The 1,145,246-nt window shown below is 45.4% G+C and overlaps 4 protein-coding genes and 1 long non-coding RNA gene across 9 annotated transcripts; 2 read left to right on the top strand and 3 right to left on the bottom strand.

The window, feature by feature from the left end:
• Positions 1–127,901: 127,901 nt before the first annotated feature.
• Positions 127,902–173,980, top strand: LOC143764791 (uncharacterized). Of its 3 annotated transcripts, none has more exons than XR_013213270.1 (4): positions 127,902–129,500; positions 131,691–131,817; positions 132,986–134,567; positions 172,300–173,980. It is a non-coding gene; the product is annotated as an uncharacterized LOC143764791 (long non-coding RNA). The 3 variants fall into 3 exon arrangements; XR_013213269.1 differs by lacking the exon at positions 172,300–173,980 and having other exon boundaries at positions 127,937–127,958; positions 128,034–129,500; positions 132,986–134,747; XR_013213268.1 differs by lacking the exon at positions 172,300–173,980 and having other exon boundaries at positions 127,912–129,500; positions 132,986–134,747.
• A 105,497-nt stretch (positions 173,981–279,477) lies between these two features.
• MTG1 (mitochondrial ribosome associated GTPase 1) lies at positions 279,478–654,047 on the top strand. Of its 3 annotated transcripts, none has more exons than XM_077250762.1 (11): positions 279,478–279,620; positions 374,475–374,538; positions 393,248–393,353; positions 423,774–423,854; positions 475,650–475,706; positions 481,709–481,799; positions 481,879–481,940; positions 522,811–522,907; positions 562,044–562,125; positions 600,506–600,618; positions 652,744–654,047. In XM_077250762.1, exons 2-11 carry the CDS (start codon positions 374,486–374,488, stop codon positions 652,839–652,841), a joined length of 840 nt encoding a protein of 279 aa, XP_077106877.1. In that variant the 5' UTR covers positions 279,478–279,620; positions 374,475–374,485; the 3' UTR covers positions 652,842–654,047. The 3 variants fall into 3 exon arrangements, with proteins under 3 accessions (XP_077106877.1, XP_077106876.1, XP_077106875.1); XM_077250760.1 differs by lacking the exon at positions 279,478–279,620 and adding an exon at positions 295,532–295,715; XM_077250761.1 differs by lacking the exons at positions 279,478–279,620; positions 374,475–374,538 and adding an exon at positions 295,531–295,715 and having other exon boundaries at positions 393,229–393,353.
• LOC143764792 (uncharacterized) lies at positions 576,999–784,628 on the bottom strand. The gene is made up of 2 exons (XM_077250759.1): positions 778,672–784,628; positions 576,999–577,315 (listed from the first exon to the last, which is right to left on the bottom strand). The coding sequence occupies exon 1, from the start codon at positions 780,836–780,838 to the stop codon at positions 779,222–779,224; it is 1,617 nt and encodes a 538-aa protein (XP_077106874.1). The 5' UTR covers positions 780,839–784,628; the 3' UTR covers positions 576,999–577,315; positions 778,672–779,221.
• Positions 784,629–784,746: 118 nt separating this feature from the next.
• ECHS1 (enoyl-CoA hydratase, short chain 1) lies at positions 784,747–909,242 on the bottom strand. Its single transcript, XM_077250763.1, has 8 exons — positions 909,016–909,242; positions 871,863–872,060; positions 869,911–870,038; positions 850,260–850,359; positions 817,896–818,000; positions 809,664–809,783; positions 784,967–785,034; positions 784,747–784,886 (listed from the first exon to the last, which is right to left on the bottom strand). The coding sequence occupies exons 1-8, from the start codon at positions 909,155–909,157 to the stop codon at positions 784,821–784,823; spliced, it is 927 nt and encodes a 308-aa protein (XP_077106878.1). The 5' UTR covers positions 909,158–909,242; the 3' UTR covers positions 784,747–784,820.
• Positions 909,243–1,028,424: 119,182 nt separating this feature from the next.
• LOC143767881 (uncharacterized) lies at positions 1,028,425–1,063,912 on the bottom strand. Its single transcript, XM_077256403.1, has 4 exons — positions 1,063,709–1,063,912; positions 1,061,878–1,063,503; positions 1,029,091–1,029,149; positions 1,028,425–1,028,572 (listed from the first exon to the last, which is right to left on the bottom strand). The coding sequence occupies exons 2-4, from the start codon at positions 1,063,138–1,063,140 to the stop codon at positions 1,028,425–1,028,427; spliced, it is 1,470 nt and encodes a 489-aa protein (XP_077112518.1). The 5' UTR covers positions 1,063,141–1,063,503; positions 1,063,709–1,063,912.
• Between the last annotated feature and the right edge of the window lie 81,334 nt (positions 1,063,913–1,145,246).

Below are 1,145,246 nucleotides of genomic sequence, written 5' to 3' on the forward strand. Positions count from 1 at the left end.
GATATATGAAGGGCTGTAACAGAAATACCACACTGGCAAATATGTGGCCTTTTTTTGGTTTGATATGCAAAATAGTGCTGTTTGCAATTTGAGTATCAGACAGCCAAAAAATAAGTACTCCGGCCTACAATGACCAAACTTGGAGCATGCAGATATATGAGGCCTTTTTCGGTGAATTTAAATTACACACACAAAAAAAAAATGTGGCACAAGGCTAGCACACACAACTATGCTACGTATGCCTGACAAACTATGATTTTTCAACAGGCCTCAGTCTGACAGAACAGGCTGTATATTTTTTTTTGGGGGGGGTGAATTTTTGGAAAAACAAATCCAACTAGGCATATAGTAAATAAGCTGCAGCAGCAGCAGACAGTTAAGCAGCTTTGGGAAGGATGCAGTGGGAGCAATGGATGCACATACAGTGCCTGCAGGCCTTGCACTGATGTGGATATGCTGTGCCCTGCCTACCTAGCGCTGCAATATCGGGACCCACAAATTAGCCCTAAAAAGGACTGTTGGTTTCTCAGGAGTTGTGGATGTAAGAGTTGCAGACCTACACTATCTCTAAAAACCACAATTCTGACCCTATTTTGGCACCAGCTCTCTCTACTCTTGCTGAAACAGGAACAGAATGCGGCGAGCAGGGCGGTGCCAGGTTTCTTATACTCGTGATGATGCTGTATAGCCAAGCCAATCACTGCACGACCACAACAAAGATGGCTGCGGCGTTTCATGGCCTGGCAGACAATCCCTGCAGCGTGATTGGGTCTCTAAAGTCTGCCAAAACTGCTGGGTGGAGACTGCAGTTACCGCCGAATAATCCCGGAAATGCTTGCTGCTTTCCGAGTACGCAGAGCATAGCGATACTGGGGCGAGTACCGAAAAGTGGTGAGCACATTCGATCATCACTATTAATCAGCCTTGAGGCTAAGACGTCCTCAGCTTTCACTGTTGTGAACTCTGTTTTCGGGCTCCCTCTTGTGGTCACAGGTGGTATTGTGTGAGTTTTGTTTTTGGGCTCCCCCTGGTGGCTTTGTTTGTTATCCTGCGGATCTGTGGCTGGATCAGCTGCCTCGTTATGTACTAGGGAGTTTCCTATTTAGCTCTGCTTCACCTCCACTTGTTGCCGGCTGGCGATGTATTCAGTGCTATTCTGATCTCCCCTGATTATCTTCGTTTTCAGTCTCTTCTGGAGAAGCTAAGTTTCTGTTTGATTATTTTTTGCTCATCAGTCTGCAATATGATTTCAGTGTATGATGAGTTTAGTCCAGCTTGCTAATATGTGAGTTCTTGCTGCTGGTAAGCTCTGGGGTACGGAGTTGCTTCCCCCGCACCGTTAGTTGGTGCGGGGGCTCGAGCAATCTCTGCGTGGATATGTTGCTTAGGGTTTTCTATTGACCGCACAGCTCCCTTCCTATTTTCTGCTATCTAGTGTTAGCGGGCCTCATTTGCTAAATCTATTTCATCTCTGCGTTTGTGCTTTCCCCTTAACTCACCGTTAATATTTGTGGGGGGCTTTTCTATATCTTTGGGGTCATTTCTCTGAGGCAAGTAAGGACTTTACTTTCCCTCTAGGAATAGGTAGTTTCTCAGGCCGTGAAGAGACGTCTAGGATTTTCAGGTAACGTTCCACGGCTGCCTATAGTTGTTTGCGGATAGGATCAGGTTGCGGTCAATCCAGATACCACTTCCCCAGAGCTGGTCGTCGGTTTAGTTACTTAGCTAGTCAAACTTGCGATCCTTGCCACTAGGATCATAACATTTCACCCAGGAATTATCCTCGGGACCGAAACCCTTCCAGGACACGAGATACTGCAACCTTCCTCTGTGCCACCTGGAATCTAGAATGTGTGAAATCTCAAACTAGCCGTTCTCATCAATTGGAGGAACAATCGGCATTGTCTCCTTTTCTGGCGTGTCAACTCTCTTCAGTAAAGATACATGAAAAACTGAATTAATTCTCCAGGTCGAGGGGATGTCCAATCTCACCGCTGCCGAGTTGACAACCTGAACCACTTTGAAGGGTCCTACAAACTTGGGCCCCAGTTTTTTTAGAAGGGATCTTCAAATGCAGATCCCTAGAAGACAACCAGACCATGTCCCCAACTGCAAACAACGCCTCCCTTCTTTTCTTGTAAAAATATTTCTTTGACCTCCTATTAGCCTCTTTCAAATTATGGTGTACATTGTTACAAACCCTTTCCAAATTTCCAGAAAAACTCCCCTCCTCAGGCACCACCACCCCAATCTTAGAAAACGGACGGAAAGATGGATGTCTCTCTGTACAGCAAAAAAAAGGAGAACACCCAGCCGAGGAAGACGTATGATTATTAACAGCAAACTCAGCTAGTGGTAGATATTCCGACCACATCTCCTGATTGTCTCCTACAAAACATCTCAAAAACTGCTCTACATCCTGGTTCTTCCTTTCGGTCTGTCCATTGGACTCCGGATGATAACCTGACGAAAATGACAAATGAACCTTTAATCTGTCACAAAAAGCACACCAAAAATCGAGCCACAAACTGTGGTTCCCTATAGGAAACAATGTCCGTGGGAACACCATGGAGCCTGACAATTCTCTTTCACAAATGCCTTACGGTACGTTCACATTTGCGTTGTGCGCCGCAGCGTCGGCGCCGCAGCGCACAACGCAAACCAAAACGCAGCAAAACGCATGCAAAACGCTGCGTTTTGCGCCGCATGCGTCCTTTTTTAAATTGTTTTTGGAGGCAGCAAAAATGCAACTTGCTGCGTCCTCTGCGCCCGGACGCGGGCGCCGCAGCGACGCATGTGGCGCAAAACGCAAGTGCGACGCATGTCCATGCGCCCCCATGTTAAATATAGGGGCGCATGACGCATGCAGCGCCGCTGCGGCGCCCGCCGCTAATGTGAACGTAGCATTAGGGTGGTTTCACACTTGCGTTTTTGTCTGCAGCGTTTTTTGCACAAAAAACGCATGCGTTTTTTCCCCTATATTTAACATTGAAAAGGCATGCGTTTTTTTTGTACGTTTTTGGTCGCGTTTTCAAACGCATGCGTTTTTTTTCTGCATGCGTTCATTTTCAGAAATGCTACCTGCAGTATTTTCTTGCGTGTTTTTTTTTGCCGCGAAAAAACGCATTCGTTTTTTCGCGGCAAAAAAAATGCATTGCTGTCTATGTAAACGCATGCGTTTTTAAGCACATGCGTTTGTTTGCGTTAAAAAAGCATGCGTTTTTATTGGAAAAAAACAGAAAACACACTGAAAAGTCACCCACCACCATCAAGGTGATAAAGGGATCCAAACCCTAACCCTAACCCTACCCCTAACCTCACCCCTAACCGTTTAATGAACATTTTCTGACAGTCATAGTGCCACGTATTTCAGTGCCACGTATTTCAGTGCCACGATATTTCAGTGCCACGTATTTCAGTGCCACGATATTTCAGTGCCACGTATTTCAGTGCCACGATATTTCAGTGCCACGTATTTCAGTGCCACGTATTTCAGTGCCACGATATTTCAGTGCCACGTATTTCAGTGCCACGATATTTCAGTGCCATGATATTTCAGTGCCACGATATTTCAGTGCCACGTATATAGGGTAGGGTTAAATGTAGGGTTAAATGCGTGGCACTGAAATATCGTGGCATTTACGTGAAATACGTGGCATTTAAATACGTGGCACTTATATACGTGGCACTTAAATACGTGGCACTTATATACGTGGCACTTAAATACGTGGCACTTATATACGTGGCACTTAAATACGTGGCACTTAAATACGTGGCACTTAAATATGTGGCACTTATATACATGGCCACTGAAATATCGTGGCACTTATATACGTATATACGTATATAAACGTATTTCAGTGCCACGCATTTCAGGTTAGGGTTAGGGGTAGGGTTAGGGTTAGGGGTAGGGTTAGGGGTAGGGTTAGGGTTAGGGTTTTTTGTTTTTTCCTTGTTTTCTTGTGGTTTTCTATAAAAACGAATGCGTCTAAAAAACGCATGCGTTTTACCACATTTACATGCGTTTTTTCACACATGCGTTTTTTTTAAAAACGCATGCAGATAAAAACGCAAGTGTGAAACCAGCCTTAGCTAGAGTCTTGGCACAGGGTAATGTATTGAACGGAACCAAATGACACATCTTACTAAACTGATCCACAACAACCCAGATGACAGAAAAACCCTCAGAGACCTGCAGATCGGTGATAAAATCCATAGCAAGATGCATCCATGGTGAATTAGGAACCTCCAAAGGGCAAAGCAACCCTGCAGCCGGGGCATGTGAGGCCTTTGACCTAGTGCACACGGTACACTGACACACCCACTTGATGATTTCTCTTTGCCACCCTGGCCATCAGAAACTTCGACAGATCGACTTTCCAGTTTCCGAAATCCCTGGATGACCCGCCAGACGAGACTCATGACCTTCAGCAAGCAAAGCTCTCCTCAAGGCTCTAGGCACAAATAATTTACCATACGGAGTGTTTGTTGGTGAAGCATTCTGGGATTCTAGGATTCTATTCTTCAACTCAGAACCCAATGCTGCCACCACCACCCCTCTCTGCAAAATACATTCCTCCTTCTCAGTATTAACAGCTGGAGAGAAAGTACGAGACAAAGCATCCGCTTTGACATTCTTTGTCCCAGGGATATAAGTTACAGAGAAATGGAAGCGGCAAAAAACAGTGCCCACCTAGCTTGATGGGCATTCAAACGTTTAGCAGCATCCAAATATATAAGATTTTTATGATCAGTAAAAATCTGTATCGGATGTCTAGCCCCCTCCAAAAAATTTCGCCAATGCTCAAACGCGAGTTTAATAGCCAGCAATTCTCTGTTCACAACATCATGGTTAAGCTCAGTCTCAAAAATTTTTTTAGAAAAGAAAGCACAGGGATGCCCCCTATCCTCTCCCTCCTGGGACAGAACTGCCCCCACCCCTACTGAGGAGGTATCCTCCTCTACCAGAAACGGCTTAGTCTCATCTGTCTGGATCAAGACAGGAGCAGAACTAAACCTCTTCGCAATAAAGACATGATAATCCCCACATGCTGTAATTCATCCCCTGAGGAACTAGGTCCAAGCCGAAAATATAGTAAACATGCTTATTTAAATGTAAAAAATTCCTGCCGTTTACCAGAAAAAAACTCAAGTAATCCTAACTTTGGTTCTTCAGAGCGTGTTCCAGGGTAATTATTCACGTGCTGTTGCATGCTGGCTACTTTCAAAGTTAACCCTTGCAAGCGTTGAGCATGTTCTTGGACGATGTTCATATTGCCGGAATCCGGAAAAAGGATTTTTTTTTAATGTGTGGCTGGACAAACTGTTATGGATCTGCAGCTCAGGACTGGGGTAGAAGAAGGAACAGCTGACCCTGTACTAGGACTAGGCTGAAACCCTACGATGGAGTGGGTGACCTATTCCTTGTGAATCGACCCACCGACGTTTCCTAGGCTAAGTTCAAACGAAGACCTACAGGTAGGGGGGAAGGGTGTCCCTGAATGATCTAGGGACTGGGAACAAAAACAGGTAACCTCCTAGTAGGAAAATAAAGGAAGCTGCATAAACGAATGGAAAACCAAAAAACAAAACTGGCAGATCTAGAGATCCCAGAACTGCACAAAATCAAACACAGAAAGCTAACAAGGCACCAAGCCAGAACACTAGCAGATTAAAACTGTTGTCCAGCAAGGACTGGGAGGCAGGTGCTGGGTAATAAAAAGTGATGCAATCACCTGACCTTGGACAAACCCAGCACCAGAGTTAAAAGAGCTGCAGCCTGAAAACAACAACAAGATGGAGGATGGTCAAAATAAAATAGATTCTAACAGAGAGAGAGACATGTAGTATGAAGAATGAGACACATATGCAGTGTGATGGGGAGAGAGATACACATGGCATATCAGGGGTGGGACACTTGGAGTGTGATGGGGAGAGAGACATGTGGTATGATGAGTGAGGCACATATGGAGCGTGATGGGGAAAGAGATACAGATCGAATATTAGAAGAGAGAGATGGACATGGAATAGCAGGCATGAGACAATTGGGCTATGTGCACACATTGCAGATTTTGATGCGTTTCCGCAGCGTTTTTGTATGCGCGGAATTGCATCAAATCCGCAGTGCACAACCAATGTTAGTCAATGGGAAATTGAGAATTGATGTGCACATGCTGTAGAAAAAATACTTGCGGATTTGCAGCTTTATATTTTCCGCAGCATATCAATTCTTTTTGCTGATCTGCAGCGTTTCTGCATCCATTGACTACCATTGAGTCAGGCAAATCAACAGCAAAACAACAGGTTTAATAATCTGCGGTTTTGCTGCCGAGTTGCGTGTGAGAAATGCTGCAGATAGGGAGGAACAGTGTGTTGGAGGAGACTGTGTGTGAGCATAGACTGTGTGAGCAGTGAATATGTGCATGTCTGTGTGCGGGTGTCTTTGTGTATCTGCGTGTATGTGTGTGTGTGCGGGTGTGTGCGGGAACAGGGAGTATACTGCTGAGTTTCTTTTTGTTTGTTTTTTTTTTTTTTACAGGAGATCAAAGGCATCGCATGAATTAGCTGAATAATAAAGATGGGAAACTGTAGTGTTTTAATTCATTAAAATACTTTATTCTGGCTGTGTGTTTATTTAACCCCTTAACAACTATAGGATTATTAATGGAAAGGTGTCTTATTGACCCCCACAAATATTGAACCCCACAAATATTACTCCATATGACACCACTACAGGGCAGTGGGAAGAGAGCCTAAGTGCAGGAATTGGCATATCTTAGAGATGCGCCATTTCTGGGGTGGCTGTGAGCTGGTGTTTGTAGCCGGGGGGGCAATATCCATGGCCCCTTCTTAGGCTATTAATATCAGCCCGCAGCTGTCTTCATAGCCTTTCCTGGTTATTAATTATAGGGGAACCCCACATTGGTTTTTTTGAGGGGTCCCCCTATTTTAATAGCCAGTAAAGGCTAAATATACAGCTGCGGGCTGATATTCATAGCCTGGGAAGATCCATGGGTATTAACCCCTTCCTAGGCTATAAGCATCATATAGCTCTCACATAATACCACCATAAAGATCACACATAATGCTGCTATATAGTTCTCACTTAATACTGTCATATAGATCACACATAATACCGCCATAGTGTTCTCATATAATACCACCATATACTTCTCACATAATACCGTCATATACTTCTCGCATAATACCACCATATAGATCACACATAATACCGTCATATAGATCACCATGTAGATCACACATAAAACCACCATATAATTCTCACATAATACTGCCACATAGATCACACATAATCCTACAATATAATTCTCATATAATACAGTCATACAGTCATAGATTTTTTACATTATTCCACCATACTGATCAAACATGATACAGATCAGATGTAATACCGTCATATAGATTACACATAATGCCATAATACAGATCGCACATAATACTTGGCGGCATCAAATGTGGTCTATATGGCAGTACTATGTAAAAAATATATATGGCAGCATCATGTGTGATCTATATGGCAGAATTATGTAATAAATATATAATTATGTGATAAATAGATATGGCGGCATTATGTGTGATCCATATGGCAGTGTGCTGGTCTATGGGGGGTCACAGAGAGAGATATATGGTGGAGGGAGCAGGGTGACAGGAGCACAGAATATTTCAGGAGAGCAGTGTGCTGGTCTATGGGGGGAGTGTGCTCACGCTGACGCTCAGGGGCGACGCTATCACGAGGCAAGTTGAGCCCTTTGGTTCAGGCGGCAGTAGTCCCGGAAAGTCAGGGGGCGGCAGAGCGGCCGTCAGAACAGTGGTGCTGACTCTCCATAATCCCTGACATTTGCTGACAGAGTGTCACTAGTGCGCTGCGCGCTCCCCTGCTCCCAACCCACAACCTAATGTTATCCCCAAACAGAGTTTGTCCAGACCGGAAGGTGACTATAAGGGTATGTGCACATGTAAGGATTTCTTGCAGAAATTTCCTGAAGAAAACCGGAAATTTTCTGCAAGAAATCCGCATTTTTTTTTTTTTGCGTTTTTTCCCGTTTTTTTCGCGTTTTTTTAGCATTTTGCAAGCGAAATTAGCTTGCAGAATGCTAAAGTTTTCCAAGCGATCTGTAGCATCGCTTGGAAAACTGACTGACAGGTTGGTCACACTTGTCAAACATAGTGTTTGACAAGTGTGACCAACTTTTTACTATAGATGCTGCCTATGCAGCATCAATAGTAAAAGATAGAATGTTTAAAAATAATTAAAAAAATGGTTATACTCACCTGCAGACAGCCGATCTCCTCAGCGGCGTCCGTTCCTATAGATGGTGTGTGTGTGCAGGACCTTCGATGATGTTGCGGTCACGTGAGTGCAGCGCCCTAGAGTCCTGGTCATTGCAGTACTGTTGCTCTGCCGCTAAGGGGAGTGATGGTACGTCTGATGGCACTAAAGGAGATCACCTGACCAGGTATCACACACACACACTACACTTCACACTCCGGCCACCAGGGGGGGTGGTTCTATCTATTAGGCCACTCCTCACACTTTGGTAAAACTGGAGGTTGGACAGGAAGTTAGGGAGAAAGTAGCTGGGAAGAGCTCAAGAGAGGATCTGCCAGGGGTGGGATCCTGGCAGAGCCCTAGAACAACAGACAGAGCGTTACGGAGCCGTGCCTGTGTCTTACAGCGGCAGACTCCTAAGAAAGGACAAGAAGCGAGGTTTATTGTGAAGAGTGAGAAACGGGAATACAGCAAAGAGGCGATAGAACCAGAAGGAGTAGTGCCACCAGATCAGCAACATCCTTCTGAGGCGCGAAGCCGGCGGCCGGAACGCCGAGAAAGTAAGAGACTTTAAGCATTACTTCAAACCAACGGCAGGACAGCTAATTATAGGTTGGCTATCTCACCTAAAACACCTAAGCAGACAATGGAGGCAGTTGTGGGAGAGGGGCGACTCTAGGGTCCCGGAAGAACTCCAGGCCTACCCCGTCATACGGGTGCGTCCTAGCCATATCACCTGGGGGACAGAGAGAAGAACATCAGAAACAGACACAACAGTTGTGAGGACTATCCCGTGGTGCTCAGCAGGGAGGGACTACAACACACAGGCGCTAGAAGGTAGATACTGATTCCCACCTGCAAAAGGGAACTCTGGATGTGCCATCGGACCGGCCGGTCTCAGCCAGCCCTGTTAACAGTGCTCTGGATTGGGGATCTCGAAGCCTTCAGTAAAGAGGTAAAGAGACTGCAACCCTGTGTTCTCATTATTTCATCGCATCACGCACCTACACCTTTCATTGGACGCCCCTTAGCAGGGTCACGGACCGGGTCTAGCCACCGTGACAACCCCAGAACTGAGACAGAGAGGCCCGGTACCGAGTACCCCGTGGCCCTGCGTCTGGGGGCGCTCCAAATTTGGCGTCACGAACAGGATCTACTTAAGCCTGAAGAATCAGGTCATGTGTGCCTTGGAACTGTGTCTGAATTGTGCTTGAACTGTGATTTATTGCAAAGACTGTGTGCTGCTACTACCGCCAAAAGTTCCCGCCACAATTCGCCCTCGCCATGCATGGAGGGAGGAGCCATAGCTTCATGGGCGGAGCAGGCCAAAAAGAGCACGGAACAAGAAAACGCGGTAACGTGCCGATCCCGGAAGAGGAACCCCGACCTCCAGCAGGTTAATAAGAGGGAGGAACGGCCATGTCTGAATCGGGAGGAGCGGAGGCGGCGGTCGCAGCCATAGATACAGAGGCAGCTCCGGTCCCCGCAGCGGACGTAGCCGCGGCTCTTATACCACCACCGGTTGCCGCAGAGCCTGCCGCCCCCACCAGCCAACCGGAGGCTGCCACGACTACAACGGCCATAATGCCCTTCTCCATGCCGTACCTACCTGGAGCAGCCTGGTTCCCGCGATACTCTGGAGAATCACATACATTAACTGACTTTAAAGAGGGGATATGCAGCCTGCTCGAGTTCTATCCCTTGACAGAGCCTCAGAAAGTTCATATGATAACAAACCAGCTCTTTGGGGCAGCTCTGAGAGAAGTGAAGTCCTGGCCCGCCGCGGATAAGGGAACTGCACAGCAGGTTTTTGCAAAGCTTAAAGCCACTTTTGACACCCGCACCGCTACAGAAATTAAGCTGACTTTCTACGGGTGCAAGGAGAGGCCACAGGATAGCTTACGGGACTATGCCCTTAACCTCCAGGAGGCGCTGCGGGCCATCAAGCAGAGTGACCCCGGCAGCATGCAAGATGAAGATAAACTCCTAAAAGAGCGGTTCATTGAGGGACTGCTGTGCAGTCACCAAAGGGGCCAACTGCACTTCCTGGCCATGCAGAATCCAGACCTGACTTTTGCGCAATTCAAGGATAAAGCCATCCAGGCGCTGCAAGAGCGACAGCCCAGCCGTGCGGTGCCGGCCAGGCGTCAAGCCCTCACGTACCACCAGGAGGTGGCGCCGGATGCCCCAGTCGCCGCCGAGGCCGATGCCCAGATCCTGGAGGACGACTCCTCTGCAGGACTACGCCTCCAGATGCAGGAGCTGACTAAGAGTGTTGCTGCCCTGGCCCGGACCATGCAGTCCTTACAGGAGGCCCCCAAGGAGAAGATCCAGCTGGCCTCCAGGCCGGAGGATGTCCCCTGGATGCGACAGAGGAGGACTCTGCCGACCAGAGGCAGGGATGACGATCGCTTTCATCGGGACGGACGACCTATCTGCCCCCACTGTCATCAGGTGGGCCACCTTGCAAGGTACTGTCATTTAAACGAGCAACCCCTGGGGCAGAGGGCCAACCCCCAGGAGTAGGACGATCAGGCCCGCAGCATTGGAGAGCAAAATACATTGGAGGGCAACCAGTTCTTCCAATTGTGATCGACGGTATCCCCATGAACGCTTTGCTGGACACCGGCTCTCAGCTGACGACTATGCCTTACGTGCTTTATAAGCGTTATTGGGAGGACACTGATATTACTCGTGGCCCCGATGATGATTTCACCATAATAGCCAGTAATGGTCAGCCATTGCTACAAGTGGGGTATAAAGAGGTCACCATCAAAGTGGGGCGGGTGGAATTGAAGGCCCAAGGGATTGTAATTGTTGATATTGACCGCCGTGAATGTTATCCCATGATGACTATCGGTACCAATGTTATAGAAAATTGTCTTGCAGAAGTTATTGTCTTGTTACAACAGGTAGCAGAAACTGCCGGCTACAGTGAGCAGCACGCCCTGCAAAAAGAAATCAGGGCTCTGATGCAGAGACAACAGGTGGAGCTGACTGGTGGTGAAATTGGTCATGTCACCGTGAGTGATTCAAACCCCATTGCGATACCCCCCCAGGAGCGAGATGTTAATATGGTGTCGGGCAGCCATAGGCCTCAGGGGTAAAGACTACCAGGCCCTGGTAGAACCCGTATATTCAGACAATCGGCCTACTCTCCTAACAGCCAGGGGGGTGGTTGACGTCCGCAAAGGGAGGGTGCCAGTACGTGTCCTTAACTGTGGGGAGGAGGTCTGCAGCGCCCCAGAGTCCTGGTCGTTGCAGTACTGTGGCTCCGCCGCTAAGGGGGGCTATGGTACGTCTGATGGCACTGAAGGAGTTCATCTGACCAGGTATCACATACACCAATACATTTCACAGTCTGGCCTCCAGGGGGAGCTAAGGGTACTATTCATTAGGCCACTCCTCACAGTCTGGTAAAACTGGGGGTTAGGCAGGAAGTTAGACAGAAGAACGCTGACTGGGTTGGAACCAGGCAACACCTTGTGGCAGAGGGTGTTGTAGGGGAAGATTCGGTAGGGTCCCTGTCAGGGGTGGGATCCTGACAGAGGCCTGGCAATCAGAGAGAAAGCTACGGGACCACGCCTGCACTTCATAGCGGCGGTGTTATGGTTCTCAATGGCAAGAGAACATAGCCCAGCAAACATAAGAACTAGCTCTTGGAAGGATGGAAACTAAACTGACCATGAACTAAACCTGCCGCACAACTAACAGTAGCCGGGTAGCGTTGCCTGCGTTTTATCCCTAGACGCCCAGCGCCGGCCGGAGGACTAACTAATCCTGGCAGAGGAAAATATAGTCCTGGCTCACCTCTAGAGAAATTTCCCCGAAAGGCAGACAGAGGCCCCCACATATATTGGCGGTGATTTTAGATGAAAATGACAAACGTAGTATGAAAATAGGTTTAGCAAAATTGAGGTCCGCTTACTAGATAGCAGAAGACAGAAAGGGCACTTTCATGGTCAGCTGAAAACCCTATCAAAACACCATCCTGAAATTACTTTAAGACTCTAGTATTAACTCATAACATCAGAGTGGCAATTTCAGATCACAAGAGCTTTCCAGACACAGAAACGAAACTACAGCTGTGAACTGGAACAAAATGCAAAAACAAACGAGGACTAAAGTCCGACTTAGCTGGGAGTAGTCTAGCAGCAGGAACATGCACAGGAAGGCTTCTGATTACAATGTTGACCGGCATGGAAGTGACAGAGGAGCAAGGCTAAATAGCGACTCCCACATCCTGATGGAAACAGGTGAACAGAGGGGATGATGCACACCAGTTCAATTCCACCAGTGGCCACCGGGGGAGCCCAAAATCCAATTTCACAACAGTACCCCCCCTCAAGGAGGGGGCACCGAACCCTCACCAGAACCACCAGGGCGATCAGGATGAGCCCTATGAAAGGCACGGACCAGATCGGAGGCATGAACATCAGAGGCAGTCACCCAAGAATTATCCTCCTGACCGTATCCCTTCCATTTGACCAGATACTGGAGTTTCCGTCTGGAAACACGGGAGTCCAAGATTTTTTCCACAATGTACTCCAACTCGCCCTCAACCAACACCGGAGCAGGAGGCTCAACGGAAGGCACAACCGGTACCTCATACCTGCGCAATAATGACCGATGAAAAACATTATGAATAGAAAAAGATGCAGGGAGGTCCAAACGGAAGGACACAGGGTTAAGAATCTCCAATATCTTGTACGGGCCGATGAACCGAGGCTTAAACTTAGGAGAAGAAACCCTCATAGGGACAAAACGAGAAGACAACCACACCAAGTCCCCAACACAAAGCCGAGGACCAACCCGACGCCGGCGGTTGGCAAAAAGCTGAGTCTTCTCCTGGGACAACTTCAAATTGTCCACTACCTGCCCCCAAATCTGATGCAACCTCTCCACCACAGCATCCACTCCAGGACAATCCGAAGATTCCACCTGACCAGAAGAAAATCGAGGATGAAACCCCGAATTACAGAAAAAAGGAGACACCAAGGTGGCAGAGCTGGCCCGATTATTGAGGGCAAACTCCGCTAAAGGCAAAAAAGCAACCCAATCATCCTGATCTGCAGACACAAAACACCTCAAATATGTCTCCAAGGTCTGATTCGTCCGCTCGGTCTGGCCATTAGTCTGAGGATGGAAAGCAGACGAGAAAGACAAATCCATGCCCATCCTAGCACAGAATGCTCGCCAAAATCTAGACACGAATTGGGTTCCTCTGTCAGAAACGATATTCTCCGGAATACCATGCAAACGGACCACATTTTGAAAAAACAGAGGAACCAACTCGGAAGAAGAAGGCAACTTAGGCAGGGGAACCAAATGGACCATCTTAGAGAAACGGTCACACACCACCCAGATGACAGACATCTTCTGAGAAACAGGAAGATCCGAAATAAAATCCATCGAGATGTGCGTCCAGGGCCTCTTCGGGATAGGCAAGGGCAACAACAATCCACTAGCCCGAGAACAACAAGGCTTGGCCCGAGCACAAACGTCACAAGACTGCACGAAGCCTCGCACATCTCGAGACAGGGAAGGCCACCAGAAGGACCTTGCCACCAAATCCCTGGTACCAAAGATTCCAGGATGACCTGCCAATGCAGAAGAATGAACCTCAGAAATGACTTTACTGGTCCAATCATCAGGAACAAACAGTCTACCAGGTGGGCAACGATCAGGTCTATCCGCCTGAAACTCCTGCAAGGCCCGCCGCAGGTCTGGAGAAACGGCAGACAATATCACTCCATCCTTAAGGATACCTGTAGGTTCAGAATTACCAGGGGAGTCAGGCTCAAAACTCCTAGAAAGGGCATCCGCCTTAACATTCTTAGAACCCGGCAGGTAGGACACCACAAAATTAAACCGAGAGAAAAACAACGACCAGCGCGCCTGTCTAGGATTCAGGCGTCTGGCGGACTCAAGATAAATTAGATTTTTGTGGTCAGTCAATACCACCACCTGATGTCTAGCCCCCTCAAGCCAATGACGCCACTCCTCAAAAGCCCACTTCATGGCCAAAAGCTCCCGATTCCCAACATCATAATTCCGCTCGGCGGGCGAAAATTTACGCGAGAAAAAAGCACAAGGTCTCATCACGGAGCAATCAGAACTTCTCTGCGACAAAACTGCCCCAGCTCCGATTTCAGAAGCGTCGACCTCAACCTGAAAAGGAAGAGCAACATCAGGCTGACGCAACACAGGGGCGGAAGAAAAGCGGCGCTTAAGCTCCCGAAAGGCCTCCACAGCAGCAGGGGACCAATCAGCAACATCAGCACCCTTCTTAGTCAAATCAGTCAATGGTTTAACAACATCAGAAAAACCAGCAATAAATCGATGATAAAAGTTAGCAAAGCCCAAAAATTTTTGAAGACTCTTAAGAGAAGAGGGTTGCGTCCAATCACAAATAGCCTGAACCTTGACAGGATCCATCTCGATGGAAGAGGGGGAAAAAATATATCCCAAAAAGGAAATCTTTTGAACCCCAAAAACGCACTTAGAACCCTTCACACACAAGGAATTAGACCGCAAAACCTGAAAAACCCTCTTGACCTGCTGGACATGAGAGTCCCAGTCATCCGAAAAAATCAAAATATCATCCAGATACACAATCATAAATTTATCCAAATAATCACGGAAAATGTCATGCATAAAGGACTGAAAGACTGAAGGGGCATTTGAAAGACCAAAAGGCATCACCAAATACTCAAAGTGGCCCTCGGGCGTATTAAATGCGGTTTTCCACTCATCCCCCTGCTTAATTCGCACCAAATTATACGCCCCACGGAGATCTATCTTAGAGAACCACTTGGCCCCCTTTATGCGAGCAAACAAATCAGTCAGCAGTGGCAACGGATATTGATATTTAACCGTGATTTTATTCAAAAGCCGATAATCAATACACGGCCTCAAAGAGCCATCTTTCTTAGCCACGAAGAAAAAACCGGCTCCTAAGGGAGATGACGAAGGACGAATATGTCCCTTTTCCAAAGACTCCTTTATATATTCTCGCATAGCAGCATGTTCAGGCACAGACAGATTAAATAAACGACCCTTAGGGTATTTACTACCCGGAATCAAATCTATGGCACAATCGCACTCCCGGTGCGGAGGTAATGAACCAAGCTTAGGTTCTTCAAAAACGTCACGATATTCAGTCAAGAATTCAGGAATCTCAGAGGGAATAGATGATGAAATGGAAACCACAGGTACGTCCCCATGCGTCCCCTTACATCCCCAGCTTAACACAGACATAGCTTTCCAGTCAAGGACTGGGTTATGAGATTGCAGCCATGGCAATCCAAGCACCAACACATCATGTAGGTTATACAGCACAAGAAAGCGAATAATCTCCTGGTGATCCGGATTAATCCGCATAGTTACTTGTGTCCAGTAGGGTTGAGCGACTTTCATTTTTTTAAGATCGAGTAGGGTTTTGGGAAACCCGATTTTGTCCAGAGTCGAGTCGAGTGCAGTCGGCCGATTATCGCTAAAAGTCGGGGATCGACCGAAACACGAAACCCAATGCAAGTCAATGGGGAAGCATAGTCGGCAGTGAGTGGAGGCCAGGAAAACACCTACAGTGCCCATTTTAATGCCAAAAACATCCATTCTTGTTTCTGAAGCTTGTCAATCTTAATTAACTTTATAATAATAGTTGGGCATAGGGAATTGGGGGTCATTTGGCAAAAGTTGTGGGGGGAGTAGGGCCGGCTCAAGTTTTTCGTGGGCCCAGGAAATGCGGACTACGTCACGGCGGTGTTGCAGGGAAAGGTAATTATTTAAAAGTTGCAAGTGCTGTGATCCTGAGCAAGCAGGGGGGGGGCCCACTCGTTCGCATTGCCACTGGCACAGGGCCCCTCAAAGTACGGCGGTGTGTTTGCATGGCGGGGGCGCCTCCCACCAGCAGCGACACTTTTGCGTACTCTGAGGGGCCCTGTGCCAGTGACGTCGCCAACGAGTATGCCCCCCCACCTGATGAAGGAACCTGCACTTTCATCTGCACCTTCCTCTTTGTCCCTGTGTAAGGTGGTATAACATGCGGGAAGGGGAACCTTACTTTCAGCAGGGACAGATTCTGGCTGTGTAGAGTACAAGGGGAATGTAGTGGTCTCGGTCAATGTACCAGCAGACTCATTTAGCAGTGGCTGGGCAATGGGCAGGATGAGGAGGAAACAGATATAGGGCCAAAGAATAAAGTAGGCTACATGCAGTTCAAAATTGGTAACAGGACTAAACAGGCGGCATTGCTTTGTTCAGTGGAGTAGCAAACCCAAGAGCAGCAGACACTGTTTCAAGGGCCTAACCACACTAGTAGGCCAAATGCAGTTTAATATCTGATAGTATAGGGCGAAAGCCAGAATGTGGAAGCTCAGCTTTGTTCAGTTGAGGACAACACCAGGGAGGGGCAGACACCTTTAGTAGGCCGGAAAAGCCTATTGCATTTTTTAAAATGGTAATTTGGAGCAGAAGGTTGAAGCTCAGCTTTATTTAGTTGAGGGCAACACCAGGGAGGGGCAGAAGCCGTTAGTAGGCCCTAACCACCATTTTTTTTTTAAAACCACTTAATGAGAGCCGGAAGGTTGAAGCTCAGCTTTATTTAGTTGAGGACAACACCAGGGAGGGGCAGAAGCCGTTAGTAGGCCCTAACCACCATTTTTTTTTTTTAAAACCACATAATGAGAGCCGGAAGGTTGAAGCTCAGCTTTATTTAGTTGAGGACAACACCAGGGAGGGGCAGAAGCCGTTAGTAGGCCCTAACCACCTTTTTTTTTTTAAAACCACATAATGAGAGCCGGAAGGTTGAAGCTCAGCTTTATTTAGTTGAGGACAACACCAGGGAGGGGCAGAAGCCGTTAGTAGGCCCTAACCACCTTTTTTTTTTTTAAAACCACATAATGAGAGCCGGAAGGTTGAAGCTCAGCTTTATTTAGTTGAGGACAACACCAGGGAGGGGCAGAAGCCGTTAGTAGGCCCTAACCACCTTTTTTTTTTTTAAAACCACATAATGAGAGCCGGAAGGTTGAAGCTCAGCTTTATTTAGTTGAGGACAACACCAGGGAGGGGCAGAAGCCGTTAGTAGGCCCTAACCACCATTTTTTTTTTTAAAACCACATAATGAGAGCCGGAAGGTTGAAGCTCAGCTTTATTTAGTTGAGGACAACACCAGGGAGGGGCAGAAGCCGTTAGTAGGCCCTAACCACCTTTTTTTTTTTTAAAACCACATAATGAGAGCCGGAAGGTTGAAGCTCAGCTTTATTTAGTTGAGGACAACACCAGGGAGGGGCAGAAGCCGTTAGTAGGCCCTAACCACCTTTTTTTTTTTTAAAACCACATAATGAGAGCCGGAAGGTTGAAGCTCAGCTTTATTTAGTTGAGGACAACACCAGGGAGGGGCAGAAGCCGTTAGTAGGCCCTAACCACCATTTTTTTTTTTAAAACCACATAATGAGAGCCGGAAGGTTGAAGCTCAGCTTTATTTAGTTGAGGACAACACCAGGGAGGGGCAGAAGCCGTTAGTAGGCCCTAACCACCTTTTTTTTTTTTAAAACCACATAATGAGAGCCGGAAGGTTGAAGCTCAGCTTTATTTAGTTGAGGACAACACCAGGGAGGGGCAGAAGCCGTTAGTAGGCCCTAACCACCTTTTTTTTTTTAAAACCACATAATGAGAGCCGGAAGGTTGAAGCTCAGCTTTATTTAGTTGAGGACAACACCAGGGAGGGGCAGAAGCCGTTAGTAGGCCCTAACCACCTTTTTTTTTTTTAAAACCACATAATGAGAGCCGGAAGGTTGAAGCTCAGCTTTATTTAGTTGAGGACAACACCAGGGAGGGGCAGAAGCCGTTAGTAGGCCCTAACCACCATTTTTTTTTTTTAAAACCACATAATGAGAGCCGGAAGGTTGAAGCTCAGCTTTATTTAGTTGAGGACAACACCAGGGAGGGGCAGAAGCCGTTAGTAGGCCCTAACCACCTTTTTTTTTTTTAAAACCACATAATGAGAGCCGGAAGGTTGAAGCTCAGCTTTATTTAGTTGAGGACAACACCAGGGAGGGGCAGAAGCCGTTAGTAGGCCCTAACCACCATTTTTTTTTTTAAAACCACATAATGAGAGCCGGAAGGTTGAAGCTCAGCTTTATTTAGTTGAGGACAACACCAGGGAGGGGCAGAAGCCGTTAGTAGGCCCTAACCACCTTTTTTTTTTTTAAAACCACATAATGAGAGCCGGAAGGTTGAAGCTCAGCTTTATTTAGTTGAGGACAACACCAGGGAGGGGCACACAGACAGACTCCTTTAGTAGGCCTGAAAAGCCTATTGCATTTTTCAAAATGGTAATTTGGAGCAGAAGGTTGAAGCTCAGCTTTATTTAGTTGAGGGCAACACCAGGGAGGGGCAGAAGCCGTTAGTAGGCCCTAACCAAAGTTGAAGGCCAAATGCAGTTTAATTTCTGATACTATAGGCCGAAAGCCAGAAGGTGGAAGTTCCGATTTAGACAGTGGAGCACAATTTGAATTAGGGACTGCAGACAGACTTAGTAGGCTGTCCCCTGTGGACCATGCATCCACCACATTAACCCATTGCGCCGTAATGGACACGTAATCTTCCGTGGCCATGCCTACAGGTCCATGCGTCTGTTGTCAGGTGCACCTTTGTACTCACAGATTGCCAGAGTGCATGGACAATGCGGTCTTCTACATGCTGGTGGAGGGTTGGGATGGCTTTTCTCGCAAAAGAAGTGTCGACTGGTTAGCTTGTAGCGTGGTACAGCGTAGTCCATCATGGCCTTATTAATAGTAAATAAAATATATAACTAGGCTCTATGAACTTTTAAATAGGTTCCAGGGGTACACGGGCAGCATTGGTGTGGTCAGTGGAGGAGTATTGCAAGTAGGGGCTGCAGACAGGCTATCAAAGGCCTAAAATAACAAACAGTAGGCAGTCATGGCAGTTTTACATCGGTTACATGGATACACAGGCAGGCACTCCAGGCAGCATTGTGGTCAGTGGAGGAGTATTGCAAGTAGGGGCCGCAGACAGGCTATCAAAGGCCTAAAATAACAAACAATAGGCTCATTGCAGTTTTACAGCGGTTACATGGATAGACGGGCAGGCAGCTTGGTGGTGGTGAGTGGAGGAGTATTTAAAGTAGGGACCGCAGACAGGCTTCAAAGGCCTAACATAAGAAAATGGGCTGGCTGTAGGCACTTTATAATTGGTTCCAGGGGTACACGGGCAGCAGTGGTCTGGTCAGTGGAGGAGTATTTAAAGTAGGGACCGCAGACAGGCTTCAAAGGCCTAACATAAGAAAATGGGCTGGCTGTAGGCACTTTATAATTGGTTCCAGGGGTACACGGGCAGCAGTGGTCTGGTCAGTGGAGGAGTATTTAAAGTAGGGACCGCAGACAGGCTATCAAAGGCCTAACATAACAAACAATAGGCTCATGGCAGTTTCACAGCGGTTACATGGATACACGGGCAGGCAGCTTGGTGGTGAGTGGAGGAGTATTTAAAGTAGGGACCGCACACAGGCTATCAAAGGCCTAAAATAACAAACAATAGGCTCATGGCAGTTTCACAGCGGTTACATGGATACACGGGCAGGCAGCTTGGTGGTCAGTGGAGGAGTATTTAAAGTAGGGACCGCAGACAGGCTATCAAAGGCCTAAAATAACAAACAATAGGCTCATGGCAGTTTTACAGCGGTTACATGGATACACAGGCAGCTTGGTGGTGAGTGGAGGAGTAGTGCAAGGAGTGTCTGTCCCAGTACTCCCAAAATATAAATAGATGTTAATGTCTCGCAAAACAACCAAAACAAAAAAAAAAGGTGGCATACTTAGGTACAGGGGTGGGCTCATCTACTGAGTTTCTGACATTGTAATTTGGCAGTAACTATTTAATGGTGCCAATATAGGACACAGACACAGACTACTTTAAGTTGCATCATAGATGTCTACAAATTTGTATTGTCAGTGCCAGACATTGAATGATGTCAGCGAATAGACTAAAGATTGGTGGAGCTGTGCGACATAATTTTGCACGTGGTAGAGCACATTTTGAGCTGGGGTAGGGGGGAACTCTCTTGAGGCCGGCGGGACCGCCCCAGGGCCCCTCATGTTACAACGGTGTGTCTGACGTTGGGTGCGCACCACCACCGCCAGAGACACTACATTGTACTATGAGGGACCCAGTAGCAATGCCGTCAACCAAAAGCGAGCACACCCACCTCTTCAGACAAACAGCAGTCTCACGGGTGCTTGCGCCAAGTCGCGATACCACGGCCCCGTGTGGGGAGTTTTGCCATTTAGGGAGGTGTAAACATGTCGTATGCTGTACAATCAGCTGCAGCAAATTAGACATTAGAAAAGTAATTCACAGGCAAGAGCTTTTCATAGGAAAGCTAGGTGTCGGCCGGGCAAGGTGGGGCAAAAGATTTCGAAATCCAGTTGTGGTTCATTTTAATGAATGTTAGATCGTCAACATTTTGGGTAGCCAGACGAGTCCTTTTTTCGGTTAATATTGAACCTGCAGCACTGAATACTCTTTCTGATAGGACACTTGCTGCCGGGCAAGCAAGCTCCTGCAATGCATATTCTGCCAATTCTGGCCAGGTGTCTAATTTGGAGGCCCAGTAATCAAATGGGAATGACGGTTGAGGGAGAACATCGATAAGGGATGAAAAATAGTTAGTAACCATACTGGACAAATGTTGTCTCCTGTCACTTTCAATTGATGCAGCAGTACCTGTCCTGTCTGCGGTCATAGCAAAATCACTCCACAACCTGGTCAGAAAACCCCTCTGTCCAACGCCACTTCTGATGTGTGCACCCCTAACACTCCTAGTCTGCTGCCCCCTGGAGCTTGTGTGAGAACGATCACGTGCGCTGTGTGCTGGGAATGCCTGAAGCAAACGGTCAACAAGAGTTGATTGTTTGGTTGCTAATATTAGTTCCAAGTTCTCATGTGGCATAATATTTTGCAATTTGCCTTTATAGCGTGGATCAAGGAGGCAGGCCAACCAGTAATCGTCATCGTTCATCATTTTCGTAATGCGTGTGTCCCTTTTTAGGATACGTAAGGCATAATCCGCCATGTGGGCCAAAGTTCCAGTTGTCAAATCTCCGGTTGTGATTGGTTGAGGGGCAGTTGCAGGCAAATCTACGTCACTTGTGTCCCTCAAAAAACCAGAACCCGGCCGTGACACGCAACCAATTTCCTGTGCCCCCGTGAAAGTTTCCGCATTAAAAATATACTCATCCCCATCATCCTCCTCGTCCTCCACCTCCTCTTCGCCCGCTACCTCGTCCTGTACACTGCCCTGACCAGACAATGGCTGACTGTCATCAAGGCTTCCCTCTTCCTCTGGTGCAGACGCCTGCTCCTTTATGTGCGTCAAACTTTGCATCAGCAGACGCATTAGGGGGATGCTCATGCTTATTACGGCGTTGTCTGCACTAACCAGCCGTGTGCATTCCTCAAAACACTGAAGGACTTGACACATGTCTTGTATCTTCGACCACTGCACACCTGACAACTCCATGTCTGCCATCCTACTGCCTGCCCGTGTATCCTCCCACAAATAAATAACAGCACGCCTCTGTTCGCACAGTCTCTGAAGCATGTGCAGTGTTGAGTTCCACCTTGTTGCAACGTCTATGATTAGGCGATGCTGGGGAAGGTTCAAAGACCGCTGATAGGTCTGCATACGGCTGGCGTGTACAGGCGAACGTCGGATATGTGAGCAAAGTGCACGCACTTTGAGGAGCAGGTCGGAGAACCCAGGATAAGTTTTCAATAAGCACTGCACCACCAGGTTTAAGGTGTGAGCCAGGCAAGGAATGTGTTTCAGTTGGGAAAGGGAGATGGCAGCCATGAAATTCCTTCCGTTATCACTCACTACCTTGCCTGCCTCAAGATCTACTGTGCCCAGCCACGACTGCGTTTCTTGTTGCAAGAACTCGGACAGAACTTCCGCGGTGTGTCTGTTGTCGCCCAAACACTTCATAGCCAATACAGCCTGCTGACGCTTGGCAGTAGCTGGCCCATAATGGGACAACTGGTGTGCAACAGTGTCATCTGCCGATGGAGTGGTTGGCCGACTGCGTTCTGTGGAAGAGCTGTAGCTTCTGCAGGAGGACGAGGAGGAGGAGGAGGGGGTGCGAACGCCTACAGCCAACTGTTTCCTAGACCGTGGGCTAGGCACAACTGTCCCTAAATTGATGTCGCCTGTGGACCCTGCATCCACCACATTCACCCAGTGTGCCGTGATGGACACATAACGTCCCTGGCCATGCCTACTGGTCCATGCATCTGTAGTCAGGTGCACCTTTGTACTCACAGATTGCCTAAGTGCATGGACGATGCGCTGTTTAACATGCTGGTGCAGGGCTGGGATGGCTTTTCTGGAAAAAAAGTGTCGACTAGGTAGCTCGTATCGTGGTTCAGCGTACTCCATCAGGGCTTTAAAAGCTTCGCTTTCAACTAAACGGTAGGGCATCATCTCTAACGAGATTAGTCTAGCTATGTGGGCGTTAAAACCCTGTGTACGCGGATGCGAGGATAAGTACTTCCTTTTTCTAACCAGAGTCTCATGTAGGGTGAGCTGGACTGGAGAGCAGGAGATCGTGGAACTTTCGGGTGTGCCGGTGTACATGGCAGACTGAGACGGTTGGAGACGGTATTGTTTCCGCCGGTGCCCTAGATGCAATATTTCCTCCTACTAAACTGGTGATTCCCTGACCCTGACTGCTTTTGGCTGGCAAAGAAACCTGCACAGATACTGCCGGTGGTGCGGAAAATGGTGGCCTTACAGTGACGGAAGGGATGTTGCGTTGCTGACTAGCTTCATTGGCCGAGGGTGCTACAACCTTAAGGGACGTTTGGTAGTTAGTCCAGGCTTGAAAATGCATGGTGGTTAAGTGTCTATGCATGCAACTAGTATTTAGACTTTTCAGATTCTGACCTCTGCTTAAGCTAGTTGAACATTTTTGACAGATGACTTTGCGCTGATCAGTTGGATGTTGTTTAAAAAAATGCCAGACTGCACTCTTCCTAGACTCGGATCCCTTTTCAGGGATTGCAGACTGAGCTTTAACCGGATGGCCACGCTGTCCTCCAACAGGTTTTGGCTTTGACACGCGTTTTGGGCCAGATACGGGCCCGGCAGATGGAACCTGTTGCGATGTTGATGCCTGCTGCGGCCCCTCCTCCACCTCCGCTTCTGAACTACTGCCGCCTGCACCCTGTTCCCCCAATGGCTGCCAATCGGGGTCAATAACTGGGTCATCTATTACCTCCTCTTCGAGCTCGTGTGCAACTTCGTCTGTGTCACTGTGTCGGTCGGTGGTATAGCGTTCGTGGCGGGGCAACATAGTCTCATCAGGGTCTGATTGTGGATCTGTACCCTGAGAGGGCAATGTGGTGGTCTGAGTCAAAGGAGCAGCATAGTACTCTGGCTGTGGCTGTGCATCAGTGCACTCCATGTCAGAATCTACTTGTAATGGGCATGGCCTGTTAAATGTTTCACTTTCTAAGCCAGGGACGGTATGTGTAAAGAGCTCCATGGAGTGACCCGTTGTGTCGCCTGCTGCATCCTTCTCTCTTGTTGTAGTTTTTGCTGAGGAGGACAAGGAAGCGACTTGTCCCTGACCGTGAACATCCACAAGCGACGCGCTGCTTTTACATTTACCAGTTTCGGAAGAGGAGGCAAAAGAGCTAGAGGCTGAGTCTGCAATGTAAGCCAAAACTTGCTGTTGCTGCTCAGCCTTTAAAAGCGGTTTTCCTACTCCCAGAAAAGAGAGCGTTCGAGGCCTTGTGTAGCCTGACGACGAAACTGGCTCCACAGCTCCAGACTTAGGTGGAATATTTTTATCCCCACGACCACCTGATGCTCCACTACCACTACCATCATTACCAGCTGACAATGAACGCCCACGACGACCTCTTGCACCAGACTTCCTCATTGTTTAAAAATCGTAACCAAACTAACTTTATTTGTTGCTGTCAAACAACTTACACGGTGAGCTATAACTTCAGTATGATTTCAATATCCCTTAACAGGTTGGTGAGACCACAAGGAAAATCAGGCACAATGTTACACACTCTGTTTTCTGTGACACCAAATCACAGAGATGACACACACGCAGGACTGTCACTCAAGCACTAATGTCAATATTAATCTCCCACCTAATTTATTTATTTTTTTTTCTCTGTGAGACTTTAGAAACCAAATAATATTTAAAAAAAAAACAAAAAAACAAGGCTTTCTATGGCCCACTGAATGAGAGATGGCACGCACAGGAGTGGCACACAAGCCCTGACTGAGGCCAATATTTTTCTCCCACTGATTGATGTAGTGTTTTTGTGTTGAGGTTGATTTTAAAACACAAATGAAGGAAAAAAATAAAAAGGCTTTCTATGGCCCACAATTAGAGAGAGAGGTGGCACACCCAGGAGTCAAGACTGGCACACAAGCTGAAATGGCAATATTACTCTCCCACTGTTTTTTTATGTATTTTTTTTTTATTTTCAGGGAGACTTTAGAAACCAAATAATATTTAAAAAAAAAAAAAAAAACAAGGCTTTCTATGGCCCACTGAATGAGAGGGACAGAGGTGGCACACCCAGGAGTCAAGACTGGCACACAAGCTGAAATGGCAATATTACTCTCCCACTGTTTTTTTATGTATTTTTTTTTTTTATTTTCAGGGAGACTTTAGAAACCAAATAATATTAAAAAAACCAAAAAATAAATAGGCTTTCTATGGCCCACTGAATGAAAGGGAGAGAGGTGGCACACCCAGGAGTCAAGACTGGCACACAAGCTGAAAGGGCAATATTACTCTCCCACTGTTTTTTTATGTATTTTTTTTTTTTATTTTCAGGGAGACTTTAGAAACCAAATAATATTAAAAAAACCAAAAAATAAATAGGCTTTCTATGGCCCACAATTAGAGAGAGAGGTGGCACACCCAGGAGTCAAGACTGGCACACAAGCTGAAATGGCAATATTACTCTCCCACTGTTTTTTTATGTTTTTTTTTTTTATTTTCAGGGAGACTTTAGAAACCAAATAATATTAAAAAAAAAACAAAAAAACAAGGCTTTCTATGGCCCACTGAATGAGAGGGAGAGAGGTGGCACACCCAGGAGTCAAGACTGGCACACAAGCTGAAATGGCAATATTACTCTCCCACTGTTTTTTTATGTATTTTTTTTTTTTATTTTCAGGGAGACTTTAGAAACCAAATAATATTAAAAAAACCAAAAAATAAATAGGCTTTCTATGGCCCACTGAATGAAAGGGAGAGAGGTGGCACACCCAGGAGTCAAGACTGGCACACAAGCTGAAAGGGCAATATTACTCTCCCACTGTTTTTTTATGTTTTTTTTTTTTTTTCAGGGAGACTTTAGAAACCAAATAATATTAAAAAAAAAAAAAAAAAAAAAAATAGGCTTGCTATAGCCCACTGAATGAGAGATAGCACACACAGCAGTGGCACACAAGCCCTGACTGAGGCCAATATTTTTCTCCCACTGATTGATGTAGTGTTTTTGTGTTGAGGTAGATTTTAGAACACAAATCACGGAAAAAATAAATAGGCTTTCTATGGCCCACTGAATGAAAGGGAGAGAGGTGGCACACCCAGGAGTCAAGACTGGCACACAAGCTGAAAGGGCAATATTACTCTCCCACTGTTTTTTTATGTATTTTTTGTTTTTTCAGGGAGACTTTAGAAACCCAATAATATTTAAAAAAAAAAATAAATAGGCTTTCTATGGCCCACTGAATGAGAGGGAGAGAGGTGGCACACCCAGGAGTCAAGACTGGCACACAAGCTGAAAGGGCAATATTATTCTCCCACTGTTTTTTTAGGTTTTTTTTTTTTTTTTCAGGGAGAATTAGAAACCAAATAATATTAAAAAAAAAAAAAAAAAATAGGCTTGCTATAGCCCACTGAATGAGAGATAGCACACACAGCAGTGGCACACAAGCCCTGACTGAGGCCAATATTTTTCTCCCACTGATTGATGTACTGTTTTTGTGTTGAGGTAGATTTTAGAACACAAATCACGGAAAAAATAAATAGGCTTTCTATGGCCCACTCAGTGAGAGATGGCACACACAGGGATGGCACTGTAGCAGAAATGCCAATCTTAATCTCCCACAAAAAAAAAAAACAAAAAAAAAAAAAAAACTGTCCTACAATTACTATCTCCCTGCAGTAATGTAAGCCAGGTATGGCAGGCAGCAATAGGAGTGGACTGATGCACAAATTAAATAAAAAGTGTGGAAAAACAGAAAAGATAGCTGTGCAGAAAGGAAGGAACAAGAGGATATGTGCTTTGAAAAAAGCAGTTGGTTTCCACAGTGGCGTACACACAGCAATACAGCTATCACGGAGCCTTCTAGGGCAGCCCAATGAGCTACAGCGCTGAGGGGAAAAAAAAAAAAAAATAGCTTCCACAGTCCCTGCACACCGAAGGTGGTGTTGGACAGTGGAAATCGCTGCAGCACAAGCGGTTTGGTGGTTAGTGGACCCTGCCTAACGCTCTCCCTGCTTCTGATGAAGCGGCAGCAACCTGTCCCTAAGCTCAGATCAGCAGCAGTAAGATGGCGGTCGGCGGGAACGCCCCTTTATAGCCCCTGTGACGCCGCAGACAGCAAGCCAATCACTGCAATGCCCTTCTCTAAGATGGTGGGGACCAGGATCTATGTCATCACGCTGCCCACACTCTGCGTTCACCTTCATTGGCTGAGAAATGGCGCTTTTCGCGTCATTGAAACGCGACTTTGGCGCGAAAGTCGCGTACCGCATGGCCGACAAGCACAGGGGTCGGATCGGGTTTCATGAGACGCCGACTTAGCCAAAAGTCGGCGACTTTTGAAAATGATCGACCCGTTTCGCTCAACCCTAGTGTCCAGTATTGTGGTTTATTGCTAGCCAATGGGGTGGAGTCAATCCCCTTCAGGGGTATAGGAGTTTCAAGAGGCTCCAAATCATACCCACAGCGTTTGGCAAAGGACCAATCCATAAGACTCAAAGCGGCGCCAGAGTCGACATAGGCATCCGCGGTAATAGATGATAAAGAACAAATCAGGGTCACAGATAGAATAAACTTAGACTGTAAAGTGCCAATTGAAACAGACTTATCAAGCTTCTTAGTACGCTTAGAGCATGCTGATATAACATGAGTTGAATCACCGCAATAGAAGCACAACCCATTTTTTCGTCTGAAATTCTGCCGTTCACTTCTGGACAGAATTCTATCACATTGCATATTCTCTGGCGTCTTCTCAGTAGACACCGCCAAATGGTGCACAGGTTTGCGCTCCCGCAGACGCCTATCGATCTGGATAGCCATTGTCATGGACTCATTCAGACCCGCAGGCACAGGGAACCCCACCATAACATCCTTAATGGCATCAGAGAGACCCTCTCTGAAATTCGCCGCCAGGGCGCACTCATTCCACTGAGTAAGCACGGCCCATTTGCGGAATTTCTGGCAGTATATTTCAGCTTCGTCTTGCCCCTGAGATAGGGACATCAAGGCCTTTTCCGCCTGAAGCTCTAACTGAGGTTCCTCATAAAGCAACCCCAAGGCCAGAAAAAACGCATCCACATTGAGCAACGCAGGATCCCCTGGAGCCAATGCAAAAGCCCAATCCTGAGGGTCGCCCCGGAGCAAGGAAATCACAATCCTGACCTGCTGAGCAGGATCTCCAGCAGAGCGAGATTTCAGGGACAAAAACAACTTGCAATTATTTTTGAAATTTTGAAAGCAAGATCTATTCCCCGAGAAAAATTCAGGCAAAGGAATTCTAGGTTCAGATATAGGAACATGAACAACAAAATCTTGTAAACTTTGAACTTTCGTGGTGAGATTATTCAAACCTGCAGCTAAACTCTGAATATCCATTTCAAACAGGTGAACACAGAGGCATTCCAGGATTAGAAGGAGAGAGAGAGAGAAAGGCTGCAATATAGGCAGACTTGCAAGAGATTCAATTACAAGCACACTCAGAACTGAAGGAGGAAAAAAAAAAAAAAAAAAAAATCTTCAGCAGACTTCTCTTTTCTCTCCTTTCTCTGTCAATTAATTTAACCCTTTTAGGGCCGGTCAAACTGTTATGGTTCTCAATGGCAAGAGAACATAGCCCAGCAAACATAAGAACTAGCTCTTGGAAGGATGGAAACTAAACTGACCATGAACTAAACCTGCCGCACAACTAACAGTAGCCGGGTAGCGTTGCCTGCGTTTTATCCCTAGACGCCCAGCGCCGGCCGGAGGACTAACTAATCCTGGCAGAGGAAAATATAGTCCTGGCTCACCTCTAGAGAAATTTCCCCGAAAGGCAGACAGAGGCCCCCACATATATTGGCGGTGATTTTAGATGAAAATGACAAACGTAGTATGAAAATAGATTTAGCAAAATTGAGGTCCGCTTACTAGATAGCAGAAGACAGAAAGGGCACTTTCATGGTCAGCTGAAAAACCTATCAAAACACCATCCTGAAATTACTTTAAGACTCTAGTATTAACTCATAACATCAGAGTGGCAATTTCAGATCACAAGAGCTTTCCAGACACAGAAACGAAACTACAGCTGTGAACTGGAACAAAATGCAAAAACAAATGAGGACTAAAGTCCGACTTAGCTGGGAGTAGTCTAGCAGCAGGAACATGCACAGGAAGGCTTCTGATTACAATGTTGACCGGCATGGAAGTGACAGAGGAGCAAGGCTAAATAGCGACTCCCACATCCTGATGGAAACAGGTGAACAGAGGGGATGATGCACACCAGTTCAATTCCACCAGTGGCCACCGGGGGAGCCCAAAATCCAATTTCACAACACGGCGGTACCCTAAGAAAGGACAAGAAGTGAGATTTATTGTGCTGAGTGAGAAACGAGATCAACGCAACAGGGAGAATACCAGTAGGAGTCGTGCTATTAGACCGAGGCAACATCCTACTGAGGCGTAAATAACCGGTGGCCGGAAGTACAGGGCTCTAAGCATTACTTCAAACCAAAGGCAGGGCAGAGAGCTATAGGCTGGCTGTCTCACCTACATCACCTACGCAGACATAGGGGGCAACTTGTGGAGAGGGGCGACTCTAGGGTCCCGGAAGAGCTCCGAGCCTTCCCGTCATACGGGTGCGTCCTACCATAAGATCTGGGGGACGAGAAGAAGAAGAACATCAGAATCGAGTTGTGAGGGAACACGAGAAACAGACACAACAGTTGTGGGGACTATCCCGTAAGCACAGCAGGGGAGGACCACAACACATAAGCGCTAGAAGGAAGGCACAGATTTCCACCTGCGAAGGGAACTCTGGAGATGCCATCGGACCGGCCGGACTTGCACAGCCCGGCGAACCGTATTCCAGACTGAGGACCCAGAAGCCTTCAGTAAAGAGGTAAAGAGACTGCAACCTGGTGCCCTCGTTATTTACTGCACCGCACCACTACCACCACTACCACCATCCACACCTATTATTTGGGGCGCCCCTCAGCAGGGTCACGGACCGGGCCTAGCCACCGTGACAACCCCAGAGCAGAGACTCAGAGGCCCGGTACCGGGTACCCCTCGGCCCTGCGGCAGTGGGGGCGCTGCAAACTTGGCGTCACAAACAGGATCTACTTAAGCCTGAAGAATCGGGTCATGTGTGCCTTGGAACTGTGATTTATTATACTTGGACTGTGACTTATTGCAAAGACTGTGCTGTGCCATTTGCCGCCAAAATCCACCGCCATTACAGCGCTGAGGAGAGCGCAGGAGAAGAAGAAGGGCGTGGAGTGGGCGTAGACAAGCTGGAGAGCGCGAACGACAATGGCCGCCCAGTCTAAATATTTCTGCACCGTGAGGACGTGTCCGTCAGCAGCCGAGATCCGCCTCCTGATTCTCAATGGTGGGCGGAAACAGAGAAAAAGAAACCGCCCACGAAGGAGAGAGCGGGAAAAGGACCAGGAAGAAGAAGTCAGTGACATGGAGGACGCCATGGCCAGCCGCCCAGAGCCGGAGCGTGGGGTCAGAGCCGAGGACTCCCCCAGCTACCCAGAGAGGCACCGCAGCCAGACCTCCACAGTTGACGCTGACCTGCAGACCGGAGCGGATGAGCTGATCCACCAACTCCTGCAGACGCAGCTGAGCACTGAGGCCGGGTGGAAGAAGACCATCATCGGGAGCCTCGCCAGACGTCTGTCGGCAGCCTCGTCTGGTCCGGAGCAAGAAGGAAGTTACCGCGCTCCAAAGCCAGAAAGCCAGGCCCTGCCGGAAAGCGAGATGCTGCGAGCAGAGATGACAACGTCGCAGCACAAGGCCCCGCAACCAGCGTTCCACACCCCAGCAGAGGCAGAGCAGACCAGCACCGGAGGGACCGCATCTGAAGCAGGTATGAAGGACGACCCTGCCCTGACGACCGACACCACTCCAGTGACTGCTAGTGCCACAACTGCTGACTCCATTCCAGTGACTGATCTTGCAGCAGCCGCTACCTCTGCTGCAGCAAATGCCCATACTCAAGCTGTGCAGACCTCCATCGCTGCGCATGATTTAACCGTACATGAAAGACGGATTAACGGCGTTTGTCCAGCACTGGGTGTAACCTTGGACCTCACTTTTCCCAGGCCAAGAAGGGTTAAGTGCCAGGTGCAGCCCTGGAAGCCGTCCAACTAAACCTCGGAAACCTGAACATGTAAATAGTTAACTGTTTTTTTCCCTGCTCTTTGCTGCTTTAAACCCGACTAGGGTTATTCTTAAAGGGATCCCTTTGTTGACCCGGGATCCCTATTGTTTTTGTTTGTTTTCTACGTTTTGCACAAGTTATCAAGAACTGCTGAATCATGAACAATGCATGATACAAACTCCTTGTATATAGTTTGCACCTTCTTAAAGGTGCTCTCTACTGGTTTCACATAAAAGACGGACTCTTTGCGAAGATACGGTTCTTGGAACCTGCACTGGAGTCCTTGCTGCATACCGACTTGCGGCTTGAGAAGTTGCACTACCTCGTAGAGACTTGGTCCCCTCTTAAAGGGGATGTTCATATCCTGCACTTATGAACAGTGTTGCCTTAAGATGGTTGAATGGCAATAATGTCTTGAAAAGAAAGTATTGATGATGTTGATATGTGAAAGTTGCATGTAACTAACTAGTTGATTGTAAGAAATGTTCAATAATGTTAATAGAAGAATGAGGACAGGGAGTGAACCCGTAGGGGGTTAGTGGTGAGTCCTCCTAGGAGCCATACAGAGATGGCTCAGTGATCTTAAACTGAAAGAAAAATGATATGTTCTATACTGTGTATAGTAGTGGAAGGACAGTAGGCTCGGGCGGAAAGGAGCAGTCCTGTAACAGAAAGGAGAGGCAGTAGGTCTGGAGCAGTTAGGACAGGCGGTCCTGCAGACGTAAAGAAGGAGAAGGCATAAAAGTTAATTAGCCTTATATGTGATATAAGAAGGTCTTTAGTGGATTTAGCGAGTACGTCCTTAAAGGCAATGTTAAATTATTGTTCAAAGATTTTGCACTTAGTAGAATACCCGGTTGGGTAAGAAAAGTTATTTATAGTAAAGTTATTTTAAAAAGTATTTAACCATGTTTGTAACGTTCAAGTGTCCTCACCTCCCATAAAGGGAAGCTCTGTTAAAAAGTTGACTTGTACTTGCATTTTCAAAATTGTATGTCTTTTTGCTGACATGTATTGTTGCTTTCTTCCCAGTCCAGGAGTACTGGATTTAACCAGGGGGGAGTGCAGCTACCCAGAGTCCTGGTCGTTGCAGTACTGTGGCTCCGCCGCTAAGGGGGGCTATGGTACGTCTGATGGCACTGAAGGAGTTCATCTGACCAGGTATCACATACACCAATACATTTCACAGTCTGGCCTCCAGGGGGAGCTAAGGGTACTATTCATTAGGCCACTCCTCACAGTCTGGTAAAACTGGGGGTTAGGCAGGAAGTTAGACAGAACGCTGACTGGGTTGGAACCAGGCAACACCTTGTGGCAGAGGGTGTTGTAGGGGAAGATTCGGTAGGGTCCCTGTCAGGGGTGGGATCCTGACAGAGGCCTGGCAATCAGAGAGAAAGCTACGGGACCGCGCCTGCACTTCATAGCGGCGGTGCCCTAAGAAAGGACAAGAAGTGAGATTTATTGTGCTGAGTGAGAAACGAGATCAACGCAACAGGGAGAATACCAGTAGGAGTCGTGCTGTTAGACCGAGGCAACATCCTACTGAGGCTTAAATAACCGGTGGCCGGAACGCCGAGGAAGTACAGGGCTCTAAGCATTACTTCAAACCAACGGCAGGGCAGAGAGCTATAGGCTGGCTGTCTCACCTACATCACCTACGCAGACATAGGGGGCAACTTGTGGAGAGGGGCGACTCTAGGGTCCCGGAAGAGCTCCGAGCCTTCCCGTCATACGGGTGCGTCCTACCATAAGATCTGGGGGACGAGAAGAAGAAGAAGAACATCAGAATCGAGTTGTGAGGGAACACGAGAAACAGACACAACAGTTGTGGGGACTATCCCGTAAGCACAGCAGGGGAGGACCACAACACATAAGCGCTAGAAGGAAGGCACAGATTTCCACCTGCGAAGGGAACTCTGGAGGTGCCATCGGACCGGCCGGACTTGCACAGCCCGGCGAACCGTATTCCGGACTGAGGACCCAGAAGCCTTCAGTAAAGAGGTAAAGAGACTGCAACCTGGTGTCCTCGTTATTTACTGCACCGCACCACTACCACCACTACCACCATCCACACCTATTATTTGGGGCACCCCTCAGCAGGGTCACGGACCGGGCCTAGCCACCGTGACAACCCCAGAGCAGAGACTCAGAGGCCCGGTACCGGGTACCCCTCGGCCCTGCGGCAGTGGGGGCGCTGCAGGTCCACCTCACCAAATATGCCACACTCGCCAAACTGTTTACTGTCAATAATAGTGTGATACAAACACCTGGACCCTTGGCCCCATCCAACCCGGCGGAGGACAACGGTTCTGCAGGGCACCCGACAGATTGGTTCCGGGAGTTGCATGTGGGCACTGACTCTACCCCACCCCACCAGAAACAGGGGGCCTACAGGGTGGTTCATGAGTATGAGCGGGTATTCAGCAAACACCCCTTAGATTTTGGACAGGTAAAAGGGATCTAGCATCATATCCCCACAGGAGACCATCAACCCATAAAAGAGAGATACCGTCCTGTACCCCCAGCTCATTACCAGTGTGCCAAAGACATGTTGCGAGAAATGAAGGAGGCTGGGGTAGTGAGAGACAGTTGTAGCCCCTGGGCAGCTCCATTAGTCCTCGTTAAGAAGAAAGATGGCACAATGAGGATGTGTGTTGATTATAGGCAGTTGAATCGCGTTACGCATAAGGATGCATACCCACTGCCCAGGATAGAGGAGTCCCTGGCTGCTTTAAAATCTGCTAACTACTTCTCTACCCTAGATCTCACCAGTGGGTACTGGCAGGTTCCCGTGGCAGAGGCGGACAAAGAGAAGACGGCCTTCACAACACCGATGGGTCTCTGCGAATTCAACTACATGCCCTTCGAATTGTGCAATGACCCAGGGACGTTCCAGAGGATGATGGAGTGCTGTTTGGGGCACAAGAACTTCGAAACCGTACTGCTGTATCTGGATGATGTCATTGTCTTTTCTAAGACCTATGAAGATCATCTGAAGCACCTGGCCCGAGGTGTTTGAAGCCCTGTCCAACTTTGGCTTAAAGGTGAAACCTTCCAAATGCCATCTGCTGAAACCCAAAGTGCAGTACCTAGGCCATGTGGTGAGTGCCGAAGGAGTGGCCCCAGACCCCGACAAAGTTACGGTGATTCAGGACTGGCCGAAACCCAGCAACCTCCATGAAGTCCGGCAGTTCCTCGGGTTGGTAGGCTATTACCGGAGGTTCATTAAGGACTTCACCAAGAAGGCCACGCCATTGCAAGACCTGTTGGTGGGCCAATCCAAGAAGACCAAGGGGAAGCATACCCCCTTTGATTGGAACGAGGGACTGGAAGGATCATTCACTTGCTTGAAGTCGGCCCTGACTGGGGAAGAGGTACTGGCCTACCCTGAATATGACCAACCGTTTGTGCTGTATACGGATGCCAGCAATGTCGGATTAGGAGCCGTGCTGTCCCAGGTCCAGAAAGGCAAGGAGAGAGTAATCGCTTACGCCAGCAGGAAGCTTCGTCCCACGGAAAGGAACCCTGACAACTACAGTTCCTTTAAGCTGGAATTCCTTGCCATCGTCTGGGTAGTGACAGAGAGGTTCAAACACTACCTGGCCTCGGCGAAATTCACCGTCTTCACGGATAACAATCCGCTGACGCACTTGGACACAGCCAAACTCGGGGCCTTGGAACAGCGGTGGATGGCCCGGCTGTCTAACTACGACTTCCCCATCAAGTACCGGGCAGGACGCAAGAATGCGAATGCCGATGCCTTGTCCCGGATGCCCAATTTGCCAGAAACGGGAGAGGACCCGGAGGCACTTGAAGAGGTAGAGCTGCCCGTGTTCCATCGCCCCAAAGCCGCTCAGTACTCCCATCATGTGAAGAACAGGCACAAGAACAAACAGGATACCACGCTGAATCCCCTGCCCCATCACGGATGGGCAGAGACCCAGGATGGTGACCCCGCGGTCCGTCGAGGTGAAAGAGCTCCTGACGCAGGCAGGTTTGAATCCCGGCCCGGATGATCCACAGGAAACACAACAGCTGTGGAAGGGGAGAAGCAAACTGTTTATTCACGATGGTAAGCTGTGCCGGAGAAGCATCGACCCACACACTCATGAATTGGTATGGCAGATAGTGGTGCCAAGGCGAGATGCGCCCATGGTTCTGGGAGCCTACCATGATGGAGCCGGACACTTCGGATGGAGGAAGCTGGAAAGGCTACTCCGAGGGAGGTTCTATTGGATTGGCATGAAGAGAGCCATCGAGAAGTGGTGTCGGGAGTGTGGTCCGTGTAGCCTACGCAGGAAGGACCGTGACAGTCAACGGGCTCCCTTGCAGCCCATCATCACCAAACGGCCGCTCTAACTAGTCGCGCTGGATCATGCGAAGCTGACACCTAGCCGGTCAGGCTATATCTACGCTCTTACCATCGTAGATCACTACTCCAGGTTTTTGGTGGTTGTACCTGTCAAGGATCTAACGGCCAGGACGGCCGCCAAAACCTTCCAGCAGTACTTCTGTAGGCCCCATGGGTACCCGGAGAAGGTACTGACTGATCAGGGACCAGCATTCGAGGCAGAGGTGTTCCAGGAGTTCTGCAATCTGTACGGGTGTAAGAAGATCAGAACCACACCATACCATCCCCAAACCAACGGGATGTGTGAAAAGATGAACCAAGTGGTGATCGACTTACTGAAGACCTTGCCTGTAGAGGAACGGAACCTGTGGCCAACAAAGTTGCCTGACTTGGTGGACATGTACAATCATATCCCAGTGAATTCCACCAACTGCACTCCAGCGTACCTGATGCGAGGAAGATCTAGCGAGTTACCCGTTGATCTGGACATGGGGGTCCTAACCCCCGAAGATACCTCGCCAGATGCAGATTGGGATGTAGAGAGGCAGCAGAGGTACCGCAAAGTGCAGGAATGCGTGGAAAGAAGTCTCACCCAGGCTAGACAGAAACAAGAAAGAGACTACAACCAGCATGCTCCTGCGATTCCCTTGTCACCCAGTGAGCAAGTACTCAAACGAAAGAGGAGGCTACACAAACTCGATGACCAATGGGAAGCGGAACCGTATACCGTCCTGCCATCCGACTTCGACTACACGAAGATCTGTCTCATCAGCAAAGATGGAGGGGAAACCTCAACGGCAATATCCAGAGACCACCTTAAAGTATGCCCTGACAAGTTGAGAGAGAGGGAAACAGATCCAGGAACCTCCCCACCTGTAGAAGAGGAGAAAATGATACACACTGTTCTTGGCGATTTTCCCCAGTCTTGGACTCAGATAAATCAGGCCATCGTGGTACCCGTCCTAACATTCCGCCAACCAAACCCACCAGGACTAACTGTGGTGCCAGATCATCCAGGCCCGCAATCTTAGCAGATCCCGCCCGAAGATGCCATGCCAACCGTTGAACCGGCAAGTCCTCCCTCTGCTATCAGCGAATCTGCCATACCCACTGTTGGTAGCAGCAGCCCTGAGAGCTCCAGCATGCCAGTGCTACCCAGACTCACTAGAAGCGTAGCTAGGAGACAGTGCACTACACCAGCGGTAGCAAGCATAGCGGGCCCTGTTAGACCAATAGCCACCCCTGCACTGCGGAGATCGACACAGCACCAAGAATCAAACTCCACTTCGCTACAAAGCTTGGAGATATTAATAAGGGTTGCTATCTGGTTGAAAATGTTTGTGTACATATCTTTTGTTACAGGTTTAAAAATGGACAATGGAGTAATGGACAGTGAATTGCTCCAAAACTTTCAAAAGGGGACCCCTTTGTTTACCCTGGGTCCCCGCTGTTTCAACCACTGGACTGGGAGTCATAAACTGTGCATGACCCAAAATTTGCGTAACGTTCAAGTGTCCTCACCTCCCATAAAGGGAAGCATTGTTATATAATTAATGGTTCATAGCATTTACTTGTTTATAATGTTTCAAAGTTCTGTGTGTTTTCTACTAACATGTATGTTGTTTTTCTTTTCCCAGTCCGGGAGTACTGGATTTAATCGGGGGGGAGTGCAGCGCCCCAGAGTCCTGGTCGTTGCAGTACTGTTGCTCTGCCACTAAGGGGAGTGATGGTACGTCTGATGGCACTAAAGGAGTTCACCTGACCAGGTATCACACACACACTACACTTCACACTCCGGCCACCGGGGGGGTGGTTCTATCTATTAGGCCACTCCTCACACTTTGGTAAAACTGGAGGTTGGACAGGAAGTTAGGGAGAAAGTAGCTGGGAAGAGCTTGAGAGAGGATCTGCCAGGGGTGGGATCCTGGCAGAGCCCTAGAACAACAGACAGAGCGTTACGGAGCCGTGCCTGTGTCTTACAGCGGCAGACTCCTAAGAAAGGACAAGAAGCGAGGTTTATTGTGAAGAGTGAGAGACGGGAATACAGCAAAGAGGCGATAGAACCAGAAGGAGTAGTGCCACCAGAACAGCAACATCCTTCTGAGGCGCGAAGCCGGCGGCCGGAACGCCGAGAAAGTAAGAGACTTTAAGCATTACTTCAAACCAACGGCAGGACAGCTAATTATAGGTTGGCTGTCTCACCTAAAACACCTAAGCAGACAACGGAGGCAGTTGTGGGAGGGGGCGACTCTAGGGTCCCGGAAGAACTCCAGGCCTACCCCGTCATACGGGTGCGTCCTAGCCATATCACCTGGGGGACGGAGAGAAGAACATCAGAAACAGACACAACAGTTGTGAGGACTATCCCATGGTGCTCAGCAGGAAGGGACTACAACACACAGGCGCTAGAAGGTAGATACTGATTCCCACCTGCAAAAGGGAACTCTGGATGTGCCATCGGACCGGCCGGTCTCAGCCAGCCCTGTTAACAGTGTTCTGGATTGGGGATCTCGAAGCCTTCAGTAAAGAGGTAAAGAGACTGCAACCCTGTGTCCACGTTATTTCATCGCACCACGCACCTACACCTTTCATTGGACGCCCCATAGCAGGGTCACGGACCGGGTCTAGCCACCGTGACAACCCCAGAACTGAGACAGAGAGGCCCGGTACCGAGTACCCCGCTGCCCTGCGTCTGGGGGCGCTCCATGAGCGGTCACATGACCGGTCTCGCGACCAACCACAAGACCGCGACGTCATCGCAGGTCCTTCACACACACCATCTATAGGAACGGAAGCGACAGCATGCACCGCTGAGAGGCGGGAAGACTCCGGGGGCCATCGAAGGTGAGTATATCACTATTTTTTATTTTAATTCTTTTTTTTTTACCAATTATATGGTGCCCAGTCCGTGGAGGAGAGTCTCCTCTCCTCCACCCTGGGTACCAACCGCACATGATCTGCTTACTTCCCGCATGGTGTGCACAGCCACATGCGGAAAGTAAGTAGATCAATGCATTCCCAGGTGTGCGGAATCCCCGCAATTCCGCAAATTTAATGAACATGTTGCTTTTTTTTCCGCGATGCGATTTTTTCGCGGAAAAAAATGCAACATTTGCACAAGAAATGCGGAATACATTGTAAATAATAGGAGGCATATATAAGCGTTTTTTTTGCGTTTTTTTCGCGTTTTTATAGCGAAAAAATGCGAAAAAAACGCCAAAAATACTGAACGTGTGCACATGGCCTAATGGTGCTGGCCGGCACTCGCAGAGCAGTAGAGTTAAGGTACCGTCACACTCAGCGACGCTGCAGCGATATAGACAATGAGCTGATCGCTGCAGCGTTGCTGTTTAGGTCGCTGTAGAGATGTCAAACACAGCAGCTCCAAAACGATGCAGGAGGGATCCTGTGACGTAGCGGTGACTCACTTATCGTTCTCACAGGTCGTTAGCTCCATGTTTAACATTGCTGACATCGTTGCTTTTGTTGTCAAACACGACGATACACGCCGATCTGACGACCAAATAAAGTTCTGGACTTCTAGCTCCGACCAGCGATATCACAGAGGGATCCAGATCGCTGCTGTGTGTCTAACACAATGAGATCGCTATCCAGGACACTGCAACGTCACGGATCGTTGTCGTTCTCGTTGTAAAGTTGTTTAGTGTGAAGGTACCTTAAGTAAACATGATCTTCCGCCTGCCCGTGCTGCCTGCTGTACGGCTCTGTCACTCACTGGGGAGGTCTGCAGGGCTGTGTTGTGTGTCTATTGCTACGTTCACATTTGCGTTGTGCAAACGCACAACGCATACACAACGCATACACAACGCATGCATAACGCTGCGTTTTGCGACGCATGTGTTGTGTTTTTGGACGCCAAAAAAATGCAACTTGCTGCGTCCTCTGCGCCCTGACGCTTGCGTCTAATAAGACCCAAGCGTCAAAAAACACAAAACAACGCATGTCCATGCGCCCCCATGTTAAATATAGGGGCGCATGACGCATGCGTCGCGGCAGCTGTTCCCGACGCTGCGCTGCACAATGCTAATGTGAACGTAGCATATGTGTGTGCAGAGTCTGCCTTTGAAGTCCTGTTATCTTATCTGAGCACTATATGGCCACTTCCCTCCCCCCACCCCCACTCCACCAAACTGCGTCCCTCATGGACTCAGTCGTAGGTGATATTCTTCTCATTCCTCTGCAGTCCTTACACGGAGATACAGACCCCGCAGGTCCCATCACATGAGACGTATACACAGCGCAGAGCTGAGATACACGACGGATACAGCGCAGAACTGAGATACATGATGGATACAGCACAGCGCTGAGATACACGATGGATACAGCGCACAGCTGAGATACAGGACTATACAGTACAGAGCGGAGATAAACGACATATATGCAGCGCCCGCAGGGCCGAGGGGTACCCGGTACCGGGCCTCTGAGTCTCTGTTCTGGGGTTGTCACGGTGGCAAGACCCGGTCCGTGACCCTGCTGAGGGGGCGCCCAATAATAGGTGGTGCGGTGCAGTGCCGGTCGCAGTAAATAACGAGGACACCAAGTTGCAGTCTCTTTACCTCTTTACTGAAGGCTTCAGGATCCTCAGTCCGGAATACGGTTAACCAGGCTGCGCAAGTCCGGCCGGTCCGATGGCACCTCCAGAGTCCCCTTTGCAGGTGGAAATCTGTGCCTACCTTCTAGAGCTTGTGTGTTGCGGTCCTCCCCTGCTGGGCTTACGGGATAGTCCCCACAACTGTTGTGTCTGTTTCTCGTGTTCCCTCACAACTCGATTCCGATGTTCTTTTTCGTCCCCCAGATGATATGGCTAGGACGCACCCGTATGACGGGTAGGCTCGGAGCTCTTCCTGGACCCTAGTGTCGCCCTTCTCCTAGTGTGCCCCCTATGTCTTCGTAGGTGATTGGTGTGAGACAGCCCGCCTATAGCTGACTGTCCTGCCGTAGGTTTGAAGTATTGCTTGGAGCTTAGTACTTCCTCGGCGTTCCGGCCACCGGCTACGCGCCTCAGTAGGATGTTGCCTCGTCTTACAGCACGACTCCTACTGGTATTTCTCCTTGTTGCGTTGATCTCGTTTCTCACTCAGCACAATATACCTCGCTTCTTGTCCTTTCTTAGGGTACCGCCGCGATCAAGTGCAGGCGCGGTCCCGTAACGTTCTCTCTGTTCGCTAGGCCTCTGTCAGGATCCCACCCCTGACAGGGACCCCCCTGAGTCTCTCCCCGCAACACCCCCTGCCACAGGGTGTTGCCTGTTCGATTCCCAGTCAGCTTTTTAGTCTAACTTCCTATCCAACCCCCAGTTTTACCAGATTGCGAGGAGTGGCCTAATACATAGCACCCTTAGCTCCCCCTGGAGGCCAGACTGTGAAGTGTATTGGTGACTGTGATACCTGGTCAGGTGAACTCCTTCAGTGCCATCAGACGTACCATAGCCCCCCTTAGCGGCGGAGCATCAGTACTGCAACGACCAGGACTCTGGGGCGCTGCATATACACCGTACACAACACAGCGCTGAGATACAGTATGTATACATCGTACACAGCACAGAGCTGAGATACACGACGGATACAGCACAGAGCTGAGATACACGATCTATATACTGTACACAGTGCTGTGCGGAGATGCACAATGTATACACCGTACACAATGCAGCACTGAGATACACGACGTATACACCGTGCACAACGCAGCGCTGACTTACAAGATGGATACAGCGCAGAGCTAAGATACAGGAACTATATAATACAGAACTGAGATACACGACGTATACATCGTACACTAAGCAGCGCTAAGATACACGATGTATATACCGAACACAGCACAGAACTGAGATACACGATGGATACAGCGCAGAGCTGAGATACCCAATGTATACACCGTACACAGTGCAGAGCTGAGATACACGATGGATACAGCGTGGAGCTGAGATTCACGATGTATACACCGAACACAGCGCAGAGCTGAGCTACACGACAGATACAGCACAGAGCTGAGATACATGATGGATACAGCGCAGCACTGAGATACACGACGGACACAGCGCACAGCTGAGATACAGGACTATATAGTACAGAGTGAAGATACACAACGTATACACCGTACACAACACAGCGCTGACATACACTATGTATACACCGTACACAGAGCACTGCTGAGTTACACGATGGATATGGTGCAGAGCTGAGATACACGATGTATAGACTGAACACAGCACAGAGATGAGATACACAACGGATACAGCACAGAGCTGATATACACGATCTATATACTGTAAACAGTGCTGTGCTGAGATACACGATGTATACACCGTACACAATGCAGCACTGACATACACGACGTGTACACCGTGCACAACGCAGCGCTGAGTTACACGACGGATACAGCGCAGAGCCAAGATATAGGACTATATAGTACAGAGCTGAGATACACGACGTATACACCATACACAACGCAGCGCTAAGATACACGATGTATACACCGTACACAGTGCAGAGCTGAGATACACAACGGATACAGCACAGAGCTGAGATACACGATATATACACCATCCACAGCGCAGAGCTGAGATACACGATGTAAACTGTACACAGCACAGTGCTGAGATACACGATGTATACACTATACACAGCGCAGAGCTGAGATACACGATGTATACACCGTACACAGCGCAGAGCTGAGATACACGATGTATACAGAGAGCTGCAATCCAGAGCACAGACAAGTCACTGCGAATTACAGCCTGTACGCTCACATCCAGGACCAATGACTGTGGGGTCTTTGCGCTCTAGAAATGGGGCGACGCCGTGTTAGAAATACAAGACGCTTACTAATATTCTTCACCAATCTCTACTCAGCAGCTCAACCAACGGCTTGTGCCGACACAGGAGGCAGCGTCCTACCATCAGGAAACCAGAGCAATGTGGGGCTGGCTGACTGCGCATTTCACTACCCAAGCCAGGACCCTTCTCTGTGCATGCACGGGCCGTGATGGTGATTGGAGACAGATCCCCACTCAGTTCAATGGCAGCCAGCCCCCTTCTCTGTAATAGGTGGTGGTGGAGAAAGGGCCACTGTCTGTAGTCTGCCAGCCCCCTTCACACACAGCATCTAGGTCACACCAACAGAGAAAATGTCTTCGGTGAAGGGCACAAGGTGGGTGGCGGAGCTGCTGGGACCAGTCATCAAGAAAGAAGGGCGCAGTTTGTGCCATTTTGCACAGAGAGCAGCAGTCCAGGTGGAGGAAGAACTTGGGCATTTCAGGAGGCTTTCTCCTCCATTCACATCCAAAGCTGCTTGGAACATGGGCGTACCCCCCGCGGGTCGAGGGGGGGCAGCTGCTCCCCCTAGAAGCAGGGACGCACGGTGCACCTATCATGATGAGACCTGGCCACCTGTTTTTCCTGCTTCTGGCCCTTTAAATCTTCAGGCACGGCGGCTATATAGGTGCGCGCATCAGTGAGTCAGTGGCCCGTGTGCCCTGCACAGAGGGGTTAGGAACGCCTGATGTTGAACATCAGGACGTTCTTTATGGGAAGAGAGAGAGTGCTCTGCTCTCCTCGTCTCCCGCCCCTGGCTGCATTGTGCCGCTGAATGTATCAGGATCAGGTCTCAGGCATCCGTAGGAGCTCCTAGTACCCACGCGCTCCTGAGGCAATCGCTACAGGTGCTGAGCTGGGGCTGGGCTGATGTATATACAGGGGCTGGGGGCTGGCTGTGACTGGGCTGATGTATATACAGGGGTTGGGGGCTGGCTGGGTTGATGTATATACAGGTCACATGCTGGGGGCTGGCTGTGGCTGGGCTGATGTATGTATATACAGGGGCTGGCTGGGCTGATGTATATACAGGGGCTGGCTGTGGCTGGGCTGATGTATATACAGGGGCTGGGGGATGGCTGGTCTGATGTATATACAGGTGCTGGGGGCTTGGGCTGATGTATATACAGGGGATGGCTGTGGCTGGGTTGATGTTTATACAGGTGCTGGGCTCAGTGGGCTGGGGCTGGTGATGCTGTATATACAGGTATAGGGCTCATTATACTGTATGGAGTATTATATGGGGCACATTATACTGCATGGAGCAATATATGGGAATCATTATTCTGTATGGAGCAATAAATGGGGCATGTTATTCTGTATAGAGCGCTATGTGGTGCCCATAATACTGTATGGAGCAATATATGTGGCTTATTATTCTGTACTAGACTGTGGCCCGATTCTAACGCATCGGGTATTCTAGAATATGCATGTCCCCGTAGTATATGGACAATGATGATTCCAGAATTCGCGGCAGACTGTACCCGTCTCTGATTGGTCGAGGCAACCTTTATGACATCATCGTCGCCATGGCAACCATTAAGACATCTACGTCATAGAACTTAACACAATTGAATGAAATTATGAAACAGATCATCCAAATATATAAACCACATTACATGAACTGTAACTGTATTTAAATAAATCATCGGACAAAAGAAGGACATTGACACTATAATATATTTATTAACAATATCAAGCCAAAATATTTTTGTACACCACATTTCTTGTGAATACCTTTGTACTACCTATAAGCAACTTTCCTTGTAAAGGGGTAGGAAGAACTTGCACCTTGACGTTGGATCTCATTTTAACTCTTGAAAATGCAACGTAGAGTTGTCCATGACCAAAAACGGGCTGCGGTAGATATATGCCAACACGGTGTAGAGTTTGACCTTGGGACTTGTTTATTGTCATGGCAAAAGCTGGTTTTAGTGGAAACTGTCGACGCCGAAGCCTAAATGGAAGACCGGTGTCTGAAGGACATAAATCAATGCGTGGAATGAACACTTCATCTCCTTTTGCTGATCCAGTGATCACTCTTGCTTGAATGACGTGAGAATGGAGTCCAGTAACAATAAGGCGAGTTCCATTACATAGACCATTTTTCGTATTTAGATTCCGCAGCAACATTATGATTGTTCCAACTTTCAGTTGAAGTCTATGGGATGGCATTCCTGATGGCGTAAGACTATTTAAAAATTCAACTGGATAATGCTCTCGTTCATCTTCATTGTCTACATCCACTGAATCATCACTTTTATACAACTTATAGTCACCAGGCATTCTATCCATCACCTGGGAATTTAGCAGAGCCACGTCATCATTCTTCGGACAGAGAATTGCATGAGAAGAGGCCCTCTCAACACTGCTTTGGTCATTCACATCAATTTCAATGCATTGTCCAAAAACATCAGTTACGATGCAGTCAGTGCACAACATGTCTTCTGGTATTTCAATAATATCTTCTCCAAGGTTGTATTTGTTGCTAAGTTCACCGTTGCCAAGTTTAAGAAGCCAGTTGCTATACTCTGGGTCCGAAGATCGCATATTGTTAATTAGTTGGAGTTTATTGAACTGTTTCCAAAGGTCAGACATTTTTAAGCTGGACTCGATAACATCTGTTCTTGTTCCATTTGGTATGACTGGAAGGCATTGCCTAAAATCTCCGCCGATGACAAAAACTTTACCTCCAAACGGAATTTTATTTTTTTCAGCAACATTTGTAGTCATTACTTCACGCAGAAGTCTGTCAATTAAGCTCAAAGCATATTTGGGTGCCATGGTGCACTCGTCAAGTATGAAAACATGTGCATTTTTTAACAGTCTTCCTGCAAATGTGTCTTGTTTTATTCTGGAAATAGAGATTTCATTGACTGGAACTGGTATCCCAAAGAGTGAATGGATAGTGCGACCTCCTCGTAAAAGGTTTCCTGCAATCCCTGTTGTAGCCGACGGCAATACGACTTTTCCCAACCCTCTAACGTGATGCATTATAACTTCATAGAGGTATGTTTTACCGCTCCCTCCTGGACCGTCAATAAAGAAACATTTTGGCCTTGCATCTGCTTGGTTTTCTATAGCGCTCACAATAGTGTCATATGCAATCCGTTGTTGTTCATTTAAGGAGTTTCTCTTCTCTGTTGCCAACAATAATTCATAAGCTTCGTCATACTCTGGAACTTGTGGAACTTGAATGGCAGGCTGGGGCAAATTAAAGTCTGAAAACGTTTTTCCATGTAGTAGTAAGATATTTTGGACATCTTGCATGGCATAAGATTCGCAATTTTGACAACTTCCACTTCTGTTGTGAAGACGTAAGCAGTAGTCCTCGATTAGATGTTATTTAAAATTTGTCCAAAGTTGAGCTGGATTTGTAGGCGGTCCAAATACACAGATGTAGGCAAACAATTCACGAAGTTGCTTAGGCATATGTAGGGTAACTGCATCTTCTAAAGTAAGTTTCCACACAGTATCATCCAATAGAAGTCCTAAAGCCAAAGCTGCAGCTTTAAATGTATCGTGCAATACTCCGTTAACTGTTTTCAAATCGTCATAAGTTTTAGCTCCTTTGATATGTAGTAGTAACAGCCGAAGGCAATATCTTTCTTGATCCTTGACACTAACAGTATACATGCGTCCAATTATTCTGCTAACTCCTCGTTGTCTTGGATTCCAAGTTTTATTCCAAACGTAATGCTCTGGAATCTCTCGGTACAAATACTGCCTTGCGTTTTCGTCACGTTGGTTCAGCAAAAACCATTCCATTAATGTTGATGTCGTGCTTAAAGTTTTTGAGACATCTTTGACTTCAGCATCTTCAAAGAAATAAAGCTGCTGTTGATTTGGTAAATGAATAGCTAAACGTATAATGGCATGGGACTGTGAATGCATTGGAAACGCAAATATCCTCCAAGCAGCTTCTGGAGCACTGACATATCTTGAGTCAACAAAAGTTGATGATTCATCGTGATTGACTGTTTTCTGTTGTATTTCGATGTTAGCTTTGTCATGCCCCTTGTAGATGTACTTGAAGAGATATTTTACACTTTTTATTGAAGCACAGATTTCTACGTTGATGTGACAGTTGTAGCATTTTGATAAGTACGGGTTGTATGGGACTATCCATGAGTTATTTATAATTTTATTGTTGCAAGCTATGTTATCAATGTGTTGTCGCCGATAGGATGGGTAGCCATCCAAGTCTTTAACAGTGTGCTGTTTCAACTCCTTTGGAAACCCTTTTGTACACTTTCCGTTTTCCATGCATGGACTTTTTGGATTTGCTACACCGCATGGGCCATGAATCATATGAGAGACAACAATATTATACAGTTCAGGATACTTTTCTTGGTTAGGAATTTCAGCCCACACTATATTGTCGATTTCTTCCTCCGTACGAATCTTGGAATCCGTGTCTAAGATAATTAGTATATGCGCATGTGGGAGACCTCGTTTCTGAAACTCTATGACGTGTACCATTGCTACGACTGTTCCAAAAAGCCCATTTTTGATGTCTTTCAAAAGGCTGATGAGTTTCAGTCGAAATACGCGTGCGACTAAGTCCGGCCTGTGTTCAACTTTTTGCCAGGGTTCTAGATTTTCGGTAATTTCTGGCCATTTAGGATTACAGGTCATTGTCACAAAAATGTCAGGTCTTCCAAACTTTGTTACTATTGCCATTGCATCTTGATAACGCTGTTGCATGTTGCGGGGGCTACCTTCAAACGACGACGGGAGGATTACTGTTTTTCCAATTGGAATTCCCTTTTCAATTGATTGTTTTTGCAAATGTTCTTGAAGAACGCAGTAGTCTTCGACTTTAAGTTGTTTTTGGCTCATTCTTATGAAATTTAGATGATTAGCTTCAATTTTAACATATGCGTCAACTAAGTACTGTTGTGTCAGTTTCCCACCGTTTAAAATAGGATTGAAGTAATTTCGGACAGACAGACGAAAACTGTAGTATTGCAGTTGTGTAATTCTTCTTGAAGTTCCTTGTTGGTTTAAGTTTTCATGCCACCCTTGTTCACCTCTTGGAAAGAATAGCGGATACAGAAGAGCATCAAGGTTGCTGTGCAAAATGCTAATTCGTTGTGTCTTAGGAACCAAAGGGTTGTTTTGGTCTGGCTTAAGATGGACTAATATATCCCTTTGAAAAGGAGGTTCTCCATCATCGTTTTGAAAAACAACTGCGACCTCACTTACACGTGGTTTGTTGTAAAGTCGAGGATTCTGTTTACGTTCTTGTTTAATGGCCATGACAATAGAAGGCATTTCAGTACCATTTTGTATAGCCCTCTGTTCCTCCTCAGCTTGAACGTCTTTTAGCATGCGATATGCGGCAGCAAATGGGCTTATTTTTTGTAAATGTACAGCAATTTGGTTCATCAGTTCAGCATCACACTTTTCGTTTTCTTTTAGGTTCATTCTTTGTTCTGTAGCCTCATTTGTATCAATGATGTATAATTGTGCAAATTTTGGTGGTTGTCCTATTTCTGGGTGAAGTGTTCCAGTGCGATGGTAGATCTGGCCGTGAATTTTAAAACAATACGGTCCGAATCCAGGGGGCGGTGCAATGTTGGCACCGAATGAAGCAAACGCATGAGAACTGTTGATGCTTCTGATATTTTCCATAAAATTTCTACTGTGTTGATGCATTCCTTTCATTAACTGCTCAAACAGATCTGAGTAGTGAGGTCTCGGTAGCATAACTTTTCCTTTTTGGCAGCATTGAGTAAACTGATTGTCAGATGGTTTTTCATCAATGAAATTCAGAGAGTCGCATTTAGAGCAAACTGCATTCATATTCCCACAGTAGTGTTCATGAATTGTACTTTCATTGTCTGTTACGTAATGTGCAAGTTGTTGAATATTGTCCTGTTCGTGCCTTAGTTGGTAGAGCATTCGTTTTTTATGAATTTGGCGATCATGTTGTTCCTGTCGTACAACAGTTTGTTGTGGTGTCTCCTGTTGGCGAAATTGTCTGTGAGATTCCGCATCCTGGGCTTGTCTGGCGGCGGTTTGTTGTGGTGTCTCCTGTTGGCGACATTGTCTCTGAGATTCCACATCCTTGGCTTGTCTGGCGGTGGTTTGTTGTGGTGTCTCCTGTTGGCGACATTGTCTGTGAGATTCCACATCCTGGGCTTGTCTGGCGGCGGTTTGTTGTGGTGTCTCCTGTTGGCGACATTGTCTGTGAGATTCCACATCCTGGGCTTGTCTGGCGGCGGTTTGTTGTGGTGTCTCCTGTTGGCGACATTGTCTGTGAGATTCCACATCCTGGGCTTGTCTGGCGGCGGTTTGTTGTGGTGTCTCCTGTTGGCGACATTGTCTGTGAGATTCCACATCCTGGGCTTGTCTGGCGGTGGTTTGTTGTGGTGTCTCCTGTTGGCGACATTGTCTGTGAGATTCCACATCCTGGGCTTGTCTGGCGGCGGTTTGTTGTGGTGTCTCCTGTTGGCGAAATTGTCTGTGAGATTCCACATCCTGGGCTTGTCTGGCGGCGGTTTGTTGTGGTGTCTCCTGTTGGCGACATTGTCTGTGAGATTCCACATCCTGGGCTTGTCTGGCGGCGGTTTGTTGTGGTGTCTCCTGTTGGCGACATTGTCTGTGAGATTCCACATCCTGGGCTTGTCTGGCGGCGGTTTGTTGTGGTGTCTCCTGTTGGCGACATTGTCTGTGAGATTCCACATCCTGGGCTTGTCTGGCGGCGGTTTGTTGTGGTGTCTCCTGTTGGCGACATTGTCTGTGAGATTCCACATCCTGGGCTTGTCTGGCGGCAGTTTGTTGTGGTGTCTCCTGTTCCCGATGTTGTCGTTTTCTTGCTGCTGCTGCTCCTTTTCTGTCATCCTCATTGGCGTATTTTCGTTTACGACCCATTCTAAGATAGAAACACAGGGAGATGCCGCCTATCCAGGCACTTGACAGCAGTGGAGGACAATGATGACTGTGCCCGTCGCTGATTGGTCGAGGCAACCTTTATGACATCATCGTCGCCATGGCAACCATTATGACATATAGGTCGATACTGTGCCTGTCGCTGATTGGTCGATTCTAAAGCATCGGGTATTCTAGAATATGCATGTCCCCGTAGTATGTGATTCGTGGCAGACTGTGCCCGTCGCTGATTGGTCGAGGCAACCTTTATGACATCATCGTCGCCATGGCACCTATAAGGTATGGACCTTATATGGCTATAGGTCCATACCTTATATGGCTATAGGTCCATACCTTATATGGCTACAGGTCCATACCTTAGGGCTATGCGTCCATACATTATATGGCTATAGGTCCATGCCTTATATGGCTATGCGTCCATACCTTATATGGCTATAGGTCCATACCTTATATGGCTACAGGTCCATACCTTAGGGCTATGCGTCCATACCTTATATGGCTATAGGTCCATGCCTTATATGGCTATGCGTCCATACCTTATATGGCTATAGGTTCATACCTTATATGGCTATGCGTCCATACCTTATATGGCTATGCGTCCATACCTTATATGGCTACAGGTCCATACCTTATATGGCTACAGGTCCATACCTTATATGGCTATAGGTCCATGCCTTATATGGCTATGCGTCCATACCTTATATGGCTATAGGTCCATACCTTATATGGCTATGCGTCCATACCTTATATGGCTACAGGTCCATACCTTATATGGCTACAGGTCCATACCATGCCTTATATGGCTATGCGTCCATACCTTATATGGCTATAGGTCCATACCTTATATGGCTATGCGTCCATACCTTATATGGCTACAGGTCCATACCTTATATGGCTACAGGTCCATACCTTATATGGCTACAGGTCCATACCTTATATGGCTATAGGTCCATGCCTTATATGGCTATGCGTCCATACCTTATATGGCTATAGGTCCATACCTTATATGGCTATGCGTCCATACCTTATATGGCTATAGGTCCATACCTTATATGGCTACAGGTCCATACCTTATACGGGATTTCCAGGACAGACAGACAGACAGACAGACAAACAGAAAGACAGACAGACAGACAGACAGACAGAAAGACAGACAGACAGACAGACAGACGGAAAAACCCTTAGACAATTATATATATAGATGGAGCAATATATGGGGCTCATTATTCTGTATGGAGTAATATATGGGGCTCATTATACTGTATGGAGCACTATATGGTACACAAAATACTGTGTGGAGCAATATATGGGGCTCATTATACTGTATGGAGCAATATATGGGGCATGTTATTCTGTATGGAGTGCTAGGCAGTGCCCACAATACTGTATGGAAGACTATGTGGTGCCCAGAATACTGTATGGAGCAATATATGGGGCTCATTAGACTGTAAGGAGCAATATATGGGGCATGTTATTCTGTATGGAGCGCTATGCAGAGCTCACAATACTGTATGGAGGACTATGAGGTGCTCATAACACTGTATGGAGCAATATATGGGGCTCATTATACTGTATGGAGCAATATATGGGGTTCACTATTCTGTATGGAGCACTATGTGGTGCCCAGAATACTGTATGGAGGACTATACTGTCTGATTTATGACCTATTGTAGAATGTACAATAGTTATCACTATCACTATTATCACTGTAATGTATGGGGGGACTGTATATGAGATGGGAGCTCTATAGGGGGCAGTATATGTGTTTGGGGGGTGCCGTTTTGAACTTCGCCTCAGGCAGCAGTGTGGCTAGGTTCACCCCTGCTGACGCTCACACACATTGACGCTCACAACTGTATACTTAGCCTTTACTGGCTATTAAAATGGGGGACCCCAAACAAAAAAATGATGTGGGTCCCCCTATAATTAATAACCAGCAAAGGCTATGCAGACAGCTGCTGGATGATATTAATAGCCTAGGAAGGGGCCATGGATATTGCCCCGCCGACTAAAAACATCAGCTCTCAGCCGCCCCAGAAATGGTGCATCTAGTAGATGCGCCTTTTCTGGCGCTTTGTCCAGTTCTCCCAACTTGCCCTGTAGCTGTGGCAAGTGGGGTTCATATTTGTGGGGTTGATGTCACCTTTGTATTGTCCGGTGACATCAAGCCCACGGCTTAGTATTGGAGATGCATCTACAAGACACCTATCCATTACTAATCCTATAGTTGTATTTTAAATAAAGACACAGCCAGAACAAAGTCCTTTCTTAATCTTAATTAAATCATACTTACCAAATTCATAATCCCCGACTCCCTCATCTCCTGCAACAAAAATAAAATAATAAACCACAGATATTCCTCACCTGTCCGCCAAAAAGATAATCCATAATATCCCACGATGATCCTGATCAGTTTGAGAGCAGTCACATCAGTGATATGACTGCTCTCAAAGACGGCCGGCGATACACTGACAGGAGGTGATCGCCCCCTGCAGTGGATCACTGCGCCGCCATGAGTATAATGTTTTTTTTATTTTTATGTGAATGTGTATGTAATGTAACTTTAAAAAAAAAAAAAAAACTGTGAGCACAGGTACCGGCAGGTGATTCTACTCTCCCTTCCAGTGTTGGACTGGGGTGACAAGGTCCCACCAATAATGTTGACTTTGGGGGGGCCCACTTTTCACCAGCATGCAAATATTATACTACCTTCGCTCGCAAATTTACCTATATCTCTATATAATAATAAACTGGGTAGCGTGGTTAATGAATGATGAGATGCTGCTTTTTTCTGTACAGAGTGAATCAAGTGAATTATGCCAAGTACTGCCCAAACAGTGAGATCTTCACAGGGGCCCACCGGGGGATTTTCCTGTTAACCTGTGGGCCAGTCCGAGCCTGCTCCCATAAGACATAGCCTGATGGGAGCAGTAGCGTCATCAGTCTGCGCCTGCTTTTTTACCGCAGGTCAAGGTCAGCTGTGGAATCACGCTGGCATCTGCCAACATGATCCCGCAGCGCTGAGACCAACAGTATCAGCAGTAGTGTTACCGCAGGTGACAGTCACAGCTTTGGGGTGACGTTGACATGTGACAGCATGACCCTTGCAGCTCCTGTTATTGCACGCACTGAGCTGTGTGTGCAATAGGAAAAGACATGCAGGGGGAGAGGAGTACATAGGAGGGAGATTAACCCATGGGGAGTGAGACATGCAGGGGGGAGAGGAGGGAGAGCGATCCATGGGGAGAAAGACATGCAGGGGGAGAGGAGGGCATAGGAGCGAGAGCGACCAGGCACGGGGATAGAGAGCACACATGGGGAGAGAGACCAGGCACAGGGGGATAGAGAGCACACATGGGGATAGAGACCAGCCACAGGGGGATAGAGAGCACACATGGGGATAGAGACCAGCCACAGGGGGATAGAGAACACACATGGGGAGAGAGACCAGGCACGGGGTATGGAGAGCACACATGGGGAGAGAGACAGCACACATGGGGAGAGACAGTCACATCCAGGGTCACAGAGGGAGATATATGAGGGAAGGAGCAGGGGACATAGGTAAATCACCCGCACTCACCACTCTCTATCCTCCAGCTCCAGTGAGCGCTTCTCTCCTCTGCTGTCCACCTTCTCTGCATCTACAGCTTGTCCTCACAACACAGGACCTGTTATGCCAGGAGTGAACAGTACAGCTTCTGACATACAGGTCCTGTGATAGAGAGTAAGTGGAGCTCAGCAGATAGTACTGGGCTATAATAAAATAGCCACATCTACAGCAGTGAATTGTGCAGCCCACAGAGGCGTGCCCAGTTCACTGCTAATGCGACTGCAATGTTCGAGATTGGGTCAGCGGCGGTCTGTTATCTCCTATGACCATGGGGTGCCGTATTATGACACTGATAGTGTCGTGCTGCTACTGTGAAAACAATATTTCATATATGTAATTGCCTAGATAGTGTGACACTTCCAATGAATAAGCATCAGATAGAAAGAACAAGGAAGTATTATGCTGTACAAGTTCAAAATTTTATTAATAAATATTAAAAGTTCATTACATTTTAAAACAATAGGGACAAAAGTGCAAAAGAAAAGCGCCGCAAGGAAGCAGTCTCAAGTATGTATGCTGTTCGCACAAGATAACCCACAACATATAAGTACACTTCAAAAAGCCAAAGGAAAAAAGGAAAGAAAGGGGGGGTGTGAACAGTTATAACATAAATGTCATGTCAATCAAAAGAAGCAGAGTTCATGCCTTCAACGGATTACTTGTTATAGCTGCACCCCTAGTATACATATGAGTGATTGAAGTGAAAAGGAGAGGAATGATTGTTCCAAAAGAAAACTCTTGGCCAAAGCTAATATCGTCAATTATGCACTATACAAATGAGTAGGATATATAAAATGCTAGTAGCACACAATAAATAGCAAGGCTGAAATGAATATAGATGTGGCAGATGTCTGAGACACTGTACCTTTAAGCGACGCTTCAACCCTGACGCGCGTTTCACGTGTTGCTTTATCCAGGGGAGGTGCCTATCAATACGTTTGCCAAGAGCCATAATGGCCTCTAGTGACTCAGGAATTTTATAGAGCACCAGTGCATCTTTTAACCTGTCAGACAGACCTTCACAAAAATGACTTCTCAAGGCAGGGTCGTTCCATCTGGTGTCAGTAGCCCATCTATGAAATACTGTGCAAAACTCCTCAGTCGGCCGGTCTGCCTGCTGGAGCTACTTAGCAAAGGCTTATCAAGGGAGATACAGTCAGGATCATTGTAAATGAGGCCTAAACCCCCGAAAAACATCAACTGACTGGAGCGACTGAGTCAAACGGGAGTGAAAAGGTCCAGGATTGAAGATCTTCCTATAAGGCTACTTTCACACTAGTGTTGTTTGGCCTCCGTCGCAATGCGTCGTATTGAAGAAAAAACGCATCCTGCAAAAGTGCTTGCAGGATGCGTTTTTTCTCCATTGACTTGCATTAGCGACGCATTGCGACGGATTCCTACACGTTGTTGCGTCGTGTTTTGGCGACCGTCGGCACAAAAAAACACTACATGTAACGTTTTTTGTGCGTCGTGTCCGCCATTTCCGACCGCGCATGCGCGGCCAGAACTCCGCCCCCTCCTCCCCGGACCTTATAATGGGGCAGCGGATGCGTTGAAAAACTGCATCCGCTGCCCCTGTTGTGCGGCGCTTTCAACGCTAGCATCGTTGCGTCGGTACGTCGCATTGCGACGTGCAGTGCACAACGCTAGTGTGAAAGTAGCCTTAGAAGAGATAACAATCCCTACCCATTGTTCCCCACTACCAGATGATCATGAGCCAAGATTAAAATTGAGCTTGCAAGCTTCACAAAAAAAAACTTATCACGTCCCTCAAAAACCTATCTGGGAATGAGGAATGGAGCTAGCAGTGGGTTTATATACAATTGTGCTCAAAAGTTTTATTTGGATGTTTTGGATTGTCACTATGATGTAAAAAGATAAAACGCAATACTTTGACAATAAATGGCTTCACCCAACCACTAAGGCCTCTTTCACACTAGCGTCGTGCACTGCACGTCGCTAGGTGTCGTTTTGCAGAAAAAACGCATCCTGCAAAAGTGCTTGTAGGATGCGTTTTTTCTCCATAGACTTTTATTAGTGACGCAATGCTACGCATTGCCACACGTTGCAACCGTCGTGCGACGGTTGCGTCGTGTTGCGTCGGACCGTTGCCACCAAAAAACGTTGCTTGTAACATTTTTGGGTGCGTCGTCTGCAGCATTTCCGACCGCGCATGCGCGGACGGAACTCCGCCCCCGCCTCCCCGCACCTCACAATGGGGCAGCGTATGCGTTGAAAAACAGCATCCGCTGCCCCCGTTGTGCGGCGCTTTCACAGCTAGCGTCGGTGCGCCGCAATGTCGCATAGCGACGTGCAGTGCACGACGCTAGTGTGAAAGTAGCCTTACCATGAGTGGAGAAAAAGTTTTGGTGTTATCATTCATATTCTCTGAAAAAAGGCCAAGAAATCAAAAATTCTGCTGGGGTGTGTAAACTTTTGAGCACAACTGTAGTGAAAGGGCGTGGACACTAGGTGCTGCAGCTGAGTTCTCAAGCTCCAAGTTCACAGCCAGAAGAGAAAGGGTCATTAACCCTTTCAGCGCCGAACAACCGTAAATCCAATCCAATTAAGGCTATGTGCACATGTTGCAGATTTGACTGTGGAATTTTCTGTGCAGATTCTGCATTTATAAGCAAAAAACTCAGGTCAGATTCTGCGCCTTTTAATGTAAACTGCAATAATAATGTCACAATTAACTTTTAAGAGATTATAACATTCTCAATACTTTAACTGGTGTCAGTTACTGATATAACTCTACACCTAAGCTTGCAATTATCACAAAAATGAAAACAGTAAATCGCAGCCCTCATCCTTCTGCTGCAATTGAATCTGAAGTAACATATGCCTGAGAATTATCTGTGACAATGAGTATCGTTAGATGAGAATGTGAGCTGCTCCACCAGAGGGGCAAACAACGGCATTTCACCCCTTCCACAGCCCACATTATTACACACAGTCTGTACTGCAGTTCTCTTGGTACATTTTATGTCTCCTTTGTCTGCGTTGGCAAACTGTTAATCAGTCAGTGACAACATAAATAAAATTAAAGGGTTTAATTAAAAACTAATGAACAAGCGAGACGAGAGTCCCAGGTTCTTTTTGAGCTACCACACTGGCCCCAAGTAATTAAATTGTCAGAGAAAATGAGATGTGCAAGCCAAGTTAGAACGCTTCAAATGCTCAGGAGCTTCATGCTGCACTCACATCAGCACAGTGCTTTTGTTCAGATTTCTTCAGATTCAGGGCCTAGCCATTTTCCCCAGTCATCTGCATAATTTTTCACATAGAGAAAAAAAAGTCAAAATAAGGCTGCCGTCACACTAGAAGTATTTGGTCAGTATTTTACATCAGTATTTGTAAGCTAAAACCAGGAGTGGGTGATAAATGCAGAAGTGGTGCAAATGTTTCTATTATACTTTTCCTCTAATAGTTCCACTCCTGGTTTTGGCTTACAAATACTGATGTAAAATACTGACCAAATACGGCTAGTTTGACGGCAGCCTAAGGCCTGTCCCACACGTCCAGATAATTCCGGTACCGGCACCCCTATGGGAGGTGGAGCCGCATATTCATCACTGTAATGGGCGGCACCACGTGACCGCTCATACAGGAGAAGCAGCGGTGTGGAGAGGAGAGAGGAGACATCGCGGGAGCTAGGTGAGTATTTCCCTGCATCTGCAAGGGGCCGGGCGGCGCACTGGGGATGGGAGGACACCAGCAAAGTTTATTTTTAACAAAAAATTTAAAAAAATTGATCTTTCATCTCTTCTCTCCAGCGAACGCTGCGGGGGAGAAGAGATGAATTAAGCCTTCAGCACCACACAGGGGGACAGCGCTTACTGTAAGCGCTGTCTCCAGCACGGCACACGGACGGCACACGGACAACATCCGTGTGTGGTACGTGTTTTACACGGACCCATTGACTTTAATGGGTCCGTGTAATCCGTGCGCTCCCACGAACACTGACATGTCTCCGTGTTTTCCAAACGGACACACGGTCCGCGAAAACACGCTGACATGTGCAGAGACACATTGATTTTAATGTGTCTACGTGAGTCAGTGTCTCCGGTACGTGAGAAAACTGACACCTCACGTACTGGAATCACTGACGTGTGAAACCAGCCTTAGGGTTGTACAGTCAGAGAGCATGAACCAGGAAAGAATACCAGCAAATACGCTCAACATGTCCACAGGCATAAGGGTTTATTTGTCATCTGCTGGACAGGAATATTGAGGTTTATTTTTCATTTTTTGCAGTATAACAGGCCTGCACAGCATTTGGCCCGCCGAGCAGTTTGTTGTGGCCCAAGAAAACTGGGATGCATAGGCTCCCTTCTTCCTATATTCAAATGTATTTGCATCTTTCAGATGTGTGTCCATTTGAACACTGTGGCACCGAGACTGAGGCCCTGCCAGAGCCGCTGAGGAGCTGAGACGTGAGCCACCGGAAAGCGCTCCATGGAGGAACTGAAGATCAAATGTGCTATCATTTTAAATGAGGGGACTGTGTGAGTTGAGGATTGGTATTACTTTCCAAGGCACATTATGAGGTAATAATGGTTATATGGTGCAATTAGGAGGATTGTGAAAGGAGACAGTACAGCAAGGGGCAGTGGGGTGGGGGAACTTTATGCAGAGAGCCAGTGTGGGGGGATATTATGGAAAGGGACAGTTTGGGGAAATATTGTAGAAAGGGGAAGTTTGAGGGAATATTATGGAGAGGGCCAATGTGCGGGGGCATTATGGAGAGGTGCATTGTGATGGTGATATTATGGAAAGTGTTAGGCTGGGTGATATTTATACAGGTAGCACCTTGAGGGGAAATGATTTATTCAAGGTGTCTGTATGGGGGATAATTTTATTCATGGTGCAGTATAATGATCTCTTAATTTTTAAGTGCCCCATGTTGGGAAATGCTGCTGAAGATGGAAGAGGGAAGTCTGCAAAGTTGAGCTGTTGGACTGAAATCTCATCACGGCTTTTGTGCTGAATGGAGACAAAAGGGATAAGAGCGACTCAAAGTTGAGAAGATATCACTTGTAAGGTACCAGGATAAAAATGTTTATTTGTGATACTATGTCTCCTCAGTGCTGTGGTTACTGTATGGTCCACAGTCTGACCATGCCTGAACAACATCTCTGAGAAAATATAGTGTCGTAAGGTACCAATAAGTAGAAAATGATATGGGGACAGGGTTGGACTGGGGTGTCTGGGGCCCACCAGGGGAATGGACTCTAGGGGCCCACGCTACAGCTATATGCAAATATCTGTAAGTTGTTATCCCAATTATCATGGAGCATCGACTGAAAAACATAGGCGGCTCCTGCACATCTACTGTGCCACCCATAACTGGGATGTACAATAACGATATTTTACATTTAAGGTTCTATGGTTAAAACAAGTTATCACCGATCCATGGGTCCTCAGGATAGGTGGTCGCTTAGGTCCGACCATTAGAAACTGCACCGATTGGAAGAATGGGGAAGTTTTATCCATGACAGGACACTTATCCCCATTTTAAAATGCAGCAGCAGTTCAGATGTCTGACCATAGCTCCATTCATTCTCTTGGGGCTTCCAGATAAACACAAGAGCAGCACTCGCAGCCACAGAGTGAAAGAATGGATCAGTGGTCAAGTCGGACATACTGCTCCAGTTTAATGGGGATAAAAGTTCCACATTGAGCCGATTGGGTCCCATCAGTCAGACCCCACCAATCAATACGTTATCACTTATTCTGTGGAGAGGTGATTACTTTTTTCACAGGAGAACCCCTGTAAGTGCATCTCTGATGCCGTGATCCAAGTATCTAATCTCTAATGGAAATAAAGAATCTTCTCCTAATTAATATGAGAGAGAACAGATGACTGCCATACACAACACATTCCACTATACCAAGATCAATACCACATACAAGGGAGAATTACCACCACACCATGACCAGACCACATAGTGACCGATTAATACCACATATTACCAGCATAAAGGCACCAAATAATACCACATACAAGGAGACATACCGCCACACCATAACGAGACTATATATTCCACCACATAGTGACCAAATAATGCCACATACAGGGGATAAATACTGTCATACCATGACCAGACCACAAATTACCACCACATAGTGACCAAATAATACCACATATAGGGGATAAATACCACCACACCATGACCAGACCACATATTGCCATCACATAGTGACTGAATACTACAATACTGATCATGAAAAAAAACCAGAATACTAACAACACTGTTATTACCACCAGTGACATGATACACAAGAGCTCTGTATATACTGCCAGTGTACATTTAATACAGGGATCACAGTGACATTATGCACAGGAGCTCTGTATATAGTGTCAGTGTACAGGTAATACAGTGATCACCAGTGACCTTATACACAGTAGTCCAAAAATAAATTCAGCACTCCAGGGTAAATGCAGAAAAATATGTCATGTTTTATTAACATACAGTAAGTACATCCACTGTGGATGAAGTGACATTTTGCCCAACACTAGGCCTTCAAAAGAAATAATCCTCAGTTTCTTGGCGCCTCATCCCTAGCACATTTGTGCTTTATCCATAGCGCCGTGTCACACTTTTCTCAGACTCCACTGCTCAGCTACATCTGACCTTTTTCGTCACTGCCAAGAAACTGAGGATTATTTCTGATGAAGGCCTAGTGTTGGCCGAAACATCACGTTATATACAGTGGATGTACCTATGTTAATAAAACATAATTTATATTTTTCTGCATTTACCCTGGAGTGCAGAATTTATTATTGGACTATTTGGAGTTGAATCCTATTCGTGCACCCTTTTAGTGGAGTGCCGCACAGCCTTATTTGACCCTTATACACCGTAGCTCTGTTTATAGTGTCGGTGTATGGGTAATAGTGACCACCAGTGACATTATACACAGGAGCTCTGTATATAGTGTCAGTATTATACAGGTAATGCAGTGATCACCAGTGACATTATACACAGGAGCTCTGTATATAGTGTATAGTGTGCAGGTAATACAGTGATCACCAGTGACATTATACTGTATATAGGAGCTCTGTATATAGTGTCAGTGTACAGGTAATACAGTGACCACCAGTGACATTATACAGAGGAACTCTGTACACAGTATATAGTGTACGTATACATGTAACACACTGACTCACCGGTGACACCTCTAGTTGAAGTCCTTCTTCGCTTTTCTTCGTCAGCCAGCACAGACCACCATCACTTCTTCCAGCCAGGACTTATCTCTGCAAAAAATAACACACAGTCATCAATAGCTGATCACTTCCAGAGCATTTTCCCAACTTTTTCGCTGACTTCTACACTACGTCAGATGAAGAAAAAAGCGACGTAGTGCTGCCTTGCACAGTAACAGGACCCCCTTTTGTTCCCTCCATGGAAAACAGTTTACTAAAAAGTAAATTATATTGCAGTAGTAATGATGTCCCTAATTGGACCCTAAAGAAATTGTGCTCCCCACTTGTCACCATAAACTAATATAGCATGTTCCGCATTCTGGCTTCCAAACAGTAATTAAGTCCCCCATCTTGGCCCCCTTTATTTAATAATCTCGCCCAGCCTGGTCCCCTTTATTTTATAATATGTTCCAGCCTGGCACCCTATGTCCCTTGTGTAGCCTGGCCCCCAGATATCCATATTGGCCCCCATATGTCCCTTGTCCTGCCCCCCATATATCTCTCCTGGACCCCCATATATCCACCTTGGTCCATTGTTCTGGTCTCCCTCATAAATCCATCCTGGCTCCCCTCATGTATCCATCCTGGTCCCACTTATATATGCATCCTGGCTCCCCCATATAGCTATCCTGGCCCCCCATATACAGTGCCTTGCGAAAGCATTCGGCTCCCTGGAACTTTTCAACCTTTTCCCACATTATCATGCTTCAAATATAAAGATACCAAATGTAAATTTTTAGTGAAAAATCAACAAGTGGAACACATTTGTGAAGTTGAATGAAATTTATTGGCTATTTTAAATTTTTGTGGACATTCAAAAACTGAAAAGTGAGGCGTGCAATATTATTCGGCCCCTTTAACTTAATATTTTGTTGCGCCATCTTTTGCTGCAATTACAGCTGCAAGTCGCTTGGGGTATGTCTCTATCAGTTTTGTCCATCGAGAGACTGAAATTCTTGCCCATTCTTGCCCCCCATATATATGCATTCTGAAACTCCATATATATGCATTCTGTTCCCTTGTCCTGCCCCACCATAAATCCATCCTGGCCGCACCATTTAAGCATCCTGGCTCTACCATATATCCTTCTTGGTGGCCCAAATACCTGCATCCTGGTCCTTTGTCCTGCCCCCCATATATATATATATATATATCCTGGCCTTCCCATATGTATCCATTCTGCCTCCCCGTGCCCCATATGTTTCCATCTTGACCCCTCATATGCATCCATCCTGGTCTTTTGTCCTGCCCCCATATATCCATCCTGCCGCCCCTCTTATAGCCATCCTAGTCCTTTTTTCCTGCCCCATATATATATCCATCCTGCCACCCCCCTTATATTATTATTAATTATTATAGTGCCATTTATTTCATGGCGCTTTACATGTCAGGAGGGTTTTAACATAATAAAAACAAGTACAGTAATAAAGTACTTAAACGATACAAGTCACGACTGCTACAGGAGAAGAGAGGACCCTGCTCGCGAGGGCTCACAATCTACAAGATATCCGTCCTGGTCCTTTTTTCCTGCCCCCCATATATCCATCCTGCCGCCCCCCTTATATCCATCCTGGTCCTTTTTTCCTGCCCCCCATATATCCATCCTGGTCCTTTTTTCCTGCCGCTCCCCTTATAGCCATCCTGATCCTTTTTTCCTGCCCCAATATATCCATCCTGGCCCCTTATCCTGGCTCCATGGATAGACTGAGACAGAGAGAGAGAGAAAAAAAAATTCCTCTTACCTTCCTGCTCTCCCAGCACCGCGCGGCATCCTCCTCCTCCTCTGCAGTAAAATGGCCGCCGACCTAGCAGAGACTGGCGGCTGATGTGCACCCACCGCACGTGGCGCATGACACTGACATCATACGCCGGTGATAACGGGCGCACACTTGACAGATACGATCGTGCGACGCCGTGGTTCAGGTAATTCACGCTACGTGCGCGTACCCCTGCACATTCTCTGTCTATGCTTTTAAAGGGCCCAAGCCCTTAAAAACCACAGACTTTTTTTTCTTTTTCTCCTCCTCTCCTTCTTCCCACTGCCAAGGGCCACCGGGGATTTCCTCGATACCCCGCTAGGCCAGTCCAACTCTGTATGGAGACTTAGCAATAGTAAAATTAACTTTTATTAAATCACCATAGAAAATGCTCACAAACAACATACAGTGTGTGAAAAAGCGTTAGCCACACTTAAATGTTTCAGATCACCAGAAAAATGTAAATATTAGACAAAGATAACACAAGTAAATACAACATGCAGTTTTTAAATGACGTTCTTTATTATTAAGGGAAACAGAAACCCAAACTACAAGGCCCTGAGTGAAAAAGTGAGTGCCCCTAATAACTGGTTGGGCCAATCTTAGCAGAAAGAACTGCAATCAAGTGTTTGTGACAGCTGTCCTGGAGTAATTTTGACCCACACATCTTTTCAGAACTGTTGTAATTCAGCAACATTAGAGGGTTTCCAAGCATGAACCGCCTTTTTAAGGTCATGCCTCAGCATCTTAATCAGATTAAAATCAGGACTTTGACTAGGCCACTCCAAAGTCTTTATTTTATTTTTCTTAAGCCATTCAAAGGTAGACTTGCTGGTGTATTTTGGATCATTGTCCTACTGCATAACCCAAGTGTGCTTCAGCTTGAGCTAACAAACAGATGCAGGACATTCTCCTTCAGGATTTTTTGATAGACAGTAGAATTCATGATTCCATATACCACAGCAAGTTTTCCAGCTCCAGAAGCAGCAAAACAGCCACAGACCACTATAAAACCACCACCATATTTCACTGATGGTATGATGTTCCTTTTCTGAAATGCTGTGTTACTTTTACCCCAGACGTAATGGGACATGCACCTTCCAAAAAGTTCAACTTTTGTCTCGTCAGTCCACAGAGTATTCTCCCAAAAGTCTTAAGGATCATCAAGATTTTCTCTGGCAAAACTGAGATGAGTCTTTATGTTCTTATTGTTCAGCAGTGGTTTCCGTTTTGAAACTCTGCCATGCAGGCCATTTTTGCCCAGTCACTTTCTTACGGTGGAGACATGAACACCGACCTTAACTGAGGCAAGATAAGCCTATGGTTTTTGAATGTTCTTGTGGGGTCTGTTGTGACTTCTTGGATGAGTCGTCACTGTGCTCTTGATGTAATTTTAGACACTCTTGGGAAGGTTCACAACTGTGCCATGTTTTCGCCATTTGTGGATAATGGCTCTCACTGTGGTTTTCTGGAGTCCCAAAGCTTTAGAAATGGCTTTATAACCTTTTCCAATTTAATAAATCTCACTTTGTTTCTCATTTGTTCCAGAATTGTTCCAGGAGGCCCAACTTGCTAATCCAAATAGCTTGTGATAAAACTGTTTGCAGTGATAAATCAGAAGGCCAGATTTAAACTTAAAAATCGTTAGGCCTAATATTGGGGTTCAGCCAGGAGGCCCAATTTGCAAATCCAAATAGTTTGTGATAAAACTGTTGCAGTGAGAAATCAGAAGGTCACATTTCCACTTAAAGATCGTTAGACCTAATATTGGGGTTCAGCCAGGAGACCCAATTTGCTAATCCAAATTGTTTGGGATAAAACTGTGTTGCAGTGAAAAATCAGAAGGCCCCATTTCCACTTAAAATCAATAGGTCTAATATTGGAGTTCAGCCAGGAGGCCCACTTTGCTAATCTAAATCGTTAGTGATAAAACTGTATTGCAGTGATAAATCAGTAGACCACATTTCCACTTAAAATCATTAGGTCTAAAACTGGGGTTCAGCCAGGATGCCTAATTTGCTAATCCAAATTGTTTGGGATAAAACTGTGTGTGATGCTAGTCGCTTCTCATGGCCAAGCCGTAAGTCAGAATAGTCAAGGAGTCTAAGGTCAGAACCAAGGAGGGTACGTCATAAACAGAAGAGACAAAAGCATGGTCAGATAACTTTCCAAGGTTAGAATACCACAAAGATAATGGATCAGAGCAGAAGAGATTAAACAGATGGATGGTCAGAGAGAGCTCCAAGGTCAATCAACGAAAGATCAAGCATACAGAACTCAAGGCACAGAAAAAAAAGAACAAACCTCACTAGCTGAATATACATCTGGCAGAGGTCTGGGAGAAATAGCTCAGTTAAGTAGAATGGCAGTCACCTGGGATAATGAACACTTGGACACAGCAAGTGCTTTCTATTCTTAGATTGGATAGTCGAGCTGTCAATCAACACGTTGACAGCTCAGCATGCCCCTGCACCAGACTGGATGAATGAGCTGTCAATCACAGTACCGACAGCTGCAGCACGCCCCTGTACCAGTTTGGATGGCTGAGCTGTCAATAACTGCCTCCCAGACACACTGAGGGGTGGAACTATGACTGTGTTGCAGTGAGGAATCAGAAGGCCACATTTGCCCTTAAAAATCATTCTAAATTGTTTGGGATAATAGTCTGGTGCAGACACCAGACCTCATTTCATAATCCAAATAGTTTGGGATAATAGTCTGGTGCAGGCATTAGGCTACATTTCATAATCCAAATTGTTCAGGAAAATAGTTTGGTGCAGGCACCAGACCTCATTTCAGAATCTAAATTGTTTGGTATAATAGTCTGTTGCAGGCCCCAGACCTCATTTCATAATCAAAATCTGTTGTGCTAATTATGTGGTCAGGCCACACTATATCAGTCAAAAAATACTGATTATTAATTTGGTGACTGGTGACTGACCGGTCTGGGCCTACTGTTGTGAAACAGCCGGTGAAAAGAGGGGAAGGGAACATACAACATAAGTTGGAAAAAGCAAGGTCGTGGTGGAAGAGGGAATAGGATTAGTGTTCGACGTGTACGTGGGTTAGGTGTTAATATTAATGAAAGCCCAACTGAACAAACACTGTGTAGTCCTATCCAAAGACCACTGACAACATCTGTTACTGAACAGGCTACTCCACTGCCTTTCTTTGGCAGCCGCACAACGGTACGCCTTGTAGATGAGTGCCAGAAACAGCATGTGCTCCAGTGGTTGGCAAGTGCTGCATCAAGTGGCCTCAACTCATCTTCCTTCACCTTAACATCACACACAGTACAACCCTCAGAGGTGGCACCTCAAACCACAGACGGGGAGCCACAGATGGGCCATTCTGCAGAGCTGTTCACACATTCTATTCCATGGGTATTAGAGGTCTGCTTCAAAGATTCACAGAATCCAGAGGAGGAAAGCATCTACACCGATGCCCAAAATCTTTTCATGTTGGATCCAGAGCCAGGCAAAATAGGGTTCGAGAAGAATCCAGACTTTTGTCACCATATGTTAACCACCGGGGATGGAGGTGATCCTGATGAGACTCAGATACCAGAGGTGCACGCGCACTTTACTGTGATGTCAGGGGAGGAAGAGGAGGAGGTTGACTCTCAGGGTGTGGAGTGTGACAAAAAAGAGAATTACTATGAGCTTGTAGATCCCACTTAGTGTGAACCCAGAGGTACATAGCTGAGTAGCTCAGCAGAGGAAGTGGAGGAGGAAGACGAGGAAGTTATGTTACGGATCTGCAACACAGGACTAAGGTAGAAGGGGGAAAACTGACCCTGCACTGTGACTAAGCTGAAACCCTACGATGGAGCGGGCGACCCATTCCTTGCGAATAGACCCACCAACGATCCTAGGTTAATCTCAATGGAAGACCTATAGATAAGGGGAAGGGGTTCCCTAAAAGAACTAAGGCCTGGGTATAAAAACGGGTCACCTCCTAATAGAAAACAAAGAGAAGCCTGCAGAAACCAATAGAAAACAGAAACTAAGGCTAGCAGAACCAGAGGTACCAGCACTGCACAAATAACACACACAGAAGACAAAGCAAAGCACCAAGCTAGAGCGCAAGCAGATAAACACTGTTGTCCAGCAAGGACTGGGAGGCAAGTGCTTCTTAATAAAGAGTGAAGCAAACACCTGACCCAAGACAAACCCAGCACCAGAGGAAAAATACCAGCAGCCAGACCTCCACAGAGAAGTGAAACTGGAACAAAGACTCAGTGACCTGCGGTAACTTAGATGATGTCACTGCTAGTCACTGATGATGTTCTTGCAGAAGCTCAGTCTGCCACGATTTTTGCCTGGACGGTCACATCTTGGCACCGACCAGGTTGAAAACCAATTATCACAGGCATGGATTACATCATAAGACAGTATGTTGGACAGGTGAGGGATATTGTTGCTGGTTTTTTTTACTGGAGACCAGGGCTTCAATAGAATGGGCATTAGGTGAGCAGTTTTGCTGTTCATTATTTTCTGCTTTTTGTTGTTTTTTAACAGGAGACCAGGACTTCAATGGAATGATCATAAGGGGAGTATAACTGTGTTTGTTATTTTTAAATACATTTTGTAACATCCATATTCACTCATCAATTCTTTTGTGAGAAGGCTTACGGGAATACCAACGGGCATGTTGTAACTGGTATTTAACCCTAGAACGCATACCTGGAGCCTGCCAGGTTACTTGTTTTCTATTTTTTGTAAAAGTACTTTAGTTACAATTTTGAAAATCTAGGTAATCCTCAGGTATATAGTTGTTAGTAATTTCCAGTTATTCATATATTTTTATGTTACAGACATTTCGGTATAACAACCTTTTTTTGGGACTACCCCATATTCACGCACCTGGGGCCTTTTAGGCCTGTACTAGGTTTACATGTGATACTCAGTCTTTTTGTCTGTATTGTTGCTGGGGAAGAACTTTTATGACTCTGCTATTGCTGGGAAGAGTGTGGATTCTGCATGACAACATAAAAATAAGAAAAATAAGAAAAAAAAAAGAATACAAATATTACAATGGATAATTACTTTACCAATTTTGAAATGGCCAACTTTGTGCTTCAAAAGCAACTTACACTTGTTGGTACTATGAGGCCAAATCGCCACGAAATTCCTCCAATCATGAAGCACAATGCACAGCGAACAATCTACGAGAGTGTATTCGGTTTCTGCAATCAAGCAACAATGGTGTCTTATAAAACCAAGAAAGAAAAATCCATGATATTACTGAGTACAATGCATCATGATGTAAGTAGGGTTGAGCGAAACGGATCGGTCATTTTCATAAGTCGCCGACTTTTGGCAAAGTGGGGTTTCATGAAACCCGACCCGATCCCAGTGTGTGATCGGCCATGCGGTACACGATCTTCGCGCCAAAGTCGCGTTTCATATGACGCTTTCAGCGCCTTTTCTCAGCCAATGAAGGTGGACGTAGAGTGTGGGCAGCGTGAAGACATAGGTCCTGGTCCCCACCATCTTAGAGAAGGGCATGGCAGTTATTGGCTTGCTTTCTGCGGCATCACAGGGGCTATAAAGGGGCGTTCCCGCCGACCGCCATGTTACTGCTGCTGATCTGAGCATAGGGAGAGGTTGCTGCCGCTTCGTCAGAAGCAGGGATAGCGTTAGGCAGGGTAAATTAACCCCCAAACCGATTGTGGTGTAGCGATTTCCACTGTCCAACACAACCTTTTCTTTGCAGGGACAGTGGAGGCTAGATTTCTGTGCAACAGCTCTGTAGCTTATAAGGCTCCCTGATCGCTGCATTGCTGTGTGTACGCCGCTGTGCAAACCAACTGCTTTTTTAAAAGCACAAAGCCTGTTGCTCCTTCCTTTCTGCACAGCTCTCTTGTTTGTTTGTCCTCATTTTTTGTGTGCAGCAGTCCTTTTTATTGCTGTCTGCCATACTTTTCAGAGATTATTGTAGGGAGATAGTAATTGTAGTACAGTCCCTTTTTTTTTTTTTAATATCTTCCAGCCACTTTCAGACCCTGAAACTGTGTAGTGTAAAACAGTGGGCCTGTATTTTTCTGCACTGTCCCACACCTAACAAGGGAGATTTATATTGCCAATCAGTGCATCTGTGCCAGTGCTGTCTGTGGTATCTCTGTCATTCATTTTGTGCCACAGAAACTATACTGTGATATAGTGGGCCTGATTAAATCACTTGTCTACCATATAAAAAAACATAAATAAAAGGAGAAAAATCTTGCCAAATCTGTGCATCTGTGCCAGTGCTGTCTGTGGTATCTGTCATTCATCTTGTGCCACAAAAACTGTACTGTGATATAGTGGGCCTGATTAAATCACTTGTCTCCCATATAAAAAAATAAATAAAATAAAGGAAGAATAATCTTGCCAAATCTGTGCATCTGTACCAGTGCTGTCTGTGGTATCTGTCATTCATCTTGTGCCACAGAAACTGTACTGTGATATAGTGGGCCTGATTAAATCACTTGTCTCCCATATAAAAAAAAATTAAAATAAAGGGAGAATAATCTTGCCAAATCTGTGCATCTGTGCCAGTGCTGTCTGTGGTATCTGTCATTCATTTTGTGCCACAGAAACTATACTGTGATATAGTGGGCCTGATTAAATCACTTGTCTCCCATATAAAAAAAACAATTAAAATAAAGGGAGAATAATCTTGCCAAATCTGTGTATCTGTGCCAGTGCTGTGTGTTGTATCTGTCATTTATTTTGTGCCACAGAAACTATACTGTGATATAATGGGCCTGATTTTTTCCTGCATTCTCCCACACATAAAGAGGGAGATTTATATTGCCAGTGTGTGCATCTGCGTCAGTCCTGTTAGTGGCATATCTGCCAGCCTCTTTCTGCCAATCAAACTGTGTAGTGTAATACAGTGGGCCTGATTTTTCCCTGCATTCTCCCACACATAAAGAGGGAGATTTCTATTGCCAGTGTGTGCATCTGCGTCAGTCCTGTTCGTGGCATATCTGCCAGCCTCTTTCTGCCAATCAAACTGTGTAGTGTAATACAGTGGGCCTGATTTTTCCCTGCATTCTCCCACACATAAAGAGGGAGATTTCTATTGCCAGTGTGTGCATCTGCGTGCGTCAGTCCTGTTCGTGGCATATCTGCCAGCCTCTTTCTGCCAATCAAACTGTGTAGTGTAATACAGTGGGCCTGATTTTTTCCTGCATTCTCCCACACATAAAAAAGAGAGATTTAAATTCACAACAAGTTTACGTACACCTTCTACCTGCTTGTACAGGACCATATAACATTTGTTATTTTTGTTACATTTTTCCAAGAATGAGAAAGTCTGGTGGAAGAGGTCGTGGCCGTGGGCGGTCATTGCCCGCTGGAAATGATGGTAGTGGTGGTGGTCGTGGAGCATCAGGTGGTCGTGGGAAAAGCAATATAGACACTAAGTCTCGAGTTGTTGAGCCAGCGTCATCGTCTGGCTACACAAGGCCTCGAACGCTCCCTTTTCTGGGAGTAGGAAAACTGCTTTTAAAGCCGGAGCAGCTGGAACAAGTTTTGGCTTTCATTGCTGACTCTGCCTCTAGCTCTTTCGCCTCCTCCTCGGAAAGTGCAAAACGTAAAAGCAGTGCGTCGTCAGTGGATGCTCCCGGTCAGGGACAAGTCGCTTCCTTGTGTTCTTCACCCAGAACAACAGAGAAGGATGCGTCAGGCGACACAACAGGTTACTCCATGGAGCTCTTTACACATACCGTTCCTGGGTTATAAAGGGAAATTGTTAACAGGCCATGCCCATTACAAGATGAATCGGACATGGAGTGCACAGATGCACAGCCACAGCCCAATTATTATGCTGTTCCTTTGACTCAGATCAGAACATTGCCCTCGCAGTGTACTGATCCAGAATCTGACCCTGATAAGACTATGGAGCCCCGTCACGAATGCTATAGCACCGCGGCTTACACGGTGACCCAGAGGAAGGTGCACAGGACATAGAAGAGGAGGTCATAGATGACACAGTTGTTGACCCCGATTGGCAGCCATTGGGGGAACAGGGTGCAGGCGGCAGTAGCTCTGAAGCGGAGGAGGAGGAGCCGCAGCAGGCATCAACATCACAACAGGTTCCATCTGGCAGGCCCGTATCTGGCCAAAAACGTGTGGCAAAACCAAAACCGGTTGTAGGACAGCGTGGCCATCCTGTTAAAGTAGCTCAGTGTGCAATGCCTGAAAAGGTATCCGATAGTAGGAAGAGTGCAGTCTGGCATTTTTTTAACCAAGATCCAAATGATCAGTGCAAAGTCATCTGTAAGAAATGCTCAAGGACCTTCAGCAGAGGTCAGAATGTTAAAAATCTAAATACAAGTTGCATGCGTAGACATTTAACCACCATGCACTTGGAAGCCTGGACTAACTACCAAACGTCCCTTAACGTTGTAGCACCCTCTCACAATGAAGCTAGTCAGCAACACTACATCCCTTCCCTCACTGTAAGCCCACCGTTTACCACACCACCTGCAGTAAATGTGGGGGTTTTGTCGCAAGGCCAAAGCAGTCAGGGAATCACCAGGTTTGTGGTAGGAAACACTGTATGTAGGGCAACAGCAAGAATACCATCACCAACCCTCTCTCAGTCTGCCATGTCCACCGGCACCCCCGCTAGTTCCACCCTATGCAGCTCTCCAGTCCAGCTCACCCTACATGAGACTCTCGTTAGGAAAAGGAAGTACTCATCCTCGCATCCGCGTACACAGGGTGTGAACGCCCACATTGCTAGACTAATCTCGTTAGAGATGATGCCCTACCGGTTAGTTGAAACCGAAGCTTTCAAAGCCCTGATGGACTACGCTGTACCACGCTATGAGCTACCCAGTCGACACTTCTTTTCGAGAAAAGCCATCCCAGCCCTCCACTAGCATGTAAAAGACCGCATTGTCCATGCACTCAGGCAATCTGTGAGTAGAAAGGTGCAACTGACAACAGATGCATGGACCAGTAGGCATGGCCAGGGGCATTACGTCTCCATCACGGCACACTGGGTTAATGTGGTGGATGCAGGGTCCACAGGGGACAGCAATATGGGGACAGTTCTGCCTAGCCCACGGTCTAGGAAACAGTTGGCTGCAGGCGTTTGTCCCCCCCTCCTCCTCCTCATCCTCCAGCAGAAGCAAGAGCTCATCCACAGACCGCAGTCGCACGACCACTCCATCCGCAGCTGCCACTGTTGCACACGAGGTGTCCCATTATGGAACAGCTAGTGGCAAGCGTCAGCAGGCTGTATTGGCAATGAAGTGTTTGGGTGACAACAGACACACCGCGGAAGTTCTGTCCGAGTTCTTGCAGCAAGAAACTCAGTCATGGCTGGGCACTGTACATCTTGAGGCAGGCAAGGTAGTGAGTGATAACGGAAGGAATTTTATGGCTGCCATAGCCCTTTCACAACTGAAACACATTCCTTGCCTGGCTCACACCTTAAACCTGGTGGTGCAGTGCTTCCTGAAAAGTTATCCGGGGTTACCCGTCCTGCTCCTGAAAGTGCGCAGACTTTGCTCGCACATCCGCTGTTTGCCCGTACACTCCAGCTGTATGCAGAACCATCAGCGGTCTTTGAAACTTCCCCAGCATCGCCTAATCATCGACATTGCAACAAGGTGGAACTCCACACTGCACATGCTTCAGAGACTGTGCGAACAGAGGCATGCTGTTATGTATTTGTGGGAGGATACACATACACGGGTAGGCAGTTGGATGGCAGACTGTTGTGGATTCTGTTTTTGGGCTCCCTCTGGTGGTTACAACTGGTACTGGGTGACTTTGGTGGGTTGCGGTTTCTGGTTTCCACCTGTCCATCAGAGGCTGTGTGTTTCCTATTTAACCTGGCTTCCCTGTCATTCCCTTGCCGGCTATCAATGTTCTCAGATGTTCTCAGTTTGGTTCTGACTACCTGCTTCCAGATCTCTCAGGATAAGCTAAGTTATGCTTTTCAGTTGTTTTGTTTTTTGTCCAGCTTGCTAAATATTACTCTATGCTAGTTGGAAGCTCTAGTGGGCTGAGGTGCTCCCCATGTGCCATGAGTTGGCACATGGGCGCTTGTAATCTCAGGATGGTTTTTGATTAGGGTTTTTTGCTGACCGCTCAGACCCCTTTTGTATCCTTCTGCTTTCTAGTTATAGCGGGCCTCGTTTTGCTAACTCTATTTTCATATCTATGTGCGTGCCTTCCTCTCATTTTCACCGTCAATACATGTGGGGGGCAACTATACCTTTGGGGTTTATTTCTCTGGAGGCAAGTTAGGTCTTTATTTTCTCTGCAGTGCTAGTTAGCTCTTAGGCTGGCGCGAGGCGTCTAGAATCAATGTAGGCACGCTCCCTGGCTATTTCTAGTTGTGTTTGTCAGGAGTAGGGCAGCGGTCAGCCCAGGTTCCATCACCCTAGAGCTCGTCCGTTATTTTAGTTATTTTTGCTTGTCCAGTGCGATCCCCTAGCCATTGGGATCCATAACAGTATAGCCGGCCAACAAAGTGTTAATTGTTTGGGCTGAAGCAGGAGAAAAAGAAGTGTTGAAGGGAAATTTTTTTTTTTTTTTTCCCTCAGAGTTTTGCTGCCTAGCCTTTAATTGCTGTCTAGCTGCTTCTTACCTCCTCTTAACCCTTGAATGGCTCTGACCTTAGCTGTTTAACATGGATGTCCAGAGTTTGGCTTCCAGCCTGAATAATCTCGCTGCAAAAGTTCAAAACATACAGGATTTTGTTGTTCACACTCTTATGTCTGAACCTAGAATTCCTATTCCAGAGTTTTTTTCTGGAGATAGATCTACCTTCCTGAATTTCAGGAACAATTGCAAATTGTTTCTTTCTTTGAAATTTCGCTCCTCTGGAGACCCTGCTCAGCAGGTCAAGATTGTAATATCTTTCCTGCGGGGCGACCCTCAGAATTGGGCATTTGCATTGGCACCAGGGGATCCTGCATTGCTCAGTGTGGATGCGTTTTTTCTGGCACTGGGATTGCTCTATGAGGAACCTAACCTGGAGATTCAGGCTGAAAAGGCTTTATTAGCCCTCTCTCAGGGGCATGATGAAGCGGAAGTATATTGTCAAAAATTACGGAAATGGTCGGTACTTACTCAGTGGAATGAGTGCGCACTGGCTGCAAACTTCAGAGATGGTCTTTCTGAGGCCATTAAGGATATTATGGTGGGGTTCCCTGCGCCTACAGGTCTGAATGAGTCTATGACTATGGCCATTCAGATTGATCGGCGTTTGCGGGAGCGCAAACCTGTACACCAGTTGGCGGTGTCTTCTGAAAGGGCACCTGAGACTATGCAATGTGATAGAATTCAGTCCAGAAGTGAACGGCAAAATTATAGGCGGAAAAATGGATTGTGTTTTTATTGTGGTGATTCAGCTCATGTTATATCAGCATGCTCTAAACGCACAAAAAAGGTTGATAAATCTTTTGCCATTAGTACTCTGCAGTCTAAGTTCATTTTGTCTGTAACTCTGATTTGTTCACTGTCATCCATTTCCGTCGATGCCTATGTGGATTCGGGCGCTGCCCTGAGTCTTATGGATTGGTCATTTGCCAAACGCTGCGGTTTTAGTCTGGAGCCTCTGGAAGTTCCTATTCCTTTGAAGGGAATTGACTCTACACCATTGGCTATGAATAAACCGCAGTACTGGACACAAGTGACCATGCGCATGACTCCCGTTCATCAGGAGGTGATTCGCTTCCTTGTACTGTATAATTTACATGATGTACTAGTGCTTGGTCTGCCATGGTTACAAACTCATAATCCAGTCTTGGATTGGAAAACAATGTCTGTGTTAAGCTGGGGATGTCAGGGGGTTCATGATGATGCACCTCTGATTTCAATCGCTTCATCTACTCCTTCTGAGGTCCCTGCGTTTTTGTCTGACTATCGGGATGTTTTTGAGGAGCCTAAGCTCAATTTGCTCCCTCCTCATAGGGATTGTGACTGTGCTATAGAATTAATTCCTGGCAGTAAGTTCCCTAAGGGTCGTTTATTTAATCTGTCAGTGCCAGAGCATACTGCTATGCGGAATTATATTAAGGAGTCCTTGGAAAAGGGACATATTCGTCCATCTTTGTCCCCTCTGGGAGCAGGTTTTTTTTTCGTGGCTAAAAAAGATGGTTCCCTGAGGCCTTGTATAGATTATCGCCTTCTGAATAAGATTACAGTCAAATATCAGTATCCATTGCCAATATTGACTGATTTGTTTGCTCGCATTAAGGGGGCTAGGTGGTTCACTAAGATAGATCTTCGCGGTGCGTATAATCTTGTGCGGATAAAGCAGGGTGATGAGTGGAAAACCGCATTTAATACGCCTGAGGGCCATTTTGAGTATTTGGTAATGCCTTTTGGACTTTCTAATGCTCCTTCAGTCTTTCAGTCCTTTATGCACAATATTTTCCGTGAATATCTGGATAAGTTTATGATTGTGTATTTGGATGATATTTTGGTGTTTTCTGATGACTGGGAGTCTCATGTTCTACAGGTCAGGAAGGTGTTTCAAGTCCTGCGGGCCAATTGTCTGTTTGTGAAGGGCTCGAAATGTCTCTTCGGAGTCCAGAAGATTTCTTTTTTGGGGTACATTATTTCTCCTTCTACTATTGAGATGGATCCCGTCAAGGTTCAGGCGATTTGTGACTGGACACAACCTACATCTGTTAAGAGTCTTCAGAGGTTCTTGGGTTTTGCTAATTTTTATCGTCGGTTCATTGCTAATTTTTCCAGTGTTGTTAAACCTTTGACTGATTTGACTAAAAAGGGTGCTGATGTTGCTAATTGGTCTCCTACGGCTGTGGAGGCCTTTCAGGAACTTAAGCGCCGGTTTTCTTCTGCTCCTGTGTTATGTCAACCAGATGTTTCACTTCCTTTTCAGGTTGAGGTTGATGCTTCCGAGATTGGAGCGGGGGCGGTTTTGTCACAGAGAAGTTCCGATGGCTCGGTGATGAAGCCATGTGCGTTCTTTTCTAGAAAATTCTCGCCCGCCGAGCGCAATTATGATGTGGGTAATCGGGAGCTTTTGGCCATGAAGTGGGCATTTGAGGAGTGGCGTCATTGGCTTGAGGGTGCTGGACATCGTGTGGTGGTCTTGACTGATCACAAAAATCTGATTTACCTTGAGTCTGCCAGGTGTCTGAATCCTAGACAGGCTCGTTGGTCGTTGTTTTTTTCTCGTTTCAATTTTGTGGTTTCATACCTGCCAGGTTCAAAGAATGTGAAGGCAGATGCTCTTTCCAGGAGTTTTGTGCCTGACTCTCCTGGAGACTCTGGGCCTACTGGTATCCTTAGGGATGGGGTAATATTGTCCGCCGTCTCCCCAGACTTGCGACGTGCATTGCAGGAGTTTCAGGCGGATAAACCTGATCATTGTCCACCAGAAAGACTGTTTGTTCCGGAGGATTGGACCAGTAGAGTTATCTCCGAGGTCCATTCTTCTGTGTTGGCTGGTCATCCTGGAATATTTGGTACTAGAGACTTGGTGGCCAGGTCTTTTTGGTGGCCTTCCTTGTCAAGGGACGTGCGCACCTTTGTGCAGTCTTGTGAAGTGTGTGCTTGGGCCAAGCCTTGCTGTTCTCGAGCCAGTGGGTTGTTGTTATCCTTGCCCATCCCGAAGAGGCCTTGGACGCACATTTCCATGGATTTTATTTCTGATCTCCCTGTTTCACAGAAAATGTCCGTTATCTGGGTTGTGTGTGACCGCTTTTCTAAGATGGTTCATTTGGTGCCCTTGCCTAAGTTGCCTTCTTCCTCTGAGTTGGTCCCTTTATTTTTTCAGAACGTGGTTCGTTTGCATGGGATTCCGGAGAATATCGTTTCTGACAGGGGATCCCAGTTTGTGTCTAGATTTTGGCGGACGTTTTGTGCTAAGATGGGCATTGATTTGTCTTTCTCGTCTGCATTCCATCCTCAGACGAATGGCCAGACGGAGCGAACTAATCAGACCTTGGAAACTTATTTGAGGTGTTTTGTTTCTGCTGATCAAGATGACTGGGTTGCCTTTTTGCCACTGGCCGAATTTGCCCTAAATAATCGGGCTAGGTCTGCTACTTTAGTCTCTCCTTTTTTTTGTAATTCGGGGTTTCATCCTCGTTTTTCTTCTGGTCAGGTGGAGTCTTCGGATTGTCCTGGAGTGGACGTGGTGGTGGACAGGCTACATCACATTTGGAATCAGGTGGTGGACAATTTGAAGTTATCTCAGGAGAAGACTCAGCAGTTTGCTAATCGCCGTCGCCGCGCGGGTCCCCGACTTCTTGTTGGGGACTTGGTGTGGTTGTCTTCTCGTTTTGTCCCTATGAAGGATTCTTCTCCTAAGTTCAAGCCTCGGTTCATCGGTCCTTATAGGATCTCGGAGATTCTTAACCCTGTATCTTTCCGTTTGGATCTCCCAGCATCGTTTGCTATTCATAATGTGTTCCATCGGTCGTTATTGCGGAGGTATGAGGTGCCCGTTGTTCCTTCGGTTGAGCCTCCTGCTCCAGTGCTGGTGGAGGGAGAATTGGAGTATGTTGTTGAGAAGATCTTGGATTCTCGTTTTTCCAGACGTAAACTCCAGTATTTGGTTAAGTGGAAGGGTTATGGTCAGGAGGATAATTCCTGGGTGGTCGCTTCCGATGTTCATGCGACTGATTTGGTCCGCGCCTTCCATAGAGCTCATCCTGATCGCCCTGGGGGTTCTCGTGAGGGTTCGGTGACCCCTCCTCAAGGGGGGGGTACTGTTGTGGATTCTGTTTGTGGGCTCCCTCTGGTGGTTACTGCTGGTACTGGGTGACTTTGGTGGGTTGCGGTTTCTGGGTTCCACCTGTCCATCAGTGGCTGGGTGTTTCCTATTTAGCCTGGCCTTTCTGTCATTTCCTTGCCGGCTATCAATGTATTCAGATGTGCTCTGTTTGGTTCCTGCCTACCTGCTCCCAGATCTTTCAGTATAAGCTAAGTGCTGATTTTCAGTTGTTTGGTTTTTTGTCCAGCTTGCTTATTATGTCTCTATGCTAGCTGGTAGCTCTAGTGGACTGAGGTTCTCCCCATGTGCCATGAGTTGGCACATGGGTTCTTATAATCTCAGGATGGTTTTTTGATTAGGGTTTTTTGCTGACCGCTCAGACCCCTTTTGTATCGTTCTGCTTTCTAGTTTACAGCGGGCCTCAATTTGCTAAAACTATATATATCATCTCTATGTGTGTGCCTTCCTCTCATTTCACCGTCAATACATGTGGGGGGCAACTATACCTTTTGGGGTTCATTCCTCTGGAGGCAAGTGAGGTCTTTATTTTCTCTGCAGTGCTAGTTAGCTCTTAGGCTGGTGCGTGGCGTCTAGAACCAACGTAGGCACGCTCCCTGGCTATCTCTAGTTGCGTTTGTCAGGCGTAGGGCAGCGGTCAGCCCAGGTTCCATCACCCTAGAGCTCGTCCGTTATTTATTTGTACTTTGCTTGTCCTGTGCTATCCCTTGCCATTGGGATTCATGACACTCAACATCATTGGAGCTACTGCAACCCTTGACCTACTGTCTCCTTCCCCATAATCCTGTAGAATGTAAGCCCACAAGGGCAGGGTCCTCGCCCCTCTGTACCAGTCAGTCATTGTTAGTTTTGTTTACTGTAAGTGATATTTGTATTTTGATGTAACCCCTTCTCATGTACAGCACCATGGAATTAATGGTGCTATATAAATAAATAATAATAATAATAATAATAATAATAATTTTGCCCCACCTTTCCCGGCTGACACCTAGCTTTCCTGAAAAAAGGTCTTGCTTTGGGACTGGTGTTACTGACTGTTCCAATCTCTTAATTTGCAGCTGCTGTTTGTACAGCATACGACATGTTTACACCTCCCGAAATAGCCTAACTCCCCCCATGGGGCCGTGGTCTCGCCACTTGGCGCAAGCACCCATCAGAGTGCCGTTTGTCTGAAGAGGTGGGTGTGCCCACTTTTGGTCGACGGCACTGCCACTGGGTCCCTCATAGTACAATGAAGTGTCTCTGGCGGTGGTGGCGCGCACCCAACGTCAGACACACCGTTGTAACATGAGGGGCCCTGGGCCTGTACCACCGGCCACGAGAGAGTGTCCCCCCCAGCTCAAACAGTGCTCTACCACTTGCAAAATTATCTCTCGCTGCTCCACCACTGTTTAGTCTATGCACTGAAATCCTTCAATGCCTGGCACTGACAATAACAATTTTGTTGACATGTATGATGCTATTTAAAATAGGCAGGGGCCCTGTCCTACATTTACACCAGTAAATACTTTGCGCCAAATTACAATGTCTGAAAGTCAGCATAGGAGCCCACCCCTGTACCTAAGTATGGCACTTTTTTTTTTTTTTTGCGAGACATTAACATCTATTTAGTTTTTTGGAGTACTTACTGTCTGAGGTCCCTCCTTCCAATTGTCCTCCGCCGAGCACACCAATGCTGCCTGTGTACCCCTGCCACATAATGGAAGCTGCATAGAGCCTATTTTGTTATTTTAGGCCTACTAAGTCTGTCTGCGGTCCCTCCTTCCAATTGTCCTACGCTGATCACATCAATGCTGCCTGTGTACCCCTGCCACATAGTGGAAGCTGCATAGTGCCTATTTTGTTATTTTAGGCCTACTAAGTCTGTCTGCGGTCCCTCCTTCCAATTGTCCTCCACTGAGCACACCAATGCTGCCTGTGTACCCCTGCCACATAATGGAAGCTGCATAGAGCCTATTTTGTTATTGTAGGCCTACTAAGTCTGTCTGCGGTCCCTCCTTCCAATTGTCCTCCACTGAGCACACCAATGCTGCCTGTGTACCCCTGCCACATAATGGAAGCTGCATAGAGCCTATTTTGTTATTTTAGGCCTACTAAGTCTGTCTGCGGTCCCTCCTTCCAATTGTCCTACGCTGACCACACCAATGCTGCCTGTGTACCCCTGCCACATAATGGAAGCTGCATAGTGCCTATTTTGTTATTTTAGGCCTACTAAGTCTGTCTGCGGTCTCTCCTTCCAATTGTCCTCCACTGAGCACACCAATGCTGCTTGTGTACCCCTGCCACATAATGGAAGCTGCATAGAGCCTATTTTGTTATTTTGGGCCTACTAAGTCTGTCTGCAGTCCCTCCTTCCAATTGTCCTCCACTGAGCACACCAATGCTGCCTGTGTACCCCTTCCACATAATGGAAGCTGCATAGAGCCTATTTTGTTATTTTAGGTCTACTAAGTCTGTCTGCAGCCCCTCCTTCCAATTGTCCTCCACTGAGCATACCAATGCTGTCTGTGTACCCCTGCCACATAATGGAAGCTGCATAGAAGCTATTTTGTTATTTTAGGCCTACTAAGTCTGTCTGCGGTCCCTCCATCCAACTGTCCTCCACTGAGCACACCAATGCTGCCTGTGTACCCCTGTAGCCTAATTTAAACCGCATCGAGCCTGCTTTATTATTTTATGCCTAGGAAGTCTGTCTGCAGTCCCTCCTTGAAATCGTCCTCCGCTGACCACAACAATGCTGCCTGTGTACCCCTGTAGTCTACTTTAAACTGCATAGAGCCTACTTTCTATTGTAGGCCTACTACCTGTGTCTGTCTCGGCCAGTCCACTCCTTGCAGTTGTCCTCCACTGAACAAAGCTATGCCGCCTGTGTACTCCTGTGACCAATTGTGAACTGCATTTATCCTACTTACTTATTTGTGCCTAGTAACTGTGTAAGCCTGTCATAACAGTTGTCCTCCACCACAGAACCCAGCTATGCCACTTGTGTACTCCTTTTACCAATTTTGAACTTAATATAGCCTTCATTTTTATTTTAGGCCTACTTCCTGTGTCAGAGCCACTAATTACACATGCCCTCCTCCGCTGAACCACGCTATGCTGCAAGTGTACTCCACTTACCAATTTTGAACTGCATTTTGCCTAATTACTTATTTAGGCCTACTTATTGTGTCTGTCTCCCATTACAGTTGTCCTCCACTGCACAAAGCTGAGCTTCAATCTTCAGGCTCTCATTAAGTAGTTGTTGTTAAGATAACAGTGCAGTTGGCCTACTATTTTGGTTGGGGCCTACTTACGGTGTCTGCTGCTCCCTGGTGTTATCCTCCACTGTACAGAGCTGAGCTTCAATCTTCAGGCTCTCATTAAGTAGTTGTTGTTAATATGTGTGGTTTGGGCCTACTAACGGTGTCTGCCGCTCCCTGGTGTTGTCCTCCACTGTACAAAGCTGAGCTTCAATCTTCAGGCTCTCATTAAGTAGTTGTTGTTAATATGTGTGGTTGGGGCCTACTAACGGTGTCTGCCGCTCCCTGGTGTTGTCCTCCACTGTACAAAGCTGAGCTTCAATCTTCAGGCTCTCATTAAGTAGTTGTTGTTAATATGTGTGGTTGGGGCCTACTAACGGTGTCTGCCGCTCCCTGGTGTTGTTCTCCACTGTACAAAGCTGAGCTTCAATCTTCAGGCTCTCATTAAGTAGTTGTTGTTAAGATAACAGTGCAGTTGGCCTACTATTTTGTTTGGGGCCTACTAACGGTGTCTGCCGCTCCCTTGTGTTGTCCTTCACTGTACAAAGCTGAGCTTCAATCTTCAGGCTCTCATTAAGTAGTTGTTGTTAAGATAACAGTGCAGTTGGCCTACTATTTTGTTTGGGACCTACAACGGTGTCTGCCGCTCCAAGGTGTTCTCCAGGTTTACTTGCCTGAGCTTCAATCCTCAGGCTCTCATTAAGTAGTTGTTAATATAACACTGCTGTTGGCCTACTAGTGTGGTTGGGGCCTACTAACGGTGTCTGCCGCTCCCTGGTGTTGTCCTCCACTGTACAAAGCTGAGCTTCAGTCTTCAGGCTTTTGGCCTATAGTATCAGATATTTAACTGCATTTGGCCTACTTGTCTGGTTGGGCCCTACTAACGGTGTCTGCCGCTCCTGGGTTTTCTCCTGTTTGGTTTTCTTGAGCTTCAATCTTCAGGCTCTCATTAAGTAGTTGTTGTTAATATAACACTGCAGTTGGCCTACTAGTGTGGTTGGGGCTTACTAACGGTGTCTGCCGCTGCTTTCTGTTCTCCACTGAACAGAGCTGAGGTTCAATCTTCAGGCTCTCATTAAGTTGTTGTTTATATAACACTGCAGTTGGCCTACTATTTGGGTTGGGCCTAGTAACGGTGTCTGCCGCACCTTGGTGTTGTCCTGTGTTATTTTCCAGAGCTTCAATCTTCAGGCTTTCGGGCTAGATTTGTAATATTAAACTGCATTGGGCCTACTAGTGTGGTTGGGCACTTAAAACGGTGTCTGCCACTCCTGGGTTTTCTCCTGTTTTGTTTTCCCGAACTTCAATCTTCAGGCTTTCGGCCTTTATTTGTAATATTAAACTGCATTGGGCCTACTACTGTGGTTGGGCCCTTAAAACGGTGTCTGCCGCTCCTGGGTTTTCTACTCCACTGAACAAACCAATGCTGCCTGGTTAGTCCTGTTACCAATTTTGAACTGCATTTAGCCCACTTTATTATTTGGGCCTATATCTGTGTTTCCTCCTCATCCTGCCCATTGCCCAGCCAGTGCTAGATGAGTCTTGTGGTACATTGACCCAGAACACTACATTCCCCTTGCACGCTACACAGCCACAATCTGACCCTGCTGAAAGTCAGGTTCCCCTTCCCGCATACTATACCACCTTACACAGGGACAAAGAGGAAGATGCAGATGAAAGTGCAGGTTCCTTCATCAGTTGGGGGGGCATACTTGTTGGCGACGTCACAGGCACAGGGCCCCTCAGAGAACGCAGAAGTGTCGCTGCCGGTGGGAGGCGCCCACGCCGTGCAAACACACCGCCGTACTTTGAGGGCCCTGTGCCAGTGCCAATGCGAACGAGTGGGCCCCCCCTGCTTGCTCAGGATCACAGCACTTGCAAAGTTGAAATACTTACCTCTCACTGCTCCACCGCCGTGACGTAGTCCACATTTCCTGGGCCCACTAAAAACTTGAACCAGCCCTACCCCCCACAACTTTAGCCAAATGACCCCCAATTTCCAATGCCCAACTATTATTATAAAGTTAATTAAGATTGACAAGCTTCAGAAACAAGAATGGATGTTTTTGCCATTAAAATGGGCACTGTAGGTGTTTTCCTGGCCCCCACTCACTGCCGTCTATGCTTCCCCATTGACTTGCATTGGGTTTCGTGTTTCGGTCAATCCCCGACTTTTCGCCGATTGCACTCGACTCGACTTTTGAGATAGTCGGGTTTCACAAAACCAGACTCGACCCCAAAAAAGTAAAAGTCGCTCAACCCTAGATGGAAGTATTGACACCAATGACGGGAAGAAAAAACTTTAAATCATACTGCATTATAATAAGACAAAAGGAGGTGTCAACAAGATGGACGAAATGATTGGAGAGTATTCGTGCAAAAGGCAGACTAAACGTTGGCCTGTTGCCCTTTTTTCCAATATCCTTGATGTGTCAGCCCTCAATAGCTACATTGTTTATTGTCAAACTAATCCAGAATTCCTTGCCAACAGGAAAGACAAGAGACGTCTCTTTTTGACAGAACTTTATTATAAACTTTTGATGCCTACTATGATGGAGAGAAGCAGCATGATATGCTTATCAAGGCAAATTACGGAGGCAATGATCGGTGTGGAATACGCTTTCTGAAACATCCAGAGCAAAGAGAAAAAAAAAGAAAGCGCTGCTATATTTATCCAGCAAAGAAGGAAAGCAAATCGGAGCGTTTCTGTTCTACTTGCGGACAAAATGTATGCAAGGAACATTCAGCCGAAAAAATAATATGCGAGAATTGTCGGGGGAATATGTAAAGTTACAAATAAATATTCCTGCACCAAGTTTGCTACAACCAAAAAATGTTTTCATAAAAAAATTGCATATAGAATGCCTATATCTAGCGTGCCCGTTTACTTACTTTTTTGTTTTTTTATGCACATAATTATGTTTTTAAATATACACATCTTAGGCTGTGTTCCCAGTAGCGCTGGGGTTCGCCAGAAGGGGATCCATAATGGATCTGACCTCCTGGTAACTCCAGATAAGGCTGCCGGAATGGCAGGATTCCGCCAGCCTTAGCTGGGGTCACCAGGAGGTCAGATCCATTACGGATCCCCTCCTGGCGGACCCCAGCGCTAGTTGGAATGCATCCTTACCTTGCAATTGTAAAATAAATTTTGAAAAGTATTTTTATTTGAGTTATTCCGTGTTATTTGCACACAGGCCTAAAAGGCCCCAGGTGCGTGAATATGGGGTAGTCCCAAAAAAAGGTTGTTATACCGAAATGCCTATAACATAAAAATATATGAACAACTGGAAATTGCTAACAACTATATACCTGAGGAATACCTAGAGTTTCAAAATTCTAACTAAAGTAATTTTACAGAAAATAGAAAACAAGTAACCTGGCAGGCCTGCGAGGCCCCAGGTATGCGTCCGCCAGCCTTAGCTGGGGTCACCAGGAGGTCAGATCCATTATGGAATCCCGTCCTGGCGGACCCCTGCGCTAGTGGGAATGCATCCTTACTTTGCAATAAACTTTGAAAAGTATTTTTATTTGAGTTATTCCATGATAATTGTAAACAGGCCTAAAAGGCCCCAGGTGCGTGAATGTGTAGATTTCTATGGGTATGCGTTCTAGGGTTAACTACTGCTCTATGCTGGTCAGAAAGACTTGCCAACATATGTAATGTGCAGTTCCAGCATGTGGTCATGTCGCACACCAGTAGGTGAGCTGGCACTTGTTTAGGTAATGTAAGATGGCTGCCGGACGAGTCCTTGAGGGGAGATTTGTGTCTTCGCGGCTGTTAGCTATGGTGATGTGAGCTCGGAAGTATGCTCCAGCACGTATAGTGCGGAGAGAGTGAATTGCCCATTACAGGGCCAGGTTTTACAAGCAGTCATAAGAGATGGGTGGGAATGACCACTCACATATCCCAACCCCAGGAGCGTGGTTTGGCAGATAAAACAGAGGCCGAGTCTCTCAGTTGGTGTCTGTACTTGGAGGCATGGAAACCTCCAGTGTGTGTTGCTAAAGGCACTGACCTGAGCGGATAGACCCGCAGTGCTATATGGACTATTTACTTGCAGTCTGTATTCACCTTCAGTGTGTTTTGCTAAAGGCACGGACCTGAGTGGGCGGACCCACAATACCATATGGATGATTTGTTTTCAGTTTGTTTTCACTTTGTGCCAGAAAAGGCTCGGTTTTGTTTTGCCACCCGGAGAGGTTTATGAAGTTAAATAAACTTACATAGACTTTGCATGAAAACCGCCTCCTGTGCCTACTTCAAGAGCAGCTGAGTGAGTACAATTGTCTGTGGATAGTACAGCGTTCTTATGATTTTATTGCATCCATCCAGTAGAATCTTTCACGAAGTAAGACTTCCAACTTCTTCCATCCAAAGTGTCCTGCTCCATCGTGGTACGCTTCTAAGACCATAGGTGCATCCCGCTTCGGGACTACAACCTGCCAGACCAGTTCATGAGTGCGTCAGTTTATGTTCCTCCAACACAATTTACCCTCATAGATGAACAGCTTGCCCTTTTCTTTCCATAACTGTTGGGTCTCTTGTGGAGCATCTGGACCAGGGTGTGAATCAGCCTGTGTCAGCAACTCCTTTACCAGGTGGACTGCCGGGTCGCTGTCCTGTGTCTCTGCCCATCCATGGTGGTGCAACTGGTTCAGCGTGGCTTCTTGCCTGCCATAGTGCTTTTTCCTCATGCAGAGTGAGCACTGGGCTTCCTCGGGGCGGTGGAAGGCTGGTAACTCAATTTCTTCTAGCTCTGCTAGGTCTTCTACCACATCTGGTAAATTGGGCATCCTGGTCAGTTGTTAAATATGCTTATTTTGCACATTTATTTAATCAAGACTTTACCAGGTGCGTTATTCTTAAAGAAAAAATGTCATGATATTCTCATAAAAAGTAATGGTTTATTGAATTGTCCACAGAAAAACCACATTGCAGCAAAACATAAAATATATGAAATAGTTATGAACAGATTGTCCATTTGTAAATCAACGCTTGTTACTCATCTTTCCCAAAGTTCTGAATGGTAAAAGCCATCTGTTTGTCTGAAGTCTGAAATCATTATAGCTGTCAGCTGTTCCTTCCTTGTGTGACTTGTCTGATGTCCATGGAGAATGATGGTGAAGGCAGGAGGTGACAGCCCCCACGTGACAAAAAGCCCCCACACCCTCCTAAGAGACATTATTTATATGTCCCACAAACCACGTGTTCCCCTTTATATGGTGTTGACTTATACTCTGAGCTACACACACAGAAATAACTTTGTAATGTCAGCAAGAAGCAATGTGCTTAGTACAGAATTGAGAATAAGAATAATTCAATTAATATTTAATATTTAACAATTACCCCTTTTGAGGTTGACAGACATTGATTGGAACCCTCAAATAAAATATATTAATAAGATCTTCTTTCTTCTTTTCTTCTTCTTTGGCAAAATAATTTATTGTTCATAATAATATAAATAATAATTATATTGTTATACGTACTCAATAATATAATGCTATGTAAATTCATGTTATGGTAAGCCGTGACCAATATTTATATAAAATATATGATTATACTTCCCTATATCTACTTGAAGCATCTCAGGTCTGATGTCATCTGGTCTTCATCTTGATGTCTTCTTCTTGGTTCTTTTAAAACAATCTTTATTATATATTTTTTTAAATAGATTATAGCATGTAGATATTGTAGAGACTGTGTGTTATGTGTCAATCAAAGTCCATAAATTCAAATGTTGATAAGAAAACAAAGTTCATAGATGAAATGTAGCTTTAATATCTGTGCAGTGTCACCTTTAAAGACCTGGACTTACATTGGCTCGCCTTGAAAATCATCTGGAATCCTTCCATATCATCCGCATTGGTTTTGGAACAGGTGTGACATCTTTGGTCAGCACAGCAAGGGTTAAATTAACTCTTCCTTGCTAAACATAGCACCATAACCAGTCCTTAGTGCACAGGACACATGTCAGGGTTGTAGCGTCCTGACAATTACCTGATTGTTCACCAGCTTTCATGGAAGTCTTATAGGTGATAGGAAACCACTGGAACATGATAAAACATAATAACACAGTTCATCTTAGCATCATAAGATCATCGTCCTCTCCATGGTTGGCAGTTTAGATACTGTACTCATAGTTGTCAGTGATGGATGCTGTAGTTGTGATTGGTGACATGAATTGTATTTGACCCAGTCTATTATTATTCAGAAATCATAGCATTGTTACCTTGTGGAACTTCTGGATAATGGCTTTTCTTCTTGCAACTTTTAAGAATCAATTGAATTTAGAAATATGAAAAGTCTTTATTAACATAACTTCAGTATCTTGATTGAAGTCTTCATTCCCTATTCTATACCAAATCTGGTAATTTTCCTAACCTATAATATCATAGCTTACCATAGCAGTCAATAATATCCATATAATTATTATCAGAATATTAATATGGAATTTATATTTGGAAAAATAAAATAATAATAATAATAATAATATATTATTATTATTATATTATTATTATAATAATAAATGACAATACATTATTAACCATATTCTTCATGTGATAGGACATTTTTATGTTATAGGTGTAATTTCTTTTTGAACCCATAGATGTCAGTGTGTCTTATTATGTAACAAGTATTTTATTACTAAAACTTTATTAATAAACTATATTTATTAGACCAATAATATGTAAGAATGTGTAGCCATGAACCAACATAAGAATATATATATATGAATAAATGAATGAATAATTGTTGTATTTAACTCAGAATTAAAACACTTCTCTTATAATGAAACCTTATGATCACTATATTTGATGAAGCAATATTCTTTTATTAGATATTACTTTATTAAATATTGATTTATTTCCTTATTGATATAAAAAATAAAAATTAAGAATAAAAATGAAGTAAGAAAAAATTAAAAATGAATAATAAAAATGAGAATAAAAAATAAAAATAAAAATAAAAATAAGGCCTTATATGTTGATGACAAATGCTGAGGCTATGTCTCAGTAACACATTCCCTTTAATATTTTCATCATCTAGATGTTGTCATAACCATGGATAACCAAAATATTGAAATTATGTAACTTTGCATATAATACCCTTCATTAGAGTAAAAAAATGACTTTTATAATACTTAATGTTATTATACCCAATAGTACCTTATTAATATTTCTTCTTTATTAAAATGTGTGAAGAGGTATTGATAAAATGTGATGATGTAATCAAGATGAAAAACACATTTCCCCCTTAATACCAAAAATTATTATTATGAAAAAAATAATTTGTAAAAACCAAATTTAAAAATAATCATTTTTATAACTGTCATATCAGCTTGTGCCATATATTTGTTTGAAAATGTGTACCCATCTATGTAACTAAAAAAAACACTAGATATCATAAAATTATAATTTGGAAAAATTATTCTAAATGTAGATTTTCTTGATAAACCATATTGATGTGTGATTGCACTTATTTACTATTAACTAAATCAAGAAATAATAATTACTAAAGAAATATAGAAATATATGTTGAGTAAATAATATTTAAATATATCTAAATATTGTAATAATTTAACTGAATCTTATTTTCTCATAAACACAAGGTTTTTGTTTTTTTTCAACATGCCATAAATCATGAGGCCTCTTTCATACTGTACATTCCACGCTATAGTCACTCTTACATTAACTTCACTCTTAGCAGCTGCTCATACGCTCATCTGTCATCTGTCACTCAGACTGTGACACACATAGAAGTTGAAACTACATATTTCACATACAAAGAATAAGAATACATGTATATTAACCCAAAATATTGTATCCTAATTATCAATGCGCATTGTAAACTATAAAATTTAATATTCTAATATTTCTTTGAATATTCCCCAAATACATATTATCTAGCTCTTTGTAGAACATTTTATATATAGAATTCATCCATAAGAAACTTGAGCTTTTGTTCTACAGCTATATTTGGTACAAGCCTGCAACTGAATCCATTTGACTTGCAAAGGCTGAGGAGCTTTCTAAATTCTTCTAAGGGTGTGTGTCCACGGTCAGTAAACGCTGCTTGTTTGACGCTGCGTAGAGCTGCAGCGTCAAACACGCAGCGTCCAGATGTTCCAGCATAGTGGAGGGGATTTTTTGAAATCCCGTGTCCACTATGCGTGGAAACCAGCACGTGGCGGGCCTGCGACTCCGGACATGCTGCGCGTCTTTTCAGATCGCAGCATGTCCGTTCACCTTGCGGGGAAAGAGCGTCCCCGCAAGGCATAACACAGGGCCCTATGGGAGGGCTGCCATGATCCCGGATGTGTACAGTTAACACATCCGGCATCATCGCGTCCCAGAAGGGGGTGGGGCTTAGCGCCGAGCGGCTTCGCCGCTCCGGCGATACCACCGGCCATCCTGAACGTGGACACGCAGCCTTAGGGTATGTGTCCACGTTCAGGATTGCTTCAGGATTTGGTCAGGACTTTATGCAGGTAAAATCCTGACCAAATCTGCACCTGAGGTCACTGGCAGGTCACCTGCGTTGTCCTTGAGTTTTTTCTGCAATGTAAGGACATGCTGCGTTCTTAAAAGACGCTCCGCATGTGAGTTTTCTCGGGTGTGCCGCATGCGTCTTTTACTGCATACTGGAGACAGAATTTCATGAAATCCCCTCCACTATGCTGTAACATCTGGACGCTGCGTTTTTTATGCATGCTGCTCAACGCTGCGTCAAAATCTCAGCATTTCCTGAACGTGGACACATACCCTGACACTAAAACAAGGGTATATGATATCCTTTTTTTTTTTTTTTTTAACTCACAGTTGTCACATGTCATGCACCATGCAGTGGAGAAAAAAAAACAAGTTTTTGATTATGTTACAGAACAAAAATTACAGTACACAAATTTTAGATTATTAGTTATATATTATTTTCTCTTAAGTGTTAAATATATAAAAATCATGCAGTTATTATAACTTCCTGTGTAAATAAAGACATAAATTCATGTAAGAGGTTTTGTTTTTTTTTCAATTCCTGCTTTGAAATGAAAACTCTAAGAAAAAATAAGAGATAAAGATGAATTTCATATTTATTCAGAAACAAAATAATTTAAATATCTTAACCCCTTAGTGACAGAGCCAATTTGGTACTTAATGACCGAGCCAATTTTTACAATTCTGACCAGTGTCACTTTATGAGGTTATAACTCTGGAACGCTTTATCGGATCCCACTGATTCTGAGATTGTTTTTTCGCGACATGTTGTACTTCAAGTTAGTGGTAACATTTCTTCGATATTACTTGCGATTATTTATGAAAAAAATGGAAATATGGCGAAAATTTTTAAAATTTTGCAATTTTCAAACTTTGTATTTTTATGCCCTTAAATCAGAGAGATATGTCACAAAAAATAGTTAATAAATAACATTTCTCACATGTCTACTTTACATCAGCACAATTTTGGAAACAATTTTTTTTTTTGTTAGGGAGTTATAAGGGTTAAAAGTTGACCAGCAATTTCTCATTTTTACAACACCATGTTTTTTTTAGGGACCACATCACCTTTGAAGTGATTTTGAGGGGTCTATATGATAGAAAATAACCAAGTGTGACACCATTCTAAAAACTGCACCCCTCAAGCTGCTCAAAACCACATTCAAGAAGTTTATTAACCCTTTACGTACTTCACAGGAACTAAAACAATGTGGAAGAAAAAAATGAACATTTAACTTTTTTTTGCAAACATTTTACTTCAGAACCATTTTTTTTAATTTTCACAAGTGTCAAAACAGAAATTTAACCATAAATTTTGTTGTGCAATTTTTCCTGAGTACGCCGATACCCCATATGTGGAGGTAAACCACTGTTTGGGCGCACCGCAGAGCTTGGAAGTGAAGGAGCACCGTTTGACTGTTTCAATGCAGAATTGGCTGGAATTGAGATCGGACGCCATGTCGCGTTTGGAGAGCCCCTAATGTGCCTAAACAGTGGAAACCCACCACAAGTGACACCATTTTGGAAACTAGACCCCCCAAGGAACTTATCTAGATGTGTGGTGAGCACTTTGAACCCCCAAGTGCTTCACAGAAGTTTATAACATAGAGCCGTGAAAATAAAAAATCGCATTTGTTTTCACAAAAATGATTTTTTCGCCCACAAATTCTTATTTTCACAAGGGTAACAGGAGAAATTAGACCACAAAAGTTGTTGTGCAATTTCTCCTGAGTACGTCGATACCCCATATGTGGAGGTAAACTGTTGTGAATTTGCTTTTTGCTCCCTCTAGTGGTTACTAGTTTTTTGACTCTGGTTTTTCTGTCATTCCTTTTATCCGCACCTGGGTCGTTAGTTAGGGGTGTTGCTATATAAGCTCCCTGGACCTTCAGTTCAATGCCTGGCAACGTAGTTATCAGAGCTAGTCTGCTGTGCTCTTGTCTACTGATCCTGGTTCCAGTTATATCAGCTAAGTCTGCCTTTTGCTTTTTGCTATTTGTTTTGGTTTTGTATTTTTGTCCAGCTTGTTCCTAATCTATATCCTGACCTTTGCTGGAAGCTCTAGGGGGCTGGTGTTCTCCCCCCGGACCGTTAGACGGTTCGGGGGTTCTTGAATTTCCAGTGTGGATTTTGATAGGGTTTTTGTTGACCATATAAGTTACCTTTCTTTATTCTGCTATCAGTAAGCGGGCCTCTCTGTGCTAAACCTGGTTCATTTCTGTGTTTGTCATTTCCTCTTACCTCACCGTCATTATTTGTGGGGGGCTTCTATCCAGCTTTGGGGTTCCCTTCTCTGGAGGCAAGAAAGGTCTTTGTTTTCCTCTACTAGGGGTAGCTAGATTCTCCGGCTGGCGCGTGTCATCTAGAATCAACGTAGGAATGATCCCCGGCTACTTCTAGTGTTGGCGTTAGGAGTAGATATATGGTCAACCCAGTTACCACTGCCCTATGAGCTGGATTTTTGTATTCTGCAGACTTCCACGTTCCTCTGAGACCCTCGCCATTGGGGTCATAACAGTTTGCCAGGACAGTATTAAATGTTTAATGCATTGCAGAAGAGGGATTATAAGAAAGAAGATTCTGAGTTTTTTTTTTTTTCTTCTTCCCCTTTACCTCAGAGTGGCTATGCTTGCTGCAGACATGAATGTCCAGACCTTGATTACAAGTGTGGACCAGCTGGCTACTCGTGTGCAGGGCATACAAGACTATGTTATCAGAAATCCTAGGTCAGAACCTAAAATACCGATTCCTGAACTGTTTTCCGGAGACAGGTTTAAGTTTAGGAATTTCGTGAATAATTGTAAATTGTTTTTGTCCCTGAGACCCTGTTCATCTGGAGATTCTGCTCAGCAAGTAAAAATTGTTATTTCGTTCTTACGGGGCGACCCTCAGGATTGGGCTTTTTCGCTGGCGCCAGGAGATCCGGCATTGGCTGATCTTGATGCGTTTTTTCTGGCGCTCGGTTTACTTTATGAGGAACCCAATCTTGAGATTCAGGCAGAAAAGGCCTTGCTGGCTATGTCTCAGGGGCAGGACGAGGCTGAAGTGTATTGCCAAAAATTTCGGAAATGGTCCGTGCTGACACATTGGAACGAGTGTGCACTGGCCGCTAATTTTAGAAATGGCCTTTCTGAAGCCATTAAGAATGTTATGGTGGGTTTTCCCATTCCCACAGGTCTGAATGATACTATGGCACTGGCTATTCAAATTGACCGGCGGTTGCGGGAGCGCAAAACCCCAAATTCCCTCATGGTGTTGTCTGAACAGACACCTAATTCGGTGCAATGTGATAGAAAAACCGCAAATTCCCTCATGGTGTTGTCTGAACAGACACCTGATTTAATGCAATGTGATAGAATCCTGACTAGAAATGAGCGGAAAATTCATAGACGCCGGAATGGCTTGTGCTACTACTGTGGTGATTCTACACATGTTATCTCAGCATGCTCTAAACGTATAGCTAAGGTTGTTAGTCCTGTCACCGTTGGTAATTTGCAACCTAAATTTATTCTGTCTGTAACTTTGATTTGCTCACTGTCATCTTATCCTGTCATGGCGTTTGTAGATTCAGGTGCTGCCCTGAGTCTCATGGATCTCTCATTTGCTAAGCGCTGTGGTTTTACTCTTGAACCATTAGAAAATCCTATTCCTCTTAGGGGTATTGATGCTACACCATTGGCAGCAAATAAACCGCAGTATTGGACACAGGTTACCATGTGCATGACTCCTGAACACCGCGAGGTGATACGTTTTCTGGTTTTACATAAAATGCATGATTTGGTTGTTTTAGGGCTGCCATGGTTACAGACCCATAATCCAGTCCTGGACTGGAAGGCTATGTCAGTCTCAAGTTGGGGCTGTCGTGGTATTCATGGGGATTCCCTGCCTGTGTCTATTGCTTCTTCTACGCCTTCGGAAGTTCCGGAGTATTTGTCTGATTATCAGGATGTCTTCAGTGAGTCTGAGTCCAGTGCACTGCCTCCTCATAGGGACTGTGACTGTGCTATAGATTTGATCCCAGGCAGTAAATTTCCTAAGGGAAGACTGTTTAATCTGTCGGTACCTGAACATACCGCTATGCGTTCATATATCAAGGAGTCTCTGGAGAAAGGACATATTCGTCCGTCTTCTTCCCCTCTTGGTGCGGGATTCTTTTTTGTGGCAAAAAAGGACGGATCTTTGAGACCTTGTATTGATTATCGGCTTTTAAATAAGATCACTGTCAAATTTCAGTATCCTTTACCGCTGTTGTCTGACTTGTTTGCCCGGATTAAGGGTGCCAAGTGGTTCACCAAGATAGACCTTCGTGGTGCGTACAACCTTGTGCGCATTAAGCAAGGTGATGAATGGAAAACCGCATTCAATACGCCCGAAGGTCATTTTGAGTACTTGGTGATGCCTTTTGGGCTCTCCAATGCACCTTCAGTTTTTCAGTCCTTTATGCATGACATTTTCCGGAAGTATCTGGATAAATTTTTGATTGTTTATCTGGATGATATTTTGGTTTTTTCTGATAATTGGGATTCGCATGTGGAGCAGGTCAGGTTGGTCTTTAAAATTTTGCGTGAAAATTCTTTGTTTGTCAAGAGCTCAAAGTGTCTCTTTGGTGTACAGAAGGTTCCCTTTTTGGGGTTCATTTTTTCCCCTTCTGCTGTGGAGATGGACCCAGTCAAGGTCCGAGCTATTCTTGATTGGACTCAGCCCTCGTCAGTCAAGAGTCTTCAGAAGTTCTTGGGCTTCGCTAACTTCTACCGTCGTTTTATCGCTAATTTTTCTAGCATTGTGAAACCTTTGACGGATATGACCAAGAAGGGCTCCGATGTAGCTAACTGGGCTCCTGCTGCCGTGGAGGCTTTCCAGGAGTTGAAACGCCGGTTTACTTCGGCGCCTGTTTTGTGCCAGCCTGACGTCTCACTTCCCTTTCAGGTTGAGGTGGATGCTTCGGAGATTGGGGCAGGGGCCGTTTTGTCGCAGAGAGGCCCTGGTTGCTCTGTTATGAAACCTTGTGCCTTTTTCTCTAGGAAGTTTTCGCCTGCCGAGCGAAATTATGATGTGGGCAATCGGGAGTTGTTGGCCATGAAATGGGCATTTGAGGAGTGGCGTCATTGGCTCGAGGGTGCTAAGCATCGTGTGGTGGTCTTGACTGATCACAAAAATCTGATGTATCTCGAGTCTGCTAAACGCCTTAATCCGAGACAGGCCCGCTGGTCATTGTTTTTCTCCCGCTTTGATTTTGTTGTCTCGTATTTACCAGGTTCAAAGAATGTGAAGGCCGATGCTCTTTCTAGGAGCTTTGTGCCTGATGCTCCTGGAGTCGCTGATCCTGTTGGTATTCTTAAAGATGGAGTTATCTTGTCAGCTATTTCTCCGGATCTGCGACGTGTGTTGCAGAGATTTCAGGCTGATAGGCCTGAGTCTTGTCCACCTGACAGACTGTTTGTCCCGGATAAGTGGACCAGCAGAGTCATTTCCGAGGTTCATTCCTCGGTGTTGGCAGGTCACCCGGGAATTTTTGGCACCAGAGATCTGGTGGCCAGGTCCTTTTGGTGGCCTTCCTTGTCAAGGGATGTGCGGTCATTTGTGCAGTCCTGTGGGACTTGTGCTCGAGCTAAGCCTTGCTGTTCTCGTGCCAGCGGTTTGCTCTTGCCCTTGCCTGTCCCGAAGAGACCTTGGACACATATCTCCATGGATTTCATTTCTGATCTTCCGCTATCTCAGGGCATGTCCGTTATCTGTGTGATATGTGATCGCTTCTCCAAGATGGTCCATTTGGTTCCTTTGCCTAAGCTGCCTTCCTCTTCCGATCTGGTTCCTGTGTTTTTCCAGAACGTGGTTCGTTTGCACGGCATCCCTGAGAATATTGTGTCAGACAGAGGATCCCAGTTCGTTTCCAGGTTCTGGCGATCCTTTTGTAGTAGGATGGGCATTGATTTGTCATTTTCGTCTGCTTTCCATCCTCAGACTAATGGACAGACGGAGCGAACCAATCAGACTTTGGAGGCTTATTTGAGGTGTTTTGTCTCTGCTGATCAGGACGATTGGGTGACATTCTTGCCGTTGGCTGAGTTTGCCCTTAATAATCGGGCTAGTTCCGCCACCTTGGTTTCGCCTTTTTTCTGCAACTCGGGTTTCCATCCTCGCTTTTCTTCGGGTCATGTGGAGCCTTCTGACTGTCCTGGGGTAGATTCCGTGGTGGATAGGTTGCAGCAGATCTGGAATCATGTGGTGGACAACTTGAAGTTGTCACAGGAGAAGGCTCAGCGCTTTGCCAACCGCCGCCGCGGTGTGGGTCCCCGACTACGCGTTGGGGATTTGGTATGGCTTTCTTCCCGCTTTGTTCCTATGAAGGTCTCCTCTCCCAAATTTAAACCTCGTTTTATTGGGCCTTACAAGATATTGGAAATCCTTAATCCTGTATCTTTTCGTCTGGATCTTCCTGTGTCGTTTGCTATTCACAATGTATTTCATAGGTCCTTGTTGCGGCGGTACATTGTGCCTGTAGTTCCTTCTGCTGAGCCTCCTGCTCCGGTGTTGGTTGAGGGCGAGTTGGAGTACGTGGTGGAGAAGATCTTGGATTCTCGCCTCTCCAGGCGGAGGCTTCAGTACCTGGTCAAGTGGAAGGGCTATGGTCAGGAGGATAATTCCTGGGTGGTCGCCTCTGATGTTCATGCGGCCAATTTAGTTCGTGCCTTTCATGCCGCTCATCCTGATCGCCCTGGTGGTCGTGGTGAGGGTTTGGTGACCCCTCACTAAGGGGGGGGTACTGTTGTGAATTTGCTTTTTGCTCCCTCTAGTGGTTACTAGTTTTTTGACTCTGGTTTTTCTGTCATTCCTTTTATCCGCACCTGGGTCGTTAGTTAGGGGTGTTGCTATATAAGCTCCCTGGACCTTCAGTTCAATGCCTGGCAACGTAGTTATCAGAGCTAGTCTGCTGTGCTCTTGTCTACTGATCCTGGTTCCAGTTATATCAGCTAAGTCTGCCTTTTGCTTTTTGCTATTTGTTTTGGTTTTGTATTTTTGTCCAGCTTGTTCCTAATCTATATCCTGACCTTTGCTGGAAGCTCTAGGGGGCTGGTGTTCTCCCCCCGGACCGTTAGACAGTTCGGGGGTTCTTGAATTTCCAGTGTGGATTTTGATAGGGTTTTTGTTGACCATATAAGTTACCTTTCTTTATTCTGCTATCAGTAAGCGGGCCTCTCTGTGCTAAACCTGGTTCATTTCTGTGTTTGTCATTTCCTCTTACCTCACCGTCATTATTTGTGGGGGGCTTCTATCCAGCTTTGGGGTTCCCTTCTCTGGAGGCAAGAAAGGTCTTTGTTTTCCTCTACTAGGGGTAGCTAGATTCTCCGGCTGGCGCGTGTCATCTAGAATCAACGTAGGAATGATCCCCGGCTACTTCTAGTGTTGGCGTTAGGAGTAGATATATGGTCAACCCAGTTACCACTGCCCTATGAGCTGGATTTTTGTATTCTGCAGACTTCCACGTTCCTCTGAGACCCTCGCCATTGGGGTCATAACAGTAAACCACTGTTTAGGCGCACCGCAGAGCTTGGAAGTGAAGGAGCACCGTTTGACTTTTTCAATGCAGAATTGGCTGGAATTGAGATCGGATGCCATGTCACGTTTGGAGAGTCCCTGATGTGCCTAAACAGTGGAAACCCCCCACATGTTATACCATTTTGGAAACTAGACCCCTTAAGGAACTTATCTAGATGTGTGGTGAGCACTTTGAACCCCCAAGTGCTTCACAGAGGTTTATAACGTAGAGCCGTGAAAATAAAAAATCTCATTTTTTCTACAAAAATGATCTTTTTGCCCCCAAATTTTTATTTTCACAAGGGTAACAGGAGAAATTAGACCACAAAAGTTGTTGTGCAATTTCTCCTGAGTACGTCGATACCCCATATATGGGGGTAAACCACTGTTTGGGCGCACCGCAGAGCTTGGAAGAGAAGGAGCGTCGTTTTACTTTTTCAATGTAGAATTGGCTGGAATTGAGATCGGACGCCATGTCACGTTTGGAGAGCCGCTGATGTGCCTAAACAGTAGAGACCCCCCACATATGACACCATTTTGGAAACTAGACCCCTTAATGAACTTATCTAGATGTGTGGTGAGCACTTTAAACCCCCAGGTGCTTCACAGAAGTTTATAACGTAGAGCCGTGAAAATAAAAAAATCGCATTTTTTCTACAAAAATGATCTTTTTGCCTCCAAATTTTTATTTTACCAAGGGTAACAGGAGAAAATGGACCCCAGAAGCTGTTGTACAATTTGTCTTGAGTACGCCGACACCCCATATGTGGGGGTAAACCACTGTTTGGGCGCATGGCTGAGCTCGGAAGCAAAGGAGCGCCATTTGACTTTTCAATGCAAAATTGACTGGAATTGAGATCGGACGCCATGTCGCGTTTGGAGAGCCCCTGATGTGCCTAAACAGTAGAAACCCCCCAAAAGTGACCCCATTTTGGAAACTAGACCCCTCATGGAACTTATCTAGATGTGTAGTGAGAACTTTGAATGCCCAAGTGCATCACAGAAGTTTATAATGCAGAGTCGTGAAAATAAAAAATATATATTTTTTAACAATAAAGATTTTTTAGCCCCCAAGTTTTTATTTTTACAAGGGTAACAAGAGAAATTGGACCCCAAACGTTGTTGTCCAATTTGTCCTGAGTATGCTGGTACCCCATATGTGGGGGTAAACCACTGTTTGGGCGCACGGCAGAGCTCGGAAGGGAAGGAGCGCCATTTTGGAATGCAGACTTTGATAGAATTGTCTGCGGGCGTTATGTTGCGTTTGCAGACCCCTAATGTACCTAAACAGTAGAAACCCCCAACAAGTGACCCCATTTTGGAAAATAGACCCCCCAAGGAACTTATCTAGATATGTGGTGAGAACTTTGAATGCCCAAGTGCTTCACAGAAGTTTATAATGCAGAGTAGTGAAAATAAAAAATATTTTTTTTCCCACAAAAAAGATTTTTTTAGCCCCCAAATTTTTATTTTCACAAGGGTAACAAGAGAAATTGGACCCCAAAAGTTGTTGTCCAATTTGTCCTGAGTATGCTGGTACCCCATATGTGGGGGTAAACCACTGTTTGGGCGCACGGCAGAGCTCGGAAGGGAAGGAGCGCCATTTTGGAATGCAGACTTTGATAGAATTGTCTGCGGGCGTTATGTTGCGTTTGCAGACCCCTAATGTACCTAAACAGTAGAAACCCCCACAAGTGACCAAATTTTGGAAACTAGACCCCCTAAGGAACTTATCTAGATATGTGGTGAGAACTTTGAAAGCTCAAGTGCTTCACAGAAGTTTATAATGCAGAGTAGTGAAAATAAAAAAATATTTTTTTTTCCAACAAAAAAGATTTTTAGCCCCCAAGTTTTTATTTTCACAAGGGTAACAGGAGAAATTGGACCCCAAAAGTTGTTGTCCAATTTATCCCGAGTACGCTGATGCCCCATATGTGGGGGTAAACCACTGTTTGGGCGCACGGCAGAGCTCAGAAGGGAGGGAGTACCATTTGACTTTTTTAGCGCAAAATTGGCTGTCGTGTTTGGAGACCCCCTGATGTACCTAAACAGTGGAAACCCCCCAATTCTAACTCCAACCCTAACCCCAACACACCCCTAACCCTAATCTCAACCCGATCCATAATCCTAATCACAACCCTAACGATAATCACAACCCTAACCCCAAAACAGCCCTAATCTCAACCCTAACCATAACCCTAATCAAAACCCTAAATCCAACACACCCCTAACCCTAATCCCAACCCTAACCCTAATCCCAACCCTAATCCCAAACGTAACACTAATCCCAACCCTAATCCAAACCCTAACCCTAATCCCAACTCTAACCCTAACTTTAGCCCCAACCCTAACTTTAGCCCCAACCCTAACCATAACTTTAGCCCCCGTCGTCACAAAAAAAGTTCAATGTAACCTTTTTTTTGTACGTCGCGTCCGCCATTTCCGCGCATGCGTGGCCGTAACTCTGCCCCCTCCTCCCCAGGACATAGACTGGGCAGCGGATGCGTTGAAAAACTGCATCCGCTGCCCACGTTGTGCACAATTTTCACAACGTGCGTCGGTACATCGGGCCGACGCATTGCGACCGCCCCGTACCGACGCAAGTGTGAAAGAAGCCTAAGGCTACTTTCACACTAGCGTCGTACTCGGCCCATCGCAGTGTGTCGGGCCGACGTACCGACGCTAGCGTTGTAAGCGCCGCACAACGGGTGCAGCGGATGCTGTTTTTTCAATGCATTCGCTGCCCCATTGTGAGGTGCGGGGAGGCGGGGGCGGAGTTCCGGCCACGCATGCGCGGTCGGAAATGGCGGACACGTCGCACAAAAAAGTTACATGTAGTTTTTTTTGTGTCGACGGTCCGCCAAAGCACGACGCATCCGTCGCACGACGGATGCAACATGTGGCAATCCGTCGCTAATGCAAGCCAATGGAGAAAAAACGCATCCTGCAAGCACTTTTGCAGGATGCGTTTTTTCTCCAACGACGCATTGCGACGGAAGCCAAAAAACGCTAGTGTGAAAGTAGCCTAACCCTAACCCTAGCCCTAACCCTAACCCTAAATTTAGCCCCAACCCTAACCCTAACTCTAACCCTAACCCTAACTCTAACCCTAACCCTAACCCTAACTCTAACCCTAACCCTAACCCTAACTCTAACCCTAACCCTAACCCTAACCCTAACCCTAACCCTAACTCTAACCCTAACCCTAACCCTAACCCTAACTCTAACCCTAACCCTAACCCTAACCCTAACTCTAACCCTAACCCTAACCCTAACCCTAACCCTAATTTTAGCCCCAACTTGTCTTCTCCTGCCGGCCGGCAAATGGCAGCAGATGGCGGGCGCACTGCGCATGCGCCCGCCATGATGAAAAAGCCGGCTGGCAGGAGAAGACAGAAGAGGACCCAGGGACCCCGGGTGAGTATGATAGGGTCCCCGAATCCCCCTATTTCTCTGTCCTCTGATGTGCGATCACATCAGAGGACAGAGAAATAACTGATCGCTTTTTTTTTTTTTTTTTTTGCGGTCGCCGGTAAACTGTTAATTACCGGCGATCGCAAAGCAGGGGTCGGTGCAAACCGACCCCGATCATGTTCTTTGGGGTCTCGGCTACCCCCGGCAGCCGAGACCCCAAAGATCTTCCGGGTGCCGGGCGGCGGGCGCACTGCGCGTGCGCCCGCCATTTTTTCCCGGAAAAAAGATGGCGGCGCCCATGGGGAGACACGAGGAGCACCGGGGGAGGTAGGTGAGTATTGGGGGGCTATTGGGGCCATCGGGGACCACATTTCTCTGTCCTCCGATGTGCGATCACATCGGAGGACAGAGAAATTAAACGGCAAATCGCGTTTTGTTTTTTTTTGTTGCGACCGCCGGTAAACGGTTAATTACCGGCGATCGCAACTCGGGGGTCGGTAAAAACCCCCCGAATCATGTTCTCTGGGGTCTCGGCTACCCTCGGCAACCGAGACCCCAGAGAAAATCCGACTCTGGGGGGCGCTATTCACTTTTTCCACAGCGCCGTTAATTAACGGCGCTGTGGATTAAGTACCCTTAGCGGCTGCCGTTAAAAGGCGTATCGGCGGTCGTTAAGGGGTTAAACATATGTATATATTTAATATATGTATTTAATGTAATTCTAAATATTATTACTGGATTAAATTCTAATTATTTCACTATACATATAAAAATACAGTTAATATAATCTCTACTTATACAAATATGCTACAGTATTTACTGTATACTATATTAATATATATATATATATATCTGCAGAATTATATTGTATAAAATAATTACATATTAATAAATAATACATTGTATAACTCATTTACACATCATATAATATAATTACATTTTTAGCCAATTCCTAAACCAAATCTTAACTCCCTGTCAATAATTTGTTGAAAAGCGTTATTTAATAAAGTCATTTTTAGCCCTATGGAATTTTTGAAGAGCTGTGATAATGGAGTGTTCAGCTCACCCCCTATGCTGTTGCTCACATGTTTCTGTTTGTCAATTTCCGCCATCTTTACAGAGAGATCTGGCCCATAGGGTTTGTAGCAAATATGTAATTTTCTTCGTATTTCATAGATTTGATTTTGGGTCAGTTTTGGAGATTTTGATTTTGGTTTCTGATAAGATTTAATTATATTATTAGTTTTAGTATAATTTGATTTCCTTTCAAGATCCTCATGTTTTCTAGAAAAATCAAGGGATTGCGCACATTCAAATAAAGAATCTTTTTGTGACGCAATAACACGAGATGCAGGATTTAGGAATCCAAATTTGTTTACAAAACAATTTATCATTGATTGTTTATTGAAATTCGTAATGACAGTTTTGTACAACCTTTCAAATATGGACATGAATGTAAAAGTACATTCTTTCCGGCCAATCTTCAATTTTAGAAGAATATCAATATCTGGATAATTTTCTTTTAATCCACAGAATATCAAAATTTTTAATCTTTCTATATCAGTCATTTCATCATGGAACTCATCATTCTGCATTTTTATTGAGAACCTTCTGGAAAAAGTTACTGGAAGCCACATTTTAAACAACTGATTTTTCTCCTCATTAGTCAAATCAAACTTATCAGCAAAACTCTCAAATATCTCTGAATTTCTGCACACATGGATTTTGTCTTCATATGCAGGAATGATTTTGCATAATTTTAACAAGATTTTCCTAGATTTAATTTGAAGTTGGGCCTCTGAGTCGTCTTCTGTTTTTAGTGGTCCGTCTACATCTGTCCTTCGTACATCATCTTTGTCAGTTGTCATGTCTCCTACGTTTCCTCCATCTTGTTTTTCATCATGAGACACAAGGTCACCTTGAGTGGCCATAACAGACATGTGTGTCACTTCTTGTTGACTCTTTACATTACAGTCAATCTTGGGAACATCATTATTTTCCTTAGAAATTCTTTCTACACAGTCTTTTTTGAACTTTTCTGTACCAAACTTGTTAAATACATAAACCATATGTAAAACATTTTTAATTTGCTTTTTTCTTTTTTCCTAGATATTAGCTTAGAATCTAACTTTAGATTTGCTATCTTGCATTCTGCAAATAAGCTAAGCCAGAAAATTTCTAAGCTAGATTTGTACAAACTTACAAATTCCATCTGACTTGATTTAGCATATGTATTAATTAAATCCATTTTTCTTACCTTGAAATATCTCAGCTTGTAGTTCCTTTGCTTTACAACGCTGGGCTCCGATCATCAGCACACCTATTTTCAGCACTTCCAATGCTATTGCTTGTCAATCCGTCTGACACCTGTTAGAGTCTCTTTACTCATAGGTTCTTGTGAGATCTTTGTGACTTCAAGTTTTGAAGTGGAATTCCTGAAAACTTGCACAATATCTAGCGAAGCTCTTCTCTCTTCCCCCGTGTGCAAGGTGATGGAAATTCACAGAAAAATAGCACAAAAAATCAAAACTGGCTGTCTTGGCCAATGTTAAATATGCTTATTTCATACATTTATTTAATCAGGACTTTACCAGGTGTGTTATTCTTAAAGAAAAAATGTCATGATATTCTCATAAAAAAGTAGTGGTTTATTGAATTGTCCACAGAAAAACCACATTGCAGCGAAACATAAAATATATGAAATAGTTATGAACAGAATGTCCATTTGTAAATCAGCGCTTGTTACTCATCTTTCCCAAAGTTCTGAATGGTAAAAGCTATCTGTTTGTGTGAAGTCTGAAATCATTATGGCTACCAGCTGTACCTTCCTTGTGTGACTTGTCTGATGTCCATGGAGAATGATGGTGAAGGCAGGAGGTGGCAGCCCCCACGTGACAAAAAGCCCCCACACCCTCCTAAGAGACATTATTTATATGTCCCACAAACCACATGTTCCCCTTTATATGGTGTTGACTTATACTCTGAGCTACACACACAGAAATAACTTTGTAATGTCAGCAAGAAGCAATGTGCTTAGTACAGAATTGAGAATAAGAATAGTTCAATTAATAATTAATATTTAACAACAGTGCATCAGCATTGCACTTTTGCCCCACTCGCTACTTGATGGTAAACTCGTAGTTGGACAACCGGGCCATCTATCTCTGTTCCAATGCGCCCTCCCCATTTCCAGGTGAGTCAGCAGATTATTAATCGTGAAGATGGTGAACTTTGCTGAAACCAAGCAGTGTTTGAATCGCTCGGACACAGCCCAGACTATGGCAAGAAACTCCAATTTAAAGGAACTATAGTTGTCAGGGTTCCTTTCAGTAGGACGAAGCTTCCAGCTGGCGTAGGCAATCACTCTCTCTCTGCCTTTCTGCACTTGGGACAGCACTGCTCCCAATCCCACATTGTGGGCATCAGTGTAAAGTATGAATGGTTGGTCAAAGTCAGGATAGACCAGGACTTCATCTCCCGTGAGAGCCAACTTCAACCGAGTGAAGGATTCTTCTAACCTGTCATTCCACTCAAACGGAGGATTCTTGTTCTTAGCCTTCTTGGACTGGCCCACCAAAAGATTTTGCGGGGGTGTGGCTATCTTGGTGAAACCCTTGATGAATCTCTGGTAGTAGCCTACCAACCCGAGGAACTGCTGTACATGTACATGTTCATGAATGGTGTTGAGTTTTGGCCAGTCTCTTATAACGGTGACTTTGTCAGGGTCTGGTGCCAACCTTCGGCGCTTACCACGTGACCTAGGTACTGCACCTTGGGCTTCAACAGGTGGTACTTAGACAGCTTCACTTTCAGGCCAAAGTTGGATAGGGCTTCGAACACCTCGGCCAGGTGCTTCAAGTGGTCTTCATAGGTCTTGGAGAAGACGATGACATCATCCAGGTACAACAGAACGGTTTCAAAGTTTTTGTGCCCGAGGCAACACTCCATCATTCTCTGGATCGTCCCTGGTGCGTTGCAAAGTCTGAATGGCATATAGAGGCCCATTGGTGTCGTGAAGGCGGTCTTCTCTTTATCTGCCACAGGAACCTGCCAATACCCACTGGTGAGATCTAAGGTGGAGAAATATTTAGCGGTCTTCAGTGCAGCTAGTGATTCCTCTATCCTGGGTAATGGGTAAGCATCCTTATGTGTAATGCAGTTAATCTGCCAGTAGTCAACACACATCCTCATTGTACCATCTTTCTTTCTAAGGAGTACTAACAGAGCTGCCCAGGGGCTACAACTGTCTCTGATCACCCCAGCCTCCTTCATCTCCCATAACTCCCATCTCCCATAACATACCCTTGGCACATTGATAGTGAGCTGGAGGTACAGGCAAACAATATGCAGACGGCAAACTGGGCAGTGATGCTGGAGAAGATGGAACCTTAGCCGCACATACTGGAGCCAGTCACTTCTCATGACAGGTGTCAGGAAATAGGAAGAAGTTATTATTACTTCAATTACACATGCAGAGCTCTCAGCTGCAGTTTCCTCTGCCTACCAGCACAGGCTAGAATTCTAAGCCATTCTTCCTCCCTCCCCCCTGCTATATAGCTGCAATTTGAGACCAGCATGCTAGCAACATTCACTGAGGAATTTTTATTGCTTTGAGATGGGAAAGCCAGTCTTCTGTCTAAACCCCTCATCCCCTCTCCCGCCTGATACCATCTATAACTGGTACAGCAACTTTCAAACTGCATGGGACTCCTTTGTTCTTGAAAAGAAATGCAAGTAATGGATTTCTCCATAAGCAGGTCATATATCTATGACCTGTTTATACTTAAAAGAACCCCCATAACGTGGTGAGCATCATGATCATTTTGTCATTCTTCTATGAGGTTCATACAGCAAGTTATGTATAGAAATTGCTTGTCAAAACTTTACGAAAGGGGAGTATTCAGTCTTTGAGTGAGGTCACCACAGGGGGAGTGTCTTGGTTTTGGGCACGGAAATAAGTGAGTGAGACATCAGTATTCACTAGTCTTGTGTCTAGAGTCTAGCTGCGAGACCCATCTGTAATGCATCTTGATGTGTCACCCTTCCCCTGAGCCACATAATCTGCTATGAGATGAAATGACATAAGGAACTGTAAGAGTTTATTTTCAACGTTAATCCCATTTTATTTGTAATTGTACTGTACACTGTTGTGAATTAGACTTTTTGGCTCCCTCTTGTGGTCACTAGTGATATGACTCTGGGATTGTCTTTCCTCAGTTTGGCACCCACCTGGGTCGTTAGTCCAGGGGTGTTGCTATATGAACTTCCTGAATTCTCAGTCTGGTGCCTGGCATCGTTGTAATCAGTCCTTTCTGTTTGCTCCTGTCTGCTGGTCCTGGCTCTTGCAAAATTAAGCTAAGTCCTGCTTCCTTGTATTTTGGTTATTTGTATTGCTCTTATTTTTTGTCCAGCTTGTACTAAATGTGATTCCTGATTTTGCTGGAAGCTCTAGGGGGCTGGTATTCTCCCCCAGGGCCGTTAGACGGTTCGGGGGTTCTTGAATATCCAGCGTGGATATTTTTGATAGGGTTTTTGCTGACCGTATAAGTCATCTTACTATATTCTGCTATTAGTCAGTGGGCCTCTCTTTGCTAAATACCTAGTTCATTCTTACGTTTGTCTTTTCTTCTTACCTCACCGTTATTATTTGTTGGGGGCTTGTATCCAACTTTTGGGGTCTTTTCTCTGGAGGCAAGAAAGGTCTATCTTTTCCCTTCTAGGGTTAGTTAGTTCTCCGGCTGGCGCGAGACATCTAGAACCAACGTAGGCACGTTCCCCGGCTGCTGCTATTTGTGGTGCTAGGATTAGATATACGGTCAGCCCAGTTACCACTGCCCTATGAGCTGGTTTTCTGTGTTTGCAGACTTGGTATTTATTTCTGAGACCCTTTGCCATTGGGGTCATAACAGTACACACGATACTTGTCTTCTTTTATAATATTCTTTTACCCTTTTGTAAACACCCTAATTTTTTGGATTAAAATATATAAAATTACTAGCTTTGTTTCTCCTTGCTCTATAACGTACTGTCACGTCCCCTGAAGTGAATTACACTACTAATTTGGGTTGGCTCCAGACCCATATTAATAAAGAAATCAGAGCTGGTGGCAGTGGATTTGTCCTGTGCGTTTGGGAGACTTTGCAGCGACGGATGGCGTTGATAATTATTGTTCCCGCCTGAGTGGGAGTAGGTATATATGTTATGACCCCAATGGCGAGGGTCTCAGAGGAACGTGGAAGTCTGCAGAATACAAAAATCCAGCTCATAGGGCAGTGGTAACTGGGTTGACCATATATCTACTCCTAACGCCAACACTAGAAGTAGCCGGGGATCATTCCTACGTTGATTCTAGATGACACGCGCCAGCCGGAGAATCTAGCTACCCCTAGTAGAGGAAAACAAAGACCTTTCTTGCCTCCAGAGAAGGGGACCCCAAAGCTGGATAGAAGCCCCCCACAAATAATGACGGTGAGGTAAGAGGAAATGACAAACACAGAAATGAACCAGGTTTAGCACAGAGAGGCCCGCTTACTGATAGCAGAATAAAGAAAGGTAACTTATATGGTCAACAAAAACCCTATCAAAATCCACACTGGAAATTCAAGAACCCCCGAACCGTCTAACGGTCCGGGGGGAGAACACCAGCCCCCTAGAGCTTCCAGCAAAGGTCAGGATATAGATTTGGAACAAGCTGGACAAAAATACAAAACCAAAACAAATAGCAAAAAGCAAAAGGCAGACTTAGCTGATATAACTGGAACCAGGATCAGTAGACAAGAGCACAGAGACTAGCTCTGATAACTACGTTGCCAGGCATTGAACTGAAGGTCCAGGGAGCTTATATAGCAACACCCCTAACTAACGACCCAGGTGCGGATAAAAGGAATGACAGAAAAACCAGAGTCAAAAAACTAGTAACCACTAGAGGGAGCAAAAAGCAAATTCACAACAGTACCCCCCCCTTAGTGAGGGGTCACCGAACCCTCACCACGACCACCAGGGCGATCAGGATGAGCGGCATGAAAGGCACGAACTAAATCGGCCGCATGAACATCAGAGGCGACCACCCAGGAATTATCCTCCTGACCATAGCCCTTCCACTTGACCAGGTACTGAAGCCTCCGCCTGGAGAGGCGAGAATCCAAGATCTTCTCCACCACGTACTCCAACTCGCCCTCAACCAACACCGGAGCAGGAGGCTCAGCAGAAGGAACTACAGGCACAATGTACCGCCGCAACAAGGACCTATGAAATACATTGTGAATAGCAAACGACACAGGAAGATCCAGACGAAAAGATACAGGATTAAGGATTTCCAATATCTTGTAAGGCCCAATAAAACGAGGTTTAAATTTGGGAGAGGAGACCTTCATAGGAACAAAGCGGGAAGAAAGCCACACCAAATCCCCAACGCGTAGTCGGGGACCCACACCGCGGCGGCGGTTGGCAAAGCGCTGAGCCTTCTCCTGTGACAACTTCAAGTTGTCCACCACATGATTCCAGATCTGCTGCAACCTATCCACCACAGAATCCACCCCAGGACAGTCAGAAGGCTCCACATGACCCGAAGAAAAGCGAGGATGGAAACCAGAGTTGCAGAAAAAAGGCGAAACCAAGGTGGCGGAACTAGCCCGATTATTAAGGGCAAACTCAGCCAACGGCAAGAATGTCACCCAATCGTCCTGATCAGCAGAGACAAAACACCTCAAATAAGCCTCCAAAGTCTGATTGGTTCGCTCCGTCTGTCCATTAGTCTGAGGATGGAAAGCAGACGAAAACGACAAATCAATGCCCATCCTACTACAAAAGGATCGCCAGAACCTGGAAACGAACTGGGATCCTCTGTCTGACACAATATTCTCAGGGATGCCGTGCAAACGAACCACGTTCTGGAAAAACACAGGAACCAGATCGGAAGAGGAAGGCAGCTTAGGCAAAGGAACCAAATGGACCATCTTGGAGAAGCGATCACATATCACCCAGATAACGGACATGCCCTGAGATAGCGGAAGATCAGAAATGAAATCCATGGAGATATGTGTCCAAGGTCTCTTCGGGACAGGCAAGGGCAAGAGCAAACCGCTGGCACGAGAACAGCAAGGCTTAGCTCGAGCACAAGTCCCACAGGACTGCACAAATGACCGCACATCCTTTGACAAGGAAGGCCACCAAAAGGACCTGGCCACCAGATCTCTGGTGCCAAAAATTCCCGGGTGACCTGCCAACACCGAGGAATGAACCTCGGAAATGACTCTGCTGGTCCACTTATCCGGGACAAACAGTCTGTCAGGTGGACAAGACTCAGGCCTATCAGCCTGAAATCTCTGCAACACACGTCGCAGATCCGGAGAAATAGCTGACAAGATAACTCCATCTTTAAGAATACCAACAGGATCAGCGACTCCAGGAGCATCAGGCACAAAGCTCCTAGAAAGAGCATCGGCCTTCACATTCTTTGAACCTGGTAAATACGAGACAACAAAATCAAAGCGGGAGAAAAACAATGACCAGCGGGCCTGTCTCGGATTAAGGCGTTTAGCAGACTCGAGATACATCAGATTTTTGTGATCAGTCAAGACCACCACACGATGCTTAGCACCCTCGAGCCAATGACGCCACTCCTCAAATGCCCACTTCATGGCCAACAACTCCCGATTGCCCACATCATAATTTCGCTCGGCAGGCGAAAACTTCCTAGAGAAAAAGGCACAAGGTTTCATAACAGAGCAACCAGGGCCTCTCTGCGACAAAACGGCCCCTGCCCCAATCTCCGAAGCATCCACCTCAACCTGAAAGGGAAGTGAGACGTCAGGCTGGCACAAAACAGGCGCCGAAGTAAACCGGCGTTTCAACTCCTGGAAAGCCTCCACGGCAGCAGGAGCCCAGTTAGCTACATCGGAGCCCTTCTTGGTCATATCCGTCAAAGGTTTCACAATGCTAGAAAAATTAGCGATAAAACGACGGTAGAAGTTAGCGAAGCCCAAGAACTTCTGAAGACTCTTAACTGACGAGGGCTGAGTCCAATCAAGAATAGCTCGGACCTTGACTGGGTCCATCTCCACAGCAGAAGGGGAAAAAATGAACCCCAAAAAGGGAACCTTCTGTACACCAAAGAGACACTTTGAGCCCTTGACAAACAAAGAATTTTCACGCAAAATTTTAAAGACCAACCTGACCTGCTCCACATGCGAATCCCAATTATCAGAAAAAACCAAAATATCATCCAGATAAACAATCAAAAATTTATCCAGATACTTCCGGAAAATGTCATGCATAAAGGACTGAAAAACTGAAGGCGCATTGGAGAGCCCAAAAGGCATCACCAAGTACTCAAAATGACCTTCGGGCGTATTGAATGCGGTTTTCCATTCATCACCTTGCTTAATGCGCACAAGGTTGTACGCACCACGAAGGTCTATCTTGGTGAACCACTTGGCACCCTTAATCCGGGCAAACAAGTCAGACAACAGCGGTAAAGGATACTGAAATTTGACAGTGATCTTATTCAAAAGCCGATAATCAATACAAGGTCTCAAAGATCCGTCCTTTTTTGCCACAAAAAAGAATCCCGCACCAAGAGGGGAAGAAGACGGACGAATATGTCCTTTTTCCAGAGACTCCTTGATATATGAACGCATAGCGGTATGTTCAGGTACCGACAGATTAAACAGTCTTCCCTTAGGAAATTTACTGCCTGGGATCAAATCTATAGCACAGTCACAGTCCCTATGAGGAGGCAGTGCACTGGACTCAGACTCACTGAAGACATCCTGATAATCAGACAAATACTCCGGAACTTCCGAAGGCGTAGAAGAAGCAATAGACACAGGCAGGGAATCCTCATGAATACCACGACAGCCCCAACTTGAGACTGACATAGCCTTCCAGTCCAGGACTGGATTATGGGTCTGTAACCATGGCAGCCCTAAAACAACCAAATCATGCATTTTATGTAAAACCAGGAAACGTATCACCTCGCGGTGTTCATTAGTCATGCACATGGTAACCTGAGTCCAATACTGCGGTTTATTTGCTGCCAATGGTGTAGCGTCAATACCCCTAAGAGGAATAGGATTTTCTAATGGTTCAAGAGTAAATCCACAGCGCTTAGCAAATGAGAGATCCATGAGACTCAGGGCAGCACCTGAATCTACAAACGCCATGACAGGATAAGATGACAGTGAGCAAATCAAAGTTACAGACAGAATAAATTTAGGTTGCAAATTACCAACGGTGACAGGACTAACAACCTTAGCTATACGTTTAGAGCATGCTGAGATAACATGTGTAGAATCACCACAGTAGTAGCACAAGCCATTCCGGCGTCTATGAATTTTCCGCTCATTTCTAGTCAGGATTCTATCACATTGCATTAAATCAGGTGTCTGTTCAGACAACACCATGAGGGAATTTGCGGTTTTTCTATCACATTGCACCGAATTAGGTGTCTGTTCAGACAACACCATGAGGGAATTTGCGGTTTTGCGCTCCCGCAACCGCCGGTCAATTTGAATAGCCAGTGCCATAGTATCATTCAGACCTGTGGGAATGGGAAAACCCACCATAACATTCTTAATGGCTTCAGAAAGGCCATTTCTAAAATTAGCGGCCAGTGCACACTCGTTCCAATGTGTCAGCACGGACCATTTCCGAAATTTTTGGCAATACACTTCAGCCTCGTCCTGCCCCTGAGACATAGCCAGCAAGGCCTTTTCTGCCTGAATCTCAAGATTGGGTTCCTCATAAAGTAAACCGAGCGCCAGAAAAAACGCATCAAGATCAGCCAATGCCGGATCTCCTGGCGCCAGCGAAAAAGCCCAATCCTGAGGGTCGCCCCGTAAGAACGAAATCACAATTTTAACTTGCTGAGCAGAATCTCCAGATGAACAGGGTCTCAGGGACAAAAACAATTTACAATTATTCACGAAATTCCTAAACTTAAACCTGTCTCCGGAAAACAGTTCAGGAATCGGTATTTTAGGTTCTGACCTAGGATTTCTGATAACATAGTCTTGTATGCCCTGCACACGAGTAGCCAGCTGGTCCACACTTGTAATCAAGGTCTGGACATTCATGTCTGCAGCAAGCATAGCCACTCTGAGGTAAAGGGGAAGGAGAAAAAAAAAAACTCAGAATCTTCTTTCTTATAATCCCTCTTCTGCAATGCATTAAACATTTAATACTGGCCTGGCAAACTGTTATGACCCCAATGGCGAGGGTCTCAGAGGAACGTGGAAGTCTGCAGAATACAAAAATCCAGCTCATAGGGCAGTGGTAACTGGGTTGACCATATATCTACTCCTAACGCCAACACTAGAAGTAGCCGGGGATCATTCCTACGTTGATTCTAGATGACACGCGCCAGCCGGAGAATCTAGCTACCCCTAGTAGAGGAAAACAAAGACCTTTCTTGCCTCCAGAGAAGGGGACCCCAAAGCTGGATAGAAGCCCCCCACAAATAATGACGGTGAGGTAAGAGGAAATGACAAACACAGAAATGAACCAGGTTTAGCACAGAGAGGCCCGCTTACTGATAGCAGAATAAAGAAAGGTAACTTATATGGTCAACAAAAACCCTATCAAAATCCACACTGGAAATTCAAGAACCCCCGAACCGTCTAACGGTCCGGGGGGAGAACACCAGCCCCCTAGAGCTTCCAGCAAAGGTCAGGATATAGATTTGGAACAAGCTGGACAAAAATACAAAACCAAAACAAATAGCAAAAAGCAAAAGGCAGACTTAGCTGATATAACTGGAACCAGGATCAGTAGACAAGAGCACAGAGACTAGCTCTGATAACTACGTTGCCAGGCATTGAACTGAAGGTCCAGGGAGCTTATATAGCAACACCCCTAACTAACGACCCAGGTGCGGATAAAAGGAATGACAGAAAAACCAGAGTCAAAAAACTAGTAACCACTAGAGGGAGCAAAAAGCAAATTCACAACAATATAGCCCTCGCTGCAGTGTGCCCCTAAGGCTACGTTCACATTAGCGTTGCGTCAGGCGCAGCCGCGGCAACGCATGCATCATGCGCCCCTATATTTAACATGGGGGGTGCATGGACATGCGTTGCACTTGCTTTTTGAGACGCATGCGCCACTGTGGTGCATGCGTCAGGGCGCAGAGGACGCTGCACGATGCAGTTTTTTCTGCGCCAAAAACCATGCAAAAGTGGACGCATGCATCACAAAACGCTGCGTTGTGCATGCGTTTACATTTGCGTTGTGCGTTGCTTCGCCGACGCTGCACCGCACAACGCAAATGTGAATGTAGCCTAAGCCAGTACAAAGTGAGGCAGTCTTTCTGGTGACTAATTATGATAGGTGCAGTACCCTGTCTGATCTGAGGGCAAGGGGGCGCCAGAGAGCTGCAAGTTCCAAACCGGAACTGGGAAGTAGGATATAGATAAATCCCCTTCAGAAAGGAACCAGGGGCAACCAAACAACCCCGGTTCATGACAAATTGGTGTGAGCAGTGGGGATGATAAAGTTATCATCCCTGGGATCTGTGACAACAGGAATGTCCTTAGTGGAGCACCTCTCCAGTTGCCAAGTCCAACACAGGTTTGTGCTGTTGTAGCCATGGTAGACCTATGAGAAAGGTGTGGGACATGTGGGAAAGAACATAGAACACTATCTTCTCAGTATGAAGCATCCCAATACGGACCTCAAGAGGCTCAGTGGCCAGACGGGTCTTGGAGTGGACGAACTGGGATTTGGAAGCGATCCACTATAGCCTGGAGGATTAAATTCCCTGCTGCTCCGGAATCCAGATATGCAGTCTCAATAAACTGGTATTCACTGGTTGTCACAACCACAGTAAGAGTCAGGGGTAGAGAGGTGTCTTTTCCTTTGAGGGAGGCCTCTCCTACCGACCCTAGTTGCTGTTGTTTCCCGGCTTCACCGGACAGGCGCGAATGAAGTGGCCTACATCTCCACAATACAGGCACAGGCCCGTCGCTGACTGGTGAGGGCAAAGCGGTCGACCTGCATGGATTCCGGTGAGGTCTCGATAAGGGAGGGTGGAGGAACAAGCTGCCTTTGCAATCCTCTTTCACATGTCACCTCACAAGCATGCTCTTGGAAACAAAGGTCTATATGGATGGCGAGGGAGACCAGGTCGTCAAAGCTAGTTGGTAGGCCTCAAACAGGTAGCTCATCCTTAATGTTTCTGGAAAGCCCCTCCCAGAATGTCGCCTCCAAAGCTTCATTATTCCATTCTAGTTCAGATGCCAGAGTGTCACAAAAAGGAGGGTGACCTTTGGCCAGCACACGGCTATCACTTGTGCAGGGGGCTTATCTTAGTTATCCCTCTACTGCTAGCAATGTGATGAACACACAAACAAGGCTATTGAGCAGGGACTTATTTTGGATATCACACTGCTGCTACAATAGTCACAAACTGCAGGAATTTATGTATATCCTGCTTTCCAGTTCCATTTTGGAACTTGCAGCTCTCTGGCGCCCCCTTTACCCTCAGGTCAGGGTATAGGTATTGCACCTTGGGTAATTAGTCACCAGAAAGACTGCCTGCTATGTACTGGCTATTGGGCATGCGAGGGAGATATAACTACTCCCACACAGGCGGGAACAATAATTATCAACACCGCCGGTCGCTGCAAAGGAGCCCAATCCCACAGGACAAAGTCGCTGCCACCAGCTCCAATTTTCACAAGGATTAACGGGTCCGGAGCAACCCAAACTAGTAGCATAAGTAACTTCAGGCACGTGTAAATTCGCTATAGAGCATGGAGATAACAAGACTAATAAATTTTATATTTTACTCCAAAAAAGTTAGGCAGTGTTTACAAAAGGTATAAAAAGATTTTACACTATGAGACAAAGTATGTACAAAGCAATTACAAAGAAAACAGGGATTACAACAGAAATAAACACTCACATGTTGCTTAGATCATTCCAGGCTAACCATGCTGGTGGGAGGAGCCAGACATGCATTGAGGGTCTTGTTGCAGCAGCTGCCCAGGTAAGAATGAAGGCTAGGCTGAGTGCAGTGACTTATACTTCTGGGCTTGTGACATCACTAAAGGGGGTTTAGTTACCACCGCCCTCCCCTTTTCTCAGAGATACAGATTTGCTAGCAATACTTATAATTATCATAACTTGGCTTGAGAACCTAGCAGAATAACAGCACGCACCTCACTCATCTTATATTGAAATTAGCTTTCTAATGATTCCAAACTCGGACTAGCTATTCCACTCAGTTCAGAAGAAATCCATTTCTCGGTTTCTTTTGGTGCTAGAATTTAGCAAATACCGCTATAGCGAAGCACTATCAAAACACGTTCCAAATATGTACCTGTCATATTTCTATCATACACTGGCGTCACATTATGGCTTCTCTAATATCACCCCCACATACGGCAAGCACATGGGCTTTTTAGACAAATGACTGCTCTTGGCTAGGGTTGAGCGACTTTCATTTTTTTAAGATCGAGTAGGGTTTTGGGAAACCCGATTTTGTCCAGAGTCGAGTCGAGTGCAGTCGGCCGATTATCGCTAAAAGTCGGGGATCGACCGAAACACGAAACCCAATGCAAGTCAATGGGGAAGCATAGTCGGCAGTGAGTGGAGGCCAGGAAAACACCTACAGTGCCCATTTTAATGCCAAAAACATCCATTCTTGTTTCTGAAGCTTGCCAATCTTAATTAACTGTATAATAATAGTTGGGCATAGGGAATTGGGGGAAAGTTGTGGGGGGAGTAGGGCTGGCTCAAGTTTTTCGTGGGCCCAGGAAATGCGGACTACGTCACGGCGGTGTTGCAGGGAAAGGTAAGTATTTAAAAGTTGCAAGTGCTGTGATCCTGAGCAAGCAGGGGGGGCCCACTCGTTCGCATTGCCACTGGCACAGGGCCCCTCAAAGTACGGCGGTGTGTTTGCATGGCGGGGGCGCCTCCCACCAGCAGCGACACTTTTGCGTACTCTGAGGGGCCCTGTGCCAGTGACGTCGCCAACGAGTATGCCCCCCCACCTGATGAAGGAACCTGCACTTTCATCTGCACCTTCCTCTTTGTCCCTGTGTAAGGTGGTATAACATGCGGGAAGGGGAACCTTACTTTCAGCAGGGACAGATTCTGGCTGTGTAGAGTACAAGGGGAATGTAGTGGTCTAGGTCAATGTACCAGCAGACTCATTTAGCAGTGGCTGGGCAATGGGCAGGATGAGGAGGAAACAGATATAGGGCCAAAGAATAAAGTAGGCTACATGCAGTTCAAAATTGGTAACAGGACTAAACAGGCGGCATTGCTTTGTTCAGTGGAGTAGCAAACCCAAGAGCAGCAGACACTGTTTCAAGGGCCTAACCACACTAGTAGGCCAAATGCAGTTTAATATCTGATAGTATAGGGCGAAAGCCAGAATGTGGAAGCTCAGCTTTGTTCAGTTGAGGACAACACCAGGGAGGGGCAGACACCTTTAGTAGGCCGGAAAAGCCTATTGCATTTTTTAAAATGGTAATTTGGAGCAGAAGGTTGAAGCTCAGCTTTATTTAGTTGAGGGCAACACCAGGGAGGGGCAGAAGCCGTTAGTAGGCCCTAACCACCATTTTTTTTTTTTTTAAAACCACTTAATGAGAGCCGGAAGGTTGAAGCTCAGCTTTATTTAGTTGAGGACAACACCAGGGAGGGGCAGAAGCCGTTAGTAGGCCCTAACCACCATTTTTTTTTAAAAACCACTTAATGAGAGCCGGAAGGTTGAAGCTCAGCTTTATTTAGTTGAGGACAACACCAGGGAGGGGCAGAAGCCGTTAGTAGGCCCTAACCACCATTTTTTTTTTTAAAACCACATAATGAGAGCCGGAAGGTTGAAGCTCAGCTTTATTTAGTTGAGGACAACACCAGGGAGGGGCAGAAGCCGTTAGTAGGCCCTAACCACCATTTTTTTTTTTTTTAAAACCACTTAATGAGAGCCGGAAGGTTGAAGCTCAGCTTTATTTAGTTGAGGACAACACCAGGGAGGGGCAGAAGCCGTTAGTAGGCCCTAACCACCATTTTTTTTTTAAAACCACTTAATGAGAGCCGGAAGGTTGAAGCTCAGCTTTATTTAGTTGAGGACAACACCAGGGAGGGGCAGAAGCCGTTAGTAGGCCCTAACCACCATTTTTTTTTTTTAAACCACATAATGAGAGCCGGAAGGTTGAAGCTCAGCTTTATTTAGTTGAGGACAACACCAGGGAGGGGCAGAAGCCGTTAGTAGGCCCTAACCACCATTTTTTTTTTTAAAACCACATAATGAGAGCCGGAAGGTTGAAGCTCAGCTTTATTTAGTTGAGGGCAACACCAGGGAGGGGCAGAAGCCGTTAGTAGGCCCTAACCAAAGTTGAAGGCCAAATGCAGTTTAATTTCTGATACTATAGGCCGAAAGCCAGAAGGTGGAAGTTCCGATTTAGACAGTGGAGGACAATTTGAATTAGGGACTGCAGACAGACTTAGTAGGCTGTCCCCTGTGGACCATGCATCCACCACATTAACCCATTGCGCCGTAATGGACACGTAATCTTCCGTGGCCATGCCTACAGGTCCATGCGTCTGTTGTCAGGTGCACCTTTGTACTCACAGATTGCCAGAGTGCATGGACAATGCGGTCTTCTACATGCTGGTGGAGGGTTGGGATGGCTTTTCTCGCAAAAGAAGTGTCGACTGGTTAGCTTGTAGCGTGGTACAGCGTAGTCCATCATGGCCTTATTAATAGTAAATAAAATATATAACTAGGCTCTATGAACTTTTAAATAGGTTCCAGGGGTACACGGGCAGCATTGGTGTGGTCAGTGGAGGAGTATTGCAAGTAGGGGCTGCAGACAGGCTATCAAAGGCCTAAAATAACAAACAGTAGGCAGTCATGGCAGTTTTACATCGGTTACATGGATACACAGGCAGGCACTCCAGGCAGCATTGTGCTCAGTGGAGGAGTATTGCAAGTAGGGGCCGCAGACAGGCTATCAAAGGCCTAAAATAACAAACAGTAGGCAGTCATGGCAGTTTTACATCGGTTACATGGATACACAGGCAGGCACTCCAGGCAGCATTGTGGTCAGTGGAGGAGTATTGCAAGTAGGGGCCGCAGACAGGCTATCAAAGGCCTAAAATAACAAACAGTAGGCAGTCATGGCAGTTTTACATCGGTTACATGGATACACAGGCAGGCACTCCAGGCAGCATTGTGGTCAGTGGAGGAGTATTGCAAGTAGGGGCCGCAGACAGGCTATCAAAGGCCTAAAATAACAAACAGTAGGCAGTCATGGCAGTTTTACATCGGTTACATGGATACACAGGCAGCTAGGTGGTGAGTGGAGGAGTATTTAAAGTAAGGACCGCAGACAGGCTATCAAAGGCCTAACATAACAAACAATAGGCTCATGGCAGTTTTACAGCGGTTACATGGATACACGGGCAGGCAGCTTGGTGGTGAGTGGAGGAGTATTTAAAGTATGGACCGCAGACAGGCTTCGAAGGCCTAACACAATAAAATGGGCTGGCTGTAGGCACTTTAAAATTGGTTCCAGGGGTACACGGGCAGCAGTGGTCTGGTCAGTGGAGGCCTAGTGGAAGTATGGACCGCAGACAGGCTTCGAAGGCCTAAAATAACAAACAGTAGGCAGTCATGGCAGTTTTACATCGGTTACATGGATACACAGGCAGCTAGGTGGTGAGTGGAGGAGTATTTAAAGTAAGGACCGCAGACAGGCTATCAAAGGCCTAACATAACAAACAATAGGCTCATGGCAGTTTTACAGCGGTTACATGGATACACGGGCAGGCAGCTTGGTGGTGAGTGGAGGAGTATTTAAAGTATGGACCGCAGACAGGCTTCGAAGGCCTAACACAATAAAATGGGCTGGCTGTAGGCACTTTAAAATTGGTTCCAGGGGTACACGGGCAGCAGTGGTCTGGTCAGTGGAGGACTAGTGGAAGTATGGACCGCAGACAGGCTTCGAAGGCCTAACACAATAAAATGGGCTGGCTGTAGGCACTTTAAAATTGGTTCCAGGGGTACACGGGCAGCAGTGGTCTGGTCAGTGGAGGACTAGTGGAAGTATGGACCGCAGACAGGCTTCGAAGGCCTAACACAATAAAATGGGCTGGCTGTAGGCACTTTAAAATTGGTTCCAGGGGTACACGGGCAGCAGTGGTCTGGTCAGTGGAGGCCTAGTGGAAGTATGGACCGCAGACAGGCTTCGAAGGCCTAACACAATAAAATGGGCTGACTGTAGGCACTTTAAAATTGGTTCCAGGGGTACACGGGCAGCAGTGGTCTGGTCAGTGGAGGACTAGTGGAAGTATGGACCGCAGACAGGCTTCGAAGGCCTAACACAATAAAATGGGCTGGCTGTAGGCACTTTAAAATTGGTTCCAGGGGTACACGGGCAGCAGTGGTCTGGTCAGTGGAGGACTAGTGGAAGGAGGGAGCGCAGAAAGGCTTCAAAGGCCTAAAATAACAAACAATAGGCTCATGGCAGTTTTACAGCGGTTACATGGATACACGGGCAGGCAGCTTGGTGGTCAGTGGAGGAGTAGGGACCGCAGACAGGCTATCAAAGGCCTAAAATAACAAACAATAGGCTCATGGCAGTTTTACAGCGGTTACATGGATACACGGGCAGGCAGCTTGGTGCTGAGTGGAGGAGTATTTAAAGTATGGACCGCAGACAGGCTTCGAAGGCCTAACACAATAAAATGGGCTGGCTGTAGGCACTTTAAAATTGGTTCCAGGGGTACACGGGCAGCAGTGGTCTGGTCAGTGGAGGCCTAGTGGAAGGAGGGACCGCAGACAGGCTTCGAAGGCCTAACACAATAAAATGGGCTGGCTGTAGGCACTTTAAAATTGGTTCCAGGGGTACACGGGCAGCAGTGGTCTGGTCAGTGGAGGACTAGTGGAAGTATGGACCGCAGACAGGCTTCGAAGGCCTAACACAATAAAATGGGCTGGCTGTAGGCACTTTAAAATTGGTTCCAGGGGTACACGGGCAGCAGTGGTCTGGTCAGTGGAGGACTAGTGGAAGGAGGGAGCGCAGAAAGGCTTCAAAGGCCTAAAATAACAAACAATAGGCTCATGGCAGTTTTACAGCGGTAACATGGATACACGGGCAGGCAGCTTGGTGGTCAGTGGAGGAGTAGGGACCGCAGACAGGCTATCAAAGGCCTAAAATAACAAACAATAGGCTCATGGCAGTTTTACAGCGGTTACATGGATACACGGGCAGGCAGCTTGGTGCTGAGTGGAGGAGTATTTAAAGTATGGACCGCAGACAGGCTTCGAAGGCCTAACACAATAAAATGGGCTGGCTGTAGGCACTTTAAAATTGGTTCCAGGGGTACACGGGCAGCAGTGGTCTGGTCAGTGGAGGCCTAGTGGAAGGAGGGACCGCAGACAGGCTTCGAAGGCCTAACACAATAAAATGGGCTGGCTGTAGGCACTTTAAAATTGGTTCCAGGGGTACACGGGCAGCAGTGGTCTGGTCAGTGGAGGCCTAGTGGAAGTATGGACCGCAGACAGGCTTCGAAGGCCTAACACAATAAAATGGGCTGGCTGTAGGCACTTTAAAATTGGTTCCAGGGGTACACGGGCAGCAGTGGTCTGGTCAGTGGAGGACTAGTGGAAGTATGGACCGCAGACAGGCTTCGAAGGCCTAACACAATAAAATGGGCTGGCTGTAGGCACTTTAAAATTGGTTCCAGGGGTACACGGGCAGCAGTGGTCTGGTCAGTGGAGGACTAGTGGAAGGAGGGACCGCAGACAGGCTTCGAAGGCCTAACACAATAAAATGGGCTGGCTGTAGGCACTTTAAAATTGGTTCCAGGGGTACACGGGCAGCAGTGGTCTGGTCAGTGGAGGACTAGTGGAAGGAGGGAGCGCAGAAAGGCTTCAAAGGCCTAAAATAACAAACAATAGGCTCATGGCAGTTTTACAGCGGTTACATGGATACACGGGCAGGCAGCTTGGTGGTCAGTGGAGGAGTAGGGACCGCAGACAGGCTATCAAAGGCCTAAAATAACAAACAATAGGCTCATGGCAGTTTTACAGCGGTTACATGGATACACGGGCAGGCAGCTTGGTGCTGAGTGGAGGAGTAGTGCAAGGAGTGTCTGTCCCAGTACTCCCAAAATATAAATAGATGTTAATGTCTCGCAAAACAACCAAAACAAAAAAAAAGATGGCATACTTAGGTACAGGGGTGGGCTCATCTGCTGTGTTTCTGACATAGTAATTTGGCAGTAACTATTTAATGGTGCCAATATAGGACACAGACACAGACTACTTTAAGTTGCATCATAGATGTCTACAAATTTGTATTGTCAGTGCCAGACATTGAATGATGTCAGCGAATAGACTAAAGATTGGTGGAGCTGTGCGACATAATTTTGCACGTAGTAGAGCCCAGTTTGAGCTGGGGTAGGGGGGAACTCTCTTGAGGCCGGCGGGACCGCCCCAGGGCCACTCATGTTACAACGGTGTGTCTGACGTTGGGTGCGCACCACCACCGCCAGAGACACTACATTGTACTATGAGGGACCCAGTAGCAATGCCGTCAACCAAAAGCGAGCACACCCACCTCTTCAGACAAACAGCAGTCTCACGGGTGCTTGCGCCAAGTCGCGATACCACGGCCCCGTGTGGGGAGTTTGGCCATTTAGGGAGGTGTAAACATGTCGTATGCTGTACAATCTGCAGCAGCAAATTAGACATTAGAAAAGTAATTCACAGGCAAGAGCTTTTCATAGGAAAGCTAGGTGTCGGCCGGGCAAGGTGGGGCAAAAGATTTTGAAATCCAGTTGTGGTTCATTTTAATGAATGTTAGATCGTCAACATTTTGGGTAGCCAGACGAGTCCTTTTTTCGGTTAATATTGACCCTGCAGCACTGAATACTCTTTCTGATAGGACACTTGCTGCCGGGCAAGCAAGCTCCTGCAATGCATATTCTGCCAATTCTGGCCAGGTGTCTAATTTGGAGGCCCAGTAATCAAATGGGAATGACGGTTGAGGGAGAACATCGATAAGGGATGAAAAATAGTTAGTAACCATACTGGACAAATGTTGTCTCCTGTCACTTTCAATTGATGCAGCAGTACCTGTCCTGTCTGCGGTCATAGCAAAATCACTCCACAACCTGGTCAGAAAACCCCTCTGTCCAACGCCACTTCTGATGTGTGCACCCCTAACACTCCTAGTCTGCTGCCCCCTGGAGCTCGTGTGAGAACGATCACGTGCGCTGTGTGCTGGGAATGCCTGAAGCAAACGGTCAACAAGAGTTGATTGTTTGGTTGCTAATATTAGTTCCAAGTTCTCATGTGGCATAATATTTTGCAATTTGCCTTTATAGCGTGGATCAAGGAGGCAGGCCAACCAGTAATCGTCATCGTTCATCATTTTCGTAATGCGTGTGTCCCTTTGTAGGATACGTAAGGCATAATCCGCCATGTGGGCCAAAGTTCCACTTGTCAAATCTCCGGTTGTGATTGGTTGAGGGGCAGTTGCAGGCAAATCTACGTCACTTGTGTCCCTCAAAAAACCAGAACCCGGCCGTGACACGCAACCAATTTCCTGTGCCCCCGTGAAAGTTTCCGCATTAAAAATATACTCATCCCCATCATCCTCCTCGTCCTCCACCTCCTCTTCGCCCGCTACCTCGTCCTGTACACTGCCCTGACCAGACAATGGCTGACTGTCATCAAGGCTTCCCTCTTCCTCTGGTGCAGACGCCTGCTCCTTTATGTGCGTCAAACTTTGCATCAGCAGACGCATTAGGGGGATGCTCATGCTTATTACGGCGTTGTCTGCACTAACCAGCCGTGTGCATTCCTCAAAACACTGAAGGACTTGACACATGTCTTGTATCTTCGACCACTGCACACCTGACAACTCCATGTCTGCCATCCTACTGCCTGCCCGTGTATCCTCCCACAAATAAATAACAGCACGCCTCTGTTCGCACAGTCTCTGAAGCATGTGCAGTGTTGAGTTCCACCTTGTTGCAACGTCTATGATTAGGCGATGCTGGGGAAGGTTCAAAGACCGCTGATAGGTCTGCATACGGCTGGCGTGTACAGGCGAACGTCGGATATGTGAGCAAAGTGCACGCACTTTGAGGAGCAGGTCGGAGAACCCAGGATAAGTTTTCAATAAGCACTGCACCACCAGGTTTAAGGTGTGAGCCAGGCAAGGAATGTGTTTCAGTTGGGAAAGGGAGATGGCAGCCATGAAATTCCTTCCGTTATCACTCACTACCTTGCCTGCCTCAAGATCTACTGTGCCCAGCCACGACTGCGTTTCTTGTTGCAAGAACTCGGACAGAACTTCCGCGGTGTGTCTGTTGTCGCCCAAACACTTCATAGCCAATACAGCCTGCTGACGCTTGGCAGTAGCTGGCCCATAATGGGACAACTGGTGTGCAACAGTGTCATCTGCCGATGGAGTGGTTGGCCGACTGCGTTCTGTGGAAGAGCTGTAGCTTCTGCAGGAGGACGAGGAGGAGGAGGAGGGGGTGCGAACGCCTACAGCCAACTGTTTCCTAGACCGTGGGCTAGGCACAACTGTCCCTAAATTGATGTCGCCTGTGGACCCTGCATCCACCACATTCACCCAGTGTGCCGTGATGGACACATAACGTCCCTGGCCATGCCTACTGGTCCATGCATCTGTAGTCAGGTGCACCTTTGTACTCACAGATTGCCTGAGTGCATGGACGATGCGCTGTTTAACATGCTGGTGCAGGGCTGGGATGGCTTTTCTGGAAAAAAAGTGTCGACTGGGTAGCTCGTATCGTGGTTCAGCGTACTCCATCAGGGCTTTGAAAGCTTCGCTTTCAACTAACCGGTAGGGCATCATCTCTAACGAGATTAGTCTAGCTATGTGGGCGTTAAAACCCTGTGTACGCGGATGCGAGGATAAGTACTTCCTTTTTCTAACCAGAGTCTCATGTAGGGTGAGCTGGACTGGAGAGCTGTAGATCGTGGAACTTTCGGGTGTGCCGGTGGACATGGCAGACTGAGAGACGGTTGGAGACGGTATTGTTTCCGCCGGTGCCCTACATGCAATATTTCCTCCTACAAAACTGGTGATTCCCTGACCCTGACTGCTTTTGGCTGGCAAAGAAACCTGCACAGATACTGCCGGTGGTGCGGAAAATGGTGGCCTTACAGTGACGGAAGGGATGTTGCGTTGCTGACTAGCTTCATTGGCCGAGGGTGCTACAACCTTGAGGGACGTTTGGTAGTTAGTCCAGGCTTGAGAATGCATGGTGGTTAAGTGTCTATGCATGCAACTAGTATTTAGACTTTTCAGATTCTGACCTCTGCTTAAGCTAGTTGAACATTTTTGACAGATGACTTTGCGCTGATCAGTTGGATGTTGTTTAAAAAAATGCCAGACTGCACTCTTCCTAGACTCTGATCCCTTTTCAGGGATTGCAGACTGAGCTTTAACCGGATGGCAACGCTGTGCTCCAACAGGTTTTGGCTTTGACACGCGTTTTGGTCCAGATACGGGCCCGGCAGATGGAACCTGTTGCGATGTTGATGCCTGCTGCGGCCCCTCCTCCACCTCCGCTTCTGAACTACTGCCGCCTGCACCCTGTTCCCCCAATGGCTGCCAATCGGGGTCAATAACTGGGTCATCTATTACCTCCTCTTCGAGCTCGTGTGCAACTTCGTCTGTGTCACTGTGTCGGTCGGTGGTATAGCGTTCGTGGCGGGGCAACATAGTCTCATCAGGGTCTGATTGTGGATCTGTACCCTGAGAGGGCAATGTGGTGGTCTGAGTCAAAGGAGCAGCATAGTACTCTGGCTGTGGCTGTGCATCAGTGCACTCCATGTCAGAATATACTTGTAATGGGCATGGCCTGTTAAATGTTTCACTTTCTAAGCCAGGGACGGTATGTGTAAAGAGCTCCATGGAGTGACCCGTTGTGTCGCCTGCTGCATCCTTCTCTCTTGTTGTAGTTTTTGCTGAGGAGGACAAGGAAGCGACTTGTCCCTGACCGTGAACATCCACAAGCGACGCGCTGCTTTTACATTTACCAGTTTCGGAAGAGGAGGCAAAAGAGCTAGAGGCTGAGTCTGCAATGTAAGCCAAAACTTGCTGTTGCTGCTCCGCCTTTAAAAGCGGTTTTCCTACTCCCAGAAAAGAGAGCGTTCGAGGCCTTGTGTAGCCTGACGACGAAACTGGCTCCACAGCTCCAGACTTAGGTGGAATATTTTTATCCCCACGACCACCTGATGCTCCACTACCACTACCATCATTACCAGCTGACAATGAACGCCCACGACGACCTCTTGCACCAGACTTCCTCATTGTTTTAAAATCTTAACCAAAGTAACTTTATTTGTTGCTATCAAACAACTTACACGGTGAGCTATAACTTCAGTATGATTTCAATATCCCTTAACAGGTTGGTGAGACCACAAGGAAAATCAGGCACAATGTTACACACTCTGTTTTCTGTGGCACAAAATCACAGAGATGACACACACGCAGGACTGTCACTCAAGCACTAATGTCAATATTAATCTCCCACCTAATTTATTTATTTTTTTTTCTCAGGGAGACTTTAGAAACCAAATAATATTAAAAAAAAAAAAAAAAAAGGCTTTCTATGGCCCACAATTAGAGAGAGAGAGGTGACACACCCAGGAGTCAAGACTGGCACACAAGCTGAAAGGGCAATATTACTCTCCCACTGTTTTTTTAGGTTTTTTTTTTTTTTTCAGGGAGAATTTGAAACCAAATAATATTAAAAAAAAAAAAAAAATAGGCTTTCTATGGCCCACTGAATGAAAGGGAGAGAGGTGGCACACCCAGGAGTCAAGACTGGCACACAAGCTGAAAGGGCAATATTACTCTCCCACTGTTTTTTTATGTATTTTTTGTTTTTTCAGGGAGACTTTAGAAACCCAATAATATTTAAAAAAAAAAATAAATAGGCTTTCTATGGCCCACTGAATGAGAGGGAGAGAGGTGGCACACCCAGGAGTCAAGACTGGCACACAAGCTGAAAGGGCAATATTACTCTCCCACTGTTTTTTTAGGTTTTTTTTTTTTTTTCAGGGAGAATTTGAAACCAAATAATATTAAAAAAAAAAAAAAAATAGGCTTTCTATGGCCCACTGAATGAAAGGGAGAGAGGTGGCACACCCAGGAGTCAAGACTGGCACACAAGCTGAAAGGGCAATATTACTCTCCCACTGTTTTTTTATGTATTTTTTGTTTTTTCAGGGAGACTTTAGAAACCCAATAATATTTAAAAAAAAAAATAAATAGGCTTTCTATGGCCCACTGAATGAGAGGGAGAGAGGTGGCACACCCAGGAGTCAAGACTGGCACACAAGCTGAAAGGGCAATATTACTCTCCCACTGTTTTTTTAGGTTTTTTTTTTTTTTTCAGGGAGAATTAGAAACCAAATAATATTAAAAAAAAAAAAAATAGGCTTTCTATGGCCCACTGAATGAAAGGGAGAGAGGTGGCACACCCAGGAGTCAAGACTGGCACACAAGCTGAAAGGGCAATATTACTCTCCCACTGTTTTTTTATGTATTTTTTGTTTTTTCAGGGAGACTTTAGAAACCCAATAATATTTAAAAAAAAAAATAAATAGGCTTTCTATGGCCCACTGAATGAGAGGGAGAGAGGTGGCACACCCAGGAGTCAAGACTGGCACACAAGCTGAAAGGGCAATATTACTCTCCCACTGATTTTTTAGGTTTTTTTTTTTTTTTCAGGGAGAATTAGAAACCAAATAATATTAAAAAAAAAAAATAAATAGGCTTTCTATGGCCCACTGAATGAGAGGGAGAGAGGTGACACACCCAGGAGTCAAGACTGGCACACAAGCTGAAAGGGCAATATTACTCTCCCACTGTTTTTTTAGGTTTTTTTTTTTTTTTCAGGGAGAATTAGAAACCAAATAATATTAAAAAAAAAAAAAAAATAGGCTTTCTATGGCCCACTGAATGAAAGGGAGAGAGGTGGCACACCCAGGAGTCAAGACTGGCACACAAGCTGAAAGGGCAATATTACTCTCCCACTGTTTTTTTATGTATTTTTTGTTTTTTCAGGGAGACTTTAGAAACCCAATAATATTTAAAAAAAAAAATAAATAGGCTTTCTATGGCCCACTGAATGAGAGGGAGAGAGGTGGCACACCCAGGAGTCAAGACTGGCACACAAGCTGAAAGGGCAATATTACTCTCCCACTGTTTTTTTAGGTTTTTTTTTTTTTTTCAGGGAGAATTAGAAACCAAATAATATTAAAAAAAAAAAAAATAGGCTTTCTATGGCCCACTGAATGAAAGGGAGAGAGGTGGCACACCCAGGAGTCAAGACTGGCACACAAGCTGAAAGGGCAATATTACTCTCCCACTGTTTTTTTATGTATTTTTTGTTTTTTCAGGGAGACTTTAGAAACCCAATAATATTTAAAAAAAAAAATAAATAGGCTTTCTATGGCCCACTGAATGAGAGGGAGAGAGGTGGCACACCCAGGAGTCAAGACTGGCACACAAGCTGAAAGGGCAATATTACTCTCCCACTGTTTTTTTAGGTTTTTTTTTTTTTTTCAGGGAGAATTAGAAACCAAATAATATTAAAAAAAAAAAAAATAGGCTTTCTATGGCCCACTGAATGAAAGGGAGAGAGGTGGCACACCCAGGAGTCAAGACTGGCACACAAGCTGAAAGGGCAATATTACTCTCCCACTGTTTTTTTATGTATTTTTTGTTTTTTCAGGGAGACTTTAGAAACCCAATAATATTTAAAAAAAAAAATAAATAGGCTTTCTATGGCCCACTGAATGAGAGGGAGAGAGGTGGCACACCCAGGAGTCAAGACTGGCACACAAGCTGAAAGGGCAATATTACTCTCCCACTGTTTTTTTAGGTTTTTTTTTTTTTTTCAGGGAGAATTAGAAACCAAATAATATTAAAAAAAAAAAAAATAGGCTTTCTATGGCCCACTGAATGAAAGGGAGAGAGGTGGCACACCCAGGAGTCAAGACTGGCACACAAGCTGAAAGGGCAATATTACTCTCCCACTGTTTTTTTATGTATTTTTTGTTTTTTCAGGGAGACTTTAGAAACCCAATAATATTTAAAAAAAAAAATAAATAGGCTTTCTATGGCCCACTGAATGAGAGGGAGAGAGGTGGCACACCCAGGAGTCAAGACTGGCACACAAGCTGAAAGGGCAATATTACTCTCCCACTGTTTTTTTAGGTTTTTTTTTTTTTTTCAGGGAGAATTAGAAACCAAATAATATTAAAAAAAAAAAATAAATAGGCTTTCTATGGCCCACTGAATGAGAGGGAGAGAGGTGGCACACCCAGGAGTCAAGACTGGCACACAAGCTGAAAGGGCAATATTACTCTCCCACTGTTTTTTTAGGTTTTTTTTTTTTTTTCAGGGAGAATTAGAAACCAAATAATATTAAAAAAAAAAAAATAGGCTTTCTATGGCCCACTGAATGAAAGGGAGAGAGGTGGCACACCCAGGAGTCAAGACTGGCACACAAGCTGAAAGGGCAATATTACTCTCCCACTGTTTTTTTATGTATTTTTTGTTTTTTTCAGGGAGACTTTAGAAACCCAATAATATTTAAAAAAAAAAATAAATAGGCTTTCTATGGCCCACTGAATGAGAGGGAGAGAGGTGGCACACCCAGGAGTCAAGACTGGCACACAAGCTGAAAGGGCAATATTACTCTCCCACTGTTTTTTTAGGTTTTTTTTTTTTTTCAGGGAGACTTTTGAAACCAAATAATATTAAAAAAAAAAAAAAAAAAAAAATATAGGCTTGCTATAGCCCACTGAATGAGAGATAGCGCACACACAGCAGTGGCACACAAGCCCTGACTGAGGCCAATATTTTTCTCCCACTGATTGATGTAGTGTTTCTGTGTTGAGGTAGATTTTAGAACACAAATCACGGAAAAAATAAATAGGCTTTCTATGGCCCACTCAGTGAGAGATGGCACACACAGGGATGGCACTGTAGCAGAAATGCCAATCTTAATCTCCCACAAAAAAAAAACAAAAAAAAAAAAAAAACTGTCCTACAATTACTATCTCCCTGCAGTAATGTAAGCCAGGTATGGCAGGCAGCAATAGGAGTGGACTGATGCACAAATTAAATAAAAAGTGTGGACAAACAAAAAAGATAGCTGTGCAGAAAGGAAGGAACAAGAGGATATGTGCTTTGAAAAAAGCAGTTGGTTTCCACAGTGGCGTACACACAGCAATACAGCTATCACGGAGCCTTCTAGGGCAGCCCAATGAGCTACAGCGCTGAGGGGAAAAAAAAAAAAAAATAGCTTCCACTGTTCCTGCACACCGAAGGTGGTGTTGGACAGTGGAAATCGCTGCAGCACAAGCGGTTTGGTGGTTAGTGGACCCTGCCTAACGCTCTCCCTGCTTCTGATGAAGCGGCAGCAACCTGTCCCTAAGCTCAGATCAGCAGCAGTAAGATGGCGGTCGGCGGGAACGCCCCTTTATAGCCCCTGTGACGCCGCAGACAGCAAGCCAATCACTGCAATGCCCTTCTCTAAGATGGTGGGGACCAGGATCTATGTCATCACGCTGCCCACACTCTGCGTTCACCTTCATTGGCTGAGAAATGGCGCTTTTCGCGTCATTGAAACGCGACTTTGGCGCGAAAGTCGCGTACCGCATGGCCGACAAGCACAGGGGTCGGATCGGGTTTCATGAGACGCCGACTTAGCCAAAAGTCGGCGACTTTTGAAAATGATCGACCCGTTTCGCTCAACCCTACTCTTGGCTATTTACCATTCCTGAAGGAGGAGGGAGGAGGAAGGAGCGTAGAGTTACCGGCTGTGTGTGAAGAAGCTAGGGAGAACAGCCTGCTGGCGGGGGAAGTGAAGCCTGGGTCTGCAGCTATGAAGGTAGTAGAAAGTTCTAGAAAGGCATGTGAATTAATAAGAAAAACCATTCATCATTTTCACATTATCCTGACACAGAGTAAGGAAGCGTACCGCATATTCTCCCACAGAAGACTTGGACTGACGTAAACGGAGAAGAGCGGAAGCTGAAGAGGTGGTTAGTCTGGGTTCATCAAATACTTTGCAGAAACCATCCAAGAATACAGGCAAATTGGAGATGATAGAATCCTCTCTTTCCCATAATGAGTTCAACCACGCCAGGACCTCATCTCCAAGGTGCGACATAAGGAATGCTGCCTTTGTTTGTTCCAATGGGAAGTTATGAGGAAGAAGTTCAAAATGTAGCCAGCACTGATTTATGAACCATCGGCAGAGCTTTGGATTGCCGTCAAAGCTAGGTGGGGCTGCGATTCAGGGACCTGAAGCTAAAACTACGCAAACAGACTGAGAAGTTTCTAAAGAAGACATGGCTGCTTGAAAATGAGGAGACTCTGGAGTGATGCTTAAGGCCTCCACCTTGGTAGTCAAGGACTTCAACTGCATCGACAGCCTCTCCTGCATGCTTTTCTGTTGGCAAAGCTCTTGGTGCATGGTCTGATCAGATGAGATCCGGGATCCAATGGGGTTTATGGCCTGAGCAAACTGTCACGGACATGGTTTGTGGAACCACTGTGCTTCGGACCGCTGAGAGCCTGGAGGAGCGTGACTAAGCGAGCACCGGACTGTTCACTAGAGCCTCTGATGGTGAGATTAGACTTGTCTCCCGATGAACACCAGGTGCCACTCCAGGACAGACCAACTGATGCTCAGTAGCTGGACCCAGAAGGCAGGCTGGATGGCACAGCAGGCAGAGTTTGAATCACAGTGCAGCAGGCAGAATCTGCACCAGAGTGCAGCAGACAGAATCTGCACCAGAGATAAGCAGACAGAGTAGGTGTCAGAGTGCAGCAAGGACTGGTAAAAAACCTTACACAACTTAGACTGCAAAATAGGAAGGTTGCTCAGGCACCTCCTTAGTGAGGAGGAAGCAATATATACATGATGCCGCACAGCCATTGGCTGAGGAGGAAATAGCAAGTTGTGATACAAATGAGACAAGAATGTCTGAATGTATGTGTAGATAGTGATTTCACGTATCTATTGCCATTAACTGAGTAAAACAAGACAAAATGGAAGCGGGAAAGTGCCCTCAGAGTGATCTATTTGCATTGTATGAGGAGATGTGGCATAAACAGCTATGTACGCATGCGCAGCGGCATTCTTGTAGTGTGAGGAAAATATTCTCAAGGGTGAACAACAAGATAAGCATGGAATTTGTACAATAACAGCTCGTGATCTGTAAAATAATAAGTTATATGAGAAAAATGCCAGTACGCATGACGAAACTGAATCCAGTTTTAAGTGTATAAAAAGGACGGCATTTAGGTGGGGGTAGGGACATTCCAGGAGACTTTATGGACGCATAACTTCTGTGATGATGTGTTATCGAATATTTCCTTCTCATCAGTCGAGTCCCCCGGCAGGGAAGTGATGTTACAATATTTGGTAATTATATAGATGCTTACTTTCTCTATTATATAGATGATGATTATGATCATGTAATGTTAGGCTAGCGCTGTTATAATTCATGTGCCTGTAGTACATATATCAAATCATAGCTTAAATTGTTGATTATTAAACTTTATTTCATTATTAATAAAATATAAGTTGTTTTACCGAAATGGAGACCTAGTAGTCTTCTTGCCTAATTAGTATATTAGTGAGCGCTACGTAAGTAAGGGGTTTTCCCCTCCCGGAGTGAAAACTCGGTAAGACATAAATTGGCATAGTCGGCAGGATTTTATGAAAGCAAGTTTTTTTTGTTAAAAAGAATTTTGTGATAGATAATAGATGGATTTTTGTAAGTTTGATTGTCTAGACAAAGGAAATTGTTAAGTTGCTGGAAGATTAATTATTTTTGGCGCAAAGCCAATTTTTAGAAATCTTTATAACTTTTTGTCTGAACATAATTTTGAAATTCTGTTTTTATCAAAGTGATATGTTTTGATTGATAATTCTTCGTGCAAAAAATTAGCATTTGGCATTTTGCCAAGTTTTTGTTACAATGTTTGAGAAACGAAAGGAAAAGCAGGAGGATGTTGTGGACGTGCCCGGTTGGACCGAGGCACCGTATAATATATTGGCACATGAATTGAGCAGTTCTGGACTAGCGGAACAGTGGTCTAGTAAGCTCAAGGGTAGTGAACCCACTGATGTTGTTAATGTACTCAGTGGGGTCCCCGCAAAGGCGGGTGATGCAGTTAACCCCTCGATGTTGTTAAGTTACTCGAGGGTGTCCCTGCCAAGGCAGGTGGTGCAGTGTCTCTATTGGGTGTTGGCCACCGCCTATAGAGCAGTTCACAAGAAGAACTCTTTGTTGTTGAAAAAAAAGCTGAACAGAGGTTGATTGAATCTGAAGGAAGACGGGTAGTGCTGGAATGCAAAAAAATTACTAAAAGATAAGTAGGAACACTATCAGGGTGTAGCAGAAAAAGCTGCTATCAAAGTTGCTCAAAATAAATACTGTAAACGAAAAGAAAAAAAAATAACAAGGACGGAAAATGAAATAATCCGGGAGCAAGCCCGTGATGCAGCTGGTCACCTTCAATTTGGAGATGACGGACAGCCCATTATGGTGGAACGAGGTGTTCCCCATACTTGAACCAGGATCTCAACTGAGGATTATACTCAAAATGAAGTAGATAGCATCTTAACCCAGTTTAAACAAAAACCTGGAGAAACAGAAATTGCATGGTTAGTTAGGATGCATGATTATGAAGGTCCAGGATGAATGTTTTATAGAGAAATAAGATCTCATCTGTAATATCTGTCAATATATTAATTGGTTGTGTATTTGTATAAGTGTGTAATACAGAGCTGGGATAGGCTCTGTGCAGTGTTGTTATTTTGGTCATTTTGAATTGGCAGTACATTATATGAAGCTGTATTTTGTATAAGGCCGTGGTTTTTGTTGTTTGGCCTTGAAATGCTTTCAAAGTGTCAGTGGACACTGCTGCAGTTTTATTTATATAGAGTTAATGTGTTAATTCCAAGGTGCAAAATAGGCAGGCTGTGTGAGCCTTGTATGTATGTATGTCAATGAGACATTATTCAACTCAGTTTGAGCTGAACTAGGTGGAGTGATTGAGATAAGGGATTTTCTTCTTGTAAAAATCAACTGAAAAGTGAAAGGAAAAAAAAAAAGAGAAAAAAAACAATCCCTGAATGAGCATGTATGAATAAGTGATCACATAACTGTTGTTGAAGGTCCAAGGACCGGCCCAAGTGGTGAAATTTTTAGGAATTCAATGGAACAAAGGACATAGGAAAATCTTGCCTAAAGCTAGACAGACAATAATCAATTTCCCAGTTCCTAATTGGAAAAATATATAAAAATGGAAGGTCATGGTAAGAGCAGTCAATATGCGGAATTATATGCAATTTTCTTAGCTCTGAGTTTTGAGCAAGGACGTGAATGTCACTTGTATACAGACTCTTGGTCAGTAGCAAATGGACTAGCTACCTGTACGATGGGGTGGAAAAAATATGGATGGCTTATCCATGGAAAAGAAGTTTGGGGGAAAGAGGTGTGGGAGAGTATTGAAGAAATAATGCAAACCACGCCTACCACTGTTTTTTTTTATGTTGATGCACATGTACCTGCTGATTCACTTGAACGTTTGTTTAATTCTGAAGCAGATAGAGCAGCTGCCATTCGACAAACAACGGCGGAAACCGATAAAGTAAAAGAAACATGGCTTCACGGTACGGCCGTTTGGGCACATCAGAAAAGTGGACACCTGGGAGAAAAAGCCACTTACAGGTGGGCCCAGGAAAGAGGAGTTCCCCTCACTATGGACATAATAAAACAAATTATTGCACAGTGTCCTGTTTGTCAACATTCCCAAAGGAGAGAGGTGCCACACACAGTAATGGGACACATAGGGAGGGGACAATTACCTGCTCAAATTTGGCAAATGGACTTTATAGGGCCACTACCAGGGAGCAGAGGGTGTAAGTATGTCTGTACCGCAGTAGACACATACTCAGGCCTGATGGTAGGTTTCCCATGCAAGGCAGCTACACAATGGAGTACACTGAGAACTTTAGAAATCATAACACAGTATTATGGGGTCCCACTTCAAGTACAGACAGATAATGGGTCACATTTTACTGGACAACAAGTCAAAGACTATGCTATGGAACACAACATTCAATGGGTATATCACATGCCTTATTACCCTCAAGCAGCAGGGTTAGTAGAGAGAATGAATGGGTTACTAAAGGTCACCCTAAAAAGTTGAACCAATCTGACACTTCATTCCATGACTCCTCTGATGTGGATGTTGACACCCAATCTTACAATACATGAAGTACATGTAGTAGAGACTATTATCTACTGGAAAATACATGAAGAGGCCAGGATCCCTGAAAGGGCAACACCCCTATCAGCCGGACTGGATTTGAGTGCACTAGATGTAACAGTCATTCCTTCAGGTAAGGTGGTTCCAATTTCCACTGGATTGGGTTGTCAAATCCCTAAAGGACATTATGGCCAGTTGGCAACTCGTTCTAGTTTTGCTCTAAAAGGGGCCATAGTGGTGGGAGGAATTATTGATGCAGATTATCAAGGAGAAATTAAAGTATTGATGTTAAATTTGGGAACAGAGCCATTGATCATTGAGAAGAAACAGAAAATGGCTCAGATGTTATTAATACCCGTAAACTTATCTCTGGGGGAAGAAGGTCATGCCCCCACTGAATTAACCGTAAGAGGAGATAAAGGTTTTGGCTCCTCTGAAGTAACTAATGTTGGAGTTAAAATTTGGGTACAAAATGCCCAAGGACCGCCCTCAGAAGCTGAGGTGATTGCAGTAGGCAGGGACCGCACCTTGCTGATCATGAGGCCAGGTGTAGGAAAAATGGGAGTATATCCCACAGGAAAAAATGTTATTTGCGGGAATAAACGTGTTATGTTCTGATTTCTGCAGATTTCCTTCCTAATCGTATGTGGAATCCTTGGAGGCGTATTTTTGGACATCGTTGAAGTATGGACTTCCGGTGTCCAATTAACAAGTGAGCAAGTGCCACCTTTGAGGTCACCTGGTGATTGGAATGTCTACAATGTCACAAAGGATGGAAGGAAAAACTTTAGTGATATACTGGCTATTGTAAATATAACTTTATCTAACACTAGTTCTGTATGGATGTATGGGCCTGTAATTGAAGAACCGGCTCCATACAATTATCCAGGAAGGAAATATTGGCCAAGTACTGTTTTGACCAACGGAACTGGAACTGTAAAGATAACACATGAAGACAATATAGCATGTTGGGAAGCTGAAATGACAGAATTAAATTTAACGACTGGACTAATCGAATCTCGAGTATACGCTAATTATACTTCTAGAAGGTTGAATGATACTAGCTTTATATTTTGTTTAAATGGAACAAAATTGATAGTGTGTTCTAATATGACAGATAAAGTATATTCCACTGATTTTATGAGGTATTATCCAAATTGGAGGGATTATCTTAGAATAATACAGGTAATGTGTAGGTATGTAGTATTGCCATTGATGTTGGGGCTTCCGGGGAATATATTTTTCTGGATGCCAAAATTCAATGGACCTTATGTTGATAACAATAACAGAACTCATGATTTATCTATCTGTGAAGATACTCTGGAAGGCAAAATTTGTAGATTACACTCAGCAGTTTATGAACCATGTCTGCTACAAAATAGTATAAATGTATGTGAATTTGAATTTAACTAGGCTAAAGCAATCCGCAGAGGGAAAAGGAATAATTAAGTTTGCAAAATCATATAATCATTACTACGATTATAAGTAATAAAATGGTTAAAATGGGTTCAGTTATAGCCAATGCCACTTCTCATTATTGGTATGATATTTTTCTTGGGTACTCGCCATCCGCTAAGAAAATGTTGGACTGGGTAATCCACCCACTCCTAGTGGTCATGATAATAGTTATCATATTGTCAATATGAAACTGTTACATGGCTTACAAAGTGTTCTGTAGGAGACCTAAGGTCCTAATGGTCACCTATGGTAATGGCAAATAGTTACATGATATCAAGGACCGTTTGTGATACAAATGAGACAAGAATGTCTGAATGTATGTGTAGATAGTGATTTCACGTATCTATTGCCATTAACTGAGTAAAACAAGACAAAATGGAAGTGGGAAAGTGCCCTCAGAGTGATCTATTTGCATTGTATGAGGAGATGTGGCATAAACAGCTATGTACGCATGCGCAGCGGCATTCTTGTAGTGTGAGGAAAATATTCTCAAGGGTGAACAACAAGATAAGCATGGAATTTGTACAATAACAGCTCGTGATCTGTAAAATAATAAGTTATATGAGAAAAATGCCAGTACGCATGACGAAACTGAATCCAGTTTTAAGTGTATAAAAAGGACGGCATTTAGGTGGGGGTAGGGACATTCCAGGAGACTTTATGGACGCATAACTTCTGTGATGATGTGTTATCGAATATTTCCTTCTCATCAGTCGAGTCCCCCGGCAGGGAAGTGATGTTACAATATTTGGTAATTATATAGATGCTTACTTTCTCTATTATATAGATGATGATTATGATCATGTAATGTTAGGCTAGCGCTGTTATAATTCATGTGCCTGTAGTACATATATCAAATCATAGCTTAAATTGTTGATTATTAAACTTTATTTCATTATTAATAAAATATAAGTTGTTTTACCGAAATGGAGACCTAGTAGTCTTCTTGCCTAATTAGTATATTAGTGAGCGCTACGTAAGTAAGGGGTTTTCCCCTCCCGGAGTGAAAACTCGGTAAGACACAAGTGCACTTACCGACCCTTTAAGAGGGCAAGAGCGCGTGCATGCGGCTTCTAAGGACATAGCTGGAGGCCCGGCTGGAAGCTCTGCTGGAAGCATGCAGAGCATGGGAAAGGGAAGCACCGACTGCAGCACAGATGAGTGAAGTGACACGTCGGAGATCCTGCCTGTCAGAGCAGGGATTCAGCATGATGCTAACAAACTCCATCTTGGATGAATCATCTCTTTCCTCATCATTTGCAAAATCTTTCCTCAACTGTGCCTGCATAAGCTGGAGCTGCTGGACACTATTTATTGCTTTCTTATGTCCTCCTTCACCCATTCTTCTAACTCTCTTCTCCAGTCTATAACTGCATCTACATCAGCCCCGCTTTTCAAAGCTGCAGTGTCCATCTGTGACATAACTGCTCTCAGCTGCTGCAGCTTACACCCCTCCCTTCCATGCTTCCCTGCCAGCTTCAGTGTCTCATTCAGTTTTTCTAATCTCTCCCCATACGCTGCCCCTCCCTGGGTGATCATATTAACACATTGTCGTGCAGGCTGCCTATTAATAGCCTGTTCGAAAGCTGTGACTGTCTTACACTAAGCCACTACATGGCTACTAGCTTTTCTTAGCTACTTTTTCTTATCTACTTCCCTGTTTTCTTCTGTGAACCAATGCATACAATTTAATCAACATTAACCCGCTCCAGCTAGGGTGAGCTAGCATGCTTCTCTGCCTGCTTCCATAACCACTTCATGCTAGAAGCCTACAAGGACAAGTTTTCTCTGTTCTGGTACTAACCAGTGCAATTCAAGCAGAAGTTTGACATTCACACCTGTCTGACTGGAGAACCCGTGCCCATGGCTGGAGTCGTCCAAAAGAGGTGTGGCTGCATTTCCAGCCTCTCTCGGTATGCTTGCCAGGCATCTCCCGTCACCTTTGAAAGCCTCTTGCTACCGGGCACAAAACTTCGCACATCCTTGTAGATCATTCACGTAAAGGTTTCTTATTGGTTGCACATATATTTTTATAGTCATTTTTTTGTAGTTTTCTTATCAAAATCAGGCAGGCTTGGAGCACTTCGCAAGAGGTTCTCCTCCTTTACGCTGGCTTACTTTGAGCGATTCACACGTGGCCACTCACTTTTTTTTACTTTTCCAACCTTCCAGCTTCAAGCCCCCATCCACAAATCCTTCAGATGGTTCTTCTGGAGGCAGCTCTCCGGAGCCACTCCTCCTGGCATAGCCTTCATCACTTGTAAGAAAGTCCTTATTGAGAGCTGGAAGAGCCGGGAACAATATGTAGACAATACTCTTATCAAGCTGAGATTGAAGTGTATTCGGAGAGTTGCAGTAGAACAGACTATCAAAAGTCAGTGAGACAAAACATTCAGGCACAAACAAAAGTCTGAACAGATGAAATGACACTGGGACATCTAGCGAGGATTTGGCCATGGTGTGTCCTGGCGTCAGAATGGCAATGTTATGGCACTAAACAACAGTAACAGGTTTTTTATACATGATACAAACAAAGCAAGCACATTGCAGAGAAGGATGTACACATGATAACATCATACTGTAGAGAAATACAAATATTCAAGGGCAAAACATACAATAGTTAAGTGTAATGACATTGAGGATCTTTTCCCCAAACGCCATTAATTTTTGTAAATCTCCATGTTCCTTTTAGATACTGTCACACTTATTTATTACCATATGTTACCTTTTTCTTATTATTTAATTACCTGTGTGTATGCCAGTTATACCTGCTAATGGCCATGATCTCATATTGTGCTTCCAATCTGTCTAGCACTTTCAGAAGTACATTTTATTAACTTTTTAGAAGCAAAGTCAGTTGGCTTCCAACTTTGCACAAGATGGCTGCTAGAGGCAACATGGCCGCTCAGAATGCGAGGACTTCTCATTCTCTTACACATTATACTATTTTGAGGACTATCTGGTGCATTCAGCATCGGACTGGCCCACCGGGATACCGGTGAAATGCCCGGTGGGCCCCGACCCAGAGAGGAGGAGGAGGAAGAAAAAAAAAAGAGACGTGGGCCCTTTAAATCTTCGGGCGGCGCCGACCGCCGCCACGACCAGGGCCTCCCCTCTATGCCAGCGCTGGCATTGGGCCCCCCTTCTAATACTCACCTCTCCTGGTTCCTGCGTCAGCTGCAGCGTCTTCAGTGCCCTCTGACTCTGCGACATCTCAGGACAGAGGGTGCGATGACGTCATCACTGCGCACTCAGCCTCTCTGTCCTGAGCATTGCAGAGCCGGAGAGACGCTGAGTGCACCGGACCTGCGCTGGGAACGGGAGAGGTGAGGATTTTACTTTTTTTTTTCTTTATGTCTGACTCACACTGGGGCAGATTACTGGACACACTGTCTGGGGGCAATGCTGGACACACTGGGGCAATGCTGGAGACCCTGGGGCAGATTGCTGGACACACTGGGGCAATGCTGGACACTGGGGCAATGCTGGACACTGGGGCAGATTGCTGGATACACTGGGGCAGATTGCTGGACACACTGCGGCAATGCTGGACACACTGGGGCAATGCTGGACACTGGGGCAGATTGCTGGACACACTGTCTGGGGGCAATGCTGGACACACTGGGGCAATGCTGGAGACCCTGGGGCAGATTTCTGGACACACTGGGGCAATGCTGGACACTGGGGCAGATTGCTGGACACACTGGGGGCAGTGCTGGACATACTGGGGCAGATTGCTGGACACACTGGGGCAATGCTAGACACTGGGGCAGATTGCTGGACACACTGGTGGCAGTGCTGGACATACTGGGGCAGATTGCTGGACACACTGGTGTAATGCTGGACACTGGGGAAGATTGCTGGACACACTGGGGGCAGATTGCTGGACACACTGGGAGCAGTGCTGGACATACTGGGGCAGATTGCTGGACACACTGGGGGGCAGTGCTGGACATACTGGGGCAGATTGCTGGACACACTGGGGGCAGTGCTGGACATACTGGAGAAGATTGCTGGACACACTAGGGGCAGAATGCTGGACACTGGGGCAGATTGCAGGACACACTGGGGGCAGTGCTGGACATACTGGGGCAGATTGCTGTACACACTGGGGCAATGCTGGACACTGCGGCAGATTGCTGGACACACTGGGGCAGATTGCTGGACACACTGTCTGGGGGCAATGCTGGACACGCTGGGGCAATGCTGGAGACCCTGGGGCAGATTGCTGGACACACTGGGGCAATGCTGGACACTGGGGCAGATTGCTGGACACACTGGGGCAATATGCTTGACATACTGGGGAAGATTGCTGGACCCACTGTCTCTGGGCAATGCTGGACATACTGGGGGTAATATGCTGGACACACTGGGGGTAATATGCTGGACACACTGGGGGTAATATGCTGGACACACTGGGACAGATTGCCGGACTCACTGGGGCAGATTGCTGGACACACTGTCCGGGGGCAATACTGGACACACTGGGGCAATATGCTTGACATACTGGGGCAGATTGCTGGACACACTGGGGGCAATGCTGGACACACTGGGGCAGATTGCTGGACACTGGGGCAATATGCTGGACATACTGGGGCAGATTGCTGGACACACTGGGGGCAGGACTGGAGGCATGGGCAGAATGTAGATACGGGGCACGATTGGAGACATGGGGCAGAATGAAAGACATGGGGCAGGATTGGATCATGGGGCAGGATGGATACGATGGAGACAGATGGGGCAGGATGGGGAGATCATATGGGGTAGAATGGATACTCATGAGGGCAGGATGCGAGAACATATGGCTGGAGCCAGGAATGAGATAAACGGGGCCAGGGTGGGGGATATTATTATTACCATAGGGGCTAATTAAGGGATATTATTACTGCAGTGATGTATTTATTTTATTTTTTAAGTATACTGGTTTAAATGGGGGGGCGGTCCTGTTACTGTGCAGAGTGACACTATATCGCCTTTTTTTCTTCATGTGGTGTAATGTAGAAGTTGTGAAAAATTAAGTAATGTATTCTGCAAGCGGAGCTTGAGATAACTGTGTTATTTCCTGCAGAAATGAGTCCTGGTTGGAAGAAGTGATGGCGGTCTGTGCTGGATGAAAGATTAAGGACTTCACCTAGAGACGTCACTGGTGAGTCAGTGTTACCTATACACTGACACTATACACTGTATACTATATACAGTGGTCCTGTGTACAATGTCACCAGTGATCACTGTATTACCTATACATTATATACAGAGCTCCTGTGTATAATACCACCAGTGATCTCTGTATTACCTCTACACAGACACTGCATACTAAGTACAGATCTCCTGTGAATACTGGCACTTATGGTGATAGTATTGTGGGTTTTTTTTTATTACTGATCAGTATTGTAGTATTCAGTCACTATGTGGTGGTAATATGTGGTCTGGAAATGGTGTTGTGGTATTTGTCCCTTGTATGTGCTATTTGGTCACCAAGTGGTGGTAATATGTGGTCTTTACATGGGACAGTATTTGTCCCTTGTATGTAGTATTATTCGGTCACTATGTGGTCTGGTCATGGTGTGGTGGTATTTCTTCCTGTATGTGGTATTATTGGTCTTGGTATAGTGGATTGTGTTGTGTATGGCGGTCATTTGTTCTCTCTGATATTAATTAGGAGAAGATTCTTTATTTCCATTAGAGTTTTAATGCTTTGTACACAGCAGCAGAGATGCACTTACAGGGGGTTTCCTGTGGAAAAAAGTAATCACCTCTCTACAGGATAAGTGATAACGTATTGATTGGTGGGGGGGTCTAACTGCATGGACCCATTCAGCAAAATGTGGAACTTTTTATCCCCATTAGACTGGAGTGGCATGTCCGACTAGATCACTGATCCATTCATTCACTCTGTGGCTGCACTTGTTTTTTTCTGCAAGCCCCAAAGAGAATGAATGGAGCTGCGGTCAGAAATCCCACCTGCCGCTGCATTTTAAAATAGTGATAAAAGTGTCCTGTCAGGGATAATACTTCCCCATTCTTCCGATTGGTGCAGTTTCTAATGGTCGGATCTAAGCGATCACCTATCCTGTGGAGCCCATGGATCAGTGATAACTTGATTTAACCAAGAACCCCATTAATGTAAACTACCGTAATTATACATCCCAGTTATTGGGGCACACGGTAGATGTGCAGCAGCCGCCGGAGTTTTACAGCCGATGCGCCACTATAATGACAGATATTTGCATATAGCTGTAGGGTGGGCCCCTAAAGTCCATTCCTCTGGTGGGCCCCAGACACCCCAGTCCGACCCTGGGTGCATTATACTATATGGAAACAATTTAGGGAGCCATCATACAGTGTGGGGATTACAGTGAGTGGGACATCATATATTGCAGGAGATAACGCAGGGTATTTGTTCAGTGTGTGGGCCATCATACAGTATTGGAGCCATCAAACAGTTTGGGGGCTACTAAGGTGTTAGTATATTATGTGGGGGATACTACACTGAGAGGGGGCATTATACTATGTATAAGAAAGCATCGTAGTGTCTAGAAGGCAGGTGTACGGGGGGAGACTTGGGACATTATTAAATGTAAAGTAAGCACTTATTATTATAGGTTAACTCAGGTTATTGTGACTGTCGAAGGGGCAGGGTATTATTACTTTCTAGGATTTTTTGAAGGAATTTACGAAATGTTTGTCGGGATGCGTGGTATTAAGACCTTGGCGGCATTAAAGGTATAGTCCCCTTACTTATTATTTGGTGATGTTTTGAGCACAAGCACATGGCACTTTCATTTAATATGCACAGTATATAGTATGTTGTTAATCAGCATGCATATGCACCTTAAATAGGGTGCCTTATTCAATCCATAGCAATTTTGGCTAAACACAGCTTTATTTTTCACAACTTATTAATATACCGTATATACTCGAGTATAAGCCGAGATTTTCAGCCCAAATTTTTGGGCTGAAAGTGCCCCCTCGGCTTATACTCGAGTCACGGTCGGCGGTGGGGTCGGCGGGTGAGGGGGAGAGGGCGCTGAGGCATACTCACCTAGTCCCGGCGCTCCTGTCGCTCCCCCTGCCCGTCCCACGGTCTCCGGGTGCAGCAGCCTCTTCCCCTGAGCGGTCACGCCGGGCGCTGTCTCCATCTTCCCGGCGTCTCTCTCTCCTCACTGACTGTGCAGGTCAGAGGGCGCGATGACGCATATAGTGTGCGCGCCGCCCTCTGCCTGATCAGTCAGTGCAGGGAGACGCCGGGAAGATGGCGCCGAGGAGCTGCAAGAGAGGTGAGTATGTGTTTTATTATTTTTATTGCAGCAGCAGCACAGCTATGGGGCAATGGTGCAGAGCACTGTATGGCACAGCTATGGGGCAGTAATGGTGCAGAGCACTATATGGCACAGCTATGGGGCAATAATGGACGGTGCAGAGCACTATATGGCAGAGCTATGGGGCAATGGTGCAGAGCACTATATGGCACAGCTATGGGGCAGTAATGGTGCAGAGCACTATATGGCACAGCTATGGGGCAGTAATGGTGCAGAGCACTATATGGCACAGCTATGGGGCAGTAATGGTGCAGAGCACTATATGGCACAGCTATGGGGCAATAATGGTGCAGAGCACTATATGGCACAGCTATGGGGCAATAATGGTGCAGAGCACTATATGGCACAGCTATGGGGCAATAATGGTGCAGAGCACTATATGACACAGCTATGGGGCAATAATGGTGCAGAGCACTATATGGCACAGCTATGGGGCAATAATGGTGCAGAGCACTGTATGGCACAGCTATGGGGCAATAATGGTGCAGAGCACTATATGGCACAGCTATGGGGCAGTAATGGTGCAGAGCACTGTATGGCACAGCTATGGGGCAATAATGGTGCAGAGCACTATATGGCACAGCTATGGGGCAATAATGGTGCAGAGCACTGTATGGCACAGCTATGGGGCAATAATGGTGCAGAGCACTGTATGGCACAGCTATGGGGCAATAATAGTGCAGAGCACTGTATGGCACAGCTATGGGGCAATAATGGACGGTGCAGAGCACTATATGGCACAGCTATGGGGCAATAATGGTGCAGAGCACTGTATGGCACAGCTATGGGGCAATAATGGACGGTGCAGAGCACTATATGGCACAGCTATGGGGCAATAATGGTGCAGAGCACTATATGGCACAGCTATGGGGCCATAATGAACAGTATGGAGCATCTATTTTTATTTTTGAAATTCACCGGTAGCTGCTGCATTTTCCACCCTAGGCTTATACTCGAGTCAATAAGTTTTCCCAGTTTTTTGTGGCAAAATTAGGGGGGTCGGCTTATACTCGGGTCGGCTTATACTCGAGTATATACGGTACATTTGTGCAAAAAAATATATGTGTGCATATATTCTCTGGTTTATATGCACCATATGAACTATGATTTTTTTTATTATTTTATTATTTTTTTATAAACTACTTTTTGGTGATTGTAAGTTCACAAATTATATATTTTCTCAGTCCCTATTCTGCCTATGCAATGTATTTTTAAATCTTTTTACTTGTTGTTCATACCTCTTAGGGGAATATTATAATATACATATACTTTTTCTTTTATGAATTATACCTCACCCGCCATACGCAAAATTGGTGTTTTTTTAATATACTGAATTTAGTTATTTTATTTATCATTAACATCTTTTTGCGCATTACTTGATACGTGCCCAATTTTTGTATTTTTTGTATGCTTTTCTATTGTCTTATTATTTCCAATAAAGATATGTATAATTTTTATTACACATTTCTTGCTTTGGTGGTTCAAGTTGTTTTCATGTTTGGAGCACGGATTTTTTCCTTTTAAGTAGTTTCCACTAAAATTTCTGCACATACGGTGGTTCTATGGTATCTAATTATTATATATAAAGAAATTTCTTTTGAAAGAATTGGGTATTCTTCTATAATACCATAAGGTATCACTGTTGTGTTTATTTAATTTATTATTATTACTTTCTAGGAGGCAAAATGTGGGTACTGTTTTCTAGGGCACTTTCACAGAGGTTTGTTTTACCATGTAGAAGCACACAACATGACGTAAGGGGTACATGTGATTCATGTGAGTTTTTGTAGCCGTCCCATTTAACCATTAACTTTCAGAAAATTTTTCTTTCACCTAGTAAATTCCCCCCTTACAAAGAAAAACATGAGACTCCAATTTGATTAAATGGCCACAGCAGCCCTTTCTAAACATTATATTACAAACAATTCAACAATATCCTCAAAGGAGGGGTGGTTCTTGAAGCCCCAAAATATATACACTGCAGATATGCAAATTCCACCTTGGCCTCCAGGTTTAGTCTCACCCCCAGCCGCTATGCACTAGCTTGGAGGCAGGTAGTAATCAACCGGGCCAAACCAAAACCGATTAATAAGCCCCTTAATCATCCCTTCCACTTGAAATCAATCCAGGGGGAGTCCAGAACCACTAGAGATCCCCCTCAGATTTGCCATTCCCCCAATTACACCAACTTCGAGGACCTCCCCCCCAAGCCCCACTGCCGTGACAAATTATAAATCCAAGGAATAAATTTTGTAGCCGAAAACCACTGTTCCAAACAAGGGAGGGCGGGTGAGAGCTTCTTGTACTCTCAAGGGAGGTACGTGAAATGGTTGCCACTACAAGATGGCTGATCCCCTGTATAGTGCCCCTATGCCCCACCTCTAACCCCTCCTTCCCCATGACCCAACACCCTTTCTCCACCTATACCCTTCAGTTAACCCCGAACACGTACCTAACATTAAGGATCACTATATTCCCACGTTACCCTGTCATGTCGGCCTCCCTTGAAGGCCGGGGCCCCGTACGGCCTCTCTGGTGCTTTAATAGGGACACACACTGTAGCAGCGGTTCAGTATTGGGGTATTAGCATGATATGGAGTTTGTGCAGGTTGAGAATAGAAGGGGATGGTGCTGGAAATGTTAGAAGTGAAATGTGTCTATGTTGTAATATCTACAGCCGAGTTCTGGCTGGAAGACGTTGTCATGTTGGTCTGGGCTAGATGGAAAAGACGTGGAAAGTGAACGATTTCATCAGAAAGAACGTCAGCTGTAAGTCACCATCGATAACTGTGCTGTAATCTCTTATATGTTCCATAGGACTGGTATCTACTACTAACCATATGGTGGTAATATCAATGTTGCTATTTGTATAGAGATTATTTTCAGCAACAGCGCGGTCATCTGCTGAGGTTCTCCTAAATCTGCTATTAGGGCTCATACTCACTTGCGAGAAAAAACGGACGAGTGCAATCTGATAAAAAATTGAATTGCACTCAGACCAATGTTATTCAATTGGTGACATCTCATCTGTGTTTTTTTTCTCAGCCGAAATCAGACTGAGCAAAAAATTGCAGCATGCTGCGATTTGCTGCATATCTCGGACGGAGAAAAATCCATCCGTTACACTCTACTCCCTCAAAATTGGGGAAGTGAACAGAAAAAGCACATTTCACCATATACGAAATTAAAATAATATTTTTATTACAAATTTCTTAAAGTAAATTCAAAGATTAAAATAAAAATCAAGACCTTAGATGTCACATGACATCTAAGGTCTTGATTTTTACATGACATCTTAGAGACACCTGTCTATAGAATCCTTTATGCACATTAAATAAAACACCATATTACTATGTAGCATTCCAGTAAATAAATAATAGGAATAAAACCAGTCCTATATAATTTGGCTATACACCTGAGCCACATGTGAGTGAGCATGGTCAATTATTGCCCTTGCTTTCTGTGACTCTCAGTGTCTCAGTCTCACTATCAATAATCACTAAAGTGGCTGAACAATGTACTGGCAAAGCCTTAATTGATTATGGAACTCTCTCTTGGATAACTTACTGGATGTGTGGATTCGATGCTGCCGTGTCCCTCCACCCCGACGTGCGTTTCGTACACACTTCAGGGAGCGTGTAGGGCAGAGGGAAGCAGGACCTTAAAAAAAAACACGTAGCCAATGCGCCGTCAGACTAGTGTCATGTGTGACATTATAGGTTGTAGCTGAGTGTAACGGATGGATTTTGCTATGTATGTGTTAAGCACATGAAATTGTTGGATTTATCAGTGATATAATAATATCTCGGACGAGACTCACCAATGCAAGTCAATAGATGCAAGAAAAAAATACACAGCACTTGCACCATGCGAGTGCTGTCCGTTTTTACGCACCGGTGTCCTTTGAAAAGCCGGCAATTCATATGCGGCTACTGTAAAAATCACACTGACAGGTTAGAATAGAATAGATATATACACAAAGATGTCAGTGACAAATACAATTAGTACAGTGTGTGTGCAAATTACTGGACATGTATTTAGTTAATAAATTATTATTTATTGGAAAAAAATTCTGCCAATTCTGGCACTTAGTTAAAATGTATATTTTCAGCGGCGCTAGTATATAAGGTGTCCTATTGCTGCAAATCTAGACAATAACCACCATGTTGTCAGAAAAATAAGAAATTCTAAAATTATTAGATTTGCGCACAGGAAACCAGATGAAAACAGTGTTGAGTCCCTAAATAACGAAAAAACACACTAAATGAAATTTAAATAGAAGAAATATATGTTTACTCGGGATATAAATTGAAGAGTTGTATAGTATACATAAGAGGAGGGTAGTAAAATATATAAAATATACACTATGGAGACAACAGTATCCTGTATGATTCGATTGCAATATGCCCAAAAAGCCAAGAAAATTTGATTGACGATGCTATGAGAATAGTAACATATAGCGCTAACCACCTGTGGAAAAATTGAGCAGTAAGGGTTAATGCACTGTGTGATCAAGTATCTGGTGGGTTATTGCAGCCACCTGAAATAGTAACATATAGTGCTAACCACCTGTGGAAAAAATGAGCAGTAAGGGTTAATGCGCTGTTTGATCAAATATCTGGTGGGTTATTGCAACCACCTGAAATGAAGCCTGCAAAGTTATTATACTGCGAGCCTGTAAGGTAAAAAATAGAACGATAAAGAAGTTACAAGTTGTACAGAGAAAAAAATAAATAAATAAAAGGAGTCCGATTAGAGTCTATTAGGCCGGTTTCACACGTCAGTGGCTCCGGTACGTGTAGTGACAGTTTTCTCACGTACCGGAGACACAGACTCACGTAGACACATTAAAATCAATGTGTCTCTGCACATGTCAGCGTGTTTTCACGGACCGTGTGTCTGAAAAACACGGAGACATGTCAGTGTTCGTGGGAGCGCACGGATCACACGGACCCATGGTAAATTGATTACCTGTCCTTGTGGACTTACATATATTGGGGAAACTACTATGGAAGTGAGGGCCCGCATCAGTAAGCATAAAAGTACTATCAGGATGGGACTCACTGAATTGCCGGTCCCTAAACACTTTCTGGAGAGCAAACACTCGGTAAATCAATTAAGGTTTAGAGTCATAGACAGTGTTCCAACCTTGAGAAGAGGAGGGGACAGACTACGGATACTTAGGCCATGTGCACACGTTCAGTATTTTTCGCGTTTTTGCATTGATCTGCTTACTTCCCGCCCGGGGCTGTGCACACCATGCTGGAAGTAAGCAGATTATATGCGGTTGGTACCCAGGGTGGAGGAGAGGAGACTCTCTTCCACAAACTGGGCACCATATAATTGGTCAAAAAAAAAGAATTAAAATAAAAAATAGTCATATACTCACCTTCGATGGCCCCCGGAGTCTTCCCGCCTCTCAGCGGTGCATGCTGCCGCTTCGGTTCCTAAAGATGGTGTGGTTCAGGACCTGCGATGACGTCGCTGTCTTGTGATTGGTCGCGAGACCGGTCATGTGACCGCTCACGTGACCGCGACGTCATCGAAGGTCCTGAACCACACCATCTATAGGAACGGACGCCGCTGAGGATATCGGCTGTCTGCAGAGGGTGAGTATAACCATTTTTTTATTTTTTTTATTATTTTTAAACATTCTATCTTTTACTATAGATGCTGCATAAGCAGAATCTATAGTAAAAAGTTGGTCACACTTGTCAAACACTATGTTTGACAAGTGTGACCAACCTGTCAGTTTTCCAAGCGATGCTACAGATCGCTTGAAAAACTTTAGCATTCTGCAAGCTAATTACGCTTGCAAAATGCTAAAAAAAAACGGGAAAAAAAACACAAAAAAAAAATGCGGATTTCTTGCAGAACATTTCCGGTTTTCTTCAGGAAATTTCTGCAAGAAATCCTGACGTGTGCACATACCCTTAAGACCAAGGAGATGAGATGGATCTATACCCTGGGTTCTTTACAACCTAAGGGTTTGAATATAGATTTTAATCTACATATGTGTACCCCTTAAAATAAGAGTTTCCCCCACTTAGGGTTGTTGTCGTCATTGTTTTTAAGTCTTTTTAGACACGGTTGTAGGTATATATGTTTTAATTTTGGTTTTTTATTTTTGTTTTTTTGCTTCATTAGATGGACAATGAATGTGACAGTTGTTGGACGGGGGTTTAGGACGATTCAAGGTCTGGATTGCGTGCTTGATTAGCACATGGAATATAATATATAGTAAGCACTGAGATGCTATATCTATTGCCTCCTGTCTATATCTCGACTGTCCCATTATGTTTGTCGCTTCTAGTCTTTTATCCCATTGTGGATTTGAAGGATTAAAGTCTTTTTAAGTGTTTTTTTTCTCTTTATGTATCCTTTTTATGTCATGTATTATACTCTATTTTGGTTTCCTGAGTAATTACTTTGAATGAAGATCAGGGGGTGATCACTGCTATGTGACGTGGGCGTTTTCTCTGTTAGAGATGTGTTTCCATCATATTATGAGAGGGGGCACGTCTCTGACGGAGGGCGCCTGCGCACATGAACTTGGGTCCCTGGTATGATTTACAACATAGAGCTAACTCCGGGTATTGTATGCGATTGCGCTTAAATTGAGATGAATGTACCGGATTGGTCACTAGGGAAGCGCTTTGCTGCTTACTGACGTCCCCTGGGTAACCATTCTGAGCGGCGGTCACATGAGACCGTTGCTAGGTGGCGCAGATGCGCGTCACGTCTGTGCGTGGCTCCGTTCCGATCATGTGACGGGGCGCGGCTATGATGAGGTGCGCCTGTGCTCTCATACCATGGTCTGTGTTTAGATCTGTGGCTCAGCGTTGATGCTGGTGAGAGGACGATTAACGATGATGTAAGCATATTACTGATAAGCTAGTACACCGGATTGGCTAGTGAGAACTTGCCGTATTCTATGAAGGCGACGGATAGGTTGTTTGTTTTTTCTGGTGCCAGTAGCCCCCATTGGTTCTAGATATACAAGAAATTCATCACATAAAGTGATCTATTGGCGGATGATCACCATGGGAACGAGGATGCATCTAGTGAATTTGTGGGTAATGAGATAAAACTTTGCATTGTTGTACATTTATACATTGATTAATATATCGATTTATGTGGTGATGGTATGTATATATGAAATTTGTTTATACACATGTGTCTGATGTCTGTTTATATTTTATATTTATGTATGGTATTTTAATGTGGGCTGTTACTTGATAGTGATTGGCTCCCTGTGTGTTGTCCACACTATTTAAGACAGCCTTGGACACCATTTTGTATGCTTGAAAAAGACCGATTTATGGTCGAAATGTTGCTGCTTTACCATGGCTGAATAAAGATTTTTCTATTGGATTATTACACCCGGCTGGAGCGCTGTTCTTCTGACTTGGAATATATACGTTACCCAGGAGGGTTCCCTGGATATGGAACGGGTGCCCCAATAAGTGAGTGCTGTCAGCCACTTGTATATTGTATATGCTGGATTGAACCCAGACTGACGTGCACCTAAACCATAAGGATGGATGTTACTACCAATATAGAGATGGGTGACTCTGATATTGCCAATGCTTTTTCATACACTGATGACAACGCAACACGAATACTGTCTGGCTCTAATACTGATGTTTTTTTTTTTATTACAGTGATGAATATGCGGCTCCACCTCCCATAGGGGTGGAGCCGCATATTCATCACTGTAATGAGCGGTACCACGTGACCGCTCATACAGGAAGAAGCTGCGGTGCAGAGAGGAAGCAGCGAGGGAGCCGGGTGAGTATTTGATTTCCAGCGGGCGGGCGCACAGGGGGTGGTGACAGGGATCTTTATTTTAAACACACACAAAAAAAAAATGATTTTTCATATCTTCTCTCCAGCGAACGCTGCTGGAGAGAAGAAATGAATGGCGGCTTCAGCACCAGATGCAGGGGACAGCGCTTATCTCTAGCGCTGTCTCCTGCATGGTTCGTGTGGTACCCAGTCGGCACACGGGCGGCATACGGACACACGGACACGGATAACTCCGTGACCGATTTTTCCGGTACTGAAATTATCTGGACGTGTGGGACAGGCCTTAGAGAGGGTTTAACCTCTGATGTTAGGTGACTTTCCCGGTCCTTGATCCACAGTAGAAAGTCCTATGAAAGTGAAATCATGCATGCAATAGTCAAATTTGGGTAGAAGATGCCCCGGCCGGTGGCAGAGCTTCTAGAGATTAAGGTGATGCGGCGCGTGTTAGTACAGATTAACTGGGTTGGAAATCTGTAACACGCCGCTGTTACCTCTGTTGTTAGGCGATGCCTCTTCTTCTCTCCTAGCGGTGCGGGCAGCAAAGAAATTCAGGCAGCGTGTGGGAGCTCCGATCAGCCAGCTGCCGGTTACTGCCTCGCTGTGCTGTGTGCGATGGTCAGGGCAGGACCTGGCGTGACGTCATCAACCACGTGGAGCCGCTGTGTGCTTGCCTGCTCATCTGATACAGGGTGCAACAAGGACCATTCAATTCCTACGCGTTTCGGAAAGTACGCTTTCCTTCATCAGGGATGGTCCTGTGTGCACTAATGGTCCTTTTAAAGGGGAAGTCATGATCAGTTTTTTTTTCTGTTTTTTTTCTCCTTTCTCTTTTCCCTCTTCCTTCCTCCCTCCTCCACTTTTTTTTTTGTTACAAAAAACCAAATAGTTAAATTTCACTATTTAGTCCCTTAGGAATAATGGTGTCTAAAGTAAAGATCCACTTTGTTTCCACATGGGACATGGCTGCTATATAATTCCCATTTCTCCATGGTGGTGGCACTTTTTCAAAACCTGTAATTGCCATGGAGTGTATATCACTATTGTGTTGCTCCACAAAGTGTTTAGAAAGTGGATGACCAAGGAATTTTTGTTTAATGTTGAGAATGTGTTCGCCAATTCTCACTTTCAGTGGGCGTTTCGTGCGGCCGACATATAATTTATTACAGGGACATTGTATAATGTAAATGACCCCCTCTGTGGTACATGTGATAAAGTGCTTGATGGTGTAGTTTTTTCCATCTTTTGTTATTACACTTTTTTTACAGGTATGTGTTTGTTTACACATAGTGCACTTACGACAGGGAAAAAATCCTCTTAGAGTTCTTTCAAAAAATGTTTCTGTTTTATGGGCTTTAGGATTTTGTACCGTAGGTGCAATTAGATTACCCGGATTACGTGCTTTTTTAAAAATAAAGCGTGGGTGTTCAGGGATAAGGGCTCCCAGAATTTTATCATCCTGAAGAGTCCCCCAATGTTTACTAACTAATTTCCTGAAGATGTTAATATTTGAATTGTATTGTACTATAATTGGGACAAAATCTGTTGTTTCCTTATTTTTTTGCCAGTGATTTTTCTTTCAGAAGCTCTTGGCGTGGTATACTGGCAACATGGTCTTTTGATGCCTTCAATGAACTTACATCATAGCCCTTTTGTAAAAATTTTGCGGTTAATGCTTCAGCTTCTTTATCAAATTGTTGTGGATTTGAGCAATTCCGGTGCAATCTCATAAATTGACTTTTTGGTATGTTTATTAGCCAATTTGGTAAGTGACAGCTATCCATCTGGATCAAGAACCGGGAAAGTCACCTAACATCAGAGGTTAAACCCTCTCTAATAGACTCTAATCGGACTCCTTTTTTTTTTCTCTGTACAACTTGTTACTTCTTTATCGTTCTATTTTTTACCTTACAGGCTCGCAGTATAATAACTTTGCAGGCTTCATTTCAGGTGGTTGCAATAACCCACCAGATATTTGATCACACAGCGCATTAACCCTGAGGCCATGTGCACACGTTCAGTATTTTTCGCGTTTTTTTCGCATTTTTTCGCTATAAAAACGTGATAAAAACGCGAAAAAAACGCTAAAAAATATCAACATGTTCATTAAAAATGCGGAATTGCGGGGATTCCGCACACCTAGGAGTGCATTGATCTGCTTACTTTCCGCACGGGGCTGTGCACACCATGCGGGAAGTAAGCAGATTATATGCGGTTGGTACCCAGGGTGGAGGAGAGGAGACTCTCCTCCACGGACTGGGCACCATATAATTGGTCAAAAAAAAAGAATTAAAATAAAAAATAGTCATATACTCACCTTCGATGGCCCCCGGAGTGTTCCCGCCTCTCACCGCTGCATGCTGCCGCTTCGGTTCCTAAAGATGGTGTGGTTCAGGACCTGCGATGACGTCGCTGTCTTGTGATTGGTCGCGAGACCGGTCATGTGACCGCTCACGTGACCGCGACGTCATCGAAGGTCCTGAACCACACCATCTATAGGAACGGACGCCGCTGAGGATATCGCATAAGCAGCATCTATAGTAAAAAGTTGGTCACACTTGTCAAACACTATGTTTGACAAGTGTGACCAACCTGTCAGTCAGTTTTCCAAGCGATGCTACAGATCACTTGAAAAACTTTAGCATTCTGCAAGCTAATTACGCTTGCAAAATGCTAAAAAAATGAAAAAAAAAGGCAAAAAAAAAAATGCGGATTTCTTGCAGAAAATTTCCGGTTTTCTTCAGGAAATTTCTGCAAGAAATCCTGACGTGTGCACATACCCTTACTGCTCATTTTTTCCACATGTGGTTAGCACTATATGTTACTATTTCAGGTGGCTGCAATAACCCACCAGATACTCGATCACACAGTGCATTAACCCTTACTGCTCAATTTTTCCACAGGTGGTTAGCGCTATATGTTACTATTCTCATAGCATCGTCAATGCAATTTTCTTGGCTTTTGGGGCATATTGCAATCGAATCATACAGGATACTGTTGTCTCCATAGTGTATATTTTATATATTTTACTACCCTCCTCTTATGTATATTATACAACTCTTCAATATATATCCCGAGTAAACATATTTCTTCTATTTAAATTTCATTTAGTGTGTTTTTTCGTTATTTAGGGATTCAACACTGTTTTCATCTGGGTTCCTGTGCGCAAATCTAATAATTTTAAAAATTCTGGCACTTAGCCTCGCTCTTCCCACTTTCCCTATAGCGGTGGCAAGTGGGGTAATAGTTGTGTGGCTGATGTCACCTTTGTATTGTAAGGTGACATCAAGCCGGCTTAGTAATGGAGATGTGTCAATAAGACACCTATTCATTACTAATCCTATAGTTCTTAAAGGGTTAAATAAAGACACAGCCAGAATAAAGTCTTTTAATGAAATAAAACACTAAACACAGTTTGACCATTCTATTGTTTCTGCTAATCCATGTGACGCCCTCAAATCTCCTGTAATAAAATTAAAACAATAAATCAACTAATACATATATATATTTGCATTGTAATGTTTTAATTTCCTGTTCTGTCAATATGTCACCGTATCCCAGAATTCCAAGAGGAGGAAGTTCACTAACCACCATATTGGGACACCCAAGTGATGGGTGTCTCAATATAGAAACTGCTGCTGGTACCAACCTATTGCACGGTACCACCAGCGGAACACCGTCGCATCACACACACTGACACTCACACACACGCACTCAATATGCCGTATGCACCACACACTCTCACACACAGCCTCTTGCACGGTACCACCAGGAGAACATAGTCGCGAACACGCTGCCGCTGGGATCAGCCAAATGATTCACTGACTGCAGCCATCTTTGTACAGGAGGAGTGCATGTGCAGTTTTAATGTGACCGCTGCTATCTGTATGCACAAAGATTGCGGCGGTCTGATTTACTGCGCCTGCACGAATTACGCGCAGGTGCAGTGAATCATTCGGCTGATCCCAGCGGCAGATGCACGATGTGTCTACAGGCAGAGGAAGCCCGTCACATTAAAGCGGTTTTCCCATGATAAAAGTTCATTTTAAGAATTGACTGTGTCTGACCGTGTATGGAGCATACCACATCTCCTGGGCAGGGGAGGAAGCAAAAGACAATACTGACATTACAGCAGGGGATCACAGTGGATTCATTTTGTGAGGTAAAATATTTCACTGACTGTTTTTTAAAAATACTTTACCTCACAAAATGTATCCTCTGCGATCTCCTGCTGTAATGTCAGTATTGTCTTTTGCTTTTGCTAGGAGCTGTGGTATGTGCTGTACACGGTCAGACACAGGGGTGAGTGTGTCTGACCATGTACGGAGCATATTCCATCTCCTGGGCAGGGGAGGAAGCAAAAGACAATACTGACATTACAGCAGGTGATCACTGTTAGAATCTGTTTTGTTTTTGACCATCCGCCATCTTGTTGTGGTTTTCTGGCTGCTGGTCTTTTTCCACTGGTGCTGGGTTGCCTTGGGTCAGGTGATTGTATCACCCTTTATTTTCCAGTACCTGCATCCCATTCCTTGCTGGAAAACAGTATTAATCCGCTAGAGTTCTGGCTAAGTGCTTTGATAGCTTTCTGTGTTTTGATATTGTGCAGTTCTGGGATCTCTGGTTCTGCTATCTTTAGTTTCTGTTTTCAGTTGGTTTCTGCAGCCATCTCTGTGTTTTGTATTAGGAGGTGACCTGTTTTTATACCCAGTCCTTAGATCTTTCAGGGACCTCTTTCCCCCTATCTATAGGTCTTCACTGAGATTAACCTAGGATCATCAGTGGGTCTATTCGCAAGGAATGGGTCGCCCACTACATTGTAGGGTATCAGCCTAGTCTCAGTGCAGGTTCAGTTTTCCCCCTTTTATCCTAGTTCTGTGTTGCAGTTCCGTAACAATCACAGTGGATTCATTTTGTGAGGTAAAATATTTCACTGACTGTTTTTTAAAAATATTTTACCTCACAAAATGTATCCTCTGCTATCACCTGCTTTAATGTCAGTATTGTCTTTTGCTTCCTCCCCTGCCCAGGAGCTGTGGTATGTTCGGTACACGGTCAGACACAATTTTTAAAATTAACTTTTGTTCGTGGGAAAACCCCTTTAAAAAGCAAATATCAACGACAACATGGCTCCTCATAAAAAGTGTGACAACGATAGGAAAGCAGCAAAGGCACAACATCGAAGACAACAAAGGGCAAATGAGACTCTTGAAGAGCAACAGCATCGCTGGGACAAAAACAATGTATATATGCATAGGCGTCAAGCACATGAGTCCCCTGATGCAAAAGTCATTAGATTATCACAGGATGCCATTAGGCAACAATAGCACCGCATGCCTGCCCCCATCATGATATTACCACCCTCGCATCGGGCCTCCATCTAATATATATATATATATATATATATATATAGATATATATATGTTTTGAAGAATATTTGGTTTTAAAAGGAAGTGTACAGTTGTGTATTACAATGCGATTTTAACATGAGTTTTTATATACAGAGAACTGCTGTATGTAAGAGCTCAAGTTAAACTCGCATTGCAATCGGATAGCAATCTCAATGCACTCGGATGTAAATCGGATGCTAGGTGTGAAAATCGTATTGTACTTACATGGCAGTCGCATAGCATTCATCTGTTTTTTCGCTTCAGAAATCGGACAGTTTTTTTTCTCACATATGGGAATGAGCCCTTAGGGTGCGTCACCCAGTTGTAATCAAGGTTACCTGGTTAGGCAAAATCACAGAAGAAAAAGATGTCTGTATTCTCTTCTTTGTTAACATACAATTTTAATCTTTGCTTCATGTACCTTGGATAATAAAGTGCACTTTTTTGGATTTAATCTGTGAGCTGGATTTTTCTGCTTTCTCCATTACCTGATTAGGGGCCACTCAGAAGTCTCTCCTCGTTGAACCAAAACCCTAGCTATGCCTCTGAATCAGATTCTTCTCCAGTTCAATATAGCCTACTTGGCTACAACCCAGAACCAGCAAAAGTCAAATAAATCTGCAATACTTCAGAATTTGTTGTTATATTGATAGACATACGTAAATAAAAGAATTGTTGTCACTAAACAATAATGTATCATTCTGAATGCATAAATTATATTACACACAGAAATGTGACAATCCAAAATGGAACAAATTGATATATTTCTTTGGTTTTTGGGACCTTGTTCATTTGACAATGATTACATTCTTTTTTTTCTTTTTTTTAAATCATGTGCTTTAAGACATGACATTGATACATCACATATAATATATGTACATAAATATATATTCTCTTTTATTTTTGCATCGGTCAACACTGTGGAGAAAACGGGTTAAGTTTTCCACCTCAACATGTACAACATAAGTAGAGTCATTAGCCTGAAGAGGTGGATTGGTGATTAATCTTCCTTGTGTTCACAAGCCCGCACTCTCTCAGTGGATCTGCTGGCAGACTTCTGATTTTTGCAAGCCTGTGATCCTCCCCAAGAGTGCTGAATCCTGCTGATGCCGGAGCTCCGACCTTTCAATTCTTGGTAAAACCCTACCATGGGACCAATGAGCTGCTAGTGTGCAGACATGCTCTGACAGCACAGCTGAATGAGGCACAGGTTTTTACATGATACTTCTACTGGGACTTTCTATCCTGTTTCACCAAATCAGTACTAAACAAACAGCTACCAGCTATGGAAACCGAAAATCCAGAAAAGCAGATGGTGGTACTTGCATTGAACATTCAACACACAAAGATTCATCTTCTTGTTCTTCTTCAGATTAGATCTATTTGTAAAGGTTTATACCAATACTTTTGAATTTCTAGAAATGCATGTGAACTGGATTGCAGAAAGGTTTATTAAATCTTTCTACAGTAACATTCATTTTATCCTACATCTTCTGACCTAAAATCATAATAAATTGATTAGTTAGAAAGAGGTTAAAAACAATAAATAATGATGCACACCTACTGTAGCTTCACCTAGCTGTCTTTGCCTGTGTGGCTCCTGGCTAGACCACCACTGACTTGTTTAGGCTACTGCTAAGGCTAGTTTAACACATCAGTTTTTTCACCGCATGCCGATTCCGGCGTTGCGCCGCAGCGCCGGATCTGGCGTAATTTGTGAAAACCGGATGGGACGGATCCGGTTTTCAGCCGGATCCAATGTCCGGATCCGGCGAAAAACCGGATCCGTCCCATCCGGTTGGCATCCATTTCGTCCGGTTTTCCATCCGGTTTTTTATGGATCCGGTTTTTAAGAACACACCTGGGAGGCTCCAAAATGTGATTGGCCCCCTCAAAACTATATATACAGTCTTCCTACAGCCCATCAGTCACAGGTTGGAGAGGAGCAAGTGTTTGGAGAGAGATGGATGTCGTTATTGCGAAGATTCTGCAGAACAACGTGGATTTCTGTTATGATCCGGTGACCTTGGAGCCGCATGAGAGACTTTCTCAGGAGTAGGTGGTACCTGTACTGACCGCAAACCCTAAACTAACACCACAACTAGAAGTAGCCGTGGGATGTACCTAACACGTCCTAGACACCTCGACACAGCCGGTGGACTAAATACCCCTATAGATGGAAATGGGAATTCTATCTTGCCTCAGAGCAGAACCCCAAAGGATAGGCAGCCCTGTTATGATCCTTAGTGGCTGAGGATCACAGAACTGACGAGCTAAGTAACTGAACATAGAATGAGCTCTAGGGAGTTGGTAACTGGACTGACCGCAATCCTGATCCTAACCAAAAACACTAAAGGTAGCCGGTGAACGTGCCTGAATTCCTAGACGTCACGACGCAGCCTGAGAAACTAGCTACCCCTAGAGATAGAAAGTAAGACCTCACTTGCCTCAGAGAAATAACCCCAAAGATATAGAAAGCCCCCAACAAATAATAACGGTGAGGTAAGGGGAAAATACAAACGTAGAAATGAAAACAGATTCAGCAAATGAGGCCCGCTAGTACTAGATAGCAGAAGACAGATAGGAAACTGTGCGGTCAGTAGAAAACCCTATACAAAATATCCACGCTGAGAATTCAAGAACCCCCACACCAACTAACGGTGTGAGGGGAGAAACTCAGCCCTCTAGAGCTACCAGCAAGCGAGGAAATCACATATTAGCAAGCTGGACAAGGACAGATAATAAACCAAGAAACATATTGAACACTGATGATCAAAAAATGAACAAACAGAAACTTAGCTTCTCTTGGAGAGACTGATAACGAAGGTAGTCAGGAGAGATCAAAATAGCACTGAATACATCGACAGCAGGCAACAACTGAAAGTCCAGGTGAGCTAAATAGGAAACCAACTAGCAGATAACGAGACAGCTGATCCCAGCCACAGACCTGCAAAATGACAAAAAAGAGCCACCAGAGGGAGCCCAAAGATAGCACTCATACAGTACCACTTGTGACCACAAGAGGGAGCCCAAAAACAGAGTTCACAACAGTACCCCCCCCTTGAGGAGGGGTCACCGAACCCTCATCAAAACCCCCAGGGTGATCAGGATGAGCAACATGGAAGGCATGAACCAAATCGGCCGCATGAACATCAGAGGCGACAACCCAGGAATTATCCTCCTGACCATAGCCCTTCCACTTAACCAAATACTGAAGCCTCCGTCTAGAAATATGCGAATCCAAGATCTTCTCCACCACGTACTCCAATTCGCCCTCAACCAGCACCGGAGCAGGGGGCTCAACAGAAGGAACCACAGGCACCACATACCTCCGCAACAAAGACCTATGGAACACATTATGAATGGCAAACGACGCTGGGAGGTCCAAACGAAATGACACAGGGTTAAGGATTTCCAAAATCTTATAAGGACCGATGAAGCGAGGCTTGAACTTAGGAGAGGAGACCTTCATAGGAACATACCGAGAAGACATACCAAATCCCCAACACGAAGTCGGGGACCCACACCGCGACGGCGGTTGGCAAAGTGCTGAGCCTTCTCCTGTGACAACTTCAAATTGTCCACCACATGGTTCCAAATCTGCTGCAACCTATCCACCACAGAATCCACCCCAGGACAGTCAGACGGCTCCACCTGACCCGAGGAAAAACGAGGATAAAAGCCAGAATTACAAAAAAAAGGCGAAACCAAAGTAGCAGAACTAGCCCGATTATTAAGGGCAAACTCGGCCAATGGCAAAAAAGTAACCCAATCATCCTGATCAGCAGAAACAAAACATCTTAAATAAGTTTCCAAGGTCTGATTAGTTCGCTCGGTTTGGCCATTTGTCTGAGGATGGAAGGCAGACGAAAAAGACAAATCAATGCCCATCTTAGCACAAAAGATCCGCCAAAATCTGGACACAAACTGGGATCCTCTGTCAGACACAATATTTTCAGGGATGCCGTGCAAGCGAACCACATTCTGAAAAAACAGAGGAACCAAATCGGAGGAGGAAGGCAACTTAGGCAACGGTACCAAATGGACCATTTTAGAAAAACGATCACACACCACCCAGATGACAGACATTCTCTGAGAGACTGGAAGATCCAAAATAAAATCCATGGAAATGTGCGTCCAAGGCCTCTTTGGGACAGGAAAAGGCAAAAGCAAATCGCTGGCACGAGAACAGCAAGGCTTAGCCCGAGCACAAATCCCACAGGACTGCACAAAGGAACGCACATCCCGCGACAAGGAAGGCCACCAGAAGGATCTAGCCACCAAATCTCTGATACCAAAAATCCCAGGATGACCTGCCAACACCGAAGAATGAACCTCGGAAATAACTCTGCTGGTCCATCTATCTGGGACAAACAGTCTCTCTGGTGGACAACGGTCAGGTCTATCCGCCTGAAATTCCTGCAGCACTCGTCGCAAATCTGGGGAAATGGCAGACAAAATCACTCCCTCTCTGAGGATACCAGCCGGCTCTGAAACTCCCGGAGAGTCAGGCACAAAACTCCTAGAAAGAGCATCAGCCTTCACGTTCTTCGAACCAGGCAGGTACGAGACCACGAAATCGAAACGGGAGAGAAACAACGACTAACGAGCCTGTCTAGGATTCAGCCGCTTGGCAGACTCGAGATAGATCAGATTTTTGTGATCAGTCAAGACCACCACACGATGCTTAGCTCCCTCGAGCCAATGTCGCCACTCCTCAAATGCCCACTTCATAGCCAACAACTCCCAATTACCAACATCATAATTCCGCTCGGCAGGCGAAAACTTTCTTGAAAAGAAAGCACAAGGCTTCATCACAGAGCAATCAGAGCTTCTCTGTGACAAAACAGCCCCTGCTCCAATCTCAGAAGCATCAACCTCGACCTGAAAAGGAAGAGAGATATCAGGCTGACATAAAACTGGAGCTGAAGAAAACCGGCGCTTCAGCTCCTGAAAGGCTTCCACGGCCGCAGAAGACCAATTAGTCACATCAGAACCCTTCTTGGTCAAATCCGTCAAGGGTTTAACCACGCCAGAAAAATTAGCAATGAAGCGACGGTAAAAATTAGCAAAACCCAAGAACTTCTGAAGACTCTTAACAGATGTAGGCCGAGTCCAGTCATGAATAGCCTGGACCTTGACTGGGTCCATCTCAATAGTAGAAGGAGAAAAAATAAAACCCAAAAAGGAAACCTTCTGTACTCTGAAGAGACATTTTGAGCCCTTCACAAATAAGGCATTAGCACGCGGGACCTGAAATACCATCCTGACCTGCTTCACATGGGACTCCCAATCCTCAGAAAAGACCAAAATGTCATCCAGATACACAATCATAAATTTATCCAGATATTCTCGGAAGATGTCATGCATGAAGGACTGAAACACAGAAGGAGCATTAGAGAGTCCAAAAGGCATCACCAAGTACTCAAAATGGCCTTCGGGCGTATTAAATGCTGTTTTCCATTCATCCCCCTGCTTAATACGCACAAGGTTATACGCACCACGAAGATCTATCTTGGTGAACCAACTGGACCCCTTAATCCAAGCAAACAGATCAGACAATAATGGCAAAGGATACTGAAATTTGACCGTGATTTTATTTAGAAGACGATAATCTATACAAGGTCTCAGAGAACCATCCTTCTTGGCCACAAAAAAGAATCCTGCACCAAGAGGGGATGAGGATGGCCGAATATGTCCCTTCTCCAAAGACACCTTTACATAACTCCGCATAGCGGCATGTTCTGGTACAGACAAATTAAAAAGTCGTCCCTTAGGGAACTTACAACCAGGAATCAAATTTATAGCACAATCACAATCCCTATGAGGAGGCAGGGCACCGGATCTGGGCTCATCAAATACATCCTGGTAGTCTGACAAAAACTCAGGGACCTCAGAAGGAGTGGAAGAAGCAATTGACACCAAAGGAGCATCGCCATGAATCCCCTGGCAACCCCAACTTGACACAGACATAGCTTTCCAATCCAGAACTGGATTATGGGCCTGCAACCATGGCAGACCCAAAACGACAACATCATGCAAATTATACAGCACAAGAAAGCGAATCACCTCCTGATGTACAGGAGTCATGCACATGGTCACTTGAGTCCAATACTGAGGCTTATTCTCAGCCAATGGTGTAGCATCAATTCCCCTCAGTGGAATAGGGAATTTTAAAGGCTCCAGGACCAAACCACAGCGCCTGGCAAACGACAAATCCATCAGATTCAGGGCAGCACCTGAATCCACAAAAGCCATAACCGAGTAGGATGACAAAGAACAAATTAAAGTAACAGACAAAATGAATTTAGGCTGTATAGTACCAACGGTGACAGATTTAGCGAATTTTTTTAAGGGCTTAGAGCATGCTGAGATAACATGAGTAGAATCACCACAGTAAAAGCACAACCCATTTTGACGTCTATGACTTTGCCGCTCAATTCTGGTCAGAATTCTGTCACATTGCATAGACTCAGGTCTCTGTTCAGAAAACACCGCCAGATGGTGCGCAGATTTGCGCTCCCGCAAACGCCGATCAATCTGAATGGCCAAAGCCATTGAGTCATTCAGACTTGCAGGCGTGGGAACCCCACCATAACATTCTTAATGGCTTCAGAAAGACCTTCTCTGAAATTTGCAGCCAGGGCACACTCATTCCTTTGAGTAAGCACCGACCATTTCCGAAATTTTTGAGAATACACCTCTGCTTCATCCTGTCCCTGAGATAGGGCCAGCACAGCCTTTTCTGCCTGGTTCTCAAGATTAGGTTCCTCATAAAGCAGTCCAAGCACCAGAAAAAACGCATCCACATTCAGCAATGCAGGATCTCCTGGCGCCAGGGAGAAAGCCCAATCTTGAGGGTCGCCACGTAACAAGGAGATAACAATTTTAACTTGCTGAACAGAGTCACCAGAGGAGCGAGGTCTCAAGGAAAGAAATAATTTACAATTATTCTTAAAATTCAGAAACCTAGATCTATCTCCAGAAAACAACTCAGGAATAGGTATTTTTGGCTCTGACATAGGACTGTGAACAACAAAATCCTGAATGCTTTGCACCCTTGCAGCAAGATGATCCACACTAGAAGTCAGACTCTGAATATCCATGTCTGCAGCTGAACTCAAAGCCACCCAGAGATTAAGGGGATGAGAGAAGCTGGACAGACTGCGGCAAAGGGAGAAAAAAAAAATTGCACTCAGGACTTCTCTTATCCCACTTCTGCGATGCATTAAACACTCTTTGGCCTGCTGTACTGTTATGATCCTTAGTGGCTGAGGATCACAGAACTGACGAGCTAAGTAACTGAACATAGAACGAGCTCTAGGGAGGTGGTAACTGGACTGATCGCAATCCTGATCCTAACCAAAAATACTAAAGGTAGCCGGTGAACGTGCCTGAATTCCTAGACGTCACGACGCAGCCTGAGAAACTAGCTACCCCTAGAGATAGAAAGTAAGACCTCACTTGCCTCAGAGAAATAACCCCAAAGATATAGAAAGCCCCCAACAAATAATAATGGTGAGGTAAGGGGAAAATACAAACGTAGAAATGAAAACAGATTCAGCAAATGAGGCCCGCTAGTACTAGATAGCAGAAGACAGATAGGAAACTGTGCGGTCAGTAGAAAACCCTATACAAAATATCCACGCTGAGAATTCAAGAACCCCCACACCAACTAACGGTGTGAGGGGAGAAACTCAGCCCTCTAGAGCTACCAGCAAGCGAGGAAATCACATATTAGCAAGCTGGACAAGGACAGATAATAAACCAAGAAACATATTGAACACTGATGATCAAAAAATGAACAAACAGAAACTTAGCTTCTCTTGGAGAGACTGATAACGAAGGTAGTCAGGAGAGATCAAAATAGCACTGAATACATCGACAGCAGGCAACAACTGAAAGTCCAGGTGAGCTAAATAGGAAACCAACTAGCAGATAACGAGACAGCTGATCCCAGCCACAGACCTGCAGAATGACAAAAAGAGCAACCAGAGGGAGCCCAAAGATAGCACTCACACAGTACCACTTGTGACCACAAGAGGGAGCCCAAAAACAGAGTTCACAACACAGCCCCCTACAAATATTGACTGTGAGTATAAGAGGAAAAACACACGCAGGCAGAAAAACAGGATTTAGCAAAAGAGGCACTTCTAGCTAAATAGAAAAGGATAGGACAGAATTCTAAGCGGTCAGTATTAAAATCCTAAAAATATCCACAGCAGATAATACGAATATTCTACATCTAACTAAAGACATAGAAAGTATATCTGCATCTCCTGAGAATCCAGCATGACTGAAAAATCCAAACAAAGTCTAAGCTGGACAAAAGCACAACGAATTGCACTAAATTGCAAAGCACACTGCATGTGTGCACAGAGACAAAAAAACAGACACGTATCTTAGCTGAATTGGCAGCAGGGCATGAGGAGCCAGAGAGAGATGCAATCCCTCCAAGTACAATGGACAACTGGCACGGACTCATGGATCCTGCACACCTAAATACCTAATAGAGCTGCAATCAGCAGAAACACCTGCCCTGGATTACAACCCCAAGACAACTGCACTACCACCAACAACCACTGGAGGGAGCCCAAGAGCAGAATTCACAACAGTACCCCCCCTTGAAGAGGGGTCACCGAACCCTCACCAGAGCCCCCAGGCCGATCAGGACGAGCCAGATGAAAGGCACGGACCAAATCAGCAGCATGGACATCAGAGGCAAAAACCCAAGAATTATCCTCCTGGCCATAACCCTTCCATTTGACAAGGTACTGAAGCCTCCGCCTCGAAAAGCGAGAATCCAAAATCTTCTCAACCACATACTCCAACTCCCCATCAACCAACACAGGAGCAGGAGGATCAACCGAGGGAACAACGGGCACCACATATTTCCGCAATAAAGATCTATGGAAAACATTATGGATGGCAAAAGAGGCCGGAAGGGCCAAACGAAAAGACACCGGATTGATAATGTCAGAAACCCTATAAGGACCAATAAACCGAGGCTTAAACTTAGGGGAAGAAACCTTCATAGGAACATGACGGGAAGACAACCAGACCAAATCCCCAACCCGAAGCCGGGAACCAACACACCGACGATGGTTAGCAAAACGCTGAGCCTCCTCCTGAGACAACACCAAATTGTCCACCACATGAGCCCAAATCTGCTGCAACCTGTCAACCACAGAATCCACACCAGGACAATCAGAAGGTTCAACTTGCCCCGAAGAAAAATGAGGATGAAAACCAAAATTCCAAAAGAAGGGCGAAACCAAGGTAGCCGAACTAGCCCAATTATTAAGGGCAAACTCGGCCAATGGCAAGTAAGCCACCCAATCATCCTGATCAGCAGACACAAAGCATCTCAAATAAGTTTACAAAGTCTGATTAGTTCGCTCGGTCTGGCCATTTGTCTGAGGATGAAATGCGGAAGAAAAAGACAAATCAATGCCCAGCCTAGCACAAAAGGCCCGCCAAAACCTAGAAACAACTGGGAACCTCTGTCGGACACAATATTCTCCGGAATACCGTGCAAACGAACCACATGCTGAAAAAACAACGGAACCAAATCAGAAGAGGAAGGCAATTTAGGCAAAGGCACCAAATGAACCATCTTAGAAAACCGGTCACAAACCACCCAGATAACCGACATCCTCTGGGAAACCGGAAGATCTGAAATAAAATCCATAGAAATATGCGTCCAGAACCTCTCAGGGACCGGCAAAGGCAAAAGCAACCCACTAGCACGGGAACAACAAGGCTTGGCCCGCGCTCAAGTCCCACAGGACTGCACAAAAGAACACACATCACGTGACAAAGAAGGCCACCAAAAGGACCTACCAACCAAATCTCTGGTACCAAAAGTACCAGGATGGCCAGCCAACACAGAACAATGAACCTCAGAAATCACTCTACTAGTCCATCTATCAGGAACAAACAGTTTCCCCACTAGACAGCGGTCAAGTTTGTCAGCTTGAAATTCCTGCAGAACCCGTCGCAAATCAGGGGAAATAGCAGAAAGGACCACCCCTTCCTTCAGAATGCCGACCGGCTCAAATACCTCAGGAGAATCAGGCAAAAAACTCCTAGAGAGGGCATCAGCCTTAACATTCTTAGAACCCGGAAGATACGAGACCACAAAATCAAAACGGGAGAAAAACAGGGACCATCGAGCCTGTCTAGGATTCAGCCTTTTGGCAGATTTGAGGTAAATCAGATTTTTATGATTGGTCAAGACCACAATACGGTGCTTGGCTCCCTCAAGCCAATGTCGCCATTCCTCAAACGCCCACTTCATAGCCAACAACTCCCGATTGCCGACATCATAATTGCGTTCAGCAGGCGAAAACTTACGGGAAAAGAAGGCACACGGTTTCATCAAGGAACCATCAGAATTGCTCTGAGACAAAACGGCCCCTGCCCCAATCTCAGAAGCGTCAACCTCAACCTGAAACGGAAGAGAAACATCTGGCTGACGCAACACTGGGGCAGAAGTAAATCGGCGTTTAAGCTCCTGAAAGGCAGAGACAGCCACAGGGGACCAATTTGTTACATCAGCGCCTTTCTTCGTCAAATCGGTCAGGGGTTTAACCACACTGGAGAAGTTAGCAATGAAACGGCGATAAAAATAAGCAAAGCCCACAAATTTCTGAAGGCTCTTCACAGATGTGGGCTGAATCCAATCATGAATGGCCTGAACCTTAACCGGATCCATCTCTATAGATGAGGGAGAAAAAATGAAGCCCAAAAAAGAAACCTTCTGCACTCCAAAGAGACACTTAGACCCCTTCACAAACAAAGCATTATCACGAAGGATCTGAAATACCATCCTGACCTGTTTCACATGAGAATCCCAATCATCGGAAAAAATTAAGATGTCATCCAAATATACAATCATGAATTTATCAAGATAATTCCGGAAGATATCATGCATGAAGGACTGAAAAACAGATGGAGCATTAGAGAGCCCGAATGGCATCACAAGGTATTCAAAATGGCATTCGGGCGTATTAAACGCAGTTTTCCATTCGTCACCCTGCTTAATACGAACAAGATTATATGCCCCCCGATCAATTTTAGTAAACCAACTAGCCCCCTTAATCCTGGCAAACAAATCGGAAATCAAAGGCAAAGGGTATTGAAACTTGACCGTGATCTTATTCAAGAGGCGATAATCAATACAGGGTTTCAAGGAGCCATCCTTCTTAGCAAAAAAAAAAATCCCGCTCCCAACGGTGAAGAAGATGGCCGAATATGCCCTTTCTCCAAAGACTCCTTAACATAACTCCGCATGGCGGTATGTTCCGGCACAGACAGGTTGAAAAGTCGGCCCTTAGGAAACTTACAGCCTGGAATCAAGTCAATAGCACAATCACAGTCCCTATGCAGTGGAAGGGAACCGGACTTGGGCTCATCGAATACATCCTGAAAATCAGACAAAAACTCTGGAACTTCAGAAGAGGAGGAAGAGGAGATTGACATCACAGGAATGTCATTATGAACCCCCTGACAACCCCAACTAGTCACAGACATAGACTTCCAATCCAACACAGGATTATGTATCTGCAACCATGGAAAACCCAGCACAATAGCATCATGCAAATTATGCAACACCAGAAAACGACAATCTTCCTGATGGGCTGGCGCCATGCACATGGTCACCTGTGTCCAAAACTGGGGTTTATTTTTAGCCAAAGGTGTAGCATCAATGCCCCTTAAAGGAATAGGGTTCTTCAAAGACTGCAAGGGGAAACCACAATGCCTGGCAAATTCAAAGTCCATTAAGTTCAAAGCGGCGCCTGAATCCACAAACGCCATGATAGAAAATGACGACAATGAGCAGATCAAGGTCACAGATAACAGAAATTTAGGTTGTACAGATCCGATGGTAACTGAACTAGCGATTCTCTTTGTACGCTTTGGGCAGACTGAAATGACATGAGAAGCATCGCCACAATAAAAACACAACCTATTCTGACATCTGAATCCTTGTTGTTCCGTTCTAGACAGAATCCTATCACACTGCATAGGTTCAGGCATCTGCACTGAGGACAACGCCACAGCGCGAACAGTTCTGCACTCCCGCAAGCGCCGATCAATCTGAATGGCCAGAGACATAGACTCACTCAGACCAACAGGCGTGGGAAACCCCACCATAACATCTTTAACAGATTCAGAAAGACCCTTTCTGAAAATTGCCGCCAAAGCATCCTCATTCCATTTAGTCAGCACAGACCATTTTCTAAATTTCTGACAAAGCAATTCTGCCGCTTCTTGACCCTGAGACAGGGCCAACAAGGTCTTCTCCGCTTGATCCACAGAATTTGGTTCATCATATAATAATCCTAGAGCCTGAAAAAAGGCATCTACATTAAGCAAGGCCGGATTCCCAGATTCCAGGGAAAATGCCCAATCCTGAGGGTCGCCACGCAGCAGGGAGATGACAATTTTAACCTGCTGAATGGGATCACCAGAGGAACGAGGCTTCAGAGCAAAAAACAGTTTACAATTGTTTTTAAAACTCAAAAATTTGGACCTGTCCCCAAAAAACAAATCAGGAGTAGGAATCCTAGGCTCTAAACGCAGTCTGAACAATATAATCAGAAATACCCTGTACCCTAGCAGGAAGCTGGTCTATACGAGAAACTAATCCCTGAACATCCATGCTAGCACAAGACTCCTCAGTCACCCAGAGGAAAAGAGGGAAGAAAAGACAAAGCAGGCTACAGAAAAAAAAATGGCTCTTTCTTCCCTTCTTCTGAGATGCATTTAACTCATTGTTGGCCAGTTGTACTGTTATGATCCGGTGACCTTGGAGCCGCATGAGAGACTTTCTCAGGAGTAGGTGGTACCTGTACTGACCGCAAACCCTAAACTAACACCGCAACTAGAAGTAGCCGTGGGATGTACCTAACACGTCCTAGACACCTCGACACAGCCGGAAGACTAAATACCCCTATAGATGGAAATGGGAATTCTATCTTGCCTCAGAGCAGAACCCCAAAGGATAGGCAGCCCCCCACAAATATTGACTGTGAGTATAAGAGGAAAAACACACGCAGGCAGAAAAACAGGATTTAGCAAAAGAGGCACTTCTAGCTAAATAGAAAAGGATAGGACAGAATTCTAAGCGGTCAGTATTAAAATCCTAAAAATATCCACAGCAGATAATACGAATATTCTACATCTAACTAAAGACATAGAAAGTATATCTGCATCTCCTGAGAATCCAGCATGACTGAAAAATCCAAACAAAGTCTAAGCTGGACAAAAACACAATGAATTGCACTAAATTGCAAAGCACACTGCATGTGTGCACAGAGACAAAAAACCAGACACTTATCTTAGCTGAATTGGCAGCAGGGCATGAGGAGCCAGAGAGATGCAATCCCTCCAAGTACAATGGACAACTGGCACGGACTCATGAATCCTGCACACCTAAATACCTAATAGAGCTGCAATCAGCAGAAACACCTGCCCTGGATTACAACCCCAAGACAACTGCACTACCACCAACAACCACCGGAGGGAGCCCAAGAGCAGAATTCACAACAGATTTCATTGTGGAGGCGAATCGCTTGAAAGCAATTGTTCTGGAGAAGGAGCGAGAGAGACAATGCATCATGTGTCTGCGCCGACGCCGTTTGTGGATCCACCCCATCACCGCACAGAGAATGACACGTGGTGTGTTTTCTACACTGCACATGGAGCTACGAGGAAACCCAGAAAAATTTTTCTCATATGTGCGGATAAAAGCGGAGAACTTTGATCTATTGGTGGACCGAATTGAACATCTCATCCGAAGGAGTGATACGTATTGCCGATTCTCTATTTGACTGGCTGAGCGTCTGATGGTCACTCTTCAGTAAGCCATTTTTATTGTATGTACTCCTGTAGTACACTTTAACCCCTTTCTGACATCTGACGTACTATCCCGTCGAGGTGGGGTGGGCCCGTATGACCACCGACGGGATAGTACGTCATACGCGATCGGCCGCGCTCACGGGGGGAGCGCGGCCGATCGCGGCCGGGTGTCAGCTGCATATCGCAGCTGACATCCGGCACTATGTGCCAGGAGCAGTCACGGACCGCCCCCGGCACATTAACCCCCGGCACACCGCGATCAAACATGATCGCGGTGTACCGGCGGTATAGGGAAGCATCGCGCAGGGAGGGGGCTCCCTGCGGGCTTCCCTGAGACCCCCGGAGCAACGCGATGTGATCGCGTTGCTCCGAGGGTCTCCTACCTCCCTCCTCGCCGCAGGTCCCGGATCCAAGATGGCCGCGGCATCCGGGTCCTGCAGGGAGGGAGGTGGCTTACCGAGTGTCTGCTCAGAGCAGACACTTGGTAAGCCTGCAGCCCTGCACAGCAGATCGCAGATCTGGCAGAGTGCTGTGCACACTGCCAGATCAATGATCTGTGATGTCCCCCTCGGGACAAAGTAAAAAAGTTTAAAAAAAATTCCCCACATGTGTGTAAAAAAAAAATAAAAAAAATATCCTAAATAAAGAAAAAAAATATATATTATTCCCATAAATACATTTCTTTAGCTAAATAAAATAAAAAAAACAATAAAAGTACACATATTTAGTATCGCCGCGTCCGTAATGACCCAACCTATAAAACTGCCCCACTAGTTAACCCCTTCAGTAAACACCGTAAGGAAAAAAAAAAAAAAACGAGGCAAAAAACAACTCTTTATTATCATACTGCCGAACAAAAAGTGGAATAACACGCGATCAAAAAGACTGATATAAATAACCATGGTACCGCTGAAAACGTCATCTTGTCCCGCAAAAAACGAGCTGCCATACAGCATCATCAGCAAAAAATTTAAAAAGTTATAGTCCTGAGAATAAAGCGATACCAAAATAATTATTTTTTCTATAAAATAGTTTTTATCGTATAAATGCGCCAAAACATAAAAAAAATGATATAAATGAGATATCGCTGTAATCGTACTGACCCGACGAATAAAAATGCTTTATCAATTTTACCAAACGCGGAATGGTATAAACGCCTCCCCCAAAAGAAATTCATGAATAGCTGATTTTTGATCACTCTGCCTCACAAAAATCGGAATAAAAAGCGATCAAAAAATGTCACGTGTCCGAAAATGTTACCAATAAAAACATCAAATCGTCCCGCAAAAACAAGATCTCACATGACTCTGTGGACTCAAATATGGAAAAATTACAGCTCTCAAAATGTGGTAACGCAAAAAATATTTTTTGCAATGAAAAGCGTCTTTCAGTGTGTGACAGCTGCCAATCATAAAAATCCGCTAAATAACCCACTATAAAAGTAAATCAAACCCCCCTTCATCACCCCCTTAGTTAGGGAAAAATAAAAAAATAAAAAAATGTATTTATTTCCATTTTCCCATTAGGGTTAGGGTTAGGGTTAGGGCTAGAGTTAGGACTAGAGTTAGGGCTAGGGTTAGGGTTAGGGCAAGGGTTAGGGCTAGGGTTAGGGTTAGGGCTAGGGTTAGGGTTAGGGCTAGGGTTAGGGCTAGGGTTAGGGCTAGGGTTGGGGCTAGGGTTAGGGTTAGGGCTAGGGTTAGGGCTAGGGTTAGGGCTAGGGTTGGGGCTAGGGTTAGGGCTAGGGTTAGGGCTAGGGTTAGGGCTAGTGTTACGGCTAGTGTTAGGGCTAGTGATAGGGCTAGGGTTATTGCTAGGGTTAGGATTAGGGCTAGGGTTGGGGCTAGGGTTGGGGCTACAGTTAGGGTTGGGGCTAAAGATAGGGTTAGGGTTTGGATTACATTTACGGTTGGGAATAGGGTTGGGTGTGTCTGGGTTAGAGGAGTGGTTAGGGTTACTGTTGGGATTAGGGTAAGGGGTGTGTTTGGATTAGGGTTTCAGTTATAATTGGGGGGTTTCCACTGTTTAGGCACATCAGGGGCTCTCCAAACGGGACATGGCATCCGATCTGAATTCCAGCCAATTCTGCGTTGAAAAAGGAAAACAGTGCTCCTTCCCTTCAGAGCTCTCCCGTGTGCCCAAACAGGGGTTTACCCCAACATATGGGGTATCAGCGTACTCAGGACAAATTGGACATCATCTTTTGGGGTCCAATTTATCCTGCTACCCTTGGGAAAATACAAAACTGGGGGCCAAAAAATAAGTTTTGTGGGAAAAAAAGATTTTTTATTTTCACGGCTCTGCGTTGTAAACTGTAGTGAAACACTTGGGGGTTCAAAGTTCTCACAATACATCTAGATAAGTTCCTTGGGGGGTCTAGTTTCCAATATGGGGTCACTTGTGGGGGGTTTGTACTGTTTGGGTACATCAGGGGCTCTGCAAATGCAACGTGACGCCTGCAGACCAATCCATTTAAGTCTGCATTCCAAATGGCGCTCCTTCCCTTCCGAGCTCTGTCATGCGCCCAAACAGTGGTTCCCCCCCACATATGGGGTATCAGCGTACTCAGGACAAATTGATCAACAACTTTTGGGGTCCAATTTATCCTGATACCCTTGTGAAAATACAAAACTGGGGGCTAAAAATCATTTTTGTGAAAAAAAAAAGAATTTTTATTTTCACGGCTCTGCGTTATAAACTGTAGTGAAACACTTGGGGGTTCAAAGCTATCAAAACACATCTAGATAAGTTCCTTAGGGGGTCTACTTTCCAAAATGGTGTCACTTGTGGGGTTTTTTAATGTTTAGGCACATCAGGGGCTCTCCAAACGCAACATGGCATCCCATCTTAATTCCAGTCAATTTTGCATTGAAAAGTAAAATAGCGCTCCTTCCCTTCCGAGCTCTGCTATGCGCCCAAACAGTGGTTTACCCCCACATATGGGGTATCGTCGTACTCAGGACAAATTTCACAACAACTTTTGTGGTCTAATTTCTTCTCTTACCCTTGGGGAAATAAAAAATTGGGGGCAAAAAGATCATTTTTGTGAAAAAATATGATTTTTTATTTTTACGGCTCTGCATTATAAACTTCTGTGAAGCACTTGTTGGGTCAAAGTGCTCACCACACATCTAGATAAGATCCTTAGGGGGTCTACTTTCCAAAATGGTGTCACTTGTGGGGGTTTCAATGTTTAGGCACATCAGGGGCTCTCCAAATGCAACATGGCGTCCCATCTCAATTCCAGTCAATTTTGCATTGAAAAGTCAAATGGCGCTCCTTTCCTTCCGAGCTCTGCCATGCGCCCAAACAGTGGTTTACCCCCACATATGGGGTATCAGCGTACTCAGGACAAATTGTACAACAAATTTTGGGGTCTATTTTCTCCTGTTACCCTTGGTAAAATAAAACAAATTGGAGCTGAAATAAATTTTGTGTGAAAAAAAGTTAAATGTTTATTTTTATTTAAACATTCCAAAAATTCCTGTGAAACACCTGAAGGGTTAATAAACTTCTTGAAAGTGGTTTTGAGTACCTTGAGGGGTGCAGTTTTTAGAATGGTGTCACACTTGGGTATTTTCTATCATATAGACCCCTCAAAATGACTTCAAATGAGATGTGGTCCCTAAAAAAAATGGTGTTGTAAAAATGAGAAATTGCTGGTCAACTTTTAACCCTTATAACTCCGTCACAAAAAAAAATTTTGGTTCAAAAATTGTGCTGATGTAAAGTAGACATGTGGGAAATGTTACTTATTAAGTATTTTGCATGACATATGTCTGTGATTTAAGGGCATAAAAATTCAAAGTTGGAAAATTGCGAAATTTTCAAAATTTTCGCCAAATATTCGTTTTTTTCACAAATAAACGCAAGTTATATCGAAGAAATTTTACCACTATCATGAAGTACAATATGTCTTGAGAAAACAGTGTCAGAATCGCCAAGATCCGTTGAAGCGTTCCAGAGTTATAACCTCATAAAGGGACAGTGGTAAGAATTGTAAAAATTGGTCCGGTCATTAACGTGCAAACCACCCTTGGGGGTGAAGGGGTTAATTGATTGTAATTTGATCTTGTAGTAATTTCTGCCTTGATTTTGTTCACAGATTCCTTGCTACTGGAGAATCCCTTTCGTCACTATATTTCCAGTTCAGACTGGGAATTTCCACCATCTCCGGAATTGTAAAGCACACTTGACGTGCACTGTGGGACTCTTTGCACGATGAATTTATACCACATCCCACAATGGAGAATTGGTTGGAAGTAGCCGAGAAATTCCAGCAAGTGTGTCAGTTTCCCAATTGTTTGGGCGCGGTGCACGGAAAACATATCCGTATTGTGAAACCAGCTGGTTCTGGCTCGGAATATTTTAACTATAAAAAATACTTTTCCATTGTGCTGATGGCCATCGACGATGCGGATTACAAATTTGTAGCGGTGGATATTGGGGCATATGGCCGCTCTAATGATTCCCATGTTTTAAAACTGTCGGCAATGGGGCATCATTTGTATGGAAACACCTTTCAATTTTCCCCCCAAGACCACTGCCTCAAACCTCTGGGCCACCAATGCCTTTTGTTTGTGTTGGGGATGAAGCCTTCCAGCTGTCAGAACATCTGCTGAAACCCTACCCCAGTTGTGGATTAACCCAAACTAAAAGAATTTTTAACTACCGCCTCACACGTGCACGGAGAATAGTGGAGTGCGCTTTTGGGATTTTGACCGCCAAATGGAGAGTTCTACTGAAATCTATAAACTTGAATACAGACACTGTTGACGAGGTGGTGAAAGCTTGTGTTGTCCTGCACAATTTTGTGATTTCCAAGGAACAGATTTCCATTGAGGACCACTCTGAAGAAACCACCTTGGCAGATTATAGCAACATAACGTATAGAAGTTCTGTGACAGTTTCCCAAATTAGGGATCAATTCGCAGAATATTTTATGTCACCGGAAGGAAGAATTGAAAACAAATTGTTCAAACTTTCTCATCCTGCCAGAGAAAGTTTGAACAATTTGTCTTTGACCTTGTAACGGTATTTGACCTCCTTTTACCCAAGTTGTGTACCTGTTTGTGTTCTACCCAAAGTATTTTACCTTCTTTTAACCAAGTTGTGTACCTCTTTGGGTTCTACCCAAAGTATTTTACCTTCTTTTACCCAAGCTGTGTACCTCTTTGGGTTCTATCCAAAGTATTTACCTTCTTTTACCCAAGTTGTTTACCTGTTTGTGTTCTACCCAAAGTATTTTACCTTCTTTTACCCAAGTTGTGTACCTGTTTGTGTTCTACCCAAAGTATTTTACCTTCTTTTACCCAAGTTGTGTACCTGTTTGTGTTCTACCCAAAGTATTTTACCTTCTTTTACCCAAGTTGTGTACCTCTTTGGGTTCTACCCAAAGTATTTTACATTCTTTTACCCAAGCTATGTACCTCTTTGGGTTCTACCCAAAGTATTTTACCTTCTTTTACCCAAGTTGTGTACCTCTTTGGGTTCTACCCAAAGTATTTTACCTTCTTTTACCCAAGTTGTGTACCTGTTTGTGTTCTACCCAAAGTATTTTACCTTCTTTTACCCAAGTTGTGTACCTGTTTGTGTTCTACCCAAAGTATTTTACCTTCTTTTAACCAAGTTGTGTACCTCTTTGGGTTCTACCCAAAGTATTTTACCTTCTTTTACCCAAGCTGTGTACCTCTTTGTGTTCTACCCAAAGTATTTTACCTCTACCAATAAAACCATCTTTAACCCAAGTGTTAACTATACCTTATAAATAAAATACAAATTTGCTTTAAAAACACAGTTTTATTACAACTTTTTTGAACAAAACAATAATAAAATTCTGTTTGGCAACACAAAAATAAACTTTATTTGGCTGCGCCAAAACTTAGAGGTTTGAATACGTCGGGGTGGAGATAGTGCTGGAGGGGCTGTCAGATAGGGACACTTCGACAATGGGAGTGTGGAGAGAGGAATGTGGTGGTGGTGGTGGGGAAGGATCAATAGGTACTGGTGAAGGGGTGGAGAAAGCAAGTGAATGGGTGGACAAGAAACTGTGAGTTGGGTTAGGAATTTGGTATGATGGAGGGGTGTAGCTGATGGTTTGGGAGGATTGGGAGGCTGAAGCGTTGAGGGGTGGAGAAGGGGGTTGGGACATGACGGGTGAATGAGGCTGGTGGTAGTGGGCAGGGAGAGGAGGCGCAGAAGATGTTGTTGGAAACTGGTATGGGGAGGGATGTTCATACTGGTCTGGATGGTGGGACTGGGCACGGGCGGGATGCTGGTAGTGGTCTGAATGGTGGGACAGGGCACGGTCACGATGTGGGTAATGGTGAGGTTGGTGGGACGGGGATCGGGCACGTTGCTGGTACGGGTCAGGAGGATGGTAGTGGCTGTAGAGAGGGACAGTGGCTGAAGGGGGGCAGGTGCAGGAGGGGTGGCAAGTGCGGTGGCTTTGGAGGCAATGAGTGCTAGAGTAGACTGCCAGGCTTCCATTACTTGCATCTGCTGATCAGTAGATAGCTTCTCCATTTGCTCGAGTACCAACCGGAAAAAAGTGTGGTTCGGTGACTGACTTGCCTCTGAACGCATCGTTAGCAGAAGTGTATGCAACTCGAGTATGCTTTAATTTATTAAATTGAAACCTGCAGCCATTTGCTCGGACAAAACTTTGAGGCAGTTCTGAAAGGATGCCTTCAGGTGCAAGAACTCGGGCGCATAGCTCTGTACCTGACCCTTCTGCCGCTGGTGCCCTGAAGCCACAGGTGTACTAGAGGTGGCAGCAGCAGAGGGGTGGGGTACAGGAAAAGCTATATCCTCCCCAGCAGATTCATGCAATGGAACCGGCCAGGATGCCCCAGAGCTGGTGGATGGTACTGAGGGATCAGATGGGTGGGAAGGCTGGGAAGGTGCAGAGGGGCCAGGACTGTCGAAGTGTCCCTCGGTGGCGGACTCCTGAGGGATCACCCCAGAAGGGTTCAACGCAGCTGCAGGCTCCCGAGTGCTCCCAACAGTGCTGTGGAACAAAGAAAAAAAAAGTAATTAATATACTGATATTGCATGGCCCTTGCTGAAACAACAAAAGAGGGTTAGACATGTAAAACATTGCTTATTACATATGGTGGGTAATATTTACCTTCGGGTCACCATCGTTGACCTGAGGAATGACAGGGCTTGGGCATATTTGTATCTACTCCTGCGTCCTCCAGAACCACTCGGGGCCTGCATCTCTTTGTTGAACTCCTTCTTAAAGCGATCCCTGATAGACCGCCACCGCTTCACAATCCTCTCACCTGTAAAAAAGGAGAAACACAAATTGGTTAAGATACAATCCTTTGAATGCATCAACATAACTGAACTATGTATATTTACGTTCTTGATTCTGGGCCCGAACATCAAGGTCCTCCCAGTTCTCAACTAGCTGTTGGCATACTTGTTCCCAGAGTCGACGGGTCACTATGACATCAGCATGGCGGCGGTCACCCATGTTCCACAGCAGCTCCCTGTCTCGGATCAGATCGATGAGGAGGTCAATATTGAGGCCGACCTCCTCACCGTCCGAATCAGGAGCACACTGTGAAGCCTGTTATAAAAAAGGCAAAAAAATTAAATTAGATTCAAAACAAAGAAAATACCAAAAAACAAAAACAAAAAAAAAAAAAGATGCTTACACGATTACGGCCGCCACGACTCTCACGCCGACGACCCTGGGAGCCACTCGGAGGACCTCTTGATGGAGCACCAGAATCTGAACTCTAAAGAAAAACATAACAATTATGTGCTTGTAGTTTGCCTTTTTATGTGTTGTGTACATTTTGATATCTATAATGATCATACTGTTCGTGTTGTGCGATGTATCCAATGATCTGTTTCTATGTGTTGTGTGCATTGTTCTTTCTGTAATCTTTTGTTTTTATGTGTTGAGTGTAGTGTGTGGTTTGTGGTTCCGCGATGCATGAAAGAAACATACCAATTGTGATCCCGCTCCAGATCTTTCTCCACTCCTTCGGTCTTCTTCCGGAAGCACCTCTTCTGCAGCAGCAGCTTCCTACAAAAATGAAAGATGGTGAAATTCATACATATATATATATATATATATATATATATATACATACATACAGAGAGAGAGAGCGAGACAGAGAGAGAGAGCGAGACAGAGAGAGAGAGCTAGACAGAGAGAGAGAGCTAGACAGAGAGAGAGCTAGACAGAGAGAGAGAAAGCTAGACAAAGAGAGAGAGCTAGACAAAGAGAGAAAGAGCTAGACAGAGAGAGAGAGCTAGACAAACAGAGAGAGAGCTAGACAAAGATAGAGAGAGAGCTAGACAGAGAGAGAGAGCTAGACAGAGAGAGAAAGAGCTACACAAAGAGAGAGAGAGAGATAGACAGAGAGCTAGACAGAGAGAGAGAGCTGGACAGAGAGAAAGAGAAAGCTAGACAGAGAGCTAGACAGAGAGAGAGCGCGAGAGAGCGCGAGAGAGCTTGAGCGAGAAATTATATAAAAAAGATATATTCACCTCAATGCGCTGCCAACTAGAGGGAGGGCTCCCAGAAGAAGACATGGCTGATGGCAGGTAGGCTCTTGCTGGCGGGCAGGCAGGCTAGGCTCTTGCTGGCAGGCAGGCAGGCTAGGCTCTTGCTGGCAGGCAGGCTAGGCTCTTGCTGGCAGGCAGGCTAGGCTCTTGCTGGAAGGCAGACAGGCTAGGCTGTTGCTGGAAGGCAGGCAGGCAAGGCTCTTGCTGGAAGGCAGGCAGGCAAGGCTCTTGCTGGAAGGCAGGTAAGGCTCTTGCTGGAAGGCAGGCAGGCAAGGCTCTTGCTGGAAGGCAGGTAAGGCTCTTGCTGGAAGGCAGGCAGGCTAGGCTCTTGCTGGAAGGCAGGCAGGCAAGGCTCTTGCTGGAAGGCAGGAAGGCAAGGCTCTTGCTGGAAGGCAGGCAGGCTAGGCTCTTGCTGGAAGGCAGGCAGGCAAGGCTCTTGCTGGAAGGCAGGCAGGCTAGGCTCTTGCTGGAAGGCAGGCAGGCAAGGCTCTTGCTGGAAGGCAGGCAGGCTAGGCTCTTGCTGGAAGGCAGGCAGGTAAGGCTCTTGCTGGAAGGCAGGCAGGCTAGGCTCTTGCTGGAAGGCAGACAGGCTAGGCTGTTGCTGGAAGGCAGGCAGGCTAGGCTCTTGCTGGAAGGCAGGCAAGGCTGTTGCTGGAAGGCAGGCAGGCAAGGCTCTTCCTAGAAGGCAGGCAAGGCTCTTGCTGGAAGGAAGGCAGGCTAGGGTCTTGCTGGAAGGCAGGCAGGCAAGGCTCTTGCTGGAAGGCAGGCAGGCTAGGCTCTTGCTGGAAGGCAGGTAAGGCTCTTGCTGGAAGGCAGGCAGGCTAGGCTCTTGCTGGACGGCAGGGAGGCAAGGCTCTTGCTGGAAGGCAGGAAGGCTAGGCTCTTGCTGGAAGGCAGGCAAGGCTCTTGCTGGAAGGCATGCAGGCAAGGCTCTTGCTGGAAGGCAGGCAGGCTAGGCTCTTGCTGGAAGGCAGGCAGGCAAGGCTCTTGCTGGAAGGCAGGCAGGCTAGGCTCTTGCTGGAAGGCAGGCAGGCTAGGCTGTTGCTGGAAGGCAGGTAGTCTAGGCTCTTGCTGGAAGGCAGGCAGGCAAGGCTCTTGTTGGAAGGCAGGCTAGGCTCTTGCTGGCAGGCAGGCTAGGCTGTTGCTGGCAGGCAAGCTAGGCTGTTGCTGGCAGGCAGGGAGGCAAGGCTCTTGCTGGAAGGCAGGCAGGCTAGGCTCTTGCTGGAAGGCAGGCAGGCAAGGCTCTTGTTGGAAGGCAGGCTAGGCTCTTGCTGGCAGGCAGGCTAGGCTGTTACTGGCAGGCAAGCTAGGCTGTTGCTGGCAGGCAGGCTAGGCTCTTGCTGTCAGGCAGGGAGGCTAGGCTCTTGCTGGCAGGCAGGCTAGGCTCTTGCTGGCAGGAAGGCAGGCTAGGCTCTTGCTGGCAGGCAGGCAGGCAAGGCTCTTCCTGGAAGGCAGGCAAGGCTCTTGCTGGAAGGCAGGCAGGCTAGTGTCTTGCTGGAAGGCAGGAAGGCAAGGCTTTTGCTGGAAGGCAGGCAGGCTAGGCTCTTGCTGGAAGGCAGGCAGGCAAGGCTCTTGCTGGAAGGCAGGCAGGCTAGGCTCTTGCTGGAAGGCAGACAGGCTAGGCTGTTGCTGGAAGGCAGGCAGGCTAGGCTCTTGCTGGAAGACAGGCAGGCTAGGCTGTTGCTGGAAGGCAGGTAGGCTAGGCTCTTGCTGGAAGGCAGGCAAAGCTCTTGCTGGAAGGCAGGCAAGGCTCTTTGTTGTGAACTCTATTTCTGGGCTCCCTCTTGTGGTCACAAGTGGTACTGTGTGAGTGCTGTCTTTCTGCAGGTTTGTGACTGGCATCAGCTGTCTCGTTATCTGTGGTCTGGTTTTCTATTTAAGCTCACTTGGACTCTCAGTTCATGCCTGCTGTCGTTGTATTCAGTGCTATTCTGATTGCTCCTGTCTACATCCGTTATCAGTCTCTCCAAGAGAAGCTAAGTTTTGTTTGCTTATTTTTGCTCATCTGCGTTCAAGATGTGTCCTAGTATATGATGTGTTTAGTCCAGCTTGCTAATATGTGATTTCCCTGCTTGCTGGTGCTCTGGGGTGCTGAGTTGCTCCCCCCACATCGTTAGTTGGTGTGGGGGTTCTCGCATTCTCTGCGTGGATATTTTTGCATAGGGTTTTTTACTGACCGCACAGATCCCTTGCTATTTTCTGCTATCTAGCGTTAGCGGGCCTCATTTGCTTAATCTGTTTGATCTCTGCGTTTGTCTTTTCCTCTTAACTCACCGTTATTATTTGTGGGGGCTTCTATGTCTTAGGGGTTATTTCTCTGAGGCAAGTGAGGTCTGTACTTTCTCTTTAGGGGTAGTCAGTTTCTCAGGCCATGAAGAGACGTCTAGGATTTCAGGATACGTTCCACGGCTACCTTTAGTGTGTTTGGTTAGGATCAGGTTTTGCGGTCAGTCCAGTTACCACATCCCCAGAGCTCGTCCTATTATCTCTCACTTAGCTGGTTAGATTTGTGATCCTAAGCCACTGGGATCATAACAGTACAGCAGGCCTGAAAAGTGTTTAATGCATCGCAGAAGTGGGATAAGAGAAGTCCTGGGTAAAATTTTTTTTTTTTTTCCTCTCCCTTTGCTGCAGTCTGTCCAGCTTCTCTCATCCCCTTAATCTCTGGGTGGCTTTGAGTTCAGCTGCAGACATGGATATTCAGAGTCTGACTTCTAGTGTGGATCATCTTGCTGCAAGGGTGCAAAGCATTCAGGATTTTGTTGTTCACAGTCCTATGTCCGAGCCAAAAGTACCTATTCCTGAGTTGTTTTCTGGAGATAGATCTAGGTTTCTGAATTTTAAGAATAATTGTAAATTATTTATTTCTTTGAGACCTCGTTCCTCTGGTGATTCCGCTCAGCAAGTTAGAATTGTTATCTCCCTGTTACGTGGCGACCCACAAGATTGGGCTTTCTCCCTGGCGCCGGGAGATCCTGCATTGCTGAATGTGGATGCATTTTTTCTGGCGCTTGGATTGCTTTATGAGGAACCTAATCTTGAGAACCAGGCAGAAAAGGCCTTGCTAGCTCTCTCTCAGGGCCAGGATGAAGCTGAGGTATATTGTCAAAAATTTCGGAAATGGTCGGTGCTTACTCAATGGAATGAGTGTGCCCTGGCTGCAAATTTCAGAGAAGGTCTGTCTGAAGCCATTAAGAATGTTATGGTGGGGTTCCCCACGCCTGCAAGTCTGAATGACTCAATGGCTTTGGCCATTCAGATTAATCGGCGTTTGCGGGAGCGCAAATCTGCGCACTATCTGGCGGTGTTTTCTAAACAGAGACCTGAGTCTATGCAATGTGACCGAATTCTGACCAGAATTGAGCGGCAAAATCATAGACATCAAAATGGGTTGTGCTTTTACTGTGGTGATTCAACTCATGTTATCTCAGCATGCTCTAAGCGCGTACAAAAAATCGCTAAATCTGTCACCGTTGGTACTATACAGCCTAAATTCATTTTGTCTGTTACTTTAATTTGTTCTTTGTCATCCTACTCGGTTATGGCTTTTGTGGATTCAGGTGCTGCCCTGAACCTGATGGATTTGTCGTTTGCCAGGCGCTGTGGTTTTGTCCTGGAGCCTTTGGAATTCCCTATTCCACTGAAGGGTATTGATGCTACACCATTGGCTGAGAATAAGCCTCAGTATTGGACTCAAGTGACCATGTGCATGACTCCTGTACATCAGGAGGTGATTCGCTTTCTTGTGCTGCATAATCTGCATGATGTGGTCGTTTTGGGTCTGCCATGGCCTCAGGCCCATAATCCAGTACTGGATTGGAAAGCTATGTCTGTTTCAAGTTGGGGTTGCCAGGGGATTCATGGTGATGCTCCTTTGGTGTCAATTGCTTCTTCCACTCCTTCTGAGGTCCCTGAGTTTTTGTCGGACTACCAGGATGTATTTGATGAGCCCAGATCCGGTGCCCTGCCTCCTCACAGGGATTGTGATTGTGCTATAAATTTGATTCCTGGTAGTAAGTTCCCTAAGGGACGACTTTCTAATTTGTCTGTACCAGAACATGCCACAATGCGGAGTTATATAAAGGAGTCTTTAGAGAAGGGACATATTCACCCGTCCTCCTCCCCTCTTGGTGCAGGATTCTTTTTTGTGGCCAAGAAGGATGGTTCTCTGAGACCTTGTATAGATTATCGTCTTCTAAATAAAATCACGGTCAAATTTCAGTATCCTTTGCCATTATTATCTGATCTGTTTGCTCGGATTAAGGGGTCCAGTTGGTTCACCAAGATAGATCTTCGTGGTGCGTATAATCTTGTGCGCATTAAGCAGGGGGATGAATGGAAAACAGCATTTAATACGCCTGAAGGCCATTTTGAGTACTTGGTGATGCCTTTTGGACTCTCTAATGCTCCTTCTGTGTTCCAGTCCTTCATGCATGACATCTTCCGAGAATATCTGGATAAATTTATGATTGTGTATCTGGATGACATTTTGGTCTTTTCTGAAGACTGGGAGTCCCATGTGAAGCAGATCAGGATGGTATTTCAGGTCCTGCATGCTAATGCCTTATTTGTGAAGGGCTCAAAATGTCTCTTCGGAGTACAGAAGGTTTCCTTTTTGGGTTTTATTTTTTCTCCTTCTACTATTGAGATGGACCCAGTCAAGGTCCAGGCTATTCGTGACTGGACTCAGCCTACATCTGTTAAGAGTCTTCAGAAGTTCTTGGGTTTTGTCAATTTTTACCGTCGCTTCATTGCTAATTTTTCTGGCGTGGTTAAACCCTTGACAGATTTGACCAAGAAGGGTTCTGATGTTGTTATGGAAATATTAGGGTTGGATAAATATATCCCTGTGTGTGCTGTGGCCGCTCCCAATTAGACTGAGTATTTTGAGCGCTCATCAAGAATGGACTGTACACAACTGTGACAGAACAACATTCCATCAATACTGATACTTTATTGTACATGCATAGTTTTATATTTTCACATAGAAAGGAGTGGTTAGGGGTTGTCAGGGGTGGTTAGTTAATTATCATATTGTCTAGCTCCTCTGTCATTGGTTATCTAAACATATATGGAATATTGTGATTAATGCTCATATGACTGCTGATCAAGCAACTAAACTCGAGTTCTCTGTCTAGGACAAAGTGGAGACACCTGACCAGCAGTCACCAAACATCTGACTCTGTTCTGCTTTTAGGGGTGGAAAACCCCATATGATCTGTCTGGGTTATATCAGGCTTATATCAGTTCAGTTCGTGTCAGCCATTTTAAACCATTGATTATAATATATATATTAGCTGTGAGCATATAAGTATATATTTGATTATAGAGGAGTATACATGCAAGTGAGATCTACATGATATATATATTTCTATCACAAGCCCCCCTTAGATATCACTTGCCCTAATCCTAGCCTCCTGTCCCAAAGCGCTGCAACTCTTTTGTGCTGTTGGCGAACTGACACAAGCCTAACGCCTGTGCCCCACTCCATACAGACTTTTCGCAAATGGGCGGTCAGGAGATCTGTCCCTAACGGGGGTTCGTTGCAATCAGTCTCTTAGTCAATAGCATGTGTAGTGAGCGATGTGTAGTCTTTATCAGGTAGGTCATCTGTTCGGTCAGGCAGGGCATCCACGACATCATTCTGGCTTGGGTGTCATCTTCTGGTAGGGGAGCTTTCTTGCCATGCGATGAGTGGATCCAAGTGGGTCTTCCATCCAGTTTCACAGAGTTTGGTGTCATCAGCAGCACTTGAGCAGGATCATCAAATCTGGGATCGAGTGGTGTTCTCCTTACAAGCTTTTTCACCAACACCCAGTCTCCTGGCTTCTAGGACTGCATACCGGACACTGAATCTGGATCTGGCAATGAAGAAAAAAACTCGAGAATGGATGTTAGCAAGTTTCTTGGTGATTTCAATTTCAAAAGCAGACAAAGTATCATATTACATAATCAGCTGCTAAGGGAAAGGATACCCCTAACCTGGGACTAGACACAAACAAAATTTCATATGGTGACAGCTTTTCTGGGCCTCTGGGAGTGTGCCTAACACTGAGTAGTGTGATTGGGAGTGTGTAGGCCTAAGTCTGACCCTACTGCTGACTAGATCTCTCATGTGAGGTTTGCTGTGAATGCAGGTCCCTGGTCACTCTCTATCACTTCTGGGACCCCATAGCTGCATATCTCGTCTCTGAGAGTAGCTTCTTTGCAGTATTTGCTGACTGGTTCCTCACTGGGAAAGCTTCTGGCCATCCTGAGAACACGTCCGCGACCACAAGGGCATATTCGAATCCTCCACTTGGCGGCATCTGGATGTGGTCTATCTGGATCCTCTGGAAGGGGGTACAGTGGTCTGGCAAGACGATGTGTGGGAACTTTCTTCATTCTCCCAGGGTTGCATTTGCCACAGGTCAGACAGCTGTTTATGAACTTGGCTGTTAGGGTGGAGATTTCTGGAGCGAACCAGTAAGCACCAATCGGATCATTCATCTGTGTCTTTAATCTATGTGTGGGCCCATGTGCCCACTGGACCACCATAGGGTACATGCTTCGGGGTAAACAGGGTTTGTAGTCCATTTAGTATACCCTTCCTTCTTCATGTGTTGCTCACTTCTGCATCCAGCATTCCTTCTTGTCCTTTGGGGCTTGCTCTTGCAACTTTTTTGAGCAGATCCCAGGATGTCATCTTGTCAGGTTTCCTGTCTTCAGCCGTCCTGTAGTAGCCGTCCGGCTCTACGACCTCTTCCACTTGTCCATATTGTCTTCCCTTGACTGTTTCTTTGGCTGCCATATCCGCCATGTTGTTGCCTCGTGCCCCTACTGTGTTCAGTTTTCCATGCGCTTTGACTTTTAGCATTGTCACCACTTTTGGAAGTTGAAGTGTGTTCAGCAGGTCCTTAATGGCTCCATTGATGCTTCACGGTTGTTCCGCTTGCTGTGATGAAGTCCCTTGCAGCCCAGATGGGTCCGAAATCGTGTGCTATGCCATGCAAGTACCTTGAATCGGTATACATTTTCTCAGTCTTGTCTTCTGCCATCTGGTAGGCCTTCATCAGCGCTATCAGTTCTGCTTCCTGGGCTGACAGACTGGGCAGCAGACTTCTGGACCACAGGATCTCTTGATTGCTGGTCGCTGCACCTCCCGTGTGGAATCTTCCTTCATCATCTGCAAATCTGGAGCCATCCACATAGAGGATCAACTCTGGGTTGGTCAGTGGCTCTTCTGCCACCTTGGGTAGTCCTGCTGTTTCCTGTTGCATGATGCTGAAGCAATCATGGTCATCCGTCCGGAGCAAATTCAGATCCCTGCAGAAGGTATCATGCAGATTTTGATCAGACTTTTTATCTGAGGATCCGTATCTGTATCCCCCCTTGGGAGTGGGAGTAGAGTGGGCGGATTGAGGACTGTGCATCTGGAGATGGTGACATTGTTGGGCAGGAGTAGAGAGCGCTGGAGGCGAAGATGCCTGGCGGTGGAGAGATGTTTTAGCTGGGTTTGGTTGAGGATTGCTGAGATGTCATGCAGAGCCAGGATTTCCAATGGTTTTTCCACTGATGTCAGTAGTCCTGTCCAGGAGGGCGTGTGCTGCAACTGCTGCTCTCATGCGGGAGGAAGAGGCTTCCCTTGCAACTGGATCCAGGCAAGCTGAAAAGTAGTCCGAAAGTCTCTGCTTTCCCCCCTGAAGCTGTGTCAGGACTTCAGTAGCAAGGCCTTCTCTTCTCATCAAGTAGAGACGGAATGGCTTCTTGTAGTCAGATAGGCCTAGTGCTGGCGCTGAGACTACAGAGCCTTTTAACTTCTTGAACGAGCTGAAGGCCACATCTGTCTGGAGGAACGGGGTCACACCGACGTATTCACACAGAGGCTGCATTAGGATGGAAGCATCATGGATCCAGGCTCTGCAATTACGAAACTAGACCAAGGAAGGCCTGTAGCACCTTTGGAGTTGTCGGAGGGACCATCTTCTCCACTGTAGTCTTCCGGTCATCTGTCAGGTGTTTCGCCTGGTGAGCAATACAGTGTCTCTGGAATGTAACTTGCTTCAGACACCACTGGACTTTGTTCTTTGAGATCTTGCAGTGCTGCTCCGCCAGGTAGAGTAGGAGATACAAGGAATGGGCTTTACACGTGTCAAAGTCAACTGCACAAAGGAGTAGATTGTCCATGTATTGTAGCAGGGTTACTTCTGCTTGTTCTGTGACTCAGTTGGTGAGAACTGTGGACATTGCTTTGGTGAACTGTGAAGGGCTGTTCTGGGCCCATTGTGGCATCACTGTCCATGTGTGGTGTCCCCCCTGGTGCATTAAGGCAAACAGGAACTGGTCTTCCGGATGAAGGGGAACACTGGAGAAAACATTAGCCAGGTCGGTCACTGTGAACACTTTTGCTGTGGCAGGCACATTTGAGAGCAGAGTGTGCGGATTCGGCATAATTGCAGTTTCAAACACTGTGGCGTCATTCACAGCTCTCAGGTTATATACCATTCTGAACTTGGCTGGCTCTCCTTTTACAGTCTTTTTCTTGACGGGGAAAAGCGGGGTATTGCAAGGCGATGTGCGAGGAACAATGATTCCTATTTCCAGGTAGACCTTCAGTTGGTCAGAGGCAGCTTGACTCTAGGCCTGGCCTGAGCCTTACGAGGGTACGGGGTACATGGCTTGAGTGACACCCGTACTGGGGCAACTTGAGGTTTTCTCACGTGCTGGGGTCCCTTAGACCATAGACTTTCTGGTACTACATCCAGTACCTCCTTGGGTAGGCCTCATCGATTGTTTAATGTTCTTGTAGGGCCGCCAGCATGACTCTTCTTGGGTCAGGGATGAAGAAAGTGTCACTGTCCCATCTTCCTGGAACACTGTGGTTGCCTTCAGCTTCTGCAGTAGGTTCGCTCCCAGCAGGTTGAGTGGCAGGTCCTTTACACCACAAACTGGGACAGGATAGAGTGTCCTGGCTGAGTGCACACGCTCAGTGGCTTTGTAAGCTGAGAATGTCTGACTTGACCATCAATGCCCATGCGAGACACAGAGGATTCTGATAGGCAGGTGGGATCAGTGAGTTCCACAGGTGTCATCACACTTCTGGCTGCACCACTTTGGATCTGACAACGCCATCCATTTTAAGGGTAATTTGAGGTAGTGGTCTTGCAGATGAAGTTTTACATGTCAGGAGCATAGTGTCTTGCGGGCCTGGCTTGCTTGCCTCTGTCCTATGGACAGGGTACTTCACTGCTTTCTGCACTTCCTCCTTGACCTGTTTCTCTGGACCAACTCTTGGATTGCATGGGTCCAGTCTCCTCGGGGGGCGTGGGTGCTTTGCACTGGTTCTGGTAATGGACAAACTTGCCACAGATGTAACACTTGACACTTCTTCTGTCTTTGTAGGGTGGTTGTGCTTCCAGGTCAGTGGTCACCATGAGAGGGGCTGTCTTCTGCACCCCTGGTTGGGACTCAATTCCTTTGGCCACTGTGGACAATGGCATGATGGGTACTGTAGCGGCAGCGGGGTCCGGCCTGCTGATTGAAGCTGCGGTGGTAAGACGAGGCCTGCAGGTGCATTCATGGCGAGGCCCGGGGGTGCCATGAGACCGACGGCTGCATCCAACCCAAGGTCTTGGGGCATTACAGGGGCTGCGGCTGCATCTGCCGTCACTTCTTACCCCTGGTCTGACATAGCTTCTCCCCTTTGCTAACCTTATTGAGGTCGGTGTCTCCTCTCTGGAGTCTGCAGCGGTTCTTCTGGTGTGTTGGTCGGCACTTTGCAGCGTCTTCACTTCTGGCTCCCCTTCCAGCGTTCTCAGCAGCACGGCACCCGTTTCCTTCTTCGCGCTCTTTGTGGTGCTATAATGGCGGCAGTTTTGGTGACAATCGGCAATAAACAGTCTCCTAGGCGCACATAAAACATTTTTTTTTCTGGGTCAGTCCACTGCTATTGACCTGTTCCTAGGCCTAGCCACTATCAGTGGTTTCCTGATTGGCTGTCTCAGTCCATGCCCAAAGGCCTGTGTATCTGGTCATGAATGGTAAAGCCCAAGTCTTGGAATACTTGCATTACTCTGCAATGAAACTTCTTTACAGACTCTGTCTTATCTTGGCTCATGTCATGGCTTGTCCTGCCAATCTGCCTTTGGCCCACTCTCTGAGCTGTTCAATTAGCTGTGGCCCTGACTCCCAAGCGTGTACGTCTGATTCTGCGGGAAGTTTGAATTGTTCCTTCATGATTGGCCAGAGTGCATCACCTGCTTCTATTTTCATTCATGGCCCAGAGATCATTCCAGCTGGCTGCATATGTTTGCTGCTTCTGCTACTTTCTTCGGTAAAATGGCATGGGATGCATCCCTGGGTCTGGACTATTGTCACCTGACTTGAAGTGCAGTGCACATAGTGTAATGGCGGTGCCTCCATCTGCCCTTGCATTCTTGGTGCCTGTGGGTTTCTTTTCTAGTACTAGACCGCATGTATGATGTTCCCTCTTCATCTTCATCAGAGGAATAGTTGTGATAGCTTGTACTGGGGTCGTACACTGACTGATTTTGGACTTAGAAGTTGCTTTTTTATGTGAGGATGTCTCCCCCCTTGCTGAAGCTATGATGGATTAGGCTTATAGTTTCATGTTGGTGTGAATGTGGATGTAGGCAGCTCTGACCGGTGCTGAAGCTGTACATTATCAATACATGGTGATATCAAAGTTCATGTAAAACCTTAAGGGTTACAATATTGTTGACTGTGAAATGAGGTAACGGAGGATCTGTCAGTGAGCTCGTTCTGATATCACTCCTCCCCCCTCTGCACCCAGGGCTGAGCTGACTGCTGCCTGATGTGTCTAGGGCTGCCCACTGTAGGGGGGGCTTTCACCTTCTTTCCCCGATATCACAACTGGCAATGGCTGGACTGTGCCAGGGACACCTTGTGCTGTAAGCACCATATTGTTTGAATTGGGCGTTGGCCCAGCCGGCAACACGGAGGAAAAAAGAGGAAGAAGAAGGAGGAGGGGGTGATGAGTGAGACAAAGGAATAGTAGGAGGGGAGAGAGAATGTGGAGAGAGAGGGACGAGAAAAGAGGAGAGATGGGTGTGGAGAAGGAAAAGAAGGAGAAAGGTGTGGGGGAGTGGAGAAGGAGGGAGGAGAAGATGGAGGGTATGGAGGAGAGAGATAGAGAGGGGAAGAGAGAGAGAGAGAGAGAGAATGTGGAGAGAAAAAGACTGACAGAGAAAAAAAGAGGATAGATGAGAACAACAAGAATAATAGAGAGGAGCAATTATGCCTTCTCCCTGTAGGGAGAGACGGGGCGCACCACATACTGTGCAAAAATAACTACCTATACCATAGATTCTGCTAAAAGCAGACTGCGCAGATTCTCCCGTCTCATACCCACAAAAATCACTTCCTGGTTTGCTCACATAACTTTCTGTACCATCTAAACGATGTAAGCTCTGCTGCCACTTCATACCATGTATTAGTATTCAGCAATCTAACATCAGCTACTGTAACTTCCCTTATTTTCCTTTCTACGTCATGCCACTCTGCAGCTTGAAGTCTGCCATTCTAATGAATTTCACGTACTCTGTACCTTCCAAAATCTTCACATACGTAATACCTTCGTGTCCTGCCACTATCTAAGGGCTGTTTTCTCATCAGGAAGTAAAAAGACTTTCCTGTTGCTCGGCCACTCTATTCCCCATGGCAAAAGCAAAAAATGAAAATGAAAAACACACAAAAATGAGAAAAGAAAACAGTACTAAAAAAAACTTCTACAAATGAGTATATAAAACTCTAAGAAAAACCCAAAACGATAAGAAAAACCGTCAAAAACTTAGTTCACAACCAAAAACTCAAAATTTTGATACAAGAGGAAAATGGCGCCCCACGTTGGGCGCCATTTGTTATGGAAATATTAGGGTTGGATAAATATATCCCTGTGTGTGCTGTGGCCGCTCCCAATTAGACTGAGTATTTTGAGCGCTCATCAAGAATGGACTGTACACAACTGTGACAGAACAACATTCCATCAATACTGATACTTTATTGTACATGCATAGTTTTATATTTTCACATAGAAAGGAGTGGTTAGGGGTTGTCAGGGGTGGTTAGTTAATTATCATATTGTCTAGCTCCTCTGTCATTGGTTATCTAAACATATATGGAATATTGTGATTAATGCTCATATGACTGCTGATCAAGCAACTAAACTCGAGTTCTCTGTCTAGGACAAAGTGGAGACACCTGACCAGCAGTCACCAAACATCTGACTCTGTTCTGCTTTTAGGGGTGGAAAACCCCATATGATCTGTCTGGGTTATATCAGGCTTATATCAGTTCAGTTCGTGTCAGCCATTTTAAACCATTGATTATAATATATATATTAGCTGTGAGCATATAAGTATATATTTGATTATAGACTAATTGGTCTTCTGCGGCAGTGGAAGCCTTTCGGGAGCTGAAGCGCCGGTTTTCTTCAGCTCCAGTCTTATGTCAGCCTGATATCTCTCTTCCTTTCCAGGTCGAGGTGGATGCTTCTGAGATTGGAGCAGGGGCTGTTTTGTCGCAGAGAAGCTCTGATGGCTCTGTGATGAAGCCTTGTGCCTTCTTTTCAAGAAAGTTTTCGCCTGCCGAGCGGAATTATGATGTTGGTAATCGGGAGTTGTTGGCTATGAAGTGGGCATTTGAGGAGTGGCGACATTGGCTTGAGGGAGCTAGGCATCGTGTGGTGGTCTTGACTGATCACAAAAATCTGATTTATCTCGAGTCTGCCAAGCACCTGAATCCTAGACAGGCTCGTTGGTCGTTGTTTTTCTCCCGTTTCAGTTTCGTGGTCTCGTACCTGCCTGGTTCGAAGAACGTGAAGGCTGATGCCCTTTCTAGGAGTTTTGTGCCGGACTCTCCGGGAGTTTCAGAGCCGGCTGGTATCCTCAAAGAGGGAGTGATTTTGTCTGCCATTTCCCCAGATTTGCAACGAGTGCTGCAGAAATTTCAGGCTGATAGACCTGACCGTTGCCCACCAGAGAGACTGTTTGTCCCAGATAGATGGACCAGCAGAGTTATTTCCGAGGTTCATTCTTCGGTGTTGGCAGGTCATCCTGGGATTTTTGGTACCAGAGATTTGGTGGCTAGGTCCTTCTGGTGGCCTTCCTTGTCGCGGGATGTGCGTTCCTTTGTGCAGTCCTGTGGGATTTGTGCTTGGGCTAAGCCTTGCTGTTCTCGTGCCAGCGGTTTGCTTTTGCCTTTGCCTGTCCCGAAGAGGCCTTGGACGCACATTTCCATGGATTTTATTTCAGATCTTCCAGTATCCCAGAGAATGTCTGTCATCTGGGTGGTGTGTGATCGTTTTTCCAAAATGGTCCATTTGGTGCCCTTGCCTAAGTTGCCTTCCTCCTCCGATTTGGTTCCTTTATTTTTTCAGAATGTGGTTCGCTTGCACGGCATCCCTGAAAATATTGTGTCTGACAGAGGATCCCAGTTTGTGTCCAGATTTTGGTGGATTTTTTGTGCTAAGATGGGCATTGATTTGTCTTTTTCGTCGGCCTTCCATCCTCAGACGAATGGCCAAACCGAGTGAACTAATCAGACGTTGGAAACTTATTTAAGATGTTTTGTTTCTGCTGATCAGGATGATTGGGTGACTTTTTTGCCATTGGCCGAGTTTGCCCTTAATAATCGGGCTAGTTCTGCTACTTTGGTTTCGCCTTTTTTCTGCAATTCTGGTTTTCATCCTCGTTTTTCCTCGGGTCAGGTTGAGCCTTCTGACTGTCCGGGGGTGGATTCTGTGGTGGATAGGTTGCAGCAGATTTGGAACCATGTGGTGGACAATTTGAAGTTGTCACAGGAGAAGGCTCAGCGCTTTGCCAACCGCCGTCGCGGTGTTGGTCCCCGACTTCGTGTTGGGGATTTGGTATGGCTGTCTTCTCGGTATGTTCCTATAAAGGTTTCCTCTCCTAAATTCAAGCCTCGCTTCATCGGTCCTTATAAGATTTTGGAAATCCTTAACCCGGTGTCTTTTCGTTTGGACCTCCCTGCATCGTTTGCCATTTATAATGTGTTCCATAGGTCTTTGTTGCGGAGGTATGTGGTGCCTGTGGTTCCTTCTGTTAAGCCTCCTGCTCCGGTGCTGGTTGAGGGCGAATTGGAGTACGTGATGGAGAAGATCTTGGATTCTCGTGTTTCCAGACGGAGGCTTCAGTATTTAGTTAAGTGGAAGGGCTATGGTCAGGAGGATAATTCCTGGGTTGTCGCCTCTGATGTTCATGCGGCCGATTTGGTCCGTGCCTTCCATGCGGCTCATCCTGATCGCCCTGGGGGTCTTGATGAGGGTTCGGTGACCCCTCCTCAAGGGGGGGGTACTGTTGTGAACTCTATTTCTGGGCTCACTCTTGTGGTCACAAGTGGTACTGTGTGAGTGCTGTCTTTCTGCAGGTTTGTGACTGGCATCAGCTGTCTCGTTATCTGTGGTCTGGTTTTCTATTTAAGCTCACTTGGACTCTCAGTTCATGCCTGCTGTCGTTGTATTCAGTGCTATTCTGATTGCTCCTGTCTACATCCGTTATCAGTCTCTCCAAGAGAAGCTAAGTTTTGTTTGCTTATTTTTGCTCATCTGCGTTCAAGATGTGTCCTAGTATATGATGTGTTTAGTCCAGCTTGCTAATATGTGATTTCCCTGCTTGCTGGTGCTCTGGGGTGCTGAGTTGCTCCCCCCACATCGTTAGTTGGTGTGGGGGTTCTCGCATTCTCTGCGTGGATATTTTTGCATAGGGTTTTTTACTGACCGCACAGATCCCTTGCTATTTTCTGCTATCTAGCGTTAGCGGGCCTCATTTGCTTAATCTGTTTCATCTCTGCGTTTGTCTTTTCCTCTTAACTCACCGTTATTATTTGTGGGGGCTTCTATATCTTAGGGGTTATTTCTCTGAGGCAAGTGAGGTCTGTACTTTCTCTTTAGGGGTAGTCAGTTTCTCAGGCCGTGAAGAGACGTCTAGGATTTCAGGATACGTTCCACGGCTACCTTTAGTGTGTTTGGTTAGGATCAGGTTTTGCGGTCAGTCCAGTTACCACATCCCCAGAGCTCGTCCTATTATCTCTCACTTAGCTGGTTAGATTTGTGATCCTAAGCCACTGGGATCATAACAGCTCTTGCTGGAAGGCAGGCAGGCTAGGCTCTTGCTGGAAGGCAGGCAGGCAAGGCTCTTGTTGGAAGGCAGGCTAGGCTCTTGCTGGCAGGCAGGCTAGGCTGTTGCTAGCAGGCAGGCTAGGCTGTTGCTAGCAGGCAGGCTAGGCTCTTGCTGGCAGACAGGCAGGATAGGCTCTTGCTGGCAGGCAGGCTAGGCTCTTGCTGGCAGGAAGGCAGGCTAGGCTCTTGCTGGCAGGCAGGCAGGCAAGGCTCTCCCTGGAAGGCAGGCAAGGCTCTTGCTGGAAGGCAGGCAGGCTAGTGTCTTGCTGGAAGGCAGGAAGGCAAGGCTTTTGCTGGAAGGCAGGCAGGCTAGGCTCTTGCTGGACGGCAGGGAGGCAAGGCTCTTGCTGGAAGGCAGGAAGGCTAGGCTCTTGCTGGAAGGCAGGCAAGGCTCTTGCTGGAAGGCAGGCAGGCAAGGCTCTTGCTGGAAGGCAGGCAGGCCTCCATCACATTACCACACATAATCCCGCCCCCACCACATTACCACACACAATCCTGCCCCCCGCCACATTACCACACACAATCCCGTCCCCCCACCACATTACCACACACAATCCGGCCCCCCCACCACATTAGCACACATAATCCGGCCCCCCCACCACATTACCACACATAATCCCACCCCCCACCACATTACCACACATTATCCCGCCACCACTACATTACCACACACAATCCCGCCCCCCACCACATCACCACACATGATCCCGACCCCCCACCACATTACCACACAATCCCACCCCCCACCACATTACCACACACAATCCTGCCCTCCACCACATTACCACACATAATCCTGCCCCCCCACCACATTACCACACACAATCCTGCCCCCCACCACATTACCACACACAATCCTGCCCCCCACCACATTACCACACACAATCCCGCCCCCCTACCACATTACCACACACAATCTCCCCCCCACCACATACCACATTACCACATAATCCCGCCCCCCCACCACATTACCACACATAATCCCGCCTCCATCACATTACCACACATAATCCCGCCCCCACCACATTACCACACACAATCCTGCCCCCCGCCACATTACCACACACAATCCCGTCCCCCCACCACATTACCACACACAATCCGGCCCCCCCACCACATTACCACACATAATCCGGCCCCCCCCACCACATTACCACACATAATCCCACCCCCCACCACATTACCACACATTATCCCGCCACCACTACATTACCACACACAATCCCGCCCCCCACCACATCACCACACATGATCCCGACCCCCCACCACATTACCACACACAATCCCACCCCCCACCACATTACCACATACAATCCTGCCCTCCACCACATTATCACACATAATCCCGCCCCCACTACATTACCACACACAATCCCGCCCCCCACCACATCACCACACATAATCCCACCCCCACTACAATACCACACACAATCCCGCTCCCCCACCACATTACCACACACAATCCCGCCCCCACCACTAGGGTTGAGCGACCTTTACTTTTATAAGATCGGGTCGGGTTTCACGAAACCCGACTTTTTCAAAAGTCGGGTCGAGTGAAATCGGCCGATCCTATAAAAAAGTCGGGGTCGGGGTCGGCCGAAACTCGAAACCCAATGCAGTGCATTGGGTTTCCAATGGTTACCAGGGTCTGAAGGAGCGGAAACTCTCCTTCAGGCCCTGGGATCCATATTTAAGTGTAAAATAAAGAATTAAAATAAAAAATATCGCTATACTTACCCTCTGACGGGCCCTGGTACTAACCGGGAACCTTCCTTCCTTAGAATCAGCTTTCCAGGACCTTGCGGTGACATCGCGGTGACGTCGCGGCTTGTGATTGGTCGCGCGGCCCCCATGTGACCGCTGCGCGACCAATCACAAGCCGAAACGTCACTGTGACGTCACCGAAGGTCCTGGAAGGGCTGATTCTTAGGAAGGAAGGCTGCCGGAAAGAAGCAGGGCGTGTCCGAGGGTGAGTATATACCTAATAGGAATATACTCACCGTCGGCTTCGTTCCGGCAGCCTTCCTTCCTAAGAATCAGCCCTTCCAGGACCTACGGTGACGTCACGGTGACGTCGCGGCTTGTGATTGGTCGCGCAGCGGTCACATGGGCGGCCGCACGACCAATCACAAGCCGCGACGTCACCGCAACATCACCGCAAGGTCCTGGAATGCTGATTCTAAGGAAGGAAGGTTCCCGGTTAGTACCAGGGCCCGTCAGAGGGTAAGTATAGCGATATCTTTTATTTTAATTCTTTATTTTACACTTAAATCTGAATTCCGATACCAATTCCCGATATCTTAAACATATCGGGAATCGGTATCGGAATTCCGATTGCAGATTCAGAAGATCGCCGACTTCATGGCCGACCCCACACAGGGGTCGGGTTTCATGAAACCCGACTTTGCCAAAAGTCGGCGACTTCTGAAAATTGCCGACCCGTTTCGCTCAACCCTACCCACCACATCACCACACACAATCCCACCCCCACCACATTACCACACAATCCCGCTCCCCACATTACCACACATAATCCCGCCCCCCCACCACATTACCACACATAATCCCCCCACCACATTACCACACATAATCCCGCCCCCTCTACATTACCACACATAATCCTGCCCTCCCACCACATTACCACACATAATCCCGCTCCCCACATTACCACACGAGGTCCGTCCCCACACATTACCACACGAGGCTCCGTCCTCACACATTACCACATGAGGCTCCGTCCCCACACATTACCACACAAGGCTCTGTCCCCACACATTACCATACGAGGCTCCGTCCATCCACATTACCACATGAGGCTCCATCCCCACACATTACCACACGAGGCTCCGTCCCCCCACATTACCACATGAGGCTCCGTACTCACACATTACCGCATGAGGCTCCGTCCTCACACATTACCACACAAGGCTCTGTCCCCACACATTACCACACGAGGCTCTGACCCAACACATTACTACATGAGGCTCTGCCCCCACACATTATCACACGAGGCTCTGTCCCCACACATTACCATACGAGGCTCCGTCCTCACACATTACCACACCAGGCTCCGTCCCCACACATTACCACACGAGGCTCTGTCCCCACACATTACCATATGAGGCTCTGTCCTCACACATTACCACACGTGGCTCCGTCCCCACACATTACCACATGAGGCTCTGTCCCCACACATTACCATACGAGGCTCCGTCCATCCACATTACCACACGAGGCTCCGTCCCCACAGATTACCACACGAGGCTCCGTCCTCACTCATTACCACATGAGGCTGCATCCCCGACATTACCACACGAGGCTCTGTCCCCACACATTACCACACGAATCCAGTTTGCTTTTGATTTTACACTGTGAATAAAATGTATTAGTATTATTCTGATTTTATTATTTTAATTCTTTATTTTACACTTAAATCTGAATTCCGATACCAATTCCCGATATCTTAAACATATCGGGAATCGGTATCGGAATTCCGATTGCAGATTCAGAAGATCGCCGACTTCATGGCCGACCCCACACAGGGGTCGGGTCGGGTTTCATGAAACCCGACTTTGCCAAAAGTCGGCGACTTCTGAAAATTGCCGACCCGTTTCGCTCAACCCTACCCACCACATCACCACACACAATCCCGCCCCCACCACATTACCACACAATCCCGCTCCCCACATTACCACACATAATCCCGCCCCCCACCACATTACCACACATAATCCCCCCACCACATTACCACACATAATCCCGCCCCCTCTACATTACCACACATAATCCCGCCCTCCCACCACATTACCACACATAATCCCGCTCCCCACATTACCACACGAGGTCCGTCCCCACACATTACCACATGAGGCTCCGTCCTCACACATTACCACATGAGGCTCCGTCCCCACACATTACCACACAAGGCTCTGTCCCCACACATTACCATACGAGGCTCCGTCCATCCACATTACCACATGAGGCTCCGTCCCCACACATTACCACACGAGGCTCCGTCCCCCCACATTACCACATGAGGCTCCGTACTCACACATTACCGCATGAGGCTCCGTCCTCACACATTACCACACAAGGCTCTGTCCCCACACATTACCACACGAGGCTCTGACCCAACACATTACTACATGAGGCTCTGCCCCCACACATTATCACACGAGGCTCTGTCCCCACACATTACCATACGAGGCTCCGTCCTCACACATTACCACACCAGGCTCCGTCCCCACACATTACCACACGAGGCTCTGTCCCCACACATTACCATATGAGGCTCTGTCCTCACACATTACCACACGTGGCTCCGTCCCCACACATTACCACATGAGGCTCTGTCCCCACACATTACCATACGAGGCTCCGTCCATCCACATTACCACACGAGGCTCCGTCCCCACAGATTACCACACGAGGCTCCGTCCTCACTCATTACCACATGAGGCTGCATCCCCGACATTACCACACGAGGCTCTGTCCCCACACATTACCACACGAATCCAGTTTGCTTTTGATTTTACACTGTGAATAAAATGTATTAGTATTATTCTGATTTTTAATTATTATTATTAACTTCATTTTAAGTTAATTTACCACCTGCATAAGCGCTATTGAATGTTGTCATTATTTACTTTAGTTTAATCACTAGCAGCGTTAATTAGATAGCAATGAGCATGCCGAGCGTTAGCTGGCTGGAAACAGCTAGTTGTTTTATATATGTGTCCTGGGGGCAGCCCTATAGGCTCTGAGCATGCTCAGATTAAAAAACTGGATCAGGCCGCCGGATCCGCCTTTTTCTGGGTCCGGCCCTTCCAGCTTTTTCGCCACAGACAAAAAACATTACAGTAGACGTTTTTTTCCAGACGCCGGAATCTAAATGTTCGCCGGATCCGGAAAAAACGGAAGGAACGCTGGGCCATCCAGCACTAATACAAGTCAATGAGGAAAAACCGGTTCCGGTTTTTATTTTTGCCGGTTCCGGTTTTTCTGAAAAGAGCCATAATCAGCCGGAATGAAAAAACCTGATGTGTGAAAGTAGCCTAAGCCACTCTGCCATCAGTTTCCCCTTCACTCTTTTCTGGCTTTTTCGGAGCTGGCTATGCCTCAATGCCCACTTTGACATCATGACATCAAAATGATCAATGCCCCATGACCCGTCTTACCTTATCCAGAATACGCAGTGTGTACCCTATGTATATAACAGAATAATGTGCGTAGAGCCCCCAAAAAAACTAAGCAAGAAAACTAAATATTTTTCCCTTCACAAAACTGTGCTTTGGACAAAAAATAAAATAAAGACAATCAAAAGACAGCATTTTTTTCTAATACCAACTATGAAGCATGCTGGTCAGAGTTATGGTTTGTTTCTGGTTTACTGGATCAAGACTTGTGAAGAAGTGTGTGAAGTTACCTTTATGTGTGTTGGTACAATACGAAAACACATAGAATAAAAGGCAAATTAGACATAATTTCACACAAAAAAGGTGGTCTGCACAGGTTTCTGGTCATTATTATGAGAATATCCCTATTTTTAAATGTAACTATTAAAAGTTGTATTTAATAATAAAATCACTTTATGCCATTTACTGACTTTATTCTTAGGCTAGGTTCACATTGCGTTAGTGGGTGATCGCTAACGGACAGCGTTGCACGGCGAAAATGTCGCAATTAACGCCGTGCAACGGGTCCGTTAGCGCACCCATTGACAGCAATGTTGTTTCAGCCTGAAGCGCATCGCTAGCGCGTGCCTTTTTCGGCTCACGCTAGCGATGTGCCATTCTTTTGTGGCGCGCCTCGGATGCTGCTTGCAGCGTCCGCGGCGCGCCCGAGATCCGTTCCCCGCTCTCGCAGATCGGGGATCTGCGAGAGCGGGGACGTTAGCACGACCCCTAAACGCGGCCCCTACAAATACATTGCGATAGCGCAATCCGCTAGCGCTAGCGCTAAACGGATTGCCCTAACGCAATGTGAACCTAGCCTTAGAGACTTATATCTGGCACTAAAGTTTGTTTGTTTTTTTGCAATATATTATAGAAAATATCCCAACCTCTGAACATCTCATGGAGCACTGTTCAATCTTTCATCCAAAAATGGAAGGAGAATGACACAATTGCCAACCTACTAAGACATGGCCATCCACCTAAGTTGACATCCCAAGCAAGTAGAGCATTAAAGGGAACCTGTCCCCAGTTTTATGACATAGCAGCTAAAAATATCACTTTATTCAGCGTCTGTGCTTCATTCACTTAATTCCCTACATCCTTATATAACCCCCTGACTTCCCTTGTATACTCCCGAAAAACCTTTTTACATTTCTCCCGCGCTGTATGGTAAAATTCACAGTCCAGTCTGATGGGCGTGGTTTCAGGCCTCTCCATGCCTGCCGTCAGCTGTTGCTCGCCATCCTACGCCTCTTGCGTCATCCACAGCGCTGTGCGACATCTCGCACCTGCTCATAACTGTTGTGTTACGCACCTGCGCAGTATGCTTTGCCCAACTGTGGGCAAAGCTGAAAAACAGAAATGTCATGCGCCAGCACACGTACTTCCGGTTCATGTACCGGAACTACATTTGCCAATGCATGCGCACTTCTGTTTTTTTCAGCTTTGCCCACAGTTGGGCTAAGCATACTGTGCAGGTGCAAAATGCGATATTTCTGAGCAGACGCGATATGTCGGATTGCGATGTGTATCATTATCCATGTGAGGTGGACGGTGAGCAGAAGCCAGGAGGAGGGATGCAGAGGCCTGAAACCACGCCCATTGGCCCAGACTGAGAAGATTACCATACAGTGAGGGAGAAATTTAGGGTATGTGTCCACGTGCTGTTTTACATTCGGAATAGCAGCGGATTGAACGCTGTGTGGAGCCCGCAGCGTTCAATCCGCATCGTCCAGATGTTACAACATAGTGGAGGGGATTTTATGAAATCCCATCTCCACTATGCGTGGTAACACGCACCCGGCGGCCCTGCGATTACGGACATGCGGCGTGTCTTTTAAGATCGCAGCATGTCCGTGTACCTTGCGGCGCCGCTGCGCCTCCGCAAGGTAAATCACAGGGCCCTATGTGTGGGGTGCGATGATGTCAGATGTGTGCAATGAACACATCCGGCATCATCGCGTCTCCAGAAGGGGGCGGAGCAAGTTTGCCGATCCGTCCAAACCGCTGGCCATCCTGAAAGTGGACACATACCCTAAAAAAGGTTTTCGGGAGTATACAAGGGGAGTCAGGGGGTTATATAAGGATTTAGGGAATGCATTGCAGACGCTGAATATTAACATTTTTAGCTGCTATTTCACAAAACTGATGACATTTCCTTTAATTTGAGATGCAGTATACAGGCCCGTGATCATGCAGACATCCACGGCTCAGGTGGAAAAAGGGGTCCACAGGACAGCTATTAGTATTATATACAGTGGCAAAAAGAACACTATTTTTTAAAGCAAGCCATAAGGAGTCCCTTTTGCAAGTTGCTCTTGCTAGATGAGACCAAAGTCGTCCTTTTGCGGCTAAATATAAAATGCTAACTTATAACACTGCACATCAACCTAAAACCCCACTGTCAAACATAGTTGTGACAGCATCATGATGAGGGGATGCTTTTCTAGAGCAGAGACAGGGAAGCTAGTCAGAGGTGATGAGAAAATAGATGGAACAAACTACAGGGCAATCCTGGAGGAAAACCTGTTATAGGCTGCAAAAGACTTGAGATTGGCATGCATGTGTTCACCTTTCAGCAGGACAACGACCCTAAACATACAAGAGCTACAATGGAATGGTTTACATGAACACATATTCATGTGTATGAATGATCCAGTTATAGCCTATACCTAAATTTAATTGAGAATCTGTGGCAAGACTTTGCTGATTGGTGTAAAGGGGAAGGAACACAATAGCCAAAGTTCATCATCCTTATATATTTATGTAAGTGTGGCACCCCAGGAGTTTGAGTACCACAGTGATGCCGCCTTCCTCTTGGGGAGGGTAGTGCCATGCCTGGAGACAGGAGGGATCCCTTTGGCAGGTAATCTTACATTCAACACATTCTAACTCCAGGCCAGATGAGGGAGCTCTAAACCTGGTTTTAGGGGAACTTCCCTCAATATGCATCCTGGTCTGGAGGAGGAGTAAGTTAGTCTGTGAGAGACAAGAGACAGGCAAGAAGCAGAGGAGTGATTAGGAGCTTGAGGAGGTGATGATTGGGCCCCTCAAAGCTGAGTGCAGTAACCGGGCATCGGGAGCCCGAGGCTGTGTGGAACTGCAGGTCCCACAGCAGAACCGGAGAGCAGAGAGCTGAAAGTAACCTGCCCACACTAAACTTGATGTACAGCAGCATTCCAGAGCCTGGAGTCACCACATAAAGAGACCCCAGAGAAACAGCTCAAGTTGCCTACCGTGCATGTACTGTTCCAGGACAGGAGAAAACGAGAACCTTGTTGTCAGTACACTACAGGCAGCAAAGGACTAACAGTGAGCGCAAAGTGGAAGGCTCCCAAACTGGCCTGTCAAAGGGGTTTCCACCTGTCTTCAGGCTGCCTGGACTCCATCTACACCTGTTATCGGTATCCTGGACTGAGGCTGACTACAACAACGGTAAACCAGATAAAGACTGCAACCTTGTGTCTTCCATTTATTTGCCGGCATTCACCATCCTTGCCCACTACACTGGGAGCCCTGGGGACCCCACTTCACCTGTAGGAAGCGTCACCATCTATGCTGCAATAACATCATCCCAGAGGACCCCGTTAAGCAGTGTCGGTCCCCTTCTGACCGAGAACCACAGTGTCACGAGGAGACTAGGTGAGCGAGAGCTAAAACCCAGGCCCCTGCAATTTCCCTCAGACTAGGGAAATCCTGACTGACCCTCTACCTGGAGTTTACACTGATGGTGTGCATATCCAAGCCTCAAACCTCACCCTGTCTCCTGTTTCAACCCTAGGCTGATACCTCTGCCCACTACCCAGTGAAGAGGTAATACTCCAATACCCACAGTTAGCACAGACAAGGATAAAGGAAAATATACACCACGCCGCAGACACTCAGGAATAAACTATAAATGTGCAGGGCAAAATAAATACAAATATAGGAAGGAGTAAATAAGAGAGAGGAAAATACACCACCAGCAACGAATCTCCAACCACCAGCTCTCCACTCCAGACCGAGATAACAACGCACAAGACAGAAGCTATAATCGGCGACGCCCAATGATCAGGAGAACTATTTAAATGCAATGGGAATGGCCCAGCTTCCAATCCGAGGATTAGGTAAATTAACCCCGGAACAGCTAGATAAAATTTAGCAGACGCCAATGAGAAAATAGTGGTCAAAAGCGGAATTACCGCTGTCTGTCGGACGACCTGGTCTGAACAGCGTCCGACATGACAGTACCCCGCCTTCTACGAGGGACCCCAGGGCCCTCACGGCTTATAGGACCCGGCTTGTCTGGATGGCGACGATGAAAAAACCTGACCAGCCGATCCGCATGAATGTCCGAGGCTGGTACCCAGGACCTCTCCTCAGGCCCATAAGCATGCCAGTGTACCAAGTACTGTAAAGTGCGAAGCACTACACGAGAGTCAACCACCTTGGAGACTTCAAACTCCAAATTACCATCCACCAAGACTGGAGGTGGCATAGGCGCCGCGTCCACAGAACCCACCACCTTCTTTAGAAGAGACCTGTGGAACACGTTGTGTATCTTATACACCGTAGGGAGCTCCAATCGGTACGCTACTGGGTTAATGACGGCGGTGACCCTAAATGGACCAATAAACCGTGGACCCAATTTAAGGGACGGTATTTTGAGTCTTATGTTTTTTTGTGGATAACCACACCCAGTCATCCACACTCAGGTCCGGACCTGGCACACGCCTACTGTCAGCCACACGTTTGTACCTAGCACCCACACTCAACAGGCGCTGTTTAACTCTCCTCCAGACTGACGACAATTGTGTTCCTAACAGGTCCTCCTCCGGAACGCCGGAAGAGCCCCTCTGACTCAAGGTACAAAATTGAGGATGTAGCCCGTAAACACAAAAAAACGGAGACTCCCCAGACGACTCCTGGCGGTGATTATTGATGGCAAACTCAGCCAAAGGAAGAAAGGTAGACCACTCCTCCTGGTTATCAGAGACAAAGCAGCGTAAGTACTGTTCTAAATTTTGGTTCATACGCTCAGTCTGACCATTTGACTGAGGATGAAACGCCGAAGAATGAGATAACTTGATCCCCAGCCGTGAGCAAAATGCTCTCCAAAATTTTGCCACAAACTGAGACCCCCTATCAGACACGATGTCAGACGGAACCCCATGAAGTCTGACCACCTCCTGCACAAATACCTGAGCCAGAGTCTTAGCGTTAGGCAACGAAGGCAAAGACACAAAGTGCGACATTTTAGAAAACCGATTAACAATCACCAAGATGACCGTGTTCCCAGCTGATGAGGGCAAATCAGTGATGAAATCCATAGAAATTTCCATCCAAGACTTACTAGGTACCTCAAGAGGTAGTAGTGTGCCAACAGGACGGGAGCGAGGCATCTTAGCCCTAGCGCACGTGGTACAAGCTGACACGTATGAGACCATGTCCTGTCGGATCTTGGGCCACCAAAACCGACGTGACACCAACTCCAAGGTACCTCTAACCCCTGGGTGGCCAGCCAGGACAGCATCATGATGCTCCGCCAAAACCTTTAGGCGGAGATGAAGCGGTACAAAAGATTTGTTGACGGGAAGCTCAGATGGTACATCCTCCTGAGCCTCGGCAATCTCAGCCTCAACCTTGGTAGTGAGAGCCGAAACCACAACACCCTTTTGGAGGATGGGTACTGGATCCTCCCGAGGTTCTCCCCCCGGAAAACACCTGGACAGAGCATCCGCCTTAGTGTTTTTAGACCCCGGTCTGTAAGTGACCACAAAATTGAACCGCGTGAAAAACAATGCCCAGCGAGCCTGCCTTGGGGACAGACGCTTGGCTGACTCCAAATACAGCAGATTCTTATGATCGGTAATAACAGTTACCTGATGTACCGACCCCTCCAAGAAGTGTCGCCATTCCTCAAAGGCCAACTTAATTGCCAACAACTCCCTGTTGCCGATATCGTAGTTACGTTTGGCGGATGACAGATTCTTCGAGAAATAGGCGCACGGACGTAAACCACTCAAAGATGAGCCTTGAGATAGGACCGCCCCCACACCAACCTCAGACACATCGACTTCCACAACAAAGGGTTTAGATACGTCTGGCTGCACAAGAATGGGGGCTGAAACAAAAGTGTTCTTAAGAAATTCAAATGCGCGCACAGCAGCCTCAGGCCAAACGGAGAAATTGGTACCCTTTTTAGTCATGTCAGTTAGCGGTTTAGCAATGATGGAAAAATCCTTGATAAATTTCCTATAGTAGTTAGAAAACCCAAGGAACCGCTGAAGTGCTTTCAGGTTATCAGGACATTCCCAATGCAGCACCGCCTGCACCTTAGCGGCGTCCATTTTAAAACCAGAAGCAGACACAATATAACCCAAGAAAGGTAACTCTTGAACAGAAAATACACATTTCTCAAGTTTAGCATACAGCTTATTCTCTCTGAGAAGCTGTAACACCTGCCTGACATGATCTAAATGAGCATCACGGTCGCAAGAATATATGAGAATGTCATCTAGGTACACGATAACGAATTTCCCCAAAACATGCGAGAACACATCATTGATGAAATGTTGGAACACTGCAGGTGCGTTTGTCAACCCAAATGGCATCACCAAATTTTCAAAATGACCCTCAGGGGTATTAAAAGCTGTCTTCCACTCATCACCTTGACGGACTCTTATGAGGTTGTACGCCCCCCTGAGGCCAAGCTTGGTAAACCACTTAGCACCTGCCACCTGGTTGAACAAATCTGGTATCAGAGGCATATTGTATGGATCATGAACCGTAATCTGGTTCAACTCCCTGAAATCCAAACACGGGCGTAATCCGCCATCTTTCTTCTTCACGAAGAAGAACCCTGCTGCCACCGGCGAGGATGACGGCCTGATGTGCCCTTTGCTCAAGCTTTCGGCAATGTAATCTTTTAACGCTTGTCTCTCCGGACCGGAGATGTTAAACATCCTTGCTTTAGGCAATTTGGCCCCTGGTTTAAACCTGATAGAACAGTCATAAGGACGATGTGGCGGCAACTCTGAACAACCCTTCTCAGAGAACACATCCACAAAATCCAGAAGTGACTCCGGAACGCTTGAAGTCACCGCAGCCACACATGTGGCCAGGCAATTCTCCTGGCAGAACTCACTCCACCGAATTATGTCCTGAGTTTTCCAGTCAATTACCGGGTTGTGCATAGACAACCAAGGAAAACCCAAAACCACCTGAGCAGGAAGATTCCTGAGCACCTTACATGTAACCCGCTCAGAATGTAGCACTCCAATGTGGAGTTTCACCTCAGCCACAAATTCAGTAAACTCCCCCTGAGAGAGAGGAGCAGCATTGATGGTGACCACGCGGATAGGATGAGACAGTTTTTCAATCCTAAAACCTGCTGTGCGCCCAAACTCCTCATCAATGAGATTTGTGGCTGAACCACTATCCACAAAAACAGTAATTGGCAGCTCACTGCCAGCAATAAAAACCTTAGCAGGGAGCATGCATTGAGAAACCACCATGGAGGATATACATAAGCTCAGATTGGTCTCCTCCACACCCTCTGAGCTTAGAAGTTTTCCGCCGTTGCGTTGTTCTTAGGCAGCAGAGGACAGATGTTAATAAAATGACCAGTTTTTCCACAGTAAAAACAGGCTCCCTGCTTCCTGAGCTCAGGGGCTCGACGCTTGACATGTGACACCCCTGTGATCTGCATAGGCTCCGTGGGCACACCTGCAGCAACCTCACGTGAACCTAAACCCTCTCCCATAGGCGGTGTCTCATGCTCCCCCTGACGCAAACGGCGATCAATGCGGACAACCAGACTCATGGTGGAATCTAGAGAAGCAGGAGTCTCGTACATCAGAAGGGCTTTTTTAACCCTTCTAGAAATCCCATGTATAAACTGACTCCGCAATGCTGGATCATTCCATTGTGTATCGATCGCCCAGCGATGAAATTCAGAACAGTAATCCTCTGCAACTCACTCCCCCTGGCGAAAAGAGCGTATCTTAGATTCTGCTAGAGCCATTCTGTCAGGTTCATCATAGATTTTTCCAAGAGAGGAAAAAAAACTCTCCACAGAGTCAAATGCAGCAGAATCAGATGGCAAAGAAAACGCCCATGCTTGGGGATCCCCACTTAACAATGACAACACCAGGCCCACAAGCTGAGCCTCATTACCCGAAGATATCGGGCGCATACGGAAATATAGTTTGCAAGCTTCACGAAAAGAAACAAATTTACTGCGTTCCCCAGCAAATTTTTCAGGCAAAGGAAATTTCGGCTCAGCAACTCTTCTTGTCGCTCCAGCTTGCACATTAGACACTGCTAGTCCCTGTTGCTGTACTGCCCCCCTCAACTCAGTGACCTGTATGGACAGCGCCTCCAACTGGCGGGTTATGGAAGTCATGGGATCCATGACAAAACACAAAAAAAAAGAAACCCCCTTTTTTTTGTTGTTGGGCCGATTATAATGTCACGAGGAGACTAGGTGAGCGAGAGCTAAAAACCGGGCCCCTGCAATTTCCCTCAGACTAGGAAAATCCTGACTGACCCTCTACCTGGAGTTTACACTGATGGTGTGCATGTCCAGGCCTCGAACCTCACCCTGTCTCCTGTTTCAACCCTAGGCTGATACCTCTGCCCACCACCCAGTGAAGAGGTAATACTCCAATACCCACAGTTAGCACAGACAAGGATAAAGGAAAATATACACCACGCCGCAGACACTCAGGAATAAACTATAAATGTGCAGAGCAAAATAAATACAAATATAGGAAGGAGTAAATAAGAGAGAGGAAAATACACCACCAGCAACGAATCTCCAACCACCAGCTCTCCACTCCAGACCGAGATAACAACGCACAAGACAGAAGCTATAATCGGCGACGCCCAATGATCAGGAGAACTATTTAAAGGCAATGGGAATGGCCCAGCTTCCAATCCGAGGATTAGGTAAATTAACCCCGGAACAGCTAGATAAAATCTAGCAGACGCCAATGAGCAAATAGTGGTCAAAAGCGGAATTACCACTGTCTGTCGGACGACCTGGTCTGAACAGCATCCGACATGACACACAGGTGGCGTCACAAACACAAACTTTATTACTACACCCTTTAAGGTCTTTAAACGGTCGCTGCCATCGTGACCACCCCTTTAACTGCAACCGGACCCGGTAATGAGTACCCCACTACCCTGCGGGGTGACTCAACTTTGGTGTCACAAACTGGATTTAGTGCCTCTGCATCACCGGGTACTGAGTGCCAGAGATTGTGATAATCGGCCTGTAAGCCGCCATTGCCACACCGCATGGAGCGTGAGGGGAAGAAGGAGGTGTACCTTCGTGGGCGGAGCCAGCAAAAGAGCACGAAGAGGAAGCGGGTGCCGCGCTTTCCAGAGAGCCGCAAGTGGAGACGCTGTGCAGCAGACTTGGAAGTGAAGACGTGCGCAGGATGAACCGCTACAGGCTCCAGTGGCAAGACATCAGCCCTGCAAGGTTAGCAAGGGGGAAGGGACATGTCTGACCCGGGAGGAGAGTTGGCGGCGGTCGCAGTCACAGGCTCCGTGATGTCCCCAGACCCCGCGATGGATGCAACGAAAGGTCCCATACTACCAGCAGGCCCCGCAGTGCCCGCCGCTCCTGCAAGCCGGCTGGGCCCCGCCACAGTAACAGCTCCTATAATGCCGCTATCCATGCCCTATATACCAGGAGCGGCCTGGCTTCCACAATATTTAGGGGAGTCCCATACACTGAGTGACTTTAAGGAAAGGCTCTGCAGCCTATTTGAAGTATATCCCCTGACAGAACATCAAAAGGTCAGCATCCTAACTGGCCAACTGATTGGCGCAGCCCTAAGAGAAGTAAAATCTTGGCCAGATATTGAAAAAAGAACTGTTAAGCAGATATTTGCCAAACTTAAAACCAATTTTGACACCCGCATCGCTGCAGAAATTAAAATGAAGTTCGTTTTTTTTTTTTTGCAAACAAAGAGCACAGGATAGCATACGGGACTATGCCCTTAATCTTCAGTAGGCACTAGGGGCCATCAAACAGGTTGACCCTAATAGCGTATAGGATGGAGACAAGCTATTAAAGGAACAGTTCATTGAGGGACTCCTGTCCAGCACTCACCGGACACAGCTGCGCATGCCTTGCAAAACTCTGACCTGGACTTTGCAGAATTTAAAGACCGAGCCATCTGGGTGCTGCATGAACCACCACCCAGCCGCACAGTGCCCCCCAGGCGTCCAGCCCTCATGTACCACCAGGATATGGCACCCTGTCATCAGGTCCCCGTTGAGGCCGACGCATAGATCCTGGACGATGATCCCTCCGCAGGACTGTGCCTCCAGGTCCAGGAACTGACTAAAAGTGTAGCTGCACTAGCCAGAACCATACAGTCCCTGCAGGAATCCCCAAAGGAGAAAATCCAGCTGTCTTCCAGTCCAGAGGACGTCCCTTGGTGACGACAGAAGAGGATCCCACCAATCAGAGGAAGAGACAACGACCGCTATCATCAGGATGGACAACCCATCTGCCGCCGCTGTAACCAGGCAGGACCCATCGCAAGGTACTTCCATTTAAATGAGCAACCCCTGGGGCAGAGGGCCAACCCCCAGGAGTAGGACGACCAGGCCTACCAAACTGGCGAGCCAAGTACATCGGCGGATGACCGGTCCTCCCCATTGTGACTGACGGCATCCCGATGAATGCTTTACTGGACACCGGCTCTCAGGTGGCAACTATGCCTTACATTCTCTACAAACGGTACTAGGCTGACTCTGACATTACCAGTGGCCCAGATAGTGATTTGAGAATAGTAGCCTGTAATGGTCAGCCTTTACCACAGGTGGGGTACAAAGAGGCAACCATTAAGGTGGGGCGGGTAGAATTGAAGGCCCAAGGACTGGTGATTGTTGATATTGACTGACGTGAATGTAAAAGCGGCGCCCCAGGGTCCTGGTCGTCACAGTGATATTGCTTTCCTCTCAGGGAGAGTGATGCTACGTTTGGAGGCAATGAAGGATAACTGCATCCAGGTATCACAAACATGCAACATATTTCACACTTCAGACCACCAGGGGGAGCTTCTGCTCCTATTTATTAGGTCACTCCCCATATATATATATATAACTGGTAGTCTGTAGGGAAAGTTAGTCAGTTCCAGACAGGAGTTTTGGTACAATGTTCCGGACCTGAGTCTGAGGTGGACAGAGGGTCGAAGGAGCTGTGCATGCCCTCAGAGCTGCAGCTCCCAGAAAGAGACATTCAGAAGGCAGAACTGTATTGCAGCGAGCGTGAAGGAAGTCAGAGCAAAGGAGAGGATACCAGAAGGGGACCAGCCCTGCACAGGCTGCCTCCTTCTGAGGCGCAGAAGCCTGGTAGCTGGAACACCGAGGGAGTAAGGACCTTTATGCTTTACGTCAGAGACCGGCAGGACAGCTAATTGCAAGTTACCTGTCCGCACCTATACCCAGGAGGCACGGTGGCACCCCTCAGAGGCCAGGGCGTGCTAGAGTCCCTATAAACAGCCTCAAGCCACCAGTCATACGGGTTTTGTCCTATCCGACTACAGAGGGGGACAGAGAGAGAGACATCACATCTGTGAGACCCTTATGTGAAGCCACAGGCAGTAAGGGACTACACCACTGCAGCACAAGGGAAGGCTACAGATTTCCACCTGGACAAGGGGACTCTGGACTTGCCTCCAAACCAGCTGGACTATGCCTGCCCTGTGATCTGGTGTCCTGGACTGTGGATGCTGAAGTCTTCAGTAAAGGTAAAGAGACTGCAACCTTGTGTCCTCGTTCTTCTCTGCTCCTCTCACCATACCACCATCTACACCGGGAAGCCCTGGTGACATACTTCACCTGTGGAAAGGTAAACCATCTAGCTGCCATAACATCACCCCAGGAGACCCCTTAAAGCTGCGTCGGTCATCCTGACCGAATACCACAGGTGGCGTCACGAACACAAACTACGGTATATCCCTTTAAAGACCTTTCCCTTTTACACGGACGTCCCAGGACCACGGACCGGGTCAGCCACCGTGACATCCCCCTGTGAACTGCAGGACCCAGTACCGAGTACCCCACGGCCCCATGGGGGAGATCCATAACCCCATGATGACCTTAGGTACTAATGTCATAGAAAACTGTCTTGCCGGGGTTATTGTCTTGTTACAACAGGTGGCCGAGACTGCTGGGTCCAGTGAGCAGCATGTCCTGCAAAAAGAAATCAGAGCCCTGATGCAGAAACAACAGGTAGAATTGTCTGGTGGAGAAGTGATCCGATCCCCATTGCAATACCCCCCAGGAGCGAAATGTTCATCTGGTGTTGGGCAGCAATAGCCCTCAGAGGTAAAGACTACCAGGCCCTGGTAGAACCTGTGTATTCAGATGGTAGGCCCACAATCCTGACAGCCAGAGGGGTGGTTGATGTCTGCAAGGGGAGGGTACCAGTACGTGTCCTTTACTGTGGTGAGAAAGAGGTCCACTTACCCAGATATGCCACACTTCCTAAACTGTTTACTGTTAATAATAATAATGCAATACAGGCAACAGAACCCTTGGTCCCGTCAGACCAGGCGGAGGACAATGGCTCTGCATGACAGTTGGAAGACTGGTGCCAGAAGTTACACGTGGGCACTGACTCTACCCTTTCACACCAAAAACAGGGGGCTTACAGGGTGGTCCATGAGTATGAGCAGATATTCAGCATGCATCCACTAGATTTTGGGCAGGTAAAAGGGGTTCAACATCATATCCCCACTGAAGGTCATCCGCCCATTAATAGAGGTACCGGCCTGTACCTGTCATGTCGGACGCTGTTCAGACCAGGTCGTCCGACAGACAGCGGTAGTTCCGCTTTTTACCACTATTTGCTCATTCGCGTCGGCTAGATTTTGTCTAGCTGTTCCGGGGTTAATTTACCTGATCCTCGGATTGGAAGCTGGGCCATGCCCATTGCCTTTAAATAGCTTTATAATAATCTTTTATAATAATAATCTTTTATTTTTATATAGCGCTAACATATTCCGCAGCGCTTTACAGTTTTGCACACATTATCATCACTGTCCCCGATGGGGCTCACAATCTAGAATCCCTATCAGTATGTCTTTGGAATGTGGGAGGAAACCGGAGTGCCCAGAGGAAACCCACGCAAACACGGAGAGAACATACAAACTCTTTGCAGATGTTGTCCTGGGTGGGATTAGAACCCAGGACCCCAGCGCTGCAAGGCTGCAGTGCTAACCACTGCGCCACCGTGCTGCCCCACGTGCTGCTTTCCTGATCATTGGGCGTCGTCGATTATAGCTTCTGTCTTGCTTTGTTATCTCGGTCTGGAGTGGAGAGCTGGTTGTTGGAGAATCGTTGCTGGTGGTGTATTTTCCTTTGTCTATTTTATTCCTTCCTATATTTGTGTTTATTTTGCCCTGCACATTTATAGTGTATTCCTGAGTGACTGCGGCGTGGTGTATATTTTCCTTTATCCTTGTCTGTGCTAACTGTGGGTATTGGTGTATTGCATTCACAGGGTGGAAGGCGGAGGTTTTCAGCTTAGGGTTGAAACAGGAGTCAGGGTGAGGTTCGAGGCCTGGACATGCACACCATCAGTGTAAACTTCAGGTAGAGGGTCAGTCAGTATTTCCCAAGTCTGAGGGAAATTGCAGGGGCACGGGTTATTAGCTCTCGCCCACCTAGTCTCCCCGTGACATTATAATCGGGCCAACAAAAACAAAAAAAAAAAAAAAGGGTTTCTTTTTTTTTTTGTGTTTTGTCATGGATCCCATGACTTCCATAACCTGCCAGTTGGAGGCGCTCTCCCTACAGGTCACAGAGTTGAGGGGGGCAGTACAGCAGCAGGGACTAGCAGTATCTAATGTGCAAGCTGGAGCGACAGGAAGAGTTGCTGAGCCGAAATTTCCTCTCGGGTAATGAGGCTCAGCGTGTAGGCCTGGTGTTGTCATTGTTAAGCGGGGATCCCCAAGCATAGGCGTTTTCTTTGCCATCATATTCTGCTGCATTTGACTCTGTGGAGAGTTTTTTTTCTTCTCTTGGGAAAATCTACGATGAACCTGACAGAATGGCTCTGGCAGAATCTAAGATACACTCTATTCGCCAGGGGGAGCAAGTTGCAGAGGATTACTGTTCTGAATTTTGCCGCTGGGTGATCGATACACAATGGAATGGTCCAGCATTGCGGAGTCAGTTTATTCACGGGGTTTCTGGAAGGGTTAAAAAAGCCCTTCTGATGTACGAGACTCCTGCTTCTCTAGATTCCGCTATGAGTCTGGTTGTCGCCGTTTGCGTCAGGGGGAGCATGAGACACCGCCTGTGGGAGAAGGTTTAGGTTCACGTGAGGTTGCTGCAGGTGAGCCCACGGAGCCTATGCAAATCGCAGAGGTGTCACATGTAAAGCGTCGAGCCCCTGAGTTCAGGAAGCAGGGAGCCTGTTTTTACTGTGGTAAAATTGGTCATTTTATTAACATCTGTCCTCTGCTGACTAAGAAAAACGGAACGGCGGAAAACTTCTAAGCTCAGAGGGTGTGGAGGAGACCAATCTGAGCTTATGTATATCCTCCATGGTGGTTTCTCAATGCATGCTCCCTGCTAAGGTTTTTATTGCTGGCAGTGAGCTGCCAATTACTGTTTTTGTGGATAGTGGTCCAGCCACAAATCTCATTGATGAGGAGTTTGCGCGCACAGCAGGTTTTAGGATTGAAAAACTGTCTCATCCTATCCGCGTGGTCACCATCAATGCAGCTCCTCTCTCTCAGGGGGAGATTACTGAATTTGTGGCTGAGGTGAAACTCCACATTGGGGTTCTACATTCCGAGCGGGTTACATGTAAGGTGCTCAGGAATCTTCCTGCTCAGGTGGTTTTGGGTTTTCCTTGGTTGTCTATGCACAACCCGGTAATTGACTGGAAAACTCAGGACATAATTCAGTGGAGCAAGTTCTGCCAGGAGAATTGCCTGGCCACATGTGTGACTGCGGTGACTTCAAGCGTTCCGGAGTCACTTCTGGATTTTGTGGATGTGTTCTCTGAGAAGGGTTGTTCAGAGTTGCCGCCACATCGTCCCTATGACTGTTCTATCAGGTTTAAACCAGGGGCCAAATTGCCTAAAGCAAGGATGTTTAACATCTCCGGTCCGGAAAGACAAGCGTTAAAAGATTATATCGTCGAAAGCTTGAGCAAAGGGCACATCCGGCCGTCATCCTCACCGGTGGCAGCAGGGTTCTTCTTCGTGAAGAAGAAAGATGGCGGATTATGCCCGTGTTTGGATTTCAGGGAGTTGAACCAGATTACGGTTCGTGATCCATACCCTATGCCACTGATACCAGATTTGTTCAACCAGGTGGCAGGTGCTAAGTGGTTTACCAAGCTTGACCTCAGGGGGGTGTACAACCTCATAAGAGTCCGTCAAGGTGATGAGTGGAAGACGGCTTTTAATACCCCTGAGGGTCATTTTGAAAATTTGGTGATGCCATTTGGGTTGACTAACGCACCTGCAGTGTTCCAACATTTCATCAATGATGTGTTCTCGCATGTTTTGGGGAAATTCGTTATCATGTACCTAGATGACATTCTCATATATTCTTGCGACTGTGATGCTCATTTAGATCATGTCAGGCAGGTGTTACAGCTTCTCAGAGAGAATAAGCTGTATGCTAAACTTGAGAAATGTGTATTTTTTGTTCAAGAGTTGCCGTTCTTGGGTTATATATATTGTGTCTGCTTCTGGTTTTAAAATGGACGCCGCTAAGGTGCAAGCGGTGCTGCATTGGGAACGTCCTGATAACCTGAAAGCACTTCAGCGGTTCCTTGGGTTTTCTAACTACTATAAGAAATTTATCAAGGATTTTTTCATCATTGCTAAACCGCTAACTGACATGACTAAAAAGGGTACCAATTTCTCCGTTTGGCCTGAGGCTGCTGTGCGCGCATTTGAATTTCTTAAGAACACTTTTGTTTCAGCCCCCATTCTTGTGCAGCCAGACGTATCTAAACCCTTTGTTGTGGAAGTCGATGCGTCTGAGGTTGGTGTGGGGGCGGTACTATCTCAAGGCTCATCTTTCAGTGGTTTACGTCCGTGCGCCTATTTCTCGAAGAATCTGTCGTCCGCCAAACGTAACTACGATATCGGCAACAGGGAGTTGTTGGCAATTAAGTTGGCCTTTGAGGAATGGCGACACTTCTTGGAGGGGTCGGTACATCAGGTAACTGTTATTACCGATCATAAGAATCAGCCAAGCGTCTGTCCCCCAGGCAGGCTCGCTGGGCATTGTTTTTCACGCGGTTCAATTTTGTGGTCACTTACAGACCAGGGTCTAAAAACACTAAGGCGGATGCTCTGTCCAGGTGTTTTCCGGGGGGAGAACCTCGGGAACATCCAGTACCCATCCTCCAAAAGGGTGTTGTGGTTTCGGCTCTCATTACCGAGGTTGAGGCTGAGATTGCCGAGGCTCAGGAGGAGGTACCATCTGAGCTTCCCGTCAACAAATCTTTTGTACCGCTTCATCTCCGCCTAAAGGTTTTGGCGGAGCATCATGATGCTGTCCTGGCTGGTCACCCAGGGGTTAGAGGTACCTTGGAGTTGGTGTCACGTCGGTTTTGGTGGCCCAAGATCCGACAGGACGTGGTCTCATATGTGTCAGCCTGTACCACGTGCGCTAGGGCTAAGACGCCCCGCTCCCGTCCTGTTGGCACACTACTTCCTCTTGAGGTACCTAGTAAGCCATGGACGGAAATCTTCATGGATTTCATCACTGATTTGCCCTCATCAGCTGGGAACACGGTCATCTTGGTGATTGTTGATCGGTTTTCTAAAATGTCGCACTTTGTGTCTTTGCCTTCGTTGCCTAACGCTAAGACTCTGGCTCAGGTATTTGTGCAGGAGGTGGTCAGACTTCATGGGGTTCTGTCTGACATTGTGTCTGGTAGGGGGTCTCAGTTTGTGGCAAAATTTTGGAAAGCATTTTGCTCACGGCTGGGGATCAAGTTGTCTCATTCTTCGGCGTTTCATCCTCAGTCAAATGGTCAGACGGAGCGTATGAACCAAAATGTGGAACAGTACTTACGCTGCTTTGTCTCTGATAACCAGGAGGAGTGGTCTACCTTTCTTCCTTTGGCTGAGTTTGCCATCAATAATCACTGCCAGGAGTCGTCTTGGGAGTCTCCGTTTTTTTGTGTGTACGGGCTACATCCTCAATTTTGTACTTTGAGTCAGAGGGGCTCTTCCGGCGTTCCGGAGGAGGACCAGTTAGGAACACAATTGTCATCAGTCTGGAGGAGAGTTAAACAGCGCCTGTTGAGTGTGGGTGCTAGGTACAAACGTGTGGCTGACAGTAGGCGTGTCCCAAGTCCGGACCTGAGTGTGGATGACTGGGTGTGGTTATCCACAAAAAACATAAGACTCAAAATACTGTCCCTTAAATTGGGTCCACGGTTTATTGGTCCATTTAGGGTCACCGCCGTCATTAACCCAGTAGCGTACCGACTGGAGCTCCCTACGGTGTATAAGATACACAACGTGTTCCAAAGGTCTCTTCTAAAGAAGGTGGTGGGTTCTGTAGATGCGGCGCCTATGCCACCTCCAGTCTTGGTGGATGGTAACCTGGAATTTGAAGTCTCCAAGGTGGTTGACTCTCGTGTAGTGCGCCGCACTTTACAGTACTTGGTACACTGGCGTGGTTATGGGCCTGAGGAGATGTCCTGGGTACCAGCCTCAGACATTCATGCGGATCGGCTGGTCAGGTTTTTTCATCGTCGCCATCCGGACAAGCCGGGTCCTATAAGCCGTGAGGGCCCTGGGGTCCCTCGTAGAAGGCGGGGTACTGTCATGTCGGACGCTGTTCAGACCAGGTCATCCGACAGACAGCGGTAGTTCCGCTTTTGACCACTATTTGCTCATTGGCGTCGGCTAGATTTTGTCTAGCTGTTCCGGGGTTAATTTACCTGATCCTCGGATTGGAAGCTGGGCCATGCCCATTGCCTTTAAATAGCTTTCCTGATCATTGGGCGTCGCCGATTATAGCTTCTGTCTTGCATTGTTATCTCGGTCTGGAGTGGAGAGCTGGTTGTTGGAGAATCGTTGCTGGTGGTGTATTTTCCTTTGTCTTATTTATTCCTTCCTATATTTGTGTTTATTTTGCCCTGCACATTTATAGTGTATTCCTGAGTGACTGTGGCGTGGTGTATATTTTCCTTTATCCTTGTCTGTGCTAACTGTGGGTATTGGTGTATTGCATTCACTGGGTGGAAAGCGGAGGTTTTCAGCTTAGGGTTGAAACAGGAGGCAGGGTGAGGTTCGAGGCCTGGACATGCACACCATCAGTGTAAACTTCAGGTAGAGGGTCAGTCAGTATTTCCCTAGTCTGAGGGAAATTGCAGGGGCCCGGGTTATTAGCTCTCGCCCCCCTAGTCTCCCCGTGACAGTACCTCCAGCTCACTACCAATGTGCCAAGAGTATGTTACGAGAGATGAAGGTGGCTGGAGTAATCAGAGATAGTTGTAGCTCCTGGGCTCCATTAGTCTTCATTAGAAAGAAGGATGGTACAATGAGGATGTGTGTTGATTACAGGCAGGTAAACCTCATTACACACAAGGATGCCTACCCGTTGCCCAGAATCGAAGCGTCAATAGCTGCTTTAAAATCTGCTAATTATTTCTCCACCTTTGATCTCACTAGTGGGTATTGGCAGGTTCCCGTGGCAGAAGTGGATAAGGAAAAGACTGCCTTCACGAAACCGATGGGCCTCTCCGAATTCAACTACATGCCGTTGGGACTTTGTAACACACCAGGGACATTCCAGAGTATGATGGAGTGCTGTCTCGGGCACAAGAATTTTGAAACCATCTTGTTGTACCTGGATGAGGTCATTGTCTTCTCCAAGACATATGAAGACCACCTGAAACACCTGGCCGAGGTGTTTGAAGCTCTGTCTAGCTTTGGCCTGAAAATAAAGCCATCTAAATGTCACCTGTTAAAGCCCAAAGTGCAGTACTTGGGCCATGTGGTAAGCGCCGAAGGAGTGGCACCAGACCCTGACAAGGTCACCGTGATCAGGGACTGGCTGAAACCCAGCAACATCCACGAAGTCTGACATTTCCTTGGGTTGGTAGGCTACTACCGAAGGTTTATTAAAGACTTCACGAAGGTAGCCACATCACTTCAAGACCTGTTAGTGGGCCAGTCCAAGAAGACAAAGAGCAAGGGCCCTCCGTTTGAATGGAATAACAGGCTGGAAGGATCCTTCACCCGGTTGAAGTTGGCTCTCACGGGAGATGAAGTACTGACCTACCCTGACTATGACCAACTGTTTGTGCTCTACACAGATGCCTGCAACGTGGGACAAGGAGCTGTGTTGTCCCAGGTGAAGAAAGGCAAAGAAAGAGTAATTGCCTACGCCAGCAGGAAGCTTTGTCCCACTGAAAGGAACCCTGAAAACTACAGTTCCTTCAAGCTGGTGTTCCTAGCCATAGTCTGGGCGGTAACAGAGCGGTTCAAACACTACCTGGCCTCAGCAAGATTCACTGTGTTCACAGACAACAACCCGCTGGCTCACCTGGAGACGGCAAAACTAGGTGCTTTGGAGCAGTGATAGATGGCCCGGTTGTGCAACTATGAATTCACCATCAAGTACCGTGCAGGGCACAAGAATGCAAATGCCAATGCGCTGTCCAGGATGCCCAACTTACCAGAGGTGGGAGAGGATCCGGAAGCACTTGAAGAGATCGTTACCAGCTTTCCATCGCCCCAGAGTGACTCAATATTCCCACCATGTGAGGAACAAGTATAATGACAAGCGAGAAGCCACGCTGAAACCATTGCCCCACCATGGATGGGCAGAGATGCAGGATAGTGACCCAGCAGTCCATCTGGTTAAAGAGCTGCTGACGCAAGCAGATTCACACCCTGGTCCAGATGCTCCACAAGAGACTCAACAGCTGTGGAAAGAGAAGGGCAAATTGTTTATCTATGACGGTAAACTGTGCCGAAGGAGTGTCGACCTACGCACTCAAGAGTTGGTCTGGCAGGAGGTGATCCTGAGACAAGATGCGCCAATGGTCTTGGAAGTGTACAACGATGGAGCAGGACACTTCAGATGGAAGAAGTTAGAGATTCTACTATGTGGAAGGTTCTACTGGATTGGCATGAGAAAAGCCATTGAAAAGTGGTGCCAGGAGTGCGGCCCATGCAACCTGCGCAGAAAGGACCTCCCCTACAGCCAGGAGTCTCCAAACAGCCACTTGAACTGGTGGCCTCAGACCATGTGAAGCTATCTCCAAGCCAGTCAGGCTATGTCTATGCTCTGACCATTGTGGATCATGACTCCATATTCCTGGTAGTCATGCCTGTCAAGGACCAGACAGCAAACACGGCAGCCAAGGCCTTCCAACAGCACTTTTGTCGACCACGTGGTTACCCTGAGAAGTTACTTACCAACCAAGGCCCAGCCTTTGAAGCGGAAGTGTTCCAGGAGTTCTCAACCTGTACGGATGTAAGAAGAGCAGGACACCAACGTACCACCCAAAATGAATCAAGTGGTAATTGACTTACTGAAAACCTTGCCTTTTGGAAGAGAGAAACTTGTGGCCAGAGAAGTTGTCACAGTTGGTAGATCTGTACAATCACATCCCAGTGAATTCCACCAACTGCACTCCAGCCTACCTAATGAGAGGAAGATCTAGCAAATTACCTGTTGATCTTGAAATGGGAGTCCTCACACCAGATGCAACCTCACCAGATGCAGGTTGGGATACTAAGTGACAACAGAAATACCGGCAAGTACAAGAGTGTGTGGAAAGAAGCTTGTCCCAGGCAATACAAAGCAAGAGAGAAACTATAACCAGCATGACCCTGCAATTGCTTTGTCATCAGGTGAACAAGTGCTAAAGCGTAAAAGAAGAATGCATAAACTTGATGACCAGTGGGAAGCAGAACCATATACCATCTTACCATCAAACTTTGACAATACTAGTCTCATAAGTGTGTCTCATAAGCAAAGATGGAGGAGAAACCCCAACTGCGGTATCTAGAGATAACCTTAAAGTGTGCCCTGACAAACTGAGAGACAAGGAAAAAGACTCCAGTACTTTTCAACACACGGAAGATGAGGAAAAGAAAATCCATACCGTTCTTGGAGATTTTCCCCAGTCTTGGACTCAAGTACATCAAGCCATTGTGGTATCTGTTTTGACTTTTAGCCAGTTGGAAACCCCAGAAGAAAATGTGACTCAGAACCATCCTGATGCAGAAGAGACTCTAGATCAGCGGGCTAAAGCAACAAACGTCACACCAGCAGTGGAACCATAGAATTCACCCTCTGCTATCGGTGAATCTGTCAGACCCATGGTGAATCTAAAAAGTTGTAGACGGCTACCCAGTTTACCAACACAATGCAGGCCTACAAGTAGCACAGACAATAGTGAGTTCACAACAGCAGCAGACATGATAGACCAGGAAATATCATCAGAAGTACCTGAGCTGCGTAGATCTACCCGTAGCACCAGAGGTCAGATCCCAGCCCGTTACAGAGACTAATGAACTGTTAATAATTGGTGTTACCTGTGTAAAAATGTTTGCTTATGCTTATTGCAGGTTTAAAATGGACAATAGGGTATTGGACAGTGAATTGCCAAAAAACTGTCGCTGTACATAGTTGGCACCCTAAAGGTGCGCCCTGGTTCTACCCACATTGCCAGTGTGGGTAGGGCCTTGTTTGTTCACAGACCTGAAGGAAAAACCATCTGGCGTGGCTGAACACCGGGTCTGGATATACGCCTTGTAGCTCACCCAACCCTACGTTGGGGGTTTATGACGGGTCCCTCTCATCGGTACTGTTATTTATAAAAAAAAAAAAGGACATCCTGGTATAAGGCCAGTTGTACTCTTATAAAATATGTTTGCAACATTTAAAGCCAAAAGTGCCTCCTGTAAGGGAAGAAAAAGTTTAAACTTGCCTTAAATGCCTCAAGACAAGGAAATGATGCTCAGTAGTGTGTGTGGCCTCCACATGCCTGTATAACCTCCCTACAATGCCTTGGCATGCTCTTGATGAGGCAATGGATAGTCTCCTGAGGGATCTCCTCCTGACCTGGACTAAAGCATCCGCCATCTCCTGGAGAGTCTGTGGTGCAACATAACGTTGGTGGATGGTGCGAGACATGATGTCCCAGATGTGTTCAATCTGTTTCAGGTCTGGGAAACGGGCGGGCCAGTCCATAGCTTCAATGCCTTCATCTTGCAGGAACTGCTGACACACTCCAGCCACATGAGGTCTTGCATTGTCATGCATTAGGAGGAACCCAGGGCCAACCGCACCAGCATATGGTCTCACAAGGGGTCTGATGATCTCATCTCGGTACCTAATGGCAGTCAGGCTACCTCTGGCGAGCATATGGAGGGCTGTGCGGCCCTCCAAAGAAATGCCACCCCACACCAATACTGACCCACTGTCAAACCGGTCATGCTGAAGGATGTTGCAGGCAGCAGGTCACTCTCCACGGCGTCTCCAGACTCTGTCACATCTGTCACATGTGCTCAGTGTGAACCTGCTTTCATCTGTAAAGAGCACAGGGCGTCAGTGGCGAATTTGCCAATCCTGGTGTTCTGTGGCAAATGCCAATCGTTCTGCACGGTGTTGGGCTGTGAACACAACCCCCATCTGTGGACGTCGGGCACTCAGACCATCCTCATGGAGTCTGTTTCTAACCATTTGTGCAGACACATGCACATTTGTGGCCTGCTGGAGGTCATTTTGCAGGGCTCTGGCAGTGCTCCTCCTGTTCCTCCTGGCACAAAGGCTGAGGTAGCAGTCCTGCGGCAGGGTTGTTGCCCTCCTATGACCCCCTCCATGTCTCCTGGTGTACTAGCCTGTCTCCTGGTAGAGCCTCCAGCTTCTGGACAGTACGCTGACAGACACAGTAAACCTTCTTGCCACAGCTCGCATTAATGTGCCATCCTGGATGAGCTGCATTACCTAAGCCACTTGTGTGGGTTGTAGAGTCCGTCTCATGCTACCACGAGTGTGAAAGCACAACCAACATTCAAAAGTGACCAAAACATCAGCCAGAAAGCACTGGTACTGAGATGTGGTCTGTGGTCCCCACTTGCAGAACCACTCCTTTATTGAGTGTGTCTTGATAATTGCCAATATTTTCCATCTGTTGCCTATTCCATTTGCACAACAGCATGTGAAATTGATTGTCAAACAGTGTTGCTTCCTAAGTGGACAGTTTGATTTCACAGAAGTTTTATTTACTTGGAGTTATATTCTGTTGTTTAAGTGTTCCCTTTATTTTTTGAGAAGTATTTACTGTACATATTGTGTTCTTATATGATATAATGTGAATTGCATACAATTGTGATATGACAATGTAGAGTCTATAAATAATCTAATGATAATGAATAGCGTTGGTAGTGTACAGTGTAAGATCACATAGTAATACATAGTTTAGGACTTATGACATAAGATCGGTAGGATAAGATATTGATTGCAGTTATGTGGTGACTTTAGGGTAAGTTGGGAGTTAATGTTTGGGGCTAGCCCATAATGGGAGGGGCTTAGTGTTAGTGACTGAAGGAAGAGGAGTTAGAAATGAATAGACTACGAAAGTACACATTGTTCTGGGTAGTATGAGGCCTTCCTAAAATTCCTTGGATGAATATTCTCCTGTAACATATACAGGTTAAGGCTAGATTCTGGGGCTATAGCGAGCACTATAACCCCTTCTATACTGAGGAACATTGATGTGGAGAGGCGCATGGGAGAAGTAATGGACCTCGGACGTACTGTGGGACTGGGCTCAGGATCCCAGGAACTGACAGCATGGATTGTCCAGGTAGAATGAAGGGAAAATCTGGAAGTTTTCTATGCTGTGGAAACAAGAAACAGAAAACGTTATGCCCGATACTACAAGTTGCAATATGATGTACATATGATGTAAATTTCTGTGTCATAAAAGGAACTGGGTATCCCCGAATTCATGCGTTGCAGCTACTGAAACTGAAGACTTGGAAACTGCTGAGGTTTGCAGCACACAAGTGAGTGCAGCGCACCCCACACACAACAGCACATTTGATTTGGGGCACAAATTTTCTGTTGAATGCAAGGGTGACATAGAGCAGGCATTTGCCCATGACTACCACCCTCTGGCACTTTACACAGACACTCTCCATCCAATCTCACTGAGGTAGAGCTACTTTTCAAACAGGAATGGGAAAAAATGTCAGTATCTTGATGCTGCAAAGCCGGGAGAGTCATAATCTTAAAAGACGTACGCCAGTAATTGCAGCAAAAGGTGGTCCTGCAAAGTATTGTCTCAGGGGGACTGAATACAATAGCAAATCACAATTTTCAGATTTATATATTTTTTTAAATTTAGAAAAACTTATAATTTCCTTTACATTTCACAAATACTTCCTACTTTGTGTTGGTATATCACATAAAATGCCAATAAAAAACATTTCAGCTTGTGGGTGTTTCATGAAACAAAATTGGAAAAGTTCACAAGGTATGAATACTTTTCAAGGCACCATAGCTCCACATGCATATTGGAATCCGTGAGAACACGATGTAAAGCAATACGGTCCTTCAGGCCCAGCTGGTGTGCGTTGTGCGTCAAATCCAGCAGTGAATTGCAGTTTTTGTCTATAGAGATGATTTGAACAAAAGCTTATCAAGTTCTAAAACCAATGTTCTTAAAGAAAATTATATTATATGACTAGTCCTAAGCTTTTTTTAACCCCTTCCTGACATTGGATGTACTGGTACATCCTACTTTGAAGTGCATTCCCACAAATGGATGTACTGGTACGTTCTGGCAATCATGTGGACACATAAGCTGTGCTCACACTGCCCCCGGCTGTTTAACCTCCATAATATTGTGATAAATAGCGATCGCAACATTTAGAAGAATAGGAGAGGGAGTGGCCTCCCTCTTCCACTCGATTGGCATTCCCGTAACATGCTTGCTCATAACAGCTTGCCATGACAGCAGGAGGTCAAATAATGAGCTCCTGATCTGTCAGCTCTGATGGCTTGTTAGGCCATGTCAGGAGCATGGTCTAAAAGGCGTTTTGTCAGTGAAACACTGACAGGTTGCAATGCACTATACGGCCGGGGTCATACTTAACGTATGAAAAATTGGTCCGCGTCTCTCGGCCGAGAGTCGCACAAGTTTTATCTGTATGGTCATCTGTGTGTAATCCGTTTGCAATGCAATGATGCGATTTCCTCGCATCTATGTATCTGTATGACATCCGTATGGCATGCGTATTGCTTGAACTTTCTCGCTGACTTGCAAAATGGACATAAAATGGATAAATGGCCTGAAATGCATAAAAACCTAATCAAGGACCCTATTTATTGGCTCCTCAACAAGTTTTACCCTCCCATCTTTGCATTAGAGTCCGTGCTGGTGTTTTGGTATTGCTGCTTTGTGTCAAACATGTCAGACAGGCTTACTTTTAACAAAACTGAGTGAGTTCCTTTCCACTGGGTTTTGTCCCAACGTTTTGGGGAGTCTTATCCAGTGATTGTTGATTCGAGGAGGCGGAGACAAATGTGGGTACATCCGCTTCTGAAACGACAACTGACTAAAGGGCATTTCCACCGTCTGTATGCTTCACTACACAGCCATCCTGATAAGTTCTACCAGTATTGTTGGATGAGCGTGCCCACATTAGACATTCTTCTGGAGACTGTGCGCCCTGGGATCACCTTCAAGGACACCAAGATGCGCAAGTATATTTCCTCAAAGGAGCGCCTTTTACTTACATTACAGTATGTATTCATCCTCTATGTTCCTGTTTATTTTATTTTTTTCTAAATACACTGTTCCCTTCCTTTTGTTTGAATTGTTTGTTCTCTTTTTTCAAGTTTAATGGCCTAAATACATTTTGCCTTCGACATTCCCTGCTGTTTGTAATTTGTACATGTTCCCTAGGCATTGCATAGTGTTGTCATTTGTTGAGCCAGGGCTTAGTTTGCAATGTCCAGAACTTTTATGATCTCCTAAACTGTTAAGATGATGCATGGATATGTCCTTTTTTAATTTTTTTTTAAGATTCCTATTCACTGGGCTCTCCTATGCAGCACTTCATCTTGAGTTCTTAATTGGGAAATCCACCATCTCAGGCATTGTCCATTCTATGTGCTCAGAAACATGGTCCCGACTGCATCAATCGGTAATGCCTGAGTCCAAAAAAGAAGACTGGCTGTGGATAGCCCATGGCTTTGAGGAAACTTGCCAGTTTCCAAACTGCATTGGATCCCTGTAGTGCTGTTGGCCCTGGTAGACAGCACATACAGGTTTATAATTGTAGATATTGGGGCCTATGGAAGAATTGGAGACTCCAGAGTCTTCAATTCTTCCATAATGGGTCTGCGGCTGCGCAATAATGACTTTGACCTGCCACCCCACGTTAGCTACCAGGGTCTACTATGTGATGGTTGCTGATGAGGCCTTTCAATTGAACCACAACTTCATGAGACCCTATCCATGTAGAGCCCTGGACCACCGGCACAGAATATTTAATTTTTGCCTATCATGCACACGACGATTGGTGGAGTATGCATTTGGCATTCTCCGTGCCAAAAGGCGGGTCCTGCAGTCAGCAATTCAACTTAGTGAAGGAAATGTGAATGTGGTTATTAAAGCCTGTGTGATACTTCACAACTTCACCAAAATCCATGAGTGTACAGCAAAAAATTACATATTTGTTACAAGCCCTATAAAGAAATGCAGGAGTCCATTGAAGTGGCTTTGAACGGGTTAAAAGCTGAAGGTTCAAATCTCTCTGTAAAGATGGCAGAAATTGACAGATGGAAACAGGTGGTGAGTATCCCAGGGGGTGCTCAGCTGAACACTCCATTATCGCAGCTCTTCAAAGAGTCCATAGGGTTAAAGATGACCTTATTAAATAAAGTTTTCCAACAGATTATTGACAGAGAGGTAAATTTTGGTTTAGGAATTGGCTAAATATAATCATATTATATGATGTGTAGATGAGTTATACAATGTATTATTTATTAATATGTAATTATTTTATACAATATATTTCTGCAGTTATATATATATATTAATATAATATACAGTAAATACTGTAGCATATTTATATAAGTAGAGATTATAGCAACTGTATTTTTATATGCATAGTGAAATAATTAAAATTTACTCCAGTAATAATACTTAGAATTACATTAATTACATTTATTAAATATATACATATGTATAACATATTTAAATTATTTTGTTTCTGAATAAGTATGAAATTAACTTTATCTTTTATTTTTCCTTAGAGCTTTCATTTCAAAACAGGAATTGAACAGAAAACCTTTTTACATGAATTTATGTTTTATTCACACAGGAAGTTATAATAACTGCACGATTGTATTTATTTAACACTTAAGAATAAATAATATATACAGTGGGGCAAAAAAGTATTTAGTCATTCAGCAATAGTGCAAGTTCCACCACTTAAAAAGATGAGAGGCGTCTGTAATTTACATCATAGGTAGACCTCAACTATGGGAGACAAACTGAGAAATAAAAATCCAGAAAATCACATTGTCTGTTATTTTATCATTTTATTTGCATATTATGGTGGAAAATAAGTATTTGGACAGAAACAAAATGTAATCTCAATACTTTGTAATATATCCTTTGTTGGCAATGACAGAGGTCAAACGTTTTCTGTAAGTCTTCACAAGGTTGCCACACACTGTTGTTGGTATGTTGGCCCATTCCTCCATGCAGATCTCCTCTAGAGCAGTGATGTTTTTGGCTTTTCGCTTGGCAACACGGACTTTCAACTCCCTCCAAAGGTTTTCTATAGCGTTGAGATCTGGAGACTGGCTAGGCCACTCCAGGACCTTGAAATGCTTCTTACGAAGCTACTCCTTCGTTGCCCTGGCGGTGTGCTTTGGATCATTGTCATGGTGAAAGACCCAGCCACGTTTCATCTTCAATGCCCTTGCTGATGGAAGGAGGTTTGCACTCAAAATCTCATGATACATGGCCCCATTCATTCTTTCATGTACCCGGATCAGTCGTCCTGGCCCCTTTGCAGAGAAACAGCCCCAAAGCATGATGTTTCCACCACCATGCTTTACAGTAGGTATGGCGTTTGATGGATGCAACTCAGTATTCTTTTTCCTCCAAACACGACAAGTTGTGTTTCTACAAAACAGTTCCAGTTTGGTTTCATCAGACCATAGGACATTCTCCCAAAACTCCTCTGGATCATCCAAATGCTCTCTAGCAAACTTCAGACGGGCCCGGACATGTACTGGCTTAAGCAGTGGGACACGTCTGGCACTGCAGGATCTGAGTCCATGGTGGCGTAGTGTGTTACTTATGGTAGGCCTTGTTACATTGGTCCCAGCTCTCTGCAGTTCATTCACTAGGTCCCCCCGCGTGGTTCTGGGATTTTTGCTCACCATTCTTGTGATCATTCTGACCCCACGGGGAGGATTTTGCGTGGAGCCCCAGATCGAGGGAGATTATCAGTGGTCTTGAATGTCTTCCATTTTCTAATTATTGCTCCCACTGTTGATTTCTTCACTCCAAGCTGGTTGGCTATTGCAGATTCAGTCTTCCCAGCCTGGTGCAGGGCTACAATTTTGTTTCTGGTGTCCTTTGACAGCTCTTTGGTCTTCACCATAGTGGAGTTTGGAGTCAGACTGTTTGAGGGTGTGCACAGGTGTCTTTTTATACTGATAACAAGTTTAAACAGGTGCCATTACTACAGGTAATGAGTGGAGGAAAGAGGAGACTCTTAAAGAAGAAGTTACAGGTCTGTGAGAGCCAGAAATCTTGATTGTTTGTTTCTGACCAAATACTTATTTTCCACCATAATATGCAAATAAAATGATAAAAAAACAGACAATGTGATCTTCTGGATTTTTTTTTCTCAGTTTGTCTCCCATAGTTGAGGTCTACCTATGATGTAAATTACAGACGCCTCTCATCTTTTTAAGTGGTGGAACTTGCACTATTGCTGAATGACTAAATACTTTTTTGCCCCACTGTAGCTAACAATATAAAATTTGTGTTTACTGTAATTTTTGTTCTCTAACATAATCTAAAACGTGTTTTTTTTTTCCTTCACTGCATGTCATGACATGTCACACACTTCTGTTTTAACTTAGAGCTATAAGAAGAAACTTTAGAAGTTCCAGGTCTTGTACTAGAAATAGCTGTGGAACAAATACCCTTGTTTTAGTGTAAGAAGAATTTAGAAAGCTCCTCAGCCTTTACATTCAAACTGATTCAGTTGCAGACCTGTACCAAATATAACTGTACAACAAATGCACAAATTTCCTATGGAGGAGTCTTATCTATAAGTTAGATAGTGTTAGATAGTATTTGGGGAATATTCAAATACATTTTAGAATACTAAATTTAATAGATTACAATGCACATTGATTGATAATTAGGATACAATATTTTGGGTTAAAATATATATATGTATTTGTATTCTTTGTATGTGAAATATGTATTGTCAACTTATATGTGAGTCACAGTCTGAGTGACAGATGAGTGTATGAGCAGCTGCTAAGAGTGAAGCTAATGTAAGAGTGTAACGTAAGACTAGTGTGGAATGTACGGTATGAAACAGGCCTCTTTCAGTCTCATGATTTATGATAGGTGAAAAAAAACAAAAAAAAAACAACTTTGTGTTTATAGGAAATAAGATTCAGTTAAATTATTAGAATATTAAGATAAATTTAAATATTATTTACTCAACATATATTTATATATTTCTTTAGTAATTATTTCTTGATTTAGTTAATAGTGAATAAGTGCAATCACACATCAATATGGTTTATCAAGAAAATATACATTTACAAATTTTTTTCATATTCAGTGTTTTTTTTTATTAAATAGATGGATACACGTTTTCAAACAAATATATGGCACAAGCTGATATGACAATTATAAATTAATTATTTTTTAATTTTGGTTTTTACAAATTAATTTTTTTCATAAAATAATATTTTTTGATATTAAGGGGGAAATGTGTTTTTGATCTTGATTACATCATCACATTTCATCAATACCTCTTTTTCACACATTTTAATAAAAAAAGAAATATGAATAAGGTATTATTGGGTATTATAATATTAAGTATTATAAAAGTAATTTTTTTCCTCTAATGAAGGATATTATATGCAAAGCTGCATAATTTCAATATTTTGGTAATCCAAGGTTATGACAACATCTAAATAAGGAAAATATTAAGGAATGTGTTATTGAGACATAACCTCAGCATTTATCATCAACATATAAAGGCCTTATTTTTATTTTTCATTTTTAATTTTTTCTTCAATTTTTATTCTTAATTTTTATTTTTTACTCCAAGAAAAATAAAAATCAATATTTAATAAAGTAATGTCTAATACAAGAATATTTCTTTATCAAATATAGTGATCATATGGTTTCTTTATATAAGAAATGTTTCAATTCTGAGTTAAATACAACAATTCTTTCACTCATTCATTTATATATTCATATACCGTATTTTTTGGCATATAAGACGCACTTTTTCCCCAAAAAAATTGTGAGGAAAATGGGGGGTGCGTCTTATATTCGGAACGCAGGCTTACCGGCATTGTGGCGGCGACAGAAGTGCGGGCATGATGTGGCACGGTGAGCTGTATGGCGTGAGCAGGTCCCATCCATATTTGAGGTGAATCCGCGGCCCGGTATTGATGGAGAGCAGCAGCGCTGGTGAGTTACGGTATTTTCCGGTGGCGGCGGCCACCTTGCTGAGGCCGCGCGTGCGCAGATTCACTACTCTGCGTCCCAGGGCTTCAGGAAAATGGCCGCGGGAGGCCGCGCGTGCGCAGATGGAGATCGTGGCGGCCATTTTCCTGAAGCCCTGGGACGCAGAGTAGTGAATCTGCGCACGCGCGGCCTCAGCAAGATGGCCGCCGCCACCGGAAAATACCATAACTCACCAGCGCTGCTGCTCTCCATCAATACCGGGCCGCGGATTCACCTCAAATATGGATGGGACCTGCTCACGCCATACAGCTCACCGTGCCACATCATGCCCGCACCTCTGTCACCGCCACAATGCCGGTAGGCCCGCCGCCACCAGGAAAACCACCCAGCTCTGCTGCTCTCCTTCACTACTGCTGTGGCGTCACCTCAAATGTGGAAGGGACCCTGGCCGCTGCCACCTGAGGAAGTGACCGCACGTCTGCCACCGCCACAGCAACCTCCCCATGGACACCAGGCCATGGCGTCGCCCACCTAAGCAGGATGGGACCCTGCTCAGGTGCACGTCGTTCCGCCCACCGCACCTCAGCATCACCTCACCTCTGCCACCACCATGCCTCCTGTGACCCTGCTCTGCCACTGCCTGCCCTCAGGTAAGAGATCTTAAATTCGGACAATAAGACGGACCCCCATCTTATAAAAAATCTTTTTTTCTGCATTTTTCACCCCAAATTTGGGGTGCGTCTTATAGGACGGTGCGTCTTATATGCCAAAAAATACGGTATATTCTTATTTTGGTTCATGGCTACACATTCTTACATATTATTGGTCTATTAATAAAGTTTTAGTAATAAAACACTTGTTACATAATAAAACACACTGACATCTATGGGTTCAAAAAGAAATTACACCCATGACATAAAAATGTCCTATCACATAAAGAATATGGTTAATAATGTATTATCATTTATTATTATTATTTTATTTTTCCAAATATAAATTCCATATTAATATTCTGATAATAATTATATGGATATTATTGAGTGCTATGGTAAGCTATGATATTATAGGTTAGGAAAATTACCAGATTTGGTATAGAATAGGGAATGAAGACTTCAATCAAGATACTGAAGACGTTAATAAAGTCTTTTCATATTTCTAAATTCAAGTCATTCTCAAAAGTTTCAAGAAGAAAAAGCCGTTATCCAGAAGTTCCACAAGGTAACAATGCTATGATTTCTGAGTAATAATAGACTGTGTCAAATACAATTCATGTCACAACTACAGCATCCATCGCTGACAAGTATGAGTACAGTATCTAAACTGACAATCACAATTGGGACGATGATCCTACGATGCTAAGATGAACTGTGTTATTATGTTCCAGTGGTTTCCTATCACCTATAAGACTTCCATGAAAGCTGGTGAACAATCAGGTAATTGTCAGGACGCTACAACCCTGACATGTGTCCTGTGTACTAAGGACTGGTTATGATGCTATGATTAGCAGGGAAGAGTCAATGTAACCCTTGCTGTGCCGACCAAAGACATCACACCTGTTCCAAGACCACTGTGGATGATATGGAGATTCCAGATGATTTCCAAGGCGAGCCAATGTAAGTCCAGGTCTCTAAAGGTGACACTGCACAGATATTAAAGCTACATCTCATCTATGAACTTTGTTTTCTTATCAACATTTGAATTTATGGACTTTGATTGACACATGACACACAGTCTCTACAATATCTACATGCTATCATCTATTTCAAAAGAATTATAATAAAGATTGTTTTAAAAGAACCAAGAAGAAGACATCAAAATGAAGACCAGATGACATCGGATGACATCAAACCTGAGATGCTTCAAGTAGAAATAGGGAAGTATAATTATATATATATTTTATGTGACTATTGGTCACGGCTTACCATACCATGAATTTACATATCATTATATTATTGAGTACGTATAACAATATTATTATTATTATTGGTATTATGAACACTAATTTATTTTGCCAAAGAAGACGAAAAGAAGAAAGGAGATTTTATTAATATATTTAATTTGAGGGTTCCAATCAATGAATGTCTGTCACCCTCAAAAGGGGGAATTGTTAAATATTAATTAATTGAATTATTCTTAATCTCAATGCAGTACTGAGCAGTGCACATCGCTTCTTGCTGACATTACCAAAAGCGATTTCTGTGTATGTATATGTCAACTCCATATACAGGGAACACGTGATCCGTAGAAAAGATATATAAGCGTCTCTTAGGAGGGTGTGGGGTCTTTTGTCACGTGGGACTGCCACCTCCTACTTCACCATCATTTTCCATGGACGTTTGACAAGGAAGGAACAGCTGTTAGCTGTTAGCCATCATGACCTTCAGACTTCACACAGACAGATGGCTTTTACCATTCAAACTTTGGGAAAGATGAGTATAAGTGCTGATATCTACACATGGACAATCTGTTCGTAACTATTTCGTCTATTTTTATGTCTTACTGCAAACTGATTTTTCTGTGGACAATTCAATAAACCACTACCTTTTTCATGAGAATATCATGACATTTTTCTTTAACAGTAATGCACCTGGTGAATAGTCTTGATTAAATAAATGTGCAAAATAAGCATATTTAACAGCGGATGAGAGGATAAGTACTTTCTTTTCCTAACGAGAGTCTCTTGTAGTGTGAGCTGGACAGGAGAGCTGCATATGGTGGAACTAGCGGTGGTGGTGGTGGACATGGCGGATTGAGAGAGAGTTTGTTATGGTATTCTTGTTGCTGGCCTACATACAGTCTTTCCTACCAATAACCTTGTGATTCCCTGACTGCTTTGGCCTTACGACGATACCTCCACATTTGCTGCTGGCGGTGTCCTAACCGGTGGGCTTACAGTGAGGGAAGCAATGTAGCATTGCTGACTACCTTCATTCCGAGCAGGTGCACCAACGGTACGGGACGTTTGGTAGTTAGTCCAGGCTTGCAAGTGCATGCTGGTTAAATGTCTAAGCATGCACGTTGTATTTAAATTTTGAAGATTCTTCTCTCTGCTAAAGGTCTTTGAGCATTTCTTACAGATAACTTTTGAGTGATCATTCTGATCTTGGTTAAAAAATTGCTACACTACACTCTTCCTACTATCGAAAACCTTTTCAGGCATTGTGCGCTGTGCTACTTTCACCGAATGGTCACGCTCTCCTAAAACTGTTTTTGTTTTTCGCAAACATTTTTGGCCTGATACGGGCCTGCCAGATGACAGCTGTTGCAATGTAGATAGCTGCTGTGGATCATCCTCCTCCGCTTCTGAGCTAGTGGCAGCGGCACCCTCTTCCCCCAATGGCTGCCAATCTGGGTCAACAACTGGATCATCTATCACCTCCTCCTCAATGTCATGTGCACCTTCCTCAGTGTCACCGTGTAAGGTGCTATAGCGTTCGGGACAGGGCACCATAGTCTCATCAGGGTAACATTCTGGCTCAGTAAACTGCGAGGGCAATGTAGTGATCAGAGTCAATGGAACAGCATCACAATCTAGCTGTGGCTGTGCATCAGTGCACTCCATGTCGATTCTTCTTGTAATTGGCAGTGTACAATTTCCCTCTCTAACCCAGGCACGGTATGTGTAAAGAGCTCCACGGAGTAACCTGTAGTGTCGCCTGATGCATCCTTCACTTTTGGTTTGGGAGAAGGACACAAGGAAACTTCTTTTTCCTGACCGGGAGCATCCACTGACGACTGGCTGATCTTACATTTAGAACTTTGGGAAGAGGAGGCGAAAGAGCTAGAGGGTGAGTCAGCAAGGAAAGACAACACTTTTTTCTGCTTCTCCGGCTTTAAAAGCTGTTTTCCTACTCCCAGGTAAGGGAGCCTTCGAGGCCTTGTGTAGCCAGATGATGAAGCAGGCTGAACACCTCCAGCCTTAGGTGCTACTGTGCTTTTGCCACTACCACGAGATGCAGCACCACCAGCACCATCAGTACCAGCTGGCAACCTACGCCCACGGCCTCTTCCACCAGACTTCCTCATTTTTGGGGGGGAGACACTGAACCACAACTCATATTACACCGTCATAATATGAGGGGCCCTGTGCCAGTACCGCCGCCCACGAGAGAGTGTTCCCCCCCCAGCTTGAACAGTGCTCTACCACTTGCAATACTACCTCTCCCAGCTCCACCACTGTGTAGTCTGTGCGGTTAAAACCTTAAATGGCACTGCCAATACGAATTATTTGAAATGATAGATGATAGTTAAAATATACAGGGGCCCTGGCCTCCATTTAATACTTTGCGCCTACTACCACTGTCTTCATTATTTGGGTGTAATAACAGTGTCTACCGCTGCTTCTTTTTTTTCCTTCACTGAACAAAGCTGAACTTCAACTGTTGTCCCGTTTCAAATATTAAACTGCATTTGGCCTACTTGTTGGCTTGGGGCCTACTAACGGTGTCTGCCGCTCCTTGGTGTTCTCCTGGTTTATTTTTCTTGCGTTTCAATCTTCAGGCTTTCGTTTAAATATTTTTTATATTAAACTGCATTTGGCCTACTTGTTGGGTTGGGCCTAGTAACATTGTCTGCTGCCGCCTCTTCTTTTCCTCTACTAAACAAAGCTGAGCTTGAAGCTTCAGGCTTTCGGTCTGTAACAACAATATGAAACTACATTTGGCCTAGTTCTTGGTTTGGGCCTAGTAACGTTGTCTGCTGCTGCCTCTTGTTTTCCTCTACTACACAAAGCTGAGCTTCAATCTTCAGGCTTTCGGCCTATATTTAGAATATGAAACTGCATTTGGCCTACTTGTTTGGTTGGGCCTACTAACGGTGTCTGCCGCTGATTGTTGTTCTCCTCCACTGAACAAACCAATGCCGCCTGTTTACTCCTGTTACCAATTTTTAACAGCTTTTAGCCTACTTTTTTTTATTTTGGGCCTATATCTGTGTTTCCTCCTCATTCCTGCCCATTGCCCAGCCACTGCTAGATGAGTCTGCTGGTACATTGACACAGACCACTACATTCCCCTTCCACTCTACACAGCCTGAATCTGACCCTGCTGAAACTCAGGTTCCCCTTCCCGCATACTATACCACCTTACATGGGGACAAAGAGGAAGGTGCAGATGAAAGTGCAGGTTCCTTCAACAGGTGGGGGGGCATACTCATTGGCGACGTCACTGGCACAGGGCCCCTCATACTACGCAAAAGTGTCTGTGCCGGTGGGAGGCGCCCCCGCCGTCAATCACAACGCCGTACTTTGAGGGGCCCTGTGCCAGTGGCAATGCGAACGAGTGTGCCCCCCTGCTTGCTCAGGATCACAGCACTTGCAAAGTTGAAATACTTACCTCTCCCTGCTCCACCGCCGTGACGTAGTCCGCGTTTCCTGGGCCCACGAAAATCTTGAGCCAGCCCTACTCCCCCCACAACTGTTGCCAAATGACCCCCAAATTTTCAATGGCTAACTGTTATTATAAGGTAAATTAAGATTGACAAGCTTAAGTAACAAGAATTGATGTTTTTGGCATTAAAATGGGCTCTGTTGGTGTTTTCCTGTCCTCCACTCACTGCCGACTTTGATTCTCCATTGACTTGCATTGGGTTTCGTGTTTTGGTCGGATCCCCAACTTTTCGCAATAATCGGCCGATTTCACCCGACCCGACTTTTGACAAAGTCGGGTTTCGCGAAACCCGACTCGATCCTGAAAAAGTAAAAGTCACTCAACCCTAGTCACAGCGATCCTGTTAGAGAATATACCATTTATAACCAACCACCATGCAGTGTCTATATTATGATTTTTTTTTTCGTTGGAAAATAAACTTATGTTACTGTTTGAAGTGTGTCATGTTTTGGTCTAATAATGTTCTAATTGTGAAATTAAACACATAATTTATATATTGGGTAATGCAGAAACCACACACTGAATTAACTTTTTTTTTTTACTAAAAACCGGTTTGTTTCACACAAAAAAAACATATTGAAAGCATATGGCATATTTGGCCAATATTACAGGACCAACAACAACTTAAAAAAAAAAAATCTTTAGTCATGATGAGACTTTGTTTTTCAAGTTACAAGACTTTGTTATATAAGTGGAGATGATGGCGGGAGGACAGCATCAGTGGTTTGGCTAGTTTACTGACCAACCAACCAGATTATGACCATGACAGGTGGATGAGGCTGGATTATGGATCAAGGAAGGGCTCTGTTGTGGAACATGGTATTGGCTTCTTGGGTAAGGATTTACATAATCACGTAGGCTGGCGTGGGCCATTTGTGTATAACCCCCAGAATGGCCAAGTCGAGCATTCCCATGTGGTGACCACCCTCCTCCAGTGGGTATATTCAAACGGCCATATTGGGCAGGTAAAGGTTGATATTGAAAATTCACATGTTGTGGGCGGTGTTGGTATAGGGCTTGATGTGGCTGTGGTAATGGCATCAGTGAGGGAGGTGGTTCTGTGAATGCTTTTGGTTGCTCATCCTGGATTCCAGGCATTTGCAGGTGGTTGATGCTGGACATCTGCCATCTTTCTAGGTACAAACACACCAGAGTAGGATTATTAGGTTCCGTGCATTCATCTATCCAAATTTGCATGGCACCTCTGGCCTGCAGCCTGACCTCACAGGTAATTGTGCGCAGATAGCAAGCAGGACTCCGTGCATATGAATCCTCACCGTCATCGTTCAGAGTGCGTGATAGATAGTCCAAAACCCCAGTGTCTACCTGACACCAATTACCGGTGGTAGCAAGCTCACTCCTGTGTCGGCCATGACGTGGGATGGCTTCAGCAATGGGTGAAGCATCCAGGGGTAGTGTACGACTACTACTATGTCCATGTTCCTCCTCTTCTTGATTGGTTTCCTGTCGTGCAGAAGGCCGTTCTGGTGGTGGTGGTTGGTTTGTTGATGATGCTGCAGAATAAGGTCCAGTCACTTCTTCAGCTTCAACAACTGTGTCCAAGATGACCTCGAAGTCAGATGCTGTTTCCCATTCAGTAAGGTTTGAGTCGTTCTGTTTTTTAGCACAAAGTTAAAAAAGGAAAAAATATTAATATTGAACAGTAAGGCCATGTCTAAAATGAGGGGTTATGCATACACTTACGCACGTAGATCCATTATGGGAAATTAAATCTGTCATAATAGATATATTTTAGCTTTTTAGTGCCCTCTGCATCACTTCTGGCCTGCTGCTGGCGCTGAAAAAAACATCACATATGATGATGTTATGTTCATTTGTTTCTTCATTATTACTTAATTTTTATTTTTTTTATTATACTTACTAATTTCCTGCTGCACCTCACGTGGACTTTCCTAATAATTAGGGAATATCTGGCTGCAAATTCACCGCCTGTTCCTTTAGCTTTCGGTGCGCATAATGGGCATCACGTTGGCCCATGTTTCCGGTCTCTCCTGCACCAGAACTATCAACATTTCCACGTTAAGGTGTCTGGCCATGTTGCTGGTCTCTGTGGAAGCGTGTTCCGGACTGTGTGAAAAGATTGCCAGGGAAATTTGCATGCTAAAACTTCCTGATAATAGATGAGACAATTTCCAGTCACCTGGAAAATGTTTGCGTATTTCTTGCAAGCTACACTGATGGTCCGTGTGATGTCCGATAGACTTGCATTGACAAGACTCGATCGATATGCTCGTACAATTGCAGCATGCTGCGATTTCTCTCGCATGCAGAATACACCCAAAAAAGAAACGGTGATGTGGTGAGCACTTTGAACACGCAAGTGCTTCACAGATGTTTATAATGTAGAGCCGTAAAAATAAAAAATCATATTTTATTAACAAAAATGATTTTTTGCCCCAAATTTTTTATTTTCCCAAGGGTAACAAGAGAAATTGGACCCCAAAAGATGTTGTGCAATTTGTCCTGAGTGCGCTGATACCCCATATGTGGGGGTTAACCACTGTTTGGGCGCATGGCAGAACTCGGAAGGGATGGAGCACCGTTTGATATTTTCAACGCAGAATTGGCTGGAATTTGGATCAGACACCATGTCACGTTTGGAGAGCCCCTGATGTGCCTAAACAGTGGAAACCCCCAAAAGCCCCCAATTTTAGAAACTAGACCACCCGAGGAACTTATATACATGTGTGGTGAGCACTTTGAACCCCAATTGTTTCACTAGTTGTTTCCAGAAAAATGATGAAATTTTAGCCCACAGTTTTCTTATTTTCCCAAGGGTATCTGGAGAAATTGGACCCAAAAAGTTGTTGTGCAATTTGTCCTGAGTATGCTGATGCCCCATATGTGGGGGGAACCACTGTTTGGGCGCATGGCCGAGCTTGGAAGGGAAGGAGCGCTGTTTTGGAATGCAGACTTTGATGGAACGGTCTGCGGGCGTCATGTTGCATTTGCAGAGCCCCTGTTGTACCTAAAGAGTAGAAACCCCACACAAGTGGCCCCATATTGGAAAATAGACCCACCAGGAAACTTATCTAGATGTGTTGTGAGAACGTTGAACTCCCAAGTGTTTCTCTAAAGTTTATAAAGCAGAGCCATGAAAATATTTTTTTTTTTCCACAAAAATGATTTTTTAGCCCCCAATTTTGTATTTTTGCAAGGGTAACAGGAGAAATTGGACCCAAAAAAGTTGTGCAATTTCTTCTGAGTATGCTGATACCCCATATGTGAGAGAAAACTACTATTTGGGCACATGTCGGGGCTCGAAGGGAAATAGTGACGTTTTGGTATGCAGACTTTGATGGAATGGTCTGCGGGCATCATGTTGCGTATGCAGAGCCACTGATGTGCCAAAACAGTAGAAACCCCCCACAAGTGACCACATTTATGAAACTAGACCACCCAAGGAACTTATCTAGATGTGTTGTGAGAACTTTGAACCCCCAAGTGTTTCACTAAAGTTTATAACGCAGAGCCGTGAAAATAAAAAATCATTTTTTCCCACAACAGTCATTTTTTAGCCCCCAAATTTTTATTTTCACAAGGGTAACAGGAGAAATTGGACCACAAAAGTTGTGCAATTGCCAATGCCAATACCATGTGTGGTGGTAAACCACTGTTTGGGCGCACGGAAGAGCTCGGAAAGCAAGGAGCACCATTTTACTTTTTCAATGCAGAATTGGCTGGAATTGAGATCGGACACCATGTCGCATTTGGAGATCCCCTGATGTGCCTAAACAGTGGAAACCCCCCAATTCTAACTCAAACCCCAACACACCCCTAACCCTAATCCCAACCCTAACCACATCCGTAACCCCAAGACACCCCTATCCCAAGCACACCTCTAACACTATCCCAACCCTATCCATAACCCTAGCCACACCCCTAACCCTGACACACTCCTAACACTAATTCCAACCCTAACCCTAATCGCAACCATAAACGTAATCCAAACCCTAACCCCAACTTTAGCCCTAACCCTAACGGGAAAATGGAAATAAATACATTTTTTGCATTTTATTATTTTTCCCTAACTAAGAGGTTGATAAAGGGGGGTTTGATTTACTATTTATAGCGGCTTTTTATTGCAAAAAATAGTTTTTGCATCACCACATTTTGAGAGCTATAATTTTTCCATATTTTGGCTCACAGAGTCATGTGAGGTCTTGTTTTTTGCGGGACGAGTTGACGTTTTTACTGGTACCATTTTTGGGCATTGACATTTTTTGATCTCTTTTTATTCCAATTTTTGTGAGGCAGAATGAACAAAAACCATGAATTTCTTTTGGGGAGGGGCGTTTATACCATTCTGTGTGTGGTAAAATTGATAAAGCAGTTTTATTCTTTGGGTCAGTACGATGACAGCGATACATCATTTATTTTTTTATGTTTTGAAGCTTTTATACAATAAAAACTATTTTATATAAAAAAATTATTATTCTGAGCTATAACTTTTTTATTTTTCTGGTGATGGAGCTATATGGCATCTTGTTTTTTGCGGGAGAAGATGATGTTTTCAGCGGTACCACATTTATTTACATACGTCTTTTTGATCGCGTGTTCCACTTTTTGTTCAGCGGTATGATGATGAAAGAAGGCAAAAACCAGTGCTTTAATGGTGTTTACTAAAGGGGCTAACTAGTGGGACAGTTTTATAGGACGGGTCGTTATGGACACGGCGATACTAAATATATGTACTTTTATTGTTTAGAATTTTTTTAATTCAAATATTTATTTATATTTATTGATGGAATAAATATTGATTTTTTTATTATTATTTTTTTAAAATATTTTTACAATTATTAATTAATTTTTTTTTAAATTCATCCTTACTTTTGCACTGCGTCCTTCTATGGGACACTCATTTTGTGCAGACTGAGCGCTTATATGGAATGTACATCTACGCATGACAGGAAGTCTCTCTGCTCTGGTAACCCGGATGTTGTCATGACAACATTGGGTTACCATGGGAGCGATCGGGATCCCGCATCGTGCCGCGGGGTCTCTGATCCAAAGGCAGAGGGCCTGTCATGTTTGATCGCAGTGTTCCAGGGGTTAAAGTTCCAGGAGCAGTCCGTGACCGCTCCTGGTACTTAGTGCTGGGTGTCAGCTGTGAAAATCAGCTGACACCAGGCAGCGATCAGCCGCGCTCCCCCAGGGAGCGCGGCTGATTCCATTGGAGGTACTATTCCGTCCTTGGGAATTAAGTCCCAGGTTACATGGACAGAATAGTATGTCCAATGCCAGAAAGGGGTTAAACAATGTAAAAAAAAATTAAAAACATGATAAAAAACTGCTTTTTTATCACAGCAAAAGTAGAATAAAATGTGATCAAAAAATCTAAAGTAACTAAAAATGTTATCACTCAAAATGTCATCTAGTTCCGCAAAAAAACAAACCAAACAGCTCAGTCAGCAAAGAAATAAAAAACCTATCGCTCAGAATATGGCAATGCAAAAACAATTCTTTTTTTTCTATAAAACTGAACTCAACCCATAAAAAAGTCTCCACTCAGGTCCGTCATCTTTTAACAGAAATGTAGGGGGTTTCCACATCACTGGTAGCACAACAGCTCTGGAAAAGCTAAAATGGCTTTTCGCCCCTCAAAAGAAATTCAGGAAATTCTGCGCTCCGAAAACCAAATCCTGCCGTCCCCTCTGAGTCCCACAATGTACCTAAACCACTTATAGCGTCCACATGTTTGGCATTTCTGAAGTGATGAGAGCCCTCCTAACTTATGGGTGCATGTATCCAGAAGCATGAGCTGGCCATAATTCTCATGAAAGAACCAAACGAGTCCGCACCACTTAAACACCTGCAGTGCTGCCGTCCTTATCCTTATGTGAGCCGCAGCCGGCAGATGACCTGAAGCCTTCGGGTGCTCATCCAGAGCCACAACAGACCTCCAGTATCAAATATATACAAATGAATGGCACTCACTAGGCTAGTTTTTAAGACTTTATTGCAGCATCTTCTGCGGGAGAATGGGAACAGAGGTGCATAAATGACGTCGATCATTTTGCGCAAGTGCGCTTCAACGGGTCACACAAGCAAAGGGAAATGACTGCGGATTGAAAACCTCTGCGAAGGTAAGCTCCTCCCCCCTGATTTCCCTATTACAGAAGACAAAACAATGAAGTTCTCAAATAGCCACACATTAAAAAGAGTATTATAAACATTGTTAAAATTAAAACTAATAAGCCCCAGTGGAAACTCTTTTTCCAAAAACTGATCATAGAGAAAGACGGACTTGTCCACTCTTTCAATTAAACCTGTGGAATCCAGCTCCCGTGTGCGGACTATCCACCGGGGTTTCTCTTCTGAGTAGCAACATATGCAGTCTGGATTACCCCCATGAGTGTCCTTAATATGGTTTATCAAGCGTGGTACACCTTTACCCGTAGTGACAGAATTATAATGCTCTCTGAATCTAACATATAATGGGCGTATTGTCTTCTCTATATAGAAGAATTTACAGGGACAAACTATTACATATACCACATGGGTAGTCTTGCAGGAGATAAAATCGAAAACACGATGTAAAACCGCACCAATGTGCAGGTTGCGGCCTGTTACGTGTTGTGAATGCAGCGCCCCAGGGTCCTGGTCGTTGCAGTAATGTCATTCTCCTCTAGGGGAGAGTGATGTTACGTTTGAAGGCAATAAAGAAGATCTCCTCACCAGGTAACACCAACACACAACACACTTCATACTCCAGTCCACCAGGGGGAGTTATGCTCCTATTTATTAGGGCACTCTTCACAATTAGTTAAAACTGTTTGTCTGGATAGAAAGTTAGGCAGAAGTCAGAAAGAAGCTGACTGAGCTTGACTCAGGCAGCTGCTAGCTGAGCTCCGCTCAGTTAGTGGGTCCCTGACTGGGGTGGGATCCTGTCAGAGGCCTAGACAGAAGGCCACGGAGCTGCGCCTGCCCCACGTGCAGCAGCTTCTAGAAAGAGACACTGAAGGAGAACTGTATCGTTAAGCATGAGGAGAAGTCATAGCAAAAGGAGAGGAAACCAGAAGGAGTTCTGCCCTGCACAGGCTGCCTCCTTCTGAGGCGCTGGATCCCGGTAGCCAGAACACCGAGGAAGCAACAGTTCTTTATGCCTTGCTCCAGAGATCGGCAGGACAGCTAATTTCAAGTTACAGATCCGCCCTATACCCAGGAGGCACAGTGGCAATTTGTGGAGGCTGGGGCGTGCTAGAGTCCCTGTAAAAAGCCTAAGGGCACCAGTCATACGGGTTTGTCCTATCCATCCGGGGGACAGCGAGAGACACAACATCTAGAACATCTACAACAGTTGTGAGGACCGTATGAGAAGCTCAGCAGTAAGGTACTACAACAACTAGGCGCTAGAGGAAAGCTACTGATCTCCACCTCGAGAAGGGGACTCTGGATTTGCCTTCAGACTGGCCGGACTCTGCCTGCCCTGTGATCTGGTGATCTGGACTGTGGATGCTGAAGCCAGGGCCGGCATCAGCACCCGGCACACCCGGGCAAGTGCCGGGGTCCTGAGCAGGCAGGGGGCCCACTCGCCGTCGGGGACACTGGCGCACTATAGTGCCGGCCCTCGCGAGTGGACCCCATGCCTGCTCCGGGCCCCGGCACTTGCGATACTTACCTCTCCCGGTTCCAGCGCTGCAGAGTCTTCCATCCTCTGACTGTGACGTTCAGGTTCAGAGGGCGCGATGATGTCACCAGTGTGCGCCCTCTGTCTGAGCAGTCGCAGCACAGAGAGCAGGAAGACGCCGACGGTGTCCAGAACAGTCCAGAACAGAGCAGCATCAAGCAACGAGAGGTGACTATTTCATTTTTTTTCTTTAATATTTGGAGCAATATATGGGGACCATCAGAAGGGGCCCATATATGGAGCATTATATTGGGCTAATTCTATATGGAGTATCTTATGGGGCCAATAATATAGGGAGCATCTTATGAAGCCAATTCTATAGGGAGCATTATATGGGGCCAATTTAATATGGAGCATCTTATGGGGCCAAATCAATATGGAGCTGTATATGGGGCCAATTACATATGGAGCAGTATATGGGGCCAATAATATATGAAGCATCTTATGGGACTAATTATATATGGAGCATTTTATATGGCCAATTATATATGGAGCATTATATGGGGCCCATTATACATGGAGCATCTTATGGGGCCAATTATTTTTGGAGCATTATATGGGACCCATTCTGTAAGGAGTATTATATGGGGCCCATTCTGTATGGAGCATCATATGGGGCCCATTCTGTATGGAGCAATATATGGGACTCAGTATACTGTATGGGGCCAATCATATACTGTATGGAGCATTATATGAGGCCCATTATATATGGAGCAATAGATGGGGCCCATCATATACTGTATGGAGAATTATATGTGGCTCACTATACTGTATGGAGCATTATATGTGGTCAATTCCGTATGGAGCAATATATGCGGCTCATTCTGTATGGCGCAATATATGCAGCTCATTCTGTATGGAGCACTCTGTGGGGCCCATTATACTGTATGGAGCATTATATGAGGCTCATTATTCTGTATGGAGCATAATATTGGGCTCATTATTCTGTTTGGAGAAATATATGGGGCTCATTATTTTGTATAGAGGACTATGTGGTGCCAGTTATACTGTATGGAGCACTATATGGGGCCATTATACTGTATGGGGCAATATATGGGGCTCATTATTCTGTTTGGAGCAATATATGGGGCTCATTATTCTGTATAGAGGGCTATACTGTCCGGTTTCTGCGCTAATGTAGAATGTACAATAGATATCACTCATGCAATGTAAGAAGTAAGTGAAATCTTTGGCATTGTACTATACCTATGTTTCTCTGCTGTATCCATGCATTATGAATGGTGGTATGTGTTAAAGGGGCCCAGCAGGACTCTTTCGCCCAGGGCCCATGAAAACCTGGAGCCGGCCCTGGCTGAAGCCATCAGTAAAAAGGTAAAGAGACTGCAACCTTGTGTCCTCGTTCTTCACTGCAGTGTACTGGGCACTACAACAGCAGTTTGCAATTTTCACGCGGCAACATTCATTGCTGCTTGTTTCTGGAAGCCATGGAGTCAAAATCGTCACTGCACCTGTAGATAAATTCCCAAAGGGGTATAAACAAGTAGAAACAATATAATTGTCCTCTGACACACCTTCCACTACAGGCAACCGACCAGATAGAGACCCAACTTGCAGTCTCCACTCTCCACATTAGAAAAAATTATTGTCACACACCTCTAAAGTGGCATCAATTTCCACAGAATAGAAATGTTAAAATATGCCTAATCAATGCCTATACCTAGCTGATACATATAGTTACTTTTATTGGGAGGGAGGGCCAGGCCAAGATATTCATCTGCGCATGCGCTGCCCCAGGCTGCCATTTTCTCGCAGTGTCCACTGCAATATAAACCATGGAAAATGTCGGGGGAACCTCCCGAAAAAACCCCGCCTTATTATTGTGTACCACCGGTTTTGCGTGGCACTTTAGTGTCACGGTTGCCCTTCCCTTGTTTTATTCTTCTGGATATTGTCTGTTTTTATATATATATTGCATAATAAATTTTTAAGTTTTATTGGATACTCTCCTGATTCCTACCTTTTTCTGGGTTATATATCTATGTGGAAGAGCATTTACTGAGCTTGGTTTCCCCTTCTTTTTTTTAAATACAGTGAGGTATGTACTCAATCGGCTGCAGTTAAGGTACGCACAGGAAGCGGTATTGCTGCAATGTCCAGGAACGTATATTTAAGCTTCATAAACCGCTCAGGATAGCAAAACAAAAGAACAGTCTTTTCCGGCACAAAGTGAAAACATAAAGTAAAAAGTCCAGACAACATACAGCGGGTCCGCTTACTCAGGATAGTGTCCGGTTCTTTAGGCCTTAGCACAGACCAACAAACAGGAGATCAACACATCTCCAGCTCCAGACACTGAATGAGAAACTCGGTCTCCGTTTTATCTGCCAAACCATGCCCCTGGAGTTGGGATATGTGGCAAGTCATTCCGACACACATCTCTTATGACTGCTGATAAAATCTGGACCTGAAATTGCCTAATAACTCTCTCAGCACTATATGTACTGGAGGATACTTCCGAGCTCACATCACCGCAGCTAATAGCCGCAATGACACATATCTCCCCTGAAGGACTCGTCCGGCGGCCATTATACATACTCCCCCCCCCCTCTGCCCAAACCCTGGATGCTTGGCACCTTCTGCCAACAAGCAGATGACTCTCGACAGAGCGCCAGCATTGCCATGCAGTTTCCCTGGTCTGGAAATTAAAATCCTGAAGTGCTAGGAACCACCTGGTCACTCAGGCATTGTTCCCTTTCTTCTCCCTCATCCACATCACTGGGGCATGGTCTCACACTAGTCTGAACTTCCTGCCTAAGAGGTAGTACCTTAGAGTGTCCAACGCCCACTTGATGGCTAAACATTCCTTCTCAACTATGGAATAATTTTTCTCGCAGAATGACAACTTCCAGCTAAGATACATTATGGGGTGCTCTTCCCTGTTCACCTCTTGAGATAAGACAGTGCCCAGCCCAACATCCGAAGCGTCCGTCTGGACCACAAACTCCTTGGAGAATTCTGGTGCTACCAGCATCGGCTGTTTACACAGGGCCAGCTTCAGTTCCTGGAAGGCTGTCTCAGCTTCTGGAGACCACTTAGCCATAGCCGACTTTGTCCCTTTAAGGAGGTCTGTCAGAGAGGCAGCTACCATGGTGAAGTTTGGTTAAACCAACGGTAATAACCCACAATGCCCAGGAATGCCCTAACCTGCTTCTTTGAGAGGGGCCAACCCTGGATAACTTCAACTTTATTTATCTGGGGCTTTATTTCGCCCCAGCCTACAACATAGCCCAAGTATTTTGCTTCCTCCATTCTCATGGCACATTTCTTCGGGTTTATGGAAAATCCTGCCCTCTGTAGAGCATCAGATATCGCCTAGACCTTGCTCAGATGGCTTTCCCAATCCTGGCTGAAGGCCACTGCGTACCTCTTGTGGGGAGCTAGGATCCGGTCCATGGCTCTCTGGAATGTGGCTGGAGCGCCTTGTAACCCAAACAGCAACCTAGTGTATTGGAAGCATCCATCTGGTGTTGAAAAGGCAGTCTTTTCTTTGGCGTCTTGGGACAAGGGGATGTGCCAATACCTTTTTGTAAGGTCAAGGGTAGTAATGTCCCGAGCCGGCCCTTGCCTCTCAATTAATTAATCTACAGCCTCTCAATTAATAATAATAATAATAATAATAATAATAATAATCATTTTATTTATATAGTGCCAACATATTCTGCAGCGCTTTACAAATTATAGAGGGGACTTGTACAGACAATAGACATTACGGCATAACAGAAATCACAGTTCAAAATAGATACCAAGAGGAATGAGGGCCCTGCTCGCAAGCTTACAAACTATGAGGAAAAGGGGAGACACGAGAGGTGGATGGTAACAATTGCTTTAGTTATTCGGACCAGCCATAGTGTAAGGCTCGGGTGTTCATGTAAAGCTGCATGAACCAGTTCACTGCCTAAAAGTATGAAGCAGTACAGACACAGAGGCTATTAACTTTAACTGCATGAAGTGTATGAGAACATGATGCGAGGAACCTGATTATGGTTTTTTTTTTTTTTTTGAATGGGTCACACAGGGATAGTCAGGTTAATGCTTTGAGGCGGCAGGCCAATCTGAACAAAAGAGTTTTTAGGGCACACTTAAAACTGTGGGGATTGGGGATTAATCGTATTAACCTAGGTAGTGCATTCCAAAGAGTCGACGCAGCACGTGTAAAGTCTTGGAGACGGGAGTGGGAGGTTCTGATTATTGAGGATGCTAACCTGGGGTCATTTGCGGAGCGGAGGGCACGGGTAGGTTGGCAGACTGAGACCAGAGAGGAAATGTAGGGTGATGCTGAGCCATGGAGTGCTTTGTGGATGAGGGTTGTAGTTTTGTACTGGATTCTGGAGTGGATGGGTAGCCAGTGTAATGACTGGCACAAGGTAGAGGCATTTGTGTAACGGTTGTTGAGGAATATGATCCTGGCTGCAGCATTCAATACAGATTGGAGAGGGGAGAGTTTGGTAAGAGGGAGGCCAATTAGTAGAGAGTTACAATAGTCCAGACGAGAATGAATAAGTGAAACTGTAAGAGTTTTTGCAGAGTCGAAAGTAAGAAAAGGGCGAAGTCTAGAAATGTTTTTGAGATGCAGATAAGAAGAGCGAGCCAGTGATCGGATGTGGGGGGTGAATGAAAGCTCCGAATCAAGTATGACCCCAAGGCAGCGGGCATGTTGCTTTGGAGTAATGGTGGAACCGCACACGGAGATGGCAATGTCAGGCAAAGGTAGGTTAATAGAGGGAGAAAACACGAGGAGTTCAGTTTTTGACAGGTTCAGTTTCAGATAGAGGGAGGACATGATGTTAGAAACAGCGGTAAGACAATCACTGGTGTTTTCTAAAAAGGTCGGCGTTATAACAGGAGAAGAAGTGTATAATTGGGTGTCGTCAGCATAGAGATGGTACTGGAAACCAAATCTACTGATTGTTTGTCCAATAGGGGCAGTATACAAAGAGAAGAGGAGGGGGCCTAGGACTGATCCTTGAGGAACCCCAACAGTAAGGGGAAGGTGAGAGGAGGAGGAACCAGCAAAAGATACAGTGAAGGAGCGGTCAGAGAGATAGGAAGAGAACCAGGAGAGAACGGTGTCCTTGAGGCTGATGGAGCGGAGCATAGTGAGGAGGAGCTGATGATCCACAGTGTCGAATGTTGCGGAGAGATCTAAGAGAATTAGCATGGAGTAGTGACCATTAGATTTAGCTGTTAGTAGGTCATTAGGGACTTTAGTGAGGGCATTAGAGATTAATTAATCAATTAATTAATCTACACATGCACCGGGTATGCATCAAACTTAGGAACCGCATTCAGCTTCCTACAGTCATTGCAAAACCGCCATTCTCCATCTGGTTTCGGCACTAAGACTGTTGGACTGGACCAGCCACTCTTGGATCCCTAGATGACTCCCAGGCTCAGCATCTGATTCAATTATTTTTAGATCAACTATTGGCGGTCTTCCTGAATCCAATATGGATTCAAGTTAACCCGGACATGATTCTCTGTCAGACCTTCATACAACCTGGTACAGTAGCTCTGAGAACAGGGCCCTGTTCTGCTGTAGCAACTCTCGGCACTGTTTCTTTTAGGCACGTGACAGCATTTCTGCCACCTTAACCTCCTCCACATGTGCGTTAGACTAGGCCACCAAACACGGTGGATAAGTAGGTTGACGTGGTATGCCTGGTAGCGCTTCCTTCTCCCTACTTGGTGGACTTTATAGTTACCATCTCCAACCTTTTTAACTATTTCGTAGGGGCCCTGCCACTTGGCCAGGAATTTGCTCTCCACTGTAGGTACCAGCACCAGTGCTCGATCCCCAGGGTCGAAGTGTCTCACCCTTGCTGACCTATTGTACACCCTTGACTGTGCCTCTTGTGCTTTGAGGAGGTGTTCTCTCATGAAGAGAATCACTTTGGCAATCCTCTCTTGAATCTGGGCTACATCCCACAGGGAACTCGGCAGTCTGGACCTGCAGTCTCTATAGGGACCGTAATCCCTTCCCGTGCCTTTCCGATTCTTGTCTTCAAAACCAATTGCTCTCTCCAGGAGCCCACATCTGAGTATTCCGCACTGCGTTTTTTTCTCTTTCTCAAACTATTTTCCTTTAAGTGAGGTTTGAAAAAGACCCGCTATTGGGTCAAAACGTTACTTCAACACCCTTATGTTTTACTGTGGTGACTTCAATAAACGCTTGCTTTTGATACGCACTTGAAAATACAAATGCAGCTGTTTTCTTCAAATTTATGATTTAATTGGATCTACTCCAAGTTCAGCCTGCATCTGGTGTCTTTTTTTAAGTGTGCACGCCATTGCTCTAAACATTGCATCTGTCTGTGGATGGCAGATTGAGGTCCAGTGTTGTGTGATTTGCGGGGTTTTGCTCAACTCCTTAATCATCTTTGACATAAACGGGGTCCCTCATTAGGCAACCCCGTTCTAGAGAAGATATGGACCAACTGTCGCGCGATATACTTGGCAGAGGAGTTACATAGTGGAATGGCCTCTGGGTATCGAGTAGCATAGTCCAGTACCACCAAGATATACTTGTTACGGATCTGCAACACAGGGCTGAGGTAGAAGGGGGAAAACTGACCCTGCACTATTACTAGGCTGAAACCCTACGATGGAGTGGGCGACCCATTCCTTGCGAATAGATTCACCAACGATTTTAGGTTAATCTCAAGCGAAGACCTATAGATAAGTGGAAGGGGTTCCCTAAAAGAACTAAGGACTGGGTACAAAAACGGGTCACCTCCTAGTAGAAAACACAGAGAAGGCTGCAGAAACCAATAGAAAACAGAAACTAAGGCTAGCAGAACCAGAGGTACCAGCAATGCACAAATAACACACACAGAAGACAAAGCTAAGCACCAAGCTAGAGCTCAAGCAGATAAACACTGTTGTCCAGCAAGGACTGGGAGGCAGGTGCTGGTTAATAAAGAGTGATACAAACAGTATTACATTTTTTTAAGGTCTTGTTGAATTTTTAAAATAAAAAAAAAAGAGTGGAACCAAGGTGTGGAGAAACGGGGTCAGTGGGTGCTCTCTTCCGCTGGCCCGGCTGTCTTTAGCAAGACTGCATGGACCACGGCTCATACCACTGAATGCCCGCTCTATCTCCCTGTGGGCAATACACTACACAGACAACACAGGGTTAAGGTAAAACAGTGTGGCAATACTTTATTGAACCACAACACACAATAGCAAACAGAACAATCTCACCATGGCTGGAATTGTTTGGTTACATGGGCGCATATAAAGTATCACTGCGTCTCCACGTATTTCCAGTATGACACGATGTCAAGGTCCAAAGCCAGTTGACACGAGAGTCACCACCTGGCTTATCTGACCATCTCCATGGAACCAGGCGACCAGCGGGTCCCAACCCTGGCTTTCTCCAAACATATCCATGGTGCAGAGATGGTCACTGGACCAGATCTGTGTCCTTGCAACCAGAGCCGAAAACCACTAGGTTGTATCCTATAGAATCCTAGATTTCTCTTGTCTGTTGGGTGGTTTGCAGAATGTCTGGCTGGTAGCTCTGTGTTACTTCAGACCCAATGATGTGTTCTCTGAGTCTTTTTATACTCAAGGCATGTAAGCTATTTTTAGAATTACCCAGTGTCCTTTAAGGTACCGTCACATTAAGCGATGCTGCAGCGATATAGACAACGATGCCGATCGCTGCAGTGTCGTTGTTTCGTCGTTGTGTGGTCGCTGGAGAGCTGTCACACAGACAGCTCTCCAGCGACCAACGATGCCGAAGTCCCCGGGTAACCAGCGTAAACATCGGGTTACTAAGCGCAGGGCCGCGCTTAGTAACCCGATGTTTACCCTGGTTACCAGTGTAAATGTAAAAAAAAAACAAGAACTACATACTTACATTCCAGTGTCTGTCGCGTCCCCCAGCGTCCGCTTCCCTGCACTGTGTAAGCGCCGGCCCTAAAGCAGAGCACAGCGGTGACGTCACCGCTGTGCTCTGCTTTACGGCTGGCCGGCACTGACACATTCAGTGCAGGGAAGCCGCCGGCGGGGGACGTGACAGACATCAGAAGGTGAGTATGTAGTGTTTTTTTTTTACTTTTACAATGGTAACCAGGGTAAATATTGGGTTACTAAGCGCGGCCCTGCGCTTAGTAACCCGATGTTTACCCTAGTTACCCGGGTGCTGCAGGGGGACTTTGGCATCGTTGAAGACAGTTTCAACGATGCCGAAGTCGTTCCCCTGATCGTTGGTCGCTGGAGAGAGCTGTCTGTGTGACAGCTCCCCAGCGACCACACAACGACTTACCAACGATCGCATCGCTGGTCGTGATCGTTGGTAAGTCGTTTAGTGTAACGGTGCCTTTACACTGTATGTTAAATGGTATCAGTTTGCGAGTCTGTCTTCTTGAACCACCAGACATAAACACTTAAATGCACAAGCCGATATGCAGATGAAAACTCAGTTCTTATTGGTTTGCAAATACGTAGCTGTCTGGGTAATTAAGATACAATCTGGTTTCTTCACATTCCTCCCCCATCTTAATTAACCAGACATGATAGGCTTCCGATCATCCAGTTTCCTTAGAGCATATTCCATATGCTCCTTACGAAAATAAACTCCATACGTAATTGAAGAGTAACAACTGGTATCCATTGGGTCCACGCATGGCTTCCTCCGCATTCCATAGTACCTGCCTTAATTCTATTCAATCCGTTGAAGCTGGAACATCACCTGTAGTTTCCGTTTCTTGTTGAGGTCATATAGCTACTCTGGTCCTCTTCCCAAAGTCGATTTGGCGGGGTTGGATATAGTGGCATCCGAAACCTGCTGTGCATGCCTCATCAATGGTCTGCTGGGTCTGCCTGTATACCTCCCTGGTTGTGAATCCCTGGACGATGTCTACGAATACCAGTCCCCTGCAGCTCCCCCGGTTCCGCCGGGCTGAGTAGTATCCCACTGCTGCCACCAATTGTGGAGAAACGGGGTCAGTGGGTGCTCTCATCTGCTGGCCCGGCTGTCTTTAGCAAGACTGCATGGACCACGGCTCTTATCACTGAAGGCCCGCTCTATCTCCCCGTGGGCAATACACTACACAGACAACACAGTGTTAAGGTAAAACAGGGTGGCAAGCTTTGAACACAATCAACAAGTGTTTGGACAAAGTTTGCAGGACTTAAGCACCTGAATGGCAGTCCAGGAAAACAAACTTGCTGGCATAGAGTCCCAGTATGGACGGGCTTTTCAGCACATAAGCACACAAGTAGCTACACAAGCGACTTTATCAACTGGGCAACCGCCACCAGCTAGCCCACCTAAGTTGCCCCATTCAGATTTAATGGTGATCGCGACAAATTTCGTGGCTTTGTGAATCAATGTATGCTATATTTTGATGTGCATACTGACTGTTTTCCTAATGATAGATCCAAAGTATTGTGTGTAATAATGCTGCTGAACGCACGAGCGCTCGCCTGGGTGAATCTGATGATTGAGTCTCGTGACCCGCGGTTAAATAATTTGGACGATTTTTTGCCCGCTATGGCATTAATATTTGATGACCCTAATCGCCGTGCAACCGCTGAATCTGCTTTATTGTCTTTACGCCAGGCTAAACGTTCTGTTATTGAGTATGCTACTGAATTCAGGAGATTAGCGGTAGATACTAATTGGGACAGTTATGGACAATTACCTATTTTTAAAAGAGGTCTGTCTAGCATTGTAAAGGATGAATTAGCTCGCTTTGAATCACCACAAGAGCTAGAAACATTTATACAGCATTGTGTTGTGTGCGCATTGACATTCGCCTTACTGAGCGTAGGCAGAAGTTTGCTGCATATAACCGTATTTCTAACTTTTCCCTTCCTTCCAAAGGCAGGTAAAACATCTCGAGAGGTAGAGGAGGTGCCCATGCAAATTGATTCTGTTCAGAGGCGCAAGAGTAATGAGCGCCGGGAGCATCGCCTTCGAGAAAGTCTATGTTTCTACTGCGGCCAGTCTGACCACTTTCTAATCAACTGCCCCAAGTGTCCCAAGCGGCCTAACAAGGTGCTAGCAGCAGTAGGGGGTATGACAACTATGATGATGAATCTGACATCTCTGAATGTAGCCTGCCTTTAAACGCTGTATTCCATTCACTTTCTATGACTTCACCAGCCAGGGAGCTAAATGAAAAGAACTCTCACTGTTCTCTCCCAATTAAGATTCTGTGTACAGGACAGTGGATTACCGGTGCAGCTATGATTGACTCTGGTGCAGGTGGCAATTTTATGGATATCACATTTGCCAAGGAACATGGTATTGAAATTCAGCAAAGAGCCTCTCCAATTACCATGGAAACAGTGGATGGGTCACCTTTAATCTCCGGGCCTGTGGATCAGGAGACCGCACCCCTTGAGATTTTGTTGGAGCCTAATCATCAAGAGCAACTCTCTTTCTTGTTAATTTCTTCTCCTCATTTTCCTGTGATTTTAGGCATCCCTTGGCTGCGTTCTCAGAATCCAACTATCAACTGGGAGACCAAGGATATTATCTTTCCAGCAAGGAGCAACTCAGCATTAACCGAAGCTGTCCCCGATTCCATAGCTATGGAACCACCGGTACAGGTATTTACTTTACCTTCAGCATATAAAGAGTTCTCTGACATCTGTGACAAGAAGAATGCAGATCAGCTTCCTCCACACAGGCATTATGACTGTCTCATTGAGTTGCTTCCTGGGGCAGCTATTCCTTTTGGTAACGTATACCCTTTGGCGGCACCTGAGCTTCAAGCCTTAAAGGAGTATATTGATGAAAATCTGGCCAAAGGCTTCATAAGTCCTTCTTCTTCACCAGCAGGGGCACCTATCTTTTTTGTAAAGAAGAAGGATGGGTCCCTGAGACCCTGTGTGGACTATCGAGAGCTCAATAAGGTAACCATATGGAATCGTTACCCTTTGCCTCTGATTCCCAAATTACTGGAAAGAGTCCGCCATGCTAAGGTGTTCTCTAAACTGGATCTTCGTGGGGCTTATAATTTGGTGCGTATTCGTCCAGGGGATGAGTGGAAGACAGCATTCAGATGCCGGTATGGACACTTTGAATATCTTGTGATGCCCTTCGGGCTTTGTAATGCCCCTGCAACCTTTCAACACCTTGCTAATGACATTTTCAGAGATTTGTTGGACCAGTTTGTGGTGATCTATTTGGACGATATTCTAATCTTTTCTGACTCTCTACAGGAACATGAAGAACATGTCAAAGCTGTTTTAAGACGTCTGAAAGGGAACCATCTGTATATCAAGCCGGAGAAATGCAAGTTCCATCGTTCTGAGATACATTTCTTAGGTTATATCATCTCTCCCCAGGGGCTGAACATGGAATCTGGTAAGATTCAGGATATTCTTGACTGGCCGGTACCCAAGAACGTTAAGGAGGTGCAACGTTTTATTGGTTTTGCAAATTTCTACAGACGTTTTATTAGAAATTTTTCTGATATTGTCCGTAACACTACTTCCTTGACAAAGAAGGAAAAGCCCTAAGTGGTCATCACAGGCTCAAGAAGCTTTTGATCGGCTTAAGATCTGTTTCAACTCAGCACCGCTGTTGATAAACCCAGATCCAACACTTTCTTTCATTGTGGAGGTGGACGCTTCTGATAATGCCTTGGGGTCTATTCTCTCCCAAAGAACTAGAGAGAAGGGTCTGCTACATCCTTGTGCTTTCTTTTCCCATAGACTAACCTCAGCAGAGAAGAATTACGATGTGGGAGACAAGGAATTGCTGGCTATTATTGCGGCTTTCAAGGAATGGAGGCATCCTCTGCAAGAAGCTGCACAACAGATCGTAGTGCTTAGTGACCATTGCAATTTAGAGTTCCTCAGATCCGCTAGATGTCTTTCTCCTCGTCAGGCTCGTTGGAATTTATTTTTAAATCAATTTAATTTTGTTATCTCATACCGTCCAGGGTCTTGTAATGGGAAGGCTGATGCTTTATCCCGAATCCATGCTGCGGATTCCGTACCTGGAGCCCCGTCCAAGACCATTCTATCTGATGCCAATTTCATCGGAGTTATCCACGATCAGGACTTGTGGAAGAAGTGCACGGAGGCTTATGACGGTGATGTATTTCTGGCCAACCCACCTGTTGATATTAATCTTGTCTTTAAGGGTGGCATGTGGTTCAGAGATCGACGTATCTATGTCCCTGAGGCCGGCCGTCTGCAGATCCTCAAGTTGGTACATGACTCCAAGTTGGCTGGTCACAGGGGGTACAGAAGACACAAGAGTTCCTAAGCCGATTTTTCTGGTGGCCAACTTGCCTGAAGGATACCAAGGACTATGTTCTCTCTTGCGAGGTATGTGCTCGTTACAAGACTCCTAGTGTGGCACCTACGGATCTCCTGCAACCATTACCTGTTCCATCCCACCCTTGGGGGTCTATATCAATGGACTTTATTGTGGAGCGGCCTACATCGGGGGGCATGAATACGATCATGGTGGTAGTTGATCACCTGACTAAAGCCGCTCATTTTGTTCCATGCACCGGCCTCCCCTCAGCTAAGGATACAGTGAACTTGGTTATTCAGAATGTCTTCCGGCTGCATGGAGTCCCGGAAGAGATCATCTCTGATTGTGGAGTACAGTTCACTTCAAGATTCTGGAAGGGGTTTTGCTCTGCACTCAACATTAATGTCTGTCTCTCTTCCGCTTACCATCCCCAGACAAATGGTCAGACTGAGCGTACCAACCAGACGTTGGAACAATATCTAAGATGCTATGTCAGCCATCTCCAAGATGATTGGTTGGAGATACTGCCGTTAGCCAAATTTTCATACAATTCTCAGAGCGCCTCCACTAAGTTCACTCTTTTCTTTGCCAATCTGGGTTATCATCCATGTATCTTACCTAGGTCTCCGATTAATTCTCCGGTTCCAGCAGTTGAGGAAAGGCTGACTGAGATGAGGCAAAATCTGGAGGTTCTGAAGGAATTCCTGACCACGGCTCAAGAATGTTATAAGGGATCGGCTGATAGTTTCCGTAAACCTGCACCCATGTTCAAGGTAGGAGATTCCGTGTGGTTATCAACTAAGAATCTGAAGTTAAACATTCCTTCACAAAAACTTGGACAGAAATTCATTGGCCCTTTCAAGATCAACGGTATTGTGAGCTCTGTGGCCTGCCGGCTGAAGCTGCCTAGGACTATGAAGGTACACCCAGTTTTTCATGTATCTTTACTAAAGCCTTTATCTCCTAATATCTTCCAGGGACGTGTTGTGCCACCTCCGCAGCCTGTGGTGATTGATGGGCAAGAACAATTTGTGGTGGAGGAAATTGTTGATTCCAGGATTTGCATACACCGGCTCCAATATCTGATAAGATGGCAGGGATATCCCCCTGAATAAGACTCTTGGGAACCTGTGGAAAACATCAATGCCCAACAGAAGATTTCTCATTTTCATCAGAGATTCCCTGAGAAACCAGGTCCACGATCGTCCTGAGGCCGCTTCTATGGAGGGAGTAATGTCAGAACTCTGAACATTTTGATTACCTTTTGTGCATTACTACCATTTTCCAAGATGGTGTCTTTGGTCTCATGTGCACTGTGTCTTCCTGCTATATAACTCCACCCCAGCCTTTAGTCTGTGCTAGAGTATTCTGCCTTGCATCCAGCTCCTGACCTTGGCGACTCCCTGGCTTTGCACCTGCACCTGCTCCTGTGAACCTGTGTGGAGATCCTGCTACTCAGCTCTGAGTTTCTGCTGCATACATCGGTTTCCAGTAATCCTCCTCCATCTGGCTGCTTGTGTTTGTTTCCATCTGCATTTGCTGAACATGTAAGCTGTTGCTGCTCTGATTAAACCTGATATTATCACCCAGGCCTTCCTGGTTGAGCTAAGACATTGTTTTAACTGTCTTATAAGCATATCTATCTGTGTTTGGACTAAAACCAGGACTTATTCGTGTCAAGTTTCCTCAAGTACAACTGTGCTTCATAGACTTTCTGATTGATTGCGTTTTTCCTCTAAAGTTCCTATAGACTGTTGTGCTGTAGCAACTTTCGGCACTGCTGCTTCTGCAAGCGAGACAAGGTGTCTGCCACCGTAACATCTTCTGCATCGACATCAGAATTGGCCATCAGGCAAGGAGCTTCCACGGGTTCTCTTTCCTGCCATGACTTGATCATGTTCATGTGGTACACCTGGTAGGGCTTCTGCTTCCCCGGTAGGTGGATTTTGTAGTTAACCTCACCAACTTTCTCCACCTCTTCATATGGACCCTGCCACTTGGCCATGAATTTGGTCTCTTACGTGGGTGGGTGGGGAGTACAAGTACTCGATCCCCTGGGTTGAACTGTCTTACCCTGGCTGACCTATTATACACTCTGGACTGGGCCTCCTGAGCCTTAAGGAGGTGCTAATTCACAATGGGCATCACATTGACAATCCTCTCATGCATCTGGGTGATATGCTGTACCACGCTTCTCTAGGGAGTGGTTTCAGCCTCCCAGGTTTCCTTTGACACATACAGGAGACCTTGAGTGTGTCGTCCAAAGAGCAGTTCAAATGGGGAGAAGCCAGTGGAAGCTTGGGGAACTTCCCGGATGGAGAAAAATAGGTAAGGAAGCAGACAGGTCCAGACTTGGCCATACTTCTCCGCTGCTTTCTTCAGCATAGCCTTCAAGGTTTTGTTAAACCTCTTCACCAGTCCATCATTCTGGGGATGGAACACTGAGGTTCTGAGCTGGGAGATTTGCAGGGTCTTGCACAACTCCCTCATGACCTTCAACATGAAGGGGGTCCCTTGGTCCATCAGTATCTCCTTTGGCAGCCCGGTTCTGGAGAAGATATGGATCATCTCCCTAGAGTTACATTTAGCAGAAGCATTTCTTAGGGGTACCGACTCTGGGTACAGGGTAGCATAATCCAGGACCACCAGAATGATGTCTTCTTACTGCTTTACCAGGGGTCCCACCAGGTCCATCGTTATTCGCGCAAATGGAACCGCGATCACGGGCAACGGTACCAGAGGACTGCGGAAGTGAGCTACTGGGGAGGTCTGCTGGCACGTGGGGCAGGAATGACAGTAGTTCAGGATTTCTCTGTAACACCCAGGCCAGTAGAATCTCTGCAGAATGCGCTCTTGGTCTTATCTGCCCCCAGGACCACTTGAGCCACAAGATAGCCTCAAGCGTCGCCATGGATACAGTGGACACCAACCCTTTTTCCAGGAATCAGCCGATGGGGAATGGTAGCATTCACTAGGGTTACCAAACCCCCTGAGTCCAGCAGACCAGTCACTTGCACCCCATTTACTGTTACGGGACATGATTGCAGCCCCCTCCCATGTATGAGGGACAGCACTGTAGGCAGGGTATGCAAAATATGAGCAGCGCCATCCTGTGTTGCAGTCCATTGGCTTGGTGGTCATGGGACAATGGGCCGCTATGTGGCCAGGGGTATGACACCTCCAACAAATTACACTATGGGAAGGGACCTTGGGCACTAACTCCAGTACTCTTGGCTGCCCCCCAAGTGTCATTCTAGCATCCTTCTTTTGGGTGTCAGACCCCCTTTAGAAACCCCAGTACGGGGAGGCTCCACCCCCTTGCTTCCCCACGGAACTCTCAACCGCCCGTTTGTCCTCCAGAACCTCCATTCAACCCCTAGGAATTGTTATTTCTATGGTATCCTCAGAATTGGAAGCTGAAATTTGTGAGGTCCATTCGTTGGCTCCATCCGCTACTCCTGATCTTAGTTGTGCCTGTGTATCTTAGATTATATCTATTGCAGGAATTTCATGACTCCATCTTAAGTGGTCACCTGTGAGTCACTGCTACACATAAAGCTGTTGCTAGACTCTTTTGGTAGCCATCCATATATTATATTATGGAATTTGAATCTGCTTGTGAGATTTGCATATGCACTAAAGTCTGTCATAACTGGCCGGTCAGGGAATTGACTCCATTACCTATTCCAGAAAGACCTTGGACTCATTCGTCTATGGACTTCATTAAGGATTTGTCTTTATCTGGTGGAAAAACAGTGATTTGGGTGGTAGTTGACAGATTCAGTAAACAAGCTTGCTTTTTTCCATTATCTGGGTTACCTAATGCTGAAACACTTTCCAGGTTATTTCTCAATGATGTGGTGAGATTGCATGACATTCCTTTAAACATTATTTCTGACAGGGTGGTGCAATTTGTCTCTAAATTCTGGAGGGCATTTTGTCAAAAGTTAAGGATTGATTTGTCATTTTCCTCTGCTTACCACCCTGAAACAAATGGTCAGACAGAGAGGAATCAATAGCTAGAACAAATTTTAAGATGTTTTGTGGTGGCTCAGCAGGAGGACTGGCCTTCATTTTTGCCTCTTGCTGAATTCGCCTTTAACAGTCTGGTCAATAAGGGTACCGTCTCACATAACGATTTACCAACGATCACGACCAGCGATACGACCTGGCCGTGATCGTTGGTAAGTGGTTGTGTGGTCGCTGGGGAGCTGTCACACAGTCAGCTCTCCAGCGACCAACGATGCTGAGGTCCCGGGTAACCAGGGTAAACATCGGGTTACTAAGCGCAGGGCCGCGCTTAGTAACCCGATGTTTACCGTGGTTACCAGCGTAAAAGTAAAAAAAACCAAACAGTACATACTTACATTCCGGTGTCTGTCCCCCGGCATTCTGCTTCCCTGCACTGTGTCTGCGCCAGCCGGAAAGCACAGCGGTGACGTCACCGCTGTGCTCGCTTTCCGGCCGGCCGGCGCTCACAGTGCAGAGAAGCAGAACGCCAGGGGACAGACACCGGAATGTAAGTATGTACTGCTTGTTTTTTTTAACTTTTACGCTGGTAACCACGTTAAACATCGGGTTACTAAGCGCGGCCCTGCGCTTAGTAACCCGATGTTTACCCTGGTTACAAGCGAACGCATCGCTGGATCGCTGTCACACACAACGATCCAGCGATGACAGCGGGAGATCCAGCGACGAAAGAAAGTTCCAAACGATGTGCTATAGTGTTGAGCGATACCGTCCGATACTTGAAAGTATCGGTATCGGAAAGTATCGGCCGATACCGGCAAAGTATCGGATCCAATCTGATACCGATACCAATACAAGTCAATGGGACTCAAGTATCGGACGGTATCCCTGATGGTTCCCAGGGTCTGAAGGAGAGGAAACTCTCCTTCGGTCCCTGGGATCCTTATTAATGTGTAAAAGAAAGAATTAAAATAAAAAATATTGCTATACTCACCTCTCCGACGCAGCCTGGACCTCACCGAGGGAACCGGCAGCGTTGTTTGCTTAAAATTCGCGCGTTTACTTCCTTACGTGAAGTCCCGGCTTGTGATTGGTCGCGTGCTGCCCATGTGGCCGCGACGCGACCAATCACGGCAAGCCGTGACGTAATTTCAGGTCCTTCAGGATTTTAAAATTACGTTCTGGCTTGTGATCACATGGGCGACGCGACCAATCACAAGCCGTGACGTCACGGGAGGCTGGACACGCACGCATTTTAAAATGCGCGCGTGTCCAGCCTCCCGTGACGTCACGGCTTGTGATTGGTCGCGTCGCGACCAATCATAAGCCAGAACGTAATTTTAAAATCCTGAAGGACCTGAAATTACGTCACGGCTTGCTGTGATTGGTCGCGTCGCGGCCACATGGGCGACGCGACCAATCACAAGCCGGGACGTCACGGGAGGCAGGACACGCGCGCATTTTAAAATGCGCGCGTGTCCAGCCTCCCGTGACGTCACGGCTTGTGATTGGTCGCGTCGCCCATGTGACCGCGACGCGACCAATCATAAGCCAGAACGTAATTTTAAAATCCTGAAGGACCTGAAATTACGTCACGGCTTGCTGTGATTGGTCGCGTCGCGGCCACATGGGTGGCACGCGACCAATCACAAGCTGGGACTTCACGTAAGGAAGTAAACGCGCAAATTTTAAGCAAACAACGCTGCCGGTTCCCTCGGTGAGGTCCAGGCTGCGTCAGATAGGTGAGTATAGCAATATTTTTCATTTTAATTCTCTCTTTTACACATTTTTACATTAATGTTGTTTCGATACCGATACCCGATACCACAAAAGTATCGGATCTCGGTATCGGAATTCCGATACCCGCAAGTATCGGCCGATACCCGATACTTGCGGTATCGGAATGCTCAACACTAGCTACGACGTATGATTCTCAGCAGGGTCCCTGATCGCTGCTGCGTGTCAGACACAGCGATATCGTATGGATATCGCTGGAACGTCACGAATCGTACCGTCGTAGCGATGAAAATGCCACTGTGTGACGGTACCCTTAGTCCACTGGAACCTCTCCTTTCTTCTGTAATTATGGTTTTCATCCTCATTTTGGTGAAATCTCTCGGATGAGTTCCTAATGCCCTGGAGTGAAGGTGACCATCCAGAAACTTGGGGATGTTTGGAGGGAGGTTCAGAGAAATAATGGGGTGGCTCAGTTTTGGTAAAAATGTAAGGCCAATAGGAAATGTTCAGTGGGTTCCACTTTCAAAGTTGGGGATAATGTTTGGTCATCGTCCAAGAATATTAGGCTAAAAGTACCTTCAGCAAAGTGAGGTCTGAATTTCATTAGCCCATACGGGATTCTGGAGGTAGTAAATCCAGATGCGTTTAGATTAAATCTTCCGCAGTCCCTTTGTGTCCTCAATGTTTTTCACAGATCCCAGTTAAAGAAATTTGTTCCTTAAGTGTTGTCTGTCTCTTCCCCTCCTCCTCCAGCCTATGTTGATGGAGGCTTGGAGTATGAGGTGCAGTGGATTGTGTATTCTCAGAGTGTCTGAAATTCCCTCCAATATCTTGTTCACTGGAGAGGATATGGACCCGAGGGGAGATCCTGGGTTCTGGCTCATTCGGTGAAGGCTGATCATTTGGTCAGAGCTTTCATCGTAGGTATCCTGGGAAACCTGAGAGTTTTGTGCCCCTTCCCCCTTCAAGAAAGGGTACTGTCGGGATTCCTCTGCTCAGAGTGTCTGGGACTCAGTGATGGACAGCTCTGTCATCCTATCCTGTGCTGGGGCCTACTGAGCTGCCTGTGCTTTGATTGACAGCTTGGATGACATATCTGAGACTGATAGATGCAGAGATTTCCACAGGTGCTCCCTGTTCTTGGTAATTACTCTGCTATTTAGGTGAGCTGTCTGGCCAAGATCACTGCCAGACAAAGCTTGTTCTAAGCTTGTGTGTGTTTGCCTGATCTCTGTGCTGTAAGTTCTGATCTTCTGCTGCTAACCTTTGGACGATATTCCGACTACCCATTTGTTATTGCTCCTTTGCATCTGATATTCTGTTTATGACCTTGGAACCGTGTTCAGGCTACCCATTTGTTATTGTCCCCTTGCATCTGATATTCTGTTACTGACCTTTGGACCGTGTTTGTTATTGCCCATTTGCTTATCTGCTGTTTCTCTGGTATTCTGACCCTGTGACCTGACTTATGACTTCGTAATTCCCCTAGTTTTACTATGTGCTCTTTTGGTATTGACCCCAGAACATCTGACTAAACTGACTCGTGACCTGTCCATGGGTTGTGACTAGCATCACATGCATATCCCCCATCATCATCACCTCTCATCTCTGCACAGCCCATGATCATCATCACCTCCCATCTCCACACAGCCCCTCATCACCTCTCATCTCCGCACAGCCCCTCATCATTACCTTCCATCTCCACATAGCCCCTTATGCTCACCACCCGCCATATCCGCACAGCCCCTCATGATCATCATCATTACCACCTGCCATCTCCGTACAGCCTGAGCCCCTCACCATCATCACTACCCTCCAAAACTGCACAGACCCTCATCACCACCCGCCATCTGCACATAGCCTGAGCCCCTCATCATGGCCCACCACCACCCCACAGTCCCTCATCATCATAACCACCCTCCATCTCCGCACAGCCCCTCATCATCACCACTTGACATCTCCCAACAGCCCCACATCATCATCACCACCCCATCTCTGTACAGCCCCTCATCATCATATCCACTGTCCACACAGCACCTCATCATCCTCACCTCCCATCTCCACACAGCCCTTCATCATCATCACCAACCCCCATCTCTGCACAGCCCCTCATCATTACCTCCCATCTTCGCTGTCTCTCATCATCCACACTTTCACACGGCTCCTCATCATTATCACCATCCATCTCCACACAGCTCCTCATCATCACCACCTCCCATCTCTGCACAGCCCTTCATCACCATTGCCAAGTCCCATCTCTACACAGCCCATCATCACCACCTCTCATCTCTGCACAGCCTGTCATCATCACCTCCTATCTCCACAAACCTGTTATCATCACCTCCCATCTAAACAAAGCAACTAAACATCACTCTCCATCTCCACACAGACCGTCATCATCATCATTCCCTATCTCTGCACAGCCCCTCATCATCACCTCCCATCTCCGCACAGCCCCTCATCATCATCACCTTCATCTCCGCATAGCCCCTTCATCATCATCACCTTCCATCACCGTACATCTCCTCATCATCACCCCCCGATCTCTGTACAGCCCCAACATCATCACCTCCCATCTCTGAACAGCCTCTTATCATCACCTCTCATCTCCGCACAGCCCCTCAATACCTTCCATCTCTGTACAGTCCCTCATCATCACCTCCCATCTCTGCAAAGCCCCTCATGATCACCCCCATCTCTGCACAGCCCTTCATCATCCTCACCTCCCACCTCCGCACAGACCCTCATCTTAATCACCTCCCATTTTCGCATAGCCCCTCATTATCCTCACCTCCCATCTATGCGCAGCCAATCATCCTCACCTCCCATCTCCGTACAGCCCCTAATCATCATCACCTCTCATCTCTGCACAGTGCCTTATCAACATCTCCTCCCATCTCTGCACAGCTCCTCATCAACTTCCTCCCATCTCCGCACTGCTCCTCATCAACCTCACCGCCCATCTCCCCACAGCCTCTCATCATAATCACCTCCCATCTCCGCAGTCCTTCATCATAACATCCCATCTCTGCACGGCCCCTCATTATCATCACCACCCCCATCTCTGTACAGCCCCTCATCATCCTCACCTCCCATCTCTGCACAGTGCCTCATCATCACCTCCCATCTCCACACAGCCTGTTATAATCACAACCTCCCATCTCTGCACCGCCCATTTCCACCAAGACCCTCATCATCACCATCACCTCCCATGTCCTCACTGCCCGTCATCAACAATCAACATCACCACCCGCCATCTCCACACAGCCCCTCATCATCACCACGGCCCATCTCCACACAACCCCTCATCATCATCGCCACCCCTCATTTCTGCACAGCCGGTCATCATTACCACCTCATCTCCGCACAGCCCGTCATCATCTTCACCTCCCATCTCCGCAAAGCCAAGCATCATCACTGCCCCGTCTCCGAACAGCCCCTCATCATCACCGCCACCCCTTATTTCTGCACAGCCCGTCATCATTACCACTTCTCATCTCCGCCCAGCCCGTCATCATCATCACTTACCATCTCCGCACAGTCCCTGATCATCACTACCGCCCCCCTCCACATAGCCCCTCATCGTCATAGCCACCCCATTTCTGCACAGCCCATTATCATCCTCACCTCTCATCTCTGCACAACCCCTTATCATCCTCAGCTCTCACATCCGCACAGCCCGTCATCATCATCACCCCCATCTCTGTACAGCCCCTCACCATCCTCACCTCTCATCTCCGCACAGTGCCTCATCATCACCTCCCATCTCCGCACAGCCTGTTATAATCACCACCTCCCATCTCTGCACTGCCCATCATCAACATCACCACCACCCAACTCTGCACAGCCCGTCATCATCACCACTGCCCATTTCCACAAAGCCCCTCATCATCACCTCCCATGTCCTCACTGCCCGTCATCAACAATCAACATCACCACCCCCCATCTCCACACAGCCCCTCATCATCAAGGCCGATCTCCACACAGCCCCTCATCATCATCGCCACCCCTCATTTCTGCACAGCCCATCATCATTACCACCTCTCATCTCTGTACAACCCGTCATCATCTTTGCCTACCATCTCCGCAAAGCCACGCATCATCACTGCCCCATCTCCGCATAGACCCTCATCATCACCTTTCACCTCCGCACAGACCCTCATCTTCATCACCTCCCAAGTCCATACAGCTTGTCATCATCATCACCACCTACCATCTCAGTACAGCCCTTCATCATCACCACCCACCAACTCCGTAAAGCCCCTCATCACCACGGCCCATCTCCACACAGCCCTTCATCATCATCAATCCCATCTCTACACAGACCATTATCATCACCCCCATCTCCGCACAGCCCTAATCATCACTTCCCAACCTCTCATCTCCCCACAGCTTCTCATCATCATCTCATCTCCATACAGCCCCTCATAATCTTCCATCTCCACACAGCCCATCATCACCTCTCATTTCTGCACAGCCCCTCATCATGACAACCTTTAATCTCCACACAGCCCTTCAGCATCATCGCCACCTCCCATCTCCACACAGCCCCTCATCATCACCACCTCCCATCTCTTCACAGCCCCTTAACATCCTCACCTCCCATGTCTGCACAGCCTGCCATCATCAGTACCACCCTATCTCTGCACAGCCCCTCATCATTACCACCACCAATCTCCACTGTCCCTCATTATCATTGCCACCCCATCCCCGCACAGCCCATCATCATCATCACCCATCATTTCCGCACAGCACCTCATCATCCTCACTTCCCATCTATGCAGTCCCTCATCATCCTCACCTTCCATCTCCGCACAGTGCATCATCATCCATCCTTAATGCAGCAGCCAAGGTCCTCCAACTGCTCTTCTCCAGTCTGTCACGGAAAGCCAAGGGAAGTTAGGCTGATTACCCGGGACCCGGCGATAAACCTCAGACTAGGGGAAACCCTGTCTGTCCCTCTCCCAGAATTTACACTAATGGTGTGCTTGTCTGGGCCACCAGGCCTGGCCCTAACTCCTGTTTCAACCCTATGCTGAAACCGCTACCCGCCACCCAGTGAAGAGAAAACATAACAACTACCACAGAAAACACTGACAAGGAAAATGTAAAATGCAACACGTCGCTGACGAACTGGAAAACACAATAATGTGCTCAGGGCAATACAAATACAAAAATAGGAAGGAGAAATATAACAAAGGATAATACACCACCAGATACGATACTCCATCTACAAGACCACCACTCCAGACCGGAAACACTAGGCACGAGGCACAAGCTATAATCGGCGACGCCCAAAATCCAGCACGACTATTTAAAGGCCATGGGAGTGACCCAGCCTTAAACCCGAGTACCAGCCAGATTAACCCCGGACAACCTGGATAAAGTCTAGCCGGCGCCACTGAGCGTATAGTGGACGTAAGTGGAATTACCGCTGTCTGTCGGACGCCCTAGTGTGAATAGCGTCCGACATGACACAGTCATTACACTGGCTGCCCATTCATTATAGGATCCAATTCAATGTAGTTTTTATCACCCACAAAGCTCTCCACAGTGCGGCACCCCCTTAATTCTCCTCCCTCATTTCTGTCTATCGGCCTAGCCAATCGTTGCACTCTGCAAATGACTTTCGACTAACCTCTGCACTAAACTGTACTTCCCGCTCCCGACTCCAAGACTTCTCCTGTGTTGTGCCAATCCTCTGGAATGCTCTACACCACACAGTTTTAGGTGCTCCCTCAAAACACATTTGTTCAGCGCAGCCTATCACGCTCCATAATCAAAGTCATTTTATGTGTGTGTGTATGTAGCCCATTCGCTGCGGAATATGATGGCGCTATCTAAAATTATTATTATCATCCTCACCTTGTGATGGAAATATATATATCATTTAGATCTCACTTGCATGTATACTCATGTATACTCACAGCTAATATATACATTATATTTAGTGGCTTAAAATGGCTGACATAAACTGATATAAGCCAGACAGACTGTATGGGGTTTTCCAAGCAAAAGCAGAACAACGCCAGATGTATTAAGTGATGATCAGATGTCTCAACTTTGTCCTAGATGCAGAGAGCTACACTTTAGTTGCTTAATCAGCATTCATATGTGCATTAATCACAATATTCCATATATATTTAGATAACCAATGACAGAGGAGCTAGACAATATGGTAATTAACTAACCACCCCTAACAACCCCTAACCACTCCTTTTTATATGCAATTATAAAACTATGTATGTACAATAAAGTATCAGTATTTATGGAATGTTGTTCTGTCACAATGGTGTACAGTCCATTCTTGATGAGGGCTCAAAATACTCAGTCTTATTGGGAACGGCCACAGCACACACAGGGATAGATTTATCCAAACCAAATTTCCATAACACCTTCCATCTCCGTACAGCCCCTCATCATCACCTCTCATCTCCGCACAGCCCCTCATCATCACCTTTCATCTCCACATAGCTCCTCATCATCGCCACCCCTTATTTCTGCACAGCCCGTCATCATTTCCACTTCTCATCTCCGCCCAGCCCAGCATCATCATCACCTACCATCTCCGCACAGTCCATGATCATCACTACTGCCCCTCTCCACATAGCCCCTCATCATCATCGCCACCCCCATCTCTGTACAGCCCATTATCATCCTCACCTCTCATCTCTGCACAGCCCCTTATGTCAGTACTCTGAACATTTTTTATTACCTTTTGTGCATTACTGCCCTTTTCGAAGATGGCGTCTTTGGTCTCATGTGCACTGTGTCTTCCTGCTATAAAACTCCACCCCAGCCTTCAGTCTGTGCTAGAGTATTCTGCCTTGCATCCAGCTCCTGACCTCTGGTGACTCCCTGGCTATATACCTGCTCCTGTGAACCTGTGGGGTTATCCTGCTACTCTGCTGAGTTCCTGCTGCATACACCAGTTCCAGTAATCCTCCTTCATCTGCTGCTCGTGTTTACTTCCATCTGTGTTTGCTGGACATGTAAGCTGTTGCTGCTCTGCAAGTACCTGAGACTATTACCCAGGCCTCCCTGGTTGAGCTAAGATATTATTTGAACTGCCTTATAAGCATATCTATCTGTATTTTGGACTAAGCAAGGACTTATTCATGTCAAGTATCCTCAAGAATAATTGTGCTTCATAGACTTTCTGCGTGATTGCATTTTCCTCTGAAGTTTCCTATAGACTGCTGAGCTGCATTTGATATTTGCACCAAGTGTTGTGGACTTGAGTTTCTCTCTGCACCTGTTTGAATCACCGTGTGATAATATAGACTTTACCACTTATAAAACTGTGTCCTGTAGTTGTCTTGTTCCACGCAAAGAGTCTCCTGAGTTATCCCCTATAAATATTACACCTTATCATCCTCAGCTCCCATGTCCACCCAGCCCGTCATTATCACCACCCCATCTCTGCACAGCCTCTCATCATCATCACCGCCAATCTCCACGCAGCCACTCATCACCACCAATCTCCACACAGCCCCTCATTATCATTGCCACCCCCATCTCCACACAACCCGTCGTCCTCATCATAACCCACCATTTCTGCACGCCCCTCATCATCCTCACCTCCCATCTACGCACAGTCCCTCATCATCCTCACCTCCTATCTCTGTGCAGCACATCATTACCCTCACCTCCCATCATTTTGACCTCCCATCTCTGCACAGCCCCTCCTCATCATCACCTCTCATCTCTGCACAACAGGTCATAATCACCACCTCTTATCTCTAAACAGCCTGTCATCATCATCACCTCCCATCTCTGCTAGCCCCTCATCATTACCTCCCCCATGCAATCCCTTTCAAATAACATCAATCTTTTTCCTGTGAAAGACCCCAAAATAAGCAGCCCCATACAAGTAGCAGTGGCCATTTCCCTGTACAACCCTCCAAAATTTAGCCCCTATATAGTAATACCATCCATATTTTCTTGGCCAAATAATACACCTCAGAGCACGCAGAGTCCTGTGTCCTCGCTGCCAGCTTCATATGGCTCCATGGTGCAGAAATTAGTCCTCTGAACTCCGGTCCAGCAGCCTCAGCACAAGTTGTCACTGGAAGGGGCAGGCCTCCTTCAGTCCAGTGAAGACCTGTTAGCAGGAAGCGTTGTGCTGAGGCTGCTGGAAAAGAGAGAAGAGAAATACTATGTACCCGTGTACAGATGGGAATGTGGACACAGGACTCAGTGTAAGTGGTGTGAGGTTGTATTTTGGAAAGGGTTGATGTTACTTGAGTGGGCTACATAGGGAAGATGATGACAGGGCTGCCACCAGGGATTTCAGGGCCCCATACTGGCAACACTTTCAGGCCCCGTTGAGACTCCACCCAGGCTCCATTCCTCAGACCTTCCAGTCCCACTGCCCACTCATAGAAACACTCCACATCTGCACCACGTCCTCACCAATCACACATTAATAGATTCCATCTAGCGCCAGATCAGGTAGATAGCCAGCAGCTTTTGCTTTGGCTAAAAAATTTTTTGAAGCCACTATCTCGACAAGGTATACTCTTTTGGCCGGGCTGTACTTTAACCTATTAAACATTTGGTAAAGTATTCTGTACTATTTTTAGGTATATTTTTATTTAGATTTATTTAAGGGAATGTGTCATATACATTTTTTAAAATGAACAATTATACCACATACAAGGAACAAATAAGACCACACCATGGTCGGATCACATATTACTACCACATAGTGACTGAATAATACCACATGCAAGGGACAAATACGACCACACCATGGCCGGACCACATATTACCACCACATAGTGAACAAATACTACAATACTGATTATTAATAAAAAAACACAATACTAATTTTACCATAAGTGCATTATACACAGGAGCTTTGTATATAGCTTTGTCTATAGTACACAGTGTAGACATAATGCAGTGATCACCGGTGACATTATATACAGGAGCTCTGTACACACAATATAGTGTGCAAATAATACAATGTTCACCAATGACATTATATACAGAAACTCTGTAAATAGTGTTAGTGTATATGTAATACAGTGATCACCAGTGACATTATACACAGGAGCTCTATATATTGTCACTGCATAGATAATAGTGATTACCGGTGACATTATATACAGGACCTCTGTATATAGTATACAGTGTATAGTGTCAGTGTACAGGAAACACACTGACCTACCAATGGTGTCTTTAATTGAAGTCTTTCATCTTCATCCAGTCCACCATCACTTCTTCCATCCAGGACTCACCTTTGCAGAAAAAAACACAGTTATCTAGAGCACATTCCACAATATTCCCCAACCTCTACACTATGCCAGATGAAGAAAAAAAGTGACTGTGTCGCCCTGCACAGTAACAGGACCTCTCCTCTCCCACACTGAAAGCAGTATCCTCAAAAATAATATCCTTCAATTAGCCCCTAAAGTAATAATGTCCCACATTCTGGATCCCACGTGTCTCATTTTGCCTCATGTCTCTCCACATTTCCCCTATGTCTCTCCATACTGCCCCCAAAGTCATTGATAGTGGTATAATGCACCACCCATGGTCCTATATATTAGTATAATGCACCTATAGTTATATAGAGCAGTATAATGCACCCCCATAGCAGTATAATGCACCCCCATAGCAGCATAAGGCACCTCCACAGCAGTATAATGCACCCCCATAGTAGTATAATGCACCACATAACACCGCTTTTCAAAAAAAAAGTTTCTACTTACCTGGCCGAGGTCCAGCCGTGACCTCTGCTAGATTTATTTGAGGCGCAGACCGTCATCTCAGCGTATTACAGCGCTGATGTCAGCTGCCAGCCTGTGATTGGCTGGCGGCTGTTAACTGTTGCCATGCAGAAGGATATCCTCCTGCACGGCAATAGATTTTAACTGAATGTGCGTCTGAAGTCGCACATTCAGTTACTGAACTGGCAGAATCCTGCCACTGGGGCCCAGTGAGCAGAAGAGAGAGGGTTTGTTTGCTGAGCCCCATACGCCAGTAAGGGCAGTAATGCCCTGATGGAGGCATTGGGTGATGATGATGGGCTGGGTCCAGAAGGGGGCATGATGAGGGGCTGTGAGAAGGGGGATGATGAGGCACTGTGTGGAAAAGGGGGGATGATGAGGGGCTTTGAGAAGAAGGGGGGTGGGTGGCTGTAGAGAAGGGGGTGATGATGAGGGGCTGTGAGAAGGGGGATGATGAGGCACTGCATGGAGAAGGGGGATGAAGAAGGGCTTTGAGAAGGGGGGTGGGTGACTGTAAAGAAGTGGGGTGATGATGAGGGGCTGTGTGGAGGGGGGATGATGAGGGGCTGTGTTGAGGAGGGTGATGATGAGGAGCTGTGTGGAGAAGGGGGTTGATGAGGGGCTGTGTGAAGGGGTTGATGTGGGGCTGTGTGGAGAAGGGGGCATGATGAGAGGCTGGGTGGAGAAGTGGGAGGATGATGAGGGACTGTGTGAAGAAGGGGGAGTGATGTGGAGCTGTGAGGCGGAAAAGGGGTACATGAGGAGGAGGGGCTGTGTGGGGAAGGGGGTGATGAAGCGTATCTGGGAAACTATCTGCAGCAAAATCCTCACCAGTAGACCAGCATCAAATCTTTCAGATCTCGCTCACAGCATGGACCCTACCTCCTCTGACCCCAATCAACCACCCCCAGGTAAGACAGATCCTTATTTTACTAAAAATCTTTTTTTTTCATTTCCTATTTTCCTCACTAACATTTAGAGGGCCTCTTATGGTCGGAAAAATACAGTAATTTAAAAAAAATAAATAAAAACATGATAATCACTTACGTAACTAATTTATTAGGTGTTGTTTCTCGGAGTACATCGTCCTTTTGTGTCCACTTACCATTCTCTGTGGCCCAAACCGCCTGGTAACTTGTAGAAGTCATACAGGACAACATTTTTTATGAGTTATTATTAAAGGGCCATCAGTTGCTAAGGCTCTGATTGCTAGTGCCCCCACTGCTCCATTGGACTGGCTTTGGCAGAGGTCACACTACGTATTTTACAGAGGGGTAAACTACTCCTCTTAACAATTTTAAAGAGTATTTTTAGCAAAGGACATAATTTGCAGTAACTCAAATCTATGTACATAGTATACTGTACATTAGACCTGGGCAAAATGCAGCATGCAGGACATCCGGCCCTCTGGCTGTTCCTGTCTGGCTTGTGGACTGAGGCAGTCAAAGGGCCTGAAAACAGTGGCCCACGGGCGGCACTATATGATAACCCTCTCGGCGATGAAAGTTGCCAACCATCCAGAAATTTCAGGACAGTCTATGAAAATATGGCATTTTTTTGCCCGGTCTCTAAAAACATTTAAGGTGTCAGTGATTTCTTTTTTTTTAAGCTGAAGAAACTTATGCAGATAATTTTGACTAACTCATCATTTGACAGTGGATGCTGCTATTGTCTTCATATCCGAATTATGAATTGTAGATATGTATCATTTACAGCCAGAATGATTTATTATGATTTTTCAATGTTTCTATAAAATTTTTAATAAGCGAAAAATATAAAATGTCAAGTTGGCAACCTTACCTGTGTCCCAATATACAGTGGAGAAGGCAACCCTAGCGGCATTCCAATATACAGTGGAGGAGGAAATCCTTCCGGCATCCCAATATATAGTGGAGGCATCCCTACCAGCATCCCAATATATGGTGGAGGAGGCAACCCCACCGGTGTCCCAATATATGGTGGAGGAGGCAACCCTACCGGCGTCCCAATATATGGTGGAGGAGGCAACCCTATTGGCATCTCAATATATTGTGGAGGAGGTAACCCTACCGACGTTCCGATATATGGAGGAGGCAACCCTGACTGCGTGAATCTATTGGAGACGGCAGCCGCTGGCTCCTCCTACTATTTGGCCCAAGCAACTGACAGCAGACACGATGGTGTCACTGCTTTGCGTCTGCTGTGCAGTACATGAGAGCACATAGGAAAGACAGATGCAGAGCACCAGAAGAATGGGAGTATTTTTTTCGTGTGTGGATGTGTGGGGTCTCAGCGCTACATGGGGGGCTGTGTGTGGGGGCTCAAACTGTATAAAAGTGGATATGTGCGTGGAGGCTAATATTACAGGTAATTCTCACAAAATTAGAATATCATCAAAAAGTTAATTTATTTCAGTTCTTCAATATAAAAATTGAAACTCATAGAGTCATTACAAACAGAGTGATTTATTTCAAGTGTTTATTTCTGTTAAGCCGGGATCACACACAGCGAGATACGGTCGAGTCTCGTGGGTTAAAACCAAGCTCTGGTGCCGGCACTCCGGAGCGGAGCGTGCAGCTCCATGTATTGCTGTGCGGCTGCACGCTCCGCTCCGGAGTGCCGGTGCCAGAGCTTGGTTTTAACCTGCGAGACTCGGCCATATCTCGCTGTAGTGTGATCCCGGCCTTAATGTTGATGATTACGGCTTACAGCCAATGAAAACCCAAAAGTAATGATCTCAGTAAATTAGAATACTTTATAACAGGGCTGTGGCGTCGGTAAGCCACAGTTGCGACTCCGACTCCTGGATTTTATCAGGTTCCGACTCCGGCTCCTTCATAAATGGCCAATTCATAACAAGAAATTTACTGTTGTAAAATATTAACATCGTGCTTATTCAGTTTCTCACCATCATATAAGTAATCAGACCACTTAGAGCAAAAACTATATTTATTAGAATACAATTAGAATATTGCAAATAACTTTTATAAACTTTTCTAAACTCTTGTAAGTAAATATGCAATAAACACTGTTATGCAGTTAATAAGAAGAAATCTATAAATTTGTCCTCAGAAAAAGTATTGCCTCTGTCAGATCCTCCTTCATGGATGCCCTCAAATCTGATCTAATTATTTTGAGAGCAGAGAACAACCTCTCTACACTAACTTGGGTTGGTGGCAAAGCAGTAAACACTCGGGCAACATCTCTGACAATGTCAGGATACAGAGGAATCGCTTGTTGCACTGTTATTTTTGATGAACGGTCAAATTTCTCAATTTCTTTTAGTGCACATGAAAAATTCTGCTGAAATGTACTGGCTGTGTTCTTTGATGGGGATGACTCTTCTTCTATGCGGGAACGCTTTGCACGGTCCTTGTGATCCAAATATTTTTCAAAATTAAATTCTTCATCAGTTGATGAGGGTGAAGATGTGGCAGGACGACCAAATTCTTCTTGTTCCTCCTGACTAGGGTTGAGCGAAACAGGTCGGCAATTTTCAGAAGTCGCCGACTTTTGGCAAAGTCGGGTTTCATGAAACCCGACCCGACCCCTGTGTGGGGTCAGACATGAAGTCGGCGATCTTCTGAATCTGGAATCGGAATTCCGATACCGATTCCCGATATGTTTAAGATATCGGGAATTGGTATCGGAATTCAGATTTAAGTGTAAAATAAAGAATTAAAATAAAAAATATCGCCATACTTACCCTCTGACGGGCCCTGGTACTAACCGGGAACCTTCCTTCCTAAGAATCAGCCCTTCCAAGACCTGCGGTGACGTCGCGGTGACGTCGCGGCTTGTGATTGGTCGCGCGGCCCCCATGTGACCGCTCGCACGACCAATCACAAGCCGTGACGTCACCGAAGGCCCTGGAAGGGCTGATTCTTAGGAAGGAAGGCTGTCGGAAAGAAGCAGGGCGTGTCCGAGGGTGAGTATATACCTAATAGGAATATACTCACCCTCGGCTTCGTTCCGGCAGCCTTCCTTCCTAAGAATCAGCCCTTCCAGGGCCTTCAGTGACGTCACGGAGACGTCGCGGCTTGTGATTGGTCGCGCGAGCGGTCACATGGGGGCCGCGCGACCAATCACAAGCCGCGATGTCACCGCGACGTCACCGCAGGTCTTGGAAGGCTAATTCTAAGGAAGGAAGGTTCCCGGTTAGTACCAGGGCCCGTCAGAGTGTAAGTATAGCGATATTTTTTATTTTAATTCTTTATTTTACACTTAAATATGGATCCCAGGGCCTGAAGGAGAGTTTCCGCTCCTTCAGACCCTGGGAACCATTGGAAACCCAATGCACTGCATTGGGTTTCGAGTTTCGGCCGACCCCGACCCCGACTTTTTTATAGGATCGGCCGATTTCACTCGACCCGACTTTTGAAAAAGTCGGGTTTCGTGAAACCCGACCCGATCCTATAAAAGTAAAGGTCGCTCAACCCTACTCCTGACTGTTCTGCAACCCTTTCATCCTTACTGCTATTTCAAACAGAGCTTCTTTTCCTTTAGTTAGCTGTTGATCATCTAGAAGAATCCGATGCATTGGGTCTACATAAACAGCTGCCAAAAGAATGTTATTTTGTTATAGTAGCTCCTCTCTCCGTTTCATTGATGTAGCAATGCCACTTGCAATTAACCTCCTCTTTGGGACAGGCGAAACATCAGGTTCTTCCACTCCTTTAAGAAAATACTTGGAGTTAAGTCCTCTGCTTGTAATTTTTTAGTCACTGTAAATGGGTGCTCTAGCAATTTTTACAGCTCAGTCACCTGATTCCACTGACTTTCATTTAGCGTCAGTTGAGGGTTAGCCATGTCTACAAGAAAGGTTTTCAGTTCAACCAAGCGCTGAATCATTAAGTACTGCCCCATTGTGTGGCTTGATCAATAATTGCCCCTTTTCCAGCACGTCTCTTCAAAATTGAGGCAACTTTAGGGGTTCTGGCAACAGTAGCCAATTTTCTCACCTTGCCAATCATTGCAGCATGTCCTTCTTGCAGACTGTCTCTTATAGCCAGCTGTAGCGTATGCACAACACAGCGCATGTGATGAATGAAAGAACGTATTGACACAGTTTCAACAAAGATCATCTAAACTATCATGTTGCTGTTCATCTGAAGCAACTTCAGTTTGCTCCTCAGTTACAATACTGTGTTCCTCTATTTCAAACATTTCTGTGTATGTGGACCCAGAATGTTCTTCTAGCTGCTGGTCACCATCATTACTCTCATTCATTAGCTTAATAGTGCTTATCATATTTGAAGCATTGTCAGTTATGACAGAAAGAACTTGCTCTTTTTTAAGTTCATAGTCTTGAAGAACCTTTTCCACCAAGACCTGGAGAAACTCACTGGTGTGATGAGCTTTGGTGTCATTTACTGCCAATGTCTTGGTAACTATTTCATTTTTGTCACAAACAAATCGGACATTGATGGCAAAATAGTTCACTCTGTGACGTGTGCAGGCATCCATTTTAAGAAACAGAAAGCGTCCCTTGAGACCTTGAGAGTTTTTTAAGTTCTTCCTTTTGTTTAAAAGCTTCTTCGATTACTAATTTTCTAATACTCTCTATCTCTCCAGAGAAACACCAAGCTTGCGGGCCATTTCCCCATTCAGACACATAAAAGTTGGTCGTGAAAATAATGAAATAGGCACACTATCCTTTACAACAAGCTCTATGATCTGTTTTTTAAATGTTTCTACTGTCATTGTCACAGTAACTTTGTCACTGACAAAATATCTTGCAACTGATGGATGCAAAGTTCTCTGCTCCTTTGTTTGGCTGGAAGAGCTGGGCACTGGTTCATTGGTTTGGATGCAGTCTTTCTCATCCACTGCTTTTAGTACTTCTGGATGAAAGCGCTGTAAATGTCTCTTTAGATTAGAAGCTCCGGTAGGAGCATTTTTATCTTTGCCTGAATATGCACTGATCTTGGCTTCACAGCATTTGTTTTCGTCTGGATCATTTGTAATACACTGACAGACATAATGTTTTCTATCTTGAGTGATGGTGAAATGTTTAAATACAGCTGATTTAATGTGACGCTTCTTTGACATTCTCAGGTTTTTAATTCTGCATTCACAATCCAAATGACAATTTTTTCCGAAAAACAATTGTACAAAATTATTGCCAGGTCGTACAACTGATATAGTGGTCAGTAATAATGTTATTCCTCATGTACTCACAGTTAACTGTTGCAAAGTTTGTTGAAAGGATAATACTTCTTACAGTCTTCCTCTTCTGAGTAGCAGCTGTGAGATGCTTGGAAGACGCACACCTAGTAAACATCTAGTCTAGAGGAGCTTTACTACTAAGAATTTGCAACACATTTTCACTTTCAGTTTCATACATTGTAGGGGGTTGGGGCACCATGAGGTTAGGGTACTGTCACACAGTGCCATTTTGATCGCTACGACGGCACGATCCGTGACGTCGCAGCGATCGTATGATTATCGCTCCAGCGTCGTAGACTGCGGTCACACGTTGCAATCACGGCGCTGGAGCGATGCCGAAGTCCCCGGGTAACCAGGGTAAACATCGGGTTACTAAGCGCAGGGCCGCGCTTAGTAACCCGATGTTTACCCTGGTTACCAGCGTAAACGTAAAAAAAACAAACAGTACATACTCACATTCCGGTGTCTGTCCTCCGGCGTCTCAGCTTCTCTGCACTGTGTAAGCACAGCGGCCGGAAAGCAGAGCGGTGATGTCAGACGTCACCGCTGTGCTCGCTTTCCGGCCGGCGCTCACAGTGCAGAGAAGCTGAGACGCCGGAGGACAGACACCGGAATGTGAGTATGTACTGTTTGTTTTTTTTACTTTAGCGCTGGTAACCACGGTAAACATCGGGTTACTAAGCGCGGCCCTGCGCTTAGTTACCCGATGTTTACCCTGGTTACAAGCAAACACATCGCTGGATCGCTGTCACACACAACGATCCAGCGATGTCAGCGAGTGATCAAGCGACGAAAGAAAGTTCCAAATGATCTGCTACGACGTACGATTCTCAGCAGGGTCCCTGATCGCTGCTGCGTGTCAGACACTGCGATATCGTAACGATATCGCTAGAACGTCACGAATCGTACCGTCGTAGCGATCAAAATGGCACTGTGTGACAGTACCCTTAACCAAGTATAAGATTAGATAAGGGCAGTGGAGAACAGTGACAAACAAGAAGTAAGAAATGTCTCGATCTCCAGCAGAACTGCTTATCACTGTTGTTCATAGTTTGATAGAACATACAGTACGTATATATTTGAGTAACATTTATAAAATTCATATGAAAGTTCAATTATGAAATATTAATAAAAAATTTTTAAAGCTGGAGTCGGTACATTTCTACCGACTCCGACCAAAACTAACTCCGACTCCACAGCCCTGCTTTATAACACCAGCTTGAAAAAATGATTTAAAAATCCGAAATGTTGGCCTACTGAAACTAGTGAACACCATAAAAAAGAAACAAGGCAAAAAACAAAGCTTTATCATCATATCGCCAAACAAAAAGTGGAATAACAAGCGATCAAAAAAACGGATATAAATAATCATGGTACTGCTGAAAACATCTTCTGGTCTCACAAAAAAACAAAGCCCCCATACAGCTCCATCAGCGGAAAAATAAAAATTTTATATCTCTCAGAATAAAGAGATGCAAAATAATTATTTTTTATATAAAATAGTTTTTATTGTATAAAAGCGCCAAAACATAAAAAAAATATAAATAAGGTATCTCTGTAATTGAACTAATCCGAAGAATAAAACTGCTTTATCAACTTTACCACACGCGGAACAGTATAAACAACCCCCCTCAAAGAAATTCATGAATTGTTGGTTTTTGTTCATTCTGCCTCCCAAAAATTGGAATAAAAAGCGATCAAAAATGTCATGTGCCCAAAAATGGTACCAATAAAAACTTCAATTCCTCCCGCAAAAAAAAAAAAAGACCTTACATGACTCTGTGGGCCAAAATATGGAAAAATTATAGCTCTTAAAATATGGTGATGCAAAAACTATTTTTTTAAATAAAAAACTTCTTTTAGCATTTGACAGCTGCCAAACGCAAAAACCTGCTATATGGTCTCTTTCACACGTCCTGATATTTCCGGTACCAGAGATGTCAGTGTCCGTGTGTGTAATATTTGCGGCACACGTGTGGCATGTGTGTGCCGGATCAGTACCTCAAGGACAGGCGCCAGGGAAGAAGCGTTACATTAAGCCCCCTGCTCTGCCAGTGAGACTCATTCTCCCCTGCTTGTGCCGATCGCCGGCAGAGCAGGGAAGAATGATGAGAGCTGTGTTCAGCACCTGGCGCCAAGAAATAGCACTTACTGTAACGCTTCTTCCCGAGCACCAATGCGTGCCACATGGATGACATCCATGTGTGTTATGCGTATGCCCGTGTGCTGGATGTTTTGTGGCCCATGCTGACATTAAAAAACTGACATGTCAGAGTGCTTTGCCCACTGACATGTGCACAGACCCATTCACTTGAATAGGCAAATAGTGCTCTGTTCCTCCCGAGTCTCTCCGCATGGCTGCCCAATGGTATAAAATTCTGTGATACACCCATGTTGTCAATATGATCACTGCACCCCTATATGAATTCATTCAGAGGTGTAATTCGTAAAATGGTGTCACTTATGGGGGGTTCTGCTGTTTTGGCACCTCATGGGCTCTCCCAGCGGGTCATGGCACCTGCAAACCATAACAGCAAAATCTGGCACTTCTTCTCTTCTGAGCTCTGCCATGCGCCCAAACAGTGGTTTACCTCCACATATGGGGTATCAGCGTACTCAGGACAAACTGCACAATAACTCTTGGGGTCCAATTTCTTCTGTTACCCTTGGGAAAATAAAACACTGCGGGCCAAAAATAATTTCTGTGGAAAAAATATGAATTTTTATTTTCACTGCTCTAGGTTAAAAACTTCTGTGAAGCACTTGGGGGTTCAAAGTGCTCACCAAACATCTAGATAAGTTCCATAGGGGGTCTAGTTTCCAAAATGGGGTCACTTGTTAGAGGTTTCCACTATTTAGGCACATCAGGGGCTCTCCAAATGCGACATGACGCCTGCAGACCATTCCATCAAAGTCTGCATTCCAAAACGTCACTACTTACCTTCCAATCCCCGGTGTGTGCCCATACAGTAGTTTTCTCCCACATATGGGGTATCATCGTACTCAGGACAAATTGAACAACAACTTTTGGGGTCCAATTTCTCCTGCCACCCTTGGGAAAATAAAAAAATTTGGATCTGAAGTAATTTTTTTTTGTAAAAAAAAGTTAAATGTTCATTATTTTTAAAGGGGTTGTCCACTACTTTCAATTAACCCCCCAATGTATCCCCCCGGGGCCCCTGATGAATTGTGCAAATACCTTTTGTTGCCGTTTTTGCCTGTGAGCGGCGCTGTAGCGGCGGCTGAGTCCGGGTCACGTGACCCCCAGGCTGCAGCCGCCGCTTATTTCCGCCGACGTCACGTCAATTTCCAGGCTCTGGAAATTGACGTGACGTCAGCAGCAGGTGTGTCCCAGCCGCACAGTCACTCATCAAGAGTGACTGGGCTGTGGGCGGGGCTGGTGGCTGCCTGCGGGGCTGTGCTGGGGGCGGGCGGGGCTAGGCAGGGATGATGAAGGTGCGGGCGCTGGGGTCTGTATGTTCGTGCCGGCGCCGGTGCTCTGCGTGCCAGCGCCGGAATGTGGGTACAGCGCCGGGGCTCTGCCTCCACACAAAAATCTTTGTCCTCGGTGCAGTTCCGTCTAGCTCTTAAAAATTGCCAGATTGGCTCTCAGTGTGAGCTGGATGAAAACTCCGATATTCCAAGAGAGAGAGTTAGTCGCTGTAGACTTCCGATACAGACTCGTGACCAGTGATCCATTCTCCAATGTGACTTGAAGATCCAAAAACGTAATCCAATGTAATCATGAATATGCTGCTTACACATGACAGAAAATTGCTCTCTAGTACGAAAAGTAGAATCAAGGATATGGAAGCCAAATTGGCTACTTATGACAATAGTACCCTGGTACAACCATTTAAACTTAAATTGAAGGATATTTTGGACAAATTTGACCAGGAGGTCATGCACAAGAAAAAGTCCAAGATCTCCAGAGATCGTAGGGATTTTGAACAGAGTCAAGCGTTTCGGTGGAGACATCATGGTAATCCAAAGTCCAAACCTGTATCGCGTAATACTATGGAGGGGGCCCGAGTACCAACACAGACAGAGGATGCACGTATGTCAAGTAGTGATTTTTTGTCATCGGTCGAAAACGACTTAGACACAGGACCAGGAGGGGGAAAAAACGACGACAATTCATTTATGAGAATGACACGAAGCAAGGGACAAAGACCAGCATTCCGCAATCAACGCAGGAAGTATTACAATTAAATGTCCCAGATGTTTTTGTACAGCCCTCCACTGAGGTTCAGGTACAAAATGATGCTTTGCATATAATTAATCTCTCTGACTACCAATTGACACCTATTGAAACCTCTGTGCTTCAGAGGGGTTTGACGTTTTCGCCTGTTCAGCCGATTGACAAATTCACTCTCATTAAGGATCTTTATCTTTTCTGCAGGTGTTTGGTTCTTCAAGTCCTACATAGCAGACCGCAATTGATTGAGGAGCCATGCACACAACAGGGGGAGGACGGAGGAGCCATGCACACAACAGGGGGAGGACGGAGGAGCCATGCACACAACAGGGGGAGGACGGAGGAGCCATGCACCCAATGGGGGGGGGGAGGACGGAGGAGCCATGCCCACAACAGAGGGAGGACGGAGGAGTCATGCACACAACGGGGGAGGACGGAGGAGCCATGCACACAACGGGGGAGGACGGAGGAGCCATGCACACAACGGGGGGACGGAGGAGGCATGCACACAACAGGGGGAGGACGGAGGAGGCATGCACACAACGGGGAGGACGGAGGAGCCATGCACACAACAGGGGGAGGACGGAGGAGCCATGCACACAACAGGGGGAGGACGGAGGAGCCATGCACACAACAGTGGGGGGAGGACGGAGGAGTCATGCACACAACAGTGGGGGGAGGACGGAGGAGGATTAAGCACAGTGCCTGGAGACCTGCTAGGAGTGCGTGCACCCTGGGCAGCAGCAGACCCGGAAGGAGCAGGACGAGAGCCTTGGCAGTGAGTACGCTGATGTCTCGGCAGGGAGAGAGGGACTGCAGACAGAGATGCGGGCGCTATGATATCATGAACCTCAGTGCGGATCACCGATCTAGTCATCTCTGTAATGAGACAGCTAGAATGGCATTGCTGTATGGCATTTCATTATTTATTGGCAGTTACACAAGATTACAGCCCTTATTCATGAAGAACGGAATTTTGTATGCCAGTCTTAAAGGGGATGTATGGAAAAACAAAAAATGTGTCTCAGCACTAACCAGCTGATAGTTGCTACCTACCTGCCTGATGTGATCGACGTGACCGTGTGCCCGACACAGACGATCCTGCCAGGGATTCCACTGCCTTGTTGGGGTAGGATTTCCGAGTCATTTTGATTTAACAGCTGGCTCCCCCAGTTAGGTAGCGGGAATCTGGCTGTCAATTGGAATTACGTCGGCAGTCCCACCCTGTCAACAAAGCTGAGTGGAAAAGAAGCCTCCGTTCTGTAGACAAGACGTCAGCAGAGGCAGCTGAATCCCTGGCATGAGCGGTTTGGCAGGGGAAGAACGGCACAGTGCACAACAGACATGCAAGCAGAAATGGCCTGTTAGTGCTTAGGCTGCTTTCACATTTGTGTCTGTGTACGCAGCATTTCATCCTCATGCGTTCTGCGTACATATCTTTAACATGGTGTACGCAGAGACATGCGTTTGCATGCATTCGCCTGCGGATGTTTACGCATGCATCGCTTCGCGGTGTGCGGTGGGGTCAGGCGAACACATTTTTGGAAGCGTCAAAAATTCCTCAAATATGCCCAAGCATGCGCATGCGGATGAGTGCGTAAAAAATGCATGTCTATGGGAATGCATGTGTACGCATGTCCTTGCGTACATACGCGTTCGATGCGCTTGTGTACTTCGGACTGCGCATGTCATTGAGACATGCCCTCCTGGAAATATCGAACCCATGCACATAAAAAATGCAAACGCAGGCAAAAAAACGCATGCATGTTTTTTTGCCGTCATGCGTAAGATGATGTGGCTAAAAAACGCTGCGTAAGTATGCGGATGATACGCTCCGGACTCAAACGCTAAAGTGAACCTAGCCTTAGACACATTTATTTCCATAAAGCCCTGGATATCTCCTTTAACAAAGGGTAAAAGTGAGAAATCAGAGGCCACTTTGTACATTTTTTTTTACATTAATAAAGTTGGTTGATTATTGCTTTTCATAATAAAAAACATTACACAGATATGATTGTTCAGTTTTGCTAGAATTAAAGATTTCCTGTATGTACACAGGTGTCGGCCAGTGATGGAGTGCAGATGACTGAATCATCAGAATTTACATCACAAAAGTGGCAAAAATTACACCAGAAATGTTCTCCAGTGACCCTGAACAATAATAATTTATGTCACTTCTGTGTTGTATATTATGATTGTCGGTTGTGCTCTTATGACTGTCGGTTGCACTTTTATGACGACTGTCGGTTGTGCTCTCTTATGATAACCGTCAGTTGCCCTCTTTTATGGCGACTGTCGGCTGCTCTTTTTTATGACTATCAGTTGTGCTCTTACAACTGTTGGTTGCACTCTGTTATAACTGTCGGATGCGCTATTTTATGATGACTGTCAGTTGTGTTCTTTTATGACTGTCAGTTGCCCTCTTTTATGGTGATTGGTGGTTGTGCTCTTACAACTGTTGGTTGCTCTCTTTTATGATGACTGTCGGTTGTGCTCTTTTATGGTGACTGTCAGTTGCGTTCTTCTATGATGAATGTAGGTTGTGCTATTTTATGATGGCTGTCAGTTGCGCTATTTTATGATTGTCGGATGCGCTCATTTATGACTGTTGGTTGAGCTCTTTTAGGAGGACTGTCGGTTGCACTCTTTTATGAGGACTGTCGGTTGCACTCTTTTACGCCTCTCCCCGTGAAGCTCTGCCCACTCCTCACAATGTCGCTGCTGTGGACAGGACTGGTGGCAGACAGGAAAAAAAACACATACTGGTAAAACTGAACTAATTATTTACAGTACAAAAAGCCACAATAAAAATGTAAGTTTTAGAAATCAGGAAAAAATGAATTTTGCCCAAATACATAAAATATAGAACAGTGTAAGAATATTCATATCTGACCTGTGCTCCATTAAAAACCTTGAGCAATTCCATAAGAAAACATTGGTATGTGCACACGTTCAGGAATTTTCGTGTTTTTTGTGCGTCTTTTCGCGATAAAAACACTATAAAAACGCATAAAAAAGGCATACATATGCATACTATAATTTAGAATGCATTCCGCATTTTTTGTGCACATGATGCGTTTTTTTCCGCAAAAAAAACGCATTGCGGGAAAAGAAGCATCATGTTCATTATTTTTGCGGATTTTATGCGGATTTCCCATATATTATGGCATTTGGAGTGTCCGGAAAAAAACGCTAAAAATCCGCAAAAAAAACGTGCAAAATACGCTTGCAGAATTCCTGCGGAAAACCTCAGGTTTATCAGGAAAATTCTGCATGCCTTCCGGACGCGTGCACATACCTATAAGCCGGATGTGGAGACTACAATGAAGTCTGTCTGAGGATCCAGGAACCACCTCCAGTCCATTCTAGTCCTGTCAGTGCTGAGCTCACTACATCGGAGGGGATTTTTGGAACGATGCTGAAGTTGGTTTCTTATTCGGGCTGAAGTTGGTTTCTTATTCAGCAGTTTCTTATTCGGCTATTTTTTATTTTCTGTTTTTTTTCAGGTTTTTGTATAAAAATAAACCATTCTGAGTATATAATATTATGCGGTCATGTGTCCTTTTGTGAATACACTTAAAAACAGATAAAAAATTTAGAAGGCTGGCACAAAAATGGGCATCAAAGTGGGCACTGAGGTATGGTATTGAAGGGGTTAAATGCCTTTGTGCCACTGATTTAACACCTGATTTACATATTTACTGATGCCCCACATGAAATCCATGTCACTCCAGCCTGGCACAAATGGGTTCTGGGCATCAAAACTGGCATCAAAGTGAGCAAATCACCAATTTTCATAGATTTGAATAAGTAACAGCTATTTTTGAGGGGTTAAATGCCTTTGTGCCACTAATCTAACACCTGATTTACATACCTAGTGATGCCCCACATGAAATCCATGTCACTTCAGCCTGGCACAAATGGGTTCTGGGCATCAGAACTGGCATCAAAGTGGGCAAATTGCACATTTTCACAGATTTGAATAAGTAACAGCTATTTTTAAGGGGTTAAATGCCTTTGTGCCACTAATCTAACACCTGATTTACATACCTACTGATGCCCCACATGAAATCCATGTCACTCCAGCCTGGCACAAATGGGTTCTGGGCATCAGAACTGGCATCAAAGTACTCAAATCACCAATTTTCATAGATTTGAATAAGTAACAGCTATTTTTGAGGGGTTAAATGCCTTTGTGCCACTGATATAACACCTGATTTACATACCTACTGATGCCCCACATGAAATCCATGTCACTCCAGCCTAGCACAAATGGGTTCTGGGCATCAGAACTGGCATCAAAGTGGGCAAATTGCACATTTTCACAGATTTGAATAAGTAACAGCTATTTTTAAGGGGTTAAATGCCTTTGTGCCACTGATCTAACACCTGATTTACATACCTACTGATGCCCCACATGAAATCCATGTCACTCCAGCCTAGCACAAATGGGTTCTGGGCATCAGAACTGGCATCAAAGTGGGCAAATTGCACATTTTCACAGATTTGAATAAGTAACAGCTATTTTTAAGGGGTTAAATGCCTTTGTGCCACTGATCTAACACCTGATTTACATACCTACTGATGCCCCACATGAAATCAATGTCACTCCAGCCTGGCACAAATGGGTTCTGGGCATCAAAACTGGCATCAAAGTGGGCAAATCGCCCATTTTCACAGATTTGAATAAGTAACAGCTATTTTTAAAGGGTTAAATGCCTTTGTGCCACTGATATAACACCTGATTTACATACCTACTGATGCCCCACATGAAATCCATGTCACTCCAGCCTGGCACAAATGGGTTCTGGGCATCAGAACTGGCATCAAAGTGGGCAAATTGCACATTTTCACAGATTTGAATAAGTAACAGCTATTTTTAAGGGGTTAAATGCCTTTGTGCCACTGATCTAACACCTGATTTACATACCTACTGATGCCCCACATGAAATCCATGTCACTCCAGCCTGGCACAAATGGGTTCTGGGCATCAAAACTGGCATCAAAGTGGGCAAATCGCCCATTTTCACAGATTTGAATAAGTAACAGCTATTTTTAAAGGGTTAAATGCCTTTGTGCCACTGATATAACACCTGATTTACATACCTACTGATGCCCCACATGAAATCCATGTCACTCCAGCCTGGCACAAATGGGTTCTGGGCATCAGAACTGGCATCAAAGTGGGCAAATTGCACATTTTCACAGATTTGAATAAGTAACAGCTATTTTTAAGGGGTTAAATGCCTTTGTGCCACTAATCTAACACCTGATTTACATACCTACTGATGCCCCACATGAAATCCATGTCACTCCAGCCTGGCACAAATGGGTTCTGGGCATCAAAACTGGCATCAAAGTGGACAAATCACCCATTTTCACAGATTTGAATAAGTAACAGCTATTTTTAAGAGGTTAAATGCCTTTGTGCCACTGATTTAACACCTGATTAACATACCTAATGATGCACCACATGAAATGCATGTCAATACAGCCTGGCACAAATGGGTTCTGGGCATCAAAACTGGCATCAAAGTACTCAAATCACCAATTTTCATAGATTTGAATAAGTAACAGCTATTTTTGAAGGGTTAAATGCCTTTGTGCCACTGATATAACACCTGATTTACATACCTACTGATGCCCCACATGAAATCCATGTCACTCCAGCCTGGCACAAATGGGTTCTGGGCATCAAAACTGGCATGAAAGTACTCAAATCACCAATTTTCATAGATTTGAATAAGTAACAGCTATTTTTGAGGGGTTAAATGCCTTTGTGCCACTGATATAACACCTGATTTACATACCTACTGGTACCCCACATGAAATCCATGTCACTCCAGCCTGGGCATCAAAGTGGACAAATCACCCATTTTCACAGATTTGAATAAGTAAGTGATTTTTTAAGAGGTTAAATGCCTTTGGGCCACTGATCTGACACCATTATTACATGCATTTTGATGCCCTGCATGAAATTCATGTCACTTTAGCTTTTCCCAAATGGGTTCTGGCCGTGAGAATTGGCATCAAAGTTGGCATTGATTTTAATGATTTGAATAAGTAACTGAATTTTAAAGGGAACCTGTCACCACGTTTTTGGAAGATGGGATAAAAATAGCGTTAAATAGGGGCAGAGGTGGGCGTTACATTAGTGTGTGTGTTATGCGTTTATTACCCACCTAAGTTGCCGAAATAACTTTGCAAAGTCTCCGTTTTCGCCTGTCAATCAGGCTGGTCAGGTCACATGGGCGTGGTGTCTTCACCCAGATTTGGCGTAGTTTTCCGTTGGTGGCGTAGTGGTGTGCGCATGCCCAAAGTCCGGAATCCTCTTCCAGGGGATTTAAAATAGCGCGGTGTTCGTTATTGCATTGGTGATCGGTGGGCGCGGCCATCTTCCTTTGGCCGCGCGTGCGCAGAAGCGGCGCTCTGCTGGCCGCGGCTTCAGGAAAATGGCCGCGGGATGCCGCGCGTGCGCAGATGGATATCGCGGCGGCCATTTTCCTGAAGCCGCGGCCAGCAGAGCGCCGCTTCTGCGCACGCGCGGCCAAAGGAAGATGGCCGCGCCCACCGATCACCAATGCAATAACGAACACCGCGCTATTTTAAATCCCCTGGAAGAGGATTCCGGACTTTGGGCATGCGCACACCACTACGCCACCAACGGAAAACTACGCCAAATCTGGGGGAAGACAACGCCCATGCGACCTGACCAGCCTGATTGACAGGCGAAAACGGAGACTTTGCAAAGTTATTTCGGCAACTTAGGTGGGTAATAAACGCATAACACACACACTAATGTAACGCCCACCTCTGCCCCTATTTAACGCTATTTTTATCCCATCTTCCAAAAACGTGGTGACAGGTTCCCTTTAAGGGGTTAAATGACCTTGGCCACTGATCTCACACCACTATTACATACACAGGCTGGAGACACACTAGCGATTTACACACTAGGAAAGTCTGACGAGTGCAATGCAAGTGTCATGTGAGTGTCAGGCGTTTCTTGTGCGAGTACAATCTGACTTTTCACACCTAGCATCCGATCTACATCCGACTGCAGTGCGATTTTAACATGAGATTTTACATACAGAAATGTTATTAATCATTTACACATAGTTTTAAAACGTAATATTCTTCAAAATGTATATATATATTCTAGATAGATAGATAGATTAAAAGCCGGCAAATGATCAGCCACGTACATTTTAATCAGAGTGACAGGTTAGATTACGATAGAATAGAGATATACACATAGAATAAATGTGTGGTGTGTGTGTGTATACATATATATATATATCTCACCTACTGACCTACTGTATCCTCACCCATCCCTTGTAGATTGTGAGCCTTCGCGGGCAGGGTCCTCTCTCCTCCTGTACCAGTTATGACTTGTATTGTATAAGATTATTGTACTTGTTTTTATTATGTATACCCCTCCTCACTTGTAAAGCGCCACGGAATAAATGGCGCTATGACAATAAATAATAATAATAATAATAATAATATATATATATATATATATATATATATATATATATATATATATATATATATATATATATATATTATAACGCTGATAGCGTCACTCTGTCAGTCTGGATCCCACAGTGTGACGCATCCGGGGAGGAGGATTGTGGCCCAGGAGATCGCGGTATGAGTAAGCACTGAACGCATACCGCGATCTCCGACGGAGAAGCAGAGACGCACCAGGAGGGTGAGTATGAAGGGGGAGGGTGAGCCATGCTATATTCACCTGTCCCCGTTCCACCGCCGGGTCTTCCGCATCCTCTGGCTGTGACGTTCAGGTCATAGGGCGCGATGACGTGGTCAGTGCGCGCCCCCTGCCTGAACAGTCACAGCCAGAGGACACGGATGACAGAGTGGCGCGCGGCGGTGGAACAGGGACAGGTGAATATCGCAAGTGCCGGGTGTGACGGGGCATGCGACAGAGCAGGAAGAGACACCACGCCTGTAATCAATCCAATAAAATTTATCAGAACAGGGAACTGGGACAACACAAATCAAAGTAATTCTGCAGCGTCCGTAATTAGTCTACAATTAGTCCACACAAAGGGAGCAGATCCGGGGGCGCCACCTGGCAATCTGAAGCCAGGGAAAAGAAAAATAATCCTGGGATGGGTTTACTGGATCCAACAGATGAGGGACACAACACCATTCCACGTGGCAGCTTTTAACCCTCCACACACGGGCACCAGGATCTCGCCTCAGCATACGATCCCAGCCCTTCGCAAGTCACCACACAATTGAATCAGCCAACACATGAGTCTATTGTTCTGGTGCTTAGGCACTCGGCGCCCAGCGACGAGAGGTGAGTCTGTCATTTTTTTTTTTTTAAATCGCAGCAGCAGCATTCGGGGCATATTATGCTATGGAGTATCTTTTGGGGCCATCAACGATGGGAGCAGCACATGACAGAATGGGGGCACAGAATGGGTGCAGCACATTACAGAATGGGGCGCAGGATGGGAGCAGCACATGACAGAATGGGGGCGCAGGATGGGAGCAGCACATGACAGAAGGGGGCGCAGAATGGTTGCAGCACATGACAGAATGGGGGCGCAGGATGGGAGTAGCACATGACAGGATGGGGCGCAGGATGGGAGCAGCACATGACAGAATGGGGGCGCAGGATGGGAGCAGCACATTACAGAATGGGGCGCAGGATGGGAGCAGCACATGACAGGATGGGGCGCAGGATGAAAGCAGCACATGACAGGATGGAGGCGCAGGATGGGAGCAGCACATAACAGGAAGAGGGCACAGGAAAAGAGTAGCACATGACGAGATGGAGGCGCACAAAACAGGATGAGGGCGCAGGATGGGGCTGCACATGACAGGAAGGGGGCGCAGGATGGGAGCAGCGTATAACAGGATGGGGGTGCAAGATGGTAGCAGCACATGACAAGATTAGGGGGCAGGATGGAAGAGGCGCATACCAGGATGGAGACCATATACCAATATAAATGCTCGCCACCCGGGCGTAGAACAGGTTCAATAGCTAGTGTGTGTGTGTGTGTATATATATATATATATATATATATATATATATATATCTAACGCCAAGAAGACCAAAAACGAACGGCACTGTCTGTGAAACGAGGTTATCCAAAAATTTCGGGTTCAGGTATTAATGAATAATAGTCCTAGCATCAGCCATGCATCAAGATCATAGGTGCTCTTCTGAAAATACACGAAAATCCATGACCATATGCAAGAAGAAAGAGAAGGCACTCACCGATCTAAAATTCCCAACTTTATTTCATCTTCATGTTAAAAAAATACTGACCCGTGGAAGCGCAAGCACAAACGGCCGTCGTCTATCCCTGCTCACAAGAACTCCGCTCCTCACTCCCCCGGCCATGGAATTTTTTTAACATTAAGATGAAATAAAGTTGGGAAATTTAGATCGGTGAGTGCCTTCTCTTTCTTCTTGCATATGGTTATATATATATATATATATATATATATATATATATATATATATATATATATATATATATTAGTCTTTATATTGCAGAGAGAGATACATAGAAGAATAGCCGGTAATTCATTTGTCAGCCTCTCTAAAATCACTGCTGGAGCTGACAGGATAGAAGACATGGTTTACATACACTAAGTAGATGCAGAATAGTTAGATATGTACTGTATATGTCAGTGATCAATACAATTAGTATAGTGTGTGTGCAAATTAGAGGACATGTATGTAATTAATAAAAGATTATTTAGGGGGGAAAAAATGTTGCGGGCTCTCGCGTAATTTTCCAATCCAGAGAGGGAAAGCCAGTGACTGGAGGCCAATGTTTATAGCCTAAGAAGGGGTTAATACCCATGGATCTCCCCAGGCTATGAATATGAGCCCACAGCTGTATTTTTAGTGTTTACTGGCTATTAAAATAGGGTGGCCCCCCAAAAATGACATGGGGTACCCTTATAATTAAATTGCAGAAAAAGCTATGCAGACAGCTGCGGGCTGATATTCATAGCCTAGGAAGGGGCCATGGATATTGACCCCTCATGGCTACAAACACTAGCTCTCAGCCTCCCCAGAAATGTCGCATTTTTAAGATTCACCAATTTCAGCACTTAGCCTCTCTCTTCCCGCTGCCCTGTATCGGTGGTATATGGGGTAATAGTTTGGGGGTTGATGTGACCTTTATATTGTAAGGTCACATCAAGCCCAGCTTAGTAATGGAGAAGTGTCAAGAAGACACCTATCCATTGCTAATCCTATAGTTGTTACAGGTTCAATAAAGACGCAGCCATGATAAAGTCTTTTAATGAAATAAAACACTAAACACAGTTTTTCATCCTTATTATCCAGCTAATACATACAACGCCCTTGTTCTCCTGTAATTAAAAAAAACCCCCCAACAATATACCATACCTGTCAGTCGTTCTGTCCCACGCAGTAATCAATATCTGGGGAAAATACAGTTTGCAACTAGGAGCGGTGCTGAAATGCAACCGAGATGGCTGCAAACTACTGGGGAATGAGGAGATGCTGCCAGCGCAGCTACAGAGACTAGCGCTGACGTCACTGAGTCTGCCCTCCCTTCCGGCTTGAACTGCAATGAACTCTGCAGCGTGGGAAAATGAACTGGCATTTTCCCACGCTCCAGAGTTCAGCGCGGGTCAGGCAAGCAGGGAGGGTAGACTCAGTGACTTCACCGCTAGTCACTGAGGGTACGCTGGCAGCATCTCCTCATTCCCCAGTAGTTTGCAGCTGGGCTGGTAGCATCTTAGCACAGTCCTGGTTGCAAACTGTATTTTCACCAGATATGGATTACTGCGTGGGACAGAACGACGGACAGGTATATTGTTGTTTTTTTTTTTTTATTCATTACAGGAGATCGAGGGCGTCTCATGGATTAGCTGAATAATAAAGATGGCAAAATGTGTTTATTGTTTTATTTAATTAAAAGACTTTATTCTGGCTGTGTCTTTATTGAACCTCTAACAACTATAGGATTAGTAATGGATAGCTGTCTTATTGACACCTCTCCATTACTAAGCCGGGCTTGATGTGACCTTACAATTCAAAGGTCACATCAACCACCCAACTATTGCCCCATTGCCACCGCTACAGGGCAGTGGGAAGAGAGAGGCTAAGTGCCATAATTGCCATAAATCATGCAGCTGCGTCAACAAAAACTAAATCTCTGAGCAGTCACAAATACTCGGAGATTTCCCAAGCAACAAGTATATTCGCTCATCACTATTAACTACCTGCAAAAAACACTTGATGAACTTTCGATAGTAGTTTGCAAACCCCAAGAAGCGTTGGAAATAGTGATGAGCGAGTATACTCGTTGCTCGGGCTTTCCCGAGCACGCTCGGGTGGTCTCCCGAGTATTTGTGACTGCTCAGAGATTTAGTTTTTGTTGATGCAGCTGCATAATGTATGGCTGCTAGCCAGCCTGAGTACATGTGGGGGTTGCCTGTTTGCCAGGGAATCCCCACATGTAATCAAGCTGTCTAGTAGCTGTAAATCATGCAGCTGCGGCAAGGAAAACTAAATCTCTGATCAGACATAAATACTTGGAGACCACCCGAGTGTGCTCGGGAAAACCCAAGTAACGAGTATACTCGCTCATCACTAGTTGCAAACCCTTCAAGTCACGGGGCTGAACCCAATCACTAATAGCCTGCACCTTCTTGGGATCCATGTGAAACCCCTCATTGGAAACAATCAAACCCAAAAATGATAACTCCTGTACAAAAAATTAACATTTCAAATTTTGAAAAAAGTAATTTTTCCCTGAGTCTATGAAGGACAGTACGCGAATAGTGAAAATGGGTTTCACTGTCAGGGGAGTAAACCAAGATGTCGTCAAGGTAAATAATCGCAAAGTGACCGATCAGATCAGCAAACACAATATTAATAAAATTTTGAAAAATGGCCAGGGGTGTTTGTTAGGCCGAAGGACGTAAAAAGATTCTCAAAAAGAACTTCTCACGTGAGAAACGCCGTCTTCCACTCGTCTCCCTCTCAAACACTTATCCAATTATAGGCTCCCCACAAATCCAACTTTGAAAATCATTTGGCCCCAGACAACTGGTTACACAAGTCAGGAATGAGAGGAAGTGGGTAAGTTTTTCTCACAGTGATTTTGTTGAGTTCCCAAAAGTCGAGGCAAGGACTCAAACCACCATCTTTTTTCTTTACAAAGAAAAAGCCAGCTGCCACAGGAGAAACATAAGGGCGGATATGCCCCTTACGAAGACTCTCGGCAATATACTCCTTCATGGCCAGCCGCTCAGGACAAGACAGATTAAATTGATGGCACAATTAAAAGATGGATGTGGCGGTAGAACCTCAGCCTCGCTTTCAGAGAACACGTCTTCAAAGACCTTCAGATACTCCAGAATAGCTTCCAGACCGACAGACAACACAGATACACACTTCAAGGACTTAGATAAGGACCATTGAACAATTTCCTCAGTAACCCAGTTAATAACAGGGTTTTGATGCTGTAACCAAGGCATTCCCGACACCAACCTACTATATTTGCCCACTTTGATGCTAATTCTGGTGCCCAGAACCCATTTGGGCTAGGCTGGAGGGACCTGGGTTTGATGCAGGGCATCGCTATTTGTGTATTTTAAGTGTCAGATCAGTGGCCCAAAGCCATTTAACCCCTTAAAAACAGCAGGTCCCTATTCAAATCTGTTAAAATTGGCTGTTTGCCCAGTTTGATGACAGTTCTGATGACCAGAACTAATTTGGGCCAGGCTGAAGAGACCTGGTTTTATTGTGGGGCTCCCTGTTCTATATGTATGCACTCTGGTATCAGTGGCACAAAGGAATTTAACCCCTTAAAAACACCAGTTACTTATTCAAATCTGTGAAAATGGGCTGTTTGCCTACTTTGATTCCAGTTCTGATGCCCAGAACCCATTTGGGCCAGGCTGGAGGGACCTGGGTTTGATGCAGGGCATCACTTTCTGTGTATTTTAAGTGTCAGATCAGTGGCCCAAAGGCATTTAACCCCTTAAAAACATCAGTTACTTATTCAAATCTGTGAAAATGGGCTGTTTGCCTACTTTGATTCCAGTTCTGATGCCCAGAACCCATTTGGGCCAGGCTGGAGGGACCTGGGTTTGATGCGGGGCATCACTTTCTGTGTATTTTAAGTGTCAGATCAGTGGCCCAAAGGCATTTAACCCCTTAAAAACATCAGTTACTTATTCAAATCTGTGAAAATGGGCTGTTTGCCTACTTTGATTCCAGTTCTGATGCCCAGAACCCATTTGGGCCAGGCTGGAGGGACCTGGGTTTGATGCGGGGCATCACTTTCTGTGTATTTTAAGTGTCAGATCAGTGGCCCAAAGGCATTTAACCCCTTAAAAACATCAGTTACTTATTCAAATCTGTGAAAATGGGCTGTTTGCCCACTTTGATGCCAGTTCTGGTGCCCAGAACCCATTTGGGCCAGGCTGGAGGGACCTGGGTTTGATGCAGGGCATCACTTTCTGTGTATTTTAAGTGTCGTATCAGTGGCCCAAAGGCATTTAACCCCTTAAAAACATCAGTTACTTATTCAAATCTGTGAAAATTAGCTGTTTGCCCACTTTGATGCCAGTTCTGGTGCCCAGAACCCATTTGGGCCAGGCTGGAGAGACCTGGGTTTGATGCAGGGCATCACTTTCTGTGTATTTTAAGTGTCGTATTAGTGGCCCAAAGGCATTTAACCCCTTAAAAACATCAGTTACTCATTCAAATCTGTGAAAATGTGCTGTTTGCCCACTTTGATGCCAGTTCTGGTGCCCAGAACCCATTTGGGCCAGGCTGAAGGGACCTGGGTTTGATGCAGGGCATCACTTTCTGTGTATTTTAAGTGTTGTATTAGTGGCCCAAAGGCATTTAACCCCTTAAAAACATCAGTTACTTATTCAAATCTGTGAAAATGTGCTGTTTGCCCACTTTGATGCCAGTTCTGGTGCCCAGAACCCATTTGGGCCAGGCTGAAGGGACCTGGGTTTGATGCAGGGCATCACTTTCTGTGTATTTTAAGTGTCAGGTCAGTGGCCCAAAGGCATTTAACCCCTTAAAAACATCAGTTACTTATTCAAATGTGTGAAAATGGGCTGTTTGCCCACTTTGATGCCAGTTCTGGTGCCCAGAACCCATTTGGGCCAGGCTGGAGAGACCTGGGTTTGATGCAGGGCATCACTGTCTGTGTATTTTAAGTGTCAGATCAGTGGCCCAAAGGCATTTAACCCCTTAAAAACATCAGTTACTTATTCAAATCTGTGAAAATGGGTGATTTGCCCACTTTGATGCCAGTTTTGATGCCCCGAACCGATTTGTGCCAGGCTGCAGTGACTTGGATTTCATGTGGGGCATCAGTAGTTATGTAAATCAGGTGTTAGATCAGTGGCACAAAGTTATTTAACCCCTTAAAAATAGCTGTTACTTATTCAAATCTGTGAAAATGGGTGATTTGTCCACTTTGATGCCAGTTTTGATGCCCAGAACCCATTTGTGCCAGGCTTGAGTGACATGGATTTCATGTGGGGCATCAGTAGGTATGTAAATCAGGTGTTAGATTAGTGGCACAAAGGCATTTAACCCCTTAAAAATAGCTGTTACTTATTCAAATCTGTGAAAATGTGCAATTTGCCCAATTTGATGCCAGTTCTGATGCCCAGGACCCATTTGTGCCAGGCTGGAGTGACATGGATTTCATGTGCGGCATCAGTAGGTATGTAAATCAGGTGTTAGATTAGTGGTACAAAGGCATTTAACCCCTTAAAAATAGCTGTTACTTTTTCAAATCTGTGAAAATGGGTGATTTGAGTACTTTGATGCCCAGAACCCATTTGTGCCAGGCTGTATTGACATGCATTTCATGTGGGGCATCATTAGGTATGTTAATCAGGTGTTAAATCAGTGGCACAAAGGCATTTAACCTCTTAAAAATAGCTGTTACTTATTCAAATCTGTGAAAATGGGTGATTTGTCCACTTTGATGCCAGTTTTGATGCCCAGAACCCATTTGTGCCAGGCTGGAGTGACATGGATTTCATGTGGGGCATCAGTAGGTATGTAAATCAGGTGTTAGATCAGTGGCACAAAGGCATCTAACCCCCTCAAAATAGCTGTTACTTATTCAAATCTGTGAAAATGTGCAATTTGCCCACTTTGATGCCAGTTTTGATGCCCAGAACCCATTTGTGCCAGGCTGCAGTGACATGGATTTCATGTGGGGTACCAGTAGGTATGTAAATCAGGTGTTAGATTAGTGGCACAAAGGCATTTAACCCCTTAAAAATAGCTGTTACTTATTCAAATCTGTGAAAATGGGCGATTTGACCACTTTGATGCCAGTTTTGATGCCCAGAACCCATTTGTGCCAGGCTGGAGTGAGATGGATTTCATGTGGGGCATCATTAAATATGTAAATCAGGTGTTAAATCAGTGGCACAAAGGCATTTAACCCCTTAAAAATAGCTGTTACTTATTCAAATCTGTGAAAATGTGCAATTTGCCCACTTTGATGCCAGTTCTGGTGCCCAGAACCCATTTGTGCCAGGCTGGAGTGACATGGATTTCATGTGGGGCATCAGTAGGTATGTAAATCAGGTGTTAGATCAGTGGCACAAAGCTATTTAACCCCTTAAAAATAGCTGTTACTTATTCAAATCTGTGAAAATGGGTGATTTGCCCCCTTTGATGCCAGTTTTGATGCCCAGAACCCATTTGTGCCAGGCTGAAGTGACATGGATTTCATGTGGGGCATCAGTAGGTATGTAAATCAGGTGTTAGATTAGTAGCACAAAGGCATTTAACCCCTTAAAAATTGCTGTTACTTATTCAAATCTGTGAAAATGTGCTATTTGCCCACTTTGATGCCCAGAACCCATTTGTGCCAGGCTGGATTGACTTGGATTTCATGTGGGGCATCAGTAGGTATGTAAATCAGGTGTTAGATCAGTGGCACAAAGGCATTTAACCCCTTAAAAATAGCTGTTACTTATTCAAATCAGTGAAAATGGGCGATTTGCCCCATTTGATGCCAGTTTTGATGCCCAGAACCCATTGGTGCCAGGCTGGAGTGACATGGATTTCATGTGGGGCATCAGTAAATATGTAAATCAGGTGTTTAATAAGTGGCACAAAGGCATTTAACCCCTTAAAAATAGCTGTTACTTATTCGCATGTGTGAAAATTGGTTCTCTGCCCACTTTGATGCCAGTTCTGATGCCCAGAACCCATTTGTGCCAGGCTGGATTGACAGGAACTTGATGTGTGGCATCACAAGGTATGCAAGTCAGGTGTCAGATCAGTGGCACAAAGCCATTTAACACCTTTAATACCATACCTCAGTGCCCACTTTGATGCCCATTTTTGTGCCAGCCTTCTAATATTTTTATCTGTTTTTAAGTGTATTCACAAGAGGACACATGACCGCATAATATTATATACTTAGAATGGTTTATTTTTATTGAAAAACCTGAAAAAAAACAGAAAATAAAAAATAGCCGAATAAGAAACTGAACGAATAAGAAACCAACTTCAGCCTCGTATTTTTGGAGATCCTCGCCCCAGCATCTCCGATATAGTCACCTCAGCACTGAACCGCCTAGAACGGAGTTGTTAATGAGGACCTCAATGAATCACTTCCGATGTAGACACACCCCTCAGCACGACGCGGCTTCCTGCTCTCGGGTCTTCGTCACTCATCTGAAGGAGGCCCCGCCTGTTCCGCAGTCGCTACCGTACCTACAGGAAGCGGTTTGTTTGTATCTTTAGGCGTAAAGATGAGGCTCAGCTGTCTCCTTCAACGGCCGTTTGACTTTGGTCAGCGGGAAGTCGCACGCTGGTTTCCGGGGCATATGGCGAAGGGTGAGTGAAGCAGTTGTAACCGTGGGGACATGGTTATTAGCGCAGAGCTTAGCCCAGTATTTAGTGTGCAGACAGTGGAGAGGGGCATGGAAGGCGGAATCCTGTGCAACAGGAGCTGGCTGCACTCACATGCACATGGCTTGAGGGATAACTTCTAGAAGCACTGGTCCCTTGCTGCTTGAGGCATGGCTGCTCTGTGCCGCAGTGACCTGGGGACCATAGGGGGATAGAGCATGTGCGACAGTGACCTGGGGACCATAGGGGGATAGAGCATGTGCGACAGTGACCTGGGGACCATAGGGGGATAGAGCATGTGCGACAGTGACCTGGGGACCATAGGGGGATAGAGCATGTGCGACAGTGACCTGGGGACCATAGGGGGATAGAGCATGTGCGACAGTGACCTGGGGACCATAGGGGGATAGAGCATGTGCCGCAGTGACCTGGGGACCATAGGGGGATAGAGCATGTGCGGCAGTGACCTGGGGACCATAGGGGGATAGAGCATGTGCCGCAGTGACCTGGGGACCTAGGGGGATAGAGCATGTGCGGCAGTCAGCCACTGACCATAGTGGGGGGAGAGCATGTGCGGCGGTCAGCCGGGGACCATAGGGGGATAGAGCATGTGCGGCAGTCAGCCACTGACCATAGTGGGGAGAGAGCATGTGCGGCGATCAGCCGGGGACCATAGTGGGGAGAGAGCATGTGCGGCGGTCAGCCGGGGACCATAGGGGGATAGAGCATGTGCGGCTGTCAGCCGGGGACCATAGTGGGGAGAGAGCATGTACGGCTGTCAGCCGGGGACCATAGTGGGGAGAGTGCATGTGCGGCGGTCAGCCGGGGACCATAGGGGGATAGAGCATGTGCGGCTGTCAGCCGGGGACCATAGTGGGGAGAGAGCATGTGCGGCGGTCAGCCGGGGACCATAGTGGGGAGAGAGCATGTGCGGCTGTCAGCCGGGGACCATAGTGGGGAGAGAGCATGTGCGGCGGTCAGCCGGGGACCATAGGAGGAGAGAGCAAGTGCTGTGGTCAGTCGGGGACCATGGGGGGGGAGCATGTGTGGCGCTGAGCCGGGGACCATAGGGGGGAGAGAGCATGTTCGGCAGTCAGCTGGGGACCATAGGGGGAGAGAGCATGTGCTGCAGTCAGCTGGGGACCATAGGGGGGAGAGAGCATGTGTGGCGCTGACCTGGGGACCATAGGGGGGACAGAGCATGTGCGGCGGTGAGCCGGGGACCATAGGGGGGACAGAGCATGTGCGGCGGTGAGCCGGGGACCATAGGGGGGGACAGAGCATGTGGGGCAGTGAGCTGGGGACCATAGGGGGAAGAGAGAATGTGCAACAGTCAGTCGGGGACCATAGGGGGGGGAGAGCAGTTCATTCACTGGAGCCACCTGTCAGACTAGTCTGGCCTCTCTGTGGTCCCTGCTGACTATTTAACCCCTTTACCCCTGAAGCTTTTTCGTTTTTTTTTGTTTTTCGCTCCCATCCTTCCCAGAGCCATAACTTTTTTATTTTTCCATCAATATGGCCATCTGAGGGCTTATTTTTTGCGGGACAAGTTGTACTTTGGAACAACACCATTGTTTTTTTTCCATATAGTGTACTCGAAAATGGGGGAAAAAAATTCCAAGTGTGGTGAAACTGCAAAAAAGTGCAATCCCACACTTGTTTTTTGTCTGGCTTGTTTGCTAGGTTCTCTAAATGCTAAAACTGACCTGCCATTATGATTCTCCAGGTCATTACGAGTTCATTGACACTAAACATGTCTAGGTTATTTTTTTATCTAAGTGGTAAAAAAAATTCCAAACTTTGCTAAAAAAAAAAAAAAAAAAAAACGCGCAATTTTCCGATACCCGTAGCGTCTCCATTTTTCATGATCTGGGGTTGGGTGGGGGCTTATTTTTTGCTCGCTGAGCTGGCGTTTAGGCTGTGTGCACACGTTGCGTATTTCACGTTTATCGGTCGTCCATGACAGCACTACGGAGAGGGGATCCGCCCTTCAGGAACAGGAAACCTACAGATACATAAGGGCGGCACCTCTCCCATGCATCAGTTGGTTTCCTGTTCCTGGAGGACAGGATTCCCTGCAGATACGACTTCGTTTCTCCTATCAATACCCAGGCCGGCTGTCCGACCCAGGTAGCGAGGGGGTCTCCTACCTCGGGCAGTGCGGGTCCCTGGAAGCGCCACGGTGGGTCCGGGTAGGGCTCCACGACAGTGAGCGGTGCAGTGTGGAGCGACGTCCGGAGGAGGTCCATCCCCAGTGGTCAGCAGGTGAGTATGTCCCCCCCCGGGGTCCGCTCTCCCCCCTGGGCCTCGGTCTTCCCCACTCTGATCCCCGTCGGTGCGGTGCAGCGCGGCGTCCTGTGTGCTCCTTTCGATTCGGGACCGGAGCTGGGGGTCGGACGCCGGCCTCTGCCGCGGTCACCGCTGGGCTGCGGCCGTGGAAGCGGCGGTGGCGTAGCGGGGGGGCGGCTGGGTGGTCCGGCGGCGCCGTTCCCAGGCTTCCGGGCACGTTTCTGAGCGTCCTGCCCGAAACCGGAAGTGACGCGCAGGGGGCGGGGCCAAAACCGGAAGTCAAACGCCGGCCGGTTTTTTTCTAAAAACGCCGCTGTCCTGCATGCGGCGGGGGCGGGGGGGGGGGGGGGGGCGTTTGGGTGCAGGGGGGGGTGGAGCAGTCACCTGCAAGTCGGGGGGGTGGATTTGGCCACACACCTGCACTGATTCCGGATCCGGGGGAGGGCTATTTATAGCCAAACAGAATGCTGCAGCACTGCTTGTGAGCCCATCTGCAGCTATGGATGAGCCGGAAGCTGCCGTCGGTCTGCTGGAGCAGGAGCAGGATGGATCCTCGGAGAAGTCCCATGCGAACCCCCAGCTGAAGACCCGCGGACGCAGTAACCAGACCAGTCGCAGATCTAAGCAGAAGGATCTGGACCGACCCCCCAGTAATCCGGTACCTACCGCTACTGCCTGGGTAAGAGATCTTCGTGAATGTACCCTGATGCAGTCTTTTCCTATGTTTATTTCCGTAGGGGAAAAAAAGCGCTGGTAAATCAAAAAACAAGGAGTGCGCGCTATGCGCTTGCCCTTTGCCAGACGCCTACCCTAAGAGACTTTGTCATTCGTGTGTACTGCAGACGGTAGGAAATAAATTGATGGGAACACTGATAGCGGTAGCGCCAGATAAATTACATAGCCTTTTTCTCCGCTCCCATAGGTGGCGGAAGAGTCTCCTGATTTCACATCAAGCCTTAGGGAGATTATCAGGAAGGAGGTGAAAGATTCCCTGAAATCCCTGTCCCGGGGGGAGTCTTCAAAAAGAAGAAGGGAGCCTAGCGCCTCAGAGTCGGATTTGTCCGCTGGCCCTAGTAGGGAGAATGAGTCAGACGCCTCTGTCTCCTCAGCGTCCTCTTCGGAAGAGGAGTCTAACCGGTTCTGTTTCCCATTGGACCAAATGGACAAACTTATTAAGTCAGTTAGATCCACCATGGGGGTGGCTGATGAAAGGCCAGAACTCTCTACACAGGACCTAATGTTTGGCGGTCTAGACCCTAAAAAACGTAGGTCTTTTCCGCTCAATGACAAGGTCCAGAACCTCATCAAAAGGGAATGGAAAAAACCGGAGAAGAAAGGCTCTTTTCCACCTGCCTTTAAACGCAGATATCCCTTTGAGGACCCCATGGTGAATACATGGGATAAGGCGCCGAAATTGGACGCAGCGGTGTCTAAGGCGTCTAAAAAATCATCTATCCCCTTCGACGACATGGCTTCCCTAAAGGACCCTCTCGATAAGAAGGCTGACTCATTCCTTAAAGGGACATGGGAGATGTCGGCGGGTGCCCTGAGACCTGCTGTAGCTGCGACATGTGCAGCCAGATCGATGATGGTCTGGCTGGATCAGCTAGGGTCTAAGTTGGAAGGCGGTGTTTCCAGAGACTCTATGTTGAAATTCCTGCCAACAATTCAGAATGCCGCTGCCTTTCTCGCGGACGCATCTGCGGATTCAGCAAGAATGGCGGCTAGGGCGGCCGGACTATCAAACGCAGCACGCAGGGCCCTGTGGCTGAAATGTTGGCCAGGTGACCTTCAATCCAGATCCCGTCTGTGCTCTATCCCATGCGAAGGGGAATACCTGTTTGGTCCAGTCCTAGACGAACTGCTGGAGAAAGCTGGAGACGAGAAGAAAAAGTTTCCCAATCTACCAGCTACCTCTTACAGGCGTCCCTTCACAGGGAAAAGATTCTTTCGGAGGAGACCAGCCAGAGACCAGAGCAGATGGGATGAGAAAAAGAAGAAAGGTACTGGATTTATGTTTGGAGGTGGAGGACGTCAGGAGCCATCCCGTGAGGTCAAAAAACCACCCCAATGACTAGTCGCCCCGGTGGGAGGTAGACTATCTGCCTTCTACCCGGCCTGGTCCAAAATCTCCAGTAGTGATTGGATTTTGGGGTTAATAGCTACGGGTCTGCGGCTAGAGTTCTCCTCCATCCCTCAGAACTTCTTCAGTGTTACCCCACTCAGGTCCTCTCCAGCAGAACAGGCGGCCCTGGAAGCAGAAGTTCACGACCTGCTCAGTAAGAATGTCCTGTCAGAGGTTCCGGAAGGAGAACAGGGTAGAGGATTCTACTCTCCTCTATTTCTAATAAGTAAACCTGATGGCTCCTTCAGAACAATTATTAACCTTAGGGCTCTTAATAATTTCCTGACCGTCCAATCATTTAAGATGGAAACTATTAACACCGCAATAAAGCTGCTGTTTAAAAACTGCTTTATGGTAGTATTGGATTTGAAGGACGCCTATTACCATATCCCCATTTATGCAGGTCACCAACGATACCTGAGGGTGGCGGTAAGGTTGGATGGGGTAATCAGACACTTCCAGTATAGGGCCCTCCCCTTTGGTATATCGGTCGCCCCTCGAGTGTTTACCAAAGTTATGGCGGAGGTTATGGCTCACTTGCATGAGTCCAACATTCTAATAATCCCCTACATGGACGATCTCCTTATCGTAGGTAAAACGGCGGATCACTGTCTGGAACAGTTACATAAAGTGATGTCTGCTCTGGAGCGTCTGGGGTGGATGCTAAATGTCAAAAAATCACGCTTACAGCCCATGACGGTGCAGCGATTTTTAGGCCTGACCCTGGATTCCCAGGTTCAGGAATGCCGTTTGCCTCAAGAGAAAATTGATCGCTTGCACCTTCAGGTGCTGAATGCCTCTAAAAACCCCACCATGTCCCTTAGAAGAGCCATGTCTCTGTTGGGCTCTCTCTCGTCCTGTATTCCAGCGGTCCGATGGGCCCAGTATCATACGAGGATACTTCAGGGCGAGGTGCTGTTACAACAAAAAAGGTTGGGGGGATGTCTGGAGAGCCTGATGACCCTATCCCAAGACGCTATTATATCCCTCGGATGGTGGCTAGTCCAAGAGAACCTGTCCACAGGGGTCCCCTGGGAATATAATGTAACTCGTATAGTCACCTCGGACGCTAGCCCTTCTGGATGGGGGGCTCACATGGGGGATACATTGATCCAGGGGCTTTGGGATCGGGATCAGATAGAAATGTCTTCCAACCTAAAGGAGTTAACGGCTGTGGAACAGGCAGTTAAATCACTCCTTGTCTATCTACAGGGCCACCACGTGCGGGTATTCTCGGACAATCGGGTCGCCGTGGCATACATAAATCACCAAGGCGGGACTCGTTCCAAATCCCTAATGTGCATAGCAGATCGTCTATTCCATCTAGCAGAGCAACATCTTCTCTCATTGACGGCTCTTCACATAAGAGGGGCAGAAAACACTACAGCGGATTTCTTAAGCCGCAACACATTGAGGCAGGGGGAGTGGTCCCTGAACGACTCCATCTTCAACCTCATCGTGGAAAGATGGGGTCAACCAGAAATAGACCTGTTTGCCACAAAAGAAAACAGGAAAGTGGCACAATTCTGCTCTCTCAACCCCAGAGAAAATCCTCTGTCAGTAGACGCCCTCCTCATAGACTGGAACTTCAGGCTAGCCTACGCCTTTCCTCCCCTGTCTCTACTTCCTCTGGTGGTGAGGAAAATCAGGAAGGACAAAGCCACAGTGATAATAATTGCCCCCTTCTGGCCCAGAAGGACGTGGTTTCCATGCCTGAGGGCTATGTCGATATCCGACCCATGGGTCTTGCCAGACATCCCGGATCTCCTGTCCCAGGGCCCAGTCTACCATCCTCGGGCGGTTGGCCTTCATCTGACGGCGTGGATTTTGAGCGGGCGCTGTTAAAGGATAGGGGGTTCTCTCCGGGCCTCATTAACACTCTGCTGAAGAGCAGAAAAATAATCACCACAAAGATTTATGTTAGGATCTGGAAGAGGTTCCTTCAAAACTCGGGGGTAATAGCTGGTCAGTCAATACCAATAGACCAAATTTTTGAATTCTTACAGAAAGGGTTAGATATGGGGTTATCCCCAAATACACTTAAAGTGCAGGTATCAGCCTTAGGGGCCCTCTTTGGCTGCAACATTGCTGAGAATCACTGGGTCAGCAGATTCATCAGAGCGACAAAACGGTCCAGGCCAATGGTGAAGAATAGGGTCATGCCATGGGACCTGAACCTAGTCCTCTCAGCCATGACAGAGGCCCCATTTGAGCCAATTGCATCAGCCTCTATTAAAAATGTATCACTTAAAGTAGCCTTCCTGGTGGCCCTAACATCGGCGCGTAGGATAGGCGACATCCAAGCTTTATCCAGGGTTCCCCCTTACATGCAGCTTAGGGATGATAGAGTGATACTATCCCCTGATCCAGCATATCTTCCTAAAGTAGTGTCCAGGTTCCACAGAACACAGGAAATAGTTCTTCCATCTTTCCTCCCCAATCCTACTAACGATAAGGAAAGGAAGCTACACACTTTAGATGTAAAAAGATGTATCCTGGAATATCTGGCAGTAACTGATCCCTGGAAGATAGATAACGCCCTATTCGTGTCCTATCAGGGTAGTAGGAAGGGTCACAGGGCATCAAAATCTACTTTAGCTAGATGGATCAGGGAGGCTATCTCGCTGGCATACATCTCAAAGGGCAAGCCGGCGCCTGAAGGTCTGAAAGCGCATTCCACTAGAGCTATGGCGGCTTCGTGGGCGGAAAGATTGGAGGTGTCGATCGACCAAATTTGTAAGGCTGCTACTTGGTCTTCTCCACACACATTCTATAACCATTATAGATTGAACTTGGGTGCCTCTTCTGACCTTTCGTTTGGTGTAAGGGTGCTGCAAGCTGTAGTCCCTCCCTAGTTAGTTACTCTCTGTAATTCTCTCCGTAGTGCTGTCATGGATGACCGATAAAGTCTTAGTTACTCACCGGTTAACGGTGTTTTTCGGAGTCCATGACAGCACCTGTACATACCCTCCCGTCTTCTTAAGTTCTGGGTGTACACCTCTTCCTTTATTTATATAATTCACGGGTAGTGAATAGTTAGTTATTTGTATCATTGTTTATTATGTATGCTATTAACCTTGGTGGTCCTCTTGTGCTCTGTAAACCAACTGATGCATGGGAGAGGTGCCGCCCTTATGTATCTGTAGGTTTCCTGTTCCTGAAGGGCGGATCCCCTCTCCGTAGTGCTGTCATGGACTCCGAAAAACACCGTTAACCGGTGAGTAACTAAGACTTTTTTCGCTATAAAAATGCATACATTATGCATCCCATCATTTAGAATGCATTCCGCAATTTTTGTGCACATGATGCGTTTTTTTCCGCAAAAAAACCCTGCATCGCGGTAAACGCGGCATGTTCATTAACTTTGCGGATTTTTTACGTTTTTCCCGCTATTTAATGATTGGCAAGTGCCGGAAAAAACACGTCAAAAACCGCGAAAAAAAAGCATACGAATTTCTTGCAGAAAATGTCCGGTTTTGCTCAGGAAATTTCTGCAAGAAATCCTGAAGGTGTGCACATAGCCTCAATGATACCATTTTGGTGCACGTACGTTCTTTTGATCGCCAGTTATTGCATTTTAATGCTATGTTGCGACGACCCCCCCCAAAAAAATTCTGGCGTTTGGAATTTCTTTTTTCTCGCTACACTGTTTAGCAACCAAGTTAATCCTTTTTTTATTGATAGATCGGGTGATTCTGAACGTGGCGATACCAAATGTGTAGGTTTGATTTTTTTTTTTTTTTATTATTATTATTTTATTTCGAATGGGGCCACAAGGAGGGTGATTTGAACATATATAATTTTTTTTTTTTTTTTTTTACTTTTACCATTCTTTAAATAGCTGTCATAGCCTGATCGGTTCTTCTCCATAAAGGTGATGCTCAGATCGCCCCTATGTAGGAGAATTACAGGATTGCTATGAGTGCTGACCACAGGGTGGCTCTCACAGCAATCCGGCAGCAGCAACCATAGAGGTCTCAAGGAGACCTCTGGTTGTCATGCTGATGCACCGCTGAACCCCGATCATGTGACGGGGGACAGCGGTGTGCACATTTTGGCTGGAAGCACTTGTTAAATTGCGCTGTCAGTTTGGCAGCGGCATTTTACTAGTTAATAGGCACGGGCAGATGGCGATTCTGCCCGCGCATATTGCGGGCGCGTTAGCTGTTCCAAACAGCTGATATGCCGCAGCTTTGAGGTGGGCTCACCGCCGGAGCCCACCTCAAAGCAGGGGTACTGACCTCGGATGTACTATTTAGTCTGAGGTCATTAAGGGGGTTAAAATGAACCAGTTTTGTCATATATGAACTCAAACTATGACCTCATTCAGCGCCTGTGCTGCCATCCAGAAATACTTACAGAACCCCCTGACTCCCCATGTATACCTCACAAAAACCTTTTTAAGTTCTCTCACGCTGTATGGGAATCAGGTCGGTTTTATGGGCATGGTTTCTGACCTCTCCAACCCTCCCCCTGGCTTCTGCTTGCCGGTCTTCTTTAATTGACATGGGTGACGCCTTGCATCATCCACACTGCCAGGTGAAATCTTGCACACAGAAATCATAGCTCATGCCTGCTCTCTCTGCTTTGCCCTACTGCGAGCCGAGCCAAAAACCTAATAAGTGCGCCCGCGGTAGGGCTAAGCATATTGCGCAAGACTTTACCTGGCAGTGTGGTTGATGCGAGGCGTCGTCCATGTCAATTAACCCCTTTCTGACATCGGACGTAATATTCCGCCCTTGTGACCTGGGCCTATTTGACCATGGACGGAATATTGCGTCATTGCAATTACTTTTACTCTATTAGATGTGCCAATTCTGGCGCTTTGCCCGGCTCTTGCCCTGTAGCGTTGGCAAATGGGGTTCATATTTGTGGGGTTGATTTCACCTTTGTATTGTCAAGTGACATAAAGCCCCGAGGTTAGTAATGGAGAAGGGTCTATAACACACCTATCCATTACTAATCCTATAGTTACATAGTAAACGGTCCTAGAAGAGTGGGAATCCCCAGAAAAGAGGCTGACTATTCCAGCAGAGATGGACAGGTTCCCTGTGGATGACGAGACACATCATGTTGGTCAGAGATTCCAAAGGTTGACGTCCAGATTGCTCGGATAGCTAAAAAGACCACACTACCATTTGAGGATGCCTCAGTTGAAAGACCCTCTGGAACGCAAGATGTATGGGCTGCTGAGGAAGTCATCGGAAACTTCGGCATCTTTACTGAATACCAGTGCCGTATGTACCTATGTGGCCCCATCGATGTGCCGTTGGCTGGGGAAGTTGGAGGAACACCTGTCCACAGGTACTGCCAGAGAGGGCATCCTGGCTTCTCTGCCTCTCCTTCGGAAGGCAACAGGGTTCCTAGCAGATGCCTCTGCAGAATCAGCGAGAGTTGCAGCAAGATCGTCAGAGTTGTCACCTGTGAGACGAGCACTTTGGCTGAGATCTTGGAGCAGGGACATGACTTCAAAGACGAAGCTGTGTTCTATCCCCTTCAAGGGGAAACGCATGTTTGGTCCCGCCCTAAATGAGTTGTTAGAGAAGGTTTCGGACAAAAAAAAGACCTTACCGGAACCTAGGAATACTAGAAAAGACAAATCTAGGAATACTATAAAAGACATTATCATCGCTGTCCCCATTGGGCTCACAATCTAAATTCCCTATCAGTATGTCTTTGGAATGTGGGTACCTCTGATTGGGCTGGATTTCATCATGGCAACAATAACCTGCAGGATACATATTCACATCCCGATCCATCCAACTTACCGGAGATTCTTAAGATTCACAATTTCCCAGAGAGAGCACACAGGCCATTCAGTTCAATGTCCTCCCATTCGGTCTATCCTCGGCCCTACGGATCTTCACAAAGATCATGTCAGAGGTCATGGCATACATCAGAGTTCAGCACATATGCATAGTTCCATACCTTGATGACCCCTTGTTGGTGGCTCCTTCAGAATCAGATCTTATTGTCTCTAGGCTGGATAGTTGACCTCAAAATATCAAATATGGTTCCTGCAGCAATAAAGACACTCTTAGTCCTACTAGACTCACACAGCCAAGCATATTTCTTGCCCAAACAAACACAGATCTTAAAATGAAAGGTAAAAGTTACTGCAGAGCAAGAATATGGTGTCTTTAAGATGGGCCATGTCGGTTCTCGGATCTATGACATCCTGCACCAGAGGGTAGATGGGCACAAGCACACACCAGAACGCTTCAGACGCACATCCTGGCAAACTGGGATGTATCCACAGAATCTTTGGACAAAGATACGGATGCAGCCTCATGTAAAGACCTCGTTGACATGGTGGCTAAAAACTGAGAACTTGAGCAGAGGGGTTCCCTGGATGCAAGACCCAATGATTACTATAAAAGTAGACACCAGCTGCAAAGGATGGGGAGCCATGGTATCCCAACACGTATTCCATGGATGCTGGTCAGACTAGATAAGCTCAAACTTCAGAGATCTGAATTCGTCAAAATCCACTGAAACATACTAAATATCCATGTAAGGCCTCTTTCACACTAGCGTCGTGCACTGCACGTCGGTATGCGTCGTTTTGCAGAAAAAACGCATCCTGCAAAAGTGCTTGCAGGATGCGTTTTTTCTCCATAGACTTATTAGCGACGCATTGCCACACGTCGCAACTGTCGTGCGACGGTTCCGTCGGACCGTCGCCACCAAAATACGTTGCTTGTAACGTTTTTTGGTGCGTCGTCTGCAGCATTTCCGACCGCGCATGCGCGGCCGGAACTCCGCCCCCGCCCCCCCGCACCTCACAATGGGGCAGCGGATGCGTTGGAAACTGCATCCGCTGCCCCCGTTGTGCGGCACTTTCACAGCTAGCGTCGGTGCACCGCAACGTCGCATAGCGACGTGCAGTGCACGACGTTAGTGTGAAAGTAGCCTAAGCTGACCCTATGCCAAGCTAAAAGACCAGCACGAAGAATTAATGGACACTCCCAATACTATATATCCTACAAAAAAACCACGGAGTTGTAGTCCAAAAAATAGTATTAAAAATAAACGTTTTGAAAAATAAAGCATATAAAAATAACATGAATTTTTTTTTTTTTTTTTAATTTCATGTTATTAGTTTAATACTATTTTTTTTTTAAATCTTTTTATTTGGACTATGAATCCAAAGAATCTTGAGGATGAAAGGGAGGGGGGAGGGAACAATGCCGTGCACGATCTAAGTACAGTAGAAACTAGGTGTAAATTGCCCACTTAGGCTACTTTCACACATCAGGTTTTTGTAGTCGGGCTGAATCAGGCGAATTTTGAAAAACGGATCCGGCAAAAGTTTCCGCCGGATTTTTTATTTTTTTTTCATAGACTTGTATTAGCGCTGGATTGCGACGGATGGCCTCATGGTTCATCTGTTTTTTTGACGGATTCGTCAAATTGTCAGTCCGGCGGCCGGAGAGAACGCACAGTGGAACGTTTTTGTGTCCGTCTAAAAAAGGACAGCGACGGATCCTGTGCCATTGAGATTTTGCTATAATGGAAGCCTATGGCGCCGGATTTGTCAACTGACGGAATCCAGCGATGGATTCCGTTTTTTAAAACCGAGCATGCTCTAATAATATAATAATAATTTTTTTTTTTACGCTTTTTTTTTCATTATGGTCTCTCTCGCTTTCTTTTAGGGAAAAAACGGATCCATCAGTTTCTCACTATTTGCGACGAATCCGTTTTTTTTCAAAATTCGCCAGATTTGGCCTGACTGCTAAAACCTGGTGTCACGATTGGACTGGCGAGTAAACTGGGACCAGGGGCACCTTTCCTGGCACTAGCTCTAGGGGGCGCCCTAACTCGCCCTGTTCGCCGGCATACCTCAGATGGCGAGGATGCCGGGGCCTCCGCCCTTGCCCTGTCTCCTGACTGCCACCCTGCATCTGTCCCCCTCCCCACCCGGGGAAGAGAGGCGCTACCGTGTACAACAGTACATCAACCCGACAAACAGGGGAACGAAGACAAGGGTTAAAAGAAAACTCCACTCACACAAAATATGCTCTCACAAATACCAGAGGTAACCACCAGGGTGTGAAGGACGGGGATAGTAAATAAGGCAGGTAAGGATGAGGAATTTTCCAATCGTACAAACCATACAACTGTCGCACAATAAATTCCTCCAGCTCTCCAAACACCAGCTCCTCACTACTCCAGGTCTATCAAGCAAGTGCTATCTCAGACAAAGGTCTGACCAGATGGCCTAGCTTTTATAGGAGAGAGGAGTGGTTAACCAAGCACAGCTGAAAGCAGGAATTTCCACATGGCCTATTAACCCCTTCCCGACCCATGACGCCACGTAGGCGTCATGAAAACCTGTGCCAATCCGACCCATGACGCCTATGTGGCGTCATGGAATGATCGCGTCCCTGCAGATCGGGTGAAAGGGTTAACTCCGATTTCACCCGTTCTGCAGGGACAGGGGGAGTGGTGCTTCAGCCCAGGGGGGGTGGATTCACCCCCCCTTGGCTACGATCGCTCTGATTGGCTGTTGAAAGTGAAACTGCCAATCAGAGCGATTTGTAATATTTCACCTAAAAAACTGGTGAAATATTACAATCCAGCCATGGCCGATGCTGCAATATCATCGGCCATGGCTGGAAAACTTGAAGTGACCCACCCCACCGATCGCCCCCCCCCCAGTCCTCCGTTATGGGGTCCGGTCCCCTCCGTCCTGTGCTCCGCTCCCCCGTCCTCCTGCCCGCTCCCCCCCTGCTCCTATGTCACCCCCCGTGCCCCGATCTCCCCCCCCCCCCCCCCTTATACTTACCGAGGCTCCCAGTGTCGGTCCGTCTCCTCGCTGGGCGCCGCCATCTTCCAAAATGGCGGGCGCATGCTCAGTGCGCCCGCCGAATCTGCCAGCCGGCAGATTCATTACAAGTACATTTTGATCGCTGTGGTAGGTTCTATCACAGCGATCAAAATAAAAAAATTAATAAATAAATCCCCCCCTTTATCACCCCCATAGGTAGGGACAATAATAAAATAAAGAAAATATTTTTTTTTCTTTTTCCACTAGGGTTAGGGTTAGAACTAGGGTTAGGGTTAGAACTAGGGTTAGGGTTAGGGGTAGGGTTAGGGTTACAGGTAGGGTTAGGGATAGGGGTAGGGTTAGGGTTATGGCATGTGCGGATTTGGCTGCGGATCCGCAGCGGATTGGCCGCAGCGAATTCGTAGCAGTTTTCCATCAGGTTTACAATACCGTGTACACCTATGGAAAACCAAATCCGCTGTGCCCATGGTGCGGAAAATTCCGTGCAGAAACGCTGCGTTGTATTTTCCGCAGCATGTCAATTCTTTGTGCGGATTCCGCAGCGTTTTACACCTGTTCCTCAATAGGAATCCGCAGGTGAAATCCGCACAAAAAAACACTGGAAATCTGCTGTAAATCCGCAGGTAAAACGCAGTGCCTTTTACCTGCAGATTTTTCAAAAATCGTGCGGAAAAATCTCACACGAATCCGCAACGTGGGCACATACCCTTAGGGTTAGGGTTGGAAATAGGGTTAAGATTAGGCTTGTGGTTAGGGTTACGGATAGGGTTAGGGGTGTGTTGGGGTTACAGTTGTGGTTAGGGTTAGGACTAGGGTTAGGGTTGGGAATAGGGTTACGGGTGTGTTGGGGTTAGGGTTGTGGTTAGGGGTGTGTTGGGGTTAGGGTTATGGCTACAGTTGGGATTAGGGTTAGGGGTGTGTTGGGGTTAGTGTTGAAGTTAGAATTGAGGGGTTTCCACTGTTTAGGCACATCAGGGGTCTCCAAACGCAACATGGCGCCACCATTGATTCCAGCCAATCTTGCATTCAAAAAGTCAAATGGTGCTCCCTCCCTTCCAAGCCCCGACGTGCGCCCAAACAGTGGTTTACCCCCACATTTGGGGTACCAGCGTACTCAGGACAAACTGGGCAACAACTGTTGGGGTCCAATTTCTCCTGTTACCCTTGCAAAAATAAAAAATTACTTGCTAAGACATTTTTGAGGAAAGAACAATTATTTTTTATTTTCACGGCTCTGCATTATAAACTTCTGTGAAGCACTTGGGGGTTGAAAATGCTTACCACACATCTAGATAAGTTCCTTCGGGGGTCTAGTTTCCAAAATGGGGTCACTTGTGGGGGGTTTCTACTGTTTAGGCACATCAGGGGCTCTGCAAATGCAACGTGACGCCCGCAGACCATTCCATCAAAGTCTGCATTTCAAATGTCACTACTTCCCTTCCGAGCCCTGACGTGCGCCCAAACAGTGGTTTACCCCCACATATGGGGTATCACTGTACTCACAACAAACTGGGCAACAAACATTGGGGCTTAATTTCTCCTGTTACCCTTGTGAAAATAAAAAATTGCTTGCTAAAACATCTTTTTTGAGGAAAGAAAAATGATTTTTTATTTTCACGGCTCTGCGTTGTAAACTTCTGTGAAGCACTTGGGGGTTGAACGTGCTCATCACACATCTAGATAAGTTCCTTGGGGGGTCTAGTTTCCAAAATGGGGTCACTTGTGGGGTGTTTCTACTGTTTAGGCACATCAGGGGCTCTGCAAACGCAACCTGGCGCCCGCAGAGCATTCCATCAAAGTCTGCATTTCAAAACGTCACTACTTCCCTTCCGAACCCCGACGTGTGCCAAAACAGTGGTTTACCCCCACATATGGGGTATCAGCGTACTCAGGAGAAACTGGACAACAACTTTTGGGGTCCAATTTCTCCTGTTACCCTTGCAAAAATAAAAAATTCTGGGCTAAAAAAATATTTTTGAGGAAAGGAAACACATTTATTATTTTCACGGCTTTGCGTTATAAACTTCTGCGAAGCACTTGGGGGTTCAAAGTGCTCACCACACATCTAGATTAGTTCCTTGGGAGGTCTAGTTTCCAAAATGGGGTCACTTGTAGGGGAGCTCCAATGTTTAGGCACACAGGGGCTCTCCAAACTCGACATGGTGTCCGCTAACGATTGGAGCTAATTTTCCATTCAAAAAGTCAAATGGCACACCTCCCCTTCCGAGCCTTGCCGTGCACCCAAACAGTGGTTTACCCCCACATATGAGGTATCAACGTACTCAGCAGAAATTGCCCAACAAATTTTAGGATCCATTTTATCCTGTTGCCCATGTGAAAATGAAATAATTGAGGCTAAAAGAAATTTTGTGTGAAAAAAAAGGACTGTTTCATTTTTACGGATCAATTTGTGAAGCACCTGGGGGTTTAAAGTGCTCACTATGGTTCTAGATAAGTTCCTTGGGGGTCTAGTTTCCAAAATGGGGTCACTTGTGGGAGCGTTCCAATGTTTAGGCACACAGGGGCTCTCCAAACTTGACATGATGTCTGCTAGCGATGGAGATAATTTTTCATTCAAAAAGTCAAATGGCGCTCCTTCCCTTCCGAGCCTTACCATGTGCCCAAACAGTGGTTTACCCCCACATATGAGGTATCAGCGTACTCAGGATAAATTGGACAACAACGTTCGTAGTCCAGTTTCTCCTTTTACCCTTGGGAAAATAAAAAAATTTTCGCTAAAAGATCATTTTTGTGACTAAAAAGTTAAATGTTCATTTTTTACTTCCATGTTGCTTCTGCTGCTGTGAAACACCCGAAGGGTTAATAAACTTCTTGAATGTGGTTTTGAGCACCTTGAGGGGTGCAGTTTTTAGAATGGTGTCACTTTTGGGTATTTTCAGCCATATAGAACCCTCAAACTGACTTCAAATGTGAGGTGGTCCCTAAAAAAAATGGTTTTGTAAATTTTGTTGTAAAAATGAGAAATCACTGGTCAAATTTTAACCCTTATAACTTCCTAGCAAAAAAAAAAATTGTTTCCAAAATTGTGCTGATGTAAAGTAGACATGTGGGAAATGTTATTTACCGTATATACTCGAGTATAAGCCGAGATTTTCAGCCCAAATTTTTGGGCTGAAAGTGCCCCTCTCGGCTTATACTCGAGTCATGATCGGTGGTGGGGTCGGCGGGTGAGGACTGTCATATACTTACCTAGTCCCGGCGATCCTGGCGCTCCCCCTGCCTGTCACACTGTCTCCGGGTGCCGCAGCCTCTTCCCCTGAGCGGTCACGTGGGACCGCTCATTAGAGAAATGAATAGGCTGCTCCACCTCCCATAGGGGCGGAGCCGCCTATTCATTTCTCTAATGAAGCGGTGCCGGTGACCGCTGATAGAGAAAGAGGCTGCGGCACCGAAGACCAGCTGTCCGGGGGAAGGAGCGGGACGCCGGGAGCAGGTAAGTATGACATATTCACCTGTCCTCGTTCCACACGCCGGGTGTCGCGCCATCTTTCCGGCGTCTCTCTCTCCGCACTGACTGTGCAGGTCAGAGGGCGCGATGACGCATATAGTGTGCGCGCCGCCCTCTGCCTGATCAGTCAGTGCAGAGAGACGCCGGGAAGATGGCGCCGAGGAGCTGCAAGCAAGACAGGTGAGTATGTTTGTTTTTTTTTTTTTTTTTTTTTTTTTTTTTTTTTTTTATTGCAGCAGCAGCAACAGCTATGGGGCAATAATGGACGGTGCAGAGCACTATATGGCACAGCTATGGGGCAATGGTGCAGAGCACTATATGGCAGAGCTATGGGGCAATGGTGCAGAGCACTATATGGCAGAGCTATGGGGCAATGGTGCAGAGCACTATATGGCACAGCTATGGGGCAATGGTGCAGAGCACTATATGGCAGAGCTATGGGGCAATGGTGCAGAGCACTATATGGCACAGCTATGGGGCAACGGTGCAGAGCACTATATGGCACAGCTATGGGGCAACGGTGCAGAGCACTATATGGCACAGCTATGGGGCAATAATGGACGGTGCAGAGCACTATGGCACAGCTATGGGGCAATGGTGCAGAGCACTATATGGCACAGCTATGAGGCAATGGTGCAGAGCACTATATGGCACAGCTATGGGGCAATGGTGCAGAGCACTATATGGCACAGCTATCTATGGGGCAACGGTGCAGAGCACTATATGGCAGAGCTATGGGGCAACGGTGCAGAGCACTATATGGCAGAGCTATGGGGCAACGGTGCAGAGCACTATATGGCACAGCTATGGGGCAATGGTGCAGAGCACTATATGGCACAGCTATGGGGCAACGGTGCAGAGCACTACATGGCACAGCTATGGGGCAACGGTGCAGAGCACTATATGGCACAGCTATGGGGCAATGGTGCAGAGCACTATATGGCACAGCTATGGGGCAATGGTGCAGAGCACTATATGGCACAGCTATGGGGCAATAATGGACGGTGCAGAGCACTATATGGCACAGCTATGGGGCAATGGTGCAGAGCACTATATGGCACAGCTATGGGGCAATAATGGACGGTGCAGAGCACTATGGCACAGCTATGGGGCAATGGTGCAGAGCACTATATGGCACAGCTATGGGGCAACGGTGCAGAGCATTATATATATGGCACAGCTATGGGGCAACGGTGCAGAGCATTGTATATATGGCACAGCTTTGTGGAGTATCTATGGGGCAATGGTGCAGAGCATTGTATATATGGCACAGCTTTATGTGGAGCATCTATGGGGCCATAATGAACGGTGCAGAGCATTATATGTGGCACAGCTTTATGTGGAGCATCTATGGGGCCATAATGAACGGTATGGAGTATCTATTTTTAATTTTGAAATTCACCGGTACCTGCTGCATTTTCCACCCTAGGCTTATACTCGAGTCAATAAGTTTTCCCAGTTTTTTGTGGCAAAATTAGGGGGGTCGGCTTATACTCGGGTCGGCTTATACTCGAGTATATACGGTATTAACTATTTTGTGTCACATAACTCTCTGGTTTAACAGAATAAAAATTCAAAATGTGAAAATTGCAAAATTTTCAAAATTTTTGCCAAATTTCCGTTTTTTTCACAAATAAACTCAGAAATTATCGACCTAAATTTACCACTAACATGAAGCCCAATATGTCACGAAAAAAGAATCTCAGAATCGCTAGGATCCGTTGAAGCGTTCCTGAGTTATTACCTCATAAAGGGACACTGGTCAGAATTGCAAAAAACGGCAAGGTCATTAAGGCCAAAATAGGCTGGGTCATGAAGGGGTTAAGGGTACCGTCACACAGTGCCATTTTCATCGCTACGACGGCACGATTCGTGACGTTCTAGCGATATCGTTACGATATCGTTGTGTCTGACACGCTACTGCGATCCGGATCCCCGCTGAGAATCGTACGTCGTAGCAGATCGTTTGAAACTTTCTTTCGTCGTCTAGTGTCCCGCTGTGGCGGCATGATTGCATCGTGTGACACAGGTTGTATACGATGTGCGCACAGTAACCAACGGCTTCTACATCGCAAATACGTCATGAAATTATCGCTCCAGCGCCGTGTATTGCAACGTGTGACCGCAGTCTACGACGCTGGAGCGATAATTATACGACGCTGCAACGTCACGAATCGTGCCGTCGTAGCGATGAAAATGGCACTGTGTGACGGTACCCTAACCCCTGTCCTGCTGAAAAAAACCAAAACACCATTAACCCCTTCACCCCCGGAGCTTTTTCCGTTTTTGTTTTTCACTCCCCTCCTTCCCAGAGCCATAACTTTTTTATTTTTCCGTCAATTTGGCCATGTGAGGGCTTATTTTTTGCGGGACGAGTTGTACTTTTGAACGACATCATTGGTTTTACCATGTCGTGTACTAGAAAACGGGAAAAAAATTCCAAGTGCAGTGAAATTGCAAAAAAAGTGCAATCCCACACTTGTTTTTTGCTTGCCTATTTTGCTAGGTTCACTAAATGCTAAAACTGACCTGCCATTATGATTCTCCAGGTCAGTACGAGTTCATAGACACCTAACATGACTAGGTTATTTTTCACCTAAGTGGTGAAAAAAAATTCCAAACTTTGCAAAAAACAAAACAAAACAAAATTGCGCCATTTTCCGATACTCGTAGCGTCTCCATTTTTCGTGATCTGGGGTCAGGTGAGGGCTTATTTTTTGCGTGCCGAGCTGGCATTTTTAATGATAGCATTTTGGTGCAGATACGTTCTTTTGATCGCCCGTTATTGCATTTTAATGCAATGTCGTGGCGACCAAAAAAACGTAAATCTGGCGTTTCGATTTTTTTTTCTCATTACGCCGTTTAGCGATCAGGTTAATGCTTTTTTTTTATTGATCGGGCGATTCTGAACGCGGCGATACCAAATATGTGTAGGTTGGGGGTTTTTTTTAATTGATTTATTTTGATTGGGGCGAAAGGGGGGTGATTTAAACTTTTATATTTTTTTTATTTTTTTCACATTTTTTTTTACTTTTTTTTTTTACTTTTGCCATGCTTCTATAGCCTCCATGGGAGGCTAGAAGCAGGCACAACGCGATCGGCTCTGCTATGCAGCAGCGATCATAAGATCGCCGCTACACAGCAGAAATGCCGGTGTGCTGTGAGCGCCGACCACAGGGTGGCGCTCACAGCCACCGGCGATCAGTAACCATAGAGGTCTCCAGGACCTCTATGGTTACAATGTACAAGCATCGCCAACCCCCGATCATGTGACGGGGGTCGGCGATGCGCTCATATCCGGCCGCACGGCCGGATGCGGTAGTTAAATGCCGCTGTCTGCGTTTGACAGCGGCATTTAACTAGTTAATAGCGGCGGGTGATCGCGATTTCACCCGCCGCTATTGCGCGCACATGTCAGCTGTAAAAAACAGCTGACATGTCGCGACTTTGATGTGCGCTCACCGCCGGAGCGCACATCAAAGCAGGGGACCCGACATCTGACGTACTATAACGTCAGATGTCGGGAAGGGGTTAATACACAGGAGAAGTGCTTCTTCTCAGAGTTCAAGCAGAGGCCATCAGACGCCGTGGTCTTCTGGTACTGCTGTCGCGGTAACTCCGTGACACCTGGTGTGTGAAAGTAGCCTTATATCATTGCACTCGCCTAGTCAAAGGCAAAAATGAAGCATTGAAAGGGGATCCAACAAGAATCCAAGGGGAACGGTCTGCAGCTGGGCCGACTGGACACACGGAAAACGCCCTCAGACATCTGTGGTTTTTCCCTTCCCCCATGACGGCACACCTGAGAGAGGGGATCCGCCCAGTCAGGACAGGAAACCCTACTGAAAATAAAAGGGCGGTACCTCTCCCTCGCTTCAGTTGGGTTTCCTGTCCTGACAGGGACCCTTGTACTGAACACGGCGGTTCAACTTACCCAGGTCCCGTCCCGGCGTGGAAGAACAGGCAGCGCCTGTGCGTCGGAGGTTCGGGTCCTGGAGGCGCCGTCCGCAGGTCCCCCCGGGTCACTGCGTCCGTGCGGGCGTTGCGCAGCATGGTTGGAGGACCGGGTTCCTTCCATGGCTGCCACGCCGCCCTCCCCTCTCTGCCGGCGTCCAGGCGCGGCGGCCGCTTCCGGGTCGCTCTTCTGACGTCACACGCCAGGCACGCTGGGAATGGGCGTGCCCGTGTGGCGTCGGAGGCAGGCGCCGGATCCAAGATGGCGGCGCCCATGAAGAAAACGCCGGCCGGTGAATGAAGACTCCGGCGGCATGGCAGAGAGGGGGAGGGGCCATTACTGGGCACCGGAGAGGCGGGGAGTGCAGTGGTCCCCCCATAAAAGGGTGGTAGACCACAGAAGACGCGCTCATGTCCAAAAACTTCACCATGGAAGTAGGACAACAAGAGCAGCTGCAGCAGCCGCTTTCACAACAGCAACAGCAGCAGGAGCTCTCACCAGATGCCTTGCCGAGCCACCAGCATACCAGGAGCAGCCGCTCAAGTGGTAGAAACAGTGGTCGTTCCGTCCGGCAAGATTCGTCGGCGTCCAGGAGGGACGCTTCACGTGCATCTGTCCAGCCTCCAAAATCGGTACCCTTGATTGTCGGCGGTGGTGAGTGATCTACGTGAATGTATCCCTTATGGTAACAGGGTCCATTTTTCTGTTTTGATCACTAGGGGTCCAGGAAAGCTACCGGTAAAACAAAGAACCGAGAGTGTGCCCTTTGTAAAAACCCGCTTGCAGTGCAGTATCAGAAGGATCTCTGTGCTGACTGCATTAATAAGACTATTCAAGAAGAAACCCCTAATTTCGCCACTAGCCTTAAAGCCATAATACAGGCTGAAATTAAAGACTCCTTGAAATTGGCCCTTAGCGAGCCAAGAGGGAGAAGCCGTAAGGCATCTACAGAGTCGGATACCTCTCAGAGACAGGGGAGTCATAAAACATCCCGATCTCCCTCTACTTCTCCAGCCTCGGTCCACTCTTCAGATTCCTCCTCGGACAGTGATTCAGGGGGTCGTCCATGCTTTCCCACTGAGGACGTGGACAAATTAGTCAAAGCAGTTAGGTCTGCAATGGGCCTTAAAGAAGAGAAGACACCTAGGTCACTAGAGGATGTCATGTTTGGTGGCTTAGAAGAGAGGAGGAAACGCACGTTTCCAGTTAATGCAAAAATAAAAGCATTAATCGAGAAAGAGTGGAAAAGACCTGAAAAAATGGGTTCTTTACCCTCTTCATCCAAAAGGAGATATCCCTTTGAGAATAAAGACTCTGAACCCTGGGAAAAGATCCCAAAAATTGACGGAGCGGTAGCCAAATGCTTAAAAAAATCATCCCTCCCATTAGAAGACTCGGGTGTTCTTAAAGACCCGCTTGACAAAAAAGCAGATGGGTTTCTCAGACATATCTGGGAAGCCTCAGCGGGGGGCCTGAAGCCAGCAATCGCTGGAACATGTACGGCCCGCGCTCTGATGGTCTGGCTACAGCAGATAGAGGATCAGCTAAGGGACAAGGTACCCAGAACCGACATCCTTGCCAATATATCCTTAGTGCAAGGAGCAGCAGCCTTTTTAGCAGACTCTTCTGCAGATTCCGCAAGACTAACGGCCAGAGCAGCGAGCTTGTCTAATGCGGCAAGAAGAGCCCTCTGGCTCAAAGGTTGTCCGGGGGATTTACCATCTAAACACAAGCTGTGCTCCATCCCATGTGATGGTCAACTTCTCTTTAGGAAGAAGCTTGAAGAAATCCTGGAACATGCAGGAGATAAAAAGAAAGGCTTTCCCAATATCCCTAAAGAGTCCAAAAAACCCTTTTTTCGGAGGAGAAGATTTAATAGAGGTCGCCCCCCAGGGGAGAGGAAAAATTGGGACTTTAGGGATAAAAGAGGCTCAGGCTATATGTTTAAAGGGCCCTCTACTTCAGCCAAAAAATCCCCCCAATGACATTACGCCAGAAGTGGGAGGAAGACTCTCCCTCTTCTTTCCGGCCTGGGTAAACATCTCCCCCAGTACCTGGGTCATAAATATCATCAGAGACGGCCTCAAAATAAAATTCACCTGTCCACCCAGACGAAACTTTATCATAACTCCCCGAAGAAAGTCTCTGCAGGAACAATCTGCCCTAGAAACCGAAGTCTTGGGACTCATCCAAAAAAGGGTTCTTCAGGAGGTTCCTGCTCGGGAGGAGAGAGAGGGATTTTACTCCCCCCTCTTCTTGATCCAAAAACCGGATGGTTCTTGGAGAACTATTATAAATTTGAGAAAACTCAACCAATCCATAGAGAACTACTCTTTCAAGATGGAGTCTATAAATACGACCATAAAACTCCTTTTCCAACACTGCTTCATGGCAGTAATCGACTTGAAAGACGCGTATTATCATATACCAATACATCCGGAATATCAGAAATATTTGAGAGTAGCTCTCTATGTCCAGAACCAGATAAAACATTATCAATACACAGCCCTTCCGTTCGGTCTGTCTACAGCTCCCAGGGTGTTCACCAAGGTGATGGTGGAAGTAATGTCATACCTCCGGTCCCGGGATGTAGTCATTGTCCCATATCTGGACGATTTCCTGGTAATAGGAAGATCAGAGTCCCACTGCACTCATCAAGTATCAGTGGTAACATCAACTCTAAGGGAGCTGGGTTGGATAATAAATATCCCCAAGTCCAGACTGCTGCCAGTAAAATTACAATCTTTCCTGGGGTTAATACTGGACTCCGAACGTCAGCTCTGCCTTCTTCCAGAAAACAAGGTAGACAAAATAATAAATCTGACCAGTACAGCAATACGCCAGCCGACAATGACTCTGAGAAAGGCAATGTCCCTTCTAGGCTCGTTAACATCGTGTATTCCGGCAGTAGAATGGGCACAATTCCACCTAAGACAACTACAGTGGGAAGTTCTCTCAGCTCAAAGACTACTAAAAGGGCATTTAGAAGGAAATCTATGTTTCTCCCTGGGCGTAAGGGATTCCCTAGTTTGGTGGACTGTGAGAAACCACCTGACAATGGGGGTCCGGTGGCAAAATCCGGTCATAGACATTATCACGACCGACGCAAGTGGTACAGGTTGGGGGGCTCACCTGAGGTCTCACTCTGTACAAGGGACCTGGTCCATACGAGAAAAGAACTATGGATCAAACGAAAAAGAGCTGTGGGCAGTGGAGAAATCCCTAAGACATTTTCTTCCTTTACTCCGGGGTCGCCATACTCGAATCCTGACGGACAATCGAGCAGTGGTGGCGTATGTCAATCATCAGGGGGGAACGAGGTCCAAAGGCCTCATGCAGGCATCAAACATACTCTTTCAACTAGCAGAACAACACCTGTCATCTCTGTCGGCATTGCACATCAAAGGCACAGAAAACACTCAAGCGGACTTCCTGAGTCGCAGAGGCTTAAAGCAGGGGGAATGGTCATTAAACCCCCAGATATTTCAACAAATAGTCCAAGCCTGGGGCACACCAGAGATAGACTTGTTCGCCAACTCCCACAACAGAAAAGTCAGGAGGTTCTGCTCCTTGAATCCGAGAGAACATCCCTTCGCAGTAGATGCCCTACTGATACCTTGGAAGTTTTCTCTGGCCTACGCATTCCCCCCGATAGTGATGATTCCAGCTGTGATCCGGAAGATCAGAGAGGATCAGGCGAATATCATCTTCATAGCTCCTTTTTGGCCAAGGAGACCTTGGTTCTCCCTTCTAAGGCAGATGTCGGTAACAGACCCATGGATCCTGCCAGAGGTTCCGGACCTGCTAACCCAGGGCCCAGTGACCCACTCTCAGGTGAAGGGCTTCCATCTCGCAGCCTGGAATTTGAGAGGGCGTTACTAAGTCGCCAAGGATTCTCTCCAGGGTTAATCTCCACCCTGTTGAAAAGCAGAAAACCCATAACCTCCAGGATCTATGGTAGGACATGGAAAAAATTCCTCGACTTCCTGGGTGAACCATTGGGGGAGGTGGCTCCTATAGGTCCTATCTTAGAGTTTCTGCAAGCAGGGTTACATCTTGGGTTGGCAACCAGCACCCTTAAAGTTCAGGTTTCTGCCCTGGGGGCCCTATATAATTGTAATCTTGCCTCAAATAGATGGGTCTCACGATTCATAAAATCTTGCAGTAGATCTCGGCCGGTCATTATCCCAAAAATCCCTCCTTGGGATCTAAATTTGGTCTTAGAAGCCCTGACTAAACAGCCCTTTGAGCCTTTGCAGGAGTTATCACCTAAGTTACTTACCCTTAAAACAGTTTTACTAGTAGCCTTAACATCGGCACGTAGGGTAAGTGATTTACAGGCCCTGTCAATATGCCCTCCTTATACTCAGGTTTTTGATGACAGAATTGTTCTAAGACCAGACCCGGCTTATCTCCCCAAGGTGGTTCAAAAGTTCCATAGAAGTCAAGAGATTACTTTACCATCATTCTGTAGTAATCCTAAAAATCCAGGGGAACAAAAGTTCCACATGTTAGATGTGAGAAGATCTATGTTACATTACATGTCTATGACTAGTCAGTGGAGGAAAGACCAAACCCTATTCGTAGCCTTTCAGGGTAGCAAAAGAGGGTGCGGGGTAGCTAAAAGTACTATTGCTAGATGGATCAGGGAGGCCATTAGTTTATCCTACTCTGCAAGTGGCACTCCGGTTCCTGACGGCATCAAGGCTCACTCCACCAGAGCTGTGGCTACCTCCTGGGCAGAGAAAGCTGAGGTATCAATTGACCAAATTTGCAAGGCCGCTACCTGGTCCTCACCCTCAACTTTTTTCAAACACTACCGGCTAGACCTTTCCTCCTCTGCTGACCTAACCTTTGGTAGAAGGGTGCTCCAAGCGGTGGTCCCTCCCTAAAGGTTTCATTCTACAAAATTCTCTCAGGTGTGCCGTCATGGGGGAAGGGAAAACACCAAGGTTACTTACGGGTAGCCGGTTTTTCCGGAGCCCATGACGGCACCCGTATATTCCCCCCCTTTTATCACCCTTCGGTGTGCACTATTGTTTTGGGTGTGTTTAGTTAATATAATGTGGTGATGGATTTGCCATGTGTACTAACCAGGGGGGCCTCTCATGCTCTGAAAACCAACTGAAGCGAGGGAGAGGTACCGCCCTTTTATTTTCAGTAGGGTTTCCTGTCCTGACTGGGCGGATCCCCTCTCTCAGGTGTGCCGTCATGGGCTCCGGAAAAACCGGCTACCCGTAAGTAACCTTGGTGTTTTTACCTTAAAGCAGATATTTATATATAACATCTATGAGAATCTCTATATGGGAGCGCCAGCTACATACTGGGATTTTCCTTGCCATCTATTTATTTTTTGGACTACAACTCAGTTTTTTTTTTTTTTTAAGGATATAGAGCACTGAAGGCGGTAGAGTAGGTCCTTGAGACCGCAGTAACCTAAAGGTACCTTCACACGAAACGACTTTGTAACGATATCGCTAGCGATCCGTGACGTTGCAGCGTCCTGGCTAGCGATATCGTTTAGTTTGACACGCAGCAGCGATCAGGATCCTGCTGTGATGTCGCTGGTCGCTGAATAAAGTTCAGAACTTTATTTGGTCGTCAGATCGCCGTGTATCGTTGTGTTTGACAGCAAAAGCAACGATGCCAGCGATATTTTACACTGGTAACCAGGGTAAACATCGGGTTACTAAGCGCAGGGCCGCGCTTAGTAACCCGATGTTTACGCTGGTTACCAGTGTAAAATGTAAAAAAAAACAAACCGTACATACTCACATTCGCATCCCCCGCCGTCTGCTTCCCACACTGACTGAGCGCCGCAAAGTGAAAGCACAGCGCAGCGGTGACGTCACCGCTGTGCCCTGCTACTGCCGGCGCTCAGTCATTCAGTCAGTGCAGGAAGTGGACGCCGGGGGACGCGTATGTAAGTATGTACTGTTTGTTTTTTTTACATTTTACGCTGGTAACCAGGGTAAACATCGGGTTACTAAGCGCGGCCCTGCGCTTAGCAACCCAATGTTTACCCTGGTTACCCGGGGACCTCGGCATCGTTGGTCGCTGGAGAGCGGTCTGTGTGACAGCTCTCCAGCGATCAAACAGCGACGCTGCAGCGATCGGCATCGTTGTCGCTATCGCTGCAGCGTCGTTTCGTGTGAAGGTACCTTTAGTTTGGGATACCCATGCCAAAATATACTCAGACAACATGACAATAGTAGCCCACCTTCGTCATCAAGGAAGTACAAGGCACGAGGATCTGAAGGCAATATCAACCAGAATATTCTCGTGGTCCGAAGAACACCTTCTTTCCATGTCCACTCTGCACATAAATGGTGCGGTAAACATGCAGGCCAATTTTCTGAGCAGAACAGAAATCCATCCAGGGGAATGGAGTCTAGATCCTGAAGTCTTTCATATACTGACCAGAAGGTGGGGCCATCCAGAGGTAGATCTACTTGCAAGTAGACAGAACGCAAAAGTGGATCAATATTATTCGCTAAATCCAGCCAATCCCTGCTTAGGTGTAGATGCGTTAGCCCACCCATGGACATTCAGACTGGCCTATGCCTTCCCTTCATTACCAATCCTACCCAAGGGTTCTACAAAAGATAAGAGTGGAAAAGGTCAAGGTAATCTTGGTAGCACCATTCTGGCTTAAAAGAAGCTTGTTCGGGACCCTTGCCTACCTCAGGATAGAAGGACCTATAGAGCTGCCACCGGTCAGAAGTCTCCTCCACCAGGGGCCAATATTTCATCCGGACCCCGAGAGGTTACATCTGAAGGCCTGGCTTTTGAGGTCTCAATCCTGAAGACCAGAGGATTGTCAGAAAGGGTCATTAGGACACTGCAGAAAAGCCGAAAGGCGGTAACAAACTCTATATCTCATTGAGTGCACTCGAACGACCTAACCCACACCAGCTAAACATAGCTCGGATCCTGGATTTTCTGCAAGAAGGGCTAGGGAAGGGTCTCAGACCTAGCACCCTAAAATCATATTTTGACCAGACATTAGCTGACCACCGATGGATTAGAAGGTTTGACAGCAGCATCTCGCATACGTCCAAGAACTACGAACCTAGTTCCGGCCTAGACCTCAATGAGGTCTTGAAGGAGCTCACACTACCACCTTTCGATCCCTTGCCATCCATAGACGTAAACAGACTGTCCTGGAAAGCAGCCTTCCTGTAGCAATAACTACAGCCAGGAGAGTGGGCTAATTACAAACTGTCTCGATCAACGAACCCTACTTGAAGATCTTGCAGGACCGACTTATTCTGGTATTCGATCTGTAATTTGTTCACAAAGTAGTCTCAGAGTTTCACAAGTCTCGGGAGATAATTCTTCCCTCCTATCAAGAGCCTGGAAACAAGGAAGGACAGGTCCACACTTTGGACGTTTGGAGAACGGTACTCTATTACCTTCAGGTGACGGAAAAATATAGCAAAGACCAAAACCTGTTTGTTCACCTTTTTGAGGCAAAATTAAGGGGAAGAAGACTTCCAGACTTCCAGATCCATGATCGCTAACTGGATCAAGAGAGCAATCTCGGAGACATATCACGTCCAGGGCCTTCCACCGCCAGAGAAATTTACGGCTCACTCTACCAGAGCAACATCTGTCTCCTGGGCCGAGAAAGTCAGTGCTTCCATCGAGCTTGAATGCAGAGCTGCTACCTGGTCCTTGGTCCATACGTTCTCCAAGCATTACAGGCTAGACCTGATGTCAGAAGAGGACTTAGCTTTCGGGAGAAAAGTCCTCCAAGCTGTAGTCACTCCCTAAAAATATTACTCCTTGGGTATTGCTCCGGTGTGCTGTCTTGGGGGTTACTAGAGAAAATAGAATTAGACTTTTACCGGTAATTCTGTTTTCTAGCAACCCACCGGCAGTATGGGTAATCCCTCCCTTCGCTTAATTTTCGTTCTTTAAGAGAATAAATATAATTTGAAGCATTCCTTCTCCTGTTGTCCTTTATAATAACCCCTTCCTACCTTTTTTTCTTTTTTTTTTCTTTTTTTTTTTTTTCTTCCTGTCCCTATTAGGAAAGGGGTAACATCCTCCAGTGTGCTGTTGTGGTGGGTTACTAGAAACCGAATTACCAGTAAGTCTTAATTCTATTTTTTTTTTTTAAATATTTATTTAAATAACAAAAAAAAAAACCACATGACGTGGGGACCCCTCTATTCTTGATAACCAGCCTTGCTGAAGATGACAGCTGAGGATTGCAGGCCCCAGCTGTGAGTTTTGCCTGGTTGGTTACTGAAAATTCAGGGGAATCCATTCCATCTTTTCATTTATTTATAGCGTAGGTTGATGAATACCCCCATCAGCCTCTCATGCTGTCACTGTTAATAGCAGCAGGGATAGGCTGAAGGGAGTAATAGTCCCATCAGATGCCTGTTGTCTTTTATCACTTAAATGTAACTCTCGTCATTCTCCCCTGCTCGCTGATTGCAGGCAGAGCAGGGGAAAATGTTGAGTGCCGTGTTCAGCACCCGGTGTTGGGGAACAGCGCTTACTGTAACAATTTTTTATTTTTTTTTTTCCCCCGGCGCTGATGCATGTCACATGGATGACATCCATGTGTGTTATGCGTATGCACGTGTGTTTTTTTTTTTTTTTTTTGGTCCGTGCTAACGTTAAAAAAACGAACATGTCAGCGTGTTTTGCCCACGGACACATGGTCTGTGGAAACAAACTGACATGCACAGACCTATTCACTTGATAGGCAAAAAGTGCTCCGTTCCTCCCAAGTCGCTCCGAATGGCTAAGTAGTACTATGCAACCAAATATGGGCTATTGCCATGTTCAGAAGAAATTGTGGGACAAATTTTGGTGCCATTTTTACCCACTTTTTGTGTGAAAATGTTTGGCTAAAACAAAATTTTGGTGGTAAAAATGTAGTTATTTTGTCTTCACTGCCCAATGGTGTAAAATTCTGTGACACCCATTGTGGCAATATGATCACTGCACACCTATATGAATTTATTGAGAGGTGTAGTTCGTACAATGTCACTTATGGGGGGGTTCTGGGCTTTCCCAGTGGGTCATTGCACCTGCAAACCATAACAGTAATATCTGGCGCTTCTTGCTTTCTGAGCTTTGCACTGTGCCTCAAAAGTACCGTATATACTCGAGTATAAGCAGAGACCCCTAATTTTGCCACAAAAAACTGGGAAAACTTAATGACTCGAGTATAAGCCTAGGGTGGAAAATGCAGCAGCTACCGGTAAATGTCAAAAATAAAAATAGATACCAATAATAAAAATAGATACCAATAAAAGTAAAATTGAGACATCAGTAGTTGTGTTTTTGAATATGGATATTCAATCAGGAGCACCATATAATGCTCCATACAAAATACGCCCCATATCATGCTCCATACAGTTTATGATGAGCCCCATAAGTTGCTCCATAAAGATATTTGCCCCATGCAATGCTGCACAAGTGCTGATTATGGCCCCATAAGATGCTCCATAGAGATATTTGCCCCATATAATGCTGGACGTGGTCCCATAAGATGCTCCATAGAGATATTTGCCCCATATACCGTATTTTTGGACTATAAGACGCATCGGACTATAAGACGCACCCAGGTTTTAGAGGTGGAAAATGGGGGAAAAATATATTTGAAGCAAAAAAAAAAATGTGGTAACATTTAATAACTTACTATTATGTGTTGTTATTATATAATAGTATGTTATGTTGAAAGATGCGGGTAGAAGATGGTGCTGCAGGACCAGTGTGGTGTCTGTAAAGTACTGTATGAAGACGCTGGAGGGTGAGTATAAGAATGGGGGCACAGGGCTTATATTTAATGCACCACCCCAGAACTGAAAAATAACACTGGCATGCTGCTTTAAGATCCCATTGGGAGAACTATTAACTCCCAGCATGTCCTGCAGATCCTATGGCATGCTGGGAGTTATAGTTTACCACAGGAGTGGCAGAGTGCTTTGTTTTTTGTTGTAAAGACTAACCTTTTAATTGTGGCAGCCAGCCTCTGTGGTGAGGTAAAAAGCTGGAGCATTACATGGCCGCACACAGAGCCCTCCCTCTTGTTGCCTTTCCACAGCACACGTCATAAGAGGAAGCTTGCAGATTCTAGTATGGAGTCTGAAGGACCTGTGATGACATCAGAAGAGGGAGGGCTCTGTGCTGTCATATGATGCTCCAGCCCGCCCTCTTCATGACATCACACAGGTCCTTATGCCCAGCACTCAGCATTCAGCCCCTGGCCCCTAGCTTCTGCCCCCTCCTCTACCAGACACACAGATTTCCCCAGCCGCTGCAGGAATCCAGCGCTGAGGAAACAATGTGTGTCCCTGTTTAAGTGAGTGAGTATTCATTTGCTGCTCACTGCTCAGCTGACAGGTGGGTGAGGAAGCGGCTAATGAATATTCACTGCACTTTAATCATCGGGACCACATGGTTTTCCCCAGAGCGGGATTCCAGCAGGGACATTTTTCTGCCTCCTGAAGTGGGATAACAGTGCCATCCCACTCGCTGCTGCCCCCTCCCCACATGCTACATTCTGACCATAAGACGCACCCACACTTTCCTCCCAAATTTGGTGGAAAAAAAGTACGTCTTATGGTCAGAAAAATACGATAATGCTGCACGTGGCCCCATAAGACGCTCCATACAGATATTTGCCCCATATAATGCTCCACTAATGCTGATTATGGTCCCATAAGATGCTCCATACAGACATTTCCCCTTATGCTGTTCCTGCGATAAAAAAAAAATAAACATTCTCGTCGCTCAGGCCCCCGGCACTTGCTGTAGTCACCTGTCCATGTTCCTCCACCGCCGAGTGCTGCTGTGTCTTCCGCATCCTCTGCACTGACTGTTCAGGCAGAGGGCGGTGCGCGCACACTAATCGCATCATCGCACCCTCTGACCTGAGCGTCGCTGCAGAGGATGCGGTAGACGGAGCGCCGACGACGGAGGAACGTGGACAGGTGAATATCGCGCAATGCCCCCATACTACCTGCTCCTGGTGCGGTCCCTGCACGACACGTCCCTGGTTCTCTGGGCGCTAACAGCTTCTTCCTGTTTTGAGCGGTCACATGGTACCTCTCATTACAGTAATGAATATGCGGCTCCACCACTATAGGAGTGGAGTCGGGTTAATATTCATTACTGTAATGAGCGGTACCATGTGACCGCTCAATACAGGAAGAAGCTGCTGGCGCCCGGAGAACCAGGGACGTGCCGGCACCGCACCATAAACAGTTGAGTATGATTAGACAGCTGCCGCTCCCCCTCCCCTGCCGACCCCTGGGAATGACTCGAGTATAAGCTGAGATGGGCAATTTCAGCCTAAAAAAATGGTCTGAAATTCTCGGCTTACACTAGAGTATATACGGTAGTATTCCCCCTTCATATGGGTTATCGGTGTACTCAAGAGAAATTGCACAACAACTTTTGGGGTCCATTTTCTCCTGTTACCTTGAGAAAATTAAAATAAAATTTGGATCTGAAGTAGATTTTTTTTTTTTTTTTTGTGGATAAAAAAAAAAAAAGTTAAATGTTCGTTTTTTTTTTGTTTTGTTTTCCCCCCCCCCCCCTACATTCACAAAAATTCCTGTGAAGCAAATGAAGGGTTAATAAACTTCTTGAATGTGGTTTTGAGCACCTTTAGAGGTGCAGTTTTTAGAATAGAAGATACCCAAAAGTGATACCATCATATAGGCCCCTCAAAGTGACTTAAAATGTGATGTGGTCCCTTAAAAAAAAAAAAAAAAAAAAAATGCAAAAAATAAAATCACTTTTTACCTTTTAACCCTTATAACTTTGTAACAAAAACAGATTTGGTTCCAAAATGGTATTTTGTGACACATCTCTGCGATTTAAGGGCATGAATATTCAAAGATGGAAAACTTGCGCCAATTTTTTTTTTTTTTTTTTATCCTATCAAATAAATTTTCCCACTATCATGAAGCACAATATGTCACAAGAAAAGATTCTCAGAATTACCAGGTTTCATGGAAGCGTTCCAGAGTTATGACCTCATAAAGGGACAGTGGTCAGAATTGTAAAAATTGGCGCTGTCATTAACATGCAAACCACCCTCGGGGGGTAAAGGGGTTAAAGGAGAGGGATGGAGACGCCACAAGCCACGCCCATCGGACTAACCTCATTACCATACAGCATGGGAGAACTTAAGGCTATGTGCACACTCCCTGCCGCGGGTGTAACGCATGCAGAATTTGCATGCGTATTCCCGCTAAACACAAGCGTTTTGCAAGCGTAATTAGGTTGCAGAATGCTAGCGTTTTCCATGCGATCTGTAGCATCGCTTGGAAAACTGATTGACAGGTTGGACACACTTGTCAAACAGTTTTTGACAAGTGTGACTAACTTTTTACTATTGATGCTGCCTATGCAAAAAGATATAATGTTAAAAAAAAAAAATGGTGATATTAAAAAATAAATAAATAAAAAATAGTGATTCTCGCCTTTGTCGCCCCAGCCGCCTTCCCGCTCCTCGCTATGCTCCCGTTCCCAATAATGCCTCGCGACAATGACCCCAGATGACGTAGCATCATGCGAGACCGCTACGTCATGACAGGTCATTGCCGCAAGGCATTACTGGGAACGGGAGCATCACGAGGAACAGGCAGGCTACGGGGGCCGCCGGAAGGTGAGAATATCACTATTTTTTTATTTTAAGAGAGTTTGTTATAACATCGGTTACAGGAAGCAGAACCCATCACAGGGACTCGGCAATACCACACTCATTCCATGTAGTGAAACAGAAATAAAAACAAGGATTTTTTCATTCAGCAAAGACAGTGAAGTCCATGAAGTGGTAGAAGTTGGCACAAGATTGGCAATGCATACATAACTGGTTATGTGACTTGTGAATGGTGCTGGTGGCGGCAAATGTGCTCTCCAAAGATTGTGAAAAGGAAGAAGGAGAATTGAATTTTGCACCTTCTGGTCCAGCGCCATCCTTTGTGTATCTAAAGAAAACCAGAAATTTTAAAAGTTAACAAATCCGATATTAACTCGGGTGGAGCCGAACACCATGAGAGGCCGCACATACTCTGACACAAAAGGAAATGGCCATTGCTAGTAAGCGCTTATGGACAAGATTACATTTCACCATCTAGAAGGGACAAATTGATGATAGGCCAGTTTATAAATGTGCTATTGTTTGATTAGTTCATATTTTATAGAACGAGGATTTAACTACTGTACTATTCTTCTTAAACACTTCATAAATGACATGTTTAGTTATATAATAGAAAAAAATTGTTTCATGTATAAACAGGTAGTAAAAATATTGGTTCTTTTAATCTTGTTTTTAACATATGATTAGGATGAGACTGTATTTAGAAAATCACACTTGAGGATATGATCACCTTTTGCTTTGTTCAATGCATTCAGGTAGAAAATGCTGAACAATTTGTGTTGATAATGATTAAAGGGAACCTATCACTCATGGTAATTCTGCTTCATGTCACCTATCTTATCCATGTTTTTTTTCCCTTTTTTTTTTCTGTGCTATGTTGTGCATAAATATGTGATTCAGAATTTCTTTTAGTCTTTGCCTGATGAAGGGACCTGTGTAGTCTCGAAAGCTTGCAATTTGTTACCATCTTTTCAGTTAGCCATTAAAAGGTATCAACCACTGAGTACTTTCAATTCTAAATATTTTTCTAAAGGGAACCTGTCACCCCCAAAATGGAAGTTGAGCTAAGCCCACCGGCATCAGGGGCTTATCTATGGCATTCTGGAATGCTGTAGATAAGCCCCCGATGTAACCTGAAAGAGGTTAGATTATACTCAACTGGCGGGGAGGTCCAATCCGATGGGCGTCACGATCCGGGGCCTCCCATATTCTTACGATCACATCCTCTTCTTGTCTTCAAGCTCCGGCGCAGGCATACTTTGTTCTGTTGAGGGCAAAGAAAAGTACTGCAGTGCGCAGGGAAAGGTCAGAGAGGCCCGGCGCACTGCAGTACTTTGCTCTGCCCTCAACAGGGCAGACAAAGTATGCCGGAGCTGCAGCGTGAAGTCAAGAAGAAGACCTCATCGCAAGAATATGGGAGGCCCCGGACCGGACCATGACGCCCATTGGACCAGACCACAGCGGGAATGTCACTGGGTGAGTATAATCTAACCTTTTTCTCATCTTTCAGGATACATCTGGGGCTTATCTACATGCAGCTTTACAGAATGCTGTAGATAAGCTCCTAATGCCGGTGGACTTAGCTCAACTTCCATTTTGGGGGTAACAGGTTCCCTTTAAGATGTATTTATTCTGGCACTTCGGTATTTGTTTTTTGTGTTTCTTTATTGTTGCATATAAATGTTGAATTCAATATGTTGTAATTTGAAAAGAAAAAAGTAAGAAACTCACACAAACATAAAATCAGATGATTCAAGGCTTAAGAAAAAAGAATAAATTTGATAGATCCCAAGTTGAATCCCTGTACAAATATAAACAAGAACAAGTAACACACATGCATTTTTTTAACAATTTTAAAACCTACATTTTTTTTTCACAATTGCGCATCAAAATTTTGAATTTGATTTCTCCAAAACAAAATATAAAGAAACAGTCTTTTGACATATCAAATTAAAGCTGGTGTACCGTTCTGAGAAAAATGATGCCTCTCCCACCTCTTTTATCTTAATTCTAGCCATACCCAGCCAAAATCCGCTTTTTCAAAACTTTAGAAAGCTGTAAAAAAAATTAACTGATGAGGAAAAAAATTCAAAACTTTTAATCTGTAATTAACTAAAGTTGTACTTCATAAAAACAAAAAATAAAAATAATCTAAAGACGGCAGGTAAAAAAAATAATCATATTTGGATCACTTGATATGGAATGACCCCTCCACCTAGAGCCGAGATCAGGAACAGAACAGACACTTAGAGGACATTTCCCTGACTCCACAGCACTGCCTCACTTCTGAGCATAGACATAAAGGGCAGCACAGATTCATCTCCACTAAAAGCCGAGATCATGAACAGAGCAGACATTTCCCTGACTCCACAGCACTGCCTCACTACAGAGCATGTACATAAAGGGCAGCACAGATTCATGTCAACTAAAAGCCGAGATCAGGAACAGAACAGACATTTATAGGACATTTCATAACTTTCCCAAATACTTATGAAAACATTTACAGCACATCCTCCACTGAACTACTGTACTAATTAATTATGTTTTAGGAGTCTGTTCATTTTATACCGACTCCACCAAAATGGACTCTGACTCCACAGCCCTGGTGACCACAACCAGCAAAAGGCTCAAAGCTGCTGCAGACTCAAAGCTAAGATAGCAACTCAAATGGTTTAATTTTGTGCTGCTCAAGCATAGAATAAGAAAACTGTATCGAGGAATGTTGTTTTTGTCAACATGTTTCAAAGTTCCAAACTTCATTAGGACAAACCACAGTGTGTAATACAATGGAGGTATAAATAGACATTACATTAAAAAATACACTTGTATGTTAACAGACCTCAGATGTCATATGATCAGGGATAACATACTGTGCAAAAAGGTGAAAAACGTTTAAGACATTTTCTAAAATGCATTGTAATTTACATAAGTAAAAAATGTTTATTGATTTAAGTGTTCCAACATTCATAAAATAAATGGGTGGATTCAAACTGGTTTCTGAGTGTTCATTATTAACACCGGGGCCAAAGGTACGAGTGGCTCATGACACGTAAAGTGGTAGAATTAAGAAAAACAAGGGATTTGAAGATCCATTAGAGAGACGAAAGAAGAATAGATTATGCTGTGTGAGGAACGATTCATGTAATATAGGCAGTGATGACATGAAATTTTACTCTTTTTCTTAGACTCCTTTCACACATCAGTTTTTTGCCATCAGTCACAATTCGTGATGAGCGAGTGTACTCGTTGCTCCGGTGACCTCCGAGTATTTTTTCTCTGTCCCCCATGACGGCACCACGGAGAGAGGGGATCCGCCCATCAAGGACAGGAAACCTACAGATAAAAAGGCGGTACCTCTCTCCCGCATCAGTTTGGTTTCCTGTCCTTGACGGGACCTGCAGCAGATCTTACCTCAGATCGTCGTTGGATTCAGGGGCCAGTCAGACCGGTTCAGGCAGCGGGGGTTCCCTGCCTCGGCTAGGCTGGGCCACCCGAAGCGCCACCGCTGGGATCAGTAGGTCTCTAGGGTGAGCGGGGGACCGCAGCAGCAGCGCTGCGGCTCCTAGAGGAATCCTCACTTTGTGGGGGTTCCACCTGGCACACCCGCGCGATTTCCACTGTGAGGGGTCCCTCCATAGTTGGAGCACGGCGCGGCAATGCGCGCTCGAACAGCGCATCAGGAGCCAGCGGCGTGTTGCCGGACTTCCTGGTTGGTAATGCGCACGCGCGGGTGCCGCAATGCCTTCTGGTCGGTACAGGTCATTCTGGGCGGCGCAGGGCTTGCTGGGACAACGCGGGGCATGCTGGGTCGCGCATGCGCACTGCTAAGCGTCGGAGCGCGCGGAAATCGGCGCGTAGAATATTTAAATGAAGCCTGACTCCCTGGCTAGTTGCTCTAATGGAGTACAGCCAGCGTTCCCCAGCAGCTGTGACCCCGAATTGCAGGGCTCACCAGCGCAGCAAACGCAGGCACTGCAGCAGCAGCAGAAACGCCGACAGCAGGGGCAAGGGACCTCTCATGTCCAGCGGCGTGGAGCTGGAGCACGGTCTGGATCTCAGCACAGCAAAAATTCTAGTGCTGCATCCGGATCAAAGGAGCACCAGACAGTTGATACGGACCATCCACAGCCGGTACTGAGGGTACACCAGGTGGTGAGTGATCTCCGTGAATGCTCCGGCTAATAGAGCCTACCTTTCTCTTGCTTGTTTTAGGGAAGGAAGAGCGCAGGGAAGTCCAAACACAGGATCTGCGCACTTTGTAAAGAAGATTTACCGGCCTCATGGGAAAAAAGATTATGTAAATCCTGTATGGAGGAGACTCTCTGTGAAGGGCTTCCGGGGTTCGCCACAGAACTCAAAACACTAATTAAAACTCAGGTGGAAGATACCTTTAAAGGGAACCTGTCACCACGTTTTTGGAAGATGGGATAAAAATAGCGTTAAATAGGGGCAGAGGTGGGCGTTACATTAGTGTGTGTGTTATGCGTTTATTACCCACCTAAGTTGCCGAAATAACTTTGCAAAGTCTCCGTTTTCGCCTGTCAATCAGGCTGGTCAGGTCACATGGGCGTGGTGTCTTCACCCAGATTTGGCGTAGTTTTCCGTTGGTGGCGTAGTGGTGTGCGCATGCCCAAAGTCCGGAATCCTCTTCCAGGGGATTTAAAATAGCGCGGTGTTCGTTATTGCATTGGTGATCGGTGGGCGCGGCCATCTTCCTTTGGCCGCGCGTGCGCAGAAGCGGCGCTCTGCTGGCCGCGGCTTCAGGAAAATGGCCGCGGGATGCCGCGCGTGCGCAGATGGATATCGCGGCGGCCATTTTCCTGAAGCCGCGGCCAGCAGAGCGCCGCTTCTGCGCACGCGCGGCCAAAGGAAGATGGCCGCGCCCACCGATCACCAATGCAATAACGAACACCGCGCTATTTTAAATCCCCTGGAAGAGGATTCCGGACTTTGGGCATGCGCACACCACTACGCCACCAACGGAAAACTACGCCAAATCTGGGGGAAGACAACGCCCATGCGACCTGACCAGCCTGATTGACAGGCGAAAACGGAGACTTTGCAAAGTTATTTCGGCAACTTAGGTGGGTAATAAACGCATAACACACACACTAATGTAACGCCCACCTCTGCCCCTATTTAACGCTATTTTTATCCCATCTTCCAAAAACGTGGTGACAGGTTCCCTTTAAGTCTCTCCAGGAGGGTAAAAAACGTAAAAAAATTAAACAAAAAACCCCTATATCTGATTCTAGTGACTCGGATAGCGGGGAGATTAGTTCAAATTCCTCCGATTCTTCATCATCCTCTTCTCAGGGAGGTCGTAGTTGCTTCCCATTAGAAGAAACGGACTCCCTAATTAAAGCGGTCAGAAGTACCATGGGTCTTGCTGAATCCCACACTAAAAAATCAGTCCAAGATATCATGTTCGGTGGACTGGAACAGAAAAAAAGGGTGTTTCCCCTTAATGATAAAATACAAGCCTTAGGGGTACCTTCACACGAAACGACGCTGCAGCGATAGCGACAACGATGCCGATCGCTGCAGCGTCGCTGTTCGATCGCTGGAGAGCTGTCACACAGACCGCTCTCCAGCGACCAACGATGCCGAGGTCCCCGGGTAACCAGGGTAAACATCGGGTTGCTAAGCGCAGGGCCGCGCTTAGTAACCCGATGTTTACCCTGGTTACCAGCGTAAAATGTAAAAAAACCAAAGAGTACATACTTACATTCGCGTCCCCGGCGTCCGCTTCCTGCACTGACTGACTGAGCGCCGGCAGTAGCAGGGCACAGCGGTGACGTCACCGCTGTGCTGTGCTGTGCTTTCACTTTGCGGCGCTCAGTCAGTGTGGGAAGCAGACGGCGGGGGATGCGAATGTAAGTATGTACTGTTTTTTTTTTTTTTACATTTTACACTGGTAACCAGGGTAAACATCGGGTTACTAAGCGCGGCCCTGCGCTTAGTAACCCGATGTTTAACCTGGTTACCAGTGTAAAATATCGCTGGTATCGTTGCTTTTGCTGTCAAACACAACGATACACGGCGATCGGACGACCAAATAAAGTTCTGAACTTTATTCAGCGACCAGCGACATCACAGCAGGATCCTGATCGCTGCTGCGTGTCAAACTAAACGATATCGCTAGCCAGGACGCTGCAACGTCACGGATCGCTAGCGATATCGTTACAAAGTCGTTTCGTGTGAAGGTACCTTTAATAAACAAAGAGTGGAAAAAACCTTTAAGAAAGGCCCTGCTTACACCCAAAAGGAAATACCCTTTTGAAGACCCTAAATGCTCCTTTTGGGAAAAAGCACCCAAATTAGACGTAGCAATCGCTAAAGCGTCGAAAAAGTTTGCCCTACCTTTTGAAGACATGGGGGTCTTAAAGGATCCCATGGATAAAAAAGCGGATACTTTCTTAAAAAGTTCCTGGGAAGCAGCAGGAGGGGGCCTAAAACCAGCGGTGGCCGCAGCTTGCACTTCCCGCTCTCTTATGGTGTGGCTTGACCAGCTGGAATCCCAGCTCAAGGATAAAGCATCCAGAGACAGTATACTAAATACTCTACCAGTAATGAAAGGGGCAGCCGCTTTTCTGGCCGATGCGTCAGCAGACTCCATCAGGCTTTCGGCCAGATCAGCGGTATTCTCCAATGCAGCCAGAAGAGCCCTCTGGCTCAAATGTTGGCCCGGAGACCTCCAAACAAAGGCAAAACTTTGTAATATTCCTTGTGAGGGAAAATTTCTTTTCGGCTCTACTCTGGATGATATTTTGGAAAAGGCAGGGGACAAAAAGAAGTCCTTTCCCGTCCTGCAATACCCATCTTACAAACGCCCTTTTCGGAGTAAAAAATTCTTCCGTAGGAAGCCCCCTAGGACACAGGACAGATGGGAAGACAAAAAGAATAAAAATAAAGGGTTTATTTTCAACAAAAGCCCCACCGATACCAAAAAACCCCCACAATGAACTTTTGCCCCAGGTGGGAGGAAGATTGGCCCTCTTCCTTTCAGCCTGGTTAAAGATAACCAGCAGTGCCTGGATTTTGGACTTGGTACAGTCGGGACTGAAATTAAAATTTCTTACGTTCCCTCAGCCGTCCTTCCTGGTGACATCTCAGAGAGCTTCTCCACAGGAGCGGATAGCTCTGGAACAGGAAGTCACAACATTATTGAACAAAGGGGTTCTTCGGGAGGTCCCCCTCCAGGAAAAAGGGAGAGGGTTCTACTCTCCGATTTTTCTCAGGAAAAAGCCAGACGGGTCTTTCAGGACAATTATCAATTTAAAAAACTTAAACAAACACCTGATTGTAGAACCTTTCAAAATGGAAACAATAAAGACGGCAGTCAAAATGTTGTTTCCGCATTGTTTCATGGTAGTACTCGACTTTAAGGACGCATACTACCACGTCCCCATTCACAAAGACTTCCAAAAATTCCTCAGGGTGGCAATTGAAATAGGAGGGATGGTAAAGCATTATCAGTTTACAGCCCTACCATTCGGTCTCGCAATAGCCCCAAGGGTATTTACCAAATTGATAGCGGAAGTCATGGCAGACCTGAGGAAACAAAACACCCTAATCGTCCCTTATCTGGACGATTTCCTGATAATAGGCAACTCTCCCCAACATTGCAAAAACCAACTAGAGTTAGTTATGGACTCTTTGGAAAGCTTGGGGTGGCTCCTGAATCTGAAGAAGTCCAGACTAATACCGAATCAGATTCAGGAGTACCTGGGAACCACGCTGGATTCCATCTCCCAGGAATGTCGCCTACCCCAAGAAAAGATCCAAAAGATGGTGGGGTTAGTGTCCAGGGCAAGAGATCTCCCCTCTATATCGCTTCGAGAAGCAATGTCTCTCCTCGGGTCCATGACAGCCTGCATTTCTGCCGTCCAATGGGCCCAGTCACATACAAGGGAACTGCAATGGCAGATATTAGCAGAAGAAATTTCCCTGAAGGGAAATTTAGAAAGTCAGTTCACCTTCTCGTTAAATACAATTCTCTCTCTAGATTGGTGGACAAAAGACAGCAATTTGGGCTGCGGTCTACCATGGGTAATCCCAGTGTCAAAGGTGGTAACCACAGACGCAAGTCCCATCGGCTGGGGGGTTCACCTACACGATCTAGTGGTTCAGGGGACATGGTCAGACGACGTAAAAGAAGCATCCTCCAACATGAGGGAATTACTGGCAGTAAAATTCGCTCTTACAGAATTCCAAAAACCCCTTCACTCACATCATGTAAGATTGTTTTCAGACAACAGAGTGGTAGTGGCCTACATAAACCATCAGGGGGGAACACACTCTCAACCACTGATGGAAGTGACACATTCAATCTTACAGATGGCCGAGGAAAATTTAGCATCCTTGACGGCACTTCACATAAAATGGGTGGACAATTTCAAGGCAGACTACCTGAGTCGGGTCTGCCTAAAACAGGGGGAATGGGAACTGAACCAGTCCATATTCAATCAGATAACGGACATGTGGGGATCTCCGACAATAGATCTCTTCGCAAACAACCTAAATCGGAAGGTGACCACCTTTTGTTCCATAAACCCAGCAGGGAACCCGGTGACGCTGGATGCTTTCATGATTCCTTGGAAGCACAAACTGGCTTATGCTTTTCCCCCTATCACACTGATACCAGCGGTTCTGAGGAAAATAAGGGAGGACAGTGCCCGGGTGATATTGATTGCCCCTTTCTGGCCGAAGAGAACTTGGTTTTCCTGGGCCAGAAGGATGTCCATAACAGACCCTTGGATACTCCCAGACCTGCCCAATCTCCTATTCCAGGGTCCAGTATCACACCCGCAGGTAGCGAGGTTACACATGACTGCTTGGAATTTGAGAGGGGGTTACTGATTAGAGAAAGGCTTTTCTCAAGGTCTAGTGTCAACCCTCTTAAAAAGTAGAAAATTAACAACTACTAAGCAGTATGGTAAAATCTGGAAAAAATTCCTCTCTTCCTCAGGGGCTAAAGTCTCCGAAGGAATCCCTCTCAAATCGGTGTTAGAATTTCTGCAAAATGGGCTGGAAAAAGGCCTAGCCACTAATACACTGAAGGTTCATATTGCCGCACTTGGGGCACTGTTTAATTACAATCTAGCAAAGAATCTATGGGTTTCCAGATTCGTTAAGGCGGCAGAAAGATCTAGACCTTTACCCTCACGTAGAGCCCCACAGTGGGATTTAAATCTAGTTCTCACAGCCCTTACCAAAGCCCCCTTTGAGCCCTTAAAAGAACTTCCCTTAAAGATTCTATCCTTGAAAACCTCTCTTTTGGTAGCCCTCACTTCAGCCCGAAGAATTAGCGACATACAAGCCTTGTCAGCCGGGCTACCCTGCACACTAATATTGGAGGACAGGGTGGTATTAAAAACTGATCCGGCATACTTACCAAAAGTGGCCTCCCGGTTCCATAGGTCCCAAGAGATCTCTCTTCCCTCCTTTTGTCCTAACCCTAAAAACGAGGGGGAAAAATCACTACACACGTTGGATGTTAGGTGTCTCATCCATTACCTGGAGGCTACTAGGGAGTGTAGAGAGGAAGGATCTCTTTGTGTGTTTTCAGGGCCCTCGGAAAGGCAAAAAGGCCTCTAAGGGTACATTGGCAAGATGGATCAGGGATGCCATCAACCTCGTGTATACCTCAAGCGGGATGCCAGCTCCAGGGGAAGTTAAAGCTCATTCAACTAGGGCGATGGCGGCCTCCTGGGTAGAGAGAGCCGGAGCAACAATAGACCAGATATGTAGAGCTGCTACTTGGTCTTCACCTTCGACTTTCTTTAAGCACTATCGGTTGGACTTAACTTCTTCTTCAGACCTTACTTTTGGTAGAAGGGTTCTGGAAGCGGTAGTCCCTCCCTAATGTACAGTCTCTGCAATTCTCTCCGTGGTGCCGTCATGGGGGACAGAGAAAATAGTAGTTACTCACCGATAACGGTGTTTCTCTGAGCCCATGACGGCACCCGTACATTCCCTCCCTCACGCGTGGGTGTGCACATTCTTACAATGTTGGTTGTATATATAATCATTAAACACGCGGTATCTTTATTAAGGTTTAGTAATGTTGAAACATTTGTAATCATTAACCTGATGTTCCCTTTATGCTCTGTTAACAAACTGATGCGGGAGAGAGGTACCGCCTTTTTATCTGTAGGTTTCCTGTCCTTGATGGGCGGATCCCCTCTCTCCGTGGTGCCGTCATGGGCTCAGAGAAACACCGTTATCGGTGAGTAACTACTATTTTAGTGCTTGGAGATTTAGTATTCATCGCCGCAGCTGAATGATTTAGCTATTAGCCAGGCTGAGTACATGTGGGGGTTGCCTGGTTGCTAGGTAATCCCCCACATGTAGTCAAGCTGGCTGATAGCTGTAAATCATTCGGCTGCCGTGATGAAAACTAAATCTCCGAGCACTAACAAATACTTGGAGGTCACCCGAGCGTGCTCGGGAAAACCCGAGCAATGAGTACACTCCCTCATCACTAGTTACAATCCGTCGAATTTTGAAAAAAACAGACCCGTCAGATTGTGGAAAAACTGGCTAATTGGATCCTAAAAAAAAAATCCGTGGCTGGATTCCGTAATTTGACGGGTCCAGCGCCATAAACTTCCATTCTAGCAAGTGACGGATCCGTCGCTGTCCGTTTTTTCGATGGACACAAAATGCTAGGCCCCTTTCACACATCAGTTTTTTGCCATCAGTTGCAATCTGTTGAATTTTGAAAAAAATGGATCCAGGGACAGATGGCCTCATGTTTCATACGTCGTTAGCCAGATCCGTTGAAAATTGTCTGTTCGGCGGCCGGAGACAACGGACAAAGTAACGTTTTTTGTGTCCGTCGAAAAAACAGACAGTGACGGATCTGTCACCGTCCATCGTTTGCTAGAATAGAAGCCAATCTGGATCGGTTTTCTTCAAAATTCGACGGATTGTGACTGATGGCAAAAAACTGATGTGTGAAAGGAGCCTACTCAATGGTGTGTTAACGGCAGGGCTGTGGAGTCAGTCGGAGTTAGTTTTGGTCGGAGTCGGTAGAAATGTACCGACTCCGACTCCAGCTTTAAAAAAAAAAAATGTATTAATATTTCATAATTGAACTTTCATATGAATTTTATAAATGTTACTCAAATATATATGTTCTATCAAACTATGAACAACAGTGATAAGCAGTTCTGCTGGAGATCGAGACATTTCTTACTTCTTGTGTGTGACTGTTCTCCACTGCCTTTATCTAATCTTATACTTGGTTAACCTCATGGTGCCCCAACCCCCTACAATGTATGAAACTGAAAGTGAAAATGTGTTGCAAATTCTTAGTAGTAAAGCTCCTCCTCTAGACTAGATGTTTACTAGGTGTGCGTCTTCCAAGCATCTCACAGCTGCTACTCAGAAGAGGAAGACTGTAAGAAGTATTATCCTTTCAACAAACTTTGCAACAGTTAACTGTGAGCACATGAGGAATAACTGTATTACTGACCACTATATCAGTTGTACGACCTGGCAATAATTTTGTACAATTGTTTTTAGGAAAAACAATTGTCATTTGGATTGTGAATGCAGAATTAAAAACCTGAGAATGTCAAAGAAGCGTCACATTAAATCAGCTGTATTTGAACATTTCACCATCACTCAAGATAGAAAACATTATGTCTGTCAGTGTATGACAAATGATCCAGACGAAAACAAATGCTGTGAAGCCAAGATCAGTGCATATTCAGGCAAAGATAAAAACCAGAGATTCTAATCTAAAGAGACATTTACAGCGCTTTCATCCAGAAGTACTGAAAGCAGTGGATGAGAAAGACTGCATCCAAACCAATGAACCAGTGCCCAGCTCTTCCAGCCAAACAAAAGAGCAGAGAACTTTGCAGCCATCAGTTGCAAGATATTTTGTCAGTGACAAAGTTACTGTGACAATGACAGTAGAAAAAAACATCATAGAGCTTGTTGTAAAGGATAGTGTGCCTATTTCATTATTTTCACGACCAGCTTTTATGTGTCTGAATGGGGAAATGGCCCACAAGCTTAGTGTTTCTCTGGAGAGAGAGAGAGTATTAGAAAATTAGTAATCGAAGAATCTTTTAAACAAAAGGAAGAACTTAAAAAACTCTCAAGGGATGCTTTCTGTTTCTTAAAATGGATGCCTGCACACGTCACAGAGTGAACTATTTTGCCATCAATGTCCAATTTGTGACAAAAATGAAATAGTTACCAAGACATTGGCAGTAAAAGACACCAAAGCTCATCACACCAGTGAGTTTCTCCAGGTCTTGGTGGAAAAGGTTCTGCAAGACTATGAACTTAAAAAAGAGCAAGTTCTTTCTGTCGTAACTGACAATACTTCAAATATGATAAGTACTATTAAGCTAATGAATGAGAGTAATGATGGTGACCAGCAGCTAGAAGAACATTCTGGGTCCACAGACACAAATGTTTGAAATAGAGGAACACAGTATTGTAACTGAGGAGCAAGCTGAAGTTGCTTCAGATGAACAGCAACATGATAGTTTAGATGATCTTTGTTGAAACTGTGTCAATACGTTCTTTCATTCATCACATGCGCTGTGTTGTGCATACGCTACAGCTGGCTATAAGAGACAGTCTGCAAGAAGGACATGCTGCAATGATTGGCAAGGTGAGAAAATTGGCTACTGTTGCCAGAACCCCCTAAAGTTGACTCAATTTTGAAGAGACGTGCTGGAAAAGGGGCAATTATTGATCAAGCCACACGATGGGGCAGTACTTAATGATTCAGCGCTTGGTTGAACTGAAATCCTTTCTTGTAGACATGGCTAACCCTCCACTGACGCTAAATGAAAGTCAGTGGAATCAGGTGACTGAGCTGGAAAAATTGCTAGAGCGCCCATTTACAGTGACTAAAAAATTACAAGCCGAGGACATAACTCCAGGTATTTTCTTTAAAGGAGTGGAAGAACCTGATGTTTCCCCTGTCCCAAAGAGGAGGGTTAATTGCAAGTGGCATTGCTACATCAATGAAGCGGAGAGAAGAGCTACTATTACAAAATAACATTATTTTGGCAGCTATATATGTAGACCCAATGCATCGGATTCTTCTAGATGATCAACAGCTAACTAAAGGAAAAGAAGCTCTGTTTGAAATAGCAGTAAGGATGAAAGGGTTGCAGAACAGTCAGGAGGAACAAGAAGAATTTGGTCATCCTGCCACATCTTCACCCTCATCAACTGATGAAGAATTTAATTTCGAAAAATATTTGGATCACAAGGACCATGCAAAGCGTTCCCGCATAGAAGAAGAGTCATCCCCATCAAAGAACATCCAGTACATTTCAGTAGAATTTTTCATGTGCACTAAAAGAAATTGAGAAATTTAACCGTTCATCAAAAATAACAGTGCAACAAGCGATTCCTCTGTATCCTGACATTGTCAGAGATGTTGCCCGAGTGGTTACTGCTTTGCCACCAACCCAAGTTAGTGTAAAGAGGTTGTTCTCTGCTCTCAAAATAATTAGATCAGATTTGAGGGCATCCATGAAGGAGGATCTGACAGAGGCAATACTTTTTCTGAGGACAAATTTATAGATTTCTTCTTATTAACTGCATAAGGCCGGGGTCACACATGCGAGAAACTCGTCCGTGTCTCGCATGTGAAACCCAAGCTGTGGCGCCGGCACTGTGGAGCGGAGCGTGCGGCCGCATAGGAACACATGGATCTGCACGCTCCGCTCCCAAGTGCCGGCGCCAGAGCTTGGGTTTCACATGCGAGACACGGACGAGTTTCTCGCATGTGTGACCCCGGCCTTACAGTGTTTATTGCATATTTACTTACAAGAGTTTAGAAAAGTTATTTGCTATATTCTAATTGTATTCTAATAAATATAGTTTTTGCTCTAAGTGGTCTGATTACTTATATGATGGTGAGAAACTGAATAAGCACGATGTTAATATTTTACAACAGTAAATTTATTGTTACGAATTGGCCATTTATGAAGGAGTCAGAACCTGATAAAATCCAGGAGTCGGAGTCGCAACTGTGGCTTACTGACTCCACAGCCCTGGTAAACGGATATATTGTAGAGAACATATATAGATATGTAAAAATAAAAATTGTAGATAGTGTGCATATAAAACTAATTTGAATGCATGCTAGTGTTACTGAATAAATTTATATATTCAAAAAATGTGTAGTAGAAGTAAAAATATTAAAAACCCCAAATTTTGCATTTTCATAAGAGTAACAGGAGAAAATGGACCCCAAAAATTGTTGTACAATTTCTCCTGAGTACACCAATACCCCATATGTGGTCAAAAACTATATTTGAGGCACAGTGTAAAGCTCAGAAGGGAAGAGGTGCCATATTGGAGTTCAGATTTTCTTGAATAGTTTGAGGGTGCTGTCACACAGAGCCCCTGAGATGCCAGAACAGCAGAAACCTCCCATAAGTGTTTTGATTTTACAAACTACACCTCTCAATGATTTAATTTAGGGGTGCAGTGAACCTCACAGAAATGAATACCATTGGGCCGTGAAGAAAACACTACTTTTTTAACGACTAAAATGTTGTTTCAGCCCCACATTTTTAATTTTTATAAGGGCTAATAGGAAAAAATGGATCTGTTTGTTGTGTAATATCTCCTTAGTGTGCCAATACCCTGCATGTAATTGGGAACTACTTTTGAGGCATAGTGCAAAGCTCAGAAGGGACTGAGCGCCATATTATAGTGCAGATTTTACTATTTGTTTGTTTTTTATATAGCACCATAGATTCCATGGTGCTGTACATGAGGAGTTACATCAAAATACAATTATCACTTACAGTAGACAAACTAACAAAGGTAGACCGGTACAGAGGAAAGATGACCCTGCCTTTGCGGGCTTACATTCTACAGTAGTAGCGGGGAGGAGACAGTAGGTTCGGTGTTGCAGAAGCTCCGATGGTGTTGAGGAGGCAGCGTGGTCGTTGCAGGTTGTAAGTTTTCAGATTCCATCTGAAGGATCCAAATGTGTTGGATAATCGGATTTGTTGGGGTTTACTTTTGATGCATCACTAATTTATTTAAACTGTGCTACTCCTGTCATCGTAGGTGATCAAGAAAAGATGTTTTACATTTTGGAAAAATCACAAAAATAAGTGGGTTTCTGCTGTACTTGCTTTTTTTTCACCAAAAATGTAGCAAAACCTGATTACCTGCGTTTTATTGCACTACCCGTGAAAAATACTGAAAGATGTGACATGCTGCAGCTCTTAGACAGAACAGTCAGGGAAAAAAAAGTGCATAAGATTTCTGAAATTACCAGACTTTGCTGGTACTGTGAAACGCAGCAGAAAAGTTGCAGAAAAAAAAATGCAATATGCGAACAAAGTCTAACTACTCCAGGTCTGTAGGAGGCCGTATGGCGTTCATGCTGCACATCATCTCTAAAGTCTGCCTCCAGCTGCACCTCATTAATTGGCTCTTCGGGTGGGGCTAGGCTGTTAAAGGTTTATCCTAAATTCAAGTGGATTACCCTCTTACTTGCGATTAAATTGGACGAGTGCAATCCGATGAAATAATCAGAATGCACTTAGCCCAATGTTAAACTGTGGGGGCAGCTTGCGTCTGCAATTATTTTCTCATGCAGATTCGGCATGTGAAAACAATCGCAGCATTCTGAGATTACATCGGAAAATTGGATTGCATGCACCAATGTACGTCTATTGATGCATGTGAAACATCGCACTGCACTCGGATGTCACCCGAGTGCAGTATAATTCCTGTGGACATCGGCATTGGAGGTGCTGAAGAAATTACTTTCACCTATGTTTGTCTTCTCATTCAAGAGGATTGAAGCACAGACACTCATCATCTGCTCGCAGCAGACCTGGAGCTAAAAGTTATTAGTGCATTGCTTCCGATGCTCTTGTATCGGATGCAGTATGCTAGTGTGACTCCTGCCTTAAAATGTAAGTCTGAGCCTTTGTCTTGTGTTTCCCACATTCAAGTGCAGCTCTAGTCTGTGTTTCACAGGGCCTTGGGCTTTGTGCCTCGTGCTTCTGATCGGTCTCGCACTTGGGGTCTCTAGTGTCCACTCCAGTTAGAGTTCTTATCTGTCTGGACCCAAATCCAGCTTTCTTTGCTTCATTCTCTGGAACTTGGCTTAGCCAAAGTAGCAACTATACTCTGATTGGCTTAGTATTTCTTCCGTTTCAGAACAAGATTCTCAATTCAGCTACTATCCCTTCTCTGTCTGGTTAGAAGTTTTCAGACTTAACCCTTAATTGCTAAAGTTGGGACACATTTTCATAGGTATGGTTGAAGAGAGACATGTCTATGGTGTTCATCCTATAACATGACATGCTTGTTATCTGGGGAGGGGGATCCTGTGAGGTAAGGTACCTTCACACGAAACGACATCGCTAGCGATCCGTGACGTTGCAGCGTCCTCACTAGCGATATCGTTTCGTTTGACACGCAGCAGCGATCAGGATCCTGCTGTGATGTCGCTGGTCGCTGAATAAAGTCCAGAACTTTATTTGGTCGTCCGATCGCTGTGTATCGTTGTGTTTGAAAGCAAAAGCAACGATACCAGCGATGATTTACACTGGTAACCAGGGCAAACATCGGGTTACCAAGCGCAGGGCCGCGCTTAGTAACCCGATGTTTACCCTGGTTACCAGCGTAAAAGTAAAAAAAACAAACAGTACATGCTCACCTGTGCGTCCCCCAGCCTCTGCTTCCTGACACTGACTGAGCTCCGGCCCTAAAGTGAAAGTGAAAGCACAGCGGTGACATCACCGCTGTGCTGTTAGGGCCGGAGCTCAGTCAGTGTCAGGAAGCAGAGGCTGGGGGACGCGCAGGTGAGCATGTACTGTTTGTTTTTTTTCCCTTCCCCCATGACGGCACACCTGAGAGAGGGGATCCGCCCAGTCAGGACAGGAACCCTACTGAAAATAAAAGGGCGGTACCTCTCCCTCGCTTCAGTTGGGTTTCCTGTCCTGACAGGGACCCTTGTGCTGAACACGGCGGTTCGACTTACCCAGGTCCCGTCCCGGCGTGGAAGAACAGGCAGCGCCTGTGCGTCGGAGGTTCGGGTCCTGGAGGCGCCGTCCGCAGGTCCCCCCGGGTCACTGCGTCCGTGCGGGCGTTGTGCAGCATGGTTGGAGGACCGGGTTCCTTCCATGGCTGCCACGCCGCCCACCCCTCTCTGCCGGCGCGGCGGCCGCTTCCGGGTCGCTCTTCTGACGTCGCACGTCAGGCCCGCTGTGAATGGGCGTGCCCGTGTGACGTCGGAGGCAGGCGCCGGATCCAAGATGGCGGCGCCCATGAAGAAAACGCCGGCCGGTGAATGAAGACTCCGGCGGCATGGCAGAGAGGGGGAGGGATCACTATTGGGCACCGGAGAGGCGGGGAGTGCAGTGGTCGCCCCATAAAAGGGTGCTGGACCACAGAAGACGCGCTCATGTCCAAAAACTTCGCCATGGAGGTAGGACAACAAGAGCAGCTGCAGCAGTCTTCTTCACAGCAGCAGCAGCCGGAGCTCTCACCAGATGCCTTGCTGAGCCACCAACATACCAGGAGCAGCCGCTCAAGTGGTAAAAACAGTGGTCGTTCCGTCCGGCAAGATTCGTCAACGTCCAGGAGGGACGCTTCACGTGCATCTGTCCAGCCTCAAAAATCGGTACCCTTGATTGTCGGCGGTGGTGAGTGATCTACGTGAATGTATCCCTTATGGTAACAGGGTCCATTTTTCTGTTTTGATCACTAGGGGTCCAGGAAAGCTACCGGTAAAACAAAGAACCGAGAGTGTGCCCTTTGTAAAAACCCGCTCGCAGTGCAGTATCGGAAGGATCTCTGTGCTGACTGCATAAATAAGACTATTCAAGAAGAAACCCCTAATTTCACCACTAGCTTTAAAGCCATAATACAGGCTGAAATAAAAGACTCCTTAAAATTGGCCCTTAGCGAACCAAGAGGGGGAAGCCGTAGGGCGTCTACAGAGTCGGATACCTCTCAGAGACAAGGGAGTCATAAAACATCCCGATCTCCCTCTACTTCCCCAGCCTCGGTCCACTCTTCAGATTCCTCCTCGGACAGTGATTCAGGAGGTCGTCCGTGCCTTCCCACGGAGGACGTGGACAAATTAGTCAAAGCAGTTAGGTCTGCAATGGGCCTTAAAGAGGAGAAGACACCTAGGTCACTAGAGGATGTCATGTTTGGTGGCTTAGAAGAGAGGAGGAAACGCACGTTTCCAGTTAATGCAAAAATAAAAGCATTAATTGAGAGAGTGGAAAAGACCTGAAAAAATGGGTTCTTTGCCCTCTTCATCCAAAAGGAGATATCCCTTTGAAAATAAAGACTCTGAACCTTGGGAAAAGATCCCCAAAATTGACGGAGCGGTAGCCAAATGCTTAAAAAAATCATCCCTTCCATTAGAAGACTCGGGTGTTCTTAAAGACCCGCTTGACAAAAAAGCAGATGGTTTTCTCAGACATATCTGGGAAGCCTCAGCGGGGGGCCTGAAGCCAGCAATCGCTGGAACTTGTACGGCCCGCGCTCTGATGGTCTGGCTACAGCAGATAGAGGATCAGCTAAGGGACAAGGTACCCAGATCCGACATCCTTGCCAATATATCCTTGGTGCAAGGGGCAGCAGCCTTTTTAGCAGACTCTTCTGCGGATTCCGCAAGACTAACGGCCAGAGCAGCGAGCTTGTCTAATGCGGCAAGAAGAGCCCTCTGGCTCAAAGGTTGTCCGGGGGATTTACCATCTAAACACAAGCTGTGCTCCATCCCATGTGATGGCCAACTCCTCTTTGGGAAAAAACTTGAAGAAATCCTGGAACATGCAGGAGATAAAAAGAAAGGCTTTCCCAATATCCCTAAAGAGTCCAAAAAACCCTTTTTTCGGAGGAGAAGATTTAATAGAGGTCGCCCCCCAGGAGAAAGAAAAAACTGGGACTTTAGGGATAAGAGAGGCTCAGGCTACATGTTCAAAGGGCCCTCTACATCGGCAAAGAAATCCCCCCAATGACATTACGCCAGAAGTGGGAGGAAGACTCTCCCTCTTCTTTCCGGCCTGGGTAAACATCTCCCCCAGTACCTGGGTCATAAATATAATCAGAGACGGCCTCAAAATAAAATTCACCTGTCCACCCAGACGAAACTTTATTATAACTCCCCGAAGAAAGTCCCAGCAGGAACAATCTGCCCTAGAAGCCGAAGTCCTGGGACTTATCCACAAAAAGGTTCTTCTGGAGGTTCCGGTTCAGGAGGAGGGAGACGGGTTTTACTCCCCCCTCTTCTTAATCCAAAAACCGGATGGTTCTTGGAGAACTATTATAAACTTAAAAAAACTCAACCAATCCATAGAGAACTACTCTTTCAAGATGGAGTCTATAAATACGACCATAAAACTCCTTTTCCAACACTGCTTCATGGCAGTAATAGACTTGAAAGATGCGTATTATCATATACCAATGCATCCGGAATATCAGAAATACTTGAGAGTAGCTCTCTATGTCCAGAACCAGATGAAACATTATCAATACACAGCCCTTCCGTTCGGTCTGTCTACAGCTCCCAGGGTGTTCACCAAGGTGATGGTGGAAGTAATGTCATACCTCCGGTCCCGGGATGTAGTCATTGTCCCATATCTGGACGATTTCCTGGTAATAGGAAGATCAGAGTCCCACTGCACTCATCAAGTATCAGTGGTAACATCAACTCTAAGGGAGCTGGGTTGGATAATAAATATCCCCAAGTCCAGACTGCTGCCAGTAAAATTACAGTCCTTCCTGGGGTTAATACTGGACTCCGAACGTCAGCTCTGCCTTCTTCCAGAAAACAAGGTAGACAAAATAATAAATCTGACCGGTACAGCAATACGCCAGCCGACAATGACTCTGAGAAAGGCAATGTCCCTTCTAGGCTCGTTAACATCGTGTATTCCGGCAGTAGAATGGGCACAATTCCACCTAAGACAACTACAGTGGGAAGTTCTCTCAGCCCAAAGACTGCTAAAAGGGCATTTAGAAGGAAATCTATGTCTCTCCCTGGGCGTAAGGGATTCCCTAGTTTGGTGGACTGTGAGAAACCACCTGACAATGGGGGTCCGGTGGCAAAATCCGGTCATAGACATTATCACGACCGACGCAAGCGGTACAGGTTGGGGGGCTCACCTGAGGTCTCACTCTGTACAAGGGACCTGGTCCATACGAGAAAAGAACTATGGATCAAACGAAAAAGAGCTGTGGGCAGTGGAGAAATCCCTAAGACATTTTCTTCCTTTACTCCGGGGTCGCCATACTCGAATCCTGACGGACAATCGAGCAGTGGTGGCGTATGTCAATCATCAGGGGGGAACGAGGTCCAAAGGCCTCATGCAGGCATCAAACATACTCTTTCAACTAGCAGAACAACACCTGTCATCTCTGTCGGCATTGCACATCAAAGGCACAGAAAACACTCAAGCGGACTTCCTGAGTCGCAGAGGCTTAAGGCAGGGGGAATGGTCATTAAACCCCCAGATATTTCAACAAATAGTCCAAGCCTGGGGCACACCAGAGATAGACTTGTTCGCCAACTCCCACAACAGAAAAGTCAGGAGGTTCTGCTCCTTGAATCCGAGAGAACATCCCTTCGCAGTAGATGCCCTACTGATACCTTGGAAGTTTTCTCTGGCCTACGCATTCCCCCCGATAGTGATGATTCCAGCTGTGATCCGGAAGATCAGAGAGGATCAGGCGAATATCATCTTCATAGCTCCTTTTTGGCCAAGGAGACCTTGGTTCTCCCTTCTAAGGCAGATGTCGGTAACAGACCCATGGATCCTGCCAGAGGTTCCGGACCTGCTAACCCAGGGCCCAGTGACCCACTCTCAGGTGAAGGGCTTCCATCTCGCAGCCTGGAATTTGAGAGGGCGTTACTAAGTCGCAAAGGATTCTCTCCAGGGTTAGTCTCCACCCTGTTGAAAAGCAGAAAACCCATAACCTCTAGAATCTATGGTAGGACATGGAAAAAATTTCTCGACTTCCTGGGGGAACCATTGGGGGAGGTGGCTCCAATAGGTCCTATCCTAGAGTTTCTGCAAGCAGGATTACATCTTGGGTTAGCAACCAGCACCCTTAAAGTTCAGGTTTCTGCCTTGGGGGCCCTATATAATTGTAATCTTGCCTCAAATAAATGGGTCTCACGATTCATAAAATCTTGTAGTAGATCTCGGCCAGTTATTATCCCAAAAATCCCTCCTTGGGATCTAAATTTGGTCTTAGAAGCCCTGACTAAACAGCCCTTTGAGCCTTTGCAGGAGTTATCACCTAAGTTACTTACCCTTAAAACAGTTTTACTAGTAGCCTTAACATCGGCACGTAGGGTAAGTGATTTACAGGCCCTGTCAATATGCCCTCCTTATACTCAGGTTTTTGATGACAGGATTGTTCTAAGACCAGACCCGGCTTATCTCCCCAAGGTGGTTCAAAAGTTCCATAGGAGTCAGGAGATTACTTTACCATCTTTCTGTAGTAATCCTAAAAATCCAGGGGAACAAAGGTTCCACATGTTAGATGTGAGAAGATCTATGTTACAATACATGTCTGTGACTAATCAGTGGAGGAAAGACCAAACCCTATTCGTAGCCTTTCAGGGTAGCAAAAGAGGGTGCGGGGTAGCTAAAAGTACCATTGCTAGATGGATCAGGGAGGCCATTAGTTTATCCTATTCTGCAAGTGGCACTCCGGTTCTTGACGGCATCAAGGCTCACTCCACCAGAGCCGTGGCTACCTCCTGGGCAGAGAAAGCTGAGGTATCAATTGACCAAATTTGCAAGGCCGCTACCTGGTCCTCACCCTCAACTTTTTTCAAACACTACCGGCTAGACCTTTCCTCCTCTGCTGACCTAACCTTTGGTAGAAGGGTGCTCCAAGCGGTGGTCCCTCCCTAAGGTTTCATTCTACAAAATTCTCTCAGGTGTGCCGTCATGGGGGAAGGGAAAACACCAAGGTTACTTACGGGTAGCCGGTTTTTCCGGAGCCCATGACGGCACCCGTATATTCCCCCCCTTTTTTTCACCCTTTCGGTGTGCACTATTGTTTTGGGTGTGTTTAGTTAATATAATGTGGTGTTGGATTGCCATGTATACTAACCAGGGGGGCCTCTCATGCTCTGAAAACCAACTGAAGCGAGGGAGAGGTACCGCCCTTTTATTTTCAGTAGGGTTCCTGTCCTGACTGGGCGGATCCCCTCTCTCAGGTGTGCCGTCATGGGCTCCGGAAAAACCGGCTACCCGTAAGTAACCTTGGTGTTTTACTTTTACGCTGGTAACTAGGGTAAACATCGGGTTACTAAGCGCGGCCCTGCGCTTAGCAACCCGATGTTTACCCTGGTTACCCGGGGGCCTCGGCATCGTTGGTCGCTGGAGAGCGGTCTGTGTGACAGCTCCCCAGCGATCAAACAGCGACGCTGCAGCGATCGGCATCGTTGTCGCTATCGCTGCAGCGTCGCTTCGTGTGAAGGTACCTTTAGATGCTAATTTCCTCATGTCAGGTGCTGTTTTGTCAACAGATTCTAGTCCCATAATCTGTACAATTATATTCACCAAAGAAGGTGTCTAGACCCTCTTTGTATTTTTATCATAAGGCAACAGTACAGCATCATGTGGCAGAGGGTCCCATACTCACTACTGTTTCAGTAAAGAACCCATAATTAGGGCTCTTACAGTTAAGAACACATAGCCCACTGCCCTCACAGTAGCAGTAGATAATCACCCTGTGTGATTGGAAGAAACCTTCTTTTCTCTAGCTGTAGAGGATGGTCCCGGTCTCCTTAAATATCATTTAAAAGATCTCGTGCTGTGCCCTCTTGTATTTGCACATGGTAGTGTCTACTATACTTCTGATAGTTTCTATATCTAGCCAAGTTCATGCCCAGGACTTTGGTCATTAGGGCTTCTGTTCCCACCCTGGTGCTATTTCTCTGGTACTTTTGGTGTGCTGTCTAGAGGGATGAACTGGAAAAAGGGAATTGGATCTACCGGTATTTCATGGACTTTTACATACCATCCATTATGTCTGTCTGCAGCTTCCTCACTTTCAGACATATCTCTTACCCTTATCTTCAATTGCGCTAGTGCTAGTGTTTTGTATTGCATTATTTCTATCGGTAAGGCTACGTTCACATTTGCGTTGTTGGGCGCAGCGTCGGCGACGCAACCAGCAACGCATGTACACAACGCAGCGTTTTGCGACGCATGCGTTGTCATAAGATAGTAAGGATCAGGACTTTTGGCGCAGGGAAAACGCTACAAGTAGCGTCCTCTGCGCCCTGTCTTGTGCGTCAATATGACGCATGCGGCGTAAAACGCATTACCACGCATACCGGCGCATGCCCATGCGCCCCCCATGTTAAAGAAAGGGGTGCGTGACGCATGCGTCGGTATCCGTCGGCGACGCTGCGCCCAACAACGCAAATGTGAACGTTACCTAATTTGGTTTCCAGGAGTCCCTCAAGACAGCACACTATTTTCCCCCCTGTATGTGTGTTTGTTTTTTTTTTAAGGCTTGCATAGGAATCGAACCGATATTCCCGCAGATCATTCACTCATCAAGTTGCCATGGTTTGAGTTCAACGTGAGGCCATTAAAGTATTGCATTTGAGCTTCTAGTGGCTCGTATAGATCATTTTTCAGTGGTACTGTGAGATTCACTGGAAGGTGGGGGTGGAAGGGGCCTTTAATCCTTTGTTGTTGTTATTATTATTATTTATTGTTCTAGCGCCATTTATTCCATGGCGCTTTACATGTGAGGAGGGGTATACATAATAAAAACAAGTACAATAATCAAACAAGTACAATAATCTTTAACAATACAGGTCATAACTGGTACAGGAGGAGAGAGGACCCTGCCTGTGAAGGCTCACAATCTACAAGGGATGGGTGAGAATACAGTAGGTGAGGATAGAGCTGGTCATGCAGCGGTTTGGTCGATCGGTGGTTACTGCAGGTTGTAGGCTTGTCGGAAGAGGTGGGTCTTCAGGCTCTTTTTGAAGGTTTCGATGGTAGGCGAAAGTCTGATGTGTTGTGGTAGAGGGTTCCAGAGTAGAGGTGATACGCGAGAGAAATCTTGTATAAGATTGTGGGAAGAGGAGATAAGAGGGGCGTAGAGAAGGAGATCTTGTGAGGATCGGAGGTTGCGTGTAGGTAAGTACCGGGAGACGAGGTCACAGAGGTATGGAGGAGACAGGTTGTGGATGGCTTTGTACGTCATGGTTAGGGTTTTACCCTTCGCCACGACAGCACCCCACATGAGAGAGGGATCCGCCCATAGGAACAGGAAACCTACAGAATAAAAGGAGGCGGTCCCCTCTCCTCCTCAGTTTAGGTTTCCTGTTTCTATGGGAACCCGAAGTACCTGCAGTTCAAGAGGATTCCTGGGCCATGCACCCGCCTGCGTCAGTGTCCGTGCGAACGGCAGGGGGCTGCGGTGCCAGAAGCAGCGGCGGGGGAGCCACTGTTTGCAGCCTCCCCCCTTCGTCTGGTCGGTCACCATGGTCCGGGTTCGGTACCGCTGGTCCGCCCGGCTCCATGAGGACGCGCGCGCTCAGCGGCCGGCTTTTTATCCAGCAGCCGCCGCATGGTAAGGAGGAGCGGCGCATCTAACCCGGAAGTCGCTGGAGCACTTCCGGGTTGGGTCCAGGGAGGCAGGAGATTCGGCGCCAAATTTAAAAGTGCAGTGCTAGCGTCGGCCGGTGTGTGTAAGTATGGCTTCACCGGACGATGTAGCGCACTTGCCTGCAACAGAGCGGTCTCCCAGCAAGGAGACAAGCACCAGGAGCAGCACCAAAAGTGGAGATCGATCTCAGGAAAAGCGATCTGCCACCAAACAGAAGGATGTTTCATCAAAGAATCCGCCTCCAGAACCGGTACCTGTCAGCTTCACTGGGTGAGTTTTTAAAAGAGTCTCTTCCCATATGCTGATATATGTTCCTCCTGTATCCCCTCCCTCTAGACTAAGAAAAGGACACATAAATCCAAACACAAAGAATGTGCCTTATGTTTACAACCCCTCCTGGACTCATATACTAAGAGATTATGTGCAGAGTGCATCATATTGACTTTACGGCAGGAAAACGTAATGGCTCCGTCTGACGTTAGAGCCATAATACGCGAAGAAATGCAGGGTCTGGCACATACAAGTAGCACCAGTACGCGTCAGCCTAGCCGGTCCCGATCTCCAGCCAGCTCAGAGTCAGAGGTAGTACAAAAATCCTCTGACGAAGAGGAATCTCAGCCAAGTTCATCGGAATATGAAGGAGGGCTTTGTCTACCAAATAGTAGCGTAGACCATTTAATAAAAGCCGTCAGAAGCACGATGGGGTGCCCAGACGAGAAGGGAAAGAAGTCAGGGCAGGACATCATGTTTGCGGGGTTAGGACAGAAAAAACGGAGGTCCTTCCCCGTCTTACCCACAATTAAGGAGCTGGTTAAAAAGGAGTGGGAGAAACAGCATACAAAAGGATTCTTACCATCCTCTGCTAAGAGACGCTACCCCTTCAGTGATGAAGAGCTTAATTCTTGGCAAAAAATACCAAAAGTTGATGATGCAGTGGCCTCAACTTCTAAACAATCAGTCTTGCCTGTTGAAGACTCGGGAACTCTAACTGATCCGTTAGACCGAAAGGCAGAAGCCTTACTTAAGAGGTCATGGGAGGCTAATAAGGGGGCATTCAGACCAGCCATTTCTGGCACCTGTACTGCAAGGTCGCTGCTAGTATGGACAGAGCAGCTGGAGGAACAAATTAGAGGTGGAGCTTCGAGAAAAATGATTCTATCGAAAATCCCTCTAATGAAAGAGGCAGTAGCGTTTCTAGCGGATGCCTCGGTGGATTCGCTACGCCTAACAGCCAGGTCAGCCGGCCTAGTGAATACAGCCCGGCGAGCACTCTGGTTGAAAAATTGGAAAGGGGACGCACAGGCCAAAGCAAAACTTTGTGTGATCCCCTGCCAGGGTGAGTTCCTATTTGGGAATACTCTGGATGAGCTCTTAAATATAGCAGGAGAGCGGAAGAAGGGCTTCCCTAACCAGTATCTTCCCTCTTACAGGAGAGCCTTCACGAGACGCCCCTTTACCAGGAACAAACCTACTGAGCAAAGGGAGTGCTGGGAGACAAAGGATCCAAAACAAAGAGGTGCTCTGTTTTCCGGATCCTATAACCAAAAACGTAGCAAGTACCGTTAATTATGAAGTGGGCGGTAGATTAAAATATTTCTTTTCTAAATGGAAGCTGATAACATCTAGTCTTTGGATTCTGGACATTATTGAAAATGGATTAAAATTAGAATTTGATAGAATCCCTTGGGATTCTTTTATAGTAACATCTCCAAGAGGACAACAACAGCAAGAAGCTCTAGAATCAGAGATCCTGTCGCTTCTATCTAAAAAAGTATTGATAGAGGTTCCCCGGGGTTAAGAAAAGGGGTTCTATTCCCCTTTATTCTTGATCAATAAGCCAGATGGTTCATTTAGAACCATCATAAACCTTAAAAAACTAAATTCCTTTTTGCGTAACCATACTTTCAAAATGGAATCCATTAGTTCTACCATCAAACTTTTGTTCCCTAGGTGTGTCATGGCCGGGATAGACCTAAAAGATGCCTACTATCATCTTCCCATACATGCCGAACACCAGCAGTATCTAAGAGTAGCAGTCATCCTGGAGGGACAGGTTCGGACAGGTTCGTCACTTTCAATATGTAGCAATGCCATTTGGGCTTTCTATGGCCCCCCGCATCTTTACAAAAGTGATATTAGAGGTGATGGCTCATCTACGCCAACGGGACACTTTGATAATACCCTACCTGGATGACTTTCTAGTGGTAGGAGATTCTGTTGCTCAATGTAAAATACGGTTGTTTAACACGATCTCATCCCTGCAGGATTTGGGTTGGATTGTCAACTTCGAAAAGTCCAGACTGAATCCAGACACTACTCAAATGTTTCTAGGGATCCAGCTAGACTCCGTAAGTCAAAAAAGCTTCCTCCCGCATTCAAAGAAAATAACTATACAGTCAAAGGTGTCAGAAGCAATAAGAAACCCCTACATGACACTAAGAAAGGCTATGTCCTTATTAGGATCATTGTCCTCATGTATTCCGGCTGTACCATGGGCTCAATTCCATACCCGCCAATTACAGTACGAAGTATTGTCAGTCCAGGGACGGAAAGGACACCTGGAGAGTAAACTAACTCTCTCTAGAGATGTCATAGAATCTCTATCCTGGTGGCTAGATATGGGACACCTTTCAGGGGGTGTACCTTGGATAGTAGATCCATCCAAAATAATTACTACCGACGCCAGCCCTACGGGGTGGGGTGCACATATAGAGGATAATGTGGTCCAGGATACCTGGAATCAGGCAGAATCATCATGTTCTTCAAATTGGAAAGAATTAATAGCGGTAGAAAAAGCCTTAAATTATTTTCTTCCACAGATTCAAGGAGCACATGTAAGAGTTTTCTCAGACAACTCCACCACAGTGGCCTATGTAAACCGTCAGGGCGGTACACGGTCAGGAAGTCTGATGACCATCGCAGGAGAGATCTTCCAGTTCGCAGAGACTCATCTTGTGTCCCTAACAGCCCTACACATCAGAGGAATAGAAAATACCAAAGCGGACTACCTCAGTCGAAACATGCTACGCCAGGGAGAATGGTCCTTAAACAGAAACGTGTTCAGAGTAATAACAAGAGCATGGGGTATGCCTCAGATAGATCTATTTGCCACAAGAGACAACAGACGGGTAGAAAGATTCGCTTCCCTGAACTCCATGGATCATCCAGACATGCTGGACTCCCTACACCATCCTTGGAACTTCAAACTGGCTTACGCGTTTCCTCCAATGTCTCTAATTCCGCTAGTGATCAGGAGGGAACAAGCAAGGGTAATCCTCATCGCACCCTTCTGGCCAAAGAGACCGTGGTTCTCCTGCCTCCAGAGCATGTGTCTATGTGATACATGGATTCTTCCATTGGACAGGGAACTACTGTTCCAGGGGCCGTTTTTCCACCCGCAAGTGAAAGGGCTTCACTTGACGGCGTGGAACTTGAGCAGCAGTTATTAAGTTCAAGGGGTTTTTCAGAACAACTAGTAAACACCCTGCTACTAAGTAGAAAAAGATCTACCACCCTGATATATACCAGGGTATGGAAAAAATTCTTAAACTTTCATACAATACCGTTCACTAAGCAGGTTCCGGTAACACCTATTCTGGAGTTCCTACAAAAAGGTAGAGAATTAGGATTATCGGTAAACACCTTAAGAATCCAGATATCAGCATTAGGAGCCCTATATGGATGTAATATAGCAGCTGATAGATGGGTCTCCAGATTCATTAAGTCTTGTGAACGAAGTAATCCGGTACATATTCCCTGTCTACCTCCGTGGGATTTAAATCTAGTACTAGAAGCCTTAACCAGCGCCCCATTTGAGCCTCTAGATTCTATACCTTTAAAAGTCCTGACATATAAAGTAGCCCTCTTGGTAGCCCTAACCTCAGCTAGACGTGTTAGCGACATCCAGGCCCTATCAGTAGACCCACCCTTCTTACTGATATTCCATGATCGGATAGTCCTAAAACCAGACCCCTCATACCTCCCTAAGGTAGCGTCCACCTACCACAGGTCACAGGAAATATTTCTCCCTTCCTTTTTTGATTCTCCTGTAACCCCAGAACAACATAAGTTCCAGACTTTAGATGTCAGAAGAGCCATCCTGACTTATATAGAAAGGTGTCAGACATGGAGGGAGAGTAGGGCTCTGTTTATCTCCTTTCAGGGCCACAAGAAAGGACATGGGGTCACGAGAGCTACCATATCACGATGGATCAGAGAAGCTATCTGCTTGGCCTATACGTCAAAAAGCGAGATTCCTCCAGTGGGTATAAAAGCGCATTCAACACGAGCCATGGCTTCCTCCTGGGCGGAACAAGCGGATGTACCGATCCATTTAATATGTAAGGCCGCAACTTGGTCTACACCCTCTACCTTTTACAACCATTATAGACTCGATCTATCTACATCTTCTGATCTGACCTTTGGTAGAGCTGTTCTTAGTACAGTAATCCCACCCAAATAATGACTCTCTGAAAATCTCTCATGTGGGGTGCTGTCGTGGCGAAGGGTAAAAAGCCGGATTACTCACCGGTAATGCTCTTTTAATGAGTCCACGACAGCACCCATTTACAACCCTCCCTGATTATGCACAGCTCTTTCTTTAAGTTCACAAATAATGGTTGTATAGAGTTTTTAAGATATTTTGCTGAATAAGAATTAATACTAAAGCTTTTGCGGTTCCCTTTTTATACTCTGTAAACTAAACTGAGGAGGAGAGGGGACCGCCTCCTTTTATTCTGTAGGTTTCCTGTTCCTATGGGCGGATCCCTCTCATGTAGGGTGCTGTCGTGGACTCATTAAAAGAGCATTACCGGTGAGTAATCCGGCTTTTTGTAGTGGAGTCTCTGGGCAATGGGGAGCCAGTGAAGGGATTGACAGAGGGGAGAGGCCGGGGAATAGCGGGGGGACAGGTGGATTAGTCGGGCAGCAGAGTTTAGAATAGATTGGAGGGGTGCGAGAGTGTTAGAGGGGAGGCCACAGAGCAGGAGGTTGCAGTAGTCCAGGAGAGAGATGATGAGGGCATGGACTAGGGTTTTTGCAGATTCTTGGTTGAGGAATGTACGGATTCGTGAAATATTTTTGAGTTGAAGTCGGCAGGAAGTGGAAAGGGCTTGGATATGTGGTTTGAAGGAGAGATCAGCGTCAAGGATTACCCCGAGGCAGCGAGCTTGTGGGACTGGGGAGAGTGGGCAGCCATGTACTGTAATGGATTGGTTCGTTGGGGGGGTCGCGTGAGATGGGAGAAAGATGATGAATTCTGTTTTGTCCATGTTAAGTTTCAGAAATCTAGCAGAGAAGGATGAAATAGTGGACAGACATTGAGGGATTCTGGTTAGTAGGGAGGTGATATCTGGTCCAGAGATGTAGATCTGTGTGTCATCAGCATAGAGGTGATACTGAAAGCCATGAGATTCTATGAGCTGTCCCAGGCCAAAGGTGTAAATGGAGAAGAGCAGGGGCCCAAGGACTGAACCTTGTGGGACTCCGACAGATAGGGGGCGAAGTGAGGAGGTGGTGTGTGAGTGGGAGATGCTGAAGGTCCGGTCTGTTAGGTATGATAAGATCCAGGATAGAGCCAAGTCTGTGATGCCAAGGGATGAGAGGGTCTGTAATAATAGGGAATGGTCCACTGTGTCAAAGGCAGCCGACAGGTCGAGGAGGAGGAGGACAGAGTAGTTTCGCTTGCTCTTGGCGGTTAAGAGGTCATTGGTGACCTTACTTAGGTCAGTTTCAGTGGAATGGTGTGACCGGAAGCCAGATTGTAAGCGGTCAAAGAGGGAGCAAGAAGAGAGATGGGAGGACAGTTCAAGGTAGACGTGTTGTTCCAGTAGTTTGGAGGCATAAGGGAGAAGTGATATAGGGCAATAGCTAGATACAGAGGATGGGTGAAGAGAGGGCTTTTTGAGGATAAGTGTGATGGAGGCATGTTTAAAGCTTTGTGATTCATGTCCTGTCATAGGTCAAGGAAGGACTACCTGGCGTGTTGTTCAGAGGGACTCCTGCAAACTGAATTTACCAGGAGGTCTAACTGCCTTTTTACTGGTATAATTTTTATATCTTTCATTTTTTTTTCTCCCCCCTCAACTTTTTTACTTAATCCATCAGACTGGTAGATAAATTTACTCCGCTGTACATAGAGGTAGAAACGGAAACACTGTCTCTCTAAGTCCTTCACTGGTTTATTAGGTACAAGCCACATAAACCATAGTGAAGTAAAATAAAACATGTACATTTGGGCAAAACAGGAAAACAAAACAAAATGGTATCTCACAGTCCATACATCTGCGGTGATTATTCCGCTCAGGAGAACTCAGCATCCAAAGGTTCAGCTTGCCTTAAGAGGACACAAAGCCCTGGAGCTCCACTCTCCAGGCCTAGCAAACACTGAATTCTTCTGGAGGCCGACTATTCGCCCAGACCACACCCTGGGGTGGAGATAAGGTGAACAACCTTCCGCCCGCTCTGATTGTCTATAAAAACCCAGCCCTTCAACAGAATGGCTGATTGCCCCAGTGAAACATATCTCCCCTCCAGCACTTTGCAAGTGACTTTGCCACCGGGACTAAAGGTACCTTAACACGAAGCGACGCTGCAGCGATAGCGACAACGATGCCGATCGCTGCAGCATCGCTGTTTGATCGCTGGGGAGCTGTCACAGACCGCTCTCCAGCGACCAACGATGCCGAGGTCCCCGGGTAACCAGGGTAAACATCGGGTTGCTAAGCGCAGGGCCGCGCTTAGTAACCCGATGTTTACCCTGGTTACCAGCGTAAAAGTAAAAAAACAAACAGTACATACTCACCTGCGCGTCCCCCAGCGTCTGCTTCCTGACACTGACTGAGCTCCGGCCCTAACAGCACAGCGGTGACGTCACTGCTGTGCTTTCACTTTAGGGCCGGCGCTCAGTAAGTGTCAGGAAGCAGACGCTGGGGGACGCGCAGGTGAGTATGTACTGTTTGTTTTTTTTACTTTTACGCTGGTAACCAGGGTAAACATCGGGTTACTAAGCACGGCCCTGCGCTTGGTAACCCGATGTTTACCCTGGTTACCAGTGTAAAACATCGCTGGTATCGTTGCTTTTGCTTTCAAACACAACGATACACGGCGATCGGACGACCAAATAAAGTTCTGGACTTTATTCAGCGACCAGCGACATCACAGCAGGATCCTGATCGCTGCTGCGTGTCAAACTAAACGATATGGCTAGCGAGGACGCTGCAACGTCACGGATCGCTAGCGATATCGTTACAAAGTCGTTTCGTGTGAAGGTACCTTTACACTTACATTTGATCTCAGGCATAATGTATTGCAATACATTATACCTGTTCAGAAGCTTCTTAAACCATGCTTAGGTGACTTCCTCCACCAATCAGCGTATGAAACTGCTGACGTGATGTTATTTCATCACGTCATCTGTGTACTGCGGAGAGTCAGCACACCGAGACAGGAGAAGAAGCAGAGTGCCGGGGAACGGGACTGAGGTGAGTGTGTTTTTAAATTTATGTATATGGGATGTTTGGCTGCTCATGGGGAGTCTATAGGGGGTCTTACTGTGGACATGGGGAGGCTGTGTGGGCCTCATACGCTGGACATGGGGAGGCTGTGGGCCTCATACGATATATAGAAGAGGCTGTATTTTGGTTCAAAAGGTATATAGGGTAATGTCGGCATACTTAATTCTGCTCAATATTGAGTGATAATTCATTTTATATTATATGTTGATAATTAATATTGAGGTTAATTTGGTTCAGCCCTCCACAACTGTCACGTTCTCTCATGTGGCCCCTCAGGAAAATTAATTGTCCACCCCTGCTCAAGATTCATTGTGTCCAACCCTCTGCTCAATGCAGGATTCACTAAACCATCTCAAACAGACAGATGTCTGTCCAGCCTCTGTTTGAAGCCTTCCATTGAAGGAGAACTCTCCACCTCTCGTGGCAGCCTTTTCCACTCATTGATCACCCTCACTGTCTAAAACTTTTTTCTAATATCTAATCTGTATTTTCTCCCTTTCAGTTTCATTCCATTGCTTCCCATATTTCCATGTGTAAATGAGAATATTGAGGATCCCTCTACACTGTGACATCCCTTCAGATATTTGTAGACTGCTATTAAGTCTCCTCTTAGCCTTTTGCAAGCTAAACATTACCCGATCCCTTGACCATTCCTCTTAGGACATACTTTGCAGTCTGCTTAATATTCTGGTAGCTCTTCTCTGATCCTGCTCCAGTTTTTCAATGTCGCTTTATTTTTTTATTTTTTTTAACTGTGCACAGAACTGGACACAGTATTCTAGATGAGGCCTGACCAAGGAGGAGTAGAGGGGATAATTCACGTGATATAGGTTCTATTCTTCTGTTATTTCATCCTAAAACACTGGCTTTTTTGCCACTGCATCACACTGTTGAGTCAGTTGCAGTCTGTGATCTGTTAGTATACCCAGGTTTTTTCACACGTGCTCTTGCTTTGTTCTATTCCTCCCATTCTATTGATGTAATTTTTGTTTTTCTTGCCCAGATGTAGAATCTTGCATTTCTCCCTGTTAAATACAATTCTATTAGTTGCTGCCCATTGTTCAAGCTTCTCTAGATGCTTCTGAATCCTTTGTGTCTTCTCTAGTGTTAGCTATCTTTCCTAGCTTTGCATTGTCTGCAAATTTGATTTAGTTTACCTTTAGTTCCCTTACCTAGATCATTTATAAAAATGTTGAATAGCCCAGGGGCCACGACAGAGCGTTGTGGTACCCCATTTGAAACACTCTTCCAAATGGATGTGCAACCATTTATTACCAACTTTAAATGCGATCACTGAGTCAGTTAAGAATTCACCTAACCGTAGCTTTGCCAATCCCATATTTGGTCTTTGTTTCAATACGGATAGTATGAGATACTTTATCAAATGCTGTGCTGAAGTTGAGATGTACTATATCTACCTCATTTCCATGATCCACCAAGTCAGAAATTCCATCATAGGAGGAAATTAGATTAGTCTGGCTTGACTAGTTTGCTACAAACCCATGCTGGCATTGGTTAATTACTGCATTCTTATCCAAGTACTTACATAGATGCTGTTTTTTAATAATTTGTTCAAATCTTTCTGGGTATAGAAGTAAGGCTCACTGGCTTGTATTTTCCTGGCTTATTGGGAGACTGACTCAACCTCTTCATAAGGCCGGTTTCACATGTCCCTTTGTTTCCAGTACCGGAAAAAACGGTACTAGAGATGTCCGTGTAATATGTGCGGTGCACGTGTCGCAACCGTGTGACACATCAGTATGACACGGATGGCTGCCGGGGATGAAGCGCTACTGTAAGGCTACTTTCACCCTTGTGTTGTGTGACGTACGTCGCAATGCGTCGTTTTGGAGAAAAAACGCATCCTGCAAAGTTGCCCGCAGGATGCGTTTTTTTTCTCCATAGACATGCATTAGCGACGCATTGCGACGTATGGCCACACGTTGCATCCGTCGTGCGACGGATGCATTGTGTTTTGGCGGACCGTCTGCACAAAAAACGTTCCATGTAACTTTTTGTGTGTCGTGTCCGCCATTTTTGACCGCGCATGCGTGGCCGAAACTCCGCCCCCTCCTCCCCGGACATTACAATGGGTCATCGGATGCGTTGAAAAACTGCATCCGCTGCCCTAGTTGTGCATTTATTTCACAACGTACGTCGAGCCGACGCATGGCAACGGCCCCGTACCGACGGAAGTGTGAAAGTAGCCGAAGTGCTGTTCCCCGGCATCAGGTGCTGAAGACTGCTTTCCTCATTCTCCCCTGCTCTGCCAGCGATCGGCACGAGCAGAGCAGAATGATGAGTTATTTTAAAGTCCGAACAATAACAGCAGGTGGGGGCTTTTGGGACTCTTACTCCCATCATCCGACACCTGCCGCTAATAACAGTGACAGCAGGAGCGGATGATCGGGGTATTCCTCAGCCGTCGCCTGCGATATAACGAAATGAATGAAAAACCTGATGTGGGTTCCCCCCTATTTTCCTGAACCAATCTGGCAAAACTCACCCCCCCCCCACTTTTGGCAACCAGCTTTGCTAAAGCTCACAGCTTGGGGCTGGTGTTCTCAGGCTGGTAAGGGGCCATTGATATAGGGCCCCCGTCCTAAAAACAGCAGTCCAGAAAAGGCGCATCTATTAGATGTGCCAATTCTGGCACTTTGCACGCCTCTTCCCACTTGCCCTGTAGCCGTGGCAAGTGGGGTTCATATTTGTGGGGTTGATGTCACCTTTGTATTGTTAGGTGACATCAAGCCCATGGCTTAGCTCTGGAGAGGTGTCTATAAGACATCTCTCCATTACTAATCCTATAGTTGTTAACCCCTTAGTGACAGCCAATTTGCAGCTTAATGACCAAGCCAATTTTTTAAAATTCTGACCACTGTCACTTTGAGGTTATAACTCTGAAATGTTTTAACGGATCCTCGCTGATTTGAGATTATTTTTTCGTGACATAATGTACTTCGTGTTAGTGGTAAAATTTATTTGATATGACTTGCGTTTATTTATGAAAAAAAAAGAAATTTCAGTTTTCAAACTTTAAAATTTTATAGCTTTAAATCAGAGAGAGCGGTCAAACAAAATAGCATACATACTCAAGTATAAGCTGAGATTTTCAGCCCATGTTTTAGGCTAAAAGTACCCCTCTCGGCTTATACTCAAGTCATTGTCGGAGGGGGAGTGGCAGCTGTCAAATCATACTCGCGTGCTCCCGCGCGCGGTCCCTGCTTCTCAGATTCTCTGACGCCGGCAGCTTGTTTCTGTGTTCAGCGGTCAGGTGGTACCGCTGATTAAAGTAATGAATGTGGATGTGACTCCACTCCCATAGGGGTGGAGCGCATATTCATTACTTTAATGAGCAGTACCATGTGACTGCTGAACACACGAACAAGCTGCCGGCGCCAGAGACCATTGCATCGGAGAAGCAGGGACCCGCGCCAGGAGGGTGAGTATGACGGGGGAGGGTGAGTATGACGGGGGAGGGTGAGCATTGTGATATTCACCTGTCCCCGTTCCACCGCTTGGCTCCTCTTCCATGTCCTCTGGCTGTGACATTCAGGTCAGAGGGCGCAATGCCGTGGTTAGTGCGCGCCTTTTGCCTGAAAAGATAATGCAGAGACCCGGAAGACACAGTGGCGGTGGAATGGGGACAGCTGAATATCGCAAGTGCCAGGGGCCTGAGTGACGAGAGGTGAGTAGGTCGTTTTTTTTTTTTTAATCGCAGCAGCATATGGCGCATAATCTATGGAGCATCTTATGGGGCCATGAACCTTTTGTGCAGCATTATATGAGGCATAATATTCTATAGAGCATCTTCTGGGGCCATCATTAACCTTTTCTGCAACATTATATGGGGCATATTTTAATATGGAGCATCTTATGGGGCCCATCATGAACTGTATGGAGCATTACCGTATTTTTTGGCATATAAGACGCACTTTTTCCCCAAAAAAATTGTGAGGAAAATGGGGGGTGCGTCTTATATTCGGAACGCAGGCTTACCGGCATTGTGGCGGCGACAGAGGTGCGGGCATGATGTGGCACGGTGAGCTGTATGGCTTGAGCAGGTCCCATCCATATTTGAGGTGAATCCGCGGCCCGGTATTGATGGAGAGCAGCAGCGCTGGTGAGTTACGGTATTTTCCGGTGGCGGCGGCCACCTTGCTGAGGCCGCGCGTGCGCAGATTCACTACTCTGCGTCCCAGGGCTTCAGGAAAATGGCCGCGGGAGGCCGCGCGTGCGCAGATGGAGATCGTGGCGGCCATTTTCCTGAAGCCCTGGGACGCAGAGTAGTGAATCTGCGCACGCGCGGCCTCAGCAAGATGGCCGCCGCCACCGGAAAATACCATAACTCACCAGCGCTGCTGCTCTCCATCAATACCGGGCCGCGGATTCACCTCAAATATGGATGGGACCTGCTCACGCCATACAGCTCACCGTGCCACATCATGCCCGCACCTCTGTCGCCGCCACAATGCCGGTAAGCCCGCCGCCACCAGGAAAACCACCCAGCTCTGCTGCTCTCCTTCACTACTGCTGTGGCGTCACCTCAAATGTGGAAGGGACCCTGGCCGCTGCCACCTGAGGAAGTGACCGCACGTCTGCCACCGCCACAGCAACCTCCCCATGGACACCAGGCCATGGCGTCGCCCACCTAAGCAGGATGGGACCCTGCTCAGGTGCACGTCGTTCCGCCCACCGCACCTCAGCATCACCTCACCTCTGCCACCACCATGCCTCCTGTGACCCTGCTCTGCCACTGCCTGCCCTCAGGTAAGAGATCTTAAATTCGGACAATAAGACGGACCCCCATCTTATAAAAAATCTTTTTTTCTGCATTTTTCACCCCAAATTTGGGGTGTGTCTTATAGGACGGTGCGTCTTATATGCCAAAAAATACGGTATATGGGGCTCCTGATTCAATATGGATATTTCAAAACAACCTACCGATATCTCAATAATTTTTACTTTTATTGGTATCTATTTTTATTTTTGAAATATACCAGTAGCTGCTGCATTTCCCACCCTAGGCTTATACGTGAGTACATAAGTTTTCCCAGCTTTTTGTGGCAAAATTACGGGTCTCCGCTTATACTCGGGTCAGCTTATACTCGAGTATATACAGTAGTTAACCCCTTCCCGACATTTGACGTACTATCCCGTCGAGGTGGGGTGGGCCCCCATGACCGCCGACGGGATAGTACGTCATACGCGATCGGCCGCGCTCACGGGGGGGGCGCGGCCGATCGCGGCCGGGTGTCGGCTGCATATCGCAGCTGACATCCGGCACTATGTGCCAGGAGCGGTCACGGACCGCCCCCGGCACATTAACCCCCGGCACACCGCGATCAAACATGATCGCGGTGTACCGGCGGTACAGGGAAGCATCGCGCAGGGAGGGGGCTCCCTGCGGGCTTCCCTGAGACGATCGGTACAAGGTGATGTACTCACCTCGTACCGAACGTCTTCTCCCTGCAGGCCCCGGATCCAAAATGGCCGAGGGGCTGTATCCGGGTCCTGCAGGGAGCACTTCCGGGTCGGAGCAGGCTGCAGATGAAAGCTGCAGCCTGCTCCGATGAATCACAAGCCGTGACGTCATCTAAGGCCCTGAACGCGCTCATTCTTAAGAAGGAAGGCTGCCGGAAAGAAGCAGGGCACGTCCGAGGGTGAGTATATACCTAACAGGAATATACTCACCCTCGTCTTCTTTCCGGCAGCCTTCCCTCCTAAGAATAAGCGCGTTCAGGGCCTTAGATGACGTCACGGCTTGTGATTGGTCGCGGCCGCCCATGTGACCGCCACGCGACCAATCACAAGCCGTGATGTAATTCTCAGGTCCTAAATTCCTAGAATTAGGAATTGAGGACCTGAGGGATGACGTCACGGCCTCTGATTGGTCGCGTGGCGGTCACATGAGCAGCACGCGACCAATCAGAAGCCGTGACGTCATGGAAGGTACTGAACGCGCTCATTTTAAACAAAGCAGGCTGCCGGTTACCAGCGATGATGGCCAGGCTGCGTCGGAGAGGTGAGTATATCAATATTTTTTATTTTAATTATTTTACACATTAATATGGTTCCCAGGGCCTGAAGGAGAGTTTCCTCTCCTTCAGACCCTGGGAACCATCAGGGATACCGTCCGATACTTGAGTCCCATTGACTTGTATTGGTATTGGGTATCGGTATCGGATTAGATCCGATACTTTGCCGGTATCGGCCGATACTTTCCGATACCGATACTTTCAAGTATCGGACGGTATCGCTCAACACTACTCTTAAACAAACAATAGTCTATAGGAAATTTGGCAAAAATATCACAATTTTCAAACTTTTAATTTTTATTCTATTAAATCAGTTAGATCAGACAAAATGGTTAATAACATATCCCACATGCCTACTTTACTTCAGCACAATTTTTGAAACATATTTTGTTTTTGTTACGCTAGAAAGATTAAAAGTTTAGCAGCAATTTCTTTTTTCCAATAAAATCTCCCAAAAAATGTTTTGTGCATTTTTTCCAGAATATGCAGATACCCCATGTGTGGTGGAAAACTATTATTTGGAGTTAAGATGTTGCTGCAATGGTTTTTAGGATGCAATGACATTGGCAAAGCATTACTAAAACACACTGGCGCTACACTGGTAGATGCCCAAGTGCTGCAGGTATTTAGGCATAAACTATGCCCACCCTGCCAAAATTAAAAACAAACTAAATATATTCCAAATACCGAGCTACAAGTGCCTAGAGTATAACTACTTGCTGTTTGTTACGTGAGCTGCTCCCGTACTTGGCCCCTTGTGGTATTTATTACACGCCTGGGTATGTACTACGGCGTACCGCACAATGATTCCTGGTGTGATGCCTTTTTGCCTGTTAAAAATGCACCCAAAAGTACACTCACATTCAAGTATGGTAGCCAAAAATTATTGTATATCTCTTAGGCTACGTTCACATTTGCGTTGTGCGCCGCAGCGTCGGCCTACGGAGCCTTATTGGGACAATTAGCTTACGCGTTTCAGAGTGTAACGCACTCCTTCATCAGGGTTACCGTCCCAAGTTCCTTGCTCCATATATAAGCACTCTGCATGCACCCCGCTGTGTGCCCCATATTATCCCTGTATGTGACTGTCACTACCGCTCACAACCCCCATTACATGATTACTTTTTTGTTGTTCAGCTGCACTTAGATGTTACAATGCGTAGTGTGTGATGCCTACTAGTGTGTCGCCTTTCTAATATTTATACAATAATCACTATGAAGAAGACTTATGGAATGTATGGATGTATGTATATGCCTAAAATCCTATACAGACTGAACCCGTCTGTCACACATGATCTAATGCACCCACAATGGGTTTGTATATCTTAAAATAATATATGTGCTAATATTAAAAATCTACATTTATTAGAAATACAAAAGATATGAAAAAACATAAAAAATATGAAAAAAATATACATTACAGTTTAAAACAGTTCAGAAACCACAAAAATTATTATAAAAATTCTTTTTAAAAACAATGCGAATCTGAATACAGACTATTTGCAACAGTATTCTATATTTAATCATCAGGAGATTGGAAATCAAATATAGTGGATTACTAGGTATTACCACCTTTCTTGCACCACTACATCTTGGATTTCACATGGTGCCTTATTGGAAAACCTGATCTTAAATCCACAAGAAAGGAAGGCAATTAAGGATTTGCAATCAAATAACGATATCATCGTGCGACCCGCGGATAAAGGCGGGGGTATCGTAATACTCGATCATATTATGTACCATCAGGAAGCTGTCAGACTTTTGGGTGACCAGATTACATACAAAAAATTAAGTAATGACCCAACTATTCATTTCATTAGCAAACTAAACATTTTGGCCCAGAGGGGTAAAACAATGGGCATCATAAATAAAAAAGAATTTTCCTTCATTTTGAATAAATATCCCAGCAGGGCCATTTTCTATGCAATAATTTTTGGCTACCATACTTGAATGTGAGTGTACTTTTGGGTGCATTTGTAACAGGCAACTTTTTGCATTTTCTCAGAAGAGGCAATTTGCATATTTAAATTCCCAAAGGAGCATTGTACGGCAAATAAGCCTCCTTACCTTGACAAGCCAGAGATGGTATGCCACTCTCCATAAGGAGAAACGATACCCCTTAGACCCCAGTCCAGAGCCTCTCACCTAGCCAAATCAGTTCTCATGCTTCGCACTGACAAGGGCCAACAGCCCGAAACACCGTGTCTGCGAATTGAGAAACTGATTTGGCTTTTATCCTAAGTCATATTGCACGACTCGTTAAAGGGTTGATTGTGACTTGTAGGATCACTACTTCCAACAGGTGGCGCTATAGAGTTAAGTCCTCTTTTTCTCAGAAGAGGCAATTTGCATATTTAAATTCCCAGAGGAGCATTGTACGGCAAATAAACCTCCTTACCTTGACAAGCCAGAGATGGTATGTCACTCTCCATAAGGAGAAACGTTACCCCGTAGACCCGCATCCCAAAAGAAATCCAGCAAATTCTGCACTCCCAAATCCAAATGCCATCCTCCCTTCTGAGCCCTAGTGTGCGTAAACCACATTTAGCGTCCATATGTTTGGCATTTCTGTAGCTATGAGAGCCTGCCTAATGTATGGGTGCATGTCTTCAGAAGCATGAGTTGGTCACCGCATTGTACTGGTGACAACGGCAGTTTGCAATTTTCTCAGTAACATCCATTGCTGCTTGTTTCTGGAAAACACCCATGGAGTCAAAATCGTCACTACACCTGTAGGTAAGTTTCCAAAGGGGTATAATTTACAAAATTGAGTCACTTGAGGGTGAATTCTGCTCTTCTAGCACTTAAGGATTCTGTATACGGAGTCCGCAAACTATTCTGGGAAAATCTGCGCTTGAGGAGGCAAATAGTGCTCCTTCCCTCCCAAGTCTCGCCGTATGGTTAAGCAGTACTGTACAGCCACATATGGGGTATTTTTACGTTCAGCAGAAATTGTGGGACAAATTTTGGTGCCATTTTTACCCATTTCTCCTTGTGAAATTGTAAAATCTGGGGCTAAAATAAATTGCATAAAAAAAGAAAAAAAAATACCGTATATACTCGAGAATAAGCCGACCCGAGTATAAGCCAACCCCCCTAATTTTGCAACAAAAAACTGGGAAAACTTATTGACTCGAGTATAAGCCTAGGGTGGAAAATGCAGCAGCTACCGGTATATGTCAAAAATAAAAATAGATACCAATAAAAGTAAAATTGAGACATCAGTAGGTTAAGTGTTCTTGAATATCCATATTGAATCAGGAGCCCCATATAATGATCCATGCAGTTCTTTATGGCCCCATAGATACCCCATATAATGCTCCATGCAGTTATGGCCCCATAGATGCCCCATATAATGCTCCATTCAGTTATGGCCCCATAGATGCCCCATATAATGCTCCATACAGTTTTGGCCCCATATAATGCCCCATATAATGCTCCATGTAGTTATGGCCCTATATAATGCCCCATATAATGCTCCATGCAGTTATGGCCCCATAGATGCCCCATATAATGCTCCATACAGTTATGGCCCCATAGATGCCCCATATAATGCTCCATGCAGTTATGGCCCCATATAATGCTCCATACAGTTATGGCCCCATAGATGCCCCATATAATGCTCCATGCAGTTATGGCCCCATAGATGCTCCATGCAGTTATGGCCCCATAGATGCTCCATATAATGCTCCATACAGTTATGGCCCCATAGATGCCCTATATAATGCTCCATGTAGTTATGGCCCCATATAATGCTCCATGCAGTTATGGCCCCATATAATGCTCCATACAGTTATGGCCCCATAGATGTGCCATATAATGCCCCATACAGTTATGGCCCCATAGATGCTCCAGATAATGCTCCATACAGTTATGGCCCCATAGATGCCCCATATAATGCTCCATGCAGTTCTTTATGGCCCCATAGACGCTCCATATAGCACTGTGCCACATGTAATGCTGCTGCTGCAGTAAAAAAAAAAATACTCACCTCTCGTCGCTGCCCGCTGCTCCTCAGCGTCCCGTCTCTCCGCACTGACTGTTGAGGCAGAGGGTGGCGCGCACACTCATACGTCATCGCGCCCTCTTACCTGAACAGTCACTGCAAGAGGACGGGAAGACGGAGCGGCGCCCGGCGAATGGAACGCGGACAGGTGAATATGAAATACTCACCTGGTCCCAGTGCTCCTGACGCTGTCCCAGCCTGTCCCATGGTCTCCCTCGCTGCAGCTCTTCCTCTATTCAGCAGTCACTGGTACCGCTCACTACAGTAATGAATATGCGGCTCCACCCCTATGGGAGTGGAGTCCATATTCATTACTTTAATGAGCGGTGGAGACATGCAGCGAGGGAGACCATGGGACAGGCTGGGACAGCGTCAGGAGCGCCGGGACCAGGTGAGTATGCGACGGTCCTTTCTTCCCCTCACCCGCCGACCCCGCCGCCGAACATGACTCGAGCATAAGCCGAGAGGTGCACTTTCAGCCCCAAAATTTGGGCTGAAAATCTCGGCTTATACTCGAGTATATACGGTATATATATATATTTTTTTTCTTCACTGCCCAATGGTATAAAATTCTGTGACACACCTGTGTTGTCAATATTATCACTGCAACCCTAGATTAATTAATCAAGAGGTGTATTTTATAAAATTATGTCGCCTATGAGGAGTTCTGCTACCTGGGGGGCTCTCCCAGTGGGTCATGGCACTCGTATACCATAACAGCAAAATCTGCACTATAATATGGCGCACCTTTCCTTCTGAGCGTTGCAGTGTGCATTAATGGTATTTTCCTTTTACGTGTAGGGTGTTGTCATACTCAGGAGAATTTTTTACAAGAAACTGAGGTCCATTTTGTTTCTTAGTCACCCTTAGAAAAATTAAAAATTAGAGGCTAAAACAACATTAGTGGTAAAATGAAATTATGCTTTCTTTACCACCCAATAGTATAAAAATCTGTGACACACATGTGGTGTTAATATGATCACTGTATCCCTAGATTAATTCATTGGGGAGTTTAGTTTGTAAAATGAGGTGCTATATTGGTGGGTTTCTGCTGTTCTGGCACCTCAGAGGCTCTGCCAATGTGACATGGCACCCTCAAACCATTCCAGCAAAATCTGAACTCCATTGTGACACTTCTTCCATTCTGAGGTTTGCATTGTGCCTCAAAAGCAGTTTTTGACCACATAGTGTTGTAGTCAAGAAGTTGTGCAACAAATTCTGGGCTCCATCTTCTCCTGCTATACTTGTGAAAAGCAAAAAAAATGGGGCTAATACAGCTTTGTTGGCCTCCCCAACCCCCCCCCCCCCCTTCCAATTTCCACAGATCAACATTGTAGAACTCTGTGAAGCATCTGGGTGTGCTCTCCACACTTCTAGATAAATCCCTTGAGGGACCTGGTTTCTAAAATGGGGTCACATGTGTGAGTTTCCACTGATTAGGCACATCAGGGGCTCTCCAAATGTGACATTGCATCCACTAATTATTTCAGCAAATTTTACTTTCAAAAAGTCAAATGGCGATCCTTCCCTTTCGAGGCCTGCCATGTGCCCAAACTGTGGTTTTTCTCCAACATAGGCACATAAGGGGTATCTGCATTCAAAGGAGAAATTGCAGATCAAATTTTGGGGTCAATTTTTTTCCTTTCCCTTGTAAAAATTGGGTCTAAAATAACATTTTTGTGTAAGTTAAATGTTCATATTTTTCTTCCACATTCCATAAATTCCTGTCACGCACCTGAAGGGTTAATAAACTTATTGAATGTGGTTTTGAGCATCTTGCGGGACACAGGCTTTAGAATGGTGTCACTTTTGGGTATTTTCTGTCATACAGACTCCTCAGTCACTTCAAATGTAATGTGGTCCGTTTAAAAAAAAAAAAAAAAAAATTATGCAAAAATGAGAAATTGCTGATCAACTTTTAAACCTTCTAACTTTGAAACAAAACAAAAAAATGGTATGTTTCAAAAATTGTGCTGATGTTACGTAGACGTGGGAAATGTTATTTATGAACTATATTGTGCGACATATCTGATTTTACAGGCATAAAATTTTAAGTTTGCAAGTTGCAAATTTTTTGTAAAATTTTCCGTTCTCTCTCCCCCCCCCCCGACAGACACCATCAGGACCATAAGCCAGACTGCATCCAGTGTCTTCATCTGCCTCAATATAGGCAATCTCATGCTTGAGGTTTTGTCTGAATCATGTTTTTCAACAATTTTACATGGAAATGCTGGTGATTAGAACCTTGCGATCTTTGCAAGGGCGAATTAAAAAAATCAGTAGTAAGTCAAGAATTGGTTTTATTTTACGCCGTTCTTGTACATTTTACGTGATTTGATGACGTTTCTCTCCCACCTGAACTTTCTGATCTGACTCTAGATATCAGATGTGTTGCACTTCTGTCCTGTCTTTCTGATCTAATACTGGATATAACATGGGAGCTGAGGTGAGAAGAGGCTGCTCACACTGCTGTCCAACCTGTATATTTAATCTCATACTGGAGATATCAGGAGTGCTTGAGTAAGAAATGGCTGCTCACACTGCTTTCCACCCTGTCTATCTGACCGAATACTCGAGATACCAGAGGTGTTGTGGTAATGGGAGACTGCTCACTCTGCTGCTCACCATGTTATTTAATATTGTCTATCTGATTTAATACTTTTGATACCACTGGTGCTGAAGTAAGAGGAGGTCGCTCACACTGCTATCCACCCTTTCTATCTGATCTAATACTGGAGATACAAGGGGTGCTTGGGTAAGAAGAGACTGCTCACAGTGCTGTCTACTTTGTGCATCTGACCTAATAATGGAGATACCGGTGGTGCTGACGTATGAGGCTTATTGCACTGCCTTCCTCCTTGTCTTTCTGAATGACATTACATGGCATTTGTATCTTTAGGTCGCAGAAGTGAGGCTTCCTACTGCACATACTCGTAGGCACCTGTCATAACATTCTAAGACAGGTCTTTAACAATGTGGTAACCATTTTAATTTTCTATAGTGATTACCTAGCTAGATGAAACAATTGTGATTTGCTGATTTTAAAAGTATTTAAAAATGTATTTATGAAGACCCTTCCTTCTTAATATTTTTTTTTTCTATTCTTGGAGAACCCCTTTTAAGCCACAGGTAAACTCCTATACCCATCAAGAGAATCAGCAAGAATGTGTTTTTTATATATTTGTCTGCTCCTGCTTAATTTTATCTCCCAAGAGAATCAGACTGGACACTATTTTGTTGCTGGCTTTCAAAGATGTCATCTTTTGATGTAGGTTTTTTTTTTTTTGCAGGGCTTAAACAAATGAGAGCTAAACTTGGCAAAGTTGATTGCATCCTAGAAGTTCATGATGCCCGAATATCCTTTTATACATGGAGTAACAAGTTTGATACATCACATTTTTAAGCTTTCTGCACCCAATGACATAAATGTATGTTTCCACGGTCAGTATTGGCAGCACTTTGGACACAGCACATGTCTGCTCCATCCAAAGCGCTGCTGGCTTTTGTACGCGTGGTGATTCCACATGTGTTCATTGAACCATGCGGAATCGTCACGCCGAATACATTGGACTGGTGATATTTATCTTGCGGAGACTGAGCGTCTCCGCAAGATAAATTGACATGCTGCGGTCTGGAAAGATGCACCGCATGTGCGTATACGCAGGGAAGCCGGAGGTGTCCCTGCAGGCATAGTGGAGATGGGAGTTCATAAAATCCCCTCCACTATGCTGTAACATCAGCGTCCAATCCGCAGCGTTTACGGACTGTGGGAAGGTACCCTAATAGTCAGTGTGCACATGTGTGGAGCAGGCTCAGGACCATAACCAGCAAATGTCATCTGTAATAGCCAGCCAGCATCTGACTAGAACAGTAGCTAGCCAAGCTAACCTCAGTCGCTGCTGTTAATTTACATGATTCTGTCAAGCACAGACTGCATCATTTAAATGGCGCTGCAGCCAGTCAGTGTGCTTGCTTACTTGTTCCTATTGATTTTCCCCACCCCGTGACACGACTACAGAGTGGTAATAAGTTAATGTGACAGACGGGAGGACAATCTTTACTTATCTGGAGATAAACCACAGACTACATTGAGCGAGCTCTAACTCACATACTAGCGTATAAAAAATCTGTCCCATTCTCACCCAGAAAAGTGGTACGATTTTGTTTCTCACTTTCATCCAAGTGCTGTCTCTATGCAATCTTTTTTTTTTTTTCTTCTTCTTTTCTCTTAGAAACCTGTCTTCACTTTCCTGACCAGACCAATTTTTACAGTTCTGACCACTGTCACTTTGAGGTCATAACTGTGGAATGTGTCAACGGATCCCGGTGATTCTGAAATTGTTTTCTCATGACATATTGTACGTTAAGATAGTTGTAAAATTTCTTTTATATGACCTGCGTTTATTTGTGATGGAAATTTGGCAAAAGTTTTGCAATTTTGAAACTTTTTTAAAATTTTTATGCCATTTAACCTCTTTCTGACCTCGGACTAGTACGTCCGAGCAGTGGCGTAGGAAGGGGGGTGCGGGGGGGGGCGGGCCTCCCCGGGCGGCACAAAGCGGGGGTGGGTCACCGGGCCGCGGCCGGCGCTGCAGCTGTTTAAAGGGACACTGTCAGTCATCTCTTCTGCGGCGCTGGTCGCCGCCCCCTCAGCGATGTTTTCCTCTGAAATCCGGCGCCTGCGCTGTGCTCAGCATTGGCCATCATAGCTCAGATGCCGGGTTCCGGACTGCGCCTGTGCTGTGCCTAGGATTCCCAGCCCCGCACTCTGCATAATGCATAACACACTGCGGGGCGGGGATTCAGTAGCAGGGTGGCCGCACTGCCCGCACAGGCGCAGTCAGGCACCCGGCATCTGAGCTATGACGGCCATTGCTCAATGCGCCTGCCCCAGGCAGAAGAGCACAGCGCAGGCGCCGGATTTCAGAGGAAAACATCGCTGAGGGGGCGGCGACCAGCGCCGCAGAAGAGATGACTGACGGCAGTTGGGCGTTTCAAAGATCTGCCTCCAGGTATAAAGATAGGTATTTGGGCAAAATGATAAAATGCTTTATTTTGAGAATAACAGCAACAAAAACTAAAACAGCCACCTTGTTAGAATGCAGCATTACTGCTGCACAAGGTGGCTCTTTTAGTTTATAACGGCTGGAGGGGGTGACAGTGTCCCTTTAACGCTATTGACGTGCGGGCCCGGGCAGGGAACAGCCCCGGGCGGCAAAAGCTCTAGCTACGCCCCTGCGTCCGAGGTCAGATACCCCGCTTTGATGCGGGACATGTCAGCTGTTTTAAGCAGCTGACATGTGCCCGCAATAGCGGCGGGTGAAATCGCGATTCACCCGCCGCTATTAACTAGTTAAATGCTGCTGTCAAATGCTGACCGGCATTTAACCATCGCATCCGGCCGGAAATGAGCGCATCGCTGACCCCCGTCACATGATCTGGGGTCAGCGATGCATCAGAATGGTAACCATAGAGGTCCTTGAGACCTCTATGGCTACTGATCCCGGCTAGCTGTGAGCGCCACCCTGTGGACGGCGCTCATAGCAAGCCTGTTATTAAGCTACATAGCAGCGATCTGATGATCGCTTCTATGTAGCAGAGCTGATTGAGTTGTGCCAGCTTCTAGCCTCCCATGGAGGCTATTAAAGCATGGCAAAAGTTAAAAAAAAAAAAAGTTAAAAAAAATGTGAAAAAAATATAAAACTTTAAATCACCCCCCTTTTGTCCCATTCAAAATAAATCAATTAAAAAATCAAACCTACACATATGTGGTATCGCCGCGTTCAGAATCGCCTGATCTATCAATAAAAAAAAGGATTAACCTGATTGCTAAACGGCGTAGTGAGAAAAAAATTAAAAACGCCAGAATTACGGGTTTTTTTTGGTCACCGTGACATTGCATTACAATGCAATAACGGGCGATCAAAAGAACATATCTGCACCAAAATAGTATCATTAAATACGCCAGCTCGGCACGCAAAAAACAAGCCCTCACCCGACCCCAGATCCCAAAAAATGGAGACGCTACGGATATTGGAAAATGGCACAATTGTTTAGTTTTTTTTTAGCAAAGTTTGGAATTTTTTTTCACCACTTAGATAAAAGAGAACCTAGACATGTTTGGTGTCTATGAACTCGTAATGGCCAGGAGAATCATAATAGCAGGTCAGTTTTAGCATTTAGTGATCCTAGTAAAAAAGCCAAAAAAAAACAAGTGTGGGATTGCACTTTTTTTGCAATTTCACCGCACTTGGAATTTTTTCCCCGTTTCTAGTACACGACATGCCAAAACCAATGATGTTGTTCAAAAGTACAACTTGTTTCGCAAAAAATAAGCCCTCACATGGCTATATTGACGGAAAAAAGGGAAGGAGGGGAGCGAAAAACGAACACGGAAAAACGGAAAATTCCAAGGCAATGAAGGGGTTAACCCCTTAATGACCTCATACCGAATAGTACGTCCAGGATTAGTACCCCTTCTCTGAGGTGGGCTCCGGTGGTGAGCCCACCTCAAAGCTGTGACATGTCAGCTGTTTTGAACAGCTGACATGTGCCCGCAATAAGTGCGGGCAGAATCGCGACCCCCCCGCACCTATTAACTAGTTAAGTTGGCCTAGCACCTTCCTCCACCACCAATTCATTTTACATCCATACCTAACGTCTTCTTCCACCTCCCCCTGTTCGTAATTCCATTAAAAGTTCCCCTTCCTCCCATCCCAATCTCCAACATCCCTCATTGTCCTCCCCCCACCTCCATCATTGCTGTCTCCACCACCCCCATCATTGGCTTCTCCCCCACCATCCCCTTCATTGTCCTTTCCACCACCTCCATCATTGCCTTCACCACCTCCATCATTGTTGTCCACCTCCATCATTGCCCTCTCCCCCACCACCTCCATCATTGCCTTCTTGCCCACCACCCCATCATTGCCTTCACCTCCTCCACCCCATCATTGCCTTCTCCCCCATCACCTCCATCATTGCCCTTTCCACCACATCTAACATTGCTTTCTCCCCCACCACCCCAATCCTTGTATGTGCCATGTTGCTTTTCCAGATCCCGTTCTAGCAATAATGTGGGAACCCCCTATAGTTCCAGTGACAGATGACTGACCTGAGTAGGGTCTGGTTTTGTGCTGAATACATTTTTTAATTTTTTTTATTGGTAACATTTTGGGGTACATAATATTTTTTTGATCGCTTCCAGAATAAGGCTGGATTACTTTCTATGCTGAGCACTTAGGTAGGGGGTTTCCATGTAAATCTCACAAAAGTGCGATTCGAAGCAAACCCCAACGGAACCACCCACCATGATTCAGATGGAGACACTTCACCCTCTGTTTCCCGTTTGCTCCGGTGGTATACATCTATAGCTGTGGACAGATCTGGGGTTGCCCACACTTGTGCGCTAATAAGACGCCTAAAATTATGGGACACAGCCAGAATACAGGCCGGTCCAAAGTGACTTAATTTGCCTTCTAAGTAAGTGGTTCCGTGCGTGGTTTTGACTGAATCGCGGTTTTGGGGAATTTTCACGGAAACCCCAACATAAGCGCTCAGCAGAGAGCGCAGGATAAATGTGAGCCAAGCCTTATTACTATTTTTGTGAGGTAGATAAACAAACAGCAGTACAAGAATAGTGCACACTTTTTTATTTTTCCGCTGTTCACCGTGTGGGATAAGTGATAAGGCGGATTTATTATTCGGGTTGGTGCGATTACAACGATACCAGATTTACCGTATATTGTTTGTTTTTTTTTCTTACATTTTAGGTTTTGCTACTATCACACAGTAAAAATTGCTTTTTAGAATAAGTAGTTTTTTTGTCAACATATTCTGAGAGCTGTAACTTTTTTTTTTTTTTTTGGTGAACAGAGCTGTATGAGGGCTTATTTTGCGGGATGAGTTGCAGATTTTTTTTTTTTTTTGGTACCAGTTTGTGGTACATAAAAAAAAAAAAGCTTTTTATTCAGATTTTTCAGACCCAATGAACAGAACCCAGCAATACAGTTATTTTTTTTTTATTTTGCGCCATTCACCGTATGGTAAAATTCATAAGACCAATTTGTTTGTCGGGCTGGTACGATTACAGCGATACCATTTGTATTTTATTATTTGCTATTTTTACACACTAAAAAGAATATTTTAGCAAAATTAATTTGTTTTTGCATCGTCATAATCTGAGAGCTGTAGATTTATTTTTTTGACGAATGAGCCATGTTTTTTGTGGAACGGTTTGGCGTTTCATTTATATAACTTTACTTTTATGACTTTTTGATCACTTTCTATTCACTTTTTTTGAGCGCCACAATGATGAAAAAGCAACATTTTTGGCGTGTTATTTTTACATTTTTTTATGGCGTTTGTCAAACTGAATAAATAATGTCAAATCAAAACATATAGTCCTTACATATAACAATTGCCCTTTCACTAGAGCTGCACATCATATACTGATATACCACATAGTTTCTTTGTGTGTCCCACCAGAAAATCCCCTTTCTTTTGTTTTTCGACACAAAAAAAACAATTGAAGTGACCGAATAAATATAAAAAATACTTTATTAATTCTTTCAAAATCAATTAAAATTTCTTTACAGGAACTATGATACTGGAAAAAATGGAGATTACTTTAACCATGTCTGTATTTTTGTTTCAATAGCATCCTACAAATCTAATATTATGGCTATATAATAGTAAAATGTTTATTAGTATTTATATATACAGAAAAAAAGAAATAAATAAATGAAGTACGATATGTATCATTTTTTACATATCCACTAGATGATGCTGTCACAATTGTTAGCCTAATTAGATAAGTGAAGCTTGAAATACCCAGACCGGCATACACTTAAACAAATACCTAATGATTTAATTGTTCCCTTTATATCTATCCTTATACACAGACCATGCCTGATACACATCATGTCCTCAGACATGTCAAATGTCACATCATAATAACGCACTAAATTGTAGCTTGATAGATTAAAGAAAATATATAATCATTTAAGATGCACATCTAAAGATGCAGTTTACCTTATTGCCAACAAGGAAGAAAGTGTGCCGTTCACAGAAGTTAAAGACCTCCAGCCCCGACGCGCGCGTTTCGCCCAGCTTCTTCGGGGGTGCGATACTGTGACAGCACCATCTAGTGGATATGTAAAAAATTATACAGATCGTACTTTATTTATTAATTTCTTTTTTCTGTATATATAAATACTAATAAACATTTTACTATTATATAGCCATATTAGATTTGTAGGATGCTATTGAAACAAAAATACAGACATGGTTAAAGTAATCTCCAGTTTTTCCAGTATCATAGTTCCTGTAAAGAAATTTTAATTGATTTTGAAAGAATTACTAAAGTATTTTTTATATTTATTCGGTCACTTCAATTGTTTTTTTTGTCGAAAAACAAAAGAAAGGGGATTTTCTGGTGGGACACACAATGAAACTATGTGGTATATGAATAAATAATGTGCCATTTTTACAGAGCTGGTCGTTCCGGACTCTGCAATACCAATTGTGTGCTTGTTTTTTTGTTAATTTCTGTTTTATCTCAAACGCTGCATCTTGAGTAGCGAAACAGATTTTGTGGTGTGTGTTTTTTTTTTTTTTTTACATATTTTATTTAACTTTTTTCACTTTTGTACACTTGTTTACTGTGGGACAAGTATAATTTTTATTTTGAGCACTGATCTCGTGCACTGCTGTATTCTTGTACAGCAGTGCATGAGAGCATTCAGTGTCTGTGACAGCCTGTGAGACCCAGCTTATTGCTTAATCTCGCAGGCCACGGTACCCTGGGGTCATCCCATGACCTCATGGTACCAAGGTAAACATCGGGACCCGCAATTCTCATTGGAGGGTCCAGTGGTTACTAAGGAGGTTTGTGACCCCTTGTAATAACTTAAATACCGCTTTTGCGATTGACTGCGATATTTAAGGGTTTTTTCTCTAGTTGCCTTCCACGACAGCCACCAGGAGGTTGTCTCCATACCCTAATGGGGGACAGGAAGCACGAGAGGTTAAAAGCCCCTCCCACCTCCCATTAACCAGTGTCTTTCCTGTCCCCCATGGGGCATGGAGAGGTTTCTGGTGCGCTGCAGCGGCGGCTCTGAGCAGTGTACCTGGTTTTTCTAAAGATGCCGGGCACTAATGGTCGGGTCCCTCGGGGCTTCCTCCTGCGCTGTGCCTCCCGTCTCCCCTGTGATTCTGGGACCGTGTTCCCGGTCCTCCTGCGTCCTCTTGCGGGGACAAAGCTGGCCGGTGTGTGCCCATCCCGGAGGCCTCCCTGAGCTCTCCGGCGTCTCCCCCTCCTGACGCACGCTGTTCGGCGACCCGGAAGTCAGGTGATCCTCCACTTCCGGGTCGGCGCTCCTGCACAGGAGCGATACAGGCCAGAACTATGGATTACCGAACGGCGTGCGAGGCACGCTGCATCCTCGCACGCCTGCCTGGGACTACGGAGGGGGAGGGGCGGCGAAATGGCTCGCGCTGGTGCAGGCTTATTTTCTATATAAGCTGCGAAGACGTCTCAGGTAAGCTGCTGTAAGCATGGATTCGTCTTGCCCTGCAGCTGCAGAGCCCAGCGCTCCTCAAGCCCTAGTAAGTGTGGCAGAGATGGGTCCCATTCAAAGGTAGTACCTTATACACCTTCTTACACCTCTTCCTCTCTCTTTGCAGGCAGTGAAGTCTGGCCCTAAAAACATTTCCAAGCGCAAATGTGCTCCTTGTAATTTAAAAATGCCGCTAGATTGGGAGAAAAAGTTGTGCCAGCCGTGTACAGATAAAATTGTCCGGGCGGAACACCCCTTCATTAATTGAGGAGATCCGCTCCCTGGTTAGGCAGGAGGTTCAGACCTCTCTGGCCACGCTCGCCCCACCTCCACCGCCGCCACCATCCTCACCTGGTCCATCACTCCCCAAAAAGAGGAAAATCCAGGAGTATTCTGAGTCAGAGTCTGAGGGATCTTATACGTCCTCTTCTGTCAAATGGGAGGATGTGTTACCCCATAAATCTGCGGAAATTAGAAAATATCTTTTTTCCTCTGAATACATTGAGGAATTGGTATCTGCAGTGAGGAACACGATGGGGCTAAAAGAGGAATCAGTTCCTCAGTCTATACAGGACGAACTTTTTGGTATACATACTGAAAAACATCCTGGGTTTCCCGTCCATAAAAGCATAATAGACATGATCAATAGTGAATGGGAATTGCCGGAGAAAGGTGTAACAACTCCTCCAGACTTCAAACATCGGTTTCCTCTTGATGAGGACGCAATAAAATGGAACATTCCAAAAATTGATATTCAGGTGGCTAGAGTGGCTAAAAAAACGGCTTTGCCGTTCGAGTATTCCTCCCAGTTGAAAGACCCCTTAGATAGAAAGATTGAGAGTCTTCTCAAAAAATCCTGGGAGATGTCTACCTCAGCCCTCAGATTCAACATCGCATCCACCTGTGTGGCCCGCTCCCTCTTCCGCTGGATAGAAGAGCTAGAAAACCACATCTCTCAGGGTACCCCGAGAGAAGAAGTTCTGGACTCCCTGCCTATTTTGCACAGAGCGACTGGTTTCCTCGCAGACGCCTCACTAGAATCTATCCGGGTGGCAGCCAGGTCTTTGGTCCAGACAAATTCAGCCAGAAGAGCTCTCTGGTTAAAAATGTGGAGCGGAGATGTCACTTCCAAAATAAAATTATGTTCCATTCCCTTTAAGGGTGACTATGTGTTTGGGCCCTCATTAGATGACATCTTAGAGAAAGCCACAGACAGAAAGAAAACTCTTCCTGAACAGAGGCCTCCCAGGAAGTGTTTTTTTCGAGCCTCCCAGTCCCAGCCCTCCCAGGGTAGAGGTAAAGGAAAAACCGGGAGGTGGAGTTATGCTAAGGGGAAGCCTAAAAACATCCTTATTCCCCAGCAAGCTCAACAAGAAAAGCAATGACTCCGATCCGGTGGGGGGGAGGCTTTCGAACTTCGCTCACAGTTGGCAGAATATCTCCAACAGCCCCTGGGTGGTCAGTGTTATACAACAGGGGCTTCTGATAGAGTTCGATGCACCTCCCCCCAGGATCGTAAGAGTCACCTCCCCGTCATCTCGGGAGACTCAGAAACTGATGATGGCTGGAATTCAGGACTTGCTAGACTCGAGAGCTATCTCCCCGGTCCCGGTGAACGAGCAAGGGAAAGGGCACTATTCCCGTATCTTCATGATAAAAAAGCCTTCCGGGCAATCTCGGATTATAATAAATCTGAAAGCTCTCAACAAAGTTATAACTTACCGCAAGTTCAAGATGGAGTCAGTAAAAACAGCCATCCCTCTAATAGCTCCTCAATCATATATGGCAACAATAGACCTCAAGGATGCCTATTTCCATATTCCAATGCATCCTCGTCACAGAAAATATTTAAGATTTGCAGTCCAATTCAATCAAAAAATCTTACATTTCCAATACAATGTTCTCCCCTTCGGGATCTCCTCAGCCCCAAGGGTGTTTTCCAGAGTCATGGCGGAAGCAGTAGCCCATATCAGGAGCCAAGACATCGCTATAGTGCCATTCTTGGACGACCACCTAATAATTGGTCCTTCCGCCGAAATTCTCAATCAGAGAATTTCCAAAACTCTGAACATTTTACAGGATTTGGGTTGGATACCAAATCTAAAAAAGTCTCAGCTGTCACCATCAAAGGTGAGGAAATTCCTCGGGGTCCTCTTGGATTCAGAGAATCAGAAATCTTTCCTACCAGAGGAACACCGAATAAACCTGATTTCCAAAGTCTCAGACTTCAGAAAACAACGTTCTCCGACTCTACGGACCGCAATGTCTCTCCTGGGGTCGATGACGGCCTGTATACAATCAGTCCGGTGGGCTCAGAGCCACTCAAGAGTACTGCAGGCACACATCTTAGGGAACTGGAACGGGAATCCAAATTCCCTGAACAGGAGAGTGTACACTCCTGGGAAGGTAAAGGTCTCGTTAACCTGGTGGGCGACACAATCAAACCTGCTAAAAGGAGTAGACTGGGTACAAGATCCTTTAACCCCTTCCCGACCTTTGACGCCACGTAGGCGTCATGAAAGTCGGTGCCAATCCGACCCATGACGCCTATGTGGCGTCATGGAATGATCGCGTCCCTGCAGATCGGGTGAAAGGGTTAACTCCTATTTCACCCGATCTGCAGGGACAGGGGGAGTTGTACTTCAGCCCAGGGGGGGTGGCTTTGCCCCCACGTGGCTACGATCGCTCTGATTGGCTGTTGAAAGTGCAACAGCCAATCAGAGCAATTTGCAATATTTCACCTATGAAAATGGTGAAATATTGCAATCCAGCCATGGCCGATGCTGCAATAGCATCTGCCATGGCTGGAAATCATGTTCAGCCCCCCCCCCACCCCACCCCGATCTCCTACCCAGTCCTCCGTTCTGTCCGGTACCCCCCTCCGTCCCCCTGTCCGCTCTCCCGTGCTCCTGTCTGCTCCCCCCGTCCTCCGATCCCCCCCCCTGTGCTCCGATCCACCCCCCCACCACCCCATCATACTTACCGAGCCTCCCGAAGTCGGTCCGTCTTCTCCCTGGGCGCCGCCATCTTCCAAAATGGCGGGCGCATGCGCAGTGCGCCCGCCGAATCTGCCGGCCAGCAGATTCATTACAAAGTACATTTTGATTGCTGTGGTAGGTTCTATCACAGCGATCAAAATAAAAAAATAATAAATAAACCCCCCCCTTTATCATCCCCATAGGTAGGGACAATAATAAAATAAAGAAAATATTTTTTTTTTCTTTTTCCACTAGGGTTAGGGTTAGAACTAGGGTTAGGGTTAGGGGTAGGGTTAGGGTTATGGCATGTGCACACAGTGCGGATTTGGCCGCGGATCCGCAGCGGATTGGCCGCTGCGAATTCGTAGCAGTTTTCCATCAGGTTTACAGTACCATGTACACCTATGGAAAACCAAATCCGCTGTGCCCATGGTGCGGAAAATTCCGTGCAGAAACGCTGCGTTGTATTTTCCGCAGCATGTCAATTCTTTGTGAGGATTCCGCAGCGTTTTACACCTGTTCCTCAATAGGAATCCGCAGGTGAAATCCGCACAAAAAAACACTGGAAATCTGCTGTAAATCCGCAGGTAAAACGCAGTGCCTTTTACCTGCAGATTTTTCAAAAATCGTGCGGAAAAATCTCACACGAATCCGCAACGTGGGCACATAGCCTTAGGGTTAGGGTTGGAATTAGGGCTAGGGTTGGAAATAGGGTTAAGATTAGGCTTGTGGTTAGGGTTAGGGGTGTGTTGGGGTTACAGTTGTGGTTAGGGTTGGGATTAGGGTTAGGGTTGGGATTAGGGTTAGGATTAGGGTTAGGGTTGGAATTAGGGTTACGGGTGTGTTGGGGTTAGGGTTGTGATTAGGGTTATGGCTACAGTTGGGATTAGGATTAGGGGTGTGTTGGGGTTAGTGTTGAAGTTAGAATTGAGGGGTTTCCACTGTTTAGGCACATCAGGGGTCTCCAAATGCAACATGGCGCCACCATTGATTCCAGCCAATCTTGCGTTCAAAAAGTCAAATGGTGCTCCCTCCCTTCCAAGCCCCGACGTGCGCCCAAACAGTGGTGTACCCCCACATTTGGGGTACCAGCGTACTCAGGACAAACTGGGCAACAACTGTTGGGGTCCAATTTCTCCTGTTACCCTTGCAAAAATAAAAATTTACTTGCTAAAACATAATTTTTGAGGAAAGAACAATTATTTTTTATTTTCACGGCTCTGCGTTATTAACTTCTGTGAAGCACTTGGGGGTTGAAAGTGCTCACCACACATCTAGATAAGATCCTTCGGGGGTCTAGTTTCCAAAATGGGGTCACTTGTGGGGTGTTTCTACTATTTAGGCACATCAGGGGCTCTGCAAATGCAACGTGATGCCCGCAGACCATTCCATCAAAGTCTGCATTCCAAAACGTCACTACTTCCCTTCCAAACCCCGACGTGTGCCAAAACAGTGGTTTACCCCCACATATGGGGTATCAGCGTACTCAGGAGAAACTGGACAACAACTTTTGGGGTCCAATTTCTCCTGTTACCCTTGGGAAAATAAAAAATTGTGGGCTAAAAAATCATTTTTGAGAAAAGAAAAATTATTTTTTATTTTCATGGCTCTGCGTTATAAACTTCTGTGAAGCACTTGGGGGTTTAAAGTGCTCACTATGCATCTAGATAAGTTCCTTGGGGGATCTTGTTTCCAAAATGGGGTCACTTGTGGGGGGAGCTCCAATGTTTAGGCGTCCGCTAACGATTGGAGCTAATTTTACATTCAAAAAGTCAAATGGCACGCCTCCCCTTCCGAGCCTTGCCGTGCACCCAAACAGTGGTTTACCCCCACATATGAGGTATCGGCGTACTCAGGAGAAATTGCCCAACAAATTTTAGGATCCATTTTATCCTGTTGCCCATGGGAAAATGAAAAAACTGAGGCTAAAATAATTTTTTTGTGAAAAAAAAGTACTGTTTCATTTTTACGGATCAATTTGTGAAGCACCTGGGGGTTTAAAGTGCTCACTATGCTTCTAGATAAGTTCCTTGGGGGGTCTAGTTTCCAAAATGGGGTCACTTGTGGGGGAGCTCCAATGTTTAGGCACACGGGGGCTCTCCAAACGCGACATGGTGTCTGCTAAAGATTGGAACCAATTTTTCATTGAAAAAGTCAAATGGCGCTCCTTCCCTTCCGAGCCCTGCCGTGCGCCCAAACAGTGGTTTACCCCCACATATGAGGTATCAGCGTACTCAGGACAAATTGGACAACAACGTTCGTGGTCCAGTTTCTCCTTTTACCCTTTCGCTAAAAGATCATTTTTGTGACTAAAAAGTTAAATGTTCATTTTTTACTTCCATGTTGCTTCTGCTGCTGTGAAACACCTGAAGGGTTAATAAACTTCTTGAATGTGGTTTTGAGCACCTTGAGGGGTGCAGTTTTTAGAATGGTGTCACTTTTGGGTATTTTCAGCCATATAGAACCCTCAAAATGACTTCAAATGTGAGGTGGTCCCTAAAAAAAATGGTTTTGTAAATTGTGTTGTAAAAATGAGAAATCACTGGTCAAATTTTAACCCTTATAACTTCCTAGCAAAAAAAAAATTTGTTTCCAAAATTGTGCTGATGTAAAGTAGACATGTGGGAGATGTTATTTATTAACTATTTTGTGTCACATAACTCTCTGGTTTAACAGAATAAAAATTCAAAATGTGAAAATTGCGAAATTTTCAAAATTTTTGCCAAATTTCCGTTTTTTTCACAAATAAACTCAGAAATTATCGACCTAAATTTACCACTAACATGAAGCCCAATATGTCACGAAAAAACAATCTCAGAATCGCTAGGATCCGTTGAAGCGTTCCTGAGTTATTACCTCATAAAGGGACACTGGTCAGAATTGCAAAAAACGGCAAGGTCATTAAGGCCAAAATAGGCTGGGTCATGAAGGGGTTAATCACGGTGACAACGGATGCCAGTCAGAAAGGTTGGGGAGCAGTTGTCTTGCAGATCCCATTCCAGGGTCACTGGAATCAAAGAGAAAGTTCCAGTTCCTCCAACTCCAGAGAATTGATGGCAGTGGAGAGGGCCCTCCTGGCGGCCAGCAGTCTCATTATAGGTCAACATGTCAGAATTTATTCGGACAATATGACGACTGTTGCGCATCTAAAACACCAGGGAAGTCCAAAGTTCAACCAGCTGAGAGCAATATCAAACAGAATATTTTGCTGGGCAGAGAAACATCTCCTCTCACTATCAGCAATACACCTCAGAGGGTCAGTGAACATTCATGCAGATCTCCTAAGTCGTCACGACTTACATCCAGGAGAGTGGAGCCTGAAGGCGGACATTTTCAGAATGTTGACAGACAGATGGGGACTTCCCGATATAGACCTTCTAGCGTCAAGTCACAATGCACAGGTCGAGAACTACTTCTCCCTGAACCCCAAAGACAGGTCTCAAGGAGTAGACGCCTTCGCTCACGCATGGAGGTTTCATCTAGCGTACGCATTCCCTCCAATATCGTTACTGGCGAAGACCCTCCGGAAGATCCGGGACGATCAACTATCCTAGTAGTGCCGACATGGCCGAAAAGAAGCTGGTACCACCTCATAAAAGAACTGAAGGTGGATGGTCCAGTTTTTCTTCAAGAAGAAGATCTTCTCCACCAGGGCCCCTTTTGTCATCCAGAACCACAAAGGTTCAATCTGGCAGCTTGGCTATTGAAGCCCAGGTACTAGGGGCTAAAGGCCTTTCGCAGTCGGTAATCTCTACCCTACAGAAGTCTAGAAAACCTATCACCAACGCCATATATGGAAGAATTTGGAATAGATTCTCCTCGTGGTGTCACCCTCATAATCCTGACCCTTTCCATCCTAATATCTCCCAGATATTAGATTTTTTACAAAAAGGTTTGGAGTTAAGGCTGAAGCCAAGTACCTTGAAAGTTCAAGTGTCAGCCTTGAGCTCTGTCTTCGATCAAGACCTTGCAAGTCATCGTTGGATAAAGAGGTTTATGGTCGCAGCATCAAGGCATTGTCCAAGAAAACAAATTTTTGTACCATCATGGGACTTAAACATAGTTCTAAAGGGCCTTACGGCTCCTCCATTTGAGCCATTGTCATCTTGTTCCTCGCAACTTCCTTCCTGCAAAACGACCTTCTTGGTTGCAATTTCTACTGCAAGACGAGTGGGAGAAATACAAGCCCTTTCAGTTAGAGAGCCTTATCTTACCATAAGAGATGACTCCATCGTGTTCTGACCTGATCCATGCTTTCTCCCGAAGGTAGTGTCAGAATTTCATCGATCACAGGATATAGTCCTCCCATCGTTCTGTCACAATCCTTCAAATCCGGAGGAACACAGATTTCATACTTTGGATGTACGACGTATAGTGTTGTACTATTTAGAACATACTAAATCGTTCAGGATTGACAAAAATCTCTTCTTTCATCTTTCTGGCAGAAACAAGGGCAAGAAGGTAGCGAAGAGTACCATCGCCAACTGGATAAAGAAAGCCATTACTGAAGCATACCTAACTCAGAATATTGCTATTCCTGCGGGCCTAAAAGCTCATTCCACCAGATCTACGTCTGTCTCTTGGGCTGAAAGGGCTGGTGCTTCAACAGAGCAGATTTGCAGGGCAGCAACATGGTCTTCCTTGCACACTTTTACTAAGCATTACAGATTGGACTTCTGGTCCAACCGGGATCTTGCCTTTGGCCGAAAGGTTCTTCAGGCTGTAGTCCCCCCTAAATACAGAATTGGTTGGCATTCCTCCTGGTGGCTGTCGTGGAAGGCAACTAGAGAAAATAGAATTATTCTTACCGTTAATTCGGTTTCTAGGAGCCTTCCACAACAGCATTAATTCCCTCCCGATGTTCTTGGATACATTTTTTTCTGAGAACCTAAAAGGTAACCGGTGCTATGGGTTCAGTTGTAAGTCACTGGTTAATGGGAGGTGGGAGGGGCTTTTAACCTCTCGTGCTTCCTGTCCCCCATTAGGGTATGGAGACAACCTCCTGGTGGCTGTCGTGGAAGGATCCTAGAAACCGAATTAACGGTAAGAATAATTCTATTTTTTTAACCGATCACACACATACAGCTGACACCCACGGGTATTGGCGGTGCTGTTCTCTTATTTCTAAGCACTGTTAAAAACCGGCGCTGAGGAATTAGTACCCTTAATGAACCATCACCTTTGCACATATTACAGTATATTACAGTAAGGCGATTGTAGATATACAATGGTGTGAAAAAATGTTTGCCCCTTCCTGATTTCCTATTCTTTTGCATGTTTGTCACACTTTTTAAATGTTTTAGATCACCAAACAAATTTAAATATTAGACAAAAATAACACAAGTAAACATAAAATAGTGTTTTTTTAAATGAAGGTCTTTTTTTATTAAGGGAAAAAGAATTCCAAACTTATAGGGACCTGTGTGAAAACGTGATTGCCCCCTAAACCTAATAACTGGTCGGGCCACCCTTAGGGTACCGTCTCACAGTGGCACTTTTGTTGCTACGACGGTACGATCCGTGACATTCCAGCGATATCCATACGATATCGCTCTGTCTGACACGCAGCAGCGATCAGGGACCCCGCTGAGAATCGTACGTCGTAGCAGATCGTTTGGAACTTTATTTCGTCGCTGGATCTCCCGCTGTCATCGCTGGATCGGTGTGTGTGACACCGATCCAGCGATGCGTTCGCTTGTAACCAGGGTAAACATCGGGTTACTAAGCGCAGGGCCGCGCTTAGTAACCTGATGTTTACCCTGGTTACCATCGTAAATGTAAAATAAACAAACCGTACATACTCACATTCCGGTGTCCGTCAGGTCCCTAGCCGTCTGCTTCCCGCACTGACTGACTGCCGGCCGGAAAGTAAAAGCACAGCACAGCGGTGATGTCACTTTACAGCCGGCACTCACAGTCAGTGCGGGAAGCAGACGGCGAGGGACCTGACGGACACCGGAATGTGAGTATGTACGTTTTTGTTTTTTTTTTTACATTTACGATGGTAACCAGGGTAAACATCGGGTTACTAAGCGCGGCCCTGCGCTTAGTAACCCGATGTTTACCCTGGTTACCCGGGGACTTCGGCATCGTTGGTCGCTGGAGAGCTGTCTGTGTGACAGCTCCCCAGCGACCACACAACGACTTACCAACGATCACGGCCAGGTCGTATCGCTGGTCGTGATCGTTGGTAAATCGTTTTGTGTAACGGTACCCTAAGCAGCAGAAACAACTGCAGTCAAGCATTTGTGATAAACGGCAATGAGTCTTTAACAACACTCTGGAGGAATTTTCGCCCACTCATCTTTGCAGAATTGTTCTAATGCAGCCACATTGGAGGGTTTCCAAGCCTTTTTAAGATCACACCACAGTATCTTAATTGGATTAAGGTCAGGACTTTGATTAGGCCACTCCAAAGTCTAATTTTGTTTTTCTTAACCTATTCATAGGTGGACTTACTGGTATGTTTTTGGATCATTGTCCTGCTTTATAACCCAAATGTGCTTCAGTTTGAGATCACGAACAGAGGGTGGGACATTCTCCTACAGGATTTTTTGGTAGACCGCAGAATTCATTGTTCCATTTACCACAGCAAGTCTTCCAGGTCCTGAAGCAGAGAAATAGCACCAGACAATCACACGATCACCACCATTTTGTACCGTTGGTATGATGTTCCTTTTCTGAAATGCTATTACTTTTACGCCAAATGTAATGAGACATACACCTCCCAAAAAATTCAATTTTTGTCTCGTCAGTCAACAGAGTATTCTCCCAAAAAAATTGGAGATTATCAAGACGTTCTCTGGCAAATCTGAGGCTAACTTTTGTTTTTTTTGGGCTAAGCAGTGGTTTTTGTTTTTATATTAATCGGTGAAGAGCCAATGTTGAATCTGACAATCTTAGTGTTCTCTGGGAAATGCCAATCGCCCTGCATGGTTTTGGACCGTAAACCGAACACCCACCTTAGAATATCGGGCTCCCATACCACCCTCATGGAGTCTGTTTCTGAGAGTTTGAGCAGACACATGAATGTTAGTGGCCTGCTGGAGGTCCTTTTGCGGGGCTCTGGTACTGCTCATCCTCGCATAAAGTAGAAGGTAGCGGTCCTGCTGCTGGGTTTTTGTCTTGCTACGGCCCCCTCCACGTCTCCTGGTATCTGCTCCATGCTCCGGACACTGTGCTGATAGACACAGATACCCTCCTTGCCACAGCTCGCATTGATGTGACATCCTGGATGAGCTGTACTACCTGAGCCACTTCTGGGGGTTGTAGACACTGCGTCATGCTACTATACAGTATTTCTGTGGGTGAGAGCAATGTCTAAAATACAAAACTGACCAAAACAGCCAAAAAGGATGAGAACACAGATATGGTCTGTGGTGACCCCCTGCAGAACCAATCCTTTATAGGGCTTGTCCTGCTAATTCCCTATCAGTGTTGCTTCATAGCTGGACAGGTTGATTTCACTAAAGTGTGATTGACTTGGAGGTACATTGCATTTAAGTGTTCCCTTTATTTTTTTTTAGGAGTGTATATATGCACTGTATTTTGCCGATTATTAGACAAACCCCAATTTTTGGGGGAATATAGGAAAAATATTTTTTTAATAAAATGTCGTCTCTTAGTCTGCTTTTATGGTATCTTACCTGTGAAGCGGTGGAGCAGGTTCCCAGAAGGCATGATCGCTGCTGCACATAGCTGGCGGCTGCAGGAGTTGGCCGATGCTGCTGGCCCCGGGCTGGGAGGGAGAGGCGTATACACAGACAGGCTTGTGCAGAGTCAGTGTGCGTATGCACAGTGTGTGTATACACTTTACACTCTTGCATCCACTTTACACATATGCAAACATGTGACAGATGTGTAAACACACACAAATGTTATGCAGTGCCCATATACAGGAATTGGAAATACATAAAACCCATCTTGTCCAGCATATACCCCTTATTTGAGTAGGTAGCTTCTGTTTCCAGCACTTCTCCTCTCACCCCTGTTTGCTGTGACACAGTGGGGGAGGGGCACAATGAGCACACTGGCATTGTAACTTTAGTGCAGGATTGTATGTCTCTGCTCTGCCTCTGGAGCAGTAGGCTTCCTTCACATAAATGTCAGCTGCACTGAGGACAACCAGTATCCGTTGCAGTGCCAGGGCACAGATCGGTATATACTGCTGCTCACTTTCCTTGCTGCGCTGCATCATGGGACAGTGAGGTCAGCAGAGCAGGGGAAAGTGGGAATTCCCTTCCCTGGAGGTATGTCAGCTGAAGTCGGCTCTACCGATGCTTGCGCCAAGGAAGGGAGCTGTTCTCCCACTTGGTATATGCCTTGTTTATAATTTTTTTTGGCAAATGATTGTTATTACCGATGCTTTTCAATTAAATCATGAAAAATTTAGTGATCAATTCACTTTAAATGTAGTGTGACTATTTCCTTAGAAAGAAATATGCTTGTATATCCGCAGATTAGATTTTCCAATATATGCTTTGCTCATTTCTGTCAATTATCCAAAGATGTCCTTAACTATGAACAAATCCCTTTTTCGGGTAGAAATCCTCTTTTTAAAGAATACCTTGGACTAAAACCTCACTTGCTTATATTGAACAAGATGGACTTGGCAGACCTCTCTCAAGAAAAGGTAAAAAAAGAACAACAAATGCAATCATAGAGCATGCATGGTAAGCATCACATAAAAAGATTTTTTTTTAACTCTCCCTGCATAGTAACCTTACTTTATTTAGTTCTTTATTTTTGCATTTAAAAATTATTTATGCAATCAATAAGTCTTATTATAAAATGACATGTGCTGTGAACATTTATTCATTTTTTCTACTGCTGCTAGGGACTGAGCATGACTCCTACACACTGTGGATACGGCACCCCCAAGGCATAGGAGGCTAGGAGACTATACACTGTGTTCCAAATTATTATGCACAAAGAGTTTAGGAGTGATAAGGTTAGAATTTTTTTGTTTGTCATTTAAACTCATTGATGGTGATGTGTGTCAGGGCTCTTTATATCACTGAAAGCAATTGCAGATACCTGTGCAAATTAGTTTGGCAGGTGTGTCCAAATAAAGGCAAGACTACTTAAGAAGGCTGTTCCACATGCAGCCTACATTTTTTGCCAAAATGGGAAAGAAAAAGGATGTGTCGGCTGCTGAGAAGCAACAAATTGTGGAGTATTTAGGTCAAGGCATGACTACAATCAACATTGCCAAGACACTTCGTGATCATCGCACAATCAAGAAGTATGTAAGCTGATTCCCAGCACACACGTGTGCGTGCTGATAAGTTAAAATTGAGGACTCTTTCCAACAGGCAATTGCGTAAGGTTAAAAGAGCAGCTGCAAAAATACCTTGTCATAGCAGCAGACAAGTTTTTGAAGCTGCTGGTGCCTCCAACTTCCCCAGAACAACAAGATGCAGGGTCCTTCAGAGGTTTGCAGCTGTGCGTAAGCCATCCTGTCGACCACCTCTATCCACTGCACACAAGCAGAAACGGCTCCAGTGGGCCAAACGATACATGAAGACTGACTTCCAAACTGTATAATGGCCACACATGATGCTCCATAGTGTATAATGGCCACACATGATGCTCAATACTGTATAATGGCCATTGGCCACACATGATGCTCCATACTGTATAATGGCTACACATGATGCTCCATACTGTATAATGGCCACACATGATGCTCAATACTGTATAATGGCCACACATGATGCTCCATACTGTATAATGGCCATTGGCCACACATGATGCTCCATACTGTATAATGGCCACACATGATGCTCAATACTGTATAATGGCCATTGGCCACACATGATGCTCCATACTGTATAATGGCTACACATGATGCGCCATACTGTATAATAACCCCACATGATGCTCAATACTGTATAATGCCCCCTCCCATCTTGTATGTTTGGCTCAGCTCATCTCCCCCCATCATGTATGCATGGCTCATATTCCCCCCCTCCTGTATGCATGGCTCATATTCCCCCCTACTCCTGTATGCATGGCTCATCTCCCTCCCATATGCATGGCTCATATCCCCCCCTCCTGTATGCATGGCTCATATCCCCCCCTCCTGTATGCATGGCTTATCTACCTCCCATCCCATATGCATGGCTCATATTTCCGCCTCCTGTGTGCATGGATCATATTCCCCCCCCCTCTGTATGCATGGCCCATCCCCCTCCCATCCCATATGCATGGCTCATATTCCCCCCCCACCTGTATGCATGGCTCATATTCCCCCCCCTCCTGTATGCATGGCTCATATTCCCCCTCGCTCCTGTATGCATGGCTCTTGGGCTGGGGGGCGGTCGGTCGGGAGGTGACCCAGGACTTGAATTAAAAAAACAAACATTGCTCAGGTACCGCCCCCCGCATTATCCCACCCTAGGCACGTGCCCTCAAGTGCCTAGTGGCAAATACGGCCCTGGCTGTAAACTATAACTCCTTGTCACAAAAGTAGTGAGTGGTAACTGTGTACAGATGACGACCACACGTGGGACAGTGGATCTGTACACAGGTCAGGCAGCCTGGTAATGTACTACTAGTGCCAGGCTGCTCTCACTGCTGGAAGCAGGTATCTCTGCTGTGAGCGATGAGAGCTGCCCAGCAGCAGTAACTTCTTCCAACAGTGAGAACAGCTTGGTAGCCTGGTATTAGAAATACAATGTCAGGCTGTTGACCTGTGCTCTCCGCTGCTGTCTCTGCAGTGTTCAGAGCACTGCAAAGAAATCTGCTCACTGCTGTGATCTGAGCATTGACTTTGTCAGAGTAACGCCTCATTCAGATGTCTGTGTGCAGGCCCAACTGCTGTTGGGTATGCGAAGCACTTCAAAAGTCTGTATGTGCAGACACAGCAGTAAAGCCTCTTCAGATGGCCCTGCATTACAGACATCTCAACGAGCAGATCCGTGCATCCACCCCCATTACCCATGACACGGTCTGCTTAACCATGCCTCTAATCTCATCTTTTATACAATCTGCAGAGCCCTGTGTCTGTGTAATTCACTCAGAGAATCTAATCCCATACTGTGAAATACTTTGCGGAGGCCTGTATGTAGGCCTATCCTGTGTGATACCTACTGTTGAGGCATGTATCGAATTCCATCATGTGTGCTACAGTCCTCTGAACCCTGTATCTAATCCCATCGTGTGCGATAAAGGCCCAACAGCGAGCAGCAACAACTAACAGAAACTGTGCTGCCAGCTGTTCTCGGTGACACTGGCCCTATCAGTATCTCTTTGCAGTCATCCACAGATTCTCTGCTCCTTGATCCTAAACTTCATCCTTCTCCAGCCAAAATTATCATTTTGCAAATGCCCAGATGCAGAGGAGAGCAGTGACATCACACACGTGAACACACCCCACCCGTATTTGCTGCAGTCATAATGTGAGCTAGCGCTATCTGTTTTGATGGTAAGTTTTACCAGATGCTAGCATTTTAAAAGCTGAAAATATCAAAGCTTTTAACATTTTCATATTTTATATCATTTAAGTTTTTTTTTCTTTAATTAAAAAATTGATGCTTTTAAATTTTTGTTTTTTGATATAAAAAAGTAATTTTCTGCCATGTTCCCTTTAAGATACCCATTACAGCCCCTATTATTCCCCACTCAACCACTGGTCTCAACTGAGCTAACCGCTTCCTTTATGCCTATGGGATTGTTAGTTTCGGTCAGAATAATTATGTTTGGCCCTGGAATTACAGCCATAGGGTGAAATGTAAAATATTCAGTGACATGTAAAAGTTTGGTCGCCACTGGTAAAATTTACTATTGTGACCAGTATCATTTGTTAATAATTTAGTAAAATATGAAAACTAATTTTAAGGTTTGGTATTTCCACTTTTAAACACTAGGGGGAGCAGCTACTTAAATTTGACAAAAACCTAGTGTACAACTAGCTCACATTACTGCACTGCAGTAATTATGGGCAGAGTCTGCTGACGTGTGTGTGATGTCACTCCTCTCCTCCCCTTCTGGTTGTTTGCTAAGGGATAAGAGCGGATGAGATTTAGCAACACAGTGAGAAGCCATTTTGTTGGTGACTGCAAAGTTATACTGACAAGTAGACAGTCACAGAGGATGGCAGGCAGCAAGGATTCTGGGAGATATATGGTGGATGGAGCAGGGTGACAGCAGCATGGAGTATTTTAGGAGAGCAGTGTGCTGGTCTATGGGGGGCACACTGTTTGATGCGCAGAGCAGCCAGGGATTGCACATAGAGCGCTGTCTTTTATACACATGGATGGACCATCTGCTTGTCTGCTCCACAGAAATCCTGGAAACGTTTCTGCTAATTGATGGCCTGTTCTGATCCAGAATTGCATGCAAAGACCCCATTCCCCTCCTCAGATCCTGTCTTCTCCATCCTGTCCTTGCGATGTGTAAAATCGAGGCAACAGGCGCAGTCCGGGGCGACGCTGGGAAGCAGGCTGGGGGGAAATGTAGCCATATAGTGACGATAAATATGAGACCCCTCTCTTCAGCTGCCTCACCAGCCTTCCCCTGACTGCACCTAACTGGAGGTCATGCTGCCCCCTCTATTACCCCAGACCTGTGTGCAGGTGCTCAAACAGAACCACCCTTGGTCCCCTTTCTGAAGATAATACTGCCATAGTGTTCTCACATAACACCGCCATATAGATCACACATAATACCATCAAATAGATCACACATACTGTCATAGTTCTCGCATACCACCATATGGATCACACATAATGCCGCCATAGTGTTCTCACATAATACCGCCATATAGATCTCGCATACCGCCATATAGATTTCACATACTGCCATATAGATCTCACATACCGCCATATAGATTTCACATACCGCCATATAGATCTCATATAATGCTGCCATAGTGTTCACACATAATACCGCCATATAGATCGCACATAATGCTGCCATATAGTTCTTACATAATACCACCATAGTGTTCTCACATACCGCCATATAGATCTCACATAATACCGTCGTATAGAATCACACACAATACCACCACATAGAATCCTACATAATACCGTCATATAGATCATACATAATGCCATAATACAGATCACACACAATGCTTGGCATCAAGTGTTGTCTATATGGCAGTATTATGTAATATATATGTTGGTGTAATGTGTGGTCTTTATGGGAGTATTATGTGATATATATATGGCAGCATTATATGTGATATATGGCATTGTGCTGGTCTATGGGGGGTTACAGAGAGAGATGTATGGTGGAAGGAACTGGGTGACAGCAGAGTATTTCAGGAGAGCAGTGTGTTGGTCTATGGGGGGAGAGTGCTCACACTCACGATGACACACACACTCACAACTGTATACTTAGCTATTAAAATGGGGGACCCCGAAAAAAGACGTGGGGTCCCCTATAATTAATAACCAGCAAAGGCTATGCAGATAGCTGCGGACTGATATTAATAGCCTAGGAAGGGGCCGTGGATATTGCCCCCCTCCCCAAGCTGAAAACAAAAGCTCTCAGCTGCCTCAGAAATGGCGCATCTACTAGATGCGCCTTTTCTGGTGCTTTGCCCAGCTCTTCCCACTTGCCCTGTAGCGGTGGCAAGTGGGGTTGATGTCGCCTTTGTATTGTCAGGTGACATCAAACCCACGGCTTAGTAATGGAGAGGCGTCTATAAGACACCTATCCATTACTAAGGCCAGGTTCACTTTAGCGTTTCTGTGTGCAGCGTATGATCCGCATAGATCCGCATGCGTACATATCTTTAATATGGTGTACGCAGGGACATGCGTTCGCATGCGTTGTCTCACGGTGTGCGGCGGTTTCCAGCGAACGTAGCCTGTTGCATTTTTTGAGGTGTCAAATATTGCGCAATCATGCACATGAGTGCGTCAAAAACAGCATTACTATCTATGGAAACACATTGGTACGCAAGGACATGCGTACACATGCGTACTTTAGACTGCGCATGTCCAGGAAATGTCACCAACTCCACCATGCGCCTAAAAAAACGCATTTAAACGCATGCACACGCAGCGTATTTTTTGGATGTCATGCGTAAAATAATGCGAAGGTGTAAGCATGCGTTTTGGCATGCGTATGCAGATGATGCTCTGAGCACAGAAACGCTAATGTGAACCTACCTGATCCTATAGTTGTATTGTAAATAAAGACACAGCCAGAATAGAGTCCTTTATTAATCTTAATTAAACCATACTTACCGAAAGTATAATCCCCGACTCCCTAGTCTCCTGCAACAAAAATAAACTAATAAACCACAAATATTCCTCACCTGTCCGCCAAAAAGATAATCCATAATGTCCACGATGATTCTGATCACTTTGAGAGCAGTCACATCAGTGATATGACTGCTCTCGAAGACAGCCGGCGATACACTGACAGGAGGTGATCACCCCCTGCAGTGCATCACTGCGCCGCCGTGAGTATGTTTTGTTTAGTTTTTTTAGTTTTATGTGCAAGTATATGTAATGTAACTTTTTTTTTTTTTTTTTTAACTGTGAGCACAGGTGCCGGCAGTAGATACTACTCTCCCATCAGACATAGCCTGATGGGAGCAGTAGTCTCATCGGTCGTCACCTGCTTTCTTACTGCAGGTCACAGTCAACTGTGGAATCACACTGACATCTGCCAGCATGATCCCAGAGCTGTGACAGATAGTACCGGCGATAAGGTTACTGCGGGTGACAGTCCCAGCTGTTGGGTGACGCTGACATGCGACAGCATGACCGCCACAGCTCCTGTTATCGCATGCAATGAGCTGAAAGACATGCAGTGGGGAGAGGAGTGCATAGGAGGGAGAACGGCCCATGGGGAAAGACATGCAGGGGGGAGAGGAGTGCATAGGAGGCAGAACAACCCATGGGGAGAGAGACATTCAGGGGGGAAGAGGAGTGCATAGGAGGGAGAGTGACCCATGGGGAGAGAGACATGCAGGGGGAGAGGAGTGCATAGGAGGGAGAGAGACCCATGGGGAGAGACATGCAGGGGGAGAGGAGTGCATAGGAGGGAGAGCGATAGGATTAGATACACGGCTCAGCAGACAGTATCACACAGTAGAGGATTAGATACATGGCTCAGCACAGTATCACACAGGATAGGAATAGATACACAGCTCAGCAGACAGTATCACACAGGATAGGATTAGATACACGGCTCAGCAGACAGTATTGCACAGCCCCACGTCATCCACCCATTCCCCACACAGCCCCTCATCATATGGTATATATAGGGGCAGATAGCAGTGGTAGGTGGTGTGTATATATAGGAGCAGGTAGCAGTGGTAGGTGGTGTGTACAGGTCCTTCTCAAAAAATTAGCATATAGTGTTAAATTTCATTATTTACCATAATGTAATGATTACAATTAAACTTTCATATACTATAGATTCATTATCCACCAACTGAAATTTGTCAGGTCTTTTATTGTTTTAATACTGATGATTTTAGCATACAACTCCTGATAACCCAAAAAACCTGTCTCAATAAATTAGCATATCAAGAAAAGGTTCTCTAAATGACCTATTACCCTAATCTTCTGAATCAACTAATTAACTCTAAACACATGCAAAAGATACCTGAGGCTTTTAAAAACTCCCTGCCTGGTTCATTACTCAAAACCCCCATCATGGGTAAGACTAGCGACCTGACAGATGTCAAGAAGGCCATCATTGACACCCTCAAGCAAGAGGGTAAGACCCAGAAAGAAATTTCTCAACAAATAGGCTGTTCCCAGAGTGCTGTATCAAGGCACCTCAATGGTAAGTCTGTTGGAAGGAAACAATGTGGCAGAAAACGCTGTACAACGAGAAGAGGTGACCGGAACCTGAGGAAGCAGTGGACTGAGTCTGGTGTGGAAACATCCAGAGCCACCGTGCACAGGCGTGTGCAGGAAATGGGCTACAGGTGCCGCATTCCCCAGGTAAAGCCACTTTTGAACCATAAACAGCGGCAGAAGCGCCTGACCTGGGCTACAGAGAAGCAGCACTGGACTGTTGCTAAGTGGTCCCAAGTACTTTTTTCTGATGAAAGCAAATTTTGCATGTCATTCGGAAATCAAGGTGCCAGAGTCTGGAGGAAGACTGGGGAGAAGGAAATGCCAAAATGCCTGAAGTCCAGTGTCAAGTACCCACAGTCAGTGATGGTGTGGGGTGCCATGTTAGCTGCTGGTGTTGGTCCACTGTGTTTCATCAAGGGCAGGGTCAATGCAGCTAGCTATCAGGAGATTTTGGAGCACTTCATGCTTCCATCGGCTGAAATGCTTTATGGAGATGAAGATTTCATTTTTCAGCACGACCTGGCACCTGCTCACAGTGCCAAAACCACTGGTAAATGGTTTACTGACCATGGTATTACTGTGCTCAATTGGCCTGCCAACTCTCCTGACCTGAACCCCATAGAGAATCTGTGGGATATTGTGAAGAGAAAGTTGAGAGACGCAAGACCCAACACTCTGGATGAGCTTAAGGCCGCTATTGAAGCATCCTGGGCCTCCATAACATCTCAGCAGTGTCACAGGCTGATTGCCTCCATGCCACGCCGCATTGAAGCAGTCATTTCTGCCAAAGGATTTCCGACCAAGTATTGAGTGCATAACTGAACATTATTATTTGATGTTTTTTTTGTTTGGTATTAAAAAACACTTTTATTTGATTGGTCGGGTGAAATATGCTAATTTATTGAGACAGGTTTTTTGGGTTATCAGGAGTTGTATGCCAAAATCATCAGTATTAAAACAATAAAAGACCTGACAAATTTCAGTTGGTGGATAATGAATCTATAGTATATGAAAGTTTAATTGTAATCATTACATTATGGTAAATAATGAAATTTAACACTATATGCTAATTTTTTGAGAAGGACCTGTATATATAGAGGCAGGTAGCAGTGGTAGGTAGTGTATATATAGGGTAGCAGTGGTAGGTGGTGTGTATATATAGGAGCAGGTAGCAGTGGTAGGTGGTGTGTATATATAGAGGCAGGTAGCAGTGGTAGGTAGTGTATATATAGGAGCAGGTAGCAGTGGTAGGTGGTGTGTATATATAGAGGCAGGTAGCAGTGGTAGGTAGTGTATATATAGGAGCAGGTAGCAGTAGTAGGTGGTGTGTATATATAGGGGCAGGTAGCAGTGGTAGGTGGTATATATAGGGACAGGTAGCCGTGGCAGGTGGTGTGTATATATAGGGGCAGGTAGCAGTGATTTGTGGTATATGTAGGAGCAGCTAGAAGTGGTAGGTGGTGTATTTATAGGGGCAGGTAGCAGTAACATAGTAACATAGTTATTAAGGTTGAAGGAAGACTTTAAGTCCATGTAGTTCAACCCATAGCCTAACCTAACATGCCCTAACATGTTGATCCAGAGGAAGGCAAAAAAAACCCATGTGGCAAAGAGTAAGCTCCACATTGGGGAAAAAAATTCCTTCCCGACTCCACATACGGCAATCAGACTAGTTCCCTGGATCAACGCCCTATCAAGAAATCTAGTATATATAACCTGTAACATTATACTTTTCCAGAAAGGTATCCAGTCCCCTCTTAAATTTAAGTAATGAATCACTCATTACAACATCATACAGCAGAGAGTTCCATAGTCTCACTGCTCTTACAGTAAAGAATCCGCGTCTGTTATTATGTTTAAACCTTCTTTCCTCCAGACGTAGAGGATGCCCCCTTGTCCCTGTCTCAGGTCTATGATTAAAAAGATCATCAGAAAGGTCTTTGTACTGTCCCCTCATATATTTATACATTAAAATAAGATCACCTCTTAGCCTTTGTTTTTCCAAATTAAATAGCCCCAAGTGTAATAACCTATCTTGGTATTGCAGACCCCCCAGTCCTCTAATAACCTTGGTCGCTCTTCTCTGCACCCGCTCCAGTTCAGCTATGTCTTTCTTATACACCGGAGACCAGAACTGTGCACAGTATTCTAAGTGTGGTCGAACTAGTGACTTATATAGAGGTAAAATTATGTTCTCCTCATGAGCTTCTATGCAGTGGCAGGTGTTGTGTATATATAGGGGCAGGTAGCAGTGATAGGTGGTATATGTAGGAGCAGGTAGAAGTGGCAGGTGGTGTGTATATATAGGAGCAGGTAGCAGTGGTAGGTGGTAAATATAGAGGCAGGTAGAGTGTGTGTATATGTATGTATATGTGTGTGTATGTATATATATATATATATATATATATATATATATATATATATATATATATATATATATATATATATATATATATATATATATATATATATATATATATATATATATATTACAGGTAGCAGTGGTAGGTGGTATATATATTATATATAGGAGCAGGTAGCAGTGGTAGGTGGCATATACAGGGGCAGGTAGCAGTGGTAGGTGGTGTGTGTGTATATATAGGGGCAGGTGGTATATATAGGGGCAGGTAGCAGTGGTAGGTGGTTTATATAGGGGCAGGTAGCAGTGGTAGGTGGTGTATATATAGGGGCAGGTAGCAGTGGTAGGTGGTGTGTATATATAGGGGCAGGTAGCAGTGGTAGGTGGTATATACAGGGGCAGGTAGCAGTGGTAGGTGGTGTGTGTATGTATAGGGGCAGTTAGCAGTGGTAGGTGGTATATATAGGGGCAGGTAGCAGTGGTAGGTGGTATATACAGGGGCAGGTAGCAGTTGTAGGTGGGATATACAGGGGCAGGTAGCAGTGGTAGGTGGTGTGTATATAGGGCAGGTAGCAGTAGTAGGTGGTGTATATATAGAGGCAGGTAGCAGTGGTAGGTGGTTTATTTAGGGGCAGGTAGCAGTGGTAGGTGATATATATAGGGGCAGGTAGCAGTGGTAGGTGGTGTATATATAGGGGCAGGTAGCAGTGGTAGGTGGTGTGTATATATAGGGGCAGGTAGCAGTGGTAGGTGGTATATATAGGGGCAGGTAGCAGTGGTAGGTGGTATATACAGGGGCAGGTAGCAATGGTAGGTGGTGTGTGTATATATAGGGCAGGTAGCAGTTGTAGGTGGTGTGTATATATAGGGCAGGTAGCAGTGGTAGGTGGTGTGTATATAGGGGCAGGTAGCAGTGGTAGGTGGCATATATAAGGGCAGGTAGCAGTGGTAGGTGGTATATATAGGGGCAGGTAGCAGTGGTAGATGGTACAGTTGTGGCCAAAAGTATTGACACCCCTGCAATTCTGTCAGATAATACTCATTTTCGTCCTGAAAATTATTGCAAACATAAATTCTTTGGTATTATCTTCATTTAATTTGTTTTAAATGCAAAAACAAAAGAGAATGAAGCAAAAAGCAAAACATTGATCATTTCACACAAAACTCCAAAAATGGTCCAGACAAAAGTATTGGCACCCTCAGCCTAATACTTGGTTGCACAACCTTTAGTCAAAATAACTGCGACCAACCGCTTCCGGTAACCATCAATGAGTTTCTTACAATGCTCTGCTGGAATTTTAGACCATTCTTCTTTGGCAAACTGCTCCAGGTCCCTGATATTTGAAGGGTGCCTTCTCCAAACTGCCATTTTTAGATCTCTCCACAGGTGTTCTATGGGATTCAGGTCTGGACTCATTTCTGGCCACCTTAGAAGTCTCCAGTGCTTTCTCTCAAACCATTTTCTAGTGCTTTTTGAAGTGTGTTTTGGGTCATTGTCCTGCTGGAAGACCCATGACCTCTGAGGGAGAACCTGCTTTTTCACACTGGGCCCTACATTATGCTGCAAAATTTGTTGGTAGTCTTCAGACTTCATTATGCCATACACACGGTCAAGCAGTCCAGTGCCAGAGGCAGCAAAGCAACCCCAAAACATCAGGGAACCTCCGCCATGTTTGACTCTAGGGACCGTTTTCTTTTCTTTGAATGCCTCTTTTTTTCTCCTGTAAACTCTATGTTGATGCCTTTGCCCAAAAAGCTCTACTTTTGTCTCATCTGACCAGAGAACATTCTTCCAAAACGTTTTAGGCTTTTTCAGGTAAGTTTTGGCAAACTCCAGCCTGGCTTTTTTATGTCTCGGGGTAAGAAGTGGGGTTTTCCTGGGTCTCCTACCATACAATCCCTTTTCATTCAGATGCCGACGGATAGTACGGGTTGACACTGTTGTACCCTCAGACTGCAGGGCAGCTTGAACAAGTTTGGATGTTAGTCGAGGTTCTTTATCCAACATCTGCACAATCTTGCGTTGAAATCTCTTGTCAATTTTTATTTTCCGTCCACATCTATGGAGGTTAGCCACAGTGCCATGGGCTTTACACTTCTTGATGACACTGCGCACGGTAGACACAGGAACATTCAGGTCTTTGGAGATTGAGATTGCTCATGCTTCCTCACAATTTGGATTCTCAAGTCCTCAGACAGTTCTTTGGTATTCTTTCTTTTCTCCATGCTCAATGTGGTACACACAAGGACACAGGACAGAGGTTGAGTCAACTTTAATCCATGTCAACTGGCTGCAAGTGTGATTTAGTTATTGCCAACACCTGTTAGGTGCCACAGGTAAGTTACAGGTGCTGTTAATTACACAAATTAGAGAAGCATCACATGATTTTTCGAACAGTGCCAATACTTTTGTCCACCCCCTTTTTTATGTTTGGTGTGGAATTATATCCAATTTGGCTTTAGGACAATTCGTTTTGTGTTTTTACATTTAAGACAAATTAAATGAAGATAATAGTACCAAATAATTTGTGTTTGCAATTATTTTCAAGAAGAAAATGAGTATTATCTGACAGAATTTCAGGGGTAGGGGTGTCAATACTTTTGGCCACAACTGTATATAGAGGCAGGTACCAGTGGTAGGTGATATATGTGCAGTACAGACCAAAAGTTTGGACACACCTTCTCATTTAAAGATTTTTCTGTATTTTCATGACTATGAAAATTGTACATTCACACTGAAGGCATCAAAACTATGAATTAACACATGTGGAATTATATACTTAACAAAAAAGTGTGAAACAACTGAAATTATGTCTTATAGGTTCTTCAAAGTAGCCACCTTTTGCTTTGATGACTGATTTGCACACTTTTGGCATTCTCTTGACGAGCTTCAAGAGGTAGTCACTGGGAATGGTTTTCACTTCACAGGTGTGCCCTGTCAGGTTTAATAAGTGGGATTTCTTGCCTTATAAGTGGGGTTGGGACCATCAGTTGTGTTGAGCAGAAGTCTGGTGGATACACAGCTGATAGTCCTACTGAATAGACAGTTAGAATTTGTATTATGGCAAGAAAAAAGCAGCTAAGTAAAGAAAAACGAGTGGCCATCATTACTTTAAGAAATGAAGGTCAGTCAGTCCGAAAAATTGGGCAGACTTTTGAAAGAGTCCCCAAGTGCAGTGGCAAAAACCATCAGGTGCTACAAAGAAACTGGCTCACATGAGGACCGCCCCAGGAAAGGAAGACCAAGAGTCACCTCTGCTTCTGAGGATAAGTTTATCCGAGTCACCAGCCTCAGAAATTTTAGGTTAACAGCATTTCAGATTAGAGACCAGGTTAATGCCACACAGAGTTCTAGCAGCAGACACATCTCTACAACAACTGTTAAGAGGAGACTTTGTGCAGCAGGCCTTCATGGTAAAATAGCTGCTAGGAAACCACTGCTAAGGACAGGCAACAAGCAGAAGAGACTTGTTTGGGCTAAAGAACACAAGGAATAGACATTAGACCAGTTGAAATCTGTGCTTTGGTCTGATGAGTCCAAATTTGAGATCTTTGGTTCCAACCACCATGTCTTTGTGCGACGCAGAAAAGGTGATCGGATGGACTCTACATGCCTGGTTCCCACCGTGAAGCATGGAGGAGGAGGTTTGATGGTGGTGTGGGTGCTTTGCTGGTGACACTGTTGGAAATTTATTCAAAATTGAAGGCATAGTGAACCAGCATGGCTACCACAGCATCTTGCAGTGGCATGCTATTCCTTCCGGTTTGCGTTTAGTTGGACCATCATTTATTTTTCAACAGGACAATGACTCCAAACACACCTCCAGGCTGTGTAAGGGCTATTTGACCAAGAAGGAGAGTGATGGGATGCTATGCCAGATGACCTGGCCTCCACAGTCACCAGACCTGAACCCAATCGAGATGGGGTGAGCTGGACCGCAGAGTGAAGGTAAAAGGGCCAACAAGTGCTAAGCATCTCTGGGAACTCCTTCAAGATTGTTGGAAGACCATTTCCGGTGACTACTTCTTGAAGCTCATCAAGAGAATGCCAAGAGTGTGCAAAACAGTCATCAAAGCAAAAGGTGGCTACTTTGAAGAACCTAGATTATAAGACATAATTTCAGTTGTTTCACACTTTTTTGCTAAGTATATAACAAAGTTATATAAAGTCATGAAAATACAGAAAAATCTTTAAATGAGAAGGTGTGTACAAACTTTTGGTCTGTACTGTGTGTGTGCATGTATGCATGTGTGTGTGTGTGTGTGTATATATATATATATATATATATATATAATAGGATAGGTAGCAGTGGTAGGTGCATAGAAAAAAAAAATCATGTTCTTCCCTCCTCTCCCAGGAAGTGCTGCATCCTGTTCAGGGCAGAGCAGTGTGACTATCTCCCTGCTGTGCTCTGAACGGGTCGGCTGTGATTGCAGCCTGCACTGAAATACTACTTACAGGCTACAATCACCGCTGCAGATACCTACCCTGGACCTTCGCTTCACAGCAGCTTCTCCCCAGCAGCTCCTGTTATCGCATGCACTGAGCTGTGTGTGCGGTGACAGGGAAAAATAAAGCCCACAGTTGTGGACTTCAACAAAATTGCCGCAATCTCCTCCCAGAGCTGTGATCTGGGCAGTCCAGAGGGCGTGCCCAGGTCACAGCTAAGAGGCAGGAGGAGCGGCCTCAATGTAAGGCTACGTTCACATTAGCGTTGTGCGACGCAGCGTCGGGCGCCGCTGCATCGTCGCATGCGTCATGCACCCCTATATTTAACATGGGGGCGCATGGACATGCGTTGCATTTGCGTTTCGTGACGCATGCGTCGCTGCGGCGCACGCGTCAGGGCGCACAGGACGCAGCAAGTTGCATTTTTTGTGCGTCCAAAATCAAGCAAACAAAGGACGCATGCGTCACAAAACGCTGCGTTGTGTATGCGTTCACATGTGCGTTGCGTCGCCGACGCTGCGGTGCACAACGCAAATGTGAACGTAGCCTAAGGGATGCGGTCGGAGTCCGACTGCAGTCTCCTATGCCTATGGCTGCACATAAGTGAGGTGTGCAAGTGTCGTGCCCAGACAGCCCATTCCCCCACTAACGAAAACGGTAGCCTCCAGTGGCGAATATAAGTTAATAAATGAAAAACTCTGAAAGTAATTAATTTAAATTTTTTATTAAAAATAATTGTGTATGCATCTCTCTCTCTCTCTCTCTCTCTCTCTCTCTCTCTCTCTCTCTCTCTCTCTCTCTCTCTCTCTCTCTCTCTCTCTCTCTCTCTCTCTCTATATATATATATATATATATATATATATATATATATATATATATATATATATATATATATATATATATATAATTGTCTAAGGGTTTTTCCGTCTGTCTGTCTGTCTGTCTGTCTGTCCTGGAAATCCCGTATAAGGTATGGACCTGTAGCCATATAAGGTATGGACCTATAGCCATATAAGGTATGGACCTATAGCCATATAAGGTATGGACGCATAGCCATATAAGGCATGGACCTATAGCCATATAAGGTATGGACCTGTAGCCATATAAGGTATGGACCTGTAGCCATATAAGGTATGGACCTGTAGCCATATAAGGTATGGACGCATAGCCATATAAGGTATGGACCTATAGCCATATAAGGTATGGACGCATAGCCATATAAGGCATGGTATGGACCTGTAGCCATATAAGGTATGGACCTGTAGCCATATAAGGTATGGACGCATAGCCATATAAGGTATGGACCTATAGCCATATAAGGTATGGACGCATAGCCATATAAGGCATGGACCTATAGCCATATAAGGTATGGACCTGTAGCCATATAAGGTATGGACCTGTAGCCATATAAGGTATGGACGCATAGCCATATAAGGTATGGACGCATAGCCATATAAGGTATGAACCTATAGCCATATAAGGTATGGACGCATAGCCATATAAGGCATGGACCTATAGCCATATAAGGTATGGACGCATAGCCCTAAGGTATGGACCTGTAGCCATATAAGGTATGGACCTATAGCCATATAAGGTATGGACGCATAGCCATATAAGGCATGGACCTATAGCCATATAATGTATGGACGCATAGCCCTAAGGTATGGACCTGTAGCCATATAAGGTATGGACCTATAGCCATATAAGGTATGGACCTATAGCCATATAAGGTCCATACCTTATAGGTGCCATGGCGACGATGATGTCATAAAGGTTGCCTCGACCAATCAGCGACGGGCACAGTCTGCCACGAATCACATACTACGGGGACATGCATATTCTAGAATACCCGATGCTTTAGAATCGACCAATCAGCGACAGGCACAGTATCGACCTATATGTCATAATGGTTGCCATGGCGACGATGATGTCATAAAGGTTGCCTCGACCAATCAGCGACGGGCACAGTCATCATTGTCCTCCACTGCTGTCAAGTGCCTGGATAGGCGGCATCTCCCTGTGTTTCTATCTTAGAATGGGTCGTAAACGAAAATACGCCAATGAGGATGACAGAAAAGGAGCAGCAGCAGCAAGAAAACGACAACATCGGGAACAGGAGACACCACAACAAACTGCCGCCAGACAAGCCCAGGATGTGGAATCTCACAGACAATGTCGCCAACAGGAGACACCACAACAAACCGCCGCCAGACAAGCCCAGGATGTGGAATCTCACAGACAATGTCGCCAACAGGAGACACCACAACAAACCGCCGCCAGACAAGCCCAGGATGTGGAATCTCACAGACAATGTCGCCAACAGGAGACACCACAACAAACCGCCGCCAGACAAGCCCAGGATGTGGAATCTCACAGACAATGTCGCCAACAGGAGACACCACAACAAACCGCCGCCAGACAAGCCCAGGATGTGGAATCTCACAGACAATGTCGCCAACAGGAGACACCACAACAAACCGCCGCCAGACAAGCCCAGGATGTGGAATCTCACAGACAATGTCGCCAACAGGAGACACCACAACAAACCACCGCCAGACAAGCCAAGGATGTGGAATCTCACAGACAATGTCGCCAACAGGAGACACCACAACAAACCGCCGCCAGACAAGCCCAGGATGCGGAATCTCACAGACAATTTCGCCAACAGGAGACACCACAACAAACTGTTGTACGACAGGAACAACATGATCGCCAAATTCATAAAAAACGAATGCTCTACCAACTAAGGCACGAACAGGACAATATTCAACAACTTGCACATTACGTAACAGACAATGAAAGTACAATTCATGAACACTACTGTGGGAATATGAATGCAGTTTGCTCTAAATGCGACTCTCTGAATTTCATTGATGAAAAACCATCTGACAATCAGTTTACTCAATGCTGCCAAAAAGGAAAAGTTATGCTACCGAGACCTCACTACTGTTGAGCAGTTAATGAAAGGAATGCATCAACACAGTAGAAATTTTATGGAAAATATCAGAAGCATCAACAGTTCTCATGCGTTTGCTTCATTCGGTGCCAACATTGCACCGCCCCCTGGATTCGGACCGTATTGTTTTAAAATTCACGGCCAGATCTACCATCGCACTGGAACACTTCACCCAGAAATAGGACAACCACCAAAATTTGCACAATTATACATCATTGATACAAATGAGGCTACAGAACAAAGAATGAACCTAAAAGAAAACGAAAAGTGTGATGCTGAACTGATGAACCAAATTGCTGTACATTTACAAAAAATAAGCCCATTTGCTGCCACATATCGCATGCTAAAAGACGTTCAAGCTGAGGAGGAACAGAGGGCTATACAAAATGGTACTGAAATGCCTTCTATTGTCATGGCCATTAAACAAGAACGTAAACAGAATCCTCGACTTTACAACAAACCACGTGTAAGTGAGGTCGCAGTTGTTTTTCAAAACGATGATGGAGAACCTCCTTTTCAAAGGGATATATTAGTCCATCTTAAGCCAGACCAAAACAACCCTTTGGTTCCTAAGACACAACGAATTAGCATTTTGCACAGCAACCTTGATGCTCTTCTGTATCCGCTATTCTTTCCAAGAGGTGAACAAGGGTGGCATGAAAACTTAAACCAACAAGGAACTTCAAGAAGAATTACACAACTGCAATACTACAGTTTTCGTCTGTCTGTCCGAAATTACTTCAATCCTATTTTAAACGGTGGGAAACTGACACAACAGTACTTAGTTGACGCATATGTTAAAATTGAAGCTAATCGTCTAAATTTCATAAGAATGAGCCAAAAACAACTTAAAGTCGAAGACTACTGCGTTCTTCAAGAACATTTGCAAAAACAATCAATTGAAAAGGGAATTCCAATTGGAAAAACAGTAATCCTCCCGTCGTCGTTTGAAGGTAGCCCCCGCAACATGCAACAGCGTTATCAAGATGCAATGGCAATAGTAACAAAGTTTGGAAGACCTGACATTTTTGTGACAATGACCTGTAATCCTAAATGGCCAGAAATTACCGAAAATCTAGAACCCTGGCAAAAAGTTGAACACAGGCCGGACTTAGTCGCACGCGTATTTCGACTGAAACTCATCAGCCTTTTGAAAGACATCAAAAATGGGCTTTTTGGAACAGTCGTAGCAATGGTACACGTCATAGAGTTTCAGAAACGAGGTCTCCCACATGCGCATATACTAATTATCTTAGACACGGATTCCAAGATTCGTACGGAGGAAGAAATCGACAATATAGTGTGGGCTGAAATTCCTAACCAAGAAAAGTATCCTGAACTGTATAATATTGTTGTCTCTCATATGATTCATGGCCCATGCGGTGTAGCAAATCCAAAAAGTCCATGCATGGAAAACGGAAAGTGTACAAAAGGGTTTCCAAAGGAGTTGAAACAGCACACTGTTAAAGACTTGGATGGCTACCCATCCTATCGGCGACAACACATTGATAACATAGCTTGCAACAATAAAATTATAAATAACTCATGGATAGTCCCATACAACCCGTACTTATCAAAATGCTACAACTGTCACATCAACGTAGAAATCTGTGCTTCAATAAAAAGTGTAAAATATCTCTTCAAGTACATCTACAAGGGGCATGACAAAGCTAACATCGAAATACAACAGAAAACAGTCAATCACGATGAATCATCAACTTTTGTTGACTCAAGATATGTCAGTGCTCCAGAAGCTGCTTGGAGGATATTTGCGTTTCCAATGCATTCACAGTCCCATGCCATTATACGTTTAGCTATTCATTTACCAAATCAACAGCAGCTTTATTTCTTTGAAGATGCTGAAGTCAAAGATGTCTCAAAAACTTTAAGCACGACATCAACATTAATGGAATGGTTTTTGCTGAACCAACGTGACGAAAACGCAAGGCAGTATTTGTACCGAGAGATTCCAGAGCATTACGTTTGGAATAAAACTTGGAATCCAAGACAACGAGGAGTTAGCAGAATAATTGGACGCATGTATACTGTTAGTGTCAAGGATCAAGAAAGATATTGCCTTCGGCTGTTACTACTACATATCAAAGGAGCTAAAACTTATGACGATTTGAAAACAGTTAACGGAGTATTGCACGATACATTTAAAGCTGCAGCTTTGGCTTTAGGACTTCTATTGGATGATACTGTGTGGAAACTTACTTTAGAAGATGCAGTTACCCTACATATGCCTAAGCAACTTCGTGAATTGTTTGCCTACATCTGTGTATTTGGACCGCCTACAAATCCAGCTCAACTTTGGACAAATTTTAAATAACATCTAATCGAGGACTACTGCTTACGTCTTCACAACAGAAGTGGAAGTTGTCAAAATTGCGAATCTTATGCCATGCAAGATGTCCAAAATATCTTACTACTACATGGAAAAACGTTTTCAGACTTTAATTTGCCCCAGCCTGCCATTCAAGTTCCACAAGTTCCAGAGTATGACGAAGCTTATGAATTATTGTTGGCAACAGAGAAGAGAAACTCCTTAAATGAACAACAACGGATTGCATATGACACTATTGTGAGCGCTATAGAAAACCAAGCAGATGCAAGGCCAAAATGTTTCTTTATTGACGGTCCAGGAGGGAGCGGTAAAACATACCTCTATGAAGTTATAATGCATCACGTTAGAGGGTTGGGAAAAGTCGTATTGCCGTCGGCTACAACAGGGATTGCAGGAAACCTTTTATGAGGAGGTCGCACTATCCATTCACTCTTTGGGATACCAGTTCCAGTCAATGAAATCTCTATTTCCAGAATAAAACAAGACACATTTGCAGGAAGACTGTTAAAAAATGCACATGTTTTCATACTTGACGAGTGCACCATTGCACCCAAATATGCTTTGAGCTTAATTGACAGACTTCTGCGTGAAGTAATGACTACAAATGTTGCTGAAAAAAATAAAATTCCGTTTGGAGGTAAAGTTTTTGTCATCGGCGGAGATTTTAGGCAATGCCTTCCAGTCATACCAAATGGAACAAGAACAGATGTTATCGAGTCCAGCTTAAAAATGTCTGACCTTTGGAAACAGTTCAATAAACTCCAACTAATTAACAATATGCGATCTTCGGACCCAGAGTATAGCAACTGGCTTCTTAAACTTGGCAACGGTGAACTTAGCAACAAATACAACCTTGGAGAAGATATTATTGAAATACCAGAAGACATGTTGTGCACTGACTGCATCGTAACTGATGTTTTTGGACAATGCATTGAAATTGATGTGAATGACCAAAGCAGTGTTGAGAGGGCCTCTTCTCATGCAATTCTCTGTCCGAAGAATGATGACGTGGCTCTGCTAAATTCCCAGGTGATGGATAGAATGCCTGGTGACTATAAGTTGTATAAAAGTGATGATTCAGTGGATGTAGACAATGAAGATGAACGAGAGCATTATCCAGTTGAATTTTTAAATAGTCTTACGCCATCAGGAATGCCATCCCATAGACTTCAACTGAAAGTTGGAACAATCATAATGTTGCTGCGGAATCTAAATACGAAAAATGGTCTATGTAATGGAACTCGCCTTATTGTTACTGGACTCCATTCTCACGTCATTCAAGCAAGAGTGATCACTGGATCAGCAAAAGGAGATGAAGTGTTCATTCCACGCATTGATTTATGTCCTTCAGACACCGGTCTTCCATTTAGGCTTCGGCGTCGACAGTTTCCACTAAAACCAGCTTTTGCCATGACAATAAACAAGTCCCAAGGTCAAACTCTACACCGTGTTGGCATATATCTACCGCAGCCCGTTTTTGGTCATGGACAACTCTACGTTGCATTTTCAAGAGTTAAAATGAGATCCAACGTCAAGGTGCAAGTTCTTCCTACCCCTTTACAAGGAAAGTTGCTTATAGGTAGTACAAAGGTATTCACAAGAAATGTGGTGTACAAAAATATTTTGGCTTGATATTGTTAATAAATATATTATAGTGTCAATGTCCTTCTTTTGTCCGATGATTTATTTAAATACAGTTACAGTTCATGTAATGTGGTTTATATATTTGGATGATCTGTTTCATAATTTCATTCAATTGTGTTAAGTTCTATGACGTAGATGTCTTAATGGTTGCCATGGCGACGATGATGTCATAAAGGTTGCCTCGACCAATCAGAGACGGGTACAGTCTGCCGCGAATTCTGGAATCATCATTGTCCATATACTACGGGGACATGCATATTCTAGAATACCCGATGCGTTAGAATCGGGCCACAGTCTAGTATATATATATATATATATATATATATATATATATATATATATATATATATATATATATATATATATATATAATTTTTTTTTTTTTTTATATACACGCACACGCACACACATACCATATATATCTCTATCCTGTAGACTGAGCCCTAGCGGGCCCTCTCTCCTTCTGTACTTGCGTGTGCATTGTATTTCTCATGTGAAAAAAGGGGCATACATAGACAAGTACAATCAACATGTAAAGCACCATGGAATAAATGGCGCTATAAAAATGAATAATATCAATAATTATTAATACAAAAACTAAAATCACGGCACCTTCCCTTTAAGCAAGTTGAACATTACTAATCCGTGGGCTTGATGTCACCTGACAATACAAAGGGGCAAGTGGGAAGAGACGGACAAAGTGCCATAATTGGCTCCTCTAATAGATGCACATTTTCTAGGCAGCTGCAGCCTGCTATTTTTAGGCTGGGGGTGCAATATCCATGGTCTCTTACCTGCATGAGAATACCAGCCCCCAGCTGTGTGTTTTAGCAAGGCTGGTTGTCAAAAATGGGAGTAAACCCACCCAGTTTTTTTTTAAGTTATTTAATTAAAAAAAATCGGAGTTGGGACCCCTCTAATTTTGATAACCAACCTTAACCAGCCCACATCTGTGAGTTTTGCTTGGCTGGTTTTCAAATATACATGGAACCCACTCCGGGTTTTTTTTTCTCTCTCCCCCCATGACGGCACCACGGAAAGAGGGTATTCGCCCCCTCATTACAGGAAACCTGCAGATTAAAAAAGTGGTACCCCTCTTCCGCGTCAGTTGGTTTTCTGTCCCGAAGGAACCATGCAGCTACTTGACGTACCTCTGATCACCGTGGGATTCCGGGGCCTGTCAGTTCGAGTCAGGCGGGAGGGTTCCTTGCCTCGAATGTGACGGTTTTCCGAAGCGCCACCGCCAGTGTCAGCGGGCCCTTGAGGGTGTGCAGGGAGAGGTGGCGGAAGAAGGAACAGAAGACCACCTCTCCCGGTGCTTGTGCGGCGTTCCTCATGGCTGCAGTTTCCGGAGCTCTGGAACAAGAGGGTGCACGTACGAGATATGCAACCGCTATGAATTACTGGGTAATCCAGTACTGTGCATGCGCGGGGTCCCGATGACGTCAGGCGCACAGTGCATTACTGGGAACCCCCCTGTAATTGATCAAACCGCGTTCCCTTAATGAAACGAAGGCTGGGGGAGGCCCGGAAGTGGCTTTTTAATCATTCCAGGTGCCAAGTGAGTCAATATTCCCACCAGGTATAAGCGACCAGGAGCTCCCAGAAGAGCAGGCCCCTCTGGGTCACTCTCCCAGTCAGGCTTTCTCTCGGCCAAGCTGCCTGCAGCAGCCACAGCAACAGAGGAAACGGGCGGAGAAGGATCCTTCCCACAGACGCAGCAGCAGTAACTGCTCAGGCTGTCAATGGAATACGAGCCCTAGCACGGTCGTCAGCGGGAAAGAAAATCCATCTTCGAATAAAGGGTCCACGTATCTGGTATCCTTACATTTTCTGCTGAGATGGTAACTGAACTTCGTGAAAGTCACTTTATAATTAGGGCCTATTCCTTTTGTCTTATAGGGGAAGAGATGTACCACCGAGGTTAAACATAACATATGTGCGCTATGTGCAGAGGATCTACCCACCACTTGGGTGAAGAGGCTGTGTAGCTCCTGTATTGAGCAAATAATTTCAGAAGAATCGCCAAACCTCAGACCTCAGGTCTCTAATTAAAAGTCAGGTGGAGGACTCCCTTACCCCCTTAATGACAGCCAATACGTCTTTTAACTGACCTGAGATCTAAGAGAATAGCATCCCCATACAGGTGACAATCCAGTAGCTGACGGCTGGACACTATAGCTGACAACTTGCTGTATCAGCCACGATCAGTGTTTGCACCATCCAAATCTGTTTAACCCTTTAGATGCTGCTGTCAATAGTGACTACATCATATAAATGGTTAACAGACTGTGGGGGCTTCCTCCTAATCCCAATTGGTGCCCTCAGATCATGATTGTGTGGCCCTGATGTTTGCCATGGCAATTGATGACCAAATTCTGGCCTAAGAGTCTGACGGCTGTTGTAACCTGTTCAGAAGTTAGAGGCATTTAGGTGGTAAAAATGCACATTTTCATTCCTGTCATGTCACTTTGCATTAATTCCTGAAAAGCAACTGTAGGGTTAATAAACTACCTGACAGCAGTTTTCAATGTCAGGGGGTGCCATTTTTAAAATGGTATAACTTTGGGGGGTTTCCAAATATGTGGGACCCCTAAAGTGACTTCAAACATGGCTAAGTCCCTAAAAAAAATAAATTTTGTAAATTTCCTTGAAAAAATGAAAAATTACTGCTACATTTTTAAACCTCCTAAAATGCTAACAAAATAAAATAACATTTTACAAATGGTCCTGATGTAAAGCCGAATGTGGGAAATGTTATTCATTAATGTTTTGCTGTGGTATGACTATCTGGATTAAAGGGATAATCATTCAAATTTTGAAAATTGCTAATTTTTTAACATTTTTCTCAAATTTCTGATATTTTTTTATAAATAAACACAAAACATATCGACCTAAATTTGCCATTATCATAAAGTATAATGTGTCACGAAAAAAGTGTGTCAAAATCACTGATTTGTTGAAGCGTTCCAGAGTTATTACCACATAAAGTGACACTGGTCAGATTTCAAAAATTTGGCTCCGTCACTAAGGGGTTAAATCCCTACAGAGGTCGGGGAAAAAACGGCAAGTAACTAAGCATATTTCCCCTGATTTCTGAGTCCAGTAGTTCAGGGAGCATGAGTGAGTCAGATTCTGCTAGCTCACCCTTTTCTTCCTCGTCATCTTCCTCTGAGGATGGTCGGTGCTGTTCTCCAATAGGAGAAACAAATAATTTACCGTAATTAAATCAATTAGATCCATCATTGGGTTTCGTAAAACAGGAGGTCTTTTCCATTGAACGAGAAAGTCCAAGACTTGATTAAAAAAGAATGGAAAAAAAACAGAGAAAAAGGGCCTTCTCACTCCCAAAAGAAAATACCCCCTTTGAAGACCCCATGTGTTCTAATTTTAGGGCTTTCCCCCAGAAAGATATAACTATCGCTAAAGCCTCCAAAAAATTTGCACTTCCTTTCGAAGATAAGGGAACGTTAAAAGACCCCATGGACAAAAAGGCTGGATTTTTCGTAAAAGGTTCCCGGGAGGCTGCTGGGGGTGGACTAAAGCCTGCAATTGCTGCCACTTGTACGGCTAGGGCTCCAATGATATGGCTAGATCAACTAGAAACACAACTGAAGGACAAGACCCCTAGAGAGACCATTTTAAACACTGTCCCTATAATGAGGGGGTGGCGTCTTTTTTGGCAGATGCTTCAGCTTCCGCGGATTCTGTCAGACTAGCCGCTAGGTGAGGTTCTTTTTCAAATGCAGCCAGTCGGGCCTTGTGGCTTAAAACTTGGCCGGGTGATCTTCAAACTAAATAAAAATTATGTTCTATCCCCTGCGAAGGCGAGTTCCTGTTTGGGCCCACCCTGGATGATATTTTAGATAAAGCAGATGAAAAAAAATCTTTCGCTAATCTCTCTGGGTACTCCTACAAACGGCCATTTCGGGGTAGAAAATTTGGAAACCGGAAGCCTCCCAAAAGGTAGGGGGAAAGTCCCCGGGATGGATGGGGGGATAAAAAGAACAAAAGCAAGGGGTTCATGTTTAATAAGCCCAGCACCTCCAAAACAGTCCCAATGAGGGTGTTCCCTGGGTGGGGGGAAGGTTAGCTTTCTTTCTCCCAGCCTGGGAAGAAATATCCAGCAGCACAAGGATTCTAAGCATAATTAAAATCAGGATTGAAACTAAGGTTCCTTTACCCCCCCATCCCTCATAGTGACCGCCCAAAGACCCTCAAAAGGAGAGCAGCTCGCCCTTCAACAGGAAATTCTGGGCCTAGTGGAAAAGAATGTTCTCCAAGAGGTTCCCCGTCAAGAAGAAGGCAAAGGGTTTTACTCTCCGCTTTTCCTAAGGCCTGAGTCACAGTATGGCGAGATATGGCCGAGTCTCGCAGGTTAAAACCAAGCTCTGGCATCGGCACTCCGGAGCGGAGTGTGCAGCTCCATGTATTGCTGTGCGGCCGCACGCTCCGCTCTGGAGTGCCGGTGCCAGAGCTTTGTTTTAACCTGTGAGACTCGGCCGTATCTCGCTGTGTGTGATCCCGGCCTAAGGAAAAAACGGACGGAACTTTCAGGACAATTGTAAAACTAAAAAAAACCTGAACAAATATTTACATGTAGAGTCCTTCAAGATAGAGACAATAAAATCTGCAGTAAAAATGCTGTTTCCTTCCTGTTTTATGACAGTGTTAGACCTCAAGGACGCGTACCATTATGTTCCCATTTACGAGGATTATCGCAAATTCCTCAGGGTGGCAGTCCCGAGAAAGGGGGAGATAAAGCATTTCCAATTTACGGCTCTTCCATTCAGGTTGGCTATCGCCCCGAGAGTCTTCACCAAGATAGTGGCGGAGGTGATGGCCCACTTGAGGGAACAAAATATTTCTAATATTCTAATAGGCAATTCCCCTCGTCACTGCAGAGACCAACTAAACAGGGTCATGACGGCTTTGAGAAACCTAGGTTGGATGCTAAATTTGCCAAAATCCAAGATTGTACCAAGCCAAGTACAGGAGTATTTGGACATATTATTGGACTCAAACAATCAGGAATGCTGCCAAAATATGGCGGAACTGGCACCTCGAGCGGTAGCCTTCCCCTCTACTACTCTGCGGAAGGCTATGTCGCTCTTAGGTAAATTGACTTCTTATATCCCGGCTGTCCAGTGGGCTCAGGTCCATTCTAGGAAACTGCAGTGGGAAGTATTGGCTGCAGAAAATTCCCTAAAAGGGAATTTAGAAGGCCGGTTAAATATATAATCAGAAACTGCCCTCTCGCTGCCGTGGTGGACAAACACAGACAACTTAATTCAGGGTGTCCCTGGACATTGCCAGTTTCCCAAATTTTGACAACAGACGCAAGTCCCAGAGGGTGGGGGCTCACCTGAATGGCCAATTAGCCCAAGGAGTTTGGAAAGGGGAATTAAGTTCAGTATCCTCAAATATGAAGGAGCTCCTAGCTGTAAAGTTCTCCCTGATACATTTTCTGAGCTCTCTCCAGTCCCACCATGTGAGAATGTTCTCGGACAATCAAGTGGTAGTGGCCTGTATAAATCACCAGAGGGGCACCAGATCTCGCTCTCTGATGGAGGTAAGGGGGTCAATTTTTTCGACTGCCGAAAACGGCTTGAATTCTGTCAGCACTACACATAAAGGGGTCAGAAAATCAAACGGCGGATTTCCTGAGCTGAACCCAGCTAAGACAGGGCGAATGGGAACTGAAACAGTCGTTATTCAATCAAATTGCAAAAGCATGGGGTTATCCAGCCATAGACCTGTTCGCAAACAGCAAGAACCAGAAAGACAACACCTTCTGCTCAATAGATCCCCTGGGAAACCTGGTTGCTCTAGACGCCCTCATGATACCTTGGAATTACCACCTAGCATACGCCTTCCCGCCTATAGTCCTGATTCCAGCAGTCCTGAGGAAGATTCGGGAGGACAGGGCGAGGGTAATCTTGATAGCCCCCTTCTGGGCAAGGAGGCCATGGTTTTCATAGTTAAGAATGCTGTCCATCTCAGACCCTTGGGTCCTTCTGGATCTTCCAGACCTTCTTTCCCAAGGGCCTATGATCCATCCTCAAGTAAAAAGCTTACGCTTGACATGGAACATGAAAGGTCACTTTTAGGCAATAAGGGGTTCTCCCCAAATTTAATTGCCACCCTCCAAAAGAGCAGAAAATCGGTAACTACCAAAACAAGCGGTAGAATTTGGAAAAAAATGTATCTGTGTCAGGTGCTTCTGAGATGAGGAGGTTCCACTCACGGCCATATTAGAATTTTTACAGAAGGGCCTACAACAGGGGCTGGCCACAAGTACCTTTAAAAGTTCAGGTTGCAGCACTAGGAGCCCTGTACAATTATAACTTGGCTGGGGATCGCTGGATAGCTAGATTTATCAAGGCTGCACGTAGATACAGACTCATCTTATCTCATGGTGCCCCCCCCGGGATCTGAATTTGGTCCTCTCGGCTTTAACAAAGGCTCATTTTCAACCTCTATCAGAAGCCCCGCTGAAAGTGTTGTCCCTTAAATCTTCCTTACTAGTGGCCTTAGCTTCGGCACGCACGTTTTCACAGGGCTCAAGAGATATCCTTCCCTGCTTTCTGTCCCAACCCCCAAAATAATAGGGAGGAAGCCTTAAACACCCCAGACGTGAGAAGATGCATAGTCCAATATCTAGCAGCAACACGGGAGTGTAGGAAGGATAGGTCTCTTTTTGTGTGCTTTCAGGGACCGCGGAAAGGGCAGAAAGCATCCGAGTACACTCGCAAGGTGGATAAGAGATGCTATCACACTGTCATACTCCTCTCAAACGGCGGATTTCCTGAGCTGAACCCAGCTAAGACAGGGCGAATGGGAACTGAAACAGTCGTTATTCAATCAAATTGCAAAAGCATGGGGTTATCCAGCCATAGACCTGTTCGCAAACAGCAAGAACCAGAAAGACAACACCTTCTGCTCAATAGATCCCCTGGGAAACCTGGTTGCTCTAGACGCCCTCATGATACCTTGGAATTACCACCTAGCATACGCCTTCCCGCCTATAGTCCTGATTCCAGCAGTCCTGAGGAAGATTCGGGAGGACAGGGCGAGGGTAATCTTGATAGCCCCCTTCTGGGCAAGGAGGCCATGGTTTTCATAGTTAAGAATGCTGTCCATCTCAGACCCTTGGGTCCTTCTGGATCTTCCAGACCTTCTTTCCCAAGGGCCTATGATCCATCCTCAAGTAAAAAGCTTACGCTTGACATGGAACATGAAAGGTCACTTTTAGGCAATAAGGGGTTCTCCCCAAATTTAATTGCCACCCTCCAAAAGAGCAGAAAATCGGTAACTACCAAAACAAGCGGTAGAATTTGGAAAAAAATGTATCTGTGTCAGGTGCTTCTGAGATGAGGAGGTTCCACTCACGGCCATATTAGAATTTTTACAGAAGGGCCTACAACAGGGGCTGGCCACAAGTACCTTTAAAAGTTCAGGTTGCAGCACTAGGAGCCCTGTACAATTATAACTTGGCTGGGGATCGCTGGATAGCTAGATTTATCAAGGCTGCACGTAGATACAGACTCATCTTATCTCATGGTGCCCCCCCCGGGATCTGAATTTGGTCCTCTCGGCTTTAACAAAGGCTCATTTTCAACCTCTATCAGAAGCCCCGCTGAAAGTGTTGTCCCTTAAATCTTCCTTACTAGTGGCCTTAGCTTCGGCACGCACGTTTTCACAGGGCTCAAGAGATATCCTTCCCTGCTTTCTGTCCCAACCCCCAAAATAATAGGGAGGAAGCCTTAAACACCCCAGACGTGAGAAGATGCATAGTCCAATATCTAGCAGCAACACGGGAGTGTAGGAAGGATAGGTCTCTTTTTGTGTGCTTTCAGGGACCGCGGAAAGGGCAGAAAGCATCCGAGTACACTCGCAAGGTGGATAAGAGATGCTATCACACTGTCATACTCCTCTCACGGGGCAGCCATTCCGGAGAAAATACACCATGTTCCAAATGATTATGCAAATTACATTTTTCTCGGATTTTCCTAAATGGTCGGTGCAAATGACAGTCAAATGTCAGTCTAATAAAAGTAGAATGCGAGTCCTCTCCCCTCTGTAACAGTCTGTCATTGTAAATTTGTTTACTGTAAACAATATCTATAACCCTGTACGTAACCCCTTTTCTCATGTACAGCACCATGGAATTAATGGTGCTATATAAATAAATAATAATAATAAGTCATCACCCGTTAGAGCAGTGTTCCCCAACTCCGGTCCTCAAGAGCCACCAACAGGTCATGTTTTCAGGATTTCCGGACTCCTTTGTTATTTTAGCTGTGTTTTTAGGGTCATTGTCTTGTTGGAAGGTGAACCTTCGGCAAAGTCTGAGGTCTAGAGCACTCTGGAAGAGGTTTTCATCCAGGTCTATCTTCGTCACATCAGAAAAATGAATCTTATTTCTCGTAGTATGAAAGTCTTTCATGTGTTTTTTTTTTTTTTTTTTATCAAACTCTATGTGGGCTTTGATATGTCTTGCACTGAGGAGGGGCTTCCGTCGGGCCACTCTGCCATAAAGGCCCGAATGGTGGAGAGCTGCAGTGATAGTTGACTTTGAGGAACGTTCTCCCATCTCCATCTCTGGAGCTCAGCCACAGTGATCTTAGGGTTCTTCCTTACCTCTCTCTCACCAAGACTCTTCTCTCACGATTGCACAGTTTGGCTGGACGGCCTGGTCTAGGAAGACTTCTGGTGGTCCCAAACTTCTTCCATTTAAGGATTATGGAGGCCACTGTGCTCTAGGAACCTTGAGTACTGCAGACATTCTTTTGTAACTTTGGCCAGATCTGTGCCTTGCCACAATTCTGTCTCTGAGCTCTTTGGCAAGTTCCTTTGACTTCATGATTCTCATTTGGTCTGCACTGTGAGCTTTGTGTCTGAGCAAAGGGTCTGAATACTTAAATATTTATGATCATGTGATATTCCTTTTTTTTTTTATACATTTGCAAAAGATACTACATTTCTGATTTTTATTTTTATTTTTTCCAGTCAAGATAGGGTGCAGAGTGTTCATTAATATGAAAAAAAAATTCTTTTTTTGAATTTTACCAAATGGCTGCAATGAAAGAGTAAAAATTTTTTGTACTCTGTGTACCCACTGTACATATTCAAATAAAAATTAAAATCGCATTATACTTGCCTAACACCAAATCCCCGATGCCCTCATCTAGAAGAAATGTAAATGTGATGTGACTGCTCTCAAGGACAGACGGCGATACACAGCGGGAGCTATTACCTCCTGTTAGTGTATCACTGAGCTGCCATGAGGGAGGTCACTGGAGTTTATCAGCTGATCAGCTCTGGTGTGCTCCCTTACGGCACCACCGCTGTGTGATATCGGTCTTTCCTCCTGGCTCCAATGACCAGTATAATTGATGTATTTTAAAATGTATAATTATTGTACAGCAATATTTGCAGATCCTTTTTTTTAATTAAATGAACTACTTTCTTTCATATACTGTATTTTTACATTATTATGTACTTTGTCCTTTTTCAGAGGATTGTTACCCACCTAGAGAAACATGGAGATCGAAATGTCATTTACACTGATTGCATGCGGGATGGAAACATCAACCAGGTGGGAAGTGTTTGTTTCTTTTGTCTAAAGGATATCTGGAGGGCAAGGAGGTTGTTTTTTTTTTTTTTTTTTTTTTTTTTATATTTGACATGATGAATACTAAGGCACATACCCGCAAATGAAATATGTCCACACAATTACACACCCTTATCATATATGGATTTTAGGCTGGGTTTACATCACACCCTGGTTCTCACTCTGCACGTTTTCACGGGTTTCTTTCGTAAATACTTAAATTGTCTCTTCAGAGAGGAAGAGGACTAGAACTCTAGTGCCACCTATTGGAAGTAGCAATCCTAACAATGTCGACCCTTTAACGAGCCTTGTCACATGAATTAGGATAAGAGCCAAGCCAGATTTCAATTTGCAGACACTGTGTTTCGGGGTACTGCCTCTCGTCAGTGCAAAGTGGAGATCTGGTTTGGCTGAATGAGAGGCGCCTGACTGGGATCCAAAAGTATCGTTTCTCCCCCTTCGTAATACTTGAAACATAGTACAACATCTGGCAAAAATTAAGGAATCACCGGCCTTGGAGGATGTTCATTCAGTTGTTTAATTTTGTAGAAAAAAAGCAGATCACAGACATGGCACACAACTAAAGTCATTTCAAATGGAAACTTTCTGGCTTTAAGAAACACTAAAAGAAATAAAGAACAAAAAATGTGGTAGTCAGTAATGGTTTTTTTTAACCAAGCATAGGGGAAAAATTATGAAATCACCCTGTAAATTTTCATACCCAAAAATAACACCTGCATCAAATTAGATCTGCTCGTTAGTCTGCATCTAAAAAGGAGTGATCACACCTTCGAGAGCTGTTGCACTAAATGGACTGGCATGAATGATGTCTCCAACAGGAGAGATGTCAATTGAAACAAAGGAGAGGATTATCAAGCTCTTAAAAGAGGGTAAATCATCATTCAATGTTGCAAAAGATGTTGATTGTTCAGTCAGCTGTGTCTAAAATCTGGACCAAATATAAACAACATGGGAAGGTTGTTAAAGGCAAACATACTGATTGACCAAGGAAGACATCAAAGCATCAAGACCGGAAACTTAAAGCAATATGTCTCCAAAACAGGAAATGCACAACAAAACAAATGGGGAACGAATGGGTGGAAACTGGAGTCAACGTCTGTGACCGAACTGTAAGAAACCACCTAAAGGAAATGGGATTTACATACAGAAAAGCTAAACGAAAGCCATCATTAACACCTAAACAGAAAAAAACAAGGTTACAATGGGCTAAGGAAAAGTAATCTTGGACTGTGGATGACTGGATGAGTCATATTCAGTGATGAAGCGCGAATCTGCATTGGGCAAGGTGGTGATGCTGGAACTTTTGTTTGGTGCCATTCCAATGAGATTTATAAAGATGACTTCCTGAAGAGAACATAGAAATTTCCACAGTCATTGATGATATGGGGCTGCATGTCAGGTAAAGGCACTGGGGAGATGGCTTTCATGACATCTTCAATAAATGCACAAATTTATATTGATATTTTGGACACTTTTCTTACCCTATCAATTGAAAGGATGTTTGGGGATGATGAGATCATTTTTCGAGATGATAATGCATCCTGCCATAGAGCAAAAAATGTGAAAACATTCCTTGAAAAAAGACACATAAGGTCAATGTCATGTCCTGCAAATAGTCCGGATCTCAATCCAATTGAAAATCTTTGGTGGAAGTTGAAGAAAATGGTCCATGACAATGCTCTAACCTGCAAAGCTGATCTGGCAACAGCAATCAGAGAAAGTTGGAGCCAGATTGATGAAGCATACTGTTTGACACTCATTAAGTCCATGCCTCAGAGACTGCAAGTGGTTATAAAAGCCAGAGGTGGTGCAACAAAATGCTAGTGATGTTTTGGAGTGTTTTTTTGTTTTTCACGATTCCATAATTTTTTCCCTATGTTTGGTTAAAAAAAGTAACCATTACTGACTACCACATTTTTTGTTCTTGATTTCTTTTAGTGTTTCTTAAAGCCAGAAAGTTTCCATTTGAAATGACTTTAGTTTTGTGCCATGTCTGTGATCTGCTTTTTTCCTACAAAATTAAATAACTGAATGAACATCCTCCAAAGCCTGTGATTCCATAATTTTTGCCAGGGGTTGTATTTCCAGCTGAAACCAGAAGTTTACATACACTGTGTTCCAAATTATTATGCAAATAACATTTCCTCATATTTTCTCTAAATTACCTATCTGAATTGCAGTCATTGTTATTTTCCAGTCATCTACTATTCTAGTATAATTGCAATGTTTTGGAACAAACTGCCTATGAAAACAGAATCTTTAAAAGAAAAATAAACACTCAAAATGCATGTTCCAAATTATTATGCACAGCAGAGTTTTCAACCTTTTTTATTTTATTTTGAACAAAAAAATGGTCAATTGTGAAGTTATAAGCATTATCAGCTTATTACAAAATGAAATCAACAGTTTCGAAGTGAAAACTTTATTCTAGGTGATGTTACATTTGCACATAGGACCCCTTGTTCGAAAGAAGCTTCTGAACTCTCTCGTCCATTGAATTTGTCAGTTTTTGGATGGTTTCTGCTTCAATTGTTTTGCATGTGGACAGAATACCCTCCCAGAGCTGTTGTTTAGATGTGAACTGCCTCCCGCCATCATAGACACTCCTTTTGATGATGCTTCAGAGGTTCTCAATGGGGTTGAGGTCAGGGGAAGATGGTGGCCACACCATAAGTTTGTCCTCTTTTATGCCCATAGCAGCCAGAGATGCAGATGTGTTTTTTGCAGCATGAGACAATGCATTATCATGCATGAAAATGATCTTGCTGCGGAAAGCACGGTTCTTCCTCTTGAACCATGGCAGAAAGTGATGTTTATTCGGACTCCCATGACAGCACTACGAGAGGGGGGATCTGCCCTTCAGGAACAGGAAACCTACAGATACAAAAGGGCGGCACCTCTCCCATGCATCAGTTGGTTTCCTGTTCCTGGAGGGACAGGATCCTACAGATGAATCCTATGGATCCCTGACCGGCCGGCCGAATATGGTAGCGGGGGGGTCTCCTACCTCGGCCGGTGCGGAGGTCCCTGGAGACGCCACGGTGGTCCTGGCTGGACTGCACGTCGGTGGCGTGTTGCTGCAGGGAGCAGGGTCCGGAGGATTCCTGATCTCCATTATGTGCCGGCATCGGTAAGTATAGCCGCCCCCCTTGGTCCATGCGGCGGTGCAGCGGTGTGGTGGGGTGGCGGCGTCGGGAGATGGACGCCGTCCGAAGCGCTGCTGTATGTCTCCGGCGTCCTGCACCGCTCTCAGGAGCGTTTTCGGGCTGCTGTGACGCCGGGGGCGGAGTCAGCGGGCGCTTCCGGGTTACTGGATGCCTGCGCATGCGCAGTCTATCCAAGATGGCGGCGCCCATCGATCCTGGACGCCGGATTCCTCATTAGCTACCGCTGACCTCCCAGCTGCAGTATGGTCAGCAGAAACCAATGGGATGACGCCAGGCAGCCTGCTGACCAGAATTCAGGGGGATTTAAGTAGGTGTCGGATTTAGAGCCCTGCTTTTGGCCACATCCTCATCATGGAGAGTGATAGTGAGCAGCAGCCTCAGCTGCTGGATGATGTGCGACAGAAAGCCCTTGGAGAAGGAGCATGTCAGAAGTGACGTAAAAGCTCGTCCAAGCAGGGATCGAGAGCTTCGACTGGGAAAGAACCCCCTCGTGTTCCGGTACCTTTTTTTGGCGTGCGTTGTTAAGTGATCTACGTGAATGTTCACTCAGTGATGCGGGCCCCCTTATACTTTGTCATTCTAGGGGAAGGAAAGTACAAAGACAAAACATAAGGAGTGCGCCCTATGTGGAATCCCTTTACCAGATTCTTGTCCAAAAAAATTATGCGCCCCCTGTATACAGCAGACGTTGAGGTCTACAGGTGTGGTAGGGGTTAAGTGACATCAGGTCTGATAGAAGGTATCACCCTTATTGTCCTCCCCTAGGTAGCGGAAGAATCTGCGAGTACGGCTAACTTAAAGGAGATGATCCGTATGGAAGTAAGGGAATCCCTGCGGTCTCTATCCCAGGCGGGAAGTTCAAAACATAAAACTCCCTTGATCTCTGATTCTTCGGAGGAAGAAAGAGAGGAAGGTTCCTATGGCTCTATTCCCTCTTCCTCCTCATCAGAAGAGGACTTTGGCCGATTTTGTCTACCTCTGGACCGGGTTGATAAATTAGTTAAATCAGTCAGGGGTACGATGGGCCTGGAAGAGCCTAAAACGCAACCTTCCAGACAGGAAATAATGTTCAGCGGATTAGACCATAAGAGACGTAGTTCTTTTCCGGTGATTGATAAAATTCAGGATTTGATTCTCCGGGAGTGGAAGAAACCGGAGAAGAAAGGTTCATTGCCACCAGCGTTAAAACGCAGGTATCCCTTTGAGGATACAGCCGTTGATACCTGGGACAAGGCCCCTAAGTTAGATGCTGCGGTGGCAAAGGCATCCAAGAAAGCCTCATTACCATTTGAGGATATGGGGACCCTTAAAGATCCGCTTGATAGGAAGGCAGACACCTTCCTTAAAGGTACCTGGGAGATGGCGGCCGGATCTTTCAAGGGAACCTGTCACCCCGTTTTTTCCGTATGAGATAAAAATACTGTTAAATAGGGCCTGAGCTGTGCATTACAATAGTGTATTTTGTGGACCTCGATTCCCCACCTATGCTGCCGAAATACGTTACCAAAGTCGCCGTTTTCGCCTGTCAATCAGGCTGGTCTGGTCAGATGGGCGTGGTGTCTTCCCCCAGATCTTGCTTAGTTTTCCGTTGGTGGCGTAGTGGTGTGCGCATGCCCAAGGTCCCGAATCCACTGCACAGGGGAGTGGAAAGAGCGCGATGTGCACTATTTCATTGGTGATCGTGGGGGTGGCCATCTTCCTTTGGCCGCGCGTGCGCAGATTGAGCGCTCTGCTGGCCGCGGCTTCAGGAAAATGGCCGCGGGATGCCGCGCGTGTGCAGATGGAGATCGCGGCGGCCATTTTCCTGAAGCCGAGATGCGCATGCGCGGCCAAAGGAAGATGGCCGACCCCACCGATCACCAATGAAATAGTGCACATCGCGCTCTTTCCACTCCCCTGTGCAGTGGATTCGGGACCTTGGGCATGCGCACACCACTACGCAACCAAAGGAAAACTAAGCAAGATCTGGGGGAAGACACCACACCCATCTGACCAGACCAGCCTGATTGACAGGCGAAAACGACTACTTTGGTAACGTATTTCAGCAACATAGGTGGGGAATCGGGGTCCACAAAATACACTATTGCAAGGAAAAAGGAAAAAACGGGGTGACAGGTTCCCTTTAAGACCGGCAGTGGCCGCAACATGTACAGGCAGATCATTAATGGTCTGGCTGGATCAGTTGGAGTCACAATTTAAGGAAGGCGCGTCCAGGAATACAATCCTGAATGCGCTCCCGGTAATTCAAGATGCTGCGGCCTTCCTGTCAGACGCTTCATTAGATTCGGTCAGAATGGCGGCCAGAGCAGCATGACTTTCCAACGCGGCTCATAGAGCCTTATGGTTGAAGTGTTGGTCTGGTGACACTCAATCAAGGTCCAAGCTCTGCGCTATCCCATGCAAGGGGGAATATCTCTTCGGGCCAACTCTGGATGAGTTGCTTGAGAAAGCAGGGGATGACAAGAAAAAGTTCCCTAATTTGGCATCAGCATCTTACCGTCGCCCTTTCAACAGAAGGAGATTTGGTCACGGAAGAAAACACGTATCCTCACCCTCTAGAGATAATTTTAGATGGGAGGATAGACGCAGGAGAGGTACGGGCTACATGTTTCACCGTTCCTCAAAAGAACGTAAAAAGCCAGACCAATGACTAGCAATCCCTGTGGGAGGGAGATTGGCAGCCTTCTCTTCCGCATGGTCTGACATCACAAATAGTGACTGGGTCCGAGGCGTGATATCAGAAGGTCTGAGACTGGAGTTTAATCACTGGCCTCGTGATAAGTTTAATCTAACCCCCTTACGTTCCTCCACTGTTGAACAGACAGCTTTGGGAAACAGAGGTCATGAATTTATGTCTTAAAAAAGTGCTGATTGAAATCCCGGAATCAGAAAGAGGTAGAGGGTTCTACTCCCCTCTATTTCTGATTCAAAAACCAGATAAATCATTTAGAACTATCATTAATCTTAAGCCCCTTAATGAGTTCCTGGTTAAAAAAACCTTTAAAATGGAGTCAATCAGTTCTACAATAAAGATGTTGTTCAAACACTGCTTCATGGTAGTTGTAGATTTAAAGGATGCATACTATCATATACCTATCCATGAGAACTCCCAGAGGTTCCTAAGAGTTGTGGTGTCTATAGGGGGAATTGTTCGCCATTTTCAATTTAGAGCCCTTCCCTTCGGCATTTCAGCAGCACCTAGGGTGTTTGCTAAAGTAGTCGCTGAGGTCATGGCGCATTTACGAGAATTCAATATCCTCATTATCCCTTATCTGGATGATTTCCTTATTGTGGGGAATTCAGCAGACCATTGCCTTTCACAAGTAAAGATAGCTACGACCACACTAGAACGTCTAGGCTGGATTATAAATTATGAGAAATCCCGTTTACAGCCCCTAAAAATTCAGAGATTCCTTGGGCTGTTATTGAATTCAGAGACCACACAATGCTGTCTTCCACCTGATAAATTACTCCATATTCAACAACAGGTGTTAAAGGCGATTAATAAACCGTCCATGACCCTTAGGCAGGCTATGTCACTGTTAGGATCCCTAACTTCGTGTATTCCCGCCGTCCGTTGGGCCCAATTCCACACCAGACCTTTACAGTTTGAGGTTCTGGATAATGATAGAGCCTTACAGGGGTCCTTGCAGGGTCAGGTGACGTTAAGTCCTGTAGTTCTTAGTTCTCTCAGATGGTGGCTAGAAGAAGACAAACTGTCAGCAGGAGTTCCCTGGGTGACACATGTGACTCGTGTAATAACAACGGACGCCAGCCCTACGGGGTGGGGGGCACACATGGGTGACATTGCAGTTCAGGGTCTATGGGACCCCCAAACATCAGCCTCTTCTAATCAGAGAGAGTTAATGGCAATTGAATTTTCAGTTACAGAACTCCTCGTATATCTACAGGGTCACCATGTCAAGATCCTCTCGGACAACCAGGTGGCGGTAGCCTACGTAAATCACCAGGGTGGAACACATTCCGAATCTCTGATGGAAGTAGCGGACCGCCTGCTCCAGACAGCAGAGAGACATTTACTATCTTTAACTGCACTGCAAATAAGAGGGAAAGAAAATCTAGAAGCAGACTTTCTAAGCCGCAACACCTTAAAACAAGGGGAATGGTCTCTGAAGAGACATCTTCAGTCAGATTGTCCACATGTGGGGTCATCCAGAGGTGGACTTATTTGCCACCAGGGACAACAGAAAAACAAAAAAGTTCTGTTCCCTGAATCCCAGGGAGAATCCGTTGGCAGTGGATGCTTTCCTGATCAGATGGGATTTCCAATTGGCTTATGCGTTCCCCCCCCCCCGCTGGGCCTATTGCCTCTTGTGGTCAGGAAGATAAGGGAGGACCGAGCAAGGGTCATACTGGTCTCCCCGTTCTGGCCCAGAAGGGCTTGGTTTGCCTGGCTCAGGACCATGTGGGTGGAAGACCCCTGGGTACTCCCGGACATTCCGAATTTACTCCATCAAGGTCCGATCAGCCATCCGCAAGTGAAGGGGCTCCATTTGACGGCATGGAGTTTGAGAGGTCGTTGTTAAAGAACAGAGGTTTTTCCCCAAATTTAATTGATACCCTTATGAAGAGTAGAAAACATACAACAACAAAGATCTACTCTAGAACCTGGAGGAAGTTCCTGGCCTCTTCAGATGTTAAAATCGAAGAAGGGATACCAATTAACTAGATTTTAGAAGTCCTGCAGAAAGGGTTAGAGCTAAATCTATCTACAAGTACGTTGAAAGTACAAGTCTCAGCCCTAGGGGCCCTGTTTTCTTGTAACATTGCTAATAATTATTGGGTATCAAGGTTTATTAAAGCATCTAGTAGAGCTAGACCTATACACAAGAACAGGTCGGTGCCTTGGGATCTCAACCTAGTCCTTTCAGCCTTGACTAGAGAACCGTTTGAGCCCTTACATTCAGCCTCAGTTAAATTATTGTCCCTCAAAACAGCATTTTTAGTAGCAATAACATCTGCTCGTAGGGTAGGGGACATACAAGCGCTCTCTAGACTCTCCCCTTATACAGAGTTTCTACAGGACAGAGTAGTCCTCAAACCGGACCCAGCCTATTTGCCAAAAGTGGCCACACATTTTCACAGATCACAGGAGATAGTGTTACCATCATTTCTCCCTAATCCTTCTAATGCTAAGGAAGAACTACTCCATTCATTAGATGTTAGGAGATGCCTGTTAGAATATATCGCAGTCACTGACACTTGGAAGAGAGATAATGCGTTATTTTTATCCTTCCAAGGTCCTAGAAAAGGGCATAAGGTACCTTCACATTAAGCGACGCTGCAGCGATAGCGACAACGATGCCGATCGCTGCAGCGTCGCTGTTTGATCGCTGGAGAGCTGTCACACAGACCGCTCTCCAGCGACCAACGATGCCGAGGCCCCCGGGTAACCAGGGTAAACATCGGGTTGCTAAGCGCAGGGCCGCGCTTAGTAACCCGATGTTTACCCTGCTTACCAGCGTAAAATGTAAAAAAAACAAACAGTACATACTTACATTTGCGTCCCCCGGCGTCCGCTTCCTGCACTGACTGAGCGCCGGCCCTAACAGCAGAGCGGTGACGTCACCGCTGTGCTGTACTTTCACTTTACGGCGCTCAGTCGGTGTGGGAAGCGGACGCCGGGGGACGCGAAGGTGAGTATGTACTGTTTGTTTTTTTACATTTTACACTGGTAACCAGGGTAAACATCGGGTTACTAAGCGCGGCCCTGCACTTAGTAACCCGATGTTTACCCTGGTTACCAGTGTAAAACATCGCTGGTTTCGTTGCTTTTGGTGTCAAACACGACGATACACGCCGGTCTGACGACCAAATAAAGTTCTGAACTTTGTTCAACGACCAGCGATATCACAGCAGGATCCTGATCGCTGCTGCGTGTCAAACTAAACGATATCGCTATCCAGGACGCTGCAACGTCACGGATCGCTAGCGATATCGTTTAGTGTGAAGGTACCTATAGAGTATCGAAATACACACTAGCGAAGTGGATTAGGGAGGCTATCTCTCTGGCTTATACTGCAGGTGGAGGTCCGGCTCCGCAGAATCTGAGGGCACATTCCACCCGGGCCATGGCTACATCCTGGGCGGAAAGATCTGGAGTATCAATCGACAAGATATGTAAAGGTTACCTTCACATTAAGCGAAGCTGCAGCGATAGCGACAACGATGCCGATCGCTGCAGCGTCGCTGTTTGGTCGCTGGAGACCTGTCACACAGACCGCTCTCCAGCGACCAACGATGCCGAGGCCCCCGGGTAACCAGGGTAAACATCGGGTTGCTAAGCGCAGGGCCGCGCTTAGTAACCCGATGTTTACCCTGGTTACCAGCGTAAAATGTAAAAAAACCAAACAGTACATACTTACATTCGCGTCCCCCGGCGTCCGCTTCCTGCACTGACTGAGCGCTGGCCCTAACAGCAGAGTGGTGGCGTCACCGCTGTGCTGTACTTTCACTTTCACTTTACGGCGCTCAGTGTGGGAAGCGGACGCCGGGGGACGCGAATGTAAGTATGTACTGTTTGTTTTTTTTACATTTTACACTGGTAACCAGGGTAAACATCGGGTTACTAAGCGCGGCCCTGCGCTTAGTAACCCGATGTTTACCCTGGTTACCAGTGTAAAACATCGCTGGTATCGTTGCTTTTGGTGTCAAACACGACGATACACGCCGGTCTGATGACCAAATAAAGTTCTGAACTTTGTTCAACGACCAGCGATATCACAGCAGGATCCTGATCGCTGCTGCGTGTCAAACTAAACGATATCGCTATTCAGGATGCTGCAACGTCACGGATCGCTAGCGATATCGTTTAGTGTGAAGGTACCATAAGGCAGCTACGTGGTCGTCCCCTTCCACCTTTTTCAAGCACTATCGGTTGGACTTGGGGTTCTCCTCTGATCTCACCTTCGGGTTAAGAGTGCTACAAGCTATAGTCCCTCCCTAAGGTAGTTTTACGTCTCTGTAATTCTCTTGTAGTGCTGTCATGGGAGTCCGAATAAAGCATTAAGCTACTTACTAGTAGCGGCATTTTTCGGAGGCCCATGACAGCACCCTTAGTTCCCTCCCTTTTCACGTGGGGGTTGCACTTCCTATAATATATAATATGAGATATATAGATCTCACGTGTGGTATCTAGTTATAATGCAATGGATTAATTTTGTATATAAACTGTATATAATGTATATTTGTGTGCTACTAACCGCGGTAGTCCTCTCAGGCTCTAATATACAACTGATGCATGGGAGAGGTGCCGCCCTTTTGTATCTGTAGGTTTGCTGTTCCTGAAGGGCGGATCCCCTCTCTCGTAGTGCTGTCATGGGCCTCCGAAAAATGCCGCTACCAGTAAGTAGCTTAATACTTTTAGAAACTCCACGTAGATTATGGAGTTCATCTTTACCCCTTCAGGGATCATAAAGGGGCCGACAATCTTTCTCCCCATGATTCCAGCCCAAATCATTACTCCACCTCCTCCTTGTTGGCGCCTTAGCCGTGTTTTCATGGGGTGTCCATCAACCAGTCATCCTCCACTCCATCCATCTGGACCATCGAGCATTGCACTGCACTCATCGGTGAACAAAACAGTTTGGAAGTCAGTCTTCATGTATCGTTTGGCCCACTGGAGCCGTTTCTGCTTGTGTGCAGTGGATAGAGGTGGTCAACAGGATGGCTTACGCACCTCTGAAGGACCTTGCATCTTGTTGTTCTGAGGATGTTGGAGGCACCAGGAGCTTCAAAAACATGTCTGCTGCTATGACAAGGCATTTTTGCAGCTGCTCTTTTAACCTTACGCAATTGCCTGTTGGAAAGAGTCCTCAATTTTTCCTTATCAGCACGCACACGTGTGTGCTGGGAATCAGCTACATACTTCTTGATTGTGCGATGATCACGAAGTGTCTTGGCAATGTTGATTGTAGTCATGCCTTGACCTAAATACTCCACAATTTGTTGCTTCTCAGCAGCCGACACATCCTTTTTCTTTCCCATTTTGGCAAAAAATGTAGGCTGCTTAATAATGTGGAACAGCCTTCTTAAGTAGTCTTGCCTTTATTTGGACTCACCTGCCAAACTAATTTGCACAGGTATCTGCAATTGCTTTCAGTGATATAAAGTGCCCTGACAAACATCACCATCAATGAGTGTAAATGACAAACAAAAAAAATTCTAACCTTATCACTCCTAAACTTTGTGCATAATAATTTGGAACACAGTGTACACTGTACAAAAAAAACATATGCATGTTATTCTCAATATCTGACATCAAATCAGAATAAACCTTTCCCATTTTATGTCAATTAGGACTATCCTAATTATTAATATTTGCGAAATGCCAAAATAATGAGAGAGAGAATGTTTTATTTTTTCTCTTCTCCACGACAGCACCCACTTGAGAGAGGGGATCCGCCCTTAGGAACAGGAAACCCTATGGAGAGATAAAAGTGACGGTCCCCCTCGCTCCCACAGTTGGTTTCCTGTTCCTAAGGGAACTCGTGGAGAAGAGGATACCTGGCCTGGACATTACTTGCGCAGTTTACCTTAGAGGACGGCAGGGGCTCCAGTGCTGGCAGCAGCGTCGGGGGTCCTGGTTCAGCTCCCCCCTCTGCTGGCAGGCACCGTGAGGCCAGGATTGGAGAGTCGCCTGGCTTACGGAGGAGGATGCTTCAGCTGGCCTGCGGAGGGCTAAAATGCACCCAGGTAAATGCGACGCCGCTCTCAGCAGGCGTACACGCGAGTGTGGAGTCCGATGTCTGTTCCCCCAGAAGTGAAACAAAAAGCTTCTGGGGTGAGTGAAGGAGAGAGATGGCGCCGGCAAGCAGGCAGTGCGCTGGTGCACGCAAGATGGCCTCGACCCGGAAGTGACAAAGACTTCCGGGTACAACAGGAAGAAGATGGCGGCCTCCAGTGTAAAAGGACGCCGGCGCTGATACCCCGGCGTCCAAGCATGGCATCACCTCAGGACTCAGCGGTGCCTTCGTTAGAAGACACAGCCAATGTGCCTCGCAGCCGTACAAGCAGCGGACGATCAAAACAGAGCAGATCCTCCTCAAGAAGCACTAAGGAGAAAAGATCTGACCTATCCACCTCTCAGCCTGTGCCTCCATCTCCTCCTCTCCAGGCGGTACCTTGATCGATAGCTTCACTGGGGTGAGTGTGTATCCCACCCTATTAAGCTGATTGTTGCTCCCTCTTTTTTCTATGCACCCTAGGCAAAAGGAACCGAAAAATCAAAACACCAACAATGTGCTTTATGTACCCAGCCCTCCCGGATAGTCATACAAAGAGAATGTGTTACACTTGTATTGAAACCACCTTACGTGAGGAAGCTTCAGTAAGATCAGATGACATCAGACAAATGATCAGGGACGAATTGCGGGCCTTACATAGTTCAGAGAGTATTCCTGAAGGTAAAAGCAGGAAGTATAATTCACCAAAATCAGACTGTTCTACTGATAACGAAGACAGAGATACGGATATTTCCAAGGAATGTATTTCCTCGGAAGGTGAACAAGATACGTGCTTTCCAATAGAAAGCATTAATAATCTTGTTAAATCTGTCTGTGACACCATGGGTATTAACCCCTTCCTGACATCCGACGTACTATCCCGTCGAGGTGGGGTGGGCCCGTATGACCGCCGACGGGATAGTACGTCATACGCGATCAGCGGCGCTCACGGGGGGAGCGCCGCCGATCGCGGCCGGGTGTCAGCTGATTATCACAGCTGACATCCGGCACTATGTGCCAGGAGCGGTCACGGACCGCCCCCGGCACATTAACCCCCGGCACACCGCGATCAAACATGATCGCGATGTGCCGGCGGTGCAGGGAAGCATCGCGCAGGGAGGGGGCTCCCTGCGGGCTTCCCTGAGCCCCCCGCAGCAACGCGATGTGATCGCGTTGCTGCGAGGGTCTTACCTCCCTCCCTGCAGCTCCCAGACCCGGATCCAAGATGGCCGCGGATCCGGGTCCTGCAGGGAGGGAGGTGGCTTCACAGACGCCTGCTCAGAGCAGGCACTGTGAAGCAGCCTGCACTTTCCTCAGATCGGTGATCTGTCAGAGTGCTATGCAAACTGACAGATCACCGATCTGTATTGTCCCCCCCTGGGGCAAAGTAAAAAAGTTAAAAAAAAAATTTTCCAAATGTGTAAAAAAAAAAAAAAAAAAAAAAAAAATATTCCAAAATAATGAAAAAAAAAATAAAATATTATTCCCATAAATACATTTCTTTATCTAAATAAAATAAAAAAAACAATAAAAGTACACATATTTAGTATCGCCGCGTCCGTAACGACCCAACCTATAAAACTGCCCCACTAGTTAACCCCTTCATTAAACACCGTAAGAAAAAAAAAAAAAAACGAGGCAAAAAACAACGCTTTATTACCATACCGCCGAACAAAAAGTGGAATAACACGCGATCAAAAAGACGGATATAAATAACCATGGTACCGCTGAAAACGTCATCTTGTCCCGCAAAAAACGAGCCGCCATACAGCATCATCAGCAAAAAAATAAAAAAGTTATAGTCCTGAGAATAAAGCGATACCAAAATAATTATTTTTTCTATAAAATAGTTTTTATCGTATAAAAGCGCCAAAACATAAAAAAAATTATATAAATGAGATATCGCTGTAATCGTACTGACCCGACGAATAAAACTGCTTTATCAATTTTACCAAACGCGGAACGGTATAAACGCCTCTCCCAAAAGAAATTCATGAATAGCTGGTTTTTGGTCATTCTGCCTCACAAAAATCGGAATAAAAAGTGATCAAAAATGGTCACGTGTCCGAAAATGTTACCAATAAAAACGTCAACTCGTCCCACAAAAAACAAGACCTCACATGACTCTGTGGACCAAAATGTGGAAAAATTATAGGTCTCAAAATGTGGAGACGCAAAAACTTTTTTGCTATAAAAAGCGTCTTTTAGGCTGGTTTCACACTTGCGTTTTTATCTGCATGCGTTTTTTTAAAAAACGCATGTGTGAAAAAACGCATGTAAACGTGGTAAAACGCATGCGTTTTTAGACGCATGCGTTTTTATAGAAAAACACAAGAAAAAAAACAAACAAAAAAAACCCTACCCCTAACCCTACCCCTAACCTGAAATACGTGGCACTAAAATATACGTTTATATACGTATATAAGTGCCACGATATTTCAGTGGCCACGTATATAAGTGCCACGTATATAAGTGCCACGTATATAAGTGCCACGTATATAAGTGCCACGTATATAAGTGCCACGTATATAAGTGCCACGTATATAAGTGCCACGTACTTAAGTGCCACGTACTTAAGTGCCACGTATTTACGTGCCACGTATTTAAGTGCCACGTACTTAAGTGCCACGTATTTACGTGCCACGATATTTCAGTGCCACGTATAACCACATAGTTATAGTATTTATAGTACGTGGCACTGAAATACGTGGCACTGAAATATCGTGGCACTGAAACACGTGGCACTGAAACACGTGGCACTTAAACACGTGGCACTTAAATACGTGGCACTTAAATATGTGGCACTTAAATACGTGGCACTTATGACTGTCAGAAAATGTTCATTAAACGGTTAGAGGTGAGGTTAGGGGTAGGGTTAGGGTTACCGTTGGGATTAGGGTTAGGGGTGTGTTTGGGTTAGGGTTTCAGGTAGAATTGGGGAGTTTCCACTGTTCAGGCACATCAGGGGCTCTCCAAACGCGACATGGCGTCCGATCTCAATTCCAGCCAATTCTGCGTTGAAAAAGTAAAACAGTGCTCCTTCCCTTCCGAGCTCTCCCGTGCGTGCAAAAAGGGGTTTACCCCAACATATGGGTTATCAGCGTACTCGGGACAAATTGAACAACAACTTCTGCGGTCCAAGTTCTCTTGTTATCCTTGGGAAAATAAAAATTTGGGGGGCTAAAAATCATTTTTGTGGGAAAAAAATATGTTTTATTTTCACGGCTCTGCGTTGTAAACTGTAGTGAAACACTTGGGGGTTCAAAGTTCTCACAACACATCTAGATAAGTTCCTTGGGAGGTCTAGTTTCCAATATGGGGTCACTTGTGGGGGGGTTGTACTGTTTGGGTACATCAGGGGCTCTGCAAATGCAACGTGACGCCTGCAGACCAATCCATTTAAGTCTGCATTCCAAATGGCGCTCCTTCCCTTCCGAGCTCTGTCATGTGCCCAAACAGTGGTTACCCCCCACATAGGGGGTATCAGCGTACTCAGGACAAATTGGACAACAACTTGTAGGGTCCAATTTATTCTGTTACCCTTGTAAAAATACAAAGCTGGGGGCTAAAAAATCATTTTTGTGAAAAAAAAAAAAAGAATTTTTATTTTCACGGCTTTGCGTTACAAACTGTAGTGAAACACTTGGGGGTTCAAAGTTCTCACAACACATCTAGATAAGTTCCTTGGGAGGTCTAGTTTCCAATATGGGGTCACTTGTGGGGGGTTTGTACTGTTTGGGTACATCAGGGGCTCTGCAAATGCAACGTGACGCCTGCAGACCAATCCATTTAAGTCTGCATTCCAAATGGCGCTCCTTCCCTTCCGAGCTCTGTCATGTGCCCAAACAGTGGTTACCCCCCACATAGGGGGTATCAGCGTACTCAGGACAAATTGGACAACAACTTGTAGGGTCCAATTTATTCTGTTACCCTTGTAAAAATACAAAGCTGGGGGCTAAAAAATCATTTTTGTGAAAAAAAAAAAGAATTTTTATTTTCACGGCTTTGCGTTACAAACTGTAGTGAAACACTTGGGGGTTCAAAGTTCTCACAACACATCTAGATAAGTTCCTTGGGAGGTCTAGTTTCCAATATGGGGTCACTTGTGGGGGGGTTGTACTGTTTGGGTACATCAGGGGCTCTGCAAATGCAACGTGACGCCTGCAGACCAATCCATTTAAGTCTGCATTCCAAATGGCGCTCCTTCCCTTCCGAGCTCTGTCATGTGCCCAAACAGTGGTTACCCCCCACATAGGGGGTATCAGCGTACTCAGGACAAATTGGACAACAACTTTTGGGGTCCAGTTTATTCTGTTACTCTTGTAAAAATACAAAAGCTGGGGGCTAAAAAATCATTTTTGTGAAAAAAAAAAAAGAATTTTTATTTTCACGGCTCTGCGTTATAATCTGTAGTGAAACACTTGGGGGTGCAAAGCTCTCAAAACACATCTAGATAAGTTCCTTAGGGGGTCTAATTTCCAAAATGGTGTCATTTGTGGGGGGTTTCAATGTTTAGGCACATCAGGGGCTCTCCAAACGCAACATGGCGTCCCATCTCAATTCCAGTCAATTTTGCATTGAAAAGTCAAATGGCGCTCCTTCCCTTCCAAGCTCTGCCATGCGCCCAAACAGTGGTTTACCCCAACATATGGGGTATCTGCGTACTCAGGACAAATTGCACAACATTTTTTGGGGACCAATTTCTTCTCTTACCCTTGGGAAAATAAAAAATTGGGGGCGAAAAGATCATTTTTGTGAAAAAATATGATTTTTTATTTTTACGGCTCTGCATTATAAACTTCTGTGAAGCACTTGGTGGGTCAAAGTGCTCACCACACATCTAGATAAGTTCCTTAGGGGGTCTACTTTCCAAAATGGTGTCACTTGTAGGAGGTTTCAATGTTTAGGCACATCAGGGGCTCTCCAAACGCAACATGGCGTCCCATCTCAATTCCAGTCAATTTTGCATTGAAAAGTCAAATGGCGCTCCTTCACTTCCGAGCTCTGCCATGCGCCCAAACAGTGGTTTACCCCAACATATGGGGTATCTGCGTACTCAGGACAAATTGCACAACATTTTTTGGGGACCAATTTCTTCTCTTACCCTTGGGAAAATAAAAAATTGGGGGCGAAAAGATCATTTTTGTGAAAAAATATGATTTTTTATTTTTACGGCTCTGCATTATAAACTTCTGTGAAGCACTTGGTGGGTCAAAGTGCTCACCACACATCTAGATAAGTTCCTTAGGGGGTCTACTTTCCAAAATGGTGTCACTTGTAGGGGGTTTCAATGTTTAGGCACATCAGGGGCTCTCCAAACGCAACATGGCGTCCCATCTCAATTCCAGTCAATTTTGCATTGAAAAGTCAAATGGCGCTCCTTCCCTTCCAAGCTCTGCCATGCGCCCAAACAGTGGTTTACCCCAACATATGGGGTATCTGCGTACTCAGGACAAATTGCACAACATTTTTTGGGGACCAATTTCTTCTCTTACCCTTGGGAAAATAAAAAATTGGGGGCGAAAAGATCATTTTTGTGAAAAAATATGATTTTTTATTTTTACGGCTCTGCATTATAAACTTCTGTGAAGCACTTGGTGGGTCAAAGTGCTCACCACACATCTAGATAAGTTCCTTAGGGGGTCTACTTTCCAAAATGGTGTCACTTGTAGGGGGTTTCAATGTTTAGGCACATCAGGGGCTCTCCAAACGCAACATGGCGTCCCATCTCAATTCCAGTAAATTTTGCATTGAAAAGTCAAATGGCGCTCCTTCCCTTCCAAGCTCTGCCATGCGCCCAAACAATGGTTTACACCCACATATGGGGTATCAGCGTACTCAGGACAAATTGTACAACAACTTTTGCAGTCTATTTTCTCCTGTTACCCTTGGTAAAATAAAACAAATTGGAGCTGAAATAAATTTTGTGTGAAAAAAAATTAAATGTTCATTTTTATTTAAACATTCCAAAAATTCCTGTGAAACACCTGAAGGGTTAATAAACTTCTTGAGTGTGGTTTTGAGCACCTTGAGGGGTGCAGTTTTTAGAATGGTGTCACACTTGGGTATTTTCTATCATACAGACCCCTCAAAATGACTTCAAATGAGATGTGGTCCCTAAAAAAAAATGGTGTTGTAAAAATGAGAAATTTCTGGTCAACTTTTAACCCTTATAACTCCCTAACAAAAAAAAATTTTGGTTCCAAAATTGTGCTGATGTAAAGTAGACATGTGGGAAATGTTACTTATTAAGTATTTTGCGTGACATATGTCTGTGATTTAAGGGCATAAAAATTCAAAGTTGGAAAATTGCAAAATTTTCAAAATTTTCGCCAAATTTCCGTTTTTTTCACAAATAAACGCAAGTTATATCGAAGAAATTTTACCACTATCATGAAGTACAATATGTCACAAGAAAACAATCTCAGAATCGCCAAGATCCGTTGAAGCGTTCCAGAGTTATAACCTCCTAAAGGGACAGTGGTCAGAATTGTAAAAATTGGCCCGGTCATTAACGTGCAAACCACCCTTGGGGGTGAAGGGGTTAAGGACACGAAAGCCCCAAAACACCACAGAATATAATGTTCGCAGGATTGTCAGAAAGAAAAAGACCAACCTTTCCAGTAATAACAGCAATCAAATATTTAGTTAAAAAAGAATGGGAGAGCCAAGGGCAAAAAGGATTGCCTTCATCATCGAAAAGGCCTTATCCCTTTAAGGACGAGGACATGTCTACTTAGGCTAAAGCCCCGAAAGTAGATGCGGCAGTAGCGTCCACGTCCAGAAAATCCTTACTTCCAGTAGAGGATTCTGGTTCCCTACAAGACCCATTTGATGGCAAAGCCGACTCTCTGGTAAAAAGGGCATGGGAATCATGTACAGGGGCATTTAAACCGGCTATATCAGCTACATGTACGGCAAGGTCCATGTTAGGCTGGTTTCACACTTGCTTTTTTGTAAGCTGCGTTTTAGCGCAAAAAAACACATGCGTTTTTTTTCCTATACTTAACATTAAAAACGCATGCGTTTTTTCGCATGCGTTTTTTCGCGGCAAAAAAATGCATTGCTGTCTATGTAAACGCATGCGTTTTTAAGCACATGCGTTTGTTTGCGTTAAAAAACGCATGCGTTTTTTTAGAAATACACAAGAAAACAAAAAAAAACAAGAAAACCCTAACCCTAGCCATAGGGATCCAAACCCTAACCCTAACCTAGTAACCCTAGGGATCCTAACCCTAACCCTAACCCTAGGGATCCTAACCTTAACCCTTAGGGTTAGGGTTAGGATCCTAACCCTTAGGGTTAGGATCCCTAGGGTAACGGTTAGGGTTAGGATCCCTAGGAACCCTAACCCTAGCCCTAGGGATCCTAACTCTAACCCTTAGGGTTAGGGTTAGGATCCTAACCCTTAGGGTTAGGGTTAGGGTTTGGATCCCTATGGTTAGGGGTAGGGGTAGGGTTAGGGTTTGGATCCCTTTATCACCTTGATGGTGGGGGGTGGGTTAGGGTTAGGATCCCTTTATCACCTTGATGGTGGGGGGTGGCTTATCAGTGACCTTGTGACCTGGACATTCTAATAAAAAGCTAACCCTAACCCTAGGGATCCTAACCCTAACCCTAGCTAATTCTATTAATAGTGTGTTTTCTAGTTGATTTTGATGTTTGGCAGCTGTCACACACTTCTCAGCATGCGTTTCAAAAACGCAAACGCGGGAAAAAACGCATGTAAATGTGGGAAAACGCAGCGTTTTGCCGCAACTTTTTTTGTTGGCGCAAAAACGCATGCATCAAAAAACCGCACCGTTTGCATGCGTTTTCATGCGTTTTTTCACCACATGCGTTTTTTTAAAAAACGCTGCAGATCAAAACGCAAGTGTGAAACCAGCCTTAGTCTGGCTTAACGACCTAGAAGAAGGTCTAAAAGGCGGCCTCTCCAGAGATAAGTTATTCTCTTCTTTACCCCTGATCAGAGGCGCTACAGCATTTCTGGCAGATTCATCTGCTGACTCTATTCGGTTAGCAGCCAAATCAGCGGGCCTAACAAACGCGGCACGTCGAGCCCTTTGGCTAAAGGGTTGGAAAGGAGATGCCCAAACAAAATCAAAGCTATGTTGTCTTCCATGCCAGGGTGAGTACCTGTTTGGTACAAAACTAGATGAAATCCTGACCAAAGCGGGTGAGAGGAAAAAGGTGTTCCCTAATAATTATTTTCCATCTTATAGGAGAGCATTCCGGAACCCGTTTTTAATAAGAGAAAGGATTTTAGAAACCAGGACCGCTGGGCCAATAAAGATACCAAACAAAAAGGTTCTTTTTTCGGAAAACACCCATTTAAAATGGAAGACAAACCACATTAGGACAGATCTACCAGTAGGTGGTAGATTGTCTTTTTTCTCCACGCAATGGCGTATAGTAACCTCCAACTCTTGGGCATTTAGCCTCATAACTTAAGGCCTAAAATTAAAATTTGCCCGAGTCCCTCCAGACTAATTCCTGTTGACTTCTTTAACCCCTTTACCCCCAAGGGTGGTTTGCACGTTAATGACCGGGCCAATTTTTACAATTCTGACTACTGTCCTTTTATGAGGTTATAACTCTGGAACGCTTCAACGGATCTTGGCGATTCTGACACTGTTTTCCCGTGACATATTGTACTTCATGATAGTGGTAAAATTTCTTCTATATAACTTGCGTTTATTTGTGAAAAGAACGGAAATTTGGAGAAAATTTTGAAAATTTCGCAATTTTCCAACTTTGAATTTTTATGCCCTTAAATCACAGAGATATGTCACACAAAATACTTACCGGTAATAGGTAACATTTCCCACATGTCTTCTTTACATCACCACAATTTAGGAACCAAATTTTTTTCTTGTTAGGGAGTTATAAGGGTTAAAAGTTGACCAGCAATTTCTCATTTTTACAACACCATTTTTTTTAGGGACCACATCTCATTTGAAGTCATTTTGAGGGGTCTATATGATAGAAAATACCCAAGTGTGAGACCATTCTAAAAACTACACCCCTCAAGGTGCTCAAAACCACATTCAAGAAATGTATTAACCCTTCAGGTGTTTCACAGGAATTTTTGGAATGTTTAAATAAAAATTAACATTTAAATTTTTTTTACACAAAACTTATTTCAGCTCCAATTTGTTTTATTTTACCAAGGGTAACAGGAGAAAATAGACCCCAAAAGTTGTTGTACAATTCGTGCTGAGTACGCTGATACCCCATATGTGGGGGTAAACCACTGTTTGGGCGCACCGCAGAGCTCGGAAGGGAAGGAGCGCCATTTGACTTTTCAATGCAAAATTGACTGGAATTGAGATGGGACGCCATGTTGCATTTGGAGAGCCCCTGATGTGCCTAAACATTGAAACCACCCACAAGTGACACCATTTTGGAAAGTAGACCCCTTAAGGAACTTATCTAGATGTGTGGTGAGCACTTTGACCCAACAAGTGCTTCACAGAAGTTTATAATGCAGAGCCGTAAAAATAAAAAATCATATTTTTTCACAAATTAACTTTTCGCCCCCAATTTTTTATTTTCCCAAGGGTAAGAGAAGAAATTAGACCACAAAAGTTGTTGTGCAATTTGTCCTGAGTACGCCGATACCCCATATGTGGGGGTAAACCACTGTTTGGGCGCATAGCAGAGCTTGGAAGGGAAGGAGCGCTATTTTACTTTTCAATGCAAAATTGACTGGAATTAAGATGGGACGCCATGTTGCGTTTGGAGAGCCCCTGATGTGCCTAAACATTAAACCCCCCCCCCCACAAGTGACACCATTTTGGAAAGTAGACCCCCTAAGGAACTTATCTAGATGTGTTTTGAGAGCTTTGATCCCCCAAGTGTTTCACTACAGTTTATAACGCAGAGCCGTAAAAACAAAAATTATTTTTTTTCCACAAAAATGATTTTTTAGCCCCCAGTTTTGTATTTTCCCAGGGGTAACAGGAGAAATTGGACCCCAAAAGTTGTCCAATTTGTCCTGAGTATGCTGATACCCCATATGTGGGGGGGAACCACTGTTTGGGCGCATGGCAGAGCTCGGAAGGGAAGGAGCGCCATTTGGAATGCAGACTTACCGTATATACTCGAGTATAAGCCGAGATTTTCAGCGCTAATTTTTGGGCTGAAAGTGCCCCTCTCGGCTTATACTCAAGTCACGGTCGGCGGCAGGGTCGGCGGGTGAGGGGGAGAGGGCGCTGAGGCATATTTACCTGCTTCCGGGGCTCCTGGAGCTGTCCCTGCAGTCCCACGGTCTCCGGGTGCCGCAGCTCTTCCCCTGTTCAGCGGTCACGTGGGACCGCTCATTAGAGAAATGAATATGGACTCCACTCCCATAGGGGTGGAGCCGCATATTCATTTCTCTAATGAGCGGTAACGGTGACCGCTGATAGAGGAAGAGGCTGCAGCACCAAAGACGAGCTGTCCGGGGGAAGGAGCGGGACGCCGGGAGCAGGTAAGTATTACATATTCACCTGTCCGCGTTCCACACGCCGGGCGCCGCTCCATCTTCCCGGCATCTCTCCACACTGACCGTGCAGGTCAGAGGGCGCGATGACGCATATAGTGTGCGCGCCGCCCTCTGCCTGATCAGTCAGTGCAGAGACGCCGGGACGGGACGCTGAGGAGCTGCAAGCAAGAGAGGGGAGTATGTCATTTTTTTTTTAATTGCAGCAGCAATGGCACAGCTTTCTATGGCACAGCTATGGGGCAATAATGAATGGTGCAGAGCACTATATGGCAAAGCTATGGGGCAATAATGAACGGTGCAGAGCACTATATGGCACAGCTATGGGGCAATAATGAACGGTGCAGAGCACTATATGGCACAGCTATGGGGCAATAATGAACGGTGCAGAGCACTATATGGCACAGCTATGGGGCAATAATGAATGGTGCAGAGCACTATATGGCACAGCTATGGGGCAATAATGAGCGGTGCAGAGCACTATATGGCACAACTTTCTATGGTACAGCTATGGGGCAATAATGAACGGTGCAGAGCACTATATGGCACAGCTATGGGGCAATAATGAACGGTGCAGAGCACTATATGGCACAACTTTCTATGGTACAGCTATGGGGCAATAATGAACGGTGCAGAGCACTATATGGCACAGCTATGGGGCCATAATGAACGGTATGGAGCATCTATTTTTATTTTTGAAATTCACCGGTAGCTGCTGCATTTTCCACCCTAGGCTTATACTCGAGTCAATAAGTTTTCCCAGTTTTTTGTGGCAAAATTAGGGGGGTCGGCTTATACTCGGGTCGGCTTATACTCGAGTATATACGGTAGATGGATTGGTCTGCAGGCGTCACGTTGCATTTGCAGAGCCCCTGATGTACCCAAACAGTAGAAACCCCCAAAAGTGACTCCATATTGGAAACTAGACCTCCCGAGGAACTTATCTAGATGTGTTGTGAGAACTTTGAACCCCCAAGTGTTTCACTACAGTTTACAACGCAGAGCCGTGAAAATAAAAAATCTTTTTTTTCCCACAAAAAGGATTTTTAGCCCACCAAATTTATATTTTCCCAAGGGTATCAAGAGAACTTGGACCCCAAAAGTTGTTGTCCAATTTGTCCCGAGTACGCTGATGCCCCATATGTTGAGGTAAACCCCTGTTTGGGCGCACGGGAAAGCTCGGAAGGGAAGGAGCACTGTTTTACTTTTTCAATGCAGAATTGGCTGGAATTGAGATCGGACGCCATGTCGCGTTTGGAGAGCCCCTGATGTGCCTAAACAGTGGAAACTCCCCAATTCTAACTGAAACCCTAATCCAAACACACCCCTAACCCTAATCCCAACGGTAACCCTAACCACACCCCTAACCCTGACACACCCCTAACTCTAATCCCAACCGTAAATGTAATCCTAACCCTAACTTTAGCCCCAACCCTAACCCTAGCCCTAACTGTAGCCCTAACCCTAATGGGAAAATGGAAATAAGTACATTTTTTTTAATTTTATTATTTTTCCCTAACTAAGGGGGTGATGAAGGGGGGTTTGATTTACTTTTATAGCATTTTTTATAGCGGAGTTTTATGATTGGCAGCCGTCACACACTAAAAGACGCTTTTTATAGCAAAAAAGTTTTTGCGTCTCCACATTTTGAGACCTATAATTTCTCCATATTTTGGTCCACAGAGTCATGTGAGGTCTTGTTTTTTGCGGGACGAGTTGACGTTTTTATTGGTAACATTTTCGGACACGTGACAGTTTTTGATCACTTTTTATTCCGATTTTTGTGAGGCAGAATGACAAAAAACAGCTATTCATGAATTTCTTTTGGGGGAGGCGTTTATACCGTTCCACGTTTGGTAAAATTGATAAAGCAGTTTTATTCTTCGGGTCAGTACGATTACAGCGATACCTCATTTATATAATTTTTTTATGTTTTGGCGCTTTTATACGATAAAAACTATTTTATAGAATAAATAATTATTTTGGCATCGCTTTATTCTGAGGACTATAACTTTTTTATTTTTTCTTTGACGCTGTATGGTGTCTCGTTTTTTGCGGGACAAGATGATGTTTTCAACGGTACCATGGTTATTTATATCCGTTTTTTTGATCGCGTGTTATTCCACTTTTTGTTCGGCGGTATGATAATAAAGCGTTGTTTTTTGGCTCATTTTTTTTTTCCTACGGTGTTCACTGAAGGGGTTAACTAGTGATATAGTTTTATAGGTGGGGTCGTTACGGACGCGGCGATACTAAATGTGTACTTTTATTGTTTTCTTTTTTTTATTTAGATAAAGAAATGTATTTATGGGAATAATATATATATATTTTTTTCTTTATTTAGGAATTTTTTATTTTTTTTTTACACATGTGGAAATTTTTTTTTTCACTTTGTCCCAGGGGGGGAGACATCACAGATCGGTGATCTGACAGTTTGCATAGCACTCTGTCAGATCACCGATCTGACTTACAGCACTGCAGGCTTACCAAGCGCTTGCTCTGAGCAGGCACTCGGTAAGCCACCTCCCTCCCTGCAGGACCCGGATGCCGCGGCCATCTTGGATCCGGGCACCTGCAGCGAGGAGGAGGTAAGAGACCCTCGCAGCAACACGATCACATCGCGTTGCTCCGGGGGTCTCAGGGAAGCACGCAAGGAGCCCCCTCCCTGCACAATGCTTCCCTATACCACCGGCACACCGCGATCATGTTTGATCGCGGTGTGCCGGGGGTTAATGTGCCGGGGGCGGTCCGTGACCGCTCCTGGCATAGTGCCGCATGTCAGCTGCGATAGTCAGCTGACACCCGGCCGCGATCGGCCGCGCTCCCCCCGTGAGCGCGGCCGATCGCATATGACGTACTATCCCATCACTGGGAATTAAGTCCCAGGTCTCCTTGATGGGATAGAACGTCATATGGGATTAAGGGGTTAATTGCTCTGTCCTCCGATGTGATCGCACATCAGAGGACAGAGAAATGGGATCTCCAATCGCCCCCCGATACTGTCTCCTGGTGCCCCTGGATCCTCCTGCTTCCTCGCACTGCCACTGATGGTTTTTTCTGGTAAGAAAATGGCTGGCACATGCGCAGTGCGCCCTCTGAGATCTGCCGGCCGGCACCCGGTAACAATTGGAAGATTTTTCCTATTGGATCATTTTGGTCACTGTGATAGGGTTTATCACAGTGATCAAAAAAAAAAAAAATAGTAAGTAACCCACCTCTTTATCCACCCCCTTAGTTAGGGAAAAATAATAAAATAAAGAAAATATATTTATTTCCATTCTCCCATTAGGGTTACAGTTGGGCTAAAGTGAGTTATGCTAAAGTGAGCTGGACAAGGGTTGGGGCTAAAATTAGTGTTAGGGTATCTTTGCACGTTAATGATTCGTTCAGGATTTGCAACGGATTGGACGCTGCATATAGCCGCAGCTTCCAATCCACGGCGTCCAGATGTTACAGCATAGTGGAAGGGATTTTATGAAATCCCATCTCCACTATGCGTGCTGGGCCGCATCCGGCGGCCCTGCGTAACTGGACTTGCGGCACGTCTTCCTATCCCGCAGCATGAACAACAAGAAGCTGGAGTAAGAAAATCCCAAAACACATGTTAACTAAAAATAATATATATTTTATTACAATCAGTAAACAACAATAGCTTGAAACATCAAATATTATAATAGCACATATAAGTCAGGAAACAATGTGGAGGAAACCTGTAGGTATGCTGGATGGTGATAGAGAGCCCAAATGTCTCAAACTAGGTATATAGAGAAGTACCACTACTGGGAAGTATGCAAGGAAAAACCCATAATCAGAGCAGGGTTGTAACGTACCTAATAGTGCAAAAATATGCCTCCGTATTAGATCCCAGTAACATTGTAAAGTGTCAGAGCTTACCCATGTAAGAGGCAGATGATTCTCCCTGTTCCACCAGCGGCCCCCTGACGCACGTTTCGCGATCAGCTTTTTCAAAGAGGGTTAACTATTGGCCGCTCTTTGCCTGTTTAAATAGTGCATATACCGGAAGTGTAAGTGACATCTCGGCGCACGCGCATCCAGGACCTGGCACCGACTCCCTTTCTGGCCGTCAAAGCCACGCCTGCATAGGGCGGAATACCGCCGGGTGACGTCACATGATTTGCGTGCGCAGCTGTTACTGATAGTCGTCGGGGAGCCGGAAACCTATTTGGTCCAAGGTGCACGTGCGCACAGTCACCGGCCATCCTATTGAAGACACCTTCTGGATCCCGGGATCATCTTCCTTTACTCCTGACTTCTGACAAGCCAGACCGCAGACTGGATGACCTGATCGGGTGATTTATACTTATACTCATACCTTGTGCTCTTTCTACCATTGTGCCACATACCCTGACCTTTGTGGGCACTTTTCTATAGCCTGGGTGATATTCTTGTTCCACCTGATCACCCTGCTTTATATTTTATATATTTTTCCTTTGATTTAATTTACCTTTTGCTGGTATTACCTCCCTTTTTTTTTTTTTTTTTTTTTTCCTATTATGACCCCTTGATAGTCACAGGCTCATCTTCCATAGCAAGGCTACTCATTCATAGTGGGGGTATCTGGGGACGCCCAGACCCTCTGTGCTCTTTTATTTGTTTGTACTATTATATCTGTATTATTGAATTATTGAGTCACATTACATTTTTATAGGGCTTAGGGGGTTTTATTCCCCACTTTACAGGTCTTCCTTATATGCTGTCTAATAATTGATTTTCATATATAGGTATTTTTTGGTTGCCATTATTGTTGTGGTGTATAGCATATATTACTATTTGTATTTTGGGCTGTCTTTCATGAGTATTCACCATGGGACTAGTGGTGTGGTTGTTCTATTTTAATATGCTTTTATTCTAGTGTATGTGTCTCTGTTTTCAATAAACTTTTTGTATTTGTTGCTACTCAGCTTGTATTTTTCTGGGTGTGCGCTCCATTTGCGTGTCTGCTTTTCTTGGTTGCTCCATTATGTCCTTTTGGGTATGCATGGTGCTGCACCCCTTTATAGATCTCCTATTAGCATAACATTGCATTTGCCCAGCTGTGGTGCTCCCTATTTTTCTATAAATCCCGCAATATTAGTAAGGTGACAATACATAGATAAACCCTAAAACGGGAATATAATGTTGTGATACAAAAAAGGGGGTCCTTTCCATCCCTCGATGTCTAAATGTGACACGTATAAATCAAGGCAGCCAAAAATATAGTCCCAAGAAGATGAAACACGGCAGTGCAGATAATACTACCATACTAAAAAAGAAAAGAAGAACAGACAATAGTTAAAAACAAAATAAAATAAAAAATAGAGGAGAACTCTAAACAAGGGAAAGGGGAGAGGGGTGAAGACCGAAGCACAAATTAAAATTAATAATAATATTACAAGCAGTGCAATATTGCATCCGCCTGTCAATACATAACAGTATAGAGGACGAAGAAGTGGCGGAAAGGGAGCCTCTACTCCCAACTTTCCCCATACTCGGGGGGACAGGCATCATAGAAAAAGGGCGAAACTCAGTTTTTCGTTTAATCCTTTGGGGGCAACCATTATCAAGGGTGACAATCCACCTACACTCACACTGTGCTAATAGTTGATTTAGATTGCCACCCCTGATACCCCCATGGATTTTATCAATCCCCCTCACCCTCAAACCGCTGGGATCAGACCCATGACAAATTTGAAAGTGTCTCGGCAACGTTTTTAATGAAGACACATCAGATGCCTCCCTTGCGGCGATGATGTCACGGACGTGCTCACGTGTCCGCACTTTTAATTCTCTGGAGGTCAAACCGATGTCCCTGCTCCCTCATTTATATGTGGCATAATATACCACATGTGTGGTGTTGCATGAGATATATTCCCGAATTTTATATTCCCTGCTCCCGTCAGATGACTAAAATCTCTCGCTTCTCAGGATATTGGGACATGCAACACATGCGCCGCAAGGGAAGCAACCACGTCTGGAAACAGATCTGGCAAAAAAAGTTTTTTGTTTAGCCACATAGTGGCTCTTAACAAGATTGTCTTTTAGATTCCTACCCCTCCGTTGCACCATATGTGGGAACGGAGGTAGGTGAGTTGCCAAAACACTGTCCGCAAAATTGGCCAGTGTTTGTTCAAAATGTCACGGATCCGATCCCAGCGACAGTTAGAGGTAGAGATGAACCTAATTTCCGAGTTACCTGTCCGATTAATCTTTGTAGATTGTGTCAAAAGGTCCTCTCTTCGAGTATGCTTAGCTCTACGATAGCCTGCCTTAATGCACCGATGACTGTACCCCCTGGCCCTAAACCTATCAGTAAGGATCACGGACTGCTCCTCAAAGCGGGCCTCAGTGGAGCAGACACGCCTGTTCCTCAAGAATTGACCAACTGGGATGGCTTTAATAACAGAATTGTGTGCCGAGGAGGCATGGAGTAAGGAATTAACCGAATTCTCCTTCCGGTAAAGGTCTGTCTCGATGGATCCATCCTCGGCAACACAAAGAGTAATGTCAAGAAAATGAATACTGGTTTTGTCCCAAGAATATGTGAATTTCAAATTAAAAGAATTATTGTTAAAGGGAACCTACCACCCCGTTTTTTAAAAATTAGATAAAAATAGTGTGAAATAGGGGCAGAGCTGGGCTTTACATTAGGGCCTTTTCGGTGCCTTTACACCCCCGTTAGGCTGCCCAAATACCTTTGTGAAGTGGCCGTTTTCTGCTGTCACTCAAGTGGGTCAGGTCGGATGGGCGTGGTCACAGCGCTGTTTGTCCCCCAGGATCCTGCTCATCATTACGTTGGTGGCGTAGTGGTGTGCGCATGTCCAAAGAAGATCCACTGCCCAGGAGATGAATAACGGCGCGGTCTTCGCTATTCAGCCGTTTACCGGTGGGCGCGGCCATCTTTCCTGTGGCCGCGCCTGCGCAGATGCAGCGCTCTGCTGCCCGGGACTTCAGGAAAATGGCCGCCGCGATCTCCATCTGCGCACGCGCGGAATCCCGCGGCCATTTTCCTGAAGTCCCGGGCAGCAGAGCGCTCCATCTGCGCAGGCGCGGCCACAGGAAAGATGGCTGCGCCCACCGGTAAACGGCTGAATAGCGAAGACCGCGCCGTTATTCATCTCCTGGGCAGTGGATCTTCTTTGGACATGCGCACACCACTACGCCACCAACGTAATGATGAGCAGGATCCTGGGGGACAAACAGCGCTGTGACCACGCCCATCCGACCTGACCCACTTGAGTGACAGCAGAAAACGGCCACTTCACAAAGGTATTTGGGCAGCCTAACGGGGGTGTAAAGGCACCGAAAAGGCCTTAATGTAAAGCCCAGCTCTGCCCCTATTTCACACTATTTTTATCTAATTTTTAAAAAACGGGGTGGTAGGTTCCCTTTAAGGTCCTGCATAAATTTTGCTAGGCTGGTCTCGTCACCGCTCCAGATCATGAGTACATCATCAATGTAACGAAACCAGCCCACAACCTGGTCCGCGGCATGTGCTCCGTCCCCCTGGAAGATGGATCTCTCCCAGAACCCCAAAAAGAGGTTGGCGTAGGATGGAGCACACGCCGCGCCCATAGCAGTACCTTGTGTCTGCAAAAAAAATTTCTTTAAAAACAAAAAAAATTGTGAGTCAAAATAAATTCTAATAAATCCAAAATAAAATCTGAAAAAGTCCATCCCAGTTGGCTGACTCGAGGAAGAAGCGTGCCGCCCTCACCATCACTATGTCGAATTGAAGTATATAGTGACTCTATATCGATGGTAACTAAGAGCATGCCCGCCTCGAGGAACAGACCGTCAACCCTGGTAAGTATATCAGTAGTGTCCCTGACATAGGAGGGCAGCGTCCCCACAATTGGCTTGAGATAGTGGTCAATGAATTTACATACATTTTCACACAGCCCCCCTATGCCAGAGACAATTGGTCGGCCAGGGGGATTGGTAGCATCCTTGTGCACTTTAGGCAAAAGGTAAAAGGTAGCAACCTTTGGGAATTTTGGCAATAGACCGTCAAGAACCCTCTTCGGGACAATACCAGACTCATTTGCATTAAGTAAAATTAGTTCCAACTCCCTCGAAAAAGAATGTGTGGGGTTTTGTGGGAGGATCTGATATGTGGATTTATTCTTCAGCTGGCGAAATGCCTCTTTCTCATATTTGTCAGTTGGCCAGATGACCACGTTCCCTCCCTTCTCTGATGGTTTAATTACCACTGCATCCAATGACTGAAGTTCCTTCTATCCCGAATCATGTCTATTTATCTTGTGGAGACGCTCCGTCTCCGCAAGATAAATAACAGTCTATGAATACGATGCGGTGATTCCGCATGTGTTCAATGAACACATCCGGAATCACCGCACTTACAACATGGGGCGGCGCTTTGGGCGCAGCAGGGTATCCGCTGCGTCCAAAGCGCACAGATTACGCCCCGTGGAAACATACCCTTAGGGTTGGGGCTAATGTCAAATGTTGCTCCCTCCCTTTTGAGCTCTGCCATGTGCCCAAACAGTGGTTTACCCCCACATATGGGGTATTGGCGTACTCACGACGAATTGCACAACAACTTTGGTGGTGTAATTTCTTCTTTTACTCTTGTGAAAATAAAAATTTTGCGGCGAAAAGATCATTTTTTTGGAAAAAATATGATTTCTTTTTTATGTTCACGGCTCTACGTTATAAACTTTTGCTCCCTACGCATCGATAAGTTCCTTCAGGTGTCTAGTTTCCAAAATGGTATCACCTGTGGGGTTTCCACTGTTTAGGCACATCAGTGGCTCTCCAAACGCGACATGGTGTCCGATCTAAATTCCAGCCAATTCTGCGTTGAAAAAGTAAAACAGTGCTCCTTCCCTTCCGAGCTCTCCTATGAGCCAAAACAGGGGTTTACCCCAACATGTGGGGTATCGGCATACTCAGGACAAATTGGACAACTTTTGGGGTCCAATTTCTCTGGTTACCCTTGGGAATAAAAATTTGGGGGGCTGAAAAATCATTTTTGTGGGAAAAAAGTTTTTTGTTTTCGCGGCTCTCCGTTATAAACTGTAGTGAAACACTTGGGGGTTCAAAGTTCTCATAAAACATCTAGATATGTTCCTTGGGGAGTCTAGTTTCCAATATTGGGTCACTTGTGGGGGGTTTCTACTGTTTAGGTTCACCAGGGGCTCTGCAAACGCAATGTGACGCCTGCAGACCATTCCATCTAAGTCTGCATTCCAAACGGCGCTCCTTGCCTTCCGAGCTCTGCCATGCACCCAAACGTTGGTTTCCCCCCACATATGGGGTGTCAGCGTACTCAGGACAAATTAGACAACAACTTTTGGAGTCCAATTTCTCCTGTTACCCTTAGGAAAATACGAAACTGGGGCTAAAAAATAATTTGTGAAAAAAAAAATGATTTTTTTATTTTCACGGCTCTGCATTATAAACTATAGTGAAACACTTGGGGGTTCAAAGTTCTCATAAGACATCTAGATAAGTTCCTTACGGGGTCTACTTTCCAAAATGGTGTCACTTGTAGGGGGTTTCAATATTTAGGCACATCAGGGGCTCTCCAAATGCGACATGGTGTCTTTTCTCAATTCCAGTCAATTTTGCATTGAAAAGTCAAATGGCGCTCCTTCCCTTCTGAGCTCTGCCATGCACCCAAACAGTGGTTTACCCCCACATATGGGGTATCCGCGTACTCAGAACAAATTGCACAACAACTTTTGGGGTCCAATTTCTTCTTTTCCAAATGTTTTTATTGGTTTTACAGATATTTATGAAGGTAAGGGAAGAGGGGAGGGAAAGTAGGTAAGGGGGAAGGATAAATAATTCCCTGTACAACAGGGAATGGGAAAAATAAGACATCCATGTACATATAAATACTTTCGAAAATAACGTAGTTATTTGAAGCTAATCAAGGCTTTAGACCTGTAAAAAAAAAAAAGCAAGTTAATTAAAGAAAAAGTACATTATATTCTTTCGTACACTTAGGCCCGTCGTGTCTGGAAGCACCCTAGAGTGACCCTAAACTAGATGGGGGGAAAGTTCGGTTCTTGGAAGTAGTCAGAAGAGTGGAAAAACGTTTTAAAGTAGTGAAGAAGTAACGTATAGTTCTCTTAATCAGGACAACTGGAGCCAGTATCCAGGTTTCTTGTAGAGAAGTGTCTGGAGGAGACCGCTGAGATTTTGATTCCAGCACCTTTTAAGGAAAACGACTCCCTTCTCCGGAGAGAGTATATGGATCAATTCACCGGCGTATTTCACTCGGAGTGTTGAGGACCTAGTCCAGGTATAGGGAATCCCAGCTTGTAGAAAAGCGCGTGTAGTTTGAAAAAAGTTCTCCTTTTTTGTAGCGTTTCTTTTGAAATATCTTTGAAAAAAGTTAGGTGGTTGTATGGGGATGATAGAAATTTTTGCTCCTTTGACACGTCCAGGAGGGCGTTTCTCAGCCAATTTGGGTAGAATGACACTATGACATCGGTTGTTAATTCGTGCGAGAGAGAAGGCGGTCTGCGGATTCTGAATACTTTATCAATCAGATGGCTCCCATGAGTACCAGGGAATAGATGAGACCATTGAAGAAACATAGCTCCTAAGTTGGGAAGTTTGGATCGTATCAGAAATTCCTCTAATCTTAACGTTGTTTTTTCTCCTATAGTTCCCGTACTTATCCAGATCGGATCTGAAGAAGGCAATGTCTCTTTGGATTTTTTTTATAGAATCTGAGAGTGAGGGAAGAGTTTGCGTAGTGCTGGGTTTACTTTTTATATAAGTATCGCATTTAGCTTTATCAGAGGTTCTGGTTGGAGCGGGGTGGTTATCAATGACCGCTGTCATTAGTATGTCTTGGATAATATTTTTAACAAAGGTTTCCGTAGCTTTGGGGGTTATTTGTCGTCGTGGACTCGGGCCATTTAATTTTGAGGGTGTCCGGTATAACTCTGTGGTTGAGTTTATTATGTGGCAAAGAATCCATTGTGATTAGGAAAGCTTTAAGTATCATAATCATAAAACCTTCTGTGGGGTGGTCATCCGACGCAGGAATCTCAACTATTTGTGAAAGGAAAGGAGAAGAACACTCGGGGTAGGACTTTTCAGCTGGCTTAAGATAATCCTGTGAAGACACGTTTTCCGAAGATGAGTGTGAGGATGAGCTTTCCTCGGAAAAATCACTGAATCTATGATCGGAAGAGTCTGTAACTATAAAAAATTCCTCTGAATGTATGCTCCCCAAGTTCTCCCGTGAATCCTGAGAGCCGTCCGAGCGATTCGACAAAGTCTCATTGTCAGAGTTGGCTGCATGTGCGTGTAAATTCTCCGCTTTATATGAAAGCCTGCGTTTCTCCAAGTAAGCTATAAAGTCATCGATAGATTTATCACTGCTTGTCATCGCTGATGATGCATTATAGTGTCTTTTATCCGGTGTGTCCCCATATATAATGTCCCCCTGAATGTTCCCTGTAAGTTTCGTGCAGCTATCAGGGGATTTAGGGGTGGCACACCTCCTTTGAAATGCATGGGGCTGCAGTATACCGTCACGGTGTTGGAGCTGGGTAGTGCAGCCTACATCTCCATTCCTTAACGGTGTGAGTGCATTGGAAGCCTCTGATCTATGGGGCTGCTGGGCATCTATCATTATGGGTGTCCTGCTCCGGTCTCCCTTGCCTCTCCGGCCTGCATGAGCGTCCTCATCCCCCTGCATAATCAGCTTGTCAGCAGCCGCCGCTGATTTAACATCCCCGCTGCAATCTCCGGTCCCATTCCACAGCTGGCTCCCGCTTTCTTACCGGCGTATAACTCTCCGTGTCGGTTCTGCTGCAGCCGTACATCCGCTGGCTTCACCGCTGCTGTGTCCCGCGGCAGTGACCTCTCAGCCGCCTGTCGCCCCGGCACAAACACCGGAGCACTGTGTCTCAGCTGTGACTGTGCAGGCGCCATCTTGCTTTTCCCCGTGCTCCGGGAGCGCTGAGCAGCCGCCTCACCTTGGCTCCTGTTCCCGGCGCCGCGGATCACTGGAGCGCTGTGTCCCCGCTGAGACTGTGCAGGCGCCATCTTGTTTTCCTGTGTGCTCCGGGAGCGCTGAGCCGCCGCCTCACCTCGGCTCCCGCTCCCTGCGCCGCAGGTCTGTGTCAATTCCGGGGAGGGCTCCTTGCCGCTCAGGGTCTCTTGGTGCCGCAATCCATGCGGGATTAAGCTGCATTGGGTGCGTGGAGGGTCGGGCTTTATGGTAGCAGACCTTGGCTGAGTTCCTCCGAGTGCTGTTGGGCCGCTGTTTCCCCTTGCATTTCTCTGGCTCCATATAGGGTCTTTCTTAGTAGAAATAGAGCCCTTTCGGGCATAATTGTTTGCAGGCATGGTATAAATGCCCCACTAGTCAAAAATCCACTTTTTGCAGGCTTTTAGTAAACTTTTTAGGGGAATTTGCAGGAGCTTCAGTGAAACACGTCGGCTCCCTTCCCCTAGGAAACCACGCCCCCCCCCCCCCCCCCGTCCAATTTCTTCTGTTACCCTTGGGAAAGTAAAAAATTGGGGCGAAAATGTCATTTTTGTGAAAACAATATGATTTTTTTATTTTTACAGCTCTGCATTATAAACTTCTGTGAAGCACTTGTTGGGTCAAAGTGCTCACCACACATCTAGATAAGATCCTTAGGGGGTCTACTTTCCAAAATAGTGTCCCTTTGGGGGTTTTTCAATGTGTAGGCACATCAGGGGCTCTCCAAATGCGACATGGCGTCCTATTTCAATTCCAGTTAATTTTGCATTGAAAAGTCAAATGGCGCTCCTTCCCTTCCGAGCTCTGCCATGCGCCCAAACAGTGGTTCACCCCTACATTTTGGGTATCAGCATACTCAGAACAAATTGTACAACAACTTTTGGGGTCCAATTTCTCCGGTTACCCTTGGTAAAATAAAACAAATTGGAGCTGAAGTTAATTTTTTGTGAAAAAAATTTAAATGTTCATTTTTTTTTTTTTTTTAATTCCCAAAATTCCTGTGAAATACCTGAAGGGTTAATAAACTTCTTGAATGTGGTTTTGAGCACCTTGAGGCGTGCAGTTTTTAGAATGGTGTCACACTTGGGTATTTTCTATCATATCGACCCCTCAAAGTGACTTAAAATGTGATGTGGTCCTAAAAAAAAATAATGGTGATGTAACAATATGAAATTGCTGGTCAACTTTTAACCCTTATAACTACCTAATAAAAAAAAAAAATTTGGTTCCAAAATTGTGCTGATGTAAAGTAGACATGTGGGAAATGTTACTTAAGTATTTTGTGTGATATATCGCTTTCATTTAAGGGCATAAAAGTTGGAAAATTGCAAAATTTTCAAAATTTTTGCCAAATTTCCATTTTTTTCACAAATAAACGCAGGTAATATCAAAGAAATTTTACCACTATCATGAAGTACAATATGTCACGAGAAAACATTCTCAGAGTCATCAGGATCCGTTGAAGCGTTCCAGAGTTATAACCTCATAAATAGTGTTGAGCGATACTTTCCGATATCGGAAAGTATCGGTATCGGAAAGTATCGGCCGATACCGTCAAAATATCGGATCCAATCCGATACCGATACCCGATCCCAATGCAAGTCAATGGGACGAAAATATCGGAATTAAAATAAACCCTTTATACACTTGTAGGTTCATTCTACATGAAGGAAAACAACTAAGAATAATGTAGGATGTATTGGGGGACGTGGCGGAGACATTAAAGGCACAGAGGTTTAGCCCAATGTAATAGAATAGCAGGATTTTTTTTTTTTTGGATGACGTTCGGCGTTAGAAAGAATTTGACTGTTAATTTTTTTTTTTTTTTTATGCCACATATTGATGTTTCACTACTTCAACGCCCTTCACCTTCTTTTTTTCTTCTCCCACGCTTTCTTCTTCATTATCCTCATCATCAGCTTCTTTGACATCAACTTCTTCACCTTATTCATCTTCTTCTTCATCTTCTACCTATTATTTTTTGGGTTACATTGTTCATATTCTTTTTATTTTACTATTATCTTCATCATATTCTACTTCTTCATCATATTCTTATTTGTGACAGGCATTCCTGTAGTTATCTATAAAAGTTTGAAGATTACACCTTCCGTTCTGCCTGTCACAAAACAGTTACATTTGTCCGCGTTCAGTTTGGCCTGCAGCATCAGGCTTTATCCAGGGGCACCACGAGGAGGAACGGACTCACCCCCATACACTGCTTAGTCTTCTTCTGCTTATAATTTAGATAATATTTTTTGCTCTGATATTTAGTGTTATGCTTAATGTTCTTCTGCTCTTTGTTCTGCAGCCTCTTGTTCTTCTGCTTCTCGGTCTTCCAGGTCGTCGTCGTCTCCAGGGTCGTCGTCTCCAGGGTCGTCGTCTCCCGGGTCGTCGTCATCGGGGTGGTCTTCAGGGTCGTCGTCTCCGGGGTCGTCGTCATCACGGTGGTCTTCAGGGTCATCGTCTCCAGGGTCGTCGTCATCACGGTGGTTGTCGTCTCTGGTGTCGTCGTCATCTTAGGGGTGTTCTTCCGGGTCATCGTTGTTTAGTCTCTTGAACTTGGAAATGTAGCAGAAGGTACAAGAAGGCTGAGAAAATGCCGAGAACCAGCTGATGGAACTGGAACTCGGATGGCTACCCAAAGGTCCAAGAGCCAATGGAACTACCGAGGACCAGCTGACGTTACTGGAACCCGGTTACTAAGCAGGAGGTACCCGTGCCTGAAAGCACTACCAAGGACCACCTGACGTTGGTGGAACTCGGATACCCAGAGGGAGGCACCTAAGCCAAAGGCTCTGCCCGGAACCAGCTGACGGTACTGGAACCAGGATGGGGAGCAGAAGGTACAAGAGCAAAAGACAGTGCCGAGAACCAGCTGACGGTGCTGGAACCCGGATGGGTAGCCGAAGGTCCAAGAGCCAATGGAACTACCGAGGACCAGCTGACGTTACTGGAACCCGGTTACTAAGCAGGAGGTACCCGTGCCTGAAAGCACTACCAAGGACCACCTGACGTTGGTGGAACTCGGATACCCAGAGGGAGGCACCTAAGCCAAAGGCTCTGCCCGGAACCAGCTGACGGTACTGGAACCAGGATGGGGAGCAGAAGGTACAAGAGCAAGTGTCTGCGTGGCTTTTGCAGGACACGATGCCGGCTGCACAGCAGGGGAACAGCTGGCGGTGCTGAACCCCACTGACACATTGGCTGGTGTTTTTCTCTGTGCAGCTAGCAGTACCGGGCCCCAACTGGCGGTGTTGGAGCCCGGGGTCAGCAGGAGGAGGAGAGGGAGCAGAGTGTAGGCCGAAGCCTGCACTGGCGGCAGCTTTGGGTCTGTTGTGCCTGCGTGGCTGTTGCAGGACACGTTGCCGGCTGCACAGCAGGGGAACAGCTGGCGGTGCTGAACCCCACTGACACATTGGCGAGGTGTTTTTCTCTGTGCAGCTAGCAGTACCGGGCCCCAACTGGCGGTGTTGGAGCCCGGGCTCTGCAGGGGGAGCAGAGTGTAGGCCGAAGCCTAATCGAACCAATTTCAAAGGTAACCTTTAACCCCCCCTCAGGGGTTACAAAGTAGAAGAGCCACAGCTTATGCAGCAGTAGTGGTGCACAAGTCAAAGGTTGCTCTTTTAATTTGGCTCCTTGCACACGCTGAATGGAACACGTATAACATTTAGCCCTTTATACAGTCAAACTGTGTTGGAGGCGCGAGTTCCCTTTGTAATGAGACGCAGCACAGATGTCAAGAATCCCACCTTGGTGCTGGGTGCAGCCTCCTGAGCGTTGTTATTTGCTGTACAGGAGTCTGCGCTGTCGTGTTATCCCCTGGCCTAGCGCTGTTAGCGCTGCCCATCTTCTGACCTCATTTAATGTTGGCTGGTGCGGTTCGCGATGCCCATGAATCACAGCCCCGCAGTGTATTGACATAGTTAAAACACTGCGGGGCTGGGATTCATGGCCTGGCGCAGTACATATGTTCGCCTCTCGCTTGGGTTCTTACACCTGCTTCAGACTATGTGGCGTCAGCTGATCCCTTATCGCATGCCACGGCCATGAAGCCGCACAGTCTGAAGAAGGCGGAAGGAGATGAGGGACAGGCGAACTGATGCACTGCTCATGCCCATCAAACACACCCTCGCAGTCCCAAGAAATAAGACACCGAGGGGCGTTGTGTGGGTCAGGGCGGCCGCAGAGGCGCAGGCAGCCAAACAATGATGCCAGAAGACGGGCAGCGCTACCAAGGGGGTTGCAGCGTGTCATTACAAAGGAAAGTCACACCACCGGGACGGTTAAATGGTCACACAGAGGACACATTTTAGACGTGTTTTCCGTTCCACATGTGCGAGGAGAATACGTTTATGAGCCACCTTGCACACATGCAGCATTACCGCTGTACAAGGTGGCCTTAAAAACGTACAAACGCCTGGGGGAGGGGGGACAGGTTCCCTTCAATTTCAGTTCTGGTGTCTGCGTGGCTTTTGCAGGACACGATGCCGGCTGCACAGCAGGGGAACAGCTGGCGGTGCTGAACCCCACTGACACATTGGCTGGTGTTTTTCTCTGTGCAGCTAGCAGTACCGGGCCCCAACTGGTGGTGTTGGAGCCCGGGGTCAGCAGGAGGAGGAGAGGGAGCAGAGTGTAGGCCGAAGCCTGCACTGGCGGCAGCTTTGGGTCTGTTGTGCCTGCGTGGCTGTTGCAGGACACGTTGCCGGCTGCACAGCAGGGGAACAGCTGGCGGTGCTGAACCCCACTGACACATTGGCGAGGTGTTTTTCTCTGTGCAGCTAGCAGTACCGGGCCCCAACTGGCGGTGTTGGAGCCCGGGCTCTGCAGGGGGAGCAGAGTGTAGGCCGAAGCCTAATCGAACCAATTTCAAAGGTAACCTTTAACCCCCCCTCAGGGGTTACAAAGTAGAAGAGCCACAGCTTATGCAGCAGTAGTGGTGCACAAGTCAAAGGTTGCTCTTTTAATTTGGCTCCTTGCACACGCTGAATGGAACACGTATAACATTTAGCCCTTTATACAGTCAAACTGTGTTGGAGGCGCGAGTTCCCTTTGTAATGAGACGCAGCACAGATGTCAAGAATCCCACCTTGGTGCTGGGTGCAGCCTCCTGAGCGTTGTTATTTGCTGTACAGGAGTCTGCGCTGTCGTGTTATCCCCTGGCCTAGCGCTGTTAGCGCTGCCCATCTTCTGACCTCATTTAATGTTGGCTGGTGCGGTTCGCGATGCCCATGAATCACAGCCCCGCAGTGTATTGACATAGTTAAAACACTGCGGGGCTGGGATTCATGGCCTGGCGCAGTACATATGTTCGCCTCTCGCTTGGGTTCTTACACCTGCTTCAGACTATGTGGCGTCAGCTGATCCCTTATCGCATGCCACGGCCATGAAGCCGCACAGTCTGAAGAAGGCGGAAGGAGATGAGGGACAGGCGAACTGATGCACTGCTCATGCCCATCAAACACACCCTCGCAGTCCCAAGAAATAAGACACCGAGGGGCGTTGTGTGGGTCAGGGCGGCCGCAGAGGCGCAGGCAGCCAAACAATGATGCCAGAAGACGGGCAGCGCTACCAAGGGGGTTGCAGCGTGTCATTACAAAGGAAAGTCACACCACCGGGACGGTTAAATGGTCACACAGAGGACACATTTTAGACGTGTTTTCCGTTCCACATGTGCGAGGAGAATACGTTTATGAGCCACCTTGCACACATGCAGCATTACCGCTGTACAAGGTGGCCTTAAAAACGTACAAACGCCTGGGGGAGGGGGGACAGGTTCCCTTCAATTTCAGTTCTGGTGTCTGCGTGGCTTTTGCAGGACACGATGCCGGCTGCACAGCAGGGGAACAGCTGGCGGTGCTGAACCCCACTGACACATTGGCTGGTGTTTTTCTCTGTGCAGCTAGCAGTACCGGGCCCCAACTGGCGGTGTTGGAGCCCGGGGTCAGCAGGAGGAGGAGAGGGAGCAGAGTGTAGGCCGAAGCCTGCACTGGCGGCAGCTTTGGGTCTGTTGTGCCTGCGTGGCTGTTGCAGGACACGTTGCCGGCTGCACAGCAGGGGAACAGCTGGCGGTGCTGAACCCCACTGACACATTGGCGAGGTGTTTTTCTCTGTGCAGCTAGCAGTACCGGGCCCCAACTGGCGGTGTTGGAGCCCGGGCTCTGCAGGGGGAGCAGAGTGTAGGCCGAAGCCTAATCGAACCAATTTCAAAGGTAACCTTTAACCCCCCCTCAGGGGTTACAAAGTAGAAGAGCCACAGCTTATGCAGCAGTAGTGGTGCACAAGTCAAAGGTTGCTCTTTTAATTTGGCTCCTTGCACACGCTGAATGGAACACGTATAACATTTAGCCCTTTATACAGTCAAACTGTGTTGGAGGCGCGAGTTCCCTTTGTAATGAGACGCAGCACAGATGTCAAGAATCCCACCTTGGTGCTGGGTGCAGCCTCCTGAGCGTTGTTATTTGCTGTACAGGAGTCTGCGCTGTCGTGTTATCCCCTGGCCTAGCGCTGTTAGCGCTGCCCATCTTCTGACCTCATTTAATGTTGGCTGGTGCGGTTCGCGATGCCCATGAATCACAGCCCCGCAGTGTATTGACATAGTTAAAACACTGCGGGGCTGGGATTCATGGCCTGGCGCAGTACATATGTTCGCCTCTCGCTTGGGTTCTTACACCTGCTTCAGACTATGTGGCGTCAGCTGATCCCTTATCGCATGCCACGGCCATGAAGCCGCACAGTCTGAAGAAGGCGGAAGGAGATGAGGGACAGGTGAACTGATGCACTGCTCATGCCCATCAAACACACCCTCGCAGTCCCAAGAAATAAGACACCGAGGGGCGTTGTGTGGGTCAGGGCGGCTGCAGAGGCGCAGGCAGCCAAACAATGATGCCAGAAGACGGGCAGCGCTACCAAGGGGGTTGCAGCGTGTCATTACAAAGGAAAGTCACACCACCGGGACGGTTAAATGGTCACACAGAAGACACATTTTAGACGTGTTTTCCGTTCCACATGTGCGAGGAGAATACGTTTATGAGCCACCTTGCACACATGCAGCATTACCGCTGTACAAGGTGGCCTTAAAAACGTACAAACGCCTGGGGGAGGGGGGACAGGTTCCCTTCAATTTCAGTTCTGGTGTCTGCGTGGCTTTTGCAGGACACGATGCCGGCTGCACAGCAGGGGAACAGCTGGCGGTGCTGAACCCCACTGACACATTGGCTGGTGTTTTTCTCTGTGCAGCTAGCAGTACCGGGCCCCAACTGGCGGTGTTGGAGCCCGGGGTCAGCAGGAGGAGGAGAGGGAGCAGAGTGTAGGCCGAAGCCTGCACTGGCGGCAGCTTTGGGTCTGTTGTGCCTGCGTGGCTGTTGCAGGACACGTTGCCGGCTGCACAGCAGGGGAACAGCTGGCGGTGCTGAACCCCACTGACACATTGGCGAGGTGTTTTTCTCTGTGCAGCTAGCAGTACCGGGCCCCAACTGGCGGTGTTGGAGCCCGGGCTCTGCAGGGGGAGCAGAGTGTAGGCCGAAGCCTAATCGAACCAATTTCAAAGGTAACCTTTAACCCCCCCTCAGGGGTTACAAAGTAGAAGAGCCACAGCTTATGCAGCAGTAGTGGTGCACAAGTCAAAGGTTGCTCTTTTAATTTGGCTCCTTGCACACGCTGAATGGAACACGTATAACATTTAGCCCTTTATACAGTCAAACTGTGTTGGAGGCGCGAGTTCCCTTTGTAATGAGACGCAGCACAGATGTCAAGAATCCCACCTTGGTGCTGGGTGCAGCCTCCTGAGCGTTGTTATTTGCTGTACAGGAGTCTGCGCTGTCGTGTTATCCCCTGGCCTAGCGCTGTTAGCGCTGCCCATCTTCTGACCTCATTTAATGTTGGCTGGTGCGGTTCGCGATGCCCATGAATCACAGCCCCGCAGTGTATTGACATAGTTAAAACACTGCGGGGCTGGGATTCATGGCCTGGCGCAGTACATATGTTCGCCTCTCGCTTGGGTTCTTACACCTGCTTCAGACTATGTGGCGTCAGCTGATCCCTTATCGCATGCCACGGCCATGAAGCCGCACAGTCTGAAGAAGGCGGAAGGAGATGAGGGACAGGCGAACTGATGCACTGCTCATGCCCATCAAACACACCCTCGCAGTCCCAAGAAATAAGACACCGAGGGGCGTTGTGTGGGTCAGGGCGGCCGCAGAGGCGCAGGCAGCCAAACAATGATGCCAGAAGACGGGCAGCGCTACCAAGGGGGTTGCAGCGTGTCATTACAAAGGAAAGTCACACCACCGGGACGGTTAAATGGTCACACAGAGGACACATTTTAGACGTGTTTTCCGTTCCACATGTGCGAGGAGAATACGTTTATGAGCCACCTTGCACACATGCAGCATTACCGCTGTACAAGGTGGCCTTAAAAACGTACAAACGCCTGGGGGAGGGGGGACAGGTTCCCTTCAATTTCAGTTCTGGTGTCTGCGTGGCTTTTGCAGGACACGATGCCGGCTGCACAGCAGGGGAACAGCTGGCGGTGCTGAACCCCACTGACACATTGGCTGGTGTTTTTCTCTGTGCAGCTAGCAGTACCGGGCCCCAACTGGCGGTGTTGGAGCCCGGGGTCAGCAGGAGGAGGAGAGGGAGCAGAGTGTAGGCCGAAGCCTGCACTGGCGGCAGCTTTGGGTCTGTTGTGCCTGCGTGGCTGTTGCAGGACACGTTGCCGGCTGCACAGCAGGGGAACAGCTGGCGGTGCTGAACCCCACTGACACATTGGCGAGGTGTTTTTCTCTGTGCAGCTAGCACATCTGGGCCCCAACTGGCGGTGTTAGAGCCCAGGGTCAGCAGGAGGAGCAGGGGGAGCGGAGTGTAGGCCGAAGCCTGCACTGGAGCAAGTTGAAAGGAAACCTTTAACCCCCCCCCCAGGCGTTTGTAGCTGGAAGAGCCATCGTGTACAGCACTAATGCTGGAAAAGGTAAACTTTTGCTCTTTTAATTATGGTCCTTGCAGATGCTGAACCTAACACTTATGAAATGTGTCCCCTCACAGCGTTCAACCGTCCGGTAGGTGGAACTTTCCTTTGTCATGTGACGCAGCACAGCCGTCATTTTTACCCCCTTGTCGCCGTGCGCCGCCTCCTCAGCGTTGTTTGAATCTGTCCCGGAGCCTGCGCTGTTAGGTTACCCCTTGGCCATGCACACATTTTGCGCTGCCCGTCTTCTGACATCATTTGCTGTCAGGCTGGCTGCGCCTGTGCGGGTGCGCTGTCCGAGATTCAGCCTCGCGGTGTCGTCTAATGTAATCCCACCGCGGGCCTGCGATCCGTGTCCATGCGCAGTGCATATCCTCGCCTCTCACTCCCCTCCCTACGGCTTCTTAAGACTGTGCGGTGTCACGGCCGTGGCATGCTATTAGGGATCAGCTGACACCGAACAGTCTGAAGAAGCCGTAGGGAGGGGAGTGAGAGGCGAGGATATGCACTGCGCATGGACACGGATCCCAGGCCCGCGGTGGGATTACATTAGACGACACCGCGAGGCTGAATCTCGGACAGCGCACCCGCACAGGCGCAGCCAGCCTGACAGCAAATGATGTCAGAAGACGGGCAGCGCAAAATGTGTGCATGGCCAAGGGGTAACCTAACAGCGCAGGCTCCGGGACAGATTCAAACAACGCTGAGGAGGCGGCGCACGGCGACAAGGGGGTAAAAATGACGGCTGTGCTGCGTCACATGACAAAGGAAAGTTCCACCTACCGGACGGTTGAACGCTGTGAGGGGACACATTTCATAAGTGTTAGGTTCAGCATCTGCAAGGAGCACCACGAAAAGAGGCACTTTTTCCCTTTGCATCATTACTGCTGCACAAGGTGGCTCCTTCAGTAACAAACGCCTGGGGGGGGGGGGGACAGGTTCCCTTAAATTTAACTTGTTGTGCCTGCGTGGCGGTCGCAGTACACGTTGCCGTATACACAGCAGGGGAACAGCTGGCGGTGCTGAACCCCACTAACACATTGGCGAGGTGTTTGGCTCTGTGCGTACAGCACTTCTGGACGGCAACTGGCGGTGTTGGAGCCCAGGGACAGGTTGAGGAGGAGGAGGTTGGAGGAGGTAGGAGGGATTGCCACACACACAGCAGGGGAACAGCTGACGTTACTGAACCCCAATAACAGAGGAGGGACTGTTGACTGTGCGTACAGCACTTCTGGACGGCAACTGGCGGTGTTGGAGCCCAGGGACAGGTGGAGGAGGAGGAGGTTGGAGGAGGTAGGAGGGATTGCCACACACACAGCAGGGGAACAGCTGACGTTACTGAACCCCAATAACAGAGGAGCGACTGTTGACTGTGCGTACAGCACTTCTGGACGGCAACTGGCGGTGTTGGAGCCCAGGGACAGGTGGAGGAGGAGGAGGTTGGAGGAGGTAGGAGGGATTGCCACACACACAGCAGGGGAACAGCTGACGTTACTGAACCCCAATAACAGAGGAGCGACTGTTGACTGTGCGTACAGCACTTCTGGACGGCAACTGGCGGTGTTGGAGCCCAGGGGCAGGTGGAGGAGGAGGAGGTTGGAGGAGGTAGGAGGGATTGCCACACACACAGCAGGGGAACAGCTGACGTTACTGAACCCCAATAACAGAGGAGCGACTGTTGACTGTGCGTACAGCACTTCTGGACGGCAACTGGCGGTGTTGGAGCCCAGGGGCAGGTGGAGGAGGAGGAGGTTGGAGGAGGTAGGAGGGATTGCCACACACACAGCAGGGGAACAGCTGACGTTACTGAACCCCAATAACAGAGGAGGGACTGTTGACTGTGCGTACAGCACTTCTGGACGGCAACTGGCGGTGTTGGAGCCCAGGGACAGGTGGAAAAGCAGAGGAACACAATGTAGGCCGAAGCCTGAGAAAGTCGAAAGGGAACCTTTAACCCCCCCCCAAGGCGTTTGTAGCTGAAAGAGCCAGCTTGTGCAGCACAAAAGATGCAAAAGGAAAAGGTGGCTCTTTTCATCATGCTCCTTGCAAACACAGAACTAAACACTTATAAAATGTGTCCCCTGCAACCGTAAAACCGTCCCGGAGGTGGGACTTTCCTTCGTAATGTGACGCAGCACAGCCGTCATTCCTACCCCCCCGGCGCCGCGCACCGGCTCCTCAGCGTTGTTTTATTCCGTCCCGGAGCCTGCGCTGTTATGTTATCCCGTGGCCAGGCACACTTAGCGCTGCCCGTCTTCTGGCATCATTTGGTGTCAGGATGGCTGCGCCTGTGCGGCCGCGCTGGCAGAGAGCCCGCCTCGCAGTGTCTTCTGATTTAATCCCACTGGGGGCCTGGGATCCATGGACATGCGCAGTGCATATCCTCGCCTCTCACTCCCCTCCCTACGGCTTCTTAAGACTGTGCGGTGTCACGGCCGTGGCATGCTATTAGGGACCAGCTGACACCAAACAGTCTGAAGAAGCCATAGGGAAATGAGTGAGAGGTGGAGGTTCAGATATGCACTGCGCATGTCCATGGATCCCAGGCCCCCAGTGGGATTAAATCAGAAGACACTGCGAGGCGGGCTCTCTGCCAGCGCGGCCGCACAGGCGCAGCCATCCTGACACCAAATGATGCCAGAAGACGGGCAGCGCTAAGTGTGCCTGGCCACGGGATAACATAACAGCGCAGGCTCCGGGACGGAATAAAACAACGCTGAGGAGCCGGTGCGCGGCGCCGGGGGGGTAGGAATGACGGCTGTGCTGCGTCACATTACGAAGGAAAGTCCCACCTCCGGGACGGTTTTACGGTTGCAGGGGACACATTTTATAAGTGTTTAGTTCTGTGTTTGCAAGGAGCATGATGAAAAGAGCCACCTTTTCCTTTTGCATCTTTTGTGCTGCACAAGGTGGCTCTTTCAGTAACAAACGCCTTGGGGGGGGGGGACAGATTCCCTTACATTTCAGTTGTTGTGTCAGCGTGGCGGTCGCATGACACATTGCCGGCTACACAGCTGGGGATCAGCTGACGTTACTGAAACCCAATAACACTGGGTCGTATGTTTTGACTGTGCAGACGGCACTTCTGAGCCTCAACTGGCGGTGTTGGAGCACAGGAATTTAAGTTCAGGTGGTAGAAAGATGAACACAACAGGAGACCTGGATAACGTATACAGTGACCTAATTATTTAATCAGGAGGAGGAGTGGCAAATTCCTGCGAGATCCAGGCCATGTTCATTTTCAGGAAAGTAAGCCGGTCAACGTTATCGGAGGATAGTCGCATGCGACGGTCAGTTAGTACACCACCTGCAGCACTAAAGACACGTTCCGATAATACACTGGCCGCAGGGCAAGACAGCACCTCCAATGCATACTGGCTTAGCTCTGGCCATGTATCCAGCTTTGAGACCCAAAACTTGAAAGGGGAAGAGCCGTCTGGGAGTACAGCAAGAGGGCAAGACATGTAGTCTGTCACCATCTGACGGAACCGTTGCCTCCTGCTGACTGGAGCCGTCTGTGATGGTGTAGACTTTTGTGGGGGGCACAGAAAACTGTGCCACAGTTGGGCCATACTGGTCTTGCCTTGGGCAGAGGCACTGCTTCTGCTCCCTCTTTGTGCAGAGCCTCCTCCACTGCCTGGACGCACTGAGCTGCTTTGTAATGCACTAGCAGCACTTCTCTCAGTTGGAATGGAGAAGATGATGGAATTGACCAGTGTGTCTTGGTACTCCCGCATTTTTCGCTCCCGGTTCAACGGTGTGATGAGGCTTTCTACGTTGTCCCGGTAGCGAGGATCGAGGAGGGTGAACACCCAATAATCAGACATGTTGAGAATGTGGGCGATGCGGCGGTCGTTTCTCAGGCACTGCAGCATGTAATCCACCATGTGCTGCAGACTGCCAACTGCCCAAGAAACGCTGTCCCCTGCTGGAGGTGTGATCTCTGCCTGCTCGTCATCACCCCACCCTCGCTGTACACACTGAGTACTGGACAATTCGGTAACTCCCTCCTCTGGACGGACGTCTTCCTCCTCCATTGACTCCTCCTCATCCTCCTCACAAACTGTCCCCTGCCTACGCGTTTGTGAGGAACCACGTGGCGCTGACTGTCCAGAAGATGATGGAAATGGTGAATCCTCATCCTCCACCTCTTCCACAACATCATCCCTTAGCGCTTGCAGTGATTTTTCAAGCAGGCAGATAAGGGGGACAGTCATGCTGACTAGTGCATCATCTGCACTCGCCATCCGCGTGGAATAATCAAAGGGACGCAAAACCTGGCAGACGTCATTCATAGTGGCCCACTCTGTGGTTGTGAAGTCTGTACGGCGCTGACTGCGACTTTTTTGCGCCTGAAGCAGCTGGTACTCCATTACAGCTTGCTGCTGCTCACACAACCGCTCCAACATATGTAACGTGGAATTCCACCTGGTAGGTAGGTCACATATGATGCGATGTTCCGGCAGGCGGTGTCGGCGCTGCAGAGCCGCAATGCGCGCTTTTGCCGTGCTGGAACGCCGCAAGTGAGCACACTCTAGGCGGACCTTGTGCAGCAGTGCATCAAGATCCGGATAGTCCCTCAAAAAGCTCTGCACGACCAAATTGAGCACATGTGCCAGACATGGGATGTGAGTGAGGTTGCCGAGGCCCAGAGCTGCCACCAGATTTCGGCCATTATCACACACTACCATGCCTGGCTGGAGATTCGCTGGCACAAACCACACATCGCTCTCCTGCTTGATGGCATTCCAGAGCTCCTGCGCTGTGTGGCTACGATTCCCCAAAAAAATTAATTTCAACACGGCCTGTTGACGTTTGGCCACGGCTGTGCTCATGTCGGTCGTAACAGGTACACGTTCATCACGGGTCCATGTGGAGGTGGACTGTGACGGCTCCTGCAGCGATGATTCTGAGGAACTGGTGTAAGAGGAGGAGTCAATGCGTACAGAATGGATTCCTGCAATCCTTGGAGTGGGCAGGACACGTCCTGCGCCACTCGCACGGTCTGTACCTGGCTCAACGACATTAACCCAATGGGCAGTGAGGGAAAGGTATCGCCCCTGTCCATGTTGACTGGTCCACGCATCGGTGGTGAGGTGGACCTTGCTACTGACGGCGTTCAGAAGCGCGTGTTTTATGTGTCCCTCCACATGCTTGTGCAGGGCAGGGACGGCTTGCCTGCTGAAGTAAAAGCGGCTGGGCACATTGTACTGTGGGACTGCCAATGACATCAAGTCACGGAAGCTGTCAGTCTCCACCAGCCTGAATGACAGCATTTCCAGTGACAGCAGTTTGGCAATGCCTGCAGTCAGAGCCTGTGCTCGTGGGTGGTTTGACGAGAAAGGCCGCCTTTTCTCCCATGCCTGTACTACCGATGGCTGTAGACTGGGCTGGGAGTGTGTGGATGACTGGGAAAGTGGTGCTGCGGGTGGAATTACAGCGGGTCTCTGGACAACAGGGCCAGAGGTTCTTCCACGGCGATCCTGGGAGGAAGCCGAACCAGCTGCGTGTGAGCTAGAGGAAGAGGCAACACGAGCTGAAGAGGTGGTAGCTGCCGCTGTTGGTTGGCCTACCTCTTCAGTGTGTTTTTCTAACTCCGCCGGGTGCCTGTTGCGCACATGTTTCCACATGTTGGAGGTATTGAGGTTGCTGACATTTTTCCCTCTTTTGACTTTTTGATGACACACGTTGCATCTGACATAGCAAATGTCATCTGCAACTGTGTCAAAAAAGGACCAGGCACTGCAAGTCTTGGGAGCGCCCTTTTTGGCTTTTGGAAGAGACATGCTCCTAACGGGTGCCAAAGCGGAGGCTGCAGGATCCGCAGTCTTCCCCCTCCCTCTCCCTCTTTGGGCCGTACGGGGAATCTCTTCCTCAGAGCTGCTCCCACCACCTTCCTGTCCCTCACGCCAAGATGGGTCGAGGACCTCATCATCTACACTACCCTCTGCCCCCAACTGCTCCTCCTGGGTAGTCTCAGCAGCAGAGCACGCACCAGTAAGTGGCACCTGAGTGTCATCATCAGCTGATGCGGCCTGCGATGTGGTGACCGGAGCCACTGGCCCACCCGCCTCTTCAGAGGAAGACAGAAAAAGCTGTTGGGCATCACTGCACCCTGCCTCTTCTTCCATTTCTCCAATGCTGCTTGGCTGGCCCCCTGTTTCCAAGCCAAGAGATTCAGAGAACAGAAGTAGAGACGGCTCCTGTCCTGGGCTCTCTGTCTGCCTGGGCAATTTGGCAGGTGGTGAAGAGACAGATGGCTGCTCTCCAGTGCTCTGTGTCTGAGAGGATGTGGCACTAATGGAAGTTGATGCATTAGCTGCCATCCATCCGACAACAGCTTCAATTTGGTCTTGACGCAGCAGCGGTGTACGGCGCTCTGACACAAAGCTGCGCATGAACGACTGTTGCCTGGTGAAAGTGGGTGCTGATGAGTCACCGGTGCCCGCAGCAGGCACAGAATCCCCACGTCCCCTCCCTGCTCCGCGCCCACGCCCACGCCCACGTGCCTTACTCACTGCCTTCTTCATCTTGGTTGACTGATAAAGATAAGCAGAAAAGTACTAACGGATTTGTGTGCTTATTCCTGAGCAACTCCTCCTAACAGGTATAAGAAACACTAATTTTCTAAAGTGTGGACTAGACTTTAATATGAGCTAATGTGGCCTACAGAAATGTAAAGTGGTGTAACTGGTGTGTTTGGTGAACTTTATTATTTATTTCTTTTTTGGGGGCTGAACTGACAACAGATAGAGCTGCAGTCACACAGAGACCGTGCAGACAGACGTAAACGGCGCTGCAAGGCCCAAAAACCCTCCTCTACTTTATCCTATGTAGTGTTTTTCCACAAATTAGCTGGAGACGGGTGGAAAGACACTAATAGGATTTTTTTAAATTAATTAGCAGCAGACTACACTACTTGAAAAAAAATTAAAATTGATTTGGCGGTATGACGCAGTGAACAACCCTGAGCTGGAGACAACCAGGCTACGGCTGCTCACAGACTACAGGGCGAGCTGCAGTCACACGGAGACCGTGCAGACAGCCGTAAACGGCGCTGCAAGGCCCAAAAACCCTCCTCTACTTTATCCTATGTAGTGTTTTTCCACAAATTAGCTGGAGACGGGTGGAAAGACACTAATAGGATTTTTTTAAATTAATTAGCAGCAGACTACACTACTTGAAAAAAAATTAAAATTGATTTGGCGGTATGACGCAGTGAACAACCCTGAGCTGGAGACAACCAGGCTACGGCTGCTCACAGACTACAGGGCGAGCTGCAGTCACACGGAGACCGTGCAGACAGCCGTAAACGGCGCTGCAAGGCCCAAAAACCCTCCTCTACTTTATCCTATGTAGTGTTTTTCCACAAATTAGCTGGAGACGGGTGGAAAGACACTAATAGGATTTTTTTGAATAAATTAGCAGCAGACTACACTACTTGGAAAAAAAAAAAGAAGAACAATATGAGGCAATGAACCACCCTCCCTGAACTGAATACAACCAGCTATGGATGGCCTATGTGGCTGCACTCAGACTAGAGAGTGGGCTGCACTCACACACACACACACACACACAGACCTTGCAGATCGCTGTGAAAACAGCGCTACAAGGCAAAAGCAAGGTGAATAGTAGGTGAACACAGCGGTTGCTAAATTAGCCTTTGGAAAGCACAAAGAAGCAAATCGCTATCTCTAAACTGTCCCTCAGTCAGCAAACAGCGTCCTGTCACTAACTGAATTCACAGCAGAGTGATCGCAAAATGGCGCCAGCGACTTTTAAACTGCATCATGACATCATTTCAGCAACCAATCACAGCCTTGCCAGTAGTTTCATGCCCTCCATGCTAAACAGGATGTGCCCACACTTGGAATCATTCTCATTGGCTGAATTTCGGAATTTTGAATCTGGGAACTTCCGATTCCGGTATCCGATACGCGGCAAGTATCGGAATCCCGGTATCGGAATTCCGATACCGCAAGTATCGGCCGATACCCGATACTTGCGGTATCTGAATGCTCAACACTACTCATAAAGGGACAATGGTCAGAATTGTAAAAACTGGACCAGTCATTAACGTGCAAACCACCCTTGGGGGTTAAGGGATTAAACAGATATTGCGTTTCACACTTATTTCGTGTGTGTGTGTGTGTGTGTCTTATGTACCATTTTATTATGTTCATTACTAAACATCAGGCTTGATATTATCTCTCTATCTATCTAATATGCACATGTTTGTACATATCCTAAGTAATTCCTATGCTGGAATATTTGAAAGCAATGGCACACCATCTGTACATGTTCAGTAACTCCTGTGTTCAACTTTTCTTCAGCATCATTTAAAAATGTTTTATCTCACAAGTCAATTTTTATTTTTGATGCATTTTTTAAGACTTTTGCTGTATTTTGGTTCTTTTGAATATTAGGTTGTCCCTGCTATTACGGAACGAATCGGAAATAATCCTCGATTCAACAGAGCAGAGGTGAGATTTTAGATGGACTTGTAGAAGTAGTCTTTTTTCATTATATACTGTCGACTTGTCCACTTCCTTTAGGGAAGGGATTTGATGTTTTCTAGTGATGAGCGAATATACTCTGTACTCGAGATTTCCCGAGCACGCTCGGGTGTCCTCCCGAGTATTTGTAAGTACTCGGAGATTTAGTTTTCAGTGCCGCAGCTGAATGATTTACATCTGTTAGCCAGCATAAGTACATGTGGGGATTCCCTAGCAACCAGGCAACCCCCACATGTACTTATGCTGGCTAACAGATGTAAATCATTCAGCTGCCGCACTGAAAACAAAATCTCCGAGTACTTACAAATACTCGGAGGAAACCCGAGCGTGCTCTGGAAATCTCGAGTACCGAGTATATTCGCTCATTAGTAATGTTTACCCTTTTTTGTTCTTGTGAAACCCTATGAGAAATGTTCCCATATAAGAAAAAAAATGTTGCAGTGAGAGCAATCAATTCTTCCAACACTACATTCTGCAAGTGATTTCTGAAGTGCATTTCCCACAGCCACCACAAGTATTATTTAGAAGTTTGAAATTAGTTTTTCCATACCTACATTAAACATGTCAGTATGTTCTTGCTGCTAGGGTCTTTTGAGAAACCTCACAGCTCATCACATTAAAATATACAGTTGTGTGAAAGTGTTTGACCCATTCCTGATTTCCCTTTCTTTTGCTTGTTAGTCACTCTTAAATGTTTCAGATCACCAAACCAATGTTAATATTAGAATAAGTTAACAAAAGTAAACACAAAATGCAGTTTTTAAACGAAGACCTTTATTACGGGGAAAGGAAATCCAAACAACAAACAAATTAACTCGTTTATCACATCTCTAGAGTTCAATTTCCCTACCCTAACCCAGGCTTGATTACTGCCACACCTGTTCTGAATCAAGAAATAACTTAAATAGGGCCTGTCTGACAAGCTACCTTGAGAGCACAATAACGACTAATTCAAGAACTCACAAAAGACCCCACAACAACATCCAAAGAAGTGCAGGCATCACTTGTCTCAGTTAAAGTCAGTGTTCATGACTCCACCATAAGAATCAAACTGGGCAAAAATGGCCTGCATGCAGAGTTCGAAGGTGAAAAATACTGCTGAGCAATAAGAACCTAAAGGCTTGTCTCAGTTTTGCCAGAAAACATCTTGATGATCCCCAATATTTTTTGGAGAATACTCTGTTGACTGAAAAGACAAAAGCTGAACTTTTTGGCAAGTGTGTCCCATTTCATATGACATGGAAGTAACTCACCATTTAAAAAGGAACATCTTACCAACAGTAAAATGCGGTAGTGTGATGGTCAGGGTCTGTTTTGCTGCTTCAGGACCTGGAAGACTTTCTGTGGTAAATTTAACCATGAATTCTGCTGTCTACCAAAAAATCCTGAAGAAGAATGTCCGGCCATCTGTTCGTGACCTCAAGCTGAAGCACACTTGGGTTATGCAGCAGGGCAATGATCCAAAACACACCAACTGGTTCACTTTTGAATGGGTTAAGAAAAACTAAATTTAAGCCTTTGGAGTGGCCTAGTCAAAATCCTGATTTGAATCCGATTGAGATGCTTTGGCATGATCTTTAAAAAGGCGATTCTTGCTTGGAAACCCTCCAGTGGTGCTGAATTACAACAATTCTGCAATGAGGAGTGGGCCAAAATTAAGCCTTTTAAAGTACTCATTGCCAGTAATCGCAAACGCTTGATTGGAGTTGTTGCTGCTAAGGGTGGCCCAACCAGTTATTAGGTTTTTCACAGAGGGTCCTGTAGGTTTTGAGTTCTCTTTCCTTTAATAATAAAGACCTTCATTTAAAAACTGCATTTTGTGTTTACTTGTGTTATCTTCGTCTAATATTTCAATTTGTTTGGTGATCTGCTACATTTAAGTGTGCAATACATGCAAAAGAATAGGAAATCAGGAAGGGAGAAAACACTATTTCACACAGCTATATGAAAAAAATACTATTTTAAAATAACTTGCAAATGTAAATCGTGATTGAAAGTATTAAAGCAGATTTGTGAGTGTAATATGCTCCCAAATTTGAGGTCAGTATATTCCAGCTAGGCCTACATACGTTTATTAATCAGGATGGCCCAGAACAAGTTTCATAGTCTGAAGATTGACTAGCTGCTGTTTATACATGCATGTACTGCAATCCTTAACAATACCAAAGATCCCAGTAGGTGGTTAGTGTTGGCTCACAATTATTTCAGAACTCTTTGCTCTGGGGCACCAAAAACACAGATAACTACGGTAATCTACATGTTTCACTATATAATCTAAATCTTAACTTTTATTAATAAAGCCTACAAAAGTCTATAAATATAAACCCATGCAGGTTGTCCCCTTAATAGAATTAATTCAATGGAGTATACAACACCTATATATGTAAATAAGTACTGTAATGCAAACCAATTAGAGAGGTTGTTTGCACAAAATAAAACTTTGGATTTGTAAAAAATAATTAACTTTGTTATAGGCCCCTACCGCACTCACCTGGATCCAGTGCAATCTACTCTGAGGTCACAGCAGAAACCTGAAACTGTCACCATTCTACACACATGTAATTGACCAAGATCTTACTCATGCCTAGTGCAGTCGAAACGCGTCGACTGGGTCATGTCAATCATGTACATTTTTCCTTTTGAATTCACTATAATTTCTTTTGAAAAAGAAAAGGAAAATCCAGTCCTGTTGAGCCGGACTCCAATTTTTTTAAACTTTATATTAGACGTATATAATTAAAAAATTACATATGTGAGTGCGGCTGATTCATCCTTAACTCGTTTGTTGGTGGATACGTCCACTTCAGCCAGCATCCCTCTAAAGCTGAGTGAGCTTCTTTTCTACTTCTTAATAAACCTGGATAGCCAGAGACATGGCCTCGTCAAGGAGAACTGGAGTCTTATACAGGGCTAAGGCGTCCTTCATCCTTACTGATAACCCTTCACAGAACTGGCTACAGAGTGTGGGTTCAGTGCACTTGGTGTCAGTGGACCATCTCTGAAACTCTGAGCAATACTCCGCAGGCCGGTCTCTTTGCTGAAACAGACAGTGTGGACTCCGCCAAGGAGACGCAGTCGGGGTCATCGTATATACAACCCATCGCCAAAAAAAATTCCTTCACCATTTGAAATAACTGTGAGTCAGACGGGAGAGAAAATGCTCGTGCTTGCAAAGGAGTGAGATTATTATCCCCACACGTTGCTACTCGGTTCCTAAGGAACAAGGACGTAACCTTAAGTGCAGTTTAAAGGTTTTCCTGAAAACAACTAACTTGTCACGCTTCCCCCCCCCAAAGAACCTGTCAGGCAAAGCGATCTTGAGGTCCACTAAGGGTTGCCTGGGAATCATGGTTTCCAAATCTGTTGTTTCAGGGTGCTACAAAATGACAGTGCGTAAATCTGCTACCTCCAGGCTGAGCTGCTCCAGTTGCCCTGTCAGAGGATTGATAGGATCCATAATGGATCAAAAAACTGTTTCGATCACAGCTAATGTTACGACGCTGTTGTCGGGTAACTTGGGACCAGGTGCTCCTTCCTTGTCCTTAACGCTAGTGGGGGCCCTAACTCGTCCTGTTCTCTGGATTACTTTTGAAGGTGAAGATGCCGGGGGCACATACCTTGCCTTATCTCCTGAATTCGTCCTCCGTCTGTTCACTTCTCCCACTCAGGATGGGAGAGGGAACATCATCTGACTCTCCCCTATCATTGCTATCATGATGCCGATAAGTTGAATGCGCGATGCAATGGGTGCTCTCTTATTCATGTGCCCCATAGCTGCTTTATGGTGTGCTGCCATTATGGACACACCACTGGCTGCATGCCCCTGGTGGAGCAGGGGCCCTAGGCGGCTGCCTAGTCTGCCTGCCCACAGCACCTGCATATGGATCTCATCATAGTACCTAATGGCAGTATGGGTACCTCTGACTAGCACATGGAAGTCTGTGCAGCCCTCCAAAGAAATGCCTCCCCACATAAAATTACTGACCCATTGCCAAACCTGTCATGCTGGAGGATGTTGTAATGCAGCAGAATATTTTCCACTTGATCTCCAGACTATGGAGAACATAATGATAGGCCAACAATGTCTGTTTGGCCGGGTTCCAATACCCGACACCCCTGCTGATCAGCTGTCATTGGTGGCGGCAGCGGTGGCCACCTGCCGGATGTGCTTGCGGAGCTTGGCTGTCTACTTGTAGTGGCTACCATGGAGTACTACACATTCCTCCTTCTATTGATTTAAATAGTAGGCAGATTTGTAGTACCCTGCGGCAGCCACTACAAGTAGAAGGCCAAGCTCGGCAAGTAAGTACTTCTGGACGGTGACCGCTAACACCAATAACAGCTGATTGGCGGGGTGCCGGGTGTCGAACCCCAGCTGATCAGATATTGATGGCCTAACCCAGAGGTCTCAAACAGCATTCTTCGAGGGCCTCAAACAGGTCATGTTTTCAGGATTTCCTTGTATTGCACAGGTGATAATTTAATCACCTGCACAGAATGATTCCAGCACCTTGTGCAATGCGAAGGAAATCTTGAAAACACGCATGGCTTGAGTCCCTCGAGGAATGCAGTTTGAGAACCCTGGCCTAACCTCTTTAAACTGCAGAATATGCTGATGTTAGTCCAAGACATTTACTCACAGTGTACAAGTGTCGACACCTTAGGGTACTAGATAAACTGCTTTTTCACTGTCATACTGACACCGTGCAATATAATAGAGGCCTTGGCTCCGCATTAATATGTCAGTTCACTGTTTTCCCATGGTAATGCTGCTCTTGTAACTCCCATCAAAGTTTTTATCCTCTTAATCATATTGCAGTAATCATACTACATAACACTGTGTACTTAAAATTGCTTATTTTGCCCTTCTGTTAAGTTAATTTTTCTATCTTCTCTTATCTATGTAGAAGCAGGAAGACTCTTGTCCCTGCATTTATCATTCCCCTCTTCAACTCCTGACCCAACAGCACCACAACCAGCCACCCTCCCCGCCATTGACTTTTGCAGTGACTGGTGGTCATGCAGGGAAAATTGACCTCCCGTTTTACATAGCGCTTAGAAGGATTCAGTTAATTCGTTTTTAATCACAAGATGTCATAGACCTAATGGAAAACCAGAAGAATTAGCTGTATAGAAGGGTAAAATGAGCAATTGTAAGAACACCGTGCTATGTAATATGATTTCAAAATATTGAGGACAAAAATGTTGATGAGTGCTTCTTTACTTGTATTAGTCATGAATCCAGACATACGGTATGTTATTGATGAGCAGTGCTATTGACTTCTCATTTTCAGAGGCAATCCTGTGAACATCAACGGGGTTTGCATCATAGTAGTTATTTAAGTACATATCTGCTTTATACACCATTGAAGAGTATATGATTAATTATATTAAGGGTCTGAAGTTTTAATTACACACTCTTTTAAGCTATAATAATAAATTGAACTTTTATATTATATTGTTAATAATACAAAACTTGCAGATTGGTAATGTGTGTTGTGTAGCCCTGAGGCAACTGTGACAGTGCTATACAAAATGAATGTAATTGAGCAGCTTGATGCCCACCAACAGTCTTTCGTAGTCAATGTATCCAGGCAACTACAAGAGCTCTTGAGAAAAATCAGAGCCATAAACATTGTTGGACATTGATGACCAAATTTGATTCAATTGATATCCATGTAAGAAATGCTAATGTAGGATCCTTGTGTAATACCCTTGTGATTGTCTGCAGACACAACATGTATAACACCCTGTCAGTCACTGCATTTTGGGGTGAGGGTAATGATCTTCTGATGAATGCTCTCATGTATTTCCTAAAAATCAGACCCCCAAAAATAATTTGTGCAAATTTGACTCGTAGGAGCTATAATGTGTTCTCCTTACATAGCAGCAATATAAGGCTGCTAGATCCACTATACCTGTTTTCTTTATTGTATGCTTATCCAGTATTGTATGCTTACCCAATACAGAGCCCAGATATATCCATTATGGTTACTGGAATTCCTAATGTTGGAAAATCCTCTCTAGTAAATGCTCTGCGCAGAATGCATCTACGAAAAGGTACAGCCACTCTTTTTGCAATGTTTCCCTAAAATTTGTAGTTCTGTCTGCATAAAATATCCTCATATGTTTATTCTAGGAAAAGCCTCTAAAGTCGGGGGAGAACCTGGAATCACCCGCTCAGTGCTTTGTAGAATTCAGGTCAGTCCTATTATCCAGTTATAGGCTTTAGTCACTCTACTTTTATGTTGCCTTTCTGTAACAACCCTGCCGGCATCACTGCATGGCCTCCCATCCCCTACTTGCCTGATACATCAACTTACTTACTGCTCCGGGCCATGCTGTGAGTTCTGTCTCCTGCCGGTTCCATGCTGTGTGCCTCATGTCTTTTGCCTGCCCTGTGCATACTTCCTGGCTGTGTGCATATGGGGACGGCGCTGGCAATTCCTGATTCTTATTGAGACTGTGTGCACCTTCCTAAGGTGTCCCCGGCCAATTGCCAAGCGGCCTCTGATACTTAAGACATCCCTACCCATTGGAGGATGCCTGAGCAACTTTCTCCATCAGTTAGTGCCTTGCTACTGAGCTGCCAGGTCCTGTCCTGTCATGTCTCTGCCATTCTGGGGGCTGCATACCCATTCCTAAATCCTTGTCCTGTTCTTGTTTCCTTGTCTGTCCCTGTCTGTACTCTGGTCTAATCTGTTCCTGTTGTTTCCTTGTCTGTTTACCTTTCCCACTCAGGTGTGCTTACCCTTGTGTCCACTCCTTCCTGCTCTGCTCGCTGCAAACTTGCTCTGTTCTGGTGCGCACCTTGCAGCTCTGCTCTGCCCGCCGCAACTGGAGGCTTTGCGCCTCTCTGCTCACCGCAACCTGTGGTTCTGTGCCTTCCTACTCTACTCAATGCAAACCTGCGGCTTTGCTCTGTTCTGCTCTGCTGCACAGCTTGCTCTGCCTGCCGTAACCTGTGGCTCTGCGTCTCTCTGATCTGCTCGCTGCAACCTGTGGCTCAGCGCCTCCAGCGGTTCTGCTCTTGGCTCCGCCTCCAGCGGTTCTGCTCTTGGCTCCGCCTCCAGCGGTTCTGCTCTTGGCTCCGCCTCCAGCGGTTCTGCTCTTGGCTCCGCCTCCAGCGGTTCTGCTCTTGGCTCCGCCTCCAGCGGTTCTGCTCTTGGCTCCGCCTCCAGCGGTTCTGCTCTTGGCTCTGCCTCCAGCGGTTCTGCTCTTGGCTCCACCCCTTGCGGTTCTGCTCCGCTCTCGTTCCGCACCTCGCGGGTCTTTGTCCTTACAGTCTAAACAGGTTCCCTACCTGTTCCCATATACCATTCACACCTGTCTGTGTTCGTGTCCTTCCCGAATCAGTCCCTGCTCCTCCAGTGTGTACCTGTCTCTACCTGTTCCCATATTCCACTCACACCTGCCCATGTTCCTGTGCCTTCCGAGTCAATTCCTGTCCCTTCTGTCTCATCCGTGCCTGCCTGCCAGTGTCTCAGTTGTGCCCGCCTGCCAGCCAGCCTCAGCTGTGCCCATGTACCTGCCAGTGTCTCAGCCGTGCCCGCCAGTGTTCCGTCCCCCAGTATGATTAGCAGCCACAGCCAGACACCAAACTGGAGTGGTACCTGGCAGCTACCTCCCATACAAGCCTGACCTCACCATCAGAGGCTCCAGTGAACACCAAGGTAGCTGCTTAGTCACGCCCCTTCCAGGGTAGTCTGGTTTGTGGCACAGTGGGGCCATACCCCCACGATCCCGCCAACCAGTCAGGGCGCAAGCGTTACACTTTCGCAACTGAAATAAATCCAAGATCACTGATTTTTGTTAATTTTTGCATTCGTAAACAGTTTTGTTTTTTGACAACTGAATATCCTTGTCATGATCCAGTCTGAGTTTTGAGTCCTGTCTGCCCTTTTCCTGGGCTGATCATGTCAAGGGTTAACTTTGCTCCACCTCATTCTGGGTTCAGGTTTGCTATTTAGCTTCTTTGCATCCAGCAGGCGGTGTCAGTTATATTTTCTGCTTTCGACGTGAGTACCTGACGCCGGTAGTACCCCGACTTGGCTTTGACTCTGACTGCCTCTGGTCCCTGGTACTTCTGCATCTTGTCTGGTATTTGACCCTTTGACTCTCCACTGACTGTTATTGTTTTTTCCCTTTGTACTGCGTGACGGTCTAGGTTTTGACTCGGCTTGTTTAACTATTTTGCTGCCACATGGTGGTAGCTTCGCTGCAGCACTGCAGGTCTGCCCTTGCTGACTTGCTACTTTCCTTCCACTCTGTTGCCATCTGGTGGAAGTTGCAGTTACCTGCATAACTGTATCGTGACAATCCTATTTGATGTACACAGCAGTCTCAGTGTATCCTATGTGATGTGTAGGGCAGTGACTCAGCATATCCTATGTGATGTATATATGGCAGAATCTCAGCATATTCAATGTGATGTATACTGTAGTCTCTCGGTGTGTCTCCTTTGTGATGGATAATAAATTACCTAAATTGATGTATATATGTCAGCATCTCGGCATATCCTAATTGATGTATATGTGGCAGAATCGTGGTGTATCTTATGTGAAGTATATGGCTTATGTGATGTATAAGGCAGTATTTCAGTATCTCCTATGTGAAGGATATGGCAGTTTTTCGCCATTTCCTATAATGTATACAACAGAGTCTCTGTGTATCCTATGTGATGTATATATGGCAAAGTCTTGGTGTATCCCATGTAATTTGTGCATACGGCAGAGTCTCGGTGTATCCTAAGTGATATACTGTATTTTGTGGATTATAGGACGCACCCCAAAATTTCGGGTGAAAAATAAAAAACATTTTTTTCCTAATAAAATTGTGGTTTTGTCTTCTATTCCCACAGTATCTTACCTGGCAGTGGGGCATGGATGTGGTAGAGTGGATTCTCAGGACCAGAATTTTTGCGTAAGGAGGCTGGCGGCAGGAGCGATCCCAGATGTCGGCATCGGTGAGCGGAGTCCATTTTCCCAATGATATCCCTGTGGGGAGCTTAGAGAAGGCGGAGGTTGCTCATGCAGAGATTGAGATCTCAAAAGATGAGATTTCATCTCCAGATCTTGTTTCCTGAGGGCTCATTTTGTGCATTTGCCGGCTCTGGTAGCCATTTTCTTTATATCATTGGGAAAATGGACTCCGCTCACTGGGGCTGACATCTGGGATCCCAGGCACCAGAGAACTGCCCTGGTCCTGGCCTCCTGAAGCAGGGACCTTGGCGCCTGTGACCCCACTCCACCGCAGCCAATCCCATGTAAGCTCACTTCGGATTATAAGACGCACCCCCTCTTTCCTCCCAAATTGCACACGAGAGAGGGATCCACCCCACAAGGACAGGTAATCTACAGAAATAAAAGGACGGTACGTTTCCCCCGCATTAGTTGGTTTCCAGTACTTGATGGGAACCTCGTACTGAAATACACGGTGGATTAACAAAAGAAGATTCCTTGCAGAGTTCTGTCCCGCTGTCCGGAAGAGCAGGCTGCTTGCCTGTGGTGCTTGCCTTCAGGCAACCGCAAGCGCCATTCACAAGTCCCGTGGGGGCTCTGTACACATGAGGAAGCAGGCTGCAGAGACAGATCTGAGGCTTGTCTTGATCCTGTGCAGCCGAAAACCATATCCGATGGTGCGCACTGCTGACTTCATGGGTGCAAGGTACTCTGGTAATGGGCTTGCTGGAATGATGCCAGAAGAAAATGGCGGCCGGGGCACACATTGCCAGCTGGGACACTCTGGAACAGTGTTCCCAGTTAGCTTTCGTGCACGAGAGGGGGGGGAATCAACGGAGGACCGGAGGAGGTGGACCCAGAAGATAGCTCTGGCTCCCCCTTCTTAAACGAGATCAGAGGAGCAGAATGCTCTCCAGCTTACTTTGCCTGGTTGTCGTGTAGGACCAAGGCAATCAGGAACAGCAGCCGCCAGCTCACCATCAACGTGGGCACAGGGAAGGCAGCCTTTTCAGTAGCAAGAGCATCAGCTGTCCCAGCCAAAGGAGCAGAGCATCTCAAGACTCCTCTCTGTTCATAGAGGATGCTTTGAGTATCCCACAACAGCCTCTGAAATCCAGTACTAAGTGACAGCTGATGGTGAGTTATCTTCATGAATGTCACCAATTGTTAATAGGTCCCTTATTGTTTGTCGAGAGGCCTAGAAAAGCTAGTGCTAAGAGGAACATGGAGTGTGTGCTATGCAAAAAGCCACTAGCAGTTAACTGGCAGAAGGATCTCTGCTCAGACTGCATCCACAGGACTATTAGTGAGGAGAATCCTGACTTTGCAGCAAGTTTTAGGACTCTCATCAGAAAAAAGGGAAGAAAAAACTTAGGGAAGTTTCTTTTAACTCTGACTCATCTCCATTATTAGGGCTTGTTTCCGTTTGCGAGTAACACGTCCGTATCTCGCATGTGGAAACCAAGCTGTGGCGCCGACACTTTGGAGCGGAGCATGCAGCTCCATGTGTTCCTATGCGGCCGCACGCTCCGCTCTGGAGTGCCGGCGCCACAGCTTGGTTTCCACATGCGAGATACGGACGTGTTTCTCGCAAGTGGAAACAAGCCCTTAGAAGGACAATACCATAGCGAGCCCTCCATTCTCATCCTCCTCGGACAGTGACATGAGGGGCAGACCGTTCTTTCCAGTGGACGATAGAGATAAACTACGGTACTTAAAGCCGATAGATCAACTATGGGCTTAAAAGAGAAGACCACTAAATCCCTAGAGGACGTGATGTTTGGAGGGTTAGAGGAGGAAAATATACACACCTTTTAGGTCAATTGCAAGATCCAGGCACTCATTAGCAGAGAGTGGAGGAAACCGGAGAAAACTGGTGCTTTGTCTTTATTCTCATAAATGAGATTTCCTTTTGAGGAAAAAGATTTGGTTTTATTGGATAAGGTCCCTAGGATTGATGGCACTGTATCAAGATCATCAGAGTTCAGTATTACCCTTTGAGTATTCAGGAATGCTCAGAGATCCACCCGTTCCCTTACAGCAACAGCTGGAGGAACAGCTCAAAAATAAAAGCTGAGGAGATAAGATTTTGTCTAACCTGCTCTTGTTGCATGAAGCATTCCTAGCGGACTCATCCGCTGACTTTGAGACCAGCGGCTAGACCTGCTGGACTGTCATATGCAGCAAGCTTCAAACAAAAGGGTCACAGCGCTCCATCCGGATGTAATAATTTCAAAAAGGTAGCTTTATTATGCCATCAAAGCGACGTATCGACCTAACAGGTCTTTATCAAGCATACAAAAGATAAAAAGGGACGGCCTTAAATAGTGTGGATACCACGCAGGGCACCAATCACCATCCGGCCGCCACCCACAAAATATACATAATAAATCAGTGTTCAAAACGGACATCAAACATTTATGCATTAAAAATCAACTAGCGTCGATATATATAATAGCAATCAAGTGCAAAAATTCTTCAGAATTTACAAAAACAACAAATATAAACAAACCATTGTGCAATCCGCTTCGTGCATTTCCAGGTTATCATGGAGATATTCACCAATCCGCTTGGAGCAAAGGCACAAAACCGGGCCAATAGGATATCACCCGGCTCACCGCCAAAATGTGTCTAAGTGCCTATCAACGATCCCAGGACAATCAGTCCTATCATTATCTCCAATTGAAATAGCCGTAACTACCTGCCACTGACTTACATCATCATCCGGCGTCCAGCCCCGGTCATCAGACAGCGGCGATGTGAGTGCGCAGGCGCACCGCAAACAGGATGCATCCACACCATCAAAACGAGATGCGGACCAACCAGCGATGCCGTCCGTCCGCTCCACACCCACCGCATCATGTGACACAGGGCAGCGCCGGTCACCAAGGCGACATGCAAACATCTGTAGCTACGGCGAGTTTCACAAAAGGGAAGATCCCTCATAGTTTGGAAGACTTGAACCTATACACCTGAATCCTATATTGCACAATACAAAAAAGTCATTATTTCATAAAGAATACATATAAGAAAGTGCACTCTTAAGCAACAGTCGGGGGGCATAAGGAGGGGAACCAAAGGGAGATTACAAGATAATATATGGATACTCAGTCCTAAACATTATTCCCAGGTATCCCAGCCTCCTGACGACCGACTGTAGCCATCCCATCTAAAAAAGAAAAAAATATCAATACATATACTACACAATGTCAGGTTAAAAACAAATACCAACGAATGACCCCATATCGTATATTATCCTATTTAACCCCTTCCCGACCTTTCACGCATACGCTGCGTCATGAAAGTCTGTGCCTTCCCGACCTATGACGCAGCGTATGCGTCATGGAGGGATCGCGTCCCTGCAGATCGGGTGAAGGGGTTAACTCCCATTTTACCCGATCTGCAGAGACAGGGGGAGTGGTGCTTCAGCCCAGGGGGGGTGGCTTCACCCCCCCGTGGCTACGATCGCTCTGATTGGCTGTTGAAAGTGAAACTGCCAATCAGAGCGATTTGTAATATTTCACCTAAAAAACTGGTGAAATATTACAATCCAGCCATGGCCGATGCTGCAATAACATCGGCCATGGCTGGAAAACCTAATATGTCCCCCCCCCACACCCACCGATCGCCCCCCCAGTGGTCCGTTATGGGGTCCGGTCCCCTCCGTCCACCTGCCGGCTCCCCCGTCCTCCTGCCCGCTCCCTCCTTGTTTGAATAAACCCCCCCTGTGGTCCGATCACCCCCCCTGTGCTCCAATCCACCCCCCCACCACCCCTTCATACTTACCGATCCCCCGGTGTCCGTACGTCTCCTCGCTGGGCGCCGCCATCTTGGAAAATGGCGGGCGCATGCTCAGTGCGCCCGCCGAATCTGCCAGGCGGCAGATTCCTTACAGGTACATTTTGATCGCTGTGGTAGGTTCTATCACAGCGATCAAAATAAAAAAAATAATAAATACCCCACCCCCTTTATCACCCCCATAGGTAGGGATAATAATAAAATAAAGAAAATATATATATTTTTTTTTTTTTTCGTTTTCCACTAGGGTTAGGGTTAGAACTAGGGTTAGGGTTAGAACTAGGGTTAGGGTTACGGGTAGGGGTAGGGTTAGGGTTATGGCATGTGCGGATTTGGCTGCGGATCCGCAGCGGATTGGCCGCGGATCCGCAGCGGATTGGCCGCTGCGAATTCGTTGCAGTTTTCCATCAGGTTTACAGTACCATGTACACCTATGGAAAACCAAATCCACTGTGCCCATGGTGCGGAAAATTCCGTGCAGAAACGCTGCGTTGTATTTTCTGCAGCATGTCAATTTTTTGTGCGGATTCCGCAGCGTTTTACACCTGTTCCTCAATAGGAATCCGCAGGTGAAATCCACACAAAAAAACACTGGAAATCTGCTGTAAATCTGCAGGTAAAACGCAGTGCCTTTTACCTGCAGATTTTTAAAAAATCGTGCGGAAAAATCTCACACGAATCCGCAACGTGGGTACATAGCCTTAGGGTTAGGGTTGGAATTAGTTAGGGTACCGTCTCACAGTGGCACTTTGATCGCTACGACGGTACGATCCGTGACGTTCCAGCGATATCCATACGATATCGCTGTGTCTGACACGCAGCAGCGATCAGGGACCCTGCTGAGAATCGTACGTCGTAGCAGATCGTTTGGAACTTTCTTTCGTCGCTGGATCTCCCGCTGTCATCGCTGGATCGTTGTGACAGCGATCCAGCGATGCGTTCGCTTGTAACCAGGGTAAACATCGGGTTACTAAGCGCAGGGCCGCGCTTAGTAACCCGATGTTTACCGTGGTTACCAGCGTAAAAGTAAAAAAAAAAAAACCGTACATACTCACATTTCGGTGTCCTTCAGGTCCCTTGCCGTCTGCTTCCCGCTCTGACTGTCTGCCGGCCGGAAAGTGAGAGCACAGCACAGCAGTGACATCACCGCTGCGCTCTGCTCTCACTGTACGGCGGCACTCAGTCAGAGCGGGAAGCAGACGGCAAGGGACCTGAAGGACACCGAAATGTGAGTATGTACGTTTTTTTTTTTTTTACTTTTACGCTGGTAACCACGGTAAACATCGGGTTACTAAGCGCGGCCCTGCGCTTAGTAACCCGATGTTTACTGTTATGACCCCAATGGCGAGGGTCTCAGAGATATCAGCAAGTCTGCGAAGTACAAAAATCCAGCTCATAGGGCAGTGGTAACTGGGTTGACCATATATCTACTCCTAACGCCAACACTAGAAGTAGCCGGGGAACATGCCTACGTTGGTCGCTAGATGTCTCGCGCCAGCCGGAGAGCTAACTACCCCTAGAAGAGGAAAACAAAGACCTCTCTTGCCTCCAGAGAAAAGACCCCAAAAGTTGGATACAAGCCCCCCACAAATAATAACGGTGAGGTAAGAGGAAATGACAAACAGAGATGAACGAGGCTTAGCAAAGAGAGGCCCACTTACTAATAGCAGAATGTAGTAAGATAACTTATATGGTCAACAAAAACCCTATCAAAAATCCACGCTGGAGATTCAAGAACCCCCGAATCGTCTAACGGCCCGGGGGGAGAACACCAGCCACCCTAGAGCTTCCAGCAAGGTCAGGATACAGATTAAATACAAGCTGGACAAAAAATGCAAACAAAAACGAATAGCAAAAAGCAAGAAAGCAGACTTAGCTTAATCAAGCAGGAACCAGGATCAGTAGACAAGAGCACTACAGATTAGCTCTGATATCAACGTTGCCAGGCATTGAACTGAAGGTCCAGGGAGCTTATATAGCAACACCCCTGACCTAACGACCCAGGTGAGCATACAAGGGATGACAGACATACCCAGAGTAAAATCACTAGTAGCCACTAGAGGGAGCCAAAAGGTAAATTCACAACAGTTTACCCTGGTTACCCGGGACCTTGGCATCGTTGGTCGCTGGAGAGCGGTCTGTGTGACAGCTCCCCAGCGACCACACAACGACTTTCCAACGATCACGGCCAGGTCGTATCGCTGGTCGTGATCGTTGGTAAATCGTTATGTGAGACGGTACCCTTAGGGTTGGAATTAGGGCTAGGGTTGGAAATGGGGTTAAGATTAGGCTTGTGGTTAGGGTTAAGGATAGGGTTAGGGTTGTGTTGGGGTTACAGTTGTGGTTAGGGTTGGGATTAGGGTTAGGATTAGGGTTAGGGTTGGATTTAGGGTTACGGGTGTGTTGGGGTTAGGGTTGTGGTTAGGGGTGTGTTGGGGTTAGGGTTGTGATTAGGGTTATGGCTACAGTTGGGATTAGGGTTAGGGGTGTGTTGGGGTTAGTGTTGAAGTTAGAATTGAGGGGTTTCCACTGTTTAGGCACATCAGGGGTCTCCAAACGCAACATGGCGCCACCATTGATTCCAGCCAATCTTGCGTTCAAAAAGTCAAATGGTGCTCCCTCCCGTCCAAGCCCCGACGTGCACCCAAACAGTGGTTTACCCCCACATATGGGATACCAGCGTACTCAGGACAAACTGGGCAACAACTATTGGGGTCCAATTTCTCCTGTTACCCTTGCAAAAATAAAAAATTACTTGCTAGAACATAATTTTTGAGGAAAGAACAATTATTTTTTATTTTCATGGCTCTACGTTATAAACTTATGTGAAGCACTTGGGGGTTGAAAGTGCTCACCACACATCTAGATAAGATCCTTTTGGGGTCTAGTTTCCAAAATGGGGTCACTTATGGGGTGTTTCTACTGTTTAGGCACATCAGGGGCTCTGCAAATGCAACGTGACGCCCGCAGACCATTCCATCAAAGTCTGCATTTCAAATGTCACTACTTCCCTTCCAAGCCCTGACGTGCGCCCAAACAGTGGTTTACCCCCACATATGGGGTACCAGCATACTCACAACAAACTGGGCAACAAATATTGGGGTCCAATTTCTCCTGCTACCCTTGTGAAAAAAAAATTGCTTGCTAAAACATCTTTTTTGAGGACAGAAAAATGATTTTTAATTTTCACGACTCTGCGTTGTAAACTTCTGTGAAGCACTTGGGGGTTGAACGTGCTCACCACACATCTAGATAAGTTCTTTGGGGGGTCTAGTTTCCAAAATGGGGTCACTTGTGGGGGGTTTCTACTGTTTAGGCACATCAGGGGCTCTGCAAACGTAACATGATTCCCGCAGACCATTCCATCAAAGTCTGCATTCCAAATCGTCACTACTTCCCTTCCGAGCCCCGGCATGTGCCCAAACAGTGGTTTACCCCCACATATGGGGTATCAGCGTACTCAGGAGAAACTGCACAACAACTTTTGGGGTCCAATTTCTCCTGTTACCCTTGGGAAAATAAAAAATTGTGGGTTAAAAAATCATTTTTGAGGAAAGAAAAATAATTTTTTATTTTCATGGCTCTGCGTTATAAACTTCTGTGAAGCACTTGGGGGTTCAAAGTGCTCACCACACATCTAGATTAGTTCCTTGGGAGGTCTAGTTTCCAAAATGGGGTCACTTGTGCGGGAGCTCCAATGTTTAGGCACACAGGGGCTCTCCAAACGCGACATGGTGTCCGCTAATGATTGAAGCTAATTTTCCATTCAAAAAGCCAAATGGCGTGCCTTCCCTTCCGAGCCCTGCCGTGCGCCCAAACAGTGGTTTACCCCCACATATGGGGTATCATCGTACTCAGGACAAACTGGACAAGAACATTTGGGGTCCAATTTCTCCTATTATCCTTGGGAAAATAAAAAACTCCTGGCTAAAAATCATTTTTGAGGAAAGAAAAATAATTTTTTTATTTTCATGGCTCTGTGTTATAAACTTCTGTGAAGCACCTGGGGGTTTTAAGTGCTCACTATGCGTCTAGATTAGTTTCTTGGGGGGTCTAGTTTCCAAAATGGGGTCAATTGTAGGGGAGCTCCAATGTTTAGGCACACAGGGGCTCTCCAAACGCGACATGGTGTCCACTAACGATTGGAGCTAATTTTCCATTCAAAAAGTCAAATGGCGCGCCTTCCCTTCCGAGCCTTGCCGTGCACCCAAACAGTGGTTTACCCCCACATATGAGGTATCGGCGTACTCAGGAGAAATTGCCCAACAAATTTTAGGATCCATTTTATCCTGTTGCCCATGTGAAAATGAAAAAATTGAGGCTAAACGAAATTTTGTGTGAAAAAAAAGTACTTTTTCATTTTTACGGCTCAATTTGTGAAGCACCTGAGGGTTTAAAGTGCTCACTATGCATCTAGATAAGTTCCTTGGGGGGTCTAGTTTCCAAAATGGGGTCACTTGTGGGGGAGCTCCAATGTTTAGGCACACAGGGCCTCTCCAAACCTGACATGGTGTCCGCTAACTATGGAGATAATTTTTCATTCAAAAAGTCAAATGGCGCTCCTTCCCTTCCGAGCCTTACCATGTGCCCAAACAGTAGTTTACCCCCACATATGAGGTATTGGCGTACTCAGGAGAAATTGCCCAACCAATTTTAGGATCCATTTTATCCTGTTGCCCATGTGAAAATGAAAAAATTAAGGCTAAAAGAAATTTTGTGTGAAAAAAAAGTACTTTTTCATTTTTACGGATTAATTTGTGAAGCACCTGGGGGTTTAAAGTGCTCACTATGCTTCTAGATAAGTTCCTTGGGGGGTCTAGTTTCCAAAATGGGGTCACTTGTGGGGGAGCTCCAATGTTTAGGCACACGGGGGCTCTCCAAACGCGACATGGTGTCCGCTAAAGATTGGAGCCAATTTTTCATTCAAAAAGTCAAATGGCGCTCCTTCCCTTCCGAGCCCTGCCGTGCGCCCAAACAGTGGTTTACCCCCACATATGAGGTATCAGCGTACTCAGGACAAATTGGACAACAACATTCGTGGTCCAGTTTCTCCTTTTACCCTTGGGAAAATAAAAAAATTGTTGCGAAAAGATCATTTTTGTGACTAAAAAGTTAAATGTTAATTTTTCCCCTCCATGTTGCTTCTGCTGCTGTGAAACACCTGAAGGGTTAATAAACTTCTTGAATGTGGTTTTGAGCACCTTGAGGGGTGCAGTTTTTAGAATGGTGTCACTTTTGGGTATTTTCAGCCATATAGAACCCTCAAACTGACTTCAAATGTGAGGTGGTCCCTAAAAAAAATGGTTTTGTAAATTTTGTTGTAAAAATGAGAAATCACTGGTCAAATTTTAACCCTTATAACTTCCTAGCAAAAAAAAAATTTGTTTCCAAAATTGTGCTGATGTAAAGTAGACATGTGGGAAATGTTATTTATTAACTATTTTGTGTCACATAACTCTCTGGTTTAACAGAATAAAAATTCAAAATGTGAAAATTGCAAAATTTTCAAATTTTTCGCCAAATTTCCGTTTTTTTCACAAATAAACTCAGAAATTATCGACCTAAATTTACCACTAACATGAAGCCCAATATGTCACGAAAAAACAATCTCAGAACCGCAAGGATCCGTTGAAGCGTTCCTGAGTTATTACCTCATAAAGGGACACTGGTCAGAATTGCAAAAAATGGCAAGGTCATTAAGGCCAAAATAGGCTGGGTCATGAAGGGGTTAAAAAGCAAAGGTATGTAGATTGAAATCAATATTCAGGCCTTTTGGTTGTAAAGACCCTAATGTATAAATCCATCGCAGTTCCTTCTTTTTTAAGATTTGTAACCTATCACCACCCCTCCTGGGAACCGGGACACTGTCTATCACCCTGAACCTAAGTTGGTTCACTAAATGTCTATTTTCGATAAAATGTTTCGGAAGCGGTAACTCAGTGAGACCCGTCCTCACCGTACTTTTATGCTTACTGATGCGGGCCCTTACCTCCATAGTCGTCTCTCCCACATAGGTAAGTCCACACGGGCACACAAGCATGTACACTACAAAACTGGAGGAACAGGTATACCTCTCCTTTAAAAAAATCTTCTTACCAGTATGAGGGTGGTGAAAGAATTCCCCCTTTAGCATATTATTGCAACAAGCACAGCCCAAACAAGGAAAATTTCCATGCTTGGCTGTGCTTAAGGTTTTTTGGACCAAGGATTTTGAAGGTCCAATATCCGATTTCACCAACCTATCTCTTAGGTTACGTCCCCGTCTAAACGACATCATTGGGTACATTACAAAACCCGGAACTGTTGGAAGGCCTCGTTATAGTAGGGCCCAATGTCTCCTAAGAATATTGCCAATATCATTACTTGCTGCATTGTATGTAGATACGAAAGGAATGCGATCACATGCCTGTTTAACTCGAGTTCTATTTCGAGTACTCTCACGGGTACGTTCCATAGCCTTCTCCTTGTACTTGGCCACCTCTCTACCAGGATACCCCCTTGCTATAAATTTAGAACACATTTCATCCAATCGTTTATCGATCCTCTCTTCATCCGAGACTATTCTCCTCACTCTCAATAATTGGCTCCATGGTAAAGAGCCAACCATTTTCCTCGGATGATTACTGTCAAACGCCAGTAACCCATTCCTGTCAGTTTCTTTGACAAAAATATCGGTACACAATTTATTCTCATTTTTATATACCAACGTATCCAGAAACTGTATTTGTGTTGTAGAAGATGTTAGGCTACGTTCACATTAGCGTTCGGCGCCGCAGCGTCGGGCGCTGCAGCGTCGCCGCATGCGTCATGCGCCCCTATATTTAACATGGGGGCGCATGGACATGCGTTGCACTTGCGTTTTGTGACGCATGCGTCACTGTGGTGCATGCGTCAGGGCGCAGAGGACGCAGCAAGTTGCAGTATTTTCTGCGCCCAAAACCATGCAAAAATGGACGCATGCGTCACAAAACGCTGCGTTGTGCATGCGTTTACATTTGCGTTGTGTCGCCGACGCTGCGGCGCACAACGCAAATGTGAACGTAGCCTTAGGGTGAATTGCACTTCGGGGTATATTTGATTCAGCTCCAAATGGAACCTATCCAAGTCTTCAAAACTCCCTTCCCAAACTACAAAGATATCATCTATATAGCGCCACCAGGCTCTGACGTGGCGCCAGAGGCTGGAAATGTACACGAACCTGTCCTCAAGTACCGCCATAAAGATGTTGGCATAAGCCCCCCGACTGTTGCTTAAGAGTGCACTTTCTTATATGTATTCTTTATGAAATAATGACTGTTTTTTGTATTGTGCAATATAAGATTCAGGTGTATAGGATGGAGTCTTCCAAACTAGGAGGGATCTTCCCTTTTGTGAAACTCGCCGTAGCTACAGATGTTTGCATGTCGCCTTGGTGACCGGCGCTGCCGTGTCACATGATGCGGTGGGTGTGGAGCGGACGGACGGCATCGCTGGTTGGTCCGCATCGCGTTTTGATGGTGTGGATGCTTCCTGTTTGCGGTGCGCCTGCGCACTCACATCTCCGCTGTCTGATGACCGGGGCTGGACGCCGGATGATGATGTAAGTCAGTGGCAGGTAGTTACGGCTATTTCAATTGGAGATAATGATAGGACTGATTGTCCTGGGATCGTTGATAGGCACTTAGACACATTTTGGAGGTGAGCCGGGTGATATCCTATTGGCCCGGTTTTGTGCCTTTGCTCCAAGCGGATTGGTGAATATCTCCATGACAACCTGGAAATACACGAAGTGGATTGCACAGTGGTTTGTTTATATTTGTTGTTTTTGTAAATTCTGAAGAATTTTTGCACTTGATTGCTATTATATATATCGACGCTAGTTGATTTTTAATGCATAAATGTTTGATGTCCGTTTTGAACACTGATTTATTATGTATATTTTGTGGGTGGCGGCCGGATGGTGATTGGTGCCCTGCGTGGTATCCACACTATTTAAGGCCGTCCCTTTTTATCTTTTGTATGCTTGATAAAGACCTGTTAGGTCGAAACGTCGCTTTGATGGCATAATAAAGCTACCTTTTTGAAATTATTACATCCGGATGGAGCACTGTGACACTTTTGTTTGAAGCTACCTGATTGTCCTGGAAGGTTCCCTGGACTTTGAACGGGCGCCCCAGTAAGTGAAGTGCTGTCAGCCATCTTTCTTTACTCTTGAACTGTCATATGCAGCAAGACGGGCCTTGTGGCTCAAGTGCTGTTCGAGAAATCTGCAATCAAAAAATAAATTGTGCTCTATACCGTGTGATGGACAATTTTTGTTTTGGTAAAAAGTTGGACAACATGCTAGAAAGGGCCAGTGACCAGAAAAAGAGCTTTCCTGGATTTTCAGGGGATTCAAGGAAGACTACTTTTTGGAGAAAAAAATGTATTAGGGGACGTCCTCCGGGGGAGAGAAGGAAGTGGGAAATTAAGAATAAAAAAGTTTAATGTTTGGAGGTCCCTCCTCTGCTTCTAAAAAACTCTCACAATGACGCTGGGCCAGCAGTAGGGGAAAGGCTTTCTCTCTTCATTCAGGCATGGGAGAACATCTCTTCTAGCAACTGGGTCCTGGATATAGTAAGGAAAGGCCTAAAAATTGAATTCTACCATCTGCAGCATCAGTCTTTTGTAATAACCTCCATCAGAAGATTAGCGGAAGAACAGCTTGCCGTAAAGACAGAGATCTTCGGCCTAGTAGAGAAGCAGGTTCTACGCAAGGTCTTGGACAAACTATAAGGAAGGGGATTTTGTTCCCGGCACTCACAGCGGGAGAATCCTCACAGTGAGTATTGTGCGCTGGGAGGATTCACAAGTCTGCAGTCGCATGGAGTGAGTCAAAACTTTAATTTTAAACTGGACAATTCCTTTAATGCCTCTCTGTCTGATGCACCATGAGCCTGCAGGACAGCTTGAATTTCTTTGGAACTTGATTGGGACTACTTATCCACCATCCAGATTATCCTGCATTTCAACCTTTCATAAATTTTTCTCTGCCGTCCTCAACCATGGCATTTATTTACAGTGTCATGAGTTGTAAATTTCTTTTATGTTGTGCACGCACCGTGGACAAAGATGTGATGCTAGCCAGTACTCGGTACTGATCCTGGAAATTCTGACAGTATCACTGTCTAAGATACCATGTAGATAACCAAGGGAAAAGGCAAAGGTCAAAATACCAGGAGATAGCGTATCAAAGCAAACTGACAAGACAAAGTGATAGTTAAGGCCCCGTCTCACTTAGCGACGCTAAAGCGATCTCGACAACGATACGACCTGTCAAGGATCATTGCTGCGTCGCTATGTGGTCGCTGGTGAGATGTCAAACAGTGAGATCTTCCAACGATCGCAGCTGCGATCTCACTGTTTGACATCTCACCAGCGACCTGTAGCGACCTGTACAACGATGTCACATGGGAGCTATTATGACGATTCAGTGTCTGAGTCGTCAACGAGGTCGTTGGTAAGGTGTCAAACACAGCGATGTGTGCTACCCAGCGGGACCTCAACAATCAAAAAAAGGTCCAGGCCATTCCGACACGACCAGCGATCTCACAGCAGTGGCCTGGTCGCTGCTACGTGTCACACATAGCAAGATCGCTACTGAGGTCGCTGTTGCGTCCCAAAACTTGTGACTCAGCAGCGATCTCGCTAGCGATCTCGCTTAGTGAGACGGGGGCTTTAGAACACGATATAAATAAATGAAAAAGTACACTTTTCTAATTTGACAAACAAAGAATTTTCCCTGAGTCTTTGTAAAACATAACGAACATGCTCTTGGTGTGAATTCAGATCAGGCGAAAAAGGTAAATATCATCAAAGTATACCACAATAAACCTTCCAATAATATCAGAAAAAATCTCAAATAGACCCTAAGATGTTAAAGGGAAGATGCCATAAAAAAAAAAAAAATTCCAGCTATTGAAAAAATGTAAATAATTAATGATTACATTTTCTTAAAAAATATTTATCATTTGTTTATAATTTAGTAAAATATGAAAAATAATTTGAAAAAGTTTAGCTTTTCTACTTTTAAACACTAGGGGGAGCAGCTACTGAAATTGGACAAAAACCTAGTGTACAACTAGCTCACATTACAGCACTGCAGTAATTATGGGCAGAGTCTGGTGACGTGTGTGACGTGTGTGATGTCTCCTCTACTCCCCTTCTGAGTGTTTGCTAAGGGATAAGAGCGGATGATATTCAGGAACCCAGTGAGAAGCCATTTTGTTGGTGATGGCAAAGTTATACTGACAAGTAGACAGTCACCGAGGATGGCATGCAGCAAGGATTCTGGGAGATATATGGTGGAGGGAGCAGGGTGACAGCAGCACAGAGTATTTCAGGAGAGCAGTGTGCTGGTCTATGGGGGGCACCCTGTTCGGTGCGCGGAGAAGCCAGGGATTGTACATGGACGCTGTCTTTTATACACATGGATGAACCGTATGCTCCACAGAAATCCAGGAAACATTTCTGCGGATTTGGTCTCTTCTGATCCAGACATTGCATGCAAAGACCCCATTCCCCTCCTCAGATGTTGTCCTGGGTATGTGTGAAAGCGAGGCGACAGGCGCAGTCTGGGGTGACGCTGTGAAGCAGGCTGGGGGGAAATGTAGCCATATAGTAATGATAAAAATGAGACCCCTCTTTTCAGCTGCCTCACCAGTCCTCTGTTATGATCCGGTGACCCTGGAGCCGCATGAGACTATCTCTGGAGTAGGTGGTACCTGTACTGACCGCAATCCTAATACTGACACCGCAACTAGAAGTAGCCGTGGGATGTACCTAACCAGGCCTAGACACCTCGACACAGCCGGAGGACTAAATACCCCTAAAGATGGAAATGGGAAATCCTATCTTGCCTCAGAGCAGAGCCCCAAAGGATAGGCAGCCCCCCACAAATATTGACTGTGCGTTTAAGAGGAAATATGTACACAGGCAGAAAAAACAGAGTTTAGCAAATGAGGCACTTCTAGCTAGATAGAAAGGATAGGACAGAGTTCTAAGCGGTCAGTAATAAAACACTAGATAATTCTACAGCAGAAAATACTATATACTACATCTAACTAAAGACATAGGATGTATATCTGCATCTCCAGAGAAACCAGCATGACAGAGAAATCCAAACAAGTCAAGCTGGACAAAAACACAATAGATTGCACTGCACATAGAAGCACACTGCATGCGTGCTACAGAGAACCAAAACAAGGCACTTATCTTAGCTGAAATGACAGCAGGGCAGTGGAGCCAGACAGATGCAATCCCTCCAAGATACAATGGACAACTGGCAGGGATTGATGGATCCTACAAACCTAAATACCTAATAGAGCTGCAATAAGCACACTGCATGCGTGCTACAGAGAACCAAAACAAGGCACTTATCTTAGCTGAAATGACAGCAGGGCAGTGGAGCCAGACAGATGCAATCCCTCCAAATAGATCACACAATATACAGTCAAATAGTTCTCACATACTACCACCATATAGATCTCACAAAATGCCGCCATATAGTTCTCACATAATACCGCCATATAGATCACACATAATACTGCCACATACGTCTCACATAATACAGCCATATAGATCACACACAATACCACCATATAATTCTCACATAATACTGCCACATAGATCACACATAATTCCACAATATAGTGCTCATATAATACCATCATATAGCTTTTACATCATTCCACAATACTGATCAAACATAATACTACCATACAGATCACATATAATACTGTCATATAGATCACACATAATGCCATAATACACCATGACCCCCGCAGCTCCTGTTATCGCACGCACTGAGCTGTGTGTGCAATGGGGAAAGACATGCAGGGAGGAGAGGAGTGCATAGGAGAGGATTAGATACACGGTTCAACAGACAGTATCACACAGTATAGGATTAGATACACGGCTCAGCAGTCAGTATCACACAGGATAGGATTAGATACACGGCTCAGCAGTCAGTATCACATAGGAGAGGATTAGATACACAGCTCAAAAGACAGTATCACACAGTATAGGATTAGATACACAGCTCTGCAGTCAGTATTACACAGGATAGGATTAGATACACGGCTCAGCAGTCAGTATCACACAGGAGAGGATTAGATACACGGGTCAGCAGTCCGTATCACACAGGAGAAGATTAGATACATGGGTCAGCAGTCAGTATCACACAGTATAGGATTAGATACACGGGTCAGCAGTCAGTATCACACAGTATAGGATTAGATACACGGGTCAGCAGTCAGTATCACACAGTATAGGATTAGATACACGGTCTGATGTCTTGATGAGGAGGTGCAGTGAGAGGCAGGGCGGGAGCAGCACAGAGATTCTCCCCCTCCCCCCTCTGTTACCTCTCTGCAGCTCCTGATAAGAGGACATAAGACCGCAGCACTCCTTCATCCTCTCTAGCGATTCTAGAGATTACAGCCAGCTCACCCGCAGCATAGAAGAGGACAGGGAATGGCTGCTGCTGATAGTGTGAAGGGAGAGACAGATGGAGCTGCCCCTCCAACAGCACAGCTCTCAAGTGGAGCTCACAGATACTCCAGAAAGATGGTGACGACCTCCTGTCTCTGCTGTGATATGGACAGCCAAGGGGGCATGGCCAGAACACAGCAGGGAGCAGCTCAATGTAAAGTATAGGGTCGGACACCGACCGCAGTCTCCTATGCCCAGGGCTGCCGTATTTGCAGAGTGTAAGTGTCGTGCTGGGACTCTTACACTCCTGCAAAGCAAAATGGCGGCGCCCAGTGGCTGAAAAAATAATTAATAATAAAAAAGATATTAAAGTTAAAAAAATTAATTTTGTATTAAAAATAATTGTTAATATAAACAATAATTTTTAATGCAAAAAAAAAATTGAGGCACCTTCCCTTTAAAAAGGCTGTCTTTCACTAATCACCCTGCCGGATATGTATCAGATTATAAGCCCCTCTAAGATCAAGTTTAGAAAACCATTTAGCCTCAGTAAGCTGATTATATAGGTTGGGAATGAGTGGAAGTGAGTATAGTACCGTATTTTTCGTACTATAAGACGCACACAGGTTTTAGAGGTGGAAAATAGGGAAAAAAATATTTGAAGCAAAAAATGTGGTAAAATATTTAATAACATAAATAACATCTACTATATAATTGTCTAAGGGTCACTTCCGTCTGTCCTTCTGTCTGTCTGTCACGGATATTCATTGGTCGCGGCCTCTGTCTGTCATGGAAATCCAAGTCGCTGATTGGTCGCGGCAAAACAGCCACGACCAATCAACGACTGGCACAGTCCGGCGGCAAAATGGCCGCTCCTTCCTCCCCACAGTCAGTGCCCGCTCCATAATCCCCTCCAGTCAGCCCTCACACAGGGTTAATGGCAGCGTTAACGGTCCGCGTTATGCCGCGGTGTAACGCACTCTGTTAACGCAGCTATTAACCCTGTGTGACCAACTTTTTACTATTGATGCTGCCTATGCAGCATCAATAGTAAAAAGATCTAATGTTACAAATAATAATAATAAAAAAAAAAGGTTGTTCTCACCTTCTGACGGACGCTGTCCTCGGCAGTGCAAGCTGCAAGTTCCGGTGCCAAGGATGCTATGCGAGAAGGAACTGCCATGACGTCACGGTCTTGTGACCGTGACGTCATCACAGGTCCTGCGCTCATACCAACCCTGGGACCGGAAGCTGCCGCATACACCGCACACAGGCGCCAGGACTTCGGAAGGTGAGTATATGTTTTATTTTTTATTTTAAGTCTTTTTTAACCACGCATATAGTGGCCACATTGCTATATACTACGTGGGCTGTGTTACATACTGCGTGGGCTCTGTTATATACTACATCTCTGTGCTATATACTATGTAGCTGTGCAATATACTACGTGGCTGTGCAATATACTACGTGGCTGTGCAATATACTACGTGCTCTGTGTTATATACTGCGTAGCTATGCAATATACTAAGTGCCTCTACAATATACTATGTGGCTATGTTATATACTATGCTCTGCTCTGCTATATACTACGTCGCTGACCAATATACTACATAGCTGTGCAATACACTACGTGAACGTGACTGTGTTATATACTACGTGGCTGTGCAATATACTACGTGCCTGTGCAATATACTACGTGGCTCTACAATATACTACGTGGCTATGTTATATACTACGTGGCTCTGCTATATACTACGTGGCTGTTATATACTACGTGGCTCTGCTATATACTACGTGCTGACCAATACTCCATACTACATACCTATGCAATACACTACATAGCTGTTATATACTACGTAACTCTGTTATATACTACGTACGCTGTGTTACATACTACGTAGCTCTGTTATATACTTTGTAGCTATGTTATATACTACGTCGGTTGTGTTATATACTACGTCACTGCAATATAGTACGTAGCCTGTGCTATATACTACCTACATATTCTAGAATACCCGATACGTTAGAATCGGGCCACCATCTAGTACTATTATATGTGGTGTTATTATATATTATAGTATGTTATTATGTTGGAAGCTACAGGTAGAAGATGGTGCTGTGGGACCAGTCTGGTGTCTGTAAAGCACTATATGAAGACGCTGGAGGGTGAGTATAAGAATGGGGGCACAGAGCTTATATTTAAAGCACCACTCCAGCACTGAAAAATAACACTGGAGTGCTGCTTTAAGATCCCATGGAAGAATTATAACTCCCAGCATGTCCTGCAGATCCTATGACATGCTGGGAGTTATAGTTCACCACAGGAGTGGCAAAGTGCATTTTTATGTGTTGTAATTAATAAACTGTTAATACTAACTTGTATAGGCTGTGCAGGATGTGCAGCCAGCCACACTGTGGTGACAGGTAAAAAAAAGGGCTGGAACATCACAACCGAGGTGTTCTGCAACTGCAAGGCCGTTGCGTGCAACTTCCTCCGGGACGCGCGAGTAAGGGGGCAAAAGGTAACACTCACCGTATGGCACCACAGTGCAAAGCGAGGAGTGCCACCAGGAGGTGGCAGAGTAGTCAGACAGGCCGGTCAGCAACAAACAAGAAGACTAAGTACCAGAAGTCACAGCAATGCACGTGCTCAGAGACAAGCCAGAAATCGGAACCAGACGGGAGCACGGGATCCAAAACGTGAGACATGACGTAGTCTGGATACGAGCCAATGAGTCAAATGGGAAATGTAGTAACAGAGAAGGAAAGCAGGAGGCAGGGTTCAGAATTCAAGCCGAGTCATACACTGTAGGCAGGCTCGGACCGGCCCATAGGGTAACAGGGGAATCCCCCGGTGGGCCCCTGTGCAGATCTGGGCTCCCAACCCCACTGCATGGGCAGTACTTGGCTTAATTCACTTGATAAACTTTGTGCAGAAAAAAAGCAGCATCTCCTCATTCATTAACCAAACTGTTGTGAATTCTGCTTTTGGGCTCCCTCCGGTGGTTGTAGGTGGTAATGCAGTTGTCCCTGAGTTGCAGTCCTGGTCAGGTGTATCTGCTGATTGCAGTTCTGACTGGGGTATTTAGGCTTGCAGGATTCATTAGTCCTTGCCAGTTGTCCATGGTTGGTGGGAGGTTTTGGTCCTGGTTTGATGCCTTCTGCCAAATCAGCAAAGATAAGTGTCTGGTTTTGTTTCTGTGGCACACATGCTGTGTGCTTAATAATTCTGTGCTATTCAGTGTTTTTTTTTGTCCAGCTTAGATTGTGTCAGTATTTTCTCAGTTTTGTTGGATTCTCTGTAGTGGCAGATATACATTCCATGTCTTTAGTTAGATTGTGGAACTTTTTGTATTATCTGCTGTGGATATTTTTGGAAGGGTTTTAATACTGACCGCTTAATATTCTGTCCTATCTTTCCCTATTTAGTTAGAGTGGCCTCTTTTGCTGAATCCTGTTTTCTGCCTGCGTGTGTCTTTCCTCTCCTACTCACAGTCAATATTCGTGGGGGGCTGCCTATCCTTTGGGGTTCTGCTCTGAGGCAAGGTAGTATTCTTATTTCCATCTATAGGGGTAGTTAGTCCTCCGGCTGTGTCGAGGTGTCTAGGGTTTGTTAGGCACACCCCACGGCTACTTCTAGTTGCGGTGTTAGTTCAGGTTTTGCGGTCAGTACAGTTTCCACCTACTCCAGAGAAAGTTCATGCGGCTCCAAAGTCACCGGATCACAACAGTACAACTGGCCTACTATGAGTTAAATGCATCTCAGAAGAAGGGAAGAAAGGTGTTGAGTCATTTTTTTTTCTGCAGTTTGCTTTGCCTTTTCTTCCCTCTTTTTCTCTGGGTGGCTGAGGAGTCTTGTGTTAGCATGGATGTTCAGGAATTAGCTTCTCGTGTAGACCAGCTTGCTGCTAGGGTACAGGGAATTTCTGATTATATTGTTCACACTCCTGTTTTAGAGCCGAAGATTCCTACTCCTGATTTGTTTTTTGGTGACAGGTCCAAATTTTTGAGTTTTAAAAACAACTGTAAACAGTTTTTTGCTTTGAGACCTCAATCCTCTGGGGATTCTATTCAGCAGGTTAAAATCGTCATTTCCCTGCTGTGTGGTGATCCACAGGATTGGGCATTTTCCCTGGAATCTGGGAATCCGGCTTTGCTTAATGTAGATTCCTTTTTTCAGGCTTTAGGACTATTATATGATGAACCTAATTCTGTGGATCAAGCGGAGAAGACCTTGTTGGCCCTATCTCAGGGTCAAGAGGCGGCAGAATTGTTTTGTCAGAAATTTAGAAAATGGTCTGTGTTGACTAAATGGAATGATGATGCTTTGGCTGCAATTTTCAGAAAGGGTCTTTCTGAATCCGTTAAAGATGTTATGGTGGGGTTTCCCACGCCTGTCGGTCTGAGTGATTCTATGTCTTTGGCCATTCAGATTGATCGGTGCTTGTGGGAGCGCAGAACTGTGTGCGCTGTGGCGTTGTCCTCAGAGCAGAGTCCTGAGCCAATGCAGTGTGATAGGATTCTGTCTAGGACAGAACGACAAGGACTCAGACGTCAGAATAGGTTGTGTTATTATTGTGGTGACGCTTCTCATGTCATTTCAGTCTGCCCTAAACGGACAAAGAGGATCGCTAGTTCATTTACCATCAGTACTGTACAACCTAAATTTCTGTTATCGGTGTCCTTGATCTGCTCATTGTCATTTTCTGTCTTGGCGTTTGTGGATTCAGGCGCTGCTTTGAACTTAATGGACCTTGAGTTTGCCAGGCGTTGTGGTTTCCCCTTGCAGAACCTTATTCCTTTAAGGGGCATTGATGCTACACCTTTGGCTAAAAATAAGCCCCAGTTTTGGACACAGGTGACCATGCGCATGGCGCCAGCCCATCAGGAAGATTGTCGATTTCTGGTATTGCATAATTTACATGATGCTATCGTGTTGGGTTTTCCGTGGTTGCAGGTACATAATCCTGTGTTGGATTGGAAGTCTATGTCTGTGACTAGTTGGGGTTGTCAGGGGGTTCATAATGATGTTCCTTTAATGTCCATCTCCTCTTCTTCCTCTTCCGAAATTCCAGAGTTTTTGTTTGATTTTCAGGATGTATTCGATGAGCCCAAGTCCAGTTCTCTTCCACCGCACAGGGACTTTGATTGTGCTATTGATTTGATTCCAGGCTGTAAGTTTCCTAAGGGCCGACTCTTCAATCTGTCTGTGCCTGAACATACCGCTATGCGGAGTTATGTTAAGGAATCTTTGGAGAAAGGGCATATTCGGCCATCTTCTTCACCGATGGGAGCGGGATTTTTTTTTGTTGCTAAGAAGGATGGCTCCTTGAGACCCTGTATTGATTATCGCCTCTTGAATAAGATCACGGTCAAGTTTCAATACCCTTTACCTTTGCTTTATGATTTGTTTGCTAGGATTAAGGGGGCTAGTTGGTTTACGAAGATTGACCTTCGGGGGGCGTATAATCTTGTTCGTATTAAGCAGGGTGATGAATGGAAAACTGCGTTCAATACGCCTGAGGGCCATTTTGAATACCTTGTGATGCCGTTCGGGCTCACTAATGCTCCATCTGTTTTTCAATCTTTCATGCATGATATCTTCTGGACTTATATTGATAAATTCTTGACTGTTTATTTGGACGATATTTTGATTTTTTCTGATGATTTAGAGTCTCATGTGGAACAGGTCAGGATGATATTTCAGATCCTTCGTGACAATGCTTTGTTTGTGAAGGGGTCTAAGTGTCTCTTTGGGGTGCAGAAGGTTTCTTTTTTGGGTTTTATTTTCTCTCCTTCATCTATTGAGATGGATCCGGTTAAGGTTCAGGCCATGATTGGATTCAACCCACGTCCGTAAAGAGCCTTCAGAAATTTTGGGGTTTTGCAAATTTTTATCGCCGTTTCATTGCTAACTTTTCCAGCGTGGTTAAACCCTTGACCGATTTGACAAAAAAAGGCGCTGATGTGGCGAATTGGTCCTCTGCGGCTGTTTCTGCCTTTCAGGAGCTTAAATGTCGATTCACTTCTGCTCCTGTGTTGCGTCAACCGGATGTTTCCCTTCCGTTTCAGGTTGAGATTGACGCTTCTGAGATTGGCGCAGGGGCCGTTTTGTCCCAGAGGGATCATGTTGGTTCCTTGATGAAACCGTGTGCATTCTTTTCCCGTAAATTTTCGCCTGCTGAATGCAATTATGATGTCGCCAATCGGGAGTTGTTGGCTATGAAGTGGGCATTTGAGAAGATTTTGGATTCTCGTTTTTCGAGGCGGAGGCTTCAGTATCTTGTCAAATGGAAGGGTTATGGCCAGGAGGATAATTCTTGGGTTTTTGCCTCTGATGTCCATGCTGCTGATTTGGTTCATGCTTTTCATCTGGCTCGTCCTGATCGGCCTGGGGGCTCTGGTGAGGGTTCGGTGACCCCTCCTCAAGGGGGGGTACTGTTTTGAATTCTGCTTTTGGGCTCCCTCCGGTGGTTGTAGGTGGTAATGCAGTTGTCCCTGAGTTGCAGTCCTGGTCAGGTGTATCTGCTGATTGCAGTTCTGACTGGGGTATTTAGGCTTGCAGGATTCATTAGTCCTTGCCAGTTGTCCATGGTTGTTGGGAGGTTTTGGTCCTGGTTTGGTTCCTTCTGCCTTCTGCCAAATCAGCAAAGATAAGTGTCTGGTTTTGTTTCTGTGGCACACATGCTGTGTGCTTAATAATTCTGTGCTATTCAGTGTTTTTTTTTGTCCAGCTTAGATTGTGTCAGTATTTTCTCAGTCTTGTTGGATTCTCTGTAGTGGCAGATATACATTTCATGTATTTAGTTAGATTGTGGAACTTTTTGTATTATCTGCTGTGGATATTTTTGGAAGGGTTTTAATACTGACCGCTTAATATTCTGTCCTATCTTTCCCTATTTAGTTAGAGTGGCCTCTTTTGCTGAATCCTGTTTTCTGCCTGCTTGTGTCTTTCCTCTCCTACTCACAGTCAATATTCGTGGGGGGCTGCCTATCCTTTGGGGTTCTGCTCTGAGACAAGGTAGTATTCCTATTTCCATCTATAGGGGTATTTAGTCCTCCGGCTGTGTCGAGGTGTCTAGGGTTTGTTAGGCACACCCCACGGCTACTTCTAGTTGCAGTGTTAGTTCAGGTTTTGCGGTCAGTACAGTTTCCACCTACGCCAGAGAAAGTTCATGCGGCTCCAAAGTCACCAGATCACAACACCAAACTACTCATTTATTATTATGTAGAGATCTAGATAAATTTGTGAATGAGGGTAGTGTAATATTTGTTTGCAGGTGAAAAGTGGGCCCCCCAAAGTCAGTGTTACTGGTGGGCCCTTGACACCGCAGTCTGACGCTGACTGTAGGAAACCTCCAAACACACACTAAGTCAGGGATAGGGAATGGGTCAGGCACAAATACGGGTAATCAGAGGCAGTAGGATCACTAGGATATATGGGTCAGCTGCTCTAGCCAGGGACTGGAACTATCACTGACACATGCTACAGGGAGTGGCACCAATAAATAGCCACCCACGAACCAAAGAGAGGACGGGGAAGGAAAACCAAGAAACATATCCAGACCTGGATCATGACACGAGGAAGCTGGATTGCTTTCAGTAAAATGTCTGCAGGACCTGATGACATAGTGAAGAGGGAGGGCTCTGTGCATTCATGTGATGCTCCAGCCTGCCCTCTTAATGACCTCTCAAGGTCCTATGCTGGGGCACTCAGTCAGCATCAGGAGGAGCCCGAGCTGTGCTGTTAGGTATGCGGCATCCCTCTCTCCTGTGGCACCCTGCTCCTGCCCCCTCCTCCACCGGACAGACTATCTCCCCAGCCGCTACAGGAATCAGACGCTGGCGAAACTAAGTGAAGTAATATTCATTTGCTGCTCCCCGCCCACTGTTCGGAGCTGACAGGTGGGCGGGGTAGCGGCTAATCAATATTCCTTCACTTTAAACATCGGGACCACCTGGTTTCCACAGCGCCAGATTCCTGCAGTGGGGACATTTTCCTGCTTCCTGTGAGTGCGATCCCACTCCGTCGCTGCTCCCTCCCCACATGTTACATTTGGACCATAAATTGTACCCCACACTTTCCTCCCAAATTTGGAGGAAAAAAAAGTGCATCTTATGGTCCGAAAAATACGGTAATTGTGAACCGTAATTTTGTTTTGTTCACGGAAATCGAGGCCAGGGCGGAGCCCCCATCTTTATTTTTCACAAAGAAGAATAAAGCAGCTACAAGTGAGGAGGAAAACACTGATTTGACCCTTCTGTAAACTTTTGTTTACATGAGGACAAAAAGAGTGCCCAAGTCTGAGGACCCCCACGCAATAGAGACATAATTATACCCACCTGCAGGGACTTATCCCCAGAAGTCCAGGGTCATAGAGTGACAAATAATTTACAGCTTTCCTTGAATACTCTAAACTGAACCGTCTGCCCCAGAAAAATATATCAGGAAGTGCCACAACTGGTTAGGTTGTGGCAAAGTCAGCGGGCCCAGAAGACATAACTGCTATCGATAGTGGAAAACGTTGGAAGCACCCGGAGTACTAAACTGACCCTGCAGCTAGGACTGTGATGATTCTAGCCTCTGGTGTCCCTGGCCAGATCCTGAACCATCTGGGTGAGATTCATCACCTGGTCACATAATGCGCAAACTGGACCCATTGGTCAGGGAAAAAAAAAAGTATATGGCTAGACAAGATTCTCGTTACTACTCATGAACAGACCATGAGGCAGAGAAGTGAGACATTCCGCGGTCAGTACCAAGACAGCATGTACAGTTGTGGCCAAAAGTATTGACACCCTTGCAATTCTGTCAGATAATACTCAGTTTCTTCCTGAAAATGATTGTAAACACAAATTCTTTGGTATTATTATCTTCATTTAATTTGTCTTAAATGAAAAACACAAAAAGAATTGTCCTAAAGCCAAATTGGATATAATTCCACACCAAACATAAAAAGGGGTTGGACAAAAGTATTGGCACTGTTCAAAAAATCATGTGATACTTCTCTAATTTGTGTAATTAACAGCACCTGTAACTTACCTGTGGCACCTAACAGGTGTTGGCAATAACTAAATCACACTTGCAGCCAGTTGACATGGATTAAAGTTGACTCAACCTCTGTCCTGTGTCCTTGTGTGTACCACATTGAGCATGGAGAAAAGAAAGAAGACCAAAGAACTGTCTGAAGACTTAAGAAACCAAATTGTGAGGAAGCATGAGCAATCTCAAGGCTACAAGTCCATCTGCAAAGACCTGAATGTTCCTGTGTCTACCGTGCGCAGTGTCAAGAAGTTTAAAGCCCAAGGCACTGTGGATAACCTCCCTAGATGTGGACGGAAAAGAAAAATTGACAAGAGATTTCAACGCAAGATTGTGCGGATGTTGGATAAAGAAACTCGACTAACATCCAAACAAGTTCAAGCTGCCCTGCAGTCTGAGGGTACAACAGTGTCAACCCGTACTATCCGTCGGTGTCTGAATGAATAGGGACTGTATGGTAGGAGACCCAGGAAGACCCCACTTCTTACCCCGAGACATAAAAAAGCCAGGTTGGAGTTTGCCAAAACTTAAAAACTGAAAAAGCCTAAAACGTTTTGGAAGAATGTTCTCTGGTCAGATGAGACAAAAGTAGAGATTTTTGGGCAAAGGCATCAACATAGTTTACAGGAGAAAAAAGAGGCATTCAAAGAAAAGAACACGGTCCCTACAGTCAAACATGGCGGAGGTTCCCTGATGTTTTGGGGTTGCTTTGCTGCCTCTGGCACTGGACTGTTTGACCGTGTGCATGGCATAATGAAGTCTGAAGACTACCAACAAATTTTGTAGCATAATGTAGGGCCCAGTGTGAGAAAGCTGGGTCTCCCTCAGAGTTCATGGGTCTTCCAGCAGGACAATGACCCAAAACACACTTCAAAAAGCACTAGAAAATGGTTTGAGAGAAAGCACTGGAGACTTCTAAGGTGGCCAGCAATGAGTCCAGACCTGAATCCCATAGAACACCTGTGGAAAGATCTAAAAAAATGGCAGTTTGGAGAAGGCACCCTTCAAATATCAGGGACCTGGAGCAGTTTGCCAAAGAAGAATGGTCTAAAATTCCAGCAGAGCATTGTAAGAAATTCATTGATGGTTACCGGAAGCGGTTGGTCGCAGTTATTTTGGCTAAAGGTTGTGCAACCAAGTATTAGGCTGAGAGTGCCAATACTTTTGTCTGGCCCATTTTTGGAGTTTTGTGTGAAATGATCAATGTTTTGCTTTTTGCGTCATTCTCTTTTGTGTTTTTTCATTTAAGACAAATTAAATGAAGATAATAATACCAAAGAATTTGTGTTTGCAATCTTTTTCAGGAAGAAACGGAGTATTATCTGACAGAATTGCAGGGGTGTCAACAGGGCCGTTTCTTCAACAGGGCGGGCAGGGCGGCCACACGGGGCGCCGTGGGGCCGGGGGGCGCAGGAGAGGCCTCGGGCCCCGGTGGTCCCCTGCCCGCTGCTGCTGCTGTTTAAGGGCTGTCAGGGGCGCGGATGCCGCGCTCAGTGCTGAGCGCGGGCGCGCCCTGCCCGAACTCAGCTGCAAATCTGACAGCTGAGCGGTCAGATCATCGCCTCGCGTCGCCGCGCCCCCCCCCCCGCACCGCACATAATGGTTGCGGCCACCTCGGCGCCGCCACTCACCCATACCTCCCAACCGTCCCGATTTCAGCGGGACAGTCCCGCTTTGGCACCGGGGTCCCGCTGTCCCGCTTCGGGCATTTAAAATCCCGAATTTGCGGCCGCCGGTGAAGCCCCGCCCACTTCCGGGACGTAGAGAGAGCCTGTTTTTTTTTTTTTTTATATAAAAGCTGCCTCCTGACCGCCCGCGCAACACCCCCCCCCCCTCCCGCCCCCTGTGCGGCGCTGCCACGCTGAAGGAGAGAGCCTGCAGCAATCAAGAAGAAAGGTCAGCGATTCACTACCTCTGGCTGTGTGTGCACGGAGCTCCGGCTTCTGCTCTTAGCTGCTATCCCGGCAGAGAAGGAGAGACGGGGGAGGTGCCGGGATAGTGCAGAGCTGTGAGCAGGAGACTGAAGACTTCAGCAGAGAGCTGCACATGGACATCAGCCGCCCCTGCATCACAGAGGAGATTGTGTGTGTGTGATGTGTGTGATGGCTGCGTGTGTGTGTGTGTGATGGCTGGGTGTGTGTGTGTGATGGCTGTGTGTGTGTGATGGCTGCGTGTGTGTGTGTGTGATGGCTGCGTGTGTGTGATGGCTGCGTGTGTGTGTGTGATGGCTGTGTGTGTGTGATGGCTGCGTGTGTGTGTGTGTGATGGCTGCGTGTGTGTGTGTGTGATGGCTGCGTGTGTGTGTGTGATGGCTGCGTGTGTGTGATGGCTGCGTGTGTGTGATGGCTGCGTGTGTGTGATGGCTGCGTGTGTGTGATGGCTGCGTGTGTGTGTGATGGCTGTGTGTGTGTGATGGCTGCGTGTGTGTGATGGCTGTGTGTGTGTGATGGCTGTGTGTGTGTGATGGCTGTGTGTGTGTGATGGCTGTGTGTGTGTGATGGCTGTGTGTGTGTGATGGCTGCGTGTGTGTGATGGCTGCGTGTGTGTGTGATGGCTGCGTGTGTGTGTGTGTGTGATGGCTGCGTGTGTGATGTCTGCGTGTGTGTGTGATGGCTGCATGTGTGTGTGATGGCTGCGTGTGTGTGTGTGTGTGATGGCTGCGTGTGTGTGTGTGATGGCTGCGTGTGTGTGTGTGTGATGGCTGCGTGTGTGTGTGTGTGATGGCTGCGTGTGTGTGTGATGGCTGCGTGTGTGTGTGTGTGTGATGGCTGCGTGTGTGATGTCTGCGTGTGTGTGTGATGGCTGCATGTGTGTGTGATGGCTGCGTGTGTGTGTGTGTGTGATGGCTGCGTGTGTGTGTGTGATGGCTGCGTGTGTGTGTGTGTGATGGCTGCGTGTGTGTGTGTGTGATGGCTGCGTGTGTGTGTGATGGCTGCGTGTGTGATGCATTTGTGTCAAAGCTGCATGTGTTTGTGAGCTGCGTGCGTGTGAGCTGCGTGCCTGTGTGTGAGCTGCGTGCCTGTATGTCATTATACAGTATGGAGCATCATGTGTGGTCATTATACAATATGGAGCATCATGTGCGGTCATTATACAGTATGGAGCATCATGTGCGGTCATTATACAGTATGGAGCATTATGTGTGGCCATTATACAGTATGGAGCATCATGTGCGGTCATTATACAGTATGGAGCATCATGTGCGGTCATTATACAATATGGAGCATCATGTGCGGTCATTGTACAGTATGGAGCATCATGTGCGGTCATTATACAGTATGGAGCATCATGTGCGGTCATTATACAGTATGGAGCATCATGTGTGTTCATTATACAGTATGGAGCATCATGTGCGGCCATTATACAGTATGGAGCATCATGTGGGGTCATTATACAGTATGGAGCATCATGTGCGGTCATTATACAGTATGGAGCATCATGTGCGGTCATACAGTATGGAGCATCATGTGTGTTCATTATACAGTATGGAGCATCATGTGTGGCCATTATACAGTATGGAGCGTCATGTGTGTTCATTATACAGTATGGAGCATCATGTGTGGCCATTATACAGTATGGGGCACTGTGTGGCCATATTTTTTTGTTTATAATTATTGTATATGAAACAGTGTGATCGGCAGTGCTAAATGGGTGTGGTTGGGATGTGGATATGGGTGTGACTAATTATGAATGGGTGTGGTCAGAGGCGTGGCCTAAAATTTGCCGCGGCGCGCAAAGCGCGCCGCAAACTTTGTCCCTCTTTCCCATCTTCAAAAGTTGGGAGGTATGACTCACCTCCGCTCCGCGCTGGATGAACAGCGAGAATGAACAGCCAGGATGAGGCAGCTCGGCCACTCCCACACTGATAGCAGGGGCGCCGCGCTCTCGGCTGAGCACGGGCGCTCCCTGAGACAGTGATCAAAGAGCTAAGCACACACACTATCACTGTCAGACTAGGCTGCCTGGCTGTTGCCAATTTCAATGCTGGACAGGACAGGCTGCAGTCTAGTCTGACAGTGGTAGCAGTATAGCAAAAATGCCCACCCCCTGCCTATGGATTAGTCCTTCCCTTCCCAGCAGCCCCATTTAGCAGTCTGAGCGCGCTCAGACTCAGAGGGCAGAGGGCACTGACACACTGAACAGGTGAGGGGGTCTGAGGGATGGGATGGGTTGGGCTAGCCTTTTTTTTTGGATGGGGACCCCCACACCTGCCCCCCCCCCAACCACCCTTGGGGCATGCTGATTTGGCATGCCCCACAGCATGAAACCCGGGAGGGGGCCCAGCTGACTTACCTCATCTTTGGCAGTCTGGTGGCATCCTCACCCAGGCGAGAAGTGTTGGAAAGAGTTATGGCAGTAACTGTATACCTGGCAACCAATAATTTAGCTTTTCGAGGATCGTCAAATACATTGTTTACACCAAATAATGGACATTTCCTTGGGCTTATAGAGCTTCTTGGAAAATTTGAACCAGTAATGAGAGATCATTTAAAACGAATTACTTCCCAGGAAATCCATACACATTACTGTGGAAATTTAATTCAAAATGAAATTATCTGCTTGATGGCCTCTCAGGTGAAGAAATGTATTCTAGAAAAAGCCAAAAGATCTAAGTATTTTTCAATAATGTTGGACTGCACACAAGATGCAGGTCACACTGAACAGTTGTCATACACCTTAAGATTTGTTGATATAGATGATGATCACGTAGCAATAAAGGAACATTTTATTGGCTATCGTCCTGCTACTGATACATCTGGGGAAAGTCTCGCCAATCTCCTTTTAGAAGAGATTAGTAAATGTGACCTGGAATTAGAAAATGAACTGGCAGAAAAGCTGAATTATTCGGAAGCTATTAATGCTTTTGCAGCGGCTAAATCTAGAAGAGTCAGTTTCTCATAAATCTGCAACCTACAATTTTTAGGATCTGTTTCCAAAATAATTAATAGATATTATTTACCTACAACTTTGTTCTCACCGTTAATAATTAGCATACTTGTCCCTTTTCCCCAAGTTCTATATAAGTTAAAGGCAAATTATAATTTATTAAAAAAAGGGAAGATACAAGCCTGCTCTCTATTTATTACTCAAGCCCACAAAAATAATGTTTATTATTTTCGGTGCCGGGGGGGGGGGGGGGGGGGGAGAAATTTCCTACTCTCGCCCTGTGTCATTTTTGGGCTAGAAACTGCCCTGGGTGTCAATACTTTTGGCGACAACTGTAGATAACCAAATGAAAAGACAAAGACATAAGTGAGGTCATGGTCTAGGGAGGTAGCACATCACATCAAAGCATAAAGACAAGAAAAAGGGATAGTCTTACATGGTCTAAAGTGTCAGGCAGCAGATCAGAACAACAGAATCAGGCAAACACTCACCAGGAATCACAACCTATGTCTGGCAGAGGTCAGGGGCACACAGCTCAGTTAAATTCAGTAGCTTGGACAATCTTCAGAACACGAAACACCTGGGGGAAAGTTCCACACCTCCCAGTTACAGATTGGACAGTCGAGCTGTCAACCAAAACACTGACAAGTCAGCATGACCCAGTCTCCATAGGACAGCATAACAATCACTCACTGAGTAGAGGAATCGTGACAAAAGAAACAAAGATCTCTGGAGATGGACTTGTAACCTTGAGACTGTTGATATTGTTCAACGATTTTGGTTCTCAAGTCCTCACACAGTTTTATTCTCCTCTTTCTGTTTTCTATGCATAGTGTGGCGCACACAGACACACAATGCAAAGACTTAAGGTACCGTCACACTAAACGATATCGCTAGCGATCCGTGACGTTGCAGCGTCCTGGCTAGCGATATCGTTTAGTTTGACACGCAGCAGCGATCAGGATCCTGCTGTGATGTCGCTGGTCGCTGAATAAAGTCCAGAACTTTATTTGGTCGTCCGATCGCCGTGTATCGTTGTGTTTGACACCAAAAGCAACGATACCAGCGATGTTTTACACTGGTAACCAGGGTAAACATCGGGTTACCAAGCGCAGGGCCGCGCTTAGTAACCCGATGTTTACCCTGGTTACCAGCGTAAAAGTAAAAAAAAAAAACAGTACATACTCACCCAGCGTCTGCTTCCTGACACTGACTGAGCGCCGGCCCTAAAGTGAAAGTGAAAGCCGCTGTGCTGTTAGGGCCGGAGCTCAGTCAGTGTCAGGAAGCAGAAGCTGGGGGACGCTGGGTGAGTATGTACTGTTTGTTTTTTTTACTTTTACGCAGGTAACCAGGGTAAACATCGGGTTACTAAGCGCGGCCCTGCGCTTAGCAACCCGATGTTTACCCTGGTTACCCGGGGACCTCGGCATCGTTGGTCGCTGGAGAGGGGTCTGTATGACAGCTCTCCAGCGATCAAACAGCGACGCTGCAGCGATCGGCATTGTTGTCGCTATCGCTACAGCGTCGCTTAATGTGACGGTACCTTTAGTCAACTTGTCCCTTTATCTGGTTTCTGGTGTGATTTTCATATTACCCACACCTTTTTCTTGCCATAGGTGAGCCTGAATGAGCATCACCTGCTTGAAACAATTTTTTTTTTTACCCACAAATAGTTAAAGTAGTGGATTTAATTTTGTGTTAAAAATACTTGATCATATAATCAATAATGTGATCGCATTGTCCTGATGGTCTCCATGGTGACCCCTGGTCGCAAGATGCTGTGGGGTTCTTCAGGGAAGGTGACATGTCAGTACCTGCTCAGAGCAGGACCTGAGATGTATCCTTACCTGCCTGTCAGATGCTGATATGATGCTATACAGTAATGTCACATCCTGGGACAATGTTAAAAAGTAAAAAAATAAATTCTTAAGTGTAAAAATATTTTATTTCTAAATCCCCAAAGGAACAAACCTTAAACATATTTTTACAATAAATACATTTATTTTTGTAAATAAAAAAACAATAAAAGTACACATTTGGTATTGCTGTGTCCGTAACGACCCGCTCTATAAAACTATCCCACTAATTAACTAGTTACAGTAATCCTACCTTTCCCTTATTCCTCTTCTTCGTCTTTCTTTCTTTCCTTCGTGTTTATACCATTATTATTTGGAGTGACCTAGCTTCTCTTGTTTGGGTCGCTCTCTTACAACGGATACTTCATATGTATCGCCAAAGGTTATACAGTCTCCCTGGATAGGGGTTACGTACATCCGCCATAGATTTATTTTTATTTTCAGATTTTGTTGGACTTGATTGAAAATGACTTTTGACATGAAAGTTCTATTATTTTGGGACTTATTGGCTACAGGTCTTGATATACAGTTGTAAATGAGATTTATTTTTGTACTCCGAAATCATTATATTGCTGAATCCTTTGTTGCTTGATTGTTATGAATTTCTTTTCAATAAATATATTGACACCTGTGGTGTCAATATAATCACTTAACCCCTAGATGAATTAATTGAGAGGTTTAGTTTGTAAAATGGGGTCACTTATGGGTAATTCTGCTGTTCTGGCACCTTAAGGGTTTGGCCAATGTAACATGGCACCCTCAAACAAGTGCACCAAAATCTGCACTGTTCTTCCATTCTGAGCTTTGCATTGTGCCTCAAAAGTATTTTTCGACCACATATGGGGTGTTTGTGAACTCGGGAGAAAATGGTCCCCAAAATTTGTTGTACAATTTTTCCGGTTACCCTTGTGAAAATACAAAATTTGGAGCTAAAAAAGATTTTTGTAGCAAAAATGTGATTTATTTATTTTTCCCCCCTCCCACAGTTAAGTGTTATAAACTTCTGTGAAACGTCTTAGGGTTCAAAGTGCTGAATACACATCTAGATAAGTTCCCAAAGGGGTCTAGTTTCCAAAATGGTGTCACTTGTAGGGAATTTCCACCGTTTAGGCACATCAAAGGTTCTCCAAATGCTACATGGCGTCAGCTAATTAATACAGCAAATTTTTCATTCAAAATGTAAAATGACGCTCCTTCCCTTCTAAGCCCTGCCATTATTATTATTTATTGTTATAGCGCCATTTATTCCATGGCGCTTTGCATGTGAGGAGGGATATACATAATAAAAACAAGTACAATAATATTAAACAATACAAGTCATAACTGGTACAGGATGAGAGAGGACCCTGCCCGCGAAGGCTCACAATCTACAAGGGATGGGTGAGAATACAGTAGGTGAGGATAGAGCTGGTCATGCAGCGGTTTGGTCGATCGGTGGTTACATGCCATGCGCCCAAATGGTCATTTTCCCCCACGTTTTGGGCATCGGGACACTCAGGAAAAATTGTGCAACAAATTGTATGGTCCATTTCTACTGTTAATCTTGCAAAAGTAAAATAAATTAGGTCTAAAGGAAATTTTTTCCTAAAGTAAATGTTTTTTTCCTTCCACATTCCATTAATTCCACCTCCCTACCTGTGAGCATGGGGAGGTGGGGTAGGGGTGGAGAATCACTGTCACTCTTCTGTGCTGCTTTCAGGAATCTGTTCTCTGAACTGTCAGACCTGTGTGAAGTGAGCGCAGGGAGAATACCTTGTGCACACTGTTGGGGGGTTGGGGGGACATCTTATGATGACAGACAATGCACAAACTCGGCTAGCTGATCAGCCACTCGTAGGATGGATAAAGCTTGCAAACACCAGGGGCCGCCAGTGAACATACTTCTGAAGATTAAAACTGATGCTCTATTAAAAAAAATAACAAGCTTTTATCACTGTAAATTACAAAACCATTTATTTACACTTTTTCTGCTTGGGTTAAATTTATTTTTTTTTTATAGTGGCAAAACCTATTTAAGTTTTGTCTTACCCCTTCGCCCCAAAGCCTGTTTTCACCTTCCTGACCAGGCCAATTTTTATACTTCTGACCACTGTCCCTTTATTAGGTTATAGCTCTGTAACGCTTCAATGTATGCCATTGATTCTGTTTTGACAAGACATATTGCCCTTCATAATAGTGGTAAAATTCATTTGATATAACTTGTATTTATTTATGAAAAAAACAGAAATGTGGTGTAAATTTTGCAATTTTCAAACTTGTAATTTTTGTATCCTTAAATCAGAGAGTGGTGTCATACAAGATAGTTAATAAATAACATTTCCCACATGTCGGCTTTACAACAGCACAATTTTGGAAACATAATTTTTTTTGTCAGTAAGTTGTAAGGGTTAAAAGTTGACCAGCGATTTCTCATTTTTCCAACAAAACTTACAAAACCATTTTTTTTAGGGACCTCCTCACATTTGCAGTGAGTTTGGGAGTCAATCTAAAAAAAAATACTTAAAAGTGACACCATTCTAAAAACTGCACCTTTCAAGGTACGCAAAACCACATTCAAGAAGTTTAGTAACCCTTCAGGTGCTTCACGAGAACTAAAGCAATGTGGAAGGAAAAAATGAACATTTACCTTTTTCACAAAAAATTTACTTTGGAACCAACTTTTATTTATTTTCACAAGGGTATCAGGAGAAAACGGACTACAAAATTTGTTGTGCAGTTTCTGCTGAGTATGCCGATACCCCGTATGTGGGGGAAGTACACTGTTTGGGCGCATGGCAGGGTTCAGAAGGGAGGGAGCACTGTTTGACTTTTTGAACAGAATATTGGCTGGAATCAATGGTGGGCTCCATGTTGTGTTTGGAGACCTCCTGATGTACCTAAACAGTGGAATTCCCCCAATTCTAACTCCAACCCTAACCCCAACACACCCCTAACCCTAATCCCAACAATAACCGTAATCACAACCCTAACCCCAACACATCCCTAACCCTTATCCCAACCATAACCCTAACACACCCCTAACCCCAAGTCCAACCCACATCTAACCCTATTCCCAACCCTAACCCTATTCCCAACCCTAATCCCAACCCTAACCATAATCCCAACCATAACCCTAGGCCAACCCTAGCTCTAGCCCCAACCCTAAGCCAAGCCCAACCCTAACCCTTGCTCTAGCACCAACCCTAACTATAAGGAAAAAACACATGAAAGGAGATTGTGTGAGCTCTGTCACAGATTGGTGATAGCGGGGGGATATCCGTATTTCTCAAAATACGGATATCCCCCCGCCGTCACCAACCTGTGCCAGAGCTTACACAATCACAGTACACTGGCACCCCCTTCCTCTCAGGTCAGTCAGGGAAATGCACCTAGGATAGGTAGTCTCCGGAGAGGCTGCCCTGTCACGTACTGGTTATTGGAGCACTCTGCAGTGAGGGCGGTATATATATCCCCAGGCCGAGAATTTTTTTTTTTTTTAATAATAATAATAAAAATATATATATATTTAACCCTCCGATCCATCACTGCCAGGATCTCCCAATACCACAAAAACGGTATGCTGCCACCAGTTCCTTGTTAGACATAGGCCCTATCCGTTAACAAGCTTATATCGGGTCAGAAACCAACCCCAGGTAGCGTATAAGCACTAGCCGAACTCACGGACGTGGGAAATTGGGTTTCGAGATAAAAGAGCTGCCCAAAATTAATTGACCTTTTAATTGCCGAAAGGCGCACTAGATACTACAGATATATACAGAGTAATATACAGCTATTACAGCCAGAAGTGCAGATAAAAAATAGGGTACAGGTTGGGGATAACAGTTAGCTGTGTGTGTCTCGTTACCGTTTCTTATCCCTTGTGGATGAAGAGAAGCTCTCGTATCCACAGGCACCAGCTTAGTTTCTGGTCCGTGTCCACATGTGACGTGACGTGACGTGGTTTCCATGGCTGAACAAAGACAAAGGTTAAAGGTGTGTGGCTAACTTTTAACCCCTAGCTCGCCCCCTCCCATATTCGCCACCGCACCTCTGGGTTGGACTGAATTCACCCTTGACCTCTTAGCTGAAATAATTCCCAGTATCTAGGATTGGTCATAACTTCCTAGCGGAAGGTCCAGATGGGACGACGGACTTCTCAACGAGTTCGTTAGGGCTGGACCGACACAGAGAGTCCAAACTTGGGTCAGCTAAATGGTTCTGGAGAGCAAGTCTCGATAGCTCGATATCCAGGACAGCTAGAGAAATATGAGACACTGGAGTGTGTGGAGGACTCCCAGGGTTCTGGTGGTATATTGGACTTAACCATGAGATGCACGCTACGCTCGTAATTAATCTCTAGGTGTCGGTGCCAAAGTGTATACACTTTCCCCTTGATGTGAGCCGCCTTGCACAAAAGACAACTGGGGGTCCCAGCTCTACTCCTCCTTGCCTTCATTAACATGTGGCCTCTAATTCTCTGGCCACATGGTAAAGTTCTGTTCTTTTGGAGATTTGTGTACTTATCCTAAGGGTGGGGGCCACTTCAGGAGTGGAGGAAGATCTCTGGATAATCTGTGGCCTGAATTAATACATCCAAAATGGAGTCTCCCTTGTCCCACACACTAACCCAACACTAACCCCAACCCTTACCCTAGCCTAACCCTTAACCTAGCCCAACCCTAACCCTAGCCCAACCCTAAACCTAGCTCTATCCCAACCCTAACCGTAGCCCAACCATAAACCTAGCTCTAACCCTAGTCCCACCCTAACTCTAGCACCTAACCCTAGCTCTAGCCCTAGACCAACCCTAGCTCTAATGGAAAAATGGAAATAAATACATTTTTTTTAATTTTATTATTTTTACCTAACTAGTGGGGTGATAAAGGGGGGTTTGATTTACTATTTTTTTATTTTGATTACTGTGATAGACCCTATCACAGTTAGCAAAATGAACCGATAGGAAAAATTTCCTCTTGTAGCCGTGTCTTGGCTGGTAGATGTTGGCGGGGCACTGCACATGTACCCGTCATTTTCTTCCGTGAAGAAGATGCCGGGGGACAGGATCGCGGGTTGCAGGAGGTCCCAGAGACACCGGAGGTACCAGGGAGCACGGGGGTCCCCATTTCTCTTTCCTCTGATGTGTTAGATTATATTAGAGGAGAGCGAAATTAAATGGGAAATCTGACTTTTTTTTTTGCGATCGCCGTTATTCCGTGAATAACGTTGATGGCAACACTGCGGTCGGTAAAAACTCACCCAAATCATGTTCTCCGGGGTCTCTGCTTCCCTTGGTAGCTGAGACCCCGGAGAATTTCTGACGCTGGGGGCGCTATAACCTTATTTCTCAGTGCTGTTAAAAAGTGGCGCTGTGGAATAAGTACCCATAACTGCCACCATTAAAAGGCGTATTGGTGGTCGTTAAGGGGTTAGCATTTGGTTAACACGTGAAAAAAAAAAAATTGTCAAATTGCACTTTTTTTTTTTTTTTTTTGCAATTTCCCCGCACTCGGAATTTTTTTCCCGGTTCCCATTACACTATATGGTAAAAACAATATTGACGTTCAACAGTCCAACTCTTCCCGCAAAAAACAAGCCCTCACATGTAGTGAGCGAGTGTATTCGTTGCTCGGGTTTTCCAGAGCACGCTCGGGTGACCTCTGAGTATTTATGACTGCTCGGAGATTTAGTTTTCATTGCTGCAGCTTAATGATTTACAGCTACTAGCCTGCTTGATTACATGTGGGGATTCCCTAGCAACCAGGCAACCCCCACATGTACTCAGCCTGGCTAGTAGGTGTAAATCATGCAGCTGCCGCGATGAAAACTAAATCTCCGAGCAGTCATAAATACTCGGAGGTCACCAGAGCGTGCTCGGGAAAACCCGAGCAACGAGTACTATTGCTCATCACTACTCACATGGCATATTGACAGAAATATAGAAAAGTTATGGCTCTGAGACGAATGGGAGCAAAAGATAGAGATGCAAAAATGAAAATGGACTACGAAGTTAAAGGGTAAAATGTATATAAAAGTCTATTAAATTTTGTGGAATAGGTTTGGTTGTATAACTTACTTATGTACGCCTTTCACTTTTCCAGGTTTCAGAAAATCCCCTTATATATCTTTTGGATACACCCGGCGTCCTTTCACCTCAGGTTGAGTCGGTTGAGACTGGAATGAAGTTGGCACTATGTGGTAAAAAAAAAGTACAGCTATACCTTGCTCTCGCTTTCATATACGCTCCTCAGCATTGAAACTGCAAGATAGAAATTAATGCAGTATTGAACAATTGTACCACATACAGAAATATTGTAAATTTCACCACCAATCAGATGAAAAGTATAATCAGCAAGGTAGGACTGTAGTTAACGTATAAAAAATAACTTTTAATATATTTCTTTAAAACAGGCCAAGGCCTAAACACACCAAAACAAATAACCCCCCAAAAAAGGAAAGGAAAAACAGCACAAAATACACATAAAAAACGCCCCTGTTAAGCGTTATAACACTACTAGCCAGGTGAGGTAACCAAGTTTTAAAGCTAAAACGTTCCCCACCACACCATAGATACAAAGCGGCCTCCTTTGCTACTTATACTACAATCTGCACATAACAATTTCAAATTCTGCAGAGAGCAAAGACAGGCACAATAGAATAAGGAACAATCTCACCCAAGGTGTGGACACCTTTCTTCTCAGCGTGAGATGCCGCAGTGCGTGACACCAGTGTTCCTGGGACCCGTCCTAATCATGACCAATGTAAGTCCCATTCCTTTCATTTGCATCCGGACTGCGTTAGTATGCTCCCTCCTCGATATATCTCCCGACGCGTTTCCTGTGGCTTAATCATCAGGGGAGAAGCCACTTCAAAAGTAGTGTGTGCTATCCACCGCACATCATAGGTAAGAGGAGCCAATGCGCCGTGCCCGGCTGAACAGCTTTAAATAAGGCGCCACCAGGGGAAGTATCATATGCCCCATAGCTCACCCCTCATGCTGCGCCATTTCCGGCACGCCGAAAGTCACGTGACTCGCGACAAACACGCCCACGGGATCCTGTGTGAGCCGCAGATTGACACGCAAATGTCATTTCCGGTCGCCTGTGAGAGGGATATCCCCACCCCGCGGGAGGCGTGTGTAGATTGTGATGATTGACAAGTATCGCAAGGAAAGACAGTATCGTTACATTGTCAAATTTTAGCCCCCAAGGTAAATTACAACCTAATTTTTAAACAACCTTAACATAAGGGGGATGATAAACAAAAAATAATAATACATCCTTCAACTTTGTATCCACAAAGGAGGATTTAATAGTGGGGAATTGGTGGTTCCCATCAGGGGATGCCAAAACACGGAGGTCTATAAAATGGTACTAACAGAGCACAATCCAACCGTACTCTTTATGTCAGGTAGTTACATGCATAAGTAATATTAATATTAAGCCCCATTATAGGTACTTTTTCTCACAGCTGGAAATGTGAGCATGCTAAGATAACAGTCATCATATAGTCCTTTTCTCTTAAGGCACAAAACCCCATTACAAATACTTTTTCTCACTTACGGGGCTGTAGACATGTTAGGATAATAGTCAAAATAAGCACACATGTTGCCCTCTTTTTTCGGGACTACCCATGGTAGTAAGCGAAAGATTAGGTGGAATATTATACTTCGAACACCAAATAACTCTAAATGGAAAAAACACTTTACACCAGTCTCATATTTGGGCATAAACAAAAAGATGCATAGGATGATTATATTGTCCCATCCCTTTCAGGATTTTTGGATTTTTTAGGATTTTTTAGGATTTTTTACGACAGGAGACTCAGTGGGAATAGGGCCCTAGCAATTCCCTAGGTGACCCTAAATATAGGACCTACCTACCCAGTGGGGGTTGGCACCCTAAAAACGAGAGATGGTGCCCCCACTCCACGAAGGCTGTCCCTACACACCCCTTATAGACCCTAAACTGACTAGATCTATCTAAGTGTCAGAATACGGAAATACAAAGCATAAAGTAGAAAGATGAATAGAGGGGTGATCCTTGGGATAGGAGAGACACAGCCAATGTTAAAAAAGACACAGCCAATAAGGGGGGAAGGAGGGGTGCAGAAAGAGGGTCTGGTAAGGAAGGTATAAACTACACAATTCATAGAAAACATCCAAAAGTCAGAGTCTCATTCAGACCTGTAGGTTGTTGTGTTTTGAGACGAAAAATCCATTTCGTCTCACATTGTAGTATCCTCCTATCCCAATTTCCACCCCTTTTTGGTGCCTCTATCTTGTCAATCCCCATGAACCTGAGGCCCGAGATATCCCCATCGTGTGCAATATTCACGTGTCTTGCCAGTGGTGTGTCTCTCTTGAGGGCAATGTCCCTCAAGTGTTCACCCACACGTCTTCTGAACTCCCGTATGGTTTTGCCAACATACTCCATACCGCAAGAACACGTTGCCTTATAGATAACTCCCTTCGATCGACAGTTAATGAAGTGGTGGATTTTATATTCCTTCTCAGTGACATTACTTCTGAAAATCCGTCCCGTCTCCATAGACGGACATCCCACACAGCCACTGCATCGATAGCAACCCTTACTTCTGTTAATAAGCCATGTTTCATTTTTGGGGGGAACAAAATGACTGTGCACAACTCTATCCCCTATTGATCTCCCTTTTTGGAAAGTGATCTGAGGATGGGGTCCCACTAAGTCTCCAATGTCGTCATCCATCCGTAGAATAGGCCAATGTTTTTTCAATATGGATCTAACCTGATCCGCTCCGGAATTGAAAGTTGTAATGAAACGACTCCCTAAGGGTTCTTTTCTTTGACTGGTTGGATTTAACAGAAGGGCCCTACTTTTGTCCTTAGTTTCTCTATACGCCTTGCGAAGGATACCATCCGGATAGCCCCTATTTTGAAAACGCTGGCGTAAATCCACTACCTGTTCCAGATAGTCACCTTCCGAGGAGCAGTTTCTGCGTGCCCTTATATATTGCCCTTTAGGAATGCCCTTTTTCAATGGGGTTGGATGGTGACTCTCCCACCTCAAAAGGGCATTTGTAGACGTTGGTTTTCGATACGTTTTAGTGTTCACCTGTCCCTCAGGGGTCTTATGGATTTTGATATCCAAAAAGGGAAGTTCATCCCTGTGATATTCACATGTAAACCTCAAACCCAAAGAGGTCTGAATGAGACTCTGACTTTTGGATGTTTTCTATGAATTGTGTAGTTTATACCTTCCTTACCAGACCCTCTTTCTGCACCCCTCCTTCCCCCCTTATTGGCTGTGTCTTTTTTAACATTGGCTGTGTCTCTCCTATCCCAAGGATCACCCCTCTATTCATCTTTCTACTTTATGCTTTGTATTTCCGTATTCTGACACTTAGATAGATCTAGTCAGTTTAGGGTCTATAAGGGGTGTGTAGGGACAGCCTTCGTGGAGTGGGGGCACCATCTCTCGTTTTTAGGGTGCCAACCCCCACTGGGTAGGTAGGTCCTATATTTAGGGTCACCTAGGGAATTGCTAGGGCCCTATTCCCACTGAGTCTCCTGTCGTAAAAAATCCTAAAAAATCCTAAAAAATCCAAAAATCCTGAAAGGGATGGGACAATATAATCATCCTATGCATCTTTTTGTTTATGCCCAAATATGAGACTGGTGTAAAGTGTTTTTTCCATTTAGAGTTATTTGGTGTTCGAAGTATAATATTCCACCTAATCTTTCGCTTACTACCATGGGTAGTCCCGAAAAAAGAGGGCAACATGTGTGCTTATTTTGACTATTATCCTAACATGTCTACAGCCCCGTAAGTGAGAAAAAGTATTTGTAATGGGGTTTTGTGCCTTAAGAGAAAAGGACTATATGATGACTGTTATCTTAGCATGCTCACATTTCCAGCTGTGAGAAAAAGTACCTATAATGGGGCTTAATATTAATATTACTTATGCATGTAACTACCTGACATAAAGAGTACGGTTGGATTGTGCTCTGTTAGTACCATTTTATAGACCTCCGTGTTTTGGCATCCCCTGATGGGAACCACCAATTCCCCACTATTAAATCCTCCTTTGTGGATACAAAGTTGAAGGATGTATTATTATTTTTTGTTTATAATCCCCCTTATGTTAAGGTTGTTTAAAAATTAGGTTGTAATTTACCTTGGGGGCTAAAATTTGACAATGTAACGATACTGTCTTTCCTTGCGATACTTGTCAATCATCACAATCTACACACGCCTCCCGCGGGGTGGGGATATCCCTCTCACAGGCGACCGGAAATGACATTTGCGTGTCAATCTGCGGCTCACACAGGATCCCGTGGGCGTGTTTGTCGCGAGTCACGTGACTTTCGGCGTGCCGGAAATGGCGCAGCATGAGGGGTGAGCTATGGGGCATATGATACTTCCCCTGGTGGCGCCTTATTTAAAGCTGTTCAGCCGGGCACGGCGCATTGGCTCCTCTTACCTATGATGTGCGGTGGATAGCACACACTACTTTTGAAGTGGCTTCTCCCCTGATGATTAAGCCACAGGAAACGCGTCGGGAGATATATCGAGGAGGGAGCATACTAACGCAGTCCGGATGCAAATGAAAGGAATGGGACTTACATTGGTCATGATTAGGACGGGTCCCAGGAACACTGGTGTCACGCACTGCGGCATCTCACGCTGAGAAGAAAGGTGTCCACACCTTGGGTGAGATTGTTCCTTATTCTATTGTGCCTGTCTTTGCTCTCTGCAGAATTTGAAATTGTTATGTGCAGATTGTAGTATAAGTAGCAAAGGAGGCCGCTTTGTATCTTTGGTGTGGTGGGGAACGTTTTAGGTTTAAAACTTGGTTACCTCACCTGGCTAGTAGTGTTATAACGCTTAACAGGGGCGTTTTTTATGTGTATTTTGTGCTGTTTTTCCTTTCCTTTTTTGGGGGGTTATTTGTTTTGGTGTGTTTAGGCCTTGGCCTGTTTTAAAGAAATATATTAAAAGTTATTTTTTATACGTTAACTACAGTCCTACCTTGCTGATTACACATACAGAAATACATGCATTTACACACCTTGGCTGCTTTCAGTGAGGTTATTAAATCTTTCGCGCCAGAGCCTGTTTTCACCTTCGTGACCCGCCCCAATTTTTCATTTCTGGCCAGTTTAAATTTGAGGTAATAACTCTGGAATGCTTCAATGTCTCCTAGTGATTCTGAAACTGTTTTTTCAAGACCTGTTGTGTTTCATGATAGTGGTAAAAATTTTCCTATACAACTTGTGTTTATTTCTGAAAATATCTGAAATTTGGTGAAAATTTTATAAAATTTTGCAATTTTCAAACTTTTAATTCTTATGCCCATAAATCCAGAGAGTTATGTCACACAAAGTAGTTCATATATAGCATTTCCCACGTGTCTACTTTACATCAGCACAATTTTTGAAGCATAATAGTTAGGAGGGGTAAAAGTTGAAAAGCAATTTCTCTTTTTGCCATAAAAATTGACAAAGCCATTTTTTTTTTACGAACCACTTCACATTTGAAGTGACTTTGAGAGAACTATATGACACAAAATGCCCAAAAGTGACACCATTCTCAAAACTGCACCCCTCAAGGTGCTCAAAGCCACATTCATGAAGTTCATTAACCCTTCGGGTACTTTACAGGAATTTTTGGATTGTGGAAGGAAAAAAATGAACATTTGACTTGAACCCACAAAAATGTTACTTTAGCCCCAAATTTTTAATTTTCACAAGGGTAATAGGAGAAATCACACAACAAATTTTATTGTGCATTTTCTCCTGAGTATGTTAATACCCAATATGTGGTGAAAAACTACTGTTTGTGTGCACAGCAGGGCTCCGAAGGGAAGGAGCACAATTTGAGTTTTGAAGTGGGAAATTGGAACCAATAGCGGACTCCTTGTTGTGTTTGGAGGGCCCCTAATGTGCCTAAACAGTGGAAACCCCCTATACATGGCCCTATTTTGGAAACTAGAGCACCCCAGGGATCTTGTCTAGATGCGTGTTGAGCACTTTGATCCCTCAGGGGCTTCACAGAATTTTATAATGTTGAGCCATGAAAATGAAAAAAATTATTTTTCTCATAAAGATGTTATTTTAGCCCCAAATTAATTATTTTCACAAGGGTAGCAAGAGAAAATGGACCCCAAAATTTGTTATGCAATTTCTCCTGAGTACATCGATACCACATATGTGGAGAAAAATTACTGTTTGGGCTCACGGCATGTCTCGAAAAGGAAGGATCACTATTTGACACTATTACAATAATTGACTGGAATACAATACAATGACTAATACAATATTGACTGGAATCGATAGCGGACGTCATCTCACGTTTGGAGAGCCCCTGAGGTACTTAAACAGTGGAAAACCCACCACAGATGACTGCTTTTTAGAAACCTTGAATCCTCAGGGGCTAGACAGAATTTTATAATGTTCAGCCATGTAAATAAAAAAAATAAAAAAATCACATTTTTCCCACAAAAATGTTGTTTTAGACCCAATGTTTTTTATTTTCACAAGGGTAAAAGGAGAAAATTGATGCCAAAATGTGTTTTGCAATATTTCCTGAGTAGACCGATATTTGCTGGAAAACGACTGCTTGAGTGCACGGCAGGACTCTGAAGGAAAGGAGCGCTATTTTGGCTGGTTGCTGACACCATTTCACATTAGAAGAGCCCCTGACATTGCAAAATGGCAGAAAACCCCACAACTGACCCAATTTTGTAAACTACACCTCTCAAGGAATTCATCTAGGGGAGTATTGAGTATTTTTAACCCTTAGGCGATTCACAAACTTGTGTATCATTGGGCTGAATAAATTTAAATTAAATTAAAAATTACAATTTTTTCACTAAAAGTTTGCATTTTTCAAAAGGTTAATATGGGAAAATGAACAGTACAATTTGTTACGCAATTTCTCTTGAGTACATCAATACCCCATAAGTGAGCAAAACTATTTTTGAGGCATAGTGCAACGCTTAGAAGGGAAGAAGCAACATATTACAGTGCAGACTTTGCTGGAATGGTTTGAGGGTGCCATATCACAGTGGCAGAGCTCCTGGGGCTCCAGATCAGCAGAAACCACCATAAGTGACCCCATTTTACATACTACACCTCTCAATAAATTCATCTAGTGGTGCAGTGATCATATTGACACTACATGTGTGTCACAGAATTTTATACCATTGTGCAGTGAAGAAAAACTAATTACATTTTTACCACAAACAATAGTTTTAGCCTCAGATTTTACACTTTCATACAGGGAAATGGGTAAAAATTGTGCCAATATGTCGCACAATTTCTGCTGAACATAGCAATACCCCATGTGTGGATGTGCAGTACTGCTTATCCACGCAGACTCTGGAGGGACCAAGTGCTATTTGACTCTGGGAGAACAAATTATTGTAGAATAGTTTGCTGTCTCTGGTCTTGATCCTACTCCTCTTTTCTTGGGATTGCTAACCTCCTTACTTGCTTTGTGTTGATGATGCGTCCTTCAGAATCCACACAGTGTCCTTCATCGCACTCCTGTGGTGGATATACTTCTTTCTGGCCATATTTTATATGGGGTTAACCTGGTGACAGGTTCCCTTCAACAGCAGTAATCGGTGGGCACACAAATTGTTTAAGAGGCAGGTGCCGACTATATAGTATAGCCAGCATCTGTTTGGAGTAGGTTCTGCTTCTGTGCCTGCTCAAATTCCCTAACATGCTCCATGATGGATATATTCATCATGGGATATTAAAATTGTAATGTTTGAGAAATGTTCTGCTATGCTGAATGTACTTGGTACTCAAATCATAAAGATCATCTGCCGGTATCTCCCTTTGCAGTTGTCTATCATTGATGTCCCAGATGTGCTGAATGGGAGACAAGTCTGAAGATCTGCACAACACAGCATATTTATTCCACATGAACTGTTCAAGGTAGCACAAGTAACATGCGGCCTGGTGGTGTTGTGTTAAAATATAGTTTCTGTAACACTTTGGAAAAGTGGCCGTACCGCTTATTTGATCATCAAATTATTGTAATACCGAACTGAAACTGTTATTGTATGAGTAATGAAGACGTGAAGGGTCCGGCTACCATACATTATGCCACCTTAGACCATATTCCTCGGAATTGCACCAGTGCGATGTTTCCAAACTGAGAAAGGAGACTAGAATGGAGGGCTGTCCTTTTCAGTGATGAGTACCACTTTTGTCTTGGATACTCTGGTAAAATTAGATTGTCCTTTCTAGGCTAATATGGTACTTACATTGGTGTAGTCAGTTTTGTGGTGAATTGATTTGTCCCAGGAGCTGTTTTTCAACATGACAACACCTGTCCAAATGTTATTTATGCAACTATGAGCAACCTGAATAGAAGAACTGTGCTAGCACGGCCTGCAGCATCTCCAGACATTGAATACATCTGGACATCATTGGTTGGTAATTACAAAAGGAACTGCCAGTAGCAGACCTTATTGAATTTGCGTGCCCAAGCGAATTGATGATGTTTTGGTAAGGGGCGGTCACACCAAATATTGAAGTGATTGAAATTAACATAAACTATTAATGGTTCTATTTATAAAAACAATTTAAAATTGCAGCATTTTCCTGTATAAATAATGTATTGTATAATTGCCATGTTATCTTTGTTCTTTGGGTTGAAACCGTAAATTTGTTGCTATCATAGTTGTAGTTTTCAGACTATAACAAGCATTTTTAATTAAGCAAAACTCTTGCTAAAATGTGTGCATATCTTACAATCTGGAGGCAGCTTCCTATGATGGAGGAGAATACTAACACTGTGTTCTTCCCAATCACAGAGAACAGCTTTCCTGCCTCCTGCCCCACACTGATCTATGTGATTGGTGCAGGGCAGGACCGGATGCTACTGGGATCTGCATGGTGGCTGCACATCCTGTGTAATGGAAGGAACTTCCACCTGACCAGTTCCAGGACCTTTTAGGTCATGTGATCAAGTCAGATGTCTGGAAGGGACTGCAAGATGCGGTTATGTATTTAGTATTTTTGTGTGTATATGTGCATGTTACAGGTCTGTTTTTGTGTAAAAATGTACAGGTATGCTTTTCTGCAGAATATATATTTATTATATTGTATATGTGTGTATTGCACTTGCCTCTCCCACAGATTCTGTCACCATAACCATGGATCCAGGACATCTTCAGAGGGCGATGATGGAACAAACTGTAGTAAATAACTGCATAGCAGCCTCCTGATAACATTCTGTTTTAGGAGGGGCGGAAGTGAGTGCAGCCCCAGGCTTCTGTGACGTCAAGTTTGAGACTGCTCAAACAAAATGTCACATGGAGTGAAGTTAAAAAAACAAAACACATCTAGGGATTACCTAGATTAGGGGAAGAGTAGTAGTAGCAGCAGCAGCAGTGCACCTAACGCAATGTGAACGTTGCCTAAGCTCAAGAAGGAACCTACTCCTTACCACCTGTGATGCAACAGTAGCACCGTACGCAGTGAAACGGCGGTGACCAAAGCAAGTTCAAAACAAAACGTTCCTTTTAATGTGTTACTTCAAACAGTCCATTAGAATGCATATTGCACGGCTTTAATTTGCAATCCCTAAACAGGCCGGACTTTGTCAAGTTTCCCGGTGCGACCGCATGCCGGGACCAAGTCTCTTTACTCACGCAGTGCACAGCACGCTGTCTCCTCCGAATCACAGCCGGGTAAAACAAAAAGCCGGTCCGAGACCCAGGGTGTCAGTCCCTTTGGTTCCTCTTGCCCCTGTGTTGCCTCACACAGGGAGTGCTCTGCAGACAACTGCTCTGTCTGCTTCCCAGACCAACACTGACACACATCCCCCTCTACTACAGGGCTTTTAATCAGTCACTGCTTCACCATTCTAATCACAGCTACACCTTTGTCTGCAGTATGCCCCCATGGCCTCATTACGCCTCCATGCGCATTCTGGAGAGCACAAACAGCGCCCCCAGCTGTGACAGGGGTCACTGCCTCACATATCTTCCCCCCTGTTCATACCTGTGGGATTGAACATTTGTTGCCCCGTATGGGTGCGAGACAGGGCATCTGCATGCCCCTCTGACATCCCCACCTTGCAGCGCTGGAGTCCTGGGTTCAAACCCCACCAAGGGCAACATCTGCAAAGAGTTTGTATGTTCTCTCCGTGTTTGCGTGGGTTTCCTCCGGGCACTCCGGTTTCCTCCCACATTCCAAAGACATACTGATGGGGCTCACAATCTAAATTGCCTATCAGGGACAGCGATGATAATGTGTGCAAACTGTAAAGCGCTGCGGAATATGTTAGCGATATATAAAATTAAAGATTATTATTATTATTACCTGACACTACACTGAAAAACCAAAGTAGGGACTGGAACCGTTGATCGGCACATGCATCCCTCCCCTTTGCATTTCTCCTCCATACTTCATTATGGGACCACTCACCCTGTTCTACATTGCAGAGGCCAAGCCCTCTTTTCCAATTAAACGTAGATTTGGGCCAGTTTTGGGTGGTCTCGACCTTGTTTATTTTGGGTTCACTAACCCCTCAGGTTATCCTGTCACCTAAGTACCTGCCTTCGGGCCCTTGGCACCGTTTACTCTGTACCCTTACCCATGCCCCGGTGACTGTTAGGCTGAAACGCCGCAGACCGTGCGGGCAACTCCGAGCATATGTCTGTATTAAGTTGCACCCGAACCTGAGCCTCCCGGCATTGATGTCTAGCGAGCGCTCTATCTAATTTACCCTGACCTCGGCCCCATCCTTGGCCGGTGCCAGAGGGTTCCGCGTGCGCATGTCACCAGTCCCTCTGCGACCATACACTCCCGGCTCTTCTCATACCTGCGTTATTTATACCTGCGTCTCCGTGTGGGACTCTGGATCTGAGGTGTCCTGAACTTACCAGGCCACACCTCCAGCTCAGGGTTTAATGGGGTCCCCACGACCTCTACTGCCACAACCTCTAGATGGTGACTATCGGGGGTTACACTATAAGCTTTAATTGGTGACCCCTGTGGCAGACATCTTAGCATCTTTGGGTTCTACGCCCGAAACAACATCTTCAGTTTCTCCTGCCATTACCTCTTGGGGAAGCCTAACGGGATTATGCTCTGTCCCTAGGTTGGCGACCCCCTATGGCAGGCATCTAAGCATCTCCGGTTCTGCACCCGGCACTACATTTACCATGAGAGGGTTGACCCTGGTCTCCCACAGGGACCAGAATAGGGGCAAGTCTCTTCCCAACACAGCCCCATATGGAAGGGTCTTCACCACTCCCACCACATGTTTAATGTCCCAATATGGTGTGGAAAAGTTATTTTCCGCTGTCGGGTATTCACGGATTTCCCCGTAGATAGCCATCACCTCCACCTCCTTTAGGGTTGTCACTGGCAACAAGGGACCCATGAACCAAAGTCACTATGCTCCCCGAGTCCAGGAGGGCCTCTGTTTGGTACCAGTTTACAAGTGCCTGGCACAGCTGGGGTTCACTGTGGGTGGTGTTGTGAATTCCGTTCTTGGGGTCCCTCCGGTGGTTATAAGTAGCATTTTTGTGAGTTCTGCTCTTGGGCTCCCTCCTGTGGTTTTGAGTGGTATGGCTGCTTCTTGGATTTAGCATCAGCAGCTGTTTTCACTGATCGTCTTTTTGGCTCTGCTATATTAGTCTGGCCTTTTCCCTAATTCAATGCCAGTTGACAATTTTTGAGCTTGGAGTCATGGCTCTCTGAGGATTTCCCTGTCACTCTGACCATTTCAGCAAAGCTAAGTCCTTGCTTGTCTTTTTGCAGTTCACTTGTTGTTGACTTTGTTGTTTAGCACTTTCTATGTTTTGCTCATTTGTCCAGCTTATCAGTATGTATCTAGTCAGCTAAGCTGGAAGCTCTGGGCAGCAGAGTTTGCCCTCCACACCTTTAGTCAGGTGTGGAGATTTTTGCATTTCTCTGCGGTGGACTTTTTCTAGTTTTTATTACTGACCGCACAGTGTTCTGTCCTGTACTAATTATTTCTAGCTAGTAGTGGCCTCCTTTGCTTAATCTTGTTTCATACTACGTATGTCATTTCCTTCTCCTCTCACAGTCATTATTTGTGGGGGGCTGTCCTATCCTTTGGGGATTTTCTCTGAGGCAAGATAGCTTTCCTGCTTCTACCTTTAGGGGTAGCTAGATCTCGGGCTGTGACGAGGTGTCCAGGGAGTGACAGGAACATCCCACGGCTACTGCTAGTGTCTGTGTTAAGATCAGGAACTGCGGTCGGTATAGTTACCACCTGCTCAGAGCTAGTCGCATGTCGCTCCTTAATCACCAGACCATAACAGGGCGGTGCTTGTAGTGGTGGTACCGACTGGCTGAGCATACATAGAAATATGGCCACCATACCTGCAATCTATGGGTTCTGACACCAGCGGGCAGTTGGCAGCCACATGGCCTGGCCCTTGGCACTGCCAACACCTGATCGCTGCGGCACGAGTGTACCCAGGAGCCGTTTTAGTTTTCCCCAGCTCCTGGGCTGAGGAAGCCTTACGTGACAGCCGAAATGGAGCAGTGTCTCATATAAAGTCCTGAGTGGCTGTATACCGCTCTACCAGTCCTAACACCTCATCCAGAGTACCTGGGTCCCCTTGTCCCAACCACCGCTGTATGACTGCTGGCAGTGCCCTCACCAGGCGGTCTACCACGACTCTCTCTACCATCTGGAACAGGGTTAATGTCGCAGGCTGAAACCATTTTTTTTTACCAGTTGCAGCAAGTCAAACGCCTGAGATCGAGCAGGGCGAGTCTCAAAAAAGGACCACTGGATCACCCATTGGGCCCACACATACGTATTAACACCCAGTCTGGCAAGGATCTCACCTTTCAGCTTCCAATAGTCCAGGGCATCGTCCCGACTGAGGTCTATGAAGGCTTTCTGGGCATCTCCCGTCAGGAAGTTGGACACCACCTCAGCCGACTGAGTCACCGGTAAGCTCTCCCGCTCCGCGGTGTGTTCGAAGATGGTGAGAAAAGCCTCCATGTCGTCCTCAGGTTCCATCTTCCTCAGCGCTGACCGGACTTTGTACTGGGCTTCCGACCGGTATATGGTTGCTGAGGGATCTACCTCTCGCATAGCTGCGATCTGCTGCCTCAACAATTCATCTGTCTGCTGCTGTTACCACTGCAACTGCAGCGCCTCCTGGTGTTGTGTTTGAGACATGGCCGACTGTCTTAATATTTCCTCCATTTTGTCCACAGGCTTGAACTGTAGCATTGCTGGCTTAATTATTGACATACATCACGCTTTGGGTATGCCTCAGTTCACACTGCCTGCATTCTCCATATGTGATGCAGCGGTAGCACTGTACGCAGTGAAATGGCAGTGACCCAAGCAAGTTCAAAACAAAACGTTCCTTTAATGTGTTACTTCACACAGTCCATTAGAATACATATTACCACTGCTTTAGTTTGCTCAGTTTTTCTACTGGCAGGATGCCAGTTAGCTGATGTGGCCAGAGAATCACGTAACTAAGACTTGGACCTGTGATTCTTCAGCGCCTCCCTATGGTCACATGCTACATAACACAGTAATTGTAATCTATCTGTATCCTACCCTTGTACTGCACTCCTGACTGTATACTTGTTTATTTGCTCTTGTAAATATATACCTGTATCTTTCTAGTGAGCCTTTCGGCGATTAAATAAATAATATTTATTTTTATATAGCGCTAACATATTCCGCAGCGATTTACAGTTTGCACACATTATAATCGCTGTCCCCAATGGGGCTCACAATCTAAATTCCCTATCAATATGTCTTTGGAATGTGGGAGGAAACCAGAGAACCCGGAGGAAACCCACGCAAACAGGGAGAGAACATTCAAACTCTTTGCAGATGTTGTCCAGGGTGGGGCTTGAAGGGTCCAGGACTCCAGCGCTGCAAGGCTGCAGTGCTATCCACTGAGCCACCGTGCTGCCCACATAAAATTAATCTTGGGCTGCTCTTTTATCTCGATTCACGAATCCCAACGTCTGCACGCTCTGTTGGTTATTAGGCGAATCTAAAATCACCCTATCTGCCCTATACATCCCTATATAGGTTCTGCACCAATCATCGAGCAGGAACCTAATCCCTGCCTGTCCCTAGAGATAGGCCTTACGTAGGGAAGGGACGGGGTAGCGCTAGTCAGTCCCCGCTAAAACTAAAGACAGAGAGGGAAGACAGATGTAGGGAAACACTTAGCTTAGAGAAGACAACAGCGATGTCACACCAGCAATACTCCAAGGGTGCTCAGGAAAAGACACTAGCCGACTGCTAGAACCTCCAACAATACTGAGGCATGTAAGGGTACGTGTCCACCGTCAGGAAGGCCGGCGGTAGCGTCGGAGCGGCTAAGCCGCTTGACGCTAAGCCCCGCCCCCTTCTAGGACGTGATGATGCCGGATGTGTTAACTGTACACATCCGGGATCATCGCACTCCTCGCATAGGGCCCTGTGATATTCCTTGCGGCGCAAGGAACACGGACATGCTGCGATCTGAAAAGACGCGTAGCATGTCCGGAGTCGCAGGGCCGCCGCGTGCGTGTTTCCACGCATAGTGGACACGGGATTTCAAAAAATCCCCTCCACTATGCTGGAACATCTGGACGCTGCGTGTTTGACGCTGCAGCTCTGTGCAGCGTCAAACACGCAGCGTTTACTGACCGTGGACACGTACCCTAAGAGCTAAGGCTAGTTTCACACTTGCGTTTTTGTCTGCATGCGTTTTTTAAAAAAAACGCATGTGTGAAAAACGCATGTAAACGCGGTAAAACGCATGCGTTTTTTAGACGCATGCGTTTTTATAGAAAAACACAAGAAAACACAAGAAAACACAAGAAAAAACAAGAAAACCCTAACCCTAACCCTACCCCTAACCCTAAACGTGACTGAAATACGTGGCACTGAAATACGTGCAACTGAAATACGTGGTACTTAAATACGTGGCACTTTAATACGTGGCACGTGGCACTTTAATACGTGGCACGTGGCACTTTAATACGTGGCACTTAAATACGTGGCACGTGGCACTTAAATACGTGGCACGTGGCACTTAAATACGTGGCACGTGGCACTTATATATGTGGCACGTGGCACTTAAATACGTGGCACGTGGCACTTAAATACGTGGCACTTATATATGTGGCACGTGGCACTTAAATACGTGGCATACGTGGCACTGAAATACGTGATACGTGGCACTTAAATACGTGGCAATGTGACTGTCAGAAAATGTTCATTAAACGGTTAGGGGTGAGGTTAGGGGTAGAGTTAGGGTTAGGGTTTGGATCCCTTTATCACCTTGATGGTGGTGGGTGACTTTTCAGTGTGTTTTCTGGTTTACATAGACAGCAATGCATTTTTTTGCCGCGAAAAAACGCATGCGTTTTTTCGCGGCAAAAAAACGCGCAAGAAAATACTGCAGGTAGCATTTTTGAAAATGAACGCATGCAGTCAAAAAACGCATGCGTTTGAAAACGCGACCAAACGCATGTGCAAAAAAACGCATGCGTTTTCAATGTTAAATATAGGGAAAAAAAACGCATGCGTTTTTTGTGCAAAAAACGCTGCAGACAAAAACGCAAGTGTGAAAGCAGCCTAACACCCGCATGCTGCAGCAATTGAATGTATTTAAACCTTAAAGGTGGAGGTAACTATTGGATCCTAGAGGGAGAAGGATATCGCTCCAAACCAGTCCTCAAACAAATGCAGCACAATCTGAACTTCAATGTGGTGCTTTTTCCCTCCTGAGCTTTGCACTATGGCTGAAAAGTAGTTTCCAATTGCATATGGGGTATCTATGTTCTCAGAAGATATTGCACAACAAATTTTGGTGTCCATTTTCTTGCTATCCTTCTGAAAATGAAAACATTTGAAACAACATTCTTGTGGGAAAAATTATTTTTTCACTGATCAACGTTATAAAGTTATGTGAAGCACCTGTGGATTCAAGTTGCTCACCACACATCTAGATAAATTCCTTGAAGGGTCTAGTTTCTGAAATTCACTTGTCTGGATTTCTTATGTTTAGTCACATCAAGGGCTCTCCAAACACGACATGACATCAGCAGACCATTCCATCAAAAACGTCACTTTCTTTCTTTTTTCTTTTCTTTCTTTCTTTTTTTTTTCTTTTTCTTTCTTTTTCTTTCTTTTTCTTTCTTTATTTTTTTTCTTATCTTTTTTTCTTTCTTTCTTTTTCTTTCTTTTTCTTTCTTTTTCTTTCTTTTTCTTTCTTTTTCTTTCTTTTTCTTTCTTTTTCTTTCTTTTTCTTTTTTCCTTTCCCTTCTTTATTTTTTTTTCTATTTCTTTCTTTCTCTTTCCTTTCTTTTTATTTCCTTTTATTTCCTCTTTCTTTCTTTCTTTCTTTCTTTTTCTTTCTTTTTCTTTCTTTCTTTTCTTTTTTTCTTTCCCTTTCTTTTTTTCTTTCTTTCTTTTTTCTTTCTTTTTCTTTCTTTTTCTTTCTTTCTTTTCTTTTTTCTTTCCCTTTCTTTCTTTCTTTCTTTTTTCTTTTCTTCTTTTTCTTTTTCTTTCTTTCTCTTTCTTTCTTTCTTTCTTTCTTTCTTTCCTTTTTCTTTCTTTTCTTTCTTTCCTTTTTCTTTTTTCTTTCCCTTTCTTTCTTTTTTCTTTCTTCTTTTCTTCTTTTTCTTTCTTTCTTTTTTTTTCTTTTTTTTTTCTCTTTCCTTTTTCTTTCTTTTCTTTCTTTTTCATTCGTTTCTTTCTTTTTTTCTTTCTTTCCTTTTTCTTTCTTTCCTTTTTCTTTTTTTCTTTCTTTCTTTTCTTTTTTCTTTCCCTTTCTTTCTTTCTTTCTTTCTTTCTTTCTTTCTTTCTTTTTTCTTTCTTCTTTTCTTCTTTTTCTTTCTTTCTTTCTTTCTTTCTTTCTTTCTTTCTTTCCTTTTTCTTTCTTTTCTTTCTTTCCTTTTTCTTTTTTTCTTTCTTTTCTTTTTTCTTTCCCTTTCTTTCTTTCTTTCTTTCTTTCTTTCTTTCTTTCTTTCTTTCTTTCTTTTTTCTTTCTTTTTTTTTTCTTTCTTTCTTTTTTCTTTTCTTCTTTTTCTTTTTCTTTCTTTCTTTCTTTCTTTCCTTTTCTTTTTCCATTTTCTCCTTTTTCTCTTGTGAAATTACAAAAAAGTTGGGGGCTAAAAACTTTTTTTTGCTGGAAATATTAGATTTTTTTTATCTTCGCTTTTTTGACCTGTCTACCCTTATGTGCCATCTCCCTTCTCTGCTGTCTCTCTCCTTCCTGTACTGTGTTCTCCCCTCAAAGACGATACTGACATTACAGCAGGAGATCTCAGATGATACATTTTTTGAGGTAAAATATTGTTTAACTAGGACTGCGCATGTCGTGTCTCCCCCTTTGATGTGGGCTCCGGGGCTGAGCCCACATCAAAGTCGCGACATGTCAGCTGTTTTGTACACCTGACATGTGCGCGCAATAGCGGCAGGTGGAATCGCGATCCACACGCCGCTATTAACTAGTTAAATGCCATTGACAGCGGCATTAAACTACCGCTCCCGGCATCGCCGACCCCCGTCATGTGATCCGGGGGTCAGCGATGCGTCGGCATAACTAGAGGTCTCCTTGAGACCTCTAATGGTTGTTGATGCCGGCTTGCTGTGAGTGCCACCCTCTGGTCGGCGCTCATAGCAAGCCTGTAATTCAGCTGCATAGGAGCGATCTGATGATCGCTCCTATGTAGCTGAGCCGATCCAGTTGTGCCAGCTTCTAGGCTATTGAAGCATGGCAAACGTAAAAAAAAAAAAAAAAAAAGGTTATATATATATATATATATATATATATATATATATATATATATATATATATATATATATATATATATATATATATATATATATATATATATATATATATATATATGTTTAAATCACCCCCCTTTTGCCCCATTCATAATAAAACAATAAAAAAACCTCAAACATACACATATTTGGTATCGCCGCGTTCAGAATTGCCGGTTCTGTCAAATAAAAAAAAGATTAACCTGATTGCTAAACGGTGTAGCGAGAAAAAAGTTTAAACGCCAGAATTAAATTTTTTTGGTCGCCGCGACATTCCATTAAAATGCAATAACGGGCGATCAAAAAAACGTATGTGCACCAAGGTGGTATCATTAAAAACGTCAGCTCGGCACGCAAAAAATAAGCCCTCATCTGACCCGAGATCCCGAAAAATGGAAATGCTACGGGTATTGGAAAATGGTGCAATTTTTTATTTTTTTTTATAGCGAAGTTTGGAATTTTTTTTCACCACTTACATAAAAAATAACCTAGACATGTTTGGTGTCTATGATCTCGTAATGATGTGGAGAATCACAATGGCAGGTCAGTTTTAGCATTTAGTGAACCTAGCAAAAAAGCCAAACAAAAAACAAGTGGGGTATTGTGCTTTTTTTTGCAATTTCTCCACACTTGGAATTTTTTTCCTGTTTTCTAGTACAAGACTTGGTAAAACCAATGGTGTTGTTCAAAAGTACAACTTGTCCCGCAAAAAGTAAGCCCTCACATGGCCATATTGACAGAAAAATAAAAAAGTTATGGCTCTGGGAAGGATTGGAGCGAAAAACGAAAACGCAAAAACGAAAAAGGGCTGCATCTTGAAGGGCTTATACAGTCAGTGAAATATTTTGCCTAACAAAAGAAATCCTCCTGTGATCCCCTGCTGTAATGTCAGTATTGTCTTTTCCTTCCCAGGAGATGTGGTATAGACACGTCGCTCATCTGCCGCCGGAATTCGCACAGACACAGTAAATCAGACCGCCACCATCTTTGTGCAGACAGATAGCGGTCACATTAAAACTGCACATGCGCTCCTCCTGTACGAAGATGGTGGCAGTCAGTGAGTCATTCAGCTGATCCCAGCGGCGGTGTGTTGGCGACGGTGTTCCATTGGTGGTACCGCGCAAGAGGCTGCGTACGGCGTATACAGTGTGTGTGTGTGGTGCGTACGGCTTATACAGTGTGTGTGATGCGTACAGCGTATACAGTGTGTGTGATGCGTACAGTGTATACGGTGTGTGTGGTGCGATGGTGTTCCGCTGGTGGTACCGCACAGGAGGCTGGCACCACCAGCAGTTTCCATATTGAGACACCCATCACTTGGGTGTCCCAATATGAAGGTCGGTGAACTTCCGCCGCTTGGAATTCTGGGATCTGGACACATCTGAACGGAACAGGATGTGAAGACATCACAAGGAAAGTATATATTAAGACTATTTTGGGTAACATCACTCTCTGATTTAAGGGCATAAAAATGAAAAGTTAAAAAATTGTGAAATTTAAAATATTTTTTTGCCAAATTTCAGATTTTTTTCATAAATTAATGCAACTCATACCAAACAAATTTTACCACTGTCATGCAGTACAATATGTCACAAACAAAAGCATTCTTGGAGTCTGCAGGATTTGTTGAAGCTTTCCATAGTTATTACCAAATAAATTGACACTGGTCAAATTTGTAAAATTTGGCCTTGTCATGAAGGCGAAAACAGGCTTGGGGGTAAAGGGATTAAAGGGGTTGTGTGGTCTCATAAGAAAAGTTTGCAGTTACTCTATAGGACTGCAGAATGAAAGTACACATATTTGGTGTCGACCCGCTCTATAAAACTGTCCCACTAGAAATATGAAAAAATGATAGCTCTCAAAAATATGGTGATGCAAAAACTAGTTATTGTAATAAAAAGCATCTTTTAGTGTGACAGCAGCCAAACATTAAAACCCAATATAAATCTGGTATTGCTGTAGTTGCAAAATCACTGTAGTTGCTAAATCACTTATGCCGCGCTAGGAATGGCATAAAAAATAAATAAAACCAATTCTTCACCTGCTGTTGATTTTTTTTCATTCTTCCTGCGCTGAGTGCTTACATCGGGGATTCCGTGTAAATCTCTGAAATACATGATTCAGACGGAACCTCTGGCTGAAGATTCCCTAAGGGCTGTCCCACACGTCCAGATAATTCCGGTACCGGAATAAATCGGTACCGGAGTTATCCGTGTCCGTGTGCCTGGGAACTCACGTAGGCCATACGAGCGGCACACGTGTGCCGCCCGTATGGCGAGTGGGTACCACACGGAGCGTGTGGTACCCACGCGTCTGGTCCCCTGCATCTGGTGCTGAAGCCGCGATTCATATGTTCCCTGCAGCAGCGTTTGCTGCAGAGAAAATATGAATAATAGTGTTTAAAATAAAGATCTATGTGTCCGCCGCCCCCCCACCCCCTGTGCGCCCCCCCCCGCTGTTCAGAAAATACTTACCCGCCTCCCTCGCTCCTTCCTGGTCTGGCCGCAGCTTCTAGTGTATGCGGTCACGTGGGGCCGATCATTTACAGTCATGAATATGTGGCTCCACCTCCCATAGGGCAGAGCCGACTATTCATGATTGTAAATGATCGGCCCCACGTGATCGCATACAGTGGAAGCCGCGGCCAGACCAGGAAGCAGCGAGGGAGGCGGGTAAGTATTTTCTGAACAGCGGGGGGGCGCACAGGGGGTGGGGGGGCGGCGGACACATAGATCTTTATTTTAAACAATATTATTCATATTTTCTCTGCAGCAAACGCTGCTGCAGGGAACATATGAATCGCGGCTTCAGCACCAGTGGGGGGGACAGCGCTTACTGTAGCGCTGTCTCCGGCACGCCACACGGACCCCAGACGGAGACTGTCCGTGTGAGGTCCGTGTTTTACACGGACCCATTGACTCTATTGGGTCCGTGTAATCCGTGCGCTCCCACGAACACTGACATGTCTCCGTGTTTGGCACACGGAGACACGGTCCGCAAAAAATCAATGACATCTGCACAGATGCATTGATTTTTATGGGTCTACGTGTGTCAGTGTCTCCGGTACGTGAGGAAACTGTCACCTCACGTACCGGAGCCACTGACGTGTGAAACTGGCCTAAAATGAGGCATTGTGGACACAGTCTGACCTGTGATCCAGCGGTGTCCGTCTTTTTAGGATTGCATAAAAGTGCCGTCGGCCACAGTTTTGTGCACTTTTGAAAAAAACACTGCTGAACAAAGGCCAGACAGAGTCCAGAGTGACTCTGCTGCTTCATTATAGTGAATGGATCCATTGCGCGTTTCATCTGAATCACATCACCCAGAAACTAGATGGAAACCACAAAGTTAGTGCTCAGCGTAGATAAATGTGATCTCCAATGTTATGTAAAATGTTCCCAATAAAATCTTCAACTCAATCCACAAAAAATGCAAGTCCGCACTCAGGTCTGTCATCTGTTAGGCCTGTTTCACACGTCAGTGGCTTCGGTACGTGTGGCGACAGTTTCCTCACGTACCGGAAACACTGACTCACGTAGACACATTAAAGTAAATGTGTCTTTGCACATGTCAGCGTGTTTTCATGGACCGTGTGTCCGTTTGCAAAACACGGAGACATGTCAGTGTTCGTGGGAGCGCACGGATCACACGGACCCATTAAAGTCAATCCGTGTACCATCCGTGTGCTGTCCATGTGCGTTTTTCCTGTCATAGGGTTAAAATTGTAAATTGTTGCAATACACGGACACACGTACAGCACACGGAACCTAAAAACGTATTCACGGACATCACACGGATCCCACACGGATGGCTTACGTGAGCACACGGACAGGGATAACTCCGGTACCGGAATTATCTGGACGTGTGAGACTGGCCATAAGGGAAATATAGGGAGCTTCCAGGTTCCTGGTAGCACAAAGGCTCTGGAAAAGCTAAATGGCTTCTCACCCACCAGAAGAAATTCAGCAAATTCCTCGCTCCCAAATCCAAATGCCCCCCTCCCTTCCGGGCCCCATTGTGCCTAAACAACATTTAGCATCCACATGTTTGACATTTCTGTAGTGATGAGAACCCGCCTAATTTACAGCTGCGTGTCTCCAGAAGCATGAGCTGGGCATATAATGTACTGGTCACTACAGCGGCAGTTTGCAGTTTTCATCCAGCAACATCCACTGCTGCCTGTTTCTGGAAAACACCCATGGAGTCAAAATAGTTACTACATCTGTAGATAAATTCCCATAGAGTTATAATTTCCAAAATGTGGTCACTTGAGGGAGGATTCTGCTTTTTTAGCACTTAGGGGCTCTTTATAAGGAATCCACAAACTAGTCTAGGAAAATCTGCGTCCCATGAGGTAAATAGAGCTCTGTCCCTCCTGAGTCACTCCGTATGGCAAAGCAGTACTGTACAGCCACATATGGGGTATTTCTACATTCAGCAGATATTGTGGGACAAATTCTGGTGACTTTTCCCAGTGTGAAAATGTAAAACTTGGGGCTAAGGCTGGGTTCACATTACGTTATAGGCATCCGTTAGACAGACTACATTACACCGTGGCATAACGCGGTGTAACGTAGTCCGTTAACGCTACCATTAAATCCTATGTCGGACGCATCGCTAGCGCACGTCCACAATGGGCGTGCGTTAGCGATGTGCCGTTATTGAGTGACGGACCCTGGGACGCGGGCTGTAGCGTTGTCGAGTCCGTCAATACTAGCACAGATAGAGCATCTGCTAGCTCTATCTGCGCTAGCGCGATTACATATCGGCACTTGCGTTAACAGCAGCCCGTTAACGCATGTGTTGAACAGGCTGCTGTTAACGCAATGTGAACCCAGCCTAACACACAATCTTGGTGGTAAAAATGAATATTATTTTTTCTTCACTGCCCAATGGTATAAAAGTTTGTCACACACCTGTGGTATCAATATAATCACTGCACCCATAGATGAATTCTTTAAGTGGTTTAATTGGTTAAATGGCATCACTTATGGGGGGCTCTGCTGTTCTGGCATCTTAGGGTCTCTGCCAATGTAACATGGCACCCTCAAACAAGTGCAGCAAAATCTGCACTGTAATATGGCACTGCTTCCCTTCTGAGCTTTGCACTGTGCCTCAAAAGTAGTTTTCGACAACACATCTGTGAACTCAGGAGAAATTGCACAACAAAATTTGGGGTCCATTTTCTCCTTTTGCCCTTGTGAAAGTACAAAATTTGTAGCTAAAAAAGATTTTTGTGGGAAAAATGTGAGTCGAAATGTGTTTTTGTTTTTGTTGTTTTTATTTTTTTTTTATTTTCACGGCTTAACGTTATAAACTTCTGTGTAGTACCTGGAGGTTCAAGGTGCTCAATACTCCTCTTTATAAGGTCCCAAAGGGGTCTAGTTTCCAAAATTGTTTCACTTGTGGGGGGTTTCCACTGTTTAGGCACATCAGGGGCTCTTCAAACGCGATATGGCAACCGCTAATTATTCCAGCATATTTTACATTCAAAGGCCGTACTCAGCGTATGAAATTATGGTCCGTTTTTTACGACCGTAATACGCAGAAATGTTCCCAAAATAGTGATCCGTATGTCATCCGTAGGCAGGGTGTGGCAGCGTATTTTGCACATGTTATCCTCCGTATGTAATCCGTATGGCATCCGTACTGCGATATTTTCTCGCAGGCTTGCAAAACCGACATCTAATGGATTTATGTGCTCAAATGTTCGTTAAAACATATATACAGTATATATATATATATATATATATATATATATATATATATATATATATATATAATGTGTATACTGTATTTATATTTCATACAGCGCTAGATATCAGAAAAGCCGGTAATTCAATTGCCGGCTTTTCCTATCTCCTTCACAAACCTGACAGGGTATGAGACATGGTTTACATACAGTAAACCATCTCATATCCCTTTTTTTTGCATTTTCCACACTACTAATGTTAGTAGTGTGTATGTGTAAAATTTGGGCGCGCTAGCTGGTAAAATAAAGGGTTAAATCGCGGAAAAAAATTGTCGTGGGCTCCCGTGCAATTTTCTCCGCCAGAGTGGTAAAGCCAGTGACTGAGGGCAGATATTAATAGCCTAGAGAGGGTCCATGGTTATTGGCCCCTGCTGGCTAAAAACATCTGCCAAAACCAAACCAAACCACAAGGATTCCTAAAATATAACTTTTAATGTATAAAGTTAAAACCACACAGTTCTAAAATTGAGGACAAAATATTGAAAATTGAATAAATAACCAACATGGGGAATAACTGACCCCTATCAAATACCCTACTCCTGTCCACTACCTATTTGCGGAGGTTGGCACCCTAAGTTACTGCGGTTGGTGCCCCCGCTCCACGAAGGCTGGCCCTGATGGCCCTACAAATTCCCTATCGTCCCTAATAGGTAGTGTCATAGATACCAATAGCCCAAAAACCAAAAGTAATATAAAAAATTAGCAAAACTGTTTATGTAAAAAATAGAAGAAATTAGAAAAAGCAAACTGAACAAAAAAACTCAAAAATAGTTATATAGCCAACAGGCTGAAAACCCTAAATAGGGTACTTATATACAGTGTACCATTTTTTTGGGTATAAAAAGGGGGAAATATCAATATCCCAATTATACAAGCCAACTCAATTAAGGAGAACCACTCGGATAACAAAAATACTGACATAGACTTATCCCACAATAGTGAAGTCAGCCATAAAATTATAGAGTGGAAACCCCAGTGCCACACATGATAGTTTCAGTGGCATACCAATTTACCCAAAAACCAAAAATAATTTTCAGTTAAAACCATCTGCCCCCAGCCACCCCAGAAAAGGCACATCTGGAAGATGCGCCTATTCTGGCACTTGGCCACTCTCTTCCCTCTCCCGTGTAGCGGTGCGATATGGGGTAATGAAGGGTTAATGTCATCTTGCTATTGTAAGGTGACATTAAGCCAGATTAATAATGGAGAGGCGTCAATTATGACACCTATCCATTATTAATCCAATAGTACAAAATGGTTAATAAAACACACACACATTATTACAAAGTACTTTAATGAAATAGACACAGGGTGTTGTAATATTTTATTAGACTCTTAATCCACCTGAAGACCCTCGTTCTGTAAAAAATAAAAATAAAAAAACAATATCCCATACCTTCCGTCGTTCAGGTCACGTCCCACGATGTAAATCCATCTGAAGGGGTTAAATCATTTTGCACCCAGGAGCTCTGCTAATGCAGTCGCTCCTGTCTGTAAAACTTGGTGAATGAATGGAATGCAGGGCAATGTACTGTAGTTACCTCGAGTCGCGGTGATGCGCCCTCTGCTGGATGTCCTCATATGAACTGGAGCCTGGGAATTTTTTCCACGCTCGAGTTCATATGAGGACATCCAGCAGAGGGCGCATCACCGCGACTCAAGGTAACTACAGGACATTCCCCTGCTTTCCATTCATTCCCCGGGGTTTTACAGCCACGAGCACAACTGCATTAGCAGAGCTCCTGGGTGTAAAATGCGATATGACGCTTTGATTTAAGGGCATAAAAATTAAAAGTCTGAAAATTGCAAAATTTTCACCAAATTTCTGTTTTTTTCACAAACGCAAGTCATATCAAAGAAATTTTACAGCTATCATAAAGTACAATATGTCACAAGAAAAAAAATCTCAGAATCACTGAGATCAGTTGTAGCGTTCCAGAGTTATTACCTCATAAAGTGACAGTGGTCAGAATTGTAAAAATAGGCCTGTCAGGAAGGTGAAACAGGCTTTGTCTCAAAGCGGTTAAGGGAACCTGTCATCAGTTTCGGTCATTATGAAATAAGTCCACCGCCTTTCAGGGCTGATATACAGCATTCTATTATGCTGTATATCTGCCCCCAACCTGACCTGTAAGAGAAGAAAAATAACTTTTATTATACTCACCTGTGGGACTGTCCGGTCCGAGGGGTGTTGCAGGTCTTGGTCCGGTGCCTTCCATCTTGTTGTGATGCTGTCCTCCTGCTTGCTTCATATGGATGAAGGCCTACTTCTCTGACCTGTTGAGGGCAGAGCAAGGTACTGAAGTGTGCATGTGCCGGGGTTCTTTGACCTTTCTTAGCTCTTGCGCACTGCAGTACTTTGCTCTGCCCTCAACAGGTCAGAGAAGTACACCTGCGCAGGAGCGCGATGCTGAGGAGATTGTGTGGATGATGTAGGGACGCATCATCCACATGAAGCAAGCAGGGGGACGACTATCGTAAGAAGATGGGAGGCGCTGGACCAAGACCTGCGACAGCCCTTGGACCGGACAACCCCGAAGGTGAGTATAATTTATTTTTCTTCTCTTACAGGTCGGGTTGAGGGCAGTTTTACAGCATTATAGAATAGTGTATATCAGCCATGAAAGGTGGTGGCCTTACTTTACATTGGCCCAAACTGGAGACAGGTTCACTTTAAGTTAGGCTGCCCGATACTCAAAATTCCTGATATACTTGATGCAAGAATATACAGTGCCTTGCAAAAGTATTCGGCTCCCTGGAACTTTTCAAACTTTTCCTACATATCATGCTTCAAACATAAAGATACCAAATGTAAATTTTTGGTGAAGAATCAACAACAAGTGGAACACAATTGTGAAGTTAAACAAAATTTATTGTTTTTTTTTAACATTTTTGTGGAAATTCAAAAACTGAAAAGTTGGGGCGTACAATATTATTTGGCCCCTTTAACTTAATACTTTGTTGCGCCACCAAAAATTTACATTTGGTATCTTTATGTTTGAAGCATGATATGTGAAAGGTTGAAAAGTTCCAGGGAGCCGAATACTTTCACAAGGCACTGTAGATCTAGTTGGGAAGGTGGAGAGGTTTGCTTCCAGTGATAGGCAATCAAACAATGTTCTGCTGTCAGCATGTGTAAAAGCAATCGTATGGATCTCTTAGATATGGACTTAGGGAAGTTATTTAATAGAAAGAGCTGAGCATTCAGTGGGACATCTACTCTGAAAACTTGCTTAGTGAGGAGTTAGACATTCACCCAAAGCGTTTTAATCAAAGGGCAGTCCCAAAAAATATGAAAAATAGAACTTCTAGATATGACGAACCGCCAGCAAAGGGGAGAAGTAGATGGGTCTATTTTATGTAAAAATTCGGGTGTGTGGTACCAAAGATGAAGGTTTTTGTACAGATGTTTTTTGTATAAAATACAAGATGCAGGCTTAGCTTTTCTGGTCCAAACATTTCTCCATTCTACCACTGTTTTACCCAGATATTCCTACCATTTGAGCAATATAAGAGTGTCTAGTTAAGGAATTTGTGTCTGAAGTCTGTAGAATATTGTCAATACTAGAAATTAAACCTTTTTTTTGTTGAAGTATTCTTGCATAGTCTCTCAAAGGAGGGAGGTGTGTAGACCATGGAATAATGATGAAGCAAAGTGCCTGATCTTAACCCACTTCATGACCCCAGCTTTGTTCGGTTTTGCGTTTTCGCTTTTTGCTCCCCTTCTTCCCAGAGCCATAACTTTTTTTTATTTTTCCATCAATATGGCCATGTGAGGGCTTATTTTTTGCGGGACAAATTGTACTTTTGAGCGACATCATTGGTTTTACCATGTCATGTAGTAGAAAACGTGAAAGCTTGTTTTTTGTTTGGCTTTTTTGCTAGGTTCACTGAATGCTAAACTGACCTGCCATTATGATTCTCCAGGTCATTACGAGTTCATAGACACCAAACATGTCTAAGTTCTTTTTTATCTAAGTGGTGAATAAAAAAATTCCAAGCTTTGCTTTAAAAAAATTGCGCAATTTTCAGTTACCCATAGCATCTCCAATTTTCGTGATCTGGGGTCGGGTGAGGGCTTATTTTTTTTGCGAGATGAGCTAACTGTTTTAATAATACCATTTTGGTGCAGATACATTCTTTTGATGGCCCGTTATTGCATTTTAATGCAATGTCGTGGCAACCAAAAAAGCGTAATTCTGGCGTTTTGAATTTTTTTGCTACGCCGTTTAGCGATCAGGTTAATCCTTTTTTTTTCTTGATAGATCGGGTGATTCTGAACGTGACGACACCAAACGTGTGTAGGTTTGATTTTTTTTTTTGAATTGTTTTATTTTCAATGGGGCGAAAGGGGGGGGGGTGATTTAAACTTTTTTTTTTTTTTTTATTGTTTTCTTATTTTTTAAAACATTTTTTTTACTTTTGCCATGCTTCAATAGCCTCTAGAAGCTGGCACAATTTGATCGGCTCTGCTACATTGGAGCGATGCATAGATCACTCCTATGTAGCTGAATTACTGCATTGCCATGAGCGCCGACCACAGGGTGATGCTCACAGCAATCTGGCATCAACAATAGGTCTTCAGGTGACCTCTGGTTGTTATGCCAATGCTCCCATGACCCCCCGATCACGTGACTGGGTCACCGGTGCGTGCATTTCCGACCCAATGGCCGGAAGCGCTTGTTAAATGCCGCTGTCAGAGTTTGACAGCGGCATTTAACTAGTTTGCGGGTGGATCGCGATTCCACCTGCCGCTATTGCTGGCACATGTCAGCTGTACAAAACACCGCCGGAGCCCGCATCAAAGGAAGAGATGCGACCTCCGCTGTACTAGTACGGCGGAGCTCGGGAAGGGCTTAATGTATTGGAATAATAAAAGAGAATGGGGGAGAACTTTTTCAGCTCATCATAGGAATGTAAAATTCATGTTTTATAGTTGATTATGTCAGCGAAGTTATACAAACCAGATTGAGTCCATACCCCTGTTATTGAGTGGCTTAGACTTTCAGAGAAATTTAGATGGAAAAGGAAGGAAGAGAGGAGTTCAGTGAAGCCAGATAGAATATTTTAGAGCAGACCCCCCCATATTTCTTGTGTGCATCATTGGACCTAATAGGTCTTTTGAACGAGGATTGTAAGCCCCATTCCAGATCAGGGAATTTGGGTGAGCTGGGGCTAACCATAACTTTTCAATATCCATCCATTTCGTATAGACACGTTTAGAAGACCACAATGGGATCATGCAGAGGTGCGATGCCCAATAATAATGAACAAAGTTAGGAGCCGCTAGGCCTCTCATCTTTTTATCAGCCAGCATAACCGACTTTGGAATTCTATGATGTTTTCCTGCCCGTATGAAATTGAAAATGATTGCTTGAAAAGCATGTAAATCTGAGTGGGATCGTTATGGGTAAAGTCTCAAAAAGATAGAAACGTTTTGGACAAGAGACATTTTTATTGCTGAGATGCATCCAAATAGTGTCAGAGGAAGTGATTTCCATTTCGTCAGTAATTATCACATTTCTTTATATAGTGGAGGGAAATTGTTCTCATATAGAGTGGTGTACGAGGTGGTGAAATTAATTCCTAGGTATTTGAGCGAGGTGGTGCGTCAGTGGTATTTAAAGGTACTCTGGATGTGATCTAGATGGGAGTCATTGATGTTAAGTGGGAGGGCTTAAGTTTTAGATGTATTTGTTTAATACCCTATTGGCCAAATTTTAACCCCTTAACAACCGCCGATACGATTTTTAACGGTGACAGTTAAGTTTACTTAAACCACAGCGCCTTTAATTAACGGCGCTGTGGAAAAAGTGTATAGCGCCCCAAGAGTCAGATGGTCTCCGGGGTCTCGGCTGCCTGGGGTAGCAGAGACCCCAGAGAACATGATTAAGGTCGGTTTTCACTGACCCCCGGGTTGTGATCGCTGTTGTTAAGCGTATAACGGTGACTGCAAAAAAAGCACGATTTGCCATTTAATTTCTCTCGCACATCAGAGGACAGAGAAATGGGGTCCCTGATCGCCCCCGATACTTACCATTGTCTCCCTGTGTCCCTGGGTTCTCCTGCTTCTACCTATAGCCGCTGGCGTCTTCTTCCGGTAAGAAAATGGTGGGTGCTTGCGCCTGCCGAGATCTGCTGGCCGGCAACAATATGAAGACTTTTCCTATTGGTTCATTTTGGTCACAGTGGTAGACCCTATCACAGTGACAAAAAAAAAGAATAGTAAGTAAAACCCTCATTAACATCCTTTTAGTTAGAGAAAAATAATAAAATAAAGAAAATATATTTATTTCCATTTTTCCATTAGGGTTAGAGTTGGGCTAAAATTAGGGTTAAGGTTGGGGCTAAAGTTAGGATTGGGGCTAAAGTTAGGGTTAGAGTTGGAATTAGGGTCAGGGTTGGTATTAGGGTTAGGATTGGGATTAGGGTTGGTATTAGGGTTATGGTTGGTATTTGAGTTAGGAGTGTTTTGATGTTAGGGTTGTGATTAGGATTATCATTAGGGTTCGGGATTGGGGTTAGGGGTGTGTTGGAGTTAGGGTACATCTGGGGGTCTCCAAGCGCGACATGGTGCCACCATTGATTCCAGCCAATTTTGCGTTTGGCCATGCTCCCAAACAGTGGTTTACCCCCACATATGGGGCATCCGCATACTGAGGACAAATTGGACAACAACTTTTGGGGTCCAATTTCTCCTGTTACTCTTAAAAAAAAAATAAAAAAAAATTGGGGGCTAAAAAATAATTATTCTGGGATTTTTTTTATTTTATTTTCACGGCTCTGCGTTATAAACTTCTATGAAGCACTTGGGCGTTCAAAGTGCTCCCCATACATCTAGTTAAGCTCCTTGGGGGGTCTAGTTTCCAAATTGGGGTCACTTGTGGGTGGTTTCTACTATTTAGGCACATCAGGGTCTCTGCAAACGCAACATGACACCCGCAGACCATTCTATCAAAGTCTGCATTCCAAAACGGCGCTCCTTCCCTTCTGAGCTCTGCCATGTGCCCAATCAGTGGTCCCCCCCCCCACATATAGGGTATGAGCGTACTCAGGACAAATTGGACTACAACGTTTGTGGTCCAATTTCTCCTGTTACCCTTTGTGAAAGTAAAAATTTGGGGTGAAAAGATCATATTGTGGAAAAATATTTTTTATTTTCACGGCTCTAAGTTATAAACTTCTTTGAAGCGCTTGAGGGTTCATACTGCTCACCACACATTTAGGTAAGCTCCTTGGGGGGGGGGGGGGGTCTAGTTTCCAAAATGGTCATGGGGGGGGTTTCTACTGTTTAGGTACATCAGGGTCTCTAGAAAGGCAACATGATGCCCACAGACCATTCCATCAAAGTCTGCATTTTAAAACATCACTACTTCCCCTCCGAGCCCAAACAATGGTCCCCCCCCACATATGGGGTATTGGCATACTCAGGACAAACTGGACAATAACATTTGGCATCCAATTTCTCCTGTTACCCTTCTGAAAAAAAAAAATAATAATTGCGGGCTAAAAAAATCATTTTTGAGGAAAAAAAATATTTTTTATTTTCGCGGCTCTGCGTTATAAACTACTGTGAAGCACTTAAAGGTTCAAAGTGCTCACCACGCATCTAGATAAGTTCCTTAAGGAGTCTAGTTTCCAAAATAGTGTCACCTGTGGGGGGTTTCTACTGTTTAGGCACATCAGGGGCTCTCCAAACGCAACATGGTGTCCGATCTCAATTCCAGCCAATTCTGCATTGAAAAAGTCAAATGGCGCTCCTTCCCTTCTGAGCTCTGCCGTGTGCCCAAACAGTGGTTTACCCCCACATATGGGGTATCGGTGTACTCAGAACAAATTGCACAACAAAATCGGTGGGCTAATTTCTCCTGTTACCCTTGTGAAAATAAGTTTGGTGGTGAAAAGACCTTTTTTTGTGTAAGAAATTATTTTTCATTTTCACGGCTCTACTTTATAAACTTCTGTGAAGCACTTGGGGGTTCAAAGCGCTCACCAGACATCTAGATAAGTTCCTTAAGGGGTCTAGTTTCCAAAATGGTGTCATTTGTGGGGGCTTCCACTGTTAAGGCACATCAGGGGCTCTCCAAAGGCGTCCGATCTCAGTTCCAGCCAATTCTGCATTGAATAAGTCAAACCGCACTCCTTCTCTTCCAAGCTCTGCCGTGTGCCTACACAGTGGTTTGCCCCCACATATGGGATATCGGCTTATTCAGGACAAATTGCACAACAACTTTGGTGGTTTAATTTCTCCTTTTACCCTTGTAAAAATCAAAATTTGTGGCCGAAAAATCATTTTTGGGGAAAAAATGATTTTTTATTTTCACGGGTCTACGTTATAAACTTCTGTGAAGCACTTGGGGGTTCAAAGTGCTCACCACACATCTAGATAAGTTCCTTAAGGGGATTAGTTTCCTAAATGGTGTCACTTGTGGGGGGTTTCTACTGTTTAGGCAAACGGCGCTCCTTCCCTTCCGAGCTCTGCCATGCGCCTAAACAGTGGTTTACCCCCACATATTGGGTATCGGAGTATTCAGGAGAAATTGCACAACACATTTTGTAGTCCATTTTCTCTTTTTACACTTGTGAAAATAAAAGAAAAAAATTGGTTCTGAAGTAAAATGTTTGTAAAAAAAAGTTAAATGTTAATTTTTTTCCTTCCACATTTCTTCAGTTCCTGTGAAGCACGTAAGGGGTTAATAAACTTCTTGAATGTGTTTTTGAGCACCTTGAGGGGTGTAGTTTTTAGAATGGTGTCACTTTTGGGTATTTTCTGTCATGTACACCCCTCAAAGTGACTTTAAATGTGAGATGGTCCCTAAAAAAATGATTTTGTTGTAAAAATGAAAAATCGCTAGTCAAATTTTAACCCCTTATAACTTCCTAACAAAAAAAAATTTTGTTTCTAAAATTGTGCTGATGTAAAGTAGACATGTGGGAAATGTTATTTATTAAGTATTTTGTGTGACTTAGCTCTTTGATTTAAGGGCATAAAAATTCAAAGTTTGAAAATTGCTAAATTTTATATATTTTCCCCATTTTTCTGTTTCTTTCATAAATAAATGCAATTAATGTCGAATAAATTTTACCACTGACATGAAGTACAATATGTCACGAAAAAAACATTCTCAGAATCAGCTGTATCCGTTAAAGTGTTCCAGAATTGTAACCTCATAAAGTGACAGTGGTCAGAATTGTAAAAATTAGTCTGGTCATTAAGCTGCAAATTGGCTCCGTCACTAATGGGTTAAAAGCAGTGAATGGAAGTTGGGGAGCACTTTTATGAGGTTTTGTGAGTGTTATGAGGATATCATTGGCAAAAATGAATAATTTGAATTATTTGTCTTTAACCCGGACTCTCCTAATGACTGGTGATGCTCAGATAACAGTCAAAGGCTCAATGCAAAGGATGAAACGTAGGGGGGAAAGCGGGCCCCCATCTGGTGCTGTTTTTAATTTTAATTGGTTTAGAGGAGCTATGAGGAAGATATATCATAGCTGAGGAGCTAGAGTATAACCCCTCAGCCGCTTTTTTAAAAGGGTCCCCTATGCCATGTCTCCCAAGGGCTTTATGCATAAAGGGCCAACTAAGGCAATCAAACGCCTTTTCAGCGTCGAAACTCGATCGACTGCCCATCTGATGTTGTAGCCACCTTGTGGATCATATAACGTACCCATTGATTCAGGCGTATTGCTAACATGTTTGAAAATATTTTAACATCAGAATTGAGAAGTGCAATTGGTCTAGTTTTTTAGGCTCCCTGGGAACAGAAGAAATTAGAATTATTATAATAAGCAACAATTAAAATTATCAGAAAATTAACTGATAACGGGAAAGAAAGTCCCGGGAACTAAATGGTTAATCTTATTGTCATGTGGGCCATATCACAAAGCATTACAAAACTTAGATATAATATCCCTATACTACCACAATGGAAAGCCAGTGTACAGAGAAAAAATTGAGCAGACTTTGTTTGTCAGGTGGGTTCTTGTCTTCATTGGTCCTTCTCATTTCTTTTGATTTGTTTGCCACCCTGGGGGAGGCTTAGGTGATGGTAATCCTAGTTCCACAGTCCGAGATCTCTGGAAGCAAAATCTCAGAGTTTTATAGTAGGAAGGCAAGTCACTATGAACTTTCAAGGTTGCTGATCGCCCCTACCCTCTAGCTGTAAGAGAGAATGGGAATTCACATCAATAAATGATTTGTCTGCCAGAGAATGGAAAGAAGGGGGCAATAATGTCGCCTTTTCTGCAGTGTTATCCAGGATAGATCCAGGAACAGCAGGAAAGATGATCCTTTATAGTCGAGATTTCGCAGTGTGCGTGCTTTGGAGCCTATAGCATCTTTAGTAGCAAAGTCATTATTATTATTTATTTATATAGCACCATTAATTCCATGGTGCTGTACATGAGAAGAAGTTACATACAGAGTTCTAAATGTCGTTTACAGTAAACAAATTTACAATGACAGACTGGTACAGAGGGGGCTTGAGGACTTGCATTCTACGGGAACGCAGCATATAATGTCACGTGGTAAGGCTGAGGATCCCTATGTCCACAGAGCACGATGAGCTCTATCTAGCTTAATTTTGAATTTTGTATGTATTTGGAAGGCCTAGGATTCTATGGAAGATGGATTCCATGATTTTTTGGGAGGTCCTCACTTCCATCTTGTTTGGGAAGGCCCCTTAATTGGATATTATTTTATCTTCCTCTATTATCGAGGTCCTCCAGATGCCTATTAGCAGCCTGAAGAGCTTCTGCATGAGTAGACATGGATTATTGGAGCAGAGACAAAAGGTTACGTGTCTCATCGTGGGCTCCTTCGAATGACACGTTCTGCAGTAAGTTTAATGTCTTGATCTCGGACCTGCATGTAGATTTCACTTCCAGATGAGGGCCCTAAAATCCTCATTAGTGGATATTTATTGTAAGTAGGCATGTATTTCCTCAGGAATAGAGGATCTTAAAGGAGAATTAGTAATGGAAGCAGTGGAGTCAAGGTTATTGTTCCATTGTTCTGAATCCTCCATAAGGCCAAAAAGAAATGAGGTTGTTCCTAGGTCCTCTGGAGGGTCAGTTCGACCTGCAGAGGTGAGTGTCCTTATTTACGCCCTTTTATGGAAGTCTTTGTGGTTTGGAGGCATATTGGTTCACGGGATTTTGCTCTAGGGTTTCCAGTAGCTTCTGTTGAAGATATGCAGATTTCTTTCATAGGGAGTTTGGCCGATGATGGGTTAAATTCCAGAGCTGAGGAAAAGAGATTTGAGGTAAGTATCACTGTCTCAGGGTATCCCTGATGAGAAGATAGAACAGAAGTTTGATGGAATTTTGTTGTACCTGCTTTTTCAATGATGCATAGGGTTGTTGAACCAGTAATATTTGCAGAGTAAGAAGGTGTCAGGGCTCCAAGGTTGTCTTGAGAAAGGTCTGGTGGCGCACTACAATTCCGTGTCATTGGAGCAGTCTGCGTGGAGCAGCACCTTGGATTGAGCGATTCTCCGCTTTGAGCATTGTCTGGTCCACAAAGGAAATTGTCTAAAGTCCCAGAATTAGTTAATGAGGTCTGCAGGGAGCCCATTTTTTTTCCCCGGACGTCTTTTTGTCCATTAGTTCTGGGGTAGGGATGGTGCGTAGCCCCTTTTATTTATGTTTTGATGCTGGGTAGTAGAATCAGTGTCCTACATGTCAGTTTTCTCTTGCATGCAGATATTCCTGTGCTTTAAGGACTTCATAGTAGAATAGGGTATAGTGAAGACCATTGAATTGTTGTCACAGTCTGTCACTTATACTTAGAAATAAAGATGTGTTAAACCAAATAGGCCACTTGATGACAGCAGAGAGCTAGAGAAGAGCCCTTTATAATAAGGAAAGGCTCGTAGGGCTTTTTTCGCAATGTAATACATTATAAGATTGTCAGAAAGTTTGAATAAATACCCCACACACACTGAAACTGTACCTCAGTCAATAGAGCAACGTTTTCCCCTCTGCTTTGCTCTGAGGATGGGGTGTCACTGCCAACGTTGAGCAACAGGGAGCCAGCTGTGAATCAGCATTACATCAGCAAACACTCCCATCATCAGAGCAGAGCAAATGAAAATATGATGCTCTTATCGAAGTGATGTTTCAGGAAGCTTGGAGAATCGCCGTCCGATAGAGATAGTTGCCAGGTAGAAAAGGCAGTATATTCTTTGCCCCATAGGAATAGTACACAACAATGGCACTTTTTTATACAAGAAAATATAAACTGAAATTGGCACTTACTGCGGGGACAGTTTAAAGCAAATGGAAAAACTTTGCGGAATTACTTTTCCCAATACCAGATTTTAGATCTTTAAACATTCAAGACCTTGAAAGAACTGCAGTGGAAGAAAATACTAGCAGACATTTGATGACACAAACCATTTGGAGGTTGTGCATCTAAATATTAATCCTGTCTGCCATATACAGGTCCTTCTCAAAAAATTAGCATATACAGGTCCTTCTCAAAAAATTAGCATATAGTGTTAAATTTCATTATTTACCATAATGTAATGATTACAATTAAACTTTCATATATTATAGATTCATTATCCACCAACTGAAATTTGTCAGGTCTTTTATTGTTTTAATACTGATGATTTTGGCCTACAACTCCTGATAACCCAAAAAACCTGTCTCAATAAATTAGCATATCAAGAAAAGGTTCTCTAAACGACCTATTACCCTAATCTTCTGAATCAACTAACTCTAAACACATGCAAAAGATACCTGAGGCTTTTAAAAACTCCCTGCCTGGTTCATTACTCAAAACCCCCATCATGGGTAAGACTAGCGACCTGACAGATGTCAAGAAGGCCATCATTGACACCCTCAAGCAAGAGGGTAAGACCCAGAAAGAAATTTCTCAACAAATAGGCTGTTCCCAGAGTGCTGTATCAAGGCACCTCAATGGTAAGTCTGTTGGAAGGAAACAATGTGGCAGAAAACGCTGTACAACGAGAAGAGGTGACCGGACCCTGAGGAAGATTGTGGAGAAGGACCGATTCCAGACCTTGGGGAACCTGAGGAAGCAGTGGACTGAGTCTGGTGTGGAAACATCCAGAGCCACCGTGCACAGGCGTGTGCAGGAAATGGGCTACAGGTGCCGCATTTCCCAGGTAAAGCCACTTTTGAACCATAAACAGCGGCAGAAGCGCCTGACCTGGGCTACAGAGAAGCAGCACTGGACTGTTGCTAAGTGGTCCCAAGTACTTTTTTCTGATGAAAGCAAATTTTGCATGTCATTCGGAAATCAAGGTGCCAGAGTCTGGAGGAAGACTGGGGAGAAGGAAATGCCAAAATGCCTGAAGTCCAGTGTCAAGTACCCACAGTCAGTGGTGTGGGGTGCCATGTCAGCTGCTGGTGTTGGTCCACTGTGTTTCATCAAGGGCAGGGTCAATGCAGCTAGCTATCAGGAGATTTTGGAGCACTTCATGCTTCCTGGCACCTGCTCACAGTGCCAAAACCACTGGTAAATGGTTTACTGACCATGGTATTACTGTGCTCAATTGGCCTGCCAACTCTCCTGACCTGAACCCCATAGAGAATCTGTGGGATATTGTGAAGAGAAAGTTGAGAGACGCAAGACCCAACACTCTGGATGAGCTTAAGGCCGCTATTGAAGCATCCTGGGCCTCCATAACATCTCAGCAGTGTCACAGGCTGATTGCCTCCATGCCACGCCGCATTGAAGCAGTCATTTCTGCCAAAGGATTCCCGACCAAGTATTGAGTGCATAACTGAACATTATTATTTGATGGTTTTTTTGTTTGTTATTAAAAAACACTTTTATTTGATTGGACGGGTGAAATATGCTAATTTATTGAGACAGGTTTTTTGGGTTATCAGGAGTTGTATGCCAAAATCATCAGTATTAAAACAATAAAAGACCTGACAAATTTCAGTTGGTGGATAATGAATCTATAATATATGAAAGTTTAATTGTAATCATTACATTATGGTAAATAATGAAATTTAACACTATATGCTAATTTTTTGAGAAGGACCTGTAGTGTTAAATTTCATTATTTACCATAATGTAATGATTACAATTAAACTTTCATATATTATAGATTCATTATCCACCAACTGAAATTTGTCAGGTCTTTTATTGTTTTAATACTGATGATTTTGGCATACAACTCCTGATAACCCAAAAAACCTGTCTCAATAAATTAGCATATTTCACCCGGCCAATCAAATAAAAGTGTTTTTTAATAACAAACAAAAAAACCATCAAATAATAATGTTCAGTTATGCACTCATTACTTGGTCGGGAATCCTTTGGCAGAAATGACTGCTTCAATGCGGCGTGGCATGGAGGCAATCAGCCTGTGACACTGCTGAGATGTTATGGAGGCCCAGGATGCTTCAATAGCGGCCTTAAGCTCATCCAGAGTGTTGGGTCTTGCGTCTCTCAACTTTCTCTTCACAATATCCCACAGATTCTCTATGGGGTTCAGGTCAGGAGAGTTGGCAGGCCAATTGAGCACAGTAATACCATGGTCAGTAAACCATTTACCAGTGGTTTTGGCACTGTGAGCAGGTGCCAGGTCGTGCTGAAAAATGAAATCTTCATCTCCATAAAGCATTTCAGCCGATGGAAGCATGAAGTGCTCCAAAATCTCCTGATAGCTAGCTGCATTGACCCTGCCCTTGATGAAACACAGTGGACCAACACCAGCAGCTGACATGGCACCCCACACCATCACTGACTGTGGGTACTTGACACTGGACTTCAGGCATTTTGGCATTTCCTTCTCCCCAGTCTTCCTCCAGACTCTGGCACCTTGATTTCCGAATGACATGCAAAATTTGCTTTCATCAGAAAAAAAGTACTTGGGACCACTTAGCAACAGTCCAGTGCTGCTTCTCTGTAGCCCAGGTCAGGCGCTTCTGCCGCTGTTTATGGTTCAAAAGTGGCTTTACCTGGGGAATGCGGCACCTGTAGCCCATTTCCTGCACACGCCTGTGCACGGTGGCTCTGGATGTTTCCACACCAGACTCAGTCCACTGCTTCCTCAGGTTCCCCAAGGTCTGGAATCGGTCCTTCTCCACAATCTTCCTCAGGGTCCGGTCACCTCTTCTCGTTGTACAGCGTTTTCTGCCACATTGTTTCCTTCCAACAGACTTACCATTGAGGTGCCTTGATACAGCACTCTGGGAACAGCCTATTTGTTGAGAAATTTCATTCTGGGTCTTACCCTCTTGCTTGAGGGTGTCAATGATGGCCTTCTTGACATCTGTCAGGTCGCTAGTCTTACCCATGATGGGGGTTTTGAGTAATGAACCAGGCAGGGAGTTTTTAAAAGCCTCAGGTATCTTTTGCATGTGTTTAGAGTTAATTAGTTGATTCATAAGATTAGGGTAATAGGTCATTTAGAGAACCTTTTCTTGATATGCTAATTTATTGAGACAGGTTTTTTGGGTTATCAGGAGTTGTATGCCAAAATCATCAGTATTAAAACAATAAAAGACCTGACAAATTTCAGTTGGTGGATAATGAATCTATAATATATGAAAGTTTAATTGTAATCATTACATTATGGTAAATAATGAAATTTAACACTATATGCTAATTTTTTGAGAAGGACCTGTATACTTTGTTTTTACTTTCTTTTTTTTTTTTCTTGACTGCTTGTATGTTGAGTTGTCAATTTTTATGTTGAAGAAATATACTTAGGATATTCACTTTTTATGTAATATGTAATAAGTAATGTTACCTCAGCTGTGTGACAGCAACAATTTATGTTTACAAAATGTAATCTCATTTCAGGAACTATTCTTGATCATTTGGTTGGTGAAGATATAATAGCTGATTATCTGCTCTATACTCTTAATGAGCATAGACAACACAGGTAAGTGTGTCAATATTAATCTGAGTTCTCCTGTCCTTAGTACCCTATTTCTCTTCACCGACACAACTGCTGTGCATTAGATAAAACACACTTCTACTCTATTGAACTCCCTTGGGCTGATGGAAACATATCAGTTCTGAGGAATCTTCAACATGATGCAATTACATACTGAGCGGGATTGTAGTATTAATATAAATGATAAAATAAAATTCAGCTCACCATCTTGAGGGTGTTCGGAGCCCAGAAGAGCCTTGTCAATTCATGGAAAATGCAGATGTGCATTTTGCATTAATATAAATGCCCCATTTTATGTATATGACCTTGCTTTAATACATTTTTTTGAGGCCCTTATTTTGTATGGAGACTCCTGTAACTGGTTTCTGTGAGGCTGAGTGTATGACAAGCCACTTTTCTCTAATAAGCTTAGAAAACATGGAAGAGAAGTTAAACTAAACTTTTGTTCAACTTGCAGCGAATGAAATAAATATTTTTCTAAGTAAATATGTTTCTAAAGGTGCTACTGAAATGAAATTCTCATCAGATGTTGGTAACAACCCATCCAATCTACACACGCAAAGAAATCAAACCATAGAAGTCCATAAAATGTGTAATAATGAGACACGGGGAAAAAGTATTGAAGCAAAAAGCCATGGAAAGTCATGATACCAGCTGAAATTATCAATAATTAGAAAGCATCTCGTGATGGGTAGAACCAGTGAGCGATCTCAAGACTTCCTCAAACACATTGTTGCAAAACATACTGACTGATGCCATTGGTTACAGATAAATTTCTAAACTTCTGAAGGTACCAGTGAGAACTGTTAGGGCCATAATTCAGAAGTGGAAAGAACATCATTTTATCATAAACCGGCCAAGACCAGGTGCTCCCTGCAAAATTTCAGACAGAGGAGTGGAAAAGAATTATCGGAAGAGTTATCAGAGTCAAGAACCACCTGTGGAGAGCTGCAGAAAGACCTGTAATAAGCAGGTACAATTGTTTCAAAGAAAACAAGAAGTAAGGTGCTCAACCTCCACGACCTGTATGCACACTCCATTGCTGAACAAAAAGCATGTTCAAGTATGTTTTAAAGTTTGCTCAGCAATGTTTAGAAAAGCCTTTTAAATACTGGGAGAATATAATCTGGTGAGGTGACACCAAAATTGAACTCTTTGGATGCCATAACACACATCATATTTGAAGGCCAAAAGGCATTACATACCTTCCCAAAACACCTTACCAACAATGAAGTTTGGAGGTGGAAACATCATGATATGGAGCGGTTTTTCAGCATACGGCACTGGCAAACTTCATATAATTGAAAAAAGAATGAATGGACAAATTTTACAGAGAAATTCTTGATAAAAATATGCTGCCATCTATCCGAATGATGAAGATGAAATGAGGGTGAACATGTCAGCAAAACAGTGATCCCAAACATACAGCCAAGGAAATGATCAATTGGCTCCTGGACATAAAAATAAAGTTGCTAGATTGGCCCAGCCAAACACCTGACCTGAATCCAATAGAAAATGTATGTGAGGAACTAAAGCTCAGAGTTCCTAGAAGGAGCCCACAGAATTTGAAGAGTATTAGTGTGGAAAAATGGATCAACAATTGAACCTGAACAATGCATGAGACCATACAGGTGTCTTAAAGCTGCCATCACCAACAAAGGCTTTTGTACAAAGTATTGATTAAATTTCAGTAAGTGTATTCAAAACATTTTCCCTGTGTTATAGCTCATTATTACACCTAATTTTTTGTGTAGCACTTTGGTAATGGGACACCTTTTCACGGGCAGTCACCTGAACCAACTGACATTTTTCACTGTCAGGATTGCGTTCTAATTATTGATAATTTCAGCTTGTGTCATAACCTTCCATGGCTTTTTGCTTCAATACTTTTTCCCTGTGTCATTTCTTATTATTACACATAACTTAACTTATGGACATCTATGGTTTGATTTATTTGCATGTGTGGATTGGATGGGTTGTTACTGACATCTGATGAAAATTTTATGCCAATAGCACCTTTAGAAATATATTTACTGTACTTAAAAATTAGTGACGTGTTGAATAGTTATTTCACCCCTTGTATATTCCTAACTGCAGTAATGAAATAATATGGCCGCTCTGTTTCTATAATTTGCAAATTTAACGATCAGTGTATTCATGCTGCATGCATTAAATTGCAGAATTGGAGGAATAGGACATCCGGCCAAATAGCAAGAAAATTTCCTCCACAACATTAGAATAATTATTACAAGTGAAGTACTCCAACTTAAATACCATTATGCAAAGAACATCAGTAGTCATTCAAATAAACCAAAAGTATGTTTTTAATTTGATTTTATTAAATAACGATTGTTGATGGAGGATCTAAAGTGATCCTTCACGGTTAAGTCTACGTTCACATTTGCGGTCTGCGCCGCAGCGTCGGGCGCCGCAGCGTCGCCGCATGCGTCATGCGCCCCTATATTTAACATGGGGGCGCATGGACATGCGTCGCACTTGCGTTTTGCGCCGCATGCGTCACTGCGGCGCACGCGTCCGGGCGCAGAGGACGCAGCAAGTTGCATTTTTGCTGCGTCCAAAATCAATAAAAAAAAGGACGCATGCGGCGCAAAACGCAGCGTTGTGCATGCGTTTTGCTGCGTTTTTATTTGCGTTGTGTGTTGCGGCGCCGACGCTGCGGCGCATAACGCAAATTGTGAACGTAGCCTTACTCAGTGATTTCCAAATTAATCTACAGGGCGTTGCCGGCAACTGAAAATGACCAGACGGAGACGTGTGTCTCTGTTTGGGGGGAATCAAGCAGATCTCTGGGCCCCCGTTTATTGTGTATCACTTTTCATAGTCATAGAAATTATACTTCAACCAATCAGCATAAGAACACGCTCACAGTTCTTAACCTATAAGAATGCAGGAATAGTCTGTACGTCAAAGTCTCGTAGAACAATACACCCTCAGTCTCATGTCCTGTCCAGATTGCAACAATCAAGGTCTCATAACAGCTGTGAACTTTAGCCTAGTAACAAAATTTATCTTAAAACAGCAAAATGGAGTCGAAAAGCACAAAATGGAGAATCTTTCTTAATTTGTTCCTTCACTCGATAAAAAAACAAATACAAGTGGAAATGGTTGATAATAGAAAGGATTAGGGGCCAACTAGTAAAATGATTACATGATTCAAAAGAGAGGGAGTTGCAACACATCCTCAATCCATCAAATTATGGAAACCTGCAAAAGGAACCTGAAGACCTATGTCATCTGACAAGCCTACAACCTACAGTAACTGTTGTGAACTCTGTTTTCGGGCTCCCTCTTGTGGTCACTGGTGGTATTGTGTGACTTTTGCTTTGGGCTCCCCCTGGTGGCTTTGTTTGTTATCCTGCTGGTCTCTGGCTATCAGCTGGTTCGTTATCCTCTGGGAGGTTCCTATATAGCTCTGTTTTACTTCCACTTGTGGCCGGCTGTCGATGTAATCAGTGCTACTCAGATTCCTTCTGACTACCTTGCTCCCAGTCCATCCAGGATAAGCTAAGTTTTGTTTGCTCATTTTTTGATCAGCAGTGTTTATCATGTTTTCTGTTCCAGCTTGCTAAAATGTAATTCCCTCGCTTGCTGGTTGCTCTAGTGGGCTGAGTTTCTCCCCACACACCGTTAGTTGGTGTGTGGGTTCTTGAAATCTCAGGATGGATATTTTGTAAGGGTTTTTTATTGATCGCATAGACCCCTGCTCTATTTTCTGCTTTCTAGTATTAGCGGGCCTCTTTTGCTGAATCTGATTTCATCCCTATGTATGTGCCGCCTTCTTACTTCACCGTTAATATTTGTTGGGGGCTTCTATATCTTTGGGGATTATTTCTCTGGAGGCAAGCGAGGTCTTTCTTTCTCTTTAGGGGTAGCTAGTTCCTCAGGCTGGCTCGAGACGTCTAAGAATTTTTTAGGCACGTTCACCGGCTACCTCTAGTTGTTTTGGATAGGTTTAGATTTGCGATCAGTCCAGTTACCATCTCCCTAGAGCTCGTCCTTAGTTTAATCACTTGCTGATCTATTTGTGATCCTCCGCCACTAGGGATCATAACAAGTAACCCTCGTTCAGCCATACTGCTGCATGACCAGTTCTACCCTCACCTACTTTATCCTCGCCCATCCCTTGTAGACAATGAGCCCTTGCGGGCAGGGTCCTCTCTCCTCCAGTACCAGTCGTGACTTGTATTGTTCAAAGATTATTGTACTTGTTTTTTATGTTATACCCCTTTTCACATATAACAATACATAATAATATTAGATTTATTTGAATTCCACTTAAATCTTACATGCACTGGGTACAAACTGACTCGTTTCTGGAGTACTTGTGCCCTTACATGTACTTTAGGAACTGAAACATGCGCCCTCCTCCATAGAATAGACAGATGTGTGCATATTTTTGCATAGTTAGATGTGAATTATCTCATACTATCTCCATCGGAATAAATTTACGATATTTGTGTTTCATGCAATGATAAAATTGTCGTGGCTAAAAGTGTTGGCACCCTTGAACTTGTTTCATAAAATGAAGTATTTCTTTCAGAAAATTACTTATTTTGTTATACACATTTATTTCCTTTGTTTATATTGGAACAACACAAAAAAAAAACAGGTAAATTGGACTACTGTCACTCAAAATCCCAAAAATGGGTCAGACAAAATTGTTGGCACCTTTCCAAAATTATGGGTAAACAACTTTGTTTCAAACATGCTGAAAAAGAGAATGGACAGCACCTCCAAAAATCATACATTGATCTAAAACCGCTAGGCAAAAATATATATAACTGAACATGACGTTCTTAGTTTAACATTCTGATCAGACTGTATGAAGCCCACTGCCACATCATGGCGAACCTCTTGGTGGGTCCATATCTCCCTAACAGTGCCCATGCTGCAAGACAAAGTCCCCCTGACTCCAGACTGCACCGCATCACCAGCACAAAACCACAGCAACAACGGCCGCCACACAGCAGCACACCAAAATGAAAGGAGCATTGAAACTTATCTTCCTCAAGCTCTCATGTGATAGCAAACATGGGCTAGACCCCTTTTTTGCAGTCTCCTGCTAATTAAAATCACCTGTGCCAAATGGGAGGAGTGCACATCCAAAGGAAAAAAGGTCATGCAATATGCTGAATTTTGAAACTTTGTTTCAAGCTTGTGATTCTCATTCAAACTCGCATATGGCAAGTAACGTGTGGGCAAAATGAAAATCACACCTGAAAGCAGATAGAAAGGGGAGAAGTTGACTCAATCTTTGCATTGTGTGTCTGTGCGTGCCACACTAAACTAGGAGAACAGAAAGAGAAGAAGAGTAGAGATGGTCAAACCCGAATAGTAAAGTTTGGCATCCGTACCAAACACCTACTGTTCAGGCATGGACACCGAACACGGACTTCACAAGGAAGTCAGTGTTACTGTTCGTTGTTAAATATGCTTATTTCGCACATTTATTTAATCAGGACTCTTTAACAGATGCAATACTCTTAAAGTAAAATGTCATTATATTTTCATAAAAAATGTAGTGGTCTATTGGATTGTCCACAAAAAAAACACATTGCAGCAAAACCTAAAAAATAGGTGAAATAGTTATGAACAGATTGTCCATTTGTTCCTCCTCTTTCCTGAGATTCTGAATAGTAAATGGCATCTGTCTGTCATGGACTAGAAGTCATCATGGCTACCAGCTGTTAATTCCTTCTGTGAGTAGTCTGAAGTCCGTGGAGAATGAAGGAGAGAAGGCCCAAGGTGACAGGCCTCACGTGACCGCCCCCACCCTTCTAAGAGCTGTGATTTATATATGTCCCATAGAACACGTGTTTTCTCTACATGGTGTTAACTTACTCTGAGCTAAATATACAGAAATAGCTTTTGTAATGTCAGCGAGAGACCATGTGCTCAGTACAGAATTGAGAATAAGAATAATTCAATTAATAATTAATATTTAACAATTCCCCCTTTTGAGGGTGACAGACATTGATTGGAACTCTCAAAGAAAACATTTTAAGATCTTTTTTCTTTTCTTCTTCTTTGGCAAAATAATTTAATGTTAATTAATAATAATAATAATAGTATTGTTATACGTACTCAATAACATAATGACATGTAAATTCATGTTATGGTAAGCCGTGAACAATATTCTATAAAATATATAATTATACTTCCCTATATCTAATTGAAGCATCTCGGGTCCGATCATAATCATCTGATGTCATCTGGTCTTCATCTTGATGTCTTCTTCTTGGTTCTTTTAAAACAATTGTCACGGGTTCCTTCTCCAGTATCACACAATCAACAGAGCGAGAGATGAGTGAAAAGATCCAAGAACCTTCATTTACGCAAAAATACAAAAGGTCCATGTATACAATCCACCACACTGAGGATACAATAGTCCAGAACATGAATGCAGTTCAGTAACAGGATAAAAGTCCAACAATCCAGCAGAGGATAGCATAGTCCATACTCTTCGTTCTCTCTGATACGCTCTTCACATCATGGTTCCACACAGGATCTGATCTCTGTCTTACCTCCCTGATATTTACAAGTTCCTCTCCTCATTCACAGGTTAGGGGGGTGGATCTCAGGGGCTCATTGTTTCAACAAGCTAGGTCAACATGTCATTAGCATATTAGCAAACAACATTATTCACTGACCCTGTGGAGAGATAACAATACAGAACTGTGGGGAGAATATCAGATGGCAAATAACTCTTCCTACAAGAGAACACCATGAAAATTAGTAATATATAAATATACACAAAAATGATACCCACATAGTATATCACACCATCACAACAATCTTTATTATAATTCTTTTGAAATAGATGATAGCATGTAGATATTGTAAAGAACGTGTGTCATGTGTCAAAGTCCATAAATTCAAATGTTGATAAGAAAACAAAGTCCATAGATGAAATGTAGCTTTAATATCTGTGCAGTGTCACCTTTAGAGACCTGGACTTACATTGGCTTGCCTTGGATGTTATCTGGAATCCTTCCATATCTTGCGCACTGGTCTTGGAACAGGTGTGACGTCTTTAGTCAGCACAGCAAGGGTTACATTGACTCTTCCTTGCTAATCATAGCACCATAACCAGTTACTAATGCACAAGACACATGTCAGGGTTGTAGCATCCTGACAATTACCTGATTGTTCACCAGCTTTCGAATTTATAGGTGATAGGAAACCACTGGAACATGATAAAAACTTAATAACACAGTTCATCTTAGCATCATAGGATCATCGTCATCTCCAATTGTGGTTGTCAGTTTAGATACTGCAATCATAGTTGTCGGTGGTGGATACTACAGTTGTGGTTGTCTGATGGATACTGCAGTCGTGGTTGTCAGTGGTGACATGAATTGTAATTGACATGGTCTATTATTACTCAGAAATCATAGCATTGTTACCTTGTGGAACTTCTGGATAGCGGCTTTTTCTTCTTGCAACTTTTAAGAATCAATTGAATTTAGAAATATGAAAAGTCTTTATTAACGTAACTCCAGTATCTTGATTGAAGTCTTCATTCCCTATTCTATACCAAATCTGGTAATTTCCCTGACCTATAATATCACAGCGTACCATAACAATCAATAATATTCATATAGTTATCAGAATATTAATATGGAATTCATTTTTGGGAAAATAAAATAATAAATAATACATTAACCATATTCTTCATGTGATAGAACATTTTTCTGTTATAGGTGCAATTTTTTTCTTTTCAGTGTGTTTTTTATGTAACAAGTGTTTCCATCTTTATTACTAAAATGTTATTAATAAACTAGATTTATTAGACCAATAATATGTAAGAATGTATAGCCATGAACCAAAATAAGAATTACTTTATTAAATATTGATTTTTTCTTGAGATAAAAAATGAAAATTAAGAATAAAAATGAAAGAATAAAAATTAAAAATGAAAAAAAAAAAATTAGAATAAAAATAAGAATAAGGCCTTTATATGTTGATGATAAATGTAGAGGTTATGTCTCAGTAAGGCTATGTGCACACATTAAGGATTTCCTGCAGAAATTTCCTGAGCAAAACCGGACATTTTCTGCAAGAAATCCGCATGCGTTTTATTTCGCGTTTTTGACGCGTTTTTTTCCGGAGCTTCCCAATGCATTAAACAGCGGGAAAAAACACACAAAATCCACAAAATTTATGAACATGCTGCGTTTTTTACCGCAATTCGTTTTTTTCGCGGAAAAAAAGCATCATGTGCACAAAAATTGCGGAATGCATTCTAAATGATGGGATGCATAATGTATGCGTTTTTTATGCGTTTTATAGCGTTTTTATATCGAAAAAACGCGAAAAAATCCGCAACGTGTGCACACAGCCTTACACATTCCTGATATGTCCATTATCTAGATATTTTCATATGTCATAACCTTGGATTACCAAAATATTGAAATTATGCAACTTTGCATATAATACCCTTCATTAGAGTAAAAAAATGACTTTTATAATACTTAATGTTGTTATACCCAAAAGTACCTTATTAATATTTCTTCTTTATTAAAATGTGTGAAGAAGAGGTATTGATGAAATGTGATGATCAGGATCAAAAACACATTTCCCCCTTAATCTAAAACAATATTATTTTCTGAAAAAAAAATTTCATTTGTAAAAACCAAAATGAAAAAATCTACTATATAATTGTCTAAGGGTCACTTTCGTCTTTCTGTCTGTCCTTCTCACAGATATTCATTGGTCGCGGCCTCTGTCTGTCATGGAAATCCAAGTCGCTGATTGGTCGTGGCAAAACAGCCACGACCAATCAGCGACGGGCACAGTCCGGCGGCAAAATGGCCACTCCTTCCTCCCCGCAGTCAGTGCCCGCTCCATAATCCCCTCCAGTCAGTACCCACACAGGGTTAATGGCAGCGGTAACAGACCGCGTTATGCCGTGGGTAGCGCACTCCGCTACCGCTGATATTTACCCTGTGTGACCAACTTTTTACGATTGACTATGTGGCATCAATAGTTAAAAGATCTAATGTTAAAAATAATTTAAAAAAATAAAAAATCGTTTTATACTCACCGTCCGTCGGCCCCTCGGATCCAGAACCGGACGCTCCGGTGACCGCTCCATGCATCCGGTCTCGCGAGATGACCTGTGGGCGAGATGACTCGTGGGCTGTGCAATATTATACGTGGGCTGTGCAATGTACTGCGTGGGCTGTGCAATATACTACGTGGGCTGTGCAATATACTACGTGGGCTATGCAATAGAATAGGTGGGCTGTGTTATATAATACGTGGGCTGTGCAATATAATATGTGGGCTGTGCAATATACTACGTGAGCTGTGCAATGTACTGCGTGGGCTGTGCAATGTACTGCGTGGGCTGTGCAATGTACTGCGTGGGCTGTGCAATGTACTGCGTGGGCTGTGCAATGTACTGCGTGGGCTGTGCAATGTACTGCGTGGGCTGTGCAATGTACTGCGTGGGCTGTGCAATGTACTGCGTGGGCTGTGCAATGTACTACGTGGGCTGTGCAATGTACTACGTGGGCTGTGCAATATACTACGTGGGCTGTGCAATATACTACGTGGGCTGAGCAATATACTACGTGGGCTGTTATACACTACGTGGGCTGTTATACACTACGTGGGCTGTGTTATACACTACGTGGGCTGTGTTATACACTACGTGGGCTGTGTTATACACTACGTGGGCTGTGTTATACACTACGTGGGCTGTGTTATACACTATGTGGCCTGTGTTATACACTATGTGGGCTGTGCAATATACTACGTGGACTGTGCAAAATACTATGTGGGCTGTACAATATACTACGTGGGCTGTGCAATATACTACGTGGCTGTGCAATATACTACGTGGCTGTGCTACATACTACGTAGGCTGTTATATACTACATGGCCGGCCGCGAACAATCAGCGACAGGCGCAGTCCGGCCGCAAATTGGCGCGGGATTTGAACCACGCTTCGCTAATTGGTCACTTCTGGCCGAATCCTGTGTATTCAGTGTATTATTCTAAAATCTTCATAAATAAACTACATACATATTCTAGAATACCCGATGCGTTAGAATCGGGCTACCATCTAGTATAGAAATATATGTTGAGTAGATAATATTTAAATAAATCTTATTATTCTAATAATTTAACTATCGCATTACTTCCCATAACCACAATTTTTTTGCATTTTTCCTGCATACCATGAATCATAAGGCCTCTTTCATACATCAAACATTATATTCACTTTTAGCAGCTGCTTATTTGCATCTGTCATCTGTCACTCAGACTGTGACACACATATATAAATTGAAACTACATATTTCACATACAAAGAATATGAATACATGTGTATTAACCCAAATTATTGTGTCATAATTATCAATACGCATTGTAAACTATTAAATTTAATATTTTAATATTTCTTTGAATATTCCCCCAAATACACATTACCTAACACTTTGTAAAACATTCTATAGATAGGAGTCATAAAAATATTGGGAAAGAATGGTAACCATATACTTGGTACAAGGGTTTGCAATTGTAACTGAACCCTGAAACTTAGGCCTAAAAAAATCCTTTGGCTTGCAAAGGCTGAAGGCTTCTCAATTCTTCTTACTGAGGTTACCAGCTTTAACCTGAAATAGGGGTGTATGGTATCCTTATTATTAGCCCACAGTTCAGATGTCACCTGTTGTGACATATCATGCCATGCAGTAAAGATATATTATTACCATGCGAAGAAAAAAATGTGCATTATGTTACAAAAATGTTAGCAGCACACAAACTAATTTTAGATTGTTAAATATGTCCTTTAAGTGTTAAATATAAAATCATGCAATTATTATAACTTCCTGTGTAAATAAAGACATAAATCCATGTAAGAGGTTTTTGATCAATTCCTACTTTGAAATGAAAATTGTAAGGAAAAATAAAAGATAAAGGTTAATTTCATATTCATTCAGAAACAAAATAATTTAAATAACTTATACATATGTATATATTTAAAATATGTATTTAATGTAGTTGTAAATATTATTACTGGAGTAAATTTTAATTATACATACAAAAATACAGTTATGCAATCTCTACTTATACAAATATGCTATATGCTGTATGAATATGTATCTACTATAGAACTACAGAATTATACTGTTTAAAATAATTACAAATTACTAAATAATACTTTATATAACACATTTACACATCATATAATATAATTACATTTTTAGCCAATTCCTAAACCAAATCTTGTCTCCCTGTTGATAATGTCCTGAAAAACTCCATTTAAAATTGCCATTCTTAGGCCTCTTTCACACTTCCGTCTTTGTAGTCCCGTCGAGATACGTTGTTTTTTGAGAAAACAGGATCCTGCAAAAAACATTTGCATTTTCTCATAGAATTGTATTAGCGACGGATGGCCACACGTTTCGTCCGTCGTGCACTGGATCCAGTGGTATTTGACGGCCCATCTTTTTTAAAAAAACGTTCAATGAAAAGTTTTTTGTCTGCAGTGGAAAAATGTTCCCCGACGCCCCCTGCGGCATACGTCGTTCTACAGCATGGGAGCCTATGGACACTGGCACTGTGAAACGCAGGAATTCAGTGACGGATGCAGTTTTTACATCTGAGCATGCCTGGAAGCATATTCCAACCCGGGGAAAAGTTCTCTCGTTCTCTCTCTCTCGTTCTCTCTCTCTCTCTCTCAGAACGCATCCGTCATAATGCTGGATGCGTCACACACGTTTTCCTCTATTTTCACAACGTCCGTTGACACGTCATTTCACTGCACTATGATGCACAGCCAACGACGGTAGTGTGAAAGAGGCCTTAGATTTACTGATTCTTTGAAGAGCACCGATAATGGAATATTCAGTCTACCCCCCCATGCTCACCTGTTTGTCTGTCAATTTCTGCCATTTTTACAGAGAGATCTGAACCTTCAGCTTTTAACTATTTCAGTGCAACTTCTTCAGTGGACTCTTGGATCTTTTGGTAGGGCTTATAACAAATATGTAATTTTCTTTGTACTTCATAGATTTTATTTTGGGAATGACTCAGTTTTGGAGATTTTAATTTTGGCTTCTGATTAGATTTTACTCTCTCTGTTTTCAAAAACTTAGTATGATTTTTTTTCCTTTCAAGATTCTCATGTTTTCTAGAAAAATCAAGGGATTGTGCACATTCAAATAAAGAATCTTTTTGTGACGCAATAACACAAGATATAGAATTTAGGAATCCAAATTTGTTTACAAAACAATTTATCATTGATTGTGTATTAACATTTTTAATAATCTTTAAAATATGGACATAAATGTAAAAGTACATTCTTTCCGGCCAATGCTTACCGTATATACTCGAGTATAAGCCGACCCGAGTATAAGCCGACCCCCCTAATTTTGCCACAAAAAACTGGGAAAACTTATTGATTCGAGTATAAGCCTAGGGTGGAAAATGCAGCAGGTACCGGTGAATTTCAAAATTAAAAATAGATACTCCATACCGTTCATTATGGCCCCATAGATGCTCCACATAAAGCTGTGCCACATATAATGCTCTGCACCGTTCATTATGGCCCCATAGATGCTCCACATAAAGCTGTGCCACATATAATGCTCTGCACCGTTCATTATGGCCCCATAGATGCTCCACATAAAGCTGTGCCATATATACAATGCTCTGCACTGTTGCCCCATAGATACTCCACATAAAGCTGTGCCATATATACAATGCTCTGCACCGTTGCCCCATAGCTGTGCCATATATATAGTGCTCTGCACCGTTGCCCCATAGCTGTGCCATATATATATAGTGCTCTGCACCGTTGCCCCACAGCTGTGCCATATAGTGCTCTGCACCGTTATTGCCCCATAGCTGTGCCATATAGTGCTCTGCACCGTTGCCCCATAGCTGTGCCATATAGTGCTCTGCACCATTGCCCCATAGCTGTGCCATATAGTGCTCTGCACCGTTATTGCCCCATAGCTGTGCCATATAGTGCTCTGCACCGTTGCCCCATAGCTGTGCCATATAGTGCTCTGCACCGTTATTGCCCCATAGCTGTGCCATATAGTGCTCTGCACCGTTGCCCCATAGCTGTGCCATATAGTGCTCTGCACCGTTATTGCCCCATAGCTGTGCCATATAGTGCTCTGCACCGTTGCCCCATAGCTGTGCCATATAGTGCTCTGCACCGTTATTGCCCCATAGCTGTGCCATATAGTGCTCTGCACCGTTCATAATTGCCCCATAGCTGTGCCATATAGTGCTCTGCACCGTTATTGCCCCATAGCTGTGCCATATAGTGCTCTGCACCGTTATTGCCCCATAGCTGCGCCATATAGTGCTCTGCACCGTTGCCCCATAGCTGTGCCATATAGTGCTCTGCACCGTTGCCCCATAGCTGTGCCATATAGTGCTCTGCACCGTTATTGCCCCATAGCTGTGCCATATAGTGCTCTGCACCGTTCATAATTGCCCCATAGCTGTGCCATATAGTGCTCTGCACCGTTATTGCCCCATAGCTGTGCCATATAGTGCTCTGCACCGTTCATAATTGCCCCATAGCTGTGCCATATAGTGCTCTGCACCGTTCATAATTGCCCCATAGCTGTGCCATATAGTGCTCTGCACCGTCCATTATTGCCCCATAGCTGTGCTGCTGCAATAAAATAATAAAACACATACTCACCTGTCTTGCTTGCGGCTCCTCGGCGCCATCTTCCCGGCGTCTCCGCACTGACTGATCAGGCAGAGGGCGGCGCGCACACTATATGCGTCATCGCGCCCTCTGACCTGCACAGTCAGTGCGGAGAGAGAGACGCCGGGAAGATGGCGCGACGCCCGGAGTGTGGAACGAGGACAGGTGAATATGCGATACTTACCTGCTCCCGGCGTCCCGCTCCTTCCCCCGGACAGCTGATCTTCGGTGCTGCAGCCTCTTCCTCTGTCAGCGGTCACCGGCACCGCTGATTAGAGAAATGAATAGGCGGCTCCGCCCCTATGGGGGGTGGGGCAGCCTATTCATTTCTCTAATGAGCGGTCCCACGTGACCGCTGAACAGGGGAAGAGCTGCTGCACCCGGAGACCGTGGGACGGGCAGGGGGAGCGACAGGAGCGCCGGGACTAGGTAAGTATGCCTCAGCGCCCTCTCCCCCTCACCCGCCGACCCCACCACCGATCATGACTCGAGTATAAGCCGAGAGGGGCACTTTCAGCCCAAAAATTTGGGCTGAAAATCTCGGCTTATACTCGAGTATATACGGTAATTTTAGAAGAATATCAATATCTGGATAGTTAATCCACAGAATATCAGAATTTTTAATCTTTCTATATCAGTTATTTCTTCATGTAACTCATCATCATTCTGCATTTTTAATAATAACATTCTGGAAAAAGTTACTTTAACCCCTTCACCCCCGGAGCTTTTTTCGTTTTTCGTTCCCCTCTTTCCCTGAGCCATAACTTTTTTTATTTTTACGTCAATATGGCCATGTGAGGACTTATTTTTTGCGGGACGAGATGTACTTTTGAACGACATCATTGGTTTTACCATGCCGTGTAACAGAAAACGGGAAAAAAATTCCAAGTGTGATGAAATTGCAAAAAAAGTGCAATCTCACACTTGTTTTTTGTTTGGCTTTTTTGCTAGGTTTACCAAATGCTAAAACTAAGCTGCCATTATGATTCTCCAGGTCATTACGAGCTCATAGACACCTAACATGTCTAGGTTATTTTTTATCTAAGTGGTGAAAAAAAATTCCAAAGTTTGCTAAAAAAAATAATAAATTGCGCGATTTTCCGATACCCTTAGCGTCACCAATTTTCGTGATCTGGGGTCAGGTGAGGGCTTATTTTTTGCATGCCAAGCTGACGTTTTTAATGATACCATTTTGGTGTAGATACGTTCTTTTGATCGCCCGTTATTGCATTTTAATGCAATGTCGCGGCGACCAAAAAAACGTAATTTTGGCGTTTTTGATTTATTTTTTTTCGCTACGCCATTTAGCGGTCAGGTTAATCCTTTGTTTTTATTGATAGATCAGGCGATTCTGAACGCGGCGATACCAAATATGTGTATGTTTGATTTTTTTTATTTTATTTTGATTGGAGCGAAAGGGGGGTGATTTGAACTTTTATATATTTTTTATTTTTTTTATATTTTTAAACACTTTTTTTAAAAAAAATTTGGCATGCTTCAATAGCCTCCATAGGAGGCTAGAAGCATGCACAACTCGATTGGCTCTGCTACATAGAGGTGAAGCACAGATCACCTCTATGTAGTAGAAATCCAGGTGTACATTGTACGCCGACCACAGGGTGGCGCTCAAAGCAATCGGCCATCAACAACCATAGAGGTCTCAAGGAGACCTCTGGTTGTTATGGCAATGCACCGCTGACCCCCGATCATGTGATGGGGGTCAGCGGTGCGAGCACTCCTGGCCGCGCGGCCGGGAGCGCTAGTTAAATGCCGCTGTCAGCGCTTGACGGCGGCATTTAACTAGTTAATGGGCGCGGGCTGAAAGCGATTCCGCTCGCGCTCATTGCACGCATATGTCAGCTGTACAAAACAGCTGACATGTCGCGGCTTTGAGGTGGGCTCACCGCCGGAGCCCACCTCAAAGAAGGGGATCTGCCAGCTGACGTACTATTCCGTCAGCTGGCAGAAAGCCACATTTTAAGCCATGGTTAAGCCACATTTTAAACAACTGATTTTTCTCCTCATTAGTCAAATCAAACTTATAGGCAAAACTCTCAAATATTTCTGAATTTCTTCACACATGGATTTTATCATATGCAGGAATGATTTTGCATAATTTTAACAAGTTTTTCTTAACTTTAATTTGGAGTTGGGCCTCTGAGGCTTCTTCTATTTTTAGTGGCCCTTGTAAATCTGTTCCTTGTACGTCATCTTCATCAATTCTCATGTCTCCTCCTACGTTTCCTCCATCTTGTTTTGCATCATGAGACACAAGGTCATTACAGACATGTATCTTACATTTTGTTCACTCTCCACATTACAGTCGATCTTGGGAACATCACTAATTTCCTTAGATACTATTTTTACATAGTCTTCTTTGGATTTCTCTGACACAAACTTATGAAATATGTCAACTAAATGTAAAATATTTTTCAATTTTTCCTTTTCTTTATTGTATTTTAGCTTAGTTTTTAAACTCGCTTAAAGATAAAAATTTCAGCTGACTTGACTTAGAATATGAATTAATTAAATGCATTTTTCTTACCTTGAAATATCTCAGCTTGTAGTTCCTTTGTTGGACAACGCTGGGCTCTGGTCATCAGCATGTCTATTTTCAGTACGTCTGGCACTTGTAGCACTCCTAGTACTTATCAATCCATCTGGCACCTGTTAGTCCTCACTCCTAGGTTCTTGTCTGATCATTGTGACTTTGAAGTGTTGTAGTGGAATTCCTGAAAACTTGCACAATTGACGTTTAGCGAAGCTCTTCTCTTCCCCCGTGTGCAAGGAGAAGGAAATCCACTAAAAAATAGCACAAAAATCAGTTCTGGCTGGCTTGACCAAATGTTAAATATGCTTATTTCACACATTTATTTAATCGGGACTCTTTACCAGATGCGAAACTCTTAAAGAAAATGTCATATTTTCATAAAAAATGTAGTGGTTTATTGGATTGTCCACAAAAAAAAACCACATTGCAGCAAAACATAAAATAGGTGAAATAGTTACGAACAGATTGTTCATTTGTTCCTCATCTTTCCTGAGATTCTGAATAGTAAATGGCATCTGTCTGTCATGGAGTAGAAGTCATCATGGCTACCAGCTGTTAATTCCTTCTGTGAGTAGTCTGAAGTCCGTGGAGAATGAAGGAGAGAAGGCCCAAGGTGACAGGCCTCACGTGACCGCCCCCACCCTCCTAAGAGCTGTGATTATATATGTCCCATAGAACGTGTTTTCTCTATATGGTGTTAACTAAATATACAGAAATTGTTTCTCGATGACATTACAAAAGCTATGTGCTCAGTACAGAATTGAGAATAAGAATAATTCAATTAATAATTAATATTTAACATTCGTGTTTGGCCCCCTTAACACTGGGTGTTTCTTGTACTGTCATGTGCATGACAGCGTGGCAAACGCTACATCTGATCGGCGGTAAAATCATTACTGCTAGTCAGAGAACAAATGACAGCACGAGCCTGCAGCTGTGATCGGAGGTAAAAAGTTTATCTCTGATCACAGGCGTCGGCTGAAGGGACTACAGCTCTCATCAACCGACGCCTGTTGCTGCTAATAACAGCAAGAGCAGGTAGCGGCTGATGGGAGTATTCATCAGACAGCACCTGCGCTGTAGATAAGTTTAACCCCTTAGTGACAGCCAATTTGGTACTTAATGACCAGGCCAATTTTTACAATTCTGACCACTGTCACTTTATGAAGTTATAACTCTGGAACGCTTTAACGGATCCTGCTGATTCTGAGACTGTTTTTTCGTGACATATTGTACTTCATGTTAGTGGTAACATTTCTTCGAAATTACTTGCGATTATTTATGAAAAAAATGGAAATATGGCAAAAAAATTAAACATTTAGCAATTTTCAAAATTTGGATTTTTATGCCCTTAAATCAGAGAGATATGTCACAAAAAATAGTAAATAAATAACATTTCCCACATGTCTACTTTACATCAGCACAATTTTGGAACCAAAATTTTTTTTTGTTAGGGAGTTATAAGGGTTAAAAGTTGACCAGCAATTTCTCATTTTTACAACACCATTTTTTTTTTTAGGGACCACATCACATTTGAAGTCATTTTGAGGGGTCAATATGATAGAAAATAACCAAGTGTGACACCATTCTAAAAACTGCACCCCTCAAGGTGCTCAAAACCACATTCAAGAAGTTTATTAACCCTTTACGTGCTTCACAGGAACTGAAACAATGTGGAAGGCAAAAATGAACATTTAACTTTTTTTTGCAAACATGTTGCTTCAGAACCATTTTTTTTTATTTTCACAAGTGTAAAAACAGAAATTTAACCATAAATGTTGTTTTGCAATTTCTCCTGAATACGCCGATACCCCATATGTGGGGGTAAACCACTGTTTGGGCGCACCGCAGAGCTTGGAAGAGAAGGAGCGCCGTTTGACTTTTTCAATGCAGAATTGGCTGGAATTGAGATCGGATGCCATGTCACGTTTAGAGAGCCCCTGATGTGCCTAAACAGTGGAAACCCCCCACAAGTGACCCCATTTTGGAAACTAGACCACTTAAGGAACTTATCTAGATGTGCGGTGAGCACTTTAAACCCCCAAGTTCTTCACAGAAATTTATAACGTAGAGCCGTGAAAATAAAAAATCCTTTTTTTTTCCTCAAAAATGATTTTTTAGCCTGCAATTTTGTATTTTCTCAAGGGTAACAGGAGAAATTGGACCCCAAAATTTATTGTGCAATTTATGCTGAGTAGGCTGATACCCCATATGTTGGGGTAAACCACTGTTTGGGCGCATGGCAGAGCTCGGAAGGGAAGGAACCCCATTTTGGAATGCGGACTTTGATAGAATGGTCTGCGGGCATTATGTTGCGTTTGCAGAGACCCTGATGTACCTAAACAGTAGAAACCCCCCACAAGTGACCCCATTTTGGAAACTAGAGCCCCCAAGGAACTTATCTAGATGTGTGGTGAGAACTTTGAATGCCCAAGTGCTTCACAGACGTTTATAATGCAGAGTTGTGAAAATAAAAAATATTTTTTTTTTTCCACACAAAATTTTTAGCCCCCAAGTTTTTATTTTCACAAGGGTAACAGGAGAAATTGGACCCCAAAAGTTGTTGTCCAATTTATCCCGAGTACGCTGATGCCCCATATGTGGGGGTAAACCACTGTTTGGGTGCACGGCAGAGCTCGGAAGGGAGGGAGCACCATTTGACTTTTTGAGCGCAAAATTGGCTGTGGCGTTTAGAGACCCCCTGATGTACCTAAACAGTGGAAACCCCCCAAATCTAACTCCAACCCTAACCCCAACACACCCCTAAGGCTTCTTTCACACTTCAGTTGTTTGGCGTCAGTCAGCTCCGACATAGTGACGGATCCGTCACAATTGTTGAGCAAACGGTATTAACGGATCCGTTTTTTTGACGGATCCGTTACTTGGGGGTTGTCTGGGAAAAGTATCTACTTTTTGGAGCATGCACAATTGAAATAGCGGATTGGGGCGACGGATCCGCCGAAATGACGGTAACGACGGATCCGTCGCCCATAGGCGGCAATTCTATGGAATGACGAACGCGACGGATGCATCGCGAACCGCCATTTCGGCGCAGGCAAAAAACGTTACAATGGCCGTCAATGTCTAGATGACGTCCGCCAAATCTCGACGGATCCGTCACATGGCGGATGGAACGGACGACCATCCGCCACAATCCGTCTCTAATGCATGTCTATGGGAAAATAGCGGAACCGCCAAAAAAAATGGCGCATCCGCTATTTGATGAAAATGGCCGTTTCAGACTGACGCCAAAAGACTGAAGTGTGAAAGAGGCCTAAACCCTAATGCCAACCCGATCCATAATCCTAATCATAACCCTAAGGATAATAGCAACCCTAACCTCAAAACAACCATAACCCTAATCAGAACCCTAAATCCAACACACCCCTAATCCTAATCTCAACCCTAACCTCAAACCTAACCCTAATCCCAATACACCCCTAATCCCAACCCTACCCTTAACCCTAATCCCAAACCTAACCGTAATCCCAAACGTAACCCTAATGCCAACCCTAATCCAAACCCTAATCCCAACCCTAACCCTAACTTTAGCCGCAACCCTAGTCCTAACTTTAGCCCCAACTCTAACTATAGCCCTAACTTTAGCCCCAGCCGTAACCCTAAATTTAGCCCCAGCCCTAACCCTAAATTTAGCTCCAACCCTAACCCTAAATTTAGCTCCAACCCTAACCCTAAATTTAGCCCCAACCCTAACCCTAGCCCTAACCCTAATTTTAGCCCCAACTCTTCTCTCCTGCCGGCCGGCAGATGGCAGCAGAGAGCGGGCGCACTGCGCATGCGCCCGCCATTTTCTTTCTATAGGAAGAAGCCGGCCGGCAGGAGAAGACACAGGAGGACCCAAGGGACACCGGTAAGTATGATAGGGTCCCCGAATCCCCCTATTTCTCTGTCCTCTGATGTGCGATCACATCAGAGGACAGAGAATTACACATCACTTTTTTTTTTTTTTTTTTTTGCGGTCGCTGGTAAACGGTTAATTACCGGCGATCGCAAAACAGGGGTCGGTAAAAACCGACCCCGATCATGTTCTTTGGGGTCTCGGCTACCCCCAGCAGCCGAGACCCCAAAGATCCCCCAGGTGCCGGCCGGCGGGCGCACTGCGCGTGCGCCCGCCATTTTTAAGATGGCGGCGCCATGGGGAACCACGAGGAGCACCGGGGGAGACAGGTGATTATCGGGGGGGCATCGGGGGCGACCGGGGACCCCATTTCTCTGTCCTCCGATGTGCGATCACATCGGAGGACAGAGAAATTAAATGGGAAATCGCGTTTTTTTTTGTTTTTTTTTTGCGATCGCCGGTAAACGGTTAATCACCGGCGATCGCAACTCGGGGGTCGGTAAAAAACCCCCGAATCATGTTCTCTGGGGTCTCGGCTACCCCCGGATTGGTGTCTAATAGATGCCTCTCTATTACTAAGCCATGGGCTTCATGTCACCAGACAATACAAACGTGACATCAACTCCACAAATATAAACCCCACTTGCAACCCATGCGCCTTTTCTCGGCAGCTGCGGGATGCTATTTTTAGGCTGTGGGGCCAATATCATGGCCCCTTACCAGATGGAGAATACCAGCCGCAATCTGTCTGCTTGGGCTTGTCTGGCTGCCAAAAATGGGGGAGACCCAACCCCGTTTTTTAAATTATCTATTTAAACATTTGAAAAAGACCGCATGGGATCCCTGTTTTGCCTGGCTGGTTATCAGAAATACAAGGGAACCCACTTTATTTTTTTTTTTTTTTTTTTAGAGCGCCGACGCCAGCTGATGAATACTAACATCAGCCATTGTCTACTTTCACTGTTATTAGCGGCAGCAGGCATAAGCTAATGAGAATGGTAGTCCCATCAGCTGACAAGTGACCGGAGGTGAACTTTTTACCTCCGATCACAGCTGAGCCGCGGCTCTCTAACTGGCGGTTATGATTTTCCTGCTGATCAGGAGCATTGTTTGCCATGCTATTATGCACATGACAGCATGGCAAACACTGTATGTTTGGGTCCCCCATTCAAGTGAATCAGGTCCGAATACTGTCCGAACCCTAACTTTTTTTTTAACTGTTTGGCCGAACCCGCCAGACCCAAATTTCCAGGTGTCCACCCATCTCTAGAGAAGAGCTCTGTCTGAGGACTTGAGTACCAAAATTGTTAAGCCATGTCAACAATCTCATGGTTACAAATTCATCTCCAGAGATCTTGACATTCCTTTGTTTGAAATATTGATGAAAGGTTCTAATGCAAGATAGTCCATGTTATGGATAAGCAACCCCAATCAAGTTACAACGAAATTCAAGCTGTCAGGGGGAGACTCTCAAGATTTGTGCATCAGTGGGAAAATATCACCAGTTCCCACTGGGTCCCACTGGGTTATCAACATTAACAAAGAGGGCCTTTTGATGGAGCTTATCTCCTCTCCTCCACAGGGTCTGAAGATCGCTTCCCTTCCGAATCCAAAAGACAATGTAACTCTAGTGGCGGGCTTCAGAAACCTTATAAAATCAAAGGTGATCTCCTCGGTTCCAGAATTGGAATGGGGTCTGGGCCATTACTCTCGGTTGTTCCTGGTGTCCAAACCATCAGGCGAAGCCCGTATTATTATAAACCTGAAGGAATTAAACCAACATGTAAAATACCGCAAATTCAAGATGGAGTCCGTAAGATCAGCCATTACTCTAATCGGGCCTCATTTCTTCATGTCAACCATTGACTTGAAGGATGCTTATTTCCATATTCCAATCCACCCTAAACACAGGAAATATCTCAGGTTTGCGGTACAGGGTGAGTTTTCAGGTGGAGCACTATCAGTTCATCGTTCTTCCATTTGGCATCTCTTCAGTGCCGAGAGTCTTCTCCAAAATAATGGCAGAGGTAACTTCATTTATCTGGAGACAAGGTGTCTGCATAGTGCCCTATCTGGATGACCTACTGATGGTAGCTTCCACCGAGACAGTCCTGAAATCCCATGTGTCATTCACCCTAGAGATACTAAGGTCCCTGGGATGGATCCCAAACCTGGAAAAACCTGTTACATACTTCCAAGACCAGAACATTTCTGGGAGTACTTCTAAATTCTGCAAGACAGATTCCTTCCTACCGGACGACCACCGTGTAACATTAATAACAAAGGTCGAAAGATTCAGGGAGCTGAGATCTCCTACACTCCGGGAAGGCATGTCAGTCTTAGGCTCTGACAGCCTGTATACAATCGGTAGCTTGGGCACAAGCCCACTCCAGGGTCCTCCAAGATCATATTCTAGACAACTGGAATGGTCATCCTGGCAGCCTGAACAGAAGGATACACACGCCAGGTCGAGTGAAGGCCTCCTTGGCATGGTGGGTAAATTCCAAAAATCTCCGCAAAGGTGTAAGTTGGACTCAGATCCCGCTGACTACAATTTCATCAGATGCCAACAGGAGAGGCTGGGGAGCCATGGTGAATCATGTCCCGTTCCAAGGACTCTGGGACCAGACGATAAGCAAGAAGTCGTCAAATTTCAGAGAACTGAAAGCTGTGGAAGAAGCCCTTCTGGCAGCAAGTTGCCAGATCGCTGGTCAGCATGTCCGAATATATTCGGACAACATGACCACAGTTGCTAATATCAAGCACCAGGGAAGCACAAGGTTCAAAAGCCTAAAAAGGGTTTCTGCCTGAATATTCTGTTCGGCCAAGAAACACCTACTGTCACTGACAGCAGTTCACCTAAAGGGCTCTTTCAATATTCAGGCGGATTATCGAAGTCTACAAGTCATCCACCCGGGAGAATGGAGTCTAAACGATCAGAGTTTCAGAATGCTGGTAGACAGGTGGGGTCTACCAGAAATCGATCTCGCTTCTCACCAAAATGCGAAGGTTGAGGCCGCCTTCTTCTCCTTAAACCCCAGAGACAACTCCAGGGGAGTAGAGGCCCTAGCCCAGAATTGGTACATTCACCTGGCCTATGCGTTCACACCGATCCCGATTCTGGCAAAGGTTCTACGGAAAATTCAAGAAGACCAAACTCCAACTATCTTGGTAGCCCCGTTATGGCCCCAAAAAAGTTGGTTCAACTTGATCATCCAACTATAAGCGGATGGTCTGATCCCTTTACCAATAAGACACTACCTCCTCTCCCAGGGGCCCATTCTCCACTCAGATCCTCAAAGATGGAATTTAGCGGCGTGGTTACTGAAGCCCAGGTACTGAAAGCGCAAGGGTTGTCAGACCCAGTGATAGCTACGCTATAGAGATCCAGGAAGCCAGTAACCAACGCCATCTACAATAAAATCTGGAAAAAATGTTCATCCGTCTGTCTACCGGATCTACCAGATCTACTTAGGCCAAACACATCGAGAATTCTGGACTTTTTACAAAGAGGTTTAGAGATCGGCCTTAAACCTAGCACCTTGAAAGTCCAGGTTTTGGCTCTCAGCTCTGTTTTTGACCAGGATCTAGCAGGTCATCGATGGATCAAGAGACTCATGATATCTGCCATCAGGATGAATCCTAAGAGACAGATTGTGGTTCCCCTATGGGACCTTAACTTAGTACTCCATGGTCTCTCAGGTCCACCCTTTGAACCCGTGTCTTCCTGTTCTCAAAACCTTACATACAAGACTGTCTTCCTGGTGGCCATATCGACGGCTAGGAGAGTAGAATTGCAAGCTTTATCAATTAGGGAGCCCTATCTAATAGTTAGAGATGACTCAATAGTCCTACGTCTCGACCCATCTTTCCTTCCAAAGGTAGTCTCTGATTTCCATTGTTCCAAAGAGATCATTCTGCCATCATTTTGCCAAGATCCTGCAAACTCGAAAGAGGAAAAATTCCATACTCTCGATGTGCGGCGCATTGTCTTACATTACTTAGAACAAACCTGCTCTTGCAGAATTGATCAGAATTTATTTATCCACCTTTCAGGGCAAAATAATAATAATGTCTTCCTGTTCTCAAAACCTTACATACAAGACTGTCTTCCTGGTGGCCATATCGACGGCTAGGAGAGTAGAATTGCAAGCTTTATCAATTAGGGAGCCCTATCTAATAGTTAGAGATGACTCAATAGTCCTACGTCTCGACCCATCTTTCCTTCCAAAGGTAGTCTCTGATTTCCATTGTTCCAAAGAGATCATTCTGCCATCATTTTGCCAAGATCCTGCAAACTCGAAAGGGTAAAAATTCCACACTCTCGATGTGCGGCGCATTGTCTTACATTACTTAGAACAAACCCGTTCTTGCAGAATTGATCAGAATTTATTTATCCACCTTTCAGGGCAAAATAAAGGGAAGAAGGTGGCTAAAAGCACCATCTCCAATTGGATTAAAAGAGCTATAACGGAAGCATATCTTGCTCAAAATAAGTCGCCCCCAATGGGGCTCAAAGCCCACTAAACTAGATCTACTTCAGTTTCCTGGGCAGAAAAAGCAGGCGCATCTGCAGAGCAGCAACATGGTCCTCGCTACATACCTTTTCCAAGCATTATAGACTGAATTTATTGTCCAATAGGGACCTAGTTTTCGGCCGAAAAGTACTACAGGCCGTTGTCCCTCCCTAGTGCTAAATTAGTTGGTATTCCTCCTTATGCCGTCGTGGAAGGGGACTAGTAGTTCGGTTTCTAGGAACCTTCCACGACCGCGCTAATTCCCCCCCTATACTCCTGGTTTCAATCTGGGATTCAAAAGGTAACCGGTGCTATGGTCTCACTTATAAGTCACTGGCAAGCGGGAGGTGGGAGGGCCTTTTAACCTCTATGTATTTCCTGTTTCCCATCAGGATAAAGAGGCAACCTCCATATGCCATCGTGGAAGGTTCCTAGAAACCGAATTACCGGTAAGTCTAATTCTATTTTTCAGCTGTAGCTTTCATTGATTCTGGGTCTGCTGCTAACTTCATAGATTCAGGACTGGTACTGAGATTAGGATTACAAACAGATTGAAAGACCCATTCAAATTGTTGCTATTGACAGGACACAGTTACTCCAGAACATTGTCCATCTGGGCACACTTAAAGTGTGAATACTTCACACTGAGTCCATATCCTGCAATGTTTTTGATTTGCCTTCTGGGTTGGTATTGGTATTGATTGCGTATTCATAATCCTGTTATTGATTGGTGTCAGAAGGATATTGTTAACTGTCATAAGAAATGTCTTCGTTCTGTACAAGTTTGTTTTGCAAGTCTGGAGGGTCTACCAGGGTACCTGAAAGACTTCGGAGATGTGTTCTCGGAAAAAGAGGCAGAGATATTACCTCCTCCTCGTCCTTATGACTGCGATATTAATCTTGTCCCTAATGCCAAATTATCTAAAACTCACCTGTATAATTTAACGTGTCATAAACATATCACCATGAAAGAATGTGTAAACTAAAGTTTACGAGAGCGTCATATCCGTCCTTCCTCCTAACCTGTAGCTGCTGGGTTTTTCTTTATTAAAAAGAAAGATGGAGGTCTCCGTCCTTGCATCAAATTCCGTGAGTTAAACAAAATTACATTTAAAATTATTTTTCCACTTATCGCCGACCTATATAATCAGCTTATGGGGACAGTAGGGGTTGTACTCACTCGGGTGCGACGGGAGGAAAACAGGAGACACGTTCCTTTAAAGTTTCATGTGGGTTTTTTGCTTCATAAACCCAGAAGCAAAAGCAGAAAGTAAACAGCCTTTAGATCAGGCAAAACAAAGTGTAAATGTCTATAGCAGAGCTCTGCTCCACCTAGCCTGTGGGCACACAGGCTGGGGTAACTTCCAGTACTCAGGCTCGGTCTGGAGCCACACACACAGGAGGCCTTCTCTCTCCCAACACACAGACCATGTGCCAAACAGCCTCCATTATATAGGCTGTAGCCACACCCAGTGATGAGGTATGTGGGTAGCCTGACTCGCCCATCTCTCATACACTACCGTTCAAAGTTTAGGGTCACTTAGAAATTTCCTTATTTTTTAAAGAAAAGCACATTTTTTTCCAATGAAGCTAACATTAATTGATTCAGAAATACTCTATACATTATTAATGTGGTAAATTACTATTTTAGCTGCAAACGTCTGGTTTGTAATGCAATATCTTCATAGGTGTATAGAGGCTCATTTCCAACAACCATCATTCCAGTGTTCTTATGGTACTTTGTGTTTGCTAACTGTGTAAGAAGGATGGTTAGAATACTTTTGAAAACTCTTGTGTATGTTAGCACAGCTGAAAACAGTTTGGCTGATTAGAGAACCTATAAATCTGACCTTCCTTTAAGCTAGTTGAGAATCTGGAGCATTACATTTGGTGGTTCCATTAAACTCTCAAAATGGCCAGAAAAAAAGAACTTTCAAGTGAAACTCGACAGTCTATTCTTCTTAGAAATGAAGGCTATTCCATGCAAGAAATTGCCAAGAAACTGAAGATTTCCTACAACGGTGTGTACTACTCCCTTCAGAGGAGAGCACAAACAGGCTCTAACCAGAGTAGAAAGAGAAGTGGGTGGCCCTGCTGCACAACAAGACAAGTAGATTACAGTCTGTAGTTTGAGAAATCGACGCCTCACAGGTCCACAACTGGCAGCGTCATTAAATAGAACACGCAAAACACCAGTGTCAATGTCTACAGTGAAGAGATGACTCCGTGATGCTGGCCTTCAGGGCAGAGTGGCAAAGAAAAAGCCATATCTGAGACTGGCTAATAAAAGGAAAAGATTAATATGGGCAAAAGAACACAGACATTGGACAGAGGAAGATTGGAAAAAAGTGTTATGGACAGAGGAATCCAAGTTTGAGGTGTTTGGATCACACAGAAGAACCTTTGTGAGATGCAGAACAACTGAAAAGATGCTGGAAGACTGCCTGATGCCATCTGTCAAGCATGGTGGAGGTAATGTGATGGTCTGGGGTTGATTTGGTGCTGGTAAAGTGGGAGAGTTGTACAAGGTAAAAGGGATATTGAATAAATAAGGCTATCACTCCATTTTGCAACGCCATGCCATGCCCTGTGGACAGCGCTTGGTTGGAGACAATTTCATCCATTTCAACAACAGGACAATGACTCAAAGCACACCTCCAAATTATGCAAGAACTATTAAGGGAAGAAGCAGGCAGCTGGTAGTCTCTCTGTAATGCAGTGGCCAGCGCAGTCAGCAGATCTCAACCCCATTGAGTGGGAGCAGCTTAAATCCAAACCAGACTTCTGGAAGGGGGCTTCTGGAAGCATGGGGTGAAATATCTCCAGATTACCTCAACAAATTAACTGCTAGAATGCCAAAGGTCTGCAATGCTGTAATTGCTTCAAAGGGAGCATTCTTTGACAAAAGCAAAGATTGAATGAGAAAATTATTTCAAATAAAAATCTTTTTTTCGAACTTTGTCAGTGTGTAGACTAGATTTTCAATTCATTTGGCAACTCGTTTGATTAATAAAAGTATGAGTTTTCATGGAAAACACAATTGTCTGGGTGACCCTAACCTTTGGAACCGTAGTGTGTGTCACAAAAAATTCTTAATAAAGAACATTTCCCACATGTCTACTTGACATCAGCACAATTTTGGAAATCATTTTTTTTTTTGTTAGGAAGTTATAAGGGTTAAAAGTTGACCAGCGATTTCTGATTTTTACACCATTTTTTTTTTTATAGACCACATCACATTTGAAGTCCCTTTGAGGGGTGTACATGACAGAATATACCCAAAAGGGACACCATACTAAAAACTGCACCCCCTCAAGGAGCTCAAAACCACATTCAAGAAGTTAATTAACCCTTTACGTGCTTCACAGGAACTGAAGCAATGTGGAAGGGAAAAAATCAACATTTAACTTTTTCATAAACATTTTTATTCAGAACCAGTTTTTTTTTTATTTTCACAAACGTAAAAAGGGAAAATGAACCACAAATTTGTTGTGCAATTTCTTCTGAATACGCCGATACCCCAAATGTGGGGGTAAACCACTGTTTGGGTGCACAGCAGAGCTCGGAAGGGAAGAAGCATCCTTTGACTTTTTCAATGCAGAAATGGCTGTAATTGAGATCAGATGCCATGTCATGTATGGAGAACCCCTGATGTGCCTAAACACTGGAAACTCCCCACAAGTGATGACATTTTGGAAACTAGTAGTGATGAGCGAATATACTCAGTACTTGAGATTTCCCGAGCACGCTCGCGTTTCCACCGAGTATTTGTAAGTACTCGGAGATTTAGTTTTCAGTGCCACAGCTGAATGATTTACATCTGTTAGCCAGCATAAGTACATGTGGGGGTTGCCTGGTTGCTAGGGAATCCCCACATGTACTTATGCTGGCTAACAGATGTAAATCATTCAGCTGTGGCACTGAAAACTAAATCTCCGAGTACTTACAAATACTCGGAGGACATTCGAGCGTGCTCGGGAAATCTCAAGTACCGAGTATATTCGCTCATCACTAGAAACTAGACCACCCCCCAAGGAACTTATCTAGATGTGTGGTGGGCACTTTGAACCCCCAAGTGCTTCACAAAAGTTTATAATGTAGAGCCATGAAGATAAAAAATCATATCTTTTTCCACAAAAATGATCTTTTCACCCCCAATTTTTTATTTTTCCTAGGGTAACAGGAGAAATTAGACCCCCAAAGTTGTTGTGCAATTTGTCCTGAATATGCCTATACCCCAAATGTGGGGGTGGGTAAGCCACTGTTTGGGTGCACGGCTGAGCTGGGAAGGGAAGGGGCCCGATTTGACTTTTTCAACGCAGAGTTGAGATCAGACGCCATGTCGCATTTGGAGAGCCCCTGATGTGCCTAAACACTGGAAACCCCTACAAGTGACACCATTTTGGCAACTAGACCTCCAAAGGAACTTGTCTAAATGTGATGTGAGCACTTTGAACCCCCAATTGTTTCACTAAAGTTTATAATGTAGAGCAGTGAAAATAAAAAAAAAATAAAAAATTCCCACAAAAATAATCTTTTAGCCTGCATTTTTTTATTTTCCCAATAACATAAGAAGTTGGACCCCAAAAGTTGTTTTGCAATTTGTCCTGAGTACCCTGATACATCATATGTGGGGGGAACCACTGTTTGGGCGCATGGCAGAGCTAGGAATGGAAGGAGCACCGTTTTCGAATGCAGACTTTGAGTGAATGGTGTGCGGGCGTTATGTTGTGTTTGAAGAGCCTCTGATGTGCCTAAACAGTAGAAAACTCTGACAAGTGACCCCATTTTGGAAATTAGACCTCCCAAGGAAGTTATCTAGATGTCTTGTGAGAAGTTTGAGCCCCCCAAGTGTTTTACTAAAGTTTATCACACAAAGCCGTGAAAATAATTTTTTTCCACAAAAATAATTTAGCTCCAAGTTTTTTATTTTCACAAGGGTCATAGGAGAAATTGGACCACAAAAGTTGTTGTCCAATTTGCCAAGAGTACACCGATACCCCATATGTGGGGGTAAACCACTGTTTGGCCGCTCAGAAGGGAAGGAGCACTATTTGACTTTTTCAACGCAGAATTGAGATCGGACACTATGTCGCGTTTGGAGAGCCCCTGATGTGCATGGAAACCCCCAGTTCCAACTCCAACCCTAATAATAATAATAATAATAATTTTATTTATATAGCACCAACATATTCTGCAGCGCTTTACAAATTATAGAGGGGACTTGTACAGACAATAGACATTAAAGCATAACAGAAATCACAGTTCAAAGTAGATACCAGGAGGAATGAGGGCACAGCTCGCAAGCTTACAAACTATGAGGAAAAGGGGAGACACGAGAGGTGGATGGTAACATTTGCTTTAGTTATTTGGACCAGCCATAGTGTAAGGCTCGGGTGTTCATGTAAAGCGGCATGAACCAGTTAACTGCCTAAGTATTTAACAGTACAGACACAGAGGGCTATTAACTGCATAAAGTGTATGAGAACATGATACGAGGAACCTGATTATGTTTTTTTTTTTTTTTTTTATGATAGGCCACACAGGGATCGTTAGGTTAATGCATTGAGGCGGTAGGCCAATCTGAACAAATGAGTTTTTAGGGCACGCTTAAAACTGTGAGGATTGGGGATTAATTGTATTAAACTAGGTAGTGCATTCCAAAGAATCAGTGCAGCACGTGTAGTCTTGGAGACGGGAGTGGGAGGTTCTGATTATTGAGGATGCTAACCTGAGGTCATTAGCGGAGTGGAGGGCACGGGTAGGGTGGTAGACTGAGACCAGAGAGGAGATGTAGGGTGGTGCTGAGCCATGGAGTGCTTTGTGGATGAGGGTAGTAGTTTTGTACTGAATTCTGAAGTGGATGGGTAGCCAATGTAATGACTGGCACAGGGTAGAGGCATCGGTGTAACGGTTGGTGAGGAATATGATCCTGGCAGCAGCATTCAGGACAGATTGGAGCGGGGAAAGTTTGGTAAGAGGGAGGCCGATTAGTAGAGAGTTACAATAGTCCAGACGGGAATGAATAAGTGAAACAGTAAGAGTTTTTGCAGAGTCGAAAGTAAGAAAAGGGCGAATTCTAGAAATGTTTTTGAGATGCAGATAGGAAGAGCGAGCCAGTGATCGGATGTGGGGGGTGAATGAAAGCTCGGAATCAAGGATGACCCCAAGGCAGTGGGCATGTTGCTTTGGAGTAATGGTGGAACTGCACACGGAGATGGCAATGTCAGGCAAAGGTAGGTTAGTAGAGGGAGAGAACACGAGGAGTTCAGTTTTTGACAGGTTCAGTTTCAGATAGAGGGAGGACATGATGTTAGAGACAGCGGTAAGACAATCACTGGTGATTTCTAAAAAGGTCGGCGTGATAACAGAAGAGGTGTATAATTGGGTGTCGTCAGCATAGAGATGGTACTGGACCCGAATCTACTGATTGTTTGTCCAATAGGGGCAGTATACAAAGAGAAGAGGAGGGGGCCTAGGACTGATCCTTGAGGAACCCCAACAGTAAGGGGAAGGTGAGAGGAGGAGGAACCAGCAAAACATACAGTGAAGGATCGGTCAGAGAGATAGGAGGAGAACCAGGAGAGAACGGTGTCCTTGAGGCCGATGGAGTGGAGCATATTGAGGAGGAGCTGATGATCCACAGTACCGAATGCTGCGGAGAGATCCAAGAGAATTAGCATGGAGTAGTGACCATTAGATTTAGCTGTTAGTAGGTCATTGGAGACTTTAGTGAGGTCAGTTTCAGTAGAGTGTAAAGAGCGGAAGCCAGATTGAAGAGGGTCGAGAAGAGAGTTATCTGAGAGATAGCGGGTAAGACGGGAGTGGACCAGGCCTTCGAGGAGTTTAGAGATGAAGGGAAGATTAGAGACAGGTCTATAATTAGCGGCACAGTTTTGATTGAGGGATGGTTTTTTAAGTAATGGATGTATGATGGCATGCTTAAATGAGGAAAGAAAAATACCGGAAGTGAGAGAAAGGTTGAATATTTTTGTTAGGTGAGAGGTGACAGCCGGGGAAAGGGACGGCAGGAGATGTGACGGAATGGGGTCACTGCTGCAAGTGGTCGGGCGAGAAGATGCAAGGAGCTCGACTACTTCTTCTTCTGTAACTGGCTCAAAGTCAGAGTGTGAACTAGATGCAGTGGGGGAGGGAGGATAGTGCATGGTATGAAGAGATTGGGAGATGATTTCCTGTCGAATGTGTTTTTTCTTTGAAGTAATTGGTCAGATCATCAGCGCAGAGATCCGTTGTTGGGGCCTGCTCTCTTGGGTTGAGTAGGGACTGGAAAGTGTCAGAGACGTTTAGGGTTATTTGACAGTGAGGTGATCAGGGTGTTGAAATAGGTTTGTTTGGAGAGGTGAAGGGCAGAGTTGTATGTTTTTAGCATGAACTTATAATGGATGAAATCTTCGGGTAGATTAGATTTTCTCCACAGATGTTCGGCGCACCTGGAGCACCGCTGCAGGAAACGTGTTTGCAGCGTGTGCCACGGTTGTCGCCATCTGTGCTGAGTTGTTCTATGTATAGGAGGTGCAGCTTCATCCAGGGCACTTTGCAGGGTTTCATTGTAATGCTTCAGAGCAGAATCAGGACATGAGATAGAGGAGATTGGAGCCAATGAGGACTGCAAGTTCTTCATAAGTTTCTGGGTGTTAATGGCCTGTATGTTTCTGTAAGTGTGGAAAGTGGGGGTGACCTGAGCGGGATGGCAGTTCTTGATAGAGAATGAAAGAAGGTTGTGGTCAGAGAGCAGGAGAGGGGAGTTTGTGAACTCGTCCACTGAGCAAAGCCGGGAGAAGACCAAGTCAAGGGATTTTCCATCTTCATGCGTTGGAGAGTTAGTATGCTGCGAGAGGCCGAAAGAGGAGGTTAGAGATAAAAGGTGAGAAGCCGATGGGGAGAGGGGAGAAGCAATGGGGATGTTGAAATCACCGATGATAAGGGTGGGGGTGTCACAGGAGAGAAAGTGTGGAAGCCAGGTGGCAAAGTGATCCAGGAACTGATGAGAGGGGCCGGGAGGACGATACACCACCGCCACTCGCATGGAGAAGGGGACGTAGAGTCTGACAGCATGGACCTCAAAGAAAGGGAATACAACCCTAACCCCTAATCCCAACCCTTACCATAACCCTAACCACAAGCCTAACCCCAACACACCCCTAATCATAACCCTAAGCTCAATACACCCTAACTATAACCCTAATCCCAACTCTAACCTAAACCCATCCGTAAACGTAATCCAAACCCTAACCCCAACTCTAGCCCTAACTTTAGCCCCAACCCTAACTTTAGCCCAACTCACTTTAGCCCATCTCTAACCCTAATGGAAAAATGGAAATAAATATATATATTTTATTTCATCATTTTTTTCCTATCTAAGAGGGTGATAAAGGGGGGTTCATTTACAATTTTTTTTTTCTTTTGATCACTGTGACAGGGTCTATCACAGTGATCAAAATGAACCAATAGGAAAAAATCTCCTATTATTGCCAGGTGCCGGCCAGCAGATCTTGGCGGGCGCACTGTCAATACGCCCGCCATTTTCTTACTAGAAGAAGAGCCCAGCAGCCGTGTGGGGAAGCAGGAGGAACCAGGGACACCAGTATGTATCGGGAGGGGATCGGGGGACCCTATTTCTCTCCTCTGATGTGCGATCACATTGGAGGAGAGAGAAATTAAATAGCAAATCAGCCTTTTTTTTTGCAGTTGCCATTATACGGTAAATAATGGTGATCGCAACCCCGGGGTCGGTAAAAAACAACCCGAATCATGTTCTCTGGGGTCTCGGCTACCCCCGGAAGCCGAAACCCCGATAAAATCCGACTCTGGGGGAGCGCTATACACTTTTTTAATTAACGGTGCTGTGGTTTAAGTACCATTAACTACCCCCGTTAAAAGGCGTATCGGCGGTCATTAAAGGGTTAATACTGATGTCTTTATTTGATCCTTATCTCTTTATTTCCTATGGAGATGTGATTTTTTTAAACAATAATGATATTGATAATTAGATAATATTTTGTTCTATGATAATTATTCTATATGTAATTTGTGTACTATTTATGGGTGTCATGCAGCGCTCGCCCCGGCTTCTGCAGCTCGCCGGGTGCGCGCGCCCGGCGCATTCAGCTCTGCGCGTGCGCACATCTGATTCCTCTGTTGGCACTCCTTCCTGTCCTCTCCGTCATCATGGAGGACTGTAACCCGGAAGTAGCTCCCACGCTGGTATATAAGCTGCTTCCTGCTGCTCCTCTGTGCCTGATGATCATTTGTGTTTGCAAATGCTTCTGGTCACCTGTGGTCTCTGTGCGTTCCTAGCTCTCTGACCTTGGGACTCCCCCTCTCTCTGCAGTACCTGCCTGTTTTTCCTGTGTTCTTGCTTTGTTCCTTCAGTTTCTGTTTCTCTTCGGAACCTGCCCGGCTCCTATACCATTTCCTTGCTCCCGTCAGCCTCTGTGTCTCCATTTTGCCTCGTCAGCCTCCGTGTCTCTGTAGCATTGCCTTCTCCTCCCTCGTCTCCGTAGTTCCTTGCCATTCCTTCTGTCCCTTCGCTGTTTCCTTTGGTCCCTGTATTCCTGCAGTTTACCCGTCTGATCTCTGTCGACCCTCCAGCTTCCGTGGCGATAGTCCCTCACGGGCCTGCCCCTAACGCTCCCTGTATAGGGGGCGGTCCACCTGGTCAGCTCGTCCGAGAGGGGTTCGTCGTCACGGTCCAGTGGGTCCACTCTAAGTTTTCCCTGTTTGAATCTACTCACTCAAATTGGACTGCACTCGGGTGACTTCTGAGTGCAGCCTGATTCTTACAGCATCACAGTATTGAGTGCAGCCTGATTCTTACAGCATCACAATGGGTAGTTGCATATTATTGAGATACTTTGTGCTATACTATGTTTATGGGACATATTACATCAGTGAGAGCACACTGGATATCCTTGCAGGATGAGGGCCTTTTAATTGCTGCTATGGGGTTTAATATAATGATTTTTTTTAATTTTTGATTAATATTTAAGGTTTTACATTTGCATGGATTACCCATTGTGCTCTGGCTCTTAACACATATTATGTATTATGGGTGGATCGTGTGAACCTGGATGGGACTACTGTTTCACTTAATTATATCCATTGCTGTTAAACTGTAACTTTATGTATGTATATTATGAGATGAATATTGTTTAATAGATTTTGATAATATGAAATTTATGTAAGGTTCATGAAAAATTAAATTGTAGTGAATCCAAATAAGTTCCCTTTTAGAGGAATAGAGGTTATACATTTTGTATAGTGTTAATCCCGCTGAGTTACGCTTATTACGTACACAATTTACGTTGTACCAATGTTTAATTAGCTTATACGAAGTCTGGAGTTGCTTGCTTTGTGGAGCTCCTTAGTAACCAGTTGAAGAAGGATGCTGGGGCATGCGCAGTGGCTAGATAAAGAAAGCGGTCTTGTAACCAACCGGACAGAGATGCTGGGGATGGGCAGTATGAGACACCCGCTGATTGGCTTGGAGAAGTTTTGAGCGGGTTTGTACGACGACTAGGACTAAGGATCACCAAGACAACGAAAGTGCTATATCATGATTGGCTGGAACTTTGTTTTTGTTATTAGTATACTCTGGATATTCTGGACACTAATGTTTATTTATAATGTGTGGATGAACAATCGGAGGGGGCGGTTTTGATGGTATCAAGGTAATCTTTGATTCCTAGTCAGTTGGGGTGTTTTTAAACTTGTTAATTATGGTTTAGTTATGTATTTGTCTTTGTATGTCTATGATAGGTGGTTGCTAATGATAGGTGTTGTATACACTATTTAAGGGGGTTATTGCAATGTGTATTGTGCTTGATAAAGATCATTTTGGATCGAGATGTTGCAACAGAAGGCAGAATAAATGTGATATATATTCACCAACTTATGAGGCGCTGTCCTTAATTTTCATGTGATGTTTAGCTTCACACAGGCATCTTCCAACTGTCACAGTACTCACAGGTAACTTGAGACTCTGATCATCCTGGAGATGTTCATTGGCTGAGCCTTTGCCATTCTGGATAGTCTTCCAACCATTCGAATGGTGGTCTACCATTTTATTCCATTGTCTCTCTCATTTTGCTTTCCATTTTAAAACATTGGAGATCATTTTAGCTGAACAGCCTGTCACTGTCTTCACTACTATAAGTTTTACCCTCTCCAATCAACTTTTTAATCAAAGTATGCTGTTCTTCTGTGCAATGTCAGAAACTACCTTATTTTTCATTATTATTATAAGATGCACCTGACCATAAGACGCACCCAGGTTTTAGAGGAGGAAATTACGGAAAAGAATTGAAGCAAAAAAAGTGGTCAATTCTGTACTGTAATATCCCCTATCCTGGTATATATGGTCCCCTCATCCCTAACCTGGTATGCATGGCCCCCTCATCCCTATCCTGGTGTGCATGGCCCCCTCAGGCTTATGCTGACATGATTGGCACCATTCCGGTCCTGGTATACACGACCTCGTCCCAGTCATTGTGTGAGTGGCCCGATCCTTTTTCTTTTATAATTGGCTCGATCCTTTTTCCTTTATAATTGGCCCCATACTGTTCCTGGTATGATTGGTCCCATCCTTTTTCTTTTATAATTGGCCCCATCATGTTCCTGGTATCCATGGCCCCATCAGGAAAGATAAAAAAAAAAACATTATACTCACCTACACGGCGTTCCCTCGCAGCGTCCTGCTCCGGTGCCAGCAGCTGCTTAATGCTTTCCTGATGGGGCCATGGATACCAGGAACGGGATGGGGCCAATTATAAAACTAAAAGGATTGGACCAATCATACTAGGAACAGGATGGGCCATTTATACCAGGATGCCAGAAAAATGAATATACATTGCCTTCCATGCCCATGGGCGTGGAATGCAGTGCATATTTATTTCTCTTTAGCAGCAGGCACAGGAGTTAGCCGGAGTCGCCGGCTCCAACCTCCTGTGACCCGATGCTCTGCCGAAAGCAGTCCCCGACTGCCCCACCACAGCCAGACCCCATACATCCAGACTTTAAGATGCGTCCCCCATTTTCCTCCACATTTTGGGAGGAAAAACGTGTGTCTTATAGTCCAAAAATACGTTACCTTTATTTCTCGGGCTTTCAAGGAGATATCCTTGTACAACATGTCCCAGCTTCACCCTGAAATAAGGGCCAACTGATTCACACCTGTTTCTTCATACAATGATTGACCTCACTAATTAAACTCCACACTGCTATTATTTTTAACACACACCCCTTTCAATTAATTATTTTAATACACAGACTCAAAACATGCAGATCATGAATGCCGAGTCTGTTGATTTTCTTAGAATCTACTGCACCAACTGTTAATTATTTGACTTGTGGTAATATTATTTATACCAAAAGCAGTGATTATAATTTCTATGAGCTGTGTAATTGTCCTGATCATTGGAGGCAGTGGAGTTGCGTCCCCGGTGTCATCCTTGACATATAATACTATTAACCATACTTTCATGTTATGGGTCAAAAAATGTTATATGAAACTGTCGTCTTAAAAATTTGGAAATGATTATTGTATTCAGTAAGCTTTTGATTAAAATCTCACTTTTCTTAGGAAGTGTACTCATTTATGCTGAGCACTGTGTGTGTCTATTCTTGGGGGGGTCGCGTTTTAAACAGGTATTCCGTTCCAGTTACTAAACCATAACCAAGGTTGCAAGTATATCAGAAACGGGTCAGTTTTTTACCCTATGCATGTAAGATTTTAGTGGAATTTTAATAAAACTGAAATTTTTCTATTTTTATGGATTTGTATAATTTCTAATGGTCATTGTCTAGAGTGGAACCTTCATGTATAAAGCTAAAGCTTGCTATGTCATTTAGCATTAAGTTTACTTATGCGAACACACAAACAGCATGATTATGAGTGCACCTACGTGAGTTCACATAATGTCTATATGCAAAGCTGAAATAAAGTATACCCAACAATGCATGTCAGCTTCACTAATGAACTTTTCCACAGTTTCATAGAAAATTAACATGCTTATTCATAATAAAGTGCAAGTGCTAATCCCGACAAATGGCCGAATGTGCGTTTTGCATAAGTTTTTTTTGAGACATGCAATTATGCATGTCCGGTCTTGCTGGATTGCATAAAGTGGCCATAAATTGTCTGATGCACACCATCTGGGTAGCGCATGTGAACTGGAACCTGTTTCGTTGACATTGAACCATTTCTTGCCTTCAAAACCATACACTCATATCCTGTAGAAATTCTCTGTGATTTCACAGACCTTCACGCACCGCAACAGATGCCTTCGGTGGTGCAATCGAGTGTCCGGGTTTCAGTGCGCATATTCATACTGATGGCCTCTTACCAGAGTCCATGGTAAGACACCATATTAGATGTTTCACGTATACACATTGGTAAAAAGTAAAAGATAATAACAGAGAAATTCTATTTGGATGTGAAGGTGTATTTCTGTATTGTGCTAATTGACCTTTCATACTTTGAATCTCACTTCCATTTGTATTTGTTTTGTTATCATTTATGAATAAAAATAAGTTCTTAATGATCTTTTTGATGCATTTGAATGATATTATTGGTGTTTTTGAAGTTTGATGTTTGTTTGGAATAATTCACATGTAATCTCATTTGTGTTGTTTTTGGCCTTTGAAAGAGTTTAAATTTGCAATTGAGTTGTTGCAATTGTTGATGTAATTTGTGAATATTATTACTTTCGCAGATATGTGGAACAATATGAGCTTGATGGACCCTGCTCAAATATCGAGACTCTGCTGAAAAAGATTGCTCTTAAGCTAGGAAAGACACAGAGGGTGAAAGCCATAACTGGCATTGGTAGGTATTCAACATACAACATTTGTTGGGCTGAAGTCACACTAGTGTATAAAAAAATCGGTCCCATGTTGATCCAGAAAAGTAGGACGAATTTCATGAGTATAATGTGATTTTTCTCACCTAGCATCCATGTAACATGTGTATGCAATACGTTTTTAACATCCGTTTTTATATACAGTACATACTGTAATTTTCTGTCATTTTAAGGGAACTTGTCAGCAGGATTGTGCACAGTAACCTACAGTGTCAGGTCGGCGCCGATATACTGATTAACATGATACCTTGGTTGATGAAATCCATCTTGTGCCTGATTTTTAATCTTTATTTTCAGTTTTGTGTCAAGAGATTCTCGTCCCCTAAGGGCTGGGGTATATGGTGCTCTGATTAGATATTCATAATGCAGACTGCTGACTGGTCACTGATCCCTCAGTCACCTGCCCCCTAGTTTGCATAATGAATATCTGTATATATTTTAAAAAAGCAAAACCCTTCTGCAGGGATTTTTTTTTCAGGTTATTCAGCTAGAAAAAAAAACAATTTGAAAATGGCGCCTGTGCAGTAGCTGCTAGCAATGTCTGCTGCTGTGATTCTATACCTGCTACTGCACATGCATCGGCAGCGCCATCTTGGAGGGAGAATGTTTTTCTACTTCTCCAGCAGCTCATGTGCAGTAGCAGCTATTGGACCAGCAGCAGACACCGATAGCAGCTACTGCGCAGGCTCGGCGAGCGCTATTTTCAAATTAATTTTTTTTCCCTCTAGCTGAATAACCTGGAAAAAAATGTATTATTGTGTCACGGACGTGGTTTGTGAAGCCACTGAGCCACAGACCATGGAAAGCCTGTAGGGGCATGCCTAAGCGAACACCTGACTGTTCACTAGAGCCTCTGATGGTGAGGTTAGACTTGGCTCCCAATGAATGCCAGGTGCCACTCCAAGACAGACCAACGGACGCGCAGCAGCTGGACCCAGAGGACAGACTGGAGGGAGCAGCTGGCAGAGTTCGCACCAGAGTGCAGCAGGCAGGATCTGCACCAGAGTGCAGCAGGCAGGATTTGCACCGGATTGCAGCAGGGACAGGTAGGCAACTTTACACAATTAAGGCTAGTTTCACACTAGCGTTTTGCTGAGCTGCGGACTTCCTCCGTGAAGCCTCGCCCATGGCCGCACCACCGCCGCTCAGCTCCGCCTACGTCCGCATACGGCCTGCGTACCTATCTTTTACATTAGGTACCCAGGTCGTGCGGATGCCTCCGCATGCGTAGTTTTGACGATGCAGAGAAAAAATAAATTACAACCAGCTGCGTTCGACGTGGGTCGCTGCATCGCCAAAACGACGCCTGTGGAGGCATCTGCTTACATCCGCACGACCTGCGTACCTAAAGTTAAAGATAGGTACGCAGGCCGCATGCGGATGTAGGTGGAGCTGAGCGGCGGAGGTGCGGCCGTGGGAGGGGCTTCACGGAGGAAGTCCGCAGCTCAGCAAAACGTTAGTGTGAAACAAGCCTAAGACTGCAAAACAGGAAGGTTGCTCATCCACCTCCCCAGTGGGGAGGAAGCGATATATACATAATGTCGCACACCTATTGGCTAGGGTGGAAATAGCAAGTGCATGCGCTGACCCTTTAAGAGGGCAGGAGTGCACAAGCTCGTGCCCTAAGAACATAGCTAGAGGACTGGCTGGAAGCATGCAGAGCATGGGAAAGGGAAGAAGTGACAGCAGCACAGGTGAGTGAAGTGACATGCCAGAGACCCTACCTGTCAGAGCACGACATCGGCACGGTGCTAACAATACCCTTCCTCCCTTTAGCGTCCCTTCCTCCGAGGATCTCTCTTCGGGACCAAATCCCTTCTAATCAACGAGGAAGAAGCTCTTGCCTCTCACCTTATTCATGGCCAAATGTTCTCCACCTCAAAAACATCATTAGAGGATGTTGGCATGTGCGTGGTACTGGGATCCTTGAAGAATGGCCTCAAGGATGACCGGCTTTAGTAGAGATATGTGGAAGGAATATGGAATCCATAAAGGAGGCAGCTTCAATTTATAGGAGACCTTACAGATCCGCTACAACACCTTGAAAGGCCTGATAAAACGAGGACCCAACTTGTAAGAAGGAACCTTCAGCTGGACGTACCTGGAAGAGAGCCATACCTTGTCACCAGGACGGAAGAACGGAGGATACAAATGCCTTTTGTCTGCATGTCTCTTCATAAGGGAGGAGGACCCTTCTAAAGTGGCTTTAGTGTCCTCCCACAACTACACAAAATCTTTGGAAAATACATATGCCGCAGTGACATCAGAAGGAACAGTCACCGGGAGGGGAACCTCGGGTTGCCAACCGAACACAATGTAGAACAGAGATTCTCCCGAGGCATCACCAAAGTGATTGTTGTATGAGAACTCGGCCCAAGGAAGTAATTTCACCCAATCATTATGGTGGGCACTTACTAAGTGTCGCAGGTAATTGCCCAGGACCTGGTTGACATGCTCCTCTTGCTCTTTGGACTGGGGATGATAGGCCAATGAGAAATCCAAGGTGATATCCAGATGTTTACAGAGAGCTCGCCAGAATCTGGAAGTGAACTGAGAACCTCGATCGGACACAATGTGACAAGGAAATCTGTGCAAGCTGAAAATGTTTGAAGCTGTCAGCCAGTTCAGGAGCGGACGGAAGAGCAGACAACAGGGTAAAGTGCGCCATTTTGGAGAAGCAATCCACGACTATCCAGATGATGGTGCAACTATCGGATACTGGCAAACCCGTAAAGAAGTCCACATAGCTGTGCTGCCATATACCAGATGGTACGGATAGCGGCAGGAGAGAAACGGCAGGAGGTCATCTGTGGACTTTATTGCGGGCACCAATCGGACAGGCAGCCATGTAAGCATAGATCTCTCTCCTCATGGACAGCCACCAGTAATGGCGAGAAATCAACTGTAGAGTCTTCCGTTGTCCCGCGTGACCAGTCACCTTGGACAAGTGGCCCCAAGACAAAACTTGCTCCTTCTCGGATTCAGCCACAAGTGTCTTCTATGGGGCAATTCATGACAGACTGACTGAAGCGACAGTGACCATCTTGGACGGTTCAATGATATATTGTGGATCCTCCTCTTGATCCTCAGACAGAAGAGAGCGAGAGAAGGCATCGGCTCTGATATTCTTGTCACCAGACCTGAAATATAAAAGAAAATTTAAAGCAGACAAAAAACAAAGACCACCTAGCTTGGCATGGATTAAGTCTCTGGGCGGACTGAAGATACACCAGGTTCTTATGTAGATGACCACTGGATAGACTGCGCCCTCCAGCAGGTATCGCCACTCCTCCAGAGCCATCTTAGAGAAGAAACCGCAGGACATGCAATGACCAGAGGATGACTTCTGGGTGAGCACAGCTCCAGCCCCTAATGAGGACGCGTCCACCTCTAAAAAGAACTGTTTGTTAAATCTGGGCGATGCAGAACGGAAGCAGCGGAGAAGGACCATTTAAGAGAGCGGAAGGCCTCTTCAGCCTCGGAGGATCAGTTCTTCGGATTGGCACCCTTTCGGGTCATACCAGAGATGGGAGCGGTCAGAGTGGAGAATTGAGGAATGAATTGCCAATAATTGGCAAAGCCAAGGAATCGCTGAATTGCTTTGACTCCCAAGGGCAGTGGCCATTTACGGATGGAAGAAACTTTCTCAGGATCCATCCTGAGTCCGGTATCCGAGATAATGTAAAACAAGAAGGGAAGAGTGGACTGTTCGAAAAACGCATTTCTCATACTTGGCGTAGAGACGATTCACCCTCAGACACTGAAGAACCTGCCAAACTGCTCGTCTGTCCAGATACACAACAACGCAGGAGTAAAGCAGGTTCCGGAAGATGTCGTTTACTAATTCTTGAAAAATTGCCTATGCATTAGTGAGACTGAGGTGCATCACTCTGTATTCATAATGTCCGTCCCTGGTGTTGAAAGCGGTCTTCCATTCGTCTCCCCGGTGAATGCGGATTAGATTTTAGGTGCCTCTTAAGTCTAATTTGGTGAAAATCCTGGCACCTCCGTCGAACAACTCAAGAATCAATAGGATAGGGTATTTATTTTTCACCGTGATCTGGTTGAGACCTCGATAGTCAATACAGGGTCGGAGTGATCCATCCTTCTTCTTAACGAAGAAAAACCCGGCCCCAGCAGGAGAGAAGGATTTCTGAATGAACCCCCTGGCCAAATTCTCCTGAATGTAGTCCGACATAGCTTGAGTCTCATCTGGGGACAGAGGGTAAATTCGGCCTCTAGGGGGTGTAGATCCAGGAATCAAGTCGATAGGGCAGTCATACAGCCTGTGGGGCGGCAAAGTCTTTGCTTCTTTCTTGTCAAAATCATCGGCAAAGGACCAATAGACAGAAGTCAAACCGATCAGCGATGCCAGACAAGACGGGGCCTTAGCCAGAGATACTGGAGCCAGACACTTCTCATGACCGGAATGTCCCCAGCGGAGCACCTCTCCAGTTCTCCAGTTCAATACAGGTTCATGCTGTTGTAGCCATGGTAGGCCTAAGAGAAAGGCATGAGACATGGGAAAGAACATAGAAGACAATACTCTCAGTATGAAGCATCCCAATACAGACCTCAAGTGGCTCAGTAGCCAGACGAACTGTCTCCCAAAGAGTTCTCCCATCGACAGATGTTGTTGCCAGAGGGTTCTTGAGTGGGTAAATTGGGATTTGAAACCGATCCACTACTGCCTGGAGGATAAAATTTCCGGCTGCCTCGGAATCCAAATACGCCAACTTGACAAACTGGAATTCACCGGTTGTCATGGCCACAGTAAGGGTCCGGGATAGTGAGTGTCTTTTCCTTCTAGGGAGGCCTCTCCTACCGACCCTAGATGCCAGAGCTTCTCCAGGTTTACCGGACAGACTCGAATGAACTTGCCCATATCTCCACAATACTGGCTCTGGCCTTCAGCGTGTTGATCCCTCAGTCGCTGTCTAACAAAGGCAAGATGGTCGATCTGGATGGGTTCAGTTGAGTCCTCGACAAGGGAGGGCGAAGGAACAAGCAGCCTTTAAAAAGAAGCCAGGTGCTGCAGTCTTCTTTTACGTGCCATCTCACAGGCACGCTCACGGAAACAAAGGTCTATACGGATGGCGAGGGAGACCAGGTCATTGAAGGTAATTTGAAAGTCTCGACCAGCTAGCTCATCTCTTATGTTTCTAGAGAGACCGTCCCAGAATGTTGCCACCAATGCTTCATTATTCCAACCGAGCTCGGACACCAGAGTACGGAAGCGTACCACATGTTGTCCCACAGACGAGTTGGACTGGCGGAAGCAAAGAAGAGCGGAAGCTGCAGAGGTTATTCGCCCGGGTTCATCGAATACTTTGCGAAAGGCTTCCAAAAATACAGACAAATTGGAGATGATACAGTCCTCTTTCTCCCATAATGGATTCAACCACGCCAGGGCCTCACCTCCAAGATGTGACATAAGAAATGCCACCTTTGTTCGATCTGACGTGAAGTGATGAGAAAGGAGTTCAAAGTGTAACTGGCACTGATTGACGAACCCGCAGCAGAGCTTCAAGGGAACCTGTCACCCCCAAAATCAAAGGTGAGCTAAGCCCACCGGCATCAGGGGCTTATCTACAGCATTCTGTAATGCTGTAGATAAGCCCCCGATGTATCCTGAAAGATGAGAAAAAGAAGTTAGATTATTCTCACCCAGGGACGGTCCCGGTTCTGTTCTGGTCCGATGGGCGTAGCGTTCCGGTCCGATGGGCGTAGCGGTCCGGTTCCGGGGCCTCCCATCTTCTTACGATGACGTTCTCTTGTCTTTATGCTCCGGCGCAGGTGTACTTTGTCTGCCCTGTTGAGGGCAGAGCAAAGTACTGCAGTGCGCAGGCGCCAGGCCTCTCTGACCTTTCCCGGTGCCTGCGCACTGCAGTACTTTGCTCTGCCCTCAACAGACAAGAAGAGGACGTCATCGTAAGAAGATGGGAGGCCCCGGACCAGACCACGACGCCCATCGGACCAGAACAGAACCGGGACCGCCCCTGGGTGAGTATAATCTAACCTCTTTTTCTCATCTTTCAGGATACATCGGCGGCTTATCTACAGCAATACAGAATGCTGTAGATAAGCCCCTGATGCTGGTAGGCTTAGCTCACCTTCGATTTTGGGGGTGACAGATTCCCTTTCAGTTTGCCGTCAAAATGTGGTGGAGCTACAGGTCAGGGAACTAGATCTTGAACCAAGCAGACTGTCTGGGAAGTCTCTGGAGAAGACATGGCTGCTTGAACATGCTGGAACTCTGAAGGGATGTTTAAGGTCTCCAACTTGGTGGTTAAGGACTGCAACTGTATGGTCAGCTCTTCCTGTGCATCTTTCCGTCAGCAAAGCTCCTGGTACATGGTCCGAACAGGCAGGATCCGGGGTCCAGCAGGATCCATGGCCTGGGCAAACTGTCAGGGATGTGGTTTGTGGAACCACTGTGCCATGGACCGTGGAGAGCCTGGAGGGGCGTGATTAAGCGAACACCTGACTGTTCACTAGAGCTTCTGATGGTGAGGTTAGACTTGGCTCCCAATGAACTCCAGGACAGACCAACGGACGCACAGCAGCTGGACCCAGCCCAGAGAACAGACTGGAGGGAGCAGCTGGCAGAGTTTGACTTAGAATGCAGCAGACAGTTTGCCCTAGAGTGCAGCAGGGACAGGTATGCATACTTACACAACTTAGACTGCAAAACAGGAAGGTTGCTCAGGCACGTCCCAACTGGAGAGAAAGCAATGTATACATAATGTCCCCCCCCCCCCCCCCCCCGCTATTGGCTGGGGAGGAAATAGCAAGTTCATGCTCTGACTCTTTAAGAGGGCAGGAGTGCACATGCACGTGCCCTGAGGACGTGGCTAGAGGATCGGCTGGAAGCATGCAGAGCATGGGGAAGAGACGAACTCACTGCAGCATGGATGAGTGAAGTGACATGCCGGAGACCATGCCTGTCAGAGCAGGACTCCGGCGTGGTGCTCACATATTGGCACTCAAAACATGTGATTTTGCTGCAGAGCAGGTGCCACGGTATATACAAATTTTCATTATGCAAACTAGGGGGCAGGTCACTGTGGGAGCAGTGACCAGTCAGCAGTCTGCATTATGAATATCTAATTGGAGGACCGCAAGCAGAACCCCCTCCAGACCCGCATTAGGGCACGAGCATATCATTAACTGCAAACTGAATATAAAGATTGAACAACCACCACAAGACGGATTTCATCAACTAGGGTATCATTGTAATCAGTATAACGGCGGCGACCCGACACTTTGTTTAGGTTTCTGTGCACCTGCTGACATATTCCCTTTAATGCGAAACTGTCATCAGGATTTTGATAAGTAAACTACAGACACTGTCAGGTTAGCATTGTTAGGTCGGGGTCACACTTGTGAGTGTGATGCGAGAAACTCGCGCATAAATACCCTGCACTGCCGCCGGCACTCAGGACCGGAGTGTGCGTCTGCATAGAAATACGTGCAGCTGCCATCTCCGATCCGAGTGCTGGCGATTGATGCAAGAGACTCGCGTGAGTTTCTCTGATACATTGGTTGTTGTTTAATCTGTATTTGCAGTTTTCAGTTAATGAGATTCTTGTTCTCTGTAGCGACCTGTGGATAAGGTCTTACATATGAATCCTTATGGGCTTATGACAGGTCACTGATCCTTCAGTGCCCTGCTTCCTGTTTTACATAATGCATATTATATTGTGGACTTAGATAAAAATGTACATCCAGCAAAATGGCGGCTCCTAAATAGTAGCATCTCTCTTGTCATTTAGCTGCAGCCAAATTTTTTTTCATCAAACCAAATGGCACCTGCACAGTAGAATCTATGTCTGTGCAGACACCGATGCCATTTTGTTGCAGCCACAATTTTTTTCCCCCAGCAAAATGGCAGTGGCGCTTGCGCAATGGCATCTATCGGCAAGCAATAGATGCTACTACTGCACATGCGCAGGGGCCATTTTGCTGGATGTAAAAAAAAATTTCTAAGCCCACAATATTCTATGCAGTATGTAAAATAGGAGGCAGGTCACTGAAGGATCAGTGAAATGTCATAAGCCCATACTGATGAATATGTATGCAGAGCACCTTTTAAAGCCCCACCCACAGGCCGCCCTGAAGCACGAGAATCTCATTAACTGAAAACTACAAATAAAGATTAAACCACAGCCACAAGACGGATTTCATCAACCCAGGTATCATTTTAATCAGTATAGCAGTGCCAACCTGACAGTGTCTGTAGTTTACTTAGCAAAATCCTGATGACAGGTTCACTTTAACCTGTTCCCGGTATGCGCCGTATGTATGTATATATATATATATATATATATAGCACTGCGGTGACCAGGTTACGATGGCTGCTCTCAGACTTCACGTCACACCCCGGTGTCTGTACTGCCCCATCGCGTTAGTGATTTCTGTGATTGGCTGATCAATTATGACCAGGCAATCACAGCAATGTGTCACAAAAGTTGAAAAACAAAAAAAATTTGACATGCTGTGATTACTGCTGTGTGACACAGCACCAATCGCAGCCATCACAATGGGTGGGGTGATCGCAATGTCACCCTGCCTGATTAACCCTTTTGGCACTGATTGGCCAGAAACTATTGTTCAGCCAATCAGCACCAAAGGGGTTAATTTAAAATAGGGATCCCCGCTCTGCATGCATCTTTACCTCAGAGTTCGTGTACAGAGCATTTGGTGGCCAGTGCAATCCCCCCTTCTATGTGTGCATTCTTCTGTGCCGAGATCCTCCTGTGATCTATCTATCTCCTGTGCTATGTGCTGGCTGCTGTGTGAGCTATCTGTGATCACAGTAGCAGCAACTCTCCAGTCGCTGTCCCAGTTCCCCCTCTTGTCTCCCTCCACTCCCAATTGAATTTTTAGTGCGCTTTTTTGTATTTTTAAACAAATTAATAACATTTATTTTTGCCCTGTTGACTGACACAACACACTTTTATAATCTGATGTACTCCGCACATCTTACACATAAATCCACATTATAAATTCATACACCAGTAAAACCAAAAAGCATTATAATCATTGCTATAAAACTGTGCCACTAGATAAATTCCTTCAGGGGTGTAAATTGTTGGAGATTTCCACTGTTTAGGCACAGCAGGGGCTTTGCAAATGCCACATGGTACCTGCAGACCATTCCATCTATTTGTGTACTCAGGAAAAAAACAAAACAACTTTTAGGGAACATTTTCTCCTGCTACCATTGTAAAAAAAATAAATAAATAAAAAAACAAATTGTGGCTAAAAGATCATGTTTGTGGAAAAAAATGTGATTTTTTTATTTTATTTTCATGACTCAACATTTTAATTTTCTGTGAGGCACTTGGGAGATCACAGTGCTCACCAGATATCTAAATAAATTCCATGGGGGTCTAGTTTCCAAAATGGGGTTATTTGCCGGGAATTTCCACTGTTTAGGCATATCAGTGGCTCTGCAATTGCAACATGGCGCCCGCAGACCATCCCATTAAAGTCTGCATTCTAAAATATCACTCCTTCTCTTTCTGTCAGGCACTTGGGGGTTCACGGTGCTCACCACATATCTACATATATTCCTTTTGGGGCCTGGTTTCCCAAATGGGATCACTGTGGGTTTCCATTGTTGAGACACATCAGGGGCTCTTCAAACGTGACATCATGTCCGCTCTCAATTCCAGCTAATTTTGCGTTCAAAAAGTCAAATGGTGCTCCTTCCTTTCTAAGCACTGTCCTGCACCTAAATAGTGGTGTTCCTCCACATATGGGGTATCTGCGTTCTCAGAAGAAATTTCTCAACAACTTTTAGTGTCCATTTTCTCCTGGTACACTTGTTAAAAATGAAAAACTAAAAAAATAGGTCTAAGTACATTTTTTGTAAAAAAAAAAAAAAAAAAAAAAAAGTGAAATGCTAATTTTTTCCTTTAATTACTTATTCCTTTAATAACATTCCATTAATTCTTGTGAAGTACCTGAAGGATTAATCAACTTCTTGAATGTGGTTCTGAGCACCTTGAGGGGTGCAGTTTTTAGCATGGTGTCACTTTTTGGGTATTTTCTGGCTCATAGTCCCATCAAAGTCAATTCAAATGTGATGTGGTCTCTTAAAAAAAAAAAAAAAAAAAAAAAAAGATTTTGTAAATGTTAGAAAATAGAGAAATCTCTGGTCAAACTTTAACCCTTATGTCTTCCTAACAAAAAAATTGTTTTAAAAATTGTGCTGATGTAAAGTAGACATATGGGAAATGTTATTAACTCTGTGGGACATAACTCTCTGATTTAAGGACAAAAATTCAAAGTGTGAAAATTGTTACATTTTCAAAATTTTCATCAAAATTCAAATTTTTTCACAAAAAAAACAAGTCATCGAAGAAATATTGCCACTGTCATGAAGTTCAATGTCATGAAAAAACAATCTCAGAATCAGTTGGATCTGTTGACACTTTCCTGAGTTTTTGCCTCATAAAGTGACACTGGTCAGAATTGTAAAATTTGGCCTGGTCATGAGGGTGAAAACAGGCTTGGGGGTGAAGGGGCTAAATGATGGTCTTTATTAGTGATGATAGAATACTGAAATTTTCGGATTTGGGAAGATCGGCCCAAATTCTTTCTAATGTCCGTGTATTTGTACCGAATAACAGATCCAACGCAAGTCAATGGGAAAGCCAAATATTTTTATGCTGGACTCAACAAACAGGTCTAAGGGCATGAGAAAAAAATCTGAAATAGATGGGATAGATAGATATAGATAAAAAGCCGGCATATTATCTGCCACATAAAGTAAAATCACAGCGTGACAGGTTAGAATAGATATATACACACATGGTCAAAATTGTTGGTAGCCCTCGTTTAACGACAGAAAAACCCACAATGGTCACAGAAATAACTTGAATCTGACAAAAGTAATAATAAATAAAAAATCTATGGAAATGAACATATGAAAGTCAGACATTGCTTTTCAACCATGCTTCCACAGAATTAAAAAACAAACAAACAAAAAAAAACCTCATGAAATAGGCGTGGACAGAAATGATGGTACCCTTAACTTAATATTTTGTTGCACCACCTTTTGAGGATATCGCAATAAAATGATTCCTTTAACTGTCAATGAGACTTCTGCACCTCTCGAAAGGTATTTTTGTCCACTCCTCAAGAGCAAACTGCTCCAGTTGTCTCGTGTTTGAAGGTTACCTTTTCCAGACGGCATGTTTTCCAGATGCTCAATAGGATTTAGGTCAGAATAGACCAATGATTTCCTCTTAGCCATTCTTGGGTGTTTTCAGCTGTGTGTTTTGGGTCATCCTGTTGCAAGATCCGTGACCTGCGACTGAGACCAAGCTTGCTGACACTGGGCAGCACATTTCTCTCTAGAATCCCTTGATAGTCTTGAGATTTCATGGTATGCTGCACAGATTCTAGACACCCTGTGCCAGATGCAGCAAAGTAGCCCCAGAACATAACAGAGCCTCCTCCATGTTTCACAGCAGGCTGTGTTCTTTTTTTGATATGCTTCATTTTTCCATCTGTGAACAGAGCTGATGTGCCTTGCCAAAAAGTTTCATTTTTGTCTCATCTGTCCATAGGACATTCTCATAGAAGCTTTGTGGCTTGTCAACATGAAGTTTGGCAAATTCCAGTCTCTCTTTTTTTTATGATTTTTTTTCAACAATGGTGTCCTCCTTGGTTGTCTCCTGTGAAGTCCACTATGGCTCATATAATGACGGACGGTGCGATCTGAGTCTGATGTTCCTTGAGCTTGAAGTTGACCTTAAATCTGCTTAGAAGTTTTTCTGGGCTCTTTTGTTACCATTCGTATTCTGTCTCTTTGATTTGTCATCAATTTTCCTCCTGTAGCCACGTCCAGGGAGGTTGGCTACAGTTCCATGGATCTTAAATTTCTAAATAACATGTGCAACTATAGTCACAGGAACATCAAGCTGCTCGGAGATGGTCTTATAACTTTTACCTTTAACATATTTGTCTGTAATTTTCTTTCTAATCTCCTGAGACAACTTTTTCCTTCGCTACCTCTGGTCCATGTTGAGTGTGATACACACCATGTCACCAAACATAACAGTGAGTGTCTGTAGCCCTATATACAGGCCCACTCACTGATTCCAAGATTGTAGACACCTGTGATGCTAGTGGACACACCTTGATTTAACATGTCCCTTTTGTCACATTATTTTCAGGGGTACCATCATTTCTGTTCAGGCCTATTTCATGAGTTTTATTTATTTATTTTTTATTCTGTGGAAGCATGGTTGAAAAGCAATGTCTGACCTTCATTTGTTCATTTTCATAGATATTGTATTCATTATTACTTTTGTCAGATTCAAGTTATTACTGTTACCATTGTGGGTTTTTCTGTCATTAAGCGAGGGGTACCAACAATTCTGACCACGTGTGTAGATGTCAGTGACACATATACAGGGTGGGCCATTTATATGGATACACCTAAATAAAATGGGAATGGTTGGTGATATCAACTTCCTGTTTGTGGCACATTAGTATATTGGAGGAGGGAAACTTTTCAATATGGGTGGTGACCATGGTGGCCATTTTGAAGTCATCTATTTTGGATCCAACTTCATTTTTTTCAATGGGAAGAAGGTTGTGACATCATACTTATTGAGAATTTCACAAGAAAAACAATGGTGTGCTTGGTTTTAACATAACTTTATTCTTTCATTAGTTATTTACAAGTTTATGACCACTTATAAAATGTGTTCAAAGTGCTGCCCATTGTGTTGGATTATCAATGCAACCCTCTTCTCCCACTCTTGACACACTGATGGCAACACCGCAGAAGAAATGCTAGCACAGGCTTTCAATATCCGTTGTTTCAGATACTGCACATCTCGTATCATAAGGCAATTGTCTATGCTGTCAAGATAAGAGATGTGCAGCATCTGAAACAATGGATTCTGAAGCCTGCTTTTCTTGTGGAAGTCTCAGTAAGTTTGATGTGTCACATGACCCTCTTCCCATTGAAAGAAATAAAGTTGGATCCAAAATGGCGGACTTCAAAATGGCCGCCATGGTCACCACCCATCTTGAAAAGTTTTCCCGCTCCCATATACTAATGTGCCACAAACAGGAAGTTGATATCACCAACAATTCCCATTTTATTTTGGTGTATCCATATAAATGGCCCACCCTGTATATGTGTATATACAGTACAGACCAAAAGTTTGGACACACCTTCTCATTTAAAGATTTTTCTGTATTTTCAGGACTATGAAAATTGTACATTCACACTGAAGGCATCAAACTATGATTTAACTCATGTGGAATTATATACTTAACAAAAAAGTGTGAAACAACTGAAATTATGTCTTATATTCTAGGTTCTTCAAAGCAGCCACCTTTTGCTTTGATGACTGCTTTGCACACTCTTGGCATTCTCTTGATGAGCTTCAAGAGGTAGTCACCGGGAATAGTCTTCCAACAATCTTGATGGAGTTCCCAAAGATGCTTAGCACTTGTTGGCCCATTTGCCTTCACTCTGTAGTCCAGCTCACCCCAAACCATCTCAATTGGGTTCAGGTCTGGTGACTGTGGAGGCCAGGTCATCTGGCATAGCACCCCATCACTCTCCTTCTTGGTCAAATAGCCCTTACAGAGCCTGGAGGTGTGTTTGGAGTCATTGTCCTGTTGAAAAACCGGATTACTTACCAGTAATGCTCTTTTATAGAGCCCACGACAGCACCCACTGAGAGAGGGGATCCGCCCCTAGGAACAGGAAACCTACAGAGAGATAAAAGGGGCGCCCCCTCCTCACTCCTCAGTTGTATAACAGAGAATGGGAGGAACTGCCACCAGGTTTTAGTCAATAAGCTCCATAAACCGTTATATATACATATTTACAATTTCTTATTATATACAGTCTACTATTAACTCCTCACCACCAAAGTACCACGTGTAGCTATAATAAGGGAGGGATGTGAGTGGGTGCTGTCATGAGCTCTATAAAAGAGCATTACCGATAAGTAATCCGTTTTTTTTTCTCTTTACCACGACAGCACCCACTGAGAGATTTACAGAGACAATCACCTGGGTGGGACCACCGTGTCAAAAACTGATACTCCAAAGGCTAAATCAGATGAACATGACAGGTCTAGTCTATAGTGCCTATAAAAGGTAGAAGGCGAAGACCAGGTTGCGGCCTTACATATATGATCTTTTGGAACATCCGCCTTTTCCGCCCAGGAAGCCGATATGGCTCTTGTAGAGTGTGCCCCCACATTTTCTGGTGGATCTCTTCCTTTGGCCTTACATGCCAGCATTATGGCATCTCTAATCCAGCGAGACAGTGTATTTTTCGTGACCCTGGAACCCTTCTTATTACCCTGGAAAGACAGAAAAAAGAGCCCTGCTCTGCCTACAGGCCTTAGTCCTATCTAAGTAGGCCAAAACAGTCCTTTTTTTGCGTCCAGGGTATGTAGTTTCTCTTCCTCTGGTGTCGAGTGGTTTTCATGAAAAGTAGGAAGGAAGATTTCTTGTGATCTATGAAATTTATTAGCGACTTTGGGAAGATAGGATGGGTCTGTCTTTAAGGGTACCGTCACACAGTGCCATTTTCATCGCTACGACGGCACGATTCGTGACGTTGCAGCGTCGTATGATTATCGCTCCAGCGTCGTAGACTGCGGTCACACGTTGCAATACACGGCGCTGGAGCGATAATTTCATGACGTATTTGCGATGTAGAAGCCGTTGGTTACTGTGCGCACATCGTATACAACCTGTGTCACACGATGCAATCATGCCGCCACAGCGGGACACTAGACGACGAAAGAAAATTTCAAACGATCTGCTACGACGTACGATTCTCAGCGGGGTTCCGGATCGCAGTAGCGTGTCAGACACTACGATATCGTAACGATATCGCTAGAACGTCACGAATCGTGCCGTCGTAGCGATGAAAATGGCACTTTGTGACGGTACCCTAAGACTATTCTATCAGGCCATATTGATAAAAAAGGTGGATCAATTGATAAAGCTTGGAGGTCACTCACTCTCCTAGCAGACACCAAAGCTACTAATAGGTTTTAACGAGATATATTTTATTGAGGCTATCTGGAGAGGTTCAAATAGGCTCTCTGTTAATTGATCCAGATCTAAATTTAAACCCCATGGAGGGACCTGTGGTATATGGACAGGGTTTGAAGGTTGGCACGCAGATATAAAATGAGATACCCATTTATTACCTGCAATGTCATGATTATAAAGGGCCCCTAGAGCTGAAATCTGAACTTTTAGAGTATTTACTGAAAGGCCTAATTCACGTCCCTTTTGTAGGAACTCTAATATGGGAAATATAGGTACCTCCGCAGCTACATCTGCTGTATAAAACGTGTGACAGGTTCCCTTTAAAGTAATGATGGCCACTCGTTTTTCTTTACTTAGCTGCTTTTTTCTTGCCATAATGCAAATTCTAACAGTGTATTCAGTAGGACTATCAGCTGTGTATCCACCAGACTTCTGCCCAACACAACGGATGGTCCCAACCCCATTTATAAGGCAAGAAATCCCATTTATTAAACCTGACAGGGCACACCTGTGAAGTGAAAACCATTTCCGGTGACTACCTCTTGAAGCTCATCAAGAGAATGCCAAGAGTGTGCAAAGCAGTCATCAAAGCAAAAGGTGGCTACTTTGAAGAACCTAGAATATAAGACATACTTTCAGCTTCACACTTTTTTGTTCAGTATATAATTCCACATGTGTTAATTCATAGTTTTGATGCCTTCAGTGTGAATTTACAATTTTCATAGTCATGAAAATGCAGAAAAATCTTTAAATGAGGTGTGTCCAAACTTTTGGTCAGTACTGTGTGTTAACATCATACTGCAAAAAAAATACACATTCAAGGACAAAGCATAAAATGGTTGAGTATTATGACTTTGAGGCTCTTTACACCAAACTCCATTAGAACTCGTAAATCTCCATGTTCCTCTTAGTAACTGACATTGTTCACTTAATATACTTATTTATTACCATTAGTGATGAGCGAATATACTCATTACTCGAGATTTCCTGAGCATGCTCGGGTGTCTTCCGAGTATTTTTTAGTGCTCATAGATTTAGTTTTCATCACCGCAGCTGAATGATTTACATCTGTTAGCTAGCATAAGTACAAGTGGGGGTTGCCTGGTTGCTAGGGAATCCCCACATGTAATCAAGCTGGTTGAGATGTAAATCATTCAGCTGCGGTGATGAAAACTAAATCTCCGAGCAATAAAAAATACTCGGAAGACAACCGAGCGTGCTTGGAAAATCTTGAGTAACGAGTATATTCGCTCATCACTAGTTACCATGTTTACCCTTTTTCTATTCTCATGGCCCTGCATCTGATACAATTAACCTGTATGTCCACTATACCTGCTAATGGCTATGATCTCATCTTGTGTCTCCAATCTTAGAATTAGTTGGTTTCTAACTTTGCACAAGATGGCTGCTCAGTATATTATGACTGACCATTCTCTTACAGAAGTGATGCAAGGGTGCTTACCAGATGATGGTAACTATGGATGTCGCGTCCGGAAACACTATTAGGCTATGTGCACACGTAGGTTCGGGTCCCTGCGGGTTCTCCCGCAGCGGATTTGATAAATCTGCAGGGCAAAACCGCTGCGGTTATCCCTGCAGATTTATCTCGTTTTGTCTTGCGGTTTCCGCTGCGGGCTTTGGTTTTACTATTGATGCTGCATATGCAGCATCAATAGTAATGTTAAAAATAAAAAAAAAATGGTTATACTCACCCCCTCTCACGTCCCGATCTCCTCGGCGCTGCACGCGGCGGTCCGTTTCCAAAGATTCTGTGCGAGAAGGACCTTCATGACGTCACGGTCATGTGACCGCGGCGTCATCACGGTCATGTGACCGCGACGTCACTGCAGGTCCTGCTCGCACAGCAAACCTGAGACCGGACGGCCGCGTGCAGCGCTGAGAGGTGAGTATAGCATTATTTTTTATTTTTATTCTTTTTTTTTTTTTTTACCACAAATATGGTTACCAGGGCCTGGAGGAGAGTTTCCTCTCCTCCACCCCGGGTAGCAACCACACATTATCCGCTTACTTCCCGCATCGTGGGCACAGCCCCATGCGGGAAGTAAGCGGATCAATGCATTTCTATGTGTGCAGAATCGCTGCAATTCTGCACAAAGAAGTGACATGCTGTGGGTTGTTAACCGCTGCATTTCTGCGCAGTTTTTCCCGCAGCATGTGCACAGCGGTTTGCGGTTTCCATAGGGTTTACATGTAAATGTAAACGCTATGGAAACTGCTGCGGACCCGCAGCATCAAAATCGCCGTGGATCCGCGGTAAAACCCGCAAAGTGTGAACATGGCCTTAGAGAGCTTCAAACTACAGAGGTGGCTGCACCAGCTCAGTATTCCAAAGATAGAGCCCTTGATGTTCCAATACTAAAAATAAGGGCTATGACCAAGAGGAGTGGAATAATAAAATACATCAACAAAAGATAGCAACATGACATGCATGTAAATAAATAAACAAATACAGAGTGGAGTAAAATAACGAGAAATGCATGACAAAATGTCCACATAAAGGTGGCTAAAGCAAGAAATCGTGATATCAAAAAGGACCATGGTCAGAAAAAGATAGAACACAGTTCTGGAGTGGCCATCTCAGTCTCCTGACCTCAGTATCATTGAGCCATTGAGATCTCAAGCGCACAGTTCATGCTAGATAGCCCAGGAATTTCTAGGAACTGGAGGCTTTTTGCCAAGAAGTGTGGGCAGCTTTACCATCTGAAAAAAATAAAGAACCTCATCCACAACTACCACAAAAGACTTCAAGCTGTCATTGATGTTAGAAGGGGCAATACATGGTATTGAAAAAATGGGGTATATAAACTTTTGATCAAGGTTATTTTGATGTTTTGGGTTGTCATTATGATTTGAAAAGAGAAAACACTGTAGTTTGACAATAAATGGATTCACCCAACCACTAACCATGAGTGGAGAAAATTTTTTGGTATTATCATTGATATTCTCTGGAAAAAAGGCCAAGAATGCAAAAATTCTGCTGGGGTATGTAAACTTTTGAGCACAACTGTATACACATAGAATAGATAGATGTCAGTGACACATATACCGATGTATATATTACATCTATCTAAGAAAAGCCATCAATTCAACAGCCACATACTGTAAAATCACAGCAGGAGCTGACAGCATAGAATAGATGGTTTGCACACAGTATATACACATAGAATAGATAGATATACATTAAAAGATTATTTTCAGAAAAAAATGGTGTGGGCTTCCAAGTAATTTTCTTAGGAAACAGAGGGAAAGCTGACAGCTGGGGACAAATGTTTATAGCCTGGGAAGGGGTAATACCCATCTAGTTTCCCAAGCTATTAATATCAGCTCACAACTGTATACTTTCCCTGGCTATTAAAATGGGGGACATCCTAAGAAAATGATGTAGGGTTCCCCTATAGTGTTGCGCGATACCTTCCGATATTCAAAAGTATCGGTATCGGATTGGATCGCCGATATCCAAAAAATATCAGATATCGCCGATACCGATACCCGATACCAATGCAAGTCAATGGGACACAAATATCGGAAGCAATCCTGGATGGTTCCCAGGGTCTGAAAGAGAGGAAACTCTCCTTCAGGCCCTGGGATCCATATTCATGTAAAAAATAAAGAATAAAAATAAAAAAATATGGATATACTCTCCCCTCCGACGGCCCCCGGCTCTCAGCGGTGAAACCAGCAGCCTCTGTTCCTAAGAATGCAGTGAGTGTAGGACCTGCGATGACGTCGCGGTCACGCGACCAGTCACAAGACCGCGACGTCATCGCAGGTCCTACACTCACTGCATTCTTAGGAATGGAGGCTGCCGGTTGCACCGCTGAGGTCCAGGGTCCGTCGGAGGGGTGAGTATATCCATATTTTTTATTTTTATTCTTTATTTTTTACATGAATATGGATCCCAGGGCCTGAAGGAGAGTCTCCTCTCCTCCAGACCCTGGGAACCATACGCACCGCACACGCCGAAGATGACTGGGAACTTATAGGAACTTACGATTTCCGATATCACAAAAATATCGGAACTCGGTATCGGAATTCCGATACAGCGAATATCGGCCGATACCCGATATTTGCAGTATCGGAATGCTCAACACTATTCCCCTATAATTAATAACCAGCAAAGGCTATGCAGACAGCTGTGGGTTAATATTAATAGCCTTAGAAGGGGCTATGGAAACTGGCTACCCCCCAGGCTAAAAAACATCAGTTCTCAATTGCCCCCCAGAAAAGGTGCATCTATAAGATGTACCAATTCTGGCACTTAGTCTCACTCTTCCCAATTGCCCTGTAGCGGTGGCAAGTGGGATGATAGTTGGAAGGGTTGATGCCACCTTTGTATTGTCAGACATCAATACGCCCCTATTACCCCTTAGTCATATTTTATAAAAACACAGGCACCCAGAAAAAAGTCTTTTAATTGAAAGAATGACAGACTCCTTTAATAAATCTTAATTAAACCATACTTACGACATCGCTCATTCCACCGATGCCATTGTCTTCTCCAAACCAGTTAAAATAATAAACAATATTCCTCAACTTTCCACAGAGATGATAAAAAATCCATTTGTCCCGCCACTGGTCTAGCTCTGCTACATCTAGATGACAGGCCACATGGTTGCATGATGCGACCATACAGCCTGTCATCCAGCAGAGACACTGAGCTGCATCTGCTACTGCTGCCTAGTGTCTCACGGTGAACTCATTGGACCTGTCTGGCGTCACTGCGAGCATGAGAAAGCTCTCACTTCCGGGGCCATCAGAAAGGTCCTGTGAGTTCACAGCCAATGATCTCGCTTCATCTACTGATGTCAGCGCCGATAAAAATTTTCCCACAGCGCTCGCGTTAACGTCAAATCAGTACCAGTGTCCGTGTGCCACATCAATACCACACAGCTGTTCCCTGGCTCCTCCTGCTGAAGATGACTCATCATTCTCCCCTGTTCTTCCGACGATCAGCACGAGCAGGGCAGAATGATGAGAGTTGTATTCAAGTGAGAACAATGACAGCAGGCTGTGGCTTTTGGAACTATTACTCCCATCAGCCTACAGCTGCTGCCACTAATAACAGTGACAGCAGAAGCTGCTGATGGGAGTATTCCTCACCCACCACCGGCACTTAAAATAAATAAATTAAAAAAACAGCATGGGTTCCCCTGTATTTTCTATAACCTGCTATGCAAAACTGACAGCTGGGGACTGCAACCCTCAGCTGTCAGTGTTAGCAAGAATACAGGGGTCCCCACTCCATATTTTTTATTTAAATAAATAATTTTTAAAAGAAACTACGTGGTCCACGCATTTTTGACAACCAGCCTTGCTGAAGCAGACACCCGGGGGCTAGTGAGGGGCCATGGATATTGACTCCCCCAGCCTAAAATTAGCAGCCCGCAACTGCTCAGAAAAGGCACATCAATTAGATGCACCAATTCTAACGCTTTGCCCAACTTGTCATTTTTTTTTTTTTTTACTTTTGGCATACTTCAATAGCCTCCATGGGAGGCTAGAAGCTGCCACAACTTGATATGCTCTGCTACATAGAGGCGATGTTCAGATCGCCTCTATGTTGCAGAATTACTGCATTGCTATGAGCATCGACCACAGGGTGGCGCTCATAGTAGTCCTGCATCAACAACCGTACAGGTCTCAAGGAGACCTCTGGCTGTTATGCCGATGATCCCCGATCACGTGATGGGGGTCAGCGGTGTGCTTATTTCCGCGCGATGGCTGGAAGTGCAATTAAATGCCGCTGTCAGAGTTTGACAGTGGCATTTAATTAGTTAATAGGCGCGCGTGGATCGCGATTCCACCCGTGCCTATTGCGGGCACATGTTCAAAACAGCTGACATGTCCCAGCTTTGATGCGGGCTCACGGCCGGAGCCCACATCAAAGCGGGGGTACTGCCATCGAAAGTACTATTCATTCGATGGCAGTAAAGGGTTAAAAGATAAGAAATTACAGAGGACAAAAAAAAGGCTGACCTATTAAACAGGCACTTTTCATCCAAGTCCACCAATGAACTGTTCCAGGGATCATTCAAGAAGTTCACCACCTGATATAACTAGTTAAGCACAGGAAGAAGTTTGTGTCTGAGCAAATTAAACATTGACAAATCCCTTTGGCAAGCCGGATAATGAGGGAATTGGGCTCAGCAATTGACTGACCGATTTACCTCATATTCTTAGACTTTCTTGTAACAGGGTTGATGCCACAGGATTGGAGGATGGCTGACGTGGTACATGATAGTTAAGAAAAATAAGAAGTTGGATCCAGGCAATTACCATCCGGTGAGCCTTACATCAGTAGTGTGTAAAGTGTTTGAGGGCATTATAAGAGATGACCTGCAGAGATCTGTTGCTGATAATAATATAATAAATAACCAGCATGGATTCATGAAGAACAAGTCATGTGTAACTAACATGTTTAGTTTCTATGAGGTGTGAGGCAGTGACCGGTGTCACAGTGAGGGCCCGCTGTATGTTCTCCCTAGGATGCGCTGGCGTATTGCGGCAATGGGGGTGCATTGCAGTCACAGGCGTAACTGGGATTGCAATTGTGAGGCAGTGACCGATGTCAAAGGTAGGGATCACTGTGGGTTCTTCCCAGGGTGTGCATGGAGGCCATGAGAGTGCAATGCAGGTACAGGCATAGCTGTGGTTGCAATGTAGACTAAAAATAAGTTAGTCTTGGTCAGGTTAGTGTCCAGGGCAGAGTAGGTAAAACCTGCTCTGGACTTTTGTTTTGAAACAGATTGCAGGATGGTAGTCGTGCAGTCCGTTTCATTCCGAGCCAGGTTTTCCATGTGGCTGAAGGGCCACAGATTCAAGTTAAAAACCCTGCAGTATAGGGTTTGGGAGTGTCAGGGTCAGTGTCGGTATCAGTCTGGTGTATGCTTGAGGACAAAACAGTCGGCTCTTCAGAGCTCCTGTGTGAGGCAACACAGGCAAACGGACCCAAGCAGCCAGGGGAGCTGAGACGCCTGGCACCCACAGCGTGCACAGCTGTGCAGTTGCCCACAATAACTGGTCAGAGGAGGACTGGCGTGTTTAGTGATCAGTCTCGGAGGTGGGCTGTCTTGTGCCCCGTGGTGAACTGGAGGTAGACTGTCCTGTGCCCGAAGGAGGACTGGCATGTGACTATAATCCAGAGGATATGGTTCCTGGCAGCGATATGGAGGATACTGAGTACTATGTAGTGCTGTGATTTGGACTTTAATGATAAATACTTGTGTGAATTGGACATTAATGCTGTGAAGTAACCACATTAAAGAGACTTTATGTTGAAACTTTGTTGGGTCACTGCCTCCTCACTGCATAAGTGTGCTACCATTGCACTACAGAGGATGTAAGTGCAAATCTAGATGTTGGTAATACAGCTGATTTGATTTATCTAGACTTTGTGAAGGCATTAGATACTTCACCACATAGCAGCATTATACTGAAGCTATAGAAGCAGGGACTGGGGGAAACTATGCAAATGGGAAGCATGGCAATGTCACTGGAAAAGTAATGGAGGGGAGGTATGTTTCAAGGAGGGTGTTAATGCTACGATAATTAAATAGCTGTACAGTGGGAGGAGTCCAGAGGATAAATACCCAGCCTTCTAGAGCATTCAATGTGGGGTGGACCTGGAGATGCAAGCTGTGGGGCTGTGTTTTCATGTTAATTAAACCTGAACTTTGATTGTTGTTTGTTCCTGAAGTGGCAAAAAGACAGTGCCATATGTCATGTTTTTGTTTTCCTCTTAGGCAAGGAAGGCCTGGTTTGTTTTTGCTAACGTTGCTCTGGTTTATACAATACTTTAAATAAACTGGTTTAAGATTTAAAGAAACAGTTTTTCTGTGTCTACCTCTATGTGCAGCCAAGTGAGCTGATCTAACACAGTTGGTGGAAGATGCGGCCAAGATCCCCAAGAAGCAAGTGTGACTGCTGTGGACAAACTACATATCCTGGGTAAAGGCGGCCATAAGGATAGAACAGCGGTCAGACAAAATGGAGGAGCTGATCAGTTATCTGGTCCAAAGACAGCGCCTGCAACAGCTGGCACAACAGGAGAACAGTTTAGTTGCTGATACCACAGAGCTGACAACAGCAGCAGCAGATTGAGTTACAGAGGAGATTTGTAGCATAGCAGCAGCTCCGACACCAATGTCAGCTCATGATTTCTCTATCTAGAAGGCGTTGAGGAGAGCTTTGGACAAAATGACCCCGAGTGGTGACATAGAGGCCTTTTTAACCATTTTTGAAAGAGTTGCCAAAAGGGAAAAACTCCTGCCATTTGGTGGAAATCTTGGTGCCATACTTAATGGGGGAGCCACAAAAGGCCTACGATGATTTGGCCTAACAGGACTCCAAAAGATTTAGTAAAACTGAAATGTTGGCGCTTGAGGTTGACAGTTACTGTCGGGGCACAATGAGTCCATCGCTGGGTATATCACCGTGACAAACTCCCTCTCTCAAATGTTTAATCTGCTGCACCTCATCCAAAAGTGGTTAAAGATGGAGTCCTCTACCACAGCACAGATAGTAACGTAGTTATTAATGTTGAAGGAAGACTTTAAGTCAATCTAGTTCAAGCCATAGCCTAACCTAACATGCCCTAACATGTTGATCCAGAGGAATGCAAAAAAAAAACCCATGTGGCAAAGAGTAAGCTCCACATTGGGAAAAAAAATTCCTTCCCGACTCCACATACAGCAATCAGACTAGTTCCTTGAATCAACGCCCTATCAAGGAATCTAGTATATATAACCTGTAACATTATACTTTTCAAGAAAGGTATCCAGTCCCCTCTTAAATTTTAGTAATGAATCACTCATTACAACATCATACGGCAGAGAGTTCCATAGTCTCACTGCTCTTACAGTAAAGAATCCACGTCTGTTATTATGCTTAAACCTTCTTTCCTCCAGACGTAGAGGATGCCCCCTTGTCTCTGTCTCAGTACTATGATTTAAAAGATCATCAGAAAGGTCTTTGTACTGTCCCCTCATATATTTATACATTAAAATAAGATCACCCCTTAGCCTTCGTTTTTCCAAATTAAATAGCCCCAAGTGTAATAACCTATTTTGGTATTGCAGACCCCCAGTCTTCTAATAACCTTGGTCGCTCTTCACTGCACCTGCTCTAGTTCAGCTATGTCTTTCTTATACACCGGAGACCAGAACTGTACACAGTATTCTAAGTGTGGTCGAACTACTGACTTGTATAGAGGTAAAATTATGTTCTCATGAGCATCTATGCCTCTTGTAATGCATCCCATTATTTTCCCGTCTCCCATGACAGCACACCTGAGAGAGGGATCCGCCCAGTCGGGACAGGAAACCTACTGAAATAAAAGGGCGGTACCTCTCCCTCGCTTCAGTTGGGTTTCCTGTCCTGATGGGAACCCTTGTGCTGAATCACGGCAGTATTTTGATCGAGGATTTCCACTTACCCACTCCTGTCCTGGCACTGGAAGGGCAGGCAGGGCGCCTGTATGCCAGCCTTCAGGATGCTGGAAGCGCCGTTGGCAGATCCTGCGGGCTCTTGCGCACGTGTGGGCGTCGGGCCAGCACAGTCCGGGGTCCTGGGGCCCTTCTGTGTCTCCCACGCCGCTCTCTCCCCCTCTGTGGTCGGTGACTTCCGGGCGCACGGCTGGCGTTGCGCGCAAGGCACGCTGGGAATGGGCGTGCGTGCTTGACGTCGGAGCTGCGCGCCGGATCCAAGATGGCGGCGCCCATGACTTGGACACCGGCGACGATTCAGGCTTCACGGCGGGATACAGGAGGAGGGAGAGGTGCATAACAAGTACCGGAAGAGGCGGTGAGCACTGCGGATCACCCTTTTTTAAGGGTGAAGTTTGCATAGAGCGTTGCTCACTTCGATACAGCTCTACAGATATGGAGGATCGTATGGAGCAGCAGCCATTACAGCAGCAGCAGCAAGAGCCCTTATCAGGTGATGCACCTGCTCACCAACGCGTTAAGAGAAGTAGCCGCTCGAGTGGAAGGAGCGGAAATCGTCCTCGAACATCACAGGACTCTTCAGCTTCTAGGAGGGACGTTGTCCGTGCTCCTATTCAGCCTCAGAATCCGGTACCCTTCATGGTCAGCGGGTGGTGAGTGATCTTCGTGAATGTCACCCTGGTGGTAATGGGCTACATTTTCTGTTTACTTGGCAGGCGCCGAGGAAGGCTAGCACCAAGTCTAAGAACAAGGAATGTACCCTCTGTAGAGTTCTGTTGGCAGTCCAGTGGCAGAAAAGTCTTTGTGTAGATTGCATCCAAAAGACTATCCAGGAAGAGACCCCTGACTTTGCCTCTAGTCTTAGAGCCATAATTAGAGCCGAAGTTGAAGGCTCAGTAAAAACAGCACTTAAGAAAAAGGGTAGTAAGAACCCAGAGCCTATTTCAGATTCCGAAGTCTCTCTTTCTGACGAGGAATATCAGGAGGAACCGTTATCTTCCTTCCCCTCTTCTTCTATATCCTCTGGCTCCTCTTCAGATAGCGATGTGGGGGGCCGTCCGTGCTTTCTAACTGAGAACACGGATAAGTTAATAAAAGCTGTCAGAGCTTCAATGGCCCTAAAAGATGAAAAAATGGCCAAATCCCTGGAGGACATTATGTTTGGGGGTTTAGAGGAGAAAATAAAGCGTACTTTCCCAGTTAATTCCAAAGTAAAAGCCCTTATAGAGATGGAATGGAAGAAGCCGGAGAAATTAGGTAATCTGCCCTCGGCTTCTAAAAGATGTTACCCCTTTGAGGAGAAAGATTCGGAGACGTGGGATAAGGTTCCAAAAATTGATGGTGCGGTAGCTAGATCGTCTAAAAAGTTATTCCTTCCTTTAGAAGACTCTGGCGTATTAAGGGACCCCTTAGACAAAAAGGCAGACGGGTTCCTAAGACACACCTGGGAAGCAACCGCAGCGGGTTTAAAACCGGCGATTGCGGGAACTTGTCGCACGCTCCCTTATAGTCTGGTTAAAACGGATAGAGGAGCAATTGAAATCTAAAGTACCGAGGGAAGACATCCTAACCCATATAACTATGGCTAAAGGAGCGGCAGCTTTTATAGCCGATTCCTCGGCAGACTCCGTAAGGCTAGCAGCTAGAGCAGCGAGTTTATCTAATGCGGCTAGACGTGCTCTTTGGTTGAAGGGGTGCCCGGGCAACTTGCCTTCAAAGAATAGACTTTGTTCCATACCGTGTGACGGCCATTTTCTCTTTGGTCACAAATTAGAAGACATTTTGGAAAAAGCAGGGATAGGAAAAAGGGTTTTCCTCGCTTTCCGGTGGACATTAGAAGACCCTATTTTCGGAGGGGGAAATTTAGTAGAGGCTGCCCCCCGGGAGATAGAAGGAATTGGGACTCCAGAGACAGAAAAGGATCTGGATACATGTTTAAGGGTCCCTCAACATCAGCAAAAAGCCCTCCCAATGACGCCAGGCCAGAGGTAGGGGGAAGACTCTCATTCTTTTTCCCAGCCTGGGTAAATATCTCCCCCAGTCTTTGGACTCTGAAGGTGGTCAAAGACGGATTAAAAATAGACTTTGTTCATCCACCGCAACAGACTTTTGTTTTGACATCCCAAAGAAAATCCCCGGAAGAACAGCTAGCTTTGGAAGCAGAGGTACTAGAACTGGTGTTAAAGCGAGTTCTGGTAGAAGTCCTGGGGGAGGAGGAAGGAAAAGGTTTTTATTCCCCTCTTTTTTTTATACGAAAACCGGACGGGTCATTAAGAACTATTGTCAATTTAAGAAATCTCAATCAGTCGGTAGTAAACTGCTCCTTCAAAATGGAGTCCGTAAATACAGCGATAAAGCTCTTGTTCCCAAATTGCTTCATGGCGGCTATAGACTTAAAGGACGCCTGCTACCATGTCCCAATCCATGGGGACTACCAAAAATTTCTAAGAGTAGCAGTTTGTCCAAGGAAGTCTCAGGCACTATCAATACGCTGCCCTCCCATTCGGCCTGTCTATAGCGCCAAGAATATTCACCAAGCTAATGTCAGAGGTCATGTCCTTCCTCTGTTCTCGGAACGTGGTTATAGTTCCGTATCTAGACGACTTCCTTGTAATAGGGAATTCGGCAGTACACTGCCTGTCACAAATAAGAGGTCACGGCAACCCTAGAGGTGTTGGGTTGGAAAATAAATCTCACCAAATCAAGGTTGACGCCGGAGTTAGTTCAGTCCTTTCTAGGCTTGGTTCTGGACTCCAGGCGTCAACTTTGTCTCCTACCAGAAAACAAATTGGTCAAAATTCAAAATCTTGTGGAGTCAGCAATTCAACATCTGTAATGACACTGAGAAAGGCGATGTCCCTGTTGGGTTCTCTGACATCCTGTATACCCGCAGTAAGATGGGCGCAGTTTCATCTAAGACAATTACAGTGGGAGGTCATGTCAGCACAAAAGTGGTTAAAAGGGCGTTTAGACGGGAAGCTACGCCTTTCATTGGAGGTAACAGATTCCCTAAAATGGTGGGCAGTAAGAGATCATTTGGCGTCGGGGTCCAGTGGGTAACTCCGATAGAGCAAGTCATCACCACATACGCAAGCGGTTCAGGATGGGGGGCTCATTTAGGAACTCTCTCAGTTCAGGGATCCTGGTCCCGACTAGAATCACAGCAGGCGTCCAATTTAAGAGAATTATGGGCTGTAGAGAGAGCTATAAAACATTTCCTCCCTATCCTTCAGGGTCACCATACCAGAGTCATGTCAGACAATTATGCAGTGGTAGCTTATATCAACCACCAAGGGGGGACGAGATCCCCTTCCCTTATGAAGTCAGCGTCTGTCCTCCTACAGCTAGCAGAGATTCACCTACTATCCCTCTCTGCTCTTCACATAAAAGGGGTCGAAAATACGAAAGCGGACTATCTAAGTCGCAAGACACTAAAACAGGGAGAGTGGTCACTGAATCCCCGTGTGTTTCAACAGATAGTGCAGGCCTGGGGCATACCTGTAATAGATTTATTTGCCACTCTGCACAACAGGAAAGTGGAGAGTTTCTGTTAGTTAGACCTGAGAGAGAAACCTTTTGCGGTGGATGCTCTTCAAATCCAATGGAAATTCAGTCTTGCTTATGTTTTTCCACCAATAGCGATGATTCCGGCAGTGGTAAGGAAGATCAGAATGGAGCAGGCGAGAGTAATTTTGATTGCTCCATTTTGGCCGAAAAGACCTTGGTTTTCCCTCCTAAGACAGATGTCAATAAGCGATCCATGGATTCTACCAGAGATTCCGGACCTGCTTACCCAGGGTCCAATATGCCACTCTCAGGTGAAGGGCTTCCATCTTGCAGCCTGGAATTTGAGAGGGCATTACTGAGTCGGCAAGGGTTTTCACCAGGGCTAGTCTCTACCTTGTTGAAAAGTAGAAAGCCGGTCACGTCAAGAATTTATGGTAGAACATGGAAAAAGTTTCTAGATTTTTCAGGGCAACCTATGGGGGACGAGGCTCCTGTGGGTACTATTTTAGAGTTTTTACAAACGGGTTTACAACTAGGGTTGGCAACCAATACGCTCAAAGTACAAGTGTCGGCATTAGGAGCCTTATATAATTGTAATCTGGCCTCCAATAGGTGGGTGTCTCGCTTTATAAAATCTTGTAGTAGGTCTAGACCGGTGGTAGTGCAGAGGGTTCCCCCGTGGGATTTGAATCTAGTGTTAGAAGCTCTAACCAGGAGTCCATTTGAGCCTTTACAGGAATCATCGGTAAAAATCCTCACTTTTAAAACAGTGCTTCTGGTAGCATTGACATCAGCCCGTAGGGTGAGTGACTTGCAAGCCCTGTCTATTTCCCCTCATTACACGCCAATATTTGAGGACAGGGTAGTTCTGAGACCAGACCCGGCGTATCTCCCGAAAGTGGTACTTAAGTTCCATAGGAGTCAAAAAATTGTATTACCCTCTTTTTGTGATAATCTTAAGAACCCAGGGGAAGAAAAATTCCATACACTGGATGTAAGAAGAGCTATTTTACAGTACATATCTTTGACCAGTCAGTGGAGGAAGGATCATTCCCTATTTGTAGCTTTCCAGGGTAGCAAGAAGGGATATGAGGTATCCAAAGGTACTATTGCTAAGTGGATTAGGGAGGCTATTTCCTTATCCTATGCTTCACGTGGTGCCCCGATCCCTGAAGGCATCAAGGCTCACTCCACCAGAGCTGTGGCTACTTCCTGGGCAGAAAAAGTGGAGGTATCGATTGATCAAATTTGTAAGGCCGCTACCTGGTCCTCACCGTCTATCTTCTTTAAACAGTACCGACTAGATCTATCCTCCTCGACTGACCTTTCCTTTGGTAGAAGGGTGCTACAAGCGGTGGTCCCTCCCTAAGGTGTTTCTTTCTCCAAAAATCTCTCAGGTGTGCTGTCATGGGAGACGGGAAAACACCAAGGTTACTTACCGGTAGCCGGTTTTTCCGGAGCCCATGACAGCACCTGTATATTCCCTCCCTTCTTTTTCACCCTTTGGTGCGCACTTTTAGTTGGGTGTTTTTATTATTATTATTATAATGTGGTGGTAGATTGCCATGTGTACTTATCAAGGGGGCCTCTCATGCTCTGAAAACCAACTGAAGCGAGGGAGAGGTACCGCTCTTTTATTTCAGTAGGTTTCTTGTCCCGACTGGGCGGATCCCTCTCTCAGGTGTGCTGTCATGGGTTCCGGAAAAACCGGCTACCGGTAAGTAACCTTGGTGTTTTATTTGCCTTTGTAGCAGCTGCCTGACACTGGCCACTAAATATGAGTTTGTCATCCACCCTGGTCTTTTTGATTGATGGTTATGCCCAGTGTTTTACAATTAAGCACATAGTTATACATCTTATTACTTCTGCCCAAATGTATGACCTTACATTTATCCCCATTAAAGCTCATTTGCCATTTATCAGCCCAAGCTTCTAGTTTACATAAATCCTCCTGTAATATAAAATTATCCTCCTGTATTGATTACCCTGCAGAGTTTAGTGTCATCTGCAAATATTGAAATTCTGCTCTGTATGCCTCCTACAAGGTCAGTAATAAATGTTAAAAAGAAGAGGGCCCAATACTGACCCCTGTGGTAACCCACTGCTAACCGCGACCCAGTCTGAGTATGCTCCATTAACCCCTTTACCCCTAAGAGTGGTTTGCACGTTAATGACCCGGCCAATTTTTACAATTCTGACCACTGTCCCTTAATGAGGTTATAACTTTGGAACGCTTCAACAAATCCTGATGATTCTGACAGTTTTCTCTTGACATACTGTACTTCATGATAGTGGTAAAATTTATTTGATATTACCTGCATTTATTTGTGAAGAAAACAGAAATTTAGCGAAAATTTTGAAAATTTCGCAATTTTCCAACTTTGAATTTTTATGCCCTTAAATCACAGAGATATATCACACAAAATACTTAATAAGTAACATTTCCCACAAGTCTACTTTACATCAGCACAAATTTGGAACCAAATTTTTTTTTTGTTAGGGAGTTATAAGGGTTAAAAGTTGACCAGCAATTTCTCATTTTTACAACACCATTTTTTTTTTTAGGGACCACATCACATTTGAAGTAACTTTGAGGGGTCTATATGATAGAAAATACCCAAGTGTGACAACATTATAAAAACTGCACCCCTCAAGGTGCTCAAAACCACATTCAAGACATTTATTAACCCTTCAGGTGTTTCACAGGAATTTCTGGAATTTTTAACAAAAAATGAGCATTTAACTTTTTTTTACAAAAAAATTAATTCTGATCCAATTGGTTTTATTTTACCAAGGGTAACAGGAGAAATTGGACGCCAAAAGTTGTTGTGCAATTTGTCCTGAGTACGCTGATACCCCATATGTGGGGGTAAACCACCATTTGGGCTCATGGCAGAGCTCGGAAGGGAAGGAGCGCTGTTTGACTTCTCAATGCAAAATTGACTGGAATTGAGAGAGGACGCCATGTCGCGTTTGGAGAGCCCCTGATGTGCCTAAACATTGAAACCCCCCACAAGTGACACCATTTTGGAAAGTAGACCCCCTAAGGAACTTATCTAGATGTATGGTGAGCACTGTGACCCACCAAGTGCTTCACAGAAGTTTATAATGTAGAGCTGTAAAAATAAAAAATCATATTTTTTCACAAAAATGATATTTTCGCCCACAATTTTTTCCCAAGAGTAACAGAAGAAATTGGACCCCAAAAGTTGTTGTGCAATTTGTCCTGAGTACTCTGATACCCCATATGTGTGGGTAAACCACTGTTTGGGCGCATGGCAGAGCTCAGAAGGGAAGGAGCACGTGTGACTTTTCAATGCAAAATTGGCTGGAATTGAGATCGGACGCCATGTCGCGTTTGGAGAGCCCCTGATGTACCTAAAGAGTGGAAACTCCCCAATCCTAACAAACTCTAACCCAAACACACCCCTAACCCTAATCCCAACCCTAACTATAACCCTAACCACACTGCTAACTCAAACACGCCCCTAACCCTAATACCAACCATATTCCTAACCCCAACACACCCCTAACCCCAACCCTAATCACACCCCTAACTCCAACACACCCCTAACCCTAACCACACCCCTAACCCTGATACACCCCTAATCCCAACCGTACATGTAATCCTAACTTTAGCCTCAACCCTAACTTTAGCCCCAACCCTAACCCTAATGGGAAAATGGAAATAAATACATTTTTATTATTTTTCCCTATGATGAAGGGGTGTTTGATTTACTATTTATAGCTGGCTTTTTAGTGGATTTTTATGATTGGCAGCTGTCACAGACTAAAAGACTCTTTTTATTGCAAAAAATGGTTTTTGCGTCTCCACATTTTGAGAGCTATAATTTTTCCATATTTTGGTCCACAGAGTCATGTGAGGTCTTGTTTTTTGCGGGACGAGTTGACGTTTTTATTGGTACTATTTTCGGGCACGTAACATTTTTTGATCGCTTTTTATTCCAATTTTTGTGAGACAGAATGACCAAAAACCAGCAACTCATGAATTTCTTTTGGGGGGACGTTTATTCCGTTGCACGTTTGGTAAAATTGATAAAGCAGTTTTATTTTTTGGGTCAGTACGATTGCAGCGATACCTCATTTATATCATTTTTTTAAATGTTTTGGCTCTTTTATACGATAAAAACTATTTTACATAAAAAATAATTATTTTTGCATCGCTTTATTCTGAGGACTATAACTTTTTTATTTTTTAGCTGATGACACTTTATGGCAGTTCATTTTTTGCGGGACAAGATGACGTTTTCAGCGGTACCATGATTTTCTGTATCCGTCTTTTTGATCACGTGTTATTCCACATTTTTTTTGGCGGTATGATAATAAAGCGTTGTTTTTTGCCTCTTTTTTTTTTTACGGTGTTCACTGAAGGGGTTAACTAGTGGGACAGTTTTAGAGGTCGGATCGTTACGGACGCGGCGATACTAAATATGTGTACTTTTATTATTCTTTATTATTTAGATAAAGAAATGTATTTATTGGAACAATATTTTTTTTTCTTTATTTAGGAATTTTTTTTTTTTTTTTACACATGTAAATATTTTTTTTTTACTTTGTCCCAGTGTGGGACTAGATATGAGCCACCTCCCTAGTGTTCGGGTTCGGTTCAGTTCGTCTAACATGGAGATGTTCGACGAACTGTTTGTCGAACACCGTCGAACCCCATTGAAACCAATGGCAGGCAAACACAAACACATGGAAAACACATAGAAAACACTTTAAAAGGTGTCCAAAAGCTGACAAACTGCTCAGAAGACACAACAAACACATGGAAAAATCACAACTACATATAGTCATGCGAAAAGGAAAGAGGTGGAGGAGTAAAACGAGGAGGAAACACAGATAAAAAACTAAAATCAAGAAAGGCTGGAGTAAAAATCTAAACTCACTCTACCACCACCCAGACGTCTTGACAAAAAAAAAAAAATATCTTTAGGTAGAATGGCGGCGGGTCCATTCAGAATACTTTCCTTAGAAGACGTAGTGGTACCCCTGTTGGGAGTTGTGCCGAAAACTGAACCCAATACATTCAGACTAATCCACCATTTGTCATATCTAAGGGGCAGGTCAGTAAACGAGAACATCGACACGGAACCAAGTACATTACTATGTACTGTACCTCCTTTGACGAGGCAATCAGGCGGGTCAAGAAGTTGGTAAGGGGCACCATAATGGCCAAAACAGACATTGAGGGGGTGTTCCGGTTACTACCTGTGTCTCCAAATAGTGTCCTCCCATTGGGCTGCTTCTGTGAAGGATCATACTACATAGATCGCTGTTTGCCCATGGGGTGCTCCATATCCTGCTCACTATTTGAGGCATTTAGTTGCTTCCTCGAATGTGTCGTCATGGACGTTTGTAAGGCGGCACATATTACCATTACCTCGACGACTTCTAATGCCTGGGCCCAAAAGATTCGCCACAGTGTGAAAACACGCGGTAGTCCACCTGTGAGGAGAGAGCTGGAGGGAGAGTGGACACCCCAGAGCCGAGGGGTTAGATTGAGAAAGAAAGAAGGCGGTGTAGCTTGCTTCATGGGTGGGGTACTCTGCTGAGTAGCAGAAATTGCTACTAGGCCCAAAAGGATTTCCTGGGCCAGATGCCGTTACAAAATAGTAGTTAGGTAAACAGGCAGTGTAGCTTGCTTCATGGGTGGGGTATGCTGCTGAGTAGCACTAAATTCTACTAGTCCCAAAAGGATTTCCCGGGCTAGATGCCGTTACAAAATAGTACTTAGGTAAACAGGAGGTGTAGCTTGCTTCATGGGTGGGGTACGCTGCTGAGTTGCACTAAATTCTACTAGGCCCAAAAGGATTTCCAGGGCTAGATGCCGTTACAAAATAGTACTTAGGTAAACAGGCGGTGTAGCTTGCTTCATAGGTGGGGTACGCTGCTGAGTAGCACTAAATTCTACTAGGCCCAAAAGGATTTCCCAGGCTAGATGCCGTTACAAAATAGTACTTAGGTAAACAGGCGGTGTAGCTTGCTTCATGGGTGGGGTACGCTGCTGAGTAGCACTAAATTCTACTAGGCCCAAAAGGATTTCCCGAGCTAGATGCCGTTACAAAATAGTAGTTAGGTAAACAGGCGGTGTAGCTTGCTTCATGGGTGGGGTACGCTGCTCAGTAGCACCAAATTCTACTAGGCCCAAAACGATTTCCTGGGCCAGATGCCGTTAAAAATAGTACTTAGGTAAATAGGCAGTGGGTGGCTGGGCTTCTCTGCTGACTAGCAGACACTGAAGCTTTGGAGCAGACCTCTGAATCCCAGGCCATAGAATGAGTAAACAACTCTGCAGACGACCCCATCCACCTGGAATTGACGATGGCAACGTCATGTAAAACTCAGCAAGGGGACTAAATAAGAGTCTCCATTTTTTCAAAAAATTCGTCCACAGACACCACTTAAGTGGCATCAATTTCGCCAGAATTTTTTAAAACGGTTGGTGAGGTGATTTGCAAAAATCATCAAGCTTTTAGTCTCCCCAAAGTGACACAGGGGTAGAAAAGTCCTTGCGGATCCAGGATTTGTTCATCTTGATGAACGTTAGTCTGTCTACATTGTCACTGGACAGCCGCGTGCGCTTATCTGTCAGCACACCACCAGCAGCGCTGAACACACGTTCAGAGAGAACGCTGGCTGCGGGGCACGACAAGATCTCCAAGGCGTGAGTGGGAGCTCAGGCCATTTTTCAAGATTGGAAGCCCAAAATGAGCAAGGGTTCAGTTCCACAGTCATGGCATCGATGTTAACTTGGAGATACTCTTGTACCATCCTCTCTAGGCGTTGGCTGTGCGTCAGACTTCTTGTCTCCTGTGGCCTTGCAAAGGATGGTCTAAAAAAATCTTGAAACGATTGGAAAAAATTGCTGTTATCACCAGATACAATGTTACTGTTACGGTTAGAGTGATGACTCGATAGTCCCACGGTTGGCAAGTTAGAACTCAGGGATTGACTACGTGCACCACTGGTGTTTTGTGGAAAAGCAGATGTTAGATTCTGTAACAGTCTCTGCTGATACTCCTGCATGCGTGAATCCCTTTCTATGGCAGGAATTATTTCGCCAAATTTGCTTTTGTACCGGGGATCTAAGAGTGTGGCAACCCAGTAGTCGGCATTACTTCGGATTCTGACAATCCGAGGGTCATGTTGCAGGTAGTGCAGCAAGAGGGCACTCATGTGTCTTGCGCATCCAGGAGGACCAAGTCCTTGTTGTCTTGGTGGTGGCGAGGTGAGAATCATGCTTCCTTCGTCTGCCCTCTCCCCCCAACCTGGCACAACAGAAATTTGATCAAGATCTCTCATATCTGATGAGTCTTCCATGCCCAGCGCCAGTTCGTCCTCCACTTCTTCCTCGCCTCCTGCACCTTCCTCAACAGTTTGGCTGCTACCATGCGCCCTCGGTAATTCCTCTCCCCAGCCTCCAATGCCAGCCGCCTTGGTGCTGCCAACCTTCTTGACCTTGGAGATATAATCCTTTCCGCATACGACTCCTCCTGTTCCTCCTCCTCCTCCTCTTGTTCCACCACCTGACTCCGGACACTGTGTAAGGTGTGCTCCAGCATGTAAATCACCGGAATGGTCATGCTGATAATGGCATCGTCAGCACTAAACATCTTCGTTGCTATTTCAAAACTGTGCAGAAGGGTGCATAGGTCCCTGATCTGAGACCACTCCTGCAGCGTGATTTGCCCCACCTCTTGATCTCGTTGGCCCAGGCTATACGTCATAACGTTTTGCACCAGGGCTCGTCGGTGCTGCCACAGTCGCTGCAACATGTGCAGAGTTGAATTGTGGGCACATTGCATTTCAGACGGTGAACTGGCAGGCCCAACGACTTCTGTAGAGGTGCAAGTTGTCGAGCTGTGGGATGCGAAAGCCGGAAGTGAGCACACAGCAACCGTGCCCTCTGCAGAAGCCCATCTAGTCTGGGATAGTGGGAGAAAAATTGCTGGAAAACCAGGTTCAAAACGTGAGCCATACAAGGCACGTGTGTGACATTGCCCCGGCGATGAGCAGCACCCAGGTTTGCAGCATTGTCGCACACAGCCTTCCCTGGCTGCAGGTTGAGTGGAGACAACCATTGATGGAACTCGGTCTCCAGAGCTGACCACAACTCCTCAGCTGTGTGAATCACATTTCCCAGACATTTCAATGTAAACACTGCCTGATGCCGATGAGACCTGGTGACAGCATAGTGAGGAGGTGTGCAGGATTCCTTCTGCGCAGTTACAACGCGGGTGGCATTACCAGACAGGCTTTGGGTGCAGGTGGAGGACCGAGAGGAAGTTGAGGAGGCAGAAGCAGTGGAGGAACTTCTAGATGCCGAGGATCGACGAGCAACTCGTGGGGACGGCAAGACTTGTACAGCAGCCCCTTCTCCTGATGTCGCCGTAGTTACCCAGTGCCCAGTCACCGACGTGTAACGCCCCTGTCCATGTCTACTCGTCCAAGTGTCTGTGGTGAAATGCACCCTGTCACACACAGTTTCTCAAGGAAGCGGTGATGTTGTGTGCGACATGCTGGTGTAGCGCAGGCACAGCTTTCTTTGAGAAGTAGTGGCGACTGGGCATCTGGTACTGGGGCACTGCGACGGACATAAGGTCTCGAAAATTCTCTGTGTCCACCAGGCGGAAAGGCCGCATTTCTGTAGCCAATAGCTTGCAGATGGAGAAATTCAACCTCTTAGCTTTGTCATGGCTAGGATAAAATGGTCTTTTACTTGTCCACATCTGAGGGCTGGCTTCCGTGCTTAGACGGAGTTGAGTAGGGTGTCCCCGGCAAACTGCTGGTCTGTGAGGAACGTGCAGGCGGATATGTTATGTTGCCTTGATCAAAATGTGGTGTCGATGTCGGAGAGCGCTCAACACCAGCAGGTGTTTCCACTTGCAAATGTCCTGATGACCTGCCAATCACACTGGCTGTTGCGGGTAAAGAGGTGGAAGGTCTGCATCCAAAACCAAGTGCGACTGCTGTCCCCACAGTCACAGAGGATGAAGAAGACGTGGATGCACTTGATGGGGCAGACGGTGGTTGACCCGGCCCACTAGGCCGCATTGTAGCACAGTGAGCTTCCCACTGCAACTTATGCCTCATATCCATGTGACTGTTCATGCATGAAGTACTCAAGCTAGTGATTTTGTAGCCTCTACTGAGATTCTGTTGACAAATCTTACTGACAGCATGAGTTGGGTCATCCTTTGCGATGTCAAAAAATGCCCAGGCTATGCAAGGCTTAGAACCCATGCGACCTGAAGAGCCACCACGACTTCTGGTCTGAGGTACAGTTGGGGTTGAGGATGCAGTTGTTGACGTGCTTCCAGTACTCCGTCTCTGTCCAGGAAGGCGCACTGTTACCTCGTCGTCAGACTCGTCACTAGCATCCTCCTCCACCTCCTCTGCTGACCTCATGGACTGGCGGACTGGGGGTTGACAGTAATTGGGATCTACAACCTCGTCATCATCATCCTGTGTGTTCACACCCATCGTCCTCAGAGCCAACCTCTTCCTGCCCTGACCGAAAAGTCAAGTTTTCGTTCCAATCAGGTATCTCAGTCTCATCATCATCTTCCTCATTGTCTCCACCAACAGGAGTTACAGTTTGGGAACGAGGGTCTACATTATGCTCAGAACCTTCTTCATCTGGGCCTGGATCCGACTCACAAAGATTCTGGGCATCAGTGCAGATCATATCCTCGTCTGGATTCACAGAAGGTCTGGAGCAGACCTCTGATTCCCAGGCTATAGTATGCGTAAACAGCTCTACAGACTCAACAATGTGTGTTACCCCATGCTCAGACGGGCAGCTGGAGACTTGGGAGCTGTGAGGAAGCAAGTGCGAATGGGGTGACAACTCTGAGGACTGGAGTAGTTGTAATGTTGAAGTTGACATGGAGGAGAGCCCACTTGAACGAGCACTTGATATCCATTCAAGCACCTGCTCTTTTTGTGCCTCATCTGGAATTTTTGGCGATGCTTGTAGCGATGGTCGCAAGAAAGGGATCATATCAGATTGTCCACGAAAAGAAGTAGACATCTTACTTTGGCTGGAAGATGGTCTTTCTTCTGCAGATGTTACTGTTGCTTTACCACCTACCCCACGGACACAACCTTTTTTTCCCTTTCCCACACGCCTATTCCCCATTCCACCAGCAGCAGGCCTTTTGCCATCATTTTAGTGCTTCACTAATTGGCAACTCTGTATCTGTAGTTGTTGGCACAATAACCGATGGATGAAAACTGAGCAGAACTGAGTGGCCAAACTGTGGTACTAGGCCTAAAACTATTAACTGGATTAGATGCAGTAAAAATTGAGATACACAGGCGCTATAGTTTGTTTCACAGGCGGGCTACTCTGCTGACGTGCAGACACTGCTCCTAGGCCCAAAACTGTTAACTGGATTAGATGCAGTGAAAATAGAGATACACAGGCGGTGTAGCTAGCTACACAGGCGGTGTAGCTAGCTTCACAGGCGGGCTACTCAGATGACTATCAGACAATGCTACTAGCCCAAAAGGATTGGCTGAGCTAGATTACACCAAATGCTGTGACTTAGGGTACCGTTACACAAAACGATTTACCAACGATCACGACCAGCGATACGACCCGGCCTTGATCGTTGGTAAGTCGTTGTGTGGTCGCTGGGGAGCTGTCACACAGACAGCTCTCCAGCGACCAACGATGCCGAAGTCCCCGGGTAACCAGGGTAAACATCGGGTTACTAAGCGCAGGGCCGCGCTTAGTAACCCGATGTTTACCCTGGTTACCAGCGTAAACGTAAAATAAAAAAAACACATACTCACATTCCGGTGCCTGCGTCCGCTTCCCTGCACTCCTCCTGCATCCTGTGTAAGCGCCGGCCAAAGCAGAGCGGGGACGTCACCGCTGTGTTCTGCTTTCACTTTACGGCCGGCGCTCAGTCAGTGCAGGGAAGCAGACAGCCAGGGACCTGACGGACACCGGAATGTAAGTATGTACTGTTTGGGTTTTTTTTACATTTACGATGGTAACCAGGGTAAACATCGGGTTACTAAGCGCGGCCTTTGCACTTAGTAACCCGATATTTACCCTGGTTACCAGTGAAGACATCGCTGCATCGGCGTCACACACACCGATCCAGCGATGACAGCGGGAGATCCAGCGACGAAATAAAGTTTCAAACGATCTGCTATGACGTACGATTCTCAGCGGGGTCCCTGATCGCCACCGCGTGTCAGACACAGCGATATCGTATGGATATCGCTGGAACGTCACGGATCGTGCCGTCGTAGCGATCAAAGTGCCAATGTGAGACGGTACCCTAACACTTGCACAGCACTGGCTCAGACCTGCCTGGCAAACAGTGCTATGAACTGCTGTAACCTACCCTGAAAAGGGCTGATATTACAACTAGTCCCCACTCCCGACTCCCTAAACCTATCTCTCAGAAAATTTGCTGGCAAAAAAAGACTCTTTGACTGTATAGCGCCCACAGCAGCAGCGGTGCCGTCTAACACTAAGCTGCAGCAGTAAGGAAATGGTGGTGACGGGGCAAATGGCTGGTTCTTATAGGGCAAGGACATGTGACATACACAGCCAATAACACATGCCCTTGCTTGTGTGCATCACATGCACATTGCTGTGTTTGTGTGTGTGCACTGCTGATAGGCTGAGAGACTGCACCGCCCCTCTGTAAATGCGGGAAAGAAAAAAAAATGGAGATCGGCATTATTTCAGCACAGATCTATCCCCCGCCCACTATACACTGAAACAGTCCATTAGCAATGATAAACCGTTTTAATGTGCAAATCAAGCTACGCTTTTGGTGAACGAACAGTTATCGAACATAGACTCGAACAGCCGAATTTTAAGCAAATTGTTCGGGTTCGTCGAACGACTCGAACACCGCCCAAAACAGCTCGAATTTGAAATTGGCGAACAGTTCGACTCGAACACCGCTCATCTCTGTGGGACATCACTGTATAGTGTCAGATCGCTGATCTGACACTTTGCAATGCACTGTGTCAGATCAGCGATCTGACAGGCACTGCAGGAGGCTTGCTTGCATCTGATCTGAGCAGGGAGGGAGGAGGACGGAGGAGATGCTCAGAGCAACGCGATCACATCGCATTGCTCCAAGGGTCTCAGGGAAGCATGCAGGGAGCCCCCTCCCTGCGCGATGCTTCCCTATGCCGCCGGAACGCTGCGGTCCGTGACCGCTCCTGGCACATAATGCCGGATGTCAGCTGTGATAGCTGACACCCGACCCCGTTTGGCCGCGCACCCCTTGTGAGCACGGTTATCGGTGATGATGTACTATCCCATCGAGGTGGTATGGGCCCGTATGACCACCGACGGGATAGTACGTCAGATGTCAGAAATTGGTTAATAACCACTCTGTTTCCTATCCCTGAGCCAGCTCTTAACCCACTTACACATATTTTCTCCTATCCCCATTATTCTCATTTTATGTATCAACCTTTTGCGTGGCACTGTATCAAAAGCTTTTGAAAAGTCCATATACTCTACATCCACTGCGTTCCCTTGGTCCAGTCCGGAACTTACCTCTTCATAGAAATTGATCAGATTTGTCTGACAGGAACGGTCTCTAGTAAACCCATGTTGATAATGGGTCATGAGGTTATTCCTCTTCAGATACTCCAGCATAGCATCTCTTCGAATACCCTCTAGGATTTTTCCCATAGTAGAGGTTAACCTTACTGGCCTATAATTTCCGAGTTCAGTTTTTGTCCCCTTTTTTGAATATTGGCACCACATTTGCTATATGCCAGTCCTGTGGTACGGACCCTGTTATTATGGAGTCTTTAAAGATTAAAAATAATGGTCTATCAATGACAGTACTTAATTCCTGCTGTACTCGGGGGTGTATCCCATCCGGGCCCGGAGATTTGTCAATTTTAGTGAGTTTTAGATGCCGCCGTACTTCCTGCTGGGTTAAGCAGGTGACATTTAATGGGGAACTTTTGTTATCACCTATCATATTGTCTGCCATGGAATTTTCTTGTGTAAAAACTGATGAAAAAAAGTCATTTAGCATATTGGCTTTTTCCTCATCCTCATCCACCATTTCACCCAGACTATTTTTAAATGGGCCAACATTATCATTTTTTAGTTTCTTACTATTTATGTTAAAGAATATTTTGGGATTATTTTTACTCTCTTTGGCAATGAGTCTCTCTGTCTCAATATTTGCTGCCTTGATTTGCTTTTTACAGAATTTATTTAATTTTCTGTATTTATTTAATGCCTCATCACTACCTACTTCCTTTAATTCTCTAAATGCTTTCTTTTTGTCACTTATTGCGCCCCTTACAGCTCTATTTAGCCATATTGGTTTCCTCCTATTCCTAGTATGTTTAGTCCCATACGTATCCCATTTTCTTTTTGTATTTTTATGTCTCAGGATATCGTCCCAGTTAATTGCACCAAGATCATCTCTCATCCGTTGAAATTTGCCTTCCTGAAGTTTAGTGTCCTTGTAATCCCTCTACTACACATCTTATTAAAGGATACATGAAAACGTATTATTTTGTGATCACTATTACCCAAGTGACCCCTGACCCTTATATTTGCTATGCGGTCTGGCCTGTTGGTTAATATTAGGTCTAGCAGTGCCCCCCTTCTTGTTGGGTCCTGAACCAGTTGTGAGAAGTAATTGTCTCTCATAGTTGTCAAAAATCTATTACCTTTGCTGGAACTGCAGGTTTCTGTTCCCCAATGTATTTGAGGGTAGTTGAAGTTCCCCGTAATAATGATTTCTCCTTGAGTCGCAGCTTCATCTATTTGCTTTACGAGGATATTCTCCGTTGCTTCCATTAGTGTTGGGGACTTATCACAAACCCCTATCAGTAATTTATTATTTTTCCCCCTCCCCTTATCTCCACCCACAGGGACCCTACATTTTTATTAGATTCACATATATTATCAAGCAGGATGGGTTTTAAGGAAGATTTTACATATAGACACAGACCTCCCCCTCGCTTATCTGTACGGTCATTTCTGAACAGACTATAGCCTTGCAAGTTAACAGCCCAGTCATGGCTCTCATCTAGCCATGTCTCCGATATCCCCACCATGTCATAATTATGTTCCAACAAAGTTAACTCTAATTTTTCCATTTTGTTGGCGAGGCTTCTGTACCTTTATTCTTTCCTAAATTATTAACTGTTCTAACCCCACCCCCCATGCCACCGCCACCCCCAATTTCATTATTTGTGCCCAGGTCTCTATCTGCACTATCTTCCCCTCCAATAAAATGAATACCCTCCCCCATTCCGTAGTTTAAACACTCCTCCAACCTTCTAGCCATTTTCTCCCCTAGCACAGCTGCACCTTCCTCATTGAGGTGCAGCCCGTCCCTAGCGTAGAACCTTTAGCCAACTGAGAAGTCAGCCCAGTTCTCTGGAACCCAAACCCCTACTTCCTACACCAATTCTGGAGCCACTTATTAACCTCCCTAATCTCCTGTTGCCTCTCTGGTGTGGCACGTGGTGCAGGCAGTATTTCGTAAAATACCACATTGGAGGACCTTGCTTTAAGCTTGCAGCCTAATTCCCTGAAATCGTTTTTAAGGACCTTTCACCTACCTCTAACTTTGTCATTTGTGCCAATGTGCACCATGACCGCTGGGTCCTCGCCAGCCCCTCCCAGTAATCTGTCAACCCGATCAGAGATGTGTCGGACTCGAGTGCCAGGTAGGCAGCACACTGTTCGATGATCCTTGTCTTTGTGACAGATTGCCCTATCTGTTCCCCTAATAGAGTTCCCCCACTACCAGCTCCTGTCTGGCCTGCCCTGCTGTCCTATTTCCCCCCATACTGGAGCAGGCACTCCTCCGGCTTTCAGAGGACATGCCTTGCTGCAGCAGTGCTGCCCCTGTACTGGCACCCCCCTCATCTGCCAAATTAGCAAACTTATTGGGATGTGCCAGATCAGGACTAGCCTCCCTGGCACAGTTCCCTCCTCCCCCCCTTTCTAACTGTCACCCAGCTTGCTGCTTCACTGTCCTGCAACTCCAGCCTAACATTCCCCCCCTATCTATCCCATTGAGCGTCTGCTCAGTGAGCAGAAGACTCCTTTCCATATTGTCTATGGATCTCAGTGTTGCCAGCTGCACATTTAGATCCAGTATCTGGGCTTCCAAATGCATAACATGCTCACATCTCGCACAGCAGTATGCACCCTCAACCGGCTGTTTAAGGATTGCATACATGTGGCAAGATGTACACTGGATTGCATTATCAATAGTGGAACACATTTCCTAATGGGAATTGCACCAGACAGAAAAGTTAAATAAAAATAAATGCAAAGTATTAATAAAATACAGATAGAAATTCAGTAATTTCTCCCTTGGAAACTCCCTGAATCCAAAGTCACTGAATCACAAGTCACACACTTAACACCGTTCGCACCTACTCAACTGTCACGCTCCGCTCGTTCACACTCGCTAAGCAGAAGATTTAAAAAGATTTTTTTTTCCCCTCAGCAGCAATCCACCCTGTGGTTCAATGCTTTTCCAAAAAAAAAATTTCCCTAAAGTGCACAAAGATATGAATAATTCCCCTTGATGTCCCACAGTTTCACGGATCAATTGTAATTTATCCTACTACGTCAATAAATTCTCAAGAATCAAATAGTTTTTTGATACAGGGTATTAGATTAATTTTGTATTACAGTTTTTGATTTTTCTTTTGGGAATGTAGCCTACCAGCAGACGAGATGTTGTGCAGTGAAGACTCTTTTCATGCCCAGTTATGCAAACTTGTTTATAGGACATTTCAAGTCCCCTGTTTATCGCACCCTTCATTCTGCCACTGGGTCACACATTATGTTTTTATTAATGATTTATTTTTCATTTAAGCAGGTACTGTTCATGAAGCTGAATATTTTGTTCACCAATTGAATTTGATCTCATGGGGTCTTGTTTTTACTCCAACATATTTTTCTGCAGCTGGCCAATTTATAGATCTCACAAAAACACATTAAGCCATTCAGGCAAGATTGTTGCATCCACATGTTTTAAAAATGTAAATGTTGACGGCTAATTATAATTTGGTAGTGGTCATCTCCTAAGGTGCAGATCAGAAAAAACAGCACCTTAGATGCGAATTTTAATACATAGGCACATCTATAAAAAAGGTTTCTGGCCAAAGGTTACCCTAAGGACATTCTTATGAACACATCTGAAAAATAGATTGACGTCACAAAAGGAATTTATTAAAAAAGAATGATAGGAGATTAGATAGGGAAAAAATGCTAAAACGACTTAAAATATAGATAAATTTCAATTTTGGCTTACTATGACATGTAATAAAGACCATGCTTCCTTTAGAAAGATATTATGCAAACATAATCTGGGGATGCTTCAGCAAGGCAGGAATTGGACAGGTTGTTCTTTGCGAAGGACGTATGAATTAAGCCGCATACAAGGTTATCCTGGAAAAACAGTTGATTCCTTCTGCTCAGGCAATGTTCCCCAACTCTGAGGACAGGTTTCCCCAGCAGGACAATGCGCCATGCCACACAGCTAGGTCAATCAAGGTGGGGATAAATGACCATCACATCGAATCCCCGTCATGGCCAGCCCAATCTCCAGACCTGAACTCCATTGAAAAACTCTGGATTGTAATCAAGAGGAAGATGAATAGTCATAAACCATCAAACAAAGCCATTAAAGAAGAACTTCTTACATTTTTGTACCAGGAGTGGCATAAGGTCACCCAAAAGCAGTGTGAAAGTGATAGGGTTTGCGGAACCCACCGAATATATTTATTGATGGGATTGGTGCGTTCGCAACCCTGGATCCACCGTGCAGGAAAGAACCTGCTGCAAAGTGAATGGCGGCACAATATGGTGGTATGAACCAGCTCTGTTAGCTTCACAGAGCAGCCGAGAAAGCAAAGCTCTGTGCCCTGTTAGACTCTCACAGAGGCACAGGCTAACTACCTAGATGAGAGCAGTCAGTGGTCATGCATGCACACAACACTCCTCGCCAGAGGTGCCAGCATTCTAGGGGCTTATTTCAGCCAGGTCCCTGAATACACACAAACACAATCTCCTCGCCGGAGGTGCCAGCATTCTAGGGGCTTATTTCAGCCGGGTCCCTGAACACATTCAAACACATGACTACAGTGGCGCAAAGCACGTAACTTTGGAAGATACTAGCGCATGGCAGTTCGGCCATGCAAGCCTTAAATAGCTGCAGCACGTACAGGACCTTCCTAAAAGGACCAGAGAGACTGCTACAGAGCCTGCGCACCTACAGGACCTTCCTACAAGGACCAATAGATTTGGCTGCAGTACCTGAGCATGTGACCCTTGATCTCCACTGAGAGATCTTGCCCTGGGCATGCTCAGTGTGTGCAAAGCAGGACTTAGTCCCAGAAAAGCCTGCTCGCCGCAGATCAGTGCATGGTACAATAGCAGAGACTGGAGAGGCAGCAGTAACGCTTTGCACAGAATCAGTCTCGGTGAGACGCTGGGACCGACGTCTCTGCTGAGCAGGCTCCACTGCGGCTGATGGAGAATGGGAGACCGCAGCAGACACGGATCGAGATTCCCCCTGTGCAGCAGAGTAAACTCGACTCCTAACAGAAAGACTGGTGGAAAGCATGCCAAGACGCATGAAAGCTGTGATTAAAAAATCATGGTTATTCCACAAAATATTGATTTCTGAACTCTTCCCGAGTTAAAACCTTAGTATTGTTGTTTCTAAATGATTATGAACTTTTTTTTTGCTTTTTTTGAGGTCTGCAAGTAATGCATTTTTTTGTTATTTTGACCATTTCTCATTTTCAGAAAATAAATACGAAATTTATTGCTTGGAACTTCGGAGACATGTTGTCAGTAGTTTATTGAATAAAAGAGCAATTTACATTATACTCAAAAATATATCTATAAAGAGAAAAATCAGACAAACTGAAAATTTTGCAGTGGTCTCTTAATTTCTCCCAGAGCTGTATATTGCTCAAAATTAAAATTGCAAAATCAGCAAGGAAAAGTCATGGAATTATAGAAAGGAGGAGAAAATAGGAACAACATTTTCAAAGCTCTCTATGTATCCAGTATGTGTGCCACATGCAAAAATACATGCATTTGCCTGCCATGGCATGCTAGTAATAAGGTTATTAATGTTTGTCTGAGGAATGTTTTGCCACACTGACTGCACTTGGGAAGCCAAGTAAGTCCGCTGCTGACATCTCCCTTTCCAATTGCTGACCAATGATGTCCGTTATGTACTCTATGGGAGACAAGTCCGGAGACATTGCAGGCCATGAAAAGTTATTTGGGCCATGCATGCATGGAGAAATACTGCTTGGTATTGTAGTATTGAAGAACGACTCGTGGGACACTTTTATGTACCCTTGTAAAGGCCTCTTCATGGCGTTACAGAGGAATCTCCAGCTATCCTTGCATTCAAGTCAAAAGCAGGACTCATTGCTGAAGAGTATTGCTCTCCCTACCAACCTCACCTGGTGTGAGGTTAAAGGAACACCTTAATCTTGATGTCTGCCTAGTAAGCCAATGTTGTGCAAATATCATTTAATGGTTTGTGTAGACACTATTTGACACCTTAGGTTTTTAAAGTGATGTTTGATTTAATTTGCAGTACAGAATGGTTCACTACATTTTATTCTTTGAATCTGATGAGACCATGAAGGTAACACCATGAAGGCAGGCATAAGGAAAGTTCACTGGTCCTACTTTTGGTATTATTGCGTGGGGTGGCATAACGTACAGAAAACAGACCTCTATAGTCTTCATTCCGGATACACGAACAGCTTGGCTTTACAAAGATTTGGATGTGGAACCATTGGTATTAACAATTCTCCAAAGTGTCCCAGGAGACCTGTTTCAACACATTTCCAGGCCACATGTTGTTGATGCTAATAAGAACAGCCCGCATGGCCTAAATGTACTACTATGACATGCATCATCTATGGCAGTGTTCCCCAAGTCCGGTCCTCAAGAGCCACCAACAGGTCATGTTTTTAGTATTTCCTTGGTATTGCACAGGTGATAATTGCATCACCTGCACAGGCAATAATTCCATCACCTGTGCAATACTAAGGACATCCTGAAAACATGACCTGTTGGTGGCTCTTGAGGCCAGGAGTTGGGGAACACTGATCTATGGTCTTGTCTCCTTTCGAACACATCTAGATCAGCATTGGTTGACAAATGTAAAGGAAGCTGCCAACAGTGGATCTTGAAGATTTGTGGGCCCAAATGTTTTCTGTGTGGCATACCAGTCTTCATTCAGCCATAAATAACTGCACTGATAACATGCCATAGCATGTTCTGCATGTGGCACTAAGTCAATAATGATTTTATAAAGGTTTTCATTTTTTATAATTTGCATATCATTAACATGTCTAAAGATCCTGTGATTTTAATTGTTCCATGACGTTTCTTTCTTGGTGTTGCAAATTTAGTGTTGTGGACTGTATAAATAATTAGTACAGGAGGCAGAAGGCATGTTCAAAGGATTGTTAGGGACTCTGAATAAGGACTAGGTTTGCAAGTCGGTGGCGTGATCGCCATTGTTAGGGTGGTGAACCCATTTAGAGCCAACACTGACATATAGACTTTAGGGATAGCTTGGTTCTCATATTCTTTATTACAAAGCAATTGAAATAAGGCACTTAGGAACCATTATTCAGTACCTCTTCTATATAGTGGTAAATGTCCTGAAAATACTGTTGGCAACCTATTTAAGTACTGAATTTCTTTACACCAATTTCTCATTTTGGGGGGGGGGGATATAAAGTAATTGTAAATTAATAAATGTTTTATGTTTTAATCATAGTACATCAATCATTATAATAAAGCTTCTGGGTTGTCTCCGTTTATTCTGACAGCTCAATGCCTCTAACAGCGTGTAATGAGGCCTGAAATTAATTCTAGTAAAAATTGTTGCCTGAAAGTCAAATGGTGTTCCCTTCATTCTTGGCCCTGCTGTGTATCTCGTAAGCAGATTACGGCCAAATTGGAAATACTTCTGAAAATGGATGAAACTGTGCATTATAACTTGGGTTGTGTTTCCCTAATTTCCTTTGCCATGAAAGTGATATTTGTGAAAAAACAATCCCCATTTCCTGTATTTTTGGGATTATAAGATGTGCCTCACCATAAGACGCATCTGAGTTTTAGATGGAAGAATATATCTAATATATAAAGCTGAATGTGTGTGTGTGTGTATGTATGTATGTATGTATGTATGTCCGGGATTGGCATCTGAACCGTCGCAGCTACAGCCACAAAATTTTGCACAGTCACACGTCTGGACCCCGAGAGCGTCATAGGCTATGTTGTGAGGTGAAATTTTAACCCCGCGCTTTCCAATTCACCAAACAATTTTGCCCCTATCTACATAATGGGGAAAAAGTGAAAGGAAAAGTGTTGGAGGCGTCGCAGCTACAGGCACAAAAATTTGCACAGTCACACGTCTGGACCCCGAGAGCGTCATAGGCTATGTTGTGAGGTGAAATTTTAACCCCGCGCTTTCCAATTCACCAAACATTTTTGCCCCTATCTACATAATGGGGAAAATATGAAAGGAAAAGTGTTGGAGGCAAATTAACAGCTGCCAGATGTGAACAAGGGGGACTTAAAGAATGAGAGTGATGGCGCCAAAGAGTATATACTGTACAGTTGCTAAGGTGGGGCCCCGACATGGGATAATCACCACACCACCACGGGGATATGAACACACACACAAAATGCGCCACACACTACCACGTGCTCGAACACATATACCACCCTCAGCGCACATTTCACCACACATACACCAACCTCACCACATAAAAGTAGAAACACAAAAGTCGCCGCTCAAAACTCGCCACGCGCAAAAATCTCCACATGCAAAATTCGCCACACGTGCAAAACTCACCTCATGGAAAACTCGCCACACGCAAAACTTGCACACGCAGAAAAATTGCCACACGCAGAAAAATTGCCACATACACAAAAGTTGCAACACATGCAAAAGTTGCCTCACACAAAACTTGCACATACTCAAAAGGCACCACACATAAAACTCGCCACGCGCAAAACTCGCCATGCGCAAAACTTGCTGCACACAACTTGCTACACTAACCTGTCACATGCAACTCGACACACAAAAAGTTGCTACACACATGTCGCCACACAAAACTCATCTCACAAAAGTCCCTACATCCATGTCGCCACACGCAACTCAACACACACAACTTGACACACGAAACTCGCCCTAAAACACACACAAGTCTGGTATTATCCTTCAAAAATAAAAATCTGATTAATAAGCAGACAAACTACAAGAGCAACAAATGTACCATATAGGAATCCGGCAGCTGTCAGTCACATGACCAGTCTATTATGTGTATGTGTGAGCTAATATATACTGCCAGGGGGAGGGCTTACTGTTGGCTGGGGATTTATCAGGCTGCCATTTTAGCTTACAAATACTGAGGTAAAAATACTGACCAAATAACGTGTGAACGAGGGCTAATACAGGAGGAGATGACATACAGTTATATACTATATACAGGAGGAGATGACACACAGGTATATACTATTTACAGGGGAGATGACACACAGGTATATGCTATATACAGGAGGAGATGACACACAGATATATACTATATACAGGAGAGATGACACACAGGTATATACTATATAGAGGAGGAGATGACATACAGGTACATACTACATACAGGAGGAGATGACATACAGGTATATACTATATACAGGAGGAGATGACACACAGGTATATACTATATACAGGAGCAGATTACCTACAGGTATATAGTATATACAGGAGGAGATGACATACAGGTATATGCTATGTATAGGAGGAGATGACATACAGGTATATACTATATACAGAAGGAGATGACACACAGATATATACTATATATAGGTGAGATGACACACAGGTATATACTATATACAGGAGATTACATACAGGTATATCTAATATATAAAGCTGAATGTGTGTATGTATGTATGTGTGTATGTCCGGGATTGGCATCTGCACCGTCGCAGCTACAGCCACAAAATTTTGCACAGTCACACGTCTGGACCCCGAGAGCGTCATAGGCTATGTTGTGAGGTGAAATTTTAACCCCGCGCATTCCAATTCACCAAACAATTTTGCCCCTATCTACATAATGGGGAAAAAGTGAAGGGAAAAGTGTTGGAGGAAAATTGACAGCTGCCAGATGTGAACAATGAGGACTTAAAGAATGAGAGCGATGGTGCCAAAGAGTATATACCGTACAGTTGCTAAGGTGGGGCCCCGACATGGGATACTCACCACACACTGGGATGTGAACACAAACACAAAATGCGCCACACACTACCACGTGCTTGAACACATATACCACCCTCAGCACACATTTCACCACACACACACCAACCTCGCCACATAAAAGTCGAAACACAAAAGTCACCACTCAAAACTCGCAACGCGCAAAACTCGCTACATGCAAAACTCGCCATATGCAAAACTAGGCTCACGCAAAACTCGCCACACGTGCAAAACTCACCTCATGGAAAACTCACCTCATGCAAAACTTGCACACACAGAAAAATTGCCACATGTACAAAAGTTGCACCACATGCAAAAGTTGCCTCACATAAAACTTGCACATACTCAAAACGCACCACACATAAAACTCGCCACGCGCAAAACTCGCCATGCACAAATCTTGCTGCACACAACTTGCTACACTAACCTGTCACATGCAACTCGACACACAAAATGTTGCTACACGCATGTCACCACACAAAACTCATCTCACAAAAGTCGCTACATGCATGTCGCCACACGCAACTCAACACACACAACTTGACACATGAAACTCACCCTAAAACACACACAAGTCTGGTATTGTCCTTCAAAAATAAAAATCTGATTAATAAGCAGACAAACTACAAGAGCAACAAATGTACCATATAGGAAATACGGCAGCTGTCAGTCACATGGCCTGTCTATTATGTGTATGTGTGAGCTAATATATACTGCCAGGGGGGAGGGCTTCCTGTTGGCTGGGGATTTATCAGGCTGCCAATAGCAACCAATCACAGCTCAGCTTCTATTTTGCTACAGTTAATTAACCTGAGCTCTGATTGGTTAATATAGGCAACAAAGACATTCTCAGTATAACAAAGCTAATATATGTTGTGAAATTCTTCTATTAGCTTAGTTTTTGCCTTTTAATAATTACATTTCTATCTATTTGTTTTGTGGTTTTTGTGTGCAGAATAAATTTTTGTTAACACATTCTATTTTGCTAACAGCAGTCATTAACCCGGGCGAAGCCGGGTAGTACAGCTAGTATATATATATATATATATATATATATATAATAAAACCAAATACTTTGTCAGCCACTCTATTAAACATTGTATCATACCGTTATGGATGACCCACTAAGAGTATGTGCATATTGTCCAGGATCTAAAATATTCTTTCTAAATATCTATCCTTACACCCTAAGCACTCTTGTAATTTATGTTTTTGTTAAATGGCATACACTTATCATCTAGCTAATCTCTAAATGTGATATATATATATATATATATATATATATATATATATATATATATATATATATATATATACACACTTCCTGTGATGTTTCGTTTGAGAGGATTCTCCAACAGGACGTCACAGGAGGCTGCGACTGCATTCGCTACCTTCCTGGAACAGGCTTTCATCAGGGACAGTAGTGCAGCTACTTTCTACAGTTTCCTGCATTGCCACCCTCAAAAGATGCCTCGGATCCATGGTGATAGATGCTGTGGGAGAAGCAAGTGCAGCCCCAGTACTCTGCTTCTGTCTCCACTGCCACCCTTTATGTCCTATGTCACAAATTTTTATTCTTCCTTTAAAAAGTGAACTGGGATTAGATCACAGAAAAACATAACATTCAGTATCACCTTTTTCTACTTTTCATTTTTTGTGACTGACTTTAAACATATATTTGTGTATATATATTGCACAGTAAAATGTCTACACCCTTTTATTCTACCCTGTTTATGTTGATGTTTATTTCTAGGAAATGTGAATATTACAGTTCCAAATTACTCAGCTGCCGCTTATGACTTCATTCGATCTTTCCGCAAGGGAGATTTGGGAACAGTGACTTTGGATTAAAAAGTACAAGAAGTCATTTAAAGAATTGGAATTCATTCAGCAAATGAAAAAGAAACCTCAACTGTACTGTGATTTTTCATAAAGAAGCAAAGTTTCACCAGTCTTTGGAAAATTGCTTACTGAACTTGTTTTTTTCCATGCTATTTTACTGACTCTTGCTTGTTTAATAGTATAATATATTTTGACTACAGATTCTCCAAGATTTAAAATAAACATTTGAAGCTGTACATTTAAAATAGAAATTGTGTAATGAACCTTGTTGCATAATCCGCATATTAATCATATTAATACTAGACTGCTCAATGTATGTGGGTTTAAAGCGTGATTGACTCCTCTTCAAATCATGATCCCTATTCATGAAAGAGATTAGACCAGAAACCTGGCGTAAAACACTTTGAATCTGCAGTTTATGCATAACATGGTGTCAAGCAGAAACTGTGCGACTTTTGGCATTTTCATGTTAGCTTTGTCCAGCATGGCCAAACTGATATAGGGCATGGTGATACCTGGTGATGCAATCCGTCTTGTGGTTGTTGTTTAATCTTTATTTGCAGTTTTCCGTTAATCAGATTCTCGTGCTTTGGGGCAGTCTGTAGGGGGTATGGATCTTTATGTGGTGCACTGCTTACATATTCATATATATAGGCAAAATGATACGCCCTTTGTATATTAGATTCAGGGAACAATTTAATTCCATCACCTCTGGAAAAGGAGTTACCCCGCTTGATTAGTCATATCAGGGAATACCATGGGGGGCACCCCAATGTCTTGTCATTCGCAGGTTTAGAAAAGGTTGTTCTACCCCCACAAGTGGGAGAGCTGCATTAACTCCTCCTTAGGAGGGAAGCCAGGTGGATCATGCGCACTCGCGCAATGGAATTCACTGGTTTTAATGACAGGACTGACATGTCTATTTTCTTATATTTTTTTCTGATGCTCAGGTTTTTTGTTTTTATTTACCCTGTTCTAGATATGTATGTATAGATTGATTGTTTTTGTATATTTTTTCATTTTAATGTTTACGGGTTAATTTGGGGGAGGAGCGTATCTGCGAGCAGGTATTTCATCCCTTGTCATTTCCTCTGACCTGTTGACCCGTAGAAGTGCAAATGTGCGAAACAGCCATCACTCACATACTCATCTCCCATTCTCCCATTGAAGATGTTTTAACTGTTTGTGTTTCTTCAATAAAGCATGGATTTTTTAGACTGGTGAATGCCACCTCTGCTTTCTACATACTTGGACTTACATATTCATCTGTTCATGTTCATATTCATGGCTTATGACAGGTCACTGATCCCTCAGTGACCTTGCCCCTATTTTACATGCATGAAATTATTTTATTTAGTCATTTATTCTTTAAAAAAAAAAAACGCAAAATGGTGCGGCCACACCTGAGCAGAAGCATCTATCAGCGATCCACCAAAAGATGCTACTCTGGCTCCATTGTACTAGAGGGAAAAAAAAAATGGTCTCCACCAGGAATTTTTTTCAGTATAAATGTATATAACTACATAAAATAATTTAATGCATATTTCAAATGCTTGCTGTGATTGCTGAATGTGATATTATTATTATTTTTTTTTTTTAAACAATACGTGATGAGCGAGTGTACTCGTTGCTCAGGTTTTCCCGAGCACGCTCAGATGGTCTCCTAGTATTTATGACTGCTCTGAGATTAAGCCTCAGCAGCATGATTTACAGCTATTAGCCAGCTTGATTACTTGTGGGGATTACCTAGCAACCAGGCAACCCCACATGTACTCAGCCTGGCTAATAGCTGTAAACGAGTGATTGCACGCCCTTTGGGCGCACGCGGTGATTATGAACCACACAATGGGGTGTACCCACACACTAGACTGGCGTATGTGCAGACTAATAGCAAACATAAATACCTGGTGTACCTCTCCTGCCACTGTTCGGGTAGAGCTATCCATGAAGAAAGTGAACGGGTAGAGCTATCCCGTAGCCCTATTCCTAAAGGAAATGAACGGGTAGAGCTGTCCAATAGCGCTATTCCTCAATGTTCCTGAGCGTAAGCCATTTCACATGGTTGAGTGCACTTGGGATCTGCCCCCAAGGCCCTGCCCATGCCCAATGTTTGGTCCGTAGACCACGTCTAGGAGTTAGTCCCGCTTTTGTGTACAAAATTTTTTGGCTTTTACAATTTTTAAAAAGCATAATAAAAGACTTATTTGTACACACAGTTGACATTCCTAACATTGACAAATGGTTTACTAAGTTTACCCTGCTTCTGTGTCTCAAATATTTTGACCCTTATTTGTTGGCTTTTCCTTCCCCTGGAGAAAGCCACATATAACTGCCCGTGTGAAAACATGGGGGAGAGGTAAATAAATGCCTACATATCCAAGGACTGTCCCTGAGATTTATTGATGGTCATTGCAAAAGCCAACATGACAGGAAACTGACGCTGTCACATCTGGACTGGCAAGTTTATCTTTGGAAATCAGGTCAATTCTTGGAATAAGAATGGTCTGACCCTTTGCTTTTCCATTTAAAGCAACAGCATGCATGAATAATGTTTGCTTTTAAGCTTTTCACATAAAGCCTTGTGCCATTACAAAGGCCACGCTTTCTGTTAAGATTACACAGGAGAATAATAATTAGACTATGTGCACACGTCAGGATTTCTGGCAGAAATTTTCCTGACAAAAACCAGACATTTCTGCCAGAAATCTGCATGCGTTTTTACCGCGATTTTACTGCGATTTTACGGCGTTTTTTGTGCGTTTTTTCCCAATGCATAGAATAGCGGGAGAAACGCAAAAAAACCGCAAAATTAATGAACATGCTGCTTTTTTTACCGCGATGCGTTTTTTCCACGGAAAAAAACGCACCATGTGCACAAAGCATGCAGAATGCATTCTAAATGATAGGATGCATAATGTATGCGTTTTTAATGAGTTTTTATAGCGTTTTTATCGTGAAAAACCGCTAAAAAACCTGAACGTGTGCCCATACCCTTACAGCTCCTGGTTTCAGCTTTAGTTCATGAGGAAGCATCCCAGTGGGATTCAAAGAGTTAAGAAACTACAGGGTAATATGTGAGAATCACACCCTCCTCTTCAGCAATTGTGTCTATGGAGCGATATGTTGAGTGTCCACCTTGAACTTGACTAACAATTTTGTCATTCAAGGCGTGAACGTCATCATTCAATGACGTAAGAATTGCTTTATTGGCAATTGCTTCTAGCATTGCATCGGTAATCTCAATTGAGTCGCCAAAAATAGCTGTAATTAAATCACCCTCTTCAAAAAAAAGAATTTGGGATTTCAATTGTGTCTTCTGGTAGACCATATACATTTGACAACTTTCCATTGTCAAGTTTCAGTAATCATGAGTTGTACTCAACTTCATCCTGAGACGTTCTCATATTCTGTTGTAACTGGAACCATGAAAACTGACTCCAGGATTTTGAGTATTTAATGGTGGACTGTACAATTTGGGCTGTTTTTCCACCTTCCACTATTGGTAGGGTTTGACGAAAGTCACCACCGTTTATGAAAATATTTCCACTAAATGGTCTTTTTTGTCGATATACAGTACAGACCAAAAGTTTGGACACACTGTTAGGTGTCGAGTTCCCACCACTGCACAGGGGGAATCTCAAACCATTTCCGCTGTGGTCTCCCATTCTCCTTCAGCCACAGTGGAGCCTGCTCAGCAGAGACGTCGGTCCCAGCGTCTGGCTCAAGCAGATACTGTGCTTTTGGTTACAGCTGCCATTCCAGGCTCAGCCTTTGTAACCAGCATTGATCAGAGGCGAGCAGATGTTCTAGGGACTACGTCCTGCTTTTCTTCTACTGAGCATGCCCACGGGACGACCTCTCATTGGTGGTCGGGGGTCACATGCTTAGTACCTGTAGCGGCTCCGATTGGAGCACTAGCAAGGTCCTGGAAGGCTACAGATATAAAAGGTTTGCATGGCCGCTCGGCCATGCTCTAGTATAAATCAGTTATTGTGTGTGTGGATATGTGCCTGTTCTGGTGAAAGCTCCGAATCATTCCCATCCCTTGTGTTGATGAATGCTCGTGAATGTTGGAGCTGTCTAGCGCCAGTTAGTGCCATCCAGCACCAGGCACAATCTATAGTGTCTAACAGCAGCATTAGCCAGTGCGGCACCGTGCGCAACCAGTGCGCTTACCTGTCCCTAGTTAGGGCGGTTAGTGGTGTTCGCCAGAGCGGCGCTGCACGCACTCAGTGCGGTAAATGATTATTTAGGTTTTTCCCTGGCACCGCAGTTGCAGCGCCGAGTGCTAATGGTCTAGAGCAGGGGTGTCAAACTGCATTCCTCGAGGCCCTCAAACCATGCGTGTTTTCAAGATTTCCTTAGCATTGCACAAGGTGCTGGAATCATTATCTGTGCAGGTGGTTAAATTATCACCTGTGCAATACAAGGAAATCCTGAAAACATGACCTGTTTGCGGCCCTCGAGAAATGCAGTTTGACACCCCTGGTCTAGAGGGACTTTAACCCTGTGTCCTTGGGGCAGAGTCATGTGACCCAATACTAGCGTTCACTCTGCGATATTGCAGCCCTGTGAAGCAACAGGGTTTGCTTGCTTACATACCGGGTGAAGCTAACCCGTGTGTTCACATTATACCGCCATATACTGTCCGCCATTACCGAGCAGCAGGTGTCATCTCTGCACGGTGGACCCCGGGCTGCGAATGCACCTTATACCATACTTATAATTATTTGGTGTGTTCGGCCAGCCCTAACACACACCTTCTCATTTAAATATTTTTCTGTATTTTCATGACTATGAAAATTGTAAATTCACTCTGAAGGCATCAAAATTATGAATTAACACATGTGGAATTATATACTTAACAAAAAAGTGTGAAAAAACTGAAAATATGTCTTATATTCTAGGTTCTTCAAAGTAGCCACCTTTTGCTTTGATGACTGCTTTTCTTTTCTTTGCACACTCTTGCCATTCTCTTGATGAGCTTCAAGAGGTAGTCACCGGAAATGGTTTTCACTTCACAGGTGTGCCCTGTCAGGTTTAATAAGTGGGATTTCTTGCCTTATAAATCGGGTTGAGACCATCATTTGTGTTGAGCAGAAGTCTGGTGGATACACAGCTGATAGTCCTACTGAATAGACTGTTAGAATTTGTATTATGGCAAGAAAAAAGTAGCTAAGTAAAGAAAAATGAGTGGCCATCATTACTTTAAGAAATGAAGGTCAGTCAGTCCGAAAAATTGGGAAAACTTTGAAAGTGTCCCCAAGTGCAGTTGCAAAAACCATCAAGCGCTACAAAGAAACTGGCTCACACGAGGACCGCCCCAGGAAAGAAGACCAAGAGTCACTTGTTGCTTCTGAGGATAAGTTTATCCGAGTCACCAGCCTCAGAAATCGCAGGTTAACAGCAGCTCAGATTAGAGACCAGATCAATGCCACACAGAGTTCTAGCAGCAGACACATCTCTACAACAACTGTTAAGAGGAGACTTTGTGCAGCAGGCCTTCATGGTTAAATAGCTGCTAGGAAACCACTGCTAAGGACAGGCAACAAGTAGAAGAGACTTGTTTGGGCTAAAGAATACAAGGAATGGACATTAGACCACTGGAAATCTGTGCTTTCGTCTGATGAGTCCACATTTGACATATTTGGTTCCAACCACCGTGTCTTTGTGCGACGCAGAAAAGGTGAACAGATGGACTCTACATGCCTAGTTCCCACTGTGAAGCATGGACGAGGAGGTGTGATGGTGTGGGGGTGCTTTGCTTTTGACACTGTTGGGGATTTATTAAAAATTTAAGGCATAGTAAACCAGCATGGCTACCACAGCATCTTGCAGCGGCATGCTATTCCATCCAGTTTGCATTTAGTTGGACCATCATTTATTTTTCAATAGGACAATGACCCCAAACACACCTCCAGGCTGTGTAAGGGCTATTTGACCAAGAAGCAAGAAGGAGAGTGATGGGGGGCCACGCCAGATGACCTGGCCTCCAGAGTCACCAGACCTGAACCCAATCGAGATGGTTTAGGGTGAGCTGGACTAAGAGTGAAGGCAAAAGGGCCAACAAGTGCTAAGCATCTCTGGGAACTCCTTCAAGATTGTTGGAAGACCATTTTCGGTGACTACCTCTTGAAGCTCATCAAGAGAATGCCAAGAGTGTGCAAAGCAGTCATCAAAGCAAAAGATGGCTACTTTGAAGAACACAGAATATAAGACATATTTTCAGTTGTTTCACACTTTTTTGTTAAGTATATAATTCCACATGTGTTAATTCATAGTTTTGATGCCTTCAGTGTGAATTTAAAGATTTCTGCATTTTCATGACTATGAAAACTGTAAATAAAAAGGTGTGTCCAAACTTTTGGTCTGTACTGTATGTCCGCAGCGTTCATGTTAAAACAGGGAGTTATAGTTACTTAGTCCCAAATAACAACAGATGACTCCCTAAGCTCCTTTGCTTGAAGTGAGGTTGGCTTAATTTTTGACACTGTGGTCTCATTTGTTGTAATTCCAAGGCCAAACGTGGAATGGCAGGTGCTACCATTTTGTAGTAATGTAGCCGCCAATCCAGTGGAGGCTACTGAGCAAATAGACTTCTTTTCTGCTTGTAGTGTCTTGTGCAAGCAGTTGTACAAAAATGTTTTCCCATTGCCTCCTGGGCCGTCCAGAAAAAAACAGTGTGAGCTAGTGTCGTCTGGCTGTGATGCAGCATTGACTGCTTGCATAATTGCATCAAAAGCCGATTTCTGAGCTTCATTAAGCATAGCTTTCAATTGCTCAGCCTCCTGCTTTATTACAGCATAATTCAGTTGGTCCAGTATTTCATCTGGAACATTTACTGGAGTTGGCAATCCGTAGTCAGCACAGGACTTTTTATTGCTTAAGAGCACTTCATTAATATCGCGAAGAGCCAGTTGCTCAGCAATTTCTGGAGTATACCGCCTGGTGTAATCCTCCATAAATTTGGTTTTATATTTTTTCCATAATGCCAATGGTTTAGCTTGGTTCCCCATATACACAAATTATAGAAAATAATTTGCGAAGTTGGTAGGGCATTTGAAAAGCGATTGCATTCGTTATACCGTCTTTCCATTGGGAATCGTCTTCCAAAGGATGAAGATCAATGCACTCGTTTTATACGTATCATGTTCGACTCCATTGACAGTCCTTAAGTCAGCATAAGACTTTGCTCCTCTTACGTGAAGTAAAAGGAGTCTTAGGTAATACAGCTCACCATCTGTTAAAGAGACTGTATATATTTGGGCAATTGTTTTCCCAAATTGAGCTTTTCATTTTTTCCATCCTTCTAGTACAGCTTTTCTATCCCAGACATAGTGTTCAGGGATTTCACTGTACAAATACTGACGGGCAGAAGCGTCAACTCTGTTTAGCTCAAAATAAGCCTGCAGAGTAGAGGCTTTTGAGTTTGAAATAACCATATCCACATTACCATCTTCGAAAAACACTTGCTGCATGTTTTCAAGGTGAACAGCAAGCCTTTTAATGGTATGTGATTTGCATCATGTATTTTATTTTTTTGATTCTCCACATGCCCTCAGGGGCGCTTATATACCGAGAATCTAGGTATATGGCTGGTTCATTTCAGTTTAATGTATCAAACTTGATATTGGCACAGTCATGTCCTTTGTATACATATTTGAAAAGATATTTAACACTTTATTGAAGCACATATCTCAACATTGATCTAGCAATTGTACTTGAGTAATAAATAAGGGTTGCATGGAACTACCCATCTATTGTCGATTTCTCGCGTTCCTTGTCTGGTTTTCCCAGTATTGCGTCGACGGTACTGTGGATAACCATTAACATTGGGGTTTATCTCTGTATAAAATTCCTTTGGGAATTTTTTACGCATTGACCATCTGTCAGGCATATAGCACCAGGTTGATCTTCACCACACGGGCCATGAATTATGTGCTTCATCACTGCCTCATGCAGTTTTGGATTTGCTGTCTCATTTGGGATTTCAGCAGAGACCAATTCGTGAATTATTATTTTGTCCCTCGGTTTATCTTCCTCTCCGAGGATTAAGAGCATGTGAGCGTGTGGTAGTCCACGCTTTTGAAATTCTATTACATGCACATAGGCAACTACACGGCCAAAAATGTGTTTTTTCAAAATCTCCTTAAGCATGTCTTGGAGTTTGATTTTAAATACTCATGCAACCAAATCTGGCCTGAACTCTGGCTTTTGCCATGGCTCTAAGTTTTCAGTAACTTCTTTCCACTTTGGGTTTCAGGTCATCGTAACAAAAAAGATCTGGCTTTCCGAATTTTCGGACAATTGTCATGGCGTCTTGGTAATTTTGCTGCATAGCTCTTGGGCTTCCAATGAAAGTGGACGGTAAAATTACTGGTGTCCCAGCTTTTAGCCCTTGGTGTAATGCAGCATTATGGATGTGATTTTTTTCTTGTCGATCTTGATCCACTGGTATGGATGGTAGATGAATGTCACCAGTTCCTTGATGTTGCACACTTAGGGCAATTGGAGTTGTCAAATTTATTGTCCATCCACTGTCCCCATATGGGAGTAGAAGTGGATATGTCATTGCATCACACTTTCAGTGAAGAAAGCTGATTTGAACAGTTTGGTTTTCACTTTTGAGATGAACTCTGATGACCCTATTAAACGGGGGTTCACCCATTGCATTTTGATAAATTATAGCTACTTCATTGCACCTTGGTGCATTGTAGCACCTCTGGTCATCGTTATAGTCATTTATAATTGACATTGTTAGTTCGAGTGGATCGTGATTTTCTAATTCAGCAATCCTCTCTTCGTCTATTTCAAATTCCCTCATCATTGTGAAGGCTCTTGCGAGTGGGTTAATTGCTTTCATTTTCTCTCCAAGAGATGATAGCAGTGCTGGGAGGCACTTTTTATTTGCTTGACTTCTTGTACTTAATGCTTCTTCACTGTCCAAGATATAAATTTGGGCAAACTTGAGAGTACTACCCACAGCGGGATGCAATGGGGCAGTTCTGTGGTAAATTTGTCCATGAATTCGAAAACAGTATGCCCAGGAGGTGGCGCTACTTGTGCTCCCATTGATGCCAAAGCAAGCGAGCTATTGTATGGCCTTATATTAGCCATAAAGTTATTGGAGTGCTGATGCTCTCCTTTCATCAACTTGACTAATTGATCATCCATACGAATGGGACGTAATTGGATGCGCCCTCTCTTGCAGCGGGAAGGGAATGTTTTGTCCTGTGCCATTTCGTTTTTGAAATTTTTAGATTGGCAGAACTGATATCGAAATGTCAGTTCACCAGCATAGTGCTCTTCAATACGCATCTCATCAATTTGATTGAGAAGTCCTCTAGCGTCAAATGTAACTTGCCGTCATCCAGTGGCCCTTGCATTTTGGACACGTATTCTATCTTGTTGTGTTTTTTGTGAAATATGTGTATCACTTTGTGCATTGTGTGTTGCTCGTTGTCGTGCAGCATTAGATGCTCTACGTGATTCAGTTACTTCATTCGTTTCTTTTGCTCTGGCCGCCCTCCTTCGGGCTGCATCAGCAGTTCTTCGACAATTTTGTTCATCTTCTGTTTCATTAAGATGCAAGTTACGCATCCGTATGCGATTCGCTTCTCTGGGTGCAGCAGCGCACTCAATTTGATCCATCTTTGCAATCTTGCCTCACAGGCTAACATTCAAAAAAGACTTATGCCTTTGCTTATGCCTTAACTCACCACCAGGGGGAGCGCATCTCCTAAGGTATCCATGGCTACGCCCAACTGTGGATGACTCATTGTGCACAGACACACGGACACATCCAAATTGGGTATATTGATCATTCAGCTGCCGTGATGAAAACTAAATCTCCGAACACTAACAAATACTCAGAGGTCACCCGAGCGTGCTGGGGAAAACCCGAGTAACGAGTACACTCGCTCATCACTATACATATTATATACATTATGGAAAATATGGGGCAGGTCACTGAAGGATCAGTGACCTGTCATAAGCCATCAGTGGAAGTATCTAAGCAGAGCATCTAAAGCACACACACACACACACACACACACACACACACACACACACACACACACACACACACACACGCGCGCGCTGCCCCGAATGAGAATCTCATTAACTGAAAGCAACAACCACAAGACGGATTTCATCAACCAAGGTATTTTAATCAGTATAATGGCGCCAACCTGACACACTCTGTAGGTTACTGAGCACAATCCTACTGTCAGGTTCCCTTTAAGAGGCTTGCACCTTCTAATGAATCAGGTGCCTCTCAATTCAACACACCCCCTCATTAAGACCATTGTGAACAACGTCCATCTTGATGAATCTGAGCCCTCATGTATTACTGTGTGGCACTCATTAAATACCAAGATATGTACAGTGGGTACGGAAATTATTCAGACCCCTTTACATTTTTCACACTTTTGGTAAATTCAAAAAAAGTTGTTGTTTTTTTTCATATTAACCCCTTCAGGACCGTGGGATTTTCCGTTTTTCCATATTCGTTTTTCACTCCCCTCCTTCCCAGAGCCATAACTTTTTTATTTTTCCATCAATTTGGCCATGTGAGGACTTATTTTTTGCGGGACGAGTTGTACTTTTGAACGACATCATTGGTTTTACCATGTCGTGTACTAGAAAACGGGAAAAAAATTCCAAGTGCGGTGAAATTGCAAAAAAAGTGCCATACCACACTTGTTTTTTGCTTGGCTTTTTTGCTAGGTTCACTAAATGCTAAAACTGACCTGCCATTATGATTCTCCAGGTCATTACGAGTTCATAGACACCTAACATGACTAGGTTATTTTTTACCTAAGTGGTGAAAAAAATTTCCGAACTTTGCTAAAAAAAAAAAAAAAATTTGCGCCATTTTCCGATACTCGGAGCGTCTCCATTTTTCATGATCTGGGGTTGGTTGAGGGCTTATTTTTTGTGTGCCGAGCTGGCGTTTTTAATGATACCATTTTGGTGCAGATACGTTCTTTTGATCGCCCGTTATTGTATTTTAATGCAATGTCACGGTGAACAAAAAAACGTAATTCTGGCGTTTCGGATTTTTTTCTCATTACGCCATTTAGCGATCAGGTTAATGCTTTTTTTTATTGATAGATCGGGCGATTCTGAACGCGGCGATACCAAATATGTGTAGGTTTGATTTTTTTTTTTAATTGATTTATTTTGATTGGGGCGAAAGGGGGGTGATTTAAACTTTTATGTTTTTGGGGTTTTTTTCACATTTTTTTAACTTTTTTTTTTTTTACTTTTGCCATGCTTCAATAGCCTCCATGGGTGGCTAGAAGCAGGCACAACTCGATCGCCTCTGCTACATAACAGCGATCATCAGATCGCTGCTATGCAGCAGAAAATCAGGTGTGCTGTGAGCGCCGACCACAGGGTGGCGCTCACAGCTACCGGCGATCAGTAATCATAGAGGTCTCAAGGACCTCTATGGTTACAATACTGAAGCATCGCCGACCCCCGATCATGTGACGGGGGTCGGCGATGACGTCATTTCCGGCCGCCCGGCCGGATGCGGTAGTTAAATGCCACTGTCTGCGTTTGACAGCGGCATTTAACTAGTTAATAGTGGCGGGTGAATCGCGATTTCACCCGCCGCTATTGCGGGCACATGTCAGCTGTTCAAAACAGCTGACATGTCCCGGCTTTGATGCGGGCTCACCACGGAGCCCTGCATCAAAGTAGGGGACCTGACGTCCGACGTCAGGAAGGGGTTAATGTACACTCTGCACCCCATCTTGACTGAAAAAAACCAGAAATGTAGTAATTTTTGCAAATTTATTAAAAATGAAAAACTGAATTATTCTGAGTAATTCTGCAATCTTCCCGAGGTCTTTAGTAAATGCAATCTATCTGATGTCTTCAACCCCTTCACGACCTTCACCATACTAGTACTGCTGTGTGGGAATTGCATATCTATCCAGAGCAGTACTAGTACGGTGCTGCCATTTTACGGTCACCGCGCTGCATCGCGTGATCCGGTTCCGATGGCTTGTGTCCCTGACAGCAGACCATCCCTGCACAACGCCCCTGGTGGCTGCACCGCCCACCCGCATTGTGGATCGCTGATTGGCTGGTCAATTCTGACCAGTCAATCACTGCATTGTGACAATAAAGTTAATTTAAAAAAAAATGTGACATGTGGTCATCAGTGCTGTGTGACAGCACCAATCACAGCCGTCACAATGGGTGGGATAATTGCGGCATCACATCACCTGATTAACCTCTATGACACCAATTAGCTGAACAATAGTTTCTAGCCAATCAGCACCAAAGGGGTTAATCAAAAATAGCGATCACCGCGATGCACGCCATCTTTACCTCAGATTTGGCGTGCAGAGCGGTTCTCCAGCCCCTCTGGGTCACCTGAGAAAATAATTCATTGGTCGCCGGGGAGATCACATCGGCCATCTCCTGCCTGCTGCTTCAGCATCTTGCTCTCTGTTCATCTGTGCTGTGCTGTGATCTGCCTACTGTGTGACTCACCTGTGATCACAGCAGTGTAGCAGCACCTCCCCCAATCTCTTTCCCTGTCCCCCATCCCTGTTCCAGTACCCCCCCTCCACTCCCATTCTAATTGAATTTTTTGTGCTTTTTTTGTGTGCACGGCGTCCTGCGCAGAGCATTTGTGCTATTCCTGTGTGTGCAGCACCCTGATCAGAGACTGCTCCATGAGACTTTCTTTTTTTAGCTAGTTAGCATAGCAGACATCGCAGTCTAAGTGACGTCCGTTTTTTTTTTGTTTTTTTTAGAAAAAAATAATAGTAGTTAGTACAGCGTAGTTTTAGACTTAGCAAGGTAGCATAGCCAGAGTCACAGTGTTAGGCCAGCGTCACACTCAGCGTATGGAAATACGGTCCGTATTTTACATGCATAATACGCAGAAATTGTCCCAAAACAGTGATCCGTATGTCATCCGTAGGCAGGGTGTGGCAGCGTATTTTACGCATGTCACCCTCCGTATGTAATCCGTATGGCATCCGTACAGCGAGATTTTCTCGCCGGCTTGCAAAATGGACATAGAATGGATCCATGGGCTCAAATATTCGTGAAAACATATATACAGTCATATATATATATATATGTCAGTGAGACACATATATACACATAAATTTATATTTCATACAGCGCTAGATAGCACAAAAGCCGGTAATTCAATTGCCAGCTTTTGCTATCTCCTGCCCAAACCCGACATGATATGAGACATGGTTTACATACAGTAAACCTTTTCATATCCCTTTTTTTTTTTGCATATTCCTCACTACTAATGTTAGTAGTGTGTGTGTGTGTGCAAAATTTGGCGGCTCTAGCTGTTAAAATAAAGGGTTAAATCGCGGAAAAAACTGTTGTGGGCTCCCACGCAATTTTCTCCACCAGAGTGGGAAAGCCAGTGACTGAGGGCAGATATTAATAGCCTAGGCAGGTACCATGGTTATAAGACCCCCCTGGCTAAAAACATCTGCCCCCAGCCACCCCAGAAAAGGCACATCTGAAAGATGTACCTATTCTGACACTTAGCCTCTCTCTTCCCACTCCCCTGTAACAGTGGGATATGGGGTAATAAATGGTTAATGCCACCTTGCTATTGTAAGGTGTCAATAAGCCAGGTTAATAATGGAGAGGTGTCAATAAGACACCGATCCATTATTAATCCAATAGTAGTAAATGGTTAACAAAACACATACACATTAGGAAAAAAGTATTTTAATGAAATAAAGACACAGGGTGTTGTAATAGTTTATTATACTCTTAATCCAAATGACTACCCTCGTTCTGTAAAAAAGGAAAAATAAAAAAACAATATCCCACACCTTTCCAGCGCTCAGTCATGTCCCACGATGTAAATCCATCTGAAGGGGTTAAATAATTTTACAGCCAGGAGCCTGCTAATGCAGCTGTGCTCCTGCCTGTAAAATCTGGGGAATGAATGGAAGCAGGGGAACGTAGCTACCTAGACTCGTGGTGCTGCGCCCCCTGCTGGCATAACCTCATATGAACTCGAGCGTGAAAAAATATTCAGAAAAATTCCCACGCTAGACTGTCCTCCCTTTCCGGGATTGTTGGAGACACCTGTCGTGCATTGTGTGACATTCCGGGTGCAGAATTCCTCCCACAACTGAACGCTGGCTGAAAAATTCAAGGAAATTTGTAATTTTACAAACTGTGTGGGGGCTGTGGACAGCAAACACATTCGGATTCTATAACCTGCCGGAAGTGGAACCGAGTACTTCAATTATAAAAAGTAATTTTCCATTATTCTCATTTGGATGAGGAAATTACTCAAAGTCCTTCAAAAGCTCTGACTTGGGACAAAGTTTGTATGGTAATAATTTTAATTTTCCACCACCACAACCTCTTCTGAACACTGAAGGACCGCCAATGCCATTTGTTGTTGGGGATGAGGCGTTTCAAACGTGTGCCAACCTCATAAAACCATTCTCAAGTCAGGACTTGAATCACACCAAAAGGATTTTTAGCTACAGACTGACAAGGGTATGAAGAACTGTGGAGTGTGCCTTTGGTTTGCTGGCAGCTAAATGATGCATTTTGGGAACAGCAGTCAATCTTAAAATAGAGACAATTGATGGGGTTGTGAGAGCGTGTGTTCTGCATAATTACATCCTGGCAAAAGAGCAACACCACTTTGAGCCTCAGGAACCACATTGCCGGATTATCATGCTAACCTTCTGAGGACTACAGTGGAAGTTGCCCAAATGAGGGATAAATTGGCTGCCTACTTTGTCTCTGATATTAGACGTGTGTCATGGCAAGATGAAATGGTTTAACCTGTAAATAAGTCAAATGTACCTGTAATGTTATGTACCTGTACTTTTTTCTGACTAATATTGACACCTTGAATTTAACTAATAATAAGCACCTTAACTGTAACACCCATTAACCCCTTAAGCCCCGAGGGTGGTTTGCACGTTAATGACCGGGCCAATTTATACAATTCTGACCACTGTCCCTTTATGAGGTTATAACTCTGGAATGCTTCAACGGATCCCAATGATTCTGACATTGTTTTCTTGTGACATATTGTACTTCATTATAGTGGTAACATTTCTTTGATATTGCCTGCGTTTATTTGTGAAAAAAATGGAAATTTGGCGAAAATTTTGAATATTTCGCAATTTTCCAACTTTGAATATTTATATAATTAAATAACAGAGATATGTCACACAACATACTTAATAAGTAACAATTCCAACATGTCTACTTTACATCAGCACAATTTTGGAACCAAAATTTTTTTTTGTTAGGGAGTTATAACGGGTAAAAGTTGACCAGGAATTTCTCATTTTTACAACACCATTTTTTTTTTAGGGACCACATCTCATTTGAAGTCATTTTGAGGGGTCTATATGATAGAAAATACCCAAGTGTGACACCATTCTAAAAACTGCACCCCTCAAGGTGCTCAAAGCCACATTCAAGAAGTTTATTAACCCTTCAGGTGTTTCACAGGAATTTTTGGAATGTTTAAATAAAAATGAACATTTAACTTTTTTACACAAAAAAATTTACTTCAGCTCCAATTTGTTTTATTTTACCAAGGGTAACAGGAGAAAATGGACCACAAAAGTTGTTGTACAATTTGTCCTGAGTACGCCGATACCCCATATGTGGGGGTAAACCACTGTTTGGGTGCATGGCAGAGCTCGGAAGCGAAGGAGCGCCATTTGACTCTTCAATGCAAAATTGACTGGAATTGAGATGGGACGCCAAGTTGCGTTTGGAGAGCCCCTGATGTGCCTAAACATTGAAACCCCCACAAGTGACACCATTTTGGAAAGTAGACCCCCTAAGGAACTAGATGTGTGGTGAGCACTTTGACCTATTAAGTGATTCACAGAAGTTTATAATGCAGAGCCGTAAAAATAAAAAATCATATTTTTTCACAAAATTGATTTTTTTCGCCCCCAATTTTTTATTTTCCCAAGGGTAAGAAAATAAATTGGACCCCAAAAGTTGTTGTCCAATTTGTCCTGGGTGCGCTGATACCTCATATGTGGGGGTATACAACTGTTTGGGCACATGCCAGAGCTCGGAAGGGAAGGAGCGCCATTTGACTTTTCAATGCAAAATAGACTGGAATTGAAATGGGACGCCATGTTGCGTTTGGAGAGCCACTGATGTGCCTAAACATTGAAACCCCCCACAAGTGACACCATTTTGGAAAGTAGACCCCCTAAGGAACTCATCTAGATGTGTTGTGAGAGCTTTGAACCCCCAAGTGTTTTACTACAGTTTATAACGCAGAGCCGTGAAAATAAAAAATCCTTTTTTATCCACAAAATCTATTTTTTTAGCCCCCAGTTTTGTATTTTTTACAAGGGAAACAGTGTAAATTGAACCCCAAAAGTTGTCCAATTTGTCCTGAGTATGCTGATACCCAATATGTGGGGGGGAACCACCGTTTGGGCACATGGCAGAGCTCGGAAGGGAAGGAGCGCCATTTGGAATGCAGACTTAGATGGATTGGTCTGAATTGGTCTGCAGGCGTCATGTTGCATTTGCAATGTTGTAACGAAACAGTAGAAACCCCCATAAGTGACCCCATATTGGATAATAGACCCCCCAAGGAACTTATCTAGATGTGTTGTGAGAACTTTGAACCCCCAAGTGTTTCACTACAGTTTATAACGCAGAGCCGTGAAAATACAAATTCTTTTTTTCCCCACAAAAATTATTTTTTAGCCCCCAGTTTTGTATTTTCCCAAGGGTAACAGGAGAAATTGGACCCCAAAAGTTGTTGTCCAATGTGTCCTGAGTACACTGATACCCCATGTGTTGGAGTAAACCCCTGTTTGTGCGCACGGGAGAGCTCGGAAGGGAAGGAGCACTGTTTTACTATTTCAACGCAGAATTGGCTGAAATTGAGATCGGACACAATGTCGTATTTGGAGAGCCCCTGATGTGCCTAAACTGTGGAAACCCCCCAATTATAACTGAAACCCTAATCCAAACACAACCCTAACCCTAATCTCAACTGTAACCCTAACCACACCCCTAACCCTGACACACCCCTAACCCTAATCCCAACCCTATTCCCAACCGTAAATGTAATCCAAACCCTAACTTTAGCCCCAACCCTAACTGTAACCCTAACCCTAGCCCCAACCGTCACCCTAGCCCTAACCCTAACGGGAAAATGGAAATAAATACATTTTTTTTATTTTTCGTAACTAAGGGGGTGATGAAGGGGGGTTTGATTTACTATTTATAGCGCATTTTCTAGCGGATTTTTGATTGGCAGCCGTCACACACTAAAAGACCCTTTTTATTGCAACAAATGTTTTTTGCGATACCCCATTTTGAGTGCTATAATTTTTCCATATTTTGGTCCACAGAGTCATGTGAGGTCTTGTTTTTTGCGGGACGAGTTGACGTTTTTATTGGTAACATTTTCGGGCATGTGACATTTTTTGATCGCTTTTTATTCCGATTTTTGTGAGGCAGAATGGCCAAAAACCAGCTATGCATTAATTTCTTTTTGGGGGGGTGTTTATATCGTTCCACGTTTGGTAAAATGGATAAAGCCATTTTATTCTTCGGGTCAGTACGATTACAGCGATACCTCATTTATATCATTTTTTTATGTTTTGGCGCTTTTATACGATAAAAACTCTTTTATAGAAAAAATAATTATTTTTGCATAGCTTTATTCTGAGGACTATAACTTTTTTATTTTTTTGCTGATGATCCTGTATGGTGGCTCGTTTTTTGCGGGACAAGACGAGGTTTTCAGCGGTACCATGGTTATTTATTTCCGTCTGTTTGATTGCGTGCTATTCCACTTTTTGTTCGGCGGTATGATAATAAAGCGTTTTTTGCCTCGGTTTTTTTTTTTTTTAACGGTGCTCCCTGAAGGGGTTAACTAGTGGTACAGTTTTATAGGTCAGGTCGTTACGGACGCGGCGATACTAAATATGTGTCCTTTTATTGTTTTTTTTATTATTTAGCTAAAGGAAAATATTTATTGGAACAATATATTTTTTTATTATTATTATTTATTTAGGAATTTTTTTTTTTTTCTTACACATGTAATTTTTTTTTTTTTACATTTTTACTTTGCCCCGGGGGGGCATCACACTAAAGTGACAGATCACCGATCTGACACTTTGCTGTGCGCTGTGACGTCACCTCCCTGCAGGACCCGGATGCAGCCCCGCGGCCATTTTGGATCCGGGGCTTGCAGGGAGGAGACACTCGGAACAAGGTGAGCACATCGCCTGGTACCGATCATCTCGGAATCCCGCAGGGAGCCCCCTCCCTGCGCGATGCTTCCCTATACCGCTGGCACACTGCGATCATGTTTGATCGCAGTGTGCCGGGGGTTAATGTGCCGGGGGCGGTCCGTGACCGCTCCTGGCACAAAGTGCCGGATGTCAGCTGCGATAGTCAGCTGACAACCGGCCGCGCTCCCCCCGTGAGCGTGGCCGATCGCTATGACGTACTATCCCGTCGGTGGGAATTAAGGCCCACCCCATCTTGATGGGATAGTACGTCATATGGGATTAAGGTGTTAATACTTTTCTCAACAATACACACATGTTTAAATAAAGAGCTAAAGAAAATACAGTGAGACAGTTATTGTGAATCAAAAGAATTTTTATTAACAAAAGTAAAAACATTTTATTTTTTTTTAAAAGGAAAATGTGATTTACTTTCGGGTTCTTCTGGAGGGAGTTACATGGTGGACCTGGGGGGTATTGGGCTGTGATGGTAAGGGTTGTGGAGTGGTTGGGGAAGTGGAAGACAATTGGAGGGTTGGGTCAGAAACATTGGCAGAGGAAACATTAGGAGTGGAAAACAAGTTGGAAGGGATTGACACATTGGATGGGAAAGAACCAAGGGAAGGTGTGGACAGACTTGGAAAAAAAGACACATTCGTAGGTGAGGGTGTAGGGGGATGGTGATGTTTCTTAGCAGCTTTTTGTTTCCTGGACTTTGTTTTACTGCTTCCTCAGCTTTTGCTTCCTGCATGGTGGGAATGGACGTCTGGGCTGCTGCACTCGGCTGCATGGTTGAAGTGGAAGGCTTGGCTGCTGCACTTAGCTGCGCGGTTGAAGGGGAAGGCTGGGCTGCTGCACTTGGCTGCGTGGTGTAGCTGGGTACTGTTGGAACAGTCCTAATGTCCAGCGGTGGTTGTGGTGGTGGTGGATAGGTAACTTGATGAGATGATTGGTATCCAAGCACTTGAGATGTTGGGAAAGGTGCTGGCAGATTCTGCCACTGATGCTGTCCGGTAGCTTGTTGCCCTGTAGGGAATGAAGTTTGTGCCTGCTGCTGATATTTGGACCGCTGCATGGCCTTGGTGTAAGCAGCCTGACAGGCCTTCATCACATACAGCTGGAGATCACGACTAAGGTTTTTCATCACGCCCCGTTCTATAGAGGAAAAATAATGTTGCACTAGTCTATTAAGGTCGGCTTCCAGGCGGTCAAGGCGTCTGGAAGTCCTGGAAAAGTGTGTTTACCTGAGTGAACCCACTATCCAGTCTTTCTACAACAGCCTTCATCCTAGCCTGGAAGACCGAGCTTAAATGAATAAACTTGGGCATGACTGACCTCTCTCAGGCCCTGTGCCGCTGGCGAGCAGACCCAAGTAAAGTAGTGGCAGACGGCTGGGAGAGGGGAAAAACCAGATGGACCAGCTTCCTGTTCATCAGCCTGTGAAGCCTGCCTGGTTGCTCCATCGCTGGTGGATGATTGGGATTGGTCCTGTTCGTTGGCTGGTCTATGAGGGGCCGCTCCAACAGAGGACGATCCAGGTTCTGTGGTGCTGCACCAAGTTCTGGGTGGGAAAATAGATGAAAATCATTAGTAAAAAAATTAAAAGTTGAATTAAAACTTAGGCTTCATGACCCAGCCTATTTTGACCTTAATGACCTGGCCATTTTTTGCAATTCTGTCCAGTGTCCCTTTATGAGGTAATAACTCAGGAACACTTCAACGGATCCTAGCGATTCTGAATTTGTTTTTTTATGACATATTGGGTGTCATGTTAGTGGTAAATTTAGGACAATAATTTTTGCGTTTATTTGTGAAAATAATGGAAATTTTGCAACAATTTTGGAAATTTTGCAGCAATTTTCAAATTTTGAATTATTATTCTGTTAAACCAGAGAGTTATGTGACACAAAACAGTGAACAAAAAACATTTCCTACATGTCTACTTTATATCAGTACAATTTTTGGGGAAAAAAATTGTTAAATTTTTTGTTAGGAAGTTATAAGGGTTCAAAGTTTATCAGCAATTTCTCATTTTTCCAGCAAAATTTACAAAACCATTTTTTTAAGTGACCACATCACATTTGAAGTCCCTTTGAGGGGCCTGTATGACAGAAAACACCCAAAAGTGACACCATTCCAAAAACTTCACCCCTCAAGCTACTCAAAGCTGCATTCAAGAAGATTATTAGCCCTTCAGGTGCTTCACAGGAACTAAAGCAACGTGGAAGGAAAAAATGGACATTTTAATTTTTCCAACAAAAATGTTCTTTTAGCCTCAATTTTTTCCACATGGGCAAAAAATGGATTCTAAAATTTGTTGCGCAATTTATCTTGAGAACAGCGATGCCTCATTTGTGGTCATAAACCACTGTTTGGGCGCATGGCAGGGCTTGAAAGGAAGGAGAGCCATTTGTCTTTTTGAAAGGAAAATTAGCTCCAATAGTTAGCGGACACCATGTTTCGTATGGAGAGCCCCTGTGTGCATAAACATTGGAGCTACCCCACAAGTGACCCCATTTTGGAAACTAGACCCCCCAAGGAACTTATATAGATGCATAGTGAGCACTTTCAACCCCGAGGTGCTTCACAACTTGATCCGTAAAAAAGAAAAAGTTTTTTTTTCCACAAATTTTTTAGCCTCAATTTTTTTCATTTTTCACATGAGAAACAGGATAAAATAGATCCTAAAATTTGTTGGGCAATTTCTCCTGAATACACAGATACCTCATATGTAGGGGTAAACCACTATTTGGGTGCACAGCAGGGCTTGGAAGGGAAAAAGCGCCATTTGACTTTTAGAATGGAAAATTAACTCCAACTGTTAGTGGACACCATGTCGCGTATGGAAAGCCCCTATGTGTCTAAACGTTGGAGCTCCCCCACAAGTGACCCCATTTTGGAAACTAGACCCCTCAAGAAACTTATCTAGATGTGTGGTGAGAACTTTGAACCCCCAAGTGTTTCAGTAAAGCTTAGAGCACCCGGGCATGAAAATAAACAAAATCATATTTTTTTCCACAAAAAATCTTTTAGTCCCCATTTTTTTTATTTTCCCAAGGGTAACAGGATAATTTTGACCCCAAAAGTTGTTGTCCCATTTGTCCTGAGTACGTTAATACCTCATATGTGGGAGAAAACTACTGTATGGGCACACATCGGGGCTTGGAAGGGAGGTAGTGACGTTTTGTAAGGCAGACTTTGATGGAATGGTCTGCGGGCGTCATGTCGCGTTTGGAGAGCCCCTGATGTGCCTAAACAGTGGAAACCCCCCAATTCTAACTCCAACCATAACCCCAACATACCCCTAACTTTAACCCTAACCACAAACCTAACCCTAAAACACCCCTAAGCCTAATCCCAACCCTAACTTTAGCCCCAATCCTAACCCTAAATTTAGCCCCAACCCGAACCCTAATTGGTAAACTGGGGTGGAGGGGGCCATCAACGGAGCAGGGAGCCATCAGCAGGGCAGGGGGCGATTGCCGGGGCAAGGGGCGATCAGGAAGGCCATCAGCGGGGCAGGGGGTGATCAGTGGGGGCAATCAGCAGGACAAGGTGTGATCACTGGTGCAAGGAGGGGGTGATCACTGGAGCAGAGGGGGTGGAATCAGACGGTGGGGAAGCAGAGGACAGCAAAAAGGGGAGCACATACCAGATGGCAATGGAGTAAGCAGCAGCGGTGGCAGATCGCGGTCGGTGGCAGATCGTGGTCGGCAGATCGCAATCGGAGGTGGTGGCGGCGGGGTCATCACGCAGTGGCGGCAGGCAAGGGCAGTCATAGTTGACACCGCCCCTCCACATCTGATTGGAGGGATAGCATCACATAGGCGCTAGCTCCAATCAGATCTGGGGGTGGTGACACAGAGATCACCTAGCTCCAGCTAATTGTCGATGATATTGCAGCATCGGTCATGGCTGGATTGTAATATTTCACAAAGTTTCATTGGTGAAATATTACAATCGCCAATCAGAGTAATCGTAGCCACGGGAGGGGGGCAAAGCCACCCCCCTGGCTCAAGTACAAGTCCCTCAACAAGTACAAGTACCTGCAGATTGGGTGACATTTCAGTTAACCCGTTCACTTGACCTGCAGGATCACGATCCCGCCATAAGCATCACAGGTCAGATTGGCATCCAATAAAGGAAAACATCCAATACAGGAAAACCACCTATGCCAAGTATGGTATCCATCCACAGACAGCTGTTTCGGGGTGTTTGCCCCTCATCAGTGTGGAGTAGGAATCTGGCTATTAGGAGCAGTGCCTAGTAAAAGGCAGTGAAGGAACAGATGATTGGCCTCGGGGAGACCAAAACATCCAACACCGCGGAGACACCATCACGTGTTTCTCAACGCAGTGATCCAGAACACTGCCCCCATCCTTTATTGGATGCTGCCCTTCCCGTGGTTGTTCCTTCCCAGGGAAAGGCCTGGCTATTCACTGCTTGCGTTGAGAAACACGTGATGGTGTCTCCACAGCTATCCTACATGCATTTGCATATTTCCCATAAGGGATGGGGGCAGTGTTCTGGATCACTGCGTTGAGAAACACGTGATGGTGTCTCTGCGGTGTTGGATATTTTGGTCTCCCCGAGGCCAATCATCTGTGCCTTTACAGCCTTTTACTAGGCACTGCTCCTAATAGCCAGATTCCTACTCCACACTGATGAGGGGCAAACACCCCGAAACAGCTGTCTGTGGATGGATACCATGCTTGGCATAGGTGGTTTTCCTGTATTGGATGTTTCCTTTATTGGATGCTGCCCTTCCCGTGGTTGTTCCTTCCCGGGGAAAGGCCTGGCTATTCACTGCTTGCGTTGAGAAACACGTGATGGTGTCTCCGCAGCTATCCTACATGCTCCAACTATACAGTGCCTTGCGAAAAGCCAAAGTCTGGTTGAAAAAATTGGCCATGTACATTGTACAGATTGCACTGTACAATGTTTTTGTGCTGTTCCGATCTGCAGGCAATACGGAGACCTTCCTTCAGTTTCAGGAGGAAGTCATCAAGGCCCTAATTGGCACTCAGGGAGGTGAGAGTCCCAGTACTGAATATGAGTGGCCATATTGTCCCAGGTCAACATTGACCAGGACAATTTCCCCAAACAGCAAGGTCAGGACAATGAGAAAAAAGGTGCAGAGTATGCTATGCTCCAAGAGGGGAATCCAAAAGGACACAACTTACCATTGTGAAATCTGCCCTGAGAAAGCTGGCCTTTGCATTAAGGATTGCTTCAAAGCATACCACACATCCACAAATTAATAAAATGAGTTTATACCCTGTTGACACAGCACACTTTTATTATCTGATGTAGCCCGCACATCTTACACATAGCACATTATAAGTTCATACACCGATAAAACTAATAGCATTATAATCATTACTATAAAACTATGCCTCTAGATAAATTCCTTCAGGGGTGTAGTTTCCAAAATCGGGTCACTTGTGGGGGGTTTCTGCTGTTTATGCACATCAGCGGCTCTACAAATGCAACATGGCGCCAGCAGACCATTCCATCAAAGTCTGCAATCCAAAATGTCACTCCTTCCATTCCGAGCCCTGCCAAACAGTGGTTTCCCCCCCACATATGAGGTATGGCATACTCAGGAGAAATTGCTCCACAACTTTAGTGGACCATTTTCTCCTTTTACACTTGTGAAAATAAAAAAAAATTTTTCTGAAAGATAATTTTTTTGGGGAAAAAAATGTGTTGTTTTTTTTTATTTTCATGGCTCTACATTGTAAATTTCTGTGAAGCACCTGGGGGTTCAAATTGCTCGCCACACAGATAAGTTCCTTGAAGGTTCTAGTTCCCAAAATGGGGTCAGTTGTGGGGGTTGTCCAATGTTTAGGCACATCAGGGGCTCTTCAAACGCTACATGGCGTCCGCTCTCAATTCCAGACAATTTTGCATTCAAAAGGTGCTCCTTCCCTTCCAAGCACTGTCGTGCGCCCAAATAGTGATTTTCCCCGACATATGGGGTATTGGAAAACTCAGGAGAAATTGCTCAACAACTTTTGCATACCATTTTCTCCTTTCACCCTTGTGAAAATAAACAAAAATCATTGCTAACAGATAATTTTTGTGACTAAAATGTTAAATGTTCATTTTTAACTTCCACGTTTCTTCAGCTGCTGTCAAGCACCTGAAGGGTTAATAAACTTCTTGAATGTGGTTATGAGCACCTTGAGAGGTGCAGTTTTTAGAATGGTGTCCCTTTTGGGTATTTTCTTTCATATAGACCCTTCAAAGTGACTTCAAATGTTTTTGTAAAATTTGTTGAAAAAAAGAAAAATCCCTGGTCAACTTTTAACCCTTATAACTTCCTAACTAAAAAAAATGTTGGTTCCAAAATCGTGCTGATGTAAAGTGGACATGTGGGAAATGTTATTTATTAACTATTTTGAGCGATATTACCCTCTGATTTAAGGGCACAAAAATTTTAAGTTTGAAAATTGCAAAATTTTCCAAATTATCACAAAATTTCCATTTTTTCACAAATAAACGCAAGACATATCAAATAAATGTTACCACTATCATAAAGTCCCACATGTCACAAGAAAACATTCCCAGAATCATCGAGATACGTTGAAGCGTTCCAGAGTTATTACCTCATAAAGTGACAGTGGTCAGAATTGTAAAAATTGGCCTGGTCATTAAGGTGAAAACAGGCTAGGTCTCAAATGGGTTAATATATAAATAAACACCGTGAGCACTACTATGGGTGGTGCTAAGGTAGGTACCCAAACGGTACAATGGTAAAAATTAAACCTTGCACTCAACTTAGAAATAGTGATGATTTATTGTAGTACGCTTTACAAACGTTTCGGTCACGTTTGACCTTCATCAGTGACTACAATAGTAAGACAGTGAAAAAAATGAATAAACAAACAAAAATAACAACAAAAGTATACACATTGGCCATAACAGTGTATAAGCATAATATGCAGTTTGTATCACAGCACATACACAGTTCATCAGTGCCCAGTTTCCAGAGAGGTAGATCTTAGAGGAAGAAAATGTGCAGATATATGTGACATACCATACTATATTCAATGGTATATTTGAGGATATCCGTAGGAATAGTTCCTGGTAGGTCTGTATCTGATTAATGATTCACAGTATATGTCATTGATACATGCACCATAGGTGTGCTGGGGAGGACACTTACTTTTGGTAGATTTAGGGATTGTGAAGTGGATCTGTAACGTTATAAGTTGTAAAGCGCTGTGGAATATGTTGGCGCTATATAAAGAAAAATTATTATTATTATTATTATTATTAAGGTAAAGATATGGCTATAAGTGCAGGGAGGTTACAATTCATATGAACAAGTCATATTCCATGCTTATAGTATAAAGCCAGATTAAATCGCCGTCCATTAATTACCTTTTGCTTGTGATGTTGGAGCATGTGAGTCTCAGACGCGGTGTCCACCGCTTGTCTGGAGCTGGAGCAGCGTGTGCTCCTTAACCCCTTTCTGAGCTCGGACGGGATAGTACGTTCGAGGTCAGAAGCCCTTCTTTGATGCGGGCTCCGGTGGTGAGCCCGCATCAAAGCCGGGACATGTCAGCTGTTTTGAACAGCTGACATGTGCCCGCAATAGGCGCGGGCAGAATCGCGATCTGCCCGCGCCTATTAACTAGTTAAATGCTGCTGTCAAACACAGACAGCGGCATTTAACTACCGCATCCGGCCGGGCGGCCGGAAATGACGGCATCGCCGACCCCCGTCACATGATCGGAGGTCGGCGATGCTTCTGAATGGTAACCATAGAGGTCCTTGAGACAGACATTTATGGTTACAGATCCCCGGCCGCTGTGAGCGCCACCCTGTGGTCGACGCTCACAGCACACCTGATTTTCTGCTACATAGCAGCGAACATCAGATCGCTGCTATGTAGCAGAGCCAATCGTTGTGTGCCTGCTTCTAGCCTCCCATAGAGACTATTGAAGCATGGCAAAAGTAAAAAAAAAAAGTTAAAAAAGATGTGAAAAAAATAAGAAAAATATAAAAGTTTAAATCACCCCCCTTTCGCCCCAATCAAAATAAATCAATAAAAAAAAAAATCAAACCTACACATATTTGGTATCGCCGCGTTCAGAATCGCCCAATCTATAAAAAAAAAAAAAGCATTAACCTGATCGCTAAACGGCGTAGCGGGAAAAAAATTAGAAACTCCAGAATTACGTTTTTTTGGTCGCCACAACATTGCATTAAAATGCAATAACGGGCGATCAAAAAAATGTATCTGCACCAAAATGCTATCATTAAAAACGCCAGCTCGGCACGCAAAAAATAAGCCCTCAACCGACCCCAGATCATGAAAAATGGAGACTCTACGAGTATCGGAAAATGGTTCAATTTTTTTTTTTTTAGCAAAGTTTGGAATTTTTTTTCACCATTTAGGTAAAAAATAACCTAGTCATGTTAGGTGTCTATGAACTCGTAGTGCTAAATAGTGCTGTATATAATTACAGTAACAGACAGCAAAAACAGTGGCAAAATGGCCTAAAATGACAAAACTTGGAGCACGCAGATATATATATATAGCCATTTTTGGTGAATTTAAAACACCAAAAAAAAGTGGCACAAGGCTAGCACACACAACTGTGCTACGTATGCCTGACAAACTATGATTTTTAAACACGCCTCAGTCCGACCGAACAGACTGTATATTTTTTTGGGGGGGATTAATTTTGGGGGGAAAAAAAATTGCAAAAAATTGTGGATTTAACAGTTGCAGACCTACACTAACTATAAAAACCACGTTTGTGACCCTATCTCGGCAGCAGCTCTCCCTACTCTCACTGAATCCGAAGCTGAATGCCGCGAGCAGGGCGGCGCCAGGTCTCTTATACTCGGGATGATGCTGTGCGGCCAAGCCAATGACTGCACGACTACAACAAAGATGGCTGCGACATTTCATGGCCTAGCAGACAATCCCTGCAGCGTGATGGGGTCTCTAAAGTCCGCCAAAAATGCTGGGTGGAGACACCAGTTACAGCCGAATAATCCCGGAAATGCTCGGTGCTCGCCGAGTACACCGAGCATAGTGATACTCAGGCGAGTAACGAGTAGTGGCAAGCATGTTCGCTCATCACATCTGCACCAAAATGGTATCATTAAAAACATCAGCTCTGTGTGCAAAAAATAAGCCCTCACTCAACCAGAGATCTCGAAAAATGGAAATGCTACGGGTATCGGAAAATGGTGCAATTTTTTTTATTTTATTTAACAAACTATGGAGACATTTTTCACCACTTAAAAAAGAACCTAGACATGTTTGGTGTCTATGAACTAATAATGACCTGGAAAATCATAATGGCAGGTCAGTTTTAGCATTTAGTGAACCTAGCCAAAAAGCCAAGCAAAAAACAAGTGTGGGATTGCACTTTTTTTGCAATTTCACCGCACTTGGAATTTTTTTTCCGTTTTCTAGTACAAGACATGGTAAAACCAATGATGTCGTTCAAAAATACAACTCGTCCCGCAAAAAATAAGGCCTCACATGGCCAAATTGACGGAAAAATAAAAAAGTTATGGCTCTGGGAAGGAGGGGACTGAAAAACGAACACGGAAAAATGAAAAATCCCAAGGTCATGAAGGGGTTAAACAGGGAAGGGGCGGGACAGACGCGCCGCATGGACCAATGGTTGGAACCCCCATCCGAAACCGGAAATTACATACCAAAAGTAGGATGGCCATGTGTTCCAAAAAAAAAAAATTGGTTTTCAGGCGGTCATATATATAATTGTTGATTAAATACCGGAAAGGAGTAATAAGTATTCTAAGGGTTCAGGGAGTTCCTTTGGCAGGAAATCCCCAATTAAACATTCCCTATTATGAAACAGATGGAATCATTTTGGAGTTTGTTTGGCTTATGATTCTGCAGTGTTCTTTTTAGGCATCTGTCAGGCATGCATAGAAGCGCAGTCGGCCACAGTTTTGTTCATTTCTGAAAAGATAAATTCTAGGGTGAATCCACCTACCTCATTAGTGAAAAGATTTGTCAAGGGTTTCATCTGAATCATTTATTTTGTAGATTTAGATGAAAACCTCTACGTAAGTGCTCAGCGTAGAGTGCAGAATAAATGTGAACTGATCCAAAATGTTTTGTACCCCAAACGCTACCAAATAAAAGCTTTAACTCCTCAAAAAACCTCGTTCAGGTACAACATGTGTTAACAGAAATATTGGAAGGTAAAACACAGTGTAGCGGGCACCACAAAAGAAATATAACTAAGTAAAGGGGTTGCTACAAAAACTGAAAAGATATAAACCAAGAAGGGGCATATAATAACAAGCTCCACCATAGAATACTGGGAAGATAACCAAAGGACAACTGAGCTAAATCAACAAATAATTTTTATTCACAAAATATAAAAGAAAGTAAATAAATACAATCATTACACAAACAATTAAAAACAGGAGACGACACCATAGTGCCTCATCCATGCAGGAAAAGCATATCCGTCATATAGGAATAGTCCTTCCATATTGCTAGACAACTTACTCAAAAAAATATATGTCGAATATAAATGCTGGTATTTCAAAGTAGGCAATGTTGAGAGTAGTATTCCGAGGAAAGTTTTAAGGGAAAATATATAGTCACAGTGACACAATACTATTCAGTATACAGATACGACCAATAAAAGAAACCTACATAGGTGGAATACTCACAAGTTACCACTACATTCTTAATATAAGGTGCCATAGTGCAAATATTAATAGTATATATAAATAAATATGGATGTATATATAAGCATCCAAGTGAGTTCAATCATAAATCAGACATGAAAAGACTTTACTGCATAAAAATAGGGCATATCCGTAAATGATAAACGATATACATCTAACAGTGATGTGGATAAACCAACCTGCTAAGGATGTGGGATGGAGAAGCCCCAAAGAGCATTTCGCACTTTTGCTTCTTCGGGGGGCGTAGTGTAAAAAAAACTGCAAAGATGAGCACCAAAGACAAGAAAATATATATAAAGAGGGAAAAGAGTAACCCCAAAACATCTTTGAACCTCCACCATATTTGACTGTAAATACTGTGCTCTTTTCTTTGTAGACCTCATTCCGTTTTCGGTAAACAGAATGTTGTGCTGTACCAAAAAGCTCTATCTTGGTCTTATCTGTCCACAATACACTTTCCCAGAAGGATTTTGGCTTATGTACATTTTGGCAAACTTCAGTCTAGCTTTTTTATGTCTGTGTTTCAGCAGTGGGATCCTCCTGAGTCTCCTGCCACATTATTTCATTAATTTGTAAATGGATAGTTCATCTTGAGCCTGCAGGACAGCTTGAATTTCTTTGAATCTTGATTGAGGTTGCTTTTCCACAATCTGGACTATCCTGCTTCACAACCTTTATCAGTTGTTCTTTGCTGTACACATCCAGGGAGATTAGCTACAGTGCCACAGGTTGTAAACATCTTGATTATGTTGCGCACCGTGGACAAAGAAACATCAAGATCTCTGGAGATGGACTTGTAACCTTGAGATTGTTTGCTTTGTTCAACAATTTTGTTTCTCAAGTTCTCAGGCACTTCTTTGCTCCTCTTTCTGTTCTCCATGCTTAGTGTGGAACACACAGTGCAAAGATTGTCAAATTCTCCCCATATTATCTGGTTTCAGATGTGATTTTCATAATGCCCACACCTGTTACTTGCTACAAGTGAGTTTACACAAGCATCTCATACTCGAAACAAAGTTGTTTACCTTTTTTGCTTGCCTGTGTTTGGGGGTTTGTGTGAAATTATATGCAATTTGCCAATTTTTCTATGTTTGTTTGAGTTGTTCCAATACACACAAAGGAAATAAACTTGTGTATAACAAATCATGTGTAATTGCAGTAATTTTTGATGAGAAAGAATTCATTTTCTGAAACAATTTCAGGGGTGCCAACACTTTTGTCTATTACTGTATGTATATGGGAAAGCCACCAAGTAAATAATGAATTTAACCCCTTTCCGATATAGGCCGTAATAGTAGGCGAATGTCAGACTCCCTCCCTTTATGGGCTCCGGCGCTGAGCCCACCTCTTTTCTGGCACATGTCATCTGTTTTCAACTGACAGCTGACATGTGCCTCTAACAGCCGCGGGTGGAATAGCGATCCACCTGTGGCTATTATCTGATTAAATGCCGCTGTCAATTTCTGACAGCGGAATTTAACTCTCTCTTCCGGCAAGCACCCCAGAAATCCCACCCATCGGTAACCCCGTCATGTGATCCCGGGTCACCGATGGGTAGGCATGACAATCAGAGGTCTCCAGCAGACCTCTATGGTTGTCAGTGCCGGATTGCTATGGTCGGCACCCATAGCAAATGAGCAATTCTGCTACATACAGGCGATCTGATCATCTCCCATGGAGACTAAGCATGCCAAAAGTAAAAAATATATACCGTATTTTTCTGACCATAAGACGCACTTTTTTTCCTCCAAATTTGGGAGGAAAGTGTGGGTGCGTCTTATGGTAGGGATGTAGCATGTGGGGAGGGGGGCAGCAGCGAGTGGGATCGCACTGTTATCCCACTTCAGGAGGCAGAAAAATGTCTCCACTGCTGGGAATCAGGGCTGGGGAAACCATGTGGTCCCGATGATTAAGTGCAGTGAATATTCATTAGCTACTAGCTCACCTATCAGCTGAGCGGTGAGCCAGGAGCAGCAAATGAATACTGCACTTAAGCAGTGACACACATGGATTCCCCAGCGCTGATTCCTGCAGCAGCTGGGGAGATCCGTGTGTCCGGGGGAGGAGGAGGCAGCAGCAGCAGTGTCCGGGGGGAAGGAGATCGCTGCGTACCTTCCTGGGCTGGAGCTGAGTGCTGTGCAGTGTGCACAAGGAGGACCTGTGATGATGTCAGAAGTGGGCGGGCTGGAGCATCACATGGCAGCACAGAGCCCTCCCTCTTCTTGACATCATCACAGGTCCTTCAGACTCCAACACTAGAATCTGCAGGCTTCCATTACCTGTGCTGTGGAAAGGCAAAAAGAGGGAGGGCTCTGTGTGCAGTCATGGGATGCTTTTACCTCACCACAGTGTGGCTGGCTGCCACAATTAAGCGGTTAGTCTTTCCAAAACACAATAAAGCGCTCTGCCACTCCTTTAGTGAACTATAACTCCCAGCATGTCATAGGATCTGCAGGACATGCTGGGAGTTATAGTTCTCCCATGGGATTTTAAAGCAGCACTCCAGTGTTATTTTGCAGTGCTGGAGTGGTGCTTTCAATATAAGCCCTGTGCCCCCATTCTTATACTCATCCTCCAGCATCTTCATATAGTACTTCACAGACACCACACTGGTCCCGCAGCTTCCAACATAATAACATACTATTATATATAATAACACCACATATAATAGTATGTCATTAAATATTTTACTACATTTTTTTGCTTCAAATATTTTTTTCCCTATTTTCCACCTCTAAAACCTGGGTGTGCCTTATAGTCCGGTGCATTTGAAAAAATAGTTATAGTCCGAAAAATACGGTATATGTTTTTAAAAGTATTTTTAAAAAGTTCAAATCACCCCCCTTTTGCCCCATTCAAAATAAAACAGTAAAAACCAAAACAAAACACATATTTGGTATCACTGCGTTTAGAATTGCCCGATCTATCAATATGAAAAAAGGAATTAACCAGATCGCTAAGGCTTCTTTCACACTAGCCTCTGTCGCAATCCGTCGTTTGGGGCAAAAAACGGATCCTGCAAATGTGCTCGCAGGATGTGTTTTTTGCCCATAGACTAGTATTGCAGATGGATCGCGACGTATGGACATACGTCGCGTCCGTCGTGCACTGGATCTGCCGTGTTTTGGCGGACAGTCGGCACAAAAAAAATGTTCAAGTAAATGTTTTTTCGTCCGTCGGATCCGCCATTTCCAACTGCGCATGCGCGGCCGGAACTCCGCCCCCTCCTCCCCGGACTTTAGAATGGTGCATTATTTTCACAACGTGCATCGGTACGTCGGCCCGACGCATAGTGACGGACCCGTACCGACGCTAGTGTGAAAGTAGCCTAAGCGGCATAATGGGAAAAAAAGTCAAAATGACAGAATTACCTTTTTTTGGTCACTGCAACATTGCATTAAAATACAATAACGGGTGATCAAAAGATCTTATCGGCACTTGTGATGAGCGAGCACTAAAATGCTCGGGTGCTCGTTGTTTGGGTCGAGCATACTGGAATACTCGGGTACTCGGCCAGAACAACGAGCCCAATGTAAGTCTATGGGAGACCCGAGTATTTTTACTGCGATCCCCCCAGGGGTCCTTTTAAAGTCTAAAAACATCTGAAAATGATGGAAACACTGCTCAAAAGACACAGGGACATCATGGGGATCGTCCCTGGAAGCATTCCTGACTCCTAGTTCACAGCTTTAATCAATTTTTTCAGAGATTCATGCCATTTTTCCCGCTGCAACAAAAAACACACTAAAACGAAACCAAAACGGATTTTGCTGGGAAATATGTTAAGGCACATCCTTTGCAGGTTAATGACTTGCCTGTAAGGCCAAATATTTAACCCCAGACCGAAAATTTCCTCCCCCACTTAGGCTTAGTTCAGATGCCGCATTTTTGAAGCGTTTTTCAACTTTAACATTGCTTTCAACCACTAGAAATGCATTCACTGGGAAATGTCATTGTAACATTTAACAACCCTAGCTGGCCATGTGGTGTGTGATACATAAGCAGACCCATCTTCTTTCATTTAAGAAGGAGGGACTCAAAGTCACAGAGCCTATTTTTAGTGGTGCATCAGGTGGCAATAATCTTCTTACAGGGCCATTATTAAACAGTGGGTCTCCTAAGCTGTTGCAGCCTAGGCTGTGAGTGGATGAGCTGCCAAGAATTACGACGCACCACAATACCCCTGTCATAAGATGTCCAGGGGGGACTCCTGAAAAAGTGTTGCATTGAATTCAAAGCCTGCCCTGCTACCAATTCATATGCACCCCAATAAGCCTTTGAACCCACATACTGGATGGGCCCCTGAAAATCCACTTCACAATATGCATTTTGTACTTCTGTACTCCTTTGTTTTACGCATTGGCAGCAAGGCCAGCCCTGCTGCATAGTCAGTCATATGCACCCCATTAGGCCTTGGAACCCACATACTGGATGGGCCCATGAAAATCCACTTCACAATATGCATTTTGTACTCTGTTCTCCTTTGTTTTACATATTGTCGGCAAGGCCAGCCCTGCTGCATAGTAATATGCACCCCATTATGCCTTGGAACCCACATACTGGATGGGCTTATGAAAATCCACTCGCATTTTTTAATGGTATGATGGTTTCCTCTTTGCCGAATTATTTACAGGAGAATTTAGCAATTTTATTTGTCATGTTTTTAACAGTAAGTTTCAGATACGACTTTAAATAAGGCTAATACTTGCAATACAATGCAATTTTATTACAAATTACAAAATTGAAGGAATAGTATGATTGAATAGTGTGAGTGCGTACACTTTTGTATATGTTAACATACAAAGGTTGATAAGTATATGTATAAGGATTAAATACATATAGTGATTACGTATATATGAAGATTAACTAAATACAGTATACTTACATCATCCACAAGAGACTTTTAAACATCATCCGTCTGGAATATCAGAGAAGCAACACCAAGACAGAGAACCCCTGGGAGATTACCTACACTGCATGGGCGTCCCCAATTATGCAGGTATCAACACATTGTACATGTACAGGTACCCCAGTTTTGGCATCTGTCTTAGTCATGTTTCTCTGGTCTTATATAGTGATTTACACCATGTAGTAACTCAAGTTTCACCCAGACCTTCAAGTGGCCAGCTTTCAAGGTTGTATGAAACAGATATCATGGAGTCATCAGACGAGGGGCCATAAACCCTAGAATATAAAAGCCACAAGGATTCAGATTAAACTACCACAGGCAGAGTTTCCGTAAACCTTAATGTTTTACAATGACAAACAGCAAACATATAGAGGCTTAGAACTGTTTGTGAAGTGAATAAACAAACATTTCTCAAGATTGTGTCACTATGAGCATTGTCTATCCCATCTGTAAATGTTTTACAAGAAATGCAGCTATGTTATTGTCTGAATGCATTCGGTATACAGTATTTTAATATGGATTCCAAATCGCCATTTGTATATTCGCCATTTGTACATTTGAGGCAGCCAAAGTTATGGCTCTAAAGGAGAGAAACTAATATAGTCGACAAATATTTGTAATGAACTACTGAGCCAAACTAACAGCATTGCTTTATCAAATTTATATGAAGTGTATTTTGTCCAATGTGAGCAACCAGGCAACACAAAAAGGAGCTTTTCAAGTGAGCTCTTTAAGGTACACAAATGTTATGAAGTCTTTGCCAACAATTTTTAAAGATACACTATTGCCATCACAGCCCCACCTTGCTCAAAATTCTGGGGCCTATAAAAGTACAGAACACGTTCACCCAGGTCATGTCGTCAGAGATAAGGAAAAGACATTGTACGAAACAGAGTTAAGAAGTAGGCCCAATATTATGTCATGCCCAATTCCCTAATGTGGGGTCCTTTCTTTACTAAATAAAATAGTAATTACATTAGATACCAAAAAGGTATGAAGTGACTACAAGGTATATGAATAAAAGAATTCTTTATTGAGACAACAATTAAAATTAATTTAAAAAGACAGGGAAAAGATGGAAGAAAGGACCTCCAAATAAATATCAGGGAATGGTACAGTCAAATAGAAAAGGCACACACTATCTGCATTTAAGGTAGTGTTTTCTGAAAAGATATATAAACGTGCTAATTAGAAGGATATCAATAAGGACTGTGGAGTCTCATTATCATCCACTTTTATTTGTGCTGTCCTTTTCAGAAAAAAATGAACATTAATGCAGTCACATAGTAACAGGAATGATAATAGTATATCTGACCAGTAATAGCCTGCTAAATGGGATAGTGACTGGTTGTGTGAATCAACGAGCTCTAATGGTTAAAGGTAGCCTAAAATGAGATAAATGCAATCCCACTTGCTGCCGTTTCCAAAAGGCCCACTAGGGGGCAATAAAATTCCAATTCAAAAAGGCAATGCACAGTATAAGCATTAAAAGGAATCTGGTCATGAACATTTTTTGCTTTACCTGAAGTTTGAAATGCTGAAGTGATGTGCGGTGTGAAGCGAAGACTGTGTACCAGCTCCCTTGCCCAAAATGCATCCTACAGAACACGTTCACCCTGGTGATCTAGTGGCAGTTAAAGGACACATTGCAGGAGACAGAGTTAAGAAGTAGGCACAATGTAATATAATGCCCAATTCTCCAGCGTGGGGTCCTTTCTTTACAAAATAAATAAGTGTCATCACAGCCTCCTTGCCCAAAATGCACAGTACAGAGCACGTTCACCCTGGTGATCTAGTGGCAGGTAAAGGACACATTGCAGGAGACAGAGTTAAGTAGGGCCAATGTAATGTCATGCCCAATTCCCCAATGTGGGGTCCTTTCTTTACTAAATAAAATAGTGCCATCACAGGCCCCTTGCCCAAAATTCACCGTACAGAGCATGTTGACCCTGGTGATCTAGTGGCAGGTAAAGGACACATTGCAGAAGACAAAGTTAAGAAGTAGGGCATTTGCTCTTGGGGGGGGGGGGTAAATTTTAAATGAATATTTCATGTGGATCATAGACACCCTTTCCAAAAAATTGACTGTCTGTTGCAGCACGGAACACATGAACCCTGGGGATCTAGTGGTGGAGAATGAGGAGAAATTGATGAAGGCCTCATTAAAACCTAGGCCCAATGTAAAGGATTGTGTCTCCTACACTTGTAATGCCCATACAGTAAGTGTATAGGCTGACAAACATTTCCCCAAGGGGAATACATTTATTAAAAACATAGTATGGCCATTCTAGACACCCTTGCCCAAAAATTGAGTGTCTGTGTCTGTAGCAGCATGGAACACTTGAACCCTGGTGATCTATTGGTGAAAAATGATGAGAGGTGGAGAAGGCCTCAAAAAGTAGGCCCAATGTCAATGAGCGGGTCTCCTTGACTTGTAATTCCCATACACTAAGTGCATGGGCTGTCAAACACTTCCCCCGGGGGGGGGGGGGGGGGGTGTGTTAAAAAAAATTTTTTTAAAATAATTTACGGGCATCATTAACACCTTAATAACCAAAAAAACCTCTCTGACATATTTAAGTCAGAAGCAAAGGCTATAGTTAGCCCATATAGCAAAAAGAAATATACCTACTCAAAACAACATGCTATAACTGGAGAAATGAGAGTTAAACTAGGTATGAATAAAGTAGAAAAAGTTCAAATTTATTAAAGATACACATAACATAGACTGGACATTTTACATGAATAAAATAAGATGGTACATGTGCAGAGACAACACACAGGGGTAACCATAGCCCTCCAACAACCCAGGTCACTTGAAGCCTATCAATCCATATGTAAAGTGCATGTGCATAGTACTAGGGCACAAGACAATAGGTGTGCTGCCAGGTGAAGACCCTATCTAACGCCGCAGTGGGGAAATAATCACTTCATAGGGGGTTGGCAGACACTTACCGCCCTAGGACCCTCCAACCTCTGTCAGCGGTAAGTGACGAGGCTCTGCGCACCCATTTTAGAAAGTCAGCTAGAGCTTCATACGCTCTTGCCGTGTTTCTGCAGCACTTGCAGCTTCTGACTCACTGACTGATGTGTCATGTCCTCCCCATGCATTTGAACTCTACACTGCATATTTTGGAAAGGATTTATGAGCAGAAGAAGGCATTTGTAGACTACCAGCATCGACAAGGCCGTTGGTATTCAGTTCTGACTTCACACTTAAGATCTCAGGAGTGGACATGGATGTCAGACATATGTACCATCCTCCAAAACTTTGAGGAATTCACCAAGATGGTGATCGGCAATTACGCCATAATTAACATCTCCATCTTGCTTCTCTGTGTTCTAATATTAATATTTATAGTTATTTATATAGCGTTAACATATTTACAGTTTCAAACACAACAGTCCTAAGTAACAACAATAACAATACAATAATTAAACAGAAATCAAACTACCCTGCTTATGACAGCTTACAATCTACAACGCTAACAATAATTAAACCCCCCAAAAAAAAACTTGCACGTGACAACTTACAATCTACAATGAGGTGGGAGAGAAAGAAAGCTACAGGGGAATGTATTTGCAGTGATGTATTTACAATGATATTACTGAGGTTTGTCAAAAGTTGTGGAGGCCTGAAGACTAGGAGGAGGAGGAGACCATGGTCAGTTGTGCTATGGGTGAGGACATGGAAGTATCGACTCTTAGCAGTCTTGCATGCATGGCTGAGTTTATGTTACGCTGCCTTTCCCGTCATTCTCGCGTTCTCAAAATTTTAGGTGACAGGCAATACTAATTGTTGACAATTCTAGACCCACGCTACAAGGAGAACTTTATATTTCTTATTCCAGAGGCAGACAGATGTACTACAATGTTGGAGGACCATAGGGCCCTTCTTGCTGAATTATTAAAAAAAATTCCCAACTGAAAACGCTGGCAGAAGAGGTCACAGTTTGTTGGCCAAGCAAGGAGTACATGTGAGAGAAACACAACTCCAATCAGCAGAGGCAGTGAAACACTGACAAAGTTCGGGGAGAGTTTTCTCAGACCCTCCTATCGCCCTGGCCCTGAGGCGTGGGGGACACAGAGTGCTTTGTTTGGGAAAATGCTGAGGGAGTACCTTGCTGACTGTACCAATGTGCTCTGTCATTTCTCTGTGCCCTTTCATTATTGATTTGCAAAGCTGAACATGGAGCATGAACTGTCTCTCTCTACTGCGAACGTGCACTGTACTCACGGTCATGGAGCGCATGGTGCCTCGCTCTCTGGTGGTCACTGTGAACATGGCTCCTCGCTTTCTGGCAGTACCATTTTCATTAGCGGAAGAAAACACCTTCGTAATACAGAGACGGAGTACAACACCGCCCAAGCGTTCACACTCTGCTCCTCATACTTTCTATGTGCGCAGTGACTGCCTTTAGGCAGAAGATGATGAAGGTGGTAGTAGTAGTTGGAGCATTTAACACAGTCATGAAGCAGCCATAACAACTTGAAAGAAGTATTTTTAACGAGATACCACACTGTTTGATATGTGGCCTGCATTTTTTAATTTTTTAAACTAAAATAGTGTACTAAAATAGGATAACAGACAGCAAATAAAGCTAAATATAGGCCTGAATTTCCACAATTTGTAGGCCACAAATACATCAGACGTCTGACAGCGATAACACAAGGCCAAATATGTGGCCTGTATTCTTTTAAATGCAAAAGAATGCTGTATATAAGTAGAGTAAGATACAGCAAAAGAAGTGGTCCACCGGCCTACAATGCCCAAACTTGGAGCACGCAGATATATGAGGGCTGTCATGGAAATACCACACTGGCAAATATGTGGCCTTTTTATTTTTTTATGCTAAATAGTGCTGTATATAAATAGAGTACCAGACAGCAAAACAAGTGGTCCACCAGCCTACAATGCCCAAACTTGGAGCACGCAGATTTATGAGGGCTGTGACGGAAATACCACACTGGCAAATATGTGGCCTTTTTATATTTTTTTCATGCTAAATAGTGCTGTATATAATTACAGTAACAGACAGCAAAAACAGTGGCAAAATGGCCTAAAATGACAAAACTTGGAGCACGCAGATATATATATATAGCCATTTTTGGTGAATTTAAAACACCAAAAAAAAGTGGCACAAGGCTAGCACACACAACTGTGCTACGTATGCCTGACAAACTATGATTTTTAAACACGCCTCAGTCCGACCGAACAGACTGTATATTTTTTTGGGGGGGATTAATTTTGGGGGGAAAAAAAATTGCAAAAAATTGTGGATTTAACAGTTGCAGACCTACACTAACTATAAAAACCACGTTTGTGACCCTATCTCGGCAGCAGCTCTCCCTACTCTCACTGAATCCGAAGCTGAATGCCGCGAGCAGGGCGGCGCCAGGTCTCTTATACTCGGGATGATGCTGTGCGGCCAAGCCAATGACTGCACGACTACAACAAAGATGGCTGCGACATTTCATGGCCTAGCAGACAATCCCTGCAGCGTGATGGGGTCTCTAAAGTCCGCCAAAAATGCTGGGTGGAGACACCAGTTACAGCCGAATAATCCCGGAAATGCTCGGTGCTCGCCGAGTACACCGAGCATAGTGATACTCAGGCGAGTAACGAGTAGTGGCAAGCATGTTCGCTCATCACATCTGCACCAAAATGGTATCATTAAAAACATCAGCTCTGTGTGCAAAAAATAAGCCCTCACTCAACCAGAGATCTCGAAAAATGGAAATGCTACGGGTATCGGAAAATGGTGCAATTTTTTTTATTTTATTTAACAAACTATGGAGACATTTTTCACCACTTAAAAAAGAACCTAGACATGTTTGGTGTCTATGAACTAATAATGACCTGGAAAATCATAATGGCAGGTCAGTTTTAGCATTTAGTAAACATGGTAAAAAAAAATCCAAAAAACAGTTGTGGAATTGCACTTGTTTTACAGTTTCACCGCTCTTGGAATTTGTTTCCTGTTTTTGAGTACATGATATGGTTAAATCAACGGTGTCGTTCAAAAGTACAACTTGTCCTGCAAAAAACAAGCCCTCATATGGCCATATTGACGGAAAAATGAAAAAGTTATGACTCTGGGAATAAGGGGAGTGAAAAACAAATGCAAAAACTAAAAAGGGCTCCCTCTTGAAGGGGTTAAATTATAGGTCCTTTATTCCACACACACGGACATCATTCTTTGAGGCGAGCAGGTAAAAATAGGAGTTAAAGCAGGGGAGAGGAGAAAAAAACGACTGCAGCAGTTTAGCATTTTAACTGACACTCCTATGGGTCCATTCTGTCAGCTCATGTGTATCCCCACATGGTGGGTAGACCGTCAATTTTTTAAACTTTAAAAAAAAACCTCATAAAATATATTTAGTCTTCACAGCTTCATAATGTTACAGACATGCCAATTTTTTTGTTCAAACCTAGAAGACCTAGGGCATCTGTGTCTAATATCCACTTTGCCTCCTTTTTTGTTTAATTGGTGGTGGTTTCCCCCTTGTGAGGGATATTGAACCTGTTCACTACTTGCAAATCTGAATGTTTCTGGATCAGCATTGCAGTACTCATGTATATGTTTTATGAATTGAATTGTAGTGTTCTCTAAATCTAATAAATAATAGTCATATCGTCTTTGCAATATCAAAAAAAAAACTGCCATGGGAAAAAAAATGTCATACACTAGATATTTAGAACAACATATAAATGAAGCTGAATGGGGGCACCACGGTATATGGGATACCACCAAGACCTAGAAATGGATGAACTAGCTTACAAAAAAAGAAGAGACTAGGCCCTATAAATGGGGATCACCATGATACAGATGAGGCAAAAATATGAACACAACTTTATTAAGTGACACATAAAAAAGACAAACACAGTTAAAATCATTTAAAAAACATATACTGAATAGCCCCTGATACGGCAAATAACCCACACATGACTCCACAATATGACTGAATAGTGGAACGCTCTATCACTGGCAAAAAAGGCCCAGCTAAAATATAACTGAACCCTATACAAGGCACTCCCCTGGACACAATACCATAATGCAAGATAATAATGACAGATGAAAATACAACCACCATATGAACAATTGTATATCACACTAGGATACCTGTGGAAGTGACCCCAGCATATGTGGCTCTGAACCGTAATACAAGAAGAAGGACCCTACTGCACTTATAATGCCTGGTAATGCAGAACAGGTGAGCACAAAGATAACTGATTCATGGGGTCACAGAGGCCATGAACAAGCAAAGACGGTCACAGATGTATACACCACAGATAACCAAATAAAGAAGCCCAGGAAAGTGACATGTAGGCTGTAAACCACATAAGGCAACGAGTGGAACAAAGGCAGTACAAAATAGAAACTGCCTGAAGGCATGTGTTGCCAAGCCTGTTAACCCTCAAATGAGAGTCCTAATGCAGGCTATAAAAAACAAATGTGGGCAACATGTAAACCAAAGGCAGTGGAAATATACTACCTAAGAACATGCAGTGCCAGGACCAGTTTGGCCTCCAATGTGAGTCATAGTGTGGGTTAGAAAGAGACCCAACGCGTGTCGCCACCTACACAGGGCGGCTTCATCAGGGGTAGTCTCAAAACGATATACACTCACCGGCCACTTTATTAGGTACACCATGCTAGTAACGGGTTGGACCCCCTTTTGCCTTCAGAACTGCCTCAATTCTTCGTGGCATAGATTCAACAAGGTGCTGGAAGCATTCCTCAGAGATTTTGGTCCATATTGACATGATGGCATCACACAGTTGCCGCAGATTTGTCGGCTGCACATCCCAAAGATGCTCCATACAAGGCAGGATGGATCCATGCTTTCATGTTGTTTACGCCAAATTCTGACCCTACCATCCGAATGTCGCAGCAGAAATCGAGACTCATCAGACCAAGCAACGTTTTTCCAATCTTCTACTGTCCAATTTCGATGAGCTTGTACAAATTGTAGCCTCAGTTTCCTGTTCTTGCTGAAAGGAGTGGTACCCGGTGTGGTCTTCTGCTGCTGTAGCCCATCTGCCTCAAAGTTCGACGCACTGTGCGTTCAGAGATGCTCTTAGGCCTACCTTGGTTGTAACGGGTGGCGATTTGAGTCACTGTTGCCTTTCTATCAGCTCGAACCAGTCTGCCCATTCTCCTCTGACCTCTGGCATCAACAAGGCATTTCCGCCCACAGAACTGCCGCTCACTGGATTTTTTTTCTTTTTCGGACCATTCTCTGTAAACCCTAGAGATGGTTGTGCGTGAAAATCCCAGTAGATCAGCAGTTTCTGAAATACTCAGACCAGCCCTTCTGGCACCAACAACCATGCCACGTTCAAAGGCACTCAAATCACCTTTCTTCCCCATACTGATGCTCGGTTTGAACTGCAGGAGATTGTCTTGACCATGTCTACATGCCTAAATGCACTGAGTTCCCGCCATGTGATTGGCTGATTAGAAATTAAGTGTTAACAAGAAGTTGGACAGGTGTACCTAATAAAGTGGCCGGTGAGTGTATGTGCCACTTATATATAGAAACATAAATAGCCTTACCAGCAACAGCTGTGTTGCTGCTTCCGGCCGCATGGTGCAATCAAAGCAATAAAGTATGTTACCCACTCTGCTCTGTCTGCGCATGCTCCAGCGTCAGACAGCTATTGGTATATCAGAGGGGTTGCCAAGGAGACCATGATACTTCCTGTTTAGCGTTTTTCAATAAAGTGGATATCCCACTTGAACCGCACAGAAATGCTATCAGAAACTATTGAATAGCTGCGCGCCCAACATATCCCGGTACCTATGTCGCCGCTAGTAAGTTCTAAGTCCAAAAATCGGAGATTCGCGTGCAGAGCGCTCTGCGCATGCTCCCGCAAGTGCCGTATTATGAACAACACTATCAGTTGCCAAAGCAACTGAAACGCCGACAAATGAATGTTAACCATCGCGCACCTAAAATGAAGTAATGAGCAATACTGCCGATGTACTGCAGCACCACCCCTAACCCAAAAATATGCGAGCACATATTATGAATGTGCTATACATGAAAGACATATAGATAACCAAACCTGATCAGTATGATAATATAGATACGGTATACACTAAAAGCACTTCAGGAAGTTTAAGGAAAACACAACTTTGGCAACTGATAGTGTTGTTCATAATACGGCACTTGTGGGAGCATGCGCAGAGCGCTCTGCACGCGAATCTCCGATTTTTGGACTTAGAACTTACTAGCGGCGACATAGGTACCGGGATATGTTGGGCGCGCAGCTATTCAATATTTTCTGATAGCATTTCTGTGCGGTTCAAGTGGGATATCCACTTTATTGAAAAACGCTAAACAGGAAGTATCATGGTCTCCTTGGCAACCCCTCTGATATACCAATAGCTGTCTGGCGCTGGAGCATGCGCAGACAGAGCAGAGTGGGTAACATACTTTATTGCTTTGATTGCACCATGCGGCCGGAAGCAGCAACACAGCTGTTGCTGGTAAGGCTATTTATGTTTCTATATATAAGTGGCACATATATCGTTTTGAGACTACCCCTGATGAAGCCGCCCTGTGTAGGTGGCGACACGCGTTGGGTCTCTTTCTAACCCACACTATGACTCACATTGGAGGCCAAAGTGGTCCTGGCACTGCATGTTCTTAGGTAGTATATTTCCACTGCCTTTGGTTTACATGTTGCCCACATTTGTTTTTTATAGCCTACATTAGGACTCTCATTTGAGGGTTAACAGGCTTGGCAACATATGCCTTCAGGCAGTTTCTATTTTGTACTGCCTTTGTTCCACTCGTTGCCTTATGTGGTTTACAGCCTACATGTCACTTTCCTGGGCTTCTTTATTTGGTTATCTGTGGTGTATACATCTGTGACCGTCTTTGCTTGTTCATGGCCTCTGTGACCCCATGAATCAGTTATCTTTGTGCTCACCTGTTCTGCATTACCAGGCATTATAAGTGCAGTAGGGTCCTTCATCTTGTATTACGGTTTAGAGCCACATATGCTGGGGTCACTTCCACAGGTATCCTAGTGTGATATATAATTGTTCATATGGTGGTTGTATTTTCATCTGTCATTATTATCTTGCATTATGGTATTGTGTCCAGGGGAGTGCCTTGTATAGGGTTCAGTTATATTTTAGCTGGGCCTTTTTTGCCAGTGATAGAGCGTTCCACTATTCAGTCATATTGTGGAGTCATGTGTGGGTTATTTGCCGTATCAGGGGCTATTCAGTATATGTTTTTTAAAATGATTTTAACTGTGTTTGTCTTTTTTATGTGTCACTTAATAAAGTTGTGTTCATATTTTTGCCTCATCTGTATCATGGCGATCCCCATTTATAGGGCCTAGTCTCTTCTTTTTTTGTAAGCTATTTAGAACAACATGTTATAAACTCCTTTATTTTATGATTTATTGCTTTTAATTGTTTTTCCTGTCAGATGTATTTGGCATAAGGAACAACTGCCACATTCATAGTTACCTGTTGGATTATTTTGGTCCAACCAGGTTGTTTTTTCCCTGAAAAAAAACTGTGTACCAACACATCTCCCAAATTTTTACTCCTCCTCTATGAGAAAAGAGGTTAATTTTGTGCTACTTATATCAAATCTTTGTCACTTTCAATATGATGTCAATTGTGTCTAATTGAATTCTGAATCAGGAGCATGCTGAAATTTTGTTTAAAGCTAAAATTGAATCTTTTATTTTCTGTTCCTTTTGTTTTCATGCATTCTTTATTACAGTGTTTTTAAGTAACTTATTGCATTTTCATTTCTGCTTTACATTGGGCTTCTTTTAGGATAGGAAGAGGATACCCTTGTTTTAGGAAAAGATCTGTTATTTCTTCAGCTTGTTTTTGAAATTCTTCATTACCATTGTTAATTTTCTTTAACCTTAAATATTGGCTATCTGGTAAACCTCTTCTTGTGTGCCCTGGATGTGCACTATTATAATGCAGTAGCATGTTTCTAGCTGTTGGTTGTTGTTGGTTTTTTGCATGTTTCTGTAATAATTTTCCCTTCTATCCTCATTTTTACTTCTAAAAATTCCAGCGTGTCACCTCCAAATAGTGATGTTAACTTCATGTTCATTTTGTTAGTGGCATTCAGATAAGTCACAAATTCATCAAATCTTCCTTACTATCAATCCACATGACAAATATATCATCCACGTACCAAAGGTACCTATTGAGATATTTGATATATGGCATGCATACATAATATAACTATTTTCAAAGTCTGCTAAAAATACATCACATACTGTGATCTGGACAAACCATTTACCATCAAAAGTGAATGCATTGTGTTAGGCTGCCGTCACACTAGCAGTATTTGGTCAGTATTTTACATCAGTATTTCTAAGCCAAAACCAGGAGTGGGTGATAAATGCAGAAGTGGTGCATATGTTTCTATTACACTCTTCCTCTAATTGTTCCACTCCTGGTTTTGGCTACAAATACTGATGTGAAATACTGACCAAATACTGCTAGTGTGACGGCAGCCTTAGAATGAAATTTTGTCGCGTTCAGAATCGCCCAACCTATCAATAAAAAAAAAGGATTAACGATCGCTAAATGGCGTAGTGAGAAAAAAAATTGAAATGCCAGAATTACTTTTTTTTTGATTGCCGCGACATTGCATTAAAATACAATAACGGGGCGACCAAAAGAACGTTTCTGCACCAAAATGGTATCACTAAAAACGCCCCCTGGGAGAGTGGTCGCCTTCAGGACTAAATTCTGAACATAATGGGTAATTAACCTCTTTTTACAATACTATCTTATGCAGCGTTTCAATGTATATTATGTGCGATACCTACCTTTGATTTACCACTCTTATAGATATAATGGGAGAAATGTCCCTTGCTGTTGCACATGCATGAAATTAGATTACTTTCTACTTCATGTCTACATATATGCCTATTTGGTAGTAATTTTTGAAAGCTGCTTCACTATCAGTCCTGACCAGCAATCACTTTGCGTTCTCACCAATAAGGATCACACTATTTTCCATATCTAATATATAATTGCCTAGAATACTACTTCCTGCAATTTGTGCCAACTTCCGTGGCTTTGTCCGGAGCTATTGTCCGGAGCTATTGTCCGGAGCTAATGTCCGTAGCTAATGTCCGGAGCTAATGTCCGGAGATAAGTGACGTCACCAGTGTCCTACACCCAGGCAGAACATGGGGCCCCAGGCAGAGCACAGGGGCCCCAGGCAGAGCACAGGGGCCCCAGGCAGCATATGGGGCCCCAGGCAGAGCACAGGGGCCCCAGGCAGCATATGGGGCCCCAGGCAGAGCACAGTGGCCCCAGGCAGAGCACACACCAAATCGGAGGCCGAGGGGCCCCGCCAACCAAATCGGAGGCCGATGAGCCCCGCCCACCAAATCGGAGGCCGAGGGTCCCCGCCCACCAAATCGGAGGCCGAGGGTCCCCGCCCACCAAATCGGAGGCCGAGGGTCCCCGCCCACCAAATCGGAGGCCGGGGGTCCCCGCCCTCCAAATCGGAGGCCGAGGGGCCTCGCCCACCACATCGGAGGCCGAGGGTCCCCGCCCACCAAATCGGAGGCCGAGGGTCCCCGCCCACCACATCGGAGGCCGAGGGTCCCCGCCCACCACATCGGAGGCCGAGGGGCCCCGCCCACCACATCGGAGGCCGAGGGTCCCCACCCACCAAATCGGAGGCCAAGGGTCCCCGCCCACCAAATCGGAGGCCGAGGGTCCCCGCCCACCAAATCGGAGGCCGAGGGTCCACCCCATCCAAATCGGAGGCCGAGGGGCCCCGTCCACCAAATCGGAGGCCAACGGGCCCCCGCCCACCAAATCGGAGGCCGAGGGTCCCCGCCCACCAAATCGGAGGCCGAGGGTCCCCGCCCACCAAATCGGAGGCCGAGGGTCCCCGCCCACCACATCGGAGGCCGAGGGGCCCCGCCCACCACATCGGAGGCCGATGGGCCCCGCCCACCAAATCGGAGGCCGAGGGTCCCCGCCCACCAAATCAGAGGCCGAGGGTCCCCGCCCACCAAATCGGAGGCCGAGGGGCCCCGCCCACCAAATCGGAGGCCGAGGGGCCCCGCCCACCAAATCGGAGGCCGAGGGGCCCCGCCCACCAAATCGGAGGCCGAGGGGCCCCGCCCACCAAATCGAAGGCCGAGGGGCCCCGCCCACCAACGTGGAGGCCGAGGGTCCCCGCACACCAAATCGGAGGCAGAGGGACCCCGCCCACCAAATCGGAGGCCGAGGGGCCCCGCCCACCAAATCGGAGGCCGAGGGTCCCCACCCACCAAATTGGAGGCTGAGAGTCCCCGCCCACCAAATCGGAGGCCGAGGGGCCCCGCCAACCAAATCGGAGGCCGAGGGGCCCCGCCAACCAAATCGGAGGCCGAGGAGCCCCGCCCACCAAATCGAAGGCCGAGCGGCCCCACCCACCAAAGCGAAGGCTGAGGGGCCCAGCCCCGCCCACCAAAGCGAAGGCCGAGGGGCCCAGCCCCGCCCACCAAAGCGGAGGCCGAGGGGCCCCGCCCACCAAATCGGAGGCCGAGGGTCCCCGCCCACCAAATCGGAGGCCGAGGGTCCCCGCCCACCAAATTGGAGGCCGAGGGTCCCCGCCCACCAAATCGGAGGCCGAGGGTCCCCGCCCACCAAATCGGAGGCCGAGGGTCCCTGCCCACCAAATCGGAGGCCGAGGGTCCCCGCCCACCAAATCGGAGGCTGAGGGGCCCCGCCCACCAAATCGGAGGCCGAGGGGCCCCACCAACCAAATTGGAGGCCGAGGGGCCCCGCCCACCAAATCGGAGGCCGAGGGGCCCCGCCCACCAAATCGGAGGCCGAGGGTCCCCGCCCACCAAATCGGAGGCCGAGGGGCCCCGCCAACCAAATCGGAGGCCGAGGGGCCCCGCCCACCAAATCGGAGGCCGAGGGTCCCCGCCCACCAAATCGGAGGCCGAGAGTCCCCGCCCACCAAATCGGAGGATAAGGGGCCCCGCCAACCAAATCGGAGGCCGAGGGGCCCCGCCCACCAAATTGGAGGCCGAGGGTCCCCACCCACCAAATCGGAGGCCGAGGGTCCCCGCCCACCAAATCGAAGGCCGAGGGTCTCCGCCCACCAAATCGGAGGCCGAGGGTCGCCGCCCACCAAATTGGAGGCCGTGGGTCCCCGCCCACCAAATTGGAGGCCGAGGGTCCCCGCCCACCAAATCGGAGGCCGAGGGTCCCCACCCACCAAATCGGAGGACGAGGGGCCCCACCAACCAAATCGGAGGCCGAGGAGCCCCGCCCACCAAAAGTAAGTGCGGCCCCAAAAGTAAGTGCGCCCCCAGGTGCAAAACTAAGTGCGCCCCCGGGTGCAAAAGTAAGTGCGCCCCCGGGTGCAAAAGTAAGTGCGCCCCCGGGTGCAAAAGTAAGTGCGCCCCCGGGTGCAAAAGTAAGTGCGCCCCCGGGTGCAAAAGTAAGTGCGCCCCCGGGTGCAAAAGTAAGTGCGCCTCCGGATGTAAAAGTAAGTGCGCCCCCGGGTGCAAAAGTAAGCGCGCCCCCGGCCCCGGGTACAAAAGTAAGCGCGCCCCCCAGTCCCGTGTGTGAAAAGTGCTGCTGTAAAGCTGGTAGCGCTGTTCAAGCACCATGTATTTCCTTCAGGAAATGCCCATCTAATATATAATTGCCTAGAATACTACTTCCTGCTATTTGTGCCAACTTCCGTGGCTTTGTCCGGAGCTAATGTCCGGAGATAATGTCCGGAGCTAATGTCAGGAGATAATGTCCGGAGCTAATGTCCGGAGCTAATGTCCGGAGATAAGTGACGTCACCAGTGTCCTACACCCAGGCAGAGCACAGAGGCCCCAGGCAGCATATGGGGCCCCAGGCAGAGCACAGGGGCCCCAGGCAGCATATGGGGCCCCAGGCAGAGCACAGTGGTCCCAGGCAGAGCACAGGGACCCCAGGCAGCCTATGGGGCCCCAGGCAGAGCACAGTGGCCCCAGGCAGAGCACAGGGGCCCCAGGCAGCATATGGGGCCCCAGGCAGAGCACAGGGGCCCCAGGCAGCATATGGGGCCCCAGGCAGAGCACAGTGGCCCCAGGCAGAGCACAGGGGCCCCAGGCAGAACATGGGGCCCCAGGCAGAGCACAGGGGCCCCAGGCAGAGCACAGGGGCCCCAGGCAGCATATGGGGCCCCAGGCAGAGCACAGGGGCCCCAGGCAGAGCACAGGGGCCCCAGGCAGCATATGGGGCCCCAGGCAGAGCACAGGGGCCCCAGGCAGCATATGGGGCCCCAGGCAGAGCACAGTGGCCCCAGGCAGAGCACAGGGGCCCCAGGCAGAACATGGGGCCCCAGGCAGAGCACAGGGGCCCCAGGCAGAGCACAGGGGCCCCAGGCAGCATATGGGGCCCCAGGCAGAGCACAGGGGCCCCAGGCAGCATATGGGGCCCCAGGCAGAGCACAGGGGCCCCAGGCAGCATATGGGGCCCCAGGCAGAGCACAGTGGCCCCAGGCAGCATATGGGGCCCCAGGCAGAGCACAGTGGTCCCAGGCAGAGCACAGGGGCCCCAGGCAGCTTATGGGGCCCCAGGCAGAGCACAGTGAACCCAGGCAGAACATGGGGCCCCAGGCAGAGCACAGTGGCCCCAGGCAGAGCACAGGGGCCCCAGGCAGAACATGGGGCCCCAGGCAGAGCACAGGGGCCCCAGGCAGAGCACAGGGGCCCCAGGCAGCATATGGGGCCCCAGGCAGAGCACAGGGGCCCCAGGCAGCATATGGGGCCCCAGGCAGAGCACAGTGGCCCCAGACAGAGCACAGGGGCCCCAAGCAGCATATGGGGCCCCAGGCATAGCACAGTGGTCCCAGGCAGAGCACAGGGGCCCCAGGCAGCCTATGGGGCCCCAGGCAGAGCACAGTGGCCCCAGGCAGAACATGGGGCCCCAGGCAGAGCACAGGGGCCCCAGGCAGCATATGGGGCCCCAGGCAGAGCACAGTGGTCCCAGGTAGAGCACAGGGGCCCCAGGCAGCCTATGGGGCCCCAGGCAGAGCACAGGGGCCCCAGGCAGCATATGGGGCCCCAGGCAGAGCACAGGGGCCCCAGGCAGCATATGGGGCCCCAGGCAGAGCACAGTGGCCCCAGGCAGAGCACAGGGGCCCCAGGCAGAACATGGGGCCCCAGGCAGAGCACAGGGGCCCCAGGCAGCATATGGGGCCCCAGGCAGAGCACAGGGGCCCCAGGCAGCATATGGGGCCCCAGGCAGAGCACAGCGATATTTTGGACCACTGTGCGGTGTTTCAGACCCCCTGTGTGATGTCTGGGGCCCTGTTCTTAAGTATATTAAAGATTAAAGTAACATATATTAAAGTATATTATAGATCAAATTTGACACGTTTATGAGCACCATTGAGTGATATACTCAAGAATGACAATTTTTCAACATTTTATGGTTTCAAACTGTAAACACTCAGAGTTTTTTTTACTTCAAACCAGAAAACCTTAACGGTTCATAAAAAACTTGACTGTTCAGGATATGATAAAAGTCATAGTATTCTGAATCTTTAACTTATAAAGATACCTTTACATGGGGTGATTATTGGTTCCAGAGAGGCTTTCGGCCGATAATCGTACACATGGCTGGTGACAGGACAATACAATATAAACGTTCAAAGGTAAACACTGATAACATTAAAATCTAATATATAATTGCCTAGAATACTACTTCCGGCAATTTGTGCCAACTTCCGTGGCTTTGTCCGGAGATAAGTGACGTCACCAGCGTCCTACACCCGCTCAGGGTGGACAAAGATATATGCCTTCGTGGTGCGCGGCACTTTTCTGATTGGTTGCCGCCTGCCGCGAGCGACCAATCAGAAATGTGCCGTACTGTCAAGAATTGTCAAGAGCTGGTGAGTGCAGCCATTTTTTGTTCTTTCTTATTATTATTTATTAATTGTATTATTCTTACATTTGAATAAATAAAGTATATATGGATTCTAGACTCCCGATTCTTTAGAATCGGGCTGCCATCTAGTGAATGATAAATTGTCTTATTGATTTTTGTAATTTCTTTGTCTTGGTGACATTTTATATTTAATAAAAGATACTTTTTATATACAAAAAACTCAAGTTCTCCTAAGAGAGAATATGTGTTAGGGCACAATGTGCCTGAGAAGCACACTCTTATTTCTAACAAAACCTTCTATGACAAATCCACAAATTTAGCACTAGGTATTCATAAAACAAGCTAAAAAACAATTGGGATGAATAAAAACAGCAAATTCTAACCGTCAAAGGTGTGACGCATTCAAGGGCAATGAGCCGGAGAAGCCAAAACACTGATATCTGATCTCCTGCAGCTCTGCAGCACAAGAGGCTTCTCAGGTTTCACACAGCCTTTAAAGTTAGGAAGGTACTGGGAGGAGGGTGTTTCCCAGACAAACCACTGAAAATAGAGAAATGAAACTAATGGTACCGTCTCACAGTGGCACTTTTGTCGCTACGACGGCACTATCCGTGACGTTCCAGCGATATCCATACGATATCGCTGTGTCTGACACGCAGCAGCGATCAGGGACCCTGCTGAGAATCGTACCTCGTAGCAGATCGTTTGGAACTTTATTTCGTCGCTGGATCTCCCGCTGTCATCGCTGGATCGGTGTGTGTGACACCGATCCAGCGATGCATTCGCTTGTAACCAGGGTTAACATCGGGTTACTAAGCGCAGGGTCGCGCTTAGTAACCCGATGTTTACCCTGGTTACCATCGTAAATGTAAAAAAAAAAAAACAGTACATACTCACATTCTGGTGTCCGTCAGGTCCCTTGCCGTCTGCTTCCCGCACTGACTGACTGCCGGCCGTAAAGTGAAAGCAGATCTCAGCAGTGACGTCACCGCTGTGCTCTGTACTGCTGGCACTCACAGTCAGTGCGGGAAGCAGACGACATTCTTTTCACTTGGGAGGGGAGTCTTGACCAATTGATAGCTTTAATGAGTAAGCTAAATAATAACAGCTACAATATCAATCTCACTTATAGGCATGGGAGGTCTGTCGATTTTTTAGATCTCCAGATTGTGGTGGCACCAAATGGAAAAATTTTGACAGATGTCTTCAGGAAACCTACAGCCACCAACACACTCCTCCACGCCTCATCTGCTCATTTTAAGCCAACTATAGATGGAATCCCAATAGGGCAATTTCTAAGGATGAAAAAAATATGTGCCACTGAAAGTAATTTTCAAGCTCAGTCCATGGACTTGGCGCGTCGTTTCCAGGATCGAGGCTATAGCAAGAAACAAATCAAAAAAGGATATAACAGAGCCTCCAAAGTTTCGAGGGATGAACTCTTATATGACAGAGGTACACCATCAAGAAAACAAACTAATATGAATCAGGTGAGATTTATCTCTAATTTTAATAAACAATGGCCCGAATTAACATCGATTAATTCTCCGTAAACATTGGGGCATTTTGTTAAGTGATCCGGTTCTCAAAAAGATCTTACCAAATCATCCAGCTATGGTACCAAAGAGAGCGCGTAACTTGAAAGATATTCTTGTCCATAGTCACTACTCTGGTGCAGAGGGAGCTTCGAATGGGTTCACATCAGGTAGAAATGGTTTCTTTCCATGTCAATATTGTAAAGCATGTAAAAACCATATTAGGAGCCTTTCCTTCGTAAATCATGATGGGACTAGGACATATGAAATATGGAAAAATCTTACCTGCTCCTCAAAAGGAGTAATTTATCACGCACAATGTCCCTGTAAGAAGGTGTACATTGGTCTTACAACGCGTGAATTAAAAATACGTACTAGGGAACATGTTCTCGATATTGAGAAGGCTGCCACAGTGATGGACATAAGCACTTTGAAAACCTTACCTAAGCACTTTAGATTATACCATAATTCGAATCCATGTGGACTTAAAATTCAGGTAATTGATCAAGTGATATTGAACAACAGAGGAGGTAATCTGGGGAGAATTTTAGCACAGAGGGAAAGCAGATGGATATACCAACTTGGCACTCTTGCACCACAAGGACTTAATGAGACTATGGGCTTTAGTTCTTTTCTGTAGTTTATTGTTTTAATATAAAAAACCCGTATGCCCTTTACATTAATACCTGCACTCTGTCTCCTCTCCCCTGAGATTAACACTTTCCCTCTTATTTTTAGTATTTTGCCTCTTTTTCTTCAGTCTACTCAATTCCTGGGGTTTTTTCCAAACCATATGTGCAGTTTTTAGTGTGTTTGTTTGTCTCATATTTTAATCTTGTCTTATTTATTATTGATTTTAGTTGGTAGTCTGTTATGTGAACTAATCCCGCTGTAATCCTCTGGAACAAGTCTTCAGCATGGATTGAAACTCCAATCAACTATCTATAAATATATATTTATTATTATTAAAAAAAAATGTTTCTATATGATGTAATATTTTTATATATTTAGTTTTATGTGTATTTATTATGGATTGCATTCACTGTTTAGTCTTATTCATGGTGTTTCACTATGTTATCTAATTGTTATTTATTGTATATTATGGCCATATATTTATTTATATATATAATTTTGTAGTAGAGTTTTTTTATTGTTATTACGATTAGGAGTGCTATATTATTGTGATTGAGATTATTATATAGTCGTATATTATTGTGTCACAATTAGTATAGATAGTTATCTCTATTTATCATGATATTTTTGTTTAACAAGTCACTAATTATGTATTGGGATTAATCACATATTCATTCATAGTATATATAAAAAAAACATTTCTTTGTAGCACGGGATTTCATTATTACCTTAAAACGAGTCTCCTCGGGCTGGTAGTTTTACATCCCTTTCAACTTTCGCTCCTTAATGGGAGCGATACTATTAGTATTCTTGAATTTTGTTTGGTTACGCCCCTTTTAAACATCGCTCCATGGTGGGAGCGACATTATCAACGCTCCTGGTATCTAGTACGCATGCCCTGTTAGTGCTCGCTCTGTGTCTTCCGGCCCCGCTCACTATGGTATGTGAGCGTTTCACGCTTACATGCCAGATGTGGAAGACCGGAAGTCACGTTGTTTTGGAAGAGCGGCTTCTTAACAACGCATGCGCCGTTAAGGAACCAGGACGCAGACGCTGTCATCAGCTGTTAGGATGACCCAATTTATTTTACATAAAAGGAGCTCAGTTTAGACACAACACACTTGCCCCCATATGGAAGAAGCCTGGTAGGCGAAACGGCGCTGTCGTGGTGGCGGCACAAGCGTGACACATAGCTCATAAGCATTCATGTAAGTTATTCATTTTACCTCTTGCTTCATGCCTTACTAGCATGGTATAGATATGCGTTTTGCACGGATGTGTAGTTAATAATATATACATACAGTTAGGTCCATATATATTTGGACAGAGACAACATTATTCTAATTTTGGTTCTAGACATTACCACAATAAATTTTAAACAAAACGATTCAGATGCAGTTGAAGTTCAGACTTTCAGCTTTCATTTGAGGGTATCCACATTAAAATTGGATGAAGGGTTTAGGAGTTTCAGCTCCTTAATATGTGCCACCCTGTTTTTAAAGGGACCAAAAGTAATTGGACAGATTAAATAATTGTAAATAAAATGTTCATTTCTAGTACTTGGTTGAAAATCCTTTGTTGGCAATGACTGCCTGAAGTCTTGAACTCATGGACATCACCAGACGCTGTGTTTCCTCCTTTTTGATGCTCTGCCAGGCCTTCACTGCAGTGGTTTTCAGTTGCTGTTTGTTTATGGGCCTTTCTGTCTGAAGTTTAGTCTATAACAAGTGAAATGCATGCTCAATTGGGTTCAGATCAGGTGACTGACTTGGCCATTCAAGAATATTCCACTTCTTTGCTTTAATAAACTCCTGAGTTGCTTTGGCTTTATGTTTTGGGTCATTGTCCATCTGTAGTATGAAACGACAACCAACCAGTTTGGCTGCATTTGGCTGGATCTGAGCACACAGTATGGCTCTGAATACCTCAGAATTCATTCGGCTGCTTCTGTCCTGTGTCACATCATCAATAAACACTAGTGACCCAGTGCCACTGGCAGCCATGCATGCCCAAGCCATCACATTGCCTCTGCAGTGTTTTACAGATGATGTGGTATGCTTTGGATCATGAGCTGTACCACGCCTTCGCCATACTTTTCTCTTTCCATCATTCTGGTAGAGGTTGATCTTGGTTTCATCTGTCCAAATAATGTTCTTCCAGAACTGTGCTGGCTTTTTTAGATGTTTTTTTAGCAAAGTCCAGTATAGCCTTTTTATTCTTGATGCTTATGAGTGGCTTGCACCGTGCAGTGAACCCTCTGTATTTACTTTCATGCAGTCTTCTCTTTATGGTAGATTTGGATATTGATACGCCGACCTCCTGGAGAGTGCTGTTCACTTGGTTGGCTGTTGTGAAGAGGTTTCTCTTCACCATGGAGATTATTCTGCGATCATCCACCGCTGTTGTCTTCCGTGGGCACCCAGGTCCTTTTGCATTGATGAGTTCACCAGTGCTTTCTTTCTTTCTCAGGATGTACTAAACTGTAGACTTTGCCACTCCTAATATTGTAGCAATTTTTCAGATGGGTTTTTTTCTGTTTTCGCAGCTTAAGGATGGCTTGTTTCACCTGCATGGAGAGCTCCATTGACCGCATGTTTACTTCACAGCAAAACCTTCCAAATGCAAGCACCACACCTCAAATCAACTCCAGGCCTTTTATCTGCTTAATTCAGAATGACATAATGAAGGGATTGCCCACAACTGTCCATGAAATAGCCTTGGAGTCAATTGTCCAATTACTTTTGGTCCCTTTAAAAACAGGGTGGCACATGTTAAGGAGCGGAAGCTCCTAAACCCTTCATCCAATTTTAATGTGGATACCCTCAAATGAAAGCTGAAAGTCTGAACTTCAACTGCATCTGAATTGTTTTGTTTAAAATTCATTGTGGTAATGTCTATAACCAAAATAAGAAAAAGGTTGTCTCTGTCCAAATATATATGGACCTAACTGTAGAACTGGGCCCTCTATTTCATTAACATCACATATAGGTGCTGATAGTTCTTGTACACATATATAATAATACACTACGATATCGTGCTTTTGTATTTCCCATATATAATTTATAAGTATTGTGACTATTTGGCCTTCATATGGCTATATGTCTTCAGCACTATTTTGCACTTTACTAGTATTATATGGTTTCGAGGCACAAAAATTTATTTTGTATACATTGGGCATTTATATTCATGTTAGCCTGTTCTGGCAAAATTTTGCTTTGTATTTGGTAGTATTTGTATAACAGGTCAATTATGCATAGTTGTCACTGCTTTGTACCCGCCTTGTTTTTAATTGAGATTCATCTGGTTTAGTACAGGTGTCATGGTCTTTTTTTAATATTTATTTCTTCAATAAAATATTACATCTTATTTATTTGGCATGCTTTCATTTTTTCCCTGGGAACTTATGGGAATTGTGTATTTTCATGGTTTTTGAAGCATTATTACTTTTGATTTAGGATATGTGTTATATATATGTTGTACCTTTAGCAATATTGTGGCCTCAAAATATCACCTTTTGTTTGCAATACTGTAGTTTGTCACGTGAGACTTTGCAACCCTTTCCTGCCAAAAACCACAGCAAGGACATCTGGTCCAGGCAGCAGAGCAGGAGGTAGTCCACATACTGTAATAGTACAATCTGTGGATGAAGAGAGGAATGCATTTGCCAAATTAGTGATTGTGAAACATTTTGACGTAGCTGGGATCTGTGACAGTACGGCGTGTGTATTAGGGACAATTGAGGTCACACTCACTGTAACATTATAGCCAGCAAGTCATGAACTCTTCTGTAAGTGTCAGGGGAACCCTTGGGTCCTTTTTCTTAGTGGAATACAAAGGGGGGTTTCGGGGGGGAAGATCTATGCACTAGAACCCCTGCCTTAGCATACTCTTTAATACCCCTGCTCAGGGCCATTGATTTGACTAGGCTCAAAGGGGTATTGCTTTAACCAAAGAGGAGTGGTTCCTTCTTTTAATTTATCATGAAGGGGAATGGGCAGCCGACCCATATCAGATTTTCCCCTTGCCCAAACGGTGTCTGGTACCTGACTCATTTCCCTGTCCTCAGACATTCTGGTGTCAGGTGTTACTTTCACTACTCTTGCCATATACACCATTTCTGCAATATTATGCAAATGTTTATATAAGTCACACATTAATGTCCAAATATTATTTATACCCATATTTGATTGGGTAGAGTACTGTTATGATCCGGTGACTTTGGAGCCGCATGAAACTTTCTCTGGAGTAGGTGGAAACTGTACTGACCGCAAAACCTGAACTAACACCACAACTAGAAGTAGCCGTGGGGTGTGCCTAACAAACCCTAGACACCTCGACACAGCCGGAGGTCTAAATACCCCTATAGATGGAAATAGGAATACTACCTTGCCTCAGAGCAGAACCCCAAAGGATAGGCAGCCCCCCACGAATAATGACTGTGAGTAGGAGAAGAAAGACACACGCAGGCAGAAAACAGAATTCAGCAAAAGAGGCCACTGTAGCTAAATAGGGAAAGATAGGACAGAATACTAAGCGGTCAGTATTAAAACCCTTCATAAATATCCACAGCAGATAATACAAAAGTTCCACAATCTAACTAATGACATGGAATGTATATCTGCAACTCCTGAGAATCCAACAAGACTGAGAAAATACTGAAACAATCAAGCTGGGCAAAAAAACAATGAATAGCACGGAATTATTAAGCACACAGCATGTGTGCCACAAAAACAGAACCAGACACTTATCTTTGTTGATTTGGCAGCAAGGCAGAAGGAACCAAACAAGGACCAACACCTCCAAAACCATGGACAACTGGCAAGGACAGATGAATCCTGCAAGCCTAAATACCCCAGTCAGAACTGCAATCAGCAGATACACCTGACCAGGACTGCAACTCAGGGACAACTGCATTACCACCTACAACCACCGGAGGGAGCCCAAAAGCAGAATTCACAACAGAGTACCCCTTAAAGAACTAAATTTGATTCACAAAATATGTTACCAAAAGAAGATTATATATATTAAAATATACATTTACGAAAGGTGCCGAGTCATAAAATGGGGGAGCACAATGCCATGGGGCACAGCAAAGCACAAGCTTATTCTAAGAATGTAGCAGCCCTATATAAATCCATAACCAAGTTTCAAATACAAAAAGAAGGGATTTGAAAAATACCAAATATCAATGCCAGTTGCTTGCAATAAGGTATAAGAAGTGGAAAAGACAAAAACAGTGACTAATGGTTTGAGCCAATAGAACGAATGGCTAAAAAAACTATATATCATATGAAGACAACCTAGAAATACACTGTAACTATACCATCTTGTGTAAGGAAAACTACTAAACTGGCAAGTGAGTGAAATTAAGTGTAACTATAATAGGGCATGATTTACCTGTGGTATAATGTGCACATGGAAGACCCTGGCGTCCCTCTGCCCCAAGTGTTTATATGAAAGGGGACTTGTGACTGTAATACCCTCAGGAGAGTACTGTATGGTGGCCTAGACAGCACTCAACTCTGCTCCCAGCAAAATCATAGGGGTATTGTCACTAACAATAAGTTTGTAAGCACCTCTTGGCTGTCTCGTGATTCTAGTCTTATTTGTTTAGTCATAAGGGCTTCAGTTGCTTGTCCCTCTACCCCCACACATTCCACAGACTCGTCAGTAATCATGTCTGGCATTATCAAGTCTTTGTGTACCACAGTTCCGGCTGCCCCAGTGTCAATCAAGAATTTTGTCTCTTTCCCTCCCAGCATTGTTATGGTGGTCATCAAGGCAAGACCAGGTCCGGCGGGGACAAAAACAGGGCTCACATCTGTCACTGGGTTGTCAGTTTCCTAGTCTGAAGGTGAAGGAGGTGGAAGATTGGTCTGCTTAGTCTTACGGTTTTTTGCAGTGGTTTGTGTAGTGTCCATTTTCTCCACAATTCCAGCACTTCACTGTTTCTAAGTCCTTAGGTCCCTTACTATGTCTCCACTGTATTCCTTGTGCTCCAGCATACATGACACATCGTCTTATTGTCCTAGTTTGTTCAACTCCTTTAGCAACCTTCAGGAGATCTTTTGGGTCTACATGTCTCCATTCAGGTCTGGCTGTCTGTACTGCGTCTCATAAGCCTTTGGTCATACCGTCAATGAATGCATTTACCAATATTTTAACATCAACTGGGTTTACTGGACTGTACCCCATGTCTGCCCATTTTATCTGTAACCGTCCAAAGTACATCTCTACACTCTCTCCTTCTGTCACATCTGTAAAAGTCTTAATTTGCATCCTAGTACGTCACCTGCTTTTGTGCTCACCAAACTCTCTAGGTCTGCCCAGGTGCACTTATACGTTCAACATATTGTCTTTATTTGTCTGTAAAATGGGAAAGGTTGGTTCTTAGGGTCAGCCAATTGTTTTAGCGTAGCTAGCTAGTAAGAGGGTCTCCAGGGATAATACTCTTGTATCTGTCTTACCCTACTCACCCTTCTTGGTCCTAATGTGGTTGGTTCTCTGGTAGTGGTTCTGGTGGTGGAGATGACTGGATGATCAGTGGGGGTGACATGCTGTTCTACAGCTTCCTTCCCAAAAGGATTACTGTCAGTTTACTCCCCAAAAGTCTATGTCCCCACTACCCACTATCCTGTGTCAGCTTCTTATGTCACTACGTGTGATCTTGTCTGGACAGGATTCAGAGCAATTCACTTAGGTCGGGTTGCAGCAAAGATCAAACAAGTATTTCTCCAGTCTGGGTTTGTCTGACCACAGTGTTTACAAGTCCATCTGTCTTGTCTGATCTCTGGTTATACAAAGGTATGATGGTAGCAGTAATGTGTTGGTCATAGTCATACTTTTGAGCATCAAAACATTCATAATACACCTTACTTCCATACTGCTGCACTTTCTCAGACACCAGTTATTCACTTACTATTTTCCTCCCTTGTCTGTGCCTTTTTGTACATCCAAACATCCACACACTGGCATTTTTGACTTTTTTTCAATATTGGTCCCACAGCTTTCACTGCTTCCTTTCCATCTCTGTCTTTTACAATCTGCATAGCGGTTCTGGATCCCATTGGGGCCCTGACTGCACACAGAACAAGTTGCCCATAGCTTCAACTTATTCTTCAGACATCTCACCTTTATTCTGCAAATGCCCTTTTTAGTGTGCCTTACCTTCTACGGGCGGCCACACGTGTCAAGTCAGAGCGAGTGTCGAGATTTAGCGGGAAGGCTAAACCACCTCTCACCCGGTAGACCTAAAGAATGTAACAGGAAGGCTAAACCACCTCTCACCTGTTAGATCAGCTGGATGTAACGGGAAGGGTAAACGACCTCTCACCCGTTAGATCAGCTGGCTAGAAAAGGAAGGCCCTGATGTGTTAGGCCTCTAACCCACTAGCTCAGCTCCATGGAACGGAAAGGCTAAACCACCTCTGACCCATAACAAAAACCAGCTGACTGTAGCAAGAAGGCTCTGATGTGTTAGGCCTCTCACCTACTACATCAGCAGTGCAGTTAGCTACCTCCTCCATTGATCCTCAATTTGCTATATATCAATCACTCGACTTGAAGCAGGTGAATCTTTTTACCAATCTTTCAATCACACTGATAACCAAACAATCTTCCACAAATTTGTGTACAGTACTACTGTTTTAAACACAAATCTCCCAGCGTGTACTACACCAAGGACAGAATATTCAGAGAATCTTGAGCGCAGCTCCATGCCCCCCTTCCTCTGGCACTCAGCGGAGATAAGGACAGAGAGGAGAAAACCACAAGCAAATCGCGCAGTGGTTTGATTTACCCCTCCCCTCAGGTATTCAGCAGAGATAAGAACTTTGTGTCTTTCACACAGAAACAGAATGCAGCAGTTCTCAGACTTAATTAATTTCTTCAAAACCTTCATCCTCTTAATAAAAAACAGTTTCGCTATATGGGCAGATCACTGCATAATTTGAATAAAAGAAATAACATGCACCAAGTATGAACCAAACCAGTGGAAGAAATGATGACAGAGATTTTTTTAAAAATTTTTAGATGTATATATCTTTTATTTAATGGCAAAATTTTTTTTTTTAAAAATTGGTATTAATAATATAATTAAAAGCGTATATATGTATATTGTTCACGGGCACATATCAAAAACATTTTCTCTTTATATATACATATGTTTATATTGTACAAGGCTGGTCTAAAAAATTTTTATATATATATACTGGATACCCCAATAATCAATATCAAAGGAGGAAAGTAGGGATCACATGCAACATGTAGTAAGAATATATTTAAAAACCAAAAGTGAAAGTGTATAAAATATTATATATATATATATATATATATATATATATATATATATATATATATATATACACACATGTACATGTATACATACACATAAAGGTGTACTACACATAAAAATTAGCGTTTAAATTTCATAAAATTATCAAAGAAAGTGCAAAAAGTGCAAAAGAGTGCAAATAACCAATAGTATTTGACTCTAGTATAGATGCAAATCGTGTATATTGTACACACTAAAAGTGCTATATGCACATGTGATCCAATGCTACTCACTTATGAAGCTGGGGGAAATATTTCCAGGACCGCCAGGTGTTTGATACTGTGCTCCCCGACACGTGTTTCGGACCCAAAGTTCCTTCGTCAGGGGGTGTATTGTATTGTGACCGAGGGGTTTATATATCATTGGACTAAATACCGATGTCAGCGTCCACAGTATGTACAGCGCACGCGCCACTCAGACAACCCGGAAGTCCAGGACCCAGTATCACGTGACCTGACGCACATGATAGTTCATGGCGTTACCAAGGACACTGTGACGCCGCAATCCCGACCTCAAAGCGCTGGGCGCGCGTGCGCACTACCACAGGCCCGACATGGGTAAGAAATGGAGTGCAGTGTCTTCCGTATAAGTGGCGCATGCGCTGTCAGGACCACCAGATGCTCAGGGCACAACGTAACGCTACCACAAAACCATGGCAACAAGACACCGGACCGCAAACAACATGGCGCCGGACGCGCACGCGCTCCATGATAACATAGGCTATAAAGCTGGGCCGACATGGGTGAGAAATGGAGGGCAGTGTCTTCCGTATAGACGGCGCATGCGCTGTCAGGGCCACCAGGTGCTCAGGGTACAGCGCAGTGTTACCACAAAACCATGGCAACAAGACGCCGGGCCCCAAACAACATAGTGCCGGATGCGCACGCGCATTATACCAACATGGGCTATAATACCAGAAAAAATGAAACCAACAATAAATAAACAAATAATTAGACAGGCTTCAATGCTGGTGTACGCTATGTTTAGGGCGCCGCACAGCATCATAGCCGTCCAGGATACGACGCCACACGGCCACGGAAACCATGGCCCATATGACGTCGCACCATAGACAGACAGACGCCGAGCGCACGCACACATAAACAGTGCAGCATGAGCTGATACAAAGAAGGTACTATATTGCAAATATATTTAGCGAAAATATTTAGCGAAAATATATACATTAGAGTTGAGGACAATTATATCACAATTTAGAAAGATAATAAATAATGGTAATGATGACAGCATTATTATGTAACCATATATTTATAAATCACATAGGTATACAATATATTAGAGCTGAAGTCCATGTGGTGGAGAAGGATTCCCTAATAGGACTTCAGAATTCCAGGAATCCCGCTGGGAATCAACACGGAGTAGATACCCACAAAGGTAAGTAATACAATTGTCTAAATTAAAAGAAAAAGAAGAATGATTCAAACGTACCAATATCGGTCAAGAAATATAATAAAACATAAAAAGTCCTAAATATACACATACACTAAAATATAAATAAAAAATTATTAAAAAATAATATTAATAAAAAAAAATTAAAAAAAATTAAATTTTTTTTATTCATGTTCATGGAAAGGTATATAAAAATGATGTACATATAAATATATATATATGTATTATAGAAATGGAGCGAAACTCAAGTTTTCATTCAGACCATTTGGAGCAACTGTATCTAATAGCCAGATCCATTTTGTTTCGAGTTGTGCTAGAGGTATACTAATTTCCCCCCCCCCCCTCATTGGGTTCAATTTTGTCTATCCCAAATACCTTTAAGAGGGAAGCATCACAGTTGTGATATAGCTTAAAATGTTTAGGTATAGTTTTCAACATTGTTATATCCTCAGTCTCTTTTGCTGCCTGTATTCCACGTACATGTTCACGTGTACGAACTTTTAATTGACGGGTTGTCATTCCCACATATATGAGGGAGCAGGGACATATAGCATAATAAACTACGGCACAAGATGTGCACGTAATTGAATGTTTGATCTTATATGTCCTTGTTCCCTTAGTATCTTTGAAAGACTGAGATCTCACAATGTTGGGACAGGCCACGCACTTTCCACATGGTTTACAGCCCGTCTGAGGTTTAGTCCTCGTTAGAAAGGTGGAAGGGGTTGTCAAGTTACTTATATAGTGGCTTTTCACAAGGGAATCACCCAGATTACGTGATCGCCTGAATGTAAATTCTGGGCGATTGCCAATATATTTTGACAATATTGGATCACTTTGAAGGATTGGCCAAGATTTTGACAAATAATGGCGCATTAAGTCTACCTGGCCATGGTATTGAGTAATATACCTAATAGGTTGTCTCTCAATTATTTGTTTTGTGGTGTATAGGGCCTCATGTCTTGTAGTATACTTTTCCCGGTTATAGGCTTTCTTCACTGATCTACGGCTATATCCACGTTCAAAAAATCGGTTCTTTAGGATATCTGCTTGCTTCTCAAAATCTTCTTCATTTGAGCATAACCTCTGAAGCCGTAAAAATTGACCAGTTGGTATAGAGTTGATCATGGCCCTGGGGTGTGGAGACGTCGCATGCAAAAATGACTTTACCGCTGTTGGTTTTCGGTATAGATCAGTTTGAAGAATGTTGCCAGCCCCCCTCTTTATACTAACATCCAGAAATTCAATTTGTTCCTGATCACATTTGTACGTTAGATGTATGTTGTACGGGTTTTGGTTAAGTTGATGCATAAATGATTCAAGAGATGTCCTAGATCCCTGCCAAAGAATAAAAACGTCATCAATGAAGCGTACCCATAATAGGATATTCTCCATTTCTGGCACAAGATCAGACATCAGGAGGTCCCTCTCCCACAGCCCCAGGAAAAGATTTGCATAGGCCGGTGCAAAGGACGCACACATGGCTGTGCCCTGGAGCTGTAGGTAGAAGGACCCCCTAAATAAAAAGAAGTTATGGGATAGGGAAAACTCAAGAAGTTTCAAAGTCAGTTCACTCATATTAGTAGATGTAAGAGAGGAATCCAGAAAATAGCGGACTGCACGTAATCCATCATTGTGGCGTATACTCGTATAGAGTGATTCCACATCGCATGACACCAGGAGGGTGTCATTGTCGATGTGTAAACCATCTATTTTTTTTGAGGAAATCGTTAGTGTCTTTAATAAATGACGGAAGTTCCTCAACCAATGGTTGTAATTTAGAGTCAATAAATGTATTGACATTTTCCATCAAGTTGCCACAACCAGAGATAATCGGTCTCCCTGGTGGTATATTTTTATTTTTATGAATTTTCGGTAGAAAATACAATGTGGGGATAGATGGTTCTATAATTTGCAGCGCCATAAATAGATCCTTTGTTATTATCCCACTGTCCCTAGCCTCTTTTAAAATAACCAATAATTCATTCTGGAATTTGTTTAGGGGGTCCTTCTTATCCTTGATAGGGACAGGAACACAGAAAAGTTTAAATAGCCCCTCCCCAACTCCACCCCTCAGTGTTTTTCCTGTCCCTATCAGGGACAGACGCAGAGGAGCGTTGGTGCGGCTTGACGTGCCGAAGATTCCAATAGCCGGTTGAGCAGGGCTCCCGGAGCGGCTTCATCCCTCTCCAGAGGGCTCTGAACACCGGAGGCTTGTTAACGCAGGCTGACTCCGCAGGAACGCGCTGATACGAGGGAGGTCCCTCAGCGCGGGTTGAGCTGTGTGCTCTGTTATGATCCTTAGTGGCTGAGGATCACGAATAGACCAGCAAGTGAATAAACTAAGGACAAGCTCTAGGGAGATGGTAACTGGACTGATCGCAAATCTGAACCTATCCAAAACAACTAGAGGTAGCCGGTGAACGTGCCTAAAAAATTCCTAGACGTTTCGAGCCAGCCTGAGGAACTAGCTACCCCTAAAGAGAAAGAAAGACCTCGCTTGCCTCCAGAGAAATAATCCCCAAAGATATAGAAGCCCCCAACAAATATTAACGGTGAAGTAAGAAGAAGGCACATACGTAGGGATGAAATCAGATTCAGCAAAAGAGGCCCACTAGTACTAGAAAGCAGAAAATAGAGCAGGGGTCTATGCGATCAATAAAAAACCCTTACAAAATATCCATCCTGAGATTACAAGAACCCACGCACCAACTAATGGTGTGTGGGGAGAAACTCAGTCCACTAGAGCATCCAGCAAGCAAGGAAATCACATTTTAGCAAGCTGGACAAGAAAACATGATAAACACTGCTGATCAAAAAAATGAGCAAACAAAACTTAGCTTTGTCCTGGATGGACTGGGAGCAAGGTAGTCAGAAGGAATCTGAGTAGCACTGATTACATCGACAGCCGGCAACAAGAGGAAGTAAAACAGAGCTATATAGGAACCTCCCAGAGGATAACGAACCAGCTGATAGCCAGAGACCAGCAGGATAACAAACAAAGCCACCAGGGGGAGCCCAAAGCAAAAGTCACACCATACCACCAGTGACCACAAGAGGGAGCCCGAAAACAGAGTTCACAACAGTGCTCCCATCTTCGGCGCACCCCTCTCCAGAGGGCTCTGCGCCTCCAGCTGTACCCAGTCCATGCCGGCGGTGATCGGATCTAAGCGTGCCATCGAGGGCACGGCATCTTCGTCTGGGTTATGTCTCCGTGCGCGCCGTGTCACTGAGCGCCGCTCTGACTTCTAGTGACGTTCCCGGGCAGCACGGACCACGTGGTTATCGGCGGGGATGCCGAAAGGAACACAGCCTCTGGCTGTGGTGTGGAGCCCGGGGGATGGTATTTTCACCCATGGATTAGTGGGCATTCCATGGGGATGCAGGCTGACCCTGCAGTCATCAGAAGAGATCACCTGCAGCTGAGCTCGGAAGGAAGACGAGTCAGATGATTTGAAGACAGGTAAGACAGCCTATTTAACCTCAAACATCTGACGCTTGTTCTAGAAAGATGGAGGGTGCAAATTGTCCAGACATCCAGTCCTCAGAGATCGCCCCTCAACATGTAAGTTATACATAAGGGGATTTCCTCACATTTCCATTCACACACAAGCTATAGGGCATTTCCGTATCTATATTTCAGGATAAAGAGGCGTCCAAACGTCCAGCGGCAGTCCCAAAACGCAAGACGAATAGATGCCCTCTATGCTCTAATAGACTCCCAGAAGGGCATTCGAAGAAAGTGTGTGATAGCTGTATGGCAGGACGACTGCTTAAAGAGGAACAGACCTTCTTTCTGGATAGTATCAAAACTATGATCAGAGAGGAAGTACAGTCCACAGTATCGGCACTAATGCCAGTCGAATCCCCCCGCCCTAACAAACCTAGGTGGGAACAGGATCTTAGCTCAGAAGAGGGTGAGCTTTCAGCTTACTCCATATCGGACTCCGCGGAGGGCGAATGTTCTTCAAATATCAACCCAGAAGAAAGAAAGAGATATTTATTCTCTTCTGAGAACACGGACACACTACTGCAGGCCGTTAGAAACACCATGAAGGTGGAAGAGGCCACAGAACCCCTTACGGTCCAAGACGAGATGTTTGGTGGGCTCAGAGCTCGCAGAAACAGAGTGTTTCCCATGAATCACCATATACAAGAGATGATCTTGGAAGAATGGGGCGATGTAGGAAAGAAACTAGTAGTCCCAAGAGATTTTAGATACCATCTACCTTTTGATCCAGATGAGACCAAAGTTTGGGAATCTGTGCCTAAAGTAGATATACCTGTAGCCAAGGTCTCAAAAAAGACCACCATACCATCTGAGGTTTCCTCGGGTTTCAAAGACCCTATGGACAAAAGATCTGAAGATCTCCTCAAAAAGGCCTGGGAAGCTTCAGACGCCATCATGAAGACAAATATTGCGGTCACCTCAGTTGCCAGGTCAATGTCGCTGTGGGTAGAAAAATTAGAAACCCAAATTAATAATAAAACTCCCAGAGATGAAATCTTGAAGTCTTTACCACTCCTAAAGATGGCGACAGACTTTATGGCCGATACTTCGGCAGAATCAGTTCGGTTCGCTGCAAGAAACAACGCTTTATCTAATGCAGCAAGGAGAGCTCTATGGCTCAGATCATGGTCGGGTGATACGCAGTCAAAAAACAAACTATGTTCAATACCCTTCTCTGCCCTTCATGTTTTCGGTCAAGTATTGGACGAATTGCTTGAAAAAGCAGCAGATAAGAAGAAGGGCTTTCCTGAAGAAAAAACAAAGAATACACCGTCCTTTCGTAGGACTCTGTCCCATCCCAGACAAGACTATAGAGGGAAAGGGAAAGGCAGAAGATGGAGCTACCCGAAAGTTGGTAGAGGCAGGGGTACCTTTCAGGATCAGAAGTCAAGAACCAACAAACAATGACGCAAACTTAGTGGGTGGAAGACTTTAGTACTTCCTACAGGGTTGGAAAAACATCACTCAAAACTCATGGATCTTAAGTTTGATAGAACGGGGGTACAGAATAGAATTCGCCCAAACACCTCCCAGAAGATTTTGTCTAACTCAAACCCAGTCATTATCAGTTCATCAGAGACTTCTAAAGGATATTCAGGAACTTATGCAAATAAAAGCCATCATTCCGGTACCCTATTCTCAGAGGTTCAAAGGACACTATTCAAGTCTGTTCTCCATAAAGAAACCAGGCGGAGAATACGTACGATCATAAACCTGAAACCTTTAAATCTATCAGTAACTTACAAACAGTTCAAGATGGAATCCCTCAAATCTGTAATACCTCTAATCCAGAAGGGATCAGTAATGAGCACATTAGACCTAAAAAGTGCCTACTACCAGGTTCCCATCTTCGCATCACATCAACAGTATCTCAGATTCGCCATAAAAGACTGAGATCACATTCTACATTATCAGTTCACGTGCCTGCCATTCGGCCTCTCGTCTGCTCCCAGAATATTCACCAAACTCATGGCAGAGGTGATGGCCTTCTTAAGGGAAAAAGATCCTCATCGTCCCTTATCTGAACGACATCCTGCTTATAGCAGACTCCCCTCAACAGACGGAACAGAACTTAACAACAACGTCACTCCTAAAAAGCCTAGGATGGCTAATAAATCTAAAAAAATCAAACCTCAAACCCGAAACAAGGAAATTATTTCTCGATGTGATCCTTGACTCAGTTCAGGAACATACGTACCTCCCGCATCACAAGCAGGAATCATTCAAAAAAGAAATCCTAACATTACAAAAGCAAAAGCAGACATCCATAAGAAAGGCCATGCGGGTACTCGGCTTAATGACATCATGCATTTCCAGCGTTCAGTGGAGTCAATATCACTCAAGACCCCTGCAGCAAGAAATTCTCTCACTTTGGGATGGCAGAGACGTAACCCTGGACAACAGAGTGTGCCTATCCCTAGACGCAAAAAGTTCACTGTCATGGTGGACCATAACAAAGAATCTCGAGAAAGGAAGGCCTTGGAGAACATCTCCATATGTAAGCATCACTACAGATGCAAGCCTCAGCGGCTGGAGAGCCCATATAGAAGAGAACTACTCTCAAGGGACTTGGCCTGCGTCAGTACGAAGCAGGTCTTCAAATTACAGGGAACTCAGGGCAGTCTGGGAAGCCTTAAGGACATTCCAGGGAAAGTTAAAAGATCAACACATCCGTGTCTTTTCAGACAACTCAACGACAGTAGCCTTTCTACTTCACCAAGGAGGTCCAAAACATCGTCACTTACAGGACCTGTCAGATACAATATTCTCCTGGGCAGAACATACAGTCAAATCAATAATGGCAGTTCACCTAAAAGGAACCGAAAACCAGGTAGCCGACTTTCTGAGCAGACAGAAATTATGCCCCACAGAATGGTCCTTAAACGAAGAAATCTTCCTCCAACTAACCCAACGTTGGGGTTTCCCGGAAGTGGATCTGTTTGCCGCAAGGAAGAATACAAAAACACAATGGTTCTTTTCGCTGAATCCAGGAGACAGACCATCAGGAATAGACGCACTGGCTCAAAATTGGGACATGAATTTGGCATACGCTTTTCCTCCGTTGGCTCTAATACCCAGAGTATTGAGAAAGATCCAGGAGAGCCAGACATCAGTTATCTTGATAGTCCCATATTGGCCCAAAAGGAGCTGGTTTCCTCTACTGAAATGGATGTCCTTGGAGGATCCAATCCATCTGACAGCAGTCCCTTTTATCTCAGGGCCCCCTAGTTCATCAAAACCCGGGTCTACTACAATTAACAGCATGGATCCTGAAAAAGAAATCCTAAAATCAAAAGGCTTCTCGGAACTGGTCATTGCCACTATCCAGAACAGTAGGAAACCTGTAACCTCCGCAATATACAGGAAAATATGGAAGAAGTTCTGGTCCCAGAGTACAGCTCTTGTGTCGGTCTCTCAGGGTCCAGATATTCCAAAAATTCTAGACTTTCTCCAGTCAGGCTTTGATAAAGGACTAAGGCCTAGTACATTGAAGGTACAGATCTCAGCCCTCAGTTCCTTCTATGACTTCCAGCTAGCCTCCCATCCATGGATAGTGAGGTTTGTCAAGGCCATTCAGAGACTTAGGCCTACAATTCGCAGTTCAGTGCCTCCGTGGGATCTAAACCTGGTGTTAAATGAACTTTGAAAGGAACCATACAAGCGACTAGCTCAAGCAGACTTAAGAGCCGTAACCTTTAAAGCTCTCTTCCTGGTGGCAATAACTTCAGCGAGACATATCGGTGAGATCCAATCTTTATCCATACTTAAAGGTCCAGGATGATTGTATCATCGTTAAACTAGTGTTATGATCCCAGTGGCTTAGGATCACAAATCTAACCAGCTAAGTGAGAGATAATAGGACGAGCTCTGGGGATGTGGTAACTGGACTGACCGCAAAACCTGATCCTAACCAAACACACTAAAGGTAGCCGTGGAACGTATCCTGAAATCCTAGACGTCTCTTCACGGCCTGAGAAACTGACTACCCCTAAAGAGAAAGTACAGACCTCACTTGCCTCAGAGAAATAACCCCAAAGATATAGAAGCCCCCACAAATAATAACGGTGAGTTAAGAGGAAAAGACAAACGCAGAGATGAAACAGATTAAGCAAATGAGGCCCGCTAACGCTAGATAGCAGAAAATAGCAAGGGATCTGTGCGGTCAGTAAAAAACCCTATGCAAAAATATCCACGCAGAGAATGCGAGAACCCCCACACCAACTAACGATGTGGGGGGAGCAACTCAGCACCCCAGAGCACCAGCAAGCAGGGAAATCACATATTAGCAAGCTGGACTAAACAAATCATATACTAGGACACATCTTGAACACAGATGAGCAAAAATAAGCAAACAAAACTTAGCTTCTCTTGGAGAGACTGATAACGGATGTAGACAGGAGCAATCAGAATAGCACTGAATACAACGACAGCAGGCATGAACTGAGAGTCCAAGTGAGCTTAAATAGAAAACCAGACCACAGATAACGAGACAGCTGAAGCCAGTCACAAACCTGCAGAAAGACAGCACTCACACAGTACCACTTGTGACCACAAGAGGGAGCCCAGAAATAGAGTTCACAACAGTACCCCCCCCTTGAGGAGGGGTCACTGAACCCTCATCAAGACCCCCAGGGCGATCAGGATGAGCCGCATGGAAGGCACGGACCAAATCGGCCGCATGAACATCAGAGGTGACAACCCAGGAATTATCCTCCTGACCATAGCCCTTCCACTTAACTAAATACTGAAGCCTCCGTCTGGAAACACGAGAATCCAAGATCTTCTCCACCACGTACTCCAATTCGCCCTCCACCAGCACCGGAGCAGGAGGCTCAACAGAAGGAACCACAGGCACCACATACCTCCGCAACAAAGACCTATGGAACACATTATGAATGGCAAACGATGCTGGGAGGTCCAAACGAAAAGACACCGGGTTAAGGATTTCCAAAATCTTATAAGGACCGATGAAGCGAGGCTTGAATTTAGGAGAGGAAACCTTCATAGGAACATACCGAGAAGACAGCCATACCAAATCCCCAACACGAAGTCGGGAACCAACACCGCAACGGCGGTTGGCAAAGCGCTGAGCCTTCTCCTGTGACAACTTCAAATTGTCCACCACATGGTTCCAAATCTGCTGCAACCTATCCACCACAGAATCCACCCCAGGACAGTCAGAAGGCTCAACCTGACCCGAGGAAAAACGAGGATGAAAACCAGAATTGCAGAAAAAAGGCGAAACCAAAGTAGCAGAACTAGCCCGATTATTAAGGGCAAACTCGGCCAATGGCAAAAAAGTCACCCAATCATCCTGATCAGCAGAAACAAAACATCTTAAATAAGTTTCCAACGTCAGATTAGTTCGCTCGGTTTGGCCATTCGTCTGAGGATGGAAGGCCGACGAAAAAGACAAATCAATGCCCATCTTAGCGCAAAAAATCCGCCAAAATCTGGACACAAACTGGGATCCTCTGTCAGACACAATATTTTCAGGGATGCCGTGCTAGCGAACCACATTCTGAAAAAATAAAGGAACCAAATCGGAGGAGGAAGGCAACTTAGGCAAGGGCATCAAATGGACCATTTTGGAAAAACGATCACACACCACCCAGATGACAGACATTCTCTGGGATACTGGAAGATCTGAAATAAAATCCATGGAAATGTGCGTCCAAGGCCTCTTCGGGACAGGCAAAGGCAAAAGCAAACCGCTGGCACGAGAACAGCAAGGCTTAGCCCGAGCACAAATCCCACAGGACTGCACAAAGGAACGCACATCCTGCGACAAGGAAGGCCACCAGAAGGACCTAGCCACCAAATCTCTGGTACCAAAAATCCAGGATGACCTGCCAACACCGAAGAATGAACCTCGGAAATAACTCTGCTGGTCCATCTATCTGGGACAAACAGTCTCTCTGGTGGGCAACGATCAGGTCTATCAGCCTGAAATTTCTGCAGCACTCGTCGCAAATCTGGGGAAATGGCAGACAAAATCACTCCCTCTTTGAGGATACCAGCCGGCTCTGAAACTCCCGGAGAGTCAGGCACAAAACTCCTAGAAAGGGCATCAGCCTTCACGTTCTTCGAACCAGGCAGGTACGAGACCACGAAATCGAAACGGGAGAAAAACAACGACCAACGAGCCTGTCTAGGATTCATACGCTTGGCAGACTCGAGATAAATCAGATTTTTGTAATCAGTCAAGACCACCACACGATGCCTAGCTCCCTCGAGCCAATGTCGCCACTCCTCAAATGCCCACTTCATAGCCAACAACTCCCGATTACCAACATCATAATTCCGCTCGGCAGGCGAAAACTTTCTTGAAAAGAAGGCACAAGGCTTCATCACAGAGCCATCAGAGCTTCTCTGCGACAAAACAGCCCCTGCTCCAATCTCAGAAGCATCCACCTCGACCTGGAAAGGAAGAGAGATATCAGGCTGACATAAGACTGGAGCTGAAGAAAACCGGCGCTTCAGCTCCCGAAAGGCTTCCACTGCCGCAGGAGACCAATTAGTCACATCAGAACCCTTCTTGGTCAAATCCGTCAAGGGTTTAACCACGCCAGAAAAATTAGCAATGAAGCGACGGTAAAAATTAGCAAAACCCAAGAACTTCTGAAGACTCTTAACAGATGTAGGCTCAGTCCAGTCATGAATAGCCTGGACCTTGACTGGGTCCATCTCAATAGTAGAAGGAGAAAAAATAAAAGCCAAAAAGGAAACCTTCTGTACTCCGAAGAGACATTTTGAGCCCTTCACAAATAAGGCATTAGCACGCAGGACCTGAAATACCATCCTGACCTGCTTCACATGGGACTCCCAGTCCTCAGAAAAGACCAAAATGTCATCCAGATACACAATCATAAATTTATCCAGATATTCTCGGAAGATGTCATGCATGAAGGACTGGAACACAGAAGGAGCATTAGAGAGTCCAAAAGGCATCACCAAGTACTCAAAATGGCCTTCGGGCGTATTAAATGCTGTTTTCCATTCATCCCCCTGCTTAATACGCACAAGGTTATACGCACCACGAAGATCTATCTTGGTGAACCAACTGGACCCCTTAATCCGAGCAAACAGATCAGATAATAATGGCAAAGGATACTGAAATTTCACCGTGATTTTATTTAGAAGACGATAATCTATACAAGGTCTCAGAGAACCATCCTTCTTGGCCACAAAAAAGAATCCTGCACCAAGAGGGGAGGAGGACGGGCGAATATGTCCCTTCTCTAAAGACTCCTTTATATAACTCCGCATTGCGGCATGTTCTGGTACAGACAAATTAAAAAGTCGTCCCTTAGGGAACTTACTACCAGGAATCAAATTTATAGCACAATCACAATCCCTGTGAGGAGGCAGGGCACCGGATCTGGGCTCATCAAATACATCCTGGTAGTCCGACAAAAACTCAGGGACCTCAGAAGGAGTGGAAGAAGCAATTGACACCAAAGGAGCATCGCCATGAATCCCCTGGCAACCCCAACTTGAAACAGACATAGCTTTCCAATCCAGAACTGGATTATGGGCCTGCAGCCATGGCAGACCCAAAACAACCACATCATGCAGATTATGCAGCACAAGAAAGCGAATCACCTCCTGATGTACAGGAGTCATGCACATGGTCACTTGAGTCCAATACTGAGGCTTATTCTCAGCCAATGGTGTAGCATCAATACCCCTCAGTGGAATAGGGAATTCCAAAGGCTCCAGGACAAAACCACAGCGCCTGGCAAACGACAAATCCATCAGGTTCAGGTCAGCACCTGAATCCACAAAAGCCATAACCGAGTAGGATGACAAAGAACAAATTAAAGTAACAGACAAAATGAATTTAGGCTGTATAGTACCAACGGTGACAGATTTAGCGATTTTTTTTACGCGCTTAGAGCATGCTGAGATAACATGAGTTGAATCACCACAGTAAAAGCACAACCCATTTTGACGTCTATGATTTTGCCGCTCAATTCTGGTCAGAATTCGGTCACATTGCATAGACTCAGGTCTCTGTTCAGAAAACACCGCCAGATGATGCGCAGATTTGCGCTCCCGCAAACGCCGATCAATCTGAATGGCCAAAGCCATTGAGTCATTCAGACTTGCAGGCGTGGGGAACCCCACCATAACATTCTTAATGGCTTCAGACAGACCTTCTCTGAAATTTGCAGCCAGGGCACACTCATTCCATTGAGTAAGCACCGACCATTTCCGAAATTTTTGACAATATACCTCAGCTTCATCCTGGCCCTGAGAGAGAGCTAGCAAGGCCTTTTCTGCCTGGTTCTCAAGATTAGGTTCCTCATAAAGCAATCCAAGCGGCAGAAAAAACGAATCCACATTCAGCAATGCAGGATCTCCCGGCGCCAGGGAGAAAGCCCAATCTTGCGGGTCGCCACGTAACAGGGAGATAACAATTCTAACTTGCTGAGCGGAATCACCAGAGGAACGAGGTCTCAAAGAAAGAAACAATTCACAACTATTCTTAAAATTCAGAAACCTAGATCTATCTCCAGAAAACAACTCAGGAATAGGTACTTTTGGCTCAGACATAGGACTGTGAACAACAAAATCCTGAATGCTTTGCACCCTTGCAGCAAGATGATCCACACTAGAAGTCAGACTCTGAATATCCATGTCTGCAGCTGAACTCAAAGCCACCCAGAGATTAAGGGGATGAGAGAAGCTGGACAGACTGCAGCAAAGGGAGAGGAAAAAAAAAAAAATTGTACTCAGGACTTCTCTTATCCCACTTCTGCGATGCATTAAACACTTTTCAGGCCTGCTGTACTGTTATGATCCCAGTGGCTTAGGATCACAAATCTAACCAGCTAAGTGAGAGATAATAGGACGAGCTCTGGGGATGTGGTAACTGGACTGACCGCAAAACCTGATCCTAACCAAACACACTAAAGGTAGCCGTGGAACGTATCCTGAAATCCTAGACGTCTCTTCACGGCCTGAGAAACTGACTACCCCTAAAGAGAAAGTACAGACCTCACTTGCCTCAGAGAAATAACCCCAAAGATATAGAAGCCCCCACAAATAATAACGGTGAGTTAAGAGGAAAAGACAAACGCAGAGATGAAACAGATTAAGCAAATGAGGCCCGCTAACGCTAGATAGCAGAAAATAGCAAGGGATCTGTGCGGTCAGTAAAAAACCCTATGCAAAAATATCCACGCAGAGAATGCGAGAACCCCCACACCAACTAACGATGTGGGGGGAGCAACTCAGCACCCCAGAGCACCAGCAAGCAGGGAAATCACATATTAGCAAGCTGGACTAAACAAATCATATACTAGGACACATCTTGAACACAGATGAGCAAAAATAAGCAAACAAAACTTAGCTTCTCTTGGAGAGACTGATAACGGATGTAGACAGGAGCAATCAGAATAGCACTGAATACAACGACAGCAGGCATGAACTGAGAGTCCAAGTGAGCTTAAATAGAAAACCAGACCACAGATAACGAGACAGCTGAAGCCAGTCACAAACCTGCAGAAAGACAGCACTCACACAGTACCACTTGTGTCCACAAGAGGGAGCCCAGAAATAGAGTTCACAACAAACTAGACCTCGGGTTTATCCCTAAAGTAGTCTCTGACTTCCATAGAAGTCAAGAAATTGTTCTGCCCACATTTTGCCAAAACTACAGTAATGACAAAGAGCGTTCTCTTCACGCTTTAGATGTCAAAAGGACAATTCTACACTACCTAGAGATCACAAATGATTGGAGAATGGACTCCAACCTCTTCATCCAGATGGCCGGAAGAAATAAAGGGAAGAAAGCATCCAAAGCTACTCTAGCTAGATGGATTAAGTCTACCATCACGGCAGCCTACATCTCGGCAGGAAGAACCCCTCCAGAAAGCCTCTTAGAGCAATCGTAGCCTCATGGGCAGAAAGCGCTGTGGCATCTATGGACCAAATATGCAAAGCTGCAACATGGTCGAGATCAAATACCTTCTGTAAGCATTATAAATTAGATGTAACAGTAAACCAACAAACTACATTTGGGAGGAAAGTCCTCCAAGCTGTAATCCCGCCCTAAAAAAATAGGAGTTATTTGGTATTTCTCCTGGTGGTGCTGTCAGGAGGGACGTCCTGGAAAGTAGGAATTAGTCCTTCCGGTAATAGTTTTTCCAGGAGTCCATCATGACAGCACAGACAGCAACAGAGCAAGAGAATAGTGAACAATTCCAAGACCTTTATTTAGGCAAAAGTATGAAAGGTCCATATACGAACCACCACACAAAAGATACAAATATTCCAGAACACAAATGCAGTTCAGTTACAGGATAAAATTCCAACAATCCAGCACAGAGGATAACAGTCCATATTCCCTTATTTCTCTCTATGACATGCTGTGTTCACTTCATAGTTCCAAACAAGACTGATCTGTGTCTCACCTCCCCATTCACAGGTTAGGGGGGTGGGTCACAGGGGCTCATTGTTTCAACAAGCTAGGTCAACATGTCATTAGCATATTAGCAAACAACATTATTCACTGACCCTGTGGAGAGATAATACAGAACTGTGGGGAGAATATCAGATGTCAATTAACAACTCAACACCATGAAAATAAGTAAAATAGAAATATACACAAAATGATACCCACATAGCATATCACACCATCACAGTTATACTGTACACTGCTCAAAAAAATGAAGGGAACACTAAAATCCCACATCCTAGATATCACTGAATGAAATATTCCAGTTGTAAATCTTTATTCATTACATAGTGGAATGTGTTGAGAACAAGAAAACCTTTATAAAAATTTCAACGTAAATCACAACTAATATCCTATGGAGGTCTGCAGTTGGAATGATGCTCAAAATCAAAGTGGAAAATGAAGTTACAGGCTGATCCAACATCAGTGGAAATGCCTCAAGACAAAGAAATGATGCTCAGTAGTGTGTGTGGCCTCCACGTGCCTGTATGACCTCCCTACAATGCCTGGGCATGCTCCTGACGAGGTGGTGGATGGTCTCCTGAGGGGTCTCCTCCCAGACCTAGACCAAAGCATCCGCCAACTCTTGGACAGTCTGTGGTGCAACGTGACGTTGGTGGATGGTGCAGGACATGATGTCCCAGATGAGTTCAATCGGATTCAGGTCTGGGGAATGGGCGAGCCAGTCCATAGCTTCAATGCCTTTATCTTACAGGAACTGCTGACACATTCCAGCCACATGAGGGTCTGGCATTGTCCTGCATTAGGAGGAACCCAGGGCCAACTGCATCAGCATATGGACTCACAAGGGGGTCTGAGGATCTCATCTCAGTACCTAATGGCAGTCAGGCTACCTCTGGCGAGCACATAGAGGGCTGTGCGGCCCTCCATAGAAATGCCACACCACATCAATACTGACCCACTGCCAAACCAGTCATGCTGAAGGATGCTGCAGACAGCAGATGGCTCTCCACGGCGTCTCTAGACTCTGTTATGTCTGTCACATGTGCTCCGTGTGAACCTGCTTTAATCTGTGAAGAGCACAGGGCGCCAGTGGCGAATTTGCCAATCCTGGTGTTCTGTGGCAAATGCCAAGCGTCCTGCATGGTGTTGGGCTGTGAGCACAACCCCCATCTGGGACATCGGGCACTCAGACCATCCTCATGGAGTCGGTTTCTAACAGTTTGTGCAGACACATGCACATTTGTGGCCTGCTGAAAGTCATTTTACAGGGCTCTGGCAGTGCTCCTCCTGTTCCTCCTTGCACAAAGGCTGAGGTAGCGGTCCTGCTGCTGGGTTGTTGCTCTCCTTTGGCCCCCTCCATGTCTCCTGGTGTACTGGCCTGTCTCCTGGTGTACTGGCCTGTTTCCTAGTAGCGCCTCCAGCCTCTGGGCACTACACTGACAGACAAAGCAAACCTTCTTGCCACAGCTTGCATTGATGCTCCATCCTGAATGAGCTGCACTACCTGTGCTAATTGTGTGGGTTGTAGAGTCCGTCTCATGCTAACACGAGTGTGAAAGCACAACCAACATTCAAGAGTGGCCAAAACATCAGCCAGAAAGCATTGGTACTGAGATGTGGTCTGTGGTCCCCACATGCAGATCCACTCATTCATTGAATGTGTCTTGATAATTGCCAATAATTTCCATCTGTTGTCTATTCCATTTGCACAACAGCATGTGAAATTGATTGTCAAGCAGTGTTGCTTCCTTAGTGGACAGTTTGATTTCACAGAAGTTTGATTTATTTGGAGTTATATTCTGTTTAAGTGTTCCCTTTATTTTTTTTTGAGCAGTGTATTTTATTATTTATGGGAAACTCTCCAAGCTATATTCCTGTTATATCCTGAGAGTACTACGATAGTGAATTCTTATGTAATACACTATAGCTGATTTTGAACCCGATCAGATTTCACATATTTTAGGGAATTTACTGCCCAAAATAATCTAATTTTTTTTTCAGAAAGGGTGGTAATTTTATTTTTCAGGGATTTTGTGCCTATTATTTGTAATTCGTCCTTTATATTACAGTCTGTAAAAATACCCCTGCATTTTCCCAACCTGCTTGTAAGCTGCTTTTTGTGTCAAAATTTGTAGATACATTTTCAGGAGAACCACAATCCATTGTCAGGAACGTCTCTCTGACATTATGATCTTAATTAGCAGAAAAATTGGGCGCTCTTATAAAGACTTTAGAAAATTAGACCACGTAGAGGAGTAAAGAGGCACAAACTTTTTGATCTGCAAATATTGGTTTGGATAGCCATCCATATACAGCTTCGTATAGGATATGTTTGGGTGGTGCACAACTCAAAGTATAGCATAAATTGAAAAAGTAGCAATAGAAATGCAGCATTTGCCCATATCCTTTGAATTAAAAGTCCTTTATTCCACTCACAGGGACATCATTCTTTGCGGTGAGCAGGTAAAAACAGGGGTTAAAGCAAGGGAGAGGAGAAACAACAGACTAAGACTCTTTCACTTCTAAACGACGCTTCTATGGGTCTGTCAGCTCATGTGTATCCACTTCCTTTTAAGGTGAAGGAGACAGTCATTAATAAAAAAAAGCACAATTTTTCTGCTAATTAAGAGCATAATTTGAGAGAGACGCTCTTAACAATGGATTGTGGTCCTCCTGAAAATGTATCTGCAACTTCAGACACAAGAAGAGACATCTATTGGTGGAGGAAGGTTGAACTTGATGGGCCTAGGTCTTTTTTCAACCTATGTATGTAACTATGTAACAAGCTAGTCAGGAAAACACAGAGTTTTTTTTTTTACTAACTGCAATACAAAGGACAAACTATAAGTAATGGGCACAAGATCCCTGGAAAATAATAAAATAATAAATAAAATTACCATGCTTTCTGAAAAAAAATAGATTGTTTTGTACAGCAAATTCCCTAAAATATGTGGACTCTGATCAGGTTCCAAGAGGTCAGAGAGTCTAAAGAAATTTCACAATTTAAAGAACACAAAGAATTTCAAATTAAATGGTAAAAAATACATCTTGAATGTTCACAAAAAATCTAAATAAATCATTTCTTAATAAATTGGATAACAAATTAATGCCACTACAAGCTGAAATTAAACAAAAAAAGACAAGTTATTGAAAGACAAAAGGGACTATGAAATGAAAAATGTATTCAATTGGAACAGAATGCAAAAGAAAAATAATATAGGAACAACGGATAAAAGCATGAAAATCGTCCTGCTCATAATTACAGAAAGAAAAGACGCACAGACCAGGATGGATGAACTACAGATTTGGACTCTAGTTGTTATGAATACTCCAAGGAAGATTCTATTTCCATAAGAACAAATGAAACTAACCACATCCCTTTAGAAAATGCACAAAGGGCAGTAAACGGTGGCTATATAAACACAGGCACCAAGAGGAAGCATGTAACTGAAAGTTTTCCTCTGCCCCATATGTCCAATGAGGTCTATTTCAAAAGGGTTTGAGTGTCAACTCTTGTCCTATATGACCTTTGTGGAGATGGGAATACCCCTTCAGTGGATATGTCTCATTGGTTTTAGATAGATAGATATGAAAAGCCGGCAATTCAGGATAGAAGAGATAGATTACATAAAGTATATACACATAGAATAGATATATAGAGGTCAGTCACATATACAATTAGTACAGTGCGTGTGCAGCTTCCTGTACATGTGTTTAATTCTTAAAATATAATTTTTCTGAAAAAAAAATGGTGTGAGCTCCTGCATAGTTTTCTTAACCAACAAAAGAAAAGCCGAATGCTGGGGCAGATATTTATAGCCTGGAAGGGAGCAATACCCATTGTGCTTCCCAGACTATTAATATCAGCTCACAACTGTATAGTTAGCCTTTAATGGCTATTAAAATGGGGAATCCCATAAAAATATGACGTAGGGTCCCCTATAATAACCAGCAAAAGCTAGGCAGACAGCTGTGGGCCGATATTAATAGCCTAGGAAGGGGCCATGGATACTGGCTTCCTTCCCCAGGCTAAAAATATCAGCTCGCAGCTGCCCAGAAAAGGTGCATCTATTAAATGTGTAAATTCTGACGCTTTGCCTGGCTCTTCCCATTTGCCCTGTAGCGGTGGCAAGTGGGGTTCATATTTGTGGGGTTGATGTCACCTTTGTATTGTAAGGTGACATCAATCCCACAGTTTAGTAATGGAGAGGCGCCTCTCCATGTTCTCAATTGTTCAACATATTTACGTGCTTGATTTTGTTTAAATTCTTTGTAGGTATGCACATCTGAAAGTTGTCTTATGCTATGTGCACACATTGCAGATTTGGGTGCAGAATTTTCTGCACAAAATCTGCATTTCCTGGCAGAAAACGCAGGTGCAGATTTGATGCTTGTTTTTATGCAGATTTTGTGCGTTTTTTTGCTGCGGATTTCATGCGTTTTTACCCCTGCGGATTTCTATAATGGAAGGGTGCAGAAACGCTGCAGATCCGCACAAAAGAAGTGACTTGCTCCTTCTTTCAATCTACTGCTTTTCAATGCGGAATTTCCCGCACCATTAGCACAGCATTTTTTTCCATATTGATTCACATTGTACTGTAAATCACTTTGCAGATCTGCAGCGGAAAAAAACGCTGCGGATCCACAATAAATCTGCAACGTGTGCACATAGCCTTAATTACTTTTTAAAAATAATCTGTGGATAATAATACTATATTATTTCCACTATCTGCTTTACGCAGTGTCTTTCCAGTTTCTCATTTCATTCAGGGCTGCTTGTTCTTTACTAGTCAAGTTATCCACTGTCTTATCATGTATCTAAAATTTCATGTCAGTAACTACTCTGTCAAAGAACAGATCTATTACATTCCTTGGGTTTACAGGGGGCATGTATGTAGATTTTACTCCTGTGAAAGGAGTAGATGTTTCATTGAATAACTCAGTTGACTCATCATTAACCCCTTCATGACAGTTTTTTCGGTTGTTTCTCCCTTCCTTCCCAGAGCCATAACTTTTTTATTTCACCATCAATATGGCCATGTGAGGGCTTATTTTTTGCAGGACGAGCTGTACATTTGAACAACACCATTGATTTTACCATGTTGTGTACTATAAAACAGGAAACAAAATTCCAAGTGCAATGAAATTGCAAAAACGTGCAATCCCACACTTGTTTTTTGTTTGGCTTTTTTGCTAGGTTCACTAAATGCTAAAACTGACCTGCGTACTTTGGAATTGCATTGAGCTGTTGGTTGGGTTAGTACAATAGGAAAAAAAATCTCTTTAAATCTTCATTCTTAGGCTGGTTTCACACTTGCGGAGGGCAGCTAACTTCGTAAGTGCGAACGGAAGTAAGTGTGTGACTTGTGATTCAGTGACATTGGATTCAGGGAGTTTGCAAGGGAGGAATCACTGAATTTCTGTTTGCATTTTATTAATACTTTATTTCATTTTACTTAACTTTTCTGTCTGGTGCAATCCCCATTAGGAAATGAGCTCCATATTTGACAATGCCATCCAGTGTACATCTTTGCACATGTATGCAATCCTTCAACAGATGGTCGAGGGTACATACTGCTGTGCGAGATGTGAGCACGTTGTGCATTTGGAAGCCAAGGTCTGGATCTAAATGTGCAGCTGGCAACACGGAGATCCATAGACAATATGGAAAGGAGTTTGCTGCTCACTGAGCAGACGTTCATGGGATAGATGAGGGGGAGGATGGTATTATGAAGGTGCAGGAAAGTAAAGCAGCTAGCTGGGTGACATTTAGAAGGTGGGGTAAAAGGAAGAGTGCCAGGGAGGCTAGTCCTTATCTGGTACACCCCAATAAGTTTGCTAAGCTGGCAGATGAGGGGGTGTCAGTGCAGGGGTAGCACTGCTGCAGCAAGGCATGCCCTCTGAAAGCCAGAGGAGTGCCTGCTCTAGTAAAGGGGGGAAATAGGAAAGTAGGGCAGCCCAGAAAGGTGCTGGTAGTGGGGGATTCAATTATTAGGGGAACAGATAGGGCAATCTGTCTCAAAGACAGGGATCGTCGAACAGTGTGCTGCCTACCTGGCGCTCGAGTTTGACACATCGCTGATCGGCTTGACAGATTACTGGAAGGCGCTAGTGAGGACCCAGCAGTCATGGTGCACATTGGCACAAATGACAAAATTAGGTAGGTGAAAGGTCCTTAAAAGCTATTTCAGGGAATTAGGCTGCAAGTGTCATGCTGCTGCAGTGCAGTATAACGCAACCTCCCCCAGAGGGAGCTTGAGAGGGAAGTGAGACTGCGTACACAGAGAAGCACCACAGAGCAGCAGCATAGGCACCATCAAGTGGTGAGAGAGTCGTCAAACAAGCAGAGTAAAAAAACAATAGGCAGAAGTACTAAAGGGATCAGCATCACATGTGGTCAGGAACAAGCCAGGAGATTCAGCAACGATCAGAAGCGGATGAGACAAAGTCAGAAACCAGAGAATCAAAACCAAAATACAGGGAAACGCTGGGAAAAGGGCTGACAGAGGGAGTCAACAGACACAGGATCAAGTCAGGGATCACAGCAGGACAAACCAAGAGCTACCAGAGTCAGGTTCACACGCCGAATGCAGAACTATAGCTGATACCACTAGCAGGATGCATCGGAGCTAAATAGCAAACCTGAACCCAGAGTGAGGCACAGCAAAGTTAACCCTTGACATGATTTGCCCGGATAAAGGGCAGATAGGATAAAACCCTGGAATGGATCATGACAGCAAGGACCTCCAAGGTGGTATTCTCTTAAATACTGCCTGTACCATGTGCCATGCCAGAGAGGCAAAGGGAGATAGAACAGTTAAGAATTTAAGAAAGAATAGAGGTACAGAGAGATGCATAAAGTGCATGTATACTATTGCCAATAAAAATTCCCCATTAAATGTCACTAGCTTAACCCAGCAAGAAGTACGGCGGAGTCTGAAAATCACTAAAGTTGACAAATCCCCAGGCCCGGATGGGATACACCCCCGAGTACTGCAGGAATTAAGTACAGTCATTGATAAACCATTATTTATAATCTTTCAAGATTACATAATTACAGGGTCGGTGCCACAGGACTGGCGTAAAGCAAATATGGTGACAATATTCAAAAAGGGGACAAAAACTGAACTAGGAAATTATAGGCCAGTAAGCTTAACCTCTACTGTGGGTAAAATCCTGGAGGGTATTCTAAGAGATGCTATGCTGGAGTATCTGAAGAGGAATAACCTCATGACCCAATATCAACATGGGTTTACTACGGGCCATTCCTGTCAGACTAATCTGATAAGCTTCTATGAAGAGGCGAGTTCCAGACTGGACCAAGGGAACGCAGTGGACGTAGTGTATATGGACTTTTCAAAAGCTTTTGATACGGTGCCACACAAAAGGTTGATACATAAAATGAGAACAATGGGAATAGGGGAAAATGTGTGTAAGTGGGTTAAGAACTGGCTCAGGGATAGGAATGGAGCACACTCGGACTGGGTCACAGTTAACAGGGGGGAACAACAGGGGTCAGTATTAGGCCCGCTTCTTTTTAACATTTTTATTAATGACCTTGTAGGGGGCATGCAGAGTAGGATTTCAATTTTTGCAGAAGACAGTAAACTCTGCAGAGTAATCAATACAGAGGTGGACAATTTTACATTACAGTAGCTTGGGCTGATAAACAAGTAGCTTGGGCTGATAAATGGAAATGAGATTTAATGTGGATAAATGTAAGGTTATGCACTTGGGCAGAAGAAATAAGATGTATAGTGTATCATCACCCATCCCCTGCAGACTGTGAGCCCTCGCGGGCAGGGTTCTCCCTCCTTCTGTACCTGTTAGTGCCTTGTTTTTTGCTCATGTTTATTGTATTTGTCTATATTTGCCCCCTTTTCGCATGTAAAGCGCCATGGAATAAATGGCGTTATAAAAATGTATAATAAAATAATAAAAATGTGCTTAATTGTAAAACACTGGGCAAAACTGTCACTGAAAAAAGACCTGGGGGTATGGGTAGATGACAAACTCGCATTTAGTGATAGTGTCAGGCAGCTACTGCAAAGGCAAATAAAATAATGGGATGCATTAAAAGAAGCATAGATGCTCATGAGGAGAACATAATTTTACCTCTATACAAGTCACTAGTTTGACCACACTTAGAATAATGTGTACAGTTCTGGACTCTGGTGTACAAGAGAGACATAGCTGAACTAGAGCGGCTGCAGAGAAGAGCGACCAATGTTATTAGAGGATTGGGGGGTCTGCAATACCAAGCCAGGTTATTACACTTGGGATTATTTAGTGTGGAAAAACGAAGGCTAAGGGGTGATCTTATTACAATGTATAAATACATGAGTGGACAGTATAAAGACCTTTCTAATGATCTTTTTACTTGTAGACCTGAGACAGGGACAAGGGGGCATCCTCTACGTCTGGAGGAAAGAAGGTTTAATCAGACGCGGTTTCTTTACTGTAAAAGCAGTGAGACTGTGGAACTCTCTGCCGTATGATGTAGTAATGAGTGATTCACTACTAAAATTTAAGAAGGGACTGGATGCCATTCTTGAAAAGTACAGTGCCTTGCGAAAGTATTCGGCCCCGTTACTTTTCAACCTTTTCCCACATATCATGCTTCAAACAAAGATACCAAATGTAAATTTTTGGTGAAGAATCAACAACAAGTGGAACACAATGGTGAAGTTGGATGAAATTTATTGGTTATTTTAAATTTTTGTGGAAATTCAAAAACTGAAAAGTGGGGCGTGCAATATTATTCGTCCCCTTTACTTTCAGTGCAGCAAACTCACTCCAGAAGTTCATTGTGGATCTCTGAATGATCCAATGTTGTCCTAAATGCCTAATGATGATAAATATAATCCACCTGTGTGTAATCAAGTTTCTGTATAAATGCACCTGCTCTGTGATAGTCTCAGGGTTCTGTTTGAAGCACAGAGAGCATCATGAAGACCAAGGAACACAACAGGCAGGTCCGTGATACTGTTGTGGAGAAGTTTAAAGCTGGATTTGGATACAAAATGATTTCCAAAACTTCAAAACATCCCAAGGAGCACTGTGCAAGCTATCATATTGAAATGGAAGGAGTATCATACCACAGCAAATCTAACAATACCCGTCCGTCCCTCTAAACTTTCATGTCAAACAAGAAGACTGATCAGAGATGCAGCCAAGAGGCCCATGATCACTGAATGAACTGCAGAGATCTACAGCTGAGGTGGGACAACAATCAGGACAACAATCATTCGTACACTGCACAAATCGGGCCTTTATGGAAGAGTGGCAAGAAGAAAGCCATTTCTCAAAGATATACATAAAAAGTGTTGTTTAAAGTTTGCAACAAGCCACCTGGGAGACACACCAAACATGTGGAAGAAGGTGCTCTGGTCAGATGAAACTAAAATATAACTTTTTGGCAACAATGCCAAACGATATGTTTGGTGTAAAGGCAACACAGCTCATAACCCTGAACACACCATCCCCACTGTCAAACATGGTGATGGCAGCATTATGGTTTGGGCCTACTTTTCTTCAGCAGGGACAGGGAAGATGGTTAAAACTGATAAGATGGATGGAGCCAAATACAGGACCATTCTTAAAGAAAACCTGTTGGAGTCTGCAAAAGACCTGAGACTGGGATGGAGATTTGTCTTCCAACAAGACAATGATCCCAAACATAAAGCAAAATCTACAATGGAATGGTTCACAAATAAACGTATCCAGGGGTTAGAATGGCCAAGTCAAAGTCCAGACCTCAATCCAATCGAGAATCTGTAGAAAGAGCTGAAACCTGCTGTTCACAAATGATCTCCATCAAACCTCACTGAGCTTGAGCTGTTTGCCAAGGAAGAATGGGCAAGAATTTCAGTCTCTTGATGTACAAAACTGATAAATACATACCCCAAGCGACTAGCCACTGTAATCCCAGCAAAAGGTGTCGCAACTTTTTTTTGCAATTTCATCGCATTTGGAATTCAGTTTCCTGTTTTCTAGTACACGATATGGCAAAATCAATGATGTCATTCAAAAGTACAACTCGTTCTGCAAAAAATAAGCTCTCACATAGTCATATTGACGGAAAAATAAAAAAGTTATGGCTCTGGGAAGAAGGGGAGCGAAAAACGAAAAACTGAAAAAAGTTTCGGTCATGAAGGGCTTAATGATGAGTCAACTAAGTTATTCATTGAGTTTAACAATGAAACATCTACTCCTTTCACAGGAGTAAAATCTACATACATGCCCCATGCAAACCCCGGGAATGTAATAGATCTGTTCTTTGACAGAATAGTTACTGACATGAAATCTCAGATACATGAACAAGCAGCTCTGAATGAAATGAGAAACTAGAAAGACACTGCGTAAAGCAGATAGTGGAAATAATATAGTATTATTATGCACAGATTATTTTATAAAAGTAATTAAGACAACTTTCAAATGTGCATATCTACAAAGAATTAAAACAAAATCAAACACGTAAATATGTGGTACAATTGAGAACATTATTATGAACATAGGTAAAAAAATGGCATTTTGCCAAAAAAACAAAAAGAAAAATCATTGCTTTATTTCCCACAAAAACCACATTGGTATCACATACCGAAAATACACAAATATATAGACACCTCTCCATTACTAAACTGTGGGAGTGATGTCACCTTACAATACAAAGGTGACATCAACCCCACAAATATGAACCCCACTTGCCACCGCTACAGGGAAAGTGGGAAGAGCCATGCAGAGGGCCAGAATTTATGCATCTAATAGATGCACCTTTTCTGGGCGGCTGTGAGCTGATATTTTTAGCCTGGGAAGGATGCCAGTATCCATGACCCCTTCCTAGGCTATTAATATCAGCTCGCAGCTGTCTGCCTAGCATTTGCTGGTTATTATAGGGGGACCCTACGTCATTTTTTATGGGATTCCCCATTTTAATAACCATTAAAGGCTAAGTATACAGTTGTGAGCTGAAATTAATAGCCTGGGAAGCACAATGGGTATTACTCCCTTCCCAGGCTATAAAGATCTGCCCCCAGCATTCGGCTTTTCCTTTGTTGGTTAAGAAAATGATGCACAAAAATAATATTTTAATAATTAAACACATGTACTGGAAGCTGCATACGCACTGTTCTAATTGTACATGTGACTGACCTCTATATATCTATTCTATGTGTAAAGACTTTATGTAATCTATCTCTTCTATCCTGAATTGCCAGCTTTACATATGTATCTATCTAAAACCGATGAGTCATATCCACTGAGGGGGTATTCCCATCCCCACAAAGGCCTTATAGGACAAGAGCCGACATTCAAACCCTTTTGAAATAGACCTCATTGGACATATGGGGCAGAGGAAAACTTTCGTATAGCTAGAAAATGAGGAAAACTAATTAAAATCCCCATGAAGCTGGCAGTACCCTGGTGATTAAAACAGGATCTCTATTGTGGGAAACAGACAAGAGTCAAAGGTTAATAGATTCTAAGAAAATTGGAAGCGAAAATCTAGCACCTCCAGGATGATCTTCCTCTCATCAAAAGATCCTGGTGAGAAGGCTCCAGCCTTGGATTCTCCATTGTCCAGATATGGATATTGGAGTTTTGTATTGATTCAATATTTGAGATATAGACTTTTGATGTTGTAGTGATGGGAAATACATGACACATTAATACACATCAGTGTAGAGCCACTAAAATACCTTCAACTGAATAACTATATAATACATGGAGCAAATTGGGTCATCTCTGGTCCTTAGATCAAAATAAAATCATGGTAAAAAATAGGATGTCAATATCGAACGCCTTTGATCTTCAGGAGCAAAAATATCATAAATTGTGGGAATCCCATAATTTTCGAAAACTGGAGCTACATCCCATGACCCACCCTGTTACCAGTCACCAGAGGGGTGGTAACTTGTGCCAATGAAAGGCAAATGGCAAATTTTGTTCTGTCAGTCCTTGAAGGTACAAATATATAATGTATATACAGTTGTGTTCAAAAGTTTACATACCTCGGCAGAATTTTTGCTTTCTTCACTTTTTTCCGAGAATATGGATGATAACACGAAAACTTTTTCTCCACTCTTAGTTAGTGGTTGGGTGAAGCCATTTATTGACAAACTACTGTATTTTCTCTTTTTAAATCGTAATGACAACCCAAAACATCAAAATGACCCAGATTAAAAGTTCACATACACTGGTGATTTTGGCCTGATAACATGCACAGAAGTTGACACAAATGGGTTTGAATGGCTACTAAAGGTAACATCCTCACCTGTGACCTGTTTGCATGTAATCAGTGAGTGTGCATAAAAGCAGAGTGAGTTTCTGGGATGCAGACAGACTCTTGCATCTTTCATCCAGCCTCTGACATATTCTCTGAAAAAAAGGCAAGAATGCAAAAATTCTGCCGGGGTATGTAAACTTTTGAGTCGTATGCAAGGTGTGAAAAATCAGATTGTACTTGCATGAAAAACACATGACACTTGCATCACACTTGTTCGACTTTGCAGGAACAAAATTGGATCGATTTTAAATCGCTAGTGTGACTCCAGCTTTACTAAAAAAATGCTGTAAGAAAGAATGCAAAAAAACGGAAGGAACAGAAAATAAAAGATTCATTTTTAGATACAAACAAAATTCCAGTATGCACCTGATTCAGAAATCAATTAGACGCAATTGACATCTTATTGAAAGTGACAAAGATTTGACAGATGTAGCACAAAATAAATCTGTTTTCTCCCAAAGGAGTAAAAATTTGAGAGATGTGTTGGAACAGTTTTTTTTCCAGAGGAAAAAAAAATATATATTTATATAGTGCCAACATATTTCGCAGCGCTTTACAAATTATAGAGGGGACTTGTACAGACAATAGACATTACAGCATAACAGAAATCACAGTTCAAAATAGATACCAAGAGGAATGAGGGCCCTGCTCGCAAGCTTACAAACTATGAGGAAAAGGGGGAGACACGAGAGGTGGATGGTAACAATTGCTTTAGTTATTCGGACCAGCCATAGTGTAAGGTTCAGGTGTTCATGTAAAGCTGCATGAACCAGTTAACTGCCTAAGTATGTAGCAGTACAGACACAGAGGCTATTAACTGTATAAACTGTATGAGAACATGATGTGAGGAACCTGATTATGGTTTAGGTTTTTTTTTTTTTTTGAATGGGCCACACAGGGATAGTTAGGTTAATGCGTTGAGGCGGTAGGCCAATCTGAACAAATGAGTTTTTAGGGCACGCTTAAAACTGTGGGGATTGGGGATTAATCGTATTAACCTGGGTAGTGCATTCCAAAGAATCGGGGGAGCACGTGTAAAGTCTTGGAGACGGGAGTGGGAGGTTCTGATTATTGAGGATGCTAACCTCAGGTCATTAGCAGAGCGGAGGGCACGGGTAGGGTGGTAGACTGAAACCAGAGAGGAGATGTAGGGTGGTGCTGAGCCATGGAGTGCTTTGTGGATGAGGGTAGTAGTTTTGTACTGGATTCTGGAGTGGATGGGTACTAATGACTGGCACAAGGTAGAGGCATCGGTGTAACGGTTGGTGAGGAATATGATCCTTGCAGCAGCATTCAGGACAGATTGGAGCCGGGAGAGTTTGGTAAGAGGGAGGGCGATTAGTAGAGAGTTACAATAGTCGAGACGAGAATGAATAAGTGAAACAGTAAGAGTTTTTGCAGAGTCGAAAGTAAGAAAAGGGCGAATTCTAGAAATGTTTTTGAGATGCAGATAAGAAGAGCGAGCCAGTGATCGGATGTGGGGGGTGAATGAAAGTTCGGAATCAAGTATGACCCCAAGGCAGCGGGCATGTTGCATTGGAGTAATGTTGGAACCGCACACGGAGATGGCAATGTCAGGCAAAGGTAGGTTAGTAGAGGGAGAGAACATGAGGATTTCAGTTTTTGACAGGTTCAGTTTCAGATAGAGGGAGGACATGATGTTAGAGACAGCGGTAAGACAATCACTGGTGTTTTCTAAAAAGGCGGGTGTGATTTCAGTAGAAGTGTATAATTGAGTGTCGTCAGCATAGAGATGTACTGGAAACCAAATCTACTGATTGTTTGTCCAATAGGGGCAGTATACAAAGAGAAGAGGAGGGGGCCTAGGACTGATCCTTGAGGAACCCCTACAGTAAGGGGAAGGTGAGAGGAGGAGGAACCAGCAAAAGATACAGTGAAGGAGCGGTCAGAGATAGAAGGAGAACCAGGAGTGAACGGTGTCATTGAGGCCGATGGAGCGGAGCATAGTGAGGAGGAGCTGATGATCCACAGTGTCGAATGCTGCGGAGAGATCCAAGAGAATTAGCATGGAGTAGTGACCATTAGATTTAGGTCATTAGAGACTTTAGTGAGGGCAGTTTCAGTAGAGATTAAAGAGCGGAAACCAGATTGAAGAGGGTCGAGAAGAGAGTTATCTGAGAGATAGCGGGTAAGACGGGAGTGGACCAGGCATTCGAGGAGTTTAGAGATGAAGTGAAGATTAGAAACAGGTCTATAATTAGCGGCACAGTTTTGATTGAGGGATGGTTTTTTAAGTAATGGATGTATGATGGCATGCTTAAATGAGGAGGGAAAAATACCAGAAGAGAGAGAAAGGTTGAATATTTTTGTTAGGTGAGAGGTGACAGCCGGGGAAAGGGACTGGAGATGTGACAGAATGGGGTCACTGGTGCAAGTGGTCGGGTGAGAAGATGCAAGGAGCTTGATTACTTCTTCTTCTGTAAGTGGTTCAAAGTCAGAGAGTGAACTAGATGCAGTGGGGGAGGGAGGACAGTGCATGGTATGAAGGGATTGGGAGATAATTTCCTGTCGAATGTGGTCAATTTTTTCTTTGAAGTAATTGGCCAGGTCGTCAGCGCGGAGATCCGTGGTTGGGGCCTGCACTCTTTGGTTGAGTAGGGACTGGAAAGTGTCAAAGGGACGTTTAGGGTTATTGGACAGTGAGGTGATGAGGGTGTTTAAATAGGTTTGTTAGGAGAGGTGAAGGGCAGAGTTGTATGTTTTAAGCGTAACCTTATAATGGATTAAATCTTTGGGTAAATCAACCTGGTTAGACTGAAATAATCCAATAGGGAACTATGAATACGGCAGTTGTTCCTTTTGTCAAGTACATTTGACAAGCAAAACAATTAAAATCAGGCCAATAAATCATAAAATAAAGTTATTTATAAGATGTCGTTTTAAATATACACTACTGTTCAAAAGTTTAGGGTCATTTAGAAATTTCCTTATTTTTGAAAGAAAAGCACATTTTTTTCCAATGAAACTAACATTAAATAATTCAGAAATACACTCTATATATTGTTAATGTGGTAAATGACTATTCTAGCTGCAAACGTCTGGTTTGTAATGCAATATCTTCATAGGTGTATAGAGGCCCATTTCCAACAACCATCACTCCAGTGTTCTTATGGTACTTTGTGTTTGCTAACTGTGTAAGAAGGCTAATGGATGGTTAGAATACCCTTGAAAACCCTTGTGCAAGTATGTTAGCACAGCTGAAATCAGTTTGGCTGATTAGAGAACCTATAAACCTGACCTTCAATTGAGCTAGTTGAGAATCTGGAGCATTACATTTGTTGGTTCCATTAAACTCTCAAAATGGCCAGAAAAAAAATAACTTTCATGTGAAACTCGACCGTCTATTCTTGTTCTTAGAAATGAAGGCTAATCTATGCGAGAAGTTGCCAAGAAACTGAAGATTTCCTACAACGGTGTGTACTACTCCCTTCAGAGGAGGGCACAAGCAGGCTCTAACCAGAGTAGAAAGTGGGAGGCTCCGCTGAGCAACAACTGAGCAGCAAGACAAGTACATTAGAGTCTGTAGTTTGAGAAATCGACTCCTAACAGGTCCTCACCTGGCAACTTCATTAAATAGTACACGCAAAACGCCAGTGTCAACATCTACATTGAAGAGGCGACTCTGGGATGCTGGCCTTCAGGGCAGAGTGGCAAAGAAAAAGCCATATCTGAGACTGGCTAATAAAAGGAAAAGATTAATATGGGCAAGAGAACACAGACATTGGACAGAGGAAGATTGAAAAAAGTGTTATGGACAGACGAATCCAAGTTTGAGGTGTTTGGATCACACAAAGGAACATGTGTGAGATGCAGAACAACTGAAAAGATGCTGGAAGAGTGTCTGACGCCATCTGTCAAGCATGGTGGAGGTAATGTAATGGTCTGGGTTTGCTTTGGTGCTGGTAAAGTGGGAGACTTGTACAATGTAAAAGGGATTTTGAATAAGGAAGGCTATCACTCCATTGTGCAACTCCATGCCATACCCTGTGGACAGTGCTTGATTGGATCCAATTTCATCCTGCAACAGGACAATGACCCAAAGCCACACCTCCAATAGTATATTTCTATTTCTGCCCATGGCAGCTCTTTTATATTGGTATGACGATACGACCATTATTTGATTTATAAAACATTACAATTCAATATTAACAAAAAAGGTTCCCCTAACCTCATAAAACACATACATGAGTACCACAATGCTGATCCAAACACACTCAGATTTGCAGGTATTGAACAGGTGCGATATCCCTCACAAGGGTAAACCACCACCGATTATTATAAAAAGGATGCTAAGTAGATTAGACACAGATGCCCTAGGTCCTTTAGGTTAGGTTTGAATGAAAAACTTGACATGTCTGTAAAATTATGAAGCTGTGAAGACTAAACGTATTTCATATTTTTTTTTTTTTTTTTTTTAATTAAGGTCTTCCACACCTTAAAAGGAAGTGGCTACATGTCAGCTGACAGAATAAACCTGTAGAAGCATCAGTTAAGACGCGAAACGGCCATAGTCTGTTTCTTCTCTCCCCTGCTTGTTGCGAAGAATTATGTCCATGTGGGTGGAATAACGGAATTTTAATTCAAAGGATATGGGTGAGTGCTGCATTTCTATTCCTTTTTGAATTTATACTATACTTTGAGGTGAGCGCCACCCAGACATATCCTACAAGTTGTATATGGACAGCTATCCAAACCAATATTTGCAGATCAAAAAGTTGGTGCGTTTACTCCTCTACATTATCATTATAAGCAGAACCAGCTTGATGAGGTATTAATATAATCTCTTACATGAACCAAATAATTATGTGTGTGCTAGAGGAATGTAAATAAGGAGGACTGAAAGAAAGAATGAAGGAAAAGGAGGTGGTGGGACAAGGTGGTGGGACAAAACAAACAAACAAAAAAAAACACAAAACAAAACCACAAATTATTGAAACCAGCACTTCACATCTACCACAACATTATATTTTAAATATTTTCTGACAACCAGATTGCCAGGTCATTCCCTTCACTGAATAATGTCCATTGGTGACACAGTTCTACATGTTTTTAAAAGATGTCAGGTTCAGTTCTGAAATGGGCCATTTTGTAATTATTTTGACCTCTGAATTCAAATCTGACAATATAAATTTTTATTTAGCTTTTGTGCTCTGATATCAAAGAGTTTTTCTTTTATTGTTACATATAATTAATGTTTCGGTACTTTGAAATATTATTTTTGAAAAAATAAAGACGCAGAATATTTTGTTATGATAATTTTCTGATATTTATTTAGAGGAAACTTAGCAACAATTCAAATATGTGTCAGGAAATAGGAAGAAGTTCTTATTACTTAATTTACACATACAGAGCTCTCAGCTGCAGTTTCCTCTGCCTGCCAGCACAGGCTAGAAATCTAAGCCACTCTTCCTCCCTCTCCCCTGCTATATAGCTGTAATGTGAGACCAGCATGCCAGCAACATTCACAGAGGAATTTTTATGGCATTGCGCTTCGAAAGCGTCTTCTCCCTAAACCCCTCATCCCTCTTCCCACCTGATACCAGCTATAACTGGTACAGCAAGTTTCAAACTGCGTGGGACTCTTTTGTTCTTGAAAAGTTATGTATAATGGCACCAATCAGGGATAGAGATATAAGGGTTACATATTCCAAATGTCCCCCGAGAGATCTATAACTCACTGAAATCGCTAGGATCTAAATCCAACAAAATGCAACAAACGGATTTCTTCATAAGCGGGTCATATATCTACGCAGTGTTTATACTTAAAAGAACCCCCATGATGTGGTGAGCATCATGATCATTGTGTCGATTGTTGTGAATTCCGTCCTTGGGCTCCCTCCTGTGGTTGTGAATGGTACTTTTGTGAGTTCTGCCCTTGGGCTCCCTCTGGTGTTTTCGAGTGGAACTGCTGCTCCTTGAGTTTTGCTGTAGCAGCTGCTTTCACTGATCGTCTCTCCTGGCTTTGCTATTTAACCTGGCTCTGGTCTTCAGTTCATGCCAGCTGTCAATGTTCTGGTTTGGGATTCAGATCTCTCCTTGGTTTTCTCTGATGGCCTGTCTATTTCAGCAAAAGATAAGTTTTTGCTAGTTCTTTGTTGTCCATTTGCTTTGGACTTTATTGCTCAGCTCATGTTATGTTTCCTTTTGTCCAGCTTGTCATTATGATATATTTAGGCTAGCTGGAAGCTCTGGGGAAGCAGATTTGCCCTCCACACCGTGAGTCGGTGTGGAGATCATTTTTGTAAACTCTGCGTGGATTTTTAGTTTTTAATACTGACCGCACAGTATCCTTTCCTATTCTGTCTATTTAGATTAGTATTGGCCTCCTTTGCTAAAATCTGTTTTCATTTCTGTGTATGTTATTTCCCTCTTCACTCACAGTCAATATTTGTGGGGGACTATCTTTCCTTTTGGGAATTTCTCTGAGGCAAGATAGCTTTCTGTTTCCATCTTTAGGGGTAGTTAGTTCTCAGGCTGTGACGAGGTGTCTAGGGAGAGACAGGAACACTCCACGGCTATTTCTAGTGTTGGTGTTAGGATTAGGAACTGCGGTCAGTAAAGATACCACCTCCTCAGAGCTTGTCCCATGTTGCTCTTTAACCACCAGGTCATATCAGTGTTGCTCCTTAACCACCAGGTCATAACAGTCGATCTTCCATGAAATTCATACAGCGAGTTATGTATAGAAATGGCTTGTCATAACTCTAAGAAAGGGGAGTATTCAGCCTTTGAGAGGTCACCACAGGAGGAGTGCCTTGGTTTTGGGCACAGAGATAAGTGAGTGAGACATCAGTCTTCACTAGTCTTTTGTCCCGGGTCTAGCTGCGACACAGATTTGTAATGCATCTGGATGTATGCCCATCCCCCACAGACCATGGTCAGCCATGATATGATCGAACCGTAAGTCTATTTTCTTTAATTAATCCTTTTATATTTGTAATTGTACAGTACAAGCGATACTTGTCTACTTTTATAATATCTCTTTTATACTTTTGTAAACACTGCCTACCTTTTTGGAGTAAAATATATAAAATTACTAGCTTTGTTTCTCCTTGCTCTATAACATACTGTCACGTCCTCTGAAGTGAATTGCGCTACTAATTTGGGTTGGCTCCGGACCCGTTATTAATTAAGAAATTGGAGCTGATGGCACCAGATTTGTCCTGTGCGTCTGGGAGACTTTGTAGCGACTGACAGCGTTGATAATTATTGTTCCCGCCTGAGTGGGAGTAGTTATATCGCCCTCGCTGCAGCCTGCCCATTAGTCAGTAGAAAATAAGGCAGCCTTTCCGGCGACTAATTATCCTAGGTGCAGTACCCTGTATGACCTGTTGTGAATTTGCTTTTTGCTCCCTCTAGTGGTTACTAGTTTTTTGACTCTGGTTTTTCTGTCATTCCTTTTATCCGCACCTGGGTCGTTAGTTAGGGGTGTTGCTATATAAGCTCCCTGGACCTTCAGTTCAATGCCTGGCAACGTAGTTATCAGAGCTAGTCTGCTGTGCTCTTGTCTACTGATCCTGGTTCCAGTTATATCAGCTAAGTCTGCCTTTTGCTTTTTGCTATTTGTTTTGGTTTTGTATTTTTGTCCAGCTTGTTCCAAAACTATATCCTGACCTTTGCTGGAAGCTCTAGGGGGGCTGGTGTTCTCCCCCCGGACCGTTAGACGGTTCGGGGGTTCTTGAATTTCCAGTGTGGATTTTGATAGGGTTTTTGTTGACCATATAAGTTACCTTTCTTTATTCTGCTATCAGTAAGCGGGCCTCTCTGTGCTAAACCTGGTTCATTTCTGTGTTTGTCATTTCCTCTTACCTCACCGTCATTATTTGTGGGGGGCTTCTATCCAGCTTTGGGGTCCCCTTCTCTGGAGGCAAGAAAGGTCTTTGTTTTCCTCTACTAGGGGTAGCTAGATTCTCCGGCTGGCGCGTGTCATCTAGAATCAACGTAGGAATGATCCCCGGCTACTTCTAGTGTTGGCGTTAGGAGTAGATATATGGTCAACCCAGTTACCACTGCCCTATGAGCTGGATTTTTGTATTCTGCAGACTTCCACGTTCCTCTGAGACCCTCGCCATTGGGGTCATAACAATGACCTGAGGGTAAGGTGGGCGCCACAAAGCTGCAAGTTCCAAACCAAAACTGGGAAGTGGGATATAGATAAATCCCCTTCAGAAAAGAACTGGGCAACCAAATAATCCCGGTTCATGACATATTGGTGTGAGCGGTGGGGATGATAAAGATATCCTCCCTGTGGGATCCGTGACCATAAGTAAAGCATATCTATACTCTATTGCAAATTATAACTAGTTATTGATTTGGTCCTCATTCAGTGACCACTCTTTTATTCTTGTACTCCTGCATAAGATCATCTCTTACAATTGTCCAACAGTTATTTGCAAGCATTGATGGATTCCATTTTCCATGATATCTTTTCTCCATAGCCACAATATCTTGGTGAAATCTGTCACTGTGCTCGTTGCTCACTGCTCTGCATTTTGGCAGAAATAAATCTAGATGCCAGTTTAAGAAATTAATCTTTAAGGACATGTTTCTTATACTGTATGTTTTAAGATTTTCCACCAGCTCTTCACAGTTATATGCTTTTGAGGGGCCTAAAAAATTAGTTAATGCGAATGATACCCATGAAGCCTTTTCCTTGCCCTTCAACAAACGGAGACACTGCTCATCTTGAGAAAGCTTACAAATCTGAGATCCAATAAAGAATCCTTCATTTATTTTATGACTAGTGTTGAGCGATATCGTCCGATACTTGAAAGTATCGGTATCGGAAAGTATCGGCCGATACCGGCAAAGTATCGGATCTAATCCAATACCGATACCCGATACCAATACAAGTCAATGGGACTCAAGTATCGGACGGTATCCCTGATGGTTCCCAGGGTCTGAAGGAGAGAAAACTCTCCTTCAGGCCCTGGGATCCATATTACTGTGTAAAAGAAAGAATTAAAATAAAAAATATTGCTATACTCACCTCTCCGACGCAGCCTGCACCTTACCGAGGGAACCGGCAGCGTTCTTTGCTTAAAATGCGCGCGTTTACTGCCTTCCGTGACGTCACGGCTTGTGATTGGTCGCGTGCCGCCCATGTGGCCGCGACGCGACCAATCACAGCAAGCCGTGACGTAATTTCAGGTCCTGAATGCCTAATTCTGCATTCAGGACCTGAAAATTACGTCACGGCTTGCTGTGATTGGTCGCGTCGCGGTCACATGGGCGGCACGCAACCAATCACAAGCCGTGACGTAATTTTAAAATGCGCGCGTTTCCTGCCTCCCATGACGTCACGGCTTGTGATTGGTCGCGTCGCCCATGTGACCGCGACGCGACCAATCACAAGCCGTAACATAATTTTCAAATCCTGAATGCCTAGAATTAGGCATTCAGGACCTGAAAATTACGTCACGGCTTGCTGTGATTGGTCGCGTCGCGGCCACATGGGCGGCACGCGACCAATCACAAGCCGTGACGTCACGGAAGGCAGTAAACGCGCGCATTTTAAGCAAAGAACGCTGCCGGTTCCCTCGGTTAGGTCCAGGCTGCGTCGGAGAGGTGAGTATAGCAATATTTTTTATTTTAATTCTTTCTTTTACACATTAATGTTGTTTCGATACTGATACCCGATACCACAAAAGTATTGGATCTCGGTATCGGAATTCCGATACCCGCAAGTATCGGCCGATACCCGATACTTGCGGTATCGGAATGTTCAACACTATTTATGACATTGACTTTTAGGATTGCTACTTCCAATAGGTGGCACTCACTATATAAGTTGTACTCACTTGTATAGTGGCATTAACCCCTTCAAGACGCAGCCCTTTGTCGTTTTTGCGTTTTTTGCTCCGTTCCTTCCCAGAGCCATAACTTTTTTATTTTTCTGTCAATATGGCCATGTGAAGGCTTGTTTTTTGCAGGACGAGATGTAATTTTGAACGATATCATTGGTTTTACCATGTCTTGTATTAGAAAATGGGGAAAAAAATTCCAAGTGTAGTGAAATTGCAAAAAAAGTGTAATCCCACACTTGTTTTTTGTTTAGCTTTTTTGCTAGCTTCAGTAAATGCTAAAACTGACCTGCTATTTTGATTCTCCAGGTCATTCTGAGTTCATGTGCATGTAGAAAAGCCGCGGAGACACCATCATGTGTTTCTCAACGCAAGCAATGAATAGCCAGGTCTTTCACCGGGAAGGAACAGCCACGGGAAGGGCAGCATCCAATAAAGGAAAACCACCTATGCCAAAACATGATAATATAGGTGAATTTAATGAAAATGTAGAGTCCCTGTGGGTGGAGATAAGGGGAGGGGGAAAAAATAATAAATTACTGATAGGGGTTTGTTATAAATCTCCCAAAATAATGGAAGCAATGGAGAATATCCTCATAAAGCAAATAGATGAAGCTGCGACTCAAGGAGAAGTCATTATTATGGGGGACTTCAATTACCCTGAAATAGATTGGGGAACAGAAACCTGCAGTTCCAGCAAAGGTAATCGGTTTTTGACAACTATGAGAGACAATTACCTTTCACAACTGGTTCAGGACCCAACAAGAAGGGGGGCACTGCTAGACCTAATATTAACCAACAGGCCAGACTGCATAGCAAATATAAGGGTTGGGGGTCACTTGGGGAATAGTGATAACAAAATAATAAGTTTTCGTGTATCCTTTAATAAGATGTGTAGTAGAGGGGTGACAAGGACATTAAACTTCAGGAGGGCAAATTTCCAATGGATGAGAGATGATCTTGGTGCAATTAACTGGGACGATATCCTGAGACATAAAAATACACAAAGAAAATGGGAGACGTTTATTAGCATCCTGGATAGGACCTGTGCACAATATATACCGTATGGGAATAAACATACTAGAAATAGGAGGAAACCAATATGGCTAAATAGAGCTGTAAGGGGTGCAATAAGTGACAAAAAGAAAGCATTTAGAGAATTAAAGGAAGTAGGTAGTGATGAGGCATTAAATACAGAAAATTAAATAAATTCTGTAAAAAGCAAATCAAGGCAGCAAAAATTGAGACAGAGAGACTCATTGCCAGAGAGAGTAAAAATAATCCCAAAATATTCTTTAACTACATAAATAGTAAGAAACTAAAAAATGATAGTGTTGGCCCCCTTAAAAATAGTCTGGGTGAAATGGTGGATGAGGATGAGGAAAAAGCCAATATGCTAAATGACTTTTTTTCATCAGTATTTACACAAGAAAATCTCATGGCAGACAATATGATCAGTGATAACAAAAATTCCCCATTAAGTGTCACCTGCTTAACCCAGCAGGAAGTACGGTGGCATCTAAAAATCACTAAAATTGACAAATCTCCGGGCCCGGATGGGATACACCCCCGAGTACTGCAGGAATTAAGTACAGTCATTGATAGACCATTATTTTTAATCTTTAAAGAGTCCATAATAACAGGGTCTGTACCACCGGACTGGCGTATAGCAAATGTGGTGCCAATATTCAAAAAGGGGACAAAAACTGAACTCGGAAATTATAGGCCAGTAAGCTTAACCTCTACTGTGGGTAAAATCCTGGAGGGCATTCTAAGGGATGCTATACTGGAGTATCTGAAGAGGAATAACCTCATGACCCAGTTTCAGCACGGGTTTACTAGGGACCGTTCATGTCAGACTAATTTGATCAGCTTCTATGAAGAGGTAAGTTCCGGACTGGACCAAGGGAACCCAGTAGATGTAGTGTATATGGACTTTTCAAAAGCTTTTGATACGGTGCCACACAAAAGGTTGATACATAAAATGAGAATAATGGGGATAGGGGAAAATATGTGTAAGTGGGTTGAGAGCTGGCTCAGGGATAGGAAACAAAGGGTGGTTATTAATGGAGCACACTCGGACTGGGTCGCGGTTAGCAGTGGGGTACCACAGGGGTCAGTATTGGGCCCTCTTCTTTTTAACATATTTATTAATGACCTTGTAGGGGGCATTCAGAGTAGAGTTTCAATATTTGCAGATGACACTAAACTCTGCAGGGTAATCAATACGGGGAGGACAATTTTATATTACAGGATGATTTATGTAAACTAGAAGCTTGGGCTGATAAATGGCAAATGAGCTTTAATGGGGATAAATGTAAGGTCATGCACTTGGGTAGAAGTAATAAGATGTTTCAACCAAAAAGGACAAAGAAATGCCCCTAAAATATAACTTTTATTTTATCAGGTAAAAATGACCTGTTAGGGTCAGGAGACAGTATTTTACTTAACCATATAACTAAATACTAAAAAGGATAGAGGTAATAGGTGAGGGGGTGCTCTCTCCCTAACTCACCCTACCTTACCGCGGAGGTTGGCACCCTAAGTTCGACATGGCGCCCCCACTCAACGACGGCTCTCCCTTAAGACCCTAGCGGGGACTAGCCAAAGAAAACCACCACCAACACCAATAATATAACTCAATTAAAGTGCTAATGTGCTAACAAAGTGTTAAAAAAAACACCTGCAAGGTATATATCGGTTTTGTCATATACCAAGCATTTTTCGTTTCAGGATTCGTTAATAGGAGTCCTGATTCTTAATAGCTCGGGTGCAATTTGTGAGCGGGGATCGATGGCTTTTTGTGCCTAATATTAAGATAGGTATTAGGAGTTGAAATTAATACATCCTATCAAAAGCCAAACTTAAGCTAATAGTCTTTGTCAATTACAGATATTAAACGACATACAGAAAAACTGTTGCCAATATGGGGCAATGGCACCTCAAAATCTCAAAAATATATTCATAAATGTCAAAGCATATTATTAATCAGAAACATTTATAGATTATTTTTATATATATCACAATAGTTAGTATACCATCATGTGAATATATAATGGCCAAACTCCCCATTGAACAGGAAGTAATTATGGGTCAGTACATATCGAAGTAGTTTAACCAAAAAAGTATTATGTGGAAAGCAATGATTCCCTCGTGCCTTCAGATAATATTCTACCGCCTCCACGCCCTTGTCGTGTGGTATGCTGCTATAAAGGGTTTCAACGTCTATTGATGCCAAAATAGCATCTGACTCAAGTTGAATCCCCTCGATTTTAGTGAGCAAATCTGAGGTGTCTCTAATATACGAGGGTAAAGAATATACAAATGGGCGCAGAATTTGATCTAGGTACACACTTGAATTTTGGCAGAGTGCATCAATGCCAGCCACAATAGGGCGTCCTTTTAATGGGCTATAGCCCTTATGAACTTTAGGTAAGGAATATGTCATTTCCGGTTGGAAAAAACGCTGAGTATGGCGGCAGATGTTATTTAAACAGGACAGAAAGGATCAGGTAACCCTTCATAGTAGGCGGTCAGGACGAGGAGCAGCGCATTGCAGCAGCCCCCGGTCCGGGAAACAAGCCCTTTTCTGGTCCCCTGATGAACCCTGGTTTATACCCCGGGGGGAAACGCGTCGGGATGGGCAAAAAAACGATAAGTACTATTTTTTCTATGACCATGATCTAACTATGGATCACCAAGAATCCCTGCAGTGTGTCATATAATTGGGTGTTTATTGTTATCTCTGATTGAGTCCGTGTGAGCGGTCTCTGTGCCCTTTACAGCTATGACTACATTTTGACCTATTATATGGGGCAGTATGATTATTGTATCACTATTTGGCCATTATATATTCACATGATGGTATACTAACTATTGTGATATATATAAAAATAATCTATAAATGTTTCTGATTAATAATATGCTTTGACATTTATGAATATATTTTTGAGATTTTGAGGTGCCATTGCCCCATATTGGCAACAGTTTTTCTGTATGTCGTTTAATATCTGTAATTGACAAAGACTATTAGCTTAAGTTTGGCTTTTGATAGGATGTATTAATTTCAACTCCTAATACCTATCTTAATATTAGGCACAAAAAGCCATCGATCCCCGCTCACAAATTGCACCCGAGCTATTAAGAATCAGGACTCCTATTAACGAATCCTGAAACGAAAAATGCTTGGTATATGACAAAACCGATATATACCTTGCAGGTGTTTTTTTAACACTTTGTTAGCACATTAGCACTTTAATTGAGTTATATTATTGGTGTTGGTGGTGGTTTTCTTTGGCTAGTCCCCGCTAGGGTCTTAAGGGAGAGCCGTCGTTGAGTGGGGGCGCCATGTCGAACTTAGGGTGCCAACCTCCACGGTAAGGTAGGGTGAGTTAGGGAAAGAGCACCCCCTCACCTATTACCTCTATCCTTTTTAGTATTTAGTTATATGGTTAAGTAAAATACTGTCTCCTGACCCTAACAGGTCATTTTTACCTGATAAAATAAAAGTTATATTTTAGGGGCATTTCTTTGTCCTTTTTGGTTGAAACAAATTAGTATATGCTCCGTATTATTCTAGTTTGGTTTTTTCTTTAGAAGTAATAAGATGTATAACTATGTGCTTAATTCTAAAACTCTGGGCAAAACCATCAATGAAAAAGACCTGGGTGTATGGGTGGATGACAAACTCATATTCAGTGGCCAGTGTCAGGCAGCTGCTACAAAGGCAAATAAAATAATGGGATGCATTAAAAGAGGCATAGATGCTCACGAGGAGAACATAATTTTACCTCTATACAAGTCACTAGTTCGACCACACTTAGAATACTGTGCACAGTTCTGGTCTCCGGTGTATAAGAAAGACATAGCTGAACTGGAGCGGGTGCAGAGAAGAGCGACCAAGGTTATTAGAGGACTGGGGGGTCTGCAGTACCAAGATAGGTTATTACACTTGGGGCTATTTAGTTTGGAAAAACGAAGGCTAAGGGGTGATCTTATGTTAATGTATAAATATATGAGGGGACAGTACAAAGACCTTTCTGATGATCTTTTTAATCATAGACCTGAGACAGGGACAAGGGGGCATCCTCTACGTCTGGAGGAAAGAAGGTTTAAGCATAATAACAGACACGGATTCTTTACTGTAAGAGCAATGAGATTATGGAACTCTCTGCCATATGATGTTGTAATGAGTGATTCACTGCTAAAATTTAAGAGGGGACTGGATGCCTTTCTGGAAAAGTATAATGTTACAGGGTATATACACTAGATTCCTTGATAGGGCGTTGATCCAGGGAACTAGTCTGATTGACGTATGTGGAGTCGGGAAGGAGTTTTTTTCCCCAATGTGGAGCTTACTCTTTGCCACATGGTTTTTTTTTGCCTTCCTCTGGATCAACATGTTAGGGCATGTAAGGTTAGGCTATGGGTTGAACTAGATGGACTTAAAGTCTTCCTTCAACCTTAATAACTATGTAACTATGTAAAACATGGTATCCATCCACAGGCAGCTGTTTCGGGGTATTTGCCCTTCATCAGTGTGGAGTAGGAAACTGGCTATTAGGAGCAGTGCCTAATGAAAAGACTATAAACATAAGGATGAATGACCTCGGGGAGATCAAAACATCCAACACCGCGGAGACACCATCATGTGTTTCTCAACGCAGTGATCCAGAACACTGCCCCAATCCCTTTTCACTAGGCACTGCTCCTAATAGCCAGTTTCCTACTCCACACTGATGAGGGGCAAATAGCCCGAAACAGCTGTCTGTGGATGGATACCATGTTTTGGCATAGGTGGTTTTCCTTTATTGGATGCTGCCCTTCCTGTGGTTGTTCCTTCCCGGGGAAAGACCTGGCTATTCATTGCTTGCGTTGAGAAACATGTGATGGTGTCTCCGCGGCTTTTCTACATGAATTTGCATATTTCCCTTTAGGGATGGGGGCAGTGTCCTGGATCACTGCGTTGAGAAACACGTGATCGTGTCTCCGCGGTGTTGGATGTTTTGATCTCCCCGAGGTCATTCATCCTTATGTTTATAGTCTTTTCACTAGGCACTGCTCCTAATAGCCAGTTTCCTACTCCACACTGATTAGGGGCAAATACCCCGAAACAGCTGTCTGTAGATGGATACCATGTTTTGGCATAGGTGGTTTTCCTTTATTGGATGCTGCCCTTCCCGTGGTTGTTCCTTCCCGGTGAAAGACCTGGCTATTCATTGCTTGCGTTGAGAAACACGTGATGGTGTCTCCACGGCTTTTCTACATGCATTTGCATATTTCCCTTTAGGGATGGGGGCAGTGTTCTGGATCACTGCGTTGAGAAACACGTGATGGTGTCTCCGCGGTGTTGGATGTTTTGATCTCCCCGAGGTCATTCATCCTTATGATTACAATTATGGAGTTCATAGACACCAAACATGTCTAGGTTATTTTTTCTCTAAGTGGTGAAAAAAAATTCCAAACACTGCTAAAAAAAAAAAAAAAAAAAAAAATTATGCAATTTTCCGATACTCGTAGCGTCTCCATTTTTCATGATCTGGGGTTGGGTGAGGGCTTATTTTTTGCATGCCGAGCTGTTGTTTTTAGTGATACCATTTCGGTGCAGATTCGTTCTTTTGATCGCCCGCTATTGCATTTTAATTCAATGTCGCAGCGAACAAAAAAAGTTATTCTGGCGTTCGGAATTTTTTTCTCGCTACGCCATTTAGCGATCAGGTTAATCCTTTTTTTTATTGATAGATTGGGCGATTCTGAAAGCGGTGATAACAAATATGTGTATGTTTGATTTTTTTATTGTTTTATTTTGAATGAGGTGAAAGGGGGGGGATTTAACATTTATATTTTTTTCATATTTTTCAAAACAATGTTTTTTTAACTTTTGCCATGCTTCAATAGCCTCCATGGCAGGCTAGAAGCTGGCACAACTCGATCGGCTCTGCTACATAGAAGCGATGCTCAGATTGCTCCTATGTAGTAGATTCAATGCATTGTTATGACTGCCGACCACAGGGTGATGCTCATAGCAATCCGGCAACAACAACCACAGAGGTCTCAAGGAGACCTCTGGTTGTTATGCCGACACATCGCTGACCCCCGATCATGTGACGGGGTCAGCGATGAGCGCATTTCCACCACAAAGTCCGGAAGCGGTAGTTAAACGCTGCCGTCAGTGTTTGACAGCAGCATTTAACTAGTTAACAGCGGCGGGTGGATCGCGATTCCACTCGCCGCTATTGCACACACATGTCAGCTGTACAAAACAGCTGACATATCGCGGCTTTGATGTGGGCTCAGCGCCGGAGCCCACATCAAAGCGGGAGACACGACATGCGCCGTACTAGTACGGCGCATGTCGTGAAGGGGTTAATTCCACAGTGTGTTACAGACATCATCGGCACATCCCCAATAGAGCACACAATTTAGATTCCCGTTCACTATATTTTTGGCGTGTGGAAGGAAACTGGTGAACCTGGAGGAAACCAACAAAAACATGGGGAGAACATACAAACTTCTTGCAGATGTTGTTCTTGGTGGGATTTGAACCCAGGACCCCAGCGCAAAACTGCAATGCAGCCACTTAGGCTTCTTTCACACTTCCGTCTTTCTTTTTCTGTCACAATCCATCGTTTTGTGAAAAAAATGGATCCAGCAAATGGTGCTGCTGGATCCGTTTTTTTCTCAAGACTTGTATTAGCGATGGATTGTGACTGACAGCCACACGTTTCGTAAGTTGTGCGCTGGATCCGCACTAAAATTGCTGTATGTCGGGCGGAGAAAACGTACAGAGGAACGTTTTTCTGCACGTCGGAAAATCGCTCAACGACGGATGCTGCGCTGCCTGTAGTTGGCTATAATGGAAGCCTATGGGCGCAGGATCTGTCGCTGACTATGAAAAAAACGGTTCCAGTGCATCAGTTTTTTACAATCAGCACAGGATCCGTCTTTTCAACATTTTGACGGATCCTGTGCTTCATTCAACCTTGGAAATTTATCAATGAGATACTTGAATGCTTTTGAATTTTTATCCAATGCATTTACAAAGTTTCTCATTAGGCCAGTCTCTTATTGTAGGGATATTCTCCAGCACGACTACCTTACTCAATCCTGACGATTCCTCTGACGCTGTAGAAGCCTCAGAGAACTACTGCGCATGCCCAAGATTCCCAGCCCCGTACACGCAGGTGCGAAAATGAAGACATCATGTGATGTCAGTGGAAGGGCAGTGCTAACTGCGCATGCCCGAGAAAAAAAATTACAGCGCAGGTGCCGGGGACATAACTAAACGCTGAGGAGGCGGCGCCCAGGGGAAAGGAGGAAATGACTGATGGCTGTGAGGCGTTTGTGTCCTGCGAGGAAAGACATGCCCCCCTGACAAACTACAGGTATGGAGGGCAAATTATAAAAACAATTCTTTTAGCAGTGGAAGGGACCCCAAATAAAAGAGCCACCTTGACAGAATGCAGCATTAGTGCTGCACAAGATGACTCCTTTTAAGGTTCCAAACAGAGTTTATTCATCCATTCCTTTATACTAGTCAGAGAAATGTTAGATTTTATAAATTACTTGAGCTGGAAATATGCCAGCCAAAAAAAGACACCTACCTGGACAAGAGCCCCCAAGTTCTGAAAAGGAAGGAATGCTACACAGGAAATAATGTAAAATGGAATGAAAAAAATAAATTGTAAGTTTTCCTCTAAAATGTTGCTTTAGCCACAATGTTTTCACTTTTATAATGAACACCAAGAAAATGGACCCCAAAATGTGTTACCTAGTTTCTTCTGAGTGTGCCAATACCCCAAATGCGGTCAGAGACTTCTATTTGTATAAACGGCAGGGCTCAGAAGGAAATGAGTACCATATGAACTTTGGAAAACAAATTTGGCTGAAATAGATAGAGGGCACCATGTCTCATTTGCAAAGTCCCTAAGGTGCCTAAACAGCTGAAATCCCATAAAAAATTACCCCATTTTGAAAACTACACCCCTAAAGGATTTTATCCCGGAGTTTAGTGAGCGATTTCAGCCTACAGATACTACACAGAATTTGCTAAAATTAGGTTGTCATATTGAACACTTTCATTTTTTTATTTTTATGAAAATGTTGCTTTATCCTCTTATTTTTCACTGTTAAAAGAGGATACAAAAGAGTAGACCCAAAGTTTGTTACCCATTTTCTTCTGAGACTGGCAATACCCCACATATAGTCAAGAAGTACTATTTGGACAAACGGCAGGGCTCATAACAGAAGAAACGACATTAGGTATTTGGAATATAAATTTGGCTGCAATAGATTGCAGACACCATGTCTCATTTGCAAAGCAAATACCAAAATAGCAGAAACCCCCACAAGTGATCCCATTTTGAAGAATTAATCTAGGGTTGCTTTGAGCATGTTAAACCCATAGGTGCTTCTATTAACTTTTTAAATTGTAGATGTGAAATTGAAAATTAAGTTGTTTTTTTTCTGCTAAAATGCTGTTTTGGCCTCAAATTTGTCATTTTCACCATGGATAATAGGATAAAAGGATGCCATAATTTGTTACGCAATTTCTTCAGATACTGTTCCATATGTGGTCAAAAACTGCTGTTTGGGCACATGGTAGTGCTCAGAAAAAAGGGGCGCTATTTGATTTTTGGTGTATAAATTTGTCTGGAATAGATTGTGAATACCATGTTGCATTTGCAAGGCTACTGACATACCAAAAAAGCAGAAACACCCCAGAAATTACCCTATTTTGAAAACTAGACCCCTCAAGGAATTAATCTAGTGGTGTACTGAAACATTTTTAACCTACAAATGATTCACAAAACGTTACAACATTTAGATGTGAAAACAAAAAAAATAAGTTTCCACTAAATTACTGTTTTGGCACCAAATTTATAATTTAGACAAGGGACCTCAGAAATAGACCCCATAATTTAATGCAACAAAAATGGACCTATCATTTGAAAATTGACCCCATAATTTGTTAAGCAATTTTTACTGAACATGAGAGTACACTACCGGTTGTTGTACACTACTGTTTGAGCATATGGTAGGGATCAAAAGGGAAGGAGCACTGCTTGGCTTTTAGAACACAGATTTCATTTAAATACATTGTAGGCTCCATCAACCAAGCCCCTGATGTGCCAAAACAGCAGAACCCCCCCACAAGTGACCCTATTTTGGAAACAAGACTACTCAAGGAATTCAACTATGGGTGTATTGGGCATTTCTATCCTACAGGTGATTCACAAAACGTTATAACTTTTTTTTTTTTTTAATGGAACACATTGAAGACAAAATGCAATTCTCATAAAAGATGGGTAAAAGTTTGTAAATAAACAACTAGAGAACATGGAGTATAAAAAACACCAATCAATTGAAAAGATAAAATACAATTCTTTATTGATACATCTAACATCAATAACACAGGCCCAATCATAGGGCAAATATACAGAGAGGGAAATATCCAAGGAACCTACTAATACAGCAGGTAATCAGGACCAAAAAAGTGTCATATGAAAAAGTGAGTATGGCAAAACCTAGACCAGAAAACGGGGAGGAGGGAAAGTCAGTAATAGTAAGTGTTCCAGCATCCGGGTTCTAAACAAAGGACTCCTACAGACGCTGCCAAGAACAAAAAAGAACCCAAAGCCCCCCATACCGATCCCAATGGAAAGCCATCACTCACCCATAATAACCAGTAAAGACGGTCCACCTGCTGACCCCTTGACGCGCGTTTCGCGTGAGTGCTTCTTCAAGAAGGGGAGTAGCGTATGTTATGTCCCCTGAGTTTAAATAGCAATGGCCCCAGATGCCGACAAATGCGGCGCACGCGCCTCGATCACTGCAGACCGGAAGTCCCCATTGGTAGGTACGATTGTGACATCACCTAATGATGTTTTTACCTTCCACGTTCACTAGTCCTTTATTCACTGTTCTTCACCTGCATGGCCGCCGTTCGGGTTTTCCCTCTGCATGGACGCCACAGTGCGCACGCGCTGCTTCATCTGCGCACCGCGCATCCATTTCAGCGGCTATCCCCTGCGACGATCTGCGCATGCCCCGTGACGTCATCTGGCAAGATTTTTGCCGCATGCGCAGACCGTACTGACGGCCCCTGGATGAGATGCGTACTTCCGGTCTGCAGTGATCGAGGCGCGTGCGCCGCATTTGTCGGCATCTGGGGCCATTGCTATTTAAACTCAGGGGACATAACATACGCTACTCCCCTTCTTGAAGAAGCACTCACGCGAAACGCGCGTCAAGGGGTCAGCAGGTGGACCGTCTTTACTGGTTATTATGGGTGAGTGATGGCTTTCCATTGGGATCGGTATGGGGGGCTTTGGGTTCTTTTTTGTTCTTGGCAGCGTCTGTAGGAGTCCTTTGTTTAGAACCCGGATGCTGGAACACTTACTATTACTGACTTTCCCTCCTCCCCGTTTTCTGGTCTAGGTTTTGCCATACTCACTTTTTCATATGACACTTTTTTGGTCCTGATTACCTGCTGTATTAGTAGGTTCCTTGGATATTTCCCTCTCTGTATATTTGCCCTATGATTGGGCCTGTGTTATTGATGTTAGATGTATCAATAAAGAATTGTATTTTATCTTTTCAATTGATTGGTGTTTTTTATACTCCATGTTCTCTAGTTGTTTATATATCTTGGGAGTTTAACACCCACGGTCTTTTTTGACCGCATACATGCATTTACGTAGGGAGCAGGGATTTAGTCCCTCTCGGCCTGGAAATTTTGTTATATTTGTTTTGATTTTCGTTCTAAAAGTTTGTAAATAGTGGATTTAATACAATTATATTGAGGATTATACAGTATAGATAAAACAGGTTTGATTGAATTATCCATAATTCAGGGTTTTTACTCATTAAATATTCTGTGTTTTTATTTTGAATAATATTGGATGCTCTGTTTAGGGTCCAACTAGTGCAGCCTCTTTTTATAAAACTGGCTTGTGATTCTCCCATTTAGGCTGGCTTTATTGCTGCAATTTCAATGACTTCTAGTGAACTCTCTTACAGGGATCGACTGAATAGTACGTTGGGCATGACTGCTACAGGCGGGTAAAACTGGGTTATCCGTAAAGCGTTTGATGCATGTTGATCTAGAAATTATTTTGTTAGGAATACCTATTAATTGTAAATCTAGAAAGGAAATTTGAGTTGCATAAGAAATGGACGCAAGATGCAAGGGATTTTTCAAATACGGAAATAATTTCTGTAGAACTTGTTCCCATGCACATGTAACCAAAATATTTTCAAATCAGGACAACATGTGTAAAAGGGATATTAAACAATGCATCAATGGTAACACCCAAGATGTCATCTATGTTATAAATTGTTCAGTGCAATCAGATGTATGAGGGATTCACTTAACGCAAACTTAAAGTACACATTTCAGAACACCATATAGACATAGCTTTGCCTATACGAACCACAATGTATCACATGCATATAATCATTTCATTACCCAGCATCACAGACTCTTCAAGTCTTTGCCAATTAGGAAGTTACAAGATCCACTAGGGGAGGGGAATTATAGGAGATGCTTACTTAGAGAAGCGTAATTAAGGTACCCTCTTCCTGGATTGTATGAATGTGCGTAGAGAAATCCTGCTTTAACCCCTTAACGACCGCCGATACGCCTTTTAACGGCGGCAGTTAAGAGTACTTAAACCACTGCGCCGTTAATTAACGGCGCTGTGGAAAAAGTGAATAGCTCCCTCCAGAGTCGGATTTTCTCTGGGGTCTCGGTTGCCGGGGGTAGCCGAGACGCCAGAGAACATGATTCAGGGTTTTTTTACCGACCCCCGAGTTGCGATCGCCGGTAATAAACCGTTTACCGGCGGTCACAACAAAAAAAAACAAAATGCGATTTGCCATTTAATTTCTTTGTCCTCCGATGTGATCGCACATCGGACGACAGAGAAATGGGGTTACCGATAGCCCCCCTATACTTAGCTATCTCCCCCGGTGCTCCTCGTTGCTCCTGATGGGCGCCGCCATCTTTTTCTGAGAAAAAAATGGCGGGTGCATGCGCAGTGCGCCCCCGCCCAGAAGATCTTTGGGGTCTCGGCTGCCGGGGGTAGCCGAGACCCCAAAGATCATGATCGGGGTCGGTTTTTACCGACCCCTGTTTTGCGATCGCCCGTAATTAACTGTTTACCGGCGACCGCAAAAAAAAAAAAAAAAGCGATGTCATTCTCTGTCCTCTGATGTGATCGCACATCAGAGGACAAAGAAATAGGGGGATTCGGGGACCCTGTTATACTTACCGGTGTCCCTGGGTCCTCCTGTGTCCTCTCCTGGCCGCCAGCTTCTAGCCCCGGTAAGAAAATGAAGGGCGCATGCGCAGTGCGCCCGCCATGATCTGCCGGCTGGCAGAGGAAGATTCTTCCTTTTCTTTTGGTCACTGTGAGATCCTATCACAGTGATCAAAATAAAAAAAATAGTAAATAACCCCCCCTTATCACCCCCTTAGTAAGGAAAAAATAATAAAATAAAAAAATGTATGTATTTCTATTTTCCAATTAGGGTTAGGGGCAGGGTTAGGATATGTGCACACGTAGAATGGTTCTCTGCTGACTTTTCTGCAACGGATTTGATAAATCCGTAGGGCAAAAATGCTGCGTTTTTCCTGCGGATTTATCGCGGATGTACCGCGGTTTTTGTGCAGATTCCCCTGCAGTTTTACACCTGCGGTTTTCTATTATGGAGCAGATGTAAAACCGCTGCGGAATCCGCAGAAAGAATTGACATGCTGCGGAATGTAAACCGCTGCGTTTCCGCGTTTTTTTCCGTAGCATGGGCACAGCGTTTTATGTTTCCCATAGGTTTACATTGTACTGTAAACTCATGGGAAACTGCTGCGGACCCGCAGCTGCGGAAACGCTGAGGATCCGCAGCAAAATCCGAAACGTGTGCACATAGCCTTAGGGTTAGGGCTTGGGTTAGAGCTAGGGTTAGAGCTAGGGTTAGGGCTAGGGTTAGGGCTAAAGTTAGGGTTTGGGCTAAAGTTAGGGTTAGGGCTAGGGTTGGGGCTAAAGTTAGGTTTAGAGTTGGGATTAGGGTTACATTTGGGATTAGGGTTAGGTTTGGGATTAGGGTTAAGGTTAGGGTTGGGATTAGGGGTGTATTGGGATTATGGTTAGGTTTTGAGATTAGGGTTGAGATTAGGATTAGGAGTGTGTTGGGTTTAGGGTTTTGATTAGGGTTATGGTTAGCTTTGGGATTAGGGTTAGGGGTGTTTTGGGGGTTAGGGTTGTGATTAGGATTATGGATCGGGTTGGGATTAGGGTTAGGAATGTGTTGGGGTTAGGATTGGAGTTAGAATTGGGGGGTTTCCACTGTTTAGGTACATCAGGGGGTCTCTAAACGCCACAGCCAATTTTGCGCTCAAAAAGTCAAATGGTGCTCCCTCCCGTCTGAGCTCTGCCGTACGCCCAAACAGTGGTTTACCCCCACATATGGGGCATCAGCGTACTCGGGATAAATTAGACAACAACTTTTGGGGTCCAATTTCTCCTGTTACCCTTGTGAAAATAAAAATTTGGGGGGCTAAAAAAATCTTTTTTGTGGAAATTTTTTTATTTTTTTATTTTCATGACTCTGGCATTATAAACTTCTGTGAAGCACTTGGGCATTCAAAGTTCTCACAACACATCTAGATAAGTTCATTGGGGGGTCTAGTTTCCAAAACAGGGTCACTTGTGGGGGGTTTCTACTGTTTAGGTACATCGGGGCTCTGCAAATGCAACATAACACCCGCAGACCATTCTATCAAAGTCTGCATTCCAAAACAGCACTCCTTCCCTTCCGAGCTCTGCCATGCGCCCAAACAGTGGTTTACCCCCACATATGGGGTATCATCCTACTCAGCATAATTTGCACACTAAATTTTGGGGTCCAATTTCTCCTGTTACCCTTGTGAAAGTAAAAATTTTGGGGTGAAAAGATCATTTTTGTGGAAAAAATATGATTATTTTTTCATTTTCATGGCTCTACATTATAAACTTCTGTGAAGCAGTTGGGGGTTCATAGTGCATACCACACATCTAGATAAGCTCTTTGGGGCGTCTAGTTTCCAAAATGGGGTCACTTGTGGGGGGTATCTACTGTTTAGGTACATCAGGAGCTCTGCAACTGCAACATGATGCCCACAGGCCATCCCATCAAAGTCTGCATTCCAAGCGGCGCTTCTTCCCTTCCGAGCCCTGATGGGTGCCCAAACAGTCCCCCCCACATATCAGCGTACACAGAACAAACTGGTCAACAGATTTTGGGGTCCAATGTCTCTTGTTACCCTTGAGAAAATCAAAAATTGCAGGCTAAAAAATCTTTTTTGAAGTAAAAAAAAAGGATTTTGTATTTTCACGGCTCTACGTTATAAATTTCTGTGAAGCACTTAGGGGGTTTAAAGTGCTCACCACACATCTAGATAAGTTCATTAAGGGGTCTAGTTTCCAAAATTGGGTCACTTGTGGGGGGTTTCTACTGTTTAGGCACATCAGGGGCTCTCCAAACGCGACATGTGTCCGATCTCAATTCCAGCCAATTCTACATTGAAAAAGTAAAACGGCACTCCTCTTCCAAGCTCTGCGGTGCGCCCAAACAGTGGTTTACCCCCACATATGGTGTATCGACGTACTCAGGAGAAATTGCACAACAACGATTGTAGTCTAATTTCTCCTGTTACCCTTGTGAAAATAAAAATTTGGGGGCAAAATGATCATTTTTGTAGAAAAAAAAGCAATTTTTTTCTTTTCACGGCTCTACGTTACAAACTTCTGTGAAGCACCTGGGGGTTTAAAGTGCTCACCACACATCTAGTTAAGTTCCTTAAGGGGTCTAGTTTCGAAAATAGTGTCACTTGTGGAGCGTTTCCACTGTTTAGGCACATCAGGGGCTCTCTAAACATGACATGGCATCAGATCACAATTCCAGCCAATTCTGCATTGAAAAAGTTAAACGGCGCTCCTTCTCTTCCAAGCTCTGCGGTGCGCCCAAACAGTGGTTTACCCCCACATATGGGGTATCGGCGTATTCAGGAGAAATTGCATAACAAAATTTATGGTTAAATTTCTGTTTTTACACTTGTGAAAATAAAAACAAATGGTTCTGAATTAAAATGTTTGCAAAAAAAAGTTAAATGTTAATTTTTTCCTTCCACATTGTTTCAGTTCCTGTGAAGCACGTAAAGGGTTAATAAACTTCTTGAATGTGGTTTTGAGCACCTTGAGGGGTGCAGTTTTTAGAATGGTGTCACACTTGGTTATTTTCTATCATATAGACCCCTCAAAATGACTTCAAATGTGATGTGGTCCCTAAAAAAAAAAATGATGTAAAAATGAGAAATTGCTGGTCAACTTTTAACCCTTATAACTCCCTAACAAAAAAAAATTTTGTTTCCAAAATTGTGCTGATGTAAAGTAGACATGTGGGAAATGTTATTTATTAACTTTTTTGTGTGACCATATCTCTCTGATTTAAGGGCATAAAAATACAAAGTTTGAAAATTGCAAAATTTTTAAAATTTTCACCATATTTCCATATTTTTCATAAATAATCGCAAGTAATATCGAAGAAATGTTACCACTAACATGAAGTACAATATGTCATGAAAAAACAGTTTCAGAATCAGCGGGATTCATTAAAGCGTTCCAGAGCTATAACCTCATAAAGTGACAGTGGTCAGAATTGTAAAAATTGGCTCGGTCAGTAAGTACCAAATTGGCTCTGTCACTAAGGGGTTAATATAACATTTCTCTCCTTTTTCATTTATAGATTTTTCATTATATGTATTTTGTGATGGATAATATGGTTTTAATTTTACCATGAGGTTATTGATTTTATTTATCCATTCATGCATATTCAATCACGGGCGAACAGTTACTACACTCGTCATGTGATTCTCTTCACACCTGCACTTAATTCACTGTAAGACTAAGGATCCTATACACTAGTGCAGATTAGCCTTTACAAAGGACGCCGGAGTGTGTCAAACACGTTGCAGCATGTCTGTAAATCTTTGATCCATATTCCCCAAGATCTCCTCATTATGTATTTTAATTTAGATTTTTCAATAAAGGATTATTATTTTAACTGGAGATGGAATTCACCTATTTCTCTGCACAGAACTGTGGTCGTTTGAACTGAATTGCTTTTTTTTTTTTTTTTTTTTTTTTTACTTAATTCGGTGTCTGAAAAATCTTAATAAAAAGCGATAAAAAAATGTTATGTACCCCAAAATGGTACCAAAACAATCTCCAGCTCATTGTGCAAAAAATAAGCCCTCATGTAGAAACTGTTCACTAAAAACTAAGTTACAGCGCTCAGAATATATTTTTGGTCTGGTTCACCATGCGGTAAAAGTGATAAGTCCGATTTGTCAATTGGGTCAGCTTGATTACAGCAATGCTAGATTTCTATGTTTTGTTACTTCATAGAATCATAGAATGTTAGAGTTGGAAGGGACCTCATGGATCATAGAGTCCAACCTCCTGCTCAATGCAGGATTCACTAAACCATCTCAGACAGATGTCTGTCCAGCCTCTGTTTGAAGACTTCTGTTGAAGAACTCAACACCTCTCATGGCAGCCTGTTCCACTCATTGATCACCCTCAGTCAAAAAGTTTTTTCTAATATCTAATCTGAATCTTCTACCTCTCAGTTTCATTTCATTACTTCTTGAGTTTCCATGTGCAAAAGAGAATAATGATGATCCCTCTACACTGTGACATCCTTTCAGATATTGAAGTAGTAATGAGCGAGCATGCTCGCCACTACTTGGTGCTCGCGATGCTTGGAGCTTGCCGAGTATTTCTGGCTTTGCTCGGCGGGAGTGCAGATCCCCGCCCTGCATGTTTGGCACTCTTTAGAGCGCCAATCAACATGCAGGGATTGTCTGCCACTCACTGTAATGCCGCAGCCATGTTGGGTCATCACAGACAGCTCTGAAATCAGGCAGTGCAGGGTAAGTTGCTGCTAAAATACGGAAAGATTTTCAATTTTATTAGTTAGTGTGGGTATACCATCTGTAATACACAAATCCATCTCAACCAACAGTTCTTCTGAAGAGCAATCAAGGTGTATATAGATATCAGTGATAGGCAGGCAGTGTGTGTGGGTATATAGCTATCAGTGCTAGGCAGGCAGGCAGTGTATGTGGCAGACTTCATTGCATATGACAAGAGGGTCCATTCCAGTACTGTCTGCTGCCGCCTATTACAGACATTTATATGCATAGGCCCAAGTATCAGGGGCCAGGAATAATTTTTTGGGGATCTTAATCCTGATTATTTTCTTTAAAAGCAATCCAGAGCACACCATTTTTCTGCTCTATTTGCTTGTTGTAACTGCAGAATACAGCCAGATCCTTTCTATATTACAGCGTAAAAATCCAGCTATTTTACACAGGGGTTTGGCCATCACACGGATCACATCTCAGTGCGTTGGAAATTCAGCCATTTGTGGCCTACTGTTAAATTGTGTTGTAGTGTCTTACGTAAGACACCAGTTTGCTGAAAAAAAAAAAATAGTTACCTAGAGGCCAGATATTTGAAACAGGGTTTGTCGGTCACACGGATCACATATCAGTGCACTCCAAATTCAGCCATTTGTAGTGAACGTATAAAATATTGTCCTCTATTTAAAAAGGGCAAGGCACGTGGCAAGGGACAGGGGACTGGATGTGATGGTGCATGCAGAGGATGAGGCTGTGGGCAAGCTCAAACTGTGCCACAACAAACACCCACATCTCAGCACCCAACTTTCCTGTCCAAAGTACTAGTGGACCGTAGCACACCACTATAGAACCCAGAGCAGTGTCAAAAGTTTGTTGGTTGGATAGCGGATAATGCTTCCAGTAACTTTGCCACCACTACCACCACCGTCTTCCACACAGTCAAGTCTCAGTAGCCGTGAGTCTGGACCGCATATTCCTCACCCTGATCCTTCCTCCCACCATGCTGAGTGCCCGGAGACAACTGATCCCACATTTGGACACTCCAAAGAGCTGTTCACTTTTCCATTTATAGATTCGTGCCTCTAGCTTAGTCCAATTAAAGCGTGCCAAGATGAGATTGCATGTAGCAATGCCCAAATATTTGAGCAGCCACGGTTAAACGAAGGCGACGGTGGGAACATGTCACAAGATGTGGACGATGATGAGACAACTGCCAGAAAGTCAGGAGGACCAGGGTGCGAAAGTGGAAGATGAGGTGGTGGATGATATAGTAACTGGCAGGAGGACATGCAGAGGACAGCAGCACACAGGGGGAGGGAGGCATAGCACCCCAACAGGCAGAAAGTGTGATGGCCGCAGAAAGAAGGCAGGCAGCCATTCCCCGAAACACCACAACAGAAGTTGCCAGTCCAACTGTTAGATCTTCCTGAGTAGGGTTTTCTAAAGACTCTGCCGATAACCCCAAACAGGCCATTTGCACCACCTGCCATACCCGCATCAGCAGGGGTAGCAAAACTACCAGCATGATCAGGCACATAGCAGCAAAGTTCCCGACTTTATGGGCCGAACCTCAGGGTCCAGGAACACTGTCTGCGGGTGAAATCACTGCTTCTTATGCTGTTGTGCATGCAAGCCAATATCCTGTCCATGGTGCATGCGAAGATGCCTCCTGCCCTGCACCTGTCGTTGCACCCACTTAACTAGCACCATCAGCAAGCATGTTCACGTCCATACCCCAGTCCTTGGAAGGCAAGCGCAAATACGCAGCCAACACCCCACAGGCCACAATATTAAATTCACACATTACTCGACTGCTTGCGCTCGAAATGTTGCCTTTTAGGCTTGTGGAGACGGTAGCTTTCCGCAACCTGAGGATGGTGGCCATCACTTGATACTCAGTCCCCAGCCCCACTTTCTCCTGGTGTGCCGTCCCCGCATTACACAAACACGTGTCCCACATTAGCTGTGCCCTCAACAATGCAGTTACTGGGTAAGTCCACCTAACCACGGACAACTGAACATGTGCTTCTGGGCAGGGACAGTACATCTCGCCGACAGCTCACTGGGTTAACATAGTGGAAGCCGGGACCCAGTTGGACCTTGGGATGGAACACATCCTCCCAAAGCTGAGGATTGTGAGCCTTACGTCAATCAGGGTTGCCCCCACAGTCTACAGCTCCTGCCCCTCCTTTTCAGCCTCCATCTCCAAAATGACCACATCAGGCACAAGCTTGAAGCACTGCCTCAGTGAAGCGGAACAAGCTGTGCTGAAGATAATATGCTTAGGTGACAAACCGCACAATGCTGAAGAGTTGTGGACCGCTCTGAAAAAGCAGGCAGATCTGTGGCTGACACCGCTGAACGTACAAGACAGTCATGATCATGTGTGACAATGGCCGGAACCTGGTGGTGGCTCTGAGGCGAGCTCACACACGTTCCCATGCCTGGCCCATATGCTTAAACTCGAGGTTCAGCGGTTTCTCAAAACCTACCTGGAGCTGCTTGTCAAAGTACGCCGCCTGTGTGCCCATTTTAGAAAGTCAGCTACATATTCGCCACCCTTCCCATGCTTCAGCAGCGCTTGCGACTTCCGGCTCACCGACTGTTGTGTGATGTCCCCATGCGATGTAACTCTACACTGCAGATGTTGGAAAGGATTTGTGCGCAGAAGAGGGCAGTTGTTGACTACCAGCATCAACAGGGCAGTCGGTATTCAGTTTAGACTCCACACATAAGACCTCAGGAGTGGATATGGATGTCAGACATGTGTACCATCCTACAAAACATTAAGGACTCCACCAAGATATAATGAGCGGAGATGATGCCATAATTAGCATCACTATCCCACTTCTTTGTGTTCTGAAACACTCTCTGCTCATAATCAAAGAGGATGCATTGCAGGCGGAGCACGATGAGATGGAGCAAGGAACCATACAGGGTGATTACACACAGCTCAGCCTCATCTCATCCCAATGTGGATTGGGTGATAATGAGGAACAGGAGCTAATTTTATGCGCTGTAGATGGCACTACAAGCATAACTGTCATAACATCTGTTCAGCGTGGATGGCCTGAGGACAGGGAGGAGGAGGAGCATAGTCAGTCGTCCTCTTGGTGAGGACACGGAAGTCTTGCCTGTTAGTCTGGTACGCATGGCTAAGTTTGTGTTACTCTGCCTTTCCCATGACCCTCACGTTCTTAAAATTTGGGGTGACTGTCATTTCTGGTTGGTGACACTTCTAGACCCACGCTACAAGGAGAACTTTCTCTTATTCCTGAGGCAGACAGGTCTACTAAAATGGTGCAGTATCTGAGGGCCCTTGTTGCGGAATTATTAAAAAAAATTCCTATCTGAAAATGCAGGCGGCAGAGGTCACAGTTCATTGGACAACCAAGGAGTACAGGCGAATGAGAACTCCAATCCAGCAGAGGCAGGGGAACACTGGCAAAGTTCTGGGAGAGTTTTCTCAGACCCTCCCATGGCACTGAGGTGAGGGGTACTCTCACAAGGAGTGCAAAGTTTTGGAAGATGCTGAGGGAGTACCTTGCTGACCCTTACCAATGTCCTCTATGATTCCTCTGAGCCTTTTAATTATTGGGTGTCCAAGCTGGACACGTGGCATGAACTGTCTCTCTACACCTTGGAGGTCCTGGCCTGCCTTGCCGCTAGCATTTTGTCAGAGACGGTTTTCAGTGCCGCTGGCGGAATTTTAACTGATAAGCGCATCCACATTTAACTGAAAATGCTGACAGGCTGACTCTTATAAAATGAACAAGGGCTGGACGGGGCCAGACTTCTCAACACCACCGAATGATAGCAGCGTGACAAACTGAAATCCAGTCTTTTTTTGGGAGGTCTATTCCTATGCACCTCTTCACATCCACACATGGGTATACACTTCCTGATTTTGACTATTAGCTGTTGTCCTCCTCCTACACCACCAGATCACCAGGGTGACCATGGTCCGTGATGCAACACCCACATATTTTTAAAGGGTGTTTATGATTCCCTTACCCCCCAAAAAAATGGTTACACAGTATGTTCATGTATACCCCCGAGGGGTAAATGTTTGTCAGCCCATACACTTTCTAATGGAGATTTTTTTGAGACCCTCCTCCACGTTTCGTCAAAGGGGTATTAGGGTGCACCCAAATTTTTGGCAGCCCTTGCATTCACTGCATAGGCAAACACTATGGGAGACCCACTTCCTAATAATGGAAAAATTGTTTTAAGAGGCCCTCCTCAATGTTTCTTCCAAGGGGTGCGTCCAAATTTGGGGCAGCGCAAGCATTCACTGCATAGGCAAACAGGATGGGAGATCCACCCCCTTTTGGGCCTGCACCCCTGTCAGGACCCTCAGTATGGAGTGGGCTGCTTTCCAACTGAACCTTCCATCCACTGGTATATCTCAACCAGTCTGACCAGTTCATCGGCATTCCGCTGATCACCCTGGTCAACCCAAGTCTGTACAGACCTTGGCAGGGAGTGCACAAACCGGTCCATCACCACCCATTCTACCATGTCCAGAGGCGTAGAGGACTTTGGCTGCAGCCACTTCTGGACCAGGTGCAACAGATCAAACATTTGGGAACGCGGTGGTTTGTCCCAGAGATACGCCCAATGGTGAACCCGCTAGGCCTCGAGTCATTTTTACCTCCAAGCGTGCAAGAATCTCCATTTTTAGCTTGCCATACTCTTTAGCGTCCTACAAAGCAAAATCATATTCTATACATAAACCATAAGCATATCATGGGTTAATGGCCGACAGCAAAACGATATCGCTCCCCCACTGTTACTTGTCCACATCAATAGGACTCACAGGGAAACTCCAAAATACATACAAAACAAAAAAACGGAGTACAAAAATCCCAAGACTCATAATAGCTAAAAGTGATGTATATTTTATTATAACCAATAAGCAACAATAATTTGAAACATCAAAATGCTATAATAACACATATTAGACAGGAGAAATGTGGAGGAAACCTGTAGGCATGCTAGATGGTGTGGGAGAACCTAATCATCCCAAGCTAGGTATATAGAGGTACCAGTACTGGGAATACAAGAGGGGAAAACCCATAGTCAAAACAGGGCTGTAAAGCACATAAATGTGCAGACATACGCCTCCATATTAAATCCCAGTCACGTTGTAAAATACCAGAGCTTACCCATGTAATAGGCAAATGATTCTCCCTGTTCCAGCAGCGGCCCCCTGACGCACGTTTCGTGGTCAGCTTTTTCAAAGAGGGTTAACTATTGGCCGCTCTTTGCCTGTTTAAGTAATGCACATACCGGAAATGTAGAGTGACATATCGGCGCACGCAAAACCATAGTAGGTTTTCTGGTGTTCCCCTATCAAGTATGGCGCCACTTCCTGTGCCCACTGCTCTGGCAGGAGTTTCTCCCTCTTGGCGACCCTTTCAAAAACACTGTCAGGTAGATTCTTCAGCCTCAACAATGAAGTTCTCCACTGCACGTTGTTCTGCTTCAACAATGCAATTCTCCGCCGCAGTTTCTTCAGCTTCAACACACCAATTCTCCACAGCCAGTTCTTCAGCCTCAACACTGCAGTTGACTGCAGGTTCTTCAGCTTCAATATTGCAATTCTCCACTGCAGGTTATTCAGCCTCAACACTGCAATTCTCCACCGCCGGTTCTTCAGCCTCAACACTGCAATTCACTGCATAGGTGAACAGTATGGGAAGACCAACTTCCAAATAATGGGAACACTGCTTCCAGGTGGCCCTCCTGTACGTCTCTTCAAAGGGTTATTGGGGTGCTTCCAAATTTGGGGCAGGTGTTGCATTCACTGCATAGGCAAACAGTATGGGAGTACCAACTACCTAATAATGGGAACATTGCTTTCAGGTGGCCGTCCTGTACGTCTCTTCAAAGGGTTATTGGGGTGCGTCAAATTTTTGGCAGCCCTGCCACTCGCTGCATAGGCAATAAAAGTATAGGAGACCCACTGTTTAATAATGGGAACAACAAAGCATAGCTGGCTGATGAATAGTAAAGGCCACCTGATGGCCCTATAAAAATAGGCTTTGTGACTTTCAGAGGAAGTTCCTTAACATATTTACCAGGAAAATCCATTTTGTTTTTGTATGTTTTATTGTGAGTCTGTAAAAGTGTCGTGACTCTGACAATATTGTTCACAGCAGTGACCTGGGAGTCATAAATGTTTTCAGGGGTCTTCCCTACGATGTTCCCATGTCATTTGAGCACTATTCCCATCAATTTCCGCAATTTATAGTCCCTCTAAAGTCCGCCAGGGGGGAAACACGGTAAAAATGCTCGAGTTTCCCACAGACTTACATTGGGCTTGTTGCTCAGGTCGAGCACCCAAGCATTGCAATATGCTCGACCCGAGCCCATCATTCGAAGACAGCTATTAAGTCTCCTCTTAGACTTCTTTTTTACAAGCTAAATATTCCCAGATCCTTTAACCGTTTTTCGTAGGACATACTTTGCAGTCCACTTACCATCCTGGTAGCTCTTCTCTGAACTTGCTCCAGTTTTTCCAATGTCTTTTTTTAAAAAGTGGAGCCCAGAACTGGACGCAGTATTCCAGATGAAGCCTGACCAAGGAGTAGAGGAGAATAATAATAATAATAATTTTATTTATATAGCGCCAACATATTCCGCAGCGCTTTACAACTTATAGAGGGGACTTGTAAAGACAATAGACATTACAGCATAACAGAAATCACAGTTCAAAACAGATACCAGGAGGAATGAGGGCCCTGCTCGCAAGCTTACAAACTATGAGGAAAAGGGGAGACACGAGAGGTGGATGGTAACAATTGCTTTAGTTATTTGGACCAGCCATAGTGTAAGGCACGGGTGTTCATGTAAAGCTGCATGAACCAGTTAACAGCCTAAGTATGTAGCAGTACAGACACAGAGGCTATTGACTGCATAAAGTGTATGAGAACATGATGCGAGGAACCTCATTATGCGTTTTTTTTTTAAATTTATTTATTTTTTATTAGGCCACACAGGGATAGTTAGGTTAATGCGTTGAGGCGGTAGGCCAGCCTGAACAAATGCGTTTTTAGGGCACGCTTAAAACTGTGGGGATTGGGGATTAATCGTATTAACCTAGGTAGTGCATTCCAAAGAATCGGCGCAGCATGTGTAAAGTCTTGGAGACGGGAATGGGAGGTTCTGATTATTGAGGATGCTAACCTGAGGTCATCAGCGGAGCGGAGGGCACGGGTAGGGTGGTAGACTGAGACCAGAGAGGAGATGTAGGGTGGTGCTGAGCCATGGAGTGCTTTGTGGATGAGGGTAGTAGTTTTGTACTGGATTCTGGAGTGGATGGGTAGCCAGTGTAATGACTGGCACAAGGTAGAGGCATCGGTGTAACGGTTGGTGAGGAATATGATCCTGGCAGCAGCATTCAGGACAGATTGGAGCGGGGAGAGTTTGGTAAGAGGGAGGCAGATTAGTAGAGAGTTACAATAGTCGAGACGAGAATGAATAAGTGAGACAGTAAGAGTTTTTGCAGAGTCGAAAGTAAGAAAAGGGCGAATTCTAGAAATATTTTTGAGATGCAGATAAGAAGAGCGAGCCAGTGATCGGATGTAGGGGGTGAATGAAAGCTCGGAATCAAGGATGACCCCAAGGCAGCGGGCATGTTGCTTGGGAGTAACGGTGGAACCGCACACGGAGATGGCAATGTCAGGCAAAGGTAGGTTAGTAGAGGGAGAGAACACGAGGAGTTCAGTTTTTGACAGGTTCAGTTTCAGATAGAGGGAGTACATGATGTCAGAGACAGCGGTAAGACAATCACTGGTGTTTTCTAAGAAGGTCGGAGTGAAAGCAGGAGAAGAGGTGTATAATTGGGTGTCGTCAGCATAGAGATGGTACTGGAAACCAAATCTACTGATTGTTTGTCCAATAGGGGCAGTATACAAAGAGAAGAGGAGGGGGCCTAGGACTGATCCTGGAGGAACCCCAACAGTAAGGGGAAGGTGAGAGGAGGAACCAGCAAAACATACAGTGAAGGATCGGTCAGAGAGATAGGAGGAGAACCAAGAGAGAACAGTGTCCTTGATGCCGATGGAGCGGAGCATAGTGAGGAGGAGCTGATGATCCACAGTGTCGAATGCTGCGGAAAGATCCAAGAGAATTAGCATGGAGTAGTGACCATTAGATTTAGCTGTTAGTAGGTCCTTAGAGACTTTAGTGAGGGCAGTTTCAGTAGAGTGTAAAGAGCGGAAGCCAGATTGAAGAGGGTCGAGAAGAGAGTTATCTGAGAGATAGCGGGTAAGACGGGAGTGGACCAGGCGTTCCAGGAGTTTAGAGATGAAGGGAAGATTAGAGACAGGTCTATAATTAGCGGCACAGTTTTGGTCGAGGGAGGGTTTTTTAAGTAATGGATGTATGATGGCTTGCTTAACCCCTTCACCCCCAGTGCTTTTTCCGTTTTTTGCTCCCCTCCTTCCCAGAGCCATAACTTTTTTATTTTTCCCTCAATATGGCCATGTGAGGGCTTATTTTTTGCGGGACGAGATGTATTTTTGAATGATTGGTTTTCCCATGCCATGTAGCAGAAAACGGGAAAAAAATTCCAAGTGTGATGAAATTGCAAAAAAAGGGCAATCTCACACTTGTTTTTTGTTTGGCTTTTTTGCTAGGTTCATCAAATGCTAAAATTAACCTGCCATTATGATTCTACAGGTCATTACAAGTTCATAGGCACCTAACATGTCTAGGTTATTTTTTTATCTAAGTGGTGAAAAAAAATTCCAAAGTTTGCTAAAATAAATAAATAAAAAATTGTGCGATTTTCCAATACCCGTAGCGTCTCCAATTTTCGTGATCTGGGGTCAGGTGAGGGCTTATTTTTTGCATGCCAAGCTGGCGTTTTTAATGATACCATTTTAGTGTAGATACATTCTTTCGATCGCCCGTTATTGCATTTTAATGCAATGTCGTGGCGACCAAAAAAACGTAATTTTGGCGTTTTGATTTTTTTTCTTGCTACGCCATTTAGCGGTCAGGTTAATCCTTTGTTTTTATTGATAGATCGGGTGATTCTGAACGCGGCGATACCAAATATGTGTATGTTTGATTTTTTTTTATTGTTTTATTTTGATTGGGGCGAAAGGGGGGTGATTTGAACTTTTATATATTTTTTTAATATTTTTAAACACTTTTTTTTTTTTAATTTTGGCATGCTTCAATAGTCTCCATAGGAGGCTAGAAGCATGCACAACTTGATCGGCTCTGCTAAATAGAGGTGAAGTACAGATCACCTCTATGTAGCAGAAATCCAGGTGCATTTTGAACGCCGACCACAGGGTGGCGCTCAAAGCAATCGGCCATCAACAACCATAGAGGTCTCAAGGAGACCTCTGGTTGTTATGGCAATGCACCACTGACCCCCGATCATGTGACGGGGTCAGCGGTGCGAGCAATTCCGGCCGCACGGCCGGGAGCGCTAGTTAAATGCCGCTGTCAGCGCCTGACGGTGGCATTTAACTAGTTAATGGGCGCGGGCGGATCGCGATTCCACTCGCGCTCATTGTGTGCACATGTCAGCTGTACAAAACAGCTGACATGTCGCGGCTTTGAGGAGGGCTCAACGCCGGAGTCCACCTCAAAGCAGGGGATCTGCCAGCTGACGTACTATTCCGTCAGCTGGCAGAAAGGGGTTAAATGATGGAAAAATACCGGAAGTGAGGGAAAGGTTGAATATTTTTGTTATGTGAGAGGTGACAGCCGGGAAAGGGACTGGAGATGTGACGGAATGGGGTCACTGGTGCAAGTGGTCGGGCGAGAAGATGCAAGGAGCCTGCTTACTACTTCTTCTGTAACTGGTTCAAAGTCAGAGAGTGAACTAGATGCAGTGGGGGAGGGAGGACAGTGCCTGGTATGAAGAGATTGGGAGATGATTTCCTGGCGAATGTGGTCAATTTTTTCTTTGAAGTAATTGGCCAGATCGTCAGCGCGGAGATCTGTGGTTGGGGCCTGCTCTCTTGGGTTGAGTAGGGACTGGAAAGTGTCGAAGAGACGTTTAGGGTTATTGGACAGTGAGGTGATGAGGGTGTTGAAATAGGTTTGTTTGGAGAGGTGAAGGGCAGAGTTGTATGTTTTTAGCATGAACTTATAATGGATGAAATCTTCGGGTAGATTAGATTTTCTCCACAGATGTTCGGCACACCTGGAGCACCGCTGCAGGAAACGTGTTTGCAGCGTGTGCCACGGTTGTCGCCGTCTGTGTTGAGTTGCTCTATGTATAGGAGGAGCAGCTTCATCCAGGGCACTTTGCAGGGTTTCATTGTAATGTTTCAGAGCAGAATCAGGACATGAGATGGAGGAGATTGGGGCCAATGAGGACTGCAAGTTCTTCATAACTTTCTGGGTGTTAATGGCCTGTATGTTTCTATAAGTGTGGAAAGTGGGGGTGACCTGAGCGGGATGGCAGTTTTTGATAGAGAATGAAAGAAGGTTGTGGTCAGAGAGCAGGAGAGGGGAGTTTGTGAAATCATCCACTGAGCAAAGCCGGGAGAAGACCAAGTCAAGGGAGTTTCCATCTTCATGCGTTGGAGAGTTAGTATGCTGCGAGAGGCCGAAAGAGGAGGTTAGAGATAAAAGGTGAGAAGCAGATGGAGAGAGGGGAGAAGCAATGGGGATGTTGAAATCACCCATGATAAGGGTAGGGGTGTCACAGGAGAGAAAGTTTGGAAGCCAGGTGGCAAAATGATCCAGGAACTGATGAGAGGGGCCAGGAGGACGATACACCACCGCCACTCGCATGGAGAAGGGGACGTAGAGTCTGACAGCATGGACCTCAAAGGAAGGGAATACAAGTGAGGGTACTTGGGGGATAATTTGGAAGGTACATTTGGGTGAAAGGAGCAGACCAACGCCTCCACCTGTTCTGTTGTCTGATCTTGGGGTATGAGAAAAGTGTAGTCCACCATATGAGAGATCAGCAGCAGCGGTGGTGTCTGACTGCTGGATCCAGGTTTCAGTAAGAGCCAGGAGATTAAGAGAATTAGAAAGGAAGAAGTCATGAATGAAGGAGAGTTTATTACACACAGAGCGAGAATTCCAAAGGGCACAATTGAAAGAGACAGAAGGCATGCATGGAATATTAATAAGGTTAGAGGGGTTTCTGGGTGTAGCAGTTGGGAGGTTTGACTGGCTATAACATGGGGGGCCGGGGTTTGGAGAGATGTCTCCAGCGACTAGGAGGAGGATAGAAAGAGTGATCAGATGGTTAAGTGATTTGTGAGAGCGTCTCTTGTGTTGAATGGTGGGACTGAATGGATCTGCGCTGTTAAGCAATGTGAACAGAGCATGAGTGCTATACATAGGAGAGGAGAGGACAGAGGGGCCGATATGGATGGAGTTTACACTGTGTTCCAAATTATTATGCAAATTGGATTTCAGTGTTGTAAAGATTTAATTGTTTTGTTTTTCAAATAAACTCGTGGATGGTATTGTGTCTCAGGGCTCAATGGATCACTGAAATCAATCTGAAACACATGTGATAATTAGTTTTCCAGGTGATTCTAATTAAAGGAAAACTACTTAAAAATGATGTTCCACATTATTAAGCAGGTCACAGGTTTCAAGCAATATCGGAAATAAAAAGGATCTCTCTCTTCCTGAAAAGCATCAAATAGTGCAATGCCTTGGTCAAGGGATGAAAACAATAGATATTTCCCAACAACTTAAGCGTGATCATCATACTGTGAAGAGATTTGTGGCTGAATCTGAGCACAGACGTGTTCGTGCTGATAAAGGCAGAATGAGGAAGGTTTTTGCCAGTCAAGTTAATCGGATTAAGAGAGCAGCTGTTAAAAAGCCATTACAAACCAGCAAACAGATATTTGAAGCTGCTGGTGCCTCTGGAGTCCCTCGAACTTCAAGGTGTAGGATCCTTCAAAGATTTGCTGTGGTGCATAAACCTACTATTCGGCCACCGCTAAACAGTTTTCACAAGCAGAAACAGTTGTAGTGGGCCCAGACATACATGAAGACTAATTTTCCAACAGTCTTGTTTACTGATGAGTGTCGAGCCACTGTGGATGGTCCAGATGGATGGAGTAGTGGATGGCCACCATGTCCCAACAAGGCTGCGACGTCAGCAAGGAGTGGAGGAGTCATGTTTTGGGCCGGAATCATGGGGAAACAGCTGGTAGGGCCCTTTAAGGTTCCTAAAGGTGTGAAATTGACCTCTGCAAAGTACATAAAGTTTCTGACTGACAACTTTCTTCCATGGTATAAAAAGGAGAAACGTGTCTTCAGGAGCAAAATCTTCTTCATGCATGACAATGCACCATCTGAAGCTGCAAAGAAAACCTCTGAGTCATTGGCTGCTATGGGCATAAATGGAGATAAACTCATGGTGTGGCCACCATCTTCCCGTGACCTCAACCCTATAGAGAACCTTTGGAGTATCATCAAGCAAAAGACCTATGAGGGTGGGAGGCAGTTCACATCAAAACAACAGCTCTGGGAGGCGATTCTGACTTCATGCAAAGAAATACAAGCAGAAACTCTCCAAAAATTCACAAGTTTAATGGATCCAAGAATTGTGAAGGTGATATCAAAGAAGGGTTCCTATGTTAACATGTAACTTGGCCTGTTAGGATGTTTTGGAGTTAAATAGCTTTTTTTTTCATTGAATGTGACCTCCTAATGCTGCAAATTCCACAAATGAGCATTTTCAGTTCTTTAAAACATATCAAATGTTTAGAAATTCTACTGTGCATAATAATTTGGAACAGTGCATTTTGAGTTTTTATTCATTTTGGAGATTATACTGTTATCATTGGGAGGTTTCAAAATAAAATTCAATGTATAATCTAACGGGTGATGACTTTTATTAGACTGACTGTCATTTGCCCCGACCTTTTAGAAAAATCTGAGAAAAATGTAATTTGCATAATAATTTGGAACATAGTGTAAAGAGTTTATGCAAGGGCGGTGAGTGAATGCAGCAGCCAGGATATAGATTATACAGATACATATGGTTGTTTATTTGTTCTGTTTCAAGTGAACAGGGAATTGTTTTAGATTGTCTTACCTGTCTCCTGCCCTGTCTAACTGCTATGTTATAACTGCCGCATACTTAGAAAAAAAAAATACTTTGAAAAAAAAACTACACGAATAATAGTGCACGAATGCACCTCTGCATGAATAATTACTTCACTTGATCTAGACTCTATGCTTGTTAATACATCCTAAAACAGTGTTGGCCTATTTTGCTGCTGCATCACTCTGTTGACTCATGTGCAGTCTGTGATCTATTAGCATACCCAAGTTTTTTTTCACACGTGCTGTTGCTTAGTTCTTTTTCTCATTCTGTAGATGTAATTTTTGCTTATCTTGCCCAGTAAAGCTCACTGGCCTGTAATTTCCTGGGTTTGTCTTCTTTCCTTTTTTTAAGATAGTGGCATTTGCCCTTCTCCAATCTTCTGGGACTTCTTGTGTTTTCCTGGATTTTCAAAGATTTAGGCTAGTGGTTCTGCAATTTCCTCTGCTAACTCTTTCAGTACCGTAGGATGTAATTCATCTGGGCCAGGGGGTTTAAATTCATTTAAATTAGCTAAGTGTTCCCTCACCATCTCTCTGATTATTGATAGTGTGGATTCTTTTATTCCTTTAATGGCACCATGAAGAACAGTTGATGTTACATTTGTTTTCTTAGAGAACAGATGCAAAATAGGAATTTAAAAATTCGGCCTTTTCAACATCATTTTTGACCATTTCCCCCTCTTCATCCTGTAAAAATTATAGCATCTTTGACTTTTCTTTTGTTTTTGGCATACCCAAATCCTTTTTACTGCATTTGGAATCCCTTGCAAGCAAGCCTTACTTCATTACTGGCTTTAGCTCTTCTAACTATTGCCCAGCATTCCCTGAAAACAGCATTATATTCTTCTTTAGATATGTCCTCCTCTTTCATTATGATATACATTTATTTTTTCATTTTTAACAAGTGATTAAATTCTGTGTTCATCCACTCTGGTCTCTTTAAAACTTTTTAAATGCTTCCAATTCTTCCTTCTTTTTGGGATTGATACCATTTGTCTGGTGAGAATTTCATTTAGCAAACTCTCCCATCCTTCTTGGACATTTCTGTCCTGTCTGTTGAAAGGTCCAGCCATTGGACCTTTCCTATTCTCTTTCTGAGTCCCCTAAAATCTGCCTTTCTGAAGTCTGAGTCCTCACTGGTCTTCCTCCTCTTGTAATCCAAAATTCTAAGACAGCATGATTGCTGCCTCCTAAATTCCCAGTTACCTTTACTTTTTCAACGATTTTCTCCCTGTTGGTAAGAATTAAGTGCAGATCATCTTGTTCTCTCTTCTACCTTTTGAAAGAAATAGTTGTCAGTAAGAGAAGATAAGAATTGTCTGGACCCAGCACTTTTGCCTGAGAGAGATTCCCAACAAATATCTGGATTGTTAAACTTTTCCATGATCACTATGTGATACTTTTTTGAGAACAGAGACGTCTGATGTAAAAAGAGTTCATCCTTATCTTAAGTCTGTCCAGGTGGCCTATAGTACACACCTACATTACTTTCCTCTCTGTTCTTCTCTCCTTGACTTCTTACCCAAACAGTTTCTACAGAGCTACCAGTCTCTGAAGCTTGGATCTCTGTGGAGATATAGATTTTCCGAACATACAACATCTCCTCCCTTATTTGTAACCCTGTTTCTAATAAGTCATAGCCTTCAAGGTTTGTATTCCAAGCATGGGTATCATTAGATCAAGTTTCAGTGATGCCTATTAGAGATGAGCGAATATCATTGGCTCCCTCCTTATTCAGCAAACTAACGCTTACCGAAGAAGCTGCTGCGACAACCCGGATTGCTCCCGATAATCAGGTGTCCGGCACCACAGCTATACTTGTCAATACAGCTTGCCGAATAAGGAGGGAGCCGACGTTATTCACTCATGTCTAATGCCTATGACAACATATCTCTCTTCCTGTGTTAGCAGCTCAAATTCTTCTTGTTTGTTTCCCATGATCAGTTCATTTGTTTAGACATTTTGTTTTGTAGTCAGCTTCTCTATTTTCATTCAGAGTTTGTTGTTTTTATAAAAAGAAAAGAAAAAGAAAACCAAATGATCACAGTTGTAGGCATGTTCTTTACATGAACTCATGCAAACCCTAAAAAACAAACAAAACAGTGAAATCTAAAATGCTGAAGGGGATGATGCACTGGAAGACATTCTCTAGAGAAATAAAGAAATAGCATCACTGATCAACTGAAAATTTTTATTGTTTTGGAATGACTATAATTTTTAAAATGCGTTCAGGTAATCCAAAGGTTACTTTTCATTGGTCATTAAATTTTGCCTTCCTCTTCTCTAAGAAAGCAGTCATTCCTTCTTTACGGTCATCCTACAAAATTAAATGACAAGTATTAAATGATGCATTTTTTACACCATTATACAATTGTTACACTTAGTTTCCACACTTACAGTAGCAAATGTTGAGTGGAAAAGTCTCTTTTCAAGTCTGTTACCCTCTGACAAAGGCAATTCAAATGCTGTGGAAAAAAAGGCAATAAGTGTTTATTTTCTTTGAATGCTGCAAAAATGCAATGGTAGATATAAAACACACTCCTGGAATCCACAGTCCTGTATTTGGCAATTCAAATAATTTTAGTCTTGCTATATATACACACACACATATATATACAGTGGGGGAAATAAGTATTTGATCCCTTGGTGATTTTTTAAGTTTGCCCACTGAAAAAGACATGAACAGTCTATAATTTTAAACGTCTGTTAATTTTAACATTCAGAGATAAAATATCAAAAATAAAATCAAGAAAATCACATTTTATAAATTATATAAATTTATTAGCATTTTGTAGTGAGAAATATGTATTTGATCCCTCTGGCAAACAAGACTTAATACTTGGTGGCAAAACCTTTGATGGCAAGCACAGCAGTCACACTTTATTTTGTAGTTGATGATGAGGTTTGCGCACATGTCAGGAGGAATTTTGGTCCACTCCTATGTGCAGATCATCTCTAAATCATTAAAATTTTGAGGCTGTCACTTTGCAACTCAGAGCTACAACTCCCTCCATGATCTTAATGTGCTTCTTTTTGAGCCACTCCTTTGTTGCCTTGGCTGTATGTTTTTGGTCATTGTCTTGCTGGAAGACCCAGCCACGACCCATTTTTAATGTCCTGGCGCAGGGAAGGAGGTTGTCACCCAGAATTCTATGGTACATGGCTCCATCCATTCTGCCATTGATGCGGTGAAGTAGTCCTGTGCCCTTAGCAGAGAAACACCCACAAAACATAATGTTTCCACATCTCCACGCTTGACAGTGGGGACGGTGTTCTTTGGGTCACAGTCAGCATTTCTCTTCCTCCAAACACAGCAAGTTGCGTTAATGTCAAAGAGCTCAATTTTTGTCTCATCTGACCACAGCACCTTCTCCCAATCACTTACAGAATTATCCAGGTGTTCATTGGCAAACTTCAGACGGGCCTGCAGGGTATTAAACCCTTTATGGCGTAATGTATTACCAATGGTTTTCTTGCTGACTGTGGTCCCAGCTGCTTTGAGATCATTAACAAGTTCCCCCCGTGTAGTTTTAAGCTCATCTCTGACCTTCCTCATGGTCAAGGATACCCCTCGAGGTGAGATTTTGCATGGTGTCCCAGATCGATATCGATTGACAGTCATTTTGTATTTCTTCCATTTTCTTACTATTGCACCAACAGTTGTCTCCTTCTCACCCAGCGTCTTACTTATGGTTTTGCAGCCCATTCCAGCTTTGTGCAGGTCTATGATCTTATCCCTGGTGACTATGCAAGACAACTGTCTAATGCAGGTAACAAGTTGATTAGGAGCATCTAACTGGTGTGTAGGAGCCAGAGCTCTTAATGGTTGATAGGAGATCAAATACGTATTCCTCATTGCAAAATGCAAATAAATTTATATAATATATACAATGTGATTTTCTGGATTGTTTTATATTCTATCTCTCAATGTTAAAATTAACCTCCCCTTAAAATTATAGACTGTGCATGTATTTGTCAGTGGGCAAACTTACAAAATCAGCAAGGGATCAAATACTTATTTCCCTGAGGGTGTGTGTATTTATTATATGGGCAAATTATGGTGGAAAATAAGTATTTGGTCACCTAAAAACATGCAAGATTTCTGTCTCTCACAGACCTGTAAGTTCTTCTTTAACCCCTTTATCCCATATGACATACTATCCCGTCAAGGTGACCTGGGACTTAATTTCCAGTGACGGGATAGTACGTCATATGCGATCGGCCGCGCTCACGGGGGGAGCGCGGCCGATCGCCAGCTGACTATCGCAGCTGACATCCGGCACTATGTGCCAGGAGAGGTCACGGACCGCTCCCGGCACATTAACCCCCGGCACACTGCGATCAAACATGATCGCAGTGTTCCGGCAGTACAGGGAAGCATCGCGCAGGGAGGGGGCTCCCTGCGTGCTTCCCTGAGACGATCAGTACAAGGCGATGTGCTCACCTTGTACCGAGCGTCTCCTCCCTGCAGGCCCCGGATCCAAAATCGCTGCGGGGCTACTTCCGGGTCCTGCAGGGAGGTGGCTTACCAAGTGCCGGCTCAGAGCAGGCGCTGGTAAGCCAGGAGCACTGCATGTCAGATCGCTGATCTGACACAGTGCTCTGCAAAGTGTCAGATCAGCGATCTATCACTATACAGTGATGTCCCCCCCTGGGAAAAAGTAAAAAAAAAAAAAAAAAAAAATTTTTAAATGTGTAAAAAAATAAATAAATAATAATTTCTAAATAAAGAAAAAAATATATATATTGTTCCCATAAATACATTTATCTAAATAAAAAAACAAAAAAAAACAATAAAAGTACACATATTTTAGTATGGCCGCGTCCGTAACGGCCCGACCTATAAAACTGTCCCACTAGCTAACCCCTTCAGTGAACACCGTAAAAAAAAAAAAAAAAACCGAGGCAAAAAACAACGCTTTATTATCATACCGCCAAACAAAAAGTGGAATAACACGCAAATCAAAAAGATGGATATAAATAACCATGGTACTGCTGAAAACGTCATCTTGTCCCGCAAAAAACAAGCGGCCATACAGCATCATCAGCAAAAAAATAAAAAAGTAATAGTCCTCAGAATAAAGCGATGCAAAAATAATTATTTTTTCTATAAAATAGTTTTTATCGTATAAAAGCACCAAAACATTAAAAATGATATAAATGAGGTATCGCTGTAATCGTACTGACCCGAAGAATAAAACTGCTTTATCCATTTTACCAAACGTGGAACGGTATAAACACCCCCCCAAAAGAAATTCATGAATAGCTGGTTTTTGGTCATTCTGCCTCACAAAAATCGAAATAAAAAGCGATCAAAAAATATCACGTGCCCGAAAATGTTACCAATAAAAGCGTCAACTTGTCCCACAAAAAACAAGACCTCACATGACTATGGACCAAAATATGGAAAAATTATAGGTCTCAAAAAAAATATTTTTTGCAATAAAAAGCGTCTTTTAGTGTGTGACAGCTGCCAATCATAAAAACCCGCTATAAAAGTAAATCAAACCCCCCTTCATCACCCCCTTAGTTAGGGAAACATAAAAAAATTAAAAATGTATTTATTTCCATTTTCCCATTAGGGTTAGGGCCAGGGTTGGGGCTACAGTAAGGGTTGGGGCTAAAGTTAGGGTTGGGGCTAAAGTTAGGGTTAGGGCTGGGTCTAAAGTTAAGGTTAGGGCTACAGTTAGGGCTGGGGCTAAAGTTAGACTTAAGGTTGGGGCTAAAGTTAGGGTTAGGGCTAAAGTCAAAGTGAGGGTTGGGGCTAAAGTCAGGGTTAGGATTACATTTACGTTTGGGATTAGGGTTAGGGGTGTGGTTAGGGGTGTGTTTGGGATAGGGTTTCAGTTAGAATTGGGGGTTTTCACTGTTTAGGCACATCAGGGCTCTTCAAACGCGACATGGTGTCCGATCTCAATTCCAGCCAATTCTGCGTTGAAAAAAATAAAACAGTGCTCCTTCCCTTCCGAGCTCTGCCATGCGCCCAAACGGTGGTTCCCCCCCACATATGGGGTATCAGCGTACTCAGGAGAAATTGCACAACAACTTTTGGGGTCCAATTTCTCCTCTTACCCTTGGGAAAATACAAAACTGGGGGCTAAAATTTTTTGTGAAAAAAAAAAAATAATTTTTATTTTCACGGCTCTGCGTTATAAACTGTAGTGAAACACTTGGAGGTTCAAAGTTCTCACAACACATCTAGATAAGTTCCTTGGGGGGGTCTACTTTCCAAAATGGTGTCACTTGTGGGGGGTTTCAATGTTTAGGCACATGAGGGGCTCTCCAAACGCAACATGGCGTCCCATCTCAATTCCAGTCAATTTTGCATTGAAAAGTCAAACGGCGCTCCATCCCTTCTGAGCTCTGCCATGCGCCCAAACAGTGGTTTACCCCCACATATGGGGTATCGGCGTACTCACAACAAATGGCACAACAACTTTTGGGGTCCAATTTCTTCTCTTACCCTTGGGAAAATAAAAAAATTGGGGGCGAAAAGATCATATTTGTGAAAAAATATGATTTTTTATTTTTACGACTCTGCATTATAAACTTCTGTGAAGCACTAGGTGGGTCAAAGTGCTCACCACACATCTAGATAAGTTCCTTAGGGGGTCTAGTTTCCAAAATGGTGTCACTTGTGGGGGGTTTCAATGTCTAGGTACATCAGGGGCCCTCCAAACGCAACATGGCGTCCCATCTCAATTTCAGTCAATTTTGCATTGAAAAGTCAAACGGCGCTCCTTCCCTTCCAAGCTCTGCCATGCACCCAAACAGTGGTTTACCCCCACATATGAGGTATCAGCGTACTCAGAACAAATTGTACAACAACTTTTGGGGTCCAATTTCTCATGTTACCCTTGGTAAAATAAAACAAATTGGAGCTGAAATAATTTGAAAAAAAGTTAAATGTTCATTTTTTTTAACATTCCAAAAATTCCTGTAAAACACCTGAAGGGTTAATAAACTTCTTGAATGTGGTTTTGAGCACCTTGAGGGGTGCAGTTTTTAGAATTGTGTCACACTTGGTTATTTTCTATCATATAGACCCCTCAAAATGACTGAAAATGTGATGTGGTCCCTAAAAAATATTGGTGTTGTAAAAATGAGAAATTGCTGGTCAACTTTTAACCCTTATAACTCCCTAACAAAAAAAATTTTGGTTCCAAAATTGTGCTGTTGTAAAGTAGACATGTGGGAAATGTTACTTATTAATTATTTTGTGTGACATATCGCTGTGATTTAAGGGCATAGAAATTAAAAGTTGGAAAATTGCAAAATTTTCGCCAAATTTCCATTTTTTTTTTTTTTTTTACAAATAAACGCAAGATATATCGAAGAAATTTTACCACTACCATGAAGTACAATATGTCACAAGAAAACAATGTCAGAATCGTCAAGATCCGTTGAAGCGTTCCAGAGTTATAACCTCATAAAGGGACAGTGGTCAGAATTGTAAAAATTGGCCCGGTCATTAACGTGCAAACCACCCTTGGGGCTTAAGGGGTTAAGAGGCTCCTCTGTCCTCAACTCATTACCTGTAGTAATGGCACCTGTTTGAACTTCTTATAAGTATAAAAGACACCTGTCCACAGCCTCAAACAGTCACACTCCAAACTCCACTATGGTAAAGACCAAAGAGATGTCGAAGGACACCAGAAACAAAATTGTAGCCCTGCACCAGGCTGGGAAGACTAAATCTGCAATAGGCAAGCAGCTTGGTGTGATGAAATCAACCGTGGGAGCAATAATAAGAAAATAAAAGACATACAAGACCACTGATTATCTCCCGTGATCTGGGGCTCCACGCAAGATCTCTCCCCGTGGGGTCAAAATGATCACAAGAAGGGTGAGCAAAAATCCCAGAACCACAGTGGGGGAGCTAGTGAATGACCTGCATTGACCTGGGACCACCGTAACAAAGGCTACCATCAATAACACAACGCCGCCAGGGACTCAGATCCTGCAGTGCCAGTCGTGTACTCCTGCTTAAGCCAGTACATATCTGGGCCACTCTGAAGTTTGCTAGAGAGCATTTGGATTATCCAGAAGAGTATTGGGAGAATGTCATATGATGTGATGAAACCAAAGTAGAACTGTTTGGTAGAAACAAAACTCGTCATGTTTGGAGGAGACAGAATGCTGAGTTGCATCCAAAGAATACCATACCTACTATGAAGCATGGGGGTGGCAACATCATGCTTTGGGGCTGTTTCTCTGCAAAGGGACCAGGACGACTGATCCATGTACATGAAAGAATTAATGGGGCCATGTATCGTGAGATTTTGAGTGCAAACCTCTATCCATCAGCAAGGAAATCGAAAATGAAACGTGGATGGGTCTTTCAGCATGATAATGATCCCAAGCGGTGACCAGAAAAATGCCCACACGGAAAATTGCCAATTGCAGCATCAAAGTTTTAGATCTATGAAATTTGAGGTGTAAGGTGACGATGTTCACATGATATGTGAAAAATGCCCACAGAAAATTGCCCACAGACATGAATACCCACAGGAAAACAGTAGAGAGTTAAAGATGAGATGCTCTGCAGGACAGAGAATAACAGATCTATAGGTTAAATGCTATGCAGGACAGAGGGATAATATGCAGGTATACGTGAGATGCTCTGCAGGACTGTTGTGAAATTGGATTCTGGGCTCCCCCGGTGGCCACTTGTGGAATTGAACTTGTGTGCATCATCCCCTCTGTTCACCTGCTCCTATCAGGATGTGGGAGTCGCTATATAACCTTGCTCCTCTGTCAGTTTCTTGCCGGTCAACAATGTAATCAGAAGCCTTCTGTGCTTGTTCCTGCTACTAGACAACTCCCAGCTAAGTTGGACTTTTGTCCTTGTGTGTTTTTGCATTTTGTTCCTGTTCACAGCTGCTGTTTCGTTACTGTGTCTGGAAAGCTCTTGTGATCGGAAATTGCCACTCTGGTGTTATGAGTTAATGCTAGAGTCTTAAAGGAATTTCTGGATGGTGTTTTGATAGGGTTTTCTGCTGACCATGAAAGTGTCCTTTCTGTCTTCATGCTATCTAGTAAGCGGACCTCGATTTTGCTAAACCTATTTTCATACTACGTTTGTTATTTCATCTAAAATCACCGCCAATATATGTGGGGGCCTCTGTCTGCCTTTTGGGAAAATTTCTCTAGAGGTGAGCCAGGACTGTCTTTTCCTCTGCTAGGATTAGGTAGTTCTCCGGCTGGCGCTGGGCATCTAGGGTTAAAAAACGTAGGCATGCTACCCGGCCACTTCTAGTTGTGCGGCAGGTTTAGTTCATGGTCAGTATAGTTTCCATCTTCCAAGAGCTAGTTCTCATATATGCTGGGCTATGTTCTCTCGCCATTGAGAATCATGACACAGGACAGAGAATAGTATAGAATTAAATGCTTTGCAAGATGGGGATAGTATACAGGTATAGGTGAGAAGCTCTGCAGGGCAGGAGAATAATATAGAATTATTGGTGAGATGCTCTGCAGGGCAGGAGGATAATATAGAATCATAGGTGAGATGCTCTGCGGGGCAGAGAATGGTATAGAATTATAGGTGAGATGCTCCGCAGGGCAGGAGAATAATATGCCAGTCAATTCCGTTAAAAAAAATAAATAAATTATATATCAATATACCGTATTTTCTGGCGTATAAGACGACCTTTTAACCCCTGAAAATCTTCTTAAAAGTCAGGGGTCGTCTTATACGCCGGGTCTCGTCTTATAGGGCGGGTGCATATGGTGGGTGGGGGGGGAGTGGTCCCGTTGACGAAGAGAGGGGTGCCCTGGGGAAGGTGTAAGTGGAGTATCCCCCATTACCTCATTGTAGCAAAGCAGCGATGCTCTCGGTGCTGGGGGGGCAGCGTCGGCTCCTCTATGTGCAGCATCGGGGCTCCGGCTGCATTTCCTCAAAGCCCGGAGGCACCGGCAGCTCCATTGCTGCAATGCGGTGGCCTTCGGGAAAATGCCCGCTGAGGGCGGCGCATGCTCAGATTCAGATCTCGTCCTGAGATCTCGGGAGACGTGATCTGAATCTGAGCATGCGCCTCCCCCAGCAGCCATTTTCCTTGAAGCGACCGCATCGCAGCAATGGAGCTGCCGGTGCCTCCGGGCTTTGAGGAAATGTCGGCGGAGCCCCGATGCTGCACAGAGATACGCCGCCGCCCCCCAGCACAGAGCCCCCACACTGCACAAAAAGGAGCTGCCACGGCCCCCAGCACGGAGACCCCACGCTGCACATAGAGGAGCCACTGACGACACCCCCCAGCACAGAGAGCATCGCTGCTACAATGAGGTAATGGGGGATACTCCTACTTTTAATGGGCGGGAGACTGGTAAGCCCAATCTACCTTTTCTAGCATTTATCTGTTTTCCATCTTATCTGTCTGTCTTCTCTTTTCGAACTTTATGCAGCATGTGAAAGACCATGCTAAAGCGCATTGCACATGGACATAACACACGTCACACGGATTTCACACTAATGTTAGCTGAGAATAAGAACACAAAATCTCATAACACTCACATGACCATACGGAAAGCACTCGCGCGACTGTCATGCATCAAAATCGCTCCGATAACGCATATCCTAGTCTGTCTCTACCCTATAGGTGAGATGCTCTGCCGGGAAGGAGAATAGTATAGAGTTATAGGTGAGATGCTCTGCAGCACAGAAGAATGTCGGGGAAAATTGCCCACACAGAAAATTACCCACAAGTTTATTAAGAACAGTTTATTAACCCCTTTCTGACCTTGGACGGGATAGTACGTCTAGTACGCTAAACAGCTGACATGTGCCTGCAATATCGACGGGTGGAATCGTGATCCACCCGCCACTATTAACTAGTTAAATGCCGCTGTCAAACGCTGACAGCGGCATTTACCCGGCACTGAAATGAGCGCATCGCCGACCCCCGTCACATGATCGGGGGTCAGCGATGCGTCTGCATAGTAACCATAGAGGTCCTCGAGACCTCTATGGTTGCTGATGCCGGATTGCTGCGAGCACCACCCTGTGGTCGGCGCTCATAGCAATGCAGGATTTCAGCTAGCTGAGCCAACACTGCCCCCATCCCTTATGCATGTAGGATAGCTGCGGTTTGCATATTTCCCATAAGGGATGGGGGCAGTGTTCTGGATCACTGCGTTGAGAAACACGTGATGGTGTCTCCGCGGTGTTGGATGTTTTGGTCTCCCCGAGGCCAATCATCTGTTCCTTCACAGCCTTTTACTAGGCACTGCTCCTAATAGCCAGATTCCTACTCCACACTGATGAGGAGCAAACACCCCGAAACAGCTGTCTGTGGATGGATACCATGCTTGGCATAGGTGGTTTTCCTGTATTGGATGTTTTCCTTTATTGGATGCTGCCCTTCCCGTGGTTGTTCCTTCCCAGGGAAAGGTCTGGCTATTCACTGCTTGCGTTGAGAAACACGTGATGGTGTCTCCGCAGCTATCCTACATGCATATGAACTCGTAATGACCTGGAGGATCATAACGGCAGGTCAGTTTTAGCATTTAGTGAACCTAGTAAAAAAGCCAAACAAAAAAACAAGTGTGGGATTGCACTTTTTTTGCAATTTCACCGCACTAGGAATTTTTTTCCCATTTTCTAGTACATAACATGGTAAAACCAATGATGTTGTTCAAAAGTACAACTCGTTTCGCAAAAAATAAGCCCTCACATGGCCATATTGATGGAAAAATAAAAAAGTTATGACTCTGGGAAGGAGGGGAGCGAAAAACGAACACGGAAAAACGGAAAATCCCAAGGTCATGAAGGGGTTAAGGAGGTCTAATAACAATAACTTCAGTTTATTAAACAATCATTGCATCCCTGCAAGTTAGCCATTTTACTGCAAATGAGCTATTCTCCCTAAGTATGATATGCATCGTGTTGCAGAGACCTGTCGGGTCCCTGCACTTCGATACATGCTGCCGGCACAGTGGCTATGAGCTGACGTTGGAGGTGCAGCCACAGGAAGCGGCACATGACAATGGCGCACGCTCCAATGTCAGCTGCTGGGCTGTGTGGTGGCTACAAAAGACACTGGGTGACATGGGAGCAGAAGTAAAGGTGAGTAGAATGTTTCTGTTTTTAATTATGCCTTAGGGGCAGAACGGGGACACATACACTAGGATTGAGGACCATGTAAACCAGGATGGGGACATGTATACCAGGAAGGGGGCAAGTATACCAGGATGGAGAACATGTGGACCATACATACCAGGATGGGGACCACATATACCAGCATTGGGACATACAGTTAGGTCCATATATATTTGGACAGAGACAACATTTTTCTAATTTTGGTAATAGACATTACCACAATGAATTTTAAAACAATTGAGATGCAGTTGAAGTTCAGACTTTCAGCTTTCATTTGAGGGTATCCACATTAAAATTTGATGAAGGGTTTAGGAGTTTCAGCTCCTTAACATGTGCCACCCTGTTTTTAAAGGGACCAAAAGTAGTTGGACAATTCAGAACAGTATAGCTATAGATCACAGTGGCGCTGAACACGTGTGCCCAACAGAACAGCAGCAGGCAAACCAACCAGTGTGGTGCGTGTAACTGTCAACGAATAAACAAAGTATATAAAAGAGGTTGCCGCGCTGAAAGGCACTTACAGAGTGAAGTGTAGTCCTGTGCAAGAAATGTCCACTTGCATACCGGTATCTTCATCCACAGTCCAGTAGTGTTTAGCAATGGGAGCGTCCTCCCTAGAGTAACAATCCCCCGTAGAAACCCGCCGCCGTGGTTCAGCCGTAGCCACGGCCGATGGCGCCGCTGTCAGCGTAGCAAGGTTAGCGTGGTAAGATGGTGACGTCACCATCACTGCCGCTGTTCTTGGTGAGATATATAAGAACAGCGGCAGTGCAGGCGCCATACCTTGAGGAAGAGGGACGTTTTCCTCGAAACGCGTCGGGATTGGCCTTTACACACGGACTGGTGATGTCACCATCTTACCACGCCCCCCGCTCACCTCGCTACGCTGACAGCGGCGCCATCGGCCGTGGCTACCGCTGAACCACGGCGGCGGGTTTCTACGGGGGATTGTTACCCTAGGCTAAGCATCAAGAATAAAAAGGCTAGACAGGACTTTGCTAAAAACATCTAAAAAAGCCAGCACAGTTCTGGAAGAACATTCTTTGGACAGATGAAACCAAGATCAACCTCTACCAGAATGATGTAAAGAGAAAAGTATGGCGAAGGCGTGGCACAGCTCATGATCCAAGGCATACCGCATCATCTGTAAAACACGGCGGAGGCAGTGTGATGGCTTGGGCATGCATGGCTGTCAGTGGCACTGGATCACTAGTGTTTATTGATGATGTGACACAGGACAGAAGCAGCTGAATGAATTCTGAGGTATTCAGAGCCATACTGTGTGCTCAGATCCAGCCAAATGCAGCCAAACTGATTGGTCGTCTTTTCATACTACAGATGGACAATGACCCAAAACAAAAAGCCAAAGCAACCCAGTAGTTTATTAAAGCAAAGAAGTGGAATATTCTTGAATGGCCAAGTCAGTCACCTGATCTCAATACAATTGAGCATGCATTTCACTTGTTAAAGACTAAACTTCAGACAGAAAGGCCCACAAACAAACAGCAACTGAAAACCACCGCAGTGAAGGCCTGGCAGAGCATCAAAAAGGAAGAAACACAGCTTCTGGTGATGTCCATGAGTTCAAGACTTCAGGCAGTCATTGCCAACAAAGGATTTTCAACCAAGTACTAGAAATGAACATTTTATTTAAAATTATTGAATCTGACCAATTACTTTTGTTCCCTTTAAAAACAGAGTGGCCCATGTTAAGGAGCTGAAACTCCTAAACCCTTCATCCAATTTTAATGTGAATATCCTCAAATGAAAGCTGAAAGTCTGAACTTCAGCTGCATCTGAATTGTTTTGTTTAAAATTCATTGTGGTAATGTCTATAACCAAAATTAGAAAAATGTTGTCTCTGTCCAAATATATATGGACCTAACTGTATATACCAGGATGCGGACATATTCACCAGGATGATGGGCATATATACCAGGAAGGGGGCATACATATCATGATGAATACCATACATACCAGGATAGGGACCACATATACCAGCCTTGAGACATATATATATCAGGATGTGTTTTTTGTTGCAATATTAGGGGTCTCAGCTTATACTGGGGTCGGCTTACACTACTGCTTTTTTTTTTTAAAGTTTCTGTTAGGGTATGTGCACACGTTAAGGAATTTTCGCGATAAAAACGCATACATATGCATCCTATCATTTAGAACACATTCCACAATTTTTGTGCACGATGCTTTTTTTTCCGTGAAAAAAAACGCATCGCAGTAAAAAAAGCAGCATGTTCATAAATTTTGCGGATTTTTTGCGTTTTTCCCGCTATTTAATGCATTGGGCAAAAACGCGCAAAAAACGCATGCGGATTCCTGGCAGAAATGTCCGGTTTTTGTCAGGAAATTACATACCAGGATGACGACCACATATACCAGCATTGGGACATATATACCAGGAAGGGGGCATACATATCATGATGGAGACCATATGAACCATACATACCAGGATAGGGACCATATATACCAGCCTTGGGACATATATATATTAGGATGCGGATATATTCACCAGGATGATGGGCATATATACCAGGATGGGGGGCATTGCTACATAATGAAGGGGGAGGGGGGCAATTCATAAGTCTTTACAGAATTTAGAACGCTACAGGGGCCCATACATCTGACCAGTGTGTGTGTGTGTGTGTGTGTGTGTGTGTGTGTGCGTGCGTGTGCGGTGGAGCCCATTGGACTCCAGTTATACTACTGCAAAAACATATCATACATTCTCAGCAAGAACACAAGGTGGTACAAGTGACAGAATCTCACTTTTCTGCTGTGCCTTCTGGGCTTCCACTACCAACTATCTGTCAGCAGCACCCTGCTTTTGGTGGGCTCCCACTGAGGTGATAATGTATTAGGTGTGACCTGCAGTCCCATGTAGCTCCACAGATAATACACATACTTTTGTGAGTACTGATAGCAGTGATGGCTCCTCTGGATCACACTGCTGCTGGTTCTGCAGGTGCTGCTGTTTTGGGCTGGTGGGAGGAGTAAGGCAGAATCTATTGCTGATAATGACAGACTGCTACAAACCACAGATCTTCATCATTTTTGCAGTTTTGCACAAGGTCAACTGTAAATCACAAGTTGATCACATATCATGCGAACATCCTCACCTTGCACCTCAAATATCATAGATCTGAAACTTTGTGATGCTGCAATTGGCAGTTTTCTGTGTGGGCAATTTTCCGTGTGTTCAATTTTCCTTGTGGGCATTTTTCAAGGAACCCACCAACAGTGTGGCCAACCTTGTGAAGACTTACAGAAAATGTTTGACCTCTGTCATTGCTAACAAACTGTCATGTCGGACGCTGTTCAGACCAGGTCGTTCGACAGACAGCGGTAATTCCGCTTTTGACCACTATTTGCTCATTGGCGTCGGCTAGGTTTTGTCCAGCTGTTCCAGGGTTAATTTACCTGATCCTCGGATTGGAAGCTGGGCCATGCCCATGGCCTTTAAATAGTTCTCCGGATCATTGATCGTCGCCGATTATAGTTTCTGTCTTGCGTTGTTATCTCGGTCTGGAGTGGAGAGCTGGTTGTTGGGAGAATCGTTGCTGGTGGTGTATTTTCCTTTGTCTTATTTACTCCTTCCTATATTTGTGTTTATTTTGCCCTGCACATTTATAGTGTATTCCTGAGTGACTGCGGCGTAGTGTATATTTTCCTTTATCCTTGTCTGTGCTAACTGTTGGTATTGGTGTATTACATTCACTGGGTGGAGGGCGAAGGTTTTCAGCTTAGGGTTGTAACAGGAGGCAGGGTGAGGTTCGAGGCCTGGACATGCACACCATCAGTGTAAACTTCAGGTAGAGGGTCAGTCAGCATTTCCCTAGTCTGAGGGAAATTGCAGGGGCCCGGGTTATTAGCTCTCACCCACCTAGTCTCCCCGTGACATTATAATCGGCCCAAAAAAAAAAAAAAAAAAAAAAGTTGTTTTTTTTTTTTGTTTTGTCATGGATCCCATGACTTCCATAACCCGCCAGTTGGAGGCGCTGTCCCTACAGGTCACGGAGTTGAGGGGGGCAGTACAGCAACAGGGACTAGCAGTATCTAATGTGCAAGCTAGAGCGACAGAAAGAGTTGCTGAGCGTAAATTTCCTTTGCCTGAAAAATTTGCTGGGGAACGCAGTAAATTTGTTTCTTTTCGTGAAGCTTGCAAACTATATTTCCGGATTAACCCTGTTGAGGAAGCGATCACGCGAAACGCGCGTCCAGGGGCACCAGGCCAGCTGGGGACACTCCTTTTGAACACACAGTAATGGGTAAGCGTGACCTATGTTATGGCATATGTAGTGCATGTTGCTGATGCTAATTAACGTTTGGATACCGGTTGGACCATGTTGTATAGTGATCATCTGCTTACAAACCTATGTAATTGATGTAATATACCCTGTGTTTCCCTGCTGTTAGCCTGGTTACTGTCATGTCCTCTCTTTATTGCCCTCCTTTTTGTGCATAATGCATATAGCACCTATTTATGGTGTGGATATTTTTGCATCGATATAATTATTAAATAAACTTTATATATGTTTCTTAACTACAATGTTATGGATGTTTTTGCTCCATTTTTTTGTGTCGCTATATTTCCGTATGCGCCCGATCTCCTCGGGTAATGAGGCTCAGCGTGTGGGCCTGGTGTTGTCATTGTTAAGCGGGGATCCCCAAGCATGGGCGTTTTCTTTGCCATCTGATTCTGCTGCATTTGACTCTGTGGAGAGTTTTTTTTTCTTCTCTTGGGAAAATCTATGATGAACCTGACAGAATGGCTCTGGCAGAATCTAAGATACGCTCCATTCGCCAAGGGGAGCTAGTAGCAGAGGATTACTGTTCTGAATTCCGCCGCTGGGCGATCGATACCCAATGGAATGATCCAGCATTGCGGAGTCAGTTTATTCATGGGGTTTCTGGAAGGGTTAAAAAAGCCCTTCTGATGTACGAGACTCCTGCTTCTCTAGATTCCGCTATGAGTCTGGTTGTCCGCATTGATCGCCGTCTGCGTCAGGGGGAGCATGAAACACCGCCTGTGGGTGAAGGTTTAGGTTCACGTGAGGTTGCTGCAGGTGAGCCCACGGAGCCTATGCAAATCGCAGGGGTGTCACATGTAAAGCGTCGAGCCCCAGAGATCAGGAAGCAGGGAGCCTGTTTTTACTGTGTCTAAGAAAAACGCAACGGCGGAAAACTTCTAAGCTCAGATGGTGTGGAGGAGACCAATCTGAGCTTATGTATATCCTCCATGGTGGTTTCTCAATGCATGCTCCCTGCTAAGGTTTTTATCACTGGCAGTGAGCTGCCAATTACTGTTTTTGTGGATAGTGGTTCAGCCACAAATCTCATTGATGAGCAGTTTGCCCGCACAGCAGGTTTTAGGATTGAAAAACTGTCTCATCCTATCCGTGTGGTCACCATCAATGCTGCTCCTCTCTCTCAGGGGGAGATTACTGAATTTGTGGCTGAGGTGAAACTTCACATTGGGGTTCTACATTCCGATCGGGTTACATGTAAGGTGCTCAGGAATCTTCCTGCTCAGGTGGTTTGGGGTTTTCCTTGGTTGTCCATGCACAACCCGGTAATTGACTGGAAAACTCAGGACATAATTCAGTGGAGCGAGTTCTGCCAGGAGAATTGCCTGGCTACATGTGTGGCTGCGGTGACTTCAAGCGGAGTCACTTCTGGATTTTGTGGATGTGTTCTCTGAAAAGGGTTGCTCAGAGTTGCCGCCACATCGTCCCTATGACTGTTCTATCAGGTTTAAACCAGGGGCCAAGTTGCCTAAAGCAAGGATGTTTAACATCTCCGGTCCGGAGAGACAAGCGTTAAAAGATTATATTGCTGAAAGCTTGAGCAAAGGGCACATCAGGCCGTCATCCTCGCCGGTGGCAGTAGGGGTGGTTCTTCGTGAAGAAGAAAGATGGCGGATTACGCCCGTGTTTGGATTTCAGGGAGTTGAACCAGATTACGGTTCGTGATCCATACCCGATGCCACTGATACCAGATTTGTTCAACCAGGTGGCGGGTGCTAAGTAGTTTACCAAGCTTGACCTCAGGGGGGCGTACAACCTCATAAGAGTCCGTCAAGGTGATGAGTGGAAGACCGCTTTTAATACCCCTGAGGGTCATTTTGAAAATTTGGTGATGCCTTTTGGGTTGACTAACGCACCTGCAGTGTTCCAACATTTCATCAATGATGTGTTCTCGCATGTTTTGGGGAAATTCGTTATCGTGTACCTAGATGACATCCTCATATATTCTTGCGACTGTGATGCTCATTTAGATCATGTCAGGCAGGTGTAATTACAGCTTCTCAGAGAGAATAAGCTGTATGCTAAACTTGAGAAATGTGTATTTTCTGTTCAAGAGTTGCCTTTCTTGGGTTATATTGTGTCTGCTTCTGGTTTTAAAATGAACGCCGCTAAGGTGCAAGCGGTGCTGCATTGGGAACGTCCTGATAACCTGAAAGCACTTCAGCGGTTCCTTGGGTTTTCTAACTACTATAGGAAATTTATCAAGGATTATTCCATCATTGCTAAACCGCTAACTGACATGACTAAAAAGGGTACCAATTTCTCCGTTTGGCCTGAGGCTGCTGTGCGCGCATTTGAATTTCTTAAGAACAGTTTTGTTTCAGCCCCCATTCTTGTGCAGCCAGACGTATCAAAACCCTTTGTTGTGGAAGTCGATGCGTCTGAGGTTGGTGTGGGGGTGGTACTATCTCAAGGCTCATCTTTGAGTGGTTTGCGTCCGTGCGCCTATTTCTCCAAGAAACTGTCGTCCGCCGAACGTAACTACGATATCGGCAACAGGGAGTTGTTGGCAATCAAGTTGGCCTTTGAGGAATGGCGACACGTCTTGGAGGGGTCGGTACATCAGGTTACTGTTATTACCGATCATAAGAATCTGCTGTATTTGGAGTCAGCCAAGCGTCTGTCCCCCAGGCAGGCTCGCTGGGCATTGTTTTTCACGAGGTTCAATTTTGTTGTCACTTACAGACCGGGGTCTAAAAACACTAAGGCGGATGCTCTGTCCAGGTGTTTTCCGGGGGGTGAACCTCGGGAGGATCCAGTACCCATCCTCCAAAAGGGTGTTGTGGTTTCGGTTCTCACTACCGAGGTTGAGAGTTAAACAGCGCCTGTTGAGTGTGGGTGCTAGGTACAAACGTGTGGCTGACAGTAGGCGTGTGCCAGGTCCGGACCTGAGCGTGGATGACTGGGTGTGGTTATCCACAAAAAACATAAGACTCAAAATACCATCCCTTAAATTGGGTCCACGGTTTATTGGTCCATTTAGGGTCACCGCCGTCATTAACCCAGTAGCGTACCGATTGGAGCTCCCTACAGTGTATAAGATACACGTGTTCCACAGGTCTCTTCTAAAGAAGGTGGTGGATTTCGTGGACGCGGCGCCTATGCCACCTCCAGTCTTGGTGGATGGTAATTTGGAGTTTGAAGTCTCCAAGGTGGTTGACTCTCGTGTAGTGCGTCGTACTTTACAGTACTTGGTACACTGGCGTGGTTATGGGCCTGAGGAGAGGTCCTGGGTACCAGCCTCGGATATTCATGCGGATCGGCTGGTCAGGTTTTTTCATCGTCGCCATCTAGACAAGTCGGGTCCTATAAGCCGTGAGGGCCCTGGGGTCCCTCGTAGAAGGCGGGGTACTGTCATGTCGGACGCTGTTCAGACCAGGTCGTTCGACAGACAGCGGTAATTCCGCTTTTGACCACTATTTGCTCATTGGCGTCGGCTAGGTTTTGTCCAGCTGTTCCAGGGTTAATTTACCTGATCCTCGGATTGGAAGCTGGGCCATGCCCATGGCCTTTAAATAGTTCTCCGGATCATTGGGCGTCGCCGATTATAGCTTCTGTCTTGCGTTGTTATCTCGGTCTGGAGTGGAGAGCTGGTTGTTGGAGAATCGTTGCTGGTGGTGTATTTTCCTTTGTCTTATTTACTCCTTCCTATATTTGTGTTTATTTTGCCCTGCACATATATAGTGTATTCCTGAGTGACTGCGGTGTGGTGTATATTTTCCTTTATCCTTGTCTGTGCTAACTGTGGGTATTGGTGTATTACATTCACTGGGTGGAGGGCGAAGGTTTTCAGCTTAGGGTTGTAACAGGAGGCAGGGTGAGGTTCGAGGCCTGGACATGCACACCATCAGTGTAAACTTCAGGTAGAGGGTCAGTCAGCATTTCCCTAGTCTGAGGGAAATTGCAGGGGCCCGGGTTATTAGCTCTCACCCACCTAGTCTCCCCGTGACACTCTCATAGTTGTGGTCTACCTATGTCAATTACAGGCCTCATCTTTTTAAGTGGGAGAACTTGCACAATTGGTGGCTGACTAAATACTCCCCCCCCACACTGTAACGTAATATATATATATATATATATATATATATATATATATATATATATATATATATACACCTATATATACACACACACACACACACACACACACACACACACACACTATATACTCGAGAATAAACCGATTTTCAGCCCATTTTGGGGGGCTGAAAGTGCCGCTCTCGGCTTATACTTGAGTCATGGTCGGCACAGTGGGGTCGGCGGGTGAGCGACGACTGTCACATACTCACCTGCTCCTGGCGCGGTCCCTGCATGTCACATGGTCTCCGGCAGCTTCTTCCCCTATTCAGCGGTCACGTGGTACCGCTCATTAAAGTAATAATAATAATCTTTATTTTTTATATAGCGCTAACATATTCCGCAGCGCTTTACAGTTTTGCACACATTATCATCGCTGTCCCCGATGGGGCTCACAATCTAAATTCCCTATCAGTATGTCTTTGGAGTGTGGGAGGAAACTGGAGAACCCGGAGGAAACCCACGTAAACACGGAGAGAACATACAAACTCTTTGCAGATGTTGTCCTTGGTGGGATTTGAACCCAGGACTCCAGCGCTGCAAGACTGCAGTGCTAACCACTGAGCCACCGTGCTGCCATGAATATGGACTCCACTCCCATAGGGTTGGAGCCGCATATTCATTACTGTAATGAGGGGTACCAGTGACCGCTGAACAGAGGAAGAAGCTGCAGCGCCCAGAGACCATCTGTCTGGGAGAAGCTGCCAGGGACCGCGACGGAGCAGGTGAGTATTTCATATTCACCTTTCCTCCTTCCACCGCCGCCCCGTCTTCCGCGTCCTCTGCAGTGACTGTTCAGGTCAGAGGGCGCGATGACGTATTAGTTTGCGCGCCACCCTCTGCCTGAACAGTCACTGCGGAGAGACGGGATGATGAGGAGCAGTGGGCAGCGACGAGAGGAGTATGTCATTTTTTTTTTCTTTTAGTGCAGCAGCATTACATGTGGCACATTTTTATATGGAGCATCGTACGGGGCCATAATGAACTGTATGGAGCATTATATGTGGCACATTGTTATATGGAGCATCTTATGGGGCCATAATGAGCTGTATGGAGCATTATATTTGGCACATTGTTATATAGAGCCTCTTATGGGGACACAATGAGCTGTATGGAGCATTATATGTGGCACATTTTTATATGGAGCATCTAATGGGGCTATAATGAGCTGTATGGAGCATTATACGTGGCACATTTTTATATGGAGCATCTTATGGGGCAATAATCAGCATTTGTGCAGCATTATATGGGGCAAATATCTGTATGGAGCATCTTATGGGGCCTTAGTCAGCATTTGTGCAGCATTATATGGGGCAAATATCTGTATGGAGCATCTTATGGGGCAATAATCAGCATTTGTGCAGCATTATATGGGGCAAATATCTGTATGGAGCATCTTATGGGGCAATAATCAGCATTTGTGCAGCATTATATGGGGCAAATATCTGTATGGAGCATCTTATGGGGCCATAATCAGCATTTGTGCAGCATTATATGGGGCATATTTTATTATGGAGCATCTTATGGGCCCCATCATGAACTGTATGGAGCATTATATGGGGCTCCTGATTCAATACGGATATTCAAAGACACTTCACCTACTGATGTCTCAATTAATTTTACTTTTATTGGTATCTATTTTTATTTTTGACATTTACCGGTAGCTGCTGCATTTTCCACACTAGGCTTATACTCGAGTCAATAAGTTATCCCAGTTTTTGTTGCAAAATTAGGGGTCTTGGCTTATACTGGGGTCGGTTTATACTCGAGTATATACGGTATATATACACACCCACACATTGGCAATATCAGGGGGAAATGCAATATCAGGGGGGAAGTGTAAAAGTAAGATCAAGTAAATACTGCTTTTTTTTTTTTTTTAAAGTTTCTGTAGGGTATGTGCACACGTTCAGGAATTTTCGCGTTTTTTTCGCGATAAAAACGCATACATATGCATCCTATCATTTAGAACGCATTCCGCAATTTTTGTGCACATGATGCATATTTTTCCGTGAAAAAAAAAAAAACGCATCGTGGTAAAAAAAAGTAGCATGTTCATTAATTTTGTGGATTTTTTGCGTTTTTCCCGCTATTTAATGCATTGGGCAAAATGCGCAAAAAACGTCCGGTTTTTGTCAGGAAATTTCTGCAAGAAATCCTGAACGTGTGCACATAGCCTTAATAGTAATGAGACCCGCTAAAGTAATTTTCAGTTATGTTCCCCTTTTCATTGTGGTCATTTTACATTGGGGATATATAGTTGTGTGTCATCGAATTGAATAAACAAAAATGCAGTTTAAGCTAGCAGTGGCTTTTTCTTTACATATTTTTTATTGTCTTCATTTATTTAAAAAAAAAAAAAAGCTTCTGGGGACAGTTTAAAATTGCATACTTATTAAGGTACCGTTACACTAAACGACTTACCAACGATCACGACCAACCATACGACCTGGCCGTGATCGTTGGTAAGTCGTTGTGTGGTCGCTGGGGAGCGGTCACACAGACAGCTCTCTCCAGCGACCAACGATCAGGGAACGACTTCGGCATCGTCCAAACTGTCTTCAACGATGCCGAAGTCCCCCTGCAGCACCCGGGTAACCAGGGTAAACATCGGGTTACTAAGTGCAGGGCTGCGCTTAGTAACCTGATATTTACCCTGGTTACCATTGTAAAAGTAAAAAAAAACAAAAAACAGTACTCACATTCTGATGTCTGTCACGTCCCCCGGCGTCCACAGGGTTACGAGCTGCTGCTCAGAGCTTCCTGCACTGAATGTGTCAGCACCGGCAGTAAAGCAGAGCACAGCGGTGACGTCACCGCTGTGCTCTGCTTTACGGCCGGCGCTGACAGTCAGTGCAGGAAGCTCTCGGCAGCAGCGCGTAACCCTGTGGACGCCGGGGGACGTGACAGACATCAGAATGTGAGTGTGTACTGTTTTTTTTTTTTTTTTTTTAACTTTTACAATGGTAACCAGGGTAAATATCGGGTTACTAAGCGCGGCCCTGCGCTTAGTAACCCGATATTTACTCTGGTTACAAGTGAACACATCGCTGGATTGGCGTCACACACGCCGATCCAGCGATGACAGCGGGTGATCAGCGACGAAATAAAGTTCTGGACTTCTAGCTCCGACCAGCAATATCACAGCGGGATCCAGATCGCTGCTGCGTGTCAAACACAACGAGATCGCTATCCAGGACGCTGCAACGTCACGGATCGTCGTCGTTCTCGCTGCAAAGTGGCTTAGTGTGAAGGTACCTTAAGTCTCAGTTACAGTAACTGCACTGTAGAGTTAATGTGTGCCTGCTTGGTCTGAAGGATATTGGCACCTCGCCTGGGAGACAATGAGCATGTATCATGACTGTTTCAAGAACTTAAACAGTTATCAATGCAGACATACTAAAGTGATAATTCCAATATTATAGTGTAACTAGCTGTACTACCCGGCTTCGCCCGGGTTAATGACTGCTGTTAGCAAAATAGAATGTGTTAACAAAAATTTATTCTGCACACAAAAACCACAAAACAAATAGATAGAAATGTAATTATTAAAAGGCAAAAACTAAGCAAATAGAAGCATTTCACAACATATATTAGCTTTGTTATACTGAGAATGTCTTTGTTGCCTATATTAACCAATCAGAGCTCAGGTTAATTAACTGTAGCAAAATAGAAGCTGAGCTGTGATTGGTTGCTATTGGCAGCCTGATAAATCCCCAGCCAACAGGAAGCCCTCCCCCCTGGCAGTATATATTAGCTCACACATACACATAATAGACAGGTCATGTGACTGACAGCTGCCGTATTTCCTATATGGTACATTTGTTGCTCTTGTAGTTTGCTTATTAATCAGATTTTTATTTTTGAAGGACAATACCAGACTTGTGTGTGTTTTAGGGCGAGTTTTATGTGTCAAGTTGTGTGTGTTGAGTTGCGTGTGGCGACATGCATGTAGCGACTTTTGTGAGATGAGTTTTGTGTGGCGACATGCGTGTAGCATCATTTTGTGTGTTGAGTTGCATGTGACAGGTTAGTGTAGCAAGTTGTGTGCAGCAAGATTTGTGCATGGCGAGTTTTGCGCGTGGCGAGTTTTATGTGTGGTGCATTTTGAGTATGTGCAAGTTTTGTGTGAGGCAACTTTTGCATGTGGTGCAACTTTTGTACATGTGGCAATTTTTCTGTGTGTGCAAGTTTTGCATGAGGTGAGTTTTCCATGAGGTGAGTTTTGCACGTGTGGCGAGTTTTGCGTGAGCCTAGTTTTGCATATGGCGAGTTTTGCATGTAGCGAGTTTTGAGTGGTGACTTTTGTGTTTCGACTTTTATGTGGCGAGGTTGGTGTGTGTGTGTGGTGAAATGTGTGCTGAGGGTGGTATATGTGTTCAAGCACGTGGTAGTGTGTGGCGCATTTTGTGTTTGTGTTCATATCCCCGTGTGTGGTGAGTATCCCATGTCGGGGCCCCACCTTAGCAACTGTACGGTATATACTCTTTGTCGCCATCGCTCTCATTCTTTAAGTCCTCATTGTTCACATCTGGCAGCTGTCAATTTTCCTCCAACACTTTTCCCTTCACTTTTTCCCCATTATGTAGATAGGAGCAAAATTGTTTGGTGAATTGGAACGCGCGGGGTTAAAATTTCACCTCACAACATAGCCTATGACGCTCTCGGGGTCCAGACGTGTGACTGTGCAAAATTTTGTGGCTGTAGCTGCGACGGTACAGATGCCAATCCCGGACATACACACATACATACATACACACATTCAGCTTTATATATTAGATATACCTGTATGTAATCTCCTGTATATAGTATATACCTGTGTGTCATCTCACCTATATATAGTATATATCTGTGTGTCATCTCCTGTATATAGTATATACCTGTATGTCATCTCCTCCTATACATAGCATATACCTGTGTCATCTCCTCCTGTATATACTATATACCTGTAGGTAATCTGCTCCTGTATATAGTATATACCTGTGTGTCATCTCCTCCTGTATATAGTATATACCTGTATGTCATCTCCTCCTGTATGTAGTATGTACCTGTATGTCATCTCCTCCTCTATATAGTATATACCTGTGTGTCATCTCTCCTGTATATAGTATATATCTGTGTGTCATCTCCTCCTGTATATAGTATATACCTGTGTGTCATCTCCCCTGTAAATAGTATATACCTGTGTGTCATCTCCTGTATATAGTATATAGCTGTATGTCATCTCCTCCTGTATTAGCCCTCGTTCACACGTTATTTGGTCAGTATTTTTACCTCAGTATTTGTAAGCTAAAATGGCAGCCTGATAAATCCCCAGCCAACAGTAAGCCCACCCCCTGGCAGTATATATTAGCTCACACATACACATAATAGACTGGTCATGTGACTGACAGCTGCCGGATTCCTATATGGTACATTTGTTGCTCTTGTAGTTTGTCTGCTTATTAATCAGATTTTTATTTTTGAAGGATACCAGACTTGTGTGTGTTTTAGGGCGAGTTTCGTGTGTCAAGTTGTGTGTGTTGAGTTGCGTGTGGCGACATGCATGTAGGGACTTTTGTGAGATGAGTTTTGTGTGGCGACATGCGTGTAGCAACTTTTTGTGTGTCGAGTTGCATGTGACAGGTTAGTGTAGCAAGTTGTGTGCAGCAAGTTTTGCGCATGGCGAGTTTTGCGCGTGGCGAGTTTTATGTGTGGTGCCTTTTGAGTATGTGCAAGTTTTGTGTGAGGCAACTTTTGCATGTGTTGCAACTTTTGTGCATGTGGCAATTTTTCTGCGTGTGGCAATTTTTCTGCGTGTGCAAGTTTTGCGTGTGGCGAGTTTTGCACGTGTGGCGAGTTTTGCATGTGGAGAGTTTTGCGCGTGGCGAGTTTTGAGCGGCGACTTTTGTGTTTCTACTTTTATGTGGCGAGGTTGGTGTATGTGTGGTGAAATGTGCACTGAGGGTGGTATATGTGTTCGAGCACGTGGTAGTGTGTGGCGCATTTTGTGTGTGTGTTCATATCCCCGTGGTGGTGTGATTATCCCATGTTGGGGCCCCACCTTAGCAACTGTACAGTATATACTCTTTGGTGCCATCGCTGTCATTCTTTAAGTCCCCCTTGTTCACATCTGGCAGCTGTTAATTTGCCTCCAACACTTTTCCTTTCATTTTTTCCCCATTATGTAGATAGGGGCAAAATTGTTTGGTGAATTGGAAAGCGCGGGGTTAAAATTTCACCTCACAATATAGCTTTGACGCTCTCAGGGTCCAGACGTGTGACTGTGCAAAATTTTGTGCCTGTAGCTGCGACGCCTCCAACACTTTTCCTTTCACTTTTTCCCCATTATGTAGATAGGGGCAAAATTGTTTGGTGAATTGGAAAGCGCGGGGTTAAAATTTCACCTCACAACATAGCCTATGACGCTCTCGGGGTCCAGACGTGTGACTGTGCAAAATTTTGTGGCTGTAGCTGCTACGGTTCAGATGCCAATCCCGGACATACATACATACATACATACATACACACACACACACATTCAGCTTTATATATTAGATAACCATTTGTTCCATATTTATTCGACTTGAGATCAAAACTCTCCTAGAAAACTTCTCACCTCCATTAACTGCTTCTTTTGCCATAGATACAACTAGTTTAGAATTGCTGGCTATTTTCTCTCCACAAGTGATGGCTTCATCCACAACCTTGTCCACTGGGTACACCCTGCTGATTAGTCCTGTAAAGAAAAGAACATTATAACCATTTTGTTGGTGCATCAGTATTTAACCCACGTGTCAAACTCTGGCCTGTGAGGAAAGCAGCCCTCCCACCCATGTCCTGCTGTTTGAAGAAGCCGAGTTAGGCCGGTTTCACATTAGCGTTTGGAGGAGCTGCGGACTTCCTCTGTGAAGCCCCACCATCGGCCGCACCTCCGCCTCTATCTCCGCCTACTTCTGCATGCGGCCTGCGTACCTATCTTTAACATTAGGTACGCAGGTCGTGCCGCTGTATGCGGATGCTTCCGCATGCGTCGTTTTGACGATGCGGCGACCAACGTAGGACGCAGCTTGTAGCAATTTCTTTTTTTTTTTCAAAACTACGCATGCGGAAGCATCCGCATACAGCGGCACGACCTGCGTACCTAATGTTAAAGGTAGGTACGCAGGCCACATGCCGGCCGAATTCAGAAGTAGGCGGAGCTAGCGGCGGAGGTGCGGCCAAGGGCGGGGCTTCATGGAGGAAGTCCGCAGCCCTCCGCAGCTCCTCAAAACGCTAGTGTGAAACTAGCCTTAGGGTGGGTTTCCACGGTCAGGATTGCTCAGGATTTGACGCAGGTAAAACCTGCACCAAATCTGCACCTGAGGTCACTGGCAGGTCACCTGCATTTTTGATGCGTTTTTATATGCATTTTTCATGGGGATTTGTGTGTGTTTTTGTATACCAATTGTCCAACCTCTTCATTTACATACTCCATTGAAGAATAATGTTTACACACAGAGATAGATAAATGACAGATGATAGATATGGGATAGATAGATAATAGATACATAATAGATAGATCTATCGTATCTATCTATCGTATGTATCCTATCTATCATCTATATATAAATATTTATCTATTGATAGCTAGATATATCGATAGATAATAGATAGATACGATAGATAGATAATAGATAGATAGATAGATAGATACTACCAAGCCCAATGTTTAGTAATAAATATAATAAAATGGTATATAAGGGTTAGGCCGGGATCACACATGCAAGAAACTCGCACGAGTCTCGCACCTCAATACCCGGCACTGCTGCCGGCACGCGGGATTGGAGTGTGCGGCCGCATGTATTTCTATGTAGTTGAACGCTCCGGTCCCGAGTGCTGGCGGCAGTGACGGGTATTGAGGCGAGAGACTCATGTGAGTTTCTCGCAAGTGTGACCCAGGCCTTAAAAGCAATGTTTAATTTAAAAAAAAAAAATTGAAGAAAAAAAATGGAGTGGGCTCCCGCGCAATTTCCTGCGCCAGAGAAGGAAAGCCAGCGACGGGGACAAATTTTTAGCCTGGGAAGGGGTTAATACCCATGGATCTTCCCAGGCTATGAATATCAGCCCGCAGCTGTATGTTTAGCCTTTACTGGCACGGGGTCCCCCTATAATTTATAGCCAGAAAGGCTACGCAGACAGCTGCGGGCTGATATTCATAGCCTAGGGAGGGGCCATGGATATTGCCCCCCTGGCTACAAATACCATCCCTCAAGCCCCAGAAATGGTTCCGGCGCTTAGCCTCTCTCTTCCCACTCCCAAGTAGTGGTGGGATATGGGGTAATAAAGGGTTAATGTCACCCTTGTAAGGTGACATTAAGCCAGTTTAGTAATGGAGACACGTCAATAAGATACCTACCATTACTAATCCTATAGATGTTAAAGGGCTAATAAAACACACACACATGCAGAATAAAGTATTTTAATGAAATAATACGCCACACAGTTTTGACCATATTTTTATTATACGCTCAATCCATGCAATGCCCTCGTCTCCTGGAAAAAAAAGAAAAATAATAAACCAACAGTATACTCCCAGAGTCCGACGTAGTCCTTAATAACAAGTGTCCCATGACGAGTCCAGCACTGCTACATCTGGATGCCTGACATCCAGATGTAGCAGAGCTTGTAGATGATCGCTGGAGATAACTCTCCAGCGATCACCTACATTCTAAAACCAGCCTAGTGTGACCGGAGATAACCCCTGGTCACTTGCACGGCAGTTCTCGCGGTAAGCTAAGTTATCGCGAGAACTTAGCTTACCGCGAGAAGTAAACCAACTGAAAAAAGACCAAAACCTACCCCTAAAATCATCAATCTTTATTAATAATTACGTATAATACCAAAAATATATATAAAGTGAGATAAAAAGTACATCCCTATAGGGAACCCCCCAAGGATAGGGATAAAGTTAATTTCAAAAGGTACCCTCTATGGAGTTTTTATAATGCCAGGAAAACCAGATAGAAAAACCAAATAGAAAAAAACCAAATAGAAAAAACCAAGCAGAAAAAATGAAAAAAATATATAAAGCAATAATAAAAAATTATCAAAATATGAAATAATCAAAAAAACCAAAAATAAGGCTAATACCTTTCTGGATACACAATGCCTCAACTAGCCCTAATTGGCCCTGGAATCTGTTATCCTTCCTGACAGCGGAGGTTGGCACCCTGTATGCGATATGGCGCCCCCACTCAACGACGGCTGTCCCTCCTATCCCTGGGTTATCCCTAATAAACTAATAATCACAGACAAAAGACATACAAATATGGATCAAGTTAGATCCATAAAGACACAATGTAAAAACACAATGAATATCCCTCAGGACACACACTGATTCATAGGTCATAAATATATAGCTCATAATCATCACTTAGCTCATAATTCCTGGGTGTTCCCTTCAGGCAACCCACTGGGACAGTAATGAGCCGATGCATTTGCATGGTTGCCTGAAGGGAACACCCAGGAATTATGAGCTAAGTGATGATTATGAGCTATATATTTATGACATATGAATCAGTGTGTGTCATGTATGAAGCACTTTATTTATGTTCCTCTGCCCATATGGAGATATACGTACACATTGTTTGGCCTACTAAGGGGATCTAGACTATTGTAGTCATATATCTATGGAGATAGAATATATGGGTAGAAAAATCAGTATCAATACAACTTATATATCTACCTATATCATCTAGAAAGGCAGCCTTGAGTTAATTTAGCAAAAGGCACATTATTAGATGGTGACACCAATCTATAGCCCATGGTGTACACTATAGGCTTCAGTCTCCAGAGCTATTATAGTGGTGGGAGTGCATAGCAAGGAACATATATAGAGGGATATTCATTGTGTTTTTACATTGTGTCTTTATGGATCTAACTTGATCCATATTTGTATGTCTTTTGTCTGTGATTATTAGTTTATTAGGGATAACCCAGGGATAGGAGGGACAGCCGTCGTTGAGTGGGGGCGCCATATCGCATACAGGGTGCCAACCTCCGCTGTCAGGAAGGATAACAGATTCCAGGGCCAATTAGGGCTAGTTGAGGCATTGTGTATCCAGAAAGGTATTAGCCTTATTTTTGGTTTTTTTGATTATTTCATATTTTGATAATTTTTTATTATTGCTTTATATATTTTTTTCATTTTTTCTGCTTGGTTTTTTCTATTTGGTTTTTTTCTATTTGGTTTTTCTATCTGGTTTTCCTGGCATTATAAAAACTCCATAGAGGGTACCTTTTGAAATTAACTTTATCCCTATCCTTGGGGGGTTCCCTATAGGGATGTACTTTTTATCTCACTTTATATATATTTTTGGTATTATACGTAATTATTAATAAAGATTGATGATTTTAGGGGTAGGTTTTGGTCTTTTTCAGTTGGTTTAGTCATATACTCCCCTGTAAATAACTGGTTTTGTTGCTTACCGCGAGAAGTGCAGTGGACGAGGACTTCCGGCGGCGGGACAGGTAAGCCGGCATGTGAATTAGTAGACATGCGTAGTAAGCTGCGTTAACGCAGTTACTACGCATGTGACTCATCATTAGATGCGGTTTTACCGCATCTAATGATTGTTTATGGTAAATTTACGGCGCGGCGACGGAGAGTCGCCGCATTGTAAACAGACATGCTGTGTTCTGAAAAGACGCGCCGCATGTCCGTTTACGTGGGTCTGCCGCCTGTGTGTTTTAACGCATAGTGGAGATGGGATTTCATGAAATCCTCTCCCCTCTCTGTAACATCTGGACACTGCGTGTTTGACGCTGCGGCTCTACACAATGCACATGCTGCGGAAAATTCCACGCAGAAACGCAGCGTTTTATTTTCCTCAACATGTCAATTCTTTGTGTGGATTCAGCAGCGTTTCATACCTATTCCATAATAGGAATCCGCAGGTGTAAAAATGCAGGCCAAACCCGCACAAAATCCCCAATGGAATCCGCAACGTGTGCACATATCCTAAAGAAGCACCACCATTTTATTAAAAAAAAAAAAAAATATTCTCTATTTTTCTCCTCAAAATTTGGGGTGCGTCTTATAATCTGGAGTGTCCTATAATCCAAAAAATATAGTATTTCAGAGATTTACATGAAAACTCTGGTCTAAGAGACCAGCGATGAACGCAGGATAAATGTGAGCAGAGTTTTACTGCGATCTTTGTGAGGCAAAATGAACAAAACAACAGCAGGTGAAGAATGTGTTTTACTTTTTTACATTGTTCCTTGTGCACTTTAGGTGATTAGGCGACTTTATTCTTCGGGCCGGTGCGATTACAGCGATACCAGATTTATATGGGGTTTTTATGTTTGGCTGCTGTCATATACTAAAAGACGCGTTTTATTGCAAAAACTGCATCACCATATTCTGAGAGCTATAATGTTTCTATATTTCGGCCGACAGTCATGTGACTGCTTGTTTTCTGCAGGACAACTTATCGCTCTTATTGGAACCATTTTCGGGCACATGACATTTTTTAATCCCTTTCTATTCTGATTTTTGTAAGACAGAATGAACAAGCAAGCAATTCAGGATTTTTTTTAATGCCGTTCTGCGTGCGATAAAATTGATAAGGCAGTTTTATTCTTTAGGTCAGTACGATTACAGTGATAACACATTTATATGTTTTGCCGCTTTTTCACAATTAAAACTATTTTATAGAAAAAATAGTTTTTGCATCGCTTTATTCTGAAAGCTATAACTTCTTTTTCTGCTGTTGGAGTTGTATGGCAGCTTGTTTTTTGCAGGACAAGATGAATTTTCATCGATACCATTATTGTTTCGATTTTACTTTTTGATCGCATTTTATTCTACTTTTTGGCATGATGAAAAAGCAAAAGGCTTTTACTCTTTTTTTATTACAGTGTGCACTGAAAGATTTAACTAGTGTGACAGTTTTATAGGTCGGCTCGTTCAGGACCTGTGTACTTTTTCGGTTTTTACATAAATAAACGTATTTATTGGTTTAATATGTTTTACTTTTTTTTCATTTATTTAAATTTTTTTTTTATAGCTGTAAAACATTTTTTTATTTTTACTTTTCTACTTAGTCCATGTATGGAACTTCAACTTTTATTTCTCCGATCACTGGTCTCACACAATGCAATACACATGTATTGCATTGTATAAGACCTGACAGTGTTACACTGTCAGATCGCTTAGACTCAGCTGCTGGCTGAGTCTAACAAGCCACTGCAGCAGGCAGACTCGGAAGACATCACGTGGCCTATGGCTGCCGGGACAACATGTGATCCCCCGTGATATGATGAGATGTAATCAAGGGAGGACGGAGAGGCGAGTATAGAAGTGGTCTCCCTTTGCTATCTTCTAAATGCCGCGATCGCGGCATCTAGAAAATAGCAAAGGGTTAACATCATTGGATCCTGATCCAATCAGGTCCCGATGTGGTCACCCGTCAGTGCTACCATTCTGCGCAGGAATCGCAGCATTTGCAGGACTCTCCCTGGGGATCCTGGCAACAGTGAGACAACCAACTGCTCATAAACGTCAGAGCTACATAAAGCCCAGCAAGTGCCGAAGTTTATATACAGTGAGCAGTCGCGAAGCGGTTAATACATTTTATTCTACTTTCAAAATATTTTTCTTTACCTTTATGTGGTTATTCTACACCCTTTTTTCCTGTATATGAGTCTTGTTATCGTAGTGTAAAACAATTAATTGTGGTCCTTGATATTGAGTATTATTCAGTTAATTATCCACAGAGCATTTTATATAATATTTTGATACTCATACATGTTGCTAAATTATGGTCTAGTCAATGAGTAGTTAGCAGTGACTGTTGTAGTCCCATACACCACCTTGAAGAATGGAAGTGAATAGTTAAAGGGAGAATATAATAGCTTCACTTTCTCCATGAAGATGCCGTTTTATTTACACAGCCAAACATTATGAAAAAGCTATTTACTGGTAAATTGCCAGTATATCTACAGATAAACAAGGCTTTTCTAGATGACCCCCTCTTAAAGAGGATTTCTACTACAATATTAATCATCTATCCTCAGAAAAGGTCATCAATTTCAGCAATTAAATGAACAGGTGCTGATCAGCGGTCACTAAATCTAATATATAAAGCTGAATGTGTGTATGTGTGTATGTGTGTATGTCCGGGATTGGCATCTGAACCGTCGCAGCTACAGCCACAAAATTTTGCACAGTCACACGTCTGGACCCCGAGAGCGTCATAGGCTATGTTGTGAGGTGAAATTTTAACCCCGCGCTTTCCAATTCGCCAAACAATTTTGCCCCTATCTACATAATGGGGAAAAAGTGAAAGGAAAAGTGTTGGAGGCGTCGCAGCTACAGGCACAAAATTTTGCACAGTCACACGTCTGGACCCTGAGAGCGTCAAAGCTATGTTGTGAGGTGAAATTTTAACCCCGCGCTTTCCAATTCACCAAACAATTTTGCCCCTATCTACATAATGGGGAAAAAATGAAAGGAAAAGTGTTGGAGGCAAATTAACAGCTGCCAGATGTGAACAAGGGGGACTTAAAGAATGAGAGCGATGGCGCCAAAGAGTATATACTGTACAGTTGCTAAGGAGGGGCCCCGACATGGGATAATCACCACACCACCACGGGGATATGAACAAACACACAAAATGCGCCACACACTACCACGTGCTCGAACACATATACCACCCTCAGCGCACATTTCACCACACATACACCAACCTCGCCACATAAAAGTAGAAACACAAAAGTCGCCGCTCAAAAATCGCCACGCGCAAAACTCTCCACATGCAAAACTCGCCACACGTGCAAAACTCACCTCAAGGAAAACTCGCCACACGCAAAACTTGCACACACAGAAAAATTGCCACACGCACAAAAATTGCCACATGCACAAAAGTTGCAACACATGCAAAAGTTGCCTCACACAAAACTTGCACATACTCAAAAGGCACCACACATAAAACTCGCCACGCGCAAAACTCGCCATGCGCAAAACTTGCTGCACACAACTTGCTACACTAACCTGTCACATGCAACTCGACACACAAAAAGTTGCTACACGCATGTCGCGACACAAAACTCATCTCACAAAAGTCCCTACATGCATGTCGCCACACGCAACTCAACACACACAACTTGACACACGAAACTCGCCCTAAAACACACACAAGTCTGGTATTATCCTTCAAAAATAAAAATCTGATTAATAAGCAGACAAACTACAAGAGCAACAAATGTACCATATAGGAAATACGGCAGCTGTCAGTCACATGACCTGTCTATTATGTGTATGTGTGAGCTAATATATACTGCCAGGGGGGAGGGCTTCCTGTTGGCTGGTGATTTATCAGGCTGCCAATAGCAACCAATCACAGCTCAGCTTCTATTTTGCTACAGTTAATTAACCTGAGCTCTGATTGGTTAATATAGGCAACAAAGACATTCTCAGTATAACAAAGCTAATATATGTTGTGAAATTCTTCTATTAGCTTAGTTTTTGCCTTTTAATAATTACATTTCTATCTATTTGTTTTGTGGTTTCTGTGTGCAGAATAAATTTTTGTTAACACATTCTATTTTGCTAACAGCAGTCATTAACCCGGGCGAAGCCGGGTAGTACAGCTAGTAGTGTAATAAAGCAATGATGTTCCCTCTGTACAGTGCTTACATATGGATAATACTGGAGTGCACAACAGATGATCGGCTAGGATTGGATATAGGACTCCCACAAAACTGATACTGATGACAATTTAATTCATGAAATGAGCAGATTTGATATGCATACTTTATGTTCTTTTAGGTGACCTAGGCATATTTTGCAGATAACTAACTGTACCTGCTTCTTTAGCTTCTTGGGCATTGATGCGATCTCCAGTAAGGATCATTTCCATAGCCAAGGATTTTCCAAGAGCTCTTGTAAGCCTTTGGGTACCTCCAGCCCCTGGGAAAGACATGTAGGAAAGGAAATAACATATTTAGAAGATAGATAAAGGAATGATTTGCATGTTTGGATAATTTTGTGTTATCTTTTTTAACCAGTTCAGTACTGGGCCACTTTGCCCACTCTTATTTGCAAGAGTTTATTTTTTGGATCAATACAGTTAGACCAATACTAAATTTATAAAACTTTCTATATTAACCACTTCACCGCAAAGATTGTTTTCACCTTCCTGACCAGGCCATTTGTTTCAATTCTAACCAGTGTCACTTTATGAGGCCATAACTCTGGAATGTGTCAATGGATCCCACTGACCCAGATTGTTTTTTGTGATATATTAACTTCTACCACTAACATGAAGTACTTCTGATATGACTTACGTTTGTTTCTGAAAAAAATTGAAAATTGCTACATTTTCGCCAAATTTCCAAATTTTACATTTTTATGCCCTTAAATCAAAGATTCATGTCACAAAAATAGTTAATAAATAACATTTCCCACATGTCTACCTTAGATCACCACAATTTTTGAAACAATTTTTTTTTTTGCTAGGAAGTTATAAGGGTTAAAAAATGACCAGCGATTTCTCATTTTTACATCAAAATTTACAAGACCATTTTTGTTTTTAGGGACCACATCACATTTGAAATCAGGGCTCTATATGAAAATACTGTGCAAATATTTTTGCATAGCTTCATTCTGAGTTATAACGTTTTTATTTTTCTGCTGATAGAGCTTTTTTTTCTTTTTTGCAGGACAAGATGATGTGTTCAGCATTACAATGTTAATTTATATTCTTTTTCATCGTGTTTTATTCCACTTTTTTCTTGGTGGTATGACAAAGCTTTGTTTTTTGCTTTTTATTTTCTTATTGTGTTCACTAAAGAGGTTAACTAGTAGGGCAGTTTTATAGGTTGGGTCGCTCTAGACTCGGCGACACCAAATATGTGTACTTTTATAATACAATATATATATATATATATATATATATATATATATATATATATATATATATATATATACATATATATATATATTAAAATTGTTTTTTATTTTTGTTAATAAAAATTCTTTTGATTCACAATAACTGTCTGTTTCCTTTAGCTCTTTATTTTAACACTAGATGGTGGCCCGATTCTAGCGCATCGGGTATTCTAGAATATGTATAGTAGTATATAACACAGGCCACGTCATATATAACACAGCCACATAGTATATAACACAGCCACGTAGTATATTGCCCAGCCACGTAGTATATTGCCCAGCCACGTAGTATATTGCCCAGCCACCTAGTATATTGCCCAGCCACCTAGTATATTGCCCAGCCACGTAGTTTCTAGCACAGAGACGTAGTATATTGCCCAGCCACGTAGTATATAACACAGCCACGTAGTATATAGCACAGAGATGTAGAATATTGCACAGCCACGTAGTATATAACAGCCCACGCAGTATATAACACAGCCAACGTAGTATATAGCAATGTGGGCACCATATCCCTGTTAAAAAAAAATGTAAATAAAAAATAGTTATATACTCGCCTTCCAGCAGCCCCAGGATCCAGCCCAGGTCTTTAGAGATGCTCCTCGCGACGCTCCGTTCCCAGTAATGCCTTGCGGCAATAACACGTGATGATGTAGCGGTCTCGCGAGACCGCTACATCATTTCCGGACATTGCCACAATGCATTCTTGGGACCGGAGCGTCGCAAGGAGCAGGAAAGGCGCCGGAAGGTGAGAATATAATGATTTAATTTTTTTTTTTAAATTATTTGTTAGATCTTTTTACTATTGATGCTGCATAGGCAGCATCAATAGTAAAAAGTTGGTCACACAGGGTTAATAGCAGCGTTTAACGGACTGCTAAACCTCTATGGGGGCACTGACTGGAGTGGAGTAGGAAGGGGGCACTGACTGGAGGGGAGTAGGGAAGGGCAAATTCGCGGCTGGGCTGTACCCGTCGCTGATTGGTTGCGGCCGGCCACGACCAATCAGCGACGCGGGATTTCTGTGACAGACGGAAGTACCCCTTAGACGATTATATACATAGATGTGTGTATTGTTGAGTGTATTGTTGAGTGAAGTATTAACAGGTGTTACAGTTAAGGTGTTTATTATTAAACTTACATTCAAGGTGACAATATAACAGTCAGAAAAAAAGTACAGGTACATAACATTACAGGTACATTAGACTTATTTACAGCTTAAGCCATTTCATCTTGCCATGACACACGTTCCAATATCAGAGACAAAGTAGGCAGCAAATTTATCCCTCATTTGGGCAACTTCCACTGTAGTCCTCAGAGGGCGAGAATGATAATCCGGCAATGTGGCATTAACAGGTTCATCAAGTTCGAAGTGGGGTTGCTCTTTTGCCAGGATGTAATTATGCAGAACACCACACACTTTCACAACCTCATCAAACCAAAGGCACACGCCACAGTTCTTTGTGCTCTTGTCAGTTTGTAGTTGAAAATCCTTTTGGTGTGATTCAAGTCCTGACTTGAGTATGGTTTCATGAGGTTGGCACACATTTGAAACACCTCATCACCAACAACAACAAATGGCATTGGCGGTCCTTAAGTGTTCGGAAGAGGTTGTGGCAGTGGAAACTTGAAATTATTAGCATACAAATGTTGTCCCATGTCAGAGTTTTTGAAAGTCTGTGAGCCATTTCCTCGTCCAAATGAGCCAATGTCAACGGCGACAAATCTACACTCAGCATCCACAATCGACATGAGAACAATGGAAAAGCATTTTTTATAATTGAAGTACTCGGATCCACTTCCAGCAGGTTTCAAAATCCGAATGAGTTTGCCGTCCACAGCCCTTCAATTTCCTTGAATTTTTCTTCATTTTTCAGCCAGAGTTCAGTTGTGGGTTGGGGGAGGAATTCTGCACGCAGACAGTCACACAATGCACGGCAGGTGTCTCCAACAATCCCAGAAAGGGTGGACAGTCCAATCCGAAATTGAAAATGTAAAGATCTTAAGGTATCTCCGGTAGCCAGGAATCTGTGGATAAGAAAATGGGGGGAAAAAAAATCAGTACATGGCTTTTATAACAAGAATATTAATTACAGGTGTTTCTTTTTCAAAATTACGTACCTTAGGGTCACCAACAGACATTCCTCAGCAGGAATTGTTCTACGTAGTTGCGTGTCCTGCCTGGTGATGGATCCTTACACACGATGCAGCAATTCATCGAAGCTGTGTTCAGACATCCTCGTGTATTCAAAAAACTTTTGCGGGTTTTCACGAAACACTGTGTACAGTGAGTGGTAGGCTCCACGGATCTCGGACTTCAACAATGGGGTGTTGCCAACAGCGACGACGACGTCTTCTCCATCTTTCTCTTCTCTTTTCTTCCTCACAAGCCACAGCAAGAGCAAATTTCAATGATACATCCAGATTCAGACTGAAGCTCTCCACGCTAAGATCCATCTTGCAGCAGGATACAGCATCAAAAGAAGAGGATTTCATCTGTGCAGAGTCTATATATAGAAATCCCATAAGCCAAGCCCATTGGGAAATACCGTACGCATGCGCATAAACAGCGCAAACGCATGCAAAAATGTATGCACGTGCGTTTTTTTTGCTGTTATGCGTAAGATCATGCTGATAAAAAAACGCAGTGTAAACATGCATTTGTGCATGCAGATGATACGCTGCGCACATAAACACTAATGTGAACCTAGCCTAACACTGATTACTTCGGATGCACAATAAATGGAACCTTTTTTTTTCACTTCATTCCTTCGTGAGTGTCAAGTTTATTCAACTACATTTACTAATGGCTGAATATCCTACTTGGGCACCACATTCCTTGACTATAAGAGTGCCATGAATATTACTTTTTTGACAAAAAAAACCTGTGTGCATGAGATATCTAAACTCTCATAGGTTTTGCTGGTACTGTAAAAAGCAGCTGAAAATTAGCATAAAAATAAGCAGCAAAAAAACAAAGCAAAAACGCCAACTGTGAAGATACCCTTAGGCTCTAGAGAACCTACTAGCTCCTGGTACCTATTTTTCATGGTACCGAAGCAGAGAAAAGAAATTCCTTCAATACTTCTATCACGACAGTAGTCTAGGGTATTAGCAGTGATATTCCTTGGCTGATGGAAAAATTTAACATTGAGTACAACGTGAAGGGGTGGAAACTTCATGGATTCATCCAAAAAAGCCTGAAAGCTGTGCTACTGCATAATGGTAACAAGTATGCTTCAGTGCCTTTAGGGCATTCTATGCACTTGAAGGAAAGCGATGAGAATTTAGACTTTACATTTCTTGAGAATAACCAGGAGGCTCAAGGGTGGTCAATACTTAGTGATCTAAAAGTTCTTTCTTTGCTCCAGCAAGGAGGATACACAAACTAACCATGCTGTTTGTGTGAATGGGCAGCCGGGATAGGACTGTAGCAAAAAAAAGTTGGCCAAGGAGAACATCTTTGCAACCTGGACATGAACATTGTTGTGGAACGTCTAGTTGATCCCTCAAAGGTACCCCAGCCACCACTCCAAATTAGGCTTGGATTGATGAAGCACTTTGTGAAAGCTCAACAGAAAGAAGGAGAGACTTTTAAAGAGAACCTGTAAACAGAATTGTGCTGAGTAACCTACAAAGTGTCAGGTTGATAATAATAATAATTTTATTTATATAGCGCCAACATATTCCGCAGCGCTTTACAAATTATAGAGGGGACTTGTACAGACAATAGACATTACAGCATAACAGAAATCACAGTTCAAAATAGATACCAAGAGGAATGAGGGCCCTGATCGCAAGCTTACAAACTATAAGGAAAAGGGGAGACACAAGAGTGGATGGTAACAATTGCTTTAGTTATTTGGGCCAGCCATAGCGTAAGGCTCGGGTGTTTATGTAAAGCTGCATGAACCAGTTAACTGCCTAAGTATGTAGCAGTACAGACACAGAGGCTATTAACTGATGAAGGGTATAAGAACATGATGCGAGGAACCTGATTATGTTTTTTTTTTTTTTTAATGGGCCACACAGGGATAGTTAGGTTAATGCGTTGAGGCGGTAGGCCAATCTGAACAAATGAGTTTTTAGGGCGTGCTTAAAACTGTGGGGATTAATCGTATTAACCTAGGTAGTGCATTCCAAAGAGTCGGCGCAGCACGTGTAAAGTCTTGGAGACGGGAGTGGGAGGTTCTGATTATTGAGGATGCTAACCTGAGGTCATCAGTGGAGCGGAGGGCACGGGTAGGTTGGTAGACTGAGACCAGAGAGGAAATGTAGGGTGGTGCTGAGCCATGGAGTGCTTTGTGGATGAGCGTAGTAGTTTTGTACCGGATTCTGGAGTGGATGGGTAGCCAGTGTAATGACTGGCACAAGGTAGAGGCATCGGTGTAACAGTTGGTGAGGAATATGATCCTGGCAGCAGCATTCAGGACAGATTGGAGCGGGGAGAGTTTGGTAAGAGGGAGGCCGATTAGTAGAGAGTTACAATAGTCCAGACGAGAATGAATAAGTGAGACAGTAAGAGTTTTTGCAGAGTCGAAAGTAAGAAAAGGGCGAATTCTAGAAATGTTTTTGAGATGCAGATAAGAAGAGCGAGGCAGTGATCGGATGTGGGGGGTGAATGAAAGCTCCGAATCAAGTATGACCCCAAGGCAGCGGGCATGTTGCTTTGGAGTAATGGTGGAACTGCACACGGAGATGGCAATGTCAGGCAAAGGGAGGTTAATAGAGGGAGAAAACACGAGGAGTTCAGTTTTTGACAGGTTCAGTTTAAGATAGAGGGAGGACATGATGTTAGAAACAGCGGTAAGACAATCACTGGTGTTTTTCAAAAAGGTCGGCGTGATAACAGGAGAAGAGGTGTATAATTGGGTGTCGTCAGCATAGAGATGGTACTGGAAACCAAATCTACTGATTGTTTGTCCAATAGGGGCAGTATACAAAGAGAAGAGGAGGGGGCCTAGGACTGATCCTTGAGGAACCCCAACAGTAAGGGGAAGGTGAGAGGAGGAGGAACCAGCAAAAGATACAGTGAAGGAGCGGTCAGAGAGATAGGAGGAGAATCAGGAGAGAACGGTGTCCTTGAGGCCGATGGAGCGGAGAATAGTGAGGAGGAGCTGATGATCCACAGTGTCGAATGCTGCGGACAGATCCAGGAGAATTAGCATGGAGTAGTGACCATTAGATTTAGCTGTTAGTAGGTCATTAGAGACTTTAGTGAGTTTAGCGGAAACCAGATTGAAGAGGGTCGAGAAGAGAGTTATCTGAGAGATATCGAGTAAGACAGGAGTGGACCAGGCGTTCGAGGAGTTTGGAGATGAAGGGAAGATTAGAGACAGGTCTATAATTAGCAGCACAGTTTTGATCGAGGGATGGTTTTTTAAGTAATGGATGTATGATGGCATGCTTAAATGAGGATGGAAAAATACCGGAAGTGAGAGAAAGGTTGAATATTTTTGTTAGGTGAGAGGTGACAACCGGGGAAAGGGACTGGAGGAGATGTGACAGAATGGGGTCACTGGTATAAGTGGTTGGGTGAGAAGATGCAAGGAGCCCGATTACTACTTCTTCTGTAACTGGTTCAAAGTCAGAGAGTGAACTAGATGCAGTAGGGGAGGGAAGACAGTGCATGGTATGAAGAGATTGGGAGATGATTTCCTGTCGAATGTGGTCAATTTCTTCTTTGAAGTAATTGGCCAGATCGTCAGCGCGGAGATCTGTGGTTGGGGCCTGCACTCTTGGGTTGAGTAAGGACTGGAAAGTGTCAAAGAGACGTTTAGGGTTATTGGATAGTGAGGTGATGAGGGTGTTGAAATAGGTTTGTTTGGAGAGGTGAAGAGCAGAGTTGTATGTTTTTAGCATGAACTTATAATGGATGAAATCTTCGGGTAGATTAGATTTTCTCCACAGACGTCCGGCGCACCTGGAGCACCGCTGCAGGAAACGTGTTTGCAACGTGTGCCACGGTTGTCGCTGTCTGTGCCAAGTTGTTCTATGTATAGGAGGTGCAGCTTCATCCAGGGCACTTTGCAGGGTTTCATTGTAATGCTTCAGAGCAGAATTGGGACATGAGATGGAGGAGATTGGGGCCAATGAGGACTGCAAGTTCTTCATAAGTTTCTGGGTGTTAATGGCCTGTATGTTTCTATAAGCGTGGAAAGTGGGGGTGACCTGAGCGGGATGGCAGTTCTTGATAGAGAATGAAAGAAGGTTGTGGTCAGAGAGCGGGAGAGGGGAGTTTGTGAAATCATCCACTGAGCAAAGCCGGGAGAAGACCAAGTCGAGGGAGTTTCCATCTTCATGTGTTGGAGAGTTAGTATGCTGCGAGAGGCCGAAAGAGGAGGTTAGAGATAAAAGGTGAGAAGCAGATGGGGAGAGGGGAGAACCAATGGGGATGTTGAAATCACCCATGATGAGGGTGGGGGTGTCACGGGAGAGAAAGTGTGGAAGCCAGGTGGCAAAGTGATCCAGGAACTGATGAGAGGGGCCTGGAGCACGATACACCACCACCACTCGCATGGAGAAAGGGATGTAGAGTCTGACAGAATGGACCTCAAACGAAGGGAAGACAAGTGAGGGTACTTGGGGGATAACTTGGAAGGTACATTTGGGTGAAAGGAGCAGACCAACGCCTCCACCTGCTCTGTGGTTGATGCCGTTATACTGATTAAAATGATATCTGAATTGCTGAAATACATCTTGTGGTTGTTTAATCTTTATTTGTAGTTTTCAGTAAATTAGATTCTTGCGCTTCAGGGCGGGCCTGTGGGATGGTCTTTATGTGGTGCTCTGCTTACATATTTATCTGTATGGCTTATGACAGGTCACCGATCACTCAGTGACCTGACCCTATTTTGCATACTGTATGTCTTACTGTTTTAAATGAAAAAAAAATAAAAAATACATTCATCATGCAAGCACCAGCTCTGTAGTATGATCAAAATCAGTAATATCCATATATTCATTTTATTTAGTGATAGAAATTTTTTTTTTTTAATTCTAAAGAAATGTTTTTCTCAAAATGGCACTGGCTGTGCCTCTGCAGTAGCTTAATTTGGAACACAATGAATGCTACTGCGCAGACGCCACCACCAACTTGCTAGAGGAAAAAGAACTTGGCTCCTCCAAGATGGCGCCGGCGAAGTAGAATCTCGGCACGAATATGGTACATTCGGATTCCTGATCGGTAACACGAGCATTTTCCTTAAAATCGGAAAAAGTCAGTAACAGGAAAAGTGTAGGAAAATAATTGCATTGCCACTAAAGTATTTATTTATTTTTTACTAAAGTTTTGACAAATTTTGACAAATGAGAGTGAATCAAGACAAACTTTTACAAGAAACAAAAAGAGCCAGATTGACTCTCAAAATACAACATGGGCAAAAACCAGATATAATAAATGTAATCTCAAATAGATGAACAAAAACACAGGACACACACAAGGAAGGGAAGGGGAAAGGTTGAACTCTGAAAGGAGGGGCGACCAAATGTACTAAGAGTGGCCTATTCTGTCCTCTGAGCCCAATAGTAATCCCAGGGAGCCCAAACCGAGTCAAAGCTCTCCACTGTCGCATTTAGAATTGCCTTCATATATTCCATCCTACGGATGTTATTAACTCTATAGAGTAAGTGTAGATGGGAAGGTGGGGAAATCTGCCTCCAGTTGAAAGCGATCAGACACTTAGCAGCTGTGAGAATGTGTAGGAGCAGTTTCGCTGACTTTTTGTCCATCCCAATAGGGCTAAGATTTAACAGATATATGGTCAGATCCATCCTCACTTCCGCATACAGGACCTTGGAGATCAACAATCTCACTTCCCTCCAGAAACCTTCAATCCCTGGACACGACAAAAAAATGTAATATAGCGTACCCACATCAGAGCCACAACGCCAGCATACATGCGGTATTGAGGGATTTAATCTATGAAGGAATTCAGGGGTGTGATACCAGAACATAAGAACCCACTGGTTCTCCTTATTGAGGGTGCAAATAGAAGACTTAGCTGCCTTTTCCCAGATGATATGCCAGCTTTGGGGTGAGGGCTCCTTTCCCAGAATAGACTCCCATTTGCACATGTAGAAGTGCTTTATCTGCTAACCCTCCAAGGGAGAACACAGAATTTTATATATTTCCGAAATTAAACCTTTGGTTGACAACCCTCTCCTGCAAATCCTCTCAAAGTCAGTCGGAAGGGAGACCCTCGAGGAACCGAAAAGAGAAAGGGAAAAGTGTTTAATCTGTAAGAACTGATAAAATTCTGTATTCGTGATAGGGAACTTAGACTTGACGTCATCAAATGTGAGGAGGTCCAGCTGGGTGGACCATTGCGTGTTCCAGACTACTTGGCACTAAGGGTTGAAATATGAATGAGATCATAGGCAAGTTAAGGGAAGCTAAACCAAACCTCTTCCCACAGGAGAGCCAGATCTCCCTCGCGAACCAAATAGGGCCCAATAGAGGCTATGGGATCACCACTGGCGTGTTTAACCATAGTAGTGAATTCGGGTGGATAGGCGCCAGCCACAATTTCTCTATCTCTGTCCCACTTATTAGATGCCCTAAGCCAGTGTTTCTTAAACTCCAGTCCTCACGGACCCCATGGGTCATGTTTTCAGGATTTCCTTAGTATTGCGCAAGTAGTGGAAGTATCATCAAGGCATCAAGAATTGTCTCACCTGTGCAACACTATGGAAATCCTGAAAACATGACCCGTGGGGTCCGTGAGGACTGGAGTTTGGGAAATACTGCACTAAGCAAAGCCCACGAAGGGACTCTACTCAAATAAGCAGCCCAATAGTATTTAATAATATCAGGGACCGATAGGCCCCCTTGAGATTTAGAAGAGGAGAACACGCTTAGAGATCCGATGACACCTGTCAATCCAAATGAACTTCGTCATAGCTGCTTGGAAAGACTTAAGCTCACTCATTGGAACCCTGACCCATAAGGTCTCAAAAAAGTAGAGCAGTTTAGGAAGGAGAGACATTTTAAGAGAAGTAATCCGACCAATAAGCGAAAGCGAGAACGGTTTCCACTTGATCATCAACCTCTTTAAATCATTCAGAAGTGATGGAAAATTGGAGCTGTACAAGTTTCCATAAGAGCAAGAAAGATTAACCCCCAGATATTTGATTGTCTGAGTTTTCCATCTGACAAAATCACAGAAAAAAACCCAAGGTGTTTGTTGAATATTAAAAATACCTTTTATTGATTCAATTTAAAATTCTTAACCAGTGCACTACTCAAACCATATCGAGAGGTGACCTACCCCAACTTGCTGAGGACCATATCAATTTGAACTCATCACCTATGGACAAGCTAAGTAGTCCTATGTTATTCATTTACTCTTGATGAACCTCATATTTTTGTAGAGAGGAAACGCGTCGAGTTTCTGGGGGACGTACTTACTGGCTGTTGAGTTTCTAGTGTGGGTACATTCATTATGTATATGATTAATCACATGCAACAGATTATTTATTTCTTTATATCTGTGTTTACCAATGACTATCATATGAGCTCCAGGGAAGAGATTAACAACTGAGTAACTTTGCAAGAGACAACTTGGGGGAGTTCTCTCTGATGTGCATGAGCTATGCATGAATGTACACTGGGGGACCCATATATAGAAAACTCCGGCAATATCTCTAATAATTGTCAGTTTGAAGCACTAAGGCACCTTACTCAATTATGTTGTAACTTGTCCAATAAGGGACAGAGTAGGGGACAGCCGTCGAGGAGCGGAGGCGCCACTTGCGCTAAATGTGGGAATAGGGTGCCAACCTCCGCTGATAGGTAGGGTCAAAACAGGGATAGCCTATTACTGGCCCATTGCTAACAAAAATCAAGACCCCATCCACATCATTTGGCACACCGTATGCATGAAAATATTGTTCTATCCCATCCCTTAGGGCCTAATAGGGATAGAAGGGATAGCCGATGGTGAGCGGGGGGCGCCACTTGCACAGGTAATAGGGTGCCAACCTCCGCTGGTATGTAGGGTGCATATAGTGAAGTACAGGGCTAGGCACCGTCCTGGCCTTTTCTATTGTATGATTGTGTATGGTGATGGTTTGAGTAGTGCACTGGTTAAGAATTTTAAATTGAATAAATAAAAGGTATTTTTAATATTCAACAACACCTTGGGTTTTTTTTTCTGTGATTTTGTAAAAAATATATCCCCAAAGAGATTCTTTTTTTCTGTGAACAGAGTTTTCCATCTGAATTTAAAATATAATTTTAAATGATCCAGAACATCAGGGGGAATGTTTAGTGGGAGGGCCTCTGTTTTTGAAGTGTTAGCTTATAACCCGAGAATTCCCTGTATCTTTTAATAACATCCATTAAATTGGGTAGCGTAATATGTAAACTGGTTAGGGTTAAAAGGACATTATCTGCAAATAAAGAGATCGTAAACATCTTGTCTCGAACCTCTACCCCTGATATATTTGGATTTTGCATAATTATTGCCGCCAAAGGCTCTATACACAAAACGTATAATAAAGGCGAAAAAGGACAGCTCTGGCGGGTCCCATTAGACATTTTAAATGGGGGAAAAGTATTAAAGGGGAGCTTAGTAGAGGCAGAAGGGGAGCTATACAATACTCTAATAGTTGGCACGAAAAGCCAAATACCTTCAGCGTCTCAAAAAAAAAAAAAAAAAAGGACCAATTGAGGCGATCAAACGCCTTTTCCGCATCTAAACTCAGTTTAAGGGACTGTAATTTAGTTTCATTAGAAACATTGAGTAGGTCTATCGCCCTCCTAGTGTTGTCCCCCCCCTGCTGGTTAAGCACAAAACCCACCTGGTCCTTATTGATAAGTTGGGGGAGCCAGCCGCTCAACCTATAGACCAATTATTGAGTAAACATTTTAAAATCAGAGTTTAGCAATGCTATTGGGCGATGGTTCGAGCAATCTAAAGGATCCTTCCCCAGTTTTGGGACAAGAACCAAATAGGAGTGTGATAGCGTATCTGGCATGAGGGAGCCCTCAAGAAAAGAGTTAAAGAGTGTGACCATATAGGGAGAGAGCTCCTCCACAAAGGTTTTATGGTACAGATATGACAATTTCCTATGGGTAGGCTCTTCAGGATGTCCAGTACCTCCTCCTGAGACACACATTGATTGAGAAATGATAGGGCCTCAGTGGGGAGAGATGGAAGATTTAAGTTTGATAACAAATGATGCAATGTATCAATTCTATCAGAATTATTTGTAGGGGAATGTCTCGTAAATTATATAATTTATTATAAAAATTATGGAATAATTCCGAGATTACAGTTGGGTTATAATGAATTGTGCCGTCAGCGCCTCTCAGGGCCTGAGGGTGAGTTCAGGGCTCTATCCTTCAGTAACTTGGCCAAAAGTGTATGGGCTTTGTTACCTTTTTCGTAATATTTTTGTTTAGAATACAGTAGAAGAAGTTTTTAAATTTTACGTAGAGATAGGTCCTTTAATTTGTTTCTAAGCGTCACAACTTTGTTTAATGTTCTCACTGAAGGAGAGGACACCAACTTACATTCCTCACTGGATAATTGAGAAGTTAAATTTATCAAATTCAGCTTTAGCATTTCTTTTTAATCTGGAACCCTCCTTGATACAGTACGCCCCTAATGACAGCCTTATGAGCTTCCCACAGAACCGAAGGGGAAGAAACCGAATCCTCATTCAGATGGAAGAAACCAGTGAGATGGTTCAATAGAGTTTTCCCAATTACCGGATCCTTCATTAAAAACCCTGGGATATGGTTGAGTGGATCTAAGGTCTAGAACCACCGGAGCATGATCCGACCATGTAATATGACGCATCTCAGCCTTCGCCATCATCCTCAGTGTCGGGATATTTGCAAAAAAATAATCAATTCTAGAATGGGTGCCATGAGGGGGAGAGTAAAAGGAAAAGGTCCTGTCTCTAGGATGGTCTATTCTCCACATGTCGAACAAGGAGTTAGACTGAATTAATTTTCTAAAGTCTCTCGTTAAATTAATCTGGTTTTGTGGAGGGGGGTTACCACTTGTGGAGTGTGTCAAATTGCTCCGAAAAGGGGATATTATAGTCCCACCCACCAGCATAGTCACCGGTAGAAGCTTTTGAATCAAGGAAAAAACCTTTCTAAAAAATTTGATCTGGCCTGAGTTTGGGGTATATAAATTACATAGGATGATAGGCCCACCTCTCAAAGAAGCCTCCGACATGAGATATCTATCCTCCGGATCAATGTGAGACCTGTTCACCTGTAGGGGACAACACGCAGAAACCAAGATGGCCACCACACCTCTCTTATTATGCCATTAGTCACCAGTTTTGCCATATTTCAGAGCTGCAATGTTATTGTAGTAACAAAAAGCACAAGGTGTGCGTACTCGGGGACATGGCCAAGGTAAGGAAGCTGAAAAACGACCACCTTTGAACAAGAAACATAAGATAAAACGTCGAGACTGGGCCAAGAAATATCTTAAGACTGACTTTTCAAAGGTTTTATGGACTGATGAAATGACAGTGACTCTTGATGGGCCAGAGGTTGGATCAGTAAAGGGCAGAGAGCTCCACTCCGACTCAGACGCCAGCAAGGTGAAGGTGGGGTACTGGTATGGGCTGGTATCATCAAAGATTAACTTGTGGGACCTTTTCAGGTTGAGGATGGAGTGAAGCTCAACACCCTGACCTACTGCCAGTTTCTGGAAGACAACTTCTTCAAGCAGTGGTACAGGAAGAAGTCGGTATTGTTCAAGAAAAACATGATTTTCATGCAGGACAATGCTCCATCACATGCCTCCAACTACTCCACAGCGAGGCTGGCCAGTAAAGGTCTCAAAGAAGAAAAAATAATGACATGGCCCCCTTGTTCACCTGATCTGAACCCCATAGAGAACCTGTGATCCCTCAAAATGTGAGATCTACAGGGACGGAAAACAGTACACCTCTCGGAACAGTGTCTGGGAGGCTGTGGTGGCTGCTGCACGCAATGTTGATCGTAAACAGATCAAGCAACTGACAGAATCTATGGATGGAAGGCTGTTGAGTGTCATCATAAAGAAAGGTGGCTATATTGGTCACTAATTTTTTGGGGTTTTGCTTTTGCATGTCAGAAATGTTTAGTTCTAAATTTTGTGCAGTTATAAATGGTTTACCTGGTGAAACTAAGTGAGATGGGAATATATTTGGTTTTTATTAAGTTGCCTAATAATTCTGCACGGTAATAGTTACCTGCACAAACAGATATCCTCCTAAGATCCTAAAATAGCCATATCTAAAAAAAAAAAAACCACTCCAACTTCCAAAAATATTAAGCTTTGATATTTGAGTCTTTTGGGTTGATTGAGAACATAGCTGTTGATCAATAATAAAAATAATCCTCTAACATACAACTTGCCTAATAATTCTGCACACAGTACACACAGTGTATGTAATCCATCTCTTCTATCCTGTCGGCTCCTGCAGTGATTTTACAGTACATGGCGGATGAATTGCCTGCTTTTCTTCTGTATATTTTACATGTGAATATATCTATTCTATTCCAACCTGTCAGTGTGATATTACTGTACGCAGCACATGAATTGCTGGCTTTTCAAAGGACATTGGTGAGTAAAAATCAAATAGCACTCGGATGGTGTGCTGTGTGATTTTTTTCTCGTACACATAGGCTTGCATTGGCGAGTCTCGACCGAGTCTCGGTGACAATCGCAGCATGCTGCGATTTTACATGGACGCCGAATACAGCTGAGAAAATAAACGCTGATGTGAGCTGCCCCATAGATTAACAATAGGCCGAGTGGTATGCAAGGTTTTCTCACAAAGCACTCGCCGTATTCTACAATAGTGTGATGCTGTCTTTCATCAGCCGCTCCTGCACTGTAAATAAATAATTTAAAAAAAAAAACCTGAGTGGGTTTCTCTATTTTTGATAACAAGCCAGGAAGAACTCACAGCAACCCTCATCTGTCAGCCTCAGCAAGGCTGGTTATCAAGAATAGAGAAGTCCCCATGCCACATTTTTTAATTATTTAAATAAATAATGTTAAAAAAAAAAGGCATGAAGTCTCCCCCGTGTGCGACAACCAGCCTTGCTAAAGCAGATTGCTTGGTGCTGGTATTCTCAGAATAGTAAGGGGCCGTGGATATTGGGTCCACCCAGAACCACTGGTGACTGAACTGCTGCGAGTGCAGCATCGGTGACATAATCGAAGTTACCTCCGGTCACTGAGGCTGTGTTTCCAGCAGGGCTGAACTGCCATGACCTCAGCACCATGGTAAAAAGCCAGTCATGAGGTCACTACAGTTCAAGCTCAGTGACTTCGCTGCATATCATGGTGTGAAATTCTCACGGTGATCTGCTGAGCTTGAACTGTGGTGTACTCAGTGACTTTTTCCCATGGTGCTGAGGTCACGGCAGTTCAGCCCTGCTGTGAATGCAGCGTCAGTGACCAGAGGTAACCTCGATAACATCACCACCAGTCACTGACGCTGCCCTCTCAGCAGTTCAGTCGCCAGTAGTTCTCTGCCTGGATGGTCACATCTTGGCACCGTCCAGGTTGAAAACTATGAGTTGCCCAGACATGGATTACGGCATGGGACAGAACGACCAACAGGTGAGGGATATGGTTGTTTTTTTATTTCAGTTTTATTACAGGAGAACAAGGGCTTCGATGGAATTAGGCGTTAGGTGAGTATAACTGTGTTTGTTATTTTTTTAATAAAATAGAAAACTGTGTTTAGTCTTATTTCTAATAAAGGACTTTATACTAGCTTTGTCTTTATTTACCATGCCACTATAGGATTACTTATGGATAGGTCTCTTATAGACACTTCTCCATTACTAAGCCATCGGCTTGATGTCACAGGACAATACAAAGGTGACATTAATCCCACAAATATGAACCCCACTTGCCAACACTACAGGGCAAGTGGGAAGAGCAAGGCAAAGCCCAAGAATTGTCGCATCTAATAGATGTACCTTTTCTGGGCGGTTGGGGGGCAATATCCATGGCCCCCTACCAGCTTGAGAATACCAGCCCCCAGCTGCGAGCTTTAGCAAGGCTGGTTGTCAAAAGTGTGGGGAACTCCAAGCCATTTTTTGTAATTTATTTATTTGAATAATTATTTAAAAAACACGGCGTGGGGACCCCTCTAGTCTTGATAACCAGCCTTGCTAAAGCTGAGGGTTGCAGTCCCAAGCAGTGAGTTTTGCCTGGCTGGTTATCAAAAATACAGGGAAACTCACGCAGGTTTTTTTTTTTTTTATAAATTACCATACTTTTCGGCCTATAACACGCGCACCTAGGTTTTAGAGGAAGAAATTAGAAAAAAAAATGAAGCAAAAAATGTGGTCCCTTATCCTGGTATATATGGTCCTCTCATCCCCATGCTCATACACATGGCCCACTCATTCCTACCCTGGTATGCATGGCCCCCTCATCCCCATCCTGGTATATATGGCCCCCTTATCCCTATCCTGGTAGGAATGGTCCCCCTCATCCCTATCCTGGTAGGAATGGTCCACCTCATCCCTATCCTAGTATGCATGGCTCCATCCCTATCCTGGTATGCAGGACCCTCATCTCATCCTAGTATGCATGGCCCCCATCCTTAGCCTGGTATGTAGGGCCCACATCTTGTCCTAGTATGCATGGCCCCATCCCTATTCTGGTATGATTGGCCCCCACCCCCATCCCGTTATGCATGGCCCCATCAGAAAACATTAAAAAACAACCATTGCACATACCTTCCTGGCGGTCCCGCACAGCATCTTGTTCCAATGCCAGCAGCTGCTTTATGCTTGTAAGCAGTGCATGGCAGGGATATCATGCACTGCGCACAAGCAGAGCACAGCTTCAGGAATACTTACTGCTCTGCACGCCAAAACTGTGCACACAGAGAGCAGTGAGTATTCATTGCTCTTCATTATCGCGCACAGTGTCAGCCGGAGACTTCCTGCAGCTGTCGGGCGGTCACCTGTGCCGCTACTTAAGAGAAATGAATATTCACCTCTCTAGGTGACCGCCCGGCAGCTGCAGGAAGGCTCCGGCTGACTGTTTGCGCTACTGAAGAGCAATAAATACTCACTGCTCTCTGAGTGCACAGTCCCAGCATGCAGAGCAGTGAGTACTCTGGCAGCTGCCCTTCGGCTTATGAACAATGCGCATGGTGTCACTGCCATGAGCTGCTTACAAGCTGCTGGCATCGGAACAAGAGGCTGCGAGGCAGCACCGGGAAGGTAAGTGCAATGGTTTGTTTTTTTAATGTTTTCTGATGGGGCCATGCATACCAGGATGGGGGTTGGGGCCAATCATAAGGATGGGGCCATGCATACCAGGACCAGGGTTGGCGGACAATCATACCAAGACGCTATTAAAAAGAAATGAATATTAAATGCTCTACACGCCCATGGGCGTGGAATGCAGTGAATATTCATTTCTCTTTAGCAGCGGGCACAGGAGTTAGCCGCCAGCTCCAGCCTCCTCTGACCCGCTGCTCTGCCGTTGCCCCACCTACCCACCATAGCCAGTATATTCGGTCTATAACACGCAACCGCCATTTTCCTCCACATTTTTGGAGGAAAAAAGTGAGTCTTATAGTATGAAAAATCCACGCTAGACTGCCTCAAAAGGCGCAAGCTGAAGGTTTTACAATGGTCCTCATAGCTACTTACTGAAAAAAAAAGGCGGCAACTTTTCTCTGCATCAGTTGGGTTTCAGAGCATGGGAGGACCTCCAGACCAGAGGTGTCAAACTGCATTCCTCGAGGGCTGCCAACAGGTCATGTTTTCAGGATTTCCTTAGCTTCCACAAGGTGCTGGAATCATTCTGTGCATGTGATTAAATTATCACCTGTGCAATACAAGGAAATCCTGAAAACATGACCTGTTGGCGGCCCTCGAGGAATGCAGTTTGACACCTCTGCTCCAGACAGTTCGTAACATAACTATCTATATACCGTATATACTCGAGTGTAAGCCGAGAATTTCATCCCATTTTTTTAGGCTGAAATTGCCCCTCTCGGCCTATACTCAAGTCATACCCAGGGGTCAGCAGGGGAGGTGGAGCAGCAGCTGTGTATAATCATACTCACTTGCTCCTGGCGCAGTCCCTGGTTCCACGGCACCAGCAGCTTCTTCCTGTAGTGAGCGGTCATATGGTACCGCTCATTACAGTAATGAATATGGACCCATAGGGGTGGAGCTGCATATTCATTACTGTAATGAGCGGTGCCATGTAACCGCTCAATGCTGGAAGAAGCTGTCAGCGCCGCGGAACCAGGGACCACGCCAGGAGCAGGTGAGTATAACGCAGTGCGCGATATTCACCTGCTCCCCATTCCACCACTGCCGGCCGCCACTGCGTCTTCCCCGTCCTCTGCACTGACGCTCAGGTCAGAGGGCGCAATGATTAGTGTGCGTGCCACCCTCTGCCTGAACAGTCAGTGCAGAGGACGGGGAAGACGCAGCGGAGGCGGTGGAACAGGGAGCAGGTGACAATAGTAAGTGTAGGGGCCTGAGCAACAAGAGGTGAGTATGCGATTTATTTTTTTTTATCACAGCAACAGCATATGGGGCAAAGGTCTACATGGAGCAGCTTATGGGGCATAATCAATGTTTGTGCAGCTTTATATGGGGCAAATGTCTTTATGGAGCATCTTTTGGGGCATAATCAACGTTTGTGCAGCATTATATGGGGAAAATGTCTTTATGGAGCATCTTATGGGGCCATAATCAGCATTTGTGCAGCATTATATGGGGCAAATGTCTGCATGGAGCATCTTATAGGGCCATAATCAGCATTTGTGCAGCACTGTATGGGGCAAATGTCTGTATGGAGCATCTTATGGGGCCATAATCCGCATTTGTGCAGCATTATATGGGGCATATTTTAATATGGAGCATCTTATGGGGCCCATCATAACCTTTATGGAGCATTATATGGGGCTCCTAATTCAATAAGGATATTCTAAAACAATTAAAGTATATACTTGAGTATAAGCTGACCCGAGTATCAGCCAACCCCCCTAATTTTGCCACAAAAAAGTGGGAAAACTCAATGACTCGAGTATAAGCCTAGGGTGGAAAATGCAGCAGCTACCGGTAAATGTCAAAAATAAAAATAGATACCAATAAAAGTAAAACTAATTGAGACATCGAATGGGCGCGGGATTTGAACCACGCTTTGCTAGCAGGCCGAATGCTGTGTATTCATTGCATTATTCTGAAATCTTCATAACTACATACATATTCTAGAATACCCGATACGTTAGAATCGGGCCACCATCTAGTCACCAAATAAACATTGTTTCTTAAACACCATTAGCCCCTTAATGACTGCCATTACATCTTTTTACTGACCTGATATATAAGAGAATATCATCCCCATACAGGTGACAATCCAGTGGCTGTTGGCTGTACACTATAGCTGACAACTTGTTGCATTAGCCACGATCAGCGATGGCACCGTCCATATCTGTTTAACCCCTTAGATGCTGCTGTCAAAAGTGACTACATCATATAAATGGTTAGCAGAGTGTGGGGGCTTTCTATTTAATCCCATTGGCACCCAGAGATCATGATTGTGTGGTCCTTAAGTTTGCCATGGCAATTCATGGCCTAATAGCGGCATTACAGTCTCCTGGCTATAGCGGCCTCTTCAGAAGTTAACAACATTTAGGTGGTAAAAATTCACTTTTTCATTCCTATCATGCCACTTTCCATTAATTCCTGAATATCACTTGAACAGTTAATAATGAAAACTGCTGTCAGGTAGTTTATGTCGAGGGGTGCAATTTTTAAAATGGTATCAGTTTTGGGGGTATTCCAATATATAGGACCCTCAATAGTCACTTCAAACCTGGATAAGTCCCTAAAAAAATAAACCAAAACAGAAAAATAGTCAGCTCACCCTTGTATTCAATGTTCCATCCACCGGATCCAGCACGGAATGGGTGAGTAACCAGAGCAGTCAGAGAAGGAACAAATCCAGCGGTCTCCGTGGGAACACTTTTCATTAGAAAGTAGCTTTTATTTCGCCATATAAATTTTTTTTTTCACCATGAATAAGACCTTGAGTCGAATCGTGTTGGTCATAGATATTGCATAGTGGTTATCCTGCTATGATGCATTTTTGATTTTTTTATATGCTGAAACAAAAGCTACTTTTTAATGAAACGTGTTCCCACGGAGACTGCTGGATTTCTACCTTCTCTAAAAAAAAAAAAAAATTACAATTGTTGCAAATTTCCTTGAAAAAATGAATAATTACTGCTACATTTTAAACCTCCTAAAACACTAACAAAATAAAATAACATTTTACAAATGGTACTGATTTAAGCAGATATGAGGAAAATTTTATTTATTAACCCCTTCACCCCCAAGGGTGGTTTGCACGTTAATGACCGGGCCAATTTTTACAATTCTGACCACTGTCCCTTTATGAGGTTATAACTCTGGAATGCTTCAATGGATCCCGGTGATTCTGACAATGTTTTCTCGTGACATATTGTACTTCATGATAGTGATAAAATTTATTTGATATTACCTGCGTTTATTTGTGAAAAAAACGGAAATTTGGTGAAAATTTAGAAAATTTCGCAATTTTCAAACTTTGAATTTGTATGCAATTAAATCACAGAGATATGTAACACAAAATACTTAAGTAACATTTCCCACTTGTCTACTTTACATCAGCACAATTTTGGAACCAAAATTTTTTTGTTAGGGAGTTATAAGGGTTAAAAGTTGACCAGCAATTTCTCATTTTTACAACACCTTTTTTTTTTTTTTTTTAGGGACCACATCTCATTTGAAGTCATTTTGAGGGGTCTATATGATAGAAAATACCCAAGTGTGACACCATTCTAAAAACTGCACCCCTCAAGGTGCTCAAAACCACATTCAAGAAGTTTATTAACCCTTCAGGTGTTTCACAGGAATTTTTGGAATGCTCGCATCTCGGCTTCAGGAAAATGGCCGCCGCGATCACCATCTGCGCACGCGCGGCATCCCGCGGCCATTTTCCTGAAGCCGCGGCCAGCAGAGCGCCGCTTCTGCGCACGCGCGGCCAAAGGAAGATGGCCGCGCCCACCAATCACCAATGAAGTACAGCACATCGAGATCTTTTCACTCCCCTGTGACGTGGATTTGGGACCTTGGGCATGCGCACACCACTACGCCACCAACGGAAAACTAAGCAAGATCTGGGGGAAGACACCACGCCCTTTTGACCAGACCAGCCTGATTGACAGGCGAAAACGGCTACTTTGGTAACGTATTTCGGCAACATAGGTGGGGAATCGGGGTCCACAAAATACACTATTGCAATGCACAGCTCAGGCCCTATTTAACAGTATTTTTATCTCATACGGAAAAAACGGGGTGACAGGTGCCCTTTAATGACCTAGCAGTTTTTTTGCAATTCTGACCAGTGTCCATTTATGAGGTAATAACTCAGCAACGCTTCAACGGATCCTAGCGATTCTGAGACTATTATTTCGTGACATATTGGGCTTCATACTAGTGGTAAATTTAGGTCAATAATTTCTGCGTTTATTTGTGAAAAAAATGGAAATTTGGCAAAAATTTTGAAAACTTTGCAATTTTCACATTTTGAATTTTTATTTTGTTAAACCAGAGAGTTATGTGACACAGAATAGTTAATAAATAACATTTCCCACACATCTACTTTACATCAGCACAATTTTGGAAACAATTTTTTTTTTGCTAGGATGTTATAAGGGTTAAAATTTGACCAGTGATTTCTCATTTTTACAACAAAATTTACAAAACCATTTTTTTTAGGGACCACCTCACATTTGAAGTCAGTTTGAGGGTTCTATATGGCTGAAAATACCCAAAAGTGACACCATTCTAAAAACTGCACCCCTCAAGGTGCTCAAAACCACATTCAAGAAGTTTATTAACCCTTCAGGTGCTTCACAGCAGCAGAAGCAACACGGAAGGAAAAAATGAACATTTAACTTTTTAGTCACAAAAATGATCTTTTAGAAACAATTTTGTTATTTTCCCAAGGGTAAAAGGAGAAACTGGACCACGAAAGTTGTCCGATTTGTCTTGAGTACGCTGATACCTCATATGTGGGGGTAAACCACTGATTGGGCGCACGGCAGGGCTCGGAAGGGAAGGAGCGCCATTTGACTTTTTGAATGAAAAATTGTCTCAATCTTTAGCGGACACTATGTCGCGTTTGGAGAGCCCCCGTGTGCCTAAACATTGGAGCTCCCCCACAAGTGACCCCATTTTGGAAACTAGATGCCCCAAGGAACTTATCTAGATGCATAGTGAGCACTTTAAACCCCCAGGTGCTTCACAAATTGATCCGTAAAAATGAAAAAGTACTTTTTTTTCCACAAAAAAATTCTTTTAGCTTCAATTTTTTGATTTTCACATGGGCAACAGGATAAAATGGATCCTAAGATTTGTTGGGCAATTTCTCCTGAGTACACCGATACCTCACATGTGGGGGTAAACCACTGTTTGGGCACATGGTAAGGCTCGGAAGGGAAGGAGCGCCATTTGACTTTTTGAATGAAAAATTATCTCCATCGTTAGCGGACACCATGTCGCGTTTGGAGAGCCCCTGTGTGCCTAATCATTGGAGCTCCCCCACAAGGGACCCCATTTTGGAAACTAGACACCCGAAGGAACTTATCTAGATGCATAGTGAGCACTTTAAACCCCCAGGTGCTTCACAGAAGTTTATAACGCAGAGCCGTGAAAATAAAAAAAAAATTCTTCTTTCCTCAAAAATTATTTTTTAGCCCGGAATTTTTTATTTTCCGAAGGGTAACAGGAGAAATTGGACCCCAAATGTTGGTGTCCAGTTTGTCCTGAGTACGTTGATACCCCATATGTGGGGGTAAACCACTGTTTGGGTGCACGGCAGGGCTCGGAAGGGAAGGCACGCCATTTGGCTTTTTGAATGGAAAATTAGCTCCAATCATTAGCGGACACCATGTCGCGTTTGGAGAGCCCCTGTGTGCCTAAACATTGGAGCTCCCCCCACAAGTGACCCCATTTTGGAAACTAGACCTCCCAAGGAACTAATCTAGATATGTGGTGAGCACTTTGATCCCCCAAGTGCTTCACAGAAGATTATAACGCAGAGCCATGAAAATAAAAAATAATTTTTCTTTCCTCAAAAATAATTTTTTAGCCCAGAATTGTTTAATTTTGCCAAAGGTAACAGGAGAAATTTGACCCCTAAAGTTGTTGTCCAGTTTCTCCTGAGTACGCTGATACCCCATATGTGAGGGTAAACCACTGTTTGGGCACACGTCGGGGTTCGGAAGGGAAGTAGTGACGTTTTGAAATGCAGACTTTGATGGAATGCTCAGCGGGCGTCACGTTGCGTTTGCAGAGCCCCTGATGTGCCTAAGCAGTGGAAACTCCCCGCAAGTGACCCCATTTTGGAAACTAGACCCCCAAAGGAACTTATCTAGATGTGTGGTGAGCACTTTGAACCCCCAAGTGCTTCACAGAAGTTTATAACGCAGAGCCGTGAAAATAAAAAATAATTTTTCTTTCCTCAAAAATAATTTTTTAGCCCGCAATTTTTTATTTTCTCAAGAGTTACAGGAGAAATTGGACCCCAAAAGTTGTTGTCCAATTTCTCCTGAGTACGCTGGTACCCCATAGGTGGGGGTAAACCACTGTTTGGGCACACGTCTGGGCTCGGAAGGGAGATAGCACCATTTGACATTTTCAATGCAAAATTGGCTGGAATCACTGGTGGCGCCATGTCGCGTTTGGAGACCCCCTGATGTGCCTAAACAGTGGAAACCCCTCAATTCTAACTCCAACACTAACCCCAACACACCCCTAACCCTAATCCCAACCCTAACCGCAACACACCCCTAACCCTAGTCTTAACCCTAACTCCAACCCTAAGGCTATGTGCCCACGTTGCGGATTTGTGTGCGGATTTTTCGGCACCGTTTTTGAAAAATCTGCAGGTAAAACGCACTGCGCTTTACCTACGGATTTACCGTGGATTTCCAGTGTTTTTTGTGTGGATTTCACCTGCAGATTCCTATTATGGAGCAGGTGTAAGACGCTGCGGAATCCACACAAAGAATTGACATGCTGTGGAAAATACAACGCAGCGTTTCCACGCTGTATTTTCCGCACCATGGGCACAGCGGATTCGATTTTCCATAGGTTTACGTGGTACAGTAAACGTGATGGAAAACTGCTACGAATCCGCAGCGACCAATCCGCTGCGGATCCGCAGCCAAATCCGCACTGTGTGCACATAGCCTAATTCTAACCCTAATTCCAACCCTAGCCCTAATTCTAACCCTAATTCTAACCCTAGCCCTAATTCTAACCCTAATTCTAACCCTAATTCTAACCCTAGCCCTAAGTGCAACCCTAGCCCTAAGTGCAACCCTAGCCCTAAGTGCAACCCTATCCCTAAGTGCAACCCTATCCCTAAGTGCAACCCTACCCCTAACCCTACCCCTAATGGAAAAACAAAAATAAATATATTTTCTGTATTTTATTATTGGCCCTACCTATGGGGGTAATAAAGTGTGGGGGTTTATTTACTATTTTTTTTATTTTGATCGCTGCGATAGAACTTATCACAGCGATCAAAATGTACAGGGAACGAATCTGCCAGCCGGCAGATTCGACGGGCGCACTGCGCATGCGCCCGCCATTTTCCAAGATGGCGGAGCCCATGCGAGAAGACGGAGGACACCGGGACTAGGTAAGTATGGGGGGGTGCGATCGGACAGTGGGGGGTGGAGGGGTGGATGGGGGGGAGGGGGGCGGAGGGGAGAGGAAGGTGCTTAGGACAGGACGGAGGCGTAGGGAACACTGGCGGCGGCTGCAGATCGCCACCGTCAGTCGGTGGGGGGGCCAGATCGGGGTCTCCAGCCATGGCCGATGCTATTGCAGCATCGGCCATGGCTGGATTGTAATATTTCACCACTTTTCATAGGTGAAATATTATGAATTGCTCTGATTGGCTGTTGAAAGTGCATCAGCCAATCAGAGCGATCGTAGCCACGGGGGGGAAAGCCACCCCACCTGGGCTGTAGCACTCCCCCTGTCCCTGCATGTCAGGTGAAATTGGAGTTAACCCTTTCACCCGGCCTGCAGGGACGCGATCCGGCCATGATGCATATGCTGCATCAGAGGTCGGATTGGCACTGGTTTTCATGACGCATACGCTGCGTCAAAGGTCGGGAAGGGGTTAATAAACCTAATTATCCACCTATCTACCTCTAGGTTATGCAGATACTTGCATCTTAAGGGTGCTAGTGGCCAGGCCCATCTAAATACCATATTGAATAAACTAATATGGTCATTATCAGAACTTTTCTACCAAATGATTGTCCCGAACTAGACAAGAATTTTGCCCATGTCCTACCATATATCTTAGTTGTTACTGGCTTCCTGCTCTGCAGCAGAGTAGAGTCTAAGGCCGAGGAGAAGCCCTTTTGGATTAACAGCGACCTCTCAAACTCCAGGACATGAAATGCAGGCCTGCCCTATGGGGATGACAAACTGGGCCATGCCTGATGAGACCGGGATATGTGGAAGAATCCATCAAACCGACAATGACATCATCCGCATACACAAAAATCATTGCCTCTTGGGCCAAAACGAAGCATTTAGAATGAGGTTTGCTCTTTCTTCCCCAGTCTTCCTCAGCACTACCGGAATCAACATTAATGGGGAAAAGGCGTAGGCTAGTTAGAATTCCCAGGGAATGTGTAGTGCATCCACTCTCAGATTTAGTTAGAGAGCAGAAGTTTTTTGTTTTTCTGCTTTGCTCGTTTTCAAACAGGTCTATTTCTGGATGCACCTATCATTCCATAATTTGTTGGAATATTACTAGATTCAGCTCTCATTCCCCTTGTTTTAGCATATTATGACTGAGGAAGTCTGTTCTATCCTTTTCCTTCCCTCTTACGTGGAGCACGGTCCGTAGTAACTCATGTTGTTCTGTAAACCGAAGGATTTCCTCTGTCACCAACATCAGAGGGCGAGATCTTGCACCTCCCTGATGGTTGATGTAAGCAACAGTCGTACGGTTGTCTGACATAACTAAAATATGCTGCCCCTTTAGATGGGGAGCAGCTTCACTATTCCATTCTTTACTGCCAGTAGCCCTTTCATGTTCGATAAATAGTTTTTCTCCATTTCCGACCAGGCTCCCTGGACTATGTAATCTCTGAGACGTGCTCCCCATCTTTCTGAGCTTGCAACTAAAGGTACCTTCACACTGAACGATATCGCTAGCGATCCGTGACGTTGCAGCGTCCTGGCTAGCGATATCGTTAAGTTTGACAGGCAGCAGCGATCAGGATCCTGCTGTGACATCGTTGGTCGGAGCAGAAAGGCTTTTTCGTCGCTGGATCTCCCGTAGACATCGCTGAATCGGCGTGTGTGACACCGATCCAGCGATGTCTTCACTGGTAACCAGGGTAAACATCGGGTTACTAAGTGCAGGGCCGCGCTTAGTAACCCGATGTTTACCCTGGTTACCAGCGTAAACGTAAAAAAACCCAAACACTACATACTTACATTCCGGTGTCTGTCCCCCGGCGCTGTGCTTCTCTGCACTGTAAGCACCGGCCAGCCGGAAAGCAGAGCACAGCGGTGACGTCACCGCTGTGCTTTCCGACTGGCGCTTACACAGTGCAGAGAAGCCGATGTTTACCCTGGTTACCAGGGGACTTCGGCATCGTTGGTCGCTGGAGAGCTGTCTGTGTGACAGCTCTCCAGCGACCACACAGCGACGCTGCAGCGATCGGGATTGTTGTCTAGATCGCTGCAGCGTCGCTTAATGTGACGGTACCTTAACACAATCACATCACTGATCTTATATCACAATGGAATTCCCTGTGACAGATTCTTCCAGTCCAGCCACTTAGCAATGGGATCGATGGATACTTGGGATAGTGTAGTCTTCCCTTCTAAATAGCCGTGAGTCTTTTCTCTTATTTTAGGATGTCCTGCTGTAAATATCTGGAGTGTATCTGGGCCCACTGGATCACCGGAATACAGGACGTCACTGTCCCTGGCAACGAAATAGCCTTCCTTAGAGTCATAACCGGTCTGGCAACTGCTGCTGATATTAGGGTTATAATCCTGTTCTTTTCTTCCGTTAGACAACAAGTCTGTTTTTCAGAGTCTGAGATAAGCCCAAAGAACAACTGAATCCTTAGGGGTTCCAGTTTTGATTTCTACAGATTTAATATCCATCCTAGCTGGATCAGGCTGGCTCTAACTTGAACCAGTTGGTGATTGTAGTCTTTTATTGATCTGCCGATTACTAAAAAATTGTCCAGTTATGGGACTATCAAAATATTTTCTTCTTAGAGATGTGCTGTTACTTCTAGAATAATCCTAGTAAATATCCTTGGATCATGGATATACCAAAGTGTAGGGCCCTGTACTGAAAGTGCCTGACTTGTTTCTTTATATACAAGGCTGCTGTCAGGTATAGGTGGTCTCTCACATGGATTGGGATGTGGTAATAAGCGTCTTTTAAGACCAGGACACTCATACCAGCCCAGGAACAGTATTTTTATGGTCGATCTTATGGACTCCATCTTGAAGGGCCTGTAGACCAGAAACTTGTTTAGTCCATTTCCATTTAGGTTGACTATAGTTCTGATGGTACAGTTGGGTTTTCTTACCAGGCATATGGGAGAATAGAATCCTTTCTCCTGCTGCTGAATCGGCACCTCCACCAGAACCTGTTTCTGTAGTAAGGTTAGTACTTCTGCTTTCAGGACAAATTGTCCCCCAGGAGTTCCGGGAGATGAAATCCTGAAGGTGTGCTGGGAAGTAGACTTCTAGAGTAGAATTCTAGTCTCAGCTCTGACTGTATTATGTTCAGAATCCAGGAAGTGGATGATATCCTCTCCCAAGCGGGCCAGAAGTATGACAGCCTTCCTCCTACCAGGGGAACCATCACTTCCTCAGAAGAAAGGCCACTGAACATCAGCTCCTTGACTTCCTATCCTTCCACTTCCCCAGTTGACTTAAGGGTTTGTTCCTGTTATGTATTCTCTTATGAAAGGAACTTTTATAATGGGGAATGGACACACTAGGAAATCCTTTCTTCCTATCTGCCACCTTATTCAATATTATATATATTGGGCATCCCCTGGAAAGCTCTTGAGCCACAATGCTCTACAGGCCACATTTGATAAATTCGCTGACCTGGGTGCCAACCTGACTGAATCCGCCAACATGTCTGCGAGGAAGGCAGCAGCTCCTTGCATTAGTGGAAGATCTAACATGATCTTATCCCTAGGGGTGATGTTCCTGATTTGATCCTCAAGCTGTTGTAACCAAACCATCATAGATCTGGCCATGCAGGTTGCTGCTATTGCTGGCTTTAATGCCCCTGCTGACGATTACCATGCTTGTTTTAAATAAATCTCCACTTTTGTGCCCAGGGGTACCGAAGACTGCCCTTCAACATATGGTGGTTTTAGTTACAGCATGATCCTACCTACCCATAAATACGAGCTTTTCTGAGAGAGGTATCTACACTTACCCAGGAAATCAGACTTCAGCCTAAGAGAAGTATTCACACTAGACACGTAAGGTCCCAGCAGCACGAGACCACCTTGTCGTTTGTTGCTGGGCATGCATGAATTGGCCAAATTATATGCTAAGCATCTCAATTTTTTATTATCCAGAGCAGTATTGAAATTCATACTTCATATATTCCATGTCTACATGCTTTAGAACGATAGAGTGCAACTTCTTTTGCATATTGAATATGAAGGTGGCTGTTCCTAGTATGCATCTATTCACATTAGCATGGAAGTGCGAGTCAAGTCTTTTGATATTTGTCAGCTGTAAAAGAAGCGGACATGACTGCTGTTTTTGACCAATCTCAGAACGAGCACACTACAACTTTTATCAATACACCATCACATCACTGCCTGCACCCCACTCACGGTTCAGCAGTTTGTCCAGTTCACCGTACTCTGTCCTCTCTCACAGCACTGCAGCCAGCCCTCCGTCCTGCAGTTGTGGTCATGTAAAAGATTGTTTCCGCCTACACATGACAAAGCTAAGAGGTTGAACTCCACCATCTCCAATCTTTTGGCCACGGAAATGATGCCTTTACGCCTGGTTGTTGCAGACCCCCAGTACAAGTTGCCCAGTCGCCATTACTTCTCTAAGAAAGCTGTGCCTGCACTACACTAGCATGTCGCAGACAACATCAGGCATTCCTTGACTCAATCTATATCTACCAATGTGCATTTCACCAGACACTTGAACGAGAAAGTAGGGTCAAGGCATTACATCTAGTTGGCTGGGCACTGGGTGATTCTGGTGACTGTGGGGGCAGGTGGGAAAGGGGCTGCTCAGCAAGACTTGGAATCTCCAATGCTTGCAGGAAAAACCTCTGTATTTCACACTTCTTCCACTGCTTCTGCCTCCTTCTCTACCTCCTCTAGGGTTTCCACTTGCGCCATCAACCTCTGCCTTAATGAGAGACACATTCCAGAGTGAATCCCCATCATGTCCGGACTGCACAGCCAGGGCTCAACGCAATTAGGCAGTGTTAAAATTGATATGCCTTGGAGATTGCAGTCATACAGCTGAAGGGTTGTGGACAGCTCTTCAGGCCGAGTTTGAGCAATGGCTGTCTTCCATTGATCCAGGGAAGGATGTGTCCGATAATGGTGCAAACCTGGTGGCGGCCCTATGCAGAGGCAAGCTCACACGTGCTTTGCATGGCTCATGTCCTCAACCTGGTGGTACAACGATTTCTCCACCACTATCCTGGTCTTGATGAGCTGTTGCAGCAAGCACGGAAGCGGTGTGCTCACTTCCACCATTCGCACCCCTCAGGTCATTGACTTGCATCGATACAGAGGTCTTTGTCCATGCCAGTTAACAGGTTGATATGCAATGTGCCGACACAGTAGAATTATACTCTGCACATGTTGCAGTGACTGTGGTAGTAGCAACGAGCCCGGATGCAGAATGTCATGTCCAATAGTCTGGGTCAACGCAGTACGGACGTGGTGCATATAACGTTTACAGAGTGGGCACAGATTAAGGACCTCTGCACCCTTCTGCACAGTTTCAAAATGGCTAGTAAGATGGTTAGCTCTGACGATGCAGTCAACAGCATCACTATTCCGGTGATCTATATGCTGGAGAAATCTTTGAATAGCCTGCGAGAGGAGGTGGTGGTCTCAGAGAAAGGGGAGGAAGCAGAGGAGGATGCGGAAGGGATAAGATTATCTCAAAGTTCCAGATTGTCGTCACACACGCAGGTGCCAAGGAAGTGTGAATTACTGCAATCGAGGGGAGCTGCTGATACCAGACAAACTGTTAGTGAAGGTGCAAGAGCTGAGGAACAAACAGAGGAGGAAGAGGTGTTGGTCGAGCAACTGTCAGGAGATGAAGAGGAAAATCATCCACTCTCTGTTTGTGGTTGGCGGGAGGGGACGGAGGAAACAAGCATCAGTGTTACCAAGCTACAAACACACCGTGTGCTTAAACATCGTGGAAGAGCCAGACATATGAGTGCCTTCTTGCTGCACTATCTGCAACATGATCCCGGTATAGTTATGATTCAAAATAGTGCCGACTACTGGGTTGCCACTCAGTTAAAGCCACGTTATAAGACCAAATTTTGCCAGATGCTTCCCGCCCTGGAGAGGGATCCGCGAATGCTCGAGTATTGAAACACGCTTTTACACAACCTTAAGAGAAGTTTTCCCCCAGACAGTAAAGAGGCACACAGCGTGCATCACAGCTCTAGACTTCCAACCTCTGGCACGTCAATTCATCAACGCCAAAACATTAGCAACAGCAGTAGTGTAAGTGGCAGAAGCCATTTCTGTAAGTACTTTGACACATTCCAAGTCCAAGTCTGACACGTGGTGAACGACTGGAGAGGATGGTGCAGGAGTATCTAGAACTCAATATCCATAGGGAGGGTTTGGACCCTTTCACATTTTGGTCTGCAAAAATGGATGAGTGGCGGGCCTGACATTGCCTCTCATGTATTGGAGGTTGCATCACGCCCGGCAGCCAGCGTTCTCTAAGAGCGTGTCTTCAGCGCTGCTGGTGGTGTCCTGACTGAAGCGCAGCCAGCTGTTCCCTGAAAGTGTAGACCATCTAACTTTCATCAAGATGAACAAGTCATGGATCTCCAAGGACTTTTACACACCAATCGCAGACTTAACAGACTAGGCGATATTGTAGTTTTTAGTGTGCTGCATTGATCTTGCGTAATTGCAGTCTGTGATATCTTTAGTGGGGTTTCCGTGCCTGCTGTTGCTGTAGATGTTAACGTTAATTTGTGGAAATGTTAACAGTTCTGGTTGGGTCTCCATCTGCTGGGTTGGCTGTAGTGGAAGAGTTGTCAGTTCCCATTATACTATTTATACTCTAGTGAAATTGATGACACTTTGGTAGTGTCTGCCACTAATTTTTGGAAATGTGTAGACTCTTGGTTGGTCTTCTTCATGTGTGTTGCCTGTAGTAGTAGGCCTCAGAGACCGGCAGGCCTCCACTTCCTTTGAGTCAAATACCCGTGTTACTATCCTTACATTTTCTGACAATTGTAGTCTAAGAAAGTCTAAGAAACTAATATTTGTGCCACCTGAGTGTGGCTGAGCATCAAAACAGGTTGAACTGTTGCATGTGGTATCAGGGCTCCCAGCGCAGCAGACCTACACCGATCCCTCTCCCACTTCATCATAATTTGAAGTTCAATTCAAAGCTGTAAATGCTGGCTCAGACCCCGATACCTCATCCATGGCTGATTGCTGCCATGCCATTCTAAAATTTGTACTGTGGGTGAATTGAGGCCACTTTCCTGGTGTCTGCCTCTAATTTGATGTGTCTTGGCAGCTTTTGGGAAAGTTTGATGGTGTTGTATATGAGTTTGTTTTTGCATTCCATTGACTCCAACGGCGTTTGGCTATGGTCGGCGAATATTCAACAAATAAAAATCGGCGATCATAATCCTAACCAAACATTAAAATATTCGCTCATCTCTAGTGATGAGATGACAGAGGGCCATCCAGCTTAACAACTTAGATGCTAAGAATACTACTCATCATATCATTTTAGGGGATTAAATCTTTTGGAGTCATCTCCGATCACAACTGCACCTGCTGAACACCAGATGTAGAACACAGCTAGCATCCACTAGATTTTATCAACAGTATCATGCACAAATATTCTTAACATGTTAAGTTAATGATTAACAATGTTAGCACACCACAAGGTTTTTTGAAACCCCACAATCATGGAAAAATAAATAAATATACCTGGAATGGTTCCAAGCAAGATTTCAGGCTGCCCGAATTGTGCTTTTTCTCCAGCATAGATAATGTCACACATCATAGCAAGCTCACATCCTCCTCCAAGCTATATTAACAAAGAAAAAAAACAAAAAAAACATTCATAATGGAATATACAAATTAGAAAAAAAGTTGACACAAGGGGCCATTTCTAGGTTTTAAAGAGAACCTTTCACCAGGTCAAAAGTAGCCAGTTTTCTATTCATATTTTCTCTCAAGATGTCATTTTTATTAATTTCTTCAACATGTTATACAGCTCAAGAAAATATAGGCCTTTTAATCTAGTGCTAAACTGTGATTAACAAATGGAAAATCAGGGGCTCTGTAAAAACAAAACCACGGTCAGGTAGACCAACAAAAATGTTGTAAATTGCCAGGAAAATTGTTCGGGATGCATTGAAAAACTCACAAATAACATCAGCTGAAATACAAGACTCTGAAAACTAGCGATGTGGCTGTTTTAAGATGCACAATAAGGAGTCACTTGAAGAAAAATGGGTTGCATGGTCAAGTCGCCAGAAGAAAGCCATTACTGCGCAAAAGCCACAAAGTATCTCACCTACAATACTCAAAACAGCACAAAGACAAGCCTCAAAACTTCTGCAACAAGGTAATTTGGAGTGATGAAACCAAAATTTAACTTTTTGGTCACAGCCATAAACGTTACATTTGTTAGAGAGGTCAACAAGGTCTATGATGAAAGGAACACCATTCCAACTGTAAAGCATGGAGGTGGATCGCTGATGTTTTGGGGATGTGTGAGCTACAAAGGCACAGGAAACTTGGTCACAGTTGAAGGAAAAATGAATGCAGCACATTATCAGCAAATACTGGAGGAAAATTTGCACTCATCAGCCCGGAAGCTGCGCATGGGACGGACTTGAAAGTTCCAATATGACAACAATCCAAAACACAAGGCAAAGTCCACCTGTTGTTGGCTACAGCAGAACAAAGTGATGATTCTGGAGTGGACATCTCAGTCTCCTGACTTCAATATCATTGAGCCACCCTGGGGAGATCTCAAGTATGCAGTTCATGCTAGACAGCCCAGGAATTTACAGGAACTAGGGTATTTTTGCCAAGAAGAGTGGGCAGCTTTACCATCTGAGAAAATAAAGAACCACATACACAAAAGACTTCAAGCTGTCATGGATGTTAGAGAGGGCAAAACACTGTATTAAGAAATAGGGTAGGTGAACTTTTTATCAGGGTCATTTGGATGTTTTGGGTTGTCATTATGATTTAAAAAGAAAAAACACAGTAGTTTGACAATAAAGAGCTTCACCCAACCACTAACCATGAGCGGAGAAAAAGTTTTGGTGTTATCACTCATATTCTCTGAAAAAAGGTGAAGAAAGCAACAATTATACCGGGGTATATAAACTTTTGAGTACAACTGTATATGATTCAGATGGAACACTCGGCGCTGTCTGACCTGTGATCCGTAGATGTCAGTCTTTTAAGGCGTGCACAAAAGTGCCGTCGGCCACAGTTTTCTGCACCTCTGAAAAAAAGGTCACTGCTGAACAGAGGCCAGACTGAGTCCAGAGTAACTCTGCTGCCTTAATATAGTGAATGGATCCCCTGAGGGTTTCAACTAACTTCCAGCACTCAAAGATTTAAACCCTGATGTGAGTGCTCAGCGTAGAGTGCCAGATAAATGTGATCCAAATGGTTATGTAAAATGTTCCCAGTAAAAGCTTCAACTTAATCCACAAAAAGCCACTCAGGTCCGTCATCTGTCAATGGAAATATAGGGGGCTTCCACATTACTGGTAGCACAAAGGCTCTGGAAAAGCGAAGTAGCCCTCCCCCCAAAAAAGAAATTCAGCAAATTCTGTGCTCCCAAATCCAACTGACCCCTACCTTCTCAGCCACAATGTGCCTAATCCACATTTAGCATCCACATTTGGCATTTCTGTAGCGATGACAGCCCGCTTAATTTACAGGTACATGAGCTGGGAACAATGTACAGGCACTACAATGTACTGATCACTATAGTAGCAGTTTGCAATTTTTCGTCAGCAATATCCGCTGCTGCTTGTTTCAGGAAAACTCAGATGAAGTCAAAATTGTCATGATATCTGTAGATAAACTCCCAAAATGAGGATTCTGCTCTTCTAGCACTTAGGGGCTCTGTATACGGAGTCCACAAACTATTCTAAGAAATTATGCGCTCCAGGATGCCTTCTGTATAACAGTACTGCTTAGCCATACGGCGAGACTTGGGAGGGACAGAGTGCTATTTGCCAATAGCACAGCATCCCTCCAGAGTCTCGCTGTATGGCTAAGCAGTACTGTACAGCCACATTTTGGGTATTTCTACAGTAAGCAGAAATTGTGGGACAAATGTTAGTGCCATTTTTACCCATTTCCTCATGTGAAAATGTAAAATCTTGGGCTAAAACTAAATTTTGGTGGTAAAAATATTTTTTTCTTCATTGCCCAATGGTATAAAATTCTGTGACTCATCTGGGGTGTCAAAATGATTGCTGCACCAGTAGATGAATTCATTAAGAGGTTTAGTTTGTAAAATGGGGTCTCTCTTATGGGGGTGTTCTGCTGTTTTGGCACCTCTGGTGCACTGCCAATGTGACATGTCAGGGTATGTGCACAAGTTGCAGATTTGCCTGAGGATTTTTCTACACGAAATCAGCATCTCTTGGCAGAAAAAGCAGGTACGTTTTTGATGCGTTTTTTGCGCGTTTATGTAAGCTAAATAAAGATGTATTATTGAACAAAAAAAAAAATATTTGCAATGTCATTTCTTGTCCAACCTCCTCTTTTACATTTGTCCAACCCACACTCCATTACACACACAGATAGACAGATAGATAATAGATAGATAGATATAAATATAGATAGAAAATAGATAGATGGAAGGAATGAAATAGATAGAATAGATAGATAAAAGGAATGAGCTATTGGATTAAGAGCTGGCTCAGGGATAGGAAACAAAGGGTAGTTATTAATGGAGCACACTCGCACTGGGTCGCGGTTAGCAGTGGGGTACCAAAGGGGTCGGTATTGGGCCCTCTTTTTAGATTTATTAATGACCTTGTAGAGCAGTAGAGCAGACTTTCAATATTTGCAGATTACACTAAACTCTGCAGGGTAATCAATACAGTGGAGGACAATTTTACAGGATGATGTATGTAAACTAGAAGCTTGGGCTGATAAAGGGCAAATTAGCTTTAATGGGGATAAATGTAAGGTCATACACTTGGGTAGAAGTAATAAGATGTATATCTATGTGCTTAATTGTAAAACACTGGGCAAAACCGTCAATGAAAAAGACCTGGGTGTATGGGTGGACGACAAACTCACATTTAGTGGCCAGTGTCAGGCAGCTGCTACAAAGGCAAATAAAATAATGGGATGCATTAAAAGAGGCATAGATGCTCATAAGGAGAACATAATTTTACCTCTATACAAGTCACTAGTTCAACCACACTTAGGCTACTTTTACACTAGCGTTTTTGGCTGCACGTCGCAATGTGTCGTTTAGGAGAAAAACCGCATCCTGCAAAGTTGTCTGCAGGATTCGTTTTTCCCCCATAGACTAACATTACCGACGCATTGCCACACGTCTCAACCGTCGTGCGACGGTTGCATCGTGTTTTGGCGGACCGCCGCCACAGAAAAAACGTTACATCTAACTTTTTTTGTGCGTCTAGTACGCCATTTTCGACCGTGCATGCGCGGCCGAAACTCCGCCCCCTCCTCTCCGGACCTTGCAATGGGGCAGCAGAAGCGTCGTAAGACTGCTTCCGCTGCCCACGTCAGGCATTTTTTTCACAGTATGTGTCGGTACGGGGCCGTTCACGCTAGTGTGAAAGCAGCCTTAGAATACTGTGTACATTTCTGGGCTCCAATGTGTAAGACAGACATAGCTGAACTAGAGTGGGTGCAGAGAAGAACGACCAAGGTTATTAGAGGACTGGGGGATCTGCAATACCAAGATAGGTTATTACACTTGAGGCTATTTAGTTTGGAAAAACGAAGGCTAAGGGGTGATCTTATGTTAATGTATAAATATATGAGGGGACAGTACAAAGACCTTTCTGATGATCTTTTTAATCATAGACCTGAGACAGGGACAAGGGGGCATCCTCTACGTCTGGAGGGAAGAAGGTTTAAGCATAATAACAGATGCGGATTCTTTACTGTAAGAGCAGTGAGACTATGGAACTCTCTGCCGTATGATGTTGTAATGAGTGATTACTAAAATTTCAGAAGGGACTGGATGCCTTTCTTGAAAAGTATAATGTTACAGGTTATATATACTAGATTCCTTGATAGGGCGTTGATCCAGGGAACTAGTCTGATTGCCATAGGAATTTTTTTTCGCCAATGCGGAGCTTAGTCTTTGCCACATGGTGTTTTTTTTACCTTCCTCTGGATCAACATGTTAGGTTAGGCTATGGGTTGAACTAGAGGGACTTAAAGTCTTCCTTCAACCTTAATAACTATGTTACTATATTATTATTGTTAGATAGATAGATGGATAGATAGAAAGATAGATGACAGATAGATCTATAGATATTTATCGATCTATGTATAGATCTATGTATAGATCTGTCATCTATCTATTCTATCATCTATCTCATTCCTTCTATCATCTATCTATCACTCATTCCTTCTATCTATCATCTATCTATCACTCATTCCTTCAATCTATCCATTATATCTATCATCTATCTCATTGCTTCTATCGATAGACAGATAGATAGATGGATAGATAGATAGATGGATGGAAGAAATGGGATAGATAGATAGATAAATAATTTTCTGCGCCAGAGGGGGAAAGCTGACAGCCGGGGGCCAATATTTGTAGCCTGGGATGGGGGTAATACCCATGGCCCCTTCCTAGGCTATGAATATCAGCCCGCAGCTGTCTGCGTAGCCTTTACTGGCTATTAAAATAGGTGAACCCTCCCCCCAAAAAAAATGATGTGGGGTCCCCCTATATTTTATAGCCAGAAAGGCTATGCAGACAGCTGCAGACTGATATTCATTGCCTAGAGAGGAGCCATGGATATTTGCCACCCCCCAGCTACAAATACCAGCCCCCAGCCACCCCAGAAATGGTGCATCTTTTAGATATGCCAATTCCGGCACTTAGCCCCTCTCTTCCCAATCCCCTGTAGCGGTGGGATATGGGGTAATAAGGAGTTAATGTCACCTTGCTAATGTAAGGTGACATTAAGCCCGGTTAGTAATGGAGAGGCGTCAATAAGACACCTATCCATTATTAATCCTATAGTAGTGAAAGAGTTTAAAAAAAAAAAAAAAAAAAAAAGACAGCCAGAAAAAAGTATTTTAATATTCCTAATTTCATTATACTTACCATACTCAATAGCCTGCAAAAAATTAAAAATAATAAACCAACATATACTCCCTTTCCGCAAGTTAATAACGAGTGTCCCATGACGATCTCCCCTATAGAACAGTGACATCGGGTGATGTCACCGCTCTATAGGGTCTCCAGTGACACAATGACAGGAGACAATGGCTCCTGCAGTGCATCACTGAAGAGGTTACCTGAGTTCATTGGTCTCACTTTATGGCAAAGCTGTGTGGGAATTTTCCCACACAGCAGTGCCACAAGTGAGAGTAGGAACTATTACTCACAGAGGCGGAGGGATACAGTGCAGAAGGATACCTTCCGCCATTGTATCCTGGAGAGTGGTCACATCAGCTGATATGGGAGCTCTCCACGGGAAATCGTTGTGGGACACTCGTATTAATTGGATATCTGCGGACACAGGGAATATATTGTTTGTTTATTATTTAAAAAAAATTTTTTTTTTTTACAGGTGAGTAAGGGCTTCGGGGAACAAAGTGATGGTGAGTATGTACTCTATGTTGTATGTACTGTATGTCTATATGTCTTCTGTACTGTTGCACGTTGTGTGTACTGTTGCACGTTGTGTGTACTGTTGCACGTTGTGTGTACTGTTGCACGTTGTGTGTACTGTTGCACGTTGTGTGTACTGTTGCACGTTGTATGTACTGTTGTACGTTGTATGTACTGTTGTATATTCTGTTGTATGCATTGTTATGTTGTATATACTGTGTCATATGTTTTATTTACTGTGTCATATGTTGTATGTTATATGTTGTATGTATGTACTGTATGTTATATGTACTGTATGTTATATGTTGTATGTTCTGTTGGATGTACTGTGTCACATGTTGTATGTATGTCACATGTATGTACTGTAGTATGTTTTATGTACTGTATGTCATATGATGTATGTACTGTATGTCATATGTTGTATGTAATGTATGTCATATGTTGTATGTCATATGTTGTATGTACTGTATGTCATATGTTGTATGTACTGTTGTATGTTGTATGCACTGTTGTATGTACTGTGTCATATGTTGTATGTACTGTTGTATGCACTGTTGTATGTACTGTTGTATGTACTGTGTCATATGTTGTATGTGACGCGCCCACAGGGCAGTGGGGTACTCGGTACCGGGTCCGGTCACAAAGGGGGATGTCACGGTGGCTGCGACCCGGTCCGTGGCCCTGGGCATCAACGTTAAAGGGGTTAATGTTCAAAGTTTGTCGTGACGCCACCTGTGGAGTTCGGTCAATAGGGGGACCGACGCTGCATTAAAGGGGTCCCCTGGGGGATGTTGCGGCAGCCCAGATGTTACACTTCTCACAGGTGAAGCGGGGTCCCCAGGGGTCCTATGGTATATGGCGTAGATGGTGTAGCCGGTGAATAAATGGAGGAGACAAGTGATACGTCTTTACCTGGTTTATTTGTGGGTGACAGGCCACAGTCCAGGGTACCAGGCACGGATCGATGGTGGTCCGGCTGGCTCAGAGGCAACTTAGAGTTCTCCTTTCCCAGTAGAGGTCCATGTGCTTTTCCAAGTAGTGCTTTTGTGTGAGGTCCCTGCGGGCTAAAGCTTGCTGGCAAGGTACACTCTCACTGCTCTCTTCCACTTTCTGCCAGGAGCTCCAGACTCCGTCTGCTCAGTTGCACCTCTCTGATACCAGCTCCTCTCTGGCAATCTCTGTATACAGCAACCGCTCGGGTTCTCTGTCTCTCTCCTGTGCTCCTTCCCTTCCGGCTGCTACACATGCAACCCAATAGGTTTCTCCTTCCCAGAGGCTGCAGCTCCACGTGGCTGCCAGGCCTCTCACGTCTGCTCCAGACGTCCTACTCCTTCTGTGTCTCTCTACAACTAAACTAACTCCTCCTCCAGGTCAGGAAACATAAAGCATAGGGAAGCTCCCCTGAATCCGGGTCTTGAGCTCCCCCTCCTGGCCTGGATTCAGAATGTGTTGCATGTAAGTGCCTTACCTGGAGAAGAGAACTCCTTTGCCTCTGAGAAAGACATCACCTTCCCCGAAGGAAAAGCAACATCACTGCAGCAACCGGTCACCTAGGGCGCTGCATATGTACTGTATGTTATTGTAAGTACTGTTGCATGTACTGTTATATGTTGTATGTTGCATGTACTGTTTGTTGTATGTTGCATGCACTGTCTGTTGTATGTTGCATGTACTGTCTGTTGTATGTTGCATGTACTGTTTGTTGTATGCTGCATGTACTGTTGTATGTTGCATGTACTGTTGCATGTACTGTTGTATGTTGCATGTACTGTTGTATGTTGCATGTACTGTTGTATGTTCTGTTGTATGTTCAGTATGTACTGTATGTTGTATGTACTGTTGTATGTACTGTATGTTTGTTATATGTACTGTATGTTTGTTATATGTTGCATGTACTGTATGTCATATGTTGTATGTTCTGTATGTTATATGATGTATGTACTGTTTTATGCTGTATGTACTTGTTATTTGTTGTGTTTTTTTTTTTTTACATTCAACACATTAGACGGATGATGGTACTACTACTGTCGTATCATTGGCTAATGTGTCAATCACTGTCACTGTAGCAGGCATAGCCCAATGGGACAAATAGAAAAAAGAATCCAGCTTCCAAAAATATCAAAATTTATTGAAGATAAAATCCAAAATCCAAAGACAAGGTTCACAGGAGAGAGAGTAGCAGCAGGCTACGCGTTTCGAACAATAAGTTCTTTTTCAAAGCTGCTCACTATGCATCAGAATGAGGTTTAAATAGCAGCTGTGACAAATCACAGTGAATCAACCCATCACCTGATACAACAGTGAATTTATACAATAAAAACGCAAAAATATCACAAAAAACAAAACAATATATAATATGCACATATGTAAAACATATAATATAACTAGACAATGTTGATCTCTTAGTAATGGAACATAATTTCTTTGCGAGCATTTAAGCCCATGGGATAGCAAGTGTTAAGGCAGAACATCCAGTAAGCTTCACGCGTCATTAAGCGTCTTTTCAGATCTCCTCCTCTAGCTGTTATCACAAGCTTTTCAATGCCGACAACCCGAAAGAATGCAGTACTTCTTTGATGACTGGTAATAAAATGCTTGGAGGCATAAGACATAGAGCGATTATTATCAGTAGAAACAACAATGTCGGTAATATGTTCAGAAATACGGATCTTTAACGTTCGAGTAGTGCAGCCTATGTAGCTTAATTTACATTTAATGCATGTTATCATATAAACTACATTTTTGCTATTACAGTTAATAAGTTGCTGAATTTTATATTCTTGTTTATTGCTGCTATCAGTGAAAGAATGTGTGACAACAGAATGGGCACATGTTCGACATTTAGAAGCACCACAGTGGTAAAAACTTATGTGGTGTAGCCAAGTGTGGGAGATTTTATTAGATCTAAATAAACTAGGTGAAAGAATGTCAGACAAAGTAGTAGCCTTTTTTGCAATCACCTGACAGCCCGAAGACAGAATTTTGGAGAGAGTCTCATCCTCATATAAAATGGGAATATTTTTTAAAATAAGAGATTTAATACTATTGTATTGAGGACTATATTTAATAGAACAAATAGAAAAAATGTCTTTTGACTGTCAGATTACGAATAAATCTGTTAATGTCCATTAATGTATGAAATAGGTCAAAACGTTGATCCGGTGCATATTTGAGTCCCAAAGACAACACTTGCAATTGTTCCACTGAAAGATCACAACTGGAAATATTTAAAATATTAGAAAAATCACCTGAAAAAGATGTTATTTTCTGTTGCGGGTAGCCATGCGAAAGTTTCCTGCGGTGCTTGCGGCCCCCGCGCCTCTTGCGTTTTTTGAATTACCTCTACATTTTGTAAACCATTGTCGGGTAATAGCATCCTACATGCGTCCAGCAGCCATCCTGGACATACAATGAAATCTATACCAGTGGGTGAGCTTACTAGAATAACTAGAAACTGCAACGATGCTAATATCTTAAAGCAAGAAATTGATTTGTGTTGTAAAAAACTAGAAAAAAGAGGCTATTCTAATTGGTCTCTTAATAGAGCTAAAAATATAGTACAACAAAAAAAACGTAGTGATATGCTTCTACCAAAAAATGAGAGTAAATTTTATCAAAATCAAAAGACATTTTGTTCTATTAAATATAGTCCTCAATACAATAGTATTAAACCTCTTATTTTAAAAAATATTCCCATTTTATATGCGGATGAGACTCTCTCCAAAATTCTGTCTTCGGGCTGTCAGGTGATTGCAAAAAAGGCTACTACTTTGTCTGACATTCTTTCACCTAGTTTATTTAGATCTAATAAAATCTCCCACACTTGGCTACACCACATAAGTTTTTACCACTGTGGTGCTTCTAAATGTCGAACATGTGCCCATTCTGTTGTCACACATTCTTTCACTGATAGCAGCAATAAACAAGAATATAAAATTCAGCAACTTATTAACTGTAATAGCAAAAATGTAGTTTATATGATAACATGCATTAAATGTAAATTAAGCTACATAGGCTGCACTACTCGTACGTTAAAGATCCGTATTTCTGAACATATTACCGACATTGTTGTTTCTACTGATAATCGCTCTATGTCTTATGCCTCCAAGCATTTTATTACCAGTCATCAAAGAAGTACTGCATTCTTTCGGGTTGTCGGCATTGAAAAGCTTGTGATAACAGCTAGAGGAGGAGATCTGAAAAGACGCTTAATGACGCGTGAAGCTTACTGGATGTTCTGCCTTAACACTTGCTATCCCATGGGCTTAAATGCTCGCAAAGAAATTATGTTCCATTACTAAGAGATCAACATTGTCTAGTTATATTATATGTTTTACATATGTGCATATTATATATTGTTTTGTTTTTTGTGATATTTTTGCGTTTTTATTGTATAAATTCACTGTTGTATCAGGTGATGGGTTGATTCACTGTGATTTGTCACAGCTGCTATTTAAACCTCATTCTGATGCATAGTGAGCAGCTTTGAAAAAGAACTTATTGTTCGAAACGCGTAGCCTGCTGCTACTCTCTCTCCTGTGAACCATGTCTTTGGATTTTATCTTCAATAAATTTTGATATTTTTGGAAGCTGGATTCTTTTTTCTATTTGTTCTACTGTTTCACGTGAAGACTGCACGTTATCCGGGCTTCCCCACAACAAATGCCTAGTAGGTGAGCTGGTTTTTCATTATTTTTTCTTCTGTTATAGCCCAATGGGACTTGTAGTCCCATCGGACAATGCCTGCACACACACAGCGCCGCACAGACCCCAGGACATCCCCGGCAGACCCCCGACAGCCCCGCACATACTCCCGGACAGACCTGGCAGACCCCCAACAGCCCTGGACAGACCCAGCAGACCCCCAGAGACCCCTGACAGTCCCGCCGACCACACATAGACCCCACCCACACACTTCCCTTCTCCTATCCTAATCTGCAGCATTTCCCCGGCAGATCTTTTTTACATCTGCAGTTTTGCTGCGGATGTGCCCGACTCAATGCACGTCTATGGGTGAAGAAACGCTGCAGATCCGCAAAAGAATTGACATGCTGCGGAAAAAGTAACGCTGCGTTCCCGCGCGTTTTTTTCCGCAGCATGTGTACAGCAGATTTGGTTTTCCATAGGTTAACATGCTACTGTTAAATGCATGTAAAACTGCTGTGGATCCGCGGGAAAATCCTCAACGTGTGCACATGGCCTCACCCTCAAACAATTCCAGCAAAAATGTGAACTGCAATATGGAGCTTCTTCCGTTCTGAGGTTTGCAGTGTGCCTGAAGAGTAGTTTTCAACGACATATGGGGTATCGGAGTACTCAGGAGAAATTGCACAAGAAATTTCTCCTGTTACCCATTTGAAAATGAAAAATTTTGGGTTAAAAACATTTTTTTTTGCAGGGAAAAGGTGATTTTTTTATTTTCATGTCTCAATGTTATAAACTTCTATGAAGCATCTGGGGTCTCAATGTGCTCACCACATATCCAGATAAGCCCCTGAAGGGTCTAGTTTCCAAAATGGTGTCAATTCCACCGTTTAGGCACATCAGTGGCTCTCCAAACACGAGATGGTGTCCGCTAATTATTCCAACAAATTTTGCATTCAAAAGCTCAAATGGCGCTCTTTCCCTTACAAGTCCTGCTGTGTGCCCAAACAGTTGTTTTTCCCCACTTTTGAAGTATCAGCATGCTCTGGAGAAATTGCACAACAAATTTAGGGGTCCATTTTTTCCCGTTAACCTTGCGAAAAAAAATTTGGGGTTTAAAATAACATTTTTATGACAAATATTCATTTTTTTCCTTCCACATTCCAAAAATGTTTGTGAACCACTTGAGGGGTTAATAAACCTCTTGCATGTAGTTTTGAGCACAAAGAGGGGTGCAGTTTTTAGAATGGTGTCACTTTTCAGTATCTTCTGTCATACACCATGCTCCAAATTATTATGCAAATTACATTTTTCTCGGATTTTCCTAAATGGTTGGTGCAAATGACAGTCAGTCTAATAAAAGTCATCACCCGTTAGAGTATACATCGAATTTTATTGAAGAAACCTCCCAATGATAACAGTATAATCTCCAAAATGAGTAAAAACTCAAAACGCACTGTTCCAAATTATTAGACACAGTAGAATTTCTAAACATTTGGTATGTTTTAAAAAACTGAAAATGCTCATTTGTGGAATTTGCAGCATTAGGAGGTCACATTCACTGAACAAAAAAAGCTACTTAACTCCAAAACATCCTAACAGGCCAAGTTACATGTTAACATAGGACCCCTTCTTTGGTATCACCTTCACAATTCTTGCATCCATTGAACTTGTGAGTTTTCAGAGAGTTTATGCTTGTATTTCTTTGCATGAAGTCAGCCTCCCAGAGCTGCTGTTTTGATGTGAACTGCCTCCCACCCTCATAGATCTTTTGCTTGATGATACTCCAAAGGTCCTATATAGGGTTGAAGTCAGGGGAAGATGGTGGCCACACCATGAGTTTATCTCCTTTTATGCCCATAGCAGCCAATGACTCAGAGGTATTCTTTGCAGCATGAGATGGTGCATTGTCATGCATGAAGATGATTTTGCTCCTGAATGCACGTTTCTGCTTTTAATACCATGGAAGAAAGTGGTAAGTCAGAAACGCTATATACTTTGCAGAGGTCATTTTCACACCTTCAGGAACCTTAAAGGGCCTTACCAGCTGTTTCCCCATGATTCCGGCCCAAAACATGACTCCTCCACCTCCTTGCTGACGTCGCAGCCTTATTGGGACATGGTGGCCATCCACCAACAATCCACTACTCCATCCATCTGGACCATCCAGAGTTGCTCGACACTCATCAATAAACAAGACTGTTTGAAAATAAGTCTTCATGTATGTCTAGGCCCACTGCAACAGTTTCTGCTTGTGAACACTGTTTAGTAGTGGCCGAATAGTAGGTTTATGCACCACAGCAAGCCTTTGAAGGATCCTACACCTTGAGGTTCGAGGGACTCCAGAAGCACCAGCAGCTTCAAATAACCGTTTGCTGCTTTGTAATGGTATATTGGCAGCTGCTCTCTTAATCCAATGAATGTGTCTGACAGTAACTTTCCTCATTATGCCTTTATCTGCATGAACTCTGTCTGTGCTCTGTTTCAGTCACAAATCTCTTCACAGTATGATGGAAAAATATTTAGAAATGAGAGTCCTCAGTGGTTGATACCTTTTAATGGCTAACTGAAAAGATGGTAACAAATTGCAAGCTTTCGAGACTACACAGGTCTCTGTGTAGTCTCGAAAACTTGCAATTTGTTGCCATCTTTTCAGTTAGCCATTAAAAGGTATCAACCACTGAGGACTCTCAATTCTAAATATTTTTCTATCTACTGGCTAACACGGTACCAAGATATATATCTTTCCTGTATCACAGTATGATGATCATTCTTAAAGGGGTTGTCCACTACTTTCAATTAACCCCCCAATGTATCCCCCCCGGGGCCCCTAATTAATTTTGTTAATACCTTCTGTTGCCATTTTAGCCTGTAAGCGGCGCTATGCTGCAGCTGCCACTAACATCCGCCGATGTCACGTCAATTTCCAGACTCTGGAAATTGACGTGACATCATCAGCAGGCGTGACCCAGCCTCCACAGACAGCGGTAACTCATCAAGAGTGACTGGACTGTGAGCGGTGCTGGGATCTGCAGGCGGTGCGGTGCTGGGGGGTCATGTGTGTGTGTGTGTGTGTAGGCATCGTCCGATGGGACTACAAGTCCCATCCGGCTATGCCTGCTACAGTGACAGTGATTGACACATTAGCCAATGATGGGACATTAGTAGTCCCATCATCCGGCTAATGTGTTGAATGTAAAAAAAAAATAAAAAATGAACACATACAGTGCATAGATATAGACATACAGTACATACAACATACATATAGACATACAGTACAAACATATAGACATGCAACACATACATATAGACATACAGTACATACATATAGACATACAGTACATACAACAGAGTGCATACTCACCATCACCTTGATCCCCGAAGCCATTGCTCACCTGTAAAAAATGTTAAAATAATAAACAAACAATATACTCCCTGATCCGCAGACATCCTATTAAAATGAGTGTCCCATGACGATCTCCCGTGGAGAGCTGCCACATCAGCGATGCGACCGCTCTCCAGGGGCTCCGGCAATACAATGACGGAAGGTATCATTCCGCACTGTATTCCTCCGCCGCTGTGAGAAATAGTCCATACTCTCACACTTGTGGCACTGCTGTGTGGGAAAATTCCCACGCAGCTTTGCCATAAAGTGAGAGCAATGAACTAAGGTAACCTCTTCAGTGATGCACTGCAGTAGCCATTGTATCCTGTCAGTGTGTCACTGGAGGCCCTATAGAGTAGTGACATCACCCGATGTCACTGTTCTAAATGGGAGATAGTCGTGGGACACTCGTTACTAATTGGACTACGGCGGAAAGGGAGTATATGTTGGTTTATTATTTTTAATTTTTTGCAGGCGATTGAGTATGGCAAGTATGGTGAAATTAAGAATATTAAAATACTTTTTTCTGGTAATTTTTTTTTTTTTTAAAACTCTTTCACTACTATAGGAATAATAATGGATAGGTGCCTTATTGACGCCTCTGCATTATTAACTGGGCTTAATGTCACCTTACAATAGCAAGGTGACATTAACCCCTTATTACCCCATATCCCACTGCTACAGGGGAGTAGGAAGAGAGGGGCTAAGTGCCAGAAAATTGCGCGGCAGCCCACACCATTTTTTTTTTTTTTACTGAAACATATTGTTCATTCACCCCTTTCTGACAGCTGACGGAAGAGTACGTCAGCTGGCAGTATCCCCCGCTTTGAGGTGGGCTCCGGCGGTGAGCCGCTGTTAAAGAAAATACCAGGATTGGGATGAGGGATCCATGCTTATCAAGATAGGGATGAGGGGGCCATGCATACCAAGATAGGGATGTGCGTCTTATGGTCCAGTGCGTCTTATAGTCCGAAAAATACGGCAACTATCTGATTTCAGGGCATAAAAAAAAACTTCAAAAATTGATAAATTTTTAACATTTTCATCGAATTTCCAATTTTTTCACAAATAAACACAAGTCATATAGAAGAAATTATAACAATACCATGTCATGTTTAAATAGTGCCAGAATCACCGGGATCCGTTGAAGTGTTCCAGAGTTATTACCACATAAAGTTAGTTGTAAAATTTGGCCCGGTCATGAAGGTGAAAACAAGCTCGGGGGTGAAGGGGTTTATAAATAACATTTAACATGTCTCCTTCATATCAACATCATTTTTGAAACAATTACCGTATTTTTCGCTTTGTAAGACGCACTTTTTTACCCCAAAACTTGGGGGGGAAAATGGGGGTGTGTCTTAGAAAGCGAACATGCCTTACCGGGGGGGGTGTCCGGTGGTTGCAGGCCGTTGCTGCAGGTGTCTCTGGTGCCCAGAGGTGCTGCGTGGCTGGTCCGGCTCTGCCTATATTTTGCGACAGGCCAGAGCCCCGGCACTTCCAGGGTTCCACGTGGACTGGTCTCCGGGAATATGGCTGCCACCGGAGCGGCACATGCGCTGATGGTGATGTCGGGATCAAGATCTTGAGAGATGAGATTTCAGCGCCGAGATCTCATCTCTCGAGATCTTGGTCCTGAGATCACCATTGGCCCATGTGCCGCCCACGGCGGGCATATTCCCGGAGACCAGGGCACGTGGAACTGTAAATGCCGGGGCTCTGGCCTGTCTCAAAATGTCGGCAGAGCCTCAGGCAGCGCCGGACACCCACGCAGCACCGCTGGGCATCGGAGACACCCGCAGCAACCGCCGGGCACCTGGAGACTACCGGCAGCAGCATAAGAACCCCGTAACAGCACAAGAACCCCGCAGCAGCACAAGATCCCAGCAGCAGCATGGCACACATCGGAGCCCCCACTCATCCCTGCCTGCAGCATCACCCCACTCCTGCCTCCTCCAGCAGCGACCCTGGGACCCCGCTTCACTGCAGCCACCACCCCTGGTAAGCAGTAAGATGCAAGGATTATAAGAAGCACCACCAAATTTGTTCAAAAATATTTTTTTCTTATTTTTCTCCTCAAAATTTGGGGTGTGTCTTATAATCCGGAGCGTCTTATAATCCGAAAAATACGGTATTTTGCTGAAAGTTTAAAGGGTTAAAAGTTTATGAGCAATTTCTCATTTTTCCAACAGAATTTACAAAACCAAATTTTGAAATTTGAAATGACTTGAGGTACCCATGACTGAGGTACACAAAAATACCCCAAAGTGACATCATTTTCAAAGCTACACCACTAAAAGTGCTTCAAACCACATTGAAGAAGTTTGTTAACCCTATAGGAGCTTCACCAGAATTTAAAGCAATGTGGAACTAAGAAAAAATTTAAATTTTACTATATTCCACAAAAATATTGCTTTAGCCAAAAAATGGACCATATAATTTGTTATGCAATATCTAAGGAGTACACCGATACCCCATATATGGTGGAACACTACTGTTTAGGCAAACAGCAGGGCTCAGAAGGGAAGGAGTGCAATCTGGAGCACAATTTTAGCTGGAATAGATTGTGGATGCCATGTCAGATTTGAAGAGCCTCCAACATGTCAAAACAGCAGAAACCCTCACAAGTAACCGCATTTTTGAAAACTACATCTCTTGAGGAATTGGGTGTAGTGAGCATTTTTAACCCTCAGGCGATTCACAGAATTGTGTAACAATGGGATCAGTCAAGGGAAAATTACCAATTTTTCCAATAAAATGTTGCTTTGGCCCCAAGTCTTCAATTTTCAAAAGGAATAACAGGAGAAAATGGACTGTAAATTTGTTACGCAATTTCTCCAGAGTACCAATACCCCCAATAATTGGGTAAAAAAATGCTGAGGCATAGTGCAAAGCTCAGAAGAGGAAGAGCCATATTGCAGTTCACATTTTGCTGGAATGGTTTAAGGGTGTCAGGTCACATTGAAAAACCCTCTGAAGTCCCAAAATAGCATAACGCCTCCATGCGTGACTTCATTTGACAAAACTACACTTCTAAATGAATTTATCTAGGGTTGCAGCAAGAACATTGACACACAGAATTTTATACCATTGGACGATGAAGAATAACATTTTTTTACCACAAAAATGTTGTTTTAGCCCCAAGTTTTTAATTTTTATAAGGGTAATAGGAAAAAATGGACTGCATAATTTGTTGTGAAATTTCTCCTGAGTGCACCAATACCCTACATGTGTATTCTATGCACCACTCAGTGTCCCGTGCAGACTTGGTACAGCCCTTCCAATATGTTGAAGAAATTGCACATACTCCAAAAATCCAAGGCACCAGGTCTATTCCTTCCACAAACAATATTTTTATTGACACCAGTGTACACACAGGAAAAATAGCAACGTTTCGGCCACATAGGGTCTTTGTAAAGCCAAGAAAAAAAATGTGCAGATTTATAATGCAATCGGGAATGGGAATTACTTTTCAGGCACATTGGAAATCTCTGATGGGAAGCGACGCCATATTGTCATGTTGATTTTGATGTTATGGTTTGGGAGTGCAGTGCAGACCTCAGTGGGTCAACTGAGGTGCCAGAACAGCAAACCACCCCTATAAGTGACCCTGTTTTACAAACTACACTTTTCAATTAATTCAACTCAGGGTGCAGTGATCACATTGACACGACAGGTTTGTCACAGAATTGTATACCATTTGGCAGTGAAGAATAACTAAATAGTTACCACAAAAATTTGCTTTAGCAAAGTGTAGAGAGGATATACCAGGGTTTGAAACGGAAGACTTTCTAAAAGCCACACTGACTCAAAAGAAAACGATCCCTTTAATAGCTACACTGACATGGCTTTGCTGATATTCTTCAGGGCATATATAACCGCTGACATACAATCAAAGATGTCTCCTGGGACTACCTATTCATGCTCCAAATGTGGCTCAGCTAATACTGATATACTCCATAACTTGAGGGGATGCATGCATATCCAGAAATTATGGAAAAGCATCCATTCACATATCCAAAATACAGATTGCATTACTTTTCCATTAACAACACAGTGGGTGGTTTTCAATATCCTGGCAGATAGTCATCAAAATATATCAAGGGCCTCAACTACGATGAAGAGTATCCATCTTTGGTTAAACCCAGTGCAACCACCAACACTTATTCAATCCAAAATGTTTTTGTTTAAAATGGATTGGCTGGACACACTGACAAACAAGGAAAAAATGACCGGAAATTCTTCGAAAGATGGGTGTCGTTCATTCCCACACCATACCAGACAACACTAAAGATAGATTGAGGAAACAATTCGAACACACCTACACACCTCATGGTACTTGCTTGAGACACTTCATAATCGGGATCCAATACCATAGTCATTGACGTTATGGGAGAGTTCAGTTAGCACACAGTGGTGATGAGAGGGAGTGGTTGTTTTTTTCTTTTTGGTCAAGTGTCAAATTCATGGTATTTGTTGGATATCATTGCCTGTATGTACTACTATGCATTAAATAAACAGAGTTTTTAAAAAAGTGAAAATTAAAAAATTAAAAACAAAGGAATTTTTGAGGAGTAACAGTATACGTAGCTATTTTAAATGTTTTTTTTCCCTATATTTAATTTAACAACTTATCCTTTGGATAAGTCATCAATATCAAACATCAATACTCTGAGGCTGTGTGCACACGGTCCGGATTTTTCGCGTTTTTTTGCTATAAAATCACGATAAAACCACGAAACAAACGCTCACATTAAGCATCCTATTAATATGCAATCTGCATTTTGTATGCACATGCTGCGTTTTTTTCCCTGAGCGGAAACGCATTCCAGAAAAAAACACAGCACGTTCATTAATTTGCGGAATCGCGGGGATTCCGCACACATAGGAATGCATTGATCCGCTTATTTCCCACATGTCGCTATGCCCACCATGAGGGAAGTAAGCGTATCATGTGCGGATGGTATCCAGGGTGGAGGAGAGGAGACTATCCTCCACGGACTGGGCACCATATTAAAAAAATAAAAAAGAATGAAAATAAAAAATAGTGATCTACTCACCTTCTGATGGCCCCCGGACTCCTCCCGCCTCTCAGCGGTGCATGCAGCGCATTCCGTTCCCAGGGATGCTGTGTGCGAGTGACCTGCGATGACGTAGCGGTCACGTGAACGTGACGTCATCCCAGGTCCTTCGCACACAGCATCCCTGGGAACGGAAGCCGCCGCGTGCACCGCTGAGGAGATCGGGGGCCGTTGGAAGGTGAGAATAACCATTTTTTAATATTATTTATTATTTTTAACATTAGATCTTTTTACTATTGATGCTGCATAGGCAGAAAAAGTTAGTCACACTTGTCAAACACTATGTTTGACAAGTGTGACCAACCTGTCACTCACCTTTCCAAGCGATAATACAGATCGCTTGGAAAACGCTAGCATTCTGCAAGCTAATTATGCTTGTAAAATGCTAGTGTTTAGCGGGAATACGCATGCCAATTCCACATGCGATATACCCGCGGCAGGAGTTGCGGAATTGCCACGGAAATTTCTGCGGCAATTCTGCAAAGTGTGCACTTAGCCTAAATCTGGAAAACCCCTTTACTTCTTTATTAAGAATTTAATTTATTGTACTGGTCCATAAAATATATTTTATCATCACATTTGTGATTGGTTATTGGATTTTCTTAAGAACAGAGATCAGCTATGAGAAATTAACCATATGCGGTGACTTACTGCATAGCCATTAACAGCTGCAACAACTGGCTTCTTCATAGAAGAGAGACGGTTCCAATGAGACAGGAAGTTCCCCCTATAGCACTCCTGAAAAGTACGATTTTGCATTTCTTTGATATCAGCACCAGCTGCCAGGAAAACGAAAGTATTCAAGTGTTTATTTATCAAATTATTAACATTCTGCTGGAATTCATATGGACACACTTCCAGCAGCAAAGTACATAAGTCGTACTACAAGCTGCAAAACATTATAGTGTTAAAGAAGCACTCCCATCAAAATTTGTATTTTATTAATATATTCCAACTAGAGATGGGCGGACCCCTGGATATACGGGTCCAACGGGTTCGGCGGAACAGTTAAAAAAAAATTCGGGTTCGGGTTCCAGAACAGTATCCAGACCCGAACATGGACTCCATTCACTTGAATGGGGGGCCCAAACATCCAGTGTTTGCCATGCTGTCATGTGCATGACAGCGCTGCAAACCCTGCTTCTGATTGGCGGTAAAATCATTATGCTGGTCAGACAGCTGGGGTTCCCACGCTGTCAAATGACAGCGTGAGCCCGCAGCTGTGATTGGAGGCATAACGTTTACCTCTGGTTACTGGCATCAGCTGATGGGACTACTGCTCCCATCAGCCTACGTGTAAGAACAGAAAGTCAAATTTTCCCTGCATAAGATGGGTCAAGAGTTGAAGAGGGGAATAATAGGGAAAAAGTGCCTTCCTGTTTCTACGTCAAGCAGACAGAAGCGAATTAGCTAGGTAGAAGGGCAAACTGAGCAATTGTAAGCACACAGAGGTAAATAATGTGACAAATAATTATGAGAAAAAAAAACTTTGAAGGGAGTGCTTCTTTAAGGCTCCCCCAGAACCATTAGACTAACATGCGCCAAAACCGCTGATGTCAATGGAATCAAAAGGCAGTGTGTATTGAGGCCCCAACAAGCAGATTGTTGAAGGAATAAGGATCAGGCACATCCACTTTCGGACTTCAGATCCTTTTGATCCCTGAGATAGGCTGCCACCAGAGATGTCTAGTAGCGGCTCTCATACAAAACTCAGCAGAGCTCAGGAGAGCCAGTGCTCCGGTGTATTGAGGAGATAGCCGAGATAGCTGCTGGCTGAACCATTGTTAGTCTGACACTAAGGGTACCGTCACACAGTGCAATTTTGATCGCTACAACGGCACGATTCGTGACGTTCCAGCGATGCATTTACGATATCGCTGTGTCTGACACGCTACTGCGATCCGGATCCCCGCTGAGAATCGTACGTCGTAGCAGATCGTTTGAAACTTTCTTTCGTCGTCTAGTGTCCCGCTGTGGCGGCATGATTACATTGTGTGACACAGGTTGTATACGATGTGCGCACAGTAACCAACGGCTTCTACATCGCAAATACGTCATGAAATTATCGCTCCAGCGCCGTGTATTGCAACGTGTGACCGCAGTATACGACGCTGGAGCGATACTTATACGACGCTGCAACGTCACGAATCGTGCCGTCGTAGCGATGAAAATGGCACTGTGTGACGGTACCCTAACTGAAGGTGCATGGAGGAGGGGGAATGACTTTCAGGCTATGTGCACACGTTCAGGATTTCTTGCAGAAAATTCCTGAGAAAAACCTGAAATTTTCTGCAAGAAACCTGCATGCGTTTTTTGCGCGTTTTTACCGCATTTTCTGTGCGTTTTTTTCCGGACATTTCCCAATGCATTTTATAGTGGGAAATCCGCAAAAAAACCCGCGTGGAAAAAAACGCATCATGTGCACAAAAATTGCGGAATTCATTCTAAATGATGGGATGCATATTGTATGCTTTTTTTTGCGGTTTTATAGTGTTTTTATCGCAAAAAAAACGCGAAAAATCAGCAACGTGTGCACACAGCCTCAAAGCTGGGCAACAAATATTTACGGTAAATTTGTAGAATTTCAAACAGGCAAAACTAACCTGCAAATGCCTTCTCACTCCCTGTGATAACAATTGCCCCAATCTGTGGATCCCCTTCAAAAGAGTCAAGAGCTTGGTTGATCTCAGCCATTAGATCATCACTCAATGCGTTCAGTGTTTTGGGCCGGTTCAGTTGTATAAATCCGACATTTTGGTTCTGCCCCCTACGTTCTACCAGAATGTACTGATACAGTGGCCCTGAAAGAAAAGAAAATACATGGCAATGAAACCATAGCAAGAAATTTTATTTGTCCTGATATTAGTGCATGTTTGGCCACATCTTGCTGCTAGAGGATCAAAGTGATTTAAGTGAAACGAAAAGCAATAACGTATGTATATTATATATAAATTTACACGCTACTGTGTGTCAATATACGGTAAGTTTGGGCACCACTAGTCAAAACTACTGATATTGTGAAAAGTTAAGCAAGGTGAAGATGAAATGCTCTCTAAAAGGCCTAAAGTTCAAAAATTACACATTTCCTTTGTATTTTCGCAAAAAAAAAAATATCATTTTTACATTTTACTAAAGGAAAATGGGTTATTGCAAAAGTTTGGGCACCCTGCAAGGTTAGTACTTCATAGCAACCCCTTTTGCACATATCACGACTTCTAAACGCTTTTTGAAGATAGCAAAGAGTCTTTCAATTCTTGTTTGAGGCATTTTCAGCCATTCTTCCAGCTCTAAGATTCCTAGGTCATCTTGCATGCACTGCTATTGTTTTGATCCACCCCACATGCTTAATGGATGGGGAGAATTTTTTTTTTCCTGAAAATCTGTGACCTTTTTTCTCCACACATACCTTGGTCATTGTGGCCAAACAGGTCTATTTTAACCTCATCAGTCCACAGGACTTGTTTTCAAAATGCATTAGGCTTGTTTAGATGTTATTTTGCATACATCTAATTTCATGGTGAGGAAGGAGGAAAGGTTTTCTTCTAATAACTTTTCCATGAAGGCCATATTTGTGCAAGTGTCTATTAACAGTAGAACAATGTACCACAACTCCAGAGTCTTAAATCTTTCTGAAGGTCAAGCAGGGGTTCCTAATAGCCTTCCTAGCAATCCAGAGCAGCTCTTACTGAAATATTGCTTGGTCTTCCTGACCTTATCTTGACCTCCATTGATCCTGTTAAATGCCACTTCCTAATTACATTTCGAACTGAGGAAAGGGCAACTTGAAAACGCTTAACCCCTTCACCCCCAGAGCTTTTTCCATTTTTTAGTTTTTCGCTCCCCTCCTTCCCAGAACCATAACTTTTTTATTTTTCCGTCAATATGGCCATGTGAGGGCTTATTTTTTGCGGGACAAGATGTCCTTTTGAACGATACCATTGATATTACCATGCCGTGTAACAGAAAACGGGAAAAAAATTCCAAGTGTGATGAAATTGCAAAAAAAGTGCAGTCCCACACTTGTTTTTTGTTTGGCTTTTTTGCTAGGTTCACCAAATGCCAAAACTAACCTGCCATTATGATTCTCCAGGTCATTACGAGTTCATAGACACCTAACATGTCTAGGTTATTTTTTATGTAAGTGGTGGAAAAAAAATCCAACGTTTGCTTTAAAAAAAAAAAAAAAAAAAAAAAAATTGCACGATTTTCCGATACCCGTAGCGTCTCCAATTTCCGTGATCTGGGGTCAGGTGAGGGCTTATTTTTTGCGTGCCAAGCTGGCGTTTTTAATGATACCATTTTGGTGCAGATATGTTCTTTTCATCGCCCGTTATTGCATTTTAATGCAATGTCGCGGCAAAAAAAAACGTAATTTTGGCGTTTTTTTTTTTTCTCTCGCTACGCCATTTAGCGGTCAGGTTAATCCTTTGTTTTTATTGATAGATCGGGCGATTCTGAACGATACCAAATATGTGTATGTTTGATTTTTTTTTTATTGTTTTATTTTGATTGGGGTGAAAGGGGGGTGATTTAAACTTTTATATATATTTTTTTTTTTTTTATATTTTTAAACACTTTTTTTTTTAATTTTGGCATGCTTCAATAGTCTCCATAGGAGGCTAGAAGCATGCACTACACGATCGGCTCTGCTACATAGAGGTGAAGCACAGATCACCTCTATGTAGCAGAAATGCAGGGTTGCTTTGAACACCGACCACAGGGTGGCGCTCAAAGCAATCGGCCATCAACAACCATAGAGGTCTCAAGGAGACCTCTGGTTGTTATGGCAATGCACCGCTGACCCCCGATCATGTGAGCACTTCCGGCCGCACGCGCTAGTTAAATGCCGCTGTCAGCGCTTGACGGCGGCATTTAACTAGTTAATGGGCGCGGGTGGATCGCGATTCCACTCGCGCTCATTGCGCACACATGTCAGCTGTACAAAACAGCTGACATGTCGCGGCTTTGAGGTGGGCTCACCGCCGGAGCCCACGTCAAAGCAGGGGATCTGCCAGCTGACGTACTATTCCGTCAGCTGGCAGAAAGGGGTTAATTATCTTCTTGTAGCATTCTCTTACTTTGTGGGCCTCCACCATTTTCAGAGTGCTAGGAAGCTGCTTAGAAGAAAATGGGTATTAGACCTTCCAGTAATTCGGTTTCCAGGAGTCCATCCTGACAGCACCCTGGAGGACGTCCTCCTCCTCCTTGCAGGGACAGGAAAAGCACACGAGAGGTTAAAAGGTCCCACTCCGCCCCCTTTCCCTCAGTGTTTTGACAAGTACCACACCATGGATAGATGCAATTGACAATCTTTATTAACCAAATCATATTACAGAATATGAAATAGCATACATAGGGCAGAGCTAAAGGTACTGTCAGGATAGACTCCTGGAAACTGAATTACCAGTAGGTCTAATACCCATTTTCCAGGATGTCCCCCCTGACAGCACCCTGGAGAATACCAAAGAAAAAAAACTCCCCTAGCGTGGGATTACTGCCTGCAGAACTTTTCTCCCAAATGTCGTCTGCTGGCCGGATAACACGTCGAGCTTATAGTGCTTACAGAACGCGTTTACCCTGGACCAAGTAGCGGCCCTGCATACCTGCTCTAGAGATGCTCCTGCTCGTTCAGCCCATGACACTGAAATGGCCCTAGTAGAGTGAGCTTTTATCCCTACTGGGCAGTCTACCCCTTCTGATGTATAGGCTTTAGAGATTACTGTTGTAATCCGCCTTGCAATGGATGCTTTTTTACCCGTTTTTACCCCCAAATAGAATAAACAGGTCAGGGTCCCTTCTCCAGGTACTAGTGGCCTTCAGATAGTCGATTACCGCCTGTCTAATGTCCTAAGAATGTAAAGCCTGCTCCCTTGCGTTTGAGGGGTTCTCGAAAAAGGAGGGTAAAATTATTTCTTGATTCCGATTCTGGACAGATGCTACTTTGGGAATGAAAGCTGGGCCCAGCTTTAAAACTGTGTGGTCCTCCCGAATCTGTAGATACGGGTCTCTAGTGGATAGGGCCTGAATCTCCCCCATTCTCTTAGCTGTAGTAATGGCCACAAGGAAAGCTGCCTTCCAGGTGCAAGATGAAATAGGCGTATTTCCATCCAGTGTATAAGGTTCTTTACAAAGAGCCCTGAGGAACAGGTTTAGGACCCGGGAGGAGGGGGGATAACTGACTGATAGTGGGGCGCAGTCTCTGGGTAGCTAACAAATCTAACTATCCATGGATAAGAGGCCAGGGGGTAGTCCATGTAAGTACTGAGTGCTGAAATCTGGACCTTAAGGGTGCTAGGTTTAAGGCTCATGTTAAACCCTGCCTGGAGAAAATCCAGGACCTGAGGGACATCAGGGACCTCTGCTACGACGACAGACCTGCCACATTCCAGACAGAATCTTCTCCAGATCTTATTGTAGATAGCTGAGGTTACTGGTTTCCTACTAGCTTGTATAGTGGATATGACTTGATCCGATAAGCCCCGGGCTTTCAGAATGTCCCGCTCAGGATACATGCTGACAGGTGTAGCCTTCTTGGGTTCTGATGTAAGACTGGACCCTGATGGATGAGGTCTCTCCACAGAGGAAGCTTGATTGGGTTTTCTATAGCCATGGACCCCAGCAGCAGGAACCAGCTCCTCTTCGGCCAGAACGGGACGATCCGCAGAACCCTTGCCTGATTTTCCTGAGCACCACAGGAATGAGTGCCAACGGTGGGAAGGCATAGGAGAATAGTTCATCCCATGTCTGACTTAGGGCGTTGACTGCTTCCGGCATGTCTGAAGGGTTCAGGAAATTGAATCTGGGCACCTTTGAATTTATTTCTCGTGGCAAACAAATCTATTCTGGGAGTTCCCCAGGGGTGCCACAGCAGCTGAAATACCTCCTGGCTCAGTTCTCATTCTGTTGGACAGATTCTTTGCCTGCTCAGGTGGTCTGCCACAACATTTTGTGACCCTTCCAGGTGCACCGCGGTTATTTAAAGGACCATGTTTTCTGCCCAGGAGAATATTTTCCGTGCTAGATACTGTAGCGCTCTGTGTCTGGGACCTCCCTGGTGCCTCAGGAATGACATTGCTATCACGTTGTCTGTTAAGATTTTCACATGCTGGTTCCTTAATCGTGAATGGTTCCTTCTTAAGGCCTCCCATACTGCATAGAGCTCCCAGAAGTTCGATAACTTGCGGCTGATGTCTTCGGCCATCTACCCTGAAGGAATCTTCCTTCTAGGCAAGTTCCCCATCCCCACCAGCTGGCGTCCGCGGTGATTACCAAGCAAGGAGAGGGGGATCCACAAGACACCTGTACTTAGGTTTCTGTGTTGAGTCCACCACCGTAATGTTTTTCTCACTTCTGCTGACAGGCGGATGGCTGGCAACGATCCCATGCTGAGAGTACTTGTTCTGCAATGGTCTTGAGTGGGCCTGAGCCCACCTGACGCAAGGGATGCACACTGTCATTACCCCTAAGATCTTCATGGCTCACCTTATGGTAACTTGATGATTTAGAAACTCTGTGACCTTGCTTCTTATCGACTCTTGCTTTTCCCTTGGCAGGAAGGATGCCCTGCGAGTAGAATCCAGAAGCACTCCTAGAAATACATTCCGGGACTTGGGTGTTGGATGTGACTTTTTTCGGTTTACCACCCAGCCGAGGTACTCCATCACCAAAATATCTCTGTGTAGGTCCAAGATCTCTGCAGATCGTGCCACCAGGAGAAAGTCGTCCAAATAAGGTACAATTGTAATTCCCTGGCTTCTTAGGTAGGCAACTACTACTGATACCAACCTCTTAAATATTCTGGGAGCCGAGGACAAGCCGAACGGGAGGCTTTGAAACTGGAGGTGACTTACAGCAAATCTCAGATGTTCCTGTGAGGCCGGATGGATCGGTACCTGGTAATAAGTACTCTTCAGGTCAAGAGTGCACATCACCGAGTCCTTGTCTATGAGGTGGACAGTCGACCTTATCGACTCCATCCTGAGCCTCTTGCATCTGACCCATACATTTAATAGTTTCAGGTTTATGCATGTGTGTGCTTCTCCTGAAGGTTTCAAGATTGAAAATAGGGAGGGGTAGTGGCCTCTGCCCATTTGATGGGTGGACCGGAGCTATGACTTTCGAGCTGACTAGCTCCTGAAGGTCTGCAAGCATTTCGGAGTCTGCTGCAAAAGGTAGTAGGTATAATATATCTCTGGGGCAGGGAAGAGGCAAGCTCTATTCTGTAGCCTTCTGTTATGGTTCTTAGGACCCATTTGTTTTTGGCGATCTGCCTCCAGTTTCCCGCAAAGAGACTGGGCCTGCCCCACCGATACAGATGGCATCATTGCCTTCTAAATCTAGAGCTAGGTCCAAAAATGGAATTCTTGCCCCTTCTGCTCTGGTTATAGGAACTTCTATAGGTTCCTCTGTTGGATCTCCCCTGATCTCTATAATCGGCTTGTTTGCGAAGGGCCAGCCTTTTCCGAAAGGGCTGAACTTTTTGGGGTTTATCCTCTGGGAACCATTTTTTGCTATCAGACGCAAACTCTAAGATGTCGTCTAAAGCCTGCCCAAATACTCTGGACCCTGAGAAGGGGATGGCACATAACTTATTTTTGGAGGCATTGTCCCCCGACCAGGACTTTAGCCAGATGGCTCTACATGTTGCATTGGACAAAGAGCTGTTTCTGGCAACGAACCTCACTGATTCGGCCGAAGTATCAGCCAGGAAGGCAGTGGCATATTTTATAATAGGTAGAGAGGCTATTATCTCCGCCAGAGGGGTCTTGTTAGCTAAATGTTCCTCCAATTGTCTCATCCACAGGAACACGGACCTAGCAACAGAGGTGGCCGCTATATTGGTCCGTATCAGGGCTGCTGATGCCTCCTAAGACCGTCGCAGGAGAATGAACGCCTTCCGGGCCATGGGATCTCTCAGGCTTGACGAGTCTTCAAATGGAATGGACGACTTCTTTGTGACTTCAGCCACTCGCACTTCGACCTTAGGAATTTCTTACCATGTCCTGATGTCGTCTGGGTCAAATGGTAGGCGACCTTTAAAGTCTCGGGACATCACTAGTCTACACTCTGCTTCCTTCCATTCCTGTAATATGACTCGAATATGTTCGCTTACGGGGAACACCGTCTGCCTCTGGAATGTGAGACCTCCAAACATTAGGTCCTGCCTGGACTGCGGCCAGGGCCGAACGGGGACTAAAATTCAGCCCTGGCATTTGAAGGTACACAGGCCCACTTGCCACACGGTGAATATCTAGTATCTTTGTGTATCTGTAGGTCACAAGAAGTGAGGTGCGTGTAACACGACTATATAACATAGTCAGAGCTGTACCCAGTATTACAGCTCAGTCCTTTTTATTGCTCTTAGGTGCAGGATCAGGCAAAGCTGCTATTTTACACACAGAGCTAGGTCTCATAGATAATGAAGTTGATGCTGCGCTCTGCATAGTGCTGCTGCGGCATCTTCATATAGCTGATGGACAGTGATGCAAAGAGTCATACCACTGAGCTAATATTTATCTATTTATTTTACTCACTGATATAGCACCATTAATTCCACAGCACTTTACAGATGTTATCTTTATTCTCCCCATTGGGGCTCACAATCTACATTCCCTATGAGTCATTGGAGTGTGGGAGAAAACTAGAGTACAGGGAAGAAACCCACGCAAACACAGGGAGAACATACAAACTTCTTGCAGATGTTGTCCTTAGTAGGATTTGAACTCAGGACCCCAGTGCTGCAAAGCAACAGTGCTAACCACTAAGCCACCAAAAATCTCTACAGAGGCCAAGATCTGTGTTATGTTACCGCCATATCGTGACCATATACTGGTAGATATCAGCTCTGCAGAACAACTAAGAGATCACAGTACAGTTATATACACTGCTCAAAAAAATAAAGGGAACACTTAACAGAATATAACTCCAAGTACATCAACTTCTGTGAAATCAAACTGTCCCCTTAGGAAGCAACAGTGTTTGACAATCAATTTCACATGGTGTTGTGCAAATGGAATAGACAACAGATGGAAATAATTAGCAATTATCAAGACACCCTGAATAAAGGAGTGGTTTTGCAGGTGGGGACCACAGACCACATCTCAGTATGAATGCTTTCTGGCTGATGTTTTGGTCACTTTTGAATGTTGGTTGTGCTTTCACACTCGTGGGAGCATGAGAGACTCTACAACCCACACAAGTGGCTCAGGTAGTGCAGCTCATCCAGGATGGCACATCAATGCGAGCTGTGGCAAGAAGGTTTGCTGTGTCTGTCAGCGTAGTGTCCAGAGGCTGGAGGCACTTCCCTTGAGACAGGCCAGTACACCAGGAGACAGGCCAGTACACCAGGAGATGTGGAGGGGCCATAGGAGGACAAAAACCCAGCAGCAGGACTGCTACCTCAGGCTTTGTGCAAGGAGGAACAGGAGGAACACTGCCAGAACCCTGCAAAATGACCTCCAGCAGGCCACAAATGTGATGTCTGCACAAATGGTTAGAAACCAACTCCATGAGGATGGTCTGAGTGCCCGACACCCACAGATGGGGTTTGTGCTCACAGCCCAACACCATGCAAGACAATTGGCATTTGCCACAGAACACCAGAATTGGCAAATTCGCCACTGGCGCCCTGTGCTCTTCACAAATGAAAGCAGGTTCACACTGAGCATATGTGACAGACATGACAGAGTCTGGAGATGCCGTGGAGAGCGATCTGCTGCCTGCAACATCCTGCAGCATGACCGGTTTGGCAGTGGGTCAGTAATGGTGTGGGGTGGCACTTCTTTGGAGGGCCGCACAGCCCTCCATGTGCTCGCCAGAGGTAGCCTGACTGCCATTAGGTACCGAGATGAGATCCTCAGACACCTTGTGAGACCAAATGCTGCTGCGGTTGGCCCTGGTTTCCTCCTAATGCAGGACAATGCCAGACCTCATGTGGATGGCGCATGGAGAGCGGGACGGCGAGTTGAGCGGGGCTGTGGATGGAGAGCGCCGGACAGCCATTGGAGAGCGGAGCTGCAGAGGGAGACAGCGGGACGGCCAGTGGAGAGCGGGGCTGCTGAGGGAGAATGTGGGACGGCCAGTGGAGAGCGGGGCTGCTGAGGGGGAGAGCGGGGCTGTTGAGGGAGAATGCGGGACGGTTATTGTAGAGTGGGGCTGCAGGGGAGAGCGTGACGGTGGACAGCTGGGCTTCGGAGGAAGACAGCGGGGCTGCAGAGCTGCTGAGGGAGAAAGCGGGATGGTGGGTGGAGAGCTGGGCTTTGGAGGGACAAAGCGGGATGGCGAGAGTAGAGAGGGGCTGCAGAGTAGAGAGGGGCTGCAGAGGGAGTGAGCGGGACGGCGAGAGTAGAGAGGGGCTGCAGAGGGAGTGAGCGGGACGGCAGTTACTTACCGTACTATGCCCGGGCAATGCCGGGCTCTTCAGCTAGTGTTATATATTACACTATGTATATGGACATTAGGTCTAATATCATCACATATTATCCTGTATATAAGATCAGATGTCTGCACACAGTATAGGATATGTCAGTGACATATTCTCCTGTACACTGTGTGCACTATGTGCACTGTGTATACTAAGATATATGCACTGACCGATCGCTCCTGGAAAGGGGTATAGGACATACATGATATAATATATGGTGGCTCTATATATAAATGCAGTGTATGATGTCCTGCAGCCAGGCTCAGGAGTGATCGGCCTATGATCCTGTATACAGCTGTCTGCTGTGAGTTATTGCTGCAGCTTGTTCTTACACACATATCAGGGCACGCTGGAGCTGATGACCCCACTGACAGCGCTACCAGATCTGTGTCAAGCTTCAAGCTGTGCAATAAATCTCACCCTGCCTGGGGGGGGGGACTGCAGATAACACAAGATAAGATCCGACCCTGCCAGCGAGTTCCAGCCCCGGCCCCCTGCTCTGCTGGCTGACCTCATCACAGAAGCTCCTCTCAACCCGACGGCTCGCAGGTGACATCCACCCTCCCATCATGTGTGTCTGCAATCCTGGGATGGCCGGCCAGCACTTGTACAACCTTATGGTACACTACGGTCGCGGGAGGCCTACAACTTCTGCATAGGGACCTGCACAGCGCACCCTGCTTGTGTACATGATTACGCAGCAGAATTAAAATCAGCAGGGCCAAGGGAGGGGGCTGCACAGAACAGCACAGAACCGCCCCCCCCCCCCCCCCCTGGTCCTGCTGGTTTCATCAGTGCAGCGTGATTCTGTGTGTACGGCAAGCTAATGCTGCCTGACGTGCACACTGAAGAGGGTGGTGAGAGGCCCATTAGAGGGACCGGCCCTTCTGGCATTTGCCAGAAGTGCCTAACGGCCAGTCCGGCCCTGACCGCGGCCGAGGGACATCTTTCATTTGCATGGTATTTCTCACTGCCTGTACCAGGTCCTCGGTCTCAACTGGAAAAAGGTACATTCTGCCCTGTTCCAGATCTTCTAGCGGAAGCTCACCCTAATCCTGGTCGGAGCCCTGTATGTCTAATTCCTCATTGGAGGATTATCCAAATTCTCTCTGCTCTGTCTCCCATCTAGGCCTCTTATGATTTGGGTCTGGACTGGAAGGCCGCTGGTGTGCGATGGTAGACAGGGAAGCCTGCACCTCTTCGCGGATCAAGCTCCTCATTTCAGACAGGAGTGATGGTTGACCCTTCCTTATGACTCTGGAAGTGCAAGAGCCACAGAGGGCTTTCTTGTAGGTATCCGGCAGCTTTACATGGCATATGGGGCAGCAATTACACTTTGTCGAGGCCTTGCCTGACTTTTTAGCCGTGGGCAGGGGTGCCATTGGGGTACTAAGTGCGTGCCCAGGTGTGGGTTCTGCGCTATGCGCACTTACCCCTGTGTTCTCACTCCTATCGTTCATGTCACTGCACTTCTTCATTTCGGGCATCAGGGAGCCTGCTAGCTGCTTGCTTCTATGCAGTGTCTGGGCTCCCTGAACCGGGACGCACACTGCCTTTATCCCCTGAGTGCAGCCTCGTTTCTGTGTTCCACGCCAGCTCTGACGTCACCGGAAGTGACGCTCGCCCCCTTGTGTCACCGCAGCTGATTCTGCGTTCCACTATGTGGAACGCACGCTAGTTCGGGGCGCTGACGTTACCGGAAGTGACGCTCGCCCTGCTTTGCAGTTTGCCAGCCTTCCATGTTTCACCATGTGGAACGCACACTCCCGAGCGCCTCTTCCAATCCTCCCACCAGGAGCCCATCCGCTCACTGGTCTCTGGGGCAGAGGAACTCCCCACCCGGGAGTTTAAGCCCTGGGCCACTTGACAGGGGGAAGGATATTGGACCAGCCGCACGAACCCCCATGAGCCCTCCGGTAAGTTACGCTGCACTTCTCTCGTGTGTCCCTCCATGCAGGGACAGGAAACACTGAGGGAAAGGGGGCGGAGTGGGACCTTTTAACCTCTCGTGTGCTTTTCCTGTCCCTGCAAGGAGGAGGAGGACGTCCTCTAGGGTGCTGTCAGGGGAGACGTCCTCCAGGGTGCTGTCAGAGGGACGTCCTGGAAACCAAGGCTGCTTTTTTTTTGGCACAAGTTTAGAAGAGCCTGGATTTTTTATAAAACTGGGAAATTTGCATCATAATTGAAGTCAATGGGAGGCAAAAACAAACGCATACACAACACCTTCAAATGGGTCTAAAAGCGGACAAAACATATCAAATTAGGGGCAGACAACAGGAAAGTGGCCTCAATTCACCCACAGTACAAATTTTAGAATGGCATGGCACCAATCAGCCATACATGATGTATCAGGGTCTGGGCCAGCAGTTACAGCTTTGAATAAAACTTCAAATTAAGACAAGGTGGGTGGTGCATCGGTGTAGGTCTGCTATGCTGGGAGCCTTGATACCACAAGCAATAAGTCAACCTGCTTTTATGCTCAGCCACACTCAGCTGGCACAAATACCACTTTCATAGACTACTATTGTCAGAAAAATGGAAAGATACACTACCGTTCAAAAGTTTAGGGTCACTTATAAATTTCCTTATTTTTTTAAAGGAAAGCATAGTTTTTCCAACAAAGCCAACATTAAATCATTCAGAAATACACTCTATACATTGTTAATGTGGTAAATGACTATTCTAGCTGCAAACTTTTGGTTTGTAATGCAATATCTTCATAGGTGTATAGAGGCCGATTTCCAACAACCATCACTCCAGTGTTCTTATGGTACTTTGTGTTTGCTAACTATGTAAGAAGGCTAATGTATGGTTAGAATACCCTTGAAAACCCTTGTGCAAGTATAAACACAGCTGCACACGCAACAAAAAAGAAGTACCAGTCCAAAATATCATAAAGTTCAAACTTTATTAGCTAAAATGACTCAGGAAAAGGGGAAATTGGAGTGGACAATAAGGTGAAAATATTAAGCAATGTGCTGCTGTAATATGAGGGAACACTACATCTGAAAGGAACCACTAACATGTGGAGTTAAATATGAGTTAATATGAAAACAAAAACACACCATCATATCAAAAGTGGGCAGTGCATAATAAGTATAGGCACATAAAGCATATATGTAAATACCAGCTATAAAAACATTGGTAGAATTCAATAAAGAATTATATACCTTAATGCTATAATTATTAAGTAGGTGCCAGGCTCCACAGTAAGGTCCAGAGAGGTGTGTGTGCCCGCCCCAATGAATGAGCACCTGGATCTTCCTTAATCACTTTGAAGAATTGACTGCCACCATAAACACAGTTTTCATGGACCGAAACCTAAGCCTCTTCCTGTGGTTCAATGGGGTTCTGCAAAAGTCACCCAGCACTCAATTCAGGTCCCATGGAGGAATAGTCTTCCCGATCATGGGTCTCAACCTGGTAACGCCTCTAGTAAATCTTGAAATCCATGGGTGATCTGTTAGAGGGTAATCTAGGAATGCGTAATCTAGGAATGTGTAAAGGGCCAAGATCTTGGCCCTTAAAGGGAACCTGTCACCCTTAAAATCGAAGTTGAGCTAAGCCCACCGGCATCAGGGGCTTATCTACAGCATTCTGTAATGCTGTAGATAAGCCCCCGATGTATCCTGAAAGATGAGAAAAAGAGGTTAGATTATACTCACCCAGGGGCGGTCCCGCTGTGGTTCTGGTCCGATTGGCGTCGCGGTCCTGTCTGGGGCCTCCCATCTTCATAGGATGAGCTCCTATTCTGGTCTTCACGCTGCAGCTCTGGCGCAGGCGTACATTGCCTGCCCTGTTGAGGGCAGAGCAAAGTACTGCAGTGCGCAGGCGCCGGGCCTGACCTTTCCTGGCACCTGCGCTCTGCAGTACTTTGCTCTGCCCTCAACAGGGCAGGCAATGTATGCCTTTTAATCCCATCTAGAATTCTATCTGGAGGAACTCTAGGATCCTAGTAATATCTGAACAGGATGATTCTGCAATGGAATCTCCCATATATGAGCAGTATCTCTTTCATATTTTGGAATAGATGGCTCATGTTACTGGTTTCCTACTTGCATAGTTGTTATTACCCTATCCGATAGTCCCTTGGAGCTTAGGATCTGCCTCTAAGGATCCAGGCTGCTAAGCGTAAAAAGTGTGCATCCTGATGTAGAAAGGGACCCTGAGTCAGCAAGTTGTCTCTGTTCGGTAGGAGAACTGGATCTTCCATGGCCATATGGCGTAACATTGGAAACAAACTTCTCTTGGGCCAGAAGGGGGCCACCAATATCACTGTAGCCCAGTATTCTTGGATCTTTCTTAAAACTCTTAGTATAAGATGGAAAGGGGGATGCATAGTGAAAATCTGCTTCCCAACTTTGAGACAAGGCATCTACCCCTTCTGGGTTGTCCACTGGGTTTATGGAAAAAAATCTCGCTACAATCACATTCTTCCCTGTTGCAAACAGGTCTGTGTGTGGAACCCCTCCACCTCTCATCTCTGGATTGACTGAAGAAACAATTCTTGATTTAGTTCCCATTCGGAGGCCCAGAGTCTTTACCTGCTGAGAAAGTCTGCCACTGTTCTCGGAGCCAGCTCTCAGGAACTGCTGAGATAGAAAGCACACTCTATTCTGCCAATTTAAATATTTGCCTTGCCAAGGCCTGTAGGAGTTGGCTTTTCGGACCACCCTGGTGAATCAGGAAGGACACCATCGTAATGTTGTCTGAAAAGATTTTGGCATGACGATTCCTGATCGTGGTGAAGTCAGTGTTCGACGTCCGTGCCCGAACAGTAGGTGTTCGGTACAGACACCGAACTTTACTGTTCGGGTTCGCCCATCTTTAGTCATCTGTATTTTCGGATGAGAAGAAATATTTCTTCCTCTCCTCCGAGGGTATTTGGGGAGCATTTTCCTCTTCTCCCTTCTTGTCCTCGTCCAAGCAATATGAGTAAGTATATGTCTCCTTGGGAGATTCCTCCATCTCCCATCTAGCTCTCGAGACGGAAAGCACTTTGAGCTGGATAAGATGGTACCAGATTACTTTGGACCGCTTGGACCTCTTCCCTAATCATGGCCCGCATGTCCGCTAAAAAAGGACGAATGTTAGTCTTTAAGGAATTTTGCAATACACTCTGTCAAAGCTGCTTTTTGTATGATTCGGACAGCTTTGAATTGCATGCTGGGTATTTCTGGTTTTTTTGCGAGAAGATTCTGAACCAAAGCAAGTCCCTCTGTACAACTTAAAAAACAGAAGAATTGTGTGCTTGTTAGCTATGGGAGTCCTTTCCTGGTAAACAGTTAACAGGGCCACTATGGGGACTACTTACACTGGCCAGAGACTATTCCACTGGTGCTTCGGAGCGTGAAGAATTAGAATCCATTGTTCTGATAGTGCGCCCAAACCAAGTGTAACAGCACTCTTTGATAGGGTCTTACCTTTTCCAGGTGTGCTTCATACTTTCCCCATTGTTTTCCTTTCCATTCTGTGACGAAACGAATGCTGCTGTGGTAAAATCGATGGTACTCCTCGAAACCGGAAATGCGTTCCATGCTGAAACGCACGAGCATAATCAAAACGCATCCCCTCTCGAAGTCCGTTCCATCGCTGGAACGCGAGACTCGGAAGTCCGGCCGGCTGCTGCAGCATGGCACCGAGGGAGGCACGGAAATCGCGAGCACTGTCCTGCTCTACCGACTGACTGAGGGACCGCTGCCCAGTGAGTTATCAGCCTAGAGCCTCTTGACAGGGGGATGGGCTCCAAGGTAAGTGTTCCACTGTTCTGAGCTCCTTCCTCTCCCTGCTCTGTCCTGCTAGGAACAGGAAAAATACTGAGGGTGAGGTGGAAGGGGGGTGCTTTTAACCTCTTGTGTGTTTCCTCTCCCTAGAGGAGAAGTAGGACTAGCTCCTGACGTGCTATCATGAGGGACATCCTGTGAAATTACAGCTACATTTTTAAACCTTCTAAAACGAAATAAAACATTTTACAAATGGTTACTATGTAAAACAGACATGAGGGAAGTGTTGTTCATTAAAGGAAATCTTTCACCCCCTGTAACACTTTTCAGCTATTACTATGGGCATTCAGGTAATAGAAATGTTAGACTAGTCTTACTTGTATGCCTCATAGTTGCTGTCTGGATATGGAGAAATACCGTATATAGTCGAGTATAAGCCAAGAATTTCAGCCCATTTTTTTAGGCTGAAATTGCCCCTCTCGGCTTATACTCGAGTCATTCCCAGGGGTAGGCAGGGGATGGGGAGCGGGAGCTATCAAATCATACTCACCTGCTCCTGGCGTGGTCCCTGCACTTCCCTGGTTCAGCGCCGGCAGCTTCTTCCTGTGTTGAGCGGTCACATGGTACAGCTCATTACAGTAATGAATATGGACCTGACTCCACTCCCATAGGGGTGGAGCCGCATATTCATTACTGTAATGAGCGGTACCATGTGACCGCTCAACACAGGAAGAAGCTGCCAGCGCTGAACCAGGGACCGCGCCAGGAGCAGGTGAGTATAACGGGGGCATTCTGCGATATTCACCTCTCCGCATTCCACCACCGGGCTCCTTCTTCCGAGTCCTCTGCAGTGTCGCTCAGGACAGAGGGTGAGATGATGCGATTAGCGTGAGCGCCGCCCTCTGCCTGAACCTCAGTGCAGAGGACGCAGAAGACACAGCGGCGCCCAGCGGTGTAATGGGGAAAGGTGACTATAGCAAGTGCCAGGGGCCTGAGCGACGAGAGGTGAGTATGTGATTTTTTTTTTTCTTAATCGCAGCAACAGCATATTGGGCAAATGTCTGTATGGAGCATCTTATGGGGCCATAATCAGCATTTGTGGAGCATTATATGGGGCAAATATCTTTATGGAGCATCTTATGGGGCCATAATCAGCATTTGTGCAGCATTATACTGGGCAAATATCTGTATGGAGCATCTTATGGGGCCATAATCAGCATTTGTGCAGCATTATACTGGGCAAATGTCTGTATGGAGGATATTATGGGGCCATAATCAGCATTTGTGCAGCATTGCATGGGGCAAATGTCTGTATGGAGCATCTTATGGGGCCATAATCAGCATTGGTGCAGCATTATATGGGGCAAATGTCTGTATGGAGCATCTTATGGGGCCATAATCAGCATTGGTGCAGCATTATATGGGGCAAATGTCTGTATGGAGCATCTTATGGGGCCATAATCAGCATTGGTGCAGCATTATATGGGGCAAATGTCTGTATGGAGCATCTTATGGGGCCATAATCAGCATTTGTGCAATATTATATGGGGCATATTTTAATATGGAGCAACCTATGGGTCCCATCATGAACTGTATGGAGCATTATATGGGGCTCCTGATTCAATATGGATATTCAAAAACTCTTAACCTACTGATGTCTCAGTTAATTTTACTTTTATTTACCGGTAGCTGCTGCATTTTCCACCCTAGGCTTATACTCAAGTCATTAAGTTTTCCCAGTTTTTTGTGGCAAAATTAGGGGTCTCTGCTTATACTCGGGTCGGCTTATACTCGAGTATATACGGTAGACTTTTACTTCATTATGCTAATGATTTCTTCCAGGCTCAGGGGCATGCAGTGCCTAGAAGAAATCCCAGCCCACGCTCTTCATTATACACTGCTCAAAAAAATAAAGGGAACACTTAAACAACAGAATATAACTCCAGGTAAATAAAACTTCTGTGAAATCAAACTGTCCACTTTGGCTACTTTCACACTAGCGTTAACTGCAAACCGTCTCAAAACGTCTTTTTTCAGAAAAGACGCATCCTGCAAAAGTGTTTGCAGGATGCGTTTTTTCCCCATAGACTTGTATTGGCGAAGTATTGCGACAGATTGGCATACGTCGTGTACGTCGTACGACGGATGCGTCGAAATTTGGCGACACGTCGTCGGCAAAAAACGTTGATTGTAACGTTTTTTGTCTCCGCCTAAAAAACGTGTTGCAACGCATCCTGCGGCATGCGCCGTTGGCTACAATGGAAGCCTATGAGCGACGGATGCGTCGGGACACGTTGTACGACACAATGCAGCGCTGCAATACGTTTTTTTACACTGAGCATGCTCAGAAGAAGGATTTTGTTGCCAATTGGCCAGACACCCCCAAATCTATATAAACCTGGCCTGGGCCTTCAACCCCACATATATGGCCACGTATATAAGTGCCACGTATTTTAAGTGCCACGTATTTCACGTAAATGCCACGATATTTCAGTGCCATGTATTTCAGTGCCACGCATTTAAGTGCCACGTACATAAGTGCCACGTACATAAGTGCCACGTACATAAGTGCCACGTACATAAGTGCCACGTACATAAGTGCCACGTACATAAGTGCCACGTACATAAGTGCCACGTACATAAGTGCCACGTACATAAGTGCCACGTACATAAGTGCCACGTACATAAGTGCCACGTACATAAGTGCCACGTACATAAGTGCCACGTACATAAGTGCCACGTACATAAGTGCCACGTACATAAGTGCCACGTACACAAGTGCCACGTACACAAGTGCCACGTACACAAGTGCCACGTACACAAGTGCCACGTACACAAGTGCCACGTACACAAGTGCCACGTACACAAGTGCCACGTACACAAGTGCCACGTACACAAGTGCCACGTACATAAGTGCCACGTACATAAGTGCCACGTATTTTAAGTGCCAAGTATTTTAAGTGCCACGTATTTCACGTAAATGCCACGATATTTCAGTGCCATGTATTTCAGTGCCACGCATTTAAGTGCCACGATATTTCAGTGCCACGTATAACCACGTAGTTATAGTATTTATAGTACGTGGCACTGAAATACGTGGCACTATGACTGTCAGAAAATGTTCATTAAACGGTTAGGGGTGAGGTTAGGGGTAGGGTTAGGGTTTGGATCCCTTTATCATCATCCGTAGTTCATTAAATCGGATGTATCCAGAGTCGCCTCCGTTGCTGCAGAAGCATCCTACGTTTTTCCGCTGCCGCCTCCTTCTCCCGCACTATGATATCCAGGTGATTCGTCTCAAAGATAACGTCAGTAACCAAACTCGCAATCCTCACAAGAACACCTTCCATCGCTGCCACAAAACTAAAACCCTCAAAGATGGGCTGTAAAAACAGTAACTATATAGTTTTCCATATTTTCCAGTAGCCAATCAAATTTGGGAGCCTCCCATTTTAAAAACGGATCCGTCGGAAAAACGGATGCAACGTATGCAACGCATCCAGTATTTTCGACGGAAACGTTTAGCGTATTTGCGACGGATCCGTCGAAATGCTGTATGCGTGGCATACGTTTGTCACCGTTTTTCACTTTGACGCATCCGTTTTTCGGTAAAAAAGACGTTTTGAGACGGTTTGCAGTTAACGCTAGTGTGAAAGTAGCCTTAGGCCTCTTTCACACTTCTGTCTTTTAGCTCCCGTCGAAATCCGTCGATTTTTGAAAAAACAGGATCCAGCAAATTTTTCTGCTGGATCCTGTTTTTTCCCATAGACTTGTATTAGCGACGGATTGTGACGGATGGCCATCCGTTTCATCCGTCACGCACTGGATCCGTCGGAAAATTGCTGTCCGTCGGGCGGAGAAAACGTTCAGAGGAATGTTTTTCTGCACGTCGGAAAATCGCTCAGAGACGGATCCTGCGCTGCCCGTCATTGGCTATAATGGAAGCCTATAGACGCAGGATCCGTCGCTGACTGTCAAAAGCAGGAATCTAGCGACGTGTTCCGTCTTTTGAAACTGAGCATGAGTGGAAGAATTTCCAGTCATGGAAATTCTCTCTCGCTCGCTCTTTTTACTATTCATATAATGTTAAAAATATTTTTTTTTAAAAAACGCAATATTCTTACCTTCCGGGGTCTCGCGCAGCGTTACCGATGCTCCCGGCAGCTAGCATTCCCAGTAATGCATTGCGAAATGACCCAATGACGTCATGGTCTCGCGAGACCGCTACATCATCAGAGGTCATTGACCGCAAGGCATTACTGGGAATGCCAGCTGCCGCGATCATCGGTAACGTTGCGCGGGACGCCGGAAGTTAAGAATATTGCGATTTTTTTTTATTTTTTTTTTTATCATTTTTAACCTGGGCTGTGTTGTGTATGCGTTTTACAGCGGAAAACCGCCGAGAAGACGCATACACAACAGGTGCACATAGCCTCGACGGGTCTGTCAGAAAAACGGGCCCAGTGCACCCGTTTTTTTACAATCTGCACAGGATGGATCCTGTGCAGATTGTAAAAACGGAAGTGTGAAAGAAGCCTTAGGAAGCAACACTGTTTGACAATCAATGTCACATGCTGTTGTGAAAATAGAATAGACAAGAGATGGAAATTATTGGTAATTATTAGTGATGAGCGAGCACTAAAATGCTCGGGTGCTCGTTGCTCGGGTCGAGCAAATTGGAATACTCGGGTACTCGACCCGAGCAACGAGTCCAATGTAAATCTATGGGAGACCCGAGTATTTTTACCGCAATTCCCTCCGAGGGTCCTTTTAAGGTCTAAAAACATCTGAAAATGATGGAAACACTGCTCAAATGACACAGGGACCTCATGGGGATCGCCCCTGCAAGCATTCCTGACTCCTAGTTCACAGCTTTAAACAATTTTTTCCGAGATTCATGCCATTTTTCCCGATGCCACAAAAAACACACTAAAACGAAACCAAAATGGATTTTGCTGGGAAATATGTTAAGGCACATCCTTTGCAGGTTAATTTTAATGACTTGCCTGTAAGGCCAAATAATTAACCCCAGGCCGAAAATGTCCTCTTTCACTTGGGCTTAGTTCATACGCAGCGTTTTTGAAGCGTTTTTCAACTTTAACATGGCTTTCAACCACTACAAAATGCATTCACTGGGAAATGTCATTGTAACATTTAACAACCCTAGCTGGCCATGTGGTGTGTGATACATAAGCAGACCCATCTTCTTTCATTTAAGAAGGAGGGACTCAAAGTCACAGAGCCTATTTTTACTGGTGCATCAGGCGGCATTAATCTTCTTAAAGGGCCATTATGAAACAGTGGGTCTCCTAAGCTGTTGTAGCCTATGCTGTGAGTGGATGGGCTGCCAAAAATTACAACGTACCAACCACAATACCCCTTTCATAAGATGTCCAGGAGGGCCTCCTGAAAAAATGCTGCATTGAATGCAAGGCCTGCCCTGCTACCAATTCATATGCACCCCAATAAGCCTTTGAACCCACATACTGGATGTGCCCATGCAAATCCACTTCACAATATGCATTTTGTACTTCCGTGTTCCTTTGTTTTACACATTGGCAGCAAGACCAGCCCTGCTGCATAGTCAGTCATATGCACCCTATTACGCCTTGGAACCAGGTATAGACTGGGGCTGAAATTCAGCCTTGGCATTTGAAATCACAGGCCCATGCTGTCCCCGTCCCCAAGCACTAGATGGGATATATAACTAATATTACCCTGGATGGAGGAAAGCAAGATTTACTACAAGACCAATATTTCTAATGATACCTGTGGCCTGCTGGGGCAAATGACGGAGTCAGCGACTTTGTGCTCCGTCACAAAGAGTACAAGTGTCCAGATAACACAGATTCTGTTAACAATGCAGCAGCAAGGCAGCCCACAACCAGACAGGCCCTTCTGGCATTTGCCAGAAATGCCAGGTGGCCAGTCCAGCCCTGCTTGGAACCCACATACTGGATGGGCCCATGAAAATCCACTTGTATTTTTTAATGGTATGATGGTTCCCTCTTTGCAGAATTATTTACAGGAGAATTTGGCAATTTTATTTGCCATGTTTTTAACACTAAGGTTCAGATACGGCTTTAAAGAAGGCTAATACTTGCAATACAACGCAATTATATTGCAAAGTACAAAATTCAAGGAATAGTATGATTGAATAGTGTGAGTGCGTACACTTTTGTATATGTTAACATACAAAGGTTAATAAGTACATATAAGGATTAAATACATATAATGATTACGTGTATATATAAAGATTAACTACACACAGTATACGTACAGAACCCCTGGAGATTACCTACACTGCATGGGCGTCCCCAATTATGCAGGTATCAGCACACTATACATGTACCAGCTTTCAAGGTTGTGTGAAACAGATATCATTGAGTCATCAGACAAGGGGCCATAAACCCCTAGAATATGAAAGCCACAAGGATTTAGATCAAACCACCACAGGCAGTTTCAGTAAACCTTAATGTTTTACAATGACAAGCAGCAAACATACAGAGGCTTAAGGTACCTTCACACTGAACGATATCGCTAGCGATCTGTGACGTTGCAGCGTCCTGGCTGGCGATATCGTTGAGTTTGACACGCAGCAGCGATCAGGATCCTGCTGTGCCATCGTTGGTCGGAGCAGAAAGTCCAGAACTTTATTTCGTCGCTGGACTCCCACAGACATCGCTGAATCGGTGTGTGTGACGCCGATTCAGCGATGTCTTCACTGGTAACCAGGGTAAACATCGGGTTACTAAGCGCAGGGCCGCGCTTAGTAACCCGATGTTTACCCTGGTTACCAGTGCTAATGTAAAAAAAAAAAAACACTACATACTTACATTCCGGTGTCTGTCCCCCGGCGCTGTGCTTTCCTGCACTGTCAGCGCCGGCCAGCCGTAAAGCAGATTACAGCGGTGACGTCACCACTGTGCTTTCCGGCCGGTGCTCACAGTCAGTGCAGGAAAGCACAGCGCCGGGGGACAGACACCGGAATGTAAGTATGTAGTGTTTTTTTTTTTTTACATTAGCACTGGTAACCAGGGTAAACATCGGGTTACTAAGCGCGGCCCTGCCCTTACTAACCTGATGTTTACCCTGGTTACCCGGGGACCGGCATCGTTGGTCGCTGGAGAGCTGTCTGTGTGACAGCTCTCCAGCGACCACACAACGACGAAACAGCGACGCTGCAGAGATCGGCATCGTTGTCTAGATCGCTGCAGCGTCGCTAAATGTGACGGTACCTTTAGAACTGTTTAAGTGAATAAAACATTTATCAAGATTGTGTCACTATGAGCATTGTCTGTCACATCTGTAAATGTTTTACAAGAAATGCAGCTATGTAATTGTCTTAATGCATTCGGTATACAGCATTTTAATCTGGATTCCAAATCGCCATTTGTAGATTCGCCGTTTGTACATTTGATGCAGCCAAAGTTATGGCTCTCAAGGAGAGAAACTAATATAGTGGACAAAGAAATATTTGTAATGAACTACTGAGCCAAACTAACAGCATTGCCTTATCAAATTTATATGAAGTGCATTGTGTCCAGTGTGAGCAACGAGGCAACACAAAAAGGAGCTTTTCAAGTGAGCTCTATTTCAGGTACACAAATATTACGAAGTCTTTGCCAACAAGGATGTGGTTTCACTAATGGGGGGTAACTTTTTTAAAGCTATATTATTGCCATCACAGCCCCCCCCTTGCTCAAAATTCTGTGGCCTAGAACAGTACAGAACACGTTCACCCAGGTCATGTTGTCGGAGATAAGGAAGAGACATTGCAGGAAACAGTTAAGAAGTAGCCCAATGTAGGGGTGTGGGTCTCTGAGACTTGTAATGGAGGACATGAGCTGACAATTCCCCAATGGGGGGGGTCCTTTTTTTTAATAAATAAAGTAGTTCCATCACAGCCCCCTTGCCCAAAAATCAGTAGCCTATAACAGTACAGAGCATGTTAACCCTGGTGATCTAGTGGTTCTGGATGATGAGGATAAGGAGGAGGATAAGAACAAACAGACCAAATCTGGAAGCGTATACCCATGTGTGGTTGTGAAGAGGTGCATGAGAATACACCTCCCCAAAACAGAGAATGTATTTGAGGTTATGTTTCACTCTTCTCACTTGGTGGTGTACAGAAGTCTTTACCAATCCCGCCCTTATTCATTTTTATAAGAGTCAGCATTTTCAGTTGATAGGCGGATGTGCTTATCTGTTATAATTCTACCGGCAGCACTAAAAACTAGCTCTGACAGAACGCTAACAGCAGGGCAGGCCAGGACCTCCAAGGCGTAGAGAGCCAGTTCATACCACGTGTCCAGCTTGGATACCCAATAATTAAAAGGCACAGAGGAATCACGGAGGACATTTGTCTGCAAGATACTCCCTCACCATCTTCCCAAACATTGCACTTCTTGTGACAACACCCCTTGCCTCTGTGCCGTCACGATGGGAGAGTCTGACAAAACTGTCGCAGAACTTTGCCATTGTTTCCCTGCCTGAGCTGGATTGTACTTCTGTCTCTCTCGCTTGGTCGCCTTGGTTGTACAACAAATTCTGACGTCTCACATGGGAATTTTCTAAGTAATTCCGCTACAAGGGCCCTCTGTTACTGCAACATTTTAGTACACCTCTCTGCCTCTGGTAAAAGAGATTGAAAGTTCTCCTTGTAGCGTAGGTCTAGAAGTGTCACCAGCCAGTAATGAGTGTCACCCAAAATTTTTATAATGCGAGGGTCACGTGAAACGCAGCGCAACAAAGTCAGCCATGCATGCCAGACTGCTAACAGGCAAGACTTCAGTGTCCTCACCAACAGGACGGCTGACCATGCGGTCCTCCTCCTCCCTTTCCTCAGGTCATCCCCGAACAGACGGTATGACAGCTGTGCTTGTAGTACCGTCTATAGCGCATGAAAGCAGCTCCTGTTCTTCGTCCTCCTCATTGCCTACCAATCCAAGTTGAGTAGACATGAGGCTGGGCTGAGTATAATCCCCCTGTATGGTTCCTTGCTCCATGTCCTCGGGCTCTGCCTGCAATGCATCCTCTTTAATTGTGAGCAGAGAAGTTTTCAGAATGTCGAGAAGCGGGATGGTGACTCTAATTATGGCGTCATCGCCACTCAGGTCTTATGTGTGGAGTCTGAACTGAATATCGACGGCCTTGTTGATGTTGGTAGTCAACAACTGCCTTCTGCTCACAAATCCTTTCCAACATATGCAGCGTAGAGTTCCAGCGCGTGAAGACATCACACACCAGTCAGTGCGCTGAAAGCTGCAAACGCTGCTGAAGAACGGCAAGGGCGGCTGAAGCTGTAGCTGACTTTCTAAAATGGGTAGACAGACGGCGTACTTTCACTAGTAGATACGGCAGCTCCGGGTAGCTTTTCAGAAAACGTTGAACCACGAGGTTAAGCACATGGGCCAAGCAAGGTACGTGCCTCAGAGCCGCCACCACGTTACGGCCATTGTCACACACGACCATGCCTGGCTGTAGTTTCAGCGGTGTCATCCAAATATCTGACTGCTCTTTCAGCGCTGTCCACAACTCTTCTGCATTGTGCGGTTTGTCACCTATGCAAATTAGCTTCAGCACAGCCTGTTGCCATTTGGCTGAGGCAGTGCTGCAGTGCTTCCAGAGTCTGACTGATGTGTTGATTTCAGAGATGGAGGATGAAGAGGAGGAGGAGGTGCAGGAGCTGTAGACTGTGGGGGCAACCATGATTGATGTAGGGCCAGCAATCCTCGGAGTGGGGAGGATGTGGTCCATCCCAAGGTCCGACTGGGTCCCGGTTTCCACTATGTTATCCCAGTGTGCCGTCAGCGAGATGTACCGTCCCTGCCCACAAGCAATTGTCCACGTGTCTGTGGTTAGGTGGACTTTCCCTGTAATAGCATTGCTGAGGACACGGATAATGTTGTGGGACACATGCTGGTGTAATGCCGCTACGGCACACTGGGAGAAATAGTGGCGACTGGGAAACGAGTACCTTGGGACAGCTGCCGCCATCAGGTTGCGAAAAGCTTCCGTCTCAACAAGCCTAAAAGGCAACATTTCGAGGGCAAGCAGAAAAGAAATGTTACAATTTAGGACTGTGGGGTGTTAGCTGGGTATTTCCGCTTGCGTTCCAAAGACTGGGGTATAGACAACTGAAGGCTGTGGACGGGCTTGATGATGGTGCTGCTTGATTGTGGGCAACAACAGGTGCAGGGCTAGAGGCATCTTCACATGCACGGTGGACTGGGGTTTTGATTCTACCAAAAACAGTGGAAGAAGCAGTGGTGTCACCTGCAGACAGTGTTCCTGGAGCCTGGGGTTCGGTTCACAAAGTCGGGTGCTTTGCTGCCATGTGCCTGATAATGCAGGTGGTGGTCAGGGTGTTTGTTTTGCTACCCCTGCTGATGCGGGCATGGCAGGTGCTGCAAATAGCCTCTTTGAGGTTATCGGCAGAGTCTTTAAAAAATAACCAGACCCGGGAAGATCTCACAGGTGGAATGGCAACTTCCCTCATGTTGGTGTTACAGGGAACGGATGTACGCCTTCTGTCTGTGGCCACCACACTGCTTCTTCCTGCCTGTTGAGGGGATATGCCTCCTTCTCCATTTGTGCTGCGGTCCTCGCAATGCATGTCCTCCTGCCAGGTTGGGTCAGTCACTGTCATCCAACACCTCGTCTTCCACATCCGCACCCTGCTCCTCCTCCTGACTTTCTGGAAATTGTGTCTCATCATCGTCCACCTCTTGTGACACTTTCCCACCATCGCCTTCCTGTGACCGGGGCTGGTCAAAGCTTTGGGCAGCTCTACATGCGATCTCATATGTCCCTACTACAAGTTGACCGGCCAAGAGTCCGGAATCTTGAAATGGAAAACTGAACAGCTCTTCAGAGTGTTCAAGTGTGGGATCAGTTGTCTCAGGGCACTCGGCATGGTGGGAGGAAGGAGGATCAGGGTGAGGAATAACCGGGACACACTCTCAGCTACTCAGACTTGACCGTCTGGAAGACAAGGTGGTGGTGGTGGCTAAGTGACTGGAAGCATTATCCGCTATCCAACCAACAACCGTTTCACACTGCTCTGGCTTCAATAGTGGTGTGCTGCGGTCCCCTAGAAACTGGGACAAGAAGGTCGAGCAAGAAGAGGTGGGTCTTTGTTGTGGCCCACTTTCACCTTGGCCATAGCCTCGTCCTCTGCATGCACCATCACGTCGACTTCCCCGTCCCTTGCCTTGCCCATTTTAAATGGACTACTGCACTATTTCAAAAGCTCAACACAAATGTATTTGTCATACTCGCGCCCAGACTGGTTGGCGCGGGCGTGCGGAGGTGTGTGGCCCCACTGTGCCACAGACCAAACCTCCCTGGAAGGGGCGTAACTAAGTAGCTTCCTAAGTGTTCCCTGGAGCCTCTGATGGTGAGGTCAGACTTGTGCAATAGGAAGCTACCAGGTACCACTCCAGGGTGGAGTCTGGTCACATAGGCAGGCAGATGGGTACAACAGGAACACTGTCAGGCAGGCGGGCACGGCTGGCTCTCTGGTAGGCAGGCGGGCACGGCTGGCTCTCTGGAAAGGTAGGCGGGCACGGCTGGCTCTCTGGCAGGACTGGTGGGAAAGACTGGTACACTAGAAGAACCGGTAGGGACCGGTCTGCAGGCAGGTATGTAGAACGGGTAAGAACCTGTTCAGACACGAGGACCTAGGAATAAGTAGATAAAGACCGCAAGAGCGGATGCAGAGCGAAAGCACAGGAGCTAGAGCCAAGAACAGAAATGCAGGAGGCGGAGCCAAGAGCAGGAGGCAGAGCCAAGTGCAAAACTGCAGGAGGCGGAGCCAAGAGCTGGAGGCGGAGCCAAGTGCAGACAGGCAGGAGGCGGAGCCAAGGGCTGGCGGCAGGGGAGGTAGAACCGCAAGGAGCGGAGCCAGGCAGAACCGCAAGGAGCGGAGCCAGGCAGAACCGCAAGGAGCGGAGCCAGGCAGAACCGCAAGGAGCGGAGCCAGGCAGAACCGCAAGGAGCGGAGCCAGGCAGAACCGCAAGGAGCGGAGCCAGGCAGAACCGCAAGGAGCGGAGCCAGGCAGAACCGCAAGGAGCGGTGCCAGGCAGAACCGCAAGGAGCGGAGCCAGGCAAAACCGCAAGGAGCGGAGCCAGGCAGAACCGCAAGGAGCGGAGCCAGGCAGAACCGCAAGGAGCGGAGCCAGGCAGAACCGCAAGGAGCGGAGCCAGGCAGAACCGCAAGGAGCGGAGCCAGGCAGAACCGCAAGGAGCGCAGCCAGGCAGAACCGCAAGGAGCGCAGCCAGGCAGAACCGCAAGGAGCGGAGCCAGGCAGAACCGCAAGGAGCGCAGCCAGGCAGAACCGCAAGGAGCGCAGCCAGGCAGAACCGCAAGGAGCGCAGCCAGGTAGAACCGCAAGGAGCGCAGCCAGGTAGAACCGCAAGGAGCGCAGCCAGGTAGAACCGCAAGGAGCGGAGCCAGGTAGAACCGCAAGGAGCGGAGCCAGGTAGAACCGCAAGGAGCGGAGCCAGGTAGAGGTCTCTGCAGCAAAGCTGAGCAGAGCCACAAGGAATGTGGAGAGAAGCTGCAGCAAGGGATAACTGCAACAGCAGAAGATAAGCAGAGTAGAAAGGAGCAGAAACGCAGAAGGGAGGAGCAGAGGTAAAGTCACAAAGGTTCAGAGCAGGCAGAGCTGCAAGAGTGCGGAGTGTAAGCAGACTGAGAATACAAGGAAAGACAACAGGGAAGGAAGACAAAGACTAGGAGACCGAGGTAAGACTAAGTGCAGACAAGGCAATGGAACAAGACACAAGGACAAAGACACTGGGACCAGGATATACTGCCTCCTGGTGGGCGGACACCAAGACCAAGGAAATAACAGAAAATCCTCCAGAGAGGGAGTAACTCAGAGAAAGGCCAGGCAAACTCAGAAGCAAGACACTAACTGAGCTAACACATTGCACAGGCCCAGAACACTGGGTGGAGCTGCACTATATACTGGAGGCCTCTTGGTAATTGGTCAGGAACAGATTGGACAGATGCACCTGATTCCTATAAGAACCAGAGAGTTCAGGCGCCGGCCCCCTATACACACACAGCCATGAAGCATGCAGGAGAGCAGAGACATAGAACATGGTGCTGGCAAGAAACAGAAACCACAACATGACCTGGAGCAGTGGGTAAGATAGTGTGAGAGATGTGAGGCCATGCCGTGATGCCAGCAGAGTTGTTACAGTATTTATTTGGAGCTAAATGATATGTGATCAGTATGCCTGCAAAGCTACGATTTTTCCAACACAAACACCAGGCCTCAGCCTGACATAACAGACTGTATTACATTTTTTGGGGCTTTTTGGTGAATTTAAAACCCCCCCAAAAAAGAGTGGCACAAGGCTAGCACACAGAACTATGCTACATATGCCTGCTAAAATAAGATTTTTCTAAACCAGAGACAACAGAACCCAACCTGACATAACAGACTCTATTAACTTTTTTTTAGGGTTTTGTATAAATTTAAAAAAAGAAAAAGAAAAAAAAAACGAAAAAAAAACAGAACAAGGCTAGAAGACAGAGCTATGAAACTTATGCCTGTCAAGCTATGAATTTTCAACCACAGATACAACAGGCCTCAGTCTGACATGACAGACTGTCTTAAATTTTTTTTGGGGGGGTTTTGTGGCATTTTTTTTTTAAATGCAAAACAGTGCTGTATATAAGTAGAGTAACAGACACCAAAACAGTGGAAAACCGGCCTAAAATGCCCAAAGTTGGAGCACACAGATATTTGAGGACTGTCACGGAAATACCACACTGCCAAATATGTGGCCTGTATTTTTTGAAATGCAGAATAGTGCTGTATATAAGTAGAGTAACAGACACCAAAACAGTGGAAAACCGGCCTAAAATGCCCAAAGTTGGAGCACACAGATATTTGAGGACTGTCACGGAAATACCACACTGCCAAATATGTGGCCTGTATTTTTTGAAATGCAAAATAGTGCTGTATATAAGTAGAGTCACAGACAGCAAAACAGTGGAAAACCAGCCTAAAATGCCCAAACTTGGAGCACGCAGATATATGAGGCCTTTTTTTGTTTTTTGGTGAATTTAAAATAGAAAAAAAAAAAAAAAAAGAGAGTGGTACAAGGCTACCACACAGAACTATGCTACTGCGAAAATTTGATTTTTGAAAAACAGATACACCAGGACTCTGACTTAGACTGTAATAATGTGTTTTTTGCTTTTTGGTGAATGTAAACAAAAACAATTTGACCAAGGCTAGCACACAGAACTATGCTACGTATGCCTGTGGAAATAAGTTTTTTTAAAAAATAGATACACCAGGACTCAGCCTGACATAACAGACTGTATTAATTTTGGGGGGGCTTTTGGAAGAATTAAAAAAAAAAAATAGTGCCACAATGCTAGCACTATTCTTACTTGTGGCACTGCTGTGTGGGAAAATTCCCACGCAGCTTTGCCATAAAGTGAGACCCTGAACTAAGGTAACCTCTTCAGTGATGCACTGCAGGAGCCATTGTCTCGTCAGTGTGTCACTGGAGGCCCTATAGAGCAGTGACATCACCCGATGTCACCGTTCTATAGGGGAGATCGTCGTGGGACTCTCATTATTAATTGGACTACGGCGGAAAGTGAGTATATGGTTGGTTTAGCATTTTTAATTTTTTTGCAGGCGATCGAGTATGGCAAGTATGATGAAATTAAGAATATTAAAATACTTTTTTCTGGCTGTGTAGTGTTTTTTTAACCCTTTCACTACTATAGGATTAGTAATGGATAGGCATCTTATTGACGCCTATTATTAACCGGGCTTAATGTCACCTTACATTAGCAAGGTGACATTAACCCCTTATTAGCCCATATCCCACCACTACAGGGGAGTGGGAAGAGAGGGGATAAGTGCCGGAATTGGTGCATCTTACATATGCACCATTCCTGGGGTGGCTGGGTCCTGGTATTTGTAGCCGGGGGGGCAATATCCATGGCCCCTCTCTAGGCTATGAATATCAGCCCGCAGATGTCTGCATAGCCTTTCTGGCTATAAAATATAGGGGGACCCCACGTCATTTTTTTGGGGGGGTCCCCCTATTTTAATAGCCAGTAAAACTGTCGGACTGACATTCATAGCCTGGGAAGGGGCCATGGGTATTACCCCCTTCCCAGGCTACAAATATTGGCCCCCGGCTTTCCCCCTCTGGCTCAGAAAAGTGCATGGGAGCCCACGCCATTTTTGTTTCCTTTTTTTTTTCTTAATTAAACATGTTCATTAATCAACATCGGCCTTGCTATTATATATCTATGGATATATCTATGGATAAATCTATATATCTATAGATGGATATCTCTATGGATACATCTATGGATATATCTATGGATATACTGATAGATACAGTATATGGATAGATATATCTATCTGGCTACTTTCACACATCAGGTTTTTGCCGTCAGGCACAATCAGGCGAGTTTTGAAAAAAAACAAATCCGTTTTTTTTCCACCTGATCAGTTTTTCTCATTATTATTATTACTAGCTATTGAACCCGTTCTACGCCCGGGTGGCGAGCATTTATATTGGTATATGGTCTCCATCCTGGTATGTGCTGCTCCCATCTTGCTCTCCCATCCTGTCATGTGCTGCTCCATCCTGCGCCCCCATCCTGTCATGTGCTGCTCCACCGTGTCATGTGCTGCTCCATCCTGCATCCCCATCCTGTCATGTGCTGCTCCACCGTGTCATGTGCTGCTCCATCCTGCGCCCCCATCCTGTCATGTGCTACTCCACCGTGTCATGTGCTGCTCCATCCTGCATCCACATCCTGTCATGTGCTCCCATCCTGCGCCCCCATCCTATCACGTGCTGCTCCATCCTGCGCCCCCATCAGTGCGGGCAGCTGTGCTGAGTGCGGGCGGCTGTGCTGAGTGCGGGCGGCTGTGCTGAGTGCGGGCGGCTGTGCTGAGTGCGGGCGGCTGTGCTGAGTGCGGGCGGCTGTGCTGAGTGCGGGCGGCTGTGCTGAGTGCGGGCGGCTGTGCGTGGCTGTGCTGGGTGCGGGCGGCTGTGGGTGGCTGTGCTGGGTGCGGGCGGCTGTGCTGGGTGCGGCGGCTGTGCTGGGTGCGGCAGCTGTGCGTGGCTGTGGGCGGCTGTGCGTGGCTGTGGGCGGCTGTGCGTGGCTGTGGGTGGCTGCTGTGGGCGGCTGTGCTGGGTGCGGCGGCTGTGCTGGGTGCGGCAGCTGTGCGTGGCTGTGGTGGGTGCGGCGGCTGTGGGTGGCTGTGCTGGGTGCAGCGGCTGTGCGTGGCTCTAGGTGGCTGTGCGTGGCTGTGCTGGGTGCGGCGGCTGTGGACGGCTGTGCTGGGTGCGGTGGCTGTGCTAGGTGCGGCGGCTGTGGGCGGCTGTGCGTGGCTGTGGGCGGCTGTGCTGGGTGCGGCGGCTGTGCTGGGTGCGGCGGCTGTGCGTGGCTGTAGGCGGCTGTGCGTGGCTGTAGGCGGCTGTGCGTGGCTGTAGGCGGCTGTGCGTGGCTGTAGGCGGCTGTGCGTGGCTGTAGGCGGCTGTGCGTGGCTGTAGGCGGCTGTGCGTGGCTGTAGGCGGCTGTGCGTGGCTGTGCTGGGTGCGGCGGCTGTGCTGAGTGCGGGCGGCTGTATGTGGCGCGGCTGTGCTGGGTGCGGGCGGCTGTGGGTGGCTGTGCTGGGTGCGGTGGCTGTGGACGGCTGTGCTGGGTGCGGTGGCTGTGCTGGGTGCGGCGGCTGTGCGTGGCTGTGGGCGGCTGTGGGCGGCTGTGCGTGGCTGTGGGCAGCGGCTGTGGGCGGCTGTGCTGGGTGCGGTGGCTGTGGTGGGTGCGGCGGCTGTGGACGGCTGTGCTGGGTGCGGTGGCTGTGCTGGGTGCAGCGGCTGTGCGTGGCTGTGGGCGGCTGTGCGTGGCTGTGGGCGGCTGTGCGTGGCTGTGGGCGGCTGTGCGTGGCTGTGGGCGGCTGTGCGTGGCTGTGGGCGGCTGTGCGTGGCTGTGGGCGGCTGTGGGCGGCTGTGCGTGGCTGTGGGCGGCTGTGCGTGGCTGTGGGCGGCTGTGCGTGGCTGTGGGCGGCTGTGCTGGGTGCGGCGGCTGTGCGTGGCTGTGCTGGGTGCGGCGGCTGTGCGTGGCTGTGCTGGGTGCGGCGGCTGTGGACGGCTGTGCTGGGTGCGGCGGCTGTGCGTGGCTGTAGGCGGCTGTGAATGGCTGTGCTGGGTGCGGCGGCTGTGGACGGCTGTGCTGGGTGCGGCGGCTGTGCGTGGCTGTGCTGGGTACGGCGGCTGTGCTGGGTGCGGCGGCTGTGCGTGGCTGTGGGCGGCTGTGCATGGCTGTGGGCAGCTGTGCGTGGCTGTGCTGGGTGCGGCGGCTGTGCTGGGTGCGGCGGCTGTGCTGGGTGCGGTGGCTGTGGTGGGTGCGGCGGCTGTGCTGGGTGCGGCGGCTGTGCTGGGTGCGGCGGCTGTGCTGGGTGCAGCGGCTGTGGGCGGCTGTGCGTGGCTGTGCTGGTTGCGGCGGCTGTGCTGGGTGCGGCGGCTGTGCTGGGTGCGGCGGCTGTGCGTGGCTGTGCTGGGTGCGGTGGCTGTGGTGGGTGCGGCGGCTGTGGACGTAAGTGGCGTAAGTAACAAATAGCTGTGGCATGAAGTGCCACAGCCTCATGGCACAGCAATTTGTTACTTGCGGTACCTTATTCATTTCCGGCGCCATTTTCTGTGTCCTCCTGGTGCCGGAATCGGCGCCTGCGCAGTCTGCGCTTTCCGGCGCCATTTTCTTGAAGACACACTGCAATGTGTCTTCAAGAAAATGGCGCCGGAAAGCGCGGACTGCGCAGGCGCCGATTCCGGGAGCAGGGGGATATTCATGGCCCGGAATGGCGTCGGTGGAACGGGACAGGTAAGTATACTCACCTTCCGCCTCCTGGCTTGTCCCTGTTTCTCCGTTGGAGATCGCGGTGTGCGTTCAGCGCTTACGCATACCGCGATCTCCTGGGAGCGTCGCTCTGTGGGGTCCAGACTGCGCCGGCGCTTGCGCAGTCTATAGAGGCTTCGGACAGAGTGACGCTCCCAGCGTTATATTATAGATTTCTCATTTTCTCATAGAGTTGTATTAGCGCCGGATTGCGCCTGATGGCCACACGTTTCATCAGTTTTTTGCCGGATCCATCAAAAAAGCTGTTTCCGGCGGACGGGGAAAACGTACAGAGGAAGGTTTTTTTCTGTCCGGCGAAAAAACGCCCAGCGATTGATCCGGCGAAAAACATATTCTGAGATGTGAAATGATGAATCCGGCCTCCGAATCTGTTTTTTCATGCATTTTTCCATTCAAATCATGCACATTTACCCTTCTCTCCCTCTCAAAAAAAAAAATGGACAGTTGCATCAGTTTTTCACTATTTGCAACGGATCCGTTTTTTCCTGCCTGTTTGTCTGCAACTTCCGTCTATCTGTCGCGGAAATCCCGGGTCGCTGATTGGTCGCAGCCGGCCACGACCAATCAGCGATATTGGGGCGGGATTTAAACACAGCTTCACTTTTTACTATTGATGCTGCCTATGCATCAATAGTAAAAACATATAACGCCTTTCCAGCTCCTCCCGACGCTCCGGTCCCAAGAATGCATTGCGGCAATGACGCGAGACTGCTACATGATCACGGGTTATTGCCGCAAGGCATCACTGGGAACGGAGCATCGCGAGGCACATCGCTAAAAGCCTGTGCTGGATCCGGGGGCTGCTGGAAGGTGAGTATATAACTATTTTTTATTTTAATAGTTTTTTTTAAAAGGGATCTGGTGCCCACATTGCTATATACTACGTGGGCTGTGCTATATACTGCGTGGGCTGTGAGACTCTTTCGCCCGGGGCCCTCAAAAACCTGGAGATGGCCCTGGCTTCACTGATTAGTCGCACCGGGCCAGCCACAAACAATCAGCGAGAGATGCAGTCCAGCCGCGAATTGGCGCGGGATTTGAACCACGCTTCGCTGATTGGTCGCGCCCGGCCGGCCGAATCCTGTGTATTCATTGCACTATTCTGAAATCTTCATAAATAAACTACATACATATTCTAGAATACCCGATGCGTTAGAATCGGGCCACCATCTAGTCTATTTATATCTATCTATCTATGTGTAATGGAGTGTGGGTTGGACAAATGTAAAAGAGGAGGTTGGACAAGAAATGACATCACATTTTTTTTTTTTGCTCAATAATACATCTTTATTTAGCTTTCAAAAACACATACAAAAACGCATCAAAATCGTGCAAAAAACGCATCAAAAACGCACCAGCGTTTTCTACCAAGAGCTGCCGATTTAGTGCAGAAAAATCCGCAGGCAAATCTGCTACGTGTACACATACCCTTATGATCTGGGGGAATGCCAAGGGTGGGGAGCTGAGTTTGGAGCAAGTATTTTTTTACAGTCATACATTCGGTAATTCAAAATGGTATCAATAAAAATATGTTCTCACCACACACACAAAAAAAAAAAGACCATCAAACAGCTCCACCGATAAAGAAATTAAAGCGTTACGGGCCTCAAAAAATGGTGACAACATCCAAAATTGTTTTTCCTCAAACTTAATTTTTTTCATCACTAATTTTTTTTAAAAAATAGATATGGTTGGCATCGCCATAATCGTACTATTGAGCAGAATCATATTGCGAGGTCATATTTACCATAAAATGTACATCATATCATACAGACAATTCCCAAAAAATGTCAGAAATGCGCTTTCTTCACAATCTAATTTTTTCCGTTTTCCAAAATACTATGTGGCAAAATCAGTGCTGTACCGCCAACAGAGGCAGGAGGACCACGGGGAGCGCGTTATCCTAGGCGGGGGACCACAGGGAGCGCGTTATCCAATAAGCCCTCATATGTCTATGTGAACAGAAAAATAAAAAACAGTTCTGGCTCTTGGAAGAAGAGAAGGAAAAAAAAAAGCGGAAATTGGCCATGCCATGAAGGGGTTAATTGTAGTTTGAAAATGGGATGTGTATGCTTCTGCAAATTATGGTTTGTTGAGAGAACCCTTCATATGAGGCAAATGCTTTCTATTGACCTTTAACCTCTTAACGACCGTCAATACTCTTTTTAATGGCGGTGGTTAAGGGGCCTTATTCCTCAGTGCCGATTTTTAAGGGCACTGAGGAATAAGAGCATAGCACTGCTGAACGGCAGCGATTCCCGTGGGTGTCAGTTGTATATGACAGCTAAAACCCTGCGATATTGGCCCCTGGCGGTTTTGAAACTGATCGGGGCCGATTAACCCCTCAAATACCATTGTCAAGCACAAGAGGTATTTAGGTTGCTACAAGGGGTCACATGACCACTTTAGTAACCATCAAACCATGCAATGAGAATCGCGGGTCCCGAGGGTTACCATGGTACCCAGAGATCATGTGATGACCCCATGGTACAGTGGCCTGTAAGGTCCAGTAATAATCTCGGTCTCACAGGCTGCATCAGTGAGACACTGACAGTCTCATGCACTGCGGTACACAAGTATTTTAGTGTATGTCCCACAGTGAAAAAAAAGTAGTAAACTATGTAAAATATAAATATATATATATATATTTATTTATTTTTTTTTTTTAATTTATTTATTTATTTAACCCCTTTCTGACCTCGGACGGAATAGTACGTCCGAGGTCAGAAGCCCCGCTTTGATGCGGGCTCCGGCGGTGAGCCCGCATCAAAGCCGGGATATGTCAGCTGTCTTGAACAGCTGACAGCCCGCGCGCCTATTAACTAGTTAAATACCGCTGTCAAAAGCAGACAGCGGCATTTAACTACCGCTTCCGGAAGTTTTTCAATAGTAACCATAGAGGTCCTTGAGACTTGGTTACTGATCCCCGGCAGCTGTGAGCACCACCCTGTGGTCGGCGCTCACAGCACACCTGCATTTCTGCTACATAGCAGCGAACATCAGATCGCTGCTATGTAGCAGAGCCAATCGCGTTGTGCCTGCTTCTAGCCTCCTATGGAGGCTATTGAAGCATGGCAAAAGTAAAATAAAAAAAAGTAAAAAAAAAATGTGAAAAAAATTTAAAAAAATATAAAAGTTTAAATCACCCCCCTTTCGCCCCAATCAAAATAAATCAATAAAAAAAAAAAAATCAAACCTACACATATTTGGTATCGCCGCCTTCAGAATCGCCCGATCTATCAATAAAATAAAAAGCATTAACCTGATCGCTAAACGGTGTAGCGAGAAAAAAATTTAAAATGCCAGAATTACGTTTTTTTGGTCGCCACGACATTGCATTAAAATGCAATAACGGGCGATCAAAAGAACGTATCTGCAGCAACATGCTATCATTAAAAACGCCAGCTCGGCACGCAAAAAATAAGCCCTCAACCGACCCCAGATCATGAAAAATGGAGACGATACGAGTATCGGAAAATGGCGCAATTTTTTTTTTTTTAGCAAAGTTCGGAATTTTTTTTCACCACTTAGATAAAAAATAACCTAGTCATGTTAGGTGTCTTTGAACTTGTACTGACCTGGAGAATCATAATAGCAGGTCAGTTTTAGCATTTAGTGAACCTAGCAAAAAAGCCAAGCAAAAAACAAGTGTGGGATTGCACTTTTTTTGCAATTTCACCGCACTTGGAATTTTTTTCCCGTTTTCTAGTACATGACATGGTAAAACCAATGATGTCGTTCAAAAGTACAACTCGTCCCGCAAAAAATAAGCCCTCACATGGCCAAATTGACGGAAAAATAAAAAAGTTATGGCTCTGGGAAGGAGGGGAGCGAAAAACGAACACGGAAAAACGAAAAACCCCAAGGTCATGAAGGGGATATATATATATATATATATATATATATATATATATATATATATATATATATATATATATATTTCATTTGCGGACAACGCTATTCTCCACAACATAAATAGAAATGTATATATATATATATATATATATATATATATATATATATATATATATATACATTTCTATTTATGTTGTGGAGAATAGCGTTGTCCGCAAATGAAATTTACATGCTGAGGTCTTGAAAAACGCGCCCTTTTCCCGCGGGTGAGCCACAGCCGCCTGTCATGTCATACATCACATTATGTATTCTATGTATGATCTGGCAGGTAGATAAGCAGCGTCACCCCCCAGCAGTTCCTGATCACATACCCTAAGCGTCCGCTGATAGATTACCTGGCGAGTGTATGTGCGCACTAGCTTATGGCAGTGTCGGCTGTTGCTTTCCCCATACGGTTATCGATCTGTAATGGTTTGCCATCAAGAGGTTCAGTGGATTTGGACACACGTTGAGCCCACCTCATAGTTTCGCAGTGGTTTGTACACAATGCACGGTACATTAACACTCTATTTACTAGCTCCTCACTAAAGTGCGTCCCTCCAACTGGTGCGGAACTACAACTGCCAGCGTGCCGAGGGCTGGCTGTTAAACATAATATGCACATTTTCTCTATTTCACACACACCAAAAGATTGTTTTAACAGTGCAGTCCAAAGTGTCACACTGCTAACCAGGCGTATGACCCCTAATCTCCTTTCTATTGGTCTTTGGGTGCCTTTTCATCAATAACAAAGTATATTACGTCCGCGAACACTCCCACGTCCCACTCCACATACCACTACAAGACGTTCTGAAAAGTCCGGGACGACAGTGAAATCTGGGCACCGCCAAACGTAATATTCCACCACAGAGCGCCGCCATCTTCAGCTTCAGCACGCAAGTCAGATAACTGGCAGTGGCAGTGGGCAGCCGGCGCATGCGCCCCAGTAGTCACCGTTCTCGGGTTACACGGCTTCAAAGAGCCGGCACCCTGCTGTGACTGAAAGGAGTCGGCTCCGCAGTGTGAGTGAGCCGAGTTTTTTTTTTTCTTTCTTTCTTGGCTGGTGCAGTGTGACTGTGACTCATGTGTGAGGAGCAGTCAGGAGAGTAGAGGTGGACTATAAAGGTACCTTCACACGAAGCGACGCTGCAGCGATAGCGACAACGATGCCGATCGCTGCAGCGTCGCTGTTTGATCGCTGGGGAGTTGTCACACAGACCGCTCTCCAGCGACCAACGATGCCGAGGTCCCCGGGTAACCAGGGTAAACATCGGGTTGCTAAGCGCAGGGCCGCGCTTAGTAACCCGATGTTTACCCTGGTTACCAGCGTAAAAGTAAAAAAAACAAACAGTACATACTCACCTGCGCATCCCCCAGCGTCTGCTTCCTGACACTGACTGAGCTCCGGCCCCAACAGCAGAGCGGTGACGTCACCGCTGTGCTTTCACTTTCACTTTAGGGCCGGCGCTCAGTAAGTGTCAGGAAGCAGACGCTGGAGAAATGGTGCAGACAAGCACAGGAGAGGGTGGATGGGAAAAGATGGGAAAAGAAAAAAAAGGGGCTTCCTATTGTTGTTAAAGGGAACCTGTCACCCCCAAAATCGATGGTGAGGTAAGCTCACCGGCATCAGGGGCTTATCTACAGCATTCTGTAATGCTGTAGATAAGCCCCTGATGTTACCTGAAAGAGGAGAAAAAGAGGTTAGATTATACTCACCCAGGGGCGGTCCCGCTGCGGTCCGGGTGCGATGGGTGTCTCACGTTCCGTCCAGAGCCTCCCATCTTCATTCCATGACGTCGTCTTCTGATCTTCAAGCCGCGACTGCAGCGCAGGCGTACTTTGTCTGCTCTGTTGAGGGCAGAGCAAAGTACTGCAGTGCGCAGGTGCCGGGAAAGGTCAGAGAGGCCCGGCACCTGCGCACTGCAGTACTTTGCTCTGCCCTCAACAGGGCAAAGTACGCCTGCGCCGGAGCTGCGGCGTGAAGACCAGAAGAGGACGTCATGGAATGAAGATGGGAGGCACTGGACCGCACCTGAGACGACCATTGGACCGGACCGCAGCGGGACCGCCCCTGGGTGAGTATAAGGCTACGTTCACATTAGCGTCATGCGACGCTGCGTCGTCGACACACGACAACGCATGCGTCATGCGCCCCTATCTTTATCATTGGGGACGCATGCGTTGCGTTGGCGTGCGTTTTCGGTAAAACGCACGACGCATGCGTCGTTTCACCGCACCTGGGTGGCGTCGGAGACGCTACATGTTGCATTTTTGTAGCGTCAAAAAAACGCACGCGTCGCACTTGCGTCGCTCGTGCGTCGTCATTGCGTTACAATTTCCCATTGAAACCTATTGACAACGCACTTGCGTCGCGTGTGTGCGTCGTGCGTGCGTTGTGCGACGCATGCGTCGTTACATAAAATTAAAAAAAAAAGTGTCTAGACAGTGCAAACAGTGATAAAAACATCCCCCATATCTAAAGAAAATGTTGGATTGTTTGTCACTATACCACTATATACCACTATACTATATTGTTTGTCACTATATGTCACTATATATATATACCACTATTACATTAATACCCACCCTCATCTACCCATTGGTGGCATTATCTGTTGTCTAGACACTAGACCCACCCTCTTCTATTCATTGGTGGTGTTTGTCTAGACAAATTATGTGGAAAGACATCATTGTTTGACAACCCATGCGTCGTAAAACGCATGCGTCAAACATGGTGCGTTTTTGCGTGCGTTTCCGATCCGTCGTGCGTTGCGTCGACGACGCTAATGTGAACGTAGCCTAATATAACCTCTTTTTCTCCTCTTTTAGGTAACATTGGCGGCTTATCTACAGCATTACAGAATGCTGTAGATAAGCCCCTGATGACGGTGAGCTTACCTCACCATCGATTTTGGGGGTGACAGGTTTCCTTTAAGTGCCCCCAGCATTAGTGTTACAACATCCTTCAGTGCTGGAGTCAGGATCTGAGTAAGGCTACTTTCACACTAGTGTTGTTTGCTGTCCGTCGCAATGCATCGTTTTGGAGAAAAAAACGCATCCTGCAAAGTTGCTCGCAGGATGCATTTTTTCTCCATAGACTTTCATTAGCGACGCATTGCAACGGATTGCCACACATCGCATCCGTTGTGCGACGGATGCGTCATGTTTTGGCGGACCGTCGGCACAAAAAAAGTTCCATGTAACTTTTTTTGTGCGTCGTGCATGCCATTTTCGACCGCGCATGCGTGGCCGAAACTCCTCCCCCTCCTCCCCGGACATTACAATGGGGCAGCGGATGCGTTGTAAAACTGCATCCGCTGCCCCCGTTGTGCTAAATTAACATACTGTCCGTCGGGCCGACGGCCCGTACCGACGGACTAGTGTGAAAGTAGCCTTAGGCTGCCGTCACACTATCAGTATTTGGTCAGTATTTTACATCAGTATTTGTAAGCCAAAACCAGAAGTGGAACAATTAGAGGAAAAGTATAAGGGTATGTGCACACGCTGTGGATTTTGCTGCGGATCCGCTGCGTTTCCGCAGCTGCGGATCCGCAGCGGTTTCCCATGAGTTTACAGTACAATGTAAACCTATGGGAAACCAAATCCGCAGTGCACATGCTGTGGAAAAAAACGCGCGGAAACGCAGCGGTTTATTTTCCGCAGCATGTCAATTCTTTGTGCGGATTCCGCTGCGGGTTTGCACCTGCTCCAATAGAAATCTGCAGGTGAAAACCCGCAGAGGAAACCGCGATAAATCCGCAGTAAAAACCGCAGCGGTTTTTCACTGCGGATTTTGCAAATCCGCTGCGGAAAATTCCACAATGGAATCCGCTGCATGTGCACATGGCCTAAGGCTGTGCAGATTTAAAAGAAGTTCATGTCACTTCTTTTGTGCGGATTTGCAGCGTTTCAGCACCCCTCCATGACAGAAATCCGCAGTGGCAAAAACTGCAGAAAATCCGCATCAATTCTGCAGCACATCCGCACAAAATCCGCATAAAACCGCGGCAAATCCGCGGCTACGGATTCTGCCAGGAAATGCAGATTTTGGGCCAAAAATTCTGCACCACTTTTTCTACCTGTGCACATGGCCTAATAGAAACATATGCACCACTTCTGCATTTATCACCCACTCCTGGTTTTGGCTTACAAATACTGATGTAAAATACTGACCAAATACTGCTAGTGTGATGGCAGCCTTAGGCCATGTTCACACAGTGCGTTTTTTACCGCGGAACCGCGGCGGTTTTGCCGCTGCGGTTCCGCAGCTGTTTTCCATGCAGGGTACAGTACACTGTACCCTATGGAAAACAGGACACACTGTGCACATGGTCCGGAAATTTAAAAAAAAAGCCGTGCTGAATAGCTCCCGGAAAAAAGAAGGAGCATGTCAATTCTTCTTCCTGAACCGCAGCGGTTCTGCACCCATAGACCTCCATTGTGAGGTCAAAATCGCAGTAAAACACGCAGATCAAAAATATATCTGCGTGTTTTACTGCGGTTTGATGTGCAGAACCGCTGCTGCAGGAAGTGCGGGGAAGCCGGCGGAAGTGCGGGGCCGGAAGTGCGTGGGCGGAGAGACATGGAGGCATAGCGTCGCATGGGGATCGTGTCGGCCGTTTGATTGATTTGGTGTGTGTGTGTGTGTGTGTGTGTGTGTGTGTGTGTGTGTGTGTGTGTCCCCATGCGACGATAGTGCCTCCATTGTGCTAAGTCGCCGTATGGGACTACTACTCCCATCCGGTATTAGGATGGGAGAGTTGTCCCTGTGTCCGGCGACTTAGCACAATAGTAAAGTTTACACCAAACACCTACACACAATACACATACATGACACACAGTACAGTACATACAACACATAACACAGAGTATATACTCACCAACAGCACACTTGTAGGCGAAGCCCTCGATCCTCCAGGAAAAAATCCAAAAATAATAAACCAAATTCATACTCCCTGTCCGCAGAATCCATAAAACGAGTGTCCCACGCCGATCCCCTGCTCTCCGGCGATACACTGCCAGGAGCGAAGCTCCTAGCAGTGTATCGCGTACTGTCCCGGAGTTCAATGGCTCCGGCGTCTCGGTTAACAGCAGTACAGCTGCGTTGAACTTTCCCACGCAGCACTGCCGTTAAGCGAGAGTGCCGGGGTCAATGACCGCCGGTAAACTCGCTCGCGCATGCGCAGTGACACACCGACAGGAACTATGGCTCCTGTCAGTGTGTTGCTGCAGCCGTGGAGAGCAGACATATCTCTGGATGTGTCTGTTCTCCATGAAAAATCTTCGTGGGATACGTGGATACTTAAATACGTGACACGTGTCACTTAAATACGTGATACGTGTCACTTAAATACGTGGCACGTGGCACTTAAATACGTGGCACGTGGCACTGAAATACGTGGCACGTGGCACTTAAATACGTGACACGTGTCACTTAAATACGTGGCACGTGGCACTTAAATACGTGATACGTGGCACTGAAATACGTGGCACGTGGCACTTAAATACGTGGCACGTGGCACTTAAATACGTGGCACTTAAATACGTGGCACTGAAATACGTGGCACGTGGCACTGAAATACGTGGCACTGAAATACGTGGCACGTGGCACTTAAATACGTGGCACGTGGCACTGAAATACGTGGCACGTGGCACTTAAATACGTGGCACGTGGCACTGAAATACGTGGCACGTGGCACTGAAATACGTGGCACTGAAATACGTGGCACGTGGCACTTAAATACGTGGCACGTGGCACTGAAATACGTGGCACTTAAATACGTGGCACGTGGCACTGAAATACGTGGCACGTGGCACTGAAATACGTGGCACTTAGGCTATGTTCACATTTGCGTTGTGCGCCGCAGCGTCGGCGCCGCAACACACAACGCAAAGTAAAACGCAGCAAAACGCATGCACAACGCTGCGTTTTGCGCCGCATGCGTCCTTTTTTTGATTGATTTTGGACGCAGCAAAAATGCAACTTGCTGCGTCCTCTGCGCCCGGATGCGTGCGCTGCAGTGACGCATGCGGCGCAAAACGCGGAGCGCTGTCATTCAAAACACGTCCACTCATTTTGGTGTTTAGTCCCAAAATGGAGGATGGAAGAAGAAAAGGGTTGGACAAGGAAATGACATCATTTTTTTTTTTTTTTCCCCCCACTGCAGTAAACTTTATTTCTGTCAAACACAGACAATCTGCAGACAAAACTGCATCAAAAAACGCACTAAAAAACGCACTAAAAACGCACCAAAAACGCACCAAAAACGCACCAAAAACGCACCTGCGTTTTCTGCAGAGACCTGCAGTTTCAGTCAGGAAAAAAAAAGGATGGAAATCCTGAACGTGTGAACATAGCCTAAGGCTACTTTCACACATCAGGTTTTCGCTGTCAGGCTCAATCCGGCTAAATTTCAAAAAAATGGATCAGGTGAATGTTGCCGCCGGATCCGTTTTTTTCCCCATAGACTTGTATTAGTGCCGGATTGCGCCGGATGACATTGCGTTTCGTCCAGTTTTTGCCGAATCCGGCAAATCTGCCGTTTCCGGTTTCTGGAAATAAAACGTCCATAGCAGCATTTGTCTCCATCGAAAAAGCCGGAAGCACCGGATGCGGTGCTTCCGGCTGTTTGCTACAATGGAAGCCTATGGGAGCCGGAAGGTGCCGATCCGGAAAATGATGGATTCTGGCGCCAGATTCCGTTTTTGAAACTGAGCATGCTCCAAATTTTTTTTTATTCAATAATCTAGATATGCTAGCCGGATCCGTTGAAAAAACGGATCCGTCGCATCAGTTTTTCACAATCTGCGCCGGATCCGGTTTTTCCAACATTCGCCAGATTGTGCCTGATGCAAAAAACCTGATGTGTGAAAGTGGCCTTACCTTAGTCCCAAATAAAGATACAGAGGTGTATCTAGGGCACTGATGGCGAACCTATGACACGCGTGTCAGTGCTGACACGCGTAGTCATTTTCAGTGACACGCCGGCCGCCGGCCGCGGCCCCATAGAAATTGCATCTTTACATTGCATGGCATCCGATCCGATTTTTTTATCGGATCGGATGCCATGCAGGAGGTCTGTGGGTCCAAACAACAGAGCTCCGGCACAGAGCGTCTAGGCCTGGGACTTCCGGTAGGCCCGGCGCAGCTCCCGGAAGCCCCAGGCCTCCGCGCGGGTCGGATGCCATGCAGGAGGTCTGTGGGCCCAAACAACAGAGCTCCGGTGCAGAGCGTCTAGGCCTGGGACTTCCGGTAGGCCCGGCGCAGCTCCCGGAAGTCCCAGGCCTCTGCGTCGGAGCTGTGTTGTTTGGGCGGCATTGCGCTGCTCCCTGCTTCGCCGGCCGGAAAGATCGGACCTACCGGTCCCATGCCTAGAGTCCGCTCTGCGCCCTAGCTCTGTTATTTGGGCGGCATTGCGCTGCTCCCTGCTGCGCCGGCCAGAAGTCCCAGGCTGCACTTCTGAGGCCTGAGGAGATCGCTGTCTGCAGGCCCTGTGATTGCTGTCTGCAGGCCCTGTGACAACTACAGCAACCATCATCCAGTGAACTGTGGGGTGTCATTGGCCGTTACTAAGATAAGTGAGGGGGAGGCTGGAAGAGGCCTGTGCTATGGGTGCCGTTTCCCGCCATTAGGAACGCCATCTTGCAGCATAGTACAGACTCCATTTCACCACCATTACTGTTTGTGGTGCATCCTTATTAACCCCTATTTCTGCTAATTGCCTGCAGGGCTAACTATAAATCTTCTCTCATGGAGAAGACACAAAATAAAAAACCAAAGTTAAGTGGATTGGTAGTAGCAGTAGCCGACCATTTCAAGAGACATGGACTGAGATGTATGGCATTATAGAAAAAAATGGCAGATCATTTTGTGTTCTATGTAGTGAAACGGTAGTAAGCAGAACGTGGAATGTAAATAGACATTTTGAAACTAATCATTCCCAGCTCTTGAAAAAAAGTGAGGATGAAAGGAAGGAATACATTTCCAGGCAGCTACACCTTCATAAGAGCCAATCTAATTCCATCCTTAAATTTGTAAAAAGCTCTACAAATTTAACATCTGCAAGTCTGAGCATTGCTCACTCCATAGCTCAGCATGGAAAAGCACTCAGTGAGGGAGAATTTATTAAAGATACTGTCTTAAGATGTGCACCAGTTCTATTTCATGATATGCAGAATAAAGATGCAATTATTAAGAGAATATCTGAGTTACCACCACAACAGCTGGAGTGCCACAGGTTTGCCATCACAAGAATTCCCCCTCCCCCTCACTTATCTTAGTTCACGGCACCCCACACAAGTTAAATAATAGCAAGACCAACAAAAGAAACCAACTGACAGATGAACAAAGAAGTCACTAAGCAGGTAAGTTAAATAATTATAATTATACATATTTGAACTATACATGTCGCAAAGTTATGGTTTTTTTTATCAAGGTGACACACCACCCAAGTTATGTTCGGTTTTTTGGCGAATTTTGACACACCAAGCTCAAAAGGTTGCCCATCACTGATCTAGGGTTTCCGGCACCCAGGGCAAGAATTCATTTTGGCAAACCCCCCCCCCCACCAAGGACATATGCGATTTTCACACTTCCGTCTTTCCAGATCCGTTGCAATGCGTTGTTTTGGGAAAAAAAGGATCCTGCAAATGTGCCCGCAGGATCCGTTTTTTTCCCATAGACTTGTATTAGCGACGGATCGCGACGGATGGCCACACGTCACATCCATCGTACAACGGATCCGTCGTGTTTTGGCGGACCGTCGTCTGGAATAAACGTTCAATGTAACGTTTTTTGTCTGCGTCGAGAAAACCTACAGCGACGGATGCTACGGCGTCCGTCGTTGGCTAGAATGGAAGCCTATGGGTGCAGGATCCGTTGCTGTCCGTCAAATGACAGAATCCAGCAACAGATTCTGTTGTTTTTTTACACTGAGCATGCCTGGAAGGATTTCTATTCCTTTAATTTAACCCATTTTTCCTGCAGCTGCATCAACGGATCCGTCAAAAAACAGGATCCAGTGCATCCGATTTTTACAATCTGCACAGGATCCGTCTTTTCAACACTTTGACGGATTGTGACTGATTCTAAAAGACGGAAGTGTGAAAGAGGCCTTAGTCATGTACCGACGAGCTCCTCTCCCTAATGCTCTCAATGATCAGTGAAAAACTGAGAGAAGCAGAAAGAGAAGCTCATTGTCACAGGACCATAAGTATGAAAGTCGCATATGAGTGAAGTGTCCATGTGACGACTACTGGAACCTGCAGAGCTGAATCCTGACATCGCAGGCTTCTGAATTCTCACAACTAATGCATTGCACACTTTTAGGATTCTCCTTTGCCTGTGGACAGTCATGTCAGCACAAGCATGCAATTTGTATACCGCTGGCCACATTCCGACTAGACGTGCCCAGCCTCGCTCAGTTCATTTTCATTGAGTGAGGCCAAACATGTCTAGTCAGCACATGACCGCATGTATCTAAATCGCCAGCACGAGAGAATCCTGACAGCGTGCAGGGCGCACTGTGAGAATTCAGTCTGCAGTCACAAAGAATAACTGCAGACTCATTACAAATCTGGACATTCCCTTTAATGCTCCTAACAAAAATAAAAACATGAGAGTTAGTTAGTATCACACTTAACATTTACATTGAGGTACCTTATAGATGACGTTGTCTCTGGAGTCATTCTCCTTCTATTCTTCATCTTGTCCAGATCCCATGAGGCGTTTTCACATCCACAGCTGACTCTGCAGACTTCAATCTTCTCCGCTCTTTTGCAGAAAATTTCCACATGATGCCCTGAGGCCGGCGTCACACTAGCGTGTTTTACGGACGTGTGAGAGGTGCAGAAAATACAGATTGCATATGGTTCAATGATTCTCTATGGCCCAGCTCCTATCTGCCATATTTTACTGATCCGTATTATACGGTCTTGAACAGCCGTAGAAAATCGCAGCATGCTGCATTTGTCACCGTATTGCGCCAAAAAAGCGCCAATTAAAGTCTATGGGGGCGAGAAAAATACGGATTACACACGGACCATGCGTGTGACTTAAAAGAAATACGCACCGGTGTTATAGAAAAAAGCCGGCAATTCAGTGCGGTGTACAGTAAAATCACACTGACAGAATAGAATAGAATAGGTAGAATAAATGTCTACACATAGAATAGGTATATATATATATATATATATATATATATATATATATATATATATATATGTATGTATGTATGTATGTATGTGTATATATATATATATATATATATATATATATATATATATCAGTGAGACACACATATATATATATATATATATATATATATATATATATATATATATATATATATATATATATATTTCATACAGCGCTAGATATCATAAAAGCCGGTAATTCAATTGCCGGCTTTTGCTATCTCCTACACAAACCCGACAGGATATGAGACATGGTTTACATAGAGTGAACCATCTCATATCCCTTTTTTTTGCATATTCCACACTACTAATGTTAGTAGTGTGTATGTGCAAAATTTGGGCCCTCTAGCTCTTAAATTAAAGGGTTAAATCGTGGAAAAAATTGGCATGGGCTCCCGCACAATTTTCACCGCCAGAGTGGTAAAGCCAGTGTCATGTCGGACGCTGTTCATACTAGGGCGTTCGCAAGACAGCGGTAATTCCGCTTTTGTGCACTATGCGCTCAGTGGCATCGGCTAGATTTTGTCTAGCTGGTCCGGGGTTAATTTAGCTGGTGCTAGGATTGGAAGCTGGGTCACGCCCACTGCCTTTAAATTGTTCTTCTGAACATTGGGCGTCGCCGATTATAGCTTCTGTCTTGTGCTTGGTTATCTCGGTCTGGAGTGGTGGTCTAGGAAAAGGAGTATCGTATCTGGTGGTGTATATTTCCCTTTGTCATATTTTCCTCCTTCCTATATTTGTATTTGTTTTGCCCTGTGCATTTATTGTGTATTCCTGAGTGACTGCGGCGTGGTGTATATTTTCCATTATCCTGGTCTGTGCTAACTGTGGGTATTGGTGTGTGGTCACTTCACTGGGTGGTGGGTGGTGGTTTCAGCCTAGGGTTGAAACAGGAGACAGGGTGAGGGTGGAGGCCCAGACATGCACACCATCAGTGTAAACTCTGGGAGAGGGTCAGTCAGGGTTTCCCAGAGTTGAGGGAAATTGCAGGGGCCTGGGTTATTAGCTCTTGCCTACCTAGGCTTCCCGTGACATTATAATCGGCCAACATTATTTGAATTCCATGGATTCCATGACTTCCGTAACCCGCCAGTTGAGGGCGCTGTTCCTACAGGTCACTGAGTTGAGGGGGGCAGTGCAGCAACAGGGTCTAGCAGTATCTAATGTGCAAGCTGGAGCGGCAGGTAGAGTTGCTGAGCCTAAGTTTCCTTTGCCTGAAAGGTTTGCTGGGGAACACAGTAAATTTGTTACTTTTCGGGAAGCTTGCAAACTTTTTTTTCGTATGCGCCCGATCTCCTCAGGTAATGAGGCTCAGCGTGTGGGTCTGGTGTTGTCATTACTAAATTACTAAACGGGGATCCTCAAGCATGGGCGTTTTCTTTATCTTCTGATTCTGCTGCATTTAACTCAGTGGAGAGTTTTTTTTCTGCTCTTGGAGACATTTACGATGATCCTGACAGAATGGCTCTAGCAGAATCTAAGATACGCACTATTCGACAGGGGGAGCGTGTTGCAGAGGATTACTGTTCTGAATTTCGCCGCTGGGCGGTCGACACTCAGTGGAATGATCCCGCGCTGCGGAGTCAGTTTATTCATGGGGTTTCTGGAAGGGTTAAAGAAGCCCTCCTGATGTACGAGGCTCCTGCTTCTCTGGATTCCGCTATGAGTCTTGTTGTCCGCATTGATCGCCGTTTGTGTCAGGGGGAGCCTGAGACGCTGCCTATGGGAGAAGGTGTAGGTTCACGTGTGGTTGCTGCAGGTGAGCCCACGGAGCCTGTGCAAATCTCAGGGGTGTCACATGTTAAGCACCGAGCCCCTGTGCTCAAGAAGCAGGGAGCCTGTTTTTACTGTGGTAAAACTGGTCATTTTGTTAACATTTCTCCTCTGTTGTCTAAGGAAAAACGCAACGGCGGAAAACTTCTAAGCTCAGAGGGTGTGGAGGAGACTAATCTGAGCTTATGCATATCCTCCATGGTGGTTTCTCAATGCATGCTCCCTGCCAAAGTTATTATCGCTGGCAGAGAGCTGCCAATCACTGTTTTTGTGGATAGTGGTTCTGCCACAAATCTCATTGATGAGGCGTTTGCGCGCACAGCAGGTTTTAGGATTGAAAAACTGCCTCATCCTATCCGCGTGGTCACCATCAATGCAGCTCCTTTCTCACAGGGGGAGATTACTGAGTTTGTGGCTGAGGTGAAACTCCACATTGGGGTTCTACATTTCGAGCAGGTTACATGTAAGGTGCTCTGGAATCTTCCTGCACAGGTGGTTTTGGGTTTCCCATGGTTGTCTATGCACAACCCGGTTATCGATTGGAAAACTCGGGACATAATTCAGTGGAGCGAATTCTGCCAGGAGAATTGCCTGGCCACATGTGTGTCTGCTGTGACTTCAAGTGTTCCTGAGTCACTTCTGGATTTTGCGGATGTGTTCTCTGAGAAGGGTTGTTCAGAGTTGACACCACATCGCTCCTATGACTGTACTATCAGGTTTAAACCAGGGGCCAAATTGCCTAAAGCAAGGATGTTTAACATCTCTGGTCCGGAGAGACAAGCGTTAAAGGATTACATTGCTGACAGTTTGAGCAAAGGGCACATCAGGCCTTCGTCCTCGCTTGTGGCAGCGGGGTTCTTCTTCGTTAAGAAGAAAGATGGCGGACTACGCCCGTGTCTGGATTTCAGGGAGTTGAACCAGATTACGGTTCGTGATCCATACCCTATGCCACTGATACCAGATTTGTTCAACCAGGTGGCAGGTGCTAAGTGGTTTACCAAGCTTGACCTCAGGGGGCGTATAACCTCATAAGAGTCCGTCAAGGTGATGAGTGGAAGACGGATTTTAATACCCCTGAGGGTCATTTTGAAAATTTGGTGATGCCATTTGGGTTGACAAACGCACCAGCAGTGTTCCAACATTTCATAAATGATGTGTTCTCGCATGTTTTAGGGAAATTCGTTATTGTATACCTGGATGACATTCTCATATATTCTTGCGACCGTGATACTCATTTAGATCATGTCAGGCAGGTGTTACAGCTTCTCCGTGAGAATAAGCTCTATGCAAAACTTGAGAAATGTGTATTTTCGGTTCAGGAGTTGCCTTTCTTGGGTTATATTGTGTCAGCTTCTGGGTTTAAAATGGACGCCGCTAAGGTGCAAGCGGTGTTGCGTTGGGAACGGCCTGATAACCTATAAGCACTTCAGCGGTTCCTTGGGTTTTCTAACTACTATAGGAAGTTTATCAAGGATTTTTCTATCATTGCTAAACCGCTAACAGACATGACTAAAAAGGGTACCAATTTCTCTGTTTGGCCTGAGGCCGCTGTACGCGCATTTGAATTTCTTAAGAACAGTTTTGTTTTGGCCCCCATTCTTGTGCAGCCAGACGTATCAAAACCTTTTGTTGTGGAAGTTGATGCGTCTGAGGTTGGTGTGGGGGCGGTGTTGTCACAAGGCTCATCCTTGAGCGATTTGCGTCCTTGCGCCTATTTCTCCAAGAAACTGTCGTCTGCCGAACGTAACTACGATATCGGCAACGGAGTTGTTGGCAATCAAGTTGGCCTTTGAGGAACGGCGACACTTCTTGGAGGGGTCGGTTCATCAGGTTACTGTAGTTACCGACCATAAGAATTTGCTTTATTTGGAGTCTGCCAAGCGTCTATCTCCCAGGCAGGCTCGCTGGGCATTGTTTTTCACGCGGTTCAACTTTGTTGTCACTTACAGACCTGGGTCTAAAAACACTAAGGCGGATGCTCTGTCCAGGTGTTTTCTGGGGGGAGAACCTCGGGAAGATCTGGTACCCATCCTCCAAAAGGGTGTTGTGGTTTCGGCTCTCACAACCGAGGTTGAGGCTGAGATTGCCGAGGCTCAGGAGGAGGTACCATCTCAGCTTCCCATCAACAAATCGTTTGTACCGCTTCATCTCCGCTTAAAGGTTTTGGAGGAGCATCATGATGCTGTCCTGGCTGGCCATCCAGGGGTCAGGGGTACTTTGGAGTTGGTGTCACGTCGGTTTTGGTGGCCCAAAATCCGACAAGACGTGGTCTCATACGTGTCAGCTTGCACCACGTGCGCTAGGGCTAAGACGCCCCGCTCCCATCCTGTTGGCACACTACTTCCTCTCGAGGTACCTAGTAAGCCTTGGACGGAGATCTCCATGGATTTTATCACTGACTTGCCTTCCTCAGCTGGGAACACGGTCATTTTGGTGATTGTTGATCGGTTCTCAAAAATGTTGCACTTTGTGTCTTTGCCTTCGTTGCCTAACGCTAAGACTTTGGCTCAGGTATTTGTGCAGGAGGTGGTCAGACTTCATGGGGTTCCGTCTGACATCGTTTCCGATAGAGGTACTCAGTTTGTGGCAAAATTTTGGAAAGCGTTTTGCTCACGGCTGGAGATCAAGTTGTCTCATTCTTCTGCGTTTCATCTTCAGTCGAATGGTCAGACCGAACGTATGAACCAAAATTTGGAGCAGTGCTTACGCTGCTTTGTTTCTGATAACCAGGAGGAGTGGACTACGTTCCTTCCTTTGGCTGAGTTTGCCATCAATAATCACCACCAGGAGTCTTCTGGGGAGTCTCCGTTTTTTTGTGTTTACGGGCTACATCCTCAATTTTGTACTTTGAGTCAGGGGGGCTCTTCCGGCGTCCCGGAGGAAGACCAGTTAGGAGCACAACTGTCATCAGTCTGGAGGAGAGTTAAGCAGCGCTTGTTGAGTGTGGGTGCTAGGTACAAACGTGTGGCTGACAGTAGGCGTGTGCCAGGTCCGGACCTGAGTGTGGATGACTGGGTGTGGTTATCCACAAAAAATATAAGACTCAAAATACCATCCCTTAAATTGGATCCTAGGTTTATTTGTCCATTTAAGGTCACCGCTGTCATTAACCCAGTAGCTTACCGATTGGAGCTTCCTACGGTGTATAAGATACACAACATGTTCCACAGATTGTTGCTAAAAAAGGTGGTGGGTCTTGTGGACGCGACACTGATGCCTCCTCCAGTCTTGGTGGATGGTAATTTGGAATTTGAAGTCTCCAAGGTGGTTGACTCTCGTGTAGTGCGCCGCACCTTACAGTACTTGGTACACTGGCGTGGTTATGGGCTGGAGGAGAGGTCTTGGGTACCAGCCTCGGACATTTATGCGGATCGGCTGGTCAGTTTGTTTCATCGCCGCCATCCGGACAAGCCGGGTCCAATAAGTCGTGAGGGCCCTGGGGTCCCTCGTAGAAGGCGGGGTACTGTCATGTCGGACGCTGTTCATACTAGGGCGTTCGCAAGACAGCGGTAATTCCATTTTTGTCCACTATGCGCTCAGTGGCGTCGGCTAGATTTTGTCTAGCTGGTCCGGGGTTAATTTAGCTGGTGCTAGGATTGGAAGCTGGGTCACGCCCACTGCCTTTAAATTGTTCTTCTGAACATTGGGCGTCACCGATTATAGCTTCTGTCTTGTGCTTGGTTATCTCGGTCTGGAGTGGTGGTCTAGGAAAAGGAGTATCGTATCTGGTGGTGTATATTTCCCTTTGTCATATTTTCCTCCTTCCTATATTTGTATTTGTTTTGCCCTGTGCATTTATTGTGTATTCCTGAGTGACTGCGGCGTGGTGTATATTTTCCGTTATCCTTGTCTGTGCTAACTGTGGGTATTGGTGTGTGGTCTCTTCACTGGGTGGTGGTTTCAGCCTAGGGTTGAACAGGAGACAGGGTGAGCGTGGATGCCCAGACATGCACACCATCAGTGTAAACTCTGGGAGAAGGTCAGTCAGGGTTTCCCAGAGTTGAGGGAAATCGCAGGGGCCTGGGTTATTAGCTCTTGCCTACCTAGGCTTCCCGTGACAGCCAGTGACTGAGGGCAGATATTAATAGCCTAGAGGGGGTCCATGGTTATTGGCCCCCCTGGCTAAAAACATCTGCCCCCGGCCACCCCAGAAAAGGCACATCTGGAAGATGCGCCTATTCTGGCACTTGGCCACTCTCTTCCCACTCCCGTGTAGGGTAATGAAGGGTTAATGTCACCTTGCTATTGTAAGGTGACATTAAGCCAGATTAATAATGGAAAGGCTTCAACTATGACACCTATCCATTATTAATTCAATAGTAAGAAATGGTTAATAAAACACACACACATTATTACTAAGTACTTTAATGAAATAAAGACACAGGGTGTTGTAATATTTTATTAGACTCTTAATCCACCTGAAGACCCTCGTTCTGTAAAAAAGGAAAAATAAAAAAACAACAATATCCCATACCTTCCGTCGTTCTGGTCACGTCCCACGATGTAAATCCATCTGAAGGGGTTAATTCATTTTACACCCAGGAGCTGTGCTAAAGCAGCAGTGCTCGTGGTTGTAGAAATACGGGGAATGAATAGAGTGCAGGGGAATGTCCTGTAGTTACCTTGAGTCGCGGTGATGCGCCCTCTGCTGGATGTCCTCATATGAACTCGAGCCTTTCCCACGCTCGAGTTCATATGAGGACATCCAGCAGAGGGCACATCACCACGACTCAAGGTAACTACAGGACATTCCCCTGCACTCCATTCATTCCCCGTATTTTTACAACCACGAGCACTGCTGCTTTAGCAGAGCTCCTGGGTGTAAAATGATTTAATCCCTTCAGATGGATTTACATCGTGGGACGTGACCTGTTATGATCCTTAGTGGCTGAGGATCACAGATTAGACTAGCTAAGTTACTGAACATAGAACAAGCTCTAGGGAGGTGGTAACTGGACTGACCGCAAAACCTGATCCTAACCAAACACACTAAAGGTAGCCGGTGAACGTGCCTAAATTCCTGGATGTCTCGACGCAGCCTGAGAAACTTGCTACCCCTATAGAGAAAGTAAGACCTCACTTGCCTCAGAGAAATGACCCCAAAGATATAGGAAGCCCCCAACAAATAATAACGGTGAGGTAAGGGGAAAATACAAAACGTAGAAATGAAAACAGATTCAGCAAATGAGGCCCACTAATACTAGATAGCAGAAGACAGGCAGGGAACTGTGCGGTCAGTAAAAAACCCTATACAAAATATCCACACTGAGAATTCAAGAACCCCCACACCAACTAACGGTGTGAGGGGAGAAACTCAGCCCCCTAGAGCTACCAGCAAGCAAGGAAATCACATATTAGCAAGCTGGACAAGGACAAATAAATAACCAAGAAACATATTGAACACTGATGATCAAAAAATGAACAAACAAAAAACTTAGCTTCTCTTGGAGAGACTGATAACGAAGGTAGGCAGGAGAGATCAAAATAGCACTGAATACATTGACAGCAGGCAACAACTGATAGTCCAGGTGAGCTAAATAAGAAACCAGCTAACAGATAACGAGACAGCTGATCCAGCCTCAGACCTGCAGAATGACACAAAGAGCCACCAGAGGGAGCCCAAAGATAGCACTCACACAGTACCACTTGTGACCACAAGAGGGAGCCCAAAAACAGAGTTCACAACAGTACCCCCCCCTTGAGGAGGGGTCACCGAACCCTCATCAAAACCCCCAGGGCGATCAGGATGAGCAACATGGAAGGCATGAACCAAATCGGCCGCATGAACATCAGAGGCGACAACCCAGGAATTATCCTCCTGACCATATCCCTTCCACTTAACCAAATACTGAAGCCTCCGTCTAGAAATACGAGAATCCAAGATCTTCTCCACCACGTACTCCAATTCGCCCACAACCAGCACCGGGGCAGGGGGCTCAACAGAAGGAACCACAGGCACCACATACCTCCGCAACAAAGACCTATGGAACACGTTATGAATGGCAAACGACGCTGGGAGGTCCAGACGAAATGACACCGGGTTAAGAATTTCCAAAATCTTATAAGGACCGATGAAGCGAGGCTTGAATTTAGGAGAGGAGACCTTCATAGGAACATACCGAGAAGACAGCCATACCAAATCCCCAACATGAAGTCGGGGACCCACACCGCGACGGCGGTTGGCAAAGCGCTGAGCCATCTCCTGTGACAACTTCAAATTGTCCACCACATGGTTCCAAATCTGCTGCAACCTATCCACCACAGAATCCACCCCAGGACAGTCAGAAGGCTCAACCTGACCCGAGGAAAAACGAGGATGAAAACCAGAATTGCAGAAAAAAGGCGAAACCAAAGTAGCAGAACTAGCCCGATTATTAAGGGCAAACTCGGCCAATGGCAAAAAAGTCACCCGATCATCCTGATCAGCAGAAACAAAACATCTTAAATAAGTTTCCAAGGTCTGATTAGTTCGCTCGGTTTGGCCATTCGTCTGAGGATGGAAGGCCGACGAAAAAGACAAATCAATGCCCATCTTAGCACAAAAGATCCGCCAAAATCTGGACACGAACTGGGATCCTCTGTCAGACCCAATATTTTCAGGGATGCCGTGCAAGCGGACCACATTCTGAAAAAATAGAGGAACCAAATCAGAGGAGGAAGGCAACTTAGGCAAGAGCACCAAATGGACCATTTTGGAAAAACGATCACACACCACCCAGATGACAGACATTCTCTGAGAGACTGGAAGATCCAAAATAAAATCCATGGAAATGTGCATCCAAGGCCTCTTCGGGACAGGCAAAGGCAAAAGCAAACCGCTGGCACGAGAACAGCAAGGCTTAGCCCGAGCACAAATCCCACAGGACTGCACAAAGGAACGCACATCCCGCGACGAGGAAGGCCACCAGAAGGACCTAGCCACCAAATCTCTGGTACCAAAAATCCCAGGATGGCCCGCCAACACCGAAGAATGAACCTCGGAAATAACTCTGCTGGTCCATCTATCTGGGACAAACAGTCTCTCTGGTGGGCAACGGTCAGGTCTATCCGCCTGAAATTTCTGCAGCACTCGTCGCAAATCTGGGGAAATGGCAGACAAAATCACTCCCTCTCTGAGGATACCAGCCGGCTCTGAAACTCCCGGAGCGTCAGGCACAAAACTCCTAGAAAGAGCATCAGCCTTCACGTTCTTCGAGCCAGGCAGGTACGAGACCACGAAATCGAAACGGGAGAAAAACAACGACCAACGAGCCTGTCTAGGATTCAGCTGCTTGGCAGACTCGAGATAAATCAGATTTTTGTAATCAGTCAAGACCACCACACGATGCTTAGCTCCCTCGAGCCAATGTCGCCACTCCTCAAATGCCCACTTCATAGCCAACAACTCCCGATTACCAACATCATAATTCCGCTCGGCAGGCGAAAACTTTCTCGAAAAGAAAGCACAAGGCTTCATCACAGAGCAATCAGAGCTTCTCTGCGACAAAACAGCCCCTGCTCCAATCTCAGAAGCATCAACCTCGACCTGAAAAGGAAGAGAGACATCAGGCTGACACAAAACTGGAGCCGAAGAAAACCGGCGCTTCAGCTCCCGAAAGGCCTCCACGGCCGCAGGAGACCAATTAGCCACATCAGAACCCTTCTTGGTCAAATCCGTCAAGGGTTTAACCACGCCAGAAAAATTAGCAATGAAGCGACGGTAAAAATTAGCAAAACCCAAGAACTTCTGAAGACTCTTAACAGATGTAGGCTGAGTCCAGTCATGAATAGCCTGGACCTTGACTGGGTCCATCTCAATAGTAGAAGGAGAAAAAATAAAACCCAAAAAGGAAACCTTCTGTACTCCGAAGAGACATTTTGAGCCCTTCACAAATAAGGCATTAGCACGTAGGACCTGAAATACCATCCTGACCTGCTTCACATGGGACTCCCAGTCCTCAGAAAAGACCAAAATGTCATCCAGATACACAATCATAAATTTATCCAGATATTCTCGGAAGATGTCATGCATGAAGGACTGGAACACAGAAGGAGCATTAGAGAGTCCAAAAGGCATCACCAAGTACTCAAAATGGCCTTCGGGCGTATTAAATGCTGTTTTCCATTCATCCCCCTGCTTAATACGCACAAGGTTATACGCACCACGAAGATCTATCTTGGTGAACCAACTGGACCCCTTAATCCGAGCAATCAGATCAGATAATAATGGCAAAGGATACTGAAATTTAACCGAGATTTTATTTAGAAGATGATAATCAATACAAGGTCTCAGAGAACCATCCTTCTTGGCCACAAAAAAGAATCCTGCACCAAGAGGGGAGGAGGACGGGCAAATATGTCCCTTCTCTAAAGACTCCTTTATATAACTCCGCATCGCGGCATGTTCTGGTACAGACAAATTAAAAAGTCGTCCCTTAGGGAACTTAGTACCAGGAATCAAATTTATAGCACAATCACAATCCCTGTGAGGAGGCAGGGCACCGGATCTGGGCTCATCAAATACATCCTGGTAGTCCGACAAAAACTCAGGGACCTCAGAAGGAGTGGAAGAAGCAATTGACACCAAAGGAGCATCGCCATGAATCCCCTGGCAACCCCAACTTGAAACAGACATAGCTTTCCAATCCAGTACTGGATTATGGGCCTGCAACCATGGCAGACCCAAAACGACAACATCATGCAAATTATGCAGCACAAGAAAGCGAATCACCTCCTGATGTACAGGAGTCATGCACATGGTCACTTGAGTCCAATACTGAGGCTTATTCTCAGCCAATGGTGTAGCATCAATTCCCCTCAGTGGAATAGGGAATTCTAAAGGCTCCAGGACAAAACCACAGCGCCTGGCAAACGACAAATCCATCAGGTTCAGGGCAGCACCTGAATCCACAAAAGCCATAACCGAGTAAGATGACAGAGAACAAATTAAAGTAACAGACAAAATGAATTTAGGCTGTATAGTACCAACGGTGACAGTTTTAGCGATTTTTTTTAAGCGCTTAGAGCATGCTGAGATAACATGAGTTGAATCACCACAGTAAAAGCACAACCCATTTTGACGTCTATGATTTTGCCGCTCAACTCTGGTCAGAATTTGGTCACATTGCATAGACTCAGGTCTCTGTTCAGAAAACACCGCCAGATGGTGCGCAGATCTGCGCTCCCGCAAACGCCGATCAATCTGAATGGCCAAAGCCATTGAGTCATTCAGACTTGCAGGTGTGGGGAACCCCACCATAACATTTTTAATGGCTTCAGAAAGACCTTCTTTGAAATTTGCAGCCAGGGCACACTCATTCCATTGAATAAGCACCGACCATTTCCAAAATTTTTGACAATACACCTCAGCTTCATCCTGGCCCTGAGAGAGAGCCAGCAAGGCCTTTTCTGCCTGGTTCTCAAGATTAGGTTCCTCATAAAGCAATCCAAGCGCCAGAAAAAACGCATCCACATTCAGCAATGCAGGATCTCCTGGTGCCAGGGAGAAAGCCCAATCTTGAGGGTCGCCACGTAACAGGGAGATAACAATTCTAACTTGCTGAGCGGAATCACCAGAGGAACGAGGTCTCAAAGAAAGAAATAATTTACAATTATTCTTAAAATTCAGAAACCTTGAACTATCTCCAGAAAACAACTCAGGAATAGGTACTTTTGGCTCAGACATAGGACTGTGAACAACAAAATCCTGAATGCTTTGCACCCTTGCAGCAAGATGATCCACACTAGAAGTCAGACTCTGAATATCCATGTCTGCAGCTGAACTCAAAGCCACCCAGAGATTAAGGGGATGAGAGAAGCTGGACAGACTGCAGCAAAGGGAGAGGAAAAAAAAAATTGTACTCAGGGCTTCTCTTATCCCACTTCTGCGATGCATTAAACACTTTTTGGCCTGCTGTACAGTTATGATCCTTAGTGGCTGAGGATCACAGATTAGACTAGCTAAGTTACTGAACATAGAACAAGCTCTAGGGAGGTGGTAACTGGACTGACCGCAAAACCTGATCCTAACCAAACACACTAAAGGTAGCCGGTGAACGTGCCTAAATTCCTGGATGTCTCGACGCAGCCTGAGAAACTTGCTACCCCTATAGAGAAAGTAAGACCTCACTTGCCTCAGAGAAATGACCCCAAAGATATAGGAAGCCCCCAACAAATAATAACGGTGAGGTAAGGGGAAAATACAAAACGTAGAAATGAAAACAGATTCAGCAAATGAGGCCCACTAATACTAGATAGCAGAAGACAGGCAGGGAACTGTGCGGTCAGTAAAAAACCCTATACAAAATATCCACGCTGAGAATTCAAGAACCCCCACACCAACTAACGGTGTGAGGGGAGAAACTCAGCCCCCTAGAGCTACCAGCAAGCAAGGAAATCACATATTAGCAAGCTGGACAAGGACAAATAAATAACCAAGAAACATATTGAACACTGATGATCAAAAAATTAACAAACAAAAAACTTAGCTTCTCTTGGAGAGACTGATAACGAAGGTAGGCAGGAGAGATCAAAATAGCACTGAATACATTGACAGCAGGCAACAACTGATAGTCCAGGTGAGCTAAATAAGAAACCAGCTAACAGATAACGAGACAGCTGATCCAGCCTCAGACCTGCAAAATGACACATAGAGCCACCAGAGGGAGCCCAAAGATAGCACTCACACAGTACCACTTGTGACCACAAGAGGGAGCCCAAAAACAGAGTTCACAACAGTGACCAGAATGACGGAAGGTATGGGATATTGTTTTTTTATTTTTCCTTTTTTACAGAACAAGGGTCTTCAGGTGGATTAAGAGTCTAATAAAATATTACAACACCCTGTGTCTTTATTTCATTAAAGTACTTTGTAATATTGTGTGTGTTTTATTAACCATTTCTTACTATTGGATTAATAATGGATAGGTGTCATAATTGACGCCTCTCCAATATTAATCTGGCTTAATGTCACCTTACAACCCGCACATGTTGGGAGCCAGCACTCTGCAGCTTCTCTGTGCCGGCTGTCAGCTTGACAGTCGGCACAGAGAACAGCTGACTCCCAGACCGGGGGCGGCAGAATGCAGCCGCCATGGGGAGACACTGCGGACTGCCACATTAGGCGGTCCGACTGTGCCCCCCTGCCGGCTGCTCCTGGGGCACATGCCCTGGCTGCCCCCCCTAGATACGCCACCGTAAAGATATACTTTCCTCATCCATGGCATATACATATATGGTATGTATAGGAGGAGGGACTCCGCAGATTGGTATCATAGTATTAGTCTGGACTGAGGAAGATTCAGGACAGGAACACTACAGGGAGGTGGATGGATCAGTTGGTGCTGCTGAGGGTAGGGTAGTAAATAATATAAAGTGATTTTAGGCAAAACCTGTGGCGAGATCTAATACAGCTCCAATCATATAGAGTTAAGCTGGTTTCACACTTGCATATTTTGCATTGCGTGTGAAAATAGCTGCACACAGATCCGTTTTCGTCGCCATTAACTTTCAGTGGTGACAGATGGGACTTGCGAGTGCATCCGGTTGTCACTGTTTTCCCTTGGATCCGTGTGTCTGCATATTTTACCAGACGCACAAAAACGCAATTTGTTGCAGTTTTGTGTCGTCTGAAAAACACGCAGGCACAGGGACACTCACGGATCCGTGGATACACATGTACATGTATTGGGAGCATATATATAACATGAGGGCACCTGGTTAGGGGCTGCACTGGTGGGGCTGCTTTCATACTAGCACTTGCGTTGTGATGGGTAGCAATCCTAATGCATCCCGATCCAGATTGCATCCCTACACTTAACAAATGGACGCATGGACCTGCATTTGCATCAGGATGCATCAGGATTTTTCATTTGGTCCCAAAACGCAGCTTGTTTCGAATTTTGGGTGTTAAAAAAATCTGCAGACATCATGGTACTTGGCAGCACATCCAAAAAACATATGATTGTCAATGTAGACGCACACGAATCAGGATGACTGCATCCAATCTGCATGTGGATGTTATACTGCACAGGCTCGGAGCCCCATTTTTTTTCCTTTCACTTTCACCAGTCTCTCTCCCCTCTCCTCTCTCCTCTTTCCCCTCTGCCCCAGAAGTCAGAATTTCACATTTCCAACCAAATCCTGATCAGGATGCAGTTCCATGCCTTTGCAGAAAAAATATAGATGCAGATAAATCTTGTCCAAGAGGGAATGACTACAGCAATGTACAAAAAACGCCACATATTAGGCTACGTTCACATTTGCGTTGTTGGGCACAGCGTCGTCGACGCATACCAACGCATGCGTCATGCGCCCCTATCTTTAACATGGGGGCGCATGGACATGCGCCGGTATGCGTTGTACTGCGTTTTAGGACGCATGCGTCATATAGACGCACAAGACAGGGCACAGGACGCTACTTGTAGCGTTTTCCCTGCTCCGAAAGTCCCGATCTGTAGGATCTTATGACAACGCATGCGTCGCAAAACGCTGCGTTGTGTACATGCGCTGTTGGTTGCGTCGCGTCACCAACGCTGCACCCAACAATGCAAATGTGAACGTAGCCTTAGAAAGTAATACGTTAAGACTACAGCCGAGTAGCAGAGGGGCCCTGTTCACAAGAGCTAACAATCTGAGGAAACCAATGCTAAAAAAAAGTCTGTACATGCAGAGCCGACTCCTTTCATTCACAGCAGGGAGCCGGCTCTTTGTATCGGATTGTTCACGAACGACACATCACTAGAAGGATGGAGTCGTGCAGAGTGAGACACAGGGTGCAAGTCTATTCTCGGGCTGCTTATCTAGTCGTGGCGGCTAGTCTAGTCTCAAATTGCTATTCTCGGCCTGCTAATCTAGTCTTGGTGGCTAGTCTAGTCTCAGATTGCTATTCTTGGTCTGCTAATCTAGACTGGGCAGCTAGGCTAGTCTCAGATTGCTAGTCTCGGTCTGCTAATCTACTCTTGGGGACTAGTCTAGTCTCAGATTGCTAGTCTCAGGCTGCTGTCTAGTCTCAGGCTGCTGGTCTAGTCTCAAGCAGCTAGTCTAGTCTCAGGCTGCTAGTCCAGTCTCAGGCTGGTAATCTAGTCTTGGCTATTAATCTAGAGTACCAAAATACCTCGGCCCTGCCCTGCCTTGAAGAGGTCATTTGCATAAAGTGATAAAAGATAATTTCCCAATAGCAACACATCTGATATGAGACACACAGGTAGGACTTTTATCAGCACTCTATAACCTGTATGCCCTGTGAGGCAGTGACTGGTGTTGCATGTGAGGGTCACTGTATGCTCCCCCCAGGATGTGCACAGAGGTGTATTGAGGCCATGGGAGTGCATTGCAGAATAAGGCTGGGGTCACACTAGCTGTGAGGACTCTGAACATTTTTTTATTACCTTTTGTGCATTACTGCCCTTTTCCAAGATGGCATCTTTGGTCTCATGTGCACTGTGTCTTCCTGCTATAAAACTCCACCCCAGCCTTCAGTCTGTGCTAGAGTATTCTGCCTTGCATCCAGCTCCTGGCCTCTGGTTACTCCCTGACTATATACCTGCTCCTGTGAACCTGTGGTGTTATCCTGCTACTCTGCTCTGAGTTCCTGCTGCATACACCAGTTCCAGTAATCCTCCTTCATCTGCTGCTCGTGTTTACTTCCATCTGCATTTGCTGGACATGTAAGCTGTTGCTGCTCTGCTTGAACCTGAGACTAATAACCAGGCCTCCCTAGTTGAGCTAAAATATTATTTGAACTGCCTTATATGCATATCTATCTGTGTTTTGGACTAAGCAAGGATATATTCGTGTCAAGTATCCTCAAGAATAATTGTGCTTCATAGACTTTCTGTTTGATTGCATTTTCCTCTGAAGTTTCCTATAGACTGCTAAGCTGCATTTAATATTTACTCCAAGTGTTGTGGACTTGAGTTTCTCTCTGCACCTGTTTGAATCACCGTGTGATAATATAGACTTTACCACTTATAATACTGTGTCCTGTAGTTGTCTTGTTCCACGCAAAGAGTCTCCTGAGTTATCCCCTATAATTATTACACTAGCGTTGAATACGGACAAGTTCTATGCGATAAAACATTGCATAGCAGTTGAACCAGTGTTAATCTATGGTGCAGCTCACAGCACCGTATTTTTTCTCAGGCGTATTTTACATGCGTGTAAAATTGCAGCATCCTGCGATTTTACACGTATATTGACCGAGTCTCACCAATGCAAGCCTATGGGTGCGAGAAAATATCGGCCACCACATGGACTATGCGAATGCTGTTCAATGTTGACGCACCATGTCCTTTGAAATGCTGGCAATTCATGTGCAGTGTACAGTAAAATCACACTGACAGGTTAGAATAGCATAGATATATACACATAGAATACACATAATATACATAATACATATATAAAATACATAATATATATATATATATATATGTATATATATACTGTATGTATTTATATTGCATAGAGAGATATATAGAAGAAAAGCGGGTAATACATCTGCCGAGTTCTGTAAAATAACTGCAGGAGCCGACAGGATAGAAGCGATGGATTACATACAGTAAATACAAATACAATAGGTAGATATATAGATGTTGGGGACAAATACAATTAGTGCAGTGTGTGCAAATTACTGGACATGTATTAATAAAAGATTATTTTTTTGGGGAAAAAAGGGCACGCAATTTTTGTAACCAGCTGAGGGAAAGCCAATGACTGGGGGCAGACGTTTATAGCCTGGGAAAGGGGTAATACCCATGGAGCTTCCCAGGCTATTACTATCAGCTCACAGCTGTATACTTAGCCTTTACTGGCTATTAAAATGGGGAGCCCCCCCCAAAAAATGATGTGGGGTTCCCCTATAATTAATAGCCAGCAAAGGCTATGCCGACAGCTGCTGGATGATATCAATAGCCTAGGAAGGGGCCATGAATACTGCCCCCCTCTGGCTAAAAACATCAGCTCTCGGCCACCCCAGAAAAGGCGCATCTCTAAGATGTGCCAATTCTGGCACTTAGCCTCACTCTTCCCACTTGCCCTGTAGCGGTGGCAAGTGGGGTAATAGTTGGGGGGTTGATGTCACCTAACGGTGACATCAAGCCCCGAGGTTAGTAATGGAGAGGCATCAATAAGACACCCCTATTACTAACCCCATAGTCAAATTGTAAAGAAGACACACACCCAGTAAAAAATCCTTTCATTGAAATAAAGACACAGACTCCTCTATTATTCTTAATTAAACCATACTTATGACCACACCTAATTTCTGCGAAGCCCTCGATCTCCTGTAATAAAAGTAAAATAAGAAACCAACAATTTACCATACCTGTCCGGTGTCCCACGCAGTAATCCATATCTGGGGGATATACAGTTTTCAATCTGGACAGTGCCAAGATGCGACCATCCTGGCTGAAAACTGGTGAATGAGATGCTGCGAGTGGAGCTTCGGTGACTAGAGGTGACGTCATTGAAGCTGCGCTCCCTCACAGCCTGAACTGCGGTGAACTCTGAAGCAGGAACGAAAGAAAAGGATGAGAACGTGGATTAGGATGAAATTGAAGGCGAAGAGTACAGGGAGTACTGTGGATGAGGGATAGTAGCTTGAGGAGGAGAAACGGGAAGGATAGTCCAGGTACGGGAACCACCAGAGACGAGAGCCAGAGCCGAAGCGGAGGGGGGAACGAGAACAGAGACAGGGTAAGGCAAGGCAGAGGCAAGTTACACGAAAACAAGGTGCTAGAGAGCTTGAGTAAATACCGCCAGGGCAAGACAGCAGCTGCGCAAATGATGGAGGACCGGGCCGCAGATGGGTGAGTGACAGAGGATCGGGCATAACAGTACCCCCTGCCTTAAGTCCCCTCTTCCCAAGGCTGGAAAGGAACCTCCCCAATATCCAAGGTGCGTTGATGTTCTCCCGTGGCTCCCACAATCTCTCCTCAGGCCCAAAACCCTTCCAATCAATCAAGAAGAAAGTCTTCCCTCTAACTCTCTTCACTGCGAGCTCATCTTTCACCTCAAACACATCCTCTGTACTAACAGGTTGCAAAACCGAGCCATAAGTCGAATGGAAACGATTGAGTACCACAGGTTTAAGTACGGACGTATGAAAGGTGTTAGGGATATGGAGTGAAGCAGGCAGCTTCTACTTATAAGAGACGTCATTAACTTGTCCCAGGACCTATGTAGCGTGGACCTAACTTGTAGGAAGGAATCTTCAGCCTGATGTATCTGGACGAAAGCCAAACCTTATCGCCAGGAACGTATGATGGGAAGTCCAAGCGTCTTTTATCAGCATGTCTTTTTATCCTATCCCCCGCCCTCTCAAGAACAACTTTAGTCTCTTCCCAAATTTTAGAGAATTGCAAGCATAAGGTATCAGCTGCTGATACACCTGAAGCCGGCGATACTGGAAGAGGAATATCTGGGTGCACTGTTGACCGAAGACAATTAAAAGGGGATATTTATTGGATGACTCACCAGAATGATTATTATATGCAAATTCTGCCCAAGGAAGAAGACTGGTCCAGTCTTTTTTATGGGCTTTGGAGAAGTGCCGAAGATAGGAGGTTAGAACCTGATTGACTCGCTCCACTTGACCGTTCGTCTTGGGATGATAAGCAGAGGAGAAATCCAGGGTCACATTCAGGAGCTTTCAGAGGGCCCTCCAGAATTGGGAGGTGAATTGAACCCCCCTATCAGATACAATGTGTCGAGGAAATCCATGATGTTGGAAGATATGGCTGATAAAAATGTTCGCCAATCCAGGAGCGGAGGGCAAGCCAGGCAGAGGGACGAAGAGGGCCATCTTAGAGAAACAATCCACGAACACCAGAATGACTGTACACCCAGAGGAACACGGTAGGTCGGTGATAAAGTCCATGGCTATATATTGCCAGGGGACAGATGGTATCGGAAGAGGAAGCAGAGCCCCGGACTCTAGTTGTCTAGAGACCTTGTTCTTGGTGCAAGAGGGGCACGAGGCAACAAAATCCTTAATATCCCGGCACAGGGAAGGGCAACGAGGGAAATCGTCTTCTTTATGCCAGCATGACCGGCCAACATGAAAGAATGTCCCCAACTTAATACCCTCTCTCTATCATCCTCAGTCAATAACGTCTTGCCCGGCAGTAGAGTGGAAAGATTTAGGGGAGCCACCATGATGATTCTGATGGGATCAAAGATATGTGATTGTTCCTCCTGCACATCGGAAGACTGGAAAGACCTAGACAGCACATCAGCCTTGACATTTCTACTGCCTGGCCGGAAGTAGAGTTCAAAGTCGAAGCGTGCGAAGAAAAGAGACCACCTGAGCAGATCGGATATAAGCTAGAGTCTTGTGGTCGGAGAAGATAGTGAAAGGATGTACGGCTACCTTGAGAAAATAACGTTACTCCTCCAAGGCCAGTTAAATAGCCAAATACTCCCGGTGTCCGATAGAATAATTACGTTCGGATGAAGAAAAAACCTTGGAGAAAAAAGCACGGGTGACAACCAACCAGAAAGGGACTTTTGAGAGAGCACGGCACCAGCCTCCGTAGAAGAGGTGTCTACCTCGAGAATAAACAGTCTTCTGGCCTCCGGGCAATGTAGCACAGGAGCTGTCACAAAGGATTGCTTCAGGTTTTGAAAGGCGCTCACGGCCTCCCGAGTCCACAAATTAGGATTGGCTCCTTTTTGCGTGAGAGACGAGATAGGCTTGGTCAACGAGGAGAAATGAGGCATGAACTGTCTATAGTAGTTTGCAAAGCCCAGGAACCATTGAATGGCTCTAACCTTGTGGGGTTGTGGCCAGTTGAGGATAGCGGACACCTTAACTGGATCCATCTTCAAGCCCGAATCTGAGATAATATACCCCAAGAAGGGTAAGGACGTGTGTTCAAAAACTCATTTCTCAATCTTGGCGTTTAAACAATTCTCCCTCAGACGCTGCAACACTTGACGTACATTTCTTTGATGAGTCAGTAGATCCGGTGAAAAGACAAGGATTTCATCTAGGTATACCACGACACATGAATACAGGAGACCCCTGAAGATGTTGTTAACAAATTCCTGGAATCCCGCGAGAGCGTTGCACAGACCGAAAGGCATGACTGAATATTCATAGTTCCCGTCCCACGTATTGAAGGCGGTCTTCCACTGATCCCCGGGTCTGATGCAAATCAGATTGTAAGCACAGCAAAGATCAGGCTTAGTGAAGATCCGGGCTCCTCTTAAGTGATCAAAGAGCTCCGGAATAAGCGGCATGGGGTGCTTGTTCTTGATGGGGATATCGTTCAAGCCCTGGTAGTCAATACAAGGATGAAGTGAGCCGTCTTTGTTTTTTGACGAAGAAGCCCGCACCTGCCGGAGAGGAAGACTTCCAAATAAACCTCAATTCTCCTGGATATATTCAGACATGGCCCGAGTCTCGGATAGATTCTTCCCCTGGGGTGCAAAGAGCCCAGGACTAGATCATTCGGACAGTCATATGGCCCTTGCAGGGGAAGAGTCTCGGCCTCCTGTTTGCTAAAGACACCCAAAAAAGACCAATAGGCAGATGGCAGACCTGCAAGCGTAGAATGGGGTCATGAGGAATCTGTTGGTTGGAACGGCTGCAGACAATGATTCTGGCAGAACTGTCCCCAACAGAATACATCACCTGAGCACCAGTCAAGGACAGGCTCATGCGTACTGAGCCAAGGCAAATCAAGAAGGAGCGCATGGGATAGACTAGGCAGAACATAAAAGACTATCTTCTCCCGGAGCAGGGCTCCAACCTGTAGCTCCACTTCCTCCATCACCATGGTGATGGTCTCCTGCAAAGGTTTGCCATCCACAGATACAATCAGTCGAGGATTCTCCAGGGTTGAAACAGGAATCCGGTTCCGCTTGACCTCCTCAAGCTTAATGAAGTTGCCTGCTGTGCTCAAGTCCACATAAGCCACCTTGGAAAAGTGTCCCTGGGAGAGGATTACCTGGACACCCAGGCTCATCAAACACCCTGCGAAAGGTCTCTAAAAAGGTGGACAACTGGGACACTGTGGGGTCGTCTCACTCCCAAAGTGGGATAACCCAAGCCAGAGCCTCCCCCCTGAGATAAGACCAGAAAAGCCACCTTGACCCTGTCAGTGAAGTATTGCCTTGGTAGCAATTCAAAATGAAGGTGACATTGGTTTAAAAAACCCTTCAAAGCTTAGGATCTCCACCATACCTAGACGGCTTCCCGAGGTGGGGTGGGGGATGTGGAACGGGAACAGCCTCTGGGTCGCGGGGTATTGCCTAAGTGGGAGCAGATGCGGCGGACTGGAGATTGTATAGATGATCGTCTACCGAGGCCATATATCTCAGGATGCGAGTCTGCATGCCTCGCTGCTGGGTGAGTTCTTGCTGAAGGCCTGAGAGCTGCGTAGTGTTTACTGGGTCAGAGGCCTGCAGAGAAGTCAGACGGGACTCCATGGACTGCATAAAAGACATGTGATTTTGGTTTTCACGCAAAAAGCCAGCTCCTTTTGGGCTGAGAAGGCCGCACCGGCTGTGTCCATGGCCTGATTATACTGTCACACGTGAGGGAAACAAATTGCCTAGAGTGGACCCTCTGGGCCGAGGCACTGAAGCACCCCTGGGTGAGCGGGCCCTAGCAGAGCCAACCCCTATACAGGGATTGTCAGGGGCAGATCCACGGGGTTCAAGTACCCTGAAAACCGGTACAGAGAGGGCGGCTCTTTAGGAAGCAGGAACTAGAGAAAAAGACCAGAACGTGGGTTAGGATGGAATTGAAGATGAAGAGTACAGGGAGTGCTGTGGATGAGGGACAGTATCTGGAGGAGGAGAACCTAGGGGAAGGATAGTCTGGGTATGGGAACCACCGGAGATGAGAGCCAGAGATGAAGCAGTGGAGGTAATGAGAACAGAGACAGGGTAAGGCAAGGCAGAGGCAAGCTACACGGAAACAAGGTGCTAGGAGCCTGAGTAAATACCGCTGGATAACACAATAATTAGGCACCTCTGGAAAGAGAGTGCTGCCTAATATACCCCTGTACATGCCCCCATTGGCCAGAGCGGTGCTTCCGGGTCAGGGCGCATCGGTGACCAGCGACATCAAGCGGGACAGCAGCCGTGCGAGTGACAGAGGACTGGGCTGCAGCCAAGTGAGCAACGGGGGACCGGGCAGCAGGCGGGTGAGTGACGGAGGACCGGGCACCCACCAGGATCATCACACATATGAAGGACCTGGAGTGGCCTAGCCAGTCTCCAGATCTCAACCCCATAGAAAACCATTGGAGGGAGTTGAAAGTCCGTGTTGTCCAGCGGCAGGCTCAAAACATCACTTCACTAAAGGAGAGCTGCATGGAGGAATGGGTCAACATACCACCAACAGTGTGGCCAACCTTGTGAAGACTTGCAGAAAACATTTGACCACTGTCATTGCCAACAAAGTGTAACGTTATCAGAGGCAGGAACTAGAGTGGACCCTCTAGACCATGGAAAAGACCTACCCCTGGGCGAGCTGACCTAGTGATATCCAACCCCTATACAGGGACTGTCAGGAGCAGGCCCAGAGGTCACCAGTCCACAGTAGCAGATACCGAGAGGGACGGCTCAGAAGGAGGAGAAACTAAGAAGAACAAAAACCAGAAACTCAGGAACTAGGAAGGTGGGACCAACAGCTGTGGATACGGAGGATGGATGTCAGACTTGAACTGCCGGGAAGCTAAGACGGAGGCTAAGCTGCAGGAAGAGAGAAAGAGCAAGATGAAAGGAACGGACGGTGGAACAGATATACTGAGAGTAAGCTAGACAAAGACATGTAAAAGCGCAAGACTGAGTGTAGAGCACAAGGGTGCCAAACACGGAGCAGGAAGTGGCCAGAGACAAAAGCAAAAGCTAATGACAATCAGGCACCTCCCAGCAGGGGAGGTGGCCTGATATACCATAGACCTTACCCGGATTGGCTACTGGGGCTTTCCGGATCCAGGCATCCGGAAGCAGAAGATCCAGGACTGGGACGCATGCGCCCTCTAAGGAACCCAGAGTGCCTGCTCAGAAGCCGGACCCCTCCAGCAGATAGAGAACCAAGAAGTGGAGGTGGAGGATGAGCACGCCGGGACCCGTAAGCAGGACAGCGGGGACGAGCAGCGACAGAAAGAGCTGGTGCCGTTGCAGAAGAGAAGAGGACAGCTCGCCGGGACCTGGAAGAGGAGTGGCCAAGGCGAGCAGGGAGAGCAGCCGCAGCAGAAAAAACAGGGAGAGCGCGCCTGGAGCTGGGGATGAAGCTGCGAAGGTGAGCAGCGGTAACACAAAGGATGTATAACAAAACATTGAGATGAACTTTTGTTAATGACCAAATACTTATTTTTCACCATAACTTGCAAAAAAAATCTTGCCAAATCAGACAACGTAATTTTCTGGATTTCTTTTCTCATTTTGACTCTGATAGTTGTGGTCTACCTATGATGTGGTGGATGTACTGGAGATGCTTACCGACCAAGAGACCCAATTCACGTCTCGCCTAATGGAGGCTCTCTGTAAAAAAATGCAGGTGAAGTGTCTGGTATTGAGTGCATATCACCCCCAGACCAATGGTTTGTGTGAGCGCTTCAACGGTACCCTGATGTGAATTACAGGCCTCTCTTATCTTTTTAAGTGGGAGAACTTGCACAATTGGTGGCTGACAATACTATTTTCCCCACTGTATGGTTTCCTGATAGTCAAGGGTGGATTGTAGTGCTAAGATGTTAATGACAATCAGGAATCCATATTGGTAGCCTGTCTTTAACCCCTTTCTGTCATTGGATGTATTATTCCATCCATGTGGGGTGGGCCCTACTTCCCAAGGACGGAATAGTACGTCCAGCGCGATCAGCCGCGCTCACGGGGGGAGTGCGGCCGATCGCGGCCGGGTGTCAGTTGACTATCGCAGCTGACATCTGGCACTATGTGCCAGGAGTGGTCACGGACCGCCCCCGGCACATTAACCCCTGGCACACTGCGATCAAACATGATCACAGTGTTCCGGCGGTACAGGGAAGCATCGCGCAAGGAGGGGGCTCCCTGCGTGCTTCCCTGAGACGATCGGTACAAGGCGATGTGCTCACCTTGTACCGAGCGTCTCCTCCCTGCAAGCCCCGGATCCAAAATGGCCGCGGGGCTGCATCCGGGTCCTGCAGGGAGGTGGCTTCACTGCGCCTGCTCAGAGCAGGCGCCGGGAAGCCTCCCTACTGTGCACGTCAGATCGCCGATCTGACACAGTGCACAGCAAAGTGTCAGATCGGCGATCTGTCACTTTACTGTGATGCCCCCCCTGGGGCAAAGTAAAAATGTAAGAAAAAAAAAAATTACATATACAAAAAAAAAAAAACCCTAAATAAATAATAAAAAAAAAAAATATTGTTCTAATAAATACATTCCTTTAGCTAAATAAAAACAAACAATAAAAGTACACATATTTAGTATTGCCGCGTCCATAACGACCCGACCTATAAAACTGTCCCACTAGTTAACCCCTTCAGGGAACACCGTAAAAAAAAAAAGTGCAAAAAAACAACGCTTTATTATCATACCGCCAAACAAAAAGTGGCATAACACGCGATCAAAAAGACGGATATAAATAACCATGGTACCGCTGAAAATGCCATCTTGTCCCGCAAAAAATGAGCCGCCATACAGCATCATCAGCAAAAAAATAAAAAAGTTATAGTCCTCAGAATAAAGGGATGCTAAAATAATTATTTTTTCTATAAAATAGTTTTTATCGTATAAAAGCGCCAAAACATAAAAAAAAGATATAAATGAGGTATCGCTGTAATCGTACTGACCCGAAGAATAAAACTGCTTTATTCATTTTACCAAACGCGGAACGGTATAAACGCCCCCCCAAAAAGAAATTCATGAATAGCTGGTTTTTGGTCATTCTGCCTCACAAAAATCGGAATAAAAAGCGATCAAAAAATGTCACGTTCCTGAAAATGTTACCAATAAAAACGTCAACTCGTCCCGCAAAAAACAAGACCTCACATGACTCTGTGGACCAAAATATGGAAAAATTATAGCACTCAAAATGTGGTAACGCAAAAAACATTTTTTGCAATAAAAAGCGTCTTTTAGTGTGTGACTGCTGCCAATCAAAAATCCGCTAGAAAACACGCTATAAATAGTAAATCAAACCCCCCTTCATCACCCTCTTAGTTACGAAAAATTAAAAAATTAAAAAAATGTATTTATTTCCATTTTCCCATTAGGGCTAGGGTTAGGGCTAGGGTTAGGGCGAGGGTTAGGGCGAGGGTTAGGGTTAGGGCTAGGGTTAGGGTTGGGGCTAGGGCTGAGGCTAGGGTTAGGGCTACAGTTAGGGTTAGGGTTGGGGCTAAAGTTAGGGTTGGCGCTAAAGTTAGGGTTGGGGTTTGGATTACATTTACGGTTGGGAATAGGGTTGGGATTAGGGTTAGGGGTGTGTCAGGGTTAGGGGTGTGGTTAGGGTTACAGTTGAGATTAGGGTTAGGTGTGTGTTTGGATTAGGGTTTCAGTTAGAATTGGGGGTTTCCACTGTTTAGGCACATCAGGGGCTCTCCAAATGCGACATTGCGTCCGATCTCAATTCCAACCAATTCTGCGTTGAAAAAGTAAAACAGTGCTCCTTCCCTTCCGAGCTCTCCCGTGCGAACAAACGGGTTTACCCCAACATATGGGGTATCAGCGTACTCAGGACACATTGGACAACAACTTTTGGGGTCCAATTTCTCCTGTTACCCTTGGGAAAATACAAAACTGGGGGCTAAAAAATAATTTTTGTGGAAAAAAAATATTTTTTATTTTCACGGCTCTGCGTTATAAACTGTAGTGAAACACTTGGGGGTTCAAATTTCTCACAACACATCTAGCTAAGTTCCTTGGGGGGTCTAGTTTCCAATATGGGGTCACTTGTGGGGGTTTCTACTGTTTAGTTACATCAGGGGCTCTGCAAATGCAACGTGATGCCTGCAGACCAATCCATCTAAGTCTGCATTCCAAATGGCGCTCCTTCCCTTCCGAGCTCTGCCATGCACCCAAACGGTGGTTCCCCCCCACATATTGGGTATCATAGTACTCAGGACAAATTGGACAACAACGTTTGGGGTTCATTTTACACTGTTTCCCTTGGAAAAATACAAAACTAGCGGCTAAAAAATAATTTTTGTGGAAAAAAAAGGATTTTTTATTTTCACCGCTCTGCGTTATAAACTGTAGTGAAACACTTTGTGGTTCAAAGTTCTCACAACACATCTAGATAAGTTCCTTGGGGGGTCTAGTTTCCAATATGGGGTCACTTGTGGGGGGTTTCTACGGTTTAGGTACATTAGGGGCTCTGCAAATGCAACGTGACGCCTGCAGACCAATCCATTTAAGTCTGCATTCCAAATGGCGCTCCTTCCCTTCCGAGCTCTCCCATGCGCCCAAACGGTGGTTCCCCCCCACATTTGGGGTATCAGCGTACTGAGGACAAATTGGACAACAACGTTTGGTGTCCAATTTCTCCTGATACCCTTAAGAAAATACAAAACTGGGGGCTAAAAAATAATTTTTGTGGGAAAAAAAAAGAATTTTTATTTTCATGGCTCTGCGTTATAAACTGTAGTGAAACACTTGGGGGTTCAAAGCTCTCACAACACATCTAGATGAGTTCCTTAGGGGGTCTACTTTCCAAAATGGTGTCACTTGTGGGGGTTTCAATGTTTAGGCACATCAGTGGCTCTCCAAACGCAACATGGCGTCCCATCTCAATTCCAGTCAATTTTGCATTGAAAAGTCAAATGGTGGTCTTTCCCTTCCGAGCTCTGCCATGCGCCCAAACAGTGGTTTACCCCCACATATGAGGTAACAGCGTACTCAGGACAAATTGTACAACAACTTTGGGGTCCAATTTCTTCTCTGACCCTTGGGAAAATAAAAAATTGGGGGCGAAAAATCATTTTTGTGAAAAAATATGATTTTTTATTTTTACGGCTCTGCATTATAAACTTCTGTGAATCACTTAATGGTTTAAAGTGCTCACCACACATCTAGATAAGTTCCTTAGGGGGTCCACTTTCCAAAATGGTGTCACTTGTGGGGGGTTTCAATGTTTAGGCACATCAGGGGCTCTCCAAACGCAACATGGCATCCCATCTCAATTCCAGTCAATTTTGCATTGAAAAGTCAAATGGCGCTCCTTCCCTTCCGAGCTCTGCCATGCGCCCAAACAGTGGTTTACCCCCACATATGGGGTATCGGCGTACTCAGTACAAATTGTACAACAACGTTTGGGGTCCATTTTCTCCTGTTACCCTTGGTAAAATAAAACAAATTGGAGCTGAAGTAAATTTTTTGTCTAAAAAAGTTAAATGTTCATTTTTATTTAAACATTCCAAAAATTCCTGTGAAACACCTGAAGGGTTAATAAACTTCTTGAATGTGGTTTTGAGCACCTTGAGGGGTGCAGTTTTTAGAATGGTGTCACACTTGGGTATTTTGCATCATATAGACCCCTCAAAATGACTTCAAATGAGATGTGGTCCCTAAAAAAAAATGGTGTTGTAAAAATGAGAAATTGCTGGTCAACTTTTAACCCTTATAACTAGTGTTGAGCGATACCTTCCGATATTCGAAAGTATCGGTATCGGATTGGATCGGCCGATACCGGCAAAATATCGGATCTCACCGATACCGATACCCGATACCAATGCAAGTCGATGGAGCAAAATATCGGAATTAAAATAAACCCTTTATTTCCTTGTAGCCTAATTCCACATGAAGGAAAACAACTAAGAATAACGTAGAATGTATCGGAGAAGGTGGAGTGGACATTAAAGGCATAGAGGTTTAGCCCATTCAAATGGAATAGCAGGAATTATACATTTTTTAAGACGTTCGGAGTTACAAAGATTTTGACTATGTTTAGATTTTTTAGATTTTGTCAGATATTTATGTTTCTCTACTTCCATGCTCTGCACCTTTTTATTACTTCTAACACACTTTCTTCATCATCCTCAGCAGCAGCATCTTTTTCATCAACTTGTTCTCCACCTTATTCCTCTTCTTCTTCACCTTCTTCCTATTATTCTTTTTAAAAAAAATCTTCATATTCTTCTCATTCAACTCTTCTTCTTCTTCATATTCAAGTTCATAATCTCCTTCATATTCCTCTTCTTCATCAAAATCTTATGTGTGACAGGCATTCCTGTAGTTGTTATCTATCAAAGTTTGAAGATTACACCTTCCGTTCTGCCTGTCGCAAAAGATTTAAAACAGGATTTGTCCGCGTTCAGTTTGGCCTGCAGCAGCAGGCTTTATCCAGGGGCACCACGAGGAGGAACGGACTCACCCCCATACACTGCTTAGTCTTCTTCTGCTTATAATTTAGATTATATCTTTTGCTCTGATGTTTAGTCTTATGCTTAATGTTCTTCTGCTCTTTGTTCTGCAGCCTCTTGTTCTTCTGCTTCTCGGTCTTCCATGTCGTCGTCTCCAGGGTCGTCGTCGTCGTCATCGGGGTCGTCGTCATCGGGGTGGTCTTCAGGATCATCGTCTCCAGGGTCGTCATCTCAGTGGTTGTCGTCTCTGGTGTCGTCGTCATCTTAGGGGTGGTCTTCTGGGTCGTTGTCTTTAGGGTCTTGAACTTGGAAATGTAGCAGAAGGTACAAGAAGGCTGAGAAAATGCCAAGAACCAGCTGATGGAACTGGAACTCGGATGGCTACCCGAAGGTCCAAGAGCCAATGGAACTACCGAGGACCAGCTGACGTTACTGAAACCCGGTTACTAAGCAGGAGGTACCAGTGCCTGAAAGCACTACCAAGGACCACCTGATGGTGGTGGAACTCGGATACCCAGAAGGAGGCACCTAAGCCAAAGGCTCTACCCGGAACCAGCTGACGGTACTGGAACCAGGATGGGGACCTATTCAAGATTGTCTTCCTAGAGCCCCAACTAGCGGTGTTGGAGCAAAGGGTCAGCAGGGGGAGCAAAGTGTAGGCCGAAGCCTGCACTGGAGGCATTTGGAGGTCCGTTGTGTCTGCGTGGCGTTTGCAGGACACGATGCCAGCTACACAGCAGGGGAACAGCTGGCGTTGCTGAACCCCACTGACACAGTGGCGGGTGTTTTTCTCTGTGCAGCCAGCACTACCGGGCACCAACTGGCGGTGTTAGAGCCCAGGGAATCAAGGAGGAGAAGAGTGTTGGCCGAAGCCTGCACTGGAGGCAGCTTTGTGTCTGCGTGGCGTTTGCAGGACACATTACTGGCTACACAGCAGGGGAACAGCTGGCGTTGCTGAACCCCACTGACACATTGACGGGTGTTTTTCTCTGTGCAGCTAGCACTTCTGGGCACCAACTGGTGGTGTTAGAGCCCAGGGACAGCAGGAGGAGCAGAGTGTAGGCCTAAGCCTAATTGGAGCAAATTGAAAGGCAACCATTTAAACCCCCCTCAGGTGTTACAAACTAGAAGAGCCACCTTGTGCAGCAGTAATGCTGCACAAGTAAAAGATTGCTCTTTTTATTTCGTTCCTTGCACACGCTGAATGAAACACGTATAAAATTTAGCCCCTTATACAGTCAAACTGTCTTGGAGGCGGGACTTTCCTTCTTAATAAGACGCAGCACAGCTGTCAAAAATACCACCTTGGTGCTGGGCGCTGCCTCCTGAGTGTTGCTTTTTTGTGTTCCGTAGTCTGCTCTGTTGTGTTATCCCTTGGACATGCGCTGTTACTGCGCAAGGCCATGAATCCCAGCCCCGCAGTGTCTTCTGATTTACTAACACTGCAGGGCTGGGATTCATGGCCTTGTGCAGTAAATATCGGCGCCTGTCACTCATGTCCTTACTCCTGCTTCAGACTGTGCGGCGTCAGCTGACCCCTTATCGCATGCCACGGCCGTGAAGCCGCACAGTCTGAAGAAGGCAGAAGGAGATGAGTGAGATGCGAAGATATGCACAGCGCATTCCCATGAATCCCAGCCCCTCAGTGAGAACAAATAAGACACTGAGGCGTGTGATCTTGGGCAGCGCGTCCGCACAGGCGCAGCCAGCCTGACTACAAATGATGTCAGAAGACGGGCAGCGCCAACTGCGGATGGCCAAGGGATAACATAACAGCGCAGGCTCCGGGACAGATTCAAACAATGCTAAGGAGGTGGCGCACGCTAGCTAGGGGGTTGCTGCATGTCATTACGAAGGAAAGTCACATCTCCGGGACGGTTGAACTTTATCAGGGGAAACATATTATAAGTGTTTAGTTCAGCGTGTGCAAGGAGTAAAACTGAAAGCCACCTTGTACAAATGCAGCATTACTGCTGTACAAGGTGGCTGTTGTACATACAAACGCCTGGGGGGGGGAAAAGGTTCCCTTTAATTTCAGTTGTTGTGTCTGCGTGGCGTTTGCAGGACACAATGCCGGCTACACAGCAGGGGAACAGCTGGCATTACTGAACCCCACTGACACATTGGCTGGTGTTTTTCTCTGTGCAGCCAGCACTTCTGAGCACCAACTGGCGGTGTAAGACCCCAGGGACAGCAGGAGGAGGAGAGGGAGCAGAGTGTAGGCCGAAGCCTGCACTGGAGGCAGTTTTAGGTCTGTTGTGTCTGCGTGGCGTTTGCAGGACACGATGCCGGCTACACAGCAGGGGAACAGCTGGCGTTGATGAACCCCACTGACACATTGGCGGGTGTTTTTCTTTGTGCAGCCAGCACTTCAGGGCACCAACTGGCGGTGTTAGAGCCCAGGGTCAGCAGGAGGAGCAGAGTGTAGGCCGAAGCCTGCACTGGCGGCAGCTTTGTGTCTGCGTGGCGTTTGCAGGACACGTTGCCGGCTACACAGCAGGGGAACAGCTGGCATTGCTGAACCCCACTGACACAGTGGTTAGTGTTTTCTCTGTGCAGCCAGCACTTCTGAGCACCAACTGGAGGTGTTAGAGCCCAGGGACAGCAGGAGGAGCAGAGTGTAGGCCGAAGCCTAACTGAACCAATTTTAAAGGGAACCTTTAAACCCCCCTCAGGTGTTACAAACTAGAAGAGCCACCTTGTGCAGCAGTAATGCTGCACAAGTAAAAGATTGCTCTTTTAATTTTGTTCCTTGCACACGCTGAATGAAACACGTATAAAATTTAGCCCCTTATACAGTCAAACTGTCTTGGAGGCGGGACTTTCCTTCTTAATGAGACGCAGCACAGCTGTCAAAAATACCTCATTGGTGCTGGGCGCAGCCTCCTGAGCGTCGCTTTTTGCTGTCCAGGAGTCTGCTCTGTTGTGTTATCCCTTGGCCATGCGCTGTTAGCGCTGCCCGTCTTCTGACATCATTTGATGTCAGCCGGTGCGGTTGCGATGGCTATGAATCCCAGCCCCGCAGTGTCTTTTCATTTATTCACACTGCGGGGCTGGGATTCATGGCCTTGCGCAGTAAATATGTTCGCCTCTCACTCATGTCCTTACACCTGCAAGACTGTGCGGCGTCATCTGATCCCTTATCGCATGCCACGGCCATGAAGCCGCACAGTCTGAAGAAGGCGGAAGGAGATGAGTGACAGGACGAAGATATGCACTGCTCATGCCCATCAATCAAACCCTCGCAGTCAAAATAAATAAGACACCGAGGGGCGTTGTGTCGGGCAGGACGGCCGCACAGCCGTAGCCAGCCTGCCAACCAATGATGTCAGAAGACGGGCAGCGCTACCTGCGCATGGGCAAGGTTGAACATAGCAGTGCAGGGTCCGTGGCAAATTCAAACAACGCTGTTGACGAGGCGGCGCATGGCGCCAACGGGGTTGCTGCATGTCATTACCAAGGAAAGTCACACCTCAGGGACGGTTCAATGGTATCAGGGGATACATTTTATACGTGTTGAGTTCGACGTGTGCAAGGAGAATAACTTAATGAGCCACCTTGTACAAATGCAGCATTACTGCTGTACAAGGTGGCTGTTATACATACAAATGCCTGGGGGGGACAGGTTCCCTTTAATTTCAGTTGTTGTGTCTGCGTGGCGTTTGCAGGACACGATGCCGGCTACACAGCAGGGGAACAGCTGGTGTTACTGAACCCCACTGACACATTGGCTGCTGGTTTTCTCTGTGCAGCCAGCACTTCCGAGCACCAACTGGCGGTGCTAGAGCCCAGGGACAGCAGGAGGAGGAGAGGGAGCAGAGTGTAGGCCGAAGCCTGCGCTGGAGGCAGTTTAATATCTGTTGTGTCTGCGTGGCGTTTGCAGGACACGTTGCCGGCTACACAGCAGGGGAACAGCTGGCGTTACTGAACCCCACTGACACATTGACGGGTGTTTTTCTCTGTGCAGCCAGCACTTCCGGGCACCAACTGGCGGTGTTAGAGCCCAGGGTCAGCAGGAGGAGCACAGTGTAGGCCGAAGCCTGCACTGGAGCAAGTTGAAAGGGAACCTTTAACCCCCCCCCCAGGCGTTTGTTGCTGAAAGAGCCATCTTGTACAGCACTAATGCTGCAAAAGTAAAAGGTGGCTCTTTTAATTATGCTCCTTGCAAACGCTGAACTAGACACTTATGAAATGTGTCCTAAAAACACAGTTAAACCGTCCCGGAGGTGGTACTTTCCTTTGTAATGTGAAGCAGCACAGCCGTCATTCCTACCCCCTTGGGGCCGTGCGCCGCCTCCTCAGTGTTGTTTGATTCTGTCACGGAGCCTGCGCTGTTATGTTATCCCTTGGCCAGGCGCACTTAGCGCTGCCCGTCTTCTGACATCATTTGGTGTCAGGCTGGCTGCGCCTGTGCAGCCGCGCTGCCCGAGATCCCGCCTCGCAGTGTCGTCTAATGTAATCCCACTGCGGGCCTGGGATCCATGGGCATGTGCAGTGCATTTCCTCGCCTCTCACTCCCCTCCCTCCGGCTTCTTCAGACTGTGTGGTGTCACGGCCGTGGCATGCTATTAGGGATCAGCTGACGGCGCACAGTCTGAAGAAGGCGGAGGGAGATGAGTGAGAGCCTGAGGTGAAGATATGCACTGCGCATGCCCATGGATCCCAGGCCCACAGTGTGATTAAATCAGAAGACACTGCGAGGCGGGATCTCGGGCAGCGCGTCCGCACAGGCGCAGCCTGCCTGTCACCAAATGATGTCAGAAGACGGGCAGCGCTAAGTGCGCCTGGCCAAGGGATAACATAACAGCGCAGGCTCCGTGACAGAATCAAACAACGCTGAGGAGGCGGCGCATGGCGCCAAGGGGGTAGGAATGACGGCTGTGCTGCGTTACATTACAAAGGAAAGTACCACCTACGGGACGGTTTATCGGTGTGAGGGGACACATTTCATAAGTGTTAGGTTCAGCGTGTGCAAGGAGCACAACGAAAAGAGGCACCTTTTCCTTGTGCAGCATTACTGCTGCACAAGGTGGCTCTTTCAGTAACAAACGCCTGGGGGGGACAGGTTCACTTAAATTACAGTAGTTGTGCCAGCGTGGCGGTCGCATGACACGTTGCCGGATACACAGCAGGGGAGCAGCAGGTGTTACTGAACCCCACTAACACATTGGCGAGGTGTTTGGCTCTGTGCAAACAGCACTTCCGGGCAGCAACCAGCAGTGTTGGAGCCCAGGGACAGCAGGACGAGCAGAGTGTAGGCCGAAGCCTGCACTGGAGGCATGTAAATGTCTGTTAGTGTGCCAGCGTGGCGGTCGCATGACACGTTGCCGGATACACAGCAGGGGAGCAGCTGATGTTAATGAACCCCAATAACATGGCAGCAAGTGTTAACTGTGCAGCCAGAACTTCCAGGCTCCAACTGGCGGTGTTAGAGCCCAGGGACAGCAGGAGGAGCATATTGGAGGTATTGCCGCACACACAGCCGGGGAACAGCTGACGTTACTGAACCCTAATAACAGAGGAGCGACTGTTGACTGTGTGGACAGCACTTCCAGGCACCAACTGGCGGTGTTGGAGCCCAGGGATAGCAGGAGGAGCAGATTAGAGGTATTGCCGCACACACAGCTGGGGAACAGCTGATGTTACTGAACCCCAATAACAGAGGAGCGACTGTTGACTGTGCGGACAGCACTTCCAGGCACCAACTGGCCGTGTTAGAGCCCAGGGACAGCAGGAGGAGCAGATTTGTTTTGCCATATACACAGCTGGGAATCAGCTGACGTTTCTGAACCCCAATAACATGGCAGCAAGTGTTAACTGTGCAGCCAGCACTTCCATGCACCAACTGGCAGTGTTAGAGCCCAGGGACAGCAGGAGGAGCAGATTGGAGGTCTTGCCACACACACAGCTGGGGAACAGCTGATGTTACTGAACCCCAATAACAGAGGAGCGACTGTTGACTGTGCGGACAGCACTTCCAGGCACCAACTGGCGGTGTTAGAGCCCAGGGATAGCAGGAGGAGCAGATTGGAGGTATTGCCGCACACACAGCTGGGGAACAGCTGACGTTACTGAACCCCAATAACAGAGGAGCGACTGTTGACTGTGCGGACAGCACTTCCAGGCACCAACTGGCGGTGTTAGAGCCCAGGGACAGCAGGAGGAGCAGATTTGTTTTGCCAGATACACAGCTGGGAATCAGCTGACGTTACGGAACCCCAATAACACGGCAGCAAGTGTTAACTGTGCAGCCAGCACTTCCAGGCACCAACTGGCGGTGTTAGAGCCCAGGGACAGCAGGAGGAGCTGAGTGTAGGCCGAGGCCTAATTGGGTCAAGTTAAAAGTGAACCTTTAACCCCCCCATGCGTTAGCAACTGAAAGAGCCAACTTGTGCAGCACAAGGTGGTTCTTTTAATTATGCTCCTTGCACACGGTGAACTAAACACCTAGAAAATGTGTCCCCTGATACATCATACCGTCCCACAGGTGGTACTTTCCGTCGTGATGAGACACAGCACAGCCAGCATTCACACCCCCATGACGCGGGCGCCGCCTCCTCAGCGTTGCTTGAATCTGTTACGGAGCCCGCGCTTTTATGTTAAACCTTGGCCATGCGCAGTTAGCGCTGCCCGTCTTCTAACATCATTTGGTGTCATGGTAACTGTGCCTGTGCGGCCGCACCGCCCGAGAAAGCGCCTCGCAGTGTCTTCAGATTTAGTCCCACTGCAGGGCTGGGATTCCTGGGCATGCGCATTGCATATCTTCGCCTCTCACTACTCTCCATCCGCCTTCTTCAGAGTTTGCGTCGTCACGGCCGTGGCATGTGAATTGGGATCAGCTGACGCCACACTGTCTGTAGAAGGCAGAGGGAGAGGCGAAGATATGCACTGTGAATGCCCAGGAATCCCAGCCCTGCAGTGGCACTAAATCTGAAGACACTGCGAGGCACTTTCTCGGGCGGTGCGGCCGCACAGGCACAGTTACCATGACACCAAATGATGTTAGAAGACAGGCAGCGCTAACTGTGCATGCCCAAGGTTAAACATAACAGCGCTGGCTCCGGGACAGATGCAAACAACGCTGAGGAGGTGGCGCTCGGCACCATGGGGGTATGAATGCCGGCTGTGCTACATCTCATAGCAAAGGAAAGTCACACCTAAGGGACGGTTTCACGGTATGAGGGGACACATATTTTATAAGTGTTAAGTGCAGCGTGTGCAAGAAGCAGAACTAAAGGAGCCACCTGTTCCTTGTGCAGCATTTGTGCTACACAAGGTGGCTCTTTCAGTTACAGATGCCTGAGGGGGGGGACAGGTTCCCTTTAATTGCTGTTGTAGAGCCAGCGAGGTGGTCGCTGGACACTTTGCCGGATATACAGCAGGGGATCAGCGGATGTTACTGAAACCCAATAACACTGGGTCATGTGTTGTCTGTGCTGTGCAGCCGGCACTTCTGGGCAGCAACTGGCGGTGTTGGAGGCCAGGGATTAAAGTTCAGGTGGTTGAAACATGAACACAGCTGGAGACCTGGATACTGTTGGCAACCAATTATTTAATCAGTAAGAGGAGTGGCAAATTCCTGTGAGATCCAGGCCTTGTTAATTTTCAAAAAAGTAAGCCGGTCAACGTTATCGGATGATAGTTGCATGCGACGGTCTGTTAGTACACCACCTGCAGCACTAAAGACGCGGTCCGATAATACACTGGCAGCAGGGCAAGCCAGCACCTCCAATGCATACTGGCTAAGCTCTGGCCATGTATCCAGCTTAGAGACCCAAAACTTGAAGGGGGAAGAGCCGTCTGGAAGTACGCTGAGAGTGCAAGACATGTAGTCTGTCACCATCTGATGGAAACGTGGCCTCCTGCTGACTGGATCCGTCACCGTCAGTGATGGTGTAGACATTTGTGGCGGGCACACAAAACTTTGCCACTGTTGGAACAGACTGGTCTTGGCTTATGCTGGGCCACTGCTTCTGCTACCTCTTTGTGCAGAGATTCCTCCACTGCCTCTACGCACAGAGCTGCTTTGCAAAGCAGTAGCAGGCGCAGCACTTCTCTCGATTGGACTGGAGAAGATGACGGACTGCACCAGTGTGTCTTGGTACAGCCGCATTTTACGCTCCCGCTGCAACGGTGGTATGAGGGTTTGCAAATTGTCCCTGTAGCACGGGTCGAGGAGGGTGTACACCCAATAATCAGCCGTGGTAAGAATGTGGGCGATGCGGCGGTCGTTTCTCAGGCACTGCAGCATGAAATCAACCATGTGCTGCAGACTGCCAACTGGCCAAGAAACGCTGCCCCCTGCGTGAGGCGTGGTCTGCCTGCTCTGCATCACCCCTCCCTCGCTCTACATACTGACTACTGGAGATTTGTGTAACTCCCTCCTCTGGAAAGATGTCTTCCTCCTCCATTGACTCCTCCTCATCCTCCTCACAAAAGGTCCCCTGCCTATTCCTTTGTGAGGAACCACGTCGCGCAGACTGTCCAGAAGCTGATGGAATTGTTAACTCCTCATCCTCAACCTCTTCCACCACCTCATCCCTTAGCGCTTTCAGGGTTCTTTCAAGCAGGCAGATAAGGGGGACAGTCATGCTGACTAGCGCATCATCTGCACTCGCCATCCGCGTGGATTCATCAAAGGCCCGCAAGACCTGGCAGATGTCCTTCATAGTGGCCCACTCAGTGGTTGTGAAGTCTGAACGGCGCGCACTGCACCTTCTTTGCGCCTGATGCAGCTGGTACTCCATTACTGCTGGCTGCTGCTCACACAACCGCTCCAACATATGTAACATGGAATTCCACCTGGTGGGGAGGTCACATATGATGCGATGTTCCGGAAGGCGGAATCGGCGCTGCAGACTTGCAATGCACGATTTGGCCATGCTGGAACGCCGCAAGTGAGCACACTCAAGGCGGACCTTGTGCAGCAGTGCATCAAGATCCGGATAGTCCCTCAGAAAACTATGCACAACCAAATTGAGCACATGTGCCAGACATGGGATGTGAGTGAGGTTGCCAAGGGCCAGAGCTGCCACCAGATTTCGGCCATTGTCACACACTACCATGCCTGTCTGGAGATTCGCTGGCGCAAACCACTTGTCGCTCTCAGAATTGATGGCATTCCAGAGCTCCTGCACTGTGTGGCTTCGATTCACCAAAGAAATTAATTTAAGTACGGCCTGTTGACGTTTGGCCACAGCTGTGCTCATATCGGTTGTAACATTTAAGCGTTCACGGGTCAAGGTGGAGGTAGACCGTGACGGCTCCTGCAGCGATGATTCTGAGGAACTGGAGTATGAGGAGGAGTCAATGTGCACAGACTGGATTCCTGCAATCCTTGGCGTTGGCAGTACACGTACAGCGCCACTCGCCATGTCTGTACCCGGCTCCACAACATTGACCCAATGGGCAGTGAGGGAAAGGTATCATCCCTGTCCATGGTGACTGGTCCATGCATCGGTGGTGAGGTGGAACTTGCTACTAACGGCGTTTAGTAGCGCATGTTTGATGTTTGCCTCCACATGCTTTTGCAGGGCAGGGACGGCTTGCCTGCTGAAATAAAAGCGGCTGGGCACATTGTATTGTGGGACTGCCAATGCCATCAAGTTACGGAAGCTGTCAGTCTCCACCAGCCTGAATGAGAGCATTTCCAGTGACAGAAGTTTGGCAATGCCTGCATTCAGAGCCTGTGCTCGTGGGTGGTTTGCCGAGAATGGCCGCCTTTTCTCCCATACCTGTGCTACTGATGGCTGTAGACTGGGCAGGGAGTGTGAGGATGACTGGGAACGTGGTGCTGTGGGTGGAATTACACTGGGTCTCTGGACAACAGTGCCAGAGGTTCTTCCATGGCGATCCTGTGAGGAAGCCGAACCAGCAGTGTGTGAGCTGGAGGAAGAGGCAACAACATGAGCTGAAGAGGTGGTAGGTGCCGCTGTAGGTTGACCTAGGTCTTCAGTGTGTTTTTTTAACTCCACCGCGTGCTTGGTCCGCACATGTTTCCACATGTTTGAGGTATTGAGGTTGCTGACATTTCTACCTCGTTTGATTTTCTGACTACACAGCTTGCATTTGACAAAGCAAATATCATCTGCAACTGTGTCAAAAAAGGACCAGGCACTGCAACTCTTGGGAGCGCCCGCTTTGGCTTTTGGAAGAGGCATGCTCCTAACGGGTGCCGAAGTGGAGGCTCCAGGCGCCGCAGTCTTCCCCCTCCCTCTCCCAGCCGTTCGGGGAATCTCTTCCTCAGAGCTGCTCCCACCACCTTCCTGTTCCTCACGCCATGATGGGTCGAGGACCTCATCATCTACGCTACCCTCTGTCTCCAACTGCTTCTTCTGGGTAGTCTCGGCAGCACAGTACGCACCAGAAACTGGCACCTGAGTCTCATCATCTGATGCGTAATGAGAAGTTGTAACCGGAGGCACTGTCCCACCCGCCTCTTCTGATTCAGAGACAAAGCTGTTGGGCATCACTGCATAAAGCCTCTTCTGATTCTCTAATGCTGCTTGGCTGGCCCCCTGTTTCCAAGCCAAGAGATTCAGAGAACAGAAGTAGAGATGGCTCCTCTCCTGGGCTCTCTGACTGCCTGGGCAATTTGGCAGGTGGTGAAGAGACAGATGGTTGCTCTTCAGTGCTCTGTGCCTGAGAGGATGTGGCACTAATTGAAGTCGATGCGTTAGCTGCCATCCATCCGACAACGGCTTCAATTTGTTCGTCCCGCAGCAGCGGGGTACGGCGAGCTCCGACAAAGCTGCGCATGAAGGTCTGCTCCCTGCTGAAACTGGGGGATGATGAGTCACCGGTGCCCGCAGCTGGCGCAGAATCCCCACGTCCTCTTCCTGATCCACGCCCACGCTCACGTGCCTTGCTCCCTGCCTTCTTCATCCTGACTGAGTGGTTAAGATAGGCAGAAAAGTACTAACGGCTTAGTGTGCGTATTCCTGAACAGCTGCTAACAGGTATAAGAAACACTTATTTTATGGAGTGTGGACTAGACTTTATTATGAGCTTATGTGGCCTACACAACAGTAAAGTGGAGTGTTTGGTGAACTTTGGGTTTCTTTAGCAGAACAGACATCACAGAGTGAGTGCAGTACTCACACACAGACCGTGCAGACAGCCGCGAACGGCACTGCAAGGCCAAACAAAGCTCCTCTATTTAATCTTATACAGTGATTTCCCACAATCTAGCAGGATACAGATGGAAAGCCACTAATATAGGATATATTTGAAAAAATGTGCAGCAGGCTGCACTAATTTAAAAAAAAAAAGGATTTAGCAGTATGAGGCAGTGAAGCACACTGAGCTGAACACAACCGGCTGTGGCTATGGACAGACAGCAGAGTGAGCTGCACCCACACAGACCATGCAGACAGCCGCGAACGGCGCTGCAAGGCCAAATAAAGCTCCTCTATCTAATCCTATATAGCAATTTTCCACAATCTAGCAGGATACAGATGGAAAGCCACTAATATAGGATATATTTGAAAAAATGTGCAGCAGGCTGCAATAATTTAAAAAAAAATGGATTTAGCAGTATGAGGCAGTGACGCACTCTGAGCTGAACACAACCAGCTGTGGCTGCGGACAGACAGCAGAGTGAGCTGCAACCACACAGACCATACAGACAGCCGCGAACGGCGCTGCAAGGCCAAACAATGCTCCTCTATCTAATCCTATATAGTGACTTTCCACAATCTAGCAGGATACAGATGGAAAGCCACCAATATAGGATATATTTGAAAAAATGTGCAGCAGGCTGCACTAATTTAAAAAAAAAAATGGATTTAGCAGTATGAGGCAGTGACGCACTCTGAGCTGAACACAACCAGCTGTGGCTGCGGACAGACAGCAGAATGAGCTGCACCCACACAGACCGTGCAGACAGCCGCGAACGGCGCTGCAAGGCCAAACAAAGATCCTCTATCTAATCCTATATAGTGATTTTCCACAATCTAGCAGGATACAGATGGAAAGCCACTAATATAGGATATATTTGAAAAAATGTGCAGCAGGCTGCACTAATTTATAAGAAAGAAAAAAAAAAAAAAAAGGATTTAGCAGTATGAGGCAGTGAAGCACCCTGAGCTGACCAAAACCGGCTGTGACTATGGACAGACAGCAGAGTGAGCTGCACTCACACACACACACACACACACACACACACACACACACACACACACGCAGAGACCTTGCAGACAGCTGTGAACAGCGCTGCAAGGCAAAAGCAAGGTGAACACACAGCGGTTGCTAATTTAGCCTGGATTAAGCACAATTAAGCAAATCGCAATCTCTAAACTGGGCCTCAGTCAGAACACAGCGTCCTGTCACTAACTGAATTCACAGCAGAGTGAGCACAAAATGGCGGCAGCGACTTTTAAAGGGCGTCGTGACATCATTTCAGCAGCCAATCAGAGCCATGCCAGTAGTTACATGCCCACCATGCAGAACAGGATGTGCCCACATTTCAAATCATTCCTCATTGGCTGATTCATAAAAAAACGGGAGTTTGTATGATGTGAATTTCCGATTCCGGTTTCCGATACACTGAAAGTATCGGAACTCGGTATCGGAATTCCGATACCGCGAATATCGGCCGATACCCGATACTTGCGGTATCCGAATGCTCAACACTACTTATAACTCCCTAACAAAAAAAAATGTTGGTTCCAAAATTGTGCTGATGTAAAGTAGACATGTGGGAAATGTTACTTATTAAGTATTTTGTGTGTAAAATTGTAAAAATTGGCCTGGTCATTAACGTGCAAACCACCCTGGGGGGTAAAGGGGTTAAGGAACCCTTAAGAAATTAGATAATAACAGTTCAGCTCATATTAGCCTTGTATCTTCTGTAGTTTTCCTATCACCTGGAGGCTGCATAACTCCGTAAATAGTTAATGAGAATGTGCATGTTTACAGTATTCACCCAGTACCACATAGTTTTTTTTTATCAATGTTTAGTGAGAAACCATATTACAGTATCTTTAGTGGGAAAGTATATGGTTATAGTTACTGCATAGTTTTGCTATTAATGTTTGGTGAGAAATGTCGTGTTTATAGTATGGTAGAACATCCGGTACCAGGAGAGTTTTTGGCATGTCATGTTCGGTGATGTATTTGTCCGGTGTAGACATCTGAAGAACTGGCCACTCAGAAGAGAGATACTATATTGGACAAATAGAATTTGTTAGAGTTTGTGTAACACTTGGTTACTCAAGCATTTATTTCTAAACAATACATAAGCTGGGGAAGTCTGCAGCTAAGTCCACGATAAAAAGGAAAATGAATGGTAACTAGGGTTAAAAATCACCACTTATTCAGACCTTGGATCTTTTAACCATTAACGAAGCGGTAGCTCACTGCTGGTTAATGGTGCTCAGCATGAAAATAGAATGAAGTGGCAACATGAAAAGAAAAAATGCGGCACTCACCAGCTAGGACACATCCAGTGGTCTTTTTAATTCACCATAACTGCCTTGTCAAAAAGACGGACATGCAGGATTACAGAGGCATGGGGGGGGAGGGGGAGAAAAATGGACGACGGCTGTTTCATGAGTGTTCGCTTCAACGGGTCCAGGTGAGTAATTACCAAGAAGTAATTTCCTTTATAGGGGTTAAGACCTTTTGAGCACACAAATGTTACACATAATACTTCAACAAAGCAATAAAAACATTCTAACAAATCAAATATAGCAATTACTAACAATTTGCAGATTGTAATATAGATTACCATTATTATATCAAATTGTTATAGGAAACTGATAGATCTATCCTGTCATTAAGACCTAATGGACCTTGCGCATTGGACTTTAAAATCCAATGAGCTTCTCGCTTTAATAAACATCATGATTTCCTCCTTGTGGGGGATAATCCACCTTTTCAATTCCTGCAAAACGAAGTGTATTAGGATTAGCATCATGTTTTTCTTGAATATGTTTAATAAGACGTAAAAAGCCCTTTCCAGTAGTTATTGAACCGTAATGCTTGCTAAATCGAGTGGTAAGAGCTCTAATGATTTTTCTATATAAAAATATTGATATGGGCAGAATCTAATATATAAAGCTGAATGTGTGTATGTATGTATGTATGTGTGTATGTCCGGGATTGGCATCTGAACTGTCGCAGCTACAGCCACAAAATTTTGCACAGTCACACGTCTGGACCCCGAGAGCGTCATAGGCTATGTTGTGAGGTGAAATTCTAACCCCGCGCTTTCCAATTCACCAAACAATTTTGCCCCTATCTACATAATGGGGAAAAAGTGAAAGGAAAAGTGTTGGAGGCGTCGCAGCTACAGGCACAAAATTTTGCACAGTCACACGTCTGGACCCTGAGAGCGTCAAAGCTATGTTGTGAGGTGAAATTTTAACCCCGCGCTTTCCAATTCACCAAACAATTTTGCCCCTATCTACATAATGGGGAAAAAATGAAAGGAAAAGTGTTGGAGGCAAATTAACAGCTGCCAGATGTGAACAAGGGGGACTTAAAGAATGACAGCGATGGCGCCAAAGAGTATATACTGTACAGTTGCTAAGGTGGGGCCACGACATGGGATACTCACCACACCACCACGGGGATATGAACACACACACAAAATGCGCCACACACTACCACGTGCTCGAACACATATACCACCCTCAGCGCACATTTCACCACACATACACCAACCTCGCCACATAAAAGTAGAAACACAAAAGTCGCCGCTCAAAACTCGCCACGCGCAAAACTCTCCACATGCAAAACTCGCCACACGTGCAAAACTCACCTCATGGAAAACTCGCCACACGCAAAACTTGCACACGCAGAAAAATTGCCACACGCAGAAAAATTGCCACATGCACAAAAGTTGCAACACATGCAAAAGTTGCCTCACACAAAACTTGCACATACTCAAAAGGCACCACACATAAAAATAGCCACGCGCAAAACTCGCCATGCGCAAAACTTGCTGCACACAACTTGCTACACTAACCTGTCACATGCAACTCGACACACAAAAAGTTGCTACACGCATGTCGCCACACAAAACTCATCTCACAAAAGTCCCTACATGCATGTCGCCACACGCAACTCAACACACACAACTTGACACACGAAACTCGCCCTAAAACACACACAAGTCTGGTATTATCCTTCAAAAATAAAAATCTGATTAATAAGCAGACAAACTACAAGAGCAACAAATGTACCATATAGGAATCCGGCAGCTGTCAGTCACCTGACCAGTCTATTATGTGTATGTGTGAGCTAATATATACTGCCAGGGGGTGGGCTTACTGTTGGCTGGGGATTTATCAGGCTGCCATTTTAGCTTACTGAGGTAAAAATACTGACCAAATAACGTGTGAACGAGGGCTAATACAGGAGGAGATGACATACAGATATATACTATATACAGGAGGAGATGACACACAGGTATATACTATTTACAGGGGAGATGACACACAGGTATATACTATATACAGGAGGAGATGACACACAGATATATACTATATACAGGAGAGATGACACACAGGTATATACTATATAGAGGAGGAGATGACATACAGGTACATACTACATACAGGAGGAGATGACATACAGGTATATACTATATACAGGAGGAGATGACACACAGGTATATACTATATACAGGAGCAGATCACCTACAGGTATATAGTATATACAGGAGGAGATGACATACAGGTATATGCTATGTATAGGAGGAGATGACATACAGGTATATACTATATACAGGAGGAGATGACACACAGATATATACTATATATAGGTGAGATGACACACAGGTATATACTATATACAGGAGATTACATACAGGTATATCTAATATATAAAGCTGAATGTGTGTATGTATGTATGTATGTGTGTATGTCCGGGATTGGCATCTGCACCGTCGCAGCTACAGCCACAAAATTTTGCACAGTCACACGTCTGGACCCCGAGAGCGTCATAGGCTATGTTGTGAGGTGAAATTTTAACCCCGCGTGTTCCAATTCACCAAACAATTTTGCCCCTATCTACATAATAGGGAAAAAGTGAAGGGAAAAGTGTTGGAGGAAAATTGACAGCTGCCAGATGTGAACTATGAGGACTTAAAGAATGAGAGCGATGGCGCCAAAGAGTATATACCGTACAGTTGCTAAGGTGAGGCCCCGACATGGGATACTCACCACACAAGGGGATATGAACACAAACACAAAATGCGCCACACACTACCACGTGCTTGAACACATATACGACCCTCAGCACACAGTTCACCACACATACACCAACCTCGCCACATAAAAGTCGAAACACAAAAGTCACCACTCAAAACACGCAACGCGCAAAACTCGCTACATGCAAAACTCGCCATATGCAAAACTAGGCTCACGCAAAACTCGCCACACGTGCAAAACTCACCTCATGGAAAACTCACCTCATGCAAAACTTGCACACACAGAAAAATTGCCACATGTACAAAAGTTGCACCACATGCAAAAGTTGCCTCACACAAAACTTGCACATACTCAAAACGCACCACACATAAAAATAGCCACGCGCAAAACTCGCCATGCGCAAAACTTGCTGCACACAACTTGCTACACTAACCTGTCACATGCAACTCGACACACAAAAAGTTGCTACACGCATGTCGCCACACAAAACTCATCTCACAAAAGTCCCTACATGCATGTCGCCACACGCAACTCAACACACACAACTTGACACACGAAACTCGCCCTAAAACACACACAAGTCTGGTATTATCCTTCAAAAATAAAAATCTGATTAACAAGCAGACAAACTACAAGAGCAACAAATGTACCATATAGGAATCCGGCAGCTGTCAGTCACCTGACCAGTCTATTATGTGTATGTGTGAGCTAATATATACTGCCAGGGGGTGGGCTTACTGTTGGCTGGGGATTTATCAGGCTGCCATTTTAGCTTACTGAGGTAAAAATACTGACCAAATAACGTGTGAACGAGGGCTAATACAGGAGGAGATGACATACAGATATATACTATATACAGGAGGAGATGACACACAGGTATATACTATTTACAGGGGAGATGACACACAGGTATATACTATATACAGGAGGAGATGACACACATATATACTATATACAGGAGAGATGACACACAGGTATATACTATATAGAGGAGGAGATGACATACAGGTACATACTACATACAGGAGGAGATGACATACAGGTATATACTATATACAGGAGGAGATGACACACAGGTATATACTATATACAGGAGCAGATCACCTACAGGTATATAGTATATACAGGAGGAGATGACATACAGGTATATGCTATGTATAGGAGGAGATGACATACAGGTATATACTATATACAGGAGGAGATGACACACAGATATATACTATATATAGGTGAGATGACACACAGGTATATACTATATACAGGAGATTACATACAGGTATATCTAATATATAAAGCTGAATGTGTGTATGTATGTATGTATGTGTGTATGTCCGGGATTGGCATCTGCACCGTCGCAGCTACAGCCACAAAATTTTGCAAAGTCACACGTCTGGACCCCGAGAGCGTCATAGGCTATGTTGTGAGGTGAAATTTTAACCCCGCGCGTTCCAATTCACCAAACAATTTTGCCCCTATCTACATAATAGGGAAAAAGTGAAGGGAAAAGTGTTGGAGGAAAATTGACAGCTGCCAGATGTGAACAATGAGGACTTAAAGAATGAGAGCGATGGCGCCAAAGAGTATATACCGTACAGTTGCTAAGGTGGGGCCCCGACATGGGATACTCACCACACAAGGGGATATGAACACAAACACAAAATGCGCCACACACTACCACGTGCTTGAACACATATACGACCCTCAGCACACATTTCACCACACATACACCAACCTCGCCACATAAAAGTCGAAACACAAAAGTCACCACTCAAAACACGCAACGCGCAAAACTCACATGCAAAACTCGCCATATGCAAAACTAGGCTCACGCAAAACTCGCCACACGTGCAAAACTCACCTCATGGAAAACTCACCTCATGCAAAACTTGCACACACAGAAAAATTGCCACATGTACAAAAGTTGCACCACATGCAAAAGTTGCCTCACACAAAACTTGCACATACTCAAAATGCACCACACATAAAACTCGCCACGCGCAAAACTCGCCATGCACAAATCTTGCACACAACTTGCTACACTAACCTGTCACATGCAACTCGACACACAAAATGTTGCTACACGCATGTCGCCACACAAAGCTCATCTCACAAAAGTCGCTACATGCATGTCGCCACACGCAACTCAACACACACAACTTGACACATGAAACTCGCCCTAAAACACACACAAGTCTGGTATTGTCCTTCAAAAATAAAAATCTGATTAATAAGCAGACAAACTACAAGAGCAACAAATGTACCATATAGGAAATACGGCAGATGTCAGTCACATGACCTGTCTATTATGTGTATGTGTGAGCTAATATATACTGCCAGGGGGGAGGGCTTCCTGTTGGCTGGGATTTATCAGGCTGCCAATAGCAACCAATCACAGCTCAGCTTCTATTTTGCTACAGTTAATTAACCTGAGCTCTGATTGGTTAATATAGGCAACAAAGACATTCTCAGTATAACAAAGCTAATATATGTTGTGAAATTCTTCTATTAGCTTAGTTTTTGCCTTTTAATAATTACATTTCTATCTATTTGTTTTGTGGTTTTTGTGTGCAGAATAAATTTTTGTTAACACATTCTATTTTGCTAACAGCAGTCATTAACCCGGGCGAAGCCGGGTAGTACAGCTAGTAAGCTATATATCACAAATTTAGTTTGACATGAAATATAATCCTGCACCTTATGAGTGATGGAACCAAAATGTATAGGTTAGATGTTACAAATGCAGGTGGCAATAATTACAATGACCACATTTATAGTTCCCTTTAGGTAACCCCATCTTTAACCAATTATTGTCTGTTGGCAGGAGACAATTATGGATTAATAGATCTCCTATATTACGCATCCTTTTATAGGCAAATTGTGGAAGAAGGGTTCCTGCTTGCTGCAAGGTTTGCTCAGAACTAATAAGATGCCATTTTTTTCTTATAGCCGCGTGGATAATTTAATCTGTGATTAAAGCTGAACGTAAATCTTTGCGTTTCTTGCGCTGGTAATTTTTTTGTTTAATAATTTTTTTTTGCCATTTTGTAATAAATCCAACTGGGACCACCTTTTTACACGACCATATGCTTCATCTAATAATGAAGCAGGATATCCCCTTTCTAAAAAAACGCATTTTTAATCATGGACCTGTTTATTAAAAGTCTCATCGTCGTTATTAATTTTGCGCAATCTTAGCATTTGGCTAAAAGGAAGTCCCCTTTTAGTATGTGGGGGATGGGAACTATTATAATGAAGCATAGAATTCATCGCAGTGTGTTTTCTAAAAACCTTGGTAATTAAATCTCCATAAGTCACTTTAACTTCCAGAAATTCCAAAAAATGATGTAAAACGCATGTTATCAGTATTAAAGGGGTTGTCCACTACTTTCAATTAACCCCCCAATGTACCCCCCCGGGGCCCCTAATGAATTGTGCCATTACCTTCTGTTGACGTTTTCGCCTGTGAGCGGCGCTATTCCTCCTGCTGAGTCCGGGTCACATGACCCCCAGACTGCAGCCGCCGCTCATTTCCGCCGACGTCACGTCAATTTCCAGGCTCTGAAAATTGACGTGACGTCAGCAGCAGGCGTGACCAGCCCCCACAGTCAGCAGTCACTCAGCAAGAGTGACTGGGCTGTGGGCGGTGCTGGGGGCTGCCTGCAGGGCTGTGCTGGGGGCGGGCAGGGCTGTGCTGGGGGCGGGCGGGGCTGTGCTGGGGGCGGGCGGGGCTGTGTGTGCTCACTGCTCAGTGCTGGGATCATGATGTGTGGCTGGGCTGTGCTTCGGTCGCCGGGAGTCTGCCGGTGCTTGTGCCCGCCGGCGCCGGTGCTTGTGCCCGCCGGCGCCGGTGCTTGTGACCGCCGGCGCTGTGCGTGTGTGTGCCGGCGCTGTGCGTGTGTGTGTGCCAGCGCTGTGTGTGCGTGTGCCGACGCTGTGCGTGTGTGTGCGTGTGCCGGCGCTGTGCGTGTGTGTGCAGGCATCGTCCGATGGGACTACAAGTCCCATCGGGCTCTGCCTGCTACACTGACAGTGAGTGACACATTAGCCAATGATGGGACAGTAGTAGTCCCATCATCCGGCTAATGTGTTGAATGTAAAAAAAAAACAAAACACAGTACATACATACATACATACATACATACACACACACCATGCGACGGCATGCACCATGCGACGGCATGCACCATGCGACGACATGCACCATGCGACGACATGCGACGACATGCGACAACATGCACCATGCGGTCAACATGCACCATGCGACGACATGCACCATGCGACGACATGCGATGACATGCACCATGCGACGACATGCACCATGCGACGACATGCACCATACGACATGCACCATGCGACACATGCACCATGCGACGACATGCACCATGTGACATGCACCATGCGACATGACCATGCGACGACATGCACCATGCAATGACATGCGACATGCGACGACATGCGCCATGCAACGACATGCGCCATGCGACGACATGCGCCATGCAACGACATGCGCCATGCGACGACATGCACCATGCGGCGACCTGCACCATGTGATGACATGCGCCATGTGACGACATGCGCCATGCGGCGCCATGCGGCGACATGCGCCATGCGACGACATGCACCATACGACAACATGCACCATGCGACGACATGCAACAACATGCACCATGCGGCGACATGCACCATGCGACGACATGCACATGCGTCAACATGCGACATGCACCATGCGTCGACATGCGCCATGCGTCAACATGCACCATGCGTCAACATGAGACATGCACCATGCGACGACATGCAACACGCACCATGTGACGACATGCACCATGCGTCGACATGCACCATGCATCAACATGCACCATGCGTCAACATGCACCATGCGACAACATGCGACATGCACCATGCGACGACATGCAACATGTGACATGCGACATGAAACATGCCACATACAGTACGTACATACAACAGACATACAGTACATATAACATAGATTACATACTCACCATCACTTGTCACTTTGATCCCCGAAGCCATTGTCATCTGTAAAAAATATTAAAATAATAAACAAACACTATACTCCCTGATCCGCAGAAATCCAATTAAAACGAGTGTCCCACGACGATCTCCCGTGGAGAGCAGGAGCCTCTGCTGATGCAACCACTCTCCAGGGGCTCCAGGAACACAATGAGGGGAGGAAGGTATCCTTCCACAATGTATTCCCCACAATGTATTCCTACACCCCTGTGAGAAAATAGTCCCTAGTCTCACTTAATGGCATGCTGTATGAGAAAGTTCCCACGCAGCTTTTTGCCATAAAGTGAGACCAGTGAACTTTAGTAACCTCAGTGATGCACTACAGGAGCCATTGTCTTCTGTCAGTGTGTCACTGAGGGTCCTATAGAGCAGTGACACCACCCAATGTCACTGTTCTATAGGGGAGATCGTCGTGGGACACTCGTTATTAATTGGACTACAGCGGACAGGTAGTATACGGTTTATTATTTTACTTTTTTGCAGGTGCTGGAGTATGGTAAGTATGGTTAAATGAAGAATATTAAAATACTTTTTCCTAATGTGTGTGTGTTTCATTAACCCTTTTTTAGTATTGGATTAATAATGGATAGGCGTCTTATTGACGCCTCTCCGTTATTAACCCGGCTTAATGTCACCTTACAATAGCAAGGTGACATTAACCCCTTATTACCCCATATCCCACCGCTACACGGGAGTGGGACTGAAATACATGGCACTTTAATACGTGGCACTGAAATACGTGGCACGTGGCACTTACGTACGTGGCACTGAAATATGTGGCACGTGGCACTGAAATCCGTGGCACTTACATAGGTGGCATTTAAATCCGTGGCACTTAAATCCGTGGCACTTACATACATCGCACTTGCATACATGGCACTTAAATACGTGGCACGTGGCACTTACATACGTGGCACTTATATACGTGGCACGTGGCACTTACATACGTGGCACTGAAATAGGTGGCACTTAAATCCGTGGCACTGAAATACGTGTCACGTGGCACTTACATACGTGGCACTTACATACGTGGCACTTATATACGTGGCACGTGGCACTTACATACGTGGCACTTATATACGTGGCACTGAAATAGGTGGCACTTAAATCCGTGGCACTGAAATACGTGGCACATACGTGGCACTTACATACGTGGCACTTACATATGTGGCACTTACATACGTGGCACTTACATACGTGGCACTTACATATGTGGCACGTGGCACTTAAATCCGTGGCACTTAAATCCGTGGCACTTAAATCCGTGGCACTGAAATACGTGGCACTGAAATACGTGGCACATACGTGGCACTTACATACGTGGCACTTACATACGTGGCACTTACATATGTGGCACTTACATACGTGGCACTTACATACGTGGCACTTACATACGTGGCACGTGGCACTTAAATCCGTGGCACTTAAATCCGTGGCACTTACATACGTGGCACTTACATACGTGGCACTTACATACGTGGCACTTACATACGTGGCACGTGGCACTTACATACGTGGCACTTATATACGTGGCACTGAAATACGTGGCACTGAAATACGTGGCACTATGACTGTCAGAAAATGTTCATTAAACGGTTAGGGGTGAGGTTAGGGGTAGGGTTAGGGTTTGGATCCCTTTATCACCGTGATGGTGGTGGGTGTTTTTTCAGTTTTTTTTCTATAAAAACGCATCATCGGTGAGGGTGGAAGATATGGTTATCGCAATCCCAGTGATGACATAACCAAAGTAAAGACCATAAATATAAAGTAATGGACAAGTACTGAACAATCCCTTTAATATATGATACTAAAACTGTTTTGAATCTATAAAATGCACAGTGTAGACTACAGTCTACAAATCTGTAATTTCTCAGTGTGAATGCAGATTTTTGGTTACTCATATTACACTCAGAGTGAATACAAGGATGTGATTTGAATACTCCCAATGTTGTCACCACGGTTTCTCTCACGGAGAATTTGTGTCAGTGTCATTATGTGAACCCTGTGGACAATCAGTGGCTGCTTCACTGTCTTCACCTTAGGAAGAAGTGGCTTACATTTGGTAATTCTTAAAAAAAATGCAGCAACACTCACTTCCTACAGATATAAGAGTTTGCTTAGAAGGTGGTGAGAGTGATGCGGCCACTGATTGACCACAGGTACAATCGCTGCGAGACACCGCGCCGACACTATTGGAACGTGCAGGCACTGGAATCTAGTAAACATACAGACTGAGGGGGTTGTTAGAATAGTGGACAAACCCTTCAAAGTTCTATATGTATGTATATATCACTGCAACAAAATATTAAAGTGTATGTATATGAATAAATAATTTATTCCATACATACACATAGAAGTATATATTGGTGTGTATATAAAAGGTGTGATCGCATATTGGTGCAATCTGTGCAGCTAAAATGCAATGGGGGCCATTTCTACCTCGAAAGCAGGTGGAATTGTGACTTAGGATGAGCTGTTATTTCTGCAAATGGCCCATATATTGTTTCTGAAACTGGGGCCTCTCCTGTATATGAGCACAAATAGTGTAAAATAAGAACACACATAATATATACATGCACACAAGCGTATGTAGATGGACACATATAACCACACATGTACTGTGTAATTTACATATCTAAGACATATACGCAGTAGGATCTCTTTACAGTATATCATATGTATACTAAACTATATATACTATGAAATAGATGAGAAAGAAAAAAAGCTAAAAGCTTGATCACCATGGTTGTGCAGTTCTTGGTGCTGCTTTACAGCTTGTGACCAAGATGTGACCTCTCCTCATCAGCCTGAAGAGAGAGGAGGGAGAGGAGGGAGGGGTTGGGTGTGTTTTGGAGTGGGTGTGCTAAGTTCGGGCTTAGAGGACAGTGCAAAGCATCATGGAACTTGTAGTATTAGGGCACAATAAGGAAGTAGTCGATTAACCACATGAGAGCTGAATCCAGCACTGAAGATGTGCTGCTACAGCATGATAACAGGTAATATTGTTAAAATAAACACAGTAGATGTTTTCAGTGGCACATAATAGCAAGATTTATGAAAAAAAAAAAAAAACTTTATAGTAGTGGACAACTTCTTTAACTCTGTTAAGGTAATCAACAAATTCATTAAAATCTTGTTTAGAACCATCCCAAATAATAAAAATATCATCCACAAGACTCAAATAAGTGCAAATAATTTTCAGATAAGGGTTAGAAGTAGAATTAATGTACTGCTCCTCAAAGTGGGAACATGTACCACCAGACAGGTGGTATCTTAGAGAATAATAAGTCTGTTCTTTCTTTTTAGTGTAAAATTGTGCTATTGTCCTATTCAGATTTGGAGATGGTTGCTGATCGGTGTTACAGGCATGGTCCTTTTGGTCTCTGTCATTACCCAACCGTTGTATCAACAAGGAGAAATCCCAGTCAAAGAAAATGTGGCATTGTGGAAAATTAAACAGAACCTATGGAGTTATTTGGCACAATTGATGAACATGGGCCATTTTTGTATGACAAAGACTGCTACCGCTACCAATATAATAGAAACTTGCTGTAATAATTATAGGGGATAATTCAGGAGACTCTTTGCATGGAACAAGACAACAGGACACAGTTTTATAAGTGGTAAAGTTTATATTATCACACGGTGATTCAAGCAGGTGCAGAGAGAAACTCAAGTCCACAACACTTGGTGCAAATAATAAACGCAGCTTAGCAGTCAATAGGAAACTTCAGAGGTAGATGCAAACAAACAGAAAGTCTATGAAGCACAGTTATTCTTGAGGAAACTTGACACGAATAGATCCTTGACTTAGTCCAGACACAGATAGATATGCTATTAGGCAGTTCAAATCATATTTTAGCTCAACCAAGGAGGCCTGAACACTGGTGTATGCAGCAGGAACTCAGAGCAGAGTGGCAGGATCTCCAACACAGGTTCACAGGAGCAGGTGCAGGTGCAAGGCCAAGGAGTAATCAGGAGCTGGATGCAAAGCAGAATAATCTAGCACAGACTGAAGGCTGGGGTGGAGTTTTATAGCAGGAAGACAAGTGCACATGAGACCAAAGATGCCATGTTGGAAAAGGGCAGTAATGCACAAAAGGTAAAAAATGTTCAGAGTCCTGACATTACTCCCTCCTTAGAAGCGGCCTCAGGATGATCCTGGACCTGGTTTCTCAGGGAATCTCTGGTGAAAACGAGAAATCTTCTGTTGGGCATTGATGTTTTCCATAGGTTCCCAAGAGTCTTCCTCAAGGGCATATCCCTGCCATCTTATCAGATATTGGAGCCGATTCCTGCGAATCCTGGGATCAATAATTTCCTCCACCACAAATTGTTCTTGCCCATCAATCACCACAGGCTGCGGAGGTGGCACAACACGTCCCTGGAAGGTATTAGGAGATACAGGCTTTAGTCAAGATACATGAAAAACTGGGTGTACCTTCATTGTCCTAGGTAGCTTCAGCCGGCAGGCCACAGAGCTCACAATACCGTTGATCTTGAAAGGGCCAATTAATTTCTGTCCAAGTTTTTGTGAAGGAACGTTTAACTTCAGATTCTTAGTTGCTAACCACACGGAATCTCCTACCTTGAACATGGGTGCAGGTTTACGGAATCTATCAGCCGATCTCTTATAACGTTCTTGAGCCGTGGTCAGGGATTCCTTCAGAACCTCCAGATTTTGTCTCATCGCAGTCAGCCTTTCCTCCACTGCTGGAACCGGAGAATTAATTGGAGACCTAGGTAAAATACACGGATGATAACCCAGATTGGCAAAGAAAGGTGTAAATTTAGTGGAGGCGCTCTGAGAATTATTATATCAAAATTCGGCTAACGGCAACAGCTCCAACCAATCATCCTGGAGATGGCTGACATAGCATCTTAGATATTGTTCCAGCGTCTGGTTGGTACGCTCAGTCTGACCATTTGTCTGGGGATGGTAAGCAGAAGAGACAGACATTAATATTGAGTGCAGAGCAAAACCCCTTCCAGAATCTTGAAGTGAACTGTACTCCACGGTCAGAGATGATCTCATCCGGCACCCCATGCAACCGAAAGACATTCTGTATAACCAAGTTCACTGTATCTTTAGCAGAGGGGAGACCGGTGCACGGAACAAAATGAGCAGCTTTAGTCAGGCGATCAACTACCACCATGATTGTATTCATGCCCCCCGATGTAGGCAGTGCCACAATAAAGTCCATTGATATAGACCCCCAAGGGCGGGATGGAACAGGTAATGGTTGTAGAAGACCCGTAGGTGCCACATGAGGAGTCTTGTAACGGGCACATACCTCGCAAGAGAGAACATAGTCCTTGGTATCCTTCAGGCAAGTTGGCCACCAGAAGAATTGGCTCAGGAACTCTTGTGTCTTCTGTACCCCCCTGTGACCAGACAACTTGGAGTCATGTACCAACTTGAGGATCTGCAGACGGACGACCTCCGGGATGTAGATACTTCGATCTCTGAACCACATGCCACCCTTAAAGACAAGATTAATATCCACAGGTGGGTTGGCCAGAAATACATCACCTTCGTAGGCCTCCCTGCACTCCTTCCACAAGTCCTGATCGTGGATAATTCCGATGAAATTGGCATCAGATAGAATGGTCTTGGACGGGGCTCCAAGTACGGAATCTGCAGCATGGATTCGGGATAAAGCATCAGCCTTCCCATTACGAGAACCTGGACGGTACGAGATAACAAAGTTAAATTGATTTAACAATAAGTTCCAACGAGCCTGACGAGGAGAAAGACATCTAGCGGATCTATGGAACTCTAGATTGCGATGGTCAGTTAGCACTATGATCTGTTGTGCAGCTCCTTGCAGATGATGCCTCCATTCTTTGAAAGCCGCAATAATAGCCAGCAATTCCTTGTCTCCCACATCGTAATTCTTCTCTGCTGAGGTTAGTCTATGGGAAAAGAAAGCACAAGGATGTAGCAGACCTTTCTCTCCAGTTCTTTTGGAGAGAATAGCCCCCAAAGCATTATCAGAAACGTCCACCTCCACAATGAAAGGATGTGTTGGATCTGGGTGTATCAACAGTGGTGCTGATGTGAAACAGATCTTCAGCCGATCAAAAGCTTCTTGAGCCTGTGATGACCACTTAAAAGGCTTTTCCTTCTTTGTCAAGGAATGGGACGGACAATATCAGAAAAATTTCGAATGAAACGTCTGTAGAAATTTGCAAAACCAATAAAATGTTGGACCTCCTTAACGTTCTTGGGTGCCGGCCAGTCAAGGATAGCCTGAATCTTACCAGATTCCATGTTCAGCCCCTGGGGAGAGATGATATAACCCAAGAACTGTATCTCAGAACGATGGAACTCGCATTTCTCCGGCTTGATATACAGTTGGTTCTCTTTCAGACGTCTTAAAACAGTTTTGACATGTTCTTCATGTTCCTGTAGAGAGTCATAAAAGATTAGTATATCGTCCAAATAGATCACCACAAACTGGTCCAACAAATCTCTGAAGATGTCGTTAACAAGGTGTTGAAATGCTGCAGGGGCATTACAAAGCTCGAAGGGCATCACAAGAGATTCTAAGTGTCAATACCGGCATCTGAATGCTGTCTTCCACTCATCCCCTAGACGAATACGCACCAAATTATAAGCCCTACGAAGATCCAGCTTAGAGAACACCTTAGCATGGCGGACTCTTTCCAGTAATTTGGGAATCAGAAGCAAAGGGTAACGGTTTCGTACTGTTACCTTATTGAGTTCCCGATAGTCAACACAGGGTCTCAGGGTCCCATCCTTATTCTTTACAAAAAAAATGGGTGCCCATGCTGGTGAGGAAGAAGGACATATGAAGCCTTTGGCCAGATTTTCATCAATATACTCCTTTAAGGCTTGAAGCTCAGGTGCCGCCAAAGGGTATACGTGACCAAAAGGAATATCTGCCCCAGGAAGCAACTCAATGGAACAGTCATAATGCCTGTGTGGAGGAAGTTGATCTGCATTCTTCTTGTCACAGAGGTCAGAGAACTCTTTATATGCTGGAGGTAAAGAAGATACCTGTACATGTGGTTCCGTAGCCGTGGACTCAGGGACAGCTTCTGTTAACGCTGAGTTGCTCCTTGTTGGAAAGATAATCTCCTTTGTCTCCCAGTTGATAATTGGGTTCTGAGAACGCAACCAAGGAATGCCTAAAATCACAGGAAAATGAGGAGAAGAAATTAGCAAGAAAGAAAGTTGCTCCTGATGATTAGGCTCCAACAAAATTTCAAGGGGTACGGTCTCCTGATCCACAGGCCCAGAGTTTAAAGGTGACCCATCCACTGTTTCCATGGTAATTGGAGAGGCTCTTTGCTGAATTTTAATACCATGTTCCTTGGCAAATGCGATATCCATGAAATTGCCACCTGCACCAGAGTCAATCATAGCTGAACTGGAAATCCACTTTCCTGAACACAGGATCTTAATAGGGAGAGAACAGTGAGAGTTCTTTTTCTTCAGCTCCTTGGGGGGTGAAGACATAGAAAGTGAATGGAATACAGTGTTTAAAGGCAGGCTACATTCAGAGATGTCAGATTCATCATCACAGTTGTTATACTGCCCTATTGCTGCTAGCACCTTGTTAGGCCGTCTAGGACACTTAGGACAATTGATCAAGAAGTGGTCAGACTGGCCGCAGTAGAAACATAGACTTTCACGAAGGCGATGCTCCCGGCGCTCATTGATCTCGTGTCTCTGAACGGAATCAATTTGCATGGGCACCTCCTCCACTTCCCGAGATGTTTTACCTGCAGGCTCTTTGGAAGTAAGGGAAAAGTTAGAAATACGATTATATGCAGCAAATGTCTCCTGCCTACGCTCAGTAAGGCGAATGTCTATGCGCACACAATGCTGTATAAATGTCTCTAGTTCTTGTGGTGACTCTGAGCGAGCTAGTTCATCTTTTATAATACTAGACAGACCCCTTTTAAAAATAGGCAATTGTGCATAACTGTCCCAATTGGTATCTACCGCCAATCTCCTGAATTCAGTGGCATACTCAATAACAGAACGTTTAGCCTGGCATAAAGACAACAAAGCAGATTCAGCAGTTGCACGGTGATTAGGCTCATCAAACATTAATGCCATAGCGGCCAAGAAATCATCCAAGTCATTTAACCGTGGGTCACGAGACTCAATCATCGGATTCGCCCAGGCCAGTGCTCGTGAGGTCAGTAGCATTATTACACACAATACTTTGGATCTATCAGTAGGAAAACGGTCAGCATGTACATCAAAATATAGCATACATTGATTCACAAAGCCACGAAATTTGTCGCGATCACCATTAAATTTGAATGGGGGCAACTTAGGTGGGCTAGCTGGTGGCGGTTGCCCAGAGGGTAAAGTCACTTGTGCAGCTATTTGCGTGCTTATGTCCTGAAAAGCCCGTCCATACTGGGACTCTATGCCAGCACGTTTGTTTTCCTGGGCTGCCATGCGATTGCTTAAGTCCTGCAAAGTTTGTCCAAACACTTGTTGATTGTGTTCAAAGCTTCCAAACTTCTTTTGCAGACCTTCCACATCTTTCTGCAGTGATCTAATTATGGATAACACCTGCTCTAATCTGCTCTCTGCAGTCATTGTTCCAGCAGTCTCCTTTTTTTTATGGCTAGATTATCCTGTAATAATTATAGGGGATAATTCAGGAGACTCTTTGCTTGGAACAAGACAACAGGACACAGTTTTATAAGTGGTAAAGTTTATATTATCACACGGTGATTCAAGCAGGTGCAGAGAGAAACTCAAGTCCACAACACTTGGTGAAAATAATAAACGCAGCTTAGCAGTCAATAGGAAACTTCAGAGGTAGATGCAAACAAACAGAAAGTCTATGAAGCACAGTTATTCTTGAGGAAACTTGACACGAATAGATCCTTGACTTAGTCCAGACACAGATAGATATGCTATTAGGCAGTTCAAATCATATCTTAGCTCAACCAGGGAGGCCTGGTTAATAGTCTCAGGTTTTGCAGAGCAGAAACAGCTTACATGTCCAGCAAATGCAGATGGAAGTAACACGAGCAGCAGATGAAGGAGGATTACTGAACACTGGTGTATGCAGCAGGAACTCAGAGCAGAGTGGCAGGATCTCCATCACAGGAGCAGGTGCAGGTGCAAGGCCAGGGAGTAATCAGGAGCTGGATGCAAAGCAGAATAATCTAGCACAGACTGAAGGCTGGGGTGGATTTTATAGCAGGAAGACAAGTGCACATGAGACCAAAGACGCCATGTTGGAAAAGGGCAGTAATGCACAAAAGGTAAAAAATGTTCAGAGTCCTGACACTTGCATGGTAGCTATACCGACCCCCTTACAACTGTGGACAAAATTGATGGGGGGGTTTGTCCAAGATGAGGAGATTGAAGAAGAAGATGTGATCCAGAATTATACAACCCATATTATGCTTGTATAAACTGTACTGGAGAGGATTTTCTTACTGAAGACATGATAATTATATAGACTCAAAATATTTCATCTGCTGAGTTATGTTATGAAATGACTTGTAATAAAAATAAAATAGGTAAATGTCAGCAAATGAAAATAGAAGATAAAAAAACGCTAGTGTTTTGCGGGAATACGCATACCAATTCCGCATGCGATATACCCACGGCAGGAGTTGCGGAATTGCAGCGGTAATTTCCATGGCAATTCTGCAACGTGTGCACTTAGCCTAAGGGTAACAAAACAGTAATCTCTACCTCCATATACAACATGTAAAATTTCCCAAGTGATGGATGTTTTCTTGTGGGAATACCACTTTTAATTATATTCCAGCTAATATAACAGGTGGGCCGTGTGTTATTTCTAGATTAGGCCTAATGATGTATCATTTGTTTCCATCCCATAAAGGTAAACGTACTAAAAAGGGATTTTCTCATTTAGCTAATTGTAATTATAATGCAAACCTTTTAACTGGATCAGAAATTCTAATGTTATACCTTACGATTGTAGGATCTCCTGCCGTAGCCCCATATGCTTATATAGCTGTAGGGAGATTATCTTGTCCTTTAGCTAGATCAATAAATGCTACCAATAGAGCCTTAGAAGATATATTATTAGATATACAGAGTTACCAAAAAGGTATCTTACAGAATAGAGCAACTATAGATTATTTGTTATTAATTCACCACTGTCAGGAAATAGAAAGAATGTCTTGTTGTCCCAATTGCACACCCGGAACTTTCCATTGCATTTTCTGGTACAAAAGCAAAGCCCTATGCCAGGCACATGCCTGTGGGTGATAACAGCCCCTCTTCGCCTGACAAATTAGCAGCTTTTCTCCTTCTCACTCCGTGTAATTCTAAACCACCCATCCCCCCTCCCTCTGGGCAGCTGTGAAACTGGCTGAAAACAGTTCTACTAGCCATGTGCTTCTTTGTGTTTGTATATGAGAGGGTTATTCCATATGAAAAAACTCGACCCCAAGTAATGATTTATGAGTGAAGCTGACATTTTTGGAATGTGCATTAATAGACCTACACACCAGTGCGTTTTCTAATTTCCCGTACCAGCAGAATTCGAGAAATGGATTACTACTTAACCGGATCATACAGATACCTCATGTTTGGGCTCAAATTATCACCCATCTCATGCTCGGGAGAGTGATAGTTTTGGTGTCCTTCTACAAGGTTCATACCCCGAGATATTGTTAGTAGATGGTTTTCCATACTTTTCCAGAGGGGGCGTATCCAGGCCCTCAGTGATGTCACGTATCCAGGCCCTCAGCAGAGGGTATAAGAGATTCCTCATTTTAAGAGTAGCTATTGCCCAGGAACAAATGATCCTCACCCCTGTTGCATGGCTTACCATGGAATGTCCTACGATCTGTACATACTAATAATTATCTCACCTTGTAATATCGTTCTTTATACCTTTTGTAAACACTGCCTATTTAATTTTGAAGTAAAAGTTATAATATTTACTAGCTTTTCCATGCTCTAAAACGTACCCCCAGCATCCTCTGAAGTAAATCAGGCTACTGATTGGGTTGGCTCCTGACCCTCTATTAGTCATAGTAATAGGAGCTGAAAGCAGTGAAGTGTCCTGCACTTTTGGGGAACCTGGCAGTGACGGAAAGGGGTTTATAAGTGTATCGCCTGGCTGAGGCTGGGAAGTTATATTGCCCTCACTACAGTGTACAGTGTGTGCCCAATAGCCAGTACATAGAAGGCTGCCTTTCTGGCGACTAATTATCCTAGGTGCAGTTCCCTGACTGACCTGAGGTTAAGGGGGGCGCCAGAGAGCTGCAAGTTCCAAACCGGAACTGGGAAGTGGGATATAAACAAATCCCTGAAGAAAGAACTGGGGCAACCAACCACCCCCGGTTCATGACATATTGGTGGCAGCAGTGGGATCATAAAATATTCCCCCTGTGATTCATGACATATTGGAGGCAAAGCAGTGGGATAATAGAGCATTAGTAATCTGGTTTGAGCAATAATTCCTCTTACTACAAACTTGCACTGTTCTTGCAAGGATCCTGCGCAAAAAGTTGTGGAGAATGTGCTCAGTGTTTACTGTTCCTGAGACAATACCGTGTGTACTTTCGATTACCCCCTCCCTCTCTGTTTTTCTATCCTATCTTTTATTTGGCAATGATGGCTACGCTTGGAGAAGGCTGGTTTAAGTAGCATAGCAAGGGAACTCTTATTGCCCTTTGAGGGTTGAGACAGATTGACACCACAGGCAAAAACAAAAGCCAACTGGTCGTGGCTCTGGTGCAACTGAAGATCGATCAGAGCCCAGTGGATGCAGAAGCCAGCCCAAGTGCAAATGGTGCTGCTGCATAGGTCCAACCACTGAATGCCGGCCCTACTTGCAACCAGGGCGGATTGGACCCCCACCTGCACATGGCCTTGGAACAACTCCCCGCCGACGACTGTGATGACGTCTGAGGCTGATCCAGCAATACCAGGCAGTGGGAGCCCAGTGGGAGGCAGCGAGAGCCCAGCAGGAGGCAGAGAGAGCTGAGCACCAAGCTGAGTGGGAGGCCTGAGCTGCCAAGGACCAAGCTGAGCGGGAGGCCCGAGCCCCCGAGGACCAAGCTCGGAGGGAGCATGAACTGGATTGCCCAACTCAGGGCAGTACTATCTACCATGCAGAACAGTGAGTCCAGCAATGCTCCATTCCCTAAACCCGGGCCATAGCACTTTCCTGTGATGGAAAAGGACGAGGACTTGGACACTTTTCTGAGGGCCTTTGAGAAAGCCTGCAGACAGTACTGGCTGCCTGGGACCGAATGGGCCAACACCTAACTCCTGGGCTCAAAGGCAAAGCTCTGGAGGCGTTTGCTTCTCTCCCACCAGACCAGGATGGAGACTATGAGGCCATCAAGCAGGCCCTTATAAAGAAGTACCAGCTCACTCCTGAGGTTTACCGCAAAAAGTTCCAGAACCTCCACCATGGCCCACACGACAATTATAGTGGTGTAGTGCATGTGCTCAGAACCCACTTTGAGCAGTGGATCTAAGGACTGTCAGCGACCACCTTTGTGCAGTTTCGAGACCTAATGATCAAAGATCAGTTTCTACATCTTCGCCCAGCTGAGGTGCGACAGTTCATGATGGACCAAAGACGCAGATAAAGCATCGCAGATTGCCTACTCTTTTAGGCCAACCGTAAACCGGAAGTGCGGAAGCCAGTCACCGCCAGCTGGAGAGGGGGTAAGCCTGCAACCAACCCCAGTGACCCTGCCAGCCGACTCACCGGAGGCCCTGTCCCCGTTACCAGCACCAGACCTACCACCGACCTTCGCAAGTGTTTTGCCTGCAATAAGATGGGACATATCAGCGCCAACTGTCCAGAGAAGCAGAAAAAACCCAGCCAGGGCCCCAGGGCCTAATGCGGCAGTTCTTTTGGTGGGTGGGGCAGTTCGGAGGGTCTATGCCAACGTGCCGCACGTCGCTGTGGGGGGGGGGGGCCTGTCGCTAGAGGCCTCAAGGACACCGGGGATGAATGAACCCTCACCTGACCCGAACTGGCGGCCCCTGAAGAGATTATTCCAGGGAAACCTCTTACTGTCACCAGGATTGGGGGCATCCGCTGTCCCCTGCCAATGGCCCGGGTGTTTATAGATTGGGGTGCTGGGAGCAGGGTGAAGGAAGTGGGATTGTCCGACAACTTGCCCTCCGATGTTTTATTGGGGACTGATTTGAGGAGAATGCTTGCATATTACGTCCCTGATCCCCCTACCCAATCTGATACTAAGGGTAATGGTGATGCCGATGATAATGATGGGAAATTGCATGCGTTACCTGAGAGTGATTTATCTCATAATGATGATGATGATAATGATGATGATGATGATGATGAAAATGTGCATGTTTTACTTGCTAACCATTTATTTCCTAAGGATAATGTGCCTACAGGTGAAGGAGTGCTCAGCCACGTCACTCTGTGGGGTGGGATGGCTGAGAAACCCCTATCAGGAGCAAGTGATGGTGCTAAGGGACATGGGGAGATGCATGGGAACCGTGAGAAAGCTGATGCCATGCAACTGACCAGTGCCACAGAGGAAGGTAACTGCCCCATAGAGAGCACTGCTCCTGAGATGTTGGGGTTGAATGGGGAGATAGAACCCATAGCAGCGCCGGCTGGTGGGTCTGAGGAAATCCCTGGGGAGACAGCCTACGTAGCTGCTGTCACCCATAGTCAGAGTGCCCGGAACGCAGATAACGTTCTGCCTTCTGGACCTTTCTTAGTCACAGGGGTGACTGAACCAGAGATGGACCCAGAGCAGATCCCAGAGGGTCCCCGTGGGGAGGGACCCTGACGTCGCTTCTGGCTGCCTCCATTTGGGAGTTCCAGGCTACTCTGCATTCAGATGCGAGCGTGGAGAACTTGAGACACCTCGCCGAGACGCCCACCTAGGGTGATTGATAAGGATAGGGTGTTTGGGAATCGAGGGAGGTAATACTGGGAGACAGTTCCCGGGCCAATCCCAAAATGAGTGGTTGAGGGAAAGACAGCTGGTCATCCCGTACCAATTCAGGGGTGAGTTGTTATAGATTGCCCTTGAGATCCCACTCGCTGGACACTTGGGGATCAGCAAAACTAAGGCCCAGCTATCTCACTACTTCTATTGGCCCAAGATGGAGAAAGATGTGACAAACTACTGCCTCTCCTGTATCACCTGCCAAAGAGTGGGGAAGGCGGGGCCTTGCTCTTAAGGCTCCCCTGATTCCTTTGTCAGTGATAGAGGAGCCTTTCCAGAGGATCGTGGTGGACATTGTGGGCCCACTGGCCGTCCCCAGCAGCACTGGAAAGCAATACGTCTTCACTGTGGTAGACTATGGTACCCGGTACCCAGAGGCAGTGGCTCTGTCGTCAACTAGGGCAGACAAGGTGGCGGATGTACTGTTGGCCATCTTTTCACGGGTAGGATTTGCCAAGGAGATGCTTACCGACCAAGAGACCCAATTCATGTCTCGCCTAATGGAGGCTCTCTGTAAGAAAATGCAAGTGAAGTGTCTGGTATTGAGTGCATATCACCCCCAGATCAATGGTTTGTGTGAGCGCTTCAACAGTACCCTGATGTGAATTACAGGCTTCTCTTATCTTTTTAAGTGGAAGAACTTGCACAATTGGTGGCTGACTAAATACTATTTTCCCCACTGTATGGTTTCCTGATAGTCAAGGGTGGATTGTAGTGCTAAGATGTTAATGACAATCAGGAATTCATATTGATAGCCTGTCTTTAAGGAACCCTTAAGATATTAGACAATAACAGTTCAGCTCATATTAGCCTTGTATCTTCTGTAGTTTTCCTAACACCTGGAGACTGCATAACTCCGTAAATAGTTAATGAGAATGTGCATGTTTACAGTATCCACCCAGTACCACATAGTTTTTTTTATCAATGTTTAGTGAGAAATCGTATGTTTACAGTATCTTTAGTGGGAAAGTGTATGTTTATGGTAACTGCATAGTTTTGCTATTAATGTTTGGTGAGAAATGCCGTGTTTATAGTATGTTAGAACATCCGGTACCAGGAGAGTTTTTGGCATGTCATATCCGGTGATGTATTTTGTCCGGTGTAGAATGACATCTGAAGAGCTGGCCACTCAGAAGAGAGATACTATATTGGACAAATAGAATTTGTTAGAGTTTGTGTAACACTTGGTTACTCAAGCATTTGTTTCTAAACAATACATAAGCTGGGGAAGACTGCAGCTAAGACAGAAGCCTGTTAACCTGTGGACAGAAAGGGGATGCCCGTAATGCCACAGTGTGGATATCCAAGGAATTTCTCTGTCTTCGCTGTTTGCTTCTCACAGCTGATGTTTCTGTACAGATGATGTGTACTATTCCTGGTGAAGTTTTTCCTGTGTAGTGTGTAATGTAATTATTTTACCTTTGTGATTTATATTATGCAAACGTGTATGTAATATCACACTATTTCCTGTTTTCTGTAATTTAATTATTTTAATAAATTTAATCGACTTCTTTAAGTACTTGGCATAACACTTGGCAAAAACAGAGGAGGAAGAAGCAGCAGATGCGAGTGATGGGGTGCCTGATGGTGGTTGATGTCCACTGGTACGCATTTTTACACAGTGGGATTCCCACACTAAAGCATGTTGATTGCGCATGTGAAGATTCATACATGTATTAGTCAAATTTTTGCAGTTTTTACCTAGACTCAGTTTTTTTTGCAAACTTGGCAGGTTACATGAGTTGGCTCATCCTTTGCAGTGTCATAAAAGGCCCAGGCTAGGCAACCCTTGCCACAACTGCGTGCTGCAGACCCATGAATGGTGCTGGTCAGAGGCACAGTTGGCATGGTAACAGGGGAGGGGGCAGAAGCAGCAAATGCGATTGATAGGGTGGCTGATAGTGGTTGAGGTACGCTGGTCCACATTTTAGCACAGTGGGATTCCCAGAGTAACGCATGTTGATTGTGCATGAGAAGATGAGAAGGTTCTCACATGTAGTAGTAAAATTACTTCTTGCTTTCACTGTACTCAGTTTTTTTTAAAAGTTGGCAGATTACGTGATTATGTGAGTTGACTCATCCTTTGCAGTGTCAAAAAAGGCCCAGGCTAGGCAACCCTTGCCACCCCTGCGAGCTGCAGACCCATGGATACTGTTGTCAGAAGCACAGTGGTGGCTGAGGATGCATCGCTCATCGTGGCTGCATCACTACATGTCTGAAATGGACGGCGCTGTGTTCCTCTATGTTCACGCCAACTGGGATCTAGCACCTCATCATCTTCCTCTCTGTTATCAAATTCCTTGCCTCACCCTCCTCCTCTTCTTACTCTGACAGCACAGTACAGTCCGTGTGAGCCTCAGGTATTTGAGTCTCATCAGGATCACCCCCCCTCCAGGGGTTGACGTCTGATGATGAGGGTCAGGATGCTGTTCGAACCGTACTTCTTCCTGCCCTGGATCCAAGCTGAAAAAAATTTGGGCATTGGTGCAGATTTCCTTCTCTTGACTCTACGAAGCTTTTGAGTACTCTTCTGATGAGCATGGCATAGAATGTGTGAATTGCTCTTCAGACTCACATATCATTGGTTCTATACAGTCAGTTGAATGTTTGGATAGTTGGGACGCGAGTGGAATTTGGGTGCAACATCTGTGGACTGTACTGGGTGTGATGTTGAGGTGGAGGAAGAAGAGGAGAGGACACTTGAAGCTGCACTTGCCAACCATTCGAGTACATGCTCTTTCTGGGCATCATCGACAAGGCATACTGCTGTGCGGCTTCCAAAGGAAGGTAGTGGTGTAGCCTGTCCAGTAACATAAGTTGTCAGTTGTCTTTCCATAGGACATGATGTTGCTTCACTAGTGCTTTCACAAACATTACCACCTACCCCAAGTACACCTTGAACACCAAGCCTCGCTTTATCCCAGTCATGTTGCTCAGATAGTGTGGTAGGAGCACAGTATTAACAATCAAAAATTAGATTTTAAACAATGCACCACCTCTGCAAACAGCTGAATTTCAGGAATAGTAAATTCAAAGTTGAAATATGGCGTGCTGTATCATGTTAGTCACAGAAAAAAGATATTTTTTTTGGACCAAGGATCAGGCCTCTATAACACACTAGATGATACAAACTATTTTTAAACTCAGGTGCCTTACTGTAGGATTTTAATAACAGAAAAATTTGTTTGTGGCCTCTGGATAAAGCCTCTACAGCATAATTTCATCCCAAACAAATGACAAAGTGTGATACAGCAAGTTGTCTAACTTTTTGCAACTGAAAATGTATAATTTTTTTCATGTGCCTTAGGTCTGCAGACACGTTCATATCACCACCACAAAATGACTACATGGGATACAGCAGGCTGTTTCACATTTAGCAACAGAAAAAAACATAACTTTTTTAATGTGCCTTAGGTAAGGAGATGGATCGCCCCCGTAGGGCAGTGGGGTACTCGGTACTGGGTACTTCGGTTCTCAAGGGGGATGTCACGGTGGCTGACCCGGTCCGTGGCCCTAGGGACGTCCATACAAAAGGCGGGAAAGGTCTTTAAAGGGATATGTTCATAACACCACCTGTGGTATTCGGTCAAGGTGACCGACACTGCTTTAAGGGGTCCGCTGGGGTGATGTTGTGGCAGCTAGATGGTATACCTTCCCACAGGTGAAGTGTATCCCCAGGGCTTCCCAGTGTGTAGATGGTGGATGGTGAGAGGCGCAGTGAGGAACGAGGACACAAGGTTGCAGTCTCTTTACCTTTTTACTGAAGGCTTCAGCATCCACAGTCCAGAGCACCAGATCACAGGGTAGGCAGAGTCCGGCCGGTCTGAAGGCAAATCCAGAGTCCCCTTATCCAGGTGGAAATCAGTAGCCTTCCTCTAGCGCCTAGGTGTTGTAGTACCTTACTGCTGAGCTTCTTATAAGTTCCTCACAACTGTTGTAGATGTTCTAAATGTTGTGTCTCTCTCTGTCCCCCAGATGGATAGGACAAACCCATACAACTGATGGCCTGAGGCTTTTTACAGGGACTCTAGCATGCCTCAGCCTCCACAAATTGCCACCGTGCCTCCTGAGTATAGGGCGGATCAGTAACTTGAAATTAGCTGTCCTGCCGGTCTCTGGAGCAATTCATAAAAGACTGTTGCTCCCTCGGTGTTCCGGCTACTGGGATCCTGCGCCTCAGAAGGAGGTAGCCTGTGCAGGGCAGAACTCCTTCTGGTTTCCTCTCCTTTTGCTATGACTTCTCCTTCAGTGTCTCTTTCTAGAAGCTGCCGCACGTGGGGCAGGCAGTCAGGACTCTGAACATTTTTTACCTTTTGTGCATTACTGCCCTTTTCCTAGATGGTGTTTTTGGTCTCATGTGCACTGTGTCTTCCTGCTATAAAACTCCACCCTAGCCTTCAGTCTGTGCTAGAGTATTCTGCCTTGCATCCAGCTCCTGACCTCTGATTACTCCCTGGCTATACACCTGCTCCTGTGAACATGTGTGGTGATCCTGCTACTCTGCTCTGAATTCCTGCTGCATACACAAGTTTCCAGTAATCCTCCTTCATCTGCTGTTCATGTTTACTTCCATCTGCATTTGCTGGACATGTAAGCTGTTGCTGCTTTGCAATAACCTGAGACTATTAACCAGGCCTCCCTGGTTGAGCAAAGATATGATTTGAGCTGCCTAATAAGCATATCTATCTGTGCCTGGACTAAGACAAGGATTTATTCGTGTCAAGTATCCTCAAGAATAACTGTGCTTCATAGACTTTCTGCTTGATTGCATTTTCCTCTGAAGTTTCCAATAGACTGCTAAGCTGCGTTTATTATTTGCACCAAGTGTTGTGGACTTGAGTTTCTCTCTGCACCTGTTTGAATCACCGTGTGATAATATAGACTTTACCACTTATAAAACTGTGTCCTGTAGTTGTCTTGTTCCACGCAAAGAGTCTCCTGAGTTATCCCCTATAATTATTACACAGGCGCAGCTCCGTGGCCTTCTGTCTAGGCCTCTGACAGGATCCCACCCCTGTCAGGGACCCACTAACTGAGCGGAGCTCAGCTAGCATCTGCCTGAGTCTAGCTCAGTCAGCTTCTTTCTGCCTAACTTCCTATCCAGACCACCAGTTTTACCTAATTGTGAAGCGTGCCCTAATAAATAGGAGCATAGCTCCCTCTGGTGGACTGGAGTATGAAGTGTGTTGTGTGTTGGTGTTACCTGGTAGAGAGATCTCCTTTATTGCCTTCAAATGTAACATCACTCCCCCCTAGAGGAGAATGACATTACCGCAACGACCAGGACCCTGGGGCGCTGCACAGTTTTATTTCACAACAGCACTAAATTACAAGGTAGGATACAGCAGGCTGTTTGATATTTTTTCACTAGCTGCATGTGAATTAGAATGCTATACTCATACATAGATCACAATAGAAGCAGTGCACGAAACGTGCCCTGCTGGATTTGTTTGTGCACCTCAGTATGGCCAAAAAAGAAAAAAAAGTTCTGGAAGATAAAATTAACAGCCACACTGGACACTAGCTACCTACAGTATCTGACTGATATACAACCACCTATCTAATTAACTAAAATGCGGGATACAGCAGGCTTTTTCACATTTACCTACTCAAATAATATTTTTTAGAATGCTAAACTCGTGTATGGAGCGCTATAGAATCAGTGCACACTACACTTGTAGAGCATGTGCCCTGCCGGCTTTGTCTGAGAACCTCAGTAATGACCCCCCCCAAAAAAAAAAAAAAAATTGCGAAAGATATATTTTACAGCCACACTGGCCACTATCTCGCTACACTATCTGACTGATATACAACCACCTAATTAAATAGCTGAAATCTTGCTAGTAACAGTGGCAGTGTCAGGAGCAGCCTTTCTGCGCCGTATCAGTGTCAAAATGGCGCTAAAACAAGATGTTCACTATTTATATGCAGAGGGACATTTGATTTCAGCAGCCAATGACACAAGCCATTGTGCCAGGACATGGGGGTGCGGAGCGCCCCCACACCGCCGCAGGGCCGAGGGGTACCCGGAGCCGGGCCTCTAGGTCTCAGTCCTGGGGTTGTCACGGTGGCTAGACCCGGTCCGTGGCCCTGTCCGTCAGTGGGGGACGTCCGGTGAAATAGGTGGTGATAATGGTGGTGTAACGGTGCAGTCGTGGGGTGCAGGTCGCGGTAAATAACGAGGACACCAGGTTGCAGTCTCTTTACCTCTTTACTGGAGATCTCTGAGTCCTCAGTCCAGAATACGGTTCACCAGGCTGCGCAAGTCCGGTCGGTCCAATGGCACCTCCAGAGTTCTCTTCACAGGTGGAAATCAGTGCCTTCCTTCTTAGCGCTAAGTGTTGTAGTCCTTCCCTGCTGTGCTCACGGAAAGTACCCCACAACTGTTGTGTCTGTTTCTTAAGTTCCCTCACAACTCGATTAACTGGTCTTCTGCTAATCTTCCGTCCCTTCCTGATGTTACAGTAAGAACGGCACCCGTTTGTCAGGTAGGCCTGGAGTTCTTCCGGGACCCTAGAGACGCCCCTCTCCCGCAATTGCCCCCCAAGACTTCATAGGTGATATGTGGTAGACAGCCCGCCTGAGACTGACTGTCCTGCCGCTGTTTGGAGTATGGCTTAAAGCTGTATCTTATTCCACTCCCTCGGCGTTCCGGCCACCGGTAATGCGCCTCAGCAAGGTGCTGCCTCTTTCAACAAAACCCCTGCTGGTATTCTCCTTCTGCTTGATCTCGTTTCTCACTCAGCACAATCTATCTCGCTTCTAGTCCTTTCTTGGGCACCACCGCTATGCTGAGCAGGCACGGTCCCGTTACGTTCTTTCCAATGCCAAGCCTCTGCCAGGATCCCACCCCTGGCAGAGACCCTACTGTCTCTTCCTCCACAACACCCTCTCTCACTAGGTGTTGCTTCATTCAATCCAGTCAGCGTTCTAACTAACTTCCTGCCTGACCCCCAGTTTACCCACTATGGTGGGGAGTGGCCTAATGAATAGCACCCTTAGCTCCCCCCGGAGGCCCTGCTGTGAAACATATTGGTGTCTGTGATACCTGTTCAGAGGAACTCCTTCAGTGCCATCGAACGCACCATGGCTCCCCTTAGTGGCGGAGCCACAGTACTGCAACGACCAGGACTCTGGGGCGCTGCACTCCCCCCTGGTTAAACACAGTACTCCGGGACTGGGAAGAAAAACAACAATACAGATTAGCAAAAAGACATACAATTTTGTTGAGTGCAAAACAATAAGTATACTTGAACAGGCTTCCCTTTATGGGAGGTGAGGACACTTTAACGTTACAAACATAGTCAACATTGTAAATTACAGGCTATACATAACTCCTGCTACCCAACCGGGTATTCTACTTAGTGCAAACTCTGGACCAATAAATTAACATTGCCTTTAAGAAACATACACTCTTAGTTTATCAAAGGCCTTCCCATAATCACATTACAGGGCAAGTTAACTCTTCATTCTCCTACTTTTGAACCTGCAGGACCGCCTGTCCCTATGGCACCAGACCTACTGCCTCTCCTTTCTTTTACAGGACCGCCCCGTTCAGCCAGGGCCTACTGCCTTTCTCTACTACACATAGTATAGACATAACATTCCTTTCAGTTTGAGAACATGGAGCCCACTCTGCCTGGCTCCTATAAGGACTCACTCACTAACCCCTACGGGTCTACTTTCTGTCCTTAGTAACGAACTAACTTTCTATGGGGACGCAGGGTTTACCTTCTATCCTCACCTTCATTATTACTTTCTTACGTTTCTAATTATGCAGAACTCTAGTCTACCTCAACAGGCTTTCTGCATCTTTCCTTTTAAAGAACATTATTCAAGTTTCACATTTCAAACATATTAAACACATATAACTTTTCATGTAAAACAGTTACATTTCTTTCTGAGCATCATCATAACATTACTGTTCGGAAACAGTATCACTTTTCAAGTTCAATTCTAACCTCCCCTTTAAGAGGAGATCAAGTCTTTCTGAGGTAGCTCTTCTTCTCAGCCTACCAGTTCATGCAAAGGTTCCGGAATGGCATCTTCGCAAAGTGTCTTTAACTAAAACCAGTAGGAAGCACCTTTAAGAAGGTGCAAACTATTTACAGGAAAGTTTGAATCATGCACAGTCCATGATTTCGCAGTTTGTGTAACTTTGTGCAAAACTTCAAGAAAAACAACAATAGTGACCCTGGGTCAACAAAGGGGTCACCTTTTAAAGTTTACCCTGGACGGGTTTAGCAGCAACAGGAACAAAAGAACACACAGTAACTATTTACATTTTCAGGTTTCCGAGGTTTACTCTTTTTCAGGCGGCTCGGGCTCCCGCCCCCCAGCCACTGTGGTGCCCGCATCCGCGGTTCGAACGTGAAGATGAACTCGACTGGCCAACTCGGTGGCCGCCACCAGGCGCACCGTTGCGATGGTGACAAGATCGGGTGCTCCTGGGACCAGGTCCGAGGCGGTAAGGGTCGCGGCTCCAGACATACACCGCCGAACATTCCGTGCATACCACCCGAGCGGGTTCTGGTGGCGGCTGTAGGTCACCGAATCCCCTTTTTGCAATGGTTCTCCACTTCGGCCACAGCAGGGAGCCCTCACATTACAGTGTGCAACAAAAACGTCAGTATCCAATCCCGGTTCGTGTATGAGGCCCCACCCCCTTCTCGCATGGTAGGCCAACACAGTGCCCCGCCTTATCACGTCTCTGTCATCCCATGCCGGAGAGGATTGTGGTGTTTTCGATGGACCCCTCGACTCGGCCTCTTTCCGTCCTTTCCACTGTAGAATCAAGCACTGTCTATATTGTTCCCACGTAAGCACCGCAAGAGTGGACCCGTTCTCCTGGGATCCATCTGTTCCAACCCAGGGACTGTCCCACCGAAGAACTACTCCATCTAGACTCACATCCACGGGCTCCCCCACTCTAGTCGACAGCGGTGGCACCATCCTCCCCAGGTCATCGGGGGATAACACCATTAGCCCTGCCGAGAAGAGTCGACCCCTACTGAGATGGGGGTGGGTCGTGGAAGCGGGCTCGTGAGGGGGAGCAAGGGCGTCTTCCATACCTGCACCTGATGTGGTTCCATCGGTGTCGCTCCGGTCCATTAACAAGGATGCTGGAGTCGGCTGCAGCCCGGACTGCGGCTCCTCCAATAGGATCCCCGAATGCAGCTCCGCTCGCTGTGACTCCTCCTCCGCTGGCTCCGAGGTCGGGATCGGGGAGTTCGGCTCCACTATCTGTTCCAAGGAAGTCAGTTCCTTCTGCTGCAGTGAACGTAGGTCCGCCTCTGGTGAGGAGGGGCAGGCCGGAATCGCTTCTTCCTCGCTCAGGCATTTGCTGTTCATCATCGCTGCCTGATGGTCGGTGGCAGTGCATGCACCTGGCTCCGCCATTTCTCCGAGGTCGGGCTTCTCCATCACCCGCTTCCCGCTGTTGCAAATCAGGAGGTTGTCCTCTGCTTTGGGGCAGGTCATCTCTTTGCAGCCAGAAGCGCAGGGGGCGGTATCCATTTCTCGCGCCATTCTGGTAGTCTCCTCCCATAGCACGCCCTCCTTCTTTTCCGAAGTAGCAATGGCGGCAGCTTTTGGCGCGAACTCCCAGCGGCAAATGGCGCAGCACACAGTTCTCTCAATAAAGTACAGTCTAAGCACAGTAAATCACAGTTCCAAGGCACACATGACCTGATTCTTCAGGCTTAAGTAGATCCTGTTCGTGACGCCAAGTTGCGGAGCGCCCCCACACCGCCGCAGGGCCGAGGGGTACCCGGAGCCGGGCCTCTAGGTCTCAGTCCTGGGGTTGTCACAGTCCTGGGGTTGTCACGGTGGCTAGACCCGGTCCGTGGCCCTGTCCGTCAGTGGGGGACGTCCGGTGAAATAGGTGGTGATAATGGTGGTGTAACGGTGCAGTCGTGGGGTGCAGGTCGCGGTAAATAACGAGGACACCAGGTTGCAGTCTCTTTACCTCTTTACTGGAGATCTCTGAGTCCTCAGTCCAGAATACGGTTCACCAGGCTGCGCAAGTCCGGCCGGTCCAATGGCACCTCCAGAGTTCTCTTCACAGGTGGAAATCAGTGCCTTCCTTCTTAGCGCTAAGTGTTGTAGTCCTTCCCTGCTGTGCTCACGGAAAGTACCCCACAACTGTTGTGTCTGTTTCTTAAGTTCCCTCACAACTCGATTAACTGGTCTTCTGCTAATCTTCCGTCCCTTCCTGATGTTACAGTAAGAACGGCACCCGTTTGTCAGGTAGGCCTGGAGTTCTTCCGGGACCCTAGAGACGCCCCTCTCCCGCAATTGCCCCCCAAGACTTCATAGGTGATATGTGGTAGACAGCCCGCCTGAGACTGACTGTCCTGCCGCTGTTTGGAGTATGGCTTAAAGCTGTATCTTATTCCACTCCCTCGGCGTTCCGGCCACCGGTAATGCGCCTCAGCAAGGTGCTGCCTCTTTCAACAAAACCCCTGCTGGTATTCTCCTTCTGCTTGATCTCGTTTCTCACTCAGCACAATCTATCTCGCTTCTAGTCCTTTCTTGGGCACCGCCGCTATGCTGAGCAGGCACGGTCCCGTTACGTTCTTTCCAATGCCAAGCCTCTGCCAGGATCCCACCCCTGGCAGAGACCCTACTGTCTCTTCCTCCACAACACCCTCTCTCACTAGGTGTTGCTTCGTTCAATCCAGTCAGCGTTCTAACTAACTTCCTGCCTGACCCCCAGTTTACCCACTATGGTGGGGAGTGGCCTAATGAATAGCACCCTTAGCTCCCCCCGGAGGCCCTGCTGTGAAACATATTGGTGTCTGTGATACCTGTTCAGAGGAACTCCTTCAGTGCCATCGAACGCACCATGGCTCCCCTTAGTGGCGGAGCCACAGTACTGCAACGACCAGGACTCTGGGGCGCTGCAGGGGTGTTTCCTGAGCCCTGATTGGCTAGCGGCAATGTGCACACATAAAGCTAGGAAAAAAAAATGACTGCTGTGCTGTGCTTACAAAAACGCCATGCCTCTGAGCTCTGCAACCCCCTCCCATCATCAAGCGCTTGCCAAACGCTTATGATACACCACCATTATCATTGCTAAAGTGCTGAAAATATTTTTGTGGTAACGCAAATATTTTCCCGCACTTTTACCGTATGTTACCGATTTTTACAGATTTTATAAAATTTTGCTCGAGTTTTCAATCAAGAATCCAAATGTGCCATATTCGTGCTGAATTTATGTTTGGAGATAATTTTCTCTAGTGATGAGTGCTATCCAGGCCACCATACAATACACTTCAGAGGGTATTACAGTCACAAGTCCCCGCTCAGATAAGCACTTGTGTAAGCTTGCAACAATGGTGTATATAAAAAATTCGATGAAAGTAGCATTTGACGGCAGAATGTCTGAGGACAGGGAAGTGAGTCAGGTACCAGACATCATTTGGGCAAAGGGAAGAACTGAAAGGGGTTGGCTCACCATCCCTCCGGTCATGATCAAATTAAAAGATGGAACCACTCTTCCTTGTTTAAAACAATACTCCTTTAAGCCTAGCCAAGTCAATGGCCCTGACCAGGGATATAAAAGGGTATGTCAAGGCAGGGGCTATGGTATTATTATTATTATTATTATTTATTGTTATAGCGCCATTTATTTCATTGCGCTTTACATGTGAGGAGAAGTATACATAATAAAAACAAGTATAACAATCTTAAACAATACAAGTCATAACTGGTACAGGAGGAGAGAGGACCCTGCCCGCGAAGGCTCACAATCTACAAGGGATGGGTGAGAATACAGTAGGTGAGGATAGAGCTGGACATGCAGCGGTTTGGTTGATTGGTGGTTACTGCAGGTTGTAGGCTTGTCGGAAGAGGTGGGTCTTTAGGCTCTTTTTGAAGGTTTCGATGGTAGGCGAGAGTCTGATGTGCTGTGGTAGAGGGTTCCAGAGTAGGGGTGATCTTGTATACGATTGTGGGAAGAGGAGATAAGAGGGGAGTAGAGAAGGAGATCTTGTGAGGATCGGAGGTTGCGTGTAGGTAAGTACCGGGAGATGAGGTCACAGATGTATGGAGGAGACAGGTTGTGGATGGCTTTGTACGTCATGGTTAGGGTTTTGTAGTGGAGTCTCAGGGCAATGGGGAGCCAGTGAAGGGATTGACAGAGGGGAGAGGCCGGGGAATATCGGGGGGACAGGTGGATTAGTCGGGCAGCAGAGTTTAGAATAGATTGGAGGGGTGCGAGAGTGTTCGAGGGGAGGCCACAGAGCAGGAGGTTGCAGTAGTCAAGGCGAGAGATGATGAGGGCATGGACTAGGGTTTTTGCAGATTCTTGGTTGAGGAATGTACGGATTCGTGAAATATTTTTGAGTTGAAGTCGGCAGGAAGTGGAAAGGGCTTGGATATGTGGTTTGAAGGAGAGATCAGCGTCAAGGATTACCCCGAGGCAGCGAGCTTGTGGGACTGGGGAGAGTGGGCAGCCAAGTACTGTAATGGATAGGTTCATTGTTGGGGTCGCGTGAGATGGGGGAAAGATGATGAATTCTGTTTTGTCCATGTTAAGTTTCAGAAATCTAGCGGAGAAGAAGGATGAAATAGTGGACAGACATTGAGGGATTCTGGTTAGTAGGGAGGTGATATCTGGTCCAGAGATGTAGATCTGTGTGTCATCAGCATAGAGGTGATACTGAAAGCCATGAGATTCTATGAGCTGTCCCAGGCCAAAGGTGTAAATGGAGAAGAGCAGTGGCCCAAGGACTGAACCTTGTGGGACTCCAACAGATAGGGGACGAGGTGAGGAGGTGGTGTGTGAGTGGGAGACGCTGAATGTCTGGTCTGTTAGGTATGATGAGATCCAGGATAGGGCCAAGTCTGTGATGCCAAGGTACAAAAACCTTCACCCTACAACACCTCTTTTGTATCCCATTAAGAAAAAAACAGTTCACGTTCCCTTGTAATTTGTCAGGCCTCTCTATGGGTTGAACTAGATGGACTTACAGTCTTCCTTCAACCTTAATAACTATGTAATAACTATGTAACTATATGTGCACTATTAAAATGAGTCATGAGGAGGTGGCGTGCAGAGATGCCAAACATTGAGCACCCACGGCCAGGAGAAAACCACGACGGGGAAAGTCAATTCATGTCTGAAGAGATGTGGGACAGCAGTGAAGACAGGGATGAATCCGTAGCACAAAAACACGCAAGAAGATGTAGTGGCTTGACCAGAGGGAGAACTCAGTCAACTGTTCCACAGAGCCCCCCACACTCAGCTAGATAACATGCCAAGGGTGCTTTGTTCCCCTGTATGGCAGTTTTTGTCTGAAATCCTTCAGACAAAGCAACTGTGATTTGTATGAACTGCCAAGCTAAGAAGAAGCAAAAACACTGCCAACCTAAGCACCACCACCATTCAAAAGCACATGGCAGTAAAACACCCCAGTAGGTGGGCGGTACACATGGGTACAAAATCTTTGATGGTGAAACCACTGCCCCTTTCCCTGTGTTATGGCCTTCCCAATCTTCTGTCCATGAAGCAAGCAATGATGCCTCCTGCCCACAAAATGCAATTGCACAGACAGCAACACCATCCAGTTGGTTGTCCCAGTGCAGCATTCACTTGTCCCTGTCCCAGTCATTTAACAGAAAGCAGAAATATCCACTCATCCACCCACCCACAGGCCAAAACAGTAAACACCCACATTGGAGGATTGGTAGCCCTGGAAGTGTTGCCATTTTGACTTGTGGAAACTGAGTCTTTCCGCAACCTCTTGGCAGTGGCAGCCCCATGGTACTCGATTCCTATCTGACACTATTTTTCCTGATGTGCTGTCAATGCGTTACATAAGCATTTGTTACAGAATATCAGCCGTGCTCTCACCAACGCAGTCACAGGGAAGGTCTACTTTACCACAGACAAGTGGACAAGTTCTTGAGAACAGGGATGCTACATTTCTCTTATGGCACACTGGCTGAACCTGGTGGAGTCTGTGATAGAGTCAGAAGCTGGGACATCATACATCTAACCCACACCAATATAGCGGTCCCAATTTCCATCAGAGTTTCAGTCATATTACAATTCCTGTCTCTCCTTCTCCTCCTCCTCACCAAAAGTAGCTTTCCCATCACTCCCCAGCTGGAATGTCTGCAGAACTGCCTTGGCAAAGCGGCAGCACGCTCTGCTGAAGCTCATCTGTTTTAGGTGATAAATCTCTCAATGCAGTCGAGCTGTTGAAGGGGGTAAAAGAACAGACTTATCAGTAGCTCTCCCCGCTGAACCTCCAACCAGGTTTGGTTGTGTGCGATAATGGACGTAACTTGGTGGTGGCTTTAAAGCTCGGCAAGCTGGTAAACATGTTCCATGCATGGCCCACGTGCTAAACTTTGTTGTACAGCGTTTTTTAAAAACATACACTGACTTGTCAGACCTACTTGCCAAGGTACGGTGTGTCAGCACTCATTTCTGAAAGTCACCTCAAGCTTGCGCCGGACTAGCTTTGCTGCAGCAGTGCTTTAATTTGCCTTGTCACCAACTGTTTTGTGACCTGCCACATGCTGTAATTTGACCTTTAATAATAATAAATAATAATAATTTTGTTTCTATAGCGCCAACATATTCCACAGCACTTTATATTTTAGAGGGGACTTGTACAGACAATAACAGACATTATAGAATTACAATAATCACATAAACAACACATACCAAGAGGAATGAGGGCCCTGCTTGCAATCTATGATCAAATAGGGGAGATGTGAAAGGTGGATGGTAACAATTTCATTTTTCTGACCAACTATAATGTAATAAATCTGGTGTTCATGTAATGCTGCTACCAACCAGTATCTGTAAAAGTACAGTCACAGAGGGCTATTAAATGCATAAAGCGTGTGAGAACATGATACAAGAATCCTGGTTATGAAGAAAATTTTGAATGGGCAACACAGGGATAGTTAGATAAGTGTGTTGAGGCGGTAGACGGTTCACATGCTTGCAAGGGTTAGTGAGCAACTGAGAGCAGTGTCTGAATTCCAGCTTCTCAATGCCCGTCAGAGTAACACTAAGCCCCCACACATAACAACTGCCGAGTGGGTGAGGATCAATGACAAATGTGAGGTTCTTCAAAAGTTTGAGTACTGCACCAAGATAGTGAGTGCTGATGATGCTGTTGTCAGTGTAACTAACCCTCTGCTCTGTCTATTAAAATGTTCACTGCAGAATCTCAAAGAGGATGCTTTTAATGCCGAGTAGGTGGCTATGGAGCAAGATTTTACAGTGGCTGATACCACACAGCCAAGCCTCACACAATATTCTCAAGCCACATTGGATGATGATGAGGAACAGGAGGAGGGGGATGAGGATAAGGAGGAAGGAGTTTTTGGTCTACACTACAGAGGGGACCCCCAATCATAACTTCATGCCCCTCCAGTATAGATGGCCTGAAGTGGAGGAGGAGAGGATGTTCAATATTCTTCCTGGTGAGGACACTGAATGTTTGACTCTTTGTAGTCTGCCACACATGGCAGATTTCATGTCCAGATGCCTTTCCCAAGACCCTCGCATGAAACACATTTTGTCCAACATGAAATACTGGGTGTGCACCTTTCTTGACCGACGGTACAAGGAGAAATTTGCTTCTCTCATGTTGGAGGCAGATGTGCCATTTTCAGTGCATGCATGCCAGGGGGCTGTTGTTGAAGAATTGCTGAAAAGGTTATCTTCAGTAAACACTGATGGCTGAGGTACCGGCTCTTTCACCCACAAGGATTACAGGGGAGGGCCACACACACCAGGTACTACTCAGGGGGGGATGTCAGCCAACTGGGCCATTTTCATGAGACCGTCACATCAGCAAGGGCTATCTGTGGGTGTAAGTATAACGAGGAGGGAGAAGTTGATCAAGATGGTGAAGGACTACTTAAGTGAGCAGACCAGCGTCCTTCCTTATTAGTGATGGGCGAGCACTAAAATGCTCGGGTGCTCGTTGCTTGGGTCGAGCAAATTGGAATACTCGGGTACTCGACCCAAGCAATGAGCCCAATGTAAGTCTATGGGAACCCGAGCATTTTTGCCGCGAACCACTTTGGCTATGTTCACACATAGCGTTTTTGCGTTTTTCAATTTTAGCACTGCTTTCAACTAATACAAATGCATTTGCTGGGAAATGTCATTCTAACATTTAAAAACCTTAGCTGGCCATGTTGTCTGTGACACATCATCAGACACATCTTGTTTCATTTATGAAGGAGGGACTCTTAAAGTCACAAAGCCTATTTTTATAGTGGCATCAAGTGGCATTAATATTCTTAAAGGGCTATTATTATACAGTGGGTCTCCTATACTGTTATTGCCTATGCCGTGAGTGGCTGGGCTGCCAAAAATTAGGATGCACCCCAATACCTCTTTCACAAGACATACAGGAGGGCCTCCTGAAAAAATGTTCCCATTTTAAGAAAGTGGGTCTCCCGTAGTGTTTGCCTATGCATTGAATGCAAGGCCTGCCCTGCCCCAAAATTACAGGCACTCTAATAAGCCTTTAAACCCACGTACTGGATGGCCACAGGAAAACCAAGTTCACATTATTCATTTGGTACTTCCATACTGTTTGCCTTTGCATTGAATACAAGGCCTGCCCTGCATCAAAGTTACACGCACCCCAATAAGCCTTTGAAACCACGTACTGGATGGCCACAGGAAAACCTAGTTCACATTATTCATTTGGTACTGCCATACTGTTTGCCTATGCATTGAATGCAAGGCCTGCCCTGCCCCAAAGTTACAGGCACCCCAATAAGCCTTTGAATCCACGTACTGGATGACCACAGGAAAACCAAGTTCACATTACTCATTTGGTACTGCCATACTGTTTGCTTAGGCATTGAATGCAAGGCCTGCCCTGCCTCAAAGTTACACACATCCCAATAAGTCTTTGAAACCATGTACTGGACTTCAAGGGGATTCTTTTAAGTGTAAACACGGCGTAGTTACATGACCTGCTTATGGAGAAACCTGCTCCTTGCACTTGTTGCGTTTGGCTCCTAGGGATTTCCGTGAGCTATAGCTCTCTCGGTGGACATCCGGAATGTGTAACTTGGACACCTATGTCACTACTTGGGGTGGAATTATTCCATATTGAATAACTCTCTGATACACAAAGAAGCACATGGTTTCAGACAAAAGCCTGGCTTTCCCAGCTAAAATGTGTAGAAAAACTTGGCACTCAATAGTTTCTGAAGAAGGATAAGATCTTTTATTTCACATCCAGACAAAACAAATCAATTGCTGAACGTTTTCGGTCCAGTATGGACCTTCCTCAGAGCAATTTAGCTTATCTAGTACAAAGAAAAAAAAATTTCCAAAAAAAGAAAGAAAATAAACAAAAGAAATATATAAACAAAAATTAGAATTCTTGTCTGATGATATTAAACATAATTCTTATATATGATATGTTATATGGTTCATGCATGTCAAATAAGTACAGTCACATATCAGTAGCTGCTGCTGCATAAATCTTGTCCAGGGAAACAATTATGATATAATACATATGCAATATTTCAAGTTCTATAGAGTTCAAAGGGAAACTGGAGAAAGGATATAAGTGCTCCTTAACAGAAGAGGTGAAGTTTCCTTATGGACCTAGTCCGGTGAAGTGGATGGTTTCTCCTTGACAAACTAGTATCGCAGGGTATAATATAACGTGCCTATGAAAACAAATGCAGTAATAGTGTTCAGATGTGCCGTGCCAGTACCCTGTGGTTAAGGTGAAAGGATATGATGTCATAGTAATAGTTCAAAAGGCTGTATTTCCTAATCAGGATGAAATAAGGTATATACAGACAACACCAATGAGACTTATGTCCACATCATTAAATACATTATATTCAAATAAATAGAAAAGTTCAAAAGAGTGTTCACCTGGAATATTGGGTCAATGTACATAGTTTGACAGATTGCCCTTCTGATATATTATTTGGTTGCCAATTTTGTATGCTGTAATAATTGATAAGCCATCTATCAGTAAAAGATACTGAGGGTGCAGGGAGGCAGCACTAAGACTTTATAAGTCTGCTTACCGATAAGGAAGATTCGTGGCTTTTAGTGTGCTGTGCCGCTTTGGGATGCGGTTTGCCCACACTATGCACTGTAACAATGGGGAGATGGTGTATCAGTGAAAAGTATCCCGGTTATAGACTGTACATTTCCCAGCTAAAAGCCATAAACTGCTCAGTGGGGGGGGGGGGGGGGGTGGCTGCTGCACATTGGTATCAAGCTGCACAGAGTATGTAGTGAGAAGGTGAGCTTCCTATGCAGCTGAAGAGGTGGGGGTGATCAGAGAGCCCACAGCATGCGTCAGCCACAGGGCTTTGTTTTTGTATCAGCGAATGCAGTGGGGGAGAAAGGGGGGTTGAATCTGCAGCGTGTGTCTGTGCCTTGGAACCTTCTAGAACTAAACTCATAATGTGGCATATTCACATTATCGTGACACCTACCCTGCCCCAAAGTCACAGGCACCCCAATAAGCCTTTGAACCCATGTACTGGATGGCCACGGGAAAACCAAGTTCACATTATTAATTTGGTACTGCCAAACTGTTTGCTTAGGCATTGAATGCAAGGCCTGCCCTGCACCAAATTCACATGCAACCCAATAAGCCTTTGAAATCACATACTGGATGGCCACAGGAAAACCAAGTTCACATTATCAATTTGGTACTGCCACACTGTTAGCCTATGCATTGAATGCAAGGCCTGCCCTGCACCAAAGTTACAGGCACCCCAATAAGTGTAATGTGCTGCTGCAGTGCAGTATAGTGCAACCTCCACCAGGGGGTGCTGGTGAGGGAAGAGAGGTTGCACACACAGCGTAGCAACACTGAGCAGCAGCACAGGTGCCACAGGTAACGAAAGATAACAGAAAAACACGTAGTCAGGGACAAGCAAGAAGTCAGAGCCTATCGGGAACGTGGTAACCAAAATGTGAGACGTAAGACGAAGTCGGGGTACAAGCCAGATTCATAGCCAGTCGGGGAGCTTGGGATCATAGATGGAAAACAAGGGGCGAAGTCCAGAGATCGGGTCGAGTCATACACGAGTACAGGCAGTCAGAGGTACAAGGATCACTAATACAGGTATACAGGTCAGGGGCTCAAGCCAGGAAGCATGAACTATAGCTGACAGTGGCCCGCAGGCTGCAGAGGACTGAAATAGCCCAGCCATCTTCACAATGAGGCAGAGGGGATTAACTCCTGCATGACCAGTCCAGAGACAAGACAGCTAAAAACAACCTCAGGACTGGATCATGACAATAAGCATTTGAAACCATGTACTGTATGGCCACAGGAAAACCTAGCGCACATTATTCATTTGTTACTGCCATACAGTTTGCCTATGCATTGAATGCAAGGCCTGCCCTGCCCTAAAGTTACACTCACCCCAATAAGCCTTTGAGCCCACGTACTAGATGGCCACAGGAAAACCAAGTTCACATTATTCATTTGGTACTGCCAAACTGTTTGCTTATGCATTGAATGCAATTCCTGCCCTGCCACAAAGTTACACACACACTAATAAACCTTTGAAACCACATACTTGATGGCCACAGGAAAACCAAGATAACATTATTCCTTTGGTACTGCCATACTGTTTGATTATGCATTGAATGCAAGGCCTGCCCTGCACCAAAGTTACACACACCTCGATAACCCTTTTAGCCCACGTACTGGATGGCCACAGGAAAACCTAGTTCGCATTATTTATTTGGTACTGCCATACTGTTTGCCTATGCATTGAATGCAAGGCCTGCCCTGCCCCAAAGTTACACTCACACAATAAGCCTTGTAAGAGACATAGAGGTGGGCCTCCTGAAAACAATGTTCCCATTATTAGGAAGTGGGTCTCCCATAGTGTTTGCCTATGCAGTGAATGCAAGGCCTGCAAAAAATTAGGAGGCACTCCAATGGCCCTTGAAAGAGATGTGGAGGACGGCCTAATTAAAAATTGTTCCTATTATAAAGGAGCAGGTCTCCTATACTTGTAATGTCCATACACTAAGTGTATGGACTGACAAACATTTCCCCCTGAGGGGTACACTTTTTTGAAAATTATTTACAGGCATCATAAACACCCTTGCCAAAAAATAGAGTAACTGTTGCATCACGGAATACCTTCACCCTGGTGTTCTAGTGGTGGTGTCTGAAGAGATGAGGATGATGTCCTCCTATGAATGTATTCCCAATTTAAAGGAGCGGGTCTCCTATATTTGGAATGCCCATACACTAAGTGTATGGGTTGACAAACATTTCCCCTTGGGGGGTACAAATTTTTTTTAAAATATTTACGGGCATCATAGACATCCTTGCAAAAAAATAGAGTGGCTGTAGCATCACGAAACACATTCACACTGGTGTTCTAATGGTGGTGGATGATGAAGATGAGAAGTAGGAGGATAACACCAAATAGCCAAAATCAGGAAGCGTATACCCATGCGTTGGTGTGAAGTGGAGAATGGGAATACACCTCCCAAAAAAGACACTGTATTGGAGGTTATGTTTGGCTGTTCTCATTCGGTGGTGTGCAGAAGTCTGGCCCAATCCAGACCTTGTTCATTTTTATAAGAGTCAGCCTATCAGCATTTTCAGTTGACAGGCAGATGCGCTTATCAGTTATAATTCCACCAGTGGCACTAAAAATCCGCTCATACAAAATGCTAGCAGCAGGGCAGGCCAGGACCTCCAAGGCGTAGAGAGCCAGTTCATGGCAATTGTCCAACTTGAATACCCAATAATTAAAAGGCACAGAGGAATCACGGAGGACGTTGGTACGGTCAGCAAGGTACTCCCCCAGCATCTTCCCAAACATTGCACTCCTTGTGACAGTATAGCTCGCCCTGTTCCCCATGATACTTCAGATGGCGAAGACCCGGTACCTCCGCCCTTGCCTTATCTCATAGATTTGCCCTATGTCTTTACAAGAGTAAACTCTTTTGTCTTTGCAGCAATTGCTAACTCAGACGAGGACTTACAGTAGTAATCGAGCCCAGATTTTATAGGGAAAAGGAGTGGCTAACTGAGCACAGCTGAATACAGTAATTTCCAACATGGTAAATTAACCCCTGTTCAGCTGGAAGAAATAAACACTTTTAATACACTGGAGAAGTGCTTCTTCTCAGCGGCAGAGTGGGAACCACCAGACTCTACTGTCTTCTGGCTCCTCTCTGTCGCGGTAACCCTGTGACAGTTGGGTCTTCATCTGGTGGGTTGCCTGTAGTAGAATGTGTGTTAAAAGCCTATTATGCTGAAATGCCCGCCAGGGCCATGGGGTACTCGGCACCGGGTCCGTTACTTAAAGGGATGTGTCACGGTGACCTGGTCCACGGCCCTGGGTGCCCATGTTAAAGGGATAGTCTTTAAAGGGATTTGTAGAAATAAGGAAAGTTCGTGATGCCACCTGTGGTACTCGGTCAGTAGGGACCGATGCTGCTTAAAGGGGTCCTCTGGGGTGATGTTATGGCAGCTAGATGGTATAACTTCCCACAGGTGAAGTAGGTCCCCAGGGCTCCCGTGTGTAGTAGATGAAGATGGTGTAATAAGAAACAGAGGACACAATGTTGCAGTCTCTTTACTGAAGCAATTCAGGCAGCCACAGTCCAGTGTACCAGATGCTGGTGGTGGTCCGGCCGGCTTGGAAGCAAGTTGGGATTTTCCCTTACCAGGTGGGGTTAGAAGCCTTCCCTCTGGCGCTGTGGTGTAGTTCCTTGCTGTCTATAGCTGTCCAACAAGGACCTCTCGAGGTTTCTGTCATTTTGTGTAAGTGGGACACTAACCTGTATGACCGGTGGCTCTAGCCTTTTCACAGGGTCTCTATCACGACCCGGGCTCTATATACCACTGTGTCTTCAGGTGTTAGGGTGGGCAAGTGACCTGTAGTTCAGTTGTCTTGCCGGTTTCTGCTGTGAGTCTTAGAGCCCCTTACAACCTCAGTTTTCCAGCCACCGGTGTCTGCGCTCTGTCAAGAGGTAGCTAAATTGCAGCTATTCTCCTCTGGTCTAAACGTCACCGTTGTCTCTTTTTCCTTTCAGTCTCTTTATCAGTTGCTCTGTTCTGTCTTCCTTTCCCAGGAACTGCACGGCTCCATCTTTCCTTCCTCACACGTCGCTCTCCTCTCACCAACTCCAAACTCTTCCCAACTGCCTAGTAACTGACTCCTCCTCCTGACCAGAGAGAGCAGCTCCCCTGAAGCCCAGTGTAGAGCTCCCCCTTCTGGCCTGAACAGCAGGCCTGCACTTACTTTCACTCAACTACCTGTGCTACTTTCTTTACCTTTTATCCAATAATACTGTATGAAACTGATGTTTGTGCCATCTGAGTGTGGCTGGGAAAAAACTTGGCTGTTAGATGAGGTATAAGAGCTGACAGCTAAGAAAGCTTACACCACTACCTTAACCACCATGTCTTCATTGAAACTTCAATTCAAAGCTGAAAAAATACTGTCCTAGACCCTGATACCTCAATCATAGCCCATGGCTGACAGTTGCTGCACCATTATAAATGTTCTAGTGTGGGTCAGTTTATCAGTCAACAACCTGTGTTACTTTCCTTACATTTTTCTAAAAATAGTACTTTATGAAACTGATGTTTGTGCCATCTGAGTGTGGCTGGAAAAAAAATTGGAGCTGTTGGATGAGAAGGCTTACACGGCTCCCTTAACCACCAGGTTTTCATTGAAACTTCAATTCAAAGCTGTAAATGCTGTCCTTCCTAAAGATGTAATAAACCACAGTTAATTTATGTTTTAAGGGGGAGGGAATGGGGTGGGCAATTACTTTTACACACTGGGCCCTGTAGGTTTGGATTTCTATTTCCTTTAATAATAAAGACCTTTATTTAAAAACTTCATTTTGTGTTTACCTGTGTTATCTTTCTGTAATATTTTAATTTGTTTGGTGATCTGATTCATCATTGAAATCATTTTATCATTTTATCATCATTTAAGTGTGATAAACATGCAAAAGAATGGGAAATCAGGAAGGGGCAACACTTTTTCACACCGCTCTACATCTCCTCCGTGGTCCATAACTTGATTGCTTTTTTGCATGCACTCATTGACAGATTCATGTATTTTATGGTGATCTGTACTGAGAAATTCATCAAATCAGGCAAAACTAACTGATTTAACCCCTTAACGACCGCCGATACGCCTTTTAACGGCGGCCACTAAGGGTACTTAAACCACTTATTAACGGCGCTGTGGAAAAAGTGAATAGCGCCCCCCAGAGTCGGATTTTCTCTGGGGTTTCGGTTACCGGGGGTAGCCGAGACCCCAGAGAACATGATTCAGGGTTTTTTTACCGACCCCCGAGTTGTGATCGCCGGTAATTAACCGTTTACCGGCGGTCGCAAAAAAACCCGCGATTTCCATATAATTTTTCTGTCCTCCGATGTGATCGCACATCAGAGGACAGAGAAATGGGGTCCCTGATCGCCTCCGATGGCCCCCCGATACTCACCTGTCTCCCCCGGTGCTCCTCGTGGCTCCCGATGGGCGCCGCCATCTTCTTCCGGCAAAAAAATGCGCATGCATGCGCCCGCCGGCCGGCACCCGGGAGATCTTTGGGGTCTCGGCTGCTGGGGGTAGCCGAGACCCCAAAGAACATGATCGGGGTCGGTTTTTACCGACCCCTGTTTTTCGATTGCCGGTAATTAACTGTTTGCCGGCGACCGCAAAAAAAAAAAAAGCGATGTGTAATTCTCTGTCCTCTGATGTGATCACACATCAGAGGACAGTGAAATAGGGGGATTCGGGGACCCTATCGTACTTACCGGTGTCCCTGGGTCCTCCTGCGTCCTCTCCTGCCCGCCGGCTTCTTCCTATGGAAAGAAAATGGCGGGCGCATGCGCAGTGCGCCCGCTCTCTGCTGCCATCTGCCGGCCGGCAGGAGAGAGGAGTTGGGGCTAAAATTAGGGTTAGGGTTAGGGCTAGGGTTAGGGTTAGGGCTAGGGTTAGGGTTGGGGCTAAATTTAGGGTTAGGGTTGGGGCTAAATTTAGGGTTGGGGCTAGATTTAGGGTTAGGGCTGGGGCTAAATTTAGGGTTAGGGCTAGGGTTACGGTTGGGGCTAAATTTAGGGTTAGAGTTGGGGCTAAAGTTAATATCACTTATTTTTAATTTTGGCGATGTATATTGCTCATTTTGCATATTGCACTTTATTGGCTAAAATTTATAATAATTTATGCACAGTAACTTTATAGTGTATATATATAAGTTATTTTATTTTATTATTTTTTGTACCACTTATTAGAATCTTTTTTGATCTAGATGGTTATACTGCTTCATGCGGTTATTTATTTGCACTTTGCACTTTTTAGTCTAATATTTATAATCTCTTTATATAATATGTTGTTTGTATATATATTTATAGGTGACACAATTTCGGGCATAAACTTTTTTAGGTTTCAAGTTGATATATTCATATGCCCTTGCATTTTTGTACTTAGCACTTTCACTTCATAGTTATATATCTATTGGTATTTTGCTCACATAGCATATGTTAGCCTTTATAAGTAGTATACACATTTTCCAGGTTAGACACATTGTTCTGTTCCTTCCCCCTTTTTTTAGTTACCGCAATCAGCGCAGGCCCGGCTGCCTCGCTCTTTGACGCTTACACGAGTGGCCATTAGAAGACTTGCGCATGCGCCGTCTCCATGACGGCCCATGTGAGCTTGCGCTTCACGGCCGCGGGTCTATGCGTCTCAATGAAGAGTGACGTCGGCCGCGCCTGCGCAATATGATCCCGGAACTAATTCACTAGCTGCCTTGTGCCACCTGATACGCTGAGACGCGCCTCCGTATTATACACAATTGATTGGCCAGCCATACTTTAAATACAGCCTCACCCCTCCCCAACACACGTCTCCTGACGAAGAAGCGAAACGTGCGTTGGGGCGGCGGGGATGCCACACTATAGAGACATCTGTTTCATGTAAGTGCTGCTCATTATTGTCTATGTTTTTTGCATTGCCATCAGTGATTTTGATTGGGCGGTATGCCCCTACACTAGATAGTTGATGTGCATGTAAATTGCAACTATGATTTACTATGTTATGCAGGCATTACCATGATTGAATAACCGGTATAATACACCGGCAGTGGCTGTCTCTGCTTTCTAAAGTAGCTACCTTGTATATCTTTTTGTGATTTTAATAGATTTAATAAAATTTTGATATACTGGCACTATATACTGTTTTTCTCTTTTGTGGTTGATATTACATACAGTTTTTTGTGCCGTGAGAGTTGTTATGGGTCTAGTGATGTAGTTAAAACGCAACATAATGCCCGCAGACCATTCTATCAAAATCTGCATTCCAAAATGGCGTTCCTTCCCTTCCGAGCTCTGCCATGCGCTCAAACAGTGGTCCCCCCACACATGGGGTATCAGTGTACTCAGGACAAATTGGACAACAACTTTTGGGGTCCAATTTCTCTTGTTACCCTTGTCAAAATAAAAATTTGGGGGCTTAAAAATCTTTTTTGTGGAAAAAATGTTTTATTTTTATTTTCACGACTCTGCATTATAAACTTCTGTGAAGCACTTGGGCATTCAAAGTTCTCAACACACATCTAGATAAGTTCCTTGGGGGGTCTAATTTCCAAAATGGGGTCAGTTGTGGGGGGTTTCTACTGTTTAGGTACATCGGGGGCTCTGCAAACGCAACATAACGCCCGCAGACCATTCTATCAAAGTCTGCATTCCAAAACTGCGCTCCTTCCCTTCCGAGCTCTGCCGTGCTCCCAAACAGTGGTTTACCCCAACATATGGGGTATTAGCCTACTCAACATAAATTGCACAATAAATTTTGGGGTCCAAGTGCAGCGCCCCAGAGTCCTGGTCGTTGCAGTAATGTCGCTCTGCCACTAAGGGGAGTAATGTTACGTCTGACTGCACTACAGGAGTTCACCTGACCAGGTAACACTCACACTACACTTCACACTCCGGCCACCAGGGGGAGTGGTTCTATCTAGTAGGCCACTCCTCACACTCTGGTAAAACTGGGGGTTGGACAGGAAGACAGGGAGAAGTAACTGGGAAGAGCTAGAGAGAGGACCTGTCAGGGATGGGATCCTGACAGATTCCTAAGAAAGGACAAGAAGCAAGGTTTATTGTGCTGAGTGAGAAAAGCAGGAATACAGCAAAGAGGCAATAGGACCAGAAGGAGTTTTGCTGTAAGACCGAGGCGACATCCTTCTGAGGCGCAAACAGTCGGTGGCCGGAACGCCAAGAAAGTAAGACACTTTAAGTATTACTTCAAACCACGGCAGGGCAGCTAATTATAGGTTGGCTGTCTCACAAAAACACCTAAGCAGACAACGGAGGCAGCTGTGGGAGAGGGGCGACTCTAGAGTCCCGGAAGAACTCCAGGCCTACCCCGTCATACGGGTGCGTCCTAGCCATATCATCTGGGGGACGGAGAGAACGAAGATCAGAGACAGACAGAATAAGTTGTGAGGACTATCCCGGGGTGCTCAGCAGGGAAGGACTACAACACACAGGCGCTAGAAGGTAGACGCTGATTCCCACCTGTTAAAGGGGACTCCTGATGTGCCTTCGGACCGGCCGGTCTCAGACGGCCCGGTTAACAGTGCCCTGGATTGGACACCTCGAGACCTTCAGTAAAGAGGTAAAGAGACTGCAACCTGGTGTCCTCGTTATTTACTGTGACCAGCACTGCACCGCACTACCACCACCATCCACACCTTTCATTGGGCGCCCCTCAGCAGGGTCACGGACCGGGTCTAGCCACCATGACAACCCCAGAGCAGAGACTCAGAGGCCCGGTACCGGGTACCCCTCGGCCCTGCGGCAGTGGGGGCGCTGCAACTTGGCGTCACGAACAGGATCTACTTAAGCCTGAAGAATCAGGTCATGTGTGCCTTGGAACTGTGATTTGTTGTGCTTGGACTGTGACTTATTGCAAAGACTGTGCATTACTATTGCCGCCAAGAGTTCCCGCCACAATTCGCCATCGCCACGCACGGAGGGAGGAGCCTTAGTTTCGTGGGCGGAACTGGTCAAAAGAAGCGCGGAACGAGAAAACGCGGCAAAGCGCCAACCCCGGAAGAGGAACCCCGACCTCCAGCAGGTTAGTGGGAGGAAGGGACAGCCATGTCCGAGTCGGGAGGAGCGGAGGCGGCGGTCGCAGCCGTGGACACGGGGGCAGCTCCGGTCCCCGCAGCGGACGTAGCCGCGGCCCTAATATCACCACCAAGTGCCGCAGAACCTGCTGCCCCCATCAGCCAGTCGGACACTGCCGCTACCACAAAGGCCATAATGCCCTTCTCTATGCCATACCTGCCCGGAGCGGCCTGGCTCCCACGATACTCCGGGGAGTCGCAAACGTTCACTGACTTTAAAGAAGGGATCTGCTGCCTGCTTGAGTTCTATCCCCTGACAGAGCCTCAGAAGGTTCATGTGATAATCGGCCAACTCTTTGGGGCGGCTTTGAGAGAAGTGAAGTCCTGGCCCGCCGCGGATAAGGGAACTGCGCAGCAGGTTTTTGCAAAGCTTAAAGCCACCTTTGATACCCGCACTGCTACAGAAATTAAATTGACTTTCTATGGATGCAAACAGAGGCCGCAGGATAGCTTACGGGACTATGCCCTAAATCTCCAGGAGGCGCTGCGGGCCATTAAGCAGAGTGACCCCGGCAGCATGCAAGATGAGGATAAACTCCTGAAAGAGCGGTTCATTGAGGGGCTCCTGTGCAGTCACCAAAGGGGCCAATTACACTTCCTGGCCATGCAGAATCCAGACTTGACTTTTGCGCAATTCAAGGATAAAGCTATCCAGGCGCTGCAGGAGCGACAACCCAGCCGCGCAATACCACCCAGGCGTCCCGCTCTCACATACCACCAGGAGGTGGCGTCAGATGCCCCAGTCGCCGCCGAGGCCGATGCCCAGAGCCTAGAGGACGACTCCCCTGCAGGACTTCGCCTCCAGATGCAGGAGCTGACCAAGAGCGTTGCTGCCCTGGCCCAGACGGTGCAGTCCCTACAGGAGGCCCCCAAGGAGAAGATCCAGCTGGCCTCCAGACCAGAGGATGTCCCTTGGATACGACGGAGGAGGACTCCGCCGACCAGAGGCCGGGACGATCGCTTCCATAAGGACGGACGACCCATCTGCCGCCGCTGTCATCAGGTGGGCCACCTTGCAATGTACTGTCCTTTAAACGAGCAACCCCTGGGGCAAAGGGCCAACCCCCAGGAGTAGGACGATCAGGCCCGCAACATTGCAGAGCCAAATACGTTGGAGGGCGACCAGTACTTCCTGTAGTGGTTGACGGTATCCCCATGAACACTTTGCTGGACACTGGTTCTCAGGTGACGACTATGCCTTACGTGCTTTATAAATGGTATTGGGAGGACACCGATATTACTCGTGGCCCCGATGACGATTTCACCATAATAGCCAGTAATGGTCAGCCATTGCCACAAGTGGGGTATAAAGAGGCCACCATCAAGGTGGGGCGGGTGGAATTGAAAGCCCAGGGGATTGTAATTGTTGATATTGACCGCCGAGAATGTAATCCCATGATGACTATCGGTACTAATGTTATAGAAAATTGTCTTGCAGAAGTTATTGTTCTGTTGCAACAGGTAGCAGAAACCGCTGGCCACAGTGAACAACGCGCCCTGCAAAAAGAAATCAGAGCTCTGATGCAAAGACAGCAGGTAGAGCTGACTGGTGGTGAGATTTGTCGTGTCACTGTGAGTGATTCAAACCCCATCGCGATACCCCCCAGGAGTGAGATGTTAATATGGTGTCGGGCAGCCATAGGCCTCAGGGGAAAGGACTACCAGGTCCTGGTAGAACCCGTCTATTCAGACAATAGACCTACGCTCCTAACAGCCAGGGGGGTGGTCGACGTCCGCCAGGGGAGGGTGCCAGTACGTGTCCTTAGTTGCGGGGAGGAAGAGGTCCATCTCACCAAGTATGCCACGCTCGCCAAACTGTTCACCGTCAATAATAGTGTGATACAGACACCTGGACCCTTGGCCCCATCTAATCTGGCGGGGGACAACGGTTCTGCAGGGCCCTCGAAAGATTGGTGTCGGGAATTGCATGTGGGCACTGACTCCACCCCATCCCATCAGAAACAGGGGGCCTACAGGGTGGTTCACGAGTACGAGCGGGTATTTAGCAAACACCCCTTAGATTTTGGCCAGGTGAAAGGGATCCAACACCATATCCCCATGGGAGATCACCGGCCCATAAAAGAGAGATACCGCCCTGTACCCCCAGCTCATTACCAGTGCGCTAAGGACATGTTGCGAGAAATGAAGGAGGCTGGGGTGGTGAGAGACAGTTGTAGCCCCTGGGCAGCTCCGTTAGTCCTTGTTAAAAAGAAAGATGGCACAATGAGGATGTGCGTTGATTACAGGCAGTTGAATCTCATTACACATAAGGACGCATACCCACTGCCCAGGATAGAGGAGTCTCTGGCTGCCCTAAAGTCTGCTAACTATTTCTCTACCTTAGATCTCACCAGTGGGTATTGGCAGGTTCCCGTGGCGGAGGCGGACAAAGAGAAGACGGCCTTCACGACACCGATGGGTCTCTGCGAGTTCAACTACATGCCCTTCGGATTGTGCAATGCCCGGGGACGTTCCAGAGAATGATGGAGTGCTGTCTGGGGCACAAGAACTTTGAGACCGTACTGCTGTATTTGGATGATGTCATTGTCTTCTCTAAGACCTATGAAGACCATCTGAAACACCTGGCTGAGGTGTTTGAAGCCCTGTCCAACTTTGGCTTAAAGGTGAAACCATCCAAATGTCATCTGCTGAAACCCAAAGTGCAGTACCTGGGCCATGTGGTGAGTGCTGAAGGAGTGGCCCCAGACCCCGACAAGGTCACGGTGATCCAGGACTGGCCGAAGCCCAGCAACCTCCACGAAGTCCGGCAGTTCCTCGGGCTGGTAGGCTACTACCGGAGATTCATTAAGGACTTCACCAAGAAGGCAGCGCCCTTGCAAGACCTGTTGGTGGGCCAATCAAAGAAGACCAAGGGGAAGAACACCCCATTTGATTGGAACGAGGGGCTGGAAGGATCCTTCACTTGCTTGAAGTCGGCACTGACGGGAGAAGAGGTACTGGCCTACCCTGAATACGACCAACCGTTTGTGCTGTACACGGATGCCAGCAATGTAGGATTGGGAGCCGTGCTGTCCCAGGTCCAGAAAGGCAAGGAGAGGGTAATCGCTTACGCCAGCAGGAAACTTCGTCCCACAGAAAGGAACCCTGACAACTACAGCTCCTTTAAGCTGGAATTCCTTGCCATCGTCTGGGCAGTGACAGAGAGGTTCAAACACTACCTGGCCTCAGCAAAATTCACCGTCTTCACGGATAACAATCCGCTAACGCATCTGGATACCGCCAAACTCGGGGCCTTGGCACAGCGGTGGATGGCCCGGCTGTCCAACTACGACTTCACCATCAAGTACCGGGCAGGACGCAAGAATGCAAATGCCGATGCCTTGTCTCGAATGCCCAATTTGCTAGAAACAGGGGAAGACCCGGAGGCACTTGAAGAGGTGGAGCTGCCTGCATTCCATCGCCCCAAAGCCACTCAGAACTCCCATCATGTGAGGAACAGGCACAAGAACCAACCGGATGCCACGCTGAATCCCCTGCCCCATCACGGATGGGCGGAAACTCAGGATGGTGACCCCGCGGTCCATCGGGTGAAAGAGCTCTTGACGCAGGCAGGGTTGCATCCCGGCCCGGATGATCTACAGGAGACCCAACAGCTGTGGAAGGGGAGAAGCAAACTGTTTATCCATGACGGCAAGCTGTGCCGGAGGAGCATCGACCCACGTACTCATGAATTGGTGTGGCAGATAGTGGTGCCAAGGCGAGATGCGCCCATCGTTCTGGGAGCCTACCACGATGGAGCCGGACACTTCGGATGGAGGAAGCTAGAGAGGCTACTCCGAGGGAGGTTCTATTGGATTGGCATAAAGAGAGCCATTGAGAAGTGGTGTCGGGAGTGCGGTCCATGTAGCCTACGCAGGAAGGACCGTGGTAGCCAACAGGCTCCCCTGCAGCCTATCATCACCAAACGGCCGCTCGAACTGGTCGCGCTGGATCATGTGAAGCTGACACCTAGCCGGTCAGGCTATACTTACGCTCTTACCATCGTAGATCACTACTCCAGATTTTTGGTGGTCGTACCTGTCAAGGATCTAACGGCCAGGACTGCCGCCAAGGCCTTCCAGCAGTACTTTTGTAGGCCCCATGGCTACCCGGAGAAGGTACTGACCGATCAGGGACCAGCATTCGAAGCAGAAGTGTTCCAAGAGTTCTGCCAACTGTACGGGTGTAAGAAGATCAGAACCACACCGTACCATCCTCAAACCAATGGGATGTGCAAAAAGATGAACCAAGTGGTGATCGACTTATTGAAGACCTTGCCCGTAGAGGAACGGAACCTGTGGCCGACAAAGTTGCCTGACTTGGTGGATATATACAATCACATCCCAGTAAATTCTACTAACTGCACTCCAGCGTACCTGATGCGAGGAAGGTCTAGCCAGTTACCAGTTGATCTGGACATGGGGGTCCTAGTCCCCGAAGATACCTCGCCGGATGCAGATTGGGATGCAGAAAGGCAGCGAAGGTACCGCAAAGTACAGGAGTGCGTGGAAAGAAGTCTCGCCCAGGCTAGGCAGAAACAAGAAAGGGACTACAACCAGCACGCTCCTGCGATTCCCCTGTCACCTGGTGAGCAAGTACTCAAACGAAAGAGGAGACTACACAAGCTCGATGACCAATGGGAAGTGGAACCGTATACCATCCTGCCATCCGATTTCGACAACACGAAGGTCTGTCTCATCAGCAAGGACAGAGGGGAGACCTCAACGGCGATATCCAGGGATCACCTTAAGGTCTGCCCTGATAAGTTGAGAGAGAGGGAAACGGCTCCAGGAATCTCCCCACCTGTAGAAAAGGAGAAGATGATCCACACTGTCCTTGGTGACTTTCCCCAGTCCTGGACTCAGATAAATCAGGCCATCGTGGTACCTGTTCTAACGTTCCACCAGCTGGACCCACCAGAAACAATGGTGGTACCAGATCATCCGGCCCCGCAGCCTCAACAAGCCCTACCTGAAGATGCTGTGCCGATCATTGAAATGGCAAATCCTCCCTCTGCTATCGGCGAGCCTGCCGTACCCACTGTTGGTAGCAGCAGCCCTGAGAGCTCTAGCCTGCCAGTGCTACCCAGACTCACTAGAAGTGTAGCCAAAAGACAGTGCACTACACCAGCGGTAGCAAGCATAGCGGGCCCTGTTAGGTCAATAGCGACCACTGCGCTGCGAAGGTCCACACGCAGCACTCAGAATCAAACTCCCCTCCGCTACAAAACGTGGAGGTATTAATGAGGGCTGCTATTTAGTTGAAAATGTTTGTGTGCATATCTTCTGTTACAGGTTTTAAAAATTGACAACGGAGTAATGGACAGTGAATTGCTCCAAAAACTTCTAAAAGGGGACCCCTTTGTTTACCCGGGGTCCCCGCTCTTTTAACCACTGAACTGAGAGTCATAAACTGTGCATGACCTAACTTTCGCAACGTTCAAGGAGTCCTCACCTCCCATAAAGGGAAGCACTGTTATGTTTAATTGTGTATGATATTTCAAATTGTTGTGTGTTTCCTGTTAACATGTATTGTTGTTCTTGTTTTCCCAGTCCGGGAGTACTGGATTTAACCGGGGGGGAGTGCAGCGCCCCAGAGTCCTGGTCGTTGCAGTAATGTCGCTCTGCCACTAAGGGGAGTGATGTTACGTCTGACTGCACTAAAGGAGTTCACCTGACCAGGTAACACTCACACTACACTTCACACTCCGGCCACCAGGGGGAGTGGTTCTATCTAGTAGGCCACTCCTCACACTCTGATAAAACTGGGGGTTGGACAGGAAGACAGGGAGAAGTAACTGGGAAGAGCTAGAGAGAGGACCTGTCAGGGTTGGGATCCTGACAGATTCCTAAGAAAGGACAAGAAGCGAGGTTTATTGTGCTGAGTGAGAAAAGCAGGAATACAGCAAAGAGGCAATAGGACCAGAAGGAGTTGTGCTGTAAGACCGAGGCAACATCCTTCTGAGGCGCAAACAGTCGGTGGCCGGAACGCCGAGAAAGTAAGAGACTTTAAGTATTACTTCAAACCACGGCAGGGCAGCTAATTATAGGTTGGCTGTCTCACAAAAACACCTAAGCAGACAACGGAGGCAGCTGTGGGAGAGGGGCGACTCTAGAGTCCCGGAAGAACTCCAGGCCTACCCCGTCATACGGGTGCGTCCTAGCCATATCATCTGGGGGACGGAGAGAACGAAGATCAGAGACAGACAGAATAAGTTGTGAGGACTATCCCGGGGTGCTCAGCAGGGAAGGACTACAACACACAGGCGCTAGAAGGTAGACGCTGATTCCCACCTGTTAAAGGGGACTCCTGATGTGCCTTCGGACCGGCCGGTCTCAGACGGCCCGGTTAACAGTGCCCTGGATTGGACACCTCGAGACCTTCAGTAAAGAGGTAAAGAGACTGCAACCTGGTGTCCTCGTTATTTACTGTGACCAGCACTGCACCGCACTACCACCACCATCCACACCTTTCATTGGGCGCCCCTCAGCAGGGTCACGGACCGGGTCTAGCCACCGTGACAACCCCAGAGCAGAGACTCAGAGGCCCGGTACCGGGTACCCCTCGGCCCTGTGGCAGTGGGGGCGCTGCACAATTTCTCCTGTTACCCTTGAGAAAATAAAAAATTGCAGGCTAAAAAATCTTTTTTGAGGAAAAAAAAAGGATTTTTTATTTTCACGGCTCTACTTTATAAATTTCTGTGAAGCACTTGGGGGTTTAAAGTGCTCACCACACATCTAGATAAGTTCCTTAAGTGGTCTAGTTTCCAAAATGGGGTCACTTGTGGGGGGTTTCTACTGTTATGCACATTAGGGGCTCTCCAAACGCGACATGGTGTCCGATCTCAATTCCAGCCAATTCTACATTGAAAAAGTAAAACGGCACTCCTTCTTTTCCAAGCTCTGCGGTGCGCCCAAACAGTGGTTTACTCCCACATATGGGGTATTGACGTACTCAGGAGAAATTGCACAACAACTTTTGTGGTCTAATTTCTCCTGTTACCCTTGTCAAAATAAAAATTGGGGGGCAAAAAGATCATTTCTGTAGAAAAAATGCGACTTTTTATTTTCACGGCTCTACGCTATAAACTTCTATGAAGCACCTGGGGGTTTAAAGTGCTCACCACACATCTAGATAAGTTTCTTAAGGGGTCTAGTTTCCAAAATGGTGTCACTTGTGGGGGGATTCCACTGTTTAGGCACATGAGGGGCTCTCCAAACGCGACATGGCGTCCGATCTCAATTCCAGTCAATTCTACATCGAAAAAGTAAAACAGCACTCCTTCTCTTCCAAGCTCTGCAGTGCGCCCAAACAGTGGTTTACCCCCACATATGGGGTATCGATGTACTCAGGAGAAATTGCACAACAACTTTTGTGGTCTAATTTCTCCTGTTACCCTTGTGAAAATAAAAATTTGGGGGCAAAAAAATCATTTTTGTAGAAAAAATGCGATTTTTTATTTTCACGGCTCTACGTTATAAACTTCTGAGAAGCACCTGGGGGTTTAAAGTGCTCACCACACATCTAGTTAAGTTCCTTAAGGGGTCTAGTTTCCAAAATGGGGTCACTTGTGGGGGCACATCAGGGGCTCTCCAAACGCGACATGGCATCCAATCTCAATTCCAGCCAATTCTACATTGAAAAAGTAAAACAGCACTCCTTCTCTTCCAAGCTCTGCGGTGCGCCCAAACAGTGGTTTACCCCCACATATGGGGTATCAACATACTCAGGAGAAATTGCACAACAACTTTTGTGGTCTAATTTCGCCTGTTACCCTTGTGAAAATAAGAATTTGTGGGTAGTGTTGAGTGATACCGTCCGATACTTGAAAGTATTGGTATCGGATAGTATCGGCCGATACCCGAAAAATATCGGATATCGCCGATACCGATACCCGATACCAATGCATTTCAATGGGACGCAAAGTATCGGAATGGTCCCCCAGGGTCTGAAGGAGAGGAAACTCTCCTTCAGGTACTGGGATCCATATTCATGTGTAAAATAAAGAATGAAAATAAAAAATATGGATATACTCACCTCTCCGGTGGCCCCTGGATCTTACCGCTGTAACCGGGAGTCTCCATTCCTAAGAATGAGCGCGTGAAGGGCCTTCGATGATGTCGCGGCTTCTGATTGGTTGCGTGACCGCTCATGTGACCGCTCACGCGACCAATCAGAAGCCGCAACGTCAGCCGCGATGTCATCGAAGGTCCTTCACGGGCTCATTCTTAGGAACGGAGGCTCCCGGTTACAGTGGTAAGGTCTAGGGGCCGCCGGAGAGGTGAGTATATCCATATATATCCATATACTCACCTCTCCGGGGGCCCCTAGACCTTACCGCTGTAACCGGGAGCCTCCGTTCCTAAGAATGAGCCCGTGAAGGACCTTCGATGACGTCGCGGCTGACGTCGCGGCTTCTGATTGGTCGCGTGAGCGGTCACATGAGCGGTCACGCGACCAATCAGAAGCCACGACATCATCGAAGGCCCTTCATGCGTTCATTCTTAGGAACGGAGACTCCCGGTTACAGCGGTAAGATCCAGGGGCCACCGGAGAGGTGAGTATATCCATATTTTTTATTTTAATTCTTTATTTTACACATGAATATGGTTCCGATACCGATTCCCGATACCACAAAAGTATCGGAACTCGGTATCGGAATTCCGATACCGCAAGTATCGTCCGATACCCGATACTTGCGGTATCGGAATGCTCAACACTATTTGTGGGCGAAAAGATCATTTTTGTGTAAACAAATGCAATTTTTTATTTTCATGGCTCTACTTTATAAACTTCTGTGAAGCACTTGGGGGCTCAAAGTGCTCACCACACATCTAGATAAGTTCCTTAAGGGGTCTAGTTTCCAAAATGGTGTCACTTGTGGGGGTTTTCCACTGTTTAGGCACATCAGGGGCTCTCTAAACGTGACATGGCATCCGATCTCAATTCCAGCCAATTCTGCATTGAAAAAGTCAAATGGCGCTCCTTCTCTTCCAAGCTCTGCAGTGCGCCCAAACAGTGGTTTACCCTCACATATGGGGTATCGGCGTATTCAGGAGAAATTGCACAACAACATTTTTGGTTAAATTTCTGTTTTTACACTTGTGAAAATAAAAAAAATGGTTCTGAAGTAAAATGTTTGCAAAAAAAAGTTAAATGTTCATTTTTGCCTTCCACATTGTTTCAGTTCCTGTGAAGCACATAAAGGGTTAATAAACTTCTTGAATGTGGTTTTGAGCACCTTGAGGGGTGCAGTTTTTAGATTGGTGTCACACTTGGTTATTTTCTATCATATAGACCCCTCAAAATGACTTCAAATGTGATGTGGTTCCTAAAAAAAAATGGTGTTGTAAAAATGAGAAATTGCTGGTCAACTTTTAACCCTTATAACTCCCTAACAAAAAAATTTTGTTTCCAAAATTGTGCTGATGTAAAGTAGACATGTGGGAAATGCTATTTATTAACTATTTTGTGTGACATATCTCTCTGATTTAAGGGCATAAAAATACAAAATTTGAAAATTGCAAAATTTTAATTTTTTTTGCCATATTTCCATTTTTTTCATAAATAATCGCAAGTAATATCGAAGAAATGTTACCACTAACATGAAGTACTATATGTCACGAAAAAACAATCTCAGAATCAGCAGGATCCATTGAAGCGTTCCAGAGTTATAACCTCATAAAGTGACAGTGGTCAGAATTGTAAAAATTGGCCTGGTCATTAAGTACCAAATTGGCTCTGTCACTAAGGGGTTAAAGTGTTTATTCTTAGTTTCAGTGTAGCAGCTGTATGTAAGTGGTAGTGGTGGGAGACTTTATGCTACTAGACCATGAATTTCCACTTCTGAACTCTACAGTTCTTCGTTTTCTTCCATTTCTGGGTGCTTCTTGAACTAGGTTTTGGGTCATTGTCCTGCTGGAAGACCCATGACCTAGGATGCAAACCCAACTTTCGGACCTTGGCCACTACATTGCGACCCAAAATACTTTGTGAATCTTCACATTTCATGATGCGTTGCACACAGTCAAGGCATCATGAGCCAGAGCCAGCAAAACAACTCAAAAATATCTTTGAATCTCCACCATATTTGAATGTAACTACTGAGTTCTATTATTTGGAGGCCTTATTCCATTTATAGTAAACAGTAGAATGATGTGCTTTACCAAAAAGCTCTATCTTGGTCTCATCTGTCCACAAGATGCCTACTGATCCTCTAAAAATAGTAAGGGCCAACTACTGGCCCTCTACAAATTGTGAGGGCCAGCCTCTAACAATAGTAAGGGCAGCCTGATGGCCCTCTACAAACAGTGAGGGCTACCTGACGGCTGTGAAAAAAAGTCCCTTCTTCAAAAATTAAACAGGATGTGTCTGATTATGCCAGATAAGGCTAGGTATGCGTTTTTGCATGCGTTCGTGTTTTTTATGCGCATGCGTATGAAAGGAAAAATTGTTTCAAGAAGAATTTCCTTGAAACAATCCACGCCAAATGGGCATGGCTCATGGGATTTTTATATATAAACCCTTGAACAGATGAAATTCTCACATTTTGTTCCTGTATCCTGTGTCAAGATGGATCTTCGCTTGGAGAGTTTCTATCAGAATCTGGATTTGGATGTCAACTTGTTTCTTTCCTTTGCATTTGCTTGTGAGCAAGAACGGAAAAGAGAAAAAAACAGAGAAGATGGCGTCGGCGCTTTTGGCAGTACCCAATTCTTGAACTACGACAGAGCCATGGAGCCTACCACTCCTTATTCAGTGAGCTCCGTGAAAACCCACAGAAATATTTTGAGTACATGAGGATGTCTCAAGGCAGCTTTATGGAATTACTGGACCATGTACAACGATCCATCAGGAGGCAGGACACCCAGCTCCATAGAGCAATTCCTGCTGAGAAACGTCTGCTGGTGACACTAAGGTACGTAATATTTAAACATTAACGCCTGTCATAATTATTATTGTTCTGCAATGTACTTAATATTTTTCCTTTTTTTTGTTTAGCTTAAATACCGTCCTAAATATTATTGTTATAAAAGCCATGTTCTTTCTCTTTTTTTTCTTTTCTTTCTTTCTTTCTTTCTTTCTTTCTTTCTTTCTTTCTTTCTTTCTTTCTTTCTTTCTTTCTTTCTTTCTTTCTTTCTCTTTTTTGCAAAACCCCAAGTCATAAAAATTATTGTTCTGATTAATTTTTTTCTTTCTCTTTTTGGCAGATTCCTGGCTATCATAGCTCCATTTCCAGTTCTGAATAGAATTTTCCACACTCTCTGGGATTATCACAGACACCTGCCGGGTTTTGTGGGATGTTCTCCGTGCGGAATTTATCCCCCTACCCACCACGGAAATCTGGCAGCAAACTGCAAACCAATTTTTGGAAGTTTGTAATTTCCCAAACTGTTTGGGAGCAGTGGACGGAAAACATATCAGGATTACCAAGCCGACTGGAACTGGATCCGAGTACTTTAACCCCTTCCCGACCCATGACGCCACATAGGCATCATGAAAACTCGTGCCAATCCGACCCATGACGCCTATGTGGCGTCATGGAATGATCGCGTCCCTGCAGATCGGGTGAAAGGGTTAATTCCTATTTTACCCAATCTGCAGGGAGAGGGGGAGTGGTGCTTCAGCCCAGGGGGGGTGGCTTCACCCCCCCGTGGCTACGATCGCTCTGATTGGCTGTTGAAAGTGAAACTGCCAATCAGAGCGATTTGTAATATTTCACCTAAAAAACTGGTGAAATATTACAATCCAGCCATGGCCGATGCTGCAATATCATCGGCCATGGCTGGAAACACTAATGTGACCCCCCCCCACCCCACCGATCGCCCCCCCAGTGCTCCGTTATAGGGTCCGGTCCCCTCCGTCCGCCTGCCGGCTCCCCCGTCCTGCTGTCCGCTCCCCCGTCCTCCTGCCCGCTCCCCCCCTGCTCCTATGTCACCCCCCCGTGCTCCGACGCCCCCCCTGTGCCCCGATCTCCCCCCCCTTATACTTACCGAGGCTCCCGGTCCCCGTCCGCCTCCATCATGGGCGCCGCCATCTTCCAAAATGGCGGGCGCATGCTCAGTGCGCCCGCCGGCCGGCAGATTCATTAGAGGTACATTTTGATCGCTGTGGTAGGTTCTATCACAGCGATCAAAATAAAAAAATAATAAATAAACCCCCCCCCCCTTTATCACCCCCATAGGTAGGGAGAATAATAAAATAAAGAAAATATTTTTTTTTCTTTTTCCACTAGGGTTAGGGTTAGAACTAGGGTTAGAACTAGGGGTAGGGTTAGGGGTAGGGTTAGAGTTAGGGGTAGGGTTATGGCACGTGCACTCAGAGCGGATCGGCCGCGGATCCGCAGCGGATCGGCCGCGGATCCGCAGCGGATCGGCCGCGGATCGGCAGCGGATCCGCAGCAGATCGGCCGCGGATCCGCAGCGGATCGGCAGCGGATCGGCAGCGGATCCGCAGCGGATCCGCAGCGGATTGGCCGCGGATCCGCAGCGGATTGGCAGCGGATTGGCTGCGGATCCGCAGCGGATTGGCCGCTGCGAATTCGAAGCAGTTTTCCATCAGGTTTACAGTACCATGTACACCTAAGGAAAACCAAATCCGCTGTGCCCATGGTGCGGAAAATTCCGTGCAGAAACGCTGCGTTGTATTTTCCGCAGCATGTCAATTCTTTGTGCGGATTCCGCAGCGTTTTACACCTGTTCCTCAATAGGAATCCGCAGGTGAAATCTGCACAAAAAAACACTGGAAATCTGCTGTAAATCCGCAGGTAAAACGCAGTGCCTTTTACCTGCAGATTTTTCAAAAATCATGCGGAAAAATCTCACACGAATCCGCAACGTGGGCACATAGCCTTAGGGTTAGGGTTGGAATTAGAGTTAGGGTTGGAATTAGGGCTAGGGTTTGAAATAGGGTTAAGATTAGGCTTGTGGTTAGGGTTACGGATAGGGTTACGGGTGTGTTGGGGTTACAGTTGTGGTTAGGGTTGGGATTAGGGTTACGGTTGGGATTAGGGTTAGGATTAGGGTTGGAATTAGGGTTACGGGTGTGTTGCGGTTAGGGTTGTGGTTAGGGGTGTGTTGGGGTTAAGGTTGTCATTAGGGTTATGGCTACAGTTGGGATTAGGATTAGGGGTGTGTTGGGGTTAGTGTTGAAGTTAGAATTGAGGGGTTTCCACTGTTTAGGCACATCAGGGGTCTCCAAACGCAACATGGCGCCACCATTGATTCCAGCCAATCTTCGTTCAAAAAGTCAAATGGTGCTCCCTCCCTTCCAAGCCCCGACGTGCGCCCAAACAGTGGTTTACCCCCACATTTGGGGTACCAGCATACTCAGGACAAACTGGGCAACAACTGTTGGGGTCTAATTTCTCCTGTTACCCTTGCAAAAATAAAAAATTACTTGCTAAAACATAATTTTTGAGGAAAGAACAATTATTTTTTATTTTCACGGCTCTGCGTTATAAACTTCTGTGAAGCACTTGGGGGTTGAAAGTGCTCACCACACATCTAGATAAGTTCCTTCGGGGGTCTAGTTTCCAAAATGGGGTCACTTGTGGGGTGTTTCTACTGTTTAGGTACATCAGGGGCTCTGCAAATGCAATGTGACGCCCGCAGACCATTCCATCAAAGTCTGCATTTCAAATGTCACTACTTCCCTTCCGAGCCCTGACGTGTGCCCAAACAGTGGTTTACCCCCACATATGGGGTATCAGCGTACTCACAACAAACTGGGCAACAAATATTGGGGTCCAAATTCTCCTGTTACCCTTGTGAAAATAAAAAATTGCTTGCTAAAACATCTTTTTTGAGGAAAGAAAAATGATTTTTTTATTTTCACGGCTCTGCGTTGTAAACTTCTGTGAAGCACTTGGGGGTTGAACGTGCTCACCACACATCTAGATAAGTTCCTTGGGGGGTCTAGTTTCCAAAATGGGGTCACTTGTGGGGGGTTTCTACTGTTTAGGCATATCAGGGGCTCTGCAAACGCAACCTGACGCCCGCAGAGCATTCCATCAAAGTCTGCATTTCAAAACGTCACTACTTCCCTTCCGAACCCCGACGTGTGCCAAAACAGTGGTTTACCCCCACATATGGGGTATCAGCGTACTCAGGAGAAACTGGACAACAACTTTTGGGGTCCAATTTCTCCTGTTACTCTTGCAAAAATAAAAAAATTCTGGGCTAAAAAAATATTTTTGAGGAATGGAAACACATTTTTTATTTTCACGGCTCTGCGTTATAAACTTCTGTGAAGCACTTGGGGGTTCAAAGTGCTCACTACACATCTAGATAAGTTCCCTTGGGGGTCTAGTTTCCAAAATGGAGTCAATTGTGGGGAGTTCCTACTGTTTAGGCACATTAGGGGCTCTGCAAACGCAACCTGACGCCCGCAGAGCATTCCATCAAAGTCTGCATTTCAAAACGTCACTACTTCCCTTCCGAACCCTGACGTGTGCCAAAACAGTGGTTTACCCCCACATATGGGGTATCAGCGTACTCAGGAGAAACTGGACAACAACTTTTGGGGTCCAATTTCTCCTGTTACCCTTGGGAAAATAAAAAATTGTGGGCTAAAAAATCATTTTTGAGAAAAGAAAAATTATTTTTTATTTTCATGGCTCTGCGTTATAAACTTCTGTGAAGCACTTGGGGGTTCAAAGTGCTCACCACACATCTAGATTAGTTCCTTGGGAGGTCTAGTTTCCAAAATGGGGTCACTTGTGCGGGAGCTCCAATGTTTAGGCACACAGGGGCTCTCCAAACGCGACATGGTGTCCGCTAATGATTGGAGCTAATTTTCCATTCAAAAAGCCAAATGGCGTGCCTTCCCTTCCGAGCCCTGCCGTGCGCCCAAACAGTGGTTTACCCCCACATATGGGGTATCATCGTACTCAGAACAAACTGGACAAAAACATTTGGGGTCCAATTTCTCCTATTACCCTTGGGAAAATAAAAAATTCTGGGCTAAAAATCATTTTTGAGGAAAGAAAAATTATTTTTTTATTTTCACGGCTCTGCGTTATAAACTTCTGTGAAGCACCTGGGGGTTATAAGTGCTCACTATGCATCTAGATAAGTTTCTTGGGGGGTCTAGTTTCCAAAATGGGGTCACTTGTAGGGGAGCTCCAATGTTTAGGCACACAGGGGCTCTCCAAACGCGACATGGTGTCCGCTAACGATTGGAGCTAATTTTCCATTCAAAAAGTCAAATGGCACGCCTCCCCTTCCGAGCCTTGCCGTGCACCCAAACAGTGGTTTACCCCCACATATGAGGTATCGGCATACTCAGGAGAAATTGCCCAACAAATTTTAGGATCCATTTTATCCTGTTGCCCATGTGAAAATGAAAGAATTGAGGCTAAAAGAAATTTTGTGTGAAAAAAAAGTACTTTTTCATTTTTGCGGATCAATTTGTGAAGCACCTGGGGGTTTAAAGTGCTCACTATGCCTCTGGATGAGTTCCTTGGGGGGTCTAGTTTCCAAAATGGGGTCACTTGTGGAGGAGCTCCAATGTTTAGGCACACAGGAGCTTTCCAAACGCGACATGGTGTCCGCTAACGATGGAGATAATTTTCCATTCAAAAAGTCAAATGGCGCTCCTTCCCTTCCGAGCCTTACCATGTGCCCAAACAGTGGTTTACCCCCACATGTGAGGTATTGGTGTACTCAGGAGAAATTGCCCAACAAAATTTAGGATCCATTTTATCCTGTTGCCCATGTGAAAATGAAAAAATTGAGGCTAAAATAATTTTTTTGTGAAAAAAAAAGTACTTTTTCATTTTTACGGATCAATTTGTGAAGCACCTGGGGGTTTAAAGTGCTCACTATGCATCTAGATAAGTTCCTTGGGGGGTCTAGTTTCCAAAATGTGGTCACTTGTGGGGGAGCTCCAATGTTTAGGCACACGGGGGCTCTCCAAACGCGACATGGTGTCCGCTAAAGATTGGAGCCAATTTTTCATTAAAAAAGTCAAATGGCGCTCCTTCCCTTCCGAGCCCTGCCGTGCGCCCAAACAGTGGTTTACCCCCACATATGAGGTATCAGCGTACTCAGGACAAATTGGACAACAACGTCCCTGGTCCAGTTTCTCCTTTTACCCTTGGGAAAATAAAAAAATTGTTGCTAAAAGATCATTTTTGTGACTAAAAAGTTAAATGTTCATTTTTTACTTCCATGTTGCTTCTGCTGCTGTGAAACACCTGAAGGGTTAATAAACTTCTTGAATGTGGTTTTGAGCACCTTGAGGGGTGCAGTTTTTATAATGGTGTCATTTTTGGGTATTTTCAGCCATATAGAACCCTCAAAATGACTTCAAATGTGAGGTGGTCCCTAAAAAAAATGGTTTTGTAAATTTTGTTGTAAAAATGAGAAATCACTGGTCAAATTTTAACCCTTATAACTTTCTAGCAAAAAAAAAAATTGTTTCCAAAATTGTGCTGATGTAAAGTAGACATGTGGGAAACGTTATTTATTAACTATTTTGTGTCACATAACTCTCTGGTTTAACAGAATAAAAATTCAAAATGTGAAAATTGCGAAATTTTCAAATTTTTTGCCAAATTTCCATTTTTTTCACAAATAAACTCAAAAATTATCGACCTAAATTTACCACTAACATGAAGCCCAATATGTCACGAAAAAACAATCTCAGAATCGCTAGGATCCGTTGAAGCGTTCCTGAGTTATTACCTCATAAAGGGACACTGGTCAGAATTGCAAAAAACGGCAAGGTCATTAAGGCCAAAATAGGCTGGGTCATGAAGGGGTTAATTATAAAATATATTTTTCCATAGTGCTCATGGCGATTGCAGCTGCGGATTGTAGGTTTGTGACTCTGGACATTCGATCTTTTGGTCGTGGTAATGACTCTGACATTTAAAAACTCGGTCATGGGCAAACGGTTGTATGAAAATCATTTTAATTTCCTCGTACCACAACCTCTTCCCAACACTAATGGCCCACCAATGCCATTTGTTGTGGTTGGGGATGAGGCCTTTCAGATGTGTGGAAACCTCCTGAGACCATACTCCAGATGGGACTTGAACCACACAAAAAGGATTTTTAATTATAGACTGACCAGGGCAAGAAGAACTGTTGAGTGTGCCTTTGGTATCCTTGTCTCAAAATGGCGCATTTTAGGGACAGCCATTAATCTCAAAATTGAGACAGTCGATGAGGTGGTCAAGGCATGTGTGGTTCTGCACAACTACATAATGGCTAAAGAGCAACCCAACATTGAACTTGATGAATCTGTTTCTAACCCATTGCCAGATTACCATCATCACCCTTTCAGGACAACAGTTGAAGTTGCCCAAATTAGGGATACATTTGCATCCTACTTTGTTTTTGAGAGTCTGTCCTGGCAAGATGACATGGTTTAGTGTTCTTGTAATGTAGTGCAATGTTATGTACCTGTAATTATTTCAATTTACTTTAATGTTTGCTGACAATAAAACACCTATAGTTAAACATCTGTTCCAAGTGTCCTATATATTAGAATAATAATTTTAAAAGTTTAATAAGGTGATCACCGGTTCACAACTACAGTTTTTATATAGTTCACTCGCTGCATCATGCAGATTGCATGAGACAGGGATTGGATTATAACCAAATTGGGTTAATGTTACCCATGCTTTACACTACACCTCTTCTCTCTGAGGTCAGTGTTATGGTAGGTGACATTGGATTAGCTCCATTGTCTCTTCAGTCTGCATTTCTATATTTCTATATATTAGTGCAGACTGAAGAGATGATGGAGCTAATCGACCTCATATCTTTACTCACCTGCCCATGTGTCAGAACTAGTGCACTCAGGATGCAGAAAACACTGCATTCTGAGTGCACTAGTGCTGACACCTGGGCAGGCGAGCGTTGTTGACCCCTGACCCTTTTTGCTGTATTAATATATATTTTCAAGAAAAGCACATCCAGCCCATGAATGGCATCGCTTCCCAGGACTCACATCCAAAGATGATATTTTATATTTTTTTATTTCATAACTTAAAATAGAAGAGATACAACGTGTTTCGGATACAGTATATATCCTTCTTCAGGTCTCATAAAAACACAGTACAAATCCTACTAGTATAAAATTCAATTACACTTATATATAGTATCAAACCTTTTATCCCAGCCTCAGAAACAAAAAAAAACCAACCTTTCCAAATGGATTGAATGATATCATAGAAAGAGTGTAAAGGTTGTTTTTTTTTTTTTTCCTCTCTTTCTTGCATTAATGTTAACAAGGCTGTATCAATCAGTGGGTGTTTTCCTGAACTTGGTCCACACCCCTAATCAAGTTTCTGAGGCTGGGATAAAAGGTTTGATACTGTATATAAGTGTAATTGAATTTTATACTAGTAGGATTTGTACTGTGTTTTTATGATACCTGAAGTCCAAGTACTTCAGGCAGCCTACTGTTGGTACCGGTGGGCAGCTGTGCAGGTACTTCAGGTGGCCTACTGGTGGTGGCGGTGGGCAGGCGAGCAGGATCTTCTGGCGGCCTACTGATGGTGGTGGTGGGCAGCCGTACAGGAGCAGGACTCAGCATGGTGATGGTGGTGGAGTGGATTGCACCAGCACCCGGCATGGTGGTGGCAGAGTAGTGGTGTGCGGCAGGACTGGGCATGGTGGTGGCCTTACAGTGGTATGCAGTAGAACTCGGTATTGCTGTTAAGTGTGTAATTGGTGGCACAGGTGGAGATGCCTCCTGTGCCTGGTGGAAGTTCCAAATCTGCTGCATAGCCTGAACGTAAGCAGCATTGCAGGCCTGTATCACGTTGAGCTAGAGTTCAGGTGTAAGGTGTTCCGACATGCACTGCTCTATCTCTATCTCTATCTCTATCTGGAGGTCGGCTTCCAGACGGTTAAGGCGCTGGTTGCCATCCTGGAAAAGTGTGATAATGTGGGTTAGACCAGTTTCCAGTCTATCTCCCAGCGCCTTTAAGCCATTCTGGAAGACCAAGCTCAAGTGAATAAACTCGGGCATGAGTGACCTGTCCGAGGCCTTCTGCCGCTGGCGGGAAGAGCCCCCCAAAGAAGAGGCAGAGGACTGGGACAGGGGAACACCTGAAGGACCAGCTACCTGTTCTCCAGCCTGTGACGCAGGCCCACTTGCTGCTTCGCTGGTGGATGGCTGGGACTAGTCCGTAGCAGTTCAATGAGGGACCGCTCCTGAGGATGATCCAGGTTTGAGGGTGCTGCTACAGGTTCTGTGAAAAGAAAAGAAAAGTAAAACATTACTACCAAAAAATATCAATTGTAAAAGCGCCAACTCCTGTGGAATAGAAAAATTCAGATTAGTGAATACAACACAATGGAATACAACACAAGCAAGGACAGGCCTCAGGAAAGCCAGCAGCCGGTGGTACTTGTATTTCCCTATCCTTGCTGCAGCACCACTGCGAACTTGGATCTCCTGTCTCAGATCCTTGTTGAAGCGATCCTTCATCGAACGCCAACGGGTTTTGACTTTGATCACTGTGAATAGGAAAAAAAATGTGTTAAACAATGCACTTTAGGCCGGGATCACACAACCGTGTGTGATGAGAGAAACTCGCAGGAGTTTATCGCATCACACACGGTTGTCTGATCCCCGCCTTCAGGTAAACTGCCGCATCACTCCATACTGCAATACTTATGAAAAGCCTTTCTGACATGTGACGTGGTGTTGTCCCATTAATCCATCAGTGCTTGGGCCACCTCATTCCACAGCCGCTGAATCACGACAGCGTCCGAGTGCTGCTGCTCCTGGGTGTCCCACAACGGAACTTGCTCCGTTGATAAGGAGGTCATTATCAATAAAATCCTCCTCCCGTTGTGGGACCTAGAAATGAAAAAACACATTAATGTTGGAAAGATAAAACACTAGGGCAGAGACACACTGCCGTATTTCTCGTGCGAGAATCGCATTGTAAAACTTGTACTGGCTGTCGGTTCTCCTGACCTGAGCTTGACAGCTGCATAGTAATCCATCATGCTGTCATGCTTTGGTCAGGAGAGGTGCCGGCCAGTCCGTGCAGTGCGATGCGATTATCGCAGGAGAAATATGGCAGCGTGCCTCTGCCCTTAAAACAAAAACAGTCAAAAGAAAAAAATAAAAAGTCAAGCATCCCAAAAACAGTCAAGAATAAATTAAAAAAAGGCAAGAGTACCAACAACAGTCAAGAATAAATAAAATCGATCAAGGATACTTACACGCCGTCTTGCCACCGGAGCTTGGGCCTGAGTCTGCTGCTCCTGTTCATCTGCATTGGAAGGGTTCTGTAAAAATAAAAATAAATATTTTGCCACATGTGTAATAGTGACAGTGAATACTTACCAATCAGCAGCAAATGTACTCACTTCAGTCTCCTGTCCACTGTGTGAGCTCTGATCTTCCGTGGAGGACATGATAAGTAATGCTGCAAGAGACAAAGAAATGATTACAGACCTCAGGGAGAAAAACAGACAGGCAGACATATAGCTTGTATACTTATTGTACATTTTGATAGAGTCTTCCAAACTTCCAAACTTGATGTTCTGCAATGCTTTTCTCACTTCCAGAGTCTTGAGAGTAATGGACTTCCACTGCCCACACCTACTTTTATAAGGTTTGTTTGGGGGTGGCTTAAAACAAGTTCCTATACATGTTTACTCAGAAGAACGCATGCATACGCAAACGCAAGCAAACGCAAGTCATTGCGTACGCATGCGTTCCATAGACTGTAATGCGTTTATTTGATGCACTCCTTCCGCAAGCATCCGCATGCTTATGGCGGCAGAAATTTGCCACCTCAAAAATTCTAACATGGTGCGTCAGCCGCTCCCAGCCGCACATCGCCAAAATATGCATGCGTAAGCAAACGCGGGCTAACGCATGCAAACGCATGCACCTGCGTCTACAATGTAAAAGATAGAAAATCAAGACGCAAGCGGACACAACTGCAAATGTGAAACCAGCCTAAGATAGTAAAATGTTTTTTTTTCACCATTGAAAGCAATTCAAATGTGCAAAAATGCAGCAAAAACACTATGTGTGAACATAGCCCATTGGGTGGAGGAGCAATTGTTTATATTTTATTTATTTTGCTTTATGTATATTATTATTAATTTATATAGCACCATTAATTCCATGGTGCTGTACACTAGATGGGGTTACATCAAAATACAAATATCAATTACAGTAAACAAAACTAACAATGACAGACTGATACAGAGGGGAGATGACCCTGCCCTTGCGGGCTTACATTCTACAGGATTGACAGTAGGTTGCAGTAGCTCCAATGGTGTTGAAGTGGTCGTGTAGTCATTATTGGTTGTAAGATTCTTTGGAGAGAAGGGTTTTCAGGTTCTGTTTGAAGGATCCAAATGTGGTGAATAACCGGACATGTTGGGGCACAGAATTCCAGATGATGAGGAATATTCGGGAGAAGTCTTGGAGGCGATTGGGTGAGGAGCGAATAAGCGTGGAGGAGAGAAGGAGGTCTCGGGAGATCCAGAGATTACGTGAGGTAAGATATTGAGAGATTAGTTCTGAAATGTACGGAGGAGAAAGGTTATGGATGGCTTGTAGGTCAGTGTTAGTAGTTTAAACTGGATACGCTGGGAAATTGGGAGCCACTGAAGAGATTTGCAAAGAGGGGAAGCAGAAGTGTAGCGAGGAGAAAGAGTAATTAGTCGGGCAGCAGAGTTAAGGACAGACTGGAGGAATGCGAGAGTGTTAGAAGGTAGGCCACAAAGGAGGATGTTGCAGTAGTCAAGGCGGGAGATGATTAGGGCATGCACAAGCATTTTGGTAGAGTGAGGGTTGAGGAAAGGACGGATTCTGGAAATATTTTTGAGCTGGAGGCAACTGGAGGTGGGGAGAGCTTGCATGTGTGATTTAAACAACAGGGCAGAGCCAAGGGTTACTCTGAGGCAGCGGATTACCAGAACGGGGAAAGTGTGAATTCATTAATTATGATAGATAGATCAGGTAGGGAATGTGTGCGAGATGGAGGAAAGATAATTAGTTTGGCTTTGTTCACATTGAGTTTGAGGAAGCGAGAGGAGAAGAAGGAGGATACGGCTGATAGACACTCTGGGACTGTGGAGAGCAGAGAGGTGACATCTGGGTCAGAGAAGTAGATCTGAGTGTCATTGGCATATAGATGGTACTGGAAGCCATAGGACTTTGAGTTGTCCCAGGCCAAGGGTATAGATTGAGAAGAGGAGGGGTCCTAGGACAGAGCCTTGAAGGACACCAACAGAGAGGGGGCGAGATGAAGAGGTAGTATGGGAGTAGGAAATTGTAAATGTGCGGTTGGTGAGGTATGAGGAGATCCAGGATAGGGTGAGGTCTTTGACACCAAAGGAAGAGAGGATCTGTAGTAGGAGGCAGTGGTCAACTGTGTTGAAGGCAGAGGACAGGTCTATAAGGAAGAGTATAGAAAATTGTCTGTTAGCTTTGGCTGTAAGTAAGTCGTTCGTAAGTTTGGTCAGGGCAGTATCAGTGGAATGGTGGGGACGGAAGCCAGATTGAAGGTTGTCGAAGAGAGAGTTAAATGCAAGGTAAGAGGAAAGTTCCGAGTGGACGTGCTGCTCAAGTTGTTTGGAAGCAAATGGGAGCAAAGATATGGGGCGGTAGCTGGACATAGTGCTCGGGTCAAGGGAAGGCTTTTTGAGGATAGGTGTGAATGTGGCATGCTTGAAAGCACAGGGCAAGGTACCAGAAGTTAGTGATAGGTTGAAGAGATGGGTTAGGGATGGGATTAGTGTAGTGGTGGGGTTGGGGAGGAGGTGGGATGGGATGGGGTCAAGTGCACAAGTGGTGCGGTGTGATTTGGAGAGAAGATGAGCAAGCTGTCCTTCAGTGATTTTGGAGAGGGACGTTATGTGGTTAGGGCATTGGTCTGGCATACAAATGGGTTGTGGTGGTCGGACAACAAAGACTTGCCTTGTTTGGTCTATGTTATTTTTGAAGTGCGTGGCAAAGTCCTCGGCAGAGATTAATGAAATTGGAGGGGACAGTGGTGGGCGGAATAGGGAGTTAAAGGTGTTGAACAACTGTTTGGGGTTGTGGGATAGAAAAGATAAGAGGGATGTGAAATAGGCCTGTTTAGCAGAGGTGAGAGCTGATTTGAATGCAAGTGTTGCTTGTTTGAGTGCAGTGAAATCATCTTGCGAATGCGTTTTCCTCCAATGCCGTTTTGCAATTCTGGATACTTGCCGAGCATACAAGTTACATTATCCTGGAAAGAATGTTTTTTAACATTTTTTCCAATTAAATCCATTTTACCTTCAGTTTTGCAGATTTTATTGTCAGTGCATAAAAGTGGCATAATACTCTGACAACATTGTTCCCAGCAATGACCTAGAATTAAAAAATGCCTCCACTGGTCTTCCCAATGCTGTTCTTTCCTTCTTTCTTTCTCATTGATTTCAGCTATTTTTAGACCCCTCCAGATCTCCGGGGGGGTGTCTGAGATTCCCGTTAACTTCCATTATACTCGTTACTTGGGTCAAGCACCTTAGCATTACAATTTGCTCAGCTCAAGTAATGAGAAACCCAGCATTTTAGTGCTCGCTCATCACTAGTGTAACTTATTGATCTGTGGAATTCATGCATTGGAAACCACACCAAAAGGAAGAATGGGGAACTTTTATCTTTGACAGGGCACTTTTATCCTCAGTTTCTCCCCATTGTAAAATGAAGCGGCATGTGGGATGTCTGACCGCAGCTCCATTCGTCCTCTTTGGGGGCTTCCAGAAGAAAGCCAAGTGCAGCCCCTAGGGGAATGAATGGATCAGTGGTGGAGTTGTACGTTCCGCTCCATGCTAATGGCGATAAAGGTTTCACATTCTGCAAATCGGTGCAGGTTCAAGCAGTTGGACCCTCACCAATCAATAACTTATTACTTATCCTTTGGCCACATTCAGTATTTGGTAAGTATTTTACATAAGTATTTGTAAGCCAAAACCAGGAGTGGAACAATTAGAGGAAAAGTGTAATAGAAACACGTGCACCACGTCGGAATTTAACACGCACTACTGGTTTTGGCTTACAAATACTGAGGCAAAATACTGAAAAAATACTGAACGGGTGAACATGGTCTTATGATAGGTGATAACTAGGGTTGAGCGACTTTTACTTTTTTAGGATCGAGTCGGGTTTCGCGAAACCCGACTTTGTCAAAAGTCGAGTCGAGTGAAATCGGCCGATTATCGCGCAAAGTTGGGATCGACCGAAACACGAAACCCAATGTAAGTCAATGGGGAAGCAAAGTCGGCAGTGAGTGGAGGACAGGAAAACACCAACAGTGACCATTTTAATGTCAAAAACATCAATTCGGGTCACTTAAGCTTGTGAATCTTAATTTACCTTATAATAATAGTTAGGCATTGAAAATTGGGGGTCATTTGGCTAAAGTTGTGGGGGGTAGGGCTGGCTCAAGTTTTTCGTGGGCCCAAGAAACGCGGACTACGTCATGGCGGTGGAGCAGGGAGAGGTCAGTATTTCAACTTTGCAAGTGCTGTGATCCTGAGCAAGCAGGGGGGGCCCACTCGTTCACATTGGCACTGGCACAGGGCCCCTCAAAGTACGGCATTGTGTATGATGGCGGGGGCGCCTCCCACCGGCAGAGACACTTTTGCGTACTATGAGGGGCCCTGTGACAGTGACGTCGCCAACGAGTATGCCCTCCCCACCTGATGAAGGAACCTGCACTTTCATCTGCGCCTTCCTCTTTGTCCCCGTGTAAGGTGGTATAGTATGCGGGAAGGGGAACCTGACTTTCAGCAGGGTTAGATTCTGGCTGTGTAGAGTGCAAGGGGAATGTAGTGGTCTAGTTCAATGTACCAGCAGACTCATCTAGCAGTGGCTGGGCAATGGGCAGGATGAGGAGGAAACACAGATATAGTCCCAAAGAATAAAGTAGGCTAAATGCAGTTCAAAATTGGTAACAGGACTAACCAGGCGGCATTGCTTTGCTCAGTGAAGGACAACTGTAATGAGAGGCAGACACAGTTAGTAGGCCCAAATAATAAAGTGGGCTAAATAAAGTTCAAAATTGGTAACAGGAGTAAGCACTGCTTTGTTCAGTGGAGGAGAACACCAAAGAGCGGCAGACACCATTAGTAGGGCCCAACCATACTAGTAGGCCAAATGCAGTTTAAAATTTGTAAATATAGGCCGAAAGCCTGAAGATTGAAGCTCAGCTTTGTTCAATGGAGGAGAACACCAAGGAGTGGCAGATACCGTTAGTAGGGCCCAACCAAACTAGTAGGCCAAATGCAGTTTAAAATTTGTAAATATAGGCCGAAAGCCTGAAGATTGAAGCTCAGCTTTGTTCAGTGGAGGAGAACACCAAGGAGCGGCAGACACCATTAGTAGTGCCCAACCAAACTAGTAGGCCAAATGTAGTTTAAAATTTGTAAATATAGGCCGAAAGCCTGAAGATTGAAGCTCAGAAAAAAAAACCTGGAGAACACCAAGGAGTGGCAGACACCATTAGTAGGGCCCAACCAAACTAGTAGGCCAAATGCAGTTTAACATTTGTTAATATAGGCCGCAAGCCTGAAGATTGAAGCTCAGCTTTGTTCAGTGGAGAACACCAAGGAGCGGCAGATACCGTTAGTAGGGCCCAACCAAACTAGTAGGCCAAATGCAGTTTAACGTTTGTTAATATAGGCCGCAAGCCTGAAGATTGAAACTCAGCTTTGTTCAGTGGAGGAGAAAAGCAAGAAGCGGCAGACACCGTTAGTAGGCCCAACCAAACTAGTATCCCAAATGCAGTTTCATATTAATAATATAGGCTGAAAGCCTGAAGATTGAAGCTCAGAAAAAAAACCCTGGAGAACACCAAGGAGCGGCAGACACCGTTACTAGGGCCCAACCAAACTAGTAGGCCAAATGCAGTTTAAAATTTGTAAATATAGGCCGAAAGCCTGAAGATTGAAGCTCAGCTTTGTTCAGTGGAGGAGAGCACCAAGGAGGGGCAGATACCGTTAGTAGGACCCAACCAAACTAGTAGGCCAAATGCAGTTTAAAATTTGTAAATATAGGCCGAAAGCCTGAAGATTGAAGCTCAGCTTTGTTCAGTGGAGGAGAACACCAAGGAGCGGCAGATACCGTTAGTAGGCCCCAACCAAACTAGTAGGCCAAATGCAGTTTAATATCTGATATAGGCCGAAAGCCTGAAGATTGAAGCTCAGCTTTGTTCAGTGGAGGAGAACACCAAGGAGCGGCAGATACCGTTAATAGGCCCCAACCAAACTAGTAGGCCAAATGCAGTTTAATATCTGATTTAGGCTGAAAGCCTGAAGACTGAAGCTCAGCTTTGTTCAGTGGAGGAGAACACCAAGGAGCGGCAGATACCGTTAGTAGGGCCCAACCAAACTAGTAGGCCAAATGCAGTTTAAAATTTGTAAATATAGGCCGAAAGCCTGAAGATTGAAGCTCAGCTTTGTTCAGTGGAGGAGAACACCAAGGAGCGGCAGACACCGTTAGTAGGGCCCAACCAAACTAGTAGGCCAAATGCAGTTTAAAATTTGTAAATATAGGCCGAAAGCCTGAAGATTGAAGCTCAGCTTTGTTCAGTGGAGGAGAACACCAAGGAGCGGCAGATACCGATAGTAGGGCCCAACCAAACTAGTAGGCCAAATGCAGTTTAAAATTTGTAAATATAGGCCGAAAGCCTGAAGATTGAAGCTCAGCTTTGTTCAGTGGAGGAGAACACCAAGGAGCGGCAGATACCGTTAGTAGGCCCCAACCAAACTAGTAGGCCAAATGCAGTTTAATATCTGATATAGGCCGAAAGCCTGAAGATTGAAGCTCAGCTTTGTTCAGTGGAGGAGAACACCAAGGAGCGGCAGATACCGTTAATAGGCCCCAACCAATCTAGTAGGCCAAATGCAGTTTAATATCTGATTTAGGCTGAAAGCCTGAAGACTGAAGCTCACCTTTGTTCAGTGGAGGAGAACACCAAGGAGCGGCAGATACCGTTAGTAGGGCCCAACCAAACTAGTAGGCCAAATGCAGTTTAAAATTTGTAAATATAGGCCGAAAGCCTGAAGATTGAAGCTCAGCTTTGTTCAGTGGAGGAGAACACCAAGGAGCGGCAGACACCGTTAGTAGGGCCCAACCAAACTAGTAGGCCAAATGCAGTTTAAAATTTGTAAATATAGGCCGAAAGCCTGAAGATTGAAGGTCAGCTTTGTTCAGTGGAGGAGAAAAGCAAGGAGCAGCAGACACCGTTAGTAGGCCCAACCAAACTAGTATCCCAAATGCAGTTTCATATTAAAAATATAGGCCGAAAGCCTGAAGATTGAAGCTCAGAAAAAAAAACCTGGAGAACACCAAGGAGTGGCAGACACCATTAGTAGGCCCCAACCAAACTAGTAGGCCAAATGCAGTTTAATATCTGATATAGGCCGAAAGCCTGAAGATTGAAGCTCAGCTTTGTTCAGTGGAGGAGAACACCAAGGAGCGGCAGATACCGTTAATAGGCCCCAACCAAACTAGTAGGCCAAATGCAGTTTAAAATTTGTTAATATAGGCCGAAAGCCTGAAGATTGAAGCTCAACTTTGTTCAGTGGAGGAGAAAAGCAAGGAGCGCCAGACACCGTTAGTAGGCCCAACCAAACTAGTATCCCAAATGCAGTTTTATATTAAAAATATAGGCCGAAAGCCTGAAGATTGAAGCTCAGAAAAAAAACCCTGGAGAACACCAAGGAGCGGCAGACACCGTTAGTAGGGCCCAACCAAACTAGTAGCCCAAATGCAGTTTTCAAATTCCTATAGGCTGAAAACCTGACAATTTCAGAGGAGGACAGCTGTATTGAGTGGCGCAGAGAGACACAGGTAGTAGGCCTTAAACAAAAAAGTAGGCTTAATGCAGTTTAAAAAAGGTTACAGGGGTACACAGGCAGCATTGGTGTGGTCAGCAGAGGGCGATTGCAAGGAGGGACCGCAGACAGACTTACTAGGCCTAAAATAAAAAAGTAGGCTCTATGCAGGTTTAAATAGCTTACAGGGGTACACAGGCAGTATTGGTGTGGTCAGCGGAGGACAATTGGAAGGAGTGGTGCAGACTTACTAGGCCTAAAATAAAAAAGGAGGCTCTATGCAGGTTTAAGTAGGTTACAGCGGTACACAGGCAGCATTGGTGTGGTCAGCGGAGGGCGATTGCAAGGAGGGACCGCAGACAGACTTACTAGGCCTAAAATAAAAAAGTAGGCTCTATGCATGTTTAAATAGGTTACAGGGGTACACAGGCAGCATTGGTGTGGTCAGCGGAGGACAATTGGAAGGAGTGGCGCAGACTTACTAGGCCTAAAATAAAAAAGGAGGCTCTATGCAGGTTTAAATAGGTTACAGGGGTACACAGGCAGCATTGGTGTGGTCAGCGGAGGGCGATTGCAAGGAGGGACCGCAGACAGACTTACTAGGCCTAAAATAAAAAAGTAGGCTCTATGCAGGGCAAATCGGTTACAGGGGTACACAGGCAGCATTAGTGTGGTCAGCGGAGGGCGATTGCAAGGAGGGACCACAGACAGACTTACTAGGCCTAAAATAAAAAAGTAGGCTCTATGCAGGTTTAAATAGGTTACAGGGGTACACAGGCAGCATTGGTGTGGTCAACGAAGGACAATTGGAAGGAGTGGCGCAGACTTACTAGGCCTAAAATAAAAAAAGGAGGCTCTATACAGGTTTAAATAGGTTACAGGGGTACACAGGCAGCATTGGTGTGGTCAGCGGAGGGCGATTGCAAGGAGGGACAGCAGACAGACTTACTAGGCCTAAAATAAAAAAGTAGGCTCTATGCAGGTTTAAATAGGTTACAGGGGTACACAGGCAGCATTGGTGTGGTCAGCGGAGGACGATTGCACTGAGGGGCAGACACAGTTAGTAGGGCCAAAAAAGTAATAGGCAAAATGCAGTTAAAAATAGGTTAGAGGAGTACGCAGGCGGCCTAGCTTTGTTCAGTGGAGGACAACTGTAAGGAGTGTCTGACACAGTTAGTAGGCCAAAATAATAAAGTGAGGTTAACCCCTTCACCCCCAAGGGTGGTTTGCACGTTAATGACCAGGCCAATTTTTACAATTCTGACCACTGTCCCTTTATGAGGTTATAACTCTGGAACGCTTCAACGGATCTTGGCGATTCTGAAATTATTTTCTCGTGACATATTGTACTTCATGTTAGTGGTAAAATTTCTTCGATATAACTTGCGTTTATTTGTTAAAAAAACTGATATTTGGCGAAAATTTTGAAAATTTCGCAATTTTCCAACTTTGAATTTTTATGCCCTTAAATCACAGACATATGTCACGCAAAATACTTAATAAGTAACATTTCCCACATGTCTACTTTACATCAGCACAATTTTGGAACCAAATTTTTTTTTGTTATTGAGTTATAAGGGTTAAAATTTGACCAGCAATTTCTCATTTTTACAACACCATTTTTTTTCAGGGACCACATCTCATTTGAAGTCATTTTGAGGGGTCTATATGACAGAAAATACCCAAGTGTGACACCATTCTAAAAACTGCACCCCTCAAGGTGCTCAAAACCACATTCAAGAAATTTATTAACCCTTCAGGTGTTTCACAGGAATTTTTGGAATGTTTGAAAAAAAGTTAAATGTTCATTTTTATTTACACAAAATTTATTTCAGCTCCAATTTGTTTTATTTTACCAAGGGTAACAGGAGAAAATGGACTCCAAAAGTTGTTGTACAATTTATCCTGAGTACGCTAATACCCCATATGTGGGGGTAAACCACTGTTTGGGTGCATGGCAGAGCTCGGAAGGAAAGGAGCGCCATTTGACTTTTCAATGCAAAATTGACTGGAATTGACATGGGACGCCATGCTGCGTTTGGAGAGCCCCTGATGTGCCGAAACATTGAAACCCCCCACAAGTGACACCATTTTGGAAAGTAGACCCCTTAAGGAACTTATCTAGATGTGTGTTGAGCACTTTGACCCAACAAGTGCTTCACAGAAGTTTATAATGCAGAGCCGTAAAAATAAAAAATCATATTTGTTCACAAAAATGATATTTTCGCCCCCATTTTTTTATTTTTCCAAGGGTAAGAAAAGAAATTAGACCACAAAAGTTGTTGTGCAATTTGTCCTGAGTACGACGATACCCCATATGTGGGGGTAAACCACTTTTTGGGCGCATAGCAGAGCTCGGAAGGGAAGGAGCGCTATTTTACTTTTCAATGCAAAATTGACTGGAATTAAGATGGGACGCCATGTAGGGTTTGGAGAGCCCCTGATGTGCCTAAACATTAAAACCCCCCACAAGTGACACCATTTTGGAAAGTAGACCCCCTAAGGAACTTATCTAGATGTGTTTTGAGAGCTTTGAACCCCCAAGTGTTTCACTACAGTTTATAACGCAGAGCCGTGAAAATAAAAATTCCTCTTTTTTTTCACAGAAATGATTTTTTAGCCCCAGCTTTGTATTTTTACAAGGGTAACATAATAAATTGGACCCCAAAAGTTGTTGTCCAATTTGTCCTGAGTACGCTGATACCCCATATGTGGGGGGGAAGCACTGTTTGGGCGCATGACAGAGCTCGGAAGGGAAGGAGCGCAATTTGGAATGCAGACTTAAATGGATTGGTCTGCAGGCGTCACGTTGCATTTGCAGAGCCCCTGATGTACCCAAACAGTAGAAACCCCCCACAAGTGACCCCAAATTGGAAACTAGACCTCCCAAGGAACTTATCTAGATGTGTTGTGAGTAGGGTTGAGCGAAACGGATCGTTCATTTTCATAAGTCGCCGACTTTTGGCAAAGTCGGCGTCTCATGAAACCGACCCGATCCCTGTGTGGGGTCTGCCATGCGGTACGCGACTTTCGCGCCAAAGTCGCATTTCAATGACGCTAAAAGCGCCATTTCTCAGCCAATGAAGGTGGACGCAGAGTGTGGGCAGCGTGATGACATAGATCTCAGTCCCCACCATCTTAGAGAAGGGCATTGCAGTGATTGGCTTGCTTTCTGCCGCGTCACAGGGGCTATAAAGGGGCGTTCCCACCGACCGCCATCTTACTGCTGCTGATCTGAGCGTAGGGAGAGGTTGCTGCCGCTTCTTCAGAAGCAGGGATAGTGATAGGCAGGGTACATAAAGCCACAAACCGCTTGTGCTGTAGCGATTTCTACTGTCCAACACCACCTTTTGATTGCAGGGACAGTGGAAGCTACATTTTTTTTCCCTCAGCGCTGTAGCTCATTGGGCTGCCCTAGAAGGCTCCCTGATAGCTGCGTTGCTGTGTGTGTACGCCGCTGTGCAAACCAACTGCTTTTTTCAAAGCACAAATCCTGTTGTTCCTTCCTTTCTGCACAGCTATCTTGTGTGTTTGTCCCCACTTTTGTGTGCAGCAGTCCTTTTTATAGCTGCCTGCCACACTTTCCTGAGATTACTGCAGGGAGATAAAGATTGGCAAGTCTGCCTCTGTGCCAGTCCTGTGTGTGGCATCTGTCTCTCATTGTGTGCCACCGAAAACCACTGTGTAATACTGGCCTTTTTTTTTTTTTTTCTAAATTCTCCCTTTAAAAAAAAAACAAATTAGTGTGAGATAAAGATTGGCAAGTCTGCCGCTGTGCCAGTCCTGTGTGTGGCATCTGTCTCTCATTGTGTGCCACCGAAAACCACTGTGTAATACTGGGCCATGTTTTTTTGGGGGGGTAAATTCTCCCTGTAAAAAAAATAAAAATTAGTGGGAGATAAAGATTGGCAAGTCTGCCGCTGTGCCAGTCCTGTGTGTGGCATCTGTCTCTCATTGTGTGCCACCGAAAACCACTGTGTAATACTTGGCCATTTATTTTTTTGGGTAAAATCTCCCTTTTAAAAAAAAAATAATTAGTGGGAGATAAAGATTGGCAAGTCTGCCTCTGTGCCAGTCCTGTGTGTGGCATCTGTCTCTCATTGTGTGCCACCGAAAACCACTGTGTAATACTGGCCTTTTTTTTTTTTTTCTAAATTCTCCCTTTTAAAAAAAAAAATAATTAGTGGGAGATAAAGATTGGCAAGTCTGCCGCTGTGCCAGTCCTGTGTGTGGCATCTGTCTCTCATTGTGTGCCACCGAAAACCACTGTGTAATACTGTGTAATACTGTGTTTCACTACAGTTTATAACGCAGAGCCGTGAAAATAAAAATTCCTCTTTTTTTTCACAGAAATGATTTTTTAGCCCCAGCTTTGTATTTTTACAAGGGTAACATAATAAATTGGACCCCAAAAGTTGTTGTCCAATTTGTCCTGAGTACGCTGATACCCCATATGTGGGGGGGAAGCACTGTTTGGGCGCATGACAGAGCTCGGAAGGGAAGGAGCGCAATTTGGAATGCAGACTTAAATGGATTGGTCTGCAGGCGTCACGTTGCATTTGCAGAGCCCCTGATGTACCCAAACAGTAGAAACCCCCCACAAGTGACCCCAAATTGGAAACTAGACCTCCCAAGGAACTTATCTAGATGTGTTGTGAGTAGGGTTGAGCGAAACGGATCGTTCATTTTCATAAGTCGCCGACTTTTGGCAAAGTCGGCGTCTCATGAAACCGACCCGATCCCTGTGTGGGGTCTGCCATGCGGTACGCGACTTTCGTGCCAAAGTCGCATTTCAATGACGCTAAAAGCGCCATTTCTCAGCCAATGAAGGTGGACGCAGAGTGTGGGCAGCGTGATGACATAGATCTCAGTCCCCACCATCTTAGAGAAGGGCATTGCAGTGATTGGCTTGCTTTCTGCCGCGTCACAGGGGCTATAAAGGGGCGTTCCCACCGACCGCCATCTTACTGCTGCTGATCTGAGCGTAGGGAGAGGTTGCTGCCGCTTCTTCAGAAGCAGGGATAGTGATAGGCAGGGTACATAAAGCCACAAACCGCTTGTGCTGTAGCGATTTCTACTGTCCAACACCACCTTTTGATTGCAGGGACAGTGGAAGCTACATTTTTTTTCCCTCAGCGCTTTAGCTCATTGGGCTGCCCTAGAAGGCTCCCTGATAGCTGCGTTGCTGTGTGTGTACGCCGCTGTGCAAACCAACTGCTTTTTTCAAAGCACAAATCCTGTTGTTCCTTCCTTTCTGCACAGCTATCTTGTGTGTTTGTCCCCACTTTTGTGTGCAGCAGTCCTTTTTATAGCTGCCTGACACACTTTCCTGAGATTACTGCAAGGAGATAAAGATTGGCAAGTCTGCCTCTGTGCCAGTCCTGTGTGTGGCATCTGTCTCTCATTGTGTGCCACCGAAAACCACTGTGTAATACTGGCCTTTTTTTTTTTTTTTTCTAAATTCTCCCTTTAAAAAAAAAACAAATTAGTGTGAGATAAAGATTGGCAAGTCTGCCGCTGTGCCAGTCCTGTGTGTGGCATCTGTCTCTCATTGTGTGCCACCGAAAACCACTGTGTAATACTGGGCCATGTTTTTTTGGGGGGGTAAATTCTCCCTGTAAAAAAAATAAAAATTAGTGGGAGATAAAGATTGGCAAGTCTGCCGCTGTGCCAGTCCTGTGTGTGGCATCTGTCTCTCATTGTGTGCCACCGAAAACCACTGTGTAATACTTGGCCATTTATTTTTTTGGGTAAAATCTCCCTTTTAAAAAAAAAATAATTAGTGGGAGATAAAGATTGGCAAGTCTGCCTCTGTGCCAGTCCTGTGTGTGGCATCTGTCTCTCATTGTGTGCCACCGAAAACCACTGTGTAATACTGGCCTTTTTTTTTTTTTTTCTAAATTCTCCCTTTTAAAAAAAAAAATAATTAGTGGGAGATAAAGATTGGCAAGTCTGCCGCTGTGCCAGTCCTGTGTGTGGCATCTGTCTCTCATTGTGTGCCACCGAAAACCACTGTGTAATACTTGGCCATTTATTTTTTGGGGTAAATTCTCCCTTTTAAAAAAAAAATAATTAGTGGGAGATAAAGATTGGCAAGTCTGCCTCTGTGCCAGTCCTGTGTGTGGCATCTGTCTCTCATACTGTGCCACCAAAAACCACTGTGTAATACTGGGCCATTTTTTGGGGGGGTAAATTCTCCCTTTTAAAAAAAAAATAATTACTGGGAGATAAAGATTGGCAAGTCTGCCTCTGTGCCAGTCCTGTGTGTGGCATCTGTCTCTCATTGTGTGCCACCGAAAACCACTGTGTAATACTGGCCTTTTTTTTTTTTCCTAAATTCTCCCTTTAAAAAAAAAAAATAATTAGTGGGAGATAAAGATTGGCAAGTCTGCCGCTGTGCCAGTCCTGTGTGTGGCATCTGTCTCTCATTGTGTGCCACCGAAAACCACTGTGTAATACTTGGCCATTTATTTTTTTGGGTAAATTCTCCCTTTTAAAAAAAAAATAATTAGTGGGAGATAAAGATTGGCAAGTCTGCCTCTGTCCCATGTCCTGTGTGTGGCATCTGTCTCTCATTGTGTGCCACCGAAAACCACTGTGTAATACTGGGCCATTTTTTGGGGGTAAATTCTCCCTTTTAAAAAAAAAATAATTACTGGGAGATAAAGATTGGCAAGTCTGCCTCTGTGCCAGTCCTGTGTGTGGCATCTGTCTCTCATTGTGTGCCACTGAAAACCACTGTGTAATACTGGCCTTTTTTTTTTTTTTTCTAAATTCTCCCTTTTTAAAAAAAAATAATTAGTGGGAGATAAAGATTGGCAAGTCTGCCGCTGTGCCAGTCCTGTGTGTGGCATCTGTCTCTCATTGTGTGCCACCGAAAACCACTGTGTAATACTGGGCCATTTTTTTTTTCGGGGGGGGGGGTAAATTCTCCCTGTAAAAAAAAAAAAATTAGTGGGAGATAAAGATTGGCAAGTCTGCCGCTGTGCCAGTCCTGTGTGTGGCATCTGTCTCTCATTGTGTGCCACCGAAAACCACTGTGTAATACTTGGCCATTTTTTTGGGGGGGTAAATTCTCCCTGTAAAAAAAAAAAAAAATTAGTGGGAGATAAAGATTGGCAAGTCTGCCTCTGTGCCAGTCCTGTGTGTGGCATCTGTCTCTCATTGTGTGCCACCGAAAACCACTGTGTAATACTCGCCTTTTTTTTTTCTAAATTCTCCCTTTTAAAAAAAAATAATTAGTGGGAGATAAAGATTGGCAAGTCTGCCGCTGTGCCAGTCCTGTGTGTGGCATCTGTCTCTAATTGTGTGCCACCGAAAACCACTGTGTAATACTGGCCTTTTTTTTTTTTTTTCTAAATTCTCCCTTTTAAAAAAAAAATAATTAGTGGGAGATAAAGATTGGCAAGTCTGCTGCTGTTCCAGTCCTGTGTGTGGCATCTGTCTCTCATTGTGTGCCACCGAAAACCACTGTGTAATACTTGGCCATTTATTTTTTTGGGGGTAAATTCTCCCTGTAAAAAAAAAAAAATAGTGGGAGATAAAGATTGGCAAGTCTGCCTCTGTGCCAGTCCTGTGTGTGGCATCTGTCTCTCATTGTGTGCCACCGAAAACCACTGTGTAATACTTGGCCATTTATTTTTTTTTCTAAATTCTCCCTTTTTAAAAAAAAATAATTAGTGGGAGATAAAGATTGGCAAGTCTGCCGCTGTGCCAGACCTGTGTGTGGCATCTGTCTCTCATTGTGTGCCACCGAAAACCACTGTGTAATACTGGCCTTTTTTTTATTTTTTTCTAAATTCTCCCTTTTAAAAAAAAAAATAATTAGTGGGAGATAAAGATTGGCAAGTCTGCCGCTGTGCCAGTCCTGTTTGTGGCATCTGTCTCTCATTGTGTGCCACCGAAAACCACTGTGTAATACTGGCCTTTTTTTTTTTTTTTCTAAATTCTCCCTTTTAAAAAAAAAATAATTAGTGGGAGATAAAGATTGGCAAGTCTGCCGCTGTGCCAGTCCTGTGTGTGGCATCTGTCTCTCATTGTGTGCCACCGAAAACCTAGTGTGTAATGTTGTTGTTTTTTTGTTTTTTTTAACATTCTCCCATAAAAAAAAAAAAATAGTGGGAGATTAAGATTGGCATTTCTGCTTGAGTGCTAGTCCTGTGTGTGCCATCTGTCTCAAATTATTGGGGCACAGAAAACCTAGTGTGTAACATTGGGCCTGATTTTCCTTTCAGTGTCAGGCACCTATAAAGGTATATATAAATCCAACAGAAGTTTGAGTTCACCTTATAAGTTGTTTTACAGTAACAAATACCGTTACTTTGGTTACGTTTTGCAAACAATGAGGAAGTCTAGTGGAAGAGGCCGTGGCCGTGGGCGGTCATTGTCAGCTGGTAATGATGGTAGTGGTGGTGGAGCATCAGGTGGTCGTGGTAAAAGCAGTACAGCACCTAAGTCTTGAGTTGTTGAGCCAGGTTAGTTGTCTGGCTACACAAGGCCTCGAACGCTCTCTTTTCTGGGAGTAGGAAAACCACTTTTGAAGCCGGAGCAGGAGGAACAAGTATTGGCTTTCATTGCTGACTCTGCCTCTAGCTCTTTCGCCTCCTCCTCGGAAAGTACAAAATGTCAGAGCAGTGCATCGTCAGTGGATGCTCCCGGTCAGGAACAAGTCGCTTCCTTGTGTCCTTCACCCAGAACAACAGTGAAGGATGCAAAAAAGGTTGCACTCTATCGTGCCAAAGCATGTCTAATATGGAATACATGAAATTTGAATAGCAAAATGGCTTTTGAACATTAGAAAAATATTTAAGAGACGCTTTGCACAGAATTTGATATAAATCAAATAGTGTGAGCCCATCAACTTGTATGCACCTATTCACACTGGTTAGGATGTGCGAGCCGTTTTTCTGTTAATTCCATGTTAGCTTACTGGCTGTGCACTCCTCCCATCACCATGTGGTTTTTAATTGCATTTCATCACACTTGGTCCCGGCTAACTCATATGTAGGCTTTGCTGAATAGAGGTGTCCACATTCACCCAGGCATACAGATATTGGCCTTTGGTAAGTGTTCACATTTGGACAGGGAGGTCAGGGACCCATCAGTCTGAGACCACTTTGACGAAGTTGATGGGCTCACACTATTTGATTTATATCAAATTCTGTGCAAAGCGTCTCTTAAATATTTTTCTAATGTTCAAAAGCCATTTTGCTATTCAAATTTCATGTATTCCATATTAGACATGCTTTGGCACGATAGAGTGCAACCTTTTTTGTATATTTATGTATGGAGGTAGCTGCTCCTGGTATGCACCTATTCACACTGGTTAGGATGTGCGAGCCGTTTTTCTGTTAATTCCATGTTAGCTTACTGGCTGTGCACTCCTCCCATCACCATGTGGTTTTTAATTGCATTTCATCACACTTGGTCCCGGCTAACTCATATGTAGGCTTTGCTGAATAGAGGTGTCCACATTCACCCAGGCATACAGATATTGGCCTTTGGTAAGTGTTCACATTTGGACAGGGAGGTCAGGGACCCATCAGTCTGAGACCACTTTGACGAAGTTGATGGGCTCACACTATTTGATTTATATCAAATTCTGTGCAAAGCGTCTCTTAAATATTTTTCTAATGTTCAAAAGCCATTTTGCTATTCAAATTTCATGTATTCCATATTAGACATGCTTTGGCACGATAGAGTGCAACCTTTTTTGTATATAACAGTGAAGGATGCGTCAGTCGACAGAACAGGTTACTCCATGGAGCTCTTTACACATACCGTTCCTGGGTTAGACAGTGAAACAGTTAACAGGCCATGCCCATTCGAAGTTGAATCGGACATGGAGTGCACAGATGCACAGCCACAGCCAGATTACTATGCTGTTCCTTTGACAGACCAGAACATTGCCCTCGCAGTGTACTGAGGCAGAATCAAACCCAGCGGAGACTATGGTGCCCCGTCATGAACGCAATACCACCGGCTTACACGGTGACACAGATGAAGTTGCACACGACATAGAAGAGGAGGTCATAGATGACTCAGTTGTTGACCCCGATTGGCAGCCATTGGGGGAACAGGGAGCAGGTGGCAGTAGTTCTGAAGTGGAGGAGGAGGAGCCGCAGCAGGCATCAACATCACAACAGGTTCCATCTACCGGGCCCGTATCTGGCAAAAAACGCATGGCAAAACCAAAAGCAGTTGGAGGACAGCGTGGCCATCCGGTTAAAGAAGCTCAGTCTGCAATGCCTGAAAAGGTATCCGATAGTAGAAAGAGTGCAGTCTGGCATTTTTTTTAAACAACATCCAAATGATCAGCGCAAAGTCATCTGTCAAAAATGTTCAACTACCTTAAGCAGAGGTCAGAATCTTAAAAGTCTAAATACAAGTTGCATGCATAGACACTTATCCACCATGCATTTGTAAGCCTGGACTAACTACCAAACGTCCCTAAAGGTTGCAGCACCCTCAGCCAATGAAGCTAGTCAGCAACGCTACATCCCTTCCCTCACTGACAACCCACCATTTCCCGCACCACCTGCAGTATCTGTGCAGCTTTCGTTGCCAGGCCAAAGCAGTCAGGGAATCACCAGGTTTGCAGTAGGAAACACTGCATGTAGGGCACCAGCAAGAATACCATCTCCAACCCTCTCTCAGTCACCCATGTCCACCGGCACCGCCGCTAGTTCCACGATCTCCAGCTCTCCAGTCCAGCTCACCCTACATGAGACTCTTGTTAGGAAAAGGAAGTACTCATCCTCGCATCCGCGTACACAGGGTTTGAACGCCCACATTGCTAGACTAATCTCATTAGAGATGATGCCCTACCGGTTAGTTGAAAGCGAAGCTTTCAAAGCGCTGATGGACTACGCTGTACCACGCTACGAGCTACCCAGTCGGCACTTCTTTTCTAGAAAAGCCATCCCAGCCCTCAAACAGCATGTTAAAGACCGCATCGTCCATGCACTCAGGCAGTCTGTGACTACAAAGGTGCACCTGACAACAGATGCATGGACCAGTAGGCATGGCCAGGGACGTTACGTGTCCCCCTCCTCCTTTTCCTCGTCCTCCTGCAGAAGTGAGAGCTCGTCCACAGACCACAGTCGCACATCCACTCCATCCGCAGCTGCCACTGTTGCACACCAGGTGTGCCATTATGGGACAGCTAGTGGCAAGCGTCAGCAGGCTGTATTGGCAATGAAGTGTTTGGGCGACAACAGACACACCGCGGAAGTTCTGTCCGAGTTCTTGCAGAAAGAAACTCAGTCATGGCTGGGCACTGTACATCTTGAGGCAGGCAAGGTAGTGAGTGATAACGGAAGGAATTTCATGGCTGCCATAGCCCTTTCCCAACTGAAACACATTCCTTGCCTGGCTCACACCTTAAACCTGGTGGTGCAGTGCTTCCTGAAAAGTTATCCGGGGTTACCCGACCTGCTCCTCAAAGTGCGCAGACTTTGCTCGCATATCCGCCGTTCGCCTGTACACTCCAGCCATATGCAGAACTATCAGCGTTCTTTGAACCTTCCTCAGCATCGCCTAATCATCGACGTTGCAACAAGGTGGAACTCCACACTGCACATGCTTCAGAGAGTGTGCGAACAGAGGCGTGCTGTTATGTATTTGCAGCGCCCCAGAGTCCTGGTCGTTGCAGTACTGTGGCTCCGCCGCTAAGGGGGGCTATGGTACATCTGATGGCACTGAAGGAGTTCATCTGACCAGGTATCACATACACCAATACATTTCACAGTCTGGCCTCCAGGGGGAGCTAAGGGTACTATTCATTAGGCCACTCCTCACAATCTGGTAAAACTGGGGGTCAGGCAGGAAGTGAGGGAGAACGCTGACTGGGTTGGAACCAGGCAACACCTTGTGGCAGAGGGTGTTGTAGGGGAAGATTCGGTAGGGTCCCTGTCAGGGGTGGGATCCTGACAGAGGCCTGGCAAACAGAGAGAAAGCTACGGGACCGCGCCTGCACTTCATAGCGGCGGTGCCCTAAGAAAGGACAAGATGCGAGATTTATTGTGCTGAGTGAGAAACGAGATCAAAGCAAGAAGGAGAATACCAGTAGAAGTCGTGCTGTAAGATCGAGGCAACATCCTACTGAGGCGTAAACAACCGGCGGCCGGAAAGCCGAGGAGGTACAGAGCTCTAAGCCATACTTCAAACCAACGGCAGGACAGTCAGTCACAGGCGGGCTCTCTCACTTAAATCACCTACGCAGACATAGGGGGCAACCTGTGGAGAGGGGCGACTCTAGGGTCCCGGAAGAGCTCCGAGCCAACCCGTCATACGGGTGCGTCCCAACCATAACACCTGGGAGGGACGGAAGATTAGCAGAAGATCATCTAATCGAGTTGTGAGGGAACACGAGAAACAGACACAACAGTTGTGGGGACTATCCCGTAAGCACAGCAGGGGAGGACCACAACACACAGCGCTAGCAGGAAGGCACAGATTTCCACCTGCAAGGAGAACTCTGGAGGTGCCATTGGACCGGCCGGACTTGCGCAGCCTGGTGAACCGTATTCCGGACTGAGGACCCAGAGACCTTCAGTAAAGAGGTAAAGAGACTGCAACTTGGTTTCCTCGTTATTTACTGCACCGCACCACCACCACTATCCACATCTATCACTGTGCGCCCCTCAGCAGGGTCACGGACCGGGTCTAGCCACCATGACAACCCCAGAGCAGAGACTCAGAGGTCCGGTACCGGGTACCCCTCGGCCCTGCGGCAGTGGGGGCGCTGCAAACTTGGCGTCACGAACAGGATCTACTTAAGCCTAAAGAATTGGGTCATATGTGCCTTGGAACTGTGATTTATTATACTTGGAACTACTGTGATTACTGTGCTTGGACTGTACTTTATTGCAAAGACTGTGCTGTGCCATTTACCGCCAAAAGTTCCCACCAAAAGTCGACGCCATTGCAGCGCCACAGGGAGCGCAGAGGGAGAAGAAGGGCGTGCCATGGGAGGAGACTACCAAAGCGGCGCCAGAAGTACCGACCGCCCCCTCCGACTCCTGCTGCGAGAGGACGACCTACCTAGCAGCAGAGGAGAACCGTCCCCTGATTTGAAACGGCGGGAACGAGGTGAGGAAGGAGCTTGACCTCGGAGAAATGGCGGAGCCAGGTGCATGCGTTGCCACCGAATGCCAGACAGCGACGATGAGCAGCAAGTGCCCGAGCAACGGCGAGTTGAACCCGGCTTGCCCTCACCCGTCAGAGACGGACTCGCGTCCACCGCCAGTGGAGGAGCCGAGCCTACCCATCCCAGCCACGGAGCCATGGAGGGCGGAGCCACATCAAGAGGCCACTCCGGAAGAGCCACGGTCCGGGCTGCAGCCGATTCCAGTGTCCTCGTCAACGGAACAGATCGACATCGGTGGAATCACATCAGGCGCAGGTACGGACCCTATTCCCCCGGCCGATTCTGCTCTCCCGACCGATCCAGGTCCCCTGACCGATCCCGCTCCTGTGACCGCTCCTCACCCCAGCAACAATAACCACACCTTTACGGTAGAACGGGTGGTCCTCACCCCCGACGTGATGGGGAAGCTGGTACCTCCCCTACCGACCAAGATGGGGGAACCCATAGATGTGGGCCCAGATGGAGTGATCCTCCGGTGGGACACCCCCTGGAACGAGCCGTATGGAGCTCTGGGGGAGAGCCTCACCCTTGCTGTGCTCACTTGGGAACAGTATAAACAATGTCTGATCCAACACTGGAAAAACCGAGACGAAACAGAGCAATCTGATATGCCGAAGATGCAACGCAGGAAGCCTGCGCACAACAGGAATGACGTGGTAAAGCGGGGGACTGTGCTAGCCTTCCACCTGAAGAGAGGTTGTGGCTCCATACAGGAACCGGGACTACCAACTGACGTCTTCGTTACTAGCTACAACGTAAAAACTCCCTGCTGCAGTCGAGATGGTGACCCATTGCAAAGGGGGGATCAGGTGACCTACACTCGCCGCCGGAATGCACAAGGATGGTGCGCTCGGAACGTCCACCGGTGTGAGCCTGAGGGAGCGTCACCTGTTGCCGCGACCCCGATTGATCCAGATTTGACAGATCTCGTTACTATCACCACCGTCCGCCTTGTAGCAGCCGCCGAGCTTGCAAGCAGGATTAGCCTTCAAATCCAGACACCGGCTGATCTGATGGCACCTGGGAGACCAACTACCAGCATAGGTGCTGCATCGGCCGGGGACCAAAGACCACCCCCTACACTACAAGATTGAGTAAGCAAAAATGCTTTAAAGACTGTAAATAGTTCATTGTTTTCCTCTGCTATGTTGCTGCTAAAACCCGTTTAGGGTTACTCTTAAAGGGATCCCTTTGTTGACCCGGGATCCCTATTGTTTCTTATTTTTGTTTGTTTTATACATTTGCACAAGTTATCAAGAACTGCTGAATCATGAACAATGCATGATACAAACTCCTTGTATATAGTTTGCACCTTCTTAAAGGTGCTCTCTACTGGTTTTATATAAAAGACGGACTCTTTGTGAAGATACGGTTCTTGGAACTTGCACTGGAGTCCTTGCTGCATACGGACTTGCGGTTTGAGAAGTTGCACTACCTCATAGAGACTTGGTCCCCTCTTAAAGGGGATGTTCGCATCCTGCACTTATGAACAGTGTTGCCTTAAGATGGTTAGATGGCAATAATGTCCTGAAAAGAAAGTATGGATGATGTTGATATGTGAAAGTTAAATGTATCCAATTAGTTGATTGTAAGAAATGTTCAATAATGTTAATAGAAGAATGAGGACAGGAAGTGAACCCGTAGGGGTTAGTGGTGAGTCCTCTTAGGAGCCATACAGAGATGGCTCAGTGATCTCAAACTGAAAGAAAAAACATGTTCTATACTGTGTATAGTAGTGGAAGGACAGTAGGCTCGGGCAGAAAGTAGCGGTCCTGTAACAGAAAGGAGAGGCAGTAGGTCTGGAGCAGTTAGGACAGGCGGTCCTGCAGACGTAAAGTGGGAGAATGTAGCACAGTTGCTTAAGCCTTATAATGTGTTATAAGAAGGTCTTTAGTGGATTTAGCGAGTACGTCCTTAAAGGCAATGTTAAAATATTGTTCAGAATTTGCACTCAGTAGAATACCCGGTTGGGTAAGAAAAGTTATTTATAGTAAAGTTATTTAAAAGTATTTAACCATGTTTGTAACGTTCAAGTGTCCTCACCTCCCATAAAGGGAAGCTCTGTTAAAAAGTTAACTTGTACTTTCATTTTCAAAAATTGTATGTCTTTTTGCTGACATGTATTGTTGTTTTCTTCCCAGTCCAGGAGTACTGGATTTAACCGGTGGGGAATGCAGCGCCCCAGAGTCCTGGTCGTTGCAGTACTGTGGCTCCACCGCTAAGGGGGGCTATGGTACGTCTGATGGCACTGAAGGAGTTCATCTGACCAGGTATCACATACACCAATACATTTCACAGTCTGGCCTCCAGGGGGAGCTAAGGGTACTATTCATTAGGCTACTCCTCATAGTCTGGTAAAACTGGGGGTCAGGCAGGAAGTGAGGGAGAACGCTGACTGGGTTGGAACCAGGCAACACCTTGTGGCAGAGGGTGTTGTAGGGGAAGATTCGGTAGGGTCCCTGTCAGGGGTGGGATCCTGACAGAGGCCTGGCAAACAGAGAGAAAGCTACGGGACCGCGCCTGCACTTCATAGCGGCGGTGCCCTAAGAAAGGACAAGAAGCGAGATTTATTGTGCTGAGTGAGAAACGAGATCAAAGCAAGAAGGAGAATACCAGTAGGAGTCGTGCTGTAAGATCGAGGCAACATCCTACTGAGGCGTAAACAACCGGCGGCCGGAACGCCGAGGAGGTACAGAGCTCTAAGCCATACTTCAAACCAACGGCAGGACAGTCAGTCACAGGCGGGCTGTCTAACTTAAATCACCTACGCAGACATAGGGGGCAACCTGTGGAGAGGGGCGACTCTAGGGTCCCGGAAGAGCTCCGAGCCAACCCGTCATACGGGTGCGTCCCAACCATAAAACCTGGGAGGGACGGAAGATTAGCAAAAGATCATCTAATCGAGTTGTGAGGGAACACGAGAAACAGACACAACAGTTGTGGGGACTATCCCGTAAGCACAGCAGGGGAGGACCACAACACACAGCGCTAGCAGGAAGGCACAGATTTTCACCTGCAAGGAGAACTCTGGAGGTGCCATTGGACCGGCCGGACTTGCGCAGCCTGGTGAATTCCGGACTGAGGACCCAGAGACCTTCAGTAAAGAGGTAAAGAGACTGCAACCTGGTGTCCTCGTTATTTACTGCACCGCACCACCACCACTATCCACATCTATCACTGTGCGCCCCTCAGCAGGGTCACGGACCGGGTCTAGCCACCGTGACAACCCCAGAGCAGAGACTCAGAGGCCCGGTACCGGGTACCCCTCGGCCCTGCGGCAGTGGGGGCGCTGCATATTTGTGGGAGGATACATGGGCAGGCAGTTGGATGGCAGACATGGAGTTGTCAGGTGTGCAGTGGTCGAAGCTACAAGACCTGTGTCAAGTCCTTCAGTGTTTTGAGGAATGCACAAGGCTGGTTAGTGCAGACAACGCCATAATAAGCATGAGCATCCCCCTAATGCGTCTGCTGATGCAAAGTTTGACGCACATAAAGGAGCAGGCGTCTTCAGCCGAGGAAGAGGAAAGCCTTGATGACAGTCAGCCATTGTCTGGTCAGGGCCGTGTAGAGGACGCGGTAGTGGGCGAAGAGGAGGAGGACGAGGAGGATGATGGGGATGAGTACTTTTTTAATGAGGAAGCTTCTCCTGGGCCAACAGAAATAAGTGGTGTTGCAAGGCCGGGTTCTGTTTTTTTAAGGGAGACAAGTGACGTAGATTTGCCTGTAACTGCCCCTCAAACCAGCACAACCGCAGATTTGCCAACTGGAACTTTGGCCCACATGGCGGATTATGCCTTACGTATCCTTAAAAAGGACCCACACATTATTAAAATGATGAGCGATGACGATTACTGGTTGGCCTGCATCCTTGACCCTCGCTATAAAGGCAAATTGTAAAATATTATGCCACATGAGAACCTCGAACAAATATTAGCAACCAAACAAGCTACTCTTGTAGACCGTTTGATTCAGGCATTCCCAGCACACAGCGCCGGTGATGGTTCTCACACAAGCTGCAGGGGGCTACAGGGCAGAGGTGTTAGAGGTGCACAGATCAGAAGTTGCGTTGGACGGAGGGGTTTTCTGACCAGGTTGTGGAGTGATTTCGCAATGACCGCAGACAGGACAGGTACTGCAGCATCTATTCAAAGTGACAGGAGACAACATTTGTCCAGTATGGTTACTAACTATTTTTCATCCCTTATCGATGTTCTCCCTCAACCGTCATTCCCATTTGATTACTGGGCATCCAAATTAGACACCTGGCCTGAATTGGCAGAATATGCATTGCAGGAGCTTGCTTGCCCAGCAGCTAGTGTGCTATCAGAAAGAGTATTCAGTGCTGCTGGTTCAATATTAACGGAAAAAAGGACTCGTCTGGCTACCCAAAATGTGGATGAGCTCACCTTCATTAAAATGAACCACTCCTGGATTTCAAATTATTTTGCCCCACCTTTCCTGGCTGACACCTAGCTTTCCTATAAAAAGGTTTTGCTTGTGGACTGGTCTTACTGAGTGTTCCAATCTCTTAATTTGCAGCAGCTGTTTGTCCAGTATACGACATGTTTACACCTCCCACAATGGGAAAATTCCCCCCACGGGGCCGTGGTCTCGCCACTTGGCGCAAGCACCCGTTACAGTGCTGTTCGTCTGAAGAGGTGGGTGTGCCCGCTTTTGGTCGACGGCACTGCCACTGGGTCCCTCATAGTACAATGAAGTGTCTCTGGCGGTGGTGGTGCGCACCCAACGTCAGACACACCGTTGTAACATGAGGGGCCCTGGGACGGTACCGCCGGCCACAAGAGAGTTCCCCCCCCCAAGCTCAAACTGTGCTCTACCACGTGCAAAATTATCTCACTCAGCTCCACCAATGTTTAGTCTATGCGCTGACATCATTCAATGCCTGGCACTGACAATACCAATTTGTTGACATCTATGATGCTAGTTAAAGTAGTCTGGGTCAGTGTCCTATATTGACACCAGTAAATACTTACTGCCAAATTACTTTGTCAGAAACTCAGCAGATGAGCCCACCCCTGTACCTAAGTATGCCACACTTTTTTTTTTTGTTGTTTTGCGAGTAGTGTTGAGCATTCCGATGCTGCAAGTATCGGGTATCGGCCGATACTTGCTGTATCGGAATTTCCGATACCGAGATCCGATATTTTTGTGATATCGGGTATCGGTATCGAAACAACATTAATGTAAAAATGTGTAAAAGAAAGAATTAAAATAAAAAATATCGCTATACTCACCTGTCCGACGCAGCCTGGACCTCAGCGAAGGAACCGGCAGCGTTGTTTGTTTAAAATTTGCGCTTTTACTTGGTTACGTGAATTCCCGGCTTGTGATTGGTCAGGGCGGCCATGTTGCCGGGACGCGGACCAATCACAGCAAGCCGTGACGAAATTACGTCACGGCTTGCTGTGATTGGTCCGCGTCCCGGCAACATGGCCGCCATTAACCAATCACAAGCCGTGACGTCACGGGAGGCTGGACTTGCGCACTTTTTAAAAAACGCGCGTGTCCAGCCTCCAGTGACGTCCCGGCTTATGATTGGTCAAGGCGCCATGTTGCCGGGACTCGGACCAATCACAGTAAGCCGTGACGAAATTACGTCACGGCTTGCTGTGATTGGTCCGCGTCCCGGCAACATGGACGCCATTAACCAATCACAAGCCGTGACGTCACGGGAGGCTGGACACGCGCGTTTTTTAAAAAGTGCGCAAGTCCAGCCTCCCGTGACGTCACGGCTTGTGATTGGTTAATGGCGGCCATGTTGCCGGGACGCGGACCAATCACAGCAAGCCGTGACGTAATTTCGTCACGGCTTGCTGTGATTGGTCCGCGTCCCGGCAACATGGCCGCCCTGACCAATCACAAGCCGGGAATTCACGTAACCAAGTAAAAGCGCGAATTTTAAACAAACAACGCTGCCGGTTCCCTCGCTGAGGTCCCGGCTGCGTCGGACAGGTGAGTATAGCGATATTTTTTATTTTAATTCTTTCTTTTACACATTTATATGGTTCCCAGGGCCTGAAGGAGAGTTTCCTCTCCTTCAGACCCTGGGAACCATCAGGAATACCGTCCGATACTTGAGTCCCATTGACTTGTATTGGTATCGGGTATCGGTATCGGATTGGATCCGATACTTTGCCGGTATCGGCCGATACTTTCCGATACCGATACTTTCAAGTATCGGACGGTATCGCTTAACACTATTTGCGAGACATTAACATCTATTTATTTTTTGTGAGTACTAACTGTGTCAGACACTCCTTGCAATCCTCCTCCGCTGACCACAATGCTGCCTGTGTATCCATGTAACCGATTTAAAACTGCCATGAGACTAATTTTTGTAATTTGAGGCCTTCATTAGCCTGTCTGCTGTCCCTCCTTGCAATACTCCTCCACTGACCACAATGCTGCCTGTGTATCCATGTAACCGATTTAAAACTGCCATGAGACTAATTTTTGTTATTTTAGGCCTTCATTAGCCTGTCTGCTGTCCCTCCTTGCAATACTCCTCCACTGACCACAATGCTGCCTGTGTATCCATGTAACCGATTTAAAACTGCCTTGAGACTAATTTTTGTTATTTGAGGCCTTCGTTAGCCTGTCTGCTGTCCCTCCTTGCAATACTCCTCCACTGACCACAATGCTGCCTGTGTATCCATGTAACCGATTTAAAACTGCCTTGAGACTAATTTTTGTTATTTGAGGCCTTCGTTAGCCTGTCTGCGGTCCCTCCTTGCAATACTCCTCCACTGACCACAATGCTGCCTGTGTATCCATGTAACCGATTTAAAACTGCCATGAGACTAATTTTTGTTATTTTAGGCCTTCATTAGTGTTCTGTCTTCATACACGTTGATACGGTGTGTGATCCGACATACGGCATAAACCACTTCTGTCTCCCAAATAAGCAGACTGTCCTCTGTGGTCTAACTTGTTTATTGGTAAACATGAGCGCGGTAAAACTAGAATAATACAAATGATATGTATAAGTATTGGGCTAAACGATAACACAACTACAACTAACAGGGAAACATACAGTATGGTGCAACTTCTACATAACTACATACAGCAGATTCCTGGTAACCACATTTCCTGTGTACTGGCTGCTATACAGTTAATCACACACTGTACTACACTACATTGTAGGAACAGGGGTAATGACCTTACCGGATAAACTTAACAAGGATTAGAAGTAAGTGAGGTAGTTCCAACAGCAGATAACGCGTGTGTCCTGGGAGATGCACAGAGAGAGAATGGGAATTTCCCCATCCCAGAATGCCTTGCTGAAACCCACAATGCAACACTCTATTATTACATGAAAAACACAGGTTATAAATTTATCCACCACTGGGTGGTGCTATAACACAGCAAAACCAGGACTAGTGCTAAACCTTGTGTCCTTCTTTTAGAAAGGACAGAACACTCCCCGCTTGGCATCAACCGATGCCACCTACAGGTTCTTTTGGCGAAAACAGTAAGACAAGTTCCGCCACTGGTCTGAGGAATAGTTTGCTTTCCCCAGACTTGCCTACTTTGACCTCGACCTTGCGGATCTTCCCATCTTTGCTTGGGAATACTTTAGTGATGAGGCCTAGTGGCCACTCATTACGGTGTGACTGGCTGTCTTTCATGAGAACGACATCACCAGTTTTGATGTTTGGTTTGTCGGTCTGCCACTTCTTCCTTGGTTGTAAGGTGAAGAGGTACTGCTTCCTCCATCTGTCCCAGAAGGTATTGGAGAGACTTTGGACTTGTCTCCATTGTCGTCTGTAGAGGTCCTTGTTGCTAAATTCTCCAGGTGGAGCGCTGAGAACGCTGGCTTTCTGAGTAAGTAACATGGCAGGAGTGAGAATGGTCGGATCCTCAGAGTCACTAGAAAGTGAAGTCAACGGTCTGGCATTAATGATGGCCGAAACTTCTGCTAGGAATGTGGTCAAACTTTCATGTGTGAGTCTTGCACTACCTGCCTGCAAGAAAATGGAGTCAAGGATTCTGCGTGCTATTCCTATCATCCTCTCCCAAGCACCTCCCATGTGAGAAGAGTGTGGTAGATTGAAAGTCCAGGTACATCCCTGCTCACTCAGGTATCTTTCCACACCGGTGGTGTCTAGGTTGGAAGGAATTTGAAGTTCTTTCACTGCTCCTACAAAGTTGGTACCTCTATCGGAGCGTATGTGCTTCACGGGACCTCTGATGGCGATGAAACGTCGGAGTGCATTTATAAACCCTGAAGTGTCCATGGACTCAATTACTTCAATGTGGACTGCTCTAATGGACATACAGGTGAACATAAGAGCCCAACGTTTGGCATTGGCCTGGACTCTTCTAGTGTTCCGTGCAACCACAGACCATGGTCCGAATACGTCCAGTCCGACGTTGGTAAAGGGAGGTTCTGTACTAAGTCTGTCTGGTGGGAGATTGGCCATCTTCGGCTTTTGAGTCCCGCCACGGAGTTTGCGACAAATCACGCAATTGTAAATGAGTTTACTCACGCATCGCTTTGCTCCGACTATCCATAGTCCAGCAGTTCGTAGTTTTCCTTCAGTAAACAGTCGTCCCTGATGTTTCACCAAGACGTGGTGATGTTGCACAAGCAGGGTCGTGACATGATGATGTCCAGGAATTATTATAGGGTGCTTCTCCCCAAATTCCACTTCAGCTTCTTGAAGACGACCTCCCATTCTTAACAGCCCATCCTGGTCAATGATTGGATCAAGCTTCTTCAAGACACTATCTCTGGAAACAGGTTGGCTTTTATTGAGGTTATCTATTTCTTTGGCGTAACATTCACGTTGTATGGTACGAATTATGACGTTCTTGGCATTTTCCATGCTTGGAACGGTAAAGGCAAGCTTGCAGTGGTGCCAACCTTTGCAAGGTTTCTGGATGGCGGGTGACGTTGACTTGTAGGATCGAACCACATGAATTAAACAAACGAGGGCACGAACAAGAGAGTCCCAAGTTGAGAACCTGTTGAAGCGGTGGGATTTGAGGTGATTGTCTTTAGTCACCGTACGTAGAACGGATACCTGAGGACGGATTTCCTCATCTGCCTCTGGATCCACCAATTCAAAGATGTTTGACTCGTCCACATATGGCGTCGAACGGTATAAGAATGTAGGACCGGTGAACCAGGTTGTGTCCTTAAGTTGTCTTGCTTCAACGGATCTGGTTGCGTGGTCCGCCGGATTGTGGTGCGTGGACACATAGTGCCACTGTTTAGGTTCGGTGGATCTCCTGATCCTTAGCACCCGATTGCTGACATAGACATAGAAGCGACGAGTTTCATTACAAATGTACCCCAGCACTACCTTGCTGTCAGTGTAAAACTCAACTTCTTTGATTTCCAGGTCCATTTCTGTTGAGATAAGCTCAGCTAACTCTACTGCCAGCACAGCTGCACAGAGTTCCAGTCTGGGTACTGTGTGTTCACGGAGTGGGGCCAATTTTGTCCGGCTCATAACAAGCCTTACGTGGCATTGTACGTTGATGTCAGTTGTTTTCAAATACGCCACTGCTGCAATTGCCTTGGTTGAAGCATCGCAGAAGATACAAAGCCTTTGCACCTCGATTTCTGATGAAGGCACAGAAGCATATGGCCGTGCCACGTAGAGACTCGACAGGGCTTCTAAAGAATTTTTCCATCTTTCCCACAGTTCTCTTTTATCGCTGGGAAGCGGATCATCCCAATCGGATGTCTCTTGGGTGAAGTCTCTCAACATCATTTTACCTTGGATAGTTACAGGGGTTACAAATCCCAGAGGATCGTACAAGCTGTTCACCACGGACAGGACGCCTCTACGCGTGAAGGGTTTCTCTTCTTCGCTGATCTGGAAGATGAATGCATCCTTTTTTAAATCCCAGAGTAGACCCAGGCTCCGCTGCATGGGAAGGGAATCCGTGCTTAAATCCAAGTCTTTTAAATCGGTTGAGTAATCTTGAGAGGGAAAAGCTGCCATTAGTTTCTGGCTGTTGGAAGCAATTTTGTGCAACCTCAAATTGGATGAAGCGAGCATTTCTTGTGCCCTTTTCAGGAGACTGACTGCCGACTCCTCTGAGGGTGTGGATTTCAGGCAGTCATCTACGTAGAAATCCTTTTCCACAAAAGATCTTACATCCGATCCATACTTTGCTTCACCCTCTCTGGCCGAATGTCTAAGGCCATAGATAGCGACAGCAGGGGAAGGGCTGTTCCCGAAGATGTGAACCTTCATACGATATTCCACGATGTCCTTGTATGGGTCATTATTGCGGTACCAGAAGAACCTCAAGTAGTTTCTGTGTTCTTCTTTAACAAGGAAGCAGTGAAACATCTGTTGTATGTCGGCCATAAATGCTACTGCGTCTTTGCGGAAACGAAGAAGTACTCCCAGAAGTCTGTTGTTGAGGTCTGGACAGGACAGGAAGACGTCGTTTAAAGAAACACCTTCGTATCTGGCACTTGAGTCAAATACCACTCTTATCTGACCTGGTTTCTTCGGATGATACACGCCGAAAATAGGTAAGTACCAACATTCCTCGGAATCTTGAAGTACAGGTGCAATTTCCGCGTGGCCACTCTGGAATATTCTCTCCATGAAGGTAAAGAAGTGTTGTTTTGTTTCTGGTGCCTTCTGCAGTTTGCGCGTAAGGGAGACAAATCGACTGTAGACAAGTTCTCTGTTGTTGGGTAAGCGTTGCCTCTGTGGTTTGAATGGTAAAGGTGCGACCCAACTCTTTGATTCATCTCTTACTATCTCTCGCTCCATGATATCCAAGAACAGTCTGTCCTCTATGGACATTGCTACCTGGTTGTCTTCTCTTGTTCTGTGGAAAACTGTGCACCCTATATGATCTTGCTCACCGTCGCACGCATGGTCTTCACAGGAAGGATCAGCTAACGGACAAGGTGGAGGGGTGTGGTGTGGCAATTCTTTAATCAGGAAACTGTTCTCGCATGGCTGGAAGAGAGATGGGCGTCCATTCTCGAGGGTATTGGTGAGCATGCTATTGACTGATGTCGGCCTGTGTGCTCCACCCAAACAGACATCTCCCACAATGACCCATCCTAGGTCAAGTCTCTGAGCATATGGGGCGTTTTGTGGGCCGTTGATCTGCCCTCTAGCCTTGTGGACCCGTAGTATGTCTCTTCCGAGAAGTAAGACGATAGGAGCTCCTTGGTCAAGCTCTGGTATCAGGTGAGCTATACATCTCAAGTGGGTGTGATGAGCTGCTACCTCTGGTGTAGGTATCTCAGACCTGTTGTCTGGAATCTGGTTGCACTCCAGTATTGATGGCAAGGATAAGCAGGTTTGACCGTCTATAGACTCTACTTTGAATCCAGTTGCTCTCCTCCCCGCCGTCTCGACAGTACCTGCACATGTCTTCAAGGAGTACGGAGAGCCGGGACCAGCAATGTTGAAGGTGTCGAAGAGAAAGGACTTAGCTAGAGACCTGTTGCTCTGATCATCCAAGATTGCATATACCTTGATCGCCTTATCCCGTTGGCTCGCTGGGAATACTCTGACAAGACAGATCTTTGAGCAGGATCTTCCTGCTACGAGTTCTTTGCAGATCTCTGTGCACCGAGAAGTGACCACTGGGGTGTCCATGTCAGTGTCCATCTGTTTTTCGGCAGACTCTTCTACTTGCGACGATACCCCTGAGGGTGGTCCAGGATGTAAGGCCGTGTTGTGCTCCACACTACTACATTCTGTGCATTTCACACTGGTTTCACAGTTCTTGGCGAAGTGTGAGGTTGTCGCGCAGCATCTGAAGCATATCTTGTTTTCCTTTAGGAAACTCTTACGGTCTTCTAGAGACTTCTCCCTGAAGGCTCTACATTTTAGTAGAGGATGAGGTTTCTTGTGTAGGGGGCAGTATTTGCTGAGATCCTGCGGTTTGTCTTCTTCTGGAGAGGACTTACTTGCCCTGTAAGGAAAACCTGTGGAGGTAACATTAGTTTTGTGGACTGCCACTGGTGTTTTACTGGGTTTTACACCAGAGGCAGCGGTACATGACATAGTGAAATCGAAACTAGGGTCATTTCTAACTTTAGCCTGCTGAGCGACAAAGTCTACAAACACCCCAAAGGGAGGAAATGGTACCTTATGAGCCTGTTTGTAACGGGACCCGTGACTGATCCACTTTTCTTGTAAGTTGTAAGGGAGCTTTTGGACAATCGGGTTGACACCTCTGGCAGTGTCCAGGAATGCCAACCCTGGTAGATCACCTTCTGCCTGAGCAGCATGTACCTCCATTAACAAGTCGCTCAGTTCCCTGAGCTTTTGATAACCCTTATTTGCTATCTTGGGGAAATCATCAATTCTTTTATACAAAGCATTTTCTATAGCTTCTATTGACCCATAACATTCTTCGAGTCTCTCCCACACCATACGAAGTCCTGTGTGTGGGTACTTTATGTTAATGTTCCTGATTCTTTTGGCATGTTCAGCTGACTCGCTCCCAAGCCACTTAACCAGTAGATCTAACTCTTCACTACTGGAAAGATGCAAGTCTCTGATGGCATTCTGAAAAGAGGCTCGCCATGCTCTGTAGCTTTCAGCTCGATCAGTGAACTTTACAAGTCCCTTGGTCACCAGCTCCCGGCGGGTAAAGAACCTTGCAAAGTTCATAGTGGCTGAGTCTGTGCCGACGTGAGCTGGTGTGCTGTTGTTATGCGGTGTTTGTGGTGCATCCTCATACCTGGTAGGAGCTTCTGGCATAGGAAAGTCTGTATAAACCCGTTCAGTGGCGAAGGGTGTCCCTGTCAGTCTGGGCGGAGGCCGTACCTTCTGTTCCGTAGGACGGTAGTGGTGATCAATGTCGTTTCGCAGTATACTTTCCTGCTTCCAGTACGGTGTTTGGAGGAAGGATCTCTGGTAATCTGTATAGGCTGGTTGGTGTAATGGATCAGAGTTGTCTTCCACTTTGGGATGTTGGCGGACATATTCTGAGACGCGTTGAGCAGGGTCCTGATGATCAAGGTCTGGTCCGCGTATGTCGCTGCCTCGCTCGGATTCAGGAAACTCCACGGCTTCTAAAAACTCAGCTTTGGCTATTGCGGCTGCTGCTTCTTTTTCAGCGGAAAGCCTTTCTAAGGTCGCTTGCAGGCGGGCTCTTTCTGCTTCTTGCTCTGCTCGCAGGCGGGCTCTTTCTGCTTCTTGGCGGGCTCTTTCTGCTTCTTGCTCTGCTTGCAGGCGGGCTCTTTCTGCTTCTTGGCGGGCTCTTTCTGCTTCTTGCTCTGCTTGCAGGCGGGCTCTTTCTGCTTCTTGGTCTGCTTGTCTTAACTTTAACTGCATCTCTTGTGCAGCGAAAGAGGATCTTACTTTCGCCGCCTCAGCTTCTGCTCGGGCGAGGGTGGCAGACCTTTTCGAGGAAGACTTGCTAGAGCGGCTTGTTTGGGATCTCGTCTTGAGTGAAGATGTTTGACTTGCAGACATTTTATGTCCGTTTGCAGGCTGTAGGACGTCTCAGAGCGGGTAGGGGTGACTTCGGCGTGGACTGAGACGTGTGGTGCTTGGTGGGCTGCACTCTCGGTACTTGTGACTGTATAGCGGCCGCTGCGGTATCTGCAGGTAGTGCGGTGTGGTACAAGCGGCTGCGTAGGTGGTATTTGCTTTTGCTGGCGTCTAGCCTCCCTTTACTGTAATCCCGGCGCCCAGCTTCCGTTTTACTGTTCTGTCTTCATACACGTTGATACGGTGTGTGATCCGACATACAGCATAAACCACTTCTGTCTCCCAAATAAGCAGACTGTCCTCTGTAGTCTAACTTGTTTATTGGTAAACATGAGCGCGGTAAAACTAGAATAATACAAATGATATGTATAAGTATTGGGCTAAACGATAACACAACTACAACTAACAGGGAAACATACAGTATGGTGCAACTTCTACATAACTACATACAGCAGATTCCTGGTAACCACATTTCCTGTGTACTGGCTGCTATACAGTTAATCACACACTGTACTACACTACATTGTAGGAACAGGGGTAATGACCTTACCGGATAAACTTAACAAGGATTAGAAGTAAGTGAGGTAGTTCCAACAGCAGATAACGCGTGTGTCCAGGGAGATGCACAGAGAGAGAATGGGAATTTCCCCATCCCAGAATGCCTTGCTGAAACCCACAATGCAACACTCTATTATTACATGAAAAACACAGGTTATAAATTTATCCACCACTGGGTGGTGCTATAACACAGCAAAACCAGGACTAGTGCTAAACCTTGTGTCCTTCTTTTAGAAAGGACAGAACAATTAGCCTGTCTGCTGTCCCTCCTTGCAATACTCCTCCACTGACCACAATGCTGCCTGTGTATCCATGTAACCGATTTAAAACTGCATTGAGACTAATTTTTGTTATTTGAGGCCTTCGTTAGCCTGTCTGCTGTCCCTCCTTGCAATACTCGTCCACTGACCACAATGCTGCCTGTGTATCCATGTAACCGATTTAAAACTGCCTTGAGACTAATTTTTGTTATTTGAGTCCTTCGTTAGCCTGTCTGCTGTCCCTCCTTGCAATACTTGTCCACTGACCACAATGCTGCCTGTGTATCCATGTAACCGATTTAAAACTGCCTTGAGACTAATTTTTGTTATTTGAGGCCTTCGTTAGCCTGTCTGCGGTCCCTCCTTGCAATACTCCTCCACTGACCACAATGCTGCCTGTGTATCCATGTAACCGATTTAAAACTGCCATGAGACTAATTTTTGTTATTTGAGGCCTTCGTTAGCCTGTCTGCTGTCCCTCCTTGCAATACTCCTCCACTGACCACAATGCTGCCTGTGTATCCATGTAACCGATTTAAAACTGCCATGAGACTAATTTTTGTTATTTTAGGCCTTCGTTAGCCTGTCTGCTGTCCCTCCTTGCAATACTCCTCCACTGACCACAATGCTGCCTGTGTATCCATGTAACCGATTTAAAACTGCCATGAGACTAATTTTTGTTATTTTAGGCCTTCATTAGCCTGTCTGCTGTCCCTCCTTGCAATACTCCTCCACTGACCACAATGCTGCCTGTGTATCCATGTAACCGATTTAAAACTGCCATGAGACTAATTTTTGTTATTTTAGGCCTTCATTAGCCTGTCTGCTGTCCCTCCTTGCAATACTCCTCCACTGACCACAATGCTGCCTGTGTATCCATGTAACCGATTTAAAACTGCCATGAGACTAATTTTTGTTATTTTAGGCCTTCATTAGCCTGTCTGCTGTCCCTCCTTGCAATACTCCTCCACTGACCACAATGCTGCCTGTGTATCCATGTAACCGATTTAAAACTGCCATGAGACTAATTTTTGTTATTTTAGGCCTTTATTAGCCTGTCTGCTGTCCCTCCTTGCAATACTCCTCCACTGACCACAATGCTGCCTGTGTATCCATGTAACCGAATTAAAACTGCCATGAGACTAATTTTTGTTATTTGAGGCCTTCGTTAGCTTGTCTGCGGTCCCTCCTTGCAATGCTCCTCCACTGACCACACCAATGCTTCCCGTGTACCCCTGGAACCTATTTAAAAGTTCATAGAGCCTATTTATATATTTTATTTAATATTAATAAAGCCATGATGGACTACGCTGTACCACGCTACAAGCTAACCAGTAGACACTTCTTTTGCGAGAAAAGCCATCCCAACCCTCCACCAGCATGTAAAAGACCGCATTGTCCATGCACTCTGGCAATCTGTGAGTACAAAGGTGCACCTGACAACAGACGCATGGACCTGTAGGCATGGCCACGGAAGGTTACGTGTCCATTACGGCGCAATGGGTTAATGTGGTGGATGCATGGTCCACAGGGGACAGCCTACTAAGTCTGTCTGCAGTCCCTAATTCAAATTGTCCTCCACTGTCTAAATCTGAGCTTCAACCTTCTGGCTCTCATTAAGTGCTGTTTTTTAAAAAACTTGGTGGTTAGGGCCTACTAACGGTGTCTGCCCCTCCCTGGTGTTTGTCCTCAACTGTATAAAGCTGAGCTTCAACCTTCTGGCTTTCGGCCTATAGTATCAGATATTAAACTGCATTTGGCCTTCAACTTTGGTTACGGCCTACTAACGGTGTCTGCCCCTCCCTGGTGTTTGTCCTCAACTGAATAAATCTGAGCTTCAACCTTCTGGCTCTCATTAATTGATGTTTTTTAAAAAATTTGGTGGTTAGGGCCTACTAACGGTGTCTGCCCCTCCCTGGTGTTTGTCCTCAACTGAATAAATCTGAGCTTCAACCTTCTGGCTCTCATTAAGTGATGTTTTTTAAAAAATTTGGTGGTTAGGGCCTACTAATGGTGTCTGCCCCTCCCTGGTGTTTGTCCTCAACTGAATAAATCTGAGCTTCAACCTTCTGGCTCTCATTAAGTGATGTTTTTTTAAAAATTTGGTGGTTAGGGCCTACTAACGGTGTCTGCCCCTCCCTGGTGTTTGTCCTCAACTGTATAAAGCTGAGCTTCAACCTTCTGGCTTTCGGCCTATAGTATCAGATATTAAACTGCATTTGGCCTTCAACTTTGGTTACGGCCTACTAACGGTGTCTGCCCCTCCCTGGTGTTTGTCCTCAACTGAATAAATCTGAGCTTCAACCTTCTGGCTCTCATTAATTGATGTTTTTTAAAAAATTTGGTGGTTAGGGCCTACTAACGGTGTCTGCCCCTCCCTGGTGTTTGTCCTCAACTGAATAAATCTGAGCTTCAACCTTCTGGCTCTCATTAAGTGATGTTTTTTAAAAAATTTGGTGGTTAGGGCCTACTAACGGTGTCTGGCCCTCCCTGGTGTTTGTCCTCAACTGTATAAAGCTGAGCTTCAACCTTCTGGCTTTCGGCCTATAGTATCAGATATTAAACTGCATTTGGCCTTCAACTTTGGTTACGGCCTACTAACGGTGTCTGCCACTCCCTGGTGTTTTCCTCAACTGAATAAATCTGAGCTTCAACCTTCTGGCTCTCATTAAGTGATGTTTTTTAAAAAATTTGGTGGTTAGGGCCTACTAACGGTGTCTGCCCCTCCCTGGTGTTTGTCCTCAACTGAATAAATCTGAGCTTCAACCTTCTGGCTCTCATTAAGTGATGTTTTTTAAAAAATTTGGTGGTTAGGGCCTACTAACGGTGTCTGCCCCTCCCTGGTGTTTGTCCTCAACTGTATAAAGCTGAGCTTCAACCTTCTGGCTTTCGGCCTATAGTATCAGATATTAAACTGCATTTGGCCTTCAACTTTGGTTACGGCCTACTAACGGTGTCTGCCGCTCCCTGGTGTTTTCCTCAACTGAATAAATCTGAGCTTCAACCTTCTGGCTCTCATTAAGTGATGTTTTTTAAAAAATTGGTGGTTAGGGCCTACTAACGGTGTCTGCCCCTCCCTGGTGTTTGTCCTCAACTGAATAAAGCTGAGCTTCAACCTTCTGGCTTTCGGCCTATAGTATCAGATATTAAACTGCATTTGGCCTTCAACTTTGGTTACGGCCTACTAACAGTGCCTGCCACTCCCTGATGTTGTCCTCCACTGTATAAAGCTGAGCTTCAGTCTTTAGGCTTTTGGCCTATAGTAGCAGATATTAAACTGCATTTGGCCTACTAGTGTGGTTGGGCCCTTAAAACAGTGTCTGCTGCTCCTGGGTTTGCTCCTCCACTGAACAAAGCAATGCCGCCTGTTTAGTCCTGTTACCAATTTTGAACTGCATTTAGCCTACTTTATTCTTTGACCCTATATCTGTGTTTCCTCCTCATCCTGCCCATTGCCCAGCCACTGCTAGATGAGTCTGCTGGTACATTGACCTAGACCACTACATTCCCCTTGCACTCTACACAGCCAGAATCTGACCCTGCTGAAAGTAAGGTTCCCCTTCCCGCATGTTATACCACCTTACACAGGGACAAAGAGGAAGGTGCAGATGAAAGTGCAGGTTCCTTCATCAGGTGGGGGGGGCATACTCGTTGGCGATGTCACTGGCACAGGGCTCCTCAGAGTATGCAAAAGTGTCGCTGCTGGTGGGAGGCGCCCCCGCCGTGCAAACACACCGCTGTACTTTGAGGGGCCCTGTGCCAGTGCCAATGCCAATGAGTGGGCCCCCCCTGCTTGCTTAGGATCACAGCACTTGCAAACTTGACATACTTACCTCTCACTGCTCCACCACCGTGACGTAGTCCACGTTTCCTGGGCCCACTAAAACCTTGAACCAGCCCTACCCCCCACAACTTTTGCCAAAAGACCCCCAATTTCCAATGCCCAACTATTATTATAAAGTTAATTAAGATTGACAAGCTTCAGAAAACAAGAATGGATGTTTTTGGCATTAAAATGGGCACTGTAGGTGTTTTCCTGGCCTCCACTCACTGCCGACTATGCTTCCCCATTGACTTGCATTGGGTTTCACGTTTCGGTCGATCCCCGACTTTTAGCCATAATCGGCCGACTGCACTCGACTCGACTCTGGACAAAGTCGGGTTTCACAAAACCCGACTCGATCTTAAAAAAATGAAAGTCACTCAACCCTAGTTGTGAGAACTTTGAACCCCCAAGTGTTTCACTACAATTTATAACGCAGAGCTGTGAAAATAAAAATTATTTTTTTTTCACAAAAATGATTTTTTAGCCCCCAGTTTTGTATTTTCACAAGGGTAACAGGATAAATTGGACCCCAAAAGTTGTTGTCCAATTTGTCCTGTGTACGCTGATACCCCATATGTGGGGGTAAACCACTGTTTGGGCGCATGGCAGAGCTCGGAAGGGAAGGAGCGCCGTTTGGAATGCAGACTTAGATGGATTGGTCTGCAGGCGTCACGTTGCATTTGCAGAGCCCCTGATGTACCTAAACAGTAGAAACCCCCCACAAGTGACCCCATATTGGAAATTAGACCCCCCAAGGAACTTATCTAGATGTGTTGTGAAAACTTTGAACCCCCCAAGTGTTTCACTACAGTTTACAACGCAGAGCCGTGAAAATAAAAAATCTTTTTTTTCCCACAAAACTTATTTTTTAGCCCCCAGTTTTGTATTTTCCCAAGGGTAACAGGAGAAATTGGACCCCAAAAATGTTGTCCAATTTGTCCTGAGTACGCCGATACCCCATATGTTGGGGTAAACCCCTGTTTGGGTACACGGGAGAGCTCTGAAGGGAAGGAGCACTTTTTTACTTTTTCAACGCAGAATTGTCTGGAATTGAGATCGGATGCCATGTCCTGTTTGGAGAGCCCCTGATGTGCCTAAACAGTGGAAACCCTCCAATTATAACTGAAACCCTAATCCAAACACACCCCTAACCCTGACACACCCCTAACCCTAATCCCAACCCTATTCCCAACTGTAAATGTAATCCAAACCCTAACCCTAACTTTAGCCCCAACCCTAACTGTAGCCTTAACCCTAGCCCTAACCCTAGCCCTAACCTTAGCCCTAACCTTAGCCCTAACCTTAGCCCTAACCCTAGCCCTAACCCTAGCAATAACCCTAACCCTAGCCCTAACCCTAGCAATAACCCTAACACTAACCCTAGCCCTAACTCTAGCAATAACCCTAGCCCTAACCCTAACCCTAGCCCTAACCTTAATGGGAAAATGGAAATAAATACATTTTTTTAATTTTTTTATTTTTCCCTAACTAAGCGGGTGATGAAGGGGGGTTTGATTTACTTTTATAGCGGGTTATTTAGCGGATTTTTATGATTGGCAGCCGTCACACACTGAAAGACGCTTTTTATTGCAAAAAATATCTTTTGCATTACCACATTTTGAAAGCTATAATTTTTCCATATTTGAGTCCACAGAGTCATGTGAGGTCTAGTTTTTTGCGGGACGAGTTGACGTTTTTATTGGTAACATTTTCGGGCACATGACATTTTTTGATCGCTTTTTATTCCGATTTTTGTGAGGCAGAATGATCAAAAACCAGCTATTCATGAATTTCTTTTGGGGGAGGCGTTTATACCGTTCCGCGTTTGGTAAAATTGATAAAGCAGTTTTATTCTTCGGGTCAGTACGATTACAGCGATACCTCATTTATATCATTTTTTTATGTTTTGGCGCTTTTATACGATAAAAGCTATTTTATAGAAAAAATAATTATTTTGGTATCGCTTTATTCTCAGGACTATAACTTTTTTATTTTTTTGCTGATGATGCTGTATGGCAGCTCATTTTTTGCGGGACAAGATGACGTTTTCAGTGGTACCATGGTTATTTATATCTGTCTTTTTGATCGCGTGTTATTCCACTTTTTGTTCGGCAGTATGGTAATAAAGCGTTGTTTTTTGCCTCGTTTTTTTTTTTTTTTTCTAACGGTGTTTACTGAAGGGGTTAACTAGTGGGACAGTTTTATAGGTTGGGTCGTTACGGACGCGGCGATACTAAATATGTGTACTTTTATTGTTTGTTTTTTTTAATTTAGATAAAGAAATGTATTTATGGGAATAATATATATATATTTTTTTTATTTATTTTTTTACACATTTTTTTTAAACTTTTTTACTTTGTCCCGGGGGGGACATTACAGATCGGTGATCTGACAGTGTGCACAGCACTCTGTCAGATCGGCGATCTGCTGTGCAGGGCTGCAGGCTTACCAGCTCCTGCTCTGAGCAGGCACTCAGTAAGCCACCTCCCTCCCTGCAGGACCCGGATGCCGCGGCCATCTTGGATCCGGGACCTGCGGCGAGGAGGGAGGTAGGAGACCCTCGGAGCAACGCGATCACATCGCGTTGCTGCGGGGGTCTCAGGGAAGCCCGCAGGGAGCCCCCTCCCTGCGCGATGCTTCCCTATACCGCCGGTACACCGCGATCATGTTTGATCGTGGTGTGCCGGGGGTTAATGTGCCGGGGGCGGTCCGTGACCGCTCCTGGCACATAGTGCCGGATGTCAGCTGCGATATGCAGCTGACACCCGGCCGCGATCGGCCGCGCTCTCCCCGTGAGTATGACGTACTATCCCGTCGGTGGTCATACGGGCCCACCCCACCTCGACGGGATAGTACGTCAGATGTCAGAAAGGGGTTAATGTCTGGCAAAAATAAAATTTCACAAATAAACAGATGGCATACCTAGGTACAGGGGTGGGTTCCTCTGCTGACTTGCAGACAGTGGTAGTTGGCGCAAAGCATTAACTGGTGTAAATGTAGGACAGGGCCCCTGAATATTTGTAGTAGCATCAATCATGTCAACAAATTGGTATTGGCAGTGTCATTGAAGGATTTAACAGCACAGACTAAACAGTGGTGGAGCAGTGAGAGGTAATTTTGCAAGTGGTAGAGCACTGTTTGAGCTGGGGGGGGACACTCTCTCGTGGGCAGCGGTACTGGCCCAGGGCCCCTCATGTTACGACGGTGTGTCTGATGTTGGGTGTGCACCACCACCGCCAGAGACACTTCATTGTACTATGAGGGACCCTGTGCCTGTGCCGTCGCCCAAAAGTGGGCACACCCACCTGTTCAGCCAAACGGCACTCGCACGGGTGCTTGCGCCATGTGGTGATCACGGCCCCGTGGGGGGAGTCAGCCCATTTAGGGAGGTGTAAAAATGGCCTATGGTGGACATACAGCAGCTGCAAATTGAGAAATTGGAGCAGTCAGTAAGACGAGTCCAAAAGCAAGACCTTTTTACAGGAAAGCTAGGTGTCAGCAGGGAAAGGTGGGGCAAAATAATTAGAAATCCATGATTGGTTCATTTTAATGAAGGTTAGATCATCAACATTTTGGGTAGCCAGACGAGTCCTTTTTTCGGTCAGTATTGAACCAGCAGCACTGAATACTCTTTCTGATAGCACACAAGCAGCTGGGCAAGCAAGCTCCTGTAAAGCATATTCTGCCAATTCAGGCCAGGTGTCTATTTTGGATGCCCAGTATTCAAATGGGAATGACTTGTGAGGGAGAACATTGATAAGGGAGGAAAAATAGTTAGTAACCATACTGGACAAATGTTGTCTCCTGTCACTTTGAATTGATGCTGCAGTACCTGTCGTGTCTGCGGTCATTGCAAAATCACTCCACAACCTGGTCAGAAAACCCCTCTGTCCAACATCACTTCTGATTTGTGCACCTCTAACACCTCTGCCATGTTGCCCCCTGTAGCTCGTGTGAGAACCATCACCGCCGCTGTGTGCTGGGAATGCCTGAACCAAGCGGTCTACAAGAGTTGCTTGTTTGGTAGCCAATATTTGCTCAAGGTTCTCATGTGGCATGATATTTTGCAATTTCCCTTGTAGCGTGGCTAAAGGGTGTCTAATCGACGGGAGATATGTGTCACATAGATGGCTTGCCGCTGTGATGTAACCATAGCTATCTATATGTTTTTCAGGACCTGTGATGATGTCACAACCACATGTCTAATCATGTGATGGGTTCTGGGTGTGGTTAGACCTATAAAAGAAAGCCTAATGCTTAACACAGTAGACATGTGTGGAGGTGCTAGCCTCCAGAGTGTGTTAAGGCTCCAGGACTGAGCCTGAAGGACTGGACACTTGTGTTTTTCCTTTGCCTAAACTAAAGGCTATTTTGTTTTCTGTTTTCTATATGGTTTATGGCGCAATAAACCTTTGAACTTTTGATGGAACGTGCCTCCTAAAGTGTCAGCCGTCGCACTTGAGCGAGTGAAACCCCTACACCCTTTATAGCGTGGATCCATGAGGCAGGCCAACCAGTAATCGTCATCGGTCATCATTTTGATAATGCGGGGGTCCCTTTTTAGGATACGCAAGGCATAATCCGTCATGTGGGCCAATGTTCCAGGTGTCAATTCACTGCTTGTGCTGGGTTGAGGAGCACTTTCTGGCAAATCAACATCACTTGTCTCCATCAAAAACCCTGTACCTGACCTTGCAACGCCACCAGTTTCTATTGCCCCCTGAGAAGCTTTCTCCTCCCATAAATATTCATCCCCATCATCCTCCTCGTCCTCCTCCTTTTCGTCCGCCACCTCGTCCAGGAGACTTCCCTGAGCAGACAAAGGCTGCATACGGCTGGAGTGTACGGGCGAACGGCGGATGTGCGAGCAAAGTCTTTGCACCTTCAGGAGCAGGGTGGGTAACCCCGGATAACTTTTCAGGAAGCACTGCACCACCAGGTTCAAGGTGTGAGCCAGGCAAGGAATGTGTTTCAGTTGTGAAAGGGCTATGGCAGCCATAAAATTCCTTCCGTTATCACTGACTACCTTGCCTGCCTCAAGATGTACACTGCCCAGCCATGACTGAGTTTCTTGCTGCAAGAACTCGGACAGAACTTCCGCGGTGTGTCTGTTGTCGCCCAAACACTTCATTTCCAACACAGCCTGCTGATGCTTACCACTAGCTGTTCCATAATGGGACACCTCGAGTGCAACACTGGCAGCTGCGGATGGAGTGGTCGTGCGACTGCGGTCTGTGGACGAGCTCTCGCTTCTGCTGGAGGACGAGAAGGAGGGGTGGCGAACGCCTACAGCCAACTGTTTCCTAGACTGTGGGCTAGGCAGAACTGTCCCAATATGGCCGTCCCCTGTGGACCCTGCATCCACCACATTAACCCAGTGTGCCGTGATGGACACGTAACGTCCCTGGTCATGCCTACTGATCCATGCATCTGTTGTGAGGTGCACCTTTCTACTGACAGATTGCCTGAGTGCATGGACAATGCGGTCTTTGACATGCTGGTGGAGGGCTGGGATGGCTTTTCTCGCAAAGAAGTGTCGACTGAGTAGGTCATAGCGTGGCACTGCGTAGGCCATCAGGGCTTTGAAAGCTTCGCTTTCAACCAACTGGTAGGGCATCATCTCTAACGAGATTAGTCTAGCAATGTGGGCGTTCAAACCCTGTGTACGCGGATGAGAGGATGAGTACTTCCTTTTCCTAACGAGAGTCTCTTGTAGGGTGAGCTGGACTGGAGAGCTGCATATGGTGGAACTAGCGGGGATGGTGGTGGACATGGCAGACTGAGAGAGGGTTGGTGATGGTATTCTTGCTGTTGGCCTACATACAGTGTTTCCTACCAAGAACCTGTTGATTCCCTGACTGCTTTGGCCTTGCGACGATACCTCCACATTTGCTGCAGGTGGTGTAGTAAAGGGTGGGCTTACAGTGAGGGAAGGAATGTAGCGTTGCTGACTAGCTTCATTGTGAGCGGTGCAACAACGTTACGGGACGTTTGGAAGTTAGTCCAGGCTTGCAAGTGCATGGTGGTTAAATGTCTACACATGCAAGTTGTATTTAAATTTTTGACATTCTGACCTCTGCTAAAGGTCCTTGAGCATTTCTTACAGATCACTTTGCACTGATCATTCGGATCTTGGTTAAAAAATTGCCAGACTGCACTCTTCCTACTATCGAATACCTTTTCAGGCATTGCACACTGTGCTACTTTAACTGGATGGCCACGCTGTCCTACAACTGTTTTTGGTTTTGACACACGTTTTTGGCCAGATACGGGCCTGCCAGATGAAAGCTGTTGCGATGTTGATGCCTGCTGTGACTCCTCCTCCTCCGCTTCAGAGCTACTGCCAGCGGCACCCTGTTCCCCCAATGGCTGCCAATTGGGGTCAACAACTGGGTCATCTATCACCTCCTCTTCTATGTCCTGTGCACCTTCCTCTGTGTCACCGTGTAAGCCAGTGCTATAGCGTTCGGGACGGGGCACCATAGTCTCATCAGGGTCAGATTCTGGCTCAGTACACTGCGAGGGCAATGTTGTGATCTGAGTCAATGGAACAGCATAATAATCTAGCTGTGGCTGTGCATCTGTGCACTCCATGTCCGATTCATCTTGTAATGGGCATGGCCTGTTAACAATTTCCCTTTCTAACCCAGGCACGGTATGTGTAAAGAGCTCCATGGAGTAACCTGTTGTGTCGCCTGACGCATCCTTCACTGTTGTTCTGGGTGAAGGACACAAGGAAGCGACTTGTTCCTGACCGGGAGCATCCACTTACAACGCGCTGCTTTTAAATTTTGCACTTTCCGAAGAGGAGGCAAAAGAGCTAGAGGCAGAGTCAGCAAGGAAAGCCAAAACTTTTTCCTGCTGCTTCGGCTTTAAAAGCGGTTTTCCTACTCCCAGAAAAGGGAGCGTTCGAGACCTTGTGTAGCCAGACGATGAAGCTGGCTCAACAACTCGAGACTTAGGTGCTATATTGCTTTTCCCATGACCACCTGATGCTCCATGACCACCACCACTACCATCATTACCAGCTGGTAATGACCGCCCACGGCCAAAAACTCTTCCACAAGACTTCCTCATTCTTGGGAAAATGTAACCAAACTAACAACCATTATATGGTACTGTAAAACAAGGTAGAAGGTGTATGTAAACTTGTTGTGAATTTAAATCTCCCTTTCTATATGTGTGGGAGACTGCTGCAAAATTCAGGCACACTGTATCATACTACACAGTTTGAGTTGCAGAAAGTGGCTGGCAGATATGCCACAAACAGGACTGACGCAGATGCACTCAGTGGCAATATAAATCTACCTTTTTTATGTGTGGGAGAATGCAGGAAAAAATCAGGCCCACTGTATTACACTACACAGTTTGAGTGGCAGAAAGTGGCTGGTAGATATGCCATAAACAGGACTGACGCAGATGCACTCAGTGGCAATATAAATCTCCCTTTTTTATGTGTGGGAGAATGCAGGAAAAAAATCAGGCCCACTGTATTACACTACACAGTTTGAGTGGCAGAAAGTGGCTGGCAGATATGCCACAAACAGGACTGATGCAGATGCACTCAGTGGCAATATAAATCTCCCTTTTTTATGTGTGGGAGAATGCAGGAAAAAATCAGGCCCACTGTATTACACTACACATTTTGAGTGGCAGAAAGTGGCTGGCAGATATGCCACAAACAGGACTGACGCAGATGCACTCAGTGGCAATATAAATCTCCCTTTTTTATGTGTGGAGAATGCAGGAAAAAATCAGGCCCACTGTATTACACTACACAGTTTGAGTGGCAGAAAGTGGCTGGCAGATATGCCACAAACAGGACTGACGCAGATGCACTCAGTGGCAATATAAATCTCCCTTTTTTATGTGTGGGAGAATGCAGGAAAAAATCAGGCCCACTGTATTACACTACACAGTTTGAGTGGCAGAAAGTGGCTGGCAGATATGCCACAAGCAGGACTGATGCAGATGCACTCAGTGGCAATATAAATCTCCCTTTTTTATGTGTGGGAGAATGCAGGAAAAAATCAGGCCCACTGTATTACACTACACAGTTTGAGTGGCAGAAAGTGGCTGGCAGATATGCCACAAACAGGACTGACGCAGATGCACTCAGTGGCAATATAAATCTCCCTTTTTTATGTGTGGGAGAATGCAGGAAAAAATCAGGCCCACTGTATTACACTACACAGTTTGAGTGGCAGAAAGTGGCTGGCAGATATGCCACAAACAGGACTGACGCAGATGCACTCAGTGACATTATAAATCTCCCTTTTTATGTGTGGGAGAATGCAGGAAAAAATCAGGCCCACTGTATTACACTACACAGTTTGAGTGGCAGAAAGTGGCTGGCAGATATGCCACCAACAGGACTGACGCAGATGCACTCAGTGGCAATATAAATCTCCCTTTTTTATGTGTGGGAGAATGCAGAAATAAATCAAGCCCACTGTATTACACTACACAGTTTGAGTGGCAGAAAGTGGCTGGCAGATATGCCAAAAACTGGACTGACGCAGATGCACTCAGTGGCAATATAAATCTCCCTTTTTTATGTGTGGGAGAATGCAGGAAAAAATCAGGCCCACTGTATTACACTACACAGTTTGAGTGGCAGAAAGTGGCTGGCAGATATGCCACAAACAGGACTGACGCAGATGCACCCAGTGGCAATATAAATCTCCCTTTTTATGTGTGGGAGAATCCAGAAAAAAACAGGCCCATTGTATTACACTACACAGTTTGAGTGGCAGAAAGTGACTGGCAGATATGCCACAAACAGGACTGACGCAGATGCACCCAGTGGCAATATAAATCTCCCTTTTTATGTGTGGGAGAATGCAGGAAAAAAATCAGGCCCACTCTATTACACTACACAGTTTGAGTGGCAGAAAGTGGCTGGCAGATATGCCACAAACAGGACTGACGCAGATGCACTCAGTGGCAATATAAATCTCCCTTTTTTATGTGTGGGAGAATGCAGAAAAAAATCAGGCCCACTGTATTACACTACACAGTTTGAGTGGCAGAAAGTGACTGGCAGGTAAACGCCACAAACAGGACTGACGCAGATGCACTCAGTGGCAATATAAATCTCCCTTTTTTATGTGTGGGAGAATGCAGGAAAAAATCAGGCCCACTGTATTACACTACACAGTTTGAGTGGCAGAAAGTGGCTGGCAGATATGCCACAAACAGGACTGACGCAGATGCACTCAGTGGCAATATAAATCTCCCTTTTTTATGTGTGGGAGAATGCAGGAAAAAATCAGGCCCACTGTATTACACTACACAGTTTGAGTGGCAGAAAGTGGCTGGCAGATATGCCACAAACAGGACTGACGCAGATGCACTCAGTGGCAATATAAATCTCCCTTTTTATGTGTGGGAGAATGCAGAGAAAAAACAGTCCCAATGTATTACACTACACAGTTTGAGTGGCAGAAAGTGACTGGCAGATATATGCCACAAACAGGACTGACGCAGATGCACTCAGTGGCAATATAAATCTCCCTTTTTATCTGTGGGAGAATGCAGAAAAAAACAGGCCCATTGTATTACACTACACAGTTTGAGTGGCAGAAAGTGACTGGCAGATATGCCACAAACAGGACTGACGCAGATGCACTCAGTGGCAATATAAATCTCCGTTTTTATGTGTGGGAGAATGCAGAAAAAAAACAGGCCTAATGTATTACACTACACAGTTTGAGTGGCAGAAAGTGACTGGCAGATATACGCCACAAAAAGAAATGACGCAGATGCACTCAGTGGCAATATAAATCTTCCTTTTTATGTGTGGGAGAATGCAGGAAAAAAATCAGGCCCACTGTATTACACTACACAGTTTGAGTGGCAGAAAGTGGCTGGCAGATATGCCACAAACAGGACTGACGCAGATGCACTCAGTGGCAATATAAATCTCCCCTTTTCATGTGTGGGAGAATGCAGAAAAAAAATCAGGCCCACTGTATTACACTACACAGTTTGAGTGGCAGAAAGTGACTGGCAGATATACGCCACAAACAGGACTGACGCAGATGCACTCAGTGGCAATATAAATCTCCCTTTTTTATGTGTGGGAGAATGCAGGAAAAAATCAGGCCCACTGTATTACACTACACAGTTTGAGTGGCAGAAAGTGGCTGGCAGATATGCCACAAACAGGACTGACGCAGATGCACTCAGTGGCAATATAAATCTCCCTTTTTTTACGTGTGGGAGAATGCAGAAATAAATCAAGCCCACTGTATTACACTACACAGTTTGAGTGGCAGAAAGTGGCTGGCAGATATGCCAAAAACAGGACTGACGCAGATGCACTCAGTGGCAATATAAATCTCCCTTTTTTATGTGTGGGAGAATGCAGTAAAAAATCAGGCCCACTGTATTACACTACTCAGTTTGAGTGGCAGAAAGTGGCTGGCAGATATGCCACAAACAGGACTGACGCAGATGCACTCAGTGGCAATATAAATCTCCCTTTTTATGTGTGGGAGAATGCAGAGAAAAAACAGTCCCAATGTATTACACTACACAGTTTGAGTGGCAGAAAGTGACTGGCAGATATATGCCACAAACAGGACTGACGCAGATGTACTCAGTGGCAATATAAATCTCCCTTTTTATCTGTGGGAGAATCCAGAAAAAAACAGGCCCATTGTATTACACTACACAGTTTGAGTGGCAGAAAGTGACTGGCAGATATGCCACAAACAGGGCTGATGCAGATGCACTAAGTGGCAATATAAATCTCCCTTTTTTATGTGTGAGAGAATGCAGGAAAAAATCAGGCCCACTGTATTACACTACACAGTTTGAGTGGCAGAAAGTGGCTGGCAGATATGCCACAAACAGGACTGATGCAGATGCACTCAGTGGCAATATAAATCTCCCTTTTTTATGTGTGGGAAAATGCAGGAAAAAATCAGGCCCACTGTATTACACTACTCAGTTTGAGTGGCGGAAAGTGGCTTGCAGATATATGCCACAAACAGGACTGACGCAGATGCACTCAGTGGCAATATAAATCTCCCTTTTTTATGTGTGGGAGAATGCAGGAAAAAATCAGGCCCACTGTATTACACTACACAGTTTGAGTGGCAGAAAGTGACTGGCAGATATACGCCACAAAAAGAAATGACGCAGATGCACTCAGTGGCAATATAAATCTCCCTTTTTATGTGTGGGAGAATGCAGGAAAAAAATCAGGCCCACTGTATTACACTACACAGTTTGAGTGGCAGAAAGTGGCTGGCAGATATGCCACAAACAGGACTGACGCAGATGCACTCAGTGGCAATATAAATCTCCCTTTTTTATGTGTGGGAGAATGCAGAAAAAAATCAGGCCCACTGTATTACACTACACAGTTTGAGTGGCAGAAAGTGACTGGCAGGTATACGCCACAAACAGGACTGACGCAGATGCACTCAGTGGCAATATAAATCTCCCTTTTTTATGTGTGGGAGAATGCAGGAAAAAATCAGGCCCACTGTATTACACTACACAGTTTGAGTGGCAGAAAGTGGCTGGCAGATATGCCACAAACAGGACTGACGCAGATGCACTCAGTGGCAATATAAATCTCCCTTTTTTATGTGTGGGAGAATGCAGGAAAAAATCAGGCCCACTGTATTACACTACACAGTTTGAGTGGCAGAAAGTGGCTGGCAGATATGCCACAAACAGGACTGACGCAGATGCACTCAGTGGCAATATAAATCTCCCTTTTTATGTGTGGGAGAATGCAGAGAAAAAACAGTCCCAATGTATTACACTACACAGTTTGAGTGGCAGAAAGTGACTGGCAGATATATGCCACAAACAGGACTGACGCAGATGCACTCAGTGGCAATATAAATCTCCCTTTTTATCTGTGGGAGAATGCAGAAAAAAACAGGCCCATTGTATTACACTACACAGTTTGAGTGGCAGAAAGTGACTGGCAGATATGCCACAAACAGGACTGACGCAGATGCACTCAGTGGCAATATAAATCTCCGTTTTTATGTGTGGGAGAATGCAGAAAAAAAACAGGCCTAATGTATTACACTACACAGTTTGAGTGGCAGAAAGTGACTGGCAGATATACGCCACAAACAGGACTGACGCAGATGCACTCAGTGGCAATATAAATCTCCCTTTTTTATGTGTGGGAGAATGCAGGAAAAAATCAGGCCCACTGTATTACACTACACAGTTTGAGTGGCAGAAAGTGGCTGGCAGATATGCCACAAACCGGACTGACGCAGATGCACTCAGTGGCAATATAAATCTCCCTTTTTTTACGTGTGGGAGAATGCAGAAATAAATCAAGCCCACTGTATTACACTACACAGTTTGAGTGGCAGAAAGTGGCTGGCAGATATGCCAAAAACAGGACTGACGCAGATGCACTCAGTGGCAATATAAATCTCCCTTTTTTATGTGTGGGAGAATGAAGTAAAAAATCAGGCCCACTGTATTACACTACTCAGTTTGAGTGGCAGAAAGTGGCTGGCAGATATGCCACAAACAGGACTGACGCAGATGCACTCAGTGGCAATATAAATCTCCGTTTTTATGTGTGGGAGAATGCAGAAAAAAAACAGGCCTAATGTATTACACTACACAGTTTGAGTGGCAGAAAGTGACTGGCAGATATACGCCACAAACAGGACTGACGCAGATGCACTCAGTGGCAATATAAATCTCCCTTTTTTATGTGTGGGAGAATGCAGGAAAAAATCAGGCCCACTGTATTACACTACACAGTTTGAGTGGCAGAAAGTGGCTGGCAGATATGCCACAAACCGGACTGACGCAGATGCACTCAGTGGCAATATAAATCTCCCTTTTTTTACGTGTGGGAGAATGCAGAAATAAATCAAGCCCACTGTATTACACTACACAGTTTGAGTGGCAGAAAGTGGCTGGCAGATATGCCAAAAACAGGACTGACGCAGATGCACTCAGTGGCAATATAAATCTCCCTTTTTTATGTGTGGGAGAATGAAGTAAAAAATCAGGCCCACTGTATTACACTACTCAGTTTGAGTGGCAGAAAGTGGCTGGCAGATATGCCACAAACAGGACTGACGCAGATGCACTCAGTGGCAATATAAATCTCCCTTTTTATGTGTGGGAGAATGCAGAGAAAAAACAGTCCCAATGTATTACACTACACAGTTTGAGTGGCAGAAAGTGACTGGCAGATATATGCCACAAACAGGACTGACGCAGATGTACTCAGTGGCAATATAAATCTCCCTTTTTATCTGTGGGAGAATCCAGAAAAAAACAGGCCCATTGTATTACACTACACAGTTTGAGTGGCAGAAAGTGACTGGCAGATATGCCACAAACAGGACTGACGCAGATGCACCCAGTGGCAATATAAATCTCCCTTTTTATGTGTGGGAGAATGCAGGAAAAAAATCAGGCCCACTATATTACACTACACAGTTTGAGTGGCAGAAAGTGGCTGGCAGATATGCCACAAACAGGACTGACGCAGATGCACTCAGTGGCAATATAAATCTCCCTTCTTTATGTGTGGGAGAATGCAGAACTAAATCAAGCCCACTGTATTACACTACACAGTTTGAGTGGCAGAAAGTGGCTGGCAGATATGCCACAAACAGGACTGATGCAGATGCACTCAGTGGCAATATAAATCTCCCTTTTTTATGTGTGGGAGAATGCAGGAAAAAATCAGGCCCACTGTATTACACTACACAGTTTGAGTGGCAGAAAGTGGCTGGCAGATATGCCACAAACAGGACTGATGCAGATGCACTCAGTGGCAATATAAATCTCCCTTTTTTATGTGTGGGAAAATGCAGGAAAAAATCAGGCCCACTGTATTACACTACTCAGTTTGAGTGGCGGAAAGTGGCTGGCAGATATATGCCACAAACAGGACTGACGCAGATGCACTCAGTGGCAATATAAATCTCCCTTTTTTATGTGTGGGAGAATGCAGGAAAAAATCAGGCCCACTGTATTACACTACACAGTTTGAGTGGCAGAAAGTGGCTGGCAGATATGCCACAAACAGGACTGACGCAGATGCACTCAGTGACAATATAAATCTCCCTTTTTATGTGTGGGAGAATGCAGGAAAAAATCAGGCCCACTGTATTACACTACACAGTTTGAGTGGCAAAAAGTGGCTGGCAGATATGCCACAAACAGGACTGACGCAGATGCACTCAGTGGCAATATAAATCTCCCTTTTTTATGTGTGGGAGAATGCAGGAAAAAATCAGGCCCACTGTATTACACTACACAGTTTGAGTGGCAGAAAGTGGCTGGCAGATATGCCACAAACAGGACTGATGCAGATGCACTCAGTGGCAATATAAATCTCCCTTTTTTATGTGTGGGAGAATGCAGAAAAAAAATCAGGCCCACTGTATTACACTACACAGTTTGAGTGGCAGAAAGTGACTGGCAGATATATGCCACAAACAGGACTGACGCAGATGCACTCAGTGGCAATATAAATCTCCCTTTTTTAAGTGTGGGAGAATGCAGGAAAAAATCAGGCCCACTGTATTACACTACACAGTTTGAGTGGCAGAAAGTGGCTGGCAGATATGCCAAAAACAGGACTGACGCAGATGCACTCAGTGGCAATATAAATCTCCCTTTTTTATGTGTGGGAGAATGCAGGAAAAAATCAGGCCCACTGTATTACACTACACAGTTTGAGTGGCAGAAAGTGGCTGGCAGATATGCCACAAACAGGACTGACGCAGATGCACTCAGTGGCAATATAAATCTCCCTTTTTATGTGTGGGAGAATGCAGAGAAAAAACAGTCCCAATGTATTACACTACACAGTTTGAGTGGCAGAAAGTGACTGGCAGATATATGCCACAAACAGGACTGACGCAGATGCACTCAGTGGCAATATAAATCTCCCTTTTTATCTGTGGGAGAATCCAGAAAAAAACAGGCCCATTGTATTACACTACACAGTTTGAGTGGCAGAAAGTGACTGGCAGATATGCCACAAACAGGACTGACGCAGATGCACCCAGTGGCAATGTAAATCTCCATTTTTATGTGTGGGAGAATGTAGTTAAAAAATCAGGTCCACTGTATTACACTACACAGTTTGAGTGGCAGAAAGTGGCTGGCAGATATGCCACAAACAGGACTGACGTAGATGCACTCAGTGGCAATATAAATCTCCCTTTTTTATGTGTGGGAGAATGCAGAACTAAATCAAGCCCACTGTATTACACTACACAGTTTGAGTGGCGGAAAGTGGCTGGCAGATATATGCCACAAACAGGACTGACGCAGATGCACTCAGTGGCAATATAAATCTCCCTTTTTTATGTGTGGGAGAATGCAGAAAAAATCAGGCCCACTGTATTACACTACACAGTTTGAGTGGCAGAAAGTGACTGGCAGATATACGCCATAAACAGGACTGATGCAGATGCACTCAGTGGCAATATAAATCTCCCTTTTTTATGTGTGGGAGAATGCAGGAAAAAATCAGGCCTCTGTATTACACTACACAATTTGAGTGGCAGAAAGTGGCTGGCAGATATGCCACAAACAGGACTGACGCAGATGCAGTCAGTGGCAATATAAATCTCCCTTTTTTATGTGTTGGAGAATGCAGAAATAAATCAAGCCCTCTGTATTACACTACACAGTGTGAGTGGCAGAAATTGGCTGGCAGATATGCCACAAGCAGGACTGACGCAGATGCACTCAGTGCCAATATAAATCTCCCTTTTTTATGTGTGGGAGAATGCAGGAAAAAATCAGGCCCACTGTATTACACTACACAGTTTGAGTGGCAGAAAGTGGCTGGCAGATATGCCACAAACAGGACTGACGCAGATGCACTCAGTGGCAATATAAATCTCCCTTTTTTATGTGTGGGAGAATGCAGAAATAAATCAAGCCCACTGTATTACACTACACAGTTTGAGTGGCAGAAAGTGGCTGGCAGATATGCCACAAACAGGACTGACGCAGATGCACCCAGTGGCAATATAAATCTCCCTTTTTATGTGTGGGAGAATCCAGAAAAAAACAGGCCCATTGTATTACACTACACAGTTTGAGTGGCAGAAAGTGACTGGCAGATATGCCACAAACAGGACTGACGCAGATGCACCCAGTGGCAATATAAATCTCCCTTTTTATGTGTGGGAGAATCCAGAAAAAAACAGGCCCATTGTATTACACTACACAGTTTGAGTGGCAGAAAGTGACTGGCAGATATGCCACAAACAGGACTGACGCAGATGCACCCAGTGGCAATATAAATCTCCCTTTTTATGTGTGGGAGAATGCAGGAAAAAAATCATGCCCACTCTATTACACTACACAGTTTGAGTGGCAGAAAGTGGCTGGCAGATATGCCACAAACAGGACTGACGCAGATGCACTCAGTGGCAATATAAATCTCCCTTTTTTATGTGTGGGAGAATGCAGAAAAAAATCAGGCCCACTGTATTACACTACACAGTTTGAGTGGCAGAAAGTGACTGGCAGGTAAACGCCACAAACAGGACTGACGCAGATGCACTCAGTGGCAATATAAATCTCCCTTTTTTATGTGTGGGAGAATGCAGGAAAAAATCAGGCCCACTGTATTACACTACACAGTTTGAGTGGCAGAAAGTGGCTGGCAGATATGCCACAAACAGGACTGACGCAGATGCACTCAGTGGCAATATAAATCTCCCTTTTTTATGTGTGGGAGAATGCAGGAAAAAATCAGGCCCACTGTATTACACTACACAGTTTGAGTGGCAGAAAGTGGCTGGCAGATATGCCACAAACAGGACTGACGCAGATGCACTCAGTGGCAATATAAATCTCCCTTTTTATGTGTGGGAGAATGCAGAGAAAAAACAGTCCCAATGTATTACACTACACAGTTTGAGTGGCAGAAAGTGACTGGCAGATATATGCCACAAACAGGACTGACGCAGATGCACTCAGTGGCAATATAAATCTCCCTTTTTATCTGTGGGAGAATGCAGAAAAAAACAGGCCCATTGTATTACACTACACAGTTTGAGTGGCAGAAAGTGACTGGCAGATATGCCACAAACAGGACTGACGCAGATGCACTCAGTGGCAATATAAATCTCCGTTTTTATGTGTGGGAGAATGCAGAAAAAAAACAGGCCTAATGTATTACACTACACAGTTTGAGTGGCAGAAAGTGACTGGCAGATATACGCCACAAAAAGAAATGACGCAGATGCACTCAGTGGCAATATAAATCTTCCTTTTTATGTGTGGGAGAATGCAGGAAAAAAATCAGGCCCACTGTATTACACTACACAGTTTGAGTGGCAGAAAGTGGCTGGCAGATATGCCACAAACAGGACTGACGCAGATGCACTCAGTGGCAATATATATCTCCCCTTTTCATGTGTGGGAGAATGCAGAAAAAAAATCAGGCCCACTGTATTACACTACACAGTTTGAGTGGCAGAAAGTGACTGGCAGATATACGCCACAAACAGGACTGACGCAGATGCACTCAGTGGCAATATAAATCTCCCTTTTTTATGTGTGGGAGAATGCAGGAAAAAATCAGGCCCACTGTATTACACTACACAGTTTGAGTGGCAGAAAGTGGCTGGCAGATATGCCACAAACAGGACTGACGCAGATGCACTCAGTGGCAATATAAATCTCCCTTTTTTTACGTGTGGGAGAATGCAGAAATAAATCAAGCCCACTGTATTACACTACACAGTTTGAGTGGCAGAAAGTGGCTGGCAGATATGCCAAAAACAGGACTGACGCAGATGCACTCAGTGGCAATATAAATCTCCCTTTTTTATGTGTGGGAGAATGCAGTAAAAAATCAGGCCCACTGTATTACACTACTCAGTTTGAGTGGCAGAAAGTGGCTGGCAGATATGCCACAAACAGGACTGACGCAGATGCACTCAGTGGCAATATAAATCTCCCTTTTTATGTGTGGGAGAATGCAGAGAAAAAACAGTCCCAATGTATTACACTACACAGTTTGAGTGGCAGAAAGTGACTGGCAGATATATGCCACAAACAGGACTGACGCAGATGTACTCAGTGGCAATATAAATCTCCCTTTTTATCTGTGGGAGAATCCAGAAAAAAACAGGCCCATTGTATTACACTACACAGTTTGAGTGGCAGAAAGTGACTGGCAGATATGCCACAAACAGGGCTGATGCAGATGCACTAAGTGGCAATATAAATCTCCCTTTTTTATGTGTGAGAGAATGCAGGAAAAAATCAGGCCCACTGTATTACACTACACAGTTTGAGTGGCAGAAAGTGGCTGGCAGATATGCCACAAACAGGACTGATGCAGATGCACTCAGTGGCAATATAAATCTCCCTTTTTTATGTGTGGGAAAATGCAGGAAAAAATCAGGCCCACTGTATTACACTACTCAGTTTGAGTGGCGGAAAGTGGCTTGCAGATATATGCCACAAACAGGACTGACGCAGATGCACTCAGTGGCAATATAAATCTCCCTTTTTTATGTGTGGGAGAATGCAGGAAAAAATCAGGCCCACTGTATTACACTACACAGTTTGAGTGGCAGAAAGTGACTGGCAGATATACGCCACAAAAAGAAATGACGCAGATGCACTCAGTGGCAATATAAATCTCCCTTTTTATGTGTGGGAGAATGCAGGAAAAAAATCAGGCCCACTGTATTACACTACACAGTTTGAGTGGCAGAAAGTGGCTGGCAGATATGCCACAAACAGGACTGACGCAGATGCACTCAGTGGCAATATAAATCTATAAATCTCCCTTTTTTATGTGTGGGAGAATGCAGAAAAAAATCAGGCCCACTGTATTACACTACACAGTTTGAGTGGCAGAAAGTGACTGGCAGGTATACGCCACAAACAGGACTGACGCAGATGCACTCAGTGGCAATATAAATCTCCCTTTTTTATGTGTGGGAGAATGCAGGAAAAAATCAGGCCCACTGTATTACACTACACAGTTTGAGTGGCAGAAAGTGGCTGGCAGATATGCCACAAACAGGACTGACGCAGATGCACTCAGTGGCAATATAAATCTCCCTTTTTTATGTGTGGGAGAATGCAGGAAAAAATCAGGCCCACTGTATTACACTACACAGTTTGAGTGGCAGAAAGTGGCTGGCAGATATGCCACAAACAGGACTGACGCAGATGCACTCAGTGGCAATATAAATCTCCCTTTTTATGTGTGGGAGAATGCAGAGAAAAAACAGTCCCAATGTATTACACTACACAGTTTGAGTGGCAGAAAGTGACTGGCAGATATATGCCACAAACAGGACTGACGCAGATGCACTCAGTGGCAATATAAATCTCCCTTTTTATCTGTGGGAGAATGCAGAAAAAAACAGGCCCATTGTATTACACTACACAGTTTGAGTGGCAGAAAGTGACTGGCAGATATGCCACAAACAGGACTGACGCAGATGCACTCAGTGGCAATATAAATCTCCGTTTTTATGTGTGGGAGAATGCAGAAAAAAAACAGGCCTAATGTATTACACTACACAGTTTGAGTGGCAGAAAGTGACTGGCAGATATACGCCACAAACAGGACTGACGCAGATGCACTCAGTGGCAATATAAATCTCCCTTTTTTATGTGTGGGAGAATGCAGGAAAAAATCAGGCCCACTGTATTACACTACACAGTTTGAGTGGCAGAAAGTGGCTGGCAGATATGCCACAAACCGGACTGACGCAGATGCACTCAGTGGCAATATAAATCTCCCTTTTTTTACGTGTGGGAGAATGCAGAAATAAATCAAGCCCACTGTATTACACTACACAGTTTGAGTGGCAGAAAGTGGCTGGCAGATATGCCAAAAACAGGACTGACGCAGATGCACTCAGTGGCAATATAAATCTCCCTTTTTTATGTGTGGGAGAATGAAGTAAAAAATCAGGCCCACTGTATTACACTACTCAGTTTGAGTGGCAGAAAGTGGCTGGCAGATATGCCACAAACAGGACTGACGCAGATGCACTCAGTGGCAATATAAATCTCCGTTTTTATGTGTGGGAGAATGCAGAAAAAAAACAGGCCTAATGTATTACACTACACAGTTTGAGTGGCAGAAAGTGACTGGCAGATATACGCCACAAACAGGACTGACGCAGATGCACTCAGTGGCAATATAAATCTCCCTTTTTTATGTGTGGGAGAATGCAGGAAAAAATCAGGCCCACTGTATTACACTACACAGTTTGAGTGGCAGAAAGTGGCTGGCAGATATGCCACAAACCGGACTGACGCAGATGCACTCAGTGGCAATATAAATCTCCCTTTTTTTACGTGTGGGAGAATGCAGAAATAAATCAAGCCCACTGTATTACACTACACAGTTTGAGTGGCAGAAAGTGGCTGGCAGATATGCCAAAAACAGGACTGACGCAGATGCACTCAGTGGCAATATAAATCTCCCTTTTTTATGTGTGGGAGAATGAAGTAAAAAATCAGGCCCACTGTATTACACTACTCAGTTTGAGTGGCAGAAAGTGGCTGGCAGATATGCCACAAACAGGACTGACGCAGATGCACTCAGTGGCAATATAAATCTCCCTTTTTATGTGTGGGAGAATGCAGAGAAAAAACAGTCCCAATGTATTACACTACACAGTTTGAGTGGCAGAAAGTGACTGGCAGATATATGCCACAAACAGGACTGACGCAGATGTACTCAGTGGCAATATAAATCTCCCTTTTTATCTGTGGGAGAATCCAGAAAAAAACAGGCCCATTGTATTACACTACACAGTTTGAGTGGCAGAAAGTGACTGGCAGATATGCCACAAACAGGACTGACGCAGATGCACCCAGTGGCAATATAAATCTCCCTTTTTATGTGTGGGAGAATGCAGGAAAAAAATCAGGCCCACTGTATTACACTACACAGTTTGAGTGGCAGAAAGTGGCTGGCAGATATGCCACAAACAGGACTGACGCAGATGCACTCAGTGGCAATATAAATCTCCCTTCTTTATGTGTGGGAGAATGCAGAACTAAATCAAGCCCACTGTATTACACTACACAGTTTGAGTGGCAGAAAGTGGCTGGCAGATATGCCACAAACAGGACTGATGCAGATGCACTCAGTGGCAATATAAATCTCCCTTTTTTATGTGTGGGAGAATGCAGGAAAAAATCAGGCCCACTGTATTACACTACACAGTTTGAGTGGCAGAAAGTGGCTGGCAGATATGCCACAAACAGGACTGATGCAGATGCACTCAGTGGCAATATAAATCTCCCTTTTTTATGTGTGGGAAAATGCAGGAAAAAATCAGGCCCACTGTATTACACTACTCAGTTTGAGTGGCGGAAAGTGGCTGGCAGATATATGCCACAAACAGGACTGACGCAGATGCACTCAGTGGCAATATAAATCTCCCTTTTTTATGTGTGGGAGAATGCAGGAAAAAATCAGGCCCACTGTATTACACTACACAGTTTGAGTGGCAGAAAGTGGCTGGCAGATATGCCACAAACAGGACTGACGCAGATGCACTCAGTGACAATATAAATCTCCCTTTTTATGTGTGGGAGAATGCAGGAAAAAATCAGGCCCACTGTATTACACTACACAGTTTGAGTGGCAAAAAGTGGCTGGCAGATATGCCACAAACAGGACTGACGCAGATGCACTCAGTGGCAATATAAATCTCCCTTTTTTATGTGTGGGAGAATGCAGGAAAAAATCAGGCCCACTGTATTACACTACACAGTTTGAGTGGCAGAAAGTGGCTGGCAGATATGCCACAAACAGGACTGATGCAGATGCACTCAGTGGCAATATAAATCTCCCTTTTTTATGTGTGGGAGAATGCAGAAAAAAAATCAGGCCCACTGTATTACACTACACAGTTTGAGTGGCAGAAAGTGACTGGCAGATATATGCCACAAACAGGACTGACGCAGATGCACTCAGTGGCAATATAAATCTCCCTTTTTTAAGTGTGGGAGAATGCAGGAAAAAATCAGGCCCACTGTATTACACTACACAGTTTGAGTGGCAGAAAGTGGCTGGCAGATATGCCAAAAACAGGACTGACGCAGATGCACTCAGTGGCAATATAAATCTCCCTTTTTTATGTGTGGGAGAATGCAGGAAAAAATCAGGCCCACTGTATTACACTACACAGTTTGAGTGGCAGAAAGTGGCTGGCAGATATGCCACAAACAGGACTGACGCAGATGCACTCAGTGGCAATATAAATCTCCCTTTTTATGTGTGGGAGAATGCAGAGAAAAAACAGTCCCAATGTATTACACTACACAGTTTGAGTGGCAGAAAGTGACTGGCAGATATATGCCACAAACAGGACTGACGCAGATGCACTCAGTGGCAATATAAATCTCCCTTTTTATCTGTGGGAGAATCCAGAAAAAAACAGGCCCATTGTATTACACTACACAGTTTGAGTGGCAGAAAGTGACTGGCAGATATGCCACAAACAGGACTGACGCAGATGCACCCAGTGGCAATGTAAATCTCCATTTTTATGTGTGGGAGAATGTAGTTAAAAAATCAGGTCCACTGTATTACACTACACAGTTTGAGTGGCAGAAAGTGGCTGGCAGATATGCCACAAACAGGACTGACGTAGATGCACTCAGTGGCAATATAAATCTCCCTTTTTTATGTGTGGGAGAATGCAGAACTAAATCAAGCCCACTGTATTACACTACACAGTTTGAGTGGCGGAAAGTGGCTGGCAGATATATGCCACAAACAGGACTGACGCAGATGCACTCAGTGGCAATATAAATCTCCCTTTTTTATGTGTGGGAGAATGCAGAAAAAATCAGGCCCACTGTATTACACTACACAGTTTGAGTGGCAGAAAGTGACTGGCAGATATACGCCATAAACAGGACTGATGCAGATGCACTCAGTGGCAATATAAATCTCCCTTTTTTATGTGTGGGAGAATGCAGGAAAAAATCAGGCCTCTGTATTACACTACACAATTTGAGTGGCAGAAAGTGGCTGGCAGATATGCCACAAACAGGACTGACGCAGATGCAGTCAGTGGCAATATAAATCTCCCTTTTTTATGTGTTGGAGAATGCAGAAATAAATCAAGCCCTCTGTATTACACTACACAGTGTGAGTGGCAGAAATTGGCTGGCAGATATGCCACAAGCAGGACTGACGCAGATGCACTCAGTGCCAATATAAATCTCCCTTTTTTATGTGTGGGAGAATGCAGGAAAAAATCAGGCCCACTGTATTACACTACACAGTTTGAGTGGCAGAAAGTGGCTGGCAGATATGCCACAAACAGGACTGACGCAGATGCACTCAGTGGCAATATAAATCTCCCTTTTTTATGTGTGGGAGAATGCAGAAATAAATCAAGCCCACTGTATTACACTACACAGTTTGAGTGGCAGAAAGTGGCTGGCAGATATGCCACAAACAGGACTGACGCAGATGCACTCAGTGGCAATATAAATCTCCCTTTTTTATGTGTGGGAGAATGCAGGAAAAAATCAGGCCCACTGTATTACACTACACAGTTTGAGTGGCAGAAAGTGGCTGGCAGATATGCCACAAACAGGACTGATGCAGATGCACTCAGTGGCAATATAAATCTCCCTTTTTTATGTGTGGGAGAATGCAGGAAAAAATCAGGCCCACTGTATTACACTACACAGTTTGAGTGGCAGAAAGTGGCTGGCAGATATGCCACAAACAGGACTGACGCAGATGCACTCAGTGGCAATATAAATCTCCCTTTTTTATGTGTGGAGAATGCAGGAAAAAATCAGGCCCACTGTATTACACTACACAGTTTGAGTGGCAGAAAGTGGCTGGCAGATATGCCACAAACAGGACTGACGCAGATGCACTCAGTGGCAATATAAATCTCCCTTTTTTATGTGTGGGAGAATGCAGGAAAAAATCAGGCCCACTGTATTACACTACACAGTTTGAGTGGCAGAAAGTGGCTGGCAGATATGCCACAAACAGGACTGACGCAGATGCACTCAGTGGCAATAGAAATCTCCCTTTTTTATGTGTGGGAGAATGCAGAAATAAATCAAGCCCACTGAATTACACTACACAGTTTGAGTGGCAGAAAGTGGCTGGCAGATATGCCACAAACAGGACTGACGCAGATGCACTCAGTGGCAATATAAATCTCCCTTTTTTATGTGTGGGAGAATGCAGGAAAAAATCAGGCCTACTGTATTACACTACACATTTTGAGTGGCAGAAAGTGGCTGGCAGATATGCCACAAACAGGACTGACGCAGATGCACTCAGTGGCAATATAAATCTCCCTTTTTTATGTGTGGAGAATGCAGGAAAAAATCAGGCCCACTGTATTACACTACACAGTTTGAGTGGCAGAAAGTGGCTGGCAGATATGCCACAAACAGGACTGATGCAGATGCACTCAGTGGCAATATAAATCTCCCTTTTTTATGTGTGGGAGAATGCAGGAAAAAATCAGGCCCACTGTATTACACTACACAGTTTGAGTGGCAGAAAGTGGCTGGCAGATATGCCACAAACAGGACTGATGCAGATGCACTCAGTGGCAATATAAATCTCCCTTTTTTATGTGTGGGAGAATGCAGGAAAAAATCAGGCCCACTGTATTACACTACACAGTTTGAGTGGCAGAAAGTGGCTGGCAGATATGCCACAAACAGGAATGACGCAGATGCACTCAGTGGCAATATAAATCTCCCTTTTTTATGTGTGGGAAAATGCAGGAAAAAATCAGGCCCACTGTATTACACTACTCAGTTTGAGTGGCAGAAAGTGGCTGGCAGATATATGCCACAAACAGGACTGACGCAGATGCACTCAGTGGCAATATAAATCTCCCTTTTTTATGTGTGGGAGAATGCAGGAAAAAATCAGGCCCACTGTATTACACTACACAGTTTGAGTGGTAGAAAGTGGCTGGCAGATATGCCACAAACAGGACTGACGCAGATGCACTCAGTGACAATATAAATCTCCCTTTTTATGTGTGGGAGAATGCAGGAAAAAAATCAGGCCCACTGTATTACAATACACAGTTTGAGTGGCAGAAAGTGGCTGGCAGATATGCCACAAACAGGACTGACGCAGATGCACTCAGTGGCAATATAAATCTCCATTTTTATGTGTGGGAGAATGCAGAGAAAAAACAGTCCCAATGTATTACACTACACAGTTTGAGTGGCAGAAAGTGACTGGCAGATATATGCCACAAACAGGACTGACGCAGATGCACTCAGTGGCAATATAAATCTCCCTTTTTATCTGTGGGAGAATCCAAAAAAAAACAGGCCCATTGTATTACACTACACAGTTTGAGTGGCAGAAAGTGACTGGCAGATATGCCACAAACAGGACTGACGCAGATGCACTCAGTGGCAATATAAATTTCCCTTTTTTATGTGTGGGAGAATGCAGAAAAAATCAGGCCCACTGTATTACACTACACAGTTTGAGTGGCAGAAAGTGACTGGCAGATATACGCCACAAACAGGACTGACGCAGATGCACTCAGTGGCAATATAAATCTCCCTTTTTTATGTGTGGGAGAATGCAGGAAAAAATCAGGCCCACTGTATTACACTACACAATTTGAGTGGCAGAATGTGGCTGGCAGATATGCCACAAACAGGACTGACGCAGATGCACTCAGTGGCAATATAAATCTCCCTTTTTTATGTGTGGGAGAATGCAGAAATAAATCAAGCCCACTGTATTACACTACACAGTTTGAGTGGCAGAAAGTGGCTGACAGATATGCCACAAACAGGACTGACGCAGATGCACTCAGTGGCAATATAAATCTCCCTTTTTTATGTGTGGGAGAATGCAGGAAAAAATCAGGCCCACTGTATTACACTACACAGTTTGAGTGGCAGAAAGTGGCTGGCAGATATGCCACAAACAGGACTGACGCAGATGCACTCAGTGGCAATATAAATCTCCCTTTTTTATGTGTGGGAGAATGCAGAAATAATTCAAGCCCACTGTATTACACTACACAGTTTGAGTGGCAGAAAGTGGCTGGCAGATATGCCACAAACAGGACTGACGCAGATGCACTCAGTGGCAATTTAAATCTCCCTTTTTATCTGTGGGAGAATGCAGAGAAAAAACAGTCCCAATGTATTACACTACACAGTTTGAGTGGCAGAAAGTGTCTGGCAGATATATGCCACAAACAGGACTGACGCAGATGCACTCAGTGGCAATATAAATCTCCTTTTTTATCTGTGGGAGAATCCAGAAAAAACAGGCCCATTGTATTACACTACACAGTTTGAGTGGCAGAAAGTGACTGGCAGATATGCCACAAACAGGACTGACGCAGTTGCACTCAGTGGCAATATAAATCTCCCTTTTTATGTGTGGGAGAATGCAGGAAAAAATCTGGCCCACTGTATTACACTACACAGTTTGAGTGACAGAAAGTGGCTGGCAGATATGCCACAAACAGGACTGACACAGATGCACTCAGTGGCAATATAAATCTCCCTTTTTATGTGTGGGAGAATGCAGAAAAAAAAACAGGCGCAATGTATTACACTACACCGTTTGAGTGGCAAAAAGTGGCTGGCAGATATGCCACAAACAGGACTGACACAGATGCACTCAGTGGCAATATAAATCTCCCTTTTTATGTGTGGGAGAATGCAGAAAAAAAACAGGCCCAATGTATTACACTACACAGTTTGAGTGGCAGAAAGTGGCTGGCAGATATGCCACAAACAGAACTGACGCAGATGCACTCAGTGGCAATATAAATCTCCCTTTTTATGTGTGGGAGACAGCAGAAAAAATCAGGCCCACTGTATTACACTACACAGTTTGATTGGCAGAAAGTGGCTGGCAGATATATCAAGAAATACAAGGGCTGTAGTAGGATTTCAATCTCCCTACAATGATCAAAGGACAAGTATGGCAGCAATAAAAAGGACTGCTGCACACAAGAGTGTGGACAAAGAAACAAGAGAACTGTACAGAAAGAAGCAACAGGATTTTTGCTTTGAAAAAAGCAGTTGGTTTGCACAGCGGCGTACAAACAGCAATGCAGCTATCAGGGAGCCCTATAAGCTACAGAGCTGATGCACAGAAATCTAGCCTCCACTGTCCCTGCAAAGAAAAGGTGGGGTTGGACAGTGGAAATCGCTACAGCACAAGCAGTTTGGGGGTTAATCTTTCCTCCCTAACAATATCCCTGCTTCAGACGAAGCTACAGCAACCTCTCCCTATGCTCAGATCGGCAGCAGTAAGATGGTGGTCAGCGGGCACGCCCCTTTATAGCCCCTGTGACGCCGCAGAAAGCAAGCCAATCACTGTCATGCCCTTCTCTAAGATGGTGGGGACCGAGACCTATGTCATCACACTGCCCACACTCTGCGTCCACCTTCATTGGCTGAGAAATGGCGCTGAAAGCATCATACGAAACGCGACTTTGGCGCGAAGATCGCCGACAGCAAGGCCGATCCCACGCTGGGATCAGGTCGGGTTTCACGAAACCCAATTTTGCCAAAAGATGGCGACTTTTAAAATTGTCCGATCCGTTTCGCTCAACCCCAGTGATAACGTGTTTTCACCGTAGAACACCTGTAAGTGCATATTTGCTACTGTGTAGTTGTCACAGGACATTAAAGTGTTAAGCGTCCAAGTGATTAATCTCTACTGGAAATCAAGAATCTTCCTCTTATTGATATCAGAGAGAACAAGTGACCTCAATATACAACACACTCCACTATACCAAGACCAATAAATACTTCATACAAGAAACATATACTGCCACACATGACCAGACTATATATTATCACCATACAGTGATCAAATAATACCACATACAAGGGATAAACACTGTCACACCATGACCAGATCACATATAACCACCACATTGTAACTGAATAATACTACTTACAGGGGATAAATACCGCCATACCATGACTAGACCATATATTACCACCAGATAGTGATCAAATAACACAACATACAGGGGATAAATAGAGTCACACCATGACCAGGCCACATATTGCCACCATATAGTGAATGAATAATATCACATACAGGGGATAAATACAGCCACAACATGACTAGACCACATATTACCACCACATAGTGACTGACTAATACAATGTACAGGGGATAAATACAGTCACATAATGACCAGACCACATATAACCATCACAAAGGGACCGAATAATACCACATACAGGGGGTTAATACAGTGACATCATGACCAGATCAAATATTGCCAAGGCATAGGGACCAAATAATACCACATACAAGAGAGAAATACCACCACACCATGATCAGATCACATATTACCACCACATAGTGACCGAATAATACCACATACAAGAGAGAAAAACCACCACACCACGACCAGATTTTATATTACCACCACATAGTGACCGAATACTACAATAATGATCTTTCATAAAAACCACAAAATTAATAACATTGGTGACATTATACACAGCAGCTCTGTATTTATTATTATTATTTATTTATATAGCACCATTGATTCCATGGTGCTGTACATGAGAAGGGGTTACATACAAATTACAGATATCACTTACAGTAAGCAAACTAACAATTACAGACTGATACAGAGGGGTGACGACCCTGCCCTTGCGGGCTTACATTCTACAGGATGATGATGATGAAGACAGTAGGTTGAGGGTTGAAGGAGCTCAGCTGTTAGTGAGGCGGTAGCTTCGGTAGTGGTGAGGAGGCAGCAGGGTCAGTGCAGGCTGTAGGCTTTCCAGAAGAGGTGAATTTTCAGGTTCCGTCTGAAGGATCCGAATGTGGTTGATAGTCGGATCTGTTGGGGCAAAGAATTCCAGAGGATGGGGATATTCTGGAAAAGTCTTGGAGGTGGTTGGGTGAGGAGCGAATAAGTGTGGAGGACAGAAGGAGGTCTTGGGAAGACTGGAGATTACATGAGGGAAGATATCGGGAGATTAGTTCAGAGATATATGGAGGAGACAGGTTATGGATGGCTTTGTAGGTCAGTATTAGTAATTTGAACTGGATACGCTGAGGGATTGGGAGCCAGTGAAGAGATTTGCAGAGGGGGGAAGCGGAGGAGTAGCGAGGAGAGAGATGAATTAGTCGGGTATATAGTTTCAGTGTACAGGTAATACCATGATCACCAGTGACATTGTACACAGGAGCTCTGTACATAGTATACAGTATACAGTATAGTATCAGTGTACAGGTAATATAGTGACTCACCAGTGACATTATACACAGGACCTCTTTATATTATACAGAGTATAGTGTCAGTGTAAAGGTAGTACAGTGATGACTTTAAAGTATATACAGATTCTCATGAAAGAACCAAAAGAGTCCGCACCACTTAAACACCTGCAGCGCTGCCGTCCATATCCCTAAGGCTAGGTTCACATTGCGTTAGGGCAATCCGTTAAGCGCATAGCACTAGCGGATTGCGCTAACGCAATGTATCTATAGGGATCGCGTTTGCTGATCCCGCTAGCGCAGATCCCCGATCTGCGCTAGCGAGGAACGGATCTCGGGCGCACGAGGTCCGTCAGAAAATGATGGCACATCGCTAGCACGTGCCGAGAATGGCATGCGCTAGCGATGCGCTAGAGAGCAGATTCACATTGCCGTCAATGGGTGCGCTAACGGACCCGTTGCATGGTGTTAATTGCGACAATTTCACCATGCAACGCAGTCCGTTAGCGTTAACCCATTAACGCAATGTGAACCTAGCCTAAGTGAGCCGCAGCCGGCAGACAACCTGAAGTGTTCGGGTGCTCATCCAGAGCCGTAACAGTCCTCCAATATCAAATATAGACAAACAAATGGCACTGATCAGGCTAGTTTTTCAGACTTTATTGCAGCATCTTCTGCGGGAGAATGGGAACAGGGGTGCGTGAATGACGACGATCGTTTCGCGCAAGTGCGCTTCAACGGGTCACACAAGCAAAGGGAAATGACGGGGGATTAAAAACTTCTGTGAAGGTAAGCTCCTCCCCCCTGATTTCCCTATTACAAAAGACAAAACTATTAATTTCTCAAATAACCACACTTTAAAAAGAGTATTATACACATTGTTAAAATTAAAACTAATAAGCCCAAGTAGAAACTCTGTTTCCAAAAACTGATCTTAGAGAAAGACGGACATGTCCACGCTTTCATTTAAACCAGTAGAGTCCAGCGCCAGTGTGCGCAATATCCACCGGGCTTTTCTTCTGAGTAGCAACTTATGCAGATCGCCACCCTGCGACGACAGCATTACTTTATGCCGGCAAAGGTTAGAGTCTCTGAATTACCCCCATGAGTATTCCAAATATAGTTTATCAAGCATGGTACACCTTTACCCGTAGTGACAGAATTATAATGCTCTCTGAATCTAACATATAACGGATGTATTGTCTTCCCTATATAGAAGAATTTGCCGTGGAATAGACATATTTGTTTTCAAATGATGCTAGGAAAAGATTAGCGAAAGTGCAAGCTACCGGAGTCCCCATAGCGGTCCCAACATTCTGTAGGTACCATGCATCCTGAAACTTGAATGTGTTGTGTTTCAACACAAAAAGAATCCCTTCACATACAAAATTAATAAAATGATCTTTCTCTGTCGTGCTCAACACTTCCATAATGACATCCACACCCATATCTTGGGGGACTTTTGTATACAAATTCTCCACATCTATGGAGACCATGGAGAAGCGGGACTGCCATGAGAAATCACTTATGGTTTTAATAAAATCATTACTATCCTTTATGTATGACGGGATCTCTTTGAGGAGTGGTCTTAACAACCAATCCATGTACTGGGACAGGGGCTCGGTGAGAGACCCAATCCCAGATACAATGGAACGGCCTGGTGGACAGGACATGGACTTATGTACCTTGAGAATGTAATACCTGTGCACTTTTTGGGGGGACTCTGGTAGAAGCTTCTCAGCCCTCTGTTTTGTTACAGTGCCCAATTCAACATTTTTCCTAAGTAAAGAACGTAACTCGCTTGTATACTTATATCATAAGGCAACTGTCTATGCTGTGAAGATACGATATGTGCAGCATCTGAAACAATGGATACTGGAAGCCAGTGCTAGCATTTCTTCTGCGATGTTGCTATCAGTGTATCAAGAGTGGAAGAAGAGGGTTGCATTGACAATCCAACACAATGGGCAGCACTTTGAACACATTTTATAGTGGTCATAAACATGTAAATAACTCATGAACGTTACGTTAAAACCAAGCACCCCATTGTTTTACTTGTACAATTCTCAATAAGTTTGATTTGTCACATGATCCTATACCCATTGAAAAAAATAAAGTTGGATCCAAAATGGCCGCCATTGTTATCACTAGTGATGAGCGAGGGTACTGGTTGCTTGGGTTTTCCCGAGCACTCTCGGGTGGTCTCCGAGTACTTGTAACTGCTCGGAGATTGAGTTTTTGTTGACGCAGCTGCATGATTTACAGCTGCTAGCCAGCTTGAGTACATATGGGGGTTGTCTGGTTGCTAGGGAATCCCCACATGTATTCAAGCTGTCTATCAGCTGTAAATCATGCAGCTGAGGTGACGAAAACTAAATCTCCGAGCACTAGCAAATACTCGGAGATCACCCGAGCAACGAGTACACTCGCTCTTCACTAGTCACCACCCATCTTGAAAACTTTTCCCCCTCCCATATACTAATGTGCCACAAACAGGAAGTTGATGTCACCAACAATTCCCATTTCATTTTGGTGTATCCATATAAATAGGCCACCCGGTATATATATATATATATATATATATATATATATATATATATATATATATATATATATATATATATATATACATATATACAGTATGTATGTATGTACAGCACAGACCAAAAGTTTGGACACACCTTCTCATTTAAAGATTTTTCTGTATTTTCATGACTATGAAAATTGTACATTCACACTGAAGGCATCAAAACTATGAAATAACACATGTGAAATTATATACTTAACAAAAAAGTGTGAAACATCTGAAATTATGTCTAATATTCTAGGTTGTTCAAAGTAACCACCTTTTGCTTTGATGACTGCTGTTTACACTCTTGGCATTCTCTTGATGAGCTTCAAGAGGTAGTCACCGGGAATGGTCTTCCAACAATCTGGAAGGCGTTCCCAGAGATGCTTAGCACTTGTTGGCCCTTTTGCCTTCACTCTGTGGTCCAGCTCACACCAAACCATCTCAATTGGGTTCAGCTCTGGTGACTGTGGGGGCCAGGTCATTTGGCGTAGCACCCCATCACTCTCCTTCTTGGTGAAATAGCCCTTACACAGCCTGGAGGTGTGTTTGGGGTGATTGTCCTGTTGAAAAATAAATGATGGTCCAACTAAACGCAAACCGGATGGAATAGCATGCCGCTGCAAGATGCTGTGGTAGCCATGCTGGTTCAGTATGCCTTCAATTTTGAATAAATCCCCAACAGTGTCACCAGCAAAGCACCACCACACCATCACATCTCCTCCATGCTTCACGGTGGGAACCAGGCATGTAGAGTCCATCCGTTCACCTTTTCTGCGTCGCACAAAGACACAAAGAATTTTTCCCACGCTCGAGTTCATATGAGGACATCCAGCAGAGGGCGCATCACCGCGACTGAAGGTAACTACAGGACATTCCCCTGCTTTCCATTCATTCCCCGGGGTTTTACATCCACAAGCACAACTGCATTAGCAGAGCTCCTGGGTGTAAAATGATTTAACCCCTTCAGATGGATTTGCAGCGCCCCCACTGCCGCAGGGCCGAGGGGTACCCGGTACCGGGCCTCTGAGTCTCTGCTCTGGGGTTGTCACGGTGGCTAGACCCGGTCCGTGACCCTGCTGAGGGGCGCCCAATAAAAGGTGTGGATGGTGGTGGTAGTGCGGTGCAGTGCTGGTCGCAGTAAATAACGAAGACACCAGGTTGCCGTCTCTTTACCTCTTTACTGAAGGCTTCAGGATCCTCAGTCCGGAATACGGTTAACCGGGCTGCGCAAGTCCGGCCGGTCCGATGGCACCTCCAGAGTTCCCTTTGCAGGTGGAAATCTGTGCCTACCTTCTAGCGCTTGTGTGTTGCGGTCCTCCCCTGCTGTGGGATAGTCCCCACAACTGTTGTGTCTGTTTCTCGTGTTCCCTCACAACTCGATTCTGATGTTCTTCTTCATTCCCCAGATGATATGGCTAGGACGCACCCATATGACGGGTAGGCTCGGAGCTCTTCCTGGACCCTAGTGTCGCCCTTCTCCTATTGTGCCCCCTGTGTCTTCATAGGTGATTGGTGTGAGACAGCCCGCCTATAGCTGACTGTCCTGCCGTAGGTTTGAAGTACTGCTTGGAGCCTAGTACCTCCTCGGCATTCCGGCCACCGGCTACGCGCCTCAGTAGGATGTTGCCTCGTCTTACAGCACGACTCCTACTGGTATTTCTCCTTGTTGCATTGATCTCGTTTCTCACTCAGCACAATATACCTTGCTTCTCGTCCTTTCTTAGGGCACCGCCGCTATCTCGTGCAGGCGCGGTCCCGTAACGTTCTCTCTGTTCGCTAGGCCTCTGTCAGGATCCCACCCCTGACAGGGACCCCCCTGAGTCTCTCCCCGCAACACCCTCTGCCACAGGATGTTGCCTGTTCGATTCCCAGTCAGCTTTCCGTCTAACTTCCTATCCAACCCCCAGTTTTACCAGATTGTGAGGAGTGGCCTAATACATAGCACCCTTAGCTCCCCCTGGAGGCCAGACTGTGAAGTGTATTGGTGACTGTGATACCTGGTCAGGTGAACTCCTTCAGTGCCATCAGACGTACCATAGCCCCCCCTTAGCGGCGGAGCATCAGTACTGCAACGACCAGGACTCTGGGGCGCTGCACTCCCCCCCCGGTTAAATCCAGTACTCCTGGACTGGGAAGAAAACAACAATACATGTCAGCAAAAAGACATACAATTTTAAAAATGCAAATAACAAGTAAGTTTGAACAGAGCTTCCCTCTATGGGAGGTGAGGAGACTTGAACGTTACAAACATGGTTAAATACTTTAAATAACTTACTATAAATAACTTTTTCTTACCCAACCGGGTATTCTACTTAGTGCAAATTTCTGAACAATAATTTAACATTGCCTTTAAGGGCGTACACGCTGAATCCACTAAAGACCTTCTTATAAAAGATTATAAGGCTAATCAACTTTTTCTTCATTTTCCACCTTTACATCTGCAGGACCGCCTGTCTATCTGCCCCAGGCCTACTGCCTCTCGCTCTATTGTAGGACCGCCCCTTTCTGCCCGTGCCTACTGCCTTTCTGCTACTATACACAGTATAGAACGTATCATCCATCTCTCAGTTCAGAATCACCGAGCCATCTCTGTATGGCTCCTAGGAGGACTCACTGACTAACCCCATCTGGGTTCACTTCCTGTCCTCATTCTCTGACACATCATTAAACATTTCTTACAATTAACTAGCTTTCTACATATAACTTTTACATATCAGCATTATTACTTCTTCTTTTAGAGCATCATCATTCTCTAAGTACTATCAATGAACGTTCCCTTTAAGAAGGAACCAAGTCTCTATGAGGTAGTGCAACTTCTCAAGCTGCAAGTCCGTATGCAGCAAGGACTCCGACACTGCTTCCAGGAACAGTTTCTTCGCAAAGAGTCCTTTCTTTTATAAAACCAGTAGAGGGCACCTTTAAGAAGGTGCGAACTATTTACAAGGAGTTTGTAATCATGCAGTGTTCATGATCCAGCAGTTCTTTCAACAATGATAAACAGGAAACAAAAACAAAAAGCAGAAGAAGGGATCCCGGGTAAACAAAGGGATCCCTTTAAGAGTTACCCTGATCGGGTCATAGCGGCAAGAGGACAAACAGTTAACTATTTACATGTGATGAAGCATCTAGAGCTTCATAGTAAGTTACAAGACATCAGTCAATAGTGAACACCGCTTGACCGTTCAGGCTTCGGCCCCTGATCTGCGGCTGATGTGGTGTCAGTGTCGAGGGTTGGTCTCTCGGGTGCAGTCAGGTCACCCGGTGTCTGGAGTCGAAGGCTAACCCTTGCTGCAAGCTCAGTAGCCGCAACAAGGTGTACAGTGGCGATAGTAACAAGATCTGTCAAATCGGGTTCAATCATGGTCGAGGCAACAGGTGACACCCCCTCAGGCCCACATCGTTGGACGTTCCGAGCGCACCATCCTTGTGCACTCCGGTGGCGGGTGTAGGTCACCTGGTCCCCCCTTTGCAATAGTGGGTCACCATATCGGTTGCGGAAAGGAGTCTTCACATCATGACTAGTAACGAAGACGTCAGTCGGTAGTCCCGGTTCCTGTATGGAGCCCCAACCCCGCTTTGGGTGAAAGGCCAGCACAGTTTCCCGCTTTACCACGTCTTTCCTGCCATGCGCAGGCTTTGGGTGTCGTACTGTTAGCGGATCAGTCTGTTCGGTCTCCTTTCGGTTTTTCCAATGTAGGATCAGACATTGTTTATATTGTTTCCAAGTGAGCACAGCAAGGGTGAGGCCTTCCTCCTGAGCTCCATCTGGCCCGGTCCAGGGGGTGTCCCACTGGAGGATCACCCCTTCTGGGCTCACATCTATGGGTCTCCCCATCGTGGTCGGTAGTGAAGGTACCAGCTTCCCCATCGTGTCGGGGGTGAGCACCATCAGCCCCGCCGAGAGGAAACGGTCATTGTTGGGGTGAGGAGCGGTCGCGGGAGCGGGATCGGTCAGGGGAGCAGGATCGGTCAGGGGAGCAGGTGCGTCTTCCATACCTGCGCCTGATATGATTCCACCGATGTCGATCCGTTCCGCTGACAAGGACACTAGAATCGGCCGCAGCCCGGACGGCGGTTCCTCCAAGGTGGCCTCTTGATGTGGTTCCGCCCTCCATGGCTCCGTGGTTGGGATAGGTAGGCTCGGCTCCTCCGCCGGCGGCTCCAAGGAATTCAGATCCTTCAGCAGCGGTGGACGCGAGTCCGCCTCTGGTGGGTGAGGGCAAGCCGGGATCACTTCGCCGTCGCTCGGGCACTTGCTGCTCATCGTCGCTATCGGGCATTCGGCGGCAACGCATGCACCTGGCTCCGCCATTTCTCCAAGGTCGAGCTCCCTCTTCACCTCGTTCCCGCCGTTGCAAATCAGGGGGCGATTCTCCTCTGCTGCTGGGCAGGTCGTCATCTCGCAGCAGAAGTCGGAGGGGGCGGTCGCTACTTCTGGCGCCGCTTTGGTGGTCTCCTCCCATGGCACACCCTTCTTCTTCCTCTGCGCTCCCTGTGGCGCTGCAATGGCGACGGGTTTTGGCGGGAACTTTTGGCAGCAAGTGGCAATACACAGTCCTTGCAATAAGTCACAGTCCAAGCACAATAAAGCACAGTTCCAAGGCACACATGACCCGATTCTTCAGGCTTAAGTAGATCCTGTTCGTGACGCCAAGTTTGCAGCGCCCCCACTGCCGCAGGGCCGAGGGGTACCCGGTACCGGGCCTCTGAGTCTCTGCTCTGGGGTTGTCACGGTGGCTAGACCCGGTCCGTGACCCTGCTGAGGGGCGCCCAATAAAAGGTGTGGATGGTGGTGGTAGTGCGGTGCAGTGCTGGTCGCAGTAAATAACGAAGACACCAGGTTGCAGTCTCTTTACCTCTTTACTGAAGGCTTCAGGATCCTCAGTCCGGAATACGGTTAACCGGGCTGCGCAAGTCCGGCCGGTCCGATGGCACCTCCAGAGTTCCCTTTGCAGGTGGAAATCTGTGCCTACCTTCTAGCGCTTGTGTGTTGCGGTCCTCCCCTGCTGTGGGATAGTCCCCACAACTGTTGTGTCTGTTTCTCGTGTTCCCTCACAACTCGATTCTGATGTTCTTCTTCGTCCCCCAGATGATATGGCTAGGACGCACCCGTATGACGGGTAGGCTCGGAGCTCTTCCTAGACCCTAGTGTCGCCCTTCTCCTATTGTGCCCCCTGTGTCTTCATAGGTGATTGGTGTGAGACAGCCCGCCTATAGCTGACTGTCCTGCCGTAGGTTTGAAGTACTGCTTGGAGCCTAGTACCTCCTCGGCGTTCTGGCCACCGGCTACGCACCTCAGTAGGATGTTGCCTCGTCTTACAGCACGACTCCTACTGGTATTTCTCCTTGTTGCGTTGATCTCGTTTCTCACTCAGCACAATATACCTTGCTTCTCGTCCTTTCTTAGGGCACCGCCGCTATCTCGTGCAGGCGCGGTCCCGTAACGTTCTCTCTGTTCTCTAGGCCTCTGTCAGGATCCCACCCCTGACAGGGACCCCCCTGAGTCTCTCCCCGCAACACCCTCTGCCACAGGATGTTGCCTGCTCGATTCCCAGTCAGCTTTCCGTCTAACTTCCTATCCAACCCCCAGTTTTACCAGATTGTGAGGAGTGGCCTAATACATAGCACCCTTAGCTCCCCCTGGAGGCCAGACTGTGAAGTGTATTGGTGACTGTGATACCTGGTCAGGTGAACTCTTTCAGTGCCATCAGACGTACCATAGCCCCCCTTAGCGGCGGAGCATCAGTACTGCAACGACCAGGACTCTGGGGCGCTGCAGATTTACATCGTGGGACGTGCCAGAACGACGGAAGGTATGGGATATTGTTGATTTTTTATTTTTCCTGTTTTACAGAACGAGGGTCTTCAGGTGGATTAAGAGAATAATAAAATATTACAACACCCTGTGTCTTTATTTCATTAAAGTACTTGTAATAATGTGTGTGTGTTTTATTAACCATTTCGTACTATTGGATTAATAATGGATAGGTGACATAATTGACGCCTCTCCATTATTAATCTGGCTTAATGTCACCTTACAATAGCAAGGTGACATTAACCCTTCATTACCCCATATCCCACCTCTACACGGGAGTGGGAAGAGAGTGGCCAAGTGCCAGAATAGGTGCATCTTCCAGATGTGCCTTTTCTGGGGTGGCTGGTGGCAGATGTTTTTAGCCAGGGGGGCCAATAACCATGGACCCTCTCTAGGCTATTAATATCTGCCCTCAGTCACTGGCTTTACCACTCTGGCGGAGAAAATTGCGCGGGAGCCCACACCAATTTTTCCCGCGATTTAACCCTTTAATTTAATAGCAAGAGCGCCCAAATTTTGCACATACACACTACTAACATTAGAAGTGTGGAATATGCAAAAAAAAGGGATATGAGATGGTTTACTGTATGTAAACCATGTCTCATATCATGGTGGGTTTGGGAAGGAGATAGCAAAAGCCGGCAATTGAATTACCGGCTTTTATGCTATCTAGCGCTGAAATAAATATAAATACAGTATATATATATTGTAGGGGTTTCACTCACTCAGGTGCGATGGCTGACACTTCCAACAAAAGTTCAGAGGTTTATTGCTTCATAAACCAGTTAGCATAAACAGAAAAACAAATAGCCTTTAACTCAGGCAAAAGGAAAAAACAACTGTCCATTCCTTCAGGCTCAGACCTGGAGGCTTAACACCCTCTGGAGGCTTGCACCTCCACACATATCCACTGTGTTAAACATTAGCCTGTCTTATATAGAGCTAACCACACCCAGTAACCCATCACATGATTAGCCATGTGGTCTGACATCACCACAGGTCCTGAAACAGATATATATACATGGTTATGTGCAACAAAGAAATACTCCGGGCTACATTACAGCAACAAGCCACCTATGAGACACATATCTCCCGTCGACTACACACCCTTTAGCCATGCTACATACCTCCCCCTCTGCCTAAAGCCGTGGGGCTTGGCACTTTCCCCCACTAAACAAGGGACTCTTGATAGGGCATCTGCATTACCGTGCAGCTTTCCGGCCCTATGTTCCACATGGAAACTGAAGTCCTGCAAGGCTAAGAACCAACGGGTGACCCTAGCATTTCTACCTTTTGTTTCCCTCATCCATCTAAGTGGGGCATGGTCAGATATTAGTCTGAATTTACGACCCAGCAGATAGTACCGTAACGTGTCCACCGCCCACTTTATGGCCAAACACTCTTTTTCTACGACTGAATAGTTCTTCTCAGATGAGGACAGCTTTCTACTCAGATAGAGAACAGGATGCTCCTCCCCATGTAGCTCTTGGGAAAGGACTGCTCCTACCCCAACATCTGAGGCATCTGTCTGAAGAATAAATTCTTTCTTGAAGTCTGGTGCCATCAGAACGGGCTGCTTACATAGAGCCCCTTTCAACTCTTGGAAGGCTGACTCTGTCTCTTCGGACCATTTAACCATCACCGATTTTGTCCCCTTTAGCAGATCAGTCAGAGGCGCAGCCACAGTGGCGAAGTTCGGGATGAACCTCCTGTAATATCCCACGATTCCCAGAAAGGTTTTAACTTGCTTTTTGGAGAGTGGTTTTGGCCATGTTTGGATTGCCTCCACTTTCCTGATTTGGGGCTTTATTTCTCCACAACCCACTATATAGCCAAGGTATTTAGCATCTTCCTTACCCAAGGCACACTTCTTCGGGTTTATTGTAAACCCCGCCTCTCTTAGAGCATCAAACACCGCTTGGACTTTCTCCAGATGACTCTCCCAGTCCGGGCTAAAGATGACGATATCATCTAGGTACGCAGCAGCGTAGGCCTTATGGGGTGCAAGGACTCTATCCATAGCCCTCTGGATGGTCGCCGGAGCTCCCTGTAGGCCAAGCGGCATCCGGACATACTGGAAGCATCCATCAGGTGTCGAAAAGGCCGTCTTCTCCTTGGCTTCCTGTGCCATGGGGATCTGCCAATACCCCTTTGTCAAATCCAAGGTGGATATATATTTGGCGTGCCCAAGCCTTTCGATGAGCTCATCAACGCGGGGCATGGGATAAGCGTCAAACTTGGAGACCTCATTCAACTTCCGATAGTCGTTGCAAAACCTCCACTCTCCATCAGGTTTTGGGACCAGGACAATTGGGCTCGACCAACCGCTCTTGGATTCCTCAATGACTCCAAGCTTCAACATACGCTCCACTTCCTTGGAGATAACTTCTCGACGAGCCTCAGGAATACGATAGGGCTTCACGTTCACCCGCACATGTGGCTCTGTTAGGACCTCGTGCTCTATGACCTTCATGTGTCCTGGCAACTCTGAAAACAGGTCCCTGTTTTTCTGGAGTAACTCCCGGCACTGCTGTTTCTGGGTCTTCGATAGCGTCTCCGCTATAGTAACCGCTCCAACCTCACCTTCTGGGTTGCTTAACAATGATGGAGTTACTGTCGGCTCTCTATCTTGCCACGGCTTGATGAGGTTGACATGGTATACTTAGAATGGTTTCCGTCTTCCTGGTTGGTGAATTTTATAATTTACTTCACCAAGTTTCTCGACAACCTCATATGGCCCTTGCCATTTGGCCAAGAACTTGCTTTCCACCGTCGGAACTAACACAAGAAATCGGTCTCCCGGATTGAACTGCCTCACTCTTGCAGACCGGTTGTAGACTCTTGCCTGAGCTTCTTGTGCCTGGAGGAGGTGTTCTTTCACGATAGGCATCACCTTTGCAATCCTCTGCTGCATCAGGGCCACATGCTCAATGACGCTTCTGTGGGGCGTGACTTCGGCTTCCCAGGTTTCCTTGGCTATATCCAGGAGTCCTCGCGGATGTCGGCCATATAGAAGCTCAAACGGTGAGAACCCTGTGGAGGCCTGTGGAACTTCACGAATGGAAAACATCAGATAGGGTAAGAGACAATCCCAGTCTCTACTGTTGTGAATTTGCTTTTTGCTCCCTCTAGTGGTTACTAGTTTTTTGACTCTGGTTTTTCTGTCATTCCTTTTATCCGCACCTGGGTCGTTAGTTAGGGGTGTTGCTATATAAGCTCCCTGGACCTTCAGTTCAATGCCTGGCAACATAGTTATCAGAGCTAGTCTGCTGTGCTCTTGTCTACTGATCCTGGTTCCAGTTATATCAGCTAAGTCTGCCTTTTGCTTTTTGTTTTGGTTTTGTATTTTTGTCCAGCTTGTTCCAAATCTATATCCTGACCTTTGCTGGAAGCTCTAGGGGGCTGGTGTTCTCCCCCCGGACCGTTAGACGGTTCGGGGGTTCTTGAATTTCCAGTGTGGATTTTGATAGGGTTTTTGTTGACCATATAAGTTACCTTTCTTTATTCTGCTATCAGTAAGCGGGCCTCTCTGTGCTAAACCTGGTTCATTTCTGTGTTTGTCATTTCCTCTTACCTCACCGTTATTATTTGTGGGGGGCTTCTATCCAGCTTTGGGGTCCCCTTCTCTGGAGGCAAGAAAGGTCTTTGTTTTCCTCTACTAGGGGTAGCTAGATTCTCCGGCTGGCGCGTGTCATCTAGAATCAACGTAGGAATGATCCCCGGCTACTTCTAGTGTTGGCGTTAGGAGTAGATATATGGTCAACCCAGTTACCACTGCCCTATGAGCTGGATTTTTGTATTCTGCAGACTTCCACGTTCCTCTGAGACCCTCGCCATTGGGGTCATAACAGTTTGCCAGGCCAGTATTAAATGTTTAATGCATTGCAGAAGAGGGATTATAAGAAAGAAGATTCTGAGTTTTTTTTTTTTTTCTTCTTCCCCTTTACCTCAGAGTGGCTATGCTTGCTGCAGACATGAATGTCCAGACCTTGATTACAAGTGTGGACCAGCTGGCTACTCGTGTGCAGGGCATACAAGACTATGTTATCAGAAATCCTAGGTCAGAACCTAAAATACCGATTCCTGAACTGTTTTCCGGAGACAGGTTTAAGTTTAGGAATTTCATGAATAATTGTAAATTGTTTTTGTCCCTGAGACCCTGTTCATCTGGAGACTCTGCTCAGCAAGTAAAAATTGTTATTTCGTTCTTACGGGGCGACCCTCAGGATTGGGCTTTTTCGCTGGCGCCAGGAGATCCGGCATTGGCTGATATTGATGCGTTTTTTCTGGCGCTCGGTTTACTTTATGAGGAACCCAATCTTGAGATTCAGGCAGAAAAGGCCTTGCTGGCTATGTCTCAGGGGCAGGACGAGGCTGAAGTGTATTGCCAAAAATTTCGGAAATGGTCCGAACGAGTGTGCACTGGCCGCTAATTTTAGAAATGGCCTTTCTGAAGCCATTAAGAATGTTATGGTGGGTTTTCCCATTCCCACAGGTCTGAATGATACTATGGCACTGGCTATTCAAATTGACCGGCGGTTGCGGGAGCGCAAAACCGCAAATTCCCTCATGGTGTTGTCTGAACAGACACCTAATTCGGTGCAATGTGATAGAAAAACCGCAAATTCCCTCATGGTGTTGTCTGAACAGACACCTGATTTAATGCAATGTGATAGAATCCTGACTAGAAATGAGCGGAAAATTCATAGACGCCGGAATGGCTTGTGCTACTACTGTGGTGATTCTACACATATTATCTCAGCATGCTCTAAACGTATAGCTAAGGTTGTTAGTCCTGTCACCGTTGGTAATTTGCAACCTAAATTTATTCTGTCTGTAACTTTGATTTGCTCACTGTCGTCTTATCCTGTCATGGCGTTTGTAGATTCAGGTGCTGCCCTGAGTCTTATGGATCTGTCATTTGCTAAGCGCTGTGGTTTTACTCTTGAACCATTAGTAAATCCTATTCCTCTTAGGGGTATTGATGCTACGCCATTGGCAGCAAATAAACCGCAGTATTGGACACAGGTTACCATGTGCATGACTCCTGAACACCGCGAGGTGATACGTTTCCTGGTTTTACATAAAATGCATGATTTGGTTGTTTTAGGGCTGCCATGGTTACAGACCCATAATCCAGTCCTGGACTGGAAGGCTATGTCAGTCTCAAGTTGGGGCTGTCGTGGTATTCATGGGGATTCCCTGCCTGTGTCTATTGCTTCTTCTACGCCTTCGGAAGTTCCTGAGTATTTGTCTGATTATCAGGATGTCTTCAGTGAGTCTGAGTCCAGTGCACTGCCTCCTCATAGGGACTGTGACTGTGCTATAGATTTGATCCCAGGCAGTAAATTTCCTAAGGGAAGACTGTTTAATCTGTCGGTACCTGAACATACCGCTATGCGTTCATATATCAAGGAGTCTCTGGAGAAAGGACATATTCGTCCGTCTTCTTCCCCTCTTGGTGCGGGATTCTTTTTTGTGGCAAAAAAGGACGGATCTTTGAGGCCTTGTATTGATTATCGGCTTTTAAATAAGATCACTGTCAAATTTCAGTATCCTTTACCGCTGTTGTCTGACTTGTTTGCCCGGATTAAAGGTGCCAAGTGGTTCACCAAGATAGACCTTCGTGGTGCGTACAACCTTGTGCGCATTAAGCAAGGTGATGAATGGAAAACCGCATTCAATACGCCCGAAGGTCATTTTGAGTACTTGGTGATGCCTTTTGGGCTCTCCAATGCGCCTTCAGTTTTTCAGTCCTTTATGCATGACATTTTCCGGAAGTATCTGGATACATTTTTGATTGTTTATCTGGATGATATTTTGGTTTTTTCTGAGAATTGGGATTCGCATGTGGAGCAGGTCAGGTTGGTCTTTAAAATTTTGCGTGAAAATTCTTTGTTTGTCAAGGGCTCAAAATGTCTCTTTGGTGTACAGAAGGTTCCCTTTTTGGGGTTCATTTTTTCCCCTTCTGCTGTGGAGATGGACCCAGTCAAGGTCCGAGCTATTCTTGATTGGACTCAGCCCTCGTCAGTTAAGAGTCTTCAGAAGTTCTTGGGTTTCGCTAACTTCTACCGTCGTTTTATCGCTAATTTTTCTAGCATTGTGAAACCTTTGACGGATATGACCAAGAAGGGCTCCGATGTAGCTAACTGGGCTCCTGCTGCCGTGGAGGCTTTCCAGGAGTTGAAACGCCGGTTTACTTCGGCGCCTGTTTTGTGCCAGCCCGATGTCTCACTTCCCTTTCAGGTTGAGGTGGATGCTTCAGAGATTGGAGCAGGGGCCGTTTTGTCGCAGAGAGGTCCTGGTTGCTCTGTTATGAAACCTTGTGCCTTTTTCTCTAGGAAGTTTTCGCCTGCCGAGCGAAATTATGATGTGGGCAATCGGGAGTTGTTGGCCATGAAATGGGCATTTGAGGAGTGGCGTCATTGGCTCGAGGGTGCTAAGCATCGTGTGGTGGTCTTGACTGATCACAAAAATCTGATGTATCTCGAGTCTGCTAAACGCCTTAATCCGAGACAGGCCCGCTGGTCATTGTTTTTCTCCCGCTTTGATTTTGTTGTCTCGTATTTACCAGGTTCAAAGAATGTGAAGGCTGATGCTCTTTCTAGGAGCTTTGTGCCTGATGCTCCTGAAGTCGCTGATCCTGTTGGTATTCTTAAAGATGGAGTTATCTTGTCAGCTATTTCTCCGGATCTGCGACGTGTGTTGCAGAGATTTCAGGCTGATAGGCCTGAGTCTTGTCCACCTGACAGACTGTTTGTCCCGGATAAGTGGACCAGCAGAGTCATTTCTGAGGTTCATTCCTCGGTGTTGGCAGGTCACCCGGGAATTTTTGGCACCAGAGATCTGGTGGCCAGGTCCTTTTGGTGGCCTTCCTTGTCAAGGGATGTGCGGTCATTTGTGCAGTCCTGTGGGACTTGCGCTCGAGCTAAGCCTTGCTGTTCTCGTGCCAGCGGTTTGCTCTTGCCCTTGCCTGTCCCGAAGAGACCTTGGACACATATCTCCATGGATTTCATTTCTGATCTTCCGCTATCTCAGGGCATGTCCGTTATCTGGGTGATATGTGATCGCTTCTCCAAGATGGTCCATTTGGTTCCTTTGCCTAAGCTGCCTTCCTCTTCCGATCTGGTTCCTGTGTTTTTCCAGAACGTGGTTCGTTTGCACGGCATCCCTGAGAATATTGTGTCAGACAGAGGATCCCAGTTCGTTTCCAGGTTCTGGCGATCCTTTTGTAGTAGGATGGGCATTGATTTGTCGTTTTCGTCTGCTTTCCATCCTCAGACTAATGGACAGACGGAGCGAACCAATCAGACTTTGGAGGCTTATTTGAGGTGTTTTGTCTCTGCTGATCAGGACGATTGGGTGACATTCTTGCCGTTGGCTGAGTTTGCCCTTAATAATCGGGCTAGTTCCGCCACCATTGTTTCGCCTTTTTTCTGCAACTCTGGTTTCCATCCTCGCTTTTCTTCGGGTCATGTGGAGCCTTCTGACTGTCCTGGGGTGGATTCTGTGGTGGATAGGTTGCAGCGGATCTGGAATCATGTGGTGGACAACTTGAAGTTGTCACAGGAGAGGGCTCAGCGCTTTGCCAACCGCCGCCGCGGTGTGGGTCCCCGACTACGCGTTGGGGATTTGGTATGGCTTTCTTCCCGCTTTGTTCCTATGAAGGTCTCCTCTCCCAAATTTAAACCTCGTTTTATTGGGCCTTACAAGATATTGGAAATCCTTAATCCTGTATCTTTTCGTCTGGATCTTCCTGTGTCGTTTGCTATTCACAATGTATTTCATAGGTCCTTGTTGCGGCGGTACATTGTGCCTGTAGTTCCTTCTGCTGAGCCTCCTGCTCCGGTGTTGGTTGAGGGCGAGTTGGAGTACGTGGTGGAGAAGATCTTGGATTCTCGCCTCTCCAGGCGGAGGCTTCAGTACCTGGTTAAGTGGAAGGGCTATGGTCAGGAGGATAATTCCTGGGTGGTCGCCTCTGATGTTCATGCGGCCGATTTAGTTCGTGCCTTTCATGCCGCTCATCCTGATCGCCCTGGTGGTCGTGGTGAGGGTTCGGTGACCCCTCACTAAGGGGGGGGTACTGTTGTGAATTTGCTTTTTGCTCCCTCTAGTGGTTACTAGTTTTTTGACTCTGGTTTTTCTGTCATTCCTTTTATCCGCACCTGGGTCGTTAGTTAGGGGTGTTGCTATATAAGCTCCCTGGACCTTCAGTTCAATGCCTGGCAACGTAGTTATCAGAGCTAGTCTGCTGTGCTCTTGTCTACTGATCCTGGTTCCAGTTATATCAGCTAAGTCTGCCTTTTGCTTTTTGCTATTTGTTTTGGTTTTGTATTTTTGTCCAGCTTGTTCCAAATCTATATCCTGACCTTTGCTGGAAGCTCTAGGGGGCTGGTGTTCTCCCCCCGGACCGTTAGACGGTTCGGGGGTTCTTGAATTTCCAGTGTGGATTTTGATAGGGTTTTTGTTGACCATATAAGTTACCTTTCTTTATTCTGCTATCAGTAAGCGGGCCTCTCTGTGCTAAACCTGGTTCATTTCTGTGTTTGTCATTTCCTCTTACCTCACCGTTATTATTTGTGGGGGGCTTCTATCCAGCTTTGGGGTCCCCTTCTCTGGAGGCAAGAAAGGTCTTTGTTTTCCTCTACTAGGGGTAGCTAGATTCTCCGGCTGGCGCGTGTCATCTAGAATCAACGTAGGAATGATCCCCGGCTACTTCTAGTGTTGGCGTTAGGAGTAGATATATGGTCAACCCAGTTACCACTGCCCTATGAGCTGGATTTTTGTATTCTGCAGACTTCCACGTTCCTCTGAGACCCTCGCCATTGGGGTCATAACACTCTACCGTCTTTCTCTATAGCTTTTCTCAGCATGGTCTTCAGTGTCTTGTTAAATCTCTCAACAAGGCCATCTGACTGGGGATGGTACACCGAGGTCCTCAAATGGGAGATTTTCAGGGCTTTGCATAACTCCCTCATCACCTTGCTCATGAAAGGTGTCCCCTGGTCAGTCAGGATCTCCTTCGGCAGACCTGTCCGGGAAAAGACATGGACCAACTCGCGGGCTATACTGTTCGAGGAAGAATTTCTCAAGGGAATTGCCTCAGGATAGCGTGTGGCATAGTCCAGGATGACTAATATATACTGATGGCCCCGGGCTGATTTAACTAAGGGACCAACCAAGTCCATGGCAATTCTCTCGAACGGCACCTCAGTAATGGGCAGTGGCACAAGGGGGTTCCGGAAATGAGGAGTGGGAGCAGTTAGCTGACATGTAGGGCAGGACCTGCAATAGTTCACTATTTCCCGGTGACACCCAGGCCAATAGAACCTCTGCACAACCCGTTCCTGCGTTTTTTCCACCCCTAGGTGTCCACCCAAGATGTGTGAATGGGCCATGTCCAACACCTTCCGTCTATATGGACCCGGCACTACCAACTGCTCCAGGGCCGGACTGGCCATTGGGCAGTTCTGGCAAATGCCAGAACGGCCGGTCCCTGTAGTGGGCCGCTCGATCTTTTGCTCCCCTTCCTGCAGTCAGAAGCGATCGAGTTGCCCTGCTCTATTAAAATCACTGCCGCCACACTGGATGAAGTTTGCGGCTGCCTGAGTGCCCTCTGATGTCCTGGTCACCAGCTACAGTGAGGTAACACAGGCACGTCAGGCAGGGGGAGGGGGGCGCTCTTCTCTTCTGTGCAGCTCCGACTCTGCCACCTGCACTTACTGATGTTTGTGATCAGGACATCAGACCGCCCACTTCCTCCTGTCCAGCGCTGTGGTAGGGACAGAGAAGATTTAGGAGCTGCTGATAAACCAGTGTCCTGAGCAGAAGAACAGAAAGCTCCGGAGTTTTACCTAGGAGAAAAGAAGCTGTTGAAAGGCAAGCAATAGAATTAAGAAGAAAAAAGAAGCTGTATCCATTCTGCTCCCACACCACTAAGTGTATGTTTCCACATTCAGGAAACGCTGCGTTTTTGACGCAGCATTGAGCCGCAGCATCAAAAACGCAGCGTCCAGATGTTACAGCATAGTGGAGGGGATTTTATCAAATCCCGTCTCCACTATGCAGTAAAAAACGCATGCGGCACACCCGAGAAAACGTACATGCGGCGCGTCTTTTAAGAACGCAGCATGTCCATGCATTGCAGAAAAAACGCAGGTGACCTGCCAGTGACCTCAGGTGCAGATTTAGTCAGGATTTTACCTGCATAAAATCCTGACCAAATCTTGAGGCAATCCTGAACGTGGACACATACCCTTAGAGTACGTGTCCACCTTCAGGATGGCCAGCAGTTTGGACGGAGCGGCAAACCCGCTCCACCCAAAGCTCCGCCCCTTTCTGTAGACGCGATTATCCCGGATGTGTTCATTGCACACATCCGGGATCATCGCACCCCACACATAGGGCCCTGTGTTTTACCTTGCGGCGGCACAGCGTCGACGCAAGGTAAACAGACATGCTGCGATCTAAAAAGACGCGCAGCATGTCTGGAATCGCAGGGCCGCCGGGTGCGTGTTACCACACATAGTGGAGACGGGATTTGAAAAAATCCCCTCCACTATGCTGTAACTTCTGGACACTGCGTGCATGACGCTGCGGATCTACGCAGCGTCAAACACGCAGCGTTTGCTGAACGTGGAAACATACCCCTAACAGTCGGTATTAGCAGCGCTTTGGACGCAGCTCCGTCCTAAGCGCTGCCGGCTTCTGTACGTCCGGTGATTCCGCATGTGTTCATAGAACTGTGCGGAATCACGGCATCCTATGCATTGGACTGTGCTATTTACCTTGCAGAGACTGAGCATCTCCGCAAGATAAATAGACATGCTGCGGTCTGGAAAGAAGCCCCGCATGTCCATTTACATAGGGAGGCCGGAGGCGTCTTTGTAGACATAGTGGAGATGAGATTTCATAAAATCCCCTCCACTATGGTGTAACATCTGGACGCTGCGGATTGGACGCTGCGGCTGTACACAGCGTCCAATCCACAGCGTTTACTGACCGTAGAAACGTACCCAAACGCAAAAGAAAATCACCACTCCTGTGGTGAACTATAACTCCCAGCATGCCATAGGAGCTTCTGTACATGCTGGGAGTTATAGTTCTCCTCAAAGGGATAAGGATAATAGTCAAACATCTAATATAATAATCGCCAGTTAGGACTTCTGGCCGCTGTCCCCAAATCTCATAAGGCAGTGCGGCAGTGTCACTCTGGCCTGGGCCCAACACCCTACACTGCAGTCCCCACTCACCTCACAGCCTTCTCCTCCGCCACCAGCTCGGATACGGAGCTGCGACACCTCTCGTCAGCCTCCTAGTGAAGCCAACTCGGTCCAGCGGGGGAGGGGGACAAGCATCGCCTCTGCTGCCCCGACCTGGCAATCTCACCGCCACCTCCCCCCTCAGCCACACTGCAAAGTCCTGGCCTCAAAATCAGTCCAGAATATTCCGCACTCCGCCAGCAGAACCAAGCGCCTCTGATGTCACAGGTGCCGGAACGTAACAGTCCCTCCTTTAGCTGCAGTTCTGTCTATGACTCCTCTGCTTCCAGGCAGGACACAAAACCAAAATACTAGCAGGGCAAAATATGATGGACGAGGGCCCAGCGAGATCCCACGAGAGGATGCTGTGCTGAAGAGACTGTCTCTGTGCTGTGCTGCCACCTGTGCAAGTGACATATACATCTCCGCTATTCCCACTGTGTCGTTACTACGCATGCTCGGGAATAGCGGTGACGTGTATGTCACTTGCACAGGTGCAGTTCATAGCTGCAAGGCCACGAACTGCGCCTGCACAAAAATGCAGAGGGATGATATAAAACAGATATGTTGGAAAGCGCAAATGGTGTGAGACATGTCCGCTGCTCCTGTCAGCACCACTAAGCATCCACAGATGTTTATTTCACCGCACTCCGAATGCGATAGCACCTATGGAATCTTAAAGGGAATCTGATGGCTGATGCATGATGCTGGTTCCACAGCCCGCATGTGTCAGACATTGGCTGTATGATTCCAGAAAGGTATGTTTGACTCTGAAATGCTGCATTGCAGGGACAAACATACTGTAAAAGCCGCCGAGGACCAAGTCCATACGGGTGACTAGTCAGACAGGCGGGTCCCTGGTGGCTTCTCCCCATCCGCTCCCACTGAGCGACAAGTTTCTTCCTGCGTGCGAGTACAGAAACACCCCAGTCATTGGCAGCCTGAGGGGAGAAGACAGACATGTTTTTCTCTGTGATGCTGCAGCGTTTCAGAGACAAACATACCTGACTTAGATCGTACAGCCAATACCGGATATGTGCTGCCCATGGGTCCCACAGCAGATATCAATGGTCAGGTTCACTTTAAGGGTATGTGTAAACATTCAGTATTAGGCAGTGCTTTGTTTGCAGTGCATGTCCGCTGTGTCCAAAACGCTGCCGGCTTCTGAGCGCAGGTGAATCCGCATGTGTTCACTGAACTGTGAAAAAATACAAACTTCTGCTGCGCTGGCGTCTATTATTGTCTGCATCTCTGACATCACATCAGTAGTGCTACAGAAGATTAGCTGCTGAGCTCCCTGATTGGCTGCAGCACTATTGACGTGACATCAGAACTGTAGACACTGGATCTGCGGAGTGTGAATAAAGTGCAGTTTCTTTGGGGCGTAGTGCTATGTGATATTTTATCGTATAGCGCTTGGCCCAGTGTTATTCTATGGGGCAGAGCAGTTCAGCGATTATTTTCTCATGCTGAATCGGCATGAGAGAACAATGGCAGCATACTGTGATTGGCAGCGCACAAATATATATTCACCATGCGACAAGTGGGCCTCTGTAACTTCAAATGCCAGGGCCGAATTTTAGTCCCAGTCCGGCCCTGAACTGCTCTACCAACTCCTCCCTTATTTTCATGACCCGATACAACTCCCCACTCATCAGAAAATTGGGAAATCTTGTGTCTGCCCCCGGTTCCTGTACCACCCCGTCAATAACTGTGACATTATTAAAGGCTTCCCTCAGAGTGGGGTCCCTATGTTGGGCAGTCCCAAAATTTTCACCGGTTACCTCTAACTCCATAATGTCAGATGCAGGGGACACTTCCTCCTCATCCCCAACCAGAACACAAAAAGGAAACCTGTCTGTCTCTGGGTGTGGCGACACCCTTCCAGGGTTCATTGGTTCCCTACTCTTGCTAGGGAGCTCAGAACCTTTTCCCCACAAATCCCAAAATAAACAGAAATCCCGGCCAATAATTATAGGGTGCAACAAGTCCTGCACGATGCCGACTATGTGGGACTCAGTGCCACATGCCCTGAGTAGTCCTTTGCATCACCATGTATGCACCGCACTCCGACCTTCTTTCCCGGGAGCAGGTGGAGAGGAAAAGTGACCCTCACCAGGGTCACTAGGCTCCCCGAGTCTAACAGTGCCATGACTACTCGACCGTTCACCTTTACGGGACACGCTTGAGGTCCCTCGTTGGGCGGAGAGTTCACACTGCAGGCTGGATACGCATAGTATGAACAACGGCGTCCCATGCTGCAGTCCATCTGCTCAGTGGTCTGGGAACAACAGGCAGCTATATGTCCTGGCCCGTGGCACCTCCAACAAATAATATCACCCGTAGGGACCTTGGGCACCACCTCCCCCGCCCTTTGTGACCTTGGATGCGCCACCCCTTTTTGGGACTCAGCAGCTTTCTGGGACCCCCAGTACGGCATGGGCTGCCTCCCAAAGGAGCCTTCCATCCCTTGGTACCTCTCGACCAGTCCGTTCAGTTCGTCGGCATTCTGGGGATCACCCTGGGCAACCCAAGTCTGTATGGACCTCAGGAGGGAATGCACAAACCGATCCATCATCACCCGTTCTACCATCTGTGCAGGCGTAGAGGACTCTGGCTGCAGCCATTTCTGGACCAGGTGTAACAGGTCAAACATTTGGGTGCGAGGCGGTTTTTCCCGGTGATAGGCCCAGCAGTGAACTCGCTGTGCCCTAACAGTCAGTGTCACCCCCAAACGTGCGAGAACCTCGGCTTTCAATTTGTCATACTCCTTGGCATCCTGCAAGGTCAAATCATAGTATGCCTTCTGAGGTTCCCCCATCAGGTAAGGTGCCAACACCTCTGCCCACTGCTCTGGCGGAAGTTTTTCCCTCTCAGCGACCCTCTCAAACACCGTCAGGAAGGCCTCAACATCATCCCCGGGAGTCATTTTCTGTAATGCGCGTCTTACCGTCTTCCGTACGTGGGTGTCATCAGCCAAACCTGGGGTTGGGGCGCTCGTCTTGCCCTGGATGGCGGTTGCCAGAAGCTGCATCTGCAGCCATTGCTCCTGCTGGTTCTGTTGCATCTGCTGCCGTTGCTCCTGCTGGCTCTGCCGTTGCTCCTGCTGGCTCTGTTGTATCTGCTGCATCAACAGCCTGTTGGTCTCCTGCTGCTGTGACTGCAACAGCCTGTTGGTCTCTTGCTGCTGTGACTGCAACTGGACCAAGTGTTTCAGCAGGTCCTCCATTTTCCACAGCAATGCTTGCTGGCTTACAGCCGACTTGACCCAGGACATTCAACAATAGACTTACGTCTCCACTGGGAACGCTGCCCGCACGCCTACCACCAATTGTAGGGGTTTCACTCACTCAGGTGCGACGGCTGACACTTAGGAGGCAGGTTCCAACAAAAGTTCAGAGGTTTATTGCTTCATAAACCAGTTAGCATAAACAGAAAAACAAATAGCCTTTAACTCAGGCAAAAGGAAAAAACAACTGTCCATTCCTTCAGGCTCAGACCTGGAGCCTTAACACCCTCTGGAGGCTTGCACCTCCACACATATCCACTGTGTTAAGCATTAGCCTGTCTTATATAGAGCTAACCACACCCAGTAACCCATCACACGATTAGCCACGTGGTCTGACATCACCACAGGTCCTGAAACAGATATATATACATGGTTATGTGCAACAAAGAAATACTCCGGGCTACATTACAGCAACAAGCCACCTATGAGACACATATCTCCCGTCGACTACACACCCTTTAGCCATGCTACAATATATATATATATATATATATATATATATATATATATATATATATATATATATGGAGCGCCCCCACACCGCCGCAGGGCCGAGGGGTACCCGGAGCCGGGCCTCTGGGTCTCAGTCCTGGGGTTGTCACGGTGGCTAGACCCGGTTCGTGGCCCTGTCTGTCAGTGGGGGACGTCCGGTGCAATAAGTGGTGTTGTAACGGTGCAGTTGTGAGGTGCAGGTCGCGGTAAATAACAAGGACACCAGGTTGCAGTCTCTTTACCTCTTTACTGAAGGTTTTGGAGACCTCAGTCCAGAGCGCTGTTAACTGGGTTGTCAGAGACCGGCCGGTCCAAAGGCACATCAGGAGTTCTCTTTACAGGTGGGAATCAGTGTCTACCTGCTAGCGCTGGGTGTTGTAGTTCTTCCCTGCTGAGCTCCCGGGATAGTCCTCACAACTGTTTCTGTCTGTCTCTATTGTTCGTTCTCTTCGTCCTCCAGGTGATATGGTAGGACGCACCCGTATGACGGGGTAGGCCTGGAGTTCTTCCGGGACCCTAGAGTCGCCCCTCTCCCACAGCTGCCTCCGTTGTCTGCTTAGGTGTTAAGTGAGACAGCCAACCTGTAATTAGCTGTCCGGCCGTGGTTTGCAGTGTACTTAAAGTCTCTTACTTGCTCGGCGTTCCGGCCACCGACTGTTTGCGCCTCAGAAGGATGTTGCCTCGGTCTAACAGCACGACTCCTTCTGGTCCCAATACTTCTTTACTGTATTCCCGTTGTGCACTGGTTAGTTCTGCTCTGAGGAGTCTGCCAGGATCCCATCCCTGACAGGTCCTCTCACTAGCTCTTCCCAGCTACTTCTCCCTGTCTTCCTGTCCAACCCCCAGTTTTACCATAGTGTGAGGAGTGGCCTACTAGATAGGACCACCCCCCCTGGTGGCCGGAGTGTGAAGTGTAGTGAGGTGTTACCTGGTCAGAGAAACTCCTTTAGTGCAATCAGACGTACCATAGCTCCCCATAGTGGCGGAGCCACAGTACTGCAACAACCAGGACTCTGGGGTGCTGCACTCCCCCCCGGTTAAATCCAGTACTCCGGGACTGGGAAAACAAGAACAATAATACATGTTAACAGAAAACACATAACATTTTGAAATAGTATAACAATTAAACATAACAGAGCTTCCCTTTATGGGAGGTGAGAATTCTTGAACGTTGCGAAAGTTAGGTCATGCACAGTTTATGACTCTCAGTTCAGTGGTTAAAACAGCGGGGACCCCAGGTAAACAAAGGGGCCCCCTTTTTGAAGGTTTTTGAGCAATTCACCGTCCATTACTCTATTGTCCATTTAAAACCTGTAACAAAAAGATATATATACAAACATTTTCAATTAAATAGCAGCCCTTATTAATACCTCCAAGTTTTGTAGCGGAGGGGAGTTTGATTTTGAGTGCTGCGTGTGGACCTTCGCAGCGCAGGGGTTGCTATTGGCCTAACAGGGCCCGCTATGCTTGCTACCGCTGGTGTAGTGCACTGTCTTCTAGCTACACTTCTAGCGAGTCTGGGTAGCACTGGCAGGTTGGGGCTCTCAGAGCTGCTGCTATCAACAGTGGGTACAGCAGATTCACTGATAGCAGAGGGAGGATTTGCTGGTTCAGCGGTCGGCATGGTGTCATCAGGTAAGGCTTGTTGAGGTAGCGGGGCCGGCTGATCTGATACCACCATTGTTTCTGGTGGGTCCGGCTGTTGGAACATTAGAACAGGCACCGCGATGGCTTGGTTTATCTGAGTCCAGGATTGGGGAAAGTCACCAAGGACGGTATGGAACATCTTCTCCTTTTCCACCGGCGGGGAGATTTCTGGGGCCGTGCCCCTCTCTTTCAACTTATCGGGGCAGACCTTAAGGTGATCCCTGGATACCGCTGTCGAGGTCTCCCCTCTGTCCTTGCTGATGAGACAGACCTTTGTGTTGTCGAAGTCGGATGGCAGGATGGTATACGGTTCCGCTTCCCATTGGTCATCGAGCTTATGTAATCTCCTCTTTCGTTTAAGTACTTGCTCACCAGGTGACAGGGGGATCGCAGGAGCATGTTGGTTGTAGTCCCTTTCTTGCTTCTGCCTAGCCTGGGCGAGACTTCTCTCTACACACTCCTGTACTTCGCGGTACCTTCGCTGCCTTTCTGCATCCCAATCTGCATCCGGCGAGGTATCTTCGGGTACTAGGACCCCCATGTCCAGATCAACAGGTAACCGACTAGATCTTCCTCGCATCAGGTACGCTGGAGTACAGTTGGTGGAACTTACTGGGATGTGATTGTACATATCCACCAAGTCAGGCAACTTTGTCGGCCACAGGTTCCGTTCCTCCACGGGTAAGGTCTTCAATAAATCAATTACCACTTGGTTCATCTTCTCGCACATCCCGTTGGTTTGAGGATGGTACGGTGTGGTCCTGATCTTCTTACACCCGTACAGTTGGCAGAATTCTTGGAACACTTCCGCTGCGAATGCAGGTCCCTGATCGGTCAGTACCTTCTCTGGGTAGCCATGGGGCCTACAAAAGTGCTGCTGGAAGGCCCTGGCGGCAGTCCTGGCCGTTAGATCCTTGACAGGCACAACCACCAAAAACCTGGAGTAGTGGTCCACGATGGTAAGGGCGTAGATATAGCCCGACCGGCTAGGTGTCAGCTTCACATGATCCAGCGCGACCAGTTCGAGCGGCCTTTTGGTGATGATAGGCCGCAGGGGAGCCCGCTGACTGTCACGGTCCTTCCTGCGCAGACTACATGGACCACACTCCCGACACCACTTCTCAATGGTTCTCTTCATGCCAATCCAATAGAACCTCCCTCGGAGCAGCTTCTCTAGCTTCCTCCATCCGAAGTGTCCGGCTCCATCATGGTAGGCTCCCAGAACCATGGGCGCATCTCGCCTGGGCACCACTATCTGCCACACCAATTCATGAGTACGTGGGTCAATGCTCCTCCTGCACAGCTTGCCATCATGGATAAACAGCTTGCTTCTCCCCTTCCACAGCTGTTGGGTTTCTTGTGGATCGTCTGGGCCAGGGTGCAACCCAGCCTGCGTCAAGAGCTCCTTCACCTGACGGACCGCGGGGTCACTATCCTGGGTTTCTGCCCATCCGTGGTGGGGCAGGGGATTCAGCGTGGCATCCGGTTGGTTCTTGTGCCTGTTCTTCACATGGTGAGAGTTCTGAGTGGCTTTGGGGCGATGGAAGGCAGGCAGCTCCACCTCTTCAAGTGCCTCCGGGTCTTCTCCCACTTCTGGTAAATTGGGCATTCGGGACAGAGCATCGGCATTGGCATTCTGGTGTCCTGCCCGGTATTTGATGGTGAAATCATAGTTGGACAGCCGGGCCATCCACCGCTGTTCCAAAGCCCCGAGTTTGGCAGTACCCAGATGCGTTAGCGGATTGTTGTCCGTGAAGACGGTGAATTTCGCGGAGGCCAGGTAGTGCTTAAACCTCTCTGTCACTGCCCAGACAAGGGCAAGGAATTCCAGTTTGAAGGAACTGTAGTTGTCAGGGTTCCTTTCCGTGGGACGGAGTTTCCTGCTGGTGTAAGCGATCACTCTTTCCTTGCCTTTCTGGACTTGAGACAGCACGGCTCCTAGTCCCACATTACTGGCATCTGTGTACAGCACAAACAGTTGGTCATATTCGGGGTAAGCCAGTACCTCTTCTCCCGTCAGTGCCGACTTCAAACAGGTGAAGGATTCCTCCAGCTCTTCGTTCCAATCAAAGGGGGTGTTCCTCCCCTTGGTCTTCTTCGGTTGGACCACCAACAGGTTTTGCAAGGGTGCGGCCTTCTTGGTGAAGTCCTTAATGAACCTCCGGTAATAGCCTACCAGCCCGAGGAACTGCCGGACTTCGTGGAGGTCACTGGGCTTTGGCCAGTCCTTAATCACTGTGACCTTGTCGGGGTCTGGGGCCACTCCTTCAGCGCTCACCACATGGCCCAGGTACTGCACTTTAGGTTTCAGCAGATGACACTTGGACGGTTTCACCTTTAAGCCGAAGTTGGATAGGGCTTCAAACACCTCGGCCAGGTGCTTCAGGTGGTCTTCGTAGGTCTTAGAGAAGACAATGACATCATCCAAATATAGCAGCACGGTTTCAAAGTTCAGGTGTCCCAGGCAGCACTCCATCATCCTCTGGAACGTTCCGGGAGCATTGCACAATCCGAAGGGCATGTAGTTGAACTCACAGAGACCCATTGGCGTCGTGAAGGCCGTCTTCTCTTTGTCCGCCTCCGCTACAGGAACCTGCCAGTACCCACTGGTGAGATCTAAGGTAGAGAAGTAATTAGCAGATTTTAAGGCAGCCAGAGACTCCTCTATCCTAGGCAGTGGGTATGATTCCTTATGTGTAATGCGATTCAACTGCCTGTAATCAACACACATCCTCATTGTACCATCTTTCTTTTTAACAAGGACTAACGGAGCTGCCCAGGGGCTACAGCTGTCTCTCACCACCCCAGCCTCCTTCATTTCCCGCAACATGTCCTTGGCACACTGGTAATGAGCTGGGGGTACAGGGCGATATCTCTCTTTTATGGGTCGGTGATCTCCCGTGGGGATGTGATGTTGGATCCCTTTCACCTGCCCAAAATCTGAGGGGTGTTTGCTGAATATCTGCTCGTACTCGTGTACCACCCTGTAGGCACCCTGTTTTTGATGGGATGGGGTAGAGTCAGTGCCCACATGCAATTCCCGACACCAGTCCTTCGAGGGCTCTGCAGAACCTTTGTTCTCCGCCAAGTTTGACGGGACCAAGGGTTCAGGTGTCTGTATCACATTATTATTGACAGTGAACAATTTGGCGAGCGTGGTATACTTGGTGAGGTGAACCTCTTCCTCCCCACAATTGAGGACACGTACGGGCACTCTCCCCTGACGGACGTCGACCACCCCCCGGGCTGTCAGAACAGTAGGCCTATGGTCTGAATATACGGGTTCTACCAAGGCCTGGTAGTCCTTACCCCTGAGGCCTATGGCTGCTCGACACCATATTAACATTTCACTCTTGGGGGGTATCGCGATGGGGTTTGAATCACTCACAGTGACACGACCAATCTCACCACCAGTCAGCTCTACCTGCTGTCTCTGCATCAGAGCTCTGATTTCCTTCTGCAGGGCACGTTGCTCACTGTGGCCAGCGGTTTCTGCCACCTGTTGCAACAAAACAATCACTTCTGCAAGACAATTTTCTATAACATTAGTACCAAGAGTCATCATGGGATTACATTCTCGACGATCAATATCAACAATCACAATCCCTTGGGCTTTCAATTCCACCCGCCCCACTTTGATGGTGACCTCCTTATACCCCACTTGTGGCAACGGCTGACCATTACTGGCGATTATGGTGAATTCATCGTCAGGGCCACGAGTAATATCAGCGTCCTCCCAATACCGTTTGTAGAGCACGTAAGGTATAGTCGTCACCTGAGAACCGGTGTCCAGCAAAGCATTCAAGGGGATTCCATCAATCACTACAGGGAGAACTGGTCGTCCTCCAATATACTTGGTTCTCCAATGCTGCGGGCCTGACCGTCCTACTCCTGGGGGTTGGCCCTTTGCCCCAGGGGTTGCTCGTTTAAAGGACAGTACCTTGCAAGATGGCCCACCTGGTGACATCGGCGGCAGATGGGTCGTCCGTCCTGATGGAAACGATCGCTGTCCCGGCCTCTGGTCGGTGGGGTCCTCTTCTGTCGCGTCCAGGGAACATCCTCTGGTCCGGAGGCTAGCTGGATCTTTTTCTTGGGGGCCTCCTGTAGGGACTGCACCGTCCGGGCTAGGGCAGCAACGTTCTTGGTCAGCTCCTGCATCTGAAGATGGAGTCCTGCAGGGGAGTCGTCCTCGAAGCTCTGGGCGTCGGCCTCCGCGGCAACTGGGGTATCCGATGCCACCTCCTGGTGGTATGTGAGAGCGGGGCGCCTGGGTGGTATTGCGCGGCTGGGCTGTCGCTCCTGCAATGCCTGGATAGCTTTATCTTTGAACTGCGCAAAAGTCAAGTCTGGATTTTGCATGGCCAGGAAGTGCAATTGGCCCCGCTGGTGACTGCACAGGAGCCCCTCAATGAACCACTCCTTCAGAAGTTTATCCTCATCCTGCATGCTGCCGGGGTCACTCTGCTTAATGGCCCGCATCGCCTCCTGGAGATTAAGAGCATAGTCCCGTAAGCTATCCTGCGGCCTCTGTTTGCATCCATAAAAAGTCAGTTTAATTTCCGTAGCAGTGCGAGTATCAAAGGTGGCTTTAAGCTTGGCAAAAATATGTTGTGCAGTTCCTTTATCCTCAGCGGGCCAGGATTTCAATTCTCTCAGAGCCGCCCCAAAGAGTTGGCCGGTTATCATATGAACCTTCTGAGGCTCTGTCAGGGGATAGAACTCGAGCAGGCTGCAGAGCCCTTCCTTAAAGTCAGTGAATGTATGCGACTCCCCAGAGTATCGTGGGAGCCAGGCCGCTCCGGGCAGGTACGGCATAGAAAAGGGCATTATGGCTTTTGTGTTAGCGGCAGTGTCCGGCTGGCTGAGGGGAACAGCGGATTCTGCGGCAACCGGTGGTGGTATTAGGGCCGCGGCTTCGCCCGCTGCGTGGACCGGAGCTGCCCCTACGTCCGCGGCTGCGACCGCCACCTCCTCTCCTCCCGACTCAGACATGGCTGTCCCTTCCTCCCACTAACCTGCTGGAGGTCGGAGTTCCTCTTCCGGGATTGGCGCCTTACCGCGCTTTCCGTTCCGCGCTTCTTTTGGCTGGTTCCGCCCGCGTAGCTAGGGCTCCTCCCTCCGTGCGCGGCAATGGCGAATTTTGGCGGTAAATGGCACAGCACACAGTCTTTTCAATAAAGTACAGTCCAAGCACAATAAATCACAGTTCCAAGGCACACATGACCTGATTCTTCAGGCTTAAGTAGATCCTGTTCGTGACGCCAAGTTTGGAGCGCCCCCACACCGCCGCAGGGCCGAGGGGTACCCGGAGCCGGGCCTCTGGGTCTCAGTCCTGGGGTTGTCACGGTGGCTAGACCCGGTCCGTGGCCGTCTGTCTGTCAGTGGGGGACATCCGGTGCAATAAGTGGTGTTGTAACGGTGCAGTTGTGAGGTGCAGGTCGTGGTAAATAACAAGGACACCAGGTTGCAGTCTCTTTACCTCTTTACTGAAGGTTTTGGAGACCTCAGTCCAGAGCGCTGTTAACTGGGTTGTCAGAGACCGGCCGGTCCAAAGGCACATCAGGAGTTCTCTTTACAGGTGGGAATCAGTGTCTACCTGCTAGCGCTGGGTGTTGTAGTTCTTCCCTGCTGAGCTCCCGGGATAGTCCTCACAACTGTTTCTGTCTGTCTCTATTGTTCGTTCTCTTCGTCCTCCAGGTGATATGGTAGGACGCACCCGTATGACGGGGTAGGCCTGGAGTTCTTCCGGGACCCTAGAGTCGCCCCTCTCCCACAGCTGCCTCCGTTGTCTGCTTAGGTGTTAAGTGAGACAGCCAACCTGTAATTAGCTGTCCGGCCGTGGTTTGCAGTGTACTTAAAGTCTCTTACTTGCTCGGCGTTCCGGCCACCGACTGTTTGCGCCTCAGAAGGATGTTGCCTCGGTCTAACAGCATGACTCCTTCTGGTCCCAATACTTCTTTACTGTATTCCCGTTGTGCACTGGTTAGTTCTGCTCTGAGGAGTCTGCCAGGATCCCATCCCTGACAGGTCCTCTCTCTAGCTCTTCCCAGCTACTTCTCCCTGTCTTCCTGTCCAACCCCCAGTTTTACCATAGTGTGAGGAGTGGCCTACTAGATAGGACCACCCCCCCTGGTGGCCGGAGTGTGAAGTGTAGTGAGGTGTTACCTGGTCAGAGAAACTCCTTTAGTGCAATCAGACGTACCATAGCTCCCCATAGTGGCGGAGCCACAGTACTGCAACAACCAGGACTCTGGGGTGCTGCATATATATGTCTCAATGACATATATATATAGAGAGAGAGAGAAACTGTATATATGTTTTAACGAACATTTGAGCCCAAAAATCCATTAGATGTCTGTTTTGCAAGCCTGCGAGAAAATGTCGCAGTACGGATGCCATACGGATTACATACGGAGGATGACATGCGCAAAATACGCTGCCACACCCTGCCTACGGATGACATACGGATCACTATTTTGGGAACATTTCTGCGTATTACGACTGTAAAAAACGGACCGTATTTCCCTACGCTGAGTGTGAGGCCGGCCTAATTCTGTACAGCACTATTTTGCATTTAAAAAAAAAAAGGACACATATTTGCCAGTGTGGTATTTCCGGGACAGCCCTCATATATCTGCGTGCTCCAAGTTTGGTCATTGTAGGCCGGTGTACCTCTTTTTTTGCTGTCTGTTACTCTAATTCTATACAGCACTATTTTGCATTTAAAAAAAAAAAAGGCCACATATTTGCCAGTGTGGTATTTCCGGGAGAGCCCTCATATATCTGTGTGCTCCAATTGTGATACTCTAATTCTATACAGCACAATTTAGCATAAATTTGCTTCACAAAAAAGCCCCCCAAAATTGAATACAGTCAGTTATATCAGGCTGAGGCCTGCCTGGTGTTTGGGTTTGAAAAATCGTAGATTTGCAGGCATACTGATCAGATATTATTTCACTACTAATAAATATATTTGTGTTGAGCATTTGAAATAGTACAGTAGTCCATTTAAAATGGGCAAGGCAAGGGGCAAGGGACGGGGAAGTGGACGTGATGATGATGGTGCATGCAGAGGATGAGGCTGTGGCCAAGGTGAAAGTGGGCAACAACAAAGACCCACATCTTCTCGCTCGACCTTCCTGTCCCAGCTTCTAGGGGACCGCAGCACACCACTATTGAAGCCAGAGCAGTGTTTAACGGTTGTTGGTTGGATAGCAGATAATGCTTCCAGTCACTTAGCCACCAGCACCACCACCATGTCTTCCACACGGTCAAGTCTGAGTAGCCATGAGTGTGGCCCGGATATTCCTCACCTGATCCTGCTTCCTCTCACCATTCCGAGTGCCCTGAGACAACTGATCCCACACTTGGACACTCTAAAAAGCTGTTCAGTTTTCCATTTCAAGATTCTGAACTCTCGGCTGGTCAAGTGGGAACAGATGAGATCGCATGTACAGATGCCCAAAGCTTTGACCAGCCCCGGTCATGCGAAGGCGATGGTGGGAAAGTGTCACAAGAGGTGGACGATGATGAGACACAATTGCCAGAAAGTCAGGAGGAGGAGCAGGGTGCGGATGTGGAAGATGAGGTGGTGGATGACATAGTGACTGACCCAACCTGGCAGGAGGACATGCAGAGCAAGGGCAGCAGCACACATGGGGAAGGAGGCATATCACCACAACAGCCAGGAAGAAGCAGTGTGGTGGCCACAGACAGAAGGTGTGCATCTGTTCCCCATAACACCAACATGAGGGAAGTTGCCATTCTAAATGTTAGATCTTCCCAAGTCTGGTTATTTTTTAAAGACTCTGCTGATAACCCCAAACAGGCCATTTGCAGCACCTGCCATGCCCGCATCAGCAGGGGTAGCAAAACAACCAGCCTGACCACCACCTGCATGATCAGGCACATGGCAGCAAAGCACGTGACTTTGTGGGCCAAACTCCAGGCTCCAGGACCACTGCCTGCAGGTCACACCACTGCTTCTTGCCCTGTTTTGCATAGAAGCCAATCCCCAGTACACCGTACATGTGAAGGTGCATCTAGCCCTGCATCTGTTGTGGCCCATAGTCAAGCAGCACCATCAAGCCCGTCCTTTTCCTTGTCCCAGCACAGCCTTCAGTTGTCTATAACCCAGTCTTTGGAATGCAAGCAGAAATACCCCGCCAATGCCCCACAGGCCACAGTCCTAAAATCTAATATTTCTCTTCCTCTTGCACTAGAAATGCTGCCTTTTGGCACATTGAGATGGAAGCTTTCCGCAACCTGATGGCGGCGGCCGTCCCAAGGCACTCGGTCCCCAGTCACCGCTATTTCTCCCGGTGTGCCGTACTGGCATTACATCAGCATGTGTCCCACAACATTACCCGTTTCCTCAACAATGCTGTTACAGGGAAAGTCCACCTAACCATGGACACATGGACAAGTGCTTGTGGGCAGGGACGGTACATCTCACTGACGGCACACTGGGTTAACATAGTGGAAGCCACGACCCAGTCGGACCTTGGGATGGAACACCTCCTCCCCACACCGAGGATTGCTGGCCCTACGTCAATCAGGGTTGCCCCCACAGTCTACAGCTCCTGCACCTCCTCCTCCTCCTCTTCATCCTCCATCTCTGAAATCAACACATTAGTCAGAAGCTGGAAGCACTGCAGCACTGCCTCAGCCAAGCGGCAACAGGCTGTGCTGAAGCTAATCTGCATAAGTGACAAACAAACAATGCAGAAGAGTTGTGGACAGCGCTTCAGGAGTGGACATGGATGTCCAACATATGTACAATCCTCCAAAACTTTGAGGACTGCACCAAGATGGTGAGTGGCGATGACGGCATAATTAGCGTCACCATCCCGCTTCTTAGCATTCTGAAAACCTCTCTGCTCACAATTAAAGAGGATGCATTGCAGGCAGAGCACGAGGACATGGAGCAAGGAACCATACAGGGGGATTACACTCAGGCCAGCCTCATGTCTTCTCATCGTGGATTGGTAGTTAATGAGGAGGTGTCATGTCGGACGCTATTCACACTAGGGCGTCCGGCAGACAGCGGTAATTCCACATTCATCCACTATACGCTCAGTGGCGCCGGCTAGATTTTATCCAGGTTTTCCAGGGTTAATCTAGCTGGTAATCTGGTTGGAGGCTGGGTCACACCCGTGGTCTTTATATAGTCATTCTGGACTTTGGGCGTCGCCGATTATAGCTTGTGTCTTGTGCCTGGTGATCTCGGTCTGGAGTGGTGGTCTAGGAGAAGAAATATCGTATCTGGTGGTGTATTATCCTTTGTCATATTTCTCCTTCCTATATTTGTGTTTGTTTTGCCCTGTGCACATTATAGCGTTTTCCTGTGTGTCTGCGGCATGGTGCGTTTTTTAGTTTTCCCTGTCTGTGCTTTCTGTGGAGGTTAGTGTGTGGTCTAATTACTGGGTGGCGGGTGGAGGTTTCAGCATAGGGCTGAAACAGGAGACAGGGTCAGGCCTGGTGGCCCAGACAAGCACACCATCAGTGTAAATTCTGGGAGAGGGACAGACATGGTTTTCCCTAGTCTGAGGGATATCGCAGGGGTCTGGGTAATCAGCTGTAGTCTACCCATTACCCCCGTGACATTATAATCAGCCTAAATAAATTTTGGATGCCATGGATCCCATGACTTCCATAACCCGCCAGTTGGAGGCGCTGTCCTTACAGGTCACTGAGTTGAAGGGGGCAGTTCAGCAACAGGGTCTTGTAGTATCTAATGTGCAAGCTGAAACTGCAGGTAGAGTGGCAGAGCCAAAGATCCCTTTACATGAGAGGTTTGCTGGGGAACGCAGTAAATTTGTTGTTTTTCGTGAAGCTTGCAAATTATATTTTCGTATGCGCCCGGTTTCCTCAGGTAATGAGGCTCAGCGTGTGGGCCTAGTATTGTCATTACTGAACAGAGACCCCCAAGCATGGGCATTTTCATTACCATCTGATTCAGCTGCATTTAACTCAGTGGAGTTTTTATTTTCTGCTCTTGGACTCATATATGATGATCCTGATAGATTGGCTCTAGCAGAATCTAAAATACGCCAGGGGGAGCGAATGGCGGAGGATTACTGTTCTGAATTTCGCCGCTGGGCGGTGGACACACAATGGAATGACCCTGCGCTGCGTAGTCAGTTTGAACATGGGGTTTCGAGAAGGGTTCGAAAGCCCTCCTGATGTATGAGACTCCTGCTTCTCTAGAGTCTGCTATGAGTCTTGTTGTCCGCACTGATCACCGTTTGCGTCAGGGGGTGCAAGAGACGCCGCCTATAGGGGAGGGCGTAGGTGCACGTGAGGTTGCTGCAGGTGAGCCCACAGAGCCTATGCAAATCACAGGGGTATCACATCATCAGGAAGCAGGGAGCCTGTTTTTGCTGTGGTAAATAGGGCATTATGTAAATGCTTGTCCTCTGTTTTCTAAGAAAAGCGCAACGGCGGAAAACTACTAAGCTCAGAGGGTGTGGAGGAGGCCAATCTGAGCTTATGCATATCCTCCATGGTGGTCTCTCAATGTATGCTCCCTGCCAGAGTTATGGTCGCTGGCAGAGAGCTGCCAATCACTGTTTTTGTGGATAGTGGGTCGGCCACTAATCTCATTGATGAGGAGTTTGCGCGCACGGCCGGGTTCACGGTCGAAAAACTGCCTCATCCTATCCGGGTGGTCACCATCAATGCTACTCCACTCCCACAGGGGGAGATTACTGAGTTTGTGGCTGAGGTTAAACTCCACATTGGGGTCCTACATTCTGAGCAAGTTGCATGTAGGGTGCTCAGTAATCTTCCTGCACAAATGGTTCTGGGGTTTCCATGGTTGTCTATGCACAACCCAGTGATTGACTGGAAAACTCAGGACATAATTCAGTGGAGCGGATTCTGCCAGGAGAGTTGCCTGACGACATGTGTGTCCGCTGTGACTCCTAGCATTCCTGAGTCACTGCTGGATTTCGCAGATGTGTTCTCTGAGAAGGGTTGCTCAGAATTGCCACCACATCGACCCTATAACTGTACTATTAGGTTTAAACCAGGGGCCAAATTGCCGAAAGCTAGGATGTTTAACATCTCTGGTCCTGAGAGGCAAGCTTTAAAAGACTACATTGCTGAGAGTTTGAGCAAAGGGCACATCAGGCCTTCGTCCTCGCCGGTGGCAGCGGGGTTCTTCTTCATTAAGAAGAAAGATGGCAGACTACGCCCGTGTCTGGATTTTAGGGAGTTAAACCAGATTACAGTTCGTGATCCATACCCTATGCCACTGATACCTGATTTGTTCAACCAGGTGGCTGGTGCTAAGTGGTTTTCCAAGCTTGACCTCAGGGGGGCGTACAACCTCATAAGAGTCTGTCAAGGTGATGAGTGGAAGGCGGCTTTTAATACTCCTGAGGGTCATTTTGAAAATTTGGTGATGCCATTTGGGTTGACAAACGCGCCTGCTGTATTTCAACATTTCATAAATGATGTGTTCTCGCATGTACTGGGGAAATTCGTTATTGTGTACCTAGATGACATTCTTATTTATTCATGCGACCGTGATACTCATTTAGAGTATGTGAGGCAGGTGTTACAGCTACTCAGAGAAAATAAGCTTTATGCAAAACTTGAGAAATGTGTATTTTCGGTTCAGGAGTTGCCTTTCTTGGGTTATATTGTGTCTGCTTCAGGGTTTAAAATGGACGTCGCTAAGGTGCAAGCGGTGCTGCATTGGGAACGGCCTGATAACCTAAAAGCACTCCAGCGGTTCCTTGGATTTTCTAATTATTATAGAAAATTTATCAAAGATTTTTTCTACCATTGCTAAACCGCTTACTGACATGACGAAAAAGGGTACCGATTTCTCCGCCTGGCCTGAGGCTGCTGTGCGTGCATTCGAATTTCTGAAGAACAGTTTTGCTTCGGCCCCCATTCTGGTGCAACCGGACGTATCAAAACCATTTACCGTGGAAGTCGATGCGTCTGAGGTTGGAGTGGGGGCGGTGCTGTCACAAGGCTCATCCTTGGGCGAGTTGCGTCCATGCTCCTACTTTTCCAAGAAGCTGTCACCCGCCGAACGTAACTACGATATCGGCAACAGGGAGTTGTTGGCTATCAAGTTGGCTTTTGAGGAATGGCGACACTTCTTGGAGGGGTCGGTCCACCTGGTTACAGTTATCACCGACCATAAAAATCTGCTTTATTTAGAGTCAGCCAAGCGTCTGTCCCCCAGGCAGGCTCGCTGGGCATTGTTTTTCACGCGATTCAACTTTTTTGTCACGTACTGTCCGGGGTCTAAGAACTCTAAGGCACATGCTTTATCCAGGTGTTTTCTGGGGGGAGAACCTCGGGAAGATCCGGTACCCATCCTTCAAAAGGGTGTAGTGGTCTCGGCTCTCACGACAGAGGTTGAGGCTGAGATTGCCGAGGCTCAGGAGGAAGTACCACCAGAGCTTCCCATTAACAAATCATTTGTACCGCTCCATCTTCGATTAAAGGTGTTGGGTGAGCATCATGATACTGTTCTGGCTGGCCATCCAGGGGTTAGGGGTACCTTGGAGTTGGTGTCGCGTCGGTTTTGGTGGCCCAAAATCAGACAGGACGTGGTCTCACACGTATCAGCATGTACCACGTGTGCTAGGGCTAAGACACCTCGCTCCCGTCCTGCTGGCTCATTACATCCTCTAGGGGTACCCAGTAGGCCATGGACGGAGATCTCCATGGATTTTATTACAGACCTACCCTCCTCAGCTGGGAACATGGTCATCTTGGTGGTTGTTGATCGGTTCTCAAAGATGTCGCACTTTGTGTCCTTGCCTTCATTGCCTAACGCGAAGACTCTGGCTCAGGTTTTTGTGCAGGAGGTGGTCAGACTTCACGGGGTCCCGTCTGACATAGTTTCTGATAGGGGTACTCAGTTTGTGACAAAGTTTTGGAAAGCATTTTGCTCACAGCTGGGGATCAAGTTGTCGCATTCTTCGACGTTTCATCCTCAGTCAAATGGTCAGACCGAGCGTATGAACCAGAATTTGGAGCAGTACTTACGCTGCTTTGTTTCTGACAACCAGGAGGAGTGGTCGACGTTTCTTCCTTTGGCTGAGTTTGCCATTAATAATCACCACCAGGAATCGTCTGGGGAGTCCGCGTTCTTTTGTGTTTACGGGTACCATCCTCAATTTTGTACTCTGCATCAGGGTGGCTCTGCTGGTGTTCCGGAGGAGGACCAGCTAGGAGCACAGCTGTCATCCATTTGGAGGAGAGTGAAACAGCACTTGCTGAGCGTGGGTGCAAGGTACAAACGAGTGGCTGACAGTAGACGTGTGCCAGGTCCGGACCTTAGTGTGGGTGATTGGGTGTGGTTGTCCACAAAAAACATAAAACTCAAAGTACCATCCCTGAAATTGGGTCCAAGGTTTATTGGTCCATTTAGGGTCGCCGCCATCATTAACCCGGTTGCCTACCGATTGGAGCTTCCTACGGTATATAAAATACACAACGTGTTTCACAGATCTCTTTTAAACAAAGACGCGGACGCGGCGCTGATGCCACCTCCAGGCTTGGTGGATGGCAATTTGGAGTTTGAAGTATCCAAGGTGGTTGACTCTCGTATAATGCGCCGCACATTACAGTACCTGGTACACTGGCGTGGTTATGGGCTGGAGGAGAGGTCTTGGGTACCAGCTTCGGACATACATGCGGACCGGCTGGTCAGTATGTTTCACCGCCGCCATCCGGACAAGCTGGGTCCTATAAGTCGTGAGGGCCCTGGGGTCCCTCGTAGAAGGCGGGGTACTGTCATGTCGGATGCTATTCACACTAGGGCGTCCGACAGACAGCGGTAATTCCACATTCGTCCACTATACGCTCAGTGGCGCCGGCTAGATTTTATCCAGGTTATCCGGGGTTAATCTAGCTGGTAATCTGGTTGGAGGCTGGGTCACGCCCGTGGCCTTTATATAGTCATTCTGGACTTTGGGCGTCGCCGATTATAGCTTGTGTCTTGTGCCTGGTGATCTCGGTCTGGAGTGGTGGTCTAGGAGAAGAAATATCGTATCTGGTGGTGTATTATCCTTTGTCATATTTCTCCTTCCTATATTTGCGTTTGTTTTGCCCTGTGCACATTATAGTGTTTTCCTGTGTGTCTGCGGCGTGGTGCATTTTTTAGTGTTTCCCTGTCTGTGCTTTCTGTGGAGGTTAGTGTGTGGTCTAATCACTGGGTGGCGGGTGGAGGTTTCAGCATAGGACTAAAACAGGAGACAGGGTCAGGCCTGGCGGCCCAGACAAGCACACCATCAGTGTAAATTCTGGGAGAGGGACAGACATGGTTTTCCCTAGTCTGAGGGATATCGCAGGGGCCCGGGTAATCAGCTGTAGTCTACCCATTACCCCCGTGACAGGAGGAGGAAGAACAGGAGCTACTTTCATGCGCATTAGATGGTACTACAAACACAGCTGTCATACCGTCTGTTCAGCAGAGACAGCCTGAGGACAGAGAGGAGGAGGATGAGGATGAGGAGGAGGAGGACAGCATGGTCAGTCATCCTGTTGGTGAGGACACGGGCGTCTTTCCTGTTAGCAGTGTGGCATGCATGGCTGACTTTATGTTGCGCTGCGTTTCACGTGACCCTCGCATTATAAAAATTTTGGGTGACTCATTACTGGTTAGTGACACTTCTAGACCCACGCTACAAGGAGAACTTTCAAACTCTTCTACCAGTGGCAGAGAGGTGTACTAAAATGTTGCAGTACCAGAGGGCCCTTGTAGCAGAATTACTTAGAAAATTCCCATGTGAGAACACTGGCAGCAGACGTCAGAGTTTGTTGCACAACCAAGGAGTCCAAGCGAGAGAGACAGAAGTGCAATCTAGCTCAGGCAGGGGACAGTTTTCTCAGACCCTCCCTTCGTAACGGCACAGAAGCAAGGGGTGCTGTCACAAGAAGTGCAATGTTTATGAAGATGGTGAGGGAGTACCTTGCAGATCGTACAAATGTCCTCGGTGATTCCTATGTGCCTTTTAATTATTGGGTATCCAAGCTGGACACATGGCATGAACTGGATCTCTACGCCTTGGAGGTCCTGGCCTGCCCTGTTGCTAGCATTTTGTCAGAGCGGGTTTTTAGTGCTGCTGATGGAATTATAACAGATAAGCGCATCCGCCTGTCAACTGAAAATGCTGACAGGCTGACTCTTATAAAAATGAACAAGGGCTGGATTGGGAAAGACTTCTTTACACCACCAAGTGAAAACAGCGAAACATAACCTCAAATACATTCTCTCTTTTGGGGAGGTGTATTCTCATGCACCTCTTCACAACCACTCATGGGTATACGCTTCCACATTTGGTCTGTTTCTTGTTATACTCCTCCTTATCCTCATCATCCAGAACCACTAGATGACCAGGGTGAACATGCTCTGTACTGTTATAGGCCGGAGAATTTGGGGCACGGGGGCTGTGAAGGCACTATTTTATTTAGTAAAAACAGGACCCCGCATTGGGGAATTGGGTATTAAAAGAACCTGAAGACCTACCTCTTCCGACAAGCCTACAACATGCAGCAACCACCGATCGACCAAACCGCTGCATGACCAGCTCTACCCTTGCCTACTGTATTCTCACCCATCCCTTGTAGATTGTGAGCCCTCGCGGGCAGGGTCCTCACTCCTCCTGTACCAGTTATGACTTGTATTGTTTAAGATTATAGTACTCGTTTTTATTATGTATACCCCTCCTCACATGTAAAGTGCCATGGAATAAATGGCGCTATAATAATAATAATTACATTGGGCTTACTTCTTAACTCTGTGTCCTGCAATGTCATTGCCATTGGGGAATTGTTTGGCACCTCATGCACTGCATTACAAGTTTTAGAGACACACACCACTACATTGGGCCTAATTCTTAACTCTGTCTCCTGCAATGTCTCTTGTTTAACTGCCACTAGATCACCAGGGTGAGCGTGCTTTGTACTGTTATAGGCCGGTGAAGTTTGGGCAAGGGACCTGCGATGCCACTAGTCTATTTTTAAAAAAAGGTACTCCCATTGGGGAAACCACATCCTTGTTGCCAAAGACTTCATAACATTTGTGTACCTTAAAGAGCTCCTTTAAAAAGCTCCTTTTTGTGTTGCCTGGTTGCTCACATTGGACACAATACACTTCATTTAAATTTTATAAAGCAATGCTGTTAGTTTGGCTCAGTAGTTCATTAAAAATATAGCTTTGTCCACTATATTAGTGTCACGTCGCCTCTTCCTACCGACGTGCCTGCCGCTGCCTTCCCTGATTCCCGGTATACTTACCTTTCTCGGCGCGCTCCTGGAGTGTGCGCGCGTCACCCGCCGTCCTCTCTTCCTGTTTCACCGTCGGTCCCTGGGTCTCGTAGGGTGCGCATGCGCATCTCGCACCCCAGTCTCAGCAGCGCACGCGCACCTCTTCGGTCCGGCCTGCGGTCGCTCCGTTCCTCCACTCTATGATCCTGGAGGATCCTGACCCGGAAGTCCTGCCACACACATCCTATTTCAGGTAGCCTCTTCCTCTGCTCCATGCCTGACTGTCAATTGTGCTTCACGTTTGATCCAGGTCCCACGCTTCCTGCGCTCTCTTGTTTTCTCTCCTGCCTGCATTGCCTCGTGCTCTACTCTATTATTTACTATTATCTACTATTTTGCTGCTTCCTTCCCTGTGTTCTCTTTGTCTCCTTTCCTAGTTTGGTCCGTTCCAGTCTACTCCTTTTCAGCTCCATGTCTCCAGTCCCTCCAGAGTGTTCGTCTCCATTGTTCTCTTTCTGATGTTCGGTAGTCTTCTCTGTGGTTCTCAGTCTCGGCCTTCTGTTCCTAGTCCATCCTTGCTTGTGTCTCCTATCTCCTGTCCCCAGGTACCAGCTTCTGCGGCAATAGTCTCCCTTGGGCCTGCCCCTGATGCTCTCTGTATTGGGGGATGGCCCACTAGGTCAGCTCACCCTTGGGAGGTTCGTTGTCTCGGTCCTGCGGGTTCACCCTAGGAGTTCCACAAGTCTCACACACAGACGTTACAGTACAGTCAGGTCATGTACCCTGCTGGTACGCCGTCCTCAACTCTAAAGGAACTCCTGTTTCTTCGGGAGAATCAGACCAGGATCATGTCATTCTTGAAAACTTTGGAGTCCCGCCTCTCGGCTTTTCAGGCTTCCGATCCTGGGAGCGCTTCGCAGCTGGCTGGTCTCCAGCAAGAACTCACCCAGCAGAGTGATACCCAGGCCCATATCCTAAATTTTATGGCGTCAGTGGATGATCGTCTTCGTGCCCTCCAGTCTTCCACCTCTGTTCCTGCCCAGGCCTCTGTCCCTCATCCGTTGTCTCGCTTGGCTAAACCTCCGCGGTACAGTGGGGATCCTAAATTGTGTAGAGGGTTTCTAAACCAATGCCAACTACACTTTGAGCTGCTGCCTATGCAGTACCCCACTGACCGAGCTAAGGTGGCCTTTGTGGTCTCGCATTTAGAGGGAGAGGCCTTAGCCTGGGTAAACCCGCTCTCAGAACGTGATGTTCCTCTTGTCTCTCAACTCTCTACCTTTCTTGACACTTTTCGTAAGGTATTTGATGAACCGGGTCGCTTGGCTTCTACCACTGAGTCACTCTTTAACCTCCTCCAGGGTACACTTTCTGTGGGTCAATATGCCATCCGATTCCATACCCTGTCGTCTGAATTAGGTTGGAACAATGAGGCTTTGTTGGGAGCTTTTTGGTGAGGACTCTCGGCCCGAATTAAGGACGAACTGGTGGGTCGGGACTCTCCGACTTCTTTGGAGGATCTTATCTCCCTGGCAACCCATATTGATTTACGCTTCCAAGAGCGTTCCCATGAGTCCGCTAAAGAGAGGAGATTTCCCTGTCTCACCTCGGCTACCCGGAGTCCCTCCCGTTTGCGCCCTGTGACAACTTCTGCTTCTCTGGAACCCATGCAGGTGGATCGACTCAAGCCAGTGGAGCAGCATCGGAGAGAGAGACTCACACAAGGTCTTTGCTTCTATTGTGGGAGTGCATCCCATTTTCTGCGTACCTGTCCCCTCAGGCAGGGAAATACCTCCACCTAGGACTGGTAAGAGAGGCCTCCCTAGGTGACTCTGAATCCTCTCAACCTCTAACTCTTTCTGTTCTTTTGCATCTGGGTTCTAACCATTTTTCTTAATTAGCCTACATAGATTCCGGTGCGGCTTGAAACTTCATCCAACTCGAGGCGGTTAGGAGACTACAGATCCCTGTCAGATCCCTGGAGACTCCCCGGCAGATTGCTTCGGTCGACGGCCAACCTCTGCGGGAGTCCATTAGTCTGGTCACCGAGGAATTGGAACTTCAGATCGGAATCTTGCACCAAGAGAGAATAGTCTTCTACGTGTTGCCTTCATTGTCCCACACAACTCTTCTTGGACTTCCTTGGTTGCGGACTCATGAACCGTTTTTAGACTGGCGGTCTGGTGACATATTGCATTGGGGAATGTTTTGTCAGAATAAGTGCTTGCTTACCATTTTGCCAAAGAACTCTTCTCGACCAATTTCGGAGTCTCCGGATTTACCTTCTACCTACTGGTCTTTTGCGGACATCTTCAATAAAAGAGAGGCGGAGATCCTGCCCCCGCATCGTCCATATGACTGCCAAATCGATCTTGTTCCAGATTCTACTCCGCCCAGAGGCCGTATTTACCCATTGTCTCCCACTGAGACTCAAGCTATGTCCGAATATATCCGGGAAAATTTAGCCAAAGGCTTTGTTCGCAAGTCCTCCTCTCCTGCAGGCGCTGGTTTCTTCTTCGTCAAGAAGAAAGATGGGTCCCTCCGTCCCTGTATAGACTGCCGGAGTCTCAACAATCTCACGATAAAAACAAGTACCCACTTCCTGTCATTCCGGAGCTGTTCGACCGTCTCAGGGGAGCGAGAATCATCACTGAATTGGATCTTCGCGGGGTCTACAATCTTATTCATATCCGTCCCGGAGATGAGTTGAAGACTGCCTTCAACACCTGGGACGGCCACTATGAGTATTTGGTCATGCCCTTCGGTTTGTGTAATGCTCCCGCAGTGTTCCAGGAGTTTGTGAGTGATGTCTTCCGGAACCTACTCTATACATGTGTGGTGGTATACTTAGACGATATTCTTGTGTTTTCTCCAGATCACTGTCACGTCTGTGGATACTCACCTGTCCGTCACCTGCCCTCGGCGCATCTCCGATGGGTTTCCTTGCCGCTCTCTGTCTCTCTTCCTGGGGTCGCGGCGCGTCAGCGCTTCGTGCATGCGCGGTCGCGCTTCTCCCATCGCTAAGCCTCCTGGGAGGTCGTGACCCACTGGCTCCGCCTCATCATGGCGGCGCCCATCCACTATTTCTTCCCAGCTTCTGCACCGGTAAGACGTCTGGTTATCTATTACGCTTACGCTAGCCTCTGCTGGTGTATCCTTTGGTCCCTGGCTCCGTTCCTCTACTTGCCCTGCTAGTCCCTTGTGTCTTCCTGGTTCCTCAGCCTAGTCTTTCCCGTGGTCTGTCCATGTCTGCCCAATGCCCTTGCTTTACCTGCTCTGTGGGTCTTCCGTATGTGTCCTGTGTTTAGCCGTGCCTCCTCTTTGTCTCTGCCAGTTCTGCTCTGTGTCTTCTCTGAGTCTCTGTTGTCCTACATTCGCTCATACATACCTGTTCCGTTTATCCCAGTCTGTTCTTGCCCTCTAATCTCCTCTCCACCTAGGTCAGCATCGGACCATCGCTCCGCCTCTGGTTCCTCTAGTCCTATCTGCCTCCCGTTTACCAAGTACCCGTTGGTTCTCTCTCTATAGTTGTTTCCGTGGTACCTCAGTCTCTTCCCTCTTTTTATTCACCCATAGACGCCCCTTTGGTTCCAGCCGTGGTGGTTTCATCCCCCTTGGGCCTGCACCTAACGCTCCCTGTATGGGGGGTGGTTCCATTGCGTCCACTCACCCTTGGGGGCTCTAGAGCTCTAACCCAGAGGGTCCACTTTCGGGTGTTTTCTGCAAGTCCTAACAATCTCTCTACCCACAGAAGAGATGTCTGCCAAGTCCTATTATGTATTAGAGAGAACCATCTTTATGCCAAACTCGAGAAGTGCGTCTTCGAACAAACTACTCTACCGTTCCTGGGATTTATCATCTCTGACTCTAAACTACGTATGGATGTGGGAAAAGTGTCTGCCATGCTCAACTGGCCTCGTCCCCAGGGAGTTAAGGCGATCCAACACTTCCTTGGTTTCACTAACTACTACCGGCAGTTTATCCCATACTTTTCCACTCTGGTCAGTTCAATCTCCGCTCTGACTCGCAAGGGGGTCAACCCTCACGTCTGGACTCCTGAAGCCAAAAACGCTTTCCGGTCCTTGAAACAAGCCTTTGCCTCTGCCACCGTACTCCGTCGTTCTAGAGGTAGATGCATCTGCCACCGGAGCCGGTGAGGTTCTTTCTCAGACATCTTCCTCCGGACGGCTGGACACCTGTGGCTTCTTTTCTAAGATGTTCTCTGCCTCGGAGAGGAACTATGCCATTGGTGACAAGGAACTGCTGGCTATCAAGTTGGCGTTGGAGGAGTGGTGTTATTTGTTGGAAGGAGCTGTACACCCTTTCAAGATCTACACTGATCACAAGAATTTGACATATATTCGTTCTGCACAAAGACTTAATCCTCGACAAGCCAGGTGGTCGCTATTCTTTGCCCGATTTAACTTTGAACTACATTTCTGTCCCGGGAATAAGAACTTCAAAGCAGATGCCTTATCCAGGTATTTTCTAACAGCCGATGTTGAGGAGGAACCTTCGCACATCGTGGATCCCAGCAAAATCATTTTGGTAGCTTCTGTTAGCATGTCTTCCATGCCTCCGGGTAAGACTTTTGTTCAAGAAAGCAAGAGGAGGCAAGTTTTGCATTGGGGTCATGCCTCCAAGCTGGCAGGTCATGTCGGATTCAAGAAAACTTTTACTCTCGTATCGCGCTATTACTGGTGGCCATCTCTTCTTCAAGACGTCTGAAGTTTTTTCACCTCCTGTCCCTCTTGTGCCAAAAATAAGGTTCCTAGACACCTACCCTCTGGTCTTTTGCACCCGCTTCCGGTTCCCTCAGCTCCTTGGCAACACATAGCAATGGATTTCATTACTGATCTGCCTTGGTCTTCTGGTCATACAGTTATCTTTGTAGTTGTGGATCGATTTTCCAAGATGGCTCATTTCATCTCTCTGCCTGGATTACACTCTGCTCCCGAATTGGCAAGAGTCTTCATCACCGATGTTTTTCGGATTCACGGCTTTATAGTTTCTGACAGAGGGGTCCAGTTCTCCTCACGCTTCTGGCGAGCCCTATGCAAGCTGATGGATGTTACACTAGACTTCTTCTCTGCCTACCATCTTCAAACTAATGGTCAGGCTAGGGTATGAATCAGATCCTGGTGACTTATCTCTGTCATTTTTCCAATGTTCACCAGAATGATTGGTCCAGCTTGCTCCCGTGGGCTGAGTTCGCATACAACAATCACACCAGTGACTACTCTTCCAAGTCGCCCTTCTTTATCGTTTACGGATAGCATCCGGGTGTCCCTCTGCCGGTACTCCTTGTCTCGGGTGTGCCATCGGCCGATCTTCTGTCCAAGGAGTTCTCCAGGGTCTGGCAGGAGACCAAGATCGCACTAGAACAGGCACGAGACAGGATTAAAAGACATGCTGATAAAAGGCGACTGGATCCTCCGTCTTACCAGCCTGGAGGTAAGGTGAGGTTATCTTCCAGATTCATCTGTCTAAAGATTCCCTCATATAAACTGTACATCGGTCCATTTGAGGTCTTAGCCCGTATCAACGATGTTGCCTACAAATTAAAGTTACCTGCCTCGCTTCGCATTCCCAATTCTTTCCACATTTCTCTTTTGAAACCTGTCGTACTCAATCAATTCCACGCTTCCACTGATCACTCACCTCAGCCTGTTTCTGCACAGGATGTCTTTGAAGTTAACGACATTCTTGCTGTTAAGAGGTTTAAAGGTAAAACCTTCTTTTTGGTTGATTGGAAAGGCTTTGGTCCCGAGGAGAGGTCTTGGGAGCCCCGTGAAAATATACACGCCCCTCAAATTTTGGCTAGGTTTCTTGCTAGTCTTAGGAAGAGGGGGCGTAAGGAGGAGAGTACTGTCACATCACCTCTTCCTGCCGACGTGCCTGCCGCTGCCTTCCCTGATTCCCAGTATACTTACTTGTCTCGGCGCGCTCCTGGAGTGTGCGCGCGTCACCCGACGTCCTCTCTTCCTGTTTCACCGTCGGTCCCTGGATCTCGTCGGGAGTGAGTGCACATCTCTCACCCCAGTCTCAGCAGCGCAAGCGCACCTCCTCGGTCTGGCCTGCGGTCGCTGCGTTCCTCCACTATGATCCTGGAGGATCCTGACCTGGAAGTCCTGCCACACACATCCTATTTCAGGTAGCCTCTTCCTCTGCTCCATGCCTGTCAATTGTGCTTCACGTTTGATATATGTCCCACGTTTCATGCGCTCTCTTGTTTTCTCTCCTGCCTGCATTGCCTCGTGCGCTACCGTGTATCTTGCGTCTTCCTTCCCTGTGTTCTCTTCATCTCCTTTCCTAGTTTGGTCCGTTCCAGTCTACTCCTTTTCAGCTCTGTGTCTCCAGTCCCTCCAGAGTGTTTGTCTACGTCGTTCTCTTTCTGATGTTCGGTAGCCTTCCCTGTGATTCCCAGTCTCGGCCTTCTGTTCCTAGTCTGTCCTTGCTTGTGTCTCCTATCTCCTGTCCCCGGGTATCAGCTTCCACGGCAATAGTCTCCCTTGGGCCTGCCCCTGATGCTCCCTGTATTGGGGGTGGCCCACTAGGTCAGCTCACCCTTGGGAGGTTCATTGTCGCGGTCCTGCAGGTTCACCCTAGGAGTTCCACAAGTCTCACACACAGACGTTACAATTAGTTTCTCTCCTTGAGAGCCATAACTTTGGCTGCCTCAAATGTACAAATGGTGAATATACACATGGCGATTTGTAACCAAGATTTAAATACTGTATACCCAATGCATTCAGACAATCACATAGCTGCATTTCTTGTAAAACATTTACAGATGTGACAGACAATGCTCATAGAGACACAATCTTGAGAAATATTTGTTTATTCACTTCACAAACAGTTATAAGCCTCTAAATGTTTGCTGTTTGTCATTGTAAAACATTAAGGTT

The sequence above is a fragment of the Ranitomeya variabilis genome, chromosome 4 (assembly GCF_051348905.1).
Source record: "Ranitomeya variabilis isolate aRanVar5 chromosome 4, aRanVar5.hap1, whole genome shotgun sequence".
In the NCBI taxonomy this organism is placed as follows: domain Eukaryota; kingdom Metazoa; phylum Chordata; class Amphibia; order Anura; family Dendrobatidae; genus Ranitomeya; species Ranitomeya variabilis.

What these genes read in the sequence shown, in the direction of transcription:
- MTG1 (XM_077250760.1), top strand. Translation starts at nt 295,631, where the DNA reads ATGAGGCTCAGCTGTCTCCTTCAACGGCCGTTTGACTTTGGTCAGCGG. An exon ending in CTAGAAGTTCATGATGCCCG is followed by an intron (nt 374,539 to 393,247) that starts AATATCCTTTTA and finishes TAACTATGAACA; the next exon opens with AATCCCTTTTTCGGGTAGAA. An exon ending in AATGAAGTTGGCACTATGTG is followed by an intron (nt 522,908 to 562,043) that starts GTAAAAAAAAAG and finishes ATCTCATTTCAG; the next exon opens with GAACTATTCTTGATCATTTG.
- LOC143764792 (XM_077250759.1), bottom strand. Translation starts at nt 780,838, where the DNA reads ATGTATAGCACTCATGCTCTGTTCACATTGCTTAACAGCGCAGATCCA.
- ECHS1 (XM_077250763.1), bottom strand. Translation starts at nt 909,157, where the DNA reads ATGCGCCGGCTGCCCACTGCCACTGCCAGTTATCTGACTTGCGTGCTG. An exon ending in GAGTGAGAAGGCATTTGCAG is followed by an intron (nt 870,039 to 871,862) that starts GTTAGTTTTGCC and finishes TTTTCCTGGCAG; the next exon opens with CTGGTGCTGATATCAAAGAA. An exon ending in TCCACTCAACATTTGCTACT is followed by an intron (nt 784,887 to 784,966) that starts GTAAGTGTGGAA and finishes TTAATTTTGTAG; the next exon opens with GATGACCGTAAAGAAGGAAT.
- LOC143767881 (XM_077256403.1), bottom strand. Translation starts at nt 1,063,140, where the DNA reads ATGTCTGCAAGTCAAACATCTTCACTCAAGACGAGATCCCAAACAAGC. An exon ending in CCAGAGGTGTCAACCCGATT is followed by an intron (nt 1,029,150 to 1,061,877) that starts GTCCAAAAGCTC and finishes TGTCTCTTGCAG; the next exon opens with CATTACTTATCATGTCCTCC. An exon ending in ACAGTGGACAGGAGACTGAA is followed by an intron (nt 1,028,573 to 1,029,090) that starts GTGAGTACATTT and finishes TTTCATTTCTAG; the next exon opens with GTCCCACAACGGGAGGAGGA.